We start from the raw sequence: 1,153,433 nt of genomic DNA on the forward strand, positions 1-1,153,433 counted from the left end.
TTAGTTTTTGCTGGCTTAGATAGATGCTTTGGGCACTTTGCCACTGCTGATCAGTGTCAAAGTGCAAGTGCTCCCGTACAAATTGTTGTTACAATTGGTGCTTCCTGATTGGCATATTTGATTTACTAGTAAGTTCCTAGTACAGTGCACTGAAGTGTGCCAGGGCCTGTAAATCAAATACTATTAGTGGGCCTGCAGCACTGATTGTGCCACCCACATGAGTAGCCCTGAAAAGGTATCTCAGACCTGCCACTGTAGTGTCTGTGCTCAGTTTTGAACTGCCATATCGACTTGGCAAGTGCACCCACTTGCCAGGCCCTAACCTTCCCTTTTCTTGCATATAAGGCACCCCTTACGTGGCCCAAGGCAGGGTGCAGTGTATGTAAAAAGTAGGACATGTACAGGTGTGTGTGACATGTCCTGATAGTGAAATACTGCCTATTTTGTTTTTCAATATTGAAAGGCTATTTTGCCCCATAGAATAGGATGGGAAATGCTTTGTAACATCTAACAAGTATAGCTTCCCATTGGGACAAGATAGAGAAATAAAGTTTAGGCTCTCTGAACTCTTTCTTTAACACACCTTTTAGGAAGGATGGTTTTAAATTGTGTATTTGAAAATGCCACTTTTAGAAAGTAGACACTTTCTTGCTTAACCATTATGTGTGCCACTGCCTGTTTGTGTGTATTGACCATCTTGTTTTGGAGTGACAGGGGCTGGGGGTGTGCATTCACTGTAGGCAGCCACTGGGAGGGTTGAGTTGTGCCTGGTCCTTCCTGGATGACTCAGAGCTCAGCTGAATGGGTCTTGGTTGTATTTAGAGTAGTGAGAGGAGATTTCCTTGCACCTGAATAGGGCCAGTCTCCCTTGCACAATGCTGTCTCGACCCCCTGTGGTCATACTGCACCAGTGATGGCAGAACTGGTTTCGACTGGGCTCAGAGGCCCTTGCACAAAGAGAACAAAGACAATTTGGGGTAGAAGTATTAGGCCTAAACCCCCAGAAATGTAGACTACTTCTGGAATCAAAAGGAACCTTTGCCAAGGAGAAGAGCAGGAGAAACTGGAGGAGGATTACTGCCCCTTTGCTGTGTGCTGTCTGGAGTTGGCCTGCAGTGGATGTTTCTGACAAGGAAAGGGCAATGACTTTGCTGAGTGCTGTGTCCCCCTGCTTGAGGAAGATGTCTAAGGGCTTGAGTAGAGTTTGCCTCCCATTCTGAAGTCTCAGGGACAAAAAGACTTAATCCCCAGCTCCCCTGAACTTCCTTGCTGGGAGTTCTGACGTGCCAAGAGGTGCCTGTGACTGTGTTGGGCCTCAGGAGGTTTTTCCTGCTTTTGGGAGCTGGAAGAGCAACGAAACTACAAGTAAATTGATGTATCGCTCTTCTTTTGGCTGTTTTTCCCGATGGAGCACCGCTGTGCAAGAAGGAACTCCACGCATCGCCTTGCTGCTACCGAAACCGGCGCAGCACCTGGACGCATTGAGGGATCATGGCTGAAGAAACCGATGCAGCGCGTCAGTGTGTCAGCATGGAATTCCTTTTCCTGTGTCATGTCGGATTTAGGATGACGGACGGAATGACCCTTATAAATAGTTATTATGCAGGAGGAGATGCTAGGCCTGCTGAGTTTCCAAGAATCCTCATGAATAATGGAGGAGGCTAGTTTTCAGGGAAAATCCCATGTCATTAAGGCATTACCGTCACTAGGTAAAAGGTCAATACTAAGAACCGTGATGCAGTGTAATGTCAAGGGAATATAGGTGAAAGGTCTTGTTGCTACCTAAGCCTATATCGGGTACCTGTATGAACCATAACACTATGTCTTGTGTTTCTGAGTAGAATGCACTGTAGACTCTCATGTGTTTCTAAACAATCTCATGTCATGTGTTGCACATGCACCTAAAAAGAGTGGCCTGACCTCTTTTATGTTTCACAGTGCAAAAAGGGTTTCCGGTCAGATTAGCTCAAACACCACATAGTTATTGTAAAAGCTAATGCAACAAATATTGGTAAAGCTAATAACTCAGCCTTCCAGTGCCAACACTTACTGGCTATACCAATGTCTGCCTTTACTTTTTGGTCTGCTGTCCAAGTTGTGCACTTTTCTCATGGGGAGCCGGCTGCACCTATCCTATTTCATTTATGAATCTGTTCAACTTATATGATGCCCTCAGGGTATAAACTTTTACAAAGCTTCCTTAAAGGCTAGTTTCACCATACCACACTTCAGTGTGTTATCTTTGTTGAGCTTTTCCAAATTGGCTCTGCTGCCCCAAGGCCAGAATGGATTCTTTTCTCCTCTGATTCTTCCAGTCACTTCTGGTCTTCATGCTTTTTTAATTTAGTTTTCATATGTCTTTGTGCTGATTCCACCATCCCTTTGTCCTCTACCATGACTTGTGACTCTTGGATGAAGACATTTAAAGGACTGTCTGCCACCCCTAACTCTCTCGGAAGAACTGCAGTGAATCTTTCCACTATCTCAATGTAATTAGGTAATTCGATTCTTTAAATAATTTTTTGTGTCCCTAAAAATTTTAAATATTTTTAGTTCTGTTACTTATTCTTTTGAAAATACTTAGGGCCTAATTACAACTTTGGCGTATGGCAGCGGTCTGCAACATCAGCACCCCACTTCCACAGCGCCAAACCCATCCGCTCACAAGTTGTAATCCTGGCAGGCGGTCCTGATTTGGCAGTCCCACTGCAGTGCCCTTCAAAGGCTCATATGTGAGCCTTAGAAAGGCACTCCTGTGGGACTGTGTGGTCCATGCCATGCAGGAACAATGGGTGCATGAAGACAGGAGGGCACACCTCATACACCCCTGTATGCACCCCCAGGCCCTGAGGCAGCTGGGGACACTGTAGGGCCCCCTTAGTTTCCTCACCGCCACACTTTCTTTTTATGGTGGGCTCACCGCCATGAAACCTGTGGCTGTGAGGAAACTCATAACATGCTTGCCGTTGCTGCAGCAGCACCTCCAGCATATTGGGGCCTTAGACTGCTATGCCAATGCCGGGGGATCTGGGATCTCTGGCGGGTGCAGCGGTCCTTTGGCAGTCCGACTGCCAGAATCATAATATGGCAGTCAGACGGCTAAACTCATATTTAGCCCCTTAGTCTTAATCAGACCTGTAATATTTATTTCACCTGTCTCAGAATCTATATTACTATGTTTCTCTGTTTTCAACTAAAAGACAGAACAATTATTCGCCACATTGCCTTTCACACTGACATTGAAAGCTCTAAAAGAGAACACAGCTTTCAAATGTTTTGCTGCTTTATTAGGTGGTCAATATGAAACAAACAGAATCATATGTACCATACTAGCAGTAGATATTATTAAGTACTGTAAGACTATTAAACTGAGTGAGTCAAAAGTATTTTATTATTATTTTTCAGCATTACAAAAATGTAAAAGATATGACTCATTGAAAAGCCATCAACCTTAGTCTACAACTATTAGCACATTATCCTTTTTCATTTCCTTTCTTCTTAGGTGGAGTTGTTTTGTGGCAAAAGATCTCTGTATATAACGAGGAAGAAAACCTTTTTCCAAATTGATTATTCACACACTTGCCTAAGTGTGCTTTCTGATAGTAGCAATAATTGGCAACTGTTAGAAATGGGGGTCTCTAGTAGCTTGGTATGAGCAGGCAGACTTATCCCAAAGGCAATGTGTAAAGTATTTGTACTCAAAACACACAGTAAAACAGTGATAACACCACAAATGGACACCACACCAGTTTAGAAAAATCAAGTATTTTTATCTAAATTCAAAAAGACTCAAATGACAAAAATCCAATATACACGTAATGTAAATCCAGTACTTGTACAGCACACGAATCACCCCCAAAGGGGTATCTCAGCGCTGGGGGCCATTGAGAAGATTAAGTGAGCTATTGCCCAGAGTAGCATGGTGCTGGGCAGACCCCTGCCGCCGGAGTGAGGTATCGAACCGTGATCCCCAGCATCCAGCGTCAGTCGCCCTGACCACGGCGCCACACCTCTCCCCTAACAAAAACGTAACAAGAATATGACTTAAAAAAGGTTTCAACTTGGCTCATAGAAAACAACCTGTATTTGTGACTTAATTCACATGGCCAAACAGCCGCAGAGACGGGAAGCGTCAAAAAACAAAGAGATGTGTCAGTTCCTGAGACCATGGGGAGGCAATGCAACAGTTCTGCTGCACACAGGAGAAGTGATGCGTTGAATCGGTCTGTAGGGGGAAGTGATGCATCGATTCGGAGACGGTTCTGGTCCGCGGGTAATGCATTGGGAAAACTTGTGGTGTCGGTTGACGATGCTGGAGTCAATGGTGCGGATGTCGGTGGACCAGGACTGTCGTGTGGGACAGGGCGATGCTTCATGTACCTCACATGTGGTTTCCACATGCCACGGTGCAGGCAGAGGCGTCAATGTCAGCATGGTGTGGCATTAACAGTGGTACCAGGGTGGCAATGTGAAGTGAGACGATGCTCTCTGCGATGACTTCAGGTCACGGAGCTGTCAGCGGTGTTGTTGACAGTATCATAGTGGCCCAATACTTTTACCCTTTTCTCTTTGAAGTCTTGGTTCAGAAAGTCTCTCTTGCTCAGTAAAACCAGTTCTGTTCTCCCTGGTCCAGCCACTTGACAGGGGGTGGAGGCAGTTTGTGCAGGGCAGCCACAGCCTATCCAGGTGTTAGTGACAACTTCTCCCACCACTCTAACCCAGGATGGCTCATTAGCATATGCAGGGCACACCTCAGCTCCCTTTGCGTGAGTGTCTGGAGTGAATGCACAACCCAGCCCCTGTCAATATAAAACCAGATGTTGATTCCACAGGCAGGTAGAGGCACAGTATGGTTAAACAAAAACATTCCTAATTTATAACAGTGACATTTTCAACACACAATTTAAAAATCACCTTAACTAAAAGAGGTGTTATTAAATTCAGAGCTCAGGAAACGCAAACTCAATTTCTCTATCTTTTCCCAATCAAAGTAACACTTGTAAAATGTTACAAGGCAGCTCCAAATATCACCTATGGGAAAGACAGCCTTTCAATAGTGAAAAACGAAACACATAGACTTTCTCTATCAGGACATATAAAACACACCAGCACATGTCATACCTTTCACATACACTGCACCCTGCCCATGGGGCTACCTTGGGGCTACCTTAGGAGTGACTTATATGTAATAAAAGAGAAGGGTTAGGCCTGGCAAGTGGGTGCAATTGCCAGGTTGGCATGGCAGTTTAAAACTGTGCCTGTATACACTGCAGTGGCAGTTCTGAGACACATTTGAAAAGATACTTGTGTGGGTGGCACAATCAGGTCTACTTGCCCACCACTAGCATTTGAAATTCAGGCCCTGGGCGCACTGGGGACTTACCAGTAAATCAAATATGCCAATCTAGGAATACCAATGATAACACAAATTACAGTAGGAGCACTTGCACTTTAGCACTGAACAGCAGTGAAAACATGTGCAGAGAAACTTAACCAGCATGCCATCAAAAACAGGAGGTCAGAAAGCGAAAAGACAGGGGTAACACGCCAAAAGATGCCAGGTCTAGCAGTCAATCATAAACATACTGGTATGCTGAAAGGTTTAAAAAGATAACTTAAATCTGAACTGTGCTGCTATGATCCCAAAACTCATTTGGTGTTTGAAAGTCGTCTATAGCAGTCCATAAACTCATGAAAGGAAAACATCCAACTACATGAGTGGAAAACCACTTTGACCACTTTAAAAAAACATTCACCCACACTACCGCCATCAGTGCTGCTGAAACGGTAGAAATCAAGAGTTACCCTGCTGTGTCGCGACTCTGTCTTCAAGCTGGAGGTCTGATTCTTGAACCAGTTGTTTTAGGACCTGTTAAAATATTTCCATGTGTTACAAAGTGGCACGGAAAATAACAGTGCTGCCAATCGGAGAATGGGGATCTTGAGTCTCAGCATGTGCACTTTCTGTATAGTTTGATTCTCAAAAGATCTTTGCGTGTTGCCACCACATGAACTAACCTCAGGGCCAGAGTTGATGGTGGGCACCTGTCAAGATTGATTGTGGAACATTACTGCTTTCACCTTGCTGGCATTCGGTTTAGTTCGTGTAAAATGAATTCCACCACATGTGTAGCATTTTTCATGTCCTTGGTTCAGTCGCGTCGCAGTGAGGAGATTGACCATGAAGTCGAAGTCTTGGTCTGTCATTACCACCCACGTGGCAACCGCATCCATAGAGGCATTTGTCACTTACTGACTGCACCTAGTAATTTTAATGCCACGGTCTCCATTTGAGTCAAATTTCAGGAAGGTCTATGGAGTGTAATGCTTCTTCTGTAAAGATTTTAGGTTCTCATGATTATTTTTTTACACTATACTGCAGCATGTTCTTATTTTCTCTAATTTAAATTGATTATTGGATTAGGTACTTTTTTCTTAACATTATTTCCACATAAAATGATGCATCTAATCTATTCAATAGTGTCAATTTCATAAATGTCCCAAGTGACTTGCTCACTCACGCACTTGTTCACTCAAGCACTCACTCATCTAGTACAACCAATGCTAATTGCATTTGCCTTTACGTCATATGCACCAAAATGTGTAGCTCCTAATGAAACAGGCAGAATGCGCAAAATGTGTTACAATGATGAATGTCGACCTTGATATGTCCATAGAATACACTAAGCGTCTGTAAGGGCGAGTCAGCTAATTATAATATATGTGACATTCGGAAAACACTGCTAAAAATAATTTATGAGTCGCTAAAATGTGATTTATATTTCACAGGAACGATAACCCTCAATAATTCTAGCAGTCATCGTCTGTTCTCTCCATCCTACTTATGGTTATTAATTAGTTGTTGTATTTTGCATATGGCATTATATTACAAACAGCTGCTTAGTTGATTCAGAACCGTCAACCGAGATCATTAAGTGTGTTAGGTTTCTGGGAAATATAGATAGATTTGTTACCAATCTGCAACTAATTAGGAAAAATGAACCTTATGGGAAAAAGCTATGGATGCTTTTTGTTCAAGAAACTCCTTCGCAGATCCGCCCAGGTGTTCATTTTCCAATGCGTGTGGATCTGCACAGAAACTGCGCTTGGGTAGAGCAGGGGGAGACATGTGTGTTGTCTCGTGCTCTGCCTTTATAGTAAAATGACACCGTGCGCCCTAAACTCTGAATTATTGTGGTAATTACACACATTCTGAGGCTTGAGAGACTTCCTGTGGGAGTGAGAATATTCTCATTTGTTTGGGAAGCAGGAATAGGGTTCGCACACCCAGCCAGGTAATTGCTGTTTCTATCAGCCACTGAGGATCTGTAAGGGGCAAAGGGTGCAGGGGAAAAATGTTAACTTCGATAACTTGGGGGCATATTATCAAGACAGGCGATACAATTATCGCCGCTTTAGCGGCAGTTTTCTACCGCTAAAGCGGCGGTAATGGGCTTGATAATATGCCCTTGAGAATTCCCATAGAAGCTCAGGTTAGTTGTCCTTCACATCTAACATGGGCTTCAATTGGATTTCGATAGAGCATATTATCAAGGCCATTATCGCTGCTTTAGCGGTAGAAAACTGCCGCTAAAGCGGCGATAATTCTATCACCTGTCTTGATAATATGCCCCTTGGATGGGGACTGAGGGATGGGCGGAAGGGGCGGGGTGAAGGGTTAACATGGATTTAGAAAAAGGTTTGGAAGTCGAAGACAGGACAGGAAAACGTATACAGTTTTCAGATCGGGAGCCTGGCAATGTAAAATCTTTAATTACATTATGAGTGAAAGTATTTACACACTTTAAAAGCGCATCGCTTTTCTAATGCCGTCAAGAAGCAAGATTTTAAGAGGTGGGACACGTGAAATATGTGCAGGTCTCCCAACATGGCAGGTGCTTGCTCTTTTTTTTCAGATTTATATAGCGCGAACTCGACCCGAAGGAATTGGAGCGCTTTACATGAGCACCGGTTACGTTACACAAGGACACATTCATTTTTTTTTTTTTTTGGTAGGCATGGGGAGTTTAAGTGATGCCCAGAATCACAGGATGTGGGAGTCGACCCCGAGTCACGACCCTTGATTTCCCAGCTCCAAAGTCTACAGTCTAGCCGTGAGACCACATCCTCGCCCCTAATCTTTCCCCACTAATCCTCCTGTGACGTTTGTCGTGTATCTGCACCTGGGTCCAGAGCCATGGAGGTGAGCCTCTTCTGTTAGCAAAGTGCTATCTAGCGCCCTCCCTCGGTCGCCATGAGGCATGCTCGCCATCTGTTCACTGCTGCTGAAAGGGGTCCAAGAGGAGTACTAGTGCCACGAGCCAGCTGGGGGAGGCAGGCCCGTCCTATCAGCAATGCAGTATTTAGGGTACCAATGGCAGGCCTGTCTGCGTGCGTCAGCAACAGGAAGAGGAGGGGAGGGCCACCCCCTCCTACTCCAGATGACAGATGGCTGGCTTGCTGCTCTCTTCATGGCCTGAAACTTCTAGTAGACTGCCCACTGAAAGCAAGTACTCATCGTATACTGTTATGTAACTGAGTTACCTTTTAAATAACGTGGCTATTGATTAATTGTATTCTAGTTATACGAGGTTATCTGATGATTGTCACTTAGGGTTGGTCTCAGGGTGTCTTCATACTCGAACAAGTTCTTTTTAACTTCTAAGTGAATTTGATTTGTTATCACGGTTTTATAAATAATATGTGGTTCGCTGTGAGGGTAATTTAAAAAGCATTTTTTTTACTGGGCACTTCAAAAGCGACTATTCTTTATTTGGTTTCTGGAGCTGGTTCTGTAATACACATCAATTAGTAGTGTGTGTGATTGCACAGCCCCTCTAGACAGTGGAGTAGGAAAGAATGTACTGAGGCCAGATTGGAATATAAATTAGTCCAAACTACAAGTAAGAATAGATGGGGAGAGGAGATTTGGCAGGATTTGCTTGAGGTCTCAAGAAATAATGATAGCAGGCTGGTATAGCATATGCTCACACATGGCAGTTCACAGGAAATTAGGAATGAAGAGTTTTATATACTGCCACAGGTTTGGTTGCAACATTATACCAACCTATATTGTGGCCATGGCAGAAACTGCTCATTTGGATAGTCGAACTGTAGTTACCAAAACCATCAAATTGTTAGATAATATAATAATATGCTAATGCTATTGAGATTTTGAACATAGTGAAAGCACATGGCGTGGCTAAGATTATAAGAGACATTTATCGATCGAAGCCTGTCATTTATGGTCCATATATACATTTGCTTTCAAGTGCAATTGTGGCTGGTGCTCAAAACCCTGGGTCCTGAAAAAAGCAGACATTTTTCTAATTTAGAAGAAGGGAACCAGGTATCACCAGGGGATATACATTCCCATCAGCTTGATTGACTACCTTCAAAATATTTCAGTCGACAAGTACTGGCTAGTATTCATGAATGGATGCTGGAGTCACAAAATGTATCTTACCTTCATGATCAGGTTTTTTGTTTTTCTTTATTGCACTGGAAAACAGCTGTTTCAAAGCATAAACATCTTTATGTGGTATTTGTGGGTCAAGTCCCTCGAGCCAGCTGATGGGATGTGTTTAACAATATGGAATTGTGTTCCCGTTTGCATACATTAATAATGTGTTTATACACCTATACCTACACTCATGTCGGATGGGGTCGATAAGGTGAATTGAAAGCAGAAAAAGGATTGAGAGAGGGGTTCGCTAGGGCAACTTGTTGGCTCCTACGTTGTTTATGCTTTACATTAATATGATGATTGGCACCATTCGTGACTGCTATAATGACTCCCCCTTAGTTGGCTGGTCGAAAAATTCCTGCACTACTTTCTGCATATGATTGATTCTTTGTTAATTTTAAAAAATACAGATGGTTCTGCAATCTTTGCTCGACAAGTTTTCTATTTTTTGCAAATACCAAGGCCTGGAAATTATTTCTACTAAAATACATTTATGGCAATTGTGGGATAAATTAAAAATGGGGAATAACTTTTTGAGTCCTGGTCAAGGGTTTTGACTACTTAAGAGTTAGGATGGCACATTTTTATGTTGAGTCCCGTGGATCATGAAGAGACAATTATCTCTGCCGCATAGTGCATTATAAATTTGAAAATGTTAAATTCCTCAACTTTTTAGCCTGTGTCACCTTTATTAGAAATACATCGAGCCAAAGGATTGTGTGCCATGTTGTATGGTGCTCAGGTGTAGAGTAACTAACATCACTAGCTCAGTTAGAGCTGAAATCAAACCTTCAATGATTACCAAATATGCTGTAAAATGCTGCAATGATTCTCTTTCACCTGCATCTTGCACATATAGCACATGTAGCCAACTTAAAACAGTTAGGGGCATATCTACAAGGCGGCGATCATTTTATCGCCTAATTAGCAAGGTCACGCTAACGCGTGAAACCTTGCTTTAGTGCACGAAATCTTAACGCCCAGCTTTGCATCTTCAATGAGATATAAAGTGGGTATTCCTGACCTAACATGACAGGAGAAATGTCGCTAAGAAATCCTATCATCAAGCCCCACGCTATGAAGCATAGCGGCAAGAAAAGTAGCGATAACCCCTGTTATCGCTACTTTCCTTACGCCTACTTCAGGACTGACTTAGCCATGATATCCTATGGAAGGTGGATATCATGGCTAAGTTTGTGAGGCCCTATCAACAAGCTAACGCCATATTTCGTGAGATTATCGCTGGGTTTCCAGCGATAATCTCACGTTAGGCAGTTAGCGCTAGGATTTTTATTGCTTTTGAGATAAGCGTTGCTAATAGCATGCTATCTCAGCGATAAAAATCCACGTTAGCCGGCGATAATTATCTTAGCGCTAAGTGCGCTTAGCGATAATTATCGCCGGTTGTTGCTGATATGCCCCTTACTTTTTTGGGTAAGACTCATGGTCGCATGATCAATTGGAATTTTATAGGACTTCATCTAGTGAGTTTAAAGAAATGGATAATGATTTTAGTTCATCATGGTTTAGCCATATAAAGTCTTGATTTTTTTTTCTTGGACTGCAGGATGTTTGGCATAATTGGTAAAATCATCATATTCGGCCAGTAGTAGTGGAAAGATGATACTGCGAGACAAGGTGAGGTGGCCTGGTTAGAAAGAATTTTGATTTAAAAAATGCTTTGAAGTTTGAGCTCTTTTTTTTAAATAATTGAGCCACCAAAAGGAAAAAGCTTATTTTTGAAATAGAAAATTGGGATTTTACCTACCAATAGCTTCTGCAGTAAGTGGCCTTAATTACACAATGATATGATACTTGCCCATCTTCTAAGGGCCCTCGAGAAATCGAGGTGCAACTGTTTTTTTGCACTGTTTATGGTCATTTTAGGAGAACATGATTTACCCCATTTGCTGGAATCTGGTCATCAAACAATATGCAATTGAACAGAGGATCTTTCAACTGGATACAGATGTAGCATTAGTGTATGACTTTCACAATCTTTTGTATAATATTCTGTCTAGTGCTTAACACACTGACTAAGTTGGTAAGCATTCAACTTATTACAGTTTTATGTATGTAATTATCATTTAATTGAATGTAGAATCATACATTTTATACATCTAATGTTGTATAAGATTGCATATTTGTTTAATTGTAGTGGTTTGTTTATTGTTTTTTTTTTTAAATTATGTATTCATTAAATTTGCGTGTTTTGTGGGGGACTCACCCAAAATAAGCATGAATTTAAGATTAAGATTCCCAAAAGATCTTCAAAAAGATGATCAACTCTTAGGATCGTGTTTGACATCTTGTAGAATTCTGTTTCTCAAGACCTTAACTTCAATGTCAACCTGGCACACAGGAAAATCTACAGTAATCTAATGTGTTAATTAATCTACAGTAATCTGATATTTTAATTAATGCCAAATCAACATATTTTTAAACTTTATTTACTATTGGGCATTTGCATAATTTACAGTTGGTTTGACAGCTGCTTTGACTTGATGTAATAGGAATTAGCCTTTAATTTATTCTGAAAAGATGGGGGCTTTCACCTGGTTGGTAGCACAGGAAGTTATGCCACATGAGATAGCAAAATGCAGTCATTAGTATAATAGATAGCAAACACTGTATGGTGGTGGCATAGGGTACAATGTTAACAATATGGAGAAATTCATGCAAGAACCACTGAATAGCTGCAGAACAGTAGTGGTGGTTGGTGCAGAGGGCATCCACTCCATCATGAAAAAAGTAAGCTTATTGGCGACTGGTTACATTTCGAAATGGTGAGGTGTAAATGTTTGGGAGGAGTGCCCTGTGACAAGCCAGAGGAACACGCCAGCCCTATCATCCTAAGAGGGTTTTGGGTGTTCTCCCCCAGAAAAATTGAAAAAGAAGTGGGCAGATGGAGCATTTTCAAGCAAATCTGAGAAAGCAAGAAGTGTCTGTGCCACTGAAGAAGACCTCAAATTCATATGCAATTCACATGTGTTTCCACCAGGCCATTTTCCTGAACTGGTCCCTCCCTTTTGTCTTCTAAAGTATGTTTACTGGGAATCCTGCCTACTACAGCTCGATGGCGCTTTCTGCCTCTTGGGCTAGCATTTGGATAGAAAACAAACTGCCATGAACTGGAAAGGTTCAAAAACTGTTGTGTTTGTCTCGACAAAGGGATCTGAGTAAGTGGACGTTATCTGACAGGTGTACTGAAATCGAAGGCTCTCCTATGCATGTCGCTATGTAGTTGTTTGGTTTTTCAAATGGGTACCTACAAATGAAGCGGGATGAATCTCAGGATCCTAGTAGAATTTCAAGGCTAGTAGAAAGGATCGGGCCAGAGACCTGGTGAGATGAGACCAAACAGCAATAATTGCCAACTTTGAATCTAAGAACCCAGTTTCAATTGCCGGTGTCAGCTCAACATTGTGTGATTCTGGGCGAGTCATTTAATCTTTTTGTGTCTAAAAAATTAAATATGTAATGTAACTGATTCTCATGTTCAGCACTCTAATGCCCTTGGACCAAGTTTGTGTAATAACAGTGTGAAGTCTAAAAACGTTTTCTTAATCCTATGCTTCGTGCTGCAGGGCTGTACACCAAGGAAAAACATCAGTGTACGCAGCTGCAGTTCTGTGTAGCTTTTCGGTGTACATATCTGTCACTTGCCCTCCATACAACTGGACCTGATGTCAGGACCACGCTTGATGGTAGAATGTTGCCCCATCCTACTCCCATTTAGGGCAGCTCAGTATTTTAGTATTATCTAACTTGTGTAGCATGGCAGATGTTATATACATCCCGTGCACAAAATAAAACTATATTAGTCAAAATTGGCTATTGCTGGATGCTTTACATATATTTGCAGGTGACTCCTGATACTGTATCTGAAATTACTCTTCGCAGTCAGTTTCCTATTTCTGTCTAGTGGCAAATTTAAGTTACCATTGTCATCCCTCACTGCGTGGTATATTCAAATAATTACCCTTGCACCTCTGTCTGTGTCCAGTACTAATGCTAGTTTGAGAATTTCAGGGCTTGTCTTCCTTCATCCCCATACTTTCTGTACAGTTTTACAGGTGTCAAGAGTCTCAGCCTTTCCAGATACTGCTGTTTTGCTGTTAAGTAGAATCGAGTGCGCATGACGGGCTGGCCGGAAAAAGGCAGATGTCCAAGACGACATGTGCACTTTATGGGCTTAGGTGCCGAGCGCTCGCTGCCTCTATTGGTGTCTATCAAATTAAAGCCCCACCCCTTTCAGAGCTGCCAACATAAAACCACCTGTGGCTGAAGGCTGACTGCCACAGGTTGATTAAATAAAGAACTTTGAAAGTTTTAATAATTAAAAAGCCTTAAGATGGGAACCGCCCCTGAGTAAGCTAATTGTATTGAGGTGGTTTTGGTTTGGTGGTTTTTGATATCCTAATTCTCTTCTTAATCACTCTTAAAGGCCAACGGGCAGTGGTAAACAGTCATTCTTAACAACTGTAAGAAAATGCCTCTTTTTGCATGACCAACCCTGATATTTATGGGCTGATTCATCTGTCTGCTGGATTTAGGTTGGTTAAACCATATTCAATTCTGCTAGGACTAGACAGTTCAGTTTTCCTGAATGTTGTCCATCAGGAATGTGATTCATTTTAATCAAGGGGTCAATTCATAATGTTCCCAAAATTAGGAGATCTAAAGCAAACAGTACTTGGATAACAGCTAGTTAATATGCAGGATAAAGGTAACAATGGCAAGCACTTCTGAATGCCAGCCAGCATCCACGATATCTAATTTTGTTGCATTTACACTGCAGCATTTTCATTAATATAATTTAATTATTGAAAAATAATATTCCAGAGGGGGTACAACATGTGTCCCCCTGCATGCACCCCCAGGCCTAGAAGCGGTAGGGGGCCTATCGGGCCCCCTTAAATGCATCTCAGCCGCCCTTTTCATGGCGGGCTCACCGCCAATAAATGGGCAGTGGAAATGGAACTCAGTATATGCTTGGCGGTCCCACATCAACATGACTGGCATATTCTTGCCCCTTTCAGTTGTGCCCAACCCCTTCAGAGCTGCCAACATAAAACCACCTGTGGCTGAAGGCTGACTGCCACAGGCTGAATAAATATAGAACTTTGAAAGTTTTAATAATTAAAACGCCTTAAGATAGGAACCACCCCTGAGTAAGCTAACTGTATTTAGGTGGTTTGGTGGTTTTTGATATCCTAATTCTCTTCTGATATCCTAATTCTCTTCTTAACCACACCAATAAATGGGCAGTGGAAATGGAACTCAGAATATGCTAGGAGGTGCCACATCAACATGACTGGCATTTTCCTGCACCTTTCAGCTGTGCAACCACCGCAGGATCTTGGGGGCATATGTATCAAACGATTTTTTAATCGCAAACGCTGCGATTCTCAAAATAACAGCGTTTGCGATTAAAAAATCGGTAATCGGGATGTATGAGCCAAATCCCATCGCAAAATTAAGGAATTGCTAATTTAGCGATTTCTTAATTTTGCGTAAGCATTTAAGAAATCGCAAATTGCGATTTCTTAAATGATATGTAAAAAGCACCCAAGTTGTGCGAATTATCCTTAAGAAATCGCAAATTACCACCAACTTCCAGTTGGTGGTAATTTGCGATTTCCTTTCAAAATGCACTTTTTTGAATTTTACAAAGTGCCACGTGGTGCTCATACATGCCCTTAGGGCATGTATGTGCGCCATATGCACACACATGCTCATTTCAGGGGTGCATCAGGGTGTCATCATGACACCCTTGCACCTTTGAAATTATTCTCAAATTGCGATTAGCAAATTGTGATTCGCTATTTGAGAATTACTTCCCATTCATTCCTATGGGTCTCCTGGCCCATAGAAATGAATGGGCAGGTATTCCTTAATTGCGATTTCGCAATTTGCTAATAGCAATCAAGGAATTTTAAGAAATCGCAAAAAGTTTGCAATTTTTTAAATACATCCCGTTTTGCAATTCTCAAATAGCGATTCTTTAAAAATCGCTATTTGAGAATCGCAAATGGTGATGTTGATACATATGCCCCTTGGATCCTGCAAACGCATTGGACCTGTGGCAGTGCAATCGCCACATTACAAATTTGGTGGGCAGTAAATACAAAAAAGAGGGCCCCCCTAGTGTGGAAATATGGATTTTTCTGGTCAGTTATGTCCCCTATCTTGGACCCCAACGGTTACATGAGCATGTCACAAGTACATGTATGTTCCCTCCAGTTCCAGTTATGAAGACGCAAATACATGTGCGTCCACCGTCAACATGTCCTTTGTCAGATCCGCCGTGAATAGGCCGGATATTCCATTCCTAAATATGAAAGGCCACCGGCTTTATATGATTCACTTATGCCACTTTACAGTCCAGGCAAGTAGGCCCTGATTCTGTCATCAAAACTCCTCTTGCCTCCTTCCTCTGAAAGCTCCAGTCCGAGCCTGCATCTGTGACCATGAACTTTGTCTCATTCTCTGCGCGGCTCACGAAGCCTGACATCAGCCTATTCTCTGCCAAGAACTGTATTTCACCTTCGAATTATCTGCCTCTCCCTCAGCCGATGCATTCCTGCCTAGTAGTTTAAGTAAACATTCTTCCAGTTACCAAGCAAAAAGGCCCATCTTCTCTGTCCTCATGCAAGTAATTCATAGCCCTGTTACTAGGGAATATTCCTACCCCCTCGCATTCAGTGTAGACACTTAGACGCTTGTACACGCACGCACAGTCAGTATAGAATAGATTCTGTCCGAGAGTCCTTCTTTTGTGGATAACATAGTTCTTTAAACATAGGATGTTAGATATGATTTGGGATTAGGTTGACTTGACCCCCCAGACTTCTCGTCTCCACATATAGAGCTAAATGTCAAGTTCCCGTCACCCCCTAGTTACACGTCAATTACACGTCATACTGCTGCGCGCGCATCTATGCCAAGTACTATCTTATAGATCCACCTATAGGTGACATCACAACCAATCATGTTCCTTTTTACTCATTATTACACCCATTTTCGGTTACGCAGCACAAACGTCAATGTCCTTATCAATTGTTACGCCTACTGTATTCACTTCATTATAATGTATGTACTATAAAAGTTACTTTTCTGTCAATAAAGTATGTACTTCACTTCCTGAACCCCCGTGGTGATGGAACTTGAAGCATCCGATTATAATCGATTATTGGAATAAAGCCCATTCCGAAACTCTAATATCACGGATTCTGCCTCTCATTTTTATTGAGCTATTTTATAATGTTCCTGTATTAAATTCAGTCCCGGTAAAGGAATTTTTATTTACCACATGATGGCGCCCGAACAGGGACACTTTCTCATCTCACGCGCCGGCGGTGAGTAGCAGGCCCGGTCTCCTGCCGCAGCTGGACGGACAATAACGCGTACCAGCAGGATTTCCTGTATCTCCCTCCGGTCAAGCGGGGGCGACTGAGACTGCGATCAACACCCAGACGAGGCGGTGAGAAGTGCGAAGTATCCCGACCAGAGCCTAGCTGAGAGAGCAAGATCCGAGGTATACAGAGACCCACCAGTTCGAAGTCAAGCCCAGTTTCCGACGAGGCGAGTCGAGTCCAGTCCGGTTCAAGTTCAAGTTACCGAGGCCTTCCGTTTCCGAAGCTACCCGGTGAGTACCATTACTGGGGAGGCATTTCTGACGTGCACATAGGTTGTGCCGGTCAAGACGGGTTTGGGTACACAAATCCGGTCTGCACTGTTTTAGCAGTGTATCTGTACTGTTTAGCAGTATATCAAGTATTCCGAAGTGTCTAGTATGTGTCAAGAATTAAGCATGGTGATTTAGTTATGCAGACGATCATCATTGTTGTTCCAGTTAAAGGTTTAATGTTTTAATGTTTAATGTGTTAAACGTCCTGCATATTGTGGTATGAATGGTTGTTCATTATTGTGCTTTTGTATTAAGCGTGTTCAAGATTAAGTATCAGATCAGTTGTCAATATGCCGCTCTTTTCGAAATTAAGACAGATCACTACTAGAAAAGGGGTACTTGAAGAAGCCGTCCCTATTCCTCCTAGGGATACTCCAGGGCACTTCATGTATCACAAACATGGCTTAGACGCTATATTGTTTCTTGATTTATGGGTAGATTACACCAAGGGATTACCAGAAAGTCAGAGATGGCCCGCAGCGGGAACCTGGGATGCAGAGTGCATCATGAAAGTCGAGGAAGAGTTATGGAAAAGGAAAGTCAGACAGTCACAGAAAAACGCCGTTGAGTTATGGCGTAAAGAATCTCATAGACGCACAGAAAAAGCACGTAGACAGGAAGAGAAGAGTAAAGAAAGTTCAAGCAAGGTTCAAGAAAATCTATTAATTGAGGAAGGTATCCGAGTGAAATCAGAACAAGTAGACAGACAAAGAAATGCCCTTATGAATGGTATGTATCCCCTTCTGGCCGAAGGATTACCTAAGGCTACTCCAGAGATACCGAAAGACTTGCCACCCCCATTATTTCCAATCAAGGTACATCCTAAGGGGCATCCTAGAACCGCAGAAGATGTTTTTCTTTCCTCATATTTAGATGACGCAGCTCCCGAGTATGCTAATTCCGCCCCACGTAGACCGCGTACCAGGGAGGTCCAACGCCAAGATCCAGCACCCGTATCCCTACAGCAACAAATCGAGTCACAAGTTCAGGCAAGCACATCTGTTTCTGCATCGGTTCCTACAGGTGCTTCCATAGCTGAGTCCACACCTATAGTTGCTGTGTCACGTTCGACGAATCCTTTCACACCCGACGCCCCAGATGGGGCCACGGGAGGTGCTACCAATATTTTTTCTACGCCACCTAGAATAAATAAACTTATTTTTCAAGAGTCAGCGCATTCACGTACACCCAAATTCGTAAGTGATCGTACGCTTAAGGAACTTCTTATAGATTGTAGATATGACCCGGTGCTCGGTAAAGAGGACGAAATGATCCTGGCATCATTACGTATCAGACGAGCCGCAGGGTATTTAGCAAAGCTACCAGGAATGACTGTGCATCTAGATAAAATATATCATTTTGTTCAAACAGGGCGAGATCCAGAATGTATTAACAGAGCTATGGAATACCAGAAGGTAGAGATACAGGGGGAACTGTTACGTTTCCTCATAAACTGTGTGATCAGAAATCAAGACCGACCGGGGGTAGATCCGGAAGCAATGAAAATTCTTACAAAATGGAGCCAGAATATATCAGAAGGGAGACACGATAAGCAAAATTGTATAATAGCCATGTGCCGAAAGATCCGTAAAGAAATAGAACGCCTACACGAGGAGAGATTAGAGACAGACGAGTTCGAACAAAGCGAGGAAGAAGGGTCAGGACTGCCCGCAGGACAGCCGGACACCATAGCCTATGTAGGTAGAGGAAGATCTTGTAATAGGAATCAGACTAGATGTCATACTGACTCAATACGTCCAATATGTCTAGATAATGACAGGAATTTCCAAATACCTATAATTAACATAAGGTCTAACGAGCATTCGTTCCAAACCGCCGACAAGCTACTCCGAGAACGAAGGGGTTATCATTTTCTCGATTCTATGGATGAACAAGATTTAGCAAGGGCAGCTGTCCATTGGGTGGACAGTCCCGGAAAATATAGTGATGAGACAGTAGTACGCACATTTTTGAATCTCACCCCAGATGAGCAGAGGTTAGCTGGGATTTATATGATTCAACAACTCATTATACTATATCAGAGTCAGCATTCGGACCCTGGTCCTTTACCTGACATATTAACTGAATTGCTTATGAATAAATGGAGAGGTCCAGGTACTAAGTTAATTAAAGAAATTCTAGTATCAAGAAAGCAGTATATTCTTTTTGTATGCTCAGAGCATGTCTCATTGCCTGTCAAGGAAAGAACAACGTATCACATGGATAGACAGAATCCCTTACGAGAAGTGCACCCAATAAAAGGCGAGGACGATCAATTTAAACGTGTATTTGTATATACGCCCATATCGAAAATAGAATTGTTAGAAATGAAGAAAGTGGTACCCAGTCATGACAAAGACCCAGCGGGTTTTCACCGAGAAATTAAAGACATGTTACTCATGGGAGAGTATACCTACCCCGACATTATGACAATATTAAAGGTGTTGATGCCTGCTGGCATTTATGAGAAACTCAAGGAAAAAGAGTGGGAGGTAGGAGATCAAAAGATAGAATGGTCAGCATTAGAAGCAGAAGAAAGGGCCCGAGGTCCAGGTTCGGGGCTTGGGGATAAAACTAAAGCACTACCAGGTTTACTAGTACAGGTACTGCCACGTTTATTAACTACGAAAAAGGAAGATTGGGGTACAATTTCAGCCTGTAAACAGAAGCAAGATGAAGACACTAGCGATTACTATGCCCGATTCGAGAAATGTTTTGGTATAAATAGTGGCATAAAAGCAAGTAGTGAATCATACCCGCATCTGTTTGTAACAAAATTAGTGGAAAATGCCCTGCCCCCAGTAAAGAATAGAGTATTAAAATTCGAGAGTACCTGGCAAGGTAACACTCCAACACAAATGTTACAAATGTTACAGTACCACCACAATAGAATTAAAGAGGAACAGGAACATGAACACAGACGCATGAAAGACACGAAAATGAAAATGCTAGTTTCCCAGACAGTTCCAGCTGAAGGACATAAAAAGGGTATGACACATTCCGATTCAACCGGACCTGTAAAAGGGACATGCAATTATTGTAAAAAGCCAGGTCATTACGTACACGATTGTCCAGTTTTAAAACATAATATCGCCATAGGTAAAACACAAGAAAGATCACGGCCACTAAGACAAGATCAGAATGAACAAGGAGCTATGCAGCATGCCCAGGCCATGCCAGCCGCACAACAGCCAATACAGTTTGTGCCAGCTGCACCACCGTTGCCCGCTGCTGCCACACAGACAACAACACGACAAATGTATCAGACTGCACAGTATGAATATCCTGAGTACCAACGTTACGCATGAACTAGCCTAGAGAGGGAAGTTGACTTACCCCTTATCGAGATTCCTGTAGATCAAGAAGGACCTTATGTACATAGTGAATTATTAGGTCAAGATAGAAAATTTTTACTCGATACAGGGGCAAGTCGAACAACTATAAAACGTAGTGAAGTTCCAGGGGCACCCCTCTCAGGCTCTCAGAATATTTCCCTTGGTTTTTCAGGAAAACCTATTGTTAATGAAGTATCACAGCCTCTTCCACTTACGTTAGGACCTCTGACCCGAACTACAGATTTATTGCTTACTAAATCATGCCCAGAAAACTTGTTAGGAATAAAAACGTTGAAAGCTCTAGGAGCCATAATATGTTGTTCTCCGGAAGGAGTAAGGTTGTTTTTACGTGATTTTAAAGGTCACTATGTATCTAGAGACATGGATCCCCGACTGCAGACTTTACCTACACATCTATGGGCACAAGGCCCTACTGATGTTGGTTGCATGAATATTACACCATATCGAGTCACACTAAAGGCAGGAGTGGTGCTACCACGAATGCGACAATACAAGTTACCACCAGATGCTGTAGTGGCTTTACTACAAATCATTGACGAGCTTATTGCCCAAGGAGTAGTTGTAGAAACAGACTCCAATGTATGTAATTCACCGATAATTCCGATTCTTAAACGAACAGATCCTACAGCCCCGCCGGTATATCGATTGGTTATTGATCTGCGCGAGTTAAACAAATGCATTGTGCCACAATTTCCTGTGGTCCCAGATATCTCGTCATTATTGACAGCTATTGATTCCGAAGCAACATTCTTTACTGTAATTGACCTCAAGAATGCCTTTTTCAGTGTCCCAATAGATCCGGAAAGCCAATATTTGTTCGGATTTAGTTTAAATGGGCGTAGCTTTAAATTCTCACGCGCACCTCAAGGATTTACAGAAAGCCCCAGCATCTATAGCCAAGCACTGAAACGAGAACTTGACAGTATCCACATGCCAGTTAACACTGCTCTGCTCCAATACGTCGATGATCTGCTGATCACCGCGAGAAGCGAACCGGAATGTGAAAAGGCATCACTGACAGTTTTACAATTTCTAGCCGAAAAGGGGCACAAGGTATCCCCTTCTAAGCTGCAATTCTGTGTCCAGCGAGTTATTTATCTTTGACACTCGCTGTCCAAGGAGGGAAGGCAGCTTACACCCGACCGCATTCAGTTAATAGCTAACATGCCAATACCCAAGACACAAAAGGAAGTACGAGCTTTCATAGGCCTCACTTCATATTGTAGGCAGTGGATCCCTCAATATGCATTTCTAGCAAAACCACTCATTCAGTTAACCACACAGGAGGCAGCCACATCGACTGTTCTCCCTTGGACTCAGGAACATACACAAGCTTTTGAAAGCCTAAAGAAAGCTTTATGTCAAGCACCTGTTTTAGCAACGCCATGTTACAGAAAACAGTTTACACTCTTTGTTACAGAACGCGAAGGTACTGCCTTGTCAGTACTCACACAGGAACAAGCAGGAGCACACAAACCATGTGCTTATTTTTCTAGTACATTAGATCCCGTAGCCCAGGCTTTGCCTGCGTGCCTGAAATCAGTAGCAGCGACAGCTTTAGCAATCAGACAAAGCGATGCCATAGTGTTAGGACATCCATTGACAGTTCAAGTACCACACGCAGTAGAGGTTCTTGTAAATAGAACGCAAACACAACACTTGACTATAGCGCGACTTACAGGATACGAGCTTACATTGTTTCAGCCGCATATAGAAATCAGACGCTGTAACACCTTGAATCCTGCCACACTTTTACCTGTAAACGGAACAGACCCACTAGCTCACGACTGTATTGAAGTTATTACAATAACAACAAAACCCAGACAAGACTTAACCGATGTCCCATTGTCGGATCCAGATCTGACCTTGTATGTAGATGGTTCATGCATGAGAACAAGTACAGGAGAGTTAGTAGCTGCTTACGCAGTTACAACAGATACTGAAGTCATTGAAACTAATCGTATAAATACTTTGTCAGCTCAAGCCGCAGAACTTATCGCTCTGACACAAGCCTGTATTCAAGCCATGAATAAAAAAGTCAACATATACACTGACTCACGTTATGCATTCGGAGTTGTACATGACTTCGGCGTGCTGTGGCGAGAGAGAGGTTATTTAACCTCCCACGGTGCCCACATTCAGCACGGACCCCTCATTCATGCATTATTAGATGCAATACATCTACCCACTGAAATATCAATTATGAAATGTAAGGCCCATACGAAGGTTACTGATATCATTTCCCAAGGCAATGACCTAGCCGACAGAACAGCTAAACTGACCGCTCAAACTCAAACCCCCGACATGACAAAGACAATAGTCCTGACACCGACACATTGTATGACAGTTAAAGATCCTACTCTTGACGTAATTGACATACAGACACATGCTACACCAGACGAAATAAAGAAATGGACTGAATTAGGAGGGATCCAAACGGACCAAGGATGGATGATGAAGGAAAAGTCTGTATGGTTCCTTCCTGATTCAATGGTCCAAGTTATAATTAACACTATACATAGTCCAGCACATCTAGGAGAAAAAGCTATGCTAGACAGCATTCAACACATTTGGTTCAATAAACATTTACGAGCAGCAGCAAAACAAAAGGTCCGTACCTGTATGATCTGTTGTCAGTTCAACCCAGGAAAAAGCGTCCCCGTAGAACAGGGTGGATTTCATACTCCTAATCATCCTTTTGAAGTACTCCAGATGGACTATATCCAGATGGAACGATGTCGAGGATTCAAATATGTTCTCGTAGTTGTTTGCGCTCTGTCCCGTTGGACGGAGGCATACCCGGTTTCAGATTACACTGCCCCGACTACTGCCAAACAGTTGGTTCGAGAATTTTTCCCACGATACGGTTTACCACGTGCTGTTTACTCAGATAACGGCCAGCCGTTCTCATCAGAATTAATGAAACATGTTTCACTTCTGTTAGGATATCAGTGGAAATTCCACTGTGTCCGACACCCCGAGGCAGCAGGTCTCGTAGAAAGACATAACCAGATACTGAAAATCAGAATGTCCAAAATATGCAGAGAGAAAGGTGTCGACTGGGTAGTAGCGTTACCAGTTGCACTATTTTACATGAGAATGGTAGCACACTCTCGAACAGGGCTATCCCCGTATGAGGTGATCTTCGGTAGACCACCAAATATGTGGGGGACGCCTATACCACGCAAAATAACTGATATTGACTGTAATATGCTGACAGATTACTTGGCTTCCTTGATGTCTGCACTACAATCTTCTCGTTCACAGGTAGCTGCAGCCTTTCCCGACAACACGGAGGTGAAACCCCATGACGTTGTTCCGGGTAATCTTGTCTTTGTGAGGAATTTCGACCGAAAGACTCAGCTGGAGCCCAGGTGGAAAGCACCCAAGTTGGTCCTGTTGACCACAAGAACAGCCGTGAAGATCGAGGGCCGCAAGGGCTGGATTCATTCAAGCCATATTAAGAAATTTCACGGACTATCCTCGGATATAGACACTGTGCCCTGCACTACCTCACAGACTGATACAAAGCTTCCTTTTGTTGAACCGAACAATTCTGAAAAGTACAAACTAAAGCTTAGGCCCAACCAGTCGAGCAATTTGATTGTTTAAGTCCTCTCCAAGGTGAAGCGGTTGAATTGTCTCTGACATGTATCCCTTGGACCTGAGTAGAGGAAATACCCGTAAAATGTTGAAACAACAGGCGTATTGTAAATCACTGCGTAGCCACTGTATAGTGACATTATTAATTTTGTTTTTACTGAGTCTTTTAATAATTATTACAAGTATGTTGTTGCACATATATTACCCTATTTCTAGACATGTTTATAATGTTGCTGCTGAACATTCTTTTAGTGACTTACCTCCGCATGAATTGTCTTGTAGACTTGCGCTGCGCAATAACACTTTCATTAGTATGTTACATCATTCCCATCAGACTAGTAATGCCACCAATTGTTGGGTGTGTGGCCGACTCCCTCCCTATCAGAATTATGAAGGAGTCCTGCCTTTCTTTCCGCATCCATTTACACATAATGGCTCCTGTGGAGCATGGTTTAGTTTAATTATCTCCATAGACTCAGACACAGCAGTTTACCAAGATCATTGGGTATGGGGAAACCTGAACCTAGCTTTACTCAAGGTCTGCTATCCTGACAAGGAGGGTCGCCCCAAAAGAACAGGAACTGATCTAGAAAATGAAGTATATGGATTAGGAAATTTTACACCTAATCTCATGATTCTAAATGTCGTATCCGAAGTTAAATTAGTCTTACCCACCATGTCAGTATTCCCAGCGAGGGGTGAATTGTGTGTAAGAAAGGTTGGTTCCATACATATGGGCCATAGTAAATGCACTACTATAGTAGAATTCAGTGATCAAGGAAAATCTTCATTTAGAGCTTCTCGCCACTCCTACTTCATATGTGGTCAGACTGCATATATGCGTCTACCCCTAGATTGGGATGGTACCTGCTACATTGCCTTCCTTTTGCCACCTGTTTTCCTAGCTCCTCCTGATTATTACAGAAATATTAATTTAGTACACAACAGAGAACGGAGAGATCTCCCCATTGTCGATTACACTGAGACGGCATGGGACAAGTATGTAGATTTTAATAAAGGCATCTTTCCCTATATAGGTACTGTTACTAATAGTAAGCTGATACGTAGATTAACTAGAACCCTTGAAGCAGTAGTGAATGAGACTATTTCCGCCTTAGGCAATTTAACGGAAGAGCAGTCTGCTATGCGGATTGTTGTGCTTCAAAATCGTCTTGTCCTTGACGTCATCCTGGCTGATAGGGGCGGAGCTTGTAGGGTCATCGGATCAAGCTGCTGCGTATTCATACCAGAAAATTCGCCATCTGTATATAAAGCCATCACTCGCCTTCATAAGATTGTAAGCCAGATACACCAGAACCCAGGCACTTGGACTTGGTCCAGTTGGTTTTGGAATGCGGTATCAGCCTGGGGATGGAGAGTTTTATCCTTCCTAGGTATTGGCCTTCTCATACTATTCAGTTGCTGTCTATGTCTACAATGTGGACCAGCGATTTGTGGTCTGTGTGCCACATCGTGCATTCCACATCAAGATTTACGTTCAAGATCCCGGAAGAAGAAAGAAGAACAAATGATGCTATATGAACAGATCAATGGATTGATGAAGATTGATATCTCTTGAAGGGCAAGTAGGGGACAAGGAGGGAATGTGGAAATATGGATTTTTCTGGTCAGTTATGTCCCCTATCTTGGACCCCAACGGTTACATGAGCATGTCACAAGTACATGTATGTTCCCTCCAGTTCCAGTTATGAAGACGCAAATACATGTGCGTCCACCGTCAACATGTCCTTTGTCAGATCCGCCGTGAATAGGCCGGATATTCCATTCCTAAATATGAAAGGCCACCGGCTTTATATGATTCACTTATGCCACTTTACAGTCCAGGCAAGTAGGCCCTGATTCTGTCATCAAAACTCCTCTTGCCTCCTTCCTCTGAAAGCTCCAGTCCGAGCCTGCATCTGTGACCATGAACTTTGTCTCATTCTCTGCGCGGCTCACGAAGCCTGACATCAGCCTATTCTCTGCCAAGAACTGTATTTCACCTTCGAATTATCTGCCTCTCCCTCAGCCGATGCATTCCTGCCTAGTAGTTTAAGTAAACATTCTTCCAGTTACCAAGCAAAAAGGCCCATCTTCTCTGTCCTCATGCAAGTAATTCATAGCCCTGTTACTAGGGAATATTCCTACCCCCTCGCATTCAGTGTAGACACTTAGACGCTTGTACACGCACGCACAGTCAGTATAGAATAGATTCTGTCCGAGAGTCCTTCTTTTGTGGATAACATAGTTCTTTAAACATAGGATGTTAGATATGATTTGGGATTAGGTTGACTTGACCCCCCAGACTTCTCGTCTCCACATATAGAGCTAAATGTCAAGTCCCCGTCACCCCCTAGTTACACGTCAATTACACGTCATACTGCTGCGCGCGCATCTATGCCAAGTACTATCTTATAGATCCACCTATAGGTGACATCACAACCAATCATGTTCCTTTTTACTCATTATTACACCCATTTTCGGTTACGCAGCACAAACGTCAATGTCCTTATCAATTGTTACGCCTACTGTATTCACTTCATTATAATGTATGTACTATAAAAGTTACTTTTCTGTCAATAAAGTATGTACTTCACTTCCTGAACCCCCGTGGTGATGGAACTTGAAGCATCCGATTATAATCGATTATTGGAATAAAGCCCATTCCGAAACTCTAATATCACGGATTCTGCCTCTCATTTTTATTGAGCTATTTTATAATGTTCCTGTATTAAATTCAGTCCCGGTAAAGGAATTTTTATTTACCACACTAGGAGAAAGCTACGCAGGCAGGATATCAGGGGAATACAGTACACTAAAAAAGTGTACTATATTCCCCTGATATCCCCAAATATGATGGGCAGACCTGCATGGGTGGCGTGAATAGAATGCCACCACAATTGTGGTGGTCCTGAGGACCGCAGTAGTAATAATTAGGCTGTAATTCAATTTAGACTCAATGTCTGTCAAGATATACTGCAATATTGTACCAATATTGGCATAAAATGAAAGCAGGTTACCATTGTTTGGACATTTCATGATGATAACACTCACGTCAAGTCAAAATGTATATGTATAGTGTTAACATTCATACATGAATCCTGTATTGAAGTAGCTTTGTAATGCATCACATACTATCTACATACCTGTACTGTTGAAGACAGTCTGAAAGTAAAGTTTGGGTGGATTGATGAATAACGACTACAACATTATGACATACAGGGACCTTGTAACATTTCTAATACACCTCAGTGCACAGCAAAAGCATCTTAACCCCTTCGCTGCGGCGCGAATTCCGCCGCAGCGCTGGGGGGGTTTGGGGGGGTGAGCTGTGCTCATGACGGCGTGGTTCCGTCATGACTCCACCCACTGCGCTAATCGCCCGCACAGGCGGGGAATTAGCGCTGCGTGGGAGGAGCGGCCACCAACGGCCGCAGCATGACGGAACCACTCCGTCATGAGCACAGCCTACCCGTGGCTCATGACGGAGTGGTTCCGTCATGAGCGGGGAACGGGTTAATGTTTGACTTGTAGATATCTAGAGTTCATTGATCCTTGTTGTATTATTGGGATAGGATTTCACTAAATATGCTGGTTTTCACTGTACTCAAAACATTGTCAAACATCACACTAATCCCCACTGTTGCACAGACTGGAGTGGGAATAGTACATTGTACCCTTCTGAAATATAATGTGTTCCATGCTGTTGCCTTGCTTGGAGTGAGAATAGTAAACTTAACCACTCAGAAGTTCAACATTTTCCCTGCTATTGTGTTGTTTGGAGTAGGAATAGTAATTTTCACCCCTCCGAAGTCCAACACTTACCCTACCATTGCATAAACCAGAGTGGGAATAGTAGATTTAATATTCTTAAACTCTAATAGTTTCCATAAAGCGGGTTAGATTAGAGTTTATAGCATTAATTGTTTATTTTTTATATTATACATTGTTTTTTATTTGTAAATGTATTTTATTGTCTTGAATATTTTTTGTAAAAGTTTTTTTTCAATTTGTAATAATCTATTTGTTACCTAAATAATTTTTAAAAAAAATATATTTATTTATGATTTTATTGTTTGTGTATGATATAAATATATCATACAACCCCACTGTACTCCAATATAACAACAGGCTCTGGCACATCTCGGATCAACTGCAAGTAAGTTTTATCTTACCACTTTAGCCTTGAATACAATCTTTCAATGCTCCGTTCTAAAACACCTGGCCAATGCGTTTTGGATGTTTGCCTTTCTCAGTGCCAGTTTCATGTAGAAAGGTCGTCATCAATGGGACTTTTCAAATCGTCATTTGTTGGCTACCATTTGAGGATACTGCGCAGTCATAGAGAGAGGACTGCAGGTTCGCGTGAATACTGAATCTCTGTCGGCTTCGCCAATTCTGTCCTCTTCATCCATCAAACTTGCTTGATTACAGTGTCCCTTAAACACAGCATAATGAAACTCGTATTCAGCTGCACGTCGATGTTGCACAGACCAAATCAGCGAGCCTTGGTTAAGTAAACCCATCTCGTGCACATATTAATACCCCGACTTCCATCAGCTGACAGACTGCAATCTCACAATTGCAGCAGGTTCTGTTGTGGTTATGCTTACAATAGCCGTGGCTGTTCAGCAGTAATGCTGACTTTCTCTTTCCCCACTGCAACCATGTAGACATCACTGCCGGGAAGGTCAGTGTGTAGCACAATACACTCCTACTTCTGCCAGCAACCGCGGTGCACCAGACCGAGAGGCGATTCAGTTTCCAGCACAGGCTGCTTGGACAGACTTAAAGTCCAACCAGCCTCCAATATAAGAGCAATACATATATATGTGTTTATATAACTATATATGTATAAAGTATTAATAAAGTTTAGTGGGATACATTTAAATTATATGATATCAAAATTGTATAATTAAATATTTAGCATTAGCTACTTTAAACTCCATTTATATATTTTTTAAAATAGATAGTTGTGTCTATTTTGGAACAATATTAATGCCAACAATTATTATTTTCCTATATTTTTGTACTTACCATAATAAGTATAGAAACGCATTGTGGTCCATGAGCTGCATCAACAAGTCAACAGAAAAAGTGAGAAGTCTGCCATATGTTTTATCACTTGTTTGCTGAACACCTCCCAGATGGCTAATCTCTGTTAAATGGCCAAATACAGGCAACACTGGCGCCTATTTGAGCTCGGAAGCTAACTCACTGTTCTGTGGTAGCAGGGGCAATAACTCTCAGCCAATAATGTGTATTGAGCCTCTGGCACTGGGCTGTGTTGGAAACTCACTGTGGACACTGTAGTGTTGTGTACTTTATGAATGACAGAAATATTTTGGTTCCTGATGGACTCCCGAGACGTTTGACGTAGGCGTCGGAGGGTAATGAAGTGAATGCAGGTTTAGAATGGTGGATCCTTGTTTACACGCTGAAGAATAAATATGTGTATCAATCAATCAATCAATCAAGCATTTGTATAGCGCGCTACTCACCCGGAGGGTCTCAAGGCGCTTGGGGGAGGGGGGTCCGCTACTGCTCGAACAGCCAGGTCTTGAGTTGCTTCCTGAAGGAGAGGTGGTCTTGAGTCAGGCGGAGGTGGATAGGGAGGGAGTTCCACGTCTTGGCAGCCAGGTAGGAGAAGGATCTTCCTCCTGTTGTGGCTCTTCGGATGCGGGGGACGGCGGCGAGGGTGTGGCTGGTTGATCGAAGCTGGAGGGTGGAAGTGTAGAAGGTCACGCGGTCGTTGAGGTATCTTGGGCCTTGGTTGTGGAGAGCTTTGTGTATAACTACTCTCTGTGTGTGGTGTAGTCATTAGCGAGTGCCCAGGGTGGGTGGGAGGCTACGGACGCAATGTACAGAGTGCACTTTTTCAAAGTTACTTTTCCACTGGATTTATAAAAAATATACCTTCACCATTGAATTTGAATTTTGACATAAAGTGAAAAATAATGTTGAATTATTTTCCTCACATTTTGGCCAGTGAAGGTAGAAAATAAAAATCTTATTTACATCTCAGCCTTTCCATGTAAGATCTAGCCTTCCTTATTAACCATATAAACCAAGCACAGCTCCTGTAGCACTTTCACTATGTTGTATTCTAAATATACGCTTATATGAGCACTGTAAGTAAACAGTGCAATCCACATATGACAAATAAATTTCATGACATTGATGCACATCTTGCACTGTCTTATTTTGCCTTAAAGGAAAGTTAAATAAGCTACTTAGGTAAATTCAATGCAATGCACATGTTTTGAGAGGAAAGCAAATACACTGTACTATTGTTCATGTGAGACTCTGATTCCATGTCCGTGATTGATGAGACATTTAGGGCCTAACTATGAGCCTGGTGGCGATGAAGGTACAGCCACTGACGCACTCGCAGTCCGACCGCCATATCACAACTTTGAAGGACGGACAACCATTGCACTGCTGCAGCTGCCAGGGAATCGCCATTCGGCACGGCAGTCAGGGCATCTGGTGGTGCCACTGCAGCATCACCATGCATATTGTCAGTTTCAGGACCACCTCCAGGTGTCATTGCTCATGTAGGAACTTTTTTTGGCTTTCCCTTTGTGGTGCCCATTTTCAGAGCCATCGCCATGGGACTGCCAAAAAAAGGAAACTTGTAATCTGGTGGGCGGTGGGCACACTACTTTTGCAATGCAGAAGTGGGCCGCAGGCGTGGCGGTCCGCTCCTGCACAGCCAAACTCGGAATCATGGCCTTAGTTCAGACAGCTCAATTTGTCAATGTTTTTATTGCATACCCAACCAAGAATCAACCAAACAAATGATACATATTCAGTCATTCATGGAAAACGGGTAAGATTCTTCTCCCAGTAATAGTTGTTGCTTGTATGCGGTGTTGAAAAGGGAAGTAGTACAATTCTGCATTTCTCTCGATTTCATCATAATGACAGTTGGGGCTAGCTATTTAAACACCGATGTATAAACGGCACCTACTCAGCATTTGCTAACCCTGTAACAGATGTTGCGATTGTTTTCTGTATAAAAAAATTAAAAAGTTAAATCAGGTTGTCTGAACTGCATCAAAAGCTGTCACTCGCTATTGATTCGGTCAGTGTCAGTAGCATGCGAGTGGTGCCACGTGCTATATCTGTTTATAATTCATCGCGTTATATTGTGTTTTAACTGACTGTGATTGCGCAGTGTTGTGTCCCCATTTTATTTTAAATCTGCTCACCTTAAGTCGCTCTCCGCCCTGGTCCACTGCAGCTTGTGCTGATTGTGTGGAGGGAGTTTGTTGCGAACCAGTCTCCCGTTCTCTTCACTTCCGGTGGCACGGTCAGTGGGGGCCATCTTGGGAGGGACAGACTAGTCTTTTGGCAGAGCTTACGAACAGTATAAAAATAGAGCTATGGCGCCGCCGCGCAGGAAAGCTGACACTCGCTATTTATTTGGTCGGTGTCTGTAGCATGCAAGTGGTGCTATGTGCAATATCTGTTTTTATTCATCGCATTATATTGTGTTTTAACTGACTGTGATTGCGCAGTGTTGTGTCCCCATTTTATTTTAAATCTGCTCACCTTAAGTCACTCTCCTCCCCGGTCCACCGCAGCCTGTGCTGATTGTGTGTAGGGAGTTCGTTGTGAAATAGTCTCCCGTTTTCTCACTTCCGGTGGCACGGTCAGTGGGGGCCGTCTTGGGAGGGACGGACTAGTCTTTTGGCAGAGCTTACGAACAGTATAAAAATAGAGCTATGGCGCCGCCGCGCAGGAAAGCTGACACTCGCTATTGATTCGGTCAGTGTCAGTAGCATGCGAATGGTGCTACGTGCTATATCTGTTTTTATTCATCGCGTTATATTGTGTTTTAACTGACTGTGATTGCGCAGTGTTGTGTCCCCATTTTATTTTAAATCTGCTCACCTTAAGTCGCTCTCCTCCCTGGTCCACTGCAGCCTGTGCTGATTGTGTGGAGGGAGTTCGTTGCGACCCAGTCTTCCGTTCTCCTCACTTTCGGTGGCACGGTCAGTGGGGGCCTTCTTGGGAGGGACAGACTAGTCTTTTGGCAGAGCTTACAAATAGTATAAAAATAGAGCTATCGCACCACCGTGAAGCGGACGCGCGCAGCGGGCATGCTGGCGGCGCACCAAAGGCAAGCCCGTTTGCACCCGTCCATGCCAGTTTGAGGCCACACGCCAGACATGCTGCCCTTTTTAGGAGGGATAATGTAACTTATACACGGGAGGACCGGTTGAAGTTTAGGAATCTGGGGAGTGGTTGCGGGCAGGTCTGTGGGTACGTCGTTGAGGGCCCTTTTTGCTGTCTACGATGTGGTTTTCAAGCTACACATACTCTACCCTCTCGCCACCACCTTTCCAGGTCTAGGGAGCATACTAGCATATTCAGCCTTAATTGTCGTTCTTTAGCTAAACATCATGCTGATGTATTTTGCCTGTTAGAGGTGGCCTCCCCAGACATCTTCTTTCTTACTGAGACATGGCTCTCTAATGCTATGACAGCTGAACCAGACCTCGTGCTTCCTGTGGGTTATAGCATCTTATCGCTTAATAGAGCATCCAGAGGTGGGGGTATAGCGATTATTTTTACATCCTGCTACCCATGCTCTTTTATTAAACAGGTGGTCACCGGTTGCAAGAGTGCACACTTTAAGGTCACCTTGAGCCCGAACTACACTATGTATGGGCTCTTAGTCTATCGGCCCCCGGGGCCTTCCCTAGGTTTTAGGAAAGTCCTTGTGGAAATGGTCAGTATATTGGCAGTTAATACCGCCAACTTTACAGCTCTGGGGGATCTGAACCTCCACTTGGATAACCTTGAGGATACTGATACGTTTTTTTTTGTAGCTGACCTTGCAGCCTGCCAGCTGATGTAGCTGGTCTCAGGCCCAACTCATATTGCGGGGCACTTATTAGACCCAGTTTTGATGGGATGGACGGACCACTTCTTGGTGTTAATGTCCTTAGATGGATTAACTCCTTCTCAGACTGAGGGTCAGTCGACCTCCCTGAAACGGCCCTGGCATAAATTGAATTGGGATCATTTTGATGCCTGCCTCTTGGCTACTCGTCTGAATTTGCCAGAGGACTCTAACGAGACACACAGGGTATTTTCTGAGTGGATAAGTAATCCATTAGACAGTTTAATCCCTATGAAATGGTCAGTCAATCGCAAAACAAAAACGCGACCATGGTTTAAGACTGAACTCGCCGACATGCGCAAGGGATGTAAGAGATTAGAGCGGATATGGAGTAGAGACTTTAGTCCGGCTACTAAGGCCATATATCAGGCACGAGCACCATTTCTTCCAACCAAATCCGTGAGAGTGCTAATCCTTCTAAGAACACGTTTTTAATACTTGCCAGTTTGCAATCCCAGCAAACCATCGCTAATCAAGTCTAATGAGCAGTGCGAGGACCTGGCCACCTTTTTTGTTAAAAAGGTGGATGACATTTACAGTTCCTTTTCGGCCGCACATTGTAACGTGCCGGTGGCACGCTGTTGTCAATGGGCTAATATTCTTCACACCTTTCCTCTGATCCCGGTCGATCAGCCATTAGGACTCTGCAGTAGGATCAAGTCGGGATCCCCCGTCGACCCGCTTAAACCAGACCAATTCAAGAAAGTATTGCCGACAATCTTATCTTCCTTGAACCAGGTGTTAAATGGGTCCCTTATTACAGCTACTGTGCCCAGGGCTTGGAAACAGGCCAAGGTAATTCCGTTATTTAAAAAACCTGCGCTCGACCCAGCCAAACCAGAAAACTACTGACCCATCTCTCTGCTTCCCTGGGTGGCAAAGATTACGGAGGCATATGTGAACTCCCTTCTGTCGGATTTTCTGGCCTTGAATAACATATTGGACCCCTCCCAGAACGGCTTTCGACCAGGTCACAGCAGGGAGTCTGTTCTCCTGGCCATGACAGAACATCTTTGGTCAGCAATGGATGAGGGGCAAACGTCGGCGCTGATCCTGTTGGAACTGAGCGCTGCGTTCGATACTGTGTCTCACGACATACTGTTGAGATGCCTCGTGGAGGTAGGAATTATGGGCTTGGCTCTGGAGTGGCTTGCCTCATTTCTCCATGAGAAGGCATTTTCGGTAACAGCTCCCCCGTTTGCTTCTGGTGAATATCTTTTTAAACAAGGGGTGCCACAGGCCTCCTCCCTTAGTCCCCTGCTATTTAATATCTATGTTCAACCTTTGGCCGCAGTAGCCATTAGCAGGGGCTTGACCATGGTCTCCTATGCTGACGATACACAGTTGTTGGTGGCACTCTCGAATAACACCGAGCGGGACGCCCTTAAGTTTCAAGGTGACCTTGTGGCAGTGGCGGGGTGGATGACCGGCAACTGCCTCCAACTGAATTCCAACAAATCAGAGGTACTGTTAGTGGGTAGGGACCATGGTCAGTGGAGTGATCTCTGGTGACCAGCCAGTCTGGGCAAGCCCCCCTTCCCCAAACAAGCAGTAAAACATTTAGGGGTTTGGTTGGACTCATCCTTAAACTATCGAGTCCAAACCAAAAAAACGTCAGCAACTTGTTTTGGATTTCTACGGGGGCTCAGAACATTGCTGGGCTTTTTTGACGCATCCACGCGTCAGGTCATCATTCAGGCGACGGTTTTGTCCAGACTTGATTATGCCTACTCCCTCAACCTAGGGTCCAATAAGGCAGAGGTTTTGAGGGTGCCACAACAAGAACCCTTTTAGGCCTGCGTAGGTCTTGCTCTGTGTCCAACGCCATCCGCCGTCTACATTGGTTACCTGTGGCCAGGTGTATTGAATTTAAAACCTTATGTATTTCCTTTAATGCTTTGAAACTGGCCACCCCTCTGCTATATGCCCCACCATGGCTTCTCCATTCACAGGGTCAGCACTTGGTTGTGGTTCCCCGGACACGAAGAGTTTGTGCCGGTGGACGCTCCTTTCATTATAGAGCTGCTGATAGAGATCAGGGTGTGTATAATATTCCCACTACCACGGATAGAGTAATCTCACAGTTACACGCACATGCATACATCATACGCTAGGGCCCATTTCACTACACTAACATACGTTCAAATACTCTACCAGCAATAAACCTGTGGAAGGAAAACTCCTAATCACCCTGCATCTATATCGAGGTCGATAAGACCTGGTTTTTGTGACTGTCCTTGAACATAATCTATACAACATATACAGCAATAATCAAAAATGTAAACCCAATAATTGACAAGAAAGAATATCCAACACCATGTTTAAATTATATTGCTTTATCTAAAATTAGTCAAAGGAAATCAATCAGAGTAAATCATTTTCTCATAGTTACCTATTCTAGCTAAATGTCAGAACGGGTCAGGACAAGTCTCTCGGTAAATGTCTCTCAAGACGAAGTCCCTTCAGCATCAATCCTCAGCAACGCAGATTCGGTACGCGGCAAAGGCAAAATGGCAAGTGGCAAAAAACCCTCTCTAGGCTAACATTTCTTATAGTTTCTAAAACAATGGAAAGATACATTGGAAACATAGAAAAAACTGTAATGTAGGACAGTCACAAAAACCAGGTCTTATCGACCTCGATATAGATGCAGGGTGATTAGGAGTTTTCCTTCCACAGGTTTATTGCTGGTAGAGTATTTGAACGTATGTTAGTGTAGTGAAATGGGCCCTAGCGTATGATGTATGCATGTGCGTGTAACTGTGAGATTACTCTATCCGTGGTAGTGGGAATCTTATACACACCTTGATCTCTATCAATTTCCTGGTAGCAGAGTTGGATGGTTTTTGATGATTGTCTTGATCTGATAAGATTGCTTGTACATTAGTTTATTGATTATTGATTATTGGTTCATGTTGGTATATGTACTAATACTATATGTTGGAGTCGTAATGTTGAGTTATATGTAGTGCTTCTGGAACTTGGAAGCTGTAGCAGTTCCGTAGTAGGGCAGAGGGAAGTATATGCTGCTCTCGGGAAAGACGGAATTGTGAGGAATAACGTGTGACAATTGAAGTTGCGCGTCACATTGTCTGGGTTCGGAATCAGTGACATTGTCGTATGTTACTATTAGAATATATTTCTGGTATATAAGGAGTGTGTATGATAGTGAAGGTTATCTGTGAAACTCTGGTCTTAAGTCCCAGGGATCCGTAAGGATTTCCGTTAAAGCTTATCGCGGGAGGAGTAATAGGTATTCTCTGAGCTTGTTTGAAGAACTGGGCAAAGAAAGCTTGCTTAGTTGGTGTATGTTATAATTCTGTAGTGGAGCAGATTGTCTGTTCTCGGGAAGCAGGATTCTGTGCGTATGTACTATATTTCCTTGTATGAATGTGTGTGAATGTTTGTACATTTAGTTGATTGTAAGACTCTTTGGACAAGTCCTAGAGGAAACAGTTAATGAATGTATGTTAGTAGGGCAGAGTAGAGGAAGTGCTACTGTGTCAATGAAAGGTCTCTTATGAAATAGACTCTTTTTTACTATTCTGTGGTTAGCGAAGCAGACAATGGAGATGTTTTTTATGTTGTAACTAATAGATTTTGTAGAAATTTTGACACAAAGTCTACTGAAAAGATTTTGTAAAGGAGGGGTAGACGAGTGACAGAAGACAGGAGACAAGCGACTGCAGCGACTGTTGACGTCAGAAAGACCGCGCTCTGATTGGATGGTAGATCAGAATAGTGCTCGCGCTAGGATTGGTGCGTTAGTGTGAGCCGCGCAAGGATTGGAAGGGCTATTTAGTGACGTAGACGTTCCAGGATTGGTGCGTTAGTGTGAATCGCGCTGCAATTGGTTGAAAAATTCGTATTGTATATTTATAATACGGAAAGAGTAGAGTTTTTTTTGGTAAACGCTAAAATGTATTACCAAGAAGAGAAAAAGAAGAAAACATTTTTTGGTAAAATTAAAAAGTGGTTTAGCAAGGATAAAGATGTTAAAACAAGAGAGGGCGAGTTGTTACCTCCACCGAAAACACCTGCATCCTTCATGGCTGCAAGACATGGGTTTCATACCTGTATATGGTTGGAGAATTGGGTTAGGTATACTAAAGAAGATGGTGTTCTAGCATTTCCAGAACATGGTTCATTTAATCTAGCCGTGTTGAGAAATTTACGGGAAAAGATGCTATGTCTAGATCCGAAACCGAGACCTACACAGTTCGAGGCTTTAGTGGAATTGGAAGAGGAAGTACATGAGAGGGAAAAACAGAGATCTGGAGGGTACTATAGGTATATGTTTGGGAGGAGACATGATCGTGAGACTCATCATGATCGAATGAAAAGGTGGCGAGATGTTAGTATGTCAGAGGGATTATATCCGATGAGAACAGTTGAAGGAGGAGCAGAAAGGGTTCCTGAGTCAGAAATAAGAAAATATGGAGTTAATGAGTATGAGGATGAGGTCTTGAATGACATGATTTACAAGAGACCACCTCCATATAGACCAGAACCGGATAAAAGTACACCAGTTGTTTCTCCGATAAGAGATACAGTGTGTGTTAGTGAGACGGAAAATGAGACACCTGAGGTAAGAAGTGATCATTACCTTGATGAGAATGCCAGACAATTAGCCAGAACTACAACAGAGTTGACAGAGAAGATTAGGGAGTTAACGAAGAATCTAGAAGCTGTTACGGTGCCTGTAACAATAGGTCCGGTTATGCCTGTGTTTGATAAACAGAGGACAGGTGAGAATGGACTGGTGATTCCATATGTTGGGAATAATCTGACAAATTCAGTTGGTCCTTCAGGAGATTCAGGCAAAAGAGCAGAAAGAAGTGACCTGAGAAAATCAAGACATGACACATGTAGTGAAATATTGGATGCTAGTGAAGCTAGTTGTTCAGGGATGCCAATTTTAGAACCGCAAAAGAGAGTGGTTCCAGTGAGAAAAACTGCTGAAATAACAGTTGATGATTTGAATGATTGGATGAAGGTTCTACAGAAAAAGGATAAAGATTCACAAGTAATTAGCTAGGTTACGTGTAGAACTAGAAGAGCTTGTTACAGGAACAGTTCCAACAGAGATTTTGAAGAGTCATCATGATGGTGAACTAATGTTCATGTGCAAGAATATTACCTGGAGAGCAAGAAATACACATGACAGGCTAAGAGCAATAGCAAATGAACAGGGAGTTGACATTGATAAAGTGAAAGCTTTACAAAGAACTTACAGGATGGATTTTACAGAGAAGGATATTGAGAATTTGAATGCTACTGGTAGAACAGGACAGATTAAAGAAATGGTAGCATTATTGCGAAGATGGGGTGATGTAGAAAAGTGGAAGGATAGGTGGTACAAGAAAAGAGATGAGGCTGAAGATAGAACAACTTATTCAGCATTTCCAGTGAGAGAAAAGGAGAAACCAGTGGATAATTATCCTATGAGAGAAATACCTGGAGGAGGATATGTACATGTTCCATGGACCAGACAGGATATTTTATCATTCACGAATGATTTCCCTCGATTGAGAGAAAAGCCCGTCGAGTGGTATAGGCAGGTAGATAGGTTTGTGAAATTGTCAAAAGTGCTGTGGGTTGACCTGAATAGTCTGTTTGATATAATTGTTCCAGCAGACTTGTAGACTGAGTGTAAAATAGTTGTGAGTTGGCCTACTGAGGAATATCCAAGAGACCCAAGAACAGGGGCACCAGATCCAGAGGTAATGAGAAAGTATGATCAGGTGATGGTATACCTGAAGAGTAAAGTTCCTGCAAAAGAGACAGACTGGGTAAAGATAGATCGAACACAACAGGAAGCGAAAGAATCAGTTCATGCTTTTTACGAGAGGCTGATACTGGCATTTAAACAATTCAGTGGAGATGAACACCTGGGTGACAAAGATTTGAGTCATTTTGTATACAGATTTGTATATGGCCTTAGACCTGAAATTGGTGAGAGAATTCGTGAGCACACAGTGGATTGGCAGAGTAAGAAAGTAGATGAGATCCTGAGGCATGCAAAATACTTTAGTGATGAAATTGAAGCAAAACAAAGAAAGCTGAAAGAGAAAGCAATGTGGGCACAAGTGAAAGTTGCGGAGAGACAGGAAGCACAGTTAGTGGAACAGGCAAATAATCCAGGAAATAATGCAGGGAATAGACCTAGATATGCAGGGAAAGGAAAGGGAAGTCTTGAGGAAGCGAAAAAAAAGTTTCCTTGTCACAACTGTGGCCAATTGGGGCATTGGAGATCGGAGTGTCCTAATCCACCATTAGTGAGTAATGAGAATAAATCCTTAAATCAACAGGTGCAGAACGAAGGAAATAATCAACAGCAGCAACAACAGAAAGTTGTGAGACAGCAGAGTCAAGAGCCAAAACCGCCCTTGCCGCAGAATAGAGGGTTACAAAAGTATAATCAGGATTCAGGATTCTACAATGATGAGCAGGTAAACAAACCAAGACGTTCTAACAAAGTACAACAGTACTTGTTAAAGAGTGAAGGGAGTGAATCTGAGGGTGATTATTGACGGTGCCGAGGAGAGGAAGAAGAGTGCATACTTGGGGCAACTCTAGAAATAGACCAGGCAGGACCATTTGTGGATGGGAAAATAAATGAGGAGAGTGTTACTTTTTTGGTAGACACAGGTGCGACAAGATCAACTGTCAGGTCAACAGATGTTAGAAATCTTCCTCTCTCGGATGAAGCAATCCAAGTAGTTGGTGTAGCCAATACGCAAATCAGAACACGTCTTACTGAACCTGTAAGAGTACAGATAGGGAAATTTTCAGACATGCACAGATTCATTGTCTGTGACACGAGTCCAGTGAACCTATTGGGTAGGGACTTGTTATGCAAAATGAACTGTACAATTTTTTGTACACCGGATGGAATAGCCTTTGAGACACCAGATGAAGATGTTTTGTACCGAGTGACTCTAGAGAATAGAGAAAGTGAGTTAATTGGTGCATTTGCTGTGTTTAATCCGGAGGATTTGCCTCGAGAGCTGAGAGACACAGTGAAAAGGACAGTTTGGGATTTTACTGGAGAGGATGTGGGATTGATGAATAATGTAGATCCAGTGAAAATTGCAGTGAAAGAGGGAATTACATATCCTAACATTCCTCAATACAAAATGACACCAGAAATAATTGAAGGGATAACTCCTATAATTGAGAAAATGATTCAGCAAGGAGTCCTGAGAGAACTACTGAGTAGTCCGTGTAATTCACCGATAATGGGACTAAAAAAGCCCAATGGGAAATTTAGGATTGTACAGGATTTGAGAAAAGTTAATCAAATTGTGGTGGCATGTTGTCCTATTGTGCCAAATCCATCAGTAATTCTGTATCAAATTCCACGTGATGCTGAGTGGTATACAGTGATTGATTTGTGTCATGCGTTCTTTTCAATTCCATTGCATCATGATAGCCAGCCGATTTTTGCATTTAGGTTTGGCCAGCGTATCTTAGCATGGTGTCGAATCCCACAGGGGTATACGGAGAGTCCTTCGATATTCAATCAGTTATTGAAGAAATCGTTGGAAAGTTTGATCATGCCCGAGAGTTCAGTGCTAGTGCAGTATATTGATGACCTACTGGTGGCATCAAAGACACGTGAAGCTTGTGAAGTAGATACCATAGCTTTACTGAATCATCTGGCAGATGGAGGGTTAAAGGTATCTCCAGCCAAATTACAATTTTGCAAGAAAGAGGTGCATTATCTTGGACACAATATTGAAAAGGGTCTGAGAAAAGTGACTAATGACAGGATCAGAATAATCAGAGAAATGAAAGCTCCAAAAACCCAGAGAGAAGTGAGAATGTTCCTGGGTATGGTGGGTTATTGTCGTCAGTGGATAATTAATTTTTCCTTGATAGCAAAGCCACTGATTAAACTGACAAAAAGTGAAATGACAGATCCATTGGATCTAGATGCAGAACAAATGGCAGCATTTGAAGAGCTCAAAAGTAAAATGTGTGAGGCTCCAGCTTTGGGTATGCCTGACTACGAAAAGGAGTTTGAGCTGTACTGCAGTGAAAGAAATGGATGTGCACTTTCAGTGTTAATTCAGAAACATGGATTACTGAGAAGGCCTATTGCGTACTTCTCATCGACACTTGACCCTGTAGCTGTGGGTTTACCAGGTTGTCTGAAATCTGTGGCAGCAACATGCAGAAGCCTGGAACAGAGTGAGGGAATCATAATGGGATATCCTGTAAGGGTATTCGTACCTCACAATGTGGCAATTCTTTTGACAAGAAGCAGAACTCAGTACATGTCACATAGTCGGTTGACTAAATATGAAAAAGTGATTCTGGGAGCATCAAATGTGACTCTCGAGAGATGTGTGAATGTGAATCCAGCGACACTTTTGCCAGATATTGAAAATGTGGGTGTGAAAATGGAAGATGATCATGATTGTTTGGATGTGCTTGATTACTGTACAAAACCGAGACCAGACATAAGGGATCTACCCTTGAATGAGAGTGATCATGTGTTGTTTGTGGATGGATCATGCCTGAGAAATGATGATGGTGTGCTATGTGCAGCATATGCGGTATGCAAAGTTTCAGAGGTCATGGAAGCATCACCATTGAAAGGAGTGAAATCTGCGCAAGTTGCTGAATTGGTGGCATTGACAAAAGCTTGCGAAATTGGGAAAGATTTGAGGACAACTGTAATGACTGATAGTCAGTATGGATTTGGAGTGGTGCATGATTTTGGCCAGCTTTGGCTACAAAGAGGTTTCTTGACATCGGGTGGAACTCCGATAAAGAATGCTGAAATGATTGGTAAATTGCTTGAGGCGATACAGCTGCCTAAGGAGTTAGCAGTTGTAAAATGTGCTGCCCATGGACAAGGGGAGGATTTTATAACGGTCGGAAACCGTTATGCCAACGATGTTGCGCAATACTGTGCCAAAACAAATCAGTCCATTAATAGGGACAGAGAGGGGGAAATGTCTTTACTCTCTGTGATGTTTACTAATGTCTTAGAAACCTGGGATGAAGTGAAACAGTTGCAAGATGAGGCAGGAGAGGAAGAGAAAAAAGATTGGATTAAGGCAGGATGTGCTCCAAGAGAAACAGACCATGTTTGGGTCTACAGAGATGGCAGACCAGTAATGCCCAACTCCATCTTGTCGTCAATGGCAAGGATGTATCATGGCCAGGGACATTTGGGGAGGGATGCGATGGTTAGGTCGTTCAAGCAGACCTGGTACAATGCAAAGTTCAGGACAATTGCAGAAAGCATCTGTCAAAGGTGTTTAGTTTGTCAGCAATTTAACACTGGGAAAAAGACAGTGGTGAGTCTGGGAACAATAGGCAGAGAAGGAGGTCCTTTTACAAGAATGCAGATTGATTTCATTGAAATGCCTCAAGTAAACAGACTGAGGTATGTTCTAGTGGTAGTCTGTTTGTTTTCAAGGTGGGTGGAAGCTTACCCGACTAGAAGAAATGATGGATTAACAGTGGCAAAGTTACTGTTAAGGGAGTTGATTCCTAGGTACGGGTTTCCAGTAACAGTTGAGTCTGATAGAGGTGGACACTTTCAAAATGAGCTTATGGGTTTGATTTGTGAAGCATTGAAAATACAGCAGAAGCTACATTGTGCATACCGACCAGAGGCTTCTGGTGTGGTTGAGCAGATTAATGGCACAATCAAGAATAGGATTGGAAAAATGTGCTTAGCCACTGGCATGAAATGGCCAGACGTTTTACCTCTAGTTCTGATGACTATGAGATCTACTCCAGATAGAACTACTGGTTTGAGTCCGCACGAAATAATCATGGGACGTGCAATGCGCCATGCATTCGTGCCTGTCAATAAGTTGGTGACAATAACTGATGACATGATTTTGGATTACTGTAAAGGCCTGGCTGACGCAGTTCATTCTGTGTTTCACCAGGTTGGAGAAGAAGCTACCACACTTGAGAAGAAGCAAGCCCATGATCTGAGTCCAGGAGACTGGGTGAGGATAAAGGTTCACAGAAGAAGAAATTGCTTGATTCCAAGGTGGGGAAGGCCGAGACAAGTTATTCTGACTACGACGACTGCAGTAAAGTGTGCTGGAGTGAGACACTGGGTACATGCAAGTCATACTCTGAGAGTTCCAAACCCAAAAGAAGGGACTGGTAAAGAGTATTTTGAAGAGTCAGATTCCAGTGATGATGAAGATACAGAATCAGTGGGGAAAGAAGTAGGAAAAGCTTTGAATGAACCACTGCGAGTATCAGAGAAGAGATCAGATTCTGTAAGAGAGCCTGAAGTTTCAAACAGCAGTGAAGGAAAAAGAAAAGAAAAAAGAAATCACACAGAGACTACTCCTGAATCAGAAGAGGAGGAGATTGAAGAACCACTTGAGATTATACTTGAAGAAGTAGGGTCAGAAGAAGATAGAGAGGGACAGATTGCGGAAGACCCCCGAGGAGGTGTAGGGAACATTCTTGATGAGCCAGGTGAAGGGACAAGTAGACAGCAAGAAGATTGCGTGTCGGAGACCCGAGGAGGGACAGAAGTAGGGAAATCTCAAACAGTGGTGAAAAAATCTGTGGAAAAGAAGAAAGCTGCTGGAAAACGGAAACAAGAGGCACTTGAGACAGATGATGAGAATGAACAAACAGAGGGTCGAGTTCTGAGAAAGAGAACTTGGATTGGAGAAAGAAGTAATAAAGAAATAAAGCCGAAAAAGGTGTTAAGAGGAGATCGTTGGCCTAACAACAGAGTTAAGAGGCTGAGATACCGAATAATAAGAGCAAGTACATCGAAAGCTGAACAAGTGAATGAAGTTTCGAGTCAAAGTTCAAAAGCTGAAGGAGAAGAATCAAAGGAGTCAAACGAACCAGTGGAAATAAAAAGAGTAAGAAGACCCAACCAAAAGTACAGATCACCGGAATGGTCTTATGTGGCACTGTCTGAAGGAGGAAAAGAAGAAACAGTGACTCGAGATAATCCGGAAGAGATCTTGAGAGAAGTGGTTGAGGAAGATACTGGTGAAATTCTGAAAGTACTCTTGACTGACATTGGAGAAGAGTCGAGTACTGAGGATTTTGATGTCGGAGATCTAATACAATTTGATGTTGAAGAAATTGAAGTGAAGAATGACAAGTATCCAAACTGAATAAAGGAAGGATTCACTTGGATTAAGTGAACGAAAAGATCATTTGGAAAAACTGAAAGCTGAAGAATTGCTGAAGAATTGAAGAAGTTCCAACAGTAGTGGAGTAGTAGAGGCTAAACTAAAGTAGTAAAATGGCTAACATAGAGGATAATAGAAATAGATGTGCCTTCTTTGAGAGGTGGTGTAGAATGTGCTGCTGCTGTACTGGATTATTAATGCTTCTATGGGGTGTTTTAGTTTTATTAGTTACTTTTAAAGTAGAGTTTGAGATGCATACAGAAAATGTGACAAATGTAGAGAAGAATTCGCAAAAAGTAGTTCCAATTAGAATTAGTAATACTTACATACACAAAGATAGGTCAATTAATAACTTTTCTAGTAATGTTTTTTCAAAATTGTTATATGAATATGTGAAAACAATGGAAGTAAGGGATTGCTACGTCTGTATGCAATTACCTGCATCCGTTTCAGAGGGTGTTACTTATCATCATTTACCAGCTACATATGGTATTTCCTGTAGTATTTTAAGTAGTGTTTTTTTATTTGTTAGGGAAAGTAGATTATAAGATGTCTAACAGAGATAGTATTTTTGGACATTTGCCAATGAACAAAGAGCTGAATCCAGCTAAAGAAGCTAACACTTTTGGTGAGATTTTTATTGAAGAAAAAGGATTAACATTAGATTACATTTTTAAGAATAATTTAACTTGCAGTTTGAAAGGAGAGGAGAAAGCTTTCCTGGATATGGTAGAAGAAAGGAGATTGAACATGCAGGAAAAAGCAGGAAAATATAAAGTGAGTGAGACAATTTGGGACATTGGGGGGGCGTGGCTTGGAAGCCAAAGAAGATGGCCGCCGGATCGCGGAGCTCCTTACTGACGTGAGGACCGGACCATCCACCAGGCTTCTTTTCTCTATCTTTGGGACGATGCTGACGCTGGCAAGAGGATATGAAACATAGCGCTTTCATTTGAGCCCATTTTCGACCTTCAGGGTGAGCTGTTTCACTCTCTTTCAGCGCATTTTCGTTCGCGCTCGTTTCTGTGGCCGCCATTTTGTTTTTTTTACCTCGGCGCAGAATGCTATCTCCTCAGTTTTGGCTTGAGGTCATGACTTTTTTGCTTTCTACCTATGCAAGGTCGCTCTTGTTGTTTTTCTGAAGACTTGTTGTTTATAAAGAACCTGTGCAGCATATTTTTCTAAATGCTTTTTGCCTCATCTCTTTCCTTTTTTCACTGACTTTCGTCATTTGTGGCTGGACTTCTGCGTTTAATCATTTGCGTATCCACGTTCCTCCACACGTTTTATATCTTATTGTGTGGTTTACTATGGCAAAAGCCTGTGCACTCCGTACTGGCTCTACTCTGGGTGACAGCACCACGATGAGTGATCCTAACCCTTTCAGTGTATTACAAGACAATACGGAAGACCCTGAAACTACGCACCTCAATGCCAATACTACTCAGTCTAATTTACCTCGTGGTAATCCTAAACAGTTACCTAAAAATTCATCTACCACTTCTACAAAACGCGTCAAAAAAGACCCGCCGTCTCCAACAGGCTCTACAACGACGTTATCCATGGAACTTCTTCTTCAAGAAATTCGCGCACTTAAACCTCATATGGAAGAGACCAACATTCGTCTCCAGAATCTTGAAGATAAATGGTTTCAAATGGAGCAACAGTCCTCACTGCTTTCTCAACGCGTTGATTCCATTCAGTCTGTCACGTCTCAAATACCTCCATTACAGTTAGAGGTCGCTCATCTCAAGTCTCAGATTGAGAATTTGGAAAATCGAACTAGGCGCAACAATCTGCGCATCTATGGCCTTGTGGAAGGAATTGAGGGCTCCGATGCGCCTTCTTTCTTTCAGTCATTTCTACCAACCCTGCTGGACATTCCTGAATCTCCAAAACTGAACATTCAAAGAGCTCATCGACTAGGCCAAAACTCTAAGTTTGCTTCCTCTACTTCCAAGCCTCGTGGTGTCATTCTTTAGTTTTTAGAATACACAGACTTACTTAAAGTTCTCCATGCAGCCAAAAGTAAAGGGAGAGTGTCTTGGCAAGGTAATAATTTATTTTTTGCTCAGGATTATGCGAAAGCAACTGCTGACCGACGGAAACAATTTTTGGATATGAGGCCTGCTCTAAAGAATCTCAATGCTCGTTATGGCTTGTTTCATCCTTGTCTTATGAAAGTCACCCTTAACAACAAAACTACGACTTATGAAGACCCAGCACGCCTACAAGCCTTTCTTGACTCTTGTATTGAAGACAGCATGGAAATTCCTCGTACTTCGAAGACCTGAGGATACTTAAGACTTATAACCTATATCTTATAGCTAAACGAATGATTTATCTATTCTAAATGTTGTTGGTTTATATTTAATTTTGTTCTTCTGTTTTTCGTCATGGTATGTGATCATAAGTTTCGTATATCCTTTGTAATTGGTCTTCCTTTCCCCTTTTCTTTATTTTAGAAACAGCAATATATCGTCGTCCTTCCGTGATCATATCTCCACTGCCTGGATGGTGTCTTCGTTTTCCGTTTTGTATCGGAGTACCCCGCGTTTGGTGTGCTGTTTTCCTCATGGGCTTCCATCATCCCCATTTGTCCATGTCTTTTTGTGGTATGTGCTTTATTTATTCTCTCATCTTGTTCTTCTCTATTTCTATCCTCCTTGTCTTTCCCCCTTTCTCTATTGTTTTTGCCCTCGCTTCCCTATCCTATTTCCTATGTTGGGCTTTCTGTTATTTCTCTCACATCTTGTACTTCTTACCTCAGTCCTGCCTCTTCTTCCTCTTTCTTTTTTCTACTTCAATTCTTGTAATAATTTATAACTTCTTTTCTTGTTCTTCCTTTCCTCATTATGCTCTATTTCCTAGCTTCTCAGTTTCTGTCTTATACCTTTACCTCTCTCTTTGGTGTTATATTTCCTCTTTAATTTGTTTAAGTATGTCTATCTTTTCTCAAAGATTTGTTATGATATTTCCTTCTGGTACTAATTTAATGTGCACTGTACAGTTAGTAAACATTACATATGACTGTTTCTACGATAGTTGAAGAGTTAGTATTTATATTTAGATGACTTTAAATATTGTATCGTGGAATGTCAAAGGCTTGGGTTCTCCCATTAAACGCCAAAGGGTTTTATCTCATATTGCTAATTTAAAAGGAGATATTGCGTTATTGCAGGAAACTCATGTAACTGAATGTGAATTAACTAAATTGCGTCGTCAATGGGTAGGCCATGTCTATGCTTCGCCTGGTTCAGGAAAACGAAATGGTGTGACAATACTATGTCACAAACGTTTAGACATTCAACTTGTGAAGCAAGAAAATGATTCTGAGGGTAGGTGGGTTGTTGTATCATTACTGATTAACAAAATCCCCTTAACCATTTTCAATATTTATGCTCCCACAACTTTAGACAAAACGTTTTGGCCTCATCTTCTTTCTTCTTTAATGCAATACACGGATGATTACTTAATATTGGGCGGAGATTGTAATATGATTTTAGACCCCTTTTTAGACAGGCGATCCAAAGCCCGATTTTCTCCTTCTTCCATGCACAATCAGTTCACTTCCACTATTCAACAAAGATCTCTGGTAGACTCCTGGAGACTTTGTCACCCTACAATTCAGGAATACACATACTTTTCCCCGGCACATTCCTCCCAATCCCGAATTGATTATATTTTTATTTCCAAACCTCTCACACAACATATCTCCCATTCAGACATAGGATCCATTCTAATTTCAGACCATGCTCCAGTTACTTTAAGTTTAGATTTACTTCCCCCCAACAAAGGCACTAAGCGTTGGAGATTTAATAACTCTCTATTATTAGATCCCAAATTTTCATCATCATTTCTGGAATTTGCAACCTTATTTTTTGCTGAAAATGACACTCCCCATATATCCCCCCAACTCATTTGGGATACTTTTAAAGCTGCCTCAAGAGACTTCATTATTTCATTCTAGGCCCGTAAACGTCGAACATCTATGCAGTCTATTCAAACACTTAATTCACAAATTAAGAAATTGGAACATTCTTATTATATAACAGAAAATCAATCTACGCTGAATGATCTTATTAAAGCCAAACTCTCTTTTAATAAACTCTCTACGGAATTTGCAAACCTAATTCTTTTAAAGTCCAGTGCTAAATACTATAACGCTCAGAATAAATCTGGCAATTTACTTGCCAAGTATCTTAAGGTTAAAAAAGAACGCACAAAGATCGATTCTATTGTAACGTCTAATAACACAACTGCTCATATAGATAAAGATATTCTCTCAGAATTTGTTAATTTCTATCAAACGCTCTATACTCCTGAGTTTTCGCCCTCTTTGGCTGACATTTCCCATTACTTATCCTATATTCCCTCCCCGTCTCCCCCGGATGTTGATTTCTCCTCTTTGGACTCAGATATACTCCCTAAGGACATTCTTAAAGCTATTCATTCACTCAAAAAGGGCAAAGCTCCTGGGCCAGATGGCTTTACCATGGAATTCTACGCACACTTTGCCTCTTTCCTGGTGTCTAAATTACACCAACTATTTTTATCTTTCATTTCTTCTGGAAAATCTGAAGGCTCGTTTCAAGAGGCTCTAATATGTCTTCTTCCTAAGGACAACAAAGACCCTACTCTGTGTAAAAACTATAGACCCATTTCTTTGATTAATTTGGATTATAAAATTTTTGCAAAGATCCTAGCTCTTCGCCTAGATAATATCTTACCACGGTTAATTGGCAGAGAACAATCTGGTTTTATTAAAGGTCGTTATTTATCAGACAATACTCGTCTCTTTTTTAATGTTCTTAGTAAGTCCCATTCTCACCCAGGTTCTTTAGCGGCCATTGCATTAGACGCTGAAAAAGCTTTTGACAGAGTCAACTGGCAGTTTATTTTTTCCACACTTCGCTGGTTTGGTTTTGGTCCCAAATTTATTGCATATATCTCATTATTATATTCTTTTCCTAGATCGTTTATTTTAGCCAATGGCCTTATATCCTCGTCTTTTCCTCTCCATAGAGGGGTTCGTCAGGGTTGTCCCCTTTCTCCACTTTTATTTATTTTAGCGTTAGAACCCTTTTTAACAAAAATTCGTTTGAATTCTAACATTACCGGCTTCCCTTATGCAGACAGCAGTTTAAAACTTTCAGCGTATGCTGATGACATTCTTTTATTCATTTCAAATCCTCAATCATCCATTCCAGCCTTTTTATCAGAAGTCTCTGCTTTTGCTCTAGTCTCGGGATACAAACTCAACATTGACAAATGCGAAATTCTCCCTCTAAACAAATATTGTTTTCACGCTGATTTTGTAGACTCTTCCTTTCACTGGAACACTTCTAAAATTAAGTATCTGGGTCTATGGTTCACTCCCTCCCTTAAAGATACTGTGGCTCTAAACTTAAAAAACTTACAGCTCACTTTGAGTAACTCTACATCAAGATGGCATCCTTTATTCTTATCTTGGTGGGGCAGATTAGATTCGATTAAAATGATGTTAGTTCCGATAATCTTATTTTACTTAGCCAATCTCCCTGTTAATATTCCTAAATCTTGCTTCAAAAAAATCTATGGTATCTTATCAAAATTTTTATGGCAAAATAAACATCCTCGGATGTCCCTCTCCAAACTTAAACAACCTAAACATATGGGTGGAGTCAATTTCCCTGACTTTTCTTCTTATCACACATCGTTTTTTCTCAAACACTCTTCGTTTCTACTATCTACAGATCTGGACACTTTTAATCCTCGTCCCTTGTGGGTAGAGTTAGAATCTTCATTTTTCCATCCATTCTCCTTTGAGGAATTTTTGTCCTTAACTCACATCCCATTGAAAATGTCACTTCCCATTCTTAAGAATGCCCGAAAAAATTTTCAGCCTCTTTTGTTTGGAGGTCTTGATGATCGTACCCGTTTTCTAAATTCCCCAATTTGGTATAATAAGCATATTAAAATCAAAAATAGGACCCTTTTTTGGAAGGATTGGCTAGCGCTTGATCTTAAGTGAACCCATCAACTATTTCAAGAAGACGCTTGTATTCCCTTCTCTGTACTTCGCACCCGCTTTTCTCTTCCCTCTTCCTGTCTATCGAAATACCGACTATTGACTTCTACTGCTTTAAATTCTTTCAATACCTTATCCTCAGTCCACATTCATACAACATCTTCTCCTCTCACACTTTCTTCTCTACGTACCCCAGCCTCGGCATCCACTATTTATAAAAAATTAAGATCTACATCTCTTTCCCGTACCAAGTCTACAACGGAATGTAGTTGGGAGGTGGATTTGGGCATATCTTTTTCCGTTTTAATATGGGAAAAGATCTGGAATAAAATAAGGAAGTCGTCAAGAGCAGCTAATATCACACAAACTTTATTTTTTCTTTACAATAGACTCCTAATTACTCCGGCCAAACTACACCGTATAGACCCTACTATTCCCTCTACTTGCTGGTCATGCCCTGCCCCTAATGCAGATCTTTACCACATGCTCTTTACCTGCCCTCCTGTTCACGCTTTTTGGATCAAAGTTTGGCAGCAAATTAACAAAATTTTTCACACACATATCCCTTTTTCTTATGCTCATATTTTCCTAGGTAGTATCTCAGAGGTATGGTCTTCTCTCAGATCTTCCTCCTCTATTGTGGACTTACTTTTAGCCGTTGCATTTCAACAAATTACAAAATCGTGGAAAAATGCCTCTAACATTTCATTCCAAGCCTGGTGGTATGGCGTCTGCTATAATCACAGATTAGACCGAGCTTATGTTTATCCAATTGCTTTGGCCATTAAACGAGATCTGGTGTGGTTACCAGTCACTAATTTCCTAAATGCCTCTGCTCGTGCTATACCTTTGCATACTCCTTGTAATGAAGAAGTATCCAAGCCTCCGTGAATTCAATAGGAAAATTTAATTTATCTATTGTTAATATTTTAAGTGTATAATGCACGTTTGTTATTCATACTATTTTTATCATTCGCCGAAATGTTTATATACTGTATTCTAGTTACGATACCGCTGTATATCTTCTGATTTTCTCTCTCTTTCCCACTTCTCCCTTTCTATCTTTCTTTTCTTTCTTTCCTTTTCTTTCTTTCATTTCTCTTGTTCTATAATCAATTTTGGATTTATATTACGTTATATGATGTATTTTGAATTGTTATATTTCTTTTTTATATCCAATAAACTTTTTCTTTAAAACTAAAAACAATTTGGGACATTGAGATGGGAAAAGAGTTGAAGAATGGGGCTAGTCCAACTTTAGCTTTAGATGCACCGCAGAAGGGTAAACTTTGTATTACGAGAAGGAAATCCCAATATGATACATATTTTGTTGGGACTAGTGAGTGCCATGATACATACTTCATTGCAACAGGTTGGGGTTTCAGAGGTGGAGAAGATACAATTTTTCCAGGAGTATATTATGTTTGTGGGAATAAGGCTTATTACAAGTTGCCTGACCATTGGTATGGCACGTGTTATGTGGGCCTGGTTTTTCCAAAGATTTTTCATATAGATAAAATAACAGATGTAGAACATATTAATTTACTAATGCGTTTTAAGAGAGAAACTTGGTCTGAAATAGTGGGTGACATTTTTGGGGTTTTGATTCCAGCAGTGGGAATTTCTTTGAATGCTTATGGAATTCGGAAACTGTCTACAGTGGTTGATCGCTTATCGACAAATACCGCTGGAGGGTTTCTTTTGGTGAATACGGAATTAAGTGCCGTACGTGCCATGTCTATGCAAAATCGACTTGCCCTTGATATTCTATTGGCCAAGGAGGGTGGAGTCTGTGGAATGCTGAAAGTTCAACATTGTTGCACTTACATTCCAGACGAAAGCAAAGACCTGAAGGTCTATATCAAAAATATTACTAATTTGCATAAAGAATTAGTACCACTTGAAGCTGAGAATTTATGGACTAAAATAGCTAATAAAATGATAGCTGTTAAGGATTTTATTGCAAAAATAGGTAGTACTATTATAGGTAGAGTATTGTTTCCTTTAACTTGTATAATTGTTGCTTTATTAATAATAAGATTGGTGTGTGTGTGTTGTAAAAATAGGGGAGGGAGGAAGAAATTGAATAAAGAAAAGAAAAACAAGAGGTTGAAAAGAGAACCGCAAGAAATTGAATTAGAAGAATTGAGGGAGAGTGTTTACTTAGAGACAAAAAGGGATGATGAAAGAGTGACTGGTGTGTAATGTTGTGTAAGGGGGAAAAGACATTTCCGATTTCTCCTAAAAATGGGACTAAATTTTCACTAATTTTTTTTGGGGTTTATTTGGTGATAAAATCACCAAAGGGGGGATTGCTGGAGCAGAGTTTTCAGTTTGAAAATTCAGTGGCTTTTGAAGCTCTGGCATGTCTATACGTTGTACTAATTTATTAATAATTAATAATTAATTATTTGTCTTGTGCGAGTGCGTTTATATTAATCAATCCGTTTGTCCTAACAAGAGGGAGTTACACGTGGGTGCGCATAAATGTGCTGTTTAAAAATAACGTGCGTGTTTTCATGTTTAAACGTTGCTATGTGCTGTTTATTTTTGAGCACAAAATGCTTTCCGAATTAATGCTTTTCTATGTTGCAAGTGCTAGATAGATGCATACACATAAGGGTATTAGTGGGGTTAACACTGTTTAATCACTATGCTGTGGTAACGTTGTTTTTGTTTCTTTTAATTAAGATGGTCTATTGAGGCCTATGATGGCCTAGAAAAGATGGCCGATATGTAAGCCTGGCTGTGATTTATAATATGAAAACTGTGACGAGGGAGACCCCTGCTGGAAATGGTCCTGAAGCTAACTGACCATGGTCCTTGCTTGCTTGTTTGAAAACTTTCCATGAGGACAGCAGCAGTTTTGGGAGATCTCCAAGTGAAATGAAAATGTCCTTGGCAGCCTTGGGAAACAAAGGAGCCTTAGAGAAAAAACTCTGAACGGTGGCTCGATTGCCGAGGAGAAGTAGAACTAATAAGATACATGTTTTATTTCTTGGTTCCTGTTCCGTAGTCTTTATTATGTGAACTTTTCCTGAGCGGAGATTTTCAAATGTAGTGATGTTACATCCTTTCCTTCTCGCTCTGCTCAGCAGGTCCGGCGGACATTACAGTTTTTTCTATGTTTCCAATGTATCTTTCCATTGTTTTAGAAACTATAAGAAATGTTAGCCTAGAGAGGGTTTTTTGCCACTTGCCATTTTGCCTTTGCCGCGTACCGAATCTGCGTTGCTGAGGATTGATGCTGAAGGGACTTCGTCTTGAGAGACATTTACCGAGAGACTTGTCCTGACCCGTTCTGACATTTAGCTAGAATAGGTAACTATGAGAAAATGATTTACTCTGATTGATTTCCTTTGACTAATTTTAGATAAAGCAATATAATTTAAACATGGTGTTGGATAGTCTTTCTTGTCAATTATTGGGTTTACATTTTTGATTATTGCTGTATATGTTGTATAGATTATGTTCAAGGACAGTCACAAAAACCAGGTCTTATCGACCTCGATATAGATGCAGGGTGATTAGGAGTTTTCCTTCCACAGGTTTATTGCTGGTAGAGTATTTGAACGTATGTTAGTGTAGTGAAATGGGCCCTAGCGTATGATGTATGCATGTGCGTGTAACTGTGAGATTACTCTATCCGTGGTAGTGGGAATATTATACACACCCTGATCTCTATCAATTTCCCACTCTTTGGAACACACTCCCTGTGCAGATTCGTGGCCTCAACAATTATTTAGAATTATTTAGAATTTAGGAAGGCCATTAAGACTTATCTTTTCCCTGCATCTTAGTCTGTGCCTGCTCTTTTTGCTATGTCAGTCTTTTCTTGGTACTAGCGCCGGGACGCCCGTTTGCTGGGACAGGTGTTGCACTCTATAAGTCACAATAACATAACAAAAAGTAAAAAAAAAAAGAAAAAGATGAAGGGAGTAGGTAAGTGTGAGAAACATAAGTTAATTTTCCCCAATTGGGTTGGTAACCATACAACACAGATTTGCTGGCAGAAGATAAGTCTTTTAAGCACTGGTTCAGTAATTGACAACCTTGACTATGTATGCAACTATTGTTGTCTTGTTTCCTCTTATTTCTCACACAAAACTAGGCTCAGAACTGTGTCTTTCCAAACAATTCATCCTACTCCACTGCATTTCAGAGAGAAGTTAAAGTTGCAAGAGCATTTCATGTCAGGGGAGCATCACGGCAACTTTGACAACTCGAGAGCTGTGGCAAATACTCCTTTTAGAAAGAAATCACTGCATGAAAAACCTCAAAGCCCGGCTGCCAAAGAACAGCTTCAAGCCACCGAGGAATGAGGGCATTTGAACCGTAAATCATCAAACTCTTTGACAGAAAGAGGAAGGGACTTAACAGAGACACGGGCTCTCTTGCAAATTACAACGATCGAACTGATTGAATCACAAACGGCTATTTTTTACTTTTACTTGTCACCTTTGTTCCTCCCAGCTCCCTTGCCTACTGCTCCTCGGTAAACAGATACATCTTAATGGTTTAATAGCTGTCAGGCAAACAACCTGTTTTTTCGTCTTCTTTTTCGTCTTTCTTTTCCTTACCTGTTACCTACATGCTGTCTTACAGATGACAAAGGAAATCATTAAGATCGCTGCAATTTTAGTTATGATCCCAGCTTCAATCAAAACCATAGGAAATGACCCGTGATCCTACCGGTATATCCTCAGGAATGTGTAAAGTAAAATGCATTTCCCTAAGCCGTTCATGAAATATTCCAAAACTTGGGAATCAGACGCCTCGTGTTAGGGCTGTGTTTTTCTACAAATTCTACAAGGCGTTCTGCTAGTAGTTTTTTGACTTGTGCTTCCGTTTTGCTAGATATTATATCGATCGGTTTAGTCCCAGACTTCATTCCAAGTTTAAAATGGTGACAGAGGGGAAAGGCATATGACATCACCCGTTGTTGGCAACCTTGCGCTGAAACTTTTTTCCTGACATTTCAAGGTCACAGTCACATAAATGCAGCATGCTCTGATGGATAAAGGCATCTAAGTCTCATACATATGCGACCGTATTATTCTGTATCCTTTGCAGTGCTTAATATGAGGCAGTGGTTTCCGGAGCTCGGAACCAGCACATACTTGTCAACACTTGTGACAGTGTGCCGCAAGGTGGTGCTGTCTTGATATGTTAGAGATGACCACAACAACAGGTAATTATTATTTCAATATACATAAAAAATGGCTATTACCTGCCGCCCGAGCCCTTCTTATTGTTTGGGGGCCTGAAATAGTCCGCAATATCACACGTGTAGAAGCGCCATGCTTAGTAGTTGTGTTGTCACTATCACTGGCAGCACTGGTATGGGCAATGTGTGGCGCAAGCTGCAGTGGCTTTCTGACGAGAACCCTGGCACTTATGTATTCTACAAGTTAAGCACTGATCTGGGGCCTAAAGAGTCTGGGCTGCATAGGTCCCCTTTCATGCTTTATGCAACAGTGAAGTGGGTGCTGCCCCAACTTGACAAGGTATTAGAATGTCCTGGTATTGTCAGTAGAATGTGCACTTTCTAAGAAGATGCATTCAGGAAGATGCTAACAACTTTATAGGACATGGGTACAAACACAAAAAAGGATATACAATACACATACAAAGCCACTTTAGCAACAACAGAAACAGTTCATATTATGCATACTGTCTGTCAGACCCAGGGCCATATTTATGACCCAGTTTGCATCGTGTATGCACTGCTCAACATGGTACTTGCGCGGAGCGAACAAGTGAGATTCATGAAGCCATGCAAGGCCACTTCATGTAGCCCTGAGAGGCTCTGTAAATCTGGAGAAAAGCAACGCAATGCATATCGCTGGGTTGCCTTCCTCTGCCCTGGGAAAGCGTTCCATGGATGCTGTGTGTGTTTGTTCCCACGCAGCTTCCATGGTTGTGACACATTCCAAGATTTACCAGAAACCTGGGAATGTGCCAAAAAGTTGTGCCTTCCCTGGGGAGGCATAACAAGGAGAAATATCTTTATTTCTCCTTTTTACTTCCTTTTTCTATGTGTGCTGCAGTTCAGGATTGTTTTTGTGCAGGATGGTGCGCGTTCCTTTACAAAAGCAATCCCACAAGCAACGGAGGCACCAGGTGCCTGCATTGGCGCTAGGCTGCCAAAAGGGTGCTAACACAGGGGAAAAGGCAGGAATGCACCTCATTGATTTACATACAGAACATTCCTATTCTTTCCCTGTCATGCAGTGCATTGCTGCAAGGGGACTTGCAGAGCTGCACTGTGTGACAAGTTCGTAATCTACGCCCCAGTTCGGATGGTCACAGGGCAGATAGGAGTTACAGGGCCACAACTGTGGTGGTTGGGGTTGGTTTGCCTCTGGTGTCCAGGAGTCGGTCCAACTGAGGCTCGGTAAGATGGGCCAAGTACACGCTTTACACACTTTATTCATATTGTACCAAAGGTGAGCAGACAAAAGCTTCTTGGCTATTTTGATTCAGAGCTGTCATTGCTCCATATTTACAATGTGACGTACCAAGACTTTTTCCTTTGTCAGAATGAGCAGTGTCACGTTTGTTTAAATATATGCAAGGTAGGCGTTCCCACCTAAAATTCCCCGTAAAATTGATGTAGTGGTGTTTATGACTTTTTTCCAAAAGTAACGCATCTTAAGGCGGCCGGCCTCTGAGCTTGAGATGCGTTAAAATTCCTATGCCTTTAAAACCCAGGCGTAGGGATGACGGATTGGCTGTTTCAGAGGAACTTGATCAGCTGAAGTGAATTAAAAAAGTGTAATCTGCAATTAAGTCACATCCCCTCAACAGGTAACTACACACATAAGGTAGGAAATACCGGAAATCACACATTACACACTATTAATGACTTACGTCACACATACGTAGTAATAGTGGTACACATAAGTATACTATGCCCACTTGTATGCGTGAAATCCAGGACCACCGTGATAAAGTGCAATGTGAGTTTTTCACCTTTTGACACTCTATTACATTGGTTCCCGATTCAGGAGGCTACTTGCGTCAATCAGAAACTGACGCTTCTCCTCCTTTTTTTTATGCAATGCTGTAGTTGAGATCGTTTTAAGACCAACTACAGCAAAGCGCCACTTTGGGTCCGTATGCCTTTTGGCATCCTTCCGACAGATATGACAGAATTTCCGACGCATCCTTGGGACTCTGCGCCATGGAGCCCTGTATTGTAAATATGGCGTATCCATGGCGCCGTAAGGATTTTTAACGCAGGTTCAAGAAATTTTGACGCATCGCTGCCTTGCCTTGCAAGATACCCCTTGAATTTAAGTTGGGAATGCTTACCTTTCATATATTAAAACTAATGTGATGCAGCCGATTCTGACAAATAAATAAACCGACACAGGCCGATGAAAAGCGTTGCATCAGCGTAAATATTGAGCAATTACACCACCGGCGCTGTGAAAAAAAAATATGCAGCGATGGCGCAAGCTCCTTGTAACTATGCCCCTTAGTTCTTCCAAAAAACCGCATTGCACAACCAGCACAAATATGATAAATATGTGACCATATCTCCTGCAGAAGCACCTTGTGCTGGTCAAAGCTTTGCCCCAGAGTCAAAAGCCTCTTTGTAAGGAGCTTCGCTCAGCTGTATCTCAGGCCCTGCTCAGGTCGACCCTTCCCACCTAATCCAATGGAAACGCTCTGTAAAAGCCACAGTCCGAGAATCAATGGAGATAAGCCGAAGCCCATAGAGGCACACTGTCCACAGCCTGGTGATTTTTTGTTTACTTTGGCTTTCGTCTTCACCATTCTGATTGGAATGATCATATGAGAAATCACGTGACATTTTAGCCCTGGAGAGCAAAGTTCAAATGTAATTGCATTCATAAGCCTAGCACACCTATCTGAAAGCATACACTTGTAAATAGAATACATCTTTCCAAGTCACAGCTATGACAACCAACGTTCACCTGAGGCCTGAATTTTGAGCCCCCTGCATTGGAAGCAGGGCTGTTTCCCCTAAGGTATTCCTGATTTATTAGCGAATGGTGCTTCAGGGGAGTAGTGTCCTTGAAAATTGCATCAACTTCACCATGACATAATGGCATAAGGTTCTGTACCAATAATGTGGACAGGAAATGCACTTCCAAATTGGGAGGACTTTTCCATTTCCATCTCCGCTTCTCCGGTATATTTGTACTTTTCCTGTGCACGATTATTTTACTTACCATAACCAGAGCTGCTGGCAACACCGTCTTTGTGTATATCACCTTCCAACAACCACTGAATGGGGCAATGGAATGATTGGGCGGTAGAAATACTGAGAACCTTAACGGGCATGCATAGGACCAGTATCTTCACAGATTGCTACCATTAATCACCAATGGATTACATAATAATTATTCTTTTGAGTCTTGAGAGGGTTATAAGAGGAGGGACTATTGCCACGGTAAAAAGACAAGTTCTCTGGACTACCAGACTTGGTCCGTGCAGCAGGCCACACGCTAGGCTCTTTAAGTCACTTGAGTATATGCACTTCACATGCTGCCGCTCTTAGACTGTTTTCAAACTCACCCTTCTCATCAGGGCGGGAGTTATGCACCTGCAGAGGAAGGCAATGTGTATCTACGTTTCTTCCTGCAGTAATAATCAGTGTCTCATTGGGCTAGAACACTTGTGCTTAAACTGTGGCCGGTGGACCTCTTGGGGTCCACGACACCTACCCATGGGATCCATGACTACACAGAAAATTCAATAACATTTACAGTTTAAAATAGTATATACACATAAAAAAAACTAAATGTAAACTTGAAAATTTTAAAACACTCTGAAACTGTGGAGGAATTTGAATTGAAGGCTAAACATTAATTTGGTATCCTTAGCTTGATTCGTGGGAGAAGCATAAGTACAGCAAACAATAGTAATGGTCGATTAGTAGCCTCAATTGACAAAAAGAGAGGATGTATAAGGAGCAAAAAAGATAAAGGTATGTGCAGGAATCTAGTATTTTATTTGATTTTGAGAAATAAAACTTTAAAAAACAATACAATCCTCCTATTAAAGTTAAAATTTTAACTGTTTTATATGTTTTGTTTGCAAATAAAAGAAAATGGTTAATAATGTATGTATGTATTTGATGTATACCTGTTTTTGTAGTTGTGTATATTTTTTCAGGTTCAATTTGTAGATGTTGCTTAGCAGGGTGTCTCCATTTTCAAGTAGTGATTTGGTCGAGGTCCACAGAAGTCAAAAGATTAAGAACCACTGTGGTAAAACATTGTGACATGCTAACATTTATTCTATATTGCACCATAACATTATTTGATCTGTGGCGCTTAGCAGTGTTATTGAACTGCACTTAATTTGCTATGACATTCCCCACAAGTTAGCATGTATAAAGCCTTCCATTTGCAAATTCTGTGGGCAGTGTCCTTACAATATTTGTTGTTTTCAAAGATGGTCTAGTGCTGGTTGTTTAATTACTCCTGGGCTGGTTGGATGTAAATCAAGCATACTCAGCTGATATTTGAGTGTAATTTAGCAATCACAGACAGATCTACCAAGTGCATCAAGTGTCATGAACTAATTAACAAAATCTGTGTCCATATAATTCCCTCAGCATAACATTTAAATCCTATGGAGCATATTTTCTAAACGTGCAGACAATGCTGGGCAGCAACCAAAGTTACTGTACTCCCTTTGTGTGAATGGGAGAGAATTGAACAACACCATTTCTACTGTGATATGAAAGTCTTCAGCTCACTACCTGTGCAGGCGCACTTGAGGCTAGCTACCACCAGCGCCGAAACCCTTGCACCATAGTGGATTGTTTATATGTAGGAAGGTACACCTTCCTGCACAAGCACATTCGTAAGAGGCAATTTCCTCTTTCTACGTGTGATGCAAAATGCATCACACATAGAAAGAGGAAGTAACAAGGATAAATAAACATATTTTCTGTTACACCATCATTGGGCTGGTGTACCATTTTGGCACAATTTCGGAATTGCTGATTTAAATCATGTGGACGTGCGTCAATTTGAATGGGTGGATGCACGGAAAGCCCATGCTCCCCATATGGATCACCTACCAATATGCAATGTAATGTGTTATGTTTCTTTACAGAGTCAAGAAAGTCACCCTTTGTGTGACTTTGTAAATCATAGTTAAGCCTTTGCGTTGCCTTGTGTCACCTTGCATGACACAGTACAATTCAAAGGCTTAGTAAACCTGGCCCATGGCCCCTCAAATAATGCTTACAGAAGTAAAATGCTGCAGTGAGTTTTCAGCTCTGTATCTGATACTGGGTATTATATTCATGGCATAACTAGATGGGTCAGGTATCTTTTGCCCTCATATCCCTTGCACTTCGTTCATACTCACATGTTTTCAGAAGACCTTTTAGTACATTCTGTGAAGATGTTTTATCTCCTAGAGTGTGGATGCGCTAGCCCTCCCTTCCACCCCAGTGGAGCTGCTATAATGATGCCTCTTCATTTTATTGCCCTCTTTACATGTACACAGTAGGCTGACTCCCAGTGTTTCTTGGAATCTACTTATAGCTTCTACATTGAGGCCAACAACCCACTCCTTAAAACAACCTTGTACAATCTTTTTCATACTTGCCCAGGACCACAAAAGAGAGTGTTAGTGGTTTCAATCCTGTTGCCTTTGAAATCATTTAAAGTCCTCTATGCAATAACAGTGACAGTTTATTTTGGTCAACTATAGATTCGTGGCTGGCATACCCCTTTGTTATTGACCATAACCTCAGTCTGATATGCCTTCTGAATCTGTTGCCACTTAGGCTTACTCTGCTGCTTTGGTCAAAGTCTGCTCTCATTCATGAAATTTAATTTGGAGATATGTTTTGTCTGAAATAAGCATGAGGGGGCAGGGACAGAATATCGATGCAAAATATTGACAGAAATATCAACAGACTAAATCTCGTGGTCAAGAATATCCATTTTAGGTAAGTAATATTGATGTTAAAAATATCGAAGTGTTTAATATTGTTTGCAAAAATTTAGTTGTTAAAAGTATCGATTTTTTATTAATGCTATGTCTTTTAGTTTATATTTTATATGTACATTATAAATGTTTTTTTGTATAAGAATTGTTTGTATTTTTATTATATGTGTTAAAATTTTAGTAGTTATTAATTTTTTTTATTTGAATTTTGCGATTTTACTTCCGTAGCAGGTTGTGGGTTTATAGGTGAATAGGGTGGGAAGTAATTTAATTATATTAAATGTATTGAATATTTTTTATTTATTAAAATTTGTTTGATTGAGGTGGTATAGTGCTAAATGTGTAAAGTAATTTATTATGAATTATTTAATAATTTGTTAATTAATTTTAATTAATTAATTGCTGATTAAATATGGAAATTGTGTAATTAATTTTAGGTGGGTGTTGTGGTGTTTATAGGTGTAAATCGTTGAAAGGGTGGGAAGTAATTTATTTTTAATTGATGAAATTATAAATATTGTTAATCAATTTTAAGTAAATAATTAGTAATTAATTATGGTCATTGTGTAATTAGTTTTAGGGGTGTTTTGTGGTGTTTATAGGTGTAAATTGTGGGAAGAGTGGGAAGCAATTTATTTTTAATTGATAAATAAATACTTAGTTGTTAATTAATTTAAATTAATTATTCCGAAATTAATTATGGTAATTGTGTAATAAATGTTAGGTGTGTGTTGTGGTTATTCTAGTGTTAAAGCATGTGTATTCCATGAATGTTTAATATATTTTATTAACAATATTTTTAATTGATTATTAATTATGTTAACTATGGGAATATATTTAAATACCACTTTTGAGGTGTTCTTTTATTGGTGTGGTATTATAGGGTAGGAAATAAAATAAATACACATATGTTTTAAATAATTGTTTTGTTTGTGAATATTTGCTCCATTTAAATATTTATTGTTTATAAATATGTTTATTTATTTTATATATTATTTGTAGCTTTTTGTTATATGTAATTTACATTATAATATGTGATTTTTTATATGTTTAATATATTTAATTTAATATTGTTTATTTATTTTTATGATTAAATGTTTTTTTATATTGTTTAAATGTTATTAGTGATTTTTGTTTCTCTGCTTTCATACACTTTCCCTATTGTTGCACTCACTGGAGTGGGAATAGTCATTTTTACCCCTCTGCTAGCCAACACTTTACCTACTGTTGCCTTCACTGGAGTGGGAATAGTAATTTTTACCCCTCTGCTATCCAGTACTTTCCCTACTGTTGCACTCACTGAAATGGGAATAGTCATTTTTACCCCCTGCTATCCAACATTTTCCCTACTGTTGCACTCACTGGAGTTTGAATAGTAAATGTAATTCCTCCACTATCCAACACGTACCCTCTTTTGCACTCAATGGGGTGGGAATAGTAACTTTTACCCCTCCGCTATCCAACACTTTCCCTACTGTTGCACTCTTTGGAGTGGGAATAGTAATTGTTGCGCCTTCGCTATCCAATACTTTCCCTACTGTTGCACTCTTTGGAGTGGGAATAGTAATTGTTATGATTTCGCTATCCAACACTTTCCCTACTGTTTCTCTTACTGGATTGGGAATATACATTTTTATCCCTCTGCTATCCACCACTTTCTCTACTGCTGCACTCACTGGAGTTGGAATAGTAAATGTAATTATTTTGCTTTCCAACATTTTTCCTACTTTTGCATTAATTTTATTTTGATTTAATGTTTTAATTCATCACAGATTTTTTTAAATTTTTTTATTGATACATATATATTTTATTTTTATATAATTTTAAAGCTTAAAAAATTAACAAGTAAACTTAATATAAAAAATATAAACACACAAACAGTGACGTCTTTTGAGATGTCATCAGAGATGTCACTGACCATGTCATGAGTGATGTTATACGTGACATCATCAGCAGTGTATTGCGGGGGCACGAGTTATAGTTAGCTCAGCTAACTATAATGGCTGAATTTCTCAAGTTTTGTATGAGTGAAATGTCAGTCTAAATATAATGGCCCTGGAAATCTGTGTTTTTTTCAGTGAACATCTAAGGTTTTTGAAAGCTAATTCCTAACTATAAAGTCCCTGAAACCTGTGTTTTTTTCAGTGCATTTCTAAGGTTTTCTAAATGCTAATTACAAACTATAACATCCCTGAAACCTGTGGTTTTTTTTTGGTGAATTTCTGAGTTTTTTTTAATGCTAATACTAACTATAACGTCCCTGAATCCTGTGTTTTTGTGTGTGAATTTTGAAGGTTTTTTAAATGCTAATTTCTAACTACGCCAACAATGGTAGGACATGTACAGAGAGAGGAAGAAAGGTGCAGAAAGAATCAATAGAATTGCAGAAAGAGGCAAGAGGGGTGCAGAAAGAAACAAGAGAAGTGCAGAAAGAGGCAAGTGAGGTGCAGAAACAGGCAAAGGGGATGCAGAAAGAAGCAACATAAATCAGAAAGAGGCAAGAAAAGTGCAGAAAGAGGCAAGAGAAGTACAGAAACATGCAACAGATGTACAGAAAGAGGTAAGAGGGTGCAGAACAAGAGAAGAGGGGCACAGAAAGAAGCAAGAGAGGTACAGAAAGAAGCAAGAGGAGTGCAGAAAGAAACAAATGAGGTTCAGAAAGAGGAAAGAGAGATGCAGAAATAGACAAGAGGTTCAGAAAGACGGAGGCAGGTACAGAAAGAGGCAAGAGAAGTGCACAAAGAATCAACAGAGCTGCAGAAATAGGCAAGAGAGGTTCAGAAGAAAGAAGCACATAATTTCAATGCACAACATACCACATAATTCGACTACACACAACATGCATTCACTCCACTCCAAAAAACATTAGTACAAAACTTTTATATTTACAAAACCAATAGCTCTAACTCTTTCAAATATGTGACTGGTTACATTGCAAATGCTTCTTTAACTAGTAGTCGTGTTTGCAGAGCAGTGGAGAAAGGGGGCTGGGCCCAGGACCAGCGCTCAGGAATTCTGCTGCTTGGGACCTAAAGTAGGTACCAGGAGGGCTGCTTGGCCCCCAAAGTCCCTCAGGAGTAAAGTGGACTTCATCCTTCAACCAGTAATTTGCCAGGAGGTACGTTTGCAGAGTGGTGGAGAAAGGGGGGCATGGCCACCAAAGACTTCTTAGCAATCCCACTGTGGGGCACTTCCTGGAGGCAACAGGAGGGGTAGTTGGCCCCAAAAACATCCTTGGGGGCCAACTACCCCTCCTATTACCTCCAGTAAGTCCCACACAGCAGGATTGATAAGTTCTCATAACAGGCCACGCCCCCTTTGCCCACCACTCTGCAATCGTGCTCCCTGGCACACACTTGGATGGGGATTAAAGTTCCCTTTGTAGTGGGGATCCTTGGGGGCCAACTACTACCTGTTATCTCCAGTAAGCCCCACACAGTGGGATTGCTGAGAGTTGGACCAGGCCATGCCCCCTTTCTCCACCACTCTGCAAACACACATCCTGGTGCACTCTTGGTTGGGGGATGAAGTCCCCTTGCCTCCAGAGGGTCCCTGGGGACTAACTGTCCCTCCTGTTACCTCCAGTAACCCCCACTCAGCTGAATTGCTGAGAGTGGTCAGAAGCCACGCCCCTTTTTACACCACTCTGCAAACACACCTCCTGGCACACTGCTGCTTTGGGGATGAAGTCCACTTTAGTCCTGAAGTCCTCAGGACACAGAGGGACCTCATTGCCCCACCAGCACTGCACCAAGAGGCACATTTGCAGAGTGGTGTAAAAAGGGGCATGGCCTGCACCACCTCTCAGCAATCCCACTTGGTTGGGCTTACTGGATGTACCTGGCTGACTAGTTGGCCCTTAATGACCCTCAGTAGCAACAGGGATTTCATCCCTGACCCCAGAGCACGCCAGGAGGCACTTTTGCAGAGTAGTTCAGGGAGATATGCCGGCTTCTCTTTTCTTCCTCCATTTAGGAAGGGGGGCTTTATTGTCCCCTTCTCTTAATACGTTTTGGGCGTAAACGGGAAGGGGGCCACGCGGCATCCCACCCGAGGTTGAGTTCTGCTAACATGCAGCTCCCTTTGCCCAAAAGCAATTCTGTTTCGCCTCATGAAACTGCGAGCAGATTTCCTGAAGCAGATGTTTGCTATGGCAGGGTGGGAGCAGTGCCATAGCAAAGTGCATTGTCCCGGGGGTGGGCACCCTGGGACATTAAAAGATTCGGCCCTGGGGGGTGGCAGTCCCCAGGGCGAAGGAGGGCTCCTGGAAACCCACCTCCCATCAGATTAAAAGCCCAGGGAGATGGTGGCCCCAGTGGCCGAGGGTCCGATACGGACCCCCGTATGTTCATTAATCAAAGCCCCAGGGAGGTGGTGGTCCCTAGGGCAGTGTGGGGGGGGCAGGACCCCCCCACAGTTCATTTTATTAATTGAAGCCCCAAGAAGGTGGTGGTCCCCTGGGCTGCCGGGGGAGGGCACAAGGCCCCCGCATTTAAATATTAAGGCCCCAGGGAGGTGGAGATCCCCAGGACTGTGTGGGGGGCAGGAGCCACCGCCACATTTCTTTAAAAAAAATCCCTGGGGAGGTGGCAATCCCCAGGGCTGCGGGGGGCCCATGGGGCACTGTGCAAATCATTAACGTAGCCCTGGGGAGTGGCGGTCCCTGGGGCTGCAGGGGCCTCCACGGGCCCATGCAATGTAATAAAGGATTGTTCCCGGGACCTGGCCCACCCAGGTGCTTATAAGAAACTTTGTTTAAAAAAAAATTATTGGCAGGATTCACACACCCTGTGTGAATCCAAGTGAAATTTTAACATTTCTTTTTTTCGCCCTTGGGATTCCTGTGGGACCCCCTAAGCAGGCCTGAGGGGTCAGGGTGTTTTTGTTTCTGCCCTGCCCACTTTCTTTTTTTAACTGTTTTTCTGGTGACTCGGTTTAACCGAGTCACAAGATGGCTGCCAACATTTCCTAGTTTAAAGTGTTGGCAGCCAATTCCAAGTCAGGCTTGTTATCGGGAGGGTTCATGGATCCACCGCGGTCACCAGATACTTATTTTTTATGTATGAATTTCTCAGGAACTATTCAATGGCTTTGCACCATTTAAAACAAAGGTCACTTTGTGAACCAGGAGCTAACATTTTGCCAAATTTGGTGCAATTCCGTTCAGCAGTTCGGGCTGTAGCCTTGTCTAAAGCTTCCTATGGAAATGAACAAGGAGAAAACACTTTTCTAGGCCCCCACTTGAAGAATTATCCCAAAACATTCAAGACAGGAGCTGACCTGATCAGGCCATTAGTTTTGAAAATTTCGTGAAGTTTCGTCAAAATGTGCCAAAGATATTGGCAAAGAAAAAAACACTTTTTGAATAGAAACAAGGTCCTAACTATAACCACCTACTGGCGACCGCTAGTAGGTAATGTATATATAATATATATATATATATATGTCAATCAAAGTGCCCCAAAGCAACGGAAGGTCACTCGACGGCATTCTCTTCAGTGACAAGCCTCGTTGCAACTCGTCTGTTTGCCCCAATAATTACACCATAAAGCCGACGCGTTTCGAGGCTTTGCACCTCTTCTTCTTGGGCTGACAATGACACACTGAGCACTCACCATTCAAATCCTTTATTAAGTATTCTCGACCTTAGTAGGCGTGGCTTCATTGGCCTGGTGGTATTCTGGGACTGGTAGTCCTTGATAGTGAGTAACAGCGCATCAAATGTCTAATTTAAAACCAATTCACTTCCTTTGAAGGATGGGGTTTTGGCAGACGAGCAATTAATCTGCATGAGAACGCCGTGCTTCGTGATTTGGAATCGTTCCACTTCACAGCCTTTTCATCTTTTTCGGAAAATGGTGCTCCTTCCCACGGCAGGGACCGCCGTGTAAAATATGTCAATCAAAGTGCCCCAAAGCAACGGAAGGTCACTCGACGGCATTCTCTTCAGTGACAAGCCTCGTTGCAACTCGTCTGTTTGCCCCAATAATTACACCATAAAGCCGACGCGTTTCGAGGCTTTGCGCCTCTTCTTCTTGGGCTGACAATGACACACTGAGCACTCACCATTCAAATCCTTTATAAAGTATTCTCGACCTTAGTAGGCGTGGCTTCATTGGCCTAGTGGTATTCTGGGACTGGTAGTCCTTGATAGTGAGTAACAGCGCATCAAATGTCTAATTTAAAACCAATTCACTTCCTTTGTAGGATGGGGTTGAGGCAGACGAGCAATTAATCTGCATGAGAACGCCGTGCTTCGTGATTTGGAATCGTTCCACTTCACAGCCTTTTCATCTTTTTCGGAAAATGGTGCTCCTTCCCACGGCAGGGACCGCCGTGTAAAATATGTCAATCAAAGTGCCCCAAAGCAACGGAAGGTCACTCGACGGCATTCTCTTCAGTGACAAGCCTCGTTGCAACTCGTCTGTTTGCCCCAATAATTACACCATAAAGCCGACGCGTTTCGAGGCTTTGCGCCTCTTCTTCTTGGGCTGACAATGACACACTGAGCACTCACCATTCAAATCCTTTATTAAGTATTCTCGACCTTAGTAGGCGTGGCTTCATTGGCCTGGTGGTATTCTGGGACTGGTAGTCCTTGATAGTGAGTAACAGCGCATCAAATGTCTAATTTAAAACCAATTCACTTCCTTTGTAGGATGGGGTTGAGGCAGACGAGCAATTAATCTGCATGAGAACGCCGTGCTTCGTGATTTGGAATCGTTCCACTTCACAGCCTTTTCATCTTTTTCGGAAAATGGTGCTCCTTCCCACGGCAGGGACCGCCGTGTAAAATATGTCAATCAAAGTGCCCCAAAGCAACGGAAGGTCACTCGACGGCATTCTCTTCAGTGACAAGCCTCGTTGCAACTCGTCTGTTTGCCCCAATAATTACACCATAAAGCCGACGCGTTTCGAGGCTTTGCGCCTCATCTTCTTGGGCTGACAATGACACACTGAGCACTCACCATTCAAATCCTTTATTGAGTATTCTCGACCTTAGTAGGCGTGGCTTCATTGGCCTGGTGGTATTCTGGGACTGGTAGTCCTTGATAGTGAGTAACAGCGCATCAAATGTCTAATTTAAAACCAATTCACTTCCTTTGTAGGATGGGGTTGAGGCAGACGAGCAATTAATCTGCATGAGAACGCCGTGCTTCGTGATTTGGAATCGTTCCACTTCACAGCCTTTTCATCTTTTTCGGAAAATGGTGCTCCTTCCCACGGCAGGGACCGCCATGTAAAATATGTCAATCAAAGTGCCCCAAAGCAACGGAAGGTCACTCGACGGCATTCTCTTCAGTGACAAGCCTCGTTGCAACTCGTCTGTTTGCCCCAATAATTACACCATAAAGTCGACGCGTTTCGAGGCTTTGCGCCTCTTCTTCTTGGGCTGACAATGACACACTGAGCACTCACCATTCAAATCCTTTATTAAGTATTCTCGACCTTAGTAGGCGTGGCTTCATTGGCCTGGTGGTATTCTGGGACTGGTAGTCCTTGATAGTGAGTAACAGCGCATCAAATGTCTAATTTAAAACCAATTCACTTCCTTTGTAGGATGGGGTTGAGGCAGACGAGCAATTAATCTGCATGAGAACGCCGTGCTTCGTGATTTGGAATCGTTCCACTTCACAGCCTTTTCATCTTTTTCGGAAAATGGTGCTCCTTCCCACGGCAGGGACCGCTGTGTAAAATATGTCAATCAAAGTGCCCCAAAGCAACGGAAGGTCACTCGACGGCATTCTCTTCAGTGACAAGCCTCGTTGCAACTCGTCTGTTTGCCCCAATAATTACACCATAAAGCCGACGCGTTTCGAGGCTTTGCGCCTCTTCTTCTTGGGCTGACAATGACACACTGAGCACTCACGATTCAAATCACATCAAACAGTGCAAGGTAGAACGTTCTGTCCCACCACAGTAAACAAACAGCAATTAAGAAAAACCCAACCTCCCACCCACCCTCCAAAAAGGAAGAAAAGAAGGGGAAAGAGAGGGGAACCGTACCAGGAACTCTAAAAGGTGTGTGGCGACTCCCAGACCGCATCAAACTCACCCCAAACTCTACTACTCACTCATTTGTGGGCCGCTGAGTCTGAAGAGGAAGGTATGAGTCACAGCACTTGCAAGAGTTTGGGGCAAGTGACCTCACGGAGGTCTTTCGATAGCAGTGTTATAAAGGTGGCAAGAGTTTGGCATATTTCTCGCTCTTGTGATCGTGACTCATTGATAGTCGTTCCATGGCTAGGGTCATCTAAAGCCTATGCAGCTAGGCTGTGTGGTCCGGCACCGTAGTAGTACCCCAGTGGATCAGGATCACCTGGCGAGCTGCAAGCAATGCTAGTGCCATCTGCCTGCCTCTAAGTGACCGCAGTGGGAAAGTGAGGGGATTTGATAGCCCTAGTAAAGTGTAGGCCGGGAATCGGGGGATCTCAGTGTCGAATGCAGCGTCGATGTCGTTAAGCACCTGGTCCCAAAATCTCTCTAGCCCTGGGCAATGCCAAAGAAGGTGCGAAAGGGAGCCTGTCATGCCACATCCCCACCAGCACTCCTCTGTGTGATTCTTGTTCCATTGGTGAATTCTCGCTGGCGTGAGACACCAGTAGGACACCACCTTAAATGCAGATTCATCTCCAACCGTGTTGCATGCCATGTGGTGAGCCCTATAGTGAATATTGTCCCACTCTGTAAGGACCCGTTCCAGTTCTACCTCCCATCTGGCCTGATCGTGGGATCGTTTCCCACTCGTGCGCGGGGCAAGGAAAGCATAGAGTTCTAAAATTAGGTGTTTTTCATCTGTCTTATTCGCTATCCATTTCTCGAAAGGGGTAAGCTTACGAGAGACATGTGGGAGGAGGGCCGTGGATATAGCCCAATGTCGGAGCTGCAGAGAGAAGAACTTATCCATCCGGGGAGGGTGAGGTCCTGACGCACCCGCTCAAATGGAATATTGCCCTCAAGATCACTCCAGTGCTGGGCAATAGCAGTCCTACATCCCGGGGGAAAATCCGGGTTGTCAACCAACAGTGTCATCAGGGAGGGAAAGGTTATCAGGCCCCTCGATAGTGCCACCGCATCCCAAACTTTCATCGTTGCTGCTGTTACTGGAGATGAATAAAGGCCCCAAGAATGGGAGTGGCGGGAGAGACAGATTTCATGCCAGACATTCGCCCCAGCTACTGCTTGGTCCATAAAGGTCCAGTGCTTCTCAGAAATTGGGCAATTCCATTCCAGCACGTAGCGAAGGTGCGCAGCCTGGAGATATCTGTGGACTATCGGCAGATTTACCCCTCCATCATTTTTGGGACGGGACAGTTTTTCTACAAAGAGGCGTGCCTTCTTATTACCCCAGATAAATTTGTTCATAGCAAGCTGTATGTCGCGCAGGCATTTAGGCGGCGGGGCCACCGGGAGGGTCTGGAAGAGGTAGAGTATCCGCGGCAGAATCGACATTTTGACCGCCGCAATGCGCCCAAACCAAGATAAATTATGTTTAGTCCACCCATCCAGTTCCCTCCTCGTCTGGGTCACCAAGGACGAGTAGTTTAGTTCTAGTGTGCGAGTGATCGAGGAGTCAGGAGGATGCCTAAATAGGGCACAGGGTCGTTGGACCAATGCAAAGGGAGGGACTGCCTGAGGACATCTGCTTGAGCATGTGGCAGAGATAGATTGAGGACCTGGGACTTGCCAAGGTTGACCTTGAAGCCCGAGAGTCCAAATGATTCAAGTTCGTCGACTAGTGAAGTGAGCGAGGCCATGGATGTTAGGGTGGTTGCAAATTTTCTGTGCAAGGGGTTCCATATAAACTTCAAATAAAAGCGGCGAGAGTGGGCACCCCTGCCTCATGCCCTGGGCGATCCCAAAAGAAGACGATGACACCCCATTAACTCTAACAAATTCCCGGGGGCGCGGTAGATACACTGCACCCATTGGATGAAACAGGGGCCCAGTCCAAAACCACACAAGACGTCGAAGAGATATGTCCAGCATACTCTGTCAAACGCCTTTTCGGCATCAACAGCGAAGCGTACCGCTGCCTTTTGGGAGTGGTGGACAGTATCTATTAGGTGGAGAAGGCGCTTGGTGTTGTCACTGCCTTGACGCGTGGGAATGAATCCCGCCAGGTCCGGGTCGATTAGGCCTGCCATTAGGGGGTTCAGTCAAGATGTGAGTTTTCCCGTGAAAAGCTTTGCGTGGACATTGAGCAGCAAAATCGGGCGGTAGGAACTACATTGCCCGTGTCTTTATTAAGCTTGTGAATTATGGAAATCGCCGCCTCCGACAAAGAATCTGTCACTGCCCCACTGTCTAAGAAGGAATTATAAAGGCGGGCTCGTAGGGGTGCTAATTCATGACAAAATGTTTTATAGACCAGGGCAGGAAAGCCATCGGGACCCGGCAATTTGTCAAGCTTCAGTCAGGAGATGGCTGAAATCACCTCCTCTAACCGGATGGGGTCCTCCAACTGTTCTGCCTGCGTGATAGGGAGGCGAGTGAAGTTGCTGGACTCCAGGTATCTATCGCCTCTAGTTCTGCTACTTCCTTTTCAAGACCTGAGCGGGCTTCCCTACGTCTCCGATTGTCAGCAGAAGAGATGGAAAGAAATTCTTCGTGGATCACTGCCTTGAGGGTTTCCCAAACTGTAGCCAGGGATGCCTCTCCAGTATCGTTATGTTGGAGATAGTCTAAAAGCTTGGTGCGCACACCTTCCACAATGTGAGGGGAATGTAAGAGGCCTACGCACAGCTGCCATCTAGCAGGTATACTCTCTACCCCTTCAGGACTCAGGGAAATGGAGATGTGTGTGTGATCTGATAGAGAGCGTGTAACTATTGTGATGTTGCTGACCCTGGGGAGGAGTGCACAAGAGACCAAAAACATATCCAAGCGTGCAAAAGATTTATGTGCTGCAGAATAGTCTGCATTCTGGAGGCGCCATATATCATGAAGGCCATTATCGGCCAACCATTGCTTGCCTTCTGGAGAGAGGGCTCCCACCTGAGAGTATGGCTGCCCAAGCGGTCCCAGTCATTATCCATGACCAAGTTCAAGTCTCCACCTACTACTAAAGCAGCATCCAGGGAGGACAAACCCTCTGATATATGGCAGCGGAGGAAAGCCTCCTGATGAGCATTGGGTGCATAAATGTTAATTACTGTGAAAATAGTAGACGCCCATTGAATCCGGAGCACCAGGACCCTACCTCTAAGCTCCTAAAAAGTAGACAGCACCTTACCCTCAAATTTAGCCCCAAGCAGGATGGCTACCCCATTCTTCTTCATTGAATCAGAAGACCAGTACTGACTGGGGAAGCGCTGCGCGCATACTGGGAGTATCTTTGTTAAGCAGATGAGTCTCTTGGAGGAGACAGATGTCTCCGTCCGACTGTTCCAATAGGGAGAGAATCACTGCACGTTTTGGAGGGTGGTTGAGGTCTCTCACATTGAGGCTCACAATCTTTAGGTGTCTAGTCATAGCGGGTGGGAGTTAGCCTGTAAAGGGCCATCGTGGACGAAGGGCGCGAGGTGCGGTCTGTGGGGCAGAGGGAGTGCGGGCCTGCGAGCGGAGGATGGAAGTGTAAAGTCTGGTACAGGAAACCCCTAAAAGAAGTCCAGGAAATAACTATAGCAAATGTCCGTCTGAAATGCAAAGCCTAAAGGGAACATGGCCTTGAAGAAAACCACAGAGCAGAGTATCTGGAAAACCAAGAGCCGCGGAGAGGCAGTCCATTAGATCAGGAAAGGTGATCGTCCCATGTGCCCCTCCAGCTGTGCTCCATGACATCCATCCCCTGTGATCTATTCTGGAATGCTCATGGGGAACACAAGTGATCTTGGGACTGGGAGCGATGGGAGAGCACGGCCTCGCGTTCCTTCGCCATCTCCTCCGGGTCCGGCTTCAAAGAGACTGACGCCTTCCCGGCAGTCCGCCATTGAGGTGGTCGTCATGGGGCCCGGACTTTGGGGTCAATTCCCTGCGTCGAGTCCTTAGCATTTTCTATCCCCAACAGATCCAGCACCTCCTGCTGTGAGCGAATTTGTCATAGCTTCCCCTGGTGTTTAAAGATTATGTGGAAGGGGTGGCCCCATGAATATGGGATTCCATTGTCGCGCAGATAGGAGGTGACCACACAAAATTCTCTCTGTTTGGCCAGAGTAGATGCGGCAAGGTCCTGGAAGAGGCCTGGAGAATGCCCTTGGAACTGTATCAGTTGGACTGCTCGGGCTTTGCGTAGGATTTGCTCTTTGAGCTGAAAGTCATGCACACACACGAGGATATTGGGCGGGGGTGCTTTCTCTCCTCTAGGCAAGCCCACACGATGAACTCGGTCCATCAGGAATTCTTGCTGACTGTCGTCTCCCAGCACGTGTCGAAAGAGGGCAAAGATGTAGGATCACAAGTTATCTCCTTCTGCTTTCTAGGGCACCGCACGGATGCGGATATTATTCCTCTGTGATCGATTTTCTAAATCTTCTGCATGTGCCTGTAGATCCACGTTTTGATCCTGTAGCCTCAGCACTTCCTGCTATAGTTGGTGAATATCTTCCTCCTGAGTCAGCTCATGTTCTTCAAGGGTGGCCACCCTCTCGCCCACTCGGGCCAAGAAGGTGAGTACATTTTACGTATGTATCCTGCTGTGCCACTAATTTTATCATGAACGTCTTTTTCGGTTGTGGGCCCCACAATGAACTCTCACGGTGGCAAAATCTCTGCGGCCGGGCTGCCGCACATAAATCCATCAAAACAGGTTGCCCTGATACGAGATAAACCCAACAGCAGGATGGTTTGAAAACCATGTATTTATTAAAACAACACTCGCCTAGTCCAGAGTGTATTGATTCAATCTCCTAACGCGTTTCAAGTCCCCACGGCCTCTTCATCAGAGGCGCAATGTCACAACCAACAGCCTCTACTGCTCTCAGCACTTTTTAAACACAAACTAATTGATTTCACAGGTGTGCTACTTTCACAGCATGCTGGTACTTAAAGTTCCTTTAAGCCGGCATATATATACATTTTTTTACTGAAAAAACTAAAGGTCACAGGGATGTTATAGTTAGGCTCAGATTTCACTCATACAAAACCACTCAAATTCAGAAGTTACAGTTACCCGAGCTAAGTATAAATCCCGACCCCGCAATCCACTGCTTATGACCTCACATATTAAATCACTTGTGACATGGTCAGTGACATTACTTATGACATCACTCATGATATCATCCAGTGGTTGTGTTTTCCAAAGGTTTCTGAGTGTTAAAGGTATATAGTAAAATACTACAAGTATTAACATTGTAAAATGAGTGTACTATGAATGAGTGATAACATTTGTTACACATATTATAGGAGTGACTATATGATTGTGTATATCCGTGTGTGAGTAGGTGTCTGTGTAGCTCTATGGGTGTATGAGAGGCTATATGAATGAATTTATGACTCTGTGTGGCTGTGTATGTAAGTGCATGTGTGTGTCAGTGGTGTATGGGTGAGTGGGTGTGTGAGAGGCAACATAGATGAGCGATGGGGTATGTGAGTGGCTGTATGAGTGAGTGTTGTTAGTGCATAAGTGTTGTGTCGGTGAGTTAGAGTGTGGGTGACTATATGTGAGTGTGTTCTGTAAGTGGCTGCATGAGTGAGTAGATGGGTGAGTAGCTCCATGCGTCATTGAGTGGGTTTGTGAGTGATTATATGGGTCTGTGATTGGGTATGTAAGTGGTTGTGTGAGTGAGTGTGTGGTTGCTTTCATAGGCAAGTGAGTAGCTGTGTTAAGAGGCTGCATGGGTGAGTGAGAGGCTGTGTTCAGAGGCCGTTAGGATGAGTGAGTGGATGTGTGAGTGACTGTGTATGCAAATAATTAGATGTGTGAGCAGCTGTATGGGTGACTGTGTGGCCATGAGACTGGCTGTATGGGTGAGTGATTGGTTTTGAGTGGTTGTATGGGTTGTGCCAGTGGCTGTATGAGTGAGTGAGTGCCTCTATGGACGAATGAGTGAGTATGTGAGTACTGGTTTAGGTTTCTGAATGGTTATGTGAGGGGCTCTGTGGGTGTGGAAGTGGATGTACAAGAAGTTGTATGGTAGTGTCTGTGGGAATGTGTGAGTGGTTTGGTGGATGATGTCATCAGTGATGTCATTTGAGATGTCATCAGTGATGCCACTGTGACCATGTCATGAGTGAAGTAATATGTGAAGTCATAAGCAGTGCATTGAGGCAGCATTTATAGTTAGCTCAGGTAACTATAACTGCTGAATTTCATTGGTTTTGTACGAGTGAAATCTGAGCCTAACTATAACTTCCCTGTAACGTTTGTTTTTTCAGTGAATTTCTAAGGATTTTTTCATTCTAATGCCTAAATATAACGCCCCCATAACCTTTGTTTTTTTCAGAGAGTTTTTAAGGTTTTTTAAAATGCTATTTCCTAACTATACCGTACCTGTAAACCTTGGGTTTTTCAAAGAATTTCAAAGGTTTTTTGAATTCTATTTCCATTCTATAACATCCCTGTCAATCTTTGTTTTTTTGAGTGAATTTCAACCATTAAGTTTTTTTTTTTTCTAAGTGTGATCTGTTGAGATTTAATTTTGTTAAATATGTGTTGTAATTGAATAAATTCTATCTGAGTAATTGCTGGCAATAGACAGCCTGGCAGACAGGGCTGGATTAAGAGGATACTTTTTCACTTCAAATACCGCTCGTTGAAGTCATCTCCACTTCAAAGGCACTTTGGTTAGAAGTACTGGGTCTCTGACCCCCTAAAATCAGACACTATTGGACTTGTAACTGAACCTCTGCAAGAAGAATTGCGGTGCTGCTTAAAGACTCAATTGGACTGTTGATCTGGAAAGCCTTCTTTTCTGTTTGTTGCCCTGCTGACTGCTGCTCTGTGACTTTGCTGAAGGAGAGTTGAAGTCTGCCTTTACTGGAAGTGTGTTCCAAGGGCTTGTTGGCTTGCCTCCTGTTGCTTGAGACTAACGCATATCAATGTTTCTACCCCTGCTCCTATGCCTACTTCACTGGAAGTGAAACCACATACTTACAACACAAACATCGACACATCTCCTGTCTGCGTGTAGCAGGATCGGCGCATCAACCCAGTTTCAGGAGTAAAATTAGCGCTTCGCTCTTGGAACCAACGCAGCGCCTTGAGAGCCCAATGCATCGGAATAGTGCATCACCTTTGCAGCAGCCCTGAGAGATTGACACATCACTCGATTGTATGGAGAAACCTGGTGCCTCACTCTATGGCTTCAACCCATCTTGGCCCGGCATCTCCCCTTCTGAACCAACGCGTCTTTATCCCTGCGTATAGAAGAATCAATGCATCCTTGAACTGCGGGGTGAACATTGATGCATCTGCCGATGTATCTGACAATTGAAAGATACTTTGATCACAAGGGCCTACAGGAGTCCTGTAACCAGCCAGTGCTCCATCACGGTCGGCCCAAACTTTGAATTTGCCTGATCCATCAGGACCTTAAGTAAACCCTAAAGTGCTATTTGCTTCTAAGTTCTATTTTCCACTTCTTTTGAAATTCAATATCTCAACTTCTATACATTGGATTTTTGTCATTTTGGTATTATTTTGTTCGGAATATAATAATCTATCTTTCCAAACCTGTGTGGAGTCTTTTTGTGGTGTATTCATTGTGTTACTGTGAGTGTGTTGCCCAAATACTTAACACATTGCCTCTTTAAATAAACCTGACTGCTCTGTGCCAATTTACCAGAGGGTGAGCGCAGACTATCTTTTAGAGCGTACTTAGGTTACTCTAACTATAGTGTTGGCTCTTGTCTGGCCTGGGTGCATACCTCAACCAACCAGGAATGCCAGTTCTAACAGTAGGGCAGCTTTGAAGGTGCAAGGGAAGGGACTTTAATAGCTTGGGGGCCAGGGATCAAAAAGAGCACCCACCTGCTCTGGTCTGGTTTTATGGCAACATAGATAAACCTACAAACAGACTGAGATTAAGTTGCGAAGCATCAGCACAATCTATGGGGCTTTCAAAAGTACCATCTTAAAGATTTCTGGGGTCCTGAGTAAGACATATTTTGGGGACCCCTGACAGGTACACCATAGGATTTATTACCCATCTCAATCTCATTTAAGCTCTCATAATGTCAAACAATGCTGAGTAATACATTAACTTTCAGAAGATTTAAAAAATGGGGAAAATAGACAAGCATGGGCTTTCATTATATGGTGCAAATATTAGGTTTATTTTATCCACAGCATGTAGCGATGGTAGGTCAGAAGGTGACTGCTGTAAATTTTCAAGTGACTATTATACTTATGGTAGGTTTTTTTATGTTCATTGAACTGATTTCTTAGCCTGCAGTCTTCTGCCAGAAATTAGGTTCTTGCTTGATTGAGGCATCAGTTGTTTTATTTTGGACATCGTCATTTGTTAATAGCATGGAATATCTTTCTGGTGCTACTGACTGAACCAATTCAGGCATCAGTATTTCTTTTAATTTTGGGCATCCTTATGTTTTTTTGCATGAGCAGCAGCTCTATGGTGCTCCCGACTAGCACAGATATCAGTTTTCTTTTAAATTTTGGACATCTAAAGATTTTGTTGTAGGTAGCATCTCTTTCATGCTCTTCATTGAAAAAGTCATCAGTTTTTATTTTGTTTTGGACATCCCCAGGGGCCTATTTATGAGGAAGTTTGCATCCTGTTTGCACCACATAGCATGGTATATGCATGACCCAAACCTTAAGTAAGATTTATGGAGCCATGCAAACCCACTTTGTGTGGCTCTGCGTGGCTCAATAAAACTGGAGTAACAAAATGCAGCGCAAATCACTGCATTGCATTGCTCTGCCATGGGAAGTTGTTCCATGGGCACTGTGTGGGTGTTCCAATGTAACTTTCATGGTTTTTGATACATTTCTAGATTTACCAAAACTGGCAAACCTGGAAATGCGCCAAAATGTTACGCTTCCCAGGGGAGACATAACAAGGAGAAATATCTTTATTTCTCCTCATATTGTCCTCTATCTATGAGTGCTGCATTCTGCAGCACACAAAGAAAGAGGAATATGCCTTCCAGGATTGTTTTAGAGCAGTAAGGTACCACTTTCTACACAAAAACAATCCTGCAGGCAGCACAGGCACCCTTTCACAAGGTGCAAGGATGCCTGCATTGGTACTAATATATTGCAAAAAAAACAAGGGAACCCGCAAGGTAGATAAGGACCTTGGGTATTAATTAGTTACAGAAACAAAGGTCCTTATAAAACACAATAAAGTTGTAATAAATATAGACTAGAATCAGCGCTATATTCAAGATGTTCAGCCAGACAATACATTTAATGAATTCAGGCAAAACAAAAGTAGCTTATGGCCAATGTGAATAATAGGGGCAAGCTTTCAAGATAACAGGTACTGCACTGGTTTTAACACATTGGATTAACGTGTAGAGTGTTTAACCAAGTCGACGACGTTTCGATCCATCGAGCACGCGATCGGATCAAATTCCAGAAATTCACCGGGCATCCTGTGATATCCTCACCCTGCCCAATTCCTAGCTATCCTAAGCTAGAGTTCTGTCAACTATCCTTGACCTCTTACATGATTGCCTTAATTGAACACCATGGACCGCTCATTAAAGCAGACCAGTAGCTCCTACCGAGCTCCCATGCATGGTTGAAATCATACCCCTCCGGCTCTCCTATTCCCGCTTTCATTATCAATGAGGCAGTGTATTGTTTCAGGCTTGTATAATACCCGTCCTTATGATGATCCTAGTGTGTTTTTTAAAAAGATCGAAACGTCGTCGACTTGGTTAAACAGTCTGCACGGTAATCGAATTTGTTAAAACCAGTGCAGTACCTGTTAAATGCATTGGTACTAAGGCAGCTACAGTGTGCTCCACTGCATGGTAAATGATAGGAATGCACTGTATTGCCTTAAATATGGCACATTTATGCCCTTTCCCTGTCATACAGTGCAGTGCAGCAAGGTGACTTGCTGATCTGCATGACTTTTTTGTAAATAGGCCCTCAAGTCTTTTGTAGTGACAGAAAATCTCAATTCTAAATTATTAAGAATGTGTCCTCAGGAACTAATTGTCAAATAATGATTTTTTAAAACATTTAGAAGTTAGAACAAAATAACTAAAACAAGATTTCCATAAAAACTTAAATTGCTACCCATTCTATGTGTATGTACATCATCTAAGTAAGGCTTCTTGTGCAATATTTGCATTCTTTCTGGTAAAATACTGACCACCTACTATTTAAAATAAACATCTCTTTCTGGATATGCTTACAGCAAACCCATTAATCAGATCTTAAAATTCTATTGGTTGATTTGTATCTGATTAATATTAAAAGAGCTAGAGAATTCAGTCTAGCTGGAAGCATACAATTACGTCTCACTTTTTAGCAGCTTCAGTTTTGAAAAAGGCCTTTCATCACCGAAGTTTTCGGCCATAATAGATAAGGATACTCAAAGTGCATTTCAATGTTCGTGAAAGTGATGCAAAGGCCATCAGAGACATTGGGGCATATTTACCAGAAAATTTCGGAGCGCAGAGCTCCGCCAAATTTGGCAGCGCAGAGCTCTGACCTTTTCATAACACAGGGATGCACCATATTCACAAGAATACGGCGCACCCTTGTGTTTTCCTTAGCTCTGGTGCTAAATTTAGCTGCCTAGCACCAATGCAGGCACCGTTGCACCATAGGGCAAGGATGCCTGTGTTACAGGGAGTGATGGTTTATGTGCAGGAAGGGACACCTTCCTGCACATAAAGAATCACTAATGGCAATTAGTTAGTTCCATGTGTGTTGTGGAATGGAGCACACATAGAAGTAGCAAATCGTCATTATTTAATGATTGTTTATGTGAAGGATGGGACAAGTTCATGCATATAAACAATCATTTATTTACAATTTGCACTTCTGGAGCACACATAGAAAAAGCAAAAACGAGGAGAAATAAAAGTATTTCACCTCCTTTTGCCATTCTAACGCCTGCTCCTGCATGGCGTTAGTTGTTAGCGCTTCCTCACCTTTACACCTCCTTGTAAATCTGAGGCAGCATAAAAAAAAAAAATGAGTGTTGTGGTGGAACATCCTCAGCAACACCCATTGTACCCCCCTTTCACGCGTGATGCATGTAGAAGGGCCTTATTTACAAGACCGTGTTAAGCTACAAAACATGGCTTAATGCCGCTTTGCAAATACGAATAAGGGCATATCACCATTAGAACATCGCTAAAAGTGATGTTCTTGTAGCGACATTCCCTTATAAATATGCCCCAATATATGTACAAGATTTCATCCTTTCAAAACAAATAGGGGCTTATCTGCAAGCCCCTCTTGCGCCTCAGGTGCTTCACTTTTAATATGGGAAAAAGTGACCTACCAGCGGCACCGGTCACCGTATAAATAAGCCCCATAATGTATGAATTTCTGACATGCAATGAGTGGTTCGATCTATCAAGGTCTTTATAGTACAGAGAAGCAAGATTTTTACACTACTCCTGGATTTCGTTGGTGTGCATGTTCCTCAGTTCCATCAAGAAACCAACCCGAATTTTTCAGATTCTAAAAGTAGTAGGAATTCTAAATCAAGCATTATTAATGTAAAATATAACACATTTAAATATTGTTAACTAGCCATCAAATTACTCGATTTTAAGCCTTGGCAATATATAATGCATAGCTGGTGTGCCTTTTAAATACGAAGCTCATCAATATTTCAGTGAAGTATTTAATAGGAATAAATGATGAGTCAACGGGAGTCAGTAAAGTGAGTTTCTTTTTAAAAAGCAATTTCAAAGACTTATCTCTCTTTTTGCAAACGAATTGCATACGTCATACAGAGGCTCACCCTTTCCACGAATCGCATCACCATCCCCCCACGCCCCCCCCCCCTTCTATCAATCTCTGCTTAAACCACAAAGCACTGAGCCGAACTTCATTTTCTTGGCAGCTATATCATTTATCTGGGTTGCAGCTGAGTGAGTGACACACACTAGTAGCGTGCACAGCCTCTGTGCGTTCCGTGCTGGTAAAAGCACTTCCTCAGACTCAGTTTGTGCATGATCCGCTAGTCACTTGTCAGTTGGAGAAAGAACGGAATATCAATTGGACTCGACGTAACATTCAAAGTGAACTATATTGTTGGAGCACAATGCCTGTATACGGTTCAAGGGCTTTAAATGAGGGCATAGCAGAGCAGTATCAAGACTGCAGACCGGGGCTTGGTATCCACTTGGGGACAGATTTACAAGCCCCTTGCGCCACTTTTGCGTCACTTTTCCCACGTTAAAAGTGACGCAAAAGTCGCGCAAGGGGCTTGTAAATCTGCCACTTGGTGTCTGCAATTTGGTGGGGTGGGGTGGGGGGCGGTACAAAGTACGCCAATATTCAAGTTTGGTCAGGGGTTTAAATTAACGTTTATAACCCAGGCAACGCCAAACTAATACAAATTTGAATACCATCACATTAAATTACATTATTGAATTTTAAGTAGGCAGGTCACTGTTGGTGAACCTTTTGATTGGCTGAATACAGGAACGGAGGCGTGCAAGGGACAGCAGACCTCCATCACTGGGTTTGTATTTCAAAACAGAAACATTATTTTGACACAGCCCATGTACATTAAAAAGGCTTAGTGCTTTGTTTAGCAAAAAAAATAAAGATGACCATTTGGGGAGACATCATGGAAAGCAGGCAGTGGGCCCACTGTCATGATCGCCAAACGGAATGATGACCCACAAGGACATCTTCCACTTTTGCAAATCAGGTGTCACCGCCTATAGGGTGTTGGTATGTGACCAATGATTTGCGACTACAATTGCGATTGTAAACCATTGATACATACTACACCAAATCGCAGTAAGGAGGGGGGGGGGACGCTTCTATCTCACCCCTTCCTAACTACGCTTCGGTATGGTTTGGTAAATTCATTTCGGAAGTCAGTTATGAAATTTATGGCAAAATGGGTTTACTATATACCCAAAAATACTTTATGGTCGCAAACTCTGCATATCTATGTATGTGGTATTTGTATAGCATAAATTGGGCTAAAAGGCAGCAAAGCGGTGTACGGTGGACGCAGCAGCAAAGGTGAGCATAGAGCCAGCCAGTAGTAGCAAGTATGTGGATGGTTCCTGCATTGTGAGTTATAGCTCTTTAAAGAGGGGCATCTTGAATTCTTTTCTAAATTTGGGAAGCTTTGAGTTGGCTGCGATGAATATGGGGTGTTGGTTTAGATCCTGGATGCAAAGATGGCCTGCTGACCTGGCCTTTTCTTTTTTTACATCTCTTAGTCGTAAAATGGCTTGGTACATCACACCATCAGTTTTGAAAAGACAGTGATGAATAATGCATTGTCTTTGCTTACAATACTAGAGACTACAGGTGGAAGCTCCTATTGCTGAATTGCAGGCTGTGTGTGTGTGACTGGAAATCCTGTGCTCAAAACACATTTGCCACACTGTGCCAAAAGAGCGAGCCTGGAGAATAACGTTTCAATCTTGTAATTTTGCAATATCTCTGAAAGGGGTAGAAAAGTGCTATACATGTGCAACATTACAATACAATACAGCACGTCTGAACCTGTGGTCTGTGTGTGGTCCCCCGGATGTCAGCAGCAGCTGGTGAGGGTGTCAGCAGACCCATAGGACGCCAACCATTATTTTGTGTTAATAAGAGTACGCATTTTTAGCTAAACTACTGTACAAAGGTGGGTCCTCCGAAGAGGATAATAGTTTTACCAAGTATCAGTACTTACTTGATGTCTACTGTGATGCTTCCCCAATTTATTACATATATGTAGACATACTAACACTAAAGAAATACTCATGAGCTATTAAAAAATATTTTAGTCAGAAGCTTGTTTCTAGTTCAATAAGGAGCATCTATGAATGTACACAGTCCCTGTCTGCATTCAAACATGCTCCATCATGATCTGTAAATTAGTTTCTTACTAAAAACACAATTGAATTGCTGATGGTTTTCTAGAAAATCATATGCATCTGCATACGTACAGAGCCAGTGTTCTAATCTCTCCATTATACATGAATGTAAATACAGGCAGATTGCCCAACATGCCCATCTAGGCTGCACATTCTCCCATCTGCTGCTTTAAATGGTCAGGCACTTAGATACCAGGCACCTACCCTGCTTGTATTAGAACGTGGGCATGTCTAAACTTCTCAGTGGAGCTGAAATGCTATTATAGTCAGAGTACCATTTCCCTGTAGGCAGCATGTAATCTGGCATGAACACTTGGTCTTCTACACAACAGCTGTGTGTGTCAACTTTTGACATAAGAACATGTATGCCCTTTAGCTTTGTCCATACCAAACCTAATTGCTGCTCTGAGTTTTGTCACAGGCCAATGTCAATCCAATTACTACTTCTACCCAACCATTTCTACTGAGAGCTCTGATTTTACATAATTATCATTTGATTTGTAAGTACCCCCTGATTCCCATACAGGTGTGTAGATTGCCTTCTATTTAAATATGCAGTTGCAAAGGGTATCTCTTAAATAAGGCACCCCCAGTTCCTCGTGGACCACCAAGTTCGACAGACCACTCGGGACACCCAACAGGCACTTCAAGAAGGTGTTCTCTACCACCTGAAGTGCATCTGTGGCGGTATGCAACCAGAGTTCACTACCATAGCAGGCTATAGCTACACTTTTAGCCTGGTAAACTTTCAGCATAGCTGTAATTGGTTGCTTGCCTAATTTAGACGCAAAATTAAAAATGGCCGAGTTCACTCGAACCAAATCCCCCTTTTTCCTCTGAATCAGAGGCCCCAATTTTAATTAATCATCCAGTAGAACCCCCAGGTATGAAAAAACATCCGTCTGGAGAACTTTGGCAGGGCCAACTCTAAATTGAAAACTTTTTGGGGGGCGAGTCCCCACCTGCATTATGTAGGATTTCGAGTCATTAATAGATAAATCTCGGTCTGACATAAAGTTTTAGAAGGCCTCTAGCAAAGATTGGAGACCCCTAGGAGTCCTGGATAAAAGCACTGCGTGGTCCGCGTATAGTAGGACGGGGAGCCCACATCGTCCTACATAAGGGTAATTTACTAAGCCTGGGCGTTGAACTACTCTCTGTTCGCGGAGCTTGCGAAGTTTAGGCAACTTCGCGATTCGCATAGAGCGCAAAGTTGCAGATTGCTACTCAATCTAGCGTGTAGCATAGTAGTTTTGCTTCCTCGCGCGCTCAATATTCATTCTTGCGCACGCAGTAACGTCTTACCGTGATTCTACGATCGCCAACTTGCTTTTCTGTCCGTTCGCGAGCGCTACGAGATTTGTACTATGGCTGCCCAATCCCGCGAGAGTGTGCGAATGCGAACACGTCATTCGGGAGCGCGAGCTGACTTCCGGCGGCTGTCTTGGTAAGATCGCGATCCCGAACATGCAAAAACTACAATCTGGCAAAGAATATCTCTCGATCTTCATAGAACCTTCTCTAAAATGATCATTTAGCTCATAAAACTCCTCAGATTGTGATTTTGCTGTACTCTTTTGTGTAAGGAGGAGTCCTTTAATTTTTTTAACTCTTTTTTTCAAGAGGAAGGAAGTGCCCCTGAGTCTACAACTTCCTGTTCCTGTCCGGCAGGCTCCTCCCAGTGCTTTGTGCATTGTGGTGTTCACTTTCATTTGGATTTGGAGCTGGAAGGATCACTTTTTGTGTCTGTCTGCTCATACCATTGGATTGGATTTATTTGAGGACTTTTTGATTTGAGATTTAATTTACTACAAGTAAGTTGGAGAATTGGTGTGTTTGTTTCATTGGGGCTTGTATTTGTATTGCCTACATTTTTCTGGGTTTTTCATTGTTTTTTAAAATTATTGTTGTGGCGGGTGGCCTGTGCTTTCAATAGGGGCCTAGTTGTTTTTCTCTGCAATTTCAGCCAGTAGGGTACCCATGGGTTCATGTTTCGTGGTGTCTGTAGAATTTTCAACATCATGTAGGGCATGGATGGCATAGGATTATTTGTAATGCTAAATGTTGCTGTGGTGTATTTCTCTGTTGGTGTGTGTGTGAAATACCTTTGTGGGATGTGTGTGCTTGATGTGTAACTTCTTTCCAATCCTTTCGTAGCCCTGTTCATTTTCATTTGTGGATTAAAGCTGTGTTGTTTAGCAGGCCTCCTTTGTCCGGTCATATATTATAGGCCTGCTTCAGTTCATTGTTTTCCATGGCCTGTTGTGACTGTGAGTGCCCATGTGGCTTGTGGCAATTTTGTGGTGGTAGTTTAGTAGTGTGTGCTTCTTTTTCCATAAAGGCCTGTATTTCTTTTCTTTATTCCCCTTGGATTATGCTTGTTGTTGTGTCCTCCTGGCCATGTGTGTGGCGGCCATTTTGTTAAGGAAGGCATTGTGCTTTTGCCATAGGCTTACATTGAGTGTTCCAAGCTTGTGGCCTAGTCCGCCAGTAGGCCCAGAGGTAGTCAGCCTCAAATCTTTGGTGCGTTATTTAAATTTACAGTTTGTGTTGTCTGTTGATTTTCTTTTACACCATGGATGGCTTTGGATTTTATTGCAAACGGTGTTTTTTGGGGTGGAATAGCATTTTTTGGGTGTGTGTTAAATAAATAGGGCTTTTTAGGCAGTATGTAAGCCTAGGGATTCAGCTCGCGTACTTTTGGTAACTGCACAGCGCGACAACGCGGACTTACAGTTTTCGTCATTTTCGCGCTCGCAATATGCGTGTTCACGCACACGATAAAGCCTTTTTGTACAGTTCGCGATCCCGAACACGCAGCTTTTGCAATCTGGCAAACAATATCTCGCGAGCAACATAGATCCTTCTCGCAAAGGCTTTTTAGTGCATTTCTGCTAAAAAAACTCCTCAGGTTGTCATTGAGCTTTAGGTTTGGAGAACGGAGAAGCTTTTATTTTTTTCAAAATATTTTTATGAGAGGAAGTAAGTTCCACAGACACTAAAACTTCCTGTTCCTGTTCTTTGTAATCACTTTTTGGTTATTTGTGGTGGGTGGCCTGTGCATGTGTGTGGCGGCCATTTTAGGAAGGCAGGCATTGTGCTTTTGCCATAGGCGTACATTGACTGTCTTCCATTTCTTGTTGTTGTGGGTGTGTGGCGGCCATTTTGTGGAGCCATCCAAGCAGTGTGCTTGCTTTTGCCATTCTCTTCCAAGCTTGTGGCCTAGTCCGCCAGTAGGCCCAGAGGTAGTCAGCCTCAAATCTTTGGTGCGTTATTTAAATTTACAGTTTGTGTTGTCTGTTGATTTTCTTTTACACAATGGATGGCTTTGGATTTTATTGCAAAAGGTGTTTTTTGGGGTGGAATAGCATTTTTTGGGTGTGTGTTAACCTCTTCAGTGCCCATGACGAGCTGGACTCGTCATGGGCCGCGGTTGCGCTGTGCCCATGACGAGTCCAGCTCGTCATAAACCCCGCCCGCTAATGTAACGGCCGGCACAGGGCGGGGAAAGGGCGTGGCACTGAAGGGGTTAAATAAATAGGGCTTTTTAGGCAGTATGTAAGCCTAGGGATTCAGCTCGCGTACTTTTGGTAACTCTGCACAGCACGACAACGCGGACTTACAGTTTTCGTAATTTTCGCGCTCGCAATATGCGTGTTCGCGCACGCGATAAAGCCTTTTTGTACAGTTCGCGATCCCGAACACGCAGCTTTTGCAATCTGGCAAACAATATCTCGCGAGCAACATAGATCCTTCTCGAAAACGCTTTTTTGTGCATTTCTGCTAAAAAAACTCCTCAGGTTGTCATTGAGCTGTAGGTTTGGAGCATGGAGAAGCTTTTATTTTTTTCAAAATATTTTTATGAGAGGAAGTAAGTTCCACAGACACTAAATCTTCCTGTTCCTGTCCTTTGTAATCACTTTTTGGTTATTTGTGGTGGGTGGCCTGTGCATGTGTGTGGCAGCCATTTTAGGAAGGCAGGCATTGTGCTTTTGCCATAGGCGTACATTGACTGTCTTCCATTTCTTGTTGTTGTGGGTGTGTGGCGGCCATTTTGTGGAGCCATCCAAGCAATGTGCTTGCTTTTGCCATTCTATTCCAAGCTTGTGGCCCAGTACGCCTGTAGGCCTAGAGGTAGTCAGCCTCAAATCTTTGGTGCGTTATTTAAATTTACAGTTTGTGTTGTCTGTTGATTTTCTTTTACACCATGGATGGCTTTGGATTTTATTGCAAAAGGTGTTTTTTGGGGTTGAATAGCATTTTTTGGGTGTGTGTTAAATAGATAGGGCTTTTTAGGCAGTATGTAAGCCTAGGGATTCAGCTCGCGTACTTTTGGTAACTCTGCACAGCACGACAACGCGGACTTACAGTTTTCGTCATTTTCGCGCTCGCAATATGCGTGTTCGCGCACGCGATAAAGCCTTTTTGTACAGTTCGCGATCGCGAACACGCAGCTTTTGCAATCTGGCAAACAATAGAGCAGCATAGATCCTTCTCGAAAACGCTTTTTTTGTGCATTTCTGCTAAAAAAACTCCTCAGGTTGTCATTGAGCTGTAGGTTTGGAGCACGGAGAAGCTTTTATTTTTTTCAAAATATTTTTATGAGAGGAAGTAAGTTCCACAGACACTAAATCTTCCTGTTCCTGTCCTTTGTAATCACTTTTTGGTTATTTGTGGTGGGTGGCCTGTGCATGTGTGTGGCAGCCATTTTAGGAAGGCAGGCATTGTGCTTTTTGCATAGGCCTCCAAGCTTGTGGCCTAGTTTAATAATTGTGATGACCACCCACCAGACACTAATAAGTTATATATTATATTATGGATCTTTTGACTGATGTTCTTCTGGCTTTTTTGCTTTTAGGTGCACAAAAGACAGAGGAGGTGTGTCATCATCATCCACTGTTGTGGTGCCAGACCGACGTCCTGCTGCTGTACACAACGTGACGTGTGAGTGACCTGACCAGGCATCTCTGCAACTTGTGCAACTGAGTGCTGTTTTGACATCTGTTGAAGATGCCCCCAAAGAAATCAGGTAGCAGGTCCTCCGGTACCAAGAAAGTTGCCATGGAGAAGAAGGAACAGAAGAAGACGGAAGTGTTACTTAAGTCTGGTGTGCCTCCCAAAACCTTTTTTTGGTACACCAAAAATGACGTCTGCATCAGCGGTGTTGGGGGGCCAAGCTGGGGGCAGCACCTCCACATCAGTGGGCCCAACCCACCAACCCAGGCCCAAGCAGATGAGTGTGGAAGAGGTAGCCAGCCTTATGGTGGAAAGCAGTGATGCTGAGCCTGAACTAAACTTATCGCTATCTCAAAGTAGTACACAATCAACGCAGGAGGGAACATCATCAACACAGCAGATAAGTGGTCAACATCCGCAGCCACCGCCAGCAATAGTAGCTGTTGTTCCTCCCGAAGTAGGGGCAGTTCAGGAAATTGAGCCTCATGCAGAGGAAGAAGAGGAAGCCACTCCTTTAGAAGTTCCATTGGCTTCCAAATCTACAGCAAGGAAAAGGAGGGTTAGTACATCAGGTTCTTCACCAAGCCCCCCTTCTGATGATCTAGATGCCACTTGGAAGCCACAAACTGAGTCTGAGAGGGAAACACATCACAAGAGCAGGCATGGGAAAAGGAAGGTTCCAGAAAGCCTTACCCTTATGGATGTTGATGTAGAAGAGCAGGATGATGATGATGATGATGAGCCAGTCATCACAAACATCACTCCCGGGCCTGAGGAGATGGAGACCAACATTTTTACACTATCCAAAATGGACACGAGGGATGTAGCACGCATACCTCCAACACAGGTAACATCAACACGACCTCCAGCTTCCATATTTACATTAGCAAAGGGCCGGCAGCGTCCTACATCCAGCACAACAAGCACCACCTCAGCAGAAGTAGGTAGTGGTCCTGCACAGAGTCAAATTCAACACACACCCTCCAGTTCATCCGGCATTGGAAGTGGGAGTGGCACCTCCAGCAGGAGACAAAAGTTAAGCTCCCCAGTATGGGACTTCTTTACGGTTAGCGGAAAGGAGGAGAACATTGCTATATGCTCCGTTTGTCATACCTCTGTTAGTCGTGGTAAGCTTGGTACAAACTATGGTACTGGAGGCCAAATGACCCATCTGAAAAAACACCACGCAATCCAGTGGGAGGAGCACCTTAGTCGCTTCAAAACTGGAACCATTGGCCATAAACGAGTAGAAAGTCCGCTCCCGGTGGAACAGGAAGCAGAGGGAGACATTCTCTGTGGTAGTGGTACACAAAGTAGCCCTGTCCCCAGCACTGCAGTGGTAACGCCCACATCCTCAGCCACATCTCATTGGCACAAGAGTAAGAGTCAGCCTGAGACACCAAGGAGTACTGCTGGCCCAAAAAGTGCGACGTTGACCACAGGAAGGAATACCATGCAGCCTACCATTCTTAGCATGTTTAGTAGGCCGGAGGGGCAGTACGAACGCAACCACCCAATAGCACGTTTGTACAATGCAAAGCTGGCAAAAATGTTAGCACTGGACCTTCTCCCTTTTTCTTTTGTTGAAGGGGTGGGTTTTCTTGAGTTTGTGACCACCATCTGCCCAAAATGGAAAGTTCCCAGCCGCTACTATTTCGCAAGAGTTGCTGTTCCAGCACTACATCACGACGTGCTGGAATTGCTTGGAAAAGCCTTAAAACAGAGTGCTGTTCAGAGTATACACCTGACAACAGACATGTGGACCAGTTGCCAAGCCACTGATTACATGTGCATCACTGCACACTGGGTCTCTTTTTCGGGTGTTAAAGATAAGATATCTGACGGTGTTGTTGACACCGCTGAGATTTTTAAAGACACTCGCAAACATGCAACTGCAGCCATGTTTGCTATGGAGAAATCTCACACTGCTGCTAACATTTTGGATGAGTTTAACAGCAAGGTGTTTGAGTGGCTGCGACCAAGAGGTCTTACCATTGGTTTTGTTGCCACGGACAATGGCAGTAATGTAGTTAGGGCCATGAAAGATGGTGGCTATTTCAGGGTGCCATGTTTAGCACACTGCATTAACATTGTTGTTCAAGACTTTCTGAAAAATGAAAGCAAAGTCAGCAGCTTACTGACCACCTGCAGAAGAATATGCACACATTTCAACCATTCTTTTAAAGCCCGGAAGGAGCTGAGGGTCATTCAACGTGACCATAAAATGCCAGTCAAAGCACTCATCCAAGAGGTGCCAACACGTTGGAACTCAACGTATTACATGCTTGAGCGTCTGTTTGAGCAGTACATACCACTTAATGCTTATGTCATGAAAAGGTCTGGGGATCCTACTCTGAAAGGCATGAGAGTTGAGGTGGCCCAATGGGACCTTGTCAAAAGCCTGACAGAGATGATACTTCCTTTTGAGGTCTTCACGCGTGAAGTGAGCAGGGAGGACTGTACTATGGGCCAAGCTATCCCATTGTTGTACATGCTAGAGCAAGAGCTGAAGGAGGTGTCAGAAATGTACGCAGGTGTGGATGACAAAGTAGACGCATATTATTTGGCAGACACCTTATCCGCTCGCTTATCTCACAATACAAGGATTCAAAATAATATTGTGTCACATCCACATTACATTACTGCCTCAATTTTGGATCCACGTTACAAATTATTGCTGCGCAGTAATGAAGTCATTCCTTTTTCAGAAGTGAATGTAGTCCAGTACAAAACTTTGATAGCTGAGGAAGCCACTGAGTTTGAAAACGAAAGGATCTTCATTAAAGGCCCGCCCCCCCCAGGGCAGAAAAAGCACTGCAGGGCACCCAGAGCCAAGTTCTACTTCAGAGGCCAAGAGCAGTGCGTTTGCCTCCCAGCAGTCAACAACACTGCCAGCAATAACATCAACAGCACCAACAGGATCATCAGGCACATATAAAAAAACGGCAGGTGATTGGTTTCTACGGAAAGGATATTGTACGTCCATGACGGATGCAAAGGCAAAAGAGGCCCAGGAAATCAGAGCACCCCTGAACATTGAGCAGATGGTTCAGGCCTATCTAGATGACACAACAGAGGTCTTCATGGAGCAAAGCCCATTGGTGTATTGGCATGGGAAAAGAAGCCAATGGCCAGTGCTCAGCAGGCTGGCGATAAAGTATGTGGCTTGCCCTGTTGCAAGTGTCTCTTCAGAGCGTGTTTTCAGTGCTGCTGGTGCCATTGTTACTGTCAAAAGGACCAGTCTCTCGCCCAAAAGCGTTGAGAGGTTAACCATGATCAAAATGAATCAACACCTTATAACACTGGAGTACAAAATATGTGAATCACAGCAGGAAGAGGAGAGCGACTTCGATGACATAAGTAGTGGGTTGTTAGACATACTTCTGTCTGAACCACCAGAGTTTGAGGACGAGCTCCTATTCCCTGACAACTAGGCTTACAAATTGTTCTCCCTTCCTTTATTTGTGTGTGACTGTGTATCTGTTTTTCTGGTTCAAAATCTTATCACAACAAATCCATTAACAGTCTCCTTTTTATTTCCCTATTGAGGTTGCACGTCTGTGCATAACTATCCACTCCACTCCTCAGGGTCCTGCTCCATCTTCCTTACTCTCCCTAAGTACATTTCAAGCAAGCCAGACATTGGATGGAGATGGAGAATAGTACAATACATGTTGCCTCTAACAGTACCACCATAAGAAGTGAAACGTGACTCCAGCTATATTCCATTTTGTTTCCAAGCCGAAAGAAACTCATCACTGACAGAAGGCTAGGCAGGCATCAGATCAGACAGCCAAAGAGAACACCAAGACAGGTAATGAGTGATTATTGTGAATGATGGTGGCATGCATTGCATTGGATGCTGGCTGACTACGAATAATTGTGCATGAAGTAGAACTAGACTAGTTTATCGACAAAGTAAAAGTGACTCAGGTGTGGTGACAGTTAATGTTTCCTTGTTGTTTAATAATAACCACATTGTTCTCCTACCATTGCAGGTGCCGGCCAATATCCATTGCAATTTAGTAATATGGAATATATTCTAAACTTAATCAGTCACTACAGACTGAGTTGGTGTTGGAGAAGACGTACCACACGGTCATCATCATGATGCTGCTGAGCATACTATCTTTACACACAGTCAGTTGGATCAGATAAAATTGATGGAATACCTGCATTTCATGGGCTGACTTAAAAGGTAAACAGTTTGAACAAGGACTACAGCACAGACCTAGGCTAGATGTCCGTGTAGTGGTGTGGACTGGAGTAGAGTGTAGTGGTATGAGGGACAGTGGCGCATTGATTTATTCACTTCATTTGGAAAATGCTCGGTTGCTGCAGTGCATATGACATTTCTCTGGCTCGCTCAAAATGTAATTAAGGGGTAGGGTGCCTGGCCTGTGCCGTGGTTCTCCTGTTCTGTGGCTGTGCTGGCTCCTGAGTCCTGTCCCGTTGTTGTTGTACCTTAATGCTGTAGAGTAGACACTTATGTATCCTATCCAATCTGCCTCAGTCTGAAAGTGTTCTCTCCAGAGTGTTGTCTTCTCATCTTGCACTCCACTGTAATTGAGTTTATTGTTTTAAATGCAGTAATTTTTCAATACCCCATTTGTTTTTCCATCTACACTTACAGGCCGGCCTTTAACCTGTGCTATAGTGGGAGAAACGACTCACACTTACCTTACCAATCCGCATCAGGCAGGCAGTGGTACCCAAGATTGATGTGCGGAGTGTCCATGGAAGGGAGGACCAAGAGGAATGACGATAATGATGCAACTCCACATTTGGACCGGGATAATACAGTAACTTTAGTATCATTCATCATTCGTCTTTAAATTTATTTGATTGCTTTTTTCTCTTCAATCATTACGACTGTGTCTTGTGGTTTGTTTGGTAATTGATCCCTACAACTATTTTTTAATTTCCTTTGCTTGCTTGAAAAATAAAAGTAAGCCCGGTACAGCATGTAATTGGGTTTGGTCTGAGCTCTGAGGGCGGCACACAGGCAAGGCAAATTTCAATTTCTTCCCTGACTGTACTGTCTCATTGGGTAATAGGTATAGTAAGTACAACTCATTATCATTACCATCAAGTTCTCTTCCTCAGCATGCATGCATTTGCTTTTTCTCACTTTATACTTTGATTTCTTTGATAATGGATCATGGTCGTCTTACAAGATGGTGTTTTACTTTTGTTGTGTCCATGCATACTGTCTGTTTTTCTTTCTCAAACCTTTCCCAAAACCCCACTTCCCATCCATTCATCAATCCCTAACCCTCTTCCCCCGGGCTGTGTGATTTATATTGAGGTGTGATGTGATGACTACATTATGTACACCAATTGATCACACGCTTGCTGGGGCAGATGTGGTGAAAGCAACACTAATTGAATTTCAACTGAGGCTGTGCAAGGATCTTCTTCTGCTAGCCCACCCATGCTGTAGTTTACTTTGTGTTCTGTTCTACTACTCCTCCCACAGTCTCTCAGTCAAGTGACTTTCTCTTTCTTTTTTCAAATGCTATTGCCAGTGTCTACTACTACCACCACAATAATGGCATCTTGTCCGTTAATTTGGGAAACCAACCATGCAGCCATCAGTGTGCCGAATTTCATCATCAATTGCAGGTAGGATAAGTTTTGTGGGAGGTATGGACTAGGAGGAGAGACTGACAGTACGATTATGACAATTAAAATAACTCAGTGAGGGGTACTGCATCTATCGGTTTGTGTGTTACAAAATCGGCAGATCTTTTCAATCAAACACTGGCTGTGGGCATGCAGCAGCACGGAAACAAAGTAAACAACCATGTAACTTAGATTGAATTCAGAAAACTGTAACCCACCACAAAACATTAACATCGTATAAGTAAATAATAGTATATATTTAATACCCCTAACAAAAATAAACTATCCCACTCTGACCTAACCCACCCCCCTCCCTAACCCCAACCAATGTCCAAAACGAAAGTTGCGAGTCCCAAATGTCCGGAAAAATCCCCAACGCCCACAAACCCACCCACCAACAAAAGGAATTAAAAAAGGGGCAAATGACGAGGTCCTCTATCGTCGGCGGGCCTTGAGGTGTTTATCCACCAGGATCTTTACCCGCTCCTCCAGGTTCTCCTCCAAGCGGGCCACCCGGCGGAGCTGCTGGCGGCGAAATGCCCTGCAGTTACATGCAGGGTGGGGGGCAGCAGTGCTTGAAATAGATGGGCGCCGGCGGCCGGCCGCCGGACCACAGTGCCGTGAAAGTGGAGGCAGGGCCTGACTGGGGCCCGGGGCATTGGAGGAGGCTGCAGCTGCAGCCGCCTCCTTCTCCTCCTCCGCCTGAGCCACCAGCCGGCGATAATGTTCACAGATGGCCTCCAGTTTCTGGCGCCGGGCCCTAGCGGCCAACTCCTTCCGAGATGGTTTTGTTGTTGTGGAAGGAGTATCTAGAATCAAGAAAGTAAAAGAACATGTTGTAGCCAATACTCTTAACACTGAAATCATTCAACACATAGTGTCACAGTATCACTAGCCAGCACAGTTCATAACATTTGTGATTTGGTGGTAAGTATCTCTACTCCCACTTCCTTGGACTCTAACATTTGTGGGAGTTTCCGACATTATAAATATAATCGTACTATGTACTCCGGTACATCAGTCGTGTTGTTGTTATCTGTAGTTTAGCCCAATTACATAACCTTGTTGTAGCCGGCATGCCAGCTCAGTCAGCTAAGCTTGCACCCAAGAGAAACAGATATGAGCCACATGATGCAGACTCACGTTAGTTTTATTTACTACTACTGTCTGCAGGTGGGGAAGCTCATATTTTTGGGTGACGCCTTACGGCCGTTGGCGCTGGCCATACTCTGTTACATGGGGGCAAATGGCATGCACAATTTTACTTACACCCTGCCATGGGTACTACAAAAAGGCTGATTATTTATCTGATCCAATTATCATTGCTTAAATTCATATTATAGATGCTAATACGATACGACATCAGGCCAGTAGCGGTCAGTGGTGGGAGTGCTGCCGGGCGGTGAGTCGGTGACGTGGGAAGGTGCAGGGTGGGGATAGTAAACTATGGATTAAGGACAATCACAGGTAATTAAACGATACATTAAAAAAAAAAATTGTTGCACGCACTGCATCGCATTCGGCGGTGCACCGCGCACATTGGAAACAATGTTATTTATGTTTATGTTGATTACCTGTATTTGGCCGTAATACACAGTTTACTCGCCAGTGCCACCCACCCGTCCCCTCCCCATGTCGCCGCCCGCAAACACTCCCACCACCAACCGCTACTGCAGAGGGTACTTTGCTTTCATTGATTGTGTAACCAATAACCATAAACAACAGATAGGCCACCCTTTGCAGGCTGGCTGCCACAATTCGAAAATACATTAATAATAATAGGTAGGGAGTGGTCCCCAGAGTGGGAGGAAGGGGCTTCCGCTTGATAATGTATATATGACGTGCTTGCAAACTACTGCAAGTGTACTGTATTCTGATAATACTACCTATTTTACCCTAGGCTTTGCTACTGTCGCGCAGTTTCTTTTACATTTTCTTCAAAGTAAGAATCTCCAGTGACACTTTCCAATCCTATACTGTCTATAGTACATCCAGGAATACATCCATTCAAGTAAACGTTTATCCTTCTTTTTTATATCTCTCATACTTAGTTGGTTTCACCAACAACCACCCATGCTTCCGCTCCTTCCTTGCTTGCCTTGGCTTTGAGTTTGAACTTGAACCAAACAACGCTGAATTTTGCTATCTAGCACTATCCACCCATACTTTGTCGCCCACCCAGGCAGGCATTCTTTCACCTTCCACCCATCCTTCAACAACCCTTGCATCTGATCTGATTACTATCAGCCACCTATGCATGCCTCCAACAACATATCCTTCTCTGCCAGTCAGTCATATTATTTATCTCGCCCGTCCTTCCACCCTTAGTTCTTTCCCTCTTTGTTCAACACATCCATCAAGGTCATCTGATCTGAGTTTGTCTTCTCCATAAAACCTTCACACAGCTGATTTTGGAGTCAAATCGCTGCTAATGCTAAGTAAAGGGTGTCTTCTTCAACCGTTGTATAATAATAAGTCGCACAGTACAGTGAAATAGTGAACACACTTCCATCTAGTAGTAATGTCAAGAATTAATGAATATAACTTACCGCCGCCGGCCACTGCTGCTGCATCCCCCCCTGTCTCGTCTGCAGGTGCCGCCAGTTCGCCTGCCTCCTCCGGAATGGCCGCATCGCTGGCCCCGACGGCACTGGTGGATGGTAGTGTGCCTATAAAAAAACATCACAAATCTTTAGATGCCTGGAAACCTCCCCCTATTTTAAGTGTTGTTCACTTGGAACATTGAAAAAAAAGTTAATACAACATACATCAGCACTAGACAGTATGTACAGTCAGTAGACAAACACTAGTGGTGATATGGTTCCACTTCCTAGGGTCATCTAGTCCTACTCTACTCTTTTGAAAGTTAGCCTGAGCCATGTGTAACCCTTTTAGATTTATCATGTCGACTACTGCTCTTTTGGCGCATATTTAATTATACCTGCAAGCTTAGTGAGATGTGCAGTAGAGTAGATGCCTTTGAGGCCACTTGACTGTTGCGTACAAGTGACGAGGTTGGAAAAAAACACACTTATTGAGTTTGTTTAGTTCATATTACTTAGCCATCACATACATGTTACAATTTTTGCCATGACTGCAAAATGCTTCCATTCACCAGTATCCTATCTAACGGCTAACTCGCAGCATTTTTCTCATATAATAGGCGGATGATTCCCTTCTACAAACCAGAGATTTACAGAACATATTATGATGCAAGATTATGTAACCAGTATTTCTACATTCTACGGTGAGGGGTCTTCCAGAATTCTAAAGATCTTGGCTCTTGTTCTTGTTGTCATGCACTTGTAAATGTTTACTGTTTTAATGTTAGGCTTTTTGCTGGCTTATTGACTATGGCTGTAGTAAAATAAATTTCGTATTAACGATGTACAGAGTTTGATACTTGTTTCAAATAAACCTTTTGAACTTACACATAGACTCTGTGGTGTTTGGTGTGGTGGGGTGGACTTACACAAATGAGTGTGCAAAATGGTATTATTATGTTCTGGGTTGTCTGTCTCAGTCATCATCAACATTTTGTATCTTCTTCGTGGGGGGAATCGGGTGTGGGACCCTAATGTGAGACACTATAGCTAGTCGGTCAGGGGATCCTGGGTTCTTCGGACTTGAGGTGTGATCAGTAAGGTCCAACCTCCCATCAGCAACATCCTATTTTGTTGTGCATAGTTCTGTATGTGGCTCTGCAGAATCACTAGACAATAGTAGTATCATGTACTATCCGATCAAAAATACTTGTCAAATATCTGGTTGGCCATTTTGTTTGTGGTAATTGTCAAAACCTCAACATTGAGAAGACTTGAAGAGGACAACCCAAATGACAGGAGGACACAGTGGCTAGAGCTATTGGTCAATCAGAGTTTTATTATTCCAAAGAAAACCTTCTATAAAGAGTGGGCAGCTGTGCAAGCTTCGCTACAGACAGAGTAATATAATAGTAATAGTAGTAGTAGTAGTACAGAGAGTCATAACAGAGGCAGTTAGAAGCAACTTAGTTAGAGGCAGGGATAAACAGAATTTGGAAACAGACAGTCAAGGTCAAAGAAGTAAGCTTTTGTAAAAATAGAATTAGAAAGTGGAACCATAATTTATAGTTCAGAAAAAAAAGATGCAGTAAAAGTTAGGGAAATATAAATGTCAATATAACCACTGGAGAACTTACTGGGGCCAGCAGCAGGAGCCTCGGTAGAGGAGCGGTCCTCCTGTGGGTCCCCCGCCGACTCCGACCCCGTCTTCTTGCCCCTGGGTGGTGCTGATGATCATGTAAAATATAATAAAGAAAGAGACAAACATTAAGGAGTGCTGTGAAAGAAATAATATTAAATCATTTGGAAAAATAAGTCAAACAAGATTTTAGGAAACAACTATTGCAATAAAATTAATCAGATGGATCAACTACTGGCTTCTTCCTGCATTCACGGATCGTCTACTTACTTATGAACACTCCAGTGTTCCATAATCATTCTGATTACAAATACTAACGAAGCCTAGTAAGTACCACCTGACCTACACCACCTATTCCAGACGGGCCAATTGTTCACTAAGTCTGCATTTCCATTTTTTTTCAGCCATCAAATGCATAGATGAGATGGAGGACACATGCATACATTAGTGCATACATAGAAGATACAACAAATTGTGGGTTGGTTGCATGATTCTGATCTAGTTCTGCTACTGACTGACCATGCTAAGCCTACCACTCACTAAACAAAGTACAAAAGGTTCGACGGAGGACTGGAGTAAGCAGCACTCAGTGACAATTATTAACTAATACTAACAAACTAAACCTAGTATCCAATATCCATCCACCACTATTTCACAGTAGGACAATGGAAGGACTAGAGTCTCTCTAACAAATCGCATTACCTAACTTCAGTTCTCTAAAATAAACTCTTATATGATCAGCATCAGCACAAGCTAGCGCACACTAAGTTGCAAACAAGTAAGAGTACCACCGAGCACCTGGGTCCTTAAATCAAAGAACATTTTGCTTTTTGGAACTTAATTTACCAGCAACGCTTGGCACGCAGCAGTAATCTTGTTGTTCATCAAATTTAATATACACAATAAGTTACTCACCAAGCCCGACGACCTCGACACCTAGCAGGTCCAACAGGTCCTGCTCCCGGTCCAGGATGTCGGACCACCGGTTGGCTAGTTGATTGTGGGTGCGCCGGACCCCAGAGCACCGAAACACGGCCCGGCGCACCTTCGCTCACCGACGGTGCCGCTCCTGGGTAGCATAGCCGGAGCTGGGCCTGCCGCCTGCTGCCAAGGTCAAGGGGAGGTGGCGCTGGATGAAAAAAACAAGGGCGGCCACCTCCTCCTCCCCAAATAGTTGCCAGGCCTGCACCCCTGCAGGACGCATTCTGCCGCAAGGCAGGCGGGCCTTCTGTGCTCCTGCAGGTCCCTTGCCCTTGCCACTGGGACTTGCTGTGCCCTTGGCCATGGCTCTGGGGTGGGTGGGAGGCGGAAAAGAAAAGTTAGAAGGGGAAAAAAAAGTTAAGGGGAAGAAGATAGAAATAACTTTATAAAAGTAACAAAAACACAGTAAAAGTAGAAATAAAATGGAAAATATAAACTTAGGCAAAGAGAGAGATAGATAATAATTAAAAAAAGTCAGAAAAAATGTTTTAAAGACAAAGGATGGCAAAGATAAAGGGAGGAAACAAAAGTAGGCCCAGAACCATAGCATAGAGTGAAAAACAAGATGCGCCCATTCGCGACCGCGTGGGTAAGTTCGCGCGATATGTCTCGCGAACATGCACTATTCATCGCGAACAAGTAAAATGCGCTCCCGAACACGTCAATGCACATCGCGAACACGCTATCCGCGACCCGGAACAGGAAATAAGGCCTCGCGAGCGGGCGGGACAATAGAAATACAAGATGGCCGCGCCCATTGGCGACCGCATGGGTAAGATCGCGAGATATATCCACCGAGCATGCAAACAGCTCCCCGAACATGCTTACCGCGCTCGCGAACAAGAAAAAGCCATTGCGAACAGGTTGCCACAAGCAACTACACAAGCTCGCGAAGCTACGCGAAGGTACCGTAGTGCAATAACATCTCCGCGAAGCTTCGCGAAGCTTCGCGAAGCGCGGCTACGCGAACTACGCCCAGGGTTATAATTTACCCCTGTAGCTAATAAAGCTCTATCTAGCTCATTTATATAGAGGTTGAATAAGAATGGGGCCAAAATACAGCCTTGACGTACACCTCTCTTTATATCAAAGTCCCTGGAGACACGAAGATCCAGAGAGAATCTTACATTGGCCTTTGTTGCCCTGTGAAGGTCCTCAAGGAAGTTAACAATATTGCTTTCTACACCCATGCCCCTCATGGACGGCCACACTTTGACCCTATTTATGCAGTCAGATGTGGATGATAAGTCCATGAAGGCTAGGTAGATAGTTCCGGAGCAAGCAACTGTATATTTACTAAGTGACATGGTTAGGTCAAGGCATTGGGCCATGGTTGACTGACCCAGACGGAATCCAGATTGGACATCCAAAATTATGTTGTGCTCCTCAGTCCAGGTAGACAGTCGATCTAGTAAAACGCAGCCCACAACCTTGACCACTGAATCAAGAAGTGAGATCGGCCTATAGCAGCAAGTGCTATTACAATCACCCTTCTTGAAAATGGGTATGATGGTTGAGGTGGCCCAGGACTCGGGGCAGCCATCCCTGGCCACTGCATTAAAAACAGCTGTGAGTACCGGGGCCCAGAAACGGGATGCCATCTGGACCTGGAGCTTTATTGCAGGCTAAACCGGCAATACCAACCTCAACCTCTCCCTGCTCAAAAACACCACTATGGGGGTGTCTCTATCATGACCTGCCTGACGAGTATGCTCCGTTGGACTTTCAAACATAGTTTTAAAATAGAGCACCCATTTGTCCTCAGTGATGTGCGATCATAATTCACCCCCTGCTTCCTGCTCAAAAAGCAGTTTGTTGAAAATGCTCCGGAACCTAGAGCTATTCCTAAGGGTGCTCAATTCTATCAGCTCCCTCCAAACCTCCTCCTTCAGGACACCCTTCCATTTAGCCAATGACTATTTGTACTCTTTACGACAGGCTCTGACCTGGAATTGGTTTCTTGGGTTACCATTCAGGGCTTCCCTCAGCTTCCTCGCCACCTGGGAACATGATGAGTCAAACCATCTGGGGGTTGAATTAACTACTTTACATGCTGGAGCACTTAAGAGTTCACCCACTTTAGTGGAGATCATATTGAAAGCGCTGATGATCTCCCCGGGGGGAATACCTGGAGAGGTACACAGTGCTAATTCTGTAGCACAGGATTCTCTTACTTCACAATGAAAGTCACCTGGAGAGATCTGGGACCATTTAAGCTTTCGTCTACCGTCTGTTGGTCTTAGCGTACCCTTGTTCACCACCCTTCCATTTCCAAGTAGTAAGGGACCACGTAATTGGACACAGAGCAGATTATGGTCACTGAAGACACTTTCCACGATGGTGAAACCATAGAATAAAGTCTGTAAAGAAGTTGAAATTAAAATATAATCAATAAAAGTACCACTAACTCTCCCTTTAAAAGGGATGCAGCTTTGAAGCCTAAGCAGCATCTGTCCCACCACATCTTTGTTCCTACCTCTAAACAAAAAAACTGGGCGAAACGCATGTCAGGCTAACCCAGACACACACACACAAAAAACAGCAAAGTGAGTACAAAATAATGAGTCAGACCCTTGTCCTTAAACCACTGAACTCCCATCCTCCTCACTTTTGTGGTTGAATGGTGGGGTCGGTGGAGGGTTGGCATTCATTACTTTGCCCCACTTTCATGCTGTATATGAAATCTGGAAAGCGGTTTCTGTTTAGAAACACCGGGGCATATTTATTAATCTTTCACGCAATGCAAGGCAGCTAGCAAAGTTGCTAAGGAGAGTTGCATGACAGGTAGAGAGCAGAAATGCTCCATGTTTATAAAGATATGGAGCATTTCTGATTTCTCCTTCTGCTGACATACTGTATGCTTTCTAGCACCAACACAGGCACCATAGTGCAAGAATGTCTATGTCATAGGCAGGATTGATTTTGTGCAAGAAGGGAGATCTTCCAGCACAAAAGCAATCTGTGGAGGCATTTTCCTCTTAATAAACATATTTCTCCTTGTTACGCTTCACTGGGGAAGGCATAGCATTCCCATTTTCATAGGGTGCCTGTGAGGATAGTAGGCAGCTACCAGTGCGCCAGCAAAAGATGAAAGCAGGATTATCATGTCATGGTAAATATGGTGCATTCCTGCCCTCTCCATTTGATGTATTGCAGTATGTTGTCTTGCTGCGGACTTGCGCAGCTTCAAAGTTTGATAAATCTGGTCCTGGAAGTTGATCAATACCTTTGATATGTAGACATCATTGTTTATTTTTTTTTTATAAATATTTTTATTGCAGAGTTCAACGATCATATTATTATCATGGATCATAATTATTTATTTATTTATAAAGTTTTATATAGGGCGAACTTGATCCCAAAGGATATCAGAGCGCTTTACAATTTGAGGGAAAGGAAGGTAACAGTTTAGTACATGAGTCAAGTGGGGAATCTACATTGACTCAAATGGTGCTCACATAACAGATCGTTTGCAAACCTGGGGTAAGCGAAGAATGGGCTAGTCGATGAAACATAATGACCTAAGGGGAGAAAATACAATAATAATATACAAGATTAACAACAAATTCTGGAGTATGTCCGATGCTGACAGTCGCACCTCTTATTAAGGTAAGAACTTATTCATGAGGAATCATTTTACTTCCAGTTTGAAAGCAACCTTGGAAGAGATTGTACGAATTTCCGGTGGAAGAGAGTTCCACATTTTTGGTGCAGAGCCAGAGAAGGCTCGTTGGCATGTTCTCTTTTTGCGGAAGATCTGAGGTTTCAAGAGGAGGGAATTAGCACTCCTAGACGGTCTACCCCATCCGGATAGTTCTAGCTTTTGCACTAGGTAGTTGGGGGTTTTGAAGTGGAAGGCTTTGTGCTATAGGCAGGCAATCTTTAGTTGAATTCTAGCTTCATAGTAATTATTGAATGCAAAGATTTAAATATGCATAATAAATAAAACATACATACACATATACATTCCATACATCATTTTACATACTGAAGGTGAATTAGAGATACATTCAAAAGGAGAATTGCAAAGCCGCCTTCTTGACATTTCGGGATAATATGTGACACTAATAAATATTGCACGTATCCTATTGCACCTTGCCAAGTTGCCCATCTTATTTCCAAGGTTAATACATTTATATTACATCCTAACTTCTTACCCTCCTTTAAAATAAAAACTCCCCAAAACAATTTATACTTAGAGTAAAAGCCTGATCCTAGAGCTTATATTTTTCCATTTGCTCAACTCTGCGCATTTTATTTAACCTCAGCTGGAAGGTTCAGGTAACTTCCATTCCCCAATTCTGCAATATCAAAGACAGGGCAAGTAATACAATAATAAAGAACCGTTTTTCCTGTACAGGGCTAATATGCATATATGGAGAGTATTCTAGAGCAGTGGTCTGGGCATCTATGACCATCATTGGTTCCAAGTGGTGAGAGCAAAATCTCTCAATATCATCCCAAATATATAATAGCCATTTGGCATAAAATTGCATTCTTCAAAAATGTAACATTATAATTATTAATCGTATTCCAGGCTTTTAACGAGAGCTGAATATTTTTCTTGGCCTGCATGTTATCCCGTGCCTTCTCATATATTTTCATAATAATGTTCTTTCTTTTGTTTTAGATATCCAATAACTGATAGATCTACATGTTCTTGTCTCCATCAAATCCTCTATAAGGTCCAATATTGACACAAGCCCAGTCAGAATTATAGCTTTTAGGAAATGCCTGATTTGAATATACCACCACTGCAGTGTATCCTTGAAACATAATACCGGGCTCAATTTCACTCCACCTCTACTAAACAGCCCTATTCGTAAAATCAAAAACCGTGGTGTAGTCATTGCTTTCCCATTTTTGTGTAATGTTTTTCTCTATCAAGAGCTGGTCCCTTATATAGATACATAAGCCAGGCACGTAGAACCATTAACAAATGGTATATTATAATACTTAAATAGTTGTGTTTTCTGTTTTAGCCGCCAATGCATGATCTTATATCTAACTTTCTTGGGGTGTCTTGTAAGTCTCAAGAAGTCCAACATTTTGTATTCTTGGAAAATTCTTTCTATAAAAACATTTTCTATGCAGTGCAGCTCAGACGATCTCATAAATCTATGGGTGTTGTGTGCAAAGTTTGCATTGTAATATTCCCCCAAATTTGGGAGAGACAGCCCCCTTCCATAGTTGGTCTATATAAGGTGTCTATTGCTAGTCTTGGTGTTTTATTTGCCCAAATAAATGCTGAAATGAAACCCTCTAACTATTTAAAAAATGGCATCTGTAAAGCACATGGTATGTCAGAGAACAAAAAATTACATGAAGGCAGAATAGACAAGCAAATTAAGGCAACAGGTCCCATTAATGAAATTGACAGATGTATCCATTTAGCTAGCAGTGCCTTAATCTTATGAATTAAAGGAACGTAGTTCAACACATGCAAATATTTGACATTCTCAGAGACATAAATCCCTAGATAACGTTTTGGTCGTGCATTACTTGGATGGGGAAATTCTGGCAGTAGAGTATCCTGTGCACCATTACATGATAAAATATCACTTTTTAGCTTATTTATGTTATATCAAACAAATTCTTGAAACTCTTGAAAGATTCCAAAAACATGCTCCTGAATATTTATCTTGGTTTTAAGGAATAGGGCAATGTAATGGGCATATAATTTAATATTTGACCTCCTATTTATGGGTGCCACTGCGTTTCCATTGGTTTGATGGCTTTTGCCAGTGGTTCTATAAACAAAGCAAAGAGCATTGGCGATAGGGGACAACCCTGCCGTGTGCGCCTGTTAACTTTGCAAGTGCCAATTTTCCTTGAGTAGATAATTACTTGCGCAGTGGCTCCTTTATATAGACACATTATTACGTGAATAATTTTTTTGGAACACTAAATTCCCAGAGAATCATAAAAATACTAGATCGACTGCCTTCTCAGCATTTAAAACATCACCTGGGCAGGCCCTTTATTTTGTGTCATGAAATCTAAAGCTTCAATTAAAATGGTTGTATTTGAAAATAGCTGCCTTCCTTCTACAAAGCTCCATTTATCGGGGTGAACAAAGGAACCTATGACTCTTCTTATTCGATTAGCTGAGAGTTTGGTAAAGGTTTTATAGTCTACATTAAGTAAACTGATCGGTTTAAAGAGTGTGGGGCATATTCTCAAGGAGCTATTGTTGAGTTATCAGCTCTTTATCGCAGCCAAATTGACGATAATTTTATCGCCCCATTCACAAGCTGGTGCAAACAGCCGATATCGGTTTTCTGGCAATAGCATCCTCAAAAAACATTGCCACAGATGATCCCGGCAACTATCGCTAATGAGATGCAGAGTAGGCGTTCCAGAGGAAAAATCAGCGACAACACCACACCTCAACATTCTCAAAGACCAGCCTGATCTGCGATAAGAACACAAAACAGGCGATGAGGCGCGTTGGCAGCAGGAAATTAACACCTGCTCTGACATGGTGCAAAGTCGGACGACAACCTGCATCAGAAAAGGGAGTCCAGACCACAGCCACACCTGAAGAACAACAGATGCCATGGAGCTACTCAACATGCAGCTCGGAGCCCCAACAGGGCCACAACACCCACCGCCACCACCCTAGGACCGCCAACCCCCTGGAACCCCACCGCACCCCCCCGGACCACCACAGAGGCAATGCAGACAAAGACAGCGGACCTTCAGGAAACTCACCAGCATCACAGACTTAACACCAGAACATGTCATTGCCCACTACAGACTCAAAAGGACAACCATCCTCCGCATCCTGAACATCATTGCCCACAGGCTGACGGTACCAACACAGCGGATAACCAACATCCTTCTGCAGACAAAACTGCTGGCTGTGTTGCACCTGTTGGCCTCTGGGACTTTCCAACCAACAACCGCCAGAGTCGGAGGAGTCTCACAGCCAGCCCTATCCAAGTTCCTCAAACCTGTCCTGGATGCCATCCTCAGTTTGGTACCTCAGTACCTATACTTCCCACACACTGCGCAGGAACAGCTGGAGACCAAGCTGCATTCCCGCATGTGTTGGGGAGCAATTGACTGCACACATGTCCTACTTGTGCCCCCTGCCGACACTGCACAAAATTACCACAACAGAAAGCACACGCATTCCATCAATGTGCGGGCAATAGTGGACCACCGGGGACTCTTCACTAATGTTGTCGCCAACTACCCAGGCAGCGTGCATGACTCTGACAGTCCATCATCAACCGGCACTTCCAGGATGGCATCTACGGAAACGAAGTGCTCGTTGGTAAGTATCAAATGAACACACCACACACCTCCAATCCACAATCATGCAACCCACAACTCTGGCAATACACATGTTACAAACCCACATACAACATGCCAAACAACATGCCCACCCACCAGACAAAACAGCACAACTTACCATGGCAACCGGGGATAGTCATGTACATGAGCCATCAACGGCATGGCACCCCAGCCACACAATAGCACAATGTGGGGAGAGGTGGGAACCAGGCATGTGGAAGGAGGCAACTGACCCATGAATGAGAATGTACACAATGTGGCATGGATGTGCTGGACAGACTGCAGCATGCAGACCACAGACATATCCATGTCAACATATAATGCTGGTGTTGGTAGTGTTGTGGACAGTGGACGCAACCATGTCACCCCAGCCAGTGGGGAACATCACGGAAATGTAGCTTGTTACGTCCCCCCTGTAAGCGTGTGTGGAGTGGACTGGTCTGGTGTACACCAGCCTAGCGTAGGGGTGTGAATAAAAAGCATGCATCTCTGGGCGTGGTTCTCTTCTGGAATGCCCAACATGTCTGCCAGGGCGGCGCCTTGAGGCTGATGCAGTGTGCAGCCGTGCCTGCGATCCTGGGCGCCTGCCGCAGCCCAGGCCGCTGCTCCTAGGACCAGTCTCGTCCGCCCCTGCACATTCCAGGCCTCACTGCTCACCTGCCGACACCAGCGTGTCTCCAAGAGTGCCCACCACATGCCGGTGCAAGCTACCAACCCGAGGCCCGCGACCTTGGCAGCCTCCTCAGACCATCACGGCCTCTGCGAGCAAGGCCCGCAGTACTCCTTTTTTTGTTGACGTACTCCACCGGCATAGACAGCGGACAAGTAGGTCACACATTTGGAACTGATTCTTGTTCACACAATGGCAGAGTACATATTTAAGGCATTGTTTAAATCCCTATACTTCCTTCGATGTGGTGCCAGTAACTCTGTGCATAGCATTCCGACAACACGTGTCAGTGGGCCCCTGAGGACTTCTGCCTTTGGCCTACACACCGGTCCAGCAGGCATTACACAAATCCATATCCAGTCTGTCCCAGGCAGGACAGGGCATCGTCGCAGGGTGCACACCCGCTCAGCTCTGGTGCCCCCACCTCCTTCAACCAGGAAACTTCTCCACATACCATTCCAACGCCGTGTGTTAGAGATCCAGGAGGAGCTGGCTACACAGAGGTTGCCCCACGCTGACAGCTGCGTCCAGCACACACTGCAGTCGAGTAGGACACACAATTGGAACTGAGTTTTGATTTGTTCATTGCAGAGTTAATATCATTGTACAGGCCTCATAGCATACTGCATCCCCTCACAGCTCTGGTGCCACTGACTCTGTGACACGGGAGTAATGGGCACTCTCCCATTGAACTTTGTAGGCATCTGAGTCTATGGCCTGGGTGTTGTCTTCATCATGTAGCTGATACTGACATGTTGGGAAAAAAGGAGACTGTAATATTCAACTCCTCCATATTGCCTGTTTCTGCTTGCATCTGCCCTTTGCATCATCCCCTGGATGGACACCTCCTACTGTCCTCCCGTAACACTCCTCAACATTCTCCTTGGACAACAACGAGGACCCGCTCAGCAATCGTGGCCCTATTTCAGTGCACCACAAGTCACCGTCCCTTACGGGTGTGCCTGTGCCGGCCACAGGGTATCCGGGACCACTAATTCAGTGCAGCTCACGTCATGGACCCTTGCTGTTTGTACTTTGAACTTCTGATTGTCTGATCACTGTTGTAGTTGTTGCCAGCACCAACCAACCCTTGAGGGGTTGCTTACACTACCCAACACCCATCCAGCACAGGCGTCACTGGACGTGTGACCCTGGCAATAAAAGGGGCCGGGGGCTCGTGCCCGTAGCCAGTTCCACAAATTCTCTCAGTGTGTCCGCGTGCTCAATATGTATGCATGAGGGGGCCGGGCCATACCACATCAAATGGTGTTGTGTACAGCATGTGCAACCTTGTCACCTCAGGCAGTGGTGTAGACCTGGGACATGTAGCTGTGCCGGACCCCCCTGTGAGTGTAAGTGAGTGGGCCGGCATACGGCAGTACGGCGTAAGGGTGTGGTCATTCGACACGTGGCTCTGGGCGTGGTTGAGTTTAGACCTTGACAAGGAGGTAACTGATGCATGTGTCTCTGGTGTGGTGTCTGCACCAGCCGTCACGCAATGTGCAATGTTGCCATATAGCATGCCCACGGGTTGTAGCCTCCGCCGAGAGGTACATGAGGGTGAGCAAGCCCGCCCTGGGTCCGGGATCATACATGCCAACTGTTGTGTGTGTCGCTATTTCCACAGCATTAGCCAAAAGGTCTACCCTCAAACGCAGGGCGAGTTCAGCCAGGCATGACCTCTACATCTGTGTCCGCCCTGTCCTTACCATGGGCCTACACACATGAGGCCGCCCACCATCAGCGCACGACATCACTGTGTCGTTGTGAGGCTTGTGGACATGAGCAGACAGGCATGGCAATGGTGTGCCGTAGGGGTGCACATGATGTAATCCCGCTGCGTACACTGGTGAATGGGCTCAGGGGAGGGAGGAGCAGCAGTGAGGCTACGTAATACGCATTGATGCCGCTCATTTGCAACAAGCAGAACATGTCATACAGGAATCACAAGGTCACACATATCACACACCAATGAACCAGTGAGCCTGCCAACACATCATACAGAACCAACTATTGACTCATGTCTCTCTGCAATGTCACAGGTGCCAAGGATATGCACTATGCTCTTGGATGATGACACCCCTCCGAGCCCCGAACACACAGGCCCAGGGGCAGTACAATTTGGCCCACAAACGCACCAGGGGCATCATGGAATGCACATTTGGTGTGTTAAAGTCACATTTCAGGTGCCTGGACATCACAGGTGGAAGGCTCCTCTACAGCCCTGACATTGTGTGCAAGATGATCATTGCATGTTGTGTGTTGCACAACATATGTGTATGCAGAAAGGCACCATGTCTACCAGTCCCAGAGGCACCGGATGGTGATGATGAAGATGAGGCAGATGGACCACACCCCACAGCAGGATTAGCCCGCATGGACACCATCACTGCAAATTTATTCTGCTGAACATTGTGATAGTCCTTGGCAATCATGGGACAGTACAGGATAACCACAGGCACAGCATGTGCAAATAAATGCATTCCAAAGTAACATTCCCTAAGTGCATGTCACTCATCTGTTCGGGCACATCACTCAGACAGGTGTGAGTGCGACATGTGTTGATGACGATTTTATGATGTGTTCATGTCTGGTGGGTGTGTCACCTGTGTGCAGAGGGGCTGTTTGGTGTGTCACGTATTCGAAATGCCAGTTCCGTGTGTCACAGTTAGTAGGGTATCCCACTCTTCGGCGTTTCACGTGTGTCCAAGCTCATTACAGGACAGCGGACTGCCCAAAGCTGTGTGAAGCACAACCTCGCTCTAGCTAGAAAAGCAGATGGCGGCATGCAGGGGTGAGCGGCGTCTGGTGGCTCCAGGCTTGTACGTGCTCCAAAATGTTCAGCGCTAAATAGCGTACTAGGATGTTAACGCCGCAGATCTTCTCTCAGCACCTTCACACAAGCCCTTAGCAACAGTCCGAGATGCACAAACCGCTCACAACAAACGTCTTGCGGCTCATTCCAACAGCGCACCATCTTAACGGTAATCCAGTAACACAATTTGGCATGGCTCCTCAAAGCTCAACTCACCAACAAGACCAGTCCCTCTGGTAACACAGTTAACTCGATTATAGCTGGTCTCGCAGCCGGGTTCCAAGCTTGGCAATAAAAGCTGTTGAAATTTAAAAAATAAATGCTTTTAAGGCATACTCGATTTCAAAAGAAGAAGATCAGAACTCAGCGACTCCTTGTGGCTTGTAGGAAACAGGTACACACAATCAAAAAAGCTTGTTGGTATCAGCACATTAACGTAATTGGTCTCAATAAGGTCAAACACCCCAGGCTGCAGGTTGTACTGGTGATGAGGGACACTGGTGGGTCTTACCAGGGCGTTGCTTCACTTTCAAGCTTGAAGTTCCTTAGTTCCAGTTTCTTCAGTACATTACTTAATTCCAGTTTCTTCAGTAGGTTACTTATATGACATAGTCCACAACACGTAGGTTCTGTGTACAAATTGTCGCCAAAATGTTGTAATACAAAGTCCATTAGCTGAGGTGTATAATCTATAGATGGTTTATTTAGGCTTAGTTAAAGGTACGTTCTAGGTAAGTAGGTAAGTAAGTAGATGATAACAGATAGCCCCACCAGCAGCAGCTTCCCTGCTGCTCAGCCTGCACGCTCCAACTGACACTCTGCACATCACTAGGCACCCCTGCATTCTATGACATCATTAAGCACTCATCACCAAGCACGCAATCACCCATTCTTGCTCAGCAATAGGGAAGATGTAGCTAAGAAAAAGGAATGGCAACAGTTAAGTCACAACAAGGGGCATTCAGTGAGAGGCCCACTCTTATGAAAGCTCTCTTCCTGGAGAAACCACCCATCTTGTATGCTTGTAAAGGAGATATCAGCAGCCTGCATTCAGCGGGATGCATACCACTCTCATGAAGCCCACATCCTGAGATGAGCGAATGTAAATGGTGGCAGGACGAAGGCCATTTAAGGGAGATGTGCAGTTGCTCATTCATGGATGAAGGTCAACGATGGGAATCAACTGGTTGCTGCTGCACTAATGCTACTCACAAGATGCTGGGTAAAGTTCCCTGTAGAGCGTACTCACCAGAGTAAATGTAAACTCTTACTTTTACAGTGTATACATTCATATCCATACCCATCAATATAGAGTTTATTAGTTAATTAAAACCATAGACAACGATCGCAAGAAATAAAAAAAAATGCAGCATGATTAATAACAAAATTTACATTGCCACCTGCATGCCTATTCCATTGATCCCTAACATCTTTCAAAATATAATTTTGTGATGTAAAAAATTGCACTCCCCAACTTAGATCCTCCCGATATTATAAAAACTGGAAAAAAAACATAGTAAAAACAAAGGGCCAGATGTATCAACATTACATTTTGCGAGTCTATATTAGTGAATTTTACCGATTCGCTATTATAGACTTGCAAAATGCAATGTATGTAGGAATCTGCTATTATTTTGCGATTCCTCTAAATTCCTTATTTGCGACTCGCAAATTGCGACTCGCAAATAAGGAATGGCTTCCCTTTAATTTCTATGAGCCATGAGGCCCATAGGAATGAATGGGAATTGCGTGCGCAATTTGCGAGTATCCACTGGGTACTCGCAAATTGCGCACGCAATTTCAAGGGTGCAAGGGTTCCTAAAGGACACCCTATTGCACCCCTGAAATGTGCATGTGTGTACATGTGGCGCACATACATGCCCTAAGGGCATGTATGTGTGCCACATGATACTTTGAAAAATGCTAAAAAGTGCATTTTTCAAGGTAATCGCAAATTACCACCAAGTTGAAGTTGGTGGGAATTTGCAATTCCTTACAGCAATATCGCAATTTGCGATGGCCACTTGAATAGCATTTAGGGAATCGCAAATTGCGATTACAAATGCTGAAATTCTGTGAATTTCAGCGTTTGCGATCTCAATTTAACTTGATAAATCTGGCCCAACAAAACGTCATACCAAAGGCACAAAGTACTAAAAATGTCAGGATAGAGGACAGCTGAAAGGCAATCCGTTAGGAACCTATCCTTTCAAAGTTGATAAACTGACATCGCACATTTTTTAAGCAGCATAACGTCGTACAAAAATAGATAAGTTCTACATGGATCAGGATAGAGGACAACAATAACCCAACTAATCTAGCAACCTGGTAAACAAGCATTACACATTTTAAGGAAATGGCCAATACCAAAGGTGCAGGTACAGGATCCATAAAAAATCTGTCAGGAGGGTTAACAAAAATAACATTTTTGCACAATTGAAGCACAACCGGAGTAATGACCATGTGGAAAAATACCTAGTTTAAGCCATTCAAGGAACAATGTATGGTGGCTGAAAGCAAAAAGCAATAAATATAAATACAATTTTTGCAGTTTCAGACCGGAACTCGTCCAAGTAATGTCCATGTAGGGCAATACCTAATTTAGGCATCAATAGAGAAGTACACGGGGGCTAAACTATTAGTCAGAATTAGGAAACAGCCATCCAGCACCAGTAAAAAAGGGTTGTCCGAAAAACTGAAGGCTGCCATTATATAAGAGAAAATAGATGAAAAAGAGTGATGGAACAGAAAGCATAGACGTTGACAAACAGCCATTCGGAACTATTAAAACGGACTGCCGGGAAAATAAAGGCTGTCATATAGGAGAAACCAAATTAAAAAGCAGTGATGAGACAAGGAGAATAAAAGCAGAACACAGATTAAAAAGGGTAGATGTGATAACCTAGTTAAGGAAGCTAGGGAAAAACGAAGCCAAAGCAACAAACCCATTTAAGTAAAGAGCAAAATGCCTCATACATGCCCTTAAAATTCTCCCCACAACCCCGCCCTGGGAACCTGTGCGACGCAGCTGCAATCTCCTTGTTAAAGATGTGGGTTCCGTGGGTTTAACAACTCAGTGAGGTTTCCCTGCAGCTTCGAACTCCCAGGCCCAATAGTTCTTTGCGCAGGAGGGCCCTCCGAAAAGCCAAAAAGCACTGATAGATGCAAAGTACGTGCATCAAAGATTCCTTGGCAGGCTGGCATAGCTGCCATGTTGCCAGCTTTCAACCACTTTGGACGATGATCCAGGGTTCAGAGTGACCCTCAACACAGAGACGTACATTTACTTTTGATTTCTATGGAATAACAGGCCCCCAAGTACAGTTGCTGCAGCATGTCCTGCAGCCAGGAGTTTTATCACGCTATGGGATGTGTAGAATCTCTAATGCCTTCGACCTTTACCAAGTCCTGTTATTGCAGAAAATAATTCCACACACATCAAGAAGCCAGACTGGCGGGAAACTACTGGTAGGCATAGAATATTACCTAAAAGAATGCTGTGGACGCCAATGACATCAAAGTTTCTTACTGTGTACCGTGAAGTACAATTAAACATGTACTTGTAGTAGCACGAATGAAGTGAGCAGAAAGAAAAAAACCTTATATATTAATTGCATTTCTCCCCACACATTGCATTCCTGCTTTTATAATTATATAAAAATTGCACTATATTTTGGAAAGGTGTGCAGTAAGCATGTGTCCATTCTAGCAATCCCCTCCTCTCCTTGGCTTCAGAGAACTTGAATTTCATGAAATTGTATAAGAAATGGCTGAATGTTTCTACTCCAGATGCATATATTAACCACAATTCTCAAGACAAAATGTTACCATATGTGAATATTCCTATAGCTTATTTCTTCTATCATTTACAATATTAATACTATCGCTTATCATATGGAGAAGCTGACATTGGCTCCCATGATGTTATTTTGAGGCTGGTCCTCTCTGTATCGCTTCTTGTCTCCCAGCTTGTCAGGCACTTGCTACCAGATGGCATCAATCTGTAGCTGAGAAAATGTGCTCTCGGCATATGATTTACTTATTGAAAAAGCTGATGGAATCCCTAATGGTTTGCACAATTTCATTTGAAACTTCAAAGTTAATGTGAGAGATGTTGACAATAGAGTACTTACAGCAAAACGGAATTGTTCTTTATATTTTTTGAGGCTGGCTGCATTTTTACCTGTGTTATTTCTGTAGGATTTTGAAAGGGTAATTTCTAAGGTGTTCTCTAGTATGAACACTAGGAACGATTTATTTGATGATTCTTAGCGAATGCTCATAGAGAAATTAAGTGACAATGATAGTTTGGATGCTATTACGATTCTGGTGTTAGTTTCTATTTAGCATGTTCTTTAAATACCGCTTCAGAGGGGTTTGATAAATAACATGTTCTAGACAAAGCTGAGCACGCGTTTCTCGTGTGACCGGGCAGAATCGGCATTTACAATATTAGATAACAAAAGAATAGTCAACATCATATGTTAAATAATGAATGTGCACTATTTACTAAGCTTTGTAACCCTATAAATACTGCATGTGCAAAACACAAGGAGGTGCCTGATTTCAGACACTGTTTATCCCTAAAGTGAAAGAATAATCCCAAAAAGAGCATAAACAGCATTCACAAGAACCTCAGGACAGCCCCAGAGCACACCCACACCCACCTCCTGTGTGGGAGTTATCTGGCAGTCTGGCGGTCCACGGAGCGCCAGATTCATGGGGGTGGAGCGGTGGCTGTCCCTCGACTGCCCTATTACGATAGGGAACCATCATTCCCTGGAGGTGTTGCGGCGGTGTGGAGGCCACAATATGCTTGGCGGGCATATTACACTTTTCCTCCCCGCTGGCAGTGTCATGGAGGTTCCCTTCCATGAACACCGTGGTGGAGAAGAAACAAAGGGAGCCCTGCAGGGCACCCTGTGCCTCTCCACATGGGTATACATGCCCCTTGTGTGTATGCACCCCAGTTCCTGCACAGCATGGACTATTGTGGATATGCCGTGCAGGAACTCTTCTTGGCATTCCCATTTGGGTATCCATTTTCTGAGGCACCACTGTGGGAACGCCAAAAACTAGCCCGCCAGACAGGAGGAAACTCCTAGTCAGGTGGGCGGTCAGACCATGGTTTTGGCAGTGCGGTCTCGGGGGAGACCCGGCACCGCTAAAGTCGTAATCAGGCATATAGTGTGTCCAAAGCACCAAGGCAAACAGAATCCATTGCAACATCATTGTTTCTTCAAAAGCATTAGCCTGCCATAATCTTGCATCATTGTCCCCAGCAGGGTTTGAAAGAGACAGGTGTACTGCTCCTAAGCTGGAATTCTGGCTGAGGAGGTGGTAAGACACTATGCAGAAGATTTAATTTTGCTGCAGAGTTGCTGTGTTGTTTCAAAGGATGAGAGAAAAACATCACAACAATTCTGTAATAGTGTGTACGTTTTGTCCAATATACGTTTTGTACTGGCATGGGAAGATTTCTGTATGAAAATTAGGTTTTGTTACTTTTTCCATTTTTCCCTATTTGTATATTCGCTTTAAAGTGCAGTACCTATGCGGAGCTGGAAAACATGTGTAGACTTTTATTATGAGCTTCAGTAATTCACCTCCCTCCATATGGCATACTTTTCTGGGGCACATTCCTGCCTAAAAATATTAGTAGATTGGGATTTCTGTCAAAACTCGTGGGAGGATGCATGGAATTCCCATATAGCACTCATTGTACACCACCAATGGCACGCCTTCTTGACAGAAAGTAGCATAAAGTTGTGCAAGTTTGCATTACTTTAGGCAACTTTCCAATGCAAACCGTGATTTGTGTTGTAAAGTAAATCCCATCACAACACTTTCTTCTGGTTTTTTTTCTCCACCTTTGTGACATAAACCCATACAAAGTGTTAGTAAACCTGAGCCCAGGCCTGTATTATGAGCCATTTCATGCTAAAAGCATGTGTCTGTGTGATGCATGTGTTCATTATCACAAAATGCAATGTTTTTAAAATATTTTTGTTGCACTATTTTCATGCATAATGCATTTGGGTGAATTATGTACTGGTTTGCCATACCGAGTGCTCCCTCCACATTTTCTGATTGGCTCCAGGTTCAGTGATCAAGCTGACTAACTCATTGTCATGCACCTGTTCTTTGGAAGTGGTATGTAAAGCAGAAAAGACCATGAGCAGTATTGCCACCACCCCAGTTTTTAAATGTTATTCTCTACTGAAGAAGGAGAAATATCCTGAAACACATGTCTAGAGATACATAGCAGAGACTGGCGACAATGAGAATACTGCAAAGACTTTCAACTAAAGAGTGTGTTATCATGCATTGCATTTACTCTAATGCTTCTTGTCCAATTGTGGGCTGCTCTGCCTGGCAGCATTCTCCTGTCCCCTTTTCTGATTTACAGATAGGTGTAAATTTACTACAAATGATATATTTCAATGGAGGTACATGTAATTGTTAAAAAGTTGACGCCTTAGAATCATCATCCATGTGATGAGAGATCTTAAAATTGTTGCTTATTTTTAAATTGATCACGTTGAAATATGTGCTGCCGAAACAACTAACAACTCTCTAGCAGTACATCTGATATGCATTGAGTTTGGAATACAACAACCATAATACATGTTAATCTTGATGATGAAAGGCTGATTTGTCTGTTACCTATGAAGCAATCAAGTATGCTGAGGGGGATGTGTCACCATATTATGACAAATGTTAATCCCTTGAAGGCTCAAGACATTGTAACTTGCCCCAGGACACCCAGAACAGCAGTTCAGTATTCATGGTCCTGCATCATGCACTGTTTACATACCGATATGCTGCATATTACAAATGTGGTATACTAGCTGCGTCTATGTGGGGCCACCATGGGGCCGACACTAAGGGTACATGGCTCCAGTCAAATGATCCCATTTCATTAGATGACCCTGCTTTTCCATCCAACAGATTGCATTAGCTATGTGGGTGTCCATTTTAAATTGTATATGTTGCCGTCTCAATCACTTTGTGAAGTGTCCGTCAGTTGGTTGAGTATTTTGTTTGCTGAAAGTTAACCGAGAAAAGCCATGTAGCATTGCTACTGTCTGCTATTTGGTGCTTGTGGCAAATATTTGCAGCACTGCTAGCATGCTTAGAGGGGAACATGGCAGTTGAGATCCCTATTTTGGACTCCAGTATAGAGAGTGAGGCTATGGAGGTCCAGTGTGCTGTAAGCTATTGATGCTTTTTCTCAGTTATCTAAATGGAGTTTTCAGGGTTTTACTGCTGTTGTGCTAGAGAACAATGTATACCTGATTGTAGATTTGGACTCCTTCACAAGCATGACGGCTACCCAGTCCACCTTATTACAAGTGCATTGTATCCCTTGACACTTGTAACAAGGCAGATGGGATATCTGCCACATTTATGATGGAGTATCCATTAGCCAGACTCTAGAATACTTCAGATCCTAAGGTTGGGGCGATTAGTGCTTAGAGGTTGGTATTTGGGGCATTTGTCAGTTTCTGTGTTGTTGTTCATTTTCATCTTAATTTCTTTTTTAATTTTTCACTGCTGTTTTATTGATTGTGGATGGGCTTGTGAATGGGCCATAGCAACTTTTAGATATGAATGTGTGCAATGCTTGCCATGCAATGATGTATGTGTTTCTTGATAGTGGGGGGAAGGAAGGAGCTCCAAAGCAGGCATCGATTTCCTCTTGTTCTATATGCTTTCTTCCTTGTCAAGTGATGCACCTGTTCACCATTGTGTTGAACTAGTGTGTGTGTCTGATGGTTGATTATTAAGCATTTTCTGCTACTTTTTATATGTGGCGGAATTATATTTCGCAGCCCTTTAGGTGCCAACACGTATGTTTGCCCATTTTCCTTTTTTATAAATGTCCTATTATTGTGTTAGCTGTGGTCTGTGTAGCCCATGGGTATTTTTAATTTATTTGATTTTTGTCCTGTATCCACCTACTCTTATAGAGGGTCCATGGCATTTAAGGGGTACCAGATAATATTTTTCCTTTTTCTAAATGTTGTTAACTTTTCTTGCATTGTAATTTGGCATGTGTGCCACTGTTATTTTTTTTTATATTAATGGAAATAGTTTGTATGCCTATCCTTGCTCTCATAGGGACCACTGGCCTCTGAAGGGATGCCATATATATTTACTATCTGTCTCTCTCTAACTGAGCCCTTTCTGAATGTTGTTGTAAGGGTGTTATGTGAAACTCATTGTATCAACGGTCAGCCTCCAGGCCCTTTCTGTTATTAAAAAAAAATCATTTGTAATGCTTCTGTAGTAACTTGTTTTTGTTTGTTTTCTAACTAGTACCTGATCTAACAATTAGTTACACCTATATGTTACAGAGACTTGTATAGCAGTTTCTACAATGGCCAGGTTCGATCGTCTTGCATCTTCATTTTTATTGTCTACAGATGGACGAAACTGATAAATAGTCATGGCTGTGAATTACCTGACACCATAGTGCATTGGCCTCTCTGCTAAGCTCTAGAGCTATCCAATGAAAAAGTGGAACGCAAGAAATAGGTTCCAGCTAAGAAAGCGTCCTGTTGAGTTAAAGATGTCTATTGCCACAGCTAGAAAGAGCACCAACATCAAACGTTCTTCCTTTTTCTGCCAGCATTCACAATGTGGGGAACCTGCTTCACCTCTTCTGGACAGGAAGACATTAATCACCCTTGTATCAACAACTTTACTAATACCGACAAAAAAAGCAGGTGTCTCTCAGTGCTCCAGTTTATGGAGTCATGGGAGAGACCTGTAAATCTGAAATGGAATTATCCCAGCAAACCAAGCATCTACAGCGCTCTACTCCACTCTACTCCACTCTACGTTATGCCACTCCGCGCTATGACACGCCATATTATACTCTATGACATATCACTCCACTCTATGTCACGCCATTCTATGATATGCCACTCCACTCTATGACTTTCTACAGCAGTCCACTCCACAAAACTCTACTTCACTCTATGATACTCTGATCCAATCTACAACATGCCACTACACCCCACTGCACTCTATGGATACACGACTCGAATCTATAACATGCCACTCCACTCTATGGTGATCTACTCCACTCAATGACACAGAACTGCTCTCTACAACGCTCCACTCTATAGCTGTACTCCACTATGCTCATCTACTCCACAGCACTCCACTCTACAGCACACCACTCAACTCAACTGTATGATACACCTCTCCACTGTATGACATGCCACTCCATTCTATGACGTACTACTCCACCCTACATCACTACAATCTACAACACTCTACTCCACTCTATGCCCCTCCACTCTATGGCACTCTCCTTCACTCTATGACAGGTTATGGCACGCCACTCAACTCCACTGGACGATACACCACTTCACTCTATGACACACCATTCTACACTACGACGGACAACTTTACTGTATGTCACTCTACTCTACAACACTGTACTCCACTCTATGCCCCTCCACCTTACGCCACTCTACTCCACTCTATAGCTGTGCTTTCTGAGACATGCCACTCCACTCTATGACACGCCACTTCACTCTACGATTAGACACTGTGGAAAACAATATTATTAACAAACATATTGTGTCAAAAATATAATTTGCAAGAATATCGTGCTCCTATACTTGGTATGTACAAAAATATCAGAAACAAATGAACAAAAATATAGATTTTTTTATTATAAATAGGGTGTAAAGTAGTAAATGTCAAATATTTTAATATGTAAATGCAATATCTTGTAAATTAATTAAATACCACCAATATGCTATACTATATGTAAATATATACTTATATAAAAATACATAAACATACATGTGTTTGAATTTTTATATATTATATATATTTTTTACATATATTCACTAAAAAAACAAAGGTTAGAGGGAAGTTACAGTTAGGTTCAGATTTTACAAGCACAAAACAATAGAAATTTAACAGTTATAGTTGTCTGAAGAAGCTAAGGGGGATACTCTCAAGAAAGTGTGATAACTATCGCAAAATTTGCTTAACGCAACTGTGCACATCGCAGTGTACCGCTGGAAAATAACGCCGTGTTAACGTTGTATTCTCACCACTGTGGCACCATGCAATAGTCTCACGATAACACGCCAAATGACCGCTTTAAAACTAACGCAATGCCGAAAAAACGCAAAACATGAACGCGAAAAAAGTTGCGATGTGGCCAATCGCGTATACAAAAATCAGCGACAACCTGCGACAGCCCTGCAATTCCCACGCGTCATGCGGGAAAATGCACTATAAAAACACTGAAAAACACAAACAAAATAATTCAAACTGCGTAGCATCATGGAGGAAGTCGGAGCAAGTACAGAGGATGACCAGAACCCCATAAGCCCCCAGGCGAACCTGCATGGGACCTGGGGATCACAGAAGGGCAAGGAGAAGAAGACGAGGAAGACAAGGTTCAGTCCGCAGGAAAACAGGATCATCATCACGGAGGTGATAGAACACCACCAACAACTATTTATCACCTCCAACGTGCCATTGACAAAAAAAATGCAATACGGCAGGCCATCCTGGACAAGGTGAATGCAGTCAGAGTGAGGAAGAGGACAATTAGAGAGGTCAAGAGGCGCTGGAATGATGCGAAGCGCAAAACTAGAAGAAACTCGCTGACAACATTAGGCAGCAATGCAGACTGGAGGCGGCAGTCCAGCAGAACACCATGAGCTGGATGAAATGGTATCCACAGTCATCAGTGGGGAGACAGTGTCAGGAGTTGGGGGTCTGGACACTGCTCGACATGACGTGACACAACAGCACCAGGGTGAGTACCGAACAGGGGCTGGGGGACGGGGGAGATGAGCACAATGGCACACATGCACAATTAAGTAGAGCACACTGCACACCCACAATGACTCTGGATCATGTCCCTGATCCCCTTGGCACAAGGCAGCACACATACAAACATCAAGTAGGCCCCCGTCCACTATGGGCATAAAGGTGTCTCCCCCACACAGCACCAATCTCACAACCAACCGATGCACACGTGTGAAAACCAGCAAAGCTGCGTGTCTAGTAGCCACACTGACAATGCAAGTAACACTGCATGACGAATAGCATGACTGCAGTTCAATTATCATGACATGCTGCACGCCACGACACTGAGGTGGCTGAGTGTGGAACACATCCGGAAAGAAGCAGGTCACACGCTGACACATCCACGTGCGCACACAACCCCTGACGGCAACAACGCATCTGCAGATAAACCATGCCCAAGAGCCCAAATCAGCCACGTCTGCAACATCTCAGCACTTTAGAAGTACAGAAGTCAAACGCACACTGCCTCAAAGGGATAAGGGGCAGCAAAATCACAACTGCAGGGGTGACTCACCCACAATGCAGCACACACACATAGCAACAACAGCACATTAATATTGACGACAATTTGGTACAAAGTGCAAAACTTTCACTGCAGAACAGAGGACACAACAGGTTCCGCTTATGCGTAGAAACTGGTCAATCACATCTGGCATAGCAGGAAACTGTGAGATGAGAGTGTACGTGTACAACCTCACATCCCTGATGTAGTTCAAATGTCCACTGTCCAGCATGAAATAGTCAGCTCCTCCTAAACAGTCACAATGTACACTGTCATGCAGTTTGTATGTAAACATGTACAATGCGTCAATATACATGTAACACACTGTCAACCAGAATCTCCCCTTTACATCGCAGAGGGACAATCAACACCTCCTGCAGAGCAGACTAGACATCTCTGCAGTGATGATGAAGAGGAACCCCTGGACATTTGCCCTGACACCATCCAACGGCTCGTGACAGCCTCTGCACCCCACCCCAGGAGCAGTGCAGGCCAGCTGCATCAGGGTGACCCCACCTCCTGTACAGACCACACAGCAGAAAGCACCCACCACCACTGGCTGGCTCCCAGCACCTCACCCAAGAACACATGTGCAGGTGGGGTTCGACAACATGGCAGCCAAACTGGATGACATACCTGGGTGTCTGAATGACATTAGGGACCACTTACATTCCATGCCCGACACAGCTGGAGTCATGCCTCTGAGCGGAAAACAACTGTCTACTCAGAGTGGCCTCAGCAATGTCAGCCGAGAGTTGGCACAGATGATGAGGATAATGGAGACGGTGGAGCATATGCATGCGGAAAGAATGGCTGCCAGGGATGCACACCAGTGAAAAGTTGTTGGTATCTTCCATACCCTGCGGATCCTCATCATGGCATTGCTGCCACTAAGGCAGTCGCAGATGAATGCTGCTGGTACTTCCACACACACATCTTCGGACCCTGATGTGTCAGTGGCACACAGTGCTGCAGACCAAACATCAGCACCCACAAGTCAGACAGATGACAGAGAGGACAAGGATGCAGGTGTTTCCACCTGTGTAGTAAGAAGGAGACAGTAGTAATCCTCCCTGCCATATGCCCGGTTTCATCTTGGTGCTGCCCTCTGCATCATGCCCTGTAACAACACCTCCCACTGTCCCCCGAAACACTCCACGACACTCACATTGGACTTCGACAAGGACTGCCATATTCTGTTTGCTCAACAATGACACAGCAATCACACTGCGGACTGTCCTCTACCTCTTCCGATGTACTTGTCAATCCCTAAATGACTCTGGCTGGCCCTACCCTGGTCTACAATGTAATGTGGTGTTTGAATGGCCAAGTACTGCTCCAGCCCCGACAACCCCAACGAATGTGAATTAAACATTCAAATTGACACAGATATGTCATGTCCATAATCGATCAAGTTTTCAGAGTATGGATGAATGTAACGACATTGATTGAACAAAAAGCTACACCCTCGGAAATAAAAGCAGTGCACATGTGTGACCGTGACATACATAGGCAGTGAGATGACTGGGAATGTGTGCACTAGCCACCGCTAGTGCACAGACACAACACTCGCGCACTTTCTCAACTTTGCCCCACGCAATATTAGGAATAGGGCTGTGCATGCAGTGTCTAAGTCATTGGCAGGCCTTAAGTAGTGTCCCCATCACATTTGGCAACAGAACATCTCTTCGCATACCTACTCACACTCCACTGGATGCACACAGCCTGTAGTGATGGATCACATTGATACACATGGCACAAAGTTGGACATCATACTCACATTGCTGAAGACACGTAGGAGCACAGGTCTATCAGCAACTATCCCAACCACAATGTCTGGCTCACAGAGGTGAAGCTGTTAATAGGGACTCACCCCTCAGTGAAATGCGTCAGTCAGTCCCTCACTGTGTACGGACAATGCTCCTTGAGGCACACGATTTGGTATTGTAATCAACACTCATTACAATTGAACACTAGTGAAGTTATGTATACTTAATTTGCATGTGCGTGTCAGTACAGGCATGACAAGGGCCACAACATGCAGACCAATGCATCAGACACTAACAGGCAGCATTCGGCCACTGTACAGTTCCACGTGACAGCCGTTGTGCATGTGCCCGGGATGTTTGGACAGTGCGTTGGTGGCTCTCGCAGAACCGGCGCTCTTCTGAACTGCGGCATTTGCGTGGATGATTTGCCACAGCTCAGAGCAATGAGTCGTATGTGTGCAACGTTTGGACATATGGGTTATTGTGTACGTACATGTCAAGGGCATTCCATGCAAGAGTACCTCGAGCCAGGACTTCTGTGTGTGGGGTTTGGATACGTTGCTCTTTCATTTGCGCTGTGCGTAGTGTGGGAGTAGTCTTCATCTGCTATGGTATCTCTCTCAGGGGGTGCCGGCAGCATGCAAGACAAAGGTCCGATTTGCAGATGTCCTTCCACATTATGTATTGGGACAAAGGTGCTTTCATCCGTAATGTTAGTCTGACACTGCTTGCATTTTGGAAATGTAATGTGGCTTTCGGGTGGCAAATGAGGCTTGGCCTTAGGCTTATGGTGCACCAATGGCGAAATACACACAACAGTTGGCATGTATGATCCAAGAGCCCGAGCGGTCTTGCGCTCCTTGTACAATCCCTTCGTGCGTGGCCGCCCTGCAGGTGCATGCAAAATTGCAACATTGTCGATTGTGGGCCGTGTGGCGCCGACCCTGCGACAGAGACACCTGTATCAGTTGGTTTCCTGTCCAGCCCAGAAATGAACCACACCCAGAGCCCAGGGATAATTATTCACACCCCTACACTGGCCTGGCGTACGCTGACCCAGCCTACTCGGCTAATGTATAAAGGGGGGGGGACTTTGCTATGTGTCCCAGTTCTTCCCCACTGGTGGAGGTGAGATGGCTGCGTCCACCTGGCATATCACGAGACTCAATCATAAAGGGTCAATGACTTGCATTGCACAGACATGGTGGCACCGGATACACAGTGGACAGCACAGGCCTACCGCCACGGGACGGTGACTTTTGGTGCACTGAGGTAGGGGCACCTTAAGTGCTGAGCGGGTGTGCAGCCTGCGATGATGCACCATCCAGGGGGTCTGGACTGGTAAGGATTTGTGTGAGCCCTGCTAGACCGCAGTGTAGGCCTGAGCCAGAGGGCAGTACGGGCCTACAACCACGTGGCATTGCCTCTCAGTTCACAGAGTTAGTGGCACCTAAGGAGCTGGGTGGGTGTGCAGCCTGCGATTATACCATGTGCACTGATCTGTTCTCTGCCATTGTGTAATCAAGACCCAGAATCAGGTGTTTGACCTTGTGGCCCGTGGTGCGGGGCTGAATGATGTGGAGACTGACAAGGTCACGGGACCTGGGCTTGGAGCTTGCACCGGCACATGGTGGGCCCTCTTAGAGACTCGCCGGTGGCGGAAGGTGAGCAGTGAGGCCTGGATGCTCAGAGGTGGCCAATCACCACTGGGTGGTGGGAGGGGCTGGTGTGCAGCAGACTGTGTGTGCAGGTGCGGGCAAGCGCTGATGGCGTGTGCAATGATGTAGACTCTGCCATTCATGATTCGGGAATCTGTTTCATCAAAGGGACCTGGGGGACTGCAGTGTGTACCGGCATGAGGTTGGAGACACACCGGTGGCAGCAGGTGAGTAGCGAGGCCTGGGTCCGCAGTGCTGTCACACTCTCTCCCTCTCCCCCTTTCGCTGTCTTGCTCTTTCTTGCTCTTTCTCTCTCTCTTTCTCTTTCTCTCTCTCTTTCTCTTTGTCTCTCTCTTTCTCTTTCTCCCTCTTTCTTTCTTTCTCTCTCTCTCTCTCTCTCTCTCCCTCTCTTCCTTTCACTCCCTCTCTCTCCCTTTCATGCTCTTTCTCTCTCTGTTCTTGGATGAGCGCATGACACACCTTCCTATCTTTAAATTTTATCTTGCAGTTTGTGACTTACAGGTTGTCCAGAGAAGACCCGTCATGACTCTTCCACATAGATGTGTTCAGTTAATTTTGAATAAATTGTTTTGTTTTGAAATTCAAAGATGATTGACTGATTCTCCTTTTTCTGACCATATATGATTGTTGATTGTTGTGAGTGTGCGACATCAGGCGAACTGTTTTGTTCAGGATTTCGTACAGTTGGTGTGATGTCTCTTTGTCCGGGAGGTGCCCGGGGGGATCCTGGGGGTGGTTGCGGTGGGCTCTGAGCTGCATGATCAGTGGCTCCATGATATCTGTCGTCTGCAGGTGTGGCTCTGGGCTGGGCTCCCTTTCATGATGCAGGTCGCCGTCCGACTAAACACCAGGTAAAAGCAGGTGTTAAATCCCTTCTGCTAATGTGCCTTATCGCATGTTTTGTGAACTTATCGCTGATCTGGCTGGTCGTTGAGAATGTTGCGAAGTGGTGTTGTCGCGGCTTTTTGCACGGGAACACTTACTCTGCATCTCATTAGCGTTAGTTGCCGGTGTCATCTGTGGCGATGTTTTTTGTGGCTGCTATTGCAGGAAAACTGGTAATATCGGCTGTTAGCACCAGCTTGTGAATGGTGCGATGAATTTATCGCCATTTGGCGGTGATAAAGTGCCGCTAACTCGCTGATAGGTCCTTGAGAATATGCCCCTAAAACTCTTGCCCTAGAGTAACTATAACACAGTTTTAGAATCACAAATTTTCTTGCAAATATTGCAGTTATATTATGAATGTTGTCATACAAAATGTCATTACTGATGTAATACGTGGGGTAAGTAGCAGCACATGGCAAGGGTGCGAGTTATATTTAACTTAGGGTCCAAGTTATAGTTTCTTGAGATAACTGTCACTGTTGAATTTCTATGGTTTTATCATTATAAAATGTGAACCTAAATATAAAATGCCTCTAACCTTTGACTTTTTAGTGAATTTCTAAGGTTTTTATAATGCTATTTCCTAACTATAATGTCCCTCCAAACTTTGTTTTTATCAAGAAATGTCTATGTTTTTTCTAATGTAAATTAATATTTATTGACCTTATGTTAATCCAACATTCGACGTGCACGGTCTTTTGCCATGCAAGGTGGAGGGAAGGCTGATGGACCTGGTCACAGGACCAGGTCCTGTGTCAAACCCCCCATATGCAGGCAAATTACTGCCCGGGAAATCCATTTCCCAGGGCTATCAATTACTAAAAGAGGGAGGCACGGCCCTTTTCCTCAAGCTAATTTTGGCCCCAGGGCCCAGCCCATTAGTAAAAGGGTAGAGGGCCACGCAGCCCCTCTTCCTGGGCTGATTTTGGCCCCGGTGACCCCATCCCCGAGGCTCTGCAAATTAGTGAAAAGGGAGGGGACTCTGTGCCCCCAAACCACCAGCCGATTTTGGCCACTGGAACCCCCATCCCTGGTGCCAAATAGGTGAAGGCGTGGGCCAATGAATAAAAGGAGGGGGCAAGCAGCCCCCCTCTTTGGTTGATTTTGGCACCGGGGACCCCATCCCCCAGACCCTGACCAATTAGTTAAAGGGGAGGGTGTCCTGGTGATCCCCACTGGCTGATTTTGGCCCCCCTGTGACCCCAGCACCCAGGGCCTGGCCATGTGTTCCTGGGTGCCCTGTCCTCACTCATGGAAACCAGTGTGCAGTGTAGGGGTATGCGGGGGGCGCCATAATGTTCTGCTGGCTTTCCCCCTCCAGCAGAGGCCAACATTGCTCCTGCATGCAGGGAGCAGCAAAAAAGTGAACAGTTGGAGGGTATTACACCAAAATGAGGCAGAAAGCTAGCTCTTGGACGAGAAAGAGCCCTTTTTGTAATTTGATGTAAATCTGTTCAATAGTTTTGGAGTTATTAAAGAAAAAAGATATGTAGATATCTAGGGACGCGAATCCCAGATATGACAGATCTCCTACAAAGATCTAATTAGCTTCTAACACTTCAACCAGGGAGTGTTGTAGACATCTTGGGACTCAGACTCAGCTGAGTTTCCCGAAACAAATTATAAAATAAATGGTAGGGGGCAGGTTAGAAATATCCCTGACACCTTAGACCTGCTGGTAGGGTCCCAAGAAAAACACTGCGGGCCATAAACCTTTTTTTTTTCCAATATTGCTGCAGATCCGTGAATCCACTACAAAACTGAAAGAATAAAAGCTTGGTCTCCAACACTTGGTCCCCCCCTGGTTGGACAAGGAATTTCGATGAAGTTGCTGTTTTGCAGAACACAGCATGGATGTTACTTTCGACATAATAAACTTGTGCATATATATATAGTTCTGAGTTTGCTCCTTCTGGAGCCCTGGGCCCATAGAAAAGGGGTACGCTGTGCCAGTGGAGCCTGCCGGTCGTGTAATACGCAGAATAATCCAAATAAGCGCACACGGGAGGATCACAATGCACTGCAAGGTTTATTCAAATCTCATAACGGGATTTGAATAAACCTTGCAGTGCATTGTGATTCTCCTGAGTGTGTGCTTCTTTGGATCATTCTGTGTATTACATGACCAGCAGCCTCCGCCGGCACAGCGCACCCCGTTTCTACAAGATTTGGCAGAAAACTAGATCTTGGTCCAGAAAGAACTCTTTTTGTAAAATGGTGTGTTCAGTAGTTTTGGAATTATTAAAAAAAAAGAAATATAGCTATCTAGGTGGAGCTTCCACACAGATCTCATGGCTATTGTTTTGCTAATAACGTTTTTGCTGTTTCACGAATCTTCATGACATTTTCCAAAATAGCCATGTGCAAAGGCAGTGCATGGAGTCGGTTGTAATATCTCACAGTAATTTCATATTACTTTAATTTTAAAAAAATAGTAATTCACTGAAAAAAACAAAGGTTACAGGGTCTTATGGTTAGGTTGACATTTTACACAAACAAATTCATAGAAATACTGCAGTTAAAGTTATACGTATTGTTTGGCTTCTCTGAAGAAACTCTAACTTGTACCTTTAAGTAACTTATAAGTATATGTCTATTGTGTTTAGTTGGTAAAAAGTCAACCTAACTATCCTAACTTTGATTTCCCTATGACCTCTGTTTTTTTCACTCTATTTAAATATATATATGACATCACTGATGATAAATCAACAAAATAGGGACAAAGGGGTAAGTTTAACGAGGTCCAATGTACATACCCCGTCAAGTAATAATGTAAAAAGCTACAGAGTTCCTCTAATAAAGACAAGAAGGGGGAGAGGGAGCAATGTATTGTCAAATGTCAGGGGAAAACCAAGAAAAAAGGGGTGGACCTGGCTGTAGGTGACGCAGGTCAGAACAAGTAAAAGAAAGGAAAATCTCGTTGGAACTAGGGCTCTCACATACCCAGCAAGCTAGGTGTCATGCTTCATCATTTGAGCCTGCCCCTCGTCAGATCGGCGCTGCAATATCTGACGGGCACCCAATAATGGGGCTCTTTGGCGGGGATCTTTTGTTCCTGCCGGTGGGTGCAGTGGGGGTATGGGGCCCTAGTGTGTGTAGATGTGAGTGATAAATGTGTGAATATAAAATAGGTACTGTTAGTTCACAAGCAAAGAGTTTTTATTAAGGTGGTAAACAGCCTAAGTAAAAATAAATTGAGGTGGGTGTTGAAACTAGTGATTTATGTAACTAGTTATGCAAGCCCTACTCTCAAAAAGATCAACATGTTTCATGCCATGGTAGCCATAGTGGTCAGGGCACTTCCTCAGGATCTGTATAAAGAACTATCTACAGTAGAGGGTACGTGAAGAATCTACATACCTAACAGGTTTCAGCAAGGTAACCTGTATTGCTAACAAGGGATTCTTGCAGCAGTGTCCGACGGCATATACAGACTCCGGTGTGGGTCCAGCGTGGAAAGCGCTGCGGCTAGTAAACCTACCCCTGCCGCCAGACCGTGTTTATGAGGGTTAAACATATACACTACTGTACTACAAAAGTTAGATTAGTATACTTTGTGTACTACTAAAGAGTGATACTTTTTCTAATATATATTATGTGAGTGGTTGTGTGACTATATGTATTCATGTGTGCATGTGTGTGTTAGTGGCTGTATGGGTGTGTGAGTGGGTGTGTGAATTGCTGTATGATTGAATAGTTGGGTGTGTGAGTGGCTGTATGGGTGAATAAGTGGGTATGTGAGTAGATGTATGTGTGAGTGGCAGCTGTGTGAGTAGCTGTATTGGTGAGTGAGTGGCTGTGTGAGTGGCAGCATGGGTCAATGAGTGGGTATGTGAATGGCTCTATTAGTGAGTGAGTTGCTGTATGGATGAGTAAATGTGTGTATGTCGGCTTACTTAGCTTGGAAGCTTAATTTTAATGTTCCTCTAACCTTAGATTTTTTAAGTGAATTTCTAAGGGTTTTTTCACTCTATTTCCTAATGATAATGTCTCCGTAAGCATTCGTTTTTGCACTGAATTCCAACTTTTTTCTAATTTTATTTCCTAGGTATTATATCACTGTAACCTTTTTGTGTGCGAATGTCTATGTTTAAAAAAATGTTATCTCCTACCTGCAACCTGTAACTTTTGAAAGTGGGTGTGTGAGTGCTGTATAGGTCATAGCGTGGGTGTGTGAGTGGCTGTATGGGTCTGTTAGTGGAAGTAAGTGTTTTAAGTATGTGAGTAGTTGTATGGGCCAGTGACCTTGTGTGTAAATATGATTCTTCCTCATGCTTTTTCTTCGAGAAATCTGTGATATAATAAATTCTCACTTAGAGAAGAGGACAAGACTGCAAAGAGGTTTCATTTTTTTGTTTGTTACTTTTGACCCTTCTTAGTCTCCTGTTGTGATGCTCAGCTAACTTTGCAACAGATTTATAAATCACAAGAGTCCACTAATTCATTTAACATTGTACAATTCTAACTGTGTGTAGGGGAGTAGGATCTGCTTCTTATGGTTAGCCCCACTTATTGCTGCTGTAACACTGTTTTTCGACTTTAATCTGGCTGGGGCCCTGCTATTCAGGACCCCAGCCTAGCTGCTTCCTCTCTAAATTGATTCCATGTACTATAGGTACACCACAGATTGGATTCTGGGGTGCCCTTATAAGTCCCTAGTATATGGTACACTTTGTACCCAGGGCATAGATACCCCAGAGGCCTACCAGGGGCTTAAGCATGTATTATGCCACCCCTGGAAAGCCCTCAAAAATGACACCACAGGTCTGCTACTGCAGCCTGGGTAAGGTGGTGCATGCACCCCTTACAGAGATATAGGTTCACTATATCTAACCTATCACTGCGCATAGAAACCTATCAGTCACCCCTACGGCAGGCCTTATCAATACTGAAGGCAGGGTGCCTGGTTTTGTGTGAGAGGGTGCCCATGCATGAGCAGAGCCCCTCTGCAGCCTTCAGAATCTCTTCTCCGGGGTTGTCTGTGATGCAGCCTGACCATATAGTCTTATGTGCATTATAACCCGATGGTAAATGCTAACTTTGGACTGGCTGCACGGAAACATGTTGTGTTCAAACACCTTGGAATCATACCCCCACATCAGTAACTGGTGTGGGAGTATGATCCCACCCTTCTAAAAGGAAGAGAGACAATACAGCACCGGTATACTCGGTACCAACTTAAAAGAGCCCTGGCATCACAAAATGGATGCTGCAGCCACAGAAACGAGTCTGACCTCCTGCTGCTGACTGAAACTCCGGCAGGGGAGGCCTGGACAATAGGTTTCCTGTCACAGGGAGGTTTCACCACCTCCCAGACAGGCTTTAGTTTATTGGGGCTGGGTGGGTGCACTCTGAGAGTGCTTTCAAGTCCTGCACTAGGGGGAACATTTGGTGTCCCTGTGCATAGTCCAGCTCAAACCGGTTCAGGGGCTACCAGCCCCCGCTCTGGTGTGAAACTGGACAAAGGAAATGGGTGTAGCCACCCCTCTTTCCAAATCCTCCCATAGGTGGGTCCCCAGAGTTAATCCAACCCCTTCTTTGTGTATAAAGTAGGAACCCCTGGCAACAGGTCTTTAGATATCCCAGCATGAAACTCTGCAACTGAATCCTGGAACTTCGACGCTCTACTCAAGACTAGAGGACTGAAGAAATCTCCCTTGGGGTCAAGGAGTAACTCCCCTGCTTGGCAGGCACCAAAGACGCATCTGTCTGGTCTGCATCTCCAAAGCTCCTGCTGGACACCGAAGACTTTGCAACACCAGAGGTAGATTTCCAGACTTCTCAGAGGCTGACCCAAGTCCCCAGCAAAACTCAGACCCACAGCCCACATGAGTGACGTGGAACCAGAACCCCTGGACACTAGGCACATTTGCAAGTGCATCAGCTGCTCGACATCCCCTGTTGCTGTGCATTGGGTTACTTGTAGCCCACACCCGAGCAGAGAATCCACTGAAGATTGTCAGCCTAGTCACCCCGAGTGACCCGTGGGCCACCATTTTGTGATTCCTCTCGAGGTCCCTTTGCGATCCCTGGTCTGTTGACCGGTGGGTCCCTGTGAAGTTAACTCTGACTTCCTTTGGGCTTTCCTGGTTGCTCCAAATGTTCTCTGACTCCCCACTGCGTGGTGAGTCCCTCAGACCTTGCTGGTCTGCACTGAAGCATCTTTCTCCTTTCTGCGTGGGTTGCAGTTGCCAAGGCTTGTTGTGTCCAATCCGGGCACCAACACTGCAGCACTCGACATCCTTTCTGGGACAGCTCGAATCCAACTCCTGGTTGACCTCGACACCTCCTGGTCCTCGTGACTGAAGAGTCAAGCTTCACCTTCTTCATCTGAAACACTCGACATCGGTGGGCATTCGTCTATTGTGCCCCTGGTCACAGGCAAGTGACCCAGACTCTGTCCCCTCCGCTTTCAGGTTCTTCACATGTTTGATCCAGGCCTGGATCTCTTTCAACACTTCGCATCTTCCCGGCAGCAGCACTTCTTCGCCAGCTTCCATTGAAAACGATGACGCGACCCGACACCATTCGACACCTATGCACCGGCTTCCCTGGGTGAGGTAACTCGAGTACTCCAGTGCTCCCATGGGTGTTGACCCTAGAACTGTCTAAGTCCAAAAGGGTTTGGTCCTAGTCCATCTCTAAGTGTCACTAATCTATAAAAATCTAACCGCGACGTTCCCCATAGAAGCTAATGGGAGGTCGCTGCTGTGTTCTCACACTGTACACGGCCCCGTGGGTCCCCTGTGTCACTACTTTGGGTGGTTCCTTGTGGTCCCAGTGATTCTACAGTTTCTAGGCCTTGTGTCTAGTTAAGTCATGGATCTTATACCACTATTTTAGTATATGGTTTGGCTCGCCCCTAGGACCTAACATGTATTTGTGCTACTTACCTGTAATATTTGAAGTGTAACATGTGTTTTGACCTCTAGCCTCATAAAGAGACTAGTAGGGTGTATTTAGTAATAAATACATATATTTTATATATATACCTGGTGTGGTTTCCTTTCATTTAGCCATTCAAGAGATTATAGACTGGTAAAACAAGCTGCTTTACATTCCTTCAAGACTTAGCCTGAAGGCTGCTCTCCACAGCTACCACTAGGATAGCTTTCAATGAAGGTTGTCTTTAACCCATCATCAATAAGGGGTTGTTTGGACTGGTGCAAGGTGCCCACTATAACTAGTGGACAGCATATACCAGGCCAACTTCTCACACTGTGCATTTACATTTTACTTTTTAAGGTAGTAGTAATTTAGAAAATAACTAGTTTATAATAAGAAAAGTGTGTATAACTTTCAACTTTGAATGTACAGTCTATTTCAAACCCTTCCCCCCTTCTGTTTTAGCTCAGTTTTCATAGCAACCACCTTTAGAACCCTCTCTTGTACCAGTAGGTGAAAAGTACAGAACACATTCTATAAGTAGCATACTAGCTTCAAATTCAACTGCAGCAGGTATGGTTAACTGTTGGGAAATGTAAGCATATCCAAAATAGCATAAAAGAAATTCCTGACCCAATCACAGATCTACTTACTTTTCTTTCCAAATCACCACCTGGTGAAATATAATCTTTTTATAAAACAGGTCTTGTCCTACATTTTATCTCCCTTTCATTTTGAAAACGGTCTAATTCACTTCCATCTTTCTCCTGTGTGCTACTCCTCCTTGCTTTCAGAAGGGTTAGAGTGTGGATTAGGGGTGGGAGAAGAATCCTGCTCTTGGCAGAGTTCGATGAGTTTTGCATTCCAAAAAACTCCACAAAGTGACGTGCAGCAGAGTTTATTTTCTCAAGCGGCTCGTCAACAGTAAGGTGGTGAGCGCTCGTGGGCAAAAATCATGCTCTCAGTGAGATTTCTCATCGCAGACAGTTGGGCAGGTTGCAACCAGTCACATTAAGAAATCTGCTATTCACATTGAGGAAGCTGCCAATCGTGTAGAATGTGTACTCTAGTGGTAGAAAGCAGCAGTGCCCTCTGGCATGACTCATAGTGCTGCTCCGCTGATTTTACAGCATGGGGCAAACTCCTGGCACTAAAACACAGTGTAAGCAGCGCAACTTAATAGACTCCACCCCTGGTGGAACTATGAGACTTCCTGGCACATCAGAGGGTTCAGAGAAGTAAAACTCCACAAACTCCGCCCAGGCTCAGTGTGGATTGTGGGTCATAGCTGGACCAGAAAGTGTGTCGGAAGGAGTGCAATGCAAGGGAATTAGGTTTGCCTAATGTGAACATTACTTGGGTTGGTCAGAGAGGGTTGAAGTGGCATCAATTGCTGCCTTTGGTTGAAAGCATTGTGGATTGCCAGCATTGCTGACAATGACATAGGCACACTTACTGCAGCAGGACTGGAGATCCTAATGAAGGATATTTTTGCTCAGTTAATGGCACTTTTCCCTCACAGTGCCTTGGTGTACTCTAACAAAGGCAGAAATGGAAGTGGTCAAACAAATTCTCTCCACAGATAGACAAAGCCAGGAAGCATGTCAATAAAACTTTCTGCATTCTTCATAAATCACAGCATGGGCTCCATCTACAACAATTTGTGCTTTGACATGGAGGGTATGTATAGAAGTGACAAAATTCATTTAGCAGAGATGAACCAACAGCATGTATCTTAACAAATTGAAAGACTGCATACCGTTTTATGTGTAGTTATCATCTACACACAATAAACACAGGGGCCTGCACCGCCAGAGTGCTCGAGTGGTGCAGACCTTGGATAATAACAACGAGGCCACGCAAAGCCATCGTGCATTGCTGTCGTTCTCCTAGATAAGGTGTAAGGCAACGCAGTGCAAGTCACTCCATTGCCTCACACTGGTCAGGGAGGCGTGCCATGGGCGTTACAGTGTGTTTTCCCACGCAACACACATGGGTGTTGATACATTCCCAGATTTATAACATGGTGTAAATCTGACAATACTTCAAAACCATGCACCTCCCCAGGGGTGGAGTAATGAGCAGAAATACCTTTATTTCTCCACGTTTTTCCTCTATGTGAGCTCCATTCTGCAGCACACATAGAAAGTGGAAAATGCCTCCATTGATTGTGTTTGTGCAGGAAGGTGTTCTTTCCTGCACAAGAACAATCATTTACACTAGGCGGACACCCTTGCACCATGGTGCCTGTTTTGGCAAAAGACAGCCATTTGTGCAGCAGTGCAGTGAAAGAGGACAGGGATGCACCTTATCTCATAGACACAGTGCAATCCTGCCCTTTTTTTTTAATGCAGGTCAGCAGAGCAAAGTGACTTACGGCTCTGCCCTGTGTCAAAATCTGGTAAATGAGGCCCCAAGGTGCCTATTTACAAGGAGTTTGCACTGCCAATGCGTTAACATTTTTGACGCATTGGCGGCACAGCCAGTACTCTACATTTACAATGTGAAGCATCTATGCTGATGCATCACTTTTAGGAGTCTTGCATCTAAATGTTCCTTCACCTAAAATAGCTGTGTCGCATAATTACTAATATATGCAACGTAAGCGTTCCATCATTATTTCTAACATAAAACTGACGTAATGATAGTCAGTGATGCAGGCATAGGAAAGGGTGCATGGGCCTTGTTACATAAAGGAAAGTCACGCATAACAGTTTGGCAAGCTCAAGTAGACCTTGGAGCTGCATATTTAGCAGCTTGGAGTTGCAAGACTATGACCACCCTCCCCAAACCCCCCCACTCCCTCACCCCCCAAGGCAGCGCAGAACAAGGCAGTGTGTTGAATGGCAACATTGTACGGTCCTAATTGGTGTCAGGGAGGATGAGGTAATCACCTATTACTGGCTCAGGAGTGAGTCCATTGTACAACTGCTACACCTGATTGTGCCACGGCTCCAGTCAAAAACTGCCAGGTCTATCTATTGAGGGAGGTGAAACTCAAGGCCGTACTACACATGTTGACCTAATGGTCCTTGCAGATAACAGCAGCCAGAGTGGTCGGATTCTCCCAGCCATCTTTCTTGTCCTACCTACTCTCTGTCCTGGATGCCATCATCCTCCTGACACCCCAGTACCTCCTCTTCTCCAAAACCCACGAACTGTGGCTGGAGATGAAGCACGGGTTTTATGCCAATGCTGGGTTCCCACATGTGGTGGGCACCATGGACTGCACGCATGTGCAACTGGTTCCCCCTGCTGCAATATCCCATCTCTACCAGAACCGGAAACACACCCACTCCATCAATGTCCAGGCCAATTTTGACTATTAGGGCTTGTTTACCAATGCGCTGGCTAAATATCCTGGCAGCGTGCATCATGCATAGATATTACAGCACTCCATCATAAATGATCGCTTCCAGAATGGTCGAAATGGGAAAGGCCTCCTTTTAGGTAAGCAGAACTCAAGTACCTACCAATCCTGCTATTAGTAAGAAATGGGTGACATAATACCCATCTCTGTGTCTGTCAAAGCAGATCAGGACATAAGCATGACTGGTGTGCCTCAGACATGCACCATGCATCATTGAACATGTGTAATGCAAACCCCCTAGTCATACATGTTATGACACTCAAAACTACTTTGCCTGCTGTTGAATGGGGTAAAGGTACAGAACAATGCATCGCTGGCTAAAATGTAATGTAGCATCACTGTGTGTAAGGGAGATGTTCTATTGGCAGTGTGGAGGTATCTCCATGCCACTCCCATGGTTCATCAGGCATGTCATGATTCTCACCCGAGGACAACTGTACAATATGATAAATCAAGTGGTCTCCCTAGGTGTAACAATAAAAAAGAACTTAAGTCATCCAAGTCACTCCCACATCCTACGAGTGCTGTGTTCTGTAGCACACATGCATAGACGATCAGGCTTCTGAGGCTGGATCCTATGCAGGAAGGTGCACCATCATACACAAACTCATTCCTTCAGGCAATGCAGGCACCCTACCACCCGTGGCACAAGTGTGAATGTGCATCCACTAGGCAATTTGTGTGCAAGTTTCGGCTAAATGACCTGGAATGTGCTGAATGGCCTCAATTTTGTACACTAGTGCCCTTTCTCAGTGACATAGCCCAGTGCAGAAAGGTGCCTTGCTGCACTGTAGAGTGCCATTCCAAAATTATCGGGGTACATGCGTCATGTGCACATAGTGGGAATAATGCCATTCAATGGGTAGGCAATGTTGTGCTGCGTTGACATTCACTTATCAATCTGGTAAAGGCAATAGCAACACTATGTCACTCAGTTGCAATGTGTCAGTTCCTCCTGTGAGGATGGCTAGAGCCACATCTACTGCACAGGCTAACAATTGACTTTCAAATGCCTCTGCGAATGTCATGTAGCCTACCACTGACATCTGTGGTTTACCAAGGACATATGCATGTCTCAGTGTAAGACTTGTATGCTATGCCACTACCTACCTAGGGAGAACCAACTAGCTAAATATCTGATTCCCAATCTGTCAATTCCCAAATGTAGTGTGAGCACATAATATAGAGTGGTCAGGAACTCCTCCAAATAGCCATAACAGACAGCTACAGGAGCAACATGGCAGTCAGGATATAGATGTGTACCATGTATCAGCCCATGCTCAGCATTTGCTATTACACAGAGTAATAGACGAGATATGTGTAAACCTATGACTACCTGTATGAGTAACACATAATGTGAAACATATACATCGAGTAATAGAAGAGAAATATGTAAACGTATGACCACCTGTACGAGTAACGCATAATGTGAAAATCTGCATGAAATGTGCATGACAATTCTGATAGACAAAAACACATGGACTGGAATATTTCTATAAGAGTGAGCAAAACCATTTACAATTGTTCTTGTTTTTCACTCTCAGCTGACAAAAGATATGGGGATCAGCCGCGGTAATGACCCAGCATGCACACCACCATACTGAGCCAGAGAAGGCCTACAACCAAGCACTCAGCATGGCACACAATATTGTTGAGTGAACCTTTGGCCTGCTCAAGGCCAAGCTCCACTGTCTTGACATCTCTCTGGGGAGATTACTATACTCACCCCCAATGGTGTGCAAAATAATCCTTGTTCATGCCATACTGCACAACATATGTGCATGGACTGATGTCCCCTGGGATTGGGACCAACAACAGCAGGAGCCGGTGGAGGAAAAGGAGAAGGAGGGAGGTGGAGACATCCACAATACAGTGGCTCAAAATCATGGACGCACACACATTGGGCAACATTCGATTGCCTGAACTCCATGTTCTTGGATGGACCATGATGCAACATGTAATGCAGGTTCAACATGACAATAAATGCGTTAAACTATTACTTGTCTTTGCGTTTATGTCGTAGTCTTTTTGCTGTGGTGCCTTAAGTCAAATTGAAAGGGCAGGAATGCACCATATTTACGAGATACAGTGCATTCTAGTCCTTTCAGCCTGCGATGATGGACACAATGTTGGCTAATTCCAACGCAGTCACCCTTGCACCATGGTGCAAGGGTGCCTGCGTTGTTGGCAGGATTGTGTTTGAGGGGAAAGGGACATCTTCCTGTGTTTAAACAATCCATGGAGATGTTGTCCTCTTACTCAACTCAACTTGAAGAATGCAGCACACATAAAAATAGGAAAAAAGGAGGAGATGTAAACATATCTTTCCTTGTTACAGCTGCCTTGGGGAGTCATACCGTTTTGATGCTTTCCCAGGTATACATATCCTTGTAAATCTGTGAATGTGGCAAAACACACTGGTGTTGTGTGGGAACACCCACCGCAACTCCCATGGGAATCCACCCTTCTTGCTCTGCGTTGCCTTACACCATATCAACGAGGCCATGTAACACCACACAAAGATGATCAGGGTGGTGTTTTCATTTCTTTCTTTGGGTTTTTCAGTTCTCCAAATGCTAGCCACCATGCCATACCCCTCCAAAATAGTGACAGGAGCACGCCGGCTAGCTAGAAGTCCCTATCCTCAAGCCAGGAAACGCAGATGGATCCAAATGCACTGAAAATACGTTTTCTGAGGGATAGCAGGGTGCCTGAGAGAGGGGAGGACGCAAAGTCCATCACAGCTCCAGGCTATGCTTACCAACATTTCAGGCCTGGAAATTAACCAATGCATCAGGCCTTACAATCCCCTTCAATACTAATCCGGAAAAAGCGGTAATCCCCAACCTTGGATACCACAATACAGCATGATCAAGGGTACATGGAACAGCTTTCCGACTCCCTCCACCTAATGATAAGTGAGATACCAAATCACGCAAGATCTAGAGAAGTGCCCAAAAACCAACAAAAGGAGGCCGCAGTTAGTTCAAAAATAAGTCTCAATAGAAAGGTTGGAGTCGAGATATCTGGTGCCACAGGTGAGGGGCATGTTGCATTCCATATGCAGAGAACAGAGAAAAATGCACACACTTGATCTCATGACACATTGCAACCTCCACAACACTTTACAGTGAAACACCCCTCCTCACATAGTCCCATTCACATGTAGGTTAGAAGCAACCTGCTCCGATTGTGTCCCCATGCACATATCAGGAGAGACAGTTGACAGTGTCTCGAAAGAATGTCAACGCACATAATACCCTAGATAAAAACTGATACCATCCATCCCTAGGATCACAAGACCACTCCATAAACATTTAGACTAATCCAAGCACCCAATCAGGTACGAAGAAGAAGGGGGGGATTAACAGCTCATAAAATGCATTAATTTGTCTGATTACTAATAAGCCACCTTCAAATTTTAGCTATCAAAAGATACACCGATCGGGCCTCCTTCCGGTGACTCACAAAACATTTGGTAAATGGAGTGTGGAGAACACACCCCTAAAGAAAAGTATATGAACCCTGATGTAAAATAATTGACAAAAGCACATGCAGTGTTTTTTGAATTAACAAAGTGAGCCAAGCCCTTATCCAACAGGTCTACAATTGAACCTCCAAGTGCACCACCTTTTAAGCTGCCACATCAACACATCGACACAGATCAAATGTGTGTGAATCATGTGCGAATCAAGATTACGAACTGCATCATGAACTAGAAAACCCATTCACCATAGAACCACATACACCTGCCCTGGATCCATATCCAAGACCTGCAATGTTCAATAACAAGCTATGTATTGATGCACTTCTATAATCCCTCTGTCTATTTTGTGTCCTGCCTCACCTATTCACTGCTAAAGAACTTCCTGGTCAAATGGAGTCTGTTAAAAAAGTATCACATAGCTGGTGCGGGAATCATTCCCATGTCACTTAAAATTACACCAACCCAAACTCTAGCATTCCACATGCACTAAACATCGCCTTTTTACACAAAATGTGGTATAAGCACATTACAGCTGTGAGATCAAAGAAATCAGCCAGATTGTGTTATGGCTGTTCACTAATACGGCATGCAGTAGGCACAGACATATTTTACTTGTCCTAAGAGGTGGCCCCCGAAAAATCAAAATGCCTTCTTCACTGATACCTATGCAGAATTAGGGCCAAAATCCAGTCCAATAAATTAGAACCCCACCGAACAGTAGTGAATCTGTCCTGATACTTGGCCAACCCAATTGCTCTATACATTTTGACTGAGCCTAGCTATATTTAAACTGAACTAGACAGGATGCATAGAAAGGGTACCATAGGAGAGGATACTGTCTGGCCCTAAGACTTAACAGGGAAGAGATTCTTGAAGGTAGCGAAACCCTCAAATCAATGCACAAACATACATGCTCCTGCCTCCATTTGTAGTCCCAGGGTGGCCCTTAGCGTATCTGGGGAAGTCCTCTTTCACAACAAGTGGACCCCCGACATGGAGTTTCTGTGCAGGGCTACCTAGCTTAACGATACAAACGGAAATGAATCACACCGGGGAGGATTGAGCAAAAACATGACCACCCCATGTCAGGAAATCTGGGAAACCTAGATGGGTAGATACACTTGGCTAGAAGGGAAGGGGCAACCCCTAATTGTATAGAAACTTACATATTATTTCTTGTGCTTCAAAGGTGAAGTAAAGCTTCCACTGCATTTGAATGCGAACTGCGGCACGATCGTGCACATTCGGGATATACAATGGGACACCTCCACGCTGATGGATATCAGCTGGCAGTCCGGTGAATTTGCCAGCACCCAGCTCGTCCCCCGATGTTGCGGAATCATATATACACCTACCCTAGTCATTCCCTGAGGGGAACTGTCAGACTTGTACCAGCACCTGCTAACCAATAAGAAGGCAACCTTGCTGCATCAGACTCATGAAAAAAGAACTGCAGATTATTTTGGCCAGGCTCCGTACAAGGATATTACAGAAGAATTGGGACAGTTCTCAGACACACAAGTATCTGCGGGAGGGTCCATACCCTTCTTCTCCTTGCAGAGGAAAGATAATACCTGCTGGCTCCAAATAACTCAGTGGAAAATGTTTAAAATGATGAACAGCACTGGGCTTGGCCTTAATTCAATCAAGGAAGAACTGAGAGGAATCCGCCTCATGGTGATGCAGCAACAGTATGTGCTAAACTTAATAACGACGAAGGAGGGAGGTTGGTGTACCAAGATTGGTGCATCCTGCTACAGGTCCATCGTAGGGAACAACATTGATAATAGGACATTGACTCTTGCCATCCAAGCACTGCATCATTTGCAAAGAGACATGTGTGAGGTGCCCTTGAGCAGGAGTCGTTCTTGAATTGATTCTCCTTGCTCCCCAGGTGGCTTTCAGGACTGTGCTCATCGCTGTTGCCATTTTTTATTGTGTTCTTGTTTTTGTGTGGTTACATACAATTCGGGATTTCCTGCTGTAAAAATGCAGGCCTCAACTTGGAAGAATGCAAGTAACTAGGAAATTAGTATTTGTCAAAACCAAAGAACCACAGGACCCCAATAACATAACTATCATGAAGTATGGGTTTGATAGTGGAGATGAAAATTCAACTTGACGGGGCATATGTTAATATTGAGAAAGTTGATGTCAATATGAATAATGATACATTCATGTATAAAATTGAAGTTTTACTATGTGACGTCATGTCAAACCTGGCTCAGAAATACGTAGTCAGGTAGGCTCTGGGATCCAAGCCCAAGTTCACTGATTGACAGGTAACAGGTGGTGGTGCATGTAGCCAGCAGACAAATGCATGAACAGGTAACCACGGATCAGTCCCACAGATAGGCGCAATGACACTGTGATGGTCCAGAGAGATTAGACCCAATAGAGCACAGATGTCTGTAGGGGTATGCGAGTTCCCAAAACATCATACATTCAGATGCCACATGACTTTAGGAACATATAGTCAATTAGGACACAGAAAACACAATACAAGCAGTGATCACATGCTCCCCATGCCAGATATCTTGACACTTTACCCACTGCCACATTGTGCCCACACAAGGTCGAGGCCCACCTGGATTCCTCATTGAGAATGATTGACATGCTACCCCCCATTATTGGACATTCGAAATGTGGTGTCTGTAATGTTTGTTTGTTCACTATCGAGGGCAAAAGTTTTACTTTCAACAACATAACAGTGCACTGTCAATCATTCTCAAATTGCAACACATCCAATGTGATTTATCTCATCCACTGTCCATGCCAGAAAGTTTACATTGGACAAACAACACAAAGAGTCAAGACAAGGATCTGTCAACACAGAAGTCGCATCCGATGTAGGACACCAAATGCGCCCCTTGTTGACCATTTCTCAGATGCCAACCACAACGAGGATGACATACGTTGGACCGTTCTCAAAGTCTTGAAATTGCCCCCAAGGGGCGGCAACATGGCCCAATTGCTCAACCAAGAGGAACTGAAATCAATCATCCTCTTTGATTCAATTCGCAATGGACTCAATAGAACAGAGGACTGGACAACTTTGCTTTGAGCACTAAACATTGTTGATATCAATTGTACATAATGCCAATCCGGGTCCTATTTACCATTAGCAGCGAATAATTAATGTTGATCGTTTCTATGATAAATATTGCTTGTGTATTGTAATTTTAGACAAGTTAAGACCATGAGAAGTGTTTCCTTTGGTATGCCCTTCATAAGCGCAATAATCCTTCCCTTAGGATGTCGGACCATAGGTTCTCCCAGTCTCCAATTGTTCTGTTACTGACCAACTTGTATGTAATGATAATGCATTTTATTGTCTGAAATTCATTTATATCATAGATGTTTATATACCACATATGTCCTTTTACACTTAAGAATTATTCAGATAACACACTTGTACTGGTGACGTCTTTCCTCTTAATTAGCACTCAGCGCCAACCACCCTCACTCTCCCCCCCACCCCTCCAAGTTATCGGCATAATCGGCAATCCCTTTCCAAAATGGCCCCCACCGGTGCCGTTTCAGATTCTCACCGCCCAGTCCCTCGTTCATTTCCACGTACGCTTGGCGTCTGCAGTTCGTACAAAAACGTCATGGCAAGTCCAACAACCCGTTCCAGCTATCACGCTTGCACGAACGGAAGACCGGACGACTATTCACCCCGGTCCCTAGAGACTCCTTTGAGGTAAGCACTACACATAGCACCCGAGATATCAGGCATAATTTCCTGACCTCGGTATTCCTATATTAACGCCCCATTCTGTTTTCACAGCTCTATATATTCCAACAGCCATCGTTTGCTGTTACACAATCCTTGCTACATCTGCAGACGCCCCCCCTTTAGTGGACATCAGGAACTGTTCCTTATCTCCTATACAACGGTCCAAATTCCGCATTCAAGGTACTCTACCTCCCGCTTCCCCACTCCCTGGTCACTTGACGTTACCAACTTAACGGCTCACAATTTCTCTCGCTCCGTTTTTTCCAGATATTTGAACGGCATTCTAATGGCCATCTACCCGGATTCTGGCACACTATGAGCCAAATCACAAGGTTAGCCTTCATTAGCTCCTTATCACTTTCACGACGATGCTTCGCAACATAGTTGTTCACAACCCTTAATTACCACAACTAGATTGTTTTATTTCACAATCGCATCGCCTCCGTCGTCAATATACGTGACCGTTTCCCTCACAGCTGTCGCAACTCTTACCGACTACGGTTCAATTAACACGCTACGACCACAAATTGACAACGTATAGTGATTATTGATTAGTCCACTTCCGAAAAACGCCTTGTCTTACTCCACCGCGTCATTTGTCACTGCTCTTTCTTCACCCAGGTACCTTGGCCCAGCCCGCTGCTAGAATTGTGATTTTCTGTTACTCACGCGCATAAGGCTCTTCACCTTGTTTGCTCACCGATGCATTATATGCACTTAATTGCCATTGCATGTGCTACTGTCCCTGGGTCCCTTTCCTTATTCTTACTCACAGACAATACATCTGTTCATTACAACTTTTAATGTTGCTGACAAACTACCGTGTAATTAATGGCGGACATTATTATGTTTTCTTTTCTCCTCTTTTCCTGTTTTAAATCCCACAGGCGTCATATATTCAGGCAATAGTTTATTATGTAGTCCTGAGGATGATCCCATTGCATTGGAGCTATGGATCGAAACGTTGACTTTCCAAACAGTACCGCAATTTATCCATTGTGAAAAGTTTATTGTGGCCACTCTTGGTTAGAGCTTACTTAAGTTTTCACTGTATTGTAAGTAGGCCTGGGCTAAAATTTCGTTCCGTTCGTGGAAATTGCGATAATTTGACATTTTCGCGTTCTGCGGAGAGCGCGAAAATGTCAACATTTCCGCTTTCCGCAGCTTGGCGATAATTTGTTTCTTGCTCGCGCTGTAAAATAATACATTCTCGCGCGCGCGCGATCGCCTTACCTGAATCCCTGCGTTCGCCGACAAGTTTTCTTGATCCGGTCGCGTTCTCCATGAGATGTTGTATTGTTTTTAGCCATATGCGCTGTCTCGCGACAGTTCGCGCCCGCAGTGACGTCATGCGTCGCGCGATCACGTCTTTCTTCTCCCGATCATGCACCGTGAGACAACTCAAAACAAGATGGCCGCGCCCGCGAGCAACCAGATGGGTAAATTGGCGACCCGCAACCATGCAGAAAATCTCGCGAACATGCGGTAAAAAAACTTCCGCATCTTCGCGATATTTCCGCTTGTTTGCGATAATTTTAAACATTTTCGCGATAATTTGCGAAAGTGGATTTCGCAAATTCCGCCCACCCCTAATTGTAAGCCGCTACTTGCTCCCCATGTTTTTGCCTGTCATTTCTGTTTTCTTTTTCATTTTTCTTCTGTTAAAGCTCGGTACAGGATTGTGCCCTTAATTTATTTTCTTCCTGGTCTTTCATTCCTTGTTATTCCTTTTGAATTGCAAGAAATAAATGTTCCTTTGTCCGGCTGGACATTGGAAGTCTTTCCATAGGTCTCATTGAAGTCTATGTCGAAATGTCTTTATTATCTATCATTAAGCCAAGGACCTTTGTTCTTTAAAAATACTTTTAGAAAGTGGCCATTTCTATGTTTAACCATCTTATGTCTCTACCTGCTTGTGGAATCCATGTCTAATTTAGACCGACAGGGGCAATTTGTGCATTTACTCTAGACAGTCAATCAAAGGGAGCTGAGGTGTGTTCTGCATATCCTGATGAGTGATCACCAGGCTGATGGGTCTTCCTGGGCTAGAGTGCTGGGAGGGGTTGTCACTGGCACCTGAATAGGGCTGTGCCTGTCCACCTCAAAGGCCAAAAGGGGTATAAGTATTGGACCTAAAACCCTAGACTTTTAGAACACCTCTGGATCAAGAGGACCCTGACAAGAAGAATAACTAAAAAGCTGTGAGGAGGAGTACTGCCCCTCTGCTGTGTGTTGCTTTGCTGGGTTGGCCTGCAGTTGCTGCACCTGTCTGTGGGCAGTAGAAAGTACTGGACTTTTAGTGAGCTATATCCTGCTTGAGAAGATTCTCCAAAGGCTTGAAGTAGAGCTTGGCTCCTGTTAAGAAGTATCAGGAACACAAAGACTACACCTGCAGCATCCTTGAACTCTACTGCTGGGAGTTCTGACCTGCCTTGTGGTGTCGATTTTAATTCTGGGCCCTTGGAGGTTGTTCCTACTGAAAAAGGCAACAAGAAACCTGAAAATTGATGCATCGCCCTTCCAGTGCCTGTTCTCCCAATGCAGCACTGCCGTGTGGGAAGAATTTCCACACACCACCACCATGCGGCTAAAGAAATCAATGCAGTGGCTGTCCGTGGCAGAAGAAAACCACCGCAGCCCCAGTTCAGCGCACCACTCTCCGAAGTCCAAGACTACCGCATTGACTCCGACACAGGCCCTGTTGTGCAACTGAATAAATCGACTCATCGTTGGACTATGGCTGACGAAATCCACACAGCACCTGTTTGCCTCCGCCTCATAGACCTCCAGGGTGTCTTGATTTCCACGCATCACAGCTATACAGCACATTTTTAAGATAAGGCACCCGCAAACCAAAACCACATTGGAATCAACACCTCACTTCTCTCTACAGTCTAGATTTGATGCAACACTTTTCCTGCATGCATCAGAACTGATGCATTGCCTTCCCGAGAAGAGGCAAGAAATGTGCAGAAAAATGTAAAAACAATTTGCAGAAAAATGTGCGACGAGAAAAGGCAAAAAAAGGGAGCAGAAAAATTAGCAGAAAAGGCAGAAGAGAGCAGAAGAGGGCAAAACAAAAGTAAGAAGGCAAAACGGAGACCAGTCAGTTTATGACTCTCAATTTGCGAATTGCAAAATGGAATTTACAACAGTGTTCAGACACTGTATCCGATTCCCAAAGGGGTCACAAATTGCCTGCCTCTTTATTATTCATGAGGCAGGTGCAATTTGCGACCCCATTGGGAATGGATAGCACTCCCGGGGATGGTGGCCTGCTGGGGTCAGCAGACCACCATGTCTGTGACTGCAGTCTTCTTTTTTATATGCAGCCCCTTTTCCTTACAGGCTGCATTTAAAAAAGAAAAATGAAATGTTTCTGTTTCATTTTTTAAGAATAGGCTGTGGTCCCTGAGAACACTGCCTGCTCTTAAAAAATATTTTCGCTGCCAGTCACAAAGGGTAAGGGTAATAGACAGTCTATTCTCTTTAGCAGGATGCCGTTAAAGGCCACAAGGTAGTCACCAGAGTCCGGTTGGTGCCCAGAAGATTTTGAGCAGCTTACTCCTTAAGAAATCAACTTTGTGAGTATCACCTATCAATCTTTATGAAAGTTGCTTGTCTACTAAATTGATTAATGCAAGCAGTGTTAGCAATACCATATCAAGATTGCGCTTGCATGATATAATATTGTGTGGATATCTACCTTAGCCTACTTAACAGACCTTTCCAGTGTCTATGACCTGGAATTGTTTTTAAGCTGTGATCCCCCGTTTGGTACATATTCAGTATCTGACCATACATAAGGGACTATTGTAACATCTTACTCTTCGTCCTGAAGATGGTCTGATGGACAGATTTGCCAAGAAAGATTGAAACGTTGACAAACTGATCTATTTCCTCAGTAATTTGTTTCACGTTTAGGATTTGTTTTCTGCTGTTTATCGATTTAAGTCCTACTGTTTATTATTCGGAATAGATGTTCACACTTATGATTTGAAGGTTTATTTTCTGTACAACATCAATATCCTCTGTCATAGTGTTTTGTTATGAACCTAATGTACCCCTTCATGATTTGTTCGTATTAAATTTGTTTATAGTTTGACAAATACATTCCAGTGTTGCAAAATTGGTTATTACAGATTAATTGTTTTTGAAGTAATGTATTCATGCTTGGATTGATCAATAGTCTGTCACCAGCAGGGACTTGACCAACAAATAATTATTTGCAATTATCAAACTGAGTTTGTTGAACAAAATCCCTTGAAGGCACAGTTACCAATTAATATTACAACTAGGGCAGTCAGACCTCCTTTGCACTGCTGCCACCACCAGGGATCAGGTATCCCTGTCAGTGGTGCGGTGGTCTTGAGGCCACAATATGCTTGGTGGAACCGCCAAAGTCATGCCAATCATATTACGAGTTTCCTCTCTGCCAAGGTTTTCATGGCGGTTCCTCCACCATGAAAACCGTGGCAAAGAGGAAAGAAATGGCACCCTAGACGGCCCCCTGTTGCCTCTGGGCAATGGGGTGCATGCAAAAGGCACATGTTGTGGCCCCCTATGTGCATGCACCCCAGTGCCTGCATGGCATGAACTGCACCAATCCATGCCATGCTGGTACTGCCTTTGACGTTCCCATTGCTGTGCCTATTTCATTGGCACCACCGCGGGAAAACCAAAGAACCACCTGCCATTGACTAAAATAGTCGGAATCTGGTGGGCGGTGCACAGGCAGGTTTGGTGGGTGGGCTTGGTCCTGCACATCCAAACTCGTAATCAGGCCCTAAGTCTAGGCTAACCATGGCTATGTGAGACAACACTCTCTGTTGTTCTATAGGATTAATAAATCCCTTTATTTTCCATGAAACTACCCTGAATGTAACATGCAAATAACAAATATGAACGACTTAGGAGGAATGTCCAAACTGTAAAATACTTACAAAATAGAGATAAAATTGCATTAGTAACAAGAAAAGTATCATGGAAAGAGAAATGTACATCGTTTGGAATAAGAGAAAAGAAAAAGAAGGAAAGGAGGACAAGAAAAATAAATGCTGATGTCAAAAACTGACCACTACCTTAATATATAACAAGAATACATTTGGGAAGGTGACAGCACAGTTGAAGATGGTCCATCTGAGAAGGGCCACACACCAACAATGGATCGAAACGAAAGAGGACTTGGGAAAATCCTAGAACTCTTGTATACCTATAAGGAGATATAAAAGTAAACAACTCCAGGAAGAACAATTTATTAAGATAAACAATGTTGAAAGCCAATATAAACACTATTAAAGCCATTTGCAGTAACAGTGGCCAGCTGTATCCAGAGTATCTGTCATGTGGGGGTTAATGAATAGTCTTAGTTGAGATGGATTCTCAAATGTAGAAGTTTTGTATTATTGATAGGTGACCTTGAAGAGACATGGATAAAAGAGGCCATATTGGGCTCGAAAAGTACATTATGCAGGGTGAAGGCTGAGAAAGTCTTTTTGTCTGTTACCTGTAGCATTTGAAACATTCTGCATGATAAAAATCTTTCTGCCATCCCACACAACCTGTTCCTTGGATTCAGCCACATTGACCACTTTCAAAAGGCCAGTAAATTCCAAAAATAGAATAATCACTTCTCGAGGTTTAGTGTGCAGAGTAGAAGAAGAGAGACTTTGACCCAGTCTGTGTGCTTGCTGAATGTTTACAATTGTGGAAGGAAGAACCACTAACTGCGGTAGAAAGAAATCAAAGCAAGAAACTCCATTACTTTTGGAAATATGAATGTAATTGCATCTATTTATGTTTCCTAAATCCTTTGAGTGCTTATTGAATTGAAGAATCTCCTTTTCCAAAGCTGCAATTGTATTGCTTTACACCAATTAACTCCTGGATCACAAGTTTGGGATTATGAGTTAGATGTATACATCTTGATGGGAAAATAAAGTTGCATTAATCTACCCATGCATCAGTACTTAGAAATGTCTAGAAGGATATATTGGAAAGCACCTGTGGAGAGCATCATGAAGATAATTGGACACATAGAGCATCAACTGGCCCAAGTGTCTCTCAATGGAAGTAGCAAAGTATAAAAAGAAAACAAAATTTGCAAGCTGGTACTCTTAAATTTGAAAAGAAGGCGGCCATCTCAGTGAGTGAGCAAAATCCAAAATGGCGGCTACAATGTGAAGCGCGGCATCACCAGCAGGAAAAAAACAATATTAGGCACCGCTAGCGTGCTTGCCTAGGGGTAGATCCTCTCCAGTCAGCATCAGGGGGATAGGGACATAGTTTTCCCAGCCACAGTTGAGGTAAAACCAAAACTAAAGTAATCACTGTTCCTTTTCAGTGCACAGCTCCTCCCTCAGGCGGCTATCTCAGGTGGCGCTCAAATCACGCCCCCGTACTGCATGTGTTTTTTAAAGCCAGGCAGCTGTCTGCCTACCTTGGGGGATCATTATGTTTGAAATTGTGCAATTCGGTGTCAGTACAGAAGGTACTACAACAGAAAATTGAAACGCGTTATTCTTTTTGCTGTTACTTACTGCTGTTCATGCAAATAATATACCTAATGCCTCTATAAATATCAAAAAGCACTTTAGATTGCCAAAGTCCAATGATTTACTTGGCCTTGTGATTCATGTTTATCTACATGCTGTGAATTTGAAGTTTGCAGTATTTTCCTAACAAAAGTTAAAAATGGAAGATTTAGCCCAAACTATTATGATTTGAGACACAGACATTTGCAGCCATTCACTTTTAGGCACATTGGTCCTTTTTAGTTGTAAATATAGGAACATCTAATTTAATCACATAATTACCATTGATTTAACAAGTATGAAGTATGCCAAAATAAGCACAGTGGGTTCAATTGCTGTGACACACAGACTTGCAGTGTGTGGCAACAAGTATGCTTTGGAACTCACACTAAACTTTTAGCTGTAAAAGCTACATTCATCCATTTACGAGTACGACATGATTCATTACTTCAGTTGTACAAAACCTATGCACATATTTTCAGCTCACTTACTGATGTGTTAAATTCACAATTTAAATACCGAAGTGGTTTTAATTTTTTAGAGCACAGGCCTCTGGGAGCAGCTTGGCAAGCGTCAGGTGCTCAGAAAATGTCAAATGTCTAGGGTCCAAAAATAAAAAGTTGAAGAACCTAGTCAAAAAGATACATTCCTAAGAATAGCTATGTAAAAGAAATTATGTTCACTTTGTTCCTCGATATGTTTTTTTAAAAAATTTTTTTTTTTTTTTTTGGAGTGTTATATAGCGCGAAGTAGACCCGAATCGGGTATCAAGGCGCTTTACATGATCACCGGTTTTGTTACAGAAGGACACATTCACAGAACTCCTATGTAACTTGTGATATCTCTTTAATGGACAGGAGAGATGGTGCATTATGTAATTTTTCTATCACAGCGCACTATGTATCAGTAAAGTAAACTGCATATTCTAAGCCACACCTGCACATAACTTCTACAGGTTCAGGGAACATTTTCATTTAACAGTTAATGGAATGAACAGAAAATATTTTCTCTGACATTTTAGAAGTCCCTATAGGTCCAAGTGTATCAGTATGTGCTTTATACATTTATCTACGTAAACGGTTTAGTGGATTACAGTTTGTACATCAATTTTTATCTGCAGGGGTATGATGATTAATGTGCTATTTTTATCATTTTGAAACAGTGATGTTCGTGCTGGGAATTAAAAGTACACTCGATTAAAAGTTAGCACAAGTTTAAAATAAGTTTTGTATGTTTTGTCAGATTTGCAGGATGTTACCATGTTTGTTGATCCACCACTTTGCTCTAAATATAATTTGAAAGTGAAAATCACAATTAATTTGATTCTTTCTTGCCTGAACACGCACAGCAGGAGGCCTATTAAAAACCCCGAAACATTACTGTTTCGGTTAAGTTGAAAATGTATTATCACATTATTATCTGCTCGTATGGATTCTCAAGGTGACAAGTCTGTGCGAAGTTGCTATCGTTTCACGTTAGTTGGTAATGAACGGGTGAGAATACAGTCTATGTGTGGCTGTGTCCTTTTGTTGCAGATTTTCATCTCCGAAGGGATTGCAAACTGACGAGAAGGGAGGTTGAAAAAGATTTGCGAAACAAATACTATGTCATTTCGGAACAGCTTAAAGTATTGAATGATACCTTCAGTAGTGTCCAACCAGTCCCAAATGTATTGTGAGAAATGCAGCCATCTCATTGTTCAGTCTGTTGTTGCTCCATGCACATCTGCTCAGCTATGTCATTTGTAATAGCGTTTGTGGCTGGAATAAATTAATATAATAAGGATCACAGCAAGCAAGGACATCAGGGCTTTCTTATGACTTATATATCAAAAATAGTACACCTTAATTTCATATTGAGCTAAAACGTACAGGATCTAATACACAAAAGTAAATCCGATCGTAAGCATGAGTTTACAGCAAGTTCAACTTGTGTACACTCCTAGAGGAAGGGTATGAGGAGAACCACAACCAGCAGATTTCTGAGGCACCAATCAATCAATGTATTCATCAAGATTTGCTGTTTCCAGCTATTGACATAACAATATATAACATTTTTTTAAATATACATAAAACAATCATAACTATTAAACACTTAGGGGCAGATCTATATTGGAGATGCGCCACTTTTACGCCGCCGTTGCGTCACTTTTGTGACGCAGCGGCGGTGTAAACCCTGCGCCACGTTGCGCCATATTTACATCGTGACGCATCTATGGAGATGCGTCACGATGTAAAGCCCTGCGCCACGTAAAACCTGCGTCAGGTTTCACGTGGGCGTGTCGACAGAGGGGGGGCGTTCCGTCGCAGGAACGCCCCTGAAAAGTGACTCAGTCAAATCTATATGATTTGACTGAGTCACTTTCCCAACGCCGATGCGCCAAAACCCTGCGCCTGCTTGAAGCAGGCGTAAGGCTTGACACACCATGTTAGGGATAGGGTAGGTTGGAACAGTGCTGGAGTTGCGTCGCACTTGCGACGCAACTGAAGCACTGCGCCAACCTTACGCCATCGGATGCGTCACGCATCTGTTTATTCCTGCGCCATGATGCGCCGCATTGTAAATGCGGCGCATCATGTGTGGCGCAAGGGTAAACTTGCGTGACGCATCATTCCTGGCGCATCCTTGCTGATTTGCAGGGATGCGCCAGGAAACATAAATCCCTTAGGGGCAGATTTACAAGCCCCTTGCGCCACTTTTGCGTCACTTTTCCCATGGTAAAAGTGACGCAAAAGTGATGCAAGGGGCTTGTAAATCTGCCACTTAGGGGCTGATTAACAAGCCCCTTAGGCCACCCGTACATCACTTTTCGCATGTTGAAAATTACGCAAAAGTGGCGCAAGGGGCTTGTAAATAAGTTCCTTAATTTACAACTCATAATCAAATAAATGAAGACTTCCTATTGGTCATTCACGGGTGGTAACATTATATTCTTCTTTCATTTCCATCATGCTTGACATAAATTCATAGCTACTGCATTACACATTTCTAAATCCGATGTTCTATTATCATAGGGTAACCGCATCAGTCCTTTTAGTTATCTGATATTTTTTAAAAAGAGGGAGGATCCTACGGATTTCCTATTCTGTGCAAAAAAGCAAGAAGTGAATAACAGCCTTGATCCAAAGTTACAATCAGTACTTATCATTGTATAAGTGGATGTAATCTTCAGTAGGGAAAGTGCCTAATCGAAATTTAGGGAAAATCGAATGTTGTTCTTTAGGGTAGATCCATTCTATATAATTGTTGCCCCCCTGGTATGTTTTATGTGTCAAATACCTTGAATATTTTACTGCTTTTTGCTGACTTCATACTATTGACCATTTTCACTGCCCAATGGGCCTGTTTGATCAATAACAGTTTATTGGTCCTAAGGAGGGTAGGGTTAGACCATAGGTCGCCCTACCCAAACTTACAAGTATGTCTCTAATATTACCAATTAAAATGTTTTGAGATGCACCGTTGAGTGCTACCACTTGACTCACTGATGTATTCTAAATACCGGCATGGTGATTCCTATAAACCCTTATCCAGCATAATACTATGGCCAATTGCTAGGCCTGTCAGGCTTTGAGTGGTCGCCCCCCAAACCTTTTGCCCACTTACCACCATTTTGAGTTGAAAACCTTAACACTCTCGCCGCTTTACCACTGCTGACTAGTGGTAAAGTGCTTGTGCTCTCCAACCTAAGCACGGTTTAATTAGGCTTACACCTGATTGGCACATTTAATGTATGTAAAGGTCCTTTTTAGTGTGGTATACCATATACCCAGAGCCTGTAAATTAAATGCTACTAGTGAGCCTACAGCACTCATAGTGCCTCCCACTTAAGTAGCACCTTAAAACATGTCCCAGGCCTGTCATTGCAGCCTCAATGCAGTTTTCAACTGCCAATTCAACTTGCCAATATAACCATCCTGCCAAGCCTTAAACTCCACTTTCATTGCATATATGTCAACCCTAAGGTAAGCCCTAGGAAGACTATAGGGCAAGGTGCATTGTAAATAAAAGGTGGGTCATGTAATTTTAAGTTTTACATGTCCTGGTAGTGAAACCCCCCTAAAAGTGTTTTTCACTATTGTGAGGCCCATCTGTCCCATAGGATAACATTGGGCTGCTTATTAGATGTAATAAGTGCTAACTTTTGATTGAAGACAGATAAACATTTCATATTTGGTATCTATGAATTTGTAATTGAAAATCATCTTGAATGGTAAAGTCGGATTTTACAATACAATTTTGAAAATGCCACTTTCAGAAAGTTGGCACTTTCCTGCCCTTAGATATTTGGTGCCTGCAGCGTCCCCTGTGTCACATGACTGGGAGTAACTGAAAAGTTAAACTTTGTGAATCCCCCCAGATAGTCACACAATAGAGGAATTGGGTGGTCCTAAATAGGCCATCTGCTTGCAGGATGGGAGGGGGGCAGAAAAGGGCCCAGCCCCACTTGCAACTGAATAAGCTGTGCTCCACCTTCACACAAAAGACTTTTCACCTCCACAATGTCCCTGCAGCTAGCTTGGAGCCAAGGCAGGAGAGTCAGTATATTCCAAGCACTTCAAAGAGAAACCTCTAGAAGCTTCACCCATGTTCAAGAAGGCATCAGGTCTAAAAATAGGACCCTGAAAGTCACTCTCCAGATCACTTTCTGGACCTGCTGAGGACTCTCAGAGGAGTGACTGCTGCTGTGACCTGTAGTGAACTCTGCAGGCCAGCCTCGCTGTATCTGGAAGCACTGCTTTGCTGCCTAAGGCCTGCCTTGACGCTCCATAGGCCAGCCCTGCTGTTTGAGCCCAGGATCTTCACCTGCATCCAGGACAACCAGAGTGACTTCAAGGGCTAGGTTACTGGCCTCTTTTTCAGAACCACAGGGACATAAAAGGCTTCCACCATCTTGAACCCGCACCTGGACCCAGCCTGAGTGAGTCCTGAACTCCCAAGTGGTGTCTCATCAGTCCAGGACCCTAGGTGGTGGTTGTGCTAAAGGTGCACAGATAGCCAAAATCAAAGACATCAGACTAAGGACATTATGCTCTGAGAACTGAGGGACCAAACAGCTTAGTGATCTGCCCACGGTGCATCTCCAGTTGACCTGACCTTCTACTGCTCGTGCTACATTCTTTTCTGCAGCAGCTAATCCTGTTCAGTGGTCATTTGGCATAGGGTATCAAGCATCCTAGAACTGCCTTCGGCTGCAGCCTCCTGCCTCGTCCCACTAGAGGATTTCAACTTCATAATACATGACTAAGTGTGAAAATAATTTACAGCGTCTCCATCCAGAGGCTCTCCGACAATGATGCTCCTTTCTCGGAGACTACCTACAGCCTTGCTCCACTGAACCGTACCTTCTTGGAACATTTTACTTGAAAGTTCTTCTAAGTCGGAAGGTAAAGGTCAAGCAGACCAAATCCACTTCGGGTATTTGAACCATGCTCCATTGTGGTCTGCTTTTTTTTTCGACTCTGACCCAGTCTCGCATGACTAGTTGTCCATGGTTGGGGCTTTGATCTTTTAGGTGCTACTTTTTAATAAAAACATAAAAAATTAATAACTCCAGACCTGCTGATTGGATTTCTGTTGTTTTGGCGTCAAATCATATGATAGATTTACTCTATTTTTCCAAATTTGTGTGGGGTTTTTCTTGTGCTGGGTTTTCACTTTATTACTGTTTGTGTGCTGCATAACTACTTCACACATTGCCTCTAAGTTCAGCCTGATGGCTTTTTGTGCCAAGCTACTCAGGGGTTAAGCACAGGTTAATTTAGTTACTTTGTGTGGTTCGCTCTGCCAGGGATTGTGGCTGTTGCTTGGCCAGGGTTCACACGCCAGTCAACCAACAACCCATTTTCTCTCACCAATGCTACAGGTTTGGAAATAGGGTTGATCTTAGATGCTTCAAAGTCAATCAAAGGTGTTCCTGGACTTAGCCATAGCAATGATCTTAAAAAGGTATTTTCGATTACCTAAATCTTTTTTGTTCTAGCACAGCCCCAAATTACTACTCCATAAATAGCAGCCATTACTACTTTTTTTGTCTGTAGACTTGCAGGACTCTTCCTGATTTACAACTTAGGACTGCATTAAAGGTCTAACTTCATACGGTAACTGTTTTATTAATAAGGGCAAACCAATCTTATTTGTAATTAAAAGTATACATAGGTAGTCAAAATGCTTAACACTTTCCAAAGTCTGGCTGTTACTTCAAAACCGCTTCCTGGGGTGGTCAGCCTTTTTCATACTCACTACTTTTGTAATGCAATATTGATTGACTGGGCTTTCACTCTACAATATTTTACAAAGCTGGCTTTTTTTAATTGTGAATGAAATTTAATAAAAAGACGTCATAATCTGCAAATAGCAATATTGATATCATTACATTACGCAACTTCAGCACATTGGACCTTCGACACCTAGTTCTTCCAAGTAAAACTATATAATTTAAGAATTAACTGAACAATAATGGAGATGAGACACAACCTTGTACTAGAGCAGTTTGGATGAAAGCTTTTAAAGCAAGTACCTATCTGATGATAGTGCTCTCTGGCACTTGTTCTTTCATCCATTTTTTGAATCACCTCCAACAATGGGCCATTTATGCTTCTTTGGACAAGTTTTTCTCATTATTTACTCTAATTAACATTATCAATGAGCATCATATACAGTGCTTCTAAATAACAACATATTTTGAACAGATCATATACAATCTCATGGCCTGCTCAACGGTACTGGAGCACGGAATTTAGGCTCTCCCATTAGAAGTCACATTTGTGCAAGTATAAACTTGTATTGGACAGTATATTCACTGTGTGCCTTAACTACATTAATGTGTGTAAACCATTTAAAAATATGAATGTGATGTAATCATTTATTTATTTATTAAGTTTTGTGTAGCACAAACTTGATCCAAGGGTCCCGAGCACTTTACAGAGAAATCGCAGCAACAGTTATGTGAGATACATGTGAAGTAAATTCAAATGCATAGTGACAGTATATAAAAGTAGAATACAACATATAGGAGGATATGTGATCGCAATAGTACAGAGGTAGTTAAGGTAGGGTGTAACATAGTTGGAGAGAATAGAAACACAGCTAGCACAGCAGCAATTACATAAGTTACATATGGAGTAAATACAAATACACAGTAATGATATATAAAAGAAGAATACAATATACAGTAGGATATGTGGATGAAATATTTCTAAGGTAGTTAAAATAGGGTGCTACTGAGTTGGGGAGAGTAGACATACAGTTTTTCCCCCTGAAGTTGTGATGCTCAGATTTATTTGGAGGGTGTGATGTGGGAGTATCAGGACGGTCAGTTGATTTATGGTGAGATTGTCACTCAAATCCTGTGGCAAAAAAGTTCCAGATTCTAGGAGCGCTCCCAGAGAAGGCGCAAGTATGAGATTTTTCTTCCTTGAATTTGGGAAGAATCAGGAGTAAAGTGTTAGACTTACAGAGAGGTCTCATTTGGCAGTTTGTTTGCAATGTAGATTGCTTTTTCAGTAGAGGAAACAGTGTGGGTTTGCAGGCAGGTTTGAGTATACATCTTGCCTTGATTGGTCACCAGTTGAGTTTCTTGAGAGTGGGAGTGACGTAATCAGAGCGACTCTACCACAACAGTAGTGTGGCAGCTGTGTGGAGTGTAGCTTTTAAAGGTGTGAGGTGTGTTTTTGGGCTGCCTGTGATCATAGCATTACCCTAGACCAACTTAGAGAGGACTAGGGAATGCACCACAGTCTTTAGGTCTTTAAGGGGAATGAAGCGTTTGACTTTTTAAAGGTGCTTCCACATGTTGAGGGCACTTTTGCTGAGACATTGATATGCTCTTTCATGTTCAGGTTTCTGTCAAGTGTAATCCCTAGAGATGTGACCGAGTAGGAGGAGGATAGTTTGTGGTTTAATGCAAAGAGGTTGTCAAGCCAGGTGTCTGTGGCAAAGTACTTTTCTTTCGGTTAGAGAAAGTGGAGTTCGTTTTTTTGGGGTCTGAGCTTAAGGTGATTATTGGTCAGTCAGGATTGTACTGTAGAGAGAGTGCTGTTTAGGTGTTGGATATCCTTGGCAATTAAATTATTATGTAGAGTTGGGTGTCATCTGCATTTAGGTAGTAGGCAATTCTTGCTTCTTTTAGAATTGATTCAAGGGGTTCCATATAGAGGTTGTAAAGGGCAGGAGACAGGATTGACCTTTGAGGAATTCCTTGCAAGACTGGTGTTTCTTTTGAGGGGGAGTTGTTTATTCTGATTAGCTGCGAGTATTGGTTCAGGAAAGAAACAAACTACTGTAGGACATTGTCATTGATTCCTGCACACTGTGAGAGGGTGTTTAGGAGGATGTTATGGTTTACAGTATTAAAGACAGCTGAGAGAACCAGGAGGACTAGGAGGCATTGTAGAGACTAATGATTTATACATGTATGCACTGGTGTTAGTCGAAACATGTAAGCATGTATTCTTTCTTTAAGCTTTACACTTGTAACCAAGTTATATTTGCCATTGTAATGAAATCATGCAATCCTTTTCTCATGTTTAAATCTATTCTTCAAGTTACACATGTGCATGTATGAGTATGTATTCAAAGTGCATATTAAATTCTGTATTAAAACATAGCCTGACTTCATGCCTCAATTCTTTCTTTCTCTTTGGAGGTGTGTTATCATGAGTCATGTTAGCTAGAGAAAGACTTAATGTTTCTACTAGACTGCTAATAGCGAGGCCTGGAGGGAAAATCTGACAGTGAACTAGCAGAATTAATGATTGAAAGAGGCCTTTTGTTCATCAAGTACCAGGACGGAATAATGTTGAAGTTTGAGAACTACAGGTTCAGTTTGATGTGATGGGAAACTGAAGGAATGTTGCAGATGCACTCAAGTAATAATTTGGTCGGGTCCTGGTGGGGTAAAAGGAGATAAGGTCGTTACTGAATCTCCTGTGACTTATAAATTGCTGTTCTCACAGTTGGAAGACATGAGATTCCTTTTAGATTTTGAGAGGTACAGACCTCCCTGCTTGCCTTATTCCTGCAAGTGTGAAGCTTTATGCTGCACACGTATAGACTCAATCTATGACATGTTTCACCTTATCTGCTGTATTGCTGTACCTATTAATCTTATTATTGGTTTGCATAAATACTGTATTGATTGTTAATCCAAAATTAAACCGTTTAACCATATTTGGTGATTCTTTATGCATATTGAGGAAATATGAATTTTGTGATCAGTTATGTCCCCTGTCGTAGACCCCAACGGCTCCATGTGCATGCTATAAGTACATGTATGTTCCCTCCTGCTCCAGTTCTGAAGACGCAAACATATGTGCGTCCACCGTCAACATGTCCTCTTTCAGATCCGCCATGAATGGGTCAGATATTCCATTCCTAAGTATGAAAGGCCACCGACTTTATATGGTTCACTTTCCACATTTTACAGACTCAGGCGAGTAGGCCCGAATTCTGTCATCAAGCCTTTTCCTGCCTTCTGCCTCTGAAAGCTCCAGTCTGAGCCTGCATCTGTGACCATGAACTTTGCCTTACTCCCTGCGCGGCTAACGGTGCCTGATCCAGCCAGTTGCCTGCCAAAAACTGTATTTCACCTTCAAGATTATCTGCTTCGTCCCTCATCCGATGCATTCCTGTCTAGTAGTTTAGGTAAACATTCCTCCAGCTACCGTGCAAAGGGGCCAGGCCACGCTGTCCTCATGCAAGTAATTCATAGCCCCGTTACCATGGAATATTCCTGCCCCCTCGCATCTAGTGTAGACACTTAGACGCTTGTACACGCACTAACAGTCAGTATAGTCAGTATAGAATAAGATTCTATCCTAAGAGACCTCTCTTTTTGGATAACACAGTTCTTTAAACATAGGATATTAGATATGATTTGGGATTAGGTTGACATAACCCCAGACTTCTGTCTCCACACGTAGAACTAAATGTCAAGTCCCCTTCACTCTCTAGTTGCACGTCAATCACACGTCATGCGGCTGCGTGCGCATCTCTGCCAAACATTTCTGCTGACATTGCAGGATTCTTTTATGGATCCACCCACTTGTGACATCATGTTTAGTGACGTTTCTTGAATTACGCCCTCTATTAGCTACGTATGCACCTTTTATCAGCTGTTACGCCTCTTGCATCTGTTTCACTGTAATGTATTTTCTATAAAACTGCCTACCTGTCAATAATATATGCGCCCTTCCTTCCTGAACTTTCGTGGTGATGGAACAGAAGGCCCACAATTCGAATTGTCTTCCTTTATATTGGAATAAAGCCCTTTTAAACCCTCTAATACCACGGATTCTGCCTCTTATATTTACTGAGTTATTCTTATAGACTTTACCGCATAAAAAATAGTACCGGTAACGAAATATTTACCACATAAATTGGCGCCCGAACAGGGACACTTTCTCATCTCACGCGCCGGCGGTGCGTTGCAGGCTCGGTCTCCTGCCACAGCTGAACGGACAAAAAAAAAACGCGTACCCGCAGGATTTCCTGTATCTCCCTCCGGCCAAGCGGGGACGACTGAGGCTGCGATCAACACCCAGACGAGGCGGTGAGAAGTGCGAAGTATCCCGACCAGAGCCTAGCTGAGAGAGCAAGATCCGAGGTATACAGAGTCCCGCCAGGTTCCGAAGTTCCGAGTCCAGTCGAGCCGAGTCCAGTCCGGTCCAGTTTCAGTTCCGTTCCGAGGCCTTCCGTTCCGAGCTACCCGGTGAGTACCATTACCGGGGAGGCACTTTACGTGCACATAGTCTGTGCCGGTCAAGACGGGTTTGGGTACACAAATCCGGTCTGCACTGTTTCAGCAGTGTATCTGTACTGTTTAGCAGTATATATAGTATGTTTTGCATATAAATAAGTATCATCTAGTGTCAGTATAATGTCAGTAACTAGTTTTCTATTAGTTATCATTGTTCGTAAAACTATTAAGCGTTAAATGTTTTAAATACGTTCTATATATTGTGGTGTGAATGACTGTTCATTATTGTGTTTTCTTGTATAAAGTGTGTTCTAGTAATAAGGTCTAAAAATGCCGCTCTTTTCGAAACTAAGACAGATCAAAACTAGAAAAGGGGTACTCGAAGAAGCTGTTCCCATTCCACCTAGGGACACTCCAGGATACTTTATGTATCATAAGCATGGTTTAGATGCCGTATTATTTCTTGATTTATGGGTGGACTACACCAAAGAATTACCAGAGAGTCAGAGATGGCCCGCAGCTGGGACCTGGGATGCAGATTGCATCATGAGAGTAGAAGAAGAATTATGGAAAAAGAAAGCCAGACAGTCACAGAAAGATGCCATTGAATTATGGCGTAAAGAATCATACAGACGTACAGAAAAAGCACACAGACAGGAAGAGAAAGGTAGAGAGAATTCAAATAAAACTCGAGAAAATCTATTACTTGAGGAAAGTACCCGAGTAAACTCAGAACAAGTAGATAGACAAAGAAACGCCCTTATGAATGGTATGTATCCACTTCTGGCCGAAGGGTTACCTAAGGCTACTCAGGAAATACCAAAAGACTTGCCACCTCCATTGTTTCCGATAAAAGCACATCCCAAATCACATCCCAAAACAGCAAAGGACGTTTTTCTTTCCTCCTATTTAGATGACGCAGCTCCCGAGTATGCTAATGCCGTACCACCCACATCGCTTGCCGATGGTGTTCAACACCAAGAGCATACGTCTGTACCCCCGCAACTACAAACTCCTACACAAGTTCCAACAGGCCCGTCCGTCTCTACAGTTTTTCCCACATCTACAATCTCTGTCTCACCTTCAACAAATCCTTTCACGTCCAGCACCCCAGACGGTGCTACAGGAGGTACAACAGACGTTTTTTCTACGCCACCCAGAGGAAATAAATTTTCCCTTAGAGAATTAGCACACCAACGTACGCCCAAACTAGCAAACCCCGACATGCTTAAGGAACTTCTAGTAGACAGTAGATATGATCCTGTGCCCGGTAAACGGGACGAAATGTTGCTGTCATCATTACGTATTCGACGAGCTGCAATATATTTAACGAAGATACCAGGAATGACTACTCATTTAGAAAATATATATCACTTTGTCCAGTCAGGGCGAGGTCCTGAAAGTATTAGCAGAGCCATGGAGTACCAGAAAGCGGAGGTACAGGGACAACTGTTACGTTTCCTCATAAACTGTGTAATCAGAAATCAAGACCGGCCTGGGATAAATCCGGAAGAAATGCAAAAACTTGTCACTTGGGGCCAGAATATATCAGAAGGGAGACATGATAAACAGTTATGTATAGTAGCTATGTACCGAAAGATCCGCAAAGAAGTAGAACGAATACACGAAGAAAGATTAGAGGTAGACGCCGCTGACCTAAACAGAGAGGAGGAGGAGCAAGAGTCAGAGCAAGTAGAAACGATAGCTTATGTAAGTAGAGGAAAACCCCATAATAATACCAGAGGTTTTAATGATCCGGTACGTCCAATACGTCCAGAATATAATAGACATTTTCCAAACCCTATGTTAAAAACAAAATCCCCCGAACACCTATTCCAAGCCGCTGATAAATTACTCCGAGATCGAAGAGGGTACCATATGCTCGATTCCATGGACGAACAAGAATTAGCCAGGTCAGCAGTACAATGGGCTGACAGTCCCGGCGAATACAATGATGATGTACTTACACACACGTTTCTGAATCTAGACCCATATGAACAGCGTTTAGCTAGTATATACATGATTCAACACCTCCTTATATTATATAAAAACCAACACTCCGATCCAGGACCTTTACCTGACATATTGACAGAACTACTCACGAATATATGGAGAGGGTCAGGTACTGATTTGATTAAGGAAATTCTAGAATCCCGAAACCAATATTTAAATTTCATCTGCCCAGAACACGTTCCAGTTCCCATCATGGGAAGAAAAATGTATCACATAGATAGACAGAACCCGTTACGCGAAGTGCACCCAATTAGAGGTGCCGGCGATAATTTTACACGCGTGTTTGTGTACACACCTATAACTAAATTAGAATTATTAGAAATGAAGAAAGTAGTACCCAGCCATGACAAGGACCCAGCAGGTTTCCACCGTGAGATAAAAGACATGTTACTCATGGGAGAGTATACCTACCCCGACATTATGAAAATATTAAAGGTCCTATTACCCGCCGGTGTTTATGAAAAACTCAAAGAAAAAGAATGGGAGGTGGGAGACCAAAAGATAGATTGGACCGCATTAGAAAACGAAGAAAAAGCCCGAGCTGCAGGAGCAGGGCTTGGGGAAAAGACTACAGCACTAGCAGGATTACTAATACAGGTACTGCCACGTTTATTAACTACGAAAAAGGAAGACTGGGGTGCAATCTCAGCCTGTAAACAAAAGCCAGACGAAGACACTAGTGATTTCTATTCCCGATTTGAAAAATGTTTTGGTATAAATAGTGGTATAAAAGCCAGTAGTGAGTCATATCCACATCTGTTTGTGACAAAATTAGTTGAAAATTCTCTGCTACAAGTTAAGAATAGAGTATTGAAATTCGAAAGTACCTGGCAAGGTAATACCCCATCACAGATGCTACAGATGTTACAATATCACCACAATAGAATTAGAGAAGAACAAGAACACGAACAAAGACGTATGAAAGATACAAAAATGAAAATGCTTGTTGCACAGTCAGTTCCAGCCGATGGTCATCAAAAGGGTGATTCCGCAGGTCCTACGAAAGGGACATGCAACTATTGTAAACAACCAGGTCATTATATACACGATTGTCCAGTCCTGAAACATAATATTGCTACAAGTAGAACACATGAGAGACCACGTCCACCTAGACAGGATCAGAACCAACAACAAATACCTCAGCATGCACAACCTAGGTTAGCTCCGCAACAATTAGCACCGCAACAGGGAGCTCCACAACAGACCGTAGCACCACCGCAAGCGCAGCCTATTGCTGCAACACAAGCAACAACACAACAGATGTATCAGTATGCACAAGCAGATTATCCCGATTATCAGCGATACTCATGAGATAGCCTAGAGAGGGAAGTTGGCTTACCCCTTATTGAGGTTCCTGTAGACCAAGAGGGACCTTATGTACATAGTGAACTATTAGGGGAAGACAGAAAGTTTTTACTTGATACAGGGGCAAGCAGAACAACTATAAGACGTAGTGAAGTTCCAGGGGCACCCCTCTCAGGCTCACAGAATATTTCCCTTGGATTCTCAGGAAAACCTATAATTAATGACGTAACACAACCTCTTCCACTTACAGTCGGTCCATTGACACGAACTACAGATTTATTGCTTACTAAATCATGTCCAGAAAACTTGTTAGGCATAAAAACATTGAAAGCTCTAGGAGCTATAATATGTTGTTCTCCGGAAGGAGTACGACTATTTTTACGTGACTTTAAAGGTCACTATGTATCCAGAGACATGGATCACCGACTACAGAATTTACCTACACATTTATGGGCACAAGGCCCCACTGATGTCGGTTGCATGAATATTACACCATATCGTGTCACACTAAAAACAGGAGTAATACTACCACGAATACGACAATACAAATTACCACCCGATGCTGTTGTGGCTTTACTGCAAATCATTGACGAGCTCATTGCACAAGGAGTGGTTGTCGAAACTGACTCCAATGTATGTAATTCTCCGATAATTCCGATTCTTAAAAGAACGGATCCAAAAGCTTCACCAGTATATCGATTAGTTATTGATCTGCGCGAATTAAATAAATGTATTGTGCCACAATACCCTGTGGTCCCAGATATCTCTTCATTACTCACAGCTATTGACTCAGAAGCAACGTTTTTCACTGTAATTGATCTCAAGAATGCTTTCTTTAGTGTCCCAATCGATCCGGAAAGTCAATATTTGTTCGGATTCAGTTTAAATGGACGAAGCTTTAAATTCACACGCGCACCCCAAGGATTTACAGAAAGCCCCAGCATCTATAGCCAAGCACTGAAACGAGAACTTGACAGTATCCACATGCCAGTTAACACTGCCTTGCTTCAATATGTCGATGATCTGCTGATCACCGCCCGAAGCGAACATGAATGTGAAAAAGCGTCACTGACGGTTTTAAAATTTTTGGCTGACAAGGGGCACAAGGTGTCCCCTTCTAAGCTGCAATTCTGTGTCCAGCGAGTTGTTTACCTTGGGCACTCGCTGTCCAAGGAGGGAAGGCAGCTTACACCCGACCGCATCCAGTTAATCGCCAACATGCCACCACCCAAGACACAAAAGGAGGTACGGGCTTTTATAGGCCTCACTTCATACTGTAGGCAGTGGATCCCTCAATATGCATTCCTAGCAAAACCACTCATCCAGTTGACAACACAGGAGGCAGCCACATCGACTGTCCTCCCTTGGACTCAAGAACATACACACGCCTTTGAAAGTTTAAAGAAAGCTTTATGTCAAGGACCTGTCCTAGCAACACCATGTTACAATAAACAGTTTACACTCTTCGTTACAGAACGCGAAGGTACTGCTTTGTCAGTACTCACTCAGGAACAAGCAGGATCACACAAACCATGTGCTTATTTCTCTAGTACATTAGATCCAGTAGCTCAGGCTCTTCCTGCGTGCCTGAAATCGGTGGCAGCAACAGCTTTAGCAATCAGACAAAGCGATGCCATAGTGTTAGGACATCAATTGACAGTACAAGTACCCCACGCAGTAGAGGTTCTTTTGAATCGCACACAAACACAACACTTGACTATAGCGAGACTCACCGGTTACGAACTGACATTGTTTCAGCCACACATAGAAATCAGACGTTGTAATACATTAAATCCTGCCACACTGTTACCAGTGGGCGGAACAGATCCATTGGCACATGATTGTGTCGAAGTCATTACTATCACGACGAAACCCAGACAAGACTTGACAGATACCCCTTTGTCAGATCCAGACTTGACATTGTATGTAGATGGGTCATGTATGAGAACAAGTACAGGAGAGTTAGTGGCCGCTTACGCAGTCACAACAGACACTAAAGTCATTGAAACAAATCGTATTAACACTTTGTCAGCTCAAGCAGCAGAGCTCATCGCTCTGACACAAGCCTGTATTCAAGCCAAAAATAAGAAAGTCAACATATACACAGATTCACGTTATGCATTCGGAGTCGTCCATGACTTCGGCGTACTATGGCGAGAGAGAGGTTATTTAACTTCTCACGGTGCCCACATCCAGCACGGACCCCTCATTCAAATCCTATTAGACGCGATTCATCTACCTATTGAAATATCGATTATGAAATGCAAAGCCCATACAAAAGTTACCGATATTATTTCTCAGGGTAATGACCTAGCTGACAGAACAGCTAAACAGACTGCTCAGAATCAGACTCTCACAACTGACATGACAAAGACAATAGTTCCGACACCAACACATTGCATGACAGTTAAGGATCCCGCCCTTGATGTAATTGACATACAGACACATGCTACACCAGAAGAAATAAAGAAATGGACTGAATTAGGAGGGATCCAAACGGATCAAGGATGGATGACGAAGGAAAAATCTATATGGTTTCTTCCCGACTCCATGGTCCAAGCTATCATTAATACAATACATAGTCCAGCGCACCTAGGAGAAAAAGCTATGCTAGACAGTATTCAACACATTTGGTTCAACAAGCACTTGCGAGTCGCAGCAAAACAAAAAGTTTGTACCTGTATGATATGTTGTCAGTTTAATCCAGGTAAAAGCATCCCCGTAGAACAGGGTGGATTTCAAACTCCCGATCATGCTTTTGAAGTCCTCCAGATGGATAATATCCAGATGGAACGATGTCGAGGATTCAAATATGTTCTCGTAGTTGTCTGTGCTCTTTCCCGTTGAACAGAAGCATACCCGGTTTCAGATTACACCGCCCCGACTACTGCCAAACAGTTAGTTCGAGAATTCTTCCCACGGTACGGTTTACCACGTGTTGTCTACTCAGATAACGGCCAGCCGTTCTCATCCGAACTAATGAAACACGTTTCCCTTCTATTAGGCTATCAATGGAAATTTCACTGAGTCCGACATCCCGAGGCAGCAGGTCTCGTAGAACGCTATAATCAAACTTTGAAAATTAGATTGTCCAAAATATGTAGAGAAAAAGGAGTCGATTGGATAGTAGCCTTACCAGTTGCGCTCTTTTACATGAGAATGGTAGCACATTCTCGAACAGGGCTATCTCCGTATGAGGTGATCTTCGGTAGACCACCAAATATGTGGGGGACGCCTATCCCTCGTAAAATCACTGACGTTGACTGTAATATGCTGACAGATTACCTGGCTTCCTTGATGTCTGCACTACAATCTTGTCGTTCACAGGTATCCGCAGCTTTTCCCGACAATACTGAGGTGAAGCCCCATGACGTGGTTCCTGGTGACCTGGTGCTGGTCAGGAACTTTGACCGGAAGACCCAACTGGATCCTAGGTGGAAGTCACCGAAGTTGGTTCTACTCACCACAAGGACAGCCGTGAAAATCGAGGGAAGAAAAGGGTGGTTGCACTCGAGTCATATCAAGAAATTTTATGGACTACCACCCAGTGTAGATACACAACCCTGTATTCCCTCAAAGACAGACTCAAAGCTCCCCTTGGTTGAGCAATCGAACTCAGAAATTTATAAACTAAAATTGAGGTCTAATAAGTCAGACAATTTGATTGTTTAAGTCCTCTCCAAGGTGAATCGGTTGAATTTGTCTCTGACATGTATCCTCTAGACCGGAATAGAGAAAGAAATAAGCAAATGCAGCTGAAAAAGCATGCGTATTGTAAATAACTTCGTAGTCACTGTACAGTAACATTATTAATTTTGTTTTTTCTAAGTCTTCTGATCATTATTTTTAGCATACTATTGCATATGTATTACCCTATTCTTAAACATGCTTACAATATAACTGCAGAACATTCTTTTAGTGAATTTCCTCCGCATGAGTTGTCCTATAGATTTGCGCTGCGCAACAACACATTCATTAGTATGTTACATCATTCCCATCAGACCAGCAATGCCACAAATTGTTGGATATGTGGCCGACTCCCTCCCTATCAAAACTATAAGGGAGTTCTGCCCCTCTTTCCATATCCGTTTACACACAATGGCTCCTGTGGAGCATGGTTTAGTTTGATTAATTCCCTAGATTCAAATTCCGCAGTTTATCAAGATAACTGGGTATGGGGAAACCTGAACCTAGTTTTACTTAAAGTCTGCTACCCTAACAAGGAGGGACTTCCCAAAAGAACAGGAACTGATCTAGAAAATGAAGTATATGGATTAGGTAATTTTACACTTAACCTCATGATCCTGAACGTTGAATCTGAAGCTACACCAATCTTGCCCGCCATGTCAGTATTCCCAGTGAAAGGGGAATTATGTATAAGAAAGAATGGTTCCATACACATGGGTCATAGTAAATGCACCACTGTAATAAAATTCAGTGATCAAGGCAAGTCTACATTTAGAGCTTCCCATCATTCCTACTTCATATGTGGCCAGACCGCATATATATGTTTACCTTTAGATTGGGATGGTACCTGTTACATAGCATTCCTTCTGCCACCTGTTTTCCTAGCTCCTCCTGATTATCATAGAAATACCCATTTAGTACACAATAGACAACAGAGAGATCTCCCAATTGTCGATTACACTGAAACAGCATGGGAAAAATACACAGATTTCAATAAAGGATTCTTTCCCTATATAGGTACAGTCACTAATAGTAAGCTGATACGTAGATTAACCAGAACCCTTGAAGCAGTAGTGAACGAAACTATTTCCGCCTTAGGCAATTTAACAGAAGAGCAGTCTGCTATGCGGATTCTTGTGCTTCAAAATCGTCTTGTTCTTGACGTCATCCTGGCCGACAGGGGCGGAGCTTGTAGGGTCATCGGATCAAGTTGTTGCATTTTCATACCAGAAAATTCGCCGTCAGTATATAAGGCCATAACTCACCTTCATAAGATTGTAAGCCAGATACACCAGAGTCCAGGCACCTGGACTTGGTCCGGTTGGTTCTGGGGCGTGTTGTCAGCCTGGGGATGGAGAATATTATCCTTCCTAGGTATTGGCTTTCTCGTACTATTCAGTTGCTGCTTATGTCTACAATGTGGGCCAGCGATTTGTGGTCTGTGTGCCACCTCGTGTATCCCACATCCAACTTTTCGTTCGAGATCCCGGAAGAAGAAAGAAGAACAAATGATGCTATACGAACAGATCGATGGATTGATGAAGATCGATATCTCCTAAGGGTCCGAAGGGGACAAGGAGGGAATGAGGAAATATGAATTTTGTGATCAGTTATGTCCCCTGTCGTAGACCCCAACGGCTCCATGTGCATGCTATAAGTACATGTATGTTCCCTCCTGCTCCAGTTCTGAAGACGCAAACATATGTGCGTCCACCGTCAACATGTCCTCTTTCAGATCCGCCATGAATGGGTCAGATATTCCATTCCTAAGTATGAAAGGCCACCGACTTTATATGGTTCACTTTCCACATTTTACAGACTCAGGCGAGTAGGCCCGAATTCTGTCATCAAGCCTTTTCCTGCCTTCTGCCTCTGAAAGCTCCAGTCTGAGCCTGCATCTGTGACCATGAACTTTGCCTTACTCCCTGCGCGGCTAACGGTGCCTGATCCAGCCAGTTGCCTGCCAAAAACTGTATTTCACCTTCAAGATTATCTGCTTCGCCCCTCATCCGATGCATTCCTGTCTAGTAGTTTAGGTAAACATTCCTCCAGCTACCGTGCAAAGGGGCCAGGCCTCGCTGTCCTCATGCAAGTAATTCATAGCCCCGTTACCATGGAATATTCCTGCCCCCTCGCATCTAGTGTAGACACTTAGACGCTTGTACACGCACTAACAGTCAGTATAGTCAGTATAGAATAAGATTCTATCCTAAGAGACCTCTCTTTTTGGATAACACAGTTCTTTAAACATAGGATATTAGATATGATTTGGGATTAGGTTGACATAACCCCAGACTCCACACGTAGAACTAAATGTCAAGTCCCCTTCACTCTCTAGTTGCACGTCAATCACACGTCATGCGGCTGCGTGCGCATCTCTGCCAAACATTTCTGCTGACATTGCAGGATTCTTTTATGGATCCACCCACTTGTGACATCATGTTTAGTGACGTTTCTTGAATTACGCCCTCTATTAGCTACGTATGCACCTTTTATCAGCTGTTACGCCTCTTGCATCTGTTTCACTGTAATGTATTTTCTATAAAACTGCCTACCTGTCAATAATATATGCGCCCTTCCTTCCTGAACTTTCGTGGTGATGGAACAGAAGGCCCACAATTCGAATTGTCTTCCTTTATATTGGAATAAAGCCCTTTTAAACCCTCTAATACCACGGATTCTGCCTCTTATATTTACTGAGTTATTCTTATAGACTTTACCGCATAAAAAATAGTACCGGTAACGAAATATTTACCACAATATTGTGAAGTCACAAGTTAGAAATGTATTGTATTGTTGATATCTTCTCCCTTTTAATGGATAACGTCAACCAACAAAGGACCTTAAGGCCAATGGGAAAAAATCTGTGACAATTTAAATATGGAATTACGTTGCATGGCCCAGGGTTTTCTCAGATGGCAGCATTGTCGGATAGTTCGGTACTGAAGCAAAGGGAATTAGAGTGCCCTCTGTAGAAATAGGGTTGTGTGTTGTAATTGTGTATGTGAAGCTTGTCGTATTTTGATGTGATTGTGGGGTATGATGCAGTGATGCTTTAGTTATAGTATGGACATGAATGCATTTAATGTTAAGCAATTAAATATGTTATCGGGCCAGATGTAGCCTAAGGTACTGGGATAGATATATAAGTGTGAATATACTGTATTGTAATTTGTCTGCTAAGCTTTGTGGTGTTAGGCATGAGATGCCAACGGCTGCACAATTGAGATAAGGACATATACCTTTGTGTGAGAGTAAGGTGTAATTGGTGTGGTCATGCATTGCCGGCTTTTCACCAGTCGGAACCAATGCATTTGCCTTTGATTTCAATCCAGTGCCAATGCGAGGGCATCCCTGCGTGGCTCGATGATGACGTGGGACCCGACTGAGAGGCTCAACAATGGCACATCGCCTACCTCAAAAGGGGTTCAATGACAATGACGAACCCTACTGTGAGGCATGATGACAATGCATCACCTCCATCACAAAAGAGTTTGACAAAGACGCGGGTCCTATATGCGAGACCCAACAATGACAGTTCTGCCTGACTGCGTGACTCAGAACTGAAGCATCTTGTTTTCATTATTGATGCATCCTCTGGAAAGGTACTGATTATAGCAGGGCCTGGATGGCTTCTGTATCGGACCCGTGATCCATCAGAGGCAGCTTGACCTTTAAGATTTGACTCAGCCCCGCGCGATCATGTAGCCCTGGTTGGCGCTTCATGATTCTAAGCACTATATTTCAATTTAATATTTAAAAGTTCATTACTCCAGTTTAAATTATTGAATTTTTGTTGTTGTGTTCATTAAATTAAGCTCTAATTTTCTAACTTGGTGTGGATTCTTTTTCTGTAGTGTTTCACTGTTTTAAGTGTTGCTTTACTTTACACTTTGCCTCTTATGTTAAGCTTTCCTGTTATGTGCCAAGATGCCCATGGGTGAGCACAGGTTAATTTAGGTTGTGCATCTAAATTACCCCGACTAGAGTGGTGGTCCCTACTTGGACAAAGTGCATACCTCTGCCAACTAGAGACCCCATTCCCAACAACAAGGGGGCATATTATCAAGCACAGCGTTAAAATTATCGCCGCTTTAGCGGCAGAAAACTGCAGCTAAAGCGGCAATAATGTGCTTGATAATATGCCGCAGAGAATTTCAATAGAAGCCCATGTTGACACCAGAACATGGGCATCTATGGGAATTGTCAAGGGCATATTATCAAGCCCATTATCGCCGCTTTAGCAGCAGTTTTCTGCTGCTAAAGCGGCGATAATTTTAACTCAGTTTCTTGATAATATGCCCCAAGATCTTGAGGTATGCAAAATAGTGCAGTGATGAATTGGAAATGAAGCAGAAGCTGTTAAAGGAGAAGCTGATGTTGGCACAAATGAAAGTAGCACAGAGATGAAGACATAATCAACTCTATTTAGGGTATGTTGCTGCTATGCAAGGTGTGTATCTGCTGGGAGTTCCTGTGTTGCAGGGTGGGAAAGGTTACCTGTAGTAGGGTAGAGGATGTGGTGTCCTGATTGGCCTGAATACTGGTTGTGATGTGGCAAAATTGAAAAATTCAAATACAATTGGCATTATTGTAATGCGTTAGGGCATTGGAAGCAGGAATGTCATCTTAATCCGAAAGGAGTATTGAATGAGAATCAGGTTAAAATGTCAGTGTATGTACAGACACAGGCTAACAACCCTGTACAGTTCCTAATATACAACAAGTCCCAGTGATACAAGTTCCTCAAGCCCTGATTCTTCAGCCAAATGTAAACGGTCCTAGATTTAACACTATCCAAGTCACACATTTGAATCAGAATTCCTTCCAGAACCGAAACCCATTCCAGAAATGTCCTGTGTTTGACACACTTGAGGGCTATGAATCAGATCTGTCACAGTGCCAGTGCCAGACTGGGAAGGAAGACTGTGTTCTTGGTGCAGTCTTAGAGTTATACTAGAGTGATCCACTCGTAGAAGGTGGGGTGAATGGCCACCCTGTGTTATTTTTGATCAACACTGTTGCTACCCATTCCACTGTTAAAACAGCGTAAGTTTCAAATCTACCCCTCATGGTAAAAAGAATCCAAGTTGTGGGAGTTGCAAATAAACTAATGACAAACCTTGTAACACAAGAAGTGCCTGTTAAAAAGAGGTCCTTCAAAGAGAGCCATCAGTTTGCGGTGTGTAATTCTAATCCTGTAAAATCTTTTGGGATGTTTTTTTGTTGTGTAAGCTAAATTGTATAATTTCTTGAAAGGTGTGATATTTCAGACTCATGATGAGGATGTTGATCTCAAATTGTACCCTTTGATGACAACTGATGATTTACTACCAGATCTCATGTTAGCCGAGATGTCTGGGACTTATCAGGAAAGGAAATAGGTCTCATAAACAGAGTTGTGCCTGCCATATAAATTTTAAACCCAATGCTGAGTATCCAAGAAATCCTCTGTAGAATTTGACTCCTGAAACAATTGCTGGGATTACCGTGGTGACTGAGCCAATGATGCAAAAAGGCATTTTGAAGGAGATAACGTATCATGGGCTTGTGGTAGCATAGCTGTAAGACCCACACTGTGCAGGACCTGAGAAAGATTAATAACACTGTTGTTCCGTGTTGTCCTGTGGTGCCAAATCCAGCTCTGATTCTATTTCAGATTCCATGTAAGGCTGAGTGGTTTACTTTGATCGATCTGTGTCAGGCCTTTTCTCTATACCCTTGTGTGAGAAGGTGGGATGATATCGGCTGTTTACTAATTAAAGTGGGCACCATGCCCTAGTCCAAACGACCCTTATAATGTATGAGTTAAAATATAACCTTTAGAAATCTATCCTTGTGGTAGCTGTGGAGAGCAGCCTTCAGGCTTAATCTTGAAGGAATGTAAAGCAGCTTGTTTTACCAGAATATCACCTTTAGCATTAACTAAATGAAAGGAGAAACCACACAGTAGTCATAAAAATGTGTATTTATTTATATAACACTCTCTAGTATCCTCTAAACGAGGATACAACACAAAGCACACAGTACTGTGGCAAATAAACAGTTGTAAGTAGCACAATGCACAGTGGGCTCACGGGGAAGACCAAACTATATACTAAAATAGTGGTATAAGAACCACAACTGGAGTCGAGACGATGTTTAGAACACGTAGAATCGCTGGGACCCTAAGGAATAACCCAAAGTGAGTAGAAAGGGACCCCACGGAGGACAGGTGCAGTGTGCTTACACGACCACGGGCTCCGTAAAATTCTATGGGGAAATCGGGGTAACATTTTTATAGTTTAAGGACCCTTCTCGGTGGACTTTGAGAAAACCCTTTGGAACTTAGGAGGTTAGAGAGCAACCCCACCTGTGGATACCAGAGTATCCAAGTTACCTATCCGGGTGCATAGGTCTGGAGTGGTGTTAGAAACCGCCGTTGTTTTCAATGGAGGCCTTTAAAGAAGAGCTGCTGCTGGGAAGGAAGAACGTGTCCGTAGGATTCCAAGGGCAGATTAATGCTAGAAGGGACCTGAAGGCAGAGAGGAAATAGTCTGGGTCACTTTAGGGTGACCAGGGGCTCGGTAGATGAATGCCCACTGATGGGTGATTCTGGTGCGAAGAAGGGATGCTTAACTCTGCAGCCACGAGGTCCAGGAAACGTCAAGGATTACCAGGAGCTGGATGCAAGCTGTCCCACAAACGATGTAGAGTGCTGAGGGGTCAGTGTCCTGCTGGAGCACCAACAAGCCTTGGCAACAGCAACCTATGCAGAAAGGTCAAGCAGGTAACGGTGGGGACCAGCAAGGTCCAGAGGAATCACCAAGCAATGGGGTGTCAGGGCACATCTGGAACAACCATAGAAGTCTAAAAGAAAACAAGATGACCCTCAAGAGGACCCACAGGTGAAACGACCAGGAGTCGTGAGGGGGAATCGAGCAAGATCAAAAAGTACCAGCCCACAGAGCACTCGGTGTGAGGAGGCTGGAGTTCTATGGTGAAAATACTGCTGAGGGTCAGGACTACACGGAGTCAAATACACAAGCTCGTGAATTGCCAACAAGTATATGCTCTTTTAAAAGTACGCAGTGCACAGTGGTTTGGGTTATGCGGTCCCCGCGAGGGATACTGGCCTCAGACTCAGAGAGAGGGCAGCTCGACCTCAAGGAACTTTGGAACCCACCTCCTGTGTTGCTGGAGCCTTTGGGTTCCACAGGAGCTCAGGATCAGCAGACCGGTCAGTTGCGTCACGGTGCCTGTGAATGCAGGGGAGTGACTCTTTCACCCCTACGGAGATTCTTCAGTTTTCCTTATCGCTCCACAGGTCCTGCATGGAACCTGTATAGGGCAATGGCACAGACGTTGCTTGGACAGAGAGAGAGATGAAGTCGGGCCCAGTCGAAGTCCATAGTATCCAGATGATCGAAGGTCAGTGGTTATTTGTTGCAGAATCTTGTCCACATAAAATCTGGGGTCTTACAGTCAGGTAAGCCCTTATGTACCTATGGGAGAGGGTTGGACAGATTCAGGGGACACTCCTAGGGGAGGGTCAGGACAGAAGGAAGGTTATTCCCATGTCCTTTGTCCAGTTTCATGCCAGAGCAGGAGCCAACAGCTCCCAGAACTGGTTTGAGCTAGACTATGCACAGGGACACCCAATGTGCCCTAGGTGCAGACTTTCAGGCACTTTGGAAGTACACCCACCCAGCCCCAATACACTAAATCCTGTCTGGAGGTGGTCACACCTCCCTGTGTTAGTATGCCTATTGTGCTGCCTTCTTCTGCTCAAGTTTGGCTCATCAGCAGGAGGGCAGAAATGTGTCTCTTGTTGGCAGCATCCATTTTTGTGCTAACTGGGTCAACACGGCTGGCACCGGAAAGACCAGTGACCCCAAGAAGCTTGCTTCAGAAGGGTGGAATCCTATCTCCCACACTGGTTACAGGTGTGGAGGTATGATTCGAAGGTATTTGATACCAAACACGACATGTTTTATTTCAGCTGTTTTTGAGATAGCATTTACTGCAAGGTTATAAAGCACCTCTACCTATATGTCTGGCTGAGTCACAGACAACCCGAGAGAAAGGTCTTTGGAGGCAGCAGAGGGGCTCTGGTCATGCAGGGTCACCCTCTCACGTAAAACCCAGCACCCTGCCTTCAGGATTGTTAAGGCCTGCTATAGGTGTGACTTACAAGTTTTAAGTGTAGTGACCTATAGATATAGTGAACTTGTATCTAAAGTAAGTTGTGCAAGCACCAGCTTACACAGGCTGCAATGGAAGACCTTTGGTTCCATTTTGCATGGCCTCTCATGGGTGGCATAATACATGCTTCAGCCCATGGGAGGCCTCTGGGGTAGCTATGCTCTGGGTACATGTTTACCATATACTAGGGACTTATAAGGGTACACCAGTATCCAATCTGGAGTATACCAAAGTACATGGCATAATATTTTAAGGAGAACTTAGATAGACTGTGGTCCTGATTAGCAGGATCCCAGTCAGACTAGTCAAAACAGTGTAACATCAAGCAAGAAGTGGGGTAACCATAGGAAGCAGATCCTACTTTCCTATACCTTGGATTGGGGACAGTCAGTACCTCTTCACTTTCTGGTTCCAGAACCGTTTTTGGCATGGTGCTGAGTTTCAAAGGGGTATATATAGCCCCTCGAGCGTTCATCAGATCATTAAAAAAAACTTGAGTCCCTAATAATGTCCAGTAACTGTGTCTTAGTGCAGAATATATATGATTTGTTAGTTGCAGTAGATACCCAAGAGGCATGTAAACAAGACACCATTGTATTGCTGAACTACTTGGCTGACAATGGAAAGAAAGTCAGAGAGAAGTTCTGGATTTCAGACATCACCTTGAGAAGGGAGCAAGGAAGGTGTCACAAGAGAGAATCTCGTTGATTCTGAAAATGAATCCGCCAACCACCCAAAATGAAGTAAGGATGTTTTGGGGAATGGTGGGCTACTGTCGACAGTGGATACCCAACTGCTCCCTTGTGGCCAGGCCTTTAGAGAGGTTGCCACACAAGGATGTGTTGGATCCAGTACCATGAAATAACGATCGATTGGTTGCCTTCCTAGAGCTGAGAGAAAGTCGTTGTGGTGCCCCAGCACTTGGAATGCCCATATAACAAATCTTTTACTCTATTTTGCAGTGAGAGAGAGGGCTGCACTCTCTAAGTGCTTGCACAATAAGATGAACCTTCACAAACACCTGTGGCTTATTTTTCTGCTACTCTTGATCCCGTAGCCGCAGGGCTACATGGGACCTTAAAGCTGTAGTGGCAGTAGATGTCAACATTGAACGATGTGAAAGTATTGTCATGTGACATCCTCTTACTGTATTAGTTTCCCACTCTCTGGAGATCTTGTTCACACATGCACACACTCAACATTTGACCAAATGTTGATTGACCAAATATGAAGAGATTATACTTGCCATCAAAAACATAACCCTCAGAAGGTGTGCTTCTCTGAATCCTTGTACACCATTACTTTTGCCTGAAATTGAAAGTTATGATGGGGAAGTAGAGCATAACTGACTTAATGTCACTCAATTATACAGCAAGCCACGAGCAGATATGCAAGATGAGCTACTGACAGAGTATGATATAATACACTTTGTTGATGAGTCCTGCCTGGGAGATGATGGGGAAACCCTAGAAGCTGCCTTCTTAGTTTGTACAGTCACAGTGGTAGTGGAAGTCTCCTGGCTTCGAGGGGTCTCTTCTGCACAAGTTTCCAAATTTATCACTTTTACTAGGGTTTGCTGTGTTTCTGAACAGTTGAAAGTGACGATTTTCACTGATAGTATGACTTTGGTGTCGTTTATGACTTCAGTCAGTTATGGTCACATAAGGGATTCATGATGTCATCAGGATCCCCTATTTGAAATGAAGAAATGTCATGAGATTGTTGAAGGCATTGCAGGTGCCTAACAACATTACTGTTGTGAAGTGTTTGGCCCATAGAAGTGGAGATGACTCTGTAACAGTTGGCAATGAATAATGCTGATCAAGTTGCACAATATTGTGCTCATGGGTTCCAAACATTTAATGGAGAATATGTAAATGAATCTGAAGACGAGACCAATTACAGACTTTTTTTAACCACATCTGATACTTGGGATGCAGTGAAAAGGTTGCAGGAGGAAGTTCCAAAGGCAGAAAATCAGGGTTGTGTCAGAGTAGGTTGTGTTAAAAGAGAGGACGGCATTTGAGTTTCAGCAGATGGAAGACCTGTATAGCCATATAGCATCTGTCCCAAAGGGCTATACATTTTCAAGATTCTGCACATGTTGGAAGGGATGCAATGGTCTGATTGCTTCAACAGAACTGGTTTAATCCCCGATTCAGATTGATGGCCGATGGGTTGTGTCACATATGCATTTTGTGCCAACAGATGAATGTAGGGAAGAGAACCATAGTTACACTGAGCCATATAGTAAGATCAGGAGGGCCATACAACAGGATGCAGTTGGAATTCATTGAGATGACTATGTGCAATATGCTGAATTATGTCCTGGTGATTGTATGTATCTTGTCGCATTGGGTTGAAGCATACCCAACCAGGAGAAATGATAGTCTCACAGTATCTAAGGTATTGTTGAGGGGAATGATCCCCACAGGAGTTTTCCTGCATTCGCTGGAGTCGGAACGAGAAATTCATTTAAATAATGAGATCCTGAAAATGCTGTGTGCAGAATTACAAGTGGAGCAAAGACTGCATTCAGGCATAGTCAAGCAGGTGAATGGAACATTAGAATCCAGATTGGCCAAAGTGCATTCGTCAACATCTGTGAAGTGAACTGCTGCCTTTCCCTTTGTGTTAATAAATCTTCGCAGCTTTCTTGATCAAATGACATGATGTCCCCACATGAAATCCTCATGGGTTGAACAATGAGACTGCCCACAGTGCCTCCAAATTAATTATCATTCATGCACTTCTGAACATTAGAAAAGAGATGATTCTTTATTACGGCAAAGAACTTGGCTGATGTCGGGCATTCTGTGCCACACTGCATCAGGAGCAGTGCCATGACCTCAGTCTGGTGACTGGCTCTTGGTAAAGAAACACATTCAGAAGACGTGTCTGGAACCTTGAAGGAGATCATCATTTCAGGTTACCCATGTAACACACACTGTTGTTAAGAGTGGCGGTCTCACCAATTAGATCTGCACATACTTGCAGACTGTAGTGTTCCCCCTGATGATGTGACAGTACCACTCCCAGAGGGCAGATCGCAACAGAAAGACAGCAGGAAGAGGTTAGACAAGTTACAGACAATCAGCAACAACTTCAAACAGCACATCCTCTGAGTCTTAATGAGTCGAAATCATGGGTTGAGACGGGAGAGTCTTGGCATGTGGCCCTGACTGAGCTAGATTCAGACCCTGACAAAGGGTCTAGTTCTGTGTCAAGATTAGTGGAAGCTGAAGACGGCTGCCGACAAGGCAAAAGGAAGAGAGTGTGCCTACAGAGCGTATACCATGCACTATCCAGAGGATACTGAGGATTCTGGCCTGAGTGACAGTGAGGACAAATGATCTGCACTCAGGAGATCAAAAAGAGCTAGAGTGCACTGTCAGAGGTACTCATACCCTGAATGGACATACTTTGCTGCAAATGACGGCGAGAGGACATCTTGGCATTTGGAAGATAACAGTTAGGTTCCAGTTGAATGTCCATGAATTTAAGCCTGTGGTTGAACTGTACTTAGAATTTATTTGCCATTGAATAGAATGATGCGATTTGTCACTGGCATGAGCTCTAAACTGAACTGTGAGGTGTGCTTTTGTTAGAGACAATTAAATAAACTTTGATTAAAAAGAATAAAGAAGATTCCCTAGGTCCGAGGCTACAGAAGGAGCACAAGGGTGTCCTTTAGAAGAAAACAGAAAAGAGCTAGGGAACACTCACAAAGACTTTTTAAATAATTCATTATATGATTTATGGACTTTGTTTTGACATTTGTATAAGTAGAAACATATGGAAGAAATCTGTTTGCTTCAATTTTCTACTCAACGGTTTGATTCTAGTGAGGTCCTGGAATCTAATAACAATAATAGACGTAGGCTTATATTAGCAGGTGTATTGATAGATGTAACTGTAGGACTAATTGTTTTGCTTCTAGCATTCTATTCACCTACATTTTCCAATTCAGTGAAACATGGATTTAAGACTACCCTTAGAACCCCGATTCCTATTTAAAGTAGTTTGCATACATTTGATATTAATTTGTTACATGTAGGTTCCTCTAGAGTAGATTTTTCCACAAACACTTATTTTAAGTTGATGTATGAATCTATTGATACTATGGACACTAAGAGCTGCTACGTCTGCATGCAGTTATCTGCATCAGCTGCGGAAGGGATTACCCATCATCACATTCCTCTTTCATATGGTGTTACTTGTAGCCATTTAATGAGCCTTTTGTATGGAAAGGGCCATTTTCAGTATTTACTCTTAAATTATGAATTGATTCTTTCTGAAGTTCATTTGTTGAAACATGTAAATCGCCACCCCAAGCCTAAACAGATGAAAACTGGTGGTAGCTTTTTAAAACCTATTATAACATTAGATATGTCTTATGCTCATAAGCATAATTTTACTTGTCCCTTAACTGATGTTGAAAATAAATTTCTAGATTCTGTAGAAAACAGGAGAAGGGTAACGGATGATCATTGAAAAACAGGGTGGGTTCGAAAATATGGGAGTATGTGGGCTAAAGGTGAAGTAAAACAGCAACAGTGAGAGGTTGTGTCTGCACTAACTTTAGATTGGAAAAACATGGGACAACAATGTGTATTCAGAATCACATCTGCAATTCACACTAACAATATGGGAAGAAGTGATTGTTATCACATTGTTAAATGTGAAGGGAACTGGCTTTTATTTATGAGAGGGCAGGATTCTGTTATTCCTGGAGTTTATTATGTTTGTGGGAAGCACATGTTGTTTGGCAATAGCCTTCAAGAAGATTTATCATGTATAACATTTAGATGATTCAGTGTGGGGATCACCATTTAGGAACAAACAAAGCAGTAATGGTGCTAAAAGAGTTGGAGGCATATTTGGTGCGTTGACTCCTGCTGTAGGAATAGTTTTGAATGATCTCCAACTTTGAAAATTGTCAACTATGGTTGATAAAGTATCTACTAGTACAGCTCGTTCATTGGTAGCCATGGACTCCAAAAAGATAGCTATAAGGTCGATGGTATTGCAGATTCGCCTTGTGTTAGACTTCCTTCTTGTGAAAGAGGGCGGAGTCTGTAACATGTTAAAGGTCGAGCAATGCCTTACCTATATGCCCGATAAGAGTGAAGAGGTGAAGAGTTACATTAAGAATATTGCAGATTTAAAGGGAAATTTAAATGAGTTGGAAGCTTCCGGTCCTTGGGAAGTAATTGGAAATGGATTTTCTACAATGCGCAAGTGGTTTTGAAAGCTCAGAAGGGAACTATTTGGTTTCATTTATCAGACTCCTTGTGATGACAATTGCCCTTTGTGCAATCTGTCTGTTTATAATCTTTAAGGGATACAAGTATATGAAAGTAAAAGAAAAGGAGTATGAAAGGAGGGTAATTAGAAGAAAGAGAAATGATGCAGAACTAGAAGTGAGTCAGTGTATATTTTATGATTAAATGAAAGATCTGGATAACTCCAGATGCAAAATGCTGAAAACTTCAGGGTTTGATCTGGTCTCATGTAATAAGATTCATATGTTGACTGTGATGGCTAACATTGCCATCAGAGAGGGGATTGGAGCAGCGTCCTCTCTTATACATCACACTTTGGAAGTATATACTTGTATTTGACATTATAATCACTGTGTACCTTAATTTCATTAACATGTGTCAAGCATTTCAACTTATTAATGAGATGTAATCATTGTAGAAAATGGAGATGTATACATGTTGTTAGATTTGGGGGTCTCTAGTTGGCAGAGGTAGGTACCTTTGTCCAAGTAGGGGCCCTTGCATCTAGTCAGGGTAAGGGGGTACACTCCTAAAATAACCCCTGCTCACCCTCTTGGTAGCTTGGCATGAGCAGACAGGCTTATCTCAGAGGCAGTGTGTAAAGCATTTGTGAACACATACAGTAATCAAGTGACAACCCTACAGATGGACACCACACATGTTTTATATCAACAATAAGTATTTTTTATATAGACTTATCACAAGACCACAAATGACAAAAATCCACAATACTGTATTTAAAATGGTAGAATTAGCTTAGTTTTCTTTAGATATTAAAATGCGACAGTTTGAGTTCAATGTACCATAAGATGCGTAACGCTATACAACGAAAGTGTTGCAGGGAAGGTGATGCGTGGGTTCTTTACACCGAAGAACGGTGATGCGTCGGGTTCCTACTGCTGCATAGGGGATGCATCGGTTCTTCTCTGCGAGGGGAGGTGATGCGTCGGTTTATTACTTCGCTTCCGTGGTGATGCGGCATGCACCGCCGTGATGGGATGAAGATCCGCGCTGACCTCCACCGACTAGATCCTCCTCGGAGACCTGAACTATCATAGGGAGAACAACAATGACAACAACTCTTTCACCCTGATCAACAACCTCGCCAACGTCGGACTAAAACAGCTCGTCACGACGCCGACCCACATCGCCGGTCACACACTTAATGCCATCTTCTCCTCAAACCCCCACGTCACCTTCAGCCACGCCTCCGAACTCACCTGGACAGACCACCACTGCATCCACTTCTCCTTCCGAAAACCCCTCACACACCACTGCACCCTACAGATCCCCCGCCGCTGCTGGGGCAAAGTCACTGAAGAACAACTACAGACAAGCCTCATATTCAACCCACCGACCAACCCCACCAACCCCGACGATGGTGCACTCACCCTCAGACGCTGGATAGACGACTGCACCAACACCTTAGCCCTGCTGGAAAAGCCCACCAACAGAGACACCAGCAAAAGAGCCAGCTGGTTCACCCCAGAACTCTTAGCTTCAAAGCACACCTGCCGGAATTTGTGGAACAAATGGCACAGTGACAAGACGCCGGACAGCTGCACTGCTCACAAAGATGCCATCCGCAACCCCCACCACCTCATCAGGACCGCCAAAAGGACCTCCTTCAAAGACCGATGTGACAACAACGCACACAACAGCACGGAGCTCTTCAAAATCATGAAGGAACTCTCCACCCCCAGCTCCAGCACCAACAACATCCCGCCATCGCAAGCGCTGTGCGATTCCCTCGCCACCTTCTTTCACCAAAAGATCACCAACATCCATGACAGTTTCAACCCCCGGACGACCCCTACAGGCCTCGACACACCGGACTCACCGCACCCCACTGACCACGACTCCCTGACAACCTGGGTCAACGTGAGCATTGAGGACACAATCAAGTCCATGGGCACAATCCACTCCGGATCCCCATCTGACCCTCTCGCACACCACATCTTCAACAAAGCCAGCAGTTCCATCGCACCCCACCTGCGCAACATCATCAACCTCTCCTTCGAGACCGCTACCTTCCCTGAGAGCTGGAAGCACGCAGAGATCAACGCCCTACTGAAGAAACCCAAGGCGGATCCGAGCGTCCTCAAGAACTTCCGGCCCATCTCCCGGCTTCCGTTCCCAGCAAAGTTCATCGAGAAGATAGTTAACACCCAGCTCACCCATCACCTCGAAGACAACAGCATCCTGGACCCCTCCCAATCAGGAGCAACCACAGCACCGAGACCGCCCTCATCGCCGCCACAGACGACATCAGGATCCTGCTAGACAACGGCGAGACAGCGGCCCTCATCCTCCTGGATCTCTCCGCCGCCTTCGTTACCGTCTGCCATAGCACACTACGCACGCACCTCCACGACGCAGGGATCCGAGACAAGGCCTTGGACTGGACCACCTCCTTCCTCACCGGCAGAACTCAGAAAGTCCCCCTCCCCCATTCCGGTCCGAAGCCTCCGAGATCATCTGCGGCGTCCCGCAGGGATCCTCCCTCAGCCCGACGCTGTTCAACGTCTACATGGCACCACTAGCACGCATCGCCCAACAGCATGACCTCAACATAATCTCCTACGCTGATGACACGCAGCTGATCCTCTCCCTCACCAAGGACCCCCTCACTGCCAAATCCAACCTCCACCAGGGAATGAAGGCCGTCGCCGACTGAATGAAGGAAAACCGACTTAAGCTCAACTCAGACAAGACGGAGATCCTCATCCTCGGGCCCAACCCCTCAGCATGGGATGGCTCCTGGTGGCCGGCATCACTGGGGACACCCCCAGCTCCTACCAACCACGCACACAACCTGGGAGTCATCCTCGACTCGAAACTCACCATGACCAAACAAGTCAACGCAGTCTCCTCCACCTGCTTCAACACCCTCCGTATGCTCTGCAAGATCTACAGATGGTTCCCGACAAACACGAGGAAAACAGTCACCTAGGCCCTAGTCAGCAAGAGACTCGACTACGGAAACACCCTCTACGCCGGAGCCTCATCCAAGCTCATCAACAGACTGCAAAGAATTCAGAACGCCTCAGCACGCCTAATCCTCGATGTCCCGCACCGTCACCACATTATCCCCCACGTGAGGAACCTGCACTGGCTCCCCGTCGACAGAAGAATCTCCTTCAAGCTCCTCGTCCACGCACACAAGGCACTCCACAAAACCAGCCCAGCCTATCTCAACAGTCGACTCTCCTTCTACGTACCCAACAGGAAACTCCGCTCCGCTAACCACGCCCTGGCCGTGGTCCTGTGCATCCGTAGAACCACATCTGGAGGCAGGTCCTTCTCCCACCAGGCTGCCAAGACCTGGGACACCCTCCCCCTCAACCTACGACAAACCGAAGACCTGCTGACCTTCAGGAGACGACTCAAGACCTGGCATTTCGACCAGTAGCTGCAACACCTCCCCCCCCAGCGCCTAGAAACTCTCATGGGTAAGTAGTGCGCTTTACAAATGAACTAATTGGTTGATTGAGATCATGGATCATTGTGGTACCCCTGGAGTGAATAAGGAGGGATTAGATAGGGACGGATTAACCTTGATTCTTTGAGTTCTATTGTGGCGTTAGGAGGCTAACCAATATAGGACGGGCCCTCAGAGACCCACCCTGTGTTCCAATAGGTCGAGTAAGCAGTCATGTTTAACTGTATCAAAAGCTGGTGATAGGTTGAGGAAGGTCAGAAAGCAGGAATCATTCTAATCTAGCATTTTGAGAGCATCATCCAGAATGTAAGTAAGCGGATTCAGTACTCACTGATGTAAGTATTTTTAGAATGGTATTTTCATCTAAGGTTTCGAATAAGCTCCAAGAGGCATTGTTCTGGAGTGAGTGGAGGCACCAAAGACTGAGGACGGTGAGGGCTAAAAGTAAGGGCGGGCAGAGAATTCTGCCAGAGGAGTGTGCAGAGTTTTGCCTACTCCACTCTCCACTAAGAACGCAGAGTTTTGGCAAAACTCTGACCCAGCAGCAAAGCAGAGTTAGCTAGCCCCTGACAAAAAAGGCTCCCTGCCTCCACTCCCCAATAAAAAAGTTTAAAACACAAATTTAAAAAAGGAAAAAAAGCACTTACCTGCACTGTGATGTCTCCGGGCTGCCCTCCTCCTCCTCCCCGGGGTCTCACTCCCACACACCCCAGTTCTCGAAAGACATATGTTATACGTAGGAGTTTGCAGGAGAGAGACCATGGCGAGGAGGAGAAGGGCTGCCCAGAGACACCACAGTACAGTTAAGTGCCTTCTGTCTTGTTCAAATTGTGTTTTAATATTTTCTGTTAGGGGGTGGAGGCAGGGAGCAGAGTGGAGTTCCACTGAGTTTTTTCCCAATTCCGTAGAACTCAGAGTAATGGCACTATGCCAACTCCGCCTGGGGTTAGCTAAAAAGTGGCAAGATTGGCAGGTGCTCCATGGCAGTCCGAAGATCAAGTTCCATCTTTGGTGTCTTTTCAAACAAGAAGGTGGCAAAAACTTCCCAATTTAGCTGTGGACAGGATCGCAAAGGAGAGAGATTCAGTTGGGTGTCTGATTGAAGCTTAACAATTTAAAAAGAAATTGGGTTGATGTTTTGCTTGCTCAATTTAGTTTCTGAAGTGGTTAGCTTTAGAGAATCTAACACGTTTGTTGTAGATGTTCCTTAATGATCTCAGATGTTTGAGATGTTCAAAGGATGGCAAGGATCTCCATAATCTTTCCACCAGTCTCATATTTCTTCTTTCTGCATATAGACTACAATTGTACCAGGGTTTGGAGAATTTGGAAACCATTATTTTTAACTGTAAATGAGCAATTGTGTTTAAAATGCTTGTCATAAATCTGTTGTAGTGTTCAGTGACTTCATGGACTTTGGGCATATCCCCAGGGAGGCGGCATTTTATTACTGAGAGTTGTCAGATCGTCCAGCTTGATGTTTCACAGGCTTCTTTGCCAGGGTTTGTTTTCTTTAGCTGCACTTTATTAGTTCTCACAGATTCTGTGATGAAGAACGTGATGCGGTGGTGGTCTGTCCAGTCTCAAAGGACAATAGATTGTAGTGGAATGGAGTTGGATTTCCCAATGATTTGGTCTAGGGTTGCTCCCTTGTTGTGAGTAGGGCTATTACATATTTGTGTTTGATTGAGGTCCATAATGAAGGTTTTTAGGCTGTTTACTGAAGGGTCATTGATGTAATTCCAGTAGAGGTTAAAATCTCTGAGGAAGATCTGAGAGCCATGAAGATCCTCGTTAATTGAGATGAGATAATTTCCATAATCTGGTCAATAAAGGAAAAGTTGTCTCGTGGAGGATGGTGGAGCATGTGGAATTTGCATACTCGCATGATGAGTGAGTAGCGGATTGTAGTTGTTTGACTACAAGATTGTTACAGTATATACAACCGTTACCTCCTCCTTGCACAAAATGTTGGTCTATTCTAATGATGTCATAGCTAGGAAGGACTGGTAAGTCGAGGATAGGTACAGAGGAGTCATTTAGCCAGGTTTTGGTCAGCATTAAAAGATCAGTATTATGTTCAAGGATAAGGCTGGTGAAATCTGCTGCATGTCTCACTGCAAATCTGCAGTTGAGAAGCATGCATTTAAGCTTAGGGTTGGTGTCGGCCAGAGTTGCTTGTGAGGTTGTGACTCATGTGGGATTGTGCATGTTTAAGGATCTGGAATTAAACTTGTGTTCTCTGTTTGGGCCAGCTTGGATTGTCTTGATTTGACAATTATTGTATGTGTTGATGGTGTATGGTGTGTCATAGGAGCGTAGCAGAGAGTGATTATCCTTCTCAGCCAGAGGTTCATTCAATCTAAATGGTCGAGAAGGGTCATTGGGGAGGGGGGAGGTTTTCCATCTAGAGTGAGGAGAGGCCAAGATTGGTGAGAGCATTGTGAATAGGTGACATGAAAGACGCAATTTGAGACTAGCAGAACGATTGTGGAGATCCTGGCCATCACTAGAACACAGCAAGCACCTTCGATCACTGAGGAACACCTACAATAATCACACCAGAAACTCAAAAGCACATTTCTTCAAAGTTCAACTAGACAAAGCCAGAAATTGTCCAAGTAAACTGTTAAAAATTATCAAACATCAATCTCCTCAAAAACCTAAGCCCTACACAATGGGATCTCTTCAACTGCCAAATTGGAACATGTTGCCTCCTTCTTTCTTGAAATGTCTCAAAAGATTGAAAGTGATTTCCAAACAGCAATTGAATGAATGAATGAATGAAATAGCACTTCTAAAGCGCGTAGCTACCCGAAGGCATCCCAGCGCTGAGACAGTTCATAGAAGCAGAAGGGAACACCTAGGGGAAAAGCCACTTCTTTAGCTGTTTGCGGAAGGCAGAATGGTTGTGTTCCGTCCGCAAGGGCAGAGGGAGCGAATTCCAGAGTCTGGCAGCATTATAAGAAAAAAGTCGCACGCCACTTTTGGCCTTTTTGATACTGTCAACAGCTGCTAGCGAAAGTGCGTCTGAACGCAATTGCCTATTGGCCCGATAGGGCTGGACCAAGGAGAGATTAATTGGAGGACCATTACCTCCAAGCGACCTGTGAGCAATGAACAGGGCCTTGACACGGATTCTCTCCTGAAAAGGAATCCAATAGAGGGACCACAAAGTGGGCCTCGCAGAGTGACGAGACGGGATCCCCATGAGTAATTTTGCTGCAGAGTTCTGCACTATCTGAAGTTTTGCAATAGCTGAACTAGGCGTGCCTAAATATAAAGCCTTTCCATAGTCACTCCGAGACAAAACGAGTGCCTGAATCATCAGCTTTCAAGCCCGAAAGGGAAGAAGAGGGAGCACTTTACAAAGCATCCTAGGGATGCCGTAACAAGAAGCTGCAACCTTTCTGGACTGAACTGTGAAACTGAGGTCCTGGTCCAGCCATACTCCCAGACTCTTTATCTCTGTCTTTGGAACGGGGGCTGGGCCCATACAAACTGGCCACATAGTGCCTGCTTTAAAATTGATATGATCTCCAAGAACCATAAGCTTAGTCTTGTTGCCATTCAATTTCAAATGCAACAGGTTCATCCAATTGGCATTTGAGCTCCTCCCGATGAAACCCCCGAATAGCTCAGGCCCGCATATGATCTTTCAGCACCCAGACATAGGAGAACTCACCCTCAAAAACAATGCATCGCGGGACATTTTCAAAACCTTTAATGAAAATGCCATTCTTAATATCTTAACAGCACTTAAACCATGAAACCACTTCTGTGACCCTCTACCAGCGAATGTCTTCAATGAGATTAAAACGTCTTTACTCCCTCTCTGGACTAAGAAAGTGACTGCTTCACTACTCCGAGGGGCTTTAGCAGAAGGCGTAAAATCAGCACAGGTAAGCCCCATTCTCAAAAATGACACAGCAGGTCATACGAACCCAGATAACTTTAATCCCATGTCCACCATTTCCTCTCTGGCAAAGCTCTTTGAGAAATGCATACATACCCAACTATGCAATCACACAGATCAGTTCCACCTTATTCTCCAATTCCAATATGGTTTCCATAAGGGTCACAGCACGGAAATAGTCCTAACACACGTATTTGATGATGCACTTAAAATGCTACATCATAACAAATCTTGCCTCCTAATCCTCCTAGACCTATCCTCAGCCTTTGACGTGGTCAAGCATGACAGCCTCCTTGAATTACTTGAACACAGAATGGGAATATCAAGGGTTGTCCTAAATTAGTTCCTCGCAATTCTGTACAACAGAACTCAAACAATTAGGGTTAACCAATCCTTGTCCACTACCACTCTAGTCAAATGTAGGGGTCCCTCAGGGGTCCACCTTATCACCTACTCTCTTTAACCTGTTCATGGAGCCTCTAACCAAACTTCTGAAATTATCCAATGTACAATACCACATGTATGCAGATGACACCCAACTATACCTTAATATCTCCTCCCCTGAGAATTTCTGTCTACTCGACACAGCTCTGCAATAAACCCAAAACGGGCTAACCAGAAACCACCTTAAATCCAACTCGCTCAAAACTGAAATCCTCTTAATTGCCCCCTCCAAAAAGATCCCTTGACATCGGAGATTAGATGAAACACTTAATAGCCTTCAAATGCCTTCCATACAATATAGATTCCACAAGATCACTAGGATTTACCCTTGAAAAGAATCTCGACATGCAGGAACACATCAGCTCAGCCACTAGAAGAAAAATAAAACCCTTCTTCCCCTTCGACAACCTTAAATCAGCTGTGCAAGCTCTAGTGATGCCCAGATTAAACCATGGGAGCACTACCTTATGTGGTCTGCCGAGATCAATGTTAGCTCCACTAAGGGCATCCCCTAACTCTGCTGCAAGGCTCATCAATGGATCAAAAAGGTATACCAACATCACTCCAGATTTGAAAGCAATAAACTGGATCCTTTATGAAGCCAGGATTCAGATGAAAATTGCCTGCATGACCCACAAAGCCCTACACTAGAACACACCAAAGTACCTAGCTGACAAACTGGAACTGTCTGGCGGTGGCAGGTAATCTAGAAGCACCACCACCTTATTGTTGAAGCCTCAAATATTTTGAAAAAAGAAAACCTACAACCGAGCCTTCTCCAGATCGGCCCCTAGAATCTGGAACTCTCTGCCCTCCCAAATCAGACTGATTCCTTCAATCATTTCATGAAAAAAATAAGTCAAACTGCTTCTAATGAACAAATCTCTACCCTGAACCAACTGACTCATTCTCTGGATACTGATATGTCACAGTGCTCCAACCAGGGATTGCACATGCTGTCTGAGTCCTAGTTTATAACTCACTGTCCCACTCCTGATTTGCAATGGATATTGTCAGCGTTTATATTTCTTGGTTATCTATTTTCTACTTCTTGAACTATTTGGAAAGCGCTCTGATACCCTTCTAGGGTCAGGTTTGCACTATATAAAACTTTATAAATAAATAAATGCTTGAGGCCTTGGTGCAGTAGTTAGCAGAATGGGTATGATTATAAATATTCGGTTTCAATTACCTATTCAGTCGCCCATTATTAGCCAGCTCAGATGTGAGGTATGAAAGGCTTAGAGCTGCCATAAGTTGTTGAATGACTTAGATGATGTCATCCAGTCTGGATCCAAGTGAGGTATAGGCACAGGGATCCAAGACTAGAATCCATGAGTTAGATGGGGGTGTCCTGGAAAATGAAGCTGGCAAAAATGCTGGCCTTGGAGGGTAATTTGTGTTGATGTAGGGATAACAGTAGAGTGATTATTGACTGGCAGCAGAGTAGGGTGCAGCAAATGGCTATGTGGGGGCTCTGGAGTCAAAGTGGTCAAATTAATAGCCAGATTTGAAAGTTTAGAGTCTGGCTGTAACAGCAATAGGTTTAAGCACCACCACCTTATTGTTGAAACCTCAAATATTTTGGAAAAAGAAAACCTACAACTGAGCCTTCTCCGGATTGGCCCCTAGAATCTGGAACTCCCTGCCCTCCCAAATCAGACTGATTCCTTCAATCATTTCATTAAAAAAAAAACAAGTTAAACTGCTTCTAATGAACAAATCTCTACCGTGAACCATCTGACTCATTCTCTGGATACTGATATGACGCAGTTCTCCAACCAGGGCCCTCACATGCTGTCAGCGTTTATGTTTCTTGGTTATCTATTTTCTACTTCTTGAACTATTTGGAAAGCACTCTGATACCCTTCTAGGGTCAAGTTTGTGCTGTATAAAACTTTATAAATAAATAAATGCTTGAGGCCTTGGTGCAGTAGTTAGCAGAATGAGCATGATTATAATTATTTGTTTTCACTTACCTATTCAGTCGCCCATTATTAGCCAGCTCATATGTGAGGTATTAAAGGCTTAGATCTGCCTTGAGTTGTTGAATGACTAGGATGATCTCATCCAGTCTGGATCCAAGTGAGGTATAGGTACAGGGATCCAAGACTAGAAGCCGTGAGTTAGAGGGGGGTGTCCTGGAAAACGTAGCTGGCAAAAATGCTGGCCTTGCAGGGTAATTTGAGGTGATGTAGGGATAACAGTCAATCAATCAATCAATCAGTGACATTTATAGAGCGCACTACTTACCCGTTGGGTCTCAAGGCGCTTAGGGGGGGGGGGTGCCGTTACTGCTCGAACAGCCAGGTCTTGAGCTTCTTCCTGAAGGAGAGGTGGTCTTGGGTCAGGCGCAGGTCGGCTGGGAGGGAGTTCCAGGTCTTGGCGGCCAGGTAGGAGAAGGACCTTCCTCCTGTTGTCGCTCTACGGATGCGTGGGACGGTGGCGAGAGCGCGGCTGGCTGAGCGGAGGTGACGTTTGGGAGCGTAGAAGTTGATTCGGGTGTTGAGGTAGCTCGGGCCTTGATCGTGTAGGGCTTTGTGTGCGTGGGTGAGGAGACGGAAGGTGATTCTTTTGTTGACGGGGAGCCAATGAAGGTCTCTTAGGTGTCCGGAGATGTGGCTGTTTCGTGGGATGTCGAGGATGAGTCTGGCTGAGGCGTTCTGGATCCGCTGGAGTCTCTTCTGGAGCTTGGCGGTGGTACCGGCGTAGAGGGCGTTGCCGTAGTCCAGTCGGCTGGTGACGAGGGCCTGGGTGACGGTCTTCCTGGTCTCGGTGGGGATCCACCAGAAGATCTTCCGTAGCATGCGTAAGATGTTGAAGCACGCCGAGGAGACGGCGTTGACTTGCCTGGTCATGGAGAGGGAGGAGTCCAGGATGAAGCCCAGGTTGCGTGCGTGGTCTGTCGGTTTGGGTGCGGTGCCCAGGGCGGGGGGCCACCAGGAGTCGTCCCAGGCGGAGGGCGAGGGGCCCAGGATGAGGACCTCCGTCTTGTCTGAGTTCAGTTTCAGGCGGCTGGTCGTCATCCACTCGGCTACATCTTTCATCCCTTCGTGCAGATTGGCTCTGGCGGCGGCGGGGTCGTTGGTCAGGGAGAGGATCAGCTGGGTGTCGTCGGCGTAGGAGATTATGTTGAGGTTGTGTTGGCGTGCGATGGCCGCGAGGGGGCTCATGTAGACATTGAAGAGGGTGGGGCTCAGCGAGGATCTTTGAGGGACGCCGCAGATGACTTTGGTGGCCTCTGACTTGTACGGTGGTAGGCGGATTCTCTGTGTCCTTCCGTCGAGGAAGGAGATGATCCATTCCAGTGCCTTCTCCTGGACTCCGACGTTGCTGAGGCGCTGCATAAGGGTGCGGTGGCAGACGGTGTCGAAGGCCGCGGAGAGGTCTAGGAGGATGAGGGCCGCTGTTTCTCCGTTGTCCATCAGGGTTCGGATGTCGTCGGTGGCGGCGATGAGGGCGGTCTCGGTGCTGTGGTTGGCTCGGAAGCCGGACTGCGAGGGGTCGAGGGATCCGTTCGTCTCGAGGAAGGCGGCCAGCTGTTTGTTGACGGTCTTCTTGATGACTTTGGCTGGAAACGGGAGGAGCGAGATGGGGCGGTAGTTCTTGAGTTCAGTGGGGTCTGCTGTAGGTTTCTTGAGTAGAGCGCTGAGTTCGGCGTGCTTCCAGCTCTCGGGGAAGGTGGCGGTGTCGAAGGAGGTGTTGACAATGTCCCGCAGGTGGGGTGCGATGACAGCGTCGGCCTTGTTGAAGACGTGGTGAGGGCAGGGGTCAGTCGGAGATCTGGAGTGGACGGAGTTCATCATGCGGACGGTGTCATCGGTGCTGATCGGAGTCCAGGCTCGGATGGTGGTGGTGGGCGGCGTTGCTGTGGTTGTGCCGTGCGTCGGATGGGTGCTGAAGCTGTTGTGTATGTCCGCGATCTTGTTGTGGAAGTAGGAGGCGAGGGAGTTGCAGAGGTCCTGCGAAGGGGTGATGTTGTTGTTTCCGGCGTTGGGGTTGGAGAGCTCTTTCACGATGTTGAAGAGTTCCTTGCAGTTGTGTGCGTTGTTGTCCAGCCGGTCCTTGAATGCAGTTTTCTTGGCGGTGCGGATCAATTGGTGGTGCTTCCGGGTGGCGAGTTTGAGGGCGGTCAAGTTGTCCGGTGTAGGTTCCTTTCTCCAGACTTTCTCGAGGGCTCGGCAGTTCTTCTTGGAGCTCTTGAGTTCGTCGGTGAACCATGGGGCTTTCTTGCTGCCGGGTCTGCTGGGCGGGGTCCTCAGAGGGGCGAGTTCGTCCGCGCAGTTGCTGATCCACTTCGTGAGGTTGTCGGCAGCCTGGCTGGGGTTCTCTGAGCTGGCAGGAGGGTGCTGGCTCAGGGAAGCGGCGAGCTGGTCGGCTGTGATCTTGTTCCAGTTTCTTCGGGCAACCTGTTGCTGGTGGTGGTGGATCGTCGTTCTTCTGAAGCTGAAGTGGACGCAGCTGTGGTCTGTCCAGTGGAGTTCCGTGGCGTGGCTGAAGGCGATGTCTTTGCTGGATGAGAAGACGGCGTCGAGTATGTGTCCGGCGAGGTGGGTGGGGGTGTTCACCAGTTGCTTGAGTCCAAGGTTGGCGAGGTTGTCGAGCAGGGTGCTGGTGTTGCGGTCGTTGTTGTTCTCCAGGTGAAAGTTGAGGTCCCCTAGGAGGATGTAGTCAGCGGAGGGGAGGGCATGCGGGCTGACGAAGTCGGCGATGTCCTCGCAGAATTGAGTGCGTGGTCCCGGGGGTCGGTAGATCAGGGTGCCTCTGAGGGTGGTCTTCGGGTCGGTGTGGATCTGGAAGTGCAGGTGTTCGGCGGTTGTGAGGGTGTTGTCGGTGCTCGTCGTGATTCGGATGGTGTTCCTGTGGATGATGGCGATGCCTCCTCCCATCTGGTTGGCGGTGCGGTCCCTCCGGGTGATCTTGTAGCCCTCTGGGATGGCGATGGCGATGTCGGGCGCTGAAGAGGCGTTCATCCAGGTCTCTGTGATGAAGGCAACGTCAGGGGCTGTGGCGTCTAGGAGGTTCCAGAGTTCGATGGCGTGTCTGTGGACGGAGCGGGTGTTGAGCAGGATGCACTTGAGGTGGTTGCTGCTGGTGTTCGGCTTGGTCGGTGCTGGTGCCGGGCAGGTCCGGATGCAGGTGAACTTGCAGGCGTGGCAGCTGAAGGGTCCGTGGGTGCATCTCGGGGTGGCTCGGTAGCATCCCGGGAATCGGCCGGTGTTGAGTGCGAAGAGTGTTGCGGCGTCGTAGGTCCGGCGGGTTGTCTTGCTTAGGCGGGGGCCAGGGGTCCTGGCACTGGGCGCGGTCCAGGCGCGGACGGGCGTAGACGGGCTTGCCTTTGGCGCGCCTTCGGCGCACAATCGGCGCGCCCGCTGCGCGTGACCGCTGCACGTTCGCACGGTCGCCATATATGGCGAAGTGCGCGGGGGGGCGGAGCAGCTGGGAGGCGGGAGCGGGGAGGGTACAGAAGGCAAAAGGGGTGGGGTTTCGCGGCGGTGGCGGGAAGCGGGGAGGGAGGGTGAACGGCGGCAAAAACAGCGGCAAACAGGAAGGAAATACACAATACAGAAAAAAACAGGCAATACAATTTAACAAAAGCAGATTGACAAGGCAAACCAGCAGGGGCAGGTTAGGAGAGCAGGGACCACGCCGCTCGGAGGCCGGGGGCGTGGTCACGCGCCGGTAGCGAGGCAGTCAGGCAGGGAGGGAGAGCACACGCAGCAGCTGGTGGCCGTGCGGCGCGGGGGTGTCCTAGAGCTAGGTCACAGTGGAGTGATTATTGACTGGCAGCTGAGTAGGGTGCAGCAAATGGCTATGTGGGGTCTCTGGAGTCAAAGGGGTCAACTTAATAGCCAGATTTTAAAGTTTAGAGTCTGGCCGTAACAGCAGGTTACAGGTTTAAGGGGAGAGTCTCAGGCACATTGTTCATATTGACAAATATATGGTTGGTGGTTCAGGGTATAGAAGGGGGGGGTGTGACTATCAAAGGTATGTACCTCTGTGCTTGCTACTCTGGAGAGCAGGTTACCGTCAGACTAGTTTGGCGAATGTTGGAGAGGGACTCAGACCCAACGGGTGGCAATGAAGAGTTGATGTTGTGTATACTAATATCACTGAAGGGGCAAGGAAGGAAGAGGGAAGGGTCGGTAGAGGTGTCATGGCTGAGAAAGTACACTACATGAGGGTCATTGGGGATGCCAGAAAAAATCAAATGACCTTGGGAGAGTGCGGGTTCCGTGTTAGTCAAGTTTTTGAAGATTGGGAAAAAATCTTTGAACCTTTCGAGGTTGCGTTTGGACGATTGAATAAGGATAATTCCATCATTGTAATTTTTAAATAGGTGAGGGGGCAACCGTGAATCTTAGGCCATGGGGAGTTTTTCCGGATGTGGAACAATAAATATAGAGCCATCCTCCATTGAGCACGTCTTTTTGTATAGAAGATAAGGTCACTTACAGTAGCTTCTCTTTTTCTGCAGAAGTAGGGATGTGATATAAATGTTTCTCTGTGAGATTTGAGAAGCCTGTGTTTAATATTTTTGGATGCGCTCTCTGATAAGTTGGGAGGATATATGATTTTATAAGCATTATGATCTGAAGGCTCCAAATTCTTAAGTATAGCTCTTGATGATTTAGGATCCATGATGGAACTAGATGCAGCTGATGCCATATAAATAGAAGGGAAAAAATATAGGGTCAGTGCAAAGTCAGTAATGAGTGAAATGTCCTCTAAATTCCGTGTCAACTGAAGGAGTGCCAGTTGCTGGTTCAAGGATGCACTAAATTGGAGTCAGGCCAGTATGCCAACTGGAGACAAGTAAGTCTGCTGAAAGGCATACAAACACATGGAATTGAGTCAGTAGAAAAGAATGACATGTCCTCAAAATTCCGTGTCAACCCCAGTAGGAGTGCCAGTTGCCAATTCAAGGTTGCACTAAATTGAAATCTGGCTGGTATGTCTACTGGAGAAAAGTAAGTCTACTGACCATGTGTGGAAAATGTAATACTGCACTGTAGAGTGAAAAAAAGATGTTTAGGACAGGTAGGTATCAGCAAATAATCCTTTGAAGGTGGCCACTGCTCTGAAACCAAGAGTTCCAGACTTGTATGCATACCAGCTTGTAGTCCTTTCTTACTTTCATTAGAAATCTCAGTATAGAGGGGGTCCTACTTTACTTTTGTTAGAACTGCCAGTAACCAGCCCTTTTAGCCAGTTTCGTTCAAGATAATCCACCAACTTAATGAAGAGGCTCTTCTACTTGGATGGGGACATAAAATGGCCTAGAAGCCATCACTGGAAATTCACAGCAATCATTACTAGAATGGCGTGGTCCAGCATTGTTGCAGCGCTATGGGACCTGCGAGGCCAGCAGGTGTCCCTCTATAGCCCTGTGTGAGAGCCTTTCATGCTGTACTTAGTCATACACACAATAAAACAGTCTTACCCCGGCTGGACTTAAACAGCCGCTATGGACCGGCACCCGGCAATGAGCCAGCCAGTCCCTAACTGACCGGACCCTGCAAGGCACTGCAGCGGTGCCTGAAGAAAGAAGGCAAAGGTGTCACTTCAATGGAGGTGGGCGGGGTCAGCAAAGCAGAAGCGGTGGAGCAAAGCGGCACTTACCAATGTCCAAAATGACTGCGGAATCTCCAATGTTAGCCACCCACAGCCCAGTGATCAGGCAGCTGAGGCTGTAATATTATCAGCCGCAGAAGTGTTCGGTAAGCGGACCTCCTGTATCTGTCAATGGAAAGCAGACCAGCAGCCCGAGAGAGCTTTACAAACTCCCTGATCAAATTACTCCTAACATACCCATTTCTGTCACACTCTAACCTATACTCAGCCTTACATATTTTCATCCATTAAAACCTTCCTCTTCTTTTTACCCAAAAATACATCTACACATCCCTAACACTCTGCTTTACCACACATTATACTTCTTTTAGCAATCAAACCTACCACTAACAATCTTAACACTTATTCATCCACTCTCACACATCACATGCACTCTTTTCCAAAATACAACACAACCCCCTTTATCTTGCAACTTCCACTCCCAACAATACTTTACATACAAATACTTCTCATAAAACAAACAAATCATCAGCTCCTCTCACTAATCCTCAAAAACAAAACATAACACACACACCAGCACATCAAAATCTAACACACACACTACCTCATAATACTTACATACTCACAAACTAGAAACATAACCCACTTCTACCCTCCTGACTACACAAATATTACACACCCTAAACCAACTCCGCTGCCACGCTTTCTCTCTTCCCCCACACAAAATACACATACAGCAACAATCTTTTAACCACCTCTCATCCATTGGACAATTTAAAACCTTGAAACATGACCTACATGATTAACCACCACCCATAACTCATAAACCTTCCCCCTAAATAAGTCAACAAAACACTGCTCACTCGTGTACAAAGAAAGTCACACAATAAAAAAAACATTCTGTAAACTGCCTACTAATAATTGCTCACTCACTATCGAAAAATAAGCAGCACATCTACGATCTTCTCACTGATGCACAACCTGACTTACTTTTCATAACTGAATCATGGTTGGAAGATGACATATCTCCAGTGTTGCATGAAGCCATTCCTCTAGGTCATAAACTATCACACACAATCATATGGGCAAAAGAGGGGGTGGCCTAATGTTGTATTCTCACAAATATTAAATATCACTAAGGTTGGCAATGTCTCCATTCAAGGTTGAGAGGCCCTCTTCACCAGATGCAAATCCTACACCATCTTCCTTCTATAACTTCCTACTCCTTTACAGACCTCTACCTAGCAATGCAACATTCCCAGACACACTTCTAGACACAGTTTAAAACCTTATAACACTATACTGAAACCTATGCATTCTTGGTGACCTAAGCATTTGGTTTGACAAACCCAATATGCCCCATTCAAAAATAATCATCACTGGCCTAGACGCACTGAAGCTGCATCAGATTATCCACAAACCCACACACATTGCTGACACAACCTAGATATAATTTTTTTCTAATCCAGGACTAGTTACTTTTCAAACAATTACACCATTCACATGGTCAAACCACAATTTGCTTGCTTACCAACATAAAACTACACAAAGCAACATACCTAAAACAACATTACATGTATCCACCTATCGGCCGTGGAACTAACTCAATTTTGAACACATGGGGGCAGATTTATGTTAACTGGCGCATCCCTGCATATCAGCAGGGATGCGCCAATTATTATGCGCCATGGATGCGCCGCATTTATAATGCGGCGCACCATGGGGCAAAAACGGCACAGATGCGTGACGCATCTGTGCCGTAAAAGTGGCGACGCAGCTCCAGCAATGTTCTGGGGGGCCCTATCTGTACAATGCTGCGCCAATCCTTACGCCTGCTTCAAGCAGGCGCAGGGTTTTGACGCAGCATGGGCCTAAAAGTGACTGAGTGAAATCTTGTAGATTTCACTCAGCCACTTTTAGGAGGCGTTCCTGCGCCGGAACGCCCCCACCTGCCCTGAAACGCCTACATGTGGAACAGGGCTTTACAACGTGACGCATCTCCCAGATGCGTCACGTTGTAAATACCCCGCACCATGGCGCAGGATTTGCGCCGCTGCTGCGTCACAAAAGTGACGCAACGGCGGTGCAAAAGTGGCGCAAGTGCAACATAAATCTGCCCCATGGAAACACAGCTAATATCCAGTTTAGATCAAGACACTATAAATTCCGTACAAATACTATGAGTGGCTACAGGAAGCTTTTGATATCATAATACCACTAAGAACAATACAACAGAACAAAAGAAAGCAGGCACCTTGTAGAAATAAAGACTTTAAAGATATAAAACAGCAAATTAGAAAGCTGTAATGCACCTGGCTGAAAACATACACCATTCAAACTTAACCTACAGAAGCTTAACAGATTATATAAATCAGCAATCGAAAAAGCTAAGAAAAAATACTTTTCAGACAGAATTCAAAATGCTAAATGTGCAAATAAAGAATTCTATGAAATTCTCATAAACCAAATTCCTTGAAGGAGGTCATCCCATTACTCAAGATTTCATAGACAAACTGGCAAATGATTACACAACCAAAGCAGATATGTTGGACCACCAGCACCAACGCTTCTCCAAAAAAAAAAGCCTCCAGGGGTAGGCTAACCCAGCCTCTGCATTCCTGTCAACAAATATCACACAATGAATTTATGGACCTGTTCAAAGCAAGCAGACCTCCTGACAGCCCTTCTGACCCATGTCCACAACAAACCTTCAAGAAAATTCTTCTAACTACCTTTGCTGCCACACTAAGTAAGAAGTGTCATAAACAATTCCTTAACTACAGAAATATCTCCAGAAAAGCGAAACAAAAGTCATACATATTCCCATTACTAAATAAAGACTTGGACCCACTTAACCCCAACAACTAGAGACCGATTACACATATTCCTTTCCATGGCAAACTGATCGAAAGAGCAGCATTCACCCAGATGTCACAATTCATTGACGATTATTCCATACTTTCGGGCGAAAAGAAGCACAGAATCTGCCCTCATTTACATTTGGGATGATTTTAAGAACACAGTTGACCAGAATGGGGTTACTGCACTACTTCTTTTGGACCTCTCAGCTGCCTTTGACATGGTTGACTATGACACTCTCATACAAAACTCTACAAAGCCAGCATAGAGGGAACTGCTCTTGACTGGATCACATTCTACCTTCAAAACAGAACGAATGTTATCCATACCCTCCTTTTTCATCCAAACTGTACTTCAAAAAAGCTACCATCTCACACATGCTTTTCAACATCTACATGAAGTCATCATTGGCACTTATCAGTCAATTTCACCTCACATGCTATAACTATGCAGATGACACACAAATACTCCTTAAACTGGAGAGCCCCAAAGCCATAGGAAACTACAAATGTTGAGTTGCCTCAGAGCCATTGATCAGTGGATGACATGGAGCCATCTCAAGTTGAATGCTCACAAAACAGAAACACTCACATGTGGTGATTGGAAAAATTATGACCCACTTGCCACCTGGCCTGACGATCTGGGAACACCACCTAAAGTATCTAAGGAAGTAAGAAACCTCAGAATTTCCATGGACTCCAAGCTATCAGTGAATGCACAAGTGGACAAATTAGCAAGATCAAGCTTCATTACTATTTTTTTTAATTTCAATAGATTTTTATTATTATTTTGTCACATACAAATGACATATAACATAAAACATAGCATGTACTTTGCATCACTTGTTGTTACAGGGCAGCCCACGTTGGCTGTGTTAGTTATGGTACAGATTGCCTATTTTGGCTGCCCCCCACCCACTGTCCTCGTATGGGTCACAGAAAGCACAGAGAGGGACAGGGAAAAGGAACCAGAGCAGAGAGAGAGAAGAGATATCTCATATAGGGAGAGTTAGCCTGCTTGCTCTGTCTAATGAGGGTTGCTATCTGGGTCGTTATACTAGGCCTTTTCAGGGCAGGTCATAGGGGTCTAGGTACTTGTCCAGGGATGCCCACATTTTTCTGCCGGGCTGTCTCCATGGTGAGTCTCGTAGGGCCACTGTATCCACTCCTCTGAGGTACGTCACCCAATTGAGCCATCCCTTGAACGTTGCCTTGGAGGTGTCTTTCCATTTATTGAGTACCATTTTTACACCTGCTGTTAGTAGGAGATCAAGTAAGTCTCTGTCTTGTTGTGAGTCTGCATCTGTCCTAACAAAGGCAGTTACCAGGGTGGCAAACTCTGTTTTAAGAGTACAACCTAACATGTTGTTTATAAAGGTGAAGATCTCCCAGTAAGATTTGACTTTGGGACAGTAATTTATGAGATGGGCCAGATCCCCCCTTTCCTTATTACAATTCCAGCACTGGTCATTGGTGTTCAGTCCCAGGGTCGCCAGGCGCGCTGGGGTCCAGTATATTTTGTGTAGTGTCCAGAACTTTGTCTGAGCTAGTACCGGGGATATCTTACTTTGCGTGGGGGGGACCATAGCATCTGGGTCTTGTTTTCGCTAAGTGTGTCTCCAAGCTGGGATTCCCAGTATTTGTGTGTCTTTTCCTTAAGTTTGGTTGAGCTGGGCCATAGAAGTCTATAGAGGTGTGATACCTGGTGGCCTAGTTTATTGAGGTGGGTAATATATTGGATGATTGATGGCTTGGTATCGGAAAGTTTCACTTTGGTCAGTGCTGTTTTGATTTTTAGAAAATTATATAGTTCTATGTCTGGTAAATTATGTTTGATTTTTAGCATACTGAAAATGGTGGGATTCCCTCCCTCTTCGAGTTGTATAGGGTGGGAAATCCCTGTTCTTCCCCACGAATCCATAGAGAGCGGTTTGCACCTGTATTTTATCTTAGTGTTTGCCCACAGAGATTCCCATCTTGCATTTTTTATGCTGTGTTCCATCTTCTGGTCTACCTTCAGTAGGGTGGTTCTGGTATTTTTGAGTATTGGGTTTGCTACTAGCATGTGTTTATTGGCTGTTAGTAGGGCTAAGGCTTCAAGGTTGTTTAGTATGGCTCTCTCTAGTTCCAGCCAAACTGGTGTGTACTCCTGGTCGGGCAGGATCCAATAACTCCCCTGTTTTGCCAAGAAGCCTGTTTGACAGGTTTTAAAATCCACCAGGTTTAACCCCCCCAGTTTTTTCCTCAATCTTAATTTGTTAAGCCTTATCCTTGCTTTTTTGTCTCGCCAGATGAAGTTATTCAGCATCTTATCTATTTTGCTATGGAAGTCGTCAGTGAGTATTAGAGGAAGCATATTTGCCAGGTAGTTGACCATTGGGGTGACCATCATCTTTACTGTCTCTATCCTCCCCCACCAAGTAGTGACCTGCCCTCCAACAGCGTCTTTATCTTGTCCAGCATTAGTTTTTCATTTTGTTCCAGTTTGTTTTTAAGGTCATTCCCAAAGTATATACCCATGTATTTTATGAAACTAGTTTGCCAGGCAAGGCCCGAATCCCCCAGTATGTCTTTTGTGGTGTGTATGTTGAGTGGTTTGCATTCTGACTTGCCTTTGTTGAGCTTATAGCCGGAGAGGGCTGAATTCTTATCTATGGATTCCATGAGGGCCGTGATAGAGGATTTATGTCATCCGTGTATGTGGCTAGTTTGATTGTGACCTCATTGATGGTGACCCCTTTCATCTCTTCATTGGCCTCGATGTCCTTAATCAGAGGCTCTAGAGCTAGTAGGAACAGCGAGGGGGACAGGGGGCAACCTTGCCTTGTCCCTCGCTGCAGGGTGAAGTGCTCTGAGACAGCCCAATTGACTACTATACGAGCCGTGGGCTTTTCGTATAGTGCCATTACTTTTCTCGTGAAAGAGTTTCCCAGGTTGAAGGTCCGCATGCACTGTTCTAGGAAATGCCACGATACCCTATCAAGCGCCTTCTCCGCGTCTAGTGTGATGGTCACCGCTGGTTTGTCGGACTTGGCAGCTCTTGCAATCAACGTTTATCAGCAAGATAGGCCTGTAATTGTGGTGCAACTGGGTGTTTTTGCCTTCCTTGGGGATAACTATAATATTAGCTTCGGACATGGTATGTGAGACCATCCCCGCCCCCTCGCAGTGGTTAAATACTTTTTTCATAGTGGGTTGTAAGTGAGTTAAGAAAGTCTTATAGAAGGTGGCTGTGTATCCATCTGGCCCGGGTGCCTTGTTAACTTTAAGGGACTTAACTGCCATCCCAATTTCAGCTGAGCGTATCTCCTTTCCTAGGGTGTGAGCTTCTTCTGGTGTTATCTTTGGGAGGTTTAGTCTGTTTAGGTACTCAGTGCAACCATTTTCGTCCAGTGTTTGGTCTTTTTTATAGAGTACTTGATAACATTCACTAAATGTTCATAGTATTTCTTTATGTCTTGTATGTGTGATATTTTGTGAGTCTGTGATTGATGAGATGATATGCTGTCTTTATTTATGTTTTAGGTAAGAGGCCAGGAGCTTCCCCGCTTTGTTAGCCTCGCATAGGTTTATTGCATTAAATTTGTTTATCCACATACCCGCTCTTTCGCTCAGAATTCTGTTGAATTCGTATTTCTTCTTTGTGAGTTCTGTAAGTGCCCACGCGTTCTTTGAGTCTGAGATATGGGTTGCCTCTAATCTTTGGATATCCATCTCTAGTTTCCCAACTGTGCCTTGGTGTTCCTGTTCATCTTGGCTTTAATGTCCATAATTATCCCCCTAATTGTTGCTTCTTAATGCGTCCAACATAGTTGTAGGATCTCTGTCTGCAGTGTCATTAAAGCTAATGTATTCCTTAATGGCCTCCTCTATTTTGATTCTATTGCTCTGGTCTGACAAGACATCACTGTTGAATCTCCATCTTCGTGGATGAGCCTCATTGTGACGCCCGCACAGCAGTAGGCTAATACAGGAGTGAGACAGTTCTCGTGGCTCTGTCTGTGTGTTCTATTAAGTGGGTGTGTGTTCCTGTGATCAGTATGTAATCTATTCTGCTGTATGAATTGTTTGGGTTTGAATAAGTAGCCGCCATGTGTCTTTAAGATTAAATCTATGGTGTAATCTAACGCCATATTGAAGTCACCTGCCACCACTGTTAGGTCATTTTGTGGGAGTGCCTCCAGCCTTTTAGAGATGCCCTCCCAGAAATCGGAATCGTCAGCGTTTGGCCCGTAGATGTTGAGTACATGGATGTTTTCTTCCCTCCTTTTCAAATGTGTCAACAGTGCTCTCCCTTCCTCATTGCTTTGCTGTTCTTCTATATTTATTTTGGAGTTCTTATTTATCAGACTGATCACACCCCATTTCTTTCCTACGGCCAGAGAGCAGGCCATCTGTCCAACCCATCTCGCCCTAATCCGTTCTGCATCTTCAAGGGATAGTCTGGTCTCCTGTAGGAGGAAGATATCTGCTTTAGATTTAGCTAGGTAATCAAGTATTTTTTTTCTTTTAACTGGGTGATTGAGACCTTTAACATTTAGGGAGACTATCTTTAAGTTGGACGTTATTGTTTTCATATTGTCTGTTGCCATTATGTTATGCTAGGTATTGGTTGTTTAACCAAAGCCATTTTTCCTTTCTGTTCAGTATTGCCCCTCCCCCCTTTGGGACTTCGGGTGTGTGCTAACTGTGCCGACCCCCATTGGCCCCTCATCGCTGCTCCCTCCCAAGACCTGATGTCGTTCTCTCCCATGATTGCAAAAGTGTAGATGAAAAGCTTTAAAAAGGATAGGATACAGTGGGTAGAAACAAAGCATGTGTGCCTGACAAACATTACTAACATGACGCAAAAAATACTAAAACCCCCCCAAACCCCCACCCCCTCACCCACCGCTTCCTATACTTAGAATTCTGGATGTGCAACAGCAAAGATCCAGCTCCGCTTCCCCCTGGAACATTCTGGTTCTGTACGCCTGAGCATCTATATAGTTACTCTCCCCAGCCTAACTGCTTCTGCATATCTTGTCTAGCTTGCTATATTCCCCTATTGAACAATACGGGTGTACACTCATGTTAATACATTCACACTTATACATTCCTGTAAAAATGTTCTTAAAAAGGATATTAGTGATTAAAGTGTTCTCGTATATATCTTTTTCGTCTCATCAACTGTTTTGTTTTGTTAGCGCGCTTTGTTAAATTCGCAAACCTGAAAACTTCGAAACCTCCAGATGGGACGGTTTTAAGGTCCAAGTTTCAGGTTCCTTTCTAGAGGTAGGTTCGGCTGTTTGGCCATCTGAGGTAGATAATGTGAGGATAGGGACCTGTCTGAGGTAGATCGTGTGCGTTAAAGTAGCGGTAGAACCAGGCTTCAGAGACTGTCCGCATAGCCAGTTTTGAGATTTCGTACAGTCATTCATTCCACTCTTAGATCTGGTGAGGCTCTCCTCTTGCTCGTGCTTGCTTGAGAGAATTCCATTTCTTGCTGTGTGGGACCTTGTAGGTATCTTGTCAGTTCATTGGGGTCTTCCAAAACGTGCGTTCTGCCTTTTTCGGTGATTCAGAACTTTGTAGGGCCTATGAATGAGAAGATGTTTCCCTTCCTTAAATTGTCTTGCTTTGCCAGAAAACCTTTCCTTACGTCCACTGTGGGTTTGGAGTTGTCTTGAGTAAGGATTCTTTTTTGGCCATTCCACTGTATATTCTGGTTTCTCCTGGCCACTGCGAAGATGGCTTCCGTGTGTTGTAAACGGAGAGGCTTGCATATAATGGGGCGTGGGATCGCCTTATTTGAGTTTTTGAAGGCTGGTACTCTGTAGGCCTTGTCTAGCTCGAAAGGAAGGCCAAACTTAATGTTAGTCATTTTAGGGATCATGTCTTGTATAAAGGCGATGCACGACCCGCTTTTCTCTTCCTCTCCTTCGGCGACCCCTAGTATTCTGATGTTCCCCCTCCTGTTGCGATCATCTAGTTCTGCTGTTTGTCTTCAGAGTATTGCAGTGGTTTTGGATAGTTCTAACAGAGTCTTGTTTGCCTTGTGTTCGCCATCCTCTATATCGCTCACCCTCTGCTCTACTTCCGTTAGTCTGTTGTTCGCCGCATGGATGCCAGCTCTGACTGTGGCTAGTTCCAGATGTATAGCATCAGTCGTTTGTTTAGTCGATTTTGTTAGGTCGTGGACATCCACCAGTTTTTTCAGGATCATTTCCAGCATGGTGTTGATATCATTCCATTGTTTGATAGGGGAGTCAAGAGGGTCGCTCTTGTTCTTTTTTGGCTGCTGCGTAATTCTCCCTTAGGTGCCAGCCATGTCTGATATCCCTCTTCTCTCCTGTTGTAGGCTGAGCCTTCCTCTCACTTTCTGTTCTATGGTTACTATCTTGTGTCCACACATTGACGAAAGATGTTGGCGTCCCTTGTTGATCTCCTCACTTAGTATGGGGTTGTTGTGCTGTTGGCGTTGAGCTGTTGAAGGTTTCTGCCCTTGTAGACTGTGTTTGCCCTTTTCAGACTCACAACCTCCTTTGTTACTGGATTAAAACCGCCTGAATAGCGTGTATTGACCGTCTCTCTTGTTGTTCAGTTATCGGTAGCTGGTTATTAATCTACATTACTCTGTGGTGGGCACAGTGGTGGCCGTGTCCGCTGCCAGCTTATATCTTATTCGGAAGGGCTGTATGGTTGTTAGTGGGGATGTTGTGGATTGATTTTACCCTCTTGTTTCCTTGTTAAACCTTGCTAACCTTCGTCTAGCTTAATCGCTTGTTTACTCCCCCGTTATGCACCCCACTGAGTTATGTGCATCCCCATCGGTAAATAGACATAATATCGAAAAAAAAATATCGAGTGGACAGAATATCGAGTTTTAAATATAGAATGGACAGAATATCGAATTGCCAAAATATAGTGGTGAAGAATATCGAAAAACAGGTAAGAAATATCGATTGCAATAATATAGAAGTAAGTAATATCGACAGTCATAATATAGTTGTTAAAATTATCGAATTTTTTATAGTGTTTTAAGTGTTAGTATATGTGTTAAAAGTATGTATTAATATTGTAATGTATGTTACAATATTTTTTAAAGTAATGAATTTTATGTTATTTTATTTTTGTGTAATTTAATTCCGTATCGGGTTGTGGGTTTATAGGGGAGTAGGGTGGGAAGTAATTTAATTATAGTACATTAAATAATAATTTATTGGAAATATTAATAATTTTTTATTTAATTTTGCGTTTTACTTCTGTAGCGGGATGTGGGTTTATAGGGGAATAGGGTGGGAAGTAATTTAATTGTTATTAGTTAATTATTAATTGGTATTGAAAATTAATTGGTTGTTGATTAATTATTAATTGGTAAATAATTAGTATTAATTGGTAATTAATTTGTATTAATTGTTTAATTGATAATTATGTTAATTGTATTTATTTAATATTTGTAGTGGGTAGTGTGTTTATAGGGGAATATGGTGGGAAGTAATATAATAGTAAATAATTAATTATTTAATTGATGTGTGTATATTGTTAATTAATATATCTTTAATTTAATTTAGCGTTTTACTTCTGTAGCGGGTTGTGGGTTTATAGGGGAATAGGGTGGGAAGTAATTTAATTGTTATTAGTTAATTATTAATTGGTATTGAAAATTAATTGGTTGTTGATTAATTATTAATTGGTAAATAATTTGTATTAATTGGTAATTAATTTGTATTAATTGTTTAATTGATAATTATGTTAATTGTATTCATTTAATATTTGTAGCGGGTAGTGTGTTTATAGGGGAATATGGTGGGAAGTAATATAATTGTAAAAAAATAATTATTTAAATAATTTGTGTATATCGTTAATCAATATATTATTAATTAATGATTAATTGGTATTATTAGCATTTATTAATGGTTGTTATTGAAAAACAATTGGTTGTTAATTAATTATTAATAGGTAATTAATTAAATAAAAATATATTGGTATTTATAAATAATCAATTATTAAATCTTGTGTGATTGGTAATTAATTGTAATACTTGTTTTGGTATTAATAATTAATTAATTGTTAACAAAATATCAATTTATTATTTTCCCTACTTTTGCACTTACTTGAGTGGGAATAGTAATTTTTACCCTACTGCTTTGCAACGCTTTCCCTACTGTTGCACTCTCTGGAGTGGGAATAGTAATTTGTATCCCTACGCTATCCAATGCTTTCCCTACTGTTGCACTCACTGAAGTGGGAATAGTAATTTTTACCCCTACGCTATCCAACGCTTTCCCTACTGTTGCACTCACTGGAGTGGGAATAGTAATTTTTTCCCTCCCGCTATCCAACGCTTTCCGTACTGTTGTATTCTCTGGAGTGGGAATAGTAAATTTTAGCCTCCCGCTATCCAACGCTTTCCCTACTGTTGCATTCTCTGGAGTGGGAATAGTAATTTTTACCCTACCGCTATCCAACACTTTCCCTACTGTTGCACTCACTGGAGTGGGAATAGTAAATTTGACACTCCCGCTATCCAACACTTTCCCTACTGTTGCACTCTCTGGAGTGGGAATAGTAATTTTTATCCCTATGCTATCCAATGCTTTCCCTACTGTTGCACTCTCTGGAGTGGGAATAGTAATTTTTACCCCTACGCTATCCAACGCTTTCCCTACTGTTGCACTCGCTGGAGTGGGAATAGTAAATTTTACCCTCCCGCTATCCAACGCTTTCCCTACTGTTGCACTCTCTGGAGTGGGAATAGTAATTTTTACCCCTACGCTATCCAACGCTTTCCCTACTGTTGCACTCACTGGACTGGGAATAGTAATTGTTTCCCTCCCGCTATCCAACGCTTTCCGTACTGTTGTATTCTCTGGAGTGGGAATAGTAATTTTTAGCCTCCCGCTATCCAACGCTTTCCCTACTGTAGCATTCGCTGGAGTGGGAATAGTAATTTTTACCCTACCGCTATCCAACGCTTTCCCTACTGTTGCACTCACTGGAGTGGGAATAGTAAATTTGACACTCCCGCTATCCAACGCTTTCCCTACTGTTGCACTCTCTGGAGTGGGAATAGTAATTTTTATCCCTACGCTATCCAATGCTTTCCCTACTGTTGCACTCTCTGGAGTGGGAATAGTAATTTTTATCTCTACGCTATCAAATGCTTTCCCTAATGTTACACTCTCTGGAGTGGGAATAGTAATTTTTACCCCTACGCTATCCGACGCTTTCCCTACTGTTGCACTCACTGGAGTGGGAATAGTAAATTTTATCCTCCCGCTATCCAATGCTTTCCCTACTGTTGCACTCTCTGGAGTGGGAATAGTAATTTTTACCTCTACGCTATCCAACGCTTTCCCTACTGTTGCACTCTTTGGAGTGGGAATAGTAATTTTTACTCTCCCGCTATCCAACGCTTTCCCTACTGTTGCATTCTCTGGAGTGGGAATAGTAATTTTTACCCTCCCGCTATCCAACGCTTTCCCTACTATTGCACTTACTGGAGTGGTAATAGTAAATTTTACCCACCCGCTATCATACGCAGAAAATATTGAATATTTTTAATAAATATTACGTTAATATATGTATTAAATTATTTTTTTTACTTACATTAATTATTTATTAATTTTAATGTTATTTAAGTATTTTTAAGTATGTGTCAGTTAATTATATGTATTATTTCATTAATTTTACATTACTTTTAAAACATTTAAAAAATTCGATATTTTGACTAACTATATTATTTACAACGATATTTTGGATTCTATATTTTTGTACTTTCCTGTTTGGAGATAGGGAGTCGATATTTTGGTATTCTATATTTTGGCATCGATATTTTTGTAAGTCTATATTTTTGTAGTCGATATTATGTCAGTGATCCCATCCCATCATGTTGTGCTCAATCGTCTCTTTCTGGTTTCTTTTATTTGTTAGAATTTTGAGACCACGTGAATTAGCCACCCTTGACTTGTTGGTTCCACTACTGTCCGATTCTTTTGTTGTAATTTGCGCCTCTATGCCATGTCCCCATGAGTGGGGTTTTGGGGTCTTTACTCCCTCTGTATTCTGCGCGACAAAAGCCGGTGTATTTCGCTTGCTGTAGCTCTATGCCAGGTCCGGCTGTGTCAGCGCTTTTTTCCAAAGACTCTCCCTCTCTATCAGCGAAAAAAAGAAGGTTATTCGTTTGGAGTTGCCTTCTTTTTTCGCAGTGTGGTGCTGGAGGTGCTTCTCTTTCACTATACTCGCTGGTTTGGATACCGCTGTGTTTCTTCCCTAGCTGTTATGGTGGCTCGCACTGAACGCTTACTTTCGTTTTTGTGGTTGAGGCTATTTTCGGAGCTTTCGTTGTCAGTTTTGTTCTGCAAATGAGCGATTGTCCTCCCCACCAGAGTCTGCTGCTATTGCTACCGATGCCGTGGTGTTCTCCAGGTAAGCTAGCTGCTGGTCCCCCGGTGTTTGTTTTGGGCACGATCAGCAACAGATCCGGCAGCGGTGGTGGGTCTCACTTGCGGGCACCATCTTGGTTTCTTCCTCTTCACTCCGGGCGATCCTCTTCTCCATATATTTCTCCCTTTGACTGTTTGGGTTAGGATCGCATGTCCGGGCCACTTTCTTCCTTGTTATCTCGGACACCTTTCGGTGTGCTTCCTTCCTTCAATGGTCGGCTCTTGCGTTGCTCACTCCCAGGTTTGGCGGAGCGCTGGATTCAGGCGTCTAGTCCCATTGCTGTCGAAGCCACGTCCCCCAAGCTTCATTACTATTAAAACTCTGTGATGAATCTTTCCCCTCCTGGGATTTCCACATTAGGCTCCTATCTCTCTTGTTCTGTCTGAAATCAATTACGCCAATAGCCTCTACCACAGATCATCCTTAACAACTATGAAAAGACTACAATGTATTCAGAACTCTACTGCCAGTCTACTCTTACATATAAAGCCACAAGCCCACGTCACCTGCCTTGAAGCCAATTTTTTTTTTTTGCAGAGTTTTATATAGCGTGAACTTGACCCGAATTGGGTATCAGAGACCTTTACATAACATCAGTTACGTTACATGAGGACACATATTCATTTTGGTTAGGCACAGGGAGATTAAGTGATTTGCCCAGAATCACAGGATGTTCAGCGTCATTGCCGAGACTCAAACCCAGTTCCCCAGATTCAAGGTCGACCGCCCTAGCTGTTAGGCCAACTTCTCTCCCAAGTTGCCAGAAGATTCACATTCAAGCTGTTTTGTATCACCCACAAAGCGATATATGGAACAGGGCCGCTCTTCATCAGGAATAAAATCACCAAATACATTCAATAAAGTAACCTCTGCGTTAGATGGCACCCCACCTCAAAATCCCACATTACTAGAAAAGACCCATAGGTGGCACATACATCCCTGTTCAAGCAGCCAAACTGTGAAACTCTTTACCCCCAAACATAAGATCCACTGATAGCTACCTCATCTTCAGAAGGCTACTCAAGGGTTTTCTCTTCCCCAAATTAACACCATTCTCAAACATAGATGTGCATTGTGTCCCTGTGTATGTGAGAATTTATTTGGACTATATTTGCATACCTACATATGTGTATCCCTTTTTCTACTCATGTATAAAAGTTGTGTTCGTAAATAATATATAGATATTCATTGGTTCTGCTTGACAAGTGTACATATCACATATGGATATATATTTTACGTCTAACGTGTATAAAGATACCTGCATAAATAAGTACATTTTTATCATAACTTTATCTACAATTGCTTCGCTATTGAATTACAGATTTATTTTTAATAAAAACAAATAAATTGGCTTGAAGTACAGCAACTTAAATCTATATATGCCATTCCTTATATATATATATTATCTACTGGCGGTCTCCAGTAGATAGTTATAGTTAGGACCTATTTTCCATAGGAAATCCGCCACATTCTATTGGGAATATCTTTGGCGCCGATGAACGAATCTTCGCGAAATTCTCCAAACGATAGTTATAGTTAGGACCTATTTTCTATAGGAAATCCGCCACATTCTATTGGGAATATCTTTGGCGCCGATGAACGAATCTTCGCGAAATTCTCCAAACTTTTGGCCAGCTCTGCTCCGCTCCTACCCTGAAAGTTTTGCGGTGATCTGTGAAGCGGGGGCCGAGAAAAAAGGGGGGTCCCCAATCGCATTTTCCCCATGCAATTTCCCATAGGATCTGTTGTCGCAGCTACAGCCCGAACCGCTGAACGTAATGACACCAAATTTGGCAAAGAGGTAGTCCTCAGTTCGGACTCGTGCCTTTTGCATATTTGGTGTGAATCTGTTCAGTAGTTCCTGAGAAAATTAGGGTAAAAAAGTTAGTGATATCTATGGCCGCGGAGGATCCGCGGACCGTACCTGCACCGTAAGCGCACCCTCCCCGAACGGAGCGCGCACCCTCCCGATCGCGCGCTGAATGCTAATTGGCTGTCGAGCGTCTCTCTACATTCGAAACCAGGAACTGTTGGCGGCCATTTTCTGCCTCGGTAGAAGCGAGGCTGAAGATGGAAGGGGAATAAATGTGTAAAAGATAAAAAGGGGGCAGAGTGGAAATACCCTGACCCTCTAGATCTGCTTAGGGGGTCCCAGAAGGACCCCCTGTGGCCCCCCTTTTTTAAAAAAAAAAGCGGCAAAATGCACGCACGGTGCGCGCATCCTATCACGTTGGATGCACGGATTCTCTCGCGGTGGGTGCGCGGATCAACAGCAACGTTTTTTGAAAAACAACAAGAAATCATTGGTTGTATAACAACTTTCTACACTGAAAGGCAGGGTGTATATTTTTGTTTTTTAAAGGTATGATTGTTATTGGTTAACAAAAACAGATTGTAAGGAACATTATATATGATAAGCTGATATGTTGAAAAGTCAAGCACACTTCCTATCTTGTGTAGGAACATTGTGTGCTGAACTTGTGACCTGTGAGCTCAGTGCAGTGTTCCATGACCTGTTTCTATGGTAACAGGCAGAAGGCAGATTGGGGGAAGGGTTGAAATGTATTTCAGTTAGAAAGGGTTGAAATGTTTAACCAATAGAAATGTGTGTTTGCTTTTGAGTTTATGTGTGAAGGATTGTGTTTTGATGTTTACATGTATATGTGTGGAAAATGAAAGGGAAACTTTTCCATTCTTTGCTTTTGCTGAGAGGTGCACAGTGCAGAGATTCTGTAAAAGAAAATATGGTGAGTGATTGATATACTCCTTAATCTACAAAAGAACTTGAAAGATGAGTTATTTAATTGTGAGGGGATGTATGTAGACTATTTTGATTTTAATCAGACTAATGTATTTTTCCTGCTAAAGTGTAGGGAGTACTTTTTTTCTCTACAATGTGTGTGCATGTAGAAACCATTCTGTGATAGGCATTTGTGTTTTTCATGTGTTTGTAGACAGATAACTGTGCAGTTTTTATATTTTGGTAGAATTAGAAACCAGTCATTGTTTATGAATTTGTGAAATGAGTTATGTTATGTTTCTATACTAAAATGTAGTACTACTTCTAGATGAAGAAATGTGTTTTGGTACAGTGCAAGGGATAGTGTTGTTTGTCTAGAATCACAATCAGAGTCTGTGTGCATTTGGGAACCACTGTGAGAGAAGCATTTGGTAATATTGTGTATTTGCTGACAGATAACTGTTTTAAAACCAGTCAGGTTGTCAAGTTTTAGTTGCATTAGAAGACAGTTATGGCTTATGCTTTCATTAAATGAGTGAGGCATTGACAGTAAATTGCAGTCGTGAAATATGTAGATTGTGTGCAGTTCCCTTACCACTTGCACTGTAGTGAATGAGTTTTGGTAAGCTCATAGGGATAGTGGTGCTTTTCTAGAATCACACTGTGAGTTAGTGTGTATTTGGGATCACTGTGAGAGAAGCATTTGGTAACATCATGTATTTTCTGACAGATACCTGGTTTAAAACCTGTCATGTTGTGAAGTTTTAGTAGGATTAGAATCCAGTCTTTGCTTATGCGTTGATTAAATGAGTCATGCTTTGACTCTGATGTGGTGTACTTAAATATGTAGATTGTGTGCAGTACCATTATCTCTTCCAGAGTAGTGAATGAGTTTTGGTAAACTCCTAGGATAGTGTTGCTTGTCTAAAATCACACTGTGAGTCTGTGTGCATTTGGGTAAGGATTGTGAGAGAAGCATTTGGTAACATCGTGTATTTGCTGACATATACCTGTTTTAAAACCGGTCATGTTGTGAAGTTTTAGTAGCATTAGAAGCCAGTCTTTGCTTATGCTTTGATTATATGAGTCAGGCTTTGACATAAAAGTGCAGTCCTGAAATATGAAGATTGTGTGCAGTTCGCTTACCACTTCCACAGTAGTGAATGATTTTTGGTAAACTCCTAGGTATAGTGGTTGTTGTCTAGAATCACACTGTGAGTCTGTGTGCATTTGAGAACCACTGTGAGAGAAGCATTTGGTAACATTGTGTATTTGCTGACAGATAACTAATTTAAAACCTCTCATGTTGTCAAGTTTTAGTAGCATTAGAAGCTAGTCTTTGCTTATGCATTGATAAAATGAGTCAGGGTTTGACACTAAGGTGCAGTACCATCTACTATTCTGTTCACTGTGGCAGAACTGAAAATTTAAAAGTTTTACCTAAGCACTGCCCTAGAAGTAGTCTGATTATTTAGTCAGTTTCTAAGTACCAAATAGATTGCTTCAAATAAAAGTGTTCTGACATACTATACACTTGTCTTTTACGCCTTCAATTCCCTAGTCAGTATCCATACACTTCCAGGAAACATCCTGTCACTTCCTTTGTAGTCCTCTAGAGACCCATTCAACAGCATGTACTAATCCATTGACTGTGCCAAAACTCAAACACTTATAAATTCACCTAGACACTCTCTTTCCAGTACTCTAATGATTCAGTCACTGCCTAAGTATTCATGCACTGAGCCAGGTCTTAGCATATGGACTACGTCAAACCCATATCCACTATGCATGCAGTCCTCTAACCACGAACACACTTGTCTTTCACACCTTCAATTCCAGAGTCAGTATCCGTTCACTTCCAGCAAACACCCTGTCACTGCCATTGCACCCCTCTAGTGACCCATTCAGCATCATGCACTAATCCATTCACAGCGCCAAACCCTAATGAATTCACCCAGGCACTCTCCTTGCAGTACTTCAATCATTCAGTGAGTACCCAAGTACTCATCCAGTGACCCGGGCCTTAGTATATGGACTGCTTCAAACCCTTATCCACTATGCATGCAGTCCTCTAACCACCTACACAATTATCTTTCTCACAATCAATTCCCTAATCAGTATCCATACACTTCCAGGAAATACCCTGTCACTCCCTTTGCAGTCCTCTAGTGATCCATTCAGCACCATGTACTAATCCATTCACTGTGCTAAAACCCAAACACTTATAAATTCACTGAGATGCTATCTTTGCAGTAATCATTCAGTCAGTGCCTAAGTATTCATACACTGAGCCAGGCCGTAGCACATGGACTGCTTCAAACCCCTATGCACTATGCATGCAGTCTTCTAACCACCTAGACACTTGTCTTTCACACTTTCAATTTCCTAGTCAGTATCCATACAGTCCAGCACTTGACACTGCCTTTGCACTCCTCTAGTGACCCATTTAGTACCAAGTACTAATCCATTCCCTGTGTGAAAAGCCTAGCAATTATAAATTCACCTAGGCACTCTCCTTGCTGTACTCTAATCATTCAGTCAGTACCCAAGTAGTCATGCAGTGAGCCAGGCCTTAGCACATGGACTGCTTTAAATGCCTATGCAGTATGGATGCAGTCCTCTAATCACCTACACAGTTGTGTTTCACACCTTCAATTCCCTAGTTAGTATTCATACTCTTCTAGCAAACACCCTGTCACTCACCCAGTGTGTCTCCTTATGGTACTGTAATCATTTAGTCAGTTTGCATGTAGTCTTTTAGTGAGGTAGGCTTTAGGGCATGAACTGCTTCAAAGTAGTATGCACTATGCATGTAGTGTTTTAACGATCGTCACACTTGTGGTTCAGGGCTATAGTTTCTTAGTCAGTTTTTATATAAAATGTGTTTGTGGAATAGTATACATTTGAAAGTTATTAATATACATTTATTTGTGATTCTTTTTTACAGATACAGAACAGGAGTGTTTCTCATCTGTTTGCACTCTTCTCGTGCAAGATTGTTTGGATGAATGGTCCTTAGGTGTTTCATCATACTTGCTGTGCCGCACGAGTATTTTTTGTTAGGATCCCCTTGTAACAGAACTCTTTGGCAAATCTTGCGAGTGAAGAAGGTGGCATTGGTCTTTGTTTGCTCCTTGGAAAAAGTAAAAAAATTTCCTCACCACTGAAGAAAAACGTTGTTGGTGTGGTGCCTTCTGCAAAACATTTTCTTCAGATTCGGTAAATATTTTAAAGTGGCAGCATTTACAGTTTTTGTAAGTTAAACTTATAAAATTTTGTTCGCTGTATGCATTTTATATATCTGCGATTTGTTTCTTGTGGTATTTTGTTGAGAATACCATGTTGTTTTTTTTTTAACAATCTTTCTTATTTTCCAGGTCTGTCGTCGACATCCATTGTCCCTACAGTAGTGTTCCGCCTTGTTGTTTTTTGTTATTGTTGTTACATTTTGTTTATTAGTTTATTGTTCATATATATGTTAATAAAAAAATAAAGTTTGAAAATAGTTTCTTGTTTATATATTTATTATTATAATAAATAAAGTTTGAAAAAAAAATTAATCACGTTTTTGGTTGTTCTCTTAACTGCTGTGTGACTCTTTCTTGTTCTTATTACTGTTATTTGATGGAGTCCACCATGGTGTTAAATTTTGGGGGCACTTATTGCTGGAATACTGGTTTTATCTGCAGTTTGCACCAACTTCTGAATAGTGTGTTAGATTTATCTCAACTTTACTTCTGTTAAAGTGCTGATAATGAAATGGAGAGTAGCCGTTCCCGTGCAAAAAGACACGAGGTGCACCTTTGCGATTTTTTCTAAATACTAAAATCCTGTATTGTATTGCACTGAGGTATTGGCTATAAAGAAATCTCATTGTATTTATATTGATTGGGAATAGTGCATCAGGTGTTGCATCTTGACGAGATACACTGCTCAGTTCGTATATTGTTGTGCACACGAAAAAAATCACATCACAACTTTCACACCAATTGCAATGCGAAACAAAATCCGGCGATAAGACACGTTAGCACCAGGGATTTTACACCTGCTTTCTGTTGGTGTTAAGCAGGACAACTACCTGCACCATGAAAGGGAACACAGCCAAGAGCCACACCAGAACACCCACAGGTGCCATAGAGTCAATGAGCATGATACAGGGATACCCATGAGGGCCAGAAGACTCATCTCAACAACTCCAGGACCGCCAATGCCCCCCAAACCCACATCTTAGTAAGTGTGTCCCTGTGGTCATTGTCTTAGCATGATAGGCACGAGCCCTGCAACATCACAGTGTGCTGTCACCTCAGCGTTGGCAGTGAGCCTGGTTGTGTAGCTATGTACGCATCCTCCTGCATGCACAACTGGCGTGTGCTGGTCTGTTGTTTACAGGTCAGTGCAGGGGTGTGCCTATCTGGCAAAGGGAACGGGGTGTCTCGGACATGTCCGTGTACAGGAAGTGCGGTAAGTGTGTCTCTGTGTTCTGGTGTGGACTGTTACAAGAGCCGCAGGAGTCGATGTTGTAAAGTGGCATGCACCACCTCCAAACGGCACTGTGATGTTGTAGTTGGAATGTAGCAGGACATGCGCAAATAGGCATTACAATGGCGTGCCGTACGAGTGCACGAGATACAACAGCTCACCGTACAAAAGTGTAGGGGCTCGTGGGAGGGAGGAGCAGCCGTTTGGCAACATAACACACCGTGAGCTCGACCATGTGCCACATGCTGGGCATCTCATCCATGATGACCACGGTCGCAGACATCCCACAACACCAACGACTGGCCTTGTACACATCCTGTATGAATGCAGCGTGGTTTTCACTTCTATGCTCGTTCAGTGGTGTGATGTTGGCAGGTTGTGTGACTTGTGCTCCTTGTTGGTGTGTTTCATTTTGGCCATTGTTAGTCTATATGTGTGTTGTGCCTAATTGTGCATGTGTGCCATTCTGCCCATCTCCCACCCTCCCCCCACTCCCTGCTTCTTCCTCTTCCTAGTGCTGTTGTGTCTATAATTTTGTTGCTGCACACATACATACATGTAAAGAATAAATTAGAATAGTTCCTTGATTCTTTTAGGTTTCAAAACTTCTCTATTGGTTTCTTTTTAATTTTCCATATGAACAGTTTTTTTTTATATTTAACAACACATAGAAGTCAGAAGTGCAACGTATTCTATCAACACACTTTCTAGAACATTCTACAATACGTGCAGGTTAAAAGTTCATCAATTTTTTAAAACTTTAGGATATTTTTTTGTAACATTTTCTTGATGATTTAACGACACGTGCAGGTTAAAAGTTGACGATTGTTTTAAGTTCGAACAGTGCCTTCCAAATGCAAGTAGCAGGTGTGGTTGAGCTGAGCAAATTTTATCCTATGATATATACTCCAGGTTGAAACAGCTTTTTCTTAACCAATCACAAAGATGCTTTTCCACAAAACTAATGTGGTTTTCATGATATCTTCAGAGATAAGTTATAGATAGGAATTAGCAAGTAAAAAACCTTTGAAATTCACTGAAAAATCCATAGGTTTCATGCACGTTATAGTTAGGAATTGGCATTTAAAAAACCTTTGAAATTCACTGAAAAAACCAAAGGTTTCAGGGGCGTTATAGTTAGGAATTGGCATTTAAAAAACCTTGGAAATTCAATGAAAAAACCATAGGTTTCAGGGGTGTTATAGTTAGCTGGACATTTCCCTCGTACAAAACCCGAGAAATTCCCCTGTTATAGTTAGTTCAGCTAACTATAACTCGTGCCCCCGCAATGCACTGCTGATGACGTCACATATTACATCACTCATGACATGGTCAGTGACATCACTGATGACATCACTGATGACATCTCAAATGACATCACTGATGACATCACTGATGACATCATCCATTGAGTATGTGTTTCTGAACAGTTTTATTATGTTTAATATATATAGGGAAAGGCCTGTTGAAGAATAAGTGGGTGTACAAGTGTGTGAATGGATGATTTTCTAGGTGCGTAACTGACTCTATAAGTGAGTCATTAAATGTATCTTACTGCAGACTAGTGACTAAACTGTGTGAATGTCTGTATGTGTCTGTGTGTTGGTGTATAAGTGGCTGCATGGTTTTGTAAATAGCTATATGAGTGTCTATATGGGTTATTGATTAGTTTTCTGAGTATCTGTATGGGTGCCTGAGTGTTTGTGTGGGTAGGGTGTGTGTGACTCTGTGACTAGATGTGTGAGTGGGTGATTCACTGGGTGCATGGTTTTAAGAGTGCATCTTTGATGGACTGTATGGTTGGGTGAGTTTAAGTATGGGTGTGTTAGTGATTGAATGTATATCTCAGTTGTACATGTGTCAGTAACTACATATGTGAAACGCAGTCTATATGTGTGTAAGAATATATAACTATCTATATCTGAGTGTGTGAGATTTTGGGAGTGGCTGTATACGCCATAGTGCAAGGATATCTGTGTCATGTGGTGTTTGTTTTTTCTGCAGGAAGACACAGAATTTGTAGTATTTTTATGAGTAAGTGAACTTGAGTGTGTTTAACTGTATAGGTGAGTAAATTGCACTGTGATTAATTATTTGCATGACTGACTAGATGTGTCAGTACCTCAATGGGTGATTGGCGGTGTGTGAGTGTCTATATAGGTGTATAAATGCACAGAGTGACTGTAAGTATGAGTGACTGTAGAGGTGAGTGAGTGGACATGTATGTAGATCTAAAAGTCAATGAGTGGGTGAGTAGTTATTGATATTGGAGTATCTATGGTTGTCAAAATGGCCGTCTGAAATTTTGAGTCGGTGTATCAAAGGTTATATTAGGGTGTGAGAAGATGAACTAATTTATCACACGGATGACGTCATCAGTGATGTCATTTGAGATGTTATCAGTGATGTCATCAGTGATGTCACTGACCATGTCATGAGTGATGTAATATGTGATGTCATCAGCAGTGCATTGCGGGGACGCGAGTTATAGTTAGCTGAACTAACTATAACAGGGGAATATCTAGGGTTTTGTACGAGGGAAATGTCCAGCTAACTATAACGCCCCTGAAACCTATGGTTTTTTCATTGAATTTCTAAGGTTTTTTAACCCCTTGAGTGCCCATGACGAGATGGTCTCGTCATGGGCCGCGGTTGCGCTGTGCCCATGACGAGACTATCTCGTCATGAACCCCGCCCGCTAATTCAACGCCCGGCACAGGGCGGGGCACACAAGGGGTTAAATGCCAATTCCTAACTATAACGCCCCTGAAACCTTTGGTTTTTCAGTGAATTTCAAAGGTTTTTTAAATGCCAATTCCTAACTATATCGTGCATGAAAACTATGTTTTTTTCAATGAATATATATATATATATATATACATATATATATATATATATATATATTCACAGAAAAAACCGTAGGTTTCAGGGGTGTTATAGTTAGCTGGACTTTTCACTTGTACAAAACCATTGAAATTCCCCCGTTATAGTTAGTGCAGCTAACTATAACTCGCGCGCCCGCAATGCAGTGCTGATGACGTCACATATTACATCACTCATGACATGGTCAGTGACATCACTCATGACATCACTGATGACATCTCAAATGACATCACTGATGACATCACTGATGACATCATCCAGTGAATGTCTGTTTTTCTGAAAATTAAATATGCTTTATATATGTATATCTAAACAATGATGGAAGAATAAATGGGTATTTAAGTGTCTAAATGGATGATTTGTTTTTGAAAAATTGATTGTGTAACTGACTGATTAAGTGTATCATAGTGAATACATGGCTTAGTGAGTAATGTTTAAATATGTACATTTCTGTATCAGTCTCTCACTTTGTGTATAAGTGGCTGCATGGGTTGGTGAGTAGCTACATGGGTGTCTATATAGGTTATTAGTTGGTTTTTTGAGTATCAGTCTGAGTGTCTGCATGGTTTGGTGGGGGGTATTACGTAGTGCATAGGTGCATGAATGAGTGACTCACTGTTTGTATGTGTTGAAGACAGCATGTGTGCAGGACTGTTTGGGTGGATGAGTGTGTGTATGGGTGTGTTAGTGAGTGAATGACTGTCTCAATAGTGTCTTTATGAGTAACTACATATGTTTTAAACTAGTTTATGTGACTATTGGTGTATATAAGTGAGTATATGTGAGAGTGAGAGATTGAAAGAGTTCCTGTATGAATAAGTATGTGTTTCTATAAGTGATTGTTTAAAAGACTAAGTATGTGTAAGTTTCCGTAGAAGTAAGTGTGGTGGTGTGTGTATAACTATATATGCAAGTAAATGTATGTTTGATTCTTTATTAGCATGAGTGACTATGTGTGTGAGTAACTCTATGGATGAGTGGCATTGTGTAACAGGATGTATAGGTGTATGAGTACATATGATGAGTGAGTACATGTATGAGTGACTGTATAGGATTGTTGGTGAATGAGTGGATGTGTATGTGGATCTTAGAATTACTGAAGAGGTTGTTGTAACTGGTATTGGTATGTCCATTGTTTTGAAAATTTTAGTCTCTATTTTTGAATGTGTGTATCAAAGGTTATATTAGGGTGAGAGGAGGTCTGCCACTCTATCACAAGGATGATGTCATCAGTGATGTCATCAGTGATGTCATTTGAGATGTCATCAGTGATGTCATCAGTGATGTCATTTGAGATGTCATCAGTGATGTCATGAGTGATGTCACTGACCATGTCATGAGTGATGTAATATGTGACATCATCAGCAGTGCATTGCGGGCGCGCGAGTTATAGTTAGCTGAACTAACTATAACGGGGGAATTTCAATGGTTTTGTACAAGTGAAAAGTCCAGCTAACTATAACACCCCTGAAACCTATGGTTTTTTCTGTGAATTTCAAAGGTTTTTTAAATGCTAATTTCTAACTATACCTACAGAGATAGGACATGTGAAGAAAGAAGAAAAAATGCACAGAAAGAAAAAAACCAGAAGTGCAGAAAGAAGCAACAGAAGTCCTCAAAGACGAAGAAAAGTGCAGGAAGAAGGATAACGTGCAGAAAGAACAAAAAGAAGAGCAGAAAGAATCCTTGTTGCAAAATCATCCTGTACCCTCAACTTTTTCAGACGGATACTGGTGGTAACTGAGTCTGACTAACCAGTCTTTGAGCCAGTGCTATGTTAAAAGACACTTAGAATACAGTGAAAACACCTACATACACTAGGGAACATTATGCGTTGGGGTCCCCCTGTGATTAGCATGACCTCCTCTGTAAGCCCCTAGTATATAATAGGGCAGGGGGATTTAAACTACCTCTTAAAACAGGCCACAGGGCGTTTTTGCACACGTTAACTCAGGCCCCGTCCCCTCCCTTCACCACTGTGTAAACACGCCCTGTGTCCGTTTTTAGTTGGGAGATTAAGTTCATTTGAATCCTGAGGGTCCCTAGGGTCTAACTAGCCCACTAGGTACCTCCAGTAAGTGCCACAGAGCTGCGTTGCAGAGAGGTGTAAAAAGTGGCACGGCCTGGACCACCTCTCTGCAATGCAGCTCAGTGGTGCTTACTGGAAGCACTTGGTGGGCTAGTTAGCCCCCAGGGGCCCTCTGTATTGAAGGGAAATTATATCCCCAATTTAAAACGTGCCATAGTGCGTGTTTGCAGATGTCACCTCAGGCCCCGTCCCCTCCCTTCACCACTGTGTAAACGCGCCCTGTGGCTGTTCTAAGTTGAGAGATTAAGTCCCCTTGAATCCTAAGGGTTCCTAGGGTCAAACTAGACCACTAGATACCTCCAGTAAGCGCCACAGAGCTGTGTTGCAGAGAGGTGTAAAAAGGGGCTTGGCCTCAGAACACCTGTCTGCAGCGCAGCTCCCTGGCGCATACTGGAGATGCCTGTTGGGCTAGTTGGCCCTCAGGGCCCCTCAGTATTGAAGAGGAATTAATTCCCCAACTTAAAACTCGCCAGGGGGCGCGTTTGCAGAGTGCTGCAAGGAGGGGGCGTGGCCTCCGGCACGATGCCAGTCTTTTATTTATTAAGAAGGGGGGCTGTGTGGTTCCCCTTCTTATTCTAATTTATTGGCCCTGATGACCCCATCCCCCAGGGCCTGTCTCCTAATTATATTTTTTTGACCCCAATCCCCAGGGCCGGCCACTGTTTTTTATTATTTTTAAAAAATATATATTTATAGACACACCTAGGACATGCTGGACAAACCGTAGTACCTATCACCATGACGATTTGCGTGATATTCATTAAAAGGCGACTATGCATACAATGAATCCACGTGGAATGTATTTACACCACTAGTGAAGCTCTGACATGTCTGATGCCCTACCGTGCCTAATCCCGGTAGATACCCTTGTCGTTTATTTATACAAACATGGGTAGCTATTGACGGGCACATTTAATACACATGCACACCAAGCCATTCAAAGGGGATTCGACAAAAATTCGACCAAAACTATGCAAGAAACCCCCCTCACGGTTAATAAAACACACATCCACTGCCGGATGTGTAATACTTTTTATTTTACTCTCTGAAAGGGGACGAACATCACTTGAGAGTCACAGCGCGCTCCTGGCAGAGCCCAATGCTGTGTTACACCCACCATTGCCTGCCGAGTGCCACACACCTCTGTGTTGTATTCCACCAGCTAGTGCATATGCTAGGACACTCTCTAGCCCATGTGCACTGTAACACCACCCCGTAAATATGTCATGCCACACTTGTTTTCGCACGGGTTATATTGCCCCATCTAACGTGCCTTCCTCGATGCCTATGTTATAACGCACAGTGCTATGCCATACATAATACAATCTGGGATCCATATCTTTGTCACAGTGCATATGCAACGTTACACTCCCCAGCACATATTTTATATTACAACTTTAGAGACTAGTTAGGTTACACAACACTGCCCTGTGCATATTACACTCCAAGGCGCATATCGCATAGCACGCGCTAGTGCCTGTGCTATCTCGCGCTCTCCAATGAATCTGTCATTGCGCACAATGTATTGCATATTATATTTCACGCCCGGTTCATCTTATATCACACCTTTTGGTGCATAGTTTATACCATACACTATATCTAGTTTTCATTTTCAATCGTGCTCTCAAGACTATGTTCTATATAACACTGTGTTCACCTACCCTTTTCACGGGCATTACATTTTGCAATAGGGGGTGGAGGGTCAGGGGGTGTTTCTGCCAAGTGAGCCCGGAGTCACAGTCACAAACGTCCTCTTCTTCCTAAATAAAAGTGAGATTATGCTGCATACTTGTTCATATTTTAAGTAGTTCGCACAGACACACGTTTTAAAAACAATAAAGTTCCTAATACCCGCCTTCTCTGAACAGTTAGCTTGCTGCCCCATCCCCCTCCTCCCTATCCTCTGTTGTGTGAATCCATTGACTAGCCTCCTCCCTCCTGCCATGCATGGTCTGATGTGCTGCCACTGCCCTCAATTTAGTATGATGTACCAGTCCACTCCTCCTGCCCTCCATTGCCCAATTCTATGCCCTCCTGCTTAAACTCTGTGCTTAGCTTGCTGCCCCTATTCTCCTTCCCCCTGCCCTCCGATGTCTTTGTGCATGCCCCTGCTCCATCCTGTTTGCCCACCATGTTCCATGGACCTGCCACTCCTATCTACTCTGAGTGTTCTGTTGAGCTGCCACTCCCCTCCCACATGCCTAGCATTGTCAGATGACTGTAACCTGTCCCTGCCACCTCCACCCTGCCTGTCCACATGCCATGCCCCTATCCTCTTCCTCCTGTCCTACATGGTCCATTGTACTGCCACACCCTTCTGCCCTCCCTGGTCTGTTGTGCTGCAACTGCTCCTCCTGCCTGCCCCGTGCAGTCTGTTGTGAGGCCCCTTCCCCTGAACTTTCTTGTCTGTGCACAGGTCCTGACCCTCCCTTCTATCCTCCATCGTCCTTTGTGCATGCCCCTGCACCCTCCTTCTTGCCCATCATAGCCATTGTGCTGCCACTAACCCTCCCACTTGCCATGCATGGTCTTCTGTGCTGCCATGGCCCCTCCCACCTTCCCTGGGTGGTCAGTTAGCTGCCCCTGACCCCCTCCCATCTTCCCTCCATGGTCTGTATGTATGCCATCACAGTCTCACTGTTGCTCCTCATGGTGTGTCTTGCTTCTAGTGCCCATCCTGCCTGACCTCCATGGCTATCTTGCTGCTCCTGCCCTGCCCCCTTGCCCCCAGTCCTCTGTTTACATGTGCAGATCCCTACTCCCTCCCTCCTGGCTTGTCTGTTCCATTGTAATGCCCCTGATCCGTCCCTCCTGCCCTTTATGGTCTGTTATGCTGCAGCTTTCTCTCCTGTCTGTCCATTATTGTCAGCTAGCTACCATTGCCTCTTGCCCCTCTGTTCTCTGTTGTCCATGTGCATGGTCCTGTCCCCTCCCTCTTGCTTTCTATGGATTGTTGTGCTGCACTCCCATCCCGCATGCCCTGTGCGGTGTATTGTGCTGCTGCAAACCCTGATGCCTGCCCTGCAGGGTCAGTTTGGTGCACCTCTCCATGTCCCTCCTGTCCTCTGTTATCCAAGTCCATGTCCCTACCCCATTTCCTTCCATGATCCAATGTACCATACTTGCGAACATTTTGAACTTGGTAAGAGGAAGATTTTTAAAAAAAACTGGGGTATTGATTTTCCCCTTTGAGTTACATTGAAAAAGAGGAGATTGTAGACAGGAGACAGATCAAATAAAGCCCATTTGAGCTTAAAAACATTGGACGTTTCCTGGCTGAATCGGGTCTGTTGGCATGTATGGTTGTACTACAATTCCCTCTTCCTTCTGCCCACAATGGTCTATTACATTGCCACAGCCTCTCTTGCAAGTCCTGTATTGTTGGTTTGTTGCCCCTGCCCCCCTTTCCACTGCCCTCCATAGTCTGTTGTGCTGCCACGGCCCTTCCTGCCTGCTCAGTGTGGTTAAATTGTTGCCTTTGCACCATCCTACCTGCCTTCAATTTTCAGAGTCCGTGCCCCTGGCCTCTGCCTCTCAACAGTATCCTAATGAACAACTAGATTGCTAACATTCTATATTTATTACAAAAGTGTGGAACGCCTGACGTCATCTTGATGTAATCAAAACTGTAATACCTAGAGCATTTCCTTTAGAAATTACATATATGAGAGGGTCTTATTGGCATCAAAATTATGGTTAGTGCGCTAAAAGACTAAAATAAGGACATATTTTCTGAGTTTTCAAATAGCGACAAACACTTTTAAATTATTTGTTATCTTTATGTTTTTTTATCCAGTTGACCACTTGATTAAATGTTGCGGATGGGAGAGGATGTGGTGTTACTTTGTCAGAACCACTGGTCCTTCGACACGAGTAGTTAATGCGATTAACACATATCCGAAAATAAGCGGGAACAGGAGAAGTGGAAAAAGCACAAAAGATCGCGCTTGGAGTGCCTTGCTGCAAAGAAGACATTCCAAGATGGCCGCCGCGGTACAATCGCGGTAGCGGTCTAGTCTTTGTCTTCACACCTGTGTGGAGCCTTGGTGGAGCGCGCTCTCCCTCACGAGAACGCCCTTCACTGAAGCGTCGCCCGAGGTCGGAGCTGAACTTACGCGTCTCAGGAAAATCTTAGAAATTCAAGAATAGTGTTAATTTCAGTTTACAGTAAGGGTTTGGAGAGCCAAGACCCTGTTATCTAGTTCTTTCCCGAGGTGTTCCCCAAGTCAGGAGATTCCAAGACTCGAGTGAGGAACTTTTCCTGACGTAACCACTTCGCCTCAGCAACTCTTGACAGGAGTTAACTCTAGCGGCTCGAAGGAAGAAGAACACGGAGCCGACTTTGAAAGCTAAGTTATATGTTGTTCATTGTGGAAGGAGTATTACGAAAAAGGCATTGCTTGTAAAAAGAAAAGAAAGAAATATAAAAGACATTGTAACTGTATAAGAAGAGTAAAATTTATCTAAATATAGAGAGAGATACCTGCTAAAGTATCAAGCTAAAAGCAAGGATGAATACAAGATAAAATAACAGAATAAATGCAATAACAAGAAAACTACTACGCAGAACATAAATCCTAGTGAAGGAAAAGACGACGAAATCTACCACAATAATACAGAGAAGAATAGTGAACGCTACATTAAAAAGATACTGGTAGGTGAGCAGATAAATAGAATAAATAATAATTAGAATTAGATTAAAGGACAGACATTAACCATTAAATGTTTATGTATCTTAGGTAGAACTGTACAGAACCAATGAGAGAAAAGACATTCCAGACAGTCAACTACCACCACACGAAGAGGGGCTAGTTCAGGAGGATTAAGGGGTACGTTCTTTCCAAAGGTACAACTAAAGATTAGTAGAGTTGGTAGACAAGAGCAGAGTAGACTAGGGTGCTAAGTATTGTGCTCTATTAGTTCCCTTAGGCATCGTTCAAGAGAAGGTCCACAGAACGAACTGACAAGAAGAAGGGTGCTGCGGAGGAGCTCCGAAGAATCCTGAACCAGTCTCTTTGTTCTTTTATTATTTTATCCACTCCCCCTTCCGCCTTTGGAGTTGTTTAGAGACGTGATCTAATTCGGTCTCTGGAGGATCCTGGAGGGGGCATTGGGAACTAGCATCTCTGTTCCTGTGCAAGTACATGGTAAGAATTCCTCTGTTGTAGATCTTGACAGAGTGAAGTGCCCACGTTTTAAAACTTGCACCCGGACAGAATGGCTGAAGAAATAAACTTGCAAACCTTGGGATCTGTTTTAGAAGCTATACAAAAGGAGTTAGTCGCAGTTAGAGAGGACAATCAGAGTTTACGACAAGAAGTCATAAATTCAAGGAAGGAGACAGCAGAACTGGCCCAGAGAGTTAAACAACCATTAGGCCCAGGGAGAGAGAGTATAAACCCATCCATTGGAGACCCTAATAAAGTAACCACACAAGTCATACACTCTTTATCCCCTGTCATTCCTTTGGCACCCCCAGAAAGATTTAGTGGAGACCCCCAGAAGACCCAGGTTTTCATTACTCAATGTTCTCTACACTTTATGTGTCGCCCTTCAATTTTCCCTGATGCGCAATCTAGAGTTGCTTTTGTTTTGTCATATTTAAGTGGTGATGCAGCGTCGTGGTCCATGCCCTTGGTTTCACGAGACGACCCACTTTTGCAAGATTATGACCAATTCAAACAAGAATTCCTTTGAATCTTTGATCAACGAAGAATTTCTCAGGCTGTAGATAATGAACTGCTAGAATTACGTCAAGGGAATAGAGACCTCGTGGCTTATTTGGCTCAGTTTAATAAATTAGTAATGGAAACAGACTGGCCAGAAAGCAAAAGAGCAGCAATATTTTATCGAGGCTTAAGAGATGAATTAAAGGACGTTCTGGCGCAAATTCCAAATAGACCCACAGAGATCTCAGCCCTAATAGACCTGGTTTTAGAACTGGACTTCCGTCATGGAGAAAGGAAAGGCGAAAAACGAAGAGATTTCAGACCGATAGCCCCACGATTCGACAGAGTAAAAATAGAAGCTGGAAAGGTTGCAGAAGGAGCATTGGGCTCTGAACCTATGCAAATTGGCACTATAAGGGGTCCACTTTCGAAAGAAGAAAAGGATAAAAGAAGAATCGGCAATTTATGCATGTACTGCGGCTCAAGTGGACATTTTGTGAGAAATTGTCCAAAGAAACCAAAAAATTACTTTAAACCGAAGGAAAACTTTCAGCACCACCTGTAGAAGGAGTTGGACAGGCGGATGCTAGTCAGGAATCAACTCCGAAAGGACACCAAGTGGCGAATACCTTGCAATCATCGTCACCACACTTAATCTTGTCCATGACGATAAAGTTTCGACAAGTTACATTGACGGGAGTGGCAGTAATGGTGGATTCGGGAGCTACCGGAAACTTTTGTGATCTAAAATTTGCAACTAAGATTGGGCTGAAGGCCATCCCAAAGACCAAGAGTGAGCCAGTCCGAGCGGTGGATGGAACGAATCTTTCCTCCAGACCCATTGTGAGTCACACGGAATCAATGCAAATGATTTCGGAAGATGGGCACCACGAAGATATCCAGTTTAATTTAATTGATGCCCCACAGTTTCAACTCATATTAGGGTTACCATGGCTCACTGAGCACAATCCAGCCATCGATTGGAGTACCAGAACTATTGAAATGAATTCGAAATTCTGTGAAAGAAACTGCTTCAAGATGAAAGATGGAACAACTGAAGAGAATCCGGCAATCTCCTTATGCATGGCAGAAGCTTCGGTCTGCGTCATAAATTCACAAGAAATACCACAAGAATACCAGGATTTTGAAGATGTGTTCAACGAGCAAGAAGCTGAGCAACTACTACCTCATCGTGTTTATGATTGTAAAATAGACTTCGAACCAGGTTCCAATATGCCTTGTAGTCGAGTCTATGCGCTGACGGAAAAAGAGCACCAGCACCTGAAAGAGTACATAGACAAATATCTGGCGAATGGTTTCATCCGACCTTCTCAATCGCCGGTATCTTCACCTTTGTTTTTCGTGCCAAAAAAGGAGGGAGATTTGAGAACGTGTATTGATTATCGAGCAATTAACAAAATTACCAAGAAAAACCGATATCCTCTTCCGCTCATCTCTGTCCTCTTAGATCAGGTCAAAGGGGCACAGATCTATACAAAGTTAGATTTGAGGGGAGCCTACCATCTAATCAGAGTGAGAGAAGGCGATGAATGGAAGACGGCATTCAGAACAACGTTTGGATTATTCGAATACCAAGTTATGCCGTACGGACTGTGCAACGCTCCAGCTGCCTTTCAGCACTTTATCAACGATGCTCTTAGCGAATTTATCGATCAATGTGTAATCGTGTACATTGACGACATTTTGATTTATTCAGTCGATCAGAGCCAGCATCGGGACCAAGTTAGAAAGGTGTTACAAAAACTCAGAGAGAATCGACTGTTTGTGAAATTGGAAAAGTGCGCCTTCAACGTGTCACAAGTGGAATTTTTGGGTTTTGTGATTTCACCATCTGGAATCAACATGGATAAGCGAAAAATCCAAGCAGTAATTGATTGGAAGTCTCCAACAAGTGTCAAGGAGGTTCAGGGATTTATTGGGTTCGCAAATTTTTATCGAAGATTCATCAGTGAATTCTCACGAAAAATACTCCCACTTACACGCCTGCTCAAGAAAGGAGTACATTTTGAGTGGTTGAATGAAGCTGAGGAAGCCTTTGAATCCTTGAAGAAAGACTTCACTTCGGCGCCCATCCTGTTGCACGCTGACCCAACTGAGCCATTTTATGTAGAGACTGACGCCTCCGATCTGGCAGTGGGAGGAGTTCTATCCCAAAGGCACAAGCAAACGGGTCAGCTGCATCCTGTTGCTTATAGATCTCGAAAATTGACACCTGCTGAAACTAATTACACCATAACCGAAAAAGAGCTGTTAGCTATTAAAGACGCCTTCAAGGAGTGGAGACATTATCTCATGGGAGCTAACCATGTGGTAACAGTCTTCACTGACCACTGTAATTTGAAGTTTTTGAAGTCAGCCAGAACCCTCATGCCTCGACAACTTCGATGGTCCTTGTATTTTGCTGACTACGACTTTGTGATTACCTACAGACCAGGAGCCCAAAATGGGAAAGCAGATGCCTTATCTCGAATTGGAACTGAAGAAGAAAAAGGGGTGCCCAAAAATCAAACAATAATTCCAGATTCCAAAATAATTTGTGCCACCACTCTAATTAATTTGAAGGAACTGATCGCTCAGGTCTTAAAACCAGAAGACATGCAGAAATGGGCCCAACAAGAGGAAGGAAGAGAAGTCCTAAACCATTTACCTTACCATAAGGGAGCCCTATACTTGCCTACGCGTGAATTGCAAACTCAAGCACTGTATGAATGCCACGATGATCTCTTGGCAGGCCACAAAGGAGAGCTCAAGACTGCAGACCTGGTGAAGAGAAAATACTGGTGGCCTCAAATGAATAAAGACATTGAACAATATGTCAAGACATGTGAGATTTGCGCTCAGGGAAAATCGGAACGGCAGGCTCCAAAGGGTTTATTGCAACCTATGCCAACCCCCCCTTTTCCATGGCACACAATCACCCTAGACTTAATAACTGACTTGCCTTCCTGCCAGGGGGTTAATACAGTTTTAGTGGTGGTAGATGCATTTTCAAAAATGACTCATTTCCTAGCATTAAAAGGGGTTCCTACAGCAAAACAGTTAGCTACTCATTTTAGCACGCAAATAGTGAAACTACATGGGATTCCGAGGGTCATCATTTCGGATCGGGGTTCACAATTCCTGTCTCATTTCTGGAGAGCTTTTGTAGAAGGTCTGGGAATTGAGACTAGGTTCTCAACCAGCTATCACCCAGAAACAGACGGTCAGACAGAGAGGGTGAACCAAGAGTTAGAGCAATACTTAAGACTTTTCCTGTTAAAACAAGACAAGGATTGGCCAGATTACCTATGGGCAGCAGAGTTTGCTCATAATAATGCAAAAAATGTATCCACTGGTTATTCTCCGTTTTACCTAAATTATGGGAGGCATCCTAATTCCACAGTCCAAGAAGTTGAAATCTCAGTCCCAGCAGTTAAAGACTTAGTCTCTTATCTTAGTCAAGTTCACCAAACAGCATCAAAGAATTTGGAACAAGCCAAAGAAAAATATAAAATCTATGCAGACAAGAAAAGAAGGGAGGGCCCTCCCTTAGTAGAAGGAGATGAAGTTTGGTTGAATACAATGAACCTCAGATTAAAAGGAAATCGAAAATTCCAACCTAGGTTTATTGGTCCCTATCCAATTGTGAAAAAGGTGAACCCCGTAACCTACAAGTTGAAATTGCCACCCAAGCTTAAAATTCATCCAGTCTTCCACGTCTCTTTATTAAAACTAGCTTCTCCAAACTTGAGGAAAGAACTGCCCCCGAAACCTATTCAACTGGAGCCGGGAATGGAGTTTGAAGTAAAAGAAATCCTGGACTCAAAAAAGGTTAAAGGAAGACTGTACTATCTAGTTGATTGGAGAGGTTATGGGCCAGAGGAGCGGTCCTGGGAACTTGCATCTGATGTTCACGCTCCTAGACTTGTGAGAACCTTTCATCTAAGATTTCCTACGAAACCAAGGGTGGAAGAACCTCCGTTGTTGGGGGGTACTGTCAGAACCACTGGTCCTTCGACACGAGTAGTTAATGCGATTAACACATATCCGAAAATAAGCGGGAACAGGAGAAGTGGAAAAAGCACAAAAGATCGCGCTTGGAGTGCCTTGCTGCAAAGAAGACATTCCAAGATGGCCGCCGCGGTACAATCGCGGTAGCGGTCTAGTCTTTGTCTTCACACCTGTGTGGAGCCTTGGTGGAACGCGCCGTCCCTCACGAGAGCGCACTTCACTGAAGCGTCGCCCGAGGTCGGAGCTGAACTTACGCGTCTCAGGAAAATCTTAGAATTTCAAGAATAGTGTTAATTTCAGTTTACAGTAAGGGTTTGGAGAGCCAAGATCCTGTTATCTAGTTATTTCCCGAGGTGTTCCCCAAGTCAGGAGATTCCAAGACTCGAGTGAGGAACTTTTCCTGACGTAACCACTTCGCCTCAGCAACTCTTGACAGGAGTTAACTCTAGCGGCTCGAAGGAAGAAGAACACGGAGCCGACTTTGAAAGCTAAGTTATATGTTGTTCATTGTGGAAGGAGTATTACGAAAAAGGCATTGCTTGTAAAAAGAAAAGAAAGAAATATAAAAGACATTGTAACTGTATGAGAAGAGTAAAACTTATCTAAATATAGAGAGAGATACCTGCTAAAGTATCAAGCTAAAAGCAAGGATGAATACAAGATAAAATAACAGAATAAATGCAATAACAAGAACATAAATCCTAGTGAAGGAAAAGACGACGAAATCTACCACAATAATACAGAGAAGAATAGTGAACGCTACATTAAAAAGATACTGGTAGGTGAGCAGATAAATAGAATAAATAATAATTAGAATTCGATTAAAGGACAGACATTAACCATTAAATGTTTATGTATCTTAGGTAGAACTGTACAGAACCAATGAGAGAAAAGACATTCCAGACAGTCAAATACCACCACACGAAGAGGGGCTAGTTCAGCAGGATTAAGGGGTACGTTCTTTCCAAAGGTACAACTAAAGATTAGTAGAGTTGGTAGACAAGAGCAGAGTAGACTAGGGTGCTAAGTATTGTGCTCTATTAGTTCCCTTAGGCATCGTTCAAGAGAAGGTCCACAGAACGAACTGACAAGAAGAAGGGTGCTGCAGAGGAGCTCCGAAGAATCCTGAACCAGTCTCTTTGTTCTTTTATTATTTTATCCACTCCCCCTTCCCCCTTTGGGGTTGTTTAGAGACGTGATCTAATTCGGTCTCTGGAGGATCCTGGAGGGGGCATTGGGAACTAGCATCTCTGTTCCTGTGCAAGTACATGGTAAGAATTCCTCTGTTGTAGATCTTGGCATACTTCCAGAACTGCAGACTTTGCAACTGGGGACCAGGTTGGAGTTTCAGCTTCAGCTCGACAGTCTGTGATTCTGGTCAAATCACTTAGTCTCCCCATGTCTACAACCAAAATGAATTTGTTCTTGTGTGATGTAACCAATGCTCATGTAAAGCACTCCAATACCTGACAAGTCTGCACTATATAACACTGCAAAAACACTTATTAATAAGTGTTTTGCACACTTCTGTCATTGGGCTATATTTGGGCTACATCTGGGTGATTTTGGGCTACATTTGGGCTCTTTTGTCTCCTGTGGCCATCTTGTGAGATTTATTTGTTATGAAGTTTCCTAATTTCCTCATGTACTGCAGTTTCCTCAGTAGGAAATGCTTTCAGTTTTTTACTTTGATTCCATCATGAAGGTATTCAGATATGTCACACATTTGCCATAAATTCTGAAAGTTAGCACTCTAGTTGCTCATTAGATCACTGTAGTAAAACAACTGTTCACCATGGAAGTCTGCTCCTGGTATTAAAAGTGCATGTTTCAGTCTGCATGTCAGAATTTTTTAATGAAATAGAAGAGGATTTGAGAAGTCACTCAAAATGTGCCCTCATTTTCTTTCTTCAGCATTAATCATAATTTCTATGGCAAAATGAACCCCCTCATTGTGTTCCTTTTTAAATTAAATGTTTTAAGTCTTACCAGTTTATTCCAATCAAGATGGCTTCAGGTGTGCCATACTTTTGTCATAATGAAGACAGTAAGCGCTCTAGTTGTTTTTAAGAACACTCTGGGACATTCTGTCATTGGGCTATACTTGGGCTACATCTGGGTGATATTTGGGCTACATTTGGGCTCTTTTGTCTCTGGTGGCCATCTTGGGAGACTTATTTGTTGTGAAGTTTCCTAATTTCCTAATTTACTGCAGTCTCCTCAGTAGGAAATACTTTCAGTTTTTTACTTTTATTCCATCAAGAAGGCATTCAGATGTGTCAAACATTTGCCATAAATTCAGAATGTTAGCACTCTTTTTGCTCATTAGATCACTGTAGTAAAGCTACTGCTCACCAGGGAAAACTGCTGCTGGTATTGAAAGTGCATGTTTCAATCTGCATGTCAGAATTTTTTAATGAAATAGAAGAGGATTTGAGAAGTCACTCAAAATGTGCCCTCATTTTTCTTTCTGCAGCACTAATCATACTTTTTATGGAAAAATCAACCCCCTCATTTTGTTCCTTTTTAAATTAAATGTTTAAGAGTTACCACTTTAATCCAAGCAAGATGGCTTCAGGTGTGCCATACGTTTATCATAAGTAGGACTGTTAGCGCTCTAGTTGTTCTTTGGAACACTCTGGGAAGCTGCAGTAGAACACAAAGGAATCAAATGACAGTCTCTGCCCTTGTTGGATGTACATGTTTTACTGAGAATGTCAGACTTCATTCTCACATGACTGAGAAAGATAATGTGAATTTACAGAAAATAAGCTCTCAGTTTAGCTTATAGATCACCTTCCAAACCTCTGTGGGAAACGCATGAGAAAATATTTTTCTCTCAATCATGATATCCCAGCAGAAGGCTTTTTCACATGGTGAAATCAACTTAGAACATACCACAATTCCTAAAATGAGTATGGCACCATCAACAAATGATTTATAATGTAACTTAAGTCTTAAAACCTTCTATTAACTGCAATGCTTTTTAATGAGGTGCTATCATGTATATTGGTCCCAAGATGGCTGCCAACACTTCTTGGATGAAGTGCTGACAGCCAATCAGATCTCAGGATGAGATGTGTGGTTAGGCTCTGCCCACATATATATATATGATTTTACTTTTGATTTTCTCAGGAACTACTGAACAGATTGACACCAGACCTGCAAAAGGCACTTCCCTGAGCTGAGGACTACCTCTCTGCCAAATTTCAAGAAATTCTGTTCAGCCGTTCGGGCTGTACCTTGGACTAAAGGTCCCTATGGAAAATTGCATGGGGAAAACGTGTTTTGGGACCCCTTTTTTCTCAGCCCCCGCTTGATGAATCCCCCCGAGACTTTCAGGGTAGGAGCGGAGCGGAGCGCCCCACCTATTTTGAAAATTTTGCGAGGATTCGTCAACCGGCGCCAAAGTTATTCCAAATAGAATGTTGCGGATTTCCTATGGAAACACAGTCCTAACTATAACTATCTACTGGCGACCACCAGTAGATAATATATATATATATATATATATATATATATATATATATATATATATATATATATTACCTACTGGCGGTCGCCAGTAGGTAGTTATAGTTAGGACCACGTTTCCATAGGAAAACCTCAACATTCTATTTTGAATAACTTTGGCGCCGGTCGATGAATCCTTGCGAATTTCTCAAAATAGGTGGGGCGCTACGCTCCGCTCCTACCCTGAAAGTCTCGGGGGGATCCGTCAAGCGGGGGCTGAGATAAAAGGGGGGTCCCAAAACGCGTTTTTCCCATGCATTTTTCCATAGGACCTTTAGAACGAGCTACAGCCCGAACGGCTGAACAGAATTACTCAAAATTTGGCAGAGAGGTAGTCCCTAGGTCAAGGAAGTGCCTTTTGTAGGTTTGGTGTAAATCTGTTCAGTAGATTCTGAGAAAATAGCCTTTAAATCAATATATATATCTGAGCCCGCTTACGGTACGCTTACCGTACGCTTACGGTAAGCGTACGGTGGCGTGCGCGAGCGCGATTCTGATTGGCTCTTAGATCTTAGTAAACATTCGAATCGGTCGAAACCAGGAAGCGGCGGCCGCCATTTTGTGTATTTCACTCTGAAAAAAAAGAGTGAAAACAAGGAAAGGGGGCAATGAGGAGAGTTACAGACCCCCTAACATTTGTAAGGGGGTCAAAGAAGGACAGAAAAGTACATTTATTGATTTTAAAAAAAATCACGGGGTACGCGTACGGTAAGCTTACGGTAAGCGTACGGTAAAAAAAATAAAAATAAATAAATGAAAAGCAGATTTAAGAGTTTAGATATTAGGGGGCTCTAAAAAGAGCCGTTGTGTTTATGAAGTGATTTTTAAGTGGTACCTACAAGTAAGTACCGATGCAGAGTCTAAGGTTCAAGAGGAAGACTCTGTTCCCTTCATCATTGAAGTGCACACCATCTCCTCTATAAATGTCTTGCATGTCATAACGCAAGTTGTTGTGGTAAATGGCACCCATACCATAGTCACGGAGGAAAGCAGAAACAGATTTGTTGACGTGCTTTCTTGCTTTGTCAATCTGTGGACAGAAATGATTGGACCAGTTCCATTTTTGCCTTTGGCATATGTTGGAAAACACAAAGGCAGTTTTAGGGAAAAGTGTAAACAGTTGTGCAAAGGTGTCCTTCATAAGCATTTCCAGACCTACCCCAGTCAAAGTGCCTAGGTCATTGCCACCACAGTGCACTATTATGAGGTCAGGGTATTGGATTTGAATGAAGGATTTCACCAATGGCATCAATTGGTGCCACTTTAACCCTCTCTGACCAATCCATTTAATGTCTACATTTGGCAAAGCAAGGTCTCTCACCATACCTGTTTTCTCTGCAAACTTTTCACTCCAGAAGACATAGCTGTGCCCTACAATCCACACTGTGAACATCTTCAAAGGAGAACTGGATGCACTCAGGAGGTGTCTTTCAGTAGAATGGCAATATGAAAAGAAAGACAGTTTGGAAATGGAGGCATACATATTTTTTTCAAAACAAAAATAACTGATTGGCTGTTTCATACCATTCTAGAATAAAAACTAGGCTGTATGTGTAAATTAATAGAAGCATGTTTTGTATTGGTAAAAAAAAATGTGTAACCAAAGAACAGTACTATGGATTTGCTGTTAGGTTTGAAAAGTCAAGCACTCTTGCTCTGTGGAATTGAAACATTGTTTGGCGAACTTCTGACCTAACTCAACACAGCAGTGTTCCATGAGCTGTTGCTATGGTAGCAGGCAGAAGTCAAGTTGGGGGAAGGGTACTAGGCAGAAGTCAAGTTGGGGGAAGGGTACTTTTGGAAAAGGGTTGGTTTTCAACCAATAGAAATGTGTGATTACATTTGAAAAAAAGGGGGAAGCACTGAGATTTGAAACTTACAAGTATATGTGTGGAAAAATAGAGGGAAAGTTTGCCATTATCTGGTTCTGCTGAGAGGAGAGAGGTGAACACAACAGAGATCCTGGCTCTGATAATCTGCTGTTTGAGTGTCACATTTCTTTCACAACTAACTAATTTTAAAGGTGAGTTTACAGTTTGAGAGGGGATGTATGTGGTAACTTAAGAAATGAATAATAGAAATGGAAATTGTTTTTGTTGTAGTTACACATGGAGGTTTCATAATGTGTCAGTCTGTAAAAGTGATTTTCACTTGCCCAAAAAAAAGAGCAGTAAGTGTGCTTTCAAATTGGCAAAGAAATTTAGTTTTGGGACTAATGTGAAAACATGACTCTGCAGAGAGGAATTATAGGCAGAGATTTATTGCGTATTGCTCTGGTGATTTCACAGTTGCATTAGATGGAAAGGGGGAGCGAATTTTTGGAGGAAGAAGCAGAGTCTTAGCACACACCCAGCTGCTTTTCATGTAGAATCATGCACAGTATTTACAAGCGAGTGGGGTTTTCAGGTTTCAGTCTGTAATGCAAATACATTCAGCATCACTAAGGCTGGTTGCCCTTGCTGTAGTGTAGCAGTCTGGACATGGGCTTTTTAAAAAATCTGAAAAGTGGTTTCATAATGTGACAGTTTGTAAAAGTGATTTTCACTTGCCCAAAAAAAAGAGCAGTTTTTGTGCATTCAAATTGGCAAAGAAATTTCGTTTTGTGACTAATGTGAATTTTGGGGGAAGAAGCAGACTCTTAGCACACACCCATGTGCTTGCCATGTATAATCATGCACAGTATTTACAAGCGAGTGGGGTTTTCAGGTTTCAGTCTGTAATGCAAATACATTCAGCATCACTAAGGCTGGTTGCCCTTGCTGTAGTGTAGCAGTCTGGACATGGGCTTTTTAAAAAATCTGAAAAGTGGTTTCATAATGTGACAGTTTGTAAAAGTGATTTTCACTTGCCCAAAAAAAAGAGCAGTTTGTGTGCATTCAAATTGGCAAAGAAATTTCGTTTTGTGACTAATGTGAAAACATGACTCTGTGTGCAGAGAGGAATTATAGGCAGAGATTTATTGCGTATTGCTCTGGTGATTTCACAGTTGCATTAGATGGAAAGGGGGAGCGTATTTTTGGGGGAAGAAGCAGAGTCTTAGCACACACCCATGTGCTTGCCATGTATAGTCATGCACAGTATTTACAAGCGAGTGGGGTTTTCAGGTTTCAGTCTGTAATGCAAATACATTCAGCATCACTAAGGCTGGTTGCCCTTGCTGGAGTGTAGGCAGTCACCGAGAATACACATGGTGGTGGTCTGAAAAAACAGTTTGGACATGTGCATTTAAATAAATCAAAAAAAGTGGTTTCATAATGTGTCAGTCTGTAAAAGTGATTTTCACTTGCCCCGAAAAAAAAAGAGCAGTAAGTGTGCTTTCAAATTGGCAAAGAAATTTCGTTTTGGGACTAATGTGAAAACATGACTCTGTGTGCAGAGAGGAATTATAGGCAGAGATTTATTGCGTATTGCTCTGGTGATTTCACAGTTGCATTAGATGGAAAGGGGGAGCGAATTTTTGGGGGAAGAAGCAGACTCTTAGCACACACCCATGTGCTTGCCATGTATAATCATGCACAGTATTTACAAGCGAGTGGGGTTTTCAGGTTTCAGTCTGTAATGCAAATACATTCAGCATCACTAAGGCTGGTTGCCCTTGCTGTAGTGTAGCAGTCTGGACATGGGCTTTTTAAAAAATCTGAAAAGTGGTTTCATAATGTGACAGTTTGTAAAAGTGATTTTCACTTGCCCAAAAAAAAGAGCAGTTTGTGTGCATTCAAATTGGCAAAGAAATTTCGTTTTGTGACTAATGTGAAAACATGACTCTGTGTGCAGAGAGGAATTATAGGCAGAGATTTATTGCGTATTGCTCTGGTGATTTTACAGTTGCATTAGATGGAAAGGGGGAGCGAATTTTTGGAGGAAGAAGCAGAGTCTTAGCACACACCCATGTGCTTGCCATGTATAGTCATGCACAGTATTTACCAGCGAGTGGGGTTTTCAGGTTTCAGTCTGTAATGCAAATATATTCAGCATCACTAAGGCTGGTTGCCCTTGCTGGAGTGTAGGCAGTCACCGAGAATACACATGGTGGTGGTCTGAAAAAACAGTTTGGACATGTGCATTTAAATAAATCAAAAAAAGTGGTTTCATAATGTGTCAGTCTGTAAAAGTGATTTTCACTTGTAAAAAGTGATTTTCACTTGCCCCGAAAAAAAAAAGAGCAGTAAGTGTGCTTTCAAATTGGCAAAGAAATTTCGTTTTGGGACTAATGTGAAAACATGACTCTGTGTGCAGAGAGGAATTATAGGCAGAGATTTATTGCGTATTGCTCTGGTGATTTCACAGTTACATTAGATGGAAAGGGGGAGCGTATTTTTGGGGGAAGAAGCAGAGTCTTAGCACACACCCATGTGCTTGCCATGTATAGTCATGCACAGTATTTACAAGCGAGTGGGGTTTTCAGGTTTCAGTCTGTAATGCAAATACATTCAGCATCACTAAGGCTGGTTGCCCTTGCTGGAGTGTAGGCAGTCACCGAGAATACACATGGTGGTGGTCTGAAAAAACAGTTTGGACATGTGCATTTAAATAAATCAAAAAAAGTGGTTTCATAATGTGTCAGTCTGTAAAAGTGATTTTCACTTGCCCCGAAAAAAAAAGAGCAGTAAGTGTGCTTTCAAATTGGCAAAGAAATTTCGTTTTGGGACTAATGTGAAAACATGACTCTGTGTGCAGAGAGGAATTATAGGCAGAGATTTATTGCGTATTGCTCTGGTGATTTCACAGTTGCATTAGATGGAAAGGGGGAGCGAATTTTTGGGGGAAGAAGCAGACTCTTAGCACACACCCATGTGCTTGCCATGTATAATCATGCACAGTATTTACAAGCGAGTGGGGTTTTCAGGTTTCAGTCTGTAATGCAAATACATTCAGCATCACTAAGGCTGGTTGCCCTTGCTGTAGTGTAGCAGTCTGGACATGGGCTTTTTAAAAAATCTGAAAAGTGGTTTCATAATGTGACAGTTTGTAAAAGTGATTTTCACTTGCCCAAAAAAAAGAGCAGTTAGTGTGCATTCAAATTGGCATAGAAATTTCGTTTTGTGACTATTGTGAAAAGAAATGTAGTAATATATTTAAATACAATAAAGGAATTTTTTTTTAGTTTTTTTCAGGTATTGCTGAAGAGCAGTGAACAAAATTTAAGATGCCTACAAAATCCAGAGTTCAAAAAACGCTAAAAAAAAAACTATATTTGAAGACAACTGGAGGACCAAAGTTAGTAGAAGATGCTCATGTTGGGAAAAAGAAAAAATCTTCTGGTAAGCAGAAAAAACAATTTCTTAAAAATATATTCAAAACAAGGAAAAATGTACAAAATGTCTGTACTGGAAAGAATGTTACGAAACGAACAGAACAGGAAAAAATTGAGAATTTAGTTAATGCAAATATACCTTCTGCAACTGAAAAGATTTACATAAACAGAAAAACAGCGTTTAAAGAGATACGTAGAAAAATGTTTCAGAGAAGAGTTATGTCCAATTTGATAAAGGATGTGAAGAAATATAAGCAAAAGGCAAAATATTACAAGAGAAAAAAAGAAATTGAAGCCATTGCAGCAAAGGCATTAGAATTAAAAAGGAAACTATTCATATTAATTTTGAATAGGATGCGTACATTAGACAAAATGGTTAATGTACTGAAATCACATAGCAAAAGGAAAAGAGTAGTGAACAGAACAAACTTTTGTAAAGTGTTTTTAGGAAAGTGGATGCATAGTTCAAGTAGTGAACCTTTTTTTAATGAAGAGAGCTATTTTCAAAGTAATAGTTTGCTGCATGCAGTTGACACCAGAGGTCGTTCATACGAAGTAACAAATGGTTGCATAATGGAGAAGGAGATAATGGTTCCAAGAGATGAGGTACAAGTGATGGCAGATGAGGCAATGGGGAGACGTCCTAAAGCCCCAGTGTACACTTGGAATTGTAGTAGTATTTGCACTGTGCGTCAGGAATCTATTGACAAATTTCGTGAGTTTCTAAGAGAATATAGTAAAAAAAGTGTAAAACAGAAGATTAAGGTGCTTCAAAGTCTGGATCCATGCAGAGTGAGAGAGAATACTGGTTTGCAGGGTCATTCTCTGGCTTGTCTATCTAGAAAAGTGTGCAATAGTGTTTTCCATCATTTTAGGATGCTGGCTGTTCATCATACTGAAATGAGAAAGTTTGTGAGACGGTTGTATTTTGCCAAAAGTCCAGCAATAAAGTTAAATGAATTGAATAGGGCTCTGTTCCGAGGAACAGTATCAGATGTAGAGAAGGTTGTTGATGAAATTCAGTTTTGTTACTTTGGTCCTGAACAAAACAGTGCAGAGAAGGACACAGTAAATGAGGAAGAAGTGGAAGAGAATGTAGAACCCTCTGTAAGTAACACATTTAATGATCACATAACAAAATTTGCAATAGTCTCTAATGAAAGACCAAATTTTACTTGTATTTGTTGCCGCAGAACTCATTATAGAAAACAAACTAGGAATGTTGATCTCTACAGAAAGAGTGAAAATGAAGATAATTATAAGTGGAAGGATTTTGCCACATATATATTTCTAGAAAATTGTTTTGAATTGGGTGAAGATCAGCGTATTTGTAAATACTGTTACAACAAGTTAGAGGAAAATAGAATGCCGACCAGAGCTGTACATAATAATTTAGAATTGGATGCTATTCCTGCTGAACTTTCTGAATTAAATACATATGAGTCTATACTCATTCAATGTGTTCATCCGTTCCAGACCATAGTACGTATGGAGCCCAAAACTGGTAAATTACCTCCTTCAGATTTACTGAGAGGTTTAAAAGGTAGAGTGGTGTATTTGCCCTTGGATTTGAAAAAAAATATGGAAACTATTGATGCGGATACTTTGGAAACTGAACCATTAATTATTCTGGTTAATGGTGTACCTACAAAGAATAAGAAGATTTGGCAGGAGCTGGTAGATGTGCGGAAAGTACAAAGAGCAAATTTGTATTTGAAAAAAAATAACAAATGGTATGAATCAATTTATATAGAAGAAGAAGAAGAAGAAGAAGATTTACAAGAAGACACAGAAATACCAACTGGACAAATTGAAAAAGTGGACAAGTCAAAGGAAGAAGAAATTTATGAACATTTTAGCATACATCCTCTTCATTCGAAAGAAGTTATGGGAGACAATATTGATCTCTTTCAGATGAAGAAAGCAAAAGGAAGTCCCGTGAGTGTATGGGAGGAGAGCTTGGAAGCTCGATGTTTTCCCCAGCTGTTTCCTAAAGTTAAAGGAGGACGATACGATGAACGTCCAGAACAGATTCCAGCTTCTGAGTATCGGACTACAAGACTATATGCTGAAGATCCCAGATTTCGACAAAGTATTCCTTATTTGTTCCATCTTTTATTTGAAAGCGACTTGTCTGCACTGTCTTATGCAGTAAATCACATTTTAAAAAGTGGAGTACATTTACAAAATGTGTCTGCTAAGGATTTTATGGAGAAAGTGCAGCACCGAGATGATCATTTGGAAACACAACTGATCAATCTGATGGCTTGTCAGCGTGGGACAAATGAATATTGGTACCGACGCCATGGTGAACTAAAATGCATGTTACGGAATTTAGGAACACCAACATGGTTCCTTACCCTAAGCTGTGCCGAGTACGCTTGGGATGATTTACTGGATTTTCTACGAGAGGCCAATTCAAACATTAAAAACATCGAATACAAGACAGCAGGAGAACTGTGCTCATTGGATCCGGTTAATGTTTGCAGATATTTCAATCATAGATTTGAGGCTATGATGTCCTTCATCTGCAATAAAACAAATCCACCCCTTGGAGAAGTAGTGGATTTCTTTTGGAGAAAAGAGTACCAGGCAAGAGGTGCTCCTCATATTCATATGCTGTTGTGGATCAAGGATGCCCCAAAGTTTGGAACAGATGCTGATGAAGCAGTGTTATCTTACATTGAAGAATATGCAACATGTGCTATACCAAAAAGCACAGAAGAGAACAAGTTAAAGGAGCAAGTTTTACGTTTCCAAAGTCATCGGTGTGGAAAATACTGTCGACGGAAATACAAGAGCAAAGAAAAATACTACACTAAATGTCGATTTGGATTTCCTAGACCTGTTCTTTCAAATGGAAGAGTCAACAGTTTTATGTCAGCTGTGAGACATACTGTCACAAGAAAATCACCTAAGAATACCTACAACCTAAAAAGAAAAGAAGAATCAAAAAATATAAATGACTACAACCCAGTCATTTTATCCATGTGGAACGCTAACATGGATATACAGTATGTAGCTGACAATTCCATTGCTGTTGCTCGATATGTAACGTCTTACATTACGAAATCAGAAAAAACAGAATTGAAGGAAATGTGGGAAGAGATTTCTCACGAGAAGACTGTCAGTAAGAAGCTGTACAGTTTCAGTTTGAAGATGTTATCGCATCGAGAAATTGGATCCTACGAATGTTCAGATAGGTTATCTTCTGCAAGTCTCTACTCGAAGTCAAGAAGAATAATTTGGGCAAGTTTAGGCCTTGCAGCAATGAGAAATCGGGTACTGAAATCTGTAGGAGAAATTGAATATTTGGCCGAGAATGACCCAGAAAGTACAGATATTTTGAAAACAAACATGTTGGACACATATTATCCCAAGAGAAGTCAACATCTGGAGAACATGTGTCTCTATGAAGTGCTGCAGAACTACATTTATTCACGGAAAGCCACAGAAGACATCAATAATGGAAAATATAAAGTCGTTGGTGAAGAAGGATGTTTGGTGAAGCAAACAAAAGGAAGTTTGATAAATCACCGGAAGCTGAGTTGCGACACTACTGACAAGAAGGAATTTTACTACTTGGCTCTTTTACAGTTGTTTAAACCATGGCGTACAGAGGATGAACTACTGGGAGAATTCCAGAGCTATGAAGATTCTTTTAATGCTTGCAAAGACAGCATACAATGCAGTACATTCTCAACTTATCTGCAAATGTTAAATGAAGAAATTGATCAGGAAACTACAATTGCAGCAGAAATCGCTAGAGATAGTTCTCAGGACAGCCAAAGTTCAGGAACACTCAGTCAAGATCCCCTAGGACAACCAATCATTGAAAATGAAGCATCAATAGCCATGAATGAAGTGGAAACGGCTATGAATCAAGCTCAAGAAGAATTTATAGACTTAGAAAATTTGGAAAGACAACTGAATCAAGAGCAGCAACAAATTTATGAAGAGATCAAAAACAAAATTGATCACGGATTTCTACATGAAAAAAAAGAGTGCTCATGCACATCATTTCATCCAATCAGGATGTATGTAAGCGGACAAGCTGGAACTGGAAAAAGTTTCCTAATAAAAGTCATCAGAAGCTACCTAAAGCAAAAAACGGATTCTACTTTGTCTTGTGTGGTTACTGCTCCAACTGGGTTAGCAGCATATAACATAAAAGGAATCACTTTACATCGTTTGCTAATGTTACCAGTGGAGCATGAGAACAAAATACAATTCAACAAGCTAACTGGAGAAGCATCCTTGGAAGTTTCAAGAGTATTGAAGAAGATGCAAGTTCTCATTATTGATGAGGTGAGCATGGTATCAAACTTAATGCTTGCCTTTGTGCATTTAAGAATGCAGCAAATTTTGAAGACAGACTATGACATGTTATTTGGTGGAAAACACGTCATAGTTTTTGGAGATCTTCTGCAGCTTACTCCAGTTAAAGGACAACCAGTGTTTAATACTGTCACACATGAAGACACGAAGAAGTCATTGGGAAGCATCGGAAATACAAATATTTGGTCCTTCTTTGAGTACAAGGAACTTACTACTAATATGAGGCAAGCAAGCGATGAAGAATATGGAAGTATTCTGAAAGATATCAGGATTGGACTACTCACAGAAGTTGGCAAAAAAACATTACAGAGTCGGCTGCTACATAATTTATTTCCAAAGGAAGAAATAGTTGCAGAGAAGATATACAAGAACATTGCAGAAAACAAAAGTGTCATCTGCTTAATGCCAACTCTACGTGAATGCTCAATATTCAATGAGGAGCTTTTGAAATTGGAAAAGGAAGAGATCAGGAAATTGGAAGCAGTGGACAAAATTGAGGATGGAAGAATTAGTGTCACAGTAACAGGCAAACTGAAAAATAAATTGGACTCACTAGAGAAGAACATCTCCAAAACAGCTGGATTAGAAAAAAATCTATATGTTTGCATGAACTGTAGAGTATTTTTAAGGAGAAATTTGGATGTTGAAAAAGGTTTAGTTAATGGAGCAATGGGAAGAGTTGTGGGTTTTATTAATTACCAGAAAAAAGAAGGAGTTGAATGTTTAAAAATAAAATTTGATCAGATAGAAGAAGTTAAAGATATTTGTCGTTGTACAGTACGTTTTATGCTTGTGAAAGACTTATATGTACGTAGGAAGCAGTTTCCGTTTTCTCTAGCATATGCTGTAACTATTCACAAGTCTCAAGGATTGACTGTAGATTGTGCATTTGTGAACATTGGTTCAACTGTGTTCAAAGAAGGTATGGCATATGTAGCTTTGTCACGAGTGAAAACATTATCAGGTTTATTCATGATAGACTTTGATGACTCAAAAGTTAGTGCTGATACAAACTGTGTAAAGGAGTATAATAGATTAAGAAGAAGCTATGCTCCTCATTTAGGTCAGTATCCTGTGTTGGAGAAACGTGTAGTTTCTCGTAAAAGAAAAAATGAGAATATCTGTAATGAAGATGTAGAGAAGAGGAAAAAAAAGAGGAGTGATGTAATTGCAAGCAAAAAGAAAAAGGAAAATGAAGAACAGGTTGTAGGATGTCATTTTGAAAATAGCTCTGGTGTCAACTGCTACGCAAATGTAGTGCTGAATGTTGCATTTTATCTGAAAAGTTTGCAAGAGCAGATAATAGTAAATCAGGGAAAAAGATTCTGTTCAGAGCTGAGTCTCCTTTTTCAAAAGCTGAGTAAAGATAAAACTCAAATAGAAAGTGCTACTGAAATTAGAAAACTTTTAGATGTATGTTCAGGACGAACACAGTTTTCTCAAAATGAACAGCAAGATGCACATGAATTTTTGATGTATTTTCTTCAGGTAGTGGAAGAAGAAGGAGTTCCCATTGACATTTTTTTTGGTCTCTCTTATAAATGGGAACATAGTTGTGATAATTGTTATAATATATGTGGCTCTATTGTTGATAATGAAAGATTTATTTATTTGACATTGCCAGAGAGTAAAACAGTCACTTTTGCAAAATTAGTTAAAGATGCTAATCATAGCATGAAATGTAGTGAGTGTAATTCTGACATGTTTTCAACATTAATTTTAAAGGAATACGGACAGTATGTAATTTTAATGATGCAACGATGTAGAGCTGATGGTTCAAAATTGGATACTTTAATAAAGAAGTTTACAGGACAGCAATTATCAATTTCTGGAAAAACTTTTGTAACTGTTGCAATAATTTTTCATGATGGACCTACTGTTACTTCTGGACATTACACAGTTTATCTTAAATGTGAAAAAGGCTGGACACTGTGTAATGATTCCCAATTGATTTTCAAACAACGTTTGCCTTTTGATTTAGCAAATTCCTATCTAATCTTCCTGAAACCTAAATTTTAGACAGATTTGGCAAGATCTCGACAAAATAATTTTACCATTTTACTGGATTACCATTGCAATTTTGTAGAAAAAAGATTTTTTAAATTATCATTTGGCCTAATGGAAAGATAACCAATTGTAATGTGGACTTTTTAAATTTTAAATGAAACTTTGAAAAACCAATAATTTAGAGATTATCGGTAACTTCTGCACATTTTAAATTTTGGAATGTTATTGGACTGCCATTGGAAATTTTTTCAAAAATGATTTAAAAAATTACTATTTGGCCATGCGGAAAAGTAACCAATTCTATTGTGGACTTAATAAATTATTCAAAAAATTTTCGTGAACCAAAATGTTACAGAGAATCGGTGAGATCTGGACAAATTAAACTTTAGAATTTTATTGGATTACCGTTGGAAATTTATTCCCAAAAAAAATTTAAAATTACTATTTGGTCTAAAGGAAATGAAATCAGATGTATTTTGGAGTTATTTGAGATATAATATTGTGATTATACTTCTGAAACAAACATATCAGACGGTATTTTAAAGAAATAAGTATTGGTATTAGATGATATTTTTTTAGAATATTATGCATTTCTATAATGTTAAGTTTAAGTAAAAAAAGAATCAGGGCTTTTTTAATACAATCTTTGTGATTGTTATTTTTTTTTGACCGCTGTAAAATGATGAATGCAATTGCTTTCACAATTTATAGTGAAATGCAATATATTCTGAAAACAGCAAAAATAAGGCAAAAATATTTTTGGGAAAAAAATGTAAATATGTGTACTGTATTATAAAATGTTTTAAAAATATTAATACTTTTTTCTTTTTTTCCAGATAGATATAGAAAATTTTCGAAAACTACAAACATTTTTAAAACTATTTTTTAAAAAAACAAATGAATAAATATTTTTTCAGTGAGTATGGTAAGTCAATAATAATAATTGTAGTCTCTCAAGGACCTTGTAATGTGTTTATTGATTTTTATTGTTTTAAAAAAAAAAAAAAAAAAAAGTACGCGCACCGTACGCGTACGGTAAAAAAAAAAAAAAAAAAGTTTTTAAAAACATATGTAAAAAAAAGATGAAAGATAAGGTTGGCTCTTAAAAGAACCGTTGTGTTCATGCAGGGACAGAGGAAAGGAAGCATGGGAAAATTATTCAAAGCGACAAATGTGCTGATCTATTTTGTTGTTCACTAGGGAAACACTGGTCTCCCTATGGCAAATTAGATCTTTACAAAATGTGCAATGAATATCAACCTTCCGAAATCGAGGGTTCATTTCCAGAGGGCCAGCAAAAGGAGATTCTCCCCCCACAGATGAAGGGCTCACCTGACCTGCAGAAGAAGGAGTCAGCCCTGCAGATGATGGTCCAGGCTGAGCTACTGTGGATGTACTGGCTCGTCTTTCTGAAGAGTTACCTCCAAAAAGATGACCATGTGTCCTTCTGTGTACATCCTGGAGGTGTCTCTTCATGGTGTGATTCCCAAAGGAATACTTCCTGTTAGGATTACCTCTAGAAAGTACACGCTTACACAGCTTACAAGTCACTAAGGGTGCATTTACCTTTTGCTGGCCTTCAGGAAAAGTAAAATAATCCCATACATAAGAGGGCTTTTGTTTCCTCGATCTCTGCCTCAAGACAGTGCTGCTAGTGCTAGCCTCACTCTCAGAAGAGCTCTGCTGTTCTGCCATCGTATCCCAAAGACAAACCAGCTCCTTCTCCCAAGGGATCACAAGCAGAAATGAGGGGAATGGGTGTGGTGTAGGAGAGTTCTAGAACTGAAAGTAGTTTCAACCAATCAAAAGTTGTGTTTCATGATCACATGACCTACCGTACGCTTACGGTACGCTTACGGTGCGCTTACGGCAAAAGTGCGCATGCGCGTAAAAAAGACACGCGCTTGTGCGCATGCGCATAACAGTCACTACCCGACACTTCCGCGTAACGTGCGCGTGTAGCGTAAGCGCGCACGCGTCCCACGCGCAGTACGCGCGGCTACGCAAAGTGCGTAACTATACGCAAGCAGCGTAGATAGATTACGGATGTTGCGTAAACCGTACGCTTACCGTGAGCTTACGGTACGCGTACTAAAAAAATATTTTTTTTAAAAAAAAAGTACTGCAAATAAATTTTACATGTTTATTTTAAAAAATATATTTAAAAAAACATATTAAAGAATTTTAAAAATTTAATCATAGTCTTTATAAAAGGTAAGATAATTAAATTAAAAATATGTTAGAAAAAAAAAAAAAAAAAAAAAAATTAGCATTTAAAAAACCTTGCAAATTCACTGAAAAAACCATGGGTTTCACACACGTTATAGTTAGGAATTAGCATTTAAAAAACCTTGGAAATTCACTGAAAAAACCATAGGTTTCACACACGTTATAGTTAGGAATTAGCATTTAAAAAACCTTAGAAATTCAGTGAAAAAACCATAGGTTTCACACATGTTATAGTTAGCTGGACATTTTACTCGTAAAAAACCAATGAAATTGCCCCGTTATAGTTAGTTCAGCTAACTATAACTCGCGCGCCCGCAATGCACTGCTGATGACGTCACATATTACATCACTCATGACATGGTCAGTGACATCACTGATGACATCACTGATGACATCTCAAATGACATCACTGATGATATCACTGATGACATCATCCTTGTGATAGAGTGGCAGACCTCCTCTCACCCTAATATAACCTTTGACACACACATTCAAAAATAGAGACTAAAATTTTCAAAACAATGGACATACCAATACCAGTTACAACAACCTCTTCAGTAATTCTAAGATCCACATACACATCCACTCATTCACCAACAGTCCTATACAGTCACTCATACATGTACTCACTCATCATATGTACTCATACACCTATACATCCTGTTACACAATGCCACTCATCCATAGAGTTACTCACACACATAGTCACTCGTACTAATAAAGAATCAAACATACATTTACTTGCATATACAGTTATACACACACCACCATACTTACTTCTACGGAAACTTACACATACTTAGTCTTTTAAACAATCACTTATAGAAACACATACTTATTCATACAGGAACTCTTCCAATCTCTCACCCTTGCATATACTCACATATATACACCAATAGTCACATATACTAGTTTTAAACATATGTAGTTACTCATAAAGACACTATTGAGACAGTCATTCACTCACTAACACACCCATACACACACTCATCCACCCATGCAGTCCTGCACACATGGTCTGTTCAACACATACAAACAGTGAGTCACTCATTCATGCACCTGTGCACTACGTAATACCCCCCACCGAACCATGCAGACACTCAGACTGATACTCAAAAAACCAACTAATAACCTATATAGACACCCATGTAGCTACTCACCAACCCATGCAGCCACTTATACACAAAGTGAGAGACTGATACAGATATATACATATTTAAACATTACTCACTAAAACATATATTCACTATGATACACTTAATCAGTCAGTTAAACAATCAATTTTTCAAAAACAAATCATCAATTTAGACACTTATATACTCATTTATTCTTCCATCGACCTTGAGATATACATATATAAAACATATTTAATTTTCAGAAAAACACACATTCACTGGATGATGTCATCAGTGATGTCATTTGAGATGTCATCAGTGATGTCATGAGTGATGTCACTGACCATGTCATGAGTGATGTAATATGTGACGTCATCAGCAGTGCATTGCGGGCGCGCGAGTTATAGTTAGCTGAACTAACTATAACGGGGCAATTTCATTGGTTTTTTACGAGTAAAATGTCCAGCTAACTATAACATGTGTGAAACCTATGGTTTTTTCACTGAATTTCTAAGGTTTTTTAAATGCTAATTCCTAACTATAACGTGTGTGAAACCTATGGTTTTTTCAGTGAATATATATATATATATATATGCCGAGGAGGAGATCGAGAAAAAGCTCTCAGACAATTGGAGTTGAAAATGATTTTAGATCTAAACACCAAATTTCCTTATGGTTTGAACAATACGGAAGACCTGCACAACTTTTTATAGAGGTCGGTTGGGATCAACCGACACCATGCTCTATGAGTATTAATCACATTGGCCCATCAGTTTGTAAATGAATAATATTCTGGGCAACAGCCATTTTAATTGTGTGCAAGCAGAATTGGATTTTATTCGGTTTTGGTTATACACAATTATTTTAGGCCCATACATTGAGAACGTTTTTAGATTATCAAGCATTTTTTGATTGAACACGTATTGCACTTGCACTTTAGGAGTGTATGAGACTTGCACATTGGTCAAGCACTTTATATACTTGTTGCACTTTAGGCCAAGAAGGTTGAGAGGTACTTTGTAGTTCCCATGTATAATTATAAGAGGTTGGAGTAGGTTCTGGTAGGGGTTCTGACATATCAGCATTGATGCAGGAATTGGAGGCAGTTCTAGGATTACAATATAAGTCGCTTTGAATTAAGCGGAGATTTTAAATAAATATTCACATCTAGGAGAACTCATATACATATATATCTCGGTGTATTTAATGCTATGTTTGTGATATTATACATTGAGTATGTTTTGATGGGTATTTATTTATTCATATATTTATATATTTATTTATTTATATTATATTTATATCCTCCTATATTATAGATGGAATTGGAAATATTTATTGAAATTAGTTATTGAAACTGCCACAGAACTTTCTTTGGACCTATCACCTCTATATGGATAATGAAAGAGAAGATTATACAGACAAATTGGGCAAAATGGAAAAGAGAAAGACAGAAAGACTATGTATCTTGGCTGATGTGTGTATTTTTACCATGTTTACTTTGGGTGTTCTATCACGTAGTTTAAGCATTTTAAAAAATGGCGTTTCCACTCCTCTCTTGTGTGATCAAGGGCAAGTGGTGCCCGAAACACGTAATCGAGAGGAAACAGCAATAAATATCTCAATTGCCATATATTCTGGTGGTTCATGGTTCCTCTTCGGCGGATGCGAATGCTGACTGCGCTGCGAGCTGGCAGAGGATCTTTTCTGATTTTGATATATGTATTGGGCTTTGTTGCAACTAGCTTTGCGGCAGGGAGTGTAACAGCATGACATTGTGTGTAAAACTTGAATTGGCAATTACAATGGAATACATATCAGGTTTTAAGATCCATCACATGAGAGGAGGCCTTTTTTAGCTTTGTACAATTCCAGTTGTTGGTATGTCTTAATAGATTTTAGATTCCACTGTCAACCTGGTTATTAAGAACATTGTTGTTATTAATTGTAATTTCCATTATTTTTTACTCATTATCTATCATTATATATTTTTTTATATATCCATTTATGTATTTATTATAATATTTATGAACTTATTTATATATGTATATGTTTCTTATCATATGTATTTTGAATGCGTAATCTTTGCACATGTAATGAACCTCTTGCTGCTTAAGTAACTTATCAGTTGCTATGCATTTGCACTATGTCATTTCCTGCATTTGTCACTTTAAATGTTGACCAGACCAAAAGCAACGCGTCATGTGATCAAGACCCGAGTTGGGGTCGAAACGCATAATGGCGGATTTGCTGGGCACTTAAATAATGCCACTTGATATTGCACAAAGAACCTTGGGTCCGCTTTTCGTCTTTTCCTGCATGGAGCAGCTGTTTGTGGCGAATCCTGTTCATATTGGTACAGAGTTGCTTTAGCGGTACAAGCAGAAACCCCTCCCCTGGTTGGGCACGGCAGCAGGAAGCAGTTGGTTCCGCTAACCCGGAACTGTTTTTCGTGACTCCGGCGAGGAGTAAGCTGCGGGAGCCCCTGAAAACTGCGAATTCTCCTGCCTATGTGTGGAAGTCGGCGTGACCTGTGTCGGACGACCGGATCAAGTGCCAGGCATTCTGCAAAGGTAGGACTCTGCAGACACGACAGTTGGGGAGTGTGCATGGCGCGTAGTTTGGACATTGTTCCTGTAAACTAGCGGCCGTCATCAACTGCATTTTTTATTTCAAGCCACAACTTTCAGCAACGATGTGCACTGACGCGTTGCGTAACCGCGAGGAGGCGGCTACTGTGATGTTTAATGACTCTCCGGCTGGGGGGTCAGCAACTGATGCTTACATGAGCAACACACCTTCGGGAAACTCAAATGCTAGAGACATGTTTAACCTCTTGAGTGCCGATGACGAGATGGTCTCGTCATGGGCCGCGGTTGCGCTGTGCCCATGACGAGACTATCTCGTCATGAGCCCCGCCCGCTAATGAAACGCCCGGCACAGGGCGTGGAAAGGGCGGGGCACTCAAGGGGTTAAAAAGCTGGAGAAACTAATGCGCTCTGAACAATCCAAGTGGTGGGAGCACAAATCCCTGTCCCGCTACTTGGAGCTCGGAAGAATACCTAGAGGCTTGCTGATCACCCTAGCACCTAGCTATGAGAATCTGGATCCTGCAATGCTTGCTGAATGGGCCAACTGCAACCTAGAGTCCTCGAGCAAGCTGGTCGGGATACTGGTGAAATACGCGGAAAGTGACTGCAAAATTGCAATCCCAGGTTGAAGTGTTTGAGGCGGAGATTGACAAATTGGAAAAGACAGAGCAAACCAAAAAGCTCAGGGAAGATATGAATGCACGTTTGCACAAAGATGAAGATATCATCAAAAAACGTAAGGATTTTAAGCTTGAAAGAGATAGCTTGAAAGAGATAAGGCTGAATATCAGAATGGGCAGATGTTCATGTTCGCCCAGAAATACGATGCAGTGAAGGCAAGGGGTAACCGAGCTTCTTATAAAAATGCCAGTGAGGTGACTGCAGCATCACCTCAGTTTCGGATTAAAGCTTGACGGCGGAAAGTGACCCGGAAGGTGAGACATCCAGGACACCTGGCTTGGGGTTTACCAAGTTGTCCCTTGCACAGGAAGTAGATTGCCTGTGTCAAGATCGAAGGGACACATTGAGATCACGGGGACAGCTTGGCCCAAAAATAAAAGAAACAACTTCAAACGCAGCCAAAGAAGACAGTGCTATAAAAGAAGGGAAACAAACTGGCACAAAAGCAAAGAGGGGAAGATGGAATCGCTACCAGAATCGGAATCAAGCCCAGGCGCAAACTCAGTAGTGAATTTGACTGACCTTCACTTAACAATGGCAGAGAAATGAATACTCAGCTTGGGGCTTTCCTACAGTCCAGTATGTAATTTCATTTATGCAGACACCCGGATGGACACGTTCAGATTCGTGAGTAAACTCAAACTTAGCAAATTCCACCTATTGCAAACAAAGAAGATAAAAGTTCTAGTTACAGAAAGATCAAACAGTAGCCCTTCACTCCTCACAGTAAGAGACGTGAGCCTTTTCCAAGATGTTTGGTCATTGCAAAATGAGCAATTGATGGAAACTTCAGCTGTGGACTTGGAGCCTTCAGAGTTTAGTGGCACAATCAAAACCCCATTCAAACCAAAATCTGTTTTCCAGACCATTATGCTGCATGATAATTTGGATCTGTACCATGATTTAGTGACAATGGACTTGAAGAAACTGTACACTGCAACTATTAAAGCTCGCCATGGAATGAATAAGCAAAATCTCTGTTACATGCAATTAATGAAGAGACTACAAAATGACAACAATATAATTGTGAGACAGGCGCATAAAGGTGGCAATGTTGTCCTATGGCCCTGCCGACTATACATGAAGGAAGCTGGACAACAATTGGCTGGTTTAGAATGTTACAGGAAAAGCAACATTCACATTGTCATGGCAACATGGAATGAACACTATCGGAAATTATTGGCCTGGAAGAGCGAGGGTTTGATTACTGATGATGAGTATCGATTTTTAAAAAAGGATTATCCAGTCTTCCCCACTTAAATCTCATTCCTGAAATCCACAAATGTGCTAGCAAACCCCCTGGGAGACCAATAATCTCCTCTATCAACAGCATAGTGGAAAACACGTCCAAATATGTGGATTATTTTTTTCAGGATTGGGTTAAAGGGTTGGTGTCCTACAACAGGACACATCGGACTTCTTGCGCAAAATTGATCGTATTGTATGGAGTTGAGACATGCTTTTAATTACCTTAGATGTAACATCGCTTTATACTTCTATTTGGCACTGTGATGGTCTTAACCCCTTCCCCGCTCATGACGGAACCGCTCCGTCATGAGCCACGGTTGCCGTGTGCTCATGACGGAGCGGTTCCGTCATGCCACGACCGTTGGCGGCCGCTCCGCCTACGCGGCGCTGTTTCCCCGCCTGTGCGGGGGGACAACGCAACTGGGCGGAGTCATGATGGAACCACTCCGTCATGAGCACAGCTCAACCGTGGCTCATGACGGAGCGGCTCCGTCATGAGCACAGCGCCACCACGCTGCCCCACCGCACCCCCAGCGCTGCGGCGGAATTCCCGCCGCAGCGAAGGGGTTAAAGCTGTTGAGCATTTCTTAAATCTAAGACCAATGAACCTCTCTCTGCATAACAAAATGTTAATCTCTATGATATCGGCATGCTTGGAGCAAAACTTTTTCTCATTTGATAATCAGATCTATCAGCCGATCAGGGGTGTTGCAATGGGGGCCTGCTTCTCCCCCAGCTATGCATGTTCGCATATGGGGCTGTGGGAGGAACAGGTCCTCATGGGAAAGCACAAATAAATAATGGATCAGCATGCAGTAACTTATCTACGATATATAGATGACCTGTTTCTAATTTGAAGAGGATCAGAAACCAGTGCAATGGAATTTGTGGATCTAATAAACAACAACTGCCTTAACCTCCACTTTACATCAACCATCAGTACAACCTTGGTTTACTTTTTGGATGTGGAGGTATATGTGGATCAGGGTACCCTTGCTACTAAACTTTTTAGAAAACCTACAGCAGGCAACACAGTTCTGCATGCGAGCAGGCACCATCCTCATCACCTGATACGCAGCATTCACTACGGGGAGATGCTGCGCATCAGACGTATCTGTAGCAAAGATATGAACTGTGAGGCTGCGCAGCAGTTGAGTAGGTGCGGATTTATAGCAAGAGGATATGCCCCCAACATCATAGACAGTGTACCCAAACCCAAGCAGATTTTAGACAGCACAGCCACGACAGAACTCCAACCAAGGATCATACTCACATAAAATAGTCAACACCAGGCACTCAGAAAGATCTTCTACCGTAATTGGAACCTGGTGCAAGGTGACCCTGTCCTTGGTAGGCTTTTACCATCTAAGCCGGCTTTGACTTTTAGGAAATCAAGGTCAATGAGTAACAGCTTAGTCAGGAATAGTCTGGAAATGCTATCACCAACAAACTAGATGGCACTATGTAAAGAATTTATAAAGTGCCCTTGTTGCAAAGCTTGCAAGTTTGGCTGTAATAAGACTCACTACAGCAGCCCCTTTAAATATGACCCCATAAACATCAACAAGAAACTGACCTGCAGAACTGAATTCGCGGTCTATGTGCTGGAGTGGGCTGAGGTACATCAGTAGTACCAAGCTGCCGGCCCACAAGCGGATACTCCAGCACATCAGGGCAATCAGTACTAAAGACCAATCATACCCTGTAGCTAGACATTTTGAGGAAAAGCATGAGAGCAACCCTGTGTATCTTCAGTATTTTGTAATAGATACAATCCTACCACTCAAAAGAGGAGGAAACTGGGAGGAGCAACTGCGCCTCCTGGAAACATGATATATATTGGAGCTGGACACCAAGTCTCCATCAGGGTTGAATGCCAGCGAAGATTTTTATACTTGTCTTTGACATCATTTTTGGATAATTTGTCAAGATGGGCGCTCTGTAGGAAGATCAGTTGTTATGTATATAAAAATTGGAATTTTTAATTTTTAATGTATGGTACATTTCCTCGTCTGAATATGAAAATTAGGAAATAATTTTTCTCTATATCATTTTATTTATCACTTTTTAGCACTAATTTTTGCACTGATTAATTGTTCGACAGTGTGGCTTTTTGCAGGATATTTATCGGGTGAAGCCTGCTTCACCATTGCCCACTTGGGCTTGATTGCAACTAGCTTTGCAGCAAAGAATGTAACGGCATGACATTGTGTGTAAAACTTGAATTGGCAATTACAATGGAATACATATCAGGTTTTCAGATCCATCACATGAGGGTAAGCATTTTTTAGCTTTGTACAATTCCAGTTGTTGGTATGTCTTAATAGATTTTAGATGCCACTGTCAACCTGGTTATTAAGAACATTGTTATTATTAATTGTGATCTCCATTGTTTTTACGCATTATGTATCATTATATACTTTTTATATATACATTCATGTATTTATTATAATATTTATGAACTTATTTATAGATTTATATATTTATTATAATATGTTTTTTGAATGCGTAATCTTTGCACATGTAATGAACCTCTTGCTGCTTAAGTAACGTTTCAGTTGCTATTCGTTTGCACTTTGATCACACTATGTCATTTCCTGCATTTGTCACTTTAAATGTCGACCAGACCAAAAGCAATGCATCGTGTGATCAAAACCCGAGTTGGGGTCGAAACGCATAATGGCGGATTTGCTGGGCACTTAAATAAAGCCACTTGATATTGCACAAAGAACCTTGGGTCTGCTTTTCGTCTTTTCCTGCATGGAGCAGCTGTTTGTGGCGAATCCTGTTCATATATATATATATATTCACTGAAAAAACCATAGGTTTCACACATGTTATAGTTAGCGGAAATTTTACTGATAAAAAACCAATGAAATTCCCCCGTTATAGTTAGTGCAGGAAACTATAACTCACGCGACCGCAATCCTCTGCTGATGCTAATACTGTATTTAGACACTTATTTGCCCATGTCTTCTTCCATAAATTTTTAGCTATACATATATTACAAATATTTTTTTTTCATAAAGACACATATGTCATCAGCAGAAGATTGCGGTCGCGTGAGTTATAGTTTCCTGCACTAACTATAACGGGGGAATTTCATTGGTTTTTTATCAGTAAAATTTCCGCTAACTATAACATGTGTGAAACCTATGGTTTTTTCAGTGAATTTGCAAGGTTTTTTAAATGCTAATTCCTAACTATAACGTGTGTGAAACCTATGGTTTTTTCAGTGAATTTGTATGGTTTTTTAAATGCTAAGTTACTTTACGCCATTCGTGGCGTGCGCGCCCACTTAACGCAGTTCGTTCCGTGCGCGCACGGTGCACTTCGCGCACCGCGCGCCCACTTTACGCAGTTAGTGCCGTGCACGCACGGTGGGCACGCGGTGCGCTACGCTAGATGGGCTACGCTAGATGGGCTACGCTAGATGGGCCATGTACGCACGATGCGCTTCGCGCACCGTGCGCACATGGAGGACATAAGATGCGCTTCGTTGTGAAAGGTTACATTTTATTTTTTTTCATTATCTATAAGCCATGCACAAATGGTGCCCTTCGGGCACCATTTCCACACGGGGTGGGGAGGGTGTGGATAATTTTTTTTTTTTATTAATTTTTTACCGTACGCGTACGGTAAGCGTAATTGACGAAATTAACAAAAAAATTAAAATTGCGTTTTTGGCCTTGGGGGATCTTTGGGGACTCCCTCTACATGGCTAGGTGCTTTGGAGCTGGCTAAACAGCTCCTTTACATGTTTTTGCCCTTTGTTTTGTAATCCACACTCTGAGTGCGAGAGAGAAAATGGCGGCCGCCGCTTCCTGGTTTCGACCGATTCAAATGTTTACTAAGATCTAACAGCCAATCAGAATCGCGCTCGCGCACGTCACCGTACGCGTACGGTAAGCGCACCGTAAGCGCACCGTAAGCTGGCTCAAATATATATATTGAAAGGCTATTTTCTCAGAATCTACTGAACAGATTTACACCAAACCTACAAAAGGCACTTCCTTGACCTGAGGACTACCTCTCTGCCAAATTTCTAGTAATTCTGTTCAGCCGTTCGGGCTGTAGCTGTGTCTAAAGGTCCTATGGAAAAATGAATGGGAAAAACGCGTTTTGGGACCCCCCTTTTATCTCAGCCCCCGCTTGACGAATCCCTCCGAGACTTTCAGGGTAGGAGCGGAGCGGAGCGCCCCACCTATTTTGAAAAATTCCAGAGGATTCGTCAACCGGCGCCAAAGTTATTCAAAATAGAATGTTGCGGATTTCCTATGGAAACGTGGTCCTAACTATAACTACCTACTGGCGACCGCCAGTAGGTAATATATATATATATATATATATATATATATATATATATATATATATTCACTGAAAAAAACCATAGGTTTCAGGGGTGTTATAGTTAGCTGGACTTTTCACTTGTACAAAACCATTGAAATTCCCCCGTTATAGTTAGTTCAGCTAACTATAACTCGCGCGCCCGCAATGCACTGCTGATGACGTCACATATTACATCACTCATGACATGGTCAGTGACATCACTCATGACATCACTGATGACATCTCAAATGACATCACTGATGACATCACTGATGACATCATCCAGTGAATGTGTGTTTTTCTGAAAATTAAATATGTTTTATATATGTATATCTCAAGGTCGATGGAAGAATAAATGGGTATATAAGTGTCTAAATGGATGATTTGTTTTTGAAAAATTGATTGTGTAACTGACTGATTAAGTGTATCATAGTGAATACATGGCTTAGTGAGTAATGGTTAAATATGCAAATATCTGTATCAGTCTCTCACTTTGTGTATAAGTGGCTGCATGGGTTGGTGAGTAGCTACATGGGTGTCTATATAGGTTATTAGTTGGTTTTTTGAGTATCAGTCTGAGTGTCTGCATGGTTTGGTGGGGGTATTATGTAGTGCATAGGTGCATGAATGAGTGACTCACTGTTGGTATGTGTTGAAGACAGCATGTGTGCAGGTCTGTATGGTTGGATGAGTGTGTGTATGGGTGTGTTAGTGAGTGAATGACTGTCTCAATAGTGTCTTTATGAGTAACTACATATGTTTTAAACTAGTATATGTGACTATTGTTGTTTGTAAGTGAGTATATGTGACAGTGAGAGATTGAAAGAGTTCCTGTATGAATAAGTATGTGTTTCTATAAGTGATTGTTTAAAAGACTAAGTATGTGTAAGTTTCCCTAGAAGTAAGTGTGGTGGTGTGTGTATAACTGTATATGCAAGTAAATGTATGTTTGATTCTTTATTAGCATGAGTGACTATGTGTGTGAGTAACTCTATGGATGAGTGGCATTGTGTAACAGGATGTATAGGTGTATGAGTACATATGATGAGTGAGTACATGTATGAGTGACTGTATAGGACTGTTGGTGAATGAGTTGATGTGTATGTGGATCTTAGAATTACTGAATAGGTTGTTGTAACTGGTATTGGTATGTCCATTGTTTTGAAAATGTTAGTCTGTATTTTTGAATGTGTGTATCAAAGGTTATATTAGGGTGAGAGGAGGTCTGCCACTCTATCACAAGGATGATGTCATCAGTGATGTCATTAGTGATGTCATTTGAGATGTCATGAGTGATGTCATGAGTGATGTCACTGACCATGTCATGAGTGATGTAATATGTGACGTCATCAGCAGTGCATTGCGGGCGCGCGAGTTATAGTTAGCTGAACTAACTATAACGGGGGAATTTCAATGGTTTTGTACAAGTGAAAAGTCCAGCTAACTATAACACCCCTGAAACCTATGATTTTTTCAGTGAATTTCTGAGGTTTTTTAAATGCTAATTCCTAACTATAACGTGCCTGAAACCTATGTTTTTTTCTGTGAATTTCAAAGGTTTTTTAAATGCTAATTTCTAACTATGCCTACAGAGATAGGACATGTGAAGAAAGAAGAAAAAATGCACAGAAAGAAAAAAACAGAAGTGCAGAAAGAAGCAACAGAAGTCCTCAAAGACGAAGAAAAGTGCAGGAAGAAGGATAAAGTGCAGAAAGAACAAAAAGAAGAGCAGAAAGAATCCTTGTTGCAAAATCATCCTGTACCCTCAACTTTTTCAGACGGATACTGGTGGTAACTGAGTCTGACTAACCAGTCCTAGAGCCAGTGATATGTTAAAAGACACTTAGAATACAGTGAAAACACCTACATACACTAGGGAACATTATGCGTTGGGGTCCCCCTGTGATTAGCATGACCTCCTCTGTAAGCCCCTGGTATATAATAGGGCAGGGGGATTAAAACTACCTCTTAAAACAGGCCACAGGGCGTTTTTGCACACGTTAACTCAGGCCCCGTCCCCTCCCTGCACCACTGTGTAAACACGCCCTGAGTCCGTTTTTAATTGGGAGATTAAGTTCATTTGAATCCCTAGGGTCCAACTAGCCCACTAGGTACCTCCAGTAAGTGCCACAGAGCTGCATTGCAGAGAGGTGTAAAAAGTGGCACGGCCTGGACCACCTCTCTGCAATGCAGCTCAGTGCGCTTACTGGAAGCACTTGGTGGGCTAGTTAGCCCCCAGGGGCCCTCAGTATTGAAGGGAAATTATATCACCAATTTAAAACGTGCCATAGTGCACACGTCACCTCAGGCCCCGTCCCCTCTCTACACCACTGTGTAAACACGCTGTTCTAAGTTGAGAGATTAAGTCCCCTTGAATCCTAAGGGTCCCTAGGGTCAAACTAGACCACTAGGTACCCCCAGTAAGCGCCACAGAGATGCGTTGCAGAGAGGTGTAAAAAGGGGCTTGGCCTCAGAACACCTGTCTGCAGCGCAGCTCCCTGGTGCATACTGGAGATGCCTGTTGGGCTAGTTGGCCCTCAGGGACCCTCAGTATTGAAGAGGAATTAATTCCCCAACTTACAACTCGCCAGGGGGCGCGTTTGCAGAGTGCTGCAAGGAGGGGGCGTGGCCTCCGGCACGATGCCAGTCTTTTATTTATTTTAATTTTTTAAGAAGGGGGGGTGTGTGGTTCCCCATCTTATTCTAATTTATTGGCCCTGATGACGCCATCCCCCAGGGCCTGTCTCCTAATTATATTTTTTTGACCCCAATCCCCAGGGCCAGCCACTGTTTTTTATTATTTTAAAAAAATATATATTTATAGACACACCTAGGACATGCTGGACAAACCGTACGTACCTATCACCATGACGATTTGCGTGATATTCATTAAAAGGCGACTATGCATACAATGAATCCACGTGTAATGTATTTACACCACTAGTGAAGCTCTGGCATGTCTGATGCCCTACCGTGCCTAATCCCGGTAGACACCCTTGTCGTTTATTTATACAAACATGGGTAGCTATTGACGGGCACATTTAATACACATGCACACCAAGCCATTCAAAGGGGATTCAACAAAAATTCGACCAAAACTATGCAAGAAACCCCCCTCACGGTTAATAAAACACACATCCACTGCCGGATGTGTAATACTTTTTATTTTACTCTCTGGAAAGGGGACGAACATCACTTGAGAGACACAGCGCGCTCCTGGCAGAGCCCAATGCTGTGTTACACCCACCATTGCCTGCCGAGTGCCACACACCTCTGTGTTGTATTCCACCAGCTAGTGCATATGCTATGACACTCTCTAGCCCATGTGCACTGTAACACCACCCCGTGAATATGTCATGCCACACTTGTCTTCGCACGGGTTATATTGCCCCATCTAACGTGCCTTCCTCGATGCCTATGTTATAACGCACAGTGCTATGCCATACATATTACAATCTGGGATCCATATCTTTGTCACAGTGCATATGCAACGTTACACTCCCCAGCACATATTTTATATTACAACTTTAGAGACTAGTTAGGTTACACAACACTGCCCTGTGCATATTACACTCCAAGGCACATATCGCATAGCAGGCGCTAGTGCCTGTGCTATCTCGCGCTCTCCAATGAATCTGTCATTGCGCACAATGTATTGCATATTATATTTCACGCCCAGTTCATCTTATATCACACTTTTTGGTGCATAGTTTATACCATACACTATATCTAGTTTTCATTTTCAATCGTGCTCTCAGGACTATGTTCTATATAACACTGTGTTCACCTACCCTTTTCACGGGTATTACATTTTGCAATAGGGGGTGGAGGGTCAGGGGGTGTTTCTGCCAAGTGAGCCCGGAGTCACAGTCACAAACGTCCTTTTCTTCCTAAATAAAAGTGAGATTATGCTGCATACTTGTTCATATTTTAAGTAGTTCGCACAGACACACGTTTTAAAAACAATAAAGTTCCTAATACCCGCCTTCTCTGAACAGTTAGCTTGCTGCCCCATCCCCCTCCTCCCTATCCTCTGTTGTGTGAATCCATGGACTAGCCTCCTCCCTCCTGCCATGCATGGTCTGATGTGCTGCCACTGCCCTCAATTTAGTATGATGTACCAGTCCACTCCTCCTGCCCTCCATTGCCCAATTCTATGCCCCATCATTGACCTCCTGCTTAAACTCTGTGCTTAGCTTGCTGCCCCTATTCTCCTTCCCCCTGCCCTCCGATGTCTTTGTGCATGCCCCTGCTCCATCCTTTTTGCCCACCATGTTCCATGGACCTGCCACTCCTATCTACTCTGAGTGTTCTGTTGAGCTGCCACTCCCCTCCCACCTGCCTAGCATTGTCAGATGACTGTAACCTGTCCCTGCCACCTTCACCCTGCCTGTCCACATGCCATGCCCCTATCCTCTTCCTCCTGTCCTACATGGTCCATTGTACTGCCACACCCTTCTGCCCTCCCTGGTCTGTTGTGCTGCAACTGCTCCTCCTGCCTGCCCCATGCGGTCTGTTGTGAGGCCCCTTCCCCTGTACTTTCTTGTCTGTGCACAGGTCCTGACCCTCCCTTCTATCCTCCATCGTCCTTTGTGCATGCCCCTGCACCCTCCTTCTTGCCCATCATAGCCATTGTGCTGCCACTAACCCTCCCACTTGCCATGCATGGTCTTCTGTGCTGCCATGGCCCCTCCCACCTTCCCTGTGTGGTCAGTTAGCTGCCCCTGACCCCCTCTCACCTTACCTCTATGGTCTGTGTGTATGCCATCACAGTCTCACTGTTGCTCTTCACGGTGTGTCTTGCTTCTAGTGCCCATCCTGCCTGACCTCCATGGCTATCTTGCTGCTCCTGCCCTGCCCCCTTGCCCCCAGCCCTCTGTTTACATGTGCAGACCCCTTCTCCCTCCCTCCTGGCTTGTCTGTTCCATTGTAATGCCCCTGATCCGTCCCTCCTGCCCTTTATGGTCTGTTATGCTGCAGCTTTCTCTCCTGTCTGTCCATTATGGTCAGCTAGCTACCATTGCCTCTTGCCCCTCTGTTCTCTGTTGTCCATGTGCATGGTCCTGTCCCCTCCCTCTTGCTTTCTATGGATTGTTGTGCTGCACTCCCATCCCGCATGCCCTGTGTGGTGTATTGTGCTGCTGCAAACCATGATGCCTGCCCTGCAGGGTCAGTTTGGTGCACCTCTCCATGTCCCTCCTGTCCTCTGTTATCCAAGTCCATGTCCCTACCCCATTTCCTTCCATGATCCAATGTACCATACTTGCAAACATTTTGAACTTGGTAAGAGGGAGATTTTGAAAAAAAACTGGGGTATTGATTTTCCCCTTTGAGTTACATTGAAAAAGAGGAGATTGTAGACAGGAGACAGATCAAAAAAAGCCCATTTGAGCTTAAAAACATTGGACGTTTCCTGGCTGAATCGGGTCTGTTGGCATGTATGGTTGTACTACCATTGCCTCTTCCTTCTGCCCACAATGGTCTATTACATTGCCACAGCCTCTCTTGCAAGTCCTGTATTGTTGGTTTGTTGACCCTGCCCCCCTTTCCACTGCCCTCCATAGTCTGTTGTGCTGCCACGGCCCTTCCTGCCTGCTCAGTGTGGTTAAATTGTTGCCTTTGCACCCTCCTACCTGCCTTCAATTTTCAGAGCCCGTGCCCCTGGCCTCTGCCTCTCAACAGTATCCTAATGAACAACTAGATTGCTAACATTCTATATTTATTACAAAAGTGTGGAACGCCTGACGTCATCTTGATGTAATCAAAACTGTAATACCTAGAGCATTTCCTTTAGAAATTACATATATGAGAGGGTCTTATTGGCATCAAAATTATGGTTAGTGCTCTAAAAGACTAAAATAAGGACATATTTTCTGAGTTTTCAAATAGCGACAAAGCACTTTTAAATTATTTGTTATCTTTATGTTTTTTTATCCAGTTGACCACATGATTAAATGTTGCACTTAGGGGAGAGGATGTGGTGTTACTTCCAGAACTGCAGACTTTGCAACTGGGGAACCAGGTTGGAGTTTCTGCTTCAGCTCGACATTCTGTGATTCTGGTCAAATCACTTAGTCTCCCCATGTCTACAACCAAAATGAATTTGTTCTTGTGTGATGTAACCAATGCTCATGTAAAGCACTCCAATACCTGACAAGTCTGCACTATATAACACTGCAAAAACACAAAATAATAAGTGTTTTGCACACTTCTGTCATTGGGCTATATTTGGGCTACATCTGGGTGATTTTGGGCTACATTTGGGCTCTTTTGTCTCCGGTGGCCATCTTGGGAGATTTATTTGTTATGAAGTTTCCTTATTTCCTCATGTACTGCAGTCTCCTCAGTAGGAAATGCTTTCAGTTTTTTACTTTGATTCCATCATGAAGGTATTCAGATATGTCACACATTTGCCATAAATTCTGAAAGTTAGCACTCTAGTTGCTCATTAGATCACTGTAGTAAAACTGCTGTTCACCATGGAAGTCTGCTCCTGGTATTAAAAGTGCATGTTTCAGTCTGCATGTCAGAATTGTTTAATGAAATAGAAGAGGATTTGAGAAGTCACTCAAAATGTGCCCTCATTTTCTTTCTTCAGCATTAATCATAATTTCTATGGCAAAATGAACCCCCTCATTGTGTTCCTTTTTACATTAAATGTTTTAAGTGTTACCAGTTTATTCCAATCAAGATGGCTTCAGGTGTGCCATACTTTTGTCATAATGAAGACAGTAAGCGCTCTAGTTGTTTTTAAGAACACTCTGGGAGATTCTGTCATTGGGCTATACTTGGGCTACATCTGGGTGATATTTGGGCTACATTTGGGCTCTTTTGTCTCTGGTGGCCATCTTGGGAGACTTATTTGTTATGAAGTTTCCTAATTTCCTCATTTTCTGCAGTCTCCTCAGTAGGAAATACTTTCAGTTTTTTACTTTGATTCCACCAAGAAGGCATTCAGATGTGTCACACATTTGCCATAAATTCAGAATGTTAGCACTCTTTTTGCTCATTAAATCACTGTAGTAAAGCTACTGCTCACCAGGGAAAACTGCTGCTGGTATTGAAAGTGCATGTTTCAGTCTGCATGTCAGAATTTTTTATTGAAATAGAAGAGGATTTGAGAAGTCACTCAAAATGTGCCCTAATTTTTCTTTCTGCAGCACTAATCATACTTTTTATGGAAAAATGAACCCCCTCATTTTGTACCTTTTTAAATTAAATGTTTTAAGAGTTACCACTTTAATCCAAGCAAGATGGCTTCAGGTGTGCCATACGTTTATTATAAGTAGGACTGTTAGCGCTCAAGTTGTTCTTTGGAACACTCTGGGAAGCTGCAGTAGAACACAAAGGAATCAACTGACAGTCTCTGCCCTTGTTGGATGTACATGTTTTACTGAGAATGTCAGACTTCATTCTCACATGACTGAGAAAGATAATGTGAATTTACAGAAAATAAGCTCTCAGTTTAGCTTATAGATCACCTTCCAAACCTCTGTGGGAAAAGCATGAGAAAATATTTTTCTCTCAATCATGATATCCCAGCAGAAGGTTTTTTCACATGGTGAAATCACCTTAGAACATACCACAATTCCTAAAATGAGTATGGTACCATCAACAAATGATTTATAATGTAACTAAAGTCTTAAAACCTTCTATTAACTGCAATGCTTTTTAATGAGGTGCTATCATGTATATTGGTCCCAAGATGGCTGCCAACACTTCTTGGATGAAGTGCTGACAGCCAATCAGATCTCAGGATGAGATGTGTGGTTAGGCTCCGCCCACATATATACATGATTTTACTTTTGATTTTCTCAGGAACTACTTCCCTGACCTGAGGACTACCTCTCTGCCAAATTTCAAGTAATTCTGTTCAGCCGTTCGGGCTGTAGCTTGGACTAAAGGTCCTATGGAAAAATGCATGGGGAAAACACGTTTTGGGACCCCCCTTTTTCTCAGCCCCTGCTTGACGAATCCCCCCGAGACTTTCAGGATAGGAGCGGAGCGCCCCACCTATTTTGAAAATTTCGCCAGGATTCGTCAATCGGCGCCAAAGTTATTCAAAATAGAATGTTGCGGATTTCCTATGGAAACACGGTCCTAACTATAACTATCTACTGGCGACCGCCAGTAGATAATATATATATATATATATATATATATATATATATATATATTACCTACTGGCGGTCGCCAGTAGGTAGTTATAGTTAGGACCCCTTTTCCATAGGAAATCCGCAACATTCTATTTTGAATAACTTTGGCGCCGGTCGACGAATCCTCGCGAATTTCTCAAAATAGGTGGGGCGCTCCGCTCCGCTCCTACCCTGAAAGTCTCGGGAGGATTCGTCAAGCGGGGGCTGAGATAAAAGGGGGGTCCCAAAACACGTTTTTCCCATGCATTTTTCCATAGGACCTTTAGACAGGGCTACAGCCCGAACGGCTGAACAGAATTACTTGAAATTTGGCAGAGAGGTAGTCCTCAGGTCAAGGAAGTGCCTTTTGTAGGTTTGGTGTAAATCTGTTCAGTAGATTCTAAGAAAATAGCCTTTAAATCAATATATATATCTGAGCCAGCTTACGGTACGCTTACCGTAAGCTTACCGTACGCGTACGGTGGCGTGCGCGAGCGCGATTCTGATTGGCTCTTAGATCTTAGTAAACATTCGAATCGGCCGAAACCAGGAAGCGGCGGCCGCCATTTTCTCTCTCGCACTGAGAGTTAGCTTGTTAAATTAAACCAATACACATGTAAAGGAGCTGTTTTGACAGCTCACACACACATAGCCATGATGAGGGAGTCCCCCTAGACCCCCCAAGGCCAAAAATGCCATTTTTATTTTTTCGCTAATTTCGCCGATTACGCTTACCGTACGCGTACGGTAAAAAATGTAAAAAAAAAACCACTATCCACACTCTCCCCACCCCCTGTGGTTTTGGTGGCCGCAGGCCACCAAATGTGCACGGATTATCAGTGCTGTGAAAAACCACAATATTTTTAACAAAAATCATAAAAGAAAAAATTATCCACACTCTCTCCACCCCGTGTGCAAATGGTGCCCAAAGGGCACCATTTGTGCATGGCTTATAAGCACCGTAAGCACAGTAAGCACCGCGTGCTTACTGTGCGCGCACGGTGCGCGAAGCGCACCGTGCGCGCACGGAACGAACTGCGTTAAGTGGGCGCGCACGCCTCGAATGGCGTAAAGTAACTTAGCATTTAAAAAACCGTACAAATTCACTGAAAAAACCATAGGTTTCACACACGTTATAGTTAGGAATTAGCATTTAAAAAACCTTGCAAATTCACTGAAACAACCATAGGTTTCACACATGTTATAGTTAGCGGAAATTTTACTGATAAAAAACCAGTGAAATTCCCCCGTTATAGTTAGTGCAGGCAACTATAACTCACGCGACCGCAATCTTCTGCTGATGACATATGTGTCTTTATGAAAAAAAAATATTTGTAATATATGTATAGCTAAAAATGTATGGAAGAAGACATGGGCAAATAAGTGTCTAAATACAGTATTAGCATCAGCAGAGGATTGCGGTCACGTGAGTTATAGTTGCCTGCACTAACTATAACGGGGGAATTTCACTGGTTTTTTATCAGTAAAATTTCCGCTAACTATAACATGTGAGAAACCTATGGTTTTTTCAGTGAATATATATATATATATATATATAAAAATAGCTTCTTTGTACTTATGTATCTTTATATTTATTACTTTACTTCTAATTCCGCATCTCCAATGCCGTGCTCTATTTCTCACCCTATACCTCTCTCAATATATGCTCTAGCTCAACTCTCTGACTTATCCCAAACCCCATTCTACTACTATGATCCCCAAAATAACCCTTTCTAGACTATTCCCTCCTCTACCCCTCCTTGCATTGCCTCAAACCTCCTTTACTAGTCAGATCTCCCAAACAAGTCTTACTCAACCCATCCCTCTGACTGTTTCTTCCTCCACCTCCCCTTTACTCATCCCATACCTCCTCCCACTGCCATGATCCCAAAAACTTTCTAGAACCTTCCCTCTTCTATCCCTCAACTATCCTTTTCAATCCAATTAACAGACTCACATGTCCACCGCTCAAAATAATTTAATATTTCCCTATACTAATTTCCTACTAATCCTGTTTGAGTTCCAGAGTAGTGTGCTAACTGCTGAAAAGTGATTCAATACCTCATCAGGGTTAGCAAATGCTATGTAAAGGCGAACCCTTCCCTCTTCTATCATCCACTATCATTTTTCAGTCCAAATAACAAACTCACATGTCCACTGCTCAAATTAATTGCATATCTCCCTATACTAATTCACCACTAATCCTTTTTGAATTACGGATTAGTGTGCTACTCAATACAATTCCCTTTGACGCCTCATAAGGGGTATTAAGCACTATATAAATACAATCACAATTACAATCAACCAACCTTCAACTGCAGCCTCTATTGAAAAAAAACCATAAATATATGTTACTATTTCCTCTCTAAACTACTGAAACATAACAATACAGATTGGTTATACTGTAACATGGTATTACAATGTAGTAAAAATATCATTTTCCCTTGTTTGCTGTTTTCAGCTTTCATACTTCTTCAACATAAAAGATGGTCTGTATGAAGCATCATCCTCAAAAAGTTGGGAAAAACAATCAAAGGATTGTAAAAAAAGAACAAATCTGCACCATAAATCACAACAAATAAGTTACACTATACATTGCACTCACTACAATTCAACGGTCAGTTGCTTTTTCTGAAGTTGCTACAGTAATCTAAACGGACCTATGTAAAATATATGTCTTATATTAATATATATTGCTTCATTACAAATAAATACAAAGCACTCTTCAGTTTTGGAGATCCTTTCGAAAACATCATCCCTCTTAGTTCAAAATGATGAAGATCCATGTAGACAAAATCCCATACTTTTTTTGCCCAAATAGCACACAGAAGTTTGGTTGATGAAACAAAAGGGGTTACTCTTTAGTTTCAAAGGCAGTTTTTGCTCACAATTTAAGATGCTGCAAACGGATTATGTCCATTCAGTTTCAGATTTTAATTTGACAGTGTAGTATCTGAATGTGGTATTAACTGCTCTGTGAAAGATAAATAGTCTGTTAAATTTTGAAGATCTTTTTAAAGACATTACACCAATAGGTTGAAGAATGTCTAAAAAACTGATGAATCACGTAGAAGAAACACCATATACCAATTTTTTATCCAGCATTCCTGCTTAGAACTTTGGTTGAAGAAAGAAAAGATAAGAGTTTGGTAGTTTGAAGGAAGTTTTGGTTTGAATTTTAGGTTGATGTCATTACATTCTGTCCATCCAGTTTCACTCTTTAAATAGACATGTAAGGGCCAATTCACAAAGGTAATCTGAGACAAAAGTCTAACTTTACAACTTTGGTATTCACAGAGATCATTTATGAGTCGCATCTTTATGTCCGCAGTCGGGTTGGAATCTCCGCACCCGGGCCATACAATCCGCACCTGGGCTGTACTCTACAGATCAGGCTGTACTCTCCGGCTCGAGCTGTACTCTCCATCACAGATCGGATGAAGTATAATCAATGGGCCAGAATGCAATTTTTACAAAAGCAAACATTAGGAACGTGTGACAAATGGTAGAGGAGTTCATGAAAATCAGTTTGGGCAGAGAAGAGGGTGTGGCCAGACACTACATCATATCCCAGAATAGTTTGCTCCTTTGCAGTATGGTACAATTTGCAATCTTCTCAGTGTTGACTGTAGTGTTAACACTACAGTCAACACTAAGAGAGCTCCCCTTAGTGTTGACACTACAGTCTACTCGGAGGGGAGCCCAAATTGTGCACTGTGTGTACTATGATGTAAAGGAGCAAACTTTTCTTGATATGATGTAGTGTCTGGCCACACACTTTTCCCTGCTCAAACTGATTTTCATGCCACCTCTACCATTTATCACTCATTTCTAATATTCCCTTTTGTAAAAATTGCATTCTGGCCCATTGATTATAGTTCATCCGGCTCGGCGTAAAGATACGAATCGTAAATCATCTCTGTTAATACCATAAGTCGTAAAGTTAGACTTTTGTCTCAAATTACCTTTGTGAATCGGCCCCGTAGTGTCGAGAGGTTGCATTAATTCCTTCATGAAAGATAATAGCCCTAAATAGTTATTTGCCCAGCTTTGAAGTTTGTAATTTGAGTTTCCAATTTAGAACCATCAGCTCTGCATCCTTGTAGCATTACAATAAGGTATTTTCCAGTTGCTTAGGATCAATGTAGACACAACATCTATTCTGCAGTTTTGGCAGGTCATATTTTGGTTAGCCGTCTTCAACATTTCTCAAAAGGCACAGTTTTTGGAATCTGGTAATATTAAATAAAGAAAACGCTCAGAATTTATTTCAGTTGTAGATGAATAGTCATAATCTTTGCAGTCATGGTTCCTTGTGTAACTCAGTCGGAATAAATCATCAATAATCCAAAAATATCTCGACTACATGATGCAGAATCTATCACAGTTCTGTCAGTCAGTAAATGTTAGAGCAACTGATACAGTGCAGAACACAATCTCTTATCCATTTTTTCTTAAACTTGGTTCACTAGATGTGGTAAATGGAACAGTACATTGCAGAACAACATTTATTTACATCATTTATAGGACATGACTGTCACCAAACCTGGTATCCTAGCGCTGTTAGCCCTGGCATCATTGGCCTTGTTTCCCCTGACTTTATGCCTCTACCGCCTGTATTTTTGACTGTGTGCTGGATTTCCTTTATGCTGGTTTAAAACTATGGGCAATTTTCCATTGCTGATCAGTAACAAAGTGCAAGTGCTCCCTGTGTAAATTATGAATATGATTGGTTATCCATCATTGGCATATTTGATTTAATGGTAAGTCCCAAGTAAAGAGCACTGTGTGTGCCCTAGGCCGGTAAATCAAATGCTACTGGGGGCATGTAGCACTGATTGTGCCACCCAAGCCAGTAGCCTTTCAAATGTGTCTCAGACCTGACACTGCAGTGTCTGCAAACACAGTTTCTAACTGCCATGTTGACTTGGCAAGTGCACTTGCCAGGCCTCAACCTTCCCATTTCTCACATGTAAGTTACCCCCATGGGCAGCGTGCAGTTTGTATGTTAAAGGTAGTATAAATCACTGAGGGTTACCAGTTTCGTTGTTTATGTTTAACACCAGTAAGAATTAAATATTGAGAAGCCTTCCTTTTTGAACATCGCATTTAGCAAGGCACTAGCATTTGATTGTGATAAGCGTGATTGCATGCATTTAAATGCTTCACAACAACATCTATATGAATATAGGTTTTTGTCCCTCATGACATTATATGTTTGTTATAGGATTGGTCCCTGATGAAGGGTGAGATACCCGAAATGCATTGGATATCCCAGTCCAGTCATTATGATTTAAGGTTCGCCATTCAAAACGGAATGAAGTGAAACAATAAGAATTGCCACAAGGATTAAAAATAAAAAACAAGGATTGAACTTTCTTCTTTGTTGATTATCCTTTATTTACAACCTGATAGTCCTACTTTATAGGACGAGAGTTGTGCCCAGGGGGACATACCCTACCCAGGAGGTGCAGTAATCATATGTTAAAGGTAGGGCATGAACTAGTGTGTTTTACATGTCCTAATAGTGAAATACTGGTTATTTAATTTTTTACTGCAAGAACTAGCTCTCCCATTGGCTATCATTGCAGCGACCTTTTAACATTCTACAAGTGTAACTTTCAATTGGGAACAGCTAGAGATCGGAAGTTTAGTCTCTCTGAACTCAGAATTTAATAACACACCTTATAGTAAATGTGGTTTTAAATTGTGTGTTTGATAATGACAATTTTAGAAAGTGGCCATTTTCTTGTTTAACCATCCTGTGTGCCTTTGCCTGCTTGTATATTCACCATCTGGGTTTAGACTGACAGGGGCTGTTTGTGCATTTACAACAGACATTCACACAAAAGGAGCTGAGATGTGCTCTGCATATGCTGATAGGCCATCCTGGCCTGAGTGGCGGGTGGTGTTGTCACTGACACCTATATAGGCTCTGCACAATGTTGTCTTCATCTTCTGTGGTGAGACTGGAACTGGGAAGTCAGAGCTGGTTTTACTGAGCAAGAGAGACTTTCTGAACAAAGACTACTTCAATGGGAAAAAGGGGTATACGTATAAGACCTAAAACCCCAGACTTTTAGACTACTTCTGAAACCAAGAGGAACCTCTGGCACAGAGCAAGGCTGAAGAGCTGTAAGGAGGAGTACAGTCCCTTTCCTGTGTGTTGCTTTGCTGGGTTGACTTACAGTTGCTGCTTCTGCCTAGGAGAGGAAAAGGACTGGACTTTGCTGTTTTCCTGCTTGTGAAGTTTCTCCAAGGGCTTGTGTGTGCTTGCCTCCAGTTCTGAAGTCTCAGGGACACAAAGACTTCACCTGTAGCATCCTGGAACTCCACTGCTGGGAGTTCAGCCCTGCCTTTGTGGTGCAAAATCTGGTCCAGGGTCCTTGGAGGCTGTTCCTGCTACACAGATCTACAAAAATCTGAAGAAACCTGCAAAATCAACTCTTTGCTCTTCTTGCGGCTGAATTATCTGACAAGGCACCACCGTGCGGGAGAAAATCCTAGCGCACCGCCCCGTGCGGTCGAAGAAATCAACTCTGCGCCTGCCAGCAGCACAAAGAATAGCCACATGGCAAATTCGATGCACCGGTCTTCAAAGTCTGGGACCCCCGTACTGAATCCGGTGCAGGCCCAGCTTGACTCATTTGAGGTACTTTGTGTAAGAATCACGCCTCCATAGATTTCGATAGACAGAATTACTTGAAACCTTTTAAAGTCATATTTTGAATTGTGCATGTTGGATTTTTATTTTGGTCTTGTTTGGTTTAGTTAAAGATACTTTATGGTTCTAAACTGGTGTGGTGTCCTTTTGTAGTGTTTTCACTGTGTTACTCTGTGCTATGTTCAAATGCTTTACACATTGCCTCTGAGATAAACCTTTTTGCTCATGCCAAGCTGCCAAGGGGGTGAGCAGGGTTATCTGGGGGTGTAACTACCTTATCCTGACTAAAAGGAAGGTTGCTTCTTGGACAGGGTATATACCACTGCCAAATAGAGACTTCCATTTCTAGCAAGCGCTAATCTGTGTAAATTTGCATAGCAGTTGACAGCGGAACTGCTTTCAAACTGGTAACCTATAATATCTCTGTCATTTTCTAGTTTTCTCTTCTGAACAATTTTTAAATTCTCCTTGTGTCCTTTCTTATCTTCAGCATCTGTACACTGCTTTATAATCGATGCTTTATAATCTTCTGTTTTGGACGAATGTGTGTTGTTATACCGCATTAATTTTCTCCGCAGGGAATCACAACGCGGTTGTTACAATGACCGCGTTGTGATTCTGCATACCATTACTCTGCAAGTCGGAACAACGACTTGCGGAGGGGGGGTGCTGGATGTTGGAATAGTATAATTTACTATTCCAACTCCAGTCTGTGTGGACATTAGAGAAGGTGTTGGATTTTAAATCCAACACCTCCCCCCTCTGCAAGTTGTTGTTCCGACTTGCGGGGTAATGGCATGCGGAATCACAATGCGGTTGTTGTAATGACCGCGTTGTGATTCCCTGTGGGGAAAAAGGTTCGTGGTAAACGTTGTTTACCGTTTTGGACAGAATATTTGTTTATCATAAACATGGTTTTGGCCTAAATAAGGAGTGTATACACTTCTTAACCAATTGTACTCTCTTACACAACTTGCATCGGCACTAACTTTTTTATCATCAAAATCAATTCAATACTAAGCCAGACAATGTTCTTACCAGTGAGAATGCTACACATGGCATTCCTTCTTTAAAGACAGCACTTTAATAAATCCTGTCCAAGCCCATTGTCTTTTTCCCTAATGTTATCCTGAGCCTGTTGCAGGCTGCACTTTGCGCACATTACTATACAAACGTTCATTTTTAGTGTTTTCACTGTGTTACTGTGTGTTATGTACAAATGTTTTACACATTGGCTCTGAAATAAGACGGTCTGCTTGTGTCAAGCTACCAAGAATGTGAGCAGAGGTTATCTAGGTGTTTAACTCCCTTATCCTGACAAGAAGGAAGGGTCCCTCCTTGGATACCGTGTATACCACTGTCATATAGAGACCCTCATTTCTAACAAGTGCTAGTCTGTGTCAATTTGCATAGCAGTTGACACCTGAACTGTTTTCCAACTGGTAACCTATAATATCTCATATGCAATTTTCTAGTTTTCTCTTAACAATTTCTAGATTGTCCTTGTGTCCTTTCTTTTCTTCAACATCAGTACACCCTTTTATAATCATCCATTTTGGACAAATTATTTGTTACTCATAACCAGGGTATTGACCTAAATAAGGAGGATATGCACTTCTTAACCAATTGTACTCTCTTAAACAGCTTGCATTGGCACTACCTTTTGTATCATCAAAATCAATCAAAAACAACCCGGACAATGTTGATAATTGCAACAATTCTACATATTAATTCCTTCTTTAAAGACAGTTCTACCCCTGTTAACAAAATCAGCTTCTACACTTAAACCTTGTGATTTTTAAACAATTACAGCATACGCTAGAGAGAGAGAGAACTGCTAGCACCTCACTAGCCAAATACGTGCAACATATAGACCAATCGGTTTCACAGCATCAACCTAATCAAATTTTATGGATAAGTGTTGAACCTCATCTCAATTTTGAAAACTAATGAAATCAATAACTTTATGCTTTGCACCATTTTCTAACCCTTCTTCAACATTTAAATTATGGTGCAGAATTACTTGACGATTTTTACTGACACGTAAACACTATTTTAGTTCTGATGTTTTGGATACAGATTTCTCCAAAGACTCCAAATTTGCTTGTAGTTTATCTGTGAGTGGTATTGTGACTCCCTGATATTCCATTGTATCAATAGCTGTAATTTCCAAAATATCCTTTTTCTCCAGTAATTTTTCATTAAAATTTGAGTACTTTTCAAGTGAGAGCATTAAACAAACTATAGATTTCTGCTCCTGAATAAAATTTTACATTACTTCTGGTGCTGTAATATTACATAGAAATAATTTCTTGATAAGGTGACTTTCCATAGCACATTTCCCCTCTTTTGTCAGAAATCCTATTCTAATATCCTTCAATATATCTTAAGATTTCACATCAGATGTATGGCACATATTTTTTTCTAGTTCCTTGGATTGAAAGTGTAACCAAATATTTACCTTGCCAATAATCTCCTATGAAATTTCTTTTTTCATTATTCACAAATGTTTTGAAAACAGGTCGTGCTTTTACAGGAGTAGGTTGCAGTAGGTCACCAAACACAATTAAATGCTTTCCGACAAAGAGTACATTGTAGTTTGTTCTTAACATCTGATGCATTATTAAGTGTATAAAGGCAAGCATTAAGTTTGATACCATGCTCACTTCATCAATGATTTGATGCTTCAGTTTCTTCAATACTCTTAATACCTCATAGCAAGCATCACCAGATAAGTCCTGATTTTCCAGTTTATTGTCATGTTTAACAGATAGCATTAGTAGTCAATTTAGGGTAATTCCTTCAATGTTATGTGCTACTAATCCTGTTGGTGCAGCTTTTATCAGAAAACGTTTACCAGTGCCAGTTTGATCACTGAAGTATGGTAATATTGGCTTATACGAAGACAATTCACATTGTTCTTCTAGTGGAACAATCCAAGGTATCTTTTATCTTTAAATTTGTTCTAGCAACTGTTCAAAATCCACAGTGTCCTCTCTCGCTGCATAGCATTCTCCAACTCTTGCACAGCTATAGCTGCTTCATTTTGAAATATTAGTTCTCCAAGAGGATCTTGACTGAGTGGTGCAGAACTTCAACTGCTTTGTGAACTCTCCTTTGCTATCTCCACAGCAATGGTTTCTTCCTGTTCAATTTCCTCTTTCAACATTTCAAAATAGGTTGGAAAGAATGAACACTCAATGCTGTCTTTTACAGCACCGAAAGAATCTTTGTAACAGTCATATTGTCTAAGTAAATCTGATTCAGCACGCCAATGCTTCAATAGCTGCAAAAGTGCTAAATAGAAAAACTCTCTTCTCTCTGGAGTTGGGCAACTAAGTTTATGGTGATTAATTAGATTTCCTCTGTTGTGTGTTATTAACGATCCATCACATCCAAGCACTACATATCTTCCTACTTCTGTGTTTTTAATTACATTAGTTGAAGTACTTCACAGAGATGTGTTTTCAAGATGTGGACTTATTCTTGGGTAGTATGTATCCAACATATTACATTTCAGAATAGCTCTACTTTCTGGATCAAATTCTGTGAGATACTGTATTTCTGGAAACAACTTTAGTACTCTATTTCATCTGCTTGAAAGGGCTAGCCTTACCCATACAGTTCCCCTTGACTTTGAAGACAAACTAACTGAGCTCAAGTGTTCTGAACACTCATGTTGTCTCAAGCCCTTGTCAGCAGTGTCTTTTGGGATGTCACATGGTGCATACTGTTTATGAAAGACAAGACAGACTCATCAGTGTCTATTCAAAATTTCAGGACATCTTTTACCCATAACAGTATGTGAATATGTGGAGCATCACTAGATTGATACTCTTTGCACCAGAAGAAATCAGTTACTTTCCCAAGAGGAGGATTCATTTTGTTGCAGAGGAAAGCCGTCATTGTTTGAAACCTGTGGTTAAAATATCTGCAAAAATTTCAACAAGCAAAGTTCTCCTGCTGTCTTCAAATTGATGTCATTTATGTTTGAGTTTGCTTCTTGCAATAATTCAAGCAGGTCATCCCATGCATACTCAGCACAACTAAGTGTTAGAAACCAAGTATTTGCTCCTAGGTTTCTCAATATGCATTTCAGCTCAGCATGACGATGCTACCAATAGTCGTTGGTACCACGTTGACACACCATCAAATTAATCAAGTTGTATTCCAGGTTTTCGTCTATTCCTTGAACTTTGCTTGAGAGATTTTGCAGATTCACTCCTGTCTTGAGAATGTGATTTATTGCATAAGATAGTTCTCACACGTAACTCTCAAAGAGTAGATGAAATATATAGGGAACACTGGTGAATTCTCCACCTTTTTCTCATCTAAAGCCAACACCCTGGAAATCGAACTACTGAAAGCTACTGATGCATTCTCCCACTCGCATATTCTTCATCCTGAACTTCTTCACCCTCCACTGCCAAACTCCAAAAATGAAGCACAATGGTCGGACTTCAAGCTATATGACCACGATGACATTACAACAACCATATTGTCCATTAATCCTAATAATCACTACAATAATCCCCTCCCATCCAAATGCCTTCCGTTACTCCACTAATGTATCGATGTATCGTCCCCAGTTGGGCCCACAAAATCAATGCTTCCTTATCTTACGGTTCCTTACCTAACTGCCTCAAGACTTGTCAAGTCCTTCCTATCCTAAAAAAAACATAGAGAGAATCCTGGTGACCCAAACAATTTTAGGTCTTTGACCAACACTCCTCTTTTAGACAAAGTACTAGAAAAATGTGTGCAACAACAGCTGAGCCAACACATCCAGAAAGTCAATTTGCTTGATGACTGTCAATTTGGGTTTAGACCTGGTCACAATATTAAATCTGCAATTCTTCATAGAGTTGACTACGCTCTTTTGGCTCTTGATCACAACGAAACCTGCCTACTCGTTTTTCTTGGCTTGTCTTCTGCATTTGACACTGTTAACCATGAAATACTGCTAGCCAGACTCGAAAACAGGATGGGGCTTTCAGGTACAGTGTTGGACTGGTTTAATTCCTTCTTGCAGAACAGAACCCAAAGATTGTTGGTCAACCACGATTTATCTTTACCATTCTCTATCTCGATTGGTGTTCCACAAGACTTTACTCTCTCCCCTTCACCTTTATGTCGAACCACTCACTGATACTCCCCAGCATACTAATACCTCCTACCCCATGTAAGTGGATGATACCCAAATTTCATATCTGGAGGAGATCAAGTCGATGGATGATGTCTTAAAGCTCAGCTTACATTGGCTAACCTGCAATCATCTTAAACTCGATACGTAAAAACAGAATTCCCTTGATTTCCCTGCCCAAAAGCTCCACAGATGTTGAGCAATGGACCAAGTTGATCACTGCTCTAAACTGTACTGCTGTCCTGGGTGACTCCTCCAAATCCCTGAGTATTACACTTGACAAGAACTTAAACATGCAATCTCACATCAACTCGATGGCCAAAAGTCCACGCTTTCACTTGAGCTAACTCAGGAAATTGAAACCATTCATTTCATCTACTGACCTTAAAATGGCAGTACAATCCTCAGTCATTTCTATGATTGAGGATGGTTGCACTACACTTCCAGGCTTACCCAAAATCTCCACCGTTCCCTTAAAATGTGCCTCAGGCTCAAATAAATTTGACCACATCTCTCCACATCTGAAGGCTTAGGACTGGCTTCCATTCAAAGCCAGAATTCAACTTAAACTAGCTTGTATTACCCACAAATCCATCCACCACAAATCTCTGATGTACCTTGCTAAAAAAATCAAGATCTAGGGGGGAGGGAGACCCTCACAGAGTGCCAGGGATCTATTACTGAAACCACCCTTATTCCAGAAGAAGAAAACCTATGACAGAGCCTTCTCTGGAGTGGCCTCAAGAATCTGGTACTCACTTCCTCCTCACATCAGAAGAATGAGCTCTACTTTCATCTTCAAGAAGGTAGCTAAGATCTTCCTTATGACCCAATTATTACCATAAGCTGTCAACTTAACTCAATCCTGATCACCCCACAACTGATGCTGCCATCCAGACCTTTCCTATCTTTTCCATTAGCTATGACTCTGCTCTCTCCAAATAGCTCTATCAGAACAACTATGTGCCTGAACTTTGCATTACAGCAAGTCCTTACTAGCTGAGATCTATCATTTATTGTACACGTGTTTTACCATTTTTCCTTTAACATCCTCAAAGTAACATCCTCTAACTCAAGTAATCTGCATTGACCCTGTTTACTCCTATTTTACTGTACCCCATGTTTCGTTTTATTGTTTATCGCCTTTTCTTTACTATTATGTACTTGTTAAGCGCTCTGATACCCTTGGGTCATGTTTGTGCTATATAAAACATTCAGTAAATAAAAATAAAAATTAATATAAATAAAGTGTTCCTCTACAAATAAATAAGTTGCAAATTCTCACCACTTATTTCTTTTGTCTTCTTCAATTTTTGAAAACACTGTAACATAACAAGTTCGAGTTTTGAAGAGAGTGTGTCAACAACATATGCAAACGTAGTCCGGTTTCTCTGAACACACTGAGTTAAACTTTCTAATCTCTTCTTGAAAGTTACCAATAGTAATATCTGTTTCCTGGCCTCATTTTCTCTACAATCCACTTCAGGTCCAAAGAAATGAAACTGAAATTCATCTCAAATTTTTTGTACCTCTGCAATGTACCATGCAACATATTAATTTCTCCTTAACATAGGGCAGGAGTTTTAAAATAGTAAAGGCTTCTAACTAGTATTTGCATTCCCGAGTGGTGGGCAGCTAACATTCCAAAGTGATGAATGGTGCTTCTGCACACTTTCTTCCATAGACATACTAGTAAATGGCCTTGTACATTAGTATATTTTCTTAATGTGCATGGATCTAATACTTGCAAAATCCCAATTTTCTGTTTCAGTCTGTTGCAGAAAAACTGATGTAGAAAAGCTCTCAGTATATTGATTGATTTCTGCAGAGCACTACAAACTCTGCTACAGTTTCATTTATATACGGGGGCCTGTATATCCCTTCCCTGTACCTCTTCAGCTATGACTTCCTCTACATTTGTAGGTACCATCACTTCTTTTGGAATAGGAGAACCATCTTTCAACTCATACCATCATCCAGGTTGCTCAACTGCATGTACTAATGTGTTCTCTTGGAAGTAGCTTTCTTCCTTAAAAAAGGCTCAGTACTAGAAGTATGTGTCAACTCACCGCTGAAAACTTTGCAAACGTTATTCCTATTGACAAGTCTTTCCTTTTGCCGTTTTCTCCTCATACACAACACTATTTTATGCAATTTCTTCATTCTGTTTAGAATCAAAAGAAATAGCTTGATTTTGAGAGTGAAGGTCTTACTGACTGCAACCACAACATGTTCAATTTGTCTGACTGCTTCTCTCTTTCTTTTATACTTCATATTTGTTACTAGATTCTGAATTACTCTACTAAGGACATTCTAACTCTAATTTCCTTAAACTGCTTCTGCCGTCTGCTTAAAATCTGTGTTTTGTGTATGTTTGTTTACTCTGGCTATTATGAACGTTTTCTCCTTTCTCAGCTGATCTCAAACTTTGTTTATTATTTGCTTGATTTTGCTGACTATCACTATTTTAAGAAATATCTTTGTTTCCTTACCAGCATCTCTTTTCTCTTTCACCACTATTTCCACCTTTTGTCCCTTTCTTTTCTCATTTTGAGTAGACAGTTTCCTTGCCCCTGTTTCTTTCTTCTCTCGCTTATAGATGGCATCGTAACTGTCTGTAGTTGACTAGGAATTGATGCCTGAATAGGAAAAAAATAAGTACATTTACCTTTTTAATATGTACTATCATATTACATATTTTAAGTAGTTAACTACCAATGTAAACAGTTTACACACAATAATATATGCAACATTACTTTATTAATTTTCATGTTTATGTATCTGTGTCTTTCTATGTGACACTGTAGGCATTACACTGTCACTGGGTATTCAACCATAACCATTACTCAGTTCCTGAGTATTTACCCATGTTTAAAGGATTACTTGTCTAGAAGGGTGACTAGGTTCTGTCAGTACTTGCCTACATATATAAGTGAGAGTAGCTGCATTTGTGTATGACTCTCTGTTTTAGTAACTGTATGGCTCTGTGTATGTATGTGGTTGAATGAATTTCTCAATCCATGTCTTAGAGAATAGAGAAGTATGTAGATGTGTCTTCAACTGCCTTTGATACTGTTGAGTATTTAAGACGTTTTTGTGTATATAAATTAATATGCAAGTCTCTCTGATGCTATCTGACCGAGTGAGAGTGAGTGCCGATGCCTTTGTGAACATGTATGTAAGTTGGATTCTGGGTGGTATACTCTTTGTAGTGTTTGCCATAGAGGACTGCAAGTAGATGAGTAACTTAATGAAACTCAAAAGAACATCTCTTATATTTTAAACACAAAGCACCATATGCTACAGCATACCTACTGTGTATCGCAGAGGGGAATTACGGTTACTAAAACATGGATTTAGATTTTAACCAAGGGATTTTAGATATCAAGTTGAGCAGTCAGTGAGAGTGCACAGACAGGGTCTGCACTAGTAGACCTGTCCCATGTTTAAAGGACTATTTGTCTGGATGGATGACAGGTCTGTGTCACCACTTGCCTATATATCTCAGTGACTGTAGGAGTCCACCTATAGCAGTGCCATGAGATGTTTAAATAAATGTGCTGGTATGTGACTGTCTATTTTAGTACCTCAATGGCTTCAACATTTGTATGTAAGTGGCCTGATGCATACCTCAGTGCCTTGTTAGGGAATAGAGGAATATGTAGGTGTCTGTGCAACTGCCTTTAGTATGGCTACATACATAAGCAGTTACTGAGTATGTGAGTGAATGCATAAGTCCCTCTGCGCTTTGTGACTGAGTGACAGAGAGGCTCTATGGTTTCAAAATATGTATGTCACTTGCTTTATGGGTGGTATTCTCAAGGTACAGCATGGCATAGGGGTCTGCAAGTGCACGAGTAACATGCTAAAAGTCAAAAAGACATCTCTAAATCTTTCAAGAACAAAGCACCATGATTTATGGTATACCTACAATGTATCTCAGAAATAATTTATGTGTACTAAAACGTGGCTTTAGCATTTTCCAAATGGCTTTTACATGCCAAGTGAAGCTGGCAGTGAGAGTGAACAGACAGGGTCTGCACTACTAGGCCTGAACCATGTTTTAAGAACTGTGTTTCTTGCTGGATAACAAGGTTGTATCACCACTTGCCTGCATATCTCAGTGAGTGTAGGAGTCCACCTATAGCAGTGCCATGAGATGTTTAATTAAATGTGACAGATTGACACTTCCTGTTTTAGTACCTCAATGGCTCTCAAAATAGGCATGTAAGTGGCCTGACAAATACCTCAGTGCTTTGTTAGGGAAAAGAGGGATATGTAGGTGTCTGTGCAACTGCCTGATACTGCTGCATACAGAAGCAACTACTGAGTATGTGAGTAAATGTACGAGTCACTGTTGCTCTGTGACTGGGTGAAAGACATGCTCTATGCTTTGGAAACATGTATGTCAGCTGTAGTATCGGTGGTATGCTCTATGTAGTGCATGGCATAGAGGTCACTAACTGCAAGAGTGGCATACTAAAAGTCAAAAGAACATCTCCAATCTTTTAAGCAGAAAGCACAATACTTTAGGGCATACCTACAGCATATCTCAGCAGTGAGTTATATGTACTAAAACGTGGATTTAAGATGTGACAAATGGCTTTTACATGCAAAGTGAAGCTGGCAGTGAGAGTGAACAGACAGGGTCTACACTACTAGGCCTGACCCATGGTTTAAGAACTGTTTGTCTGGATGGAGCACAATGTTGTATCACCACTTGCCTACATATCCCAATGTATGTAGGAGTCCACCTATAGAAGTGGCATGAGATGTTTAATTAAATGTGCCGGTATGTGACTGTCTGTTTTAGTACCTCAATGGCTCTCTAAATGTGTATGTAAGTGACCTGGTGCATACCTCACTGCCTCTGTTAGGGAATAGAGAGGTATGTAGCTATCTGTGAAACTGCTTTTGATACTGGTGCATACATAAGCAGTTTCTGAGTATGTGACTGAATGTTTTAGTCCTTTTGTCACTCTTTGAGTGGGTGGGAACGAGGCTCTATGCGTTGGAAATGTATATGCCGGTTGCTTCATGGTTGGCATACTCTATGTAGTACTTTGCATAGGGGCCTGCAAGTTGCATGAATAACTTATTGACCTCAAAAGGACATGTCTAATCTTTTAAGTGCAACGTTCCATGGTTTATGACATACCTACAGCCTATCTCAGAGGTGATTTATGTTTGCAAAAATGTGAGTGTGAGACTTGACAAACAGCGTTTACATACAAAGTGAAGGTGGCAGTGAGAGTGCACAGACAGGCCTCACCCATGTGTAAACACTGCATGTTTAACTATGCTTACACTCAAATACTGCACATGTGACTCTGTATTAGTTTGAAGAATATGCCTTATCATTCCTTTCAATTCTGCGTCTTGTAGTCCTCTTTTAAAATAGAATAAATAGGACTACAGGTCCCAGAATGAAAAGAACAACATTCTTTGTGAGCAGCACAACATGACTAGGCATGCACAACTTTCCATCTCTTCTAATAAATTGTTAAATATATGTTTATCCCTTAGCAAGCAGTTTTTTGTCCTAGCAATTATAGCATGCAGTAAAACAGTACATGTAAATTATACAGATCCAGGGCAATACATTGTGAACCAACTTCTCATACAGCTAGTCTGCATCTCAAAGAAAATGTTACATACTCACACACTCAGTAAGTGGCTTACTCACCTATTAATATATACATAAAACCAGTTACACATTACTCATTGATCATCTGATGTAGTTTCAATACTTTTCTATATATTAAATAGTCCATTTTAACAACCTCACATACACATATACCTTTTTTAATCAATCTTTTCTGAAAATTTTGTGTAATTCACATACCTGAAAATTTAGTTTGTTCATTTTTGCTCTTATTAGATAGATTCAATAGTCTAATGAAATATGAACACTAAGCATAAGAATGGCACTCCACTCTCATAAAGCAACCATAAATGGAAACCTTTTCAACTTTGCACTCTCTGATATTGCGGAAGGCAGAAAATAAAAACATATCTTTCATATTTTAATTTTGTAACTCCACTTCTGAATGGATACTATATGATAAACCTTTCATGCACTTTTATAAAGAAAACAAATATGGTAGGGTATTTGTGCATATTTGTGAATTATTTGCGATCAGCATGACAAATTGGTGAAAAAAAACAGGAGTCCACAAACATATTTACCTTGCTAGTTCTATAACTTTAACATAGAGTATGCTTTATTAGCAAACAAACCCTAATTAGGGAATTAAACCCTTATTGTGCAACGACCGGTCTAAACTACCCTAATTTCTACAAACAGACAACTCTCTCTTTAAAACCCTTCCCCCAATACACTCTTACCACAGCCTCTATAGCAACCCACTAGAATCTTAGGTCACAAGTTTGCAGCACATTCTAGCAGGACCACACTAGTTATAAAATGAGCTGCAGCAGGTGTGGTTTACAGTACAGAATTAAAAGCATAACCAATGCTGTATTACACTTTTTTATTTTGTAGCAGAGCCAATTATAGATCGAGTTACTTATCTTTTCAAGGTACTGCCTAATTTAATTCACCTGCATATTCTCAGCATCTAAACAACAATGTTTATTTTCAAACCAGGAGCACACCTCCACTTTAACTGCCTTTCATTTTGACAGCTCTCTCATTCAGCTCCAGCCTTCTGTAGTCTGCTACTGCTGATTCACTGTAAAATGGTTAGAGTGTGGATGTTGGGCCACAGCTATGTTTTGTGTGCTAGAGAGTCTGCTAGAATGAGTGGTATTGACAAGGACTTGGGTTTGGCTAATGTGGCTATTACTTGGATTGGTCAGAGAGAGTTGAAGAGGCATCAATTGCTGCCTTTGATTAAAAGCATTGTGTATTCTCCACCCCCCCATGTCATGATTGTGCACTGTGGTGGCAATGACCTAGGCACTGGGGTAGGAATGGAAATCCTAATGAAGGATACCTTTGCACAATTAATAACACTGTCCCCCTCATGCTGTCTTGGTGTACTCCAACATATGCCAAAGGCAGAAAGAGAAGTGGTCAAAATCAATTCTTTCCACAAATAGTCAAAGCCAGGAAACATGTTAATAAAAATGTTTCTGCATTCCTCAGAGACCACAACATGGGCTCTATCTACAACAACCACCTGCGTTTTAACATGCATGGAATCTATAGAAGTGATAGAGTTTACTTACCAGATGAAGGAAACAGGATGTTTCTTACCATCCTGAAACTCTGTATCTGATCTTATGTGTAGCTGTCATATTCAGGCATGCAATAGATACCAGCACATTCAAACTTTATAACTATATATAAGGAATTATGTGTGTTATACTAGGTACATCACTATCTAAATGACTATAAAAACATGGCTGAGTCTCTGAGTGTGCCTCTGAGTACATGTATGTCAGTTTAAGTGAGTCTGTCGGCGGGTGCATAACTGTCTCGGAATCTCTGCCACAGAGTTTGGCTGGGTCTATGAGAGCGTGTGTGAGTGCCTGCGTGGGTGTGTAAGTAGATGTATGAGTGTCTGAGTGAATTCCTTAGTGGGCACATGCGTCTCTGACTGGGTCTGTGAGTTGGTGCATGAGTCTCTGAGTAGGATTGTGAGTGGAAGCATCAGTGTATGAATGGGTCTGTGACTGGATGAATGATTCTATGAGTGGGTCTATGAGTGGGTGCATAACTGTCTGAGTGGGTCTCTGAGTGGATGTGTGAATGTCTGAGTAGATATGTGAGTGGGTCTATGAGTGGATGCATGAGTCTGTGAGTAAGTCTGTGAGTGGATTTGTGAGTTTCTGAGTGGAACTATGAGTGGGTGTGTGAGTGGGTCTATGAGTGGGTACATGAGTCTCTCAGTGGGTTTGTGAGTATGAGCATGAGTGTCTGAGTCTGTGAATGGGTTTGTGATTTTCTGAGTGGAACTATGAGTGGGTACATGAGTGTCTGAGTGGGTTTGTGAGTGGATGCATGAGGGTCTGAGTTGGTCTGTGAGTAGCTGCATACTCTGAGTGGCTCTGTGAGTGGGAGCATGAGTCTACAACTGGGACTGTGAGTACATGTGTGAGTGTCTGGGTGGGGTTTGAGTCTCTCAGTTGGTCTGTGAGTGACTGCATGAGTCTCTGAGTGCATCCATGAGTCAATGCATTAGTGTCAGAATGAGTATTTTTTAAAATAAATTCACCAATATTCCTGAATTCTCTGAATGGATTAATGAGTCTCAGAGCATTTGAAATAGCACATAAATGTCTGTATGGGTTTGTAAGTGGGTGGATGAGTCTCTGAGTGGGTCTGTGAATGGGTGCATGGGTGTCTGAGTGGGTGTGTGAGTGCATGAGTCTCTGAGTGGGTCTCAGAGTGAGTGTGTGAGTACCTTAGTGGGTCTCCGAATGGGTGCATGAGTCTCTCTATGGATCTGTGAGTGTATGAATGAGTGTCTGAGTGGGACTATGTCACAGTGGGATTATGAATGAGTGCAACAGTGTCTGAGTGGATCTATGAGTGAGTATGTGAGGGTCTCTGTAGGTCTCTAACTGAGTGTGTAAGTGTCTAAGTGGGAAAATGGGTCTATGAGTGAGTACGTGTTTCAGTGAGTCTGCAAGTGTATATGTGTATAAGTGAGACTGAGGGTAGGTGTCTGAATATATATTTATTTTCTTTATTTTTTCAGTGATTTTTGCGTATTCATCGCAAAATATATTCACAAATTCATTGCAACTTTACACTGGAGGGCCTTGCAAAAATCATGGGTAAAAAAGGTTTTTGGGGACATATTATACACATTTGGGGTTCCTCAAAAACCCCTATATTCTAGTTATGGGGTCAGGGTACATCCAACCTGACCACTTATGCAATTTCGTTTGAGCCACGGGGACTGTTTCAAAAAGGTAAAGTGGCTGTCGCAACTCTCTGCACAGGTTGTGGCCAGCCAATCGTGGCATTTCAGTTGGTGCATGAATTTGTGATTCATTGCAAATTTGTCATGAATTATCCACAATCGTAGATTCAAATTTGGATTTCCTTTAATTTAGTTTCTCAACAACTACTAAATAAATTGACACCAAACAACTGGGAGCATGAACTGCATAACCAAATCTACATATCTGCCGCATTCTGTGTAATTCTGTCCAGCTGTTCAGGCTGTAGTCGAATTCAAAACTCCTATGGAAATTAATATGGGAAATACACTTTTTTTGATCCGTCCTTTTTCTTGGCCCCCGCTTGATGAATCACCCCAAAACTTTCAATGCACAACAAGAATCTCTGCCACACTTTTCATGAAGATTCATCAAACAGCGATTTTTTTTATGGAAACATGATCCTACCTAAAACTACCTACAGGCAACCACCAGTAGGTAATACACACATATATATTCACTGAAAAAAACAAAGTTAACGGGGCATTATAATTAGGCTCAGATTTCACTTGAACAAAACCATAGAAAATCAGCATTTATAGTAGCCTGAGCTAATAGAATACGCCCCAGCAATGCACTGCTTAAGACCTCACATATTACATCACTCATGACCTGGTTAGTAACATCACTGATGGCTTCACTGATGACATCTCAAATAACATCACTGATGACATCATCCAGTGAGAGTAAGTTTTTTCTAAGAGTTTGAGTTTTAAACATATATACTAAGCTACTGCAAAACTGTAATTAGTATACAAAGCGTACTACTAAAAAGTGATACTACTTTGAAAATATATTATGTGAGTGGCTGTGTGTATCCATGTGTGAGTAGGTGTCTGAGTAGCTTTATGGGTGTGTGAGTGGTTGTATGGGTGTATAAGTGTGTGTATATCTGGGTGTGTGAGTAGCTATGTGGATGAGTGAGTGGCCGTGTGAGGGGCTGTGTGGATTGGTGAGTGGGTATGTGAGTCACTCTATGGGTGAGTGAGTGGGTGTCTGATTGGCTGTATGGGCGAGTGACTGGGTATATAACTGTCTGGGTGAGTGAGTGGCTCTTTGGGTGGGTGTTTAGTTAAGTGAGTTGGTGTGTAAGTAGTTGTCTTAGAGAGTAAGTGTCTGTGTGAATGGCTATATGGGTGAGTGAATGGCTGTGTGAGTGCTTGTATGGATGTGTGAATGAGTATGTAAATGGTTGTGCTGGTGTGTTAGTGAGTGTGTGAGTAGTTTTATGGATGAGTGAGTAGCTGTGTTGAGAGGATGTATGGCTGAGTGAGTGGGTATGTGAGAGGCTGTATAGATGAAGAAATGGGCATGTAGTAGATGATAGATGAGTGTATGGCTGTGTGATTGGCTGTATGGGTGAGTGATTAGTTGCAAGAGTAGCGGTGTGGGTCAGTGAGTGGTTGTGAATGGCTGTATAAGTGATTAAGTGGGTTTGTGAGTAGCTCTATGGAAGAGTGTATGGTTGTGTGAGTACTTGTATAGGTCTGTGAATGGGTATGTGAGTGGTTGTGTGGGTGAGTGAGTGGGTATTTGAGAGGTTGTATGGTAGAATGAGTGGTTCTGTCGATTATATCTTTAGTGATGTCATTTGGGATAACATCAGTGATGTCACTGACCATGTAATGAGTGATGTAATATGTGAGGTTATAAGCAGCGCATTGCTGGGGCGTACGTTATTGTCGGCTTAGGTCACTATAACTACTAAATTTCTATGGTTTGGTTTGAGTGAAATCTGAGCCTAACTATAACATCCCTGTAAGCTTTGGTGTTTCAGTGAATTTCTAAATTTTTTTAAAATTCTGTTTCCTAACTATAACATCCCTGTAATGTTTGGGTTTTTCAGTGAATTGCTAAGGTTTTTTACATTCTATTTCCTAACTATAACATCCATGTAACCTTAGTTTTCTTCATTGAATTTCTACTTTTTGTTATGTTATTTCGTATCTGTAAACTTTGAGAGTGAGTATATGAGTGAATGCATAGGAATCTCAGTTGGTGTGTGATTGGGTGTATGAGTGGGTGTGTCCGTCAGTCTGCGGGTGAGTGCATGAGTGTCTGAGTCAGTCTTTGAGGGGGTGTGTGAATCTTTGAGTGGATGTGTGTCTCTGAGTGGGTCTGTGAGCCAGTGCATGAGTTTTTGAGTAGGACTGTGAGTGGGAGAGGGAGGGTGTGAGTGATTCTGTAAATGGGTACATGAGGGTCTGAGTTGGTATGTGAATGGGTCTACATGTCTGAGTTTGTCTGTGAGTGTATACATGTGTGTCTAAATGATTCTGTGAGTGATTGTAAGAGTATCTGAGTTGTTCTGTGAGTAGGTGCATGAGTATGTAAGTGGGTCCTGCTCATTCCCTCCTCATTTTCTCTCTTTTTATGCTCTCTTCTGACCTTAATTTTGCCACTTTCTGGTCATTTCTGACTTTTATTTTGCCTCCTTCTGCTAATTTCTGACCTCTATTTGGCCATTTTCTGCTTGTTTCTGACCTTTATCGTGCCCCTTTCTGTTCGTTGCTGACCTTTATTATGGCTCTTTCTGTTAGTTTCTGCCCTATATTTTGTCTCTTTCTGACCTCTATTTTATCTTTCTGCTAGTTTCTAACCTTTATCTTGCCACTTTCTGCTCATAACTTAACTCTAGTTTGCCTCTTTCCCTCATTTCTGGCCTCTGTTGTGCCTCTCTCTGCTCGTTGCTGGTCTTTATTTTGCCTCTTTCCACTCATTTCTGGCCTCTAGTTGTACCTCTTTCTGCTAGTTTCTGACTTCTATTTTATTCCTTTCTGCTAATTTCCCATCTCTATTTTGCCTCATTCTGCTCATTACTGGATTTATTTAGCCTCTTTCTGATCATTTCTGCCCTTTATTTTGCCTGTTTCTGCACGTTGCTGTCTAGCGGTTCGGGCTGATGTTCTGTTCAAAGCTCAAATGGGAATTAACACAGACAACACTCTTTTTTTGACACCCCTGTTTCTCTGCCCCCGCTTGAAGTATCATCTCAACATTTTCCATGCACAACAAGACTCGCTATGACACTTTTTTTTCAACATTTCGTGACGATTTATCAAATGACAATAAAGATATAGTCAAAAAAAGCTTTTTCCATGGAAACATAGTCCTAACTATAACTACCTACTGGCGACCCATGTTCGCCAGTAGGCAGTTATAGTTAGCATGTTGTTTCTACTGTAAAATTGTTTGTTTTTTATTTGCCATTAACTTTGGCATCCTTTGAAGAATCTTTGTGAAATTTTGAAAACTAGTTTGCCAGTCAGTTCAGCTGCTGTGTTGAAAGTATCAGGGTGATCTGTCAAGCGGGGCCAAGAAAAAGGTGAGCCCCAAAACGCTTTTTCCCCATGTTAATTCCCGGAGGAAACTTTAGACACGGCTACAGCTCGAATTGCTGAATGAAATTGCACCAGATTTGGCAGAAAGGTAGCTGTTGGTTCCAGAAAACACCCTTTTTGTTAAATGGTGTGAATCCGATCACTAGTTTTGAAGATATTCAAAGAAATTTCCAGTTGTATATCTGGGGAAACCGAGGATCCACAACCCCTCCCCGATCTCGTGCTGAGATTTGATTGGCTGCCAACACTTCAAACCAGGAAGTGTTGACAGCCATCTTGTGACTTGGTTGAACTAAGTCACAGGAAAAAAAAATTAAGAGATGAAAAGGGGGCAGGGTATAAACACCCTGATCCTCTAGGCCTCTTGGGTGGCTCCCACAGCCAAAAAAGATATATTTTTTTCAAGTGTATGGTGGTAGCCGCACTGGATCTGCGAATCCTGCCAAAAATCAACAATCAATTTCCACTCCTATTGAAACGCTCAAGGGGTAAAATCAATTATCAACTCACTCAACCCTCCTGATGAGTCAAGAACCACAATGGGTACCACTTTTTTGCAGCTTGATGGTCTTCCTGTCAGTCGGTTGCCATGCGCCTACCTTCCTCCAGGCTACAGTGCTTGTGGTGACAAGAACTCTATGGTGGCAATACATTTCCAGAGTCAGGGATATATGCCCAAGTGTATCATATTTTGGTGCCTGCAGCAACTGTGCGCCAGCACTGAGCTCCACGCACCCTCACTCAAGGCCAAAATCAAGGGACATGGTCACCAGGGCTGACTTTAGAGCTTCTGGTGCCTGCTGCGACAATCATTTTTTTCAATCCCCCATGACCATCTCCTTTCATTCCTTCATTGTAGAAGTGGGCCTAAGCCAGGCCTACCAGTGCTAGGGGTTCGCCCTTCTCTGCACGCAAGTCCTCAGACAAGTAAATAGAAGTTGGCACGGAAGCTGAAAGGTTAAAGGAAAGATTTATTAAACCTCATGAGGTGGAACTACATTCACACAACACCCTTCGATAGTGTAGGAAGTAGCACAAGAAGTAGAAGAACCATGGGTCTTTTATACCCACACAGGGGCTCAAAAGAGGGCGGTACAAGCACACATAGGAGAATTACATACATAGATGGTCATACAGAAATGCACAGTCAACAGTAAAGGAGGAGCTAGCAGTTGCTGACTCCGGTAGAAACAACCTGACAGTTACAGACTAAAAACAGATATGTGGACAGTTACAGGTTCCTCTGCCCATGTGCAGAGTAGCAGAGTCTAAGTATAGCCAGTCCTTCAAACAGAGCACAAGGGTAAACAACAGTGAAGAAGAAACAGCACGTGGTGAGCACATGGCAGACAAAATGGCTGTCGGAAACAAGATGGCTTCAGCTAAATGCTAACACCGATCGCTGTCAATTTTCCACATTATGACCCCTCATCTCTCTAATGACCCTCTCTCACATACATTTCATTTGTTTTAAAGCACTGGTAAATGCTATCTTTACTAATAAGAATGTATATCTAGCCAAACAAACACTTTCCAGCAACATTAGTAATTGATAATGGAAGAGTGGGAGATAAAAACAGAACGTCCTAACCTATTTTCTGCAGTTTGCATGTAGCTCTTTCATGAAAGTTCGTAACAGTCACCGTTCTATATTAGGGTTATATCTTATGAACTGCTGTAACAAAAGGATCTCTGTGACAAAAGCAGTAATCCACTACATAGCTATTCACATAAAATACAGATCTGTGATCTGCGCAGTACGTGTTCTTTGCAGTAGGCATATAAATCCTCAGCGCTACTCTATGGAGAGAAAAAACTAACCCAGACAAAACTCTGATTTCACTCTCTAGCAGGAACATTAATCAATCTTGACATTTTTAATGCTGCCTGAAAACTGGCTCCGCAAGGAACTCTGCTGACGGTGTTTTTAAATTGGAAGTTTTTGCTAAACACAGCCCCTCCCAGAGGTCAGCGTCCCCTTCCCAGGACAGAATCCAGTACTGCCTCACCAATCGTGCTGCCCTAAATGATGATCACCATTAAGTAACGGGTCATGGGACTTTCAGGCAATATATGCAGTATTAAAGCAGTACAAAGATACTAGGTAGTAAGCAACAGGCTTACTGGGATGATGTCAAGCAGAACAAGGTTGCCTCAAATGGAAATACCTCACACGAAATAAGCAATCAGGAACAGCCTGTAGCAAGCAGAAGGTTTTGTGTACTCTCTGTGTATCACCAGGCTAATAGCCTAACCAGGAGGGGAGAAGCAGTACTACACAGAGTACTTTATCTGCTGCCTCCAGATTCTAAAGGCAAGACGGTGTCAAACCCGAAACACGTCAGTTCACCACCATCTAAAAGAGGTGGGTTAAAAGGGAGGGCATACCAATTTTCGATGGATGTCCCTTTTCCTTCCAGATCTCGTACATAGAGAAGGTTAGGAATTTCCACTACATTATTTCCTCACAGCTAAGACTAGGCCTTTGCTCTCCCATATGTAAAAACAAAAAAATTACATTCGAGATTTCAAGCAACTCAAATAGATTAAAAACAGTGACCGGCAACGTTGTGTTTTTCAAAAAGGGCGCTGGTTATACATAGAGTATATAAATAAAGGAATGTCATTTGAGAAGACATTGAAGTTTTTTTTCTCACTGTAACATTTTATTTAGCCACTGAGAAGAACGCTCAAGAAATCAGAGAATTCATCAACCAACTAATGGATCCATTTGAAATTAATGAAATGCTATAGTGATGTTGCCATCAACTATACCCTTCTAAAGACGCCTTACTTGGACACTATAGAGGAGATGTCATATATCTCCAAAAAGCACTAGAGAGAGAAATGCAATCATGTCATCCCACACTCAAGAGGCTATTTGATCAACCTGGAGAGCGGATGGGCTTGAGAGTGCTATCAGCAAGTACTAGAACTGTAATTCCCTTTTCCCACTTTTAGAGTTTTCAAGTTCACAGCCCACTGTAGGAGCTAAAAATACCATTTGTTCTGCAACCTTTTTTCCTTTCAAATGCGGAACAAAACTTTGTTTCCATTTATTTTGTGATTTGGCTCAACAGCATTTCACTCACATACATATAATATTGTTCCGCACACGCATTAAATGGTTTTCAAACACATACTTCTCCAGAATCCAAAACTGTAAAGGAAAAATGTAATTTTTCTAAAAAAGGATGACATTTCCCCTGAAATACAGTCAAAAGGTCCACAATTGTGTTGTTTTCTGTGCTGTTAGGAAAAGTATTGAGATGGCACTATAAGCACTTCTCAAGAAGAATTAATTTACGAAAGAGCATTTCACATGAAAAAGGTGTGCTTCTGCCAGCACTGTGCGAGTATTGTCTACAAACCACCAGGGCTAAACTGGCCGTAGCGGGCATTGGGCGTTTCCCCAGTGGGCCGCCAGGTTGGGTCCGGTTTGAAGACAGGGGGTTGTTTTTGTTACAGGGGCCAGCAATATCTGCCCCGTAACAAAATCGGTTGAAACTGGCGCTAGCAAACAGCTCGGCTCCCCCCCAGGGGGACTGGCTGAGCTGTTTGCCAGGGCTGTTTTCGGTTCCCAGTCTGGCCCTGTAAACTACTCTCTAAGCAGTGGGTTAAACTCGCTCAAGATAAATGTTCTCAATTATGCAGAATGTTTAGCTTGGCTTCAGTAAGCCAAGTCTAGACTTCTAAATAGTCAACTATGATGATTTACGTATTTACATCCACTGCTAACTGACTGACATATTTTAGAACAGTTTAGATAATTCTAATACAGGAAGATATATAAATTAGCAGTTGTTTTTTAGAAACATTTCTTAAACTATAATATGGCGTCTTTCGAAAACATTCATATGGTTATTCTTTGAATGACACAATATTACTGAATGACTGCAGGGCAATTATCACTTTATCACATAAAAGCCTAACTCCTTGAACATTATGATTCAAAGGACTGCTTCCCAGTGGTAACTTCACTTTTAACTCACAGATTTGTTAGTCAGCCGTTAGCAAGAGCCCACAATTTTGACAGGGAGGACATATTTGAGCGGGGCTAGCAACGCGGGGCTTAGCTCCTCAACATAGTACCAGGTATGCTGGTCAAATTCCATGCATAATTAAAACCACCAGAAGTAGTAATAATTCAACATTACTCTTCAAAGATAAAGCAAGACCAAATCAAAACATAGAATAGTTAGCACCACCAGGTTAATAAACTGTTACGAACCACCAGATGTCTGGTTGGCCTCTAGAATCAACATTTGTTAATTGGGCGTTCCCCCACTCTATCATGTACTGGGATAGGAACCCTCCTAGCCAATTGTAGTCCTCCTACCCAATACAAATGAAGCTGTCCCATGAGGCCCTTCCTCCATAGCCTAATGTCCGTTCTTACCAGGTTACTACTTCTGCTATGATTTTTGCCCACTACTTTTTCTCGCACCACACACCTGTCCCTAATATTGGGACTGACCATGTTGCATGATAAAAGGTAAAGTTAAAGTAAAAATGCTAAAGAAGACTTACTGCCTCTCAGGTTTGAAGATCTGAGAGTCCTGGGGCAGACATGTGGTTCTAGGCCCCAATTGTAATAAATAGTGTTAGAAATTGGGTTTCTAGTTGGCAGAGGTATGCACCCTGTCCAAGCAGGAACCACAATCCTAGTCAGGGTAATCTAGATATACACTAAAAAATGACCTGGGGCTCAACCCCTCTGGGATCTTGGCACAGAGCAGTCAGATTTATCTAAAGAGGCAATGTGTAAAATATTTATGTGACGCACACACACACACATAGTAACACAATAAAAACACCACAAAAAGACACCTCACAAGGTTAGAAAAAAAGACAATAATTTTATGACTAAATTAAGACCGAAACAACAAAATCCAATACGTAGAACCGGTGTTATGATTTTTTAAAGAATATTTGAAAATGTGGTGCTTAGAGTCTTAAAGCACCAACCGGGAATATGTGATCATGCTTGACCTGAGTAAATCCAAAACTTCAGGCCGACCGTGATGAAGCACAGGTCAGATACAGGCCCCGGCATTGGCCCACTGAAACAACACCTGTGGATAGGGGCTTGGTCAATGCTGAGGATGAGATGTAATGATCAGAGAGGCGATGCATTGTCATCGATCTGAGGGATTAGTAGGCGATGCATCAAGCTGCACACTCGGGGAAAGCTTTGTCATCGAGCTGCACTGAAGCGGGGTGGTGCGTCGTCGTCAAGCCACACACTAGGGGAAGCTTGGGTGGACAAGCAGTGCTGAAGGTGGTCAAAGTGTCATCATTGAGTAAAAGTTGCAGCACAGAAAACCTCACTTCCAAGGGACCAGGACTGGAGTGGAACCAACTGGCAGGCCAGGAATCACAGATGGCAGAGTCAAGGTGCTGTTGCAGGGTTGTAGGAAGTCTTTGATGTCCAAGAGACTTCAGAACAGGGGGTAAGTCAGCATGCTCTGCGGTCACTCTGGGTCAAAGTGAGATGAGTCCAGTCCTTTTCCTCAGTAGGGCAGAGGGTAGCAGACAGCATGGCTGCACAGCAGAGCAGAAAAGCAGTTCTTCCAGAGCAACAGTGCAGCATAATGGCAGTCCTTGTACCAGCACAGCAGTCCTTATTCCTTTAAGAGTTCTTCACAGGTCCAGTAGTGTCTTGTTTGGTGAGGTCAGAGACCCTGTACTTCTACCGAGTTGTGCCTTTGAAGTAGGGGGGTGACTTCAAAGAAGGATCTTTGTAGTGCACAGAGGTCCTTTCTTCCCAGCCCTGGCTCCTGACTATCAGTGGAGGGTAAACAACCCTTTGTGTGAGGACAAGGCACTGCCTTTTCAGGTGTGTCAGCCCCCTCCTTCCCTTGCTGCCCAGGAAGAGCCATAAGAATGCAAATGAGTACTCAGGCACACCAAACATTCCTGTGTTTGTGGCTGTATAGAGGGAATGCACAAAGTGTAGCTATCATCCAGATGTCTATTAGAGACAGCCTGTAGGCAAACAGAGCTGTAAGAGCAGAGAAATGTCCACTTTCTATAAGTGGCATTTCTAAACCAGTAATGTTAATTCCAACTTTACCAGTAAAGAGGCTTTATCATTACCATTCCAAAGATATAAAGCAAGACACAGCTACTCCTTTTGAATCAGGAATTACAGCTTAGAAGTTTTTTAAGGAATTCCCAATGATAGTCTATGAGAGGAGTAGGCCTCACAGTAGTGAAAAACGAATTTTGCTGTTTTTTTACTACCAAGACATGCAAATCGTAAAAGTACATGTCCTACCTTTTAGCTACAGATCCTATAGGCTACCTAGGGCTTACCTTGGCGGTGACTTATTTGTAATATAAAGTGAATTTAAGGTTTTGCAAAAGGTTTTAAATGTCAAGTCATAGTCGTAGTAAAACTGTGTACACAGGCTCTGCAGTGGCAGGTCTGAGGCATGTTTAAAGGTGATACAATCAGTGCTGCAGGCCTACTAATTTAATTCAATTTACAGGCCCTGGGTATATGGTATACCACTTTACAAGGGACTTACAAGTAAATTACATATGCCAGTTGTGTATAAACCAATATTACCATGTTTAGGGGAGAAGCACATGCACTTTAGAACTGGTCAGCAGTGTTGAACTGCTCGGAATCCTAAGGCTAACAAAAAGAATCAGCAAAAATAGGAGGAAAGCAAGCAAAACATTTGGGGGAGACTACCCTAAGGCTGATAGGTTTAACAAATGGGTTATTTTACCACTGATGCACTGTGCCACTGCAAGAGTGGCAGTATAAATAAAGCATGTCTTCAGGCCTGTCCCTGACAACCCATAGTGCAGTATTAAAACTAGGCGAGGCCAAAACTTTCCTTTTTAATAAATATAAGTCACCTGAAAGGTAGGCCATAAGGCCCATAGAGCAGGGTCAATTGTATTTAAAAAGTAGGATATGTTTTCTCACGTTTTACATGTTCTGGTAGTGAAAAACTCCTATGTTTCTTTTTCACTACTGTAAGGCCTATCTCTGTAATTGGATAACATTTTGTTACCTTATTACATTTATTATGTGCTCAGTTTTGATTAGGAGCAGACAAAAATGTCTTGTTTAGATTCAAGCGAATTGTAATTTAAAATCCTCTATAATGGTAAAGTCCAAATTCAAGTCACAGTTATGAAAGTGCCACATTTAGAAAGTTGGCAGTTCCTTGCCTTTACCAACTGGTGCCTTCTGCCAGTGTCCTGGGTCAGATGACAGTGAATCACTCTACTGTTGGGGTTGGTGTATTCCTAAGCAGTATAGTGACGCTGTGATATAGACTGGATATACAGACACTTGAGTTAGTGGGAGTAGTCCGCATCGCTGGGGAAGTTGTTAGGAAAAGAGTATAGACCCTCAGTGTGTCTGGATTTTAAAGTTAACTGTCCATTGAGTCAGGCCCTGTTTGTTGATAATGTGTTGAGTGGGGGCGGCTTGACCTCCTTTTTCCCCCTGTGCTCCTTTCTGTGCTGGTGTATTCCTGTCAGACAGTGTGACAAAGAGAACTGGGTATAGAGAGGATGGCCAAATCGCCTGGATGGTTGGGGCAGATCTGTTCCTGACCCCACTGCCCACATACACTTCAAAGGCCTTGCTTCTAACACACACAAAGGCACCTGACATTAGTCTTTTATCACCTCATACTTCTTGGAGCCTTGAGAGGGGATGGGAAGACTATTCCAGAACCAAATGTGGGGGGAGTATAAGAAATCCCCAAACTTCAAAGGCTGACACCAGATAAATATTAGACCTCCAGAGCCACTCTTCAGTACACTCCAGGACTTGAGGACATTAAAAGAGGATGAAATACCTTGTTCTTGAGAGGACTGCCTTGCTGCTTGAGACCTGTCTTGTTCCCCAGAGGACTGCCCGCTGCTTGAGATCTGTCTGACCTCAGAGAAGGAAGACTGCACCTCCTCCCTTCACCCAATACTTCCTGAGTGACTCCAAGGGTCAGTTGACAGAGTCCTCTTCTGGTCTAAAGGCTCACAACTAGCTCCAGATGATTCTCTGCAACTGCCCAGCTGACCAGGTGCTCTGGACTTGTCTGTACATGATTTTCAGGATTTAGAAATGTCAAAAACTGTAGTATTAGGCAGTATAAGATTTAAGCAAGTTTTCAAGACATGCAAAGCAGTTGCATGGATGCTTCAGAGAAGAACCTGTTTTCAACACCTCATGCACTACCACAAAAGCTGAAAGTGGAATAAAGTAATATACATCCATTGCATATGCAAAAAACAAATGGGTAAATATTGAAATATTTCGAATCTCTATTAGATGAAGCCACAGCTGAATGGATGCACTGTGTGTGATCTATAGACCTCTGTAATGCATATTTCCACGTCCCCATTGCCAAAAAGAACCAGAAACTAAAGTTGTTCTTTGGGAAACAATGCATCACAGTAACAGCAACCCATTTCAGGAAAGTTAAGACCTGTCTTCCCACACATAGCTAACTGACTAAACATGCCAAATTCTCATACAAAAGTAGTTTAAAACTACCAAATGTCTGACGGCCTCCAGCATCCAGGGCTCACAATAAATCACAGCACTACAGTTTCAGTCCAGGTCAAGAATCAAACACTTGAAAGATGTATTGATCCAAAGGATTGCAAAAATGTTTCAGTCCGAGTAATAACTGTTATATACAGCAGATATGCCTTATCATTAATCCAATGTTTGATGAATGTCAGAAGAGTTTCCTCTCTTCTGTGCTCAAGGGCATCCTTAATTTTTGTCTTGCCTCATGCATATAAGACCACTAGGAATGTCTCACACATCAGTTTTGCCAGAGGTCTATTGCTTGTGAGGACCAGCAGGATTAGCTGACAATATTTTCAATTCCCTTTGGATATCTTACTTCTTGTTCTCTGAGGAAGCACATTGACCTAAGAAAATACCTGGTAATGGTATTGTCTTACCTTCTTTATTTATTTAACTCAGCACTTTGATGACAGTTAGTAACAGTCACCGTTCTATATTAGGGTTATATCTTATGAACTGCTGTAACAAAAGGATCTCTGTGACAAAAGCAGTAATCCACTACATAGCTATTCACATAAAATACAGATCTGTGATCTGCGCAGTACGTGTTCTTTGCAGTAGGCATATAAATCCTCAGCGCTACTCTATGGAGAGAAAAAACGAACCCAGACAAAACTCTGATTTCACTCTCTAGCAGGAACATTAATCAATCTTGACATTTTTAATGCTGCCTGAAAACTGGCTCCGCAAGGAACTCTGCTGACGGTGTTTTTAAATTGGAAGTTTTTGCTAAACACAGCCCCTCCCAGAGGTCAGCGTCCCCTTCCCAGGACAGAATCCAGTACTGCCTCACCAATCGTGCTGCCCTAAATGATGATCACCATTAAGTAACGGGTCATGGGACTTTCAGGCAATATATGCAGTATTAAAGCAGTACAAAGATACTAGGTAGTAAGCAACAGGCTTACTGGGATGATGTCAAGCAGAACAAGGTTGCCTCAAATGGAAATACCTCACACGAAATAAGCAATCAGGAACAGCCTGTAGCAAGCAGAAGGTTTTGTGTACTCTCTGTGTATCACCAGGCTAATAGCCTAACCAGGAGGGGAGAAGCAGTACTACACAGAGTACTTTATCTGCTGCCTCCAGATTCTAAAGGCAAGACGGTGTCAAACCCGAAACACGTCAGTTCACCACCATCTAAAAGAGGTGGGTTAAAAGGGAGGGCATACCAATTTTCGATGGATGTCCCTTTTCCTTCCAGATCTCGTACATAGAGAAGGTTAGGAATTTCCACTACATTATTTCCTCACAGCTAAGACTAGGCCTTTGCTCTCCCATATGTAAAAACAAAAAAATTACATTCGAGATTTCAAGCAACTCAAATAGATTAAAAACAGTGACCGGCAACGTTGTGTTTTTCAAAAAGGGCGCTGGTTATACATAGAGTATATAAATAAAGGAATGTCATTTGAGAAGACATTGAAGTTTTTTTTCTCACTGTAACATTTTATTTAGCCACTGAGAAGAACGCTCAAGAAATCAGAGAATTCATCAACCAACTAATGGATCCATTTGAAATTAATGAAATGCTATAGTGATGTTGCCATCAACTATACCCTTCTAAAGACGCCTTACTTGGACACTATAGAGGAGATGTCATATATCTCCAAAAAGCACTAGAGAGAGAAATGCAATCATGTCATCCCACACTCAAGAGGCTATTTGATCAACCTGGAGAGCGGATGGGCTTGAGAGTGCTATCAGCAAGTACTAGAACTGTAATTCCCTTTTCCCACTTTTAGAGTTTTCAAGTTCACAGCCCACTGTAGGAGCTAAAAATACCATTTGTTCTGCAACCTTTTTTCCTTTCAAATGCGGAACAAAACTTTGTTTCCATTTATTTTGTGATTTGGCTCAACAGCATTTCACTCACATACATATAATATTGTTCCGCACACGCATTAAATGGTTTTCAAACACATACTTCTCCAGAATCCAAAACTGTAAAGGAAAAATGTAATTTTTCTAAAAAAGGATGACATTTCCCCTGAAATACAGTCAAAAGGTCCACAATTGTGTTGTTTTCTGTGCTGTTAGGAAAAGTATTGAGATGGCACTATAAGCACTTCTCAAGAAGAATTAATTTACGAAAGAGCATTTCACATGAAAAAGGTGTGCTTCTGCCAGCACTGTGCGAGTATTGTCTACAAACCACCAGGGCTAAACTGGCCGTAGCGGGCATTGGGCGTTTCCCCAGTGGGCCGCCAGGTTGGGTCCGGTTTGAAGACAGGGGGTTGTTTTTGTTACAGGGGCCAGCAATATCTGCCCCGTAACAAAATCGGTTGAAACTGGCGCTAGCAAACAGCTCGGCTCCCCCCCAGGGGGACTGGCTGAGCTGTTTGCCAGGGCTGTTTTCGGTTCCCAGTCTGGCCCTGTAAACTACTCTCTAAGCAGTGGGTTAAACTCGCTCAAGATAAATGTTCTCAATTATGCAGAATGTTTAGCTTGGCTTCAGTAAGCCAAGTCTAGACTTCTAAATAGTCAACTATGATGATTTACGTATTTACATCCACTGCTAACTGACTGACATATTTTAGAACAGTTTAGATAATTCTAATACAGGAAGATATATAAATTAGCAGTTGTTTTTTAGAAACATTTCTTAAACTATAATAACGCGTCTTTCGAAAACATTCATATGGTTATTCTTTGAATGACACAATATTACTGAATGACTGCAGGGCAATTATCACTTTATCACATAAAAGCCTAACTCCTTGAACATTATGATTCAAAGGACTGCTTCCCAGTGGTAACTTCACTTTTAACTCACAGATTTGTTAGTCAGCCGTTAGCAAGAGCCCACAATTTTGACAGGGAGGACATATTTGAGCGGGGCTAGCAACGCAGGGCTTAGCTCCTCAACATAGTACCAGGTATGCTGGTCAAATTCCATGCATAATTAAAACCACCAGAAGTAGTAATAATTCAACATTACTCTTCAAAGATAAAGCAAGACCAAATCAAAACATAGAATAGTTAGCACCACCAGGTTAATAAACTGTTACGAACCACCAGATGTCTGGTTGGCCTCTAGAATCAACATTTGTTAATTGGGCGTTCCCCCACTCTATCATGTACTGGGATAGGAACCCTCCTAGCCAATTGTAGTCCTCCTACCCAATACAAATGAAGCTGTCCCATGAGGCCCTTCCTCCATAGCCTAATGTCCGTTCTTACCAGGTTACTACTTCTGCTATGATTTTTGCCCACTACTTTTTCTCGCACCACACACCTGTCCCTAATATTGGGACTGACCATGTTGCATGATAAAAGGTAAAGTTAAAGTAAAAATGCTAAAGAAGACTTACTGCCTCTCAGGTTTGAAGATCTGAGAGTCCTGGGGCAGACATGTGGTTCTAGGCCCCAATTGTAATAAATAGTGTTAGAAATTGGGTTTCTGGTTGGCAGAGGTATGCACCCTGTCCAAGCAGGAACCACAATCCTAGTCAGGGTAAGCTAGATATACACTAAAAAATGACCTGGGGCTCAACCCCTCTGGGATCTTGGCACAGAGCAGTCAGATTTATCTAAAGAGGCAATGTGTAAAATATTTATGTGACGCACACACACACACATAGTAACACAATAAAAACACCACAAAAAGACACCTCACAAGGTTAGAAAAAAAGACAATAATTTTATGACTAAATTAAGACCGAAACAACAAAATCCAATACGTAGAACCGGTGTTATGATTTTTTAAAGAATATTTGAAAATGTGGTGCTTAGAGTCTTAAAGCACCAACCGGGAATATGTGATCATGCTTGACCTGAGTAAATCCAAAACTTCAGGCCGACCGTGATGAAGCACAGGTCAGATACAGGCCCCGGCATTGGCCCACTGAAACAACACCTGTGGATAGGGGCTTGGTCAATGCTGAGGATGAGATGTAATGATCAGAGAGGCGATGCATTGTCATCGATCTGAGGGATTAGTAGGCGATGCATCAAGCTGCACACTCGGGGAAAGCTTTGTCATCGAGCTGCACTGAAGCGGGGTGGTGCGTCGTCGTCAAGCCACACACTAGGGGAAGCTTGGGTGGACAAGCAGTGCTGAAGGTGGTCAAAGTGTCATCATTGAGTAAAAGTTGCAGCACAGAAAACCTCACTTCCAAGGGACCAGGACTGGAGTGGAACCAACTGGCAGGCCAGGAATCACAGATGGCAGAGTCAAGGTGCTGTTGCAGGGTTGTAGGAAGTCTTTGATGTCCAAGAGACTTCAGAACAGGGGGTAAGTCAGCATGCTCTGCGGTCACTCTGGGTCAAAGTGAGATGAGTCCAGTCCTTTTCCTCAGTAGGGCAGAGGGTAGCAGACAGCATGGCTGCACAGCAGAGCAGAAAAGCAGTTCTTCCAGAGCAACAGTGCAGCATAATGGCAGTCCTTGTACCAGCACAGCAGTCCTTATTCCTTTAAGAGTTCTTCACAGGTCCAGTAGTGTCTTGTTTGGTGAGGTCAGAGACCCTGTACTTCTACCGAGTTGTGCCTTTGAAGTAGGGGGGTGACTTCAAAGAAGGATCTTTGTAGTGCACAGAGGTCCTTTCTTCCCAGCCCTGGCTCCTGACTATCAGTGGAGGGTAAACAACCCTTTGTGTGAGGACAAGGCACTGCCTTTTCAGGTGTGTCAGCCCCCTCCTTCCCTTGCTGCCCAGGAAGAGCCATAAGAATGCAAATGAGTACTCAGGCACACCAAACATTCCTGTGTTTGTGGCTGTATAGAGGGAATGCACAAAGTGTAGCTATCATCCAGATGTCTATTAGAGACAGCCTGTAGGCAAACAGAGCTGTAAGAGCAGAGAAATGTCCACTTTCTATAAGTGGCATTTCTAAACCAGTAATGTTAATTCCAACTTTACCAGTAAAGAGGCTTTATCATTACCATTCCAAAGATATAAAGCAAGACACAGCTACTCCTTTTGAATCAGGAATTACAGCTTAGAAGTTTTTTAAGGAATTCCCAATGATAGTCTATGAGAGGAGTAGGCCTCACAGTAGTGAAAAACGAATTTTGCTGTTTTTTTACTACCAAGACATGCAAATCGTAAAAGTACATGTCCTACCTTTTAGCTACAGATCCTATAGGCTACCTAGGGCTTACCTTGGCGGTGACTTATTTGTAATATAAAGTGAATTTAAGGTTTTGCAAAAGGTTTTAAATGTCAAGTCATAGTCGTAGTAAAACTGTGTACACAGGCTCTGCAGTGGCAGGTCTGAGGCATGTTTAAAGGTGATACAATCAGTGCTGCAGGCCTACTAATTTAATTCAATTTACAGGCCCTGGGTATATGGTATACCACTTTACAAGGGACTTACAAGTAAATTACATATGCCAGTTGTGTATAAACCAATATTACCATGTTTAGGGGAGAAGCACATGCACTTTAGAACTGGTCAGCAGTGTTGAACTGCTCGGAATCCTAAGGCTAACAAAAAGAATCAGCAAAAATAGGAGGAAAGCAAGCAAAACATTTGGGGGAGACTACCCTAAGGCTGATAGGTTTAACAAATGGGTTATTTTACCACTGATGCACTGTGCCACTGCAAGAGTGGCAGTATAAATAAAGCATGTCTTCAGGCCTGTCCCTGACAACCCATAGTGCAGTATTAAAACTAGGCGAGGCCAAAACTTTCCTTTTTAATAAATATAAGTCACCTGAAAGGTAGGCCATAAGGCCCATAGAGCAGGGTCAATTGTATTTAAAAAGTAGGATATGTTTTCTCACGTTTTACATGTTCTGGTAGTGAAAAACTCCTATGTTTCTTTTTCACTACTGTAAGGCCTATCTCTGTAATTGGATAACATTTGGTTACCTTATTACATTTATTATGTGCTCAGTTTTGATTAGGAGCAGACAAAAATGTCTTGTTTAGATTCAAGCGAATTGTAATTTAAAATCCTCTATAATGGTAAAGTCCAAATTCAAGTCACAGTTATGAAAGTGCCACATTTAGAAAGTTGGCAGTTCCTTGCCTTTACCAACTGGTGCCTTCTGCCAGTGTCCTGGGTCAGATGACAGTGAATCACTCTACTGTTGGGGTTGGTGTATTCCTAAGCAGTATAGTGACGCTGTGATATAGACTGGATATACAGACACTTGAGTTAGTGGGAGTAGTCCGCATCGCTGGGGAAGTTGTTAGGAAAAGAGTATAGACCCTCAGTGTGTCTGGATTTTAAAGTTAACTGTCCATTGAGTCAGGCCCTGTTTGTTGATAATGTGTTGAGTGGGGGCGGCTTGACCTCCTTTTTCCCCCTGTGCTCCTTTCTGTGCTGGTGTATTCCTGTCAGACAGTGTGACAAAGAGAACTGGGTATAGAGAGGATGGCCAAATCGCCTGGATGGTTGGGGCAGATCTGTTCCTGACCCCACTGCCCACATACACTTCAAAGGCCTTGCTTCTAACACACACAAAGGCACCTGACATTAGTCTTTTATCACCTCATACTTCTTGGAGCCTTGAGAGGGGATGGGAAGACTATTCCAGAACCAAATGTGGGGGGAGTATAAGAAATCCCCAAACTTCAAAGGCTGACACCAGATAAATATTAGACCTCCAGAGCCACTCTTCAGTACACTCCAGGACTTGAGGACATTAAAAGAGGATGAAATACCTTGTTCTTGAGAGGACTGCCTTGCTGCTTGAGACCTGTCTTGTTCCCCAGAGGACTGCCCGCTGCTTGAGATCTGTCTGACCTCAGAGAAGGAAGACTGCACCTCCTCCCTTCACCCAATACTTCCTGAGTGACTCCAAGGGTCAGTTGACAGAGTCCTCTTCTGGTCTAAAGGCTCACAACTAGCTCCAGATGATTCTCTGCAACTGCCCAGCTGACCAGGTGCTCTGGACTTGTCTGTACATGATTTTCAGGATTTAGAAATGTCAAAAACTGTAGTATTAGGCAGTATAAGATTTAAGCAAGTTTTCAAGACATGCAAAGCAGTTGCATGGATGCTTCAGAGAAGAACCTGTTTTCAACACCTCATGCACTACCACAAAAGCTGAAAGTGGAATAAAGTAATATACATCTATTGCATATGCAAAAAACAAATGGGTAAATATTGAAATATTTTGAATCTCTATTAGATGAAGCCACAGCTGAATGGATGCACTGTGTGTGATCTATAGACCTCTGTAATGCATATTTCCACGTCCCCATTGCCAAAAAGAACCAGAAACTAAAGTTGTTCTTTGGGAAACAATGCATCACAGTAACAGCAACCCATTTCAGGAAAGTTAAGACCTGTCTTCCCACACATAGCTAACTGACTAAACATGCCAAATTCTCATACAAAAGTAGTTTAAAACTACCAAATGTCTGACGGCCTCCAGCATCCAGGGCTCACAATAAATCACAGCACTACAGTTTCAGTCCAGGTCAAGAATCAAACACTTGAAAGATGTATTGATCCAAAGGATTGCAAAAATGTTTCAGTCCGAGTAATAACTGTTATATACAGCAGATATGCCTTATCATTAATCCAATGTTTGATGAATGTCAGAAGAGTTTCCTCTCTTCTGTGCTCAAGGGCATCCTTAATTTTTGTCTTGCCTCATGCATATAAGACCACTAGGAATGTCTCACACATCAGTTTTGCCAGAGGTCTATTGCTTGTGAGGACCAGCAGGATTAGCTGACAATATTTTCAATTCCCTTTGGATATCTTACTTCTTGTTCTCTGAGGAAGCACATTGACCTAAGAAAATACCTGGTAATGGTATTGTCTTACCTTCTTTATTTATTTAACTCAGCACTTTGATGACAGTTAGTAACAGTCACTGTTCTTTATTAGGGTTGTATCTTATGAACTGCAGTAACAAAGGATCTCTGTGACAAGAGCTGTAACCCACTACTCAGCTATCCACATAAAATACAGATCTGTGAACCGCACGGTAAATGTTCTTTGCAGCCAGTATATCAACACTCTGTGCTTCTTGATCGTGAGACAAAACTGTCCCTAGACAAAATTCCAGCTCTCTCTCTCTAGCAGGAACATTAATCACAAGAGTTATTTTGACATTTTAATGCTGCCTGAAAACTGGACTCACCAGTAATTCAGCTGAAGGTGTTTTTAAATCGTAAGTTATTGCTAAACAATGTGCCCCCCCTGAGGTCAGCGCCACCTCCCCAGGTCACCACCGAATGTGGCCGCACCAGTCTCACTGCCCTGAAGCCAACCCTGATGATCACCACTAAGAAAGGGTCCATGGGACTTTCAGGCAATACACGCAGTATTAAGGCAGTATAAAGATACTAGGTAGTAGTTAGTAGGCTTACTAGAATGACTTCAAGCAGAGCAAGGCAGCCTCAAAAGACTCCATCAAGTGACAGTGAAGTGCAATGCAGACACAACAAACAACAGCTGCTTAAAAGCTAATCAATCAGTAGAAGGCTTGATGGCTCCCGATGCCCGATCCCTTTCATGTACTCTCAGTGTATCACCAGGCAAATAGCCTAACCAGGAGCAGTGCCAGCTCCTCTGATAAGAGAGAACAGCATCGCCCACTGCTTGTTGAGCAGTGCAAAAGAAAAAGAAAAAGATAATAACAAGAAGTTATCATTTTATTTTTCTTAGCGGGCTCCTACTCCAGCCAGGTCAGTCAGGCAGGGATAGGCTCCCCCACATCAGAGGGAGAAGTAGTGGTTTACACCCCCTCCCTAAGTGCCCATTATTATTATTATTAACTTTTATATATTGCGCGTAGCTACCCGAAGGCGTCCGAGCGCTTGTGTCTAGACAGGGGTTTCCAGCAAGCTAGCTATAATAATCCACATTTGTAAAGCGCGAACAATCACCCGTAAGGGTCTCTAGGTGCTGGGGCCCGTTGGGAAGATTAAGCAAGCTATTGCCCAGAGTCACATGGTGCTGGGCTAATCTGCCACCAGTGCCGGGGATCGTGATACCCAGATTCCGAAGTCAGTCACCCTGGCCACGTTGCCACACCTCTTCCACTAGGTTGCTGGAAGAGCCAGGTCTTAAGAAGTCTTCGGAAAGGAAGCAGATGGGATGCAGCTCGAAGGGAGGGGGGCATTGTATTCCATAGTCTGGCCACATTGTAGACAAATGACCTACCTCCACTTCTTGCCTTATTTATTTGTGCATGACGGCTTAGTCAGGTCTTTGGGGCCGTCCAAACAATCATGCGCACTTGGCATGTTCTGCAGTGCGATGTGTTGGTCAGCCCAGTGGAGAACATGCCCAGCTTCCCAGTTACTGCCTGAGCAGCTGTTTCAGCCGTTCAGACCAATCACAATGCTGCTCCTGCAGCATCGTGATTGGCTGGTAGAGTCCGGGAGATTGGGTGATTTTGGTGCTCTGCGAGGACTCCGGGAGAAACGTGCAGCAGTGGCGGTGGTGAAGAAGGTAAGTTAATTTTTTATTTGTATATCATGCCTCCCCCCTCCCATCCCCAACCCCGTACAGGGCAGCCTCCACTGACCAGGAGGGGAGAAACATGATTACACAAAGCACTTTGTCAGCTGCCACCAGATTCCAAAGGCAAAACAGTGCTGAACCCGAAACACTTCGGTTCACCACCGTCTAAACGAGGTGGGGGCATGCCAATTTCCGATGGATGTCCCATTGCCTTCCATATCTCGTGCATAGGCAAGGTTAAGAAGTTCAAGAGTGTCAAGGACAATATTTCCCCACATCTAAGACTAGGTCTTGGCTCTCCCACATGTAAAAACAAAAAATGGCAGTTGAGGTTTTAGGCAGATCAAATTCTATTAGAATAGAAACATTGACGCAAAATACCCAACGTTGTGTTTTTCATAAAAGACACTGATAATACTTTTCGTGTACAATTAAATGAATTTCATTTGAGAAGAAATTTACGTTTTATTACTCATGGTAACATTTTATTTTGCCACTGAGGAGGAAGCACAAGAAAACAGAAAATTCATCAACCGACTAATGGATCCTTTGGAAATTAATGTAATGCTACAGTGGTGTTGCCATCAAATATCCACTTTTAAACACGCCTTACTTGGACACTATAGAGGAGGTGTCATATATCTCCAAAAAGCACTTGAAAGAGAAATGCAATCATGTCATCTCACACTCAAGAGGCTATTTGATCAACCTGGAGAGCTGATGGGCTTGAGAGTGCTATCAGCGAGTACCTGAACTGTAATTCCCTTTTCCCACTTTTAGAGTTTTCAAGTTCACAGCTCACTGTGAGAGCTAAAATACCATTTGTTCTACAAGCTTTTTTTTTTCAAATGCGGAACAAAACCATGTTTCCATTTATTTTGTGATTTGTCTCAACAGCATTCCACTCACATACATATAATATTGTTCCGCACACACATTAAATGGTTTCAAACACATACTTCTCCAGAATCCACAACTGTAAAGGAAAAGGAAATACATATTTTTTCTAAAATAGGATGACATTTCCCCTGAAATACAGTCAAGAGGTGCGCAATGGTGTTTTTTTCTGTGCTGTTAGGAAAAGTATTGAGATGGCACTATAAGCACTTCCCAGAAGTAATTTACGAAAGAGCATCTCCCATGAAAAAGGTGTACTTCCGCCAGCACTGTGCGAGTATTGTGTACAACCCCTCTCTAAGCGGTGGGTTAAACTCGCTCAGGCTAAAGGTTCTCAATTATACAGAATGTTTAGCCTGGCTTCAATAAGCCAGTCTGGACTTCTAAATAGTCAACTATGATGATTTACGTATTTATATCCACTGCTAATTGACATATTTTAGAACAGTCTAGATAATTCTAATACAGAAAGATATATAAATTATCAGTCATTTAAAAAAAATATTTCTTAAACTATAATAACGAGTCTTTCGAAAACATTCATATGGTTATTCTTTAAATGAAACAATGTTACTGAATAACTGCAGGGCAATTATCACGTTATCACATAACTAAGGGGCATATCAACAACAACCGGCGATAATTATCGCTGAGCTCACTTAGCGCTCGGATAATTATCGCCGGCTAGCGCCGATTTTTATCGCTGAGTTAGCGTGCTATTAGCAACGCTTATCTCATCAGCGATAAAAATCCTAGCGCTAACTGGCTAACGTGAGATTATCGCTGGAAACCCAGCGATAATCTCACGTTAGCTAGTTGATAGGGACTCACAAACTTAGCCATGATATCCACCTTCCATAGGATATCATGGCTATGTCAGTCCTGACGCAGGTGTTAGGAAAGTAGCGATAACAGGTGTTATCGCTACTTTTCCTGACGCTATGCTTCTTAGCGTGGAGCTTGATGATAGGAGATATCATGTCAGGTCAGGAACGCCCCCTTTGCATCTCATTAGAGATGCAAAGCTGGGCGTTAGACATCCCCACGCTAAAGCAAGGTTACACGCGTTAGCATGGCCTTGCTAATATAGCGATAATTTTTTATCGCCTTGTTGTAAATATGCCCCAGAATTTTTAACTCACAGTTCAGTTTTGTTAGTCAGCCCTTAGCAAGAGCCCACAACGTCGACACGGAGGACATATTTGCGCGGGGCTAGCAACGCCGGTCTTAGCTCCTCAACATAGTACCAGGTATGCTGAGCAAATTCCATTCATATTCAAAACCACCAGAAGTAGTAATTATTCAACATTACTCTTCAAAGATAAAGTGAGGCCAAATCAAAACCTAGAATATTTAGCACTACCAGGAGCCCTATTATGTAATTGGTGCACTTTCCCACCTTTGTGCTCGGCGTACCTTAGGTGCACCAGGCGCAAACAGGGAAAGTGCACCCTATTACATGAAATGCGCTGCTTTGAAGCTGTTCTTTGTGTTCACAGTTCAGGCGGCAGCCCCCTGAACTTTTAAAGGGGATTAGAGATCCTCTTCGAGGCAGGTGCAGTCAATGAAGACACCCTTGCAGGCAGGAGCAGTCAGTGACAAGTGCAAGGGTATATCTGGGGTGTACATGGTACCCCATTTCCATCAGGGGGCAACTTGACATTGTGCCACCATTTTGATTGTGCACCATCAATGCACCTCCTGAGAGCTTCTTTGCCTCTGTGCCCGTGTCTGTAATACGGGTGGCTGCAGAGGCAAAGAGATTCCCTCATTTGTGTGGGGAACACCACCATGCAAATGAGGGAATGTCCCCTGAAGACAGCACTGGCACTTTATGTGCACTGGTGCTATCAGTATTACAGAAGGGGCCTCACACGCATCTGTGTCCCCTTCTGTAATACGAAAGTGCCCCAGGGGTGAGCAAAGCGGGCCCAAACACCTCTTGTGCCCTCGGGGCACTTATGTAATACAGCCCCAGGTTAATGAACTGGTACAAACCACAGGATGTCTGGCTGGCCACTAGAATCACCATCTATTGGGTATTCCCCCACCCCATCAAATACTGGAATAGGAACCCTCCTAGCCAATCGTAGACTTCCAGCCAAATAGATGTGAAGCAGTCCCAAACAGCCCTTCCTCTATTGCCTAATCTCCCTTCTCAACAGGTTACTACTTCTGCTATGATTGTTACCCACTACATTTCTCACCCCACACACCTGTCCCTAATATCGGGTCTGACCATGTTGCATGATAAAAGGTGAAGTTAAAGTAAAAGTGCTAAAGAAGACTTACTGCTTCTCAGGTATCTGGGTCAGATGGTCTCGGGCAGACATGTGGTGCTAGGCCTCAACTTTAAAGAATGGTGTAAGAAATTGGGTTTCTGGTAATCAGAGGTATGCACCCTGTCCAAGCAAGAACAACAATCCTAGTCAGGGTAAGGTAGATACACATTAAAAGTTAACCTGTGCTCACCCTCTGGTAGCATGACACTGAGCAGTTAGGCTTATCTAAAGAGGCACTGTGTAAAGTATTTGTACTAAACACAAACCCACTGCAACACAATGAAAAAACGACAAAAAGACACCACACACACTTAGAACACCAACAGGGGATATCTGATTGTGCTTGACCAGGGTAAATCCAAAAGTTCAGGCCGACCGTGATGGAGCACGAGTCGGATACAGGGACCAGCCTTGTTCCGCTGAAACAGTGACTTTGAATGGGGGCTGCATCGATGTTGATGAACAGATGCAAGTAGGCGTTGCGTCGTTGTTGATCCCAGGGATTTGTAGGTGATGTGCTGTCGTCAAGTCCCGCACTCTGAGAAAGCTTAATCGTCGAGCAGCACTGAAGATGGGCTATGCATCGTTGTCAAGTAATACACTAGGGGAAGCTTCGGTGTCAAGCAGCACTGAAGATGGGTGATGCATCATCACCGGGTTCAATGCGCCGGTTCGGATCTGCTCAATGGCGGCAAAGTATCTGTGTTAAGATTTGAAGCACAGAAAACCTCACTTACAGTATCCCAGGGCTGGAGTGGCTCTACTTGGCTGGCGAGGAGTCACAGATAGCAGATGGCAGATTTTTAGGAAGTCTTTGAAGTCCCAGAGACTTCAGAACAAGGGGCAAGCCAGCATGCTCTTTGAGTCATTCTGGATTCAAGTGAGATGGTTCCAGTCCTTTTCCTCAGCAGGGCAGAGGGTAGCAGGCAGCACAGCAGCATAGCAGCACAGCAGAGCAGAAAAGCAGTTCTTCCAGACAAGCAGTCCAGCAGATTGTCAGTACTTGTAGCAGCACAGCAGTTCTTCCTCCCGATGGAGTTCTTCACAGGTCCAGTAGTGTCTCGTTTGGCGGGGTCGGAGATCCAGTACTTATGCCTAGTTGTACTATTGAAGTGAGGGGGTGTCTTAAAAGAAGGGTTTTTGAAGTGCTCCGAGATCGTTTCTTCCCAGCCCTGGCTCCAGACTGTCAGTGGTGGGTAATCAGCCCTTTGTGTGGGGATAGGGCACTGCCTATTTATGTGTGTCAGCCCCCTTCCTCCCTTCCTGCCCAGGAAGAGTCATCGGATATAGATGAGTACTCAGATACGCCTAACCTTCCTGTATCTGTGGCTGTCTAGAGGGAATGCACAAAGTGTAGCTGTCACCCTCCCGGGACGTGTACTGGAGACAGGCTGTAAGCACACAGAGCTGTAAGAGCAGAGAAATGTCCACTTTCTAAAAGTGGCATTTCTAAAACAGTAATAATAAATGCAACTTTACCAGTAAAGAGGATTTCAATCAGTCAGTTAGTCAATATAACTTTATTCAGCACAGAGCCATAAAAGATAGATATAAAATAATGCCAAATAGATAAATATACATTAGCGCTGGAATGATAAAAGGTTACATGATATTACAAAGATAAAAACTCTGTGATGACAAACAAATATAAAAACATTTGAAGATAGGCTTTTGAAAAGCTCAAAACTTCTCAAAACAACTAAATATCCAGGTTTACAGGCAATAGTTAGAAAACATTAAGATAAATGCAATAGTCCATACATATACTAAAAATTACACCTTTTCACCTCATTTCCAATTTTGAGAGCTCGAGAAACTAAACTTATAGTAGCAGAGCAGCATAATTCAGACTCAAAGGGTAGAAGGCAGGACAAACAGGTAGTATGGGAGGATTTATCATTTCCATTCCAAAGATACAAAACATGACATAGCTACTCCTGTCGAATCAGTAAATACAGCTTACAACTGTATTAGAAATTCTCAATAATAACCTATGAGAGGAGAAGGCCTCACAGTAGTGGAAAACAAATGTGGGTATTTTTTCACCACCAGGGCATGCAAAACCTAAAAGTGCATGTCCTACTTTTTCGCTACAGAGAAGCCGGCCCTATGGGCTACAATGGGCCTACCTTAGGGGTCACATGTGTATAAAAGGTGAGCTTGAGACTTATCAAAAGGTTTTTAAATGCCACATCGAAATGGAAGTAAAACTGAAAACACACAGGTTATGCAGTGGCAGATCTGAGGCATGTGTAAATGACTACTTGTGTGGGTGTCACAATCAGTGCTGCAGGACCACTAGTAGTATTTAATTTACACACCTGGGTATATGGTATACCACTTTATAAGCAACTTACAATGAAATTAAATATGCTAATTGTATATAAACCAATGTTACCATGTTTAGGGGAGAAGCCATGCACATTATTATTGGTCAGCAGTGGTAAAGTGCTCAGAGTCCCAAGGCCAACAAAAAGAATCAGTAATAAGAGGAGGTAAGCAGGAAAAATGTTTTGGGGGGTCCACCCTAAGGCTGACAGGTTTAACATATTTTTTTTACCACTGATGTACTGTGCCACCACAGGAGTGGCAATATAAAGCATGTCTTAAAGCCTGCCCCTGACAAACCGTAATGCAGTTTTAGAACTGCTATTTCAAAAAAATTGCCAGACCTAAACATTTCTTTTTAATACATATAAGTCACTCGTGAGGTAGGCTATAAAGGCCCATAGGGCAGAGTGTATCGTATTTATAAAGTAAGACGTGTGTTCTTAGGTTTTACATGTTCTGGTGGTCAAAGACTACTCAATTCATTTTTCACAACTGTAAGGCCAATCTCTGTAATTTGATAACATTCAATTACCTTATTACATTTGCTAATTGATAACTTTTGATTGGGAGCAGATGGAGATGTCATGTTGAGATTCAAATGAATAGTAATTTAAAAATCTTTATAATAGTATAGTCCGATTTTAAGTCACTATTCTAAAAATGCCACTTATAGAAAATTAATTATACAAAAATTTTTCCTTGAGGGCTTATTTTCATACAAACTATTACACTACTTAACATCAGTGCACATTATGGATCCGAAAGATTAATCAAATGAAATAAAAATAAAACTCATGGGTATATAGAAGATAAAGTTATTCTTTTTACTTCATATTCTCTTTAAATGTAATGCACTTTTTTATACATTTTTATACAAACATAACAACACTGGCACCTCCAGAAAATCCCATCATCTGTCACAGTTTCTTTGAACAAGGGAGAGGTGGAAGTGTTGTCACACCTTTTAACACAAATAGCATAAGCATCTTCTGGAATCCCAGCATATCCAAGCTTTAACATTCATGGGATATAGTACAGAAAAAAACAAATCAACCATGTTTGAGGTTATAAAGAAAGTAAAGTTGACATTTCGGTTTTTGCTGGCCAATTAGGTCCGTAAGACCATCTTCAGGACTCAGTGTTGTTGAATAAATCACTCCTGTAAATACGGACATTAATAAACCAATCAATATAACCCATGATCATGTATATCGCAACCAGTGTCAAAACCGTGCCAAAATATCCAACTCCAAACCAATACATGCAACCAAAGGTGCTAAAAAAAACCAATCAATTACTTTCAAGTGACACAACATATAGGGTAAACAGATCTCATGCACAAAAAACTTAGACGTATTTACTCTCAATAAACTAAGTAAGCATACCTGGCGTCCTTTAAAGCAAATCCAGACCAACAACTCCAGTCTGAAAAACACTGTAGAAAGAAATCCCAGTGGAAGCCTTCTATTCACGATTATTTACATAATTAAAAGGAATACAAAACACACATAAGGGTACCACATCTTACTCTAAAGCTACAAAAATAGGGTCATCTACTCTCTGGCAACAACACAAAAAGAACAAGGAGAGAAAGAAAACATTATAATCTGTGTGAATAAAATAAACCGGAATCTAGGGCAACCAAATATAGCAAGGAAGAGTTCATAAGAATACTTATTCGTATACAGCACAGGTCGACAAAATGTCCAGTTCAGAATGAGGGATACCGCAAACACATAAGTCTAGGTAGTGTAACTAATGCAGAACCACACCAAATTAATTAGATGTTGGGCAAAGGAAGGTCATGTGGATAGATTGAAACTTTGGGCTGTGCTGAGGGGCATGGGGTTGATTATGCTCCTTTAGCTTGTATGCATGATTTGTACAGGGGGCTTGAAGCCTCAGTAAGATTTGGGCCTGTAAGGAGCCGGAGGACACGGCTCGGCGGAAGTGTGGCAGCCCGACAAACGATGGATTAAACAGACCGGAAAAAACCCGCGGTCTAGTGGTGCGTGGGAGGCGTGGCGACAGCAGTCAGGAACTTGAAATAGGTGAGAGCGGAACCAGGAAGACGGGCAGCAGCAGCGTGGAGGAGGAGCCCGGCGGAGGAGAGAAGACGGCGGAATTACAAGCGACCTGGAGTGAGGAGGACAGCGAGCGCGGAAGGAGAGACGGAGGCGTCGAGGACGAAACCAGGAGGAGAGCCAGATCCGAGACGGCAGGCGCCCCCGGAGAGAGAGCCACGGAGGACGCAGCCCCAGCGGAGAGAGAGTGCACTGCGTCCAAGCCCGGCGGCCTAGAAAGAGGAGAGGACGCCCCGGGTCCGACTGCCGCGGCCCGCTTCACGGGTCGTGGCCTCAGGCAAGTGCCATTGCGGGGGTCTTTTTGGTGGGGCTGCTGGGGAGCCAGAGCATAAAAACACGGAGACGGTAGCACAAAACCCCGATCCCTCACCATCACTCCCCTTCCTACCCTAGCCTTTTCCCCCCCTTGTCCCTCACGAACGACCGGTGAAGGTGGCACAAACCCTCTATAATAGACCTCAGAGCCTAACCCAGACGTACCTTTCTTTTTCTTTCTTTTGGCTTCCCCGGTTCTTGGACCTCCCTGGAGAGAGAGAGCATATCCAGCAGAAAGAGAGAGGAAGACCAAAAGCACTGTAAGGAAAGGAAGAAGTACTAGGGGCGCATATTCCCCTCCAAGTCCCAGGTGGTGAACTGTTGATTTACGTGGAGACTAAAATCCGTTTCTTCTTTAACTGCAACCCTTGTCAGATCATGCCTCCCTGCCTGTGTGACATGCAATAAAACGGTCTATAAGTAGCAACTTCCTGATACAGCCTGGTTTCTGTTCCGAGCCATAGGCCACTAAAAAGGTGTTCCCTACAGGGTCTAATGGAGAATTTACTACGCTCTTTCAGTTAGAGTGAGGGGTCCGTCAGGGCTCTATATTGGCTCCTATGTTTTTTAGTCTTAATAATAATCATTTACAGCAATTTGTAGAGGATTAATCTAAAGCTGTAACTAAGGTTGGAAACAGATTGGTCCCAGTGTTACTGTACGTGGTTGATATTGTCCTTATAGTGTGCACAGCATTTGGTCTACAGCTTTTATTGTCTTGAGTTTATGATTTTATGGAGAACCTAATACTCTAGCTGTTAAAGATTACATTAAGTCACAGTTTTTCTTTTTCACTATCGAATTTTCCTCAAGATGTAAGCTACACATGGCATCCCAGTAAGCCATCAAGGCAAACACTGGGCCCTGGTTTGAATGTATTTATTTATTTATAAAGATTGTATAAAGTGAACAAGACCCAAGAGGGTATCAGAGTGCTTCACATTAAGGGAAGTTAGGATACAGTAGTAGGAGAGAGAAAAAAAAAGACATTTGTAAGAAAAGTGTGCATAGCAAGCTTAAACTGGGATTCCCAGCTGTACAATTATGTAGTAATCAAACAGAGCCTCCTAATGGAGGTTAGGTTACTAAACAGTGGAGCTAAGTCCTTTTGTTATGCCAGAAACTTGTTCATTAGGATTTTCTTCACTTCCTTTTTGAAAAAATCGGTGGATGAAATTTGATGGACTTCTGGTAGAAGAGAGTTCCAGATCTTCAGGCAATGCCTGAGAAAGCTCTTTGACTCTTTCTCTTTTTGTGGAAGATGTGTGGTTTCAAAAGCAGTGAACTTGCACTTTGTGACTGCCTGCAACCCCCTGATAATTCTAACTTTTGAGCCAGATAAATGGGGGTCTTGAAATGTAGGGCTTTGTGAGTCAAGCAGGCAATCTTTAGCTGTATTCTTGCTTCATATGGCAGCCTGTTTAGGGTTTTTAGGGCTGGGAAATTTGATCATTTCGTTTTGTACCAGTTATCAATCTGGCTGCGGCATTGATGGAAGCTCTTAGTGGGGCCAAGCTATGTTTGGGAAGACCACACAACGTGGAGCTACCGTAGTCAAGCCTAGGCAGAACAAGAGCCTGTACCGCCAGCTTAAAGTCTTCAGGAGGAAGGAATGGTTTGTGATACCTTAGTGTTCTTGTCTGATGTTTAGCTCCCTTGGTTGAATTGCTGATATGCTTCTGCATGTTCAGGTGCATGTCTAAAGTGACTCCAAGAGATTTAGCTGAATCAATGATGAGGGGAGAGCAATTGAAGGCTTTAAGCTACAGAGGTTGATCTTGGAAGTTTGATTATGGGGAGCGATGAGGAGGAATTCCGCTTTGGAGGTGTGGAACATGAGATTGTTCTCAGTGAGCCAGTTTTGAGTGTTTGTCAGAGTAGAGTTGAGTGAGATAAAGTCTTCTGGGGATGTCATTTTCAGATGCAGTTTGGTGTTATCTGCATACATGTAGAAAAGAGTGTTCGTGGAGTTCAGAGCATTAGCTAGTGATTCATTTTGGCCTAACATTTTTAAAAATCATCCATAATGTGAATGAGTGCCAATTCTGTGCTGTGATCTCTCCAAAATCCTGATTTATGATGATCTCAAAGTTGAAATTTCTCAATGTGTAAGCAGAGTTGCGATTGCACATACTTTTCTGGAAGATTCACCATGGTGGGGATGTTGGAGATAGGGTGGAAGTTATTAAGATCAACCTTGTCTGCATTCATTTTATTTTTAATTTGGGCATTGCCTGCTCTTTTTTTAGGCAGTCTGGGATTTTGCCTTGAAATAGAGAAGCGTTGACAATCTTTGAATATAAGGGGAGGATGGCATCTTTACTTTCTTTGAAAATGGACGGTGCTAGAGGGTTGCTGAAGTGGTTAGATGCTTCGATCACAAGAAGAGTGTTGTAGATGTCACTTTTGCTGAGGGGAGTGAAGGTATGCCGTGAAGCATTATTCTTGGGGCTCACGCCAGGGTGATCAAGCCGATCCTGGGGAACAGGAGGAGCAGCGCAGCTAGAAATGGGAAAAAGGGCCCTCTTAGAATCTAGGACAATATTAATGCTATTGTAGAAGGAGGCCAATTTGTCGCATGATGCACCACCATCAGCTGGGTCAGGGCGGTTAGGAGTGTTGACCAATAGTTGTTTAACAATTTCGAAAAGATTCTTGGGGCAGTTTTTGGCTTGATTCAATTGAGTTCTGAAAAAGTCAGCTTTTGCAGTCATGATTTTTCTATTGTAAGAGTTCCTAACAGCTCTCAGGTGACTTAGATGTTTGGAGGAGAGAAATGATCTCCAGGATCTTTCCGCTGCTCTTAGGTTGGCGAAGTTCCGAATTTAGGTTTTTATTGAACCAGGGTTTGGAGATTTTGGAGGAACCATTTTTTTCTTGTAAACGGGTTATAGAGTCCAGGATGCCAGGGATAGTGGAATTATAGAAATCTGTGAGGGCATGAACATCTTTCATGTCTGCTTCGGAAGTCAAAGCCTTTATACATTGGGTAGTTAGATCTTTAGTGTTAAAGTTTCTGAGGTTCCTTTTCCACAGCTTTATTTTTTTGGGTTGGTCCCTCTTAGGTGAGACCTTCCTGTTAATTAAGATTATGCAGTAGTAGTCAGACCAGTCACAGGGAATAATGGAATCCAGTGAGATGATGTTTTCTTTGGAAATGATGAGGTCAAGAGTTTTTAGGTCTCGCATACGCACCGCGCATGCGCTGCGTAGGCAAACAAAAAAAGACCTTTTGCAATCGCTTCGGCTTTTCAGCCGAAAACGTGCACCCGTTCCATTGCCTTCAATGGCACCGCATGCACAGGTGACGATTGCCTTGCGGGAGCGAGCTTGACACCATATGTTTGTAATTAACTTACAAACACATGGTGCCCCTGGCTCGCTCCTGCAAGGGAAACGCTTTGTGTGCTGTCGCACTCCCCCACCCCTCCCACTTTTAGCGCGAGGCTCGCGCGCTTATTTAAATTAAATGCCTACCACACATGGAGTCTGCATAAAACACGAGGCCGGGCCATTGTGCCTTTAGACCGCATCCCTACACAGAATTTTGGCAGCTTCCAAATCTCATTAGGCCGTCTGGACACCCCCTCACCTGTCGGACATGAACCGCAGATGTGGCGGCCATAGGCAGAGCGAGTTTGTTCCAGGAGAAATAGCGGCCTCCCTTGGGCGAAACGCACCAGGAAAACAAAACTCCTGCTCAAGGGGGCTTGAATGTGTATTTGGCCTGAAGCTGAATTCATGGCCCAATCGGTTATTTCAATTGACAAAGGACTAGCCAAGAACAAAGTGGAATGACGCTGCAGGCTTCTAGTACACGACAGCATGTCCTTGTTAATGCAAATTAAAATGAATTTTGGATGCCTTTGTAACAAGTCCACTGTTTCTAACCTCGCTGGCACGTAACTACTGCAGAGAGGGAAGAAGATGTTGACTGCAGCTTAGGCCGCACCAAGTACCCCTCGGCCTGCCCCCTCTCTGCCCGTTGCCAGAAGGTCGACTCCCTCTTTGCTCTTTAGCTGTGCTCTGGTGACCACTGTCCACGCAAAGCAAAAAAAGTGTTCCTTCTGAAATAAAAATCGAAAGTTATTCTTAAGAAATTAATTGTAGCACCTGCGATCTTTTATTTCCATCACATCTTTATGTTCAAAGAAATAAGGAACGCATACAAGAGTGACATTATTATGATGTATTATTGGTATAAAAAAAAAGTGTACCATTACTAGAATTAACAAGCATTGGCACAGCCAATAGGTCTCGCCTTTGGGACCTTATAAGTATTTAGTTATGCAGCACAATATCATTGGTACAACAGCATCAACTGTTGCATGGCAAAACACTTATAAGGTCCCAAAGGCGAGACCTATTGGCTATGCCAATGCTTGTTTTCCTTGTTATGAGTTGGGCTGTCACAGAATTGTGTTAGCCAATGATCCAAAGGAATGATTATAGACAATTCACTGTTTGATCATTTGAATTTGACCAGTGGAGGTTGAAGTCTCCCCAAGATTTGGGGCACTAGAGGATCATCATTGGATGAGATGATAGCCATTAAATGCTCAATGAAGGACAGATTGTCTCCTGGAGGGTGGTAGAATGTGTGTAATTTGCATACAGGGGAGTTTTTGCTTGAAATGTTGATGCATAAATATTCACTGGAGAACAGAGAGGTGGTATCAGATAGTGAAATGGAAAGTGTATTTTAGTGGATACATGCTATTCCTCCTGTCTGTTTCATCAATCGGTCCATTTGGATTATGAAGTGGCTGGGTGGGACTAGGAGGTGAAGCATAGGGGTGGAAGAGCCATTTAGCCAGGTTTCTGTGAGTTTAATGATATCCAGCTGGTTAGCTAGTATGAGAATAAAGATGTAGGGCATGTTTACTAGCTGATCTGCAGTTGAATAGAATGTATTTCAGTTGGTTAGAAGAGTGGGAGGTAGGAGTCTGAAGGATATTACCTTGCTTGAGGTTGTCACTATTTATACCTCAGAGGTTGTGGGAGGGTTCTCTGTACGGGTTAGTGTGAATGGCTTGGATTTGACCTGGTAGGGTATTGTGAGTGTCTAGAGGGTGGGAGTAAGAGAGGAGTAGATTCCAAATATCGCTGGTCGAAAGATCAGTCTTAAGTCTATGGGGGCGGGAGGATGCATTGGGGAAGGGTAGAGATTTTGAGGTATGGACAGTGGTGTGCGGCTCAAGGGCAGGAACTGATTCTGTAAGGGCGATGGGTCGGGTCAATAGAGTACTAAAAGTTCTGAACAGGGGAGATGTTCGATAGTGATAGCTTTCAATTCTTGGAGTTCATCCATGAGAAGGCACAGGTGGGTAGGGATCTCGTCAAGGCAAGCGGCCCAGCCTTATTCTTGGTTGTTGGCTGAGGGTTTTGTTGAGCGTTGCAATGAGGGGGTGGGGCCTAGAGGGCTAGCTGGAAGGTCAGAGGCAGCATTGGTCTGGTCAGAGGGAGGGTGGGAGTAATTGAGGGCTTGTGGAGTCCCAAGTAGTGTGGAGAGAGAAGCCAGAGATGGGGGGGTGAGGGTGCATATGTGTGGTGGGTGGGGTGTAGGCGAGGATAAGTTGGATGTGTTTGGAGGGATGAGATCTGTGGAGGGTGGAGGCCATGAATCATTCTGGACAGATGACGAGTTAGGGTCGGTCATGCTTGGAAGTTCCCCAGGGGAGGGAAAAAGAGGAGGAGTGGTAGAGGTTGCCATGGAGGGTGTCCCTTAGTGTAACTGCGACAAGAACGTGGGTGTGGGTGTCACAGTAAAACCAATAGCCACTTGCTTCCATGGACATGTAGACAGTGAGGGGTCTGGCGATACTAAGTCAGGGGACTGGCTGGAATAGAGACCACTTGAGGAGTTAGGAGAGTTATTTGAGCTTAGAGTCACCCAGGATGTGAGGTGGGGTGAGAGGATGACATCTTGGGGAATAGGGTGGTTTAAGAAGGGGTGAGTGGACTTAGAAATCACCGCATTCTTGAGAGCAAGGAAGATATTATCCATCTTAGCTAAATTGTCATTCGAGGCTTGAATTAGCATAATAGTCCTAATTAAATAGCATCATCTCTTTGTGTTTGCTTTGTTCACCCTAAGTTGGCAGGGTATGCCCAGACGTGGGTCCCTTGCTCACTTTGCAACTGGAATCTAGCTAGCCTAGCTGATGAGGGGTGTTACCCCAAAACCATTCCCAGGATGCTTGTTCCTGGTCCAGGGAAGACCTGCCTTGGTAGTTCGAGCTGGACAGCTCCCATGAGGCGTAGGGTCAAGACTGATTTGCATATAGCTGTGTCTGAACTGGGGTGATGAAGAGAGCTAAAGAATGATGATGGATTCAACCCAGATCTGGGGGTGAGTGTCTGAGTTTCAGCGCTCTGTCCATCATCTCTTTGTGTTTGCTTTCTTCACCCTAAGTTGGCAGGGTATGCCCTGACATGGGTCCCTTTCTGACTTTGCCACTGGCATCTAGCTAGCCTGGCTGATGAGGGGTGTTACCCCAAAACTACTCCCAGGATGCTTGCTTCTGGTCCAGGGAAGACTTGGCTGGGCAGTTCAGGTTGGACTGTTCCCATGAGGCATAGGGTCAAGACTGATTTGCATATAGCTGTGTCTGAACTGGGGTGGTGAAGAGAGCTAAAGAAAGATGATGGATTGAACCCAGATCTGTGACTGGGGTGAGTGTCTGACAAATTTCAGCACTCTAGCCATCATCTCCTTGTGTTTTCTTTGTTCGCCCTAAGATGGCAGGGTATGCCCAGACGTGGGTCCCTTGCTCACTTTGCCACTGGATTCAAGCTAGCCTGGCTAATGAGGCGTGTCACCCCGAAATCAGTCCCAGGATGCTTGTTTCCAGTCCAGGGAAGACATGACTTGACAGTTCGAGCTGGACTGTTCCCATGAGGCACAGGGTCAAGACTGATTTGCATATAGCTGTGTCTGAACTGGGGTGGCGAAGTGATTTGAAGTACGATGATGGATTCAACCCAGATCTGTGACTGGGGGTGAGTGTCTGTAAAGTTTCATTGTTCCGGCCATCATCTCCTTGTGTTTGCCGTAAGTTGGCAGGGTTTGCACAGACGTGGGTCCATTGCTTACTTTACCACTGGATTCAAGCTAACCTGGCTGATGAGGGGTGTTACTCCAGAACCAGTCCCAGGATGCTTGTTTCTGGTTCAGGGAAGATATGGCTTGGCAGTTCGGGCTGGACTGTTCCCATGAGGCACAGGGCCAAGACTGAATAGCATAAAGCTATGTCTGAGCTGGGGTGGAGAAGTGAGCTAAAGAACGATGATGGATTCAACTTGGGGTGAGTGTCTGAAACGTTTCAGCACTCTGTCCATCATCTCCTTATGTTTGCTATATTCAAGTGCAATACCAGACACTTTCCTCTTTTTGTATTGAGGCTTTTGGTTGTGGAAGGTCTTCTTCCTTTTTGATGTTGATGTCAGAAAAGTGTTGTGAGTCCTTCTTCGGTTTCATGTACTCCTCCGACCTGCACTCCGATCATTCTCTTCTCTCTAAGAGTTTTTCGGATAATTCCTGAAAGGAACAAGGAGGACTATACTAATATCTATCAGGTTGTTTTATAGTCTCATGGTTACATAAGTTGTAGCACTTTTCAGAGGATTTCTGTGAAGGAGTTCCACCCTGTGATTTCATTTTTTCTTTATTTTTCTTATTACCTCAGTGTGTTTTAGAAGATCCTGATGTCTCCCTCTGGGAATCCTTTTCAGAATTACCCTTTAATCAAAGTTCATTAGGTCTGGCCTCCAAATTATCTTGACCTATGGATATGTCTGTTTTAGCAATATTTTTAGGTAGTTTGCGCTCTTGATCTGCCAAAGGGACCTGCACAAGGTGTTGTCGTACTGCCAATGCTGCTGCTACCCCTTTAATATTACTTAAAGTCATTGAGACTACTGTGACATAGCTGCCTTTCATTATCATCCCCAAATTTAGGGCAGAAGCTGTCCTGTATTCATTTTGAATCTGTATGAGCACATCAGGAAAAACAGCTATGGATGGTGTACCTTGTGGGCTGGTATAGATTGCAACAAATACGGTGCCCCATATGTCACATTCTTCTAACTAGGTGTTACGTTCCATATAGGTACTGTTGGACTTGGCCCTTCTGGCAAGTTCACCCCTAGAACTTTTTGCATTTATCCTAGCCTTTTTCCTATGTTGTACTAGTGGTTTTAGGCCTCTAGGCGCTTTTACACTGTGTCCCAGTGGAAAGTGCGTGCGCTCTGTGTATGGTTTAGTGAGACTGACCTGCCCTCCCATAGGAATGCATGGGGGATCTGAGTGACCGTGTTAAAGTCCTGATGTGAGAGGAGTGCAGGGTGGAGTTTGGTATGTGCGAACTCGTGGGTGTGAATGCTGCGCAATGATGTGTGCGGCGTTACGGTGTCTAGTGTAGAAATGCCACTTCTAGAAGCTGGAATGTCTGAGTAATAAATGTGCAGTGACTGTCTGGCTTGTGATTGGCTGGTGTGTCTGGCTCCAGGAGTCAGGATGGGTCTGCCCCGGTGGTGAATGGAGAGATCAGCATGTTGATGGCAGGGAGGAGTACACCTGGGACCTGAATAGGGCTGGGCTTTCCCTACACAATGCTGGCTCCACCTCCTGTGGTGCGTCTAATGTCCCTGGCCTGTCCTGTGAATAGGGAGAGGGGCTAAGCAAAACAAAGTGCTCAGGAACCAGTTGCATCTGGTTCGCCCCTTCCCTGCACCTTTGGAGACAAAGGATTCTGTGTATAAAAGAGGGGCTGTGACTCCATGAAAATGTTCTTGTTCTTGTTCTTGGACTAGAAACTACCAGGGGCGTGCTGCTGCTGGGGCTCAAGGGAAGGCTTGCCTCCCTGGGCCCTGCCCAGCTCCTGGAATGCCCTGGATGCCTGGAGGACTTCTTCTAGGGGACCCTTCTGCCATGCATTACCCTGCATTCCTAGGGAATCATCATTTTTGATTGCTAAGGACTTGTGCTTTTGGGGCTGGGGCTCCTTGCGCCCTGTGAGCGCTTTGCTCTTGATATTCCATGGCCTGGAGGACTGGGACTGCATATAGCACCTCGTGTGCGCTTTCTTTCAATTCCTCTAGGAGAGGGGAGCGCTACAGCCTCACAGCGTCAAGCTGCCCATCACTCCGGAGGGAATCCCAGTGTAGGGATTCCCCCCACATTGCCGTAGTCAAGCGGGTGCCACCCCGCATGGCCGCCTATTTTTGTTTTTTTGACTGGCGGGTGCCCACCCCACTTGTTGTCCGTCCTGGCGGGTGCCTGCCCCGCTTACAGGCCATCCCGGCGGGTGCCCACCCCGCCGGTATCTTGATTTTGACTCGCGGGTGCCTACCCCGCTTTTTGTTTAAACTTTGAGAGGGAGCCTACCCCTCTTTTCTGCCGAGATCGCCGCTGCCCTCCGCGGCCCGCCTGGTTATGGGTGGGGCCGCGGGACGGAAGCGGAAGACGAGAGGCAGTGCCGGGTTGTGAGGGGCTCCCGTGTGCGAAGGGAAGCCCTGCGCGCCGCACCGGAGAGAAGTCCTGTGGAGCCTCGCGTGCTCCGGGTGTCAGGTAAATGTCCCGGGTCCCAGGAGGGGGCCTGGATGAGGAGGAGATGCCGTCCGGAGCCCTGTGGCTCCAGAGCAAAGTCCCGGGTCCCAGGAGGGGGCCCAGGTGAAGGGAGGCCGGCGACCGAGGCTGATGATGGCAGCGTGGGGCTCCCACGAGTGCAGGGAAGCCCCGCCCCACGAGAAGAGTGCTGCTGCTCCCGCCTGCTGGTCCCGGAGAAGTCCCGGTCCCAAAAGAGGGACCGGGTGTGAAGAAGAGAGCCCGATAAGTGGGGGCTCCGTGTTGTTGGTGCCCCTCGAGGCACAGTGCCCTTTCCAGTCCCTGAGCGGCCCCGTCTTGCAGCGGGCCGCTCCAACGTGAGCCAGTGCGCTCCAACGAGGGGGCCAGTAGTTCCAGTGGCACCACTGTAGTGGGCCACTGCACCGCTTGGGGGCAATGTTATTTTAAAGAGCCCACAACAGGGCCCAGAGGGCACCGTTGTGCCAGGGTCCATTTCGCCCTTTCCCCCTACCGTTCATTAGGGGACATCATGATTGTTCTAGAGCCTAGAGGGCTCCAATGATTGGCGCATATTGATTTCAGGAGCCCGTGCGCTCCATGGGGACCTGATTCTATTGTGATAATGCTGAGGTCATTATTGCGCCAGTAGTTACTGGTTGTGCTCTACCGTTATAATTTGTGTTACAGTTGGTATATGTTCTACAGTTACCATTGGGGATTTGTGCTAATTCTGACAGTGGTCCATGTGGCCCTGTCTTGTGTAAATAGTCCCCTGTAAAATTCTGCCCAGTGCCAGTTGGCACAGTGTAAATTATCTGATTATCATCTAATGTGTTTACTATAATACAAAGGCTATTTTTGATATATAACCTTGTGTGGAGTTTCCTTTGTGGTGGGCCTAGGGTGTTGTTGCTGTGTGCGCGCGCAAACGCTTTACACATTGCCTCCGGGATAAGCCTGACTGCTCGTGCCAAGCTACCAAGGGGGTGAGCAGGGGTTATCTTTGGCGTGTAACTCCCCAGCCCTGACTTAGAGTGGTGGTCTCTGCCTGGCTTTGGCACAAGCCTTAGCCAACCAGAGATCCCATTTCTAACAGGTACCCTAATATAGGCCCGGGTAATATCATACACCTTCACCTGTCCTACATTACCTCCCCTACACTACAAAGTAACTAGCCTTTTAGGATTTAACCTTTACCTAGTGCTAGTCCTGGGCGCAGAAGGAGGGTTTTTCCCCGAACAATAGCGTCCTATAACTTCATCACTAGACTCACAGTATGAATGAATATTCATAAGGGTTTCTGGAAACCCTTATATAGTATATGTATATACATGGTTCATTCGATATGTCATCCTCAAAACCAACAATAGCTAATAGCTAATCACACCTACTCATATGCTAGGTACACTTAGGTACATCTAGATAGGCATTGTAGGAGGATGCTCACTTTTATCATGCATTTTATATACATGCATGTATTCATTATTATTGTAAGATGGTTTAACTATACTATCCTTTTATTTTCACTGTACTGCTAATCATATATATCTGCTACTGTCTAACGGTTGTTTCAGCACATCTATTTTACACTAGAAGAACAACTGTGCAATAAATTCTTATTGTAACACACCTGACTGTTTCTTCTGTGTAACTCTCTGAGTCCGAATAAGTGAGCACGAGTGACTGAGCGAAAAGTAGTACATTGTTTCCACGATCCTGGGGATCAGGGTTGTCATGTTCTGAGGTTGTCAGAAACTATTCTCTCCCCGATAAGAGGAGATTCTAGTGTCACTGTGAGCTAGCTAGAACAGAAAGGCTAACATTCCCGGTGGGGGTGCTCAGAGCCAGTATGCCACCAAACCCACAGTTTATGGTATCCAGAACGTGCAGATCCTGTATAGGTAATATAGGAACTACATGACATGGTGCCACCAATGTACTTATTTAACAGTAGAATCTGAGTTGTTAAGTTGTGCTATTCTCAGAGACCCCTACTCACAAAACACCAGAGATGTCTGGAGTGGGTGGGCACAAACTCTGTCACAGCTGAGTAGGCGAAAAAATCCAATTTATTAGCTGTTGGTTAATCAAGCTTTAAGGACACAGTGTTCCTAAAATTGTGCAACAAAACCTTATCTTGAGTCCCTTAAACAAACTTCTTCTTTACAAAAATAATTAAACAGGAAGGTAGTAGTGTTCCCAAGTTGGGAATGGACCGCACATCAAAGAAGTGTCACAGAAGTCAAGTAAAGGCGTATGTCATGAAAAATAGCTATAGGTCTAGAGGGGTGCTTAATAAGCCGAAAGCACTTACTACCTTAAAGTGCCATAAGCAAAATGAGACCGCAAAATGCCGGAAAGTTATCAAGAAAAGTTGGCTTGAACAGCACTCCCATAAGTAGAAAACTAGGTCATTCACACTAAATCCATGTCACAGACCAGTAACAGTATAATAGATATTGTCTCCAAAGTTCTTGTGCAATTTGCAGGATATCCGAAATGTTCAAAATGATGAAATGAGGATCCAACAAACTTCTGAGTGTATTGTTGATTTTAATGTTCTTCAGTACATGTTGAAAAAGGATAACAGCCAACACGTGTTTCGTCTGTACAAGGTGAGTACAACGACTTTTTCAAGGCAATGTGAAAATACGGGATGTATACATAATGATTTCCAATCTGTGTTGAAACTGAGTTCAAAATCCACGAAACCGTATCCAATAAATAAGTCCTCCGTTTGAGCAAATCTTGCTTGTAATGTGTCCGTTGAGTTTGAAGTGTAACCAAATTGTAACATATAAACGTTAAGGAACAAGACAAATCAGATTAGATGCACGTAGCTTGCTCTAAACCCCCTGGTGCAAAATCAGAACTCAATGGGAGGTCACGTAAAGAAGGACAGGCACAAAAAAAAAAAATGCAGCGCATGATAACGCTTGTCGGCGTTATCATGCGCGGCATTTTTTTTTTCTCGTGGTACTAGCTTGGAGACTTGACTATGTCACCTTTTGCTGTGCCTGTCCTTCTTTACGTGACCTCCCGTTGAGTTCTGATTTGCTCCAGGGGGTTTAGAGCAAGCTACGTGCATCTAATCTGATTTGTCTTGTTCTTTACAAAAATTACAGTAGAGGATCTGCACCTCTGAGCAGGAGAAGAAGATACGAACGCAATTCAAATTACCCCTAAATTCAGACATACAATCACCCCGAAACTCTTAGAAAATGGTTTACAAGCTAGGGGTGGAACAGTAGCTTTCATGATTGAGGCACACGGATCAAATAAAACAGAGGTATTTTATTTGTGGGTTACATTCCCAGCATCAGATGCAAGAACACTGACATTTCACTCTTACACAGAGGGAGATGCACCAGTGGAATATGGTCCGTTTGAAGATTCCACTCATGTACCAGGAACACTTATACTGGTTTAAAGGCACCCTACCCCACAGAAGAAGAAGAGTAAGATTATGCTTGCTCGGAGGAGAGGGGGCAACATGGCCACCATTAGTGGCCTACACACCACATCCTGACATTGAAACAATGCCACAAGAAGACTTACTCATACAACACAAAGATTTAATTAAAATTTACAGAAACCTGACCCACGTCCTGAGGACTTTAACAGTTCAACCAGCAACAGTTGCAACAAATGGAACTCAATCTTAGGGTACAGCAACTAAAATCACACCACAAATGTTACACTCGGTAATGGGCAAAATGCCCGTGAAAAGTGAACAAATGCCATTCCGGGTAGCTCATAAAATAACTCAGCTCGAGGCAGTATTTCCGAATACTACCCTGTATGAAAAATATAGAATGCTAACAATCTGCTTGCCCATTGGGATAACACCACAAGTAGGAGAGTGTACCACTTGGGATACAGTCTTTGCTGCCATATATACCAGGAATCATGGTATTCCTTCATTAGCAGTAGTACCTGATGTATTAAGACAAATACAAAACGAGTTCAGAGCAGAACCTGCTCTGAACTTAGGGATGAAGTTACTAGGTAACTATGACCAGTTATCACCCATAATACTAGCTAATATTAAAGGGGAAGCTGCTTCAGTTGCAATCCGCCAATGCCTAAGGGAGTTCAGTCTGTTAGATCAATAATATGAACTTCCCAAAATAATTGAAACTGCGTATGCAGAATTAGTCAGAGACAGTTTGGGTGGGAAAGCTTTAAAACCGCAACTGATGGGCAGTCCTGCAAAAGGACACTTCTAAGCAGACACCTGCTTCTTCTTAAAAAAAATGGGAGAATAAAAAACAACAAAACCTTAAAGGAAACAGCTCTCAATCCTGAGGTAGGTCTCCCCCATAGGAGCCCTCTAAAAAGAGGTACAACCTTAGGAATATGGATAGTATTAGGAAACCTGACAGATATCAGGATACTGATACACGTTCCTCTCGTTCCTTTCAGGGTTCATCGAAAAACACCAACAGGTAAGGATGGTCAGACAGACAAGAAGAGCGTACAAAGTTCAGAGACAAACAGCACGCTCAAGACTATGCTTCCAAAAAAGAAGAAAAGTCAAAATTAAAACCTAGGTTTAAGAAGAAGAAAGTTGCAGGCCTGAAGATCAGACACGCCCAGAATTCTGAGGACACAAATTCTGAACGGATAATGGTCTCAGACGATGCTAGACAGTGCTGCAGAAGTAATAGTAGCTCGCCAGAACCTGATGGAATTTCTGGTGACAGCGGTCTTGAATAATTACATCACGGCGTAAACACCAGATACGACGGTGAGCGTCCCACATAGGTTACATGAAATAACACTCCAGATGGAGGGGGACAAGCCCAGCAAAGTGAAAGGTCTCTTTTGGGAGAACCTGTCAGCTGGTTATGACATTCTATTAGCTGAACAAGATTGGCCGCCAGCATTCGTTATGGAGTGCCCTAGGGGAGAAACTTGTCCAGCCTTCTCCGGCCTCGTTCCCATTAATTTTAAACACACATATGCACGAGAGTGGGCAGTTGCCCTAGCTCTAGCATTGTACAACAATCATGCCGGATGGGATAAGAATTCAACCCACCAAGTGATCCTGTTAAATGTTTCACCAAATGCACAGAGACAATATGCAATAAAGCAAGAAGCTAAAAAACAGATCAGGGAGACCTTAGATCAACTTGAATACCAAGGGGTTATCGAAAATTGCACCTCATCAATGAACAATCCTTTGTTTTCCGTAATGAAACTCAGATCGTCTAGTTTTAGATTACAGACATTTAAACACATGAGCAAAGACATTCGCTGTCCAAAATGCACACAGTGCAGCATTCATGAATAACATTGTTCTGAAAAAATATAAAACTACACTTGTATCTTAAATGGATTTTTCTGCCAAAATATAGTGTCTGAAAGCAGATATTTGACCGCATTCTCAGTATTGGGGTCCCAGCAACAATTTTGTCATCTCCCCCAATGGTAAAAGAATAGCACGGGGTTATTTTCAGCAAGAGTAACCAAATTACTCCAGTATTTTGATGCTACGTGGATAATATTTATCTGACGGACTATGACTTAGAAAGGCACTTGACCAGGGTGAATGCCATAATTATGGGATTAGCCTCAGAGGGCTACTAATTTAATTTTACATTTAAAAACAGGACATTGAGAATATTTCCTGTTTTTAGGATATGAGCTCTCAAGTGAAGGGTAAAGTCTGGCAGCTAACTTTTTAGAAAAGTGTGCCCTGCTCCAACCTCCAAAATCATTAAAAAAATGTATAATAAATACTGGGATTCCTATATTTTAGCAGAACATACATTTTGGATTACGCAGATAGAGTAAAACCTTCCTACGACTTAATAAAACCTACCTTTTCAGTTAGACAATGGACACAGGAAAACACCCATATCCTACGTTCACTACAAGAAGACATGATAGCTTCAAAGCACTTACAGACGCGGGTAAACGTACGCAACTTAGTGATCTGTGTAATAGCCAGTCAATGCGTGTACACTTACCTAACTAACTAACTAACCTTCAATGAAGGCAAAACGGTATCAATCGCTTACAAATCACACCTGTACACAAACGCAGAAATGAGTTTCACTTCAACAGAAAAAATCCTGACTGCAGTTCAGTCCGCTGTAGCAAGAGAAAGAGCCCTGGCTCAGGGAAAACGCATAATTGTTGTAAGCTTTAGAAGCTGTTACAAAGGCTTGCATTCCAAATGCAAAAGCCTTACATCCGAGATGGATACAATGGGCTAATTCTCTTACTGCAAGTGATGTTGAATACAGATTTGGTCCAAGTCTAAAAACACAAGCATTTCTGCAATACGAACAAGAATACCCTCTACCAAATGAACTCCAGCCTCTAGATCAGTATGAATATATAATTTACACTGAAGGATCTGCTCAACCTGCCATAGGGAGTAAGCAACAATACAGCGCAGCATGTGCTATCGTTAAAGGTCGCATACAAGATGGGAAGTTCCATTCAAGCTGCACCAAAACGCAATCTCTAGGAGACTGCATGGCTCAGTTGGCAGAGTTAAAAGTGCTGATACTGGCACTGGTGAATACGGATCACGAATTCCCCACACTGATAGTGTGAGATTCTTTTTACTGTGTGCAATCATACAATGAATATTTACACCATTGGGAACAAAACAGCTTCAAAGATGCAAAAGGTGGCATTATTGAGCATAAAATGCTATGGGAACAGGTTGTTGAGTAAGAAACGAACTACCATGGGCACACCATGGGCACACGTGATTCATACACTGAGTCATCAACATGATGGCGTTCACGTTGAAGGGAATTTATTGGCTGGTGAAGCCACAAAGAGGGCTGTACGCGCAGCTTCCGTAACTGCAATCACTCATTCAAAAACTAGGATAGACGGTGAGATTATGTTTGCTGTCATTGCTTCACGCAAAGGCAGCTCACTCAAGTACTACTATAAGTTAGATGCAAACAACATTCCATATGCTCAGATTCCTGGAGTGGGGGACAGAGTAATACCAAATATGGATCGTAGGCAAGGTTTGATTATTGCAGCACACAAGAGTTTGGGCTCTGCGCATACAGGTGTTACAGCGACTATTTCATTGTTGAAACAGCGCTATTGGTGGCCAGGTCTAACAAAGTAAACTAAAGAATATGCCTTGAAATGTGACATCTGCCAGCAGATGAAAGGCTCCACCATAACACACCCGGCACAAACACCACTATTAAAATCAGACAAACCTTTCACCTGTGTATATCTGGACCACTGCGGCCACTTACAATCAGATGGGGCCTACAAGCATATCATGGTTGCAGTGGATTCATGCTCAAGATTTCTATGGGTTTGGCCTCAGCGATCAGCTGACACTCGAACTGTTATCAAAGATTTGCACGTTACATTCGGACCATGGCCCGGTGTTTAGCTCTCGGGCCTACAAAGAGGCCAAGGAAAGTATGGGCGTAGCACTGCGGTACTCCTCTCCGTACCATCCTGAGGGAAATTCGGTTGTGGAAAGAAAAAAACGGGACCTTAAGCAATCTTAAACAGCTAGGGTATAAGGCAAGGGTGGTGTTGGGTCAATTATAAAAGGGGTACAACAAGCTCTCAATAACCAGCCAAGAAGTTCTCTACGGGGTGTCACTCCATATGAAGTCCTATTTGGGATGAGAATGTGGGTACCTGATTTTGATTGTGAAGGCGCAGTGACGGATGAGAAACCATTTGATATCCATGATTGTATGGCTGTTTTACAGGATCTAAATGAATCCAAGACACAACACAGTAACGTGCACCTGAAACAGACCACCACTGGGGAAGTCAAGGCAGTCACCGCAAGACCTGACTGGATCCCAAAAGTCAGGGATCTTGTCAGAGAGAAAATAGCGGATAAAAAAGAATTTGGATCATCATACAGAAAGCCTGTACCTGTCCTAGCAATTCAAGGAACAAGAACTGTACTTCTACTGACTCTTGCCGGAAAAGAGGAGAAAAGATTTGTCTTAATAGACTTAATCCACCCACACCATGTAGCCGATACTAAGCAGTAGGCCTCGTGTACTCCACAGTAGCAGACGCCCTCTGCTAGCTACAATCCAAGAATCCCGATGCAATTCCTACAATTAATCGAACTACTTCTGGCTACTTTATGAACTGTGATACGTTTTCCTTGGATCCAAGTGAACCAGAAATGACACCAGCCCAACAAACACGCAAGCAGCAGATTATGGACTTCCTGAACTATCTCAAAAGGACTTACATGATATTGCCGTGGGTAGAAATCTGGGTAATTACTGGGATACTGTTCTTTCTTTCCTGGCTAGGCTTAGTTATAACTTTTATCATGCTTATTAATGGATGATACCTTCAACAAAGCTCTACAGCCCAAAAAGTTAATTTGAACTGAAGCCACATCAGTCCTCACATCGGGAACAAAGAGACTTGTCATCAGTGAACATTACAGCAGTTCCTATACCGGACGGTATAGTTTGGGACAAGATTGATTACGACAAATTCGGTCCTACTGAACTTTTAAAAATTTCTCATGTACTTAAAATTTCATTGAGTGATATCATTACCTCCAGTACACTTTCTTATGATTGGTTCTCTGAAACTGTTAATAACATGTTGTCTGATTTAGAGAAAACTGCTGCATTTCCGAACACTCCCAGGCAGGAGGCTTACACATATGTTCGAGTATATCAGGGTACAAGTGAAGCCTCACCTTTAATGAGTGCTATAAACTTTTAAATGAAGGCATTTGCATGTATAAGTTGAAAACGAGCAAATGGTTTTGAGAACAGGGCCCTTGGACTCTTTCAGGATCCACTCCCTTAAAAGACATCTTGAAAAGAAAATAGCACGCTTTTCATTTAAAAAATCAGTTGTGGCAATAAATCCTAGGAAGTTACCTAAAAGGATTAACTTCATAGTTTAATAAACATTTCGGAGAGGTAGTTTCATAAATAATATTTGATATTGAGGTGAAGCATTAAAATGCTGTTATATTCCAAACATCACTGCAACTTTCTTGTGTAATTCTATTGCTTGCCAGTGCTCAATTTGCAATATACTGTGTCAGGGCCCAAAGATTTACTTAGAAGCCTGCGGCCGGCACTACCAATGGCCAAATGCCAATACCAAGATGGCACAATTTTTATTATACTCCATACCTCTTTAATCCACCACCAGGCACTCATTTGCTCTTTATCGCACTCTCTCAGACTCCATTTCATTCCAGCTTTCTCCCCTTATCACTTTTTTCAGTCTTCCTCTTTCTTTTTCTCAAGTGTGTTTTTTTCTCCTGCTCTGGGTGAAATTCTGATGAGGAAAAGTAAGTATCGGTTCACAAAAATAAGTGCCAGTGTCCCCAACTTGCAACACAAGCTCAAATTAAGCACTGCTTGAGCCACAGAATGCTTCCTAAAATTTAAAGCAAAAATTATTAACTTGGATATTTATTTCAACTTTTAGGTACTTGTATATTTTTTTTACAACACTAGCAAATCATTTTCTAGATGAATGAGAGTGCTGCACAGGAAGTTAGTTAAAAGTTAGTTACAAGTAGAGTGAATCATGAACAAATTAGAGTACACGTAGAGTCTAAGCGGTTGTTTGAGATCTCTGGCCTGTAGTCTTCCAATGAACCCTTAGGTCTATTCTTAGTCAAAGGCCTGTCTCAACTGTAGGATTTTTCTGAAGTATAGGTGATAATATTCAGGACTCAAATTGTTATATATTTATAGGGCTTTGAACACTTATGCATGTTTTAACCACTTAAATCCTCTATCTTCGATCAGTTTGGCAGTGGCTGATTGAAGTAGTCAAGGGACAGGTTTTGAAGCTATCCTAGGCCTTTACTCCATTAGACTCAAAGAACTTTGCATAATACTTAAAATTCAATTAATTATCTCACTGAGAGCCACTAGTGTAATTTCAGTGCCATTACGACATTGTTTTGTTTCTATAGATTGAGATAATTTTGCACCTAGAATCAGCATTTTCTACAACTGACGGTAAATTTCATGTGAAGAGCTAGGACCTCGATCACAAAGGTAAACTTACACTTTTGTGTTAGTTTACTCTTTTGCAGTATTCACAACCTATGGTATAATAGTACCTTTACGACTACAGAGACTCTGCAGTCGGTGCGGAGGACTCCACACATAAAAAGATAGGACAGGCCTATTTTTATGTATGGAGTTCTCCACCCCAACTGCAGAGCATTGTAGTGGTAAATCTACTATTAAATTACAGTTTGTGAATACCGAAAAAAAATACGTTTACACAAAATTGTAAGTTTACCTTTGTGAATAAAACCCATCATTTGTACGCTATAGCAATAGTCATGGCACTCCTAATGATCATATTAGCACCACTCTTCATTGGGTTTGTAGAAGAGGGAGGATCTTCTGAAACAGCCTTGGAACTGACATCTTTAATTATCGCCTTTCACTGGGGCAAAGTTACGGTCAGGGTCAAATTTGAACTCCTGAGGTTTTTTCTGAGACCTGTTTGTATGTGATTGAAATCAGAAGGTTCTCTAGGGAAACTACTAAGAGTGGCCCAATCTACCATTTGAATTTGGTCCAATGGGTCAGAGGAAGTGTTCTTTCATCTATTAGTAAATCTGGTCAAGGTTTATATAAATGGTGGATTTCTTGTGTTTTTCTCCAGAATGATGAACATTTGGGTGTTTCCATATCACTTAATTCATTGATAGCACATACATATTGGACAGTGGTAATGAAAGAGATAATCCTTTTGGCATACCATATCACCTTTTGTATTATACCACATCACCTTTTTTATTGCTGTAACTATGGATAATATTTATATCTGTTGATTGCATTGTGAGACAATGAATTGAATCCATTTCACACCCACCATCTCTTTGAGACTTTTGAGAAGAATAGCAGGGTCTACTGCATGGCATGGTCACACTATTGTACACAGCTGGTCTAGAAGTATGAATGTGACTTGTCTGACAACATCCACAGATGTAAGGAGGTTTCCATTGCAATTTTGTGTCTGAACCCAGATTGTGGATAGGCTAGGACACTGTTTTGCTCCAGGTCTTCCTATAGCTGTTTCTAGAACTTTGCTAAGATAATGTAGATTTGAAGGTGCTTAATAATTTGGTAGTGCAGTTCAACTGATTATCCTTCTGCAACACTTTGCCTTTTCAAGATACCTCAATCAAAGCATTCTAAGGGCCTAGTAAGGAGTTTAGTTTGTTGGAATGAGTAAAGTATTTAACACAATTGGTAAATGACATTACCCCAAAGTGGGGTATTTACTAGGGGTGGGCGGAATTTGCGTAATCGCGTTACGCAAATCTCCGCGAAACGGTAAAAAATCTCCGCGAACACGCAGAAATTTCGCGAACACGCGGAATTGCTTGTTCGCGATACTTTTTTCCTGTTCGCGATCGCTGTTTGCGTGCTCGGGGTGAAATATCTCGCGAACACGCATATTGAGAACGCGAACAAGCAAAAAATTTTGCGAAGTCGCGGAACGCAGATTTTTGGGCAATTTCGCGTTCTCCGCGGAACGCGAAATTACCCAAATTCCGCAAATTCCGCGAACGGAACGGAATTTACCGCCCAGGCCTAGTATTTACACATGTGGTAAATACCTTCTTTTCTGATTTTTTAAAAGAAAAATGGGGTATAACCTTTGGAAAAATTTTTAATAACTGCATTCATTTGTTCAGGTCTTTTCCCAGAAACATTTTGCCAAGTAATACTGGCTGGAATTTACATGGGGAGAACTGTGAGGGCGTCATAATTATCACTCAACTCATAATTCCAATCCAAATCCCTGTGCAAACTTGTGTTTTTTCAATCTGAATAGTTCAGTTAAGAAAGATTGGCAGACATTGGGCCTGATTTAGTTCTTGGTGAACGATTTACTCCGTCAAACAGTGACGGATATTCCGTCAGCCTAAATAGAAATCCAAATATAACCTATGGGATTTACATTTCGGCGTATGAGATATCCGTCACCGTTGGTAAATAATAACCTGACTGCCAAGATCAAAATCATGCCCTTTGTGTTTTACTATTAATTTGCAAGGTTGATGACTTGTGCTGGTGTTTGTAATCATAGTTTGATTTGTGATTTCTATTGTGTTGTTTTGAAAGCTCTCCATTTTTTTCAACAATTAAGACATTTTGATTCTCATAATCAATTTACAGGAAAATCTGCAGAATAGTTTACACTGGGTATTTTCAGTTTACAAATGTGTTTTTCAGTGGTGGCTGGTTACCATTAAAAGTGGTGTGCTGTAATCCTTGGCTTGAATTCCAGTGAGTGAGACTGACTCATCATCATCATCATCACAGTAAACTTTATTTGATCTATAAAAATTGACCATAAAAGAACAATAAAAGGAAAACATCACAGTACAATAAATAAACAACAATATATTTTCCAGTGCATTATAAAAATGGTTAATAAAAAGGCAACTTCACGTTTTAACAGTATACTCCTGTCTATGACATACTAGTATTAGTATTAGTTTTACAAGTTGGGCTGAAATCAAAACGAAGGGTGGGAGGGCAAAAACCTTGCCTAGGGGTCAGCTATGCAATACCACCTGCCTGCGTTTCTCTTATAATTATCAAAATGCATTTTAAAACTCTGTACGGTATTTACAACAAAAAACCATAAGGGTCAAGACAGGAATAAGTTAAATTAAAACCACTTGGTGTTCATCACATGAGAAACTTATAACGGTACAGTTCATCAAACCCAGCCCCCTGAATTACAATAGTGATTAGACAGGCTATGACCATTAGAGTCAAGACGGGAATAACCACCATTAATCACAACTGGATCTGAGCCTGACCTCAGACCTTAAAAAAATGAGAACATGTAATACTGAATTGCTAGAAAGCATTTGTAAAATAATAAAAGCAGGTCTGACCTGCCTAATATTTGCCTTTTTTTAAATGGGGATAAGGGAGGACTTTCTTGGTACCTCATAAAATCTTCAAAACATTAAAAAGTGCATCATGTCCTGTGGAGACTTCCCATTGCAGCCACAAGGAGAAAGACTCTATCCGCTGTGCGCCATATGCGGGTGGGCCAGTAGATAATAAAAAAGGTCCAAGAAAATCCTGGCCAGTAAAAATCGTTTGTGGCTTCTTTTAAGACATAAAAGTTAAGGCTCGTCGATGGAACAGTTTGCAGTAAAGAATGCCTACGCACACTGGGCTTCCTCAACTCCACTCGTTCCTTGTCCAGCTGCCGCTTTTTAAAGAAGTTCACCCAACACTGGTCTCTTCAACATGTTTTCTCAGGGTTGATATATAGGTCAGCCCTTCCCCATAAGGCAATCCCTGAAATACTTGAGCCAGGGAATATGATGACAATGACACAGAGAGAGGCAGTTACTTAAATGTCCTTACTGAGGGCAATTCCCTTCTTGAGCCATAAATGTATCCACAGAGATAGGGTGGGCGATAAGACAACAAATCAGAAAGAAAAAACACCCCTAATTGCTTGTGGACTGCAAAGGAGGAAATGCTCTGCGGTAAACACAATAGTCGTTATAAAAAGATGTTTTCAACAAATGGAGTTCATTGTGCTATGTATAGCCCCAAATCTTGCTGCCATAGGCCACCTTGGTGATGCACTTGGCCTTATAAATCTGCAATAGGGCAATAGGGTCTATTGCCCAATCTAAATGCAAAGTTGAAGACAGCGGCATTAGTCCTAATGATATCCCCTTTCTTACTACTAATACTTGGACGCTAATTCATGGAAGCATCAAACACTACCCCCAGATATGAAAAGGCGTCAGTCTTATGGAACGGTGTGGACCCAACCACAAATGTATAAGATTTGCTAGGACAAGAACCTACTTGCATTACAAAGCATTTGTTGTTATTGACCAGCAAATCCAGGTCCTCCATAAAGTGGACAAATGAGTTCAACAAGGAATGTAATCCCCTGGCTGTCCTAGCCATGAGAATGGAGTTCTCTGCGCACAGTAGTACGGGCAGGCTATGCTGACCTACATGGGGACAATCAGTTTTTAACTTCAAAAGGGTCTGCTTTAAATTATTGATATGCAGTTTAAAAAGGAAAGGAACAGGTTCAAGACTAATTTGCATATGGCTTGGTCTGAACTGGGGCGGTGAAGTGAGCTTAAAGAACGATGATGGATTCAACCCATATCTGTGACTGGGGGTGAGTTTCTGAAATGTTTCAGAGCATTCAACATCTCCTTTTGTTTGTTTAGTGTGCCCTAGGTTGGCAGGAGTGTGCCAAGATGTGGGTCCCTTGCTCACTTTGCCACTGGATTCAAGCTAGCCTGGCTGATGAGGGGTGTTACCCCGAAACCAGTCCCAGGATGCGTGTTTCCAGTCCAAGGAAGACCTGGCTAAGCAGTTTGGGCTGGAATGTTCCCATAAGAAACAGGGTCAACACTGATTTGCATATGGCTGGCTATGAACTGGGGTGGCGCACTGAGCTAAAGAATGATGATGGATTCAACTCAGATCTGTGACTAGGGGTGAGTGCCTGAAAAGTTTCAGCACTCCTTCCATCATCTCCTTGTGTTAGCTTTGTTTGCCCTAAGTTGGCAGGGTATGCCCAGACGTGGGTCCCTTGCTCACTTTGCCACTGGATTACAGATAGCCTGGCAGATGAGGGATGTTAACCCAAAACCGGTCACAGGATGCTTGTTTCTGGTCCAGGGAAGATCTGACTTGGCAGTTTGGGCTGGACTGTTCCCATAAGAAACAGGGTCAAGACTGATTTGCATATGGCTGGGTATGAACTGGGGTGGCCCAGTGAGCTAAAGAATGATGATGGATTCAACCCAGATCTGTGACTGGGGGTGACTGACTGAAACGTTTCAGCTCTCCGTCCATCATCTCCTTGTGTTAGCTTTGTTTGCCCTAAGTTGGCAGGGTATGCCCAGACCTGGGTCCTTTGCTCACTTTGCCACTGGATTACAGATAGCCTGGCAGATGAGGGATGTTAACCCAAAACCGGTTCCAGGATGCTTGTTTCTGGTCCAGGGAAGACCTGACTTCACAGTTTGGGCTGACTGTTCCCATGAGGAACAGGATCAAGACTGATTTTCATATGGCTGGGTCTGAACTGCGGTGGCGGAGTTAGCTGAATAACGGTGATAGATTCAACCAAGATCTGTGACTGGGGGTGAGTGCCTAAAAAGTTTCAGCTATTTGTCCATCATCTCCTTTTATTTGCTTTGTTCGCCATAAGTTGGCAGGGTATGCCCAGACGTGGGTCCCTTGCTCACTGTGCCACTGGATTCAAGTTAGCTGATGAGGGATGTTACTCCGAAACCAGTCCCATGATGCTTGTTTCCGGTCCAGGAAAGACCTGGTTTCACAGTTCAGGCTGGACTGTTCCCGTGAGGAACAGGATCAAGACTGATTTGCATATGGCTGGGTCTGAACATGGGGGAGAGTGAGCTAAATAACTATGATGGGTTCAACCCAGATCTGTGACTGGGGGTGAGTTTCTGAAAGGTTTTAGCATCTCCTTCTGTTTGCTTCAAAAGAAAAGGGGCCAGAATACACCCCTGTCTGACCCCTCTCTGGATTGAGAACTGTTTAGTATCTCTAATATCTTTAGAATATTGAACCACCACCTTGGTGTCTCTGTGAAGGTCCTTCAAAAAGTGGATGAGGTATGGATTGACACCTAGGGACAACATGATCTGCCAAAGCTTTGATTTAATAACGAGATCGTACACTGAAGACAGGTCGATGAAGCTAGATAGACGGTACTGGGGCGCGCAACTGTGTACTTATTAAGTACCATATTGAGATTCAAAATCTGGTCCACCGTGGATAGTCCTGGAGAGCAGCCATATTGGGCATTTGGAAGAATGTTATTGTTGTCTGCCCATCTGAAGAGCCTACTGAATACAATGTACCCCACCACCTTTACCACTGAATCAAGTAGGGAGATGGGCCTATAACAGTGGGAACTGTCATGATCTCCCTTTTTGAAGACTGGTACAAATATAGATAATGCCCAAGAAGCCAGACAACCTAACACGGCTGTGGCATTAATAACCAAGGTAAGAGCCGGTATCCAGATGTTCATGTTTGAGATGTAAAGATCTGGGGGTATTCTGTCAGGGCTTGGAGCCTTGTTTTTTTGTCAACCCTGCTATACTCTCTCTTACTTCCTCTGTTGTAAAGACCACATTAGGTATACCCTCACCTAAGCACAGACCTTCCTTCGGAGTGGGAGAGGACAAAAATGTCCTTAAAATGCCTTGCCCATTGATATTCAGTTATATGGGAGTCTAGTAGGTTGACACTGTCACCTGGCAGTACAGGATTATTTGAAATTTTCCAAAACTTTAAGCTGTTTGTCAGGGTACTAGCTTCTATGAGATCTAGTCAAGCCTCATCCTGCAAGGCAATCTTACAGTTAGCCAGGGCAGCCTTGTATTAACTACAACAAGCCTTAACAGTAGAGGGATCTCTTGGTTTGGTTCCAAGGGCTACCTTCAGCTTCCAGGAGGCACATGAGCATTCGGGGTCAAACCATCATGGGGCCAAGGGGGGGTCGCTGCACCACCGGACCGTTAATAAACTTGCTGTAGTACCTGCTATGACACTAAAGGCCCCTAGGATGTCTAAGGCCTTGGCCAGCTGATCTATGCAAGTGCATACTCCTTATGACAACGAGAGAATAAGGACTTGTAGAACTGATCTGGGGAATTCTGTACCCACTTCAGTTTCCTCCCACCATCCACTGTTGTCAAGGAATCCCTGGTTCCCACCTTGTTATATTGTACAGCCCGTGGCCAGGAAGTTAACATCCACACTGGGTTGTGGCCGCTATGCACCCTCGCCTGGATGGAAAAGTCCATGATGTGTACAAAAAAGAGAATAGAGACAAAAATAAAATAAATGAATGACTCACACCCTCTCCTAGTAAAAGTGGGATGGATATCCTTCTTGTCAAGGGTCATCTTGTTCATAGCTAGAGTTAGATCAAATTCATTTGCAATGACATTGAGTATATTACCCTGCAATGTGTGTTTCATATGCAGGCCGGAAAGTCAACGCTCATATCTTTAATTCCTTTGCGTCTCGGATCCCCACACATATGAACATTAAAATCTCCTGCAATCACATGGTTAGTGTAACTTAGTTTGCTCGGGCACAAATTTCTCAGAAAAGAAGCCAACCAGTAGATGTTACAAACTTCTGCAAGAGGGGACACAGCATTATAAAAATTCAGGACAAGTAACTTATTTGTCCCACTGGAGAACATCAAGGCCTGTAGAGTGGAGAGCTCCGTGGGTACCAATGCAAGACTACAACAGACAACCAGAGAGACAAAACTAACCAGACTCCCCTTAGCTCTACCCACACTCAAAAGGGTGGCTGGTGCAAAGAAGGTTTTAAAGCCTTCCAGGAAAAGCAGCGGCCCACGTTTCCTGTAAGCCTATTGAGTCAAATCATCTTATGAAAAGCATTCAGCCTGGATCGTGACACTTACTCGCCAGCCCTGCAATATTCCAAGAAATACATTTGGAGTCAATAACACCTGAGAGGACCTGTCCCAAGAACCTGGTTGGATGCTGAGTTAAAAGGGTCCTAGTTTCTGGCGAAACTCTAGCGGACAGTCAATCACAGCATTCGAATGATCCCAGTGGCGCAAAACTGTTATGCGTGTTTATGCCTGAAGCAACCTCCTGCCATGCCTCCTGGCCCAAGTCATTGAATCTAAACAAGTTCCTGACTCAAAAGAAGAACGGGTGGATCGGGGCCTATAGAAGTATCCCAAGGTGAGGGCCTTAAGGGCTGAGGTGGTACCATTGCTGATGGGCTGTGAGGTCGATGCGAATATTCTGTCCACAACATGAGGATTATTGAAATTGATGACGACGCAATTGCCATTCCAATCCTTCCTGGCCCTTCCCACCCAGATTATTCTTAGCAACATGATGATGTGTCTTTCCGCCCTCAAGCCTGGGGCAGTGTTCGAGTTCAGCCAATGCACCACTGACTCACTTACTTGGAGGGTTTGGGGGTTCACTCACACTTGCTTGCAGTCAGTCTTAATCTCTCATTTAGTCTCCCTTGGTCTTTGTTTTACAGTTAGCCAGGGCAGCCTTGTATTAACTATGACAAGCCTTAACAGTAGAAGGATCTCTTGGTTTGGTACCAAGGGCTACCTTCAGCTTCCAGGAGGCACATGAGCATTCAGGGTCAAACCATTGCAGGGCCAAAGGGGGGGCGCTGCGCCACCGGACCTTTAATAAACTTGCTGTAGTACCTGCTATGACACTAAAGGCCCTTAGGATGTCTAATGCCTTGGCCAGCTGATCTATGCAAGTGCATACTCCTTATGACACCGAGAGAATAAGGACTTGTAGAACTGATCTGAGGAATTCTGTAACCCCTTCAGTTTCCTCCCACCATCCACTGTTGTCAAGGAATCCCTGGTTCCCACCATGTTATGTTGTACAGCCCGTGGCTAGGAAGTTAACATACACACTGGGTTGTGGCCGCTATGCACACTCTCCTGGATGGAGAAGTCCATGATGTGTGCACAAAATAGATTAGAGACAAAAATAAAATCAATGAATGACTCACACCCTCTCCTAGTAAAAGTGGGATGAATATCCTTCTTGTCAAGGGCCATCTTGTTCATAGCTAGAGTTAGATCAAACTCATTTGCAATGACATTGAGTATATAACCCTGTAATGTGTGTTTCATATGCAGGCCAGAAAGTCACAGCTCATATCTTTAATCCCTTCGCGTCTCGGATCCCCACACATATGAACATTAAAATCTCCTGCAATCACATGGTTAGTATAACTTAGTTTGCTCGGGCACAAATTTCTCAGAAAAGAAACCAACCGGTAGATGTTACAAACTTCGGCAAGAGGGGACACAGCATTATAAAAATTCAGGACAAGTAACTTATTTGTCCCACTGGAGAACATCAAGGCCTGCAGAGTGGAGAGCTCCGTGGGCACCACTGCAAGACTACAACAGACAACCAGAGAGACAAAACTAACCGGACTCCCCTTAGCTCTACCCACACTCGAAAGGGTGGCTGGTGCAAAGAAGGTTTTAAAGCCTTCCGGGAAAAGCAGCGGCCCACGTTTCCTGTAAGCCTATTGAGTCAAATCATCTTATGAAAAGCATCCAGCCTGGATCGTGACACTTACTCACCAGCCCTGAAATATTCCAATAAATACATTTGGAGTCAATAATAACTGAGAGGACCTGTCCCAAGAACCTGGTTGGATGCTGAGTTAAAAGAGTCCTAGGTTCTGGCGAAACTCTAGCGGACAATCAATCACAGCATTCTAATGATCCCAGTGGCGCAAAATTGTGATGCCTGTTTATGCCTGAAGCAATCTCCTGCCATGCCTCCTGGCCCAAGTCATTGGATCTACACAAGTTCCTGACTCAAAAGAAGAACGGGTGGATCGGCGCCTTAAGGGCCGAGGTGGTACCATTGCTGATGGGCCGTGAGGTCGATGCGAATATTCTGTCCACAACATGGGGATTATTGAAATTGATGACGACACAATTGCCATTCCAATCCTTCCTGGCCCTTCCCACCCAGATTATTCCTAGCAACATGATAATGTGTCTTTCCGCCCTCAAGCCTGGGGCAGTGTTCGAGTTCAGCCAATGCACCACTGACTCACTTACTTGGAGGGTTTGGGGGTTCACTCACACTTGCTTGCAGTCAGTCTTAATCTCTCATTTAGTCTCCGTTGGTCTTTGTCATTTACAGTAATTCGTACTTGAAGTCAGTTTTACTTACTCTGACTTAGTATCACTAACTCAGTCAGTCTCCCTCTTTCTCACTCTGATCCACTCAGTCTCACTCCTTCTCAGTTACTCTCACTCAATCCCACTCATTATAAGTAATTCTGATTGACTCAATCTCACTCCGACTCACTTAGTCTCACTTAATCTCACTAAATCTCAATCTGATTCCCTCATTCTTTCTCAGTCTCATTCATTCTCGCCTAGTTTCCCTGAGCATTCTTCCTATGGCTCACTCGTTCTCCCTGATTCACAGAGTCACACTCATTTCGATTCACTCAATTGCACTGTGACTCACTTATACTCAATCAGTCGCATTCATTCCCACTCAATCTCACTCATTCTGACTCACATAATGCAACTTTCACTCACTCTTTCTCACTCTAACTCACTCATTCCCACACAGTGTCACTCGTACTCACCTAGTTTCCCTGAATCTCTCCATAACTCACTTGTCCGCCCTGATTCACTTAGTCCTCCTCGTTCTGGTTCAATCTCACAGTCGAAATTTCAGGGCCCTCGCAAACTATCTCCTAATACTCAATGCACTGGATTTTTGTTACATACTGACAGCTGCCGGAAGATGAACCTTTAAGAGAAAAACAGTTATTATAATCTCATGTTCCTGGTTTTTGTACTTCAAGTTGTATTGTGAATTGTTGTCACGGGACCCCTAAAAGGAGTAGGGTCCATATGCCGGTGCCTACTTTGGCCTACTTTGTCTATCTGGTAATCAAAAACTGACTGTGACTCACTGATACAGTCTCATGCTTTTATTTTGATAAACTTTATTCGATTCACATAGTGTATCATAAAATCATACATAATAAAGTAGAATACAGTAAAATGAGTAAAAATAGTTTAAAAAACAAGGAGATAAAAATACAGATACAATTTAAGATAATGCAGCAATAATGTGCTCACCCGATAACGATTTCCTACAAAAAATAACAGGCTGTATAAATCGTGCTAAAACCACACATGTATACAGATTTGGAAGTAGTTGTAAGTGTAACAAGCATTGGCATAGCCAATAGGTCTCGCCTCTGGGACCTTATAAGTGTTTAGTCATCCAACAGTTGATGTTGTCGCATCAAGGATATTGTGCTGCATAACTAAATACTTATAAGGTCCCAAAAGCGAGACATATTGGCTATGCCAATGCTTGTTAAGCCGGTGGCTGGACGTCATTGGTTCAATGTGACTCAAGGTCGCCTGACTAACCAGTGTAATACTTTGGTGCCTATTAAGAGATGGGGTTCTCTGTGTAAGCCAGTAATAGTTAAATGTATTCTGTGAGGGAGTACAAGTGTTTTTCTCACATCAATGCCGCTATACTGTTGTAAAAAAAACCGGAACATTATCCTTTTAACTTTGTGAGGTGTTTCTTACAACAACTGTGCGTGCACACAAAAGTCTCCGCCGCCCTCCCCCTCCCTCCCCCCCCCCCCCCCGAGCTTCCATCAAAATTCCTCACCCGGAGCACTCCGTCTCTAATTAACAGAAATTGTAGTGCAAGGATTAGGTGGAGGCGTGGGTGTCCACTGAACAGCCTTCTTTATTGTGGAAACGGACACCAAGGGGGCACGAGGAAAGCGGGACCCCAGACTACACTTTCACTTTCTTGCTCCCTGAGATCTAGGTTTAAAGTTGCTAAAATTCCCAATGTGGCAATCTAGCAAACATTGACTGCAGCCCCTGGTGCGTCCTCATGTGTCATTCTTCCTTCTACAAGTGCTGGTAGGAGTCAAGTGTCAGTGAGAACACACTACAGCATCTCAGACATTTTAGTTTTTTCCAATTGGCTGGGTAGAGTGATGCCCGAAAACGGCCGCAAAAGTGGCGATAATTTTCAATCGCCTCGTTGTTGATATGCCCCTTAGTTCCCAATTTGGCCTGCACTTTCAACAAGTGAAAGTTGACACCAAGGGGCATATTTACAAGGCTGCGCTAAAAAATTATCGACGCTTTTGCGGCCGTTTTCGGTCGAAAAGCGGCGATAATTTTATCGCCTAATTAGCAAAGTCACGCGAACGCGTGAAACCTTGCTTTAGCGCACGAAATCTTAACGCCCAGCTTTGCATCTCTAATGAGATGCAAAGTGGGTGTTCCTAACCTAACATGACAGGAGAAATGTCGCTAAGCGACATTTCTCCTATCATCAAGCCCCACGCTATGAAGCATAGCGGCAGGAAAAGTAGCGATAACCCCTGTTATCGCTACTTTCCTTACGCCTGCTTTAGGACTGACTTAGCCATGATATCCTATGGAAGGAGGATATCATGGCTAAGTTTGTGAGTCCCTATCAACAAGCTAACGCCACATTTCGTGAGATTATCGCTGGGTTTCCAGCGATAATCTCACGTTAGGCAGTTAGCGCTAGGATTTCTATCGCTTTTGAGATAAGCGTTGCTAATAGCACGCTATCTCAGCGATAAAAATGCACGCTAGCCGGCGATAATTATCCTCACGCTAAGAGCGCTGAGCGGTAATTATCGCCGGTTGTTGCTGATATGCCCCCAAGATATTTCTTATTACGTACATGCAAACTTGAGCAAATTCAGTATGTTCCATGTTTTGCCCTGGTGCAAAAATGTGTGTAAGAAATGGAGCAAACTATTCCCTGATCAGAAAAAAAATATTAAAACAAGCAGTGCTTTACATTTCCACCAGTACAAAATGTGTGCAATCATGGCAGTCCATGTTGACTGTAATGTGGAAAGCTTAACTGAGGAACAGAAAAAAAGTTATTTGAGAAAGGAAGTGTTCACAACAGAAGAAAAACCTAACACAAAGACGCCTTTAACAAGCATTTACAATGCAATGGTCTCGGCATTGGTAAAGTTAGAGCTATTGGCATTGCTCATGACATTATTTTTGTTTATGTTTGTGTTTTTAAAACATTTAAAGAAACGGCATTGTCATGAGCAATGCCAATAGCTCTAACTTTAACAATGCCGAGACCGTTGCATTGTAAATGCTTGTTATTTCTGTCTTCCTCTTTTCCTCCTGACTCCCTCCCCTTCGCTTTCCTCTCTCATGTTATCCTGTCTCCGTCCTCCCTTCTCTTTTTCTTTCATCTTTGCTCCCTCCTTTTCCCACTCATTCCATTTGATCTTCTTTCTCACTTTCCTCCCTAAGAGTCTCCCTCCACTCTCTCTTTCTCTTCCTGCCTCCTCTCTCCAGTTCCTTCTTTCTCTTACACAAACAAACAAGGAGAGCGCTGCTGCACTTCAGTGAGGAAGGGTGATGCTGGAAACCATGCACGTCGTAAGGTTCACACTCACTGGCCATAAGATACACAGGAGCACTGTGACTGAAACAAAGGCAAGGATGAAACCGGCCGTCACTTGTTTTCGGTGAATAAGGGATGGGTGGCGAATAGCTGGGCTGGACAGGACCAGCAGCCCTCATCTGCCTCTTTGTTCCATGGCAGCACAATAACATGGCTCTCATCTAATTAATTTGGCCCACCACCCCATGACGATGTCATCTATTTGAAAGACCTTATGGCCTTCTCTTGTGTCATGTTATATCATTTCCTTCGATTTTAAGGTCAGGCTAAAGGCGATGTTACGTTATTTCCTGTTATGTCATCATTAAGCAGGGTTGAAACCTGAAAAATCATACTTCTCCGGTCACAGTTTTTCGAAAAGCATGGTCTGCATCCTTGTTCATCCTTGTTTTTAATGTAACTCATACTCAGAATGTATTGTAAAGATAATGTTGTTGACTATAAAGTGCAAACGTAGTTAGAACGAGACCATTGCATTGTAAATGCTTGTTGCTTGGACGACGGGGGGGGGGGGCACAGCTTGGAAGAAGGGGTGGGGACTGCCGGGTGGATGAGGGCGACGGTGACACTTGTTCGCGGGCGGGCTCGTGAACTTTTGAAGGGGGCTATGGGTGCACAGATGGGAGACACCACCTGGGTTTGAAGGGGGGAGGGTAGGAAGGGCTCTGATTGTATCTGAAACAGAGCTGCAGTGGTGGGAGGGCACAGAGCGGGTGGGGTGGTCGTGAGGACTTAAGGTCGTGTGTAGTAAAAGGGTGCTCAAGTGGGGGAGAAGGGGCAGCTGTGTCGAATGTACTGGCCTCCAAAGATGCGAGGTGCCAAGGGGGAGCCTTTTTATGATGGTGGACGGGAGGGCATTAGGTGGTCCCACAGCTACTCACAATGCACAAAAGAACGCAAAGTACGCAATAAGAAAAGCATATTCGACAGTTTCAAAACAAATAATTAATTTGTATGTATGCACGTGAATCTTCTTGAAATTGTAGGAAAACCAGTAAACATCTACTTTAAAAACATAGTAGCTACACAAACGGCACTAATAACAAAAACACTCCCCAAACCTAACATCGATCTTACCTTACAGTGGCTGCGCAGTCCGGTCCTACCGCTACCCATAGAACGTGACCCAATATAGTAACCTAGGCAGAGTCGATACAAAACAACATAAATAACGAGATAACAAAAGCATATTCGACAGTTACGGTCAAATAACTTATCCCTACATAAGCGTATCATACATCTTGAAACACACATCAAAGGTCCAAACTAATCGGAACTTACCGTATAAACTAATGCCCCGCCCTTTTGTACCGCTTACTACACAACATTCAGGAAGATACCGATCGCCGCAGATTCGACATAGGACGACGATTATCAGCAATGTAGATCAGATTTGGCTAAACATGAAACATGCATTTTCGGCCAAATCAGGAAACGTATTTGAAAAACATAGTAGGTACACAAACAGCATTAATGAAAACACACTCCCCAAACATAACAACGACCTTACCATTCACTGGCTGCGCAGTCCGGTCGTACCGCTACCTATGGAACGAACCCAGAATACCAACGAAGGCCGATTCGACACAAAAGAACGCAATAACGCAATGAGAAAAGCATATCCGACAGTTTCAAAACAAATGATTTTAATTTGTATATAAGCACACCAAGCATCTTGAAATTGTAGGAAAACTTATCCTTTTATAAAAACACAGTAGGTACCCAAACAACCTTAATAAAACAAGTAGTAATCCAGTTAGTCGCCTTTGTGCTGCTGGAATGACTCAAAGAACAGAAAAACAAGGCAGAGCAAAAGGCACACCACTGCCTTTCTCCAAGGCAGAGCAGAAATGCCTCGGAGAAAGGCAGCCTCCTTTTCGGATTCGGAGGCGTGTTTTGCTGTTGTCTCCTCCCTGAGACTTTTCGCAAAAAACACGCCCCCCGATCCGAAAAGGACGGGGCATGATTGGAGTGACGGGACCTCTTCTCCAATGGCTGGCCAGCATTTACGAGGCCAGCCAATGGAGAACAGGGCAGAAGAGGGGCGGGTTCAAGCCCCTCTTCTCCCAAGTCATTAAATCTCCGGACTTCCGGTCTGCCGACCGGATGGTCCCGAGACCTAAAAAGGGCACAGTGAGCCTCGAAATAGGGGCCAGAGGTCCAGGAGGACGCAGGACCAATGAGTACAGCCGAGGCAAGAACAACTTTAAATGCCCCTGTCCCGTGATCCATCTGAGCAGGGCGGGATGCCAAGTCCAAGTCCTAATAGCCTGAACTGGCTCAGCGGGCTCCGACAGTTAAAGGTTTGATAGGGCTTGGCTTTAAAGACCTTCAAACGATGAAATGCGGAAAGGTTCGATTCCAACCTGCGACCTGCAGGTCACCACAGGTGTTCAGCCCCAGGCTAAATAGGCTGCGTGCGCCACAAGTGCATTGGGTCGGGGGGAATTGTCGAATGAGAAACACAAGCAAGGCTCAGGGTAACCCTGTAACCCCTTCAGGCAGTCCCTGCCTCTTCACAACTTAATTAAAGAGCAGTAAATAGGTTCTCAGAAGCGCTTCCGTGGCAGTTATAGCTAATTAAGTTAAAGTGGAGAGTGTGTTGTAATTTAAAACGTGTTTCTATGTCCAGTATTGGAAAACACTGACCACTCACGGCTATCGGTACCACAAACCACTCTCGGCACATCACAAACCTCACTTTTGGCATAAACCAGCCATGCTCTCATTAGGGGTGCAGTGTGATAGAAGGAAGCCACGATTGTACTCTACAGCCACAGTGTCAAAAGTTCTTCCACCCACACCAGATTTGTCAAAACAATTCACAGTACAAGAATGTGCACATATTCAGACAAGTTGTGCACCAAGTGAAAGAAAATAGGCATCGGCAGTCACGTCGATACTAGCGCTGCACAGAAATAGAGGGTGCAATAAACCCTGAACTTGGACTCTAAGCCCCTATATTTAAAAGGGGTTAGAGTGCTTTCACACGAGATAACAATGTGGCAGTCAAGAGGTTTACGAGGAGAACTGCATAGCAACAGCAGGATTGTAGAAAAAAGTGAGTGAACCCCTCCCATTCAATCGAGTCGATTCAAGAGTCCAGGATGTATGGATTTTAGTGGGAGCAGCAGCGGAGAGCCATAGCGGTGTGTTAAAATGAGAAGCGGGTTGGGGTGGTAACTTAAGCCGCGTTGAGATAATCGCAGCATATCAATGAAATACAACAAGAGGGGGAGGGCACACATGATGGCGAGCACAGGAGGTGGTGGCGGCGTGAGAAGCAAGCCAGGATTAAGGCTGCTGAACACGTTACGGTCAGAGTGCGAAGAGGTCAATTAACTCACCTCTATATCCTACTTAATTGGACCGTGGAAGTGAGACAACCAGGGCTTTAAGTGGAATGAAAAAACTGTGGGGTATCTCAAATGGGCGTGCTCAATGTAATTAAGAGTGTGGCTTAAAAACACATAAGCTAAAAATCTGTGTTTAGCACAGTGTGCCCCCCGACTTGTATTTTGCTGTTCCTGTAATTGCGTCCAGATATATGATACAAGTCACATCATACCTACAAGTCAGGACTGTTGGTTTTGTCATTGGTTACTAGTTGCATAAGATAAATAAGCAGCAACTATGGCTTGGTTATAATATTGAAAAAACTTCCACATAAAGCCCTGGTGACACCACCACAATGTTGCTGCTCCTTTGTTTCAAAAAGAGAAGAGAAACCCAGAGAGAAAATGACTCTCTAAAGGATTTCTCTTCCTCTGCAATGCTCACCACACGCACATCGAGGTGCCTTCTGTCACTGTAGTCTGGAGAAAAAAAAAACGGACCGCCTGTGCCAGGGCAAAGAACAGAGCCCCATAGAGACCCGTTTCGAGGCCCCCTTAAAAACAAATAGAAAGCAAAAGCTTAACAAGAAGATCAGAGTGGGAATGCAAGTGCTAGCATGCCCCTTGCGGGAGCAAGCAGCAGCGCGCGGGCCATCATTTTCAATTAGCGCACGCGCCGCTGCTCGCTCCCGCAAGGTGGATGCCAGCACAAGCACTCGCTGAAAAGAGCTGACCAATTTCTAAAGGTCATCTCCTAGGGCAACGCATGCGCGCTGCCTAGACGAGACCTAAAAATCCTGGTGTAAATTGCTTAAAATTTTAAGAGTTCATTGATGGATTAATAAAAGAATTTTTCAAATCCGCATAATTTTTCCAAAAGAACAAAATATGCATGGTGATTGTTTTGGCATTTTGTCACAGGGGCAATAAATTAGTTCACGTGAACCATTATTGGTATTGGGAAAGCTCGTCAATCCGTGAAAAACATCAAGCCTAAAGTGTGTCAGAACAAATCTGTGCTGGTCATTAAGAAGGTTAACTAGGTAGGGTTGCATAGAAAAGGTAGTCAAGATCATTTGGTTATGAAAAACAGTGGGTTTAACCAACTCAACAGACAACAGCAGTTCCTCGTATATAGTTGAACATTCCAGATTTCCTCATGATATTTCTCAAGGTTTCTGGATGGTCATCGTATTCAGGGTGGACAATATCAGACATGAATTGCTTAATGAATATTAGCCATTTAGCATGCTCCGAACCACAACAATCCTTTGCAATGACACGGTTAATTTCCATATACTCTGATGATCATATTTTGTGCCAAAGCAAAAATGGTCGAACCTTTATCAAATCTGCTAAATGTAATGCACCCAACTCAAAGTGACATACAAAATTGGAACAGGTGTTAGGAAGCACAAGACATTTTTTTAAAGGACATTTTCTGACAGCTGTAGAGTCTCCACATTTACATATCTCCACAGCTCAGAACCATACATTGTGATAGATCGACATTTGACATTGTAAATGGTCAACATTCTTTTGGATGTTTAATACTCCGTTTCCTTGAAAATTTAGACAGGGCCATAATTGATTTAATGAATTGGAGTCTTCTAGAATGTATAGCACTTCTCCAATTCCCCTAACAATCAAATACGATCCCTAGGTACGAGAAGGAGGGTGTTTGCGGTGTGATAGCTTTTGTAATTTGAATGTTACTGCATTTTGTTGTTCTTTGGCCTGCTTTCATAACAATGGTGTTGGTAATATTAATTTGTAACCTCAGATTCTGCATGTAGTGTGCAAATTCATTAAGGATGCGCTGCAGGGCCAGCAGGGTGCGAGCCATGAGCACCGCGCCATCTGCGTAAAGAAAAATCAGTATAGGCCGGTGCCCAACTTGCGGCAGGTCAGATAATTTATTGGCAAGGGTGCTACCCAAGCTGTTAATATACAGATTAAACAGAAAAGGAGTGAGTAAGAACCCTTGTCGAACCCCTTTTTGGATACTGAATGATCGAGAGCATTCACCTGTCAAACCATAGCGGACCCTTGCAGTGCAAGTTGAATATAGACATCTAAGAAAGTTGAGTATAGTGGTATCTCCTCTCATTGAAAAAATGACAAACCAGAGTTTATCGTGAACTACGCGGTCGAAGGCAGAAGACAGATCGACGAATTCCAGAAACAAATTACCACGCTTAGGGGGTGATTAGTATAGCGGGTGGATCGCCACCGCCCATATGGCGGTGGCGATCCGCCTGCCAAAAGTCAGCGCCCGCATAACTTTTTTCCCCCGCCACATTAAGATGGCGGAGGGGACCCCGGCGGACGGGAAGACCGTCCGCCGGTTTTCCACCGGTAGGCAATCCCCCAGATTGCCTACTGGGAGGAAAAGCACAGCAATATGGTGGCGATGCAAGCACTGCCATCCATATTACTATGATGGCGGAGAAGTGCCTTTCCATGGCGGAGACTCTGCCATGAAAAGGCATGCGTTTTTTTCTTTGGGGGCCCGTTGCAGGCCCCCAGGGTGTTGGAGGGGGTGGGGGGTGCACATGGGGGGTACCTATGGTACCCCCCTGCATTTGCGTGCACAAGGTGGCAGACACCTCACGGTGCCTGCCCCATTGTGCATGCAAATGCGTGACATGCATATATTGCATCGTGGTGGGTGCTGCTTTCAGCACCGCCCACCACAATGCAATGTATGCAGGATGCCACCGCCACCGTGGTGGTGGCATCCTAATTACCAGTGCGGGACCGCTGCACCACTGGCGGCCGGTCCAAGCACCGCTAGGGTGGCGGGCGGACGTAAGTCCGCTGGCCATCCTAATTGGCCCCAAAGTGTGAACATATTTGCCTATTAGTAGGTTCAAATTAATAGCCTGCTCCATAGTCCCAATTCCCGACCGTAATCTGTACTGTAGTTTCGAAATGATGTTATTACAGTCAGCCCAGCCCACTCTACATTAAAGCATGCAACAACCACTTTGACTAGTGAGTCTAACAGGGACATCGGTCTGTAATGGGCTGGGCAATTTTGGTCACCTTTCTTAAATATAGGCACAATATGGGACTCGTACCAGGAGTTTGGGGAACCAACACTCTGACAGGAATTAAGGACGAGAGTCAGAAGGGGGCCCCAGAAATCAATATTAGCCCTAAAGAGATCAATTGTGATGCCTGGGCCCAGCGCTTTACCTCCTTTACTTGATTTCAGAGCTGAGTTGACCTCACCCAGAGTGAAGTTGAGGTCAAACTTGTAGTGAGGGAGTGTGGACAAAGAGGAGTCAGCCACAGGCGCTAATGTACGGTAGGTACTACTGCACTCAGTTGTACTGGCATGTAAGTTAGAATAATAGGTTAGCCAGTCTTCTTCAGTAACTATGATCTCAACTCTGGGTTTATTGTCATCACTAAAGAAAGGGGAATTTATAACATGCCAAAATGCTGTGTTGTCTGTGTTACAACAAGCCTCAATCTATCCCAGGCCTCATCCTTCAAACCTTTTTCTACAGTGTTTTAGGGCAAGCCTGTACGCCTGCCTACAGTTTTGCACTTCAGTGGTGTTCCTAGGTAAAGTATTTAGGGCCCGTTTGAGTCTGAGGGCAGGCCTAATGAAACCAGCCCTTATTTTTTACAGCTCCTCTCTTCTGGTGGGAGGGTAGCCCTGCTTTAATTTAATTGGTAATTAGAGTGAATGTTTCTATTACAGTAGTAGCCACTGCTGTCTCCTCCAGGCAGGTATCAAAAGCCCTTCTCTGGTGTTAGATTAATTGTTCCAAACATTTGGTCGGATCAAACATAGACCAACACAGAGTGAAGCCGTTTAAACGAGATAGTTCAATTCTTTCAACTGATGAAGTGTGATGGCAGTCCCCTTGATTTTTAACAAGAATAATATCCATCTCTAAACTCTGAGGAAAATTGTCTCTCATTGAAAAGTCATGTAGGATAAATTTGTTAACTAGAGCACAGTAGCGATTAGGGAACAGCAGGTAGTCAATAACGTTATTACCCACACTACCATCAAATGTATAAGTTACTTCAACTGGGCTACATCCAAATATATTACGAAAGCCCAGGTCGTACTTAAAAATATCTCTTTGAGTTTCTCTCCATATTCTGTGTGTGTAAAATGCATTATGCCATCATTTGTGGGGGTAACCATGCCACAGATTTTATTGGATGGCAACTGGCATAGTTGAATGTTGAAATCTTCCCCCCATGAAATGATTTTGTCTCTAGGCTACTCAGCAGTTAGTGATTCCAAATCAGGGTTCAGTTGACATAAAACATTCAATATTTCTAGGTCACGGCGCTATTGTAGAAATTTACTAGTACCAGCGAAAATGATCCTGACAGTTTTATGGAGACAATTTGGTAAAATGAATTACTAGAATTAGCTGCTATACTGAAGGAAACCAGTTTATTGGAAACATAAATGCAGAGAACACCTTTAGACCTACCAAATCTCAAGGGAATAGCTGGAGAATGAAATGTTTTAAAGCCATTGAGATGAATTGGCAAAACAGCCCAAGTCTCTTGTAAGCAAATAATGTTGAATCCAATCGTGTAGCCTAACCATTCTGACAAGTTATGCTTACTACAAAGCCCCTCTACATTCCAGCATAAAACAGTGAGGCACATGCACTTTGGGTTGTGAGGACTAAATTTACCTCACTATTCGGAGAAACCGGCTTGGCACTTATTGGAAGATTTAGTGAAAGATCATCTCTCAGTGGGATGATAACATAGGTGAGAATTATAAGGGGTGTTACACAAAGATTTTCTCTGTTCTGAGTAGATACACTCAGTCAGTCCACACCAGTAAGGGAGGAGAGACAATCAAATCTGTTGGAAATTGATACGGGGTATGTAGGAGGGCAGAGATAATTCAGATTAGGTGTTAACGGTTGGAATAAAGGTTGTGATTGGAGTAATGGTTCTGTCAACAAATGGAATTCTGTAGAGTGTTATGAAGAGGGTTGATAGAAAAACCCAAGGGGTAGAACAGTAATTTGTTCTGGGTTAAGGAACACTGTACTTGCTCAGCCTAGTATGATTTTCACTAATTCTGGAGTTTTGAAAAAGAGCACCACGCAATCTCACTGGAGAAGTTTGGGACCTCTGCCAACCCACTTAACCCGTCTAGCCATCTTAATGTCCGCAAAGAGGGCTTCCCCTATCCCCACTCTTGTATTTAGCCAGTTGAGGGATTTGTTTCTTAGGGAATCCTAGGGTTCCTTGGGTAGACAAGGTAAGAGTCTGCACATTGGACAGAATGACAACATAGGGGGTCGCAGCTGAGGGAAGGTCTAGTCGATCTGATGTGGACAAAAAATGGTTGGAGGCGTTTTCCCACTAATGTTTGTTAATAGGGGGGAGATGAAGCCCTCAATGTATGAGGATTACTTACTACTAAGACAAGTGCTTTTTGGGTCTGGGATGTTGGGTATGCCAAAAGACAATTAGATGGATCAGTATTCCCTAGGGCAGTCTGCTGTGGTGGGAGATTAACAGAGTTTCTAGAATTTAAACCGATATTATTAGTGTTATCGTACGGTGCTCCCATAACTTCCCCTTGTGAGGAATGACTGCCGGAGTGTGGCTTTATTGTCCCCAGCACGTCTACATAGGTTAATACAGTGCATTCAATAGCTTTAAGTCTATCAGTAAAAGCACTAAAAGAAGCCTTAACAAAGTCTGTCAGAACCTGAACTGATACCACCAATGAGGTATGGTCCAGGGGTGCAGTTGGCAGTGATTTATTACCGGCTATGGGTGGCTTGGTGATAGCTGCCTGTTTCTAGGTAAGTGCCTTCTTTTTAGCCCGTACAATTCCACCCCATGGGGCCTCAGTAGAATCATAAATGCGGCTACTGGGCATTTTGGGGCGTTGAGTTAGTGGGTGAAGGTTTGAGGAGCACGGTGAGGTGGAATTCATGAAACTCTTGTCTTTATCAGGTAAACCAGAACTCGCAGCATGATGGGGGCTGGGTTGGGCAACGGTTAAGGATGCTAAGCTTGGATTTATCAGATCAGGGCCCCCCTGTTGCAGGTAGTTAGTGTTTCTTCCACACTGAGGATCTGTTTTTCCATAGCCCCCATTGCCCCAGTGATGTAGTTCATAATAGACAAGCGAGATTTTGAAGGGGACTTAGCTAAGGTAGTACTAGGGTGTTGCCATTTCCCCATGGTCTAATGTGAGCAGTAGCTGGTTATCTAGATAACATAAACATCAATAGTCTCCTTAGGGAATGATAAAATCAGTAGACCCAGAACAGAAGGCAAAGGGAGACCAAGAAAAGCTAAAACAAAAGAATTCCAAGTTACTTAGCAGTCGGTGACATTCAGTAATAGTTGTCAGGAAGAGAAAATCACCACTTCCCTGGAAGTCAAGGGGGCTTTTGAAAAACAAAGACAGTTTACCGAGAAGGGTGCAGTCTGCAATCACCATGAACTTACAAGGCCTGCCACACCATAGGGAAACAAAAGAGAGTTTTTAGAATGTCCAGCCAAGAGGGGGGCCCAGCCCTGCCTCTTCCTGTCACTGACAGGCGCGGGCATGGCCCGCGCGCGTCCCGTGCAGTGGGACTCAACAGCCCTTAAATAATCCTGTTCAGGTGAAAGTCACGCAGTGGGCGTGTAGTGGCTCGGCATCTGCGTCACGCAGTGGCACACCCCCCCCCCCGCAGTAGCCGGAACCCAGGGAGCAAGTAGAGCGCAGAGAAAGCAGCACAGCAGTTCTTTAGTGACGTTGCAGATCCAGGTAAGAGTCGCCCTCCCAGCGGGACTGAACAGCCCTTAAATAACGCAAATCCGGTTCAGGTAAAAGTCACACAGGGGGTTGTGAGCGTTGTGGTGCCCTGGTGGCTAAGTCACGCAGCAGCACACCCCACCCCCCGCAGGAACTGGCACCCAGGAAGCAAGTATAGCATGGAGAAAGCACACCAGTAGCACAGCAGTTCCTTAGTGACGTTGCAGGTCCAGGTAAGAGTCCTTTCTCTTCTTTCAAACTGAGAATGGTGCCTTCACTGTGTGTCTGCTTCCGGACAGCCGCGGCTGCTGACGGGTCACCTGACCACCCCCGGCTACTCCTCATAAGCTTGGCTCGTCTGGTAGCTAAGTCAGAATTCCTTGAGTTGTAAGGCTAGGCATGTAAAATGGCATCACACTGAAACTTCTGTGTTAACTGCTCCAAGTACACAGGCTTTCTCCAGTCTCACTCTTTCACACTTAGTCCCACTCAGTCCCACTTAGTCTCACTCATTCTGACTCACACAGTCTCACTGTGACTCAGTCGTACACATTCACAGTCAGCCTCAGTCATTCTCACGCAGTCCCACTCAAACTCATTTGCTCAGTCACACTCCTTCTAATTCACTCTGACTCACTCATACTCACTCAGGCTCACTTATTCATATTCATTCTGACTCAAACTCCCTCCAACAAATTCATTCTCAGTCAGTCTGACTCAATCAGTCTAACTCACTCTCATACTGACTCACTCTGTCTCACTCATTCTCTGACTCACTGGGACTCACTCAGACTCGACCCACTCAGTCTCAAAGAAAGCAACATTCATTTACACTCCCTGTTATTCTCCATCACTCATTCAATCTCACTTGTACTCACTGTTCTTATCACTCATTGACCTCACTTTGACTCACTCCTTCACTGACACGCTTACTTTTACTCATATAGACACACATACGTGCTCACATAAACACACTCTCTCTCATGGACACACACTCTCACACTTACATAGACAGTATTTAAAAGCATTTTTTACTTACTTTGATGTCTGTGCTAGTCCCATTTGGACTCCTGCTGCTTCTTTCAGCTTCGGACACTTGAAATTGAAACCTCAAACCCGCACAGTTATGAGATTCGAGTTTTTAGTCAATACTCATTCACCCCACCTTTTGCCAACTCTGTGATAAGTTGGGAAAGGGTGGGGTGGCTGGCTGGCTGATTAACATGTAGCCATGGGCACAACAGGGCTTAAGCCTGCAGCGCCCATTTATCTGTGTCACTTTACAAACGTCACATATTGGGAGGCACTGAGGCGTGCGAGGGGGCCAGGGATTTCACCAGCCAGCCCTGGATAATCATTCATGGCTGGTGCAGGAACCTTTCTTGCACCTGCGCCAACCATCAGACATTCACTCTATCAGAGCCAACTTAGGCTGTGGCTAGACGGCATTTTGTTTTTATACCAACAGTGAATAAAAGATTATTACTCACTCGTGGTATAAAAAGTGGGGCATAGCCCTGCAGCCCTAATGGGAAAAATTCCACTGGTGACTTTGGGCCGTTTGGGTTCCGGTGTGTGATTAGCTCTCTTCAGTTCTGCCTAATACCTACTGAAAGATCCGTCTTTTCACAAGATATTGTACTAGCAGACTAGAGAGATAATATTGGGTGTTATATACAAAGACCAAAGGGGTTTCATAATGAGGAGGTAAGTTTCAAATAATTTTAATCCAGTTATTGATAATATTGACGACAAAAATGAATGTGCACTGTACTTCTTTACCAAACTAGCATTTTGGTAAATAATCCATGCTTACATATATAAATCATGTCAATAAAATTAGCATTACATTTATAATTTAAAATTATAATAAACCGCGCTACCTAAAGGCTAAGGAGAAGTTCTAAAATTACCAACATCATGTAACTACGAAGTGGGTACCTCCAAGCTTCGTGGCCATTAAATACCTCAATCCGATCTTTTGGTTATAGTTATACTTTTTCTGAATTGCGTTAATAACCTTAAAATTGCTATTGCAGAATCTAATCCTTTTATTTATAATAAAGTGCTCAGTGCTCCCATTCTTGACAAGATGCTGTTCCTTTAACAAATTGGACAATGGATATTTTTCCTAATTCTTTAAAATATAGACAATAAAAGATCAAGTGGGTTGTGCTGTGTTTCACACCAAGAGCACATAAGGCCTCGGTTTAGGTGAATTCTGTTATTATGGTGGGAGATTCTCCATTACGGGTATACCACAACGCGAATTTAGGGAATTTGGACTTTGATTCTCTTATTGGGGATATTGGATAAATAGGCAAAAAACCCTGAGTCTCCTAGATTCTCAATGGAGTGCAATACATATTGTATGGTCAGGAGGTAAGCCCTATCTGCTGATAAGCTAAGTTCTTTCACTTAAAATAGATTTTACCTTTTTCATTTTCATTGATTTATCCCAATTAAACAAATCACATTTGAACTGAGAATTGCTCCCAAATGTTACAATTTGACACGAAAAAGTTATAAGTGATATTCAAATCCTCCCACTATTTGAGCAGTGAATTTGGTCTTCTTTTCATCTTTTAGAAGAGAGAATAAAAACTTTAGGGCATGTGATTTTGCTAATAAATCCAATGAAATTGTACCTATTTTGAGGTGTGAGGCCTGAATCAGAGTTTTGAGGAACAGAGAATAGCTTCTGCAACCACCTCTTTCCATTCCATACTAACCCAACTTACTCTATTGTCAAGGCATAATAACTCTGCCCCATATAGAGCTTGTGGGATCAATCTACTGTGTATCACTTTTTCCAATGGGTCAGCTGATAGCCTTCCATATCAAACATTAATCTCATTAAGGCATTTACCGTTGTCATTAGAGAGAGTTTTAGCATGACAAAATGCTTGTCCCCTTGCAGATTACCATCGAAATAAAGGCCCAAATACCTATGCACCTTGATCTTTTCCAATCGGACATTATTAAGGAACCATGCAAAGTTCATAGGTTTTTTTTGAGAAAGCTAGTCCTGGTTTTATCTGTGTTGCTTGTCAGCTTGTTGCTTTCACACTATACACACTGTAACCCATACAGTTCCATTATCAAAGTTTAATCAGACATTTTTAGAAGGTTACTCTGTATGTCTTCCATTGGCAAGGTGTCATCTATAAATTTGAATTTAATTTGATCCAATTGTAACATTTGAGATCAGCCATTGTTTTCTCACTTATTTACACGCCATTTTGGAGTTATAATCAGCCTCTTCATACTAATACTGATTTCCTGTTAGCAACACTTTGGGGTCTGTAATCAACAGCTGCATGGATTTGCTTCTTTACTTTACGTAATTAAATAGTATATTCTGATTCCACAGTGGCCTCTTTGGGAGTGACCCATTTACCTAGGCATTTGAAGAGTTTCTGGCTCCATGGAGGCAACAGCACGCAATTATTGATCCACCATTGAATTGTATAATGAAATGCATTATTTATTTGCAGAAACTGCAGATGTGGTAGGGTTTTGAGCATACAAGTGCTTCACTACTGTCTGATAACCCAACAGCTTTTTCAAGACAATAATAAAGGGTTGCAAGGTATGTTATTAGTAAAAGGTCAAACGTTTATCACATAGTTATAAAAAAAACGGTCGCTGCATCTCAAGGGATGCAGCCTGTCCAGTCCTTAAGAGGTAATTCCTTTATAAATTAGCTTGATTTAATGGATGAGGTAAATTGCACCAGTCTTCCAATTTTATACAGTCAAGAAGAATGTGTACTAACCCAGCACTAGGACTCTGGCAATGGCAGTAGTTAACTTTTGAGACAAGCATAATAAGTGGCTTCCTGACGTTCAGAATATGTCGCCTGAAGTACACAGTTGATATCACAGAAACCTAATTCTAGCAGCTGGTGTCCAGATGGCGTGGCTTGTCATTTTAGTCAGCTGCTAATTGATGTCTAATGAAAGTGCTGCCGACTGGGTTAAGAGAAAGGCTAGGCTTTCAGAGGCCATGTGAGGATACCTCAGACTGCCTACTGGTGTATCAGCCCATAGGCAGTACTCTCAGCACCTGTCCTTGCACTGAGCCCAGATGTAGAATCTGATATCAGAATCAGGAGTTGTGTTGGTATCCGGAGGGGTAATATGCTAAAAAGGTAGTGGAAGTGAGGCATCACCGTAATTTCTACAGTTTGAAGTTTTCCCGAGAGAGAGAGATTGAGAAGTGACTAGTCGCAATGGGATTGTTAAATCAGGGGAAGGAGATTATCCTCCACCACGCAAGAGAGACTAATTCCCATATCCGGGGCCCTCTGATACCCACCTCATTTTATAGCCCTAGAAACAGGCAGGGGTAGTGGCTCTGGTCGTGGGCAGAGCCTGGTTCTTCTACCAGTTGACTTAGTAGCCCGAGAGGGCAGAGAAGTCATCTATGATGGGCATCACAGCAGCAATAGAAGACCCTGGATGGGATAGAAAATGAAGTGCATCATCCACATAGAGCAGAGGCTTAATCTCCACAGCTTCTGTCAAGACTCCTTACTCCCCCTTGTATCTTACAGATGACTATAGCTAGGATTTCTATGGCTGGAGCAACAGCAGCAAGGATCGTGGACATCCCTCTCTGGTCTCCTAGCTAATCAGGTGGGGGATTGAGAGAAAACCTTCACCGGATACATTGGCAGCTGGGCAATTCTACAAGAGTCGGACATTACTGATGAAGTCATCACCCACGCCTATTGGGACATAACCTGAAAGAGGTACAGCCATTCCAGAGTTTTAAACACCTTTTTGAATCCAATGAGAGCACCAGGATCTCTGACTGGTCATTCTTTACCTCCCATAATAGGTGGGCAAGAGTCCGAAGATGATTGTGGGAACTTAGTTCTGGGACAACCCTACCTGAGTCTTGTGGATGCGCTAGGGAGTCACTCTCTCCAACTGGGTCACTAGGAGCGTAGACATTATTTGGAGCTTCATGTTGAGTAGAGAGATCAGACAATAACTGGCACAGTCTAAAGGATCCTTGTTATCCTTAAGGAGAAGAGTAGTATTGGCTTTATTGGGCATGGCTCACAAGGAATGATTCTTCTGTGCCTCAGTAAATGCCTGGGTTAGATGAGGTGTGACAAGGTTCTTCCTGAATCTTGTAGAACTCTCCAAGGAATCCCGAAGATTTTCAAGTTGAGAGTGCTGAACTGGGTGCAGCCATCTGCTCTAGAGTAAAGCCTCCGCACAGTAAATCACAACTGCCCTCATAAAGAGAGGGGAGTGTCATGGGTTTCAGAAACCCCTCAATCTATGCAGTGGTTGTCTTGAGCTCTAAGATATACAGGGAAGAGTAGCATGCCGCATATTTGTTCACTATATCCCTGGGATACACCTGGATACGTCCTGCTGCATCACGGATCATAGGGATGGCTAGCTGTGATTTCCTCAGCTGCAGCTGTGTAGACCAATATCTACCTTCTTTCTCCCCATGGTCATAAAGGCAACAATCAAGGGCTTTTTATGTGACTTTTGAGAAAAGGGACTTTAGGTGAATATTCACGAGAACCAGCTGATGCCATATTACTTATGCAGGGGTCTCAGTGTACTGTGTCATGAGGGCACTAACCTCAGCCTCCAAGGCCTTGAAATCTGCCTGAGCCCCACGTTTTGCCAGGTCTGAGTCTTACATCATCCAACCTTTCAAGGTCGCCTTACCCACCACCTAAAATACTCTGTATGACCATATAGTTGCTTCTTGCAATCCAGGTATTGGTATGCATATGCCTTTATTTGCCACCTGATATGTTCACTCCCAAATCCAGATCTCGCCTGAGTGGGCTATGGTCAGTAACACCCCTGAGCAGAACGTCACAGTGAGCGGTGTGAGGAAGCAGCCCGCCTTAAACAAGGTTTTTTTCAATGCAGATTGAGTCCCGTGAGAGCAGGCGAGGAAGGTGCATTCCCTATAAGATAGGTGGAAGAAGCGTCAGACATTGACTAGGGCATGATCGACCCGGAGGTCTCCCAGTAGAGCCCTGGCCCGTCCTATCCAAAGTCGGGTCTGAGGCCAAGTTCCAATCACCCCCCATCAAGAATGGTATTTTCCCAAGTGAGGGTAGTAGTTTGGACAGTTGGGCAAGGATACAGGTTTTATCCGAGGTGGGGGCATAAATGGATCCTACTACAAGAGGTCTCTCCAGGACCCATATCTTCACAAATATTCACCAACCCTCCACGTCCACCCATGTTTTAAGGGCCTTACATGACATCTGCTTTCCAATGAGGATAGACACCCCACACTTCTTGGATCAGTTGCCTGCAGTGGAGGTTTCTCCTTTATTGTGCAATAATTACTGTGGCAGATGACTACACCCATCCACTCACCTTGAGGTTTGAAGTCTCTGCTGGAGATAGGTGGGTCTTTTGTATTACAGCGAGGTTTGTGTATTTTGTCTGCAAATTGTGCAGATTCTTCTTGCTCCTAATGTAGTGGCCCAATCCATTAACCTTCATGGACTTTATCATTGTAGTCTTGGACGTCGCAGTGGACTATGCAGAGAAGGTCTGCATCCTTGAGTGTGGCCTGGATCTGGTAGGCAGAGTGTCCCTCAAGAGAAAGTCTGCAATAAGCTGCTCATGCAGCGCAGGCAATAAAGGGGGGGGGGGGGGACAGTAGGTGCTCCGGAACAGGTAAGCTGAAGGAAACATCAATCATTGGGCCTTGAGTTTGAACTTGTGCCAACACCCAGATCAGTACTGAGAAACAGGATTGAATACCAAGATCTAGTTAGCTGTGTGTGCTCAAAAATTTGGGAGCCAGGCCGTGTAACATCAGGAACTGACCAGGTTGTCACTGGGGTGTCTCATGGGCACATAAGAGCTGGGGGATCAGGGACTCTCTCCCAAATGAAAGTACTCTCAACATCCCATCATTATAAAAAGGTGTGGGGAAACAGGAGCAACTGCTCAATTGGTTGTATGTGTGGGGAGAGAGTAAATACAAGGCCCACCTGACCCAGCAATGGGGTCACCACAGAGAAGAAACAACCCAAGATTCTACATTGCGCCTCAGAATTGAGAGATAAATGAATAAAATTGAAGCAATGCAGCGTATGCCACACATCATGGCACCTATGAAAGTCAAAGGATTTGGTCAGCCCTTTACTGCTTCTCCAACTTATTTTAGCTGGAAACTTTAGCAGGGATTGAGATTTGTCTTTGTTTTTTGGAAATGCCTCCACCACCTTATGCACCTTGGGCTGATCTGACTCTGTTGGTAGGGCACCCCCAACCCTCAGGTGGCAGAGCTGAGACTTGGGAGATTTCCAAGGGGGATTCCTCCTGATGGATGACACACCCTCCTCCCTGCCTGCCATGTCCATACTTAGGTAGTTTCTCCCGTGTATCAAGAAACTGCCCCCTCTCACCAGGGTCCAGGAATTCCTTAATTCAGCCATCCACTGTGACCATCATTGTTGCCAGACCTAGGAGCTCATTTCTGATGCCCTGCCGTTTTGTCAGGACATGGAGTATGAGGAACCTTTTCCATCTATCGTTAGTAGCCACTGAGTTATTTTCTGAGAAAGAGATCCTGTTGCCATCCAGGAGATGGAATTCCGTTGTTTTCTTAGCTGCTGACAATGTGGCCTTGGTGTTTTGATGTCACACTGCACAGGCTATTATTGGACATGGGGTGTTGGCCTCAGAGGTCTAATAGGATTGGACCCAGTGCAACCTCTAAAACTCAAGAGGCTGCATCAGTCTGAGATGCAATTGTTCCAGTATCATGGACATCAAAGTGTCAGTATCATGGACGTCAAAGTGTCATACTCTTCCAGGCTTTATTGTCTTTTATAAAGGGCTCTCTCCCTCTTAGAATTCTAAATGGACTATAAACCATTGATGTGGTTGTTATCCTTAATGCCCAAATTGTTTTTCCCAAATCCTTTCCTCAATCCTGACCAGCATTGATGGATGCACAAATACTTCCCATTATAGCCCTGTTGAAGTGTTCCACCCTAACATTCCCAGCAGGATGATAAACAGGAGTCTTCTTCCCAATTATTCCATTCCTAGTTAGGAATTTTCGATATTTTTCTGAAGTGATTCGTGGTCCATTGTCACTTAGGATGGACTTAGAAATGCCCTCCCTCAAACAAATCGTCTCCAGGAAGGAAATTATAGTATTGGTGTCAATTGCTTCTAGTACCTCGATTTCTTTATATTAAGAATAGTGGCTTATGACCACAATTACATGCCTGGATATTTCCATGAATTCTCTGGGCATTTTCGATCACCTAGGGTGGACTGAATAGCAACTGTGCCTTGTCAGAGCTGGTACAAATTTGGCAAGTCTTAACAAATATCTCCATATCCACATCAATACCCGGTCACCAATAGGATGAATGCACCCTTCTTTTAATTTTTACTATGGCAAGGTGTCCTTCATGGTTTATTTCCAGTATTCTTCTTCTTAGCTCTTTAGGAGATACCAACATATCGCCCCATAGGGTGTAGTCTGCATCACTAAGGGACAATTCATCTTTGATTGCCCAAACTTTTTTACATTATTCATGCAATTTACTCGTTAGTCCAACCATCAGTGATTAATTATTTAATCTTCACCAAAATATCATCCTCTTCATAATCAGCTTTCCATTCAGCCTTTAGTATTGCTGCTTTATCTTCTTCAACCACGGCCACACTGTAATCATCCCATTTGCTGTTGACATGCTCATACAGTGGCATGGGAGAAGACCTCAAATAATAAACCAACTTGTTCCTTTCCCCAGGTAAATAGTCAACATCATATATATATATATAATCTAACAATCTTGACATCATCTTTGCAATACGTGGTATGTCCCTCACTATGGGCCCGATTCACAGAACTAATTTAAGACAAAATCCTAAACTTACTACCATTTTCGTATTCACAGAAGGCACTTACTCATTTTGGTATTCACAGAAGACACTTACTCACTTCGGTATTCACAGAAGTTAGGAGTCCTAACTTTAGGACTCCGAAATGCCTTCTGTGAATACCGAAAGTCTTAAAATTAGGATTTTTCTCAGTTTAGGAGTCCTAAAGTTAGGACTCCTAACTTTACTACTACTAAACTGAGAAAAATCCTAATTTTAAGGCTTTCGGTATTCACAGAAGGCATTTAGGAGTCCTAAAGTTAGGAGTCCTAACTTTACTACTACTAAATTGAGAAACATCTTAATTTTGAGACTTTCGGTATTCACAGAAGGCATTTAGAGTCCTAAAGTTAGGAGTCCTAACTTCTGTGAATACCGAAATGAGTAAGTGCCTTCTGTGAATACCAAAATGGTAGTAAGTTTAGGATTTTGTGAATCGGGCCCTATACCATTAGACGTTAGTACTTTTATCAATGGTTTATAGTCAGTACGGAGTTTGAATCTGCATTCCAGTATATACTGCCTAAACTTCTCCACTGCCCAGACCACAGTCAATATTTCATTCTCAATTACTGAGAACTTTTCTTCTGCAGGAGACAAGCGAGACGCATGTGCAACAGTATTTTCTAACCCTGTATCTGAAATCTGGGTTAACACTGCCCCTAGGCCCTTTCCACTAGCATCCATTGTTACCACACTGCATGCACTAATTTCAAAACCTTGCAAAGATACTGCATTACTTATATTACTTTTTTATCCTCTCGAAATCTGCCTGCAATTTGTTACTCCAACCAAATTCTTGTCTCACTTTAGCAACTGTCTCGGGCCATGTGTCTTCATTGCAATGTTCTGCACAAGTTCTGTGAGGCCAAGAAAAAACCTGACCACTTTTTTGGAAGTCCAGGCCAGAGCCTTGCTGACAGCCTCTATGATGTCCCTCTTAGGCACAATACCACCTCTCCCTACCTAATGGCCAGGGTATGTCACAGACACTAATGCAAAGTTTGCATTTCTTTAATTTTATGCTATTTGCCTTGTCAGGAAACCTCTCTAACACCAGTTTCATACTTGCACCAAACGCCTTCCTGTCTCGTTCCATCACCAGTATAATGTCCTGGAAGTATGTCATTCCCTTAATACCTTTGAATAGCTTGTGCATCAAGTGCATAAATACTGCAGCCGCAGATGCGAGGCCAAATGGCATACATTTGAATCTGCAGCATCCAAAAGGAGTAACAAACAATGTAGGACTTCTGATGAATGGATGCAACTGAACCCGATGATAGGCCAAGGTTAGGTCTATTGTTGAAAACTACTTGACACCTTTAGAATGTGATGGGAGTTTGTCAGTCCCGGGGAGAAGAAACTTATCAGCCGCAATCTTATTCAGGTATCTGAGGTCAATGCATAACCTTAATTGGCTATTAGGTTTGTGAGCCACGACTAAAAGCACCAACCCTTCCACACTCTCTACAGGTTCAATGATTCCTTTGCTTTCAAGGGCATCCAATTCTTTCATAACACCATCCCGACATGCATCAGTATATTCCTGACTTTGTGACTCACTGGCAACGCTCCATCTTTTAATATAGTTTGATGAACGAATCCACTTAACCTCTCAACTTTGCTTGATTATGCACTCTGTAATTGTGGGTTTATCTCCTTCTCCATAGTAATCAATCATTCACCTACTAGCATGACTTGGTCTCCACTGTTAGGATCAAGGGTAATACGTAGAGCCCCTTGATGAATCCAATCAAGCACTGATATCCCTTTTTCAGCCACATGCACATTCCCCTGAGCTGTTGTCCCTTTAAATTCAAATTTGACTTCCCTATATTGTACCATAGGAATCTTTTCTCCTGTAAGTGTGACAGTGTGTGCATCTGTGGGTTTTAAATGATCATGCAGGACTGCCGCAAACTTGTCCCACCACACAGAATGCTGAGCATAGGTATATGGCAAACTATAATATGCCACAATCTGTATGTACACAAACCTAATAGTTATACTGCAACCAAGTTTCTTCCTGTACACTACATTCACATCCAGCACTGCATCTTCAATACTGAGGATGCCGTCATCAATCATGGACTCATTCTCTCCTTCTAACTCTTCTTCATTGCCCAATACACATTTTATTGAGTCCCTGTTCCCCTAATTGTTACTTTTCCTGCAAACTTTAGCAAAGTGACCCATTATTTCACAATAGGCACGTTTAGATTTTATAGCTCGACAATTCTTGTCCCTAGCCATATGGCCTTTGTTCGCACATCTAAAACACACAGGACACCTGTCATCCACGTCCAATTTACTGTTGACAGTCTTACGCCCTACAATATTTTTTGCCACTGCACCTTTCCGTCTTCTTGTCATCATCTTTGCTATTTGATACCTTTCATACAGACTCGCCCTCTGCACCATTTTTAAGTGCTGATTTAGTGCATCTTCTTGATGTTTCCCCTTTCTTTACAATAGCAACAATTTAATTTAGAAGGGCATCACCACACACCCATAACTTCTCTTGTATGCCTTTATTGTTAGAATGCATTACAATTTGATTCTTTTATAGGATCATCATACAAGGCCCCAAATTTACATGAAATTGCTCATTTCGTCAGTGAAGCCACATAGTCTTCGACAGATTCTGTTTTTGCTTGTTTCCTTTGATCAAAAATATCTATCAATAGCTGTACAAACAATGGGATGACAATGGATACCAATATCTTCAAGTGCTTCCTTAAATTCATCTGTACTAGCAGGCCTTGGTTTCTTTTCCATCTGGCTGTAAACTCATAAACCCTCTGGACCCAGGCTATAAAATAAGATTTTCTTCTTCCTTCCTCTTCTATGACCAAAATGTGTTGCAAAGTAATCTTGTGTACCTCCATTTTTTTTTGCTGACTGGTACTGTTGGTTACTGACTCTGGCAGTCCCAGAACTCTGTCTAACCCGGTCCAGGGCCAGTGCTATGGTGAAAACACTGTGATAACACAGTGAAAACACACACATACATGAGGGTACTCTATATATTAGGGTACATTTATAATTGGCATGACCTATTGTATAAGTTCCTAGTATGTAATAGGGCAGGGGGATTAAACTACCTTTAAGTCCCTTGTATATAATATGGTGTGGCAGTTTAGAGGCAAGTAGCCATTTTTGCACTTGCATGTGTGCACTGCTGAGAGCCTGAGGTCATTTTAAAAGCAGCCCTGTGTTGCAGAACTGCTTTTAAATGTGAATTGTGCCAAAACTCTACTCTGGTGGTAGGGGCACATAAAAAGTAGTAAACTATAATATTTTGGCATGTTAGGTACCCCCAAGGTCTCTTCTGGGAGTGCTTGGGGTGGGGGTCATGTACTTATAAGGAGGGCCCTTAAAAAATAGGTTTTTATACCCCAGGGATAGAGAAATTGCACCCTTCACTTCCCCCATTGTAGTAAAGTGCTTCCAAGAAAAACCTATTGTGCTAGGAGCTCAGTGAAGTGAGGATCTACACTACTTTTGCATATTCAGGACCCCTATAGTCTCCTCTATGTGCCCCAGGGGTGGGGGTATGTAGTTTTTAGCTGGTTCCTTATAAAAGATGTTTTATAGGCCCTAGTGTTGGAGAAAGTACCCATTTCATTTTCCCCATTGTAGATCCGCAACCACATAGGTTAACATGGCAATAGTTTATTAATGCGTAACTATCGCTAGGTATTCACAAAAATATCATTCAAGGAATTAGGAGAATGGTATTGATAAATCCACAATGTGCTGTTCTTGAATTTATCCTAAAATATCCAGAAAATAAGTTATAAGGCTTTCATGTTTGTAAGCCAAATTCACCCTTCCTGTGGTTTCCCCTGATTGGTAAGAGTTAAGAGGATTAGCCAAGCTGCTTTGCTGAAGTGATAAGTGGCTCGCCCAGGGAGAGGTTGTCTCTTATAAATAGCTTGCTACACAGGAATGCAGGGTCAGGGGAAGGGGTCATAAACCATGGTCCTTCAAAGGGGGATAGGACAGGTAAGGAATGCAAGGCCCATCTACCTACCAGCTCCCTTGGTCCAGATACATGACAGGCTTTTGGCAGAAATTTGCAGATGGTAGAGGGAAGAGAGCTATGGAAATGAATCATAATGGAGGCTGTTTTCAATAGTTCTTACTCCTCTGCTATAAATTCAGCCATACTGAATTTTGGAGAAATCGGGCTTTCTGGGAGAAGATTATGCCACACTTTTCTCTAGGAAGTGGTCATGCTCTGGGGTGTTGCCCTGCACCTCATTGGACAGGAGTGATCTCCAGCTTGACACCAAAGAACACAAAATAAATATGTGAGAGGTGCAGAACCTCTCAGATTGGCTGCTTGAAATGAAGAGAAGAAGACTTGACTTGCACCATCAGGCCCTGCATTCTGACTGACTGTGCAAGCTGCATTATCTTGAAATACAGCCCTTCAAGTGTTTTGTGGGAACTGAAGTCCCAACCTTTCAAGGACCATCTTGGAGATTCCAGACCCTTGGATTGTGTTGTTGACACTTTGGACTCTCAAGAGGAACTTCAGGAGGAAGTTCCAGAAGTTTGGAGAAACTTTGGAAAAAAGCTCCATGAGGGGACCAACTCAACCCGGAGAGCCAAGCCGGTGACCTTCAACCGCGAACTTGCCTGCCCTGCTGGTTCATCCCGCTGAAAAGCTCCAGAGGTCCGACTTCCAGAGTTTGACCTGTTGCTCCCTGGAAATCCCTCACCGAACCCAGACTGGTGAAGAGCATCGAGAAAAAACTCCAGATAAGTCAGAAGGTAAAATCTTGACCGAGGCTTACCACGAGGGGCATCCGAGTAGGGCTTGATTGTGGTTGGCTTCAAACTTTGAAATCGTTCCAGTCCAGCGCGACCAGATGTCCCAAGGTGGCGCTATAGGTTTGGAAGTGCTTGATAGCGCTAAATCTTTAACAATTAAAATCTCTGGTTCCCTATATTGGATTTTTGTCATATTGGTGTTTTTTTTTAAAGATAAAAATATTGCCTAATTTTACAAATTGGTGTGGTATTTTTATTGTATATTGTGTCTTAATTATTGACTGAACTTTTGTTTTTAAATGCTTCACATACCTGTCTCTTGAGTTAAGCCTGCCTGCTCGCTGCCAAGCTAACCAGGGTTGAGCATGAGAATAATTTTTTAGACCTATTATGAGCCTTGGACTGTGTTAGTGGCCTTATTACCAGTTTTAGGTGTATATTTACCACTACTAATAACCCACTTTCCAACAATATGTTATTGATAAAATACTCCATCCAGTCTGGCCATTTCATATGGGGTTCTCCAGCATGTGGAAGAAATGTTATATAGTTGGAGTGAGGCCTGAATTTTCTGAGCTCATGTCAGAGGGTTTTAAAATTTCTCAACAGTCTAACTTCCCTTGCTTTCTTAAGATAAAAACATATACTGTTTGTTACACAATCTAACTTCCCTTGCTTTCTTATAAATAAAACATATACTGCTTTGTTATTACCATGGTGTGCGAATCACCACTGAAGCGCACAGCAGTGCCTGAGAGCCATCAATTATAAGGGTATGCCTATCACATTGAGAACCACACAGTACCACTATGGTTTTAACCAGAGTTCTAGGGTGTGCCTGTCACCACGGTGGCTAGAAGTATGTAAGCACTGTTGTGTGAAAACCACAGGGTGGTTTGTCACCATTACAAATGCCCTGTTGTATGTCCCATGCAGGCCCATTGTCATTTTCCCTATGTTAACATGAGCATTTTGCAGACTGTCCTCTGCTTTGCCCACGTTACTATACAAACATATTTTACTTTGTGCCACACTTTACTTTCACACAGAACCTGATGTTATCTTCGCATTCTGTTCTCTCCTGGGATTTAGTCTGCACACCATAGACAAAGGTCAAATAACAATGCCCATTGTTATTTTGTTCTGGTCGGACCTTAGCACTTAGACAAAACACACAAATACAGCTGTTGTGTGGGAACATGTACTTTTGTCATATAGTTATGCACAGAATAGGTAACAACAAACTTGGAGAGGGATATTTCCTGGGAAGAAATCGTGACAGCATCTGAAATGTAAAATTTTCATCTGTGTATGCTAAGGTATATGGTCTGCTACCAACACCCTGAGATCTTCTGCTATATCAATCAATCAAAGTAAGCTTTATTCGATTGTAAAAAAGCAATCATAAAAGCACAATAAAAAAACATTACAAGAGCAAAATTATTTAAAATAAGTTCATAACAATTCCATTTCTCTGTATTTATAAAATTATCGTTAGCTAGAACATTACTAAAGCTAAAAGGACCCCCTTGTACCAAAACTAAGATACAGGCTGAGGGAAGATCAAATCAGGATCTAATCTCCTCTGCTCCATTACTATCCTATTACATTATTTTCCTAATTCGAAGCACTCTTTTAATATACGCAGCAATCCTCCTAGCAATGTGTACGTTTTCTAGGCATTGCAAACGAATAAGTGCTATACGACACTGTCTTAAACCAAATTCCCTTAATACAGGTACAAGTATTACTTTTCTTTGTGTCATATAAAATTTACAGAAAAACACCATATGTAATGTTGTCTGAGTTGATTGGGAATCATACAGGCGGGTTGGTAAATAATGCGACCAATCATTCATAGTGGGAAATGACAATAGTCTATGAATGGATCCTAACCTGAATCTAAAGAGCAGCATTCTATCGAACCCACTTGTAACAAAGGACAGGTATGGCTTCATCCCTCCAGTTGTAAGTGTTAACTGATGGTTCAACAAACAGGGTTTCGCAAGTTCACCTAATGCTCTCTCTTCTGCTAGATGCACAAGGCCCCTAGATTGTAACTCCTTTCAAGAGATACCTATCATTGAACTGGGATTTGAATAAAACTCTGCGCTTCCTAATGATAAAAAAAAGGACTCAACATACTTCAACCAGAGGATCATACGGGCCCCATCAAGTCTCATTACATCCGACATAATGGATCTATTCAATACCGTCTGTTTATTTGTCCATATCCTGTGCCAGAGAAGTATGGGTTCCAATTTAATGAGATCCGTTACATAAGCAAGACCCAATTCATCATGGCAGGCAAAGGTCGACGTGCTTTGAGAAGCCGACCGAATAAAGCGCAGGAAGGCATTTTCCACCAATTGTATTTGGGGTGTGTTCATAAACCCCCATACCCCTGCACCATACATGGCCACTGAAAGACATTTGGCCTTATACATTTTTATGATCTCATCTGGTGGCTTACGCCCCAGTTTCCTACAAAAAGTGGCAAGTGCGCTGGTGGTTCTCATAAATGCGAGTTTTTTCGCAGTTATGGATTTTGTCCAGGTATCATCATCATTAAATAAAATACCCAAATATGAAAAACTTGTTGTTTGTGATACCTTATTGCCTTCCAGAAAAATATCCTTTCCCTGCCCTCTGTACCTCTTATTTCCACTATTCATAATAAAGGTTTTAGAAACATTAATTAATAGATAGACCCAGACCCTTCATAAAAACATTAAAACTGTCTAAAACCCTTTGTAAACCATTTTGCGTGAGGGCCAGCAAAACTGAGTCATCCGCATACAATAGGGTAGGTATCGGACAACCACCTACTGGTGGGAAGTCTTGACCGCTCCTAAGCAGCTCATCTTCTAGCGCATTTATATACAGGTTAAAAAGGAAGGGGGCCAGGATACAACCCTGCCTGACCCCCCGCCTGACAGGGAAAATCTAGTGCACTCACCTCCCTTACCGTAAAGGACCCTAGCAGCCGCCTCGCTATATAGTTGTTGTAAAAAGGCTACTATATTGGGGTCTACACCCAGCGAGACCAAAATCTCCCATAATTTGCAATGTCTCACCGAGTCGAACGCCGCCGTTAAATCGATAAAGGCCATAAATAGGTGGCCTCTCTTTGCCCTTATATACTTTCCCATTAGCATAGACAAGTTTAAACTTTGTTCAACAGTGCCTAACCCCTCTCGGAAACCATATTGTAGATCCGAGAGGGTGCCGGCATCCTCAGCCCACACCTCCAACCGTTCTAAGAGAATCCGACCTATGACTTTCACCATTGAATAAAGAAGGGAGATTGGTCTATAACACCCAGGACTAGATCTCTCCCCCTTCTTAAAAATTTGAATTATTGTAGATTCTGCCCAAGACCCTGGGAATGTGGAACTTAAACTTGCATTGATTACCTGAGTAATGAGGGGACCCCATAATTGCATATTATGTTTAAACAAATCAACTGGGACCCCGTCGGGTCCTGGGGCCTTACCACCTTGACTTCGTCCCAGAGCCTTTTCCACTTCATCCAACGTTACCTGCATAAAAGTAACCGGGTTTATAGCTTGAGAAGTAGCGATTTGGCTCTTCTCAAGAGCCAGAAGCGAGTTATCATTGTAAACTTTGGAAAATAAGTTAACCCAATCCTCTTCCGAGATTGCAATCTCAATTGATGGGCCCTGATCCACACTCAAAAAAGGTGCTCCTACTGCTTTCCAGAAGGCCACATTATTTTCCTGCATAGCAGCAGTGTGAAGGGCTTCCCAGGCCTCATCCCTTAGACCATTTTTCCCAACCTTTAGTGCTCTCTGATATTCTGACCTTGCTTGTCTTATTAGCGGGATTGATCTCGGTTTCATACATAGTACCTGTTAGATCTGGGGGTCTCTAGTTGGCAGAGTAGGTACCACTGTCCAAGTAGGGACCCTTGCTTCTAGCCAGGGAAAGGGGATACACTGTTAAGATAACCCCTGCTCACCCTCTAGGTAGCTTGGCCTGAGCAGTCTAGGCTATCAAAGGCAATGTGTAAAGTATTTGTACCGACACTCACAGTAACTCAGTGAAAACACCACAGATTTACTCTACACCAGTTTTAGAAAAATAAGGTATCTTTACTAAAAACTTCACAAGACCAAATACTACAGAAAAAACAACATACAATTACAAAGGTTACTTTAAAGATAGTTCAAGAGTTTGTAGAAAGTACTCCAGGATGTAAAAATCAGTGTCCTGCACAATGCGACTCTCAATGCACAAAATGCGACACTCTCGTGCCCAACAGTACCCAAAAGCTATAACAATAAAGATGGCAAAGGCGATGCGATACTCCTGAGACCTTGGGGAGGCTTTGCAGCAGCTCTGCTTCACGCAGCAGAGGTGGATGCGTCGGCTCCGATCTGTAGGGGGAGGATGCGATGACTTTGGCTTTTGTTGCGTAGGTTTCTTGGGGGGAAGCTTCACGCACAGTTACGGTGCGACACTCTTCGATGGGGCACGATGCGCGGCGCTGACTTCTGACGCCGCAACCCTCGATGCGCCATGGGATGGGACCCGGCATCGATGCACGCAGCGACTGGATACTTTCATGCACCGGCAGTGGTGCGGCCGGCAAACTGGTTCTGCGACAACCTTCGCAGTGTTAGGCTACCCCGTCCTATAAAGTGACAGTTCCTTTTGTGATTTATGGACTACTTACAATGCTGACCGTATTTGTGGTGTGGCAATTTCTTACTTATTGTGGAATGTATACTGTGTACTAGAGCACAATAGTTAACAAGCATTGGCATAGCCAATAGGTCTCGCCTTTGGGTCCTTATAAGTGTTTAGCCATGCAACAGTTGCATAACTAAATACTTATAAGGTCCCAAAAGCGAGACCTATTGCCTTGCAAAGCGGCCGTGCGGCCGTACGGACGCGAAAGTGAAAGTGATCGCGATCACGATCAAACATAAAAGCGGCCGCAAAAGTGAAAACACTCGCGGTAAAGCGCGGCGCGCACGCCCGCGCACATGCACTGTAGCTCTAGGCTGGCCTGGTAGCACTTTTTGGAGCCCTCTCAATAAGTCTCGCCAGACCAGCGCATGCGCTGGGTCAGGCGAGACCTAAAATGAACATTGTAAACTTTTCTCAGGTCTCTGTCAGATCTTATTGTGGAGTTGTACGAGTGTGAGAGTGAAAAGGTGTGTCCTGTAGCTGCGAATCTTGAGAAGGTCTGGAGTGTTGTGTTCTGGGCTGTCTAATCACTTGTTCCTCTGTGAGTAAGTAGGGGGACAAGTGAGATACTATAGTTGATCGGTCCTGGGCTCATGGGTACTAAGGTGGTAGGATGACTCACTTCATGCCTACTAAGATTCTATGAACCCAAGCATAGTTCTGTGACTTCGCAAAATCTCTGCAACAGCCCCAGATGATCACCTGCTTGAGATCCTAACCAAAATACTTCCTACCAAGTCAGCATCTTTTTTCTTAATTTAAAAAGCTTTATTCAATTTTGAAAACAACCGTAAAAGCATACAAACATTTTAAAATAGTTGACATACATACAATCAGAAAGATGTGCATAAAAATGACATTTCCAGGTAATGGATATACTAATGATCAAGAAGCGGCACTTCAATCTAAACTGCTCAGTTTAAAAGATACTCCATGACACATTTTCTATTGTAGTTTGCACTTTATAAATATTCCTGGCCGGGAAATAAACCCATCATAAAAAACATTAAAAAGCTAATTATCTCAACTCATACTTACTAGTCCCCGTTCGTAATCATGCAATACAAATCATCAATTCATTACAAGTTTAGAATACAATGCTCGAGGAAAGTTTTAAAAACATTTGAAAAACAATAGATAATCCATTATTAACAGTAAAATAAAAAACCTTCAAAGAATATACTACTCTTATTTATCCACAATTCTCCTGCATTTAATAGCAGAGGAATTAAATCTGTATACTTTTATACACACCAGAGTCCAGCTGAAGCAATTGCAGATGAGTCAGAGCCTCCTCACACCTCCTACTATTTAGAGGCTCTGACCTTTCCGACCGCATTGTAATATGCCGGTTGGATACTTTCTGACCGCCCCATTATAATGGAGGTGGATGGAAAGGAATCTGAATGGTCAGTCCGGCTGGCTTCCGATGGGCTCAGAATGCGGCCTGTAATCCCCAAGGGCGTCTCTTTATGCCCTTGGGCTTACGATGTCAGGTTTCACCAACATTTCATTGCCGGCCATTCCAACACAGAAAGGCTGTCTGAACTCGACTTTGGAGGCCCCCAGCAGGGCACCCTTGCATGCACAGCCTCCGGCTGGAGGCCAAGGGAGCACCTATGGTGCCCCCCTGTTGATTCCTGCACCCCGTGGCAGGAACTTTGAGGTTTGCAGGGATGAACTGCACTTCCCATTTTACAATGGGAGCATGCATTCCGGCCGGTTAATGTAAAAGATGAGCCAAACTCAATCGCCAAGTATAAACTACCCATTCCAACATGGCGCCCGATGTATTGCACAATTTGCATTATCATTATGGATTTGATTTTTGGCACTATTGTTGTGGACAAGTTCCGCTGGTCATATAAAGCTCAATGTGTTCATTATTATTTCTTGATACTCGCATTTAGCGTACCGGACATCTAACAATAAGCCGATTCCTAGTATCAACAACCTATTCCAACATGGTGCCTGATGCATTGCACAATTTACACTTTCATTAGGGAGGTGATCCTTTTGGCGTGAATGTTGTGGACGAGTTCCGTGGGCCATATATAAATCAATTGGTTCACTATTACTTCTTGATACTCGCATCCAGCGTACATCGTCATCGGACATCAAGTGGTAAGCCAGTTAGTTAGGCAGCTTTAGGTTAGGGTAGTTTACTCATTAGAGCTGTAGACGGGTCAGTATCTTAATCATGTATTTTTACATCCTGTTCTTGGCTCTTTCGAATTTAGTAAGCTGTGGCTTTCATCCCTTATTTAAGGGATTTCCCTATTTAAAATAATAGAAATAGATCGTGGCAACACATTTATCAAAAGGATTTATTTTTTTACTTGTTATGTCCTTGTGGTAAAAAAAGTCAGATTTTAATTTTTATAATCCCGTTTTTAACCTCCCCTTTTTTCTTTTATCCTTCAAATAGTGAGATGTGACATGCCGTTTAAACGGACCAGTGCCAAATAAAATAAAAAAGAGTGAAAGAAACATTTCCTCCAGTATCTTGGAAAATATATACAGGAAAACATTAGAGGTCAGTATAAATCATGTCACAGATAAGGCATTTTCGTGGTCAACTGTATCTACTTCTCCATGGTTTAGCAATACTTTGTCTCTACATCTCCTATTATAGAATTCGACAAATGGATAGAAGTTCTAGTCCATATCCCTATTAAAGGGTGGCAAAACTTGATGGAGTGACACCATAAAAAACAGACATCAAATCGCATTGATAAGGAAAGCAAATCACTTCGGAAAGACCGATATTAGCACAGTGATACATCTGGAAAATCCTACTATCATTAGTCCTATTTGGCCGTTATACATCTCTTTTTGATATTATGATTTTGATTTATTAGATTGTGCAGGCTGCCATAATCCAATTTAGGACGTGCCAACTAGACCTACCCTTCAGCATCCCTTGATAGATTTTTTACATCGAGGTAAATATGGTGTTTTTCATAGTTCTATTTACTGCTAGAGTTTCGTTTCATGTCAATCAATCATGAAAATATACTACACAGAGTTTCATCAAAGACACAGTAGTTGTGCGTTAGTAACATACAACATACAACTATCCTTCTTTCTTTCTTCTCTTTTCTTCTTCTTTCTTGTTTTCCTCTTTTTCTTTTCTTTTTCCTTTTTCTTCTTCTTTGTAGTTCGTCATTCTCATCGATCCAAACAATAGCTTTCTTGCTCTCTTTTCTCTCTTTTCTCTCTCTCTTTCTATTTTTGTTCCTCCCTCCCTTTCCTTCTCTTTCCTTTTCTTCTATTCCCTTTAGCATGTTATCTCAGAATTAACCAATATTGACCCTGCTCATCTTAGGATTGGCTCACTGATGGTTCCCATGAGCATGAAATCTTGAATTCCCACACCCTGTAATTGTGTAGTTTATAGTATTATGTAAAGCTGTATTCAATTAGTGTATAATAGCATTAAGGAGCTAATGTATATTTTGGTGTTTACACATGTACATATTCACACAGTTTTTTCATTTATATTCTTTTGTTTTTATTAACCCCTTCAGCGCGGCGCGGATTTCCGCGCCACGCTGAAGGTTCTGAGCGCGGGCGGAGCCATGACGGAACGGTTCCGTCATAAGCACAGCCCAACCGACGTGCATGACGGAACCGTTCCGTCATCGGCGCCGAAGGGGTTAATCACAGTGATGGAATCCTGATGAAGGCATTGCCGAAACGCGTTGGTTTTTCCACCATGTGTTTTTCCATCACACGTTATTGATAATTTATTTCTCTCTGAACCTTATGTGTATATCATGAATGTTTTTGAAAGTACAAGAGAATAATTTAAGCACAGCATCACCACGCTGGCAATTGAATTGAGTATACTGTATTCCCCCATCTTGTATTATTGTTATATTGAGAAATTGTGTACATGTGGGTTTTTTTGAGTAATGACAGAAGTAGAAGTTTTTGTTTTTCTCACTGTTCTTGTAAATAGGCACAATTACAAGTCTTTTTAGTTTTTGATATAAGAAATAATTTCTGAAATTCAATCAGAAATAATAAATAACCAACAAAAAGAAATAAAATTGAAAAATATATAATTTTGTTATCTTTTTCATTCTTAAATAATTAAGTTTTTATAGTTTGGTCTATTTTTTGCTCCTTTCTGCATAAGGTATAAACCATACAGCTTATAAATTCTTTTCCCCTTTTCCAAACCAAACTCAATCTAAACCTTATCAGATAAAATCTTTGACGTTGTGGGACTGTCACCAAAAAGGGGTCATTGTAAGGGTTTACAAAAGGGGGGATAGGCCACCACCATGACCCTCTTTGAATCAACCTCCCAACTCATTCTATTTATTCAGCTTAGTAACTCTCCCTTTATCATGGGGTGATTTGTAGCTTCTATAAAATTCGGATTGTTGACCAAATCAGAACTACCGATGGCATCAAGCTCTTGTAGTATGAACTTGAGCCAACTAATCTTTTGTAACCTGGCTAGATTTAAGCAATCAGTGATGACCAGTTGCCTCAGTTCAGCTACTGGCCTAGACCAGACTAACAGCCACAAACGAATTGGAGCCACCCTCAATAGTCACTTATAAAGGTTAGGCCAAGCTCCTCATGCACTATTTTGCGAGGGATGATGGGAGGTGATGACATAAACTTGCGTAAAAACTTGTTTTTACTGCCCCGGAGGGCTGAAGGATCAGAGTGTCCTTCACACCCCAGCCCCACAGGTGGCAATAGAAATCAGTCTCGCTTTGTAGATGGTCATCAGGGCATGGATCCTAGTTTTGGAAGCAAATTTACATGAGGATGCTGTTCAGACTGCGTTACCTGAACTCCCTTATGGTGCAGCCAACTATTCTTGTTGTAAAATGGTACTACTAGATACGTGAACATGGAATCAAATTTAAGAGCTGTTCTATTAATAAAAAGGAGCATAGCCTAATTCACGGTTGCACACAAATCATTGGATATGATTTTGATTTATTTGTGGAGAGTCCCAAATCAGTCATAAAACTCACAAAACTATTAAGAAGTTTCTGTAGCACCCTCCCTGTATGCGCCATAAGGACCCAGTCATCTGCGTACATAAGTGCTGGCAATTGGCGTGTTGCCACCCTGGGTGGGTCAGCTGCAGCTCCAATCAGACAGGCCTCTAAGCTGTTGATATAAAAAGTGAAAAGAAAGGGTGCCAGCACACATCCTTGCCTTACACCCTTTCTAATCTTAAAATAGGGAATACACTCCCCACTTCCCCCAGACCTAGTATATCCTCCACCTTGATCTAGGCAACTCAGAAGGCCGGCTCTAAAACGGTATGACTGGGACAGCGTTCTCGTGGGGAAAGAAAATGTGCTCTTTGTTGTGGGTGCGGGGTACAGGGGGAGGGGTCATAAACCATGGATCTTCAAAGGGGGATAGGACAGGCAAGGAATGCAGTGCGAGGGCTGAAGTTGTGGGGAACATGGGAGGAGGGTAGGGGGATGATGGGTGCTAACAATTATGCTGATGTGCATTGAGGGCTGATTACAAAGTCTCTAGTGGGACCTGATTGGACCTGATTGAGACCAAGTGGGATGGATGAGCTGCTGTTTGCTTGACATGAAGTCCCTGCTGTGACCCTCTGAATATCTGGGCTCCTGGGCCCGGCTCTCCCATCCCCAAGGCCGGCCTTGCTCAGCTCATATTAACATTTTTAAAGTTACTTTGGCCATTAACACTGCGGTGTATTACATATTACACAATTTAAATCTGTAATTCAATAAAAGATGCCTCAGGCCCAATGTTTAATGTACAAACTTGCACGGATAACATAGGACGGCCCCGCGACTTTCAGTACATAATATAAAATAATACAAAATAGAGTAATTCTGACATACAGGTTGAAGCAGGGAGGTAACGCGATATCTCGATTGAGGCCGTTCTTTCTGTTTATACAGTGGACATATTAAATGGTCTCAAGGAGCGTGCACTTTCATTACCAACACAAAAGTTTGTACTCGGTACACCGATGTTACCTGCTTGGTCTGAGCCTAGGTTTAAGACTTCCCCGAGGAGGGCCGTCTTGTAGCACGAATCTGCACGATCTAGAGGTTTCGTGAATTAGGTCGTGCCTCAGTTACCACGGGAATCCCTTCCGAGGTTAGCCTCTTTGCAGCTGGCAGGAGCGTACCCTTGGCGCCTTCTCTTTACCTCTTCTTGGTATCTAAAGGTGAGCGCCTTGTGATCAGAGCTCCGGCGCAGCACCACGCCAGGGGACTTGCATGTGTGAAGGCTTCAAGTCCCCCTACTGCCACAACCCATTCATCATTATCACCCGTACAAGACTATCTTCCAAACCTGAACGTCGGTAATTCCCTGTCTCCCTCGACCTGCAGCGAAAACATGGCCCGTCCAGCCTCCATAACCTGTGAGCGCGCGATGCAAAATATCCCAGAGTTAATGCGAGTACATTTGCTTTCATAGGCAACTGTAGCCAAGCACCACCATTCAAAGAGTGCATGAGTTGGCGGAACTTTCAATTCCCATTCCATTTTTTTTCTGTTCTAAAAGGTTTTTTAGTTTTTGGCGCCTGATATATTTTGCTGCTAATTGCGGCTCATTTCCTTGTTAAACTGATATTATTCTGGTGATTGAAAGGCTGCCATTGTAAGATACGTGTGATGTAAATTGCAATTTTAAAACTGCTAAATATTGTCGATATATCCTTGTTTGATTGCAGGAAAGTAGAAGCTATCATTTTCAAGCAATCTGTGCCTGCAGATGGCGGTGCGTTTCTAGACTGCCGAAACTACAGTGTGTTCCGCAGAGGCGTATGGGAGCGATGGCAGTCGCACAGAATCGTGAGCAGTCACAACAACCACCCAGTCTTCGAGCGCACGAGGGGGCATATTATCAAGTCAGGCGATACAATTATCGACGCTTCAGCGGCAGAAAACTGCCGCTAAAACGGCGATAATGGGCTTGATAATATGCTCTATGGAATTCCAATTGAAGCCCAGGTTAGATGTGAAGGACATCTAACCTGAGCTTCAATTGGAATTCCATAGAGCATATTATCAAACCCATTATCGCCGTTTTAGCGGCAGTTTTCTGCCGCTAAAGCGGCGATAGTGTTATCGCCTGTCTTTATAAGATGCCCCTAACTTCTTGCCCTTAAATGTATCCCCGGTCTGTACCGACCAGTGCGATATTATACGTCAGAATTACAGTATACACAGAAAAAAGACGCGTTGTACTGCCCTGAGAATATGCACACCTTGGTAGCCCCCTTACACCTAGTGGAGGTGTGTGTATTTAATTTAAAGCACTGTTTGAGTTAAATATGCATTTTCCCAGTGAGTTAAATATGCATTTTCGCAGCAGGTGTCAATCAAGGAACAATCTCGATGCCGCGGCGCCTGCTGCTCCGTCTTAAGGGATCTCTGCAGCGCTTTCATTTAACCCGGCGCATTAGTTGTGAACATTTCTCCCGTTCAAAAGTCATGACTAAGAGCTCGCTACATAGATTATTATAACGCATGTTCAACTCCACCTGGGCTATTGTTATTTCATTCAGTCACATTTCTAATTGATATTTGTGCTGAAAAAAACAAAATGTAAGGGCTATGCGCAGTGCATTAGACTATTCACGCGCAGAGCTCTCTGGTGACGTGTTTCTAGTGCCATCTAGGGGATTTATTCCTAGGAATTTGATGCAAACGAGAGTGACTGTAGAGAGCAGCTGCAATCCGCAGAACGACGGCTGGTAATGTTTTTTTTTTTAGCTGTTGTGTTCTTTTTTAACTCGCTCAGCCAAGTTGGTTGCAAATTCCTCGTCGCGTGCTTCTGTTCCGCCGCCCTATTCTTTACTTGGAAAAACTTAAAGGGAAACTATATCTGTAGCTGAGCAGTTTTTGTGCAGAATAAAATTAAGGTGGCTTTTTTCCTTCCAAATTCCACTCCTTACCACTTCGCCCCTATTCCTTGTAAACATCCTTACATTTTGAGGTTTAGGCCTGTCCTAGAAACTGGAGACAGGACGGCCTGTAATACAAACGTTAACTGTCTCCTTGCGGATGAGACAAGCAAAGCGGATTTCTTACACGGTATTCCTGTTTGTCTCTTTCCTGCGAGGCAGACTCATCCTTTGATGATAGATGCATCTCCGTCATTAAAGTCTATTTGTTGTTTTCTTTGACTTATATATTTATTGGATTTGGATATGCTATAAGAGGTACAACGTCTGCAACCCGCTGCTGGTTTCAGCTGGACTCCCATACGCTTTATCTCTTCAGTGTTGATCAGGTTGGACCTGGCCATGCAGGCTGGTGTCCTGGGGCCCTGGTACTCGCCGTGTGTGCCTGTGCCACACAGATTTTGTGAATCCTCTAGCTGGGCTGTGCTGGCTGATTAATATATAATAATCCATGCGCCTATTTTAGCACTTGTGTTTTTTCAGTCTGTTTCTAGGGAAATAAAGAAACATATGGGGAGCAACAATTCAAACTCTTTCTACTGAGTCCAAGGCCACACTTTTTGCCCTGCTTGTTAAGTCCTCCTCTTCCTACCCCCCCTAATATTTTGGCGGTACTTCTTCCTTGGGGCTTGGGTGGATTTATCTTTTGAAACCTTCAAGGTCTGTTTATATTGCTTTATCATCTCCAGGACATTCTTTGCTCCATCAGGGGACCAGCCGCAGTCGGTGCCAGTAAGCACGTTGGGTGGGCGTGAGGGGAGGGGGGGGGGGAGTCGACAGATGACGGAATAGGGAAAATCAAATAAACCATTAAATCCTGTTCCATCATCATCCCCCCAACCCCGGCTCACCGCGCTTACCTGCACCGACCGCTGCTGCACCGACCGCTTCCTTACCCCTAGATATGGTTTGAGTTTACAAACTTCTTTGTTCATTGATTTGATGGTTCATCAATCAGTGGCTATCCTCCTGGGTGACGGATTTGAACCAGTAACCGTACAGGGACCAATTTTGTTCAGAAATTGTAGGTAACTGCCATCAGTCAGACGAAGACCTGACTGAGCATGCTTAATGCTTATGACATAAGGACTGTGAGAACAAAACCCGTTGGAGGAGTATTGTAGCAATATCACCTTTCTTTGTGGTCTTCTCAGTTGGATTTGTTTACCTTTTCGGACTGCATATTGCTGTAAATCTGATTCTGGTCTTTATAAGTCCACTGTTCAGTTGAAAAGTGCCCGTGGCTTTCCTTAAAATGTGAGGATAAATGACTTAAACTAAATTAACTTTTTTAATGTAAGGCCAGAGTAAGTAAACACAGAAGGTGCAACAGTGTTATAATAGTTCAATTTCAAAAATGGGCTGCAGTGTAGATTTATGCAACCCTCAAGTCGAACTGGACAGATATGGCTTCAGGTTTTACCATTACAGCCTTTCCGGTTGTGGCTTAAAGCCCCATATTAGACCTATTAGGCAATTGTCATAAACAGATGTAGTGCACTGAAGTAAATATTTGTAGGGTGCACACGTCATGAAAACATTATAAAAATAACACAGTATATCATCACTGTGTAGAACATATAGTCCGTACAAATGCTACTCTTTATTGTGTCACAAGGTATAAAGTGACATTTATTACAACTTCAGGCTATGAACTGCAGCAGCCCAGTGACCCATGAATCACCAGATATACTCATGTCCCTACCGGGCGCAGCTTCCCTGCTCTTCTACAAACTTGATAGGGTACTTCCCCATAAACACATCCTTCACCACATTCCCTGTAAAACCTAGGGCACAGCGCATCCTGGTTCCTGTCAAAAACCTCCAAGGTATATAATACAGCAGCTGCCCGTGATCGTGCGGAGCTGCTGCTGCGAGTACGGGCAGCGGCTCAATCCCCAATGCGAGTCACCACAGGGAACCCGCACTTTGCTGAGGGTGGTGGGGAGACCACGCTGGGTCTCCCACTCATCGTGTGGCTGGCTGTCCGTGCCTGTTGACATGTGGTGTAATTTCCTCTGTCCAACCCCCTTCAGAGAGCTCATCAGAGACCTTGTCCGGTCTCAAGTTGCCTTGCCCCGGCAGCACAACTCAGGGTGGGGACATGCCTTCCCAGATGTAGGTGTTGCCTGCCATCTTTGGGATTTGGCAGGTTCTTCCATTTGCGGGCTGGGGCATCTTTGGCTGGTGCCGGCTCTCCCTCGCTGGAGAGGCAGGCCGGCCTTGTTGCGGCTGATGCGAGCACACGCAGAGCATCAAGGAGCACCTCCCACTGGAGACCTGGTTGCCACAGCAATGAGAGGGCTAAAGAAGTCACACTGAAGGGAGATTTTGGGCAGCAGGATGGCCGCAGATAGAGTGGCACGCTTTGCTTGGTGCCAACCGGCAGTCCCAAGCCAGTTTCCTTCACACAGCGGCTGTCAGGGAGAGGGAGAGCACTTTCTCTAGAACAAGCTCTTCCCTCCCTTCTGCTTAACATGCCAGAGCCAAGTCAGCACTCACATGGGCAGTGAAAAAAAGATCCTTAAACATCTCTCTCCGTGCTAGTTGCCCAACAAAGTACTCCTCATGAGCTTTTACCTTTAGAACCAATGGGGAAGACCACAGCTCTGTGGTACACCAGAACCCACATTGCTCTTGCAACAATAAAGTACACAGAGAGCTCACAGAGAAAAGCACGAGGCTCTGTGAAAGTTAAGCTTGCAGAGCAAAGCACACAGAAACTTTGTTGTCCCTGAATTTTCCAGAACAGGAGGCCAGCACACACAGGCCCTTGGAGAGTCCTTCGCAAGCAGGATACCACAGCAGGGCAAAAAAAGTCAGACTTTCTCCTCCACCACAGACAGAAGCAGCACTTGCAGGCCAACCCACCCCTCACACAGAAATGGCAGCGCTCCTCACACAGTCCTTCCACTCTTCTTCTTGGCATGGTCCTCTTGTTTCTTGAAGTAATCTAAAGTCCTTAGGTTTTAGGTGCGGTACTTACACCCCATGTTGTCTTTGTTCTCTTTGCTGCAAGGGTCTCTGAACCCAGTCCAAACCCGCCCTGTCCTCCCTGGTGCAGCATGACCACAGAAGCGGAGACAGAATTGTGAAAAAGGAGTCACAGCCTATTTAGGTGCAAGCAAAACTCCTTCCACCTCTCTAAATGCAGACCAGGTCTATTGAGTCCTGCAATGAGTCACCCAGGCAAGGCAGGGCACAACTCAACCACCCTGAGACTTTCCGGAGTGAATTCATATCCCAGCTCCCGTAACTCAAACACTAGACTCTGAATACACAAACACCCAGAGGCAAAATGCCCACTTTCTTAAAGTTTGTTAACTTGGGGGGGGGGGAGGCTCTTAACTACAACCTCCTTGGACCACTCACAAAGTAGAAGAAACAAAATAGGAGATGGTTGAGTTGATTCAAGTCACTTTACTCAAGGACAAATTACTTAATAAAGTGGCCTTGTGTATTCATTTCACAATTTAATAAACCTGATTATTGTGTTTTTAATAAGTCATAAAAAGGGAAAATGCTCTTCTTTAACATAAAATGTACCACACAAAAAGGAAAAAACATGACATTACATTCTTACACTAAATGTTAACTTTGGTGCAAACAACATAATGCAAAATGTGCTTTGGGTTAAACAAAATAGGTGTTAACAAATAATGGTGTATTTGTAGACACACATTGGAAATCGATTGTTTTAACCAGTCCAATACTTTTTGACCAGAGGGTTATATCGTTACTACTCTAAGATATTTTGACCCTCTTAGTTTACTGTCCATATTGATTGAAAGAAGTACCAGAACCATTGGGGATTCCATTCACTTTGCATCAATATGAACAGTGAAAAGAGACAACAGAGGACAATCTAGATATATTTGTATAGGCAGAGATATCACAGTTTAAAATTTTGGCCCACCTAGCTAAGGGATAAACATACATGGTAAAAAGTTTGAGGTTTGTTGATCAGGTCTCAAACTCAACTCCATGGTGTTAGAAAAGGGGGTCTCTAATTGGCAGAGGTATGTACCTTTGTACAAGTAGGGACCCTTGCTTCTAGTCAGGATAAGGGAGTTACGCACTTTAGATAACCCCTGCTAAACCCCTTGGTAGCTTGGCAGGAGCAGACAGGTTTATACCAAAGGCAATGTGTTAAGTATTTGCACCCAGACACAGACTAACACAGTGAAAAGTACAAATGGACACCACACCAGTTTAGAAAAATAAAGTATCTTTATCTAAACCACACAAGACCAAAATGACGGCAATCCAACACACACAATTCAAAATATGACTTTTACAAGTATTACTGCAAAAATACAGCTCCTAGAAACTTATGTCTACATTTAGAGCTATTATGACATCATGACGAGCACAAATCTAAGGTACGACCGCGAGGTGCGCAGTCCGGCCATGGAGTCATACCAACCCCCAAGCCACAGTAAGTTGGAAAACAAAGTCAAAAGATGGTGCATATTGTAGTGGTAGTGAGGCGTCGATAACCAAGGCAATGCTGGCTCCTTACTGCCACATGGAAGGCAAGGTGTCGAGTCAGCGAGGCATCGTGCCTGGTCTAGTAGGGAAGCTGAGGTGGCATAGTCAGCGAGGTGGTGGTTCCATTCAGCAGTGCAGTGTCGAGGAGTTCGGGAAGTCACCCACGTCGGTTATCGGCTCCTTGATGTCAAGATGCATGGGCTAGCGGCGACTGGCATCAGTGCGAGTGTTGGTGTCAGAGAAATCGATAACTTGCAAGTGTCTGCAGGTGTCAAAGCTGTGTGTCGTGCACTTCACAAGCAGTTCCTAAGGCCTTGGAGCAGGTCACGGCGTCACTGGCGGTGTCGCTGATGGCATCAGTGTTGTTTTTCTTGTGTTGCAGCACGACCTACACTATTCCAAGGGCCCATGTACTAGAATTTGCACCCTTTGGCAATCAGGAGTTCAAGTGCTGTTTAGCAAGAAGCATGTGCAGTCTTTGTGTCCCCGAGATTTCAGAACAGGATACCACAGCAAGGCAAAATTCCAGTCCTTTCCACTGATTACAGATAGAAGCAGCAACTACAGGCTAACTCAACAAAGCAACACACAGCAAAGGGGGAGTACTCTTCCTGACAGCTCTTTAGCTCTTCTTCTTGGCAAGGTCCTCTTAGTCCAGAAGTAATCTAAAGTTCTGGGGTTTAAGGTCTAATATTTATACCCAATTTGTCTTTGAAGTCTTTGTTGCAAGAATCTCTGAGCTCAGTAAAATCCAGTTCTGTCCTCCCTCATGCAGCTTCACTATAGGAGGTGGAGACAGCATTGTGCAAAGGAGACACAGCCTATTCAAATGCTAGTAAAAAGTCCTCCCACCACTCTAAATGCAGACCAGGTCTATTAAGCCCAGCTCCGAGTCACCCAGGCAACGCAGGACACACCTCAACCCCCTTTGTGACTATCTAGAGTGAATACACATCCACAGCTCTTGTCACTCCAAAACCAGACAGTGAATACACAAGCAGGCAGAGGCACACAGGTTGGTTTAACAAGAAAATGCCAACTTTCTAAAGGTGGCATTTTAGAAAAACACACAGTTTAAAAACACCTTTACTAAAAGGTGTGTTGTTAATTTCTCAGTTCAGAGAGCCTAAACTCCAAATCGCTAGCTGCTCCCAATTGAAAGTTACGCATGTAAAATCTTTGGGTGGGGATCTAATGATAGCCTATGGGGCAACCAACCTTTCAATAGTTAAAAACTAAATACTCAGTATTTCACTATCAGGACTTGTCACACACACCAGTGCGTTCCCTACCTTTTACATAAACTGCGCACTGCCCATGGTGGTAACATGGGCCTACCTTAGGGGTGACTTACATGTAAGAAAAGGGAAGGTTAGGGCCTGGCAAGTGGGTCCACTTGCAAGTTCAACATGGCAGTTAACAACTGCTTGCACAGATACTACAGTGGTAGGTCTGAGACACATTTACGGGCTAATCATGTGGGTGGCATAATCAGTGCTGCAAGCCCAATACTAGTGTTTGATTTACAGGGCCTGGCACACGCTGTGCACTTTACTAGGGACTTACCATTACATTAAACATGCCAATCATGGGTAACCAATCATTGTACCAATTTACACAGGGAGCACTTGCTGCACTTTGACACTGATCAGCATTGACAAGGTGTCCAAAGCATCTAAGCCAGCAAAAACTAAATCCAGTATACAGTAAAAAATGCACGAGGTAGAGGAAAAAAGTCAGGGGAAACCACACTAAGGATTCCAAGTCAAACAGTATGTGATTAGCATCCTGCACCACTACTTGCTGCCTAGCTTGTCTGTTATGAAGAACATAGTCAAAGGCAGTCAAAGGCAGTGGCTCCCAACATTTTTAGAATAACAACACACTTTTTTAGAACAAACTTTCATGAACAACCTAGTTTTAATGGACATAAGGTGGTTGATTTTTTAATGTAACTAACGCATCGTGCGGTAGCGCATTGTTATTTACAGACAGCACATTTTCTACTTAAATGGCCACAACATTTGCACAGGCATATAGTCTTATTGATAAAGCTATATAGAACAAAAATGACAACGTGCCGAAATTGGGTTGCTGTGAATATTTATCATTTGTGCATCACCAAGTAAGTGTCTTCATTTGTTTTGATTCTATTAAAATCTCTCTTCCATCACACTTTACAGTTACAAAGCAGTGCTTCATTTATGCTCTCCTAACAGGTAGATGCATACAGTTCATTTACAGGTATTTACATTTTGATGTGTATTGTATTGCAAAAACAACATCCTACTTTGTCACACAATTCACTTTAAAAAATCCTCTCCCTTTGTAGTCAGAGAAAGAAAAGTATTCACCAATCCCCATGTTAAAATAATTAAGCAGACTGATATTTGACCGCTGTCTTTGAATCACCGGCAAATGTTGCAAGTTAAACACAGAATTTAAAGACATCTTTACTTATTGCTCTGGCATTCGTGACCCATCAGTAATCAGATTGTGACCCATTATTTGATCATGACCCAGAGTTTGGAAACACTGGTCTAAGTTTAGGTAAGGGCTATAATAAAATGTGGTTACACTATCTCCTATGCAGAGATGTTTCAAGTCATGGACAAAGTGGGCAGCTGCCCAACGATCCCACCTTTCAGCCTCTCTCTTTCTGACTACATTTAACTCTGATTGTCTCTCTATTGAGTGTCTTTTTAAGGATTTCTGGGACTTGGCCAAGGTATATTTCTATAAGGAACACTGTTAGACCTTGGCACCATTGACGTGGGTCTCCTTTCCATTTTTTCTGCTGTTGCCAACTGTGTTTTTGCTGTTCTAGATGCTTTGGGCACTTTGCATCTTATTTTCAGTGCCTACATGCCAGTGCTCCCTTTGTAAAGTGATGTGATGGATTAGTGATTCCATGATTGGCTGATTTGATTTACATGTCAGACCCTAGTACATTGCACCATGTGTGCCAAGGGCCTGTAAATCAAGTGCTGGTGTTGGGCTTGCAGCACTGATTGTGCCACCTACAGAATCAGCTTGTAAAATGTGGCTCAGGCCTGCCATTGCAAAGCCTGTGTGCAGTCTGGGACTGTCATGTTGACTTGGCAAGTGCACACACTTGCTGGTCCCTAAACCTTCCCTTTTCTAAATGTTAGTCACCCCTTAGGTAGGCCCAAGGTACCCCTGTGGGCAGGGTGCATTGTATGTGAAAGGTAGGACATGCCCTGATGTGTGTGGCATGTCATAATAGTGTAATACTGCCAATTTTGAGTTTTACTATTGCAAGGCTATCTGTTCCCATAGGCAAAAATGGGCAGTTTGTTGATAACATCTTATAAACATAACTGACCCTAGGAACAAAATCGCAAAATAAAGTTTAGTATGCCTGAGCTCAGATTGTTGAAAAATACCACTTTTTAGAAAGGGGGTTATTTTCTTGCCTAACCATCCAGTGTGCCTCTGCTAGGTTTGTGTATTGCATGTCTGGCTTTTGGATGACAGGGTGCTGGAGAGGGCTGCGGCTCCAGAAGTCTGATGATTCAGGGCTGGGCTGAATAGACCTGGGTTGCATTTGGAGTAGGGGGAGTAGATTTCCTTTTAACCTGAATGGGCCTGGTCTGCCTTCAACATTGTTATCTAAACCCCCTGCCAGGAAGCTGCACCAGTGAGGACAGAACTGGTTTTGGCTGGGTACAGACACTCTCTGGCTTCAGAGAACAAATGATTTGCTGCTGCTGCTCTGACCTGCAACGTAGGCCCACGCCAGCTGCCATGCCACATCAACGCCAGCGAGCGATGCCTTAACCTGCCCGAAGCCGTGAGCGCTGCTCCAACTTGTGATGTGGGAACGATGCCCGCTGCTGTGCCGCATCAACCCCGCAGCCGACTTCATCATCGCGGAGCCGATGCTCGACATGGGTGACCCTGAATCCATCGACATTGCGACATTGTAAGGAACAGTGGGTTCGGCACCATTGGGACGTCACATCCCCGCCCCAGTAAGGAACCGTCGTCTCATTTCCCCTGTGCTGCAGTAAGGCACAGAGTCTACACCTTCCCTGGGGTCGTAAGGTACCGACACCTCGCAGCGCCAACGAAGCCGCACCTCCCCGATGCTGTGAGCCGTCTTTGTTTTTTATCACTTTTCCAAGGTATTGTTCTTTGTGGGTCTGTGGGATTTCTATCTGTCACGACGTTCTATAACTCAAAGTGGATTTATTTGTTGCTGCAAGCTTGATTTAAGAGAATAACCTATTTTTAAGGATATTTCTGATACTGTATTGTGGAATTTTGTCGTTTTCTTCTTGTTTAAAAAATAGATAACGATTATTTATTTTTCTACACTGGTGTGGTGTCCATTTGTAGTGTTTTCACTGTATTCCCTGACTAGAAGCAAGGGCCCCTATTTGGGCAAAGTTTCCTACCTCTGCCAACTAGAGACCCCCATGTCTAACAAACACCTATTTCTACATGTCAGTTTCTGTATTGCTATGGCTGTAATTATTTTACTTTTTATCCTACTGAGGTTGAACCTATTGTGATATTTCAGCCTGCTAGCTGTAAGCCTGCATCTTTCTAATATTCTCATGACATGCATATATACTGAACTGATTATTCATTGGTAATAAAACTCTTAACTTCAACTTCCAAATCCTGGTCCTTATTATGTGGCCAAATGGGCTTCACAAAAGTTGAATTGTTTTATTAGTGCTATCACGATTAGCCTCTCTGTCAACTTAAAATGCTCCATCTGATGAGAGATTGTAAATCAAATACCTTCAGCCTTAAAATAGCACGAAATGGGTAATGACAGTTGTTTGCAACAGGGTGCACCCTCAAAGAGTCTTACCCCAAAAATCCATAAGATGACACTGCTGCTATGTTCTTTTCTCATTTTCAAATCATCACAAACGCAACCTCACTAATGCCCAGATTAATGAAGCCTTTCCATTGTCCTTGCTTCATCCAAGAGGCAACCGAAGCACAAAGCAAAGGCTTCAGTAAGATTTACAAAGCCTTGCAAGGGGTGATTTGCACCGGCTTTCCATGACTTTGTAAAGAAATTATAACACCATGCAGCTGCATACGCTGCAATCTGTTACATTTTGAGCTGGGAGGAATTTGGTGGGTGGAGAATGGTCATTCTTGTGCATTCACCAATGGATTTGATACAATTTCAGATTTACAAAAGTTTGTAAACCTGGGAGTTTTTGAAATCGGTACACCTCCGATAGAATGGGATAACAAGGAGTAAAATCTTTTTTAAAGCTTAATATTTCTTCTTTCTATGCATGATGCATCACGCATAGAAATAGAAAAATCTCTCTTTGGATTTCTTTCATGCAAGAAGGTATCCCTTCCTGCACAAAAACGATCCTGCCTGCAATGCAGGCACCCTTGCACTATGGCGCAATTGTACCTTCATTGGCATCAATACCAATATTAGTGATAGGTATGTAGAATTGTCACAAATGGATAGTGCTTGATTTGTTAAAAAAATAGAAGCGCCAGGGCCGTCGTCAGGAGGACACTTCCACTTGTACCTCCCATAGCCTCTGTCAGTGCTGCCTAATACAGTAACAGCACAACTATGAACCATCACAAACCTATAAGTGCTACAATTCTGACTATTCACGGACCCCAAAGCTATAAGAATGGCTTTGGTGGCAGATATTATGTGGCATGCTGTCAGAAAATACAAAATCATTCGGAAAGGCTCCGTTTCGGATTTGGGTCTGCCGAATCCGATTCGGAGCCCATCTTTCTGACCAAATCAGAAAGCTTTCCGAACGACTGATTATGATGTTCGGAAAATGTTCGGACTTTCCCAGTCGGTTCCATATGGCTTTCGGAGGAACTGAGTCGTTCGGAGCAACTCGTACAGGTCAATGGACTGCATTTCCAACCAAGCTATTACGATGTCAGATTCAGACAGCCTTACCAAATTGGTTGTTCCGACATGGATGGGCTGTTGGAATCTGACTTTTGGGGCCCATAGCAGGCCCCCCTTCATCTGGAGCCTTCCGAATGAGGCCAGTGGGGGTACCCAAGGGAGCCCTATTTGCAACCAGGCACAGTGTGGCAGGCATCATGAGGTGCCCGCCACAGGGCGCAAGGTTTTCCCAAACCACCCCGTATGTCAATGGGAGCCTGTGTTCTTGTTCGGAACACAGGGTCTCATTGAAGTCAATGCAAATCTGACCAAACAATGTTGGGAAGCATCTTAATCGGTCAGTTGGACTCACAGTACCAGATTCGGTCGGAAACTATTCTGAAACCGATTCGGTCGGAAAAGTTTCCGACCGAAATCGTAATCGGCCCCTGAGTGTTGGTGCTGAGCACCGGAAACCACTGGCTCAAATTAAGCACTGCAAATGGGATATAGAATTGTCATAAAGCCTTTGATACAGAAAATGGAAAGTTTAGCAACAGGTGCCAGTTTGAATTATTCTCTTAGTCTACATAATCAAGAAACACTCAATGTTCAGTTGTTACATGTAAAGAAAGGTTTGTTCATCAAACAGTTTAGTGTTATAGCTCCCCACGTTTCTTATCGCAGTAATCCAGGACGTAATCAACTTTATAGCAATAGCTATCATGCCAAGACAATTTAAAAATTAGTTTTTCTTATTCAATTTAAAATGTCGGTTTGTACAACCACATTATAATAATACATAAAACATCAGGAGAAATATTCAGCAAAATGTCCCTTTTTATTTTATACCTGCCATAGGCCCTCCCCCACTATGCATCGTGTTATTTTCATGAGCATATTCGTTGCCAGGCAGCTAGAATGAGTAGCAGGGGGGTGGGAGGTAATAACACCTAATCTTATGCTCCAAGAGACAATTGGCCATGTGGTCTGCTCCGTATAAATATTCGATTCCATTCTCCCAGCTCAGTCCCTTCTCCCAATAAATGCACGCGTCGTGCAGCAGCAGCCAGCACGGCTTATCTCAGCTCCTACAAGAGTACAAATTATTTTCCAAAGGTCGAGACTGCGAGTCTTTTTTTAGCGTGTTTAATATCACCCTTCCTATGTGCTCTGCATCATCGGCTCGGAAAGTCCAGGCTCTCGGCATCTTGTGGTGTATTTAATATGCACCTTCTTGTGTGCTCTGGCTGACGTGCTGCCACCAGCAAGCCTTTTAAAATGTCACCCACAGACTGGGCAGCCTAGTTGGTAGTCGTGATTCTCGGCTCTGCTACAGAATCGACCAAGGGTGTGTGTGGTCCCAGGCTTCGAAATGACCCCGAGGTGTGAAAAGCACCGACAGTGACAACATTTTGCTCCCACGGTAGACAAAAGGAGAAAGGTGTACTAGACCTTACCAAACCTGAATGTTACTTTCACTCAATGTGTAGCTATGGCTTTTTGTGTGAGGGGGCGGCCCGCCTGTACACGCACAATAGTAGTCCCTTAAGGTGACGACTTAAATGCAGTAGTAAATGTAAGCAAAATTAACACATTAAATCAAATTACAATTATAAAAATACGGGGGAGGTGGCGATGTCTTTGCTCGCCTAACAGCAGGTTGCTTATAGCTAGCCTAGGTGGCCCCAGGATGATGCAGTTTTTACTGAGCGAAATGACAAGGGATTTTCTGATGACGGGGATGTTCCAATCTCCTTGTTGGTGGTAAGTGATTCAACATTTGCGGATGTTTCCAATCTAAAAATAGGGGCCGCAGTTGGCGTAGGATAGAATGCAGTATAGCAGAACCAACGGGTCTTACTTTATTGTGCTAACACTGTCAGAGGAATTCAGAAATACCATTTGCGTGCGTTACCCAATCATTTCCCGACCTGTGTGCATTTCTAGGGCTAGGTGTCCTAAAGTGACCAGGGTTGTTAGTGTCCCAGGCTAAGTGATATGTTGTCACTTGGCTTAGCCCCTTTTCACTAGAACGTTTTATAACTTTTTGAAGCAGTTTAGCACTATCTTTGTGCCATTTGAAGTGGAAACAGTAGGCGCCTGCCTACAATCTTAGGAACATAGCACCACCCCTGGCTTGCTCTGTGCAGATGAAGGGCATTCCCTAGCAGCAGCCCATAAAGAAAGACTCCACATGCATCGGAATCGACGTGTGTTTGTGTGTGTGAGAGCGAATGTTCTCTCCTTTTACCTGTGTCTCTTGTGCAGTTTGTTTGTGTTTTTGTGTGTGTGTGAAGAATATTGCACTGCTGCTGCATGTAATGCCCTTGCTCTGTTTGATATATTATAAAAACAAAACACAAAATAATTGTTAGCTAAAAACATTTATCAGGTAAAGGATTTAGAGTAATATGTACTGAGAAGAAACTCACAAGCAGCAGTCACAAAATGCACACTGCGTTTTTGCTAATTGATTTACATTTTGAAAACTGACCTACGTATCAATGGATTGCTCACAAAATAAAGAAGCTTATTAAGTTGCAGACCACCCTGTCTTATGAATATTTATGAGGCAGGTCATTCCGATTTTTGGCAATTACTGGGATGATGACTGTTGGAAAACGAGGCAGCATCTGTGAGGCCTGCACAAATAACATGACTACATTTGTCCTTCACTGGGAACCAAACACCCAATTGTAGCGCCTGACTCTCAGAGGGTAGCGTTGCAGAGCAGTCTGAGGCTTACTCAAGGGAGGTGGTGTGGGCTAGTAATCGCCATTTGCAGGTGCACAAAAATAACACTCAATAATTGATTGTCCAGTCTGTACTTTGCTTTATAAAAGTAAGAGTACATTTATTAAACACACACACCACTCAATACTATGCACCAATTTACAAATATACATAAGCTGTTGGAATTACTTTGTGACATTGCGTAACATCTCTGTTGTAAATTAAGGCAGAATGTGATTAAGCATTTACTGAAAACATTAATGCTTTCCCTTGCGATCATGTTTTCCTCGTTATGTTGACCGAAGTCCGGACTCCATTTTGTATTGACATGCTGCCATGTGTTCGTCACGAGGAGAGTCCGACCTCTGTGTTAGTTGCTCTTGTAATCTGCCTAGTAACAGTTATAAATAGCTCTCTCCTGACCATCTGGCGCATGCCCAGACTTGACCACATCTGTTATAATTAGCCTTGCTTGACCATGTCCTTTCGCGGGCTCAAGGAGTGTGTTGGCTCCGCCCATGTATTGATTCAGTATCGAGAATGACCATAAATGGTAATGTTCTTCGGCCTCATGTTGTATCCACCCACTTATGAGCCCCTCTGTTGTGTATAAAAGGGGACTGTGTACGAATGTTCTGTGTGCTACTCCATGCAATACTGAAGAGTGTTGTGTGGATTGTAGGACCACCCTTAAGGGTTAATAAACGTTGTCTTTGTACTTTGCAGTTTCCGTGCCAACTTCCTTATAGATTCCGTTACAGGAGAGCGAACCCTTGTTCTTGCGGGCCTAGCTGGGGCCTGTATTCATCAATTGGCGCCCGTCACGTGGGGCTCATCGGCGACTCGGATGCTCGAAGGACTGGTCGCGACGAAGGTGAGGAGTTTGGCCGGGGACGTGATCACTGCCAGCGGCGTCTTAGCCCTGGCATCCCGAGGTTTTTCTTCCTTCCCTTCCGAGCTGACCGTCTGGGTGGCGCCGGTCATCAACTGAGACCTCTTCTGTCGGTCCTGCCGTGAGAGCCGTTTGGGCGATTGTGGAGCTTGGCAGTTGGAACCTGGACTCTTGATTGGTAAGAACCGTTGTACGGTACTTGCTCCGAGTTTTTGAAGCCTGGGTTGGCTATTTGAGTTTGATTGATGATGACTAGTCATATTTTGAATTTGTCTTTGTGAAAATATATGCGTTGCAACACATATAGGCAGGTAATGTGGAGAGATTTCTCCGGAGCTGTGTAAACCTTGAACGGCGCAACGATTAAGTGCCATTTTTCCTTATAATATTGCATATTTTGCATTATTCCTAGCATGCCTGCTTTTAGCGCACTCCGTAAGTGGTGCTGCTGTTTTGGAAATCGGTTGAACCTCGAGGAATCTGCTCCAGCTCCCCCAGAGGGGACTCCTAATAGGGATATGTACGTGAAGCATGGTCTTTCTTCCATAATGTACAGCACGCTATGGAGGAAATACACGAGGAAGGATCCTGAGTTGCGATGGCCTTTGTATGGATCGTTTGATATACGTAAGATTGAGTATGTGGAACAGTGTATGTGTAAGCGGCGTGCTCGTCAGGATATGTTTGAGTGTGTGCGATTATGGGTGAAGGAAGTGCGTGAGCGAGAGAAGCGTGAGAAAGCGCTGTTTGATAAAGAACAACGGAAGAATGATCATGTGCGAGCGCAGGAAGCGAAGCGTCGGGAGGACAAAGAGCAAACGGACAGACAAGAGAAAGAGCGTAGGCTACAGGTTTCGGGTCAATATGTTGTCCGTCAGCCACTTTATCCTGTCCTTAATAATCCTGATGATGATTTTTATTTACTAGATCGCTCTCCGCCCCCTTATGTTGGCGCATCTGCTCCGCGGCCGCAAGATTCTGGCCCGGCTCCGGGTAAGGTCGACACACGGTCCATGTTATCGGCCGAGCATATGGCTGAGCTTCGGAAACTTTCCCTCCGTGCACTTAAGGGCAAGATGTCTAAGGAGGAGTTGTTCCATACTTGGGGGTCATGGCAAGATAGAGAGAGGGTGTACTTTCTGTCTCATTTCGCAGATGAAGTAATTGCTGCTTTCCGAAAATATTCCAGTGTCCTTGAGCCTGACGAAGTGTCTTCGGATGCCGGAGCATTACGTAATGGTGTTTTTTCTCCCCCTAAGGCTCCTGAGGCGGCTCGGCGGCTGTTCGCTTTACGGGACGAGGTGCTGGCCCTTAGAGAGAAAGCACGCCAACAAACGGAGGAAGAGAAGCAGTCGGATTCGTCTGCAGCAGGGGGCCACCCATTCGCCTCCCAGTCAGATAAGGATGACATAGTGCATGCTAAACCAATGCGAGAGGCGGCGCCTTTGTATGTTCCTCCTAAGGGAGCAGGGACTAGCTCGGATATTAACTCCGCCGATGCAAGGGGATATTTTGTATATAATTGGGTTTACACTCCATGGCATAGGGCCGATGTTATGGCATTAAAGAATGCGCTGCCTGACCCCCGCAAGAATCCAGCGGCCTTCTATGAAGAAGTCGAGGGGGCCTTGAATTCTTGCATTATGACCTTAGCGGATATAGACCTGTTCTTTGGCCTTATCCTACCGCCGGATACGTGGCGCTCTGTCCGAAAGGTAGATGATGCGGTTGCCTTCAAGGCCCGGTGGTCCGACCTTGAGGATGAGGATAGGGAACGGAAGCCCGCACAGAAACCACCCCAGAATATTTTAGATCTCCCTGCGGCTATTGTGGCTAAGTTGAAGACGATTATCCCCCCTAAAAAGATTGACTGGAATATGTTAGCTGCATGTAAACAGAAAGTTGACGAGTCAGTTGCGGACTTCTTTACGCGCTTTGAGGAGACGTTTCATGATTTTAGTGGCCAGTCGCTTACTGACGACACGGGCCGCCACCTTTTCGCGGACAAATATGTGGCTAATCTGCTACCGGCAGTTGCGGCCCGGTTAAAAGCGAGTGAAAGTTCTTGGTCCTCCGCGACACCGACGGCCCTTCTGACTATCGCTCAGTATTATGAGCGTCAGGAGCACGAGGCGAAGGGCCAGGAGGAGAAGAAATCGAAAGATCTCAAAACCAAGGTGATGTTAGCACAAGTATATGGCCCGCCCCGACGGGGTAATAATAATAGAGGAAGGGGCGGATCTTATGGTCCCCCTTCGGGCCGATCTGATTTGAATAGGAACCAGTGTGCATACTGCAAGCAGTTGGGCCATTGGGCCAGGGATTGCCCAGTGTTGCGTGCTTCACGTCAGGGGCATACTCCGGGTGGCCCGAGAGGTAGAGGGGGTTCCTCGAACTTTAGAGGGAATTCTAATGACAATGCCCGTTTCGATACTGCCGGGCGGCACCGAGATGGCTCAAATGTTTTTGATCGCCAGCACCAGTATCATGTATCGGACATCGATCAATCGGGATATCATGATTCTCAGCATGCATAGGAATGCGTTGGATGGGGGTCCGAATCAGTTGAGGTGCCGGTCGATCAGACGGGTCCTTATGTATCGGCTGAGGTTTTAGGTTCTACCGATCAGTTCCTAGTGGATACAGGAGCGACACGTAGTGCATTGTCTAGGTACTTGGTTCCGGGGGCTCCCCCATCCGGCTCAGTGGTTACATCGGTAGGGTTTGACGGTACACTCTCCCGAAGCCCTCTTTCACAGCCCCTTACATTTAAGGTTGATTCTTTTTCTGCGCCCTGTCCGTTTCTGCTTGCTCCGTATACACCGGATAACATTATGGGCCTTGATATGTTAAAGTATTTTAGGGCTACAATCCGCTGCTCCCCTGAGGGTGTGAGGGTGATCTTAAATGACAACTACCCCCGGTCTGGGCGGATGTGTACGATATCAGAGGATGCATTGTTGGCTACCCTCCCCCGAGCTTTATGGGCGACTTCGGACACAGATGTGGGACAAATGGTGATTCCTCCGGTCCACATTAGCGTCCAGGAGGGGGCGGTGTTACCACGCCTCCCGCAGTATCGTATTTCCCAGGAGGGCGAGGAAGCTCTCATACAGATTGTGCAAGATTTGATCGCAGTAGGGGTAGTGGAAGAAGTTCCCTATAATATTTGTAACAGTCCGATTCTCCCAATTTTGAAAAAGGACACGGATGCAAAGGTCTATCGGTTCATAATTGATTTGAGGGAGGTAAACAAGATCGTGATACCTCAGTACCCGGTGGTTTCCGATATCACGACGTTGCTTACCTTGGTCCCGCCTACGGCGACCATGTTTTCAGTGATTGATTTGAAGAATGCCTTCTTTTCCATTCCCATTCACCCTGATAGCCGATTTCTTTTTGGGTTCACATTAAACAATAGATCTTATCGTTTTTGTAGAATTCCCCAAGGCTATACAGAAAGCCCTAGTATTTACAGTCAGGCTTTGAAACGACAGTTGGATTCCTTTGTTTTACTCGAGGGGGTCGCCCTCATTCAATATGTCGATGACATCTTGTTGGCGGCTGACACCCTGGAATTGTGTGAGAAAAGCACGCTCTCCTTACTTTCCTTTTTAGCCTCCCACAATCATAAAGTATCTAGGAAGAAATTGCAATTCTGTAGACCAAAGGTGACTTATTTAGGTCACCTTTTGTCTAAGGAGGGGCGTGCACTCACACCAGATCGTATCCAAGTAATTTTGGACACACCGAGACCATCCACGCAGAAGGATGTGCGTGCATTTTTGGGCCTTGTTTCTTTTTGTAGACAGTGGATATTGGGGTTTTCGCACATAGCTAAGCCATTACTAGCTCTTTTGACAAAAGACACGCCTATCCCAATCCCTTGGTCAGATGAGTGTGATGCTGCTTTTCAGCAACTGCGACAGGCCCTTTGTTCAGCACCTGTGTTAGGGACCCCTGATTATACAAAACCCTTTTCGTTGTATGTGCATGAGAAAGATGGATGTGCATTGTCAGTCTTAGTACAGATGCACGGCGACAAGCAGCGCCCTTGTGCATACTTTTCGGCTGTGCTTGATCCTGTCGCCCGAGCATTACCAGGGTGTTTTCGCTCGGTAGCGGCGACAGCTGTGTCAATACGCCAAAGTGAAGGAATTGTGTTGTCCCATAAATTGTTGGTGTTAGTTCCCCATGCTGTGGATGCCCTGCTTAATCAAACAAAGACGCAGCATTTGACCAGTGCCCGTTTAACGGGATATGAGCTGACGCTTTTGGCTCCTCATATTACGTTGAAAAGGTGCGTGACATTAAACCCGGCCACATTGTTGCCATACCCCGAGACCCAGCCTGAGGCGCAGAAAGCGCATGATTGTATTCTTGTGACTGAGGAACAAACAAAGGGTCGAATTGATCTCCAGGATACGCCCTTTTCAGATGTAGATGGAGAGTTGTGGGTAGACGGATCATGCCTGAAGCTACCAGATGGTACGACTTCAGCAGCGTATGCAATTACCACATTACACACGATAGTGGAGACAGCACGCATACCACAGAAATCAGCTCAAGCAGCGGAACTGATAGCATTAACACGAGCATGTGAGCTCAGTACAGGATTATGTGTGAATGTTTATACAGATAGCCGCTATGCCTTCGGAGTAGCGCATGACTTCGGCCTACTCTGGAAGGAGAGAGGGTTTTTAACGTCACATGGAGTACAGATAATGCATGGAGAGTTAGTTCATAATCTTTTAACTGCATTGACATACCCAAAGAAAATTGCTATCGTTAAGTGTAGCGCCCATAGGAAAGTGGTTGATAAAGTTGGAGAAGGGAATGCGTTAGCGGATCGAGTAGCACGGGAGACTGCGATGCAGCCCGGCGCTACTGCCATGTATGTAGTAAAGTCACAGGTGGAGAGATGGCGTGATGCGAAGGAGGAAGTGCGAGAAATGCAAAGGACCGCTTCTGACAAAGAGCGGGAACAATGGGCTAGCGAAGGAGAACTGGATGACGAGGGTTGTTGGAGAAATAAACAGATGGATAGATGGAAGTTACCCACGGCTTTCGTACAACCTATGGTTCAGATGGCACATGGGCTAGCACATGTTGGAGCTTCCGCAATTGTGAAATTGCTTACCCAAGTCTGGGAGCATCCAGAGATTGCTAGCACGGCAAAGAGGGTGGTGCAGACCTGTATGATCTGTCTGAAGTATAATCCAGGGAAAGGCACTCGAACTCCAGCAGGAGGATTTGCGACACCCACTGCACCCTTTGAGGTTCTGCAGATGGATTACATCCAGCTTGAGCGCTGTAACAATTTGAAGTATGTTCTAGTAGTGGTTTGCGCTTTCAGCAAATGGGTTGAGGCGTACCCTACGAAAGACAATACTGCAATGACCACGGCGAAGCTACTGCTAAAAGAGTTTTTCCCTCGATACGGTGTTTGTAGACTTCTGTGGAGTGATAATGGCCCTCACTTTGTAGCGGATGTTATAAAGTATGTCTTGAAGGGCCTAGGCATCACTCAGAAGTTCCATGCCGTGTTCCACCCTCAGTCTGCAGGACTAGTCGAGAAGTATAATGGTACACTGAAGCTTAAGATCGCCAAAATCCAAGCTTCAACATCTTTGACTTGGCCAGACGCCCTGCCACTGGCGTTATTGTCAATTAGGTCAGTGCCACACTCTCGAACCGGCCTTACGCCATACGAAATAGTATTCGGACGCCCAATGAACATTTGGGGTCCACCAAGGCCTAAGGCTGTGTATGATGTACCTTGTGTAATGATGAGCGATTATCTGGCACAGTTAACGGATAACTTGGTTTCTATTCATCAACAGGTCCGAGAGGCGCTCCCTGATCGGTCTACCGGCGAAGGACATGGTCTCCGACCCGGAGATCATGTTATGGTGAAGGTCTTCGACAGAACGAACAGTTTGGAGCCGAGATGGGTAGGACCTGAGCAAGTCCTCCTTGCAACGAGGACGGCAGTGCGAGTCTCGAACAGGAAGAATTGGATCCATTCCTTGCACTGTCGAAAGGTACCGCCCGGATTGGTGGAGTCTGCCGTGCTGACCGATCAACGAGAAATCCTAGCAGCAGAGACAGGCCGTGCCGCTGAGCCACGAGACACTGAGGAGCTCTTTCCGGACCACACGACTTCTGGAGGAAGGCGATATCATCTGCGACCAAGGAAGTGAGGTTTCCAGTACCGGGACATACTGTCAGAACGGCCCTTGGGTTAGTGAAACGGAGATCCGATGTGGCAAGGGGGGGGGATCAGCCCTGCATTAGTGTAGCGACACCCGTCTTGGCCCGCTGGTGAAGAAATCAACCGCTGCCCAAGGGGAAGAGTTCTGACAGACTTTTTAGTTTCAGGAAGATATCAGGGTATTGTTTCTTTTGACATGGAGAAGAAGAAAATCCTTTGTGCATTGGGGTTCATGCCAACAGTAGCTATTGTTGGGATAACCACATGGTTTGTGGAGGAGGTAACTCCTGCTCGAAAGACACTTGTGTTGACGACTCCAGTGCCTGCGGAGCACTACTTTTATACATTGCCATATCAAGAGTTGAAGCATCGACAATCCTATTTGAATAACACTTTCATTCAGATGCTGCATCACACCCACGTTGCTACGAACGCTACGAACTGTTGGATATGTGGGATGATGCCAGCCCATCAGAAGAAAGGAGGTACGCCATTCATACCACTTCCTTTCTCTCATAATGGCTCTTGTAGAGCATGGTACACTTTGCTGTTTGCCACTCGGAAACCGACAGTGGGACGATTGCTTTTTAGACTTAATAGAGAATGCCATCAAGACAAGAATGGATATCCACAAGCGAATGGGACAATTTGGGAATGGGAAGAGTACCGACCGGACAATGAATCCATTCCCTATATCTTCACGAACACAAGAGACACTGCGGGGAAGGACAAATTCGTAATCCAAGTAGCACAAGCTCAAGCGGACCTGTGTGTCCAGAGTGTGGGTTTTATCCCTGTTGGTGTCAGTGATTGTATAACCGTATTGAACATTGACGGGTTGAATAACAGTACCTTCCTGGCGTCCCATAATACCTACTTTGTGTGTGGAAATAAAGGTTATTACCGTTTGCCGGCTGGGTGGTCTGGGGTATGCTATGTATCATTCCTATTACCCCCTGTATTCCTAGCACCCGCGTCATATCATAAGGATTTGAAACTTTTGAATAATGTGACTGTAAATAGATATAAACGTACTCTGTCGATTGATGATGTGGATCAGACCGATACCAGCCTGCAACAGTATATTGATTTTAACTTAGGACTGTTTTTCTTTGTTGGAGCCGCTTTGAATAGTAGGAAGATCCGAAGATTAACAAGAGTGGTAGAAGCCGTGACCAATCAGACTGCCGCTGCTCTTGGGAATCTTACGGAAGAGTTACAAATAACCAGGATTGTTGCGTTGCAGAATCGTATGGTATTAGATGTAATGCTAGCTGATCGAGGAGGAGCCTGTAAAATTATAGGAAGTAGCTGCTGTGTGTTCATTCCTGATCATACGCCATCCGTTTATAACGCCATTAACAAGCTGCATAAAATAGCAGCTGAAATCCACACAGAAAACGGCACTTGGTCCTTTTCTGGATGGTTTTGGGCGTTGGTTACTGTCTGGGGATGGAAGGTCTTAACTGGTCTCTGCATTATTATAGCAGTTCTGTTCCTTTTCTGTATGTGTATTCAATGTGGACCATTGTGCTGTTCCGTATGCATTTCATTCTGCATTCCAGATAAGAAAGCTATTGCCGATGTTGCTCGCCAGAAGGGTCTAGCTAAAGAGGTTAAGGGAATGATGATAATTGATATATATGATGATTATTCTTGGAAACCGGATGTCTTCAGTAAATGCTGAAAGGGTCGTCTGTTGTAAATTAAGGCAGAATGTGATTAAGCATTTACTGAAAACATTAATGCTTTCCCTTGCGATCATGTTTTCCTCGTTATGTTGACCGAAGTCCGGACTCCATTTTGTATTGACATGCTGCCATGTGTTCGTCACGAGGAGAGTCCGACCTCTGTGTTAGTTGCTCTTGTAATCTGCCTAGTAACAGTTATAAATAGCTCTCTCCTGTCCATCTGGCGCATGCCCAGACTTGACCACATCTGTTATAATTAGCCTTGCTTGACCATGTCCTTTCGCGGGCTCAAGGAGTGTGTTGGCTCCGCCCATGTATTGATTCAGTATCGAGAATGACCATAAATGGTAATGTTCTTCGGCCTCATGTTGTATCCACCCACTTATGAGCCCCTCTGTTGTGTATAAAAGGGGACTGTGTACGAATGTTCTGTGTGCTACTCCATGCAATACTGAAGAGTGTTGTGTGGATTGTAGGACCACCCTTAAGGGTTAATAAACGTTGTCTTTGTACTTTGCAGTTTCCGTGCCAACTTCCTTATAGATTCCGTTACAGGAGAGCGAACCCTTGTTCTTGCGGGCCTAGCTGGGGCCTGTATTCATCATCTCCACCCCTCCCGCAGGGGGGGTGCGGTCTAGTACCACCACTCCCATGTATGCACATCAACTTGCCCCCAATGCAGTTAGTTGAACATAACCTGGAGCGAGGGCCCTGCGCACTGGCACCATCCCAGTGGCGACCCACCCCATTACCTCAACAAGCATTAAAAAGGGGTAAACCTGCCTTGGTGACACATGACCCTGACTGAGCATCTCCTACTGACCATAAAGTATGCACCTCTATATCTTAAGGGCTAGCAGTCTAGGGTCTTCACCTAAACGCAGCAGCAAGAATCCATGTTTACGCACACTTTAGAATGACAGTACTCATCACCTTGGTTGATCATTTGAATACATTGCAATTACAGCCCCTAAAGGCATCACAGATGAAATCACAGGATTGCGCATATACAGCCAGACACCCTAGCAGGACTGTCTGGCAACCTAGCCCCACTTGGCTTATGACATCTCCTTACACTTGTGACTTACAGTCCCTTCAAAAGAAGTACTCCTGGCAACTACACTTCTCCTGCAGTGTGTCTCTTCACTTTAAAAGGAATCACAGGTCAAAGCATGGGATTACATAAATACAGCCAGACCCCCCAGCAGGAAGGTCCAGCAACATAACTCTATTTAGCTTAACATCACAATACACAGGTACTGCACTTTACACATGTGACTTTCAGTCCACCTAAAAAGAAATAACCAATAGTAAATGCATTTCGGTGCAATTATACCACTTCACCTCCAGGGGATGCCCTTCTCCAGACATCCCCCAACTCAGCCCTTCACTCCGTGATGCACTTCATAGTACACCCTCAGCTGTAGAACATAAGTTCCAGCCTAGAAGGTGTTAAAGGCTGGCTGAGCCCTTGAGAGGTTATTCTTTCAGATGCCCGTGAAACCTAGGGGTGGACTGTTCTTCTTTATGCTGGGGGAGACTGCGGTGCTCCTGCAGCCCCCCTGCATCCCTTTTCACACGTGAGGGTGACCCCCTCCTCTGGGGGCCACCAGGCACCAAAATGGCAGAGTTCTTCGTGATGGGGGGGGGGGGGAAGACTGGGCCTCTCCAACAGCTCCCCCAGCACCTTTTCACAAGTGAGGGTGACCCCCCTCCTCTGGGGGCCACAAAGCACCAAAACGGCAGATTTCCAAATGCCTGGCGACGCATTATGGGGCGTTTCATGCTCTTCTTTACCAGCCCCTGCCACTGGGAACATTCTCCTCTGCCCTCTGGGACTCTGAGAGCGTAGATTCAGCAGTGTGCTGTCTTCACTGGTTCCCTGCGCCAGCCTTTCGCCAGGCTCTCTTTCTGGGCCCCTCTTGTCCCTGCGCAGAGGCCCCTGTTTCTGTGCACCAGTCCTGGGATCTTCTTCTGGTGCTGATAGGGTCCTGGGGGCAGTCAGGGGGTCTCTCCTTCCAACTGCCCATTGCGCCAGGCTCCAGCACCTTCAGCCTCAGCCGAGCACACACCCCAGAGAGCTTCTCTTCCTGTGCAGGCACTTTTTAAAAATTGAGTAGGGGGCTGGCAGGAAGTCTCTGTTGGTCCTATCAAACTGCGACACATCACGTCCCTGCCCCTTCTCCCTCCTTCTTGTCCAGCCTCTGGGTTTGTTAAAAATGGTGTCATCCAGTGTCTCTGAAGCCCCTTTCGCCCACGCTGCCTTCCCTCCTTGGTGCAGCCTGGTGCCTGGCACCCAGTGACAGCTGCTGATGGATGACCCTGTAGCCCCTCCCATCTTCTCTTCGTGGAGAGGAGGCCCTAGCTTGTGGAAGAAAGGTTATCAATCCATCCAGCTGAGGTCAGCCCTCAGCCTGGGTCTGGTCCTGGCTGGCTCACAGAAATATGACAGTTCTGGATGACCCAAAAGCAGTACAAATATGACTTTGGACTCTGCAGAATACTTCTTTTCACCTCCAATACAATGGACTTTAGTGCATGTCTGGAAACTGTAGGCCTTGTGGAAGTTAATTTAGCCATGGGCCCCACATTCCCTTAGGGAAATAATGAAGTGAAAACACAGTAAAACACACTGACTTTCCCTGGCATGTTTCTTTCCAGCGTATAAAGCCTATTCCATATCACCATCCAATACTGCAAAAGTCCTGCCACACCAACTACTTTGTAGCTGCTCCTGGACTGCGCACGCTAGGAATCTCCCCTGCGCAGCCCGTACACGTGTGCACACGGATGTACACATGTGTCTGCATGTAACCAGCCCGGTGTCCCTTACTCCAGCTGCTGCGCAGTGGCCTGGTCAAGCCAGGGGAACACCAGTAAAATCCCCATGCAGTCTCTTACATCCTGAGCTCACTGTGGGTGAGTCTCAACTTATGAGGCTCCCCCACAGTAAAAGCTCAACAATTAGGTGCTCAAAAATCAAAAAATCTGGGCGGCCCATAGTGTCAGAACCACCTTCTAACACACGCCGCGCCCAGCTGATTCCTACAGGGAAGAAGTAGCCACTCTACATGGGTACACTTCCCGAACTCAGCGATAATTAGTGATAAGGGGTTCTGACCAGACCCCCCTTACTGACCAGTTATCCGCTTAGACCACCTACTCCTCCCATCCATGAAATCTCCACCCATGACAGAGATCCCAGACTACCCTAAGAACCCTCCGGGCTCTAGATTAGATACCTCTAGGTCACTCATGGTCTACATGGACTCAGCCTAACTATGCTCACCTTTGCCCTTGGCAAGAACCCCACATGGTATTTATAAAATTATGTATTTATTATAGAATACTCTCTAACATATTGAGATATCTCCTACATGGAGATAAACACAATGCACACAAAACGTTGCATAGAAATACAGTAAATAGCCCAAAATACACAGTGGACACCGGGGGGGGTACCAAACCATATCCTAAGAAAGTATTATAAGAACCACGACTCGGGTCAAGACAGTTTTGACAGGATGTAGAAGTGCTGGGGATCCAAGAAACCACCCAAAGTGAGTAGATAGGGACCCCATGGAGAGCATGTGAAGTGTGGGAACATGACTGCGTGCTCCGTACAACTCTACGTGTAAGTCGCAGTTGGATTTTAAAAGATTAAGGACCCTTCCCAGTGGACCCTGAAGAAACCCTGTGGAAGACAGAAGGTTGGAGAGCCACTGTACTCTAGTATCCATGTCCCCTACACCAGGGAAGCCGGGTGCAAACTTGTGAAGTGATGTCAGAAACTGCCGTAGAACTAAATGGAGAACTTCTGGAAAGTGCGGCTGCTGAAGAAGGAGAAAGTGTTCGGTGGAATCCTAAGGTAGATTCTAGATGAGAGGTGCCTGCAAGCAGAGGGGACTGAGTCTATGTCACTAAGGAGTTATCAGGAGACTTGGAAGACGAATGCCCTCCAGTGTCGGGTGTTGCAGAATGAGTGACAATGACCTTGAGTCTGCAGCTGTGAGGACCAGGCAATGCTGAGGAAGACCAGGACCTGTGCACGAGCTATCCCACAAAGGACGTCAAGTGCTGAGGGGTCGGTGTCAGGCGGGAGCACCAACAAGCCTCGGCAAATGCAACCAACTCAGGATTTGAAGAAGGAGCAACATCAGGACCAGCAAGGTCCAGGGGACTCACCACAAGCAGGGGAGTCAGGGCAGGCCCTGAGGAATCAGGGGGGCCCAAAAGAAACAAAGATGACCCTCAAATGGACCCAAAGGCCAGAGACACTGGAGTCACAAGAGGACCTCAAGCAGCTCACCAAAAGCTGCAGTCCACAATGCACATAATGTGGTGTGGCTTAAGATTCTGGTCACTGGAGGTTCTCGAAGTTGGGGATACCTGGAGCCCGAAGATCTTCTTGGAAGGAAGCCAACAAGCATTTGCAACTGCAAATTGACACGGTGCACATGGGTTCAGTTATTGCAACCCCCACGAGGGATACTGACCTCAAACTTAGTGAGAGTGCAGGGCAGGCCTCGGGAGCCGTGGAAAACCACCACCTGTGTTACAGAACCTTACAGAGTCCAGAGGAGCTCAGGCTCAGCAGACTTGTTGACTTAGTTGTGGTGCCTGCGAATGCAGGGGAGTGACTCCTTCACTCCAAGGGAGATTCCTTCAGCTGTCTTTAATGCCCAGGCCTTGGAAGGTTCCTGTTTGGTGCACAGGCACAGACGATGAGGCAGACTGGAAGGGAGATGACGTCAAGCCCAAAAGAAGTCCAGCAAAGTCCAGAGTGCCCAGACGGTAGAAGAAGAAGTTGTGTCTGATCTGAATCTTGCAGCACAACGAATCTAGGGACCTACACTGAGGTAACCCTTAAGTACACTAGGGAAAGGGTTGGAACGATTCAGGGGACCCTCCCAGTGGAGTGTCTGGACAGGGGGGAGGTTACTCCCATGTCCTTTGTCCAGTTTCGCACAAGAGTGGGACCCAACGGCTCACAGAGCTGGTTTGAACTTTACTATGCATGGGGACACCAAATGTGCCCCACATGCAGACTGAGTGGTGCTGGCAAGTGCACCGACCCTGCCCCAATACACTAAATCATGTCTGGGAGGTGGTCAACCATTTTGTGCTGTCCGGGTCATGAAGACTGGTACCGGGAACACTGAGAACCTAATGGAGGGCTCTTCCAGTGTTTGGAATCATACCTCTCACACCGTTTGCGGTGTGGGGGTATGATTCCAACATGTTTGATACCCAACATGATAGGATTAGTTGCAGCCAGTTTCGAAATGGTTGTCGCGTAATTATGCGGTGCGCCCTCTATCCCTCTATATAGTATATGGCTGCTTCACTGACAAGCCGGGAGAATGGACTTCGTAGGCTGTAGGGGTGTCCTGCTGCTGCAGGGGCACCCTCTCACTTAGAACCAAGCACCCTGCCTTCAGGATTGTAAAGGCCTGCTATAGTGGTGACTTATAGGCTTTAAGTGTAGTCACCCTAGATATAGGAAACCTATAACTTTGGTAAGTGGTGCTTGCACCAGCTTACACAGGTTGCAATGGCAGGCCTGTAGTTCCATTTGAAATGGCCTCCCTTGGGTGGCATAATGCATGCTTCAGCCCATGAGGGATCTCTGGGGTACCTAGGCCCTGGGTACCTTAGTACCATATACTAGGGACTTATATGGGTTCCCCACTTTCCAATATGGGATGTATCTAAGTACTAACAACAACAATGTAAGGGAGAAAGCAGATATAATGGGGTCCTGATTAGCAGGATCCCAGTCAGACTAGTCAGTAACAGCTTAGCACCAAGAAAACAGTGGGGATAACCATAAAAGCAGATCCTACTTTGCTACACCATATCTCAAGTACCATTGACACTGTGTGCTGCTGCCATGTCTGATCTGTGGCGTCTCTGTTCATTTACTGTTACATACTAAGCAGTGCTTTAAGTGGACAGGCATATCTAATGACCTGTACTCTCTCCGTAGAAATATCTGAACACTCAGTGTAGTGATATTAGGTCTGGAGTGTCTAGAGGCGGGTTCGGTTGGTATTGGGCGCTATGTATCAGTTATACAAATATGAAATGAATGAAGCTGGTTTCTTCATTCTGTGCCTGTCTCAAACGCCTCATAGGCTGCTGGGGTCTCACTGCATTCTGTTTGGGAAGGGTACGTGATTGGAAAGATAATTAGATAGGCAGTCGTGAATATGCCAGCCAGCAACAGAAAAGGAAAAGTGGGTAATGCGGAGAGCAATGTGTCCCCTACAAATGGGGCCATTTAAGGTGAGGGCCTGGCAGCACGGTTCTTTTCAGACTCCCTTTGCTTGGTGCCGCAAAAGACATGCACATAAGGACTCGTAGGTGTTCTTATATCTTTGCTGCACCATCCTGTTTTTGTAAAATTGACACCGCATTCTTTTCAAGAAGTTATCGATGTAAATGTTATAGATTCATTGTTTTTCTGTGCCAGCTGAGCAGCCCAAACGAGACACATTCAGGGCCGGACAGGGACAGAAAGTACTGGGTGTGAAATGAAAATAAAGTGCCCCCCATTCGCGATCAGATAGCTAAAATAAGCCCACATTTGAACAAGAATTTGCAATGCAACAGGTCTTGCATTTTTGGAACTTTAACCTATTGGTATTGTAAATGACAATTCCCTTTATTATTGCATGTTTCGTAAACACATAAATAAAAGGAATTGTCACTTGCATTGCCTGTAGCTCAAAAACTCGCAATTGCGAGACCTATTGCATTGCAAATGTTTGTGTTAATAGGTTACCATCACAACTTGGGGATCAGTAACTTTCCACTGATTGCAACCGACACTGCATTTGCAAACCATTGATAAAAATTGTACCAGTTTGTAATATGGAAGAGACGCCACAACACGATTAGTAAACCCCTTTTAGGAGTTGGTAAAAGTTTACTGACTCCAGGGCCGGACTGGCCGTAGCGGGCACCGGGCAATCCCCCGGTGTGCCTCACGGGTGGGGGCTGGTTTTGGGCCCCTGGGGGCCGTTTTTGTTACAGGGCCGTTTTTGCAGCGTAGCTGCAAACTCGGCCCTGTAACAAAATCGGCTGAAAACCGGCCCTGGCAAAGAGGGGCGGCCGAGCACTTTGCCAGGGCCGGTTGTGGTTCCCAGTCCGGCCCTGACTGACTCCTAAAATGAGTTTAATATCGAAGAAATATCTATTTTGCAGTTGAAAATGCTTTAGTTTTGCGAATCAGAGCGTCTGCGCCTGTAAAGTACACCTGGCCCTTAATGCAGGACCCTGCAGCCTATGTGTTGCAGGGGGACCCTACCTTTCCTCGAGGCCCCCAATCCTTCAAGGGGGACGCCATTCAGCCCAAGGCCAATAAAAACCTGTGAGACATGAAAGACTCGGGCAGCTCTGCAGGGGGGTTCTATCATTTTGCATTACACTACTGGTGTAATGATTCAGTGTACTTTACAGATATAAAATGCTCCCTCAAGAATTGCCATGCAAGCCCTCCATATGAGTTTGAATGATACCCTAAACAGACACTAGCTATAGGCGACAGAGAAATAAACCCTTTGGCAGAGCCAAAACTCGTTTTGCCCTTTTACAAGAACTGGTCACACAATGTGCATTGGAGTCAGCTGTGCTGTCGAGCCAGACATAAAAACAATGCAGAGCCCTTCTGAGCTAACAAACTACGTTGATGTTTACTCTGGCCCCCACTTCGGAGGTATCGGAGGTAAGTACATGAAGTACTATTAAATTGAGCAATAGTGAAACCTGCAACGCCTGAAAACATCCGAATTATGCTACAATCAACAACTTAATAATAATGTATTATTGCTATACATCGCCAACACTGACACATATATACACATCTTAGGGGCATATTATCAAGACAGGCGATAAAATTCCAATTGAAGCTCAGGTTAGATGTCCTTCACTTCTAACATGGGCTTCAATTGGAATTCCATAGAGCATATTATCAAGCCCATTATCGCCGTTTTAGCGGCTGTTTTCGCCTGTCTTGATAATATGCCCCAAGTGAGTTCTGAAGTGGCTCTTGCGTTTGCAGTACAGTGGGTGGCAGTAGAAATGTATTATCACGCTCACATAATTCATTTCGAACATTGACAAATAGAAAACAAGTGAAAAATACAATTTGCAGCCTTTGTTTGATACATTGTTAGTAGTTGACATCCTGATTTGGGGACTGGGCGCTGCATTCTTAAAGTAGCCGTGTGTCTGCCTAATAAGCCCATAAGCCCAGCAACAAGTGAGTGATTAAAGTTGTGTATTCGTCTATCACAAAGGTGCCAGAGTAAGGAAAACGCACATTTTTATAGCAATAGTCTGCACGATTAATAATCTGTTTATGGCAGCTAAGCATACAAATCGGTAGCACAAACTACCCAATGTCCCTAGCAATCCACCTCCAGGGTGCCAGGGGTGAGGGGAACTATTGATTATGAATTTGTACACCGTATATATTTCTTTGTCTTAGATTTAGAAAGAATACAAATGAAAACCAAGCTAAGCAGAAACATTCGAAGTAATTTGGAATGTGATTTATCAGATGGAATTCCATTTCACAACTAGGCAGCATGGATCAGCGCGTGCTCCACTTTGCTTTCACGGTATTGGGCGCAAGCAATCAAGTGCAGGGTAATTTTAGCGCACCACACGTGCCACGCAAAGGTGTACATGGCCTTCTGTCAGTAGAGCTCAGGAAAGGCAGAATTTAAAACAGCAATGTTTGCTCCAGAAAAAGTGAGTAATAAATGATTTAATAATTCTCAAATATTATTAACGAGATCTATTGATAAAACAGTATATGTTGGACAATGTGGTGCCAGGGCTAAGATGCATTATTTGAACAGTGTTTCTAAAGGTATGCGTTGGCAGCCTTTGCGGATGTGAATGTTGATGTCAGCCCTCGAGTCACAGACTGTAAAATGAGGCTGCATGTTGGTCCCACGGGGGCTCCTTACAAGGGCCGCTGGCGTACCCCGGAGATGCTCTTCGTTGTGATCCGATGGAAGGTTCCGGCAATAAAACTGCTCTGCAAACAACCCACAGTGCTCTAAATGTTGCAGTTCGACATCCTTCCGTGTTGCCATTTAGTGTTCGAAATTAATGGTCCTATTATTTAAGCATTAAAATCAATAGGAGTAAACCTCCCTGGTTATTACAATGCTTACAATACCACAAAGAAAAAACAAAACAATGGCACTGGGAGTGCTTGATTGAATCTCAGACTCTCTTTACTACTCAGGGCTGCAGTCCAGCCCATGGTACTTTGTGCCCCTATGCCACTGTTGACAGAGGCCAGTCATGTCCATATTAGGCTTGGGCGTGCTTCAATCGCGAGCGTCTGCCCAGCTCCCAGGCCAGGCCACCTCTAGAGAGGCGCACAGGCAAACCCAGACCGGCTTTGGTCTATGTTTAGCTCATCAGTATGCTGTATCTTCAGTTCCATGGCACAAATAGCAGAGGAGCCATTCTGGGCATACCTCCCCCACATAAATCTTTAAAAGTGAACAGTACACCTATGACCTCTGTGGCTCTTCATGAGGCACCATGCATGGTGGCATCCCTTTGATTTCGCTCTCACTTGGTGGCAGAGGTTGAACTAATCCTGCCCCAAACCCATCACTTTAATTACACAGGTAAGTAGTAGTCCACACAATATCCACATCCCGTCCCTTTCATTGATCCTAAATAGGCAGCATTTGCTCACGGGCATACCTGCTGATACACTGAGAGGCAAGGTGGCACAAACTACTACGATTGTTTATGAAAGCGTAGGAAGTTGTGGGGCTCCTTAGAAACAGCAATGTGTCGTGCCAGCATTCTGTCACAGAGATTCTGACTTTCCGTACATTGCCCCTAGATCGACCCACAATCACTGTAATCAGCTGAGGACGGAAAAGATGTACCGTCAAGTGACCTAAATATTGGATTTCCTACACTATCAGTAACAATCATTGTAGGAGAATCGAGGAGAGGTAGGTGATATGGGCACGTGCCGTTAAGATGTGATGGCAAAAGACACACAATTGATAGTCGGAATGCAGAACAAATCAAAACATTCACCCCCAATGTATGACATTGTTCTGCATTCTGTCCGTCAATTGTTGTTTTTGCCTTTGTCACCCCAAGTGGGACGGGTATGCCCAGAGGTGGGTCCCGTGCTCTCCATGCCACTGGAGTCAAGCTGGAATAGAATAGGGAGCAAAAAAACGATGGATTTAGGCCCAGGTCTCTGTACTGGGGTGAATGCATGACATTGTTCTGCATTCTGTCCATCACGTTATAGGTTCCTAATTGAATTGGTCTTTAGGGAGAATCTGAGGGTACATCTCCACATTTTTGGCAAGCTTCAGAAAGCACATGCTTTGCATCTTCTTGACTAATTAGCCAGGGGCTTTCTTGTGGTGTAGTCATAGGTCACTTCAGAGTGAGCACTAATTATAATGAATTCGAAAGAAAATTATATTGATGGTGCGGTCTGCTGTACCGGATAGTTGCTTACATGGAAGCTTGATAGTTAAAAGTAAGCCTGACTTGGCATTCTACCACCGGTGCAATCTGCTGGGCACTGCAGGTGCATATCTGAAAGGCAGCTATGCAACTGTATCACACAGCGGAACACATTTATTATAATGCCTGCTGCCAATATATGAATTTAGAATTCTAATTTAAGCGGGCCTTTGTTTTAGATGATTGCTGTAGCCTTACAACCTGCTCTGCCATGCATATGATCAGAAAACTGCATTTCCGTGTTGAAAATATTAAAATCATAGTTTGCAGGCTATTTACAAACCCATATATTTAACGATATATTCGCGTCTCTACTTCTACAGTCACCTCACAATATGATTGGTATTAATAATTTCCACAGCTATTTTGTAATTTTTGCAAATTGTTGCTTTTACAATAGCCCCACACTCCTGCCCGATAGGAGGCGACTGATATACATTTCGTTTGGTAAAAGGTAATCATCTCCTTTATTGGCCTATGCCCCAAGTATGTTGCTAAACAAAAAAATTCCTTTGATTGCTACTAAAATTTGGAGTACTCTTAACAACAGCAAGGGGCCAAATTTAAACTTAAAGTCAAATGGGACATCTAAATAGTAAAAACTGTCAAGTTTTGACACTAATGATCTTTCTATCTGGTAAGTTTTTGTTTTGATGCTTTTAAGCTCACAAGTTAAAACAAAGAAAACAAAAGAGTTTGACAGATTAACCTTTAAGTCTAAGGAGGTCATAAACTCCGTAAAGTCAGCCAAAAGCTACTGCAAACCGTTCACAGTCTTAGCTATGAGGACTAAGTCATTGGCGTTAAGAAGTGGTGGGATAAAAGAAACTGCACCCTCAGTATTACTAGCCTCTTTTGAAGAAAGTGCCTGTATAAAAGTAGGATCTGCTTCTTATGGTTACCCCACTTTTTGCTGAATGTAATGCTGTTTTTGAACAGTCTGACTGGGACCCTGTTAATCAGGGCCCCAGTCTATATGCTTTCCTCCTAAACTGTTATGCTATGTACTTAGATACATCTCAGATTGGATACTGGGTTACCCTTGTCAGTCCCTAGAATATAGTACACATCTACCAAGGGCATAGGTATACCAGAGGTCTCCCATGGGCTGCAGCCTGTATTATGCCACCCAAGAGAGACCATTCAGAATGGACCTACAGGCCTGCAATTGCAGCCTGTGTAAGTCGGTGGATGCATCACTTATTTAAGATATAGGTTTCTTAATGTCTCACGCACCTGTCCTCCCCCAAGGTTAAGCTGACTTGTGGGGTGCCGCAGGGCTCTTCCCTCTCAACGCTTCTATTTAATCTGTACATACAGCCCCTCATTTGCTCCCTCAGTGAAAGGAAGGTCTGCACCTTCAACTATGTTGACGATGTTCAATTGATATTCGATATCGAAGAGTCGTCCTCTTCTGTCCCCAATTTCCAGTCCACCTTGTGATTCATAAGCGACTGGATGAACAGCAACCATTTAAAACTGAATCTGGATAAAACAGAGCTGATTCTAATCGGCGGGCCATCTAACCCTTGGAACTCTAACTTTTGGCCACCTGAACTGGGAAACGCCCACCCTTCCCTCGAGTTCAACCAAAGTCTGGGCATCACTATTGCCAGTGATCTCTCTATGAACGCCCAGATTGGGACAGTGGTCTCCTCATGCTTCTTTCGGTTTCGTAGGATTAGGAAGATCAGCAGATTTCTTACTACTGAAGCTCTGACCCAAGTGGTATTGGCCCCAGTCATCTCCCATATTGACTATGCCAACTCACTCTACGTGGGCATCCCGGCATATCAATTAAGACGATTGCAACAAGTGCAAAATCAGGCGGCAAGACTAATCTACTCTATAGGCCCCGAAGTCCTTGTTTTTGAACAAAAAATCATGCAGGACATTAGCATTTTAGAAGAACAGCAGCAGGGCCACAGCCGTAGTAATATGACTAAGGCTGATTGGGCAGCAGTACATTCCCTACAGCACAATCCAAGTATCACCATCAAACCCGCCAACAAGGGGGGCGCGGTGGTGGTGCTGGACACTACGGATTATGAACGAGAGGTGGCCAGATTGCTGGATGTGCGACATAATTACCAACCTCTCATGAGAGACCCTACCAAGAACCTACAGACGACCATTTTCACCATGGTTGCGGAAGCCAAAGAAAAAAAGTGGATCACGGTGAAAGAAGCGGATTTTTTGGTCAATGAAAAACCCAGGATCCCTGCGTTTTACATTGTCCCAAAAATCCACAAGGCACAGAGGCCACCTCCTGGACGTCCCATAGTATCGGGCATCCAATCGGTCCTTGAACCGCTATCCCAATATGCAGATTTCTTTTTGAGGGAATGTGTAATTACCCAACCCTCCTATGTTCAGGACACTACATCAATTTTAAAAATCCTGAATGACACTGTTTTTGACCCCCAACATCAACTGTTGGTTACAATTGACATCGAATCGTTATACACCAGCATCCCCCAGGAAGCAACGCTGGTGGCAGCAGCACATGCCCTGGGGGCATGCGAATGGTTTTACGATGTCCCCCAAAGCTTTGTCCTCCAATGCATTGAATTGGCCTTAACAAAAAATGTTTTTGCTTATAAGGACCAGCTTTATTTACAAGTGTCCGGTACATCGATGGGGGCTACATTTGCCCCCAGCTTGGCTTGTATCTACGTGGGCCAATTCGAGACCAACTACATTTCTCATTGCACTAATCCCTTCCAGAGGAACATTGCCCTCTGGAAGAGATACATCGATGATGTGCTTTGTATATGGACCGGCTCGGCTGCAGATCTGGACAGGTTTCTTCAGTGGCTTAATGGCCTCGATGAGTGCCTAAGATTTACCTGGACTATTAGCAATACCACAGCAACATATCTGGATCTCGACATCACTGCAGTGAACCGGAAGTTGGTCACCAATGTCCATCAGAAACCCACCGACAAGAATTCCCTCCTTCACTACAGATCTTTCCATCCTAGGGCTCTGAGGGACAACTTGCCGGTGGGTCAATTCCTGCGTTACCGCAGGAATTCTTCTAACATCGAGGACTATGTACAACAAGCAGAAACACTATCATGTAAACTGGAGGCCCGAGCTTATCCTACTAGGGTCATTAAGCAGGCTAAAAAACGAGCCCTTAATACCCCACGAGCGGCCCTCCTGGAGAGAACACCTAAAACCTCAGGAGAATGCATCCCTGTAGTCACCACATTTGGCCCTTTATCAACCCAAATTAGACAAGTGATCAGGAAACACTGGCCATTACTCCATACCCCGACCGTGACCATGCCCCAACCCCGATTTGCCTTTAAGCGCTCTACTAGCTTACGCGATCGCCTGGTGCACTCACGACCCAAGTGTGAGGTTAAGTCCACAGGAATTCCACCGGGACATCATCAATGCGGCGGTTGTAATGTTTGCGAACTAACCACCCCAACTAAGAGCGTCATTTTGGCAAATGGCAAGTGCTGGTATTTGAATGCGTTCAGTAACTGTAACACTAACAACATTATATACAGACTGACATGTCCATGCGGCCTTCACTATATTGGATTGACCACGCGAAAAGTGAAGGTCCGTGTACAAGAACACCTTAGCACTATCCGGATGGGTAAATTAACCACAAAGTTGGTCCAGCACTTTATGACGGCAAGACATGGTCCTCGCGAATTACGTTGGGTAGTACTGGAACGGGTCTGGGGTGACAGCTATAACATCAATGCCAGACTAACAACGAAGGAGGCACGATGAATCTACCAGGAGGGAGTAGACCGACAGGGCCTGAATGACTGTATAGAATGGAATCAGGTTACAAATTAATATTTGCATCACACTGTAACCGTATCCATGAATCTCAGGGTCTAGATAATTAAGTATACACACAGTGGTAGGTCGGAGAGGGTAACTCTTGGACCCCTGATGTAGCAATCCGAGTACATCTCATAGGACCATTTATGGGGTGTGATGGCATAGGTAACACAGTATGTGAACTAGCATAGTGTATACACTATTGTCACTATACCTTCTACTCACGAAGGCATTTGAGTAGAGTAATGTAAGTATCACTATGCCTCACTTGTATCCTGAAGTACGGGTATACTTGTCCCGGGATACATAAGATGGCCGCCACTGCCTTCATTGCGCGTCTGCGCATGCCCATGACATCACGTAGGCTACCTCCAATACGGGAGCTCAGTCAGGTTTACACAACATGGCCGCGACAGCTTTCCAACCAGGGCCGCGCAGGAGTATAATCAACGTGCGCGGAGTATTTAAACAGGCACGGGACACAGAGCCCGCGATGGAGGTTTGACAGAACTCGAAACGTGACACTGATGAGGTGAGATCCATAGTGGGCTACGGGCGGTGGACTGGTACACAAAGAAAGGTAAAGATAGATACTCGGAGTCCCTGATAGAGGTCATGTAACATATCTTATGTCCTCGACTTTCGACAATGGGGTGGGGTAATAGGAGAGCCCTCTCGGAGTGTATACCAAACATACCCAGATATAACACCTAAGAAGGTATAGAGGTAGAATTTAGAATACATTGGGGAGAGAAATGCAGTGTGTATGGGGTCAGCCACATATGAGATCAGGCACCTGGCAACAAATGACACAAGTAAGGCAGTTAGACGGGGTACAGAGAGGACCTTGAGTAGCCGGCCATTACAATACAGATGGTATTAAACATACGTGTATATCTTGCGCAATATTGATACGTAATGTGCTAATTCTCCGCCTTCTTGTGCATTTTAGATATATGAATCCGCAGGTTGCGGGCAAGCAACTCAGAAGCATCTGAGGTAGCACAGACCCTCGAGTGTCGTGGGGTTAGGTATGCTGTAAGTGAGCAACCCTTACGGTAAATATGTCTGGTTGAAGTGATGCAGGCATTATGTTCACTGCCTGATTGAATGTATGTTTTCCCTGCACGTGAGCAATTGGGGTGTTCAGCTGAATTTGTACGTGTCTATTTTATGTTTCCCCTAGGTCCTGACAGATATCATACTGGTCAGCACAAGCAAAGCAGAGAGGCTAGTCGACCCTAGCCCTGAAGAAGTTGCCGCCAATCCATACAGGCAACGAAACATGTCGGTTTTTAGGGGACAGCCACACAGCATTGAATAAAAAGTCTCATTTAGCTAGTGTGGGTCTGCCCGGTTTTAACTGGGAGCACTTTGGGTCCTGATCAGACTCATTCTCCCTAGTCTTAGGGTCGACACCCCTTTCTTTCCTTCTTTTCCTGTACACAGACACAGTTTAGATTATTAGTTCATTTCACAATAGGTATTAGAATAGATGCTAGACCTGTTGTGTCACTTTTCATTTTCCACTTTGGACGGTAGTTGCCGATGATGAGAAGGTGAGGTAACGGACGAGTACCTGTCCGCTTACACCTCGTGGGGGTTACGTCCGTGAGGCACTACCGTCCTCATTTTTTCTGCACTTCTTTTCTTTGAGGCGTTGGAACGGACATCAATCTTTGATGGTGCTGTTGATTGTGAGACTGTTGTTTTCTCCTCTCCCTGCCTTTCCTTTTTCTCCTCACACATAGTGGTGGGGGGATTCATAGGTTTCTAGGGGAACTTTTTGTCAAATTCACCTAGTTTTCAGGCATTTTTACAGCCCGAGACATCAGTACTCCGTAGCAACTGATCTTTAGCAATAACGGCTAATAGGCAACAAATTGTACAATAGCCAGCACGTTGAGTAGAAAGTATTGATTGCTCTCTGAGCTTAAAACTAAGATTGGTGTACGAGGCAGGTCTTTTTGTGTATATAATCTACTACCAGCCCAAATGGCACCACGTAACCCCGTTTATGAAAAAATTACACTGGCTACCGGTAGCCGAACGCAGCACTTTTAAGCTGTGCTGCATCATTTGTAAAGCTCTTCTTGGCAACAGTCCAGAGTTTGTTTCGTCTTGGGTGCAGCGTTACGTCCCCACCTGGGAGCTTAGATACTCCCACCAGAATCTTCATGTCAATCCTTCCTTCAAATGCAAGAAATTTGGGGGGCTAAGTTTTTCGGTCCTGGCCTCCCGATTCTGGAATTCTCTCCCTCTGGACATTAGATCATCTACCTCTTATGCCCAGTTCAGGAAACTCTTGAAGACCTAGCTGTTTTGTGAGGCATATGATTGAGCCACTCAAGCAGTAGTACCCTTCGGCGCCATGAAACCGTTTAGTGTACTTGCTCTTTACAAGATGCTTTAACATAACATAACATATATCTAAGGGTCACTGTACTTAAAACCTATAAGTTACCACTATAGCAGCCCTTTACAATCCTAAGGGCAGGGTGCTTAGGTCTATGTGAGAGGGTGCCCCTGCATGAGCAGGACACCCCTGCAGCCTACGGAGTCCATTCTGTCAGTGAAACAGCCATATACTATATATAGAGGGGCATTACGTGACCGCGTGATGACCATTTTGAAAACCGCTGCAACCAACCCTATCGTGTTTGGTGTCAAACATGTTGGAACCAAACCCAAACACCAGTAACCGGTGGGGCCCTCAGTGTTCCCGGTACCAACCTTCTAGCTACGAACAGCCCAAAATGGTTGCTGCCAACCAGAGACACATTTCTACCCTCCTGATGCTGTGCCAAGTTCGAGCAGGAGAAGGCAGAACAATAGGCATCCTGTCTCAGGGAGGTGTGACCACCTCCCAGACAGGATTTAGTGTATTAGGGCTGGGTGGGTATGCTTGCCAGTACCTGAAAACCTGCAGGAGGGGAACATGTGTAGTCCCTGTGCAAAGTCTAGTTCAAACCAGTCCTGGAAGCTGTTGGCTTCCGCTCTGGCACGAAAAAGGACAAAGGACATGGCAATAACCTCCCTCCTGTCCAAACCCTCCACTGGAAGGGTCCCCTGAATCTTTCCAACCCTCTCACGTGGGTATTTAAGGGCTTACCTGGCTGTCGGACCCTAGATTTGTCATGGACAAGATTCAGAACTGAATCCACTGCACTTTGACTGTCTGGGCCGTCTGGACTTCGCTGGACTTTGTTTGGGACTGACTTCATCTCCCTCTCAGTCTGCTGCATCGTCTGTGTCTGTGCACTGTACAGGATCAATGTAGGACCTGTGGAGCATCCAAGACACCTAAAGATGATCTCTCTTGGAGTGAAGGAGTCACTCCCCTGCATTCGTAGGCACTGCAACACTGCTGACCGGTCTGCTGATCCCAAGCTCCTATGCCTCTGAAAGGGTTAGCAACACAGGAGGTGGGTTTCCATGTCCCTCATGGTCCAAGGTGCCCTCTTACTGAGTTTAAGGTCAAAATCCCTAATGGGGGCTGCAATACTCGAACGCCTATGTACAGCATACTTTTGCAAGTGCATGTGCTTTTTGGCAATCCTGTGACAAGTGCAATGGGCTCCAAGTACCCCAAAATCTCTGGCAACTTCTCCTACAAAGATCTTTGATCACCTCACGCCGTGTGCCCCGTGGCCTGTTGTTTTGAGAAACTGCCCGAGGTCCTCTCGCGACTACTGTGTCCGATTGAGGGTCATATTTCTTTTCCTTGGGCTCCCCTGATTGCTCTGGGCTTGCCCTGACTCCCCTGCTTGTGGAGAGTCTCCTGGACCTTGCTGGTCCGAACCATTCACTTCCTTGAATTCCTTTGTTAGTTGCTTTTGCCAAGGCTTGTTTGTGCTCCGGCTGGACACCGATACCTCAGCACTCGACATCCTTCATGGGACAGCTCGCATCCAGCTTCTGGTTGTCCCCAACATTGCCTGGTCCCCGTGGCTGCAAAGTCAAGGTCAAAGTCAGCTATCCTGAAGCAGCTGACATCGGTGGGCAGTCGTCTACCGAGCCCCTTGTCACTCTCAAGTGACCCAGACTCTGTCCCCTCTGCTTTCAGGTACTCCTCAACAAGAATCCATGTGTGGATTCCAATGGACACTTTTTCCTCTTCCAGCAGCGGCACTTTCCTGAGGTCCTCCATTGGGTTCGACGGCGGTTTCCAACGCTACTTCAAACCTATGCACCCGGTTTCCCTGGGATAGGTAAGTTGGGTACCACGGTATTTACGGGTGGGGTGGCTAAACAACCTTCTATCTTCCAAGGGGTTTTTCAGGGTGCACTGGGAAGGGTCCTTAATCTTTAAAACTCCAACTGTGACTTGCACGTAGACTTGGGCGGAGCACTCGGTCGTGTTCACACATTGCACACGCCCTCCGTGGGGTTTCTATCTACTCAAGTGGGTGTTTCCTTGGGCTCCCAGCAATTCTACGTCCTCGTGACATCGTCCTGACTCGAGTTGTGCTTCTTATACCACTTTCTTAGTATAGGATTTGGTCCCCCCTGGGGCCCGCTGTGTATTAGTGCTATTTAATGTGGTTTCTTTGCTAAAGTATTGTGTGCTTTGTGTCTATCTCTGTGTAGGAGATACTGTAACATACTAGCTACTGTTATATAATGAATACATATTTTTATAACTACTGTGTGGTTCTCTTTTCATTTAATCTATACTATAAGATTGCATTCTAGTAAAACAAGCTGCTTTCCACTCCTTCAAGACTAAGCATGAAGGCTGATCTCCACAGCTACCACTTGGATAAAGATTGTCTGATACCTCTCAAATCATTCAGACATGTTGCATTATTTAGAGCGATTTACAGTTAAACACACTTAATAGGTTCATGAAGCGCAAATGCAAAATGCTTTTTTTTGCCTGAATCCATATGGTAAATCTGAAATAATATTGTTTATCTCCATTCAGACTTCCAATTTTGCCAAAGTACCCTGCTTAAAATATTCATAGTTGAGTCCAACAAAGATATTGGATGATAATTAACACGCTTTAAAAATGACTGCTTCTTTCCAAGTGGGTGTAAGAGGTCCTGTTATAGCAGCACAAAAACATTTGTGAGCAGGGAAGCTCACAGATCTACATTTTCGTAAGAAATATCCACCGGAACACAATCTTGGCCTGGAGCTTTTCCACGTTTGATTTTCCCAATGGCTAGAACTACATTCTCGACCCTGATAGTGATGCTAAACTCAAACGCCCTCTCCCTAACACTCTGTGTCTATTCCCAATGACCATGTTCTGTATAGGACTCGCTATTACAGTTGAATACTTCAAGGAATGGACCAACCTAGGATTGCACTGCAATTCCATTGCAATCAGACAGTCAAACTTAAGCAAAGGTCCCAGTAAACATGCGTCTATTAAGTACCTCCCAAAACAGTTTGGGGTCCTTTGAATCCCCTGCTTTGAGGAGGTCAGACCAAGCTGATTCTCTAAGTTCAAGCTTGCTATCGCGGAGCATGGCTCTATATAACAATCTTGCAGATTTAATATTCTCCTCTTTTTTAGGGTGAGAGTTGAGGACCATCTTCAATGATTTATGGGCTTCAGAAACAAGCTAAATTAAACCAGTGTTGAATAGGGGGCACAGGGCTTACATTTTGATAATAATGCTGAAGATACTGCAATGCATATCTTAGTAAAGCAACTATTATCGAGCAAGAGGATATACCAGTGGATAAACACTTATTCTTTTGTCTACATTTTGAGACACTATGAACATCATAAACTGGACCAGGTTAACAGCATCCAACTTGATGCGGAGACCTCTATTAACTGAAAAAGCAATAGGGACTGGCTCCATGTTTTTACCCACATTTGTCTTCTGAAAGTTAAAAGTAAGAATAATGGGGTTATGGTCACTGTTAGACTTGGCATCTTTTGGCGTGTTTCCCCTGTCTTTTTGCTTTCTGACCTCCCGGTTTTGACTCTGTTTTTGCTGGTTTAGAGTCTCGATGCACTTTTTCACTGCTGTTCAGTGTTAACGTGCAAATGCTCCTGTTGTAAATTATGGATTGGTGTTTCCATGATTGACATATTTGATTTACTGGTGAGGCCCTAGTAAAGTGCAGGGCTGATAAGTCAAATGCTACTAGTGGATTTGTAGCATTGGTTGTGCCACCCACAGAAGTAGCCCTGAAAAGGTAACCACAGGGTTTGTGCACAGTTTGAGCTGCCATGTCGACCTGGCAAGTGCACCCACTTGCCAGGCCCCAAGCTTTCCCTTTTCTACATGTCAGTCACCCCTAAGGTAGGCCCAAGGTACACCTGTGGGCAGGGTACTGTGTATGTTAGAGGTAGAACATGTACTGCTGTGTGTGACATGTCCTGGTGGTAAATTACAGTGGGTTTTGTTTTTCAACATTGCAAGGCTGCCTATTGCCATAGGACAGAATGGGAGTTTGTTCATAACATCTTATAAACATAACTGGCCCTGGGAACAAGGTAGGAAAATAAAGTTTAGTATGCCTGAACTCAGAATGTTAATATGCATCTTTTAGTTAGGGGGATTTTTACATTCTGTGTATGAAAATACGACTTTTAGAAAGTAGGTATTTTCTTGCTTAACCATCCAGTGTGCGTCTGCTAGGTTTGTGTATTGCATGTCTGGCTTTTGGATGACAGTGGTTGGAGAGGGGCAGTGGCTCCAGAAGTCTGATGGGTCAGGGCTGGGCTGAATAGACCTGGGTTGCATTTAGAGTAGTAGGAGGATATTTCCTTGCACCTGAATGGGCCTGGTCTGCCTTGCACAATGCCGTCTCTACCCCCTGGCAGGAAGCTGCACCAGTGAAGACAGAACTGGTTTTGGCTGGGTACAGACACTCTCTTCCTTCAGAGAACAAAGGATTTGGTGGTATAAATATTGGGGCCCAGACCCTAAAACTTTAGATCTCTTTTGGACCAAGAAGACTGCCAAGAAGAAGAGCTGGAGAAGCTGTGAGGAAGAATTGTCACTTTGCTGTGTGCTTTGCTGTGTTGGCCTGCAGTGGCTGCTTCTGTCTTGGACAGTGAAAGGACTAGGCCTGGGCAAAGCACTACGCTACGCTCGCGAAGTTTGCGAAGTTCGCGCTACTTCGCACTACGCGAATTGCACGTAGCACAGTGCGAACACGCGTAGCGTAGTCTTGCGTAGTGCTGCAGTCATTTTTTGCTTGCTCGCGGTCCTCAATGTCAAGTTGGCGACCGCAAGCAAGCAAAATGACATCCCGGCGAGACTTTTTCCTTGTTCGCGATCAGCAACATCAAGTTGGCGATCGCGAACAAGGAAAATAAACCTCCCGGCGAGATTCTCAACGCGAGGAGGTCAGGTTTCTCATTGCGAGGGGTCGCGTATGCTCGCGACCGCTCGCGATGAGAAACTACCAGTTAGTTTGCGTTGAGAAAGCTGCCGCTCGAGTAAAAATCTCCTCGAGCAGCAGAAAACTACAGCTCGCACTGTGCAGGATGCCATTTTCAATGATTGCACAGTGCCGGTTGCTTGTCCGCACTGTGCAATCATTGAAAACAACATCTTGCACAGTGCGAACATGTTACTACGCAGTTCGCGAAGTGCTACGGGAAGCTCGCGTAGTGCGAACTGCACTTTGCGTAGCTTCGTGAAGTGCTACATCGCGAACTACGCCCACCCTTAGAAAGGACTTGACTTAAACTTTCTGCAATCTCTTTTTGTGAGTTTCTTCAAGGGCTTGAGGTAGAGCTTGCCCCCTGTTCAAGAAGTCTCAGGAACAGCAAGGAATCCAAGTTCTTCTGCCCTCAGCACTGGGGACTGTGTGTTTTGTGCTGCAACAGAAGAAAAAGCAACCCGATGCCGTCTACAACGCCGCTGCTGACTAGTGCCACCGCCGCAACGCAACCCTGGTCTCACTGACGACACCTGCTAACGCCACCACCGAGCTGCTGCTTGCACCGTGACCTGTGGGCACCGCACCCCACACTGCCCCACTTCACATCATCGTCCTGGTATCCCCGATGACACCGCTTCATGCCGACATCGACGCCGCTGCTCGCACCATGGTTCGAGGGCACCACTCGTAAGTTACATGACACACAATCCTCATCCCGCACCGCAGCCTTGGCCTACCGACTCCGGCGCCATCGACTCCAGTTCATCAGCTGGCGACAGCGCTTCTGCAATGACGACGACGCTGCTTGCACTGTGACCTGCCAGCACCGTGACGAGACCCACATCACTTCGGACCAAAGCCCTGGTCTCACCGACGCCGCTGGATGACCGTCACGAGCCCCTGCCTGCACCGCAACCTGAAGGCACAGCACGCTGCACCGCTGCACTTCGCACCACAGCCCCAACACCTGCCGACGCTAGCACTCCTGACTTCAACTGTGACGAGTTCGATCTGTAAATGTAAATGTATAGGTATTTATATAGCGCCGATCACCACTACGGGTATCTCAGCACTGTACTCATACCGCTGAAGGAACCCTTCCTGGCTTTCCATGTGAGGTGTCCACTCCTGGGCACCCCCATGGTGAGGCCAGGCATCCCAGCGCTGTTGAGGCCGTTGTGGAGATTAAGCAAGCTATTGCCCAGAGTTGCAGTGTGGACCCATGATTAGAATAGGCACTGAGGCGAGAATATCCAGTCCGTGGAATTTATAGCCCGAGACCCTGCCGCGACGGGAATCGAACCCTGGTCCCGGACCAGTGCTCTGCATCGAGGTCTGCCGCTCTAACCATTGAGCCACACTTCTCCACAATCTGCACGATCTCCACGACAATTCTCCACGATCTGCAACACGTATGACTTCAAGGGTCAAATGACTCCTGCATCGACCTCCAAAACTGACGCCTGCGGACGCCGTGTTTTCGAAGCGCAACGAGAGGTCACGGATGCCCTGCATTTCTAAAGGTACTGTTTTGCGGGTCTTCCCGACACCGTAGCTGGCCCGTGACGCTGTGGTCAGCCAGAACTGTTTGGAATTTGTTGTTCACGACGCCGTGATAGCCCCAGACAGAGCTATCGACTTCAAGGAACTTTATTTCAAGTTTATTTTGATAACTGAAGATTTCTAAGTACTGTATTGTGTATTTTTATAGTTTTTGGTCTTGTCTTAAGTATATAAAAATATTGGATATTTATATTAACTGGTGTGGTGTCCTTTTGTAGTGCTTACACCGCATTACTGTTGGTTATATGCAAATGCTTTACACACTGCCTCTAAGATAAGCCTGACTGCTCATGCCAAGCTACCAAGGGGGTGAGCAGGGGCTATTTTAGGAGTGTAACTACCTTATCCTGACTAGAAGGAAGGGTCCCTACTTGGACAAGGTGCAAACCATTGCCAACTAGAGACACCCATTTCTAACAGTCACTCAAACATTTAGGTTTCCCTCTAAAATCTGAAATTTAAAAAATGTAATCTTTCAAAATTAACATAAAATCAATAGTACCGAGCACTCCACTCCCCTATAAAAGTTGCGTAGGAGTTCAGGGTGGCTGGACGATATTCACTGGGAAAAAAAAGTTAGCCCTACAAATCCAATTGTCTAAGGAATCCCCATAAACTGCATACGTGAAGTAGATTATTTCCTGTTTGGTCTGGTCCTCCAGGCCACAAACTGAAGACCACTAAAAGGGCAAAGCATACAATTAAAATCGCCCCACACATAGCATGTAACAATCACTCATAGCATATTACAGTTAAATTACCAACAAAGTCGGCCAGCATGTCTACCACATCTGCAGAGTGAGGACAAATTATAATAGAAGTTAATGATCAACAAATCAGTGGGTGCTAAACCAGACAATATCAATACTTGAAACCAGGAGGTCAAAAACAAAAACTTTACTTCAGGGCAAGAAAAATTACCTGAAATCTAGATGGCATACCCCCCTTTGCCCTCCCAGCTAGAGATGAACTTGCTGGGCTGCAAAAAGTTTGGAAGTCATACACATGAAAATACTTCATAGCCCAAGACACTTTAAGACAAAATATTTTGAAGCCCTTTATAAAGTCTTCATTGGGCAGTTTAGGATAAATCCCTGCAATATTCCATGATAACAGATTATGGGGCATAGAAAATGAAGTAATCTTAAATTTAGGTGCTGCATGTTGTGAAGCCCCCCCACAATAACAGGACTGCTGTATCCAGAGGTAGAGACATAGGGGCATATTATCAAGACAGGCGATAAAATTATCGCCGCTTTAGCGGCAGAAATCTGCCGCTAAAATGGCGATAATGAGCTTGATAATATGCTCTATGGAATTCCAATTGAAGCCCATGTTAGATGTGAAGGACATCTAACATGGGCTTCAATTGGAATTCCATAGAGCATATTATCAAGCCCATTATCACTGTTTTAGCGGCAGTTTTCTGCCGCTAAAGCGGCAATAATTTTATCGCCTGTCTTGATAATATGCCCCATAGTACTTTTAATACCTTGAGTTTCAGTTTTCTGAAGAGAGGGATTGAGGGTTGAGGACTCTGATGTCTTTAGATGTCAGTCAATATACTGGAGACTGCTAATTGGGAAAAAACAATTGCTTACATCAATAGTGGGGGTCACAATAGAAACCAAATTGGATGACTTCACAAAAGTGCTTACAATTCCTTTCTTGACCTTTAGCTAGACTTTGATGTGGCTTATGATAGAAGCCCAAAAGTAAAGCTCTACTTCTTCCTTGGGCACACATCAGATGTCTTTGTGCATCTAACAAATTTCCCACCAGAAGGGGTCTCTGAAGTTTAGAACAACACAGTTCCCTTGAGTGAGTTTTGGTTGGTTGCCAAACCCATGAAACTCTCCTCACCACCAGGACCTCCTAAGAGAGGTCAACAGGGCAACCTGAGTTTGTCTTAAGCCAGTGAATTACCTTGTGTTTCAAGTCTAACCTTTTATTTAGTGACAATAGTAGGACCTGATCTAAGAGACTAACATGTGGAGTGGACTCGGGGCAGGTGTAAGCTGAACTGGTAATCACCAGGAAGATGAGTACAATTCACTTCGGATTGGAGGGACCGATTGTGTCCATGGGGCTGGCTATCACTGTGCATAACAGGACCCAGTAAGCAATTGTGAGGTACTTTTGAGGATGGGCTATCAATTAAATAAATTGCTGGGCAACTGGCTTCTGCAACAAAATTATCTTCAAGATGGAAGGTGTCATACCTTGAAGATGTAGTAGCCAAAATAGTCCTAGAGGCCTCAGTCGAAAGCAACTGGGCACAAGGACATGGTGTCTAGGCCAATATTTTCTCCAATTCATTTTTAATGTTCATCAACATCTCAGAAAAAAAGGTGTCCAGCATGGTCTGCAGTTTAACGAACCGTCCTCCACACTGTTCCTTGAAAATAGAGTTTCAGGATCCCATCCTTCTGATCGTTAACAACTGGGGGACAATTTGGCTTCTGAGACAATTGTAGTTCGGTTGGGGGTTTAGGCGTGGTTTTCCGTTTTGTCACCTTTTAAGCTTTCTTCTGGATTTATTTAAGTGAAGGCAATCTGATTCGAAGGGAAGTTCAATCACAAATTCCAAAACCTCAGGTGAGATAGTAAAATGGGCACATGAATTGCTCGAATGACTGTTATCATGGTCAACATAAGCTGGAGACTGGATATTAGCATTGTGGCTATGATTTACAGTCCCCGACCATTAGGTGCCACCTTAGGGATAGTTGAGGGGACAGAACTCCCCGGATCAATAGTTGCAAAATGAACAGAATGAACAGCACCTATCCTTTCTTCCACCAGACCTATCTCAGAGTCACTAGTACCCATAACAGAGGATAAATTGTTTGAAATAGATCAATCAATCAATCAGGGAATTTTGAAGTATGCTACTTACCCATGAGGGTCTCAAGGGCCTGGGGGATAAATGGTGCAAAAAGCTCTATGCTGGGGAATGAAGTCCCAGCCCAGAAATGTTCAATAAACAGAGTCTTTCTCACCGGCAGCATTGGATTAGCAAAGCGCTTTAATAGTACTGGTGAGCCCCTCCTTCTGGGCTGACAAACTGTATTCTGCGGGCTAAGTTCCACCCCACCAATGGCAAACAAACAGAGTCCTAGCAAAGTGCTTTAATAGCAGTGCTGTGCAGGCTAGCCCCTCCTCCTGGACATAAAAGATGTATCCTGGGGGACGAATTCCCACCCAAGCAATGGCCAACAGAGTCCTTGTCACCCGCCATGGGGATTAGCAAAACGCTGAAATAGTGCTGGCGTGCTGGCATCCCCATCCTCCTAGGCTAAGAAGCTGTATGCTGCGGAATGAAGTCCCAGCCCAGAAATGTTCAATAAACAGAGTCCTTCTCACCGGCAGCATGGGATTAGCAAAGTGCTTTAACAGTACTGGTGAGCCCCTCCTCCTGAGCTGACAAACTGTATTCTGGGGGCGAAGTTCCACCCCACCAATGGCAAACAGAGTCCTAGCAAAGTATTTTAATAGCACTGCCGTGCTGGCTAGCCCCTCCTCCTGGACTGAAAAGATGTATGCTGGGGGACGAATCCCCACCCAAGCAATGGACAACAAACAGAGTTCTTCTCACCCGCACTGTAGGATTATCAAAGAGCTTTAATAGCACTGGCATGCTGGCAAACTCCTGTTCCTAGGCTGACAAGCTTTATGCTGGGGATCAAAGTCCCACCCCAGCAATGGCTAACAAACAGAGTCCTTGTCACCCGCCCCGGGGATTAGCAAAATGCTGAAATAGTGCTGGCGTGCTGGCATTCCAATCCTCCTAGGCTAAGAAGCTGTATGCTTGGGAATGAAGTCCCAGCCCAGAAATGTTCAATAAACAGAGTCCTTCTTACAGGCAGCGTGGGAGTAGCAAAGCGCTTTAATAGTGCTGGCGTGCTTGCAGGCCACTCCTCCTGGGCTGACAAGCTGTCTACTGGGGAAGTAGTCCCACCCAAGCCATGTGCAACAAACAGAGTTCTTCTAACCGGTAGTGTGGAATTAGCAAAGCGCTTTAACAGCCCTGGTGTGCTGGGGAGCCCCTCCTCCTGGACTGACAAGATGTATGCTGGGAGACACAGTCTACCCCAGCAATGGGCAGCAAAAGAGTCCTTCTCACCCAAGTGTCAATTTAATGTCCTATCTGGACAGCAGTAGGGTATGCACAGGAGGCAAAGGGAAATGCCACTTTATACAAAGCATACAGTGACAGAGGCTTGTTCCCTGGCCTCACAGTACAGCATGGATGGTAATCAAGTTGTCTATCTGCAATGATTTTTAAAATGGACAGATGAAATTTCCTACAGCTAAAGAATGGCAGACACATCCAGTTCAGTAAAAGATCACCCTCCCACCCTATGACAATCAAATATGTGAAAAAGTGATGAAGACTAAGCAGCCAGTTTTAATGTCAGTTACAACTGAGCTCACACAAGTTTTATAAAGATTCGAGGTCGACCGCCCTAGTTGGCCTAGCAGCTAGGGCGGTCAACCTTGAATCTGAGGAACTGGGTTCAAGTCTCGGCAATGACGCTGAACATCCTGTGATTGTGGGCAAATCACTTAATCTCCCCATGCGTAGAAAAAACAAATGTGTCATCATGTAATCCACAGGTGCAATGTAAAGCGCTCTGATCCCCAATTTAGGTCAAGTTTGGGCTATATAAAAATCTGTAAAAATAAAAAATAAATATAAACTCGATTCTGTGAGGTGTCTAGGTCATGCCCTCTATTTCTATTTCTTTTTCTATTGATTTACTTATAGAGCGCCCGAATCACCCCATTAGGGTATCTCTCTCTGATAGGTAGGCTCAGGCAGAAACCATGATCCCCCAACTTTCAATGGAAAAGTCCCTTTGTCTTGTCCATCTCCCGTACAGACCTTTATTCCCTCCAGATTCAAACTCATGCCCCAGCCCCTAATCTGGTTCAACTTCAATTTACTCTCTGGCATTCTCTGCTGCAGTGTGTCCCGACATACATAGTGGGTGTTAGAAATGAGGGTATCTAGTTGGCAATGGTTTGCACCTTTGTCCAAGTAGGGACCCTTCTTCCTGGTCAGGGTAAGGGGGATACATTTCTAAAATAACCACTGCTCACCCCTTAGTAGCTTGGCACGAGCAGACAGGCTTATCTCAGAGGCAGTGTGTAAAGCATTTGTGTACACATACAGTAATACAGTGAAAACACTACAAATGGACACCACACCCGTTTAGAAAAATAAGTAATCTTTATCTAAACCAAACAAGACCAAAACAACAAATATCCACAGTGCAGTAATTAAAATATGACTTTTAAAAGATAGTTATGTCCATAGCAAAGTATAGGTGCAACACTTTCAACACAAAGTACCTGGGATGCGTTACAGTCACAAACAAAACTAAAACAGCAGCAGGGAAGTGGTGTGTCGGTTCCTTACGCCCATGGAAGGTGATGCGTTGGTCAGGGCCGGACTGGAAACCAAACTAGCCATGTGAAACTGCTTGGCCATTCTCCAGGGGGGAAGAGGCCTAGCTGTTTGCTAGGGCTGGTTTCAGCTGATTTTGTTACAGGCGGCCAATATTGCCGACTCCGGGTAACAACAACGGCCCCCAGGGGCCCAAATTCGGCCTTCACCCTGGTGGCCCACCTGGGAAACGCTTGGTGCCTGCTACTGCCTGTCCAGCCCTGGCGTCTGTACCTTACTTCAGGGGAGGTGATGCGTTGGTTTCTTACTACCATGCAGGGAAGGTGATGTGTTGGTTCCTTCCTGAAGGGGAGGTGATGCGTTGGCTTCTTACTGTGCATGGAGGTGATGCGTCAGTTTCTTACTGCAGCCCCGGCGTTCTTATACAATTGGTGCCCCGGTGCGATGCATGAGGATTGGGGATGCATCATTTCTTGATGCGGTGGCAGCAATGGTGCAACGTTGGTTTCTTCAGCTGTGGTCCCACGATGCGTTGATTCGTGCACAGCAGGGCCTGAGTCAGAATCGGTGTGGTGATCTTGGACGGCATAGATTAGTGCACTCAATGCGGCAATTTCTTGAGCCATGGGCAGGTCCTGCATCGGTTTCTTCGGCGATACAATGGAAACGGTGCGGATGAGTCGCACCTCTTGAAGTTGCGTTTCTTTTCTAGCTCCTAACTGCAGGAACAACCTCTAGAGGCCCAATTCAGCAACAGGCACCTCCTGGCAGGTCACAAATCCCAGCGAGGAAGTTCAGGGGAGCTGGTGGTGAAGTCTTTGTATCCCTGAGACTTCAAAACCGGAGGCAAGCTCTACTTGGAGATCTTCCTCAAACAAGAGACAGAGCACACAGCAAAGTCATTATCCTCTCCTTGGTAGAAACAGCTACTGCTGGACAACCTCAAACAGCACACAACAAAGGGGTAGTACTTCTCCTTCAGTTTCTCCAGCTCTTCTCCAAGGCACAGGTTTATCTTGAATTCCAGAAGTAATATAAAAGTCTGGGGTCTGGGCTCCACTTTTTATAGCACAAATTCCTTTGTTCTCTGGTGGCAAAGAAGCTCTTTGGCAAGCCAAAACCAGTTCTGTCCTCTCTTGTGCAGCTTACTGGCAGGAGGTGGAGACAACATTGTCCAAGGCAGGCAAGTCCCATTCAGGTGTGAAATAAATCTCCTCCTCCTACTCTGAATGCAGCCCAGGTCTATTCGGCCCATCGCTGACCAGCCCTGGAAAGACAGGACACACCTCACCCCTGTGAGAAGTTGGCCTGGTTTATGCTGACCACTAATTTAAGTGGGCACCTTGTACCAGTCCAAACAACCCATTTTGATGATTAGGTTAAAGACAACCTTTATAGAAAGCTATCCTAGTGATAACTGTCGAGAGCAGCCTTCAGGCGATGTCTCGCAGGAATGTAAATTAGTTTGTTTTACCAGATCAGAACCTCCTGAATGACCAAATGAAAGGAGAACCACACAAGAGATATATACAATATATGTATTTATTACTAAACACTCTCTACTAAACTCTTTATGAGATTAGAGCACAAAGCACACAATATTAAATCACTAGAACGACAGTAAATAGCACAATACACAGCGGGCTCCAGGGGGAGACCGAACCTTATATTAAGAAAGTGGTATAACAACCACGACTTAGCTAGACACAGTGCCTAGAGCACGTAGAATCGCTGGGACCCCAAGGAACCCCCCAAAGTAGTTACACAGGGGACCCATGGAGGACGGGTGCAGTGTGAGAACACAGGCGCAAGCTCCGTACAACCCTATGGGAAAGTCGCGGTTGGAATTTTAGAGTTTAAGGACACTTCAGAGAGGACTTTAAGCAAGCCACTTGGAACATAGAAGGCTATAAGGCCAGTACCCTTGAGAGTACTGAGATACCTATGTTACCTATCCCAGAGGAGCCGGGTGCATAGAGGTTAAGTGGTGTCGGAAACCTTTGTTGTTTTCAATGGTGTGATGCGAGAAAGTGCTGCTGCCGGGAAGATGAAAAGTGTCTGGTGGAATCCAAGCCTGGAACTGAGGTGAGAAGAACCTGAAAGCAGAGGGCACAGAGTCTGGGTCACTTCAGAGTGACTTGGGGCACGATAGACGAATGTCCACCGATGTCGGGAGCTTCAGGTGAGAAGATAGGATGCTTGACTCTGCAGCCACGGGGACCAGGAGACATTGACGATGACCAAAGTCTGGAGGTGAGATGTCCCACAAAGGGTGTTGAGTGCTGGGGGGTCAGTGTCCGGATCAAACACCAACAAGCCTTGGCAACTGCAACCCCTGCGGGCAGAGGAAACAAGCTATGGTGAGGACCAGCAAGGTCCTGGGGACTCTCCAAGCAATGTAGAATCAGGGCACGTCTGGAGCAACCAGGAAAGCCCAAGGAAAGTCAAAGTTACCTTCACAGGGACCCACAGACCAACGGACCAGGGATCGCAGAGACCTCAAGCTGAATCACAAAATACTAGCCCACGGAGCACTCGTGCAGTGTAGGCAGTAAATATTCAGTGGAAATACTGCTTGGGTTAGTACTACACGCAGCCCAAAGTACAGCCTCAGGGATTGCCAAAAAGCATATGCTGCAGCAAAAGTACACTGTACACAGGGGTTCGGTTTGCACGGTCCCCACGAGGGATACTGGTCTCAGAACTGTTGAGAGAGCAGATCAACCTCAAAGACCTCGGGAACCTACCTCCTGTGTTGCAGAAATATTTGGAGTCCTCAAGAGCTCGGGAGATGCAAACCGGTCAGATGCGTTTAGGTGCCTGCTGCTGCAGCGGAGTAACTCCTTTACTCCAAGGGAGATTCTTCAGTCGTCCAGCGAAACGTAGATCGTCGAAGTACTTGGTTTCTGTAGCAGAGTGAGTTTAGTCCACGTAAAATCTAAAGTCCTGTAGTCAGGGTTCCTCCTGTATACCCAAGGAAGGGGTGTGACAAACTCTGGGGACCCGCCTATGGGAGGGTCAAGACAGAGTGGTGGCTACACCGATGTCCTTTGTCCAGTTTCACACCAGAGCAGGAGCAAATGGCTCCTGAATCTGGTTTGAACTGGATTATGCAAAGGGACACCAAATGTGCCCACAGTGCAGACTTTCAAACACTCTCAGAGTGCACCCACTCAGCTCCAATACACTAAATCCTGTGTGGGAGGTGGTCACACCTCCCTGTGACAGGAAACCTATTTTTAAGCCTTCCCCTGCTCGAGCTTGGCTCAGCAGCAGAAGGGCAGACTCGTGTCTGTGGCTGGCAGCATCAATTTTGTTATGCCCAGGTCGAGAAAGCTGGTACCGGTGTTTCACATAAGGCCCTCTAGAAGGGTGGAATCATACCTTCCACACCAGTTGGTGTGGGAAGTATGGTTCCAAGGTGTTTGACACCAAATACAACATGTTTCTAAGCAGCCGTTTTAAAGTTAGCAATTACCACGAGGTTATAATGCACTATATGGTTGGCTGATCACCAGTCTTGCACAGTAGGCTTTGCTAGTGGCTCATTAATCTGAGCATGCGCACTAATTTCCACGGAGGTACTTCCGTGCAATTGCTATCAGATGGTACTCGTTAACTACGAGGGATACATGGGATTTAAAGGCTGCCTGTACCGCAGTTCGGTCACCTCCGGCAGCAGGCTCACGCGGCCAAGAAGTACCGACGGATAGGTAAGACCGTTACGATGGTCACTGAGAGCGCTTTTTGCCTTCCTTTTTCACGGACATTTGGAGCTTAGAATTTTGCTCAGTGAGGGCATTGTAATGAGAACAACCGTTACACGGACCTTCCATTACCTCACTGGGGTTAGATTCTTCCCAATTTAATTACAGAGAGAGGGGCTAGATTCTTCCCTATTTAATTATTTAATTACAGAGAGAGGCGAAGTCCTGCGGGTTTCTGTAGCCTTCAGGGCCTGTCTCATTTCACCAATTTAGTTGCACTTCAGTGTTGTCGGAGCACAGATGTCTCCAGTTGTTTTCAATAGGTCATTCTCCTCTAAGCTTTTATATGTTGCCTGTTCACATGCAGACATCCTTGCTCACACAGGGATTCTTGCATTTAAGTAGTTGGCACACTGATGGACACTCAACCCAGTCTGCTCTCTTTTCTCTTCCATTATAGAGCGGTGCTCCCTTCCTGAGCGGTTGCCAGGCAAAGGTGAGGTCTCACACCCAGCTATTGCGGGTAAGAGTTTTTTGTTCCTTGTGGGTTCACCTTGACAGGTCCGCTGTCCTTAAGTATTCTGTATACCTAATAATTCAGACTTGGCTGACAATTATTATGTTTTTCTGTCATCCTCATAGGTCTGGTGAAATCTATTCACTGAAATACCAAAGACTGGTTTCTGTGTATAATATCCTTTTATTTCTACAATTAATTAGTTGTTTTTCACGTTTTCTAACAGCAGCAGCATATGTTTAGGTCCTGATGAAAGCCTGATCCAAGCATGGATCATTACGGGTGAAACATGTCGACCACTTGTCATCATACCACAGCGGTTTAAATCCATACCGTTGGTGCACTGCTATTTTAATCCTGACATTAGGCATATCTTGATTAAAATTGTTCTTTATAGCCTAATAGCCAGTTTTAAGATTTATTCACTTCCTTACACTCTGTAGATTTTCCTTTGTCGCTGCGTTCTCACTCACACATTAGACTCATCATTAGCGGGTTTACGACACCCACATACTCCATTAAAACATCCCTGAGCTCCTCCCTCACAGTGAGGGAGTTGCAGCCCTCAAAGGAACTAGGTGTTTCCTTTGGGAGGAGAGTCCCTATGATGAAGCATGTCACCTTTGGTGAGTGAGGGATTACGTCCTTAAAGGGATCTGCACTTAGGTGACCCCATGAGCACATCTCCATTGTTGTTTATTGATACATCCTTAATTAAGGAGTACGACTGTTTCACATATACTAGTGACATGTGACCAGACCCTAGGATTTTTTGGTATGGATCAAGTCTGTTAGGGGATACAATTCGTAGTGGTCTTTAAAATTTGTCCCTTGAACCCCCCTCCCTTGAACTGTTGTAGTTTTTGTGCATCACAAACAACCCCGGAAATAAGGTTCCGAAAGGCTGCAGAGGGGCTCTGCTCATGCAGGGGCACCCTCTCACATAAAACCCAGCACCCTGCCTTCAGGATTGATAAGGCCTGACATAGGTGTGACTGATAGCTTTATATGTGAAGTGTGAGGGGTGAATGCACCAACTTACACAGGCTGCAGTAGCAGACCTGTGGTGTCAGTTTGAATGGTCTCTCAGGGGTGGCATAATCTATGCTGCAGCCCCTGGGAGGCCTCTGGGGTACTTATGCCCTGGGTACATGGTGTACCATATACTAGGGACTAATAAGTGTACCCCAGTATCCAATCTGGAGTGTACCTAAGGTACATGCAATCAATTTAGAGGAGAAAGCAGCTGGACTGGGGTCCTGGATCTCAGGATCCCAGTCAGACTAAGTCGAGAACAGTGATACATCAGCAAAAAGTGGGGGTAACCATAAGAAGCAGATCCTACTCTCCTACAACCCCCCACCAAGTGGCTGTCTGAACAGAATGCACATCCCCAGCCCCTGTCATTCCAAAGCCAGACAGTTAATACACAAACCTAGCAGAGGCACAGAGGATGGCTAAGCAATAAAATACCTACTTTATAAAAGTGGTATTTTCAAACACAGAATGTAAAAATCATCCTTACTAAAATATGTATCTTTATATTCTGAGCTCAGGCATACTACACCTTACCTTCCTTTATTTTCCCAATGAGAAGTTATATGTATAAGATGTTATAAATGAACTCCCATTCCATCCTATGGGACAGGTAGTCTTTCAATAGTGAAAAATGAAATTGGCAGCATTTCACTATCAGGACATGCCACACACATCAGGACATGTCCTACCTTTCACATACACTGCATCCTGCCCACAGGGGTACCTTGGGCCTACCTGAAGGTTGACTCACATGAAAAAAAAGGGAAGGTTAGGGCCTGGCAAGTGGGTGCCTCTTTCAGCACCGCTTTTGCTTCTTTCTGCAGTCCTCTTCCTCTTTTGCACCCCTCCTGCCTCTTTATGTATACCTCTTGCCTCTTTGTGCCCCTCTCCTAACCCTTTCTGCACTCTTTGACCATCTCTTTTGCTTCTTTCTACATTGCTCTTGCATCTTTCTGCATACCTCTTGCCTCTTTGAGCACCTCTTTTGCTTTGTTCTGCACTTCTTTCTCCTCTTTCTGCACCTCTCTTGCTTCTTTCTGCAGCTGACTTTCCTCTTTCAGCACCTCTATTGTTTTTTTCTACACCCCTCTTTGCTCTTTCTGCACCTCTCTTGCCTCTTTCTGCACCCCTGTTCCCTCTTTCTGTACCTCTCTTGCTCTTTTTGCACCCTTTGTGCCTCTTTCAGCTCCCCTGTTACTTCTTTCTGCACTTTTCTTCCTTCTTTCTGCACCTCTCTTGCTTCTTTCTGCAACTCACTTGCCTCTTTCAGCACCTCTGTTGCTTTTTTTCTGCAGATCTCTTGCCTCTTTCTGCACCCCTCTTTTCTCTTTCTACACCTCTCTTGTCTCTTTCTGCACCCTTGTTACCTGTTTCTGCACCTTTCCTGCCTGTTTCTGTACCTCTCTTGACTCTTTCTGTACCTCTGTTGCCTCTTTCTGCACTTCTCTTGCTCTTTCCGCACCCACCGCGCCTCTTTCAGCACCTCTGGTGGTTCTTTCTGAACTGCTCTTGCTTCTTTCTGCACCTCACTTGCCTCTTTCTGCACTTCTCTTGCTTCTTTCTACTCCACTGTTGCTTCTTTTAGTAATTTTCTTGCCTCTTCTACACTTCACTTGCTTGTTTCTGCAACTCTTTTGTATCTTTCTTCACCTCTGTTGCCTCTTTCTGCACTTCACTTGCTTCTTTCTGCACTTCTCTTGCTTCTTTCTACTCCACTGTCGCTTCTTTTAGTAATTCTCTTGCCTCTTTCTGCACCTCACTTGCTTGTTTCTGCACCCCTTTTTCATCTTTCTTCACCTCTGTTGCTTCTTTCTGCACTTCACTTGCTTCTTTCTGTACCTCTCTTACCTCTTTCGGCACCTCTGTTGCTTCTTTTTACATCCCTCCTGCCTCTTTCTGCATCCCTCTTCCCTCTTTGGGCACCACTCTTTCAGCACCTCTGCTGCTTCTTTCTGTACTTCTCTTCCTTCTTTCTGTACCCCTCATGACTCCTTCTGCACCTCTGTTGCTTCTTTCTGTACTTCTCTTGGTTCTTTCTGCAATGTTCCTGTCTCTTTCTGCATCCCTCTTGCCTCTTCCAGCCACTCTTTTGCTTCTTTCTGGACTTCTCTCTCCTTTTTCTGCATTCCTCTTGCCTCTTTCTGCACCTCTGTTGCTTCCTTCTGCACTTCTATTGCCTCTTTCTGCACCTCTCTTGCTTCTTTCTGCACCTCACTTGCCTCTTTAAGCACCGCTGTTGTTTTTTTCTGCAAATCTCTTGCCTCTATCTGCATTCCTCTTTTCTCTTTCTGCACCTCTCTTGCCTCTTTCTGTACCCCTGTTCCCTGTTTCTATACCTATCCAGCCTGTTTCTGTACCTCTCTTGTCGCTTTCTGTACCTCTGTTGCCTCTTTCTGTACTTCTCTTGCTCTTTCTGCACCCACCGCACCTCTTACAGCACCTCTGATGGTTCTTTCTGCACTGCTCTTGCTTCTTTCTGCACCTCACTTGCCTCTTTCTGCACTTCTCCTGCTTCTTTCTACATCTCTGTTGCGTCTTTCAGCAATTCTCATGCCTCTTTCTGCAGTTCTCTTCCTTCTTTCTACACCCCTCCTGCTTCTTTCTGCACTTCACTTGTTTTTTTCTACACCTCTCTTGCCTGTTTTGACACCTCTCGCTTCTTTATGCACTTCTCTTGCCTCTTTCTGCACCTCTGAGTTATAGGTTGTTTTAATCCACCTGCCATATTATGAACTAGTGCCTTACAGGGGAGGTCATGCTGATCACAGGGGTACCCCTCCCCATAGCGTACCCTAGTGTATGTAGGTGTTTTCACGGTATTCTAAGTGTCTTTCAGCATAGCACTCACTCCGGGCCTGGTTAGTCAGAGTCAGTTACCACCACTACCAGTCAGCAAAAAGTTGAGGGCACAGGATGACTTTACATCAAGGCCTCTGTCTGCATCTCAGTTGGTCCTTTCTGCATATCTCTTGCTTCTGTCTGCATCTTTCTTCCTCCTTCTGCACATGTCCTACTTCGGTAGGCATAGTTAAAATTATCATTTAAAAAACCTTTGAAATTCACTGAAAAAACAATAGGTTCCAGGGACGTTATAGTTAGAAATTGTCATTTAAAAAACCTTTGAAATTCACTGAAAAAACCATAGCTTTCACGGACATTATAGTTAGAAATAAGCATTTATAAAACCATAGAAATTCACGCAAAAACCTCAGGTTTCAGGGACGTTATAGTTAGTTGGACATTTCAGTCGCACAAAGTCAGAGAAAATTGGATGTTGTAGTTAGTTGAGCTAAGTATAACCTGCCCCCCTGCAATGCACTGCTGATGACATCATATATTACATAACTCATGACATGGTCAGTGACATCACTGATAACATCACTGATGCCATCATCCAGTGACTGTGTGTTTCTGTAAACTTTACATATGTTACATCTATATATATATATTCCAAATGAAAAGCTGCTCGCTAGTTGAAGACACCACTCACATCATTTAGTTTCACCCTTCTTTATTTCATCAGGCAGCAGTTTCGGATAACCTCCTTTGTCATGGCTTGGCAGTTGTGGGGAGCGACAGCGGCTTGAGTTGCACTGATGTTTTAAAGTTCTTTGGTCCCGCCTCAATGGGGTGTCCTCACTTGGCATGCTGGATCCCGTAGTCCAGCTAGTGTTAATTTCTATAGTAGAAGCCACTGTAGTTTCTCCTCCATAATAGGTTTATATGGTTGCTGAAAGAGCGAGGTCAGCTTGCTGCTTGTTTTGTGCTTAACAAAACGGGTAAGTTGTTCCGCACTGTGCCTCGCAATTAAAGCACACGGACCTGCTGCATCAGCAGTGGGGTTATCTTCGTGGTCAGAGCGGACCATAACATGTTCCAAATGAAAAGCTGCTCGCTAGTTGAAGGCACCACTCACATCGTTTATTTTCACCCTTCTTTATTTCGTCAGGCAGCAGCAAACTTGAACAAGCCCCTCAATCAAAGTCTTGCGCCAATACTGCTACGCGTTTCGGATAACTTCCTTCGTCATGGCTTGGCGGTTGTGGGGAGCGACAGCAGCTTGAGTTGCACTGATGTTTTAAAATTCTTTGGTCCCGCCTCAATGGGCGTGTCCTCACTTGGCATGCTGAATCCCGTAGTCCAGCTAGTGTTAATTTCTATAGTAGAAGCCGCTGTAGTTTCTCCTCCATAATAAGTTTATATGGTTGCTGAAAGAGCGAGGTCAGCTTGCTGCTTGTTTTGTGCCTAAAAAACAGGTACGTTGTTCCGCACTGTGCCTCGCGATTAAAGCACACGGACCTGCTGCATCAGCAGTGGGGTTATCTTCGTGGTCAGAGCGGACCACAACATGTTCCAAATGAAACGCTGCTCGCTAGATGAAGGCACCACTCACATCGTTTATTTTCACCCTTCTTTATTTCGTCAGGCAGCAGCAAACTTGAACAAGCCCCTCAATCAAAGTCTTGCGCCAATACTGCTACGCGTTTCGGATAACTTCCTTTGTCATGGCTTGGCTTGGCGTATTTGGATAAAGACACTCAGTCCTATATTACACTCCATATACGATCAACTGTTTCAATATGCAGTGATGGTTGTTGAATTCGTGGCGTAGCCATGAATCAAATGCGCTATTGTTTCTACTATAGGACAAGCGTGGCAAGGATGTCAAAATTGTGACATCCTTTGCGTTATGACATCCCAGCCACTGGACATGCTAGAATAAATTCAGCTAACTGTTAAATAAAGTTTGTTGAATATGGTGAAAGACAAACTACCAAGCCCAAAATGCACCATGAAAGCAAGCAATGTGCACAAGTATATGAAGTAAAAATTGTAAAAGGACTAATGTAACACGCGATTTGAAATAAATTAATAACATCTAATCACCAAGAGGAGTGCTGCGCTAATATTTTTGTGGAAAAAAAATTATATATACATATATATATATTTATATTCACTGAAAAAAACAGAGGTTTCACATATGTTATAGTTAGCTGGACATTTCACTCGTACAAAACCATTGAAATTTCCCCGTTATAGTTAGTTCAGCTAACTATAACTCGCGTGCCCGCAATCCACTGCTGATGACGTCACATATTACATCACTCTTGACATGGTCAGTGACATCACTCATGACATCACTGCTGACATCTCAAATGACATCACTGATGACATCACTGATGACGTCATCCATTCAGTATGTATTTCTGAACAGTTTTAATATGTTTAATATATATAAGGAAAGGCCTGTTGAAGAATAAGTGGGTGTACAAGTGTGTAAATGGATGATGTTCTGTGGTGCGTAACTGACTCTATAAGTGAGTCATTAAATGTATGTTACTGCAGACTAGTGACTAAACTGTGTGAATGTCTGTATGTGTCTGTATGTTGCTGTATAAGTGGCTGCATGGTTTTGTGAATAGCTATATGAATGTCTATATGAGTTATTGATTGCTTGTCTGAGTATCTGTATGGGTTCCTGAGTGTTTGTGTGGGTAGGGTGTGTGTTACTCGGTGACTAGATGTGTGAGTGGGTGATTCAGTGGGTGCATGGTTTTAAGTGTGCACCTGTGATGGACTGTATGGTTGAGTGAGTGTATGTATGGGTGTGTTAGGGATTGAATGCATATCTCAGTGGTGCATTTGTGACTAACTACATATGTGAAAGGCAGAATATATGCATGTAAGACTATATAAGTGGGTAAATGTGATAGTTTGTGATTGTGAGAGTGACTGTATGGATGAGTGTGTGCTTGTATCAATGATTCTATAAGAGTGTAAGAATGTGATACTATTTTTATGAGTAAGTGAACTTGAGTGTGTATAACAGCATAGGTGAGTAAATGGGAGTGGGATTATTTGCATGACTGAGTAGGTGTAAGAGTAGCTCTATGGATACTTGTTAGTGTGTGAGTGTCTATATAAGTGTATAAATGCATATGATAGTCTTGTATGGAGTGACTGTAAGTATGAGTGACTGTACAGGTGAGTGAGTAGAGGTGTATGTAGACCTAAGAGTTAATAAGTGGGTATTTAGTTATTGGTATTGCAGTATATATGGTTTTGAGAATGGAACTCTGAAATTTTGAGTTGGTGTATCAAAGGTTATATTAGAGTGTGAGAAGATGTGGTAATTTATCACATGGATGACGTCATCAGTGATGTCATCAGTGATGTCATTTGAGATGTCATCAGTGATGTCATGAGTGATGTCACTGACCATGTCATGAGTGATGTAATATGTGAAGTCATCAGCAGTGGATTGCGGGAGCGCGAGTTATAGTTAGCTGAACTAACTATAACGGGGAAATTTCAATGGTTTTGTACGAGTGAAATGTCCAGCTAACTATAACATGTGTGAAACCTATGGTTTTTCAGTGAATTTTCAAGGTTTTTTAAATGCTAATTCCTAACTATAATGTGTGTGAAACCTACGTTTTTTTCAGTGAATTTGCAAGGTTTTTTAAATCCTTTATGTATTTATTTTTTTTGAGATTTTTTTTTTAAAGAATATGCTACCTATGTATATAATCAATGATTTACTGTATCCTGCAATATAGAATGGTTCACCTTTTTTAAATAAATGTTTAGATATAGTTGAATAACATAGTTAATATCCTCTACAAACCTTTCATTTTTTTTTTTTTTAGGATTTTTTACCGTGCGCGTACGGTAAGTTTAATGTACGCGCACGGTACGCTTTAAGTACGGTGCGCGTATGTAATATCTATGCTCCGTGTGCGCATGCGTACGCGATTTACGTACGCATCCGTACTTCGTCCGCGACGCGTATGCGCTTGCTTCCTACGCGCATGCGTGCGCGCACGTTACGCGGAACCGCCGTACGTGCGTGCGTGCCTCTAATGCGCATGCACGCGTGTACGTCTAATGCGCATGCACGCGTCTTACGTACGCGCATGCATACTTTTACCGTGCGCGTACGGTAAGCGTACGAAGCGCGCACGGTAGGTCATGTGATCCAGAAACAACACTTTTCATTGGTTTAAACTTGTTTCATTTCCAGAAACTCCCAACACCACACCCATTCCCCTCATTACTGCTTGTGATTCCCTAGGAGAAGCAGCTGAACTGTCTTTGGGATACAATGGCAGAGCAGCAGTCCTCTTCTGGGAGTGAGCAGGACAGCATTATTAGACAGAGAAAGAGGAAACAGAAGAATTCTTTTGTCTGGGAATATTTCGCATTTCCAGAGGGGCAGAAAAAAGTCAATGCTCCATTAGTCACCTGCAGACTTTGTGGGCGTGTCTTATCTAGAGGAAATCCAAAGAAGAAGTATTCTTTTGGAATTTTCTCTATGTTTAGACACATTAGGGATGTACATCCCAAGACTTTTGCTCGACATACTGAAGCAACCCCTCCAGTAAGTCAGCCGAGCACATCCGCAGAAGCTCAGCCGAGTACATCTTCGGCAGCTCAGCCGAGCACTTCCTCTGCGGTGGGAGCGTCACCCTCTTCTGCTCCTTTGGACATCTACCCTCGGTTTCAGAGAGTACATATAAGGTGCAACACTTGTTACTCTCTTATTGCTATGGGGGAGACTAGTATTCCTCTAATAGACAATAAGATTGAGAAGCACAAGTGCGGTACCTTTTAATATTCCCATTCTTTCTTTCCTCTGTTCCTGTATTAACACAAGGGCTCTTTTAAGAGCCACCCTACCTCACAATTTTTTAAAATTTATTTTATCACTTTTTTTAAAAACATTTTTTTACCGTGCGCGCGCACCTTTAAAAAAAAAAATAAAAAAAAATATTTATTTCACCCTTCAATGTACTTGAGGGACCACAAGGGAAATGAGATAAGCAGAGTGAGGAGAAGTGAAAAAAGGGAGTACGAAAGTAAATGTGTGATAAATACAGATATTTCAAACTTACCTGACCAACAAAATAACTTAATTATCAATAACTTGTTTTTTTTTAATTGCTAGAAAAAAGTATAAATTTTCCTAAATTTTCTTTCTCAATCTGTAAAAAAAGAAAAAAAGTATTAATATTTAACAATACATTTTACAATACAGTACACATATTTTCCTATTTAAAAAAACTATATTTTGCCCTTTTTTTGCTGTTTTCAGAATATATTGAATTTCACTGTAAATCGTGAAACCAATTGCATTCATCACTTAACAGCGGGCAAAAAAATTAACAATCTGAAAGATTGTTTAAAAAAAGCCCTGAATCTCTTCTCAGTAAAACATACCTTTATAGAAATGTAACATATTTAATAAAAACATCATCTAAAAACAATAACTATTTTCAATAAATATCGTCTGTAAATCTTGTTGCTTAAGCACATACACCAAAATAATATCTGTCAAAGAAGTCCACAAGAGAAATTTTTACCTTTCCATGAGGCCAAATGGTAATTTTTAAATTCTTTTTTGATGAAATTTCCAATGGTAATCCAATAAAATCGCAAAAATGATTTGTTCAGATATTGCAATTTGTATCTAAAATTTTGGTTTTAGAAAAATTAAATAGGAGTTTGGTAATTCTGCAGGCAAATGTTGCTTGAAAATCAATTGAGAATCATTACACAGTGTCCAGCCTTTTTCACATTTAAGATAAACTGTGTAATGACCAGAAGTTATCGAAGGTCCATCATGGAAAATTATTGCAACTCCAGATATTGATAGTTGATGTCCTGTAAACTTCTTTATTAAAGTGTCCAATTTTGAACTATCAGCTCCACAACGTTGCATCATTAAAATTACATACTGTCCATATTTCTTTAAAAATAACGTTGAAAACATGTCTGATTTACATTTAGAACATTCCATGCTGTGATTGCCATCTTTAACTAATTTACTAAAAGTGACTGATTGACTCTCTGGTAATGTTAAATATATGAACCTTTCTGAATCAACATTAGAGCTGCATGTGTTGAAACAGTTTTCACAACTATGTTCCCATTTATAAGAGAGACCAAACATATTTTCTATTTCTACCCCTTCTTCTTCCAGTACCATAAGGATATACATCAAGAATTCCTGTGCATCTTGCTGGACATTTTGAGTAAACTGTGTACTACCTGAACATACATCTAAACGTTTTCTAACATCAGAAGCACTTTCTATTTTAGTTTTATCATTACTCAGCTTCTCAAAATGAAAACTCAGAAGAGAACAGAATCTTTTTTCATGATTTAGTATTATCTGCTCTTGCAAACTTTCAAGATAAAATACAACATTCAGCACTACATTAGCGTAGCAGTTGACACCAGAGCTATTTTCAAAATGACAACCAACAACCTCTTGAACACTGTCCTTTTTCTTTTTGCTAGCAATCACATCACTCTCCTTTTGTTTTCTCTTCTGTACATCCTCATTACAGATATTCTCAATTCTCCTTTTCCGAGAAACAACACGTTTTTCAAACACAGGATACTGACCTAAATGAGGAGCATAGGTTCTTCTTAATCTATTATACTCCTTTACACAATTTGCATCAGCACTAACTTTTGAGTCATCAAAGTCTATCATGAATAGACCAGATAATGTTTTCACTCGTGACAAAGCAACATATGCCATACCTTCTTTGAACACAGTAGAACCTATGTTACAAAAGCACTATCTACAGTTAATCCTTGAAATTTGTGAATAGTTACAGCATATGCTAGAGAAAACGGAAACTGCTTCCTACGTACATATAAGTCTTTCACAAGCAAGTAACGAACTGAACAACGACAAATGTCTTTAACCTCTTCAATCTGATCAAATTTTATTTTTAAAAATTTAATCCCATCTTTTTTCTGGTATTTCACAAAACCCACAACTTTACCCATAGCTCCATTCACTAAACCTTTTTCTACATCCAAATTTCTTCTTAAAAATACTCGACAGTTCATACAAACATAAAGATTTTTTTCTAATCCAGCTGTTTTCAAAATGTTCTTCTCTAGAGAATCCAATTTATTTTTCAATTTGCCTGTTAATGTAATAGTAATTCCTTCATGCTGAATTTTGTCCACTGCTTCCATTTTCTTAATCTCTACCTTTTCCAATTTCAAAAGTTCCTCATTGAATATCGAGCATTCACGTAGTGTTGGCATTAAGCAGATTACAGTATTTTTTTCTGCAATGTTCTGGTATATTTTCACTGCAACTATTTCTTCATTTGGAAATAAATTATGTAGCAACCGACTCTGTAATGCTTCTCTGCCAACTTCTGTGAGTAGTCCAATTCTGATATCTTTCAGAATACTAGCATAATCTTCATCGTTTGCTTGTCTCATATTGGTAGTGAGTTCTTTGTACTCAAAGAATGACCAAATATTCACATTACCAATACTTCCTAATGACTTCTTTGTGTCTTCATGTGTCACAGTATTAAACACTGGTTGTCCTTTAACTGGAGTGAGCTGCAGAAGATCCCCAAAAACTATAACATGTTTTCCTCCAAATAACACGTCATAGTCTCTCTTTAGAATGTGCTGCATTCTTAAATGCACAAAGGCAAGCATTAAGTGTGATACCATGCTTACCTCATCAATAATGAGAACTTGCATCTTCTTCAACACTCTTGAAACTTCGAAGCATGCTTCTCCTGTTAGCTTGTGATATACTATTTTGTTCTCATGCTCCACTGGTAACATTAGCAAGCGATGTAAGGTCATTCCTTTTATGTTATATGCTGCTAACCCAGTTGGAGCAGTAACAACACAAGACAAAGTTGAATCTGTTTTTTGCTGTAGGTATCTTCAGATGACTTTAATTAAGAAACTTTTTCCAGTTCCAGCTTGTCCACTCACATTCATCCTGATTGGTTCAAATGATGCACATGAGCACTCTTTCTTTTCATGTAGTAATCCATGATCAATTTTTTTTGTGACTTCTTCATAAATTTGTTTTTGTTCTTCATTCAGTTGCTGTTCCAAATTTGATAAGTCTATTAAATCTTCCTGAGCTTGATTCATAGCTGTTTCCACTTCAGTCATTGCTATTGCAGCTTCATTTTCTACGATTGGTTGTCCTAGGGGATCTTGACTGAGTGTTCCAGAACTTTGGCTGTCTTGAGAACTGTCTCTAGCTACTTCAGCTGCAATTGTAGCTTCCTGTTCAATTTCTTCATTTAACCATTGCACATAATTTATGAAAGTACTGCATTCAATCGTATCTTTACATGCATTAAAGGAATCTTCATAGCTGTGAAAATCTCCAAGTAATTCATCCTCTGAACGCCATGGTTTAAACAGCTGTAAAAGTGCTAAGTAGTAAAATTCTTTTTTGTCAGGAGTGTCGCAACTCAGCTTCCTGTGATTAATCAAACTTCCTTTTGTTTGCTTCACCAAACATCCTTCCTCACCAATGACTTTATATTTTCCATTGTTGATGTCTTCTGTGGCTTTCTGTGTAAAAATGTAGTTCTGCAGCACTTCATAGAGACACATGTTCTCAAGATGACGACTTCTTTTTGGGTAATATGTGTCCAACATGTTTGATTTCAAAATATCTGTACTTTCCGGGTCATTCTCTCCAACAGATTTTAATACCCGATTTCGCATTCCTGCAAGGCCAAAACTTACCCAAATTATTCTTCTGGATTTGGAGTACAGACTTGCAGATGATAACCTATCTGAGCATTCGTAGGATCCAATTTCTCGATGCGATAACATCTTTAAACTGAAACTGTATAGCTTTTTACTGACAGACTTCTCATGAGAAATCTCTTCCCACATTTCCTTCAATTCTGTTTTCTCAGATTTAGTGATGTAAGATGTGACATACCGAGCAACAGCAATAGAATTGTCAGCTACATACTGAATATCCATGTTAGCATTCCACATGGATAAAATGACTGGGTTGTAGTCATTTATATATTTTGACTCTTCTTTTCTTCTTAGGTTGTAGGTATTTTTAGGCGATTTTCTTGTAATAGTATGTCGCACAGCTGACATAAAACTGTTGGCTCTTCCTTTTGAAAGAACAGGTCGTGGAAATCCAAATCGACATTTTGTGTAAAATTTTTCTTTACTCTTGTACTTTTGTCGACAGTATTTTCCACACCGATGACTTTGGAAACGTAAAACTTGCTCTTTTAAGTTTTTCTCTTCTGTGCTTTTAGGTATAGCACATGTTGCATATGCTTCGATGAAATTTAAAACTGCATCATCAGAATCTGTTCCAAATTTTGGGGCATCCTTGATCCACAACAGCATATGAATATGAGGAGCACCTCTTGCTTGGTACTCTTTTCTCCAAAAGAAATCCACAACTTCTCCAAGAGGTGGATTTTTTTTATTGCAGATGAAGGATATCATAGCCTCAAATCTATGATTGAAATATCTGCAAACATTAACCGGATCCAATGAGCACAATTCTCCTGCTGTCTTGTATTGGATGTTTTCAATATTTGAATTTGCCTCTCGAAGAAAATCCAGGAGATCATCCCAAGCGTACTCAGCACAGCTTACGGTAAGAAACCATGTAGGAGTTCCTAAATTCCGTAACATACACTTCAATTCTCCATGGCGTCGGTACCAATATTCATTTGTCCCATGCTGACAAGCCATTAGATTAATCAATTGAGATTCCAAATGATCATCTCGCTGTTGCACTTTGTTCATAAAATCCTTTGCAGACACATTACGTAGATGTACTCCAGTTTTCAAAATGTGATTTACTGCATAAGATAGTGCTGACAAGTCACTTTCAAATAAAAGATGGAACAAATAAGGAATACTTTGATGAAATCTGGGATCTTCTGCATATAATCTTGTAGTCCGATACTCAGAAGCAGGAATCTGTACTGGACGTTCATCATATCGTCACCTTTTCCTGTAGGAAACAGCTGGGGAAAACAACGAGCTTCCAAGCTCTCCTCCCATACACTCACAGGAGTTCCTTGTGCTTTTTTCATCTGAAACAGATCAATAGTGTTTGCCATAACTTCTTTTGAATGAAGAGGATGTATGCTGAAATGTTCATAAATTTCTTCTTCTTTTGACTTATCCACTTTTTCAATTTGCCCAGCTGGTATCCCTGAGTCTGGTAGTAAAACTTCTTCATCTTCATCCATATAAATTGTTTCATACCATTTATTATTTCTTTTCAAATATAAATTGCTCTTTGTACTTTTCGTACATCTACCAGCTCCTGCCAAATTTTCTTATTCTTTGTTGGTACTCCATTAACCAAAAAACCTAATGGTTCAGTTTCCAATCTATCTGCATCAATAGTTTCCATATTTATTTTCAAATCCAATGGCAAATAGACAACTCTTCCTTTTAAACCTCTTTGTAAATCCGAAGGAGGTAATTTGCCTGTTTTGGGCTCCATACGAACTATAGTCTGAAAAGGATGGACACATTGAATGAGTAGAGACTCATACGTATTTAAATCACTAAGTTCTTCAGGAATTTCAACGAATTCTAAATTATTATGTACAGCTCTTGCTGGCATTTTATTTTCTTCTAACTTGTTATAACAGTATTTACAAATACGGTGATATTCACCCAAATTAAAACAATTTTCCAGAAATAAATATGTAGCAAAATCCATCCACTTAGTATTATTTTCTTTTTCACTTTTTTTATAGAGATCAACATACCTTGTTTGATTTTTATAATGGCTTCTCCGGCAACAAATACAAGTAATATTTGGTTTTTCATTAGAGATGATAGTAAATTTTGTCATTTGATCTTCAGAATTTTTACTAACAGTGGGTTCTACATCCTCTTCCACATTTTCTTCAATAACTGTGTCATTACCTGCACTTTCTTGTTCCGGACCAAAGTAACAAAACTGAATTTCATCAGTAACCTTCTCTACATCTGATACAAATCCACGGAACAGAGCCCTATTCAACTCATTTAACTTTAGTGCTGGACTTTTAGCAAAATACAATCTTCTCACAAACTTTCTCATTTCAGTATGATGAACTGCCAGCATCCTAAAATGGTGAAAAACACTTTGGCAAACTTTCCTAGAAAGACAAGCCAGAGAATGTCCTTGCAAACCAGTATTCTCTCTCACTCTACATGGATCTAGTCTTTGAAGAACCTTAATCTTCTGTTTAACACTTTTTTTACTATATTCTCTTAGAAACTCACGTAATTTATCAATAGATTCCTGTTGTATAGTACAAATACTACTACAATTCCAAGTGTACACTGGGGCTTTAGGACGTCTCCCCATAACCTCATCAGCTATCACTTCTTCCTCATTTCTTGGAACCATTTTCTCCTTTTCCATTATACAACCATCTTTCACTTCATAAGCACGGCCTCTGGTGTCAACTGCATGCAGCAAACTATTACTTTGAAGATAACTCTCTTCATTAAAAAATGGTTCAATACTTGAACTATGCATCCATTCTCCTAAAAACACTTTACAAAAGTTATTTCTTTTCACTACTCTTTTCGTTTTGCTTTGTGACTTCATTACATTGACCATTTTATCTAATGTACGGATCCTGTTCAAAATTAAAATGAATAGTTTTCTTTTCAAATCTAAAGCCTTAGCTACAATTGATTTAATATCTTTGTTTCGCTTATAAAATTTTGCTTTCATCTTATATATTTCAAATCCTTTAGCAAATTGGACATCACTCTTCTCTGAAACATTTTTCTACGAATGTCTTTAAATGCTGTTTTTCTTTTTAAGTCAATCTTTATTGCTTCTAATTTGACATTAGCATTTTGTAATTTCTCACTTTTGTCCTGTTGTTTTCTACTTGAAACTCTATTTGCAGTGGGGACATTTTTCAAATTTGTTCTTTTTTTGAAGATATTTTTTAAAAAATCCTTAGTTTGCTTACCAGAAGACTTTTTCTTTTTTCCAACATGATCTTCAACTAATTTGGGTCCTCCAGTTGTCTTCAAATATAAATGTTTTTTCTGTTCTTTTCTCTTCCTTGATTTTATAGGCATCTTTAATTTATTTCACTGTTGGTCAGCAATATCTGAAAGAAACTAAAAAAAAAAGACCTTTATGTAATTTAAATGTATTACTATATTTTTTTTGTGTTTTTCAAATCTTATAATACCATCTACCCCTTTCCTACAAGTGAAAAACACAATAAAACCAACACGAATTAAAGCCTCCCCTTTCCTACGAATGTAATTCTAAAAGAACCAGAGTACCACAAATTAAATCTCTGACAACAATTCCTGTGTGCACACAGACTCATGGTGTGATTCTAGGCAGAAAACAAAATTTAATTTGCAATTTGAAAGCACACTTACTACTGTGGTAGAGCAAGTGATAATTACTGTAACAGTCTGACACATTTTCATTATTTTTTTCAGAAATAGAAAAGAGCACATGCCCAAACTGCTTTTTGAGACCATGAACATGTGCAACCTGAATGACGTACTACACTCTAGCAAAGGAAATTAGCCTTAGTGATGTTCAATGTTTTAGCGTTACTCACTGCTATCTAAAACACCACACAGCGCTGAATAGTAAGCATGACTGTACATGAGAAACAGCTTGCTCTCTGCTAAGATTGTCCTTCTGGAGACTGTCTACTGTCAGGTGCAAAAGAGATCTGCATGGACGCTTGCGCAACTGCATAATCATTGGAGACATGTATGTAACACTACATGTGTGGTAAGGGTTAATTGGACTTTTGAACATGTACAAACTACATGACCCATTGCAGGAGTAGAAGGAAAATCTACCATGTTGATGTCAAATGTGTTTGCATTGCCCTCTCATTTGTGACATATTAATTTGGGCTCAATGGTAGCCATCACAGTTCAAGAAAACAAGCTTCCTCTTTCCTACGAATGCAATTCTGAAAGAACCAGAGTAACACGAATTGAATCTCTGAGAACAATTCCTGTGTGCGCACAGACTCATGGTGTGATTCTAGGCAAAAAACGAAATTTGATTTGCAATTTGAAAGCACACTTACTACTGTGGTAGAGCAAGTGATAATTACTCTAACAGTCTGACACATTTTCATTATATTTTTCAGAAACAGAAAACAGCACATGCCCAAACTGCTTTTTGAGACCATGAACATGTGCAACCTGAATGACGTACTACACTCTAGCAAAGGAAATGAGCCTTGGTGATGTTCAATGTATTAGCGTTACTCACTGCTATCTGAAACACGACACAGCGCTGAATAGTAAGCATGACTGTACATGGGAAACAGCTTGCTCTCTGCTAAGACTGTGCTTCTGGAGACTGTCTACTGTCAGGTGCAAAAGAGATCTGCATGGACGCTTGCGCAACTGCATAAACATTGGAGACATATATGTAACACTACATGTGTGGTAGGGGTTAATTGGACTTTAGAACGTGTACAAACTACATGACCCATTGCAGGAGTAGAAGGAAAATCTACCATGTTGATGTCAAATGTGTTTGCATTGCCCTCTCATTTGTGACATATTAATTTGGGCTCCATGGTAGCCATCACAGTTCAATAAAACAAGCTGCCCCTTTCCTACGAATGCAATTCTGAAAGAACCAGAGTAACACAAATTGAATCTCTGAGAACAATTCCTGTGTGCGCACAGGCTCATGGTGTGATTCTGGGCATAAAACAAAATTTGATTTGCAATTTGAAAGCACACTTACTACTGTGGTAGAGCAAGTGATAATTACTCTAACAGTCTGACACATTTTCATTATATTTTTCAGAAACAGAAAACAGCACATGCCCAAACTGCTTTTTGAGACCATGAACATGTGCAACCTGAATGGCGTACTACACTCTAGCAAAGGAAATGAGCCTTGGTGATGTTCAATGTATTAGCGTTACTCACTGCTATCTGAAACACCACACAGCGCTGAATAGTAAGCATGACTGTACATGAGAAACAGCTTGCTCTCTGCTAAGATTGTCCTTCTGGAGACTGTCTACTGTCAGGTGCAAAAGAGATCTGCATGGACGCTTGCGCAACTGCATAATCATTGGAGACATGTATGTAACACTACATGTGTGGTAAGGGTTAATTGGACTTTTGAACATGTACAAACTACATGACCCATTGCAGGAGTAGAAGGAAAATCTACCATGTTGATGTCAAATGTGTTTGCATTGCCCTCTCATTTGTGACATATTAATTTGGGCTCAATGGTAGCCATCACAGTTCAAGAAAACAAGCTTCCTCTTTCCTACGAATGCAATTCTGAAAGAACCAGAGTAACACAAATTGAATCTCTGAGAACAATTCCTGTGTGCGCACAGGCTCATGGTGTGATTCTGGGCATAAAACGAAATTTGATTTGCAATTTGAAAGCACACTTAATATTGTGGTAGAGCAAGTGATAATTACTCTAACAGTCTGACACATTTTCATTATATTTTTCAGAAACAGAAAACAGCACATGCCCAAACTGCTTTTTGAGACCATGAACATGTGCAACCTGAATGACGTACTACACTCTAGCAAAGGAAATGAGCCTTGGTGATGTTCAATGTATTAGCATTACTCACTGCTATCTGAAACACGACACAGCGCTGAATAGTAAGCATGACTGTACATGAGAAACAGCTTGCTCTCTGCTAAGACTGTGCTTCTGGAGGCTGTCTACTGTCAGGTGCAAAAGAGATCTGCATGGACGCTTGCGCAACTGCATAAACATTGGAGACATGTATGTAACACTACATGGTGGTAAGGGTTAATTGGACTTTTGAACATGTACAAACTACATGACCCATTGCAGGAGTGGAAGGAAAATCTACCATGTTGATGCCAAATGTGTTTGCATTGCCCTCTCATTTGTGACATATTAATTTGGGCTCAATGCTAGCCATCACAGTTCATTAAAACAAGCTGCCCCTTTCCTACGAATGCAATTCTGAAAGAACCAGAGTAACACGAATTGAATCTCTGAGAACAATTCCTGTGTGCGCAAAGACTCATGGTGTGATTCTAGGCACAAAAACAAAATTTGATTTGCAACTTCTAAGCACACTTACTACTGTGGTAGAGCAAGTGATAATTACTCTAACAGTCTGACACATTTTCATTTTATTTTTCAGAAACAGAAAATAGCACATGCCCAAACAGCTTTTTTATACTGAATACAAACCATCACAGTTCTAAAAAAAAAGCTGCACCTTTCCTACGAATGCCATTCTTACAGAACCAGACCAACACAAATAATTCTCTGACAACAATTCCTTTGTGCACACAGACTCATAGTGTGATTCTAGGTAGAAAACAGTATTCCTGGGTGATACCAGTACACCATAACTTCTAGAGAAGACATACTCCATAATATCTTACAAGTTCAAGGCACTTAAATATCTTCCTTACCTTAAAATAAAAAACACAACTTTAAAAGTGGAAGGAAAATGTTCCATGTTAATTTCAAATGTGTTAGCATTTGCCTCTCATTTGTGACAAAGTGATTTCTGCTGAATGCTAACCATCACAGTTCAAGAAAACAAACTGCCCCTTTCCTGCGAGTGCAAGGCTAACAGAGCAAGAGCAACACAAATTAAATCTCTGATAACAATTCCTGTGTGCACACAGACTCATGGTGTGAGTCTAGGCAGAAAACATTATTCCTGGGTGATACCAGTACACCTTAACTTATGGTGAAGACATACTCAAAAATATCTTACAAGTTCAAGACAGTTAAATATCTCCCAAAACACAAAATGTGAAACACAACTTTAAAAGAAGAATCACATTTCTATTATTTATATCAAAATGCACCACATACATTCCCTCTCAAATTCATAACTCACCTTTAAAAGTAGTTAGTTTAGAAAGAAATGTGGCACTCAAACAGCAGATTATCACAGCAACAATCTCTGAGCTGTACACCTCTCTCCTCTCACCAGAACCAGTTAATGGCAATGTTTCCCTCTCTTTTTACACACATATACATGTTAACTCCAAATCACAGTGCTTCCCACATTTTTTTCAAATGGAAACACACATTTCTATTGGTTGCAAATTTCAACCCTTTCCAAATGATCCCTTCCCCCAACATGACTTCTGCCTGCTACCATAGCAACAGGTCATGGAACACTGCTGTGAGCAGAGAGGTCATAAGTTCAGCACACAATGTTTCTAATCCTTAGAGCAAGAGTGCTTGACTTTTCAAACCTAACAGCAAATCCAAAGTAATGTTCTGTGGGTACACATTTTTCTGAGCCAATACAAAACATGCTTGTAAAAATCTAAACATACAGCCTAGTTTTAACTGTAAAATGGTTTGAATCAGCCAATCAGTTCTCTAAAAAAAATTATGTTAGCCTCCATTTTACAACTATCTTTCTTTTCATATTGCCATTCTACTGAAAGACACCTTCTGAGTGCATCCAGATCTCCTTGAAAGATGTTCACAGTGTGGATGGTAGGTCACAGCTATGTCTTCTGGAGTGAAAAGTTTGCAGAAAAAAGAGGTATTGTGAAAGACCTTGCTTTGCCAAATGAAGACATTAAATGGATTGGTCAGAGAGGGTTAAAGTGGCACCAATTAATGCCTTTGGTGAAAACCTTTCTACATCTCCCACAGCCTAACCTTATTATTGTACACTGTGGTGGAAATGACCTAGGCACTTTAACTGGGGTAGGTCTGGAAATGCTTGTTAAGGACACCTTTGTGCAATTGATGTCACTTTTTGCACAAACTGCCTTTGTATATTCTAATATATGCCAAAGGCAAAAGTGGAACTGGTCCAACCAATTTTGTCCACAGATTGACAAAGCAAGAAAGCACTTCAATACGTCTGTTTCTGCTATCTTCAGAGACTATGGTATGGGTTCTATATACCACAACAACTTGCGTTACAACATGCAAGACATTTATAGAGGAGACGTTGTACATTTCAATGATGAAGGGAACAGAGTCTTCCTCTTGAACTTTAGACTCTGCATCGGTACTTACTTATAGGTACCAAAAAAACACTCAACGGGCCTTTTTAGAGCCAACCAACATCTAAACATTTAATTTTGATTTTTAATTCTATTTTTTTTTTTTTACCGCCGTACGCGTACCGTACGCGCACGGTACGCGTATGCCGCGATTTAAAAAAAAAATAATAATAATAATTATTTTTCACACGTCTGGGTCCTTTTTGGACCCCCTGACAAAGGCTAGGGGGTCTGCAACTCTCTACCTTGCCCCTTTTTCACGTTCTTTACCTTTGTTTTTCAGTGTGAGACACACAAAATGGTGGCCGACACTTCCTGATTTCGACCGACTGGAATGTTTACTGTCATGTAACCACCAATCAGAATTACGTTACGCGTACGGTACGCGTACGGTGCGCGCCTATAGATATGTATGTACTTTTAACTGCAATTTTCTCAGGAACTACTGAACAGATTGACTCCAGATATTCACAAGGCACATCCCTGACCTGAGGACTTTCGCTTTCCCAAATTTCAAATAATTCTGTTCAGCCGTTCGGGCTGTACCTTGGACTAAAGGTCGCTATGGAAAAATGCATGGGGAAAACGCATTTTGGGACCCCCCTTTTTTCTCAGCCTCCGCTTGACGAATCACCCCGAGACTTTCAGGGTAGGAGCTGAGCGGAGCGCCCCACCTATTTTGAAAATTTCCAGAGGATTCGTCAACCGGCGCCAAAGTTATTCAAAATAGAATTTTCAGATTTCCTATGGAAACACGGTCCTAACTATCTCTATCTACTGGCGACCGCCAGTAGATAAAACATATATTATCTACTGGCAGTCGCCAGTAGATAGTTATAGTTAGGACCGTGTTTCCATAGGAAATCTGAAAATTCTATTTTGAATAACTTTGGCGCCGGTTGACGAATCCTCGCGTAATTTTCAAAACTAATGGGGCGCTCCGCTCAGCTCCTACCCTGAAAGTCTCGGGTTGATTCGTCAAGTGGGGGCCGAGAAAAAAGGGGGTCCCAAAACGCATTTTCCCCATGCATTTTCCCATAGGACCTTTAGTCGAAGGTACAGCCCGAACGGCTGAACAGAATTACTTGAAATTTAGCAGAGAGGTAGTCCTCAGGACAGGCATGTGCCTTTTGCATGTATGGAGTCAATCTGTTCAGTATTTCATGAGAAAATTGCAGTTAAAAGTACATCAATATCTATAGGCGCGCACCAAGTGCGCAACGTGCGCGCACGGTGCGCGCACCCTAACGTGCACGAGCGTAATTTTGATTGGTGGTTACATGTCAGTCAACGTTCGAATCGGTCGAAATCAGGAAGTGTCAGCTGCCATATTGTTTGTTGTGGGTGCGAGAGTGAAAAAGAGAGGTGGCGAACGTGGAAAGGGGGCAGGGTAGAGAGTGTTCCTGACCCCCTAGCCTTTGTCAGGGGGTGCCTAAAGGACCCCGAAGGGTGAAAAAACATTTTATTTTTTTTACAAAAAATCGCGGGGTGCGCGCACGGTGCGCGCACGGTGGAAAACCTTACAAAAAAAGAAAACATACATAACTTAGCATTTAAAAAACCGTACAAATTCACATAAAAAACCATAGGTTTCACACACGTTATAGTTAGGAATTAGCATTTAAAAAACCTTGCAAATTCACTTAAAAAACCAAAGGTTTCACACATGTTATAGTTAGGTGGAAATTTCACTCGTAAAAAACCAATGAAATTCCCCTGTTATAGTTAGTTCAGATAACTATAACTTGCGTGACCGCCACTCTATCACAAGGATGATGTCATCAGTGATGTCATGAGTGATGCCACTGACCATGTCATGAGTGATGTAATATGTGACGTCATGAGCAGTGGATTGTGGGCGCGCGAGTTATAGTTATCTGAACTAACTATAACGGGGGAATTTCATTGGTTTTTTACGAATGAAATTTCCACCTAACTATAACATGTGTGAAACCTATGGTTTTTTAAGTGAATTTGCAAGGTTTTTTAAATGCTAATTCCTAACTATAACGTGTGTGAAACCTATGGTTTTTTAAGTGAATATATATATATTCACTTAAAAAACCATTGGTTTCACACATGTTATAGTTAGGTGGACATTTCACTCGTAAAAAAACAATGTTTTCTTAACTGCTGTGTGACTCTTTCTTGTTCTTATTTCTGTTATTTGATGGTGTCCACCATGGTGTTAAATTTTGGGGCACTTATCGCTGGAATACTAGTGATATCTGCAGTTTGCACCAACTTCTGAATAGTGTGTTAGATTTATCTCAACTTTACTTCCATTAAAGTGCTGATAAAGAAATGGAGATTAGCCGTTCCCGTGCAAAAAGACACGAGGTGCATCTTTGCGATTTATTCTAAATACTAAAATCCTGTATTGTATTGCACTGAGGTATTGACTGCACTTCCAGTATACACACAAAATCTATTAAGAAATCTCATTGTATTTATATTGATTGGGAATAGTGCGTCAGGTGCTGGATCTTGACGAGATACACTGCTCAGTTCGTATATTGTTGTGCACACGAAAAAAATCACATCACAACTTTCACACCAATTGCAATGCGAAACAAATTCCGGTGATAAGACACGTTAGCACCAGGGATTTTACACCTGCTTTCTGCTGGTGTTAAGAAGGACAACTACCTGCACCATGAAAGGGATCACAGCCAAGAGCCACACCAGAACACCCACAGGTGCCATAGAGTCAATGAGCATGATACAGGGATACACATGAGGGCCAGAAGACTCACCTTAACAACTCCAGGACCGCCAATGCCCCCCAAACCCACATCTTAGTAAGTGTGTCCCTTTGGTCATTGTCTTAGCATGATAGGCACGAGCCCTGCAACATCACAGTGTGCTGTCAACTCAGCGTTGGCAGTGAGCCTGGATGTGTAGCTACGTACGCATCCTCCTGCATGCACAACTGGCGTGTGCTGGTCTGTTGTTCACAGGTCAGTGCAGGGGTGTGCCTATCCGGCAAGGGGAACGGGGTGTCTCGGACATGTCCGTGTACAGGAAGTGCGGTAAGTGTGTCTCTGTGTTCTGGTGTGGCTGCTGTAAAGTGGCATGCACCACCTCCAAACAGCACTGTGATGTTGTTGTTGGATTGTAGCAGGACATGCGCAAATAGGCATTACAATGGCGTGCCGTACGAGTGCATGAGATACAACAGCTCACCGTACAAAAGTATGCGGGTTCGTGGGAGGGAGGAGCAGCCGTTTGGCAACATAACACACAGTGAACTCGACCATGTGCCACATGCTGGGCATCTCATCCATGATGACCACGGTCGCAGACATCCCACAACACCAACAACTGGCCTTTGTACACATCCTGTATGAATGCAGCGTGGTTTTCACTTCTATGCTCGTTCAGTGGTGAGATGTTGGCAAGTTGTGTGACTTGTGCTCCTTGTTGGTGTGTTTCATTTTGGGCATTGTTAGTCTATATGTGTGTTGTACTTAATTGTGCATGTGTGCCATTCTGCCCATCTCCCCCCCTCCCCCCACTCCCTGCTTCTTCCTCTTCCTAGTGCTGTTGTGTCTATAATTTTGTTGCTGCACACATAAATACATGTAAAGAATAAATTAGAATAGTTCCTTGATTCTTTTAGGTTTCAAAACTTCTCTATTGGTTTCTTTTTAATTTTCCATATGAACCATTTTTTTAAATATTCAACAACACATAGAAGTCAGAAGTGCAACGTATTCTCTCAACACACTTTCTAGAACATTCTACAATACGTGCAGGTTAAAAGTTCATCAATATTTTTAACATTTTCTTGAACATTTAACGACACATGCAGGTTAAAAGTTGACGATTGTTTTAAGTTCGAACAGTGCCTTCCAAATGTAAGTAGCAGGTGTGTTTCAGCTGAGCAAATTTTATCCTATGATATGTACTCCACGTTGACACTGCTTTTTCTTAACCAATCACAAAGATGCTTTTCCATGAAACTAATGTGCACCCTACTTTTAAAAAAGAATGCTTTTCATGATATCTTCAGAGATAAGTTATAGATAGGAATTAGCATTTAAAAAACCTTTGAAATTAAATGAAAAAACCATAGGTTTCATGCACCTTATAGTTAGGAATTGGCATTTAAAAAACCTTTGAAATTCACTGAAAAACCCAAAGGTTTCAGGGGCATTATAGTTAAGAATTGGCATTTAAAAAACCTTAGAAATTCACTGAAAAAACCATTGGTTTCAGGGGTGTTATAGTTAGCCGGACATTTCCCTCGTGCAAAACCCTAGAAATTCCCCTGTTATAGTTAGTTCAGCTAACTATAACTCGCGCCCCCGCAATGCACTCCTGATGACGTCACATATTACATCACTCATGACATGGTCAGTGACATCACTGATGACATCTCAAATGACATCACTGATGACATCACTGATGACATCATCCATTGAGTATGTGTTTCTGAACAGTTTTATTATGTTTAATATATATGGGGAAAGGCCTGTTGAAAAAAAAGTGGGTGTACAAGTGTGTGAATGGATGATTTTCTAGGTGCGTAACTGAGTCTATAAGTGAGTCATTAAATGTATCTTACTGCAGACTAGTGACTAAACTGTGTGAATGTCTGTATGTGTCTGTGTGTTGGTGTATAAGTGGCTGCATGGTTTTGTGAATAGCTATATGAGTGTCTATATGGGTTATTGATTGGTTGTTTGAGTATCTGTATGGGTGCCTGAGTGTTTGTGTCGGTAGGGTGTGTGTGACTCTGTGACTAGATGTGTCAGTGGGTGATTCAGTGGGTGCATGTTTTTAAGAGTGCATCTGTGATGGACTGTATGGTTGGGTGAGTGTATGTATGGGTGTGTTCGTGATTGAATGTATATCTCAGTTGTACATGTGTCAGTAACTACATATGTGAAACGCAGTGTATATGTGTGTAAGAGTATATAACTATCTATATATGAGAGTGTGCGATTTTGGGAGTGGCTGTATGCGCCATAGTGCAAGGATATCTGTGTCATGTGCAGTTTGTTTTTCTGCAGGAAGACACAGAGTAAGTGAACTTGAGTGTTTTTAACTGTATAGGTGAGTACATTTTACTGTGATTAATGATTTGCATGACTGACTAGATGTATCAGTACCTCAATGGATGATTGGTGGTGTGTGAGTGTTTATATAGGTGTATAAATGCACAGAGTGACTGTAAGTATGAGTGACTGTACAGGTGAGTGAGTAGAGATGTATGTAGACCTAAAAGTCAATGAGTGGGTGAGTAGTTATTGGTATTGGAGTATCTATGGTTGTCAAAATGGCTGTCTGAAATTTTGAGTCGGTGTATCAAAGGTTATATTAGGGTGTGAGAAGATGCACTAATTTATCACATGGATGATGTCATCAGTGATGTCATTTGAGATGTCATCAGTGATGTCATCAGTGATGTCACTGACCATGTCATGAGTGATGTAATATGTGATGTCATCAGCAGTGCATTGCGGGGGCGCGAGTTATAGTTAGCTGAACTAACTATAACAGGGGAATTTCTAGGGTTTTGTACGAGGGAAATGTCCAGCTAACTATAACACCCCTGAAACCAATGGTTTTTTCAGTGAATTTCTAAGTTTTTTTAAATGCCAATTCCTAACAATAACGCCCCTGAAACCTTTGGTTTTTTCAGTGAATATATATATATATATATATATATATATATATATATATATATATATATATATATATATATATATATATATATATATATATATATATATATATATATATATATATATATATACCATGTTGTCTTGAAGAATGATTGGGTGCATGACTGTCAGAATGAACCTGTGGTTTTTTCAGTGAATTTCGATGGTTTTTTAAATGCTAATTTCTAACTGTAATGTCCATGAAACTAATGGTTTTTTCAGTGAATTTCGATGGTTTTTTAAATGATAATTTCTAACTATAACGTCCCTGAAACCTATGTTTTTTTCAGTGAATTTCTAGGGTTTTTGAAATGCTAATTTCTAACTATAACATCCCTGAAACCTATAGTTTTTTCAGTGAATTTCGAAGGATTTTAAATGCTAATTTCTAACTATAACGGCCCTAAAACATATGTTTTTTTCAGTGAATATATATATGTATATGTATGTATGTATATATATATATGCAAAAAAGAACCTGAGTTGCTGGATATTGATCCAGAGATTAACAGGTACGGTCCACCTTAGTCTTTAAAGATTTAATTAATTAGCATCCACGGAAACAGGTTGCAGCTTCTTTTATAAGTTTATTCGCATCTCACCAAAATAAGCAGACAAGTGTCCGCCCCGGAAGCGTTTCGATCGTAAAAACGATCTTGTTCACCTGACGCGCCGGTGACCGGACTCCATTTCTAAATAAATTGTAACCAATGGGATTCATTCAATCAATTGCTTTCACGTGATAGCCCTAAACAGAGTTGAAAGACTATCGTACATTTACAAAAAACAAATTGCTCATGCAACTAATTTACATTGAAAAGTCTGTTCAAAGAGGAAAAACCTATTCACAATTAGTCTGATTGCTTAATGTTGTGAGATTCTTACATCACTACTTTTACAAATTAATCACTGACAATTCTAGTAAAATCTTGGTTGCTGTAAATAATTTACCGATAACAACGATGTTTAAACTGTCACATATTTTAGTGAAGAGAAGTTTCTAACATAATTCAGGTATTTGGCTAGTGCCACTTGATTCATATCTCATGTCTCTAAAACAAAGTCGACTAATAATATGAGTAGGATAGACATATCCCCTGTTTACATATGGTATGTAATCTTTATAAACAAGTTGATCACCTATTATAACCTCTTTGACTAAGTAGGCAAACAAAAAAATTAAATTTGTATATGCTAAAAGTGAAAGCGAAAAAAATCAATAATGAATGAAAAATCCCTCACAAATAAGTTTTTTTTTAAAAAAGGGATTGGAAGTGCAGCAGACAGCTTACATGAATGCAGAGAAATTGATATGTTTACGTCAAATAAAGGTGCATATAGCCCCAAATTCGGCTGATTGCAGATTTCCAAAGAGATTAGATGTCCAAAGTGAAAGATGTCAGCATTGAGGGGGTTCAAACCATGATAGACATAGCAAAAACTGTATCGCTCTCTTAAATAATGAGAAACACACACATTGAATTACATTGTGAGATACTAGAGAGATAAGACCACCTCAAAGATGAATGTCCCAATAGAACTTATCATCTAAATAAGTTGCATCAGTTTATTGATATCATAGGAAGTGATGTAAGTCCTCACTAGTGTTCAACCCATGTGGTGTGCGTGTATCTAACATGAGGATAAAAGAAGATTCCAATTGCCTAAGTTTTTTCTCTCTGTTACCCCCCCCGATGATTTGGGGGAACCAAACCAATCACTGAATAAGTTAGCTCCTTCAGATTGTTGTTATGGACAGCCTTGAAATGACGCGCCACTGGATGATTTTCATCAGAATTGACTATGGCGCGCAAGTGCTGAAGAATTCGATTGAAAACTGGTAACTTGGTGCTGCCTATGTATTTTAACTGGCAAGTACATTGTAGTTGGTAGACCGCATATTCCGTCCTGCACGTATAGTGCTCTTTTAATTGAATCGGAATGTCGCTGAAAGCTGTGTGGTATTCTAACAGATTCAGACCAAACTTACAAGCTCGACACAACGAGCATTTGAAAAAGCCAGTTTTGGAAAGCCAAGTTATTTTCTTTACAACTTCAGGACTGGTTTTAATCAGGGCATCCTTCATTGAAGGTGCTCGCCTGTACATTATGTTGGGCAATGTAGGCAGTAGGAATCTTAATGTCAGATCTGTTAAGACTATGGGCCAATGTTTATACACAATGTGTCTGATGTTTTTATGTTGTTTACTGTAGGTGGTAATTAAGCGAATAGTTTGCCTGTCCTCTGATGTGGGTTGATTGCATGCTGTGGTGGCAAGGCTTTTCTTTGTTTGGAGACAAAGTTCACGTGGACGGTAATTGGCCTTGTCCAAAGCTTTTTGCAGATTTGAACGTTCATAACCACGGTCTAAAAAACGATTTAATCAATTCTGACTCTAAACTGCAAATACGCCGTATTCGGAGAAATTCTCCCTACGGAATGCTGTGAATCAGATGACGTGGATGAGCACTGCTGGCAGGTAGAGTGGAAATACCAGCAGTACTCTTCCTGTGAAGTCTAGTTTGTAAACAGCTATCCACAATATAAACCTCAACATCAAGAACGTCTACCCTCTCTTTGCTGACTGTGGCTGTGAATTGAAGATTCATAGAATTGTGATTGATGGCTGAAACAAATTGTTTAGCTTCGCATTCTGTACCATCCCAAATGACAAATATATCGTCGATATATCTGCCATAGTATATAATATGGTCATTCCAAGTTTGTTCATGTGTTACTTTGAGTACATGTTCCTCCCACCATCCAACCAAATGGCAGGCGTATGTTGGAGAGAAACATGCACCCATCGCAACTCCTCTAAGTTGTTTGTAGGGGATTTTATTGAAAAGGAAAAAGTTGGTATTTAGACAGAGCTCTATCATCTGAAGTAGCATATTGTTGTGATCTTGTAGGCCTATGGCACGACTCCTGAGAAAATATTTGACTGCGGCTATACCTTGAGAATGATGAATACAAGTGTATAATGATGTTATGTCAAGGGTTATAAGCCACCAATTGGGTTGCCAGTCAATTGAATTGATTTTCATTAAAAAGTCCCCAGTGTCTCTGATAAACGAAGGCAAACTGAACATATGGGGCTGAAGAAAGTAATATACATACATGGATATTGCCTCCAAGACGTTATTCCTAGCTGAAATTATAGGCCTGCCTGGGATAGGGGATAGGGGATACTCCCTTGTGTACTTTAGGAATGAAGTACATGATGGGGATGGTGGGATACTCATTTTTCAAGAAAATAAATTCTTGTTTGGTCAAAAGCCCCTGTCTCTTCCATGAAAGTAGTTTCTTAGTTACAACTTCCTTAGCTATATTCATGTCTGCTTTACTCGCTTTAGCATAGCAATTGGTGTCAGATAGATGTCGTTCTGCTTCTTTCATATAGTCAGCCCTAGGCCACATGACTATATTGCCTCCCTTATCAGCATTCATTACAACAATATCATGCTTATTACGTAATTTATTGATTAGAGCCCAATAATTTCTGACTTTATGGTTATATTTCTTATGACTGGTTTGTACAGAGGTTTGTAATTTCTTTAGATCTTCCACAACCATATCACTAAAAACATCCACACAATCCTTGGGCATCAATGGATAAAATGTTGATTGAGGGCTGAAAGGACTAGTAGCCGCCATTCCTACATTTCCCCCCAATCCAACAATCTGATCCGAATTTACAGTCATATCAATTTCATGATCATTGGCTAATGAGTGTAAATCACCAAGAATGGAGAGGTCAGCAACTGTGAGATTAGATGTGCTGACAGAATTCGCCCTGTTAGTGGGTTCAGTCTTGTTAAGTTGAAAATATTTTCCTAATTTTATCTTGCGGATAAATTTGTAAATGTCCACCCGAGATTGTTTGTACGAAAAATTTGACTCCAGGCAATAAGATAAGCCCAGTTGGATTACCGCTGTCGTCAAGGTGGTGTCCGTAAGATTAATGATTGTATTGTCTTGTTCTACTGGCGATTGCGCCTCTACCATCCTTTGCCCCTTTTGGGAGCTATTGAGCCGCCGTTTGCGTCTCTCCCTCCTGGATTTACTGGAGTTGCAGGTGTGGTGTTTTGTCTGTTCCTTGGGCGTAAGGTCGCTCGCCTGTCCATTGTTAAAAAACTTAACTGCTCCCCCAAGGTATGTTTGACGATTTCTTCTGTGTTAGCCTGTAGAGGTGTGGTATTTGCACTATCCTCAGAATCATAGCTGGTTAGGGAGTCAGAGTCTCCTTGTGCAGGAATATTGCTCAGTGCTGGTTGTACGATGGAGCTAGAGGCCATGGTGGTGTTTTTTACATTATTGAATTTCCGTGTGAAAGTGAAGACTCTGCCAGACAAATAATCATCCTGATCACGGGCAAACTTGATTTTTTTCGAGTTTTGATTGTGGCTTCACAGTTTGTTAGTCTTGATAAGATGTCTGCTCGGCCTTTAGCAACTAACTCCTTTTGTTCACTGGCTTCTAATGTAGCATTTAGTTCATCGATTTCCTTAATGATATTGTCCCTGTCAATCTCCGCATATTTTATTAGAATGTTGACCATATTCATTGATGCTTGGAGATTGTTGGATGCCCATTCCGCCAACATTTCAGGATGTGGATTTTCAAAAGTTGGGGTTATCATTACTCGCAACCCCCGTGGTACTCTATCTACTTCCCGGTATTTCTCAAGGGATTTTTTCTCCCACCATTTACTGATTTCATTGCGTTGCAGTTTTTCAAGTTTTTTTAATAATCCTCTCACATCATTGGTATTAACACCATCCGATTTCTTGTTGGTTGTTCGATTGACATTCGGTAAATTAACAAAAAGTTCGTCTGCTGCAGCTTCCCGATCACGCAACGTGTCATGGGCTGACATAATGTTGGATGCTGAATTCTATCGTGTTGCAACCGCCCCTAAGTGTCCGTGGGCTAACTGGTTTAGATAAATATCAAATGACTAATTCTCCCAACCCGTCAATGTCTGTAACTCGTGGCTCCTTTAGGGTAGGAAGAGATTTCCCGTGGCGAGAAAATAGTTTTAAAGTAGATTGGGTTGTTTTCAACAGAAGTACAAAACATAAGCCCATGTGTTAGGATATATCTAAAAAACATACCACTATGTGATTTAAAAAGACATCATATTTTATTAAAACCAGTTAAAAACACATAATAAAAAACAAAATTTGATCCAGTGAAGGTTTTCCTATTGCCAGTAAACATATAAGTTCTGCTAGATCAAAGGCACAATAAATATATCTTATTAGAATATATTTATACAAACACAACAGTGCACAATAGTTGTGCTAAACAATTAACAAACTCATATACCAGAAGTGGAGAGACATAAAAAAGACAGTACAATTTGTCATTAATTAACACATCTGTTCGTAAATCTCAACAGAGCTTTTCCTATACACAATATGTAGATATAGTGTCTTATCAAAAAAGCTGCTCCCACAGATTGTGTTGTTGTATTGCGTCGACGCGTTTCGATGGGTTAATTTAATTGTCCATCTTTTTCAAGACAAGAATTGTCTCATCCTCTCAAATTTATTGTAGGCACTGAATGGTTGCCGTTGCGATAAAACTCCTGTTAACAAATGTATCAATAGTGCAAAATTACGTTTGTGGCAAAGAATAATCACTTAAAATTATCTACATTGTAAAATGTTAGAAAAAGTCTTATTAACAGCATATAGCATACTATTTACGCATTTTTTTAATTTCTTTCCACGTTTGAATTGATTTTTCAAAATAAACTATATCGTATAAATTGTCATATGGAAAACATATGCTAAACAATTCAAATTATTTATGTACTATCCTATCAAATGGGCCATTAGAATATATGGGGCTAGAAGTTCGTGAGTCATACGTTTGATTGGATTTAGGGATTACCTTATAGCATGTCTTGGATTCTTCAGATTCGGGATTATCTATTTATTCTTGTAATTGTATGAACAACATCTGAAAAGACAATATGTTACTAAGCCTTCAAGTTGGCCAGATTTTAATAGACCTATCTTACATGCACCAGACATCCCTGGTTTCTTAATCTACTTAGCATAACACCATATATTATATGTATGGTAACCCCTAAACTGTTTGTCACATGTTTCTTATTTTTAACGGTTTTTGTGATGTATTAACAACATACTAAATCTCATCACCTTATCAAGCGGTATTGCCATCAAAATACGTGCAGGATGATTTTTGACACTTCTCCTTATTCTTTCTCTTCAAAGGTTCTTGCCTGAAACATTAACCATTTGATTATGTCTAAACATAACATTTTCATTTTTGGATTTTTCTAGAGCTTTAGAGTTTAAATGCCTACCGTGTTTTACGAGGAAGCCCCTTTCTTTGTTGTTGTTTCTTTAATTCCGAATAAGGTGAGCATATATCGCTTCCTGGTTATATTATTTTCCTCTCTGTTAAGCTCAAATTGACCTAAAAACGAAAGTTTTGCATTACGCTATAGTACCATTATCGAGTAGAACTGCTATTAAGTAGAACATAGTTTTTAACATTGCGTTCTAATATTCCCTCGGTAGAGAGAAAATGCTATAATCTATTTAGTCGTGCATACAATTTAGCCCGATAGTGCACTTGTCTCTAACTCCATAGCCTCACCGTCTCGAAGATCTTAGATGACTGCAAATTGGGGTCCTCTCGTCTTCCCGACTGCCAGCGTCTGACAAACCTATGTCTTTCCGATTTAAAAACCCTGGAGGGCCAGCTCTGATTGGTCCATTGTGGGGAATCAGTATCAGGTGTGTTTCCCAATTTTCCCGCGATAGACTGCGGGAATGGCTGCGGCATCTATTCTAATAGAATCGTATAATCTGCCTTACACGCTCCGGAAGTACTAATTCCGGAAGCGCGGTACATCTCGACCGATTGCTTTGAGCTGCCACGTTAGTATCTCGTATTCGTGATGTCTACGGCGACCCGGATATACTTACACTCTTATCCCTTTTCTATTTTTTCTTTTTTGAAAATCCTAAAAACTTTATTAAACAAACTGTCTGCAACTAGCTTTTAAGTCAAAATTACCGAGACTCGTGAAAACTTATAACCTCTATCCACCATGTTCACGTGGACTGAATTTAATAAAAAGTATATTTTTGCGACCTTTCTTTCTTTTTATTCTTGTTATTAAAATCAAGAATGCATGAATTGCAGTTAGCCCTCACCATAGAGCGATTTTTTCAGATGTTGTTATTATAAGCTAATTGTTACATATATATCAACACATGAAATCTGAAATCAGGATATACATGTGCATGTGCAAATATATACACAACTATTGATTCAGTCATCTGCATTATCCAATTATTATCGGTTGCGCTTAAACCAGACATTGCCCCTTTCAGCATTATTAGGTTATCATATACTATTTGCAATTATTTTTCATTGATTTGCTATCAATTTCATCCAGTCCTCCCTGGTATTCATTTTCTCTCTACCGAGGGAATATTAGAACGCAATGTTAAAAACTATGTTCTACTTAATAGCAGTTCTACTCGATAATGGTACTATAGCGTAATGCAAAACTTTCGTTTTTAGGTCAATTTGAGCTTAACAGAGAGGAAAATAATATAACCAGGAAGCGATATATGCTCACCTTATTCGGAATTAAAGAAACAACAACAAAGAAAGGGGCTTCCTCGTAAAACACGGTAGGCATTTAAACTCTAAAGCTCTAGAAAAATCCAAAAATGAAAATGTTATGTTTAGACATAATCAAATGGTTAATGTTTCAGGCAAGAACCTTTGAAGAGAAAGAATAAGGAGAAGTGTCAAAAATCATCCTGCACGTATTTTGATGGCAATACCGCTTGATAAGGTGATGAGATTTAGTATGTTGTTAATACATCACAAAAACCGTTAAAAATAAGAAACATGTGACAAACAGTTTAGGGGTTACCATACATATAATATATGGTGTTATGCTAAGTAGATTAAGAAACCAGGGATGTCTGGTGCATGTAAGATAGGTCTATTAAAATCTGGCCAACTTGAAGGCTTAGTAACATATTGTCTTTTCAGATGTTGTTCATACAATTACAAGAATAAATAGATAATCCCGAATCTGAAGAATCCAAGACATGCTATAAGGTAATCCCTAAATCCAATCAAACGTATGACTCACGAACTTCTAGCCCCATATATTCTAATGGCCCATTTGATAGGATAGTACATAAATAATTTGAATTGTTTAGCATATGTTTTCCATATGACAATTTATACGATATAGTTTATTTTGAAAAATCAATTCAAACGTGGAAAGAAATTAAAAAAATGCGTAAATAGTATGCTATATGCTGTTAATAAGACTTTTTCTAACATTTTACAATGTAGATAATTTTAAGTGATTATTCTTTGCCACAAACGTAATTTTGCACTATTGATACATTTGTTAACAGGAGTTTTATCGCAACGGCAACCATTCAGTGCCTACAATAAATTTGAGAGGATGAGACAATTCTTGTCTTGAAAAAGATGGACAATTAAATTAACCCATCGAAACGCGTCGACGCAATACAACAACACAATCTGTGGGAGCAGCTTTTTTGATAAGACACTATATCTACATATTGTGTATAGGAAAAGCTCTGTTGAGATTTACGAACAGATGTGTTAATTAATGACAAATTGTACTGTCTTTTTTATGTCTCTCCACTTCTGGTATATGAGTTTGTTAATTGTTTAGCACAACTATTGTGCACTGTTGTGTTTGTATAAATATATTCTAATAAGATATATTTATTGTGCCTTTGATCTAGCAGAACTTATATGTTTACTGGCAATAGGAAAACCTTCACTGGATCAAATTTTGTTTTTTATTATGTGTTTTTAACTGGTTTTAATAAAATATGATGTCTTTTTAAATCACATAGTGGTATGTTTTTTAGATATATCCTAACACATGGGCTTATGTTTTGTACCTCTGTTGAAAACAACCCAATCTACTTTAAAACTATTTTCTCGCCACGGGAAATCTCTTCCTACCCTAAAGTAGTACTCTATTCCCCTGGTTGGTCAAAGGGGTCACTCTCATTCTTTTTTTAAAACATTTACAGCACAGCCCAGTGGGCTGGAGAGTAGAATTTAGACTTGGTCTAAATCAATTATTCCAATAGCTAGCCCGGTGAACAATATGGATAAGTTGAAAACATTCGGTTTCACCGAGGACCAATTTAACAGGTTGATCAACCAAAACCCTCGAGGCGGCACAAAGACTACTATTAATAACAGCAGCCATGACCAAATGATAAAAATTCTTAATTTAAGGAAGAAACTAATTAGAACTGAACTCCACGCTGATTTTTTAATTGAATATCTAAAAGCTGGAGTAATTCCCATAGGATTACGAATTAGGAATGAACCTGGACTTTTTATTGAAAACCAGAAATTCCTCGAGGTATGGACACATATAGCCAATCGCTGTAGCAGAGACTGGCTTATTCTTATAATAGAGACCGCACAAGAAGTAATGATCATAGAGCGAAAACAAATAGAAGATCTAGAAATAGCATTTAAACAAAACACAGCTTTGGAGGATGCTAAAAAGAAATTAGAGGAGTTAGAATTGGAAACTAATGGCTATCGGGAATATCTTATAAACAAAAAAACCACTAAACTTAGAAAGGATATAGACAAATTTAGTGCTGAATTGGTATATCCTTTTCTGAATAAAGAGTACTACAACACAAAGAGAGAACAAAGGTGGGACAAACCACAGTACCAGAGACCGGTGTACTCAAGAGGAGGAAATAAGAGAATCACCTTCTCTGAATCCTCCGGCTCAAGTGGTGAGGAAGAACAAACTAATGAACAGCAAGATATAACAGGTGTTAATTATGAACGGGAGTCTTTTTTAGGAGGACGCCCGAACCGAGGGCAAAGGAATTATCGGAACTATGGAAGAGAAGACCAGGCGAGGAACCATCCACCTCCAAATTATCAGGCACAGGATTACCTAAAAACCAGGAATCAAAGATATTGGAGGTAACAGATATTCCTATTGTAAACCTTTCAAATAGGATATTAACTAAAGAAGAAGAAGATGTTCTAAAAAAAGGGTTTAGTTTTGCCCCCTCGGCCCCTCCTAATAAATTTGAGTTGGAAAAGGATTTGAGAAGTTTTTTCAGAAAAATCAGATTAAATAACTTTTTCAAAGATAAAAACTATGAACCAGGCCACAATGTCACAGGTTTCAAAATGAAATCCACTTTCACTCCCAATCTCAGTCAACTTGATAAAAACATTGAGCTTTTTGAAAAAATAACAGAAATAGAGATAAGGAATAGTTTAGGCATGACATGCAATCAAACAAATAACCTTCTACCCAAACAGAGGAAAGCGCTTAAAACACTACAAGACTGCAACCAAATTACCATCAAACCCGCAGACAAGGGCGGAGGAGTTGTAGTCATGGACACCCTCGACTACGAGAATAGAATGAGATCATTGTTAAACGTAGCGGATCACTATGTACGTGCTTCCTTTTCTATGATTGAGGCTCTGAAAAAAGAAGTCTTAGAACATCTTAATAAAGGCAGAGAAGATCAAGTTATTTGTGAGGATGAATATAAGTTCCTATCCAACAACAACCCAATTATTCCCGCAATTTATGGTCTACCAAAAATACATAAAGACATTGAGAATCCACCTATGAGACCAATTGTGAGTAGCTTGGGTTCACTACTGGAACCACTAAGCAAATATGCAGATTTCTTTTTAAGACCAGTTGTTCAAAAACAAGAATCATATTTGAAAGATACAGCCCACACAATTTCGATCTTTGAAGGGATTAGCTTCAATAGGGTGACTCAATTTTTAGTCACCCTTGATATTGAAGCACTTTACACAAATATCCCTCAGGATGATACAATACAAGTGATGGCGTATATTCTAGAGGAGGAAAATTTAAATGACAGGCAATGCCAATTTATCTTAAACTGCATCAAGCTAGTTTTGAAGAATAACATTTTCTTATTCAAAGAAGAGTTGTATAAACAAATCAAAGGGACAAGCATGGGGGCCACATGTGCCCCCAGCTTAGCTTGCCTTTATGTAAGTTACTTCGAACGGAAACACATCTACAACAACATGGCACCTTTTTTTGAAAATATTTCCCACTGGTATCGTTTTATAGACGACATAATTTTCATCTGGAATGGTGAGGAAACTGAGCTGATGCAATTTTTAGAATGGCTTAACATGGGAGATGAGAATTTGAAGTTCACAGCCAATTTCAGCAATAAAAGCGTTGACTTTTTAGATATTAAAATAAAAGACACACAAGGATACCTCGAGGTGGAATTATTTACTAAGCCAACGGACAAAAACACCCTGTTAAAATATGATAGCAACCACCCCAAGTCACAACGAGACAACATCCCTTTTGGGGAATTTTTAAGATTACGCCGTAATTGCACAAATCTTACTGATTTCTATCACCATGCGGAAATTATGACCAATAAATTAAAAGAAAGAGGATACCCCAAAAAACTAATCAAGCATTCCCTTAAACGTGCAAGATTCTACGATAGGGACAGCCTTTTAAATAAGGATAAAGAGAAGAAAAACAGTAATTTAGACAAAATTGTCTTTGTAAGCCAATATTCTGGACTAAGCAATAAAATAAAGAATATAGTAAATAGAAATTGGAAGATCCTTAATGATGGCGTACAGACACCAATACCTAAACCCCTATTCTCTTTCAGAAGAAACAAAACTATAAGAAATGCATTGGTAAAAACGTACAAAACAACTGAAAACAACAGCCAAAACAACCTGCACAACCAGAAAGCTATAGGGAACTATGCCTGTGGCACATGTTCCATTTGCCCGAATTGTCTTAAAGAAAAGGTTTTGAATTTCAATGGTAAAACTATAACTTCAAAAACATTGAACAACTGCCGGAGCAAGAACCTAGTATACCTCATTGTCTGTCCATGTGGCTTAGGCTACGTGGGCGAGACCAGTAGGGAGCTACGCATCAGGTTACTCGAACACAGATCGGCGTTAAAAAACAAAAAGGAAAATGCACCCCTCACAGAGCACTATGCTAGAGCTAACCACCAATATAACCAGTTTCAATGGTTTGTATTGGAAAAAATAACTGTTAGTCGGAGAGGAGGTAATCTTGATGCAATTAGAAAAATGCGTGAACAATGGTACATGTGTTATTTAGATACGATCAACACAGGCATGAATACCAGGGAGGACTGGATGAAATTGATAGCAAATCAATGAAAAATAATTGCAAATAGTATATGATAACCTAATAATGCTGAAAGGGGCAATGTCTGGTTTAAGCGCAACCGATAATAATTGGATAATGCAGATGACTGAATCAATAGTTGTGTATATATTTGCACATGCACATGTATATCCTGATTTCAGATTTCATGTGTTGATATATATGTAACAATTAGCTTATAATAACAACATCTGAAAAAATCGCTCTATGGTGAGGGCTAACTGCAATTCATGCATTCTTGATTTTAATAACAAGAATAAAAAGAAAGAAAGGTCGCAAAAATATACTTTTTATTAAATTCAGTCCACGTGAACATGGTGGATAGAGGTTATAAGTTTTCACGAGTCTCGGTAATTTTGACTTAAAAGCTAGTTGCAGACAGTTTGTTTAATAAAGTTTTTAGGATTTTCAAAAAAGAAAAAATAGAAAAGGGATAAGAGTGTAAGTATATCCGGGTCGCCGTAGACATCACGAATACGAGATACTAACGTGGCAGCTCAAAGCAATCGGTCGAGATGTACCGCGCTTCCGGAATTAGTACTTCCGGAGCGTGTAAGGCAGATTATACGATTCTATTAGAATAGATGCCGCAGCCATTCCCGCAGTCTATCGCGGGAAAATTGGGAAACACACCTGATACTGATTCCCCACAATGGACCAATCAGAGCTGGCCCTCCAGGGTTTTTAAATCGGAAAGACATAGGTTTGTCAGACGCTGGCAGTCGGGAAGACGAGAGGACCCCAATTTGCAGTCATCTAAGATCTTCGAGACGGTGAGGCTATGGAGTTAGAGACAAGTGCACTATCGGGCTAAATTGTATGCACGACTAAATAGATTATAGCATTTTCTCTCTACCGAGGGAATATTAGAACGCAATGTTAAAAACTATGTTCTACTTAATAGCAGTTCTACTCGATAATGGTACTATAGCGTAATGCAAAACTTTCGTTTTTAGGTCAATTTGAGCTTAACAGAGAGGAAAATAATATAACCAGGAAGCGATATATGCTCACCTTATTCGGAATTAAAGAAACAACAACAAAGAAAGGGGCTTCCTCGTAAAACACGGTAGGCATTTAAACTCTAAAGCTCTAGAAAAATCCAAAAATGAAAATGTTATGTTTAGACATAATCAAATGGTTAATGTTTCAGGCAAGAACCTTTGAAGAGAAAGAATAAGGAGAAGTGTCAAAAATCATCCTGCACGTATTTTGATGGCAATACCGCTTGATAAGGTGATGAGATTTAGTATGTTGTTAATACATCACAAAAACCGTTAAAAATAAGAAACATGTGACAAACAGTTTAGGGGTTACCATACATATAATATATGGTGTTATGCTAAGTAGATTAAGAAACCAGGGATGTCTGGTGCATGTAAGATAGGTCTATTAAAATCTGGCCAACTTGAAGGCTTAGTAACATATTGTCTTTTCAGATGTTGTTCATACAATTACAAGAATAAATAGATAATCCCGAATCTGAAGAATCCAAGACATGCTATAAGGTAATCCCTAAATCCAATCAAACGTATGACTCACGAACTTCTAGCCCCATATATTCTAATGGCCCATTTGATAGGATAGTACATAAATAATTTGAATTGTTTAGCATATGTTTTCCATATGACAATTTATACGATATAGTTTATTTTGAAAAATCAATTCAAACGTGGAAAGAAATTAAAAAAATGCGTAAATAGTATGCTATATGCTGTTAATAAGACTTTTTCTAACATTTTACAATGTAGATAATTTTAAGTGATTATTCTTTGCCACAAACGTAATTTTGCACTATTGATACATTTGTTAACAGGAGTTTTATCGCAACGGCAACCATTCAGTGCCTACAATAAATTTGAGAGGATGAGACAATTCTTGTCTTGAAAAAGATGGACAATTAAATTAACCCATCGAAACGCGTCGACGCAATACAACAACACAATCTGTGGGAGCAGCTTTTTTGATAAGACACTATATCTACATATTGTGTATAGGAAAAGCTCTGTTGAGATTTACGAACAGATGTGTTAATTAATGACAAATTGTACTGTCTTTTTTATGTCTCTCCACTTCTGGTATATGAGTTTGTTAATTGTTTAGCACAACTATTGTGCACTGTTGTGTTTGTATAAATATATTCTAATAAGATATATTTATTGTGCCTTTGATCTAGCAGAACTTATATGTTTACTGGCAATAGGAAAACCTTCACTGGATCAAATTTTGTTTTTTATTATGTGTTTTTAACTGGTTTTAATAAAATATGATGTCTTTTTAAATCACATAGTGGTATGTTTTTTAGATATATCCTAACACATGGGCTTATGTTTTGTACTTCTGTTGAAAACAACCCAATCTACTTTAAAACTATTTTCTCGCCACGGGAAATCTCTTCCTACCCTAAAGTAGTACTCTATTCCCCTGGTTGGTCAAAGGGGTCACTCTCATTCTTTTTTTAAAACACTCGTGGCTCCTTACCGCAGAGTGTTTTCGAAATGCGAGGTCCTCCGACTCCACAGCTATCGTCGACAGTCTGCTGGTAATCTGGAAACTCCACTAGCGTTTTGGACGACGGGGGGCGTGACTCTCCTACTCCTTCCGAGTCGTTTGGCAACCGCTGAAAGCGATGTCCGGCTGATCGACATCACGCCATATATATATATATATGTATATATATATATATATTCATAGATGTCATCACTGATGTCATCAGTGATGTCACTGAACATGTCTTGAATGATGTAATATGTGACGTCATCAGCAGTGCATTGCGGAGGCTCGAGTTATAACTAACTAACTAACTATAACGGTGGAACTTCTCTGGTTTTTTACGAGTGAAATGTCCAGCTAACTATAACGTCACTGAAACTTATGGTTTTTTCAGTGAATTTCTAAGGTTTTTTTAAATTCTAATTTCTAACTATAACGTGCCTGAAACCATATCTGTTTTTTCAGGGAATTGCAATGGATTTTTAAATGCTAATTTCTAACTATAACGTCCCTTGAACCTATAGATTTTTCAATGAATTTCAAGGGTTTTTTAAATGCTAATTTCTAACTATAACATACCAGTCGCGTTTACAGAGTCGTGGAGAAAGGTGAGCGTGGCCTTCAAACACCTCTTAGCAATCCCATTGTGTGGGATTTACTGGAGGTAACAGGAGGAGTAGTTAGCCCCCAACGTCAACCTTGGGGGCCAACAACCCCTTTTATTACCGCTAGTAAGTCCCACACAGCAGGATTGCTAACTTCTTATATCAGGCCCAACCCCTCCCTGCACTACTGCGCCAACGCGCTCGCTAGCATGTTGGGAGATTAAGTCCCCTTGATTCCTGAGGGTCCCTGGGGGCCACCTAGCCCACCAGTTACCTCCAGTAAGCACCACAGAGCTGCGTTGCAGAGAGCTGTAAAAAGGGGCATGGCCTCTGACCACCTCTCTGCAACGCAGCTCTGTGGCACTTACTGGATATACCTGGTGTGCTAGTTGGACCCCAGGGACTCTCAGGATTCAAGGGGACTTAATCCTCAACTTACAGCGTGCCAGGGGGTGCGTTTTCTGAATGCTGAAGGGAGGGGGTGGGGCCTCCACCCCAATGCTGGCTTTTAAAAAAATATATATATTTTACATGGGGGGCTGCGAGGCCCCCCTTACTTTACATTAATTGGGGCTCTTTTTTTTACATTTAAAAAAAACAGGAAGGGGCCTTCCTCCCGAGGCCAATTTCAGCCCCGGGACCCCACCCCCTGGGGCCTGGCCACATTTTTTTTATTTTTATTTTTAAAGTAGGGGGGCTGTGTGGGCCCCATTCTTATGCCTCTATTGGGACCCCATCCCCGGGGGCTGGCCCTTTCCATTGGGGACCATGGAGGGAGCCCCAATGCCCCCATGATCCCGCCGGCTCCTCGCCTCCTGCGGGAGCCGGCATTGCTTTTCCTTACAGGGTGCTAATGACATGCAGCTCCCCTTGTGGAAAAACAATCTGTATTGGATCTTGGAAGCGAGAGCAGACTTCCTGCTCTCGCATCCAAAATCCAAACCAGTGTTTGCTCCCGCCCTGTCATTGTAAACAGCAGTGTCCCAGGGGTGGTCACCATTGGACACTGCAGGAGCTGGCCCTGGGGTGTGGCAGACCCCAGGGCCATCGAGGGCTCCTGGAGGGGGCCACGCAGCCCCCCTCCCTTTGGGTTCAAAGCCCCAGGGATGGTGGTGGTCCCCAGGGCTTGGGGGGGTCGTGAGGTCCCCCCATGTTTTTTAAAGAAGCCCCGGGAGGTGGTGATCCCCGGGGCTTGGGGAGCCCGCTAGTCCCCCAGCATCATTTATAAGAAGCCCTGGGGAGGTGGTGGTCACCAGGGCTGCGGGGGGCCATGAGCCCCCCACATCCAATTAACAATACCCCGGGGCAGCATGGGGAGGTGGGACCCCCAAACTCATTCTTTAATAAATAAGCCAAGGGGAGGTGGCGGTACCAGGGGCTGCGGGGGGGACGCGTGCCTCCCGCACATAATGACCATAGCCCCGGTAAGGTGGCAGTCTGCAAGGACTGCCATCTCCCCGGGGCCCATTATTTTTTGGGCAAACCCATGGCCCACCAGGGGGCCTCATAAAAATGAAGAGCAGAAGCCCGCTCTTCATTTTTGTTATAATTTTGGCGGGATTTGTGACCCCAGTGTGAATTCCACCAAAATTATTTTTTTGTTTGGGCCCTGGGGATCCTTGTGGGACCCCCTGAGCAGGCCTAGGGGTTCAGGGTGTTGCTACCCTGCCCCCTTTTCTTGTTTTTAAATTTTGTTTCACTGTTTTCTTGTGACTCGGTTCTACCGAGTCATAAGTTGGCTGCCAACACTTCCTGGTTTGGAGTGTTGGCAGCTAATCAGAGTTAAGCTAGTGCCCGGGAGGGTTCGCGAACCCACCGCTGCCCCAGATATCGAAACGTTTTCTTCCTAATTTCTCAGGAACTACTGAACGGATTTACACCATTTAACAAAAAGGGCTCTTTCTGAACCAAGACATACCTTTTTGCCAAATTTGGTGTAATTCTGTTCAGCAGTTAGGGCTGTAGCTGTGTCTAAAGTTTCCTATGGAAAATAACATGGGGAAAATGCGTTTTGGGACCCCCCTTTTTTCTCAGCCCCTGCTTGACGAATCACCCCGAAACTTTCAAGACACGAGCTGACCAGAGCTGATCACTAGATTTGAAAATTTCACGAAAAAACAAATTTCCTATGGAAACTAGGTACTAATATATATATATACACAAGCCTCATTCCAAATCACTTTTCAAAGCTGTAGAAAAAGGAGCGCAGGCCCAAAGTTTGTGCAGATTGTTTATTTCCACCAATTCAGTCCGCCATGACATGTTTCGGCCGGTAAGACGGCCTTGATCACATATATATATCCAACTCAAAGTCCCGTCCCTCTTATTCCAGCGAGAGGGAAACACCACAGGTACAGACCATCAACGTGTTTTAATGAATGACACAGGTTCAAAGTTCCATTGTTTATTTAGTATTCACCAAAGTGAAACAGACAAGTGTCCGCCCCAGACCACAGCGATCTTGATCACCTGACGCACTGGTGACGAATCACTACACTTATACTCAGTCCAGCCAATCACGACAAGGGATTGGTAAAGATTCATGCAAACAGAAATAAAAAACATACTGTTAAACCGAGCTTATAGATGAAAACAGCTTTTCTCATAATTTAGCATGGCTTGTGATTTGAATACTTCAATGTAAATAAAAACAGTGCATAATTCACATCAGCTCTAGGTAATCATTCAATACAAATGGATATTGCTCAGAGGTTGAGAGACAGCCAATACTACATGGGCAAATTGGCATAAACAATAAAATGCACTAAAGTAAAAATGTAGTTTAAGCACACAATAGCCTGTCATCATGGCTAGTGCCCGTAATCGATATATTGCCAACATTGGACGTCTCTCAACATATTCAGATTTCAAATAGTATGAACTCTCCAATATTTAAAAAAATCACACAAAGTACACCAGAGTTGCTGGATGGAATAAAACTAGACAGTCTCAAATTATTATAAATATGAAGTAAAATTAGGATCAACTAATTGCTAAACGCTCCATATTCTGAACATGTCCAAAAAAGTGCTAAACGTGATAAAATAAATAAAAAATCCCCTTGTAAACACTGGTAAAAATTAAGTAGTCGGGCTGTGCAAAAGACGCGAACAGTACTATAAAGACAAAACCCGCAGGTTTGTAGTTAAAGTGCTAATGCTTGGTCAATAAAGTGTCGGTGCCTAGATTTAACAGTACAAATGATATCAGTCATGTGTGTAAAGAGAACGCAAAGTGTATTCATAATTACAGTATTCAGGAAACAGGAAACATGTAAATAAATATTGGTCTATAAAGATAAGAACATCATATACATAAGCGGAAGAGACAGTGAGTTCATACCCCAAATGCAAATCACATAGCCCAACAAGTCCTTATGGGGTACCCTGCAACTGATTTTACTATAAATAGTTGTGCAGGTCCTCACTGGTGTTTAACCAGTTGGGCATCCTTGTATCGAGGGTCAAAATGAAAGAGGACTCTAACTGTCACAGCTTCCTTTCTCTGTTACCCCCACATCTTGATGAAGGAACTGCCCCAATCACAGAGTATTTCAGATCACTGACTTTGTTGTGATGAATAGCTTTAAAATGTCAGGCAACTGGATAGTTGGGGTCTGTGTTGATGATGGCTAGCAAGTGCTGCAGTATCCGATTGAACACAGGCAGCTTAGTGCTGCCGATGTATTTAAGGTGGCATGTGCATTCAAGTAAGTACACAGCATATTCAGTATGGCATGTTTAGTGTTCTTTTATTTGAACCGGAATGTCACTGAAAGCTGTTCGGTACTTGAACATATTGGCACCAAACCTGCATGCCCGGCAAGAAGAACATTAAAAAAGCCAGACTTAGAAAGCCAAGTGGTTTTAGGTATTAATTCAGGGCTAGATGTAACCAAACATCCCTCATGGAGGGTGCCCTCCTGAAGGTGATAGCAGGGAGGGTTGGTAACAGAAATTTCAATGTTAAATCCATAAGAACAATAGGCCAATGTTTGTAAACAGTTTTTTGTTTTATTTTTTCCTGTTTACTCTATGTGGTGATTAGTCTAATAGGTTGTGTGTCAACTGGTACAGACTGAACCATTGATTCTGCATTGCGTTCTTCTTTGTTTTAAGATAGAGCTCACGTAGTAGGGAATTGGCCTTGTCCAAGGCCAATTGTAACTCGAGAAACTTGTACCCACGGGCCAAGAAACGGTCAAGAGCCTCAGTTTTGACATTGTCTTAAATCGGACTCAAGACTGCATATACGACGCAAGCGAATAAATTCGCCATACGGTATACTGCAAATAAGATGTGGAGGATGGGAGCTGGGAGCGTGTAGCATAGAGTTACCCGCAGTGTTTTTTTCTGTGCAATTTTGTTTGGATGTGGTTGTCACAGATATATACCTCCACATTGAGTAACTCTTACCTTCTGTATACTCATAGTGGCAGTAAAATGAAGATTCATTAGGTTGTCATGAATAGATGTTGCAAATTGAGCAGTTGCCTTTTCAGTGTGCTCAATGAATACATCATCGATGTATCTACAATAGTATTTTATGTGAGTATCCCAGATATATTTTGTTAAACAGGAATAGATCATTGTTGAGGCACAGATCTATCATTTTGACCAGCATACAATTGTGATCATGCAGACAGATGGCGCGATTATTGAGAAAATACTTCACTGCTTCCAGACCATGAGTGTGATGAATACTAGTATTGGGAGTGCGACCCTTGACCCTGGTTGAGGCCAGTCGCTCCTCACACCGCACAGCTCGACCCGATTGCGCCCGTCCCCGCTGCTGCTGTGAGCCCCGTGTTCGAGGCCCCCCCTGGGCAGCTGCCTGTCATCACTGGTACTGCTCGAGTGTACCGTTCTGCCGAGTGTGCAGATTGCATTTTGTATTTTCTGTTTTCTCTGCTTGTATTTTCTCTTCACTGTAGTGCTCTTCTCCTCTATTTTACCCCATGCCGCCACCTTCGCCGTCCCTCTCCCACCGCTGCCCCCTGCGGCCCCGCCCCCTCTATCGTTTCCTTCCTGGTTTCCCACCGCTGCGTCCCCTGCGGCCCCGCCCCCTGACCCCATTGGCTGCCTCCCACCCTCCTCCCAGCTGCTCCTCCCTCCCTCTTCCCTACTTATGGTGGCTGCTGCATGGCCGCATGCAGCGGGGCAAGCCCGTCTGCGCCCGACCGTACCTGGACCGTGCCCAGCGCCAGAACCCCTGGACCCCGCACACGCCACGACGCCAGACTCCGATACGACGATACGACGCCAACACACTCCACACTCTCAACACCAGTGGAGACCACCGCTGCTACCAGGCCGCCCCGAAATGCACCCACGGACCCTTCTCCTGCCACACCTGCAACTTCGCATGCGAGGTAACCACCAAAACCCCAAGGACCGGATCCAACCACCTTCGCTGCATACTCCTCAACACCCACTCCGCACGCAAACACGCCGTCGAGCTCTGGGACCTGCTCGACACCTCCACCCCAGACATTGCCTTCCTGACAGAGACCTGGTGGAACGACTCCTCGGCACCTGACATCGCCATAGTCATCCTGGACGGCTACAAGATATCCCGTAGAGACCGCCCCAACGGAACGGGTGGAGGAATAGCCATCGTCCACAAGGCCTCCCTGCAGGTCCACACCCTCGCCGATGACCCCCTCAACTCCGCCGAACACCTGCACTTCCGGGTCCAGACCGACCCCAACACCACCCTCAGAGGAACACTCATCTACAGACCTCCTGGACCCCGGGCCCTCTTCTGCAACGCCATCGCAGACCTCGCCAGCATCCTCCTCGGGGATCTGAACTTCCACCTCGAGAACAACAACGACGCTAACCCACCGCCCTGATCGACAAGCTCGCTAACCTCGGCCTTCGTCAACTCGTCACCGAACCCACCCATGCCGCCGGCCACACACTCAACCCCGTCTTCTCCACAAGCACTCATGTCGCATTCAACCACACCACCGAACTCCACTGGACCGACCACCGATGCATCCACTTCACCTTCAAGAAACCAACCATACACCACCGCACCCTACAACTGCCCCGCCGCTGCTGGAGCAAAGTCACAGAAGACCAGCTGACCTCCATCCTCTCCCAGAACCCACCCACCGGCACCTCAGACACAGACATCGCTACCCGAAACTTCAGACAGTGGATCAACGACTACCCCAACACCCTCGCCCCACTCAAGAAACCCTCCACCAACCACCCCAGCAAGAAACCCGCCTGGCTCACCGAAGAATTCCAGACCTCCAAACGCACATGCTGAAAACTGGAGAAGAAATGGCTCCACAACCGCACACCAGACAGCCACGCAGCCCACAAGGAAGCCATCCGCAGACACCACCACCTCATCAGAACAGCCAAGAGATTGTCCTTCAAAGCCCGACTAGATAACAACGCACACAACAGCAAAGAGCTTTTCAACATAGTGAAGAAACTCTCCAACCCCAGCGCCAACACCAACGACATCCTGCCCTCGCAAGAGCTGTGCGACTCACTGGCCACCTTCTTCCATCGCAAAGTCACCGACATCCATGACAGCCTCAACTCCTCACCCGTCCCGGCCGCAACAAACCACACCCCGAACGCCACCTGCACCAATCAACTGACCTCCTGGGCCAACGTCGACGATGAAGAGACACGCAAGGCCATGAACTCCATCCACTCAGGATCTCCATCCGACCCCTGCCCACATCACGTCTTCAACACAGTGGATGCAACCATCGCCCCCCAACTGCGAAAGACCATCAACATCTCCTTCGATTCCGCAACTTTCCCGGAAAGCTGGAAGCATGCCGAAATCAACGCCCTCCTCAAGAAGCCCAAGGCAGACCCCAAAGACCTCAACAACTTCCGGCCCATCTCCCTGCTCCCATTCCCGGTGAAGGTCATCGAGAAAATCGCCAACATACAGCTGACCCGCCACCTCGAGGACAACAACATCCTAGACCCATCCCAGTCCGGATTCAGACGCAACCACTGCACCGAGACTGCCCTTATAGCCGCCACAGATGACATCAGGCGCCAGCTGGACAACGGCGAAACCTCGGCCCTCATCCTCCTGGACCTGTCAGCCGCTTTATACACGGTCTGCCACCACACACTAAGAACACGCCTCCAAGAAGCCGGAATCCAGAAGAAGACCCTGGACTGGACCACGTCCTTCCTCTCTGGCAGAACCCAGAGAGTCCGCCTCCCACCTTTCCGATCCGAACCCACCAACATCATCTGCAGCATACCCCAGGGCTCATCCCTCAGCCCAACCTTGTTCAATATCTACTAGGCCCCTCTCGCACAAGTGGCCCGCCAGCACGACCTGAACATCATCTCCTACGCCGACGACACCCAGCTCATCCTCTCCCTCACCAAGGACCCGCACACTGCCAAAACCAAATTCCACAAAGGAATGAAGGCAGTCACCGAGTGGATGAGGAGCAGCAGTCTGAAACTGAACTCGGATAAGACGGAGGTCCTCATCCTCGGTCCCACCCCCACTGCGCGGGACATCTCCTGGTGGCCGACCACACTGGGAGCAGTCCCAGCACCCACGGACTATGCACGCAACCTGGGATTCATCCTTGACTCCTCCCTCTCCATGTCAAAGCATGTCAACGCCGTCTCCTCCTCCTTCTACAACACCCTCCGCATGCTCCGCAGGATCTACAAGTGGATCCGGACCGAGACAAGAAGAACTGTGACCCAAGCCCTCGTCAGCAGCAGGCTGGACTACGGCAACGCACTCTACGCAAGAATCCCGGCCAAACACCTGCAACGACTTCAACGCATCCAGAACGCCTCAGCCCGACTGATCCTTAACATCCCCCGCCGCAGCCACATCACCCCCACCTAAGAGACCTGCATTGGCTCCCCTTCAACAAGAGGATCACCTTCAAACTCCTCACCCACGCACACAAAGCACTCCACAACACTGGACCAGCATACCTGAATGAGAGACTCAACTTCTACACCCCCACCCATCAGCTCCGTTCTGCCAGCCTCGCCCTTGCCGCCGTACCCCGGGTTCAACAAACGACCTCCGGTGGCAGATCCTTCTCCTTCCTCGCTACCAAGACCTGGAACACCCTCCCACCCATCTACGGCAGACCCAAGACATGCTCACCTTCAGAAGGCTCCTCAAAACCTGGCTCTTCGAGCAGTAGCAGCACCCCCCCAGCACCTTGAGACCCTCACGGGTAAGTAGCACGCTTTACAAATTTTCTCATTGATTGATTGATTGATTGAGTATATAGCGAAGGTATATCCATGGCTATTAACACATAATCGGGCTGCCACTCAACTTCAATGATTTTTTTCAAGAAATCTCCTGTGTCTTTGATGAAGGAGGGCAAACTGGTCATGTGTGGTTGTAAAAAATAGTCAACATACTTAGACACTGCTTCTAACACATTATTTCAGGCTGATATAATTGGTCTGCCAGGGAGAGTGGATATACCCTTGTGCACTTTAGGAATAAAGCACATGATAGGTGTTGTAGGAAAGTCATTCTTTAAGAAGAAAAAATCATTCTTGGATAATAAGCCCCTTCTCTTCCATTGCTGGAGATGTTTTGTGACAGTGTCTTTCACCTGATTCTAGTGTTCATGGTTGACTATGGAATAACAACTGGAGTAAGAGAGATGGCGCTGGGCTTCTAATAGATAATCAGACTTCGGCCATAACACAATGTTGCCACCCTTGTCCGCACTGCTGACAACAACCTCATGTTTTTCACGTAGTTTTTTCATCAGAGCCCAATAGCTTTTCAAGTGGTAACTACACTGCCGACGCTGAGAGTTGACAGAGAATTTAAGTTGTTTTAGATCTTTGATTACCATCTCACTAAAAACATTGACAGAGTCTTTAGGCAGCCGCCACTCCTGTATTGATCCCCTCAATGGCCATACTATAAGAACATGACATCTCATTCTGTGAATCCTCATTTGCTAATGATTGTAACAGTTGTATGGTAGAAAGATCACCAGCTTGTAGGTTGCCTGTAATAATACTTTGATTGCTGGGCAACGTAGAAGGTTTGTTAAGTTGAAAAAAGTTTTAAAGTTTTATCTTTCATACGAATTTATAGATATCAATGCGTGATTGTTTGTAAAAGAAATTTGATTCCAGGCAAAATGACAAGCCTAGAGTTAATAACTGGGGTTCTGCTTTTGGGAGTGTAGTGTCAGTTAGAATAATGATTGCATTGTTCTCCTGCAAGTTTATCGGTTCCACCTCCTTGCTCCTCTTCCCCTGTCTGATGTGTTTGAGCCGCGCTCCTCTCCCTCTGGCATTGTAATATATAGATATATTAACTACTGGCGGTCACCAGTTGGTAGTTATAGTTAGGACCTAATTTCTATTCAAAAAGCATTTTTTCTTTTGCCAATCTCTTTGGCGCCGTTTAATGAATCTTTGCAAAAGTTTCAAAACTAATGACCCACTCCGGTCAGCTCCTGTCCTGAAAGTTTCTGAGTGACTCGTCAAGCGTGGGCTGAGAAAAAAGGGGGTGCCCAAAACGCATTTTCCCCATGTAAATTTCCATTGGAAACTTTAGACACGGCTACAGCCCGAACTGCTGAACGGAATTACACCAAATTTGGCAAAAAGGTAGCCCTTGGTACAGAAAGTGACTTTTTTTTAAATTATGTAAATCCGTTCAGTAGTTGCTAAGAAATTAAAAAAATTAAAATATCGATATCTGAGCACTGAGGAGGAGTCGTGACTCCTCTTGAGCACTAGCTGTCTTCTGATTGGCTGCCAATACTCCAAACCAGTAAGTGATAGCAGCCATCTTGTGACTCGGTAACCAAGTCACTTGAAAAGAGTAAAAAAAAAGGAAGAACAAGAAAAGGGAGCAGGGACAAACACCCTGACCCCCTAGGCCTGCCCAGGGGGTCCCAGAAGGACCCACAGGGCCAAAGAAAGCATTTTATTTTCTTAAATCGACCAGTTTCTCGCCGGGTGCGCGAATCCGGGCAACAAAATATAAAACAAGCATTTGCAATTCATCGGTCTCGCCTTTGGGACCTTATAAGTATTTAGGAATGCAGCATATTAGCCTGGGTGCTGAAACATCTACTGTTCTATAATTTGGAGGGCAAGTGAGCACCAAACTGCATAACACGCCAGGTATGGGAACACATGGAGTGAAATATTGCCTTTAACGAGAAATGGTATAGTCCAAAGCTGATATATGTAGCATATATATTAAAAGTATCTGCAACATATATTGTGGAATGAAATGATGTGATATTCTGCATCTAAGCGCTTATCCACAGCTGTGCTCAAATCAGCAAAGCAAAATAAGAGTTCTGAAACTGTAAACACTGCTAAAGGTTTCTTTAGCACAGGATACAACACATGTTGGAGGAGGGCGTAGAAGTACATGACCTATACATCTGCGCATCTGGGCAGCAATAGTCGCTTTAGAATAATAAAAAAACGAAGCGTGCCAACGGTGAATGGAGACTGCTGGCTATTGCTTTAGACCTCCCACTGGTTCACTTTTTAGCGCAAATACACCAAGACGTAACTGGCAGGGTTAGATATGGAGTAGATGGGGAACTTTCCCATCCCATAAAAATGAAATGTGGGGTACCTCAAGGGTGTGTGCTAGCCCTGTTTTTATTCTGCCTATAAATTAATGATCTAGAGAATCGTCAAGGTCAGGTTGATGTCCTGGGGGTGGACTCTTGAAATGTGCCATGGTTACTTTATGCTCATGATTGCGTTTTGATGTCCAGGACTGGGGTAGGTCTGCAATCACTTTTAAGCAGTTTTAACAATTTGATGTGTATCCCAGTCCTATGTTGTGGTTGCTGGGCTGACTCCTCACCCATTATTCAGGTTTGCAAGGAAGTTGGGCCCTAAGCAGATAGACTCCCTCATTACCATCAATAAGGCCCGCTGATTTGCTGTTATCCGGTATGGGGCGGGTGTATGGGGCTTTTGCTATTCAATGTCCCTACAGAAAGCAGAAAATCACTTTCTTAGATGTCTCCTGGCGGTTCCTAGCAGCCTGCCAAGTATTTTATGCCACATGGAGTTAGGTTTAATTCCATTAACGCAGAGTGTAAAATTTGCCCTGATAATGTTGTGGCACTCGGTGTGGGTTAAACAAGAGCCTGCGCTGAACTGCACAATAATATCAGATTGTCTCAGCCTTGAACGTATGCAGGAGATTCCTTGGCTTTGTCATTTTAAGAAACTATCAGATCAAGTAGCAAAAGGGGAATGGGAATGTGTTAGTACTCTAGAAAAAAAGGCAAATATTTCAAAATACCAGCTGAAAAAGGATTTGTTATCTATGTTAAAATTAGAAAATGAGCGTATAGAACTGGGCAAGAATAAAATCCAGGAGTACTTGCCACTGGTTTGCACTGAAAATATAGAACCGTATTTACTGTTCCCCCTAGGCCACTCAGCAAGATTTTATTTGGTCAGACTCAGGTTCAGCATAGCTAACTTCCTGGTCTCTTATCCTCGTAAAGCATACTGTGACTCTAAGCTTAACCTTGTCCGTGTGATTCATGATCTAAAAAAAATATGGTGCATTTAATATTCTTCTGTCAACTATATTACGGCCACAGAGAAATTTAATTATCCTACTTTTAAAGACTGTGAACATAAGGAAATTTATATCGGCTCTGTATTAGTTACAGCTTTTGGAAACAGAGAAATATGTCAGATGGTCCATAACTTCATTTCTTCTGCGGTTCACTTGCGTAATTCAGTGGGAAAATGATTAATATGCTGCTTTGTTTTAACAATTAATGACATTTTAAGTATAACACATTTTTCTATTTGGGGCTGTTATTGTGTGGTAATGAGCTTAAATGATGTTTAATAATTTATGGTGACTTTAGATGTTGAATGGGATTGATATATGTTGTAAGCTGCTCACCCAACATGGATTTTAATAAGCTTTTACCATCTTGATCAGTATGCACTTTAGCACATTAACACTTTGCCCACTGATTTTTCTTTGTTTTAATTATATACAGTGATGAGTTATGTTTTTAAATCATATTTTAAGTGTTTGTTTGATGTACTCTTTTATGGTTATGGAAATAGCCGAATAAAGAATGACTCAATGTCAGTGACATTGCTCTCCCACCCTCGCAGCTCCACCATTAAGTGAGGGCTTCCCCCAAGCCCCAGCACTCTCGAGTGTTGGTGTTTGAGGCTCTCCTCCATCTGCAGGTTTCACCTGCGCCTCATCCATGGTGGTCCAGTGGACCTCTTTCTCCATTCTCTTTCTCGGCTTTTTCTCTCCTTTTTCACTCGTTTTTTTCCTCACTTCTATCTCCCCCCTTCACTCTCCTTCTGGGTCTTTCCGCCATTTTCTGTCGTTTTCCCCTCATTTCAAGCCCCCCTTCACTCGCCTGTGTCTTTCCTCCGTTTTTCACTCGTTTTTTACCCTTATCTCAATCTCCACCTTTCACTCTCCTGTGTCCTCTGTGTCTTTCCTCCACTCTTTCTTACACTTTTGCTGCCTTAGTTGCACTTGTCTCTCTCTTTTTGCCTTCTTCCTTTTGCCTTTTTCAGCCCGTTTTTCCCCGCCGCCGCTGCCCCCGCGGCCCCTCCCCCCAGCACATCCAGTGCGACTGGCCCAATCCAGCCCTTCCTGCTCCCGCCTCCCAGCTGTCCAGCCCTCCCCGACCCCTAGCTGCCACGCCGTCGGGGCGCCAAATGCAAGCTCGTCTGCGCCCATCCGCGAACCGACTGCGACCAGTGCCAGAAACCCTGGATCTCTGCACTGCCAACGCTATGAACTAGTGGCACTCCACGCTCTCAACCCAGGCCGCAACAACTACTGCAAGCAAGCATCACTAGCCAAAACCCACGGAACCTTCAGCTGTCACCGCTGCCGGCTTATCTGCAACACCGCCAAGACCACTGACGCAATTCGCCTGCAACAACACAACCAAAACGAAGACCCTGCAATGCATCTTCCTCAATGTCCGATCCCTCCACAAACACGCCACTGAAATCTGGGACCTCCTCAACAGCACTACCCCGGATGTAGCATTCTTTACCGAAACCTGGACCAGCACCGCCTCAGGACCGGACATCGCCATTGCCATTCCCTAAGGATACAAGATCACCAGGCAGGACCACCCCACCCACCCAGGAGGAGGAATCGCCATCATCCACAAATCCACCCTCCACCTGAGCACACTCCCCGACGAGCCCACAGACCTGATGGAACACCTTCACTTCAAGATACTGGCCAGCTCTACCTCCACCCTCCGAGGAACCCTCATCTACCGACCCCCTGGACCCCGTGGACTTTTTCCAACTCCATCATGGACATCATTTCCCCGCATGCCACCGTGTCCACTAACCTCACCCTACTGCACCTCGACAACCAACTGGACCCCAGCACGACATCCTTCCCGGACAACCTCCTCAACATTGGACTCTGCCAGATCGTGACCGAACCCACGCACTCAGCAGGACACACCCTTAACCCCCTCTTCACAACAGGATACTTCATCACCTTCAGCCACACCACCAAACTTCTATGGACTGACCATCGATGCGTCCACTTCACCTTCAGAACACCCACCATCCATAGACACCAGCACCTGCTCCCTTGAAGAAACTGGATCAGAATCATCGATGACCAGCTAACCTCATCACTCAGCAACTCCACCCCAACCATCGCAGAAAACGACGACGCCAACACCACAGCCCGAACCATGCACAGATGGATATCTGACAGCACCAACACCATAGACCTCAAGAAAAACAACAAACCCACGCCAAGAACGCAAGATGGTTCACCACCGAACTTTGAGAGTCCAGACACACTTGCTGCCGCCTCGAAAAGGCCTGGAGGAACACCAAATCCACAGAAGCCCACAACAACTTCAGAGTCGCCACCAACGCCCACCACCAACTCATCAGAAAAACGAGGAAAAAAGCGATTGAAGACAGAATCTCCACTCATGCACACAACACAAAGAAATCTTCAACATCATCAAGGAGTTCGCCCAACACACCAGCGAGTCCACCAATATCCCTCCCTCATAAGACCTCTGCGACAAACTCAGCACATTTTTCTACCACAAAATCAAGAGCATCTACGACAACTTTAACGAAGACAACCAACACACTGAACCCTCACCAACCACCCCGACACCCTGAAGACAGCAATCGACAACTGGACAGCCCTAACCACCGAAGACACACTGAAGACATTGAAGTCAATCCACTCCGGGGCCCCCACGGACCCCTTTGCACCCATGCTCTGCCACACCATCAACCGCTCCCTGGCAACCACCTCGTTCCCTGACGACTGGAAACACGCTGAGATCAACCCCTCCTGAAGAAACCCTCGGCGGACCCCACCGACCTCAAAAACTACAGACCCATCTCCCTGCTCCCATTCCCAGCGTACATCATCGAGAAAGCTATCAACAGCCAACTTGCCACATTCATCGAAGAGCACAACATCCTCGACTCCTCGAAATCTGGCTTCAGAAAAAACCACAGTACAGAAACCGCCCTCCTCGCTGCAACAGACGACATCCATACCCTACTGGACAAAGGAGAAACAGCAGCCCTCATCCTCCTTGACCTCTCAGCGGCAATCGACACAGTCTCCCACCGCACCCTAATACACAGACTCCATGACGCAGGGATCCAAGACAAGGCCCTGGTGTGGCTCCAATACTCATGTGGTGAATACAGCACTGGTGCTAAATTGTCATTCCTGGTATCTTGGATTCTCCTATCAATTGTTCCTACTTCTCCTGTAAAGTAGAAAGCTCGGCATTATGAAAGTGAACGACACATTTAGACCATTTAACTGCTGCTGTGCTAATATCCAGGGCTTTAAGTGGTCCGGGTCTCATCAGTGCTGAGCACCATCAGTTTTTTAAAGGACGCCTTGAAACGGGTCTCTATCGGGCTCTGTTTTGTGCCCTGACACATCGGTCCATTCTTTTTCCAGACTGCAGTGACAGCAGGTACATTATGTGCCCTTCTCACACTGCTCACTTCTCACTAGTGAAGTTACGGCATGATGCCATGCCAGGCGAGCGTTGTAGGGGGAAGTGAAATTCTTTCAAGAGATTCATTTTCTCTCTGGATTTCCCTTCGCTTTTTGAAACACAGGTGTAGCAACATTGTTGTGGTGTCACCAGGGCTAAGTGGAAGCTTTTTCAACATTATATACAAGCCATAGTTGCTGCTTATTTATCTTATGCAACTAAAAACCATTGACAAAGCCAATAGTCCTGACTTTTAGGTATGATGTTGCTTGTTGTATCATATCTAGACGCAATGACAGAAACAGCAAAATACAAGTACGGTGGCACACTATGCTGAGTACAGATTTTTAGCTTATGTTGTATTAAGCCACACCCTTAATTACATTGGCCATGCCCCTTTGAGAGACTCCCCAGTTTTTTCATCCCACTTAAAGCCCCGCTAATACCTAACAGATATACTGAACAGTAGCAAAAACAAGGTGGCAAAGCAAGACGGTCTCTCAGAATATGATTCCTGGTTGGAAAGCGGAAGCATATGTCATGTCAGCTGTCAGAATAAGAACCAGGAAGAGTGGGCCCGGTCTGTCTTGCTGGGCCATCCGTACCCTACAGAGGTCACTGCGTGCTCCATGTAACTGGTGAGTACTATGCACATTCAGTCCTGGTTCTAAAATCACCTGTACAACTTTAGTGCAGACGTGTCCTTTAAGGGACTGTAAAGTCCCAATTCTTTCAAACAGCGTTTATGTATGCTAGTGTTTGCATGCATTAGCGCAATAAAGCATTTTTGTTGGTTTTAACAATGCTTATTTCTGCATGGATTGATGTGGGACATCACGGACCCAACATATTCAACGGTTCTGCAATGGGTGATGCCGTTGTGAACGCCACTGTAGTGTTTGTTTGTGCGTTTCTCCTTCCACAGCAGAAGCAGTTTCACTTTTATGTTTAATTCTTTAACCGACACCTTTTCCAGGAGCGGTTTATGGAACCCCACTGAAAAAGCAAATGATCCGCCAACATTGCAAGTCTGTGATGGTTAAGGTGCTTTTAGTTTATAAGCCAAACGTGTCTATTAAAACGGATTTAACCCAGACACCCTCGCACAATAACACCCCACACCCTTCACTGTGCCACGCCTCTTTCTACCAAGACCTCAAGAATACAAAGGGCACATTCCAGGGCTGCCTCCTGCCTTCATCCTCAATCCGGAGGTCCCTCTGACCGCTTTGAAAAGAACACTGCTCTCACTGTGTTCTTTGTAAGCACATAATTCAGGCACAGGGCAGGTCCCAGCAGTAAGAACACATGACCAAAGTAAGGGAGCATTTTCTTAGTTGGACCCCGAGTTATCCATCTATATGATTAATGTGATTCATGTGATTCATGTTCCTATCTTTGTCCTAAATTCTGTCCCTTCTGTAGTCTTCGCGCCCGGAACAAGTGTGTGTTGTAGATGTTGTATAGCGCCGATTGTCAAAACTGTTGGTCCTGAAACAGGCGCTTTAAAGAAAAATCACATTGGTGCGACTTACTGATGTTGTCAATGGCAAAATTCTTGTTAAAAAGGGAAACAAGTAATAAACAGTGTTGCACCCATGATGATTTCCCTTAAGTGACAATGGGGCTAAAAAAGTCCCAATAATGGGAATATGTACGCTTCTACTCGTGGAGACGGGGTAGGCTCCCGCCCTCCCACAGGCTGACTCAGGCATCCTCAGTAAGACTTCCTGGGGCTAGCTCCACCCTTGGTCAGGCAGTCCGCCTGACTTCCGGTTTTCGTGGCTCTTGGTGGCAGTTTCACTGGGGCATTGGCAATGCGGGGTAGGCTCCTGCTGTACCAAGCAGGCACCAACATTCAAGGTGGGCTCCCACTACACCTTCAGGCAATGCGGCGGAATCCAGGCATTACACGCATGTTAATGCGCACTACTTTAAAACAAGCATTTGCAATGCAATATAACTCACATTTAAGCGAGTCCTGTTGCATTTTAAAAGAGAGTACAGGTGTGGAAAAAAGGCACAAACGGGAGTGGGGGAGGGGGTTGGTGGTGTCCGAAAAAGTAATGGACTGCGAAAGGGGATGGGCTGATCCACGGAACAAAATTGTGTTTACAGTAAAGGGACCAATAGCAATGGAAGGACACAATTGACAACATGGCCATCAGTAGTAGGGACTATCAAGCCTAAAACAAATGGGAAGGCTGCATTTAGGCAATACAAAAGATAGACGGAGAGTGAGCGAGAGCTTAAACAAAGCTTTCACACTAAGGTACATACTGCATGTCTCAATGAGACAGCGCAAGCACTGCCTAGGCGAGACCTAAAATCAAAGCGCTTCGTTGTACTTAGGCTCCCTGATGGGCCAGGTTCCGGGGGCAATGGTAAATTATGTTGCAGGGGCACGCAGGGAACCCACAGCCCTGGGGATCACCACCTCCCTGGGGCTTTATTTATGATTTGTGGGGGAGGCACTTAGCCCCCAGGCAGCCTCGGGGACCGCCACCTCACCAGGGCTCTGATTTAAATGAGTGTGGGGGGCTGGAGCCCCCCACATGCCCCGAGGACAATTTTATGCGGGGGCACGTGGCCCCCGCTGCCCCGGGGACCGCCACCTCCCTGGGGCTCTGTTTTAAAAAAAAGAAAAATGTATGGGGCTCAAGCCCCCCCACAATCCCCGGGGACCAACGCCTCCCCGGGGCATGCATTGATTAATATACGGGGGTCCATTAGGGACTCCCGAGTCCCGGGGACCACCACCTCCCCGGGGTTTGACAATTTTATGCGGGGGCACGTGGCTCCCCAGAGACCGCCACCTCCCTGGGGCTCTGTTTAAAAAAAAAAGAAAAATGTAAGGGGAGCTCGAGCCCCCCACCCTCCCTGGGGACCACCACCTCCCCAGGGAATGCATTGATTAGTATGCAGGAGTCCATTGGGGACCCCTGGGCCCCGGGGACCACTACCTCCCGGGGCTTTGAAATGATCATAGGAGGGCTGCGCGGGCCCCCTCCTGGAGCCCTCCTTGGCCCTGGGGACCTCCATCCCCCCATGGCCTGCTCCTGCAATGTCCTAGGGTGCCCGTCCGCGGGACATTGCCATTTGGTCATAGCAAATCCTGCTTTGCTTTATTGAAGCGAGAGCAGGAAAACCTGCTCTTGATCAATGAAGCAAAGCAGGATTGCTTTTGAGCAAGGAGAGCTGCATGTCAGCAGCTTCCCTTGCCCAAAAGCAATGCCGGCTCCCGCAGGAGGTGGACAGCCAACAGGACCGTGGGGGCATTGGGGCTCCCCCCACGGTCCACAACATGAGGCCAGGCCATGGGGGATGGGGTCCCCGGGGCAAGAATTGTCCTGGGAGTGGGGCCACGTGGCCCCTCTTCTCTAATTCAGTTTTCTTTACGAAGAGGCTTGGCTCCAGGGGATGCGGTCCCGGGGCCACTATTGGCCTGAGAAAGGGGGCCACACTGTCCCACTTATTTTTTTTTTTTTTAAATGGTGGCAGGCCCTGGGGATGGGGTCCTAGGGGTGAATACAAAATAATTGAATTGGATCATTTATTCTTTTCTTTCAAGATTGGAGACGCGACTCCAGCATGGCTCTCAGCACGCCCCCCCCATGTAACATCGCGCTGGATTCGCGAACTCAACTTAAATAAATAATGAAGTAGTATCTAATGTAGAAGATAGTGATGTATTTGTGAAGTTGTTTTAAAGAGGTAGTGTGATTGAAGTTAATGACAAGATTACAATTGATAGAGTTGTTAATAATATATAAAATTAAAAATGAATAGTTAAACTTGAAAAGTGTGTTGTGTTGTAGTACATTGAATTTATGCTTTTATTTTGGGGATTCACGTTGGGTGTGCGTATCCATAAAAAAAAGTATGTGTAAATAAAAAATTATAATTAGTATTGTTCTATAGGGTGGCTCTACAAAGAACCCTTGTTTTCATTGTGAGTTTGTTGTAGCTACATGTATGTGCCGATGCAGAGCGTTAGGTTGTTGAGAAAGACTCTGTTTCCTTGATCTGTGAAGTGTACTCCATCACTTCTGCAGATGTGATCCATATCAAAATGTAGATTGTTGCTATATATTGAGCCTATCCTATGGTCTCTGAGGTAAGCAGAAATAGCTTTATTGACTTTCTTTCTAGCTTTCTCAATCTGTGGACAGAATTGATTTGGCCACTTCCATTTCTGTTTTTGGCATATGTTAGAGAATACAAAGACAGTTTGAGGTAAACGCAACATCAATTGTGCAAAGATGTCCTTCATTAACATTTCCAGACCTACCCCAGTCAATGTGCCTAGGTCATAGCCACCACAGTGCACAATCATGAGGTCAGGGGATTGGAGATGCAAAAAGGTTTTAACCAAAGGCATCAATTCACTTTATTCCTCTCTGTGAAATCCCTTTAGTATCCACATTTTGCAAAGGTAGGTCTTTGTCAAAACCTCTGCATTCAGGATACCGTTTGCACCAGAAAACATAGCTGTGTCCAACAATCCACACTATAAGCATCTTGCAAGGATGTCTGGAAGTAATGATAAGATGTCTGTAGCTGAGGTAGTTAGTTGGTAGATTGAGAAGTATGTAAAATGGTGGAGAAGATGCTGTTTTAAAAAAACTTGAGAATTGATTGGCTGTTTAAGAAGATTGTACATCCAAAATAGGGTGAACGTTACTTTGTTTAAAAAGCATGTTTCTTATTGGTTAGTAAAAATTCTTTGAAAGGTACAGTAGCAAGGATACAGTCATATTTTGCAAAGTCAACCACACCTGCAGTGTGCATTTTCAACATTGTGTGGTGAACTTGAAAATATGGTGAACTTGTGACCTGTCAGTTAGGTTGAATGTTCCATGAACTGTTACTATGGAAAGTGGCATACAGGAGAATGGGGGAAGGGTTGAAACTTAAGTGTGGATTTAAAATGTGAAATTCTAATTTATATATAAGTGAAATCTTATTAAAGTAAGATTTCCCAAGTCAGTAGTATCTTTAGATGTGGTGTCTTCTTAAAAAAGAGTGATTTTTTTGGGTAATATAGTTTAAAACTCCCGTATGGATTCGAGACTCCACCGTGTTGGTGCACGGTGGAGTCACAACTCCAAAAAATTCCAGAGCCAGTTTGGGCACTTTTAGAAGTCAGTTGGTAAGGGTTAATATGTCTAACCAATAAAAAATGTGTTTTGCAATTGAAAATAATATAGGAAGCAATGTGATTTGTTACTTACATGTATTTGTGTGGAGAAAGAGAGAGAAACTTTGTCATTACTGGTTTTGCCTTGCTGAGAGCACTGCATTACATTTATTGTGTGCATAAGAAAATCTTTTCTGGATTTCTGGTGTTTCATATTCTACAAATCAATGTGGTAGGTGAGTTACAAATTTGTGAGATGTATTATGTGTTAGCTTCATTTTCCAAGTTGAATAAGAACTTTGATGTTTGAAAGATTTTATTAAATTTCGAGATGTTAATTGTAGTCTGTTTTGGTAAGTGGATATGTCCATTTGTAGTATCCCGCATAATTTTAGTTGTTGCTTTAAATTTGGAGGTAGAGTCTGTCAAGTTTTAAGGTGTGCATGGACTTGTGTCTCAAGTATATTTCTACTTCTATATGTATTTCCATATGTCTTATACATTTGGAGGTGCATGATGTATAACAAAAAGGTGTTGCTTTTTATGTGGTAAGCTCAAAACTGTGAGTACTAGTAGAATGGCGAAGATGCAGCACAAAAGTGTGGTGTAAAAGATGGTGTCATAAAGTGTTATTAATTAGGCTTCTTTTTTAAAGTTTCTAGAGAGGTACAGTTGAAGTATGCCGCATACGTTTTGATGTTTGCCTGATTTTGCCAGTTTGTTCTGTGAATTTTTAAGGTTTGGATAGTGTTATGGTACAGACATATTCATGAATGGTTTTAGTAATATGGTGAGACTTTTACTAAAGATATGAGAAGAGTTCCTACTTTCTATTTGTGTAGATGTAATATTATAAGTAGTTGGAAAACGGTTAAGCAGTAGCCTGAAAGTGTGGTTTGAGATGTTTGTAGAGATGTTATTTATTAGAGTAATGTGTATGATGTGAGGAAAGTTATGTTTCATATATACTGCATAATATTCAGTGTCTGATTGAAAATGTAAGTGTACTGAAGTTTTGAGCTCTGCATGGTATTGTGACTGAGATATGTGTCTACTTGCTCATACACTCATAGAATCACCCAGGCACTATCTTTGCACTCTTATAATCACTCTGGCAGTACCTTTGTACTTCTGTAATAACCCAGGCAGTGCTCATGCACTTTTAAAATCACCCACTCACTTTGTATGTATTCTAGTAATCCTCCAGATATTACCCCTGTAGGCATGCAATCACCCAGGCACTAGTTGTGTACTACCCCTACAGTTATGCAATCATGCAGGCTGTACCTATGAAGTCATATGATAACCCACACACTGTCCTTGCAGTCATAGAATCACCCAGGCCCTTCTGCTGCATTCATCTATTCACCTAGGTATTACTCAAAAACTCATCTATGCCTTCAGGTGATATTTATACACTTATCTATGCACTCAACGTGTATGTTTGCACTCATGCAATTAGCCAGTCACTATCCATCTTTTCCTGCAATTATCCAGTGACTACCCTTGCACCCATACAATCACCCAAGCACTACCCATAAAGTTTTGGAATCACTCTGGCAGATCTATTACATGTCTCTATTTCTAGGTTTTACTATTTTCTAGAAATATTGTATACCTATTTGTTTTAGATTTGAAAAGGTAGAGACATATGTATGCATGCTTTTAACAATATGGAGAGATTTATGGTTGAATCTTGTAATAGTGTGCTGCTTTATATTTGGCTAGGCCCAACACTCATGCAGTTATAAAAACACCCGAGTACTACCCATGCAGTCTTCAAATGATCCAGACACTACATATGCACTTCCGTAATCACTCAGGCATTACTGCTGCACTCATTCAATCATCTAGGTACTACCTATCACTCACGCAATCACCAAGGTATTACTCATGCACTCTTTCAATCACCCAGCCACTACTCATGTACTTATATAATCACCCAGGCGCTACCTATGCACTCATGCAATCACCCAGGCATTACTCATGCATTCTTTCAATCACCCAGCCACTACTCATGCACTTATATAATCACCCAGGCTCTACCGTTGCACTCTTTCAATCACGCACACACTACTCTTGTACCTATGTAATCACTCAGCCAGTAGTCATGCTGTTATGAAATCACCCAGGCACTACTTTCGCACACTTTTTTCATTCAGGGTCTACCTCAGTAGTCCTGTAATCACCCAGTCATTTCCTATGTTGTCATGTAAATTTCCAGATATTAGCCCTGTAGTCATGCAATCACCCAGGTGTTACCTATGTACTCCTTTAATCCCCCAGGCGTTACTGCTGTAATCATGCAATCACCAATGCATTAGCTATACAGTGCTTCAATCACCCAGGCACTATCCTTGCACTCTTTCAATCACGCACACACTACTCTTGTACTTATGTAATCAAATAGCTAGTACTCATGAACTTATTAAATTGTATTGTAGTATTGTATTGCAGGGGTTATTTATAGAGCGCAGTGTAACCAAAAATGGTATCCTGGCGATGAACTATTGTGTAAGATATAGCAGAGGGAAAGCTAAACAGTGGCCACTAGTGGGGAAATAACAAGGTCTTCAGTGCCTTCCTGACTTTTTGTAAATCAGTTTGAGAACATAGGGAGGCTGGAAGTCTATTCCATAGCCGGGCTGCGTAAACCGTGAAGGTGTGTCCTCCTTGTCTAACTTTCTTATACCTAATCTCCCGGGCATAGTTACCATTAGTAGAGCGGAGGTCCCTACCGGGGGTGTACTTTTTTTATTTTATTTTGAAGACCTATTGGCCCTTTGTTATGTAATGCCCAATGAGCAATACATAGAGATTTGAAAAATATTCTCTGCTTGACAGGTAGCCAATGAAGCTCCTTCAAGGCTTCTGTGGCTGATGAATATCGGGGTTTGTTCAGTGTCAATTCGGCAGTAATGGACTGAAGAAGTTCTACCTTTTTTAGAAGGTAACTAGGGGCTCCTAGCAACAGGGCGTTGCAGTAGTCCAGACTACTTAGTATTACCCCTCTAGAGATCAATGACCTGGCAGGTATATTGAGCAGAGGGCATAGCTTCCTAAGAGCACGTATCAGAGCAAGACAGGTTCTGGTGATTTTATTCACTTGGTTTTCTAAAGATAGTCCTTGGTCGATGGTCACACTCAGGTTTCATACTGCCACAGGATTGCTCGAAGGCTTTTCCATGGATAGCGGCCAGAAATTCGATGGTGGGGACACCGGAATTTTGTTGGAGGGCAGCAGAGAAATTATGTTTTATTTCCATTCATCTTCAGTGAATTGGAATGCATCCAATCAAGGATGCCAAGAATGCATGCTTGAAAGTTTCTGATGGTATCCTCCTAGTGAACTTATGTGCCTTTCCAAGATTTTTATAGGGAAGGGTAGAAGGGAGATAGGTCTAAAATTAGTAATGTTGGCGCGGTCAGAGAGAGCTGTTTTCAACAATGGTTTTACTATTCTTTCTTCCAGCAGTCAGGTAACTTCTGGGTTTCCAGAGAATGATTGCAGAGTTGTCGAAGAGGGCCTGCCAACTCTTCTTCGCATACTAGCCACTGCTTTGGAGGCATGGGGTCCAGCGGGGATCCTGATTTAATAGCTCTATACGAGGTTTTAAAGGCTTCACTGGAGATAGGGTCTAATCTAGTGAGTGTCACCAGTGGTAACTCGGCTGGGAGAAGATCTAAGGAGGGAGGGGCAAGAGATAGTTTTGGTTGAACAGGGCTGTGGGAATGTGCATTCGAGAATTTAACTATTGGTAAGTTATTGATCCCTTCCAAAATGATTGTGATTTTACTGTCGAAGTATTCCGAAAGTTTGTCACACGGTGTCTGTGACGGTGTGATCACTTGCTTGAGGCGGGATGGATCGGTGAATTCTTTGAGAATTTCAAAGGTTTTCCTCGCTTTGTTAGGGGCCACAATGATCAGCCCATTGATGTAATTTGCTCTAACCTTCCTTTGTTTTTATATTTGTTTAATGCATTTCTTAAAATTAGCTTATCCCCCTCAAGGTAATGGTGTCTCCATTTCCTTTCCAATTGCCTATATTTAAGTTTGGTATTTTTCAACTTGAGGTCGTACCAAGGGGTTGAGAGCTTTTTTGATTTCTTCTGGGTAGTCAGGGGTTTAGTCTTGTCTAGACTTTTTATAATTTCCCTTTTGAATCTATTATAATTCACCTCTGCCGAGTCTGTTGACGAAAAGTATGAGGTTTTAATAAAGGGTTTGTTTTTGATTTCGGGGAGCTTATTCCTAGCTCTACCTTCTACTGAGTTTACTGCTGGCTTGGCGAGGGAACAACTTTTGGCCAAGTGCAGATAAAGAGTAATCAGTGAGTGGTCAGTCCAACAGAGAGGGGTGATTTCCTCTACCGAGGTAAGATTTTCAGGGGAAAATATAAGGTCCAGGGTATGGCCTGCAAAGTCAAGGGCCAACAACATGCTGTGTAAGGCCGATGGTTTCACAGGTACTGCACAATTCCTTGTATGTTACAGACAGACTATCTTCTGCCCAGAAGTTAAAGTCTCCCAACAGAAAGAGATTACTCTGCGTGATCCACAGGTTGGAGTTATTATCAAGGAAAGATAGAAGGGCAGAGGCTGCAGTCGTAGGTGGTCTGTAACAGAGGACACCTGTGGCCATGTTTTGTGTCCTGGCCTTTAACTGAAACCCAAGCAGTTCTTTTCCCTCTACTTCGTCTATGGGGAAGATGTTAAAGTCCAAGTTGTCCCTGTGGAGGATACCTAAGCCCCCGCCCTTTTTACCAACTTGAGGTTTATGGAACCCTTTAAACCCGTCTAGGCAGGCTTCATCTAGGTCAGAGAGTGAGTCTTCTGTGGGCCACGTTTCAGTGATGAACAGTGCATCAAACTTCCCAGTGTCAAGCAGTGGCTTGGCACTATCTTTGCAGTCATGTAATCACTCAGGCAGTACCTTAGTACTTCTGTAATCACCCAGGCAGTACTCATGGACTTATAAACTCACCCTCTCACTTTTTATGTATTTCAGTAATCTCCCAGATATTACCCCTGCAGTCATGCAATCACAGAGGAACTAGTTATGTACTAACCATACAGTAAGGCAGTCATGCAGGCTGTACCTATGCAGTCATGTAATAACCCACACACTACCTTTAAAGTCATAGAATCACCCACGCCCTACTGTTGCAGTCATGTATTTACTTAGGCACTACTCCATGACTCATCTATGTCTTCAGGTGCTATTTATACACTTATCAATGCACTCAAACTCTATGTGTGCACTCATGCAATTAGCCAGTCACGATCCATCTTCTCCTGCAATTACCCAGTGACTACCCTTGCACTCATACAATCACCCAAGCACTACCCATCGAGTTATGCAATCACTCAAGAAGATCTATTACACGTCTCAGTTTCTAGGTTTCACTATCTTCCAGAAATATTGTATACATATTTCTTTTTGCTATGATGATGATTTGAAAACGTAGAGACATATGTATGTGTGTTTGTAACAATATGAAGAGACTTATAGTTGAGTCATGTAATAGTCTGCCGCTTTATATTTGGCTAGGCCCAACAGTCATGCAGTTATAAAAACACCCAAGAACTTGACATGCAGTCTTCCAATGTTGCAGACACTACATATGCAGTGCTGTAATCACTCAGACATTACAGCTGCACTGATGCAATCATCTAGCCACTATCTATGCACTCATGACATCACCAAGGTTTTACCCATGCACTCTTTTAATCATGTAGCCACTACTGATACACGTATATAATGACCCAGGCACTACAGTTACAGTCCTTCAATCATGGAAGTACTACCCTTGTACTCATGTAATCACTCAGCTAGTAGTTTTGGTGTTATAAAATCAGCCAGGCACTACCTTTGCACTGCTTTATTCACTGAGGCAGTACCTGAGTAGTCCTGCAATCAGTGAAGAAGTACCCATGCACTTATAAAATCACCCACTCACTTCCTATGTAGTCATGTAATTTCCCAGATATTACCTCTGTAGTCATATAATCACCGAGGCGTTACCTATGTACTCCTTTGATCCCCCAGACGTTACCCTTTTACTCATGCAATCACCAATCCATTACCTATGCAGTGCTTCAATCATGCAGACACTATGCTTGCACTCATTCAATCGTGCATGCACTTTTATTTTACTTAAGTAATTACTTAGCCAGTACTCGTGTACTTTTAAAATCACCCAGTCACTACCTTTGCACTCCTGTAATCAATCAGGCAGTATCTTAGTAGTTCAGTAATCACCCAGGCGGTGCTTATGAAGTTATAGAATCACCCACTCACTTGCTATGTACTCCAATAATCTACCAGATATTACCCCATGCAATCACTCGGGCACTCATGTAATAACTCACACACTACTCTTGCACTCATAGAATCACCTAAGCACTACTTAATAACTCATCTATGCCTTCAGGTGGTATTTATACACTTATTCATGCACTCAACATCAATGTCTGCACTCATGCAATTAGCCAGTCACTTTTCATCTTCTACTGCAATTACCCAGTGACTACCCTTCCACTTATACAATCACTCAAGCACTACCCATGGACATATGCAATCACTCAGGCAGATACTATTAAATGTCTCAATTTTTAGGTTTCACTAAATTCCAGAAATATTGTATGCATATTTGTTTTAGATATGATGATGATTTGTAAACGTACAGACATATATGTATGCAAGCTTCTAACATTGAGTCATGCTATATTTTATTTTGCTAGGCCCAACACTCATGCAGTTATAAAAACACCCACGTACTACCCATACAGTATTCCAATGATTCAGGTAGTATATATGCACTGCTGTAATTACTCAGGCATTATTGCTGCACTAATGCAATCGCCCATGCACTACCTATGCACTCATGCAATCACCAAGGTATTACCCATACACTCTTTCAATCATGTAGCCACTATTCATGCACTTATATACTCACTCAGGCACTACCGTTGCACTACTTCAATCACGGAGGCACTACCCTTGTACTTATGTAAACACTCAGCCAGTAGTTGCCTCAATCTACCCACCTGTTCCTTCTTTGTGTACCTCTGTTGGTTCTTTCTGCACTGCTTTGGCTTCTTTCTGCTCCTATGTTCCAAATTTCTGCACCCCTATTGCCACTTTCTGCACATCTGTTCCTTTTTTGTGTACTTCTTTTTTTTCTTTGTGTACCTCTTTTCCTTCTTTGTGCACTCCTCTTCTCTCTTTCTGCACCCCTTTTCCCTTATTTTGCTGCTGTGTTCCTTCTTTTTGCATTTCTTTTGTTTCTTTCTGCACTCTTCTTTCCTGTTTTGCATCCCTTTTGACTCTTTGTCCAGTTCTCTTGTCACTTTTTGCACCTCTCTTGCCTTTTTCTACATCTCACTTACCTTTTTCTACACTTGTTTTGCTTCTTTGTACAGTTCTGTTGCTTCTTTCAGCAATTCTGTTGGCTCTTTGTGCACTTTTTTGGTTGTTTGTGTACTTCTCTTGCGTCTTTCTGCACCCCTATTCCGTCTTTCTGTACCTCTCTTGCCTCTTTCTGTAGCTCTGTTTCCTCTTTCTGCAACTCTCCTGCCTGTTTCTGCACCTCTCTTGTTGAAAGTGTTGGGCCTAGGCAAATATAAATAAAAGCCTATAACATGTCTCAGGTGTAAGTCTCCCCATATTCCAAAAACCATATATGTATGTGTTTGTAGGTTTTAAATAGGTGGGTTTTTTTTTAGTAATAGATAAGAATATTTGTATATACTTATTTAATAATATTAAATTATTTTTAAAATTTGATTTCTTTTTTAGATATTCTCCATTACTATTAAAAAGGATTCAGTATGACAAGAAAAGCTCAAAAGAAAAGAGAACAAAAAAACAGTACTATTTAAAGGAGAGCGAAAAGCAGAAATTAGATGAAGTACAACATGTGACATTGAAGAAAAAGTATTCTGGTAAGAGAACTTAAGAATTTGTTAAAAGACTTTTAAGGCCTGGAAAGAATTATGAAAATGCATAAAATAGAAAGAAAAGTTGTAGAACCAAGAAGAAAGAAATCAAAAAGGGCCAAATTAATGGAAAATCAGGCTATGAGGAAACAGTCTATATTGAAAGGATGAAACAATATAGGGATATTATGAAACAAATGTATAAAAGTAGAGTACTACAAAATGTATTGAAAGATTGCAAGAAATATGAAAGAAGAACTGCATTTTACACGAAGAATCAACAGATTGAAAGTATAGTCGAAAAGGATTTTGAATTGAAAAGAAGATTGTTTATATTACTATGAAAAAGAATGAAGACGTTGAAAAAAACAATGGAGTTTATGAAGAAGAAAAGTAAAAGAAAAGGACTGGTTAATAGAACTAACTTTTGCAAAAAAACATAATTTGGGTCAATGGAAGCACACTTCTAGTTCAGAACCGTTTTTAATGAAGAAAGCTATTTTCAACAAAATTAATTAGTTCACGCAGTTGATACCAGTGGTCTCTCTTTTGAGGTTAAGAATGGTTGTCCAATTGAAAAAGTAAAAATGATGGTTGCTAGAAATGTGGAAGAAGTAATAGCTGAAGAAGTTCAAAGGAGACGTTCACAAGCTCTAGTGTATATGTGGGATTGTGGTAGTATTTGTAGTATACAAACGGAATCTATTGATATTTTATTAAATGTCTTACGGCAGTATACCAAACAAAGTGTTAAACAAAAGATTATGATGTTGCAAGGACTAGATCCTTGTAAAGTGATAAAAATACTGGCTTGCAGGGTCATTCTCTGGCTTGTCTTTCTAGAAAAGTGTGAAAGTACTTTTCATCATTTGAGAATGTTAGCAGTACATCTCTCAGCAATGAGGAAGTGAGTAAGAAGATTGTACTATGTGAAAAGTCCTGCATTATTTTTAAGTGAAATAAACACTGCTCTTTTGCATGGTTCAGTATTGGATGTGAAAAAGTATGTGATGATATAGCATTTCGTTTCTTTGGTCCTCAAGAGGAGTGTAGAGATAGTGAGAGTTTGGTAAGTGTAGGTGTTGAAGAAGAGGTCAAAGATAGTAGTACTGAGAAGTTTGTGAAAGAAATTACAAAGTGTAAGGTAATTTGTTGTGAAAAAACAAACTATGTTTGTGTTTGTTGTTGACATACTCACTATAGAAGTCAAACTAGGAATGTTGATGTGTATTTAAAAAGTAGAAAGGAAAACAATGATAAGTGGGAGCAATTTGGTGCTTATTTGTTGGCGGAAGGTTATTTTGAGTTGGGTGGTGATCAACGTATTTGTAAATATTGTTACAGCAAATTAGAAGAGAACAAAATGCTAGCTAGAGCTGTACATAATAACCTAGAGTTGGTAGCTATTCCTCTGGAACTGGTGGATTTTAAATACATATGAATTTATTCTTATTCAATCTGTGCACCCATTTCAGGCTATAGTTTGTATGGAGTCTAAAACAGGTAAGCTGCCTCCCTCAGATTTGCAAAGAGGATTAAAAGGAAGAGTTGTATATTTACATTTAGATTTAAAGAAAAATATTGAAACTATTGGTGTACAGAGAGAGGAAACTGAACCTGTAGGTATTCTAGTTAATGGTGTTCCAACAAAGAGTCAGAAAATATGGCTACTTTATATCTATAGAGAACAATATTTATTAGAAAAATGTATATCTGGAAGAACAAGATATATTTTTAGGAGATGATAGAGAAATTTCAACTGGTCAAATTGAAACAGTTGCCATCTACAGGAGTGATTTTTTGTTTACATTATAGTATACATCCTTTACATTCACAACAAGTGATTGGAAATACTATTGAATTATTCCAAATGAAGAAAGCAAAGGGAACTCCTATGAGTGTTTTAGAAAGAAGTTTAGAAGCACGTTGTTTTCCACAGCTCTTCCCCACTGGAAAAGGTGGACGATATGATGAACGACCCATGCGGATTCTAGCTTCAGAATATCATACAACAAGATTGTACTCAGAAGGATTTCAACCATGTATTCCATATATATTTCATCTTCTGTTTGAAAGTGACTTGTCTGGACTTTCATATGCAGTGAACCACATATTTAAACCAGGACTTCATCTTACACATGTTTCTGCAAAGGAATTCATTGACAAAGTACAACAAAGAGACGATCATTTAGAATCTCAGTTGATTAATTTGATGGCGTGTCAACGTGGTACTAATGAGTATTGGTATCATTGTCACGGAGGACTTAAATATATGTTAAGGAACTTAGGAACCGCTACGCGGTTTGTTAAGCTAAGCTGTGCTGAATACGCATGGGACGATTTACTTGAATTTCTACGAAAAGCAAATTCAAATATTAAAAACATTGAATTGAAGACAGCTGGAGAACTGTGATCCTTGGATCTTGTAAATTTGTGCAAATATTTTAATTATAGGTTTCAAGCTATGATGTCTTTTATCTGCAATAAAATAACCCACCACTTGGAGAAGTAATTGATTTATTTTGGAGAAAGGAGTACCAAGCCAGAGGTGCCCCTCATATACACATGCTAATATGGATCAAGGCTGCACCTACATTTGGAACTGATTCTGATGAGATTGCTTTATATTTCATTGAAGACTATGTTACCTGTGTTATTCCAAAAACAGGAGGAGAAAATACCTTAAGACAACAAGTTTTACAGTTTCAAAGTCATCAATGTGGGAAATATTGTCAACAGAAATACAAGTCAAAGGAAAAATGTTATACAAAATGTCATTTTGGATTTCCATGTCCAATAATTTCCAAAGGAAGAGTCAACAGTTTCATGTCAGCAGTGAGGCATACTGTAACTCGAAAATCTCCATAGAATACATAAAATATAAAAAGAAGTATATTAATGATTACAATCCAGTGATTTTGATGATGTGGAATGCAAATATGGATATCCAGTATCTTGCAGATAATTCAATTGCTGTTGCTCTCTATGTTACATCATATATAACAAAATCTGAAAAGACAGAGTTGAAAGAAATGTGGGGAGATATTTAACAAGAGAAGAATCTTAGTAACAAATTGTACAGCTTTAGTTTGAAGATGCTTTCCCATTGAGAGATTGGATCATAGAATGCTCAGATCGGTTGACATCTTCAAGTTTATATTCAAAGTCAAGAGGAATCATTTGGGTAAGTCTAGGTCTTGCTACAACACGAAATCGAGTATTGAAATCTGTACAAGAAATTGAATACTTAGCATTAAATGAACTGGAAAGTACAGATATTGTTAAAACAAAATTGTTGGATACGCACTATTCTAAAAGAAGTCCACATCTGGAACATGTATGTCTCTATGAAGTACTGCAATATTTCAGCTTTAAGAGAAATGTTAAAGAAAATATAAATGCAGATAAATAAGCAGTAATTGGATGTGATGGATGTTTGGTAAAACATGCCAAAGGAAATCTTATTAATCACAGGAAACTCAAATGATACTGCGGATAAAAGGGAATTTTCTATTTAGCAATTCTGCAACTCTTCAAGTCTTGGTGTACTGAAATGGAATTACTTGGAGATTTTGAGTGCTATGAAGATTCTTTTAATGCATGTAAAGATATCATTGAATGCACAGTTTTTCCAAATCATCTACAAATGTTGAATGAAGAGATTGAAGAAGAAACTAGTATTGCAGCTGAAATTGCTAGAGACGGTTCTCAAGATGTCAAGGTTCTGCTCCACTAAGTCAAGATCCACTAGGACAACCAATTATTGAAAATGAAGTAGCAATAGCCATGAGTGAACTAGAAATGGCAATGTAATAAGCACAACAGGATATTATGGAGTTGGAAAACTTGGAAGAACAACTAAATATTGAACAGAAAGAAATACATCAGCAAGTTACATAACAGATGGAGCATGGTCTACTTCATAAAAAAAAGAATGCAACTGCACATCATTTAAACCTATTCGAATGTATATCAGTGGTCAAGCTCGTACAGGAAAAAGTTTCTTAATTAAAGTTTTGACCAGTTATTTACAGAAAACCACTGAATCATATTTATCTTGTGTTGTAACCGCTCCAACTGGGTTAGCAGCACCCAATATTAAAGGGATTACATTACACCGTTTACTGATGCTACCAGTTGAACATGAAAATAAGTTGGAATATCACAAGCAATATGGAGAAGCTTGTTATGAAGTGTTAAGAGTACTAAAGAAATTGAAACTGTTGATAATTGATTAGGTGAGCATGGTCTCAAACGTAATGCTTACCTTTGTCCATTTAAGAATGCAACAGATTATAAAAACAGATTATGATGTTTTATGTGGAGGAAAACATGTAATTGTATTCAGCGATCTATTACAACTTACTCCTGTGAAAGGGCCCCCCCCGTTTTTAAAACACTTGTCCATGAAGACACTGGGAAATCTTTAGGAAGTATTGGAAATGTAAACATTTGGTCTCTTTTTGAATATGTAGAACCTATTAAGAATATGCGACAAGCAAGTGATGAACATTATGGAAACATTCTTCAAGATATTAGAATTGGCGTCTTGACAAAAGATGGTAAAAAAGCTTTACAAAGTCGACTACTAACAAACTTGCTTCCAAATAAAAATATTGCACCTGAAATAATGTACAAACAAATTGGAGAAAAGAAGTCTATAGTTTGTTTAATGCCAACACTGCAAGAGTGCTCTACATTCTGGTTAAACAGCCAATAGTGAAAATAGAAGCCATTGATAAAATGGAACACAAAGGAGTTACTATTCTTCTGTCAGAGAAATTACAGTCAAAAATAGATTGTTTGGAAAAGTCTGTATCTAAGACTGCTGGTTTGGAGAAGACTTTATATGTATGTCTAGACTGTTGGGTAATATTACGGCATAATTTAGATGATTAAAAAGGTTTAGTGAATGGAGTAATGGGAAAAGTTGTTGATTATGTAAATTTTCAGAACAGAGTTGGAATTGAATTTTTGAACATTACATTCGATCAGATTGAATAGGTAAAACAGATTATCTCTTTCTTCAGCATATGCAGTGACCATTCATAAATGTCGAGGTTTAAGTGTAGACAGTGCTTTAGTAAATATTGAAAGTACAGTTTTCAAAAAGAGTATGGCATATGTTGCATTATCTTGAGTAAGAACATTATCTGGATTGTATTTGATTGATTTTGATGAGAAAAAGTTTAGTGCAGATGCAAATTGTGTAAGAGAGTATAATCGGTTAAGAAGACTGTATGCTCCTAACTTAGGTGAATATCCCATATATGAAAAAGATGTAGTATGCCCAAAGTGAGAATATGAGAAACACTTTAGTGAGGTTGAAAAGAAGAAAACAATTCAAGAGAATGTTGAGGCTGCAAAGAAAATAAAAATGGACACTGTTGAGGATATTGTAGGATACCAGTTAGAAAATAGTTTAGTTATCAACTGCTATGCTAATGTAATTGTGAACGTCGTGTTTTTTCTAGAAATTCTTCATCATCAAATTATGGAAAATCAGGAAAAAAGATTCTGTTCTTTGTTACATTATATTTTGAAAAGTTGAAAACTAATAAAACTAAAATCCATACTGCTTCTATTATATGGTATCTTTTGGATATATGTACTGGTTCTTCACAATTTACACTCAATGTACAACAAGATGCTCAAGAATTTCTTATGTTTATGCTTGCAGTATTGGAAGATGAAGGAATACAAAATTTAAAATCTGTTTGGAATATGTTACAGATGGGATCATAAATGCGAAGACTGTTCATTTTCTTCTACCACTGAAATAGAAACTGAACGATTCATATATCTGACAATACCAGAATGCAAAACAGTGTCTTTTAACAAATTAGTAAAATCAGCTAATCAAGATATGAAATGTACTCAATGCAAATCAGAAATGTTGTCAACCTTATTTATAGAAAGATTTGGACAATATGTCATTTTAATGCTACAACGTACAGCAGATGGAGGAACATTGGAAACCAAATTTAAACATTTTGTGGCAAGTCAAGCGTCAATTTCAGGAAGAACTTTTAAAGCAGTGGCTATTATTTTCCATGATGGACCTAGTACAATATCTGTACACTATACTGTGTATTTAAGATGCAATTAAGGATGGACACATTGTAATGATGCCCATTTGGAATTCAAATGTCGGTTGCCTTACGAATTACCAAATTCATATGTGATATTTTTGATGCCAAAGTTTTGAAAACATAATTCGGCCTATTGGGAAGATGTCAACGTGAACTAATAAGTTTATTTTGGATATTTTCAATGCAAATCATTTCGGAAACATCATTCGGCCTATTGGGAAGATGTCAACAATTAGTGTTTGAATTCTCGTTTCTGTTCTTTGATATTGCATTTAGAAAATTGTGTTTGAAAGAAGTAGTTCATATATTTGATCTTTGTATTATATGCAATTTAAATGAGAGTGTTTATTTTTGAAAATATAAACAGATAGTTGAACTTGTTGTAAATATTTCAAACACAGATTTGTTTGCTTTTTACAATCTTATTGATCGTAATTTTTTGCCCTCTGTTATATGATGATCAATATTGAAATCACTGTGTATGGTGAAATTCAATAGAATCTGAAAACAGCAAAAAAGAGAACGTGAATATGTTATGTAATATTAAAATTATGTTGTGTTCATAAACCTATAATATTATTTGCAAAAATAGTATTTTTCTTCTCTTTTACAGAAAGTAAAACAAAAGTTTGAAAATATTTTAAATTTACTTTACAATGAAACAACTGTAAAATAGTTTCAATGAGTTTGATATCTACTTCAATACAGAAGGTAAGATGAAATAATGTAATACGCATAATAATATGAATTAATGTTTACTTTTATTGCAGTCATTAATTTTTTCAAACTCAATCATCTCACTCCTCAAATCACCTTAGCAAAACCCATGCACTCTTTCAATCACTGAAGCATAACCTAAGTATTTACAAAATCACCCAGGCATTACTAATCCACACCTTTAATCAGTCTGGCAGTACCCATACACTCCTGCAATCACCCAGACATTACTTCTACAGTCTTGCAATCACCCAAGTATTACCTATGCACTCCTTCAATCATCTAGACATTATTCTACCTCTGATGAAATCACCTAAGCAGTAACCATGCACTAATGCAATCACCCAGGTATTTCCTCTCAATCTGGTTTCAGGCCCAAATACAGCATGGAGTATGCCCTGTTGGAGGTCACGGATAATATCAGGATGACCTTAGACAGTGGCCACTCTACGATTCTTGTGCGTTTGACACGGTCTCCCACCAGATCTTGCTCAGGAGATTGGAGGAGATTGGATTTAGATGGCCTGCTCTTCAGTGGATGACAAGCTTACTGTCCTCCCAGTCTCAGGCCATCAATTTAGGCCCTTTTCAATCAAAGGGGTTGGAACTGACCAAGGGAGTTCCCCCGGGCTCATGTGTGAGCCCTACCTTATTTAACATCTATGTTGCTCCCTTGGCCAACCTCCTCAGGCCCTGTGGCTTTACGCCTATTTCATATGCTGACGACAGTCAGATCCTCTTCTCATTTAATAAATTCACCCCCTTCAGTCTACCTTCTCTGCGGGAATGTTAGCCACACCAAATTGGATGAAAAGCAATTTTCTCCAACATATCACAGGGAAGACGGACATAATGCTCTTCAGAGAGGCTCCTATGCTGTGGACTCGTTTGGTGGCTGGTAGCCCTCTGTACCCCCCTGCCCCTAAGACCCTTGTTAAAAACCTGGGCATTCGCCTAGACCGGGCATTGACCTTGAAGGAACATGCCGCTCATACTGCTGGCTCCTGCTTTTACGTGCTAGGTTTGTTACGGTGAGTTTTTCCTTTCTTACCAGATTCTACTTGCAAAACCCTTATTCAGACAATGGTAGTAAGCCGCTTAGACTACTACAACGCCCTCCTGGTCTCAGCAAATGAGTCCTCGTTTAGCAGATTGCAGGTGGTTCAGAACACCACAGCGTGCCTTGTCTTGAATGCCCCCCGAAAACTGCCTCCCTTACTTTCCTTCATCAGCTTCATTGGCTTCCAATACTCAAGCGGGTTAAATTCAAAATATGCTGCACCGTCCACATGGCCTTGTATAACAATGGCCCCCTCTACATTGCCGAGAAACTTATTCATTATGTCCCTTCTTGGACCTTCCGGTCAGGAACCAAATCACTTCTCTTGGTCCCACGGATCAGGAAATCAAGGTTAGGTGGGAAATCCTTCTCCTACATTGCTCCCCTTTATTGGAACAAGTTCCCCATTTACCTGAGACAATGTCCTGACTATCTCCGATTCAGAAAGCTTCTTAAGACTGCTTTGTTCTGATAATTCTCATCAGCCTGTCCAGCAGCACAGTCTGAAGCACAGAGATACCCCTTCGGGGGTGATTCAGGTGCTATATAAACCCATATATAAATAAATATGCACTTGCAAAATCATCCAAAGAATACCTATTCACTGACAAAATCACCCAGGCAGTACCGATGCACTTCTGCAATCACCCAGGCACTACTCATCCTCTCATACAATAACCCAGGCACTACCCATGCACTCCTCTAATCACCTAGACACTACTAATTTACTCCTTCAATTACCCAGAAACTACCTATGTACTACAGCCATCACCCAGTCACTACCCATGCACTTACAAAATCACCATACACTATCCTTGCACTCCTCCATTCACCCAGACAGCACCAATGCACTCATGCAGTCATCCAGGCATTACTTATAAATTCGTGCAATTTCCCAGGCATTACCCACACACTTACAAAATCACCCAAGCAATACCTATGCACGTACAAAATCATCGAAGCACTACACATGTATTCCTGCAATCACCCACTCACTACTCATGCACTCATGCAATAACCCAGGCACTACCCATGCACTGCTCCAATCACCTGTTCACTATGCATACACTCCTCTAATTACCTACACACTACTCATTCACTCCTTCAATTACCCAGGCACTACCCATGCACTCCAGCAATCACCCAGTCACTACCCATGCACTTATACAATCCCCATACACTATCCTTGCACTCCTCCAATCACCCAGGCAGTACCCATTCACTCATGCAATCACCCAGACACTAACCATGCACTCATGCAATCATCCAGGCATTACATATAAACTCATGTAATTACCCAGGTATTACCCATTCACTTACAAAATCACCCAAGCAATACCCATGCACTTACAAAATCATCCAGGCACTACTCATGTACACCTGCAATCACCCAGGCACTACTCATGCGCTTATGCAATAACCCAGGCACTACCCATGCACTGCTCCAATCACCTGTGCACTACCCATGTACTCCTCTAGTCACCAAGAGAGTACTCATTCACTCCTTTGATTACCCAGCCAGTAGCAATGCACTCATCCAATCACCCAGGCACTACCCATGCACTTATAAAATCAACAAACACTACCCTTGAACTTCTTCAATCACCCAGGCAGTATCCATGCACTCATGCAACCACCCAGGCATTAACCATGCACTCATGCAATCATCAAGACATTACCTATAAACTCATGTAATTACCCATGCAATTACAAAATCACCCAAGCAATACCCACGCACTTACAAAATCATTCACACACTACCCATGCACTCCTGCAATCACCCAGTCACTACTCATCACCTCATGTATGAGCCCAGGCACAACCTATGCACTGCTCCAATCACCTGTGCACTATCCATGTACTCTTCTAATCACCTAGACACTACTCATTCATTCCTTCAATTACCCAGGCACTACCCAAGCACTCCTGCAATCACCCAGGCAGTATCTATGCAGTTATAAAATCACCATACACTATCCTTGCACTCTTACAATCACCCAGGCTTTACTGATGCATTCATGCAATCATCTAGGTATTATCCATAAGCTAATGTAATCAGTCAAGCATTACCCATGCACTCCTCCAATCACCCATATGTTACCTGTGCGCTCAAGCAATTACCCAGGCAGTAATGAACCACTTACAAAATCAGCCATGCACTCCTCCAATCACCCAGGCACTACTCATCCACTCATGTAATAACCGAGGCACTACCCATGCACTGCTCCAATCACACAAACACTACCAATGCACTCCTCTAATCACCCTGGCACTACTCATTCACTTCTTCGATTACTTAGTCAGTAGCCATGCATCCGTCCAATCACCCAGTCACTACTCATGCAGTCATGCAATCACCCAGACACTACTCATGCACTCTTACAATCACCAAGGCATTACCCATAAACTCATGCAATCACCCAGGCATTACCCAAACATACACTTACAAAATCACTTAAGCAATATCCATGCACTTACAAAATCACACAGGCATTACAAATGGACTCCTGCAGTCATCCAGGTACTATTCATCCACTAATGCAATAACCTAGGTACTATCCATGCACTGCTCCAATCACCCAGGCACTACCCATGGACTCCTCTAATCACCTAGACAATACTCATTTACTCCTTCAATTATCAATCTAGTAGCCATGCACTCCTCCAATCACCCAGGCACTACTCCACTCATGCAATAACACAGGTACTATCCATGTATTGTTCCAATCACCCGTGCACTACTCATACACTCCTTCAATCACCCAGCCAGTACCATGCACTTAACCAATCACTCCGCCAAGACCCAAGCACTTATAAAATCACCACACACTACCCTTGCACTCTTACTATCACCCAGACACTACCGATGCACTCACGCAATCATCCCGGCATTACCTATAAACTAATATAATCAGTCAAGCATTAGCCATGCACTCTTGCAATCACCCATACATTACCTGTGCAGTCATGCAATCACCCAAGCAGTAACCAAGCACTTTTAAAATCAACCATGCACTCCGCCAATTCCCCAGGCACTACTCATCCACTCATGCAATAACCCAGGCACTACCCATGCACTGCTGCAGTCACCCATGCACTACCCACCCACTCCTCCAATCACCCAGACACTACTCATTCACTCCTTCAATTACCCAGCCAGTAGTCATGCACTCCTCCAATCACCCAAGCACTACCCATGCAGTTATAACATCACCATGCAGTATCCTTGCATTCCTCCAATCACCCAGGCAATACTGATGCACTGATGCAATCACCCAGGCACTACCCATGCCCTCATGCAATAATCCAGGCATTACCCACACACTCATGCAATCACCCAGGCATTATACACACTCTTACAAAACCACTCAAGCAATACCCATGCACTTACAAAATCACACAGGCATTACAAATGGACTCCTGCAATCACCCAGGCACTATTTATCCACTGATGCAATAACCTAGGCACTACCCATGCACTGCTCCAATCACCCAGGCACTACTCATGGACTCCTCTAATCCCCTGGACACTACTCATTCACTCCTTCGATTATCCAGCTAGTAGCCATGCACTCTCCATTCACCCAGTCACTACCCATGCACTTATAAAATCACAATGCAGTATCCCTGCACACGTCCAATTACCCAGACACTACCCATGCACTCATGCAATCACCCAGGCACTACCCATGCACTCATGCAATCACCCAGGCATTACCCATGCACTTACAAAATCACCCCAGCAATACCCATGCACTTACAAAATCACACAGGTATTACAAATGCACTCCTCCAATCACCCAGGCACTACTCATCCACTCATGCAATAACACACGTACTATCCATGTACTGTTCCAATCATGTGTGCACTACTCATACACTCCTCCAATCACCCAGCCAGTACGATGCACTTATCCAATCACTCCGCCAATGCCCAAGCACTTATAAAATCTCCACACACTACCCAAGCACTCTCACTATCACCCAGACACTACTGATGCACTCATGCAATAATCCAGGCATTACCCATAAACAAATGTAATCAGTCAAGCACTAGCCATGCACTGATGCAATCACTGAGCCAGTAGCCATGCACACTTCCAATCACTTAGGCACTATCCTTGCAGTCCTCCAATAATCCAGGCACTACTCATGCACCCATGTAATCATCCAGATATCATCCATGCACTTCTTCATGCAACAAGGAGTAATTTCTCTTTCTTTTAACCAGATAGGCGGCTCTAAAAAGAACCATTTTTTTCTTCTTTTTTTGTTTCATATTTTTTGTGTTTTACTAACTCTTTTTTTTTTTTAAATAGTGTTTTTTTAAATAAAAAAACAAATAACAAATTAAATGAACAAAACTGTTGTCAAAACGTTTGCAATTTAAAAAACACTGCAAAAAAAAACATTTACAGTGGTGGCTTCGTGGAGCAAAAAATATGGCATCAATGGATTGCTCCCCATAACACAGAACATTCTTGAAATTGATGCACCTTTCTTCTAGACCATCAAATTCTGCTCTAATGTCAGGCCCTCTTCTTGATGTTCCAGAAGCAGTAGAAGTGGTTGGTCCTGCTTGCTGGTCATCCTGTTGGGCTTGTTCTTCCAGCTCTCGTCTGCGTTGCTCCTGAGCTAGCTGACGAGGATGTATGGTCTGCAAATGTTTTAACATAGACGAAGTGCCACATGAATATTTCTTCTCGGAGCACGAGATAAAACATGTTTACAGATGCTGCAAGTGACCTTCCTAGCATTTACCTTTATTTCACCTTCAGGAAAGGTAAAAAAGGCCCACACGATGCTTTCCTTCCATTTCCGGGTTGGTTCCTCCATATCATCTTCTGCACCATGGATGTTCTCTGGTACACTGGAAGATGCAATTTTTTGTTGTTTTCTCTAAAAAAACACCCAAAAATTGAAGAAGAGAAGAAAACACAATAGGTGTGTCTCCTGACAATCTTTTTGAAGGAATGATAAATCTGGGTGGGGTGCTGTAACTTCTAGAATGAAAAGGTTCTTAACCAAAGAAATTCTTTTTTTTAAAAGTCACATGGATTCCTGCACCGAGCGCGCAAGCAGTGTGCACCAATTGCGAATTCGTAAAAATATATTTAACAATAATTTATCTTTATTTTAGTCGCAAATATATGATTTTTATAAATAAAATAAATAATCTCTTGCTTCAATATACATATTAAACTTATATACATATAGTTTTAAAACGTATCAATTTGCGGTGGATTCGCACACCCAGTGCGACCTCCTGAAGTACGTACATAATGTTACACAGGGTCAAAATCTACACACCCGTGGCTTAGCGAGCGTGCATACTACACAACTTTACCAATATGGCAGCATGGATTTCCGCACCCATCGAGACAGGTACACGATCTGTACGCAAATCAACTTTTATATAAAAAAAATATATATATTAATATTTTAGAAAATATAAATTATTATTTTTTTATAACAAATAAAAAACTCCCAAAAATATTTTCTTGGGACATTATAATTATAAATATAGTACTCTATTGATGAGTGACTGCATGTTTGGGTGAATGTATGGGTGAATGAGTGGATCTGTGTATTGACCTAGGAATAAATGAGTGGGTATGTAGTAACTTGTATTTGTGTGTCTATGGTTTTGAAAATGGTAGTCTCTATTTTAGAGTGAGTGTATCAAAGGTTATATTAGGGTATGAGGAGGTGTATCAAATTATCATGTGGATGATGTCATCAGCAGTGCTTTAAATGGGCCGGTACTCACCAGTACGGAGTACCGGCACTTTATATTTTCTCCCCTTGAGTACCGGGACCTTTCTTCGGGAAAGGAGAGTACCGGTACTCATAACGGCCCGGTTTTGATGCGGTTGGTGATGCGCTCCATCCTTGGCAGGTCTTTCCTGCACGGCCTACAATGGGTTAAAACACCTTTCAAACCAAGCTGAAGCCTGGGCTGCGCTGGTTCAAAAGCTGTCCTAGGAAGCTTGTTTCCGGTCCAGGGAAGGCATGGCTTGGCAGTTCGGGCTGGACTGTTCCCATGAGGCACAGGGTCAGACTGATTTGCATATGGCCTTGTCTGAACTGGGGTGGCAGAGTGGGCTAAAGAACGGTGATGGATCAAACCCAGATCTGTTGACTGGGTGTGAGTGTTTGATTGGTTCTGATGCTCTGTCCATCACCACCCCCTTTTGTACCGCTTTGTTTGCCACAAGTTGGCAGGGTATGCTCAGACGTGAGTCCCTTGCTCACTTTGCCACTGGATTCAAGCAAGCCTGGCTGAAGACGGCTGAAATGCCAGAAACTGGTCCTAGGAAGCTTGTTTCCGGTCCAGGGAAGGCATGGCTTGGCAGTTCGGGCTGGTCTGTTCCCATGAGGCACAGGGTCAGACTGATTTGCATATGGCCATGTCTGAACTGGGGTGGCAGAGTGGGCTAAAGAACGGTGATGGATCAAACCCAGATCTGTTGACTGGGTGTGAGTATTTGATTGGTTCTGATGCTCCGTCCATCACCACCCTCTTTTGTACTGCTTGGTTCAAAAGTGCCAACAGAGCAGCTCGCCTTCAGTAGAACACAGAGCTGCGTGTGCATCTCTGGAGTGAAAGATCGACTACCGCTGCAGGGTCCCTTTCAGAGGGGGTCTGAAGGTGACAAAAAAACCTGATTGGCGCAAGCGTGGGCCATATTGTTCAGGGACACAGCTTGTTAGTGTGCCCATTGTTTTAATCGCGTGCAAATCGTCGTCTATCAACAATTTAAATCAGAGGGATTTGCAGGAAACAACATCCCGGCCCTTTAGATTACATCAATGCATTCATGCTTTAAAAAAAACTGCAGCACAAGTACTGATTTGTCAGTGTGCTATTTATTGGAAAACGTAGCCCCGCCCCCTTGCCCCGCACCAAACTCCGCCCCAATCCACTACTTTTTTTTTTGGGAGCACCTGCACTTATTTTTTTCCATTTAAATCACTGGTCATCAGTGATGTCATTTGAGATGTCATCAGTGATGTCATCAGTGATGTCACAGACCATGTCATGAATGATGTAATATGTGACATCATCAGCAGTGCATTGCGGGGGCGTGAGTTATAGTTAACTCAACTAACTATAATGGACAAATTTCTCTGGGTTTGTATGAATGAAATGTCCAGCTAACTGTAACGTCCCTGAAACCTGTGTTTTATTCAGAGAGTTTCTAAGGTTTTTTAAATGCTGATTTCTAACTGTAACGTCCCTGAAACTTATGGTTTTTCCAGTGAATTTTAAAGGTTCTCTAAATGCTAATTTCTAGCTATAACGTCCCTGAAAATTATGTTTTTTTCAGTGAATATATGTCAGTTACCCGTTTAGGGTCAAACGGGTCACACATGACCACCTCTCTGCTTTCCATACAAAATTAAGAGTCAGTCAGACAGTAGAGAATACAAACAATAACTGTTTATTCAAAGTACACTCAGAGCGTAGCCCAGCCTTCCCAGTCTCTTGGAGTGCTGCAGAGGGACTGACATCAGCCATCATACAGATACATTATGGTCATTTCAGAACCAATGAAGGCATGCCTACAATGGAATTTTCCTAGCAAATGCAGCAAAACAGTGTAGTACAAAGAGTAAGTTTCGATCTGAGACTGGGCAAACATTATCTACTATTCAAGGTCGTTCCGCCCGTCTCTACCACTAGACAAGTGGGAGAAGGCCTCTATCTAGTGGGAAAGGTATGCGCTAATAAGAACAGTCTATTCATTAGTGAAGCAAGACTCAACCTTGGAGAAATGCAAATCAGCAGAGGCCTTTCTCTTTCTCATAAACAGCAAAGGATTAGTTTTGATCATGATACAAAAGGGCGTCCAAATAGAAAATGGTGCGAAGAATGCTAACTTACATATGATAATACATATATAATTTCTATTCTCCTGTTAACATGAGATAAAACATTTTTTCTAACAAGAAGAAACATAAGAACAGGACTTTATTGAACATTCCGTATTCTCAGTATCAGGAAGGGAGACTATAAGGAGGGAAGAAGTCTTGAAAATGCCTTCATCTATCTGCATTATGGCATCTATCTCTTTCTGTAACATGATTGCATCATCGGTATCATGAATCAATATTTTCCTCTTAGGAGTGAGACGAGTGGTGCAATAAGAACAACAGAAGGGAAGGCATTGAATAAGAGCATAATAAGACACCAATATCACTATTAAGTAAATCACCTTTTCAAGAATCCAGCCCCAGCCGCCAAAAAGATACCAACTCCAGTTCCCACTTTCCATTCCCTTGACATTGTCAAGAATGTCTAAAATCTGCTGGGTAATATTCTTTTCCATATTTGTTATACCAATAATACACTTATCTCCTACTACTGCGCATACACCACTACTTTTGGCTAAAATGAAATCAACTGCATATCTGGTTTGTTCCTAATCTATTCCCATACTCTCCTACTGAATAGTAATGTCGTGTAAAGCAGCCGCAGTAGCATTAGATAAAATTTGGAGCTTGTACCCAAAATATTCTCTGGCTTTCTCACCTCGGGCCATAGAAGTACAGCCCAAAGTAAAAATAAAGGAAAGGATATATCCAAAGGTGATGGCATTACTGAAATTTTTGACCTCTATATCAGTCACTCCCTCACAGAATTCTTTGATCAAAACTCCTTTAAACCATCTTACTTTAGGCCTCACATGTTTACACGATACACCCAAAGGCAGTACCATCCCAAGTGCCATATCGTCCCTACCGTTATGGACATTAGAATAAGTCCCATTAGATAAAACGAAAAACCCTTAGTGTACATAAATCGGTCTATCTTAAGCCACTGCAGAATATCAGGAATTCCACCCAAAAGTACTGGGGTCTTCTGAATTCACCAAAGGGAACATGGTCTTATGCAACACAATTCCTGAACAATTTATTTACAATGAAGTATCAGTACTGTTGATAATTAGACTACAAGCAGGATAATAACTACCTTCTCGGGGAACTGCCAATTCCTTGTAATGCCAACCCACCAAAGTTATATTCTCTTTCTCCATATAAACATTATCACAGTACATGCTATCCTTGCAACCGGGATAACCCTCCCCCAATGGATTTATATACTAAAGTCATGGCCCTGAGTAACCAAACCCAAACACTCCTTTCACTTTTACAAAATCAGGTGGCCGAGTATACGTATAATTCCCAAGTGATAAAGGGTATGCAGTCCGTAGGCTAGTGACAGATTGAGTGAGGTAACAAGCTGTTCCTTCTCGAAAGAACCTCTTATGTGTCTCTAAGAATACATTGCTCAGGGCTGCTCTTCTGTTTCTTGTTGGGGAAATTCCCTTACCCTTACTACGTAAAGGTACACTTTGATCATTTTCCATAACCCATGATAAATCACGTAATATGATTAACAGCAAAATCACAAGGGCAACAAATGTTAACTTTTGCTTACGGGTCCATACCATATTGTGCTAGGCAACAAGAAACACTGGCTGCTCTTCCTCAGCAACCATTCTACCAAAGGGATGCATAATGAATTATGAAATGGGGGGCAAAATGCAAGAGAAATATACAAGTTCCCAGTGTACGTCAGAGCCTCACTGGGACAGGCTGCTATTTTCCATCAATATGTTGACACTCTTGAACACCAGCAGTGGAGCTTGCTCTGTCCTAAGCTCGTATCCCATGACAATCACGATGGTATACCTTCACAATATACTTTGGCCTTCCCTATCTAATGTCTAAACAACTAAACTAAGGTAAACAAACGTGCTATGCCAGTTTCAGCTAATTTCTGTTGGTACCACAACTCAGTACAACCTATCTTATATAGTCCATCCCTAATCTCTTTTCTCCTTGGATGCAATTTTCCTGAGCTCAGGATGCAAACAGTGCCTTGTAGCCCCAGGCACTGTAGGATCGACAAATAAGGGCTCCTGGATAGCTCGTATTACCGAGTAACAGCCACATTCAGCACATCTTCATTCTCCTTATCCGTTTGAGTCCAATTTAGTTGGACATCACTGAGTGGGACAAACCGAGGCACTTTCTCACATTCGGAGTCACCGATGCTGTCTCATACCCACTGGTCATAGGGTAAGGGCAAAGGAACCCTACGACAGTGGGTCGCATGAACCCAATTCTTGCGGCCAGCAACTTTCACAGTGGTACGCATCACCAACAGGACTTGTTCCGGCCCCTTCCAAAACGGCTCCAAACTTTTATTTTGCTGGAAAGAGAGAAGAACAAAATCTCCAGACTAAATGTCGTGGCCACGTCCTTCTGGTGTGTAAGGCAGGGACTCCCGGACCTGTTGGTGAATAGAACGTAAACTTTACGCTAACTGGTCAAGAAAATCAATAAATATAGGGTACTCAATTTCAGAGAACTGTCGAGGACACGGGATGCCCCAGACATTTGCCAGGTGTCCGAACACAACCTCATACGGCAACAATCCTATTCTAGAATGAGCTGTCGTTCTTGTTCACAAAAGTGCTAATGGTAAAGTAGCTGGCCACTATAACCCTGTCGTCTGCTGAATTTTTGCCAATTTCAGTTTGAGAGTACCATTGTACTTCTAAACCAAACCCGCTGACAGAGCATGATTGGCAACATGGAATGTTTGCTTAATAAGAAGTCCCTCCTTAATCAATTGGATCACATTTGCATTAAAATTACTTCCGTTGTCACCCCAGATCACTCAGGGCTGCCAAAACAAGGAAAGAACTCTTTAGGAGTACCTGTGCAGTTGTAATGGCCGTATTGTCTTTAGTGGGGTAGGCCTCAACCCATTTACTGAATGCATATACAACCACCAAAACATACTTCAAATTATTGCATCTCTCCAACTCTAATTTGAAGAACCTCAAAAGGAAAAGTGGGTGGTGCAAAGTTACCAGGGGTGTAGGGTTACCTTTCCCAGGATTATACATAACGCATACCATACAGTATTTCACTAAGTGGGTAGCTGTCATAGAGATGTTATCATTCTGCCATACGGGATCTAACAATTTACAAATGCCTTTAGCACTAATATGAGCTGGACCATTGGCTATAGTAACCACAGGAAGAACATATGCATTTGGCAACATCCATCTCTGTTGTCCTGATTTATCAGTCCAACATCCTTCGTCATTCAATTGTGCTGTACTTTCCTGCCACACCACTAATTCTTTTATCGTGGCTTCACTTTGTATAACCTTTACACTTTCAAGGATATCTTCAAACATGACAACTTCAGGAGCCTACCTAGCTGGACCTGCTACAAAAAACATTTTTATTTTTTGTCCGGGTCATTTCCTCAGCTGTCTGATCAGCAAAAGCATTTCCCCAACCTGCATAATCAGTGACCTTCCTGTGAGCACTACACTTTACTATTGCCAACTTTTTAGGGAGTGTCAAAGCAGACAAAAGCCTCAATATAAGGTGTCCATGTTGGATTTTTGTGCCATGGGAAGTAAGGAACCTTCTCTCAGCCCAGAATTGCCTAAAATTATGGGCGACCCCAAAGGCATACTGGCTGTCAGTACAAATATTGACAACCAGTCCATCACTCAATTCACAAGCTCGAATAAAGGCAGCAAGCTCAGCAGCTTGAGTTGACTGATAAGGGACCTGTGATGTCTCTACTACTGTAAGCAGTGTGGTAATAGCATAAGCTGTAGTTGTAGTGCCATCTGGTAATTTGAAACAAGAGCCATAAACATATTGTTCCCCTTGTGGGTAAGATAAGGAACGTCAGTCAAGTCTACCTACCATTTTATCTCTTCTTCCATCTTGAAGATGCAATCAAGTTTATCAACTTCATCATTATCAGAAGGGAGGGGTAGTAACATGCCTGGATTCAGAGTAGTACATCTTTTAATGGCAATGTGTTTAGTGAACAATGTCAATTCATAGCCATTAAGACGTGCACTGGTGAGGTGCTGTGTCTTTATCTTATTCAGGAGTGTGTCCAAAGCATGAGTACCATAAGTGTGAGGTCAGTATCAAGCACGAGTCCAGCCAATTGTTTGATTGAAGTGGTGTTAGATCTGGGGGTCTCTAGTTGGCAGGGTAGGTACCACTGTCCAAGTAGGGACCCTTGCTTCTAGTCAGGGAAAGGGGGATACACTGTTAAGATAACCCCTGCTCACCCTCTAGGTAGCTTGGCCTGAGCAGTCTAGGCTATCAAAGGCAATGTGTAAAGTATTTGTACCAACACTCACAGTAACACAGTGAAAACACCACAGATTTACTCCACACCAGTTTTAGAAAAATAAGGGATCTTTACTAAAAACTTCACAAGACCAAATACTACAGAAAAACCAACATACAATTAAAAAGATTACTTTAAAGATAGTTCAAGAGTTTGCAGAAAGTACTCCAGGATGTAAAAGTCAGTGTCCTGCACAATGCGACTCTCAATGCACAAAATGCGACACTCTCGTGCCCAACAGTACCTGTAGTTGCAATAAGGTTCCCAAAAGCTATACCAAGGAAGATGGCAAAGGCGATGCGATACTCCTGAGATCTTGGGGAGGCTTTGCAGCAGCCCTGCTTCACGCATCAGAGGTGGATTCGCCGCCTCCGATCTGTAGGGGGAGGATGCAATGACTTTGGCTTTCGTTGCGTGGGTTTCTTAGGGGGAAGCTTCACGCACAGGTACGATGCGACGTTCTTCGATGCGGCGTGATGCGCGGCGCAGCACTGACTTCTGGCGCTGCAACCTTAGATGCGTCGTGGTGCGCGGCTTTGACTTCTGACGCCGCAACCCTCGATGTGTCACGGGACGGGACTCTGCGTCGACACACGCAGCGACTGGATACTTTCACGCACCGGCAGTGGTGCGGCCCGCAAACTGGTTCTGCGACGACCCTCGCAGCATCGGGAATCTTCACGCACCGGGACGATGCTCGACGCACTCGGCGATGCGGGGACTCCGGGTGCTGCGATGACGCTGCGTTGAAATTCTCCTCGCACTCTCGTTCTTGCGACTCGCAATCGGATGATGCGTTGGGTACCAGTTCCTCTTTTTCATGCTTCTGCTTCCCAGCTCCCAAACACAGCAAAACGACCTCCTGAGGCCCCAAGACTGGGCAAGCACTCCAAGGCAGGTCAGAACTCCTTCAGCAGAGTTCCAGGGGAGCTGGTGGTGAAGTCCTTTTGTTCCTGGGACTTCTTAACAAGGAGCCAGCTCTTCTCAGGCCCTTGGAGATCAGAATCAAAAGAAGGGGACACAGCAAAAGTCCTTCCCCTCTCCTTGGCAGCAAAGCAAAACAGCAAGCAGGCAGTCTTCTCCTTTTCAGCTTTCTCCTTGGCAGAGGTTCCTTCCTAGTTCCAAAGTGATCTAAAGTTTAGGTGTCTGGGGTCCTCCTCTTATACCCCTCCAAGTCTTTGTCTCTCTTTGTTCCAGTGGGGGGATTCCCCTGCTCAAACCGGTTCCTGGGTGTGCTCTGCCCTGGAGCACCTGGTTCCTTTCAGAGTGAGGGGCAGGGTCGTTAGACGCTCAGCAGGAGGTGGAGCCTTCTTTTTGCTGGCAGAGGCAGAGTCCTCAGCCTGACCAGCAGGGGGTGGAGCCAGCATTGTGCTGGCAGAGGCAGCCCTACTCAAACCCAGGGGCTACTCCTCCCACCCATCTAAAGCAGATCTCCCTAATCACCCTGCTGCTGACTCATCCAGACTCCTGGAGCCACCTAGCCCATCACATGACACCAGTCAGCCAACCAGCACACAGGCACACAGGAAGGTTAAACAGGAGAATAGCTACTTTCTAAAAAGTGCTATTCTCACACAGTGAATTTAAAAACCATCTTGCTAAAAAGATGTATAATTAAATTCTGAACACAAAGATACCAAACTTGGATTTTCCATCTTGCCCTTATGGGAAGATAGGCATGTAAACAGCCTCCCCCATTCTGTCCTATGGGCAAGATATCCTCTCAGCAGTGAAAAACGAAAATGGCCGTAATTCACTACCAGGGCATGTTACACACCTCAGTACATGCCCTACCTTTCAGATACACTGCACCCAGCCCAGGGGGGTACCTAGGGCCACCATAGGGATGCCTGACATGTACAGAAAGGGAAGGATAAAGCCTGGTCAGTGGTTGCACTGGCCAGGTCGACATGGCAGTCCTGGACTGCACATGGGCACTGCAAGCAGGCCTAAGACATCATTTTAGGGCTACTCCTGTGGGTGGCACAATCTGTGCTGCAGCCCACTAGTAGTATTTGAATCACCAGCCCTGGCACACCCAGTGCACTTTACTAGGGGCTAACAGGTGAAACAAATATGGCAATCATGGATAACCAATCAATATAACAATTTATACAGAGAGCATATGCACTTTAGCACTGATCAGCAGTGGTAAAGTGCCCAGAGTCCTATTGCCAACAACCACGGGTCAGAAAAAATAAAGGAGGAAGAAGCAAAAAATTTGAGGATAACCCTTCAAAAAGGGCCGTTTCCAACAAGTGGCCACAGACGCGACCGCTCTTAGACAACTGGGGAGGGCTCTTGCAACAGGATCGAGCACTGCAGAGAAATAAGCACTCTGCCGTTGCTTATCCCCAAATGTTTTTGAGTTTGTGGAATTGGCATTTTAACAATGGTACTGATGCGCTCCGAGGTCAACCTCCTACTCTCCTGCGATAGTAAGTGACCTAAATAGGTGACCTCCTTTCAACAATACTGAAATTTAGAAAGAGAATCTTTATGTTCATGCTGAGCTAAATGTAACAGCAGTTGAACTGTACTGTCTCTACAGCCTTGTTCTGTGTCAGAAGAGATAATTAAGTCATCAACATACTGCACCAATACATTACCTGAGGGAAGCGGCAATGAATCCAACTGACCTTTCAATGCCTGGCTATAAATACTCTGACTCTCTGTATAGCCCTGAGGAGCTCGACAGAATCTAAAGCTTCTAACAGCTAGGGTGAACCCAAACAGATATCTACTATCTGGATGGATAGGAATACTAAAGAATGCATTTTTCAGATCAATAACAGAAAATAATTTATCAGTAGGAGGAATCATTGTCAGAAGCATGGTAATGTTAGGAACCACTGGAAACTGGGGAACCACTATTTTGTTACATTTGCACAAATCAATCACAAAATGGTAAACGCCCCCATGATCATCACAGGCACCTAAAGGTGTCCGTTTAAGAATCGGGAGAATGGGACTATTAAAAATATTGGCAGACGTCTCTTCAACTACTCCTTTGCATTTCAAATCCTGAATAATTTGTAGAAGGGCCCATTCTCCCACCTGGGGCATTTTATAATGAGGAATACGAGGCAAAATAGCATTAATTTAACCTGAATCGAAACCGGTGGTATATACAGCAGCCCCACATCACCTGTCGCCCATGGAGTAGATGGTATGTCAGCAAATTCAGCGGAAAGAGGTAGTACCTACACTTGTACCCATCGTCATGTAAACACCGGCCGGGGAACAATAAATAGTAGCATGCAATTTTTTCTACAAATCCAAACCCAACAAATTTTCACTACAATTCGACGTCAACAAAAATGGGGAATCCACAGTGAAAAGACCAACAGTCAATGCAAGGGGACGTGAAAAACCTACCAAAATATTATTATGATCAAACAGAGCCACCCCAGGGACCAAAGACTGAGAATCAGAGCTCATTGTTGCACCTGTATCCACCAAAAATTCCTTAGTCGAGCCATAGAAATCTGCGGTGACATAGGACCAAGCTGATATACAGGTATTGGAACTGGTCCCTCACTCTGTCCCTGGCTATCCGAGCTGTAAGACATCCTTGTGACCTCATCTGTATCATAATCATGATAATATTACTGTCCATCACGAGAGTCATCAAAGTGATTGTTATCAGAACTACCCTGTGAGACTGCAGCAGCCTGAGCCCTATCAGTCCCTCGACCTCGTCCCTGAGGACCTGACCCTCTAGGAACAGCCACCTTCTGCAGAAACGGAGGACACTCACTATACTTACAATACGCACACTGATTCAGCCCCAAAGGTGTCGTGGTGGGCTGCCTACTAGTGCAAGGAAGCTGTTTGGCAAGACCACCGCGTCTTCTACCATTTCCTCCAAATGCACTCTGCATCACCACCTACCTCTTTCAATCCTTTTGCTTTTTATCTGTCTTTTCTTTCTCTTCCTGATCACGGTGCTCATAATATTGGGCCATATTCAAAATAACAGAGGGAGAAGAGGTAGACCAAGTACTCTCAGATGCCTGCAAATGAGTCGCAATTTCGGGAAGTAAGTTAGAAACAAATCTATCAACAAACAACCAAACTCCTCCCTCAAAGGATATATCCTGTCAACTATAACCCAAAACGTATCTTCAAATTGAGTAAAGAAATCAGATACGCTTTCATCTTTCTTCTGTCACCAAGCCATCAACTTATCCCAGCTTAACTTCTTTGGCGGTATAAGGGAGTGCATAAAGGTAATAATGCGACCTGGTAAAACAAGTATCTCAGCTCGGGGCTTATCGCCTGGCTTTCTTACCTGATCCCATCCTTTAATCACTCCCATGTACCACCCAGCTCCGCAACATGGTCTTGAGTATGAACCTGTCTCCAAATATCAACCGGAACAAGAAGACCAAAGAACAGTTCAATATCAGCAAGAGTCTTTAAAGTAGAAGAGACAGCTTCAGTCAAATCTTTATAATAAGCAGTAGGATTTTTCGTAGGATCAAGCAAATGAGTCTTAATGGATAGAACCTCACTCCTCTTCCACGGAGTATACACACATCGTTCCTGAAAACAGGCCGCTACACCCAGTCTGGTAACATTACTAAGCCGATCCGTTACCTGTGGTATTTCTGGGTGATATATAGGAAGAACCTCCCGCATGGGAAACTGAGATACCGACTTGGGACTATTCTCATACAACTTTCCCCTGCAAGCAATTAAAGTCGTAAGATTGCCAAAAACCTGGCCTGGCTCCAAATCACTAACATACACACAATCTCTAATATCTATAAAATGTGAGGCGCATCAGTCCCAAAGACCAATCAATGTCGCAGATATATGCGGACATATGCTTAAGGGCATGCTGCTGAATAAAAGGCTTAAAATCACGCATAGTTACCCAAACATCCTCCACACTATAATAACATTACAAGCCCATTGCACCGCCTGATTAGCTATTTCTTATTTTTCTTCATCTCCCACCTCAGATCACACTAATGAGCCCAAGCGCTTCCTAAATTTATTCCAGTCTCTATCCTCAAATCCACAAACTGGCTTTTCACTAATTAAAGATGTCGGAGGATGAAAAACCATGGAAGGAGAAGTGACAGAAGTAACAGGTACAATTGTCACTTGTAACAGAGGGGAGAGAGCAAAGGAGGATACAGTAGTCGAAACAGCAGGTGTAAAAACAGTTGCCAAAGATGGTGAAAACAAAGAAAAAGCAGGGGGTGCTGTGGCCAAAGCCATCGAAGCAACAACTCTAGATACAGAAACAGTTGAAACAGATGAAACAGGCTGTGGTGACTGTGAGGGAACAGCAGGATATATCCTCTGTGGGGCACAAGGAGGTGGGGGTCGGGTATCTAGGAATTCTTCCACAAAAGTATCAGTTTCTTCTTGGGTCAATTAAGACCTGTCAATTTGCAACCTAAACCTCCTATCTGTATATTCAACTTTTGTCTCCTGTTTTTCTTTATCATATGCTACATCTTTCAATGTCAATGTCTGCATTCTCCCCTTTTGTGTATCTTTTTCCATCGTCAATCGTCTCTGTTTAGCTGCTTTCTTCCATGTTCTGAGTGACTAAATCATTGACTGCCTACTTCGTCTTTTAAACAACTGTTCCTGTAAATACCCAATCTTTTGCTCATCAAAAGTGCCCGTCAACGGCCACTGTAACTTGGCATTGTCCCGTATATTAGTGCCATAATGTGCTAAACATAATAGGGCCAAGACCATGCTTCATATACATATCAAAATTAGGTTTGCCTTCTGGAGGCGCCGGCTGTGCTTCTTCCAAATGAGCATCTGCAGAACAACAATGATAACAGGAAAGCAAACACTTACTAATCCCAGGCATTTTCAAAAGGAATCAAATTCATTATTTTTGCCTGGCAAAGCAATTGCAAGTGCTTTTATCCAAAACAGTCCTTAAACTGCACCAAACTCAAACCACAATGGTACCATATCTACAAAGAACCAAAAAAAACTCACCTGATATGAGTAGCACAAACAAACCAATTCTCCACTCTCGACTCTTCAGACGAAATGGTCAGATCTAAGGGTTTTGTCATTCAGGACTCCAGTCGGGATGACCACTGGGCAAGGCACCATCCGGCAGGACAGAAGAAACAGCTGTGAGTACCAGGAACTCTTCGTGCAGGGATCTCTGATCCATCAGTCCAACCCGATGATAGCCTCAACCCCCCGTCCTAGGAAGGGAATGGATCAATCACCCAAAGGAGTCCCTGTTCGGGCGCCAACTGAAGGAAATTACCGTTTAGGGTTACCCGGGTCACTAATGACCACCTCTCAGCCTTCCATACAAAATGAAGAGTTGGTCAGATAGTAGAGAATACAAAACAATAACTGGTTATTCAAAGTACAATCAGAGCGAGCCCGATTTGCCCATTCTCTAGGAGTGCTGCAGAGGGACTGACATCAGCAAGCATAAAGATACATTCTGTACATTTCAGAACCAATGAAGGCACACCCACAATGGAATTTGCCTAGCAGATGCAGCAAAACAGTGAAGTACAAAGAGTAAGTTTCGATTATCTACTATTCAAGGTTGTTCCGCCCGTCTCCACCACTAGACATGTGGGCGAAGGCCTCTATCTAGTGGGAAAGGTATGCGCTAATAAGAATAGTCTATTCATTAGTGAAACAAGACTCAACCTTGGCAAAATGCAACTCAGCAGAGGCCTTTTCACAGAAATAGCAAAGGATTAGTTTCGATCATGATTCAAAATGGCGTCCAACTAGAAAATGGTGCAGCGAAAGCTAACTTACATATGATAATATATAAACAAAATAATTTCTATTCTAGCATAGGAATGGGCAATCTCTGCCTGGTACCAGAGACATGGAGGACTCTAACGCTCACTGGAGTAAGATATATGCGATGTACAAAATAAAATTGTATGAGCTGATATCTTGCATTACTCGAAACTGCTAGCACCTGTTCACACACCCCTTGTCCTACACAGTGTCTATGAACTGGACCCCTATATCAGACATCCAAGCTGGCCTCTCCCATGACTTTCTGCAGGAATCATCACTCTTTAAAGTTCTGTACTTATGTGTTATGGAATGTAATGAGGTGCCTGGATGTAGGATAGCCTCAAAGGTCTGCGAGGGGGAAGGGGCCTGCAGAACGCTGGTTCAAATATCCCTAGCTATCCTCACCAGCTTTTCATATCGGAGGAACAGACCAGCTCCCAACCCAAACATGTCTTGGGATTTGTGAAATGAGAGAAAGGTGTCGACTAGCTACACAACCCCCCTCACACAATCTAGCCATTGTCATTATCTCCAGTATCCATGCAAATGGCTAGACGACCCACAAACTCAGAGCTCTGGCAAAGGGTGGCCTACGGAGCACTTGTTTTATAATCTATACTTCTATTCTCAAACAATCCCAGTCTGCCTAATAATGTATGGGTATTCAGTAGGGATGCCATAGCCACATATGGGGGCAGCAAGATGCATAGGAAGGATAGCCTCTATATCACTCATGAACTTGCTGAATTCCATGAGCCACTGAACTCAGGTAACGAGAAACCCTACTAATCTAGAAACCCGCTACAAAAACTTAACTAAAATAAATCGGTGTTACATAATGTGCATGATTAATTATCAATTAAATAATTAAAAAATATTAATTGTTAATTAATTATTTCTTAATTAACTTCCCCCTCTATATACCTCTACAAACCCAGCAGTCCGATTCTAGCATATAAGTAAAAAATATAATGATTGCACAATTTACATAATTAGTAATCAAATAAATAATTAATAATCAATTAGTAACTAATTGCGAACTCATTATTACTTAATTGACTTAAATATAACTAAAATATAAAGTGCTAACACATTTTTCATAATTAATAATCAATTGAATAGTAGATATTAAATTATTAAGTATATATTATTTATTACTTAATGAACTTCCCACTGTTCACTCCTACATACCCAGCAGCCCACACCCTATATACTACAAAAGTAATAATTTAAATTATTACTAATAAATTAATTAATTCAATTTATTGCATTAAAACTAATTGTTTAACAATTATTACTTAATTAAATTCCTGCTATATACTCTTACAAACCTAGCAGCCCACTACAACACTATAAGTTACTATTAGCAGTTAGCATTTTAATGAAAAGTTATATATTGCTTACATTTACAAACTATATTTAAAAGGATTAGTAACAATTATACAAACAATAATAACACATAAAATTAATTTATGAACTAAAACACATAAAGATATATATATATTTTTTTCAGCTGTATTTTTTAAAACGATGTGAACAACAACGATATTCATAGCAACTACATAACTTACCTGAAAAAAACAATATTCTTGACAGTGATATTTCTGCTCCACAATATTTTTGTATCACGATATTTCCCTCTGATATTTGTGTCGCCCGATATTTACGGCTCATATTTCGTCCAAATACCCGTCTTTCATCCTTGAAATACACGAGGCATGATTTATTGGAGATTAATGGCCATTTTGAGATTTTGCACCCATACATGCGCTAATTCTTGTATTATATTGTTAGTTCCCCAGGTCATGCCCAGACCTGATAAGACCCTTTTAACTTCCACAGGGCAAAAAAAACCATTGAGAATTGTACAAACAGACCATTGTTTATCAGAACAATATGTGAATACAACTTAGTGCCTCTTTATTTCTAGGGATAAATATTGTACATGGCTATTTCGTAAAAACAATATACCTGTACCACATGCACTGTTTTTATAAACCTTTTTTGGTTATGTTATATCGCTTGGGGTAATGCTCACTTTTCAATGATTTTTTTATTTGGCCCATACTGTTGCTTTCCATTAAATGTGACATAAATACAACATGCTGGTTCTCTTTCAATTCAGGGGCGTAACACAGGCCTCACAGCCACCATGTTGCGGGAGTCCCCCAAACTCCAGGGGGCCCCCTCAGCACAGTACTTCAGCCGGAGAGCTCCTGATTAAGCTCGGAGGAGGCCCCTCCACATACCTTGAAGGGGGGCCCCCTCAATTTTTGTTACGCCACTGTTTCAATTCATTTGTGATCATTATTCCAGTGTCTTCTTGTTACTTACTTAGTGTTTATGAGCTCCATGTGAACTTTAACAAATAAAAACCTTCTTTTAAATATTAAGTCAACCCTATGAAAGCCTTTTTGCCCATAAGGTAGGATCCATGATATTTAAAAGTGGGATATACAGAAACTTAATTATAACATGTACCTACAGTGACAAGACCCTAAAAGTTATTTTTAATTTAGCAGGCTATTAGAAATATAAGGCCTGGTTGACTGACGTATGCCCCCAGGCCAATCAGTAACCACCACTCTAGCCAGGGAAAGCTAGATACACACTAAAAGATAACTTGTGCTCACCCTCTGGTAGCTTTGCACAGAACCTGCAGGCTTATCTAAAGAGACAATGTGTAAAATCTGATTGCAACACACACTGCAACACAATGAATACACCAAACAAAGACAGGTTTAGAATAATACACAATATTTATTTGAGCAAAATAAGACCAAACCTACAAAAATCCAATCTGTATAAGTTGAGATATGAATTTCTAAAGATTAAATGTGAAAACAATGCTTAGAAGTCACTAGAGGTCAAAAGGTTAATTGAGGTCACGAGAGACTGCTGCAAATCCAAGGTTGAGGCTGATCGTGATGGAAGGCGAGCTAGCTACAGGACCCACGCAGGGCCTGCTGAGAAAGTACCATGGATGGAGCAAAGGGTCGATCATGAGGGCAAGATGTGTCGATCTTTTCCTTTATGTTGGGTCGCTGTGTTGTCCTCAGGCTTTGCTGAGGTGAAGGCAATGATTTGTCATCGAGCCACACAGAGCATCATCATCGGACTGCGCAGACTGTAGAACCACTGTCATAGTTCAGCCTCTGCGTAGCCGTCAAAGGACAATGCATCAGTTCCGATTGGTGCACAGGTGACCACACATCAGTTTTGTTGCAAAACAGCTGCAGAATCCACTTCTGGGACCCAGAACGTGGAGAGGGCACCCCAGGCAAGGGTAGGACTCACAGAAGGCAGATTCCAGCAGCATAAGCAGGATTGTAGGAAGTATTTTGTGTCCCTGAGACTTCGGAAAACTGTTGGCAAGCCAACAAGCCCTTAGAGATTACTTGGAGGGGAGACAGAGTCCAGCTCTCCTTCAAAAGAGCCAGAGAACAGCAAGTGGCAGCGTGACAAGCAGAAAAAATGCCGTCATTTTAGAAAAGCAGTCCAATTAAGTCCTTTAAGCAGCAGAGCAGTCCGTCTGACAGAAGTTCAGTTCAAGATCCAAACGTGTCTGATTTTAGGGGTCAGAGACCCAGTACTTATACCCTTAGTGCCTTTGATGTAGAGGGTTACTTCAAATCAGCTCTCTGAAGTGCACAAGGATCCTTTTTAACCAACTCCTGTCTACCAGGTTATCTGTATGCGGTAAATCAGTGCTTTGTGAGCGGACACGACACTACCTATTCAAGTGTAAGTGTTAGCCCCTCCCATTCGTCCCTGCCCATGAAGACCCATCAAAATGCAGATTAATGCAGATGAGCCTCACCTTCCTCCGTTTGTGGCTGTTTAGGGGGAATGGAACGAAGTGTAGCTGTCACCAATCCCTGAGGTGCATTGGAGACAGGCTGTCAGGCACATTGAGCAGTGCACACTTTCCAAAAGTGACATTTCTAAAATAGTAATGTTAAATCCAACTTTACCAGTGAGGAACATTTATCATCGCCATTCTAAAGATATGAAGCATGAAAATGCTACTCCTCTCTGATCAGGAAAGTGTATTAAGGAATTCCCAATGCTGGCCTATGAGAGGGATTGGCCTCACAGTAATGAAACATGAAATAGTCTGTTTATCACTACCAGGACATGCCAAACATAGAAGTATGTGTATTACCTTTTACATACATGGCACCCTGCCTTTTGAATTACTTAGGTCCTACCTTAGGGGTGACATATATGTAATAAAAGGGGAGTTTAAGGCTTGGCAAGTAGTTTTAAATGCCAAGTGGAAGTGGCTGTAAACTGCATACACAGGCACTGCATTGGCAGGCCTGTGAAAGGTTTGAAAGTCTCCATATATGGGTGGCATATTAAGTGCTGCAGGTCCACTAGTAGAATTTGACTTACAGGCCCTGGGTTTATGTTACACATCTTTAAAAGGGATGTACTAGTAAATCAAATATGCAATCAGGTACATACCAATGTCACCATGTTTAGGGGAGAAGCACATACACTTTATCACTGGTGAGCAGAGTCCTAAGTCCAACAAAAAACCCAGTAAAAACAGGAGGTAAAATGCAAAATGTTTGGGGAAAGATCACCCTAAGGATGACAGTTCTAACACAGGCCTAGCTGATTTATGAAGAAAACCAGAAAATAGATTAAAATACTGATACCTTATCTCAGGAAAGGAACCAATTACAATAATAATTACCTGCTATTTTTAATTGGTGTTACATATCCAATTCAATGGTAAATTCTGGTTGTTTATAATTATTAAGAAACTGTACATTTTAGAAATGTACCCTTGATCTGTTTGAGCTGTCAAAAGACTGTGTTAACTCTGGCAATTTCCAGCCCATGCTCAGCCTTTTAAAAGGTGTGAAAACGTTGTGAAATTCCTCCCAGGAGTACACAATAGGCTGACTTGAATAGGCAGAGATGACCTCTGAACTGGATTGAATATGCAGGGTGGGAGCTATGGGCATTTTGTTAACACCACAATATAAAATCCAGCCTGAATGACCTGCTGGACCTCATGTAACACTTTTGTGCATTTGAAAGGAGAGAACAGAATTGCAGAACAATTCTTGTGCATCCCCTGTTTGGCAGATTAAGGACCCTGCTTTTGTCCTTCCAGACTTCTGTCTCTGGATTCGTTGCAGGTACAGTGGCTGCTTCAAACTGAATTTTAGTGTTAGATTTGGGAGGACACTAGAATTACCATGGCACCATCTCCAGACAAACCCCCCAGCCTCAAAGCCCAAGCTTAGTATGACCAAAGATCTTAACTCTCTTTAATTTCAAAGAATAAGAGGAAAAGACAAAAGAAAGAGAAAGAAATAGGCAACAAAGAGGGAATTAGAGAACGAGGCGAAGGGTAAAAAAGACAATATAGAGAAAGGAAGCCAACCAGGGGTGAAGTAGAGACAGCAGAAAAAGGGAGAAAAACACTGAGAATGTGAGAATGAAATAAGAGGAAAGAGATAGATCATGCAGGAGTCAAAAGAGAGGAGAAAAAGAAAGAAAGGCTGGCTATGTTTGGCAGCTGTATATTTTAAAAACCAGCCTACAGGCAATTATGTTAGACCAACTCAAAGGCAGCCTACAAGCTAATGGTTGTTCCCAATTCTTTTGGAGAACTTACATGTTCCTCACACTGAAGAGAAGACCCACATGTAAACTTTGCCACTATAAGATGAAAGCTGATGATTCAAGGGCAGAAAGCTTAATATTAAAAAAAATAGTGCAAGGAAGTCGTACCCGACTGCAATTTCCATGAAAATGTAATCGAACTCTAGGCATAGATCTATCCAAAATTAACATTTGAAAAGGCTGATTACGTCTCATGGGGTCAGTTAATAATTATTAACATGGTAAATTACCACATATTGATATAAGTACTTTCTTGAAGAGCTATGGTTTTATTAAATTACTGAAAGGCTACTGTAGAGGTAACATATTCACGAGACTCCAGGGCCGAATCATAAAGTATTTTTGACCAGCTCTAATAAATGTTGTGGGTGGTAGACAAGAAAGTGCTTGGAGAAAACACCTTTTACCACCACATTATTAAAGCAGATTTCTGAATGTAGTAATATGTGACAAGAATGTTTGTGTCTATTTGTGGTAATGCATACTGATTACATTGTTTTATTGGGTTGCCTTCTGTTTTAGTTGTGTTGTTATGTTGCTTTGTGTTGCACAGGTTTAGGCTGACTGAGGTCTTAAACAGTTAGGGAGCTGTAACAGTGCTATTTTACCATCACAGACAGTGGAAATGGTCCCTTTGTCAAATGCTGACTAACCAGGTTCAGTTGGGCAAGTGAAGCAGCATTTGCTGGCATATCCATAGTAACACCATAACATGCTCAAAGCAGCCAGTGGCTGCTCCCCCAATGGGGTGTGGGCGCATCACCCCACTGCTTTCTCGCAGTGCGAGGAGGCAGACACATAAATGGTAATAACTAGCCTTTTATGTTTCTGCTTCTCGCACTGTGAGAAAGCTAAAGTGCCTGGTTGGGGGTGGGCGGGTGGGCAGTCCTGCTCGAGGGGAGGGGAGGAGTGGCTTGGGGCCGACCAAACAGTCAGTACCCACAACAGTGGGCAAGCCACTCCCCCTGTCCTCGAGCAGGACCGCCCACTCTCCCTATTTCTCTATGTAGGCTGCTGCATGCAGCAGCCTACATAGAGAAAAAATCCGGCTGGGGCGCTCACCAATCACATCACTGCCATTGCACCCTTGTGATTAGCGGAGGAGATGGAGGGAAACTGCCTTTCGTGAATGACAATGAGAGCTGCAGGAATTGGAAAACGCCAGACGGTGGGAGTCGGGACCCATCCAGAAGCTGAGGTGGCGCAGGACGGTAAGTTTTAGTTTATATATATTTTTAATTAACCCCTTTTGCCTTCCACCCATCCCCCCCCTCGACGACCCCATTTCCACAACCCCCACCCGCCGGTCATGCTGGCTGCAAAATTCTTTTATATGCTTCCAAGGTATCCATCTTAAGTTTCAAGTGTTGGCATATGTAAAGGTTTGGCTCATGGTTCTCAATACTCTGTGCACAGCAGACGCATCTGGCGTGGGCATGGAGAGTCTTTATGAAGCTGAGAGACATTTTGGCTGAGTTTTAATTTCCAGTGCTGCCTCAGTATTTGGCTCCTGGTGTCCAGGAGTCATGCGTGTGTTCCAGATTTTCGAGGAACAGCTGCGGTGCAGTCATCAGAGACAGCGACCCAATATTCATTAGTTAACTTGAGGGTTCATTCTTTTCAAGCAGTTTGGAAATGGAAAGCAAGCAAATTATTTGAAATAAAAATCAATTTTTTAACAGAGTTGAAAAAAGTCGATCGTCCAGTTTGTGCACCGGTAAAAATAATAACCCAATGCAAACGTGCATTAATGCCTGACTGCCAGCAGCTGCCATTTTGGTTGATTTCTTCTCATTATTGAGGTCATTAACAGCCTTTCTAAGGAGTTCCAAGATGAAAATAAATAACATTTTTGATAGGAAGTTGTGTTAAGACTAACATTTATTTTTGTTATTAACAATTCATATGGTATCTGGACACACTAGATATTTAAGTACTTTTAGATATACAACTAATTGTAATGACATAGTGCATGGCAGCAGGAATATTCCAACACAATATCAGATAGAACACCAGTATGACGCTTTCTGCCACACTGGAGCGTTGGATGATCAAGAAGTGCAGGGGTGTGTGCAGTGTGTGCAATGTGGGTGAATCTGCTGTTTGAATATCTTCAATCCTGCAGTGTGGCTTTGAGCCGCACATTGTGCTGGGATCCGCGCAGTGTGGCACTATATAAATACAACTCCAATACAATCTGTGCAGCGTGATTTGGATCAGCGCTGTATACTTTGACTCTATGCAGTGTGGTTTGAACCTGTGTGCCTGTGTCGTAGGGAAATGAGCTGGTATATTTAGTTTGAGGCATTACATTTTATGTGTGTGCGTTTTCTTGTGTCTCCTCGTCCCTATAAAAAAACAAGGCAATGTGCGATTGTAAAATAGTACCTTTTTAACAGGATTCTGAATGTGCACCTCTTCATCCCAAGGAAGCGCATATTTTAAACCCATACTCAGGAATATCTCAGTCAGTCCCTGCCAGTGGCTTCATATGTAGGCCTAGAAGACACTCTCCGCCAGCTCTTAAAATCCTGCGTGGGTAGGTCCTCAGCTCGGATTACAAGAAACTGTGTAAACTGTAGAAGACAGCAGCATCGCCCTCTTACATGATTTTGTTTTTGTGAGAATGTCAGAATTTAGCTCTCTCAAGATGCCGCAAAGCGACTTTTCAGAGATATACAAAAGGCCTTGAATAAAAAATTCAGCAATTTAAGAACAAATGTTTTAGGTCGGAGACACCACTGCATGTGTGTGCCACAACTGGAATCACTTCACACTGCCTCTCAGCATGGCACAAGTCTAGAGGCCAAGTACACAACCAGGAATCTTGGCTCTTCATACTAAACTTTGTGATCTTGGACTTATTCCTCCACATGCCGCATTCTATGTTATCCGACAAAAGTAGAAAGTCCCAGAGGCGAGTTAGTTTGACTTATACATTAAAAACAATTAACAAGCGATAGACAGTTTTGCCAGTCACTGTCTTTGTTAGAACAGATTCACAATTGTTTTATTAACCTTCCTGCTTTTTCCAATTTGCTTGAAAATGCACCATTTGCCCACTCTTTTTTCAAAATTTTCTTGGGGGGGAAAACCCCCATCAAGCCCCATGTAGGTGGTTCAGGCTCGCTCACTACGCTCGCTCGCTACAGTTCTGTACAGCACTTGTTTTACGCTCACCACTCTCAAATGTCACCAGCCGCCACTGATAACAGCACAATCAAAATGTAACAGGGCAAAATACTTTAAAACAGGAAGCAACACACCAACATTATATGGTCATAGTACACCACAAAAATAAAACGCAAAAAAACCTAAATAACTCATCAGTCTCACCACAACCAATATCCACAAAAGATCTTGTCACGCATTCTCACCTTCAGAAACCTGCTTTCTTAAAACCGTGATAAATGTTTATGCACTATGCACTGCATTACTTATCTCCAACTCAGCGATGCGGAGAGACCAAGGTAAGTGGTTTATTTCTTTGCTCTCCACTTTCCCGTCGTAAGTCAAACTCCACTACCCCCCAACCTGGCCCCGGCCTGCCTCACCGCTCCCCCAGTGTTACCTCTGCCAGCCGCCACTGCCCATTACTCTGGTGGCTATGCACAATCTCCTAAAAAACATGTTTCCGAACTATTAGTGTATTGATCATAGATTAGTAAAGTCAAAGATAATATTCTATATTTATCGAATAACAGCAATAATGACATGATTAGATGCGTCTTCAACTTACTTAGTGTTTATGTGTCGATATAAAATGTGAGGGCTGTAGGATTGTGTTCAGTAGCAGTCCGTGTTACACAAAACACTCAAGCAAAATGCACACATTCTAAATTACCACTGTTCAAACACAAAGTGTGAAAGTATATATTTGTTTGCTGAAGCCACTGTGCTATTACAAGCTATAAATTGTCATATGAATCACATTCCTACCCACCCTGATTTCTGGGTATTTTTCCAACTGCGTTAATGAGCATGTTCGTTGTAGATCTATTTTTTGTTTTCATTGCTTAGACTCATTTGAGTCTGACAGTCATTAATTACCGTGTTGCAAGTACATTTGAAGCAGTAAAATATAACAATTGTTTTAGGAAAATACAAGTGGCACTTTTATTAGATTTCTCAACAGCTGGCAGTCACCTATATTGCAGCAAACACTGCTTGGAAACAGACTTCAAACCTCATATAAAGAACTCATATGACGCGATGCACTAATAAAACGATATAGTTTTATATCTAGGACCTTAAATGTAGTGTTGAACCAACTTCGATACCCACATACATGAATGCCTCGAAGAGACCGAGGCAATCATTACAATTGGACCAGTAATCTCAGATCTTGTGGCAACGGGCAATCCCATATTCCAGATATGGGATTGCATATTGTGAGACAATTTCAGACAAACAATGGGGCATATTATCAAGCCAGGCGATAAAATTATCGCCGCTTTAGCGGCAGAAAACTGCCACAAAAACGGCGATAATGGGCTTGATAATATGCTCTATGGAATTCCAATTGAAGTCCATGTTAGACGTCCTTCACATTTATATGCCCCAATGTCTGTATCCCACAAAATATGACCTTGGCTATGTTTGTGTGGTGAAAAACTGCAGCCCTGAATAGATCATGATGTACAGTATTACTGCGTTATCCCTCATTCTGACTTGCTGTGCTGGTATTGTCCAGTTATCGGTACTGCAGCAGGTTAAAAAAAAGAAAAAAAAACTCCAGATGGTATTAAACAAACTATGGGGCTTATTTTCAAGCCTCTTTCGCCACTGGTGCGTCACTTTTTCCCATATGGCGCAAGAGGGGCTTGTAAATAAGCCCCCATGTTTACTACACATTGCAATGAGGGCTAGTGATAGTTATGAATGCACCACTGGCTTTAGGTTGCTTATTTCTGTTGCCCCTAAATTGTGCGAGGCTTCTGTGGCTGTTTTGAATAGAGATGAGCCCTGAAAGTTTATTTGCTTTGTTCTCTTTCTAGAACTGTATAATTCTGCACAGCTGGCCAAACGGGAAAGGCTGTTATTGACATTTACTGAATAAGGTTACTTAATTATAACATACTATAGGCCGCTTTGATTCGGCCATGTTAATACGTTTTTAAATGCCAAATGAATGCAAATCTACCTTTTGAAAAGATAAGATTGATTCAATAAACAGCATCATATTTGCACTATATGCAGCAATATCTTTCGCATTTTGCACTTACTGATTAACATATCGGGGAACTCACTGAGATGACATATTGTAACTTCAAACTGTGACGGCTTAACAGGAAATGCCATTGTAATAAACCAAACTTAGTTAACATGAAAGGAGAAGGCATAGCAAGACCTCTAATTTTCAGGTCACAAATAGAAAATACTCTTTTTTCAGTAAGCAGCATTCGTGTGCTATCAGCCTTTATCCCAAACTCATTGAGTAGTGTCCACATCACCACAACTTATCCAACAGAATTTATCACTCGCTCCGAATGTTTTCAAGCAGAAACGATCAATAGGAAGAAAAAAGAAGAAACATACATCATGCATCATCATTCTAGCTTTCAGAACCTCAGCTGTGTATCCTCCAGAAAAATGTTTGGAGAATTATGGCCAACCTAGATCTTAAACAATCATATATTTCAGCAGCTTGGTATGTATCTCACTCCTTAGATTACAGTCCATTCCTAGTCCAGGTAAATAGCCTCAGACTTTGCCTGGCAATAATCAGAGAGATTCATTTACAAGAAGTGATGCACCATTGCGTTGCATCAGCGATGCGACAAAATGACTTACAAATTGCTGCGTCCTTTCTAAATACCACTGATGAGCCATATTTACAGTAAGGCGCACTATGGCATAAGCTTTGGTCTACGTGAAAAAAAATGATGGTGGTGTTATGGTAAAGCAAAAACTGAAGTACCGTCCTGAAAAGTGTCGCAAGGCAGATTTGCAATATATAATGTGGCCCAAACCACCTTAGCGTCACTTTTCATGCGTGTAACTTGAAAAAAAGTATAAAAAATGATGTCAAATAAAAATAAAAAATGGCACACTTTACAGAAGACAGTGATGGATTGGGGAGAAGAGGGCAGCACCCAGGACAACATCCCAAACAACTCCAGCACCAGCCAGGATGTCCAGACAGACTCCCAGGAGGAAGAGGAAGTGCAACTTCAGTGAGGAGGTGAATGAGATCCTGATCACTGAGGTGACAGACCACCAACATCAGCTATTTGTCTCCTCAAAATTCCCATTGGGAAAGAAAGAGGCCATTTGGCAGTCCATAGTGGACAAGGTCAACAGTGTGGGAGAAGCAAAGAGGACAGTCACCAACTTGAAAAAATGCTGGTATGACATAAAGTGCAGGACAGAGGAGAAACTTGCCAACAACTCAAAGGCAGCAATGTACACCGGAGGAGGAAGTCTGGGTAACAGGAGGAGCTGTATGCCTTTGAGGATCTGGTGTCAGCTGTCTTTCCAGAGGAGTTGGTGGCAGGGATTCCGGGACAAGAAAGTGCAGCCCCAGAGGAAAAACAAGACCCACAGAGCAAGTCGCAACCAGGTGCAATAAGGCCATAATGTTTGTGTCATGCAGTGCAGCTAGCTAAGTCCCAGTGCTCCACTGCCCCATGTGCGGAGCAAAGAACAGGAATGTGGGTCATGTACCATTAAGCATCACATAAATGTAAGTCACACTGCCCAGTTACATGTTGCATAGCTCACTCCAGCTTTGTCATGTTTCTCTCTTCCATATGTGAAGTGCAGCACCAGTCCATGGTCACCTCTGTAAACTGGCACTTGTAGTTGAATGTAGAGCATGAGTCACCAGAACTACAAGTCCCACAATACCAATCAAAAACATGGGGCCTTAGTTACAAGAGTCCTGTGCTGCCGTACACTCACTGTTAGTGACAATCTGCTGTCATATTCATGAGGCGATGCAAAGCCTCCCTGTATGGCTTTGAATGGCCTCATGATTATGGATTAAGGCAAAGCAGTGTAAAGCACTGTCTTGCCTTACTCTACATCCATGTGGCTTTACTTGGCCTCCCAGAGATGGGTCTGTCCTGTGAGCCTCTGGAACATCAAGAAAAGTGATGTTCTGGGGCACACTAGGAGTGTAAATTAGCACTTGGTTGTGGGGGTTGCATGCAAGTGATGCACACAAGAGGACCATGTGTGTTGAAACTAAAGAAGGTGTGTGGTCCTGGTGGGCCTCTGGAAGTGCACTGCATTGTAGTTGCTGGCTGAGCACGTACAATTACCACTGTGTGTGGATGGGGATACATTGCATAGGAAGGAGGTAGGAAGGCATATGTGTACCACAACATAGCATGACAAATTCACATGCACTGGTGTGTCTGACAGTATCACACTTGTGTCGTAGCAGGGAAGGGATGACAGAGAGGAGCCCATTGGGACACTACACCTTACATGTGATGTGGCCCTGTGTGAAGAAGTAGCATGCGGGAGGAGGGAGTCTATAGGCAAAGTGTCTCACCATGGCACATATGTCAAAGTCGGGAATGTGAAACAGGTATCAGTCAAGGTATAGGAAGCACTAGTTTGCCACCACAAAGCCCTTGAGTCAGGGATGGCAAGAGTGTTAGAAGGCGACCTCAGAGGAGACAAGGAGGGTACCTGAGCACCCTGAGACCTACCCTCGGGGTATCATAGCTGGGCACTGGCGGGAGACTCCTCAGGGGAAGAGTCTCGTATCTAGGATCGTACTCACCATGCCACACGACAAAGAGACACCACACTGTATGTTCTTGAGAACAGATCTTTATCTAATCAGCTTTGTAGGATCTTTATGATCAACAAGGTGGATATGTACAAATAGAGCACGGGCTCAAAGAGTCTCGGTAGGGATAGGGGGTAGCGGGACAGTCTTTGGGGATCTGGATCAATGCAGGGACGTACCCGGCGCACAGCTCACAATCCTCGAGCTGGGGGATACGCTGTGGTCATTGAGGTCCAGCCGGACCGAGGGAGTCTCTAGGAGCCGCGAGTCACTCAGCAGGGCTCAAGGACAAGGTCGGAGGTCTTACGATCTTCAGGGGAGCCGCGAGTCACTCAGCAGGGCTCAGGCACAAGGTCGGCGGTCTTACGATCTTCAGGGGAGCCGCGAGTCACTCAGCAGGGCTCAAGCACAAGGTCGGAAGTCTTACGATCTTCAGGGGAGCCGCGAGTCACTCAGCAGGGCTCAGGTGTTCCAAGGTTACAAGGGAGCCGCGACCACGTCAGCAGGGCTCTCGTCGTTCCAGAGTCGAATCTGCCAGATAGTCCCGGAGCACCCCTTGTTATAGGTCAACTCCTCTTTGATGTCCGGAGTCTGTGTAGGTAGGGGTCTTAGCACCTGGGGGTCACTTGTTGGAGTTTCCTGCCATGTCGTCCTTTGATCCTTTCAGGGCCGGGTCGGGTGAGTCCCAGACATACAGCAGGCGTGGAGCCAGCCCTCAGGGAGGCCGGAGGGCCGATCGAAACCCATCTCCCAAGGGGAGGTCAGCGGTGCGATGGAAACTGCTCCTCCCTCTCTCACTCCATGGGAGCGCGATGTCCTCCAGCCGGGGCGGCGCCTCTAGGCCTGGGTTGCACTGGAGCCGGGCGGCTATCGTAGGTGCATGAAGTGGGCACGCGGGCCCTGTGGTGCTGGGAAGATGGAGGGCACGGACGGGGAAGTCTGGGTCGGGTGTGTGTGGGTTCTGGCGGGAAGGACCGGCTAGGCCGTGTGCTCGGGGGCTGAATGAGGTGCACGGGTCAGGGTGTGTGGCTAGGGGTCAGGGATGGCCATGCCACAAGGCCGGTTCAAACAAAAAGGCTAACGTGGGTGGGCCCAGTTGTGTGGCAAACCTGGGTAGGTACATGTCAAAAATTCCACTATTACTTCTATGTGGGGTTTAGGATGACCAGGAGCCCTCAAAAACAGGCTGACATGTCAGTCTGTTGGATATTTTCACTCATATTGTTGATGTTGTTGGCACATGAGAGTCAATGTAGGATCTCGGTTCCATCAGTGTGTGGCAGTGAGTTGTGATTCTGGTCAAGAATAAGAATTGCCAGAGGAGACATGAACATGTACAAGTGAAGGGTCCTGAGTCAAACACTATGTGATACGCTGAAGAAAAACTACTATTGCAATGATGAAATGGGGTGAGCGTCTGTGTTACCAATCTACATAGTTTGACAGGGCCCATCACCTCAGAGTTGCTACACTGTGCCCACTGCCCACACATATGGAGTTAACTGTGTGTGTAATGAACTAACATGAGTATACACCACTCAGAAAATCATAATAAGAACATGCACTTAAACATCCCTGCAGTGTATCAAGGTTGGAAGCTGTACAGAGGTGTGCAGGATATGTGTGAAATACAGCCTCCTTGGCTTCATGAATGCAAACTGTGCTTGCAAGACAGCACAACAAGGCAGAGTGCAAAGTCAGACTGCAGGCATAACTAATTAATGTCCCATGCCACACCACTTTCACTGGAGCAAATGGCTGAGTACTGGTCACAGGGAATGCAAGCTCTCTGGAGATTAGGTGAAATGTGCATAGTAGTGGTGTCAATACGTCCAAATACATCTGGGCATATTTACAAGCACAGTGCACCACCACCAGAACTTCCCTTTTGATGACGTTGAGGCCAAACACTAGGCTTACCAGTATCTAGAAGGCCACATAAAGCCACCCTGCAAAGTTATTCTGGCATTTTAGATATGGAATGAGGCATTGCGGCGTAAATTGATGTATTGCCTCACGCTATGATGGGGAGCCATGCCCTTGGCGGTAAGGTGGGTGTTCCCACATAACACCCATGGCATTTGACACATTCCCAGATTTTCAACATGCTAGAAACCTGGGACTATGTCAACATCTAATGCCACCCCTGGAGAGGTTTAGAGGAGGCACAAAAGGAGAAATAACATTACCCCTCCTTGTTTTTTCCTCTTCTTATTTGTGCTGCATTCAGTAGCATACACAGAAAGAGGAAATCCCCTCTATTGATTGTTTTTGTGCACGAAGGTGTCCCTTCCTGCACAAAAACGTCTATCCCTACATTGCAGACACCCTTGCACCATGGTGTAAGGGTGCCTGCATTGATGCATGGCAGAAAATTGTGCCCCAGCCCTGTGGAAGAGAACAGGAATGTGTTGTATCTCAAAGGTACAGGGCTTTCATGCTCTTTACTGTTGCGGTAGGGCAGTGCAGCAGGAAGGCTTGTGGCACTGCTCTACGCCAAAAACGTGTAAATGTGAATGTCAACCTTTTACTCATGTGAGTAACTGGCAAAGATCACCCTCATCATAAACCTTTTCCATTCCAGAGGATGTACCACCAACTCATGATCAACTGTATTTCCTGGAAGGGGATCCTGCTGGAGATGAAAGACTGCCAACCCTCAGTCAAGGCACTCGTCCGCAAATCCTGAACTCCATTCAAACACCATCACCGGTTGAAGGAAGGGCTGCCTGCATTGTGGAATATCCAGATGATCTGCCTCTCACTGACCAAACCCCACCTGCCATCCCATCCCCAGCCAGAGACTCCAAGGGCCCTCAAGTAGTCTTCCAACATTATGTGGTAGGAGTCCAGCAGTAGTGGGTAGATGAGATGCATGTCGGATGGAGACCATGGAAGGCGCCATAGAGGGAGTCCGTAGGTGCCTTAGTCCCAAAAAGGACACCTCAGAGCCTGCAAAAGGCACCTACCCTCCTCACTGGAACACTAGGCTCTATGGCCTGGAACAGTCCCTGGCAGGCATCGCTGGTGTCATGAGGCAGAGGCATGAGCAAATGCTCTTCCAACGTGACACCAGCAAGGTTGCTAACCAGCTGGAGGGCATATGCAACATACTGGAAACCATGGAGCAGAAGCAGGACTCCTACATATCAACAATTGGTGCATGCCACTGCAATGTTGCTGCTATGCTGTCAAACCAGCAGGTCTTTCTGAGTGCTTTGCAGCCTTACTTGTTGGCCAGGAAAATACTGCTGGGACCAGGGAATCCACAGCTTCAGCCCCTGCTGTATGTGTGTCTCCATCGGCTCTGGGACCTTCAACACTGTCGTCACAGGAGACTCCACACACAACAGAGAAAGAACATGTGGACTGCAAATCTTTGCAAAGAAAATCTGCCTGGTAGCATATCTCTGTGCCGCATGGCCAGTTATTCCAATGACCTGTGCATATGGTCATGCAAGTGTTCCTCTCAACTGGTACTGTTCTCCATTTGCTTACCCACCTGTTACTCTAATCCATGTTGCGGACTGTCTATGTGGACTTTTTTTCCTAATGGCAATTTGATCCTCCTCCTCACTGGAACACTCGGCCTGTGTAGAGTTCACGGAGTTCTGCGGAACTCGGTGGGGTGACCAAAAAACTCAGTTGTGCTATGTGGAGTTCCACAAGCTGTGAAGTGTGTTTGAGATTTTTAGCACTAGGTGTTTGTCGTGTGAACGGCACAAGAAGGTGCTGCTTCTTTCTGCCACTTGAATAGATGTTCTACCTAAAGGCAGTTTCCTCAACGCAAATGAATGGTTTCTCAACGCGAGCGCTTACAAGCATTCCTGACCACTCGCATTGAGAAATCCCACAGGGAAGTGGTCTAGCATTGAATTTTCTACCCTCACCAACTTCATGTTGGTGAGTGAGGAAAAAACAACAGTTAGTGGAGCAGAGTTTTCTGGAACTCTGTGTGCTCCACGGAGTGCAAACTACTCTACAAGCTCAGCAAATAGAGAGGAGATTACCATCCAGGCCTATGGAACACTCCTCTCCTCAACATGTTCCATGACATGTATCCCCCATGGACTCTGTCTGGACATCCAATGGTTCACAAACCATGTTGGATTTGGTGTCCCAAGGACTGCCTCTTGCCCCTTGTTTCAGAATCAGCATTTTGTATTTCTGGTCATGACTGGTGGATGTGCGGACTCTTAAGAGACTACCTAACATCTATAGTATAATGTGTTTCTGCACGACAGGGGTAAATATGCAGAGCGCATGTTAAATCATTTATGTGATCCTATCTGCTACTAAACTAACAAGTCGTTACCCAAGATCACAAGCATGAAGTGCAACAAATTATCTGAATGTTGTTTCTGTTCAGGTGGGTGATACTACCATGCATACTAGCCAGCAGACCACAGTGATGCTACTACAAAATGGTGGTAGGGAGAGTATGTAAGTGGCCATCAATGTGGTACTTAACACATTCTAGATTAGCCACCATGCTTTAAATATGTCTTCCATGCGAAACATGTAGAATCAAATACACACACTACTACGTTAGGTTAATACCTGTGTTGGGCTGTGTGTCCATACACAGCAAGAGTGCCACTTAGAGCGACCAATCACATTTGAAGATCTCTTAAGTGACTCCATTGCTGACTTGAAATGATTGACTCCTTTGGTGCTCCACCTAGTAACACATGTATACAACACTGGCAGGTACTCCGGCAGTATGTGCTTAACCCAACCTAAGCAGATGTCCCAACTAGCAAGCAGGAAATAAGTAAGCAGTTGTGAAAGTGAAAAACAGGATTTATTTAACACACTAATAATCTTACCATCTAAAACTACAACCTACACTATTTTTACCTATCTAAACTATGCCTCAACCAACGCAACATGACTTACCTACACTATCCCAACTTAAAGCAAACCTAACCTACCTAACCTTAACTTATCCTACTTTACACATATACCAAAACAGGCATGGTAAACATTAAACCCCCACCCCCTTATAACAAATGTGTACATGTGACTTACATAAACTACAGCTATACACAAACTACCTAAACATTAAAAACATTAAGACCTAAATAAATATACATATATATTTGTATTATTCTTAAACACATACTAAACATCACACCCCCACCCATTTAATAACCTACCCAGCTGTATAATCCACCTAAAATTACATAAATACTAAAATCTATAAAAAACACTAAAACTACCCTAACCTACCACTACGCCAACAACAATATTAACCTAAGACAAAAGTCTAAAAAAACAATTAAGAAGAAGGCAGGACATGAAAGTTTGAGGGAGGGACTACATTTTATATTCAATGATGTCCACAGTCTACTGCAAAGTCTTGATAATTTGCATGAGGGATGCAACCTGCAATTGAAGTCCTGCCAGCTTCAAATTATTCTCTTGTCGGCTCTTCAGCAATTGGCTCTCTGTTTCTGTTGGCTGCTGTGAGGTAGTGGCGACCGGCTATGGTGCCAATGCTGGAAGGGCTGTGCAGGGTCCTGGAGCTGGTCTTGGAACCACACCATGGGGATCCTCCACTTGATGCCTACTGCTTGCCCTGTTGGCAGCTTCCTGTCTGTGAGGTGGAGACTTCCAGGTTCCCGTTGCCCACGCTCGACCAAAATTGTGCCCCATGCACCTGAAGGCCTTGACAACGTGGCGTATGTTTCTGTATCTCCCCAGGCGTATCCAATAAGCCTTTCCCTTTTTTGGGGTCATATTTGCTGTTGGAGAGGAAGGACACATGAATCTGACCAAGATCATTTGTCAGAATTGTCAACAATTACATGCATTGCTTACTATTAGCAGCACAAGTGGCATGGTCTGCCAACAACAAATACGTCTATGTAAAGTATCATGACCAACAATCATGAGAAACATGTACTTTCCTTAAAGTAACAATGGTAAATAATCAAGGTTTTAGCCTCAATGGTACAGTAAATGGCAGTGTCTGGCATTATTACCATGTACTCAGGTGCATATAAAGACACATTTGCATCTAAGATGTATACACATAGAATGTTACACATGGTCCATCTAGGTACGTCCTTGGGAAAGTCATGCAACATGCAAGAGGATTAAATATATGGCCAATTTTCTATGTGAAATGAGTGATGTGTCTTAAGTACACGTATTGTTCCTCAGCAATGCTTCACTGTTATGACATATACACAAGTCCGCATGCATAGCAGCATAGATTGACTCAGTGCCAGGTAGTTCAAACATAGACAGAGTGTGGCTAGCTACCTCCCATTCAACAGACCGGTTGGATACTTTTCCAAGAATGACACATGGACATACCTGCGACCCTATAACAGAGCACCTATTGAAAATCAGACAAGAGCATGTGCTCCTTGACATACCCAATAGTCGGTCCCAACCTTCCTGTACAGATTGTTACCTAGAAGTGCATCAACTCTTACTTACTCCATGTGATGAGTGTGTACATGCATGCTGTAGAGCACAGATTTTTGAGTGTTGTGAGCTGTATCTTTCAGGTAGTTGGCCAGAAATTATTCAATGGAGAGAAATCCTGGGGATAAAGAATGTGTAACTACAGCATTTGGTGAAATATTGTATGCTGCTGACAACACAGTGCAAACGTGCCTGTGGTACTTTACACATTGGCCTTATGTCTCACAAAACACTGCAAAGCTATGGAAATGTGTCTATTATAGGCCATTGGATATATGGGGCAGGAATCAGGCATGTAACAGCATTGCCATGTATGGACTGATGACATGTCCCACATCCACTCATACCTATTCAGTGTGCACTGTTGTAAAATTCCTCACAGTCTGTGTAAACCTGCCAAACAAAATAGTTATAAAAAAAGTCATAAATTGCCATGTGTACGCATACAGTAGCAATGTTCAACAAACAGGCAGATAGAATTTCATCCCTCCAATTCCATGTTCACAATGAGTTTAATCCCAACTTCCTTTGCACCACCATTGCCATTTTTACCTATCTCTTCTGTGGCACCCCATCTCACATGTCACCGATATGCAGTACTCTGAGGGATGCGCTGGTACTCATGATGCGGGATGACAGTTGCCACAAATCATGATCAATGTATGCTAAGGGGGGGAATCCAAGTAAGTCATTGGCATGGGCAATGGACGTATGCACTTACTGCAACAAATGGGGATATGTGACTTGACCATTGGTTATTGTATCTTGAATAATATATGTTAACTATGACACCTAACAAATGCATATGCAGCATCTATACTAGGATGGAATCATGTTTTGGTATGGGTAGCCTCCTCACATGGTCCCTCAAGTCCATTTGAGTCCAAACGTTGGCTAGACGCTGTACTAAAGGTACATATATGGAACACTGAACAATATGCTGTTTGAGTGGCATGAATGTCTGACATGCCTTCAATCATTTAGACAGTACCAATGCTGGTAGTGTAGAGGATAGTAATCTGCAGGCATGTGCTTAGTACGATGTGAATACACATTATGAGGACATATATATTGGTAAAATGTTCATTGTACCTATGCCAATATTCAATGTGCAGTTGACTATTGGACGTTTGGTCTGGCATATGTGCTACACACCAACCATGTCTGTGTCCTGCTCAAATTTCAACTTGGGCAAACATACTGTGTCAGGGAATTCACTGTCTATACCATGCATCTTCTGTAGTAAATCCACATGTAAGGTACAGCTTGTTTCCGCAGAGTGAACATACCCTTTGCACATCTCACTGCAACCCATTTCAGCAAACACACACAATCCTTACAGATCACAGAAACAATGAGGTGACACTCACCTTTAGCATTGGGATCTCGGAATGTCACCACCTCACCAATGGTATATAGGTTTTGTCCCCCTGCAAGACAAGACACATGGTACATAGCTCTGTGAATGCTGAATATGTACACAGTCTACATACAAAGCACAGAACATGACTTCACAAATGCCTGGTATTGTCTGCACGTTGGACTTGTAGCATAAGGCACAAAGGCACAGTTGGAATGCCTTCATGATGGACATATGTATGCCACGTTGCTGTGTATTCAGTTGATAGCAGGAACATCACATATGAGGTACACAGAGTGCAGACAAGGTTCAAGATCAGTCTAGCTTGCTACATGGTGCAACAGTGCAAGGCTTTGATGCCTATGTGAACAGTCCAATTCAGGGACATCTTACATATTTTGGGGGCCCTGGGCCAAAAGTATTTTGGGGGCTCCTGTTCAGAAAAGTTTTGAATTTATGACCCAATTTGAGCTCTTTCGTGCCCTCTTTGACTATGTCACTGAGAGTGCACAGGCACACATGTTCAAAGTGTGATTACATCTATTATTCAAGACAGTGGTAAGTGTTTAAATATACAGTAGTTCAATAACACTACTGCAAATAATCTCTGTGACACCCTCCCATTTCTCATATGTGAAGTCCTGTTTTAATCTAATAGAAACTTTTTTATGGATGTTGCATGAAACATAAACAGAAACTTTTTCTGCAAAATGTCTGTAACAGACTCTCACACATCACTCACATTAAAAATAAATTAAAGGAAAAAGGAATTTAAAGCAATCTGTTTAAGAATTATTCACGTTCATCAGAGCAAGCAGGACAGAGCTCGTTTTATCAGGGGGAACCCTGAATGGATTGGGCCGTGGGCCAGAGCCCGCTTTGCCCATGCCTTAAAACTTCTCTGGACTAATTTGGATGACCACACTCTGCATAGTATGACAATGCTGGGGCTTTCATACTTGCACTTTACCATGCTAGACACATCAGACAGCACCCATGCATGTTTTTCTCCTTCCCTTAGCTCCTTACATGTGACGAATGCACTGTAAATGAACAACGACCAATAAAGGTCCATACAAGCTCACAAAGGTATGGTGATGTTTTTATGTAACAGTGACATGTGTGACCATTTATGGGGGAAACAAATACAATGTCCAACCTGTAGCCTGATGAAATGTGAGTGTGCTCCCCTGCAACATACATAGCTGGTGGCCCACACAGTTCTGAGTCAGTAATGACCTAGCATGATAGGTGACAGTACTCTCTGCACAGTGTGGGATGGATCCCCCATCACCTATGGGCCTCCTCTGCACTACAATGTTCTGCTTTGGCTATTTTAATGCCCCTATGATCAGGCCCCTGTGGCATGTTTTGTGTATGTAAGGGAGTTAGCCCATATCATGCCACAGTGACCTATATGCATATTTGGCCCTTTCAGAAACAAAACCATTAAGAGTATTTTGCTACAGCGGCATGCTCATGGTACATAGTAACTTACAAATAGCCCTACCAAATTCTTTCCCCAGGTGATCAAGCAGATCCTGCTTCCGGCTGTAGATATCTGCCTACTGGTATTTGTATTGGTAGACAGTCCACTCAACACCAAAACTCAGCTCATTTGATACCGTACCTTCTCCCACCAATGCTGCCTCTCATGGTTTGGGTAGCCCCGAATAACCCTACCTCCACTTCCGATAATGTTGGGAAAGTACCTGACCAACAGCCACAGCAGGCCCCAAAACTCCTCCTCCCTCAGGTTCTTGGCCTTGCCATTGCCAAACATCTCCTTACCCCCACTTGCCTCCCAACAACCCCTATTATGACAAACACCCCACAATACCATACACAAAACAACACAAAATACAATTACAGGACCAATGTGACAGTTTTGGGAAACAACAGGGACAGCAGAGATACCAACAAGACCACGAAACAGCACCAAACTCTCCAGTAAACTACACACCTCCACCAGCCAGCACAGACAAAAATACAGTAAGTAAAAGTGAAAGGAACTTCCCACTTCCTGATTTGCAACTTGGCTGAATCATTGCATCAGTTCCCATGTGGATGCATCACCGTTCCTACATATGCATACCATTTCCTTCTGAAGCATACATTTTTTCGGATGCTACGCTAAAGAAATAGCCAAGTCGCAAGTTACATGTAGGAGAGTAGGATCTGCTTCTTATGGTTGCCCCCACTTTTTGCTGCTGTAACACTGACTTTAGTCTGGCTGGGGCCCTGCTATTCAGGACCCCAGCCTAGCTGCTTCCTCTCTAAATTGATTCCATGTACTTTAGGTACACCACAGATTGGATTCTGGGGTTCCCTTATAAGTCCCTAGTATATGGTATACTATGTACTCAGAGCATAGGTACCCCAGAGGCCTACCAGGGGCTGAAGCATGTATTATGCCACCCTTGGGAAGCCCTCCAAAATGACACCACAGGTCTGCTACTGCAGCCTGGGTAAGGTGGTGCATGCACCACTTACAGAGATATAGGTTCACTATATCTCATCTATAACTGCACATAGAAACCATAGAAAGGCAGGGTGCTTGCTTTTGTGTGAGAGGGTGCCCATGCATGAGCAAAGCCCCTCTGCAGCCTTCGGAATCTAATGCCAACTTTGGACTGGCTGCACGGAAACATGATGTATTTGGTGTCAAACACCTTGCAATCATACCCCTACACCAGTAACTGGTGTGGGAGTATGATCCCACCCTTCTAGAGGGAGAGACATGACAGCACCGGTATACTCGGTACCAACTTAAAAGAGCCCTGGCATCACAAAATGGATGCTGCAGCCACTGACACGAGTCTGGCCTCCTGCTGCTGACCGAAACTCCGGCAGGGGAGGCCTGGACAATAGGTTTCTTGTCACAGGGAGGTGTCACCACCTCCCAGACAGGCTTTAGTGTATTGGGGCTGGGTGGGTGCACTCTGAGAGTGCTTTGAAGTCCTGCACTGGGGGCACATTTGGTGTCCCTGTGCATAGTCCAGCTCAAACCGGTTCAGGGGCTACCAGCCCCTGCTCTGGCTTGAAACTGGACAAAGGAAATGGGTGTAGCCACCCCTCTTTACAAACCCTCCCATAGGTGGGTCCCCTGAGTTAGTCCAACCCCTTCCTTGGGTATAAGATAGGAACCCCTGGCAACAGGACTTTAGATATCCCTGGACGAAACTCTGAAACTGAATCCTGGAACTTCGACGATCTGTTCAATGCCAGATGACTGAAGAATCTCCATTGGAGTAAAGGAGTTACTCCCCTGCTTGGCAAGCACCAAAGACGCATCTGTATGGTCTGCATCTCCGAAGCTCCCGTCGGACACCGAAGACTTTACACCACCAAAGGTGGATTTCCAGACTACACATAGGGCGACCCGAGTCCCCAGCAAAGCTGAGACCCGTAGCCCTCGTGCATACTGTGGAACCGGAACCCCTGGACACCGTGCACATTTGCAAGTGCATCAGCTTCTCGACATCTCCTGAGGCTGTGCATTGGGTTACTTGTAGCCCAGACTCCGAGCAGAGAATCCACCAAAGATTGTCGGCCTAGTAACCCCGAGTGACCCGTGGGTCACCATTTTGTGATTCCTGTTGTGGTCCCTTCGCGATCCCTGGTCCGTCGACTGGTGGGTCCCTGTGAAGGTAACTCTGACTTTCTTTGGGCTTCCTTGGTTGCTCCAGGGGTGCCCTCACTCCTCCTTGCTTGGGGAGTCCCTCGGACCTTGCTGGTCCGCACCGAAGCATCTTTCTCCTTTCTGCATGGGTTGCTGTTGTCAAGGCTTGTTGTGTCCAATCCAAGCACCAATGCTGCAGCACTCGACATCCTTTATGGGACACATTGAATCCAGCTCCTGGTTGTCCTCACCACCTCCTGGTCCTCGTAGCTGAAGAGTCAAGCTTCGCCTTCTTCACCTGAAACCAACATCGGTGGGCATTTGTCTATCGTGCCCCTGGTCACTGACAAGTGACCCAGACTCTGTCCCCTCTGCTTTCAGGTTCTTCACATCTGCGATCCAGGCTTGGATGTCTTCGGACACTTCGCATCTTCCCGGCAGCAGCACTTCTTCGCCAGCTTCCATTGAAAACAACGACGCAACCCGACACCATTTGACACCTATGCACCCGGCTTCCCTGGGTGAGGAAACTTGAGTACTCCGGTGCTCCCGTGGTTGTTGACCCAAGAACTGTCTAAGTCCAAAAGGGTTTGGTCCTAGTCCATCTCTAAGTGTCCCTTATCTTTAAAAATCTAACCGCGACTTTCCCCATAGTTAAGTTGTGGTTCTAATACCACTATTTTAGTATATGGTTTGGCTTGCCCCTAGGGCCTAATGTGTATTTGTGCTACTTTACTGTAATATTTGAAGTGTAACTTATGTGTTTTGACCTCTAGCCTCATAAAGAGGGTGTGTTTAGTAATACATACATTTTATATATATACCTGGTGTGGTTCCCTTTCATTTAGCCATTCAAGAGATTATAGACTGGTAAAACAAGCTGCTTTACATTCCTTCAAGACTTAGCCTGAAGGCTGCTCTCCATAGCTACCACTAGGATAGTTTTCAATAAAGCTTGTCTTTAACCTATCATCAATAGGGGTTGTTTGGACTGGTGCAAGGTGCCCACTATAACTAGTGGACAGCATATACAAGGCCAACTTTTCACATTGGTGTGCAGCGTGTGGGATTCCAGCTTGCAATTGTTTTACCAGATAAACTCAATTGAGTGACTAACTGAAAACCACTAAAGGTACCTAAGGTACATATAATACAAGCTTAGAATACAGTAAGTTCTACTGAACTTAGAGTTGTGTGTCAAGAGCTTAGCACACTCTTTCTACAACTGAAGAGATGTTAGTAGGCCACACTAGAGTAGGTAATGCATTAACCACACCTCACTAGTGATGTCTTCAAGGCAAGGAACCAGTGGGTCTCTGCCAGAAGCCACTGGGCTTCTTCCAACCAAGTATGATAATCTCCCATTCTTGGAACTGAGAGCATTATGCAGTACTAGGAGACTGAAGACAGGCAAAAGTGCAAACACCCAACGCCTCATAGAGGTACTTCTGTTGGATGATCTCAGAAGACCTATAGGGTCTGAAAGGGTAGGCAGGGTGGGTGGGGCAGCAGAGGAGGAAGGTCCTAGGGGTGAAATACCCCATGACCAGACCTCTGATGCTGACCAGGAAGATGACAATGATCTTAACCTGGAAAACCCAGCTCCCCTAGAAGATGAGGAAGAGGGCCACAATGGTCCTCTCTATGTCCCTCCTGGGAAAGTTGGTGGTGGGCCTAGAAGGTCCAGATCTCCCTCAGTGGAGTCTAACCATTCATTCTGGTTCATCCATAGGGACCTCTATCTCTGCTCATAGGAGGGAAACCTCAAAGGAGAGGAGAGAGAGACTGCTGAAGTATGAGGAAGCTCAGCTTAAAATTAGAAAGCAGCAGCTGGCTTTAGACAGGGAAACCCTAGAGCTCCCGAGAGCTAGAAAAAAGATGGGACTAGAGTCCCATGGTGGCAGCAACTTCCCTATTGTTAGGGAGTGGTCTCATGACCATAGAAAGCTAAACAAGATTGTCCCTCCCTACCAGAGTGGGGACGACATCCACAAATGGATTACTGCACTGGAAAGGGCCTGTAAAGTTCGAAAGTTCCCCCAGGAGCAGTGGGCAGCAATCTTGTGGCTCTCCTTTGCAGACAAAGGTAGAGATAAGCTCCTTACTGTTAGGGAGGAGGATACTAATGATTACAACAGTCTGAAAAGTGCACTGATTGAAGGGTTTGGCCTAACCACTAGACAATATAGTTTAAAGTTCAGAGATACCCAAAAGGCACAAAATCAAGACTGGGTGGACTTTGTAGATTGTGCTACTAAAGCTCTTGAGGGTTGGTTACTTGGCAGCAAGGTGCATGACTTTCAAGGATTGTACAATTTAATTATGAGCGAGCAGATCCTTAATAATTGTCAAAATCAGCTGTTGCATCAGTACCTGGTGGACTCTGATCTAACCTTTCCCCAAGAATTGGGAAAGAAGGCAGACAAATGGGTTAGAACCAGGGTGAGGCAGAAGGTTCAGAACCAAGGTAGTGACCAGAAGAAGCAAGATTCAAAGAACTCTGACAAGGGTGGGGAGAAGGGTAAAGACCAGAAGTCTTCACAAGGTCCCCAAAAACCTTCTTCATGGGGGGAATCCCAATCTAATAAAGGAAAAGGCCAAAAGAAACCATGGCGCAAGATCTGTAAGCAGAACACTCACAGGACTAGTGATTCCACCAAGTCCAAAGACTCAACTCCAGCCGCCATTGCCCCTAAGGCAACTGTTCCCCCTAGTGCAGCTACATTTGGTGGTGGTAATACTCAGAATAAGGATGCAGTAGGGTTAACCCTGGGTTCTGAGATGGACTCTGGCCTAGTCAGCGTTTCAACCCTAGGCTGTCCTGATCTGTGATGGAGGCATGGACATGTCCTCCTTTGTGAGTCCCAGTTACTTGGGCAAATACAGACAGCAGCCTTTGACTCAGAATACAGATCAGCCTCCTGAGGGAGATGATCTTGGGCCTGAAGAAGGAACTTTCCCAGAGGAGCTTGAACCTGACCAGATTGAGTTCTTGGGGACAGGGGGCCCTTCCAGGGAAGATCTGAGCCAGAAGCAGCAAACCTGCCCCTCTCCTGAACCCCTCAGAAAGCAATCTGTTGATGAGGCTGCTGGGAATGCTAGTGGCACCTATAAAGTCTATTGGGATGATGGGCTCCTTTATTCAGAGTGTAGAGACCGCAAGCCTGGTGCTTTCAGGAGGTTGGTAATACCTTTGACGTTTCGGGGCTTCCTACTGACACTTGCCCATCATATTCCCCTAGCAGGAAACTTGGGCCAAAACAAGACTCGGGACAGAATTGTTCCTCGCTTTGATTGGCCCCACATGTCTGAGGACACTAAGGAGTTTTGTCGCTCCTGTGTAACCTGTCAAGCCAGTGGGAAGACAGGTGGAACCACAAAGCCCCCCCTGATACCACTACCTGTGGTGGAGGTTCCCTTTGAGAGGGTGGGGATTGATATTGTTGGTCCCATGAATCCTCAAACAGTATCTGGGCACAGAGTTATCCTGGTGGTGGTGGACCATGCCACTAGGTACCCAGAAGCCATTCCACTTAGGACCACTACAGCACCTGTGGTGGCAAGGGCCCTCTTGGGTGTATTCTCAGGAGTGGGTTTTCCTAAGGAGGTAGTATTTGACAGGGATGCAAACTTCATGTCCAGTTACTTGACTGCAATGTGGAAGGAGTGTGGAGTGAATTATAAATTCACCACACCCTATCACACACAATGCAATGGTTTAGTTGAAAGATTCAACAAAACCTTAAAGGGCATGATCAAAGGTCTCCCAGAAAAGCTTAGGCGCAGATGGGACATCCTTTTGCCCTGCCTTTTGTTTGCCTACAGGGAGGTGCCACAAAAGGGGGTTGGTTACAACCCTTTTGAACTTTTGTTTGGCCATCCCGTTAGGGGTCCTTTGTGTCTGGTAAAGGAGTGATGGGAGTTACCTTTCAAACCCCCTAAACAGGACATAGTGGACTATGTAATATTAATAATAATAATAATAATGGGGCTTGTAGAGCGCGACAGCTACCCCAAACAGGGGTGTCCCGGCGCTAACAGTAGAGGGAGCTAGGAGGCATGTAAAGGTGAAAAAGAAAAGGCCGGATTCCAGGAGACCAGATTAAGCTGAGTCAAAGAGCCACGTTTTCAGACCTTTCCGAAAGCAGGATTCTGAAGTTGCCTTACGTAGATAGTTGGGCAGGTGGTTCCAGAGGGAGGTTGTATTGACCGTGAAGGATCTACCCCCTCGTTGTGATTTTCTAAACCGATATGGGTGAAGTAGGTTGAGTAAGCTAGAACGTAGCGACCGCTCCTGCTTGTAGGGACATAATCTGTCCTTCAGATAGCGTGGGCAATTTCCATGCAAGGCCCTGTAAGCCAGAGTCAGGGCCTTAAAGATAATTCTTTTACCCACCGGTAGCCAGTGTAGCCTACGGAGGTGCGGAGAGACATGGTGCCAGAAAGGAATGCGCCGAACCAGTCTCGCAGCCGCATTCTGAACCAGCTGCAGGCGCTGGATGGCATATTTGGGGAGGCCCAAGTAAAGGCCATTAGCATAATCCAGTCTGGATGTGACTGTAGCATGGACAACAGTTTTCCTACAATCTTCTGGGAGCAGGTGCAAAATTTTCCGTGAGTTTTTTCAATATCTAAAACAGGTAGCAGAAACCTGCTGAATTTGAGCCAGAAGAGAGAGATCCGGATCCCATCTTACGCCCAAGTTACGAATATAGTTGGCAGGGGAGGGAGGCGGGCCCATCTCCTCCGGCCACCATAAGTCTGCCTCAGGGATAAGGTTTGTACCGAAAAACATAACTTCGGTCTTTCCTGCGTTAAGCTTTAATTTGTTGGAGTTCATCCAGATAGCTATATCACGCAGGCAGCTTTTAAAATTTTTGAAGGCCTCAGCGGACTGCTCTTTAAAGGAAAAAAACAGCTGGGTGTCATCTGCGTAAGAAATTGCCTTCACACCCCAGTTGTTGATTAAAGAAAAGAGCGGGGCCAGATAGAGATTAAAAAGTAGTGGGCTCAAGGCCGAGCCCTGGGGGACTCCGCACCACAGCGGGAGAGGTGCCGACTCAAAAGGCCTGAGGGAGACCTTCTGTGTGCGACCATACAGGAAAGAAAAAACCCAGGCCAGCGCCTCTCCATCAAAACCTGCACCCTGTAATCTCTTGACCATAATGGAGTGGTCCACCGTATCAAAGGCCGCTGACAGATCCAGGAGCACCAATACGGAGGAGGCTCCTGAATCCAATGACCATCTTATTGATTCGGCTACTTCAAGGAGGGCCGTCTCCGTGCTGAAACCTGCCCTGAAGCCTGATTGTGTATCGTGTAGAGCTCCGCTTTGCTCAATAAAAGTGGTCATTTGCCGCTGAACTAATTTTTCAAGCATTTTGCCCGGAGCAGGGAGAAGGGAGATGGGTCTTAAGTTGCCAAGATCATCCGGGTCCCCGTTGGGTTTCTTTTTTAAGGGAAGAAGTGTGGCATGTTTCCAAAGATCAGGGAAAGTGCCTGAGGACAGCGAGGAATTCCATAGCTGGAGAAATATTTCAGCAAGAGGGGCCGAGATGCTTTTCCATAATGTGGGCGGGCATGGGTCATCAGGAGCACCGGAATGGCAGTTCTGAATCGTTACTAGAGCTTGGTCTCCGCTCCAGGATGGCTGAGTATATATATAAAAGGCAACTAAAAACATTGAGGCTAGCCAGGAATTGAATGAAAGGTCTGGCATGACCTAAAGGCTGTGCTGACTGTTTACCAGCCAGGGCAGAAAGTGTGGGTGTTGGAACCTGTGGCCCCAGCAGCCCTCCAGGACAAATGGAGTGGCCCCCATACAATTGTTGAACAGAAATGGGAGGTCACCTACTTGGTAGACCTTGGAACCCCTAGGAGTCCCCATAGGGTACTTCATGTCAACAGACTACAACCATATTTTGACAGGGCAGACATAGGCTTGCTCATGGCTACTGATGAGGGACAGGAGGACAAGAGTGACCCACTCCCTGACCTGCTCTCTCAGAACCCTGATGATGGATCAGTAGATGGTGTAGCCTTGGCAGGCAGCCTCACTGTTCAGCAGCAAACTGACTGCAGAAAACTTCTCAGCCAGTTTAGACATATGTTTTCTCTGACTCCAAGTCAGACCACCTGGTGCACTCATGAAGTGGACACTGGGGACAGTCTGCCTGTGAAGAATAAGATCTACAGGCAACCTGATCATGTTAGGGACTGTATAAGGACAGAAGTCCAAACGATGTTGGATTTGGGAGTCATTGAACCCTCAGATAGCCCTTGGGATAGTCCAGTAGTCCTGGTGCCTAAACCTCACACCAAAGATGGAAAGAGAGAGATGAGTTTTTGTGTGGACTACAGGGGTCTCAATGCAGTCACTAGGACTGATGCCAATCCCATCCCAAGGGCAGATGAGCTTAAAGATATTTTGGCCTCAGCCAAGTTTCTAAGCACATTTGACTTGGCAGCTGGCTACTGGCAGATCGGACTAGCTGATGATGCAAAGCCAAAGGCAGCATTTTCTACCGTTAGTGCGTATTACCAATTTGTGGTGATGCCCTCTCGTTTAAAGAATGCACCTGCCACTTTCCAAAGGTTGCTGACTCAAGTCCTTACAGGCCTGGAAGACTATAGTGCAGCATATCTAGATGACATTGCTGTCTTTAGCTCCACCTGGGAGGATCACCTGGTCCACCTGAGGAATGTTTTAGAGGCCCTGCAAAAAGCAGGCCTAACTATCAAGGCTACTAAGTGCCAGATAGGGCAGAGTCAGGTTGTGTACCTGGGCCACCTTGTAGGTGGAGGCCAGGTTCAACCATTGCAGAGCAAAATCCAGATCAGGTGATAGCCTTATTAGGCCTGACTGGGTATTCCAGAAGATTTGTAAAAGGTTATTGACCCATTGTGACTTCATTGAATGACCTTACTTTCAAGAAAATGCCCAAAAAGGTTCAGTGGACAGTTAGCTGTCAAAAGGCATTTGATGCACTGTTCCCATTCTGCAAAACCTGATTACTCCAAAAATTTAATTGTGCAAACAGATGCATCTGAGTTGTGGGTAAGGGCTGTACTGTCACAGTTGAATGATGAAGGTCAGGATCAGCCAGTAGCTTTCATAAGCAGAAGGCTGACCCCAGAGAGAAACGTTGGTCAGCCATTGAGAGGGAGGCCTTTGCTGTGGTTTGGGCTCTGAAGAAGTTGAGGCCATACTTGTTTGGTACTCACTTCATTGTTCAGATAGACCATAAGCCCCTCTTATGGCTAAAACAGATGAAGGGTGAAACCCCCAACCTTTTAAGGTGGTCCATTTCCCTACAGGGGATGGACTATACAGTGGAACATAGACCTGGGAGTAACCATGCCAATGCAGATGGACTCTCCAGATATTTCCACTTAGAACATGAAGACTCAACTGGTCAAGGTTAGTTTAATTTCCCTGCATTTGGGGGGAAGGGTGTAGGAGGGCAGGATCTGCTTCTTATGGTTACCCCCACTTTTTGCTGCTGTAACACTGTTTTTCGAATTTAGTCTGGCTGGGGCCCTGCTATTCAGGACCCCAGCCTAGCTGTTTCCTCTCTAAATTGATTCCATGTACTTTAGTTACACCACAGATTGGATTCTGGGGTGCCCTTATAAGTCCCTAGTATATGGTATACTATGTACCCAGGGCATAGGTACCCCAGAGATCTACCAGGGGCTGAAGCATGTATTATGCCACCCCTGGGAAGCTCTCCGAAATGACACCACAGGTCTGCTACTGCAGCCTGGGTAAGGTGCTGCATGCACCCCTTACAGAGATATAGGTTCACTATATCTCACCTATCACTGCACTTAGAAACCTATCAAAATAAAAAAAATAAGCTTTATTCGATTGTAGGAAAAACAATCATAAAAGCACAATAAAAAATAAATACAGAAGCAATTATTAAAACATAGCAATTCAATTTCCCTGTATTTATAAAATGACCATTTAATAAAACTTTACTAAAACTAACAGGACCACCTTATGCCAAATATAAAATACGACCTAATACAGGATCAGATCAGTTGCAAAGATCATTCAAAAAAATAATTGTGAATATGAAGAATAATACCCATATCACATATCACCGGTCACCATCCAACCTCCTCTGCTCCTTACTATCTCGTCACAATATTTTCCTAATTCAGAGCACTCTTTTAGTGTACACAGCAATCATCCAGGCAATATGTGCCTTTTCTAGGCATTGCAAACGAGTTAGCGCTATACAACACTGTCTTAAACCATACGCCCTTAATAAGGGTACAAGTAATGCTTTTCTTTGTGTCGCATACAATTTACAGAAAAACATCATATGTAATGTTGTCTGAGTTGATTGGGAATCACACGGGCAGGCTGGTAAATTGTGCGACCAGTCATTCATTGTAGGAAATGACAAAAGTCTATGAATGGTTCCTAACCTGAATCTAAAAAGCAGCATTCTATCAAACCCACCGATACAAAAGACAGGTATGGCTCCATCCCTCCAGTTGTAAGTGTTAACTGATGTTTCAACACACTGGGTTTCGCAAGCTCACCTGATGCTCTCTCTTCAGCTAGGTACACAAGGCCCCTAGATTTTAACTCCTTTATAGAGATACCAATCATTGAACTGGGGTTTGAATAAAACTCTGAGTTACCTAATAGTGAAAAAAAGGACTCAACAAACTTCAGCCAGGGGATCATACGAACCCCATCAAGTCTCATTACATCCAACATAATAGTTTTGTTCAATGCCGTCTGTTCCTTTGTCCATATCCTGTGCCAGAGGAGTTATTAAGATCCGTTACATAAGCAAGACCCAATTCTTCATGGCAGGCAAAGATAGACGTGCTTTGAGGAACCAACAAGATAAAGAGCAGGAAGGCATTTTCCACCAATTGTATCTGAGGTGTATTCATGAACCCCCATACCCCTGCTCCAAACATGGACACTGAGAGACATTTGGCCTTATAAATTTGTATGTTCTCACCAGGTGGCTTCCGCCCCAGTTTCCTACAAAAAGTGGCAAGTGCGCTAGTGGTTCTCATAAATGCAAGTTTTTTCACAGTTATGGATTTTGTCCAGGTATCATCATCATTAAATAGGATACCCAGATATGAAAAACTTGTCGTTTGGGATACCTTATTGCCTTCCAGAAAAGTATCCCTTCCCCGGCCTCTATACTTCTTATTTCAACAATTCATAATAAAGGTTTTAAATAGAAACATTAATAGATAAACTCAGATTCTTCATAAAAACATTAGAACTATCTAAAACCCTTTGTAAACCATTTTGCGTGAGTGCCATCAGAACTGCGTCGTCCGTATACAGTAAGGTAGGTATCGGGCGACCACCTACTCGTGGGAAATCTTGACCGCTCTTAAGCAGCTCATCTCCTAGTGCATTTATTTATAGGTTAAAAAGGAGGGGGGACAAGACACAGCCTTGCCTGACCCCCCCGCCTAACAGGAAATGCTCTAGAGCACTCACTTCCCTTGCCATATCGGACCCTAGCAGCCGCCTCACTATATAGTTGTTGTAAAAAGGCTACTATATTAGCGTCCACACCCAGCGCGGCCAAAATCTCCCATAATGTACAATTTCTCACCGAGTTGAACGCCGCCGTTAAATCAATAAAGGCCATAAACAGGCGGCCCCTCTTTGCCCTTATACACTTCCCCATTAACATAGACAAATTTAAACTTTGCTCGACGGTGCCCAACCCCTCTCTAAAGCCATATTGTAGATCCGACAGGGTGCCGGCATCTTCTGCCCACGGTTCGAGCGGTTCTAAAAGAATCCGGCCTATGACTTTCACCATTGAATCAAGAAGGGAGATGGGTCTATAACACCCAGGATTAGATCTTTCCCCCTTCTTAAAGATTGGAATTATTGTAGATTCTGCCCAGGACCCTGGAAATGTGGAACTTAAACTTGCATTGATTACCTGAGTAATGAGGGGACCCCATAATTGCACATTATGTTTGAACAAGTCAACTGGGGCCCCATCGGGTCCTGGGGCCTTACTACTTTGACTTCGTACCAGAGCCTTTTCCACTTCATCCAGCGTTACCTGCATAGGAATAACCGGGTTTACAACTTGAGAAGTAGCGATTTGGCTCCTCTCAAGAGCCCAAAGCGAGTTATCGTTATAAACTTTGGAGAAGAATTTAACCCAGTCATCTTCTGAAATCGCAATCTCAATTGACGGGCCCTGATCCACACTCAAAAAAGGTGCTCTAACTGCTTTCCAGAAGGCCACATTATTTTTCTGCATAACAGCAGTGTGAAGGGCTTCCCAGGCCTCATCCCTTAGGCTGTTTTTCCTTACCTTCAATTGCTCTCTGATATTCTAACCTTGCTTTTCTTATCACAGGGATGGATCTCGGTTTTATACATAACACCCTCTTTAAAGTCTTGTGGGCTAATGTACAATTTTTAACGAACCAGTCTTGCTTTTTCTGTTTTTTTTGGAATTGAACCCTTAAAAGATTCTTCACCTCTTTTGTAATCTTTATGAAGGATTGAACTATCACTTCACAAGGTGAATGCTCATCTAGACCGATGTCCATGTTATATTTACTATTGGTAATCAGTTGTTTTGTCAACCCCACTGGGTCCACCTTTGACCACCGCAACGAATACCCGTTTGTCTGATTTAGGACTAGTTCTCCTGGTAAAATATCCCCTCTTTTAGGTTTACATTTGAGGGGAATAATCAGCGGCGGGATAATCACTAAACTAAGCGGGTAGTGGTCACTCAGCGCTCTATCCTCTACCTTGAAGGTGTGGACCCTTGATACATGGATCTGAGAGCCTAACATATAATCAATTATTGATGCAAACCCTCGGCCGTTAAAAGTGTAGGACAGAGGTACAAAAGTGACTAAAAGATCATTTACAATACTCATATCAAACATATGCAATAGTTAATTGAAACACTCCCCAGTCCTTGAATGGCAAAAGTGCGTACAGTGTTGTTCTTCCTTCTCGGCCAAGCCACACGACCTAGAATCAGTGTTACTACATGGGGCACAGTTTAAATCTCCCTGAACAATTAACATACAATCTTTTCTACCCTCTTCATAGATGGCATTCAAAGCCCCACACAATGCTCTGACCACCGTGCCAAGTTCTCCCTCTGGGATGTTGTTATAAAAATTAACCACAATCACAGATTGAGTTGCACTACATACCATTTCCATTATGTGATACTAACAATCACCTTGATGAAATACTAACTTATCCACAGTCAAGGAGTTAGAGATATAAGTGCAAAGTCCTTTTTGTGGTCTACCCCCCCCACTCTTTACAGCCTGCATGTTAAATGTTTTATACCCGTTAATGTATATCGAGTCTATACACCATGTTTCTTGTAGGGTTAAAATATCCTTACCTTGGATAAACTCAATCCACGCCATATTGTCAATCTTCGAGCGCAACCCAGCTACATTCCATGAACAGATGTTCCAGATTGTAGCGGGAGGGGGAGATAAGATATTTCTCTTACAGGGGTGAGATGAAAAATTACATTTTTTATCACCTAAACCCCTAATTTTGGTGCTGGAATCAAAGGTCTCCACCTGCGCAATTGTTGGACTTTCAGAAGCTACGTTTCTCCTTGAGACCTCTAATAAACCTGGGGTAATAGGGTTGTGGGGGCCGTCTCTAAATGACGGGCTCCTTATAGTCACCTGCCCCCTAGATTGACAAACACCCAAGACTACGTCTCCTATCAGTCATCCCTATTACAGGCCTTATCAATCCTGAAGGCTGGGTGCTTGGTTTTGTGTGTGAGGGTGCCCATGCATGAGCAGAGCCCCTCTGCAGCCTTCGGAATCTCTTCTCCGGGGTCGTCTGTGATGCAGACTGACCATATACTCTTGAGTGCATTATAACACAACGGTAAATGCTAACTTTGGACTGGCCGCACGGAAACATGTTGTGTTTGGTGTCAAACACCTTGGAATCATACCCCCACACCAGTGTCTGGTGTGGGAGTATGATCCCACCCTTCTAGAGGGAGAGACATGACAGCACAGGTATACCCGGTACCAACTTAAAAGAGCCCTGGCATTACAAAATGGATGCTGCAGCCATAGACACGAGTCTGGCCTCCTGCTGCTGACCGAAACTCCGTCAGGAGAGGCCTGGAAAATAGGTTTCCTGTGACAGGGAGGTGTCACCACCTCCCAGACAGGCTTTAGTGTATTGGGGCTGGGTGGGTGCCCTCTGAGAGGGCTTTGAAGTCCTGCACTGGGGGCACATTTGGTGTCCCTGTGCATAGTCCAGCTCAAACCGGTTCAGGGGCTACCAGCTGGACAAAGGAAATGGGTGTATCCACCCCCCTTTCCAAACCCTCCCATAGGTGGGTCCCGTGGCAATAGGACGTTAGATATCCCTGGATGAATCTCTGAAACTGAATCCTGGAACTTCGACGATCCGTTCAACGCGAGATGACTGAAGAATCTCCCTTGAAGTAAAGGAGTTACTCCCCTGCTTGGCAGGCACCAAAGATGCATCTGTATGGTCTGCATCTCTGAAGCTCCTGCCGGACGCCGAAGACTATGCAACATCAGAGGTGGATTTCCAGACTTACTAGAGGCCGAACCGAGTCCCCAGCAAAGCTGAGACCCGTAGCCCTCGGGGGTACCGTGGAGCCGTAACCCCTGGACACCGTGCACATTTGCAAGTGCATCAAATTCTCGACATCCCCTGAGGCTGTGCATTGGGTGACTTGTAGCCCAGACCCCGAGTAGAGAATCCACTGGAGGTTGTCAGCCTAGTCACCCTGAGTGACCCGTGGGCCGCCAGTTTGTGATTCCTCTTGAGGCCCCTTTGTGATCCCTGGGTCCCTGTGAAGGTAACTCCGACTTTCTTTGGGGTTCCCTGATTGCTCCCGATGTGCCCTCACTCCTCCTTGCTGGGGGAGTCCCTCGGACTTTACTGGGTCACACCGAAGCATCTTTCCCCTTTCTGCGTGGGCTGCTGTTGCCAAGGCTTGTTGTGTCCAATCCGGGCACCAACACTGCAGCACTTGACATCCTTTGTGGGACAGCTTGAATTCAGCTCCTGGTTGTCCTCGACACCTCCTGGTCCTCATGGCTGAAGAGTCAAGCTTCACCTGAAACCCCCGACATTGGTGGGCATTCGTCTATCGTGCCCCTGGTCACTGGCAAGTCCCCTCTGCTTTCAGGTTCTTCACATCTTTGATCCAGGCTTGGATCTCTTCGGACACTTCGCATCTTCCCAGCAGCAGCACTTCTTCGCCAGCTTCAATTGAAAATGACGACGCGACCCGACACCATTTGATACCTTTGCACCCGGCTTCCCTGGGTGAGGTAACTCGAGTACTCTGGTGCTCCCATGGGTTTTGACCCTAGAACTGTCTAAGTCCAAAAGGGTTTGGTCCTAGTCCATCTTTAAGTGTCCCTTATCTTTTAAAATCTACCGCGACTTTCCCAATAGAAGCTAACGGGAGCTCGCGGCTGTATTCTCACACTGCACACGGCCCCCGTGGGTCCCTTGTGTCACTACCTTGGGTGGTTCCTTGTGGGCCCAGCGATTCTACAGGCTCTAGGCCTTGTGTCTAGTTAAGTTGTGGTTCTTATACCACTATTTTAGCATATGGTTTGGCTTGCCCCTAGGGCCTAATGTGTATTTGTGCTACTTTACTGTAATATTTGAAGTGTAACTTATGTGTTTTGACCTCTAGCCTCATAAAGAGACTAGTAGGGTGTGTTTAGTAATACATACATATATTTTATATATATACCTGGTGTGGTTTCCTTTCATTTAGCCATTAAAGAGATTATAGGACTGGTAAAACAAGCTGCTTTACATTCCTTCAAGACTTAGCCTGAAGGCTGCTCTCCATAGCTACCACTAGGATAGCTTTCAATAAAGGTTGTCTTTAACCTATCATCAATAAGGGGTTGTTTGGACTGGTACAAGGTGCCCACTATAACTAGTGGACAGCATATACCAGACCAACTTCTCACATTACACTATGCCCAATGCATTGTTTTTGACGCGCTGGCATTGAGGCTTGGCTTCTGCCCAACGCTCTTTCCACTCAAATGTCATTTTTAGTGGTAAAGCATCACTCTTCCTACAAAACCATCACATTTACTACTAAAAAGTTACATTTCCTAGAAAAGCTTTGGCATTCCAACTGGAGTCTCACCTTTCCTACTCAAGCTTCACATTTGATGGTAAAGCGTCACTTTTCCAACAAAGTGTCACATTTACTACTAAAAGGTACCTTTCCAAGAATAGTGTCAACTTCCCTACTGGAGTCTCACCTTCCTACTCAAGCATCACATTTCATGGTAAAGTGTCACTTTTCCAGAGAGTCACATTTACAACAAAAAAGTCACCTTTCCTAGAAAAGTTTCAGCTTTCCTACTGGAGTCTCACCTTTCCTACTCAAGCATCGCGTTTAGTGGTAAAGCGTCACTTTTTCTGCAAAAGCATCATGTTTGCTACTAAAAGTCCCCTTCCAAGAAAACATAGTTTTTTTACTGACACATTCCTATGGAAATGGACATGGTTTATAACGCGTTGATGTTGATGGCTGACTTATGACATGATTGTAAACTTCTTAGAGCTACTTCTAGTTGATGAGATGGGTGTTGCAGATTTTTCCTAGGACTGTGACATAAACACAAAGACAAGTAATGGTTTCAAACATTTATTGTCATGTTGAACCTTTATGATATGGTGGTTAATTTTTCAATTTAAAAATGTGGATTAAGTAAAGTCCGCACATATATTGTGCAGTATGGCACACACCAGTATCATTTTACACACAATTAGGGGAGAAGTAGAGTAATCCAGCCCCTGAAATATCCACACAGTGGAACCTGTCCTGGAGTAGGCTGAAGGTTCGCTCAATAATATTCCGTGTCTTGTTGAGTGCCTGGTTGTAGGCCTTCTTCTGCTGTGAATGGGGCTGCGCATTTGGGGTCATAACCCATGGTTGAGTCCCATATCACTAGTCAGCTGAAAGTGAAAAGAAAGGACAACTGTTATTGATACATGCAGGCCATGTGTGAAATGTGTATTTAGACTGTCAAACTGCTTTCTAAAATAGTTTTCACAATATGTGTTAGTCATACAGTTGTTCATATGTTGACACATTTCTCTTCCATTACTCTGCGTTAAAGCATACGCTGACCATGGACTGATACATTTTACACTTCTACATCCTGACTGTCTTGTTGATCCTGTAGTTTTATGTGATGCCTATTAGGAGATGCTCCTGACCAGTCTATGTTATGTACTCCCACTACATGTGTGAAGTGGCTGATTGTGGATCAAATATTTGGGTACTTGATCCTCCCTAGGTAAGAAATAACATAGAAGACATGCCTTACACTGACAATGTGCACATGTCCATGGTATAACACAGAAGTCTGTTGTGGAATACATCATATGCCTGAGGAATCATGGGAGAGGCATGCAGGCATCCTCAGAACTCTCACAGAACCCCTCCCTTGCACATAGTGATGCTACACAGCATTTGGCCCAGCAATGCATTGCTCTGTACAATTCCACCATTAATTGGCAACCATAGTGGCTTGGGGTGTGTTACCATTGGTAACTTGTGGGTTTGTATGCCACATGCACTATGATGTATGGTGCATGTATGAGTTGCACCTCTATTACTTAAGTTCCGATCTGCATCAACCGACACAGTGAAGGGGTATTATGTCATCCATTACTAACTGTATGTGGGTGTGTTAGGTATGTGAGCTTTGCTTACCTACAAGTAGGCCACTCCCATAGTGTCCATTCTAGAAGTGTTCATTTACTATGGAGTGCCTGAATATGTATGCGTCATGCACACTTCCAGGGTATTTGGCCAGCATGTTAGTGAAAAGGCTCAGTTGGTCCACGATAGCCTGCACATTGATGGAGTGGGCATGTTTACTGTTCTCATAGAGATGGGATGTTACAGAAGGGCAAACTAGTTGCACATGTGTGCAGCTCATGGCGCTCCACACATGTGGGAACCCAGCGATGACATATTACCCAGCATTGCTTTTGTGGTGGTGAGGAGGGGTGAGGTGGGTAGGATGGTGGTGGTCATCTTCTTGCAACTCCCAACTACAAAATAAGCACCTTCATGGTGTAGTTGTGGTTGCAACACTACCTTGTCCAGCTTTTCTTTATGTGGCAATGTCAATGCGTCATTTCCTACACATAGGTTTCACAGGCACACTAATATTGACATTACTGAACCTCTGCACCACTCAAGCCGCCACTGTGTCTCTTTGGTATACCTGATGCAGGTATAATTTTCGCAGGGCTTTACACCGTGACGCATCTCCCTAGATGCATCACATTGTAAATTGCCCACATTTGTTACGCAGCCGCTGCTTCACAAAAGTGATACAACAGCGGCGCAAAAGTGTTGCGAGGGGCTTGTAAATCTGTCCCATTATACATTGTACAAGACTTTGACAAAGGTGTTGGCACTCAACACTAATTTCAAATCAACTACCACAAGGACTTTCAAATTGTCACAAGACCTGACCTGTCATGCCAGCCACATGACTTTGAAAAGTATTGGGGGCGTGGTCCATCCCATACACTTCTACTGAAGCTACGCCCCTGACTATACCCTGCAGCAGCCAACAGAAGCCCCTAAAAGCATAGAGTAAAACCTGTAGGCATTCTGGGAGAGCCAGTCTGTCCTGCACACACCTGACAGACACCTGTACAACTAGCTATTGTCCTGTGTTAAACACCTGCACTTTCTGATACACTCCTCTACAGGCATGATGCACACCACTGACCCCCCCCCCACATTGCATGAGAGCCAGCCTGCCGTGAAGGCACCTAACAGGCAAATGGAGATTGTGCAGGTCTTTAATAAACCCCTGCACCCACCAAAAGACTCTCTTAAATATAGGGTGCCAACGTCGAAGGATGCTGTGAGAATGCTATAGAAAAAAGTAGGAACTGCATGGAGAAGGCAGACCCACAAAACCCACGCAGACAATGTAATGATTTACTTATTTATTTGAACACAATTAAGTAATTTTGTCAAGACATGTTGTGCAGTAATTAATGGAAGCAAAACAACTCTACACCACTAAGAATTCATTAGGTTACTAGATTAGAGTCCAGCATTGGAACCGGGTCTGTATTGACCGGGAGGAAGTTGGGAACCCTTGCTGAGAAGGCTTATGATTTGGTTGGGATATTGTATAAATGTGTTATAAGTATTGTTAGAAATGGGGGTCTCTAATTGGCAATGGATGGCCACTGTCCAAGTAGGGACCCTTCTTCCTAAGTCAGAGTAATCGTGCTACACCATTTGATAACCCCTGCTCAACCCTGTGGTAACGTAGCACGAGCAGCTAGGCTTATCTCAGAGGCAGTGTGTGAAGCATTATGACCATACACAGTAACACAGTGAAGAACACTACAAAGGGACACCACACAAGTAGTTATAAAAAATAAGTATCCTTATATATAGACTTAACACAAGACCAATAACAGTAAAAAGCCACAGTACTAGAAAATAGGGTTACTCTTAAAATGCTGCAAAAATAGTTCAACGTGTGCAAAGAGAAGTTTAGTTTAAGGCAGTGGTCTCTGTGACCCTTTTACTCACAAACTACCTGGATTCTGTAGCAAAGCAACCAAAATGTCGCTAAGGAGTTGTAGCGATGATTTTCCTCACACGTGACCAGCGATGCGTTGAATCCTTGCCGCAAGGGAGGATGATGCCTGATCTGTGTGCGGGACAAAGCAACAAACTTCTCCACGCTAAGCCGGTGATGCATTGAAATCCTTGCCGCAAAGGGAGGATGATGCGCCGAGCCTGTTGCTTGTGCGATCTTGTTGCAATGAAAAGAAATGGCACTCCACGAGGGAGCGGCGATCCTGATGCGATGCGATGAAAATGGCGAACGCTCGGTGTCCGCGCTGTGATGTCGTGAAGCGATAAACTCGATGCGATGATATTTGGTTAGCGAGCACTTGGAGGCCCACAAACATGCGATGCAATAATCTTTGGATTAGCGAGCATTTGGCAGCCTGCAAACGTGTGATGCGATGATCTCCGGTAGCGACCACTCAGCGGCAGCAGCGCGATGATTTTCCTTACGCTCTTCAGCTTCGGCGGCTCGCTAACGGGCGTTAGCGACGATTTTCAGCACTCTCTTCTCCACAGTGTAACTAGAGGCCCTGGAACTCACAGGAGCTTCACCTGCAGATTGAAATCCTCGCTGGGAGGAAACAGGAGGCTGGTGGTGCAGTCTGATGTGCCTGAGTCTCCAGCAGGAGGCTAGCTCTCTTGTAGCCCTTGGGTGATTGCTGTAGCAAAAATAAAAGTTCCTTCAAAGTCCTTTTCCTCTTCTTCCAAGTCCAGTAGTAACCACTGCAGGCCAGTCCAAGAAACCGCACACCAGCACAAGGACAGTCCTCTCCTGCAGATTCCTTCAGTTACACGGACAGAGGTTCTTCTTGTTGTCCAGGAGCAATACAAATTGTAGGGGTTTCAGCACAGATATTTATACCCGAAAAGTCTTTGTTCTAAAGAGTCACAAGTCAATGAACCCAGCCAGAACCAGTCCTGCCCAGCCCTGGAGCACTTTGTTTACCAGGCTGCACATCCTTCCTTTCAGAAAGAGGGGGTCTGCCATCAGACGCACAGTGGGAGGTGGAGCCAGCATTCACCTTGCCAGGCACAGCCTTATTCAGGTCAAGGAGCTGCCCCTCCCCATACTCCAATGCAGATCTCTCTATTCAACCCAGGTCTGACTCAGCCTGCCCTGTCCCTCCAAAACCAGACAACCAATACACATAACAGCAGAGCACACTGGAAGGCTTAGGCAAGAAAATACCTACTTTCTAAAAGTGGTATTTTCAATCACAGAATATAAAAATAAACTTCACTAAAAGATGTATTTTAATATTCTGAGTCCAGGCATACTAAATTAGTTTTTCTACCATGTTCTTTGGGTCAGTTAGGACTATAGAATATAATAGCCAAACCTCCCATTCTGGCCTAACAGTAGTGAAAAACGAAATTGGGTGTAATTCACTACCAGGACATGCTACACACACCAGGGTATGTCCTACCTTACACTTACAATGCACCCTACCAGAGGGGTGGCTTACATGATGCCAAGGGAATGTTCAGGGGCTGGAAAGTGGGTGCACTTCACAGTCAAGATGGCAGTTCTGGACTGCACGCAGACTCTGCAGTGGCAGGTCTGAGACACATTTTACAAGCTGCTTCTATGGGTGGCGCAAACCAGTGTTGCAGGCCCACCAGCAGCATTTGGTTTACCAGCCCTGGGCACACACATGTCACGCTACTAGGGACTAACAGGTAAACCAAATAAGCCAATCATGGATATACCAATTCACATGTCATAGTTACACAGGGAGCATTCGCGCTGTGGCCCTGAATGGCAGTGGCACAGCACCCAGAGCATCTTTTACCAGCAAAAACAGAGGAGACAACAGCGAAAAATGGAAGGGAGACCCACGCCAATAGTGGCAGGTCTAACACGCGTCCCCTCCAGCTGAAATGTGGGGAGAATTACCCATCCCCTTGGAAGTTCTCATCACTAAGGCTGAAAAATCTGTACAGACCATCAGCATTGGCGTGTTCTGTACCAGGGCGGTGTTCCACCATGAAGTCCATACCCTGTAGGGAAATGGACCACCTTAACAACTTGGGATTTTCACCCCTCATTTGCATCAACCATCTGAGGGGCCTGTGGTCTGTCTGAACCCGGAAGTGAGTCCCAAACAGGTATGGTCTCAGCTTCTTCAGTGCCCAGACCACAGCAAATGCCTCACGCTCAATTGCACTCCACCTCTGTTCCTGTGGAAGTAACCTCCTACTGATGAAGGCTACAGGTTGGTCTAGTCCCTCCTCATTAATCTGTGACAGAACAGCCCCCACCCCATGCTCTGAAGCGTCTGTTTGGACAATAAATTCCTTAGCAAAATTGGGCGCCTGGAGTACGGGTGCTGTACACATGGCAGTCTTGAGGGCATCAAAAGCTTTCTGACAGGTGTCAGTCCAGTTCACAATCATTGGCCGCTTCTTGGAAGTCAGCTCAGTCAAGGGTGCAACAATGTTGCCATATCCCTTGACAAACCTCCTGTAGTAACCCGTGAGTCCTAAGAAGGCCCTCACCTGGGTCTGGGTCCTTGGGGGCTCCCAAGCCAGGATGGTTTCAATCTTGGGCTGCAGGGGTGCCACCTGGCCACTCCCCACCTGGTGTCCCAAGTACACCACAGAACCCTGCCCAATCTGGCACTTATTGGCCTTGTTTGTGAGGCCTGCTCTGCGCAGCACCATCAACACTTCCCAGAAGTGGTGCAAGTGGTCCTCCCAGGAGGAACTAAACACTGCAATGTCATCCAGGTAAGCGGCACTGAAATCCTCCAGCCCAGCCAACACCTGGTTCATCCCAAAGAGCATCACACGGAACTGGTAGTGCCCATCTGGTGTGGAGAATGTTGACCTCTCCTTTGCCAGAAAATTAACAAAGAGAGGGAGTAAAGAGGATATCGGTAGAACCTTCCTCCTGTCAAGCTTTTCGTAAACAATGTGGTTCTACCCTATAGTGATATAGAAATTTATTTTTATATATTTTATTGCTTTTTAAATTGTGAATAATAAAGCAGTGCCTCATGAGTTGTCATGAAAGGCACTAAGTGTTTTTAAAATACCCCTCACACTCTATGAATTCCATGGTGTCATGCTTCATCATAGGGGTCTTCCCATCCCTCTACGGGGCGGGGCGTGCAACGACCAATAAATATATGGGAGCACTGTTGTTAGGTGAAGGAATTAACTATGTGTTAAGTAATAGTGAGTGTGGTAGGGTTAGTGAGTGAATACAAAAATTAAAAATCCTCTAGCTAGTGGAAAAAACAAATTTTATTCAATTCCCCAGCTGAGAATGTTAAAAAAAAGGGGGTTACGTAGGGGGTGTATATCAATGAAATACTCCCTACTGGGTCAACATGTTTCGTAAGCAGTCCCCACTGCATTACTGCTTTACTCATCAGGACCTAAATATGTCCCTACTGCACTCGAAAATTAATTGAATTGAATGCCTATTCGCTTGAATTCAAGACCTTCAAAAATTGTGGAAGGCGATTAAAGGTACATTGACCTTTATTAGTTAGAAATAGCGCTTCTTTGGTATCTGAAAAGATAAAAGCATAAATGAAAATAAAACAACTCGAGGGTCGTTCATGTAAACACATCTCCATACTGTGGAATTATATTGGCTGGAAAAAAAGGTGATATATTTTTCTGTTGCTATAACCAAATAGTTCGCATTTCACGGAATTTACTGGCTTGTTGATTGAAAAACCAGCACATGCGCTCACACATTTGCATTCCTACTGATTCCTTTGGAAAAGAGCGTGATATACTTTTCTGTAGCTGAATGCTGGGTTTTATTAGGCCAACAAATTTATGAGAGACCAGTTCGCGTTGTGCGAAATATACTTGCTTTTCAATTTAAAAATTGCCAACACACATGTTCATACACATACTTTCATGGGAGCTCATCGTTATTGTACGCACATGATAATCGCCATCTGAATCGACCGCTTTGTAAAAGTTCGGTCATTTTGCAATGTGGTAGCATGTACGAGTGGGTATATGGACATGCCAACACCTTTGCTATACTACAAAAGCCTGTGGTAATGTGATGTTAATAATCATATATTTAAGAAAAACAACTTGTTACGTGTGATATATTTACGTAACAGGAATTGGATACATACTTCGTTTGGAATGATTATCCGACTTCTTAAGCTCGCATCGGGGAAGGGGGGGGCGCCTTATACCAATCACTCTGGGTGAGGTGGAAAACATTTAGAAATAAGTAATTGCCGATAATGTCATGTTATTGTTACGTTCGTTGAAAAAGAAGGGGGCGTCTCATCCGGTGCCTTCTTTAAAGATTTAGGCTGGTCGTACTTACATTTTGGAAGGTTTCTCCTCACCTCAGCCTACCGCCGTGCTGCTCTGTTTAGCACCCGCTTGGTACTGAGGTTTTCACAAGCGTGTTGCCGGAAGCGGCGTGTCAAAAACAAGAAAGAGCTGGTGCGCGTTCTTTTTCAAGATGGCTACTTGTATTATCCATCTCAGGAGTGTTTTTCTAAAATATACTCACTTCCTGGAATATCTCTGTAATTCATACTCATGTAAAAAAAACGGTGAAACGGGACTAAATGTATCAAATAAAGCTAAGAAATCTCTACCGAATATTTAGGATGTCGCTTTTCTCACGCTTAGGGGAAAGAGGCTAAAAAAATGTTTAAATATTTGAAATGATAAAGTTTTATTCAAATTGTCTATTGGCAAAAAAAGTACGTGTTCTTTTTCAATAGTACGTGTTCTTTTTCAAAAAGGCCACATGTTTAAACCACCTTGGGAGTGTTCATCAATTAACATTTCTTGGATTGTCTCTGTTGGTTGGTTGGATAAGCAGAAGGGTAGAGGGAAAAATGGGAGAGGGAAGAGGGAAGAGGGAAGAGGGAAGAGGGAAGAGGGAAGGGGGAAGGGGTTCAGTTATGAGAAAATGTATCTCTATATCAAAGAGGATTACAAAACAAATCAACAGGATACAACCGATGAAGATTCTTCTGACACTGGTTCCAACAGTTCGGGATTAAGTAGAGGTAAAAACCCAAGATTCCAAGGACCAAGAAATAATTACAGATATCCCAACCAACAAGGAGCTAGAGGATGGGGACATTTCCAAGGGCCACAAATGTATCCACCACAGTTTTTTGGACAACCTCCTTTTCCACTACCACAGGGAGCATATCCCCCATGGAGCTATCCACCTCAAGATTTTCCTTATTTCAATCTTCCTCATTTTTTAGGATCACGTCAAGGAAGAAACAGAGGAAGGAATCGGAGGGGAAACAACGTCCACTGGATGCCGAGAGAAGAAGATCAAGCGAGGGTCTCAACCAGGAGCATGACAAGAGCAACAACAAGCAAGAAATGAACCTTGTCATGAATCTAACTGATAACCTCAGAACAAATTTCTGTTTTGGAAAAAGGTTTAGGATTTGTGCCAACATCAAATATGGACAAATTCTTATTATGCAAAGAAATACAAGAGTTCATGAGGAGATTGAAATTACAAATCTTCTTCAAAGATAAAGAGACTTCCTCCATACAAGAAGGGGATACAGGCCTAAAGCCGAAATCAAGCTTCACACCATCAAATTGTACCCTTCCGATTGAATTACTTGCGTTTGAAAAGACAGTCATGAAAGATTTGGAAAATCTTGACAATACCACGAATAAAACCTTTCAAAACATAACAAGAGAAGAAAGACAAGCAATACGAGAATTGAGTAACAATCACAATTTGGTGATAAAACCTGCTGATAAAGGAGGAGCTATTGTCATACAAACAACGGAACAATATGACAAGGAATGCAGACGACTCCTTCAAGATAGGAGAAACTATGAGGTTTTAAACCAAGATCCTACAGAAAAGATCAAGACCAAAATAATGAATATGGTAGAAGAAGCTCTTGCCCATGGATGGACAACAAAAAAAGAGGGAGATTTTTTGGTCCAACAATCCCCCATAACACCGTACCGGTATACCATCCCAAAGATACACAAAAAATTGGAAAATCGCCCAGGTCGTCCTATTGTATCAGGAATCGGATCAATTTTAGAACCTGTCTCGAAATTTGCTGATGCATACCTAAGACCAATGGTGCAAAAAACATCCACCTACTTGAGAGACAGCAAGGATGTGCTTGTACTATTAGAAAACCTTAGTTTTGATCCACAACAACAACTATTAATTAGTTGTGATGTTGAAAGTTTGTACACCAGTCTTCCCCACACCGAGACGCTGAACATCATTGAAGAAGTCCTTTTTGATGTAGCTTGGGAATATCAAACTCCTAGAAATGTCGTCATGGAGTGCTGCAATTTAGCACTTAGAGAAAATTTCTTTGAATATAACCAAACCCTCTATCTCCAGAAGCACGGGACTAGCATGGGGAGCACATTTGCTCCTAGGATAGCTGGTCTCTATGTACACCATCTCGAGACCACCAAGATCTTACATCAAAGTAATCCATTTTACAAACAAATCAATACTTGGAAACGATATATCGACGACATTCTGATCATTTGGGATGGTGACGAAAGTACCGCCAACAGCTTCATCACGTGGTTAAATTTCCAAGATGATTTCTTGAAGTTCACCAGCACCATTTCTAACAAAGAACTAGTATTTCTTGACCTCAACATATCACCAAAGGATGGCAGACTTATGACCACAACACATTTCAAAACTACATCAAAGAATTGTCTTCTTCTGTACCAAAGTTTTCACCCCAGACATTTGCGTGACAACCTTCCTTACGGACAATTCCTACGACTCCGACGGAACTGTACAGAAGTCAATGACTTCAAAACACAATCAAAAGATCTTACTGAAAAACTCGAGAAAAGAGAGTATCCAAAAAGAGTCATAGAAAAAGCCTACAAAAGAGCACGAAACAACTGCAGGGAAAGCCTTCTAGAACCCACCAATCCAAAACCTGATGAAAAAAGACCATTCTGTATCACAACATATAATACCAATTCCAACCATGTCACCAAGATCATCAATAAACATTGGCGCATCTTGAATAGTGCAGATCTGAATCTACCAAAACCAGTTTTCTCACATAGAAGAGGAAAGAGCATTCGGGATATGATCATACACACAAGACCCCGTAAAATCGAGTATATACACCAATCAACAGCAATGGCAAACATACATGGACATCATCCGTGTGGGAAGTGCAAGGTGTGCCCACTCACCAAAAAAAGTAAAGAAATCATTTTCCAAAATGGAATGAAATGGGAACAGAGAAAATTCACTTCATGCAATAGCAACTACGTAGTGTACCTCATTTCCTGTCCATGTCTGCTTGAATACATAGGCATGACGACCAGACAAGTAAAAATAAGGATTGGTGAACACAAGATCAACATCAAGTGCAAGAAAGGAACCACGAAAATGGCATCACATTTTCTTGAACTAGGCCACAAACCAGATGACATAACCTGGACAGTGATTGAACAAATACCAAATGAAAAATATCTTCTTGAAAAGGAACAAAGAAGGGTGTTCCGACTTAAAACAAACATCAAAGGATTGAATGACGACATTCCTTGGGGCCAATTGTAAAAGGAACTCAATGTCATAGCGACTTCCAAGGCACAGAAATGACCCTTCAAATATGAAAATAATTCATTCTACACCATGAACAACCAACATTTTCATACAATTGTGCTGGAAATAAAATCTCTGATAAAAACGATGTAGGCTTGAGGAAGATCACTTTTCCTATTTTTTCATAAACTAACTCGTGAAAAATGATTGGTCTCTTTCACATTACGAGTTTTTTGGCCTCATGAAAACCATGCGGTTTTCCCTGTCCCCTCTCCCTCTCCCCTTTTGCTTATCCAGCCAACCAACAGAGACAATCCAAGAAGTGTTAATCTATGAACACTCCCAAGGTGGATTAAACATGTGGCCTGTTTGAAAAAGAACACGTACTATTGAAAAAGAACACGTACATTTTTCCCTCTCCCCTTCTGCTTATCCAGCCAACCAACAGAGACAATCCAAGAAGTGATAATTTATGAACACTCCCAAGGTGGATTAAACATGTGGCCTTTTTGAAAAAGAACACGTACTTTTTTTGCCAATAGACAATTTGAATAAAACTTTATCATTTCAAATCTTTAAACATTTTTTTAGCCTCTTTCCCCTAAGCGTGAGAAAAGCGACATCCTAAATATTCGGTAGAGATTTCTTAGCTTTATTTGATAAATTTAGTCCCGTATCACCGTTTTTTTTACATGAGTATGAATTACAGAGATATTCCAGGAAGTGAGTATATTTTAGAAAAACACTCCTGAGACGGACAATACAAGTAGCCATCTAGAAAAAGAACGCGCACCAGCTCTTTCTTGTTTTTGACACGCCGCTTCCGGCAACACGCTTGTGAAAACCTCAGTACCAAGCGGGTGCTAAACAGAGCAGCACGGCGGTAGGCTGAGGTGAGGAGAAACCTTCCAAAATGTAAGTACGACCAGCCTAAGTCTTTAAAGAAGGCACCGAATGAGACGCCCCCTTCTTTTTCAACGAACGTAACAATAACATGACATTATCGGCAATTACTTATTTCTAAATGTTTTCCACCTCACCCACAGTGATTGGTATAAGGCGCCCCCCCTTCCCCGATGCGAGCTTAAGAAGTCGGATAATCATTCCAAACGAAGTATGTATCCAATTCCTGTTACGTAAATATATCATACGTAACAAGTTGTTTTTCTTAAATATATGATTATTAACATCACATTACCACAGGCTTTTGTAGTATAGCAAAGGTGTTGGCATGTCCATATACCCACTCGTACATGCTACCACATTGCAAAATGACCGAACTTTTACAAAGCGGTCGATTCAGATGGCGATTATCATGCACGTACAATAACGATGAGCTTCCATGAAAGTATGTGCATGAACGTGTGTGTTGGCAATTTTTAAATTGTAAAGCGAGTATATTTCGCACAACGCAAACTGGTCTCTCATAAATTTGTTGGCCTAATAAAAGCCAGCATTCAGCTACAGAAAAATATATCACGCTCTTTTCCAAAGGAATCAGTAGGAATGCAAATGTGTGAGCGCATGTGCTGGTTTTTCAATCAACAAGCCAGTAAATTCCGTGAAATGCGAACTATTTGGTTATAGCAACAGAAAAATATATCACCTTTTTTTCCAGCCAATATAATTCCACAGTATGGAGATGTGTTTACATGAACGACCCTCGATTTGTTTTATTTTCATTTATGCTTTTATCTTTTCAGATACCAAAGAAGCGCTATTTCTAACTAATAAAGGTCAATGTACCTTTAATCGCCTTCCACAATTTTTGAAGGTCTTGAATTCAAGCAAATAGGCATACAATTCAATTAATTTTCGAGTGCAGTAGGGACATATTTAGGTCCTGATGAGTAAAGCAGTGGGGACTGCTTACGAAACATGTTGACCCAGTAGGGAGTATTTCATTGATATACACCCCCTACGTAACCCCCTTTTTTAACATTCTCAGCTAGGGAATTGAATAAAATTGTTTTTTTCCACTAGCTAGAGGATTTTTAATTTTTGTATTCACTCACTAACCCTACCACACTCACTATTACTTAACACATAGTCTACACATAGTTAATTCCTTCACCTAACAACAGTGCTCCCATATATTTATTGGTCGTAGCACGGCCCGCTCCGTAGAGGGACGGGAAGACCCCTATGATGAAGCATGACACCATGGAATTCATAGTGTGTGCGGGGTATTTTAAAAACACTTAGTGCCTTTCATGACATCTCATGAGGCACTGCTTTATAATTCACAATTTAAAAAGCAATAAAATATATAAAAATACATTTCTAGACCTCTCCATTGCCCCATCAGTTAAGGCGGTCTGCCAGTACCCAGACGTTAGATCAAACGTGCTGAGGTACCAGGCAGCCTCTAACTGATCTATGAGCTCATCAGCTCTGGGGATGGGGTGCACGTCGGTCCTCGTGACCGAATTGAGACCTCGGTAGTCCACACAGAACCTAAGTTCCGGAGTGTCACCAGGTGCTGCAGCTTTTGGTACCAAGACCACGGGGCTGGACCAAGGGCCGCTAGAGGACTCAATCACCCCTAGGGAAAACATTTTGGAGACCTCCTCCTTAATGTAGGCCCTGACCCTGTCAGTCACTCTGTAAGGCTTGTGCTTGACAGGAGGACTGTCCCCGGTGTCTACCTCATGGACGCGCCAATCAGTGACATCAGGCACCAGGGAAAACAAATCAGGAAATTGCCCCAACAGCTGGTGGCAATCTTTCTGCTGCTCAGGGGTCAGTGTGGTGGAGAGGACCACACCCTCCACTGACCCATCCTTCTCCCCTGCACACAGGAGGTCAGGAAGAGGCTCACTCTCCTCCTCCATCCCAGCATCTGTGGCAAGAAGCATGCCCACTTCAAACCTCTCAAAGTGGGGCTTCAGGCGGTTCACATGCAGGACCCGCTGGGGGTTCCTGGGAGGCTTAAAGTCCACCAAGTAGGTACCTGGACTTTTGCGCTCCACCACCTCAAATGGACCGGTCCACTTATCTTGGAGCGCACAAGGCTCCACTGGGGCCAGTACCCAAACCTTCTGACCAGGTTGAAACTCCACCAGAGTGGCATTCAGGCCAATGTTTCATCTCCTCCTGGCTGGCTTCCAGATTTGCCTCAGCAATTTTTCTGAAACGCCGAGTCTGGTTCCTGGAGGCCAAAATGTAGCTAAATACATCTTGGGGAGGTTTCCTGGGAGATTGCTCCCAGCCTTCCTTGACCAGACTCAGAGGCCCTCTCACTGGATGGCCATAGAGCAGTTCAAAGGGACTGAACCCTGAGGACTTCTGTGGCACCTCACGGTATGCAAACAACAGGCATGGCAAGAGGACGTCCCACTTATGCCTCAGGGGCTCTTCTAGGCCCATGATCATGCCCTTCAAGGTCCGGTTGAACCTTTCAACCAGACCACTACCTTGGGGGTGGTAAGGAATGGTGAACTTATAAGTTACCCCACACTCCTTCCACAGAGACTTCATAAACTGGAAGATGAAGTTGGTCCCCCTGTCAGACACCACCTCTCTGGGGAACCCCAGGTGGGAGAAGATCCCCATCAGTGCACATCCCACCACGGGGGCCATCACTGTCCTGCGCAAGATGGTTTCAGGGTACCAGGTGGCATGGTCCACCAAGACCAGGATGTACCTGTTGCCCATGGCTGTCTTGGGGTCCAGAGGCCCCACAATGTCAATGCCCACTCGCTCAAATGGGGTACTAACAACTGGAAAGGGCTGGAGTGGGACCTTGATCTTCCTCCGACTCTTCCCACTTGCCTGGCAAGTCTCACAGATTCTGCAATAAGTATCTGAGCTCTTGCACATCTGGGGCCAATAAAAGTGGGTTGCCAGCCTCTCAAAGGTCTTGGTCTAACCCAGATGTCCTGCCAATGTAATGTCATGAGCCAACCCCAGTAGGAAGGCTCTGAAGCACTCGGGTACCACCAGCACACGGGCTGACCCTGGGTCAGCAGCCTTAGGCTCGCTATACAGGAGACTGTTCTCCCAATAAATCAGATGTGAACCAGACATGTCACCTGCTGCCTGGGCTGCAGCCTGTCACCGCATACCCTCAAGAGAAGGGCAAACTCTTTGCTGCTCACAAAAATCCTCCCTGGTGAGCCCTCCTTCCTGCTGCCAATGGGTCAGCTCAGGCAGGTCCCCTAGGTTGTCACTTTGCTCCCTGGTAGGCTCCAGGGCATGCCCCTCAGGGTCTGCTCCCTCCTGGGCCATGGGAACCAAAGGGGCCGGCTTCCCACGCCCCCTGCCCCTTCTCTCTAAGGCAGGGAACTGGGCCATACTCTCAGGCTCCAGGTCTTTCTCAACACCCTCTTTGGCTGCCATGGACCAAGTGGTAGCACACGACCACTCAGGCAGACCCAACATTTCCAAGTGAGATTTCCTCTCCGCCGTAGCCCACGTAGCCTAAATCATTGCCCAACAGACAGTCTACAGGCATGGTGGGCCTCACAGCCACCTGAAGGGCTCCTGAAACCCCCCCACTCAAAGGGAACCTGAGCCACCTCACATTGGCTCTCTGAGTTGTCTGCGGACACTACTGGGTAGAATGCATGGGGAACAACCTGCTCTTTGAACACTAACCGGGAGCTGACAGAAGTTACACTGGCTCCTGTGTCCCTTAGAGCCTCCACTCTATGGCCATTGATGGTCACCCACTGCCTGTACTTTTTAGTGTTATCAGGCAGTGCAGGCTTAGGGACCATCTCAAAGTCTCCTAGTGAGACAAGGGACAATTCTACGGGATCCCACCCACCTTGGGCACCCATCTCCTCCCCTCCCAGGGCTACACTAGCAAGCTGGCGGGGTGGTGCACGGGGTGGTGCAGGAGCATCCCTTTGGGGACACTGTGGATCAAAGTATCTGTGGCCCACTTGACCACACTTAAAACAAGTAAGTGTCCCCCACTGGCTTCTTATCTTGGGGAGGCTGGGACACCATTGCTTGGTTCCCTTGGGAACTACTTTGCGGCCCTCTGTGGAACTCCTTTGGTTTACCCCTGTCCCCCCAACCTCTCTGCTGGGGACCCTGCCCACCTTTGGCGAAGTCTCCCACTGGACCCTGCGAACCCGCGTGTTCACCCAGCGGACTGCCTCCTCAGCAAGCTTCCTATGGTTAGTTAGCTTGCAATCAATCAGGTGCTGGCGTAGCTCAGGAAAACAATTACTAGATAAATGCTCCCATGCATTCAAATCATAAAGTTGCTCAAAAGTTTCTACTTTGCTACCTTTTACCCAGCGCTCCATTGCTCTGCCAAAAAAAAAAGACTCATATTCAACCCACGTGGTACCCTCTACCTTCTTGCAAGTCCTAAATCTCTGCCTATACATCTCAGGGGTCAAACCATAGCGGGTAATCAAAGCTTCTTTCATGTGGGCATAAACTAGGCCTGGGCCAAAATTCCGTTCCGTTCGCGGAAATTGCGATATTTTGGCATTTTCGCGTTCCGCGGAAAGCGCGAAAATGTCAAAATTTCCGCATTCCGCAGCTTAGCAATAATTTGTTTCTTGCTCGCGCTGTAAAAAAATACATTCTCGCGTTCGCGCGATCGCCTTACCTTAATCCCCGCGTTCGCCAACAAGTTTTCCCGACCCGGTCGCGTTCTCCACGAGATGTTGGATTGTTGGTAGCCATTTTGCGCTGTCTCGCGACAGTTCGCGGCCGCATTAACGTCATTTGTCGCGCGATCACGTCATTTGTCGCTCGATCACGTCTTTCTTCTCGCGATCATGCACCGCGTGAGTATGAGAAGATTGAGATCTCGAACACGTCATTCTACAACGCAAGCCAGAGGATGAGGACGCGGGCATGTCTAATCGAACGCGAACAGGAGAAAGAGACCCCGAACACGTCATATCCAACGCGACAGGGACAAAGAAGAGAACGCGATCATGTCGTTTTCGACACGCCGGCGGAAGTAATGTGAAGCTCGAGAACTCAACAACGTAAAATTTTCAATTTGGAGAGGAATATCAGCTCTAGCAGCATGAAACCTTCTGCAAATGCTGATTTTGGATGAAAACAACTACTTACATTGACATTTGGCTTTCCTTTTTTGTGCAAGGAGTCATTTTTTTAAAAGGTGGAGAGAGGGAGGAAGTGACACAGAATCTCCAACTTCCTGTTCCTGTACAGCAGGCTCCTCCCAGTGCTTTGTCCATCTCCTGCTCATTCTGCCTTTGGATTTGGAGCTGGAAAGATCACTCTTTTTGTCTGCTGCATCATTGCAATTGGATTTGAGGATTTTTGGAATAGGATATTTTACAAGTAAGTGGTTGTTGTGTTTGTTTGATTGTGGGCATTGCAGTTGTTGTAACTACAATTTATTTTTGATAATTAATTATCATCATTCCTTTTTTTTTTTTTTAAGTTTGTGGGTAGTATTAGTCGTAGGCCCGAGCTTGCCATGGGCATGGCCTCATGGGTGTGTGTGTGCATGATGAAGCAACTGTTCCTTTTGTTGTTTTTTGAATGTATTTCATTTTCAAGCACATTTAGGGCATGGATGGCATTGGATTGAGTTGGGGAAGTGTGCTTTTTGGGGGTGGCCTTTGTGATGTTGTTGGGCCTGGCCATGTGGCTGGTGGCCATTTTGAAGCCTAGGCCTGCAAGCTTGCCTGGCCTTGTCTGCCAACAGGCCTGCTTTTTCATCCACTAGGATCAGAGCAGGTAGCCACAGCTTTATTAATCAAGTGTTTTCTGTGTGATCTGTTGAATTTAGACATCATTTAGGGCATGGATGGCATTGGATTGAGTTGGGGAAGTGTGTTTTTTGGGGTGGCCTTTGTGATGTTGTTGGGCCTGGCCATGTGGCTGGTGGCCATTTTGAAGCCTAGGCCTGCAAGCTTGCCTGGCCTTGTCTGCCAACAGGCCTGCTTTTTCATCCACTAGGATCAGAGCAGGTAGCCACAGATTTATTAATCAAGTGTTTTCTGTGTGATCTGTTGAATTTAGACATCATTTAGGGCATGGATGGCATTGGATTGAGTTGGGGAAGTGTGTTTTTTGGGGTGGCCTTTGTGATGTTGTTGGGCATGGCCATGTGGCTGGTGGCCATTTTGAAGCCTAGGCCTGCAAGCTTGCCTGGCCTTGTCTGCCAACAGGCCTGCTTTTTCATCCACTAGGATCAGAGCAGGTAGCCACAGCTTTATTAATCAAGTGTTTTCTGTGTGGTCTGTTGAATTTAGACATCATTTAGGGCATGGATGGCATTGGATTGAGTTGGGGAAGTGTGTTTTTTGGGGTGGCCTTTGTGATGTTGTTGGGCCTGGCCATGTGGCTGATGGCCATTTTGAAGCCTAGGCCTGCAAGCTTGCCTGGCCTTGTCTGCCAACAGGCCTGCTTTTTCATCCACTAGGATCAGAGCAGGTAGCCACAGCTTTATTAATCAAGTGTTTTCTCTGTGGTCTGTTGAATTTAGACATCATTTAGGGCATGGATGGCATTGGATTGAGTTGGGGAAGTGTGTTTTTTGGGGTGGCCTTTGTGATGTTGTTGGGCCTGGCCATGTGGCTGGTGGCCATTTTGAAGCCTAGGCCTGCAAGCTTGCCTGGCCTTGTCTGCCAACAGGCCTGCTTTTTCATCCACTAGGATCAGAGCAGGTAGCCACAGCTTTATTAAGCAAGTGTTTTCTGTGTGGTCTGTTGAATTTAGACATCATTTAGGGCATGGATGGCATTGGATTGAGTTGGGGAAGTGTGTTTTGTGGGGTGGCCTTTGTGATGTTGTTGGGCCTGGCCATGTGGCTGGTGGCCATTTTGAAGCCTAGGCCTGCAAGCTTGCCTGGCCTTGTCTGCCAACAGGCCTGCTTTTTCATCCACTAGGATCAGAGCAGGTAGCCACAGCTTTATTAATCGAGTGTTTTCTGTGTGGTCTGTTGAATTTAGACATCATTTAGGGCATGGGTGGCATTGGATTGAGTTGGGGAAGTGTGTTTTTTGGGGTGGCCTTTGTGATGTTGTTGGGCCTGGCCATGTGGCTAGTGGCCATTTTCAAGCCTAGGCCTGCAAGCTTGCCTGGCCTTGTCTGCCAACAGGCCTGCTTTTTCATCCACTAGGATCAGAGCAGGTAGCCACAGCTTTATTAATCAAGTGTTTTCTGTGTGATCTGTTGAATTTAGACATCATTTAGGGCATGGATGGCATTGGATTGAGTTGGGGAAGTGTGTTTTTTGGGGTGGCCTTTCTGATGTTGGTTGTCTTAAAGACATGCTTTTGTTGTATGTGTCAGGTGTGTTGGTGTGCAATGCATGTACCCTGCAGACCTTTTTGGGGCCTGTGAATGTTCGTATTTCCATTTTGTTGCATTAAAAAGGCAGAGCAGTGTGCTTTAGCATGCATTCTTTACCTGGCTTTTATAGGCCTTTTGTCAGCTCCTGGTGTTTCCCAGGCCCCCGGCTGGTTTGTGATTTGTGAGTGTCCATGTGGGTGGTGGCCTTTTTGGGTGTTTTTTTGACTGTGAGTTATTAGTGTCCTGCTTTTGCCATAGGCCTGCATGGTTTTCCTATTGGCTATTTGGATTACTGCTTCCATCCATCCACCCCCTTTGCCAGCAGCTGCTCCATGGATGCTGAGATGCTCAAATAATTTAATGGTCCACCCCACTTTCATTACATTTTTATTTTGGTGGTTATTATTAACTTTCCTATCCTTGTAGTGTAGTGTGTGGCTGTACACAGTAGTATAACATAGCTCTAGTGAAAAAAAAGTCATAAATGGCTAGACTATCTTTTGTTTGCACTAGTACAGTACTAAGTAACTGAACCACAACAACAAATGCAACATTTCACTGATGTTTTTCTCCTGTCTTATTTGCTTTTAGGTGCACAAAAGACAGAGTAGGAGGTGTCATCAGCATCACCCGGCTACCCGTTGTACTGCCAGCCAGACAGAAGTCCTGCTGCGCATCACGTCCACGTGTGACCAGAACTTGTTGTGCATCTGCATCCTGCCTGACATCTGAAGAAGATGGCCCCAAAGAAAGGTACCAGGTCTAGTACCAAGAAAGTTGCCGGTGAGAAGAAGGAAAAGAAAAAGGAAGTGCCATTAACCACGACTGGTGGTGTGCCGGCCAATGTTTTTTTTGGCACCAAAGCGTTGTCCGGGAACCAAGCTGGGAGCAGCACAGCGGTCCAACCCCACAAGCCTAGGCCCAAGGGCTTTAGTGTCGCAGAGGTAGCCAGTCTACTAACGAGCAGCGATGTTGAAGAAATGTCATTACCGCAAAGTAGTACACAATCAAGTTCAACGCAGGCGCAAACTCAGCAGATCAGTGTGCAGCCGCCGCAACAAGAACAGCAGCAGCCGCCGCAACAAGAACAGCAGCAGCCGCCGCAACAAGAACAGCAGCAGCCGCCGCAACAAGAACAGCAGCACCAGTCGCAACAAAAACAGCAGCACCCACCGCAACAAGAACAGCAGCACCCGCCGCAACAAGAACAGCAGCACCCGCCGCAACAAGAACAGCAGCAGCTGCCGCAACAGCCCACCATAGTAGTTGTTGCTCCTGACGTAGGGGCATTTCAGGAAATCGAGCTTCCTGCAGACAAAGTGGAGCAAAGTCAAACCACTGTTTCAGAAGATCTATTGTCTTCCAGACCACCAGTAAGGAAAAGGAGGCTTAGTCCATCATCTTCTTCTTCAAGCCCCGCTTCTGATGATCGTGATGACACTTGGGTCCCACCAGCTCGGTCTGAGAGTGATATACGCCACAAGACAATGCTTCTGAAAAGCAAGGTCCCAGAAAAACTTGGAGTTATGGAGGTAGATGTAGAAGAGGAGGGTGATGATGTTGATGAAGACGAGCCAGTCATCAAGCACAGTACTCCCGCCCCAAAGGGATTGGAGACCAACATTCTCACCCTATCCAGAAAGGCTGCTACTGAGTGGGATGTTGCACGGATCTCACCAACACAGGTTACACCACCACTACCTCCAGCTGCCATATTTTCCAAGGCCCGGCAGGGACCTACATCCAGCTCAACCATCTCAGTAGGTAGTGGTAGTAAAAGTCACAGTGTAGGTGCACGGGGGCACACATTTTCAAACACCCCCTCTAGTTCATCTGGTGTTGAAAGTGGCACATCCAGCAGTGCCAGAAAGTTCTCCTCCCCAGTTTGGGACTTCTTTTCTGTTAGCGCCAAGGAGGAGAACGTTGCTATATGCTCAATTTGTCGGCAAGGTGTTTGGCGTGGTAAGCTTGGTACAAACTATGGTACCGGAGGACAAGCAAGTCATCTAAAAATACACCACACTATCGTGTGGGAGGATCACCTACTTAAGTTAAAAGAAAGTAGAAAAACTCAACCCATTGAAGTTGGTCGGGATGAATCAGAGAGCGATATTATTGTGGTGGCAGGTGAAGAAGAGGGAGGCATTTCTAGCCCTGTCCCCAGTAGTGCAGTAACGCCCACATCCTCCTCAGTAACATCAGAGTGGCACCGCAGTAAGAGCCATACTCAGAGTCTGGGTGAGACACCAAGGCGACCGGCGAGTACCTCAATGAGACAATCTGTGTGGTTGAGCCGTAGTGGGTTAATGAAAACAGCACCACTAAGGAAAGTAAGCCAGCCTACCATTGAGAGCATGTTTAGGTTGGAGGGGCAGTTCCAACAACACCACCCAACGGCACGATTGTACAATGCGAAGCTGGCTAAAATGTTAGCGCTGGACTTTCTTCCTTATTCATTTGTGGAAGGGGTGGGTTTCCTTGAATTTGTGTCTGCCATCTACCCGAAATGGAAAGTTCCCAGCCGGTCCTATTTCGCAAGAATTGCTGTTCCGGCACTACATCATGATGTGCTGGAATTGGTTGGACACGCTTTGCAGAAGAGTGCTGTGCACAATATCCACCTGACAACAGACATGTGGAGCAGTTGCCAAGCCATAGATTACATGTGCATCACTGCACACTGGATCTCTTTTGTGGGGGTTAAAGATAAACTATCTGCACGAGGTGTTGTTGACACAGCTGCGATTTTTGAAGGTACTCGGAAACATGCAACTGTAGCCATGTTCGCCATGGAGAAATCTCATACGGCGCAAAACATTTTACACGAGTTTTGCACCAAGGTTTTGGAATGGCTGCGGCCCAGAGGGCTTCGTATTGGTTTTGTTGCCACAGACAATAGCAGTAATGTACTTAAGGCCATGGAACTTGGTTCCTATTTCAGGGTTCCGTGTTTGGTGCACTGCATAAACATTATAGTTCAAGACTTTCTGAAAAAAGAACCCATAGTCAGCACTTTACTGGCCATCTGCCGAAGAATATGCACTCATTTCAGCCATTCTTTTAAAGCTCGGAAGCAGCTGAGGATCATCCAACGTGAACTTAGGATGCCAGTCAAGGCACTCATCCAGGAGGTGGCAACACGTTGGAATTCAACGTATTACATGCTTGATCGTCTGTCCGAACAGCACATGTCACTCCATGAATATGTCTGGAAAAGAAGAGGGGATGCTGCTAGTGCTACTGTTAAAGGCATGATCCTTGACATGGAGCAATGAAGCCTAATTAAATGCCTGACTGAGATGCTTTCTCCTTTTGAGGTCTTCACACGTGAAGTCAGCAAGGAGGACTGTACAATGGGCCAAGCTATCCCGTTATTGCAAATGCTAGAGTATGAGCTGAATAATGTGTCTGAATCATACAAAGGTGTAGAGGACAGAAGGCAAGACAATGACTTGGCGGAGAGCTTATCCCGGCGCTTAACTGAAAATGTAAGGTTACAAAAAAAAAATTTGTCACAAGAACATTACACTTGTGCCACAATTCTGGATCCACGTGCAAAAAAATTGGTAGGCCTGGGCTAAATTTCCGTTCCGCTCGCGGAAATTGCGATAATTTGACATTTTCGCGTTCCGCGGAGAGCGCGAAAATGTTAAAATTTCCGCATTCCGCAGTTTAGCGATAATTTGGTTCTTGCTCAGGCTGTAAAATAATACATTCTCGCGCGTGCGCGATCGCCTTACCTGAATCCCCGCGTTCGCCGACAAGTTTTCCCGATCCGATTGCGTTCTCCACAAGATGTTGGATTGTTGGTAGCCATTTGCGCTGTCTCGCGACAGTTCGCGCCCGCAGTAACGTCATGCGTCGCACGATCACGTCTTTCTTCTCGCGATCATGCACCGCGAGAAGAGTGAAAACAAGATGGCCGCGCCCGCAAGCAACCGCATGGGTAAGTTGGCGAGCCGCGAACACACAGAAAATACCGCGAACGGGCGGGAAAAAAACTTCCGCATCTTCGCGATATTTCCGCGTAAAAGCAGAGATTTTAAACATTTTCGCGATAATTTGCAAAAGTCGCTTTCGCAAATTCCGCCCACCCCTAAAAATTGGGACTACTGAAGACATTCCTTGCTTTTTCCGACAATGATGTTGCCCGCTACAAAAGTTGTATAGCTGAAGCAGCCAGTAAGTTGGAAAACGAATGGCTGCTAATTAAAAGCCCGCAAGATCAACCCACAAGAAGTACTGATACTGAAGCAGGCCATGCAGAATCAAGTGCAACTTCGTCGGCTGAGGGCAGTGCGGTTGGCTCACAATCACAACACTCACCATCACTATCGACTACAGAAACAATAACTGGATCATTAGGCTGAGTACAATCATTATCATTACAGGATTGGTATGTAAAGATGGGCTATTGTAAGCACAGTGCTAATGCACAGAAAAAACAGCACAAAAGCTTACCAGCAGCAACCCTGAACATTGAGCGGATGGTCCAGGCCTATCTGGACGACCCAACAGAGGTGTACGTTGATCAAAACCCATTGCAGTATTGGTATAGGAAAAGGTCTGAATGGCCACAGCTCAGCAGGCTGGCGATAAGCTATCTGGCTTGCCCTGTCGCAAGTGTCTCTTCCGAACGTGTTTTCAGTGCTGCTGGTTCCATTGTAACATTGAGAAGGACCAGTCTATCTCCAAAAAACGTGGAGAGGTTAACAATGATCAGAATGAATCAGCACTTCATACCACCGAATTACACAATACATGAATCAACGGAGGAAGATGAGGACAGCGGCTCAGGTGACGGAAGTATTGTGTCAGATGATTACCTACTACTGGCTGAACCCCCAGAGTTTGAGGACGAGCTATACTTCCCTGACAATTAGGCTCGCACTTACTGTCTTCCTCCCTTTTTTCCCCCTTTGTTTGTGTCTGTTGTTCCGGTTATAAACTTGTGAATCACAACCAATCCATTACCACCGTCTTCTACTCTTCTAATTTAATATACAAGTTTCAGGTGTCTGCTATTTGACAGTACAGTCCTCCGAATCCAGCTCCTCCGCTCCATCATACTGAATCTCCTGCGCAATTCTATTTCCCTCATGAATGATGATTGGATGATGGTAACAACAAATTCAAACTTTCCTAGTCCTTCCAAAAGAAGTGGACCATGAATCAGACGACTACTATAGCTATCCTCCTTTCAGAGCCGAGAGAGACTGGCCATTAACTGAAAATAAGATGGAACAGGTAATGATTGATGCCATGCATTGGACGCAGAGTCGCAGACTGAATGATTTAGATTTAGTTGTGTTTGTTGTGCATGAATTTAAGTAATTGTGCACTGCCACTAATCAACTTTCTACAGAACACACACATTTTTCCTCCTTCTTGCAAATAAGAAATTGGTACTTCTCCTGCAGCTTGGTGACCCATTGCTTTTAATTCAATACAGGAAGGAGACTCACTCAATCTGCGCAATGAGTATGATTGACACAACAGCACCGTCCATCATGATGATGGCGAAATAGACGTCCCGTGAACTTAAGATGAGAAGGAACAGGTAATGATTGATGCCATGCATTGGACGCAGAGTCGCAGACTGAATGATTTAGATTTAGTTGTGTTTGTTGTGCATGAATTTATGTAATTGTGCACTGCCACTAATCAACTTTCTACAGAACACACTCATTTTTCCCCCTTCTTGCAAATAAGAAATTGGTACTTCTCCTGCAGCTTGGTGACCCATTGCTTTTAATTCAATACAGGAAGGGGACTCACTCAATCTGCGCAATGAGTATGATTGACACGAAGGGGACTCACTCAATCTGCGCAATGAGTATGATTGACACAACAGCACCGTCCATCATGATGATGGCGAAATAGACGGCCCGTTAACTTAAGATGAGAAGGAACAGGCAATGTTTGATGCCATGCATTGGACGCAGAGTCGCAGACTGAATGATTTAGATTTTGTTGTGTTTGTTGTGCATGAATTTATGTAATTGTGCACTGCCACTAATCAACTTTCTACAGAACACACTAATTTTTCCCCCTTCTTGCAAATAAGAAATTGGTACTTCTCCTGCAGCTTGGTGACCCATTGCTTTTAATTCAATACAGGAAGGGGACTCACTCAATCTGCGCAATGAGTATGATTGACACAACAGCACCGTCCATCATGATGATGGCGAAATAGACGGCCCGTTAACTTAAGATGAGAAGGAACAGGTAATGATGACAATTAATGGCATGCATTGGACACCTGACTCTAAGCTATTGGTCTGTGTTTGCGTTGTTTGTTTGTTGTGCACAAAGTGATGTCAAAGTGTACTAGTAATCTATCTTTCTGTACACAATAAAGAATGACTCAAGTCAATAATATTTATATTTCTACTCTTGTTGTGTCATAAAAATTTTACTTATACTGCAGGCCGATCTTCACAGTCAGTCAGTAAAAGTATCAGAGATGATGATGATTAAGTCAGGACTCAGGAGGACGTTTCATGAGTGGCATAAACGGAAAAGCCAAACAACAACCACAGCAGACCCAAATGTCTGTGTAGAAGTTGAATAGAGTGTAGCGGTGGGATGACTGCAGTGCATTGATTTTACTAACTTAAACTGTAAAATGCTATGTTTGGAATGGATAATGTGCTTTGCGTTTGTCCAACTCTTTGAGAGAAAAAAAAATAATTTTAAGTGTTAACGTAGGATGTGCTAAATGCTAAGCACTGTGGGCCTGCTCTCTCCTGTTACTGTTGAAGGTCAATGCTGGAAACAGACTAGAGTAGAGATGATGCATAGATGCCACCTCGGAAAGTGTTCTTGTTGCACTACACCATCACTTGTGCATTTGTTTTAACTTTCTTTCTCAATATCCCCTTTGGTTTTCAATCTACAATTACAGGCCAGGCCTTGCCCGAAACTTTGTAAAACATTACAATGCATATTAATTACCTTACCAATCAATCACCTTTTTTTTTCCAGCCGGGCAGTGGCGAGTGGAGAGGCGACACACCCAAGATTGATGGACGAGAGGAGCAAGAGGAATGCCGAGATGCAAAAATCCAGTCCACATTTTTGACCAGGATTAGACAGTAACAGTATCCACTTTTATCTTCTTTTAAATAATTTGATTAATATCTTGTATACAATCTTTACAGCAGTGTGTTCTTGGAGTTGTTATTATCAATCATCATAGGTTTGCTCTGTGTAATTACGATTCTTCCCTACCAATATTTAAAATTTCTATTTGCTATCTGTTAAAGTATTAAGGCCGGCACAACAGAACAAGAACTAGAAGTGTATGCAATACGGGTCTCTCATCATCATGCATGCATTGCCTTTTTCTCCCTTAACATTTGGATATGGTAGTCTTCAATGATTGTCGTTTGTTTGTCTGTGTATGCATACTGTTTTTCTATGTCAAACCTTTCCCAAAAAACCCCTTCCCATCCATTCAACAAACCCTAACCCTCTTCCCCCGGGCTGTGTGACTTATTGTCGAGGTGTAACTAAATTAAATGTAGACCAATACTTAATCACACACTTGCTGGGGCGGATGTGGTGAAAGCAACACTACTTCAATTTCAAGGCAGAGCGATGATCTTCTTCTGCTTGGCCACCCATGAGTAGGATATTTCAGAGGTTATTTTTTTTAATAAAGGAACATATACCTCAGCATGAATTGCCGCCATTGATTGGATTTGTTTCTTGTCATTCCTCATATACAGCACTAACTGTTAGGCTGTAGGCCTAGTCAAGTGACTCGACACAACTATAGTTTGTAACTCTGTCTAGTAGGCTATCCTCCTAACCACCATTCTGTTTTATTGTCAAATATTTGAGCATATTATTGTTGCTCGGTAAGTTCTGTACTGTACTTCATTCAACTACTCCTAACAGTCTCTCAAAGGCGATTGACTGTCTCCTTCTCTTTTTTTGCTAATGCTGCCGCCCTGCCAGTGTCTACTACTACTACTATGCTGCTATCACCACCACCACCACCACCACCCCAATCATGGCATGTATGAAAAAGGAAACCATCTTCACCATGCAGCCAGTGCTGTGCCACAGTTGGACATAAACATCAAGCACCGGTAAGAGAGAAGTTTGGGGGAGGCAGAATTAATAATGGGCATGTTGTCATTGATTTCATTTTCACACACCACTCCAAAGAATGCATAGACTACAGGACAGACTGAAAGTACTAGAAGGACCAGTCAATGAGTGAGGTGTGTCGCATCTATCAGTTTGTGTCTTATACAGTCAGCCAATCATTGAAATCAAACACAGGCTATGGGCGGCCATGCACCAGCAAGGAAACAGTGTGATGTAAAACAGTTACCCCACCTACAAAACATTAACAACATTGCATGTAACATAGAAAAATATATTTAATTTACCCTAACAAAAATAAACTAAACCCACAAAAGCTGAAGTCCGTAACACCCTAACAAGTTCCCACCCACCCACCCAAACAAGAATTAAAAAAGGGGCAGAACAGGATGACAGGGACTAAGTGGTGGGGCGGGACTGAAGGAGGACACGCATTTGGCGCAACTCGTCCTCTAAATGGGCGACGCCGCGTCTAAGGCCGCGGCAGTTGCAGCCACAGTGGGGGGGGCACCGGAGATGGCACGGTGGCGGCAGGCAGCCGCCAGACGGTGGCGCCGTACCGCTGGAGGGCAGTGGCTGGGGCCCGGGGCACTGGAGGAGGCTTGAACAATTGCTGCCGCAGTCTCCTCCTCCTCCTCAGCTAGGACCACCAGCCGCCGGTATTCCCGCTGGATTGCCTCCAGCTTCCGGCGCCGTGCCTTGGCGGCCAACTCCTTCCGGTCGAGTTTCGGAGTAGCTGTGTATCAAAAAGAAAAAAAAAGACAATTGTAAAATATACTCTTAGAAAAACAGTAGGACAAGGTAAATATTTATACACATAGTGGCATAGTAGAGTAGCACTATAAAATAAAGCACAGTGGTACATAACATTTTTAATGTCACCCGTCCTTCTTCCTTCCACCCGTCTTTCACTTTTTAGTTGAACAGTGCACCAGGTGCTCTTCTCCATAAAACCTTCAAAGCGGAGTTGAAATCAGATAGATGATGCCATTGGTTACTCAATACTCCGGCTCCTAGTCCTATGCCAATTAAAGGGAATTCTAGTCTTCTAGTTCACTCTTCAAACGTCCCCAACAACTCAACTTACTTACGACATCGGATAGCGGGCGGACTTTGTCCGCCCGCCATCCTCATGCTAAAAAGGGTGGGGGCCCGTGGGGACAATTAATTAAGATGATGTGCCCGACACAGTGGCGGGCGCATCCTGGTTTTTTTTTTTACATTCTGGGTGGTTTTGCTGAAAGCAATGCTAAAATGTTGTGCTGCTTTTCCAAGCACAACATGACGGGCCCCGCACGGAGCCTGTCACGTTTTGCTTTGAAAGGCAGGGGGGTACCATAGCATAGGTAGGTACCCTCCATTGGGGCCCCCAAGCATACTCTGCAATGTCTGCATGCCTTTATAAGAAATCAGTGTACAGACCTTCTCAAATTGAAATAAACATTTTGAACTTACATAGACTTGGTGGTATTTGGTGTGGACTAACTTACACGAGTGAGCAAATTAAAGTAAGGGTGTGCATGTGAATTGCTTCCACTACTGAGAGGTTGGGTGTGTTATGTTCTGGGTTGTCTACTTGTTGGGTATCTTGGGGGGAGGGTTCTGAGACCTAATAGTTATGACAAGACAGTACTATAGTCAAGCAGTGGAATTGTGGTGGGTGCGGAATTTCTGATTGAGGTGTGCAAGGAAGGTCCAACCTACCATCACCAACATCCTATTTTCTGGTGCAAATGTCTGTGTATGTGCAAGATCCCTACAACAGTAGTATGTCCTATAGGGTATCATATCAAAATAGGAATAAATCTGGTAGGGCTGTTGCTGTGAATTTTCAAAGCCTCAAGATCTATAAGAGTGAAAGTAGTACAAGACAACGACCCAACGGATTGGACTCAATGGCTCGAGCTACTGGTGAATATGAGTTTTATATTACAACCTTTCACAATGAGTGGCACTGGCCAACTGGGCAAGACTAGCTACTACAGTACAGACAGACTGATAGTATGTAGTAGTACTCAGTCATCATAGCGGAGGCAGGGATAAGATTTTTGAAACCGTACAGATCGAAGGATAATTGGTGGTAAAAAAATAGCATTTGGAAACAAACAAAAGTTCGGGAAAATATGGGGCAGTACAAGTTATGGAATAAGAAATATTATTAAAAACAAGAAGACTTACTGGGGCCAGCAGAGGAGCCCTCAGCGGTGTCCTCCTGGTGGTGTTCTTCTGTGTGTCCCGCCGACTGCCCAGTCCCTGTCGGTCTGCCCCTGGGTGCTGATGAACAGGAAAGATATAAGAAAGAGACAAACATTGATGGATGGTGTCAAACAAATACAATATTTTTCAACAAAGCTCAAAAAACACTTACGTAAACAACAATTGCAATAACTAAATTGACCGATCTCATCTGGTCAACAAGTAATATCGGGGGATTCGCAGTTCGACTACTTAAGTTACTATTTATCAACAGTAATCCAGTCTTCCATTCTGATTCCAGAATACCAAGTTACAACTAAGCCTAAGTACAACGTACCACCCAACCTAGCCCACCTATTCCAGGCATGCCAATTGTACATTAAGTATGCATTTCCACTGTATTCCTCAACAATGCATATGGTCAAATCATGGAGGACACATGAACATGACTACATGTTTTGTACACACCAAATTTGGGTTTGATTGATTGATGCTGATCTGCTAGTGCTAAGTGACTGCTAAGCCTACCACCACTCATTGAACAAACTAGAAAAGGTTCCAATAAAGACAGCCGTACTACCAGCACGTCACGTAACTGAGTGAGGGGGCATCACGCATACCACTAACAAATTAGAAGCTCATACAAAGTACCTAAACCGAAGTATCAATCCGCCCCTATCTATTAGTGACAGGACAAAGTGAGGAGTGGACTAGAGTCACTGTAGCATTACGTAACTTAATTTCTCTAAAATAAACTCGTAAAGAATCACGCTAAGCAAGCGCAAACGCAAAGCTGCAAACAAGTAAGATTAGCGCAGAAGAGCACCTGTGTAAAAAAAATCACAGACTTTTAAACGTAATTCACCTGGAATGTAAGCAGCAACATTCTAGCTGGTTGGAAGAAAAAAAAGATATTCACAATATATAACACAGAGCAGAAGAACAGACACAAAGTAGTAATAATTAAATAGGTACTCACCAAGCCCCGGGACCTCCACTCCCAGCAGGTCCAGCAGGTCCTGCTCACGGTCCAAGATGTCGGACCACCGGTGCGTCAGCTGCGCCTGGGTGCGCCGAACACCAGAGAAGCGTGACACTGCCCGGCGCACCTTCCCCCACCGCTGCCGACGCTCCCGGAGGCTGTACCCGGACCCAGGCCTGCCACCTGCTGCCAGGGTTGAGGGGAGGTGGCGCTGCACAAAGAAAATTAGTGCAGCCAACTCCACCTCCCCAAATAAGGCCCGTGCCTGCACCCCTTGTGGGCGCCGCCTTCCGCAAGGAAGGCGGTCGCGGATCTGGCTGCCCCGGCGAACAGCCCTACCCTTGGACATGGTTCTGGGGACGGGGCGGGAAAGAAAAGGTAAAATAAATGAAAGAGTAAAGGAAATAAATAGCAGGCAATAGAAAGAGAAAAAGTAGCTAAAAAACAAAAAAAAAAGTAGACAAAAACAAAAAATATAGAGGCAGGAAAATAGTTAAAGAAATAATAAGTAATAAAGATCAAAAAAAAGTGGCTATAAACAAAGGATTGAAAAGATTTTGGGAGGATTCAAAATCAGGCCCCAGAACCATGCAATAGAGTGAAAAACAAGATGGCTGCGCCCATTGCGACCATGTGCGCAAGTTTGCGCGATATTTTCTCCCGAGCAAGCAAAAAGCAACGCGATCAAGTAAAAGCGGTCGCGAACAGGAAATATCGACCGCGAACGGGCGCGAACATGCATTGCGCGACCCGGAACAGGAAGTAAGCATCGCGAGAGGGCGGGACAAGTGAAAACAAGATGGCCGCGCCCGTGAGCAACCGCATGGGTAAGTTGGCGACCCACGATCACGCAAAAATTACCGCGAACAAGCGGGAAAAAAACTTCCGCGTCTTCGCGATATTTTTGGCGTGTTTGCGGAGATTTTCAGCATTTTCGCAATAGTTTGTGACAGTTAATTTTGCAAATTCCGCCCACCCCTAGCATAAACCTTCCTACCTTCTGGGGACAGGTCCAACAAGGTATCCCTCCCCTCACTCACAAAGCGTCCCCACAACCCCGCTCCCCAATCCTTCTGAGGGACCCGGTGGGACACCATAGCTAATTCATAAGCGGCAAACCATTGCCCAATATCTTCACTTTTATGGAAATCCTTAATAACCTCCTTAGGTATATACACTCTACTCTCAGTATGTACTACTGGTATGCTGCCACCAGAGGGGGAGATCTCTATACTCTTTGCTTTAATCTCCAACTCCACAAAATTCTCTCATGCTCAAGTTTCACTTTCATCATTTCAAATTATAACTTCTAATTCTCTAGGTCCCTCTGACCATCCATGTTAAGCTTAGCCATCTCCATATTATGCCACATATCTCTCTCTCTGTCCTCCATCTCTTCTGGAGTCTGACCCCTTGAGGACACAGTAGTGCCGGAAACTGCTTTATTCCCTACCAAATCTACCACTTCATCCTGCTGCTCTCCTGCATTCTCTCCCCCCTCCACAGGCTCTTCCATATTCCTAGGGGCATCTCTGGCTTCTAACCAGGCCTCCAGCGCATTGTAATACTCTTCCCTTCTAGTGAGACCTGTGATAGGGACTGTGAAGCATTTGCAAAAATATTTGAGCTGCTTGGCATTGTACGTTTCTAATTTCTCTTCTTCCCAGGAGAGATGATCAGAGGCATTGGATCTGGGCTTGCCCATTGTAGCAATAACTGGCAATAATAATCAAAAATCGAATCAAAACCTCAAAAACAGATGTGGTTATGTTATGGTCTGCACTCACTAGTAGTGTACACTACAATTACTGTATGCGATCACAAATGCAAGTCCAGATCCTCACCGCTGACCACCAATGTTAGAAATGGGGGTCTCTTGTTGGCAATGGCTGGCCACTGTCCAAGTAGGGACCCTTCTTCCTAAGTCAGAGTAAGCGGGCTACATCCTTTGATAACCCCTGCTCAACCCTGTGGTAACGTAGCACGAGCAGCTAGGCTTATCTCAGAGGCAGTGTGTGAAGCATTTATGACCATACACAGTAACACAGTGAAGAACACTACAAAGGGACACCACACAAGTAGTTATGAAAAATAAGTTTCTTTATACACAAGACCAATAACAGTAAAAAGCCACAGTACTAGAAAATAGGGTTACTCTAAAAATGCTGCAAAAATAGTTCAAAGTGTGCAAAGAGGAGTTCAGTTCAAGGCAGTGGTCTCTGAGTACCTTTTACTCACAAACTACCTGGATTCTGTGGCAAAGCAACAAAAATGTCGCTATGGAATTGTAGCGATGATTTTCCTCACGCGTGACCAGCGATGCGTTGAATCCTTGCCGCAAGGGAGGATGATGCGCTGATCTGTGTGCAGGACAAAGTGACAAACTTCTCCACGCTAAGCCGGCGATGAATTGAAATCCTTGCCGCGAAGGGAGTATGATGCGCCGAGCCTGTTGCGTGTGCGATCTTGTTGCGATGAAAAGAAATGGCGCTCCGCGAGGGAGCGACGATCCTGATGCGATGACAATGGCGAACGCTCGGCGTCTGCACTGCGATGTCGTGAAGCGATGAACTCAATGCGATGATCTTTGGTTAGCGAGCACTTGGCAGCCCGCAAATGTGTGATGCGATGATCTCCGGTAGCGAGCACTCAGCGGCAGCAGCGTGATGATTTTCCTTACGCTCTTCAGCTGCGGCGGCTCGCTAACGGGCGTTAGCGACGATTTTCAGAACTCTCTTCTCCACAGTAGAACTAGAGGCCCTGGAACTCACAGGAGCCTCACCTGCAGATAGAAATCCTCGCTGGGAGGAAACAGGAGGCTGGTGGTGGAGTCTGATGTGCCTGAGACTCCAGCAGGAGGCTAGCTCTCTTCTAGCCCTTGGGTGATTGCTGTAGCAAAAATAAAAGTTCCTTCAAAGTCCTTTTCCTCTTCTTCCAAGTCCAGTAGTGACCACTGCACCAGCACAAGGACAGTCCTCTCCTGCAGATTCCTTCAGTTACACGGACAGAGGTTCTTCTTGTTGTCCAGGAGCAATGCAAATTGTAGAGGTTTCAGCACAGATATTTATACCTGAAAAGTCATTGTTCTAAAGAGTCACAAGTCAATGAACCCAGCCAGAACCAGTCCTACCTAGCCCTGAAGCACTTTGTTTACCAGGCTGCATCCTTCCTTTCAGAAAGAGGGGGCCTGCCATCAGGCGCACAGTGGGAGGTGGAGCCAGCATTCACCTTGCCAGGCACAGCCCTGTTCAGGTCAAGGAGCTGCCCCTCCCCATACTCCAATGCAGATCTCTCTATTCAACCCAGGTCTGACTCAGCCTGCCCTGTCCCTCCAAAACCAGACAGCCAATACACATAACAACAGAGCACACTGGAAGGCTTAGGCAAGAAAATACCTACTTTCTAAAAGTGGTATTTTCAAACACAGAATATAAAAATAAACTTCACTAAAAGATGTATTTAATATTCTGAGTCCAGGCATACTAAATTCGTTTTTCTTCCATGTTCTTTGGGTCAGTTAGGACTATAGAATGTAATAGCCAAACCTCCCATGCTTGCCTATGGAGAACAGGTAGCCTTACAGTAGTGAAAAACGAAATTGGGTGTAATTCACTACCAGGACATGCTACATACACCAGGGCATGTCCTACCTTACACATACAATGCACCCTACCAGAGGGGTGGCTTACATGATGTCAAGGGAAGGTTCAGGGGCTGGGAAGTGGGTGCACTTCACAACCAAGATGGCAGTTCTGGACTGCACGCAGACTCTGCAGTGGTAGGTCTGAGACACACTTTACAAGCTGCTTCTGTAGGTGGTACAAACCAGCGCTGCAGGCCCACCAGCAGCATTTGGTATACCAGCCCTGGGCACACACAGGCCACGCTACTAGGGACTAACAGGTAAACTAAATAAGCCAATCATGGATATACCAATTCACATGTCATATTTACACAGGGAACATTCGCGCTGTGGCATTGAATGGCAGTGGCACAGCACCCAGAGCATCTATTACCAGCAGAAACAGAGGAGACAACAGCGAAAAATGGAAGGGAGACCTAAGCCAATGGTGCCAGGTCTAACACGAATGAAGAAAGACTGAGAGCACATTTAAAGGGAAAGAAAGGAATTTAAATTGAATTTAATTTTTGTGATTTAAAAGAGCACCTTCCAACTTTGGAGAGTTCTTCTCTTATAAATAGTTCTCCTCTACTGAGAGTTTCAGGGAATTACACCTCAGCTCCACAAGAAAAGTACATTCAGCAATTCAGTAACAACCTGAAATTTACAGTTTTCGCTGTTGCAAAATCCACTTCACCAATATTATCTCCAACAACAGCGGATGTAGATTTAGGAAAATCCTTCTGAATTACCCAGAGCTTCTCCTTCTGATTTTAGATAATTTCTTTCATTCCAGGATAGTGAAAAAGTAAACTGACCTATCTTTTCCCATTCTAATTATTTGAACACAAACTCGGATCGCCTCAACATTTGAAGCAGACTGACAATTCCAAGAGAAATGAGGTTCAGTAGTCAAACTGTGGGCACAGTGATTAGCTATGCTGGACATACTTATCAGCCTCTTTCTGAAATGCAATTTCACCACATCTGCTGTCACAAAGTAAAACTAATGGTGGTATGACCTAATTCAGCTCAAACCAAGGTTCATTACCTTAGTTCTTCACAAAAGATTCTCATGTATGTATGTATGTATGTAGGTATGTAATGTATGTATTTATGTATTCAAACATGTGGCACTTATAAGGTGTAAGTTTAGCCAAAAGACAGCAGAACAATGCACATCATCAAAGGCAAAGTCAAAGTCTATCAGTGATTGGAGGACAAGAGGGGTTCTGAGAGAGGAGATGGGTCATTATTTTACTGTGATACGGTATTGTTTAGGAAGATGTGTCTTCAATTCTTTGCTAAATATCGGCACAGGTGATGGACACAGGGATGTTGTTTCAGATCATAAGAACCAAAAAAGGAGAATTACTTTTGTCTTTTTTACTGTTTGAATTTGTTTGTGTTGACTCAGATTATGTTCTGGCTGTGAGTATTTTTCGACAGGGCTACACACTGTGATGACTTTGTATGCAGTTGGGTTTGAACATGGGGGCTGGCAAGGGGAGCCAGCGGACTTTAATTAAGAGCTAGGTGATAGAGTCCCATTTATTCAGGCCCTTGATTTTGTCTTCTGTGGCTTGTCGGATGCCCTAAGATGGTCAGTGTAGGGGTTGTAAGGTCTTGTAGCATGGTGGTAATACCATTCAAATGCAACAGTGAGATGGATTGAGTAGCATTTCTGAAGTTGCCCCCTGGGAGCAATGACTCCACTTAATACAATAAAGAATGCAGATTTAAGGACATATTAGTTTTCCTAGATGGTGAGCTTGGAGTCCTGGGTGAATGCAAGTGACATAACATTAGGTGGAAGTTGAGGTTCACTTTCAATTCAGGTACGTCATTGATCCAGGTTTGGATTAGATACTGCTTGTTGTTCTTGACTAGCAATAGGAATTCTGTCTTGGTGATGTTAAGTTTCAGCATTAGGGTGGATGCGACTTTCAAGTAAAGTTGTATGTAATTAGCACATTGGTTATTTTTTGAAGAATCCTGATGTGCTCCAGGAAGAGGTTGAAGATGGTCAGGCCAAGGTTGAACTATTGGGAGCTCTGCAGGTTACATGGATTTTTCTTTTGGGATGAATATAAATCATATTCAAGTTGGGGAGGGGGCAGGACTAGTCAGAATACACTTTCAACATCAACAGTGGCTTTTCAATCTATCACTCTCAAATAGGTGTACATTCATTGCAATTGTCTCGTCTGATAAGCATTGTGTGTGAATTTTCTAACTCAAAACAAAAGGATGGAAGTCTACAGATCCCTCTAATTAGAAGCATCGTATGAAGTACAGGAGGCATAGAGAGACCACTACTTACAATAAGGACTCTGGGGATCTTGCAATCACATTGTTAGACACATTTATTCTTCATTTCTTGATGAGTTTAGCAAAGCATTCAACATTTCAATGTGGAGTGGACTCGGGCATCGTTGATATTTGATCTGGTCTCCTTTAAATGAGGTGGAGTAAAGAGAATCACAGAAGTATTTGAGCAGATTATGCAGCACAACGTAATTTGCCAATAGAATTTTACCCTAGCACATCCTTCCACAAAGACCTTTAATGAGAGGGTTAAGGAGCAGGATAAAAATAACATTTACTATTAAAGCCGCTCACACACATACAAACTTCTGGAGGCTGACCCCAAAGTGAGGTGATAGGGTGGCAAGTGGGGGACATAAGTACATTAGAAAATATATAATTCATGTAAAAAATTCATACATAATATGTGACTTTCCTGATGCTGTGTCTTCCTCCTCTCCCGATCCCTGACAGGCTCCCAGATGCCAATCCCAGTGCTACTCTCATGCTGGGATTGGTCTGAGTGGCCTGTTTCGCCACTCAGACATTGCCTGGGAGCCTGTGGCTTTTCTCCACCAGGCTGTACAACACAGCTGAGTGGAGAAATGCTAAGCGTGCATGATGGTTTGGCCGGCCTAAAATGGCCAGCCAAAGCATCATACGCACTTAGTAGTGCCCACAACTCCTCCTCATGCAGCTCAGAAGGATGGCCCCACCCCACAACATGGCTACCCAGTAGAGGAAATGATAAAAAAATAATTTTATAATCATTTTCTTTATCACTGTTCCCTCTGCTGGGTAGCAGCAGTGGGGCGATGCTCCACCGCCGTAGCGGAGGAACTGCCCCTGATACAAACACAGAGACACACATACATACTGGCACATTCACCAAAATGACAAACTTCACAGCTGTGAGCATAAAGCACATGTAAGTAAAGCTATGCACAGTGCTAGTGTTTTGTAGTTCCTACAAATCTATTTGGATCTGTGTGAGAAGTTGGCCTGATATATGCTGTCCACTAATTCTAGAGGGCCCCTTGTATCAGTCCAAACGACCCCTTATTGGTTATAGGTTAAAGACAACCTTTATTGAAAGCTATCCTAGTGGTAGCTATGGAGAGCAGCCTTCAGGCTAAGTCTTGAAGGAATGTAAGCAGTTTGTTTTACCAGTGTATGATCTCTTGAGTCACTAAATGAAAGATATCCACACCAGGTATATATATAAAATATATGTATTTATTACTAAACACACCCTTCTAGTCTCTTTATGAGACTAGAGGTCAAAACACATAAGTTACACTTCAATAATCACAGTAAAATAGCACAAATACACGTCAGGCTCTAGGGGCCAGCCAAACCATATACTAAAATAGTGGTATAAGAACCACGACTTAACTAGACACAAGGCCTAGAGCCTGTAGAAACGCTGGGACCCCAAGGAACCATCCACGGTAGTGACACAGGGGACCCACGGGGGCCGTGTGCAGGGTGTGAACACAGCCGCGAGCTCCCGTTAGCTTCTATGGGGAAAGTCGCGGATAGATTTTTAAAGATTAGGGACACTTAGAAATAAGTCAGGACCAAACCCTTTTGGACTTAGGAAGTACTAGGGCTAGCACCCATGAGAGCACCAGATTACCCGTGTTACCTCACCCAGGGAAGCCGGGTGCATAGGTGTCTTTTGGTGTCGGCTCGCGTCGTCGATTTCATTGGGAGCTGGCGAAGAAGTGCTGCTCCCGTGAAGATGCAAAGTGTCCGAAGAGATCCAAGCCTGGATCGAAGATGGGAAGAACCTGAAAGCAGACGTGACAGAGTCTGGATCACTTGGCAGTGACCAGGAAGGCGATGAGCAGATGCCCACGGATGTCGGCTGATTTCAGGTGAAGGAGGTGAAGCTTGACTCTTCAGCCACAAGGACCAGGAGGTGTCGAGGATGACCAGGAGCTGGATTCAAGCTGTCGCATGAAGGATGTCAAGTGCTGCAGCATTGTTGCCTGGATTGGACACAACAAGCCTTGGCAACAGCAACCCACGCAGAAACAAGAAATATGCTTTGGTGCAGACCAGCAACGTCTGTGGGACTCACCACTTGGTAGGGAGCAACTAGGAAAGCCCAAGGAAATACAAAGTTACCCCCTCAGGGACCTACCAGTCAATGGAACGGGGATCGCAAAGGGACCTCATGATGAAACACAAAATGGCAGCCCACGGGTCACTTGGAATGAGCAGGCCAACAATCTTCAGTGGATTCAGTGGCCGAGGTTGGGGCTACAAGTCAAGCCAAGCATGACTTCAAGAGACGTCTAGAAGTTGATGCACTTGCAGAAATGCACAGTGACCAGGAGCTCTGGTTCCACACTACTCACGAGGGCTGCGGGTCTCAGCTTTGCTAGGGACTCGGGTCGGCCTCTGAGATGTCTGGAAATCCTCTTCCTGGGCTGAAAATACTTTGGAGTCTGGCGGAAGCTTCGATAATGCAGACCGGCAAATTGCTTCGTTGATGCCTGCCAAGCAGGGGAGTCACTCATTGACCCCAAGGGAGATTTCTTCAGTCCTCTGGTCTTGAGCAGAACGTCGAAGATCCAGGATTCAGCTTCAGAGTTTCGTCCAGGGTAATCTAAAGTCCTAAGGACAGGGGTCCCATACTTATACTAAGGTAGGGGGTTGGACATACTCTGGGGACCCACCTATGGGAGGGTTTGGAAAGAGGGGTGGCTACACCCATTTCCTTTGTCCAGTATCGAGCCAGAGCAGGGGCTGGGAGCCCCTGAACCGGTTTGAGCTGCACTATGCACAGGGACACCAAACGTGCCCCCAGTGCAGGACTTCAAAGCACTCAGAGAGTACTCCCACCCAGCCCCAATACACATAAGCCAGTCTGGAAGGTGGTTACACCTTCCTGTGACAGGAAACCTATTGTCCAGGCCTCCCCTGCCGGAGTTTCGGTCAGCAGCAGGAGGCCAGACTCATGTCTGTGGCTGCAGCATCCATTTTGTGATGCCAGGGCTCTATTAAGTTTCTACCGGGTATACCGGTGCTATCATGTCTCTCCATCTAGAAGGGTGGGATCATACTCCCACACCAGTTACTGGTGTGGGGCTATGATTCCAAGGTGTTTAACACCAAACACGACATGTTTCCGTGCAGCCAGTCCAAAGTTAGCATTTACTGTTTGGTTATAATGCACTTAGGAGTATATGGTCAAGCTGCACTACCAACAGCATCAGAGAAGGGTCTTTGAATGCTACAGAGGGGCTCTGGTCATGCAGGGGTACCCTCTTACATAGGAACCAAGCACTCTGCCTTCAGGATTGATGAGGCCTGCCATAGGAGTGACTTATAAGTTTATACGTGGGTATATGGTGAGATGTAGTGAACCTATATCTCAGTAAAGGGGTGCATGCACCACCTTACCCAGGCTGCAGTAGCAGACCTGTGGTGCCATTTTGGGGGGCTTTCCAGGGGTGGCATAATACATGCTTCAGCCCCTGGTAGGCCTCTGGGGTACCTATGCCCTGGGTACATAGTATACCATATACAAGGGGCTTACAAGGGCACCTCAGTTCCAATCTGAACTGTACCTAAGGTATATGGAATCATTTTAGAGAGGAAGCAGCTAGGCTGGGGCACTGATTAGCAGGCAGACTAAAGTCGAAAAACAGTGAAACACCAGCAAAAAGTGGGGGTAAACATGTTAAGCAGATCCTACTCTCCTACAATCTGCACATTTTAGACAACATAAACTAAGGGATTGGTGTCCAGACTGATTCCAAACACCGCAAACCCAAGGAGATGATGGACGGAGTGCTGAAACTTTTCAGACACTCACCCCCAGTCACAGAGTTGGGTTGAATCCATCATCGTTCTTTAGCTCACTTCGCCACCCCAGTTCAGACCCAGCCATATAGAAATCAGTCTTGACGCTGTGCCTCATGGGAACAGTCCAGACTGAACTGCCAAACCAAATTTTCCCTGGACCAAAAATAAGCATAGTGGGACCGGTTTCAGGGTATCATCCCTCATGAGCCAGGCTAGATTGAATCCAGTCAGCAAGGGAACCACATCTGGGTATACCCCCAAAAGTTATGTTAGTCTGTAGGCCAGCTAGCTCACAGTGCTACTACAAACTGCCAGCCTCACCAAGGAGTGAATAGTTTCTGACAACTATCGAACATGACAACTCTGACCCTTCAGGGATGGTGAGGAGAATATAGTACTTTTTGCTCAGTCATCCTTGCTCACTTTGTCTCAGAGATACACACAGAACGGTGGGGACATTTTCAATAAGCATTTCTTGAACCAGTGTCATTCTAATACAAAATACGTGTGCTGCAACAACCATGAGACAGAAACAGATATATACGGTTATAAGCACCAGCAGGGTAAAGAAAAGGTAGAATTCTACCATAGTACTAAAGCAATGAACATATGCAGGCATATAGATACATTACAGCAATAATGCGTACTGCTATGATCCAAACCCTAACTAGATGTACCTAAATGTACCTAGAATGTATGTAGGTTGTATAGTCAAGAATCCCCTTAAGATAGAGCCAACCCCATTACCTGATATGGGAGAGCTAAGGACCCCGTCTTGGTATTGAGATGGACACCGCGAGGGATGTCAGACCACCGCATGCTGAAGTGTCTATGTGCAGGAACCTCAGCGTCTCTTGTCAGTGTGTCAGCATGGAAGTAGTTTTCTCCTCTGGTTTGCCCAGCGAAGATTTGGGGCTTATATACCCGAAAGTTACCCTCAGGTGGAGGTGTACTATGGGCATGTTGGGCAAAGATGATGATAGTGGTGACCCTTATACTGAGTTACTATGCAGAAGTTAGTAATCCTGCTGTGATACTGAAAATCCTCATGCATAATAAATGAGGTTAATTTTCGGAGAAAACCTCACAACATTTATGTAGCACCTAACTAGGTAAATGGTCAATGCCAGACCCGTTATATAGAACAATAGTAGGACTGATGTAGGGAAAGGGTTGTGCAACTACTTAGGCCTATATTGGGGTACATTGGGTTCATAACACTAGGGAGAGGACAGGATCAAGGCACGCACAGACCAACAGGCCGAAAGACCTAACACCTATGCACAGTGTCCCAGCAAGCACTCAAGGGCAGTTTACATGCCTCGAAAAACGTGAATTTACCTCTGCTTAGCCGAGCTACCAGCAGCAAGTGTAGAATTAGGCATACCGTAGAGGACTCTTGCTGCTTCTTTGCCGAATGAAAGTTCCTCACACAGCTGTATGGCCAAAGCAGCTGCCAAGCTTTTAGTTGGCTGCCATACTACCCAAAGAGTCCCTGTAGGACAGAGCCTGCTGAACTCCCAAACTGCTAGCTGCATTCTAATGGGCTGGAATGGGAGAGTTTGACATTTTCCATATATTTCAGGGCCTTCCTCCAGCCCAAACCCTCCCAAAACTCTTATAGTTGCATATAGAGAAGTGACGGACACTGACTGCTTTCACCTCATTTTACTGCTGAAGTTTCCATTATTCAATGAAGACATATTTGCACCGACGTCACTCTTTCGCTCTAATCACTCATACACAGATTCTAGGTGTCACAGACTCCCTTGTCATCACTTAATTATAATTACAATCAACATTCTTTAAAAAATGTCATGAATACTCTTTGCAATTCTAAATAAATGAAGAGATTTGTGACACAAATAGATCCTCTGTGACACTCCACCCTGGACATCCCTTCAGATGCCATAAATGCTGCTACCTTTATCCGTCCACTTGAGGGCGCTGCACACCAATCTCCATGCTGCCTGCACTGTATACAGCAGTTCCCTAGAGGGTTGGTATGCTCTTTGAAACAGTTTAGCACTTCTTGAGGGGGGGCTATATGTGAAGAGTTGAAAGGCTGTCACTCATGATGATTGACCCTCCAAATATCAAATAGCCGTCCTTTGGGCTCATACTAAATGCGATTGACACCACCAATAGAACATTGGCTCGATGACCAGTTGCTCCATTCCCCTTATGCCAGCTACCCTATAGGCTGATCCAAAATGTGAATAACGCCAATCAAGAACTAAAGGGAATTAACCGAATCGCCTTTCTATGTATTATGTTTAGTATGTATTCATAATCCGTTGTAAAAGATTTGGCCGATGGCTTACTTAAAATCACAGTACCAGTCCAATGATAGCTACAATTGCATACGTCTATATTAACATGAAGTTAGCTATTTGGTGATGGACTACTGCAGAACTGCTTCAATTGTTGCACAGCTCAGCCTTTGAATACCGTTGCTGGGTTACCACACGATTTGCACGGTCCTCGAGGAAGTGGTTGCTAAGTTATTGCCAGCAGAACGTTCTTGGACATCACAATTTTCTATACAGGTAAAAAAAAATCGTAAAAATAAAAATGGGTACACATCATTTTCAGGGTGGAACCACGGAAAGTGTATTAATTTAAAATAGCATTTTACTACAGATAGACCAATGCCAAATAACCCGAATAAAGCCAGCACCATGAACCATTCATGTAAAACAGTGTATGTTAAGTGTAATCGACTCACCATACAAACAGCTTGGTTGAACATATATTTATAGCCAAGTAAACATTCGATATATTGTTTTGTTCTGAAACTCTATGCCCACACTTTGAATATTCATGGCCAGATTAAGTAGGACGCATGTGTGGAGCTTATTGGTGCCATTTAGTATCATATTGCACATTATAAGGGTGTACTATTTTACTCTATTTTTATTGGTGGTGGTGGTGAATGCAGGTTTGTGACAGCTAAAATAAAGTCCATATTTATCAGAGTGTTGTGCCACGCAAGGGGGCACAAGGGCGACACAAAACCTAAGTGAGATTTATCAGGCTATGCCAGGCCACCTTGACTGGCCCTGCAGGGCTTGATGAATATAGAGTAATGCAACGCAGCACAAATCGCTGCTGTACGTCCCGTTGCTGCGGGGAGGCGTCCAATGGGTGGAGCATGGGTGTTCCCACGCACCCACCATGGATTTGTGGCGCATTGCAAGATTTACCATTAGTGGTAGACCTAGGATGGCTTTAAAATGCCATGTTCCACAGGTGAGGTGCAATGAGTCGAGATATCAGTAGTACTCTTCGTTTTTTCCTCTTTCTATGTGTGCACCCTTGCAACTTGACGTAAGGGCGCCTGCATTGAACACTAGCAGCGCTAGAAAAGGACAGGAATGTGCCATTGATTGGTAAATATGGTGCATTTCTGCCCTTTCCCTTTCATGCAGAGCAGCACAGGACAGCGCAGCAAGGGGGTTTGCTGCGTTGCGCTGCATGAATAAATGATAAATCTGCCCCGTAGTGTTTGTATGCCATTTAAATAGGAGAAATATATTTTGCCTCTTTGTGCCAAGGATGTAGAGGCTTTCTTGTGGGTAGTACTTTATAACCTCCGTGCATCTCGATGTTAGTTGCTGGAGTAAAATTTAGGAACTTCACGAGAGCGACTTTATAGAATGCTCTATGTTGCTTCCTTCATTGTTTTTTTTCTGATGCTATCTTGTTTAGAAGTCGTTCTTCCGTTGTTTTCAAGCCTGGCTCAAAAGAAGCACCTATTTCTATTACATATTACATTTATTTGTAGAGTGCTAAAAACAATTGTTATCCAAAAGCTAAGACGGCCAGATAAAAGCCATAAAAAGTAACATAAATCAGATGGACTCTACGATTTAGAGATAAAGTAAGTTTTTGATCTTTTTTTAAGTGTAAACATATCTTCCACCTGTCTGTTCCTGCGGAGTTGCAAATAGGTTCTCCTCTGCCTCACAAACTTGTGTTTTAAGGGTGTTTTGTCATCCAACCGCGAATTCTTTATGCTGTTTTTGCTGCTTGATGTTTCTCGCATGATGTTTAACTGGAGAAATTCGATTTCATTGACAGGTTTGAGCAGTGAATATTTGACAGTGCTCTTCTGTTTCCAGGTACTTTGTCATTTCTATCTTTATGGAGGTAGAGCCATCCATGTTGCTCTATTTTGATCTTGCGTTGAGTTGGGTGGTTACATCGTTCTCTATCGCTTTAGCCTCTCTCCTTCTTTGGAATGCTACTCTTGGTTATCTTATTGTAAAGTGTTGTTCACATAAACCCAGATGGCTCACCTTAAAACGGAAACTGGGATTACGGTAGAATTAATAGAAATTATATTCAGTTGAATTGCAATGCAGAATCACATCACAGTGGTAACAGAGCTAGTTACGAAAATAATTGTTTGCCAATTTGCTCATGTTGCAAATCCTCTTTTATCAGATGCCTCTGAAATAACTGGGAACATGCCAATCTGATGACATGGAAGGATATGGCAACCCTAATTTCTTTTTGTCATTCAGTAATACACCGTATCTCCATTCTGTGTAGGAAACCTGCTCTTTCTGCATGGTCACTTCAATTTATTTTACTTTTGCTGGACCCTATTTTATTGCTGGTGTTGAGGCAATCCACATAGGAGCACTGCTGTGCTAAAGGTGCAGGGTGAAACGAACAGACCCCACGCCCTGAAGAAGTTACCGTGAGTGTTGTCCAATGGTAACGAAACATGTCGGCATTTTAACATATGAGCTATCACGCAGCTTAGAATAAAGTATGCAAGCCAGTGTGATTTAGCTCATTTTTTGATATTAGTATATATCACTTAGGGGGTCGAGACGGTGCACACATTATAGCACAGCTCTCTGTTTCTTCTTTCTTTCCTTAACTATACACTCTAGCACCTGTACAGTTAATCACTGGCATCACACACAATTTTCTTGCCTTTGGAGTGTTGATAGCTGATGATGAGAATTTGAGGTAGCAGGCGAGTACCATCCTGCTTTACCCTCCTTGGTGGCGCTACCGTGAGGCACCAACACTCCTTTTCACTCCTTTTCTCACAACATTTGGGTGGCGGAGACACAAGGTTATTACACATTGATAGTCAGTTTGACTTACCTCGTACGCAAAATTTCTTTTCTTTCTCTCTTTTTAGTGAACTACACCGTTGAGTAGCTTAGACGATAAAATCGCAAGCTGTAAAGAGTGTCCAATGTCTATGACAACCGCAACGGATGTATGAAATAATCGTTCACAGTGTGAACAGGTCTTTGTTGTATACAGTGTATTGAGTGGGGGATGACCTGTTCTCTGCCCCTTCAGCTCCTTATTGTAGACTGGTCCTGTAGATATAAGACAAGTACTTATAAAATATGTTTTTGTGAGTCCTGGTGCTGGAAAAATGGCCCAGGCCATTTTTCCCATTGCAAATCCCCTGTTACATAAGTTAACATGGTAGGAAGTTATTGATTAATAACTCTTGATAGGAGAGGGCTAGAAATGCCATTCAAAGAGTTCCAACAATGGTATTTATAAATCCAACAATATCATATTGTTGAATTTCTCCTAAAGTGTACATACAAGAAGTTATAAGACTTTTTTGTTTGTAAGTCCAAACTCAGCCTTCCAGTGGGCTACCATGATTGCTCAGAGTTAAGTGGATTAGCCAGGCTGCCTTGAAGAGGTGATAAAGACCCCCTGGGATTAGCCAGCTCTGCTGGCAGGGCAGTGTGCTGTTCCCCAGGAATGCCAGGCCAGGAGGAGGAGTCGTAAACTATGTTCTTCAAAGAGGGGAGTAGAGACCAGTGCCATTTACAGCTCTGAACTTCCCACCGTAGTCAGATGGTAGGGTTAAGGAAGGTAAGAGCAGATGCAGGAGGGAGAGTCTAAGTAAATTAGCCATCCTAGGGGTGTGTTTAGCCAGCTCTTACCTCCTTGCTGGAATATCAGCCATTATGGATTTGGAAGATTTGATGCACTCTGGGACAAAATAATGGCACACTCTACAGGATGTGGTCATATATTGGGGGAGTTACCATGCTCCCATTGGTCAGAATTGACATCCTGCTTGACCCAGAGAACTAGGAATAAATATCTGAGAGGGGCAGAGCACTGCAGATTTGCTGCTTAAAACTTACTGAAGCAAGAAGTGCCCTGTTGAGAAGTTTTGCTGTGAAAAGATTCCTAAGAACTGACCTCTGAAGACTTCACCATCTGCAACTACAGCCAATAACTCATCTGGAACATCACCAACTAAATCTACACCTTGGAGAACCATCAGTGGATTTGTAACAGTTTTGTACCAGTGGATTGTGGGAACTGACGTCCTCAACTTTCAAGGACCATCTTGGAGCTTCATGACCCTTGGAGTAAGTTTGAGACACTTTGGAACCCCTTGAGGAACTTCAGGAAGAAGTTCAAGAAGTTTGGAGAACTTTGGAGCAACTTTGAGAAAAAAGCTCCATAGAGGGATGGACTCAACCTGGCCAGCCAGGCCACCTGCCTTCAACCGCGAGCCGGCCAAGCCATTCAGGTTCGCCCGCTAAAAGCTCTATAGGTCCACCTTCCAGAGTTTGACCGGGACTAGAAGAAAACTTCAGCCGGCGAGCCCTCACTGGCTCCGGCTAAATGAGGAGCATCGAGAGACCCCGAGAGAAAAAGCTCCAGAAATGTTTCTAAGTCCGGTCATAGAAAAGGTGACCGAGATCATCCACTAGAGCAAATCCGCCAGCTTTCCATTGTGTGCCGGCGTGGATTCCTGGGTTGCCCCGGTGAAACAATCTTTAGAAATGTTTTAAGTCCGCTCCAGGGAAGTTGACCGGGACCTCGTCACAATTCAAGTCGGTGAACACTCACCAGATCCTGATAGGCTGGGAGCTTTGAGGGCCCTCGGGAAGAAAAGCTCCAGAAAAGTTTCTAAGTGTGAAGGTAGAATCTGAGACCGGGACCTAGCTCCATCGCGTACGGCTGGAAACTTTGACTTCGCCCGGACTATCGCGAGCAGGTATCACAATATTGTGCTATGATCTTCTTAGTGCTATATTTTATTAAATCTTTGAAAATTCATATCTCCGGTTCCCTACACTGGATTTTTGTCGTTTTGGGGTCATTTTAAAGTTAGAATTTTTTCCTATGTTTATAAATTGGTGTTGGATTTTTATTATGTGTCTTCATTATTCACTGAATTGGTGTTTTTAAATGCTTTACATACCTGTCTTTGAAGTTAAGCCTGTCTGCTCGCAGCCACGTTACCAAGGGTTGAGCATAGGAATAATTTTCTAAGACCTATGCTGAGTCCTGACATGTGTTTGTGGCCTTGTTTCCTGTGGCAGACCTACATTTGCACCTACCAATAACCCACTTTCCAACAACCACACCCTGCATCATTAAAGCTAACAGGAACTATTGAAAAAGTGGGCACTGTTTGCCTTAGGAACTTTTACCCCATTGGTTAAGAAATGCTCTGGAGTCACTCCCACCCACTAGCTGGTGGCAAGTATAAATATCGCACCTCCAGGCACACAGTTCAGAACATTTTCTGAACCTGTCAAAGATCAGAACAGGAGTGTGTCTGTGTTCTCAGAGAAGCCCTGAAGGGCTCCACTTGCTACGCCATGTTCCAAGACTAAGAAGTGGACTCAAGTGGTCAGTTATCTGGCCTCCATTTTGCGGTGGAAGTAGACAACAAGCTGCAAGAGGACTTTTCCTGGAAGTACCCAGGTGACTAGTGGCAAAGGGTCCTGGACTGGGCCCTGCTATTTTACTGTGCCTGACACTCTGTGAGTAAGTGCCTCTCCTAGCTCCTGAGGGGGATTTAGAAATTTCTATTTCTGTGGTTGTTTTCGCACAGAAGAAAGTTTGGAAACGTTTGAAACCGTTTCCTCAGACTAGTGGCATTTAGAAATGTTTTTGAACTTTCTTATTTCCAGAATTTCACCAGGATTAATCCACTTGGTATATCTGACACAGGTTTCACTGCAGTCATCCTGAAATTGCACGTTGGTCCATGTCTGCCTCGACCATCGACCATTGCAGCTTTACCTTTCCTTGGTGCTATTCCTATCTAAAACTTTGAAAACTCATATCTCTTGGTTCCCTTATTGGAGTTTTGGATTTTTGGCATCATTTTGTTTATTGAATGTTACCAAATGTTTCCTGATTTGGTTTGAGATTTTTATAGCTTGGCATTTTGACTTTATTATTGTTTTGGTACTTCATAAATATTTCGCACAATTCTCTATATAAAGACTTTATTCTCTGTACCTTAGCTATCAGAGGGTTAAATTCAGGTTGAGTTAGTGACTTAGAGGGTTCACTTTAACAAAGCTTGTAAATATTCCTAGATGGAGCAGACACCCAACCCAAATAAGAGTTACATTTCTTACACACAGTCATCAGTTGCCAGAACATTTGGAATTATAGAAAGTGCAGAATTTGCTACTGGTGAAACTATAAAGTGGTAGAAACAGACGATAGCAGACTCTTTGCACTTGGAATGAAAGGCATGTTAACCGGCACTTATAAACTTTCAGCCATGCATACCTACCTTATGGTGAGTACTTATTATTTGTATACATTAATATTGTGTCCGTGGCTGGCTTTAATACAAAACATTCTAGTCCTAATTGTAAATACACAGAACAAGCATTGGTTAAGTGAACTGGTCTGACATTAAGCGGAGACTGCCTACAAACACAGGCATATCAAAATTAGCACTTTTTCATCCATGTCTGTATGAATTAGTACATTAAATTGAGACCTGTTGAATTTGCCAGTGGTTATTACGTGCCGTTCAATGGTTTAGGATTAGAACAGTTGGTTCTAAGTGAAAGTCTGAGTACTGGCATACAACAGCTGACAGCACCAGGTGAGACAGGGCCTGGCAGGCCTAGTCAGTTAATAAAGCTGTGCAGCAGCCTAATGCAGTGCAGTGCACTGCAGCAGTCAGTGTGTGTCCCGGGCCTGCAGTTGTGAGCATGTTGAGTGTAAGGAAGTTTCGCTGTTGTAGGGCAGTGGTGTGCTGGGTGAAGAGCACTCCAAAGTTGTGATAATATTGGATGCCCGAAAATGCTTTTGCTGTAAAAGCTCTTCTGGTGAGAGAGTATTGGGTGTGAGAACGAAGCAACATGTACTGCTCTACCACCCAGATTGTCTTCACCACCACTGCAAGAGCATGCTGGCTGTGCAAGGGCAGGTTTGATTGAATACTAGTGAGTGTGCTGGGAGTTTCGATAGCTTGCCCTGTCCCCTAAACACTCATTCACACAATTACAACCAGCCTGCTTAGGCAGGGGGATGAAATTCAGTATTCACTGCGAAGAGCGCCTAATTTTTCCATCCAAAATTTGGGTATGTCCAAAAATTGATGTGCGCAGAGGACACTAGGGTCCGAGGGGAACTTTAGCATCGCCAGCGGCTGTGCCTGCTACTACAACCACCTGGGAGCAGGGGTTGGAAAGCATTCTAGGTCAGGCAGAAAACAAACAAAAGTCCTGAAAGGTTGCAGAAAGAGGATGTATGAAACAGGAGAGAGAGAGAGGGGATGAGAAGATGGGGAGGAGCAAGAGAGTGCGCAACGGAGAAAGAAATGATTGTGACAAAAGAAGAGAGAATTACATAATATATATATAAATATATCGTCCTCCTAGTTCGGCGTGCTGCCTCTGAGCAGGGGACCCTGAATAAGTCATACATCCTTTCGAAATATTTGTCCCAAGTTGGGGATCTATATCGAGACAGACTCCTCTACAAGCCTCTGTGCACTGAATGTGTCTAGTTTTCAGAAATGTGCAATAAAATCAAAAAGCTCCGGTTTCTTGTTGCCAGTTCTTTAGAAACCACGCCACTCCAGCCCTGTTTAATTTAATCGTGGCCGCTTAAGCACGATGACTCGGTGGTGGGGTGCGGGTGTATGCTAGGGCGTGGCAAACATCATGCAGCAAATGCGCGTGCAATCTAAAAAAATATGCCCACGCTGCTGCGCACAGCCCCATCGCCCCACAGATACATAGAACCAAATCCGGCCCGGGCCGGCAACAACACCGAAGGGCCGCGGCCGTCACACCTTTAACATTAATGCATCCATGACTTCCGATGACCAGACCACTCAGACCGTCGGCCGCGCCACCACGCCACTCCCAAAACAAAGCGTTGGTTTAGCCAGACATGCCAACCCTCCCGATTCAGGTGGGAGACTACCAATTTCAAGGCTAGTCTCCCGCCTCCCGATTCCTGCAAGCAATAACCCGATTCCTCGAGGTTTCAGCAGACAGAGCTTGGTATAGTGTAACGTGCTAATTCTTCCAGCAATAGTCAGAGTGGCGACGCAGGGGCTCTAGAAGGGGTGAAAAACCAACAAAGCCTCATTCACATGCAAATGGTCTTTTAAACACCTGTGAAGTACTGTGGTGTGGCTGTGTGTGTGCCCGGGAAGCTATTTCAGCCCGGGCTGCCACACACGGGGGGTGTATGCACTGCCAGCAACCTGCCAGGCCAGTGTACAACACTTGCATCACCCTCTCTCTGCCTGCCATTGCGCTCCATGCTTCTGAAATGTAAGAAAAAAACGAATGTGCATTTGCGTTTCAAATTTCCGATCCTGCAGCAGCACACTTCCAAAGCCCATACGTGACAGTAACCCGATTCAAGACCCCATTCTCCCGATTTTTTTGATAAAATCTCCCTCTTTGTGCTTCTGAAATGTTGGCATGTATGGTTTAGCATGGTGATGATGTCATGGCATATTATTGGCATCGTCGATCATGACTACTACTTAGTTATACTGTAAGTGTCTTTATTTATTTTTCCTGTACTCTTGAACTGCACTGCCACTGACTGGTTCAGTTAGGCGGGCCCCTGGAGGTGCTGTTGCCTGTTAGTAACTAACGGATAACTAACGGATGACTCACGGTGGAGTGGGGTGCGTGCATGCGGGTATGCTGGGGCCTGACAATCTGAAAAAAATCTGCGCACGCTGCCTGCTGCCCCTGTGGCCTCCCCCTGCAGAACCAAAATCCTGATTCAGAATCCAGCACAAATAAATTAATTAGTGTGTGTCCCATGGCGCCGGCCCGCCCTCGCCTACAACACATAACTAAGGGCCGCAGCCGCGATCAATACACTTAATCCTGTGATTTCATTCATGAATCATTTATTGGCATCGTCGAACATGACCGCTGGCTACTACTTAAAGTTATACTGTCCGTGCTTAATTAATTTACCCGTACTTGATGGCTTAGCCGCCGGACACAAACTGAAACTCCACTGTGACTGGTTCGTGGTTCCGTTAGGCGGGCCCCTGGAGGTGCTCCTGCCTGCTAGTAACTGTCTGTTGAACGGATGACTGACTCGCCGTGGAGTGGTGTGCGCCCATGCGGGTATGCTGGGGCGTGGCAATAAGAAAAAAATCTGCCCAACAACCAAAATCCAGATTCCAGCACCCAATGATGAATTAGACTGTCCCACGGCGCCGGCCCGCCCACCACCTGTAACACCGGACTAAAGGCCCGAGCCGCGGAGCCATCAATGAACATTTAAGTGTGATTTGGCTCAGCCTCACAGCCGCAAGGCCCGGCTGCAAGACCACTACTAGTCCGGGACACAGACACTCACTCAGGACTGGAGAAATGGAGTGTGACCACCACGTGCAGCAAATGGGTGTCTAGAATGTAGACCCGGCCCTGATCAGAAAGTGCCGGTGCTAAGTACCGGCAAGCACCGGCACAAGTTAAGCCCTGCCTTGGCAATATCAGCCTCATCCGGCACTCCTACAGTTCAGAAATGGGCAGAAATGGGCAGAATATTACACCCAGGAATAGAGAGCACACTCCCCCAGAGTTGCAAGTTGATGTGCCCGATTAATAGACGGCCCGGTACATGCGCAAAACCCAATTTGATGATCAGAATCATTGCCCGTAGGTCCCCACGCATTATGCCAACACTAGATCAGCTACCACCGGCATGCCTAGCAGATCACGGGATCCCCCATACCTCACCCCCATCCTTCCTCCCCCCCCCCCATATGTACCAATGTATACTTTCCTCAGCCCCTAAGAAGCACACGTCGCACAAAATTCTCGTTATAATGTTCACCCGGTCATTGTAAGATTGAGGCCGATGCTATTGTTTTCAAGATGTAATCTTTAGTAAAATGTTAATAAACACAAAAAGAATATACATTTTTCTGAGTACCAGTGATCAGTCATCAATATGGTTCCTCCAAATGTCAGGGGTTTCCAGCTCCCACCTCCCAACTTACTGTACACCATCATGGCTGGAACCTGCCCCTCCTAAAAATAGTGTTTCAGTTAAAAAAAACAAATATTTACTAAGAAGTCAAACTATTTTTCTTAAACTACAACTCCCAGATTTTAAGTGTCACAAATATTCTTAAAGTGTCAGGCCACTAATATCTTCCTCTTCAATGTCCCCCTGAGCCCTCATGCCGCCCCTCTCGCCCAGAACTGGACTCCTACAAGCGTCACTGACTCCTCAGGCTTACGGCAGGAGGTCTCCCCTGACGTTCCACCTAACTATTGGATTCCATTTTTTTTAAATCCTGGAAACTATTTATTCCCAGCGCTTTATGCCTGCAGGTGTTTAGACTTTCGAAACAGTGGAATGACATCCAAAGTCTGAGACACAGAGTTATATTGCTTCGTCTCCAAGAGTCAGGTTCCAGGCACTTTGCTTCCCCTTCCGATATGACCAGTGCTAGGTGGCTCTAATTGGTATGTAGGTGCTCACTGCTTTTGAGGGGGGGCACCACAATCATCATCATAGCCCAGGGCACACTGTTTGTAGTCTTAGTCTCAAGTGCATTCTGGGAGTTGTAGTCTTAGTTTGCTTCCATTAAAACAATTAGCCTTACACACTTGACAGCAAGAATGGTGGGTTTAAAAGCAAGAACTTGAACGAGTGTGTGTGAGAACCTGGCCCCCTATTATGACATTGACGTAAAGTCCAAACCCAGGCGCAAACAAGGGCACGCTATGGACCGGAATCCTGGACAATGCGGAAGTGACTGCACCCCAGACATCTGCACAGGCAAACTCAGGCAGGTCTATCCTGCTGAAATATACTGAAGGGAAATGTGCAATAAATTATGTTAAATGCGGAATTCAGCACAGAAAACAAAGCTTCCGCTTGCAATTTCTCACTTTCCAGCTGAAAACTCAGAATATGAGCCATTTATGTACCCTGTAATTATCGCGCCCTGAGGGATTGGTATATACGGAGAGCAGTAAAATACCTCACCGTCAACTTCGTCATCAGGGCTACTTTGACTCGCAAAAGCAGTGACATTCCAATCGTCACACGGGCGACACCAGCCCTATTGCAGGCAGGCCTAGCTGTGTAAACAGGACACTGAAGACGCCGGGCTCGACAGAGGCCCCACGCATTATGCCAACACTAGATCAGCTACCACCGGCATGCCTAGCAGATCACGGGATCCCCCATACCTCACCCCCAACCTTCCTCCCCCCCCCCATATGTACCAATGTATACTTTCCTCAGCCCCTAAGCAGCACACGTCGCACAAAATTCTCGTTATAATGTTCACCCGGTCATTGTAAGATTGAGGCCGATGCTATTGTTTTCAAGATGCAATCTTTAGTAAAATGTTAATAAACACAAAAAGAATATACATTTTTCTGAGTACCAGTGATCAGTCATCAATATGGTTCCTCCAAATGTCAGGGGTTTCCAGCTCCCACCTCCCAACTTACTGTACACCATCATGGCTGGAACCTGTCCCTCCTAAAAATAGTGTTTCAGTTAAAAAAAACAAATATGTACTAAGAAGTCAAACTATTTTTCTTAAACTACAACTCCCAGATTTTAAGTGTCACAAATATTCTTAAAGTGTCAGGCCACTAATATCTTCCTCTTCAATGTCCCCCTGAGCCCTCATGCCGCCCCTCTCGCCCAGAACTGGACTCCTACAAGCGTCACTGACTCCTCAGGCTTACGGCAGGAGGTCTCCCCTGACGTTCCACCTAACTATTGGATTCCATTTTTTTTTAATCCTGGAAACTATTTATTCCCAGTGCTTTATGCCTGCAGGTGTTTAGACTTTCGAAACAGTGGAATGACATCCAAAGTCTGAGACACAGAGTTATATTGCTTCGTCTCCAAGAGTCAGGTTCCAGGCACTTTGCTTCCCCTTCCGAAATGAACAGTGCTAGGTGGCTCTAATTGGTATGTAGGTGCTCACTGCTTTTGAGGGGGGGCACCACAATCATCATCATAGCCCAGGGCACACTGTTTGTAGTCTTAGTCTCAAGTGCATTCTGGGAGTTGTAGTCTTAGTTTGCTTCCATTAAAACAATTAGCCTTACACACTTGACAGCAAGAATGGTGGGTTTAAAAGCAAGAACTTGAACGAGTGTGTGTGAGAACCTGCCCCCCTATTATGACATTGACGTAAAGTCCAAACCCAGGCGCAAACAAGGGCACGCTATGGACCGGAATCCTGGACAATGCGGAAGTAACTGCACCCCAGACATCTGCACAGGCAAACTCAGGCAGGTCTATCCTGCTGAAATATACTGAAGGGAAATGTGCAATAAATTATGTTAAATGCGGAATTCAGCACAGAAAACGAAGCTTCCGCTTGCAATTTCTCACTTTCCAGCTGAAAACTCAGAATATGAGCCATTTATGTACCCTGTAATTATCGCGCCCTGAGGGATCTGTATATACGGAGAGCAGTAAAATACCTCACCGTCAACTTCGTCATCAGGGCCATTTTTACTCGCAAAAGCAGTGACATTCCAATCGTCACACGGGCGACACCAGCCCTATTGCAGGCAGGCCTCGCTGTGTAAACAGGACACTGAAGACGCCGGGCTCGACAGAGGCCACCTCCGCCCAGTGGCATAGCTAGGGGCGGGCAGTAGGGGCGGTCCGCCCCAGGCGGCACTATTTTGGGGCGGACAAAGCATTCAGGTAAGGCTCGGCTTGCTTTCGTGGACGTATGGGACGGGCAGAGAAGGAATAGGACTCGGGCAATGTCCCTGGCAGCTGTCCCCCCTCTCTTCCTATTGTAGTATTTCACGGTCTAGTTGTTCGAGGACCGCCCCACTGCATCCGCGGGCCAGGCGTGGCCTGCGGGGTTGTAATTAAAGGAGCCGCCCGCTCGGGGGCGAGGTCTCCAAGCGCAGCACATGTGTGGGCTAATTCTGTGCACCGGCTCCGCGGTCCGGAGCCCGCTGAATACCCGCGGGCCCAGGTGTAGGCCCCATCACATTGGCGACGAGCAGGACATCAAAGACCCGCGCACCAGCTGCCGCGCACCCGCCGCGCACCGGAGAAGAGAATTGGAGCGTCGGAAATCGGCGCGCGCGAGCACGTGCACCAGGCCCAACAGAGTGCATCCGGCCAAGCAGTGTCACCGATAGCAGCAAAAGGGAATACGGTGAGTGCAACCTCACGCGCTCACCCCACGAGGATAGCCAGCATAATAAAGAGGAGAGCTGCAAACAAGCACAGGGCCAAAACCAACCCCTGTGCAAGAATACTAATAGTGATTCAAGACCCAGGGGAGGCTGCTGACAACAACACATGCCCACAGCACACCCCCCCTTGGAGAGCCACTGCCACCGTACTGCAACAGGCCCACAGTAACACAGAGTCACACAGCAAGAGGCCTAGTCACTCACTCTGGGTTACCACAACTGATACCATAAGCAAGCAAGGGAGGAGTAAACCACCTGCCCCACGAGGACAAGGTAGCACCTGACAATAAGCGCAATAGGGGCAGCACCAGGCCAAGGGGCAGCACCAGTCCAAGCAGTAGCACCGGCCCACGTGCCATTCCAACACGCGGCATCAGGAGTCCTACCCCCATTCAGTGAGCTAGAGGACCCTGCGACAGCCTCTGCCCGATGGAAAATTTGGATAGAACGGCTCAATAACTACTTTATCGCAACCCGGGAGACAGACGACGCAGTGAAAAGATTTTGCAGGAGACTAAATCTTCAAGCTATTCAAGCACTCGACGCCCATTTTGCTCCACAGTTGAACCCAGATTTCGAACGGTTCAAATTGCGCCAAGCCCGGCAGAGAGAGGGGGAGTCAATGGACGTATTCTATGCCCGGCTTCGTGAACTCACCAGCACATGCACAGAAGATGACCAGCCAAAAGAGATCCGCGCACAACTAATCCAGGGGTGCCGAGATAAGACATTGAGAGGGCTCATCCTGCGCCAACCGAAGATCGCGCTCGAAGATATGCTAGTACTAGCAAGGTCACACGACCTGTCGGCAGCCAGAGCAAACGAGATGGACCAAGCACTTATCAAACCCCAGGGACGGTCCGAAAACATCAAAACAGAACGTGCAGACGCTCTCCGAGTCAAGCCAAGAGGAGACTCATTCAGAAGTCCAAAGCCAGAAGGGGCCAAGCCAAGGTGTGGATACTGTGGACATGAACCACATGCCGCAAAAGACTGCCCCGCACAAGGGAAAACGTGCACCAACTGCGGAATACCCAACCACTTTGCTTCCGTATGCCGAAGACACACCAGAGGTCATGAGTTCTGAAACCGAAGGCCCCCGACAAAGGCAGTACGACAACTATCAGTAACAGAGGTGATACCACCAGAAGATTCAAAAAGGAAAGGCAGGAGATACCAAGAATCGAGTGAAGACTCGTCAGACGATGATGACGGAGAAGCGTACATGATCTCGTTTGCGCGGGAACTCAAGCTACGCCGCAGGCCTCAACCAACATGCGTGATCCACGTGGCGGGAACGGAAGTAAAAGCAGTCATCGACACTGGTGCTACAGTTAACGTCATGGGCCTTCAGCAATATCGACGCCTACGGCCCTGCCCTCCAGTGAAGCCATCCAAAATCAAAATCTACGCCTATGGAGCGGACACCCCTCTTCCATTAAAAGGAAAAATCACAGTTCCCATCAAGGCAGACGACCTTGAAGTAACAACGACAATCCACGTCATCGATAGGGAGGCGGACACCTTACTGAGCAGCCACACCGCAGAGGACCTTGGACTGATTTCTTTCGCAAGGAGAATCCAGACCAACCAAGTAGAGGAGCTGGTCAGCCAGTTCCCTGAGCTATTCCAAGGACTCAGACGCATTAGATGCGATCCTGTCAAACTACACATTGACAAAACAGTCGTCCCAGTCACCTTGCGACACAGGAGAGTCCCGTTCCACCTGCGGCCGCTGGTAGAAAAAGAGCTAGAGACCCTGGAAAAGCAAGGTGTCATTGAAAAAGTATCGGGACCAACGCCCTGGGTGTCCCCAATGGTCATCGCGGAAAAGCCTAAGCAGCCGGGAGCTATAAGACTTTGTATCGATATGAGGCTGCCAAATAAAGCCATACGGAGGGAACACCACATCACGCCAACAATGGATGATATTATCGCGGATGTAAACGGGTCAAAGTGGTTCTCAAAGATCGACTTAAACGCAGGGTACCACCAGCTCCTGTTATCAATGGAAAGCCGGTACATCACCACATTCAGCACCCGCCTGGGGCTACGAAGATATAAAAGACTCAACTTCGGGATATCTTCAGCGGCAGAAGTATTCGAAAATACAATACGAGAAATGTTGTCAGGCTTACCCGGGGTGTTAAACGTCAGCGACGATATTCTAATCCACTCAGCGACAGCCGTGGATCACTACAAACATCTTCGCAACATGCTAACACGCCTCAAGGAACACGGGGCGACCGTACACAAGGACAAGTGCCAGTTTTTCCAGCCTTCTCTGGATTTCTTTGGGTACGTGTTCAACCAAGAAGGCATCCAATTAGACCCAAGGAAATCACAATCCATCAAGGACGCGCCTGCACCGACAACATCGACAGAGGTGCGCAGTTTTCTAGGCATGGCAACGTACTGCGGGAGATTCATCCCAGGATTAGCCACTCGAGCGGAACCCCTACAAGCCCTCACAAGATCAGACACAAAGTGGCAAAGGGGGCAGAAAGAGGAGGAGGCGTTCCAAGGAATAAAGGATGCCATGCTAGGAGAAGCCACGCTGGCATACTTCGACCCAACAAAGCGAACGGAAGTACTCGTGGAGGAAAGCCAAGTAGGGCTCGGCGCCGTGCTGGCCCAGGAACACGAAACGGGCCACTGGGCAGCACTATCCTTCGCCAGTAAGTCCCTAACACCTACAGAAACCAGATATGCTCAAATCGAGGGAGAAGCATTGGCCATCAAATGGGCCTGCAACCACTTCCATCTATACCTAAAAGGACAACCGTTCACGATGGTCACAGACCACCAACCACTCGTTCCACTCTTCAAAGGGACGGCGCCTCACCCACCTCTGCGTATCGAGAGATGGGCAGTTCAGCTGCAACCGTATGAAATGGAGGTGGTATACCGGCTAGGAGCCAAAAACCCCGCAGACTTCTTATCCAGACACCCCGTTCCGATCGAAACACAGGAGGACACGGAAGACGTCGAACATTACGTTCACCTAGTATCCACAGCGGCCTGTCCACTGAACATGACCCTAGAGGATATCAAAGAAGCGGCCACCACAGACGCGGTATACAACAAGACTCTGAAAGCAGTCCAGGAAGGGTCATGGACAAACTGTCTGCGGCAAGCGAACTCCTGGAGTCCGGAAGAGTGAGAACACATCGCGAAGATGTGGCACATACGAAACAAACTCAGCGCTACAAGCGATAGGATCCTGCTCCGAGGACCCAGGCTGGTGATACCCTGAGCCCTGAGACACAGAGCGACACAGCTAGCCCACGGTGGTCATCAAGGAATGACAAAAATGAAAGCAAGAATGAGAGAGAAAGTCTGGTTCCCGGAGCTGGAGAATATGGTAGAAGAATATGTCCAGCGATGCCCGTTGTGCCAGATGACCAGCAGTTTAGAAAGACCCGCTCCGGTGATCACCGAAGACGCCTGTACCGTCCCATGGTCAAGAGTAAGCATAGACTTCGGAAGTTTCCTCGGAGGGAAACACACGCTGGTGCTCGTAGATGCATTCTCGAAGTACCCCATAGTAGAACCAGTGACATTCACGGCGTTCGCCCACATAGAACCCATCCTAGAGAAAGTGTTTGCCATGTTCGGGTTCCCACACGAAATCCGCAGCGACAATGGACCACCATTTCAGTTAGCCGAGTTTGCCACCTTTATAAGACAAAGAGGAATACATCACCGGCGGATAACCCCTCAGTGGCCGCAAGCCAATGGCGATGTGGAACGTTTTATGCGCACGCTAAACAAGATGCTTCGCATTGCGGGCGTAGAACAAGCGGACCCGGAAAAGCGACTCCATGAATTCTTGCGTGAATACCGGAGCTCGCCTTACTGCACCACCCAGAGGAGCCCGTGGGCACTGATGCTTCATGGCCCACGGAGAGATCTGCTTCCCACCTGCCCGGGGTGGTCACCACCCCCACTGGAGGCCGAGGACGTGCAAGACCGAAGAGTCCGCCGAAACCAATGAGCAAGCCTCTGTCGCCGAGCCACACAGAGGACACTCCACACGGGGGCCACCGTCCTCCTGAGGGACCGCCGCCCCGGAGGAAAATTCTAAACGAACTACGTACCAGGGCCCTGGACAGTCACCACGAATTGCGGGACCATAGTAACCGCCCAAAAAGGAGGAGAGGAGATGTCCCGAAATGTGTCCTGGTTCAAGGAAGTGCCCCCAGGACACCCCGGGAGGCACACCGAGGGACCACCAGGTGGTGCACCAATCCAAACACCAGAGACCACGGAGACCATCACCGTGCCAACGTCCAGCCCAGCCCCAGAGGGCGGACCTCCCACCAGTCCGCGGCTGCGAGGCTCTCTGCAATGGTATAGTCTGAGGCCGAATCCTCGCCCAAGCCAGCGTCTGAAGGACTTCGCCTGCTGAGAACACCCAGATGCTGCAGGCGGAAGGCACGCAAGTACCACTACCTTTGTGGTTGAACTGTCTGAACTATTTGAGTTGTGGTTTTGTTTTCATTGATCAAGTTGGATATCCCTCTCTTTCTGTCTTGCTCCTCACTTACTGAAAACCGTAACTTGAAGAAACGGTTCATAACCTCTCTTTCCTTCTTTCATTTTGTTGCTTCCCTGTGAAATGGATCCAAAAAAGAAAAACACTCTAGCGGGAAATGCCCTTTTTCTGACATGTTTCTATTCCAAAGTGCAGCGGGATGGAGAGAAATAGAAGGTTTTAAATGTGAAAAATAAATACATACCTAAATAAAGCAAGACAGTTGCAAAGTGGCCAGATTGGTTTTATTCACATCCAAATACATCAGCCTCACTTTACAGAGTTTGCCAGTGAAGCGCTACTTTCGTTTTCTAGTCTTTCTTTGAACAGCATTGTTGTCCCCAGGTGGGAAAGTGTACCATTCCTGGAGGGACTGCAATACCTGGTTGATGGGTGGATTGGAAAAAAAAATGTGTACCATGGCTCTGTGTTTATGGATGTGGTCTTTTTAAACCATACTGCTTACGTTATGTAAGGATATTAGCAATGGACTTTGAAACGGTTCCCTTCAGGGCCCTGTAGTCATGTCCTTAACTTTTCAGGTAAAACCACTCGCTGATTTATGAATAGTGAGTGAGAGATCGTTAAGGTAACCATGTTGTTTCTGCTTACATTTCACATTATTTACTTAATCTTGCATTCCCTATGAGTGTTTGCTTTTATTTTTTTTTTTAGGCAGCATATTACTCTTATCAAGTGCATAATTTGAATTGAGCCACATCCAAGTGTTTATAGCGGGCCCAATTAGGTTGTAGCTGAAGGCAGTGCGAGTTTCTCTCAGTGGGGCAGTATGGTGTTCAGTGGGGGAGATTATGTGGCACTATGGCCAGAGCTGTCGAATTTGGAACTGGGGAACTGGGTTCAGCCTTCATGACCAGTCCACCAGACCACTCTACTGAGGGAGCATATTCCCATGCTAGACCTTACAAGGCCCCACTAGACCTTAGTAGGCTTGATGTCTTAGCACAAGCAGGTGTAGCCTAGTTGTGTCAATTGTGAGTTAACCTTGAAGGCCTGTCAACCACAATCCATACTGAAGTTCATCTCCAGTCTTGCAGGCAGGCCTACGAAGCAGCACACCCTAGAGCAACAGTGATCCAGTCACTGTGACTCTGTCACTGAGGTCACATGAACCTTGAGCAGGTTAGGGCGGTGTGAATGGTGTGACCGCACTGGGTACCTATTTCGGGTGGGTGCGTAGTGTTTGCAAATATATTATGGTTTAAAAAAAACTTGCTGCCTCCTTCCTGGCCTCCAGCAATTTTCAGAAACAATAAAAATCTCATGATAACTTTGGTGATTAATGTTCTTCCTAGAGAGAGATCCCAGTTTTGTCTAGTGGAAGGGTTGACTCCTGGAAAGGTAGCACAGAGGGTTAATGTGCCTGCTGCAAAGAACATGTACCATGCAGATCACAAAGTGCACTGCTTTAATGGGTGGACCATGATGAATGGTCATTTAAAGTCAGCTGTAGATGATGGATCCCTGAACAGTGTCATGTATGTGCATGTTTGCATTGTGCTGAGAGGATTACCAGGTAATTATTCACGCAGCTCTCTGATGGATGTCACATGCGGAGTCCCCAGATAGATCATGCAGTCTATGTGTTCTCTTTTGTACTGCCAGTCACCGGTGTATTCAACTGTGTGGCCTTGGACCGTGTCATGTATGTGCATGTAACTTGCATGATCGAGGTAACTATTAGCAGCGATACTACGTGTCTCTCGGTCCTCTTTCAAGTGCTTGCCGTCCTTTTTCCCCTGCAACCCCCCCTCCCAGGGGCGGCAATCTGACGGATAGCCCCGGGCGCCACAAGCTCTAGCTACGCCTCTGCCTCCGGCCGCAGGCCCCGGGGAGACCGGAGCGGCGCTGAGTCAATGCGGAGGGTTACTCTCACGTTGCATGGTTCGGACACAGCAGGGCTCGAATGGAGCCGTTTTTTTGAGGGCGAGGGATGTTCTGAATGAATGCACATTAGAAATGCAGCATAGAAAATACCTGGTCCACCAATGAGCACTGCAATTGCACTTGGTTGCTAAATAGCGTTAACGAGCGTAGGGCAGGCAGGAACAAACTTCAGTGTCATGTCGCTTGTTCGTGATGAGTGTGGTGTGGTGTTACACTAGCCTCTGGTGCACAGATATTCAAGCCACCTGTTACAAAGTGCACGGTGCCGTCACAGTATTGTTAGTTACACTTAACAAGCATTGCCCGCGCGCGCGCCTCGTGCTCAGTATAGGAAGGCGGGGGGGGGGGAGTGGAGGCCAGCAGAGTGAAGCAATCTGTGGTGGGGGAGGGGGAGGGAATTGAAGCGCGGAGAGTGGCACGTAAGGCTTAATGAGCCTTGACAGAAACCCATATGGCAGCTGATCGCGTGCACGCGCACGTGCACGCAAGCTTGAGGGGGGGAAAGCCTCTGGTAGCACTTTTAAGAGCCCGTTTACTAAATTTCTCACAGAGCAGTGCATGCGCTGGCTCAGCGAGACCTAAAAAACGACTCAAATTGTGTCAAATGTTTCAAAAAGAGTTTATAATAGGTATGCATGATAATAAGGGGCATATGTACATGCCCCTGTTGCCACTTTTACGGACGTTGTGGTTGCGATAGGGGCTGCACCTTATTTACACTTAACGCTGCCTTGTACACAAGGCCTCCTTTCATGCTATGGTTAGCGTGAAAGGGGCATGCAGTGGGTGTTGTGGTGGGCGTTCCACCGCAACACCCATTGTATTTGACACTGCCCCCTTTGTACAAGGGTGGCGTACATAGAAGGCAGCGCCAAAATTAAGACCAGGGAAACACTGGTCTTAAGTTGGCGAAACGAGGAGAAATGCATTATTTCTCATCGTTTTTTCTTTTTTCATGTGTGCTGCCTTGTGCAACACACATGGAAAAAGCAACATGCAATGGTTTGTTTATGTACATGAAGGTGTCCCTTCCTGTACATAAAAAAAACTTTTTTTTTTTAAATGCAGTTTTGTAACTTTCATGTGTGATGCATGAAGCAGCACACACGAAAGTGACAGAATGGCATTTTAGGATTGTTTATGTGCAGGAAGGGACACCTTCCTACACATAAACAATCCTCTCCTGCATGCAGACACCGTTGCACTCTGGTGCAAGGGTGCCTGGGTTGGCGCAAAATTGGCAAACTTAGCTCCATCGCAGGGGGAAACGCAAGGCTGCACCACATTCTTGTAAATATGGTGCAGCCCTGCATTTCAGAAGTGGCGGAGCCTGTCTTTAAGCCAAGGAGGCTAACGACACGCTCCACCACTTCCTTGTAAATATCCCCCAAAGTGTTGTAGCAAAGCACGAAATGCAAACGGATTTGTCTCTAGATGTTAATGAATGGCTCATCGATGCCAACACTCTCAGGCGGGAACATCCTTAACGCTGAGGATCTTTAAAATCCTACTGCTCTATTCCACTTTTAACTCTAAACAAGTTAATGCAAGACTGCAATGGACTTCAATGAAGAAAGGGTGGGACATTCAATGGGAAAACTACTTTATTCTGATTGACGTACCAAGGAAACATAGTCCTGCTGCTGTATTGTTCCATAAATCATAACATTGTTTAAAAAAAATGACCTATGTTGAAAATTATGACCCACACTCTGGGGAAGACATTGTCCATCTGCTCACCCAGATGGGACTGGCCTGCCACAAGCAGGCCACTTTGATAGGCTGTGTTTGGTAATAATCTGCACATCACTGTCTGCTACTAAACCTTCAAATAAAGGGGGTGTAAATGCTTACCCTAAATTGCACTGTGCAAATGAGACAGCCAGGAGAATTGCAGCATTCAACCTGCAGATGATTTCGAAACGATGTGCCAAACAGTGGGGCAGGTTTACAAGCCCCTTGCGCCAATTTTGTGTCACTTTTCCCACGTTAAAAGTGACACAAAAGAGGCACAAGGGGCTTGTAAATCTGCCCCAGTGAATTTTAGGGGAAATGTTCTTAAAATGTAGCTAGTAAAGAGGTCATTCTGAACCCAGTGACACATTCTAATACTTCACAGTATGCTACATTTAAGACCATACATGTGATTAACTTTACCTATCAAAAAAATAATTCTAAACAAAGGTATAGAAAATCCAATGAAAGAGTTGCAACATTGCTGCTATTAACTCAAATCTGAGAACATGCACGTCTGTGTTGTGTCATGAGTGAGTGACCGCTCATTACAAACAATTAAAAAATGTCTGCATACTGGCTGAAGGGATATAGCACTACATCAAAGAAGGAGCTGAGAGGCAAAACAGGAGAGAGGCTTACCTTCTACTCATGTAGCCAAACAAATAATAGAAAAAACCCTTCTCCAGCACCCAATCAATCAGCATTTGTAGAGCGTGCTAATCAACTGAGTGGTATTCAGGCACTGCCTGAGGTGGGGCTACTGGAACAGTCATATCTTGAGGCCACTCCTGAATTCGGCGAGTGAGTTATTCAACACTGTCGCTTCCCCCTACTGCGCACTGCTAATGCTCCAAGGGTTTCTGAGACCAGCTTAAATCGGGTTCATTGTGGGGCTGACAGTCTAGACTCAAAAATAGCTGTGATTACTATAAAACAAATGTAGGTGAGACCTCCCTTAAGCAAGTGAGACTGAGCTGCTGGATGGTGATTCCAGCACACAGGCTTCTCAGCAGAGAAGGGACGAAGGGCCATGAACCTCACCTCCCCACAGTCCAATGTAATTGCTCTTTCCAGAATGTGTTCCTGATTGTTTGAGGTTGCAGTGTGGGAACGTATTTTAACTAGTCCCCAGGACAGTGTGACAATCTACACCCCGTCAGTCGTGTGACCGTCAATCTTAAAAATGTGTCCAATGGCCATGAGCCCTTTATTTATAGGTTGCCTAGCTGCATGGTTTAAACATGGTTCAAGCATACTGATACATGCTATGACCTGTGGGCTACGGCTGGCAGCATGTGTCATTGCTGGATATCTTTGTCGTAAATGCATCGTTGCAAGAGAACCACAATATCACCCATAGTGCACCAAAAGCCTACTAAAGGAAACAGAGCGAAAGGTGGAGGTGGAGTCAGAAACATAGGAGAATTAGACAGTTCACCGGTGCCTGGTGCAGTCACACACCTCAAAGCTTGCATATGCATATCCATGTAATGTCTGTCTCCATGGGAAGCGCCTACCAGAGGACAGGATGCCCAGTTTTCTATGATGAGATTACCTGTACTATAAAACACAATCCCCTTGTAAAAGGCAGTCATTAGCAATAGGGCCGCAGCAGAAGAGCTCAGCTGCGGCCCTATTGCTAATTCAGCATTTCAGCGCCCTCAGATAAGGGCGCTGAAATGACCATGTTCTACCAAAAAACGTAAAGAGAGTACACCACAGTCATATGCATTTCAAAAAGCAGCATCCTCCTTAGGTCAAGCCGTGAGCTGCCCCTACCACTGTACATGCAGTTATGGCATGATGCCAGATTGCATTGCAGACCATTGATAGGATTAATTGAGGTTTACAAAACTGTAAAAAAGTTGTCAAATAGAGGAAATTGCTACATGCATCTGTCTTCTCTCTTGGCTTCCTGTGCAGAGTCTTCAAAAGACAAAGATAGAAATGATCCTCTGGAGTTGGCCATTACCCTTGGCCATTTGAATAGAGTTCTCCGTAACAGGAGGGTTCAAAACGAGATTGCAAAACCTCTTTATATACAGACTCGTACCAGTAAAGCCACAATCAAAGGTGCAGAACTATTAGATAAATTAATAGGTCTGAAATGCTATATTTCTTAATGGCATCCTGTGTGTTACCAAGGGCAGGAAGACTCTTTTATTTTCCATATATATTCGTATCTCTGGTGTGTTATTAGAAGATATCCTTAGAGACCAGAACATGTCCAATAAGTATTACTTTTCCTCTAAGATGTTCCATATTACTGCAGGCCAGTTGCATACATGAGAATCACTTAAAATATTGCCTTGCCTTCAACAAGCTGCAGCTCAAATATGGGTGCATAGAAAAGCCACTCAGGACCATGATGGCCAAATACTTCACTCAAGTATAAAAGAGCAAATACCTCCTGACTTCCTTCCACAAGATTCGGAAAATGGCATAATCGAATTCAGAGAATAAGTGCTAGAGTCCCTGGCTTAGCACATTGCCCTCACCCCCATGTGAAATCTCTTCAGGAGGTCACGGTCTAAGCACTGACAATAAACATAAAAAATATGCACATCTTAAAGGTAATTGAGAAACACATGATGTGACTCAGATATATGATTCAGAGAATTGTGTGGATGAATTGTGATAGCATGCCTGGAGTGATTCCTTGCATGAAATCTTAATAAAAAGAGGGCTATTTTCATTTTTGAAGACAATGAAGCCTTTTAAAGAATGCATAATGTGTTTTATATTGATGTTAAAACCTTTTAATGTAAACTATTCAAATGTGTTTATTTGCATATGATGAATGTTTTAGCTGCTTTTGCAATGCTTGCACTACTTTGCTTTTTTTTCTGCTGAGCATTGAAACATTGTTTGGCGAATAGAAGAATGTATGCCACATGTAGGAAATGGGGTTACTGAAAGTTTTTGAGGCGAATTTTTGGAATTTGTTTATTCGCATGAACTAAATAAAATCATTGCATAACAGTAATCAAAACAGAAAAACCATGATAATAAATCACAAAAATGAGTATGCTAGCTAATAGCATCTGATGGAGCGGGTAGTACAAAATTTTGTATAACCCCCCTATTTTGCATGAATTTACTAACTAAATAATCTATTAATTGTAATATTATTAAATGAGTTTGCATGTCTCTAATCAACATTATTAATATACGAAATATACGCGGGATTTGCAGTTTGCATGGCTAAATAATCGTTATTACTAAAATCTGCACGCATACTAACCGTAGTATATGTACTGAATAGAATATTGCATGATATATGTGGCTTTTGTGACGTTTTTGTAATGTCGCCCAAGATGACATCAAATGGGTAAATATGAACGCTTTAAATGTCGCTATACGCTAGATAAATACATACCCATAAAGGGATTAGTAAGGGGTTAACATTTAATTCATTATTTCTAAGTATTAATTACTCCTTTGTGTTTGTTTCACTTAAGTTGTCCTTTGGGCCTAAAATCAAAATGGCTGCGGACATGACACGACGTGATGGCCACCATTCCACAAGGTTTCGGGTGAAGTGCGCCTGTGCAACGGGTTGTTCCTGTGGCCTCGTCATGACCCTTGCCTTAGTGTTCCCGAACAAGGCCACGGTGGGAAAACAGCCAAGTGACAGTACAATGAACGTTTACAAAGAAACCGGAATAAACTGAACGATGACATAACCCCTCAAACTGTGCTAAACCTCACCGGACGATCTCAACCAAATTTTGTAAATTGTTGCATTTTAACCTTACTTTTATTATAAAAATTGTGGTAGAATTGAGAGAAGCGCGCATACTTTCCTTTGCTGACGAAGACGACGGTGACGCTATGCGACGCTACTATCTAGGGTGACTGCTGCATTCCTGAATCTTTGACAGTCCGAATGCTGCCCATTTTCCTAATGAACTACGAACTTTATAAATTCTATGGGCACTGATAGATGCTCGCACGTCTCTGGTCCTTGCCCATTCTTTGGGACTGTAGCGTGCTGCATGAAGAACTTCTAAATTCTGACCGATTGATGGCTAATTAGATGACTTAGAGGACGCCCGATAGCCAGATTAGGTAAATATGGTGTTCTGTGAATTACATAAAAATTAATAAAACTTTCTAGATGTAAACTTAACCTTTTGCGATAAAATAGATGAACAAATATTGATTAACAAGCAAATGCGTTTGTGATTTATTGAGGGAGGGAAGATCAAAATCTTAAAATGTGTTTTAGCTGGTTCTAAATCACCATCAATCAATCCAACTAAATGATCCATTGATCACATGGGAGGAGTGCCTTGATGTTTAGGATTAAGATCTGTAGGTGTAAGGATATTAATGTATAGATATGTAATATAACTTTTCTTCCTAAAAGGTTATAAGGTATTCCTTTCATGTCAGCGCTTGAACCACTCATCTCTCCTGTAAGTGCAGACCAGTGTGAAGTAATGTGTGAATGTTGGTGATATGGGCCCCACCAATGACTGCATGTGTGAAAGTTTTAGTGTGATATCTGGTCTGTGACAAAGAGAGGATATCGGTACGGGTCTCGTCCATTTTCCCGTTACCCAGGTTTCAGCGCTGCAACACATCAATTGCTTTCATGTCTAGTTGAAGGCTTTTACATAAGGTGGTGCGACACGTCCTTGCATCAAAGTTTGAGAAAGGCAAGGTAACTTCAGGTAATGTACAAGAAGGCACACGCTTCACGGGGGCTGAACCATGAAGGCAGTATCCCCAGACTTCTATCCCATTAGTTCTTCGACTCTGTGGCCCTCACCCTTTAGCAGCACGTGTGTAGCCTATGGGTAGGCTTTCCTGTTTTCAGTTTCTATTTTTGGTAAATTCTGGTGGGGTTTTTTCAGTGTTTTCAAGTGATTTCAATACCTTAAAAAACAGTGGTAATCAGTGGTTACACATTTTCGCGCCATTGAAAACAACAGAAACAGTGTTTTTCCGGTGTTAATGGAAAGTTTTGCTTTGATTATTGCTTGCTTACCGCACTGATTGTACATGGTATATAAACAGTGTATGTACAGTGTATATGAGGTCCAAATACATTTCTGCAAATCAAACTTATTGCAGTACCCCATACAATACTTCTCCAGTGAGTCTTGGGTCATGTGCACTCGCTCTTCCCTTCCCATGTAAACCTTTATCTGTGAAAAGGCCCTCTCAACATTGGCACTTGAGACGAGCAATGCCAAAACAGCCAGTACACAATTTGCTATCTCTGGCCACCGACATAGCTTTCCATGCCAATACTGGTGCACTTGAAGATTGCAATTCTCTGGGCAGGTTCTGCAACATTTGCGTTGAACTGGGTGCTTACGCCCTCAGAGTTATTGAAGCGGTCAAAAATGAAGCAGCACTTTTGAAACTGCAGAGAAAATTCCTCTTTATGGAAGGGATCTAGAACATGTAAGAGTACCACAGTGTGGTTTCATTGACTTCAAATGCCATGGTTGGTGAAGGGACATTTCAATGCACCATTGCAAGCAATTTCTCATACATTGTAGAATAAAAGTTTCTGAATTGCTCTTCAACATTGCTTTGCTTGCCAAGTGGCAAGCACTCTAACATGGATCCTGTTGCAGTTCCAAAGTCACTAAGTGTGTCGCCTAGCTTACTCTCAAGGAGATGTTACACATATACACCAATTATGCAGAACACTTGACAGACAAGGGTGTTTTCAGACTCTAGTTTTCGTGTAAAAATCTAAGAATGCAGTACAGTGCACTCCTTTTCACATCACTATCAATATGAGACCAAAGATCCTCACATTTCTTGCCTTTGGCATCATCACAACAAAAATACTTTAAACGGTCTCCACATGGATAATATAGCATTGACAGCCCCTTGGACTGAGGACCATCAGCTAAGTGACAAAGTTGGGATGACTTTCTTTGATGCCACACAAAGCACAAAATGAGAAATATTTGCGATCCAGTTCCCGCGCATAACAAAACAGTACACCAGAAAGGACTAAAAAGTTAATAGAATTCTTCATTAACTCATTAAGATTGTAAAGATGCTTTCAGCATACCATCTAACAAGTGGCAAGGATCTCTGACGGGGAAGCACTTCAGCTCAGGTATCGATTTTGTCAGGTCATTACACAACTTTTTCATATACGTAGCTGAATCACTGCAAATACAAACAATATCACTCCAACCTTTGTTGAACGTGGAAAGAACCTTATAGCAGCAGCAAAGTGACACTGCGTTCCATGTTTTCCAAAAGTCTGGTATCATGTTTTCCCCACTATCCCATAAGCTTGGTGATAGCACATTTTTCACATATTCTTGTCACTAAACCTTGCATTGAATGTTTAAAGTCTCGGGTGTTAGCAATTCACCTACTATCAATACTGACTCACTAGAAACTGGGGGCTGATGTATCAAGGGTTTTTACCCATTTTCTGTGGGTATAAGTGATGACTCAAAATCAGCCAAAAAAGCAAATGTGATTTTGATATGTCCAGATTCGCTAAAGTTTATAAAATAATTGAACAAGACCTAAAACCTGCTTCTTAACCCTGCATCTTTAGACCAAAGACCACAAAACCGAAAAAAGCAAAAGCACGAAGAAGCAATATTTTAGTGACATCCCTAAACAACAAAACTCAAGCAGAATAATGTTGCCCAGTCTTTCTTGCTGCTAGCTTGTATAACAAAGTTATATTGTATTGGCCCCTTCAGGAAGAACAAAAATGACTCTTTCACTCTTCTTTTCCTTACTTTAAATGTGGTTGTGCAGGTGTTTTTTCAGTGTTTATATATTTACACTGGTGAGGGCAATTTCCCTTTCGGTGGGATCTTATCAGTTATTATAGGTTTAAACCTAAAACCGGACAGCCTACCTATGGGCCAGTTCTCTAGTAAACTGCGTGTGCTCTGTGAGATTAAGAGGCCTAAAAGATTAGAACCCATGTTATTAGCATCTCCTTACTCAATAAGTCGGCCCCCAAAGACAATCCACTTTCGGGTTCTTCCTCCATTTGCCTTTGGCAGTGCCTAGTTTGCCCTTGATCCGTATTCGTTGTCGAAAGCGCTTGTGATTGTACTGTCATGGAGCCTAAAGCCGACTTTTATAGAGTGAGGTCATTGGTGATCCCTAATCACTGATGTTCCTAATCCGAAGGTAAGTAGATCTTGTCGGAGCGCTATGGGATCCGTCCACGGTGTGGTTTTGCTGATGTAAAGACGTAACCTCATGATTTCATTTTGATTCGTCACAGGGACCAGCCCCAGGTTTCCCTTTAAAGTAGTCCAGTATCAGTTTTTGAACTTTCTGTGGGAGTTGAAGAGTGCCAGGATGTGGCTGGAGAGCGTCTCTGATGATTTATTTGAATGTCCCACTGCGAGCCAAGTTGGAGGGGTCATTTTGTGTAAAACATATGGCCAAGGCCTCTAGGCAGGTGCTTGTTTCACCCATCCCTCAGATATAGTTCACTAAGAAGGAAACTCCTTGCGCGGGCTATGGCTCGGCAACAACAAAAGAGATGTAGCCATGATTCGTGTTTATAGATACAAAGCCTAGAGGCTCCCCCGGATGTTTGGTTGGCCCAGGCCCAGTTGAAATCCGCAATCTGTAGGGCCAGCAGTCGCATGTACAATATCTCTCTTCTGGTTTTAGGATTGAGAGAAGCTGAGAGGTAAGGTTGCAGTTTGGTTACCAGATATGAGGCATTTAATGGTGCCAGCAAAGAAGAACATTTTAATGAGGCCTGGTCTTGCTGGAAGGTGGTTAATTGCACTTGTCTGTTAATGGTCTTTTTACAGGTTGCATAGGGAATACAAAGCAGGACAAGTGCAGGTTGATTTATCTCCAAGGTGACAAGTGTTTTCTTAAGCTGGGTGTTCCACGGGAAGCTGTCTTTTTCAAATATGACTCTGAGGTGGCTCTTTAGAGATTTTTCAGGTGATTTCAGAATATGAATGTAGTATTTAATAAAGTCGGCCTCTGTGGTTAGTGCTTGTTTGTCAAGTCCAATTTCCAGCCGGAGTCACGCCCTAAACAGATGTTTTGGTAATTGGAGAAGCTTTTTGTATTCCACACACTGAGCTCGCTTAGCGATTTCAGAGCAGGCTCCCGGGAACGCTTGATGGCCATAGGAAAGTTCCGGGAGACGGGATGCTTGAATGGCTTTCCTCATTCCCTGAGGACTTTGTAGGGAAGAGAGGGAAGAAACCCTTCTTCAACCACACACTTTATTCCTGTCAGGGTGAAGTTACAACTAAACCACAAATTTACCTGGGCTTAACACTCTGGTAGCTTGGCACTAAACAGTCTGGCCTAACTTAGAGGCATTGTGCATAGTATTTATGCAGCACTTCAAAAAGTAATAAAGTGAAAACACAACTCAGGAAAAATCCCACAACACTTTAGAAAAACAGAGCAACAATGACAAAATTTTTTGAGACCAAAATAACAAACATCCACTCAGTAGAACCCTATATATGCATTTCTTTAAGTGAAATTAGCACCTAAAAGTGGAAAGTGCCAATTGTGATTATCTAATGATGTAGGCTTGAAAAAAAGTCTCAAGTACAAGTCAATGGATGCCAGACGGATACAGGGACCAAGTTAGACCTGCTGAAGATTCTGCATGGAGGATGCGTTGCGCAGTAACGATTCCATTCAGCTGCGGGCAGTGATGTAAGGACTTGCATCAACAATGGGTCTAATAGTGGTGATTTCGTGGAGCTGCAGGGCTGTAAGGCGAGGTTCTGGGTTGAGGATGCATTGCGCAGCAGCTCTTCTGAGGAGCTCTGATGTGAGGTCCTTTGTAGAGGAGATGCCACCAGTGGGAGTTTCAAAGAGCTGCAGGGTCCTGTATTGTGGATGCATTCCAGAATGATTGTTCTGATGCGAAAGTGTGAGGTGATGCATCTGCATTGATTCTGCTTCAGCCAAAGCCGAGCTGGCAGAGCACCTTCACACCCACTTCCAAGGACCTAGCACTAGAGTGACACCACTTAGATGGTAAGATTCACAGCAGACAGAGTCCAGGTGCTGGGTTCAAGGTGGTTGGGGCCTTTTCTGTCCCTGAGGCTCTTATCAAAAAGCAAGCCAACTAGCCCTTGAAGTCACTCTGTTTATGCTGGGTTCGAGGTTCAGGTTCAGTCCTTCTCACTCAGGCAGCAGTGCAACAGTGTAGCAGTTCTTTTTACAGTGCAGCACATCAATTCTTCGGAGTCTTCCAAAGGTCCAGAGGCGTACTAAAGTGTTAGGTCTGATGGTCCATTATATAAATCTGGTGCCCACTTTGAAGGAGAAGTTTCTAGAGACATTCAGTCCTAGAGGTGCTTGGAATTTGCTGCCTCCCTGCCCTAGTACCCCGGCTTGTATGGGGTTACAAAAGGCTATTTTCAAAACATTTGTGAATGTGCTGGACAGTCTTTGTGATGTGCAAGTGTGGTAGGTGACGGCTCCTCCCGCTCATCAAGTCAGAGATAGCCCATCCTGCCAACACTTATTCTTCCTTTGTCTGATTGTCTGGTAGCAATACATGAAGACCAACTGCCAGCTGCGCATAATCATGTGACCCAGGATACAGGCTTTAAGCACCAATTGGCGGGACAAGAAAATGGCATCTATCCAAAAGTGGCATTTTCAGAACTGTAACTTAAAATCTGACTTTACCAGTAAAGAGGGTTTTAAATTATAGTTCTTTAAACACCAAATTCGATATGCCCATCTGCTTCCGGTTAAAAGTTATCACTTATTAAGTGTAATAAGGTAGCCCAATGTTACCCTAAGGGAGAGGTAGACCTCACAAGAATAATTTACGATTCTTTCACTACTGAGACATGTAAAACTTAAAAGTACATGTTCAATATTTTAAATATACTGCATCCTGCCCTCTGGGCAGTGTTAGGCCTACCCTAGGGGTGACAGACATGCATTAAAAAGGGAGGTTTGGGCCTAGCAAGAGGTTTATCTTGCCAGATTGAAATGGCAGTTAAAACTGCACACACAGCCTGCAATGACAGGCCTAAGACATATTTAAAGGGCTTCCTAAGCAGGTGGTACAATAAGTGCTACAGGCCCACTAGTAGCATTTAATTTACAGGCCCAGGTATAGGTGTTCGCACTTTACCAAAGACTTTATAGGTAGTTTCAATCTCCCTGCCATATTATCTACTAGGGACTTATAAAGTAGATCATGCCAATTGTAAGAATTTACATTAAAGGACAGTCTGCAAGGCATGGTTGGATTTAAAATGACAGCCAGCAATTCACTCAGCAGTACAAACTTGCAAAGTGCAGAAAATTTGGTCCGCTTCTAAACCTCCATGCCCTATTATGTAGTAGGGACTTATAGGGTCTGTTAGGCCAATTGTAAGTGTGCTCTAATACGCAGTATACCCTGTTACGTGTGTGGGTTTTTAAGCATAACCCTGGGCCTACCTAGCAGACCCTAGGGTACTCATTGAGTCAGACAACTAGCATCCAGAGTTCTCAAATGGGACAAAATTTGTGGGGACACTGCAAACAAATCCTGATTCTTCACAAGGAATGAATAAAAACATGTGTCTAGAGTTACAAAGCACAGGCTGCACCAACAAGGGTGAAAAACTAAAGGCTACTATTGAAGTGTTATCATGCATTGCATTTACCATGATGCATTGGGGCGAATTGAGTGCTGGGATGTGAGGCAGTGTGCTCCCACCCTCCTTCTGTTTGAAAAGGATCCCTTAGCTACTGTGTTGATGAGCTTGTGTTGATGCACCGGTGCCCAGTGAGTGATACTGAGACCTGAGAAGAGTTTTGGTAGCCTTTCCTGTAACCCCAAAATGACTTGTTGCTCTCATTGATGAAGGAATGAACCCAGAAACATGTGCCAAGAGTTACACAGCACAGTCTGCACCAACAAGAGTGAAAAAGTAAAGGTTCTCACTGAAGTGAGTGTTTTCATGACTCTAGTTACCATGAATCATTGGGGCAAATTTACTGCTGTGATGTGAAGCAATGTGCTCCCCCCATCCTTCTGTTTGAAGCGTTCAAAGTCCATGCCATTGAATCATGTTTATATTGTTTTTGCTTAGTTTTCTTGAGGAATAACAGGAATTCTGTCTTAGATGGGCTGAGCTTCCTGGAGGAGATGAACATTCGGATCTGGATACCATGCACATCGTGTTTGAGTCATTGAATGTCTGAAACAGAAGTGACTTTCAATTAAAGAGTTGCATGTCATCAGCATTTTGTTGAATCCTAAAGCTATTGTCTGTGAAAAAAGTGCTATAGTGGCTCCATGTAGAAGTTGAAGATAACAGGAGACAGCATGGAACCCAACAATGAGACAATATTCTTCTCTGTTGTGATGTTACTGCCCATAAATTTGAACTATATATCAACTGTTGCTATGATGCACCCCTTCACATGTAAACAAATGTGTGATTGTTTAATATAACTAAATGCACCTTTGCTTGTTTGCTTGGCAAAACGATAATGTATGGCACCAATCCGTTCTTTGGCTCCTAATATTCAAATTGTTTCTAATGATGCTGCAACCATCCAACCTCTGCAAAGATGTAGCTTCAAGAACACGATTTTTAAGTTACACAATTAGTTGTACTGGCCTCCAGGTAGCTCTTACAAATCCATTAAAACACCTTGAAGGAAGGACTTGAGCATATCTCAATGCTACCATATTTAACGTTCTCCTTATTCAAAATAAAATATTCTTTAATATAACGTAGAGGTACGCTCTTGGGCACAGACAGAAAGCCCCTGGCCATAGCAACATAGATGTCTTTAAAAAAAACATTTAGCCCACCTGCATAAACATAACAGCTAAATCATCTGAGCAGAGCAGAGGGGACCATGCATCTTGTTTTATTATTGACTGCATTCCTAGAGGCTAGAAAAGGATCAATATGAGAAGAGGAACTGCAGGCAACAGCGTGAAAGTGCACTTGCCCCCTCCGGATGACGATACTGGAGCACCTGACTCATATGTAAGCTATTCATTAGGACTTTAAGAGCAATCTTGACCCCAGGCAAGTCCATTAAATGCGCCCCCGGAGATTGTTTAAAGAGGGTTGTCAGGGAACGGATATATCGTCGTGTGCCCTATTAAAGAGAGCGCCTTTAAGAGCTGTTTATTTATTAATACATTCCATGCTGCTTGCGCAAGTCCATGCTAAGGCCCGCCCCACTCGAAATCTAAGTAATGTTTCATTAGTTAATTAATCCGACATAAGCCTTCATGTAAAATGCTGAAAAGGAGTGATCAGACCCATTGCTTTTCCATAATCCCGGATCCATGCAGCAATGTCCGTTTGCTTGTAATATGAGTGGATGAAATATGTTATCTGCTTTACCTAATATTAGCAAGTAGTTGTTTTTCCAAGTGAAATAAAACATTTAAAAAAAAGAATTGATAGAATGGAAATCTTCCTATTATTTTATACTGGGTTTTCAAACTGGGAATCGGCCTGTGTTTTAAGAAAATGCACCCAATCTGAGCACAAGAAAAAAGATTTTCAAGCACAGAGCTTAATTTGCAAAAGTGAGGGGCCGATAGACTTTCTCCAAAGCCGTCACTGGCGCGGCTGAACGTCGGGGTTGCAGAATATCAAGTCTGATTTTGATTCAATCTTATAACTTTTTCATCCAGCATCATTTATATCATTCTGGTGCAGTGCTTAATTTGTAAAATATTATGTGCAGGTGCTGATTTTTTTTTTAGGAGGCCACACCCACTTCCCTGGCTCCACCCACTTCTTCCACTGGCCCCACCCACTTGCTCTATTGGCTCTACCCACACACTCAACCGGCAGTTGTGAAAGCTAGATGTAATACCCGTGATTCCATGATATATAGTAGATCATGTCTTTAAGAAATAAACGTACTGGGTAATGTACGTCAAATATCCAGGTGCATTAGGCTTACACAGTCATCATATGCACTCTAACATCTCCAAATTCACCGCCCATGCACTGCCACTAGTGCCCAAGCATAGCACAAATGTCTACTAACAACCACCATGTATAATCCAAGTGCAGCCACAAGAGCTCTGATACCCCCTTAAATATCCAACACAGCTCCATAATGCACATGGCTGCGAAATAATCTATCCTGTAAATGTAGGTAGTGTACGGTGGTAGGTGGCGTTACCCACAGAGCTGAAGGAGGGATAATTGTTGGAGTGTGCGCCACGGCTTTTAATAATATGGTTCCTCTTAAGTGCTTGTGATAGGCACCCTCGATCAAAGGGGTGAGCGGGACTCCTGCTGGCAAAGGGGATAGTGGGACTCCTGCTAGCAAAGGGGATGGAGGGACTTCGGCTAGCAAAAGGGATGGAGGGACTCCTGCTTTTACTGAGGCGCAGTGTGCTATGAGTGAGGGGGGGGCTGAGTGAGTTGCTTTCAGGGCTGGAAAAGCAACCCTTTCCACAAAGCAGCATCCCAGCCACCATTGGATAGGGGTAACTAACCCCTTCCAATCTAGATGTTCAGCTCCTCCTAGATTCCTATTATACACTGAGCTTATGGTTAGTCTATTCAATCAAACTAAATTGAATTTTATTGTCCAGCAGGAACGCTGAACTCACAAATTGGAACGAGCTCTCGTATATGATAAAAAAGAAAAAAGTGGCTCTGCAAAAAACAATATTGGCATAGGATGACATAATGAGACCAGTTTATGGGTCATGTACATGTCAGTTAGGTCAGATGGATTCTTCAAGTTACCCTACCTGGAGGTTATGATTTTTCGAGGGTTGCAGAGGTATCAATATGTGGATGGAGCCTAAGCCCCTGTCTCAGTATGACTCTGAAGGCTCTTTTTTGTGGATCACATGAGGTCAAGCACCCTTTGAACTGTGAAGGCAGACAAATAAATCCTTTTACACTGGTGTCTCCCTGAGCTCCTAAACACACAACTGCACTCTGAAGTCTCAAGCTAATGATTGCCTACCTCCCATCTGTGCTGCTGCCAGAGTAAAAAATAGCACCCTGTAAATTATCGCTTATCTAAGAACAGCTGGATACAAAAACACAATGATCACAGCTGCTTGGAGGGCAAGCATTTTTGTAGATGAACACAAATTCCACATAATCAAAACATGTATGTCAGCTACCAACATATGGGGCTGAGCCAAAGCCCCTCACCTGGTAGTAACACTTAAAGCCCTTTTCTTAACTGATTACCGGCCTGGTATCAGCTCTGCCAAGCCAGGCCTAAAAACGGTTTAAGTTGTCTGAGACTACAGCAGGACAAGAACAATCTTAAAAATTGCTCCGGTTCGAATAACCTGATGCTACTTCCGATGTATGGGCAAAATGTGTGAGTGAGCGCTACTTCAAAGAGAATGTAGTGTCATTGTCTTCACCACAATCATAAATAACACGTTTTTAATATGACCTCCCACCACCGATAGAAATTGCTCATTAACATATGGAGACATTTAGTCAATTTTCTCAACATCTAACCTCAAACACAGCACGTGTGCTACATGTGCCAAGATGCACTTTCAGCAGCTGGTTGCTCTTACCTCCTGCTCTGCTATCAGTGCCAGACTCTGCAGGGCGATGCTGGCGGGCTCTCTCTGGCAGGTGGCTCTCATTTACCCAGGAGCTGGTAAAACTGTTGTAGCCACTGTGTAATGAGACGGTGCATTCACTGTGGCCCTGGTACATGCAATCAAAGAGGTGGCAGCTCAGGGCGTGGGCATGCTCATGTCTTGAAGAGGTAGACAGCTCCATCACAGCCAGAGAGCAATGTGGCTCTTCACAGCATGCTGCCATTAATTGATACCAGGTAAACACACCCCCTGGGGCATCCAGAAACATGGCTCCAGCAGCTAGCGAGTCTGATGTGGATGATATTATCCTGTAGGGTGGTAAAGAGGCCCTCAGAGCCATCGCCACGCAGCTGCTGTCACCCCACTTCCTGGATGTGTTAAAGATGGTGCAAGCCATGCTTGCCCCCTGGCATCTGACGTTTTTTTTTGGTACCCACAGTGGACCCACCCCTCTGCTGTACATCAACTGGAGTATGTGCCACAACTTGCACACAATAGACTGCACTTGTGTCATTTGGGGTCTGTGGCTCTTCCTGCAAGTGGTGCACGTGCACCCCTTGAGCCTCAAATATCCCTAGAGATTCCGGTCCTCCTCCAGGTGGTGCAAATCCGGAGCCCCCAGTCCTCCGGGCTCAGCAGCTCCCCTCCAATAGCTCCTTGACGACTGACACCTGGGCCTGGAGCTCGGAGAGCAGGCCGCTTCGTCCTGAGAGGCCCTGCCCTGCACTCCACTCGCAGGGTCCCCAGTACCAGCAGATCAGAAACATAAGCTGCGCAGGCCAGTGACTGGCCCCTGCATGCTGCATTCTTTGCTGTCAGATGCGCCTGCTAATATGATCCCCTACCCGAAAAATGGAACACTCACTAGTTGTGCAACACCCGGTGCTGCTAGTATTATTCCTGACCCGTGTATTTCTGTCCCCCGTTCATTTGCATCCCAAGGCAGAGAAACCCTTCACTGCATTGTTTGCATTGCTCTCTCTTTCCTGTGAGTGGTTCTGTCTTCCATGACCCGCAAACAGAATCAAGCTAGAAGTAAAATTAAGCTGAGTGTGATCTAATCAAATGGAAAAAGAACGACATGACGCAAGGCATTGCTGGAACATTAAATTAAAATTTGGTAAAAAAAAAAAGAATGTGGCAGCCTGTCAAATTAAGCACTGTTCTGGTGGCTTCCTATTTATGCCTGCGGTATCCCTTTGCCACTGTTTTCCTTTCCAAACTGCATTGAAGACTAAAGGAAAAATAGGCAAAATGGCCCATGTGCACTTCAGAAGTCCCACCGGACGCCACTGCACACAAACCACAAAGCTGCATCCGCCTCAACTAAAGCACCCTGCACAGACATGCTGTAGAAACCTAGGACCTCCTCAACACTCACACACCCGACTTTGCCTTCCTCATTGAGACCTCGACCAACGCCAGGTCCTTACCCGACATCGCAACCACCATCCCCAACGGATACAAGATCCTGAGAAAAGGCAGCCCCAACCACCCAGGAGGAGGCCTCACCCTCACCATCATCAACATAAGCTCCCTCCGATTGACAACTGCCAACTCGGACCATGCCCTGCCCCCCCATGGAACATATCCACTTCCAGAACCAGCCCAAGCCCAGAACGATTCTCCACGGAACACTCGCCTACAGACCTGCGGGACCGCCTCCCCCTTCACCAATGGCATCTCCGACCTCATTACACCACACGCCATTGCCTCTACAGACTACATACTACTCAGAGTCCTGAACTTCCACCTAAACAACCATAGAAATTCCAACACCACCGCCCTCCTAGAGAACCTCACCAACATAGGACTGAAGCAACTTCTCTCCACTCACAAAGCCGGACACACAATCGACCCCATCTTAGCCAGAGGAAACAACATTTGCTTCAGCCATACCACGAAACGGCTCAGGACCGACCACCATTGCATCCATTTCTCCTTCATGAAGCCCACCGCACACAAGCATGCACATTGCCCCAACGCTGAAGCTGGAACAAAGTCTCTGAAGAACACCTCACCTCCACCCACACCTGCACTTCACCACCAATTACAGTAGACACCAACACAGTGGCAAGCAACCTCTACCGATGGATCACCAACAGCACCAACACTCTCACCCCCTCCAGAACACCACAAGGGCACGCAACAAGAAAGTCAACTGGTTCACCACAGATCTCCGAGAATCCAAGCGCTCTTGCCTTTGACTGGAAAAGACATGGAGAAACAGCAAAACCCTTGAAGCACGGTCTGCCTACAAAACAGCCATCACAGCATACCACCAACTCATCAAATCAACAAAGAAAAATTTCATCCAAGACAGAATCCTCTTCAATGCCAACAACTCCAAGGAACTCTTCGCCATCCAACAGGACTTTGCCAAACCCAACAGAAACAACTGACACCCCTCCCTCCCAAGATCTCTGCAACAAATTCAGCTCCTTCTTTCACCTCAAGTTCAAGATGCTCTGCTGCAACTTCGACAACCAACACCACTGCATGGCCCCTACCCCCAACCCCAAAGATGCCACAGAGCAGACCCTTCTCACCTGTACCCCTCTCACCACAGAAGACACCATAAAGACAATGAGGATCATCCACACCAGAGCACCTTCTGAGCCCTGTCCACTGCACATCTTCCACAGAGCCACCACTGTCATTGCATCCGAGCTACTCCATACTATCAACTGCTCCCTCGAGACAGTCACATTCCAGACAACTGGAAGTGCGCCAAAGTCAAACCCCTCCCAAAGAGGCCCTCTGCAAACTCGAAGGACCTCAAGAACTTCAGGCCCATATCACTGCTTCCCTTTGGAGCCAAAGTCATCAAAAAGGCTGTCAACACCCAGCTAGCACACTTCATAGAAACCCACAACATCCTAAACACCTCTCAATCCCGCTTCCACAGAAACCACAGCACCAAGACCGTTCTTCTCGCCACCACCGATGACATCCGTGCCCTAATGGTCCACTCAGAAGCCTTCAACACCGTCTTCTTCTGCACACTAGCCACCAGGCTCCACAACGCCGGCATCCAAGGAAAGGCCTTGGACTGGATACGATCATTCCTCTCAGGCAGAACTCAGAGAAAAAGACTCCTGCCCTTCCTCTCAGAACAGGCAGCCCCAACCACCCAGGAGGAGGCCTCACCCTCACCATCATCAACATAAGCTCCCTCCGATTGACAACTGCCAACTCGGACCATGCCCTGCCCCCCCATGGAACATATCCACTTCCAGAACCAGCCCAAGCCCAGAACGATTCTCCACAGAACACTCGCCTACAGACCTGCGGGACCGCCTCCCCCTTCACCAATGGCATCTCCGACCTCATTACACCACACGCCATTGCCTCTACAGACTACATACTACTCAGAGTCCTGAACTTCCACCTAAACAACCATAGAAATTCCAACACCACCGCCCTCCTAGAGAACCTCACCAACATAGGACTGAAGCAACTTCTCTCCACTCACAAAGCCGGACACACAATCGACCCCATCTTAGCCAGAGGAAACAACATTTGCTTCAGCCATACCACGAAACGGCTCAGGACCGACCACCATTGCATCCATTTCTCCTTCATGAAGCCCACCGCACACAAGCATGCACATTGCCCCAACGCTGAAGCTGGAACAAAGTCTCTGAAGAACACCTCACCTCCACCCACACCTGCACTTCACCACCAATTACAGTAGACACCAACACAGTGGCAAGCAACCTCTACCGATGGATCACCAACAGCACCAACACTCTCACCCCCTCCAGAACACCACAAGGGCACGCAACAAGAAAGTCAACTGGTTCACCACAGATCTCTGAGAATCCAAGCGCTCTTGCCTTTGACTGGAAAAGACATGGAGAAACAGCAAAACCCTTGAAGCACGGTCTGCCTACAAAACAGCCATCACAGCATACCACCAACTCATCAAATCAACAAAGAAAAATTTCATCCAAGACAGAATCCTCTTCAATGCCAACAACTCCAAGGAACTCTTCGCCATCCAACAGGACTTTGCCAAACCCAACAGAAACAACTGACACCCCTCCCTCCCAAGATCTCTGCAACAAATTCAGCTCCTTCTTTCACCTCAAGTTCAAGATGCTCTGCTGCAACTTCGACAACCAACACCACTGCATGGCCCCTACCCCCAACCCCAAAGATGCCACAGAGCAGACCCTTCTCACCTGTACCCCTCTCACCACAGAAGACACCATAAAGACAATGAGGATCATCCACACCAGAGCACCTTCTGAGCCCTGTCCACTGCACATCTTCCACAGAGCCACCACTGTCATTGCATCCGAGCTACTCCATACTATCAACTGCTCCCTCGAGACAGTCACATTCCAGACAACTGGAAGTGCGCCAAAGTCAAACCCCTCCCAAAGAGGCCCTCTGCAAACTCGAAGGACCTCAAGAACTTCAGGCCCATATCACTGCTTCCCTTTGGAGCCAAAGTCATCAAAAAGGCCGTCAACACCCAGCTAGCACACTTCATAGAAACCCACAACATCCTAAACACCTCTCAATCCCGCTTCCACAGAAACCACAGCACCAAGACCGTTCTTCTCGCCACCACCGATGACATCCGTGCCCTAATGGTCCACTCAGAAGCCTTCAACACCGTCTTCTTCTGCACACTAGCCACCAGGCTCCACAACGCCGGCATCCAAGGAAAGGCCTTGGACTGGATACGATCATTCCTCTCAGGCCGAACTCAGAGAAAAAGACTCCTGCCCTTCCTCTCAGAACCGACAGAGATCAGATGTGGAGTACCCCAAGGATCCTCCCTCAGCCCCCACTCTTCATCGTCTACATGGGCCCCCTCGCTACCATCGTCAGAAACCACAGGCTCAACATCATCTCCTACGCCGATGACACCCAGCTCATCCTCTCCCTCACCAAGGAACCCAACGTCACCAGGCACGACTCAAAAGAAGGGATGTAAGCCGTTGTTTCCTGGATTAGGAACTGCTGCCTGAAGCTCAACTCAGAGAAAACAGAAGTCCTCATCCTTCGCTCCAAACCTCAGCATGGGATGACACCTGGTGGCTCCCTGTCCTCGAAAACCCACCCACCCCTATGGACCATGCATACAACCTTGTCATCATACTTGACTCATTACTCACCACGAACCACCAGGTCAATGACGTATCCTCTGCATGCTTCAACATCCTCCGCATAATTTGAAAGATGTTCAAGTGGATACCCCTGACTCCAGGAAAACCATCAGTCATGCACTTATCACCAGCAGATTGGACTACGGCAATGCGTTCTATGCCAGAATCAACAAAAAACTCCTCTGCAAACTCCAGACCATCCAGAACGCCGCAGCCAGACTTATCCTTGATATCCCATGGCACAACCTCATCAACCAACACCTCCGTGACCTCCACTGGCTCCCTGTCGGAAGAATAACTTTCAAGCTGCTAACGCACGCCTACCAGGCCCACCACAACACAGGACCCCAATACCTTAATGACCAAATCTCCTTCCAGCCCCCCCAAATAAACCTCCGCTCAGCCGACCTCTCCCTAGCCACCATCTCACGTTTTTACAGGACCAGAGCAGGTGGAAGATCCTTCTCCTACCTTGCAGCCAAGACCTGGAACAAACTCCACCTTCACCTTTGATGGAGCCTGACACTGCACCAATTCAGGAGGGACCTCAAGACCTGGCTCTTCGAATTATCCCAATGGAGCTGCTCACATTAACCTCCAGCGCCTTGAGACCCTCACATGTGAGTAGTACACTCTACAAAATCATGATTGATTGATTGAGTTTGATAACATTTCTGTTGTACTGAGCTTATGAGCAGTACAAAAACCTTCACAGCATTCTTTGTTTGTAAGAATCGAACAGGCCTGAGGACAGCCGGGTACCTAGCAAGTTTCATTCAACCATTCACTTCCACCCTCTTCTTACCAGTATCACTCAGTCCTAGATTGAAACACTGACAGTTGAGGCAGAGAGTCTGAATTAAAAGATTTCCTTAAAGAAGCTAGGAGACAGCAGGGCTAACCATAAACAAAAGCCTAGGCCACAAGCCGAAGTCACTCACATGTTTTTACTTTTTGTGTGTGCTTGCTTTGATGCTTTTTGCTGGATGTTGTGGCTTAGACAGGAGGGTATCCTCTGAATAAAGGTGTGGTATCTTCTGAACACAGAATGTCATCACTTGCTGGGTTTTAGAGCATCCAAATGGAATGTGGAGAGTAGGACCTGGGAGGATTGAAAAAGAAACAGGAGAAGCAGTTGTTGTTTTTGGCTGAGCTTTATTTCCTGTTACCTAATAAAGAAGTATTCCATCTACATCCATGGACTTGTTACTTTTCTACAACAGGGTTGATTACAAGTGTGTACATTTCTGAATCTTCAAGTGACAAGTTTGAATACCACCTAAATTTGAAAAAGCTGGCTTTGCCCAGCAGTATTCAAGATGTACATTTATTTAACAGTTGGCTACTTATTAATAGTATGGTATTCTACATTCTAAGCCTGGGATCCTGCATGTACCCAGGTCAGTCCCACAGCAGTGTTCTGCACTGGAATAATAAAGGCATGCCATTTTAGCAGAAGACATACAGATTCTCTTAATCAGACACATCTCAAGCAACAGTAGAATTATAATACCCACTGCTCCAAATGATAAAAGGGTAAACCGGACCATGTAAAGGTGGTGCTCAACAACATTCGTCTGTAAGTTGAATACACTGCTACAAGTCCTTGTTTGAAGTTGAAACAAGTTTCCCATTTTCAATCTCCTGCCTTCTCTGCAATGCTACCCTTTGTAAGACTGCAGATTTGGCAGAGGCCATGCTAGCCATCACCATGATGAATTTAGCATCTGGTTGATCAAAATTAGGCATGTGTAATATGTACAATAGGAGACCTACTTGAGATCTATCCAGCCAGTCAAAATACTTTATTTCGATTACACAGATCAAAGAAGTAAAAATTATATAAAACTATGTACATAATACAAAAACAGATAAAAACAGTCCAACTGTTAACAATATTCAGTATTAAAACAGAACAGATCATTGTATGGGAAGGGTCACATTTACAATTTAAAAAGGAAAAAAAAGAGACACAAAGAATGATAGGGATCTAACATTAATTCCACTCTTCCCTATGTTATCTACTCAGGGGATGAGGGTGAAGGCCACCCCTGAGCTTTCACATGTTATTGACAGTTGGAGCTAACTATCCAGATTGCCATAAGAAATGTTGCCACGCCGACGACTGTGTGTACTAGTGATCAGAATTCTAAAAGTGACCTGGTGACTCCTGGTACCTAGATTCTTGAAAGGGGCAACAATCTATTTTGCCCAAAATCTACTGTACTGGCAAGCAAATGAGCAAAATGTGTTACATTGATTCTTTTCCCCACCTCATGCAGGGCATTGATTATCACCCTCTCCCTCTTCATACCAATTAGAGATAAAAAAAAATTGACTGGGAACTATCTGAACAACCCCATTGACATTAAACCTTCTCTGCACACATGATGGCATGTGTGCACAGCAGGTTTAATGCCGACGGGGTTATACTAGTCTAGCTAATGTGAATAATTATGAAGTCAGCTGAGGCAGTTACCTATAATAGTAATGTCAACTGGTTTGTGACTCTAGCCTCACATTCTGATAGGGATTGTCAAAGTTGAAGGCTCAACAGCTGGAGAAGGCAAAAAAGAAACTTGAGAGGGGGTAAGCCTACAGATACAAAGACAAACCTAGGTAAGACTCTGTGGCAGGTCAAAGAGACATGTCTGTATTCCAGAGGTTTGCATAATGATCATTTTGTAAAAAGGGTTTGGAAATATATCACTCTATAAGGCCAGATGAGGGTGGAATATCAGCCAAACCACTATGTTGGCATTTAAATCTCATTTAAAAAAATCCCTTGCCTCAGGGAGATGGGATATTTGTAATATATGAGTTGCGACAAATTAAAGATATTTGAAATAAACTGAGGTAAAATCAATAGATCTTCTCATAGAACAAAGTCACACTATTTTCACAGTAAGAAACACACATTTCAGGAGTACTTTTTAGGCCTCTCAGCTTTAAAAATGAAGGATCTATTTGTTTCTAGCAGTTTAGACTCAAATAAGCTTTTTTTCAAACTCCATGCTTTGCATACCCTATTGGATAAATGCCATCTGTGCTAACTTGAACATGGAGTTGGGCAAACAACGGTTAGTGCATTGAAATTTAAGATAGGCCAGTACACATTTTTGGTATTCACGGTGAAAGATAGTGTTTCTAAGGGACCAAGTTGATATAGACCTAGATAGGTCACCTCCACTCACCAAAGAAAAATTAGCAAATCCAAGACTATTTTGAACTTACTTCCAAGAGAAGGTGCAAGAGAATATGTCCACTATTTCTAAATAAACTGGCAAGCATTAGTGGAAATTAGTGGAACATGTCTCAAATGGCTCACAGCTATCCAAATCAAGTCTCCTTTCCAACTGAAATTGATGCCTTATAATAAACTGATAGTTAACATCAACAGGGGCAGCCCTATTACCTGACACAGGCAGGGAAAAGACTAGAATCCTAACAAAGGCTCAAGTAATACCTTACATACAAAATAAACCCAAATAATAACAGAGAGGGAAGAGGTGGTGGTCTCGCTATAATCCACAAAAAAACGCTCTCCTGTTCTTTTGTCAAGGGAGATCTGTCAGACTCCGAATGCGCCCATTTCAAAATCTTCATAAATCCTAACTTCACCGTGTCGGGTCTCTACATCTACCGCCCACCTGGCCCCTCTTCAAAATTCATTGAGGCCCTCCTTGAGTCAACAACCTTCCTAATAACCAAAAGCCCCAATTTTACCATTCTGGGAGACCTTAATCTTCATTTTGATCTACTTAATGACCCTACGATCAAAACACTCCTTGCAGACCTCTCCGCACTGCAACTCAACCCCCTCATCTTCACTCCAACTCACCTAGCTGCGCACATCCTAGACCCAGTTTTTTCAAACTTAGAAGAACTCACCTCAGAGCCACCCCTTCCTATGGGATGGACAGATCACTCCCTTATTAAACTGGCCATACCGGTCAACAAAAGCAGGCTCAATACGGCATCGACCAGCCGACTAAAAAGACCATGGCATAAACTGTCTCAAGAGGACTTTCACAAGACCCTAGGGGACTTCTACCTTGACAACAACTCTGACATCAACGCTAACTACAGCATGTTTCATGAGTGGATTTTAGGCGGACTAGACAGCCTCATCCCAGCAAAATGGACAAAGGGTCGTAACTCTCCATCTAACCCCTGGTACAACGACACACTCAAAAATCTACGGAAAGAGTGCAAAAAGGCAGAACGCCTCTGGCGTAGGGAATATAACAAAGAAGACAAAGCTAAATACCTTCTGTTACAGAAAACCTATCACAAAGCCATCCGTGCTGCACGGACCGCTTTCTACGCCGACAAAATCGAATCTAGTCCCACCCCCGCTAAAGAAATCTTTAAACATGTACAAGAACTGCAGAGCAACAAAACACCCCTCCCTACTATTTCCTCTGAGCAACAATGCGAAGAACTTGCCAAGTTCTTCGTTGACAAGGTACGGAATATCTACACCTCCTTCCCCCAGCATGTCCCTAGTACTATCAGCAATCCTTCTGTCTCTCCTAGCTACTCGACCTTGACCTACATCCCAGAAATCTCCAAAGACACCTTCATCAGACTATGCAATAAAGTCAAATCTGGCTCCCCCGCAGACCCCATGCGCCCGGCTCAATTCCTAGAGTCACTCAACTTCCTCCTACCAGCATTAACCGCCATCCTGAACCTCTCATTCACTTCAGCGTGTGTACCTTCTGCCTGGAAGCAAGCGTGGGTCTCGCCTATCATCAAGAAACCCACCCTAGATCCATCCAAACCGGAGAATTTTCGTCCAATCTCCCTGCTCCCATGGCTATCCAAACTCGCTGAAGCGCATGTCAACAGCACTCTATCCCAGCATATGGTCAAAAACAACATTCTGGACCCATCACAAAATGGGTTCAGACCAGGCCATAGCACTGAGTCTGCTCTCTTAGCCACCACAGAGCACCTCCGCACGATTTTAGATACCGGTCAAAGTGCTGCACTGATCCTTCTGGATCTCAGCGCGGCATTTGACACGGTATCCCATGTCATCCTTCTTAATCGTCTGGAGACTTTTGGAGTAACTGGACATGCCTTGGAGTGGTTCAGATCCTTTCTCGAGAACAGGTCTTTTCGAGTCTCTGCCCCCCCCTTTCTATCCAAACCCCACCCTATTGAACAGGGCGTCCCGCAGGGCTCTGCGTTAAACCCTCTCTTTTTAATCTTTATGTTCAGCCTCTGGCGGCAGTGGCCAAAGAATGGGGCTTGACATTAGTATCGTATGCTGACGATACACAACTGGCCATCGCTCTCTCAGATGGTCCTTCCAACTTTTCCTCTAATTTTAAAAACGGACTCTCTGCGGTCGCCCAATGGATGACAACGAACTGTTTACAACTTAATGGCGGGAAAACAGAGGTGCTTCTCCTTGGCAAAAACACCAGCCTTTGGAATGAGCACTGGTGGCCGTCCTCCCTTGGTACCATCCCTCCTCCCAAAACCCTAGTGAAAAACTTGGGTGTCTGGATGGACGACTCACTCAACTTCCGAACCCACACCAAAAAAGTTGCCGGCACCTGCATTGGCCTACTGAGAAGCCTCAGCCACATACTAGGCTTCTTCGACGCAAAGACCCGCCAACTCATCATACAAGCCACCATCCTCTCGCGCCTAGACTATGCCAATGTGCTCCTTCTTGGTGCCAACAAATGTGAGTTAGCACGACTCCAGCGCGTGCAGAACTCTGCGGCTAGAACTTTGGTCGGCCTTCCCCGCAGATGCTCAGCCAGAGCGACCATCAGAAAACTGCACTGGCTCCCTGTTGACTCCAGAATCAAGTTCAAGACCCTCATTATGACCTTCAAAATCCTCAAACTCAATACCCCCCCTCTGCTTCAACCCCTTCTCACTCCCTACGCGCCGTCACGGAACCTAAGATCTTCCAACCAAAACCTTCTATGCGTCCCACGCATAAAACTCTGCCGCATGGGCGGCCGCTCCTTTAGGTTCCTGGGAGCCAAGATGTGGAATGAACTACCACATCATATTCGCTCGATAGACAACTTATCAGCTTTCCGGAAAGCAGTGAAAACTTTTCTATTCCCTTGCCTGTAACCCCTTCTCTGTCCTTGGACTTTCCACGCTTAGGATCTGATCTGGGTTCCAGCGCCGGGACGCCTCATTGCTGGGGCAGCTGTAGCGCTTTACCAAAACAATAAGATAAGATAAGATAATGTTAAAAATACATCACATCAAACAGAACAAACTATGCAACAATGTATAATATTAACAAATGATACCCCTACACAAGCTCAAATCTGTACAAAAGTTTAATAAGACAATAATATAAAATCAGATGAAATGGTGCTCTCTAAGTTACACAACAATCAATATAAAGACAATTGACAGTGTAAACAAAAACAGTAGCTGGGGAAAAATTATTATACACTGTTGTGTGTAGATTTAGATTCCGTATATAGGTTTCCCGATTTATGCCCTTATATAGGTGCAATTCATATTGCCATTATTTAGGCATAGAAAATCCAGCCCTTATTTAGACATTGTCCATGCTAACCAAATACAGGCATGGTCTCCTACATCCATCAATCCACGTCACAACGAGTTCTTGGAAAATCAGACTCTTAAGATGAGTATTCACATTTTAGCCTGTTTATCTATGAATGTATTTTATGAATATATGTCATAGCTACAAACCCTGCTATTGCAGTATTATTTTGTCTTACTGCTAACCCTGTGCGTATTGTACTTCGCATCTTGTCTTACGATTGTAGCAGTTCATATCTCTTGCATGAGAAATAAGACTGTTCAATAAACCCCTTTTTATTGAAACGCCCGTCTCTCTATTTTTGTGCAACTCTGTAGAAAAGAAGCATGCACGATTGACTGAGTGAAACTGTTATCTATTGTTTCCACGGTTCTGAAATTGTTCCGACTCTAAGGGAAACAAAGTTGTCATGTTTATGCGGTTGTCAGAAACTAATCCCTTCTTGTATATTCAAGAAGTTTCTAGTGACCTCTGAGTTAGCTGGTACACAGAAGTAATTAAGTTTAATGTACTCGATAGAGATATACTGACCTTAGTCCTATGTCAAAACTATAGTGTATATTATTCCAATGCGCAGAGCCTATCAGGGATATAGGAACTACACTACATGGTGCCCAACAGTTTGGTAAGGCACTAATTTAACGCTAGTTACTGAAGTAACTCAGTCGTGCTTTTCTCAGAGACCCCTACTTATAATACTCCATAAGACGTCTGGAGTGGGTAGGGATAATATCTGCTATAGCTGATAAGGACCAAAATCCTATGCATTAGCTGTTTGGATTGTTCAACGTTGAAGGATCCAGTGTTCCAAAATATTGTGCACCTTATCTTTGTTCCCTTGAAACTTGCTCTGAAACCTTCATTAAACAATGACCGAAAACGGTACAAACACCGATACTGGTGGAGCTGTACCAGACGAAGTCGCAGCAGCTTTTGATTATACAGGTTTTGATGAAACCAATTAAAATGCGAAAATCATCGCTCCAAATTTAAGGAGAGCCATCACTCTAAAACTCATAAAACATGACCTAACACCAAGAGGTGGTAGAGCAGTTTTTGTGATAGAGGCACATGAATCTCACCAGACAGAGGTATTCTATTCATGGATAGTATTCCCAGAATCAAATCCAGTAACACACTTGTTTCACTTCTACAAAGAAGATGAACCACCTGAGAAATATATTCCTTTCGAGGATATTGAAATTCCACTCACATACCAGGAGCATGATCTCGGGTTTAAAGGCGTCCCTAAAACATTACAATCACATTACCAGGCTCGGTCCACTAGGGAGACCAGGAGCAACATGGCCGTTTTAGCCGGCTACACACCTCATCCTGACATTGAAGAAATGACAGATGTAGAATTACTTGCTCAACTCAAAGAGTTGATCAAAATTTATAGACAATTGGTTCAATATGTCATGAGGACTTTCACAGTCCAATCAACAATAGCAATTCCAAAACAAACCTCTCACCAGGGGAATGCGCTAAAAATCACTTCACAGACTTTACACGCAGTCATGGGTAAAATGCCCAGAAAACGTGAACAAATTCCATTCTGGATAGCTCAAAAAATTACTCAAATCGAAGCAGTAGTTCCTAATACTAGCCCTTATGAGAAACACAGAATTCTAACAATCTGTTTACCAATGGGGATCACACCACACCTGGAAGACTGCACCACTTGGGCCACAGTCTTTGCTGCAATCTACACAAAAACACATGGTGTTCCATCCATGGAGGTAATACCTAATGTCCTGAAACAAATTCAAAACGAATACGGGGCAGAGCCTGCTCTGAAATTAGGTGTGAAGTTACTGAAAAATTTCGACCAGGTCTCAACAATAATATTATCTAATATTAAAGGAAAAGCAGCATCAGTGGCAATCCGACAGAAATTAAGGGAATTTGATGTAACAGAACACCCTCAAGAACTAGCCAGAATAATTGAAAAATCATATGAAGAATTAGGCCGAGACAGTTTGGGAGGGAAATCAGTTAAACCACAACTGTCTGAAAGTCCTGAAAAGGCCTTTACTAAAAACAATCCTACCTCTTTTAAAAAGACGTGGGAAAATAGCAAACAACATTCAAAAGAAAAAGATTCTCAATCCAGAGGTAGGTCTCCTCAAAAGGAGCTCTCTGAAAGGAGGTATAACCTCAGGAATTGGAATAATTTGTGAAAACCGGACAAGTATCAAGATATTTATACACGTTCCTCTCGTACCGTTCAGATATCATCACAGACATCCGGAAGAAGAGGACGGTCAGAAAACAAAGAAGAACACGTGAAGTCCAAAGACGATCAACACATTCAGAAAAACAAACCAAAACCTCAGTTCTCCAAAAAGAAAGTAGCAGGTCTGAAGATCAGACGTGCCGAGGATTCTGAAAACACAACTAAAGAATGGAGAATGGGCTCAGACAATGTTGGACAGCGCAGTAGAAGTTACAGTAGCACGCCAGAACCTGAAGGGGCTTCTGGAGACAGTGAACTTGAATGAGGACATTCAAGTTGAAACTGCAGATACCAGGGTTAGTTCTCTGCATAGGTTATAGGAAATAGCACTCCAGATGGAGGGAGAAATACCAAGAAAAGTGAAAGCACTCTTATGGGAGTGACTTTCAAAGGGTTATGATATACTTCTAGCAGAACAAGACTGGCCACCAGAATTTGTCAGGGAGTGCCCACATGGCGAAGACATCATTATGCCAGCCTTCTCTAACCATGTTCCAGTACATTTAAAATATACTTATGCCAGGAAATTGGCAGTGGCCCAAGCCCCAGCATTATACAAAAATCAAGTAGGATGGGATGAGGACTCACCTCACCACAAAATCCAGTTAAAAAATCAACCAACTGCACAAAGGCAGTATCCAATTAAGCAAGAAGCTAAAAAAGGGGTGATTGAAACACGCACCTCATCAATGAACAATCCTTTGTTTCCTGTTTCCAAACCAGACAATACATATCGTCTAGTTTTGGATTACAGACACATAAACTCATGTTGTAAAACATTTGTAGTGCAAAATGCACACTGTACAGCATTAATGAATAACATTGTGTGTAAAAAGTACAAAACCACATTTGACATTTCAAATGGATTCTTTTGTCAAAATATTGCACCTGAAAGTAGATATTTGACCGCTTTCTCAATAATGGGGACACAGCGTCAATTTTGTTGACTCCCACAGGGGTTCAAGAACAACCCGGGGTTATTCTCAGCAAGAGTAACAGAGTTACTACAAATTTATGATGACGAGGCATTGTCAAATGTCGATGATATATATCTGACAGACGATGACCTGGACAGACACTTGAGCAGGGTGAACACCATTATATTGGGTCATTTCAAACAAAAGCACAGGTGCACCATACTATATCAATCAGGTCAATTGAAACAACTATATAGTCCAAGTCCGGTCAATAAAAGGGTGAGAGTTCCTAGATATCATCTCTTTATTCCATTTTCTTGTTAGAAACACAACACAGCCAATGTATTTCGTCCTGATACAGGACTTCTTCAGGGCTGTTAAAAACACATATATCTACATATATAAAAACACTTACAACAAAAAGACACATCAGACATAGAATGATGAGAATAGTAATCGCTAAACAACTATTGTCTTCTAAAGGCAATATGTTATCATGATGATCAAAAACCTTAATAATTTATAATGTACATCACATATATAGCAACCTACAGACAGATGAACAATTTCATTTTCAATATCAATACATCATATGTTCCAGTAGAATCTCTAAATACTATGTTTTAAATAACAATTTTTTTGAGAGAATTTCTTATATATTTCATATATGTTTAATGGGGGCCAACAGTCCCACTCGGGGCTAAGAGAAGAAAGCATAATGTTTAATTTTATCATTTCTATAATGTTTATTCCACTAACAACTACCTACTACTAGCTCTAAGGCACTTGTAGAGGCAGAGATTGGGAAGGATTAGTGTTTAATTACATCATAATTCTTTCAATGATAAGAACAAATAATTACTGCAACAAGAAGTAATGGGGAGAAAAAGCTAAGAGAAAGAAACCAAAGAAGATGACAGAAATGCAGAAATAGAAAATAATAAATCAAAATCAAAAATAAACATCAAAGTTAAAGATAAACATCCCTTATGAGGAGCTCCCTTCAAATATGAGAGTGCTTAAGGTATAAAGAAACCCTATTTTACGTTCTGAGGGATCTAATGCATTCTAGGTGGCCAGCCCAGCATATAGGGCGTATCCTAATTATATCTGGCCACAGCATGCTCACGCCGTATCAAACAAAGAGTACAGTTCGATCGAAAAACAGCTTGGTAGAATATATACCTACCCTTTTTTTAGATCGTGGTTGTTTTGCCCTACTTTGAATGATATAATTACCATTGATTCTGACTTTCTGGACTTGGATTATAGGTAAGAGGTTACTTTGGATATGGACTATCAAGGGTCTTTATGAGTTGTGTTTATGGTATAATCTTGTAAGACAGTGGGACATAGTACTTAGACTTTATGAATTTTATAGGTCCCTATACCATTAGCTATGTCGCACTGGGGATTTTAGGGCAACTGAAAATATATATCTTGTTGGCAGTTACTAAACCTAGCATTCCGAATGCAAAAGCTTTATATCCAGGATGGTATACAATGGGTTAATTCTCTTATTGCAACTGATGTTGAATATGTTTTTGATCCTTATTTGAAAACACAAGCATTCCTGCAATACAAACACAAATGTCCTCTGCCTACTAAAATTCTCCCGCTTGATCAGTACGAATTTATAATTTATACCGACGGATCTGCACAACCAGCTACGGGGAGTAAACAAGCTTACAGTGCAGCATGCGCGATCGTTAAAGGTTGTATGCGCGATGGCAAATTCAGACCAATGGTCACAAAAACGCAATATCTAGGAGATTATCCAGCTCAGTGAGCTGAACTACAAGCATTCAAGATGGCACTTGAAAACACGGATCGCGAATTTCCCGCATTCATAGTGTGCGATTCTTTTTACTGTGTTCAATCCTACAATGAATATTTACAGAATTGGCTTCAAAATGGTTTCAAAGATGCAAAAGGTGATACAATCAAGCATAAAAAGCTTTGGAAGCAAGTAGTTCAGTTGTGAAATGGACTACAAAACACTCATGTGATACAAACGCTGAATCATCAACGTGATGGCGTTCACGTTGAAGGGAATTCATTGCCTGATGAAGCCGCGAAAGGGGCTGTGCAAACGGCTTCCGTAGCTGCAATCACTTGTTCAAAAACGAAAATAGACAGTGAAATAATGCTGGCTGTCAATGCTTCAAGCAAAGGCAGCGGTGCAGCGTTACCTAAAATGTTTCCACTCAAATACTCATATATAATTGATGCGAACAATGTTCCATTTGCTTGAATCCATCGAGTGGGGGATAGGGTAATACCAAACATGGAACATAGATTAGGACTAATCCTAGCAGCACATGAAGGAATTGCCTCTGCCCATGCAGGTGTTTCTGCCACAGTATCGTTATTAAAACAGAGATATTGGTGGCCAGGCATTAGAAACAGACCAGGAATTATGTTTTTGGACTGCAAAATATGCCAGAAGATGAAAGTCTCAACTGTGAAACGTCCTGCACAGATGCCCCTGTTAATTTCAGATAAACCATTAGCATGTGTTTACCTCGATCACTGCGGTCCCTTACAAAGGGATGGTAACTATAAATATATCATGATCGCAGTGGATTCGTATTCTAGGTTCCTATGTATGTGGCCTCAGCGCTCGGGTGATGCTGGAACTGTTATAAAAGATTTGCGAGTCTTTATCGGCACATACGCAATAGGCACACTACATTCTGACCAGGGTCCTGTGTTTAGCTCTCGAGCTTATAAAGATGCCACGGCCAATTTGGTCGTAGCATTGCGGTATTCTTCTCCATTCCATCCTCAGGGAAATTCTGTTGTGGAAAGAAAAAACTGGGACATAAAGCAGTCTATAACAGCTAGGGTATTAGGTTTGGGTGATGGGTGGGTCAAACATCTGTATGGGGTCCAGCGCACACTTAACAACTTGCCAAGAAGTTCTGTAGGGGGTGTCACTCCATATGAAGTTCTATTTGGAACTCGAATGTTGATTTTGGACCTTGATATGCAAGGCACAGTGAAGAAAAATAAAAAGTTTGATATCAAAGACCGTTTGGCTGTTTTACAGGACTTAAATGAACTAAAAACGAAACAAAGCAATGTGCTCCTGAAGCCAACCATCACTGGGGAAAAACCGGCCGTCCCAGCAAGGCCTGTCTGGATCCCAAAGCTTGGTGATCTAGTCAGAGAAAAGATCACGGACAAGAAGGAATTTGGGCCTTCTTATAGACAACCAGTACCTGTCCTAGCAATCCATGGATCAAGAACAGTACTTTTGCCGCCCCTTGATGGTAAAAAGGAGAAAATATTTGTGTCCATTGACCTGATCAAACCACACTATGTGGCCGATACTAAGCAGTAAGCCAAGTGGACTCCGCCAATGTAACAGACGCACTCCTCTAGCTACAATCCAAGAGGTTCAAACTGAAAGACTCATCACCTTTGAAGATTCTGCAGTGAGAAATAAAGGACTAAGCAACAAAGCTATGGATCTCATCCCTCTTGAACCCCAAATAACAGTTCGCCCTGATACACATGTCTACAACGAAGTAACAAGGGATCAACTGGTTCCAGCGAATTCAACTAATCCTGATGCAATTCAAACCATTGACAGAACTGCCTCTGGCTATTTCATCAACTTTGATACGTTTTCTGAGGATCCCAGCTAACCTGAAACAATGCCAGCACAAAGAACTTTCAAAGAACAAGCAGCAGACTTTTTTCATCTCCTAAAAAAACTTATCTGGTTTCACCATGGATTGAACTATGGATTGTTTTGGGAATATTCTTTCTACTTTGGTTAGCTCTGGTAATAACTCTGGGTGTTATGATAAATGGAAGATATATTTAAAAGGACACAGCGAGTAAAAGAGTGAACTTACTTCTCCAGACACACAAATCATCCTGTCGTGAAGCAAGAGACTTGTCAGCAGTGAACATCACAGCCGTTCCTATACATGATGGTATAGTTAGGGACAGAACTGAATATGACATTTTTGGCCCGTCTGAACATTTGAAGATTCCACACTTATTTAAAATTTCATTAAGTGACTTTATTACCTCTAGTACCTTTTCTGATGATTGGGACTTCGAGACTGTTAATAACATGATGTCTGATCTAGAGATGTCTGCAGTATTCACAAATCATAAATATTTAAAGGGTTTATCAGACAATGAACAAATGTATTGTTATAACCACAATGGTCATCATGTCTTGCATAAATCTGCAACACCTAGAAATGTATTTATGTATAACCAATGGGAACATTGTCCTACACCTCCAAAGGGTAGTTCGAAAACTTTTGCAATTAAATTTCCATATTTTTCAGGCTACAATTTGTCTAATCCAGAAACGTTTTACTTTAAAAATGTGAACATGACAGGAACGAAAAATATGTTAATCAATACGGAACAGATTTATTCTGCAGCCTTTATTGCCCAAACTGTCTAGACAGGGTTTCGACTTTTGGAAAGACAACATTGAGACAAAATCTGTCTGGGGTACAAAAGATTGGCAAGTACAGGGGGTAGAAGCTTTGTTTACAGCCTGTATCATCCCTGAACAAATTATGTTTTTGAAGGACACTGTCCAACAAACGTCTTGCCTTGGGTTAGCCATGATCAAAGACATGAACACACCGACCATATCTATACCTGCAAGTAATAGCACTACACGGGGGGAGGTCGCCGTACATAATATTTTGCATCATAACAGATCAGATCCAGAATGGAAAAAATGGTTGCTCTGGCCCACAGACACAAACAACTGTCAAGATCGATTTCTGAACAAAACACAGGGTTTCGCTATCAATAGGCCAGACCCACGCTATGTTCAAAGACAGCATCCAGGGGTAGTAACAACATACAGTGTACGGAAACTCTGCTTTGATTGGCTACAGAAAGCTACACTGAAGGATGTATAACAAGACTTAACTTTATTTCAAGAAGGCACAGACCTTAGGGAATTCTTGCTAGGACCAAGAAAAACGTGTCAAAACCGTTTCATATATGCCGGTATCTACGCTGCTTATAATGAAGCATGGAAGGTTACCCAAGCAGAGACTGCAGAACGAATACGAGAAATTGATCGTATTAATTTAAGAGAAAACTCTCTCTGTAGTAGACAATGGGTTAACGACTCTGTCGTCCAGAATATATTCATTGGACAGCATTGTGTCTTCTGTCATAGACATCATGGAACAAGACTTGGTCATGTTGCAACATGGTCAGTCTCAGCTAAGTTCTATCATGCTATTGGACTGGACGCTACAAAACTTGCGTGCAGGCTATGTGCCTTGGCATTTAATCAATACTACGTCACTGTTTTAAGAATTCAATCTCACTGATAAACAGATCAGACTGGTACAAAGGGGAGCAGACTACACTGTGCTGAGAATTGAAAAACTGGAAAAATTACCATTCACGGTGGAAGAAAAACCAGCTACTGAGTGGATCAGACATGGTAAAATTACTCTGCCTGTTCTAACTTTCCATTTTCAGTATTGCCTAAAATATATACCAGTAGGCAAATATGAAAGGTTGGGTAAAGGATACATAAAGACATCCTGGGATTTACCTTACACACATAGATGTTGGAGTGGGGAATGTGAAGTGTTTCTTAGCGGTGAAAACTGTGAACACGCACCAAGCGGTTCTCTCCTATGTCAGGGTATTAACTTATACGAGGCCTGTGATGGTTCCACTACAAACCTATCCTGTCACCTGCAAGGTTCACCGGCTGCCATGAATAATCCTATTTTTGGCCAACTTTCTAATGGGTGTTACATTATGTTGAATGATCACAGCTGCTGTGGCATGTTGCCAGGTATTCCATATCTAGTTATGGTTACATCCAGGGTCACTTGCTGTATGCAAGTCTTGTTACCACAAATAGACACAGTCAGGGAGTCGCCTTTATGGCCTTCACTGAACATCTCTTCTATACGAGTTGATACTCTAAGCAGAATGAAAGCCATTCTTTTACAGAAAACAGTGCCACTGACCTCGGCCAAAGAAACCTATGATCTCCAAGTCGCAAGGACTTCTGCCGAGATACATAACCTTTTGTATACAAACTGCCCAGTACATTTCTCAGAAATGTTAGATTGTATCTTAAACATGTCTGAAATGAGCAGTATTATACATTTATTTAAGAACGTATGTGAAGGACTGTTAGCACCTTTTCAAGCAGTCCTCGGCATATTTCCAAACTTCGTACACTCTGTGTTTGGTGGACTGCCGCACCTTTTAGCACTCGTTGCAGGGATCCTATTTTTCCTCCTACTGCTACAATATGGCAAGCCAAATCACCAGCGACACCCAATTCACCATGGAGAGAGCTCTATTGGAGAGGAAGTGTCGTGAGCGCATCGTCCAATTTTTGGGTTTACCTCGTCTACGAGAATTAAACACCACATGGTTTCTGTCATCAAGACCAATCTGGCAAGATTGCATCTTACCTGTTCTACGCTGCCTGCTCTGTGGTGAAGAATGCATGCTAGACATCTGTCTAACACTCCCATCAGTCATGCCTACAGATATCGATACTCTGCTGGACCCGGTAACAGCCCATGCTCTGTGTTGTCCCCAGCGGCTACCAATCCTGATGACGGCATTCATTGAGATCTCACAGATGCAAATTGCTACTGCTGAGGACCAAGAAGAAACATCAGGCATGCAGGTAACATCCGATTTGAACATTGCTGATGCAACCAATGTTGAAGGCGATAGTTCACATCTATGTGCAGTTAATCTTTTAAACGAGGTATTCCAACTTTCATCTACAATGGTAGACAACTTTTTGTCTACAGGATTAGAAGATGTCATGTTTTCTCCAGGCTCACACACTGACTTTTGATTCAGGCACACAGTGTTCCGATGAGACTCTGAATTTGGCCTTCATTCTTTTCAGACAAGGAACATTTTTCCTATGATTAATTTCTTTTTCCAAATTTGTATTTGTTTTTCATTTTTTGGCACAGTAATCTGCTTGTAGTAGAATTATTTATAGAGAACAGAATTCTTTGAAAATCTTCCAGGGACATCATGCCACCTTGTCACATCAACAATTGATTTGTGTTAACCTGATATGAAATGGTTTCGGACCCTTTTTCTTCTGTATTAACGAGCCATTTCATCATGTGTATATATTTCTGGTTAATTCTTTTTAGCATTTCCAATGCAAACATATGCTTAGAATGAAATATTGCTTTTAATATGTACAGCACCTTATGCATAGCAATGGTTTTGTAATGCATGTTTAGGGCATAGGTTTTTACATATGTTTTAGCGATGCAATACTCTCTTTTAGATATGTTTAGTATGCTTGGGATTTAGTAATGTCGTTCATACGAAACTGGAGTGGGTGTTGTGTGTAGATTTAGATTCCGTATATACGTTTCCCGATTTATGCCCTTATATAGGTACAATTCATTTTGTTCTTATTTAAGCATAGAAAATCCAGCCCTTATTTAGGCTTTGTCCATGCTAACCAAATACAGGCATGGTCTCCTATATCCATCAATCCACGTCACAACGAGTTCTTGGAAAACCAGACTCTTAAGCCTTTAGGACTTTCCCTTGCTTGGATATTGATTTCTCCAAGAACTCATTATGCATGTACATCTATTCCTTAGAGTTTCATTCATGACGTTCCGATGCCCGACTTTTACGTCAATACAGGCATTCCTTAACACCTTCAAAGTATAAATATACCTGCACTTGCCCTGGCAAACCACGGTTCCGGTACGGTCCAGTTCGACTGCCTACTTGTGGTTCGCCACGGCGAGTTCGGAAGGAGATCGAGTTCCCGCCTGATGCACTGACCAGACGCTGTCAACCTCCTCGCAGAGAATCCAGCTCCAGTGTTTCTGACTCCCCCTGCGGGGTGTTAGATATCGAGTCCCAGAAAGAGATTCCAACCTCACACATTCTAAGGTATGGAGCAGACTAGAACTTAGAGAAACTTTTGATAACTCTTGGCAAAACTGAAACTATAGCTAGCTATAGTTTAGAAAACAGCACCTACTTCTTACCTCGTACTACACTTAAGTTAGGTACACTTGGGGAAGAACTATTTAGAAGCATCAGATGAGTATTCACATTTTAGCCTGTTTATTTATGAATGTATTTTATGAATATATGTCATGGCTACAAACCATGCTATTGCAGTATTATTTTATCTTACTGCTAACCCTGTACATATTGTACTTCGCATCCTATCTTATGATTGTAGCAGTTCATATCTCTTGCATGAGAAATAAGACGGTTCAATAACCCCCTTTTTAATGAAACGTCCATCTCTCTATTTCTGTGCAACTCTGTAGAAACAAAGCATGCAGGATTGACTGAGTGAAACTGTTATCTATTGTTTCCACAGTTCTGGGATTGTTCTGACTCTAAGGGAAACAAAGTTGTCATGTTTATGCGGTTGTAAGAAACTAATCCCTTCTTGCATATTCGAGAAGTTCCTAGTGACCTCTGAGTTAGCTGGCACACACAAGTAATTAAGTTTAATGTACTCGATACTGACCTCAGTCCTATGTCAAAACTATAGTGTATATTATTCCAATGCGCAGAGCCTTTAAGGGATATAGGAACTAGACTACAACACAAAAACTGTTCAGGCAAAACAAAAAACAGAGATAGCAAAAATTGCGTCCTCTTCAATCAAGGCCACATATAGGCATTGACTGCGTTTCGTACAAACTCAACTTGAATGGTCATCATCAGGACAAATAATATTGAATTGAGGGGGCTCCAATAAATAAATCTTGAATGAATATGTACAAAGGTAGGGGTATCACAATTAATATAAATATTGATATAAGGGGTCACTAATTACAGCATAGCTCAATATCAAAAAGTCAAAAGTCAGTATGGCGAATGTGAACCTTAATGATAAATGGAAAAAATGGAAAGAATGAAAAAAAATGAAATAGTAAGGTGCAGAAAAACCAGGAAAAAGTCAAGAAAAAAGTGGTCATAAAGAACCAAGAGCCATTGAAACCGAATTAAGTGCTAGAAAAAAATATGATAAGAGCCCAAAATTAGGAATATTCCCAAGATGTGAAGAAGGGAACTTAGTAAACCTAATGATAAATCAAGACAAAACCTACTGTTTCCTTTGTCAATGGGTGTCAACGTTTGAAAATGTAGTTCACTCTAGAGATTTTCGATCCACAGGGAGGGAATCAATGCAAATAAAGAGCTTATATATCAATATAGACTCAGGAAAAATGTGTTCAGAAGAGTCCAATCACTCCCTTATAGGCCAACAAAGTGCACAATCAAAATGCAAATAAAGAGCTTATATATCAATATAGACTCAGGAAAAATGTGTTCAGAAGAGTCCAATCACTCCCAGTGCACAATCTGTTACTCAACAAAAACCATAACTGAAACAAAGAGGAGAAGGGGGAACTGTAAATCCCACAAACGCTAATTGGGTTCATAAACTTCCACAAGTAAATGAAGGACCCAGAAAGGATTGGGAGGGCAACACACTTACCTGCTCGTCTCTACAAGCAAGTTATCCAATTGAGCGCCATGCAGCCCCTAACAGCATCTCGTAGATATTACAGAAATGGTCGGCATGGTGAAAATAGCGTATATTTAAATGCCGTTCCCACAATAGTAAAAACGGAGAGTGGACTATCAATTCAACATTCAAGCCAAAGAGACTGTGAGTAGCGTATATTTTAAACACTCTTCACACAGAAAGCCATACAGACCACAGCAGTGTATTTGGGAACAGTGCAGAAACAACAAGCATTTGTAATGCAATAGGTCTCGCATTTACAAGAGTTTGATCTATTGGCATTCTAAATGACAATGCCTTTTATTTATGTGTTGTTTTTAAAACAGATAAAAGGCATTGTCATTTACAATGCCAATAGCTTAAAGTCTTTCAAATGCAAGACCTATAGCATTGCAAATAAATAATTAAAAAGCTCTAGGAGAGAGCGTGCCCTGCCTGAAACACGAGGCAGGACAAAGTTATTTGAGAAAATAGTGGCTGACTCAATCCAAAAAGAATTACCAAAATGTAACATAAGAAGGAAATTGGAATATTATACTGTACTGGAACCCCTAAAGCCAATTATTAGGGCCAATGCAGTCTCGTGTGTTAAATTACAGCAAGCAACGCGAAAATATGTGCAACAGAACTCAATAGAAAACAATGTATGCAAAATAAATAATATGGTATCTACAGCAAAATTAGTGCCCAACCATATGCCAATTATGTTTGGCGTTAGTAAACTGATATTTCCACTATTTATAAAGAAACTGACAAGCATTAACAGAAATTAGTGGACACTGTCTCAAATGGCTCACAGCTATCCAAACCAAGTCTCCTTTCCACCTGAAATTAATGCCTCATAATAAACTGATGACATTCTTCATGGTGAAAGAAGTGTCGCAACAAAAACAAGGGGAAAGCTGTTATGATTTACGGAAGGGTCCTAGGTTAGTCCTAATTATTGTTTTTTTGCAAGAGTGCTTTTCAAAGCTATCTCTTTTCTCCCCTTTTTGCCACTTCACCATCTCTGTTACATCTTTTCCAATTGTAGCTCTTTCAGTAGATATTGTTGAAACTCAAACTATATAGACGTCTAGCAAAGCATTGCATCTGTTAGGAGAGAAAGGCATAGCATGGCTGGCCAGCATGAAGTCTGTTCCCAGCAGGTAGGACATCACGTTGTGGAGCAGGTCTAGTTGATGCCAGGCAGACTTTTCCCTGGAGGCAACCAGAGCCTATTGTCAAAAGAGAAATATTGTTTTTACACTACCCTTTTTTTATTGAGGCGTCATTCTCAGCATTTTCATTCAGATCCATACACTATTTTTAATTATAAATAGTTTCATGCTCTAGAGGAGGCAAAAATATGCACCAGCATTTCCGGCTATAAAAACAAGCATTGGCATAGCCAATAGGTCTCGCCTTTGGGACCTTATAAGTGTTTAGCCATGCAACAGTTGATGTTGTTGCACCAAGGATATTGTGCTGCATAACTAAATACTTAAAAGGTCCCAAAAGCGAGACCTACTGGCTATGCCAATGCTTGTTTTGTATTGAAGTTGTGCGCAAGAGATAAAACTAGGGTAGGTGGAGATCTCCGTCCATACCTTAGTGAATTGCACTTGTGTGAATGTGAGCTAGTAGTTCAGGACTACTTCACATATCCAGCAATTACTTGATACATATGCCTCAACCTCTAGGGCCTCAATTCTTAAATATTTACCTATATTGTGATATTAATATTTCATGATAAATATTTATTTAGTGTTAGTGCAAACATCCCATAATAGAGCTGTAAGATATTTGGTCGAAAGACTGAATTAATTAATCAGAAACATTGAAGATTTGAATTGGAAAGTTAGAAAGGAAACAAGATATTGCAAACAAAATGTATGAAAAAGGTAGGAAACCTGCAAATAGTTCAGAAATGATTAAAAGTATTTTAATAGGGATAGTGTTAAGGGAAGAGTTAGGGTTTGGTATGTATTGGGTAGGGTTAAAGGTTAGGGATAGCTTAAGAGGTAGGGTTATGATTGTGGATAGTATTAAGGGTCGGGTGAGGATGAAGGAGTGGGTTAGGGCTATGCTTAGTGTTCGAGATAGAAACGGGGAAGGTGACAGGGTTAATGTGAAGTGAGGGTTACAGGTTAGGATGAAGGAACATAACAGTATATGGTAAATGACAGGCTTAGTATTAGTGCTAGGGGTGCTGTTTAGGGTTAAGGTAATGTGCAGAAATATTGTTAGAAAAAAGTTAAACAAAATAAACTTTTGCCTTGCAAATTGATAGCCAATCTAATAAACAACATTAAATATTACATTTCAAACTTTCAATTTCTATTACGTTTTAGCTTTAGCGCTTTAGAAAAGCCTCAAATAAAACAGATACAACACATTTATACCCATTCACACACACGTTTGTATCTTGTTGTGGGCCTCAGCGAATACTTAAAAGAGTGATAGAAGAGTAGTGAGAAATAGCGCGTTGCGTTCGCAAATTACATTAGCTGGTGGTATCTATATACACTACATTTATCACACACACACTATTGCTGTCATGACACTTGTGCCGCGATAAAACAAAACATATTTTAGTAAGCACCAATATCTGTATGCAAGTTTATTACGCTCACACAGCGCTTGCCCCAAACTGACTTACTTTTGTTACTGTGTACAGTCCTATGTTTAAGTGCAAGCACATTGTTTATTGTTTTCCCACATTCTCAGATGCAGAGAATTATCGATCGGTTGTCGGTGCGGCCTGCCACGAGAGCGCTCGAAGCGTAGCGCGTGCGGTGTGAACGCAGGACGCGGCACCGTGCCAGGCCACGTCAGAGGTCAGGCATGAGAGAGGTCAGTAAGCGGGAAGCCAGAGCGCTCTAGTATTGCGCACAAGCATCCCAAACTAAAACTGCATGACGGGGAAGAGTGCTCCAAATGCAAGAGAGATACAAACAAGAAAAAAATCATTAAAGAAGGAACGATAGAGAGAGGCAACGAAAGACGAAAAGAGCGTGGGAGACAAAAAGTTGGTAAGGAGAGAGTGAGATGGGGAACGAGAGATGGTGAGATAAGAAAAGAAGCACTAGTGGAAGGAAAACATGGAGGAAGGAAGGAAAGGAAATGGGATGAATGAAGAACAGAAGAAAGAAGAGAAGAAAGAAAGGATGTTTGGAAAGAAGAAATAGATAATGCAAGAAAGGATGGGAGAAACAAGGCAGGAAGAAAGGATATAATGAACAAAGGAAGGAGGAAACGAAGGAATGAGGGAATGGAGCATGGGGGAAGCTAAAAGTAAAGACGTGAGTTAGTGTGGAAAGGGTATAAAGTAAGACCAGAAACACGAGGGGTGGAAAATGAAAGTAGGCTGCGAGCGCGAAAGTGAAAGGGATCAGGGCTGTACACATTGCAAAGCTGCCGGCTGCGCGTGTGCACGCTCGCGTGAATGCAAGCGCTAGGCCAGCCAGCAGCACTTTGAAAACTCATCTACAAAAGCTTTTTCGAGCAGCGCATGCGCGCTGGCTCAGCGAGACCTAAAAAGGGTTCAACAGTCACTCTAGTAATCACCGTCAACCACCACTAGCTATTCCATCTCTAAGCAGCATTTCAGTGCCTTTTGGAATGTGTGTTTCCTTTAGACCAAAAAATAAGTTTGTTTTTAAATACTTTTGTTTGCTTAGATTGGCGAGGGCCTGGCAGCGTTACCGGAAATAACGTTTTTAAAAAATCATGACAAAGCCAGTGCCAGATCTCTTGATTTTGCCAATGCTTGTTGGGTATTGCAGATATGGGCAAAGTAGGTGTGTATAGCATTGTTTGCTGCAGCACCATGCACCATTTCATGCGTATTCGTTTGTACAGCAGGAAGCTGACCGCACACACTGTTAATGACAATTGTTCTATATTTAGGATCCAAATGCTCCACACAGTTCTCTTCGAAGTGATTCCAGGGGCAGATAATGTGCAAAAACTATTCTTTCCAGGTAGGCGAGGATTTGAGGAAGTGTAGGGCTTGAAAGTATGAAATAGAAAAATAATGATTTCCAGGAATGATGGAGAATTTCCATTTCCCTGTGCTGTATTCTCATCTCCACATTTACATTTACATTTAGTGAATTCTATTCATTACCATGGGGTTAAAAGGTTGTGGGTGCGATCGGATATCTCGTCACAGTGGTGCTGCAATGTCTGAGTTCTAGTCAATTAAAAAGACAATTTCGCATGTGTTTTAGGGAAGCAAAGGCCCGCTGGCTATAATTACAGACTTCTTCAAGCTTTCATGAAATACACCCATCCGAATACAGACACTGTCTGTCATGGATTATATCAGCCTGGCGCTAGATTCTGTGTGGATATCTACTATATTAATAGTTCACTCTGGAGTGGAGAAAAGAGAAACTAGACAGGACTCATCATCACATCCTGGGAGCTGCAAAGCACTGTATTTGTTTTCACGATTAGAGACAGGTACATTAACTCCCCACGCCACACAATCAATTCCAGAGCAGTATGTGATTAAGCTAGTGCCACTTTTAGTGAAATCTTAAATGTAATGCAAATGTGAAATCAATTTGAAGAACATGAGATTAAATCAACAAATTAGTAGGCTGTCTTTCACAGAGTCTACTGTAAAAAGGAGTTTGTAAACAACACATTTCTGATCACGATCCTCTCAACAAAATAAACCCGTTTGACTGCAGATATGCCTCTAGAATTTACTGATCATCTTCTTTACTCCAAGTCTGCGTCTGAAGGTTTAGGTGAAGCTTCGATTTTAAAAGGTGTGACTCTCCATTGCCTCATCCTGAGTCACGCAAAGATGACCTCAGATTTCGACCAGCTTTGGCATCATGGGTGGGATGGGAATACTAAGGCCAAGTGTAATTAATTTACTGGTATGTAGTGAATTTTGTACATCCCCATCCCTTTATCTAATCAAAGCCTTTATAGATTAAGGATTAACCAAGTAGAACCTCATCACTGCAAAGGGGTTGCTAAAAGAAGGAGCAGAATCTTAGTAGCGCAATTTTGAGAGCTCTTTATTGTCTGGATTACTTACCTGTAACCTTCATTACACTGATCCTTCTTGCCTTGTTCCAGTTTTTACTTGATTGGGCATTTAACCTCAACCCATCCCTCCCAAAATAGTCACAAGTTTCCCAAGCTGTTTTCTGTTTCTATAGCTAATGTGAGTTGTGGCTGTATAAAGCTTACTGCCTACAATTGTACATAGCCCATAATCAGACTGCTGATGGAGGCTTTCAGTAGGAGACGGAGGGTCGTAAAGTATAGAAATGAGGAAGGGGAATCAGAGCAATGAAGATTACCTTTAAATAATCTAGACATTACCTTCTCCTGCCTTATCCATGCTTTACTTGACTGAGGATATACTCAAGCAGTCTGTCTCCATCACGCACTAATAAAAACAACCCATAAACTTTGCTACAAAGATAAAGAGAGCTAGGGTGCAGGAAAATATAATCCCTCACCCACTCTGAAAGACCACGCCTGCAACTTTGGCATCGTCTTGGACAGCAAGCTCATCATGAAAAACCAGATCAACTCAGTCTCCTCTGCCTGCTTCCTCACTCCTCGCATGCTCCGTGAGATCTTCATAGAGCTCATCGTCAACACCAGACGAACTGCCACTCAAGCCACAGCCACTAGCTGACTGGACTACAGCAACACACTCCATGTAGAGATTACCCTACACCTCCTGAAGAGACAGAATTCAGTGACCAGACTCATCCTCAACCTCCCAAAATGAGCCCACACCCCTCCACCTCAAGTAGCTGCACTGGCTCCCTATTCAGAAGAGATGTCAATTCAAGATGCTTATCCATGCCTACAAAGCCCTACACAACCAAGGACCAGCATACATGAACAATCGCCTGAACTTCCAACAAGCCTCCACACATCTGCAGTCCACCACCTTCTCCCTAGCTCACACTCCACACATCCACCAAAGAAACAGTGGAAGATGCTACCTCTCCTACCTCACTGCAAAGTCATAGAATGACCTCCTTCTTATCTCATCCTCTCTGTTGGAATGCAGGAAGGGACTAAAGACCTGGTTGTTCAACTAATCCTCACAAAGCAGCAGGATTGCAGCGTCTGGATACCCTAACAGGTGATTAGATGTGCTTTATAAGTCCTGGTTGATTGATTATGAGACCTGGTCAAAAAAAGCCCAGACATTTTGCAATATGCTCACATTTGATTCATGCAGAGGCTGCACTCTAAAAAACGTTGGTCCAAAACCTAACTCACACCCATGAGCCACATTCAACTTGTAATGTGAAACAAAAGTCGTAGTAGTAGATTAGGTAGCAGTTACAGATGTCTACAATAAAAACACCTACCACAGTGCTCCTGGAGGATCCTTGCCAGAATCTTAATATGTTAAAGAGGAGATCTTTTTAATCCATGTCCTCAGAGTAGCTTTAAAAGACATACAGTCTCTCTTACCTGTTCTAAAATTGATAAATAACTATTTATCTTAAACCGGCAGTCCTTTGCAGATAAATCTTCAAGGTTCTTACTACACCTAAAACATAACTCATTGACTTTGATTCTAAAGAGAAACTGGCATTCAGGATACAAAGGATACATTTCTGATCCCAATGAAAACTGAATTAATCTTTGGAAACAATTGGGACCCCAAGTCAAGATAATTCTGCCATCCAAAATACAGATGACAACTGAGTAAGGAACACATTTCTCCATCCAACTAAGAAGAAAACCTTCAAATGGTTCAAATGGAAATTCTGGAAAAAGATAAGCCCAGTAGCAGATCCAAGGGTGGGTATACAACCTAAGCCTTTGTCTTCAATGACTCAAATCGTTTACTAGTATTAACACCAAGATCTACAGAGGAGAAATTCAAGGAGGACCTAAGAACTCTATTCAGAGGCTACTGAAGCCTTACGTTGCTACAGACAAATTCTTGTAAAAAAACTGGCAGAAATTGAAGAATGCATTCTAAAGAACAATTAATTGAAGAAAGATTCTTTTCTCCATGCCACTTGTGGAAATACAATCAATGAGAGTTATAGGCCATATTTGTAGAAGCCCTCCTAGACACTCAGATTCAGAGAAAACTCTTGCTGCAGTGTATTAACCAGTCAACCTCCAGACTGACCGTCTGAGGTGCCAATAGGTCAGTAGAGGAAAGGAAGATTAGTTTTACCGGAGGTGGGGAAAGAGGAAGAATCCATTCCTCCCCCACCTAGAAGTATCAAAGCAGAGGAAACCACATTCTTCCCAGTCAGTGAGGAAGAACCATGTTTACTTCTGTCTGTTCCTTTTGAATCCTTCTCAACTTCCTGGAAATTAGAGGAATTGACGGAAATGAATACAGAAGGATCTTTTTGCCACTGCTTCATAAGAACATTCACTCCCATTGTTTGAGGATCCTGTATCCTCAAAAAAAAAGATGAAGTTGCGTGTTGGATTTGGCTGGAAACATGTTTATATTTGGAAGACCCATCCCAAGATACATTTCCTGAAAGACAAGTGGGCTGGGGCTGAATTCCTGTGAGCAAGGAAAGATTTGACTCTGGTAGTCCACCAAAACATCCTGTACCTTCTGAACATAAATTGTTCTCAGAGAGAGTAGATTGTTCTCTGCTCAAGAGCAAATTTGGTGGGATACATGATTCAGAGACTGAGATCCTGTCCCAAGTTATTTATCCAAATAGGTTTTTGGCACAGTGTTGTCTGTGTACACAACCAGTGCCTGTCCCTTGGCCTAAGCTGACAAAACCTTGAAAGCCTTCAACACAGTATCAGTTCAGAAAGCACCTTTCCCAAAGAAGAATGAACATCATGGCTGTCTGAAAAAAAATAAAAGAAGAGAAAGAGAAAGAGGCAAATGAGCCTAAATAGAAAGACCAGTTTCTAATTTATTTAACGATAGGATAATTATAGAAATAGGGTGCTTCTCTGTAAGATACCAAGCTGACAGCTTGTGTTCTTTTTGTGAAGCAGATCCAGCAGAGACAGGTCCTTGGATGCCAATCTCATGCAGACGCCAGATGAGGATGGGGTATGAGACAATGTGAGATACTGCAAAAAGGTCTATGAGAATTAGGGCTACTGTGTCTACTCTGTTAAGGATCATTCAGATGTTGTCTGCAGTGACAATGAGTGCTGTTTCTGTACTGTGGTTTGGTCTGAATCTGGACTACCTGGTGTCGAGGAGCTGGTAGATGCTTAGATGGTTGGTGAGGTAGGTGGGTGATGGGACTGTAGTTGGACAGCACTGCTGGGTCAGTGGATGATTTCTTGAGCAGGGCTGTGACTGTGGTGTGTTTCCACGTGTAATCGTTGAGGATGGGTGTTTGTGCTTTGCTGATCAGTAGGTGTCCTTTGCTGATGGTGCGGTGAGGGCAAGGGTGTGTAGTTGGAGAGCATTTCTGGGTCAGCATGTTTCAAGGTGTAGTCATTGAGTATGGGTATTAGTTTTATGATGACCAGTAGGAGTTCTTTGGTGAAGGTGTAGTGGGGGTGAGGGTCAGATTGGGTCCACGAGGCATGGTCTTCATGGTAGCAGCAGTTCTGATGGTAGTGATGGTGTACCATGAAGTCAGGGTTCATTTTTCAGCTGTGATGGAAAGTTGTATCACAACAGGGACCGGGTCCAATTGAGAGTCAAAGTTGCCAAATATGTAGGTGGTTTTGTTACAAAGTGATTCTGAGCGCTTGTTGCAAAGGTCTAGCAATGGGAGATGTTGCTGGTGATGGAAGGAAGTGCAAAGATGTCTTTGCAGCTGTTTGTGCCAGTGTCCATGTTACCCGCAAGAGCTATGTGTTTGCTCTTCCTAGGACAGATTTGAAGATGCCTTTAAATTTGGTATCAGGTCATAGTTGCTGGCTTGTCAGCTGTGATGTTGCTGATTTTAGTTGTGGTGGGTTCAGCAACATGCTGGGGTTTCCAAGGATTTATAGAAGGGCTGTAGAGATTGGGTCTGTGTTGTCTTCGCGGTTAAAGTAAAAGTCTCCAAGGAGGACAAAGGTGTTGTCGCTACTGATGAGGGGTGCGATGAAGTCCATATGCTACTGGTGAAATTGGTACTGGGTCCTGCAGGTCTGTTCACAAGAGTTACACCCATGGAGAAGTTTCCTGCGATGCATATCTTGAACAGGAGATGTTCCATGTAGCTGGAGGGGTGGTTGTGTAGGTGGTGCAGCTGATGGTATCTTTTAATATGATGGTGACTCTGGGCTTGTGCTGATTGTCCTGTCTGGCAATCTTGTAGTTGATGGGATTGCTATTGCGATTCCCGTAGTGCAAAGATTGGTTTCAGCCATGTTTCCTTGAGAAAGAGCAGGCCTGAAGTGTGGTCATGCAGAAGGTCTCATGTCTTTGTGGTATGTTTGGTGAGCAAACAGGTGATGGGAAGGATGCATGCAAATGTGGCATGTTGCATGGGTGGTGATTGGCCAGTTTGAGCATGATGGTTTTGAAGGTGAGATTGGGGTGCGGAGGAGTGCTGTTGGTGCAGGAGTGGTGGTTGTAGGGTGTGGGAGAGTCCATGAGAACTTGCAGGATTGCACCCTCCGTGTCGTGTAGTGCTGTGTGGCAGCATTGTGGTGAGTGGTGGCTGAGATTGAGAGCAGAGAGGAGTGTGTACGGGTAGTAGTGGGTGGGGGGATCAAAGTTCCTGGTGCTGGGCTAGGGTCATGCGCAGATGAAAGCCTATGGGTTTGCACGTCTGGGCTGCAGCAGTCATTAAGTAGGTCATGGGAGTGGAGAAGTGTGCAGGGGACAGTGGGCGGTGTGCACATGGATGATGGGAAAAGAAGTCCTTTTTCTTGACTTCTTCTTTTAAAGAGCTTTGGTGGAAAACCAGAAATGTAGCTTCCTGTGCAGGTGGATATTTGGAAATCCTGTCATATTGCCTTCTGTGAAGAAAAACATTAGAAAAGTAGCCAATCTTTTGCTGCTTGCAGCGGACTTGTAAAAGCTAAATTTCATGAAAGGATTGTAGACCTATGCACCTCCAGGAAGGAAAACAAATTAAAAATGCAGTCTTCCCTGACCTTGCAGGAGAGCACAGGATGTATGAGATATAGGTGCATGTACAGCCATCTGGAATGTAAAAACAAACCACTGGTCCTAACCCTTGCGGTCTAATGTAACATTAATAGAAAGGCCCACTGCACTCTCTAGAATCAGTAAATTCCAGAGCAAATCTCGAAGCAACATGGGACAGTAGGAGCTCATAATAGGCACAAGTTAAAAAACAAAGCAGGCAATAGATTTAAAAGGGAATGAATGTTGTTATCCAAGGAAAGGAAAACAGCTTGGGAACGTAGTGAGCATTCAGGGTGGGGATTGATTTGCCTGAAGAAAAAACTGCTAAGGCTGTACAAACTAACCAGTAATGCAGTAATGGATAGGCTTTTCATAGGATAAGCACAGTTCCATCTATGCTGAGCTAGGAAAATGACAAAACCTTTTAACATTTTTCCAGCAAAGTTTTTAAGAATAGGTAAAGCAATTGCTATTTGGCAAAAGCAGCAAAAGGCTTTGTCACTTTCTAGCTCAGTGTGGATGACATTGTGCTAATCGTATGCTAAATCCACTAGAAAAAAAGACATTTCAGGTGAGTAGATTTGGAGCGTCAGTGGTGTTGTGGAGGGTTCCTGTAGGAAATTGTGTTACTGGTTGAAAAGATGAAACCATACTCAAGCAGGAAACACAATCCTTGTCAGGGTGAAGCCACGTGCAAACCTCAAATGCACCTGTGCTTAACCCTTGGCCCAGAAACAGTCAGGCGTAACTTAGAGGCAATATGTAAAGCATTTATGCAGCACCTCAAACAGTATTAAAGTAAAAACACAACAGAAGAAAAATCTCACACCAATCTAGAAAAAAGGGTAAAATGTAACCAATATTTAAGACTAAAATGACAAAACACCACCAGTAGTACAGGTGATATGTGAATTGAAAGTTTTAAGGAAAAATAACATTAAGAAAGCACAAAGCATCAACTGTGGTTATCTGGTCACATAGGATCAGGACAAAGTCAAACGTTCAGGCCAACCATGATGTAGTGCAGGCCAGATGTAGGGACCAAGTTAGGTCAGCTGAACAAAGTACCGTAAATACTGGTTGCAAAGCATTGTGAGATCCCTCGTCATCGATGCGTCATGCAGCACAGGTTCCAAGGGGGCTGGGAGTGGCGATGTGAAGTCCTGGAATGGAGATGCATTGTGCAGTAGCGATTCCTGTAAGGATGTTGATGGGGCGTACGATGTGAGGTCCTGAGTCATCATCGAGGATTCCATTGAAGAAAGATTTGCGATGCAAAGTCCTGTGTCAAAGCTGCAGCTGGGAGCAGACTTACTTGACCTCCCTGGCCTCCTGCAGTCAGGGAAGGCATCTCACCTGGCAGGTGATTGAAAAATTCTCACGCCAGGTCGGAGCAAACATATGCTTCCCTCCCCAAAGAAACCACTGTGTTTCAAGGGTGGGCTCCCGGGACACAGTAACTGAGCCCACCCCAAGAGATGGGATTCCCAGGGCCATTTAAGACTCTGGAAAGGGTGTTGTGTGGCACCTATCCCTTTTTTTTTAAAGTTTGGCCGTGGCATATGGGATTCCAATTACCTTTAGGGCTCAGGGAGGATGACTGCATGGCGCCTCCCCTTTTTTATGAATTCACCTCTGGGAGATGGGGTTCCTGGTGCCTAATAAGGCTCAGGGAGTGGAGCTGTGTAGTCCCTCTCCCCTTTATTATGTTTTATCAGCCCCAGAGACTAAGGTCCCTTGGGCCCAATAAGGCTCTTGGAGGGGGACAGCCTGCCAATCCTTTCCCTTCATTTTATATCTCGGCCTCTGGCGAATGGGATCTCCGGGGCCTCACAGAGGCTTGGGAGGAAGGCACATGCCCCCTCTTCAAAATAAATAGGTTGCATCGGCTCCCGGGCCCTGGCCTACCCCAGGTTTTTTTAAATAGAAGTGGGCCTTGTTTGTAATTTTGCTTCACATTTGTGGATCCTCCATTTTTGGTTGTCCCCAGTCCCTCTGGGGCTCCACCACGAGACCTATGGGTCAGTATATTCCTATACTGCCCCCTTTTCTCTTTTTTTTACCATTTTTCTTAGGACTCTGGACTGAGTCCTGAGTCTTAAGATGGATGCCGTCACATCATTGTTGTTGTGGTGGCAGCCAATCAGATCTCTTTAAGAGATCTGGCAGCCCCGTGGATCGTATAGTGCAAAAAATATGCAAAGTTTTTGAGCACTCATTTTTGTTAAAAACTACTGAACAGATTTACACCACATCACCAAAAGCACTCTTTCTGGACCAAGATCTAGCTTTCTGCCAAATTTGGTTTAAATCCGTTTAGCTGTTTCAACCGTATTTGTGTCTAAATTTCCTATGGAAAAATGAATGGGGAAAAAAAACATTTTTGCGAGCCCCTCATTTTTCTCGGCCCCCGCTTGACAGATCCCCCAAAACTTTCCATGTGCATTCTAGGCAACAAATAGCACTTTTTTTAGAAATGTTTGTGGAGAGTCATTAATCGGTGCCAAAGTTATTAGCAACACAAAAAAGGCATTTCCTCTGAAAACATGATTCTAAACATTTCTACCTCTGGTAGCTTGGTAGAGACCAGTCGGGCTTAACCTAGAAGCAATGTGTAAAGTATTTGTACAAAACCTCAATAAGTCATAAAGTAAGAACACCACAGAGAAAGGATACCACACCAGATTTGGAAAATAGAGCAAAATTTTATACATAAATCTTGACCAAAAGAACAATATCCAACCAGCAGAATCAGAGATATGCAATTTTAAAGATTTAAGTGAAAATAGCGCTATAAAGCCCAAAAACGCCACTCGCAGCTATCTGGCTATGAGTGACCTGGACCAAGTCACAAGTTAAGGTCAACCAAGGTGGAGCACAGGTCGGTTACAGGGGCCAGGTTAGTCCTGCTGAAAATGTACCTACTCAGTCGAGCACAAAGAGTCCATTTAAGGTATTGGGGCCCTTGAAGAGCAGGGAAGCATCATAGATGGTTGTCGATGTAGCTTGAAGAGCAGGCCTGGCCTCACGGCCGGTTGTCAATGTAGGGTAAAAATCCTGCTATTATCATAAACCATCCGGCAAGTGCTTCACGGTGGCACTCCTTGCAAGCAGTTGATCCTGTATCACGAAGGTTCAGGGTAAAGATCTTTGCATTGGTGGGCAGTGCAAGCAAGAAGGTTTCAGGTTCCAATGGACCCATTTGTGGTCACAAAGAGCCCAAAAACGTCAAATCATCTGCACTTAGTCCAAACCAAAGGTCCCAGACCAGAGGGACACTACTTGGGGGTTAGGGGCTTGTCCAGATGGATCTGGGTGTGGGTTTGGGTGGTTGTGAGCCTCTTATGCCCCTTTGGCTTTGAAGAGAAGGTCACCAGACTAGCGATTGGAGTCGCTGTGGGAGTCCTGGTTTCAGATGCAGGTAAATCTCCCTTGTCTCAGGCAGGTGGGCAGATGAGCAGAAATCCAGCAAGGCAGTTTTCGAAAAAGGCCGCAGTCCAGCAAACCAGCAAAGCAGCAGTCCAGCAGATTGAAAATCCTTTCTGCAGCACAGCAATCCTTCTTCCTTGAAGTGGCTCCACAGGTCCAGAAGTGTACCCAAGAGTTTATGTATGCGGTCCAATATTTCTACCCGTTGCCTCCTTTGAAGTGGAAGAAGCTCTAAGAGGTTTCCTTTTGAAGTGCACCAGTTTCCCGCCTCCCCTGCCCTGGATCCAGACCAACTACAGGAGTTATGCAGCCATTTTTGTGGAGACAAGTCATAGCCTATTCAAATGTAAGTATGGCTGTGCCTGGTTCTGCCCACCTATCCTGCCAGTGTTGGCCCATACAGGCACATCTAAGCTAATCTCTTGTATAATTGGCTGTCTATGAGTAATAAACAAAGCCCAAATCACAACTACACCCAGTAATGTGACCCAGTGACAGGCAGCAGGCACTAAATGGCTAAGGCAGGAAAATGGCAAGTTAAAGAAAGGAGGGGGTTGGCCCAATTGATACGTGGCTAAATAGGGCCTAGGTACTTAACCATTGAGGATTCTTTATATTATGAATATAAGCCACTTTGAGGGATCACTCTGTTCATTCTTCCCCAGTTGGCTCTGCTTTTAAAAATTCTTTTTCCAATGGGCAGCATCCTAACAAACAGAACCTTATAAACTATATGGTTTAGGTTTGCTTCATGCAGGAAAAAAGTTCTTTACAAAAAATCTGACTGGTGTACAATTCAGATTGTTACAATTGTTTTGATGTGTTTAATGTATTGTCGTTTACTTTATGTTCAACCAATGTAAAGTATTGTGTGGAAATAGAAGGTGTTTTCTCAATTTCAGACATCTATGACATTGAAAAAATAGAATCAAATGAAACAAATTGGCTAAATAAATAACCAGGACCAAAGAATCAAGATTGGGTCCTTTTGGCTGTTTAAATAGTTAACTGCATTTAATGTGGTGGCTGAGTCTCTCGTTGTGTAACTTTCTAAAAGTGGCATTTTCAAAATTGTAATTGGAACTCCGTCTTTGCCATAAGGGAAGATTTTTCATTACAAATGCAGAGACACCAAACATGAACTGGGTACCTGTTCTCATTTGGACGTTATAGCTTATTAAATGTTATAAGATAATTCCAATGTTATCCTTTAGGAGAGGTAGACCTTGCAGTAGTGAAAAATGAATGTAAGAGATTTTCCCTACCAGGACATATCCAACTTTTAAAATAATCTGCACCCTTCCCTCTAGGGCCTCACCTGGGGGTGACATATGTATTTAAAAAGTCGGTCTGGGCCTGACAGAAGGTGTATTTTGCAAGGTTGAAATGGCAGTTGAAACCTGCACACATCGGCTGAAATGGCAGGCCTGAGACAAGTTTAAAAGGATACTTAAGGGGATGGCACAATCCCTGCTGCTGGACCACTAGTAGCATTTTGTTTGCAGATCCTCAGTACACAACGTCCTACTTTATTAGGGACTTACATGTAAACAAAATATGACAATTGGTTATAATCCAAGCACTTTAGCACTGGTTAGTAGTGGTAAAGAGTGCAGAGCCCTAAGGCCAACCAATTGTCATTTCCTCAATGATGTTAATTGAGATGTCATCAGTGATGTCATAAATGATGTTATAGAACATCTCATGAGTGATGTCATATGTAAGGTCATAAGCAGGTCCTAAGCAGTGCATGGCTAGTGCACAAGTTGTAGTTAGTGCTGCTAACTATAACTGCTGAATTTCTTTTTTTTTTTTTTTCAAAATATTAATGTTGTCTGAGAAAATCACCGATCTATAATGTTACTCTAAGGATTTTTTTTTTTTTAAACAAAAACATTAAAGTAGTGAACGAACTTTCCACTGAAATACTAGAATAACTTACCCTTCACAGTGAAAATAAAACAAAGACTATCCAGTTTACAAGATATCACTCAAAGAGAAGATACTTACATTGATATTTTCAAGAAATTCTCAACAATAGTTATTTTGCCTACACATTTTATTTGCATTTTTAAATCCATTTTATTCACAGGGTTTTTGGATTCCAAAATTTGTGTACCGTGCTGTATTGCTATATTTTCTTTTCTTCTCTTGTCTTCTCTTCTGTCCTTTTTCTTTCACTTTTGTGTTCCTTTCCTCTTATTTCTCTTACTTGCTCTTTTCTTTCTCGTTGGTGCTTGTAACTTCTATTTTGATTGCTTTATATCAGTAATTTGTTTTGGGGTTTTTTATCTGCAAAAAGTGTCGCACATTTCTCTGCTTCCATTTTTTCTATCTTCATCCAGAGACCCCATATTTTGTCACTCTAGTTGAAATGGGAAAAGGTCTTTGCGAACTATCTAAAGGTTTTTGGAACAAAGTTGTACCCAGAGAAGAAAACATCCATGTTAGTACATTGGCTAGTTGCTGAGAATCAGAAAATCTTTGAAAATTTACCTGAACTAGAATCTGTTGAGGGTTGAAGATAATTTAAATGAGGATGAAACAGTAATTAAGAAACTGGATGTGCATTTCGTGCCCAATGTTTTAATAAACTTACCATTATTTTGTTCCGGGAAGAGGAAACAAAATGAAAATGGATCAGTTGAGGATTTTGTCATGGCTCTCAGGAAGCAAGCTTCCTCATGCAACTTTGGGGCGAACACTGCAGAACGAATTTGGGATCAATTCATGCTTGAATGTTACAATGATAAAGTGCATGAGGAATTATGGTGTAAGAATCATCCAAAGTCTTTCTGAAGTCTTGACGTTTGCCAAACAGATTGAATATTCTATGCAATTTCTACGTAATTTACAGAAAAAATAAATATCATACAACACCTGTTCAAACTGTATCATTTTTTCACAACAGAATACTTCTAAGGTCAAAAGTGTATATTTTCGTTGTGGAAGTCCTAATCACATGGTGAATTATAGAGATTGTCCTGTAGTCAGAGTAACATGTATAGCATGTGGCACGAAAGGGCATTTTGCTAAATGCTGCAGATCTGGAATGGCCAAAGATAAGGTAAATGAAGTAGTTGAAGATAAATCTAATCTCATCTTACAAATAGTTATTGATGTAAAATGTGTGTCCAGAAAACAGTGTAAGCATCCCTCAGATATAGATAAGATCAATGGTATTGACGTATCCATGATTATAGATTCAGGGGTGCATCTTTCCTTAGTTTTTGATGAAGAGGATGCCATGTATTTTGAGGGAAATGTTTGGCTGAAAGGTTCTGATGTAACACCATAGAGTTGTGAAGGGAAACCTATTGATTAATAGGTTATTTTGAAGCTGATTTGGAATTCCAAGGAAATAAGGCATGTGGGAAGAGATATGTTCCTGTCGAGGGAGATACCATTTTAAGTTGGCCCCACCAAAAGCTTCTAGATATCTTTCTAGATCATAACTCTAATCCCCAAGTACAAGTAGGCAAAGTTCAAGAACAATTCCTTCATGAATTTCCCCAAGTGTTTGGTAATAAAGTGGGTTTTGTCAGGAGGTATGCGTACTGCATCGTATTGAAGGATGGAGCTAAACCAATAGTTTGCAAATTGAGGAGTATTCCTTTGAGTCTGCGTGAGACAATGGAAGTTGAGCATAACAGGCTCAAAAAAGAGAGAATTATAGAACATTTTGAAGCTAGCGTCTATCGTTGTTGCCACCAAAGTTTCTAGAGATATACATTTGTGCAAAAACCTTAGACATCTGAAGAGAGAGGTGGTGGAAGATATGTTTCCCTTGCAAAATATATTAGCAATGATGAAACATGAATAAAGCTAAGTTTTTTACACTCTAGATTTAATATCTGTGTATCACCAGTTTCGACTGAGTGAGGATTCAAAAGGTTTGACCACATTCATTACTGCAAATTTGCAAGCTCATGTTGGAAAGATCAGAGATGGCATGAAAACTTTTGAGAAAAAAGGTCTGATGCTAAAAATTACCAAATGCATGTTTTTTCCCAGCCAGAGATTATGTATTTGGGGTATGTTGCTACCAGGGAAGGCGTGAAACCAAAGGAAGATTTAGTTAGGGCTATAGTGAACGTCTCACCGCCATCCAAAAAAGAGGAGCTGCAGTCCATCCTAGGCATGTGTGAATACTTTTTGAGGTTTGTCCCTAATTCTGTCAGTCACACACTTGCCATACGCAATCTTCTAAAGAAAGTGAATGGCTTGTATGGTCTGAGGGTTGTGAGACTGAGCTTGAAACGATCAAATCAGAGTTGTCCTCAGGACAAACTTTAAAAGGTTTCATTACTGGACAGCCTTGAATGATAGTGACAGATGCCAGTGAAAAGAGGGCTAGGTGTGGTACATACTCAAGCAGAGATAGAAAGGTGGTGTACGTACAATTGCATTTGCTTCTCGATCATTGAGAGGTGTGGAACAATGATATTCTATTATCGACTTGGAGGTGTAAGTCGTGTATTGGGCTATTCAGAAGTTTAACAGATTGCATGGGATAACATTCAATGTGCACACAGACCTTAAGCCATTACAGGGAGTATTTGGCAGGAAAGGCTTAGATTGCATTTCATTCAGGATTTGTAAGTTGAGCTACAAGATTTTGGATTTGAATATTTATTTTTACCTGGATCAAACGATAAAGTGGCTGATTGCTTGTCTAGGTTGTGGTTGGTTTAAAGGATGGTGAGGACGATGGTGCGGGAACATGGTGGAAGGAACATGAAGTTAAGGTAAGTGGTGTGACACTAGCATGTTTCATAGAAAGGAATTGGCTGGGTGAATTAGAAAAGCTTTCTATGACAATTTATAATGACATAAGGAAGTGACTGGAAAAAGGATCATAGGTTTGTTAGTTTTGCTAAAGTGTTTGATGAGTTATCAGTACACAATAACATAGTATTAAGAGGGAGCAGGTGGATTCCTCCTTCAGTAGTCAGAAACCATCTCATACATTTGGCCCATAAAGAAAGATTTAAGTGAGAATATTGGTGGCTAGGAATGGACATCGTGATTGAACGATTGGTGAGAGAGTGTAATGAGTGCAGTGTCAGATAAAACCATGAAGGCAAGGACTTTGCCCATGGTCTATAGGGAGATGCCTAGTGAGGTATGGGAGGAGGTAGAATTGGACATTGTTGGACCCATCACTGGTGGCACATCCAGCAAGTACTTTATAGTGCCCATAGACATGTTGTCCAGGTGGCCTGAGGTTAGTGTCACAGAATGGAAAAACACTCCAGCTGTCTTAAATTCTTCAATGGAGTTTTTTAATGTTATTATTATTTTCTTTATTCAAACTGTTTTTCCATTACAAGCACATCGAAATGAGAAGAAGCAAAAGAAAAAAGGGGGGTGAGATGTAAATATGCAGGTGAAGACATATTCAAATAATACCAAATCAGCATTGACAAGTTATATCATAAATAACCAATCAGGGAATCACATAGAAAAGCAATCCTACAGAATAGGTCACCGCAGTCATAAACATACATTACATGGTGGAATAATTACGGTGTTACAGAAACATTTGCTTATAGGAACCAGTGAGATTTTCGTTCTTCCCAAAGTTGGGTGTACTCATACATAACGTTATCAAACTCTATTATGCCTGACTTGCTAGGTAGGTGTTGTATAAACTCCCCAAAAATGTTGGTCAGCTTCTGGGGGGCAGTAATTCGCTGTATAGTTCAGTTTGTGTGTTGCAGCAGTAATTCGCTGTATAGTTCAGTTTGTGTGTTGCAAAGCAGCATATCTCTAGTTCATTGAGTCAAGTAGGGGGGTTCCCGAGCCCGAGCCCAGTGCATTGGCACCACACATTTAGCAATCAGTAGGCCCATGTCAACTAGATGCCTAATACCCTTTTTAAGACATTTCGAGTAACCCAGTATGGCAAATAATGGGTCCGGGCCAATCTGTTTGTCTGTGATGTCACTTAGTTTGGCAAAAATTTGCATCCAGAATGATGCGATAGGGGGGCAGGTCCATGCCAAGTGCAGGAAATCTGCCTCTCTCTCCCCACACCTCTCACAGCTGTCAGAATCTCGCAACCCAAATTTATGAAGTCGGACGGGTGTGTGATATACTCGGTTGAGGAATTTGAATAGAATAAGGCGATATCTGCTGTTGAGGGAAATACGTTTAGTGGCTCCAATATGTCTACATGCTAGCATCTATTGTAAGTTCCAGGCTGCGCTGCCATTCCAATCTTGCGTAGGTCTTGTGTCTTTTTATAAATGTGTGAGACTAATCAGCACGGTGACTCGATGCGAAGCATAGCGGAAAAGGCCAGTACCTCTGGCAGCTCCACCAAGTCATCTCCTAGCAGCTCGCGCAGCGCACTTTGGACCCTAAAATAATGGAACAGCGTTAGAGTGGACATATTTGTGTCATTGTCCACCAATTCATCCCATTCCCATCCGCTCCCTTCGAGAAAAAGGTCTCCGATTGTATCTATACCCAAGGTATGGAGAGCCCCAGCGACCTCAGGCGTAGTGAGCTCCAGGAGGTTGTGAGGGGCGGAGTAGTGTGTGAATCCGCCAGCTTCAGGTGAGCCGAGCGCCAGACATCAGTCAATTCAAGCTCAGTCAGGATACCTGCAATTGTGCTAGCTGCCATAGACTGGCGTCGTATATCGGGCCTCCCGAGCACTCAATGTCAGGGTTCAGTACGCAATTGAAATCGTCTCCCCAAATAAGCGGAAGCGTGGATAATTGGCGCACTAAAGTTAACAAGTCGTGGAAGAATTGGGGGCAGTCATAATTTGGGCCATACACATTAATTAGGATGCACACCAGACCCTTTCCCTTACATGTGGATATTGTAAATCTACCATCAGTGTCCGTGTTTATTTCTTCTAGGGCAAGTTGAGATCCGGGGTTAATCCAAGTAAGCACTCCTCTGGCATGCGAGGTGAAGCCTGCTGCGTGAAAGGTCCCACGGATTCGTTTTCGAGCCAGTGGGACACTAGTCATGGGGAGATGTGTTTCCTGCAACAGAGTTATATCAATATTGTGTCTGGCGAGGTATGCCATAACTTTCCTGGTTTTGCATTGGTCACTGAGGCCCCTAATATTACAAGTCAGCAACCATAGTCTATCCTCCATTAGGGCTATGACGGTGGTGGTGGGGACTCAGCTGCAATGTGTCGGTGCTCCCTAGTGAAGAGTAGGTGGGAATTGATAAGCCTCCCAGGTTTGTTAGTGTGTGTTCTCGGTGCATTTTTTCCATTGTGACCAACATTAGAAGGACAATAAAAAGCTAAAAGAAGGAAACCCCAAGAAACTACCTCCCCCCTCCCATGCCATGCAATTCCCAACTTAGCACAGTCAGCGACCCCCCACCCTGTCCCCTCCCTTTAGCAAAATTAGAACAAATTGGGTTTGAATAAGTGCGGACATTCGGACTAAACTAGGCCTCTATCGGCCTTAGCATGCAATTAAGCGGAGATCACAGGCAAACGTTTATAACCTTCAAAAAACCTCTTCCTAAAGGCGTGTGAGACTAGAATGACTAGGAGCTAGTTCTTTATATTAGGATAAACAGTCACTTATGCATCCAAATAGGTAAATAACAATGATACTTGCAAGAGTTCTGGTCTACATGTTTCTTGGCTAACGGCTTCCTTGTGGCAGAAATGTCGGGAGCGCCACAGACCGATAGCACCAAGTTCGGTTATTCAACGAGTGTTTATATACTCTTTCAGCATCTCCAGTGGGGCATACTTTGGAGGGGGAAGTCTCCATGTCCCGGATTGTCAATCTGTGTCGTCTTGACCTCACTATGCATCTCCAGCTGTTGCCTCTGCCGGGTTAGCCGTCGCTGCGTTCTTCTTTGCTTTCTATTAAAGATCTTTTAGTGTATTTTGCAATACTTTAGGATCCAAGAAAATACAAGATGACCCATTGAGGGTGACTCTCAGCCTGGACGGGTAGAGCATGGCATAGGCAATATTCTGGTCTTAGATTTGTGTTTTAATAGTGGTGAACTGGTGTCTCGCCTCTTGGACTTTCATCGTAAAGTCTGGGTAGAGGGAGATTGCCAGGCCCTTGTATCGTAGCTCCCCTTGTTCCCTAGCCCGCCGCAGGGCAGAATCTCTGTCTCGATAATTCAGCAGTTTTGCTATCATCGGGCATGGGGGGTCCCTGGTGGTGGGCGTGGTCCCAGAGAGCGGTGGGCTCTTTCCACTACAAAGATATCCGCGAAAGTGTTGCGTCCCAGCAAAGTAATTAGGAGTTTTTCTATTAAATGTTCGGCATTGGTCATCTGAGTGGACTCCGGAAGTCCAGTTATGCGGATGTTGCTTCTACTGAAGCGGGCTTCCAGGTCCTCCACTTTGTCCTGCAGGGTCGTGAGCGCTGTGGCCATTTGTTTTTGAATCGAGTCCGTTTTGGTTTGCGCCTCTTCTACTTCGGTGATTTTGCGTTCTGTCATGTCTATACGATCCACATGTTTGCCGCAGTTTCGTCTGTGTCTTGTCAACCTTTCCCAAGGCTTATGTTCTTGGGGCTCAAGGGCTGTCCCCTAGGCAGCAATGACAGGGTGAGCCGGACCAGTGGCATCTCAGGCATTGTTCCTCAACTTCGTTCTCCGCTGGACAACCGACCCACGTCTCTCAAGGGAGCAACCTGCCCCATGGTAGCTTGCTTTGGTAAGGTTCTTATGTGTCCGACTGACCTGAGGCCGTGAGCACGAAGCGTTCCTTTCCGCAAAACAGTGCGGCAGCGATGGGCCTGAACTGCAAAGGTGTGCCACTCACAGGGGGTGTGGGGAACATGGGTGCACTAAGTGCACCTCGTTATATCCTCTCGTTTTTTGCAGTTGCTGTGTGAGGTGTCTGAACCACCCCGCGAGTCCCTGTATGCAAATGCGGCTGGACTACCTGCTAGTCGTGATCAGGGTCTGCTCTAGCCTGGCCCTGTAGGTGAAGTATGCTTTAGAGTGTTTGGACCACCCTCCTCCGCCCCGGGCCACGTTGTGACCGCTGTGCCTCCTCCGTCTCCCGGACACCAGGCAGTCGCTCCGTCTGAGGTCCACAGCTCACCTTCAGACCCAGGAGGGCAGGGACGCCGCAGATCAAGGGTATGCTTTGTATGGGTTCTGCAGGCCCACTTTGCTTTTCACAGGTCCAGCCGGACCCCCGATGCAGGCAGGGCAACTATGTTCCACTGTCCCCCAAGGTGCAGTCTTCCGGTGGTGGCGCTATGAGTGGCAAAGGCTCTCTCCCGGAGTCAGAGAGATCCGACACCCCCAGGCAGTCCAGCAAATGCTCTGGGCACAATCCCCAAACGGAAGGCCACAGGTCACGCATGCACAGGGCGCTAGGTTGGGTAGGCTCAAAGAAGGCCATGCAGCAGCGCACTATTTGGGGAGGCCCAGGATCTCACCTCTGGGACGCCGCTGCAGGGAAGAACGCCGAGTGGGGCGTGAAGTACATGAACCCAGGGGCTCTTCAGGTGTGCAGCCTCCATTAATTAGTGTTGGTAGGGGAGCGATCCTTAAGTGGTCCCACAACCTCATCCCCCCAGGACGTGATTATAATTAAAAGGGAGAGAGCGAGGGAGGGAGGTAGGGAGTCCACCCACCACTGAGGCACAGTAGTTTCCTCACTAGCTTGGGCAGGTAAACCTGTGTTTGCTCCTGTCGGGAGGGAGCATTTTTAAATCTTGCAACAAACTGTAGCAAACATACACGCACTGAAGCAGGCAGATAAATAGAACATATATTGCTCCCGCTCAGAGGGAGCAGCATAAATGCAGCTGCTTCATCCCTCTAGGTGGGAGTAATGCCGGCTCCCACACCAGACAGAGAGCCAGCTGGGGCTGCAGGGGCCCTGCGGCTGCCCCCATGCCCCCAATGTGTTGGTCGGTCGGTGACCGGGTAGGTACCAGAGAACCCACCTCTATGAGAATATTAGAATTTACAACTGTACTGCGGGGTAAAAGCATGCATTGTAAAGTTCTGAAAGGTATTACAATGCATTGTAAAGATCAATGTGTTATAAGGACTGTGTGGTAATAAAGATCGATGTTGTAAAGTCTGATATTCTATCCCACCCACAACCATAAAATACTCCCATTTCATCCCAAAGTTTAAAGGCAATATGACATTCTGACTTACTCTACCTACACCCTTGTTAACTACCCCTTAGACACTTAGGTCCCGATAATGATGCAGGCTGAAATGGCTCCGACCGTCGGTCGGAGCCCTTCAGTCTGCATCGTAATTGGCTGGTCGGATTCCTTTCCAACTGATTCATTTTGTGGGGTCGGTTGGAAGGGACTCCTAATAATATTTCCGAATGGCTTCCGACGGGCACGGAAAGTCCGTCTGCCATTCAGAAAGCCTTCAGTAATCCCTCAGCTGGGTTTTTCCAGCTTTGGATTACAATGGCAGATTCCCAAAGCCTTTCTGTGCTGGCCTTTCAGACACACAAAGGCTTTTGGAATCTGTCTTTGGAGGCCCCCAGCAAAGCCCGATGAGTGCATGGTCGCCGAATGGCATAGGTGCCCTCTGTTAATTCCTGCACCCGGTCGCAGGCACCTTGCAATGCCTGCCACGGGGTGCAGGGATGAACTGCACCCCTGCTCTTTACAATGAGAGCATGCATTCCGTTCGGAATGCATGCTCCCATTGTAAAGTATAGGATTGCGATCGAACAGGGTTTGGTCGCATCCTACTTGTTGGACTGGAACCGACAACAGGAGGTCGCTCTTTTGAAGTTCCGAATTGATGTCGCACGGACTCCAGTCTGTCCAACATCGGAATTGGCCCCAAAGTTGTACTCTCTGGTCTCAATGGTAGAGAGCTATCACTGTGCTGACTGCAGGTTTTTGAGACCCCTGCCAGAGCAGATTATACATCTCTGTCAGCCACGGGGGTGCACAGATACCCAAGGATAATGGGCCAGACAGCAGATTGAGTGCAAAAGTACCACCTGTAGTAACCCGCTGGCTACGTTCTAGTCATTGTAAAATATGTGTTTCAACCAGCCCCTCAATGAGGGCTGGCATCAACACTCACCCCACACCCATCGATCGCAGTTGTCACTAGTCAGGTGACCCTGCTAATAAAAGGGGCCGGGCGCATGTTTCCTGGGCCAGTTCCAGACCATATGCCACTGTGTTTGCGTCATTACTTTATGTGCATGGGGGCCTAGGGCCCCGACTCTTACACCACCCACATTCCCTCTGATGGCACAAGTTTGTGGACCATCCTCATACATTTCAAGGCTTCTTCATGTTTCTGGAGAACCTTGGACGGTCGCAAATCAGCATTCATCAGAGGTTTGATCCCAGTTTTTCATCGTTCACATGCCAGGTGAGTGAAAAACAAAACTCATTGTTCACCGTTCCCACATCAGAGCAGTACAAATCTCTTTGATTCTGATCCTGTGTTAGCGGTAAAGGCTTCGGGCGGGAGCCATAAACAACAACATTTCACTCTGCTTGCACAGTTTAAGATGCGTGTTCCTATATATGAAATCTGAGCTTTCAGCATATTTTCGTTTACAGTTCTGTGTGTTCTCTCCTGAGAAAAGAACAACAATTAGGATGGTCTTGGCTTATTTTTAAAAATATAAAAAGCAGCATTAGTAAACAATAAGACCTTGATATAGCTTACACAAATCATCACCTCTAGCTGATAATGGCATTACATACAATTTGTGCCTTGTCGCGCAAATGAAGCAGAAACTTTAAGGACAGAAAATGTGCCAGCATGTAAATGCTAACTTAAATTTCTGCCAGCGTTTTGTTTAAACTGTGATTTCTGTTTTAATTTTTAAGACGTTTTATAGGGAAGATTAAAGTACATTTTTTCAGCGATTCGTTTAAATCAGTCTTGAACAGGATGTTGCCACCAGGCAAAGTGTTTGAATATTTCATCAAAATGTAATGGAACTCCTAATTTCCGCTTGTTAGGGCATTTTTTTGTTCATATGCTTATTCTACGTTTTTATTCAAAATGCGCTGTGCATACAGATCCAGCAGCTGGGTCAAATGGATTGACAGCACTAATCATAAGTGCTGATTAAGAGCAAAAGTTTTCTTACTGATGTCACGTGAAAACAAGAACAGGCAGGTATCATCAATGGCAGAAGACCAGGATTTCACAATAAACTATAATTTATCTCATCTACTCCCATCTACATGTGCTCATGCAGTGCTTCATTAAATGGCCTTTGCTCCAAAATGGCTGCATCTCAAGACGAAAATTGCCTTTCATTTTAAATGAACGTGAACATTATCATTAGAATGATGTACTGTAGTACCAGAGTGTTATATTCGCCTGACAGGTTCAACAATGAGTTTCTGATTAGATATTACTACTGATCTGCAATCAGTCACTATTCCACTCAGAGACATGTTCACCGCCTATAAAACACCGTACAATGTACATCATGTCACCAGAGGATGCTATGTGTGGGTTTCCACAAGACTCAGGCCCAGACAAAGGACTTTTAGTTTCCTTGTGTGACGCAAGTCGTCGCAAGGCAATTTAAGTCCTTAAATAGAATTCACAAAGCCACGCAAATGGCTATTTGTGCGGCTTTAAACAACTATGTAAAGAAATGCAACACAACACTGAATTGTGCTATGTTGAGTTACATATGTAGTGGAAGGTGTTCTATGGGTGGGAATTAAGGTGTAGGATCGCCGTGAACAGAGGAGACACGGACACGGGGTTATCTTTACTCAGCTTCTTTATTTACCTCCTTTCTCGTCCAGGGCTAATGGCTAACTGCCGTCCCTAGCCCTCTGCTCCTCCCTTTTCGCCCGCCCTGGTCCCCACTCAGGCCGGTCCTAATGCCTGACCAGTTTGGGCAGTGTGCATCATTACATCTTGTGCATCATTACATCTCCCCCCTCTGTAAATAAAACCAAATATGAACAACACCGCAACTGTCTCTTTTTTAAAGTTCCTCAATAAGGCGATACGGTTTTGTGATGACCCGTCTGGGGCGTGACTGTAGTTCAGGATTGTCACACTCGTTCTCGTCGGCCATTTCCATCAACGCCTGACTGTGGTGGGGCAGTGTCTCTGATTCTCTCTTCTCCATTTTCAGTTCAGTCAGTAGTTCCTTAATGTTGGGTCTGCACTTTTTAAAGTACGTCACATTCCTGGTGATTCTTCTTCCGTCAGTCTCTGCAGTGATCATAGTTCCTTTTTGTTGTATCACCTTCAGCGGAACCTCATGGTACTTGCTATCAGTCTTCCGGGGCTGCTCTTGTCGAGCAAGCACCCAGTCTCCTTCTTGTATTTGAGGGGGCGTAGCAAGTCGCCGTTCTCAGCATAGTCCTTCATCTTTTCTTTCTTTATCTTGTCTCTGGCTGCCTGCTCCTCATGGTCAGAGTCGGGATATTGTTTGTTCGCTGCCACAGTCATCATTGGTAGTCTGGTGAGCACTGGGCGTCCCAGCATGAGAGTGGCAGGACATTTGCCTGTGGTGGAATGAGGCGTGTTTCGGTACGCTCATAATACATCGTTGAGTGCCATTGGAATGCTCTTTCCGGTGAGTTCTGCTTGCTGAATGGCTTTCTTGATCGTGGACATGAAGCGTTTCACCATTCCGTTGGCCTGAGGCCATAATGGTGTGATCTTGCGGTGCTTGAAATTAAGGTGTTGAGCAAAATCAGCAAAGTCATGACTGTTGAATGGAGGCCCGTTATCTGACTTCACCACTAGGGGAATGCCCCATGCGGCAAAGACCTCCTCTAATATCGGTATGGTACTCGATGCTTTCGTTGATGAACACAGGTGTGCTATGGGGAATCTGGAGTACTCGTCCATGATGACCAGGACATATTGGCTCGATTTTATTGGCCCACAGAAGTCAATGGCAATGTGTTGCCAAACACCCTCCAGTAGTGGAGACATTTGTAGTGGTGCGGGAGGATCCGGGCGGCTCACCAGTTGGCATTGCGGGCAGTCTTTCAGGGTTGTCTCTACCATCATGTCTAGTGTCGGAAACCAGACTCTTTCACAGAGTGCTCTTTTTGTGGCTACTATGCCCCGGTGTCCTTCATGAGCTAAATTAATGACCCCTTGTCTGAGTTGTCGTGGGATCACTATTCTGGTGTCTCGTAGGACAAGACCATTTGCCGCTATTGACAGTTCGTCGTGGACATGTTTGAATGCCGCCATTTCTTGGTCGTTTTGTTCACTGCTTTGCGTGTGTCTCCAGCTGTTTGTTTGAATCCGACGTTTCACCTCTTGCAGGGTGGCATCTGTTTGCGTCGCTTCACAAATGGCTTCCAGTGGAACAGCCGGAGGTCTCGCTTGGTCTACTACGAAGTGAATGTATTCATCTAACGGCTAACTGCCGTCCCTAGCCCTCTGCTCCTCCCTTTCCGCCCGCCCTGGTCCCCACTCAGGCCGGTCCTAATGCCTGACCAGTTTGGTCAGTGTGCATCATTACATCCTGTGCATCATTACATAAGGGTGGTAAACCTAGATTGCTCCAAAATTATGTGCCTACCATTGAGTGGCATAATGAGGAGAAATATGTTTATTTCTCTTCGTTGCTTCCTTTTTAGGTCTCGCTAGAGCCAGAGCATGCGCTGGTCTGCCGAGACATTTAGTAAGCGGGTTTTTAAAGTGCTGCCAAAAGCAGCCACCAGCTTGCTGTTACGCGCACAAGCGCGCGCGCCTCGCTCCGCCTCTCCAACGTTCTGTTGCTTGTTTAACTTGCAGCGCGAGGCGTGCGCGCTTGTCTTTTCTTGTTTTTTAACTTGCAGCGCGAGCGCGCGCTTGTTTTCTGTTGAAGCACTGCCGTCCTATTTATGGCTTCAAATGCATCCCATGCGTGACCACCCAGAGGTCACGCATGGGATGCATTTGAAAAAGGACCGCCTCTTTACAGCTTTAGAGAACGTCTACAGAAAACAAGTTTTCATTGCTGTCCAACTTAATAGCATTTGCATTGTTTGCATTGTCAGCAAACCGTTGTTCATATTGAAGTGAAAACAATATTTCGCTGTGTTTTGAGTCACCGTTAAATTGTTCTTTAAAAATCATGTGAAGTATAGCGGTGCGTTTTTGCAAGGTGTCTTTCCAGGCGCATTGTCTCTGCTGGTGGAGCGCATGCACTGTTCAGTTTTGACTGACATTCCTTTTTAGAAACTCGATGACCCGGCTGAGAGGGGTGAGCTATTTGCGTGGATTACAGAAACTTCTTCACTGGTTACAAAGTATAGCCTGAGGCCACCTAAGATATCATGAGACTTTTTTTTATCTGAAAACACATCTGCTAGACCATGAGGCCACCAGCCTACGATGCCTACACATTTCAAGTGCTCGCCGAGTGATGTACTGCTGTGTTTACAACGCAGAGTGCAGCTATCAGGAAGATGTGTTAGTCATTGAACATGTCTCCACCTGCTCACAATCACACGCAGTAAATGAACGAGGAGCAGGATGTCACTGTTTACAGTGGAGAGAGGGTTTACCTTCAAAGTGGAGTCCTAGAGTTTATTCCTAAACTGATCAGTTCCTTGTGTGAGTGGATCTTGGGACCTTGTGGGTCTTGAACTGTTCTCACTGCAGCATTAACCAGACAAGCATTGGCATAGCCAATAGGTCTTACCTTTGGGACCTTATAAGTATTTAATTATGCAGCACAATATCCTTGGTGCAACATCAACTGTTGCATGGCTAAACACTTATAATATCCCAAAGGCGAGACCTATTGGCTATGCCAATGCTTGTTCTATAGGTGATGCATTCTGCATCACACACAGAAAGAGGAAAATGACTCTTAGGGTTGTGTTTGTGTAGGAAGGTGTCCCTTCCTGCATATAAACAATTCTGCCTGTAACATAGGCACTCTTGCTGCATTACGCAAGGGTGCCTCTGTTGGCACTGGGAAACCTCAAGTGCGTCAGCGCAGGTTGTGAGCCATATATTAGTAGATTTGGTTCTATTCAGCTCTCTCCCACTTATGCAATACAGTGCAGCAACTTTGCTTGGTGCCTTGTGTTGCTTGAACTTTTAATAAATTTGCCTCTTAATGTTTAATTTAGTAAAATTGGGGTCAAAGTTTTGTGTAGAAGCCCATTGCCTGCTCTATCGATGATAGGCGTGGTGAATACCAAGGCTTCATAGTCTTGATTCCACCCATTGTCTATTTAATCCACCAACAGACACTGTATATTTAAATCATACTTGCATGTTCTTTCACATTCTTGCTTCCTCCCTTTGTCACAGTTTTTTTGTCTCTGCCCTCCTCCTTCTTTCCCCCTTTTTTGTTTTTCTTTCTCTTGCTCTAGGCCAACATTTGTTGAGCAAAAATAAGTGCTATTTCCCTAAAATGAGTGTCAGTGGACACCACCTGCAACGGCTAGGTCAAATGAAACACTGACAGGACTGCACTATCATGAGAACCTAAAGTTTGAGCAAAAAGTATTTTGCAGCTAAAACAAATGTATTTTATAAAAGAATGTAGCTCTTTTCAGAATTGCTTTAGAACAAGCTTAACACCGGGGGATACATTCCGGGAGATCTGGCAGCCGTTCGTTACACTCCTCTCCCAGGAATTCACGGAACTGACCTGCCCTAGGTATCTAAAATTGCTACGCCTGACCCAGCCAACAGAGTAGCCTCTTTCGGGCTTCACCTCGGGGGAGCTAGGTATGTCACGTCCTATGTTGAGATAGTAGTTTGGAAGGGCACCCGGGGGGGGGAGGGTTTATGGAGGTGGGGGTTGTGGGAGTTTATTCAAAGGTTGCCAAGAAGCTGGTTATGGCTGAATGTTGACGCCCCACTATTGGAATGTATAATATACTTCATACGCTCATTGGTGCAACTATAAAAACACATTTACACAGAGCAAGCTTAACTGCAGCTCATGGTAATATGGCACCTAAAAAACTGGAAGCTCTTTGGGTTTCTAGATGATTTATAACACTGGACGGCATTAAAGGCTTACCTGTGGCAGTAACATGAAGAGCTGAGGGTAACATGCATTGTCTAAAGTACTAAGGACTAAGGGCCAGATGTAGATAATCCATAAATACCGAATTCTTAATACCGAATTATACTGATTCGGTATTAAGAAATCGGTATTTCTTATGTAGCTAATGAATTGGTAAAAAATACAGATTCCTTAATATTCCTTAATACCGAATCGGTAATACCGATTCGGTACCTACCCATTCATTCCTATGGGCTTGGAGGCCCATAGGAATGAATGTAAAGCCATTCTGTATCAGCGATTCGGTATTACCGAATCGGTAATACCGGAAGGTATTTCAAGGGTGCCAGGATGTCCGGAGGACACCCTGTTGCACCCCTGAAATGTGCCTGTGTGCACATGTGGCGCACATACATGCCCCAAGGGCATGGATGTGTGCCACATGGCACTTCAAAAAAAAATCAAAAGTGCATTTTTAAAGGAATTCCTTAATTACCACCAACTTGAAGTTGGTGGTAATTAACGAATTATTAAAGCACATAAGCACTCTTTTATGTGCTTTCTACATTGCATTTACTGATTCAGTAAATACCGATTCGGTAAATATAGATTCAGTAAATACCGAATCGGTAAATACCAACATCACCTACATTAGGAATGGCTAAATACCGGTCGGTAACCCTGAAATTTACCGAATTTCGGGGTTACCGACCGGTATTTAGCCCCCTACACCGGCCCCTTAATTTACTAATAAAGTGCAGTGGGTTTGCATCACAAAAGGGACACAAACCTGCACAAGTGTAGTGGTTGCATTTACTCTCCAATGAAAATCATGATTCATGTTGAGAAGTGGAACTAAAGTAACAGAAAGTAGCACTATGTGCTACATTCAGCTACTTTGCATCACAGGGGTGCACCATGGGTGGTACATGGACATTCTTATGCAACCACACTTGGGCTTTGACTCAAATCCATATGTACTTTAATTGTAGACAAGGATTTGCAACAAACATGTATTCCTCCTTGAGGCAGGCAAACAGTGGTGCAAAATGTTAATGTCTCCACATTTTTCCAACTTTGCATGTGTACTGCACTGTACAAGTCGGCAAAAAGTATTAAAGTATGGCTTTTGTACTGTAAGCATGCCCTCCTAGTACCAAACCAATACTTGACAAAACATGCACAGGAAACAGCCTTTACAACATAATACCATACTACGTAGCTTTTCTCAGACATACCTTTACCATGGTTGGTAAGTATTGGATAGGTAAATATATATATTTGTGAGAAATTGGGTTGTTGGTTGACTGAGGGGTTAGCCCTGGTCAAGCAACAGTCACAATCCCTGGTAGTGGAAACACAAAAAAGGCCACTAAATTAACCTGTGGTTAATCCTGAGTAAAGCAGTCAGGCTTAACTTAAAGGCAATGTGTAAAGTATTTATGCAGCACATGAACAGTAATAAAGAGAAATCACAACGCAAGAAAAAACCCATACCAATTTAGAAAAATAAAGTAGATTTTAATGAATAATTTGACACTAATCCAATCCATAAAACTGGAGTAATGAAATTTTTAGTAAGAGCCTAAAAGAATAAACTGCCAACTGTGGACATCAAGTTGTGGATGACCGGTCAAAGCCGAAAAATATGGCCTATCACGATAAGTGTGGGTCAGATACAAAAGGTGAATTGGGCCAGATTGGCATTAATCCTTCGGATTTAGAAGAATTTTCAAGAAAACGTTTCTGAGAAGGTAAAGTGCAGAGGGGCAAGGCTGCAGGTGGTGTCTGAGGGAGGAGTGTCATTGAAGACACAGTGATGTTTCTACAGTCAGATTTAGTCACTTTTATGGAACTCAAAAGTGGGACGAGGCAGGAGTTTGAAACCAACAAGAGTTCTAGATGGCCAGACACACCTTTGATGGACACCCAAACAAAATTTGTTGCTGTGGAGAAGAACATACCAGGAGCTATAGAAAAGTCAGGTAGATCAGTGATGCACCTCTGGCAGATTGAAAAGCTGGTTGGTCCCTGTCTTCCCTTGCTTCTCAGAGCAGTTTTTAGCCCAAAAATGTCCGAATTTTGGGATTTTGGCTCTCAGGGTATGTTTGGCACCACCACCACCAAATGTTGAGGACTTGAGAGGCACAACTTTGGGAGGTTAGAACTCACTCAGACTAGGTCCTAGGTAGATGGAGGGAGGCTGTTATGTCCCTGTGGCTCTGAACATGAGACCAGTAAACTACCCTTTGAAGTCACTGGTAGTCATGGGTTTAGGTGAAGAAGCAAGGCTCAAGCAGCAGGGCAGGCTTCTGAGGGTTTAAGGCAGGCTCCAGACAGCAAAACTGACCTTCCTGGTGCAGAAAAGCAGTTTTGTAGCATACACAGCAGGCCACAGTAGCAAGACGTCCTCTGAGAGTTCTTCAGCAGGTCCAGAAAGTGAACTGAAGAGTCGGTCTAAGGGCCTTATTTTTATACCTGGTTCCTTCTTTGATATGCAAAAAGTTTCTAGAGGTGTTTCTTTGAAGTGAATGGAATTTCATGACTCGACTGTCCTGGATCCAAGCTGGCTGTAGGGACAATGCAGTGGTGATGAGCCCTTTGTGTGAAGGCGGAGCACAGCCTATTCAGTTGCAAGTTGGATGTGCCCCCCTCTCCCCCCCCCCTCATTCAGGCACACCTTAGCCCTCTATTGTGTGACTGTCTGGGAGGAATTAGCAAGGTCCTAACTGCCAACTACACCCAGTCAAGAGAGGAATTTGGAAAATTGTATTTTAAAATCTGACTCTATCATTAAAGAGGATTTTTAATTTCAATGTTATACATACCAAACGTGAAACGCTCATCAGTCAAAAATGCAAGGTTGGCACTTATTGAATATAATAAGGCAACTAATGTTATCCTATGGGACAGGTAGTCCTCACTGTAGTGAAACCTTTTTTTTAGGAGTTCTTCACTACAAAACTTAAAAGTACATTTGCAACCTTTTAATTATGATGCAACCTGCCATTGGGGCTACTTAGGGCCCACCTTAGGAGTGAATTATATGTAATAAAAGGGGGATTTAAGGCTTCCCAAAGGGGTATATTGCCAAATCGAATTGGTAGTTTAAATCTACACTTAAGCTGCAATGTCAGGCCTGGGACATGTTTTAAGGGGCTACTTAAGAGGGTGGCACAGTAGGTACTGCCGGTCCACTAGCATAATTTAATTTACAGGTCCTGGGTATATGGTATACCATTTTTCAAGGGACCTATAAGTAAATTAAACATGCCAATTAGGTGTAAGCCACCTTTGTCATGCTTAAGGGAGTAAGCACAAGTACCTTAGCACTGGTTAGGAATCCTAGGACCAGCAAAAACAGTTCAGCAAAAATGGAGGAAAATAGGAAAAAGGTTTGGGGAAGGCCATCCTGAGGCTGACTGGTCTAACATGTGTCTCCCACCTAAACGTGAGGGAAATACCCAAGCTCCCTGGAGTTCTTATCACTAAGGCAGAAGAACCTGGATAGACCATCAGCATTAGAGTGGTCTGACCCAGGACGGTGTTCCACCGTGAAGTCCATTCGCTGTAGGAGAATGGACTACCTCAACAATTTTTGATTCTCACTCCTCATCTGCATGAGGCATCTGAGGGGCCTGTGGTCTTTCTGAACCCAGAAGTAAGTCTCAATCAAGTATAGTCTCATCTTTTTCATGGCCCAGGCCACAGGAAATGTTTCCCTCACAATAGCATTCCACCTCTTTTCCCTGGGAAATAGCCTCCTAGGGATGAAAGCTATAGATTTGTCTCTAGACCCTCCTCATTTAACTGTATTAGGATTGTCCCTATGCCATGCTCTAAGGCATCTATTTGGACAATTAATTTTTGGAAAAGTCGAGGTCCTTGAGCACATGTCCTGTTTGAAGGTTTCAAAGGCTTTCTAACAGACCTCTGTCCAAATCACCTTTTTGGGCTGCTCCTGGAAGTCAGCTCAGTAAAGGAGGCAACAACAATGCTATTGCTCTTGACAAATCTCCTGTAGTAACCAGTGAGTCCCATGAAGGCCTTTACTACAGTCTGAGCTTTGGGGGTTCCAGGCCAGACTAGTCTCTACCGTGGCCTGGTGATGCTGCACACTACCCCCACCCACAAGGTGTCCTGTACACCACAGACACCTGCCCTATCTAGCACTTATTGGAATTGATAGTCAGACCTGCCCGTTGTAGGGCCTGAAGCACCTCCTGCAGATGAAAAAGGAAATCCTTACAACTGCAGCTAAATCCAGCTATGTCATCTAGGTAAGCAGCACTTAAAGCCTCAACTACTCTGGGGCAAAGGCTTTGCAATCTTGAAACTCCTGGCCAAAATCTTCTCTTGGATCCCATTGGACTGCCGGCGCACAATCACCCAGGCCCTTCTGGTCAGTCGCCTGGATTATGGCAATGCCTTATTCGAAGGGATGAATGAGCAACTGTTCTCCCGCCTACAGGTCTTACAAAACCAGGCAGCCAAATTGGTATGCAACAAAGGCAAACGAGACTCGGCAACCGCATGCCTGAGAAAACTCCACTGGCTACCAATGCGTCAACGAGCCACCTTCAAAATACTTTGTCACGCGCATAAAGCCCTCCACAAAACAGGCCCCACAATCCTGCAAGGTAAAATCGAATTCTATATTCCAAACAGAAACCTAAGGTCCAATAACTCAGCCCTGGCAAAACCTAAGCGCATTTTCAGGGCAAGGACAGGTGGACGAGCCTTTTCATATCTGGCGGCCAAAAGATGGAACGAGCTACCCATGGATCTTAGACATACTACAAACCTTCTACAGTTCCGGCAAAAACTAAAAACCCACCTTTTTCCACAAAACTAACTCCCTCTGCATAAATCTCAATAGTCCCCCTTTTTTCTTATAGCGCCTTGATATCCTATGGGAAGAGTGTCGCGCTTTATAAATACCAGAAATAAATAAATAAATAAACTACAGCCAAAACCTTGTTCACCAGCCTCTGGAAGTTGTCAGGGGCATTTGTCGACCCAAAGGGCATCACTTTTAATTGAAAGTGTCTGTCTGGTGTAGAAAATGCTGAACTCTCCTTAGCCCCCTCAGTTAAGACAATCCGCCAGTAACCTTAAGTCAAGTCTGGCGGGGCAGCTTTTTGCACCAGCATCACTGGGCTGGACCAGGGACTACAATCACTCCCAATTCCAACATCTTAGAGACCTCCTCTTCGATTATAGCCCTCAATTTGTCAGACAGCCCGTATATTTTACTTTTGACAAGCATCAATATTGTAGGTACACAGATGTATAGGCAGTGGCTACTGGCAGGGAACAGTGGTGGGAGAAGGTGGGGAAAAGGGGGGTTAGCAAAGAAAAACAATAAAAAAATAAAACGTACCTGGGGTCACCGCCGCCAGCCGGCCTCTCTCCTTCAATACAGGAACCAGGAAGAACACAGCCTCCCAGAATCACCTGACCCATCACAATGCCTTACAGAAGTGTTGTGATTGGTTTGAGTGCCGTGTTTCAGCACTCAGACAGGGGCTTGTAGGCTGTGCATGTTCTTCACTCAGGCTGTATAATACAGACTGTGGAGAACATACACAATGTGCATGACGGTTTGGCCGGCCAAGACGGCCAGCCAAACCTTCATGCACACTTAAGGTACAGCCACCACTGCTCCTCTGGGCTCGACATCAGGGAAGGGCAGCCCTGCCCTGCCTTAACAACCTGGCTGGCTGCAACTGCAACACTAAAAGTAACATGTTAATAATGTTTTGTTATTATAATTTTATTTCTCATTTGCACTGCCTAGTGGATGACACTCCTCCGTCTTTGTGGGGGAGCCTCCACTGTGTGTAGGCCCAGGAGTGAGGAAAACAGAGGCAAACTGACCCAGCAGCTGGTGCCATGTCCATCTGCAGTTCTGCGGTCAGATTATGGGGGAGGTTGACACACTCAATTGACCCATATTTTTCTCTAGATGACAGGAGATCAAGGAGAAGTTAAAACTCATCTTCCTTTTATGATCTGCTACTAGAAACATGGCAACCTGAGATCTCTCATAGTGGAGTTTGATGTGGCTAAGATGAAGTTCCCTTAATGGGGTTTCAGTGGGTCTTGAGGTGATGAGGTGACCAGGTAGGTGGCCTCCTCCTTCCTCTCAACTACCTCATAGGGCCTAGGCCAGCAGTCTTAGAGGGCCCTTGGCTTCACTGGCTCCATTACCCACACTTTCTGTCCAGGTTAAAACTCCAACATAGTAGCTGCCTGGTCATACCATTGCTTAATGACTTCTTGGATGGCCTCCAAATTCCAAGAAGCTTTCCTCTAGAACATGGCAATTTGGTTCCTGAGGGCCACTCTATAGCTATAGCTAGACATATATCAGGGAGGGGGGAGGCTGTTGAGAGCTAGCTCCCACCCCCTTCTTGACCAGACTAGAGGTCCCCAACAATGTGAATACAAAGCAAAAACGAATGCGGCACTTCCCTGCAGGCAAAAAATGAGACATGGTGTTAATATGGAAATTGATTCGTTCATAGATAAAAATTAAATCTCATCCTTAATAGTAGAATCATTTGTTGTGAACTCCACATCAACATAGACTCACAAATACATAGTCAAATAGGCCTTGAGACCAAGCCCATGATTTCTGATTGATAGGGCACAGGTGGAAAGGTGCGTAGCTGGAATGCAAACACTTGGGCAGGAAACTCTTGATCAATCCCACAGATAGACACAGCGACATACAAATGGTCAAGAAAGACTGCCTCAATAAAGCACATATCGCCAGAGGGGGACTCTAGCTCCTAAAAACACAATGAAAAGTCAGATGCTGCATGAGTTAGAAACACATAGCCAATCAGGACCTAGCTCAATCAGCGGTCACACGCTCCCCATGCCATTCATCTGGACATGTTCTCCACTGGCCACATTGTGTCCACGCAAAGTCGAATCCCACTGGCGGAAACCATTTGACATTTAATTTTATGACTCCAAAGGCAGCAACAAACATTCCTCACCATATATGGTAAGCCAGAAACTTTTATAATGCATCTTGTTTTGTATAAAAGAAGGACACAAACCAATTGTAAATCGAGACTGTCCTCAGACCTCGTTCCTGTAAATGTCCTCTCGGCTGTAATGTTTAATTAAACAAACTGTTCCTGTTTTGCCATAGGACTCATGACTTCTGTTATCTTTTTTTTTTTTTTTTTTTTTATAATTTTTTATTTGTAAACAGGCTGACAGAAGACAAAAGAGACAATATACATTGATGCATACATTTGTGAATATAACAAAAAAGAAATATGAAAGAATGTTTCGTAGTACTAAACAAATCACAATAGCCGGATCATTCCATAAAAGTTCCCCAATTCTTTTCATATTTACTCAAGGAGCGTATCCCTCTTAAATTTGCTAATGCTAACTCCATCGAGTGAATCTCAGTTACCAATGTCCACCAGTCCCATACCGTAGGTGGATCAGGGCGGGTCCAAGCTCTGGCCAATGTTAGCTTAGCGCAAGACATAAGGATTGAGGCCAGGCCTGCCTGTGGAAAAGAGATGGGATATATATCCAACAAGACCGAGGCAGCGTTACATGAGAGTAGTTGAACCGTCTTAATTTTTAAAACTCTTTGAATGTCCCCCCAAAAGGTCCCAAAAGTAGGGCATGAGAACAACATATGTATCAGATCAACGGCCTCAGCCGAGCATTTAGGGCATTTTGTTCGATCGCTATATAAATTGTTGTGAGACCACTTAGCTATTATTTTGGGCGTGTAATATAACATACAGCTCGTTCTGAACTGTTGAAGTCTTAAACTAGATGAACGGACACTTTTATTAATATTTGACAAAGAACACTCTATCTCCCTCGGTGTAATATTTATGCCTATTAGCTTTCCCCATTTATCAGCTAATTTAGAGCAATCATTTGCTTTCAAGCTGGTTAGAAGACGATAAGTGTCACTTATTACTGATTTATTTTTAGCTGAATATAGGTAGTTCAATATATCGCTATCTAAGACCGTCGTAAGTTGTTTTTTATTAATCAAGTAGTCATGTATCTGTAAATGTTTATATCTCATAGTTTCAGGAATATCATATAGCAACTTAAGGGTATTAAAATCTAAAAACCCATGTGTACCGTAAAGGTCTCCTAAGACACTGATACCCGTCCTAGCCCAGCTATAAGCACTGTTATCGTTGAATATTCCCGGCAGACCCGGGTTGCCCCACAGTGGTAACTTTGAATGAAAATAGGTGATTTTACAATGTTTTGATATATTGCCCCAAATCTTTATTAAAGCTTTAGCAGTCTTAAATTTCACTCTTTTGTAGTAATTAGGGTCGTTAGCTCGTAGCCATGTGATGCCCTTACCCCACCCACTGAGAGATATACACCTTGGACTGGGAGGGAGAACTTATTGTTATGGGGGATTTTAATTGCATAATGGATTATAAAATAGACACAACCAGGCCCGGCTCCTTTCAAAGGATGCGTAAAACTAGGTCATCTATTCTTGACCTATGTCGTATCCATAATATCAAAGATGCTTGGCGACACTTATATCCAAAATTACCAGGTTACACATATTACTCAGCACCCCATAAAATGTGCTCAAGATTGGACATGGCACTAATAAGTGATAATTTGTTAAAGATTAGCACTATGATTTTATGCCCCCGCATCTCCTCTGATCACAATGCGATAATTCTTATAATTACCAAACCACACAATAAGACTCTACCTAGACCGTTCTCTTTTCCCAGATATTTGATCTCAGACTCGCAATATCTGACACAGCTTAAACTACACCTCATAGAATTCATAGACATTAATATAGACTCAGCCTCGTGCAGTACGGTATGGGATGCTTGTAAAGCAAGCATTAGGGACTTCACTCAAGCATATACATTTAGACAAAATTTGGAACGTAAAAAACGCAACGCCCAACTCATATTAAAAATAACTACCCAAGAAGAATTATTGGCTTCAGCGCTTCAATTAAACTCACCACTGACTACAGAAGTAGGACTTAAACTTGGAATTTTAAAAAACGAAGTTAAAACTAAGCTCACTCAAAAGAGCAGCATTAATATAAATAAATTTAAAATAGCACAATATGAGGGAGGGGACAAAATCGGGAAAATTTTGGCTTATAAAGCTGCTGAGGACAGAGCCCGCACTCTGATTACAGGAATTCGAGGGGATGATAATAAAATTTATAATCAACCAACAGATATAATAAAACAATTTGCTGACTATTATAGAAAGTTATATACTCCAGAAAACACCCCCAACCCAGATGCAATTAGGGATTATTTGGACAAACATATAATTAACTTACAACCCATACCGGGGATTGACTCTCTGTCGGACAGCATCACAATGGCAGAACTACATCAGGCTATATCTTTGCTACCTGCAGGGAAGGCGACGGGGGAGGATTTAATACCTCTGGAAATATACAAGGTATGTTTAGCTGAACTGGAGTCTCTTTTTTTGAAGGTATTGCAATCAGTTGGGCTCAATGGGAAAACACCTAAGTCATGGAATAGGGCGAAAATATTTTTTTTTTTAAAGAAAGATAAACCAAAGGAGGAGAGGGGGTCATACCGACCCATATCCTTGATAAATTCTGATGCAAAAATATATGCTAAAATTCTGGCACTGAGACTGGCTCCTATTCTGCCCAAAATCATTAATCCACAACAACACAGATTTATAACTGGGAGAGACACTACCATACATGTTAATATGGCTATCACGGCATTTGATGTAGCAGAGCAGGAGTCCACCCCACTCGGCATGATCTTGCTAGACGCGTTGAAAGCTTTTGACCGAGTGGGGTGGGACTACTTATGGTCCGTCTTGTCTAAGATGGGGTTTAGGGGTCAATTTCTAAGGGGTGTACAGGCTCTTTATGACAACCCATCGGCCTGTATTGGTTACGGGGGCTTGACCTCCTCAGATTTTTTAATACTTCGTGGCACACATCAGGGATGCCCTCTATCACCCCTGCTATTCGCCCTTTCATTAGAACCGTTTTTGTCTGCTCTTCAGTCCCAAACCCAAATTGTACCTTTTAATTCCGGCTTACAAACGCTTAAAATAACTGCATACGCTGATGATATCGCAGTTTACTCACAAGATATTGAGGAGGCATTAAAAGGTATTGTTTTCGAGGCTAATACATTTGGGGATATATCTGGGTATAAACTTAACTATCAAAAGACTCAGGTTATCGCTAATTATACCCCAGTCTCTTCGGTCCCCGAGATTTGCAAAAATGCTACACACCTAGGTGTTAAACTCACAGCTAAAATTCAAGAAATCAACAACTTGAATTATAATACACTAACAAAATCGACTATCTTATTACTAAAAAAATGGCACATATTACCCTTGAATCTAATTGGGAGAATCAATTTGATAAAGATGAAAATATTACCTAAATATTTGTATTTATTTCGCTCTATTCCACTGACTTTAAATAATATGTTCTTTAAACAATTAGATGCTGCATTTAGTAGATTTATTTGGGGCTTTAAAAAAGCAAGAAGATCGCTGAATCTTCTGAAAAACAACATAAACATGGGAGGTCTTAACTTTCCTGATTTCAAGATGTCTTTTTGGTCCGCTTTTGTGCTGCGTATTCGCTCTCTACTTAAAAAAGAAGGAACACTTGTTTTTTCACACTTTTATGCTAAAACAGGATTCAAATATGTTTTTGCTACGAGCTAACGACCCTAATCATGACTTCTGTTATCAAAGGGATTTCAAACGCAAGTAACATTTTCTCGAGCCACCCTAGAAGGGACCTCGTATACAACTGCAGCAGAAGGAAGGAGACCCTGCCCTAACAGATTCACAGTTGCACAACAAGAAAGGTGGACAGACACTGCAATTGAATGGAAGTTCTGCTGAATCTCCAGTGCGGCGGTCCATCCTGAAGCAGCTGTCACAGAGGATACGAGACTACATCCAAACCTAAAACATAGTCTAAAGCATTTGGCGTAAGGCAAACTAAGGAGGAGCATAAAAAGATAACCTAAGTACCCTGCCCCTGCTAAGAGGTTTCTTAACACCCTCAGTGTCTGGAAGGAGTATGGGAGGTGCATCTGGCATGAACCTGGGCATTACAGGGTGGAATTCTGATATTGGGAAGAATTGGACCCAGGAAACTCAGCGTAATTTGTGTGTTGCTAAGATGGGTCTGTGATTCCCGAGTTATTACAATATGGTTTCTATGATTATCACCTTTGTTTAGGAGTGGATATTTGCAGACTATCCAGCTCACTTAGGAGCATGTTCCATGATAGTCATCCCTTGCTAGAGGACAAAATTTGATGAATGCGTACTCGTTTTTTGACAAAGTAATTTTTCCATCAGCCATTAATAAACTGAATTATGTATGTGATGATGTTGCATTGATTGCTTTATTGAAAGCTGTATTGTGTGGAAAAATGGAAGATTGTGTAGATGCTATTTAACATTTTGCATATTCTCCCCATGTTGTAATAATAGAGAGAGAGGTGTGGCGCAGAGGCCAGGTTGGCTGACTCTGGAGCATGGTGCTCACCGTTCGATTCCCGGTGCCTGTGGCAGCTCAGCCCAGCACCCTGTGACTCTGGGCAATAGCTCACTTAATCTTTCTGATGGCCACCAGCGCCTTGAGACCTTTAGGGATGATTAGTTTGTGCTTTATACATATACCAGGTTATTATTATATATGCATTTTCTAACTTGTTTTTATTGAAATTTTCAGTCAAACTGTTTGATGCAAATATTGTAAGTGCTGAGTTCCTAGTACGTAATTTGTAAGAGTGCACCACGTACGATTGCCCTTATAATTAGACAAACCAAACTGCAAAATGTTATTTGAGTTGTTTTGTCCAAATTACTAAAATTGCCATGGAGCCCTCATTGAAGCATGTGGATACTAGATTCCCCAAACAGAGAAAGAGAATTAACAAGTTTTGCCAAGAGTGGCATTTACACACAAATGCACACACATTTCCCTGGCTTAAGGTGGAAACATTTGACACAAATATAATTGATCATCCTAAAACACATATAAAGACTAAATAAGGAGGAAAAAAGAAGGACAAAAGAGAGTCAGTGTTAGAATTATGGGTCATCTTTGAAGAAGTTAAACAGATAACCCCACAATGCTGATGGCGAGAAAAGGAAGGCACCTCCCCTATCATATGCATCGATGGATGTGCTCACACCAGCTTCCCATGCATTAAGATATTCAAACCCAATAATAGTAGAAGCCAACTAACCCCCCACTGGGAAAAGGACAGTTAGGTCCAAGCCCAAGAAAACCAAAAGCAAGTCAGCCCAGATGCCTCCAGCACAGCCCAAGTCCCTATGGAAGGCCCCCAAAAGCTTGACTTCCCGTCCACCATGTTAAAAAAATGGCACTTCAAAGGCAGGTAAAAGACACACTCCCACTAGTACAGGTATCCAGTTGGAGTCACTCTTCAGGGGTGCCAATTTTCATGCATTAGAGGTTTGCATAGTCTCAACTGTGGGCACACCATTGGACAAATGTTTATATCACAGATTAAAAATGAAAATGAACTCCACATTACATGATTTCCCACACAGACCTTCAAAACTGCCTCAAATGACATATGCCCCTTTTCCCCAGTGGTGAAACAGTTTACATTCCAAGTTATACCATATGGCAATAGCAGCTTGCCCCAAAATCCCACTTAAAACTAAAGAATTATAGAAGGTCATCCTGGGCAAGAAGATTTTCGAAACACAATGGAAATGTTGCTCTCAACAAACTCAGAAAGTCTGAATGAATGACCGGCATTGGGCCATACGGTATGCAGACATAATATCGAGGTCTAAATATCGATATACCATTATATCGATATTTAAATATCGATATGACAGAATATCGACCATCAAGAATATCGTTGACCAGAATATGGACACGCAGGTAAGAAATATCGTTTTAATTAATATCGATGTTAGTAATATCGTTAGTCAAAATATTTTTGTTGATAATATCGATTTTGTTTTGTGTTTTGGATGTTAGTATATGTTAAAAGTATAGCTTATTTTTGTAATGTATGTTTGAATTTTTTACAAGTAATTAATTTTATGTTAATTAATTTTTGCATATTTTAGTTCCGTAGCAGGTTGTGGGTTTATAGGGGAATAGGGTGGGAAGTAGCTTAATTAAAATGTATTTAATAATAATTTTTTAGAAGGTATTAAGTTAAAAATATATATAAATATTGCGTTTTAGTTCCGTAGCAGGTTGTGGGTGTATAGGGGAATAGGGTGTGAATTAATTGAATTTAAAATAATTAATTAATAATTTTATGAATTAATACTTGTGTATTTAATCATTTATATTGTTAATTGTGTTAATAAATTTGTTGTTAATTAATTATTCATTGGCAATTAAAAATGAATTCTGAATTGGTAAATACGTTAATTGTGTAATTTTTTGGAGGAGCGGGTTGTGGTTTTATAGGGGAGTAGGGTGGGAAGTAATTTAGCTATAATAATTAATTAATAATTGTTTTATTAATATGTATGTAATTGATATTTTATATTGTTAGTTGCATTAACAATGTTTAATAATTAGTTATTAATTGGATATTAATTATTAATAAATAATTAGTAAATATGTTAAGTGTGTCATTTTTTTATGCGTTGGTTGTGGGTTGATAGGAGAGTAGGTGCATGTTATAGTGTTAATTGTGTGAACTTATTTATTTTTGATTGTTTTAATGTGTTTTTAATTGTTATTAGTTAATTAATTGATTGTTAAATAATTATGTTAATTTTGAAATATTTTACAATATTGGTGGTAGAAGGTCAATTATTATTCAAACAATTATTTAGGTGTTTAATTAATATTAATTATTTAGCAGGAGTGGGAATACTAAATTATTCCCCTCCGCTATTCACCCGCTATTCAACATTTTCCCTACTGTTGCACTCGTTGGAGTGGGAAAAGTAATTTTTACATACCCGCTATCCAACACTTTCCCTACAGGTGCACTCACTGGAGTGGGAATAGTAATTTTTCACATTCCCGCTGTTCAACACTTTCCCTACTGTTGCACTCGCTGGAGTGGGAATAGTAATTTGTATCTACCTGCTATCCAACACTTTCCCTACTGTTGCACTTGCTGGAGAGGAAATAGTAATTTTTAACCACCTGCTATCTAAAACTTTCTCTACTGTTACACTCGTTGGAGTGAAAATAGTAATTTTTACTCACCCGCTATCCAATACTGTCCCCATTGTTGCACTCACTGGAGTGGGAATAGTAAATATTCCCCTCCGCTATCCAACACTTTCCCTACTGTTACATTTGCTGCAGTGGGAATAGTAAACGATTCCCCTCTGCTATCCAACACTTTCCCTACTGTTGCATTTTCTGTAGTGTGAATAATAATGTTATCCCCTACGTTATGAAATGAAATGAAATGAAATGACATTTATAAAGCGCAATGGCTACCCAGAGGCCTCCCAGCGCTACGGACGAAACCACAGAGCACCGAGCAGGTAAGAATTAGATACAGTCCGTAAAGAGCCATGTTTTTAGAAGCTTTCGGAAGGCCATCAGGTTGGGCTCATTTCGAAAGTGAAGTGGAAGAGCGTTCCAGAGAATTGCAGCGTTATAAGAAAAGGACCGTCCGCCACATCTGGCTCTCCTTATTCTGGGAGGTAAATGCGGCCATTGAATGGAGGTCTCTCCTAGCTTGGTAAGGAGTGATCAAGGATTGGATAACAGCTGGGCTGTTCTTCCAGAAGGCTTTGTGGGCCAAACACTTGGCTTTAAACTGAATCCTTTCCCTTTTCCCTGGTCGGCAGCCAATGAAGGGTCCCTAGGGCTGGTTTTGCAGACTGCCGGCGAGGGATCTGGAGAAGCAGGTGGGCGGCGCAGTTTTTGAAAATCTGAAGCTTATTTATGGTGTATTGTGGAGCTTCCAGATAGAGGACGTTCCCATAGTCTGGGAGGAGAGGATAAGGGCCTGGACCATGATCCTTCTAGCTTGGAAAGGGAAGAGGGGAAGGATCTTATGAAGCATCTTAAGCAAGGCATAGTAAGTGGCTGAGAGCTATCCAACATTCCCCTACTTTTATAGATAGTGTAGTGTAAAATATATTTTTTAATTAAATACTAATTTTAATATTTTAATTTATTTTATATATATATATATTATTTTTATATTAGTACGCTCCGTACCTATGGGGGTGGGGGTATGCTCCGTACCTACGCTCTGGGGGTCCGCACCGTACCTACGGGGGTGGGGGTACGCTCCGTACCTACGGGGGTGGGGGTACGCTCCATACCTACGCGCTGGGGGTCCGCACCGTACCTACGGGGGTGGGGTTCCGCACCGTACCTACGGGGGTGGGGGTCCGCACCGTACCTACGGGGGTGCTGGGGGTACGCTCTGTACGTACGGGGGCTGGGGGTATGGTGCGGACGTGTAGGGATGGGGGTACGGTGTGTACCGGGCCCCCTTTTCGTAGTGCATCGCGGCGTACTTAGCTTTTCCGGCACTTTTTGGGTCCCGTAAAAATGTTGCCGTGCGAAGTGCTGTGGGTACGAATCGTACTTGCTGATCCGTAAAACGCTGCCTGACACCGTGCGAATGTCGCGTATGCGGTCTCCTAGATCCGATTTGTGGTTATCTTTTAGCCGGTCGGTGTTTTTTACGATTCGTACGGAAATGGTGTTTCCGTACGAATCATACTTGCGGGTTTGTAAGGTGTTTTTCCCGGGTACGAGTCGGACAGAGAAAACGCTCCGTCCGACGGTTTGAACCCGGGTTTTACAGGATCGGAATCGGCACCATTATGTTGCAGGTTATGTTCAATGACAGATAAAATGCAGAACTAAACTTAAAAAATATCCTGTGATGTCCCACAGCATCTACTGTCTTTGGCCTACCATAGCTGCTCCATCCTGCCCTGTTAAATGTGTGCTCTCTCACTGAGACTTTCACAAACCTCAATTGTTGTAGGGTGCGAGTCAAAGGAAGACTCGTCTGTAGTCATTTACTGTAACTCTGGTTCTAAATGTACTGCAATGCGAATATCACCAATTACAATACTAAAGTAATATGAACATATACATTATAATGCAGGATGATGAAGGAACAGAAAAAGTAGTGTAATGAGGTGCGGAAATCACTACCGCTTCCATATAAATCTACAAAGATGAAGTAAACCTAGTATTTCTGCTTGCTGTTTTTAAAACGTTAATGATGATGTTATTTAATCCCTTTTACTTAACTAAAAAAATAACATGCAGCGTGTTTTACATTGTTACTTCATTTTGTAGTGTAGCAGAAAATAGCCCCGTTTACGCTTCTATACATTCATTGAATTCTCTTCTCACTATAAAACCTAAATATTAATGTGCCTAATGCAATCATGTTCAAAACCTCAACCTTGCTTAGCCTGGTGAAAAAAAGGATTAGCTCTGTGGTCCTCAGGGTTACATCCTCTTGATTATATCTCAGTGCTGTTCAGCATGCCTCATGAAGAATTAAAGCGTTCATGTTTAATTGGAGAAGATAATTGTGGAGTTACCATTCTGTAAATTAACTGCCGTACTTTCTACAGCTTAGTCCAGCTTTGGAAACCTGTCTTCAGACCGATAATTATTCATATCCAAGTATTATATTGTATTATTCAGGACATTAAGTGTATCCTCTGGCATAAGGGCATTAATGAGGACAGATATGGAGGCCTGATGTGGGGGAATGATTGTAGCTGTGATTATGCAGAGCTGCAATGGGTCATCAAGCTGCCTCTGTGCCCTGGAGTTCTGCAAATTAATGCAGCTGCACCTCTCCCACTGCCAGGGTTGGGCCTGACCAGCATGGTATCTTTTCAGAAGTTTCAGGCCAATAGAAGACTAAAGCGGCGTTGTACTTACTATTCTCTAATTTAAATTGAATATTGTTAATTTGCCACTGACCTTAGTGGGGAAAGGGTCATACGTCCCTTAAACGGGGCACATGCATATTTCTGCTCCCCTTTATTCGACAATATGATGCTCCTTGATTGCACACAAATAAGCTTTCACTGAGCTGTAGGCCTGATATTTATAGCAGCATTGTGTACTCACAAATAATTTTGTTAAGTCGAAGGTCTTTGCCAAAAGGAAAACTGGCACGGCACGGTGTGTTGGAAAAAAATAAAATAAATGTCCCGGACAATTAAAGTTATCTTGAGATAATGATTATAGGCAAATCGTCGAGGACCGATTTGTTTTCTTTTAAAGCTAACTGGATAAGGCCACAGCGAATAGGCAGCACACTTTCAATAAATATTTTGAGAGCTGGAGAATGAATCTTTTAAAATGGCCTATAACGCAAAGGTCGCTTTATCTTATTTTATTCCATTCCATTTCTATAGTACGAATGTATGACTTTACAACGCATACATTTACAACGAATGCCTTTACAAGTCAGTTTTTACATCGCAACATCTTTTACAATGCATTCTTTTACACCGCATGCCACTACATCGCATTTTTCGAAACTACCTTTACAACGCATTCCATTACATCACATCATACCATTACAACACATACCATTACAACGCACACCCTTACATCGCATTTAAGGTAAGTGTTGGATAGTGTAGGGGTAAAAATTACTATTCTAACTCCAGTGAGTGCAACAGCAGGGTAAGTGTTGGATAGTGTAGGGGTACTATGCGTTGTAATGGTATGCGTTGTAATGACTTACGATGTAATGCCTGCGTTGTAGTAACATGCATTGTAATGACATGCTTTGTAGTGACATGCAATGTAATGGTTGCGTTGTAATGACATGCGAAGTAAAGGATGTTGCGATGTAATGACTGCGTTGTAAAGGTAGTGCGATATAATGACTGCGTTGTAAAGGTAGTGCGATCTAATGACTGCTTTGTAAAGGTTGTTTCCCGTATAGTACTGGTGCATCCCAGTGGTTGCCTTAAGGAACATAAAGGAATGGTGAAACAGGTCAGAAAAAGGGAAATCGGATCTTAGTCAGTGTTCGGGGGTAGTTTGCCACCCCATCTTAGGTCTTTCTCCCGTTTAGCCAAAAGCAGCGTCAGCGCAATAAATTTACGTAGTGTCTTGGGCATGTTATAAACATAGCCCAGGAGAGCGACCTCAGGAGAGGAGTGAATCACCAACGATGTCATTCGGGATATAAGTTCAAAAATGGCTGTCCAGAACTCTGCTATTTTAGGGCAAGTCCATGTCAAGTGAGGAAAGTCGGCGTAGGGACTGCCACATTTACGGCAGTTGTGAGGCCAGGATGAGTCAATCGCATGTAATTTAGCTGGCGTCATATACGCTCTCCATAAATATTTGAAATGAGCTAGTTTATGCCTACTATTAAGGGAGACCTCTCTAATCTGCGAACAACAGTACCCCCACTGGTAAACCAGAATAGGATGCCCAAGATCACGTTCCCATGCCGCACGAGTCTTAGTGTCCTGACTCAGAACCAAAGTCATGCTGACCTTGTATAGCCTAGAGATCAGTTGAGTCCCGTCAGAACTAGAGATTAAGAGAGATAATGGTGCAAAGGATTGAGGTTCCAGAGGATATTCCGCTATAGTAGCACGCAGAGCCCTACGCACCCTACTGAAAATAAACTGATCCATAAAAGTCAGTCCAGCGCCATGATTCTCCCCCACACCGTCTAATACGTGTCCATTCGGGAACAAGTCACCAAACTTTATCATGGAATGGGATGTGAGCACCCGCAAAACTAATTTCTCTCCAGTGATAGGGAGCCATAGGTTGTATGCTATGGGAATTTCGGAGGAATATATGGAGTTGCCTCCAGTCACTCCCGTTAGTTTGCGCCACGCCCAGCTCAAGGTGGACAAAGTCTGTATGTCTCTAGGGTCCCAAGAGACACCCTGGGGAAGAATGGGGTGAAGTGGAGTCGGGTGTGTCAGGTCCAATTCAGATTTACTGTAGGGAGCATCTGGATGGTACCACAAATGAGAGAAGCTGCATTGTGCTACCAGGTAATACATTCTGAAGTCTGGGGCTCCCAGTCCTCCCCATTCATATGGCAAGGTCATCGTTTCCCATCGCACCTGAGGACTTTTGCCACCCCAAGCGAGTCTGATAAGATGAGATCTTAGGATCCTAAAGAAACTATCTGGGAGCGGAATAGGATTATTATGAAACATGTACAGAAATTTCGGAATAACTATCATCTTCATGACTGAAATTCTGCCAGACTTGGAAAGCGGGAGTCTAATCTAACGTTCTACCTGCGCCTCAAGGTTGTGTATTGCAGTACCATAGTTTAGTCTCATCATCTGGTCTGCCTCTCTGTGGATCTGAATACCCAAATATCTGATTGATTTGTGACACCACTTCAGTGGGAACTCACATTCCCATTCAGTGGTGCCCTTCATTAGAGGGAGAAGCACGGACTTACTCCAGTTAATACCCAGTCCCGAATATCCACTGAATCACAGAATTTCTCTAATTAGAGGATCCACATTTTTCTGCAGCTGGAGGACATATAACACTATGGTGCCGATCACGATCCGGTAAAAAAATTCCCCGTACGACTCGTATCCGGTCTTTTTACCGTACAAATCGTACAAGTGCCGTACAAACTGCCAATTACGATTTGCATGGGAAAAAGACCATACGAATCGCATTGGGAATAATTCCCCACACGTCCTCGGGTCGGGAAATGTGTCCGACACGTCCCCGGACGATTTACCGTACAAATGTGAAAAGTGAAGTCCGACCGCGGAATCACGATCCATCCTGTGCGTCCGATGTTACAACCGTATGGAAAAAACACCGTCCGCACCGAACTCCCATAGCAACCATGGAGACATGTGCCCGCATACGTGCCGACCCCCCCCCAGCCCCCGTACGTTCGAGTCGTACCCCCCGTGTATGTACACCCCCACCCGTGTATGTACACCCGTGTACGTTAGAGACGTACCCCCACCCGTGTATGTACACCCGTGTCATACCCCCCGTGTATGTACACCCTTGTACGTTAGAGTCGTACCCCCCGTGTATGTACACCCGTGTATGTTCGAGTCGTACCCCCACCCGTGTACGTGTCGTACCCCCCTGTGTATGTACACCCGTGTACGTTCGAGTCGTACCCCCCGTGTATGTACACCCGTGTACGTTTGAGTCGTACCCCCTGTGTATGTACACCCGTGTACGTTCGAGTCATACCCCCACCCGTGTATGTACACCCGTGTACGTGTCGTACCCCCACCCATGTATGTACACCCGTGTATGTGTCGTACCCCCCGTGTATGTACACCCGTGTACGTTCGAGTCGTACCCCCCCTGTATGTACACCCGTGTCATACCCCCCGTGTATGTACACCCTTGTACGTTAGAGTCGTACCCCCCGTGTATGTACACCCGTGTATGTTCGAGTCGTACCCCCACCCGTGTACGTGTCGTACCCCCCTGTGTATGTACACCCGTGTACGTTCGAGTCGTACCCCCCGTGTATGTACACCCGTGTACGTTTGAGTCGTACCCCCTGTGTATGTACACCCGTGTACGTTCGAGTCATACCCCCACCCGTGTATGTACACCCGTGTACGTGTCGTACCCCCACCCATGTATGTACACCCGTGTATGTGTCGTACCCCCCGTGTATGTACACCCGTGTACGTTCGAGTCGTACCCCCCGTGTATGTACACCCGTGTACGTTCGAGTCGTACCCCCCCTGTATGTACACCCGTGTACGTTCGAGTCGTACCCCCCCGTGTATGTACACCCATGTACGTTCGAGTCATACCCCCGTGTATGTACACCCATGTACGTTCGTGTCGTACCCCGTGTATGTACACCCGTGTACGTTCGAGTCGTACCCCCCGTGTATGTACACCCGTGTACGTGTCGTACCCCCCGTGTATGTACACCCGTGTACGTTCGAGTCGTACCCCCATGTATGTACACCCGTGTACGTTCGAGTCGTACCCCCGTGTATGTACACCCGTGTACGTGTCGTACCCCCCGTGTATGTACACCCGTGTACGTTAGAGTCGTACCCCCCCTGTATGTACACCCGTGTACGTTCGAGTCGTATCCCCCCGTGTTTGTCACCCGTGTACGTCAGAGTCGTACCCCCACCCGTGTATGTACGACCCGTACCCTCACCCGCGTACGTATGTAGCGTACCCCCCACCCCAACCGTGTATGTATGACCCGTACCCTCACACGCGTATATATGGAGCGTACCCCCACCCCAACCGTGTATGTATGACCCATACCCTCACACGCGTACGTACGGACCGTACCCCCACCCCAACCGTGTATGTACGACGCGTACCCCCACCCGCGTTTGCATGGAGCATACCCCCACATTCTAAGTACGGAGCGCACCCCAGGCCCCAACATCACCACCTTCACACAACATCGCGCATGTACGAGTCGTACCAAGCCAGACACAAGGACAGCACTGTACAACAAAATGGCCCATGTACACACCGTACACATGCTAAAAACGCACGTACACAACCAGGACAAAGCAAAACAACACAAGAATACACCATTCGAATGGCACAAAGCCACAAAACATGTCCAACAACCACAAAAACAACACATTCACTGACCTGCAACTGCCAAAATCCAAAACAGAGGCCCAAAACACAACCACTCCTTATAACACACCCACCCAAACTTCAAACACAGCCACACCCACCAATGGACCAATAAAAAGGGCCCACACACACAAACCATGAGCCTTTGCAACAGACTCACTGCTGCCAGACCCCACAGACAACCTACAGCACCAAACTAGAACCTTTACTACACCTTACACTTGCACACCTTCACACACCCACCTTCACAAACACCCCCTCATCACATTCAAACACACACCTGCACAACCACACCCACACACCCACATCCATCCACACCCCCCACCATCCACACCCACACCCCTCACCATGCCCACTAACAAGAATCCAAAGTTCACTAGCCGAGAGTTGGAGGTCCTTGTAGATGAAATCCTCAGAGTTGAGCCACACCTCTTTGGAACATTGGTCAGACAGACCAGCATTTCAGAAAAAACAGCCATGTGGCAGACGATCGTCGATGCTGTGAATGCTGTTGCGGACACCAGAATGACCAGGCATGAATGCCAAGCCAGGTGGTACGATCTGCGGAGGAGGGTCCGAGCCAAAATGACCGACGAACACAACCAGGCCAACGTCACTGGAGGAGGGCCGCCCCGCAGAACCTTACAATACCATCCCTGGGAGGAGAGGGTGATGGCCATACTGCCGGTGGTGGCAGTCGAAGGATTAGAAGGACTCCGAGACCCGGGTGAGTGCACAAACAACTCACCTCACATGGGGGAACGTCATCCACAACCATACTCACAATCAGGCACGCAACCACCCCAAGCTATCGCATGACTCAACCACACTCCATGAACACGCACATGCCACTGGCGCCACCATGCCCCATGCACCCAGCTGGACAATGTCAAGTCACAGGCCACAGAAAACACCAACACATGACACGGTAAGCCGGATGGCGGGAGGGTGGGCCACAAAAATCACATAATGCAAATCAGAAGCAGACAACAATGCCCCCTGCCCATATGGCCTAGGTCACAGCCAGACAAACAGTGTGTCCCCACACAGGAAGGACTTGCCAGCAAATGGCGGACGCCTTGCATCAACACATGGGGGTGACGGCACGTTCGTGCACATGACAGCAGCTAATGAACAGCCAACACTGTGAAAGAGTGGCAGCACACACCACCACAGCAGCAGCGCAGACACAGACACTACACCCAATGGGTGCCTGGAGATCAGAAACAAACTCACATCAACAATCCATGGGCCATTCAAAGATCTGCCAACAGTGTGTGCCCAGGAAGCTGGGCTGAGGTGACAGAGGGTGACACACAGAGGGAGGGAGAGGGGGACAGAGAGGGAGGGAGACACAGGGAGACGGACAGAGGGAGGAGGCTGACACACAGAGGGAGGGAGAGGGGGACAGAGAGGGAGAGAGACACAGGGAGACGGACAGAGGTAGGAGGCTGACACACAGAGGGAGGGAGAGGGGGACAGAGAGGGAGGGAGACACAGGGAGACGGACAGAGGGAGGAGGCTGACACACAGAGGGAGGGAGAGGGGGACAGAGAGGGAGGGAGACACAGGGAGACGGACAGAGGGAGGAGGCTGACACACAGAGGGAGGGAGAGGGGGACAGAGAGGGAGCGAGAAAGGGACACACAGGGAGAGAAAATGAGCCTTGTGGTGTGTGGGAATGTCTGCTCGTCAGCAGGTGGACTGCGTGCATGTAGACAAGGGTGGCCAGTGCCAGAACCCCCCCCCCTCTTCTCCATGGCAAAACACAGGGCCATGTCACAACCTGTGCACGAGCACAACGACAGCTACCTGCATTATCTAAGTGTGTGGAACCACTCCATGTGCCCACGTACAGTGCTACACGGAAGGCGCCAATGCATGGCTCGCCACACCTGCCCACTCCACTGCTGACTGCAGTCACAATTGACGCAGCTAGTAAGACTGTGCCACACATAGGTAAAGTCGCAAAAGCTGTGCCCAAGGGACATACCCATGCACAAGTGCACTGTGAGTGGAATGCAAGACATATCCAAATTCCCAGAGGAAATGTGCCAACTTAGAAACCAATGAAACATGCATGTTGCATGGAACAAAATTAACATTGTCTCTCTCACACACAGGTCAACGTCGTGGATCACCCCCCAGGGGGAAGACTCACAGGACCCGGCTCGGCGGGATGACGGAGCCACCGGCAGCGATGACTCTCACCACTCTGTGGACGAACCCGACCCCGACCGACCTGGCCCCTCTGGTGTCCAACGACCTGCAGCACCTGCGTCAGGTAGAACTGTGCCAACCACCACCCCCACTCCTGCCACATCCCAGGAGACACCCAGGATCCCTGCCCCACCACCACAATGCAGCCAGGCTGGCCAGGAGGGACACGGTGTCCCGGGCACCCAGGAGGAGGCAGGCGACAACGCCAATGCCACCCCTCAGGGGTCCCGGACACCCGATGTGCCCACAAGGGCAGGCCAGGTGCAAGTGGGCAGGGGTGGTGGGAGTGGAGGACGGCGGAGGCGCGAGCCTGACCGGTTGGCTGGGGAACCGGTATATTCCCATGTCCGAAACATCCTGGACACATACCGGCAGGACACCACGGGCATGGCCCAGGTTGTGTCCATCCTCGAGGAGATCAAGACCCAGCAGGCCCAGCAACATGCCTGTCTACTGCAACACCAATGGCGGATGGAGGACAGACAGGCTGAGCTCGTGACGGTGTTCACGGGAATTCACAGTACACTGCGTCGGATGGCCGACAACATGGGCAAACCTCCCTGTGCCATCAGGCGTAGAACATCACCACCCACAGGGAGGGATCAGGAGGAGGAGGAGGAGACATCCGATGGAGCATCCCAAACATCGTCACAGCCTGCTTCTGAGGGTCCCCGCAGGAGGGCGGGTCATCCACGGAAAAGACCGTGAGGGTTGGCGCAACAGCACCATCTCCCAGGACACCTGGCCTGGCACCTTGACCACTGGAGCAACAGCAGCACAGCAGCAAAAGACATTCTCTTCCACATGGACTTGCTGGTCACTGTCTGACCAATGTTGACAAAGACTGTGGCATGGACTCTGAGGATTTCAAATGGCAAGGACACCAACTCCCCTAGTGAACTTTGGATTCCACACACCCGGAAAGCCCCTCATGTCAAACCCCCCCCCCACCTCAACCAAAATAAAAAGTCACACCATAAAGAAAAGATGCCTACTGATTGCATTATTACCTTACATGTGTCTTGTAAAGTCTAACCATGCCTGAGTTCTCATTTGACTTCAACCATCCACACCCTGGGGCCTGAGTCTGGCACCGGACACACATGGGTCACATTGTATTAGGCAAGACAGACATGGAGCACCATACACACCCGTGATGGGCCCAACCAGCTGAGGGGGTGGCCGCACAACCATGCCGACAGACATATTGAGTACAGCGACAGCCATGCGCAGAGGTCAGGGATCATGTGGAGTGTCCTGGGGGGCACCCAGGTATGTGTGGACAGGTGGCAGAACCATGTCCTGCAAGCTTGAGTCAGGTGGATGCAGAGAATGGTGGCCTGGCCAACGTTGGATGCATGGGGATGGCACATGTCACAATACCCACACAGTCATGGACATCATGTACAATACACAGTCTAATCCCACACAAACAGCTTGCATCTTGCTACTCTACACATAGACACATAGCCACTATCACGGAAAACCATGCCAGACATGCCGGATGCACCGTGGCAACACACCAGCACTGACTGAGAAGAGGCACCTTGGAGGCATAGGGACACTTTTATTAATCATGTATTCGGGATTGCAGAGGCAACTCGGAGTACACATGAACGGGTCATGTGGAGTAACATGTGGGTCCAACACTGGCACCCCCCTTCTGCAGCACAAATGCGTGATAGCCATGGAACTGGCACACAAGTGTCGGTTAACAGCTAAACACCCCCTGCTGCTCACGGAGAGACTGCCATACACCATTGATCCGCTGATGTGGAAGTCCCACACCATGTCAAGCCAATGCAAACCGTATGTGTCCGAGGGCAGTGTAACACACATTGATGCCATCATCACATTCCACAATCCCATCACTGATGCCTGTCAACAAGTCTGACCATCTATTCAGGTGTACCCAGCTGCATGTCATGTGTACCATGGTGATGCGACATGTCTGCAGAGGAACCAAACATCGACAGGGACAGTGTGCATATATCGTAAACAACTGCCACACCCAATACACCCCTGATGCATCCCTTACCCTAAGGAGACTTCCAAACTTGTCCGTGCGGGTAACGCTGAGTCAGCACACGATGACGTGTCCATGAGGAATAGCAGTGCCACAACAATGCAACCAGCAGATGGCATGCGCAAGTACCTGGGGATGAGAGACACACAAGAAGTCAGCCACAAAAAGCACAGCCACTTGCATGTGCATGTACTCGACACATGTAAGGATGACAACATGCCAGGTCACAATTATGACTGGGGAAATACACATCAGTGGCACCATCACTCCAGTGACACATCCACACACACCTCTGACTCACGTGGCATACATGCAGATGGACACACACATCGCAACACATGCCACACGGGGACCAATGCGTGCACACACAGACACTGGTACTCACCACTAAGCAAAGAAGTCGCGTATGAGCTGATTCCAGAGGTCCTCTTGCAGAACCACATCCTCCACATCACTAGCCCCATTGCCAAGACCTTCGTCCTCCACGGGTGGATGGTCCTGATTATCTTGATCCAGGATGAGTGGCACAGCTTTCTCAACTGCCATGTTGTGCAGCATGCAGCAGACCATGAAAATTTTGCAGACCTTCGCCGGGGCATATGGGAGGGCGCCGCCGGTCTTGTGGAGGCATCGGAATCGGCTCTTCGGGAGGCCAAATGTCCTCTCTATCACTCGCCTTGTCCGGCCATGGGCGGTGTGGTAGCGGAGCTGGGCCGGCGTGATGGGGTTGCGGAGAGGTGTGATCAGCCATGGCATGTTGGGATAGCCAGCGTCCCCTACATGGAAAGCACATGGACATAAGTAGGACAGGAGAAGCAGTCGTGCTGGAAGTCTACGCAAAATACAGGACAGACAGAGTGTACCCACCAACAACACATGCTCGTTCGTTGCGCAGCTGTATCATCATTTCAGGCACCCTGCTACGCCTCATGATGTAGGCATCGTGTGCTGATCCTGGAAAACGAGCACAGACATGTGAAATCACCATGTTGGACAGACACACCACAAGGGCATTGATGGAGTGGTAGTGCTTGCGATTCCTGTACGCTACCTCCTGTGCCTGTGGTGGTACCAAAGCCACATGTGTCCCATCTATGGACCCAATGACATGGGGCATCCCTCCCAGGGCATAGAATCCACGCTTGACCCCAGTCAACATTTCAGGGGTTGGGAAATGGATGAACTCATCCAGGTGAAGCAACATGGCCTCTAAGAAATCATGCAGCACACGGCAGAACATGCTCTGGGACATGCCACCCACATGAGCTATGGTATTTTGAAAGATACCCGTGGCAAGAAAATGTAGGGCTGCCATTACCTTCAGCTTGGGTGTCAGTGCCGTAGGATACCTGTGCAGCGGTTGCAGGTGTGGTGCCAGCCTCGCCGTCAACTCCAGAATCAACGGTTGGGGGAAGCGGTAGCACCGGATACAGTCATTCTCCCGCATGTCAGCCAAGTCCGGAATTGCTCAGGGAAAAGGCGGCGCTCTGCAGTAATTTGGAAGTGACAAGGAAGAGTGAGTGCACTACAACAACTGTTTTTTGGTGCTGAGCACATGTTAATCTGTCAATACACATATGCGACATACGGAGTCAGGTATGTGCTACATGCCCTGGACACGTATGGCTGCCAGGTGACACTCCTACCAAGACTCAGCTACACACGGAGATTGTGATCCTCCACATGCCATGGCATGGGATTAGCTGTGTCCCAGTGTAAGTGAACAGCCAGATGCAACACAGGAGTGACATACATCCACACATCAGCAGAAGTAGGATGTCGATTGCAGAGACTGGTAGCGGAACACTAGAGCGACAGATCACATGACATTACACTAGGACAGCCCACACACCTTGCCATGAAGGTGTACATGTGATGACTCACCACACATTCATAGAGAGGATGCAGACATGTCCTTGTTACGCTACTCCGTGTCCCATGCATACATACACACCTCACATCCGATACCACATGTGGCCTGGTGTGCGTAACTGTGTGCCATGTCCATCTACACACAGACACATGTTGGTTGCTGCAACAGCTGATGCTTTTGAGGGAGCTCCAATATCAACCTAATGGGAACACACCACACATACATGACATAGACACATCGTGCACCGTGGGTAGTGACATGTCTGGTGTGGTAACCCCTGTACCGGGCATCAGGGGACACTTGCGTGTGTTGTGGACCGTGCCATGCCAGTGACGCTCATCCCAAGTGTGCAGTACGACATGCACACATGTCAAAGGAGTTAAGGGCATGCCTGGCACACATTGCACCGTCACACATAACATCTGTACACATCTCATTATACATCTGGTGCCTTCTCCACTCAGGAGTAATGTGCCACATCACAGCCTTTCACACCTGTGCCCCACACATGTAGTACTGGCCAGACAATGCCTTGATGTCCATCCATGGACAAGTATGTCAGCCCTATTCCTTCCTGTGTGCTGCCTGTCACCACTGTGATGTGTGAAAGGCACCGTACTTTTGCTAAGAGGGCCTGTGTCTGTTCCCTATCACTATGGGAGTGCTGCCGTATGTGTACCCATAGTGATAGTGAGCGTACGCACGCGTGTACGGTCCGTACCACTATGGGTACGCATACGCGAGCACACCCATAGTGGTACGGACCGTACACGCGTGCGTACGCTCACTATCACTATGGGTGTTCTCGCGTATGCGTACTCATAGTGGTACGGACCGTACACGCGCCTGTACGCTCACTTTCACTATGGGTGTTCTTGCGTATGCGTACCCATAGTGAAAGTGAGCGTACGCACGCGTGTACGGTCCGTACCACTATGAGTACGCATACGCGAGAACACCCATAGTGATACGGACCGTACACGTGTGCGTACGCTCACTTTCACTATGGGTGTCCTCGCGTATGCGTACTCATAGTGGTACGGACCGTACACGCGTGCGTACGCTCACTTTCACTATGGGTACGCATACGCAAGAACACCCATAGTGAAAGTGAGCATACAGGCGTGTGTACGGTCCGTACCACTATGGGTGTTCTCGCGTATGCGTACCCATTGTGATACGGACTGTACACGCGTGCGTACGCTCACTATCACTATGAGTACGCATACACGAGCACACCCATAGTGAGACGGACCGTACACACGCCTGTACGGGCCGTTGATATGCATTTGGGGTGCCCTAGGGCCCCGGGACCCACCGTACCTGTGTGTGGAGCTCCAAATTACATAGGGGACACATGAGGGACAAGTATTAAGGCCTACATGCATGCTGGTTGTCATGGAGACCCAGTTTAAAGTTTGAATTTTTTTAAACAGGTGCACAGCAGTAGTCCGTTTGAATGAATCTACTTTGTTGCAATGTGGTTCTGGAGGTGACATCATGCTGAAGAAAACAACACAATAAGAACCCACTGACTGTGCTAGGTTTGAAGGGATTGGAGGAAACATAGGATGCAAATGTGAGTGACCAATCACTCTGTACTCCTGTGCATGAAACAGGACAGCAAGGCAGATATAAGGCAGACAGGTCCCATGAGGGAGCACTTGCCTGCACATCTTTGTATTCGACGACCCAGCTGCTGCTACTGATTCCCTGGAACCATGTCAAGGTCTGTGGAGAGGTCACAGCCTTTCACCCTGGAGGAGAACCTGGCTTTGCTGGATGTGATCCTCACACAGTACCCCCTGCTGTATGGCAGACCAGGGTATCAGGTGAGTGCAGAGTCTACTAGCACAGACTGTGTCCCTTTTTTGTGACTGTGACTTCTGCCATTGTGTCCAGGTGTGACACACATGCTATGTACTGTAGGGGGGGTCCCAGGGGGGGGAATGCCTGATGTCTCCCAGCCAGAGCATGCAGTGGTGCATGTCTGCCGTCCTCACTTGCATTGTGTTTACTGTGACAATCACTGCATGGTGCATGCTACAATCTGCCTGTCTTGTCCTCCTGGGAATGTAGCCTCTACAGTCCTCATGTGATTATGTGGTCAGCCCAGTGTGACAGGTGACTGTACCCACAGATGTGTGTTAGTTCTGTGTACCTGTGCTGAGAGTGTCCACATGATGTGTTTGTACCCAGGACATGTGTGTGTGTGTAAGTCCCCTGTCATGTGGGTGGGTGCATATGTGGAGTGTAGCACCCGGGCTGCATGAGGGATGGAGATACCCTGCTCATGTGATGTGAGCAGGGAGCAGTGCTGTGTGTCTGACATGCAGAGCCAGCCCCACACCTGTGAGCCCCCCCGTCTAGTGGCACATGTGCAGAGTGAGGTTTGTCGCTGCATTTGGCAATGGCAGGTGAATGTCCTGTGCCTGTGTGTGTCTGTGTACTCTGCTGCGGTAGCGTCAGTGGCCTGTGGCATGTGACTGCTTTGAGGTGCTGCACATTATCCTGGTGTAGCTTGTGATGCACAGTGTGAGCCTGGATCATTGATTGTGTGGTTGCCCTCATTCCACCTGTGTACTTTCAATGGCACGTACTGCTTTAGCCCTTCCCCAGAGGATCATGTCCCTATGACACAGGTGCAATGCATTGGATGCATACTATGCCTTGTTGTAAACAGCAATTTTGTTCAAATATGTCTCTCTGTGACATGTGCCTGGTGTATTGATGTAGTGTCACTTGTTCATCCTCACAGGTAGGCGCCTCTGCCAAGAAGCAGATATGGCTGACCGCCGTCAGTGCCGTGAGGAGTGCGGATGGTCGCAAGCGGCGCCTGGCCCAGGTGAGGAAACGCTGGCAGGATATCCGGTGCTGGACGTGGAGGATCGCACGGGTCCTGCTGGGGGACTCACCTGAGACCCATAAGAACCGCGGGCGCCGCCGTCTGACCCACATCCACAAGCGTGTGCTGGCGGTGGTATTTCCAGACTTGGACAGGCGCTTACAGGAGAAGCAGCAGCAGGAAGGGGGTAGGTACATGTGTGTTTGTTGTGTGTCACCAGCATTTGTAAGTGCACAGTTGCATGGATACACTGCCAGGGTTTAAAGGTGCTGTGCAGATCCAGTTACCCACAGTATAGCGGTGCTCTCCTGCCTCCCTTCCCCTCCTTGCAATGTGTTCCCTGGTCTGTGTGTAGTCACTCCTTCGCAAGGTAATGTCGGCTGGCGCTTTCTCCACGTGAACTATGCCTGTAGCATCATGTGTGGGGGTGGTGTGTAACAGGTTTTGGGACCTTGCCTATGCCCTGTCCAGTTCAGTACATGTGGGTTCCATGTCAGTTGGCACTGATGCTGAGTCCAGACATGGGAGTTAGTCTCTCAAGTGTAATGCCTTACAGCGTGCATGTCCTATGTTGTGGCCTGTGACATGATGTGCATGAGTGTGCGATACGCATGGTGCAGGGATGGTGGCGTGTGTTGCAGTCATTCCCATTCAGGACCATGGAGTTGTGTGGCCACTACTGTCCCCTGGGGCATATTTTCCTAGGTGTCATGTGTGTCATCACAAAATGTGGACAATCTCAGTGTCTACAGCATAGGTTGTGCTCTGTGCCATTGTCCCCTGGCGCCATGTATAATGACGTAAAATGTAGTACAAGTGTCCACTGTACAGCCTGACCTGATTTTCCTTGTTCATACTCACGGTGGCCAGTGCCTTTGTGTCTTGTTACAATCATCTGATGGTGGCCATTTGTACATGATTATTTGGACAGGCGCACCTTGGGCATTTGGCGTCCAATCTTGCATTTATGCAGCCCCTGTGTATTTCACCCAGACTGAGAGATGTAAGTGCCACCTGTGTCTCAACAAATTGTCTCATGTAGGGGGTGGTTGGTGCGGGCCAAGCCTACATGTCAAAACCAGAATTCTCCTTGCTAGGTCTGGCCAGTGTAAGATGTTTGTCTGGACATACACTCAAGGTGCAGTGAGCCAGTCATGGTGGGCATGTTTTCAGTATCACCTATGCAGCATGTGCCTCAAGTTCATGGATATGGTCCCTCCTCATCCCTATTTTCGGCAACGCTGTGTGGTGCAGATGCAGTGCTGGATTGTCTCCAGGGCCTGGCTCCTTTGTCAAACTCCATTTCATGTCATTTGCTATTGTGTCATGCTCTCCATGGATTTTCATTGGCATGGTGGGTCAACCAACTGTGTGTTGCATGCCCTACATCTGTACCTTGTTTTGTAGGTGTTACTGATCTTTCTTTGCAGGCTATGCACTGTAACCTATGTAGATTGGACTCATGTGACATATGTATACAGGTGTGTGTTTAATTGCTGTCTCTTCACCTTGCCCACAGTATCGTCGGGGGACACGGAGGGAGACATGAGCACAGACGGAGCGGAGGGACCGAGCACCAGTGCCAGCGTTGACATCGTGCCTGGCACATTGAGTGGTACTGAGGTGGAGGAGAGTGAGGCCGAGGACCTGTCCACTGGCACGACTGAATATGAAGCTGACGGGTCCGAGGATGATCTCTCCGAGTGGGCGGAGGCTGCACCAGCAGCTGACAGTGGCACAACATCGCACCCCGCCCCCTCCATTACCATCAGCCGCCTCCCACTTGCTCGTGTCCCTTCCCAGCGTGCCCGGTCACCACATGTCTCCTTCCTGCCAGGCACCGCACCCCCTGCCCCTGTCTCCACTGCTGCCACCAATGCTGAGTCTGTGGACATCCAGCGGCAGTTGCAGGTTGGTCAGGCTGCGATCCTTAATGTCCTCCATGGCCACAGCCAAGTGCTGCACAACATGGAGGCATACTTGGAGGGCATTTTTTCATCGCAGGCTGACCAACGCCAGTTGCTGAGGTCCATAGACTCAACACTGACTGCAGCAGTGGGTCTCCTGCAGCGCTACGTCCCACCCCCTACCCCTGCCCCATCCACACTTCCCACTTCCATGCCTGTCTCACGTACACCCAGACGTCAGCATGCACCCACCACAACAGACACAGGCACCGCACCAGCAGGGAAGGTCATACGCACACCTCCTGGCACGCACACACAGGGTGAAGTAGGCACACCCACTGGGTCGGGGGGCAAACGCAAGTCATGCAGCCAGAGTGGGAGTCCGCATTCCACCCAATCCACTCCCTCCAAATCCCCTCCCCTCAGCTCTCCTGGCCACATATCTGGCAAGGACTCCTTCATGGCCGCTCTGTCCCTGAGCCCCACTGTGACACCACCCCGCAAGCGGTCAAGGGAGTCCCCGGTCAGGGTGGTTGAGTCCCCCCCTGTCCACACCCTCCCCCAGTGTCGCTGTGACCCATCCCTCCGCCCCCCCCTCCTTGGGGCCTGTGGTTCCTTTGGGTGCAGGGGAGACGCTGGAGGACCTTGCTAAGGTGTGCAGCGACATCCTGGCCTCTGCTTTTGGCCCTGCCCCACCCCCTGTGGTGGAGTCCTCCATCCCTGCACCCACGACGCCTACCCTTCGCCCTCATGTCCCTGCGGTGCCTGGTCCTTCCCCCCACATGATGCCCTCCCCGCTGTGGAAGACGAAGGAGTCTGACTGTGCAGGCAAGCTAGGGGACACACGTCCTACTGTGTCCCCCATCCAGCTGTGACTCATGGACTGCCCTATGGGCTTTGTAAATATTAAACTTTATCCACACAAACATTTTTTGGTAATGCTGAATAAAGCCAATTTTTTTTCCCTGAGATCACTACTGCTTTTCTGGTATTGCTGTTGGTGGGGCTGCTACATGATTTTGGGTGGTGAACATGTGTTGGGTGTGTGGGAAATGTAGTAGTGTGCTGGTCATAGGGGGGACCCTGGTGTCTGTGTGCCATCACAAGGTGTTAGCTAAGTGTCTTTGTTCATGTAAGCAGTTACTGCATGGTGAAATTGTCCCAAGGTGTGTTCCTTCCTCTGTGTACCCTGACATCTTCCCTGCAGGGTGTTTCCACTATGTGGTGCTGAGCTGTGTCTACATCAGCTGGGGGTGTGACGGACTCCTTCAACTTTGCACATGCATGCTGAGCGATGTCTCCACCTGCATCATTCGTGGCATCCTTGGTGGTCACTGTACTTGTGTATGTAGACTGTTGACATGACTTCATGTGGAATGTTTTCTTTTTGGCGCTATGCATGTGTATACTCCCAGCCTCGCACACATGTGGTACATGTACTGCAGGATCTTTGTGCACCTGACTGACATTTGTGGGCTTTGGATCTGTGGGTACTCCACCCTTTTCTTTGCAGGGGCATTGCTGTGAGTGTTAGGCACCCACCCCTCCTGTGTCTGGGCACTGCTGGGAGGAATCTGCGCCCACCCCTCCTATGTGTGGGCACTGCTGGGAGGAATCTGCACCCACCCCTCCTGTGTCTGGGCACTGCTGGGAGGACTCTGCACCCACCCCTCCTATGTCTGGGCACTGCTGGGAGGAATCTGCACCCACCCCTCCTGTGTCTGGGCACTGCTGGGAGGACTCTGCACACACCCCTCCTGTGTCTGGGCACTGCTGGGAGGACTCTGCACCCACCCCTCCTGTGTCTGGGCACTGCTGGGAGGACTCTGCACCCACCCCTCCTATTTCACGATATGTACGCTTAGAACATACACGGGTGTGGGTTAGCTCCATGCATACGAGGTGGGGGTACGTGTCGTACATACACGGTTGGGGTGGGGGTACGCTCCATGCATACGCGGGTGAGGGTACGGGTCGTACTTACACTGTTGGGGTGGGACGTATACGTACGCGTGTGAGGGTACGGATTGTACTTACACTGTTGGGGTGGGGGGTACGCTCCATACGTACGCGTCTGAGGGTACGGGTCGTACTTACACTGTTGGGGTGGGGGGTACGCTCCATACGTATGCGTGTGAGGGTACGGGTCGTACTTACACTGTTGCGGTTGGGGGTACGCTCCATACGTACGCGTGTGAGGGTACGGGTCGTACTTACACTGTTGGGGTGGGGGGTACGCTCCATACGTACTCGTGTGAGGGTACGGGTCATACTTACACTGTTGGGGTGGGGGGTACGCTCCATACGTACGCGTGTGAGGGTACGGGTCGTACTTACACTGTTGCGGTTGGGGGTATGCTCCATACGTACGCGTGTGAGGGTACGGGTCGTACTTACACTGTTGGGGTGGGGGGTACGCTCCATACGTACGCGTGTGAGGGTACGGGTCGTACTTACACTGTTGCGGTTGATGGTACGCTCCATATGTACGCGTGTGAGGGTACGGGTCGTACTTACACTGTTGGGGTGGGGGGTACGCTCCATACGTACGCGGGTGAAGGTACGGGTCGTACTTACACTGTTGGGGTGGGGGGTACGCTCCATACGTACGCGGGTGAGGGTACGGGTCGTACTTACACTGTTGGGGTCGGGGGTACGCTCCATACGTACGCAGGTGAGGGTACGGGTCGTATTTACACTGTTGGGGTGGGGGGTACGCTCCATACGTACGCGGGTGAGGGTACGGGTCGTACTTACACTATTGGGGTGGGGGTACGCTCCATACATACGCATGTGAGGGTACGGGTCGTACTTACACTGTTGGGGTGGGGGGTACGCTCCATACGTACGCGGGTGAGGGTACGGGTCGTACTTACACTGTTGGGGTGGGGGGTACGCTCCATACATTCACGTGTGAGGGTACGGGGCGTACTTACACTGTTGGGGTGGGGGGTACGCTCCATACGTATGCGGGTGAGGGTACGGGTCATACTTACACTGTTGGGGTGGGGGGTACGCTCCATACGTACGCGTGTGAGGGTACGGGTCGTACTTACACTGTTGGGGTGGGGGGTACGCTCCATACGTACGCGGGTGGGTGTACGGTCCGTACATATGCGCCCCCACGCTATGTGATGCTTGTGCGGGCCGTACCCAGGCCTTTGCCACGTGGGTACAGCCGTCCCGCCATTGTTGGGATGACGTAGGTGTGGGCGGGGTACGACTCGTACCCACGCTCTTAAGGGTGAGGGTACGGGTCGTACCTGTATTGTTGTGTTGCCGGTTCGCGTCGTCAGGCACTTCCGTTGTGGCGGACGCTGGCTTTGCTGGACACGGCCCCACCCCCTCGTAGTGACCAGGGCCTGGGGGTCAGGTATGTCCAGGGCATGTGTGCTGTGTGACTTTGGTGGGTGTTTTGTGGCCTGCGCCTGGTCCTGCCCCCCCCGTTCCCCCCTCCCTTTGTTGTTCTGACCTTCTGCGGCATCTGCGTCCGAACCTGTAGAGGTCGACTGCTATGAGGGCCGGTATGACACGTAGGTTCGGGTCCATGTCTGTCCGTCGCGTACAGGTACTCCTTGTTCGCGTCGTCCTGATTTCCCAGCAGTTTTTGGCAGCCGGAAAATATTCACCGTGCGGGATGACGTCGGTGCGAATCGTGATTCCTGGTTCGTGAATGGCAGGCTGCGTGCGTCCCGACGTCACGTCGGCGCTTTCCCGGATCACATTTGTATGTTTATTTTCGTCGGTCGGGGTTTTGTACGATTCATACGGAAATGGAGTTTCCGTGCGAATCGTAATTCCATGTTTGTATATTTTGACGACCGGGTACGCGTCGGACGGAGAATATGCTCCGTCCGACGGTTCGTACCCGGTTTTTACCGGATCGTGATCGGCACCTATGTCATCCGCATAAAGTGAGATAAGCAGCGAGCCTGTATTGAATTGTATACCTCTGTGGAGATGTTTCTCCTGAAAGTGGCATACCAGAGGGTCAAGCGCCAATATGAAAAGCAACGGCTATAGGGGGCAGCCTTGCCTAGTGCCACGTGTGAGAGTGAACGGGGTAGACAAAGTACCATTCAGACAAGAGTTGTGCTGTAGGGAAGGCGTAAAGCAATGTCGTGAGCTCTATAAATCCCTTAGATATGCCTAATTGCCTCATTATGGCCCTTATAAAAGGCCACTCCAAAGAGTCAAATGCTTTTTCTGAATCAAGGAGGACCGCCGCAGCTGGTACCTCTGGCACGATTCTATGGAGTACTGCAAATAATGTATGCAAATTTACTGCAGTGGACCTATGTGGAATCGAAGCCAGACTGCACTGGGGATATGATGCGATCTAAAAGCAATGCCAGTCTCAAAGCAATCATTTTGGCGGGGATTTTATAATCCAAGTTCAAAAGAGATAGCAGTCTATAAGACCCGCAGCTAGATGGGTCCTTTCCAAGTTTGTGAAGCAAGATAATTACCGCCTCGCAGAGTTTAGGAGGCATTATTTTATTTTCTAGGGCTTCATTATAAACCTCAAGAAGATAGGGAGCGAGTATATCTTTATAGTGTTTGTAAAATGCGACAGTAAAGCCGTCAAGCCCTGGAGCTGTATTAGCATTTAAATCATCTATGGCGCTGATAATTTCTTCCTTGGAGAATGGCTCGGCTAAAAACTTTTGCATAAAATCCTCTAACCAAACCATGGCAATCTCATTTAAATATGACTTACAGTCCTCGTCATTGTGTAATGAGCGTGTGGTATACAGATTTGTGGAGTAACGATTGAACTCATCTCTAATCGCAGCCATGTCAGTGTGTATCTGCCCGTCATCGGTACGGATGGATGTAATGTATGATTTCCACATGCAGGGTCGTAATAGCTGTGCCAGTGTACGTCCAGCCCTATCCCCTTCAGCATATTGCCTGGCGGTGGCATATTTGCCCAGAATGTTCATTTCACTTTCAGCAGCTTCCCTGAACCGCCAGCATTAACAGGCGTCTGGCCTGTGTAGCCGGGTCTGGGTGCTTGAGTTGGTCGTTGTCTGGGGCTTTCAAACTGTCCTCAATGCGAGCAAGCGTGCTTCTCAATGATTTAAGGACTCCAGAGTGTTTTGCTATACATTCCCCCCTTATGTATGCTTTGAACGCCTCCCATATTGTCGCCCTTGTACTGACGGAGCCTACATTTAAGTCAAAGTAAGTCGTAATGGACTCCCAAATCTCAGTAGAAAAAACTATGTCCTGTAAAGCTTGTCCAGGAAACCTCCACTGTCTTTCACAACCTTCTGGTCGAGGAAGACAAATACACATAATGACTGGAGAGTGGTTGGAATAGATCCAAGGTAAATGGGTCATTGACCGAAACCAGGTCGCCATTGCATTGGAGATCAGCAAAAAATCCAGTTGTGTCCAAGTGTCATAAGAAGCCGCATAGTGTGTATAGGTAGAGTCCTCAGGAAAGCGTATGTGCCATATATCCATCAGGCCAATGGATTTGCATATATCAGCGAGCACCCTACATGCGCGGGGCTTCATGGCGGGTGAGTCAGATGCACTGTCAATTTCAGGCTGCAGAAAATTCCCCCTAAGCATATGTAGTCCTCGCCTAAGGGAAGCAGCAAAGCAAGCAGCGAGTGGAAAAAGTCAGGGTCGTCAATATTCAGTGTATAAATGCACATGAAAGCGATGCAGTAACCCATAAGCCGCCTCGTCACTAAATTGTAACAATCTGCTCTGTCGGTATGGACATGCATCAGTCGGAAAAGCTGCCGCTTATGTATAAGTATGGCGGTTCCCCTAGAATATTTACTATAATTCAAGAAGTATCGATGTACCCCCCAGTTGGTGGCAAATGTCAAGGGTGTGGTTGGAGACAAGTGTGTTATGACGTTGCAAATAATTCAACACGTTTCCCCTTCCTGGCATTGTTCAACCACCGCAAATTCCATGTAATGCAGTTGATTTCAGACACAGTAGACAGCCTACCCGCCATCATCCCAAGTGGTCAGGACTACAAAGTGCATGTCAATGTTAACTCTAGCACGTGGATCGCGATAGTAAATAAGTCGAGTCAGGAACAAATAATACCCTAGAACAAAAAAAAAAAAACTCCGGTACCCAGCCACCCATCCCCTATCCCTAAGTCCAGAGGAAATCCCAACACACCATGGCAAGTATCACAATTACCAAATAAAAACATTGCAAAAAGTGCGAACGCTCGGGGGAGAGGCAATGCCTCGCCTTGAGCCAGGACAACCTAGAATATACTGTAAGTGAGCTACATATTGCCATAGTCTGGAGTCTAACATACAAACGACTTTGGAATCTGAGAATAAGGGAAAACATGCTATTAACACTCTATACTTATAAACTATCTCAATGCTAACACCTTCAACTCGCTGAAAACAGTTCCATGCTGGAGCCAGTGTTCGGTAATGATGGCGAACGTACAGGAGTGGGTGATTTCCTAGGCAGTCCAGTGTTAGACCGATTTTTGAGGAAGTCCTGGGCCTCTGCTGGGGTTTTGAAAAATTCTCGACCGGCCATCGACGTCCACTTTCAGTCTCGCAGGGTACAACATTCCGTACCTGAGTTCGGCCTTACGCAGCGTTGCTTTGACCGTCCCAAACTTTCAGCGAGCCTCCTGAACCATCGCGGTGAAGTCCGGATATAGGGAGATGGAGGAGCCCTGCCAGTCCAACGATCCATCCGCAATGCAGTGTCTCTGTCCTTGAAGTTCAGAAGCCATGTCATAATGGGGCGGGGCAGATAGCCAGGGTTAGGCCGAGGGTTCTGTGAGCCTGCTCCACAATAAAGGTAGCTGTGAAAGACTCCCGACCAAACATGTCTACCAAAAGGCCTTCAACGAACCCATCCAGTCGACCCGTATTCGTGGACTCAGGCACTCCAATAATGCAAATGTTATTGTGTCCCCCCCTAGCTTCGAGGTCTTCGTTCTTTATGGCGATGTTCTTCAATAGGCCTTCTATCCTCTCCAACCGTTTCGTAGTCACGGCCGAGCCATCCTCTAAGTATGTGATTCTGCCCTCCACTGAGTTGAGTCGCTTGTCGTGATTATCGAAACGGGCCCCCATCTTGTCGAGCCGTTTATCGAGGGCATCAAAGCGAGTGTCTAGGGCTCGAAAGCCCGCCTTAAGTTCCGCTATGAGTGCATTGCTGCCCTGCACATGGGTCTGCGTTGGAGCAGTAGCCTGATCAACCCCCTCTGCCATCGTGGTAGTGGTTGTGTCTGTAACGCCGCCGACCTTCTCAAAAGGTAATTTTCGTTGCTTCGAATCTCCCTTACCCATGGCCTCAGGAAGGGGCTGCTGGGAAGGGTGTCGCAGCAAGGCCGGTGGCGCAGTGGTCTTGGCCTGTACAGTTCGGACGACCAGTGGCCACTCGAAAGTCCGTGTGTTGGTCAATGTTGCACACCACCAGTTGGACCTCACATCTCTCTTTTGCGTGGCCTCTTTCAATGTGGCTATCCAGCCATTATCAACAGTGTGCACCCAGCTATCTCTTCCCCCACAGTAGGGCCCAACTCAATCTGAGCCTCACGGATCGAAGGATCATCCCCAATACTGGCCTGAAACGTACTTACAGCAGCTCGCCGCACATCTAGGCGCAATAGACGTCTCTGTGCCCTCAGCGGTCCGACTGATGAGGGCAAGCTGGGCACCGCAGTGAAGGGGGCACGGGGGGAGCAGAAACAGCAAATCAATGGGCACTGTACAAGTTGGGCTGTGATGTAAGGCAGCACTGGAGTCTGTGTGCCAGAATGCAGAAACAGGCCGATCTCCTGGTGAATTGAGGGCATTACAGTGAAACTGGGGCCCCCCGCATTGTCCGCCAACAGCAGAGCACACCATGTCAGTATGCGCCTTCCGTTACCTCACCTCTCCGACCAGTCATGGCCGTGTCGATGTTCCGGAGGCCACGCCTACCGCTCGCGCTGGCGTAAGAGCCGGAATTGAGGCCCTGGCTTGATGATGTCAGCAGGCCCCAGTGCGCTCCTTCCCATGGCGGCCGTGTCCATTCTTCTATGGACCACCGCAAAGCGCTGTTACAGGTCCAGAAGCCATGCGGATCGCAGCCGCACCATCGCTGTGTTGCTTGGCAGTTTGTGGACTCAGGAGTAGCCGTTGGTTTCCCGGGACTCTGCAGAGCTTCGAACTACACGGCCATCTTGGTCTGCAGTTCTGCCATGCCCCAGGGCTCTCTTCCTTGGTTATTGCACTTGTTGGCTGCTGACCTTAGGTATATGTTCAGCAGATGAGGCAGCGCATGTTTGGGGCAGTCGGAAGTGGTTCACCAAACAGAGCATTGTGCGCCAAGCCAAGAGTTTGCATTTGATCCTGTGTTTACAAAGAGATTGGTGAAGTGCAGCAATGCAATTCAGTCTGGCATCTTTAAGGCTTGGCTGTGGTATTTGGAGGGAGTACTGTTAAACCCCTATTGCAGTAGTGTATACTTTAAGGCACTAGCACCAAAGGAGGGTTTTGTGAATGAATCATAGTTAACAGAGGAAGTTATTCTGGATGTTATGCATGGCTCTCCGAGAGAGTCAGTTGCATCAATGACTGGATTTATAATCCAGTAATTCACTGATATAACCTAACAACAGTGGGTAAGAGAATTTGGTAACCACTATTGCTCTGTCATAAACAAAAAAATTGGCTGCTCTGGTTAGACACTTTGAGAGCCTGTTAGAGCAGTAAGGGAATTCAAGGGGAAAAGCTTCAGTAGAAGAGGGAACAGAAAGCACAGAGAGTGTTGAAGGTAGGGGAGGGTGATGGGGCATGTATTTTATTCTTTATTTAGGGCTGGGAGGAGAGACCATTTAATATATAGATCCCACATCACTCCTTTACCCTTGCTAGCAGTTCAGTGCAGATGTAGATGATTTTGGGGGTCATACATAATATAAAATTATAGATGGGTAAAATTGAACATTAGATGTTTTTCACCTCAGAGTTCAGAGTGACATCATAGAGAATATGAACCCTCATTCTCATTCAGAACCCCGTGATGGAAAATATTCCCACTATTCAATGTTACCAATCTATAATTCTAAATGTTGTATATGGCCTTTACGAAGAACAACGAGATCAGAATCTGGTTATCTACTGGAATAATGTTAACCACTATAGTGGCATCAACCTTTGAAGCTCCCTGTGGCAGTAGAAAGGCGGTTGGCAGTCTCACCCGCATTATTCCAACTTTCTCAAGTGTACATAGATCTAAGGAAGACAGAAGAAGATGGGTGGCCCTGTGCATCTGCCATCCACTTCTCCCCTTTCAACTCAGTACTCTGCTGACCCATGCTGAGAGGAGATATGCAGCCACACTGCCAAGCGGCTCTCACAGAGCTGCTGTAATATGTGGCACTGACTCTCTACTCTCAATATGAGAGTGGGTTTTTTGGCTTGGAAGTGCGTGGAGTGTGCAACTATTTGTGGAGGTGGATAGCAGGAGACCATATTTTTTCAGTTTAGGTGGGGGGGATGATTGTGCATAGGTTGCTGGGGGAGGATGGGAGGGTTTATTCGGGTTGGTAACAGGGGTGAGGATTTTCTTTACTTTTTTAAAAATATATCTTGTATATGGCACCCCATTACTATTCTTGCTTGTGTTGAGGTTCAGGGAGGACCTGTCCTGGATGTTTGAGATGGACTGTTCCTATCAGAGCTGTTAGAAATGGGATCTCTGGTTGGCTAAGGCTTGCACCAAAGCCATACGTAAATATCAAAGGGGAGGGAATGAGAAGCAGTGATCCATCCAGCTTCCAATGGTAATACAAAAAATCAGGTTCTCGGAGAATCGATCACTTGTCCTGTGGTATCAGAGTCTTAGATTCTGGGATACTATATAAGAAAACCCTCATATGAGTACACAGGTCGGGGGCGGTGTATCTTGATTCTCCGCCTTCGTGTACTGTCACAGCATCTTCATTGGGCTTCTTTTGTTAGTATGCTGTCCTCCACCTGGAGGTAGACCAACTGATATTACAGTAGCGTCCAGATATCAAAAAAGAGAGGGATGTGAAAAGTGCTCATTAGTGGTGAAGTTAAAATTCCCTACTAAACTCAAAAAGCTACAAAAAAAATTTTATTGAGAATACGAGTGAAGTGGGAAATTAAAACAAAGATGATGTCATGATAGACAGGGTTACTAGTCTATTGCATCAGTGAAAAAGGTCTGTGAATGAGGTCAACATGTTTCAGCCTTCTCGTTCATTCCTAAGGCTTTCGTCAGGACCGAAACGTGAAAAGGGGCCCGTTCTGCCACCTTTGTCGACTGATCAGTTGATCATATCTTCGAAGAGTTATTGTCTCTGTAATACAGATGAAATTATTTGCATTTCTTATAATCATTCTACCCTCTTTTCAGCATGTGTGATATAGTGACTATTTGTCCTATATAGCCAATGGGGCTGTGACAATGATAACGTGATTGAATAATCATCGTGCTTGCAATTGAGCAATTCAAAAGGGGAAGTTGGCACGTTAAAAACAATTGAGCAATCATGGAGAGACTGGCTTGTGGGCTATTCGGGAGGGAAGTTGTAAACGTGATTGAAAGGCTTAATAGCGGTTAAAAGGCTTAATTGGAATAGCACTTGTGTGGGCATGTTGGATATCTAATCTCAAACAGCACATATATATCATTAGTTCGCTTTATTAAAGATGTGCGTGTCAGTAATCCTATGTTAATTATCTTTGGAAGTAAATACGCATTTGTTAGAGAAGCGTAATTGAACTGGGCCGTTCGGGGTAATACTATTGGTTAGGATGTAGTCTTAAGAGTGATAGTACTCGTAGGAGCATATCTGATTAAGTTACTAGCACGGCATTCTCCCACTCATTCTAATAATATGCGCGTTGTGAACTCGCGTTTAGCTAGTTCATGTTATTCAAGACAGAATAGACAGTATATGTTTTACTGTGATTGAAGGAAACGTGCATGTTTGGCCAGAAAAACAGACAGACAAATACGCAGAATGTTCACTTTGTCGTATAGGGCCATCATTATCAGTTCGTTATGAATAACATAGTCTCCATTACCTTTTTCAATGTCTCGTTATTGCTTCCTCAGGACATCAGAGATCAAGGAACCTGTTGCTGTGAGATTAAAAGGTTATTTAGTCAGGTGCTCTTACCGCATTAGTCTTCTGCCTCGTGGTTGTGAGGGACAAGGGCTTACCGGTTCGTTCAAGACACGTAACTTGTGCTGACTCTGATCGCGGTGTCCCGGTGAGCGCGGGGCCGCGTTCTCATCGTATTTACATACTCGTTTAGGTTTAGAAACTGAGAAGAGACTCTCGTTCCATCATTATGGTTGGCATAATGGTTGGCAAGGATACTCATTTTTAAGAGGAAAGACTCTGATGTTGATTTTAGTTGACTAATAGTAATAGTAATAGTTTTAGTTGACTAATAGTAAGTCACCTAATTGTATAGAGCAGAACAGTTGAAGAGAGCAAAGTTGAAGAGAGCAAAGCAATTGTTTTTGCGATGCGTCCTGGAAAATTATGTCAGTGTGGTCGCTGTCAATATGAAAACCGGGGTAATATTTACAAATGGTAAATTCTCAGTGGTTATGTTTTAGAAGGCTGTGCCTTTTACAGATAATATCGAGATATTGAATGTATTCCGCTAGAGCTTGGCAGGTACAACTAGGGAAGACTGGTTGCTATTGTCTTCTTTGGGAATGGCGTATTCAATCAGGATAAAAATGTCTTATCAAATTTCACGCCAGTGTATGCCACGGAATAAAATCGTTCAACCCTTCTGTATCTGTTTTAAGACGATGTATCCAACGTTGTTCTTTCTCGAACAGTACGCGTTCAGCATTATTTGTTGTTACTTGCAAGGTTTCCAAAACCACCCACTTGAGATCTTCTGAGCTGTGGTTTTGCTCTATGTAATGTTTGCTCATTTTTGTCGTTGCTTTTTTGCAATTCACATTGCTCTTGTGTTCTCCTATGCGGAGTTTGACTTTGCGGCATGTCATGCCTATGTACCTCCTTTTACATGGGCAGGTGATCATATATATCACGTGGCTGGTGTTACAGTTCGTGTGATGTCAGAGGGTCCACGTGAAGTTGGGTAACAATTCAAGTTTTTTTGTGGCTGTTGTAAGCTTGCATACGACACATGAACCACATGGGTAATGGCCTGTGATGGGACTCATGTTCCAAATTGCTGTTAGACTCTCTTTATTTTTAGTAACAGTTGGTCTGGTGTGTACCAGTTGATCTTTCAGGTTACGTGTCCTTTTGTTTGCGAACCTGGGTTTCGGCCATTGTAGGGTGTTCGAGGTTAAGATTCTCCAGTTGCGATTTATTATTTTCTTCACAGTATTGGTGGAGGTGTTATAAGTGGTGACACATGTTAGTAGATCTACAGGCGGTGTCTTTGGTGTTATTTCAAGAAGACTCTCCCTTGCTTGATTGCGTGCTCTCTTTTGGCACTTCTTAATGATTTTGCTAGGATAATCTCGTAGGTGTAATTTCATTTCCAGGTTTTTAGCTTGATCCTTATAGTCTTCAATAGTACTGCAGTTACGCCTCAGGCGTAAAAATTGGCTGTAAGGTAAATTCTCCCTCAGAGGCCGGGGATGGAAGCTATTGTACGAGAGTATGCTGTTCCGTGACGTTGGTTTGTAATATGTTCTCGTCTGTAGAGTATTGTTCTCTGTGTATATGGTTATGTCAAGGAAATCCAGTTTGTTCCGGTTTGACGTGCAGGTGAATTTCAAGCAATCATCCCTACTGTTCATCCATGTTAGGAAAGTATTTAGGGTCTCCTGTGAGTCTTCCCATATCATGATTATGTCGTCGATGTAACGACGCCAGAATCGTATGTGTGAGCGAAAAGGGTTGCTCCCATTCTGAATGAACTGTTGCTCGAAGGTGCTTACGTACAGCCCGGCCACACTAGGGGCAAAGGTACTACCCATAGATGTACCGTGGCACTGGCCGAACAGCGTCCCTTCGTATGCAAAATAGTTCTCGGTGAGTGCCATCCGGCAGCATTCCAGTACGAAATGCCTGGGTGTATGGTGATCCCATGCGCCTGAGAACAGGATGTTTTCAAGAGTGTCTAAGGTTTTTTTCTGCGGTAGGCTGGTATAAAGACTCTCTACGTCGAGTCCCACTAGGTACATAGTTGTTTCATCATATACCTGGCCTTCAAGTTGGTTAAGAAGGTCTCGTGTATCCTTGAGGTATGTAGCAGTGTGTTGTACCAGTGGTTTAAGGAAGTGGTCGGCGAATTGTGATAATGGTTCCTACACTGACCCAATTCCTGAAACGATGAGTCGTCCCGGTGGAGGTACTCTCTCTTTGTGCGTTTTTGGTAAGGAGTAAAAGTAGGGTACTATTGGACAGTCAGTTCTTAAAAAATCAGCTTCATTTTTGGAGATCCAATTGTTTATCTCTGCCTCTTCTACCATTAGGTCTATGGTTCTCTTCAATCTTGCAGTTGGATCAATAGTGAGTTTCTTATAGAATCTCTGATCAGCAAGTAGTTCTAGGCATTGTTGTTGTACCCTTCTTTACTCAGTAGCACTATTGCTCCTCCTTTGTCTGCTGGTTTTAATACCAAGTCAGTATTTTTCCGTAGATCTTCGAGGGCTCTTTGTTCTTTCTTAGTCATACTCACAAAGGATTTTTTGTCTTTAGTTTTGATATTTTCTACCTCCTTCATTACTGCCTGTTCAAATGCTTGTATTTCGACTGGAACCATGTGTGTTGGAGGACAGAATGTGGATTTAGGTCTCAGGTTGGTATCATACTCAGAAGTTTGTGCTTCTTTATTCATAAAGAATGCTTTCAATTTTATCTTTCTACAGAATTCTGCTATTTCGCAGCGTGTCTTGAAAATGTCCAGAGGTGGTGTAGGAACAAAACCTAAGCCTTTGTTGAGAACTTTTAGTTCTTCGGTCGTCAGTGTAAGATCTGTAAGATTTATTACCAGTGACTCGCTGAGCTCGGCCCGGGTTGTTCCTTCGACATGCTGCGGGTATGCACCTGTCTTTCTTGGTCGTCCCATGTAACTCTCCTTCTTCTTCCCCTTCTTGAATTCGGGCGCCTCCCTAAAAAAGGAGGCGGGGGAGTTGGTATATTCATCATGGGTCCCATTGTTGGGGGACCTGCATAGTATGGGTTTATCCAACCATTGAAATTAGACATGTAGTCTTGGAAGTTAGGTTGTGGTGGTTCATAGTATCTGGGGGTCTGCCATCTGCTTCCACGTTGACGTTGGTTCCGTTTGTAATTGGATCTACCTCGTCTTTGGTAGTTGCCGTCATCGCTACTCCAATCTAAGTTGTTGCTTGATGAGTCCCCCATATAGTCTTCTTCATTTTGTTCAGGCGCGGTGTAATCTTCCTTCGTATAGGGGTGCATTCTTTCTAATGAGAAACGTTTGAGATCTTTACCTAATTTCTGGATCTTATTTTGTGTTATGTAATCTTTTGTCTCGTTCATCTCTCTGTTTATTTCTTCTAGTCGTTTCTTGTAGACTGAGATCTGGACTGTTGTCTTTAGTTTTGCTTCAATTGTTTGTATTTTTATTGTCAAGGCTTCAACTAGTCTTGTCGCAGTCTTGATAATCAGTACTAAGTAATCTCTGGTACATTTCCAGGAGATTAGAGACCAGTCTTTCCGAAAGGCGATGTCTTTGAGAAATATGCGAGGTGCATTCTGTACCCAGAGTCCTCTTGGGGCTGCATTGCCTCTTAGATATTCCTTCATGATGATGCCATGAATAGCAGTTCTAACTTGGTCTTTCTTTAATTCAGTGAGTTCATCCCATTCATTAGTTTGAGTCAAGGTTTGTGCCAGGTCTTTGTCTTGTAGTAACGATGATTCCGCTAGTATTGCGTTTACTTCCTCTTCAGTATAGCTTTATCCAGGGTTCTCCGCCATTGTTGCACAAAATGTAAGAAGTACTCTTCTTCCCGTATGAATTCGTGTTGGCCACAATTCGTTGTTTGTCTTACTATAGTGAGTGGACAGATTTCTCCAATTATCACTAATGGAAAGACATTTGGAAAGAAAAATTCCCACAGCTGTGCGCTGCTTAATACGTAAATATCAAAGGGGAGGGAATGAGAAGCAGTGATCCATCCAGCTTCCAATGGTAATACAAAAAATCAGGTTCTCGGAGAATCGATCACTTGTCCTGTGGTATCAGGGTCTTAGATTCTGGGATACTATATAAGAAAACCCTCATATGAGTACACAGGTCGGGGGCGGTGTATCTTGATTCTCCGCCTTCGTGTACTGTCACAGCATCTTCATTGGGCTTCTTTTGTTAGTATGCTGTCATCCACCTGGAGGTAGACCAACTGATATTACAGTAGCGTCCAGATATCAAAAAAGAGAGGGATGTGAAAAGTGCTCATTAGTGGTGAAGTTAAAATTCCCTACTAAACTCAAAAAGCTACAAAAAATTTTTTATTGAGAATACGAGTGAAGTGGGAAATTAAAACAAAGATGATGGCATGATAGACAGGGTTACTAGTCTATTGCATCAGTGAAAAAGGTCTGTGAATGAGGTCAACATGTTTCAGCCTTCTCGTTCATTCCTAATGCTTTCGTCAGGACCGAAATGTGAAAAGGGGCCCGTTCTGCCACCTTTGTCGACTGATCAGTTGATCATATCTTCGAAGAGTTATTGTCTCTGTAATACAGATGAAATTATTTGCATTTCTTATAATCATTCTACCCTCTTTTCAGCATGTGTGATATAGTGACTATTTGTCCTATATAGCCAATGGGGCTGTGACAATGATAACGTGATTGAATAATCATCGTGCTTGCAATTGAGCAATTCAAAAGGGGAAGTTGGCACGTTAAAAACAATTGAGCAATCATGGAGAGACTGGCTTGTGGGCTATTCGGGAGGGAAGTTGTAAACGTGATTGAAAGGCTTAATAGCGGTTAAAAGGCTTAATTGGAATAGCACTTGTGTGGGCATGTTGGATATCTAATCTCAAACAGCACATATATATCATTAGTTCGCTTTATTAAAGATGTGCGTGTCAGTAATCCTATGTTAATTATCTTTGGAAGTAAATATGCATTTGTTAGAGAAGCGTAATTGAACTGGGCCGTTCGGGGTAATACTATTGGTTAGGATGTAGTCTTAAGAGTGATAGTACTCGTTGGAGCATATCTGATTAAGTTAGTAGCACGGCATTCTCCCACTCATTCTAATATTATGCGCATTGTGAAGTCGCGTTTAGCTAGTTCATGTTATTCAAGACAGAATAGACAGTATATGTTTTACTGTGATTGAAGGAAACGTGCATGTTTGGCCAGAAAAACAGACAGACAAATACGCAGAATGTTCACTTTGTCGTATAGGGCCATCATTATCAGTTCGTTATGAATAACATAGTCTCCATTACCTTTTTCAATGTCTCGTTATTGCTTCCTCAGGACATCAGAGATCAAGGAACCTGTTGCTGTCATATTAAAAGGTTGTTTAGTCAGGTGCTCTTACCGCATTAGTCTTCTGCCTCGTGGTTGTGAGGGACAAGGGCTTACCGGTTCGTTCAAGACACGTAACTTGTGCTGACTCTGATCGCGGTGTCCCGGTGAGCGCGGGGCCGCGTTCTCATCGTATTTACATACTGGTTTAGGTTTAGAAACTGAGAAGAGACTCTCGTTCCATCATTATGGTTGGCATAATGGTTGGCAAGGATACTCATTTTTAAGAGGAAAGACTCTGATGTCGATTTTAGTTGACTAATAGTAATAGTAATAGTTTTAGTTGACTAATAGTAAGTCACCTAATTGTATAGAGCACCTAATTGTATAGAGCAGAACAGTTGAAGAGAGCAAAGTTGAAGAGAGCAAAGCAATTGTTTTTGCGATGCGTCCTGGAAAAGTTTTGTTCCTACACCACCTCTGGACATTTTCAAGACACGCTGCGAAATAGCAGAATTCTGTAGAAAGATAAAATTGAAAGCATTCTTTATGAATAAAGAAGAACAAACTTCTGAGTATGATACCAACCTGAGACCTAAATCCACATTCTGTCCTCCAACACACATGGTTCCAGTCGAAATACAAGCATTTGAACAGGCAGTAATGAAGGAGGTAGAAAATATCAAAACTAAAGACAAAAAATCCTTTGTGAATATGACTAAGAAAGAACAAAGAGCCCTCGAAGATCTACGGAAAAATACTGACTTGGTAATAAAACCAGCAGACAAAGGAGGAGCAATAGTGCTACTGAGTAAAGAAGGGTACAACAAACAATGCCTAGAACTACTTGCTGATCAGAGATTCTATAAGAAACTCACTATTGATCCAACTGCAAGATTGAAGAGAACCATAGACCTAATGGTAGAAGAGGCAGAGATAAACAATTGGATCTCCAAAAATGAAGCTGATTTTTTAAGAACTGACTGTCCAATAGTACCCTACTTTTACTCCTTACCAAAAATGCACAAAGAGAGAGTACCTCCACCGGGACGACCCATCGTTTCAGGAATTGGGTCAGTGTTGGAACCATTATCACAATTCGCCGACCACTTCCTTAAACTACTGGTACAAAGCACTGCTACATACCTCAAGGATACACGAGACCTTCTTAACCAACTTGAAGGCCATGTATATGATGAAACAACTATGTACCTAGTGGGACTCGACGTAGAGAGTCTTTATACCAGCCTACCGCAGAAAAAAACCTTAGACACTCTTGAAAACATCCTGTTCTCAGGCGCATGGGATCACCATACACCCAGGCATTTCGTACTGGAATGCTGCCGGATGGCACTCACCGAGAACTATTTTGCATACGAAGGGACGCTGTTCGGCCAGTGCCACGGTACATCTATGGGTAGTACCTTTGCCCCTAGTGTGGCCGGGCTGTACGTAAGCACCTTCGAGCAACAGTTCATTCAGAATGAGAGCAACCCTTTTCGCTCACACATACGATTCTGGCGTTGTTACATCGACGACATAATCATGATATGGGAAGACTCACAGGAGACCCTAAATACTTTCCTAACATGGATGAACAGTAGGGATGATTGCTTGAAATTCACCTGCACGTCAAACCAGAACAAACTGGATTTCCTTGACATAACCATATACACAGAGAACAATACTCTACAGACGAGAACATATTACAAACCAACGTCACGGAACAGCATACTCTCGTACAATAGCTTCCATCCCCGGCCTCTGAGGGAGAATTTACCTTACAGCCAATTTTTACGCCTGGGGCGTAACTGCAGTACTATTGAAGACTATAAGGATCAAGCTAAAAACCTGGAAATGAAATTACACCTACGAGATTATCCTAGCAAAATCATTAAGAAGTGCCAAAAGAGAGCACGCAATCAAGCAAGGGAGAGTCTTCTTGAAATAACACCAAAGACACCGCCTGTAGATCTACTAACATGTGTCACCACTCATAACACCTCCACCAATACTGTGAAGAAAATAATAAATCGCAACTGGAGAATCTTAACCTCGAACACCCTACAATGGCCGAAACCCAGGTTCGCAAACAAAAGGACACGTAACCTGAAAGATCAACTGGTACACACCAGACCAACTGTTACTAAAAATAAAGAGAGTCTAACAGCAATTTGGAACATGAGTCCCATCACAGGCCATTACCCATGTGGTTCATGTGTCGTATGGAAGCTTACAACAGCCACAAAAAAACTTGAATTGTTACCCAACTTCACGTGGACCCTCCGACATCACACGAACTGTAACACCAGCCACGTGACATATATGATCACCTGCCCATGTAAAAGGAGGTACATAGGCATGACATGCCGCAAAGTCAAACTCCGCATAGGAGAACACAAGAGCAATGTGAATTGCAAAAAAGCAACGACAAAAATGAGCAAACATTACATAGAGCAAAACCACAGCTCAGAAGATCTCAAGTGGGTGGTTTTAGAAACCTTGCAAGTAACAACAAATAATGCTGAACGCGTACTGTTCGAGAAAGAACAACGTTGGATACATCGTCTTAAAACAGATACAGAAGGGTTGAACGATTTTATTCCGTGGCATACACTGGCGTGAAATTTGATAAGACATTTTTATCCTGATTGAATACGCCATTCCCAAAGAAGACAATAGCAACCAGTCTTCCCTAGTTGTACCTGCCAAGCTCTAGCGGAATACATTCAATATCTCGATATTATCTGTAAAAGGCACAGCCTTCTAAAACATAACCACTGAGAATTTACCATTTGTAAATATTACCCCGGTTTTCATATTGACAGCGACCACACTGTCATAATTTTCCAGGACACATCGCAAAAACAATTGCTTTGCTCTCTTCAACTTTGCTCTCTTCAACTGTTCTGCTCTATACAATTAGGTGACTTACTATTAGTCAACTAAAACTATTACTATTACTATTAGTCAACTAAAATCGACATCAGAGTTTTTCCTCTTAAAAATGAGTATCCTTGCCAACCATTATGCCAACCATAATGATGGAACGAGAGTCTCTTCTCAGTTTCTAAACCTAAACGAGTATGTTAATACGATGAGAACGCGGCCCCGCGCTCACCGGGACACCGCGATCAGAGTCAGCACAAGTTACGTGTCTTGAACGAACCGGTAAGCCCTTGTCCCTCACAACCACGAGGCAGAAGACTAATGCGGTAAGAGCACCTGACTAAATAACCTTTTAATCTCACAGCAACAGGTTCCTTGATCTCTGATGTCCTGAGGAAGCAATAACGAGACATTGAAAACGGTAATGGAGACTATGTTATTCATAACGAACTGATAATGATGGCCCTATACGACAAAGTGAACATTCTGCGTATTTGTCTGTTTTTCTGGCCAAACATGCACGTTTCCTTCAATCACAGTAAAACATATACTGTCTATTCTGTCTTGAATAACATGAACTAGCTAAACGCGAGTTCACAACGCGCATAATATTAGAATGAGTGGGAGAATGCCGTGCTACTAACTTAATCAGATATGCTCCAACGAGTACTATCACTCTTAAGACTACATCCTAACCAATAGTATTACCCCGAACGGCCCAGTTCAATTACGCTTCTCTAACAAATGCGTATTTACTTCCAAAGATAATTAACATAGGATTACTGACACGCACATCTTTAATAAAGCGAACTAATGATATATATGTGCTGTTTGAGATTAGATATCCAACATGCCCACACAAGTGCTATTCCAATTAAGCCTTTTAACCGCTATTAAGCCTTTCAATCACGTTTACAACTTCCCTCCCGAATAGCCCACAAGCCAGTCTCTCCATGATTGCTCAATTGTTTTTAACGTGCCAACTTCCCCTTTTGAATTTCTCAATTGCAAGCACGATGATTATTCAATCACGTTATCATTGTCACAGCCCCATTGGCTATATAGGACAAATAGTCACTATATCACACATGCTGAAAAGAGGGTAGAATGATTATAAGAAATGCAAATAATTTCATCTGTATTACAGAGACAATAACTCTTCGAAGATATGATCAACTGATCAGTCGACAAAGGTGGCAGAACGGGCCCCTTTTCACATTTCGGTCCTGACGAAAGCCTTAGGAATGAACGAGAAGGCTGAAACATGTTGACCTCATTCACAGACCTTTTTCACTGATGCAATAGACTAGTAACCCTGTCTATCATGACATCATCTTTGTTTTAATTTCCCACTTCACTCGAATTCTCAATAAAAATTTTTTTGCAGCTTTTTGAGTTTAGGAGGGAATTTTAACTTCACCACTAATGAGCACTTTTCACATCCCTCTCTTTTTTGATATCTGGACGCTACTGTAATATCAGTTGGTCTACCTCCAGGTGGAGGACAGCATACTAACAAAAGAAGCCCAATGAAGATGCTGTGACAGTACACGAAGGCGGAGAATCAAGATACACCGCCCCCGACCTGTGTACTCATATGAGGGTTTTCTTATATAGTATCCCAGAATCTAAGACCCTGATACCACAGGACAAGTGATCCATTCTCCGAGAACCTGATTTTTTGTATTACCATTGGAAGCTGGATGGATCACTGCTTCTCATTCCCTCCCCTTTGATATTTACGTATTAAGCAGCGCACAGCTGTGGGAATTTTTCTTTCCAAATGTCTTTCCATTAGTGATAATTGGAGAAATCTGTCCACTCACTATAGTAAGACAAACCACGAATTGTGGCCAACACGAATTCATACGGGAAGAAGAGTACTTCTTACATTTTGTGCAACAATGGCGGAGAACCCTGGATTAAGCTATACTGAAGAGGAAGTAAACGCAATACTAGCGGAATCATCGTTACTACAAGACAAAGACCTGGCACAAACCTTGACTCAAACTAATGAATGGGATGAACTCACTGAATTAAACAAAGACCAAGTTAGAACTGCTATTCATGGAATCATCATGAAGGAATATCTAAGAGGCAATGCAGCCCCAAGAGGACTCTGGGTACAGAATGCACCTCGCATATTTCTCAAAGACATCACCTTTCGGAAAGACTGGTCTCTAATCTCCTGGAAATGTACCAGAGATTACTTAGTACTGATTATCAAGACAGCGACAAGACTAGTTGAAGCCTTGACAATAAAAATACAAACAATTGAAGCAAAACTAAAGACAACAGTCCAGATCTCAGTCTACAAGAAAAGACTAGAAGAAATAAACAGAGAGAAGAACGAGACAAAAGATTACATAACACAAAATAAGATCCAGAAATTAGGTAAAGATCTCAAACGTTTCTCATTAGAAAGAATGCACCCCTATACGAAGGAAGATTACACCGCGCCTGAACAAAATGAAGAAGACTATATGGGGGACTCATCAAGCAACAACTCAGATTGGAGTAGCGATGACGGCAACTACCAAAGACGAGGTAGATCCAATTACAAACGGAACCAACGTCAACGTGGAAGCAGATGGCAGACCCCCAGATACTATGAACCACCACAACCTAACTTCCAACCCTACATGTCTAATTTCAATGGTTGGATGAACCCATACTATGCAGGTCCCCCAACAAAGGGACCCATGATGACTATACCAACTCCCCCGCCTCCTTTTTTAGGGAGGCGCCCGAATTCAAGAAGGGGAAGAAGAAGGGGAGTTACATGGGACGACCAAGAAAGACAGGTGCATACCCACAGCATGTCGAAGGAACAACCCGGGCCGAGCTCAGCGAGTCACTGGTAATAAATCTTACAGATCTTACACTGACGACCGAAGAACTAAAAGTTCTCAACAAAGGCTTAGGTTTTGTTCCTACACCACCTCTGGACATTTTCAAGACACGCTGCGAAATAGCAGAATTCTGTAGAAAGATAAAATTGAAAGCATTCTTTATGAATAAAGAAGAACAAACTTCTGAGTATGATACCAACCTGAGACCTAAATCCACATTCTGTCCTCCAACACACATGGTTCCAGTCGAAATACAAGCATTTGAACAGGCATTAATGAAGGAGGTAGAAAATATCAAAACTAAAGACAAAAAATCCTTTGTGAATATGACTAAGAAAGAACAAAGAGCCCTCGAAGATCTACGGAAAAATACTGACTTGGTAATAAAACCAGCAGACAAAGGAGGAGCAATAGTGCTACTGAGTAAAGAAGGGTACAACAAACAATGCCTAGAACTACTTGCTGATCAGAGATTCTATAAGAAACTCACTATTGATCCAACTGCAAGATTGAAGAGAACCATAGACCTAATGGTAGAAGAGGCAGAGATAAACAATTGGATCTCCAAAAATGAAGCTGATTTTTTAAGAACTGACTGTCCAATAGTACCCTACTTTTACTCCTTACCAAAAACGCACAAAGAGAGAGTACCTCCACCGGGACGACCCATCGTTTCAGGAATTGGGTCAGTGTTGGAACCATTATCACAATTCGCCGACCACTTCCTTAAACCACTGGTACAAAGCACTGCTACATACCTCAAGGATACACGAGACCTTCTTAACCAACTTGAAGGCCAGGTATATGATGAAACAACTATGTACCTAGTGGGACTCGACGTAGAGAGTCTTTATACCAGCCTACCGCAGAAAAAAACCTTAGACACTCTTGAAAACATCCTGTTCTCAGGCGCATGGGATCACCATACACCCAGGCATTTCATACTGGAATGCTGCCGGATGGCACTCACCGATAACTATTTTGCATACAAAGGGACGCTGTTCGGCCAGTGCCACGGTACATCTATGGGTAGTACCTTTGCCCCTAGTGTGGCCGGGCTGTACGTAAGCACCTTCGAGCAACAGTTCATTCAGAATGAGAGCAACCCTTTTCGCTCACACATACGATTCTGGCGTCGTTACATCGACGACATAATCATGATATGGGAAGACTCACAGGAGACCCTAAATACTTTCCTAACATGGATGAACAGTAGGGATGATTGCTTGAAATTCACCTGCACGTCAAACCGGAACAAACTGGATTTCCTTGACATAACCATATACACAGAGAACAATACTCTACAGACGAGAACATATTACAAACCAACGTCACGGAACAGCATACTCTCGTACAATACCTTCCATCCCCAGCCTCTGAGGGAGAATTTACCTTACAGCCAATTTTTATGCCTGAGGCGTAACTGCAGTACTATTGAAGACTATAAGGATCAAGCTAAAAACCTGGAAATGAAATTACACCTACGAGATTATCCTAGCAAAATCATTAAGAAGTGCCAAAAGAGAGCACGCAATCAAGCAAGGGAGAGTCTTCTTGAAATAACACCAAAGACACTGCCTGTAGATCTACTAACATGTGTCACCACTTATAACACCTCCACCAACACTGTGAAGAAAATAATAAATCGCAACTGGAGAATCTTAACCTCGAACACCCTACAATGGCCGAAACCCAGGTTCACAAACAAAAGGACACGTAACCTGAAAGATCAACTGGTACACACCAGACCAACTGTTACTAAAAATAAAGAGAGTCTAACAGCAATTTGGAACATGAGTCCCATCACAGGCCATTACCCATGTGGTTCATGTGTCGTATGCAAGCTTACAACAGCCACAAAAAAACTTGAATTGTTACCCAACTTCACGTGGACCCTCCGACATCACACGAACTGTAACACCAGCCACGTGATATATATGATCACCTGCCCATGTAAAAGGAGGTACATAGGCATGACATGCCGCAAAGTCAAACTCCGCATAGGAGAACACAAGAGCAATGTGAATTGCAAAAAAGCAACGACAAAAATGAGCAAACATTACATAGAGCAAAACCACAGCTCAGAAGATCTCAAGTGGGTGGTTTTGGAAACCTTGCAAGTAACAACAAATAATGCTGAACGCGTACTGTTCGAGAAAGAACAACGTTGGATACATCGTCTTAAAACAGATACAGAAGGGTTGAACGATTTTATTCCGTGGCATACACTGGCGGGAAATTTGATAAGACATTTTTATCCTGATTGAATACGCCATTCCCAAAGAAGACAATAGCAACCAGTCTTCCCTAGTTGTACCTGCCAAGCTCTAGCGGAATACATTCAATATCTCGATATTATCTGTAAAAGGCACAGCCTTCTAAAACATAACCACTGAGAATTTACCATTTGTAAATATTACCCCGGTTTTCATATTGACAGCGACCACACTGTCATAATTTTCCAGGACGCATCGCAAAAACAATTGCTTTGCTCTCTTCAACTTTGCTCTCTTCAACTGTTCTGCTCTATACAATTAGGTGACTTACTATTAGTCAACTAAAACTATTACTATTACTATTAGTCAACTAAAATCGACATCAGAGTCTTTCCTCTTAAAAATGAGTATCCTTGCCAACCATTATGCCAACCATAATGATGGAACGAGAGTCTCTTCTCAGTTTCTAAACCTAAACCAGTATGTAAATACGATGAGAACGCGGCCCCGCGCTCACCGGGACACCGCGATCAGAGTCAGCACAAGTTACGTGTCTTGAACGAACCGGTAAGCCCTTGTCCCTCACAACCACGAGGCAGAAGACTAATGCGGTAAGAGCACCTGACTAAACAACCTTTTAATATGACAGCAACAGGTTCCTTGATCTCTGATGTCCTGAGGAAGCAATAACGAGACATTGAAAAAGGTAATGGAGACTATGTTATTCATAACGAACTGATAATGATGGCCCTATACGACAAAGTGAACATTCTGCGTATTTGTCTGTCTGTTTTTCTGGCCAAACATGCACGTTTCCTTCAATCACAGTAAAACATATACTGTCTATTCTGTCTTGAATAACATGAACTAGCTAAACGCGACTTCACAACGCGCATAATATTAGAATGAGTGGGAGAATGCCGTGCTACTAACTTAATCAGATATGCTCCAACGAGTACTATCACTCTTAAGACTACATCCTAACCAATAGTATTACCCCGAACGGCCCAGTTCAATTACGCTTCTCTAACAAATGCGTATTTACTTCCAAAGATAATTAACATAGGATTACTGACACGCACATCTTTAATAAAGCGAACTAATGATATATATGTGCTGTTTGAGATTAGATATCCAACATGCCCACACAAGTGCTATTCCAATTAAGCCTTTTAACCGCTATTAAGCCTTTCAATCACGTTTACAACTTCCCTCCCGAATAGCCCACAAGCCAGTCTCTCCATGATTGCTCAATTGTTTTTAACGTGCCAACTTCCCCTTTTGAATTGCTCAATTGCAAGCACGATGATTATTCAATCACGTTATCATTGTCACAGCCCCATTGGCAATATAGGACAAATAGTCACTATATCACACATGCTGAAAAGAGGGTAGAATGATTATAAGAAATGCAAATAATTTCATCTGTATTACAGAGACAATAACTCTTCGAAGATATGATCAACTGATCAGTCGACAAAGGTGGCAGAACGGGCCCCTTTTCACATTTCGGTCCTGACGAAAGCCTTAGGAATGAACGAGAAGGCTGAAACATGTTGACCTCATTCACAGACCTTTTTCACTGATGCAATAGACTAGTAACCCTGTCTATCATGACATCATCTTTGTTTTAATTTCCCACTTCACTCGTATTCTCAATAAAAAAAAATTTGTAGCTTTTTGAGTTTAGTAGGGAATTTTAACTTCACCGCTAATGAGCACTTTTCACATCCCTCTCTTTTTTGATATCTGGACGCTACTGTAATATCAGTTGGTCTACCTCCAGGTGGAGGACAGCATACTAACAAAAGAAGCCCAATGAAGATGCTGTGACAGTACACGAAGGCGGAGAATCAAGATACACCGCCCCCGACCTGTGTACTCATATGAGGGTTTTCTTATATAGTATCCCAGAATCTAAGACCCTGATACCACAGGACAAGTGATCCATTCTCCAAGAACCTGATTTTTTGTTGCACCAAAGCCAGGCAGAGATCACCACTCTAATCAGGGCAAGGGAGTTACACACCAAAGATAACCCCTGCTCACCCCCATGGTAGCTTGGCACGAGCAGTCAGGCTTATCCCGGAGGCCATGTGTAAAGCATTTGCGCACACACACAGCAACAACATCCCAGGCACACTACAAAAGGAAGTCCACACAAGATTATATAAAAAATAGCCTTTGTATTCTCATAACACATTAGAATAGTAAACACATAATATACATCGTGCCACCTTGCACTAGGTCATATTTACAAGGGATTATTTATACCTGACAGGGCCCACTGGACCACTGTCAGAACCATGACACAGTGAGCTTAGTAAAAGCAAAACATATCATAAATGTACAACCAGTAACCACTGGTAATCACTGTACTCAGCATAAGCCTGTAACATAAACTACATTATGCACAGTATTACATTAGGCACAAATTACATTCTGCGCTAACCTTACCAGCATAAACACATTATGCAATCATCTCATAAGTCTAAACGCATTAGACCCTAACCTCCTAATCATAACTCACATTAGGAACATAATCTCACTAGCATAAACCATAATATGTCAACCAACCTCATAATCATAAAAAACACATTTAGAGGTATAAAACAGGGTGCGTAAATCATACTACATGAATCACATTTCCTAGCACCACATACATCACCTTTAGCACATAGTCTCCTAATAAAGACCATAGTAGAGGCATTAATCACATTAGGGCCTGGCGCCCTATTTACCTCACCGTCCCCCTTGCCAACTGGCCATCTCAAAGGGACCCAAACGCCCTGTGTCAAGAATGTCAGGGCTGCTGCCTAGCAGCTGAATCCAATTGCGCCATTGCGCAAACCTAAACGGAGCAGCTGGCACTAAGTGCTGCGCAGCTGTGGAAGTATGGGGCCAAGGAGTGCATCTCACTCCTAACTCAAAACATGCATCCAAAGAATAAAATGGCATAAGCGTAGCAGCTGCCCACTACTTGCTGGGCAGCTGTGAAGAATTGTGAAGGCCTGGCACCTCTATGCCTCCTCTGTCCCCCTCAGGGACTTCCAAATCCTTTATGCTAAACGGTGCAGCTGCCCTCTGCAAGCAGGGCAGCGGGGATACAAAAACTGGAAGTGCCCGACTGGGCTTTTAAATAAAATTGGCCCCCACGTTGGAGCACACAGGCTCTCCTCAACAAAAATGCACCAAAAAGAACTTGACCCCGATGTTGGAGCCCCACAGGCTCTTAGAACAATACACACCCCCTCGTAGGAGTGGCCCGCCACGGCGGGCCCGCTCAGCGAATGATGCGGCCACTCACTGGGCCCTCGGGAATCCCCTCTGGGGCTGTAACAAAATGCGGCCATGTCCCCCGCCCAGCTCTCACTCACCGGGCTTCATGGGGGAGGCTCGCCTCGGCGCCGATCCTCCTGGCTCTTCTCTGGTACCACTGGGAAGGGCACTGGCAGTGTGCTGCTTCTGGTGGCCTCTCCTCTATCTCCTCATTTACTCAGTGGGACGGCGCTCACCTCTTCTCGACAGATGCGGGGTTCCCACCGCTCACGGGAGCTCAGCTCGGCGGCAACTTCCTCCTACCGGCCCCGCCCATAACCAGGCAACGGTGCCTGCCTTCTGGGTCCTTTGTCAATTCCTGGTGTTCTTGGTGGCGGCCATCATGCAGGGGCCACAAACCGGCGGGGTGGGCTCCTGCTTCGGTTCTCACGACGTGTAAATATGCGGGGTGGACTCCCGCCAGCAAAACATGCAGGAATGCGGGGTGGGCACCTGCTCTCCTCTTCAAACTGCAGACAACGCGGGGTGAGCACCCGCAACAGAAGCACCAAAGCGGGTTGGTCTCAGTGGGACGGTGCTCACCTCTTCTCGGTAGTTGCGGGGCTCCCACCGCTCTCGGGAAGTCCGCTCGGCGGAAACTTCCTCCTGCCAGCCTCGCCCACAACCAGGAAATGGTACCTGCCTTCCGGGTTGCCGCGAGCAGCGCGGCGGCCCCTTTGTCAATCCCTGGTGTTCTCGGTGTCGGCCTTCACGCAGGGGCGGCGGGGTGAGCTCCCGCTTCGGTTCTCAAAACGTATAAATACGCGGGGTGGGCTCCCGCCAGCAAAACAAGCAGGAATGCGGGGTGGGCACCCGCTCTCCTCTTCAAACCGCAGAGAACGAGGGGTGAGCACCCGCAACAGAAGCATAGAAGCGGGGTGGGCTCCCGCAAGTAACAACTCACGGAAGCGGGGTGGGCACCCGCTCGGTCACCGCATCACGGGGGAATCCCTACACTGGGGATTCCTCGATCTCCACATGCAGCACAGTGCTGCAACAGCCCACGCACTCCTCTCAGAATAAGAATAAAGCCCTCTTCCAAATAAGCCAAGTGCTCCTCAAACTGAAAGCAATGCACTAGAGTTCAAAGTCAAGGGATGAAGGGGCAAAGCTGGGCCCAGGGAGGCCAGCACACAGGGCCCTCCACCATGGCAGTTCCTCCTGGGCCCCAGCAGCAGCACGCCCCCCCAGTCAAGGAACAGCACATCAAGACTGAACAGGAACATTTTCATGGGGCCGCAGCCCCTATATTTATACTAACATTTTCTTTTTGTCACAGCACAGGGCTTGGGTTTACCAGTCAGGACTGGTTCAGGGGGGGTTTGGAGCACTTTGTTTTGCCCAGCTCCTCTCCCCTTTGTCAGGTGGGGGCTCAGTGATCAGACACACCACAGGGGCAGAGCAAGCATTGTGGAGGGAAGGCACAGCCCTATTCAGGTCCCAGGTGTAACTCCTCCCTCCCATCTAGATGCAGCTCTCTCTATTCAGCACTGGGCTGACTCACCCTGTCTCCTGGAGCCACCCATGCCCTTCAGCTCCTGTCAATCACAAGCCAGACATGCAATTCAAATTAGGCAGGCAGTCACACAGCACACAGAAATGCTAACTTCTAAAAGTGGCATTTCTCCACCAGTCACCATAAATCTGTGCACACCATTGCAAAACATTTATTCTCGCGAGTTCATACATACTAAAATCGCCCCTGCACTCCACTCATACCAGGAATTACCATGGACACACATATCACCCATGCATTCCTATGGGAGGGCAGGCCAATCTCACCACACGCATTCAGAGCGCGCACACACTTTACACTGGGCCACAGTGCTAAAGTGCCCAGAGGCCTAAATCACTACCACCATGTCAGAGCTTAAGGCAAAAAGTTCAGGGGTGAACCTGCCAAAAATGGCCAAGTCCAACAAGAGCAGGGTAAAGACTGACTTGCATATGGCTGGGTCTAAACTGAGGTGGGTATGGTGTGCATGATAGCAATGGACTGGGGTGTGGCCCTGAGTCCTTCCCATTGACTAAGATTAATTTAAGCATTCCACCCATCACTGTGTTTGCATACTTTTTTATTTTGGATATAAGACACTCTAGTCTATGTAAGTTGCTAGACTCGCATCACTATTATGTAACACTGTAAAGTGCTCCTATACCTCTTGGTGTTTAGCACTTTATATAATTGTTATAAAACAAATAAATATCAATTAGGTGTGATGCCTAATGGCACTCATCACCAGAGAGGATAGGTGTTAGAAATTGGGTTTCTGTTTGGCAGGTATGCACCCTGTCCAAGCTGGAACCACAGTCCTAGTCAGGGTAAGTCAGGTACCCAATATAAAGTAACCTGTGCTTACCCTCTAATAGCTTGGCACATAGCAGTCAGGCTTAACTTAAGAGGTAATGTTTGAAGTATTTATACACTTCAAACAGTAAAGCAGTGAAAACACAACACTCAAAAAGATACCACACCTGGTTATAAATATAAAGCCTAGTTTTTTTAACAAAACAAGACCAAAACAGCAAAATCTGATTAAAAAAATAAAAAATAAACTGAAATGTAGTGCTTAAAAGCATAAAGCACAAACAGGGACCATCTGGTCGCACTAGACCAGGTCAAACCGGAAACCAGGAAACAGCCTTAGCCTGCTGAAATAGTACCTTAGTTCATGGTTGCATTGACATTGAGGACGAGATGCGAGGAGCAAAGGAGGTGATGCGTCTGCGTAGATCCTTAGGATGTAAGCAAAGGGTCGCTCTGAGCCGCGCAAGTCCTAGATGAGCTGGTGATACAATGTCTTTGATTCTTGCAGCAGCAGTAATGCGTCAATGGGGATGTGATGTCTTTGATACTCACACCATCTGTGATGCATCGGTGTTGATGGAGTTGCACCAGTTGCAAGCAACACAACTGAGTTGATGCATGGATTTTTCCTAGAGCAGCACTTTATACTCACTCCCAAGGGCCTAGGACAGGTTTGGCACCAATTGGCAGTGCAAGTGTCACAGATGGCAGAGTCCAGGTGCTGTAGTAGGGTGGTGTTAGAAATGGGGGTCTCTAGATGGCAGATGTAGGTACTTTTGTCCAAATAGGGACTCTAGCGTCTAGTCAGGGTAATGGAGGATACACTCCTAAAATAACCCCTGCTCACCCACTTGGTAGCTTGGCACGAGCAGACAGGCTTATCTCAGAGGCAGTGTGTAAAGCATTTGTGAATACATACAGTAATACAGTGAAAACACTACAAATGGACACCACACCAGTTTAGAAAAATAAGTAATCTTTATCTAAACCAAAACAAGACCAAACGACAAAAATCCACAATACATTATCAAAAATACCCTTAAAAATAGGTTATTCACTCAAAAAAGGTTCAAGCAACAAATAGCTCCACCTGGAGTTATTACGACGTCATGACAGATCAAAATCCCAAAGAACGGCACCCACCGCGATGTGCGCAGCATCGGGCCCGGAGTCAAGCAGACCCACAAAGAACAGTACCTTGGAATTGATGAAAGCAAATATGGTGCACGGCGTTGGGGAGGTGATGCTTCGTTGGCGCCTGCAGCATCAGTTCCTTATGAACCCAAGGGAGGTGATGCCTCTGTTCCTTACTGCAGCGCAGGGGATGTGAGACGTCGGTTCCTTACTGTGTTGGGGAGGTGACGTCACGGATGGCGGCGAGGCGGCGGTTCCTTGCGACGGTGCGATGTTGATGAATTCAGGAGTCACCCACGTTGAGGATCGGCTCCACGTTGATGAAGCACCGGTGTTGGTGAAGTCGGGCTGCGGTGCGAGTCGGGATGTTGCTTCATGGACGTCACGAGCGGTGTCCTCCACTCCGGTGCAGGCAGCGGCCTCGATGTCGGCTTCGAAGTCGATGCAACACGGCTTCAGCAGGCATCGGGACTTCGGTGCCAGTCAGGGTAGTGCGTCATGCTCTTCACAAGTGATGCTAACTGCTTCGGTGCAGGTTACGGCATCGCTCACCGGAGTTGGTGTTGCAATTTCCTTCTGTAGCAGCTGAAACAGCAGTTCCAGATACAGTGAGAGAGAAGGGATGAAGTCTTTGTGTGCCTGAGACTTCAGAACAGGAGGCAAGATCAGTTTCAAGCCCTTGAAGATCCTCTTCTTCAAGCAGGTGGCAAATCAAACAGCAAAATTCACTTTCTCTTTTCCTTGGCAGCAAGCAGCCACTGCAGGCCAACCCCAGGCAGCAAACAGCACAGGGGTAGTAATCCTCCTCAGCTGATCTGGCTCTTCTCCTTGGCAAAGGTTCCTCTTGATTTCCCAGAAGTGATCTAAAGATCTGGGGTCTGGGCCCCAATATGTATACCACAAAATCCTGTTTTCTCCGAAGGCAGAGAGTGTCTGTACCCAGCCAAAACCAGTTCTGTCTTTACTGGTGCAGCTTCCTGGCACGAGGTGGAGACAGCATTGTTGTAGGCAGACCAGGCCCATTCAGGTGAATAGGAAATCTCCCCTCCCCACTCTAAATGCAGCCCAGGTCTATTCATCCCAGCCCTGATTCATCAGACTTCTGGAGCCACTGCCCCTCTCCAGCCCCTGTCATCCAAAAGCCAGACATGAAAAACACAAACCTAGCAGAGGCACACTGGATGGTTAGGCAAGAAAATACCTACTTTCTAAAAGTGGTATTTTCAAACACAGAATGTAAAAATCACCCTCACTAAAAGATGTATTTTAACATTCTGAGTTCAGGCATACTAAACTTTACTTTTCTATCTTGTTCCTAGGGTCAGTTATGTTTACAAAATGTTTATAAAATGTTATAAGCAAACTCCCCATTCTATCGTATGGGAATAGGTAGCATTGCAATAGTTAATAAGCTGTTATAAATTAGCTCCCCATGCCTTCTTATGGGAACTGATAGCCTTGCAAAAACGAAATTGGCAGTATTTCACTATCAGGACATGCCACTCACAATAGTGAAAAACGAAATTGGCAGTATTTCACTATCAGTACATGCCACTCACATCAGGGCATGTCCTACCTTTCACATACAATGCACCCTGCCCAAAGGGGTACCTTGGGCCTACCTTAGTGGTGACTAATATGTAGAAAAGGGAAGGTTTAGGGACGGTCAAGTGTATGCACTTGCCAAGTTGACATGGCAGTCCTAGACACGCACACAGGTTCTGCAATGGCAGTCTTGAGTCACATTTTACAAGCTGCTCCTGTGGGTGGCACAATCAGTGCTGCAAGCCCACCAGCAGCATTTGATTTACAGGTCCTGGGCACACATAGTGCACTGTACTAGGGTCTGACAAGTACATCAAATAAGCCAATCATGCAATCACTTAATCTATAACAATAATTTACAAAGGGAGCATTTGCACTTTGGCACTGAACACCAGTGGCAAAGTGCCCAAAGCATCTAGACCAGCAAAAATGAAGTCAAACACAGGGGGTAAAGGCAAAAAAGTGGAAGGGAGACCCACGGCAATGGTGCCAGGTCTATCAGGTGGTTTGAAGTATTTGATATTCCTGAGACTTCGGAACCGGATGCAAGCAGACAGGCTCTTTGAGTCACTTTGATTCTGGGTTGGAGAGATGCAGATCCAATCCTTCTCACTCCCAGGTAAGAGGGCAGCAGGTCCACAGAGCAGGTGTCCAGCAAAGTAGCAGTCCAGCAGAGTGGCAGTCATTTCAGCAGCACAGCAGTCCTTCTTAAGGGCAGAGTATCCACAGGTCCAGAAGTGCACTGAAGTGGTGGTGTCTGAGGTCCAGTACACATTGCCAGTTGTGCCTTTGAAGTGAGGGAGACAAAAAAGAGAGGTCTTTGAAGTGCACAGCATCACTGCCCTTCCAGCCCTGGCTCCGGATTCACTACTTGGTCATATTCAGCCCTTTGTGTGGTTACAGGACACAGCCTATTCAGGTATAAGTGTTAGCTGCTCCCTCCCATCCCACCCAGGATGACGCATCAGGACGTGGATGACTTTTATGTATCAAAAAGGGATGTTTGGACTGGCAAGAGGGTTAACCTGCCAAGTTGACATCGCAGTTTAAAACTGCACACAAAGGCTCTGCATTGGCAGGGCTGAGACATGTTTAAAGGGCTACTTAAGTGGGTGGCACAATTAGTGCTGCAGGCCCATTAGTAGCATTTAATTTACAGGCCCTGGTTAGCAGTGGAAAGGTGCCCAGAGTCCTAAGGCCAGCAAACACAATGTCAGCAAAAACAAGGGGCCTGAAGGCAAGAAGTCAGGGGAGACCACACCCAGGACGCCAGGTCTACCAATGTGTCACATAACCAGCTCAGCAAAACCAATATTGTCGATGTCATCATTCACTCCATGAGTGTAGGAATGGTTATATCATCACAGATTTTTATGCTCCATAGAATGAAGGCACGTGCACCACTGGACCGCCTGTTTTGTGCTTGCTCTGTGAGATCATTTCTAAATAAGACAGTAGCTTTTGGGGCGCTATAGACTACGGCACAGGAAAGGTAGGAAAAAACCCTAGTGATGCTGTTAGTTAGACATGTGTTAGAATGAATCGTGACATTGATTGTCATCAGTGTAAACCCCTGCTACACTCTCAACTTGTTCCATAAGAAGATGCTGAATTCTCTCAAGAGACAATCTCAGAGCAGAGATCATGAACAGTCATCCAGTTTTCTGGTATGGTGAGTAGGTGAGGTGCTGGGTCCTTAATAGGGTACTTGATATTAGAGGAATACTTGTTTGGATATTACTGAGAAGCTCGTTTTTGTATGATAAATGCATCAGGGAATGTGGAGGGTGTGGAGGGGAATAGCTGCCAGCCACGTGGAATAGCGATTGTCAGAATTTCCCAAGCCTGCAAAAAGTAACCAAAAGTGGTGTTTGGAGTTTGCCAGGTATATGGAGAATAACTAAATGAAAAGCTTGTGCTAGTTGTCAGTGGTGTCAATCATCATGAGTGTAGAGGAGCATCTTGAGAAGAAGAGAAGAGCTTATTCTTGGTGGTTGGTGACATATTCATATGCGAAGAGAGGGGAGAGTCTGCTAAACTCCAGCAATTTATCACCTGGACAAAGGGATTTCAGGTGGTTAAAGAGTCCGCAGCAGTGGCCTGTTCTGCGTAAGAGTGGTAGGGCGGTGGGGCCTGGGTGGGGGGGGGATTTCGACAGACGATGATAAAGGAAAATGTATTATTTATTTGATTTTCCCTTGTGGTCATCTGTCGAATCCCTCCCCAACCTGGCCCACCACTCTTACCTGCACAGGCCGCAGCTGAGAGTCAGTAAAGTGTGCATGAAAGAGGTTTGGCTTTGGGTGGTGCTCAGTTTTACAGGTATACTTAGGCTATATCCCTTGGGGATATAGCCAACCCAGCTGTTTCCCGCATGCCATAACATTGCAAGCGTTACAACGCATGTGATGTAACAATGCGTAGCCATTACTATGCATTTTTTACATCACATGCGCTTTTACATTGCATGTGATGTAATGGTGATCCACCTCGTTGTGAGGAAACAGAGGGTCTTCTGTTTCCTCACAACAAAGTGCATAGTGCATCGCCCCTCAGCTGTTGTGAAGCAGGAACCAGGAGGAGGGAAAGGTAAGGGGGATTAGGCCTGGGGTGGGGGTTACTTTTTTAGGGTTTAGAGCAGTGTCGGAGGGTCATGCAGGGTAGTGTTTGAGTGTAGGGACCAGACTGGGGCTCAGGGTGGTCGTGCTGGGGGTAGTGTTTTAGGGTTTAGGGAAGTGTTGTGGTGTTGTTTGTAGTGCAGGGTAGTGTTTTAGGGTTTTGGATAGTGTTGGGGGGTCGTGCAGGGTAGTGTTTGAGTGTAGGGACTGAACTGGGGTCGGGGCAGGTCATGCTGGGGGTAGTGTTTTAGGTTTTGGGGTAGTGTTGTGGTGTGTGTGTAGTGCAGGGTAGTGTTGTAGGGTTTAGGGTAGTGTTGGGGGTCGTGCAGGGTAGTGTTTGTGTGTAGGGAGAGGACTGGGGGTCGGGGGAGGGTCGTGCAGGGGTACTAAATTAGGGTTTAGAGTAGGGCAGGGTAGAGTCCCTTACCTTTCATACTTTTACCATGAGTATACCTTTACCACGCATGCCTTTGCGTTGTAATGGCATGGGTGTTAAAGGGATATTCGTGGTAAAAGTATGTGATGTAATGGTAGGTCGTTGTAATTGACAACGCATAGTAATACCCTCGTTGTAATGGCACTCGTGGTATTAGTACGCGTTGTAATGAGTCATATTCTATCCCTTGGAATAGTAATTGGATTGTAAGCAACATAAAGAGTTTTAGAGTTTTGCCCAAGTTGGAGGATATGGAAAGACGAGGTTTAGGTCATTTATGAAAACACCCTTAAGCGAGAAGGTGTTAGTGGGTGAAATTAAAATTTTTCGTGTGTTAGATGACATTCCTTTTAAACATTCTTACATTTTCTGGAGTGCTTCAAAAGAGAGTAGGGTATGGCAAAGGAGAGCATTTCTGACTTTAGAAAGCAAGGCAGAAGGGTAAATGGAGGTGGAATCTTTTACGTAGGATTTTAGGAACAGTAAGAGCATGACAAGGTAGCTTCTCTTCTACATGTTGCTTTCCACTTCAAATCAAGCTATATGTCTTTTCCTCGTAATAATGCATACTGTCATTTGGAATTTCTGGCGCATTTAATCAAAATGCATAATGCACGACGATGCTTTTAAAATATTTATGATACCATGGTCTAAAGTATTCTATTTAATGTGATTGATGATATTTTACGATTTGGAAATAGAGTTAGTCAGTATGAATAAACTGATATGTAGAAACAGTGATGTGTGAAAGTGGTTGGATGAACATTAGTAGTTTGTATTGCTAAAGTAGTTTGTATTGCTAGATATAAAGTATATTAAAGCTTAATATTTTTTCTAACATAGTGATGATTGTATATGATGCTTCGTGTCTTGATGTAGTTTATATCACTCTCAATAGCCTAAGCTACTCTGAGCCTCAGATTCCTCACCGCATATTCCTGGCAGCTTCTGGGAGGGGCATTTAAAGGTACATTCACCTACATACTCTAATTGTGTAGGATGTTTAAAGCAGTCAGTTAAAAAAAGACAGAAGCGTTGGCACCTTTGAGGCAAGGTTGTAGAATGTGTAAAGAAGTTCACAGAAGTTGGCGAAATGTAGGATATATTTGAATAGAAGTTACTTGCTCTGACACAGTTCACTTTATTCAAAGAAAAATGTTTTGTCAACAGAAATCTGTGTTGTGGCACTTAAGTGAACCAATGTCAACATTTCACAGAAGCTTCTCTCGGCATTCGTAGCCCTTCCTCAGTCTCTGGTCACCAATTGAACTATTGACATTGCTGTTGTGTATTCCGTAATAAATATGCTACAGCTTAATTCCACTTATCAAAAGCAGCCAGTCTCACAGCTCAATGCATTATGGCCATGGTGACAAAGTCCAAGAATCAATCCGCTGCACTAAAAACAGAAACCAGACGATAGGAATGTCAGCAGCAGCTGCAACCCATGATGGTTACAGTTGAAATCTGTATTATTCTTTGTGGGCTAGGATGCAGTGGAAAATGCAAGAGCGACTGAAGCATCAAAGTCTGATCATTTTCCAGACTATGAGGACGTTGGCAGAGCACTGTCCTAAGGAACATCAGATGAACCTGCAGGTATTTGAATACATATGCTTGCATAGCCATCCAAAGTTGATGTAGAGAAAGACTGATACCCTTCTCTTGAGACTTCAGGTCATTTGCATATTTCACACTAAGGACAGTGGAAGGGCAGGTGGACCTTCACTGTCACTCAAATGAATGGCAAGCAGATGTCGCACCAAACTATGGTGACAGCTAAAGATGGGCTGGGTACATGGGGGAGACTGATTGTATTATTTGAGAATGTGTTTTTATAAACTGTCGTGTTCTCGAACCCAAGGAACCACGCAGGAATCAGGAATGGTTATTTTATTCTTTATGTATTGATTTGCTTCTCTGCCCACATGCACGTCTATCCTTGTGCCCTCCTCATCAGTGTCTGCTCCTTCCCACTCCCTGACCGAAAGTGGTGTCCAGTTCCTTCCTGCCTTGTGGTCCGGTGCAGGGTCCTAGTGCCGTTCACCCCAGGCCACTACATATCCCCCCTTTGTCACAAAGAAATGACGAGAGAGGAGAGAGAGAAAGAAGATGTAGAGATAGGGGAGAAATAAAAGAAAAGATTGCTCAGAGCAAAGAACATGATAGGTGTGTATCCCTCTCACTGCATTTCTTCAATAAGTCTATTCAGCCTTCTGCTCGCTCTTCGTGGACAAGTCTCTTCCTTAAGGTCGTCTGCTGGCCCTTCAACCTTGTCCATTCCCTTTCTGTTGTGATCCATCGCTTCGCTTCCTTCTGCTGCAGTATCTTGGCTGTCTTTATTCACCATCTTCAGTCCTTTGAAATGAGAACTGTTCCGTGTTATTCGGTGGCGTTCTGACTCAGCCGTAATCATTGGCCCCTTTACATTTGTGATCGTTAGCGGGTCCATTGAGAACAGGCTGTCGGACTTTCTTTGCCGTTGCTGACGCACTACCACTGTGTCCCCTTCTTTGAGGTGCGCCGGGGTGGCTTGTCGCCTTGCATCTGCATATGCTTTCATCTTTTCTTTAGCCTCTTTGTCTTTAGCTACAATGCTGCTGTGCTCTGGTGACACCATTGTTTCTATCTGTGGCAGCCTCGTCCTGCTTGTCCTCCCAAGCACCAACTCAGCGGGACATCTTCCTGTGGAGCTGTTGGGGGGATTTCTATAGCCTCGTAGTACCTGACAGGGGCATTGTCCGATGGAGATTTAGGTCAGTTTCACTCGTTGGACAGCTTTCTTTATGTTCCCGATGAACCGTTCTACCATGCCATTCGCTTGTGGCCACAACGGTGTTATCGTCTTGTGATGAATGCCCAGGTAGGTCATGAATTTTCTGAACTCTTCTCCTGAGAATGGCGGACCATTGTCTGTCTTGAGTGTTTCTGGGGAGCCCCAGGCTGCAAATATGTCATCCAGGATTGGTAGCGTCGCTGTTGCCTACGTTGATGCTACGTGACGCACTATGGGGAATCATGAGTACTCGTCAATGATCATGAACAGGTAGTTGCCTGTGTCCAGTGGCCCAAAGAAATCAGCTGCCAATGTTGTCCACACCGCCCTTGGGAGTTCCGACATTTGTAGCGGTTTGGGTTTTGCTGGCTGTCCTGTTGTTTGACAGATGTGACACATCAAGATCGCGTCTTCCACCATTCTATCCATGGCCAGGGAACCAGACTTTCTTCCTTAGTAGTTTTTTTGTTGCAACCATGCCGCAGTGTGACTCATGTGCCACATTGACAGTCTGTTGCCTTAGTGAACTTGGTATCACTATCCTTGTTCCTCGCATCATTATTCCTGTTTCTGTCTCCAACAGTTCTTCATGTATCTTCTTTAGTGCTAGCATTTCCTCCTTTTTTACTCCCTCTCCCCAGGTGCAGTTGTTGTTAATGTGTCTCCATCTCTGCATCCTTGTCGTTTCTTTGGCCGGTTGCATGGTGGCATCTTTCGCTGTCTCCTGCTCTAGCTCCGCTAATGTTATTGGCACCGGAGTGTTTTGCTTTAGTACAAAATTGAGATATTCCTCAGCCATTGATGCGGTCTCTGGTGCCTGTGGTAGAGGGTGTCTCGACATGTAGTCAGTCGGGTTGTGTTCTTTTCCTGGCTTGTGCACAGTTTTGGAGTCATAATACATCAACCGTATGCCCCAGCGCTCAATGTGAGGTGGCATTTTTGCAGACGGATTTCCATATATTGTCACCAGAACCTGAGGATTTGTTATGATGGTGAACAACTTCCCGTATATGAACATGTGATAGTGTTCACACGCCCACACCACTGCTAGGTTTTCTTTTTCTGGTTGGGAGTACGCCCTCTCAATGTCAGACAAACTTTTGCTTGCATACGCTACAATCTTTCTTGGTGAATCTCTCCCTGGCAGGTACTGCGCTAGTATGACTCCCAGTCCGACTGGGCTGGCGTCTACCATCAGCTCAGTGCATAGCGAAGGGTCAAAATAGGCAAGATGATCTACAGTCATGACAGCCTTTCTGATGGCTTCAAACGCCCAACTGCATTCCTGTGACCAGAGGAACTTCTAACCTTGCTTTGTTAGCTCTCGGAGCGGTGTGCTCACCGTGGCAAAGTCCTTGATGTAGCGAGCACAGTAGCTGGCAAGCCCCAGAAATGACCTTCCTTCTGCGACATCTGTAGGAGGATTCGCGTTTCTCAGTGTCTGTACTTTGCTGGGATCTAGCCTCATTCCTTTCTTGGAGAAGATGTGTCCGAAGAATACCAATTCACTTCTCCCCAGCTCGCACTTACCTGGGTTTAATTTTAGTCCCACTTGTTCCAGCTGTAGGCATACTTGATGCAGGGCCTTGTCATGTTCCTTATCTGATCGCCCAAATACTAGAATGTCATCACTATAATTTCGTCTGTTCTTCACCGGCCTTATCACCTGCCTTATTATCTCTTGAAATATCTCTGTAGCCAATGAAATGCCAAAGCTCAGTCGCTTGTATCGAAACAGGCCCATGTGCGTTGAGAACGTGGTGATGTATCTTGACTGTTGGTCCAGCTCTAGTTGGTGGTACCCTTTGCACAAGTCTATCTTCGAGAATGGGTAGGCCCCAGTGAGACAGCTGATCATCTTGTTTAGATGTGGCCCCGGGTGGCGTTCTCGCTCAATTGCTGTGTTTGGTACCCTCATGTCCACACGTATGCAGATTTTGGAGGTGTTCTTTTTTGGAACCGCCACTATTGGAGACACCCATGGCATCAGCCCTTCTGTGGGCTCAATGATGTCCTGGGCCAGTAAACTTTTAATTTCCTCTTCAACTTGTGGTTGTAGATGTATTGGCACTCGTCGACAATGTTGTGCTACCGGCCTGATCGCCTCATTGATGTTCAACGTTATTTGTTTCCCTTTAAGTTTTCCTAGGCCTTGTAGTAGGGCCGGATGTTTCTGTAGGATGTTCTGTTTCTCCAACATGTGATATGTCATTGCTAGTAGGCCCATCACCTGCGCCATGACATTGCTTAGCAGGCATGGTGCTGGGATGTCGCCTCTCAGCACGTGCATCTCTTCTTGGCAGAACCTGTCTTTGTACGTTAAGGTCTCTGTAAACTTCCCCATGTTCTCTACCGGCTTTTTGGAGCCTCAAGTGAACACATCAACAGTGGATGGTGATAACGGCGGTCTCACTTTCATCTTCTCATACTCCGACATGCACATGATTTTTCATGTGGCCCCGCTGTCAAGCACGAACCGTGTATTATGTCACCCTATTTCAATGTCCACGGTTGCGGTTTTCTTTATTCGATGCTTCTTCACGAGATGAATGTGCTCTGGTCTCCTGTCTTCCTTGGGGGCATCTGACATTAGATACAGTTATGCCACACTCACAGGTGCTGCCGTTTCTTCCGACTCATCGGAGGAACTGCAATTCGCTGTTGCCATGTGTCTGGCATACCGGCTGGTGGTGCTGGTGGTCATTCTTGGTCTTGCCGCTCTGCCTTGCTCGCTTTTGAACTGCCTGCTCATACAGGCGCTTGCAAAGTGATTGTCTCTGTTGCATTTCCTGCATCTCTGGCCCATCACCAGGCATGCACCGACGTGAGGAAAGTCGAGCCCGCATCTATAGCACGTTTGTTCGTTCTTCTTTGTTGGTGAGGGCTCCAGGTATTCTTTCTTCTTGCCGTTTCCCGTAATGCGATTCGCTCGTTCCACTCTTTTTTCTTTCCCCAGCTCCATTTCTTTGGCATGCGCCGTTGCTCTCGTTTCCGTGCGGGCCATGGTCAATATCTTCTCCAGCGTTGTTGGTTCTTTCAGGACACGTGCACGGACCTCTACAGACTGACAGCCTTCAATGATGCACAGTCGTATTGCTTGCTCGTTGTCAAACTCACAGTATGTGGCCAATTTTTTCAGTCGTGTTGCAAAGTCGTCAAGGGACTCCTCTTTTCTCTGACACGCCATGTTGAAGGTATATCTCTCAAAGTCAATGTTTCATTGCGGGTCAAATTTCGCTGTGAGGCACTGTATCACCCCTTTGTATGTCGCTGTGTGATCGCTGGGAAATGTTATGAGCAGGTCCTCCACTTCATCCCCTGTGAGATTCAGAAAGAGGTCCAGCTGTTTGCTGTCTACGATGTCCGTGGTGCGCATGTAACGCTCGAATTGCCAAATCCACCTTTCCCACCTGATGCCAGCTTGTGGCTGAATGGCAGTGGTCTGCGAAATATTGCCTGTGGACCCTTTGTGTCACTTTCTGTGTCAACCATGTCACTGACGTGCAGCTTCTGTGCAGGCCTTATTTCTCTGTAATTACTTTCTTTCTGCATCGTCAGTGACACTTCTGTGTCTATTTACTGTCTTTATTCCCATGTTCACTTTTGCCTTTAATTTGTTGTTTTTTCCCTTTACACCTTTGTGTTTATTTATCTGTCTGTAATTTCTGTAATTTATCTGTTCGCCTGTCTGTTTATTTATCTGTCTGTCTGCTGTAATCCATCCTCCTGGCCTTGAATTCCACTTTCCATGCTATTTTGTTTTCTGCCTGGCTTCAAACTTGCCTCCCGGCCTTCCTCTTCCTCTATTGGCTTGATCCGCCTGTTTTTAAAATGGGCGCCGGATCTCGTGAGACCAAGACTCGCGGTGCCTGACCCTTTAAAATGGCTGCCGGGTCTTCCTGGGCGCTGATCGGCCGCTCCCCCCTGACCCCAAAATGGCCGCCTTGTTCACGCGAGATTTGCCTTTAAATCTACACGCGAATTGGGCTCTTCAGGACGCGGCGGGCAGCTGGGACACAGTCGGGTGCACTGCCGACAGGCGCGATGCTCCCACGCTCAGACAGGTGTACTGCTTGCTGTCAGGCAGGTGAGGGGGCCTCTTACCGCGTCTTCGCTACGGCCGGGTGGGCTCCCGCGCTGATGCTCCTATCCTCAGCACTCGGAGCAGGGTGGTCTCCTGGCTCCGTTTCTTTCTGCAGCAGGTGGGCTCCGGACGCCGCAGCTATTCCTCTCCTGTTCTTTTCAGGTGGCAGGCGGACCAGGGTGGGCTCCTAGCTCCGTTTCTGAGTCACGAGGGACTTCAGTGCACGCGTCTGGTGTCGCCTTAATATCCCACCTTGCTCGTCGACAGTTGTCGTGTTTTTGGACCCAAGGAACCACGCAGGAATCAGGTATGGTTATTTTATTCTTTATTTATTGTATTTGCTTCTCTGCCCACATGCACATCTATCCTCGTGCCCTCCTCATCAGTGTCTGCCCTTGCCCACTCCCTGACCGGAAGTGGTGTCCAGTTCCTTCCTGCCTTGTGGTCCGGTGCAGGGTCCTAGTGCCCTTCACCACAGGCCACTACATAAACTACACAAGGTAGCAGCCAAACATCATCTGGCAGTGTCTCGGTTTTAGATATGATGAAGTATTTGTCCAAACAAGGGCACAAGAAGCACAATATCCGCAAGACGTGTGACCAGCAGGCAACGAAGATCAGGACAATCACCATCCTTTTTCCTCTTCTACTTCCCAACATACAAATCACTTCAACTAAGTCAACTGCAGATCCCTCAAGCAAACTGAAAACATGGCAATATTACTCAACTGCTTTTCTCATTAGCCTTGAAAATGACCCAGTCCTGTGTGCCGCTCAAGGGGTGAAACACATGCTGGTGGGCACGAAAAACCAAATATTGACAATAAACTATTGTTGATCTCACCTTGATCATATTGAATAATGCAGATGTATCTAACTGAAAAACCTATAGCATTGTCACAATGTGTGTCCTATACATATTTGGAAATCTTTGAGCAGCAACTAAGCAGTGGAACAACTTGTTAACTAACATATGCCTTTTTTTAAGGCTGATTCAACTATCATATCTGTTATGTGTTCCAGTACAGCTTTCTGCATCACACATCTTCCCATTTTAGGTGACTTTAATTTTTATTTAGGTGATTTTGCTAATAAAGAAACAGAACACCTTATCGATAATTTGAGCTGTTTCAACCTCATTCAACTGGTGAATACCGCAACACATATGACGGGACATATCCTCGATGGCATCTGCTCGAATAACCCTGACCTGCAGTTGGAAGCGGTACAGCTGGTACCATGCTGTGATCATAAAGCCATTAGCTTCACTCTAAAATTTCCAGCCACATGTTCTTATGTTGACAAATGTTCTCAGGTTATAAAATCTTGGTCCTGGAATTGAATTAACACAACTAAACTCATAGAATGTTTAGCAGCATCACAGTCCCATACTAGTGGTCCTAATACAGCCACTGTTAACTATTCTGAAATATATCAACTCAGCAGTCATGAAGCTTGCCCCTCTTGAGGCTTTCAAAAATCACAGAAAGAAGCCTACTGTCCCTTGGTTATTCCCTAATGTAAAAGAACTTAAACAAAAACCCACTGGACTGGTGAAAAATGGAGAGAAAACTATAGATGAAAGAAATAAGTACAAACAATACCCCCATGAATACAAGAACTTGATTAGTTCAGAAAAGACAAGCTTGACAAAGGATCTTTCCAAAGCAGTTTAAACTCTTTCTAGCCCTAACACCATTAATTCCTTGACACCCAATAAATCTACGGTGAACTCCGTGAGTTTCCCCTTCTCACAGAAGAAGGAGTGATTAAACTAATTGAAACCACCAAGTCAGGGGCCCCCTCTGATCCTTGTCCCCCTAAAAACCTTAATGAAATAACAGGTACGATAGCAGCCCTCTTTAACACGTTACTGAATGGCACCATTCTTTCCGGACAGTTCCCTAATGATTGAAAAGAATTGAATTTGAATTTATTTGCATAAGTTAATTAAAACCATTGCGGTACAATAAAAACATTAAAGGAAAAAGACAAAACAATTCATAGAAGGCAAAAACTCTCGTAAAGTCCGATGGTTGAGTCCTAACGTTTGACTCGGTGCTTTTTCACATGTTTGCTGTTGGCCATTGTTCTTTGTCCGGTCCCCTGTGAATGTAACAGCCGTCTGGCTCCTCAAGTCTCCAGGACTTATTTTGTTACCATTCCGCACGCTGATACTCTTTCTCTTATAGTGTGCTTGTGCTTATTCGACTGTGTTGGAGAGTGCTCTTGCACGGTCCTGTGTTCTTTAAAATAGTCCAGTGTCAGCGTTTGGACCTTACGAGGGCTGAGGTGGGCGGCAGTTCCAGGGTACATAGCATCCCTGATAGATTGTACAAATCTTGCGCAGCGGGCCGGGATGTGAGGTTCTTTTTGTGCGAAACATACTGCAGAGGCCTCATGGCAGGTGGTTACTTTTTCTCTCAGGCATAGTTCTCTGAGAAAGATTCTCCTTTCTGTGGCTAAGGTCAGGCAACAGTGCAGGAGGTGTAACCATGATTCACATTTGTAGTCACACAGTCGACATGGTCCTTCAGTGTTTTGGTTTGCACATTCACTGCCAAAATCCGTATAATTGGAAGTGCCAGCAATCGCATGGACATAATCTCTCTCCTGGTTTTAGGGTAAAGCAGGGTGGTAAGGTAGGGCTGAGGTTTGTTTACTAAATATGAGTCATTCAGCGGGGTCAGGAAAGTTAAGGTTTTTAATTTGGCCTGGTCATGCTGGAACGAGACTAGCTGGACTTGTTTATTGATACACGATTTCCAGGTGGCGTATGAAATGCCGGGGAGAGCGAGTACTGGTTTGTTTATTTCAATGGAGGCCATGGCTCTTGTAAGCTGCTTATTCCATGGCGAGCCAGTTTTTTCGAATGTGTCTCTGAGGCAGCTCTCTAAGGATTCCCTCTGAGATTTTAGAATTCGAATATAATATTTTAGAAAGTCGGCCTCAAGGGTTAATGATTGTTTAACCAGCCTGAGCTCCAGCCTAAGTCTCACCCTGGAAAGGTGTTTTGGGAGTAGAAAGATTTTTTTATAGGCCACACATTGAGCCCACTCTAGGATTACCGAACATGCGCCAAGAACCGCTTGATGCCCATATGAGAGTGCTGGGAGAAGAGAAGCTTGAGTGACCTTTCTGATGCCCACTGCTGAGGGACTTTTGAACTTGTTGTTCAGTTTTATCAGACCGTATGTTATGGCAGTCGATTTGTTAGTCAGTTCCTTTTTATGGGCAGTGTGTCTTGCTGTTTCTGTGAACCAGACCCCCAAGTACTTTTATTTCTGCACTGGATTAGTTATCCTGGAGCCTATGGAACATGTCAAATGTTTTTTGTGCTTTTGCCTGCCTATTATTATAATCTTGGTCTTTTCTGAGTTGATGGTAAGGTAATTCGATGTGCTGTATTCATGTAAGCTGGTCAGGGCTCGTTGGAGGCCCACTTTGGTGTGATCCATGATGAGTATGTCATTTGCGTACTGAAGAATGTGTAGAGATCGATTGCCTAGTCGGAAGGGGGCAATGCTGCTGTTGACGAGAGTTTTTCCCAGGTCTGCCGTGTACAGATTGAAAAGGAGGGGAGCCAGCATGCAACCTTGTTTCAGACCTCCGGTCGTACAGATTTTAGCTGAGAGAAATGTGGGGCTTGTTTTCACCTGTACCCAGGTTTCCGAGTATAGGGACATTATGGCTGTTAGAAGTGAAGATGGAATGCCCCAATTTGCTTGTTTCTTCCACAGCAGTTATCTGTCGACCTTGTCAAAGGCTGCTGTTAGGTCGACGAAGCAGCAAAAGAGTGGAGGTTGGTCTGGCTGGGTGGCTTGGTGACAGAGGGCAGATAGAGCGATTATGTTGTCGGTTGTAGCGACTGTGCCTTTGAAGCCTGTTTGAAAGAAAGGGAGCAACTAATTTTCTCCTGCCCAATTTTCCAGTTTTCCAAAAGGATACGTGCATATGCTTTAGCTTCCAGATCTAACAGGGCTATTAAACAATAGTTGCTTGGATTTAAACGGTCTCCTTTTTTGTAAATCGGCAATGTATTGAGCCCCTCCAATCTTCAGGTGTTTTACCAAGGGTGTATGCACTGTTAAATAATGGTGTAAGTAGCACTGCCCATCCCTCTGAGGCAGATTGGAAAATCCCTACAGGGAGCCCATTTGGTCCCAGTGCCCCGCTGGACTGCAAAGATTTTATTAGTTTCACAATTTACTTCCACTGAATCAGGATTTGGTGTTCTTCTCCGTTCAATGAGACTGTGATCGTGGTAGCTGAGTGATTCTGCGCCAGAAACTGGGTTCTCACTTGATTCTCCCACATAGGTCCCAGGACAGCATTTGATCTTGGAGGTCCGAGAGATTTTAAGGTGTTCACATACTGCCAGAATCTAGCTAAGGATCCTTCTTTGAGCATTAGGAAGATCCTTTTCCATTCATCCTCTTGCTGAGCACGTTTCAGGGCCCAGATGGTTTTTTTGTGGGCATTCCGTGCTTCCTTGACTGCCGGTAGATTTCTCTATGTTGGATTAGGGTTGGGTTTTCTTCCTCAAGTTCTTCCGCGTAAGGTTAATGCTCCGTTCTGGCAAAAGTTTGTTTGTGTATCTTGGGAGTTATTGGAATCACTTTGGGAGACCCCTATGGCCCTGAAGAAATGGTCCCAACTCTCTGGCCATCAGATCCCAGTTTAATAGGAGAGAATTCCCTGGATGATCCTGTAGTCGAGAATTTATGTCGTGAAGCCATTTAGCCACTAGGGGCGAGTGGCAAGTTTGCCACTTGATTCGCTTTACCACGTTCACTGGTTCATCTTCTATGGGATAGCCTAGCTCCTGGCCTGTGTCAGCTATCTGGTTTATTGCCAGCGGGTTGTGATCGCTTTCTGTGCTGTTCATGATGTCAAAACTCTGAAGATGATTAGTTAAGCCACTGGACATGAAGATGTAATCGATTGTGGAGATTTTCTTAAAAGTGGTGACGGGCGTTCGTCGGGGACCGACCTGCTGATTTTAGACCAAATATGGTAAATAGATTATTAATTCGCGTTCACCATTCTTCCGTCCGACATTGTGACGGTGTCCCAGGAATTTGGTGTTGAAGTCACCTCCTAATACAATTTCATGTGTGGGATGAGATTCGATAATTGTCTTAATGGTCGAACACAGGGTCCCCATGGCGCGTGCTTTTGATATTTTGCAGGGGTTCAGATAGCAATTTATGACGATCAGAGAAAAAGTCTTCTTGCTGCTTTTTAGGCCATCCATGGCTAAAATTTGGACGTTCTTCTGGGCCTGCCTGGGTAAGGAGATCAAAACTATGAGATATTGTTATAAGATGATCGAAAAGCCCCCTGATGGCCCCCCGAATAGACTTGTTTGTTTTGCCGAAATTTTCATAAAACCCGTTGATTGTCGTCGGGATCAGTGATCAGGTTTCCTGGAGGCTTATGATTTCTGGTCTGTTTAAAAAGTCGCGCCCCTGTTTGGAGCGGAGTGTTGAAGCCAGCACGCTACATTCTAGGAGATAATGGTGAGTTGATCTTTTGATGCCAATTTCCCAGCCTGAATGAGCACTGTGATTGGCCTGGGAAAGGGTTCCCTTGTGCTAGGTAGCGTGAAAGGAGTTACTGCCCCTGGTTGCTAAGTACGTGGTTTTCCCCTCATAGTTCAGGGCTGCAGATTGCCAGCTAATGATCCGATTATTTTCGCCACGGAGGATCGTTAATGGGTTGGTTGCCAGTGATGTACTAACTAGCCAATAATGGGTAGCACCCCAAGCTCCCTTCTGTATACATCCTCTGGGAGGAGAGCTGTGGTCCTCAATTAGGACATGAGGATATTTCCTTGGCCGAGTGGGCTCGAGTTCTATGCCCCGTCCGTCGAAAGTGGAGGCCTATTTGAGAATAGAGTCTCTAGTGGCTATTGAATCCCAGTTTGTAATTGTGGATTCGGTAGACCTTGTCCCAGGTATGTGGGCAAATTCTACTGAATGCAGTTCCGCTGAGGTTAAATGCTTGAGGGATGATATGTGTTGAAATAGTTTTAAGAAGGTCCCTCTGTTCAAAATGTCCGCAGGCCCACTAGAGACATAGTGAGGGATGAATATTAGGCCGACTGAGGGGTTTTCTGTCTTTGTTTGCCCGTCCCCTTTAATGCAGGGATTTGGAGGTTCTCCTGGTGGCTGAATTTGGAATGCTAAACTTTCCCTTCCTGGATGGCCTGCTTCCTTATGGTCCCATAACGCAGGGGGTCCTGGGCACATGATTATGCCCGGTCCTCCCGTGTGTGTAAAGTGGGGTGCTGCGGCTGTGCCTCCAGAGGTCGATCTGGAGCTCCGTTTTCAGTGACTGCCAGAGCAGAGCTTTGACTATTGTGTCCTGTTTCTAAAAGGAGACATTTTCCCGGTTGTAACCTGCTGGGCTTCCCAAGCTGACTTGGTTGTTGGTCTCTTCATACAGATGGAGCGGCGAGTGATAATTAGTAGTTGTAACTCACGTGGTGACTGGCCTTGGTGTTTGGGATAAAGATGCTTCCATTTGTGCATCTATTTGAGCTTCTAAAGTTGTTAAAATTCCTGTGATATGGCCTCCTGGACAAATTCTGGCGTATTCCGCCGATTCTGCTCCCCTTGTAGGACTTGTTTCACTGAAAAGGCTGGTGAGACTGATGGACTTAAGTGAGTAACCGGTCCCTGTGCTGAAGTTCCTGCATGGACTTGCGCCATAATGGTGTGTGTATTTCCCTCGGCCAGTCTATTTGGCTCACAGACTTGATGGAGTGTAAGGTGGGAATTTGATCTCCTCAGGTCGCCCTCTTTAGGCTGGGCTGGCTCTGGGCTCAATGAGACTGCCCTAATTGAAGGTTGAGAGCACCTGGTAAATTCCTTTGTGCCCTTTTCAAGGGTGTGGTTGCATTTGAGATTAATGGTGGGGTGTGAAGTGTGAATGATTCTTTAAAAATATCTTTGGATTTCCCCCCGTGGAGGAGGGCTTGGAGACGTAACTGGTGGACCTATCTTGGGTGGGTTCTTCTTCAGATGATTGTCAGTTTACATTTTGGGCTCCGTTGTAATTTTCGTTGCTGGTTGAATCTGTAGGTGTACGTAACTAGTACCCGGAGGGTCAGGTGAGGGTCTATCTTGTCCCCCTTTGACTGTGCCTGAGCACTCACTCGCGTGATCTGTTTGCCCCTTTCTGGCCGTGCTTCTGCCCAGACACTTTTTTTGACCATCCTTGTTTGGTCTTTGGTCTTAGTCTTGGCTGCTAATACCTAATACCTGAAGCCAAAAAGGGGGCACCTTTTTTTTCCCAGGTGTCTTCCCAGGGTATCTGTATTACAGGTGCAGGCGCGGTTACTTTCGAACTGCCGGTGGGAGATGCAGACTAAATTCTTCAGCCACGTCCAACCCCTATCAGAGGACTCCCCCTCTGGGTACCATCTGCTGGCCAGACAGGGCTTGACCCCCCCCTGACCTCCCTGAAAGTTCCCCCCCTATGGGAAAGGTGAAGGCTGTTGGAACGTTGGACCAGGTGGAGGACCAGGGGACATGGGCTAGAGGGCAGGTGTCCACTCTACCCCTCCTTCCTAGGGGCAAGTTTGGCTGCTGAGACTCCTCTAAGTCTGCTACTGAGTGCCGGGAACTGCTAGCAAGGCAGCAAGACAGCATGGCAGGAGGAGGTGGCAGACACAAAGCAATGGCTTGTTTTCCTAGCAGGTGGGACGATTGTGACACTACAGGGTAGGCAAAGGCTGAACCTGGGACTAACCGGGCTGCCTCCGCCTCCCCCCCCCCGAAGCTCGTTGGGGGGTAAACTCGATTGGGAGGAACCGGGAGGAACTCAGAGCGGCCGTGACCTGCTGCACCAGCCCCTCCTCCTTGTGTCAGCATCAGCATTTGCTCATGAGAGATTCTCTGTTCAGCGTTTCCGATCTCTGCAGTCTCTACTTTAGACTCTAGCTGGGTTACAATTAATGCGGTGACCAAATAGCGTCACTTGATCAAGTGGTGCCGCATGCAGGCCGCTGTGCAGAACAACCACTGATCGGATAATAATAGACGAGCCTTGGAAAGAGGCATCCATACTTCCCCTGTTAAGGAATTCCACACCTAACCCCAATGAGAAAAAAAAAATCGCCCTATTTTAGGCTTGCCAATGCCAGTGAAGATCCTCGAAAATCTTTGCAATACTGAAATTTCAGTCTTTTTAGATACAAATGAGTTGTGGATGGTGCTCAATATTGTTTTATAAACAAAAAACAGCATGGAATCAGCCTTGATAGTTGCTACTGAGGAGATCAGATTAATCATGGACAAAGGTGGGAAGGCTTTGGTGATCCCTCTGGATCTAACTACAGCCTTCGACATGGTGAGCTACTCTGTTCTTTTGGAAAATCTAGAAAAGGTTAGGATCGGTGGACCAGAATAGAGCTTCTTTTCCCGGTTCTCACAACTATAGAGCAGTCGGCCTCCCTTGGAAAATTTACATCAAAATCTTTCTCATTGCCCTGTGGTGTCCCACAATGGTCATCACTGAGCCCCACACTCTTAAATGTGAATGTAGTTCCCCAAGCTAGGCTGATTCGTTCACGCGGTTTCTCAACAATCTCCCATGCAGATGACACCCAAATCGTGGTGTTGATCTCAAGCAATGCTAATGCAGTCTCTAAACTAATCAACAGCTGCATTAGTGAAGTATTAAGATGGATGAGAGATAACTGCCTCAAATTAAGTTTGGAGAAACCATGGTCATCCTCTATGGAAAATCTATTTCTTTCTGGAATTCTTCTTAGTGGCACCAACATCTGGGTCCCCTTCCTTCCCCGGTCCCAAAAGTTAGGAATTTTTGAGTAATTTTCCATGCAAGTCTTACATTTGCACACCAGAGCAAGAAGCTTAATTCCTCTGACTTAATCCTCTTAAACACTCTGAGAAAAATACTCCCATTCATCTCTTTTGATCTACAGACAACAGTAATCACTGCACTGCTACTTTTCAGGTTAGATTACTGTAATACCCTTTATATAGGCATTCAACAGTGATTCCATGAACAAATTTCAAATACTACAGAACGTATCAGCTCATCTCCTTAAGAGAATACCCAAATTCAAATCAGCCTCTCAAACATTAGTGGATCTTCATTGGTTTCCTGGTAAGAATGGAATAGCCTTTAAGGTACTCTGCATGGCTTGAAACTCCTTTCATGGCACAGGCCCAGAGTACCATAGGAAGAAATTCAGTTGGTATATACCAAGTAGAGCTCTTCGATCAGCTGCATTCAAAACTGTGACAGCCCCCAAAATCAACAAAGCATCCTGGGATGGTAGAAGCTTTGTTTTGTCTACTTGTAACCTCCGGAACAAAAAAACGCCCAGTCTTACCTGTTTCAAGAAACAACTTAAATATTGTCTTTTGTGTTGCCTTATTAGCCTTTAGCAGACACTAGCACCAAGACACCCTTGAGCATTCACACACTCTGCAAACAATGGGCCTGATTCACAAAAGTAATCTGAGACTAAATCCTAACTTTACGACTTTCGTTATTCACAAAAGGCACTTAGGAGTAGTAGAGTTAGGATTCTAACTTTACTACACCTAAACTGAGACAAAATCCTAACTTTATGACTTTCGGTATTCATAAAAGGCATTTAGGAGTAGTAAAGGTAGGATTCCTCACCCATCGGTCATCCTGACTGGAGTCCTAAACGGCGAAACCCTTGGATCTCACCATTTGGTCTGAAGAGTCGTCAGTGAAGAATTAATTTGTTTTGCCCTGCATATATCAGGTGAGTTTGTTTTGGTTCATGGTTGATATGGTACCATTTTGGTTTAAATTTGGTACGGTCTGAAGACCAACTTTGGGACAAAAGTATTAGCAATTGTTTTGCCAGGCATAAACAGTGGACTTGTTTTCTTTTGAAAATGCCTGGAGTAGGCAAACTGATTTCTTAGTGCTGTTGTTGTTGTTTTGCAGATGGTCAATTGGAAGAAGCTCAGCCGGCGCCTCCAGACGGCACTCCAAATTTTGATATGTATGTGAAGCTTGGTCTTGGCCCTATTATGTTTAGTACATTATGGCACAAATATAGGCTGGACAATGCCAAGTTGCATTGGCCCTGAATGGACACTTTTGCTGAACAAAAGATTGGGTATTTACAGGAACAGTTATTTAAGAGGCAAAGTAGACAGTCTATGTTTGATTCTCGTAGGACGTGGCAGAAGGCAGCTAGGCAGAGATGATTGAAGTCCGAGAAAGAGTCCCGGAAAGGAAAAATGCAGACACTAACTCAGAAAGTTGTAGCATATGATGGAGAGAAACAGGAGAAGGGAGTTGAATGTGAAGATAGGAGGTTTCGATTGCTTATTGATAAATCATATTTGGCACAGGAGGAAAATGATACTTTTGTGGAAGAATTGTTAGATACTCGACCACTGTCTCCATATGCTTCGCAAAGGATATATCCTACTGTCCCTGTGCCATCACAGCCACCTGTTACAGCTGTCCTTTCTGCCCCTGTGTCTACTGCTGTTGTTTCAATGGCTGTGGCTTCGGCTCCTCCTCCTCCTCCTCCTTCTTCTGTTTCTTTCCCATCTGTCGCAACAGCGACTGTTAGTACTCCTGCCATACCTATTGTCTCAGCATCCTTGTCTCCAGCTCTTACTCCTACGACGTAACTGCCAGCGACAATTGTGCCTGTTTCTTCTGTTGCTTCTCCCTCTAAGGTTCTTCATCCTCCGATTTTTGTAAGCAATGAGACTCCAGTTCGTGGGCTCGAGGATAGAGATTTACCAAACTTTTATGAGCGTATGGGCCCTTTTGTACAGTCTGCGGTGGGAGATGAGGAGAAGAAGGTTGTGGCTAATCAGGCCGCGCAGTGGGGTCGTAATCCCATTTACAGTGTGGAGGATGTTTGAAGTGTGATGAAAGATAATGAGCCTTTTATACAGCAGCATGCCTTAAACATATGCCCTCAATGTTGATTGTCCTTTTTGCAGCAACATTTTGGGGATGATGCACCACAAATTTTTTGATATTTTTTTTATATTTTCGCTAGCATTGTTTTCTAACTTGTTAGGGTGGGGGTGCGATATTCTATCCACTGATTTATCCGGTAATGTACATTTTTCTTCTGTGACCTTTTATTTCTGAAAGAGATTTCATTTTTTGTGTGGTGTTGAACAGAGAATAGAATTTTTTAGCCTCTGCATCCTTGTGTGTGGATCCATTCATGTTCACTCTTCCCTTTCTAGCATGTTTTTTTGCCTTTTTGTTAATACTTGGGTGAATGTATCTTTTGCGTTTGTAGTAACAGGTTGTAGGCCGCTAGATGTTAAATGAATCAGCGATAGATTGTTTTGAGTTTCATTTGTGCTTACACAATCCAACAGATTTGGTTGTCTTCCCCGTTGTTCATAGGTTTCCTTTTTAGGTGAGTTGTCTATTAACTGCAATTGCTCTTGTATGTGTTCTGTTGGGATTTGTAATAAGAATGGTATATGGTCGTCCTTATGCCTTATTTCTTTCAGTATGTCTGTTAATATAGACGGCAGAGTACTTAATGTATCTACTATTTGGTCGCATTCGCAGATACATTGTAAATCTGTACTCTTTAATGTTGGGACCTTCATCAACTGTTTGGTAAGAATATCTATTTTGGTGTTAATGCTGGAGACATGAGTTGCCATAATATTCATAAGGTCGATCTGAAGGGCTAACTTATCCGATTGCATATTTAGTACTGAAATCGATGTTTGGAGAATGCTTAATAATGAGGATTGTAGAGAGGATAGGTTGTCTTTATCCGTTTGGTTGATATATTTTTTAGGATTAGAGGTTTCATATCCTCCTATTTTGGAATTATCCAGCTGCAATGGCGAGATACTTAAACGTTTTCCTGTTTGCATATCAAATTGATCCTTCCTTGGGTTGGGTATTGGACCATATATTGAATTATTCTTTAAATCCTTTAGGATTTGTGATGAAGAGTGGCTTGATATTTCTATGATTGAGAAAAGGTCCTGATTTGTTTCAGTGCCAATTGATCTTGTTGCAAGAACTTGTTTCGTTTTTTATAATTGGTTTGTAGTTTCTATTTGTGGTGTTACAGGAGTAATTGCCAAGTATGTCTGATTTGTTGTTTTAGTCTCCAAGGCTTTTACGAGTTCAGCGTTATCCATTATTAATGTGAAGTGCAACCATGAAGTTTGCAGACAATCCTCCTTTGAAGCCTTTGTAACATAGAGTGTTGAAGGGAGATCATAGCTTTGATTATGCTCAACCAGTTTATCCCTGTTAGGAGCTGAGTGTAAGTGATCCAGTGTTTTGAACTTTGGTACAATTACTAATTCACCATGTTGTTGTTTTTTTCATTAGGTTCAGTAGTTAAATCTATAACTGTTTGCTTGATGTCTTCCGAATTGTTCTTGTGATTATTCACTGAGTGTATAATTGACTGTACAATGGTTTATTTTGTACTTTTTGTTGGGTGGATTTTTACCTGATTTTCCCCATCTATTGAGTCTGTTATTATTTGTTCCATTTTTTCTACACTTTCCCTGTATCTGGGCTCTGAAAATGGTGCCATTGCATAAGGTGCAAGTTGTTGGGCCTCTCGCGTTTCTGAAGCCATTGTTTTTTGTGGGGCAAGAGGTGTGAGCAGACCCTTTATATTTCCTGTTTCCGAAAAAATTGCTGCCGCAGGGTCTTTCAGAAAGAAAAATGTATCTATTTTTTGTTCTGACTTTTTCGCTTTTCCAAAATGGGTTTCCAGTGGGGCGATTATTGGGCTGGAATAATTTTCTATCCCTGGAGATTTTGTTGGAGATGTCCCTCCTGTTGTGGTTGATTTCTTTTGCGACTTTTTTTGTTTATATGATATTTGTAATGGAGGTACCTGCCTAATTCGTCCTGATCTAATTTTGCTTATACCACTTTTCAAGTGTAACACCAGTAGGCGGTTGCCATCCAAGCTTCCTTTTGTTTGCCTACCGGTTTGTTGCAGCAACTGTGAACAGGTTGGCAATATTTCCCACTGACAGCGAAAAAAAAAAAAAAGGCTGATGTCACAATAGCCGGATGGCCAGACCGCCCCTCGACCCCTTTCTCTTGTTCTTTTTCAAGAGTGATCTTTCCAAAGTATCCACGTTACATTGTATTTTCAGATTTTATGGTTTGGACTTCTGAATTGGCATTTTTAGTTCCCCGTTTTTTTTTGTCCTTTTGTTAGAAATCCCCTGCTCCTTGCAGGGAAGCAAGAGGATAGAAAAGCGTCAGCAGCGGGGAGAGGGTTGGGGCGCCGGTGTTTGAGACAAGGTCAGAGCAGGCAGAGCAGGAAGGAGAAACGTCAGCAGTAGCGGGGTACATGCAGGTGATGAACAGTAAGACCTGCCGGGGCTCTCTCCCTTAAACACCCTCTCACCTCTTCTTTTACCACTCAGAAAACAACCACCGCCGCCACCACAGGTTCAGCCAAACAGCGCGACCGCTGTTTGTATGCCGCTGTTCCCGTTCCGCTCACCGCCTTCACTGCAGCCGCCACTCGTCACGGGCACTTTCACCCGGTCGTGGTTGTCACTGGGGCCACGAAGGCCGCGCGGCAGGCAGAAAACGGAAGGCAGAGATGCGGGAGCTGACCTCCACAGCCACAGCCACGTATCGCCATGAATCGCCGAGTCTCTGGCAAGAACCAGCGAGAACCAAAAACCGGAACCGGAACCAGAAGGGAAATTAAAAGAGCCAAGGAATAAGGTACCTTCCTGTACAGGTATTTGGGGGCCTGAAGAAGACTAATTGTAGTTTTTCTCTTTTTGGTCACCATCTTTCAATTTGGGGGTCTTTCTTTGCCTCATTGTTTTTGTCTTCCCATGGTAGTTTTAGTCACCCATGTTTTGACCCAGTGGTCTACCTTCTTCCTCAATTCTAGAGGAGGAAATGGACCTAGGTCTACCAGATGCTAATGCAACTTCTCATTGTAACAATTAATTAAACAATGCCCCTTCATAATTAAATTGTAAAGCCCTTCAAAGTCATTCACATTTTTACCTGTTAACCAACCACCTCGTGGTTTCACTGAAAAGTCAACAAATTCCACCTAGGACTGACTCTGGGTTTTTCAATCTCCCTGAATCTTATTCTATACTCTTCAGTGGAGAGTCCAAAGCCTTCAATCAGGGTACCCTTCATGAGATCATTAGACTCAGCATCTGTCTCATTCAATGTCAGGAGTCTATCCAAGCATTTTCCTGAGAATAGTTCCCACTAGAGAGACGCCCAGTTTTTTCTAATTATGTTTCTGGCTACACTGGCTTTCTCAAATGCAGTGAACCATTTGGTGATGTCATCACCTTCTGATTATTTAGGAACAATACTTTGGAGAGTTTTGAGTCATACAAACTTTAACTCTCCCTATTTATTTTCATGCTGCCACCAGAGATTTTCTTTGCCTTTCTATTTCTAGGAGCTGAGCTTCTAAGTTCAGACTTCTGGTCAATCTTTCTAGAATGAGGTACTGATCTCAGGGGTCTTAGCTGTTTCTGAGTGGAGTGACTAATGTCCATTCTCAGCATCACCTTCGTTAGGAGGGTCATCATTCTCAGACTGAGCTCCTAGTTCTTGATTATTTCTTTGCAATTGAGCTATCTGTTGACTGAGACATTCCTTCTTGGGTTGTTTGCCTGGTTTGAAAACTATAACCCTGACAAAGGACCCTGCACTGAGCATGGCTCAGATACATGTAGGGGGTCAGGTCAAGCTCCTGAGCTTGGCTATTGGTATCAGGCACTATTTTACTGAAGTTGGGACCTTTTTATGAAGTATAAAAATAACTACACACTAAGGGCCTCATGTAGGTAGCCAAATACCGGTCGGTAACGGCCGATTTTCGGTAAATATGCCATTACCGACCGGTAGTCAGACAAGTGAGATGAAGGAGTCCAAAAACCACTTTTCGGTAAATATGAGGCGGTAAATACCGAATCATATTTACCGAATCCTAAAATACCGATTCATATTTACCGAATACATATTTAACGAATCGGTAAACATGAAGTGGTAAATATGAAGTGGTAAAACTGAAAATGACATGTAGGAACACTCGGTAATTAAGAAATCCATGAAAATCGGTAAATAAGAGTCGGTAATTAACACGGATTGAAAGCAGGTGGTAACCATCAACAGTGCATATAAGCAATCCCAAAATGCAACAGCGTGGACAACATGGCCGCTCTGTATGTCATTGCAAGGCGCCTACGTCTACAGGCAGCAGGTCTGAGGATTTGGAGACGGGAGGAACGCATCTACAGACAGCGCATCACACTCTTCCAGCTGACTGATGCAGAGATACATGAGAGGTACAGGCTACACCCCGAAACCATCATGGACCTGATAAGGGACCTGCACCCACTCCTGGACCAGCCAATAAGAAGGGCGCACGCCATACCACCACATGTGCAGGTGCTCTGCAGCCTACATCCACTGGCATCCGGCAGTTATCAGGTGGTGATAGCTGCGGTGGGTGGTGTATCCCAGAGTTGCCTGTCCCGTTTCTTCAGGAAGTTCCTGGATGCCATGATGCAGAGAATGCACCACTACATCAGCTTCCCAAACACACAGGCTGCACTGCAGAAAACCAAAACAGACTTTTATCACATGGCACAGTTCCCCCATGTCATTGGCTGTATTGATGGCACACACATCCCAATCTGCCCACCAGCTGACACTGAGCACATCTACAGGAACAGAAAGTCCACCCACTCCATCAATGTGCAGGTGATCTGTGATGCAGGGAACATCATCACTGATATTGTTGCGAAGTTTCCTGGGAGCACCCACGACTCTTACATCTTCCAGAACAGTGGGATCTACACACGACTGAGTGCCGGAGAATTTGGAGAGGGATACCTGCTAGGTAAGTAACAGTGACGCCCCTTGAAACCTGCAAATCATAGTGTATAGAGGCATGTGACTGATGTTTCCCTTGCTCTCACCTAGGCGACAGTGCATATGCCTGCCGGTCATTCATCCTCACTCCCTTCCCACACCCATCAACCCAGAGTGAGAGACGATACAACGTGGCACATAAAACAACACGCAATGTGGTGGAGCGCACGTTTGGACTACTGAAGAGCAGGTTCCGCTGCCTCCACAAGAGCAGAGGCGCACGCCAGTACACACCCATCCACTGCTGCAAGATCATTGCCACTTGTGCAATGCTGCACAACCTTGCCACGAAAAAAGGTACAGATGTGGAACTAACATATTTTGAGGACAACGAGGATGAGTCAGGCCAGCCAGAGTGCAACGCAGCTAGAGTGGCAACTGCAATCGATGGGAGAGAGAGACGGGCAGAGACTACATGCAACTATTTCTGAGTAAGTAAGGGGACACAGCCAGTTGTGATAAGTCATGACGTAGTTTTAATGCGGCACCACGCCATGAACACAAGAACAAGCCAATCTGGCAATATACCATATATACAAGGAGTAAGTCCAGGGTTACGTCACCCATTGGGAAGTGGCTAAGCAGGGCTGCATCAATGTTTGCGCATACGCGCTGCAGTGGTGGATGGCACGGCTTGTGCATCCTCACTAGAGCCAACCCCAAGCCGCCTGCTGCTCCTGCGTCCTTCTGGAACAGGGGGTGTGATGCTGCTCCTGCTGCTGGTGTCGATGCTCTCCGCAGCATCCCCTGCAGCAGTTGTCGACGGCTGACTAGTTAATAGCACCCCTAGTGCACTTGTCACCTGCACCATCCCCCGAGACAGGTCGCTGCAGCAGTGTGTCAGGCCCTCCTGCATCGACACAGAGCGCCGGCAGAGTAGAGAAGTGGCAGTTGCCAGACGGTTGAGTGCCCTGGTGGTAGTGTCCCTCCTCTGCCGTTCCCGGTGCCGTGCTTCTATGTCAGCATCTAATTTGCTGCACAATTGCTGGATTGACTGGGACATGTCCCGAATGCCCGCTGCCATAGCGCTGATGTTATTGTCCATGTTGACTAATGTAGTTTTCATGACCCGCATGTGCCTCTGGACTGACATGACTGCCTTTGTTTGCAGGCGCTGTTGTTTCAACATTTGGCCCTCGAGCCCCGAGAAGACACCATGGCTGTCAATGGGTGCTGGTGGACTCTGGACACGCGACCTGCGGCACCCTCTTGCTCCCGTCTGTGCTGCCTGTGAGGTGTAGGGCACAGTGGCATGGCTCCCTTCCTGGGGCCTGGTGAGTTCTTCAGGGCCCATGCTGTCGTCAGACGAGGTGTCTAAGGCTCGTAGCCTGGCTGCTGGACGCCTCCTCATTCTCACACCTGCAAGCGGAGATGTGGCCGGTGACTCAAACATGAGTGGCGATGCTGGCTCTGGGTGAGGTGATGCTGGCTCTGGGTGAGGTGATGCTGGCTCTGGGTGAGGCGAGGCTGCCTGTGTTGGTGGTGCGGCTGCCAGTGGCCCTGCTCCCTGGGCTGAACTTGTGCTGGCCAGAGTTGATATTTGTGGCCGGTGTGCCCTCTCTCCTGCAGCATGCCCTGTCCTGCATGATGTCACATCTGTGGACAGAAATACAACATTGGCTCAGTGTCCCCGAAGGGCTGCATTGCAAGCGTCACAATAAATCATTTCACATTCCAATTTGTCCTCTGCCTCCTTGTGCCTCATGTGTGTGACATGCCTTGTTGCCCTGTGCCATTCACTTCATGGTTGGTGTTTCCCTGACTACATCTCCCAGAATGCATTGCCTGTCTGCACTGACACATGTGGACTGGAGTGGGATTCTCGTTTCACAATGGGGGATGTGGGATAGGGGTAGGGGGGGCTACATTGCTGTGCTTTCGTCTTACCTTGTTGTGTGGCGGCTCTGGCAGAGCTGTCAGCATCCCCAAGACCCACGACGCTCTCATGCTTGATTGTGGCCCCCACCAGCTCCTCAAGTTCGGTGAGGGCAGGTGCCCTGTTGGTTCCACCTCCAGTCTGGCTGGCCTCCTTCTGGATGTCGCCCATCTTCCTCTTGGTTACAATCCTCAGGTCATACCAGCGCTTTCTAAGGACCTCTATGTCCCTGTGGGTCACTCCCACAGCATTCACCTGCGCCTGGATGGCCAGCCAAATGTTGCGCTTTTCAGCCTCAGGCACTTGCAGGGATTGCCTTCCAAACAGCTTCTGGTGCTGCTTCACCACCTCCTCCACCAGCACCTGGAGTTCCTTGGGGCTGAATTTCAGCTTCCTCCTCCTTTCCCCTCCATCTCTCTGTGTCCTCTGGCTGGACATGATGTTCTTTTTCCGCTCGCACAGGCACTGGCTCCCTGCCTCTCCTCTGCACTCCAAGCCTCTCCAGGGTCGGCTGATTATGTACACCTGCCTGGGTGTGGCCACTTCCTGGTTGGGTGGGGTGTGGTTGCACAGGATTAGCTATTTCATCAAGTCATGTGATTTTATTTACCGATTCCGTATACACCGAATCGGTATTTACCGATTCGGTAAATACCACCTCGGTATTTACCGATTCGGTGATTTCCGATTCATGATTACCGAATGTTACCGATTCGGTAACTGTTACCGAATTTTTACCTACATGTAACTTACCGATTCTTAAATACCGATTCGGTTCGGCTCGGTATTTAAGAAACGGTAATATTTATTTACCTACATGAGGCCCTAAATACTTTATCCTAACTAAAGTACAGATTTAAAAAATTTCCAATCAGTGAGTTTTAGGACCCTAACCAAGGTCCTAGCAGTTAATTTTAGAAATTGAGAAAAAATAGACTAATCAAAAAATGAACTATATTGACAATTTTTAGATTTACTCATGTGGTCACTTATTGACAAAGTGGCTCCAGCAAACACAAAGCTTTCTATCCCACATCTGGGTCACCAAATGTTGGAAGCTGGCTCTCTATATAGTGTAATAAAATGAAGTACACTGTGCAGAGGGTCCGGTGGATCCCTGAAAGGTACACAGAGGTAAAATCAGATCATTTGAATGTTCCTTTTGTGGTAGTGTGGGTGAGCAGATAGTCTTTTAAGAGGTTAGTGCTAAGCATTTATGGTACTCACAGAGGCAATGAATGACACACACACTCAAGAATAAATCCAAGACCAATTAATCTAATTAATATTAATGTTATGTAATTTTTAAGACCAAGATTACAGTTATAAGGTAAGTACTTTTGGAGTTACAATTTTTCAAAGTTCGGAAACTATATCAACTTCGCATCATTGGAAACAAAGGGGGAAAAGCAGAAAAATGCATATGAAATAAGGTAATGCTTTTACGAAGTTCACCTTCTTCTTTAGGTCAATGTTAGGACCAGGTCCAAAGTTCCAGCAGAAGACGTTCAGAAGTGAACTGGCTTTTCAGAGTGCTAAGGGTCTTGGAAGCTGGTGTGAAAAGACTAAGTGGGCAACCTGAAAGTACACTGCACAGGGGGACTTACAGGTAAGTCCGATGGGGGTCCTTTGAGGTATGAAGTCAAAAGGGCTTGGGGACCACAGCAGTAGAGCTGGTTGGTCAGTGCTGAGGCCGGTGGTACCTGCTGTAACCAGCATTCCACCAGTTCTGGTGTCTGGCAGCACCTCTCCAGTTGGGAGAGGACATGAGTCCAGAGAGAGGGGTGAGGGGGGATGCAGTCCCCAGTGGAAGGACCAGTGGGTCAGGGGATTCCAGCTCTAAGGTCAGAGCACCCCAGGACTGACCCTGGTGAGGCCACTTGTGGCCTGGGGGTCTTCATACTCTGTCAGGTGGACGGGAGGCTGGAGACCTGCGCCAAGCAGACTCTTGTAAAACTCCAGGGGAGTGTGTTTCCCTTGGGGGGGTTATTGTACTTCCCCAGATGTCCTGGGTTGCCAGGCACAGGTCCAGCCTAAGGGTACAAACCCAGGTTGGAGGGCCAGGTTCAGGGTATCCCCCCTGACCTGAAGGAAGAGGCGACCGCTAACAGTGCCCCTACCGGTTTATCTTTTGGGGGTACCGCTCCAAGTGGGAGGGTGCAGGTCTCCAGTAGGGGGCAGGTAGAGGGCAGTCTCACCCCTGACTCCTGCCCAGTCTAAGTGTACAGACCCTAGGCAGGGATCCCAGTTGCAGGGTAGAACCCCTGAACTGGTGGGTGAATTGCGCAGGACACCTACCACAGGTGCCCTGACAATTCTAGAAGGTGGTACCACTCCAGGTCGGAGGGTGCAGAGCCCCAAGGAGGAGGACCGGGTGTGGGAGAGCCCATCCCCAGCCCCTGGCCAGTCTCAGGGTACAGACCCTGTGCTTGTGGGTGAGTGTCAGTATGTCATCCCTGACCTGACAGGAGGGAGAGTGGACAAAGGGTGCCAGGCACCTGGGGCTACAGCCCCAACTCTCTGACACCACAGAGATTCGAGGGCTCTGAGGGGCATAAGGCCTAGGTCTCATCACTGACAACTGTCAGTGGCCACCGTGGCTTGCTGCCCTGGTGGACAAAGTGGCCCCTGGGGGGGCAGGAGTCACACCCTGGGGGTATACTGGGCCACACCACTGTATTAGCCATATGGGTACTGTCTACAGACCTGTGAGCAAGCTAATGTTAGGTGCTGCACAGATGGGGTGTGCAGCTGAGGACAGTTCCCCCTGATTGATGTGGAACTTTTATAGCGCAGCTATCGCCCTACGGGCATCTTGGCGCTTTGACTGAAAGACAACATCAAATGGTGACAGAGGGAGAGTCAAGAAAAGAATCTGCAACAATTAGGCTGTACAATATAGCCAGGTCTTAAGTCCCTTGCGAAATTCAAGAAGGGAGTTACACTGTCGCAAGTTCACAGGGAGCTTGTTCCACAAGCCTGATGCTACTATGCTTAAAGATCTTCCGCCTACCCTAGTACGCTTGAATCTCGGAATCACCAAGAGACCGGCTGAGGAGGAACGAAGTTGCCTGTTTGGTAGATAGCGAGCAAACTTGTCCTGAAGAGGGGCTGGGCCAAGTCCATGTATTGCTTTGAAAGTTATGCATAAGGACTTAAAAACGACCCTTTCCCTCACGGGAAGCCAGTGTAAGTCCTTTGGTGCTCTGGCCGACGAAGATAGACGCCGCCGATCAAGCACTAGCTTGGCTGCGGCTGACTGAATCCTCAGCAAACCTTGAAAGATATACTGCGGAGCCCCCAGATAGAGGGAGTTGCAGTAATCGAGTCTGCTTAATACCGTGCTGCGTACCACCGTAGCACGCGACTCCCTGGGGAGCAGAGGAAGAATGCTCCGAAGTACCCGCAACAAGGCAAAGCAGACATTAGCAGTCTTACTAGCCTGGGACACCATCTGAAGGTCGTCATCGATGATCACCCCAAAGGTTGCGAACCTTCCTAACTAGTGTGAGGGGTCCTTCCTCCGGTGTGAGACAGAAATCGGGAGGGAGATATTTGGGAATCCTAAATGGCGAACAGAAGACCACCTCAGTTTTACCGCTATTAAACTGAAGAGAGTTCCTTCTGAGCCAGTTCGTAGTCTGGTTCATGCACTGATGGAAGCGGTCCATGGATAGTGCATCATCCCCCTCTAAAGAGAAGGCCAGTTGCGTATCGTCAGCGTAGTTCACCACGCTGACTCCAAAAGATTTAATTAACGGGAACAGGGGCCGCAGGTAGATGTTAAAAAGGATGGGACTAATAGCGGACCCCTGCGGCACCCCGTACGCAACTGGAGACCTGCTGGAGGAAAACGGTGGCAGAGTAACAACCTGCTGTCTGTCTTCTAGATAGGAGTGAAACCATTGCAGTGCTCTACCCTTTACGCCTAGCTGTCTCAGCCTCTCTAGCAGGACTGGATGGCTCACCGTATCGAATGCTGCCGACATATCAAGAAGCACCAAGATCATGGCATTCCCGCTGTCGGCACGCATTCGAAGGTGGTCCAGCATGGTAGTTAGTGCTGTTTCGGTTCCGTGGCCAGGACGGCAACCGAACTGGTCTCTATCTAGCAAAGAATTCTCCTCCAGAAATTGAGACAGAGTCTTACTCACAGACTTTTCCAGTATTTTCACTGGATAAGGCAGGAGAGAAATGGGCCTGAAGTTAGCTGGCACCAGAGGGTCCAGGTTCGGCTTTTTTATCAATGGGGTCACTACTGCAAGTTTCCAGCAGACGGGAACAGATCCGGCCAGCAGGGATTGGTTGCAGATCATCCTTAACCAGGGGAAGGTGTTACGTCCATACAGCTTCCACATTTTATGAGGAAGAGGATCTAAGGGAGAACCAGACAACACACTTTCAGTCAGGATGTCAAAGACTTCCTGAGAAAGAGATTGAAAACTGTCTAGGACAGCAGTTGGTTCTTGATCTCCGTCAACCAGGCTGGTTATTTCCTCCGGACTGTTCTGGGTATTGTTCTGCAGATTGTTCACAATGTTAGAAATCTTCTCCTGAAAAAAGGAGGCGATTTCGCTACACAGAGTTTGCGAAGGGGCGACTCTATTATTCATGCAGTCTGGGTTGGAGAGGTCCCTAACGATCTTAAAGAGGGCCTTGGACCCGTTAGAAGCCTGTGTAATAGAGTTGGCATAAAAGTCTGCCTTAGATCTCAGAATGAGAGTTTTATATTGCAATTGTACTAATCTCAGATCTTTTTTATCTTCTTCAGAGTAATTTCTTCTCCATTTCCTCTCTGCTTGTCTGCGAGAGAGTCTAAGATGATGTAATTTCTCATTGTACCAGGGCGCTGATCTTTTCTTGCCCTCTTTAAAGATTTTATAGGGACACAATGGTCTAGGAGCTTAGTGATGTGTTCCGTGAAGGACCTATAGTTATCCTCCACGGACTTATCGGAGGAGAAGAGATTAACACCAAAGGATGAAGTTATAGAATCAACCCTAGCCAATTTGGCCCAATCTCTGTCCATCCTGTGGAGGTACCAATGGCTAGACAGATTCCTATGACAGGGCAGCATCATACTTAGGAGGACAAAAAAGTGATCAGTCCAGTTCAAGGGCAATATGTTAGAGACTTTTGTTGTGGCTGGATTGGCAAAGACCAAATCCAGCGTACGTCCCTTCTGATGGGTAGGGCTGGACACCAATTGACAGAGGTTCAAGGTGGAGCACGTATACAGGAGGTCTCTCAGCTGACTACGATGGCCTCCGTCTTCACTAAGATTAAAATCCCCAAGAATGACCATGTTGGTATGGGTAAGTTTTAAATTAGTGATGATTTCAGCGAGAAGATGAAATTGTGTGGTCGCGCCCGGTGGTCTGTAGCAGAGCATTCCCGTGAGTAGGTTTCCGCTAGGGGCCTGAAGTGAAAAGCCCAGGATTTCAATGCCCCCAACCTCGTCAATCTGACATGGTCTAAAGTCCAAAGTATCCTTAAAGATCCGACCCACTCCTCCCCCTCTGCCCGAGCTGCGAAGCTTGTGAAGGATTTTATATCCGCTGGGACATGCCTCACTCAGGCCAATGACAGACTCCGTGGTAGCCCAGGTTTCTGTTACGAATAGAGCATCCAGTTCCATGTCTTCCAATAAACTGAACACTTCAGTAGAGTGCTTGACAAGCGAGCGGCTATTAATTAGACCACAGGAGAGGCCATCACTAGCTGACTTATGACCCTTTGATGGATTCAGATATAAAAGTTGTGCTCTGCTGTATGTCACTCTTTCTGACTGGCAGGTAGCATTGCTGGTGCTGGGTTAGCTTAGTGGGCCCTGAGAGTATGGGCAGAGGAATCAAACTGGGTTCAGCTCAGCATAGAACCAGAACGTGTCCCCGCTGTTGTGGGTCACGTATAGGTTCTATCGCCCCCAAGGAGGAAAGTCCATCAAGGGATTGATTAATCTATACTGGCTTTAGGCTTCAAGGGGGTTGTGTTAGTCCTGGGTTTTCCAAAGGGTTTATCCCTAGACTTTTTGCTGACAGCCACTTGGGGTGTTGAGGTGTGTCCTGCCTTTCCAGGGTGAGTCAGGGCTGGCCTGAATAGACCTGGGCTAAATTCAGAGTAGGGTGAGGATATTTCTTTCGCACCTGAATGGGCCTGGTCTGCCTTGGACAATATTGTCTCCACCTTCTGTCAGGAAGCTGCACCAGAGAGGACAGAAATGGTTTTGGCTGGGCAAAGGGCTTCTCCGCCACCAGAGAACAAAGGATTGTGTGCTATAAAAATTGGGGCCCAGACCCCTGACTTTTAGATCATTCCTGGAATTCAAGAGATACCTTTGCCAAGGAGTAGAGCTGGAGAAACTGAAGGAGAAGTACTGCCCCTTTGCTGTGTGCTGTCTGGGGTTGGCCTGCAGTGGCGGTTCTGCCAAAGAAAGGACAAGGACATTGCTCTGTACTGTGTCCACTGCTTGAGGAAGATCTCCAAGAAGTAGAGCTTGCCTCCTGTTCTGAAGTCTCAGGGACACAAAGACTTCACCACCAGATCCCCTGAACTCCCTTGCTAAGAGTTCTGACCTGCAAAGAGGTGCCTGTTGCTGTTCTGGTCCTATGTAGGTTGTTCCTGTTATTGGGAGCTAGAAAAGCGACACACTTACCAGAAGCGCGACACATCGGCACCTGTTTCCGATGCATCGCTGAAGAAACTGAAGCAGCACCTGTCCTTGGTTGGAAAAATTGCCGCACGCCACATTGAGTGCACCGAACTATGAAGGCCGAGATCACCGCACCGATTCCCAGGCAGGCCCTGCTGTGCAACTGCGAAAACCACCGCATTGTGGGACTGCGGCTTGAGAAACCAACGGAGTGCTGTTGCCGCCGCTGCATCAAGAACCAACGCATTCCTGATCCTCATTCATCACACCGGGGCGACAAGTCTACTGGAACACCGGTGCTGCAGTAAGAAACCAACGCATCACCTCCCCACACAGTAACAAACCAATGCATCACCCTCCTTTCACTAAGGAACCCACTCATCACCTCCCCTGCATGGCAGTAAGGAACCGACGCATCACCTCACCTGAAGTAAGGAACAGATTCATCACCTTTCCTTGGCATAAGGAACCCACGCATCACCTTCCCTGCAGCTGTTTTTGTTTATGATTTTGACGCGTCCATGGTACTTTGTGTTGATAGTGTCACATCTATAGTTTGCTATGGACAGAACTGTTTCTACCTTTTAAAAGTCATATTTTTATTACTGTATTGTAGATTTTTGTCGTTTTTGTCTTGTTTGGTTTAGATAAAGATGACTTATTTTTCTAAACTGGTGAGGTGTCCATTAGTAGGGTTTTAACTGTATTACTGTATGCGTGCAAAAATGCTTTACACACTGCCTCTGAGATAAGCCTGTCTGCTTGTGCCAAGCTACCAAAGGGATGAGCACGGGTTATTTTAGAAGTGTATCCCCCTTACCCTGACTAGTAAGAAGGGTCTCTACTTGGACAACAGTGCAAACCATTGCCAACTAGAGACCCCCATTTCTAACAAAAAACATATTCACTAATCTGGGTGATTTGTGCTCACACACTGATGCCAGCCTCATACACACTCACACTTGCATAATTTGCTTCGCACAGCAGTGTTTGCTGGCTATTATCCATGGGTAAACTACCCACCACTGTTGTGAGTTTATTCACCACTTATATTGACTGCATGATACTTGTTGCACTTCATGCTTGTTAAAATGAGTCAATACTTGTTAGTCTACATACACATTTTGTTCCCAAATATATCACTTTGTCCCTGGCTCCATTACATACAATTCCCTTTGGAAAGTAGTTACATAATGAACCATGTTATACTTAGTCCACACTCCAATAGACACACAGCACACAGGTTGAAATGAGTGCAAAAGTTCTTCAGGGGACAGACACATGTCATATAGCTATAGCCCCAAATGTATTTTGGAGCCATTAGATGTCCAGACAGAGTCCATGGGGTATACAATGCATGAGACATGTGGAGGAGAGGAGTGTCTCAGTGAGGGAGAGAATGGACAAATTGCCAAGAGGGATGAATGGCCACATTGACAGCACACACTGGTGAGATCAACAGGCGGCATATCACATTTAGGACAGTTCCAGAAGTGAAGTTCACTGGCAGGTCATCAGCATTGGGCAAATGATAAATTGCCCATTTGGCACAGAGAAATGCTACTGGGCACATATTTGCTGGAAAGAGGTGAAGTCCGTATCTTCCTCCTCTGATGTGTGTGATGCCTCCAGTGAAGGTGGTCTTTGTCAGACCCGACGTTGGCACATGCACATTAGGGGCTGAAGATGTGGATCCTCAGTCCGCAGCAGTATTTCCCTGTGTCAGCAAGTGAAGCAGCACTGCACTGAGAAGGGCCTGCTGGTTGGCCAGCACAGCACCAGCATCATGCTGGTAGGCACTCTTTGTGGCAATGTATGTGTCCTGCTCCCTTTCCATGGACTCCAAGATGTTGCAGATTGCCCCCAGCTGGCAAACAACGTCACTGATGTCACTTTGGTTGGGGAGTTACACACACTTCTGCCTCATGACATCAGCCTGGGACTGTTCGAGTCGAATGGAGGGTAGGTGCTTCGTATACCCTACGAGGTGTCCTTACTGGAACTAAGACACCTGCGGGCTCTAGGATGCCCCACACACACCACATCTACCATCTCCCACTGGGCTCCTACCATACTACATTGGAATTGTACTTCGGGTCCTCTGTATCCAGATGGCTGGCAGGTGGCGTGTTAAAAACGGGGGTCTCTGGTTGGCAGACATAGGTACCTTTGTCCAAATAGGGACCCTTGCTTCTAGTCAGGGTAAAGGGGATACACACTTTAGATAACACCTGCTCACCCAGTAGGTAGCTTGGCACGAGAAGAAAGGCTTATCCCAAAGGCAATGTGTGAAGCATTTGTACTAAAAGCACACCGTAATACGGTGAAAACCCCACAAATGGACACCTCATCAGTTTAGAAAAATAAAGTATCATTATCTAAACTCAACAAGACCAAAATGACAAAAATCCAACATACAGGTAATAAGATATGACTTTAGAACAGTTATTGCAAAAATAAAGGTTGTAAAAAACAAATAGCTCCACCTGGGGCTATTGTGATATCGTGACAGCAATAAATCTACCTCAATGAGCGCAGCATCGGGCATGGAGTCCCATGGACCCCCAAAAAAACAGTACTTTGGAAAGATGTTTATGACGATGCACAGCATCGTGGAGGTGAGGCGTTGGTGCCGAGGTCAAGGCTCGCTCCTTGGCTGCCAAGGGAGAGGTGAGGTGTCGTGTTTGCGAGGAGGCAACGTGTCGTGTCTTGGACAGGGGATGTCAGTTGCATTGGCGGTGAGGTGTCAGTTCCTGTGACGATGAAAAGTAGGCGAGTTTGTGGAGTCACCCTCAGCGGTTATTGGCACCGGGATAACTAGATGACTGAGTGGGTGCGAGCGAAAAGCCAATAACTGCAGGTGTCGGCAGGCTTTAAAGGGTGTCAGAGTTGCGGTGCAGGCCGGGTGGTGCATCGTGCGATTCACAAGCGGGGCCCCGGGCCTCGGTATAGGTCGCGGCATCACAGCTGCTTCGCTGATGGTGTCGGAGATGGATTTTCTTGCTTCTCTTCCAGCTCCCAACAGTAGGAGCAACCTCCAGTGGCCCAAAACTGGAATAGACACCTCCTGGCATGTCAGACCTCTCAGCAATAGATTCCAGGGGAGCTGGAGGTGAAGTCTTTGTGTCCCTGAGACTTCAGAACAGGAAGCCAGCACACTCAGGCCCTTCTTCAAGCAGGCTCAGAGCAAAGTTCCAGTCTTTGTCCTTTCTTTTGCAGAAACAGCAACTGCAGGCTCATCCCACACAGCACACAGCAAAGGGGCAGTACGCCTCACAGCTCTTCAGCTCTTCTCCTTGGCAAAGGTTACTCTTGAGTCAAGAAGTGATCTAAAGTTCTGGGGTTTAAAGTCTACTACTTATACCCCATTTTGTCTTTGTTCCCTATGTGCTAGGGTCTCTGAGCCCAGTCCAAATCATTTCTGTCCTCACTGGTGCAGTATGACCACAGATGGTGGAGACAGCATTGTGCAAGGGAGACAGGCCTTATTCAGGTACAAGGAAATCTCCATGGCATTTTCAAATACACAATTTAAAAACCATCTTTACTAAAAGATGTTAATAAATTCTGAGTTCAGAGAGCGTAAACTTTATTTTTATATCTTGTCCCAATGGAAAGTTATACTTGTAATATGTTGCAGAGTATTTCCTATTCTATCCTGTGGGACAGATAGCCTTTAAATAGTGAAAAACCAAATTCATAGTATTTCACTATCAGTACATGTCACACACACCAGTACATGTTCTACCTTTCACATACACTACACCCTGCCTATGGGGTAACTTGGGCCTCTAATGGGGGTGTCTTACATGTAAGAAAACGGAAGGGTAGTGTCTGGCAAGTGGGTGCACTTGCCAGGTAGACATGGCAGTTAACAAACTGCATACAGACACTGCAGTGGTTACCTTTCAACCTGCACTTTTTTACTGACCAGCAGTGCAAAGTGACCAAAGCAACTAAGCCAGCAGCAAAAACGAAATCCAGTGCAGCATAAAAAAGTACAGGAGGTAGAGGTAAAATGTTAGGGGAAACCACACCAAAGATGCCAAGTGTAACACATGTCCCCTCCAGCTGAAAGTTGGGTGGAACTACCCACCCTCTTGGGAGTTCTCATCACTAAGGCGGAAGATTCTGGACAGACCATCAGCATTGGTGTATTCTGTACCAGGGAAGTGTTCCACCGTAAAGTCCATTCCCTGTAGGAAGATGGACCACCTTAATAATTGTGGATTCTCACCCCTCATCTTCATCAACAATCTGAGTGGCCCATGGTCTGTCTGAACCCAGATGTGAATCCCAAACAAGTAGGGTCTTAGGGTCACTTGCATCAAGCTAGGCAATTGCGATTCCTTAATAGCGATTATTAAGGAAACGCTATTAAGGATTCACAATTGCCTATGCATGTAGGTTTTGCAAACAAATGTGCGATTCCTACACATTCATTAATTGTGAATCACAAATTGCGATTCGCAAATAAGGAATGCCTTCTCATTCATTCCTATGGGCCTAGAGGCCCATGGGAATGAAAGGGACGCCATTCGCAATTTGGGTGCTAGGGGGCCTTAAACGCCACCCTGCTGCACCCCCAAATTTGGCATGTGTGCTCATGTGGCGCACACATATGCCCTAAACACCCCAAGGGCATATGTTTGCGCCACATGGCACTTTGAAAAATGCACTTTTGTGTATTTTTTTTAAGTTTTTGCAAATTACCATCAACTTGCTCTAGATGGTAATTAGCGTTCCCTAAATGCGTAGTCGCATTTAGGTAAGGCTTTGATGCATCCTAAATAGGGAATCGCAATTTTTTATTCCCTAAAAGCATTCGCAATTCAGGTTATCACAACATTTGCGATTACCTATATTGCGAATGGGTTTTCGATTTGATGCATCGGAAATAGTATTTTACCTGTCGCAAACGGATTCTGCGAATTGGACCATTTGCAACCAGTAAAATGCTTGATGCATGTGCCACTTAATTTCTTCCGTGAACAGACCACAACAAAAGCATCTCTATCAATTGCACTCTGCCTCTTGTCCCTGGGAAGTAGCCTCCTACTAATGAAAGCTACGGGTTGGTCCAAGTCATTGTCGTTCAATTGTGAGAATACTACTCCCACACCATGCTTTGAAGCATCTGTCTGCACAACAAATTCTTGGGAGAAGTTAGGTGCCTTGAGCGCAGGCACCATGCACATGGCAGATTTCAGGGCATCACAAGCGGTCTGACAGGCATCATTCCAGATTGCTTTTCTTGGCTTCTTCCTTGAAGTCAACTCCATCAGCGTGGCAACACTGGTGCCATACCCCTTCACAAACCGTTGGTAGTTCCCGGTGAGTCCTAAAAAGGCTCTCATATCTGTCTTGGTCCTGGGGGACTCCCGAGCCAGAATAGTTTTGATCTTAGGCTGTAGTGGTCGCATCCTACATAGTCCCCTAACTACACCACAGATCCCTGCCCTATCTGACACTTACTGCCCTTGATCGTGAGGCCTGCTTTCTGCAGAGCCTTCAACAATTCACAGAGGTGTTGCAAGTGTTCCTCCCAGCTGGAGCTGAACACAGCAATGTCATCCAGGTAGGCAGCGCTAAATTCCTCCAGCCTGGAACTGGTTGACCAGTCTTTGGAATGTGGTGGGCATTCTTCAACCCAAAGGGCATGACACAGACCTGGTAGTGCCTCTCTGGTGTTGAAAACGCAGACCTCTCTCTTGCCCCATCAGTCAAGGCAATCTTCCAGTACCCAGACGTTCGATCAAACGTACTAAGGTACCAGACAGCTCCCAGATGATCAATGAGCTCATCAGCTCTGGGGATGGGGTACAAGTCAGTCCTGGTGATGGCATTGAGCCCACGGTAGTCCACGCAGAACCGGAGTTCAGGAGTGGCACTGGGTGCAACAGCGTTCAGAACCAAGACCACTGGGCTAGCCCAGGGGCTGCTGGAGGGCTCTTTCGCCCCTAACGCCAACATTTTGGAAACTCTTCCTTAATGCTGGTCCTGACTTTGTCAGTTACTCTGTAAATCTTATGTTTTACAGGTAAACTGTCCCCAGTGTTCTCATCATGGACATACCAATTTGTGATTCCTGGAGTCAAGGAGAATGGGGAGGGGAACTATCCCAGCACCCAGTGACAGTCCCTCTGGTGCTCTGGGGTCTGGGTGTGAGAGAGGTTCACTCCATTCATTGACCCATCATGTTCCTTGGCTGACAGAAGGTCAGGAAGATGCTCACTCTCCTCTTCCATTCCATCAACTGTTGCCAGGAGCATTGTTACTTCAGATCTCTCAAAGTGAGGTTTGAGGCGGTTCACGTTCAGGACCCTCAAAGAGTTTCTGGGAGTCTGCAAGTTGACCAAGCAGGTCACGTCACTCTTGAGCTCCACCACCTCAAATGCACCAGTCCACTTTCTTGGAGTGCACAAGGCTCCACTGGTGCCATCACCCACACTTTTTGGCCAAGCTGAAACTCAACCAGAATGGTATTCTGGTTGTAACAATGTTTCATCTCCTCCTGGCCGGTTTCTAGGTTCGCCTGAGCGATTTTCCTCAAGTGCAGAGTCTGATTCCTGAAGACCAGCATGTAGCAGAACACATCTCGGGGGGTCTTATCAGGAGCTTTCTCCCAGCCCTCCTTCACCAGACTTAGAGGTCCACTAACAGGGTGCCCAAACAGCAATTCAAAGGGACTGAACCCTAATGATTTCTGTGATACCTCCCTGTAGGCAAATAACAGGCATGGTAGGAAGACGTCCCACTTGCGTCTCATGGGTTCTGCAAGACATTTGTCATGCCTTTCAGGGTGCGGTTGAATCTTTTAACCAACCCTTTTCCTTCGGGATGGTATAGCGTGGTGAATTTGTACATTACACCGCACTCCTCCCACAATAACTTCATATTCCTAGATATGAAGTTGGTATCATGGTTAGAGACCACCTCTCTGGGGAACCCCCAACTGGAAAAGATCCCCATTAATGCACGGCTCACCACAGAGGCAGCGATTGTCCTGGGAGGGACAGCTTCCACGTAGCGGGTGGCATGGTCCACCAAGACTAAGAAAAACATGTTGCCTAAGGCTTTCTTGGGTTCCAGTGGCCCCACAATGTCGATGACCACCCTCTCCAAAGGAGTGCTCACCATAGGAAAGGGTTGGAGGGGAGCCTTGAACTTCGATCCACTCTTGCCACTTGCCTGTCAAGTCTGACAAGACCTACAATGTGTGCCAACATGCCTCTGCATTTGGGGCCAGTAAAAGTGGGCGACAAGCCTTTGATGGGTCTTGTCATGCCCCAAATGTCCTACCAAAGGCACATCATCAGCCAGACCCAGTAGGAAGGTCCTGTAGCACGCAGGTACCACCAGCGCACGGCTGCCCCGGGCTCAACAACCCTAGACTCACTATAAAGGAGGCCATTCTTCCAATAAATCATATGAGATCTAGACTGACCACTTTCTGCCTCATCTGCAGCCTAAAACTGCAAACTAATACGGGTAGGGTATTCCATCTGCACCTTGCAGAACTCCTCTTTGGATGGACCTCCTTCCTACTGCCAATGGGTCAACTCACGCAGGTCTACCAGTTTGGCCACTTGCTCCCCTGTTGGTTCCAGGGCATCACCCTCAGGGTCTGCTCATCCTGGACAGTAAGAGCTTCTAGGGCAGGTTTCCCATGCCCCTGCCCCTTTTCTTCTTAGCAGGCACCTGGGCCACTGTTTCAGACTCTAGGTCCTCTTGAGTACCCCTACTGGCTGCCATTGACCGAGTGGTTACACAGGCCCACTCAGGCAGCCTCAACAACTTTAAATGAGCCTGGCACTCCACCTCCTTCCAAGGGGAATTCTCCAGGTCATTACCAAGCAGGCAGTCAACAGGCATGGACAGACTCACAATGACCTTCAAGGAACGTGAGACCCCCTCTCAAAGGGAGCCTGCGCCACATTACACCGGTGCTGAGAGTTGTCTGCAGCAACTACAGAGTGAAGCACAATAGGGATGACCTGCTCTTTAGACACACATGGACACCTAACAGATGTCATTCTGTCTGCTGTATCCCTCAGAGCCTCCACCCTCTGCCATTGATGGTAACCCACTGCAGGTACTTATTAGTGTTAGCCGGCAGGCAGGTTTCCTGGACCATCTCTCCTTCTCCTAAAGAGATAAGGGTCATCATAGCTGGCTCCCCACCCTCACTAGGAGCCAACTCCTCCCCCAGCTCTACAGTAACTAATCCCGTGACGGTGCACCAGCGGGTGCTGGTGGTGCTCTGGGGCACTTGAGATCATTTTGCATGTGACCCTCCTGACCACACGCATAACACTTGTGGGGACCCTTGTTGTCTGGGCTACCCTTAGGGGGGCATGGCTTCTTAGAACTGCGGGGCTGGGAATCTTTACTCTAGGAACTTTTTTGGGGCCCTTTAGAGAACACCTTTTGGTTACCCTTGCCCCCCTACTCTTCTGCTGGGGGCCCTGTCTACCTTTGGCTTTGTTTCCCACATACCCCTTGTGGAACCTGGTACTTGTCCAACGGTTAGCCCCCTGAGCAAGATTCCTGGGGTCAGTCAGCTTACTATCCATCAGATGCTGGTGCAGCTCTAGAACACAAAGACTACGCAAGTGCTCTGAACCAATCAAGTTGTACAAACACTGGTAATCAGTTACCTTGCTTTCCTTTATCCAACCATCAAGTGCTCTGCATTAAAGATTCACACACTCAACCCACCTATTGGATTGGATTCAAGCTTCTTGAAAGACCTAAACTTTTCCCGGTACTGCTCCGGTGTGAGCCCATACCTGAGGCATAAAACCTCCTTCATCTTGAGATAGGTCAGAGCACCTGCCTCCTCCAAAGGTGTCAGGTGTTCCTCCCATTGGTCTCAAAGTGTCTCCACAGGCCCGTCTCCCAGTTCTTCTCAGGGACCTCATTCATACGCAGTGCTGCCTTATAAGATGCAAACCATGCATAAATATCCACCCATTTCTGGAAATTCTGTACTAGGTCCTTGGGAATGTAAACCTTACCCCCTTTCAATGGCAGTAAGCTGCCACTATTTGTACCAGACTCCGCCTGTTTGGCCTTGAGGTCCAGCTCTTTCATGCTCAATTCATGTGCCAAAAGCGACTTCTTTTCTTCCAAGGCATGAGCACTCTGACTCTCCTTTGCCTTTTTCTTGATTTCCATTTCCAATTTCCTTGTTTGGAGCTTCAGCAGCTCAAATTCATCACATCTGACCCTTTGGTTCTCCTCCATTTCCTCTGGAGACAAATTCCAGGAAGAATGATTGCATCCCACCAGGCACTCAAGGCCATCTGTTGCTCCTCCTTCCTAGAGATGCTCTTAATGGGGCATCCAAAGCTTTTGCAAAATGGCTTGAGCTGCTCTACTTTGTAGGTATGCAACATTTCATTGCTTAAGTCCAATTCTGCTATCTCCGCTGGTTTACCATTTAGAGACATGGTGCGGGGATACTTCAAGGGTCAGATAAAAAAAATAGAATCAAAAATAAACCCAGTATCCGGTGCATATTGATCTGCTCAAAACTGGTGATGGACACCAATCAATGTGGGTCAAGTACAATGCAAGTTCAAGTCCTCACCGCTGACCACCAATGTTAGAAATGGGGGTCTCTAGTTAGCAGAGGTAGACACCTTTGTCCAAATAGGGGCCCTTGCTTCTAGTCTGAGTAAGGGGGATACACACTTTAGATAACCCCTGCTCACCCCCTGGGTAGCTTGGCATGATCAGAAAGGTTTATCCCAAACGCAATATGTAAAGTATTTGTACTCAAAACACCTAGTACATACAGTGATAACACCATTAACGGACACCACACCAGTTTAGAAAAAGAATCTTCATCTAAACTCAACAAGATCATGACGACAAAAATCAAACATATAGGTAACTAGAAGTGACTTTAGAACAGTTATTGAAAAAATAAAGGATGTAGAAAACAAATAGCTCCACCTTGGGATACTTCAACGTGGTGACAGCAACAAATCCAAAGTACAGCGCTGACTGTGAGGAGTGCGTCATCGGGCACGGAGTCACACGGACCCCCAAACAAACAGTACATTTGAAATGAAGTCTATAATGATGCATGGGGTCGAGGAGGGGAGGTGTCGGTGCTGAGGTGGAGGCCAGCTCCCTGGCTGCCACGTGGGAGGTGAGGCTTCGTGTTTGCAAGGAGGCAACAAGTCGTGTCCAGGACAGGGGAAGACAGTTGTGTCAGCGGTAAGGCATCGGTTGCAGTGAAGGTGCAAAGTCAGCAAATACGTGGAGTCACCCACAGCAGTTATCGGTGCGGCAATAACAGGATGCAGGCGCTGCCAATCATGGAGTCAGTGTGAGCACTGGCTTCGGGAAATGCCAATGACTGCAGGTGTTGACAGGCGTCAAAGGGCATCTGAGCTGCGGTGCAGGCCAGGTGGTGTGTCATGCACTTCTCAAGCGGTGCCCCAGGCCTTGTTAGAGGTCACAGCATCACAGCGGCATCGCTGACGGCATCGGAGACAGTTTTTCTCACTTCTCTTAGGTCTCTTCCAGCTCCCAACAGCAGGAACAACCTCCAGAGGCCCAAAACTGAAATAGGCACCTCCTGGCAGGCCAGAACTCTCAGCAATAGAGTTCAGGGGATCTGGGGGTGAAGTCTTTGTGTCCCTGAGACTTCAGAACAGGAGGACAGCACACTCAGATCCTTGGAGAGTCTTCTTCAAGTAGTTTCACAGCAAAGTTCCAGTCTTTGTCCTTTCCTTGGCAGAAACAGAAACTGCAGGCCAACCCCACACAGCACAGCAACGAGGCAGTACACCTCCTCACAGCTCTTCAGCTCTTCTCCTTGGCAAAGGTTCCTCTTGAATCCAGAAGGGATCTAAAGTTCTGGGGTTTAAAATCTACTACTTATATCTCATTTTGTCTTTGTTTTCTTTGTGCCAGAGTCTCTGAGCCAAGTCCAAACCAGGTCTGTCCTCACTGGTGCAGTATGACCACAGGGGGTGGAGGCAGCATTGTGCAAGGGAGACAGACCCTGTTCAGGCACAAGAAAATCTCCTTCCACTCTAAATGCAGCCAAGCCCCATTCATCTTAGCTCTGAATCATCCAGGAAGGGCCAGGCACACGTCAACCCCACCAGTGGCTGTCTACAGGGAATGCACAGCCGCAGTCCCTGTCACTCCAAAAACATACAGTCAATCCACAAACAGGCAGAGGCACACAGAGTGGTTAAACAACAACTTGCCTTCTTTCTAAAAGTGGCATCTTCAAACACACAACGTAAAAACCATCTATACTAAAAGATGTATTATTAAATTCTAAGTTCTGAGAGCCTAAACTTTATTTTTCTACCCTGTTCCAATTGGAAGATACACTTGTAAGATGTTACAAATTATTTCCTATTCTATCCTATGGGACAGATAGCCTTTCAATAGTGAAAAAATAAATTTGCAGTATTTCACTATGAGGACAGGTCACACCACCAGTACATGTACTACCTTTCACATACACTGCACCCTGCCCATGAGGGTACCTTGTGCCTAGCATAGGGGTGTCTTAAATGTAAGAAAAGGGAAGGTTAGGGCTTGGAAAGTGGGTACACTTGTGAGGTCGACATGGCAGTTAACAAACTGCACACATCCACTGCAGTGGCAGGTCTCAGATGCCTTTTCAGGGCACAATCAGTGCTGCAGACCCACTAGTGGCATTTGATTTACAGTCCCTGTCACATTCAGTGCACTTTAATAGGGTTTTACCAGTAAATCAAATATGCCAATCATGATAACAAATTGTAAATACAATTTACACAGGGAGCACTTACACTTTGACACTGATCAGCAGTGGCAAAGTGCCCAAAGCATCTAAGCCAGTAAAAATGAAATTCAGTGCAGCATAAGATAATACTGGAGATAGAGTCAAAAAGTCTGGGGAAACCACACCAAAGATGCCAAGTCTAACATGTTGTCTGCTGGGTTGATCTTCTGGAGACCCCACAACACTGTTGGCGCTTCCTCGGTGACCGGAAATGGTATGTCAAAGAAGTCCAGGATTTGGTGGAGGGTCTCTTGGGAAAGGGTGGTCAATCTGTTATCCTCAGGCAGATCATCAACACTGACAGGCAGTTGCTCAGGAGATGTAGGTACATCCTCTGCAAGGATATAGAGAAATGTTGTTGTTGTCCTATGTTACATGTTGATATGAGTGATATGAGTGATAATCTGACTTGTAAATATTAGATTTTTTTTTCAACATTGATGCGTAGGATGTCTGTTACACATAGGTAGACAGTCCAAGTTGAACTGGAGTTGCATTTCATATGGCAGTATCTATGAATTCTTCATGCAACTGTGTGATAAAGCTAACATTTTGTCTAATGACACATATTGCTAGACAGTTACACAGGTCAGTGGGTCTATCATTTCTGGATATATAAGAAGGTGTTAGGTTCACATCTACCAAGGCGATTTGCACTTTTTTTCAGGATGCCTATGCTGATTGTGTTGTAACATATTGACCCCACTACTGTTCAGATAGCACCTAATCACAAGGGTGGCTGCATTCCCTGTGACCAGTATTCAGCCCACTGCTCCTGTGCAGGTGAGGTGGGTATGGTAATGAGTGAGGGCAGATACTGCCTATGTATTTCCTCGTTCTGTCTAGCCCTTTCATTTGATTGGATATACTTTCGGTTTCATCACTGGGGACAGTGAGCACCATGTATCAGATCAGGGGGTATAGGCCCTGTCACACTAGGTAGGCTGCTAGTGCTGACACTCACCACAGCTGACAGTTGGCAGAGTTGGATATCTGCATAATATGACACATCCTTTAACAGAGGCCCACTCACTTGTACTCATCTGCCACTCCTTATTTTGTGCCATTGACTGTATGTAATGCCACACAGTGATGTATCCCAGATCATACATTATATATCTGGCAGTTTTTGAGGGCTACGGGTCAGTCGCTACCCCACATGGTAGTCGAGGTGGGATTGGTGGCATGCATCTACACCGGTTTGCAACATTATTGGGCACATTAATATAAGTCTCCAACCATCACTGACTACAGCCCTTTGTGGGGGCAGACTAGTTTATCACGTCCCTTAACATATCCCTATTTAAAGTCCTCCTACTGAGACATATGGGGCAAGGTGAGACAATTTCCCTTCAGACCCCCCCCCCCCAGCCACATTTTACATCTTCACCCAGGACTACATCACAGGTGAGATGCTGTAACCCAATGGCCTCTTCTCTGCTATCCCTTCCAAGCTGCAACACAAGTGTGATACTGTCAGACACAGCGTTACATTTGGCCTGCCTTCCAAGACACATTTGGACATCTTTACTATGCAATGTCTCACCCAGCACTTGCGTGCATTGCACAACCTTAAGACCACCAGGGCCATACATCGTCTTTTTTTCCAACGCTCATGGTCCTCTGATGTGCATCACTTGCATTAACTCTGACCTAGGGCATTTTTGTACACAGCGTGTATTCAGGTGGTTCATGCCATGGCAAAGGAAACCTGTGTGGTCCCACAATGCACATCAGGACAGCTGTGTGCTATTTCTTGTAATGCCAGTTGATATACACATCGATCTTGGCATGTTCATATGTGTTGATACTTAGCATACCCCACAGTTACCCCCCTCTGAGGTGGCTGTTTCTCATCTGTCAAGCACATACTATTTGTTTCCTTTCCTGTGAAGATTTGTGTGCATGGGCCCATGTATGATACAGTGGCCTCAAGGTGCACAGTAACCTGCATTGTCACCCTCAAGTTGTATAGGGTTCAGGTGTCCATGCATGATGTGTTTTTCCCGTACATGGGGCATAGTTTACTAGTTGTAATAAGCAGAAAATGTACAACATGTCACAGTAATACACCCATGTGCCTATGAGTTAAATAATATTGATAATACTCATTTAAAAATGAATAACATTTTTCCATGCACAGGTAGCCAAAAATAACAATTGAGAAGGGCACTAGCACTAAGCAACTCCTCTGATTCAATTTCATAGTTATTGGCCACATTTAATATGTACGCTGACCCTTAAGCAATAAACTCAGTAAAGAGCCTTGTACAGTAGGGTTCCTAAAGCATACATTTTACATATTAATTTCCTGCGGGTCTTATAAATTCCAATTAAATTACCCATTATATAAAAATTCCTTATACCACCTAAAATCTGTTAAAAATTGCTACTCTATAAATAGAATAAAATATAAGGATTCAAATGCAGTTCATTACTAATAATATCCATTTCACTGCTTTACAGGGGATTTCATTGTCCTCCTTTTAAATCTCCTGGTGTATAACAAGTATCTAGACAAGGAAAACATTAACCACTCTGAGCTGTCACTTCTGAATATTCAAATGATATATTTTAAATGATTTTTGGATAGAATACAGCATATTGGGATTAGCCAAGTTCTTCTGATATCAATGTACGTAAAACAGAAGAACAAGGAATACTCTTCTGTTTCGGGACTGCCCGTGCATAAGGGGCAATTAGGCAGAATGTTACAGCCCTTCCATTTGCTACAAAATTCATGTATTGGCAAAATGTCATATCTGAATTTTAGGAATAAAGATCCTGCTAATGAAGGTTCAATGAGAATCAAAAATTCCTTTTGATACATGCTTTCTCTGAAGTCCAGAGACTTCCTTGTTGGCTCCCCAGCAATTCCCCAATTTAGCCATGATTCATTAGTTTAATGGCAATATCTCTTTTTTTACAATTCTATTTATTAAAAACCATAAACATAGGCTTCACATACCATGTTACAATGACATAATGAAGTTACGGCAGTGGGACAGAATGCCTTAGTGTCTTTCAAACTGTCTCTCTCTACTTTCCAGATACTCAGACTCAGCGCTTTTACAGCCAACTAAAATCAGCACATTTCACCCTCTCCCAATTCTCCACCCAAAATCTCTTCCACAGATTCAAGACAGCCCTATCCCCTGTATGCCTTCCATGCCTCCCACACCTTTTCCCATTTCCTGGGGCAGCCTCTCGCTGCATACACCGTCTGCTCTGCCCTCTGTCACCAATCCAAGTCTGCTTCCAAATCAGTGTCTGTCAGCATGGCCTTGGCCCCCCATGCTCTCACTAAGTTTTGCTTTGCCACTACGGCCGCCAGTCTGAGCCAGATTTCCTTATACCTGGGCCAATCCTGCTCCCTTTTTATTCCCAGAAGTAACCATTTGGGTGTAAGGGGGACCTCCACCAAGCTCACCATTATTGCTGGACCTGAGTCCAGTGGGCTTGCACCAGCCGGCAGTCCCAGAGGGAAAGAAAAAAGGACCCCTCACTCCCACAGTCCCTGCTGCACAGTGGGGACTCCACCCTACCTATTTTGTATAGGTGTGTCTGTGCATAATAGGACCTGTGGAGTACCTTGAACTGGACCAGTCTGAACCGCACCCTAAAAGCTATTTACCGGGGGGGCACAATATCTCCTCTTAAGGCATAGCAAAGATTTCTTCTGGAAACAAGCAGGGGTAGTCCATAGCTCATTCATGCCCAGTCTATACAACCAACGCTTTACATACTTGAACCATGATATACTCTCTTTGGTGTCTAATGAGATCACATCAAGTAAAGACTGCCTCAAAGTTGTGAGTTATTGGACCGAACTCAGATCCAGTAGGCAAGAGGTCTAGATGCAGCTACATGTGCTATATTTTTAAGCCCTAGATCCAGGCACAAGGGAGTCAGGGGTTCATTCCTGGGAAGTTCCAGAACTGTTCTCATAAAAACATTCTCAGTTTTTTTTTTCGATATCCCCCATCTTATTCTGACCCCATAACTTTGTGTCATACAGTGTTTCTCCAAGACCCTTGGCTCAGTAAATTTTGGTTTCCGGGGCAACTGGCTTGTAGATTGATATTTACATTTTTTTTAATAGAGCAGAGATTACACATTGGAGAGATAGCTGGCTCTTTTCAATTGGCAGGTCCCATGATAATAAATTTGTCAGCCTAACCCTCAGATAGTCAAATTGCTTCACTTGCGCCAGTGTGGTATCTCCCAGTTTGACCATAGTTTACTAACTTTTCCCAGACCCATAACTATAAGAGCCTCAACGCCAGCTTGCATGGCTTTTCATGGCCTTGAAGATATGGAGTAAGGCAAGGCAGTACAAGTTGCAGCATTGCCTTACTCAGCATCAGGGAGCCACACCATGGGCTTTGGGATGGGTTTTCAAATGCAACAGCCATGTGTTTTCTCACACACCCTTATTTACAAGTGTCTGTTGCCCGGGGCAAGGCAACCAATTCTTACACCTCCCCAAGGAAGGCATAATGGGGGTGATTTAGCTTATTTCCTGCTTTTATAATTGGCAATATGACAGTTTCATTTACAAACATCTTGTATCGGGCAGCGCCGTAAGCCTTCTTGCTGCACTGCCCTATGTCCAAAAAAAAAGGGCAGAAATACGCCATGTCTATGAGATATGGTGCATTCCTGTCCTCTTCCCCAGTGCTGGTGCCTAATTGGCTGCCATGTAGTAATGCAAGCACCCTTGCACCATGGTGAAAGGGTGTCTGAGTTGTGGGAATTTATTTTGTTTGCAGGAAAGGACACCTTCAATAAACGAAGGCGATTTCCTCCTTCTGTGTGTGCCACTGAATGCAAGACACATAGAAGGGAAGAAATGAAGAGAAATGAAGTTATTTCTCCTTGTTGCACCTCCCCTACGCCTAGTCCGGGGAGGCAAAGGGTTTTGATGCATTCTCAGGTTTAGAGAACGTTGTAAATCTGGGAATGTGCCAAATGCCATGGGTGTTCCATGGGAACACCCACCGTAATGCCCATGTCATGCCTCTCCATAACAGTGTGAAGCAATTCAGTGACTGGCACTGTGATGCCTCACACCATATCTATAAGGCCATGAAAAAACATGCAAGGTGGCTTTACGTGGCCTTGTAGATATGGCACTGCACTGTGCACTGCCAGAACGTCAAAAAAAAGTGGTGTTCCAGCAGCACATCAAGGGCTTGTAAATAAGCCACTATGTGTGCTGCATCATGCTGCACAAATGGGAGGAGGACAAAGCCTGACATGATTGTTTTTGTGCATGGAGTTGTCCCTGCCTGCACAGGGACAATACAATCTGCAACACAGGCATCCTTGCAGCATGGAGCATGGGTGCTTGCATCAGCACTGGGCAGCCCAGTGTGCCCCTGCACAAGGAGAGTACACATGAATGGACATTATGTTGTAGGTACAAGCCATTACTTCACTTTCCATGTTGCACAGGGCAGCACAGTAAGGTGACTGGCAGCACTAGCCTGCGCCACCTAAGTCTTGTTTGGACCCACATGTGTTTTAACTTTGTATTGTGGGACTTATAGTTCTGGTGACTCTTGTTGGGTATTCCACTACACCTGCCAGTATACAAAGGTGGACTTGGACTGGTGCTACACTTCACACATGTAATGGTGTAATGTGACGGAGCATCACTGAGCTGCGCAAAATATAAATGGGCAGTTTGACAGACATTTCAGAGCTACTTAGTAGGGCATGATACAGTTCCCTGGCATTTCCTGTACATACAGCACAGTGGAGTGCGGGGACAGTGGTAGAAGTCCTGATGTACATTACCTTTTTGCCCACATTGTCCTTTGTTAATATTTACCAAGGGTCTGTGGTTTTTCCTCATGTGCTGCACTGTCGTGTCGAGCCACCAACTCGTCTTGGATAACAGCTGCCACAAACTACTCCAAGGCTTCCAGCTCTTCCTGGGGTACAGGGTCCCCTCCTCCGGTCTACATTACTCTCTTCAGGTTGTCTGCCACTTTCTCCTTTCTTTGGCGCTTAATCTCATGCCGGCACTTCTTTATGTCTGTGAGACCATTCTCCTCCTCACTGAAATTGGACTTTCTCTCCCTCTTCTTCCCCTAGGAGTCTGTCTGGACATCCTTGCTGGTGCTGGGGTTGTTGTCTGTTATTCTGCTGCCTGCTCCCTGGTCCATGTCTGCCTTCTGTGAAGTGTGCCTTTTTTATTGATGAATAGTCATTTTCCTAATCATTTTTGGATGCTTTCTGCACTCAAAAGTGACACAGGTACAATTAGCTTCACTTTACGTGCCGCAATTCATCCCTGCATCCCTTTTGCAGCAGGAGCGTCAGATTTCCTTATGACATGGTGCACACAGAAGCATATTTTTTTAACGCAACCTGGATCCTTACACCCAGGAGTGGCCCGTGCAGGTAAGAGAGGTGGGGCCGGGTTGAGGAGGGGGAATTTGACAGACGAACGCGGGAAAAATAAATAAATAATTAATTTCCCCTTGTCGTCATCTGTCAAAATCCTCCCACCCGGCCCCACCGCTCTTACCTGCACAGGCCGCAGCTGCTTAAGCCATGGTGCACCATTTTGTAAATACAACGCTTCTATAGAGTAGGATTCTGACATAACAACGTGCAACTTTTTTGATGCAGCGATGTGTCACTTCTTTGAAATATACCTTAACGTTTATAATGCTATGCTCCTGGCAGAAAGGCCTCAAGACAATGCATGAAAGTCCCAAGACCAGCAATGATCTACCACTAGAACTCATCTCAGAAAAGAGGCATTTCAGTATGCACCCTATTGACATCAGAATATCGATGGCACACAGTATCTTGGACAAAACCTCAAAAGTAAAAAGTAAAAAATGGTTAGGTATGTAATTCTGAATAATGCATACCGAACTCCACAAATATATATCTAATTTAATTCTAATTTCTAATTTAAAACATTTATAAAGCGCAGCGTGCACCGAACGGTTTCTTGGCGCTAGTGGAGGGTATTGGCAACAGAGGCAAAGTAGGAGCCTATGGGAGAGCAAGGGGGGGAGGTTAAACAGGGAAGGCCTGTTTAAACAGAAACGTTTTTAGTTCCTTGCGGAAGGGCACATAATGGGTAGCCGCCCGGAGATGGTCAGGGAGGGAGTTCCAGAGAGTGGGGGCCAAGGTAGAGAAGTTGGTCCCTCCCCACTTTTTACGTCTGAAGCGTGGGATTTGAAGGAGGGACTTGGAAGAAGAGCGAAGCTCTCTGGTGGGAACGTATTCTTTTATTAATGAAGAAATAAAGGCGGGGCAGTGCCTTGGCGGGCCTGGAAAACCGTACATGCGGTTTTAAAAAGGGAGCGTTCCTTGACAGGGAGCCAATGGAGCTCCCTGAGAAGGGGTGTGGAGTGGTGGTAACGTGGGAGACCAAAGACCAACCGAGCAGCCTGGTTTTGGACCATCTGGAGCCTCCTCAGGCTGTATGCTGGTATGCCGTTGTAAAGGGCATTGGCGTAATCCAGCCGGGATATTACCAATGCGGCCATGATCATTTTGAGTGCCGGGGGGAAAAGAAGCAAGAGACAGTGCGGATAGTTCGGAGGGTGAGGAAGCAGGAAGAGACTACAGAGCTGATTTGAGAGTGGAGGGTGAGCTGATTGTTCATTTTGACCCCCAATGTTTTGACCGTGGTGGAAGGAATGGGGGCGTGACCAAGAGAGGAGGGCCAGAAGAGAGAATTCCAGGGACTGGAAGAACCCCCGGTGAGAACCAACTCGGTTTTATCCGGGTTCAACTTGAGATGGTTGTGGTTCATCCAGTCCCTGATGAATGTCATGGTAGACTGGAAGCTAGAGACAGAGAAGGGAGAAGAGGATAAGTCAAAGATGAGCTGGAGGTCATCCGCGTAATTGTACACGGTAACCTCCAGCTGCTGGAGAGCGAAGATGAGGGAAGAGATATAGAGATTGAATAGTAAGGGAGACAGAGAGGAACCCTGGGGAACACCACAAGTGACGGGAAGTGGGGTGGTAGTGAAGTCTCCCAGCCGGACCGCCTGGGTACGGTCCCTCAGGAAGGAGGAAAGCCACACCAGGGCTGATCCCTCAATTCCAGCCGCCTTGACACGGGACAGTAAGATGGTGTGGTCCACCGTGTCAAATGCGGCGGAGAGATCGAGGAGTACCAGCGCCTGGTGTTTGTTATGATCCATACCCTTCCTGAGGTTGTCAAGGACTGATACCACGACTGATTCAGTCGAGTGCCTGGGTCGGAAGCCAGCCTGGCAGGAGGCCAGTCCCCCATTGGCCTCTACGTGGGCGCTGAATACCGCGGTGACATGGCGCTCCAGCACCTTGCCCAGATAGGGCAGCAGGGAAATGGGGCGATAATTGGCTGAGATGGACGGGTCAGCGCCAGGCTTCTTTAAGATGGACACTATGGTAGCTGATTTGAGCGCGGGGGTCACTACTCCCTGCGCTAGAGAACTATTGAGGAAAGTGATGGGGGGTTCAGGGCAGGAGGAGTACATTTGTTGCAGGATTCGCGCCGGACAGATGTCTGCCGGGGAACCAGACTTGACTTTGGGGAGTATCTCCAGAAATACCTCCTCAGTGAGGGGAGGGATGGAGGTAAGATGATTTTGGACAGTAGGGGGGAAGGGATCAACAAAGGTAGACGAGGGGGGGGGAATGTTGGCCTTGATGGTAGCGATCTTGTCAAGAAAATAAGTGTTAATTTGGTTGCATAGAGGCTGGGATGGGGGGATTTGGGGTGAAACTCTGTCGGAATAGGCCAGGTCATTCACTATACCGAAGATTTCCCTGGGTTTATTCTCAGCTGACATTATTTTTAATGAAAAATAGGAGGTTTTGGCGGCGAGGATTGCAGTCTTGTATTCGGCAAGTGATGTAAGGTAGAGGGTTTTGAATAAGGGGCAGTAATATTTTCTCCAGTGCCTCTCTGCCTGTCGAACAGACAGTTTTAGCTCTTTTAGATGGTCATTGAACCACCTGTTCGACTCCTTGGGTCGCCGGACGGAAATGCGACGCAGGGTAGCCACTGAGTCACAACCTCTAGCCAACCAAGTATTAATAGTGTTGGCTTGAGAGTCGGACGGAAGACCAGAAAGGGTCGGAATAGAGTTCCGAAGGTGAGAGGTCAATGTGGGAAAATCAACTCTGTTCCAATTCCGCGCCCAGGTGTTTTTGGCGTGTAGGACTTTGGATACCGGGTTGAGAGAGATGGAGAAAGAAATAAGGGCATGATCGGACCAGAGACAAGGGGAGACCGTCACCGGGGAAACAGGCAGGTTGAGGGACCAAACCTGGTCAAGTATGTGACCGTGAGAGTGAGTGGGGACAGAGATGTGTGACACAAAATTCAGAGATAGAAGAGACTCCGTGAATTCTTTCGAGGCAGTGCACTCAGAAGGGTCCAAGGGCCAGTAGTTGAAATCCCCTAACACCAAGACCGAGGCGTAGTTAATCACCATATTGGCCAGCATGTCTTGAAATGCCGGCAGAAACAGAGGGGAAAACTGGGGAGGGCGATACATTAGAAGACAAGTAATAGGGGGGAGAAGACGAGGGAACGAACTGTAAGGAATTCAGTGGAGGGAATGGGGGGAAAGGGAAGGGTTTGAAAATTCAATTCCGACCGGGCGATTAACGCCACACCACCGCCTACCCTACCCGCCGGGCGGTCGGCGCGTAAGGCGACGTAGGGAGGGGGAAGGGTAGCCAAGAGAATGGGGAGGGAGGAATCACAGACCCAGGTTTCGGTCAAGAGCAGTAAGTGAGGCTTCTCAGAATCGAGCAGGACAAAGAGCTCATGATGGTGCTTGACCGCTGACCTGGTGTTGAGTAAGAGAACAGATAATGATGGAGTAGAAGGAAGGGGGTCCGTCGGGGAAGGGCATTGTGGCGGAGAGGCGGGCAGGGAGGACGGCGATGTAGGAATGGGAGAAGGGACAAGCCCTAGTGAGACAATGTGCCTGCGGACGGATTCTGAGAGTGGCCAGTGACCTTGGAGGGTGGTAAGCTCATCAGAAGAGTATGAAATAATATTGGCATGGAGTCGTGCCCCTAGCCCCGTCCGGCCGCGGACGGGCGCAGACGGGCTTGCCTTAGGCGCGCCTTCGGCGCACAAACGGCGCGCCCGCTGCGCACGTCCGCTGCGCGTTCTGTAGATGCACATTTGAAATAGAAGGCCTCAGGGGCGGGAAGAGGGCGTGGCCAGGAGGTGGGCGTGGCCAACGGCGAGGGACGCCGGTGCAAGGGGTCACGTGAGCGCTAGATCCGCTCCGTGATACCCAAAGTGCTGAATAAGGTGTCTAAGCACAGATTAAAAACACATAAGATCACAATAAGCTCCCAAACAGCATCTACTCCCGGCTTTTCGCCTCAGGAGACAAACCCCGCCGAGCGCGAGGAGATCGGCGCTTATAAGGGGCGGGAAGAGGGCGTGGCCAGGAGGTGGGCGTGGCCAACGGCGAGGGACGCCGGTGCAAGGGGTCACGTGAGCGCTAGATCCGCTCCGTGATACCCAAAGTGCAAAGTGCTGAATAAGGTGTCTAAGCACAGATTAAAAACACATAAGATCACAATAAGCTCCCAAACAGCATCTACTCCCGGCTTTTCGCCTCAGGAGACAAACCCAGCCGAGCGCGAGGAGATCGGCGCTTATAAGGGGCGGGAAGAGGGCGTGGCCAGGAGGTGGGCGTGGCCAACGGCGAGGGACGCCGGTGCAAGGGGTCACGTGAGCGCTAGATCCGCTCCGTGATACCCAAAGTGCAAAGTGCATCTACTCCCGGCTTTGTGTAGAGGTGGACTTAGGAATAGTAAATCTACACTTCCCTATATGCACTTACCTTTAAATATTTTGTCCTTCGAAAATGCTTGCAACGCAAAATTCATTTTCTGGGGATCGATATTCAGTAGTCAAGTCAAGTCAAAGAAACTTTATTAAGCCACTAAAAGCCATGAAAGCAAAAACATAGAAAAACACTTAAAAATACAATTACTTAAAAAAGTTCCACTTGTACATTGAAATAAAAAAAGCTAAAATCATCCAAATGAATTTGACTGAGGCTAGATCCACATACAGATAAAAACTCATCATTAAAAACTATCACCAGATCCCGCCCTAAGAATAAAGTGCAAAAAATAAAGTGCAAAAGTGATGAGACATTAGCTTGTTAAACAGTCTGCCTAGTCACAGCATATCTGGGACAAATATAACACATGTATCTTCCAGAAACCATTAGACGACTACAGCCTAGCTTCTGCATAAACAACATCTTCCTAAGTCTTAATGCCACTGTAAAAAAACTTGCAACCCCAAAGCAGACTATAATGATAGAGGCCTAATTTGGACAGATTAGCCAGGTCTGAACAAAAGGAGGATGACATTTTTACGCAGGGGGTCATAAAATTCACACAAAAAGGTGATACGTAAGGTGTCCTGTTCAGAGAAATTATCCTAAGGACAAGGCTTTAAGGCGCCTGGCTTCGTGTAGCCTTTAGGAAAGGCTAATAGCCAGTGAACAGGATTCAATCTGAATTTGGTTAGCAGAAAGCGATGGTACACATTAGTGACCAATGATAGATAAGGCTGCAACTGAAGGCTCAGGCTCGGTAGGACATTCTTTCTCACTGTGGGGTTGGCCAATTCCTTGTCATCCCTTATCCCCTGCTGATTATCATGGCCCATACCAGAGGGTCAGCCCTATACAGGTCCGAAGGAACCCCATCTGGACCTTGTGCTTCCCCCCGGCTGTTGTGGAAAAAGATGGCTGTTGACCACAGCCCCGAACTTCGTACTGTCTGATAAAACACTAGACTGTCCAAGTGCCTTCCAAGCCTGTTCCCTAATGGACTTCTTCCTCTGTTGAGTTACAATGTATAGGCCCTCCTACAGGTCCTAACCCCCACCTCATCCCTCTGAACTTATTTTAAGTCTGACATTACATTTCCATGGGCCTTAGAGCAGTTGCCATCAAACCACCTCTTTTCCATAACAGCTTATGATACTTAAATTGTTGTATACCTGCTTGGTTAGCTTGTCAAAGGCATCTAAGACAGCTCTTTCATGCACGCTGGTATCTATACATAATGTAATTTCTGGTGCACACTCGGTATACAAATTATTGAGAAAGGTCTCCGGTATCACCTTCTCCGACTTCAGCCAACATGTTTCGTACTAATAGCAGAATTTGGAATACTCCTGCCCTCCATGCAGAGCAAAGGAGTCAACCAGTTCAAGCACAAGGGGGTTGTGATCACTATAGCTGCTCCAAGAGACGCTCAGCTTAAGAGCTGCAGGAACTATCAATGCAGAAAGCATTATGAAATCGATTATATTCACACACATGTGCTCTAGACAGCACAAATTATTAGCAGAAAGAAACTCTTCTATATGGGTGCCTAATCCTGAGTGCCGAAATAGAGTCACCATTGGTGGAGAATCCGCGTGGCCTTTTGCGATAATACAATTGAGGTGACATAAATGTGTATTAAAATATGTGTTTCCTCTCTTCATAATATTCAAGAAACCCCTCTAGCACTACTAAGTGTTCGGTCTCAGAACTTCTGTTGAAAGAGTTTTAAAATTGAACTACCAAGAGGGGAGGATGATTCTTAAACAGCAGTTCCACTGCTAAAAGATGGGACGAATGACAATCTGGAATTTTAGTTTTACATGCTAGTTCGAGTCAAACCAGTAGGAGAAGACCCCCCTTGGTTCTACCCACTGTTGAAGCAGAAATGAGATAAAACCATCCAGGAAGAAGCTCTTAGTAGTGTGCCAAGTTTCCTGTAAAGCAATTATATGGCAACATTCAAGAGACCTCAGCCATGGTATGTTGTCTATTTTAGACCTTAGGCCTGCAATGTTCCAAGACAGAATCTTCATACAGGAGGCCAGGAGTGATAGATACTGTTTTGGGAGTTGAAGCTGACATAGTAGGTAGAATGGATATTGTACCAGCCAGGCCCAAGGGCCTTATGCCCTGCATCACGGCATGTGCTGAATGTCGTCAGTCATTACTAGAGGTTTAACAGAGGTTCAAATCTGTAAGCTAGGGGGAGTTCAAATCTGCCTTTACTTCCCTGAGTAGGTCTGGCTAATCTAGGAGCAAACTGACCAGGGTAGCTTAAGGAGAAGTGGCTCAAAGGATAAACATACTGCTGAGGGACAACCCTAATCGATGTTTTGGAACTTCTCCTAAACTGACACTCAATGAGCGCTTTCACTTGAGCAGGGTGTCTCACATTGACTATGACACAGTCCCCCTCAACGTTTTTCCCTACTCTATGTCCCACCCATTCTGCTCTTCTGGCCATAATAATATAAGAAAACAGGTATTGACCATTAACAACATTGGTATGACACCAGTGAGTGACCTTATGCATAAGATCCAGTGTGGATTCTTCGAGCCTTGTGAGATAGGTGTGACTCCCAGTCAAATTACAGCTAAAGGTGCTGATTCTGAAGGCAACTCTAAGGAGTCCTGGTATCTATATTTTGCCTCGTCAGGTCTCTTTAAGGTGGGTGTATAATTATAACTCCCCTGCGGCAATCAAACCCTTTGTGTGTGTGCTACCTACGTTGGAGAGATCAAGTTATTAGTAGCACGGGAGGCCCCAGTACCTTGGGTAACCACCTCACCCAATAGCATAGCGCTTTGTGTCTCCTGTATCACCTGTGTTGGGCAACTAGTCACAACAGGTAATGCCCTAGTGCTAGACAGTCCCCTTGTGATAGGCCTGGAGATGCAGTCCTCCGTCACGGGCACTTTGGCAATACATTTACAGGGTCCTGGCAGAGGAGATGAGTTAAGCTTCACCTCTATACCATCCAACTGTTGCCGTATGGGTGCTATTAAACTACTGAACAGCGATTCAAACCTAGGTAAACAAGTTTCAAGAAATTGTTCATAGTCAATGTTCACTGCTGGTAACATCCTTTTTGTTGGGGTGTTTTGAGGGACTCTTTTACAACCAGACCTCTTCCTTTTAATTAGGGGACGATCCGGGACTGAGTCATCACCCACCATTGTTGGAGCAGCCTTAGTATTACAAACCACAATAGATGGAATGGCAGCAGGTGATGAAACTAGGTCAGGGGTCGCCCCGTTAGCTTCAACCTCGGCATTAACATTTTCCTTTGGTGCTACATTATGTGCGACTTTCCCAATATCCAGGGAAAGTTACTTTTCAGTCCGGGCTATCTCTTTTGAGATACCGCTAGCTGCCCTATTTAGGAAGGAATCTAGAGTAGAGGCAGTATTACCTCCTGAGCCCCCAGCAGTCATCTTCCTTTTGACCATAGTTATGGGATTTTAAAAAACGTATCCCGGCAACAGATGAGGTAAGCTCCTTAAACAGACCAGGGAGGGCAGGACAGAGACTACCAGCCAGGTATGTCAAACAGAATACAGGGCAGGTCAAAAGTAAGAGTAAAGTAAGAGAAAAGCAGTACCTTAATACTTGTTCCAAGCCAAAAAACCAGGGGTACTGGTCCAGTCCAGCCTCTGCCGATCGCTGACGGGTGCAGACGGGCCTGCTCTTGGCCCGGTCTTAGCCTGGGCACGTCCCATGTGGCAGGAGCCCGAATCAATTATTCAAAGCTCCTCCAGGCCCAAAGTGGCTGGTGCAGCACAGGTGCTGCTGGGGTGAAGTCCTGCCCCCTCCTCCTCACAATACAGGCTTCCACACGGCGGGAGCCCAAATCAGCCCAAATCAAATTTTCTGCGCGCCTCTGCGCAGAGTGGCTGTTGCGGCACAGGTGCTGCAGGTGGGGGGTAGTCCTGCCCCCTCCTCCTCACAATACGTGCTTTAAATATTTATTAATTATTTATTTTTAAATATTTTGTCCTCCGAAATGCTTGCATCGCAATATTCATTTTCTGGGGATCGATATTCAGTAGTACTACCCAGTATTACACTTTCGTATTTTTTAAATAACCCTATGCATCTTTATACTACGTCCTACTTTTTTTTAAATTCCTTTATAGCAGGTGCATAACTGTCCGCATCTTGTATACCTTGACACTTTATTAGCTGACCTTCACTCTTTCTCTACAAGCTGAATCCGGGTAGGTTCTGGCACAATGGAAAAATATAAAACCAAGAAAATAGGATTGCAAACTATGCCGTTTCCACTCACATTCCTGGTAGAAATAGGTTTTACTGTTACTTTTCTTTTTTTTGCGGGTGAGTGCGTAAGTGCCTGGAGTTCTGAAAGATGTTGCAAGTACAGCATAATGACTAAACCTTCAGCTGTGATCCCAGTATGTATGCATTAATTACTGACAATTATCTTCGAAGACCTAATGCTTAAGGCTGCGCGGGCTTAGTTAATTGCAAGTATTTCTCTGGAGGGAGTGATCCTAGTGTGGGCTTAAAACTTCGAAATATGTGCATTGACATGGCACTGCGATATCAGTAACCTTTGGTATTCATTTACAGCAGAGCGCGCTTTCTTTTTTCATAGCCCATCCACCACACTCTGTCTCCTCGTCTCATCCTTAATGCCATCCTAAAAAGGTCGCTGAAAAATGAATGTTGTTTCTTAACTATTTCTGGGTTTTGCTGTTGCTTGTCGTACCCTTAAGTTCCTTTAATCATCGTCCAGTGCTGCAGAAGGCACCCCAACATTTAGTAACATAGGGTCAAGCAGTGAATACATGTAAAACACTCCACTGAAATACAAATTACTTCTTTGTTATTATCACTGGTAGAAATAATTTTTCTTTTGTAAGTCTAGATCTCAAGCAAGTGCCTGGAGTTGTAAAACAAGCAACAAGTGTTGCAAGTACAACTTAATGACTAAATCTCAGCTGTGAACTTACTATGTCTGCCTTAATTATTAACAATTATCTTCTAAGACCTTATGTTTAGGGCTGCATGGGCTTAGCTAATTGCAAGTGTGTCTCTGGAGGCACCGTTGCCAATGTGGACTGGCACTATTTGTCAGTTGCAAGTAGGTTGACATTCGTGCCCTAATACTTTGCATTTCATATTCGGTTTTATCAGTGGACTAAATTCGCCGCCCTCTTCCAGGGTGTGCAGATTATTCTCAGATCCCTCAAACGAGGCTCATTACATGTTCTAACTTGTAATCACAATAACTGCAGTAGTTGTGGCGCTCACACATCTGTGCTTCTGACATGTGGTCTAATCGTAGCCTTTGCAGGAAATTTCAATTTGCATTCAAAGCCTCAACACAATAGGCTTATTTCACGCCTGTCAAAACATATTTATTTTTAAAAAAATAACCAGGAAATGTTACGAAAAATAGGACGCCTGCCCCTGAACTAAAGTGATTCCCTGCCGCATATGGAAATGTTGACATATCGCTTACGGTAGCAGGACACCATGTTGTAAATTAAGGCAGAATGTGATTAAGCATTTACTGAAAACATTAGTGTTTCCCTTTTATCGTGTCTTCCTCATTATGTTGGCCGAAGTCCGGACTCCATTTTGTATTGACATGCTGCCACGTGCTCACCACGAGGAGAGTCCGACCTCTGTGTTAGTTGCTCTTGTAATCTGCCTAGCAACAGTTATAAATAGCTCTCTCTTGTCCGTCTGGCGCATGCCCGGACTTGACCACATCTGTTATAATTAGCTTTGCTTGACCATGTGTTTTCGCGGGCCCAAGGAGTGTGTTAGCTCCGCCCATGTATTGATTTGGTATCGAGAATGACCCTAAATGGTAATGTTCTTCAACTCTGTGGTATCCACCCACTCATGAGCCCCTCTGTTGTGTATAAAAGGGGACAATATACGCAAGTTCTTTGTGCTACTCCTTGCAATACTGAAGAGTGTTGTGTGGATTGTAGGACCACCCTTAAGGGTTAATAAACGTTGTCTTTGTACTTTGCAGTTTCCGTGCCAACTTCCTTATAGATTTCGTTTACAGAAGAGCGAACCCTTGTCTCTTGCGGGCCTAGCTGGGGCTTGTATTCATCAATTGGCGCCCAACGTGGGGCTCATCGGCGACTCGGATGCCCGAAGGACTGGTCGCGACGAAGGTGAGGAGTTTGGCCGGGGACGTGATCACTGCCAGCGGCGTCTTAGCCTTGGCATCCCGAGGTTTTTCTTCCTTCCCTTCCGAGCTGACCATCTGGGTGGCGCCGGTCATCGACTGAGACCTCTTCTGTCGGTCCTGCCGTGAGAGCCGTTTGGGCGATTGTGGAGCTTGGCAGTTGGAACCTGGACTCTTGATTGGTAAGAACCGTTGTACGGTACTTGCTCCGAGTTTTGAAGCCTGGTCTGGCTATTTGAGTTTGATTGATGGTGACTAGTCATATCTTGAATTTGTCTTTGTGAAAATATATGCGTTGCAACACATATAGGCAGGTAATGTGGAGAAATTTCTCCGGAGCTGTGTAAACTTTGAACGGCGCAACGATTAAGTGCCATTTTTCTTGATAATACTGCATATTTTGCATTATTCCTAGCATGCCTGCTTTTAGCGCACTTCGTAAGTGGTGCTGCTGTCTTGGGAACCGGTTGAACCTCGAGGAATCTGCTCCAGCTCCCCCAGAGGGGACTCCTAATAGGGATATGTACGTGAAGCATGGTCTTTCTTCCATAATGTACAGCACGTTATGGAGGAAATATACTAGGAAGGATCCTGAGTTGCGATGGCCTTTGTATGGATCGTTTGATATACGTAAGATTGAGTATGTGGAACAGTGTATGTGTAAGCGACGTGCTCGTCAGGATATGTTTGAGTGTGTGCGATTATGGGTGAAGGAAGTGCGTGAGCGAGAGAAACGTGAGAAAGCGCTGTTTGATAAGGAGCAACGAAAGAATGATCATATGCGAGCGCAGGAAGCGAAGCATCGGGAGGACAAAGAGCAAACGGACAGAGAAGAGAAAGAGCGTAGGCTACAAGTTTCGGGTCAATATGTTGTCCGTCAGCCGCTTTATCCTGTCCTTAATAATCCTGATGACGATTTTTATTTACTAGATCGCTCTCCGCCCCCTTATGTTGGCGCATCTGCTCCACGGCCGCAAGATTCTGGCCCGGCTCCGGGTAAGGTCGACACACGGTCCATGTTATCGGCCGAGTATATGGCTGAGCTTCGGAAACTTTCCCTTCGTGCACTTAAGGGCAAGATGTCTATGGATGAGTTGTTCCATGCTTGGGGGTCGTGGCAAGATAGAGAGAGGGTGTATTTTCTGTCTCATTTTTCAGAAGAAGTAATTGCTGCTTTCCGAAAATATTCTAGTGTCCTTGAGCCTGCCGACGTGTCTTCGGATGCCGGAGCATTACGTAATGGTGTTTTTTCTCCCCCTAAGGCTTCTGAGGCGGCTCGGCGGCTGTTCGCTTTGCGGGACGAAGTGCTGGCCCTTAGAGAGAAAGCACGTCAACAAACGGAGGAGGAGAAGCAGTCGGATTCGTCTGCAGCAGGGGGCCACCCATCCGCCTCCCAGTCAGATAAGGATGACATAGTGCATGCTAAACCAATGCGAGAGGCGGCGCCTTTGTATGTTCCTCCTAAGGGAGCAGGGACTAGCTCGGATGTTAACTCCGCCGATGCAAGGGGATATTTTGTATATAATTGGGTTTATACTCCATGGCATAGGGCCGATGTTATGGCATTAAAGAATGCGCTGCCCGACCCCCGCAAGAATCCAGCGGCCTTCTATGAAGAAGTCGAGGGGGCCTTGAATTCTTGCATTATGACCTTAGCGGATATAGACCTATTCTTTGGCCTTATCCTACCGCCGGATACGTGGCGCTCTGTCCGGAAGGTAGATGATGCGGTTGCCTTTAAGGCCCGGTGGTCTGACCTTGAGGATGAGGATAGGGAACGGAAGCCCGCACAGAAACCACCCCCGAATATTTTAGATCTCCCTGCGGCTATTGTGGCTAAGTTGAAGACGATTATTCCCCCTAAAAAGATTGACTGGAACATGTTAGCTGCATGTAAACAGAAAGTTGACGAGTCAGTCGCGGACTTCTTTACGCGCTTTGAGGAGACGTTTCATGATTTTAGTGGCCAGTCGCTTACTGACGACACGGGCCGCCACCTTTTCGCGGACAAATATGTGGCTAATCTGCTGCCGGCAGTTGCGGCCCGGTTAAAAGCGAGTGAGAGTTCTTGGTCCTCCGCGACACCGACGGCCCTTCTGACCATTGCCCAGTATTATGAGCGTCAGGAGCACGAGGCGAAGGGCCAGGAGGAGAAGAAATCGAAAGATCTTAAAACCAAAGTGATGTTAGCACAAGTATATGGCCCGCCCCGCCGGGGTAATAATAGTAGGGGAAGGGGCGGATCTTATGGTCCCCCTTCGGGCCGATCGGATTTGAATAGGAACCAGTGTGCGTATTGCAAGCAGTTGGGCCATTGGGCCAGGGATTGCCCAGCGTTGCGTGCTTCGCGTCAGGGGCACACTCCGGGTGGCCCGAGAGGTAGAGGGGGCTTCTCGAACTTTAGAGGGAATTCCAACGATAATGCCCGTTTCGATACCGCTGGACAGCACCGAGATAGCTCAAATGTTTTTGATCGCCAGCACCAGTATCATGTATCGGACATCGATCGCTCAGGATATCATGATTCTCAGCATGCATAGGAATGCGTAGGATGGGGGTCCGAATCAGTTGAGGTGCCGGTCGATCAGACGGGTCCTTATGTATCGGCTGAGGTTTTAGGTTCTACTGATCAGTTCCTAGTGGATACAGGAGCGACACGTAGTGCATTGTCTAGGTACTTGGTTCCGGGGGCTCCCCCATCCGGCTCAATAGTTACATCGGTAGGGTTTGACGGTACACTCTCCCGAAGCCCTCTTTCACAGCCCCTTGCGTTTAAAGTTGATTGTTTTTCTGCGCCTTGTCCGTTTCTGCTTGCTCCGTACACACCGGATAACATTATGGGCCTTGATATGTTAAAGTACTTTAGGGCTACAATTCGTTGTTCCCCTGAGGGTGTGAGGGTGATTTTAAATGACAACTACCCCCGATCTGGGCGGATGTGTACAATCTCAGAGGATGCATTGTTGGCTACCCTCCCCCAAGCTTTATGGGCGACTTCGGACACCGATGTCGGACACATGGTGATTCCTCCGGTCCACATTAGTGTCCAGGAGGGGGCGGTACTACCACGCCTCCCGCAGTATCGTATTTCCCAGGAGGGCGAGGAGGCTCTCATACAGATTGTGCAAGACCTGATCGCAGTGGGAGTAGTGGAAGAAGTTCCCTATAATATCTGTAACAGTCCGATTCTCCCAATTTTGAAAAAGGACACGGATGCAAAGGTCTATCGGTTTATAATTGATTTGAGGGAGGTAAACAAGATCGTGATACCTCAGTACCCGGTGGTTTCCGATATCACGACGTTGCTTACCTTGGTCCCGCCTACGGCGACCATGTTCTCAGTGATTGATTTGAAAAATGCCTTCTTTTCTATCCCCATTCACCCTGATAGCCGATTTCTTTTTGGGTTTACATTAAACAATAGATCTTATCGTTTTTGTAGAATTCCCCAAGGCTATACAGAAAGCCCTAGTATCTATAGTCAGGCTTTGAAGCGACAGTTGGATTCCTTTGTTTTACTCGAGGGGGTCGCCCTCATTCAATATGTCGATGACATCCTGTTGGCGGCTGACACCCTGGAGTTGTGCGAGAAAAGTACGATAGCCTTACTTTCCTTTTTAGCATCCCACAATCACAAGGTCTCTAGGAAGAAATTGCAATTCTGTAGACCAAAGGTGACTTATTTGGGTCACCTTTTGTCTAAGGAGGGACGTGCACTCACACCAGATCGTATCCAAGTAATTTTGGACACACCAAGGCCATCCACGCAGAAGGATGTGCGTGCATTTTTGGGTCTTGTTTCTTTTTGTAGACAGTGGATATTGGGGTTTTCACACATAGCTAAGCCATTACTAGCGCTCTTGACAAAAGACACGCCCATCCCGATCCCCTGGTCAGATGAGTGTGACGCTGCTTTTCAGCAATTGAGACAGGCCCTTTGTTCAGCACCAGTGTTAGGGACCCCTGATTATGCAAAACCCTTTTCGTTGTATGTGCATGAGAAAGATGGATGTGCATTATCAGTCTTAGTGCAGATGCACGGCGATAAGCAGCGCCCTTGTGCATACTTTTCGGCTGTACTTGATCCTGTCGCCCGAGCATTGCCGGGGTGTTTTCGCTCGGTTGCGGCGACAGCTGTGTCAATACGGCAGAGTGAAGGAATTGTATTGTCCCATAAACTGTTGGTGTTAGTTCCCCACGCTGTTGATGCCCTGCTTAATCAAACAAAGACGCAGCATTTGACCAGTGCCCGTTTAACGGGATATGAGTTGACGCTTTTAGCTCCTCACATTACGTTAAAAAGGTGCGTGACATTAAACCCGGCCACATTGTTGCCATACCCCGAGACACAGCCTGAGGCACAGAAAGCGCATGATTGTATTCTTGTGACTGAGGAACAAACAAAGGGTCGTATTGATCTCCAGGATACGCCCTTTTCAGATGTAGATGGAGAGTTGTGGGTGGATGGATCATGCCTGAAGCTACCAGATGGTACGACTTCAGCAGCATATGCAATTACCACGTTACAGACGATAGTGGAGACAGCACGCATACCACAGAAATCAGCCCAAGCAGCGGAACTGATAGCGTTAACACGAGCGTGTGAGCTTAGTACAGGATTGTGTGTGAATGTTTACACAGACAGCCGCTATGCCTTCGGAGTAGCGCACGATTTCGGCCTACTCTGGAAGGAGAGAGGGTTTCTAACGTCACATGGGGTGCAGATAATGCATGGGGAGTTAGTCCACAATCTTTTAACTGCATTGACATACCCAAAGAAAATTGCCATTGTTAAGTGTAGTGCCCATAGGAAAGTAGTTGATAAGGTTGGAGAAGGGAATGCGTTAGCGGATCGAGTAGCACGGGAGACTGCGATGCAGCCCGGTACTACTGCCATGTATGTAGTGAAGTCACAGGTGGAGAGATGGCATGATGCGAAGGAGGAAGTGCGAGAAATACAAAAGACCGCTTCTGACAAAGAGCGGGAACAATGGGCTAGCGAAGGAGAACTGGATGACAAGGGTTGCTGGAGAAATAAGCAGATGGATAGATGGAAATTACCCACGGCTTTTGTACAACCTATGGTCCAGATGGCACATGGGCTAGCACATGTTGGAGCTTCCGCAATTGTGAAATTGCTTACCCAAGTCTGGGAGCATCCAGAGATTGCTAGCACGGCAAAGAGGGTGGTGCAGACCTGTATGATCTGTCTGAAGTATAACCCAGGGAAAGGCACGCGAACTCCAGCAGGAGGATTTGCGACACCCACTGCACCCTTTGAGGTTCTGCAGATGGATTACATCCAGCTTGAGCGCTGTAACAATTTGAAGTATGTTCTAGTAGTGGTTTGCGCCTTTAGTAAATGGGTCGAGGCGTACCCTGCGAAAGACAATACTGCAATGACTACAGCGAAGCTATTGCTGAAAGAGTTTTTCCCCCGATACGGCGTCTGTAGACTTCTGTGGAGTGATAATGGCCCTCACTTTGTAGCAGATGTTATAAAGTATGTCTTGAAGGGCCTAGGCATCACCCAGAAGTTCCACGCCGTGTTCCACCCTCAGTCTGCAGGACTAGTCGAGAAGTATAATGGTACACTGAAGCTTAAGATCGCCAAAATTCAAGCTTCCACGTCTTTGACTTGGCCAGACGCTTTGCCACTGGCGTTATTGTCAATTAGGTCGGTGCCACACTCTCGAACCGGCCTTACACCCTATGAGATTGTATTTGGACGCCCAATGAACATTTGGGGTTTCACCAAGGCCTAAGGCTGTGTATGATGTACCTTGTGTGATGATGAGTGATTATCTGGCACAGTTAACGGATAACTTGGTTTCTATTCATCAACAGGTCCGAGAGGCGCTCCCTGATCGGTCTACTGGCGAAGGACATGGTCTCCGGCCTGGAGATCATGTAATGATAAAGGTTTTCGACAGATCGAACAGTTTGGAGCCGAGATGGGTCGGACCTGAGCAAGTCCTTCTTGCAACGAGGACGGCAGTGCGAGTCTCGAACAGGAAGAATTGGATCCATTCCTTGCACTGTCGAAAGGTACCGCCCGGATTGGTGGAGTCTGCCGTGCTGACCGATCAACGAGACATCCTAGCAGCAGAGACAGGCCGTGCTGCAGAGCCAAACGACACTGAGGAGCTCTTTCCGGACCATACGACTTCTGGAGGAAGGCGATATCATCTGCGACCAAGGAAGTGAGGTTTCCAGTACCGGGACATACTGTCAGAACGGCCCTTGGGTTAGTGAAACGGAGAGCCAATGAGGCAAGGGGGGGGGATCAGCCCTGCATTAGTGTAGCGACACCCGTCTTGGCCCGCTGGTGAAGAAATCAACCGCTGCCCAAGGGGAAGAGTTCTGACAGACTTTTTAGTTTCAGGAAGATACCAGGGTATTGTTTCCTTTGACATGGAGAAGAAGAAAATTCTTTTTGCGTTGGGGTTCATGCTAACGGTAGCTATCATTGGTATAACCACATGGTTTGTGGAGGAGGCAACTCCTGCCCGAGAGACACTTGTGTTGACGACTCCAGTGCCTGCGGAGCACTACTTTTACACATTGCCATACCAAGAGTTGAAGCATCGACAATCCTATTTGAATAACACTTTCATTCAGATGCTGCATCACACCCACGTTGCTACAAATGCTACGAACTGTTGGATATGTGGGATGATGCCAGCCCATCAGAAGAAAGGAGGTACGCCATTCATACCCCTTCCTTTCTCTCACAATGGCTCTTGTAGAGCATGGTACACTCTGTTGTTTGCCACTCGAAAACCGACAGTGGGACGATTGCTTTTCAGACTTAATAAAGAATGCCATCAGGACAAGAATGGATATCCACAAGCGAATGGGACAATTTGGGAATGGGAAGAGTACCGACCGGACAATGAATCCATCCCCTATATCTTCACGAACACCAGAGACACTGTGGGGAAGGATAAATTTGTAATCCAAGTAGCACAAGCCCAAGCGGACCTGTGCGTCCAGAGTGTGGGTTTTATCCCTGTCGGTGTCAGTGATTGTATAACTGTGTTAAACATTGATGGGTTAAATAACAGCACCTTCCTAGCATCCCATAATACCTATTTTGTATGTGGAAATAAAGGTTATTACCGTTTGCCGGCTGGGTGGTCTGGGGTATGCTATGTATCATTCCTATTACCTCCTGTATTCTTAGCACCTGCGTCATATCATAAGGATTTGAAATTGCTGAATAATGTGACTGTAAATAGATATAAACGTACTCTATCTATTGATGAGGTGGATCAAACAGATACCAGCTTGCAACAGTATATTGATTTTAATTTAGGACTGTTTTTCTTTGTTGGAGCCGCTCTGAATAGTAGGAAGATCCGAAGATTAACAAGAGTGGTAGAAGCTGTGACTAATCAGACTGCTGCTGCTCTTGGGAATCTTACGGAAGAATTACAGATTACCAGGATTGTTGCATTACAGAATCGTATGGTATTGGATGTGATGCTAGCTGATCGAGGAGGAGCCTGTAAAATTATTGGAAGTAGCTGCTGTGTGTTCATCCCTGATCATACGCCATCCGTTTATAACGCCATTAATAAGCTGCATAAAATAGCAGCTGAAATCCACACGGAAAACGGCACTTGGTCCTTTTCTGGATGGTTTTGGGCGTTGGTTACTGCCTGGGGTTGGAAGGTTCTAACTGGTCTCTGTATTATTGTAGCAATTCTGTTCCTTTTCTGTATGTGTATTCAATGTGGACCATTGTGCTGTTCCGTATGCATTTCATTCTGCATTCCAGACAAGAAAGCTATTGCCGATGTTGCCCGCCAGAAGGGTCTAGCTAAAGAGGTTAAAGGAATGATGATAATTGACATATACGATGATTATTCTTGGAAGCCAGATGTCTTCAGTAAATGCTGAAAGGGTCGTCTGTTGTAAATTAAGGCAGAATGTGATTAAGCATTTACTGAAAACATTAGTGTTTCCCTTTTATCGTGTCTTCCTCATTATGTTGGCCGAAGTCCGGACTCCATTTTGTATTGACATGCTGCCACGTGCTCACCACGAGGAGAGTCCGACCTCTGTGTTAGTTGCTCTTGTAATCTGCCTAGCAACAGTTATAAATAGCTCTCTCTTGTCCGTCTGGCGCATGCCCGGACTTGACCACATCTGTTATAATTAGCTTTGCTTGACCATGTGTTTTCGCGGGCCCAAGGAGTGTGTTAGCTCCGCCCATGTATTGATTTGGTATCGAGAATGACCCTAAATGGTAATGTTCTTCAACTCTGTGGTATCCACCCACTCATGAGCCCCTCTGTTGTGTATAAAAGGGGACAATATACGCAAGTTCTTTGTGCTACTCCTTGCAATACTGAAGAGTGTTGTGTGGATTGTAGGACCACCCTTAAGGGTTAATAAACGTTGTCTTTGTACTTTGCAGTTTCCGTGCCAACTTCCTTATAGATTTCGTTTACAGAAGAGCGAACCCTTGTCTCTTGCGGGCCTAGCTGGGGCTTGTATTCATCAACCATGTACTCAGATCTGGAATTTCACAAATCGATACTTTATGTGGTCTATTTTGTTTACTTATAACTTGCAAAATCACCAGAAGGTATCATGGGCTAAGGATACAGGGGGACAACTCGCACACATAGCCAAACACAAATAACAAAGCAAAAGGGAGCCGAAGAGGGCCAGAGAAGACATTAGCAGATGTGCATGTCTTGTTGGGCTGTCTCAATGCTATCAGGCATGTTTGTCCAGTTAAAGCATTCCGATGTGACCTCACTGATACTCAGCACTTACTAAATCTCCTAAATAAATAACTCAAGAAACAAATAGTCACCTAATGCAAGCAAACACCAGAATTTCCTGAATGAAGCAGTGAAGACTTTTGAATGAGTAAGTTTAGGTGCACCTGACATGATTTATGAGTGCAAATTCTCGTTTTGTGTTTATAGAAAATGAATTCAGTCTTGAAATCTATTTACCACAATGTTATATTAACAGAGAAAGGTGTCAAATGTGGTGGTAAATGTGCTTGAATGAGCAGGGAATGGGTGTTCCAGGCTGGGGATGCCTGGGGACATTTGTACCCATTGCCATCCGGAAAATTATCAAAATGATTTGCATGCATTTTACACCACTGATGGCTACAATTAGCAGCTTGCTAGGATGAAAAAAGAAGCTTGACATTCCAGGTCATGTCTGCCTCTTCCTTTCTCTTCAAGCTTCATAACAGAACCAGAACACTTGATCCAGACCCATCAGGAGGAAAGGAGCAGAAGAGGAGGTGAGGGTATGCCATAGATTTCTCCTTTGAAACTTGAGCAAAGCAAGGGCAGGCCAGAATTAAAGCGAGGAGAGTAAGAGAAGCTCAGTACAACTGAAGAAAAGATCCAACATGATGTTTTTGTGGGGCTAGGGACTGTGGAATACCTCTTTGACTGAAAATGTACCTACCACGAGGTCCCACAACAGAAATTGGATTGTGCTGATGGAAAATCGGGGTGGTGAAGTCCAGGGATTTTATTTATATTTGCAGAGAGGTCATTCATAATATCTCACTGGTTACACTCTTAAAAATGCCATGTTTGATCCACTCTCCGGAGCCATCTCCGTGGAAGGCATGAAGAACATAAGACGTTCCTTCTTGCAGCATAAACACAGCTTTGACTTTGGAGAGATGACTTTGGAGAGATATTTCTGAACATCTGACTTGTAATTCCAGGTCCAGAAGATTCCTTCAGTTCTCAGTGGCAGTACAAGGGGGTGGTGTGGCCAACATAATGGCCAACTAGTCGTACTCTGTGGAGGTGTGCCGAAAATAATCCAGCATAATCCCATTTATTTATGTGTGCTATAAAACATAATTATGAGACCGAGATATGGGGAAACCATTTCCACACATGCCAGTGGGGCTCCTATCTGCGGCAGTGCCTCTGGGAGGAAGTGGGAGCAGATTCATGGCTGACACTGCCCACCACTGGCATCCTCTGAAGGTGTTCCATGACCCCGAGCACAAGAAAGGAAGAACAGGGAGCGGTGGTTTTAGAGGTGATAATGGTCAACACGGATTAGGTGGCGCCAGAGAGGAGTGGATCCTGGCACAAGAAAAGCTGTTAGAAAGTATTTATGCTCCGCCCATGGTTTCCCTGCAAGAAGGAGCTTTGCTGTGGAGGTCAATAGCTGTGATACTGCCTATGTAGGGTCGGTTTACTCTGCGCATGAAAATGCTGAGCGGAAGAAGGAAGAAGAGGTGTGTGAAGTTTGCATAATTTGCTTTTGCTTAAGTATGCAAAACCCAGGAAAACGCATGTGATTAAAAAATGTGAATCCATTACTTAGAATTCACTTATAGCGCAATATGGTTCAGTGTGTCAATTTTTCACACCACAGACATGCAACACAATTGCTGTGAACAACAGCCACCCACATTCTGGCTGTTCTCTTTGTCTCTCAAACTATGGCAGTTGGGCATTAATCAAATCCTCCCAGGCTACCAACCGCTCAAGCGCGGGAAAGAAAGCAATTCCTTTTTGTTAAATAACCTTCAGACACTCTAGCAGTGTTATGCTTCATCATCGGGTTCACCTTGACTCCTAAAGGTCAGGGTGAGCTCCACCATATTTCAGGGAGCACATTAGAGAAAACGTCCAGATGGATGTGAAACATTACGAAACATGATGAGAGATAAGTGATTTACTTACCATTTCATATGAATGCAGCTTTATGCCCTCTACTAAAATATAAAAAATTCCTAGATAAATAACACCAGGGAGGGAAACACTGTTGCCCTGAAGAAAGTCCGGGACCCGCACTAGGCCATTTTTTGAGCACTGAAACATGTCGACACTAGTATCAAAGGACCATAACTTCCTTGCGACCCCCCCTTCTTTCATTTTTAATTTCCCCTACGATTCCGCGAATAAAGGGATACCTGGAGCCGTAGGAGGATTTTTATTCTTCAAGCCCCCTGGCCATTTTCTCTAAAGTGTTCCCTGAAATATGGTTGAGCCCATCCTGACCTTTAGGAGTCAAGGTGAACCTGATGATGAAGCAGGACACTACTAGAGTGTGTGAGGGTTATTTAACAAAAAGGAATTGCTTCCTTTCCCACCCCTGAGCAGTTGGTACCCCGGGAGGTTTTGATTAATGTCCAATTGACTCTAATCTAGGTGGGATACTTATATTGGATATGTTCTCTTTGTCTTCATGCTATAATTTTGCCTAGAGCGGTGGAGTAATTCTATGACGTGGGATAGTGCCATATCTGGGGCATTACACTAAACATTTTAGTGTAAAATTCCACATAATAACATTTTTGCCTGGGCCTTGAAGGAAGATTGTTCTGGTGATTCTCGTAGGGTCACGCCCACTGAGTGCAATTAAAGAGCGCAGAATGACAATAGACCAGAATATAGACACCTGAGACAGAACTATGGTGACGGAGGAGCCAGTGGCAAATGTGACGTCTAGCATTTTGGAAATACGGACCACTATTATTAAATTACATTTGCATGGCCATACACTTGAAGCAAGGGTGGAAGCTGCCAATAGGTGCATGTAGCTAAATAATGTAAAATTCATGGGATTTCCAGTGTTTGGCAATTAAACTGTTCTGGAGGTCTTGGATACTGGACACTCTGAAAACAAATGAGTTGTCAAAGTTGTTATCTACCAAAAGAGCACCTAGGGCTTTCACCATGACGCCTGGACCTGGGGTACCTCCCAGAGCAGTGATGTATAGTTTTTTTTTTAACTAATAGGAGTGCAATGTCATATTGCATAAGGAGAGACAAAGAACTGCCTGATAGCCTGAGGGGCTGTAGTTAATTATCTTCCTAGACAATGCTTAATTAATACAGAACCAGAAAAAGTCCTTTGAGGTGGTATAGCAGAGACTCAGTAATGAGAACTTCAATATGTACTGTTGTTTCCTGACAATTTGAAAATTCTAAATGATGCAAAACATATGTGTTCATTTTCTTGAAACAGCATGCGATTGGATGGATGGCTGGGAGAATCCACATAATCCTAAAAGCTGAAAAACATCTCAGGTTGAAAGCAAAGTGACTGAGCAAAATGATTCACAGCTGAAGATGACCTTAGTTGAGGATGAAGATGAAAATAAACATACCCTTGCCTCCTGATGTTGCTGGGCCCCATAGCTGTTTACGACACGGTTGGCCATCCAACCCTCATCTACAACCTGTAGTCTTGATTGGTATGCGCAGGCAATGTATTTCACTGATTCTACGCCTATTTTTCCAGTTAACAACAGTTTGCTCTCCTCAGCACCTCAGGATCCTAAAAGATCCCTGTCCCCTTAGGAGTCTGCCAGGATTGCATACGGTCTCCTGTCACCTACAGCCTCTACATTGAAGCCCACTAGGGCTCTACTCACAGACTACATCATCAAGATTCAACAATATGCCTATGATATTCAACTCTACTTGAACATATCCTATGCTCCAGACATTTAACACCTTAGACACTTGCTGACTTCATCCAATGCTTACATGACGCTCAACCCAACCAAGATGGAATTCATTCTATGTGCCAACAACACAAGCAAGAAATAGCTCAAACCTAGCCCAATGACATGAACCTTGATGGCTTCGACTCCCAACTTTCACTGAACGCCAACTTACTTGGAGTCTTCTTGTACACAAACTCCTGGAGAGTGTGATGTTTAGTATTTATGTTGGTGCTGTCATTGGCAGGATTGGCAGGGGCAATGGGTGATGCAAGCTGCAGTAGCCTCCTGAGAAGGGCCATGCACTTAATTTTTCTTTGATTGAGTACTTTGTTCAAGCCTTCATACTCTTGCATTTGGATGACAGTAACAAACTGCAACATGACCTCTGAGACTCCACACTGGCATTTGTTAAGGGTGTCTTGCATTCTGCCGCATGTCTCATACAGTGCTGTAAGAAATATGATAAAATCACCCCCATCCTGATGGAACTTCAATGGTTCCTCTTGCTGGGGCACACCATCTTCAAAACCAGGTTTATCATTTACAAAGCCCTCATGACCTGCAGTCTTTCTTGTCTTGTAGACAAGTTCATCATCTATGATGGCTCCTGGCACACCCAAACCCAGGCCACCATTAGGCTATAGACTTAGAAGAGTAAAATAAAAAAAAACAAGCTAGCAGGCTGTTGCAAATCCATTCTTTGTGCCCTGTGCACCCCACATTCTTTGCTGACTGGTATTGGTGATAACTGACTCTGATTGTCCCTGGGCTCTGTCTCACCAGGCCCAGTGCCAGTGATATGTTGAAAATGCAGTGAAAACACACACATACATAAGGGTACACTATCTGTTTGGGTACACCTATGCTTGGCATGGCCTACCCTCTAACTCCTTAGTTCATAATAGGACAGGGGGATTAAAACTACCTATAACTCTCTAGTATACAATAGGGCATGACAGTTTAGAGGGCAGCAGCCCTTTTTGCATGTGTACACTGCTGAGAGCCTGAGGTCATTTTAAAACCAGCCCTGTGTTGCAGCACTGCTTTTAAATTTAAATTGGGTGCAAATTCGACTTTGGTGGTAGGGGCACTTAAACAGTGATAATTTATAATAATTTGGCACATTAGGTATCCCCAGGGTCTCCCCTAGGTGTCCCAGGGGTGGGAAATCATGTAATTATGAGGAAGGTTCTTATAAAAGATGTTTTATATGCCCCGGGGATGCAGAAATTGCACATTTCACTTTCCCCATTATAGTGAAGTGCCTCCCAAAATCGACTGTGGTGCTAGGAATACTGGCGAGTGAGTATGTACCCTATTTGGCATATTCAAGACCCCTAAAGTTGCCCATAAGTGTCCCAGGGGTGGGAGAACTTATAAAATATGTTTTATAAGCCCTGATGATGGAGAAAGTGCACATTGCAGTTTCTCCATTGTAGATGCCTAGCCCCATAGGATAACATTGCAATAGTTTATGAACTCATAACTATCGCTAAGAATTAAATAACAAAATACCATTCAAGGACATGGGAGAATGGTATTAATAAACCCAAAAATCTACAATTATTGAATGTATCCTAAAATATATAGAGCAGACGCTATAAGGCTTTCTTGCCTGTAAGCTCAAATTCAACCTTCCTGTGGTATTCCCTGATTGATCAGTGTAAGCAGGATTAGCCTGGCTGCTTTGATGAAGTGATAAGTGTCTTACCCGAAGAGAGGCTATCTGTTGGCGAGGGCACTGCTACACAGGGATGCCAGGCCAGGGGGTAGGGGTCTTAAAGCATGAGCTTCAAATGAGGAATAGGGCCGGCAGTGAATCCCAGGTGCATCTACCTCCAGCTCCTCTGACCCAGCCAGATGGCAGGCTTGAGGCAGGAATTTGCAGATGGTAGGGGAAGGGGAGCTATGGAAATGAGCCATACTAGACAGTGGTTTAACTAGTTCTTCCTCCTCTGTTGGGATTTCAGTCATACTCACTTTTGGAGGAGTAGTGCTTTCTGGGAAAAGATTATGCCACACTTTGGAGGAAAAGGTCAGGCTCTGAGGGGGGCTACCTTGCACCTCATTGGACAGGAGTGCTTTCATGCTTGACCCAAGAGAACACTGAATAAATATGTGAGAGGTAAATAGCCTCTCAGACCTGCTGCATGAAACCAAGAGAAGAAGAAGGCTTGCAAAGCTGGAAGATTGATTTCCACTATCAGACCCTGAATTCTGACTGACTGTGCCTGTTGAATTATCTGGGACTACAGCCCTTTGGATGTACCTTGTTTCCAGAGGAATAAAGAGTGGACTCCCTGCAAGCTACAGGTTAACTGAGCTCACCTAGACCATCACCACCAAGAATCCCCTGCCTGAAGTGCGTCCAGTGGATTTTTAATGGTTTTGTCCAGGTTCATTGTGGGAATTGGGGTTCTAACCTTTAAAGGACCATCTTGGAGATTCTAGACCCTTGAATTATGTTTTGGAAACTTTGGACCCTCAAGAGGAACTTCAGGAAGAAGTTCCTGAAGTTTGGAAAAGTTAGGAGCAACTTTGGAAAAAAGCTCCATTAGGCGTCCAACCACAAGAGCCAAGCTGGACACTTTCAACTGTGAGTTAGCCTGCCCCGCTGGTTCGTCCTGCTGAAAATCTCCAGAGGTCTGACTTCCAGTGTTTGACTGGGAGCTCCCTGCAAAGCAAGCTGACAAAACCTTGCAAAACGCTGCCTGGCAAAGAGCATCAAGATAACCCAGCAGAAAAAGATCCAGAAACATTTCTAAGTACGAAGGTAAAATCTTGACTGAGGCCTACCGCGAGGTGGAGCCGAGCAGGGCTCCATTGTGGTTGGCATGAAACTTTGACTTTGTCCTAGTCAAGCATGACCAGATATCCCAAGGTGGCGCTATTTCTAAGTGCTATATAGTGCTAAATATTTAAAAATTCATAACTTCAGTTTCCTACATTGGATTACTGTCGTTTTGGTGTCATTCTAAAGATAAAAATGTTTCCTATTTTATTGTTTACATTAGTGTGGGATTTTTATTGTGTGTTGTGTCTTAATTATTTACTGAATTGGTGTTTTTGAATGTTTTACATACCTGTCTCTTACTTTAAGTCTACCTGCTCGCAGACAAGCTATCAAGGGTTGAGCAAGGAAATAATTTACTGAGACCTATTTTGAGCCCAAGACTGTGTTAGTGACCTCATTGCCAGTGGTAGATTCATATTTACTGCCACTAATAACCCCCTTTCCAACACAGGCCTTTTCCATCTACGTACCTTAGATCTGAAACAACATTCTATTGTCTCCACTTGCTTATCAACCCCATTTGTAAAGAACATTCTCATAGTAGATTTTTTTTTAAATTATGAGTGCTCCCCAGACATAAATGGTAGGCTGTAATGAACAGCAATCAGTCTACACTGTTATTTTTTTTTCCCAACGGTGTCGTGAAACCTGAGCATGGTGAGAGTGTTCAATCGAAATCCCTTACAAATCGATGTTGAAGATGTTAATATGTCTCAGGCATGGAAACCCCATATTGTTTTATTACCTCCCAGTAATCTGTAAAAACAATCACTAATAATTATTTGATTTACTTGATATATTTGATTTGTGATAATTAATGTTAATTTCATTTAAATTTTACATAATAACACTGAAAAGAAGCATGTTGACACTTTATTTTCCATTAAATATGACTCTCGTAAAAATAGCATAGTTTAAATGAAAAGCAAGATGGCACTTTAATATAGGAAATGACAAAGTAACGTGGTAATTACAGTTTTTCCAGAAGACAGCGTTGTCTTAATAATGAAAGAAATGTGAAATATAACATTAAATGTAAATAGTAGAATGGAATGCCACTTTGTGATATCAATGATCCGGTACGACACGTTTTCCCTAAAGCACTCCAACACTAATATATTGTTCTGAGTTTGATGATTGAAGAAATTACCACTGCTCCTCTATGTATTCTTAATTGTATTCTCTTAACTAAGTTAATGTATTTTATATATTCATTGATTGTAATGATTTTTAATTGACAATAATGATTTACTTCTATTGTCAATAATGACAGTCCTAACACTCCCCAGTTTAGGAAATTAAAGGTACACCTTTTTAAAAAATACTTCACCATAAAACTGAAACAGTCGAATAACCAGATACCTCTCCTATTAGTCTGCTGTTTCCCTAAGCTTCTGTCAACTCTCCTCTCTGTGTGGAAGTATTGATGAGTAACATACCTTAATAGTGATTCCAAAACATCTGAAGGATTAGAACATAATGTTTCAAGATATACATTATGCTATCAATTGCGGTGACTGAAAATTCAAATTGATATTATGTGATGTGTGTGTGTGTGTCATCATAGGAAACATCCACATCGAAACCTTTACTAAGAGGTACTTCTAAACATGTAGCCAATGTATGAACTCCCCTCTCTGCGGCTACATTTGCTCATGAAAAGTCAGTACTTAATATCTCTTAGCACGATTGAACAGTCTCACTGCAAATTAAGTACCTGTTTGACAAAAAGAGCGGTGCATGTTTCTGGACTAAATAAAGTGCTGAAAACTTGCATTAGTGCATAGGTACTACTCACAAAGATTATATATGTTAGAGTGAAGTATTGGTTTACATCCTAAAATTCCACACTCCACAAAACAAGACAAATTGAGCGCCATCTCAAGTATATATTCTGTGGTGTCTACTTCAAGCCCCCATCTACTAAAGAAAAGCTGCTTCAAATCATTCCAAATGCATTCAAGTGCTCCATAGCCTTGAGGCCTTCATGGGTGATTTGCCGCACTTTATAAATCCTCTATTGTTTGATATGTAGCCTTCATCCTGAGCACTGCAGTGATGCATTGGGTATCAAGGCCAGCAGTGTGTGGAGATGCTGAGTAAAATATTAAAAGAAGAGTCAAATACTATTCAGTACAGAACTAATATTAAAAATACCTGGTGCATGTCTATGTGATATTGAAATGTCCACCCAAAAATAATGGGAAATGCATCCCATCTGACTAGGGAAATAATAAAATTGTCTGTAAACAATCGACCAGCATATTCCTGTTTTATGGTTGACAAAGGAACATCAACAGAATTTTGGTAAAACTTGTCCGTCTCATGCTGTCAATTACAATGTATTTGCTGCAGGTTACAATAGAATTATTTAAACTGTAGTAACGAGATCCCCTGAGATGCTCTGAGAAAGGTTGTCATTCGCGGCAGCTGTACTAGAATGCTCATCACACTCTGGGGCAGCCAATCTGATGCTAGAAGATGTCTCATACCATTTAGTGTCAGGGGGCCCATCTTTTTGAAAATGGGTTATTGGTAGGGTTAAGTATGCACCTACCTCCTGGTAATAAGGCCACTGACACTGTATAGGGTCCAGTAAAGGTTTCAGCAAATAACCCCCTTGCTCAACCCATGGAAACTGACAATGAGAAGTCAGGCCCAACTTAGGAGACAGAAGTCTATAGCCATTAAAAACACCAATACATCAAATAAGTAAGATACAACACACAATAAAAATCCCCCAAACATTAAAACAATAGAAAATATTTATTTAAACAAATAGACACCAAAACAACAAAAATCCAATGTAGGGAACTGGAGATATGAATTTTTAAGAATTAACAACTTTTTAGTTCTTAAAAGCCTATTGTGCCACTCTAGGACATCTGGTCGCGCTTGAATGGGACAAAGTCAAAGTTTGAGGCTGACCGTGATGGAGCCCTCGTTGGATAGACTAAGTGAAAGGTCAAAATGTTACCTCCACACTTAGAAACCTGTCTGAAGCTTTTTCTTCTGGCGTCACTCGACCCTCAACAGCAAGCCGGATTCATAGAGGTTTCGCTGGGTTGACTTTCCGCAAGGCCCCATTAAAATCCTGGAAGTTTGGAGTTCCTGAGCTTTCAGCTGAATTAATCTGAAATTCTGGCCAGGTCTCAAATTTTTATGATATGCTTCCTGAAGGTCTCCTTGTAGGTTCATAGGTCCAAATCACCAATCCAAAGGATTGGAATCCAGGGGCGGATCCTCCGTAATGGCGGAGGAGCATCGCCCCACCCATCAGAGTCAGTGACAGAAAAATAAAATGATAATAAAACAAAATCATTTTATTTTTCCATGACTGATTTAGGCATGTGGTAGGGCGGGGCGATCCGGAAGGAGTGGTGGGCACTTAGAAGTGTACATGTAAAAGACACAGGCTCACAAGGACTGTCTGAGTACCAGCCCAAGCTACTCAGACCAATCCTGGTGCTGCTCTCATAGCATGAGGGCAGTGTCTGGAATGGATAGGAAACCTGCTTTCCCAGAGACTGCTGGGAGAGCACCAAGAAGGGCGATGGAGGCATCGGCATTGAAAGAAAAGGTAAGTTTTGTTTAAAATTTCCCCCTTCCCTCGCCTCCCCATCCATTCGTCCCCTGCCCCTCTCACTTTCGTTTTATGGCAGCCACCAGTTCTGAAATATCGTAGATGGTCTCTGGGATGTCTGGCCGACAATTCCCACAATGCACCTGCCAAATCCTTAAAAGTCCACACGATGCACTGACCATGGAGACTTGTTATCATTGGCGTAGGTCTCCCTTCTATTTTTTTGGCACTTTTTGTCTCCTTCGCGGTTGCTGGCATTAGACACTCTGGGCGCTGTGCCACTGCCATTCAGTGACACAGCGCGAATGCTCCTTATTATAAATTAACTTATGAACTAGTATAGTCTTAGTAGTGCCGAGGAACATGTTAGGAGATTCGAACTTGGTATGCTTGAGCTTCAAATATTAACGTGCATCTGGTAGTGGTGATTGTCTTTATATTCTAAGTGTGCAACTACCGCTTTTGGAAAGCAGGTATCTTTTTGTCTAAACCTTCCCACGTGTTATCTTGGTATGTGTATTGGCCGTCTGGTTTAGAGGGCCAGGGCAGGCTGAGACCGACCTGGGTCGAATGGAGGAATCTGCCGTTGAAGTGTGGGGAGGAGTGACCCCTTTGATGTAAACAGGGCTGTGCCTGGCAAGGTGAATGATGGCTCCACCTCCCACTGGGCGTCTGATGGTGGGCCCCCTCTCCCTGAAAGGGAGGATGCCGTCTTGTAAATAAAGTGACCCAAGTTGACACCAAACTGGTTCTGGCCGGGTCGAGTGATTTGTGACTTTCTCAAGAACAAAGACTTTTGAGGTATAAAGATCTGCACTGAAACCCCTTTGTGGTGTGTAACTTCAGGATGCCAAGACAAACCTCTGTCCACGTAACAAGAGGAAAAGGACTTTGAACATTTCATCCATCTACTGAAGCAACTACCCAAGGGCCTGATTTGAGCTTGCCTACTGCCGAAGTCTCAGGGACATTAGACTTCATTCGTCAGCAGTCCGGATTCAACTTGAGGGGAATCCTACTTGCAGGTGAGGCCTCTGTTGAGAAATCCAGGGTCTCTAGTTCTACTGTGGGGAACGCCGCATCTGACTTGCTATGGAAACTATTGCTATCGCCATTGTGGGCCACTGCAGCTGAGGAGCTGTGCCGCTGAGTGCCCGCATCTGACTTGCTGCTGAAACTATTGATATTGCCATTGCAGGCCGCTGCAGCTGAGGAGCTGTGCCGCTGAGTGCCCGCATCTGACTTGCTACAGAAACTATTGCTATCGCCATTGTGGGCCGCTGCAACTGAGGAGCTGTGCCGCTGAGTACCCGCATCTGACTTGCTACGGAAATTATTGCTTTCGCCATTGTGGGCCGCTGCAGCTCAGGAGCTGTGCCGCTGAGTGCCCGCATTTGACTTGCTACGGAAACCTTTGCTATCGCCATTGTGGGCCACTGCAGCTGAAGAGCTGTGCCGCTGAGTGCCCGCCTTAGCCTTGCTACGAAAACCATTGCTATCGCTAGTGTGGGCCGCTGCCGCTGAAGAGCTGTGCCACCGAGTGCCCGCATTAGTCCGACCATGAGGAGATACTACGAGAATCATCGCTATTGTGGACTGCTGCAGCTGAGGAGCAGTGCCTCTGAGTGCCCACCCTTGTTTTACTACAGATCGCTATCGCTATCGTGGGCCGCTGCAGCTGAAGAGCTGTGCCGCTGAGTGCCCACGCTAGCCCCTATGTCACAAACCTTGCCATCTTCTGCATGTGCCGCTGGGCGTCGCCTTCCAACTCCGTCCTAAGATTAGTGTGAGTGCAAGCTGCGGACTGCTGCAGCCGAGGAGCTGTGGCCGCTGTGGGCCCGCCTGTCATCCCGCACCTTCCCCGCGGAGCTGTGCGCTGTGCCCCCTTTATGTCCCCCGGTACATTGTGCATCATCGGGCCGCCCAGGCCCTGATCTCGAACCAAGCTCGTTCCACCCGCACGCACGAGTGCTTCCATCACCCTGAATGAATCTGTAATTATGTACATTGTGGTTCTTTGAGCATTTCTCCGTTTCATGCCTAACCTATATAAAGATAACTATTTTTCTATACTTGGTTGTGGTGTCCGTTTTGTAGCGTTTGTCCAGTGTTATTCTGTATGATCATAAACGCTTCACTCACTGTCTCTGAGATAGGCTTGTCTGCTCGTGCTACATTACCACGGGGTTGAGCAGGGGTTATCAACGTGTGTAGCCCCCTTTCTCTGACTTAGGAAGAAGGGTCTCTATTTGACACGGCGCCAGCTGCTGCCAACTGGAGATCCACATTTCTAACAGGACTCTTGGTGGAGATGATGCAGGTGGCCTCTGTGAACCTGTAGCTTGCAGGGAGTCCACTCCTTAATTGTTCTTGAAGCAAGGCACAGTCCCCAGGACAGTAGTATCAGATTGTGCGAGAGTGCAGTCATTCAGAGTGCAAATCCAGATTCCAGCAGGGCAGTCCTACTTTTCCCTTTAGTTTCAGGGAGCAGACCTGAGAGACTATGCAGCTTCCACATATTTATTCAGTGTTCTGTGGCGACAAGCGGGAGCACCTCTATCCAATGATATGCAGGGTTCCATCCAAATACATAAGAACATCCTCCATAGTGTGGCATCTTCTTGTCCCCCAAAGCACGGCACTCCCAAAATGCAACACTGATGATTTCTCTCAGCTAGCTAGCTAGCTAAATCAATCCACAGTGTGGGTCATTGCTATTAGATCTTCTTCCCCTGACCTCTGCAAATTCCTGTCCTTAGCCTGCCATCTGGCTGAGGCACAGGATGTGGGGATAGGTACGGCTGGAATTCCATACTGATCTACTCTCTCTTTGAGCTCATTTTGATTTACCCAGCACCCTCTGCAGGACCCATCCTCCCTAGCTGCAGAGCTCTCTCCATCAGACAACCTCTGCTCTGGCCAGGCTACATATCACTTATCAAAGCACACTGGCTAAGAGAAAGTTCCATAGCTTCTCTTCTGTAATAGTTATGATAAATGTAACAGTGGCAAGTTGTTGCATTTATCAACACCAGTCTTTTAATTACTTGAATGACATTTTTTTCACTCCTTTCCTGGCAATAGTTATGGCTACATAACATATTGCAATGTTAGCCTATGGAGCTCTGTTAAACTTGGCACATTGGCGTGGGTCTCCCTTCCATTTTTCGCTGTTTGCCTCATATGTTTTTGCTGGTGTTAGTTGCTTGGGGCACTGTGCCACTGCGGTCCAGTGCCACAGTGCAAGTGCTCCCTATTGTAAATTAATGTATATATAATTTGTGATTCCATGATTGGTTGGTTTGGTTTACTTGTCAGACCCTAGTACAGTGCACCAGGAGTGCCCAGGGCTTGTAAACCCAAATACTGCTGGTGTGCCATCCACAGAAGCAGCCTGTAAACATGTGTCTAAGGTCTGCCATTGCAGAGCCTGCGTGCAGTCTGGTACTGTCATGCTGACTGGGCAAGTGCACCCACTTGCCAGTCCCTAAACCTTCCCTTTTCTTCATATCAGACACCCCTATGGTAGGCCCAAGGGCAGGGTGCATTGTAAGGAAAAGGTAGGACATGCCCTGTTGTGTGTGGCATGTTCTAATAGTGAATTACAGCCATTTTCATTTTTCACTATTGCAAGGCTACCTGTTCTCTATAGGCCAGAATGGGCAGTTTGGTTATTACATCGTATAATCTTAACTGACTCAGAGAACATGGTAGAAATTCGAATTTAGTATGCCTGAACTCAGGATGATAAAATACATCTTTTAGTGAAGTTGGTTTTAACATTCTGTGTTTGAAAATGCCACTTTTAGAAAGTAGGCATTTTTTTGTCTAACCACTCAAACCTGCCTCTGCTAGGCTGTGTATTCCTTTGTCTGGAGTTTGAGTGACAGGGCTTGGGAATTCCAGGAGACAGGGTGAGGTGCCCCAGTGGTGACTAGAGAGATCTGCATCTAGATGAGTGGGAGGAGTTGCACCTGGGACCTGAATAGGGCTGTGCCTGCCTTCCACAATGCTGGCTCTACCTCCTGGGGAGCGGCTGATGTCTCTGCCCTGCACAGTGAATGAAGAGAAGGAATCCTGTCAACAAAGTGCTCCAGGGCTTTACTTGCCTTCCACAATGCTGGCTCCACCTCCTGTGGGGCGTCTAATGTTTCTGTCCTACACTGTGAAAGGAAAGGAGAAGTCTGGTAAACAGAGTGCTCAGGGACTGGTTTGGACTGGGCAAAGGCCCCCCTGCCCTCAGAGGTCAAAGGATTTTGGGGTATAAGTATTGGGACCCTGATCCCAAGAATTTAGACCACTTTGGGAAAACAAGAAGAACCTCTGCTGAGGGAGGAACCAGAAGAAGCTGAGGAGGAAACTATCCCTGAACCTGGGGGATTGGCCTGCAGTGGTTGCCTTACTGCCAAAGAGAGGAGAAAGGAACTTTGTGAGTACTTTTGCTCAACTTGTGAAGGATCTCCAAGGGCTTGGAATAGAGCTTGCCTCCTGCTGAAGTCTCAGGAACAACAGACTTCACCCCCCAGCTCCCCAGAGTTCTTTGGAAGTGCCTGCTGTTGCTGTTGGGCCTTCTGAGGGACTGCGTGTCGCAAGGAGCTGGAAGCGTGACTCAAGAAGGAGAAGTGTGCCGCCGCCGGAGCTGTTGTTGTCACATCTCGCAAAGTGTGTTGCCGCTGCAGCATCGCATCGAGCAGAATCGTCTCACATCATCTAGGAAGCGTCTCGCAACGCCGAAGAAGCGTGTCGCCATCGCAGCCATCGTAGCTGACACATTGCACCGCATCAAGTGAAGAGTCTCGCATTGAGGAAGAAGCGTGTCGCCATCGCAGCCATCGTAGTTGTCGCATTGCACCGCATCAAGAAAAGTGCCTCGCATCCATGGAGAAGCGTGCCGCTGCCGGAGCTGCTGCAGTCGCATCACATAAAGGGGTGTCGCTGCTGCAACATCGCATCGAGCGGAAGCGTCTCGCAAACGTCGGAGAAGAGTGCCGCTGCCAAGGCCGCTGTCACCGCATCGCGTAAAGGGTGTCGCCGCTGCAGCTGAAGCATCGAGTCAAGTCCTCTCGCAACATCGGAGAAGCGTACCGCATCTGGAAGATCTTCACGTCTTTATTTCTTTGCACCAAAATCTTCATGCATCAACATCGTTGCAACACCTTTGTTGCTCTGCGTGTCGCATCTAAAAGGTACATTGACTTACAGTGTCGCATCAAAGAACTTAAGAGAACTAAGCAAAATTCTACCATCTAAAGTAACAATGTTGTTTAATGGTCTTGTGGTAAATCTATATAAAGAATACTTATTTTTGATATAAAACCTGTTTGGTGTCCATATATAGTGTTGTCACTTGATTACTGTATGTGTTCACAAATGCTTTACACACTGTCTCTGAGATAAGCCTGTCTGCTCGTGCCGAGCTACCAAGGGGGTGAGCAGGGGTTATTTTAGGAGTGTACCCCCTTACCCTGACTAGTGGCAAGGGTTCCTATTTGTCACAAGTGCATACCTGTGCCAACTAGAGACCCCCAAGTCTAACAAGCTCAATATCTACAATGGGGAAAAATGAAATGGGCAGTTTGTCCTCAGCACAGACAATAACACTTTTTTTTTTAAAGTCGCATCTTATAGTTACATGCCCTCCCCCCAGCCCATGGGATACATAGGAGAGACCTGCAAACCCAGGTTGCCTTTAAAATTAAAGCAGGCACCTAGCAGTGAACACGTGCATCCCCTGACCCTATTATCTATTGGGTACCTATCGGGTCTGTCATTGAAACTTGTAGGTTTACCCCATTATATGTACTTTTTTACACATAGTACTGGCCCTTGGCCTGGTTAGCAGAGCCCAGAGTGCAGAAAGATTCAGTTAACACCAGTATCCATTCAGCAAAAAATTGGGGTGAACAAGGAAAAAGGATTACTTTCTACACAATATCAGGTAAGGAGAGGAAGGCTGGGAGGGAGGTAATTGGGGGGGGGGGCACATATTGATAGACCCAGCCAGGTCAGTTGGAATACTATAAAGCCTTCCGACTTCATGTAGGATAGTTAATTTATGTTGGTGATCCTTTTGTGTAGTGTCGGTCCACATATTCATTGATACACACAGACTAATTGCTATATAGAGATAGTGCCTAACAGGAGCGAGAGTGGAGTCCCTATATCAATGAACCATCACCCCCTTCCAAGTACTGCTTCTCGTCAGGCATGCAACATCCATTGGGCTGAGAGGGCATTAGCCCCCCACTTTAGCCTCCGTGGACTTGGCTGAGCCTGGCAGTGAAGACCCCAAATGCAATCATACATAGGGATCTAATATGACCTATCCTAGAGGCCGTTTGCAGCTCATCCACCCTTCATTGCCTCATTGAATGCCCCCACCCGTTCCCGTTCCCCTTCGGCTTCTGATCTTTCTCGCTAATCGAGATATCTGTATTTAAAATGAAAAACACCAAAGCAAGCTAAATGATGTGAGTGAAATCAGCAGGTCGCACCACAACAAAGAGTGCAGGCAGCAGTACACAGGAGTTTTACCATATCAATGAAATGTAACAAAACGTGTATGATATTATAATGCAATTCTATCACTATTAGCCATTTGTTTTTTTTTTTCAGTACTGAGAGACCATCCGTATCATGCAACACTTTTTAAATGAAAATAGAACAATAAAATGTTGCATTCTGACCTGGTGTTGTCAAAGACTGTTCTATCGGACTATCGTTTAATACACATGTGTTTGTGTGCATGCATACTAGAGATGGGTGAGCCATCCGATTAACAAGGAGAGCCGAGCCAGAACCGATCCAAGGGCCTGGCACGGATCATGCAGCCTGTACACGAGCCAAGGCCTGAAACTATACATTTTGTAAATCATACAACACACCACAAGAAATATTATAAAGTGTCTTCAAAGTTTAAAAAAGTTCATTTCTTTAACATGTGGAAGCACATTATAGCACTGCACCGAGAAGCATTTATTAAAAGTGACAGCTTAGTGCAACTGGTAGTCTGAACTCACATATTCAAAACTGCTTTCATACACGATAATGAAAACAAATGAGTTTTGGTGAAATCAAATATCTGCTTAAGATCACACAATTTATGCCGGGAAGTCATGATTTATCTAGGATTTCTGATTTTACTCTGTAAAAATCTTTCCCGATTTTAAGGCTTTGTTGTGACCTCTTAGTTCATTCTTCTGCAGTTTGTAAAGTATAGCACAAACTCGGCCAAAGGGTGTTGGAAAGCTTTACATGACTGCCAGTTACATTACACGAGTAACAATCATTGTTTAGAGGCATGGGGAGATTGAGTGAATTGCCCAGAATCACATGATGTTGAGCTGACACCGGGACTGGCACCCGATCGCAACACCATATCCCGGGTGCAGAGAGTGAGGCAGAAGCCATATTCAGGCTCCAACATGATCTCGAGCTGAGTCAAAGTCAGGTATCCAGTTAGAGCCTGGCTCAAGCTTTCAGTGGCTCGCCCACCTATAATACATAAGTTAATGTTTGTGTATATGGTAGGGGTATAATGACCAGGATTGCGCCTTTCGAATCCCTTCAAAGACATTGCAGTCTTTCATTCTTCTAAGATTAATTAAATGAATTTCACTGATTTGACGGCACTCGATTTGAAAATTATAATGCTGTAAAATAACAAAACCTAATGTTGCAAGCACCAGTATCTCTGCTAACGTGTTATACCGCATTCCATAGATCACAACACCACCTCTCTCTTAAACCCAATGATACCTAGCCCCTTCTAGCAAGTCTATTCATCTTTTCGATCCCTTTCATAGTGCCAAAAAGCCCATATGATCGGTATCATCTTATTTTGTTTTATTTAGTGCAAAGAAACACTATTAAATGCATGGAACAGTTTCTCTAAATGCAGAAGCCTAAACCTAAAATAGATATTCCACTGGATTAATCGTTAACTTTGGTTTACAGGAGTAGTGATCTATTCATCCTAAAGTGATTTAACTCCTTATCAGGGATGGTAAGTACTACTAAATGTACATGAACATTTTGAGACCACTAAAAAGCTATTTGTAATGTACAAATTCCAAACTGCAATTCAGTAACTTATTACCGAATTGCAATTTGGTTATGTGTTTCTGTATTTGGAAGGGGCGTGTTTAGGGTGCCCCTTCCAAATACTGAAACACGTTGATATGTATTAATGTTTTATGACAACATTCCAGTAGCAAACATTAATATTGTACCACCTCTTCAAAAGAGATGGTAACCAACTTGCAATTGGCAAGGGGTCCCCAAGACTACCCTTTGAGAATGTAAATACAATTAGTCTTTAAGAGCAGGCAATGGAGTGGATCACTGCCTGCTCGTAAAAAATTAAACTTACAAGTGTAATTTTCTTTCTCTTAAATGCATCTTGTTTTCCTTAAAGAAAAACAGGCTTCAATAATTAAAAAAAATAAAGATTGCTTTATTTAAAAGCAATCACAGACATTGTGGTCTGCTGACCCCAGCAGGTTACTATCCCTCTGATGGCAATCATTCCTAATTGGAAATAAACGGCGTCCTCCGTCATTCATATTCATGAAGTAGGTTGATTTGCGACCGACTCGGAAATGCTTTTTAATAGTACAAAGTCTTCATACATTAGGAAATTGTCATTTCCTAATTGTGAGTAAGTAAGAATCTAAATTTGGAAATCACAATTCCTAAGTTTTCTACACTGGCCATGAATACTTCTTTCATCAAAGACAATGTGTCAATGAAAGTTTCTGTTACAGTGGGTACAAGCTGCACTATGAAAAGAAAAAAAAGTTTAAAAACACTAAAATAAATCAGCTGAAATTCTTTCTAATACTAAAAACAGCACTATGAACACCATACCTCTTTCTAAATGATGCATGAAATCATGTCATGAGTTGTGAGTATTGGTAAATTACTTATGAATTTTCTATGGACCTATATTGTGTTCATTCAAAAGCATCTTAAGTGATGTATTACTGCTTTATTGCACCACCAGGAGCAGGTATCAAAGAGTGCCATATCACTGTAGTAAGTTGTAATAAGGTCATATTGTGAAGTGCACAGCCCAAAAAAAGGTTGTTGGTGGAACAAATTATCCTTTCACCATTACTGTCTCTTGTCAGAAACATTTATTGAATCTGAGAGATAAAGGAGTTCAATAGTTATCTTCATTTAAAACATAATTGAGCATGCGATGTTGGTATGTGGCATGGCCAAAAGAATCAACCAGCAATGTAAGAACTACAGAGAATTATCTTTAGTCTAGGATGCACTACCACACAAGTGGCAACCTAAGATTTGAAGAATATATATTTTTTAAAACAGTTATGTTGGAAATGCGCACTAGTTGTGAAGGATTTACTGCTCATGCACTTAAGGCTAGGCCTGTATCCAGAGACCCTTCCTGTGGTAATTACTGGCCCTGGCATTGCTGGGTTTGACAATCCAGGCTTGGGCAATAACCTTGAGTGGCAAGACCAGGTGTCTTGGATTTGCAGCTTTCTGCACTTGATACCAGTTAGTGACTTTCACTCTGCACCCCAATGGACCATGCATGAAATCTCAGCATCATACTAGACTCACAGCTCACAATGAACTGCCAGGTCAACGCCGTATCCTCGGCCGGCTTCAACACCTATGCATAATAGGAAAAACATTCAGAGGGAACCCATCCGAATCTAGAAAAACATTCTCATCAGTAGAAGACTGGACTACGGCAACACTCTATATCAACAAGAAACTACTTTGCAAACTACAGACCGTCCAAAATGCCGGAGCCAGACTGATCCTAGACATCCCCCATCGCAACCACATCACCCAACACCTCTGCGATCTCCACTGGTTCCCTATCGAAAGAAGAATAACCTTCAAACTCCTCACACACGCATACAATGCCCTCCACAACACCGGACCAACATACCTGAAAAACTATCTCTCCTTCCACGCACCCAAAAGACACCTCTGTTCAGCTGACCTCTCTCTGACCACCGTTTCTCACATCTATAAGTCCAGATTGGGAGGAAAGTCCTTCTCCTACCTCACAGCCAAGGCCTGGAATTACCTCCACCTCCACCTCTGGAAAGCCCATACACTGCTCCAGTTCAGAAAGAACCTCAAGAGTAAGACCTGGCTCTTCAAATGAGCCCAACACTCAACGAAGACACCCCTTCCCTCCCCTCCAGTGCCTTGAGGCATTCACGGGTGACTAGTTGTACTTTACCAACAACCGATTGATTTATTTGATTGTAAAACTCTGTGCTTTGGGTATCTTGCAATGTTAGCTTTGGGCCTCTGTGATTTCACACATAAAGCTGCCTATGAGATTTGACTGTGTCTGTGACTTCTTTATTTAGATTCCACACTGAAAGGTTGGAACAGGTGTCTGTTGCATTGCAATATGTTAGTGAAATGTGGGTTGTTTCTGAAATTACATCTTGTTTGATATACCTATGTGAATTATAATTAACAACGTAGACTGATAACCAGGTCTGGATGATGACTGTAGTTTGGGTTACTGGGTGCTGCGTCTTATAGCACAGTTCAACCAGGTAAATGGAGACACAAAGGGCAGATATACAGGATGTCCTTTGATGGTCAACATGTCATTTAAACTAGACATACGGGAGGCCACATAGTAATTCACATGCATATTTGGGTTATGTTAACCGGCTAAGATGTCGACTACGTTTTGTGTTATATGTTCCGTTTACGATAACCCAGCAATGATAGCAGCCGCATTTTGGGTTATTTGGTGCTCCCTCTTCCCTCCTTTCCTTTTTCCTGATATTTTTTAACCCGTTGTACAAAGGGATAATTTACTGGATTTAATGTGTGTCCATAGATGGGCATTATGCTAGGAAGATTATGGTTATTGCAAGATTCGATTTTGATCAATATGACAACCTGATCTTCGGTCACTTTGTACATAAAAGAGGGGGAAATTCAGGCCAAGATGGCAGCCTTAGTTTTCTTATACTGGCCGTCATCTATTATTTTTTTACTTTGTAACAATTCTTAATGATGTTGGCTATATTTTGAATGTTGAAATGAGTGACTTTTGGTTGCCTATTTATGGATAGGATGGGTATTGAACACTCACATTATTGTTGACACAAACTTATTTTGAGTAGACAACTGGAACTAAACCATAATTTGAAGCCAATCTGCAGGTTGTTGGAGGCCTTTAAATTCCATTTTTTGTGTGGCATTTAGGTTTTGTATGTTGAGTTTCCTACTTGACAGTTATGTGTGGGAGAGACAAGTACAACAATCATGTATAAGATGCTAATATTGACATGTGGCATGTTGACACAGACCAGGTAAGCTACTATGCAATGTGTATTTTATGGTAATTTTATTTTTCCTGTTTTAGGCTTACATTACATTAAATAGAACTCAATTTGGTACCATACACTAAGGTTTTTACTTTATAAAAGATAGAAGCATATACTGTCCTCTGCCAAGTGCTGTATGTGGCTTGCTAATTAGATGGATGGAGTTCAGTGGGTTTTATGATTCATTTCTAAAGGTCGAATGTGTATAATCATCTTCAACTTTCATTATAGGTCAGTCCTTTGAATAAGTTTAAGATGGTGTGTGGAGACATATGTGTGACTCCTGTTATTTGCATAGAGACGAATGCAGGATCAATCTTTTTCTGGTTGTGGCCTAACTTGGTCAAAATGTGATTAAAATAGTGGTCTTCCACTAGGGATATTATCTATTTGTGACTTGCTTTTGATTTGAGTAAGTTACCAATATTGATTGGTCGAAATTTGGTTAATAATAGTGTGACCTTTGTGGTCCTTGATCTCTGTCTAGGTGTTGGCATCTGCTTATATCACTGTGATTTGAATATCATGGATGAAATTGGAGGATTGCGAATTCTTCATAAATTAATGTTTGAAAGGACCTAATGCTTTTTATTCCTCCTTATTACTCCTTCATTCCACCTTTCCCCTTACCATTCATTTTCCCCACCGCTGCTACCCCCGCGGCTCCTCCCCCCCAGCACGACCAACGTGACCGGCCCAATCCAGCTGCCCTCCCTGCTCCCGCCTCCCAGCTGTCCAGCCCTCCCCGAGCCCTACTTAATGGCGGCGGCTGCAGGGACAGGTGAGCAAGACCACTTACTCATTGTCAGTGAAATTGCTCTTCCACCCTCGCAGCTCCACCATTAAGTGAGGCCACCCCCGAACACCTGCACTCTCGAGTGTTGGTGTTCAAGGCCCTCTTCCACCCGCAGGTTTACCTGCGCCTCATCCCTGGTGGCCCAGTGGACCTCTGTCTCCTTTCTCTCGCTCCGCTTTCCTCTCCGTTTTCACTCATTTTTACCATCACTTTTTATCTCTTTTCTGCACCCCTCTGCTTTTCTGCGCTTTTCTTCTTTTCTGCTTTATTCCACTTCTATTTCCTTTTATTCCTTCTTATTCCTCCTTTATTCCTCCTTTCCCTTTCCCACCCGTTTCTCTGCCTCTGCTGCCCCCGCGGTCCCTCCCCCCCAGCATGACCAGCGCGACCAGCCCAATCCAGCTCCCCTTCCAGCTCCCACCTCCAATCTGCACTTCAAGATACAGGCCAGCCCAACCAACTCCCTCCCGGGAACCCTCATCTACTGACCCCCTGGACCCTGCGGACCTTTCACCGATTCCATCACGGACATCATCTCCCCACATGCCATCACATCCACCAACAACACTCTGCTGGGAGACCTCAACTTTCACCTCAACAACCAACTAGACCCCAAGACCGCATCCCTCCTAGACAACCTCCACAACATTGGACTTCGCCAGATCATGACCGAACCCATGCACTCAGCAGGACACACCCTCGACCCTCTCTTCAAAACAGGAACCTCCATCGCTTTCAGCCACTCCACCAAACTCCCGTGGACAGACCATCAATGCATCCACTTCACCTTCAGAACACCCACCCTCCACATACACCAGCACCGGCTCCCCATGAAGAAACTGGACTAAAATCACTGACGACCAGCTCACCTCCTCACTCACCAACTCCACCCCGACCACTGCAGAAGATGATGCCCCCAATACCGCCGCCCGAACTCTACACAGATGGATCACCGACAGCATCAACACCATAGCCCCATCAAGAAAAACAACGATGCACACGCCAAGAAGACCAGATGGTTCACCCCTGAACTCCGAGAGTCCAGGCACACCTGCTGCTGCCTCGAGAAGACCTGACGGAACTCCAAATCAAAAGAAGCCCACAACAACTTCAAAGCCACCACCACCACCCACCACCAGCTCATCAGAAACACGAGGAAAGCTGCAACTGAAGACATAATCTCCACACACGCACAAAACAGCAGAGACCTCTTCAACATCATCAAGGAGTTCACCCAACCCGCCAGTGAGTCGACTGACATCCCCCCTCACAAGACCTCTGCAACAATCTCAGCACCTTCTTCCACCGCAAAAACAAGAACATCTACGACAACTTTGATGAAGACAACCAGCACAACCAAGACAACCAGCCCCCAGCAACCACCCGACGCCTTGAAGCCAATGATTGACAGCTGGACAACCCTCACCACCGAAGACACACTGAAGATGATAAAGTCAATCCACTCCAGGGCTCCCATGGACCCCTGCCCCCACCACATCTTCAACAGAGCCGCCAACACCATCGCACCCATGCTTTGCCACACCATCAACTGCTCCCTGTGAACGCCTCCTTCCCCGATGACTGGAAACACGCCGAGATCAACCCCCTCCTAAAGAAGCCCTCGGCGGACCCCACCGACCTCAAAAACTACAGACCCATCTCCCTGCTCCCGTTCCCAGCGAATGTCATCGAGAAAGCCATCAACAGCTAACTCGCCACCTTCATTGAAGAACACAACATCTTCGACCCGTCACAATCCGGCTTCAGCAAAAACCAGAGCACAGAAACCGCCCTCCTCGGCGCAACAGATGACATCTGCACCCTACTGGGCAAAGGAGAAACAGTAGCCCTCATCCTCCTTGACCTCTCTGCGGCCTTCAATGCGGTATCACACTGCACCCGAACATGCAGACTCCATGACACAGGTATCCGGGACAAGGCCTTTGACTGGATCTACTCCTTCCTCTCCGGCAGAACGCAGCGGGTCAGACTCCCCCCTTTCCTCTCTGACCCTACACCAACCACCTGCGGAGTCCCCAGGGGTCCTCCCTCAGCCCAATGCTCTTCATCGTCTACATCTCTCCCCTCACCCCCTCGCCCCATTGTCAGAACCTAAGGACTCAACATTGTTTCATTCGCAGACGACACCCAACTCACCCTCTCCCTGTCCAACATAGCCAACGCAGCCAAACACAACTTCCAAGAAGGCATGGAAGCTGTCGCCAAATGGTTAAAAAGCAGCTGCTTACAACTCAACACCGACAAATCAGAAGTACTCATCATGAACACACCCCAATGCCTGAAACAACACCTGGTCGCCTACCGCCCTCAGCAGTCTACCTGCCCCCCCATACCAGGCACGCAACCTTGGAATCATCCTAGACTCCAAGCTCAAAATGGACTGCCAGATCAACTCCGTCACATCCTCCTGCTTCCACATCCTCCCCCACCTACGTAAGACTTTCAAATGGATTCCCCTCGAGCACAGAAAAACTGTCACCAATGCCCTCGTCACCAGCAGACTCGACTACTGCATTGCACTCTACGCCGTAATAAACAAAAGCCTCACCCGCAAGCTACAAATATCCAGAATGCTGCCACAAGACTGGCCCTCAGCTTATCACGACACTGCCACATCTCCAAACACCGGTGCACACTCCACTGGCTCCCCATTGAGGCAAGAAACAACTTCAAGAGTCAGACCCACACACACAAAGCGCTCCACAGCACCGGGCCAACATACCTCAACAGCTGAATCAACTTCCATGCTCCCCATAGAACCCTACGATCAGCACAGCTCTCCTACTCCATGGTTCCCCACACCAGAAAGACCAGATCAGGAGGCCGCTCCTTCTCCTTCCTCTCGGCCAGTGCATGGAACGCCCTACCGCTCCACCTCAGGCAGACAACATCACTCCTCATCTTCATGAGAAACCTAAAAAACCTGGCTCTTCGACAGACCCCCTCCTTGATGGACAGGAACCTGCACCATCTCCCCTCCCCCCAGCGCCTTGCGACCCTTACGGGTGAGTAGTCGCACTGAACAAACCCATGATTGAATGATTGAATACAAAAAAATTAGGTTACAGGATTTATGGCATGTGTTCTTGTTTTAAATTTTTATCAATTTATAGGACAAATGTATGTAATTTAATTTGATATGCAAATGTTTGGCTTGAACTGAGGTTGTTGCATATACTAGATGTTATGTTTTCTCTTTTCTCGCTGTTCACTGTCCATCATTTTTCTTTATGTAAACAGGTAACGATTAGTTTTAGAATGTTAATAAATCAAGTGTTTTAACAGCTTGTTATATTAATAATATAATTAGTGTCTTCTATAACAATACAAGATGATGATGTAACAGAATTTGTTGGCTTGTTGTTTGATGAATTTAGTATGGTCAGTAATTTGCTTTTAGGCTTATGACCCCAAACTTGATTACAGTGTTTTTATTTGTTTGTATATGCATTTGTTTATATGTGTTGTTAGTTACAGGCCTGAAGAAGTTCATCTGAACAAATCATGTTGGCTGTATTGCTTTTTTTAATTTGGAACTTAATAAAGCAGATTTTTTGTACAATAATCAGGCAACTTTCCTTTCATATAATGGACCTAATTGATTTAATATATGCTAGACTTTTGAATTGTGTACTTTCTGTTTGATAATTTTAAAGTAAGAAAGTGTGCTAAAAACAAAAAAACAGAAAAGGTCTCCAGACTTGAAAGTGAATTGTTGTGCTATATGATGCCAAACAGGTAGGTGCTGAGTGACATGCTTCCTAGGACCACGTCAGGGGCATCAACACAATTAATAAAGAAAGACTGAATGTAAGTAAGGCTCTGCTAGACAGGTGGAGGGAGATAAATGCACATCTGATTCCAGCATTAATCTGTATAATACCTGCATTACATCATAGGAGCTCCTACAGCTTCAGTCAAGGAGATTGTTCAGTATGTTTATGGACATATTTACAAGCTTTATTTCTCCTTGTTACTATCTCTTTCATTCTGCAGCACACATAGAAAGAGGAAAATGCCTCTCAGGATTGTTTTTGTGCTGGAAGGTGTTCCTTCCTGCACAACAATCCTGTATGCAACACAGGCACTCTTGCACCGTAAGGCATACGGCTGAACGGAGGTAAGTAAATAAATAAATAAATAAAACGAATTACATTGCTCGCGCTGCAACGCCAAATCGGCGATGTAGCGCGCAATGTAATTTGTTTTATTTATTTATTTCTTTGCTCAACTCCGTTCGTACCAATTCCGGAGTTTACTACGCCCCACCCTGCCCCTCCTCCGCTTCGCCCCACCGCCCCGCAGCACTCCCTCGAGGAGCCGTTACAGAGTGCAGCACAACAAGGTGAGTTGCTGTGCAGCACTGCATGATTTTTTCTTAAATAGCCCCATAGTGCCTCCTTGCTGCCCTGATAGGCAGATCACCCAAAGCATCGCCCAATGCGCCCCTGCGTTGTCTCACCTAGTGCTATCCACACTGCATCGCCCAGTGCACTCCCCAAATGCATCAACTGCACCTCTGGTGAACATCTTCATGGACTGCAGTATGAATCACCTGTGCCCGCTTATACCCACTGCCTAATGTACCCCGTTGCATATAATCCTGTGCTCAGCTTTTACACAATCGGGACAAGTCCTCTAGTGCTGCACTATGTAACCGTTGGTCAGTGTGCAATGATGCCTGTATGTTTGTGGTTCTGTATGTATGTGTGTTGGACGAGGTGAAAACGTGTGCCTGCAGGTGTATCTTCATGTGTACTCACATATGGTGCAATCTGCGTGCAGACACGCTGTGAAAACCAAACGCCTTGAAATTGTGCTTAAGATTTTTCCTCTGTTTCACTGTACAACGTCCCTAAATGAAATGTTTCTTTTACTTGGGCTCTTATTTCTTGTTTCTGTGTGCTTATGAGTATTGGTTTTAAGTTTATTTCACTAAATAATGTATACTTTAATTGCATATGCCTTTTATGATTGCCAAGTCTACCAGGCTAAAACAGCATACATTATTAAATAGGTCCTGCATGCACATAATTAATAAGGCATCTAACATATAGCCTCCCCCTGGGAAAACATTAATATAGTGTTAATTTATATTTGTGCAGGAAATCAAATTATGTGTTTCATCTTTATTAAAAAACATGTTCTCGTATTTTTAAATGCAGACCTTTTGATCGCATTTCCCCATGCCCAGGGTTTCTACTTTTTGCACTTCACATTAGGAGGTGGTGATCTGTGAAAATACAAGCTGCCAGAATTCTAATAATTGATAATCTATTAGCAGAGATCAGTGAGGTTTTGTGATGTCTTCTAACAAGTGGCGATAATAGCAAGCCAAGCTCTTAGAGGAATGCTAAGCACTGATCTGAAGAATGTGAAACTCTGAACATAAGCCAACTAATCGATTACAAGACGGAGTCTTTTAATGAGGTCCCGGGCTACAAAAATCTATAACCAAATAGCACCCTGTGCTTTGAATAGCACGTATGCGTGTGTGCTTAGCACTCTAATTAGAAGATGAATTTTCTACGCGGTAATGCAAAGTAATCCCATATGGAGGGATTACTGCAGAAGCTAAACCCTTTGCTAACACTTTAGCTCAATGTAGAGGATATTTGCATTGTGAAGGTCGAAGCCTAATTAGTGAAGCGGTTTCCAGTCCAGTAGTACAGTGATTCCCACCATGCACTCTATGCATTAAAGTTAGTACTTCCTCTTTCAAAGAAATTGGAGTGTTTCTGTAGTTTCTATTCACCAAACAATGCACACAGAGCCAGCATTTGTTACACAGCATCTATGCGTAAAGGCACGAGGCACACCTCCAGGTAAGAGCTTAGACTGTCCCGTCGAGAGGAGATGTATATTTTGTACAATCTCCTTTCAAAGCAAATGCAGGTGGTCTTCATAGAGCATACGACTGGTCGGTGATTGAAATAGGAGCAGCCGCTTAATACAAGAAAGAAGTCCATAGAAACAATTCAGGCGTTTGGTTTGACAAATGTAAAAGATGCAAACAAAACAGGTTGAAGTATGTAATTAATGTCAAGCGCAACTCATACACTTAATAAAAATGATAACTTTCCAAACACACATTTAAAAGTTTTCTTACTGCAGGTTTAGTTTTCTAGTACTTGATTATGCAAGGTGTGCAATGCCATATTGTTCTCCAGGTGGGGCCAGCCAATTTGTTTTTTTCTCTTAGCTATAATTAGGCAGATGTTAGCCCAAATTTGCTGTGAAGCAAAATGAAAATATACTAAATGTTAAGAAATGTATTTCCTTGCAATTAATTACTACTACGTTTTCTTTTCTTTGCATGTGTAGAAGTGTCAGTTTTCCATAGAATGACTTAGGGGGGATATTCTCAAGGACTTATCGCCAAGTTAGCGGCACGTTATGCCAGCCAAAGTGTTGATAAACTTATCGCACCATTCACAAGCTGGTGCTAACAGCCGATAACACCAGTTTTCCTGTGATAGCCGCCGCAAAAATTATCGCCACGGATGATACGGGCAGCTAACGCTAATGATATGTAGAGTAGGCAATCCCGTGCAAAAAGCCGCGATAACACCACTTCGCAATATTCACAACGACCAACAAGATCGGCGATAACATGCCTAAATATGTGATAAGGTGCATTAGCAGCAGGGATTTAACACCTGCTCCAACCTGGTGTTAAGTCGGAAGAAAACCTGCACCAGAAACGGTAGATCAGCCCACAGCCACACCAGAAGAACAACAGATGCCATGGAGCCACTGATCATGCAGCTCGCACACCCAAGGGGGCCACAACACCCACCGCCACCACCACCCGGCCCACCACCCCTCCCTGGGCCCTACCCAGGCCCCCCCCCCAGCCAAAGATATTGTACATCAACTTTACAAATTCATGAAAAAAACAATTCGCCTGATGTTGCATTATTCAACAATCAACTATCATGTGTGGCCAGAGAAAGAAGAATCAATCATTCATCATTCACTTCCAAAAACCAATAAACTCTATACAACATTTCTGAAGAGTCATGGTGGGTCATGTCTGGACAATCTGTAAGTCACAGCCTGCAAGACAAAAATCAAGATAAGAAGGTGCGTCATGTGCTCATCAAAGGACAGAGAGAGAGAGAGAAACAATGGTGAGAGAGAGAGAGAGAGAGAGAGAGTGAAAGAGAGAGAGAGAGAAAGGGGGAGAGAGGGAGAAGGAGAGAGAGAAACAGAGGAAGAGAAAGACAGTGAAAGAAAGAGAGGGAGAGAGAGAGTAACAGAGGGAGAGAGAGACAGTGAAAGAAAGAGAGGGAGAGAGAGAGAGAGTAACAGATGGAGAGAGAGACTGAAAGAAAGAGAGGGAGAGAGAGAGACAGTGCCGCCCCTGCGTACCCAGGCCTTACTGCTCACCTGCTGCCACCAGTGTGTCCCCAAGCACGTGCCGGCATACACTGCAGTCCACCCGGTCCCTTATCTGAAACAGAGTCCAGAGTTAATGATGGCAGAGTACATATCATTGCAATTGGCACCATCGCTTGCCCGCCCCTGCGCACACAGGCTGCTACACACCAGCCCCTTCCGCTGCCCAGCGGGGATTGCCTGGGCCTGCGTACCCAGGCCCCACTGCTCACCTTCCACTCCCGGCGTGTATCCAAGAGGGCCCACCACATGCCGGTGCAAGCTCCAAGCCCGGGGCCCGCGACCTTGGCAGCCTCCACATCATGTAGCCCTGCTCTGCGGTCCACCAGGTCGCACACTTGATTCTGGATCTTGATTTTGCAATGGCATAGATCACATCAGTGCACATGTCATCATCGCAGGCTGCACACCCGCTCAGCCCTACAGGTGCCACTAACTCTGTGGACCGCGAGGCAATGCCACGTGGCGGTAGGCCTAGGCTGACCGCTGACCTACACTGCGGTCCAGCAGGGCTCACACTAACACTTTCCAGTCCGGACCGCCAGGACGGGGCATCATCGCAGGCTGCACACCCACTCAGTACTTTAGGTGCCCCAACCTCAGTGCACGGAAAGTCACTGTCCCGTGGTGTTAGGCCCATGCCGGACGCAGTGTATCCAGTGCCACCAATTCTGTGCAATGCAAGTCATGGGCCCTCTATGATTGAGTCCCGTGATATGCCAGGCAGATGCAGCCATGTCACCTCAGGCAGTGGAGAAGAACTGGGACACATTGCGTCGTCCCCCCCCATTTATGTGTACGCCGAGTGGGCTGGCTTGGTGTAGGCCAGGCCAGAGTAGGGAGTGTGAATAATTGTCCCTGGCCTCTGGGAGTGGTCCATATCAGGGCTGCAGAAGAAACAAACTGATGCGTGTGTCTCCGTTGCAGTGACGGCGCCACATGGCCCGCCCTCGACAATGTTGCAATGTTGCATGCACACGGAGGGCAGACTCGCACAAAGGGATTGTACAAGGAGCGCAAGGCCGCTCGGGGTCTTGGATCATACATGCCAACTGGTGTGTGTGTATCGCTATTGGTACACCATAAGCCTAAGGCATCGCATCAATTGCAGCGCGAAAGACACATCACATTTCCAGAATGCAAGCAGTAGTCAGACTAACATTAGGGATGAAAGCTCCTTTGTCCCAATACAGAAGGCGGAAGGACATCTGCACCTCCGAGCTGAGTTTTGCATGCGGCAGGCACCCCCTGAAAGATACACCATAGCAGATGATGACGACTCCCACATTACGCACCACGCTAATGATAGACCAACGTATCCACACCCCACACACACATGTCCTTCCTCGAGGTACTCTTGCATGGAATGCCCGTGACACTTACGTACTCAACAACACATACGTCCAAACTCATACGACCCATTGCTCAGAGCAGTGGCATATCGTCCACATAACTGATGCATGTCAGAAGAGTGCCGTTTCTTCGAGAGCCACCCACGCAATGGCAGAACATCCTGGGCACATGCACAACCCCCGTCAAGTAGGACTGTACCTTGACTGAATGCTGCATTTGTGGGGGGCACTGCCACTGGCTGTGTTGCGCATCAGTCACCGGCTAAGCTTCCGCCTTGCCAACGTCACCTGCATTCAGCCTGTGTTGCATTGTCGATCGAGCATATCCGAGTGGCCCATGGATGTCTGTCTATCCAACAGGACGGTAGCTGAACAGGATTCAGACATGTGTATGCGCCCCCTGTTGGCCCACGACCAGGAGTGTCACTGTGATACCCGTTCATGTGGATGCGTTGATACTTGCCATACATGCTTGCTGGCAGACATGGGCGACTGCACAACTCCTCGTGTGCAGTGACCACATTGAGACGCTCCCCTTTTGGGCTGTGATGCATATTGGTGTAAGGGGGTGGACGCAGCACTCCTATCCCGGCCATTGCACAAGTCCCAACACCTTGTTGCAACCTGGAGAACTGGTCACATATCCCATGACAGTACAAAAGGGGGTGGTGATGGACGGAGCATCAGAACCAATCAAACACTCACACTCAGTCAACAGATTTGGGTTTGATCCATCACCGTTCTTTAGCCCACTCTGCCACCCCAGTTCAGACATGGCCATATGCAAATCAGTCTGACCCTGTGCCTCATGGGAACAGTCCAGCCCGAACTGCCAAACCATGCCTTCCCTGGACCGGAAACAAGCTTCCTAGGACCGGTTTCTGGCATTTCAGCCGTCTTCAGCCAGGCTTGCTTGAATCCGGTGGCAAAGTGAGCAAGGGACTCACGTCTGAGCATACCCTGCCAACTTATGGCGAATAAAGCAGTACAAAAGGGGGTGGTGATGGACGGAGCATCAGAACCAATCAAACACCCACAACCAGTCAACAGATCTGGGTTTGATCCATCACCGTTCTTTAGCCCACTCTGCCACCCCAGTTCAGACATGTCCATATGCAAATCAGTTTGACCCTGTGCCTCATGGGAACAGTCCAGCCCGAACTGCCAAACCATGCCTTCCCTGGACCGAAAACAAGCTTCCTAGGACCGGTTTCTGGCATTTCAGCCGTCTTCGGCCAGGCTTGCTTGAATCCAGTGGCAAAGTGAGCAAGCGACTCACGTCTGAGCATACCCTGCCAACTTATGGCAAACAAAGCAGTACATAAGGGGGTGGTGATGGACGGAGCATCAGAACCAATCAAACACTCACACCCAGTCAACAGATCTGGGTTTGATCCATCACCGTTCTTTAGCCCACTCTGCCACCCCAGTTCAGACATGGCCATATGCAAATCAGTCTGACCCTGTGCCTCATGGGAACAGTCCAGCCCGAACTGCCAAACCATGCCTTCCCTGGACCGGAAACAAGCTTCCTAGGACCGGTTTCTGGCATTTCAGCCGTCTTCAGCCAGGCTTGCTTGAATCCAGTGGCAAAGTGAGCAAGGGACTCACGTCTGAGCATACCCTGCCAACTTATGGGGAACAAGGCAGTACAAAAGGGGGTGGTGATGGACGGAGCATCAGAAACAATCAAACACTCACACCCAGTCAACAGATCTGGGTTTGATCCATCATTGTTCTTTAGCCAACTCTGCCACCCCAGTTCAGACATGGCCATATGCAAACCAGTCTGACCCTGTGCCTCATGGGAACAGTCCAGCCCGAACTGCCAAACCATGCCTTCCCTGGACCGGAAACAAGCTTCCTAGGACCGGTTTCTGGCATTTCAGCCGTCTTCAGCCAGGCTTGCTTGAATCCAGTGGCAAAGTGAGCAAGGGACTCACGTCTGAGCATACCCTGCCAACTTATGGCGAACAAAGCAGTACAAAAGGGGGTGGTGATGGACGGAGCATCAGAACCAATCAAACACTCACACCCAGTCAACAGATCTGGGTTTGATCCATCACCGTTCTTTAGCGCACTCTGCCACCCCAGTTCAGACATGGCCATATGCAAATCAGTCTGACCCTGTGCCTCATGGGAACAGTCCAGCCCGAACTGCCAAACCATGTCTTCCCTGGACCGGAAACAAGCTTCCTAGGACCGGTTTCTGGCATTTCAGTCGTCTTCAGCCAGGCTTGCTTGAATCCATTGGCAAAGTGAGCAAGGGACTCACGTCTGAGCATATGTTCGCCATAAGTTGGCAGGGTATGCTCAGACGTGAGTCCCATGCTCACTTTGCCACTGGATTCAAGCAAGCCTGGCTGAAGATGGCTGAAATGCCAGAAACCGGTCCTAGGAAGCTTGGTTCCGGTCCAGGGAAGGCATGGCTTGTCAGTTCGGGCTGGACTGTTCCCATGAGGCACAGGGTCAGACTGATTTGCATATGGCCATGTCTGAACTGGGGTGGCAGAGTGGGCTAAAGAACGGTGATGGATCAAACCCAGATCTGTTGACTGGGTGTGAGTGTTTGATTGGTTCTGATGCTCGGTCCATCACCACCCCCTTTTGTACCGCTTTGTTCGCCATAAGTTGGCAGGGTATGCTCAGACGTGAGTCCCATGCTCACTTTGCCACTGGATTCAAGCAAGCCTGGCTGAAGATGGCTGAAATGCCAGAAACCGGTCCTAGGAAGCTTGGTTCCGGTGCAGGGAAGGCATGGCTTGGCAGTTCGGGCTGGACTGTTCCCATGAGGCACAGGGTCAGACTGATTTGCATATGGCCATGTCTGAACTGGGGTGGCAGAGTGGGCTAAAGAACTGTGATGGATCAAACCCAGATCTGTTGACTGGGTGTGAGTGTTTGATTGGTTCTGATGCTCGGTCCATCACCACCCCCTTTTGTACCGCTTTGTTTGCCATAAGTTGGCAGGGTATGCTCAGACGTGAGTCCCATGCTCACTTTGCCACTGGATTCAAGCAAGCCTGGCTGAAGACGGCTGAAATGCCAGAAACCGGTCCTAGGAAGCTTGGTTCCGGTACCAGGGAAGGCATGGCTTGGCAGTTCGGACTGGACTGTTCCCATGAGGCACAGGGTCAGACTGATTTGCATATGGCCATGTCTGAACTTGGGTGGCAGAGTGGGCTAAAGAACGGTGATGGATTAAACCCAGATCAATTGACTGGGGGTGAGTGCTTGCAATGTTCAACACTCCGTCCATCATTTCCTTTGGTTTTTGCTTCGTTCGCCATAAGTTGGCAGGGTATGCTCAGACGAGAGTCCCTTGCTCACTTTGCCACTGGATTCAAGCAAACCTGGCTGTAAACGGCTGAAATGCCAGAAACCGGTCCTAGGAAGCTTGGTTCCGGTCCAGGGATGGCATGGCTTGGCAGTTCGGGCTGGACTGTTCCCATGAGGCACAGGGTCAGACTGATTTGCATATGGCCATGTCTGAACTGAGGTGGCAGAATGGGCTAAAGAACGGTGATGGATCAAACCCAGATCTGTTGACTGGGTCTGAGTGTTTGATTGGTTCTGATGCATGGTCCATCACCACCCCCTTTTGTACCACATATCCCATTACAACAGTGGACATGGCTGCATTCACCTGGACTCCGAATACATAAGCGGACAACAACACAGGTTGACACACACCAGTGCAAGGTGAGTGGACAGCGGCGCTTGGCAACGTACCTCAATCTGACATACTGCTGGAGGGAGAGTACACATGTAGGCATGTGGAGAGATGTACTGTTGACGAATGTGATGGGGACACTACTTCAGGCCTGCCAATGACTTTGACATTTCATACACAGCACTATTTCAAACATTGCATGGGTCAAAGGTGTGAAATTAAGCAGTTGCTGTTTCATGGCAATGGGGCCATGGCTAGTGCACACCTTCCCAGCCATCCCATTGGCCCTGTGGGTCACGGTCAGACATGCGCATCATTGTCATTTCTCAGGGTGTGCCTTTTTGTGCAATCAATGTCACTACATTCATCCATACTTACATACTTGGTTGATCATGGACATGACACATTTGTGTGCATTTGGAATGTTTAGTTCATAATAGGTGGAGTGTGGGAGCTGGAACAGTACATGGCCATGCAAACCCCACATCACTTTGTGGCCCAGTGGAGGGCCATCCAGATTCCTTTAGGGCTTGATGGGTACATAGGAAGATGAAGAGTACAGTCCGCAGTCTGATTGCTGTGTCATTGGTAAACAAACAAAATATGGATGTCCATGTCGAGGTCCAAGGTGAGTCTAGCAGAGTGTTTCGTGGGACAGTGGGAGGTGTTGTTACAAGCATGATGCAGAGGGCAGAACCAAGCTGAAACAGGGCATATAGCGCAGATGGATGCTAATGACTCCTTCTTAATACAAAGGTTGATTTACCCGCATCATTGTCATCTATGTCATCTGACTGACATGTGGGTGCTGGTGTTTGGTCTACACTGTGTGCCACTGACACATCAGAGGCCACAGGTGGTGTGGCCGCAGCACTGTGTGCCACTGACACATCCAAGGCCGCAGGTGGTGTGGCCGCAGCACTGTGTGCCACTGACACATCAGGGGCTGGAGATGTGTGTGTAGCAGTACCAGCAGCATTCATTTGCAATTGCCTTAGTGGCAGCAATGCGATGATGAGGATCTGCAGTGCATGGAAGATCCCAAGAAGCCTTTCTGGTGTGCATCCGTGGCAGCCATCCTTTCCGCATGCCTCCGCTCCATGTTCTCCATTGTCCTCACAATCTGTGCCAACTCTTGGCTAACATCGCTGAGGCCTCCTCTCTGTCCAGACAGTTGTTTTTATCTTCTAGTCATGACTCCAGCGATGTTGGGCATGGATTGTTGAACATCATGGAGTGAACTGTGGGTGTCCGCTCGGGAGTGTAAGTGGTCCCTGATGCGACGTAGACACGCATGTATGTCACCTGCACCTGTTCAGCCACCTCCTCCTTGCAGTGTAACACCTGGCCTTCGAATGCCATGTGTTCTTCTGTGAGGTTCTGGGAGCCATCCATGGTGGTGGATGCTTCCTGCTGTGTGGTCTGTGCAGGGGTGGGGTCTTCTGGATGCAGCTGGGCTGCTCTGCTCTTGGAGGTGATTTGCCGTAGATGTCCATGAGCTGTTGTAGGGCATCAGCGTTGAAGGTGTGGAGGTCCTCTTCATCATCACTGATGAGTTGTCTGGTCTGCTCTGCATGAGGTGTTGATTGACACTCTGCAATATGAAGTAGAGATGCATTTCAACATTGTATTGATGTGTATGTTGACGCATTGTTCAAGTTTACATACAGACTACATGACAACGTACATTGTGACTGTTTGGGAGGAGCTGACTATTTGATGTGGGACTATGGACATTTGAACTACATGACGGATGTGAGGTTGTACACTTACATTTTCATTTCACACTTTCCTGCTGCGCCAGATGTGATTGGCCAGTTTCTACGCACAAGCAGAACCAGTTGAGTCCTCAGTTCTGGGGTGAATGTGTTGCACTTTGTACCACATTGTCGTCAATGTTGATGTGCTGTGTTTGCTATGTGTGTGTTCTGCAGTGTGCCTAGGGGATCAGGGACATGGTCCAGAGTCATTGTGGTTGTGCTGTACTTAATTGTGTATGTGTGCCATTGTGCCCATCTCCCCCCGTCCCACCAGTCCCTGTTCCGTACTCACCCTGGTGCTGTTGTGTCTGGTCACGTCGAGCAGTTTCCAGACCCCCGACTCCTGCCACCGTCAATCAATCAATCAATCAATCAATCAATCATAGCATTTGTAAAGTGCACTAATAACCCGTGAGGGTATCAAGGCACGGGTGGTAGGAGGTGCTGCTACTGCTCAAAAAGCTAGGTCTTGAGGAGTCTTCTGAAGGTCAGCAGGTCTTGGGTCTGCCGTAAGTGGATGGGTAGGGTGTTCCAGGTCTTGGCGGTGAGGTGGGAGAACGATCTACCACCGGAGGTTGCTCTTCAGATGCGGGGGACTGTGACGAGGGCGAGGTTGGCGGAATGGAGTTGGCGGGTGGGGGTGTAGAAGCTGAGTCGTCTGTTGAGGTACACTGGTCCGGTGTTGTGGAGTTCCTTGTGAGCGTGGGTAAGGAGCCTGAAGGTGATCCTCTTGTTGACGGGGAGCCAGTGCAGGTCTCTCAGGTGGTATGTGATGTGGCTGTGGTGAGGGATGTCGAGGATCAGGTGTGCAGAGGCGTTCTGGATGTGTTGAAGCCGTTTCAGGAGTTTGGCCGAGGCTCCTGCGTAGAGGGCATTTCCGTAGTCCAACCTGCTGCTGACGAGGGCCTGGGTGACCGTTCATCTTGTTCCGGTGGGGATCCACTTGTAGATCTTGCGGACCATGCGGAGGGTGTTGAACCAGGAGGAAGAGACGGTGTTGACCTGCTTAGTCATTGAGAGGGTGGAGTTGAGGATGATCCCTAGGTTGCGTGCATGGTCAGTGGGTGTTGGAGCTGTTCCCAGTGCGGTCGGCCACCAGGAGTCATCTCAGGCTGAAGGGGTGGGTCCGAGGATGAGGACCTCTGTCATGTCCAAGTTCAGCTTCAGTCGGCTGTTCCTCATCCATTCGGCGACAGCCTTCATTCCTTCGTGGAGGTTGGTTTTGGCAGTGTGGGGGTCCTCGTTGAGGGAGAGGATCAGCTGGGTGTCATCGGCATAAGAGATGATGTTGAGGTCGTGCAGTCAGGCGACGGGTCCAGGATGCTGTTCTCCTCAAGGTAGCGGGTCAGTTGTTTGTTGACGGTCTTCTGGATGACCTTCGCAGGGAACGGGAGCAGGGAGATGGGCCGGAATTTCTTGAGGTCCTTGGGGTCCGCCTTGGGTTTCTTGCGTAAGGCGTTGATCTCAGCGTGCTTTCAGCTCTCCGGGAAGGTAGCTGTCTCAAAGGAAATGTTGATGTCTTTCCGGAGATGGGGTGCGATTGTTGTGCTGGCTTTGTTGAAGATTTGGTGAGGGCATGGGTCTGACAGAGATCCGGAGTGGATGGTGTTCATGATCTTGATGGCGTCGTCGTCGTTGATGTTGGTCCAGGAGAGCAGGCTGTTGGTGTAGAGGGTGATTGTGGGGGTGGAGGTCTCAGTGGTAGTCTGAGCGGTCGTGGCGTTGAAGCTGTCATGGATGTCTGTGATCTTGCGATGGAAGAAGGTGGCCAGCGAGTTGCACAGGTCCTGCGAGGGTGGGATGTCGTTGGTGTTGGAGCTGGGGTTGGAGAGTTCCTTCATGATGTTGAAGAGCTCTTTGTTGTTGTGTGCGTTGTTGTTTAGGTGGTCTTTGAAGGAGGCTCTTTTGGCGGCTCTGATGAGGTGATGGTGTCTGCGGGTGGCGTTCTTGTGGGCTGCGTAGCTATCCAGTGTTCGTTCACCGGAGCCAGTTCTTCTCTAGCTTCCGGCAGGTTTGCTTAGAGGCCTGGAGGTCTTCAGTGAACCAGCTGGCTTTCTTGCTGGTGTGGCTGTTGGAGGGTTCCTTGAATGGGTCGAGGGTGTTAGTGCAGTCGTTGATCCACTGTCTGAGGTTGCGGGCGGCGGTGTTGGGGTCGGTGAGGTCGGTGGGTGGGCTCTGGGCGAGGGTGGTGGTTAGCTGGTCTTTGCTGACTTTGCTCCAGCAGTGGCGAGGCATCTTGAAGAACCAGAACCTTTTGGGCCTGGCAAGGCAGGGTACGCCTTAATCTCCGGGATTCACCTGCTCAGCTACACAGAGACACGGGACACTCTGTCGGCGTTAGAAGATCAGATTTATTAGCTGCAGCTAGTACAGTTATCCCAGAAGTACACAAGGTAGGTTCTCAGGAGACTGCCACTTCACTCTGTGGCGCACAATCTTTTATACTATATAGATAACCTATAAATTAACCAAATGTACACCCAGAGCATACAAGAAAGAGCCAATAAGGAAAGTTGGAAAACATGACATAACCAATAGGATAGATTGAAAAACAAAAGTGTCAGATGACTCGAAGACACCTCTCCTCCAACTATGTTTGTCACCCCTCCCTCAAACTAATTCATTAATGGATTCGTAACTAACTTGCAGGTGGCGAGATACGTTTGTGTGTGTTGGAGGACAGTTGTGAAACGAGAGAATGCTAGCAGAAGACAGTGAAGGCCAGACGATAAGATAAAGTCAGAAAAGAATAGTGTGAACCAACAGATAGTTGAGACTGGGATTTGAAAAGCCAGACAGGGATTAGTGTACTCGGCCAGTCCTAACATCAGCTTTGCAAACAGAAGCAGAAAGCGTATTTCGACACCAGGCTGCAGAAAAAGCAGAATAGACTTTGTTCGCCTTGCTGCCTGAGTGATGGCAACACAAAATGGCGGCGGAGCACAAAATGGGGGGTCGATTCGATCGTGATCAGAAATCAAAGTTCCTCAGACCCTCCTTTTGCCAGTACTCAAGCAAGATAGACTCATGCTAATCTGAGTCAATGTCGATAGTCATGAGGTCATCGAGCTGTTGCTGTAACATCATTCTTATGTTTTCTGTTACTTGTGGTTTGGGTTTTGGGATGCACATAGTAGCACAAAGGTCACAGATGGCGGGACCACAGTGCATACAAAGGCAACAGGAGAAAATAATGGTCAACACTATTCCAAGGAATGTCAATGCTTTCCAACCCCATTTGGACAGTAGTCCCCAAAACCACTCCGTAAAAGACCAATCTCCTTCGTCCTGGTGAATCGCCTCAGAGATTATGTGCAACTTGGAGATAGCTTGGTATACTGTCGGAGCGTCATTAGGTATGAAAATACAGCAACTTGACCCGATCAATTTGCACACTCCACCACGGTCTGCAAGAACAAAATCTAAGGCAACTCGATTTTGTAATGTCATAAGACGGTCCGCCTGTAGTTCTGCCGTGATGTTACTTAAGGCTCCTACAGTGATGTCTATTGTGGTCTCTACGACACGGACCAGTTGCCTTATATTTCTGCTGTTGGCCATTGGACCCCAAAAAGGAAGAAATCCTTTAAGGAAATCTCCTCCCTCTTGTCCTGCTGTATCTTTCGAATCAATAATCCCCCTGCCGTATCTGTTTCGATGATGATTTGCAGAAGCGGTGTATGTAGGGGGAAGAAGGAAAGCTATATAATAAGTACCGGAGAAACCCATTGGTAACCATGTGTAAGCTCTATTAAAACAGATGAAATATGTGCCTTGAGATGGCACTAGAGGAGGCGAGTTTTGAGAGGAAGAACTGTACGTATGGGAGCAGTTATTTCTTTGTATGGTGTCAGAAGAGCGATCGTTTCTCTGTAAGCAGAAATTGCCCTGATGTGGTATAGTCCAAATCGGTGAAGACTTTCCTTTCTTAACTTTATCACTAAGTCTAGACATATATTGGGTGACGTTCCAGTTAGTGTACGCTTTTCTTTCTTCAATGGAGATCTTACTATTTTCCATGATTTTAGCCATAGCTACCATTCCCTTAATCAAAGAACTAAAAAATCCGGATCACTAACATGTGAACTAACGGATCGTCTGAATTTGCTTTGATAAGCATTGGAGAAGATGACAAAATAAGCCCAAGCAGAACCCTCATAAGAAAACGGGAGAACTAAATATGGCATTCCTTTCTCTGTGGTATGTGGCATAAGTCCACACACCCAACAGTCAGTTGTATTGACCACTAACTGATGTTGATGTAATAACTGAACAAAGAAATTGTTATAATATTCAGTTCTTCTCATGAGTTCATGTTGAGGAAGAGTATGAAAGAGATGTGGAGAGACAGTTGAAGAAGACAGAGAGGAAGAAGGAGAGACAACTTTTTGCTGCAGAGCATAAATAATCCAACCTATAAACGCCAAAGCAATACACAATGATATAATAATACATAAGGTTATATTGAAACGACTGTACATTATTTTACAGGATTCTTTCTTCATTTCATCGTTTCTCTCTCTTTTTCCAAGTGTAGTTTCCATCTTTCTAATGGATGCTCACGGCAATCTTCCTCGATCACTCAATCACGATTGTTTGCCGTCCTATGACACTGCAAGTCCTGCAGGCCTATTGCCACTACTCAGGTCGCAATTTAGACTCCTACCATGACCTTGCAACCGGGACAGAATACTACACAAGAGAGAAATCTTAAGTGTTCTTTGTTCTAGGTCTTAGATTGTAGTGTTCTTTTCCAGACGTGGTTTGATCTTGGAACAATGTTCGTGAATTAGTCGTATTCAAGCGACGATGTGATGGTATTGCTTCTTGAAGAATGTCGTCGTCCTCTTTCTCAGGCAGTGTCCCATTTAGCTGTGCATCACTAAAGGGCACGAATCGTGGAACCTTCTCACTTTCTGAGTCACTAATACCCCTGCGCACCCATTGATCGTGTGGTAAAGGCAAAGGCACTTTCTTACAATGCACACCGTGAATCCAATTTTTCTTTCCTTCGACTTTAACTGCTGTTCTTGTGGTTAGCAAAACCATTCGGGGCTCTCTCCACCTGGGTTCCAAATTTCTCGTCCTTTGGAAATTCTTGGTGCAGACCCAGTCACCTGGTCGGATGGAATGACCTGGGTCTGTGGAGGCCTCCGGCAGAGCACTCTGAACCTGTTGATGGAGAACACGCAATTTAGTCGTAAGATCATGCAGGTAGTCAATCAACATTGGATATGGCAAGTCTGAGTATTTCTTAGGGCGAGGGACTCCCCATACATTAGCCGGGCGTCCAAAAACCACTTCGTAAGGGCTAAGTCCCAAACGAGAGTGTACTGCAGTTCTGGTGGATAGCAGGGCTAATGGCAAAGCATCGGGCCAATTGAGTCCTGTACTCGCTTGAACCTTTGCTAGTTTTAACTTTAAGGTTCCGTTGTAGCATTCTACTAAACCCGCTGACTGTGGATGATTTGCCGCATGGAACTTTTGCTTGATACCAAGACCCGCACAAACTTTTTGCATGACTTGGCCAACAAATTCGCTCCCATTGTCACTCCAGACAATGCGCGGCAAACCAAACCTGGGGAAAAATTATTTTAGTAGAACTTTAGCTGTGGATAAGGCTGTGTTGTTTTTTAAAGGATATGCTTCTATCCATCTTGAAAAAGCGCATACTACCACCAGAACGTATTTAAGGTTGTTGCATCGCTCCATATGAATATAGTCGATCTGCAACACCTCAAATGGATATGTTGGAGGAGCAAAGTGACCTGCTGGAGTTGGGGTTTCTTTTCCCAGGTTGTACATTAAACAAATAATACAATGTTTCACTACATTGTCTGCGCATTTTGGGATTTGTTCATTCTGCCATACTGGAGCCAGAAGTTTGCATATACCTTTTGCACTTAAGTGGTCTGGACCATGTGCCATAGTAACCACTGGCAGTACATAGGCATCCGGTAACAGCCAACGTTGGTGTTCAGATAATTGCACCCAACAACCCATCTCATCCAACATTCCTGTACTTTCTTTCCACTTGCTCAACTCCTTCTCTGAAGCCTCTTTCTGAATCGCTCTTACACTTTCCACTGTATCCTCATACGTTCCTCTCTCTCTGACCCAATTCGCAGGACCCGCCACATACATTCGACTTGTAACATCTCTCGCTGTCTTTTTCGCTATTCCATCTGCAAATGCATTTCCTCGACCAACATCATTTGTAATCTTTTTGTGTGCACTACACTTCACGATTGCTATTTGGGTGGGTAAGGCAAGTGATTCAAGAAGATCAGTCACTAACTGACCATGTTGTATTTTGGTGCCATGTGAAGTGAGAAATCCCCTTTCCTTCCAGAGACGCCCAAAGTTGAACGTTACACCAAAGGCATAATGGCTGTCAGTGTACACGTTCACTCTCTTCCCCTTTGAGAATACACAAGCTCTTGTTAATGCTATCAATTCTGCTGCTTGCACTGAATTGTGTCTAATGCGTGCTGTTTCCACAACTGTATGTAAAGTAGTTACAGCATAGGCTGAAACTGTATCTCCATTTGGCATTTTAAAGCAAGAACCGTCTACCCATAGAGTTCCATCCGGATTCTCTAGTGGTGTGTCTTTCAAGTCAATTCTTCCTTTTGTCTCTTCCTCAGTACGGAAGAAACAATCATGGTGCTCCTCAACACTTTTCTCATCTGGAAGGGGCAACAGAGTAGCTGGATTTAGGGTATTACATCGTTTAATGTGTACGTGACTAGACAAAAGCGTCAGCTCGTATCCAGTTAGACGAGCACTCGTGAGATGCTGCGTTTTCGTTCTGTTTAGTAAGGTATCCACTGCATGTGGTACCATGACAATGAGAGTGTTATCTAACACCACTCCAGCAGACTGTTGAATAGAAATTGCTGCTGCTGCTGTCGCTTTGAGACAACTGGGTAATGCTTTAGCTACAGGATCTAACGTAGCCGAAAAATAGGCAAATGGCCGCTGTTTGTCTCCAAATTGCTGTGTTAAAACTGACAACGCACAACCTTCTCTCTCGTGAATATAGAGCGTAAAAGGCTTACTGTAATCAGGGGTGCCTAGTACAGGAGCAGAACACAGACCGGTACGTAAGTCACTGAAACTCTTTTGCCACTCATCAGTCCAAGGAAGGGGCTGAGGCGTATCTTTTAAAGTGAGTGCCAACAAAGGTTTGGCTATTAGAGAGAACTTAGGGATCCACTGTCTACAATAAGAGGTGATACCCAGAAAGGCACGTACCTCCCTTTGTGTGGATGGCACAGACATTTGCGTAATTGCCTGAATTCGTTCTGGTGTCAATCGTCGTCCCTCCTTTGATAGGAGATGACCCAAGTAGGTAACCTCTCGACAAACGTATTGTAGTTTGGAAGGTGAAACCTTATGATTCAGATTAAACAAATGGCGTAATAATGCAACAGTGACATTTTTGCAAATATCTTCTGAATCTGCAGCGACTAACAAGTCGTCCATGTACTGTATAGGAGCAGCACCAGACGGCAAATGAAAAGTATCAAGATGACATTTTAAAGCTTGGCTGTAAATGGAGGGACTTTCACAATAGCCCTGAGGTGCACGCTTAAACCGGAAGCTTCGGCCTCCAAGAGAGAAGTCAAAAATGTCCCTACTCTCTTCTGCAATAGGAATACTAAAGAAGGCATTCTTTAGATCGATAACAGAGAACCAAGTCGCTGTGGAAGGCATCATTGTCAACAGAGCAGTGATATCTGGAACAACAGGGAATTGTGGTACAACAATTTTGTTTACCTCTCGCAGATCAATTACGAAACGATATACAGGTGGCTGAGAAGGATCAGTGCGTTTAAGAACAGGAAGAATAGGACTATTGCATATGTTTCCTCTTGTTTCTTCAACCACACCCTTCTGAATTAAATCATGAATGATTTCCAAAAGCGCTTTTTCACCTTCAGTAGAAATTCTATACTGCGGGATGCGCGGTAATTCAACATTGAGCTTAAGAGTGACAACATAAGGTGGAATCTCAAGACAACCCACATCATTCGGACCCGTGGCCCAAAGCGTTGCTGGAAGAGATAGCAATTCAGGTGGAAACTGATCTTTGGACAAATACATTGGAGAGATCAGTTTCTGTCCTAAAGTAAGATGTACACCAGAAGGAGAACAATATATCGTAGCATGCATTCTTTTCAATAGGTCTAGACCCAACAGATTGTCAACACAACCATTCGTCAACAGAAGTGGAGCTTCCAAAGCATAAGGACCGATTGAAATAGGCAAAGGGCAAGAAACAGGGGCGCCAGAAAGTCCTACAGAAACAGTCGTTAAGCCAGACAAAGGTGCCCCAGGGAGTTTAGAGTGAATGATAGAACTTCTCATCGCCCCAGTATCTAGAAGAAATGGCTCTGAAACACTCATTGTAGTGACGTTAACATAAGGTCCATTCTGATCTACTGGAATCGACACAACTCCCTTACTTTGTCCATGGCTGTCCTAGTTAGCACGAAGACTTTCATTCTCGCCCTCTATATATTGGTCTTCATTGTAATACTGTGTAGACCTAACATTTTGCTGATCAAAGTAGTTCACGGAATTGGGAGAATGAAGGGCACGCTGTTCTTGAGTCAACACACCCCGACCTCTACCTCTGTTTGCTGACTGGAGGCCAGCACGACCTCGTGGAGCAGACAATGCAATAAAACCGGACAACTATTCTTAAAATGACCTTCCTCTCTACAATAGGCACATTGATTAGGTCCTAACAAAGGTCGCGGAATGTATGGCTCAGGTTTTTGATACAACCTCTGAAACTGCGGAGGCTGTTGAAATTGAGGCTGAGCATAACGTGGAGGATAGGCTTGTTGCAAGAGAACCTTCATTTTTAATTCTTTCGTCTTTTTCTCTTGCTTTTCTTTATCCTCCTTATCTCTGTTTTCATAATATTGCGCAGTAGCCAATATCTGGGCAGAAGAAGAAACAGCCCATGAACTTTCTGAATCTTTCAATTTGTGTGACAGCTCGGGAAGCAAATTAAAAACAAATTTGTCCACAAATAATCGCTGTCCACCCTCTGTAGCCATATCTTGACCACTGTGGTCGATAAATGTCTCCTCGAAACGAGTGAAGAAATCAGAGACACTTTCATCTTTCTTTTGTTTGCATGCTGCTAGTTTATCCCAATTTACTCTCAATGCAGGCATCATAGTTTTCATTAATGTAATATTTCTACCAGGGAGTTCCAAAATCAAAGCGTCAGGCTTTGCACCACCCACTTGATCTCTATCTGTGGTAGTTATAACACCCCAAGTAGCACCTAATTCCTGCGCGTGATCCTCTCTACGAATCTTAGCCCATATTGTCTGTGGGACTACATTTCCCATCAACATGTCGATATCTGCTAGGTTCATGATGCAAGCATCAACTGTCTGTGATAATTCTTTATAATAACCCGCAGGGTTTTTGCGAGGATCCGGTAGAGTCTGTTTAAGGGCCAAGACTTCAGATCTCTTCCAAGGGACATGTATCCATATACGTTGAAAATGAGCAGGAATAAGTGGATTAGCACCTGCTGCTGGAACCTCTTCCTTCCATACTGGAGGAACCTCTCTCATGGGATATATGTTCAGTGTCAATTTAACCGACGGATCAGAATCAAGGAAAGCCTGAGAGGACAATAAGGATCTATAAGAAATAAGTGTCCTTACAGCTTTCTCAACCTTAGAACCCACAATAAGTCCTTTATCAAAATCAGTCTGAACATCAAATAGATCTTATGGGATCGGACTTGAACTAACATCTTCCCATTCTTTAATGAGAGTATCGCACATTGCATTAAAAACATATCTTTGCGTAGGCGCATTCCATTGCGAAAAAGTAGGCATAATATCAAGCACATTGTATTGGGGACCCTTCTTGATCCATTTACGTACAAGAGAGTCTAACCTTTCTCGTTCTTCAAAATCTGGGAACTGACTACGAGACTGTCTTCGAGCAAAAGCCGGAGACACATTTAAAGCTCCAAAGAAAGGAGATAAAATACCAGTGACAGTGTCTGTGAGACGCTTACGCACAGACGGAAAATTAGACATAAGAATTGGAGACAAAGTATTAGGAGAACTGACAGGAGGAGAACCGATAATTGCCGGAGCAGCAGAAGGCAAAGGAGATCTAAGATCAGGAGATGAGGGCAAAGAAATTGAAGTTAACGGTAAAACCGGCAAAGGCGGTAATACTGGAGGAGGCAAATGCGGAAGAGCCGGAACAGGCGGAAGTACCGCTGGTGGCTGAAAAGGTTGTAACGGCTGAGGTGCATTGGCACCTTGTGCATAGGGCGGAGGCAACCTTAATAAATGGGACATTAGAGGATCTTCTTCTACATCTTTCTTATTATCGGAAGGGGAAACAGGGAACACCGGATAGCATTTATCTATCGCCATACGATGCTGCCTTTCTGAGATTTCAGTCTCATTATCAATTTCATCGTCTTTAATCTGTTGGGCAGCCTGTATAATTGTCATACGCTGTGTTTTCTATCTCATTTTGCTTGCTTAATTTCTTTCTGTTTGGCTTCCTTACGCCAAAGGCGGAAAGAGTCAAACATTGCCGGCCGGGCTTTTCTTTTGAATAAAACTGCTTCTAAATTGTCTAGCACATCAGGATCAAAACTACCATTTTCTGGCCATCTTAGAACACCATCTTTCTTCGTGTATCGGGTCCATGCCTCGCTAAAGGCAATGGGGCCAATACCATGTTTCGAATAGAGCTCATATGTGGGAGTTCCAACCGAAGGAATCGGACAAGAGTCCTCAAGCCGGGAATCCCTATTACAACCAAAGCAACAAATTCTTCCAAACTTAGTCAGACCAGGCATCTCGTGATATCACCGGACTGTTCACAAACGTCAAGGGGGTAAAACTCAGTTTACGCAGCACAAATGCACATACCCTCGGCTTCGGCTATTGCAATAGTCGAATCTAAGGACCACAAATACTAAGAAAACAAAGGACAAAAATTGTGGGCGCTACCCACGAAAATACTTAACTAAGGACGTCTTCTCCCGCCAACAGAGGCCCGTCTATCGTCTCGCCTAACCATACATCACCAAAGGAAGGGCCAAGGCAGGGCGGCAGTCAGGGCAGCGGTCGTCAGTAGCCGTCAGGAAGGAGTAACCACGCTGCAAAAGACCTTCGGACCACTTTCGACATACAGGGGTCGCTTAATGTGGCTCGCGAACCCTCCGGAATTTTCTTGCGGGGTTCCTCACGACCTTCAGGCAGAACTGGTACCACTGAAGCTGCCCCACGTTGGGCACCAGTTGAAAAACCAGAACCTTTTGGGCCTGGCGGCGCAGGGTACGCCTTAATCTCCGGGATTCACCTGCTCAGCTATACAGAGACACGGGACACTCTGTCGGCGTTAGAAGATCAGATTTATTAGCTGCAGCTAGTACAGTTATCCCAGAAGTACACAAGGTAGGTTCTCAGGAGACTGTCACTTCACTCTGTGGCGCACAATCTTTTATACTATATAGATAACCTATACATTAACCAAATGTACACCCAGAGCATACAAGAAAGAGCCAATAAGGAAAGTTGGAAAACATGACAGAACCAATAGGAGAGATTGGAAAACAAAAGTGTCAGATGACTCGAAGAAACCTCTCCTCCAACTATGTTTGTCACCCCTCCCTCAAACTAATTCATTAACGGATTCGTAACTAACTTGCAGGTGGCGAGATACGTTTGTGTGTGTTGGAGGACAGTTGTGAAACGAGAGAATGCTAGCAGAAGACAGTGAAGGCCAGATGATCAGATAAAGTCAGAAAAGAATAGTGTGAACCAACAGATAGTTGAGACGGGGATTAGAAAAGCCAGACAGGGATTAGTGTACTCGGCCAGTCCTAACATCAGCTTTGCAAACAGAAGCAGAAAGCGTATTTCGACACCAGGCTGCAGAAAAAGAAGAATAGACTTTGTTCGCTGTGCTGCCTGAGTGATGGCAACACAAAATGGCGGCGGAGCACAAAATGGCGGGTCGATTCGATCAGAAATCGAAGTTCCTCAATCTGTTGGGTGTGGTGGTGTGTGGTGGGTTTCTGGAAGGTGAAGTGGATGCAGCAATGGTCGGTCCAGTGGAGTTCGGTGGTGTGGTTGAAGGAGACGTGGGGGCTTGCGGAGAAGATGGGGTCGAGCATGTGGCCGGAGGAGTGGGTGGGTATTGTGACGAGTTGTCTGAGTCCGAGGTTGGCTAGGTTGTTCATCAGGATGGTGGAGTGGGTGTCCTTGTTGTTCTCGAGGTGGAAGTTCAGGTCCCCGAGTAGGATGTAGTCTGTGGAAGCGAGGGCGTGTGTGCTGACAAAGTCGGCGATGGAGTCGCTGAACTGTGGTCGGGATCCAGGGGGGTCTGTAGATGAGGGTTCCTCTGGGGGTTGTGTTGGGGTCGGTGTGGATCTGGAAGTGCAGGTATTCAGCTGTGCTGAGGGTGTCGTCAGTGTTGGTCGAGACTCTGAGAGTGTTCCTGTGGATGATGGCGATTCCTCCTCCTACTCCATTTGTGCGGTCCTTGCAGGTGATCTTGTAGTCTTCCAGGATGGCTATGGCGATGTCAGGTGCAGAGGAGGGGTTCAGCCAGATCTCCGTCAGGAAGGCGACGTCTGGGGTGGTTGAGTCGAGTAGGTCCCAAAGTTCAATGGCGTGTTTGCGTGCGGAGCGGGTGTTGAGAAGAACGCATCTGAGGTAGTTGGGTTCTTTCCTGGTCGGTGGGTTGGCGGGCCTGATGCTGGTGAAGCTGCAGTTCCGGCAGGAGACGGATCATTGGGTGCACTTCAGGGCGGCCAGGTAGCAGGTGTGTGATCGTCCGGCGTTGAGTGCGAGGAGGGTGCTGGAGTCGTAGCGGTGCCGGGTATTGTGGCGGTCATGGGGCCAGGGGTACTGGCGCTGGGCACGGTCCAGGTGCGGACGGGCACAGACGGGCTTGCCTTAGGCGTGCCTTCGGTGCGTCAGCGGCGTGCCCACTGCACGCCCGCTGCGCGGCTTCCATATAAGGGGAGGTGGGAGGGAGGAGCAGCTAGGAGGCGGGAGCGGGGCAGCGAATGGGCGAGCAGGGGGGCGGGGCCACAAGGACGCAGCGGCAGGAAAAATGGGTGGAGTACGGCAGGGGGAACAGAAGGCAAACAGGGCACAGCAAATGGCGGGAGGGAGAAAAAGTAAATCAGGCAATGCAAAACAGGCAAGTAAAATCAAAGCAAAAGACAACAGAAGGCAAACAGGGTGCTGAAAATGGCGGGAGGGAGAAAAAGTAAATCAGGCAATGCAAAACAGGCGAGTACAACCAAGCAAAAGACAAGTACCACCAAACCAGTACAGCAGCGTGGGGAGCGACCTGCCTGAGAGCAGGGTCAAAGGTCGCCCCCACTGATGACTGTGGAGACCAGTTCCTCCATCTCATCCAGCTCCTGGTGTTCCGCTGGACTGCCACCTCCAGTCTGCATTGCTGGCTGATGGTTGTCAGCAAGTTTCTTCTTGGTTTTGCGCTTCACATCATTCCAGCGCCTCTTGAGCTCACCAATTGTCCTCCTCCTTCCTCCGACTGCCATATTACATTTTTGTGTGCCAATGACACGTTGGGGGTGACGAACAGTTGTTGGTGGTGTTCTATCAACTCCTTGATGATGATCCTTTTTTTCTGCGGACTGAACCTTGTCTTCCTCGTCTTTTTCTCCTTGGTCTTCCGTGACCCCGAGGTCCAGGCTGGTCCTCCTGGGGGCTGGTGGGGGTCTGGTCATCCTCTATGCTTGCTCCGGGTTCCTCCATTGTGCTACGCAGTTGAATTTATTTTGTTTGTGTTTTTCGGTGCTTTTATGGTGCTTTTTCTCGCATGACACATGGGAATTGCAGGCCTGTCTCTGGTTATCACTGATTTTTTGTATCGCGTTTACCACATCGCCACTTTTTTCACGTTGGGGTTTTGCATTTTTCCGGCGTGTCGTTGTTTTTAAAGCGGTCATTTGGTGCGTTATCTTGAGTCTATCGCAAGGTCCTGCCGTGTTGAGAATACAATGGTAAACAGGCTAATATATGTTTAATCTGGCTCCATCCAAACAAGTGGTGAATAAATGAAAACAATGTCAAATCAACATGTCCATGATTGTAGCAATTTATTCATTGCCAAAATGTTACTTGAATCTCCATCCTTTTCTTTATACAATCCAAACTTTTCAAAAGATAACTTTTCTAAATGCCCAATGCATTTCGAGCCTACTGGCTCTTCGTCGGGGGCTGAGTATCTAGTAAAAAAATAAATCAACAATGTATATATTCTGAATGAACATGACAATGATGTCTGAACGTCAGTTAGCAAATACACGATCAAATTCCTGGTATAATAGCAACATAACATGCTGAAACTCAATTGGGTAAGTAAGCTGAGAGAACGGATAATAACCATGAGTGACCAGCACCATAAAGTGTTTAAATAAAGTTGTGTGAAAAGAGAAAGAAACGTGAAAGATGAAAAGCTTGCTGGGGCTGTTACCTTAACGTTTAGCGGAAAAAAAACGCTCTTCAAAGCGTGAAGTCCGATCTGAAAAGAAAACCATGGTGATGTCATCTCTAAAGCAATGTAAACGCGAAGCTTACGAGAACGATCTAGTAAAGAGTCTTACCAACAAGATTCAATGTCGTCGGTCCAATTTGGAAGCCAAAAGGTAGAGAAAACCTGACGAGCTGCTGGTTCAAAGACCAACAGAAGAGACTGTTGACGGCGGAAAGGAAGTTCGCGCGTATATGAAGACATACTGAAAATAGACAAGGTGACTAAAAAACGAGACCCTGATCAAACTGGGAGGAACTCTCGTATATATCGAAACTATACTGAAAATAGACGGGGTCACATATACGGGACTGATGATGGTGAGATAGAAAATGCGCGAAAGTGGAAACTGAACTGGAAAAATAAACGGGGTACCAGGAGGCATGAACCTTGGTCCTGATAAGAGGAACTCTCGCGAGTACAGATACAGTGCTGAAAATAGACAAGGTGACTAAAAACGATGTAGAAGGTGCCGCCATCTTGGAAGAGGGCGGAATAAACCTTGAGATGGAAATTATAATATGATGTACTAAGAAGGTGTGTAGCAAAATGCAATGTATACCTAAAGAAATCAAAAGGTGCTTAGGTGAGGTCACTGGTCATGGTAATGAAACCCAAGGGAAGTGGGTGATCACATTAATATGAATATGCAGTGCTATCCTGATACAAAAAGCTGTAACATGAATACATTAGAGGTAACAAGCATAGTCTATTTTGTCATTGATGCCTTTATCAATTAAGGTGTCCAATCGCTTAATCCAATAGGTCTCCCTCTGTAGGAGACTCCTAGTCAGATCTGTATCTTGACGTTGCTCAACTCTTTCTAGCAAAGAGAATTTGAGTTGGGCAATACTGTGCTTTTCTTCATTCCAGTGCATGGCCAAACTGCTGTGTTTATTCAATGTTCTGATTGTGCTCTTGTGCTCGGATATCCGCACCTTGATTTTTCGTTCGGTTTTTCCCACATATAGCTTGCCACATGGGCATTTGATATAGTAAATGAGTTTGTTAGAATTACAATCAGACGTATGGTGAAGTTGAATTGTTTCTCCAGTCTGTGGATGGTTTAGTGTGTTGCCGATGATGCCATTATTACAATGGACACAATTATGGCATTTGCTCATTCCTTTATAAGCGATGTGTCCTTGCCTCTTCGGGGTGTTGATGATTTCTTTGATGTTTTTTGCGCGTTTGTATGCGAACATGGGAGGATCTTTGAAAATATTATTAAAATCCGGCTCGTTTTGTAACATTTCCCATCTCTTTATGATGATATTTTTCACTTTCAGAAACTCTGTCCATCACCACCCCCTTTTTCCGAAATCGAATTTATCCACACTCAGTGTGGGAGGGTATGCTCAGATGTGAGTCCCTTGCTCATTGCACCATCAGGATTCAGGCAAGCCGGGCTGACGAAGGCTGTGATGCCAGAAACCGGTCCCCGGAAGCTTGTTTCCTTCCCAGTATAGGAATTGGCTTGGTAGTTTGGTTTGCCCTGTTCCCATCATGCACTGGGACAGGTACAGACTAATTTGCATGTAGCCAGGTTCTGAGCTGGGATGGTGCAGTGAGCTAAAAAACGGTGATGGATTAAAACCATGATCTCTTGACTTGGTAAGAGTATTCTGCATCATTCAGAAACTCTGTCCATCACCACCCCCTTTTTCCCAAATCGAATTTATCCACACTCAGTGTGGGAGGGTATGCTCAGATGTGAGTCCCTTGCTCATTGCACCATCAGGATTCAGGCAAGCCGGGCTGACGAAGGCTGTGATGCCAGAAACCGGTCCCCGGAAGCTTGTTTCCTTCCCAGTATAGGAATTGGCTTGGTAGTTTGGTTTGCCCTGTTCCCATCATGCACTGGGACAGGTACAGACTAATTTGCATGTAGCCAGGTTCTGAGCTGGGATGGTGCAGTGAGCTAAAAAACGGTGATGGATTAAAACCATGATCTCTTGACTTGGTAAGAGTATTCTGCATCATTCAGAAACTCTGTCCATCACCACCCCCTTTTTCCCAAATCGAATTTATCCACACTCAGTGTGGGAGGGTATGCTCAGATGTGAGTCCCTTGCTCATTGCACCATCAGGATTCAGGCAAGCCGGGCTGACGAAGGCTGTGATGCCAGAAACCGGTCCCCGGAAGCTTGTTTCCATCCCAGTATAGGAATTGGCTTGGTAGTTTGGTTTGCCCTGTTCCCATCATGCACTGGGACAGGTACAGACTAATTTGCATGTAGCCAGGTTCGGAGCTGGGATGGTGCAGTGAGCTAAAAAACGGTGATGGATTAAAACCATGATCTCTTGACTTGGTAAGAGTATTCTGCATCATTCAGAAACTCTGTCCATCACCACCCCCTTTTTCCCAAATCGAATTTATCCACACTCAGTGTGGGAGGGTATGCTCAGATGTGAGTCCCTTGCTCATTGCACCATCAGGATTCAGGCAAGCCGGGCTGACGAAGGCTGTGATGCCAGAAACCGGTCCCCGGAAGCTTGTTTCCTTCCCAGTATAGGAATTGGCTTGGTAGTTTGGTTTGCCCTGTTCCCATCATGCACTGGGACAGGTACAGACTAATTTGCCTGTAGCCAGGTTCTGAGCTGGGATGGTGCAGTGAGCTAAAAAACGGTGATGGATTAAAACCATGATCTCTTGACTTGGTAAGAGTATTCTGCATCATTCAGAAACTCTGTCCATCACCACCCCCTTTTTCCCAAATCGAATTTATCCACACTCAGTGTGGGAGGGTATGCTCAGATGTGAGTCCCTTGCTCATTGCACCATCAGGATTCAGGCAAGCCGGGCTGACGAAGGCTGTGATGCCAGAAACCGGTCCCCGGAAGCTTGTTTCCTTCCCAGTATAGGAATTGGCTTGGTAGTTTGGTTTGCCCTGTTCCCATCATGCACTGGGACAGGTACAGACTAATTTGCATGTAGCCAGGTTCTGAGCTGGGATGGTGCAGTGAGCTAAAAAATAGTGATGGATTAAAACCATGATCTCTTGACTTGGTAAGAGTATTCTGCATCATTCAGAAACTCTGTCCATCACCACCCCCTTTTTCCCAAATCGAATTTATCCACACTCAGTGTGGGAGGGTATGCTCAGATGTGAGTCCCTTGCTCATTGCACCATCAGGATTCAGGCAAGCCGGGCTGACGAAGGCTGTGATGCCAGAAACCGGTCCCCGGAAGCTTGTTTCCTTCCCAGTATAGGAATTGGCTTGGTAGTTTGGTTTGCCCTGTTCCCATCATGCACTGGGACAGGTACAGACTAATTTGCATGTAGCCAGGTTCTGAGCTGGGATGGTGCAGTGAGCTAAAAAACGGTGATGGATTATAACCATGATCTCTTGACTTGGTAAGAGTATTCTGCATCATTCAGAAACTCTGTCCATCACCACCCCCTTTTTCCCAAATCGAATTTATCCACACTCAGTGTGGGAGGGTATGCTCAGATGTGAGTCCCTTGCTCATTGCACCATCAGGATTTAGGCAAGCCGGGCTGACGAAGGCTGTGATGCCAGAAACCGGTCCCCGGAAGCTTGTTTCCTTCCCAGTATAGGAATTGGCTTGGTAGTTTGGTTTGCCCTGTTCCCATCATGCACTGGGACAGGTACAGACTAATTTGCATGTAGCCAGGTTCTGAGCTGGGATGGTGCAGTGAGCTAAAAAACGGTGATGGATTAAAACCATGATCTCTTGACTTGGTAAGAGTATTCTGCATCATTCAGAAACTCTGTCCATCACCACCCCCTTTTTCCCAAATCGAATTTATCCACACTCAGTTGTAGGAGGGTATGCTCAGATGTGAGTCCCTTGCTCATTGCACCATCAGGATTCAGGCAAGCCGGGCTGACGAAGGCTGTGATGCCAGAAACCGGTCCCCGGAAGCTTGTTTCCTTCCCAGTATAGGAATTGGCTTGGTAGTTTGGTTTGCCCTGTTCCCATCATGCACTGGGACAGGTACAGACTAATTTGCATGTAGCCAGGTTCTGAGCTGGGATGGTGCAGTGAGCTAAAAAACGGTGATGGATTAAAACCATGATCTCTTGACTTGGTAAGAGTATTCTGCATCATTCAGAAACTCTGTCCATCACCACCCCCTTTTTCCCAAATCGAATTTATCCACACTCAGTGTGGGAGGGTATGCTCAGATGTGAGTCCCTTGCTCATTGCACCATCAGGATTCAGGCAAGCCGGGCTGACTAAGGCTGTGATGCCAGAAACCGGTCCCCGGAAGCTTGTTTCCTTCCCAGTATAGGAATTGGCTTGGTAGTTTGGTTTGCCCTGTTCCCATCATGCACTGGGACAGGTACAGACTAATTTGCATGTAGCCAGGTTCTGAGCTGGGATGGTGCAGTGAGCTAAAAAACGGTGATGGATTAAAACCATGATCTCTTGACTTGGTAAGAGTATTCTGCATCATTCAGAAACTCTGTCCATCACCACCCCCTTTTTCCCAAATCGAATTTATCCACACTCAGTTGTAGGAGGGTATGCTCAGATGTGAGTCCCTTGCTCATTGCACCATCAGGATTCAGGCAAGCCGGGCTGACGAAGGCTGTGATGCCAGAAACCGGTCCCCGGAAGCTTGTTTCCTTCCCAGTATAGGAATTGGCTTGGTAGTTTGGTTTGCCCTGTTCCCATCATGCACTGGGACAGGTACAGACTAATTTGCATGTAGCCAGGTTCTGAGCTGGGATGGTGCAGTTAGCTAAAAAACGGTGATGGATTAAAACCATGATCTCTTGACTTGGTAAGAGTATTCTGCATCATTCAGAAACTCTGTCCATCACCACCCCCTTTTTCCCAAATCGAATTTATCCACACTCAGTGTGGGAGGGTATGCTCAGATGTGAGTCCCTTGCTCATTGCACCATCAGGATTCAGGCAAGCCGGGCTGACTAAGGCTGTGATGCCAGAAACCGGTCCCCGGAAGCTTGTTTCCTTCCCAGTATAGGAATTGGCTTGGTAGTTTGGTTTGCCCTGTTCCCATCATGCACTGGGACAGGTACAGACTATGTTGCATGTAGCCAGGTTCTGAGCTGGGATGGTGCAGTGAGCTAAAAAACGGTGATGGATTAAAACCATGATCTCTTGACTTGGTAAGAGTATTCAGCATCATTCAGAAACTCTGTCCGTCACCACCCCCTTTTTCCCAAATCGAATTTATCCACACTCAGTGTGGGAGGGTATGCTCAGATGTGAGTCCCTTGCTCATTGCACCATCAGGATTCAGGCAAGCCGGGCTGACGAAGGCTGTGATGCCAGAAACCGGTCCCCGGAAGCTTGTTTCCTTCCCAGTATAGGAATTGGCTTGGTAGTTTGGTTTGCCCTGTTCCCATCATGCACTGGGACAGGTACAGACTAATTTGCATGTAGCCAGGTTCTGAGCTGGGATGGTGCAGTGAGCTAAAAAACGGTGATGGATTAAAACCATGATCTCTTGACTTGGTAAGAGTATTCTGCATCATTCAGAAACTCTGTCCATCACCACCCCCTTTTTCCCAAATCGAATTTATCCACACTCAGTGTGGGAGGGTATGCTCAGATGTGAGTCCCTTGCTCATTGCACCATCAGGATTCAGGCAAGCCGGGCTGACGAAGGCTGTGATGCCAGAAACCGGTCCCCGGAAGCTTGTTTCCTTCCCAGTATAGGAATTGGCTTGGTAGTTTGGTTTGCCCTGTTCCCATCATGCACTGGGACAGGTACAGACTAATTTGCATGTAGCCAGGTTCTGAGCTGGGATGGTGCAGTGAGCTAAAAAACGGTGATGGATTAAAACCATGATCTCTTGACTTGGTAAGAGTATTCTGCATCATTCAGAAACTCTGTCCATCACCACCCCCTTTTTCCCAAATCGAATTTATCCACACTCAGTGTGGGAGGGTATGCTCAGATGTGAGTCCCTTGCTCATTGCACCATCAGGATTCAGGCAAGCCGGGCTGACGAAGGCTGTGATGCCAGAAACCGGTCCCCGGAAGCTTGTTTCTTTCCCAGTATAGGAATTGGCTTGGTAGTTTGGTTTGCCCTGTTCCCATCATGCACTGGGACAGGTACAGACTAATTTGCATGTAGCCAGGTTCTGAGCTGGGATGGTGCAGTGAGCTAAATAACGGTGATGGATTAAAACCATGATCTCTTGACTTGGTAAGAGTATTCTGCATCATTCAGAAACTCTGTCCATCACCACCCCCTTTTTCCCAAATCGAATTTATCCACACTCAGTGTGGGAGGGTATGCTCAGATGTGAGTCCCTTGCTCATTGCACCATCAGGATTCAGGCAAGCCGGGATGACGAAGGCTGTGATGCCAGAAACCGGTCCCCGGAAGCTTGTTTCCTTCCCAGTATAGGAATTGGCTTGGTAGTTTGGTTTGCCCTGTTCCCATCATGCACTGGGACAGGTACAGACTAATTTGCATGTAGCCAGGTTCTGAGCTGGGATGGTGCAGTGAGCTAAAAAACGGTGATGGATTAAAACCATGATCTCTTGACTTGGTAAGAGTATTCTGCATCATTCAGAAACTCTGTCCATCACCACCCCCTTTTTCCCAAATCGAATTTATCCACACTCAGTGTGGGAGGGTATGCTCAGATGTGAGTCCCTTGCTCATTGCACCATCAGGATTCAGGCAAGCCGGGCTGACGAAGGCTGTGATGCCAGAAACCGGTCCCCGGAAGCTTGTTTCCTTCCCAGTATAGGAATTGGCTTGGTAGTTTGGTTTGCCCTGTTCCCATCATGCACTGGGACAGGTACAGACTAATTTGCATGTAGCCAGGTTCTGAGCTGGGATGGTGCAGTGAGCTAAAAAACGGTGATGGATTAAAACCATGATCTCTTGACTTGGTAAGAGTATTCTGCATCATTCAGAAACTCTGTCCATCACCACCCCCTTTTTCCCAAATCGAATTTATCCACACTCAGTGTGGGAGGGTATGCTCAGATGTGAGTCCCTTGCTCATTGCACCATCAGGATTCAGGCAAGCCGGGCTGACGAAGGCTGTGATGCCAGAAACCGGTCCCCGGAAGCTTGTTTCCTTCCCAGTATAGGAATTGGCTTGGTAGTTTGGTTTGCCCTGTTCCCATCATGCACTGGGACAGGTACAGACTAATTTGCATGTAGCCAGGTTCTGAGCTGGGATGGTGCAGTGAGCTAAAAAATAGTGATGGATTAAAACCATGATCTCTTGACTTGGTAAGAGTATTCTGCATCATTCAGAAACTCTGTCCATCACCACCCCCTTTTTCCCAAATCGAATTTATCCACACTCAGTGTGGGAGGGTATGCTCAGATGTGAGTCCCTTGCTCATTGCACCATCAGGATTCAGGCAAGCCGGGCTGACGAAGGCTGTGATGCCAGAAACCGGTCCCCGGAAGCTAGTTTCCTTCCCAGTATAGGAATTGGCTTGGTAGTTTGGTTTGCCCTGTTCCCATCATGCACTGGGACAGGTACAGACTAATTTGCATGTAGCCAGGTTCTGAGCTGGGATGGTGCAGTGAGCTAAAAAACGGTGATGGATTAAAACCATGATCTCTTGACTTGGTAAGAGTATTCTGCATCATTCAGAAACTCTGTCCATCACCACCCCCTTTTTCCCAAATCGAATTTATCCACACTCAGTGTGGTAGGGTATGCTCAGATGTGAGTTCCTTGCTCATTGCACCATCAGGATTCAGGCAAGCCGGGCTGACGAAGGCTGTGATGCCAGAAACCGGTCCCCGGAAGCTTGTTTCCTTCCCAGTATAGGAATTGGCTTGGTAGTTTGGTTTGCCCTGTTCCCATCATGCACTGGGACAGGTACAGACTAATTTGCATGTAGCCAGGTTCTGAGCTGGGATGGTGCAGTGAGCTAAAAAACGGTGATGGATTAAAACCATGATCTCTTGACTTGGTAAGAGTATTCTGCATCATTCAGAAACTCTGTCCATCACCACCCCCTTTTTCCCAAATCGAATTTATCCACACTCAGTGTGGGAGGGTATGCTCAGATGTGAGTCCCTTGCTCATTGCACCATCAGGATTCAGGCAAGCCGGGCTGACGAAGGCTGTGATGCCAGAAACCGGTCCCCGGAAGCTTGTTTCCTTCCCAGTATAGGAATTGGCTTGGTAGTTTGGTTTGCCCTGTTCCCATCATGCACTGGGACAGGTACAGACTAATTTGCATGTAGCCAGGTTCTGAGCTGGGATGGTGCAGTGAGCAAAAAAACGGTGATGGATTAAAAACATGATCTCTTGACTTGGTAAGAGTATTCTGCATCATTCAGAAACTCTGTCCATCACCACCCCCTTTTTCCCAAATCGAATTTATCCACACTCAGTGTGGGAGGGTATGCTCAGATGTGAGTCCCTTGCTCATTGCACCATCAGGATTCAGGCAAGCCGGGCTGACTAAGGCTGTGATGCCAGAAACCGGTCCCCGGAAGCTTGTTTCCTTCCCAGTATAGGAATTGGCTTGGTAGTTTGGTTTGCCCTGTTCCCATCATGCACTGGGACAGGTACAGACTAATTTGCATGTAGCCAGGTTCTGAGCTGGGATGGTGCAGTGAGCTAAAAAACGGTGATGGATTAAAACCATGATCTCTTGACTTGGTAAGAGTATTCTGCATCATTCAGAAACTCTGTCCATCACCACCCCCTTTTTCCCAAATCGATATTTTTCACTTTACCAGATACTGTGGAAAATTTTGATACAGACACTTGTCTCGTTGTCTGTTTCCGTGGTCGACTAAGTAAAAGACTGTCTCTGTTGATTTTGGATGCACGTTGTTTGGCTGTTTCAATCACTTCTGCCGGGTATCCCCTTGCAAGATACATCTGCTGTTGGAGTAATAGATTTTTCTCAGTATCTTCTGTGGTGGAACAGATCCGTTTTATCCGCAGGAATTGAGACAATGGTAAATTTTGTTTTAAACTATTTGGATGAAAACTTTGAAAATGGAGCGCACTGTTCACATCTGTTTGTTTTTTGAAGACCTCCGTTTTTATGTGATCCGCTTCTTTGGTAAGGATAACATCAAGGTAAGAAATTTTTTTAGGGTCGATTACATGGGTGAACTGAATATGTTCATCAATTTGATTTAGCTGTTCAATTTTGTTTTCCAACATTTCCTGAGTATTGATCCAAAGTACAAATATGTCATCAATAAATCTGCAATATAGCAATAAATTTCCAGTCCATCCGATGTCGTTATAGATGTAGTCTGATTCATATTTAGCCATGAAGGTGTTGGCATATGCCGGCGCCCCGGCAAAGCCCATAGATGTGCCTTGTTGCTGTAAATAAAAATCATTATTCCAGTAGAAATAACTGTGGTGTAAACAAAAATGTAAAAGTTCCAGAATGAAGACTTTGTCTGCTCTGAGTAAAGATTGGCGCAGTAGAGCCCATTCTTCCGCCTCCATGCCAGCTGAGTGAGGGATCGATGTGTACAAAGATTTAACATCTATAGTACAAAAGATAATGTCTTTCATGAAAGTTATTTTCTGTAGTTTTAATAGAAAATCAGTCGTGTCTTTGACATACGAGTGCCATTCTTGAACCAGAGGTTGTAAGAAGTAATCAATGTAATGCCCCAGAGGCTCAAAGATGGTTCCACAACCCGTTACTATTGGTCGCATTGGTGGATTGAATAGATTCTTATGGATCTTTGGCAGCATGTACAAGGTGGGTTTCCTTGGATACTCCACTGTCAAAAATTTCTTGGTGGTTTCACTTATCCATCCCATTTCCAAAGCACAATCTAAAATGCTTTCTAGCGTTTCTTTGAGCTCTATTACCGGATCTTGCTCCAGTTTAAAGTATGTTTGAGTGTCTGATACATGTTCTTGTACCGCATTGATGTAAAAGGAGCGATCCATAAGAACAATGGCGCCTCCTTTATCCGCTTTTTGGATCTGTATTTCTACGTTGTTCTGAAGAGATTTTAATGTGTTTTTTTTTTGAGTCAGATTCGATTTCTTTGGTTTTCTGAAATGCAATTTTTGTAAATCTTTCCTCACTAAGTTGTCAAATGAATCTATAATTTTATGCGAAACTGGTGCCTGATTTGGGTTTGAATTCAAGAAACTCTTTGATTTGGGTATTTTCTTTGGCTGGTACTACATTTGTAAAAAAAATGTCGTAGTCGTAATATTCTTGTAAATCTGTAAAGAGCTAATTCACATTCCAGTAAATTGGTGTCGTAAGTTGGAACATATCCAAGACCTTTGCTTAATGTTTGAATTTCGGAGGTGGTAATCTCCTTGGAAGAAATGTTAACTACTAAATTTACTTCTGGCTCCTTGAGCGTCCTGGTTTTGTGGTTGCTTCTCCTGGTTTTACGCTTTTTGATGGTCCCGGTGGTTGACTTGAATCTAGGTCCCTGGACAAAAAATGTGTAGAGCCAGATGCTGCCGATTCCTCAGTGTTGTCTTTGGTGGTGTCTTTAGTTAGATCTAAACTGGATAATTGACTTTTTGCTGTTGGTCTGATGGTTGTAGTGTCAGTATCTGAGACTATACTTTCTTCTGACGAGGTATTCGTGGTTGGTTTTCTAATCTGTGGTCTTCTTTGTGCATAGACCTCTGCCCATGTATAAACTTCGTTGAGTTTATAATCCAACGTGTCACGTTTATATTTTCGTAATTTTCCTTCCTGTATTTCTTTTGTATATTTGTCCAGTCTCATGTTGATGTCATCTAAAGCATTTTTGAAATCGTCTTCTTTCATTCTTGTGGATAAATTGTGTTTGATTTCTGAAATTTCCTTCGCAAGTTCATTGATGACTTTAGAGAGTTCTTCAACTAACAGTAAAATTAAGTCGAGTGAACATTTGTTCAATATTGAATACCACCGTTCCATGAAATCTTTATTTAAATGAAACCTATATAGCATGGGTTTAATGGACATCCTCAGTCCTCTTGGAATTCTTTTTGCTCTGTGATATTGTATCAGGGTAGATGCATGAAGTCGTTGATTCATTTCTCTTTTCACAGAATACTCGAGTTGTTTTAGTTGTTGAATGACAGTGTTTCCTTGCAAATCTGACGTTTTGACATCCTGTATCAATGCATATATTTCTGATGCTTGTTCTGTTGTGTAAGCTAGAGTGCTAGCTCTGTTGTCTGTCAAACTTGAAATGGTGTCAAATGACATGATTGTGTGCTCTCGTACCGGATGACTGTAAAGGCTAGAACAACAAAGTAGGTGGTAGAGGCACTCCTTAAAATATAATTCTTGTAGAAAAACAAAGTTTTACTTTTTTTCTTATCTTTTTCTGATAGCGTGCTGTGGAGTAGCATCCAACAGTCATGGATTCCAAAACATGCAACACTCCAATTGTAGGACCAGTGGGGCCCTAATCTCCACGCACATTTGAGTTCAGGTAAAAACCTTGAAGAATCTTTTTTTCAAAATAGTAAACAGGCTAATATATGTTTAAGCTGGCTCCATCCAAACAAGTGGTGAATAAATGAAAACAATGTCAAATCAACATGTCCATGATTGTAGCAATTTATTCATTGCCAAAATGTTACTTGAATCTCCATCCTTTTCTTTATACAATCCAAACTTTTCAAAAGATAACTTTTCTAAATGCCCAATGCATTTCGAGCCTACTGGCTCTTCGTCGGGGACTGAGTATCTAGTAAAAAAAATAAATCAACAATGTATATATTCTGAATGAACATGACAATGATGTCTGAACGTCAGTTAGCAAATACACGATCAAATTCCTGGTATAATAGCAACATAACATGCTGAAACTCAATTGGGTAAGTAAGCTGAGAGAACGGATAATAACCATGAGTGACCAGCACCATAAAGTGTTTAAATAAAGTTGTGTGAAAAGAGAAAGAAACGTGAAAGATGAAAAGCTTGCTGGGGCTGTTACCTTAACGTTCAGCGGAAAAAAAACGCTCTTCAAAGCGTGAAGTCCGATCTGAAAAGAAAACCATGGTGATGTCATCTCTAAAGCAATGTAAACGCGAAGCTTACGAGAACGATCTAGTAAAGAGTCTTACCAACAAGATTCAATGTCGTCGGACCAATTTGGAAGCCAAAAGGTAGAGAAAACCTGACGAGCTGCTGGTTCAAAGACCAACAGAAGAGACTGTTGACGGCGGAAAGGAAGTTCGCGCGTATATGAAGACATACTGAAAATAGACAAGGTGACTAAAAAACGAGACCCTGATCAAACTGGGAGGAACTCTCGTATATATCGAAACTATACTGAAAATAGACGGGGTCACATATACGGGACTGATGACGGTGAGATAGAAAATGTGCAAAAGTGGAAACTGAACTGGAAAAATAAACGGGGTACCAGGAGGCATGAACCTTGGTCCTGATAAGAGGAACTCTCGCGAGTACAGATACAGTGCTGAAAATAGACAAGGTGACTAAAAACGATGTAGAAGGTGCCGCCATCTTGGAAGAGGGCGGAATAAACCTTGAGATGGAAATTATAATATGATGTACTAAGAAGGTGTGTAGCAAAATGCAATGTATACCTAAAGAAATCAAAAGGTGCTTAGGTGAGGTCACTGGTCATGGTAATGAAACCCAAGGGAAGTGGGTGATCACATTAATATGAATATGCAGTGCTATCCTGATACAAAAAGCTGTAACATGAATACATTAGAGGTAACAAGCATAGTCTATTTTGTCATTGATGCCTTTATCAATTAAGGTGTCCAATCGCTTAATCCAATAGGTCTCCCTCTGTAGGAGACTCCTAGTCAGATCTGTATCTTGACGTTGCTCAACTCTTTCTAGCACAGAGAATTTGAGTTGGGCAATACTGTGCTTTTCTTCATTCCAGTTCATGGCCAAACTGCTGTGTTTATTCAATGTTCTGATTGTGCTCTTGTGCTCGGATATCCGCACCTTGATTTTTCGTTCGGTTTTTCCCACATATAGCTTGCCACATGGGCATTTGATATAGTAAATGAGTTTGTTAGAATTACAATCAGACGTATGGTGAAGTTGAATTGTTTCTCCAGTCTGTGGATGGTTTAGTGTGTTGCCGATGATGCCATTATTACAATGGACACAATGATGGCATTTGCTCATTCCTTTATAAGCGATGTGTCCTTGCCTCTTCGGGGTGTTGATGATTTCTTTGATGTTTTTTGCGCGTTTGTATGCGAACATGGGAGGATCTATGGGCTTTGCCGGGGCGCCGGCATATGCCAACACCTTCATGGCTAAATATGAATCAGACTACATCTATAACGACATCGGATGGACTGGAAATTTATTGCTATATTGCAGATTTATTGATGACATATTTGTACTTTGGATCAATACTCAGGAAATGTTGGAAAACAAAATTGAACAGCTAAATCAAATTGATGAACATATTCAGTTCACCCATGTAATCGACCCTAAAAAAATTTCTTACCTTGATGTTATCCTTACCAAAGAAGCGGATCACATAAAAACGGAGGTCTTCAAAAAACAAACAGATGTGAACAGTGCGCTCCATTTTCAAAGTTTTCATCCAAATAGTTTAAAACAAAATTTACCATTGTCTCAATTCCTGCGGATAAAACGGATCTGTTCCACCACAGAAGATACTGAGAAAAATCTATTACTCCAACAGCAGATGTATCTTGCAAGGGGATACCCGGCAGAAGTGATTGAAACAGCCAAACAACGTGCATCCAAATTCAACAGAGACAGTCTTTTACTTAGTCGACCACGGAAACAGACAACGAGACAAGTGTTTGTATCAAAATTTTCCACAGTATCTGGTAAAGTGAAAAATATCATCATAAAGAGATGGGAAATGTTACAAAACGAGCCGGATTTTAATAATATTTTCAAAGATCCTCCCATGTTCGCATACAAACGCGCAAAAAACATCAAAGAAATCATCAACACCCCGAAGAGGCAAGGACACATCGCTTATAAAGGAATGAGCAAATGCCATAATTGTGTCCATTGTAATAATGTCATCATCGGCAACACACTAAACCATCCACAGACTGGAGAAACAATTCAACTTCACCATACGTCTGATTGTAATTCTAACAAACTCATTTACTATATCAAATGCCCATGTGGCAAGCTATATGTGGGAAAAACTGAACGAAAAATCAAGGTGCGGATATCCGAGCACAAGAGCACAATCAGAACATTGAATAAACACAGCAGTTTGGCCATGCACTGGAATGAAGAAAAGCACAGTATTGCCCAACTCAAATTCTCTGTGCTAGAAAGAGTTGAGCAACGTCAAGATACAGATCTGACTAGGAGTCTCCTACAGAGGGAGACCTATTGGATTAAGCGATTGGACACCTTAATTGATAAAGGCATCAATGACAAAATAGACTATGCTTGTTACCTCTAATGTATTCATGTTACAGCTTTTTGTATCAGGATAGCACTGCATATTCATATTAATGTGATCACCCACTTCCCTTGGGTTTCATTACCATGACCAGTGACCTCACCTAAGCACCTTTTGATTTCTTTAGGTATAAATTGCATTTTGCTACACACCTTCTTAGTACATCATATTATAATTTCCATCTCAAGGTTTATTCCGCCCTCTTCCAAGATGGCGGCACCTTCTACATCGTTTTTAGTCACCTTGTCTATTTTCAGCACTGTATCTGTACTCGCGAGAGTTCCTCTTATCAGGACCAAGGTTCATGCCTCCTGGTACCCCGTTTATTTTTCCAGTTCAGTTTCCACTTTCGCGCATTTTCTATCTCACCGTCATCAGTCCCGTATATGTGACCCCGTCTATTTTCAGTATAGTTTCGATATATACGAGAGTTCCTCCCAGTTTGATCAGGGTCTCGTTTTTTAGTCACCTTGTCTATTTTCAGTATGTCTTCATATACGCGCGAACTTCCTTTCCGCCGTCAACAGTCTCTTCTGTTGGTCTTTGAACCAGCAGCTCGTCAGTGTTTCTCTACCTTTTGGCTTCCAAATTGGTCCAACGACATTGAATCTTGTTGGTAAGACTCTTTACTAGATCGTTCTCGTAAGCTTCGCGTTTACATTGCTTTAGAGATGACATCACCATGGTTTTCTTTTCAGATCGGACTTCACGCTTTGAAGAGCGTTTTTTTTTCCGCTGAACGTTAAGGTAACAGCCCCAGCAAGCTTTTCATCTTTCACGTTTCTTTCTCTTTTCACACAACTTTATTTAAACACTTTATGGTGCTGGTCACTCATGGTTATTATCCGTTCTCTCAGCTTACTTACCCAATTGAGTTTCAGCATGTTATGTTGCTATTATACCAGGAATTTGATCGTGTATTTGCTAACTGACGTTCAGACATCATTGTCATGTTCATTCAGAATATATACATTGTTGATTTATTTTTTTACTAGATACTCAGCCCCCGACGAAGAGCCAGTAGGCTCGAAATGCATTGGGCATTTAGAAAAGTTATCGTTTGAAAAGTTTGGATTGTATAAAGAAAAGGATGGAGATTCAAGTAACATTTTGGCAATGAATAAATTGCTACAATCATGGACATGTTGATTTGACATTGTTTTCATTTATTCACCACTTGTTTGGATGGAGCCAGCTTAAACATATATTAGCCTGTTTACTATTTTGAAAAAAAGATTCTTCAAGGTTTTTACCTGAACGCAAATGTGCGTGGAGATTAGGGCCCCACTGGTCCTACAATTGGAGTGTTGCATGTTTTGGAATCCATGACTGTTGGATGCTACTCCACAGCACGCTATCAGAAAAAGATAAGAAAAAAAGTAAAACTTTGTTTTTCTACAAGAATTATATTTTAAGGAGTGCCTCTACCACCTACTTTGTTGAGAATACAATGGTAACACAGTGTTGTTTTCCCACGATAGACTGCGATGTGCAAAGTTGTGTTAAGCTACGTTTGCGATAGTTATCACATGTTCTTGAGAATATCCCCCTTAGTTGTTATTAGAAGTTACATTTCACATTTGTGGTTAGGAAAGACATAAAAGTTGATTCCAAATGCCTGTTCCACATTCACAAAAAATCTAGTTTAATATTGAACGTGGCATTTGAAAACAATAGTGGAAAGATAACTTTATAAAATCATACTTTATGGTTCCTCTAAGCTTCAGTGGCTAAGAAATCATTTCATCTGGGCTTCCCGCAGGAAAGTGATTAAAGTCTTAGTCGGAGGGTATACCTTTCCTCCCAGTAGAGCAATAAAATTGCTTCTGGGAGCAGGAAAGGTAGGAGGGCCAATCACAGACTACTTAACTGAGAGTGTGGCATTTTGGAGAGTCAGTGAGCAGATGTTCAAACAAAGGACCCAGACAAAGGTCTGTTTTTTGAGATGTTTAAGTCAAGGAGGGGGTTATCATGGAAGAAACCCTTGAAACAGGAATCCCTTTCAACTAGTCTGACCCACTCTCAATTGGTGGGAGAACATCTTGGGAGAAGACTCAAATCACTTTTTCCACTGGCAGACTGCAACACGGCTCCAAGGCTCTTGGAGAAATGTGTGACCCAATCTATTACAAATATCTGGTTAGTCTCACTCAGAAGTCTTTCCAGTGAGGGTCAAGGCTACCTTGGGAGCGCCATTTATCTGATGCTGAAAGTCATGGACACATTTTTACCTTAGTCTGATGCCTATTTGCCCCATGGGAGATTTCTGAGAATGAAACATGTGACCAAGGCAAATCAGCAAAGACATCCCAGTATCAAAGCATTCTCGGCGGATACAGAAACAAAATTGGCCCTACATGGAACATTTTATGCCATAATCAAAGGCTTCAGTGGGAGGCTGGACAGGATAAAACCCCCTACAAAGTACCCTTTCCAGCATCAGCATCCTAGTTACCCATTGTGACTAAAGGAAAAAAGGCAATGTGCCTCATTTAAAGTTTGACGGACAAAATATTACAAGTTCATTATAACTAATGTTGTGCAGTGGCAGCTGGTGACTTATGAAAGTGGTAGGGCGTAAAAGTTAGAGGTAAGCGAGCGAGCGAGCCTGACCGTCATCAAGAGAGCTCAAAGGGATTCTCACCACAGGAAGATTTTTAAAAAGAGGGGGCATATGGTGTAACTTAATGCTTATTTGAGAATATAAGAAGATTTATAAAGCAATTGTGAAGGTGCAGACTGGAAATATTTAAACACAAAAAATGTATACATATGTTAGAATTAAAATTGTTCAATAGTTATTATAGTGCGTAAATTGTACAGTGCAACAAGCAAGGTTTTCAATCATCTTACCTGCACATAGGGGTGAAAAACCACTGTGAGCTTAGTGTACCTCGTTATTTTATTAACCTCTGATTTTGACTTATGAGAGGGAAGTATGCAGGGCCAGCTGCAATCAAAGTAAGTGGGGGGCCCACAGCCAGGCTCTGGAGCTTTTTGTTGGCTGCTAATGTAGCCCACCGAATAAGCCATCTCCCATTGGAGTAAGTAAGACTCATCGGGGCAGATTTATGAGCCCCTTGCGCCACTTTTGCGTCACTTTTAACATGGGAAAAGTGACGCAAAAGTGGCGCAAGGGGCTCATAAATCTGCCCCATCGTCTGCTAAGGGGGCGCAAAACCTGCGCAGCGCCAAGAGGCCCTTGACACCTTAGAGCGCACTGCCTGCGCAGCCTCTTTCAAAGCATTACTGTAAGCAGTGAAGCTGCATGGAGAGGAGTGTAACGCAGACCCTTGCAGGCCTTGTGGTGCCTGCCCCTTTCGGCCCCAACACTTCAAGGGACCCCCCCCCCCCCACCTCTGCGTCTCGTGACATACTGTCTCAGGAAGGATCCTGCCGTTGTCAAACGGTTCGCTTCCTGCCACTGCTATCAACCTCTTGTCTTCAGGCAGGGACGGTGTGCTTCTCTTGATTGGATTTAGAGGCAGAATTCCGCCAAAATCAGGAAATAGATGCAATAATACATGCAGCAACAACAATACATTTTGTTTTTAGCGTGCACATTCCGGTGTTCAAACCGGTGTTCAAATCGAGTGAAGTACTAGCGATGTACGCTGCGGCCTGAGCTAGAGACACAGACACAAGACTGTTCCCTCTGATTCCCCATCTCCTAGTCTCTCTGCTTTGATCCTCTCCCTCGCTTTCACCCTGTTGGTACCCATAAGACCACATCATCGGGTCGCCTGTTTTCTGTCATCTATCCTGCCTGCTTCCTTGCAGTTATACAGAAATGTATAGCTGGCTTTTTGAGATGCAAATTTGAACAAAAAAACAATAAGACACAAGACCACTATACACATAAATGCAGTATTACAACCATGAAGTGCAGGGTTTTACTGCACAGCAACTGTAGCATGCGTCCTAACAGCGGCAAGTGCAGTGCACGCTCTACTTCAAGGCACTAGTATTTTTTCCAGAACTTAGTTCAACCACCGCTAATAACACAGGCATGGCAACAGCCGCACACCCCATAGTAGAAGTAGCGAGCAGGTTCAATGTACACCAGCGCTGCCCACACACCTGAAAACTACTTGAGGGACACCTCTCTAGCGCCTCGAGGATTGCATTATTCATTGGTGCTGCGCATTGCCACCAGCATGCCTCCTGTTAAGCGCTACATCTACCTCTCCCAGGAGGATAGTGGATACCCAGCGCGAACAGCGGGATAGCACCAACAATACGAGGCAGTGACCACGTGCAGATTTAATGCCCACAATCGGCTCCTGTGTTGAAAATAGGTTGGCGGGACATACTCCACCGGCCGGATCGGAGTGTGCCATTTCAAGCCAGAATTCTATAACTTGAAAAAACACTGATCGGACATTGTCGAGAGAAAACAAGAGTTATGATTTAACCCACCTGTTGTCCCTCCTTACCAACCAGGAGCAGATGCCTGAGAAGGACAAGCATGCAGAGTACCTTATACTGGCTACAGGGGTGAGTGTGACACAGCTCCGTTGGACAGAATAATGCAATTAGGCCAGCGGCTTTGATCGATGACGGTGGCAGGAAACAGGGCTTTTGGAAAGTTCCAGATTTTGGAATAGCTGCCTGGGCTGGCTGTAACAACTTGTGGAGGTTGAGAGGGCAAGTTAACCAAAACCGTTTCCCACAGCGTCATGGGTGGAGTCCATGATGCGCACGCAGCCCACACCTCCTCTATGACGACTTTGGGATGGATGAGGTGGGGAGGCAATTATGATTGACATGCAGCCACGCCCTGAGCTGATGCTCATGCCGCCCGGGGCTGCTGCAAAAAGTGACGCTACTGCGTGTCATCTAGAGGAGGAACATTAAGGTCCTAGATAATGGCAGGCCCGGGCGGTACTGGCTTAAGCCCTTGGACCGTCACAATGGCACATGCGCACTAGCATGTCAGTGAAAGTGCCTGCCTGTCTGATCCTAACGTTATGATGGCAGCCAGCATTGTGAGAACTTTGCAGTCACTGGCAATATGACATCGGCGCGTCGGGCGTCTGCAAGGTAAGTTTTCCTGTTTTATATGACATCCACACTAATATTTAAATAATCACAATACATAGTGTGATTATTATTTTAGCAATGTGGATGGCACATAAAGCAGTGAAAATTAGTGGGGCGCAGCCCCTCAGCCCAAAATGGAGCAGCTGCCCCTGATGTTGTGGTAATAGAGGGGACCTGATATGCAGAACATATCCAGTTGTCAAAACTCTAAATACGACCCAAAGCCCCAAGGCAAAACCTTTGACCAGTGTGCCTCACAAGACTTACTCAACCCATATACCATTGTGGGCAACTTGAAATGATGCCTAAGGCCTGGTCATCTGCTAACATTGACTATAAGCAGCATTCTGTGGTTGCTCATGTACTTTTTGCCTTGAAACTTCAAAAATTCGTATTTTTCCTTCGTCATCAAAGCCACTGTGGTGCTCTTAAAATTGATCAGCAATATATGTTTTAAACCATGACGCTGTACCTTATTCCTTGACAAAGATATCAAGGGGCCTATTGAGGTGACCACCTCTGTCTCAGACATAAGCACAATTTGAGAAAGTGAAATATGGGGTGGATGTTAGTCCACAATAAGTAGTAGTGTCGCTATCTTATGAGGTTCAGTTAAAGATGTCTGTCATTTAAGCCTGAGCCCAGCCGCTGGTAGGTATGGCAGAGTTCAGATAGGCTTACCTTAAGAAAATAAGTGAAGCATCAAACAACTAACAAAGCAGCTAGGTTTAAAAGGTACAACATCCAAAACCGTACATTACTATCAATAACGTTTTTTGAATGCTTTGTGCCATTGATGATGTAAAACACGGACCCTGGTGTCAATATTGCCGTACTTACTCTCTAACATATGGGGCTGTGAGGTGGATAATATCTGCTCATTGCCGTTCTATATAAGATATTGAATAATGGAAATTATTTGTCCCACACAGTTTCACTATATTTTATATGCCTTTCAATGAAGTGCATTGGCTGTGGCTGTAATTACCTTGATGTATTAAGAAGCAAAACTTTAGGAATCCAATAAAGAAGAAAAAAGATATATTCCTGACTGGATTGGACTCTTAATCCATTTGGGTGCACCCGGGTATTTCTCAAACTGTGTAGAAGTACCAAAGCAAATTAAAAGTAAAAAACACAACAGAATTAAAATCCCACTCCAATTTATAAAAGGGTAATATTTGATTGTGAGAAATTAGGTCATTAGTTAAGAGGGTTGGAAGCCCCAATCAAATAATAAACACATTTCTTGTCAGTGTGAACCACAAAAGTCACTAAATAAACCTGTGCTTATCCCTCTAATACCTTGGCACAAAAGCGGTCAGGCTTAAATTTGAGACAATGTGTTAGAAATAGGGGTCTATAGTTGGCAGGTTGTTGTTACCCTGTCCAAGTAGAGACCATAATTCTTCCTAGTCAGGGATAGGGGGATACACTAATGAAATAACTCCTGCTCACCCCCTTGGTAGCTTGACACGAGCACTGTGTGTGAAGCATTTGCACATAACCAACAGTAATACAGTAAAAACACCTCAAAAGGATAGCACACCAGTTTAGACAAATATCCAATATATATTTGAGCAAAGAAGACCAAAACATCCAACATACAATAGTCAAAATCTGTACTCTGCAAGATTAACCATCAAAATGCAGTTCCTTGAAGTTGGTAGCTCCGTTTGGTGCTACCGTGGTGCTGAAAACAACCAAATCCAACCAAGTCGGTCAACCGTTTCGGTGCAGACTGGCATCAGTGTCAGAGAAAGTGTAAACAGTACTTTTTTGTTGTTTTGGCTGATCACAGCGGTGTGTTCTATCAGCGGCGGTCATCAAGGCTGCGGTGTGGGCGGAGAGGTGTGTGGTGCCTTCATATCCCCGTGCAGGTAGCAGCTCAGTGGCAGTCATCCCGCGGCATCGGTGAGACCAGGGCCGCGATGCAAAGCAGGGCGGTGGTCATTGCAGTTACAAGGATAAATTAGGTAGTAGTGTCCCTCAAAATATTAAAAAACGGCACACCAAACTGAATACAAGTGATAAATAGATGCATAAAGTCAAGGCGTCAAACTGTAAGAGGATCAACAATTGCAAAAGGGTGCTCAAAGCTAATATTGATGTCTACTACCTGGAGGCATCATCAGTATGTGCAAGACATACATACATTGATAATTACAAAAGAAAAGACTTAAATAGCACTCCCACACGGTATACAGGTTAAATTCCCCACTAATGTAGATTGCCAGCTATATTCAAGTCACATATGCTTGTCAACAAAGAAGATGAGAGGATCAGTTCCATTAGTTGGTCGTTTGTCTGATAACAAATCCAAGACCCCTTAGATATTAGTTGCTTGTCATCTTTATTTTTTTAGGATTGCAAGTTCCAATACATTTGTTAACGTCCTTCATTGGGCATTGAAAATATAAGAATGTTATTGTCAATAGACGACAGTATTGAGTGTGTACCTAGCATGAATGAAGTATTGCAGGATTTGAACATAGAAACAAACACAGCTATTGATAGTGGATTGAGGTTGAAATCCACTTTTACTCCGGTATTGACACCCAGTAATATGATTGATTGCTTTTACAAAGCTGTTACCAGAGATTTATACAAACTGGAAGATAGGGTATCCAGTGTGCCTAACAAGTTCAAGAATAATTTAAGTAGGGATGAAAGGAAAGCACTACGGGATCTGTCTGATTGCCCCAATCTTGTCATAAAAGAAGCTGACAAGGAGGGTAACATTGTCCTAATGACACAGGAATACTACATTGGGAAAATTGGCAAACAACTTGCTGATACTAATTCCTATACACAAATTTCCACATGCCCAATGAAGGACGTTAACAAATTTATTGAGAAAACGCTTGGGTATTGGCAGAGTGTGGGCATCCTATCGGATATTGAGGTCAAATATTTGTTCAACCCAACACCTAAGGCAGCATACATTTATACGCTGCCTAAAATTCATAAGAATTCCAGAACTCCTTCTGGTAGACCCATCATATCAGGGATAGGGGGGCCCACTGAACGCATTTCTGAGTTCATTGACATTTACCTGCAGCCAATAGTAAGGAATCTCCCCGCCTTCATTGAAGATACCAAGGATCTTCTCAACAAACTGGAGGATGTAGTATGGTCAAGTGATTTGACTTTTGTTACGCTAGATGTCAGCGCTTTGTCCAAACGCGATGCTACTCTGTATGAGCACACTGTTATGCTCCTTGAACTCACACGTCTCACACTAAATAATAATTTTTTCATGCATAACAACCAGTGGTACAAACAACACTCTGGGGTGGCAATGGGCGCAAAATTTTCGCCATCATTTTCCAATATTTACATGGGCTTCTATGAGGAATATCACATTTGGAAACTGTGTCCCCCGAAACTTACCAATTCTATTGTCTATTGGGGCAGATTCATCGATGATGTCATGATGATATGGGGTGGAGAAAGAGAGACATTGGAACACTTCATTCATTACCTTAACAACAATGACTACAACCTTAGCTTCACACATGAAATTGACACTAAGCAGATAAACTTTTTGGATGTTACGCTCTATATCGAGGATGGTAAACTAGAGAGCAAACTGTTTTGCAAAAGCACTGCATGTAATTCCGTGCTCCATGCTAGTAGTGCTCACCCCAAATCCCAAATCTGTGCCATACCATTTGGTGAGATGACTCGGCTCAAACGCAATTGTAGCAGAGAAGATATACTCCAGAGAGAGGTCAAGAATTTAAAACATCGGTTCTTGAATAGGGGATATGATCTTAACATACTGGATAAAGCACACACCAGAATTAATCATACTGAACGGAACAAACTTTTGAAGTCTCAGTCCAAAGTTAAGAGCAAGAAGATTGAGACACGATCCCAACAAATGGCACTCATAACAAAATATAACTCACACAGCAATTTGATTTTTAAGTTGATTTTCAAGCATTGGCATATACTTCAGTTGGACTCCGACTTAGTGCCCTACATTTCTGCCAAACCACAAATCACTTACAACAGGGGCAGAACCCTACGCAATTGGATTAGTCCTTCTATTGTAAAGAACAGTAATGTAGAATCCAAACACACTTGGCTACCGGAGAAACCGAAGGGTTTCTATAAATGTACCATGTGTAGCGTTTGCCAATTTGCAGAGAACAAATTAAAAAGTTTCAGCTATAATACTGGGCAGACGCACACATTACATCATTTTATGAATTGCAATACTAAATATATAGTGTATTGCACTCTCTGCCAATGTAATTTGATCTACGTGGGAAGCACCATTAGGCCGCTCAAGGAGCGGATACAGGAACACATCAGGGCTATCCACAACAACAACAGGGATTATCCGCTAGCAGCACATTATAACACCATACATAAGGATTCAGAAGTTCTAGGAATTAGATTCCATGGGATTGCGGCATTGAATGAGGATCCCAGAGGAGGTGATAAAACATTGGCCTTGAGGAAACTGGAGGCTAAATGGTTGATAAAACTGCGAACTGTCAATTTGGGTCTTAACGTAGATAGGGAGCTTCATGTATTTTTGAAAGACTAATTTTTTCAAAAAAAGTGATTTCATCTATAATGAATCTTGTAATGGTTGCTTTATATTCCCATGCATGAGTCGTGCTAACTTCTTCTAATTGCTAATGATGCCTACCCTGTTGGTTCACTGATGTTAATCATGTTTCTATTTACAATTACTGCATTTGAATTTATTCTGTGACAGGCCGACTCATGATTGTTTATATGGATGAATTGATTTGGAGCATAATAAATAGGAGGCCTTTGACAGTACACAACATTTACAAATTGATGTACAAGTGTATTGTTCATTATACATGTGAGGAGCACTGACTTCACCTGGCATGACAACTAACTGCGATATTAACACCCTAGCGACTAAGGTCGCTTATGTTTTTTCTTGATACCTGTATGTCTGTTGTTAATCTCTCTCTCTTCTTTTGCCATTTGTGATATTTTTAACTAATGACTAATTGAGCTACACAGGCAACATATCTTTTACTTTTCATGCAATTGTTGTGGAATGACTATTCTCTTTTGGTGTTTGGCTTCTTGAATTAATTGACAATAGGTAATGTAATAACACGTTTTCCGTATGGGGAGATACTAAACCCCTTATAATAATTCCGACATTGGCTCATTTGCATGTTGAGGATGGACACTCGGTTCACGTTTTAGCCGACTTGTTCACATCTTTAGTATTATTTCTTGACACTAGGCAGTGGACTATTGCGAATACATAATGAGTATGGATTATTGGGCAGATTTAATTTAACTGAAATAGTGGTATGCGGATAGGGGGGGATGGATTACCTTACATGTATTATATTATCGACCCTCAAGCCAACAGGATTTCCTTCGAGATAAATTTTGTGTGCACTTTGTTTTAATACTTTGGAGGTTTTTCTACCATTTTATCTATTTGTAATGCCACACACGCAATATTTTATGGTGTTATATATATACTATTTGTAGGGGACTTTACCATTCTAACATGGCGGCCAAATTTCCATGCCTTTTACACTTTCTACACATCGTTTTAAGATCAGGTGATTCCGCCCGATATCACGTGATACATGCGTTTGGAATGATATCCCGAACACGGGATTTTCGCGCCTTTCACTTGTCAGCGAGTCGGTGCGGATTGCGGTCGTATCCTCTTCTTTGTGGAGACAGGTGAGAACCACAGGGTTCTAGTTATATGGACTGGTGATATTTCACCGTTACGCATACTGATTGTTTTTGTCTCTTTTCTTTTTTGCGTGATTTTAGGCAGTGGGTGCACTCGTATCAAGGAGTCAGCACGCCACTAACTCCAAGAAATTTACTGAAAAGCTTCTACTTATCCAATTGGAATGGACAACACTTTACTTTTATTGGTACGTTTTTTCATGGGAGGGGGGTCACTTTCCCCTGGTTGTCAAATAATCTCTGGATTATTTCTGTCTAATTGTATTTAAATAACCAGTTAATTACTAGCTTGACTTCACATATTTGGAGGAGAGATCGCGGAATTCACTTATGGTTACACGTTCATGATATATTAGGTTTTTAAGTAGTTTGATGCACTTTTGGCTTATTCTGTGGCACTTTTGTTGCCACATGGGTGGAACCTTGTGATGTTATGATGTTTTGGTTTATATATCTAGTATTGAGGGTCTCAGTTTCTGGCATTAGGTGAGAAGGACTCAGCCTGCGTTATGTCCGCCTTAGAGAGCCTTCATGATTTGATTTTGTTGTGGAATACCCCATTGCTATAATTAGAGCATTAGGAGATTCATTGATCAGATAGTGATTTGTCCTCCCTATAGATGGTATGATTAACCACACGCTATAGTGACTTTGGACTTCGTGTCTTTGAACCTCTACAGAGTACTACGAACACCATCAATACAACCTTCGTACATTTTGTGGTGGGTTGTCATTATTTTGCTTTAGATCTGATATACAGTTTATTACAGTCGTATAATGCATGAGCGGTGTTTCTAACTTTTCTTTTAGTCCGAACTAATATTCTTTCTTGTGTTGAAAAATTCACAAGTTATAGTGGTGTGACACATCTATTCCATTATATGATTTTCATCTTCCTTTTGGTTCTAATATATCACGCAGACCTTGGGAACTTTGGGCACCTATTGGCACATTGATTTTGGATCATCACCAATCTGGGTGAGCACTCAATTGTCAGTATCTCAACACTGATTTTTTACACTGTTTTTTAAACTTATATTATAGGTGGATGTATTTAGTGAATATGTTTATCTTTCCAGACTTGAAAAAGTCTTTGTAAGACGAAACACGTGTCGGCTGGTCCGTGTATTGGAACTTGCAATCCTAAAAAAATAAAGATGACAAGCAACTAATATCTAAGGGGTCTTGGATTTGTTATCAGACAAGACGACCAACTAATGGAGCTGATCCTCTCATCTTCTTTGTTGACAAGCATAAGTGACTTGAATATAGCTGGCAATCTACATTAGTGGGGAATTTAACCTGTATACCGTTTGGGAGTGATATTTAAGTCTTTTCTTTTGTAATTATCGGTGTTTATTGCAGTGCCGATGTTCACAGTGCAAGCTTTGTCGGCTGTTGGGGATCGGCTCTTGATGGGACTGACGTCAGTGGGTTGCGGCAGTGGTGTGGGATGAGGCAGTGCTGCATGAAGATTACGATATGCCCCCAGACCATGGTGCAGACCATGGCAGTGATGTCAGCTGGCAACGGTGTCGTTGGTGAGACGAAGGAGGTGGCGTGAAGCAAGGCGGTGTGGTGTGCCATGCACACAGGTCTTGGTGCAAGCTGCAGCTCGGTGGTGGCGGCAGTCGTCATCAACGGTGAGACTAGGGTTGTGGTGCAAAGTGTGGCGTACCTTCTGTGGTGCCTTCAGGTCACAGAATCACCGCCGGTCTTGGTGATGGCGTCAGGTTGCGGGTTCCCTCTGTGGCAACTGAGACACAGCTGTCCCAGAGGTGGTACACAGAGGAAGGTGAAGTCTTAGATGAGCCTGAGACTTCTTGAACAGGAGGCAAGCTCTATCTCAAGCCCTTGGAAATACTCAGGAACAAGTGAAGAAAAGTTCAGTTTAGTCCTTTCACTGCCCAACTCAAAAGCAGCAACTGAAGACCACTCCAGCAAAACAACAAAAAAGCAAAGGGGCAGTACTCCTCCTGGCAGCTCTTCCAGCTCTTCTCCTTGGCAGGTTGCTCAATCCCAGCAAAGTCTCTGAAGTCTTTTATCTCCCTGAGACTTCCAACAGGAGGCAAACTTTAATTAAAGCCCATGGAAACAACTCTAACAGCAGGATGATGAAAGTAAAATCCAGTCCTTTCCCTGCCCAAAACAGAAGCTGCAAGCAGGAGGCCATCACAGCAGAGCACGCAGCAAAGTGGCAGTTCCTCCTGACAGCTTTTCTAGCTCTTCTTCCTGGCAGGACCCTTAATCCAGCAGTTATCTAAAGTTCTGGGGTCAGGGCCCCAATATTTATACTCAGTTTCTCTTTGTTCTTTTGGGCAGAGAGTGTCTGTGCTCAGCCCAAACCAGTTCTGTCCTCTCTGGTGCAGCTTCCCAGCATGAGGTGGAGGCAGTATTGTCCATGGCAGACCAGGCCCATTCAGGTACAAGGGAAATCTCCTCCCAACACTCTAAATGCAGACTTTATTTAAAATATTTTTGCATTCTGAGTTCAGGCATACTAAACTCCATTTCTCCATCCTGTCGCAATGGGGAGTTATGCTTGTAAGATGTTACAAAATATCTACCTTAGGTGTGACTCACAGGTATTCAAAGGAAAGGTTATGGCCTGGCAAGTGGGTGTACTTGTCAAGTCGACATGGCAGTCCCAACTGCATGCAGACACTGCAGTGGCAGGCCTGAGAACCCTGTAAAAGGTTGCTTGTGTGGGTAGCACAATCGGTGTTGCAGGCCCACTAGCAGCATTTGATTTACAGGCCCTGGGCACATAGTGCACTATACTAGGGACTTAGTAGTAAATCAAATAAGCCAAACATGGAAACACTAAAAAAGTGACATAATTTACATGAAGAGCATATGCACTTTAGCATTGAATAGCAGTGGTAAAGTGCCCAGTGTTCTAAACCCAACAAAAACAGGGTCAAAAACAGGAGGCCAAAAAGCAAAAAGTCTGGGGGTAAACCCACTGAAAAAAACCAAGACTAGCACAATGTTTATTACTCAAACAGTTATAAAATAAACACACAGTGCAAGAAAAATCCCAAACCAACTTAGAATAATAGAGCCAATTGTATTAGTTAAAATGACATAAAACAGCAAAAATCTAATCAGTAGAACCAAAGTTTCTGGTAAACGAAAAAAAATGCCAAAAAGTACAATGTGCCAATTGTGGCTTTCTGGTCATGCTGGACAGGGTCAAAGTCACAAGTTCAGGTCGACCACAATTGTGTACAGGTCAGATAGAGGGATCAAATCTGTCCTGCTGAAGTTTGTACCTTCTCTGAGTCCAAGTGGGGAGTTTCAGCAGAGCTTTGCATTAATGGCCAGCATGAGGACACCGTTGTTGGTGCAAGGATCAGGTCGGTCATCGTGGGAGTTCACTGTTTGGTGCAGAGAGTTGGTTGTTGCTGGAGTTTCACATTAGCGGTTGATGTCGATGGTTGCCATTGGTGCTGAATTTTGGAGCTGATGTGAGGAGTTGTCGTGTCAGCAGGTGTTGTAGATGGTTGCCGAGCAATAAAAGGAATTTGTCCAGTCGCGAAGAGTCTAAAACTTCTAGATCATCACCTGAAATCAGGACTTGTGTTTTTGATGAAGGAGGAGTACAGTCACTTGATCACTGTGCAATTGGAACCAATCAATACCCAACTGAAGAGCACTAATCAGGGCGAAACCGGTATTGGGTTGCTTGTGTTCTGGCTCAGAGAGGACATGTACTGGACCTGGACCTGGCCCTCTCTGCAGAGTCACCACCAGAGTTTTTACCTTTCTCCCTCCTTGCAGAAATATGTTTTTGTTGTCCTTAGGACTCTGTGTACTTTATTGATGCTAACCACTGCTAATGTGCTTGCTCTCTCTTCTTTAAACATGGTGAGATTGACTTGCACCTGTTTGGCATTTTTAATTTTCTTGTAAGTTTCTTTAAGAGAGGTATTGTATACCATACGCCTAGGGCCTGTAAATCAAATGCTACTAGTAGGCCTGTAGCACTTATTCTGCCATGCAGTTCAGTAGCCCCTTAAAACATCTACCACATCTGCCATTGAAACCTTTTGACTTGCCACTATAACTCTCTTGCTAAGCCTTAAATTCTGCTTTTATTTTATATGTCACCCCTAAGGTAGGTAGTCCATAGGACAGGATGCATTTCAATTAAAAGGTTGGACAAAAACATGGTAGTGAAAAACTCCAATATTTGGGTTGCATTATTATATTTAATAAGTGCTAACCTTTAATTGGAATAAGTAGGCATTTCAAGTTTGGTGTCTGAGAAATTGCAATTAAAAATCCTATTTAATGGTAAAGTCAGATTTCAAGTTACAATTTTTAAAATGCCACTTTTAGAAATTTGCCAATTTCCCTGTCCATTGCTATGTGTGCCTGCACACTGTCCTAGGTCACAAGACTTGGTGTAGCTGGCAGTTGGACTTTGCAAATTCCTCTCAGACAGTTACACAATAGATGGATTAGGTGTGACTGATTGTGCCATCTACTGAAAGGAAGTGAGTGGAGCAGGGCACAGCCCTACTTACAACAGAATAGACTGTGCTGTGCCTTTACACAAAGGACTTGTCACCACCATATTGGTATTGTAGCCAGCTTGGGGCCAGGGCAGGGGGTCAGCCACTTAAAGGACTTCAATGTGAATCCTCTAGAAACTTCAACTACTTCAAAAAAGACACCAGGTATAAAAATAGGGCCCTCATACCCACTTTTCAATTTCACTTTCTGGACCTGTGGAATGACTCTCAGAGGACTGCTTGCTACTGCAGCCTGCTGTGTACTCCAGAGGTCTGCTTTGCTATGCCTGGGAGAACTGCTTTGCTGCCTGGAGGCTGCCTTGTACCCTCAGAACCTTGCCCTGCTGCTTGACCCCTGCATCATTACTTGAACCTAGGACTACCAGAGAGATTCCAAGAGCCACTTTGCTGGCCTTCTGTAAAGAGTCCCAGGGACATAGTGCTTCCACAATCTGGAACACGCACCTGGGACAAGTCTAAGCGAGTCCTGGACACTCAAGTGGTGCCCCTTCACTCCTCGAGCCATGGTTGTGCTCTTAAAGGTGCCCAGATAGCCAAACTCCAATACTTGGGACCTAGAAATGGTAAACTAAAAACTGCTCTGAGAAACATAGGGAAGACCGAGACCAACCTGCCAAAAGTGCATCACCGGTCAGCCTGACTTCCTGGTAGCTCCCGCTATGTTTTATCTTCACAGCAACAAATCCTGATCAGCGCTCCTTTGCCAAAATGGTACCTGGTCTCCTGGAACTGTTACTGACTACTGACTTCTGCCTCGTCAATCTGGAGATTTTAAGCTTTAAAAAAAAAAAAAAAAAGACCTTAGAAATCTTCACCTGAGCTTCATCCAGCAGCTCCCCAACAATGGTGTTCCCTTCTCAGACACTGCCTGCAGCCGTAAGTGCACCAAGTATGCCCAGACGTGAGTCCTGGGCTCACTGTGCCACTGGATTCAAGCTATCCTGGCTGATGAGTGGTGACACCCCAAAACAGGTCCTAGGAAACTTGTTTCCAGTCCAGGAAGGACCTGGCTTGGCAGTTCAGGCTAGACGGTTCCCATGAGGCACAGGGTCAAGACTGATTCGCATCTGGCCAGGTCTAAATTGGGGAGGCATAGTGAGCAAAACAAAGATGGATTTATCTCAGATCTCTTGACTGGGGGTGAATGTTTTGATTTGTTCTGCATTCCGTCCATTAATTGGGTTTCTTTTGCAGTCTCGCCTTAAGTGCACCGGGTATGCCCAGACTTGGGTCCCGGACTCACTGTGCAACTGGATTCAAGCTATCCTGGCTGATGCGTGGTGAAACCCTGAAACTGGTCCTAGGATGCTTGCTTAAAATCCAGGGAGGACCTGCCTTGGCAGTTCCGGCTGGACTGTTCCCATGATGCAGAGGGTCAAGACTGATTTGCATATGGCCAGGTCTATACTGGGGTGACATGGTGAGCAAAAGAAAGATGATTTTAACCCAGATCTCTTGACTGGGGATGAATGTTTTGATTTGTTCTGCATTCCGTCCATCAATTGTGTGCCTTTTGCTTTCTCACCCTAAGTGCACTGGGTATGCCCAGACGTGGGTTCCGAGCTCACTGTGCCACTGGATTCAGGTTATCCTGGTTGAAGGGGGGTGAAACTGCTAAACCAATCCTAGGATGCTTGTTTCCCGTCCAGGGAGGACTTGGCTTGGCAGTTTGGGCTGGACTGTTCCATGAGGCACAGGAAAAAAACTGATTTGCATATGGCCAGGTCTAAACTGGGGTGGCATTGTGAGCAAAAAAATGATGGATTTAACCCAGATCTCTTGACTGGGGGTGAATATTTTCATTTGTTCTGCATTCCGTTCATCAATTGTGTTTCTTTTGCTTTCCTGCCCTAAGTGTGCAGGGTCTGCCCAGAAACCCCGAAACCGGTCTTGGATGTTTGTTTCCGGTCCAGGGTGGACCTGGCTTAGCAGTTTGGGCTGGACTGTACCCATGAGGCACAGGGTCAAGAATGATTTGCATTTGGACAGGTTTTGAGTTGCTCAGTAAAGCCTCATACCTTCAAAGAGTGGATGGCAGGTGTAGCTGCTCCATTCACTTTGCAATGTGCCTGTTCACGCAGCCTCTCAAACACAAATAGCAACAGCCATATTATTTGAAAGTCGTATTAACATCCGGCTTGAGTTTTTGCCATTGCCATTATGGATGTCAGAAACATGTCATATAATAGAGGTGTGTGAAATTTGCATACTTTGCGTGACTATACAAGAAAATGCATTGCATGCTGAAAAAATACCGAAAGCATAGGCGCAGAAAACAAGGAGCTGCTCTCTGTGGTCGTTTATGTTGTTCCCATGCGCCGGAGCTAAATGTTTGCATAGAACGGATTGTAATTATGCGACATGGCATAACTGCATCATTTCAGAAAATACCCGTAATAATTGCAATGCAAAATCACCAAAATGATGCAAGATTATGCCAGTGTAATAGAAATGTCGCCCTGGCACAGTATGCATTTATACAGAAAGCTTTACAGAATACATCAATATAAAAATACCAATAGGTGTGGTAAGCATACGACCACTGGATTTTGGCATATGCCTGCCTCAGGCTTAGTATGCGGGTATGATGCTGCAGGGTAGAATACTGCCAGCAGCAAAGGATGGCCCAGCCATCTTATAAAGGCTTTCCTGACAGTCCGATCGCCTGCAGTGCCCGAGTGAGAGGGTGGTCTCTTCATGCAACGCTCCCCCCTGAATTGTGATGCCGGAAACAGACTTCTCGGCAAATCGTACTCACAAAAGGTGAGCCTGCAAAGTTCGCTTGTGGGTTGATCCCAAACGGTATTTACACTACAAACAAGCAATGCCCCTCGTTTTGTCTTTGGAGTATTTATGAGATAGACCACGGTACACAGTGAAAGCGCGCTGTAGCCAGACCTGGACATAACCTCTGAGAGAAGAGTAGGTACATTATGGTAAATTATGTTTGAATAATGAATGAGTAAGTGTAGCATATGTATTCAGTGGACACGTGTGTTCAGTCCGTGAGTTGAACACCGGTGGAATCGAAGAAGCTCGCGTTAGTCATTGCTGCACACGCGAGTCTCGGGTCCACGGTTGTCCGCCGCTGTCCATCTGTTGTGCTTGGCTTGTCCCCTACCTCCCAGTATGTCACCCCACAGCCCATTCACTATCGTCCTGGCCCCACCTCGGAGAGGCAAGGCCCTCTCAGAGCTCAGGGGGCTGATAGCTGATACCTGCTTCTCCTGAGCCCCCTCAGGGGGAGGGGGGTGCAGCTGGCACTGTGTGTGTTTGTGGGACACCACGGCCCACAGCTCTCTCTTAATTTGTCTGTAGTGCCAAGTTGCTAGCCCAGGCTTCCCATGATGCAAGGTTCTTTTGCAGAGAGCTCACATTCAAATGCGCACGTTATTCTTGTCCATTACAAAGCGATTCCCATTCAAGCGCTGTGCGCTCTCCAGTGCTGGAATTGGAAAAAAATTACTCCGGGAACCTCTTGTGGCAGTAGAAAGAGGGTGGAGTCACGAGGGGCATATCTGACAGTTAACTCCTACATCTATTTTTTTTAAACTTCTGCACACAAATTGACAACAAGGAGCTATTTGACAGTAAATCTGTTCCAGAGTATGTAAGTGATCACAAAGAGGCTGCATTTTAAAATACTTGACAGGGTTAGAGGACTGATGGAGAGATCTTTTTGCGCCCAGCAATTCTGAGGGGATTATAATGGCAGCTAGACAACTCTAGTGGTCATCACAGTTCTGTGAGAGGTCTGTGTTTTGTATAGTGACAGTTTTGAGTCATAAAGTAGCATAGAGGGTGATGTGCCTGCTGCAAAGGACAGTGTTTAACATTCAGCCCACAGATTTGTATTTTATTTAGATACATCCGTCGGCTGCTGTTTTTGACACGGAGATAATTTTGTTGCTTCCATTTGCCATTTCATAAATTGCCTTTTAAGCTAGCACAGTGGTCTATTTACCGGGATCCAGAAGCTGCAGGCAAACTGCCAGACGTGGGTTTATATCCTTATTGTTTTCTTATCATTCTGTTGTTATTCTGAGATTGCAACAGGTTTCTCTGCGAAGTAACAAAGTCTTGCTAGTATAGACGAACACAATTACAGCATCACGTCTTCCGATCATTCACTCTTAACATATCATGTTTAAAGTATTGATGATTTGTTATTCATGCACCTTATAACTTTCATTGTCTTAAGTAACATTTCAAGTATATTGATTTATACCCTTGTATGATTTATTGTACCGCTGTGTCTGATATAAACAGCTCTGGCACCCTACACTGGGAGGAGTTGCGCTACAAAAGAATACAAAAGTAGTAGGTGACATATAGTGCAAGCCCAACTCTAACTTAGGGAGATGAATAAAGTAAAATATCTGCCTCCGCTACCTTATAACGAAATGAAAAGTTCCGCCAAGAACCGAAATTCAGGCATGGTTCAACAATGGGTAGAGAGGTAAAAAACTGGAGCAGGCCCTAGGACCCACGGCCAATCAACAGACAGCAGCCACACAAAGACAATCAGCAAACACCAGTCTAACAACCACAGGGCCCTTTTAGTCCTTTGACACTGAATGTTGCATCATATCAATTGACTATGCGATGGTTCGAGAGCACCAGTGCTGGAAAGTAGGTGGGTCTCGGTTCCTGCAGCTATTTCGGGGCCCTGCGGAACATGCTGAATTTATCCTGGTGCCATTTTCCGACACCAGGATGTAATAATTCAGCAATGCTGCATGTTTTCTGCATTCGGCTCGGAGCAGCAACCTGCCAACAGTTAGGGGGCTTTCTTATTTTGAAATCTACCAAGGCCCAAAAAACAAGGGCCTGATTTAAAGAGCCATCAGTCCTCCTTCTGTTCAAGTATCATCCTGGCTGGGATCCATCTAAAGCCTCAGACCTAGATGCAATGGCAATGGAAAGAGACAAAGGTTATCACTTCACACATACTTGAGAGAAGCAGCAAATCAGTGTGAGTCCTGGAAACTTGTGTAGGTCAGAGTTAGTCATAAAAAGTGATATCTTCAAGGTTTTTTGTAAAAGTCACAAAAGTCGTTGGAACCCTAAGGTGAGTGATTTGAAAAGAGAACCTCTGCTGCACTGGAGATGTGGAGCTCGCGATTCTGATCTCTGGCACAGGATCGGTGTTTGATCTCTTTACTCGTGTAGAGTTTACACACATATCTTACCCCGATCAAAGATGCAACTAATCCAGGAGGCTCCCAATGGAATGAGTAATAAGACTATGTAGAAACAACTTGGAGGAATCGTTTACAGCTTAGGGCCATGTCTGTGCAGTAAAAAAAGGTAAAACAACAGTTTTATTCTGCAAAATAATCGAAAGATTAAAAAATAAAGGAGCCTGCAAGGTGCGATTGAACGGTAGCTACCAAGATAAGCAGTCTTCTACGTGATATTTCTGTGTATTATTTTGTTCTGGGATATGAGTTGAGGTAAGATTTAAAGGACTTTTGGGAAGTGACGTAAATTATAGGTATCACATAAAAATATAACAGATTTTAATACCAGTATCACACAAATTCACGAACCAATTTACATAGCTTTGCCATAAACATTCATACGATTAAGGAAGTAAACAATAAAGAGGAGTTGTAAAAATAAAGGGCCCCTGAGTTTGCACATTACATTTAATTAAGATTATTTCTTTTTGCAGGAAAATTATAACTGTAGGGCTGAAAAATGCATTACACTGTAAGGAGATATTGACAAAGATTACGGTAAGAGATGTGTAAGTGAGACAAAGCCTTAGCAATTGAAATTTCGCTACTCATATTTCAGAAATATGTTTTAGTGGAAAAAAGAGACTCTCATTTTTCCCTTCTATGAAACACTCAATGCACTATGGTTGTTACTTTTGGTTAAACAGCTTATTGTAGAATTTAACAAGCCAGCAATAAAATTATTTACATATTCTCATGAATACCTAATGTTTTCACAGATGTAATAAATACATGCTTGAGAGCAGCACAATAGCACGTACTTGGTCTTAAAACGTCTGTTGGAAATGGTCCTTTCTGCAGGGTCATCCTCAAACGTTTTGCTTTCCTCCTCCCCTTTGTGCTGAATTTGTTTTTGTTGGCTTTAGGACTCTGCCCACTTTCCACCGCTAATCAGTGACAGAGTGATTTTGCCCTCTCCTTAAAACATGGTGGAATTGGCTTATACCCAATTGACATGTTTAATGTACTTATAAATCCCTAGTAAATTGGCACTACATGTGCCGAGGGCCTATAAATTGAATGCTACTAGTGGGCCTGCAGACTTGTTGTGCCACCCACTTAAGTAACCCTTTAAACATGTCTCAGGTCTGCCTTTGCATAGCCTGTATGTGCAGTTTCACCTGCCTTTTCCATCTGGCAAAATAAACCTTTTGAAGAAAAATGTGTTGATGGTGCACACCGTTTAAGTAAGATTATGCTAGGTTATGATGAATTCTTCAAGCTCATGTGATATAGTGTGCTACACAGTATTTGAGGGCTGCCCGACCCACATAGATAAATGATATGTAAGTGAATCAAGCGAGGAAATTGCTTGAAAAACTGTGTGCACTACAATTAAGAATTTTTGACTGGTTGAACAATTTAACCAAATGTTCACAATTTAAATAATGTACACTCAAAGGAACCATCTAGATAAAAACTGTTTGACACAATATTTTCATTGCTTTGTGGTACACATAAATTAAATAAAAAAAACAACACTTTCAGTTGTATTACATAGTACATTTAACATGGTTCTGTACATAATCCATATTCATTAGCTGAAGTACAATAATCTTGAATCACAGATCAAATGTGTGCTGCCCTAAGCATTTCAGGACACATTGTCCCTTCTTCTTGGGCCGCTGCGAAGTAAACAAAAAATAACCTCAGGTTACAACAACAAAATAAGACACAATCAGTTCATTGCTACCATGTGATGAGACACCCCCAGCCGGGAGAATAAAGCAACATGAAAATAAAGATGAAGTGCAAGCAACTACTACCAAGCTGTGTTCTTGGAATTAACCAGTAGTTCTCAGCAGAAAACGAAGTTTAAAAAATTTGAACCGCCAGTAATGGTAAAACAGAAGAATAAGTGCCCCCTAAAAGAAGAATGAAACATCATTGAAGTGAGTGAACCACAACATTCCAAGAAAGTGAAAAAGTGCACGTGTCCAGGGAAATAATCATGGATATAGAGTTCTCGAGGAACAAAATTTGAGGGCATATCAGCAAGGCGAGGCGATAGAATTATCGCCGCTTTTGTGGCCGTTTTCATCCGAAAAGCGGCGATAATTTTATCGCCTAATTAGCAAGCTCACGCTAACGCGTGAAAACTTGCGTTAGCGTAGGAATTCCTAACGCCCAGCTTTGCATCTCTAATGAGATGCAAAGTGAGCGTTCCTGACCTGACATGACAGGAGAAATGTCGCTAAGCGACATTTCTCCTATCATCAAGCCCCACGCTATGAAGCATAGCGGTAAGAAAAGTAGCGATAACCCCTGTTATCGCTACTTTCCTTACGCCTGCTTCAGGACTGACTTAGCCATGATATCCTATGGAAGGTGGATATCAGGGCTAAGTTTGTGAGTCCCTATCATCAAGCTAACGCCACATTCCGTGAGATTATCACTGGGTTTCCAGCGATAATCTCACGTTAGGCAGTTAGTGTGAGGATTTTTATCGCTTTTGAGATAAGCGTTGCTAATAGCACGCTATCTCCGCAATAAAAATCCACGCTAGCCGGCGATTATTATCCTAGCGCTAAGTGCGCTTAGCAATAATTATCGCCGGTTGTTGTTGATATGCCCCATGGTGCGGTGTAAACGCTGTAGCTGCAACACACTGCCATACATAGACAAGATCCTGCCTGAAAAAACGATACAGGAACGTGAATCGACCTAGAGATAACCACGAACATGTCGGTTATGAACATTTTTAAAAGTGCGTCACATCAAAGGTGTGGTACTGCAAGTGCTACAATTGCCCAGGAATATTAAGACGATGGTTACCTGGCCCGAGTCTGGAAAGGTGGACGGAGCCTAGGGGCTAATAAACACATAAACCGCAGACGTAAGTCAGAGAATGGGAAAAACACAATTACAATAAACAGGCAAAATGCCTGAATAGCGGACAAACGATCTGAGCAACATGCTTAATGGAGAAAGACTATGCTGAAATCACTTAACGGCCGATCAGTACACCGAAGTTGTGAAGAACGCTGAGAGCCGTCTCCTGTTTTTAAGTGTGCAAAAGTACCCGTGAATTCCCAGGTCCGATTACCTGGTCTTAAATTCGCCCACATGGAGGATGCCTCAGTTGATACATATGAACGTGGTGGCCATCTTAACGTGGTAAATGAATATACGCGGGGCAAACTGTGGCTAATACTACTAAATAAACACAAGACTTATCCCACGTAATATCGTTTAGAAACAGTGAAAAATTAACGGAATAATAGAATGTCACCCAAAACAGTGAACAGGGAAATCTGTCTACATAACTGTACTGACAACATTCTGTATCGAGAATCTGGCTCTATAATGATGATACTGCCATAAGACCAACTCAAGAGTCTGCCTAAAAAGGGATTGCGTCTTACATAGAAATTCTAGAAACATGTGACTACTGGTTAATATACGTTATTAATGGCAAAATATGCGGATGATGTAATCAATAAAGCATCATCACTATGTTCAGTATAATAAAACATGGAAGGCTAAACAGAATGCAATATACAAAAAACATGGTGACATTGATACTGCTACCGAACATTTGAACAGCTTAGATAACCCACAAGGAAGCTATTAGAGAGACAGTGTGTGTGTAAAAGTATAAGAAAAATGTGAAAAATTACTGCAATCAAACAATGTGTGCTGTGCTGATGTGGAGAGGTGGAAGAAACTGGATTCTGCTGACTGTCCTTATAAGAAACAACGTATGTCCAATTTATCAATGAGACCCAAAGGCATCATGGTATTACATTTTTTTATCCAAAAGACTTCCTTTTGGGAAACCATTTTACTGGGGCCAGTGCCCTCTTTGGGTTGCAGTTTCTCCAAAATTAAGAATCGGACTTGAGTGATATTATGGCTGTGTTCAATCCAATGAACTACGAGATTGGAGTTTGCGTTTTTCGTCCTGATCATACTCTTATGCTCTCCAATGCGAATTTTGATTTTCCTTTCAGTTTTCCCTATTTAGAGAAGTCCACAAGGACATTTAATACAATAAATGACGTTTGAAGTATTTCAGTCCAATGAATATTTTATATTAATTTTTTCTCCTGTTCTTGGGTGTGTAATGAATTTCTACTGCATTACATTATTGCTGTGAATACAGTTACTACATTTTTCCATCCCTGTATGTTTGGTATCGCGTCGATTGTTCTTCTTGGCTAGTAGCTCTTTAATATTTTGGCTTCTGGTATATGCGAACAAAGGAGGTTCGATAAAGGATTTGCCAAAGTCTGATTCCTAATGATTACCTTTTTTATACTTTTTGCTCTTGTTGAAAATTTCGATACAAAGACCATCAATTAATATTTTGAACATGATTCTCTGCTTGTTGTACAATCTCTAGAGGGTACCCTTATTTTGCAAATCGGTGTTTAATGCAAGCAATATCCTGTTCATATTTTACTGTGGTAGATGCTATTCTTTTAGAGTGTAGCATTTGAGAATATGGTAAATTCTGCACAATGGGCCAGATGTAGGTAAATTCAAGTTTGCGAGTCCTTAATAGCGATTTTTACCGAATCGCTATTAAGGACTCGCAAAATTGAATTTAGTTAGGAATCACAAAAATATTTGCGATTCCTTATTATTCCTTAATTGCGAATCGCAAATTGAGATTCGCAATCAAGAAATCCCATCCCATTCATTCCTATGGGCTAAGAGCCCTGTAGGAATGAATAGGATTTGCGCCCGCAATTTGCGAGTCCCCAAGAGGCACTTCCAAATTGCGGGCGCCATTTCAAGGGTGCAAGGGTTCCAAAAGGACACCCTGTTGCACCCCTGAAATGTGCATGTGTGCACATGTGGCGTGCATACATGCCATAAGGGCATGTATGTGTGCCACATGGCACTTTGTAAAAAGCCAAAAAGTTCTTTTTTAAATGAAATCGCAAAATACTAACCAACTTCAAATTGGTGGTATTTTGCGATTCCTTAAGGCAAAATCGCAATTTGCAATGCCTACCAGCATAGCATTTAGGGAATCGCGATTCTCTAAATGCTTGTGCAAAATAAGGAATCGCAATTTTGCGATTCCTTATTTTGCGACTAGGTTTAACTTACCTACATTGCTCGCAGCCAAATAGCGATCGCAAATGATCAGCGAATTTCTGCGTTTACGCTCGCTATTTGGCTTCCTACATCTGGCCCTAAATGCGGTGAATGAAAACTTTGAAATAGCAAGGTGTTATTGCGGTCAGTGGGTTTGACAAATACACTGGTGGTAATGGCTTCCTTGTCTTTCTCCACCAGAATGTCCAAGAAAGGTAACTGCTTATTGCTGATGATATGCGTGAATTGAATCCTGTTGTTTTGGTGTTCAACAATTCCATTTGATGCTTCAAGGATGGTTCGGTGTGTGACCAAATTAAAAATATGTCGTTGATGTACCAACAGTACATAATGAGATGTTCACACCATCTGGGATTTTCAAAAATGTGCTCCTGCTCAAATGCAGCCATGAAGATGTTAGCGTATGTGGGGGCTCACAACAAAAACCCATGGAGGTCCCACTTATTTGTAGAAACAATTCTTCCTGCCAGCGGAAGTAGCTGTGTTGCAAACAAAATTGCAATAATTCCATCAAAAAAACCTTGTGGCCACGAACTTGAGGCTGATTTAAAAGAGTCCATTCAATGGCATTTAATTACCCAATTATGAATGTCAAATAGCTTGCTGGATCTAAATCTTACACAGACTGAATTGATCCTAATTCTCAACAGCATCAAACAACTCCAGATTCAAGCTTGACTTTCCAAACTAAACTTACCAGACTTTGCTCCCTCAGTCCACAGACCATGCAAAATCTCAACACATACCTTTCCTTCAAGTAACACGTTGCAAAGAAGACCAAGAGAATTGGGTTCCAACTCTCCTTCTTGAAGAAAGTGAAGCTTTTTCTGTAGGAAGATGACTTCAGAACAACCATACAAAAGCTATCCTCTGCTATCTGGAAAGAGGCAAAGTTTGCTCTGTGGTCTCCCAAAACCACTCTAGCACACTCCAGAACGTATTCTACATGCAGCCACATAGCTCATGATGTAGCACAAATTGATTTTTTCATTTGTAGTGGTGCATCATAATCACGAGTAGTCTGCACCTGCATATACTCCTTTATCGTATTAACGTGTGACAGTAGAAAGTGAACTGTAATGACGTGAATTGTGGTGCATTAGGGACAATTCAATGTGAATGTGAAGAGATTAACATTTAAACTAGATGAAATTAGCTGAAAAAACTGCTGTGCAGAATTCGTACATGCTGCTGACAATTACTCACGTATTTGATGTGCTTATGTAACGTGTTAATATAGAAGGGCTCAGAGAAGAGTGTTGATATTATATGTAATTTCATAATGTCTGTGTGCGATTTTCTTATGTTGGCTGATTTCTGTAGGCCTGAAATTCATTTTCCCTGGAAGCTCTCGCACTAGATTTAATAGTTGAATTTCATGTGCATGTTGAATTTGTTCTCTCTCATGTTTCTGTTGCAGGTGGCAGAATCGTCCTTGTTAGTTAGAATAATGTCTTTGTTTTAGGAGTTAAGCATAGAGAGAATGGGATACATTGAGTGTTGATACTGATAGTGGAGAACTGTTGTAATTTCTCATGGGAGAAAGCTTACGATTCAAGGTCATATCGCCAAAGCTTGGGAGCAGTGCTGGCTAATGGAAAGCTACCTATGAGGAGGTGGCCTGACTGGATGGCGTGATTCGCAAGGCACCCTGGGATACTATCTGTGGTATTGATGTATCATAACTAGGGAAAGTGTTCGGGGACTTCTGCCTTGCCTTGACAGCGAGAGCATCTTAGAACAAGCTCTGTAGCTTTATACTACTTGAGCCAACTGGTGTGAAGAGCCGTCTTAGGAAGACTTCACACGCTGACACCTTAATTGACCTTGTCTTCGGAAATGCTATGTAGGGATGCCACACTAGCGGTAGTGTAGGGACAGACTAATGCTTTATACCCACAAACTTCCGATGAAGGGGAATCTTGATGTCAGCTCCATAAGCTTTTTGTACCCTGCTTCACGTACTAATCATTTTGCACATGCTGCACCGCCTGAACTTCATCCGTAGGTTTGGCTTTGTAAGTAGTTCTACACCCTCATTTTGAGGTGCCTGTATGTCAAGTTATTCTTGAGTTTGTAATAAATCAATTAAATTTAATTTGGAGTTTGTGATACTTAACAGTCATAATATTTTGGAATTTAAATGATTGATTTGCTACCGGTTTCACTCCCCCCGCTTTCATGCTAATAAAAAGAACCATTGACCCGAGCTTCCAGAGTGGATTTAGAACATGCAACCCGGCTCCTTCACTCATCAAGGGCTCAAAGAAATTCAACCACATTGAAAGACTTACACTGGCTCCCTACAGACTAAATCATCTTCACGACGAGCTGCATCACTTATAAAGGTCTCAACAACAAGTACCCAGCTTGACTGGGAGCAATCTAGCCATGTTTGGTGGATTTCACCACCAGACTAAGAGCCTGGATATCTCCAGACAGGACAGAAAACATTACAAGAAGGAAAAAATGGAAGACAAGTCTTTGTTCATTCTCTCAGGATCTGGAACAGCATCCCTTCTGACATCAAATTCATCAGCCCAGTTTGCTTTCAATTCGGAAAAAAGATTGGGACACACCTCTTCAAAGAGCACTTCCAGTTACATAACAATATACCATTAACCTACTGCTAATGATTATATATGAGTGGTGGCCATTCCGCCTGCTCAGAATGATGCACTTCTCAAGCTTTTACTTTAATATGTCTTGCTCAATTGTTACCAAACAGACTCAGTACGCACTATACAAAGGATAACACATTTATTTGTACAAAGTGACCTGCAACAAATGTAGCTGAAGTCACAGTAATGTTAAAACTAAAAAGCGAACAAATGACTGTGAAAGTTCTGACCTGTGTTACCAGCTAGACTATCGTTTACATGTGTGGCACGTGCATGCAAAATGTAGTTTCTGTTGGCACATTACGGCGTTGGCAGGGATTGCTCAGGGGACAATTATGCATATTTTGATTTAATATGAATTGCGTTCTTGCTCTGAGAAAGCTGTCCTAAGGTCCCAGTCACTCACAAAATGTGATGTAGTAAACTAAATGAAAAAGATGACAGTTAGTGTGCTAAAAAAATCAGTTGAGCTACTGCACTATCTGGTGTTTGCACTCCTCGGCAATCTGCTTAGATTAGCAGTAGCAATTTTTATACGGAGCTCAGACAAGACCTGGCTTCCCTTGCATTATGGGAAATGCATTGCTAAAGATACTATAGTTGAGCCATAATTGCAAAAGTTTTGCAAAGCAGCAATATGCAATCCAAACATATGTTAACATAGATTAATGGGCATCAATTTCGAATAAATATAAAAAGTGATTTCCTTCACGTTATGTGTTATACATAAAAATGTTAGAAGAAGGATTTAATTTTCATATTTTGTTTGGTAGGCATAATTTCATATACACATAAATACATTTAAAATATAAACAGTTGTATTTCTTTTTTGTTATTGGCCAAAAATGCAATATGCATCATATACACAGTACTGGTATGAATGTAGTCACAGGATTGTCATAAATTCACTACCTTTCTGGGATAACTCACTTTAGCTCAACATATTTACCATGCAAACATTGTTTCCATGAAAAGTTAGTTATGAACTTCCTTCAAAATGAACATGAAAGTTCAGAACTTGGTATGAAAGTGGCGGCTTGGAGACACTGCAGGGAGAGAGAGGAAGCTAAGAAGTGTGTGGATGTAAATAGGTGACAGATAGAGTAACTAAGTCCACACGAGAGAGTGGATATAGAGACCATAATTAAAATGGAAGAATTTGTTACTTATAGAGTTTAGAATGCTGGTAAGTTTTGGAGGGAGCGGTGCGGACGGAACACACACACACACGCACACACATGCCACTCACAACCAGGCACTCACATGCGTACACACACACACAAACACATTCATTCACAACACTCTTTCCCAAACATTCATACATGCACGCACGAACGCACGCACCAAACAATTTAAAAAGAAAATAAATCACACTTACTTTCAGCCTGCTCTGCGCTGCCTCGGCAGTTCAGAAGGCTTGGGACTGCTGCCTTCCCAATGTCATCACAGATTGGGATGGGGTCAGTGAGACTGCTGAACCCACCCAACTCTGTAATGAAGTGTCACTGATTGACACTCGACCCTGGGCACTTCAGGGCTTAAAACTGAAGCGCCCAGGTGCGAGGCAATCAGTGACGCCACCCCTCGTCACAGAGGGGAGGGCCTCTGCAATCTTTGCTGAGCTGAGAACGTCATTCCCACTGGAGCTCTGACTTTCTCAGCCCAGCAAAGTTAAGTTCAGGCAGCCAGGAGCCAGCGCTAAATGCGCATGCCTGGCTCCTGGCTGTTTAAACTGAAAGTGAACAGTGTCTGTCAGGCTGACTTTTGTTCAGCCTGACAGACACTGTTCCTACAGGGAGAAAAAGGTGGAGGGGCTTGGCCCTTCCACCCAAATGGACCAGCTGTGCCTGTCAGAATGTCACATCTTAGGGTTTACTGGCAATGATTAGCATAAAGTCAAGGGGGAAGAAGGAAAATCCTCTGTCAATGGTCTCCGCGAAAATAACATTTATGTGGAGATAATATTTCTGAAAACATGTGGGCAAAATAGACAAAGGTCTCTTTATAAGTTGACTGTAACGGTATCCTGGTGAAGTCACCACTTCGGAGAAATACAGGTTCGCATTTTAACATGCCAACATGCTCTGCAAATTTGTGCTTTGTAACTTTGTGTTTGCTCCTACACTAAAAAATAGTGTAGTCTTTTGACCAATTCCTAGGTTTAAGTCTGGGAATATGTAAAATGCCATGGGTGGTATGTGGGAACACCCACCATACCGTCAATGACATGCCTTCCCATCACAGTGTAAGGCAACAAAGGGACATGAGCTGCATTTTCTCACACCATATCTACGCAGGGTGGCTTTATGTGACATCATAGATATGGGTAAACCCAGTGCACTGCCGGAACTTCATTAAAAGTGACGTTCAGACAGTGCCCTGGGCTTGTAAATAAGCCCCCAGTCTTACTGCAGAAATGTATGTGTGCAATCACCATTTCTGATTAAACAAAATCCTGTGATTCATGATTCTATGGATTGGATTTTGCCTTTTTAAGTTCTTGTATTTGCACACCTAAATGTCATTAAGATCTGTAAATATCTTTGTGTATCAGGCCCAAAGAGATGCCGAAAGCGGTAAATACAAATATGGCATGCAGAAAACGCAGGGTTTTTAACCTTAAATTGATATTTTCCCAAATAGGAAACATAAATTCCATGTGGACGAAGAACAATTAAAAATGTAAAACTGCTTATAAACTGAAATTTAACATAATAGGGCAACACACATCAACAAACCTTGTCTTAATTCCCACAAGGCTGTACATGTACATTTTGTTACCACTTTCTATAGATGTAGAGGATGGAACATAAGTAAGGTGAGCACACAAAAAAAGGAGAAGATAGACCAAAAAGAGAGGAGAAAGGGTTTGACATAAGTAATAATTTCCATTGAAGATGAGCACTATGTACAGTGTAATTACCCTACAAAACATCATGAAATGCTCCCCATGTACTGTCAACCATATACATTCCTCTTTCTTATGTAGATGTTACTCAAACATTGATAATAATTCATTCATCCTCATTGGAAGTGTTAATTTTGGTCCTTCTATAAATCATCAATTTTTTCATTAGAAATGATCTCCTAGGATCCTAGACTGTGTATTTGTTGGAAAATTGTCCTTTGGGTTCCAAAACGAAAGTGTTTCAATTGAATAACTCAATGCAGAAATAAACTACCCTTTAAGGCTTGCAACCATATATCTCAAATCACTGCAGGATGTTTACCAATCCAATTCCCATCAATGTAAAACAAATCCAGTTTGAAAAGTTACATTAGGGTTAATTATATTCTTACAAAAAATGTCTATGTTACATGGAAGGTAACCTAAAATCAACTAGAATGTTCAAATGTATAATCACCATTTTCGACCAAAAAGAATTCTCTTTTATTTCTGAAGATTCAATACCCAGACAATCTTTACAGCTTCTAATGACTTGTTATGATTAGAGTCTTTCAGTTACTTTTTAATGAAAGAAGCACAAGAAGCATCTAATATTTCAGTTGCTAACAGGGGGATGGTGAATGGTTAATTAACATGTTATTAAAGTTTACTTATTTTTCTTTTTACAAAAAATGATATCAAATTTCAAAAATAAATATGTGTTTTCACAGCAATAAAGTGCTTTTGTGTGTAAGTGAAAATACACAACTTTTTATAGTAGAAAATATTAGTCATATCATGTGCACATATTCTAACTTCATCCCATGTTAATACCCATACTTAACATTCTTAGATGTGTGATTAAGTGAAAATGCATATTGCATTGAAGTAACTAGAAGATATTGGGCCATTAGATCAAGCTAATTGTGATACTGCACCCACATTATCACCTAGAGAACAACATCTCCAGTGTGATTTAAAATTCAGTTTGTTAGAACTGAAAGGACCTGATACGTTCATTGTAGATCCTTCCTCACAAGAAATTACACCTTTAATGGGCCACTCTGTCCAATAGAATTATATTATAGAGGTGCATCCCAGGCTAAATACCTGCAAATGTTCAAGAGCTTGTCCACATGTACAAAACTGAATATTAGGTTTGCTGATTCCTTTTATTTAGTCCTCCCATTCCCTTACAGTTCTCTAAGATCCCTTGTTTTATAACTAACTGTAGGAAATCTGGCTTTTCTGGGAGGTCACTGCTTTTTGCCTTTTTCATGACCCTATTGTTGCTGGACTTAGAATTCTGAGCACTGTTACGCCTGCTAAATTGTAGTAAAGTGCCTCTGCTCCCCATTATACGTATACCAAATATATCCAGGACCTGAAAGTTAAATGCCACTAATGGACTGCAGCACCTATACCATATGTATCCTGACTGCAGCAGCTTGAACCCTGCTGAACAGACCAGTCAAAATCACTCTTTTAACAGGTAGGAAAACCTGATTATATATATTAAATGTCACCCCTAAGCACACTTTGCTGACCACAAGCCAGGGTGCATAATATTTAATATCTGTGACACGAAATTCCATGTTCCTCTAGTGACATGGCCCAAAATATAACTAGCACATTGCTAAAGTCAAACTATAGATTATGCACTTTAATCAATAAGTGTTGACTTGTATCAGCTACGTATTCCAATCAAAGACATTTTTATATTTAATAATAGTCCAATCTAATGAAGCAATCCAAATGTTATTAAATATATCATAAATGGAACTTTCAGAAAGTTAAATTTACCCAGCCTGAAACTGCTGGAGCCTCAATTGCATTAGTTCTCCAGTCACTGCCTAGCCTCTACTTCACTAGCATGATGTGTGACATAGGCGTGAAAACTGCTCCCGGAGCAGGGGCAAGGGCCTGGGAATGGGGAGATGTTTCTTTTCCCTGGCAGGAAGACAAGTTGCAGTGTGTCCAGGAACTCAATTAACTTCAAAGGGGGCTGCCCTGTCACAAGTTAATGTCAGGTGATACCTGGAAAGGCCCCAGCCTTTGTCCAAATAGGATGTCAACCAACCCAGTGGGAAGAAAGCTATCCCCAGAACCAGTTTGGACTGACCACAGAACAAGGGATTGCTCATTACCCAGGATACACCTATGTGTGGGCACAAAGGCTCTGAACAATCCATCTTGGATTTTGACAGTGAGGGGCAGTGTAGCACCATGTGGTTGTTTGCAGTTGGGCAAGAGGAGAACTGCTGAACATGTAGATAGGGTTGCCACAGGCAACTTCTATCCCATTGGTTAGTGGGTGCCAGGGAGTCACCTGCCACCCACTAGCTGATGCCAGGGCATAAAGGTGGTAGCCCACGGCACCACCCCAGAGCACTTACAGAACTGTGCATGAACAGAATATGACTGCACCTGCTTGATGTGACTTGAGGGGAACCCTGAAAGAAAGGATCTGCACCCTTTTATACCAAGGAGAAAGAAGTAGACTCCTAGGTGCGTTGACTGACCATCTGTGTGGCTACAAAGGCACAACAAACTGCAAGACTTCTTTTCCTTAAAGTGCACAGCTGACCAGTGGCTGGATTGTACTTTGCTTTTGCCTCTTCCTGATACCCTGAGTGTCTCTGAATGCATTCTCCTGAGGTCCTGGGGGCCTTTGAAATATACTCCTTGATTGTTTGGAAACTTTTGAAAACTTTTCCTCCAGCAATTTTGAGTTTCATCAGGGCCACCCTAAAAAGTATCTGACTGGCAGTAGCACAGCAACAGATAAAACTTTGGCTCCCTGCACTTTTGAAAAACGACTAGGTTCCATTCTGTGTTGGGACTTTGAAAATGTTCAGCAAAAAATCTCTAAAGCTCCAGAGATCCAGCATGACCAACCTGATGCAGGTATCTGGCTTTCGGTACCACAACAGAGGCTCCAATTTCTGCAGTGGCCAGTGAGAGGAGAAGTTATCGTATTAAAAAGTAGCAAAATCCCCTTCTGCATTGAGACTTCAAAGAAAATGTAAAGTTTTTGTAAAAAAAAAAGAAAAAAAGTGGTAAAGTCCCGTTCTGAAACGGGAAATTTCCTTTCTGAAGTGGGAACCTTTTTTAAACTTTTTGACTTTTGGGCTTTCACTAGAACTAATCCACTTGTATCCAACCTGGGCTTCATTGTGGTTGGCCTCAAATTGAGCCTAGGTCCCTGTTTACCGCTACCATAGGCTATTTTATTAGCACCTGTTGTTATTTTTGGCACTATTTCTTCTTAACATTTTAAAGATTAATATCTCTGATTCCTCTTGTTGGATTTTTGTCATTTTGGTGTCATTTTGTTTATTACTTTTTACTCTTTTTCCTAATTTGGTTTGGGATTTTTATCGCTTGATGTTTTAACTTTCTTACTGATTTAGTGCTGCATAAATACTTTACACATTGCTCTCAATTAAGCACGTCTGCTCTGTGCCATAGCTACCAGGCATTGACTCAGACAAGAAGTGGTATTATTCCTTAAGTTGGAAAGTCAGTCTCACTCCAGATATTAGTCCACTTTCTTACATCAACCAAACAGTTTTGTCTTTTGATTTTGGGCGAAACATAGGAAAATTTCAAAAGTTAATCTTCCTTTTAGTAGCCGACGCCACCTAATAATATGCTGCATGCAGTTCTGATGGTTTCAGACTTATTTGCTAGATACTAGATTAATATTTTGATTTAAATAATAGATTAACTTTGAATAGTTGCATTCAAATAAACATTCCTGACTTAAATTTTTATACATCTGAAAAAAGGCAATGGCATTCAACTGTTCATTGCTTTAAAATATTTATTTCTAATATGAGGAATTCACATAAATAAGCATGAACATTCTAAGACTTTGGTATTTAAGCTACAGTAAGAGAGCCCACATGACATTATCATGATCTCTCTGCCTCGTCCTTTCAAACTAATCTAAGCGTTGTATGCGGATTCTTCATTGGCAGCCATAACCCTCTATGTTAACTGATGTGAACTGTGCAACAACCATACAAAGATTTTTGTTTTTCTGCAGAAACAGATCTTGTTAAATAATTGGGTCAAACTATGTACTAGTAAAAATGAAAGGTTAATTCGTATGGTACCGACTTTAGGTCAGGAGTTATGATGTTTTGGTGAAAATGGTGAAAATAGTGTTCAATCTGCAATTACAAAATTCTGCTATGTGTTTGTATGGAGAACAGTCAGTTACAGAAGAATGAAACCATATTAAAAATGTCCAATTCCATCAGCCTCAAATTCAATACAAACACAATAAACACATTGAACATTTGATAATTTCTTTACACTATGTTGACATGAACTGCGAATATGATGAACTTCTGAAGTGGTGTGCAAGGTGCCTCTATCATACATCAAGGTAAGTCCTTGTGACTTAACATTAAAATACATCAAACACAGATATGCCTCCATATATGTTTACAAACAAAATTGTTCAATCATCAGGCCTGAGTTTAGAGAATGTGGAATGAATCACTTTATGACTAGAGAATGGGTCTAGTCTCTTTCCTAACTTATTGTGCCAGCCATAAGCTTCAAGAAACATCAACAACACCAATGATGGGAAGGCTACTCCAATTACATTTCTGCAATTAGGCCTTTAAATAAATGTTAAAATCAATACTCTAACCAAACTGTATGCCAGAGCAAAACATAGGCTTGTACGATTGATTATTATTTCATATAGTTGAGGGAAAACAAATCTAATTACAAAAAAAACCTACAATGCTGGCTACAAGTGCACACCCAGGGATTGAAGTATGCCTCACTTGCAGCCACGGATCTAGCAAGAAGTCATAAACTATGGGGCTGATCCAAATGCCCTGTAGTTGGTGAACCTTTAGTTCATTTTGCTCTAAGGAAACCTTTTCACATTTTTCACAGCGTGATCCTGTCAGAAAGTACCTGGTATGGAATTCCACAGGTGCAGAAGATAAGACCACAATCCACACTACTACTGCTCTCTGCCGACAAGGTATGTCTGCAGCCCACACCAGCAGACGCGGAAGGGGAAGTGGATAAAGAGAGACTATCTCAGTCGTCTGTTGCTTCTACTCCTCAGCATTCTAACTTAACATGGCTTTTCTTACTGGCACCTATAATGAAACATAAGAAACGCATTACTATGGGCTACACAGAACTGAAAAATCTAATCATACGTTCTACACTTCTACATTTATATTACTATCTCTTATATTAATTCTTCTGTTACGTGCAGTGATCTGAGTTGTGCCTGCTCTCTATTTAATATATTTTTGGTGACAAATTATTTTTGTTCGCCAATAGAAATTCCCTTATCACATGTCTTGGTGCTGAAATTGAAGTTACCTTGGATATATAGCCACAGTTTATGTTTTTTTAATCGTTGTTTTAATAGACAGTCTATACTTTTCTTCACCATAGTCTATTTTATAATTAAGACTTCTTTACTTGTTCTCATCCATCCATCCATCAGTTGTCTTGTAAAGTGTGACTACTCACCCATAAGGGTTTCAAGGTGCTCTCAAATTAATTAAATGTTGCTATATCTATCTATATATAAATATCTCTATATTTATACCTGTATATAGATACATATCTATATTCACAAAAATAACAAAGGTTACAGGGATGCTATAGTTAGGCTCACATTTCACTCGTACAATACCAGAGAAATTCAGCAGTTATAGTTAGATGAGCTAACTATAACTCATTCCCCCACAATACCCTGCTTATGAGCTCGCATAATATATCACACATGACATGGTCAGTGACATCATTGATGGCATCTTTGATGACATCTCAAATTACATCACTGATGACTTCACTCATGACATCTGAAATTCTCTGGTTTAGTGTGAGTAAAACGTCAGCATAACTATAATGTTCCTGTAACCTTTATTTTTTGTGTCAATTTCTATGGGTTTTCAAAATCTATTTTGCATTTCAGTAAATTTCAACATTTAAAAAAAATCTATTCCATTTCTATAACGTCCTTTTTTTTCCCTATAATTAAAATTTGACCATTGCATCTGCATGGTGCAGCACTTATTGTTGTATTTGTCATCTATTTAAAAAAAAATACATTATTGATCTTATTTCAAGATATTTGTGGTGTTTGTGACTACGTCACAATTGTCTCGGACACAGTGCGAATGTTGTGTGTTTTTGACAAAGTGTAGAGTGTTTAGTGAGATATTGATTTAACTTCCCGTTGGGTAGTGTCTGGGTTATTAGAAGACTGTATGGGTAGTGCCATTATGATTGGATGAGTGCATGAGTAGTCCCTGGGTGATTGGAGAGTGCATGAGTAGTGCCTGGGTGATCTGACAAGTGTATTAGTAGTGCCTGGGTGATTGCATGAGTGTATGTGTAGTGGGTTGATCGGATGAGTGTATGGGTAGTGCCAGGGTGATTTAATGAGTTCATGTGTAGTGCCTGGTTGATTGGATGAGTGCATGGGTACTGCCTGGGTGATTGGATGACTGCATGGGTAGTGCAAGGGTGAGTAGATGAGTGTATGGTTAGTGCCTGGATGATTGGATGAGTGTATGTGTAGTGCTGTGATGACTGAATAAATGCAAGGGTAGTGCCTGGGTCATTGGATGAGTTTATGGGTAGTGCCTGGATGATTGGACTGGCGCAGGCTGTGGAGCAGCAATGATCTTGCAGAATATCGGGCGGAATTGGTCGAACTCTTGAACCACCCAAAAGTCCTTAATATCCCTTGGGTCAAAAACATCCAAGCCACTTGTATGGAAATAGGGCTCCCCGATTTATGGATTGATCCAGCGAAAGCCGCACCAAAAATTTCCAAAAAATCCCTGGCTAATGTATATTATGAACACAAAATAGCCAGGACCCAAGCCACTCAGGCACAGGGGTCCTTATCCCTCGTGTTTCTGCAAAGTAAGGACTCCTACAGGTTCGAGAAAGTATTAGATCCCATTTCCCCTGTACTGGCGCAGAAGCTGTTTCTCCAATGGAGATACAGCACACTGCCTTTCCGTTCCTTCACATGCACATGGTCAACGGCTCCTACTACAAAGCAGTGCCCGGCTTGCGATGCTAAGGAGGAAACTGATTTGCATGTGGCTTTCTTCTGCCCAGCCTACAAGGCAGCACGAAAATACTGGCTTCTTCCGCTGATAAGGAATATGGGCTGCAGGGAATACGCACCAATGTATAGGATTTTGAAATGTGATGTCTCTGGTCCAACTGTCTTTGCGTTAGCAACATTTCTTACCAATGTCTGGCATACACGCAACCGCATTCTAAAGGCGTTGGGTCCCTCTTAGTGATTGATATGTTTACTGTTCATTGTTGTTACTTTGATAACTGTTGTTTAATAACTTTTTATCTAAATGATGATTATTTATGTATTTTATGTTTATGTAAATATTTTATCTGTGCTTTTATGGTCATCGACCGAAATAAAGCTATCAAAGAAAAGAGATTGGATGAGTGTATAAGTAGTCCCTGGATGTTTGGATGAGAGCATAGGTAGTACTTAGCTGATTATATGAGTGCGTGAGTAGTGCCTGGATGATTGCATGAGTGCATGGCTAGTGCTTTGGTGATTGGATGAGTGTGTGTGTAGTGCCTGAGTGATTAGATGAGTGCATGGGTAGTGCCTGGGTGATTGAATGAGAGTAAGGACAGTGTCAGGATGATTGGATGAGTGTATAGGTAGTGGCTATATGATTGGATGAGTGTATGGGTACTGCCAAGGTGATTGGATGAGTGCATGGGTAGTGTCTGTGTAATTAGATGAGTGTATTGGTAGTGCCTGGGTGATTACACTGGGTAGGGGATGCCCTGTGTGTAATTGGCTCCCCACATTATCATCTACCCATAGTCCATCTACCCCTCCGCAATACTGTCATTGCGCGCTGCTCAACACTAGGTCCCTGCCTCGCCACACTTCGGATATATGGGATCTTCTCGCGCACTCCAAGATCTCTTGTTTATTTTTACCTGAGACTTGGCTGGGAGTGGGTTCTGAACCCGACATCGCCTGTGCTGTCCCTCCTAACTATTCCATCTTACGGAGGGATAGAACTGAGGGAAGAGGCGGCGGGGTGGCTCTGGTAGTGGACAAGGTCTTTGACTGTTCCTCCTTTGTGGTGGACAATATTGCCGGATGTGAAGCATTAGGCTTTACACTCCATCTATCGGCGTCCCAGACCTGTACTGGTATTCTCCTTTATAGACCCCCTGGACCCATTGGATCCTTTTTTGAGGACCTACAGTCGGCCTTGTCTGTCCCTTGTATGCGTTCGGCGCACTGCTTGTTACTAGGCGACTTAAACTTGCATATGGACTGCCTTACGGATCCGGAGGCTATTAAACTCCGCGAGATTACAGAGATGTTAGGGCTAGTCCCTTTTATCCACAGCCCCACTCATGAGAAAGGCCACACATTAGATGTGATCTTCGCCTCCAAACCTATTGAGGTGTCCCCTCCACTCCCGGTCCTTTGGTCAGATCATTATCTGATAAACTTTGGCTTGGTGCTTGAATCTAGGCTTAGTCAAAGGGCTCGAGAGGAAGGTCCCCGGCATTTCGAAGACTACCATCTTGTGACAGCAGATATGCTATCCGAGGCTCTCTGCCAATATCCATGTCCAGTGACAGGGGTTCTGGAAACTGATTTTATCCTGGTCCAGAACTGGATGCAGGCAAGATTCGAGGAGTTGGCCCCTTTGAGGCTTACTAGAACAGCACCTCATCTCAATTCTGCTCCTTGGTTCTCGCCCACTTTACGTACAATGCGACAAGACTGCAAAAAGTTGGAAAGGCAGTGGTGGCGCAAGTACGATCCTGTGGAGCGAATGAATTACCGAGGTGCGATAAAATCCTATTATAAACAGATTGCCGCAGCCAAAAAGAACTATCTGGAGCAGAGAATTGATAAAGCGGATAATACGAGCCGGGAACTCTTTAGGATTGTGAAGGAGTTTGTCAACCCGGTAGTAGGGACCCCGGTCCATTCTCATTCGGAAGAATGGATCAAACAGCTCGCCGACTTTTTTGTGACTAAAATCACAAAGATTCAGGCCACTTTTCCAACGGTGGATTTCCAATCGGTTGACGTTGTGTTAGGGGACAAGTTGACCTATTTAGCACCCTTGCAGGCTGAAACTGGGCCCTTATTATATGCTTTTCCCCAGTTGTCCTATGAGACATCGCTTGAGCTGCTATCCAGGCTGCAATCTGGTTCGCCTTTGGATGTTTGTCCGGCGAAATGCTTGGGCAAGGTGGCTTCGGCGGTGAATAGTCTGCTGAACCCCCTGCTTAATCTCTCATTGAGCTCAGGGGTGGTTCCATGCCAATGGAAACACGCACTCATTCTGCCGCTGATTAAGAAGCCTCTGCTCGACCCCCTGCAATGTGCTAACTATAGACCAATCTCCCTCCTCCCTGCTCTGGCGAAGGTGTTGGAGAAACATGTTCAGCATACTCTGACCACCTTTATTGAGAACAACAAACTGCTGCATGACTCCCAGTCCGGCTTTCGTGCGAATTACAGCACGGAGACGGCTCTGGTTGAGGTCACCGACGCCATCAGGGAGACGCTAGATCATGGGGGAAAGGCTATGTTAGTTATGTTGGACCTATCGGCGGCATTCGACACCGTCCCACACGCAGGCCTTCTCTCAAGACTTAGGGAGATTGGTCTGCGAGGGACGGTGTTGGATTGGTTTCAATCCTTTCTTGCCGACCGCCGACAGGTGATCTGGGCCCCGCCGTTCTCGGCTGAAATGCTTCCGCTGGAGGTGGGGGTGCCTCAGGGTTCTATCCTGAGCCCCACCATCTTTAACATATACATGGCCCCTCTTGCGGAGGTAGCGGAGGCGTTCGGGGCCCGGGTCATCTCATACGCTGATGACACCCAGCTCTTGTTCACTTGCAGGAAGGGAGAGGCCTTTAGCGGCGGCAGAATCAAGGACTGCCTGAGTGCAGTCTTTGCGTGGTTTCAGCGGCACAGCCTGAAATGCAACTCAGACAAATCTGAGCTGCTTTTTTTCGGCTGTGCCCCTGATCCGGGCTGGAAGACATGGTGGCCCCAGGACATGTCCCCCCCAGAGAAGCCATCATCCCAGGTGAAAAATCTCGGAGTGGTGTTTGACGATGATCTATCCTTTCGTCCACACATCCTGGGATTAGCAGGGAAATGTTTCAGCATCCTTAAGATGCTTAGGAAATTTCTTCCCCTACTTTCACTGCAGTATCGTAGGAAGGTAGTCCAGGCGCTTGTGGGCTCCCGCCTGGACTATGCAAATGCTCTTTTTGCAGGCCTACCTAAGTATCTGCTATCCAGACTGCAGATTGTCCAGAATTCGGCGGCCAGAGCTATCTATGGGTTGCCCAGGAGAGCTAGTGCCTCTGCGCTTTTGGCTAGGCTGCACTGGCTCCCAATTTCGGGGAGAATTAGATTTAAGCTCCTCACTTTGGCATTTAAAGCCCTTCATGCGATTGGCCCTTACTATCTGAGGAAGCGTATTGTCTTCTATGTGCCGCGGAGGCTGCTGAGGTCGGCGGACCGGGCTAAAACGGTGGTGCCTGTGGTCAAACGTGTTCGGATGGGAGGTCGCTCCTTCCAGTACGTGACAGCCTGCTTGTGGAACGAGCTCCCACTCTCCCTTCGGAAAGCGAATAATCTCCTGGCTTTCAGGAAGGAGTTGAAAACTCTGCTTTTTACTAAGTAACCTAGTGTGACGGTAGTAGGTTTTTGTGCCTTTGGTTTCGTGTTTCTTTGGGTCACTTTGCCAAAGCGCCGGGACACCCTTCTGGGGTAGCCGTGCGCTCAAAAAGTGCGGATTAACATTAACATTAACATTAACATTAACATTAACATTAACATAGGTAGTGGCTCGGTGAATGGATGAGTGTATTTGTGGTGCAAGGATGATTGCATGAGTGTATAGGTAGTGCCTGAGTGATTGCATGAATGTATAGGTAGTAGCTGGGTGATTGAATAAGTGTAGGCCTGGGGCCAGGATGATTGGATGAGTGTATCAGTAGTGTCTGGGAGATTATATGAGTGTATGGGTAGTGCCAGGGTGGTTGGATAAGAGCATGGGTAGTTCATTGGTGATTGGATGAGTGCAAGAATATTGCCTGGGTGTCTGAATGAGTGTATGGTTACTGCCCGGGTGAGTGGATCCATGCATAGTAACTGTGTGGATGATTGGTCTAGTGTATGGGTACTACCAGAGTCATTCAATGAGCGCAAGTGTAGTTTCTGGATGATGGTGAGTAGTGACGATGAATCCATCAGTAGATAAGTGATTTGACACATGGAATATAGCTCGATCTGGAATCACTGTGAAAAATATAAACAAAGAACAATATATTAGGATTTCATTTTAACATTAAGCAACCAAAATAAGATACAATATTTTTTCTTCAAAATTTTTGTACAACATAGAAAAATATTGTAATATTTTTTACTGTTTTCAGCTTTCATACTTTACTTTTTTACAGTGGTCTGTTTGAAGTATCAACATCAAACAGTGGGAAAAAACAATCAATGGATTGTACCAAAAAAACAAATGTGCACAGTACATCATTACAAATATATGATACTGTGGGTTTGACTCACTACAAGTTTCTTAATAGTGGCATTGTGATTGGTTACTACCTTAATGAAGCGACTATATGTTAAAATGGTTTCTAATATTTTTATATCTGGTACAAAATATCCAACAATCATGAAGCAGTCTTCATTTTTGGATAACCTGTTTTTAAACATCATCCCTTTTATGCAAAATGATGTATTAAGATGTTTTGGTCCAAGTACGAAAAACCTAACACACTGTAGTACATAGAAGTTGTTGTTGCTGAAACAAAAGGGACATTTTTTCTTATGGTGAAGAGACTTTTTATATACAACTTAAGACTGCTGCTATCACAGTACCTCCTTTTAGTTTTTATCTGTATTAAAAGAATGTAGTCCTCTAATGTTTTATACATTATTTCCAACAGTTAAAAAGAGTCTTTCATTTCCAACAGGTTACTGTTGATAATACCCCATTATTACAGAATAATGTCTCAGAAACACAAAATCCATAGACATGTCAACACAGCACTAGATTTTATAATCTTAAATAGACCTTTGAACTGTGGTTCTACAAATAGCAGATATAAGTTTAGTAATTTTTTAGGTAGCCTTGCTTTGAGTGTCATTTGTTTGTAATTGTACTCTGTCCATACTTTCAATCAATCAATCAGTCAGGGTACTTGTAAAGTGCGTTGCTTACCCGTGAGGGTCTCAAGGTGCTGAGGGGTGGGGGGGGGTGCCGCTACTGCTCGAAGAGCCAGGTTTTGAGGAGTCTTCTGAAGGCGAGTAGGTCTTGGGTCTGTCGTAGGTGGGTTGGGAGGGTGTTCCAGGTTTTGGCGGCGATGTAAGAGAAGGATCTGCCGCCGGCGGTCGTACGTTGGATGCGGGGGACATCTGCGAGGGCGAGGTTGGCGGAGCGGAGCTGGTGGGTGGGGGTGTGGAAGCCGAGTCTGCTGTTCAGGTAGGCTGGTCCGGCGTTGTGGAGTGCTTTGTGTGCGTGGGTGAGGAGCTTGAAGGTGATCCTCTTGTCGATGGGAGCCAGTGCAGGTCTCTCAAGACGGGGGTGATGTGGCTGCGGTGGGGGGCATTGACTATCAGTCGGGCGGAGGTGTTTTGGATGCGTTGTAGCCGCCGTTGGTGTTTGGCTAGGATTCCTGCGTAGAGTGCGTTGCCGTAGTCCAGTCTGCTGCTGACGAAGGCCTGTGTCACTGTTCTTGTTTCGGTCGGGATCCATTTGTATATCCGGCGGAGCATGCGTAGGGTGTTGTAGCAGGAGGAGGAGATGGCGTTGACTTGCTTGGACATGGAGAGGGAGGAGTCGAGGATGAATCCTAGGTTGCGTGCGTGGTCAGCTGGTGTCGGTGCTGTCCCCAGAGCGGTCGGCCACCAGGAGTCGTCCCAGGCTGAGGGGGTGGGTCCGAGGATGAGGACCTCCGTCTTGTCCGAGTTCAGTTTCAGACGGCTGATCCTCATCCAGTCGGCGATGGCCTTCATGCCCTCGTGAATGTTGGTTTTGGCGGTGTGAGGGTCCTTGGTGAGGGAGAGGATGAGCTGGGTGTCGTTGGCGTAGGAGATGATGTTGTGGTTGTGGTGGTGGGCCACTTGTGCGAGGGGGGCCATGTAGATGTTGAACAGCGTCGGGCTGAGGGATTAGCCCTGGGGGATGCCGCAGATGATGTCGGTGGCTTCTGAGGTGGGAGACGGACGCTCTGGGTTCTGCCGGAGAGGAAGGACGTGGTCCAGTCAAGGGCCTTCTCTTGGATTCTGGCTTCTTTAGGGTGTGGTGGCAGACCGTGTTGAATGCGGCTGACAGGTCCAGGAGGATGAGGCTGATGTTTCGCCGTTGTCCAGTTGGCATCTGATGTCGTCTGTGGCGGCAATGAGGGCTGTCTCGGTGCTGTGGATACGTCTGAATCCGGATTGGGACGGGTCCAGGATGTTGTTGTCTTCGAGGTGGCGGGTCAGTTGGATGTTGACGATTTTCTCGATGACCTTTGCCGGGAACGGGAGCAGGGAGATGGGTCGGAAGTTCTTGAGGTCCGTGGGATCCGCCTTGGGCTTTTTGAGGAGGGCATTGATTTCAGTGTGCTTCCAACTTTCCAGAAATGTCGTTTTTTTCGAAGGAGATGTTGATGACCTTCCGTAGTTGGGGTGCGATGGCCGCGTCTGCTTTGTTGAATACGTGATGTGGGCATGGGTCTGATGGAGATCCTGAGTGGATGGAGTTCATGATCTTGCGTGTCTCGTCGTCGTTGGTGTTGGCCCAGGAGGTCAGGCGGTTGGCGTTGTTGGTGATCGCGGGGCGGGAGGAGTCGTGCATCGTTGGTGCGGTCGTGGAGTTGAAGCTGTCGTGGATGTCAGCGATCTTGCGGTGGAAGAAGATGGCCAGTGAGTCGCACAGTTCTTGTGAGGGCGGGATGTCGTTGGCGCTGGCGTCGGGATTGGAAAGTTCTTTCATGATGCGGAAGAGCTCTTTCCTGTTGTGTGCATTGTTATCCAGGCGTTCTTTGAAGGAGTATCTCTTGGCAAGTCTGATGAGGTGGTGATGTCTGCGGGTGGCGTCCTTGTGGGCTGCGTGGTTTTCTGGCGTTCGTTTGTGGAGCCATTTCTTCTTCAGCTTACGGCAGGCGCGTTTGGAGGTCAGGAGCTCGCCGGTGAACCAGGTGGCTCTCCTGCTGGCATGGCTGTAGGATGGTCTCTTGAGTGGGGCGAGGGTGTTGGCGCAGTCATCGATCCACTGTCTGAGGTTGCGGGCTGCGGCGTCAGGGCAGGTGGGGTTGATAGGTGGGTTCTGGGAGAGGGTGGTGGTCAGCTGGTCTTCGGTGACTTTGTTCCAGTAGCGGCGCGGCAGCTGTTGGGTGCGATGGTGCGTGGTTGGTTTTTTTAAGGTGAAGTGGATGCAGCGGTGGTCGGTCCAGTGGGGTTCGGAGGTGTGGTCGAAGGTGACATGGGTGCTTGTGGAGAAGACGGCATCCAGCGTGTGGCCTGCGGCGTGGGTGGGTGCGGTGACGAGTTGTCTGAGGCCGAGGTTGGCGAGGTTTTCGTTCAGAGTGGCGGAGTTGGCGTCGTTGTTGTTCTCGAGGTTGAAATTCAGGTCCCCCAGGAGGATGTAGTCCGTGGAGGCGAGTGCGTGGGTGCTGGCGAGGTCGGCGATGGAGTCGCTGAACTGTGCTCATGGTCCGGGGGGTCTGTAGATGAGGGTTCCTCTGAGGGTGGTGTTGGGGTCGGTGTGGATCCGGAAGTGCAGGTGTTCGGCGGTGTTGAGGGTGTCGTCTGCGTGGGTGGTGACCTTGAGGGTGGACTTGTAGACGATGGCTATTCCTCCTCCGATGCCATTGGCGCGGTCCCTGCGGCTGATCTTGTAGCCGTCCGGGATGGCTATGGCGATGTCGGGTGCCGAGGAGTCGTTCCACAAGGTCTCGGTGAGGAAGGCCACGTCTGGGGCGAAGGTGTCGAGCAGGCCCCAGAGCTCGACGGCGTGTTTGCGTGCGGAGCGGGGGTTGAGTAGAATGCAGCGGAGGTGGTTGGGTCCAGTTCTAGGAGGTTTGGTGGGTCTGTCGCAGGTGAAGCTGCAGGTGCGGCAGGAGAAGGGTCCGTGGGTCCGTTTTGGGGCGGCCTGGAAGCAGGTGTTTTGTCGGCCGGCGTTGAGTGCGTGGAGGGAGTCGGCGTCGTATCTGAGTCTGGCATTGTGGCGAGCGTGGGGTCCAGGGATTCTGGCGTTGGGCATGGTCCAGGCACGGACGGGCGCAGACGGGCTTGCCTTTGGCACACCTTCGGCGCGCTGGCGGCGCGTCCGCTGCACGTGTCCGCTGCATGGCCTCCATAAGAGGGGCTGAGGGAGGGAAGGCCAGCTGGGAGGCGGGAGCGGGGTGGCGAATGGGATGCTCGGGGGGCAGGGGCCGCAGGGGAGCAGCGGTGGGAAACCAGGCAATGAGTGGAGAGCGCGGGAACCAAGGCAGTGAGGGGAAGGGGAGCGGGGAAAAAACGGCAGGAATCGGCGATCTGGCGATCAGGGAGTGGGAATCAGAATCAGGCAGCGGGCGAACCAAAGCGGCACTCAGGGGGGCAGCGCAGTGGCTGGGGAGCGACCTAGCATGGCAAGGTATGCTATCCTCACCGCTGCGCGGCCTCCATAAGAGGGGCTGAGGGAGGGAGGGGCAGCTGGGAGGCGGGAGCGGTGTGGCGAATGGGATGCTCGGGGGGTGGGGCCGCAGGGGAGCAGCGGCGGGAAACCAGGCAACGAATGGAGGGGGCCAGGAACCAAGGCAGTGAGGGGAAGGGGAGTGGGGAAAAAACGGCGGGAATCGGCGATCCGGCGATCAGGGAGTGGGAATCAGAATCAGGCAGCGGGCGAACCAGAGCGGCACTCAGGGGGGCAGCGCAGTGGCTGGAGAGCAACCTAGCAGGGCATATGTACATCATAAATATATTGTGTAGTTTAAAAAAAGAAAATGCTGAGAGACACATGCTCACCTTAGCATGCGTCCTTCTTTAAAGTTCCCGGCTTCCTGACTCATCACAGCAAGTGCGAGATGCAGCCATGCACATAAGCAGCACTCTGCATGTGCTCAAAGCCCTTTTTTAATTACAAAAAAACGTATTTGGATGGTATCTATTCTTTGCCATTACCATCCATATAACGTGAAAAATGATGTGGGTGATGCCCTGGCACCCTCACTGGCAGTTGCTGCTGCTTACTTGAAAGATTTGATATATTTATTTGAAATATCTCTCTTATTTTGGTGGTTAGGACTGTCATGCTTATGTTCAAAGTGGTACAATTGAATACTGCTTTCCCATTGTCAAAAAGAGGAAAAAGTCTCTCACACAAGAAATGCCTTTTCTGGATTTAACAAGTTTTTTTACTTCAGATGCGATTCACTCACGATACCAGGAACACTTTCTCAATGTCTACTTCTCATGCACTGAAGTCACTGCTTCGAACACAGAATTTTCTCTTTGCAGAAAATTTGCGGCCAAAAACAATACCTTTTGCCTCAAGAACTACAGTTGAAGTGTGCAGCTTGATGGTCTCGCATGCGCATTAACAGCAAATGGGGCTGTCCATGCTCTACAACAAGACTGCATTTTGGGCTTCAATTGAGTGGCTGCGATCTTAGGATTCTCGCTACTCACTCCCTGCGAGTAGCGCATCAAAACTTTCAGCATTAGTCTCCAACCCACACAGTTCCTTCTCCAATAGGGATATTTCCTGCTTTTGGACATTTTATGGTTGGTCATACCATTACAGTGTAGTGCCCTCTTGACAGAACCTTTGGTTGATTTATGGGAGTGGACGTAGTGCACAGCGCAGTGTCTCAAGAGGTAAAACATAAAAAATGCACATGGTTATTCTGAGAAATGCCAGGTAGTTTATTAACTGCTTCTGCATGTGTATTAACTGTGCATTATTGTAAACATTTAAGTATTTTATATATATTAGCGGCTTTGCAATGTTTCCTTTGCTAGCAAATACTGGTCTGGTAAATAAGCTGACAGTTCTGTTCTCCGCCCAAACCCAGCCTAGGCTTTCAGATCTCAGTTGTTGCTCTTCTATATTGGGAAAGAGCAACACAAGGCCTTAAGGTTCAAAGACTCATTGTCTGGCCTTAATACATTTTTGTCATGAGAACTACCTAACAAAAAAAATGATATCATCATCAATTAATTGTACAAAATGAACATGCACAGATACAACTTTGAGGAATGTTCCCTATTATATGACTTAAAGGCTGACTTGATTTCATGAAGTAAATTATTGGATGGTTCCCAACTATAAAATGGAACACTCCTTTCTGGGTAGGCATATTTAACAGATAAAATATTGGACAGTGCCCCATCAAGTTTTTAACGATTCACTTGCATCACTTTCATTTTTCCTGATATTGCTAAACACTCTTTCTGCATTTCAAAGAGGCCTTAAAATACCAACTTTGCAGCTTAAAAGCAGTTGGAATAGTTGTTCATTTCTTGTGCTAGTTACAACCATACGTTGCAGGTGGTACCATACAATATTCATCATTCATAAGGGCCACTGTGAATGCAAATTGTCCTATTTCCTCATCATAAATACTTTTTAAGACCTCTTTGTCTGAAAATCTGGGAAGGCTGGAAATCTTATTACAAAGTACTCAAAATGTGACCAAGTAGCATTAAAATGGTTTGTAATCTGTTCCCATTTTGCATTGATTATTAAAGAATTTGTACGTGGAAATGTATTTTCAAATATTGGAGACTTCACCTAGAGTAATGGTGTGCTGACATGAAAACTGGCTTATACTTTGCTTCTGAGTTGTCTTTATCATTGAGAAGTTGAAGGAGAATAGATTTTGAAGACTTCCCTAGTAAAACATCTTCTGGTGATTTGGAAATGTTTTCATCATTTAAATCAATGTCCCACAAAAGAGTTGTCTTGACTATCTCTGGCAATATGATACACTGTGCCAGCTGCTTGCCAACATCCAGCAAGGTTTTGTGTAAAATATTGATGCATGGTTCTTGGCACTGCAAAAGAGTGCTGAACCACATAAAAATTGAGAGTGCTGAAGAATGAAACAGTTGGTAGACATGTGTGAATGGATCTTCACACAGTTTTTAAAGATGCTAAAATCTTACCTCATGGAAATTCTGACTTAGAAAGTAAGACTTTAAACTCTTATGTTTTGTAAGTGCCCTTTAAACACAGGGCCCGATTCACAGAACTAACTTACAACAAAATCCTAAACTTACTACCATTTTGGTATTCACAGAAGGCACTTACTCATTTTTGTATTCACAGAATGAACTTACTCATGCTGGTATTCACAGAATGAACTTACTCATTTTGGTATTCACAGAATGAATTTAATCATCCTAACTTTATGACCGCACTCAGGCCTCAATTTCCGGTCCGGTGGCGGAATCTCTGCCTCTGGCCCAGAAACTCCGCTTCCGGGCCGGAAACTCTGCTTCCGGGCCGGAATATCCTCATTTTGGCCGTTTGAGCATTACCTCAATGCTAAACACCTGTCCAAATGCCTACCACCCCCATGATGCATCAGCTGACACACTGCAGCCAATCCCAGCCCTGCAGCTCATATGAAAGCAGAGGAGACACACAGAAACACTTTCAAAATGTTGCTAAATATATTTGTTGCTCTGCCCCTTGCCATGCGGTATGAAGACTTGAGGAGGAGGAGGAGGAGGAGAACAGAGAGGATCTTTATTTGGGATGTCCATCCAATATGTAAAGGCCAGATACCAATTCCCTCCAGAAGTCATCTTGGAGATGGTATGTGATTGGGAGTAGGAACTTGACTCTGCTACCTGCTGCTCCCATGCCATTCCAGCCTATCTGAAGGTCTTTTCTGCTCTCCATTTGTTTGCAGCGGGTCATTCCAAAGGGTCACTAGTGATGTTGTGGGCATCTCCCAGGCTAGCCAGTCGCGGTGCTTGCATCAGGTACTGAGCTGAATCAATTCTAGAACCCACCTTCACATAGGAATGCCCCATACACTGGCCAGCAGACAAAGGGCAGCTAGGGATTTTTTCTCATCTCTCGCTTCCCACGTGTGCTGGGTGCAATTGACTCTACCCATGTGGCCCTTCAGTCACCCCGCCGCATTGCACACATATACTGCAACAGACACCAATGGTATTCCATCAATGTGCAGGCTGTCTGTGATGCCAGTGGGAGATTCATAGATGTGCATGCAGAGTTTCCAGGCAGTACCCATGACAGCTTCGTATTCCGCATGTCACCTCTTGCCTGGCGAATGGCTGTGGGAGAATTTGCCAACATGTGGTTACTGGGTAAGTACCAAGCACTTAAAAAGAGTGATGTGTCCTTATGAAAGGGGCAAAAACAACAGTTGATGCACAGAATGCAGAACAATGTCATACATTCACCCCAGTACAGAGATCTGGGACTAAATCCATCGTTTTTTTGCTCACCATGCCGTTCCAGTTTGAACCCAGCCACATGCAAATCAGTCTTGACCCTGTGCCCCATGGGAACAGTCCAGCCCGAACTGCGAAGCCAGGTCCACCCTGAACTGGAAACAAGTATCCTTATGAAAGGGCTCATTTACAAGCCCCTTGCGCTGCCGGTGCTTCACTTTCTCACATATGAAAAGTGACGCACTGGTGGTGCAAGGGGCCTGTCAAGAACCCCAGTAATAAATGAATGTCACCTTATATGAACAACCATTCTACAATAAGAATCACCCAGCCACATACACGGTCACAACAGACACTGCATGTACTAAGTTAAGATCAAGTTCTGTTCAAATTTCAGATGGAAATGTAACCTATTGCCCTATCTTCCCTCCTCAGGCGATGCTGGGTATGCACTCTCCCCTCAACTCCTTAGACCTTACAGACATCCAACCACTGTACCTCAGCGTAGGTACAATCGGGCACACATACAAACTCGAGCAATCATTGGTCTGTTGAAGTCACGTTTTAGATGTCTCAGCCGTACAGGGGGTGTGCTGAAATAATCCCTGGAAGTTGTGTGCAAGATCATTATGGCCTGTTGTTTCTTGCATAATATCGGTTTAACGCATGGCTTACACAAACCTCTTGAACCTCGGCTAGCTCTGAATCCGGACGACCGGGCCATTGCACATAATCGAGGTCAGGGTATGCAAGTCCGTGATCAGCTGGTTGCCACATTTTTCAAGTGAGCAACCTGTTGTGTCATGGACAAAATGTTGTTTGCTGTCTTTTGTCAATGATGAAAAATTGATATTTATGACTCTGTCCAAAAACTCCATCCTGAGACTACTTTGCAAACTACACTAACTGTATGTCAAGCACAACTGTTGACATGATTCAAAAGATTGACCGTGCATCAGGTCATGTGCCATGGTTAGCAATCAGTGTAGTGGATTTACCAAGGATTCTATTGACTCTGAGGATGAGATATACATGTTCTGAGGGACCCTCCCGTACCTTTTGACAACGGGTGTCTGTATCTAAAAGTGCATAACTATAGCATTTTTGAGTTTTGGCCCCCAAATTATTTTCATACACTAATAATGTTGGGCCCACAATGTGAGTGATGATGTTGTGGCTGAATCTGCCACTATGTGTCTGGGACGCACAGCACTGCTAGCCCCTAATACACTGTAATACAACAGACAAATCTTGTGTTGATCACTAAATTTGGACTACATGTACCATAATGCAATGCAGTTGAAAAGTAAACTGGGGTTTGATGTTTTGCCAGTTCACCTTCCCCCCTTGTCCCAGCCCAACTATCATAACATGGTCTGTTCTCCCTTTTGTTTCATGTCTATGAATTAATCTTACACTGTATTTTCAGTTTTCTCTGCTACAGAATAACAGGATGGCAGTGGATTTGTTCTGTGTTTGTGGATGAATCAGAATGAACACAAAATGGCTGACAACTACTTCCTGTGATGTATTTTCGGTCTCCCACTACCTGTCTGTCACTTCTTGTATGAAATAATGGATTCCTGGTCAATTTCGCACATCCTGGCAGAGTAGCGTACTCTGCGCATGCGTAGCATACTCTGTGCATGCGCAGAGTACTCTACGTAGGCGTAAAGTACGTTTTTGGGCCGTAAACTCCGAAAAACGACCAGAACCCATAACTTCATACAGGAAATACATCACAGGAAGTTGTTGACAGACATTTTGTGTTCATTCTGAGTCATCTTCTCTCACAGATCAGATTTTCTGACATCCTGCTGCTCTCATCAACCTTATTTCCCCCAAAATGGCTGAGGGTTATGAAGAGAAAACACCCCTTTTCAGTGAAAGGGAATTAGACATCCTAGCTGAGGGGGTGATACTGAAATATCCTCAGCTATATGGGGGAAAAGAGGAACAGCTGAGCAATGCAGCGCGGGCCAGATTATGGGCCAGAATTGCTGAGTGCTGTAATACAGTGGGCGTTTACACCAGGAACGCGAGGGCATGCTGCAAGCGCTGGAAGGACCTGAAACGCTGGACTCGGATCAAAGCTGAAGAGCTACTGGGCCAGTCTTCCCAGCACCATGTGCATCATCCTCGCCTCTTGCCACTGTACAGGAGGGTTGTGCGTACAGCTCTTCCGACCCGCCATGCTCGGCTGGAGGAGCAAGACCAGCAGAGACCAGGTAACTGCATTAAATGCAAAATGTGTCTGGAAGTATGATGCGAGTGCAGACAGACCTGTAACATTCTGTGTCCCATGTCTCCAGTCACCTATTCTGTGTCTATGCAGCAGTCATCATGAAGCAAAAAGCTCACTGTAGCGCATTATCTGTACAGGGCAGAGTGCATTCTGGGAGTTGTAGTATCATCATAAAAAACGGGGAATTTGAGACACACAGCTGCATTACTAATTAAATTGCACTGCCAGCACCACTAACAGTGAACCATGGGAATTCTAACTGGTGAGTGCATTGGATGAGGAATGGCACAGGCACTGTCCAGTGTGTGTATGTGAGGCCAATGGGAATTGGATGCTGTGACTTACATTGCTTTCAGTGACTTTGGATTCTGATTGAGACAGATCATCATGTGCCTTGGAGTCAAGACAGACTTTGAGACCCTTGCCACACTCAAAAGTGTTCCAGATTTTGCCAAGTTTGTCCACAGACACACGTCTTACCCTCAGTAGCTTGTATGCCATTTTCCATGTACAGGTAGCTGTGGCAACGAGCCACTACTGTTCACCACTGCACAGCACTACCTGATCAGCCACCAAAGCCAATAAGTGGCACTGGATTGTCAGTTTTTGTGAGAGTATATCAACAGCTTAGACTCACAACTTAGCAAACCTAATTGGCCAGACCCTATATGGATGTGGTACCCCCAATCGGCCTTTGTGTTGTCCCATCCAATGCTACACAGCAGATAACATTTGTCCAGACGTGCAATTGCAGACACTCCATATCACAGACCCTTTCCAATTTCATCTGGACTCTCTCTCTGATCTCCTTTTGTGGACTGGGTCTTGGAACCTGCCCATGTAGCAGTGACAGGATACACAGGTCACAAGAATGCCATAGCTGAGGGTTGGCAGTACAGACGTGCAAACCACCAATAATCTTGTGAGATGTCCATGTCAGACTCAAATCAAGAGATGACGGTGAACATGCATGTAATTTAAGCTCTAAAACACTGACAACTCTATAGTGTGATCAGAGGAGAACAAAGTCTGACCTTGGCTCATCTTGATATGTGTCTTGTCCTGACGTGTCCACCAACTACATAATGATTTGGCTCACATTTCAGTGGACTCATCTGGCCAAGAGGACCGGATTAGGAGCAGGACATCTGTGGTGCACTGGCGGCTGCAACCTCTTTCCAGTACTGAGGAAGAGGACAATGAGGCAGAACCCTCAACATCAGGAGGCATGGGGATTGCACCCACCCGGACTGACCAGGAAGACAACTCTGGTGCTACGGACCGGGTGGAGGCTGAGGACATTGAAGGGGGGTGATGAACTGGACACCTCTGGCTGGGGGGGTGGAGAGCCACTTTCCCACAGACCATTATCCTGTGAGTTTTGCCGAGGTGTCCCCAGGGCAGGCCATTACGCAACCTGGGCTTGCCATCAGCAACTCCCATTCCATGGGGGCCTCCAGCTGCATCCCCTGCAATCTGTCCCCCTCATCATAGCTGCCAGGTCGACACTGGCATTGGCTCTGAACCTGAAGCACCACACACCCCACGTGCGACCCAAAACCCTCCCTGTGTTGTTCCATCTGTGGCTGTACCAGATGACTTGATGTGGGCATGTGAGGGTCAGCCAGAAATGTTCTCTCGCATCTTGCTGCAATTGTGTCTAGAGGTGCGCATGATGCGAGAGGAAATTGCACGAGCTCTAGCCACCCTCACTGCTAGTTTCAATTCCCTGAGTGCAGCCATGTCGTCTGCTGGGTCCCAACATCCCTACCACACCACTGTCAATGTCTCCCCCTGTCTTTTGCCCCACACTCTTTCCCCCCTACTCCTCATGTGTCCCGACCCCGTGTGGTGCCTGTCCATGCACCGGCCAGCCAGGAGCAGGCATCAGATGTAGAGGATATAGACATTGTGGTACTGGAGTATGACCAGGAGGACACGTGAACTGTTGGACAGATTTTTCTTTGTGAACAATGATTTACTTTTCCCATTGTAAATAGATTGGTTTCCCTGACACTCCCTGACGTGTTATATTTATGTTGCCCCACCCCAATCCAAGTTCCCTTCTCCTTCTGCAGTAAGGACACCATTTGTTTTCCTTTTTCCCTTCTAGACGGACTGTTGTTGTTTTTCTAACCCCCCATATTTTTTACATAAAAACATATTATGATTCATAATTTCTCTATCTTGTTTGGCTTCATTGTGAATGTCTTGTACAAAATATGCCCAGGTATTTTTTGAGTAGTCATCTGCTCTGCACATGAGGGCTTGCTGCAATGACGGGGTTACACTTGTACATGTGTCACACACACACATACATCCTCTCATCTCTATGCCAACTAACTTGGTGAACATTAGCCTATCAAGACATGATACGTAACAGAGTTTTGACTTGGGAACAGATTTCTTTTTTTATTTACACATATTCACACTGGTCAAAAAGTTCCTGGGATGTGATCAATGGGGATCGTGCTTGTGACTTCGCAATTTTGGGGGTGATGATCACTATGAGGGATTAAGTCCCGGTTGATGCAGAGGTGCAGATTGGTCTCGTGCATGTGCCTGTACAAGTTCATGTGCAGGGGCGGATTGTGTCTATACACTTGGTGTATGTGCATGGACAGGGGGTTGTTGTGCATGTGGCGGTAGTACCTGTTCAGGGGTAGTGGTGGATGTGTAGGTGGGGGGAGTGCCTGGATGGGGCAGTGGTGGGTGTGTACCCTTGCTGTGGTCCTGTGCAATTTGTGGTACAGCTGTGTGGGTGTGATGTGCTGCAGGCAGATGTGATGGCTCCCCTCCCTGCGTAGACCATGAAGGGAGACTTTGGATCACTTTCATCATGCTGTCCATCATCTTCATAGCCAAGGTATGGTGTCTTAAACTCTCTTCCCTTTGGAAAGATATCATATCTCTGATATTTTTGGACATGTCATGCCAAGTTCTATCCAACCTATCCAAAACATGGGTCTGTCTGTCCACCACCTGAGGGAATTGACGGAGGGCCTCAGACATGTCTGACAGGGTGGCCCCTATGGCACGAATGTCCTGCCTAACATCTGACTGCTGTTTGAATACATCCTGCTCCCACTTACCACCATGGCCATGTACAGGCCCTCTCTGCAGGGGTCGGCCATGGATGAGACCCCCAGGTCCAACAGCAGGGGGTGTTGGCATGTGGAAGCCTGTGGACAGGAGAATGGTGCCCAGGGGATACCTGAAACACAACAGGGTTGGTACTTCCCTCAGATGGTGAAGAGATTGCCTGGGATACACTGTATGGGGAGGAGTGTGTAGATGAACCACCATATCTGTCGCGGATGTGAGGGCTGTGAGGAAGTGAGGTCTGTGTTGGGGTATGGGTGAGCTGTGGCTGGTTATCTCTATGCTGTGGACAGGCAATCTTTTTCATTGAAGGAGGCTGACGCACTTTGCTGGGCGGAGGGTGTGAGGCCTTGCTAAATGTGGGCGATGTGGGAAAATTACTGTCCATGTCATCAGATTGTTCATCCTCTGAGGGGATGAACAGACAGTCACTATTGGCCGATACTTCACCCTCCTCAGGTACGTCCTCCTCCTCCTCCTCCTCTTGCGAAGTACTTGCAGCTGACATCACTGCCTGGAGGAGCAGTGGATTTTCACCTCTGATTGCCCATCGCCAAACACTGGTGGAAGGTCCATCCTCCTCATCGTCATCATCACCTGAAACACAGAGGTTGCAACAGGATAAGTAATTGACCTAGTAGGAGATGTCATGCAACACAAGGGTTGGTTCTACTGTACTTTGCATCAACAGATGATGCACATATGACCTGGTTTGGGTACCCCTACAAGTGACAGCTCACACAATAGCACTGAGGGGTGAAACGGAGATGTATACTGAAAAAGCAAACTTACCAGCTCCATCCACAGCTTTGTGTCCTTTTGCAATCCCCCCTGATGTCAATTGCTGAACCATGCTTCTCATAGATTTTGTTAACGAAGGCGTCCCCGATCCAGCAGCTGTAAAGGGAAGTGACACCAATGTTAATCATTTGCATTACCAATTTACAAACAGGCATGTGTGGCACTTCTGATTTGGATGAAACTTTGTCAACAACAACTGCAGGTTCTATGCAGAAGGGGATTTTGATGTTTGTCATGGTTTTGATAGGGAAACACTTCACACCACATTTACCTGATGTACATGTGCAAGAGGGTTTCACTGCTGCAGCCAGGATGTCATGCATTCCCCGGGATGGTGTTCTACGCTGCACTGGCGTCATCCTGCCAGCAGCTGTGATGAGACATACATATCCATATTTCAGTACACCAGATGGTAGCTATGAGCTAACGTATACGTCATTCTCAATGACCATTGATAGTTTATTCCTGGATAATGTGCAGCATGTTTACCTCATGGACTTTACATGTGGGACACTGCTCACATGCAGCAGTTGGCAGCTGCTACCTCCATACCGCACTGACATCAATGAAATGACACATCAACAGACAAACGTATATGAGAAGGTTACTGATATTGAAAGGAAGGGGAGAAATGATCAGGACGCCACCGCATTACATTGCTTATACCTTCACCGTTAAGACTAATATGTCTCATGAGTATGATGTTGTCTGTTGACAAGTTGAAAGGAGTGTACATCTACAGGCTGACCAGTTTCGCATTTGCACATCAGTTCAAACATTGCATTGCAGAGTTATTATGTGAGATGTGCAATAGTCCGGTAACTTTTGTGTGTCATTTATGCTTCCCTACCAATTGAGTCACAAAGCTCAATTTTGAATTGAGAGATCACACATGTGTTATGTTCATCTTTGGAGTGTCCTTTGTTCCCATTATCCATTTCCTACATCATGGTAGAACTAAGCTGACAACAGATGATGTCTTGTACAGCAGACATCCTTACCTCATATATCATACACTCACTTATCTAGGATCTAGGTGGATACAGTAGAAGAGGAGGCAAGCAGAGTGCAACATTTAACTAGGATGCCACATTGTGGGTAAGTTGTGAATCTTTAATGGTTGACGCCTACACTGGATTTGGTTTGGGCCTTTCAGCCAAGTGATTTAGAAATGTGAGTTCCTGAAGATTCACCTTGGCAGCCCATACATCCATCACAAACATACAGAACTGGCATCATTGCGAGCATCATCCACACCAATTTCAAATTGTTTTGTCCTTTGGAATTCTGCTAGGGAGTTTTCATATCATTGAATTATGATCATGTGACACTATATAGTATTTTTATGTCTAATCTACACTCACTTGTCATATGTTTTGTGACATCCTTTCACTAGCCACCATGGTGTGATCTGGTATATGGTTCAATGCCACATGTAGGCATATTGTGATGCAGGACAACAGTTATGTGAAACACATACAACATACAGCGTAGATTATAGGCACATTCATGGGCATGGTCATTCAGGTTCATTGTCCCTGGGTTTACTTACCATGGCCCGCACCTGCCCAGTGTGTGGTCCCCGACCAGATGTCACAGCCAACCTTGTAGCAGAAGTCAATGTGTGTCTTGGACTCTGGGAGGACATCATTGGACCTACAATGATAAGTGTGTTTGCAACTTTACATTTCGGCTGCCACATGTGATGCACTCAATTTGAGGCACAAAGGATGAGCACAAGCAGTGTGGGCCCCACCATTGCAGGAGTGTCTACCACAAATTATCATGAGTGATCCCACATTCAACTCATTATGGCCCCACTGCCTAGTAGCAACGTCTATCAAATTGACACAACAACTCTTCCTGAAGTAAGGTCCACTATCATGTTTTGTTAATGGACCAAAAGACATACCATACAAGTATGACATCTATGACCAGCTGGTTGGAATGGACATATCCGAAACCAGTGAGTCTGCAGTGAGACAGAGGAGCTGGTGAGGAGCTGGCGAGAGAGCCGCGAGCTGCGAGAGCAATTTGGAGTGCGGCGGCTTGAGGAATCCGCCAAATCTGCCTAAAATCTTCCGAGGTACCGGCCAGGAGAGTCACGGATCTGCACAAGTGAGATAGAGGAACGGACGAGAGAATGCGAGCTCCGAGAGCGCCAGTGAGTAGCAGTGAGCAGCACTGTAAGCAGCAGTGTGAGCAGTGGCGGCAAGAGGTGAGCCTGAGCTAGAGCCTGAGCCCGCAGCCTCGTTAGTGCAGCGGCGGCGGCGGCACTCAGAGGTGGCAGCTTCGATCAGTTTTTCACCTGCTTTTTATTCATCGTCTGCCGGCCCGACCGCCGCTCCATGGTCAAGATTAAGGGAGATTAAGGGAGATCAGTGCTGTGAGCACGGCTGCCCTTTAGCCGGCGGCCACAGCGAAAGAGGCCACGCTTGCCCCTTCCCCTGTATCGGACCCTGGTGTCTCCCGGTGAGCGACTGAGCCTTCCGCAGTTTTTTATAGCACGTCAGGTTGCGGAGGACGCCTCCATCGCCGGAAATATTTCCCCAGGACTAGGAACAAGAGGCAGATGTCGGGCTCGTCCTACAGCCCCGCCCCTCCCCAGACGCGGCAGCAGCCAGACTGCAGAACTGCAGGACCAGAGTCGCAAGCCTGAGGCACGGCGCAGGAGCTTGGATCATCAATGCCACCTGTACACAGAGGTGAGGCGGGGAGAGAGGGAGTGTGGGGAGCCGTAATTGCCCTACGGTCTGAACTGCTGAGTGGTATCTCGGGTCAAGAGCGGGCCGTACTGGTGAAACAGCTATGTAGCAAGGGAAAAGGCTGGTGGGTGGTAAGTTTAGAACATTGATATACTGAAGACAAGCGATCTACAAGCACTGTTGCCAAAAATGTGTACTTTTCCTTCTCGATTAAGTGATCAAGTGTTCAACCATTTAACTGTGTGGTGGCAGTAATCAACTAGGCAAACTTGAAACCCAGAGCGTGACGATTTCTAGGAAATTGCGCTCAGGGCGCGTGCTCTCCTCCTCACCAAGTCACAAACTTAAAAGAACGTTTAGCGGCACTAGACAACTACAGCATCTCTGCTATAAATCCCACCTTGTTATAACTAGTTTCTTCCGTAAATTGCACCGGATTCACCCTGAGGTGGCAGCTGTAGTCCAAGAAGGCCAGTCTTTTAATTTTAATTCTGTTAAGCCTTCAACTTATTCAACCTCTCCTTCATTGCCTCTCGCGGACTCGTTGGAACTCCAAGGGAGCAACACGGGGCGTCAGGTGCAGTCAAGCGGAGGGCCCTGGCCTCTGGATCACATTATCGAAAGAGTGGAGGACGGCTCCAGAGAGCAACCGTTTGACGTATCCCTCAGTGCTCCTCTGGACTCTGAACTTCTTGCCAGTGAGCAGAATCAGCCAATTACTGGCCAGCAGAGTCATTCAGTCATTTTATCAAATAGGACAAAGCAGTCAAGGAATGACAGCATGATCAAGATCATATCGGCTGTTTCTCTAGCCCAAGCGGGCCTCCATGAGGGATTAGGCGGGGACGGCGAATCGGATGCTCGCCTTGGCACTCTTATAGTGGAGAAGGCAAATCTATGTGAAGAGTCACTGCAAGGGGAAGATTTTACACTCCGGGACATTGACATTGAAGCTCAAAAAAGGGGCTGGGTTGACCATTTTGACTGTAGCCATAAGGACAATCAGCTAATGAACGGTTACAGGGGAGGAAATACTCCCATTGTGAGCTCCTCTCCTAGGCGTCTCTCTTTGCCTCTCTTATACTGTAGTACAAGTCACCTGATTGGTACCTCTATGGAGTCTGCACATAATGTATTCTTGTCTGATTTTCAACAGAAATGGGGAAATGAGAGAGGGTGCGCCCTTAGAATACCTTGTTTGTATCAAAAAATGTTAACCTCCATATTGTCCTTATTAGAAAAGTCTGTACTGAGTTCTGACCACAAACTGGAAATGATTTCCGTAATGTTATTTGAAATGCATAAGATAAATAAGTCGGTCACAACTAAACCTATCCCCACAATTCCCCCCCCAGGTGGGAGAATGTCCGAGTGATAGGCCTGCCCGACACCCCCCATCGGTTGAGGCGAGAGACGTCTCTGTACAGACAGGAACCACCCTTTTCCTGGTGCCCCCCATGGCTCCAGTATGTCATCTCAAAAAGGAAGAGTTATGTTTAAATATATTTTTTGAGGAGGTCGAACTGAGTCCCCCTTTGGAGCAGTCCAATTTGAAAATCTTCCCTCTGTTTATGAACGGTAGAAGGGGGGGCGCTGGAGAAATTGGGAAAATCAGGGGCCTTGCCATGCAAACTAAGCAGGTGGAGAGGGTGGAGGGGGAGGTGCAAATCTCTCCAACCACCTCCCGGTTGTACTCCCCTACTCCGCTAGGGAAGAGGGGACAGAAAGTAGGTAAGAGGGATGGCCTGGTAATAATACATAAGGGTCAAAATATGAAAAAGAAATGGAAAGTGTCAAAATTGCACTTTTCTCGAATTTTGGAAAACCAGAGCGATATCCATTTAATAACGGAGAAGGGAGGTCCTGAAACATCACTAGCGAATGGCAACTCGAGAGAACTCATTAGAGCACCCAAGACATTATTAACTGGGATTATGGGGGACTCTGGATCGGGAGTTCCTCCTCTAATTTAGTTGCCGCAGTCCCTCCATTTAATCCATCCTCCCTCTAATGAGTTTGCGGATCCACTGGGAGGGGAAATACAAATGGGTTATGAAGTCCCCTCACTGCAGATAGGGTCTGGGGCCATAGACTCCGCTGATCCCAGGGTGGGAGGAAACACAGAGGGAGGGCCCCAAGCTCTAATTAGCATGCACTTTGGGCTTAATAGAACCCATATAGGGACATCACTTCCATCTGATAGAAACATTGAGGCCCCAACTCTTAATATGGCATCATATTTGAAAGCCCAACACCATGGTGGGACACAAGTTGGCAGATTCACGGATAGGGTTCCTTTATGGATCCCCTGGAGAGATGCCCCAAAGAAAACCAGTGGAGTACAGACCGGCTTATCTCCCATGTTGATTTTTACCTGGCTATTTGACAACGAATATACTCCGGTAAACAGAGGGTATATTCTCAGTTTATTCTCAGAACTAGATGCATTAAAGTTGATAGCAAGCAAGGATATTTTAAATGTGATGATTAATGTACATAACACTGTTCCATATTCTCGGGTCACCTTCTGCTCCCTGAGAGTGGCCAATCTGGTCTTGAAAAATTGTAAACTTTTTTTAAAACGAGGGCTTGATATAACATCTGTTAATGAATATGAGGAATACCCCAAAAAAATATTTGAAAGTTTCCAGGGCTACCAATTCAGTGGTGCTGGATGCATTGGGTCCCGATACCAAGTATCCTGTGGGCAATTCCAAAGATATAGTGGTTTCTTTGGACTGGAGGGGGTGCTCAATAAGTGTTGTGCCCAATGAGGCAGTTGCCCCTCAGGCCTTAGACATAGAAGATGAATCTGCCCAATGGAGTTGGGTTGCAAGAGCCCTGAATAACACTCATCCGGAAGCAGTAAGGACGGATTCGTCGAGGTAGCCTGAGTGGTCTATTTTTGTCCTGGAATATAGCTGAATGAAATGAAACAAAATTGAATTCTTTGAAAATTATGAACCCTTTAATTATATGCTTACAAGAAATGTGGTCTTGTAAAGAATTTGAATGTGATGGATATTTTGTTTATTCTTGCTATGCTAGGCGATCGGATAGGGGTCATGCCAGTGGGGGGTTTTCAATTTTACTTAAAAATTCCATTAACTGGAATCAGAAGGTTTTTTATCACCCCTCAAATCTATGTGTATGTGCAAAGTTAGCGTGTCTGGGCGAATCTGGCAGGTCCACTTTTTTCCTCGTGGCGAATATGTATATCCCCCTTGGAAAAATTCCGATCACTTTTTGAGTGCATTTTTCTGACATAGTTATAAGGGAAAAATGACCCCTAGTGACATTTGTGGGGGATTTAAATGTCAAAATTTCTATCTCTGACTTTTATGCAAATACGGACAAAGAGGAAATCTGGCACATTCCCGAGATTTCATTACCAAACAAAGTAAAAACAGATAAGCGGGGGTTTGTTTTGCTTGATTGCATCAGAAGCTTAGATCTTGTTATTTTAAATGGGAGAGTGCCCGCTGACAAAACAGCACATTTTACCTTACACTAACAACACACTCAGAGCTTTTTAGATTACGTGATTGTGTCCTACCAAATGTTTGGGGCTTGTGATAACTTCTTTGTCTGCCCGTCAATATGGAGCGACCAGAGCATAGTGGGCATGACAGTGGCTTTTGATCTACCCACATTAGATTTGGGGAATGCTGGTCAGGGCAGGGCTACTTTTAACAAAGCAAATGGTCGGTCCTTTTGGATGCAAAAAAACATCTTTGAAGTAGGCTTAATTGTGAAGATGGCCCAAGAAGAACAGCATCACTCTAACTCACTCTAATATTATACCTTTCTTTGAGGCTCAAATGGAGAAGATTTGTAATTTAAGTTCTACATCTTCTGTACCTTGCCTGTACAAACAGGAAATGTCTCATATGATTTCCTTAACACAAGCAATTAACCATCTTGTCCGAAAAAAGAATATACATTTCCTCACTGGCCGGCAGCAGGAATTCGATCGCTTTAAGCCAGTGAAAAGACGTATTATGCTCTGCGAAAAAAAAGGGAGCTGGATGACAAGTGGATTGGGCTGAGGGAAGCCGCAAGGGCCAAAGACTCAAGAAAGTATTGGCGCTTGATCCCGGAATACTGCAATTCAAGGTAGAGGGCATTACCCATACCAATTCCAGAAAAGGACTGGGTGGATTACATCTCCCTATTATATGGAAACAAAAGCCCAGTTTCTTTTGGGATGACAGATGGGGTTAAACCTGCATCTAATGAATTGACTGAATTTGGCCCCCCGTCAGCAAAGGAAGTGGTAAGTTATATAAGGAATGCAAGAACCACTGGCGCACAAGGGCCGGATGGAATCCCGATTGCACAAATTAAAAAGGAACCAGAAGCGTGGGGTGATTTTTTAGAGCCTCTTTTTAAATATTGCTTTCTTATGAATAAAATCCCCCCCTCTTGGAAGGGAATTATTATAGTCCCCCTGTACAAAAAAGGTCCGAAAACGGTGCAGACTAGTTTTAGACAGATTGCCCTTCTGGATGCCGCAGGCAAATTATTTTCAAAAAGCATATTAAGGCATCTTCAACAATGGGTTTATTTCACAAATAATGGCACTGTTGCATTTTCAGCATAATTAATATACAATGTTTAGATTTAGAAGACCTTAAACAAGAATTTGATTTTCCGGTTGCCAACCAGACGCATATTATTTTCCCAGGTTCACGTACAATTAGTAATTCCAGTCCTTGTTTTGAGTAAAGTATTAGTCAACATATTCTCTAAGCATGTACTTTACATCGTATGTAGGTGTGGCTTCTGCTCTCCTTTAAATGAATTTGTTTTATATAATTTGCAGCACTCTTCAATTGTTTCCACAATTTACCTGGTCCTTCTTAACCTTGGGACTCTGTTGTTTCGGTTCGCTTGTTTTAAATGGCCAAATGTGCTGGAATTCCACTTTGACCTTCCGCTGCACATTGGATGTGTGTCTTAACTTTTCACTAGTACATCTATTCACCAAGGTGAAGGTTTAATTTTCTCTGCAGGTGTTTTGTATTGTATTGTTTTTTCATCACTTATTTTTCATCACTGCTTTGACATGTTTTTTTTATGATACCAAGTAAGATTATTAATTCTGCATATTTTTTAGTCCTATTTCTCTTGTTTTGTATAGGCAAAAAAATGGTATGGTTCTTCTGTGTTTTGCGACAAACTGTCCTGATGAGGGCCCTGGTAAATTCCACCTATGAACTAAAACGTCGACTTCTATGTATGATACATTTTCTTCTTGATGTTTTGTTTGATTTCGGTATTTAAAAAAATATTTCATTTTTTTTGTTAAAACTCAATAAATGACACATAAAATTATTTAGTGACCTGGTCTTGGAATTTGGGTAATTTAATTATATTTTAACAAGTTATTGACATCATGCCCAGGGAGCCCGTCAGGCATTGCAGCGCTGGCCAGACGAAAGGCAGCCCGATGATGAAGCATGACACCCAACTGGGTGTGTGAGGGCATTACATTCCTAAGAAATGGATTCCCATCTCTTTGACTCTGTAGCCTACTGTCCTTTGTATATTGCTGAATTTTAGATCATTCAGAAACAGCACAACTTTAATTTTCATATTTCATTTGGGCAACTGTGCTGGACCTCATGTATAAAAGCCTGTAGTCCCTCTATTTGTGAACATAATAGAATAATAACAGTGCCTTCAACAAACTACTGGAATTGTTCCAGCGGTTTTTAAGTGGAGGAACTGCATCTCGGGAATTGTAGTGCACAGGAGTTGCTTTATCTCCATCCTGCAAGGAGATAGCATGTTAGTACCTACTTTAGAGTCCAGTCGTTTTTAACCATTTTTCAAAGATGCATACCAGGTCCTGTGGACCTTGTAGTAGTTCATCCTTCCTCACAACATCACAAGGGTCTCTCCTCCTCTGCTACAATGAGAACAAATTAAGGTCTTCCCAGATGATAAATTTAGAAGAAGCCTGGTACGCTAAGAATATTCTGTAAGCCATTAATACTAAAACTACAGGGTGAATTAAAGTATTACATTAAAAAGCACAACATTTCTATTTTCAAATGGTGTTATAGAATATTCCAACGAGAGATACAGTTGGTTTGACTAAAAGTGGCATGTATTTGCCCCAAAACAAGTAATTGCAGTTTCATACTACTGAGCTTACTGAGCCATCTCTAGTTTAGGAGTCTCTAGCGTTGACTCATAGAGGCTTAAACCATACCTAATATTTAGCACAGACACATAGTACATACATTTACATACAATTAATCTAGATTGAATTAATTTATATGGGTAGTGAATTGCCTGAGAACATGTTTCCCTGATCAGGGCCGGACTGGCCATATCGGGCACCGGGCGTTTCCCCGGTATGCTGCTAGGGTGGGGGCTGGTTTTGGGCCCCTGGGGGCCATTTTTGTTACAGGGGGTCTGCAATATCGGCCCCCCTGTAACAAAATCGGCCGAAAACGGCCCTCGCAAACTGCTCGGCTGCACTCCCTCTCACCCCAAGGGGGGGTCAGCTGAGCAGTTTGCCAGGGCCGGTTTTTGTTCCCAGTCCGCCCCTGTCCCTGATGCTAAAAGGATTTTCTTCAGAGGAACAGCACACTTTTCTGTACATGTATTCCACTCCATTGATGTATGTCATGACTGCACATTAAACACGTAAAAATCACACAGACTGATCGTTTGGAGCTGACATTAATTTTTCCGAAAGGCTCACCTGTTTCAGATGTAGCTTTGGCTGTCTGGAGCCTTTTCCTAACTAGGAAGTGTTTAATTGATTTAGAGTCTGAACACTGGCATGACCGGCTCAATGCAACTACCCAGGGAATTTAGAAATACAGGAGGGTGCAAAGGCCTCATAGATGAGAGTGAGGACAGCAGACCAAATAAATCAATACAGCAATCCCATGAGTAGCCTCAAGAGTGCATAAGGAGCTACAAAAACAGAAAAGGAACAGCCCCTAACCGTTGATTAAGTCATACATGACTTTTTGTGCAGCAACCCTTAGTAACACAGTACAGTTCAGGGAGTGGAAGTTGAAATAAAGTCAAGTCTAGCCTCACAAAGCTCTAGAGCTTTGTAAATCAGAGGCAGTAAATGCAGCAGGAAATAGGCCTCATAACAGCAGAGACTAAGTAGGAGCAGCACCCAGCAGGGACAGCACACAGAAGCCTTTGGAGCGTGGATGTGATGGGATTGTACATCAGAATTAAAGCAAGTGCTCTTTTAAAGTACAATATGATTCTCACCTTCACCCTCAGGCTGACAAACAAACCATAGCAAAAAGAACAATTGATGGTCAGAATGCTGAACAATGACATACATTCACCCCAGTATAGAGATCTGGGCCTAAATCCATTGTTTTTGCCCGTCATGCCATTCCAGTTTATATGCAAATCAATCTTGACCCTGTTCCCCATGGGAACTGTCCAGGCCGAACTGCCATGCCAGATGCTCCCTGGACGGGAAACAATCACCCTAGGACCGGTTTTGGGGTTTCACCCCTCATCAGCCAGGCTAACTTGACTCCAGTGGCATGGCGAGCACGGGACCCATGTCTGGGTATACCTATCCCACTCGTGGTGACAAATGCAAAAAGAAGAATTGATAGTCAGAATGCTGAACAATGTCATACATTCTCTCCAGTACAGAGATCTGGGTCTAAATCCATAGTTTTTTTGCTCCCCATGCCATTCCAGTTTAAACCCAGCCACATGCAAATGAGTTTTGACCCTGTTCCAGCCCGAACTGCGAGGCCAGGTCCTCCCTGCACAAACCATAGGCTTTTTCCAACATCTGAGAGGGGCCGGGACGCAGTGTTTGTCAAGCTTGGTGGGCAAAAACTGGTCCCAACTAGCATTGTGCTAGCCGCTTCCACCACTCTTAGCTACAGTTTGCAGTAAGCACTGGTTTCCATGCCTTAGCTGGGTGATTTGAAAACCCAGTCATGGATTTCACATTTTCAGCAATTTTATAACTGACTGAAACCCTACTGCATTCAGGGTTTTCCAGCTTGCCTTAAAGTTGCAGTTTTACCATGTGATATTGACTCTTCACTGAGAGATTGTATGAAGTGAGCTGATATTGTGTGAGTTGGCAGGTATGGGAACCATATTTTCCTGTGCTGAACCTTTCAGGCCAGAGTCAAGCACAGAAGTTAAGAGTCCTTCCACTTCTGTCACTATTGGGATCCTCAGTTGGCCTGTGTTGAGAGGGTTACACAACTTTCCCACTTACCTTGGGAGTGCTACATACTTTACACACACATTCTCAAACCAAATATTGAGATCCAGAACAAAAGTCCCAAGCTACGGTCCATCACTTTACCAGCAATGAGTGGAGGACAGCATCTACCAATGGAGTATGATGGATAGCAACTCCTGCGGCAATCACTCCAGGTACTTAACTTTACTTTACCAGAGTCTTGTGTGTATACCCCCTGGCAATTTAATCCATCAGGTCCCCCTGTATGTCCTCTTAGTGCCATGTGTGCACCAATGACACCCCTCACTCTTGTAAAACATATGGCGCTAGCTACCAGATGCTCCAGAGGTTTCTAAGGACTTGTCGCTTTTCTTTTTTTGCGGGAGTGATACATACTCTAGCTTCAAGCACCCTTCTTCCAACAATACCTATGACACTTCAGAGGTAACACTCTAAGACTGCTACTTTGGCTCAGGGGCTGTACTCTGAGAATTAAAATGTGATTGGAACCTCAGGTCAGATCTCCAACATTAGCAGGTCAGAAAATGGTTATGAAAAACCACAGGTGAAGGAGATTGAAGACTGGGCAATGGAAATGACAATCTTGCAAGACAGACCCTCCTGGGGTTGTCTCATCACATTGCTACATCAGCCATTATAGGACTGACAATTGACAGGGGAATGTCCAGTTCAAATTCAGTAGAGTTCTATATATACTCTCTGACCTCAAATCTGGAGTCTGATGTGATGGTTGTTGTCACCCTCGCTTTCATACTAGTGTGCATCAGTTTTCTCCTTTCTGTTTTCTAGGTCTTGGCATTCATTCTAACTTTCTGCCTTTTCTCCAGTGTTTCTCCTTGTATGCAAATAAAACTCGGTTTCACTGTTGCTTTTGAGTTTCTCCTTTGGTTCTCAGACAAGTTTCCAGGTTTGCCTAAGGGCTAGTTTTAGTGTGTCTCCTCACTGTACTGGGTAAGGTCTTATGTGCTAGCTACAGTTTCCACAATTGTGACCCTGTTTGTGGCTGCATACTTATGCTCTTATCTCTCTATATCTTGACAGATAAGTTGTGATGTTGTGCCTCCCAAGGCACAACATCCCAAGCCAAGTATTTCAGTACAGGTCTTCTACCATGCAACCTGTTTGAGTGAATATTCTGTCTCTCTCTCAACCATACCTTCTTTTCCCCCAGAAATAAAGTTTGCTTCACTTACCTGAAGTCTTAATATAGGCCTTGCAGTTCCTTTCCCTTTGTGAATAAAGAACTACCCCAATATAGGCGTTGGTAAGTGATCAATGTTTTGTGATCGGAATTATAGTTATAAACCATAGATATAATTTCTACATATGTCCCTAATTCACAATTTGGAAAGAGGAACCAAAACAAGCCCCTTCCAAATTGTGAATTAATAATCCTTTGCAAGATTTGGTGATTCGTAAAAATGCTTCTCAATCAAGGGTTTGGAACATAAGCAAATGAGATTTAGCTGTCGTAAATGATGTAGCTTAGTGATTCACTAGGTTTGGGGCACTAAATCGCTTAGTACATCTAGGACTTTATTTAATTGTTCCATTGCCAGTCCATTTATTAATGGGAAATGTTCATTCTATTCATCATGTCTCAACTCTTGGCTTGCTCTTCATCCCCAGTGTTTCTGACTACAACAATGGAAGAATTTTTAGGTATGCTTGCATGTTTTATAATATTAAAATCCCCTTGCCTGCACAGAACCAGAGAGGTATGGAAAAAGCCATTGAGAGCTCAACTACTGAATTGGATGTGTCCAACATCTCCAGTGAGATGATAGATGACCCCATAGCCAGATCTAGCACTTCTATTTTGACCACAAACACAGCTTCCTCTTCTTTTTCTGAGGAGGCTCAAAGAGTTTGAATTGACAACAAGCCTAATTTCAGGAAACCGGGCAGCATAGACACAGAAGAAAGGGGAAAAGGAGAACAGTAAGTAGGGGGGATACCATGGGCAGCCTCCAAAATGCAGAGAAACTGATCTTCACACAAAATGTTTAAGTTACAGTCCCACAAATGTGGGCAATTTTGTGCAGATACATATTGAACTCTATCAGCACATTTTTAAACTACAACTAATAAAGTTTTCCATGGGAAAACATCAATTAGACCCCCTATAAATTACTTCCAGTACCTAGCTTTGCAACTTTTAATGTCCCTAAATGACGAGCAATTAGGTACTATTAGCATGACACAGCTATGTTTAGAACTATATATACATCCACAACTCAACACAGTGGGTTAAAACCTACATCACAATTTGTTATATCACTTCCTCTGGAAAACAGTATAGAGGTTTTCTACAAATTAGTAACTAGTCTAGAGGATAAGCAGAAAATGATTCAAAACAACATAAGCTACAATTGCTCTATGGAGTACAACAAGGGTTTAAAAAGCCTTGGCTCTAACTCTAATATCATAATAAAAGAAGAAGATTCACGCGGTAACATCGTGGTGATGGATAATAAGACTACATAGCAGAAATAGACCACCAACTATCTGATACGAGGGCGAAATAAAGTTTCATAAAATACAAAAATAATATAGCTAAAGTCACATGTGAGATGCTAACGTGCAATATATGTTGAACTGACACAACATTTAAAATGTACAAAATGCAGTATGTAGCTATTCCTATTAGTATTAGACCTCAAAATTCCTCAAGCGGCTTTACAGTACTAGTGGCCTAAACAAAAGTGCTAAGACTTGCATGAAATGTTTAACAATTGACTTTACCCTGACATGCCTTTAAAGAAAGCATTACATAACCCTGCAGAATATTTCTGGTTAATAACATTTTGAAAATGTTTTCTAGAAACACTTTACTGTTGAATAAAATAGTTCACACAAAAATGCAATGCATGAATAAGAAATGCTGACCCTTTTAACGTAATTTCCTAATATTATAATGAGCAGCTGTGGAGCTGAATAATATTCCGTTGCAGATGATGTTTTAATTTCACAAAGTCCATTGTTAGCTAACATACCATTTTTTTAATTAGAAGGTTCGAAAGGCAGTCATGTTCATGGTAAAAGAGGTTTAGGATTAAAAAGACTCATATGTAGACACCATTTATTATTGTTCCACACTTCATGATAATTTTCAATAGACTGTTGTGTGAAATCATGGGAAGAGAAGAGTCTGTTTTGAAAAGAATCCCAAAAGCTGATAGGACAAGAGGAGAAGAAGATACAACTTGGACTCGAACATTTATTCTGACTGTTTATATTAGTGCGTGTTCCTTGAGTAGGCTACTGCCTTTTTTCCAGACCCTTACTCCATATGCTTACCAATTTTTTTATCCTTATGCTAATAACCATTCCACTCTGAAACTGAATGCTAAATGTCTTAAGGCTAAATGCTGGTTTGCCATCCTTTCCTGAACCTGTTGCTGATTGCAGTTTACTACTGCTTCTAAATTATTATTTAGCCTTATTGTTTGTGACTTTACGGAGTTTCATGAACCTCTCTTTATGGGAAGCTCTATTGAAATCTATTGTATTGGAGCTTCATGCTCTATCTCACTCCTTCCTCTTTAATTTTGTCTCTTTATGTGTTTTCTGCTAACATCATTTTCACCCCATTCTTAGAAAACATGCTTGATTACAATTTATTCTAATCATATTTTTCATTATGTATTCCGTTAATTGGTTGATGAAATTGAATTAACTAAATAAAGATAATTTACTTAACTCTTAATGAAAATAAAACCCTTGAAACTTATACCTAACATCTCAGTATTGAATGAAATTAGAATAGCTCTTATAATTCTAATTTATGTGATGCATAGCTCCTTATCATCACACAGAGAAGGATGTATGCACCCCACTGAGTGGGGATCAACCTCGTTTGAGTCAGACAGTGATGATAAATCATTTTCTTTAAATTGATTCCTGCTCCAGCAAGGGCATATAAAAACTGGAGTCTAATCCACTTAAGAGTATAACACACTTTAGTACAGGACAAACTGACTTCATGGTTGGACAGCTGTCTGATTAATGATCTTGATTACATATATATTTTCAATGCTACTCCTTTTGCTCCATGCTTATGTGTTCTTCCGAATATTCACAGACTCTACACATTTCTGCCCGACCAATTATTGAAGGAAATGGCTTGCCAACAGAAATATTGTCTGAATATATCAACATATTTCTCCAACCATTTGTACAAAATGTACCTGCATATATACAAAACACAAAGGACCTATTGAACAAATTGATGGACATTGTGTGGTCAGATGAATTACCATTGGCCACTTTAAGTGTCACAGCCCTATGTACCAACATACAGAAAGAGAGAGGTATGCAAACTATCATTATAATGAGCAGCTGTGGAGCTGAATAATATTCCGTTGCAGATGATGTTTTAATTTCACAAAGTCCATTGTTAGCTAACATACCATTTTTTTAATTAGAAGGTTCGAAAGGCAGTCATGTTCATGGTAAAAGAGGCTTAGGATTAAAAAGACTCATATGTAGACACCATTTATTATTGTTCCACACTTCATGATAATTTTCAATAGACTGTTGTGTGAAATCATGGGAAGAGAAGAGTCTGTTTTGAAAAGAATCCCAAAAGCTGATGTTTGCAAACCGTTACATGGACAGTTTTGAAGAATTACACATCAGAGCTCATGGACCAGCAGACTTAACAGGACATATAATATATTGGGGCAGGTACATAGATGACATCATCCTTATATGACCAACACATAAAATGAGGCCCGAGGAGGTCTAAAGACCAGCAGGAGTTGACTCCACAATACTGATAGCAAAGCACAAACACCTGGGTCTAAATAGAAGAAATGGAAAAAAGAGGAGTTGGTCAGTGGACCTAACTGATGTGGGATATCCCTTTTAAATGACAAATTCGCGTACCCACCAAAGGTGGCATGCTTCATCATAGGGAACCTCCTCGTACCATGATGCCTAATCACGGTGCGGGTTACAACCCCCTCACTAGAGCAGCTCAGGGATGTTTTCAGAGGTATTTATTTATTTATTTATTTATTTGGAGTTTTATATAGCGCTTACAAGACCCGGGGGTATCAGAGTGCTTTACAGCATACATGAATAGAAACATAAATATTAGAATACAGTGAGTAGCATCTAGAGTACTGGAGGTCAAAAAGATCGAGGTCATTGGCCAGATGCACAGAAATGATGGTTGAGAAGAAATTCTTTTAGTTGTCTCTTGAAGACTGTGAAGGAGGGATTAGTCCTGATGTGGGTAGGGAGAGAGTTCCAGATTTTTGGGGCATTCCCAGAGAAAGAGCGGGAGAGGGCTTTTTGATTATGTCTTTTTGGGGGGATTAAGAGGAGCGAGTTGGAGCTTCTTAGGTTTCTTGAATGTCCAGCTTTTGTGAGTTTGGCAGCGAGGTTGTTCGGTTTGCCTGTGTGTAAGGCTTTATGGGTGAGACAGGCAGTTTTGAGGCGCCGCGTGCTTCGATGGGTAGCCGTTTTAGGGCCTGTAATGCAGGGGTGATGTGGTCGTATTTCTTGGTACCTGTGACCATTCTTGCTGCTGCGTTTAGGGTGGCCCTCATGGGGGCTGTGTGTGTTTTAGCTGTCACAGTTAGTGTGGCATTACCATAGTCAAGTCTTGACAGAACTAGAGATTGGGTTGTGATTTTTAGGTCATTGGGGTGTATGAAAGGTTTGATTTTGTTGAGGAGTTTTAGGTTGTAGAGGGCGCCTTTTGCTGAGGATTTAATGTGGGAGCTCATGTTGAGACTTGGTTCTAGAGAGATCCCTAGTGATTTAGCTGAGTATACTGGAGTGAGTTTGCAGTTTAGGGAATCAAGGTTGTTTATCCATTCTTGGATCTGAGGAGGTTGTTCGTGATTGGAGAAGACAAGGATTTCGTTTTTTTCTTTGTTGAGTTTGAGGTGGTTGAGTGTTAGCCACTTTTGAAAGAGTGGAGTTGAGACGGAGGATGTCATTGAGGGAGGAGATCTCGAGGTACAGCTGGGTGTCATCAGCATAGAGGTTGTAGGCGATGCTTGCTTGTTTTAGAATGGTAGTGAGCGGATCCATGTATATGTTGAAGAGTGTGGGGGAGAGGACTGAGCCTTGAGGGACACCTCGAGTTGAGGGGGAGGTGTCAGACATTGAGGGGCCGATTCTGATCCTGGATTTTTATTTTCCATACAAATCGGATCCGTATTTTTTTCCATACAAATCGTACAAGTCCCTTACAACCCGTGTAGTACGATTCGTACGGGAAAAATACGTACAAATCGGCCCGATCCTTACAAATCGGATCGGGAAAAGCTGTACGACACGGACTTGTAAAAAAGACCATACAAATTGTAAAAAGGCTGTCCAAACCGTCAAGTACGATTCGTACCGGGTTGTCAGCATACGATTTGTATGGAAAATGGCCTGTATACGGGGAACGACTCGTACTGTTTTCGGGGCATACAGGGGCCGATTCCGATCCTGGAAAAACGCTTTACAAATCGTGGTATGGAGTGTTTTCCCCATACAACTCGTACTGTAAGGATTCCCCTACAACCTAGGAAGTACGATCCGTACAAATAGATGCTCTCCATACAAATTGTAAAAAAGACCATCCAACTCGTTTTTACAAGCGATTCCGATTCGGATTGCCCTGTATGCGACGTTCACATGAATTTCCGGCAGCAGTTTACAACCCGTCAAGTACGATTCGTACAAACAGCACTCCGTACGGCTCTTTTTTTACAGGAGCCAAAAAGTGCCGGAAAAACATTGTATGCCCCGAAAACAGTACGAGACGGACCCTACATGTACGCACCGTACAAGCACCGTACCCCACAATCGCTTGTGTACACACCGTACCCCAAACTTGCATATGTACGGTGCATACATGCGCGATGTTGGGGTACACACCATACACACGCCTCGCATGTGGGGGGACCCCTGTATGCCTCATACCCCTATACGACCTGTACCCCGGTACGAGTCGTACCCCCAGAACGACTCATACCAGGGTACGAGGCGTAAAGGAGTTCGCTTCGTTGCCCGGTACGAGTCGTTCCCCGTATACAGGCCATTTTCCATACAAATCGTATGCTGACAACCCGGTACGAATCGTACTTGACGGTTTGGACAGTCTCTTTACAATTTGTATGGTCTTTTTTACAAGTCTGTGTCGTACAGCTTTTCCCGATCCGATTTGTAAGGATTGGGCCGATTTGTATGTATTTTTCACATACGAATCGAACTACACGGGTTGTAAGGGACTTGTACGATTTGTATGGAAAAAATACGGATCCGATTTGTATGGAAAATAAAAATCCAGGATCAGAATCGGCCCCACAATGTATTACCGGCGCTTTTTGGCTCCTGTAACAAAAGAGCCGTACGGAGTGCCGTTTGTACGAATCGTACTTGACGGGTTGTAAACTGCTGCCGGGAATACATGTGAACGTCGCATACAGGGCAATCCGAATCGGAATCGCTTGTAAAAACGAGTTGTATGGTCTTTTTTACAATTTGTATGGAGAGCGTCTATTTGTACGGATCGTACTTCCTAGGTTGTAGGGGAATCCTTACAAGTACGAGTTGTATGGGGAAAACGCTCCATACCACGATTTGTAAAGCGTTTTTCCAGGATCAGAATCGGCCCCTGAGTTTTTAGGTCTCGTCTGAGCCAGAGCATACGCTACTCTGCGAGACATTTAGTAAGTGGGTTTTCAAAGTGCTACCACATGGTGGCCTCAAGCTTGCAGTTACGCGTGCGTGAACGTGCACAGCCGCCATCTGGCTTTCTGTAATGGCTCATTAAGCCTTACAGCACATGAATTATGCTCCTCCACCCCCTTGCTCTCTGCTCTCACTACCCCCTCCCTTCTCCCCCTCCCTCCTCGTCAGCTTCATGGCAGCACGTGAATCATGCTGTTCCACCCCCTTGCTCTCTGCTCTCACTACCCCCTCCCTTCTCCCCCTCCCTCCTCGTCAGCTTCATGGCAGAGTGTGAATCATGCTCCTCCACCCCTTTGCTGTCTGCTCTCACTACCCCTTCCCTTCTCCCCCTCCCTCCTCGTCAGCTTCATGGCAGACTCTACAAGGCTTATTTTAAATTGGACATTGATCACACGCACAAAGTACACATTTCTGAAAACCTTACGAAATATTGATGAGCCCTGTAGAAATGTTATTTCATTGTCAGCCGAGATCAGACTCTCACAGTACACACAGCTTTCACAACAAAACAACACATGGTACATATTTAGGCAATAATACTAAACATCCTGCCATTTACTTTTATGGTAAACAACGTGCTCTGTCAGCAAAGGCAGCCTGGTCTGATAATTAAAAAATTATTTTGTACTTAAACATACATTTCCGTCTTGTTATTCTGAAATTAATTGAGTGCGTGCATTTAAAAAAATGAAACCATGTGCTATATGTGCTATGTACCCAAAGACAGCCTCGGCCATAAGTTTTAAAATTTATTAAATTTCCCTATTTTGCTTTAAGTACTATAAGAGTTGTCTTCTCTGTGTGCAGGCTGTCATCCCAAAACCGACATCATTTGTTGAATGAACGATTTCGGAGCCCGGGCTCAACTCACAACGCAAGCGTTCACAAAAACATCACAAAAAAGGCGCGCTAGTGTACACGATATTCAGTGCAAAACTCCACTCTTTGGAACTCTTTTTCGAAATTGCTAAAAATAGAAGGTGAATATTTTTAGTTAAAGAAACTTGAAAACCCAACCCTTTCCAGCAAAAACGTATGCGTACCTGAAAACCCAGCTCTCTTTCCTCCCTAATGCGAGCATTTATTGGAATTCTACATCCTTTCCCCAATGCTCTGAAGCAACAGAAGACAGCGTGTGACGCGCTAAACATCAACCCGGTTTTATACCCAATACCATCGCATGCGCTGTATCCAGTACCCTATTCTTTGCTACAGTAGATGTATAATGAACACATAAAAATAAATATACGAGAAGTTGGTTTGCTCGTCATATTAGTAGAGTTTAATTTAGTTCTTTCCATAGGGGCACTCCATTCGCTGTGTAGTAATTGGTAAACCTTCATTTGTGAAACTGAAGAATCAAACATAGAATTACTGCCTGATCAGCAGCCGCCAGGGCCATTTCTTTGATCGATTTTAATCTTTCTGTGCCAGCTTGCTTAGGCCTTGTGGCGCACTTCCAAATCACTCAGGGTTTCTTCAGTGAGTCCGAAAACAACAATGGGCATAAGGCTGAAAATACACCAACTTGCATTTGTAAAGAGAGACGGTCCAGTTTCGAGGCAACATGGTGTCCCTGGAAAAAAGCTGAAAGATTCACACTTCCCTCTTCCTGACCTCTCACCCGATTTTTAGGTCTCGCCTACGCAGCGCTCTCCCTCTCTCTCTTTCTCTCTCTCTCTCCCTCTACTTCTCTGCCTCTCTCCCTCTACCTCTCTACCTCTCTCTCTCTTCCTCTCTACCTCTACCTCTCTCTCTCTCCCTCTCTCTCTACCTCTCTACCTCTACCTCTCTCTCTACCTCTCTACCTCTCTCTCTCTCTACATCTCTACCTCTCTTCCTCAACCTCTCTACCTCTCCCTCTCCTCTGCTCTAGCTTTACCTCTCTCTCTACCTCTCTCTATACCTCTCTCTCTACCTCTCTCTCTCTACCTCTCTCTCTACCTCTCTCTACCTCTCAACCTCTCTTCCTCAACCTCTCTACCTCTCCTTCTCTACCGCTCTACCTCTCTCTACCTCTCTATCTACCTCTCTCTCTACCTCTCTCTATACCCCTCCATCTACCTCTCTCTCTACATCTCTACCTCTTTCTACCTCTCTTTCTCTCTACCTCTCTGCCTCTCTCTCTACCTCTCTCTGCGTCTCTCTACCTCTACCTCTCTACCTCTCTCTACCGCTCTCTCTCTACCTCTCTCACTCTACCTCTCTCTACCTCTCTATCTCTCTCTACCTCTCTACAGCTCTCTCTCTACACCCCTCTCTCTACACCCGTCTCTATACCGCTCTCTCTCTACCCCTCTCTCTCTACCCCTCTCTCTCTACCCCTCTCTACCCACCTTTCTCACATACCTCTCTCTATTCACCTCTCTCTACACACCTCTCTCTCTCTACCTCTAAGTGGCAGCCGGAGCCTGATAGCACTGTTTGTCCTTTAAAAAAAAAAAAAGCATTGGCATAGCCAATTGGTCTCGCCTTTGGGGCCTTATAAGTGTTTAACCATGCAACAGTTAATGCTGTTGAACCAAGGATATTGTGCTGCATAACTAAATACTTATAAGGTCCCAAAAGTGAGACATATTGGCTATGCCAATGTTTGTTGATTTTTATGAGTTGGGAGCGGTTATGTAGAAATAAGGAGAGCCATTTTAGGACATTGCCATCTGCTCCGACACGCTTTTGTAGGGCATCTAAGAGTAGGTTGTGATCAACCGTGTCAAAAGCAGCTGATAGGTCGAGGAGGACAAGTAGGCAGCATCTGTTGGAGTCAAGGGAGTTGTGAATGTCATCAGTAATGCTCAGTACAGCTCTTTCTGTGCTGCATCCCTTCCTGAACCCGGATTGGTGTGAGTCAAGTAGGTTGTTAGATTCCAGGTGTTGGTTCAGTTGGGAGAGAACACATTTCTCCAGGATTTGGGCTAGGAAAGGAAGGTTGGTGTTGGGTCTAAAGTTTTTGAGGTCATTTGGGTCAGCATCAGTTTTTTTTAGAAGTGGGGTGACTTGGCCTTGTTTTAGGCAGTCAGGCATCAGTCCGTTGATTAGGGAGCTGTTGATAATCTTTGTCCACAGTGGGGTTAGGGTAAGGTTGAGGTTCTTAGCTAAGAAGGCGGGTAGAGGGTCTGCATAGTGGTTGGAGGGTTTCGAGTTGGCAATCACATTGGAAATGTCCTCTTCGGTGAGAGGTTTGTAGTCCTTCCACCACTTGGGGGAAATGGGGGACTAGGGTAAGGGCTGATTTTAGGGGTAGACAGAGGAGTGGTCTTGGCTTCCGGGAGCATGTTGTGAGCTGGGTTTGTGTTAGGTTTCATTAAGGATGAGTATTTGCCGTGTTGGGGTTGAGGGTGGGGCCTAGGGAGAGCTCGATATTGGAGATTTTGTCATTGAAGAATTTGGCCAGGTGTTACACTGAAGTTTGGAGGCCGGTGGGTTAGCTTTGGTTGGCTTGGAGGTCGGTTTCAGGATGATGTTGAAAAGTTCTTTGGGGCGGTTTTTGGCTTTGTCTAGTGTGCTCCAGAAGAAGGAGGCTTTCTCCTTGATTATGTGTTTTTTGTAGTTACTGCGTTCTTTCCTGAGTTGGGAGAGGTTGGTTGTGGATGGGTTCCCTCTCCAGAGTCTCTCAGCGGCCCAGTTTTTTATTGTTTCGGAGTTGAGGTTATTATTGAACCAGGCTCGGGAGGGGATGTCTCTGACTCTTTTGAGTTTCAGGGGGGCTAGTTGGTCAAGAGCAGTTGTCATTGTCCTGTTGTACAGTGTAGTGAGCTCAACCGTGTTGAGGTTGTCTGTACAGGTTGGGAGCAGTGATGTTATGGTTTCTTCAAGGGCAGGGAGGGGTATGTCCTTGAGGTTTCTGCTCCTTTGATGGGTAATTCGTGTTTTAATTGGTGGAGCTACTGTTTGATTGATGTCGAAAATAATTATGTGGTCGTCTGACCAGTCGGTTGGGAGAATGTTATTGATGGTTATAGTTTCGCTTTTGGCTATGATGGCATCTAGGGTAGAGCCCTTGTTGTGGGTTTGACCCTTGCAGTGTTGGGTGAACTCATTTGTGAGAAGGAGTTCATTTCAGTGACTTTATAACAGTGTCCTTTTCGTTATTTCAGGGAAGGTTGAAGTCACCCAGGATGATGTTGTCGGAGTTGACTAGGGAGCACTGTGTTAGCAGGTCCGATATTTGATCACTGAAAGCAGGAGAATTTCCTGGGGGGTGGTAGATGAGATGGCATTTAGTTACTTTGTTGTTTTGACGTGTTATGTTGGGGTTTAGGTATTCGAAGGTTGAGAAGGAGTGGGTTTTGATTTCAACTATATTGATGTTGTTCTTATGGATGATGGCAATGCCTCCACCGCGTTGGTCCATTCTGTCTTTTTTAATGATGGAGAAGCTAGGGGGGACTAGGAGGTCAAGGAGCGGGTATGATGTTTCATTGAGCTAGGTTTCAGTGAGGAACGCGATGTCAATGTGGTGACTCAGTATGGCATCAGCCAGCTCTATTGCGTGCTTGGCTGTGGATCTGCAGTTTATAAGCATGCAGTTTACCTTGCCGCTGTTGGAATGGATTTAGGAGGAGGGGGGAACTTGGGGAATGGTTGTGCGTTGGGAGGGAAGTCTTGTGGACCTAGGATGGTTGTTGTCTCAACCTATTCCGGTGATTACCTGGATGTTGGAAGGTAGGTTTTGGGTTTTTCTGGGGTTGTAGGTTTTAGCTAGTGTCATTGCCTCTCTCAGAGACATCTCAGGGTTCGTTCTTCTTGGTCTGAGAGATTGGGTGTTGCGAGGGGAGGAGCGCCAGTTGGTCATCTGGTGATTAGGCTGTTGAGTTGGCTCACTGCTGTTTATGAGGGAGGGGAGTATTGAGTGTTGGGCGGGGGAGGAGGGTGCGGTGGTGTTGAGAAGGATTTTGTTTATGGCCTGCATGATAGTGTTGAATTGGCTGTGGAGCAGGGACAGGCTTTCAGTTATGGTTATGAGGTGAGTCGGGGTCATAGGTAAGAGGGAATTGAGTTATTTTTCTATGTGTGTGAGGCGTTCAGTTATTTCCTCCATTGTCTCAGGGTTAGGGGTAGTGGGAGGGATGGGTTTGGGGGCATATTCGACTGAGACTGTCGGTCAGGACAGGAGGTTTGAGGGTTGTTAAGGTAAGGGGGAGGGGAGGAGTTGGGGGGTGAATTAGGTTGAGGGTGTAGGTTGGGACAGGAGGGTGCAGGGTTGGGAGGGTTAGGGGAAGTGGAGATGCATGCGTCCTCCGATAGGCTGTGGTGGGGGGGATTGTGGAGGGTGTTTCTCTAGAGTATTGGTGTAGTTTTGTCTGAGGGTTGGGCGTTGGTTAGGCGAGTGTTCGAGTTAATGTAAGTAGGGGATTGGGGTGGATGTTTTGGGAGGGGTGAGGGGATGTGGCAGGGAGCAGAGTCTCGGGGTGGGAGGTGTGTTTGGGGGGATGGGAGCGGGGGGTAGAGGGGAATCTAGCCTGGGGGTGGGGGGCAGGTCTGCGGATGGATTTAGGTAGTTGAGGGCTTGGGGAAGGATTGGCAGCCGGTCTTTCTTGGGTTGGGGTCTGGGGGTGAGGTGGGAAGGGGTGGTGCAGTTGGGAGGGATCAGGATGAGTTTCGCAGCTTGGGGAAGACGAGTTCAAATTGGTGCAGGTTGAAGTCGTTGGCTTGGACCATGACTTTGCCATTTCTGTATAATGTTATGGTGACGTTGATTCTGAAGGGAGAAGACTTGGAGATAATTAGTCTTTGTCCGTGGGGGATTTTAGTGGTTTTGGTAACTCTCAGGTGGTTAGCTAGGTTATTTCTCCATTTGGCCTGGTGGAAGGTGTAGAAGATGAGGTCTCTTTAAGTCTTGCCTTTGAAGGAGTTATGGTAGAGGTCAGCTATGAGTATTTCAGGGTGTTGCTTGAGTAGACTATGTTTGAAGATTTTGGTGGCGTTAGCTGAGAGGTAGGGTGTGTAGGTAATGGAGAAGGAGTGGGGGCAGTGGGGTTTAAGGATGGAGAGAGGTGGGGGGTTGATGGGGTGGTTTGGTGGGAACTTCGGTTGGTTGCCATCTTTCTGATTAAGGGGTGGGGGAAGGGGGATATACAGGGGGGTTTCGGGATGGGTTAGTGGGATGGGTATTGTGGGAGAAACGTCGGGGGTAAACTGTGCCTTGTTGAGCACTGCTTTGTCAATTTTGAAGAGGTTTGTGCTGGTGGGGGGGAGGTGCTGTGTGGAGATCGAGTAGAGAGGAAGTAGGCTCGGTGATTCTGACATGATTTTCTGGTGATGTGCCAGATGATTGGGGAAAGGGAGTTCCCGGATGCAGCCTGCGGTGCCTCAAATGCAGGGGAAAGTCAGGATTACTCACGGAGTGGTACAATTACCGCTGCTGTGGGTGGGGTGAGGGCACACTGTAGCGCTATTGTCATTGGACCAAGGGATGTGGAAGATTTAAGTGGCGTCATTGCAATAGATGATGACTTGCCACCTCTTAAATGATCAACAGTATAACCATAGAAAATTAAAATAATTTCAAATAAAAATTACGCCATCCAATTGTACAGTGGGGATTATCGGGTCTCCTTCAGCTGAATAGATTGAGAGGGTTGTTGGTCAATTGCCCATGCCAAGATGGCCACTGCTGAGGTTCGATCAGTTCTCTTTTTATTACTATGAGGCTCTTTGATCAGTCCTCTTTCAGTTTCTGTGTGGAGGGGCTTGTGAGGACATCTTCTGTCTCTCAAGATTTTTTCCATACCAGTAGCTATAAAAATGGTTGAGCAGGGACAGACAAAGGAAAATGGCCCCCTATTCCGACAGTTCTATCTTACATCCATTTATCTGCCTCAAAGAAAGTTCAGCAACAGAAAATGCACAGTGTTCAACGAGGTGTTCAACGCCCTCGGACCAGGCTGCCAGCAGATAAGACGTCTGATGGGGCTGGACTGCAGGGGATACACAACCAAACCTCGGTCGCTAACAAGCTGTGTGGGCATAAAAATTAGGCATGTTGCACCAATTGTCATTCGGCTCAAGATATATGCCCTGTGGTGCGCCCTTGCGAGGCGCTCTCTATCCGATCGTAACAACAATACAAAATAAATAGAGCAGTGAGACTGGGGTGATTGGCAAGTCACTTACCCATCTCTCTGTGTCTCATAGCGCCATCGACGGGAGCCGTTTCTGCCGTGAGGGACAGATGTGTCCATTGGAAGTGAGCAAATTATTGCCAGTGTGAGTCTCGTTGGGAAAGGCCTTCGCATCCGGAACAAACGATAGGACCTGTGTAACGAGGCCTCCGAGGCTCCCCACTGGTCCCAGCATGTCTCGCTTCCTACCAGGAGGGAAGGACTCATTGCCTGTCAGCAGGGGGCCCTCGAATGCAGACCCCAGGCTCTCCTCTTTCTCGGCAACCACTGCTCTCTGACTCGTCTCCTCGAGGGAGCGACGGCTCCAGCCCCAGCTAGCAGGGGGGCCTTGCCAGCAGTCGGATTGCATCGGACCAGTCAAAACAAATCAAACTCCTCCGGGGAGGCGATGGCAGGCAGAGGCTCTCGTCTGCCCAACTGCTTCAGGGGCACGAGAATCTGGTATCGGCATACCGCTTATCCTCGCCTCACAGAGCTCTCCAGAGCTCAGCCCGGGCCATCAATTCTCTTACTATGAGACCACTACTCAGCCCACCCAGGTTGAGCCTCCGTGTTTCCTCCGTCCGGGCTGCAGCAGCGGGCTCGTCAACGATGTCAGACCTCAAGCAATGTCGTCCGGTCCCACGGCTTCAGGGGCAAGATAATCTGGCATCGGCAAACCGCTGATCCTCGCCTCACAGAGCTCTCCAGAACTCAGCCCGGGCCATCAATCCACTTACTATGAGAACCCTACTCAGCCCACCCAGGTCGAGCCGCCGTGTTTCCTCCATCCTGGCTGCAGTAGCGGGCTCGTCTGCAATGTCGGACCTCAAGCAATGTCGCCTGGTCCTCGAGAGAAATGTATTTCAGGTTTGTTGAAGTTGCGGCAAAGTTGAGTGATGGATGGCAGGGTATTGCGGGGATTTAAACTCAATAGTTATCCTGACCCTCAGGAGCTCATAGAGAGCACTCCTGCTCCGACGCCATCTTGCCTTGGATGGTATGATAAATATCTTTCTAATAAGCATGAAGTGCTGAGGAAAAGCAGAGCGTGAGTGAGAGGGTGAAAGTTAAAACTTGCTTCAAGGACCACAGCACATTTTTATTCATGTCTACATTTTTAGAGATATCCAGTGGGTATATGCACCTGTTTGGTATGGTTATTTAATTCTGATGCAGGGATGAATGAATAAAATGTGTTGAATACCTTGGAACCAATTTGAAATTCAAATCTCTCTTTCACACTCTGCTTCCCCTCACCACTACGTGCTCATTAGATTTATCATGCCTCTGAAAGCATACTTGAGTTCCTCCCTTTAGTGAAGGGTGTCATAGCTTGCACATTGGCTAGACCTCACGGTGCAGGTAGGTTCCCTATTATGAAGCATGCCACCTTTGGTGGGTTAGGGAATGTGTCCTTTAAATGGGATATCCAACATCAATTAGGCATGTTGACCAACTCCTCTTTTCTTTCCATTTCTTCTATCTAGACGCAGGTGTTTATTTGTGCTTTGTCATACTTACATGGACAGGGAAGGAATTGTAATTTGAATTTTTTTTTCTCATATTTGAAAAATGACTACAACATTCACTTCTCTACCAACTACAGCAATACAAATATTGAATTTTTAGATGTGACATTGTACAGTCAGAATGACCGCCTTGATTCTATACTTTAATGTAAACTAACATCATGCAATTTAGTCCTTCATGCTGACAGTGCACATACAAAGTCACAAGTTCAGGCTACCCCACTGGGTGAGATGACCAGACTCAGGCAAAACTGTAGTCTGGGTGACTTCTTAGAAGAATTCCAAAATATAGAGAACATATTTAAGGCAAGGGGCTACACAAGACAGAACTTGTTAAAAATTACATTTGGCAAAAAGCATGACAGTAATAAAATCTCTTTTATTACTCCTTACAGTAGCTAAAGTCATACTCTGTACAGAATTCTTAGAAAACACTGCCATATCCTAACTGTATATGCTGCATTCATGAAAGTCCTTACAAAAAATCCCAACATGACACATTGTAGGGCACAAACCATCAGAGATACAAGGTCTGTCAAAGCTTCTTTCAACCTTCCAACCTAACATTGAGCACAATTTGATTGCCCTATCAGTTACACGGTTTTTGAAAGTGTGGTAATTGTAGTGTGTGCGAGTATGCAGTTGACAAATTGAAAATGTTCCATTACAACACCTATGTGGAATGAAGCATTATGTAATTTAATAATTGTAATACCAAATATATGGTTTATTATATCTCATTGTAACTTAATATACATAGACAGTGCTATCAGAACTCTCAAAGAACATATACGTGCTATCAGAATTGGGGATACGAGTTATGCGAAACACTATATGACAGCACACAATCTTTATGGAATTATGGATCTGAGATTCCATGCAATAGCACATATAAAACCACACCCCCAAGGCAGGAACAGAGAGGGTGGCTCTCAGGAAATTAAAAGCAAACTGGATGATCAAACTTAGGGCAGTGGAACCCTGTCTAATCCAGGACAGTGAACTTCATGCATTCCTTTAATGTTGCCTTAGGAAATGTCTACATACAACATAATGACCTCATTGTATATATATATCCTATTGTGTATTTATATGGAGATTTCTTTCACTCTACTATGCGATTTGCCTTAAATCCCATCACATTTTATGTTAAATACCTACATATGGGATATTTACTTAATGACCATCATGCTATATGTGTGAACTGCTCTCTTGCCTATATGGTGAGAGCTGTACTGGAGTGGTGAACAGACAGGAATGGTATAATAAGTAAGCCTGGGCAAAGCACTACGCTACGCTCGCGAAGTTTGCGAAGTTTGCGCTACTTCGCACTACGCGAACTGCACGTAGCACCGTGCGAACACGCGTAGCGTAGTGTTGCGTAGTGCTGCGGTCATTTTTTGCTTGCTCGCGGCCCTCAACGTCAAGTTGGCGACCGCGAGCAAGCAAAATGACATCCTGGCGAGACTTTTTCCTTGTTCGCGATCAGCAACTTCAAGTTGGCGATCACGAGCATGGAAAATAAACCTCCCGGCGAGATTCCCAACGCGAGGAGGTCAGGTTTCTCATTGCGAGTGGTCGCGTATGCTCGCGACCGCTCGCGATGAGAAACTACCAGTTCGCGTTGAGAAAGCTGAAGCTCGAGTAAAAATCTACTCGAGCAGCAGAAAACTATAGCTCGCACTGTGCAAGATGCCATTTTCAATGATTGCACAGTGCCGGTTGCTTGTCCGCACTGTGCAATCATTGAAAACGACATCTGGCACAGTGCGAACAAGGTACTACGCAGTTCGCGAAGTGCTACGCGTAGCTCGCGTAGTGCGAACTTCACTTTGTGTAGCTTCGCGAAGTGCTACTTCGCGAACTACGCCCAGGCCTAATAATAAGTATTATTCTTGCATCTGTCATGAATTCTGTACCCTTATATGATGCAATTATATGGCTAATAGAATTATTGTATGAATGACCACTCACACATTATGGCATTAATACCTATAATTACAAAAAAAATCAAGGTTACATGTTACTGGTGACTAATTTAATAATGTCAAATATCTCATTAGCACATATGCATTCCATTGCTTTTTTCACTACTCCCAAACCCTTCTCACACCAAAATGGCCAACACTCTTAAACTCAGAGACTTAACAGTTTAGAGATTAGCACAGTCCTCTCTCAAGCTCTACAAAGCACATGGTTCTTGAGCATCCAAGACGCTCAGGTGCTTTTTGCCCACATTTCATTTAGCTAAGGGCAGGACAGGGGTAAGATATGAGAATCATTTCTCTTATTCAAACTACTAGAACTGGGGCCTCTAATTGCCAGCAGTATGCATCTTTCTCCAAGTAAGGATCCTTGCTTCAAGTCAGGGTGAGGGGGATACACACTCTAGATAACCCCTGCTCACTCCTTTGGTAGCTTGGAACGAGCAGACATGCTTATCCCAAAGGCAATGTGTAAAGTATTTGTACTCAAAACACACAGTAACACAGTGATAACACCACAAATGGACACCACACCAGTTTAGAAATAATTAACAAGACCAAAACCACAAAAATCCAACATGCAGCTAGTAAAATAGCACTCAAAACAGTTATTTCCAAAGTAAAGCATGTAGAAAACAAATAGCATCACAAATAAAGATTTTCCTTTTGTATTGATCAAAAACTCCTGCAATGAGGTTATGTAAATTACACTATGAACCAAAGAAAAATAATAAACCAAGGAAAAATACTATCTCTATTCCTATTCAAGCCTCACAAAGTCAAAATATATTTGTTAATTAGATGTATTATGTCTATATCAAGATTTTGACAATATTGTATTAAAAAAACACTAAACATCCTCATTTCCAATTCTTTACAAGACAGACTTTTATTAGTACTATCAGTTATATCTTATGCAGTAATTCAGTTAAAAAATGTCATGAACAATAAAAAAAATTCAACAATTCAAAACATACCAATAATAAAACATAATAGGTTAAAAAACAGTTTGACTGTGTCCTCTTGTCGACGCGTTTCTGTGTACTTTGTAGTTAATAACACCTTCTTCAGTACCCACACTATAAAAACATAAACTGCTGACTATATCAAATTAAAAATATATATTATATACGGCTCCTTTTTTTTCCTTTTTTAAACTTTTTTCAACCAAAGGGTATCACTTTCCTTCGTCTTATTCCGTAATAGAGCGTATTGTATCACTAAAGTCTCTTAACTGTTGCAGGATTCGATATTTAAATTGACGAGGGATGTTGACTTCATTTACCCCAAAGGGCTCAAATTTATTTCAATTATTATTTCTTTACGGTATTGATAACCTTTTCTTAATTAATTAAAAAGGTGACTTCCGGCATTTTGTATCATTCGTTGGAAACTTCTGATTTCAAATTGTTTGTTCTGAAGTTAACTCCGTGTAAAGCGTGTAGCGTCTCAACTGCCGGGAATCGGTGCATCAAACAAATAGCTCCACCTGGGGCTATTACAATGTCGTGACAGCAATAAATCCAAATTACAGCGCCTACTGCGAGGTGCGTGGTGTTGGCCATGGAGTCACACGGACCCCCAAACAAACACTACCTTTGGATAACAAAGTCTATGACAATGCACAACGTCGTGGAGGTGAGGTGTCAGTGCCGAGGTCGAAGCCGGCTCCCTGGTTGGCATGGGGGAGGTGGGGAGTTGTGTCAGTAAGGAGGTGACATGTCGAATTCAGGACAGGGCAAATTGGTTGCATTGCGGTAAGGCGTTGGTTCCGGTGACAATGCGAAGTTGGCGAGTCTGTGGAGCCTTCCTCGATGGTTATTGGCGCCATGATAACTGGATGCAGGCGCTGGCGGTGATGGAGTCGGTGCGAGTGCAGGCGTCGGGCATGGCCCATAACTGCAGGCATCAGCAGGCGTTAGAAGGGCATCATGGATGTGGTGCAGGCAAGGCAGTGCATCGTGCACTTCAAGAGCGGTGCCCCTGAGCTCTGTGCAGATAACGGCATTGCAGCGGCATCACTGATGGCATCAGAGGCAGTTTTTCTTGCTTCTTTCAAGTTGCTGCCAGCTCCCAACAGGAGGAACAACCTCCAGAGCCCCAAAACTGGAATAATCACCTTCTGGCATGTCAGAGCTCTCAGCAATAGAGTTCAGGGGAGCTGAGGGTGAAGTCTTTATGTCCCTGAGACTTCAGAACAGAAGGCCAGCTCACACAGGCCCATGGAGATTCTTCTTCAAGCAGGTTTCTCAGCAAAGTTCCAGCCTTTGTCCTTTCCTTGGCAGAAGCAGCAACGGCAGGCCACCCCACACAGCACACAACAAATGGACAGTACTCCTCCTCTCAGCTCTTCAGCTTTTCTCCTGGGCAAAGGTTCCTCTTGATTCCAGAAGTGATCTAAAGTTCTGGGGTTTAAGGTCCACTACTTTTACACCATCTTGTCTTTGTTCTGACAGCATTGTGCAAGGAAGACAGGTCCTATTAACTTACAGTGAAAACAACTCCCACGTTTCTAAATGCAGCAAGGTCTATGCAGCTTATCTCTGAGTCATCCAGAATTGTCCAGGCACACCTAAACCACCCAGTGACTGTTTATAGTGACTGTACTTCCCCAACCCCTGTCACTGCAAAACCAGACAGTCAATCCACAAACAGGCAGAGGCACGCAGAATGGTTAAACAAGAAAATGCATAAGTGGCATTTTCCAGCACACAATTTAAAAATCATCTTTACTAAAAGATGTGTTATTAAATTCTGAGTTCAGAGAGCCTGAACTTCATTTTTCTATCTTGTCCCAATTGGAAATTATACTTGTGATGTTTCAAATTAGCCTTTCAATATTGAGAAATGAAATTGGCAGCATTTCACTATTAGGATATGTCACACACATCAGTACATGTCCTACCTCTCTCATACACTGCACTCTGCCCATGGTGGTACCTTGGGCCTACATGAGGGGGATTTTACATGTAAGAAAAGGAAAGGTTAGGGCCTAATCAGTGGGTGCACTTGCCACATCAACATGGCAGTTTAAAACTGCGCACAGACACTGCAGTGGCAGGTCTGAGATACCTTTTCAGGGCTACTCATGTGGGTGGCACAATTAGTGCTGTATGCCGACTAGTAGCATTTGATTTACAGGCCCTGGCACATTCAGTGGACTTTACTAGGGACTTACCAGTAAATCAAATATACCAATGTGGAAGAATCAATTGCAATGACAATTTACACAGGGAGCATTTGCACTTTGACACTGATCAGCAGTAGCAAAGTTCCCAAAGCATCCAAGCCAGCAAAAACCGAAATCCAGCACAGCATCAAAAATACAGGAGTTAGAGGTAAAAAGTCAAGGGAAACCATGCCAAAGATGCAAAGTCTAACACAAACTATGTAGATGGCAGGAACATTAACAAACAACGTCTTGTAACTTTCAATAACCTCAACTTAGGGCCAGATGTAGGTAAAACCGAAATACCGAGTCCTTAATAGCGAATTTTACCAATTCGTAATTAAGAACTCGGTATTTCAGATTTAGATAAAAAAAATCGGTAAAATTTAGCGATTCGGTAAAACTCGCAAAAAAAATTACAGAATCCCCATTACCGAATCGGTACCACCGATTCCTTAATACCGATTCGGTAATTAGCGAATCCGGTATTTTGAAAATTTCGCAAATTGTTGAATCAGCCAATCCTGTGCTCAGCTGCACTGATCCTGAAGCTGTTGGAGAGGCAGGGAGCACAGCAAACTACACAGCAGCAGCTTTTCTAAGTTCTTGCTGACACCCCAGACCAGAAATGGACAACCATGAGAAGGAAAAGGATCGCAAAAGGAAACACAAATTCAGTGAGAGGGAGCTGGAGATCCTGATTGAGGAGGTGACAAAGGACCATGATAAGCTGTTTGGCAAAAATTCCCTGTACATCCCTGAATCACAGAAGAGGCAGATATGGCTGGTTATCCAGGAGAGGATTAAAGCAGGTATCCTTCTCCAAATTCGCCCCCAGCCAGACGTGTGTAGATCCCACTGTTCCTGAATATGTAGGAGTCATGGGTGCTCCCTGGAAGTTTGGCTACAATGTCGGTAATGATGTGGTCCGCATCCCAAATTACCTGCACGTTGATAGAATGTATAGATGTGCGGTTCCGATATATGTACTCTGTAGCTGCAGGTGGGCAGATTGGCATGTGTGTCCCATCAATGCACCCTATTACATGTGGGAACTGTGCCTTTTGATAAAAATCCATCTTGGTTTTCTGCAGTTCCGCCTGTGTGCTGGGGAAGCATATGTAGTGATGCATTCTTTGCATCATGGCATCCAGGAAAGTATTGAAAAAAACGGGACACCACCTGCCACAGCTATCAACCCCTGTTAACTACCTGATGCAAGTAGGTGCAGGCTACAGAACACCTGAACATGTGTTGGTAAAGCATGCGCCCTTGGTGTCTGATGCTCCAGGAGTGGGTGCAGGTCCTGTATCAGGTCTAGGATGGTTTGGGGGTGTAGCCTGTACCTGTCATGGATTTCAGCTTCAGTCAGTTGGAACAATGTAACGCGCAGTCTGTACACACGTTCCTCCCGTCTCCAGATCCTCAGTCCTGCTGCTTGCATACGAAGCCGCCTTGCAATAACATAGAGGGCCGCCATTGTGTTCACACTGTTGCATTTTGGGGCTGTTTAAATGCAGTGCACCTGATTACCACCTGCTTTGAGTTAGTGGTAATTAGCGACGCCTAAATACCGAAAAATAGAAAAATCGGTATTAGCGAATTTTGGTACATCGATTTGTGAGTTTTTAAGGATTTGTTATTTTGCGATTCGGTATTTGGGGTTTCGGTGTTTGCTAATCGCTAATTAAGGAATCGCTAACCGGTTTCCCTTATTTTTAGCGATTCCTTATTTGCAATGGCGTTCGGTGTTACCTACATTGTACATGGCTAAATACCGGTCGGTAACGCAGAAATTATGTGAATTTCTTCGTTACCGCTCGGTATTTAGCCACCTACATCTGGCCCTTAGTCTTATTAGTTTAGGTTTTATTTAAAGTATTTTAACAGTGGAAGCATAAACACACACAACTCTGTGACTTTTAATAACCTTCTCTCGCTGCTGTTGGGAAGGACTTAAATAAAGGGGTTGGTGTGAATCGTAAATACATTTAAAAAAAAAAAAAATGTATACTGCTCATGGCTGCCCCAGCACAGGGTGTCCCAGTGCTACCCAGGTACACTTTGCAGAATAAAAAAGCAGAGGGAGTAAAGTTAAGTCGGGATAACCAGGATTTTAGGGCCTTTCTAAAAGCTAGATGGTTCTGAATACCTCTGATGGACACAGGAAGAGAATTCCAGAGTCTGTACTCCAATGCCTTAAACGAGCTTGTAGGACTGGGGGGGTAGAGGGTGCAAGCTAAATACTGATCGGCTGAGGGCAATGAAGGTTGCGGTAAATACGCAGCTTGTGGATCCACTAAGACAGGAGTTGCTTGTTGGGTCCGAATTTTGTTAGCAAAGCACAATGTCTTAAACTGGCAGCCAGTGTAGCTTAGGTAAAAGCTTTGACACTGAGCAAGATTTTGGGAGAGCAAAAGGAGTGCATGCTGCCGCATTTTTTACCCTTTGTTGGCGCTGGATCCCAGATTTATTAACGCCGAAGGGCATACTGGTAATCGACCCTAGATAAAATCATAGCTTGGATAATGGTCTGGTGTGTTTGTGAGTCAAAAAACCCTAAAGGGGCTTGAGTCCTCATAGAAGCCCAGAACAAACCCCATGACGACCACTTTTGTTTGGGTTTCGAAGGACAGCCCACTGTCAACTCAAATTTTTCACTGCCTCCTTAGGCACGGGTGCAGGTCTCAATTCATCTAGCCACCATTGCTTTGATCACAAATTACTGACTCTCCCAAGCAGTAGAATTTCTGATTTACTGGCATTTAACTGTAGGCAGTTTGCTGTCATCCAGTCTGCAATAGACAACATGTCCTCCTTAAATTTAAAGAGGATATTTTTGCATTTTTTAGAAAAGGAAATAACCAGTTGGGTGTCATCATCGTACGACACTAATGACAGTCTTTTGCTTTTTGCTACAACTGTGAGGGGTTGCATGTAGATATTGAAGAGCGTAGGGCTCAATATTGATCCCTGTGGAACTTTGTTATGGATGGTGTACTCCTATGAACAGTGGGGTGGTACAGAGACCTGGAATGTTCTAAAATCCAGAAAAGATCTGAACCAGGCCAAAGCTACACCCCCAATACCTATCCCCCGCAGGCGGCGCAATAGGATCTCATGGGATACCATATCAAAAGCAGCGCTGAGGTCAAGGACAATTAGAGCCGCGGAGTTTCCTTCATCCAAACTGCTTTGAAGTTGCTCAGTTACTGCCAACAGGGCGGATTTGGTACTGTGGCGTGATCTGAAACCTTTTGTGAGGAGTCCAATATCTCATTGAGCTCTACAAACTCTGGGGCAGATTTACAAGCCCCTTGCGCCACCGGTGCGTCACTTTTTTGTGTCATACCGGTGGCGCATTTTACTGCTCCATATTTACAAGGACAGGAAAACTCACCCTGCGTGACTTTTCCTGTCCTTGTAAATATGGCCCCTTTACACGAAGCACTTTGTGTGAAAGGGGTGTTCCATGGGTGTTGCTGTGGGTGTGCCCACGCAACACCCATTGAACCAGACACATTTCCAAGAATTGTAAATCTGGAAATGCGTGTGAATGCTACGCCTCCCCAGGTGAGGCGTAGGGAGGCCCAACGAGGAGAAATGTATTAATTTCTTCTCGTTTTCCTTTCCTCTCTCTATGCATGATGCATTCTGCAGCACATATAGGAAGAGGAAATCAACTTTAATGATGGTTTCTGTTCAGGAAGAGTTCCCTTCCTGCACATTAACAATCCTTGAAACAATGAAGTTTTTCAACTTCTATGCGTGCTAATGCAGCACACATAGAAGTTGAAGAACGGCATTTCAGTTTTGGTGCAGGATGGGAACACTTCCTGAACAAAAACAATCTCCCCACAACTCAGGCATCCTTGCACCATGTTCACTTTCTTGTAAATCTGCCCCTCTGTGAGGACGGCATTCACATGAGATTCAGTAGCTTTGGCCAGGAAAGGGAGCCAAGATATAGGGCGATAGTTTTCTGGCTGGTATGGCTCCAAAGAAGTTTTTTTTAATAGCGTTGTTACTTTAGCATGCTTTCATGTGAGTGGTACAGATGCCGAGGTCAGGCATAAATTAGTCAGCTCCCTACAACCTGGTAGAAAATGTTTTTGAAATTTTCGGAGTTGATCCGGTTTCATAGGGTCGGCTGAGGAGCCTGATTTAATTTGAATGCAGAGAGACTCAACCTCAGACAGGGATAGTAGAGGGAAGGAGAACAATGTTCTTCCATCCTTGTCCCTGTTGTCTCTTAGCCCTTCCATACAATTTATGTTGGCATTTAACATTGGAAAATTATTGTAGATCTTCTTCACCTTGTTCATAAAGTATCTGGCTAACTCATCACACTGATTAGTTGAGGAGACGGGCGACCCGGTTGCCAAATTTGAACTCTTCATAAACTTGAGAAGGGAGAAGATCGTTTTTGAGGGATTATTACTCTCTTTAATTTTGGAGGCAATATACTCGGTCCTGGCTTTCCGAATCAACTTGTGGTAGATCTTGGTGGATGTGCGATACCTGGTTTTTGGCCTTTAGGTCATATGAGTGTCTCCAAGCACGCTCAAGTTGCTTGCAATTTTTTTTTTTGCATGGGTCAAAGACTCATTGAACGAAGGGTTAGACTGTGCTCATTTTTTAAAGCTCAGTTTAGCAGGAATACAGCTGTCAGGGGCATGTATAAGCCAGTCCTGCAAAAACGAGATTTGTTGCATCCATGTTGGATGGTACCTGTGGTTTATGACTTTGCAATACATCAGAGAAGTGGTTAACGTCTAATTTGTGCCAGGGTCTCTTTAAAGCAGGCTGTGGACAAATATGTAGTGGATTTCCTTGCCATCGCAGGGAAATAGAGACAAGAAAAGGATCCGACCAAGCCATGGGAAGAGGAGGGAGAACCTTTATGGAGGCCAAATTGGAGAATACAGGGTCAAGCAGGGTCAAGCAGGTGCCCTGCTAAATGTGTGACGCTGGGAATGCACATACATCGTATAAAAAAATGCAAGCCTTGAGCTTGATAGGCTTACAAACCCCGTCGCTTGAATTTAAAAAATATTTCTGAAAGAAATGTAAGCCCAATGTTGCTTTGTTGTAACCAGATAAGAAATAAGACAGGAGGGATACACATTTACCCAAATCATCTGCCTAACTTATTTGTGTCCCAGGTGAATGATTATAGGTATATAAGGTAACTGCCTTACCGTCTTTACCCCTCAGTAATTGTGTGGAGTGGGTTCTACCAGAACAATTGGTGGCATATTACTCATTTCAACAATGCCTTATACCAGCCATTTCATTGATGACTAATTTATTTTACAGCTTATCAAGGCTCTCTATGCCTGTGTTGACCATGACTTAATAGCTACACTACTTGATTGTGAGGTTGGTTTTGATATAGCATTTTACATGAAATGTTGGTAGTATTTTATTGACAATGCATTTTAACACTCCTCAATTTGCTTTAAAGCTTGAAAATATTGATGATAAACAGATGAGGATGACCACTTTTATCTTTAGGAACAATCTAACAGTCAAATAGGCACAGGACAGGTGGGTTTCCTATTACCCTTTTTCTTCATCAACAAACTAATAGTTGGGAATGAATTATTAAGGAACTCCCCCTTTTCATTACACGCCACCTAGAGGAAACTCCTACTCTGGGAACTAATATTGTCTTACTTGTATGTATTATTGTTAGAGGAGTAAGAATTAATTGCATTTTGTAGTCACATGGTGAGTCGTTTAGCTAAGATTACCTACATAAGAAACTCTTATTAATTTTGCTTTTTAGTATCAACATACAACTCAGCTAAATTCTTTTGGACCGAATCATGTTCTAAAATTTAGTGAACCACTTACCATTTACATCCATAATAATCTTAGGTCACAATTCCCTTTTCTCTACTATTCACTAGATTTTTTTTACTGCAATTGAGGATTTTCTATTCTGTATGGGTCACACTTCCTTTTCTCTCTGGTGCATGCATTGTGGTATCAGTTCACATTTTTTCCCAGATCATGTGTGCTCTATGACTGATATTACCTATACACACAGCATGGTATTTCCTTTTTACATTTTGAATGGCATGTGTAAGGAGCATTATTACTCTGCAATGGCAGTCTCTCTCTGATTCACATTAAAGTTCTGCTTGAACCATCGATAGCATGCACTGCATGTAACTCATGTATGAAATGAACAGATTTCATATGTTAGGTTGGTCTCACTTATGATGTTTTCACATTTATTTACGACACACAGCCTTGAAAACTTTCAATTGGATGTGAAACACGTGTTGTGTGATGATCATGTTCTTGGTTGGGAGCGTGCAAACACAATAAAGATGATGAAAATAAATCACATGACCTTGGATTTATGGACTCACTTTTTTGGTTATTTGTCTTCAAACAGTGTCATTTAAACAAATTGTTGGAGTGCTCCAAGATATTGCTATATATGATATTTTTTTCATGTTTTTCTATACATTTATAATATTATTATTTCAATTTGAATATCCTTTTTTCTTCTTTAAGCTAAAGTGAAAATCTTTGAGGTTTGAATTATAATACTTGAAATTTAAATCATACTACTCTGAGAATTAGCAACTTCTTTTTTCAGGTTGTCTGAAAATCACATGTTTAGCAACATACTGACGGGAGTAATACCTGCACTCCTTGTCTTCAGGATGTGGATTCACACTCTGAATTTTCCGCAATTTAAGAATCTGTGCTTGTTCTGGGTTATTCTATCATGATACTTACCAAAAGGATGCTAATTCTTGTCTTTGCGAGCTATGACACTGTGCACTCTGCGCAGATTAAGTGCCGTGTTATGGTTTGGCATAAAGCCGGACTGATCCGGGAGGATTAGTGTTGTAAGGTGTGGCTGGAGCCGCAGGGCCAGTACTTTGGCGAATACTTTCGCCTTGGCGTTAATTAGCGAGATTGGTCTATACGACCCGCACTCTTCTGGTGGTTTGCCTGGTTTAGATATCGTCACTATTGTTGCGAGACTTTGGTCTCTGGGTAGTTCTTTTCTGTCCAGACTCTCCATAAATATATCAAGCATATGCGGCGCCAGGTGAGTCGCTGCTCTTTTGTAGAGTTCTACTGGGAGCCCGTTTGGCCCCAGTGCCTTCCCCGTGTGTAAGGCCCCTAATGCTTTCAGCAACTCATCGCTCGTTAGCTCCTTCTCCAGGTCTTGAGCCACGGATGGCCGCAGTGCTGGCATTTATATGTCTCTGAGAAGGACTAGGTTATCCGCGATCATAGTCATGGCCTGGGCCGTGTATATCCGCTGAAAGTGCATCGCAAAGGCCTCAAAAATTTGCTCCGGGTCATGTGTGAGCTCTCCCGTTGCCAAGCGGAGCTTCTCCACCTACCTACTAGCCTTTTCCTTTTTTGCCAGCCGGCCTAAGAGTTTACCGGCCTTATCCCCCATTTCATAGATGACATTTTGGGTGCTGGACAGCTTAGATTTCGCCTCTTCCCACGAGTATGCCCTATTTTCTTGTTGAGCTAAGTGTAACCGTTGCTTCTCTGACACTCTAGGGTCCATTGAGCATTCAGTTTCTGCCTTAGCTACGTCCTGTTCCAGGGTCTCGATCTGGTGCATTTTGTCCCATTTGTGTTCTGTCACTAGGGAAATAGCCTGCCCCCGGATCACTGTCTTGTAAGCTTCCCACAACGTTGTCGGGGATGAAACTGTATGCACATTTTCATTGAAATATTGTCTCGTAGTCTTGACCAGTCTCTTCCCAATTTTTGGGTTCTTAAGGAAACCAGCATATAGAGGGAATACACAAGGTTGACCCGTGGTATGTGAACTGTAGGTGAGCAACACTGGTGAATGGTCTGAGACACCCCGGGATAAGTGTGTGATCTCCTGCATGTTGTTGAGCTCCGCTGCCAGCATAAATATATAGTCAATCCTGAATAGGCTGCCATGTACCCCAGAAAGGAACGTGTACCCCTTCTCCCCTTGGTGACTAAGACGCCAGACGTCCACTAGACCGATCGCTTCTGTGAATTTGTGTAGTTGTCGATTCAGTCCAGTAGAGTCTCTAGGGGGTTGTCTATCTAGTGACGCATCCATTGTGGTGTTGAAGTCGCCCCCTATTATGAGTTCTCCTGTTGGGAGTGATAAGAGAAATTTAGCCAGGGCCGGAAATGCAGTCAGGTGCAAGGCCGGGGGGATATACACTGAAACCAAATTATATGGTCGCCCCTCCCATTGGCAGGCAACGGCTGGGAAGCGTCCCTGGTCATCTGTCCATGAGTCCTGTACCATGAGAGGGATATGTTTATGTATTAAGATACCAACTCCCCGGGATCCTGAGGTGAAGTCGGAATGTGCTGCCATTTTGTAGCCCCACCTGTCCATGGCTTTGCATGTCGAGCTCATCAAGTGTGTTTCCTGTATTAAAGTGACCGCGGGGCCTTTACGTTTGAGGAATTGCAGGACCAGTCCCCTTTTTATTTCATCTCCCAGACCGTTTACATTCCATGAGAGTATGGTAAGGGGAGGGCATGTCGTGTGGTGCGTCACATCCCGTGTTTTAGGGTCAGGTGTCGACAACTCTGAAAGTTCCCTACGTGCAATCTTGCAAAGAGGTGTGTGTCTTGTCACTTGTGCCATATCCCACCAAGCCTGTCTGCGCATTATGCCTGACCTAAACATTTGTGTGCACCAGTGTAAATAATAACCCCCTCAACTTTCCCCAATTCCCCCTCCCCCACCCTGCACCCCTGCCTAGCGGATTTAAAACTACCCACCACCCCAACATAGCAGTGTGCTTCCGTCCCATAACTTTGAACTTGCTGTGGGGTTAGAGCTGTATAGCGATCGTCCTACTTCCTCCCGTCGTAGGATATTCAGTCTTTGGCAGCCGATTGTGCCGTGGAATGCAAGTATGTCCTCCGAGCGGCCGCCATCATAGGTGAACAGCCAAGTCCCGGATCAATGAGTTATGCTGCGTTCTCGTTAGGTTACTGAGTCCCGAGATCATTGTCATTAGCCCAGTGTGTTGGCTGTGTTTGCCCAGCAGGCAGGTGGTGTGTTAGTCGGAGTGGGCTTCTGTGGATCGCTGCATGCCGGCCGATGGGACCTGTTCTCGAACCGGCGAGGACATTCAAGGTTTTGTGGTGTGCTGCTGTCGGCGCCGGTCCTGTCTATGAGGGCCCTTGGCTGGTCGCCATCCCTCCAGCCACTCCTGCGCCTCTTCCGGAGTTGAGAAGAACCAGCTTTTCCCCTCTGCTTCCACCCGAAGCTTTGCTGGGAACAGCATCGCGTACTTCAGATCTCGGCTCCGCAGTTCTTTTTTGATGTCCAGGAAATTTCTACGCTGGTTGGTGACTGCCGCCGTGTAGTCTGGATACAAGGAGATCGTGCTATTATCTACCTTTAGTGGGGGTGCCACTCGTGCCACCTGAAGAATCGCATCTCGGTCATGGAAATTGAATAGTTGTGCCAGGATTGATCGGGGTGGGCTCCCGGTGTGGGTCGTCCCCCCGGTACACGGTGGGCCCTTTCCACCGAAAAGAAGCTGGAGAGACCCCGCGGTTTCAATTGCATTTTGACTAGGTCTTCACCAAACAGGTCCAGGGCGGGTCCCCTAACGCTTTCAGGTACTCCAACTAGGAGGACATTATTGCGCCGTGATCGGCCTTCCTGGTCATCGAGTTTGGCAGCCAGTTGCTTTGTGACTTGTTCCAGCTGTCGCACTTGCTGTTGCAGTGTGGCTGTGTCCATTGAGAGACCTGCCGTCATGGTCTCCACTTCCGTTATTCTAGAGTTTATCTTTGAAACATCGGCCCAGAGGAATGTGATGTCCGTAGATATAGTACCAATCGATGTTTGCACTGGTGGAGGGTGGCCATAATGTCCTGCAAAGTAACCTCCTTCTTCCCTCCGGTCTGTGGGCCATCTGCAACTCCAGAGGGGCCAGCTGGCGGGGCGGAGTGGTCTTTACTGAATGCATATTTATCCAGCTTATTGGTCTGGCCTGTCCTTGGACCGCGACCTCCCATATTGCCGTCGTCACTGGGGTCTCAAAAAAGGGGGAGGGTTTCCCTGCAGTAGTCGCCGTTGCCTGACCACAGGAGTTGCGTCCACGTGCGGCCTTCAGTTTTTTCTGCGTGTCGCCTCCTCCGCCTGAGGTGTTGACTCTGCGACTTTACCCCATCTCTGAGTGCTTCCACGGTGTGCCGGCTCTCGTAGTGTGAGGCGCCGAATGCAGTTTGGCAGAGCGGGGTAGTGGGGTCCAAGCACTCAGCCCCCAGAGACTACCCCACTGCAGTAGTTGGACCCATGCAGCGCTGGGATCAGTGGCTCCCGCAGTGTGGGCACGAGAGCACTTTTGTCCACACTTTAGGTATGTGGCGCCGCCATGAGCACCAGGGCCTGAGGGGGCATGTGACACCTGGTGCCAATCGTGCGCTGTAGGAAGGCAGGCAGCGCTATGCTGGGGGAGTCTGCCTGGGGGAGAGATGTGGCGCCGTATACCTTAGTGGGCCGGCCCTGCTGCAGAGGCGGCGCGATGATTGTCAGCCCTTAGCTTCTGTATATGCTCCGGTGCCAAACGTGCCCTGCAGGAGGACAGGCAGCATGACGCTGGGGGAGTCCGCTTGGGAGAGGGATGAGACGCCATGCACCCCGGTGCGTCAGCCCGGCTGCGGAGGTGGCGCGGTGAGCGGCAGCCCGTGGCCTCTGTGTGCGCTCCGATCACAATGTTGGGATTGCGGGCGCCCGCCGCCGATACTTTCCTTCGTAGGCCCCGAGGATGCAGACTCTGCTTTTCGCCCCAGGCACTGGAATCAGCAGCTGATGCAGTGCCCCGGGAGGGGACGCAGCCAGTGTAGTCACGGGCGGCTCACTCCCGCCGGTGGTAGCGCTCACCTCAGTCCCCGGCTTTTGCAGTGCATCTAGGCCGCCGTCCCTTCACTCGGCGCCGCACCACAACGGCCACTCCAATCAGTCCGCAATTCAGGACCGACGTGCAGCAGGCATAGGTGTAGAACTTTGGCTGCCAGATTCAGTGCAGGATTTATTGAGAGAAGGATCGCCAACCGCAGAGCTCTTTCAGGCTGCAGTCATCTTTATTGAGTGGTTCAGTTTTGGTGTTGATCCAACTATGATTTTGTACAATTCTGGATTAGCTGTGCATAAATACAGAAGTGTATGTTTGTGGAAATAAAGGTTTGGTTCCAGAAGGCCTTCATTCAGATCACCTCAGCCACAGCCTGCAGAGCATCTCTGGGTCCGTACAACTGACTTTCTGTGGAACCTACAGTTAGATGCACACAGACATGGTACTCCATGCAGACACCAATATTGCATAACGAAGAAAGACTTACCACACATATTTGTCAATATGTTGTACAATGATAGTTAAAACAGAAAAAACAAATCAACAATAAACAATTGGAATGAATTAGAACAAAATAATAACTAGATAACTAGACACAAAAGGTACAACCTCAAACCAGATTCCCATTGAGTGGCATCACTCAATTGAAATTCAATAGTCTCCCATCCTTATTCTTCACTGCATACTGAAACATCTTTTGGACTTTGTGTGATCCTGAGAACTTGGAAAATCCTTTTAATCTTATAGGAGCCTTTATTACAACTGCATCACTAAATTATATCATAACATGCAACAGCCAAACATTATTAGAGCTATGTTAAATTACAGTATTTTTACTAATTTAATATTTTTAATACATTAGCTATGTCTCTATTTATAAAAAACATGTGTTCTTATCTTTTTTGGTGATATTCTGTTTCACAATATTTTTTAAACAATATTTTGTAGTTTACATAAAAAAGCTGTAAAGAAAATATTTTGGTAGACAATATTTTTGACGCAATATTCATGTCAGTCAATATTTTGGTGCTCAACCTGAAACAAGAAGAAATTTCTCTCAGCCAACAATTAAACATCTTTTGAAAATGTGGGTTATTTTTGGGAGCATCGTTTTGGGGGCTGCTACACTCCAAACACTTTCACAACATGTTGGTGGTATCCCTGCCCTTCCTAGGGCACCACACAGAACAATATGCACATTTTAGGGCAGTTCAAGGGGTTTATGGTACTCCTAAGGCCTTGCTGCTGGGGCCCATAAATATTTAGTGTTCTTCTTTGTAGCTTTTAAGAACAATGTTTTTCCTTTATTCCTTGTTCCAGTGTGCCCTTGCACTGCTCTTTCCATTCCCCTCTGCCACATCTCTTTTGGGGCTGCGGGGAAGCCCCAAGGACCTGCAGCCTGTGCTGGCTCCCGCACGCCTCTTGTGTGCCTCACAGGAGCTGCCTTCATCTGTCCTCCTCTTCCATTGATGTGTACATGTGTGGGAGCAGGATCCAGTGTGCTTCCCATTATGCTGGCTGTGGGTGGGAGGCTTGGTGTTGGGTGCACCTACCCCCCCAGACATTCCACATGCTGTAGCTCTTTCTGTCTCAGGGTTTGGGGCCCCAGAGGGCACACATTACTGTATCAGACCACAGGGGATGGACCCGGGGTTCCCAGAACTTCTTAAAAAGGGGCACCAGACATGCCCCCGTCCCATTAGAAATAAGTGAAAATGAGGATGTTCCAACCCCTGGGGGCATAGCTCTCCCCATTGGAATTTTCTTTCTTAGTAGCAGAGCGCTTCTCAATGGGTCCAATTCACAAAGTTAAAGTTAGGCAGAAGTCTAACTTTACGACTTTTGGTATTCATAAAGGTTATGGGAGGCAGGGCATTTGGCACAGCGGCCTTACGCCTCTGGAATGAGCTACCCCAGTGTATTAGACAAGCTAACTCCTTGTTATGCTTTAGAAAGAGTTTGAAAACTTGGCTATTCCTAGGATTGAGAGCAGTGCTTTCCACTGATAATCAGGCCCGTTGTTGATATCATCTGTCTAAGTTACAGCGCCAGGATACCCGTGGGGTGACAGTTCGCGCTATATAGGCACGCAATACAATACAATACAATACTATTTCCTACTCGTAAATGCCCTTTGTGAATACCGAAAGTCATATAGCTAGACTTTCGTCCAACTTTACCTTTGGGAATCGGGCCCAATGTGTTTTCTACATGGTCTCTAAGGGGACTAACCTTTGAGGGCTGCTATCTCGTGCCCCATATGGGCTTTTTGTTGGGGATCTTGATTTTTAAGGCTGCTTTCACCAAACCTGTCCTCTGCCTGTGCTCCTAATGATCTATCTTGCTTGGGGGAAACTTCCACAGCACCTCCGCAGGTAACAAATAGAGTGCTCTACTGACCACACTCCTTAGGTCCATGGCCCTGGCTATCTTACAGGGCACCTATATGTCAGCAGCAGGGTCATGGGCCAGTCCACAGAAGTCTCAAGGGAACCCTTCTGGGTTCCACAACTGGTCCATTTCCTCTACTGTTCCATTATTATTTTGGTGTTGCAGCCCCTCATCCAGTGTATTCTCAAATGTCACTCCCTTGTGCAGGGGGAATTTCAGATTGAGTGAAAAGTTCTGGAAAGTAGGAACCTCTGCCACATCATCATTCCACCCCTACCCAAATTCTCACACGTGTTTGTTTCTAACCACCCCAGAACCACTTACCCTAGCTGTACAGCAGTGGCCTTATCTTAAAAGGCAGACACTAGCAATTAGCGCTCTTACTCCATTTCAACAGAATTTACCATGAGTGAGTCGTCTCAGTTAGTGAAACTCTGTCACAGCAAAAGTCCAAAACTGGGAAGCCAGAAAGCAAAAAATCCAGGGGGATTAAATGGGTGAAATCAAGTTCCTACAGGCTTTTTTTCCATAGGAGTTCTTTTGCAAAAAGCTAGGTGTTCGCGAAGAGTTCATTTATGGTCTTGATTAGGATGCTGAGTATTCATCTTGGGATTTCTTGTAGGTTGTTACCTCTTGTCTGTTACATTTTTCGAAGTGGACATTCAGAAGGTCCTTTAGTGTACCTGGCCCTCCAAACATGCCGTTTCCTTGCCTCATTTAGATTCATTGAAGCCATTGGGGTTTTCATAAAATTACATCAGTTAGTTGACTCTGCTGTTGGAAACCCTTAAACCAGTTGCCATTCCAGTGATCATTTGGCCCTTATTGTGGACAGTGCTATTGTCACTTTATCTTGCCTTGGTCTGCTGTGTAAGACATAGATGTGTCAGACAGGAAAACAAAAAATGACTGTGCTACACACTGATTACTTTTCTTTGGATGAGAGGCAATTTTATTTTCTTTTGAAAGAAACTCCAACCTTAGAAGTTTTCACTCTGCAACACAGAAATTAATGTTGGGTCGATTGCATCCACTGGTGGCCGGCAAGGCATTCAGTTGTATCTAAAAGGCATTCTCTATGCTAACAGATGCACTTTATGCACAGAGATTCCACACAGTTAGATGCAGATCTTTAAATATAGCATGTGGTTAATTGTCTGGGACCAGATGACAGGGTTCCACGCCACCCTGTTGAGCTGGTGGGTTTCCTGCCAAACTATATGTGAGCCACTTCAGGAGGGAATGAACCCCTTTTTATCTGAATTACAGTGTATCCATTTTCAAGTGTTGCAGGGTAGGCAGTGCTGAAAGCCGTGGATGGTGCCTGTGGTCAGTCTGACATGAGTTTGTGATGTAGTGGGAATTATTTATGATCATGTTAGTATATGGCTTAATATCAATTTTCAAGGTAACTCCAAAATGTTTTACTGTGGTTTCGAGAGAGGGCGGTTTACCTGATTCTGAATTCCATTAAGCTGCCAGTCTTAGAGGTCCTCAGTTAAAAACTAATTCTGGTTCTCTAATCAAAAGTAAGGCTTTGAAGACTTTGTTTCAGAGGAATTCATGCTTCTTCTAAATCTGGAATATGTGTATTGATAGTTTATCTAAGGCTAAGTACTTGATGAGGAATGGCAGTGGCCTGAAGTTGATGTTGAAAAAGATTAGAGTAATTAACGACCTCTGTTGTATGAAGAACAGTAGGGGATGGGTTCAGGCTGAATTGCATACAGTTGGAGTAGAGGGACATAGGTATCCGCTTATAGGCCATGAATGTATGGGTTTTGTCTGGTGAAAATTGCTCTAGCAATTAATTAAGGCAGAAGCAGTTGGGGGCATATCAGCAAGGCGGCGCTATGAAATTATCGCCGCTTTTGCGTCCATTTTCGGGCGAAAAGCGGCAATAATTTCATCGCCTTATCAGCAAAGAAATGCGTGTTTTGCTGATTTAGCGCCCCTTACAACAATGCCCAGCTTTAGATGCAAAGTGGGCGTTCCGTACCAAAATAACTGGAGAAATGTCACTAACCGACATTTCTCCAATTATCAAGCTCCACGCAAACAAGCAGAGCGATAGGAAAAGTAGCGCTACTTTCCTTACGCCTGCTTGTAATCTGATTAAGCCATGTAATCCAATGGGAGGTGGCTTACATGGCTAAAACCACCCTGCCCTATCAGCAAGGTATCGCTGGTAGCAGTGCGATTATCGCTGGATTTCCAGCGATAATCACACTGTTTTCCAGCTAACGCATGCATTCCTATCGCTTGGGAGATAAGCGTTGCTGATAGCACACTATCTCCGCAATAGAATCCAGCGTTAGCCTGCGATAATTATCCTCGCGCTAAAAAGCGCTGAGCCATAATTATCGCAGGCCCTTGCTGATATGCCCCTTAGTTTATGTTAGGTTTAGAGTAATCTGTGTTATTTGCTTCAAGTATGCTTTTTCAAGAGTTTGTTATTGTAGTTCTGTCGATCATCTGGATAAATTCACTCAAAGAAGGTAGTGTACTAAATAGTATGTCACCCTAATGAGAAAATGGAAAAGGAAAGAAACCTTTTGAAGACTGTCAAATGGACATTGGTTAGTCATGGGCCATGATTTTTTTCTGGTAGTAAACATTTCTAGGAACTCAGTATTAGTTACCTAGAATTAAATGAGGGTGTTGAAAGCATTGTTAGGAGAGACTCAGCAGTCAATAGAGGGATTTTTCCGAAATGGTCAAAGATCCAGTGATGTTACATTCAAGATATCAATTTTTTTTAAAGTTGTCTCCTACTTCTGCTGAGATGGGTTTTTCCAGCGGCACTTCATCTGGGTTGCAGATTTTTTCAGGAATCCAAAGAGCTCTTTACTCTGCTAATTTAAGTTAACATAACAAGAGACAGCACATTTTGTTTGCATTTCTAATAGGGTTTAACATATTGTAATTTCTCTTTTACGTTGACATTTGTCCATCTTTTTATTGTTTTTCTCCCATTTTTATTTCAGATGTAGATAGGTCCTTAGTTAACCATTTAACACCTTGGTGCTGGGTACAGCTCTAACAAGGTTTGAATTGTATCAAAGAGGTCTTCTCTGATTCTGCAGTTTAAGGGAGTGTTAGAAATTGGGTTTCTGGCTGGCATAGGTATGCCCCCTGTTCAAGCAGGAACTACAATCCTAGTCAGTGTCGGACACAACACAGCCTAAAATATTCTATGCTCCCCCTCTGGTAGCTTGGCACAGAGCAGTCAGGCTTAACTTAGAAGGCAATGTGTAAAGTATTTATGCAACACTTGAAACAATAACTCAGTGAAAACATCACAAAAAGACTCCATATTAGGTTAGAAAAATAAAGGATATTTTTATAAATAAAACAAGACTAAAGCAACAATAATCCAACAAGAAGAAGTCAAGATATGATTTTTAAAGAATAAATGTAAAAATAATGCTTAAATGGGTTATCTGGTCGCACTAGAACAAGGCAAAGTCAAACGTTCAGGATGACTGTGAGCGAATGAATGAATGAATGAGTACTTGTAAAGCGCATGGCTACCAGAGGCCTCCCTACGCTAATGACAAAGCCAATTACTGACAAAAAGGACTATCAAAGGAACGCAGGGTCTTCAGAGATTTACGGAAAGAGAAGTGATTAGTCTCGAGCTGAATATGATCTGGAAGTTGATTCCAATTTTTCGTCAATATGGTGGAGAACATCCTTCCACCACTTTGTGCTCGATTAACTCTCGGGACTGCTGCAGACATTTCTTTTCCGAGCTTAAAGTTCTTTTTTGGAGGTAGGGGGTGATGATAGTTCTTAAAATCGGAGGTGCCCTAGAGGACAGTACCTTGTGGGCAATGCTCAGGGCCTTAAACTAAATTCTCTCTGCCACTGGCAACCGGTGCAGATAGATAAGCAAGGGCTTGGCCGATGCCCAAAATGGAGCATGCATAAGAGAGCGTGCAGCGCAGTTTTGCACCATTTGAAGCTTTTTAATGATGGCACACAAGGATCCAAGATAGAGCACATTAGCGTAGTCGAGCCGTGACAAAATCAGGGCCTGCACCAGCAGTTTCCCAGCACCAAAAGGTAGCAAGGGTAGGATTTTCCTAATCATTTTGAGGATTCCAAAGCATGCTTACTCCTTGAACTCCAATTTGTGATCAAACCATACCCCAAGACTAAAATGAACTTATCTTTCGCAAATTTTTGCAAACCCTGGAAGCAGCGAGATTGGCCGACAGTTAGCAAAAATATCCGGGTCTAGGGTAGGTTTCTTCAGGAGGGCTCTGACGATGGCCCATTTCCATGGGGACTATCCAGTGAAAGGTTAATGAGGTCCAGAATAACTGAACTGATGGAGTCAAAAACCTGATTAATGAAAACAGGGAGCCAGATTTCAACTGGTGAGAATAAGCTTTTAAAGATTCCAGGTCCATGGGAGGAATGATCACAATGCCTGGGACTGAAGGTTTGACTGGGCTCTCTGGGAGGGGGATACCTACCAGTCCTGATGGAGGAGGGAAGGTAGAGTAGATGTCATCAATTTTTTTGAAAAAGAAATGCACCAACGTATTACACCACCCTAAGGGTTCAACCGAAGGAAGAGGAGGCTCAGGTGGCTTGAGAAGTGATTTAGCAATTTTAAAAATTTCCCAGGGGGAGTTGGAGGCAGAGAAAATCTTGTTTCCATAGTATTCTGCTTGTGCTAACCTAATTTCAGCCTTATAGATTTTGATGGCTTCTCTATACTTCGATTTCTCGATTACCGAGAAATCCTTTCTCCAGCTTCTTTCCAAGCGCTTACAAATTTGTTTCTGCTCCCTAAGTTTGGGATTGAACCATTCTGAACAGTGACTATCTTTTTTGTTGTTACAACAAACAATTGATGGACGGAATGCTGACAATGCAGACATTCTCCCCCAGTCAAGAGATCTGGGTTAAATCCATCGTTCTTTTGCCCACTACGCCACCCCAGTTTAGACATGGCCATATGCAAATCAGTCTTGACCCTGTGCCTCATGGGAACAGTCCAGCCCGAACTGCCAAGCCATGTCTTCCCTGGACCGGAATCAAGCATCCTAGGACCGGTTTCTGGCTATCAGCCGTCATCAGCCAGGATAGCTTGACTCCAGTGGCGTAGTGAGCACGGGTCCCACGTCTGGGAATACCCATCCCACTTAGGGCGAAAAGCGTTACAACAAACAATTGATGGACGGAATGCTGACAATGCAGACATTCTCTCCCAGTCAAGAGATCTGGGTTAAATCCATTGTTCTTTTGCCCACTACGCCACCCCAGTTTAGACATGGCCATATGCAAATCAGTCTTGACCCTGTGCCTCATGGGAACAGTCCAGCCCGAACTGCCAAGCCATGTCTTCCCTGGACCGGAATCAAGCATCCTAGGACCGGTTTCTGGCTATCAGCCGTCATCAGCCAGGATAGCTTGACTCCAGTGGTGTAGTGAGCACGGGTCCCACGTCTGGGAATACCCATCCCACTTAGGGCGAAAAGCGTTACAACAAACAATTGATGGACGGAATGCTGACAATGCAGACATTCTGCCCCAGTCAAGAGATCTGGTTTAAATCCATCGATCTTTTGCCCACTACGCCACCCCAGTTTAGACATGGCCATATGCAAATCAGTCTTGACCCTGTGCCTCATGGGAACAGTCCAGCCCGAACTGCCAAGCCATGTCTTCCCTGGACCGGAATCAAGCATCGTAGGACCGGTTTCTGGCTATCAGCCGTCATCAGCCAGGATAGCTTGACTTCAGTGGCGTAGTGAGCATGGGTCCCACGTCTGGGAATACCCATCCCACTTAGGGCGAAAAGCGTTACAACAAACAATTGATGGACGGAATGCTGACAATGCAGACATTCTCCCCCAGTCAAGAGATCTGGGTTAAATCCATCGTTCTTTTGCCCACTACGCCACCACAGTTTAGACATGGCCATATGCAAATCAGTCTTGACCCTGTGCCTCATGGGAACAGTCCAGCCCGAACTGCCAAGCCATGTCTTCCCTGGACCGGAATCAAGCATCCTAGGACCGGTTTCTGGCTATCAGTCGTCATCAGCCAGGATAGCTTGACTCCAGTGGCATAGTGAGCACGGGTCCCACGTCTGGGAATACCCATCCCACTTAGGGCGAAAAGCGTTACAACAAACAATTGATGGACGGAATGCTGACAATGCAGACATTCTCTCCCAGTCAAGAGATCTGGGTTAAATCCTTCCTTCTTTTGCCCACTACGCCACCCCAGTTTAGACATGGCCATATGCAAATCAGTCTTGACCCTGTGACTCATGGGAACAGTCCAGCCCGAACTGCCAAGCCATGTCTTCCCTCGACCGGAATCAAGCATCCTAGGACCGGTTTCTGGCTATCAGCCGTCATCAGCCAGGATAGCTTGACTCCAGTGGTGTAGTGAGCACGGGTCCCACGTCTGGGAATACCCATCCCACTTAGGGCGAAAAGCGTTACAACAAACAATTGATGGACGGAATGCTGACAATGCAGACATTCTCCCCCAGTCAAGAGATCTGGGTTAAATCCATCGTTCTTTTGCCCACTACGCCACCCCAGTTTAGACATGGCCATATGCAAATCAGTCTTGACCCTGTGCCTCATGGGAACAGTCCAGCCCGAACTGCCAAGCCATGTCTTCCCTGGACGGGAATCAAGCATCCTAGGACCGGTTTCTGGCTATCAGCCGTCATCAGCCAGGATAGCTTGACTCCAGTGGCGTAGTGAGCACGGGTCCCACGTCTGGGAATACCCATCCCACTTAGGGCGAAAAGCGTTACAACAAACAATTGATGGACGGAATGCTGACAATGCAGACATTCTCTCCCAGTCAAGAGATCTGGGTTAAATCCATCGTTCTTTTGCCCACTACGCCACCCCAGTTTAGACATGGCCATATGCAAATCAGTCTTGACCCTGTGCCTCATGGGAACAGTCCAGCCCGAACTGCCAAGCCATGTCTTCCCTGGACCGGAATCAAGCATCCTAGGACCGGTTTCTGGCTATCAGCCGTCATCAGCCAGGATAGCTTGACTCCAGTGGTGTAGTGAGCACGGGTCCCACGTCTGGGAATACCCATCCCACTTAGGGCGAAAAGCGTTACAACAAACAATTGATGGACGGAATGCTGACAATGCAGACATTCTGCCCCAGTCAAGAGATCTGGGTTAAATCCATCGTTCTTTTGCCCACTACGCCACCCCAGTTTAGACATGGCCATATGCAAATCAGTCTTGACCCTGTGCCTCATGGGAACAGTCCAGCCCGAACTGCCAAGCCGTGTCTTCCCTGGACCGGAATCAAGCATCGTAGGACCGGTTTCTGGCTATCAGCCGTCATCAGCCAGGATAGCTTGACTTCAGTGGCGTAGTGAGCATGGGTCCCACGTCTGGGAATACCCATCCCACTTAGGGCGAAAAGCGTTACAACAAACAATTGATGGACGGAATGCTGACAATGCAGACATTCTCCCCCAGTCAAGAGATCTGGGTTAAATCCATCGTTCTTTTGCCCAATACGCCACCCCAGTTTAGACATGGCCATATGCAAATCAGTCTTGACCCTGTGCCTCATGGGAACAGTCCAGCCCGAACTGCCAAGCCATGTCTTCCCTGGACCGGAATCAAGCATCCTAGGACCGGTTTCTGGCTATCAGTCGTCATCAGCCAGGATAGCTTGACTCCAGTGGCATAGTGAGCACGGGTCCCACGTCTGGGAATACCCATCCCACTTAGGGCGAAAAGCGTTACAACAAACAATTGATGGACGGAATGCTGACAATGCAGACATTCTCTCCCAGTCAAGAGATCTGGGTTAAATCCATCGTTCTTTTGCCCACTACGCCACCCCAGTTTAGACATGGCCATATGCAAATCAGTCTTGACCCTGTGCCTCATGGGAACAGTCCAGCCCGAACTGCCAAGCCATGTCTTCCCTGGACCGGAATCAAGCATCCTAGGACCGGTTTCTGGCTATCAGCTGTCATCAGCCAGGATAGCTTGACTCCAGTGGCGTAGTGAGCACGGATCCCACGTCTGGAAATACCCATCCCACTTAGGGCGAAAAGCGTTACAACAAACAATTGATGGACGGAATGCTGACAATGCAGACATTCTACCCCAGTCAAGAGATCTGGGTTAAATCCATCGTTCTTTTGCCCACTACGCCACCCCAGTTTAGACATGGCCATATGCAAATCAGTCTTGACCCTGTGCCTCATGGGAACAGTCCAGCCGGAACTGCCAAGCCATGTCTTCCCTGGACCGGAATCAAGCATCCTACGACCGGTTTCTGGCTATCAGCCGTCATCAGCCAGGATAGCTTGACTCCAGTGGCGTAGTGAGCACGGGTCCCACGTCTGGGAATACCCATCCCACTTAGGGCGAAAAGCGTTATAACAAACAATTGATGGACGGAATGAGGACAATGCAGACATTCTCCCCCAGTCAAGAGATCTGGGTTAAATCCATCGTTCTTTTGCCCACTACGCCACCCCAGTTTAGACATGGCCATATGCAAATCAGTCTTGACCCTGTGCCTCATGGGAACAGTCCAGCCCGAACTGCCAAGCTATGTCTTCGCTGGACCGGAATCAAGCATCCTAGGACCGGTTTCTGGCTATCAGTCGTCATCAGCCAGGATAGCTTGACTCCAGTGGCGTAGTGAGCTCGGGTCCCACGTCTGGGAATACCCATCCCACTTAGGGCGAAAAGCGTTACAACAAACAATTGATGGACGGAATGCTGACAATGCAGACATTCTGCCCCAGTCAAGAGATCTGGGTTAAATCCATCGTTCTTTTGCCCACTACACCACTCCAGTTTAGACATGGCCATATGCAAATCAGTCTTGACCCTGTGCCTCATGGGAACAGTCCAGCCCGAACTGCCAAGCCATGTCTTCCCTGGACCGGAATCAAGCATCCTAGGACCGGTTTCTGGCTATCAGCCGTCATCAGCCAGGATAGCTTGACTCCAGTGGCGTAGTGAGCACGGGTCCCACGTCTGGGAATACCCATCCCACTTAGGGCGAAAAGCGTTACAACAAACAATTGATGGACGGAATGCTGACAATGCAGACATTCTCCCCCAGTCAAGAGATCTGGGTTAAATCCATCGTTCTTTTGCCCACTACGCCACCCCAGTTTAGACATGGCCATATGCAAATCAGTCTTGACCCTGTGCCTCATGGGAACAGTCCAGCCCGAACTGCCAAGCCATGTCTTCCCTGGACCGGAATCAAGCATCGTAGGACCGGTTTCTGGCTATCAGCCGTCATCAGCCAGGATAGCTTGACTCCAGTGGCGTAGTGAGCACGGGTCCCACGTCTGGGAATACCCATCCCACTTAGGGCGAAAAGCGTTACAACAAACAATTGATGGACGGAATGCTGACAATGCAGACATTCTCCCCCAGTCAAGAGATCTGGGTTAAATCCATCGTTCTTTTGCCCACTACGCCACCCCAGTTTAGACATGGCCATATGCAAATCAGTCTTGACCCTGTGCCTCATGGGAACAGTCCAGCCCGAACTGCCAAGCCATGTCTTCCCTGGACCGGAATCAAGCATCCTTGGACCGCTTTCTGGCTATCAGCCGTCATCAGCCAGGATAGCTTGACTCCAGTGGCGTAGTGTGCACGGGTTCCACGTCTGGGAATACCCATCCCACTTAGGGCGAAAAGCGTTACAACAAACAATTGATGGACGGAATGCTGACAATGCAGACATTCTCCCCCAGTCAAGAGATCTGGGTTAAATCCATCGTTCTTTTGCCCACTACGCTACCCCAGTTTAGACATGGCCATATGCAAATCAATCTTGACCCTGTGCCTCATGGGAACAGTCCAGCCCGAACTGCCAAGCCATGTCTTCCCTGGACCGGAATCAAGCATCCTAGGACCGGTTTCTGGCTATCAGCCGTCATCAGCCAGGATAGCTTGACTCAAGTGGCGTAGTGAGCACGGGTCCCACGTCTGGGAATACCCATCCCACTTAGGGCAAAAAGCGTTACAACAAACAATTGATGGACGGAATGCTGACAATGCAGACATTCTCCCCCAGTCAAGAGATCTTGGTTAAATCCATCGTTCTTTTGCCCACTACGCCACTCCAGTTTAGACATGGCCATATGCAAATCAGTCTTGACCCTGTGCCTCATGGGAACAGTCCAGCCCGAACTGCCAAGCCATGTCTTCCCTGGACCGGAATCAAGCATCCTAGGACCGGTTTCTGGCTATCAGCCGTCATCAGCCAGGATAGCTTGACTCCAGTGGCGTAGTGAGCACGGGTCCCACGTCTGGGAATACCCATCCCACTTAGGGCGAAAAGCGTTACAACAAACAATTGATGGACGGAATGCTGCCAATGCAGACATTCTCCCCCAGTCAAGAGATCTGGGTTAAATCCATCGTTCTTTTGCCCACTACGCCACCCCAGTTTAGACATGGCCATATGCAAATCAGTCTTGACCCTGTGCCTCATGGGAACAGTCCAGCCCGAACTGCCAAGCCATGTCTTCCCTGGACCGGAATCAAGCATCCTAGGACCGGTTTCTGGCTATCAGCCGTCATCAGCCAGGATAGCTTGACTTCAGTGGCGTAGTGAGCATGGGTCCCACGTCTGGGAATACCCATCCCACTTAGGGTGAAAAGCGTTACAACAAACAATTGATGGACGGAATGCTGACAATGCAGACATTCTCCCCCAGTCAAGAGATCTGGGTTAAATCCATCGTTCTTTTGCCCACTACGCCACCCCAGTTTAGACATGGCCATATGCAAATCAGTCTTGACCCTGTGCCTCATGGGAACAGTCCAGCCCGAACTGCCAAGCCATGTCTTCCCTGGACCGGAATCAAGCATCCTTGGACCGCTTTCTGGCTATCAGCCGTCATCAGCCAGGATAGCTTGACTCCAGTGGCGTAGTGAGCACGGGTTCCACGTCTGGGAATACCCATCCCACTTAGGGCGAAAAGCGTTACAACAAACAATTGATGGACGGAATGCTGACAATGCAGACATTCTCCCCCAGTCAAGAGATCTGGGTTAAATCCATCGTTCTTTTGCCCACTACGCCACCCCAGTTTCGACATGGCCATATGCAAATCAGTCTTGACCCTGTGCCTCATGGGAACAGTCCAGCCCGAACTGCCAAGCCATGTCTTCCCTGGACCGGAATCAAGCATCGTAGGACCGGTTTCTGGCTATCAGCCGTCATCAGCCAGGATAGCTTGACTTCAGTGGCGTAGTGAGCATGGGTCCCACGTCTGGGAATACCCATCCCACTTAGGGCGAAAAGCGTTACAACAAACAATTGATGGACGGAATGCTGACAATGCAGACATTCTCCCCCAGTCAAGAGATCTGGGTTAAATCCATCGTTCTTTTGCCCACTACGCTACCCCAGTTTAGACATGGCCATATGCAAATCAATCTTGACCCTGTGCCTCATGGGAACAGTCCAGCCCGAACTGCCAAGCCATGTCTTCCCTGGACCGGAATCAAGCATCCTAGGACCGGTTTCTGGCTATCAGCCGTCATCAGCCAGGATAGCTTGACTCCAGTGGCGTAGTGAGCACGGGTCCCACGTCTGGGAATACCCATCCCACTTAGGGCGAAAAGCGTTACAACAAACAATTGATGGACGGAATGCTGACAATGCAGACATTCTCCCCCAGTCAAGAGATCTGGGTTAAATCCATCGTTCTTTTGCCCACTACGCCACTCCAGTTTAGACATGGCCATATGCAAATCAGTCTTGACCCTGTGCCTCATGGGAACAGTCCAGCCCGAACTGCCAAGCCATGTCTTCCCTGGACCGGAATCAAGCATCCTAGGACCGGTTTCTGGCTATCAGCCGTCATCAGCCAGGATAGCTTGACTCCAGTGGCGTAGTGAGCACGGGTCCCACGTCTGGGAATACCCATCCCACTTAGGGCGAAAAGCGTTACAACAAACAATTGATGGACGGAATGCTGACAATGCAGACATTCTCCCCCAGTCAAGAGATCTGGGTTAAATCCATCGTTCTTTTGCCCACTACGCCACCCCAGTTTAGACATGGCCATATGCAAATCAGTCTTGACCCTGTGCCTCATGGGAACAGTCCAGCCCGAACTGCCAAGCCATGTCTTCCCTGGACCGGAATCAAGCATCCTAGGACCGGTTTCTGGCTATCAGCCGTCATCAGCCAGGATAGCTTGACTTCAGTGGCGTAGTGAGCATGGGTCCCACGTCTGGGAATACCCATCCCACTTAGGGTGAAAAGCGTTACAACAAACAATTGATGGACGGAATGCTGACAATGCAGACATTCTCCCCCAGTCAAGAGATCTGGGTTAAATCCATCGTTCTTTTGCCCACTACGCCACCCCAGTTTAGACATGGCCATATGCAAATCAGTCTTGACCCTGTGCCTCATGGGAACAGTCCAGCCCGAACTGCCAAGCCATGTCTTCCCTGGACCGGAATCAAGCATCCTAGGACCGGTTTCTGGCTATCAGCCGTCATCAGCCAGGATAGCTTGACTCCAGTGGCGTAGTAAGCACGGGTCCCACGTCTGGGAATACCCATCCCACTTAGGGCGAAAAGCGTTACAACAAACAATTGATGGACGGAATACTGACAATGCAGACATTCTCCCCCAGTCAAGAGATCTGGGTTAAATCCATCGTTCTTTTGCCCACTACGCCACCCCAGTTTAGACATGGCCATATGCAAATCAGTCTTGACCCTGTGCCTCATGGGAACAGTCCAGCCCGAACTGCCAAGCCATGTCTTCCCTGGACCGGAATCAAGCATCCTAGGACCGCTTTCTGGCTATCAGCCGTCATCAGCCAGGATAGCTTGACTCCAGTGGCATAGTGAGCACGGGTCCCACGTCTGGGAATACCCATCCCACTTAGGGCGAACAGCGTTACAACAAACAATTGATGGACGGAATGCTGACAATGCAGACATTCTCCCCCAGTCAAGAGATCTGGGTTAAATCCATCGTTCTTTTGCCCACTACGCCACTCCAGTTTAGACATGGCCATATGCAAATCAGTCTTGACCCTGTGCTTCATGGGAACAGTTCAGCCCGAACTGCCAAGCCATGTCTTCCCTGGACCGGAATCAAGCATCCTAGGACCGCTTTCTGGCTATCAGCTGTCATCAGCCAGGATAGCTTGACTCCAGTGGCGTAGTGAGCACGGGTTCCACGTCTGGGAATACCCATCCCACTTAGGGCGAAAAGCGTTACAACAAACAATTGATGGACGGAATGCTGACAATGCAGACATTCTCCCCCAGTCAAGAGATCTGGGTTAAATCCATCGTTCTTTTGCCCACTACGCCACCCCAGTTTCGACATGGCCATATGCAAATCAGTCTTGACCCTGTGCCTCATGGGAACAGTCCAGCCCGAACTGCCAAGCCATGTCTTCCCTGGACCGGAATCAAGCATCGTAGGACCGGTTTCTGGCTATCAGCCGTCATCAGCCAGGATAGCTTGACTTCAGTGGCGTAGTGAGCATGGGTCCCACGTCTGGGAATACCCATCCCACTTAGGGCGAAAAGCGTTACAACAAACAATTGATAGACGGAATGCTGACAATGCAGACATTCTCCCCCAGTCAAGAGATCTGGGTTAAATCCATCGTTCTTTTGCCCACTACGCCACCCCAGTTTAGACATGGCCATATGCAAATCAGTCTTGACCCTGTGCCTCATGGCAACAGTCCAGCCCGAACTGCCAAGCCATGTCTTCCCTGGACCGGAATCAAGCATCCTAGGACCGGTTTCTGGCTATCAGTCGTCATCAGCCAGGATAGCTTGACTCCAGTGGCATAGTGAGCACGGGTCCCACGTCTGGGAATACCCATCCCACTTAGGGCAAAAAGCGTTACAACAAACAATTGATGGACAGAATGCTGACAATGCAGACATTCTCCCCCAGTCAAGAGATCTGGGTTAAATCCATCGTTCTTTTGCCCACTACGCCACCCCAGTTTAGACATGGCCATATGCAAATCAGTCTTGACCCTGTGCCTCATGGGAACAGTCCAGCCCGAACTGCCAAGCCATGTCTTCCCTGGACCGGAATCAAGCATCCTAGGACCGGGTTCTGGCTATCAGCCGTCATCAGCCAGGATAGCTTGACTCCAGTGGCGTAGTGAGCACGGGTCCCACGTCTGGGAATACCCATCCCACTTAGGGCGAAAAGCGTTACAACAAACAATCAATGGACGGAATGCTGACAATGCAGACATTCTCCCCCAGTCAAGAGATCTGGGTTAAATCCATCGTTCTTTTGCCCACTACGCCACCCCAGTTTAGACATGGCCATATGCAAATCAGTCTTGACCCTGTGCCTCATGGGAACAGTCCAGCCCGAACTGCTAAGCCATGTCTTCCCTGGACTGGAATCAAGCATCCTAGGACCGGTTTCTGGCTATCAGCCGTCATCAGCCAGGATAGCTTGACTCCAGTGGCGTAGTGAGCACCTTTTTTGTTGGTCATCAGTGTAACATTTCATAAAATAAAAGATGGGTCTTTGGGTTGCTGCATCCAGATGTAAGTTTATTTTCATTAATCAGGAATCAATGTACAGGATACAGGCCCCAGTTAAGATCCAGTTAAAGCTCAGTTAAGGCCCAGTTTAAAACCCAGTTAAGCCCCACCGGGAGCAGCTGCCCTGCTGCTCAGCCTCAGATCTAACTGGCAGTAGAATCAAACATACACAAAAGGAACTCTTGGGTGACATCACAGATACAGGCTGAGGGGCTTAGAACAAACACAGAAGAAGGACAGAGAAGAAGGAAAAGCAGGATGTAACACATCTCCCTCCTTGACAGAAATAAGAGACAGATGTGAAATAGAACATACAGCAGAGATGAAAGTAACACAACTTCACCTTTAAAAGAAATTAGAGACATACGGAAATGACAGAAAGAAGAAAAGTAAATCTTAGAACAAACAGCACATAAAAGAAAACCCTCTTCCCCAAGTAAGTGAAAGAGGATAGAGATCAAATGGAAACATTTACAAAATATTCATAAATATAACGACATTTTCAAATATAATGCCATTTAGATGAAATAATCACCATGGCACAATTGGTTAGCATTTTCAAATATAACACCATTTAGATGAAATGATCACCATTCCCCTCCCTTGGGAAAAATCCACTAAAACATTTCTGACTCAAGTTCCAAAACTTCTTAAAATATTGGAGAACGCTGCTCCCAAAACCTCGTCATCAATTGAAAATGAACACCTCTAAAACATTAGAGCACATACGTGGTTCATATATAAACAAAGAAGCACTAAGACTCCTCACATGAAAGCGAGCACGAATATAACTGAGCACACTATGGCTCTTTACCTTTAAACTTGAAAAAATGAAGCCATAAGACTTCTCACCTGAAAGCGAGCATGAATATAACTGAGCACACTATGGCTCTTTACCTTTAAACTTGAAAAAATGAAGCCCTAAGACTTCTCACATGAAAGCGAGCAAGAATTTAACTGAGCACACTATGGCTCTTTACCTTTAAACTTGAAAGCTTGGAGCGCCTCAAAAAAAATGAGCACCGAATATGGCTCCGACAATACATATCCAAACACTGGAGCAAACAATCTCCAGCTTTACCTTTTTAAAATGGAGCACCTCAAAAATGAGCACCGATGTGGCTCCGCACGCAATTACATTAAATTAAATAAAATATCTCAAAACGCATCACCAATACATATCCAAACACTGAAGCAACCAATCTCCATAACCATGAAAACAAATGAGCACCTCAACAAAGGTTGAGCACCATTGTGGCTCCAAAAGTACGCAATAATAAAATTCTTCAAACCCATCACACAAAAGAATAAGTCACAGCGCAAACATCACACTGCATAACTTAACAATATGCATAATGAAATACACAACTTTTAAAAACATAACAAACTAAAATAATAAAAGTAGTCACCGTAGTCTGAATTTTGGAGAAAGCTACTCCTCTTATGTGTGGCACCAGGAAGACAAAAAGTAAAGTCAAACTTGAAGAAGTCATAATGGCTTGCACAGCTCTGTCCGCTTTGGGAAAATGAATACCTCCATTGTCGGGAGAAAGACACACACACAGGCTGAGCAGCACATCATTCCAGTTCAAGACGTAAAACTAATTCTTCCAACGCAGCGTATCTGTGAGACGTTAATTTCATTTGAAATGCCACACTTTCTGCATTCCTGTAAGGCACAAGCTCAAATTTTGACATGCCGTACTTCTGGCACTCAAAACAGTGACGTAGGTATGAGTGACGAACACACAATCGAGATATTTTAAAGTCAAGGAAGCCCAAGATGGTGGCACGCTGCCTCACGCTGCACCTGGTGGCTCTCGGCATCTACGTGCACCAAACGTCAGGAAGGATCACCGGAGCAGTAGAAGACACATTCGTAACAGTGGCTGAAATGGAGCTCAGCACAGCATGAAGAGCACAAGACGAGGAACCTTTTTACAAAGGTATGCGCGTGCAAAACTAGTCACGAGCTCCATTTGTTTTCAACCATGTAAATGTCGGTTGAGTAACAATGCAAACAGTGAGGACTCAGAGTTGCTCAACTAATAATAATGTCTCACCTGTTTTAGCTTACCGGTGCTAGAAAAATACCTCCGCTGTGTGAATCAAGCACTGTTCACTTTCTATCAGCTATTCATAGTGAAAACACTGCACAAACATGTCCAAACAAATATCGCACGTCCTGTGTAAAATCGGCAGTTTGTCTTCTCCTTTTCTTTTAATTTAAAGTTGAGATAGGACTGAATTTCCAGCTGCAGGCACAGTTTTCTTTTTCCAGATATGTAAAAGTCTCCAGAAAGTCGATTAAAGTACAAACACTTAAAGTAGAGTGCACAGACTTCAGGTAACCACACCCTTTTAAACACGTGGCAGTAAGATCCAAGGTTAAACAAATCAAATCTCCTCCTTTTTTAAGATGTGTGAGTCTCAAAATCAAGGTGCAAATTTCAGGCGTACTTTAACATGTCCCCAACCCAACTTACTTCAGGCTGTCAGTTGTTGTAGACACCGGTGGGGCAATCAAAGGGTTGGCCATGAGGTTAATTCAATTTCTTCTAGTTTCTCTTCTGAACTTCTTTGATCACGCGTGGTTTCTTCCGTCAAATCGTCACCAGTGTAACATTTCATAAAATAAAAGATAGGTCCTTGGGTTGCTGCATCCAGATGTAAGTTTATTTTCATTAATCAGGAATCAATGTACAGGATACAGGCCCCAGTTAAGATCCAGTTAAAGCTCAGTTAAGGCCCAGTTTAAAAACCAGTTAAGCCCCACCGGGAGCAGCTGCCCTGCTGTTCAGCCTCAGATCTAACTGGCAGTAGAATCAAACATACACAAAAGGAACTCTTGGGTGACATCACAGATACAGGCTGAGGGGCTTAGAACAAACACAGAAGAAGGACAGAGAAGAAGGAAAAGCAGGATGTAACAATCAGTTTTTTCGAGATTAGTGAATCTAGCGACGTTTCCAGCCATCGAATCACTTTATTATTGGCTAGTTAAGGATCATTACCTAAGATGGATCTAGATTTTTCCAGAGTCGATGCCCAAGAGTTAATGTCCAGTTTGGACCAATTTCCACTCCAACTTTTTATCTTTTCCCGTGGCAGAGCACCATCCCGATGTGTCCAGGCAAAGGAAATCATAAAATGGTCAGACCATTGTAGGGGAATATGCTTTCCTACTGTCAGGGTATTAATATTAGAGAAGAGTGGGTCGAGAAGGTGACCTTTGTGGTGGGTGGGGTTGGAGACTTTGAGTTTTAGTGCTAAGGCACCTAGTCTGTCAATAACGGCTTCAGCATCCATAGCGGATTCCTTATCAAAATGGAGATTAAGATCTCCTAATATGGAAAAATTAAAAAAAGCGAACCAGTCTAGCAATATTTTCCGGGAGGTCCCTAGTAAAAAGGCCGCTGTGTCCTGGGGGTCGGTATATAAGGACACCAGTAAAAGTACACGTGGGGGAAAAGCCAAGGGAGAATAGACAGGCCTGCTAAGGAACCCAGTTGGGCCCGCTGAACCAAAGTACCCAGATCTGGGATGCATCGTCAGCTACGGCGATACCCAAGGCGATGCATCGTTGTCGAGTCATGCAGTGGACCAGATGCATCAATTTCTCCATGCAACTGTGGTGATGAGTCGGTTCTGAGTGCTAGGCACTGGTTTCAGATGCGAAGCTTAGCTGCTAGCTGCTGCTCCCCATAAGCGATGCATCGATTCTGAAGGTGATGCTCTGGTTCTAAGGGCAATGTGCTGGGTCCGCTCCATGCAACAACTAGGATGTACTAGTTCTGACTAACGCAAAGGCAACAATGCACCAGTTCTGATGAGGATGTGTGGGTTCTGGATGAAGAAGCACATTAGGCCTCACTTCCAAGAGTCCAGGACTGGGGTGGCAGCGCAGACTCACAGCTTGCAGACCCCAGGTGCAGATGCAAGTAGTTGAAGTCTTTGATATCCCTGAGACTTGGAAAAGAAGGCAAGCCCTTGGAGTCACTCTGGGTTCGAGTGATGCAGGTCAATTCCTTCTCAGCCAGACAGGAGATCAGCAAGCAGCAGAACAAATCAGGATAGCAAGAGCGTAGCAAGGCAGAGTCCAGCAAAAGTAGCAGTCCAGCAGAGTGGCAGTCTTTTCCCCAGCACAGCAGTTTTTCTTCCTGGCAGAGTAGTCACAGGTCCGAAGTGTACTGAAGTCATGATGTCAGAGGTACATTACTAATACCCTGTGATGCCTTTGAAGTGGGGGAGGCTTCAAAGAGAAGCTTTGAAGTGCATAGAGTCTCTGCCATTCGTTCCCTGGCTCCAGAATAACAACAGTATGCTATGCAACCCTTTGAGTGAAATTGTATAATGGTCAGCTCCTCCGTCCCAACCTGCTCAGGATGACCCATAAGAATGAAGATGGCCAGTCAGTCACACCTACCCTTCCTTTGTGTGTGGCTATCTAAAGGGAATGCAGAAAGCCAGCTGTCACCTACCCCAGACGTGTATTCCAAGACAGGCAGAAAGCACCAAATGGCTAAAGTAAGTAAATACCAATTTCCTAAAAGTGGAATTTGCTAAATTGGAACTTAAAATCAAACTTCATCATACGATGTGATTTACAATTGTGAGTTCAGTGACACCAAACTTGAAAAGTCTTTCTCTCTACAATTGGTAATTACACTTAAATGATGTAATAAGGTAATCCCAATGTTATCCTATAGGAGAGATGGGCAGTAGTGAAAAACAGAATTGATAGTTTTTCACGATCAGAACATGTAAAACTTATTAGTACATGTCCTGTCTTTTAAATACATGGCAACCTCCCCTCTGGGTTTGACAGGGTCTACTTTAGGGGTGATGTTTACGTATAAAAAGGGAAGGTTTATGCCTGACAGGGGAGGTACTCTTCCAGGTTGAAATGGCAGTTTGAAACTGCACATACAGGCTCTGCAATAGTAGGCTTGAGCCTAGTTTAGAGGGATACTTAAGTGATTGGCATGAGTGCTTCAGGTCCACTAGTGGCATTTAATTTACAGGCCCTGGGCACATGTAGTGCACTTTACTAGGGACTTATAAGTAAATGAAATATGCCAATTGGGCTTTAGCCAATGTTGCCAAATATAAGGAAGAGAGCACAAGCACTTTAGCACTAGTCAGAAATTTGGAAAGTGCACAGAGTCCTAAAACCAGCGAAAAGGAGTTTAGAAGAATGGAGGGACTAACATCTAGGTGAATTCCTCCTTGATGCTGGCTCTCACCCTGTTTGACAATCTGTAGATGTTGTTCTTTACAGGGGGGACTGTCTCCCATGTCAACATCATTAACACACAGATATGTTAATCCAGGGGTGTGGGAAAACAGTGAGGCAAACTGTCCTAGCAACTGGTAAGGGTCACCTTGCTATTCTGGGGTCAGTGTGGTAGAGAGATTGGCACTCTCCACTGACCCATCGTATTCTTGTGCAGAGAGGTCAGGAAGAAGTTCACTCTCTTATTCTACTCTATCTTCTGTCACTAAGAGCATTTTTAATTTTGCATTGATCTCGAGGCCCCTTTAATTACTCAGCATCATCGAGAAAGCCATCAACATCCAACTCTTCAAGTTCATTGAAATGAACTACATCCTGGACCACACTCAATCAGGCTTTAGAAGCAACCAAAGCACCAATACCACTCTCCTTGCAGCTAAAGACGACATATCACCCTTCTCAACTGAGGCGAAACTGCTGTCCTCATCCTCCTGGACCTATCAGCCACCTTCAACACCGTCTCTCAACACACCCTTTGTGCAAGACTCCATGATGCTGCCATCCATGACAAAGCCCTGGAATAGATGCTCTCCTTCCTCACGGGCCAAACACAGAGAGTCAGACATCCACCATGCAACTCATAACCCACAGAGATGAGCTATGGAGTACCTCAGGGCTCCTCCCTGAGCCCTACCCTCTTCAAAATCTATATGGACCTACTTGCAGCCATTGTCAGAAGCCACAGACTCAATATTGTCTCCTTTGCCAATGACACCTAGCTGATTCTCTCCTTCAGAGATGAACCCACAGCCACCAAGAGCAACTTCCACAATGAAATGAAGGCAGACACCGCCTGGATGAAGGACAGCTGCCTCAAGCTTAACTCAGAGAAGACTGAAGTTCTCATCCTGGGCTCCAACCCCTCCACCTGGGACATCTCCTGGTGGCCCTCAGCACTTGAAACCCCCCACGCCCAGGGACCACCCACAAAACATTCACATTTTGCTGGACTCCTCGCTCTCAATCAACTGCCAAATCAATGCTATTTCATTCTGCTTCCACACGCTCCATCTACTTCATAAGATCTTCAAGTGGATCCCAACCGAGCCCAGGAAAACTGTCACCAATGTGCTCATCAACAACACACTCCGGCACCACCCAAAAACTCCTAAAGAGGCTGCAGTACATCCAGAATGCCTCCGCCAGACTCATCCTGAATATCCAACACCACAGCCACATCACCTGCCACCTGAGAGACCTTCACTTGCAACCTATCAACAAAACAATTTCCTTCAAGCTCCTCACGCACGCCTACATAGCTTTCCACACTGCCTGACCTGCATACCTTAACCACCGCTTTTCCATCTACACTCCCACTAGACATCTCTGCTCCACCCAACTGGCCCTGCCCACCATCCCACAGATCTGCCAGACTACTGCTGGAGAAAGATCCTTCTCCTACCTTGCTGTGAAGACCTGGAGCTACTTGTCTCTGCACCTCAGGCAATTCCCTTCACTTCCGCAAATCAAGAAGGACCCCTAGACCTGGCTCTTCTAATGAACCGCAGATCCACTCCCCCGCCCCCCACTCAGCACCTTGAGATCCTAACGGGTGAGTAGTCGCGCTTTATAAAAAACTGATTGATTGATAGATTGAGCATCTGAATGTAGCAGCAAGAGGTCAAATCCTCCCTCCTGGCAAAAGTTGGCAATTGTCCCGATCGAAAAAGGGAATCGAGCAGAAGTGAAGATTATTGGTTGGGTAGTGCTGAATCAGCTAACAGAATGAGCAGAGAATGGGAGGATCTTCAATATGGTTTTAGAGCACGTCAAGCAATGATCAAACATCATTTTAATCATTAGTTACTGATCACCAAGTATACTATAGCCAGAAAACAGTCCATCCATTTGGCAATTGGACCTCAGTTCAGCCTTTGATACAGCAATTTTACTTGGGGCGAGGAGTATGTCAGGGCTGCATTTTAGCCCCTCTTTTTTGCATTTTATATATTAACCTGCTAGAAAGATTGTTGGTGGCCAAGTGCAAGGACCTCCCATTGGTTGGTAATAGCCCGGTCCCTGGATTAGTATATGCAGACAATACGGTACTTGCTCACACAGTTAAGGCCCTGCAGCCCTTGTTAGATTGATTTTATGACTTTGTGAACAATTTGGGCCTAAAAACACATTTTTGAAAGTCATATGGTATGGTGCTAGACCCAATTTTATTTTAAACTAAGCCTTTTATGATTGATGGACATTGTATTGGTTACACCAACATGTTTTGCTATCTTGGCATTTGGCTGGACAATAAACTGAATTGGGATCCTCTGATGAGCACCCCTGCCCAGTCCTCTAAGAGGGTTACCAATAGCATATATGCTTTCTCCAGGCGTCTAGACCATACCCATATCAAATCCTAATTGAAAGAGTATAAAGCAAAGTGTGTCATAATAGTGTAATTTGGTTCAGAAATTTGGGGGTACAAACCTTGTTACCCTATTCAAGTTGCAGAAAATGAATTTTTCAGGACGATTCTGAGGATAACTTCGATTGTACCTTCTGAGATTGTGCATGAAGAACAGGGTACAGGATTTATTTTTGATTATATACAAATTTGACCCATACAAATATGGTTTTCCATTTGGCTGAAAAATGACGTAGAATTTAATAGAAAGGTCTTGAAAGATTGTCTGGGCCTGGATTTTAGTTACCTTATTCCATGGTAGCATTATCTCACAAGTATTTGTGTGATCTTGGTAGACCGAGACGTTTTTCTGAGCCAGAGCAAATTACCAAATCAGATATTCTGTGGGCCAAGGAAGCATTTTGCACTAATATTTATTTATTTATTATGAACTTTTATATAGCGCTGGCTAGACCCGAGGGTATCGGAGTGCTTTACAACAGTTGTACTGCAAAAAATCATATTATACAGTAATAGTATAGATCATGGACGGGGAGTTCAAGCTCGTTGTGCAACATTGGGGCACTGAAGTCTTTGAATGCCTTAGAAGAGTGCAATTGTCTGGGGCAGAGCTCCTCTTCCAGGGAGTAGTGTCATCAGCGCTTCGGCGGCTCCTGTTGATTCACTGGGGAACGATCTAGGAAAAGGTCTTTGAGCTGTCTTTTGAACTTTGCAAAGGAGGGGATAGTTCTGATGTTGGGGGGAAAAGAGTTCCTGATTTTGGGCACGTTACCCGCAAAGGACCGGGCCGCGGTTTTTTGTTCGTGTGTTTTCAGCGGGATGAGTAGTAGGGTGTTTGAGCTTCTGAGGGACTTGGTCTGACCGGCTTTTTTGAGTTTGGAAGCCAGGTATTCCGGTTTGCCTGTGTGAAGGGCTTTGTGCATGAGGCAGGCTGTTCTGAAACTAGCACGCATTTCCACTGGGAGCCATTTTAGGTCTCTGAGTGCGGGTGAGATGTGGTCGGATTTCTTAACTCTGGTGACCATTCTGGCTGCTACGTTGAGAGTTGTTTTGAGGGGCGCAAGGTGTGATTTTGCTGTACCTGAGAGGACTGCGATCCCATAGTCTAGTCTAGACCGCACCAAAGCTTGGGTGGCTTGTTTGAGATCCTTGGGCGGGATGAAAGGTATTATTTTGTTCAGTAGCTTCAGGTTAAGGAAGGCACTCTTGGCAGAGTTCTTGATGTGTTTGGTCATGTCCAATATCGGGTCTAGAGTGATACCTAGTGATTTAACAGAGTCCGCCAGGGTGAGGTTACTGTTGAGCGCATCAATAGCTTTTAGCCATTCAGCAAATTGGGGGCTCTCTTCTTTGTTAGAAAGGAGGAGTATTTCTGTTTTGTCTTGATTGAGTTTTAGGTGGTTACTTGAAAGCCAGTGTTGGACTTCTCTTAGTGTGTCGTTGAGTCTCTGAATGTCATCGATGGAGGAGGTTTCCAGATAGATCTGTGTGTCTTCTGTATACAGATGGAAGAGGATGTTGACTTTTTTGATTAAGGTGGTGAGGGATTCCATGTAGATGTTGAAAAGTTGCAGGGAGAGCACTGAACCTTAGAGGACTCCCCTGCTGACGGAGTGTAGGTCAGACGCCAAGTTTTTGATTTTTATTCTTTAGGTGCGATTGTGAAGGAAGGAGGAGAACCAGTGTAGGACCACCTCATCTAGACTTGCCCTTGCTTGAAAAACCTTAATGAGAAGTTTGTGGTCAACCGTTTTGAAAGCTGCCGATAGGTCTGGAAGAATGAGTAGGCAGCATTGGTCCGAATCAAGTGATTTGTGGATGTCATCAATGACGTTGAGGATCACGGTTTCAGTGCTGCAGCCTTTTCTGAAACCTGATTGGTGGGAATCAAGAAGGTTGATGCTATCCGTGTGGTGAGTTAGTTAAAGGAGCATGCATCTTTCCAGGATTTTGGATAGAAGAGGTAAGTTAAAGACAGGTCTGAAGTTATTCAGATCTTTTGTGTCAAGGCCTGGTTTTTTCAGCAGTGGTGTGACTTGTCTGATTTTGAGACAGTCTGGAATGACTCCGGTTCTCAGGGCGCTGTTTATGATCTTGCACCAGAGCAGGGCTAGGGAGAGTTTCAGCTTTTTGGTCATTTGTGGAGGTAGAGGATCTAGGACGCGGGATGAGGGATTGGAGGTGGAGATCAGTTTGAGTATTTCCGCTTCCTGAATGGGGTTGAAAGATTTCCAGGATTTTGTAGGGGGCTTGGCTGCGCTGACTTTAGACCCTGGCTTGATGCTCTTAATGGGGGGGTGATATTGATGTCCAGTGAGAGCTGAATCTTGTTGGTCTTGTCATTAAAGAAGATGGCAAAGTTGTCGCAGAGTTCTTTGGAAGCCTGCACTGAGGAAGTAGCGGGCTTGGAAGTTTGTTGCTTAGTGATGTGAAAGAGATCCTTGGGCCTGTTTTTTGCATTGTCCAGCGCGGTGCAGAAAAACGAGTTTTTTTTCATTCTGGATGTGTTCTTTATACTTCCTGCGAGCTGCTTTGAGTTGCTTGCGGAGGATAGCAGAAGGGTTGTTCCTCCAGAGTCTTTCTGTGGCTCTTAGTTGTCTCCTTTCGCAGTTGATGTCAGTATTAAACCATGATCTCGATGGAATGCTCCTGTTTTATTTTTTATTTTAGGGGGACTAGTTGATCAAGAATAGATGCCATATTTGAGTTGTAGTGCGCGGTGAGTTCAATTGTGGTGAGGTGATCAGTGGCGCTGGGGAGGAGCGAGCTTATCCTTTCTTCTAGGTCGGCTAGGGGAATCTGAGTTAGATTACTAGACCATATGGGGGGTCTTGCGATGGGGGCTGGAATATAACCTTTTGGTTTGAATAGGATGTTGTGGTGGTCAGCCCAGTCCACGGGGAGGATGTAGTCAATCGTAACTGTGTCACGTTGAGCGATAATGGCATCCAAGGTTGCTCCTTTATTGTGCATTTCCTCTGAGCAGCGTTGGGTAAGATTGTTGTCATGAAGAAGATTGTTTAGGGTTTGAATTAGCGAGCTGTTTACATCATTCCACCATAAGTTGAGGTCTCCAAGAATTAGGTTGTTTGAGTCTCCGAGTGAGCAGTTAGCAATCAGGTCAGCAAAGTGTTCCCCGAATGTGGCGGTGTTGCCTGGTGCATGATATAGAAGATGGTAGAGTATTGCTCTATTGTCGTTTGTCTTGATGTTGACGGTAAGACAGTCAATGGTGCTGTACTTGAAGATGTCCATTTCCACAATGGCGATGTTGTTCTTGTGTATGATTGCTATACCCCACCCTCTTTGATCCTTTCTGTTTTTGTTGATAATAGTGAAGCCTGGAGGGACCAGTGTTAGATCTGGGGGTCTCTAGTTGGCAGAGGTATGTACCTTAGACCAAATAGGGACCCTTGCTTCTAGTCAGGGTACAAGGACACACACGGTAGATAACCCCTGCTCACCCTCTAGGTAGCTTGGCTCGAGCAGACAGGCTTATCCCCAAGGCAATGTGTAAGGTATTTGCACATAGACACCACAATGATCCCCCCTCCGTACACCACAAACTTAGACCACACAGGTGAGTTATATCAAAAATAATATATCTTTATCTGGTTTCCGCAGTTAAAATCAAGCATCACAGATTTACACACTATTCGCTTACTTGGTTGGTCGGGATCGTAAGACGATAGTCTCTAGTCTCTTGCGTGATTCGATACTCACTGAGAATGAATCAGTTTGTATGCTCTTGATGTTTAGGCAGCTACGTTGCTCCGGCGGTGTCGCTGCGCTCGTTGTACAAAGCGCTCCTCTGGCTGTTCGGTGCAAGGATTCCACAACTCCCTCGACGAGCCCCCCAGTGACGATGTCGACGTCACCGGAGTCAGCCACTCACAGCGCGGCTTCGTAGAGCAGGGAAATACGACTCTCGATCTGTGTCAGGCCTCCGGGTCGCGGCAAGGCACGTGCCGATGAGCACGTCGATCTTCTTGATGCGGCAACCGGTGTCAGGCCCGGTTCGGTGCGGTACTCTCCAGCAAGACAGAGAGCAGCCAGCCCACCTCACAGGCAGATGTTGAGAAGCTTGGTAGAACAGTCCACGGTCCCTGCGGCACACAGCAGCGCAGGTGGGACACAGCAGAGTCTTGAGTTCTTGGCAACATTTCTATCCCTGGGTTGCGAAACAGGAGGCCAGCTCTTCTCAGGCCCTTGGAGATTCAGTTGAAGACACAGCACACAGCAAAGTCTTGTTTGGTCAAGTGGATAGGGTCAGCACACAGCAAGACCCCTTCTCCTTCTCAGCTTCAGTTGTACAGCAGAACAGGTCAGCCTTTAGAGCACACAGCACGGCAATCTTCCTTTAGTTCTTCAGCGGTCCGTCTTTCAGCAGAGGTTCCTCTCGATGGTCGAATCTAAAAATCTGTTGTCAGGGGTCCTGTACTTATACCCCTAAAAGTCTTTGAAGTCTTTGTGCAAGTGGGTCCTGAGCCCGGTCTGATCCAGTTCTGGGTGTTGCTGGAGCACTTTGTTTTCCTGGCCTCTACATTCTTTTCAGAGCGAGGGGCAGAGTCGTCAGCCGCCCAGCAGGGGGTGGAGCCAGCAGAGTGGCAGGCAGGCACAGCCCTATTCAATCCCAGGTGCTATCTCCTCCCTCCACTCTCCTTGCAAATGTCGCCATTCAGCAGAGGGCTGACTCAGCCAACTTCCCGGGGGATCCCCAGCCCCTGTCACTCTCAAACCAGACAGTCAATCCACAAGCGCGCCCAGGCACACAGAAGGGTCAGACAAGAGAACAGCTACTCTCTAAAAAGTACTATTCTCCAACTCAGGATTTAAAAACAACCTCTCCTAAAAGATGTGTTATTAAATGCTGAGCTCAGGGATATCAAACACTCATGTCTTATCTTGTTCCTATGAGAAGATAGGCAGATAGCCATTGGCACCCGCCTCCCCCATGTTAGCCTATGGAACAAGATAACCTTGCAGTAGTGAACACACAAAATGGCCGGTGTTCACTACCAGAACATGTTACCTGCACTAGTACATGCTCTACCTTCTACATACACTGCACCCTGCCCAGGGGGGTACCTTGGGCCTTCCATAGGGATGACTGACGTGTATAAAAAGGGAAGGGTTAGGCCCGGTCAGTGTGGACACTGGCCAGGAGGACATGGCAGTCCGGGGACTGCAGGCAGGCCTGCGGCGGCAGGCCTGAGACACTGTATTAGGGCTACACAGGTGGGTGGCGCAATCAGCGCTGCAGACCCACTAGTAGCATCTGTCATCACCAGCCCTGGCACACACAGTGCACTTTACTAGGGACTTCATGGTGATACAGATATGCCAATCAGGTATATCCAATTAATACGATATTTTACACAGGGAGCACTTACACTCTGGCACTGATTAGCAGTGGCAGAGTGTCCAAAGCATCTAAACCAGCAAAACGAAATCCAGCACAGCATCAAAAATCCATGTAGCATAGGCAAAAGATAGGGGAAAAACCCACGCCAAGGATGTCAGGTCTAACACGTGTCCCCTCCAGCTGAAAGCGGGGAGAACTACCCACCCTCTTGGGAGTTCTCATCGCTAAGGCGGAAAAACCTGGACAGACCATCAGCATTGGCGTGCTCTGTACCGGGACGGTGTTCCACCGTAAAGTCCATTCCCTGTAGGGAGATGGACCACCTCAACAGTTTTGGATTTTCACCCCTCATCTGCATTAACCATCTGAGGGGCCTGTGGTCGGTCTGAACACGGAAGTGAGTCCCAAACAGGTAGGGCCTCAGCTTCTTCAGGGCCCAGACCACAGCAAATGCTTCCCTTTCAATAGCGCTCCACCTCTGTTCCCTGGGAAGTAGCCTTCTACTAAGGAAAGCTACGGGTTGGTCCCCGCCCTCGTCGTCCATCTGTGAGAGTACTGCTCCCACGCCTTGCTCTGAAGCGTCTGTCTGCACTACGAACTCACTCGAAAAGTCAGGCGCCTTAAGCACCGGTGCTGTGCACATTGCAGTTTTCAGGGCATCAAAAGCAGTTTGACAGGCCTCGGTCCAATTCACTTTCCTGGGCTGATTTCTAGAGGTTAGTTCCGTCAAGGGGGCAACAATGGTGCTGTATCCCTTGATGAACCGTCTGTAATACCCGGTGAGTCCTAGAAAGGCTCTCACCTCTGTCTGCGTCTTGGGGGGTTCCCAAGCCAGAATGGTATCGATCTTCGCCTGTAGGGGCGCCACCTGGCCGCTCCCCACCTGGTGTCCCAAATACACCACCGATCCCTGCCCTATCTGGCACTTACTGGCCTTGATAGTGAGGCCTGCCTTCTGCAGCGCCCTCAATACTTCACAGAGGTGTTGCAAGTGTTCCTCCCAAGTGGAGCTGAACACAGCAATGTCATCCAGGTACGCGGCGCTGAATTGCTCCAGTCCGGTCAGTACCCGGTTGACCAGTCTCTGGAAGGTGGCAGGGGCATTTTTCAGTCCAAAGGGCATGACGCGAAACTGGAAGTGCCCCTCTGGCGTTGAAAATGCCGACCTCTCCTTTGCCCCTTCGGTTAAGGCGATCTGCCAGTACCCCGAAGTCAAATCGAAGGTGCTGAGGTACCTGGCAGCTTCCAACCGATCCACGAGCTCATCAGCTCTGGGGATGGGGTGCGCGTCAGTCTTGGTGACCGCATTGAGCCCGCGGTAGTCCACGCAAAACCGAAGTTCTGACGGGCCACCGGGTGTAGCAGATTTCTTGGGAACGAGGACCACTGGGCTAGCCCAGGGACTGCTAGAGGGCTCAATTACCCCTAACGCCAACATCTTGGAAACTTCTTCCTTGATGCTGGCCCTGACCTTGTCAGCTACTCTGTAAAACTTCTGTTTCACAGGCAGGCTATCTCCAGTGTCCACATCATGGACGCACCAATTGGTGACACCTGTGGTCAGGGAGAACAGGGAGGCAAACTGACCCAACACCTGGCGACAGTCTCTCTGCTGCTCTGGGGTCAGGGTGGGTGAGAGGACCACACCATCCACTGACCCGTCTTGCTCCTTGGTTGCCAGGAGGTCAGGGAGAGGATCACTATCCTCTTCCCCACCGTCGTCTGTAGCCATGAGCATCGTCACTTCAGACCTCTCGAAGTGGGGTTTGAGGCGGTTCACATGCAAGACTCTAAGGGGCTGCCTAGGAGTCTTCATGTTGATCAGGTAGGTTACCTCACTCTTGCGCTCTACCACCTCATATGGCCCGGTCCACTTGTCACGGAGCGCACAAGGCTCCACCGGCGCCATTGCCCACACTTTCTGCCCAGGATGAAATTCTACCAGAGTGGTATTCTGGTCGTACCATCTTTTCATCTCCTCCTGGCTGGCTTCTAGGTTCTCCTGAGCGAGCTTCCTGAAGCGCTGTGTTTGGTTGCGGATGGCCAGCACATAGCTGAACACATCCTGGGGGGTTTTCCCACGGGATTTCTCCCACCCCTCCTTCACCAGTGTGAGAGGTCCTCTAACAGGGTGGCCATACAGCAGTTCAAAGGGGCTGAACCCTAAGGACTTCTGAGGCACCTCCCTGTAGGCAAACAACATGCATGGTAATAAGACGTCCCACTTCCGTCTCATGGGCTCCGCTAGGCCCATAATCATACCTTTCAGGGTGCGGTTGAACCTTTCAACCAACCCATTTCCTTGAGGGTGGTAAGGAGTGGTGAACTTATAAGTTACCCCACACTCCTCCCACAGAGACTTCATATACCTAGAGATGAAGTTGGTACCCCGGTCGGAGACCACCTCTCGGGGGAACCCCACACGGGAAAAGATCCCCATCAATGCACGGCCCACCACGGGTGCTGTGATTGTCCTGAGAGGGACTGCCTCCGGGTACCGAGTGGTGTGATCCACCAAGACCAGGATAAACCTGTTGCCTAAGGCGGTCTTGGGATCCAGGGGCCCTACTATATCGATGCCCACCCGCTCGAAAGGGCTGCTCACTACAGGAAATGGCTGGAGGGGCGCCACGCACTTCCCTCCGCTCTTACCACTGGCTTGACAGGTTTGGCAAGACTTACAAAAGGTACCGACGTGCTTCTTCATCTGGGGCCAGTAGAAGTGGGTGACAAGCCTGTGATAGGTCTTGTCTTGCCCCAGATGTCCTGCGAGAGGCACGTCGTGAGCCAGACCCAGTAAGAAGTTCCTGAAGCGCTCGGGTACCACCAGCACACGGGCTGCACCGGGCTCAGCGAACTTAGGCTCACTATAAAGTAAGTCATCCTCCCAGTAAATCAAATGTTCCTTGGACCCTAGGCCCGCTGCCTGGTCTGCAGCCTGCTGCCGCACACCGACGAGGGAAGGGCACTCCTTCTGAGCCTGGCAGAATTCCTCCCTGGAGGGACCACCCTCTTGCTGCCAATGGGTCAGCTCAGGCAATTCCCCCAGTTCGGCCACCTGTTCCCCTGTAGGTTCCAGGGCATCCCCCTCAGGTTCTGCTTCCTCCTGGACCGTGGGAACAGTGGGGGCCGGTTTCCCGCGCCCTCTGCCCCTTCCTCTCCTGGCAGGTTCCTGGGCCATTGTTCCAGGCTCCAGTTCTACTAATCCGCCCTTACTGGCTGTCATGGCACGTGTGGATACACAGATCCACGCTGGCAGTCCTAACATCTCCAAGTGAGTTCTGTGCTCTACGTCCTTCCATGGAGAACTCTCCAGGTCGTTACCCAACAGACAATCTACCGGCAAGGCATCACTGACACAGACTTCCAAGGTACCAGAGACTCCCCCCCATGTAAAGGGAACACGCGCCATCTTGCAGAGGCGCACTGAAGTGTCAGCTGCCACTACTGGGCGGAGCACATTGGGAATGACTTGCTCTTCAGACACCCACTGACACCTGACAGATGTCACACTAGCCCCGGTGTCTCTCAGAGCCTCTAACTCCCTCCCATTGATGGTCACCCTTTGCCCGTATTTCTTAGTGATAGCGGGTATCAAGGTATCCTGGACCATCTCTTGGTCTCCTAACGAGACAAGGGTCATCATAGCTAATCCCTCTTCCCCACTGGAAATCAAATCCCCTCCCAAAGCTACACTAGCTAACCCTGGGACTGGAGCAGCAGCTGGTGCTGGGGGTTTCTGGGGACATTTAGGGGCGATGTGCCCCACTTCCCTACAAGCATAGCAAGTAGGCGGTGGTCTGTTGCCCTTAGGGGGCAAAGACCTCTTAGGCTTGGGGGCTTGGGACTCCTTCTCCTGGGAACTGTTTTGGGGCCCTTTAGAGAACTCCTTACTGTTACCCTTGTCCTCCCCACCTTTCTGCTGGGGACCCTGTCCACCCTTGGCTGGCATACTTACCACCCCTTTGTTGACCCTGGTGCTAGTCCAGCGGTCTGCCTCTTTAGCAAGCTCACTGGGATCAGTTAACTTGCTGTCTAAAAGATGCTGGCGCAGCTCTGGAACACATAGACTACTCAAGTGCTCCCAACTAATCAAGTGACACAACCCCACATAATCAGTAACTTTGCTGCCCTTTATCCAACCTTCCAGTGCACGCGTGTACATACTCAAACACTCCACCCACGTACTCGAATCAAGTTTCTTGAAGTTCCTAAACTTCTGGCGGTACTGTTCTGGTGTAAGCCCATACCTGAGGCATAAGGCCTCCTTCATAGTGGGGTAGGTTAAGGTCCCTGCTGCTTCTAAGGGTGCTAAAACATCCTTCCCAGAGGCCTCAAAATGCTTCCACAAACCTGCTCCCCAACTCTTCTCAGGCACTTCATTCATCTTCAAGGCAAGCTCATAGGATCTAAACCACGCATAGATATCCTCACCCCTCTGATAATTCTGCACCAAATCTTTCGGTATGTATACTTTACCCACCTGTACTGGTTGTGCGCTGCCACCATTCGGACTGGACGCCACTTGTTTGGCTTTAATGTCCAGCTCCCTCATGCTCAACTCATGAGCCAACTGGCGTTTCTTCTCTTCCAAAGCGAGAGCATTCCTCCTCTCCTCCGCCTCTTTCTCACTGTCAAGGCGCAGTTTCCTTTCTTCTGCTTGAGCTTTGAGTTTAAAAAGTTCAATCTCATGGGCTCTAACCCTCTGGTTTTCCTCCAGCTCCTCTGGAGAGAGGCTCCTACTGGAATGGGCGCTGCCAGCCCTAGATGCTGGCCTATTCACTGGCAGATCATCGGATCCAAATCCGTGCTCCGGTGTGCCATCCCCTTCAGTAGTTTCCTCGGTTGCGCCATTCTTGGCCTCCCACCAGGCCCTTAGAGCTTTCTGTAGCTCCGTCCTGTTGGCGCTGCCCTTCGCTGGGCATCCAAGCTGCTTGCAGAATTGCTTTAGTTGCTCCTTCTTATACGTGAGCAACTTTTCCACTTCGAATTGCAATTCCGACTCCTCACCTACTCCATTCAGAGACATGATGCTCCAAGAATAGTCTTCGCAAAAACTTTGTGCAATGCAACTGCTTACTAGATCAGTGATGTACGAAGAATCACTGCAGGTCAAGTGCAAATACTGGTTCTAATCCGCACCGCTGACCACCAATGTTAGATCTGGGGGTCTCTAGTTGGCAGAGGTATGTACCTTAGACCAAATAGGGACCCTTGCTTCTAGTCAGGGTACAAGGACACACACGGTAGATAACCCCTGCTCACCCTCTAGGTAGCTTGGCTCGAGCAGACAGGCTTATCCCCAAGGCAATGTGTAAGGTATTTGCACATAGACACCACAATGATCCCCCCTCCGTACACCACAAACTTAGACCACACAGGTGAGTTATATCAAAAATAATATATCTTTATCTGGTTTCCGCAGTTAAAATCAAGCATCACAGATTTACACACTATTCGCTTTCTTGGTTGGTCGGGATCGTAAGACGATAGTCTCTAGTCTCTTGCGTGATTCGATACTCACTGAGAATGAATCAGTTTGTAGGCTCTTGATGTTTAGGCAGCTACGTTGCTCCGGCAGTGTCGCTGCGCTCGTTGTACAAAGCGCTGCTCTGGCTGTTCGGTGCAAGGATTCCACAACTCCCTCGACGAGCCCCCCAGTGACGATGTCGACGTCACCGGAGTCAGCCACTCACAGCGCGGCTTCGTAGAGCAGGGAAATACGACTCTCGATCTGCGTCAGGCCTCCGGGTCGCGGCAAGGCACGTGCCGATGAGCACGTCGATCTTCTTGATGCGGCAACCGGTGTCAGGCCCGGTTCGGTGCGGTACTCTCCAGCAAGACAGAGAGCAGCCAGCCCACCTCACAGGCAAATGTTGAGAAGCTTGGTAGAACAGTCCACGGTCCCTGCGGCACACAGCAGCGCAGGTGGGACACAGCAGAGTCTTGAGTTCTTGGCAACCTTTCTATCCCTGGGTTGCGAAACAGGAGGCCAGCTCTTCTCAGGCCCTTGGAGATTCAGTTGAAGACACAGCACACAGCAAAGTCTTGTTTGGTCAAGTGGATAGGGTCAGCACACAGCAAGACCCCTTCTCCTCCTCAGCTTCAGTTGTAGAGCAGAACAGGTCAGCCTTTAGAGCACACAGCACGGCAATCTTCCTTTAGTTCTTCAGCGGTCCGTCTTTCAGCAGAGGTTCCTCTCGATGGTCGAATCTAAAAATCTGTTGTCAGGGGTCCTGTACTTATACCCCTAAAAGTCTTTGAAGTCTTTGTGCAAGTGGGTCCTGAGCCCAGTCTGATCCAGTTCTGGGTGTTGCTGGAGCACTTTGTTTTCCTGGCCTCTACATTCTTTTCAGAGCGAGGGGCAGAGTCGTCAGCCGCCCAGCAGGGGGTGGAGCCAGCAGAGTGGCAGGCAGGCACAGCCCTATTCAATCCCAGGTGCTATCTCCTTCCTCCACTCTCCTTGCAAATGTCGCCATTCAGCAGAGGGCTGACTCAGCCAACTTCCCGGGGGATCCACAGCCCCTGTCACTCTCAAACCAGACAGTCAATCCACAAGCGGGCACAGGCACACAGAAGGGTCAGACTAGAGAACAGCTACTCTCTAAAAAGTACTATTCTCCAACTCGGGATTTAAAAACAACCTCTCCTAAAAGATGTGTTATTAAATGCTGAGCTCAGGGATATCAAACACTCATGTCTTATCTTGTTCCTATGAGAAGATAGGCGGATAGCCATTGGCACCCGCCTCCCCCATGTTAGCCTATGGAACAAGATAACCTTGCAGTAGTGAACACACAAAATGGCCTGTGTTCACTACCAGAACACGTTACCTGCACTAGTACATGCTCTACCTTCTACATACACTGCACCCTGCCCAAGGGGGTACCTTGGGCCTTCCATAGGGATGACTGACGTGTATAAAAAGGGAAGGGTTAGGCCCGGTCAGTGTGGACACTGGCCAGGAGGACATGGCAGTCCGGGGACTGCAGGCAGGCCTGTGGCGGCAGGCCTGAGACACTGTATTAGGGCTACACAGGTGGGTGGCGCAATCAGCGCTGCAGACCCACTAGTAGCATCTGTCATCACCAGCCCTGGCACACACAGTGCACTTTACTAGGGACTTCATGGTGATACAGATATGCCAATCAGGTATATCCAATCAATACGATATTTTACACAGGGAGCATTTACACTCTGGCACTGATTAGCAGTGGCAGAGTGTCCAAAGCATCTAAACCAGCAAAACGAAATCCAGCACAGCATCAAAAATCCATGTAGCAGAGGCAAAAGATAGGGGAAAAACCCACGCCAAGGATGTCAGGTCTAACAACCAGCATATCCAAGCTTGGCGCGGAGAACTCATTTACCCAAGTCTCAGTGATGAAAGCAATGTCTATGTCATGAGAGAGGATGGTTTCTGCTAGTTTTGTTGCATGTTTGGAAAATTGATCTACAATTTATGAGCAAGCAGTTGGTAGAGAACCCCTCTTTGTTGTGTTTTTTTACAGGGGGTCCATAGGTATGGCAGTGAGAAGGGCTGGGGGTCTTGGGGATTTCGGGGGGGTGATCTCTTCCGAATCTGGTGATCACTTGGATCTTGGATATTAAGGGGGCTTGTGGGGGAAGAATCATACATTCAAACTAGCTCCGCCGCTAACTTTGAGGACATTGCGACTTTAGTTCTTCTAGGTCTCTGCATTAGGTTCTCTGTAACGGTTCCTATGGGTCTCTGTGTCAGGGTCACGGGGGAGGTTGGGAACCTCCTAGGGCGCGGAACATTGGAAGGTCTTGGTTGGGTGGAGCTGGTCAGATTAGGAGTCTGGGGAGGGGTTTGACTAGGCTTTCGGACCATGTCGAGGTTGGTTAAGATTTAGCTCAGGCCCAGGGTTATTGTTTCTAGCTGGCTTTCTAGTAGGGCGAAACGATGCGCCATGTTTACCGAGGTGGGGGTGAGGGTGTCTTGGGCAGAGACGTCCCGGGAGGTGAAAGGCGTGTCAGTGTTGTGATGCCTATAGGTGATTGTGCTGTCCTTGTTGCCTCTGGTTGGGACCGTAGGCAAAGGGTGTAGTGGGTTGAGTTGCGGATTCTCCATCCTGTTGCCTACGGATGGAGTGATGTAGTTAGCGGTCAGTAAATGCAGGAATGGGTCAATCCTGGTTTGAAGGTTGTGGTGATCAGGGGGAGGAGGGTGTCGGTGGTGCTTGGCAGGGGGTTGGATGGATGGAAAGAGGGCCGAATGTATGTTCTCTAAAAGCTCTTGTACCCCGTATGCCATGGTAAAACAATGTGCAAAATAGAGCTGTATTTTACACTAAATATGCCAGTTTTGCACAGATGACTTCGATCGTTTGAACTTGTTCCCCTACCTTTCAGTAGGGCGGCATAGACCATCCGAGTCACCAATCTACACTAGTGAAATGGCAGCAGCACTGGACACTTTACATATAATTTTTACTTGCCCTAAATTTGCTTATTTATGCCATAAGTACATACGCCCTGTTCTCTTGCATATGAATTTACACAAGTACGACCTGCTTTAATATATCTTACATTTTTATTCAGTTTTAAAGTTTTCTTGTATGTTTCATGGGTTTTAGCAGAGGTGCTTGACTCCACTTTGTGAAACTTAATGTATTGTTTTAAGATGATTTTATTGATTTGAGGATTTTATGACTTTTATTAACTTTTATTATTTACTGTGTTAAATCGAATACATTAATTTTGACTTATTTGACACTAAGATCATGCCTACGTGGGACCTCTCAAAGTGAGGCTTAAGTCTGTTCACATGGAGCACATTTAAGGGTTTACTAGGGGCCTGGATGCCCACCAGGTATGTTAGGACATCTCCTAACACTGTGTCCATAGAGGAGTTCAAAGGGGCTGAACCCTACTTCTTTCTTTGGCACCTCTCTCTAGGCAAAGAAAAGGTATGGCAAGAGGACATCCCACTCCACCTCTTGGGCTCAGGCAAAGCCCATAATCACACCCTTCAAGATCTTGTTGAACCTTTCAACTAAACTATTGATTCTGAGGTGATAGGTTGTAGTGAAATTGTAAGTCACATCACACTCATCCCACATGGACTTCGTGTATGTTGACATGAAGTTGTTGCTTCTGTCTGACAGTACCTCTTTGGGGAACCCAATATGGGTAAAGACCTCCATTTGAGCTCTCGCCACCTTGGGTACGGTTATTAACCTCAGAGGGATTGCCTCTGGGTAGCAGATGACAAACGCAAAAAAAAAAATTGATGGACAGAATGCAGAACAATGCCAGACATTCACCCCAGTACAGAGATCCAGGCCTAAATCCATTGTCGTGTTGCTCCCCATGCCATTCCAGATCAAACCTAGCCATATGCAAATCAGTCTGGACCCTGTTCCCCATGGAAACAGTACAGTCCGAACTGCCAGGCAAGGTCTTCCCTGCACCAAAAACGGCATCCTGGGACCGGTTTTGGGAAAACGCAACTAATCAGCAAGACTGCAGTGGCTGGACGAGCACAGAATCCACATATGGTCATACCCGTCCTACTCGTGATCACTTGGATCTTGAATATTAAGGGTGGTTGTGGGGGAAGAATCATACATTCAAACTAGCTCCGCCGCTAACTTTGAGGACATTGCGACTTTAGTTCTTCTCGGTCTCTGCATTAGGTTCTCTTGGGCTCAGGCAAAGCCCATAATCACACCCTTCAAGATCTTGTTGAACCTTTCAACTAAACTATTGATTCTGAGGTAATAGGTTGTAGTGAAATTGTAAGTCACATCACACTCATCCCACATGGACTTCGTGTATGTTGACATGAAGTTGTTGCCTCTGTCTGACAGTACCTCTTTGGGGAACCCAATATGGGTAAAGACCTCCATTTGAGCTCTCGCCACCTTGGGTACGGTTATTAACCTCAGAGGGATTGCCTCTGGGTAGCAGATGACAAACGCAAAAAAAATAATTGATGGACAGAATGCAGAACAATGCCAGACATTCACCCCAGTACAGAGATCCAGGCCTCAATCCATTGTTGTGTTGCTCCCCATGCCATTCCAGATCAAACCTAGCCATATGCAAATCAGTCTGGACCCTGTTCCCCATGGAAACAGTCCAGTCCGAACTGCCAGGCAAGGTCTTCCCTGCACCAAAAACGGCATCCTGGGACCGGTTTTGGGAAAACGCACCTAATCAGCAAGACTCCAGTGGCAGGACGAGCACAGAATCCACATATGGTCATACCCGTCCTACTCGTGATCACTTGGATCTTGAATATTAAGGGGGGTTGTGGGGGAAGAATCATACATTCAAACTAGCTCCGCCGCTAACTTTGAGGACATTGCGACTTTAGTTCTTCTCGGTCTCTGCATTAGGTTCTCTTGGGCTCAGGCAAAGCCCATAATCACACCCTTCAAGATCTTGTTGAACCTTTCAACTAAACTATTGATTCTGAGGTAATAGGTTGTAGTGAAATTGTAAGTCACATCACACTCATCCCACATGGACTTCGTGTATGTTGACATGAAGTTGTTGCCTCTGTCTGACAGTACCTCTTTGGGGACCCAATATGGGTAAAGACCCCCATTTGAGCTCTCGCCACAACGGGTACGGTCATTAACCTCAGAGGGATTGCCTCTGGGTAGCAGATGACAAATGCAAAAAGAAAAATTGATGGACAGAATGCAGAACAATGCCAGACATTCACCCCAGTACAGAGATCCAGGCCTAAATCCATTGTCGTGTTGCTCCCCATGCCATTCCAGATCAAACCTAGCCATATGCAAATCAGTCTGGACCCTGTTCCCCATGGAAACAGTCCAGTCCGAACTGCCTGGCAAGGTCTTCCCTGGACCAAAAAAGGCATCCTGGGACCGGTTTTGGGAAAACGCACCTAATCAGCAAGACTCCAGTGGCAGGACGAGCACAGAACCCACATATGGTCATACCCGTCCTACTCGGGGTGACAGATGTAAAAAGAACAATTGAACCCCAGTACAGAGATCTGGACCTAAATCAACCTTTTTTTGCCCCCCAATCCAGTTCAAATTTAGCCATATGCAAATCAGCCTTGACCCTGTCCTCCATGGGAACCACCAACCAGAACTGCCAAGCCAGTTCTTCTTTGGGCTGGAAAAAAGCATCCTGGGATAGGTTTCAGGGTAACACCACTCATCCATTGTGGAAAATTCAGGTACCAGTTTCCCACGCCTCTCTCCTTGTCAGCTGGCTATTGTTCCAGACATCCTTGACACCCTTTCTGATCAGCCATGACTCGTGTGGTCATACAGACCAACTCAGGCAATCCCATCATCTCCAAGTGAGACCTGAGCTCAATCTTCCTCCAGGAAGTGTGCTCCAGGTCATTGCCTAACAGACAATCTTCAGGCATGGTAGAACTCACAGCACCTTTCAGAGAACATGAGACCGCCTACTCAAAGGGAACTAGAGGTACTGGTAGATGGCTCTCGGGATTGACGGTGACCACGAATTGGTGGAATTAGGACTCTGCAACTGAGACTTGACATGCTTGTCCCGTTATCTCGCAGAGCTTCCACCAGTTGTATATTAATGTGATACACTACCTATAATAGGAAGTATTAGAAGACATGTGGGCTTTTGGCACCATTTCACTATATCCCAGGTAAACTAGATTCACCTCTGTCTGTCCCCAAAATGAACTAGGGCTACCTCTTGCTGCTCCGCATCCAACCATTTAGTGCTTAGTTGGAGTTGTCCACAAAATCAGCCCAGGATTTGATTGTGAGCTTCTGGCTGTCCCTGAAACTTTGACAATACTTTTCGGGAGTCAGCCCAAATTTGCATGTCAAAATGGCCTTCATAGGAGCATAATTGGTTCAGCCCCAATTGTTGGCCTGTGTTTCCAAAGACCTCCCCCCCATTGCTCCTCTGGAACCCTGCGTATTTTGAGTGCAACTTCATAAGCTGAAAACCGCTTATCAATGTCATCTCCCACCACATTATCATGAGCTTACATAGGATCTGGGCACAAACATTTCCATTTTACATATTCACATTTAAAGTTGACATCTTTTTAATTTATGACTTTTAATACGTTTGCTTGCACGCCCATATGGGATAATTTTCTCAGAAAACAGGTTTGCAGAGTCCAAATGGCATCACCTGGTACTCAAAAAGCCCGAACTTGGTGCGAAAGGCCATCTTCCACTCGTCACCTTTACTCATCCATACCAGATGATATGCACCACGTAAATCCAGTTTGGTGAAGATGGTGGCGGTGTTGTATTCCTCTTTAGGTGTCCTTATATAGGTTTTCCTGATACATGTCCTTATATAGGCACCATTTGCATTGCCCTTATATAGGCATAAGATCCCAGTCCTTATTTAGGCATTAGCCATGCTATCCAAATACAGGCATGGTCACCTACATCCTTCCACCCCAACGTCACAACGAGTTCTTAGAAACCAGACCCTTAAGCTCTTGAGAGTTCCCCTAGCACAGGATGATTTATTTCTCTAAGAACTCATTTATTATGCATGAACCGCTATTCCTTAAGGGTTCATTCCTGACCTCTTCCTCTGCCCGACTTTACATCAATGCTAACATTCCAAGGCACCTACCAGGTATAAATATACCTTTCCTTGCCCAAGCAAGTAGGAGGAGACCTCGACTTTAGAGGAGCCCGTGTCCCGGCCTGACGCACTGACAAGAGACGCTGTCATCCCTGCTTGCAGAGAATCCAGCTTCCAGTGTTCTGACTCCCTTCGAGGGGTGTTAGAGTTCGAGACCCGAAAAGAGATTCCCACCTCTCTCATTCTCAAGGCATGGAGCTGACTAGAACTAGAGAGACTCTTGGCATACCGGACTTAGCATACCAGACTATAGCATACAGCACCTACTTCTTACCTTGTACTACACTTAGGTTAGGTGCACTGGGGTAGAACTAGTTAGAGAAGCATCTCATGAGTGCTCGCATTTTTAGCTTATGTTATTTATGTATATGAATATATGTGTCATAACCAAAAGATAATGCTAGTGCAGTATTATTTCTTTGTACTGCTTACACTGTACATAATATATCTTGTATACTGTCTTGTGATTATAACAGCTCATATCTCTTACACGAAAAACAAGACTGTTCAATAAATCCTTTTATTGAAATGCCCGTCTATTCTTTCTGTGTAAACTAAGCATGCACGATTAGCTGAGTGAAACTGTTATCTGTTGTTTCCATGATTCTGAGAGTGTTGCGCTTCTAAACGGAAACAAAGTTGTCATGTTTATGCAGTTGCCAGAAACTAATCCCTTCTTGTTTACAAGGAGTTTCTAGTGGCCTCTGAGTTAGCTGGTACGAATTAATTACGTTTATTATACTCGTTAGGGGCATACTGACCTCAGTCCTATGCCAAATCATAGGGTATATTATTCCAATGCGCAGATCCTATTAGGGAAATAGGAACTACACCACAGCGGATTGTACTTGATCCATCATGGAGGCGATGTGTGGTAAGGGGTACCGGTTGTTAATGGTCAGCTGGCTTAAGGCTCGATAGTCGATGCAAGTAAGGAGGTCCCCTTCCTTCTTAGGGACGAAGAAAAGGGGAGAGGAGGCCGGTGATTTAGAATGGCGGATAAATCCATTAGCCAGATATTTGTCTAGGTACATTTTTAAGAAGTCGTTCTCCTTTTCTGTTAAGGCGTAAATACAGCTGCAAAGAACCCGCACCCCTGGTTCTAAATCGACTTGACAGTCAAATTCCCGATCAGGGGGGAAGAGTTTATGCTTTTTGTTCATCGGAAACATTGGCAAGGTCTTGAAATTCATTTGTCAGACCAGTAAGGGTTGTGGCGATTACTTGCTTTTGAGCTGATAAAGAGGTGGTGGTACGGGGTGCAAAAACATGACCGATACAAAACTTAGAGCAGTACTCGGACAGAAAGGTGACGGTCACTTTCATCAGTCTATGGTGGGGTTATGTTTTACCAGCCAGGGGATGCATAATATGATACTGTCCTGATTGGCATCTATAAAATCCAGTTGGCACTGTTCTTTATGCCCTTTGAGTGTTTCCATGACCAAGGAGATAGTGCAATGAGAAAGGGGCCTAGAGGGTAACGGGGAACCGTCATCAGCACAGACTTGTTCGATGATGGTTTTTCTTGTCACAGGAATTCAGTGAGTGCGAGCAAATCCCCAATCACAGAACTTTCCTGTGGCCCCTGAATTGATTGTGTCCAGCACACTCTGGAGGTGAAAATTGGAACCAGATAAAGATACATTCAAAGTGACATGGGTGGTGGCAATCTGGTTGGTGTTGGCCACAGTACCCTTTCGTAAGTTTGCTGTTCTCCAATCTTACTTAGGTTTCTTGATGCAGTCTTTCACAAAGTGACCACTTAGACCACAATACAGACAAAGGTTGTCATGACGTCTTGTCTCCTTTTCGGTCTTGGAAAGGGGAGGTCGACTGACTCAATCGCATTGTGGAATAGTCGGGAGTCAGTACGGGGCAAAGATGGGGGTACTCAGTTCTCGGCACATTTCTTCCCCCCTCATCGTTCCCCCAAATGATGGTCTAATTGAAGAACTAGGTTTATGAGCGCATCGCAGTCTCGAGGGCAGTCAACCACCTGAGCCAGCATATCTTTGAGTTCATCACCCAATCCTCTGTAGAATAATGATGCTCTTTTGCGTTCCGGACAGTGGGCCTCTACCACCAGTTTGTTAAATTGTACTAGGTAAGCAAGGAGATCTCTATTCCCTTGGCTTAGATCCAGTAGTTTGTTGTCTGCTGTCTATATGGAGGTTCGTCGGTCAGAAATGCACCTGAGATCCTGCTGAAAGCGCTCAAAGGTATATAACACAGGATTATCATTGGCCACAAGGGTTGTGGACCAGGCTGCCGCATCCCCAGATAGATAGGAAAGAATGAAGGCTACTCTAGACTCGGGTGCTGGAAATGCAGCTGGTCTACATAAAAAACGTAATTTGCGTACGAAAAACATGTAATTTCTGAGGATCCCCTTGATACCGCTAAGGGGGTGCCAAAGGATCAGATATTTGTTGACATGACTGTAAGTGAGAGGTATAAGTTCCACCTGTAGAAAGGCGAGATCCAGAGTCAGCTCCCCCATTCTGTACTCAATCTAACCTTTGGGACATCCCTATTACATGTGACCGCAAGGTTTGGTTCTCCACTCGCGCCAACTCCATCTGTCGTTGGAGATCCCTCAAGGTGTCATTAAGAGCAGGAACGTCAAAAGAACAGGACGCCATGCTGCCTGGGTGGGACGAGAATTTTTTTATTTTTTATTTTTATTTAGGGGCTTCGCATTCTATCAGGAACCAGTCTGGGATGATGAACGTTGGAATGCATTCTTCTCTCGGCTGGACACGCAGAGGCAGCTGAACCCCAACAATCCCCAGAATTCATCCGACGAACACTGAACCAGAAACACGAGTGCTCATCCGATAATGTCATGGGAAGGGGGTGTTGGAACAAACAATAAACTAAAAATAAATAGTTAAAATAAAAAGATAAAATAAAGAAAGAAACAACTGGTGCACGTTTGTGGCAGTGGAGAAGCAAACTCCGGGTCACAGACCAATCTTGGACATCTGTCCTAAAGCTAGGAATGAGTATGGAGACCAGCTCCTGCAGCAGTAGTAAAAGACATCAATAAGAACACAAATAATCAATGACATAAATCATGCATAAACTTATGCATTGGGTCATGATAAAAGAGGTCTTTTAGAATGATTAGAATAAATCAGAACTGCACTCACACCATAAGGCGCCAAGGATAAATACACACTCACACAATATTGTGCAAACAAAGATTACACATAAGCACACCATACATTCTTATTTCAATGAGATAAGGCATAATCTGTATCCTTCAGCTGAAGTATGTCCAAGGCTTGACAGCGTTACTAAGACCTTCTTTCAGTGAGAAAAAACAGAGACGTAACAGGATAACAATAAACACTGCAATAATAATTTACACTGCTATCAGCAAGAACTATGCACAAATTACATAAATGACATGAGGAGGAAATGACCAAAATCCAGGCAAGTAGCGTAAAGTATGCTGAGCGGGAACAAGAAGGAACTGTAAAATAGGAAACAAAGTCAGGAAGTCTCGCAGTTACCCAAGATCTCCTCAAAAACCAGAAATGAGCTGGGAGTCAAAACAATGGAATTCCACTGAGCACAAGAGTTAAATGTAGCCCAAAAAGGATTTTAGACTTATCTGCGAGTAGCAGCAGCAAGGATGGAACATGACTCGTTCGACCAGCACCTGCAGAGAAGAGCCGTCACGCTGCAGGATCTTCAACAGGAAACTCAATGTGAAGCACTAAAGACGAGCCTGGGTGAGAGTTAAATACCTTTTGCCAGGCTGATGAGTCATGTAGGCTGTTGATTAATGGAGGTTGCTGAGTCATGAAGGCTTGTTGAGTCACGGAGGCTGCTGAGTCATGGAGATTGTTGAGTCACGGAGGCTGCTGAGTCATAGAGGTTACTGAGTCATGGTGGCTGCTGAGTCATGGGGGTTGCTGAGTCACAGAGGCTTGTTGAGTCACGGAGGCTGCTGAGTCATGCTCTGCCGTGGCCTGGAAAACAAAGATAAGGAAAACACCACCACCTACCGGAGCAGAAATTTAAAGAAATATGTTAGTTTTTCTTCCTCAGGGAACACAGGGCGTAAAAGAGGGGATGAGCGAGGGCAAGAGGCATGTGTTGAGAACCTGCTAGGAACCTCCACCCAGCAGGCAGTCTTTCTAGGTAGGATGTAAGTGAGCGAAATGCACCTAGCGCCCTGGGGTTCACCCTGAATAGTTCCCCCAATACTGCAGGAGTGTGGAAGTCGATCGGTAGTCCGATAGATCCTGACATATGTATGTATTACAGGACAGGCCCAGGCTAGATGCACAAAGTCAGTGCCGGGGGCATGGCATTCGACACATAGATCAGATCTGATGGGGTCGAATTTGTCAATGTATGAGAAATAAAGATAAACGCGGTGAATACATTTAAAATGTAATAATTTGTTTATGCAATTACACAAAATGCTCTTGATTTGTGAGCAGAAGTATGTCCATATTTTATGCGTGAGGGGGACACCCAGCTCCTCCGCCCATGACCCCCGAACCCTAGTGGTGGTATTAGGTTTGAATGAGATATAGTCATGAGACTAGGCGATCACCATCTCCATTGGTTGCAACAAGCATCAAGGGAGGAAAATACTCAGGAGGCCCTTCAATGGTAGGGAACAGAGAATAAAATGTATTATGGAGTGTCTGGATAATAAAACTGTCCAGGAAAGGTAAGTCATGTAGGGGAGGTTCTGCAATTGGATGTACAACATGGCCACCCAGGAAGAGATCCCCCAGGGTGGAGAGATGATGATGGGGAATACTCATTGTACAAGATTTTCTCCGGCCAGTAGAAGCCAGGGATTATCAGAAATAATAGGCGAATAAATAGGGGCCCTACCTAGTAACTACCGCTATCTACACCACGCCCAACAAGTCATTGACATCATCTGGATAAACTTGGCATCCAGTGAGATGCCCTTTGGCAAAAATTAAAGAGTGTGGGAGGGGGATGTGAGAATCCGGATGGTACCAGTGATAGAAGTACTGGCATTGAGCAACCACATAGTACAAGTAGAGGTCAGGGACCCTGAGACCACCTCGCTCATAAGGGAGAGGGAGGTGGTCCAGCGGATGCATGGGCGACCACCAGCCCTTATGAGATACAGGAGGAGACCACACACAGAGCTGAAAAAAGTCTGTGGTAGTGGGATAGGAATATTCAAAAATAAGTATAAAAAGCGAAGGGTATGACAATTTTTATGATGGAAACACAACCAGCAATGGATTGAGTCCATCAAAAAGGGCATTCCCCTTTGCTCAGCTCACAATAATATCTCTCTCTGTGATACAAATACTTGCACGCTCACCTCCTTTCCTGAGATAAGTTAAGAGGACCTATCTAATTTAGTGACAAAGTCAAGTTAGGGTCCCCTAATGACACCTGCCCCCCCATAGATACTAAAAGTAGTATTCACCCTCTTCTCAGATCTGGTATTATCATTTCTCAATCATTCCATCACTACAGGTTCAGTCCCCACGTTCTTCAAAAAGGCAATCATAGGGCCACTACAAATGAAAGCACGGGTAGATCCTCTCAGTATGAAAAGCTATTGACCAGTTTCCCTCCTTCCCTATTTAGAAAAATTACTTGAGGCACATGTAGCCCGTCATCTCTGTTCATTCATCAAGACCTCAGAGTTTCTTGACCCCTGCAAAGCGGGATTTTGGCATGCACACTCCACGGAGGCAGTAATCATCTTGGTAGTAAATGAAATGCAAAAGGAAGTGTATAGTGGCAATACTCAAGCCCTAGTACTCTTTGACCTGTCGGCGGCCTTTGACACGTTCAACCCCACCCACCTGGCCGACAGTGTCAGGTCCGCAGGCTTTCAACTGGATTGTCTCATTCCTTAGATTCCAATTGGTTGGACTTCCTCCATTTAATTCCTCAGAAGTCCAATTGAATTGTGGGGTGCCACAGGGCTCATCTCACTCCCCTCATCTTTATCATCTCTATATACATCCCCTGATTAACTCTCTCAAAAACAGGCAATCAATGATAGCCCCACATCTAGATTGCAGTTTCAAGAAACTATGCTGTTCATCCAGGACTAAATGAACAGCAATCATCTGATGCTATACTCTGATAAAACAGAGATAGTGATCACCAAAAACAAACTCGATCTCTGGAACCCTTCCTTCTGGCTCAGTGAGATGGGCTCCCCTCCCCCATAAAAAGTCAGTAAAAAGCCTCTGCTTTATCATTGATGAGGAGTTATCACTTAAGCTGCAAGTTGGCACAGTGACATTCTCCAGCTTCATTGAACTTCGCTGCATTAAGAAGATAAAGAAATTTCTCACCACAGATGCTTAGTTCATGTCATAATCTTGTCAAGATTTGACTGCATCAACTGCCTCTATCTGTGCCTCCCTAAATAGCTCATCTGCAGGCTCCAGCAGATTCAAAAACAGGCTGCCCGGCTGATATATCACATGATCAATTATTGCCATATCTCTCAGGTAACCAAAGATGTCCACTAGCTCCCAGTTGCAGAGATCCATGTTCAAAGTATGTTGCATTGGTTCCCCCATCAGAGAACTGAGATCCAGTCATCTACACCATCTAGCTATCCCTCAATTCAAGAGGGAGAGGACAGGTGGCACTAGGTTCTCAGTCACTGCCACCCGAGCTTGGAACTTGCTGCCTTTAGAACTTAAGACCCACACTAACTATGCTAAATTCCGACAGCTGCTGAAGACCTGTCTCTTTAAGCAAGCCTAACAATAAAATTCCTAGTGCCAGAGACTTTTTGGTGATAGTGTGCTTTATAAATTTCAGTAGCATAACATAGAGACAGCTTGATCCAGCAGTCAACGTGGGAGGCAAGTTGGCCATCCATTGCCAATCCATAGTTTAGTGGCCAAGCTTGGTCCCTGTCTCTCAGGAGCAATGTACCCAAGTTGTTAGTGCCGTACGCTGCCCAGGTAAATGAGTAGTCAGCCAGCGTCATCTGCGCCACGTCAGTCAATGGGAATAGTTCTGATCTGGCTCAGTTAATTCAGAGCCCAGACAAGTCACCAAATCGGACCACCTCCTGACCAAGGGAGATAAGCTTTCAGACGGATGTCGAATTAAAGCAAGATGTCATCCGTGTATAGGGAAAGTAAGAGCAGACCATGGGTAAGTTGAAGGTCGCAATTCAAATGGCGGTCCTACCTGTAGCGGACCAGTGGCTCCATGGTGATGATGAAAAGGAGGGGGAGAGGAGGCAACCCTGCCTGGTCCCCCTCATGATAGGGAGCATGTCAGAGAGTGAACCATTAAAATGGAGGCGGGCACAGGGTTGGTATACAAAAGCTTAATCAGGGAGATGAAAATTGGAGGAATACCCAGTTTACCAAGGACCACTCTTAGGAAGGACCACTCGGGGGAGTCAAATGATTTCTCTGCATCCAACAGGGCCGCAACCACAGGGGTAGATGGTGAGATCTTGTTAAGGATGACAAAGATGGTGCAGAGATTGAGTGAGGCGGAACAATGTGTGACAATGTCAGATTGAACAGCTGAAGTCATGTGTTCCACTAAAAGAGACTACCTAGTAATGAGGATTTCATTGTCAAGGTTCAAGAGAGATAGGGGCAGTAAGAGGGGTAAGGAAGGGAGTCCTTTCCTGGTTTCAGCAGGAGAACAAGAATTTCCTCACTTAAGGATGGGGGCAGGGCACCAATGACCAAGGATTCATTATACAATGACAAAAGGTGGGGAGCCGGCATATGCTTAAAGGACTTGGAGTAGTCCCTAATCAAGCCATCCGACTCAGCAGCCTTTGAGCTGTAAAAAGTGTCAAAATGCTTGTACAATTTTTTCGATGGTCATAGGCTCAGCAAGGAATTGTGGTTGGCCATCTGGCAGCCAGATCATTGTCACCTCCTCAAGATAGGAGAATATTTTAGAAGGAAGAGTAGAAACACATGATGAGTATAGACTCCGGAGTACTGATGGAGCTCTGCCACCACAGCCTCGCAATCACCCATTGTCCAGATTCCAAGAGCAGCTCCGTGATGTAATTGTGTAAGTGGTTGGGTCTCAGAAGTAGGCCTGGGCTAAAATTCCGTTCCACTCGTGGAAATTGCAATAATTTGACATTTTCGCGTTCCGCGGAGAGCGCGAAAATGTCAAAATTTCCGCAATCCGCATTTTACTGGAATTTTTTTGCTTGTTCGTGCTGTAAAATAATACATTCTCGCGTGCATGCACGCGATCGCCTTACCTGAATCCCCGCGTTCGCCGACAAGTTTTCCCGATCCGGTCGCGTTCTCCACGAGATGTTGGATTGTTGGTAGCCATTTGCGCTGTCTCGCGACAGTTCGCGCTCGCAGTAACGTCATTCGTAGCGCGATGACGTCTTTCTTCTCGCAATCATGCACCGCGAGACAAGTGAAAACAAGATTGCCGCGCCCGTGAGCAATCGCATGGGTAAGTTGGTGAGCCGCGACCACGCAGAAAATACCGCGAACCGGGGGGATAAAAACTTCCGCATCTTCGCGATATTTCTGTGTGTTTGCGGAGATTTTCAACATTTTCGCAATAATTTGCGAAAGTGAATTTCGCAAATTCCGCCCACCCCTACTCAGAAGGGTGTGGCCCGGGCGATCTCTCTGCCCATACCAGTGAGCCCTGATATTCCTCCCCATATGGGTGACCTTTTTGTTAGCAAGGTCGTTGAACTATGTTAACAAGACTGAACTTCAATGTAAGCAGAGATATCCACCCGCTGGGGCCATCTTGTCAATATTATGCAAAGCTGACTTGATACGTTGCAGCTGTGAGGAATTGTCATGTAAAATTCCAGTGTGTTTGGAGATACACACTCCATGGATAAAAGCCTTAAAGGCTTCCCAAAGTGTGGCCTGCATCCCAACCTATCCCACATTTAGCTTAAAGTATTCAGATATCCCAGTAAGCACCTACTAGCGGAACGCTGGGTCCCAAAGGACCTCGCTAAACAGTCTCCAAGTATGTTCAGCTATATGGGATCTGCAGGCAGAGAAGAGCCAGAATATGATGTGCATGGTAAGACAGTAACTTCCCGAAACCAGGGGTGCAAACTAGCCGAGAATAGGCAATAGTCCAGTCTGGTCCAAACAGAGTGGGGAGCAGAATAAAAAGTAAATACTGAGGCAGATGGGTAGCGAGAGTGTCAGGCGTCACAAAGCACCTAGGCATCCATGATGTGCTGCTGCGCATCTCGCACACAGACCTTACAACTAGGGTGTGTACTGGTGGAGTCAGTTTGGGCACACAACAGCATATTTATGTCCCCACCCAATATCACATAGTCCGCATCTAAATGGTCCATATGTGACAAGAGATCGGGAAAGGAGTCAGAATCATCCACATTCAGCAGCAACGCTTGTTTATCGGCAAGGATGCCCTGAAGAAGTAAGTACCGTCCATTGGGATCTAAGCGGCTGGATTGAAGGGTGAAAGGAACACTTTTATGTATGAGAATGCAAGTGCCCCATGGAATATGAGCTGTAGCAGGAGAAGTATCGATGTGCACCTCATGGCCTAGAGTATAAGCAGTCGGCAGTGGGATGCAAATGCGTCTCCTGCAAAAGGGCAATTTTATCGCCATGCCTATTTAAATACAACAGTACCTGTTTCCCCTACCTAGGGGTTTTGATGACAAATGAGAGTAAGGTCCACTGTTATGTTACCTTGGCTAGGTGGAGTGGCAATAGCAAGTGCATGAGGGACCATAGGAAATGAAGGTGGTGGCATCACAGGTGGTGCTGCAGCAGTGAAACATAAATGAGCAAGAGAGACAAATGCTTACGTCAAAGGCTAATTCCCTTCCCCCACCCACACTGGAACATAAGGTATCCAGTGAGACCCAACCAAGTAATACAAAAAAAGAAAACAATCCCAACAACAAGAATGTGGTGTACACCATGGGGACATCATGACTACACAAAGGACAATGGCACATTATGAAATATCATCATGCAACAATAGGGATTAATCAACCGCAATTATGCTAGACAATAATAGGTAAATGTGCTACAAGGGAATGTGTTTCTCTCTAGATTGTCATACTATTCTCATATATTTATGGAGACCTAAATAGTGACTTATAAAAATAGATTTTTGGAGTTAAAAATATTATTTCAACATGAATGGATCTCAAAACAAAAACAAGACGGGTGTATACTTTTTCAGAAAAATACAAATGTATATAGAAAAATTCATCAAGGGTACATAAAATGTAAATCACAAGTATACAAAAGTGAAATGAGTTCAATTCCTTAAACACTAATCAGTTTCTCATTGACAATTTTGTCAACACCTATTCCAGATTTTTAACAACATGGACAGCATTATAAAAGAAACCATGAGTGTTGTTTACACAATTCATCTGTATATGGGATTAGGTGGGCTTGTCGATGTTTCGGTCTATCTACTCTCATCTTTTAGACCATCTTCAGGTTTAGACTTCTATATAGTGAACCGAGGACCCTTCATTTTTTTTCCGAATCTAATCTGATGATTTAAATGCAGCAGGCTGAATGTTTGTGTAGAATCAATTCCTTATCTGTTGGACTCGTAATAATTTCCTTTTAGTTAGTGTAACGAGTCTTTGAACAACCACATTGGAGATTTCACACGTTTGCAGTCAGTGTCGATTAGTTAACTACTTTGCTGATATTGTATACTTATACCAAAAGAAGAAGACGTCACGGTTCGGGTCTCAATCTATTTTGGGTCACTTTTTAGAGTGATTTCTGCAAGTGTCTTTGCTTACCGTAGTAAATGATGCTAGACAAGACACAGAGCATGAAGAAATGGGGCAGTCACATCGGAGCAGAGTGGTCTGGAGTCGCGGACCATGAGTGGGCAGGGTATCCAGTAATGTCTGGGGAAGATCATCCTGGAGAATGGGACTTGACCTGCAGGAACTTGCAGAATGCAGAGACATTTGAAAGGGCATAAAAACTGTGGGCTTTTCGATCTTGCAGATGCGCAGGGTAGAGCAACACCTATTGGATACCCAGCTTCCGAAATTAGTTCTTGGCATCACTGAATTTGTGGTGGGCCTACTGGACCATAGGAGTGAAGTCAGAGTAAAGGGAGATGTCACCACCTCGATAGCAGAGGGAACCCTTGTCATGGGCCAGACGGAGAGCAGTGTCTCTGTCCCTATAGTTGCAGAAGTGTGCCATGGGAAAACAAGGTAGGGTGCCCTCAGGAGGGCAGGGGCCAAGGGATCGATGTGCACACTCTACCATGAAAGTGTGAGAAAAACTGGAGCAGTCAAATAGTTCTGTGAGGAGTTGCTCCACAAAGGAGTCCGGCCTCCCCATGTTGGTGGGCTTAACAATGCCAGATATGCTTATCTTATTTCTCCTGGTCCTTGCCTCTAAGGGTGGGCGGAGTTTGTGGAGTTGCACTACGCGGAATTCTGTGGAGTTGCATTAAAACTGTGTGGAATTCCATGGAGTACCGCTCTGCCCTACAAGTTCTGAAGCCACTCAGACATCAAGGCTGGTCATACAACTGAAGCAGGTTTGTGACATCTCTTAATACCTCAAAAGGTGAAACATTTGTAACCAAATGAGAAAAGGTGCGATAGAAGCACAGCGTTAAACAGACAGCTTACAGGCCCCTGTGAACTCTCCAGACCTACACACACAGCCCTCTCCGCACTCACACACCCCGCTGTCCTCTTCACACTTACAAACTCTTCCCTCTCTGCACTCACACTCCCTTCTGCCATCTTCACAAGTACAAACACAACCCTCTTCGGTGTCAAAAACCTTGCTGCCATCTTCACACTTACAAACTCTGCCCTGTACCCGTATAGCATGACCTATCTGTGCACGGCCAACAGCAGCCCTTTGAGCCGCATTCACAGGTCAAAGGGGAAGCTAGGCGCTCAAGTACACCCACCAATAGGAGATGTAATACATTATTTAAAGGTCCTGCCCCTCATGTTAAGAAGAGCTCAAATAGTACCTGCATTTCAGTGCCAGACAAGCCTCACTGCAACTCTGCCAGGCTGGGGTCAGTTGTCACCAGATTACTGTCCAACCACTCTCAGCCAGTACCCAGCTGAGTCTGGAGTGGTTGCATTGGTGCAGTGTGATTACAGCAGCAGTCTTCCATGGTGGATATTACGTCAGTGTGCGTAGCTGCGTGATAACCTCATGGTATGTCCACAAAAGGTACATGGTTATTTTGTCTGGAAGTGAGATGATGGAAATAAGCCTCACTTCTAAGTCTTCTGTTCTGGGCGGTACAGAGTCATAATATCGATGTTTAAATATCGATATGTCATAATATCGAGGTTTAAATATCAATGTGACACTATATTGACCTGCAAGAATATCGTCGACCAGAATATCGACATGCAGGTAAGAAATATTGGGTTTTTTTCAATCGAAGTTAGTAATATTGTTAGTCAAAATATCGTTGTTAATAATATCGAAATTTATTTTAGTGTTCTGTATTTTAGTATATGTGTTAAAAGTATGGTTTATTTTTGTAATGTATGTTTGACATTTTTAAAAGTAATACATTTTTTGTTAAGTTATTTTTGGGTATTTTACTTCCTTAGCGGGTTGTGGGTTTATAGGGGAACAGGATGGGAAGTAATTTAATGAAAATTTATTAAATAATAATATTAATTAATTAATATTTTTGTATTGAATAATTTATATTGTTAATTGTGTTAAATGATGTGTTATTTATTAGTTAATAATTGGTTATCAATTATTAATAATTAATTGGTAAATATTTTAATTGTGTTATTTTTTTAAGAGTGGGTTGTGGGTTTATAGGGGAGTAGGGTGGGAAGTAATTTAATTATAATTCATTAATTATTACATTTTATTAATTAATATGTGTGTATTTCATATTGTTAATTTTGTTAAATAATTTGTAATTTATTAATTCTTAATTGGTTATTAATTATTAATAATTACTTGGTACATATGTAAATTGTGTCATTTTTTTATGAGTGAGTTGTGTATTTAGAGGGGAGTAGTGTGGCAAGTAATTAAAAATTAATATCATTTTTAATTTTTACAGATTATATTTATTTGTTGTCATTTTATAGTCTTATTAGTAGGAATTAATTTATTACTCATTGTTTTTAATTTAATTGTTTATTGTTAATAGTTAATTCATTTTATGTTTATTGTGTCATGTTTTACAATAGTGGTGGTGTTATTTATAGGTGTATTTGGTGAGAGGTAAATTATTTTTTATTATTTAAGTATTTGTTAATTAATGTTTATTATTTTTCTGGAGTAGAAATAGTAAATTATTCCCCCCGCTATCCAACACTTTCTCTACTGTTGCACTCGCTGGAGTGGGAATAGTTATTTTATCTTCTCCACTAGCCAACACTTTTCCTACAGTTGCGCTCCTTTGAGTGGGAATAGTAAATGATTCCCCCCTGCTATCCAACACATTCCCTACAGTTGCACTTGCTGGAGTGGGAATAGTAAATTATTCCCCTTCGCTATCCAACACTTTCCCTACTGTTGCACTCACTGGAGTAGGAATAGTAAATGTTACCCCTCCACTATCCAACACTTTCCCTGCTGTTGCACTTGCTGGAGTGGGAGTAGTAAATTATTCCCCTCCGCTATCCAACACTTTCCCTACTATTGCACTCGCTGGAGTGGGAATATTCATTTTAGCTCCTCTTCTATCCAACACTTTCCCTACTTTTGCGCTCTGTGGAGGTGGACAAGTAAATTATTCCCCTCCGCTTTCCAACACTTTCCCTACTGTTGCACTCACTGGAGTAGGAATAGTACATTTTACCCCTCCAATATACAACACTTTCCCTACTGTTACACTTGTTGGAGTGGGATTATTAATTTATACCCACCCGCTATTCAACACTTTCCCTACTGGTGCATTTTGTGGAGTGGGAATAGTAAATTTTACCCACCCTCTATCCACCACTTTCCCTACTGTTGCACTCACTGGAGTAGGAACAGAAAATTCTACCCCTCCACTATCCAACACTGTCCCTACTGTTACACTTGTTGGAGTGGGAATATTAATTTATACCTCTCCCCTATCCAAGACGTTCCCTACTGTTGCTCTCACTGGAGTGGGAATAGTAATTTTTACCCACCCACTATCCAACACTTTACCTGCTGTTGCATTTGCTGGAGTGGGAAAAGTAATTTTTACCCACGGGCTATCAAACACTTTCCCTACTGGTGCACTCACTGGAGTGGGAATAGTAAATTTTGCCCTCCCACTATCCAACACTTTCCCTACTGTTACACTTGTTGGAGTGGGAATAGTACTTTTTACCCACCCACTAGTAAACACTTTCCCTACTGTTGCATTTGCTGGAGCGGGAATAGTAATTTTTACCCACCCGCTATCCAACATTTTCCCTACTGTTGAACTTGCTGGAGTTGGAATAGTAGATTATTCCCCTCCGCTATCCAACATTTTCCCTACTGTTGCACTCACTGTAGTGGGAATATTTATTTTATCTCCTCCGCTATCCAACACTTTCCCTACTGTTGCACTCACTGGTGTAGGAATAGTAATTTTTACCCCTCCAATATCCAACACTTTCCCTACTGTTACACTTGTTGGAGTGGGATTATTAATTTATACCTTTCCGCTATCCAACACTTTCCCTACTGTTGCACTCACTGGAGTGGGAATAGTAATTTTTACCCACCCGCTAGTAAACACTTTCCCTACAATTGCATTTGCTGCAGTGGGAATAGTAATTTTTACCCAACCGCATCCAACACTTTCCCTACAGCTGCAATTACTGGAGTGGGAATAGTAATTTTAACCCCTCCGCTATCCAACACATTCCCTACTGTTACACTCCATGGAATACACAACTGCATGTAAAATGCCCCGTACGGAGCGAACGCTGTAGCCTACATGTACACGGGTAAACTTGTGCCCGGATACGAGTCGTACAGCCCCCCTCTCCCTGCACATGTCAGCACCGTACCCCCATATGTCAGCACCGTACCCCCCCTCCACACCGTACCCCAACACCGTAGCACAGCCCCGCACCTGTACGCGCCGCACCCCAGGCCCGTCTCCCAGCCCCGCACCTGTACGCCCCGTACCCCAGGACCGTACCCCAGCCCCCCACCTGTATGCGCCGCACCCCAGGCCGTCTCCCAGCCCCGTACACCGTAGCCCAGCCCCGTACCTGTACGCACCGTACCCCAACACCGTAGCCCAGCCCCGCACCTGTACGCACCGTACCCCAACACCCTAGCACATCCCCGCACCTGTACGCACCGTACCCCAACACCGTAGCACAGCCCCGCACCTGTACGCACTGTACCCCAACACCATAGCACATCCCCGCACCTGTATGCACCATACCCCAACATCATAGCACATCCCCGCACCAGTACGCACCGTACCCCAACACCCTAGCACATCCCCGCACCTGTACGCACCATACCCCAACACCGTAGCACAGCCCCACACCTGTACGCACCGTACCCCAACACCGTAGCCCAGCCCCGTACCTGTACGCACCGTACCCCAACACCGTAGCCCAGCCCCGTACCTGTACGCACGGTACCCCAACACCGTACCCCAGCACCCTCACCCAGCATCGCGTATGTACGGACCTTACCTATGCGAAAAAGACTCGTACAGAACCAGGACACTGTAAAACAGCACAAGGAGGGTCAATTCGATTCACACAACACCACAAAACACGTCAACATGACAAAATACATCTCTATGACTGACCTGGTACATCCAAACAGGCAAACAGAGGCCCTAAATCACAACCACCTCTTATAACACCACCACCACAAATTCAAACCCAAGCACACCCACAAATGGACCAATAAAAAGGGCCCACACACACAACCCATGAGCCTTTGCAACAGACTCACTGCTGCCAGACCCCACAGACAAACAACTGCACCTTACTTACACCTTAACTACACCTTCACTTACACACCTTCACACAACCCCATTCACAAACACCCCCTCTTCACATTCACACACACACCTACACCTTCACACCCACACACCCACAACCATCCACACCCACACCCCACACCATGACCACAGACAAGAATCCAAAGTTCACAAGGGCGGAGCTGGAACTCCTCGTCAACGAAGTCATCAGAGTCGAGCCACAGCTGTTTGGAACATTGGTCAGACAGATCAGCATAGCCCAAAAAACAAACCTGTAGCAGAGGATCGTCGATAAGGTGAATGCTGTTGCGCCAATCCGAAGGACCAGGCATGAATGCCAAGCCAGGTGGTACGATCTGCACAGGGCAGTCAAGAGGAAGATGAACGAGGAATACGCCCAGAGTAACATCACTGGAGGCGGGCTGTCCCGCAGACCCGTACATTACCATCCCTAGGAGGAGAAGGTGATGGCCATGCTTCCGCCGGTGGGAGTTCGCAGAGTCGAAGGAGTCGCAGAGCCTGGTGAGTACACAAACAACTCACGTAACTTGGGGGGAATGCCATCCACACCACAAATACACCAAATGCACGCAACTTACCCCAAGCCCTCACCGCACACAACCACACTCTAAAACCACGCTCATGCCACTAACGTCTCCATGCCCCATTCACAAATAAAGGCAATGCCATGTCCCAGGCCACACCAACCACAAACCCAAGACTGGATGTCTGAGATGCTGGGAGGGTGGGGCTCACACAACACATTGTGCAACTCCAAAGCAGACACCAATGCCCTCAGCCCATATGGCCTAGGTACATACCCATGCACCATGCCTAATGCACAGGGACTGGCAAAGTACTGACAAGGTAGCTGACACTTGGCCCTGCTGTATGCATCACAAGGCCCTTTTGTGACCACTGTACACTCAAACCCCAACTACACAAGCTCAGATATCTAGCACAGGCACTCAGACTCACTGTCATGCCAGCATGCACCATGATGGAACAGACACATCACCTGGGAGACCCAATGACAAATCACACTACACCCAACAGCAGGCCCGGTCACACCCCCCCCCACACAAGCATACACCCCCGGGGCAGGCAACGGATTTACCCACTCTCACAATGGACATGTGACACAACAAGACCAATCCATCGCCAAATAAGCATCCAAGCCAAAATTCTACTGGTCAAACACTCAGGAGAACATTCCAAACTGTCCCCCGCAACATTCCCATCCCCAAGTGGACATTGAGAGTAATGCTAGGCACATCCAACTACCTGGAGGATCTGTGACAACTTGAATATGCATGAAACATGGATGTGGCATGAAACAGCATTAACATTGTCTCTCTCTCTCACACACAAGGCAACGTCATCGACCTCCCCCAAACAATGGGGGGGAACAATCACAGTCCCAGGCTCAGCGTGAAGATGATCCCACCGGCAGCGATGACTCTCACCACTCCGTGGATGACCCCGACCAACCTGGCCCCTCTGGTGCCCAAGCCCCTGCAGCACCTGCGTCAGGTACATCTGTGCAAACCACCACCCCCATTACTGCCACATCCAAGGAGACACCCAGGAGCCCTGCTCGCACTGAACTACACAGCCAGTCTGACCAGGAGGGACAAGGTTCTCTGGGCACCCAGGAGGAGGCAGACAACCCTGATAATGCCATCCCTCAGGGGTCCCGTAGACCCGATGTGCCCACAACGGCAGGCCAGGCTCGTGTGGGCAGGGGTGGTGGGAGTGGTGGCAGGCGGAGGCGCAAACCTAACCCGCCAGCTGAGGGAACCGATATGTCACACATACGCCACATCCTGGACACATACCGGCATGACACCAGGGTCATCAGCCAGGTAGTGTCGAGCCTCACAGAGATGAAGGGGACCCTCGACAAGATGAAGAACCTGCAGGCTGAGCAACATGCCAGTCAACAACAACACCAAGGACGGATGGAGGCAAGACTGGCTGAGCTCCTGGCGGTGCAAACGGACATGAGCAGTTCACTCCGTCGAATTGCCGACAACATGGGCAACCCTCCCTGTGACACCAGGCGAAGACCAGCACCAGCCACAGGGAGGGAGGAGGAGGAGGAGGATTCGTCCGACGGAGCATCATAGACATTGTCAAGGTCTGCATCCGAGGGTCCCCGGAGGAAGGTGGGTCGTCCACGGAAAAGACCGTGAGAGTCAGCGGACCATCCACATCTCCCAGGTCACCTGGCCTGGCACCTGGCCCTCTGGCGCAACAGCACCACCTCACCCAATGACATTCTCTGCCACATGGACTTGCTGGTCAGAGTCTGACCAATGATGACCAACACTGTGGTCTGGACTCTGATGACTCCAACTGACAAGGATGGCATCTCCCCCTGTGAACTTTGGATTCTATGCACCCGGTAGAGCACCTTACTTCATCCACCAAAAGACTTACCCCACCAAAAATAAATACTTTATTTTGTCATGAGATGTTGCTGTCATTTGGCATTATTCCCCAACATATGTGTGTGTAAATGTCAAACTATGCCTGAGTGTTGAACTAACTCCACACATCCAAACTCTGGGATCGGAGTCTGGTACAGGACACACATGGGTCACAATGTATCATTCAATGCAGACATGGAGCACAATACTCACCTGTGATGGCCTCAAGCTGCTGAGGGGGTGCATGCAATACTGTGCCGACAGACCTATTTGGAAGAGTACCATTAAGGCGTAGAGGTCATGCCTCATTCGGAGGTTCCCGGGGAGGGAGTCCAAGGTATGTGTTCCCAGGTGGGAGAACTATGTCCTGCATGCTGGAGTACGGTGGATCTGAAGAATGGTGGCCAGGTCAAGGTTGGATACACGGAGATGGCACTACGGGGTCTCGGATGACAGTGGTACAAGGTTGGTGTTGGGTCGGGGTTGTGGTCTGGCTCCTGAGTGTGGGTGGGGAGTCTGAAGGTCATCCTGCAGCACACAGTGATCCATTGCAGCTATCTCTGCTGGACGGTGATGTGGCTGGGGCGCGGGATGTTGCAGCTGAGGTGTGCAGATGCAGCCTGGATGTGGACAAGTGTCCTGGGAGTTTGGATGTGGCTGACCCGTAGAGGGCAGGGCAGTATTTGACACGGATGTTGTCGTGGACCTGGGGGATGGTCTGTCTTTCCTTGGAGTGGATCTATCTGGAGATCATGTGCATAATGCAGAGGGTGTTGCAGTCTGAGGCACAGATGCTGGTGATTACCATGGCAAATGTTAGCAAGCAATCCATGATGCACACCATCTTGTGTGCATGGACACTGGGTGCTTGTGCAGGGCTTCTGCGGGTGGGACACAAGCAGTTGACCCAGCTGTAAGGGGACAATCCTCAGATGTTGACCTGAGTCCTGTACAAGTCCAGCCTCAGGTGGCTGCTGTTCTGCCATTCATCACTGGATCTCATTCAATCTAGAATATTGGAACTGGCAATGTCTGCACCCTTGGTGAGGGTGAGGAGCACCTGGCTGTCAATGGCATACGACTTGATGATGAGGTTGTGTGCACATGTGATGGTGGAGAGGGGGGTCCTGGACACATTGTAGTTTGACACGCTGACAGATGATACCTGTGCCATGTGCCTCACAACGACAGCATACTACATGCAGAAGCCTTGAGTCCCACTCCCATGTCCTTGCCGGGGTACAGAGCCTGTGGGGAGTAGGAGGGACATGACCTGGTGGGAGTGACAGGGCCTGGAACACGTGGCAGCACTGTGTAGGCAGTCGGAGTTGCACACTCATCATGCAAAGGTGTTGTGTGTGCGCTTAGTGTATGCCTGAGAGCTGGCGGCAGATGTGTGGATGGACATTGCTTGGAGGGTGGCTGCAACATCAGACTGTATGTCAGGAATCGGCCAATCAGTGCAGCAACCATCTCCCAGAGTAGTTATAGAGAAACAAAATACCGTAGAGTCAGTTGCTATCCTCGGTGGAGAAGGCTATATCCACTGCGGAGGTTGCTGGACCGAGTGGTTCTCAAGATGCTCCAGACTCACCATCGCGGGATTTTCAAAATGGCTGCCGCCGCTGGGAATCCGAAAGGTGAGCAGTCTAGTGTTCAAAGGAAGAAGGAAGACAGGTGCGAGCGATTAGCGCTCCTCGCACTTCAACTGAATCTCCTGAGGTAGAAGCAGCGTCTTCCCGCCGCGCCTGTCAGTTTTTAGGTATTTCGATTCGAGACACTTTCGGAAGCAGAAGTAAGTGTCTCAGAGAAGATTTAAGGAATTCCGTGAGTAGCATTTTGAGTATTCTGAAAGAGAAACCCCAGAATTTTGTGTGAGAAAATCTTTGCTGACCAAGTCCAGGTTTTGGAAGCTGACTTCAAGAGTATACCAGCGTTCAGTTATTTATTTCCTATACAAATAAGATTAACTGAAGGAGTCAACAGCTATTAAAAGTTGAGAGACTGATTTCAATAAATAAGAGAAAAGTGCAGAACTTAAATAGCACTAATCTTCAAAAGGAGAAATCAAAATCTAAATATATATATATATATGTATCTAGCAACAAACAATGCAAGGAGTTTATACCAGCGTCTTAACTAAGAACTAGTAGCGAGCTACAGATGCAAGCACAGCAGAGTTACCGCAACCTCAGTAAAATACATTAATATAGAGAGCAGTTATCCTCCAAATAATAACAGGTAAAGAAGATTAAGAAGTAGTGAGAGAGTAGGAAAAAATTCAAAAGAGATTGTATGTCTTACATGATTGTTATGTTAATCTGTTGCAGGTGTTCTCTCAAACACGACTGAGAGCAGTGCAGAGAGGTGAATCTAAGAAGCGCCTATCTGGAGGAGTCTTTCTTGTCCCAATTCCCCTTTCCCCCGATTAGTGCTTTGGGTGAGAATATGTAATTTGGAATACATAGACCAAGAGCACTGATAGAGGGAATTTTGGAAATAATCTTCTGCTCCTGAGGAAGTTGACTAGAAGAACCAGACACTGTAGTGTGATGTGGGTCATGCAAGGACATGAGGCTCGTGCAATGTGCACGTTGCATGTGCAGGCGGTCCAACCTTTGGGACGGCTTGGCCGCAACTATGGCACAGACAAGCTGATGACAGCCAAATGAATGGGTTAATGGAGGAAGGAAGGAGCATCTTTGATGTGTGTGTGTTGCCAAATCAGGAAACTTCGTGTGCCCTCGCTGCAGTGGCTGCAACAGCAGGCTGCTTGTCCTGGGAACTATGCAACAATTTCCACACAAAGACTAGGATGTCAGAAAGGACTACTGCAACAGGTGTATGTCAAGGAAGGAGTGACCGGTTTTCAATGGCACACCCAGAGACAAAGGATGCACAATCCCCAAAGATGACTGACACCGGATCATGAAACTGAAGGCCAAGCTGCGCACAGGAAACACACCCCAGAAGGTGTTGATGGCCCGTTGTGGGGACCAACATACCAAAACACATACACAGCCATGGACGTCATGCCCAATAGAGAATCAAATACATGTAGAACAGCATGCAGGTTGCTAATCTACACATAGACTCATATGCACAATCCTTGACAACCATGCCAGAGATGGCGCATGCAGAGTGGCAAGAGACCTGCATTGACAGAGATGAGGCACCTTGGAGGCTGAGGAACACCTTTATTACTCAGGCTCACACCTATGGAAATGCATCAATATCAACAGACTCACATGGTCTTTTGGATTAACATGTGGGACCTACACTGGACACCCCCTTCGCACCAAAGATGCTTTCAATCCATGGGAGTGGCACACAAGTGAAGGGGGTGAGCCAAACATACCCTGCTGCACACGGAGAGGCTGCAATTCCCCATTGAGCCTCTCATGGGGATGTGCCGCAATATGTCCACCCGTAGCCTCCCGTATGTTTCAGAGGGAAGTTTTACACACATAGATGCCTTCATCAAAATCCACAATCCCATAACAGATGACTGTCACGAAGTGTGACTATCAATTCATGTGAGTCAAGCTACATGTTATGTGCCCCATGGTGAGTCGACATGTATGCATAGTAACAATACCTGCACAGGAGCAGTGCCCACACATTACAAACAACTACCACACCCAAAAAGCCTTGCTGCAATCCTTACCCAAAGGAGACTTCTCACCATGTCCGTGCATGTAACGCTGATTCAGCACACGTTGCATTACTCATGAGGAATAGCAGGAGTACAACGATGCCACAAGCAGACAGCATGCGCAAATACCTGGGGATGAGAGACACACAAGAAGTCAGGAAACACATAGTCATCCGCATGCATGGTCATGCATTCTACATGAATAAGGTTGACACCATGGTAGTTGTCAATTGAGAGTGTCAGCTAAAATGTGTGGAATGACATCAGCACTCGAGTGACACATCAGCACACACCTCAAAGTCACTTTGCATACAGTCAGCTGGACACACACATTGCAACACATGCCACACAAGGCTCCAAGCGTGCACACTCAGACCCAGGGACTCACCATCATGAGAAGAAGTTGCGTATGAGCTGAGTCCGGATGTCCTCCTCCACCTCATCCTCCTCCTCCTCACATGCCTCGTGACCAAGGCCGTCATCCTCCACGGGTGGATGTTCCTGTTCATCGGGATCCAGGATGAGTGGCACAGCTTTCTCCACTGCCATGTTGTGCAGCATGCAGCACACGAGAAAGATTTTGCAGACCTTCACCGGTGCATATGGGAGGGACCCGCCGGTCTTGTGGAGGCAACGGAATCGGCTCTTCAGGAGGCCAAACGTCCTCTCAATCACTTGCCTGGTCTGCCCATGGGCGTTGTTGTAACGGTGATCTGCAGCTGTTCTCGGGTTGCGGAGAGGTGTCACCAGCCATGGCATGTTGGGATAGCCAGAGTCCCCTACATGGAAATATCATGTAAAGAAGTGGGTCAGGAGATGCTGTCACATACTAAGATACCACTGAATACTGGACAAACAGAGTCTACCCACCAACAAGACATGCTCGTTCGTTGTGCAGCTGCAGCCGCATTTCTGGCACCCTGCTATGCCTCATGATGTAGGCATTGTGTGCTGACCCTGGAAAACGTGCACAGACATGGGAAATCACCATGTTAGCAAGACACACCACAAGGGCATTAATGGAGTGGTAATGTTTACGGTTACGAAAGGCTACCTCCTGTGCCTGTGGTGGTACCAAAGCCACATGTGTCCCATCAATGGACCCAATTACATGGGGCATCCCTCCCAGGGCATAGAACTCACCCTTGATACCTGTCAACTGCTCAGGAGTTGGAAAATGGATGAATTCATCCAGGTGCTCCAACATGGCTTCTAAAACATCATGCAGGACACGGCTGAACATGGTCTGGGACATGCCACCCACATCAGCTATGGTCAATTGAAACGTACCGGTGGCAAAGAAATGTAGGGCTGACATCAACTTCATCTTGGGGGTCAGCACAGTCGGATAACTGTGTCGCGGTTGGAGGTGTGGGGCCAGCCTGTTTGTCAGGTCCAAAATTAACTGTTGGGGGAATCTGTAGCGGCGTATGCAGTCACGTTCCCTCATGGCAGCCAAGTCTGGCATTGGTCGGGGGAGAGGCGGTGCCGTGCAGAAATTTGGAAGGAATAACGATGATTGAGTACATTACTACACCAGTGTCAAAGAACTGAGCACATGTTCAACAGCTAATACACATATGCTACATACAGAGTCTGGTCTGTGCAGTACATCAAGAACACGTATGCCAGCCAGGTGATACTCCTACCAAGAGCCAGCAACAAACGTGGATTGTCAAGGTCTACATGACATGCCATGAAAGTAGCTGTGGGCGAGTGTGAGTGAACAGCCAGACACATTACAGGAGTGACATACATCAACATATGTGCATTTGAAGGATGTTATCTCATACAGACAGCTGCCGGCAAGCTAGACGCACAGGTCACATGTAATGGAAAAAGGACAGACCACACACCTTGCCATGAATGGGTACATGTCAAAAATGATCACACAGACATTGAGACTACGCTGATATGTCCTAAGCTCGCAAGTCCCTGTTCGATGCATACAGACACACGTTACGTGTTATTCCACATGTGTCCTGGTGTGCGTAATAGTGTGATATGGGCATCTACACACAGACACATGTTGGATGCAGCTACAGCAGATGCCGTTGACGGAACACCAACAGTAAGATCATGGAAACACATGACACACACATGACATAGTCACATCGGGGCACGCTGGTAGTGAGATGTCAGGTGTCATCATCCGTGTACCTGGCATCAGGGGACAGTTGCAGGTGTTGGTGACAGTGCCAAGCCAGTGATGCAGTGCTTGACAAGTTTGAACTACATGCACACATGTAAAAGGTGTGAAGGGGAAGTGCGCCACATAGTGCCCCATCACACATGACATGTGTGCACAGGTCATCACACAACTATTGGGTTAAAACATGAGGAAACATGTGCCAGCTCACTGCCTGACACATCTAGGCCCCACACATGAGGCACTGCACTGACAATGACTTGATGTCCATCCTTGTGCGAGTCTGACACCTCCATTCCTTTCCTGTGCGCCTCCTATCACCAGTGTGAGCTGTGAAACGCACCGTACACACGCTCTGAGGGCATGTGTACGGTCGTATCACTATATGGGGTTTGGGTAGGAGTACGTGTTTGTGTACGGACCGTACACACGTACATGTACACACTGGTCCTATCCCTATGGGAGTGTCGCCGTAGGCGTACGCCATAGAAATACGGCTCGTACACGCGTGTGTAGGGCCCGTAGCACTGTGGTAGTGTTGCTGTAGGCGTACGCCATAGTGCTATGGGCCCTACACACGCGGGTACGGCCCGTAACACTATGGCGTATGCGTACGGCAACACCACCATAGTGCTATGGGCCCTACACACGCGTGTGTAGGGCCCGTAGCACTATGGCAGTGTTGCCGTAGGCGTACGCCATAGTACTACGGGCCGTACCCGCGTGTGTAGGGCCTGTAGCACTATGGCGTATGCCTACAGCAACACTACCATAGTGCTACAGGCCCTACACACGTGGGTACGGCCCGTAGCACTATGGCGTACGCCTACGGCAATACTACCATAGTGCTACGGGCCGTACACACGCGGGTACGGCCCGTAGCACTATGGTAGTGTTGGCGTAGGCGTACGCCATAGTGCTACGGGCCGTACACACGCGGGTACGGCCCGTAACACTATGGCGTATGCCTACGGCAACACTACCATAGTGCTACGGGCCCTACACACGCGGGTACGGCCCGTAGCACTATGGTAGTGTTGGCATAGGTGTACGCCATAGTGCTACGGGCCGTACACACGCGGGTACGGCCCGTAGCACTATGGCGTACGCCTACGGCAACACTACCATAGTGCTACGGGCCCTACACACGCGGGTACGGCCCATAGCACTATGGCGTACGCATACGGCAACACCACCATAGTGCTACAGGCCCTACACACGCGTGTATGGCCCGTAGCACTAGAGTAGTGGTGCCCTAGGGGTACGTGTGAAACGCACCGTACCTGTGTGGGGATTTGAAATTTACAATGGGGACACATAAGGGACAAGTATTAGGGCCTACATGCATGCTGGTTGTCATGGATACCCAGTTTGAAGTTCAAATTTTTCCATCATGTGGCCTGGAAAAAGCAGTTGTCCACAATATTCATTGTTGCAAAGTGGTTGTTGACTTGACATGATGCTGCAAATTCGAAAAAATGCTAATGCTGTCACTGGTGCATGTTTAAAGGTATTGGAGGAAACGTAGGATGCAAAGGAGTCTGACCAATCACTCTGCACTCCTGTTACTGAAATAGGCCAGCAAGGCAGATATAAGTCAGGCAGAACCCTTGAGAGGGCACTTGCCTGCACAACCTTTGATTCAACACCACTGCTGCTGCTTGTGATTCCTCTGGCACCATGTCGCGGTCTGTGGAGAGGGCCCAGCCATTCACCCAGGAGGAGAATGAGACGTTGCTGGACGTCATCCTCCCACAGTTCTCCAGCCTGTATGGTAGACCAGGGGTGCAGGTGAGTGCTGACTCCGCTACCTTTGACTGTGCCCCTTCTTTTTGTGACTGGCACTTCTGGCATTGTGTCCAGGTGTGACAGACATGAAATGTTGTTTAGAGTGGGTCCCAGGGGGGGGGAATGGCTCATGTCTGTCATGCAGAGCATGATGTGGTTCATGTGTGCACTCCTCACTTGCATTGTGCTTACTGTGACATTCACTGCATGCTGCATGGCACATTCAGCATAGCTAATCCTCTTGGCCCTTCTTGTTCTATAGTCCTGAGGTGTTCCCCCTGTGTGACAGGTGACTGTACCCACAGATGTGTGTGAGTTGAGTGGAGCTGTGGTGAGAGTGTCCAAATGATCTGGACATTGATGTGTGTGAATGTTCCTTGTCATGTGGGTGAGTGTCTATGTGGAGTGTTGCACCACAGCTGCATGAAGGAGGCAACAGCTCGACCCATCTGATGTGAGAAGTAAGCCGTGCTGTGTGTCTGACTTGCTTGGCTAGCCCCACGCCTGTGACACCCCCCAGGCAAGTGGCACATGTGCAGAGTGAGGTTTGTATCGGCTGTTGCCACTGGCAGGTGAATGATCTGTGCCTGTGTGTGTCTGTGTAATCTGCTGTTGTTGGGTCAGTGGCCTGGTGCATGTGACTGCTTGGAGGTGCTGGCCATCAGCTTTGTGTTGCTTGTGATGTCCAGTGTGTGCCATGATCAGGGAGTGTGTTGCACCCCTCATGCCACCTGTGTACTTTCAATGCCATGTAGTGCATTGGGGCTTCCACTGAGCCTAATATCCCTATGACAAAGGTGCTATTCGTTGGCAGCATACTATGCCCTGTTCAACATATCAAAGATGTTCAAATGTGTGTCTCTGTGAAATGGAGCAGGTGTAGTGATGTTGTCTCACTTTGTCATCCTCACAGGTAACCGCCTACGAGAAGGGGGAGATATGGAAGCGGGCCGTCAGGGCCGTGAGATCTGTGGAGGGCTGCAGCCGGCGCCTGGCACAGGTGAGGAAATGCTGGCAGGACATCCAGTGCTGGACCAGGAGGATCACCCGGTTCCTGCTGGGGGACTCACCAGAAGGCAAGAACCGCGGGCACCGGCGCCTGACCCACCAAATGAAGCGTGTCCTGGCGGTGGTCCTTCCCTGACATGGATAGGCGGTTACAGGCGATGCACCAGCAGCAAAGGGGTAGGTACATGTGTGTTTGTTGTGTGTCACCAGCTTTGGGAAGTGCCCAGTCGCATCGATACACTGGCAGGGTTAATATGTGCATTGCATTTCCTGTTCCCCAAAGTCATCCGCTGCTGTTCTTCCTCCTTTCCCCTCCTTGACATGTGTTCCATGGTCTGTGTGTAATCACTATTGCACATGCTCATCTAGGCTGGCGGTTGATCCAAGTGCACATTGCTGTCTGCATCATGTGGGGGTGGGGTCGGAGACATGTATTGTTACCTTGCCTGTGCCCTGTCCTGTTCAGTCACTTGGGGGTCCACATCAGTTGGCACTGATGCTGAGTCTCAACATAGGAGTGTGAGTGTTCAAATGAACCGACTTGCAGCATGCATGCCTGATGTTGTTGCCTCAGACATGATGTGCATGAGTGGGAGATATGCATAGTGCCGGGACGGTAGTTCATGTTACAGTCAGATAATTCCAGGCCCATGGAGCAGTGTGCCCACTTCAGTACCCTAAGACACCCTTGCCTCGGTATCATGTGTGTCATCCAACACTGTGCCCATTCTCAATGTGTTCAGCATAGTTTTGCCTCTGTGGCATTGTTCCCTGGCCTCATTTGTATTTATCTAAAGTGTGCTACATGTGCCCATTGTACAGGCTGACCCCATTTTGCTTCTGCATCCTCACACTGGCCAGTGCCTGTGTGTCTATGTCCAACAATCTGTTGAGGTTTTGTGTCACAAATATGTGTTGGCAGCCTCACGAGGTGATGTGGAGTACATTTAGGATTTCCTGATGCACTTTTAGTAAACCCAGATTGAGAGGTGTCACTTTTTGAGCTGTCTCAATCACATTGTCTCAGGTATGGGTTGTTTTTGCGGGCAAGGACTACATGTCCATACCTTATGTCTCCTTGCCAGGTCTGACCAGTGTGTGATGATTGTCTGGACAGGCACTCAACGTGCAGTGACCCAGGCATGTTGTGCAGGGTGTCATGTTTGTGCTTTGCAGCATGTGTCACAAGTTAAAAAACAAGTTTCCTGCTCATCCATTATTGGCACGGGTGTGTGCTCCAGATGCTATGTGGTTTGGTCTGTGTGTGCTGACATCTGTGTGGACATTCTTCGTTCACATCAGGGTGTCTCCTTAGTGCAGGTGCTCCTTATTCCAACACAATTTCAGGGCCATTTGCTAATGCATTGTCCTGTGTCTGGACATGTGTGCCACTCCACATGACAGGTAGTGTGTCAGATGTGTTGCCAACTGTGTCATCATGGTACGGATGGCCATGTGACAGGTGGCATGTTTTAGGTTGTTATTCAAGACAGCATGTGCCCTGGCACTCACTACACTTGTCAACATGTCCCAATAGTGTATATGCTTCACTTTGATTTTTGTGAAGGACAATGATGTGCCTGCATGACAGAGGTCTCCCAAGGGAGTGAACAAGTACCACTTTCACACTTTTGTGGTACACGCTGGCACAATTTGAACATGGGCACATTTCAGGCCAACAGTTGTTTAGGATTTATACATATCCATGTTCCCACAGTGTGTTAGCATTTAGGTTAGTCCTTGGTTGTTGCTGAAGGCAACTTACCGGTGTCAAGTCATCCCGACCACCGTGGTGCCATGTATGTGTACTTCCTGATACCACATTTCTTCTTAACATTGGCTTCTTGCCATTATGTGGGCAGCTCATACTATGACTGTGTAAATGTAGTTTTGTGTGCACCTCCTTGTGTGACTTCTGATATTCATGCACATGTGTGTTCTGTTCCACAGGTGGGACATTCAAACATTCCAAATATGTCAATTGTGTAAAGTTTTGTGCTTCCCAATGGATCAGATAGTATTACATTTGCTTTTCTACAGTACTCACAGGTCTATGAGTGTGGGGACCCCTTCAGCATTGTCGTCTGTTATTTGGCATTGGGTGCACCAATACCATTTCGTTCACAGTGACCAGGAGGTGGCATGCCGTCATGGTCTGCCTGTGCTCCACTGTTCACAGACACTAGCTTCTCTGTATAATTGGATTTCCAGTTATTTACTGTGGTGTCCTGATTTTCATTATTTCAGGGGGCATGTTGGGTGAACCAACTGGGGAGTGCAGGGTTTACATATGTGCTGGGTATTCTAGATGTTCCTCATGATGCTTTTCATGATATGCACTGTGACCTATTTAGTTTGGACTCATGTGTCAGATGTACACAGGTGACTGTTTATTTCCTGTCTCTTCACCTTGCCCACAGCATCATCGGGGGACACCGAGGGAGACACCTGCACGGATGTGGAGGAGGGATCCAGCACCAGTGCCACCACACGTGGCGAGTCGGCAGCATCAAGTGGCACGGAGGGCAAGGGGAGTGCGGCGGAGGACCTGGGTAGTACCACCACCGACTACGATGCAGACGGGTCCGAGGCTGAACTCCCTGAGGGGGCGGAGGCTGCTCCAACAGCTGGCAGCAGCACTGCAACTGTCACCGCCCCTCCATTCCCATCACCGCCCTCCCACTTGCTCGGGTCCCTTCTGTCCGTGTAGGGCAACAACGTGTCTCCTTCGTGCCAGGCACCGCACCCCCTGCCCCTGTCTCCCCTGCTGCCCTCACTGCCGAATCTGTGGACATTCAGCGGCAGTTGCAGGTTGGGCAGACATCGATCCTGACTGTCCTCCATGGCCACACCAGACTCCTGACACAGATGGTGTCGTACATGGAGGGCATATCATCAGCGATGTCTGACCAACGGATGTTGCTGAGGTCCATGGACTCGTCACTGACGGCAGCAGTGAGTCTCCTGCAGCGCTCCGTCCCCCCACCTTCCCCTGGGCCATCCACACTTCCCACTCCCATTTCTGTCCCAAGCACACACACACCTTCCCAGGCAGGCACCACACCAGACACAGGCAGCACACCGACAGGGAAGGGCAAGCGCACACCTCCTGTCACGCACACTCAGGGGGAAGAAGGCCCACCCACTGGGTCTAGGGCACACAGGCGGACACGCAGCCACAGTAGGAGTCCGCATGCCTCACTCCCCAGTCCCTCCGATGTCACTCCCCTCGGCTCCCCTGCCCCACAGTCTGAGAAGGAGACCTACTTGGCTGTGCTGATCCTCAGCCCCACTGTTTCACCTGCGCGCAAACGGGCAAGGCACTCCACGGGTAGGGGAGTAGAGTCCCCCCCTGTCCACCACCTCCCCCAGTAGTGCTGCAACCCATCCCTCTGACCCCCCCCCCCTCCTTGGGGCCTGTGGTTCCTTCGGGTGCAGGGGAGACGCTGCAAGATCTTGCGAACGTGTGCAGCGCAGTACTGACCTCCACCTTTGGCGCTGCCCCACCCCCTGTGGTGGAGTCGTCCATCCCTGCACCCCCAACACCTGCCCTACCCCCTCCTGTCCCTGCGGTGCCTGGTCCTTCCCCACATGATGCCCCCACCCCAGTCGATCAACCAGAGGTATCTGATGTGCAGGCAAGCTAGGTGAGACGCATGGCCATGTGTCCCCCCCCATGACTTCGTGTCTGGACTGGCCTATGGTCTTTGTAAATAGTGTCCTTTTCTACTTTTTGTTTTCATGCTGAATAAAGCATTTTGTTTTACTTTGCACACAATTGCTTTTCAGGTATTGATGTTGGTGCTGATGCTCCATGAGTTGGGGTGGTGATCATGTGTTGGGTATCTGGGAAATGTAGTAGTCTGCTGCTCATGGGGTGGACCCTGGTATCTGCGTGGCATCACAAGGTCTCTGCAATGATTCTTTGGTCGTGTATGCTCTTTGTGTTTTGAGACATTGTCCCACGGAGTGTTCCTTCCTCTGTGGCACCTGACATCTTCCCTGCAGGGAGTTGCACCATTGTTGTGCTGACCTGTGTCTACATTCCCTTGGTGGCTGATGGATCCCTTCAACTATGTCCATGCCTGCTCAGCAATGTGTCCGGCTGCATCGTCTGTGCCATCCTTGATAGTCACTGTACTTGTGTATGGAGTATGTTGCCATGCCTCCATGGGGAAATGGTCCCTTTCCCGCACTATGCATGTGTGTACTCCCAGCCTAGCACACATATGGTACTTGTTCTGCAGGGTATTTGGTCACCTGACTGATAATTGTGGGCATTGTATCTGTGGGTGGTCCACCCTATTCCTTCCATGGGTGAGAACAACTTAGTGGCTGTGCCAGCACCTGTAAATTCCTATCAGTCCTGGAATGTGCGTGACAGTGTGTGTTCCCTTTGGCTCTCTTAGTTTAGTGGGTTTCACATGACTATACAGTCTTGTGACGTGATCTCAGTGTGTGTATTGTGCAGCCTCCGCAAGGGGTGGGTATGCATGTGTCATTTGTCATCGCACCCACATGTGGTGTGTCATGCAGTGGGGGAATGACATCCATCCTCATGGGAGTGGGACACTGCTGTCAGTGATGTGTTGATATGGCACTCTCAACATAGTCGCACATTAGGGATGTGTTCATAGACCCATGGAGTTGTGGTCATCTGAGGATGATGCACCCACCCCTCATATGTCTGGGCACTGCTGGGAGTGATATGCACCCACCCCTCATATGTCTGGGCACTGCTGGTAGTCCTCTGCACCCACCCCTCATATGTCTGGGCAATGCTGAGATGCCTCTGCACCCACCCCTCATATGTCTGGGCACTGCTGGGAGTGATATGCACCCACCCCTCATATGTCTGGGCACTGCTGGGTGTCCTCTGCACCCACCCCTCATATGTCTGGGCACTGCTGGGAGTGATATGCACCCACCCCTCATATGTCTGGGCACTGCTGGGAGTGATATGCACCCACCCCTCATATGTCTGGGCACTGCTGGGATGCCTCTGCACCCACCCCTCATATGTCTGGGCACTGCTGGGAGTGATATGCACCCACCCCTCATATGTCTGGGCACTGCTGGGATGCCTCTGCACCCACTCCTCATATGTCTGGGCACTGCTGGGAGCCCTCTGCACCCACCCCTCATATGTCTGGGCACTGCTGGGAGTGATATGCACCCACCCCTCATATGTCTGGGCACTGCTGGGAGTCCTCTGCACCCACCCCTCATATGTCTGGGCACCGCTCGGAGTGATATGCACCCACCCCTCATATGTCTGGGCACTGCTGGGATGCCTCTGCACCCACCCCTCATATGTCTGGGCACTGCTTGGAGTGATATGCACCCACCCCCCATATGTCTGGGCACTGCTGGGATGCCTCTGCCCCACCCCTCATATGTCTGGGCACTGCTGGGAGGCCTCTGCACCCACCCCTCATATGTCTGGGCACTGCTGGGAGTCCTCTGCACCCACCCCTCATATGTCTGGGCACTGCTGTGAGTGATATGCACCCACCCCTCATATGTCTGGGTACTGCTGGGAGTCCTCTGCACCCACCCCTCATATGGCTGGGCACTGCTGGGAGTGACATGCACCCACCCCTCATATGTCTGGGCACTGCTGGGAGTGATATGCACCCACCCCTCATATGGCTGGGCACTGCTGGGATGCCTCTGCACCCACCCCTCATATGTCTGGGCACTGCTGGGAGTGATATGCACCCTCCCCCATGTCTCTATCCACTGCTGGGAGTCCTCTGCAGCCACCCACCCACCCACCAACCCACCCGCCCCCTTGGTGCAGTACACTGCTGTCCTGTGCATACACAGACACCAATATACTGCTTATATGCTACAACAGGCCCTATGCTAACATTCGTGGCGTGTGTACGCCTTGTATCCATTCTGTACTGGTGCCGTAGGGGTACAGGTGGGACGGACCCTAACCCCGCATTCATAGGGTGGGGGGGGTTATGTTTTCTGCCCCTCGCCCCCCCCTCCCCACCCCTTTGCCCCTGGGTGTTGTTCTGAACTTCTGCGGCGTCTGCGTCGGTGCACCAGGTCATAGGCTAGGAGGGCCGGGATGACACGTAGGATGGGGTCCATGGCTGTCCGTCGCGTACCGGTGCTCCTTGTTCGCGTCATCCTCAATTTCCTGGCAGTTTTTGGCTACTGTGAAAAATGCTACGTGCGGAGTGACGTAGGCACAAATCGTACTTGCTGGTCCGTAAAACGCTGCCTGACTCCGTCCGGACGTCACGTACGCAATGTCCCGGATCGGAATTGTGGGTATTTTTTAGCCGGTCAGTGTTTTGTACGACTCGTACGGAAATGGCATTTCTGTACGAATCGTACTTGTGGGTTTGTAAGGTAGTTTTCCGGGGTACGAGTCGGATGGAGAATACACTCCGTACGACCATTCATACCCGGGTTTTACAGGATCGGAATCGGCACCCAAGTGTGGATTAAGGAACTTGGAGATATATATATATATATTCACTGAAAAAACCATGGGTTTCAGGCACGGTATGGTTAGGAATTAGCATTTAAAACACCTTAGAAATTCACTGAAAAAACCATAGGTTTCAGGGGCGTTATTGTTAGCTGGACTTTTCACTCGTACAAAACCATTGAAATTCCCCCGTTATAGTTAGTTCAGCTAACTATAACTCGCGGGCACGCAATGCACTGCTGATGACGTCACATATTACATCACTCATGACATGGTCAGTGACATCACTCATGACATCACTGATGACATCTCAAATGACATCACTGATGACATCATCCTTGTGATCGAGTGGCAGACCTCCTCTCCCCCTAATATAACCTTTGATACACACATTCAAAAATAGAAACTAAAATTTTCAAAACAATGGACATACTAATATCAGTTACAACAACCTATTCAGTAATTCTAAGATCCACATACACATCCACTCATTCACCAACAGTCCTATACAGTCACTCATACATGTACTCACTCATCATATGTACTCATACACCTGTACATCCTGTTACACAACGCCACTCATCCATAGAGTTACTCACACACATAGTCACTCATGTTAATAAAGAATCAAACATCCATTTACTTGCATATACAGTTATACACACACCACCACACTTACTTCTACAGAAACTTACACATACTTAGTCTTCTTAAACAATCACTTATAGAAACACATACTTATTCATACAGGAACTCTTCCAATCTCTCACTCTCACATATACTCACTTATATACACCAATAGTCACATATACTATAAAAATTGACTCGCACTTTTTAAAATATACCTGCTACTGTTTTTTGCTCTTTTGCACAAAGTTATTCCTGGTAATCTAATTACTTGCGTGACCGGAACTAGCGCGTTTTTTAGATAGGCGGTCAGCGCTCCAGTCTTTTGTGCCTGACGCCTATTTAAACGTCATCATTAAGCGACCGCGCCCTAATTGACTTGAAGGGAGTGACGCTCTGGGGGTGTGGAGTTATCGCATTGGGAATTGTGTGTTTTATCGCTGCCTGTTTTTAAAAATTGACTCGCACTTTTTAAAATATACCTGCTACTGTTTTTTGCTCTTTTGCACAAAGTTATTCCTGGTAATCTAATTACTTGCGTGACCGGAACTAGCGCGTTTTTTAGATAGGCGGTCAGCGCTCCAGTCTTTTGTGCCTGACGCCTATTTAAACGTCATCATTAAGCGACCGCGCAGCGGACGCGCGCAGCGGGCGCGCCGGCGGCGCGCCGAAGGCGCGCCAAAGGCAAGCCCGTCTGCGCCCGTCCGCGCCTCGGACGTGCCGGATGTGCCATACCATGCTGCCAGCAAGTCCCCACCTTGTGTGAGGCCTCTTGATGGGCGACTTTGCTACACCCGGTCACAGTTACTCCAATTGAATAATTGTGCCCTGATTCCGGAAGCGTTATCAATGGGACAAGAACCAGGGAGTCCTAGATGCCCCGACAAAGAAGAGGGACTGAAATGTGGACTCTTAAACGTTAGGTCTCTCCCCAAGCACTCAACAGAAATCCAGATGCTTATCGATGAGCATAGCTGTGATGTTCTGTTTATGACGGAAACTTGGCTGTCGCCTGGTCTTGATGGGGAACTTGGGGCTGCCTGCCCCACTGGGTTTAAAGCCTTCCATAAACCCAGATCTAATGGCAGGGGTGGTGGTACCGGCATTATCTTTAAAGAAATCTGGGATTTTGTTCCTTTGGACATTGACGAGGTCTCGCAGTGTGAAACCTTGGGCTTCTCGCTGAAGGACAAGTCTGGCAATGTCCTGACCGGAATACTTTGTTATAGACCCCCGGGAACGGTGAGCGAACAGACACAGCAGCAATTTCTGGAGATGATTGGCAATTTGGCTCTCACTCATCATAGTCTGCTGATCTTGGGAGATTTCAATCTCTGGCCTAACGCTACGATGAAAACGGCATATAACAATATTGTCCAATCCTGCGCCAATCTCAATCTAGTACAACATGTGTTGGAGGCAACACACTCGGCAGGGCATGCCCTTGATCTTATATTTGCGGGCGAGAATGTAGTGATTCTCGACAATATCCTCCCTATGGACTGGTCTGATCATTATTTGATCAGTTTTAGTATCCCGACAATTTCCAAAGGTAAACCCCCTCTGTTCAAAGGTGCTGATAGTGTGCTGAGCAGGGATTGGAAAGCCCTACGAAGGAGAGCGTACGGTACCTCTCTGTTTAAGGCGGCTCCTCTCCCTGTTCCAGGGCAGTCGGTTGACACTAACTTCAAGGAGCTCTGCAGTTACATTAAGAATACGGTTAATCAGATCGCCCCAATGAAACAACTTAGGAAAAGAGCTACTCCCTCGGCCCCTTGGTTTTCAGAGGAACTCAGGGCTTTTAAAATTCAGTGTAAACATGCAGAGAGGCAATGGCGCTGTCACTACCTAACCAGTGATAGGATCATTTGGCGGAATCTGCTGGGCAGATATAAGTGCGCTATCGTATCTGCTAAAGCGCTATATTTTGCTGACCTCATTCAAAACTCCCCGAATAGTGCTAAGTGTGTCTTCAACATTCTGAGAGGTTTTAATAATCCTGAATGTCTGGCCAATAAGATTTCTCCCTCGCAGGATTTGTGTGACGGGCTGGCGGCCTTTTTTCACAATAAAATCAGGGGGATTCTTGAGGGCCTGCAGTATGATCCTATTTCTAGCTGTAAAGCTGATGTAGTCTTATCAACAGTGGGGCCATTGAATCACTCAATTCCTAGTCTAAATGTGGACGTAGCAGCAGGGCCTCGGTTGGATCATTGGACGTGCCCTTCTTGGGAGGAATTTTCCAATGTGGCCAAGAAAGTCTGCTCAGGGTCTCCTCTTGACCCTATTCCGCATAAATTATGGAAGGAATTGGGATCAGAAACTTTTCCGCACCTCCACCTGATTACCAATCAGTCACTAACTAGTGGTGAGGTCCCGGCCGGCTGGAAGGATGCGCTGGTTTCCCCCCTTTTGAAAAAACCATCCCTGGATCCCACTTGCTATGGGAACTATCGCCCTATCTCTTTGCTGCCTTTCCCAGCCAAGATAGTGGAACGCCTTGTTAGCCAGGAGCTATCTGGGTTTTTAGAGAGTAAAGGTATTTTGGAGGAGAATCAATTTGGTTTCCGTCCAGGGCATGGCACTGAGACTGCCTTGATCACTGCCCTGGATGACCTGCGAATGCGAGCGGATAAGGGACAGTCTGCAACGTTGATTTTACTTGACTTATCCGCTGCATTTGATACTGTTAGCCATAAGATTCTCTTACATCGGCTCGAAGAGATGGGGATCACTGGCTTGGCCCTAAAATGGCTATGGTCCTATCTGACGGACAGACGGCAGGCGGTCTTTCTGCCTCCATATCAGTCAGAATTTTTGCCCAACAAACAGGGTGTCCCACAGGGCTCTTCTATCAGCCCGATACTGTTTAATGTTTACATGCGACCTCTGGTACAAATCATTAAATCTTGCAACATTACGGCTGTTAATTATGCCGACGACACACAATTAATCATTTCCCTGGAAGGTGATCAGGCGGATTCTCTACCCACCTTCCATAACTGCATGCTGGAAATGACGACTTGGCTGAAAAACAATGATCTGCAATTTAACGGTTCTAAAACTGAGATCTTACATTGTTCAGTGGGCAGGGTATCGTCACCCCTGCCTCTCAATTTTTGGCCTCTTCCTTTGGACACCCCCCTGGTTCCTGTAAAGACTGTACGTAATCTGGGGGTCTGTTTCAATGAGAAGCTAAGTCTCGAGTCACATGTTAACAAGGTGGTCTCAAACTGTTACATGATCATGAGAGGTCTCCGCAGGATTTTACCTCTTCTGCCCCCTCATGTGCGAGGCACAGTAGTTCGCTGCACCATTCTCAGTCGTCTGGACTACTGTAACGCCTTGTTGCTTGCGTCCCCGGCTTATCTGATCCGGAGGCTTCAACGCATTCAGGCAGCTGCCGCAAAACTAGCCCTTCAAAGACCGCGCTATTTTTCCAGCACCAAGGCTCTGGCTGAGCTTCACTGGCTGCCTGTGCAACAGAGGATTATATTTAAATCCCTGTGTGTAGCCTTCAAAGCTCTTCATGGCCTTGGCCCTGTACCATTGCAAAGTCGTTTTAGATGGTATGTCCCCTCGCGCACTTTGCGCTCTTCCTCAGCTAGGCAGGCCTTGATTCCCAAGACAAAGAGAGCCACTTTGGGAGGCAGAGCTTTTAGCTCCGCGGCTGCTCGACTCTGGAATGGTCTTCCTTCGGAGCTACGACAGGTTCAGGATCTGACTCTTTTCCGTGGACGGCTCAAGACCTGGCTTTTTCCCAGAGTCTAATTTCCTCCTTGCTCCCCCTACTCTGTTTCTGCCCTGCATCATGTCTATAGCGCCAGGATGCCCGTAGGGTTACAGTGCGCTCTACAAATAATTATACATACATACACTAGTTTAAAACATATGTAGTTACTCATAAAGACACTCTTGAGACAGTCATTCACTCACTAACACACCCATGCACACACTCATCCACCCATACAGTCCTGCACACATGCTGTATTCAACACATACAAACAGTGAGTCACTCATTCATGCACCTATTCACTACGTAATATTCCCCACCGAACCATACAGACACTCAGACACTCATACTGATACTCAAAAAACCAACTAATAACCTATATAGACACTCATGTAGCTACTCACCAACCCATGCAGCCACTTATACACAAAGTGAGAGACTGATACAGATATTTACATATTTAAACATTACTCACTAAGCCATGTATTCACTAAGATACACGTAATCAGTCAGTTATACAATCAATTTTTCAAAAAAAAAATCATCCATTTAGACACTTATATACCCATTTATTCTTCCATCGACCTTGACTTGAGATATACATATATAAAACATATGTAATTTTCAGAAAAACACACATTCACTTGATGATGTCATCAGTGATGTCATGAGTGATGTCATTTGAGATGTCATCAGTGATGTCATGAGTGATGTCACTGACCATGTCATGAGTGATGTAATATGTGACGTCATCAGCAGTGCATTGCGTGCGCGCGAGTTATAGTTAGCTGAACTAACTATAACGGGGGAATTTCAATGGTTTTGTACGAGTGAAAAGTCCAGCTAACTATAACGCCCCTGAAACCTATGTTTTTTTCAGTGAATTTCTAAGGTTTTTTTAAATGCTAATTCCTAACTATAACGTGCCTGAAACCTATGGTTGTTTCAGTGAATTTCAAAGGTTTTTTAAATGCTAATTTCTAACTATGCCTACAGAGATAGGCCATCTGAAGAAAGAAGAAAAAACGCACAGAAATAAAAAAAAGAAATGCAGAAAGAAGCAACAGAAGTCCTCAAAGACGAAGAAAAGTTCAGGAAGAAGGATAACGTGCAGAAACAACAAACAGAAGAGCAGAAAGAAGCCTTGTTGCAAAATCATCCTGTATCCTCAACTTTTTCAGACGGATACTGGTGGTAACTGAGTCTGACTAACCAGTCCTAGAGCCAGTGCTATGTTAAAAGACACTCAGAATACAGTGAAAACACCTACATACACTAGGGAACACTATGCGTTGGGGTCCCCCTGTGATCAGCATAACCTCCTCTGTAAGCCCCTCGTATATAATAGGGCAGGGGATTAAAACTACCTCTTAAAACGCGCCACAGGGCGTGTTTGCACATGTCACCTCAGGCCCTGTCCTCTCACTTCCCCAATGTGTAAACACGCCATGTGGCCGTTTTAAGTTGGGAGATTACGTCTCCTTGAATCCTGAGGGTCCCTAGAATCCAACTAGACCACTAGGTACCTCCAGTAAGCGCCACAGAGCTGCGTTGCAGAGAGGTGTAAAAAGTGGCATGGCCTGGACCACCTCTCTGCAACGCAGCTCAGTGGCGTTTACTGGAAGCACCTGGTTGGCTAGTTAGCCCCCAGGGGCCCTCAGGATTGAAGGGGAATTATTTCCCCAACTTAAAACGCGCCATAGGGCGTGTTTTCACACGTCACCACAGGTCCCGTCCCCTACCTTCCCCACTGTGTAAACACGCCCTGTGGCCGTTTTTTAAGTTGGGAGATTAAGTCCCCTTGAATCCTGAGGATCCCTAGGGGCAAAATAGCCCGCGAGGTACATCCAGTAAGCGCCATTGCAGAGAGGTGTAAAAAGGGGCACGGCCTGCACCACCTCTCTGCAACGCAGAGCAGTGGCGCTTACTGGAAGCAAGTGGTGGGCTAGTTGGCCCCCAGGGTCCCTCAGGATTGAAAGGGAATTATTTCCCCAACTTAAAACGCGCCACAGGGCGTGTTTGCACACGTCACCTCAGGCCCTGTCCTCTCACTTCCCCACTGTGTAAACACGCCCTGTGGCCGTTTTAAATTGGGAGATTAAGTCTCCTTGAATCCTGAGGGTCCCTAGGATCCAACTAGACCACTAGGTACCTCCAGTAAGCGCCAAAGAGCTGCGTTGCAGAGAGGTGTAAAAAGTGGCATGGCCTGGACCACCTCTCTGCAACGCAGCTCAGTGGCGCTTACTGGAAGCACCTGGTTGGCTAGTTAGCCCCCAGGGGCCCTCAGGATTGAAGGGGAATTATTTCCCCAACTTAAAACGCGCCATAGGGCGTGTTTGCACACGTCACCTCAGGTCCCGTCCCCTCCCTTCCCCACTGTGTAAACACGCCCTGTGGCCGTTTCTTAAGTTGGGAGATTAAGTCCCCTTGAATCCTGAGGATCCCTAGGGGCAAAATAGCCCACTAGGTACGTCCATTAAGCGCCATTGCAGAGAGGTGTAAAAAGGGGCACGGCCTGCACCACCTCTCTGCAACGCAGAGCAGTGGCGCTTAATAGAAGCACCTGGTGCGCTACTTGGCCCCCAGGGTCCCTCAGGATTGAAAGGGAATTATTTCCCCAACTTAAAACGCGCCACAGGGCGTGTTTGCGCACGTCACCTCAGGCCCCGTCCCCTCCCTTCACCACTGTGTAAACGCACACTGTGGCCGTTCTAAGTTGAGAGATTACGTCCCCTTGAATCCTAAGGGTCCCTAGGGTCAAACTAGCCCACTAGGTACCTCCAGTAAGCGCCACAGAGCTGCGTTGCATAGAGGTGTAAAAAGGGGCATGGCCTCAGAACACCTGTCTGCAACGCAGCTCCCTGGCGCATAGTCGAGATACCTGTTGGGCTAGTTGGCCCTCAAGGACCCTCAGTATTGAAGGGGAATTAATTCCCCAACTTACAACTGGCCAGGGGGCGCGTTTGCAGAGTGCTGCACGGAGGGGGCGTGGCCTCCGGCATGATGCCGGTCTTTTATTTATTTTATTTTTTTAAGAAGGAGGGCTGTGTGGCCCCCCTTCTTTTTCTAATTTACTGGCCCTGGGGACACCATCCCCAGGGTGCACCCTAATTTCTTTTGTTGAATTTTTTTTATTTGGCCCTCCCAAGACCTTAATCAGCCCCGGGGACCCCAAACCCCGGGTCATGGCCTTTTTTTATTTTTATTCTTTAGGAGGGGGCTGCGTTGCCCCCCTCCTCAGGCCACTTATGGCCCCGGGGATCCCATCCCCCGGGGCCGGCCTTTGTTTTTTAATTTTTTTTTTATAAATATATTTATAGAAAAACCTACGACATGCTGGACAAACCGTATGTACCTATCACCATGACGATTTGTGTGATATTCATTAAAAGGCGACTATGCATAGAATGAATCCACATGGAATGTATTTACACCGCTAGTTAAGCTCTGACGTGTCTGACGCCCTACCGTGCCTAATCCCGGCGCCCCCGCCAATGGGTACTCTCCAAGTAGACACCCTTGTCGTTTATTTATACAAACATGGGTAGCTATTGACGGGCACATTTAATATACACGCACACCAAGCCATTCAAAGCGGATTCGACAAAAATTCGACCAAACTATGCAAGACACCCCCCTCACGGTTAATAAAACACACATCCACCGCTGGATGTGTAATACTTTTTATTTTACTCTCTGGAAAGGAGACGAACCTCACTTGAGAGTCACAGCGTGCTCCTGGCTGAGCCCAATGCTGTGTTACACCCACCAGTGCCCGCCGAGTGCCTCACACCTCTGTGTTGTATTCCACCAGCTAGTGCGTATGCTATGACACTCTCTACCCCATGTGCACTGTAACACCACCCCGTGAATATGTCATGCCACACTTGCCTTCGCACGAGTTATATTGCCCCATCTAACGTGCCTTCCTCGATGCCTATGTTATAACGCACAGCGCTATGCCATACATATTACAATCTGGGATCCATATCTTTGTCACAGTGCATATGCAACGTTACACTCCCCAGCACATATTTTATATTACAACTTTAGAGACTAGTTAGGTTACACAACACTACCCTGTGCATATTACACTCCAAGGCGCATATCGCATAGAACGCGCTAGTGCCTGTGCTATCTCGCGCTCTCCAATGAATCTGTCATTGCGCACAATGTATTGCATATTATATTTCACGCCCCGGTTCATCTTATATAACACTTTTTGGTGCATAATTTATACCATATACTATATCTAGTGTTCATTTTCAATCATGCTCTCAGGACTATGTTCTATATAACACTGCGTCCACCTACCCTTTTCACGGGCATTACATTTTGCGATGGGGGTGGAGGGTCAGGGGGTGTTTCTGCCAAGTGAATCCGGAGTCACAGTCACAAACATCCTCTTCTTCCTGAATAAAAGTGAGATTATGCTGCATACTTGTTTATATTTTAAGTAGTTCGCATAGACACACATTTTAAAAACAATAAAGTTCCTAATACCCACCTTCTCTGAATAGTTAGCCTGCTGCCCCATCCACCTCCTCCCTATCCTCTGTTGTCTGAATCCATGGACTAGCCTCCTCCCTCCTGCCATGCATGGTCTGATGTGCTGCCACTGCCCTCCATTTAGCATGATGTACCAGTCCACTCCTCTTGCCCTCCATTGCCCAATTCTATGGCCCATCATTGACCTCCTGCTTAGCCTCTGTGCTTAGCTTGCTGCCCGTATTCTCCTTCCCCCTGCCCTCCGATGTCTTTGTGCATGCCCCTGCTCCATCCTTTTTGCCCACCATGTTCCATGAACGTGCCACTACTATCTACTCTGAGTGTTCTGTTGAGCTGCCACTCCCCTCCCACCTGCCTAGCAGTGTCAGATGACTGTAACCTGTCCCTGCCACCTCCACACTGCCTGTCCACATGCCATGCCCCTATCCCCTTCCTCCTGTCCTCCATGGTCCATTTTACTGCCACACCCTTCTGCCCTCCCTGGTCTATGTGCTGCAACTGCTCCTCCTGCCTGCCCCGTGCAGTCTGTTGTGAGGACCCTTCCCCTGAACTCTCTTGTCTGTGCCCAGGTCCTGACCCTCCCTTCTATCCTCCATGGTCCTTTGTGCATGCCCCTGCACCCTCCTTCTTGCCCATCATAGCCATTGTGCTGCCACTAACTCTCCGCTTGCCATGCATGGTCTTCTGTGCTGCCATGGCCCCTCCCACCTTCCCTGTGTGGTCAGCTAGCTGCCCCTGACCCCCTCCCACCTTCCCTCCATGGTCTGTGTGTATGTCATCATAGTCTCATTGTTGCTCTCCATGGTGTGTCTTGTTTCTAGTGCCCATCCTGCCTGACCTCCATGGTCATCTTGCTGCTCCTGCCCTGCCACCTTGCCCCCAGCCCTCTTTTTCCATGTGCAGACCCCTATTCCCTCCCTCCTGGCTTGTCTGTTCCATTGTAATGCCCCTGATACGTCCCTCCTGCCCTTTATGGTCTGTTATGCTGCAGCTTTCACTCCTGTCTGTCCATTATGGTCAGCTAGCTACCATTGCCTCTTTCTCCTCTGTTCTCTGTTGTCCATGTGCATGGTCCTGTCCCCTCCCTATTGCTTTCTATGGATTGTTGTGCTGCACTCCCATCCTGCATGCGCTGTGTGGTGTATTGTGCTGCTGCAAACCCTGATGCCTGCCCTGTAGGGTCAGTTTGGTGCACCTCTCCATGTCCCTCCTGTCCTCTTTTATCCAAGTCCATGTCCCTACCCCAATTCCTCCTGCCTATCATGATCCAATGTACCATGCTTGCGAACATTTTGAACTTGGTAAGAGGGAGATTTTGAAAAAAAACTGGGGTATTGATTTTCCCCTTTGAGTTACATTGAAAAAGAGGAGATTGTAGATAGGAGACAGATCAAATAAAGCCCATTTGAGCTTGAAAACATTGGACGTTTCCTGTCTGAAATGGGTCTGTTGGCATGTATGGTTGTACTACCACTGCCTCTTCCTTCTGCCCACAATGGTCTATTATATTGCCACAGTCTCTCTTGCCAGTCCTGTATTGTTGGTTTTTTGCCCCTGCCCCCCTTTCCACTGCCCTCCAGAGTCTGTTTTGCTGCCACTGCCCTTCCTGCCTGCCCAGTGTGGTCAAATTGTTGCATCTGCATTCTCCTACCTGCCTTCAATTTTCAGAGTCCGTGCCCCTGGCCTCTGCCTCTCAACAGTATCCCAATGAACAACTAGATTGCTAACATTCTATATTTATTACAAAAGTGTGGAACGCCTGACGTCATCTTGATGTAATCAAAACTGTAATACCTAGAGTATTTCCTTAAGAAATTACATATATGAGAGGGTCTTATTTGCATCAAAATTATGGTTAGTGCTCTAAAAAACTAAAATGAGGACATATTTTCTGAGTTTTCAAATAGCAACAAAGAACTTTTAAATTATTTGTAATCTTTATGTTTTTTTATCCAGTTGACCACTTGATTAAATTTTGCACCTAGGGGAGAGGATGTGGTGTTACTTCCAGAGCTGCAGACTTTGCAACTGGGGAACCAGGTTGGAGTTTCTGCTTCAGATCAACATTCTGTGATTCTGGTCAAATCACTTAATCTCCCCATGTCTACAACCAAAATGAATATGATCTTGTGTGATGTAACCAATGCTCATGTAAAGCACTCCAATACCTGACAAGTCTGCACTATATAAAACTGCAAATACACAACAAATAAGTGTTTTGCACACTTCTGTCATTGGGCTATACTTGGGCTACATCTGGGTGATATTTGGGCTACATTTGGGCTCTTTTGTCTCTGGTGGCCATCTTGGGAGATTTATTGTTATAAAGTTTCCTAATTTCCTCATTTACTGCAGTCTCCTCAGTGGGAATACTTTCAGTTTTTTATTTTGGTTCCATCAAGAAGGCATTCAGATGTGTCACACATTCGCCATAAATTATGAATGTTAGCACTCTAGTTGCTCATTAGATCACTGTAGTAAAACTACTGCTCACCAGGGAAGTCTGCTGCTGGTATTCAAAGTGCATGTTTCAGTCTGCATGTCAGAATGTTTTTATGAAATAGAAGAAGATTTGAGAAGTCAAAATGTGCCCTAATTTTTCTTTCTGCAGAACTAATCATAATTTCTATGGCAAAATGAACCCCCTCATTTTGTTCCTTTGTAAATTAAATGTTTTAAGTGTTACCACTTTATTCCAATCAAGATGGCTTCAGGTGTGCCATACTTTTGTCATAAGTAAGACTGTTAGCGCTCTAGTTGTTTGTTAGAACACTCTAGGACATTCTGTCATTGGGCTATACTTGGGCTACATCTGGGTGATATTTGGGCTACATTTGGGCTCTTTTGTCTCTGGTGGCCATCTTGGGAGATTTATTTGTTATGAAGTTTCCTAATTTCCTCATTTACTGCAGTTTCCTCAGTAGGAAATACTTTCAGTTTTTTACTTTGGTTCCATCAAGAAGGCATTCAGATGTGTCACACATTTGCCATAAATTCTGAATGTTAGCACTCTAGTTGCTCATTAGATCACTGTAGTAAAGCTACTGCTCACCAGGGAAGTCTGCTGCTGGTATTCAAAATGCATGTTTCAGTCTGCATGTCAGAATTTTTTTATGAAATAGAAGAGGATTTGAGAAGTCAAAATGTGCCCTAATCTTTCTTTCTGCAGCACTAATCATAATTTCTATGGCAAAATGAACCCCCTCATTTTGTTCCTTTGTGAATTAAATGTTTTAAGTGTTACCACTTTATTCCAATCAAGATGGCTTCAGGTGTGCCATACTTTTGTCATAAGTAAGACTGTTAGCGCTCTAGTTGTTCGTTAGAACACTCTGGGACATTCTGTCATTGGGCCATACTTGGGCTACATCTGGGTGACATTTGGGCTACATTTGGGCTCTTTTGTCTCAGGTGGCCATTTTGGGAGACTTATTTGTTATGATGTTTCCTAATTTCCTCATTTACTACAGTCTCCTCAGTAGGAAATACTTTCAGTATTTTACTTTGATTCCATCAAGAAGGCATTCAGATGTGTCACACATTTGCCATAAATTCAGAATGTTAGCACTCTAGTTGCTTATTAGATCACTGTAGTAAAGCTACTGCTCACCAGGGAAGTCTGCTGCTGGTATTGAAAGTGCATGTTTCAGTCTGCATGTCAGAATTTTTTAATGAAATAGAAGAGGATTTGAGAAGTCACTCAAAATGTGCCCTAAATTTTCTTTCTGCAGCACTAATCCTACTTTCTATGGCAAAATGAACCCCCTCATTTCGTTCCTTTTTAAATTAAATGTTTTAAGAGTTACCACTTTATTCCAACCAAGATGGCTTCAGGTGTGCCATACGTTTGTCATAAGTAGGACTGTTAGCGCTCTAGTTGTTCTTTAGAACACTCTGGGAAGCTGCAGTAGAACGCAAAGGAATCAACTGACAGTCTCTGCCCTTGTTGGATGTACATGTTTTACTGAGAATGTCATACTTCATTCTCACATGACTGAGAAAGATAATGTGAATTTACAGAAAATATGCTCTCAGTTTAGCTTATAGATCACCTTCCAAACCTCTGTGGGAAAAGCATGAGAAAAGAGTTTTCTCGCAAACATGATTCATGATATCACAGCAGAAGGCTTTTTCACATGGTAAAATCACTTAGAACACACCACAATTCCTAAAATGGGTATGGTACCATCAGCAAATGATTTATAATGTAACTAAAGTCTTAAAACCTTCTATTAACCGCAATGCTTTTTAATGAGGTGCTATCATGTATATTGGTCCCAAGATGGCTGCCAACACTTCTTGGATGAAGTGCTGACAGCCAATCAGATCTCACGATGAGATGTGTGGTTAGGCTCCGCCCAGATATATATGTGATTTTACTTTTGATTTTCTCAGGAACTACTGAACGGATTTACACCATTTAAGCAAAAGGCACAAGTGTGAACCAAGGGCTACCTTTTTGCCAAATTTGGTGTAATTCCGTTCAGCCGTTCGGGCTGTACCTTTGACTAAAGGTTCTATGGGAAAATGCATGGGGAAAACGCGTTTTGAGACCCCCCTTTTTTCTCAGCCCCCGCTTGACGAATCACCCCGAGACTTGCATGGTAGGAGCTGAGCGGAGCGCCCCATTAGTTTTGAACATTTCACGAAGATAAGTCAACCGGCGCCAAAGTTATTCAAAATAGAATTTTCAGATTTCCTATGGGAACTCGGTCCTAACTATAACTATCTACTGGCGACCGCCAGTAGATAAGTCTCGGGGTGATTCGTCAAGCGGGGGCTGAGAAAAAAGGGGGGTCCCAAAATGCGTTTTCCCCATGCATTTTCCCATAGGACCTTTAGTCGAAGGTACAGCCCGAACGGTTGAACAGAATTACTTGAAATTTGTCAAAGAGGTAGTCCTCAGGGCAGGCATGTGCCTTTTGCATATATGGTGTCAATCTGTTCAGTAGTTCCTGAGAAAGCTGCAGTTAAAAGTACATAAATATCTATATGCGCGCACGGTGCTTGCACGGGGCGCGCACCAAATGTCCACGAGCGTAATTCTGATTGGTGGTTAGATGTCAGTCAACATTCCAATCGGTCAAAATCAGGAAGTGTCGGACGCCATTTTGTGTGTGACAGTGAAAAAGAAAGGTGGAGAACGTGAAAAGGGGGCAGGGTAGAGAGTTCCTGACCCCCTAGCCTTTGTCAGGGGGTCCCTGAAGGACCCCGAAGAGTGAATTTTTTTTTTTATTTTTTATCAAAAAATCGCTGGGTGCGCACACCCCCCAGCCGCGATTTTGAGTTTTAGAGGCAGAAGAGAGCTAAAAAGACAAGTGGAAAACGTGAAAAGGGGGCAGGGTAGAGAGTCCCTGACCCCCTAGGCCTTCTCAGGGGGACCATGAAAGACCCCTAAGGTCCCAAAAAAAAGCAAAAAATTATAAATATTGCGCAGTGCACACACGGTGCGTGTACGGTGGCAAAAAATCTATTAAAAAAATAGAATTAAAAATCAAGTTTAAGTGTTTAGGTGTTGGTTGGCTCTAAAAAGAGCCGTTGAGTTCATTGAGTGTTTTTTTGTACCTACAAGTAAGTACCGATGCAGAGTCTAAAGTTCAAGAGGAAGACTCTGTTCCCTTCATCTGTGAAATGTACACCGTCTCCTCTATAAATCCCTTGCATGTTGTAACGCAAGTTGTTGTGGTATATAGAACCCATTCCATAGTCTCTGAAGAAAGCAGAAACAGACTTATTGACGTGCTTTTTTGCTTTCTCAATCTGCGGACAATATTGGTTGGACCAGTTCCACTTTTGCCTTTGGCAAATATTAGAATATACAAAGTTAGTTTGTGGAAAAAGTGACATCAATTGCACAAAGGTGTCCTTAACAAGCATTTCCAGACCTACCCCAGTTAAAGTGCCTAGGTCATTTCCACCACAGTGCACAATTATAAGGTCAGGCTGTGGGAGATGTAGAAAGGATTTCACCAAAGGCATTAATTGGTGCCACTTTAACCCTCTCTGACCAATCCATTTAATGTCTACATTTGGCAAAGCAAGGTCTTTCACAATACCTCTTTTTTCCGCATACTTTTCACTCCAGTAGACGTAGCTATGACCTACAATCCACACTGTGAACATCTTTCAAGGAGATCTGGATGCACTCAGACGGTGTCTTTCAGTAGAATGGCAATATGAAAAGAAAGATAGTTGTAAAATGGAGGCTTATATACTTTTTTTTTAATAAAAAGAACTCATTGGCTGTTTCAGACCATTCAACACTAAAAACTAGGCTGTATGTTTAAATTTTTAAAAGCATGTTTTGTATTGGTTCAGAAAAATGTGTTCCCACAGAAGATTACTTTGGATATGCTGTTAGGTTTGAAAAGACAAGCACTCTTGCTCTTTGGATTAGAAACATTGTGTGCTGAACTTCTGACCTCTCTGCTCACTCCAGTGTTCCATGATATGTTGCTATGGTAGCAGGCAGAAGTCATGTTGGGGGTAGGAATCATTTGGAAAGGGTTGCAATTTGCAACCAATAGAAATGTGTGTTTCCATTTAAAAAAGTGTGGGAAGCAATGTGATTTGAAGTTAACATGTATATGTGTGAAAAAAGAGAGGGACATGTTGCCATATAGTGGTTCTGGTGAGAGGAGTACAGCTAAGAGATTCTAGCTCTGATAGTTTGCTGTGTGAGTGGCACATTTCTTTCTCAACTAACTACTTTTAAAGGTGAGTTATGAATTTGAGAGGGGATGTATGTGGTGTATTTTGATATTAATAATAGAAATTTGTTTCTTCTTTTAAAGTCGTGTTTTACATTTTATGTTTTGGAAGATATTTAACTGTCTTGAACTTGTAAGATATTATGGAGTATGTCTTCACCATAAATTAAGGTGTACTGGTATCACCCAGGATTACTGTTTTGTGCCTAGAATCACATCATGAGTCTGTGTGCACACAGGAATTGTTGTCAGAGATTTAATTTGTGTTGCTCTTGTTCTGTAAGACTTGCACTCGTAGGAAAGGGGCAGCTTGTTTTCTTGAACTGTGATGGCTAGCATTCAGCAGAAATCACTATCTCACAGATGGGAGGCAAATGCTAACACATTTGAAAACAACAGGGTAGATTTTCCTTCCACTCCTGCAATGGGTGGGGTAGTTCCTACATGTTCATAAACCCAAATTAACCCTTACCACATGTGCTCTTATATACATCTCTGCAGTCTTCATGCAGTTGTGCAAGCGTCCATGCAGATCTCTCTTGCACCTGCCAATTCATAGTCTCCAGAAACACACTCTTAACACACAGGCAGCTGTTTCTCCTGCACTCCCATGCTTACTATTCAGCACTGTGTGGTATTTCAGATAGCAGTGTGTAACGCTAACACATTCAACATCACCAAGGCTTATTTCCTTTGCTCTAGTCTAATCACTCACCCAGGTTCCACATGCTCATGGTCTCAAGTAGCTGTTAGGAAATGTGCTCTTTTCTGCCTCTCTAAACTATAAGGAAAATGTGTCAGGCTGTTACAGTAATTATCACTTGCTCTTCCACAGTAGTAAATGGGCTTTGAAATTGCAAATCAAATATCATTTTCTGCCTAGAATCACACCATGAGTCTGTGTGCAAACAGGAATTGTTGTCAGAGATTTCATTCGCGTTGCTCTTGTTCTGTAAGACTTGCACTCGTAGGAAAGTGGCAGCTTGTTTTCTTGAACTATGATGGTTAGCATTCAGCAGAAATCACTATCTCACAGATGAGAGGCAAATGCTAACACATTTGAAAACAACAGGGTAGATTTTCCTTCCACTCCTGCAATGGGTGAGGTAGTTCCTACATGTTCAAAACTCCAATTAACCCTTACCACAGGTGATCTTACATACATCTCTGCAGTCTTCATGCAGTTGTGCAAGCGTCCATGCAGATTTCTCTTGCACCTGACAATACACAGTCTCCAGAAACACACTCTTAGCACACAGCCAGCTGCTTCTCCTGCACTCCCATGCTTACTATTCAGCACTGTGTGGTATTTCAGATAGCAGTGTGTAACGCTAACACATTCAACATCACCAAGGCTCATTTCCTTTGCTCTAGACTAATCACTCACCCAGGTTCAACATGCTCATGGTCTCAAGTAGCTGTTAGGACATGTGCTCTTTTCTGACTCTCTAAACTATAAGGAAAATGTGTCAGGCTGTTACAATAATTATCACTTGCTCTTCCACAGTAGTAAATGTGCTTTGAAATTGCAAATCAAATATCGTTTTCTGCCTAGAATCACACCATGAGTCTGTGTGCACACAGGAATTGTTGTCAGAGATTTAATTTGTGTTGCTCTTGTTCTGTAAGACTTGCACTCGTAGGAAAGGGGCAGCTTGTTTTCTTGAACTGTGATGGTTAGCATACAGCACACATCACCATCTCACAGATGAGAGGCAAATGCTAACACATTTGAAAACAACAGGGTAGATTTTCCTTGCAGTTCTGTAATGAGTGAAGTAGTTCCTACATGTTCATAAGCTCAATTAACCCTTACTACATGTGCGCTTACATACATCTCTGCAGTCTTCATGCAGTTGTGCAAGCGTCCATGCAGATCTCTCTTGCACCTGACAATACACAGTCTCCAGAAACACACTCTTAACACACAGGCAGCTGTTTCTCCTGCACTCCCATGCTTACTATTCAGCACTGTGTGGTATTTCAGATAGCAGTGTGTAACGCTAACACATTCAACATCACCAAGGCTCATTTCCTTTGCTCTAGTCTAATCACTCACCCAGGTTCCACATGCTCATGGTCTCAAGTAGCTGTTAGGACATGCGCTCTTTTCTGCCTCTCTAAACTATAAGGAAAATGTGTCAGGCTGTTACAGTAATTATCACTTGCTCTTCCACAGTAGTCAATGTGCTTTGAAATTGCCAATCAAATATCGTTTTCTGCCTAGAATCACACCATGAGTCTGTGTGCACACAGGAATTGTTGTCAGAGATTTAATTTGTGTTGCTCTTGTTCTGTAAGACTTGCACTCGTAGGAAAGGGGCAGCTTGTTTTCTTGAACTGTGATGGTTAGCATACAGCACACATCACCATCTCACAGATGAGAGGCAAATGCTAACACATTTGAAAACAACAGGGTAGATTTTCCTTGCAGTACTGTAATGAGTGAGGTAGTTCCTACATGTTCATAAGCCCAATTAACCCTTACCACATGTGCTCTTACATACATCTCTGCAGTCTTCATGCAGATGTGCAAGCGTCCATGCAGATCTCTCTTGCACCTGACAATACACCGTCTCCAGAAACACACTCTTAACACACAGGCAGCTGTTTCTCCTGCACTCCCATGCTTACTATTTAGCACTGTGTGGTATTTCAGATAGCAGTGTGTAACGCTAACACATTCAACATCACCAAGGCTCATTTCCTTTGCTCTAGTCTAATCACTCACCCAGGTTCCACATGCTCATGGTCTCAAGTAGCTGTTAGGACATGTGCTCATTTCTGCCTCTCTCAACTATAAGGAAAATGTGTCAGGCTGTTACAGTAATTATCACTTGCTCTACCACAGTAGTAAATGTGCTTTGAAATTGCCAATCAAATATCTTTTCTGCCTAGAATCACACCATGAGTCTGTGTGCACACAGGAATTGTTGTCAGAGATTTAATTCGTGTTGCTTTTGTTCTGTAAGACTTGCACTCGTAGGAAAGGGGCAGCTTGTTTTCTTGAACTGTGATGGTTAGCATTCAGCAGAAATCACTATCTCACAGATGAGAGGCAAATGCTAACACATTTGAAAACAACAGGGTAGATTTTCCTTCCACTCCTGAAATGGGTGAGGTAGTTCCTACATGTTCAAAACTCCAATTAACATTTACCACAGGTGATCTTACATACATCTCTGCAGTCTTCATGCAGTTGTGCAAGCGTCCATGCAGATCTCTCTTGCACCTGATAATACACAGTCTCCAGAAACACACTCTTAGCACACAGGCAGCTGCTTCTCCTGCACTCCCATGCTTACTATTCAGCACTGTGTGGTATTTCAGATAGCAGTGTGTAAGGCTAACACATTCAACATCACCAAGGCTCATTTCCTTTGCTCTAGTCTAATCACTCACCCAGGTTCCACATGCTCATGGTCTCAAGTAGCTGTTAGGACATGTGCTCATTTCTGCCTCTCTAAACTATAAGGAAAATGTGTCAGGCTGTTACAGTAATTATCACTTGCTCTACCACAGTAGTAAATGTGCTTTGAAATTGCCAATCAAATATCTTTTCTGCCTAGAATCACACCATGAGTCTGTGTGCACACAGGAATTGTTGTCAGAGATTTAATTCGTGTTGCTCTTGTTCTGTAAGACTTGCACTCGTAGGAAAGGGGCAGCTTGTTTTCTTGAACTGTGATGGTTAGCATTCAGCAGAAATCACTATCTCACAGATGAGAGGCAAATGCTAACACATTTGAAAACAACAGGGTAGATTTTCCTTCCACTCCTGCAATGGGTGAGGTAGTTCCTACATGTTCAAAACTCCAATTAACATTTACCACAGGTGATCTTACATACATCTCTGCAGTCTTCATGCAGTTGTGCAAGCGTCCATGCAGATCTCTCTTGCACCTGATAATACACAGTCTCCAGAAACACACTCTTAGCACACAGGCAGCTGCTTCTCCTGCATTCCCATGCTTACTATTCAGCACTGTGTGGTATTTCAGATAGCAGTGTGTAACGCTAACACATTCAACATCACCAAGGCTCATTTCCTTTGCTCTAGTCTAATCACTCACCCAGGTTCCACATGCTCATGGTCTCAAATAGCTGTTAGGACATGTGCTCTTTTCTGCCTCTCTAAACTATAAGGAAAATGTGTCAGGCTGTTACAGTAATTATCACTTGCTCTACCACAGTAGTAAATGTGCTTTGAAATTGCCAATCAAATATCGTTTTCTGCCTAGAATCACACCATGAGTCTGTCTGCACACAGGAATTGTTGTCAGAGATGTAATTTGTGTTGCTCTTGTTCTGTAAGACTTGCACTCGTAGGAAAGGGGCAGCTCATATGATAGGATTTGAAAAGTTAAAAAAAAATAGTAATATATTTAAATTACATAAAGGTATTTTTTTTTTAGTTTCCTTTAGGTATTGCTGAACAACACTGAAATAAATTAAACATGCCTATAAAATCAAGAAAGAGAAAAGAACAGCAAAAAACCTATATTTGAAGACAACTGGACAACAAAAATTAGTTGAAGAACCTCATGTTTGAAAAAAGAAAAAGGCTTCTGGTAAGCAGACTAAGGATTTTTTTTAAAATATCCTCAAACATAGAAAAAATGTACAAAGTATATCCACTGCAAATAGTGTTTCAAGAAGAAAACAACAAGACAATAGAAAGAAAATACTAAATGCTAATGTACAATCAGAAGCAAGAAAGAATGACTTAAAAAGAAAAACAGAATTTCAAAACATTCGTAAAAAAATGTTTCAGAGAAGAGTGGTGTTCAATTTGCTAAAGGATGTGAAAAAATATAGGAAGAAAGCAATATTTTATAAGAAAAAGAAACATATGGAATCAATTGTTGCAAAGGCTTTGGAATTAAAAAGAAAACTATTAATTTTAATTTTTGAACAGGATCCGTACATTAGATAAAATAGTCAATGTAATGAAGTCAAAAAGCAAAAGGAAAAGAGTAGTGAAAAAAATAACTTTTGTAATGTGTTCTTAGGAGAATGGAAGCATAGTTCAAGTACTGAACCATTTTTTAATGAAGAGAGTTATCTTCAAAGTAATAGTTTGCTGCATGCAGTTGACACCAGTGGTCGAACTTATGAAGTTAAAGATGGTTGTGTAATGGAAAAGGAGAAAATGGTTCCAAGAAATGAGGAAGAAGTGTTAGCTGATGAGGTTATGGGGAAACGTCCTAAAGCCCCAGTGTACACTTGGAATTGTAGTAGTATTTGTACTGTACGACAAGAATCTATTGATAAATTACGTGACTTTCTAAGAGAATATAGTAAAAAAAAAAGTGTTAAACAGAAGATTAAGGTGCTTCAAAGACTAGATCCATGCAGATTGAGAAAGAATACTGGTTTGCAAGGACATTCTCTGGCTTGTCTTTCTAGGAAAGTTTATCAAAGTGTTTTTCACCATTTTAGGATGCTGGCAGTACATCATACTGAAATGAGAAAGTTTGTGAGAAGATTGTATTTTGCTAAAAGTCCAGCACTAAAGTTAAATGAGTTGAATAGTGCTCTGTTGCGTGGATCTGTATCAGATGTAGAGAAGGTTACTGATGATATTCAGTTTTGTTACTTTGGTCCAGAACAAGAAAGTGCAGGAAATGACACAGTTATTGAAGAAAATGTGGAAGAGAATGTAGAACCCACTGTAAGTAAGAATTTTGAAGATCAAATGACAAAATTTACTATCATCTCTAATGAAAGACCAAATATTACTTGTATTTGTTGCTGGAAAAGCCATTATAAAACTCAAACAAGGAATGTTGATCTCTATAAAAAAAGTGAAAAATAAAATAATTATGAGTGGGAGGATTTTGCTACATATTTGTTTCTGGAAAATTGTTTTGATTTGCGTGAAGATTAGCGTATTTGTAAATACTGTTATAACAAGTTAGAAGAAAATAAAATGTCAGCTAGAGCTGTACATAATAATTTAGAATTGGTTGATATTCCTGCAGAACTTAGTGATTTAAATACGTATGAGTCTATACTCATTCAATGTGTCCATCCGTTTCAGACTATAGTTTGTATGGAGCCCAAAGCAGGTAAATTACCTCCTTCAGATTTACAATGAGGTTTAAAAGGAAGAGTTGTCTATTTGCCATTAGATTTGAAAAAAAATATTGAAACAATTGATGCAGATAGTTTGGAAACTGAACCATTAGTTATTCCGGTTAATGGTGTACCTACAAAGAATAAGAAAATTTGGCAGGAGCTAGTAGATGTACGAAAAGTACAAAGAGCAAATTTATATTTGAAAAGAAATAACAAGTACTATGAATCAATTTATATGGATGAAGATGAAGAAGTTTTACTAGCAGACACAGGAATACCAACTGGGCAAATTGAAAAAGTGGATAAGTCAAAAGAAGAAGAAATTAATGAACATTTCAGCATACATCCTCTTCATTCTAAAGAAGTTATGAGAAACACTATTGATCTGTTTCAGATGAAAAAAGCAAAAGGAACTCCCGTGAGTGTATGGGAGGAGAGCTTGGAAGCTCGTTGTTTTCCCCAGCTGTTTCCTACAGGAAAAGGTGGACGATATGATGAACGTCCAGTACAGATTCCTGCTTCTGAGTATGGGACTACAAGATTATTTGCAGAAGATCCAAGATTTCGTCAAAGTATTCCTTATTTGTTCCATCTTTTATTTGAAAGTGATTTGTCTGCACTATCTTATGCAGTAAATCACATTTTAAAAACTGGAGTACATCTACATAATGTGTCTGCTAAGGATTTTATGAACAAAGTGCAACAGCGAGATGATCATTTGGAATCTCAATTGATTAATCTGATGGCTTGTCAGCGTGGAACTAATGAATATTGGTACCGACGCCATGGAGAATTGAAATGTATGTTACGGAATTTAGGAACTCCTACATGGTTCCTTACCCTAAGCTGTGCTGAGTACGCTTGGGATGATTTACTGGATTTTCTTCGAGAGGCAAATTCAAATATTGAAAACATCCAATACAAGACAGCAGGAAAATTGTGCTCATTGGATCCGGTTAATGTTTGCAGATATTTCAATCATAGATTTGAGGCTATGATGTCCTTCTTCGGCAATAAAAAAAATCCACCTCTTGGAGAAGTTGTGGATTTCTTTTGGAGAAAAGAGTACCAAGCAAGAGGTGCTCCTCATATTCATATGCTGTTGTGGATCAAGGATGCCCCAAAATTTGGAACAGATTCTGATGATGCAGTTTTATCTTTCATTGAAGAATATGCAACATGTGCTATACCTAAAAGCACAGAAGAAAAAAACTTAAAAGAGCAAGTTTTACATTTCCAAAGTCATCGGTGTGGAAAATACTGTCGACGAAAGTACAAGAGTAAAGATAAATTCTACACCAAATGTCGATTTGGATTTCCACGACCTGTTCTTTCAAAAGGAAGAGTAAACAGTTTTATGTCAGCTTTGCGACATACCATTACAAGAAAATCACCAAAAAATACCTACAACCTAAGAAGAAAAGAAGAGTCAAAATATATAAATGACTACAACCCCGTCATTTTATCCATGTGGAATGCTAACATGGATATTCAGTATGTAGCTGACAATTCTATTGCTGTTGCTCGGTATGTCACATCTTACATCACTAAATCTGAGAAAACGGAATTGAAAGAAATGTGGGAAGAGATTTCTCACGAGAAGACTGTCAGTAAAAAGCTATACAGTTTCAGTTTAAAGATGTTATCGCATCGAGAAATTGGGTCATACGAATGCTCAGATAGGTTATCATCTGCAAGTCTGTACTCCAAATTCAGAAGAATAATTTGGGTAAGTTTAGGCCTTGCAGGAATGCGAAATCGGGTACTGAAATCTATTCGGGAAATTGAATATTTAGCAGAGAACGAACCAGAAAGTACAGACATTTTGAAAACAAATATGTTGGACACATATTACCCAAACAGAAGTCATCATCTTGAGAACATGTGTTTCTATGAAGTGCTGCAGAACTACATTTTTAAACGGAATGCCACAGAAGACATCAACAATGGAAAATAGAAAGTCATTGGTGAGGAAGGATGTTTGGTGAAACAAACAAAAGGAAGTTTGATTAATCACAGGAAGCTGAGTTGCGACACTACTGACAAAAAGGAATTTTACTACTTAGCACTTTTACAGCTGTTTAAACCATGGCGTTCAGAGGATGAATTACTTGGAGATTTTCAGAGCTATGAAGATTCCTTTAATGCATGTAAAGATAGCATAGAATGCAGTGCTTTCACAAATTATGTACAAATGTTAAATGAAGAAATTGAACAAGAAGCTACAATTGCAGCTGAAGTAGCTAGAGACAGTTCTCAAGACAGTCAAGGTTCTGGTACGCTCAGTCAAGATCCCCTAGGACAACCAATCGTAGAAAATGAAGCTGCAATAGCCATGACTGAAGTGGAAACAGCTATGAATCAAGCTCAGGAAGATTTAATAGACTTACCAAATTTGGAACAACAACTGAATGATGAACAACAACAAATTTATGAAGAAGTCACAAAACAAATTGATCATGGATTACTACATGAAAATAAAGAGTACTCATGCACATCATTTGAACCAATCAGAATGTATGTGAGTGGACAAGCTGGAACTGGAAAAAGTTTCTTAATTAAAGTAATTAGAAGCTACCTACAGAAAAAAACTGATTCAACTTTGTCTTGTGTTGTTACTGCTCCAACTGGGTTAGCAGCATATAACATAAAAGGAATTACCTTACATCGTTTGCTAATGTTACCAGTAGAGCATGAGAACAAAATAGAATACCACAAGCTAACAGGAGAAGCATGTTTTGAAGTTTCAAGAGTGTTGAAGAAAATGAAAGTTCTCATTATTGATGAGGTAAGCATAGTATCAAACTTAATGCTTGCCTTTGTGCATTTAAGAATGCAGCAAATTCTAAAGACAGACTATGACGTGTTATTTGGAGGAAAACATGTTATAGTTTTGGGGGATCTATTGCAGCTCACTCCAGTTAAAGGACAACCAGTACTTAATACTCTTGCACATGTAGACACGAAAAAGTCATTAGGAAGTATAGGTAATGTGAATATTTGGTCATAATTTGAGTACAAAGAACTCATTGCCAATATGCGGCAAGCAAATGATGATGATTATGCAAGTATTCTCAAAGATATCAGAATTGGACTACTCACAGAACATGGCAGAAAAGCTTTACAGAGTCGATTGCTATGTAATTTGTTTCCAACAGAACAAATAGTTCCAGAGAAAATATACAAGAAAATTGCAGAAAAAAATACTGTAATCTGCTTAATGCCAAGACTACATGAATGCTCTATATTCAATGAAGAACTTTTGAAATTGGAAAATGAAGAGATTATGAAAATGGAAGCCGTGGATAAAATACAGCATGAAGGAATAACTATTATATTGACAGGCAAATTGAAAACTAAATTGGATTCTCTAGAGAAAAACATATCGAAAACAGCTGGTTTAGAAAAGAATCTTTATGTATGTATGAACTGTCGAGTAATTTTAAGACGTAATTTGAATGTAGAAAAAGGTTTAGTGAATGGAGCTATGGGTAAAGTTGTGGGTTTTGTTAATTACCAGAAAAAAGATGGAATTGAATTTTTAAAAATAAAATTCGATCAGATTGAAGAGGTTAAAGACATTAGTCGTTGTTCAGTTTGTTTGCTTGTGAAAGACTTATATGTACATAGGAAGCAGTTTCCGTTTTCTCTAGCATATGCTGTAACTATTCACAAATCTCAAGGATTAACTGTAGATAGTGCTTTTGTAAACATTGGATCTAGTGTGTTTAAAGAAGGTATGGCATATGTTGCTTTGTCACGAGTGAAAAAATTATCTGGTTTATCCATGATAGACTTTGATGACTCAAAAGTTAGTGCTGAAGCAAATTGTGTAAAGGAGTATAATAGATTAAGAAGAAGCTATACTCCTCATTTAGGTCAGTATCCTGTGTTTGAAAAACGTGTTGTTTGTCGGAAAAGGAGAATTGAGAATATCTGTAATGAGGATGTACAGAAGAGAAACCAAAAAGAGAGTGATGTAATTGCAAGCAAAAAGAAAAAGGACAATGTTGAAGAGGTTGTTGGTTGTCACTTTCAAAATAGCTCTGGTGTCAACTGCTACGCTAATGTAGTGCTGAATGTTGTATTTTATCTTGAAAGTTTGCAAGAGCAGATAATACTAAATCATGAAAAAAGATTTTGTTCTCTGCTGAGTTTCCTTTATGAGAAATTGAGTAATGATAAAACTAAAATAGAAAGTGCTTCTGATGTTAGAAATCTTTTAGATGTATGTTCTGGATGTATACAGTTTACACAAATGTCCAGCAAGATGCACAGGAATTCTTAATGTATATGCTTATGGTACTGGAAGATGAAGGGGTAGAAATAGAAAATATGTTTGGTCTCTCTTATAAATGGGAACATTGTTGTGAAAACTGTATGAACACATGCAGCACTAATGTTGATTCTGAAAGGTTCATACATTTAACATAACCAGAGTGTAAATCAGTGACTTTTAGTAAATTAGTTAAAGATGCAAATCACAACATGGAATGTTCTCAATGTAAATCAGAAATGTTATCAACGTTATTTTTAAAGAAATATGGACAGTATATAATTTTAATGATGCAACGTTGTAGAGCTGATGGAACAAAATTGGACACTTTAATAAAGAAGTTTGTAGGAAATCAATTATCAATATCAGGAAAGACTTTTGTTGCCGTTGCAATAATTTTCCATGATGGACCTTCTATAACTTCTGGTCATTACACAGTTTATCTAAAATGTGAAAAAGGCTGGACACTGTGTAAGGATTCTCAATTGATTTTCAAGCAACGTTAGCCTGCAGAACTACCAAATTCCTACTTAATTTTTCTAAAACCAAAATTTTAGATACAAATTGCAGCATCTGAAGAAACCATTATTTCGATTTTATAGGATTACCATTGGATATTTCACCTAAAAAGGATTTAAAAATTACCATTTGGCCTCATGGAAAGGTAAATGTTTCTATTGTGGACTTCTTTGACAGATATTATTTTGGTGTATGTGCTTAAGCAACAAGATTTACAGACGTTATTTATTGCAAATAGTTATTGTTCTTAGAAGATATTTTTAATATATATGTTACATTTCTATCAAGGTATGTTTTACTGAGGATAGATTCAGGGCTTTTTTAAACAATCTTTCAGATTGTTTATTTTTTTGCCCGCTGTTAAGTGATGAATACAATTGATATCACTATTTTCAGTGAAATTAAATATATTCTGAAAACAGCAAAAAAGGGCAAAAAATTACTTTGTTAAGCAAATTGAATCCATTTTTCTTGTAATTAAAAAAACCCATTTATTTCTAATTAAGTTATTTTGTTGGTCAGGTAAGTTTAAAATATCTGTATTTCTCACCCCTTCACTTTCATGCTCCCTTTTCTTCACTTCTCCTCACTCTGCTTTTCTCATTCCCCTTCCCTCTCTCTTCTTCCTTTACTGCTCTTTCGTAACTCCCTCACTGCTTATCTACTACTCCCCTAGGTTTACTGCCTCCATCACTATTTTTTCAACCATGTTTCTCTCCCTGTCTCCATATGTCTCAGTCATTCTAACTGCCTTACTCCTTCTCAGTTTCTTGCTCTCTGTCCCTGTTTCTGTCTCTCTCCCTTTGTCTGTCTTACCCTTAATTTCCTTAACGTCTCTGTTTCTACCACTCCTCCTCTCTCCATCACCATTTTCCATCTATGTTAATTTTTTAACCTTCTCCGTCATTCTCCTTCCCTCACCTTCCCTAACTGTGACTATCCTTTACTCATAGTCACTCCTATTCTCCTACTTCACTTCCTCCTGTCTGTATCTCACACCCCTTCATCTTTTCGCATTCTTTCCTTCACTCTCCCTGACTCTCCTTTGCTCATTGAAATCCTGACTCCCTTTCTCTCACTCCAGTTTCCTAAATCCCTCCATCCCCTCACTCCCCATCTTTCACTTTCCCTTACCCCCTTACCCCCTTTTCTAATCCTCATACCCCTTATCTCACCATCACTCCACTTCTCTTACTTTCAATCCCTTTACCCTGCTGTACTTCATCCGCTTCATCTGTTACTCCCTTTGCCTATCTCCGTCCCTTACTCCCCTTTTCTCACTCCCCCTCCATCACTCCCCACATTACTCACTGCCATTCTCTTACTCATTCACTCTTCTTACCTGTATCCTCTACCCTTAGTCCTTTTGCTGCAGTCAGTCTTTCACTTCCCTTTCATGACTGATCATACTTTCCTTTTCTCACTCATTCTGTCTGTCCTTTCCTCCTCTTCACGTCATTTCAATCATTTCAATCATTCATGTATACACTACACATTCATTCAATAAAATTACAAAACAGTATATTAGGAATATAGCTCTTCTTGGTGAAGTGAAGTGAGTTCTAACAAGAACTGTTTTTTTTATCTTTTTTGTTTTGTATTTTTTTTTTTTTTTTTTTACAATTTTGTATTTTTGTGATTTTTTCAGAGCACCAAAAGAAAACTGGTAATGAAAAACTGTTCAACAGGAACAAAAACAATAAATGAAAAAAATTATGGGCTGGAGCATGTGTGCTGCTGTATTTTGTTTTCGATCAAGTTAATACTGCTCTCACCGTAGCAAAGAACAGCATTGCACACATTACAATGTATGTGCACCTTCTGGAAAAGTGGGCGGATGTCCAGTGACCTGGTGCACGGAGAATCTGCGGCCGCAGATGATGTGCTCGGCTGAGCAGGTGGAGGGTTGTCTCTTAGGGCTCTAGTTAGAGGGGGGGTTCTGGGACTGGCCACCCTTGTCTACATGCACGCAGTCTACCTGCTGACGAGCAGACATTCGCACACGCACACGGCTGATTTGCTCTCCCTGTGTCTCGCTCCCTCTCTGTCCCCCTCTCCCTCCCTCTCTGTCCCCCTCTCCCTCCCTCTGTGTCCCCCTCTCCCTCCCTCTGTGTGTCAGCCTCCTCCCTCTGTCCGTCTCCCTGTGTCTCCCTCCCTCTCTGTCCCCCTCTCCCTCCCTCTCTGTCCCCCTCTCCCTCCCTCTGTGTGTCAGCCTCCTCCCTCTTTCCGTCTCCCTGTGTCTCCCTCCCTCTCTTTCCCCCTCTCCCTCCCTCTCTGTCCCCCTCTCCCTCCCTCTGTGTGTCAGCCTCCTCCCTCTGTCCGTCTCCCTGTGTCTCCCTCCCTCTCTGTCCCCCTCTCCCTCCCTCTCTGTCCCCCTCTCCCTCCCTCTGTGTGTCACCCTCTGTCACCTCAGCCCAGCTTCCTGGGCACACACTGTTAGCAGATCTTTGAGTGGCCCTTGGCTTGTTGATGTGAGTTTGTTTCTGATCTCCAGGCACCCATTGGGTGTGATGTGTGTCTGTGCGCTGCTGCTGTGGTGGTGTTTGCTGCCACTCTTTCACAATGTTGGCTGTTCATTAGCTGCTGTCATGTGCAAAACAGTGCCTTCACCCCCATGTGTTGATGCAAGGCGTCCGCCATTTGCTGGCAAGTCATTCCTGTGTTGGGACACACTGTTTGTCTGGCTGTGACCTAGGCCATATGGGCAGAGTGCATTGTTGTCTGCTTCGGAGTCGCACTATGTGAATTTTGGTGCCCAGCCTCCCGCCATCCGGGTTACCGTGTCATGTGTTGTTGTCTTCTGTGGCCTGTGACTTGACATTGTCCAGCTGGGTGCATGGGGCATGGTGGCAGCAGTGGCATGTGCGTGCTCATGGAGTGTGGTTGAATCATGCGATGGCTTGTGGTGGTTGCGTGCCTGTTAGTGATTTTGGTTGTGGATGCCGTTCCCCCCATGTGAGGTGCGTTGTTTGTGTACTCACCCGGGTCTCGGAGTCCTTCTAATCCTTCGACTGCCTCCACCGGCAGTATGGCCATCACCCTCTCCTCCCAGGGATGGTAGTGTACGGGTCTGCGGGAGGGCCCTCCTCCGGTGGCGTTGGCCTGGTCGTGTTCCTCCTGCCTCTTGGCTCGGACCCTCCTCCGCAGATCGTACCACCTGTTCTGGCATTCCTGCCTGGTCCTTCTGGTGTCCGCAACAGCATTCACAGCATCGACGATGGTCTGCCACATGGCTGTTTTTGCTGCCAGGCTGGTGTTTCTGACCAATGTTCCAAAGATCTGTGGCTCGACTCTGAGGATTTGATCAACAAGGACCTCCAACTCTCGGTTACTGAACTTTGGATTCTTGGTAGTGGGCATGGTGAGGGGTGTGGGTGGGGATGGTGGGGGAGTGTGGGTGGGGATGGTGGGGGGGGGTGTGTGGATGTTGGGGGGGTGTGGATGGTTGTGGGTGTGTGTGTGTGAATGTGATGAGGGGGTGTTTGTGAAGGTGGTTGTGTGAAGGTGTGCAAGTGTAAGGTGTGGTGTAGCTTGTAGTATGGTTCTGTGGTGTCTGGCAGCAGTGAGTCTGGTGCAAAGGCTCATGGTTTGTGTGTGTGGGCCCTTTTTATTGGTCCATGGGTGGGTGTGGCAGTGTTTGAAGTTTGGGTGGGTGTGTTATAAGTAGTGGTGGTGTTTTGGGCCTCTGTTTGTCTTTGGCAGTTGCAGGTCAGTGAAGGTGTTTTTGTAGTGTTTGTTGGCCATGTTTAGTGGCTTTGTGCCATTCGTATGGTGTATTCTTGTGTTGTTTAGTTTTGGCCTGGTTGCGTACGTGCTTTTTGAGCGTGTGTACGGTGTGTACATGGGCCATTTGGTTGTACGGTGCTGTCCTTGTGTGTGGGTTGGTATGACTCGTACATGCGGTTGTGATGTTGGGGCCTGGGGTGCGCTCCGTACTTAGGAGGTTGTGTTGGGGGTAGGACCCGAACGTCCTGGGGTGTAGGTACACGATGGTACGACACGTACAGGGGTGGGGGTAGGACTCGAACGTACTGGGGTGTGGGTACACGGTGGTACGACACGTACAGGGGTGGGGGTAGGACTCGAACGTCCTGGGGTGTAGGTACACGATGGTACGACACATACAGGGGTGGGGGTAGGACTCGAACATACTGGGGTGTGGGTACACGATGGTACGACACGTACAGGGGTGGGGGTAGGACTCGAACGTACTGGGGTGTGGGTACACGATGGTACGACACGTACAGGGGTGGGGGTAGGACTCGAACGTACTGGGGTGTGGGTACACGGTGGTACGACACGTACAGGGGTGGGGGTAGGACTCGAACGTACTGGGGTGTACATAGACGGTGGTACGACACGTACAGGGGTGGGGGTAGGACTCGAACGTACTGGGGTGTACATAGACGGTGGTAAGACACGTACAGGGGTGGGGGTAGGACTCGAACGTACTGGGGTGTACTTAAACGGGGGTATGACACGTACAGGGGTGGGGGTACGACTCGAACGTACTGGGGTGTACATGGACGGTGGTACGACACGTACAGGGGTGGGGGTAGGACTCGAACGTACTGGGGTGTGGGTACACGGTGGTACGACACGTACAGGGGTGGGGGTACGACTCGAACGTCCTGGGGTGTAGGTACACGATGGTACGACACGTACAGGGGTGGGGGTAGGACTCGAACGTACTGGGGTGTGGGTACACGGTGGTACGACACGTACAGGGGTGGGGGTACGACTCGAACGTCCTGGGGTGTAGGTACACGATGGTACGACACGTACAGGGGTGGGGGTAGGACTCGAACGTACTGGGGTGTACTTAAACGGGGGTATGACACGTACAGGGGTGGGGGTACGACTCGAACGTACTGGGGTGTACATGGACGGTGGTACGACACGTACAGGGGTGGGGGTAGGACTCGAACGTACTGGGGTGTAGGTACACGATGGTACGACACGTACAGGGGTGGGGGTAGGACTCGAACGTACTGGGGTGTGGGTACACGATGGTACGACACGTACAGGGGTGGGGGTAGGACTCGAACGTACTGGGGTGTGGGTACACGGTGGTACGACACGTACAGGGGTGGGGGTAGGACTCGAACGTACTGGGGTGTACATAGACGGTGGTACGACACGTACAGGGGTGGGGGTAGGACTCGAACATACTGGGGTGTACATAGACGGTGGTAAGACACGTACAGGGGTGGGGGTAGGACTCGAACGTACTGGGGTGTACTTAAACGGGGGTATGACACGTACAGGGGTGGGGGTACGACTCGAACGTACTGGGGTGTACATGGACGGTGGTACGACACGTACAGGGGTGGGGGTAGGACTCGAACGTACTGGGGTGTGGGTACACGGTGGTACGACACGTACAGGGGTGGGGGTACGACTCGAACGTCCTGGGGTGTAGGTACACAATGGTACGACACGTACAGGGGTGGGGGTAGGACTCGAACGTACTGGGGTGTGGGTACACGGTGGTACGACACGTACAGGGGTGGGGGTACGACTCGAACGTCCTGGGGTGTAGGTACACGATGGTACGACACGTACAGGGGTGGGGGTAGGACTCGAACGTACTGGGGTGTACTTAAACGGGGGTATGACACGTACAGGGGTGGGGGTACGACTCGAACGTACTGGGGTGTACATGGACGGTGGTACGACACATACAGGGGTGGGGGTAGGACTCGAACGTACTGGGGTGTAGGTACACGATGGTACGACACGTACAGGGGTGGGGGTAGGACTCGAACGTACTGGGGTGTGGGTACACGGTGGTACGACACGTACAGGGGTGGGGGTAGGACTCGAACGTACTGGGGTGTACATAGACGGTGGTACGACACATACAGGGGTGGGGGTAGGACTCGAACGTACTGGGGTGTACATAGACGGTGGTACGACACGTACAGGGGTGGGGGTAGGACTCGAACGTACTGGGGTGTACTTAAACGGGGGTATGACACGTACAGGGGTGGGGGTACGACTCGAACGTACTGGGGTGTACATGGACGGTGGTACGACACGTACAGGGGTGGGGGTAGGACTCGAACGTACTGGGGTGTGGGTACATGGTGGTACGACACGTACAGGGGTGGGGGTACGACTCGAACGTCCTGGGGTGTAGGTACACGATGGTACGACACGTACAGGGGTGGGGGTAGGACTTGAACGTACTGGGGTGTACTTAAACGGGGGTATGACACGTACAGGGGTGGGGGTACGACTCGAACGTACTGGGGTGTACATGGACGGTGGTACGACACGTACAGGGGTGGGGGTAGGACTCGAACGTACTGGGGTGTAGGTACACGATGGTACGACACGTACAGGGGTGGGTGTAGGACTCGAACGTACTGGGGTGTGGGTACACGGTGGTACGACACGTACAGGGGTGGGGGTAGGACTCGAACGTACTGGGGTGTACATAGACGGTGGTACGACACGTACAGGGGTGGGGGTAGGACTCGAACGTACTGGGGTGTACATAGACGGTGGTACAACACGTACAGGGGTGGGGGTAGGACTCGAACGTACTGGGGTGTACTTAAACGGGGGTATGACACGTACAGGGGTGGGGGTACGACTCGAACGTACTGGGGTGTACATGGACGGTGGTACGACACGTACAGGGGTGGGGGTAGGACTCGAACGTACTGGGGTGTGGGTACACGGTGGTACGACACGTACAGGGGTGGGGGTACGACTCGAACGTCCTGGGGTGTAGGTACACGATGGTACGACACGTACAGGGGTGGGGGTAGGACTCGAACGTACTGGGGTGTACTTAAACGGGGTTATGACACGTACAGGGGTGGGGGTACGACTCGAACGTACTGGGGTGTACATAGACGGTGGTACGACATGTACAGGGGTGGGGGTAGGACTCGAACGTACTGGGGTGTGGGTACACGGTGGTACGACATGTACAGGGGTGGGGGTAGGACTCGAACGTACTGGGGTGTAGGTACACGGGGGTATGACACGTACAGGGGTGGGGGTACGACTCGAACGTACTGGGGTGTACATAGACGGTGGTACGGCTCGTACAGGGGTGGGGGTACGACTCGAACGTACTGGGGTGTACCTAGACGGGTGGGGGTGTACATACACGGGGGGTACGTGTCGGACGTATGGGGGCTGGGGGGAGTGTTGGGCGCGTATGCGGGCACATGTCTCCATGGTTGCTATAGGAGTTCGGTGCGGACGGTGTTTTTTCCATACGGTTGTACCCTCGGACGCACGGGATGGATCGTGATTCCTCGGTCGGACTTGACTTTTCACGTTTGTACGGTAAATCGTCCGAGGACGTGTCGGACACATTTTCCGACCCGAGGACGTGTGGGGAATGATTCCCAATGCGGTTCGTATGGACTTTTTACCATGCGAATCGTGATTGCCAGTTCGTACGGCACTTGTACGATTCGTACGGTAAAAAGACCGGATACGAGTCGCACGGGGAAATTTTTTACCGGATCGTGATCGGCACCAGTATGTGAGCAGGACAGTATGGGTGGATGAGTGTGTGTATGGGTGAGTAAGAGAGTGAATGACTGTCTCAAAAGTGTCTTTATGAGTAAGTCCATATGTTTTAAACTAGTATATGTGAGTATTGAGGTATATAAGTGAGGCTATATGAGAGTGAGAGATTGGAAGAGTTCCTGTATAAATAAGTATGTGTTTCTATAAGTGATTGTTTAAGAGAGTAAGTATGTGTACGTTTCTGTAGAAGTAAGTGTAGTGGTGTGTGTATAACTGTATATGCAAGTAAATGGATGTTTATTTGCATGTGTGAGTATGTGTGTGAGTAACTCTATGTATGAGTGTAGGTGTGTAACAGGATGTATAGGTGTATGAGTACATATGATGACTGAATACATGTATGAGTGACTATATAGAAGTGTTGATGAATGAGTGGATGCGTATGTAGATTTTGGAATTACTGAATAGGTTGTTCTAACTGGTATTGGTATCTCTATAGTCTTCAAAACTTTAGTTTGTATTTTTCAATGTGTGTATCAAAGTTTATATTAGGATAAGAGGAGGTCTGCCACTCTTACACAAGGATGATGTCATCAGTGATGTCATCAGTGATGTCATTTGAGATGTCATCAGTGATGTCATGAGTGATGTCACTGACCATGTCATGAGTGATGTAATATGTGACGTCATCAGCAGTGGATAGCTGAACTAACTATAATGGGGGAATTTCAATGGTTTTGTACCAGTGAAATGTCCAGCTAACTATAACATGTGTGAAACCTATGTTTTTTTCAGTGAATTTGCAAGGTTTTTTAAATGCTAATTCCTAACTATAACGTGTGTGAAACCTATGTTTTTTTCAGTGAATATATATATATATATATATATATATTACCTACTGGCGGTCGCCAGTAGGTAGTTATAGTTAGGACCCCTTTTCCATAGGAAATCCGCAACATTCTATTTTGAATAACTTTGGCGCCGGTCGATGAATCCTCGCGAATTTCTCAAAATAGGTGGGGCGCTACGCTCCGCTCCTACCCTGAAAGTCTCGGGGGGATACGTCAAGCGGGGGCTGAGATAAAAGGGGGGTCCCAAAACGCGTTTTTCCCATGCATTTTTCCATAGGACCTTTAGAACGAGCTACAGCCCGAACGGCTGAACAGAATTACTAGAAATTTGGCAGAGAGGTAGTCCCTATGTCAAGGAAGTGCCTTTTGTAGGTTTGGTGTAAATCTGTTCAGTACATTCTGAGAAAATAGCCTTTAAATCAATATATATATCTGAGCCCGCTTACGGTACGCTTACCGTACGCTTACCGTAAGCGTACGGTGGCGTGCGCGAGCGCGATTCTGATTGGCTGTTAGATCTTAGTAAACATTCGAATCGGCCGAAACCAGGAAGCGGCGGCCGCCATTTTGTGTGTTTCACTCAGAAAAAAAAGAGTGAAAACAAGAAAAGGGGGCAATGAGGAGAGTTACAGACCCCCTTACATTTGTGAGGGGGTCAAAGAAGGACTGTAAAGTACAAAGAAAACATTTATTGATTTTTTTAAAAAATCACGGGGTACGCGTACGGTAAGCTTACGGTAAGCGTACGGTAGAAAAAAAAATAAAAAAATAAATGAAATTCAGATTTAAGTGTTTAGATATTAGGGGGCTCTAAAAAGAGCCGTTGTGTTTATGAAATGATGTTTTAGTGGTACCTACAAGTAAGTACCGATGCAGAGCCTAAGGTTCAAGAGGAAGACTCTGTTCCCTTTATCATTGAAGTGCACACCATCTCCTCTATAAATGTCTTGCATGTCAAAACGCAAGTTGTTGTGGTAAATGGCACCCATACCATAGTCACGGAGGAAAGCAGAAACAGATTTGTTGACGTGCTTTCTTGCTTTGTCAATCTGCGGACAGAAATGATCGGACCAGTTCCATTTTTGCCTTTGGCATATGTTGGAAAACACAAAGGCAGTTTTAGGGAAAAGAGAAAACAGTTGTGCAAAGGTGTCCTTCATAAGCATTTCCAGACCTACCCCAGTCAAAGTGCCTAGGTCATTGCCACCACAGTGCACTATTATTAGGCCTGGGCGGTAAATTCCGTTCCGTTCACGGAATTTGCGTAATTTGGGTAATTTCGCGTTACGCGGAGAACGCGAAATTGCCCAAAAATCTGCGTTCCGCGACTTCGCGAAATTTTTTGCTTGTTCGCGTTCTCAATATGCGTGTTCGCGAGATATTTCACCCCGAGCACGCAAACAGCGATCGCGAACAGGAAAAAAGTATCGCGAACAAGCAATTCCGCGTGTTCGCGGAATTTCTGCGTGTTCGCGGAGATTTTTTACCGTTTCGCGGAGATTTGCGTAACGCGATTACGCAAATTCCGCCCACCCCTAACTATTATGAGGTCAGGGTGTTATATTTGCATGAAGGATTTCACCAATGGCATCAATTGGTGCCACTTTAACCCTCTCTGACCAATCCATTTAATGTCTACATTTGGCAAAGCAAGGTCTCTCACCATATCTGTTTTCTCTGCAAACTTTTCACTCCAGAAGACATAGCTGTGCCCTACAATCCACACTGTGAACATCTTCAAAGGAGAACTGGATGCACTCAGGAGGTGTCTTTCAGTAGAATGGCAATATGAAAAGAAAGACAGTTTGGAAATGGAGGCATACATATTTTTTTCAAAACAAAAAGAACTGATTGGCTGTTTCATACCATTCTAGAATAAAAACTAGGCTGTATGTGTAAACTAATAGAAGCATGTTTTGTATTGGTACAAAAAAATGTGTTACCAAAGAACAGTACTATGGATTTGCTGTTAGGTTTGAAAAGTCAAGCACTCTTGCTCTGTGGAATTGAAACATTGTGTGGCGAACTTCTGACCTAACTCCACACAGCAGTGTTCCATGAGCTGTTGCTATGGTAGCAGGCAGAAGTCAAGTTGGGGGAAGGGTACTAGGCAGAAGTCAAGTTGGGGGCAGGGTACTTTTGGAAAAGGGTTGGTTTTCAACCAATAGAAATGTGTGATTACATTTGAAAAAAAGGGGGAAGCACTGAGATTTGAAACTTACATGTATATGTGTGGAAAAATAGAGGGAAAGTTTGCCATTATCTGGTTCTGCTGAGAGGAGAGAGGTGAACACAACAGAGATCCTGGCTCTGATAATCTGCTGTTTGAGTGTCACATTTCTTTCACAACTAACTAATTTTAAAGGTGAGTTTAGAGTTTGAGAGGGGATGTATGTGGTAACTTAAGAAATGAATAATAGAAATGGAAATTCTTTTTGTTGTAGTTGCGTTTATCATTTTCTGTTTTGGGAGAAATTTAAATGTGAGGAACATGTAAAATAATATGGAGTATGTTTTCACAATAAATTAAGGTGTACTGGAAAAAAAAAGAATAGTTTAAGGGTTTGAGGTTGGACTCAGTAATGCAAATACATTCAGCATCACTAAGGCTGGTTGCCCTTGCTGGAGTGTAGGCAGCCACCCAGGTTACACATGGAGGTGGTCTGAAAAAGAAGTTTGGACATGTGCATTTAAGAAAATCGAAAAAAGTGGTTTCATAATGTGTCAGTCTGTAAAAGTGATTTTCACTTGCCCAAAAAAAAAAGAGCAGTAAGTGTGCTTTCAAATTGGCAAAGAAATTTCGTTTTGGGACTAATGTGAAAACATGACTCTGTGTGCAGAGAGGAATTATAGGCAGAGATTTATTGCGTATTGCTCTGGTGATTTCACAGTTGCATTAGATGGAAAGGGGGAGCGATTTTTTGGGGGAAGAAGCAGACTCTTAGCACACACCCATGTGCTTGCCATGTATAATCATGCACAGTATTTACAAGCGAGTGGGGTTTTCAGGTTTCAGTCTGTAATGCAAATACATTCAGCATCACTAAGGCTGGTTGCCCTTGCTGGAGTGTAGGCAGCCACCCAGGTTACACATGGAGGTGGTCTGAAAAAGAAGTTTGGACATGTGCATTTAAGAAAATCGAAAAAAGTGGTTTCATAATGTGACAGTCTGTAAAAGTGATTTTCACTTGCCCCCAAAAAAAAGAGCAGTAAGTGTGCTTTCAAATTGGCAAAGAAATTTTGTTTTGGGACTAACGTGAAAACATGACTCTGTGTGCAGAGAGGAATTATAGGCAGAGATTTATTGCGTATTGCTCTGGTGATTTCACAGTTGCATTAGATGGAAAGGGGGAGCGATTTTTTGGGGGAAGAAGCAGACTCTTAGCACACACCCATGTGCTTGCCATGTATAATCATGCACAGTATTTACAAGCGAGTGGGGTTTTCAGGTTTCAGTCTGTAATGCAAATACATTCAGCATCACTAAGGCTGGTTGCCCTTGCTGGAGTGTAGGCAGCCACCCAGGTTACACATGGAGGTGGTCTGAAAAAGAAGTTTGGACATGTGCATTTAAGAAAATCGAAAAAAGTGGTTTCATAATGTGTCAGTCTGTAAAAGTGATGTTCACTTGCCCAAAAAAAAAAGAGCAGTAAGTGTGCTTTCAAATTGGCAAAGAAATTTCGTTTTGGGACTAATGTGAAAACATGACTCTGTGTGCAGAGAGGAATTATAGGCAGAGATTTATTGCGTATTGCTCTGGTGATTTCACAGTTGCATTAGATGGAAAGGGGGAGCGATTTTTTGGGGGAAGAAGCAGACTCTTAGCACACACCCATGTGCTTGCCATGTATAATCATGCACAGTATTTACAAGCGAGTGGGGTTTTCAGGTTTCAGTCTGTAATGCAAATACATTCAGCATCACTAAGGCTGGTTGCCCTTGCTGGAGTGTAGGCAGCCACCCAGGTTACACATGGAGGTGGTCTGAAAAAGAAGTTTGGACATGTGCATTTAAGAAAATCGAAAAAAGTGGTTTCATAATGTGTCAGTCTGTAAAAGTGATTTTCACTTGCCCAAAAAAAAAAGAGCAGTAAGTGTGCTTTCAAATTGGCAAAGAAATTTCGTTTTGGGACTAATGTGAAAACATGACTCTGTGTGCAGAGAGGAATTATAGGCAGAGATTTATTGCATTTTGCTCTGGTGATTTCACAGTTGCATTAGATGGAAAGGGGGAGCGATTTTTTGGGGGAAGAAGCAGACTCTTAGCACACACCCATGTGCTTGCCATGTATAATCATGCACAGTATTTACAAGCGAGTGGGGTTTTCAGGTTTCAGTCTGTAATGCAAATACATTCAGCATCACTAAGGCTGGTTGCCCTTGCTGGAGTGTAGGCAGCCACCCAGGTTACACATGGAGGTGGTCTGAAAAAGAAGTTTGGACATGTGCATTTAAGAAAATCGAAAAAAGTGGTTTCATAATGTGTCAGTCTGTAAAAGTGATTTTCACTTGCCCAAAAAAAAAAGAGCAGTAAGTGTGCTTTCAAATTGGCAAAGAAATTTCGTTTTGGGACTAATGTGAAAACATGACTCTGTGTGCAGAGAGGAATTATAGGCAGAGATTTATTGCGTATTGCTCTGGTGATTTCACAGTTGCATTAGATGGAAAGGGGGAGCGATTTTTTGGGGGAAGAAGCAGACTCTTAGCACACACCCATGTGCTTGCCATGTATAATCATGCACAGTATTTACAAGCGAGTGGGGTTTTCAGGTTTCAGTCTGTAATGCAAATACATTCAGCATCACTAAGGCTGGTTGCCCTTGCTGGAGTGTAGGCAGCCACCCAGGTTACACATGGAGGTGGTCTGAAAAAGAAGTTTGGACATGTGCATTTAAGAAAATCGAAAAAAGTGGTTTCATAATGTGTCAGTCTGTAAAAGTGATTTTCACTTGCCCCAAAAAAAAAAGAGCAGTAAGTGTGCTTTCAAATTGGCAAAGAAATTTCGTTTTGGGACTAATGTGAAAACATGACTCTGTGTGCAGAGAGGAATTATAGGCAGAGATTTATTGCGTATTGCTCTGGTGATTTCACAGTTGCATTAGATGGAAAATTTCTTTTTAAAAATATTAATACTTTTTTCTTTTTTTTCAGATTGATATAGAAAAATTTCGAAAACTAGAACCATTTTTAAAGCAATTTTTTTTAAAAACAAATGAATAAATATTTTTTTGAGTGGGTATGGTAAGTCAATAATAATAATTGTAGTCTCTCAAGGACCTTGTAATGTGATAATTGATTTTTAGTGGTTTTTAAAAAAAATAAAAAAAAAAATACGCGCACCGTACGCGTACGGTAAAAAAAAAAAAAAAAAAAGTTTTTAAAAACATATATAAAAAAAAGATGAAAGATAAGGTTGGCTCTTAAAAGAGCCGTTGTGTTCATGCAGGGACAGAGGAAAGAAAGATTGGGAAAATTAGTCTCTGCGACAAGTGTGCTGATCTATTTTGAGGTTCACTAGGGAAACACTGGTCTCCCTATGACAAATTAGATCATGACAAGAGGCGCATCGAATATCAACCCTCAGAAAACGAGGGTTAATTTCCAGAGGGCCAGCAGAAGGAGATGCTCCCCCCACAGATGAAGGGCTCACCTGACCTGCAGAAGAAGGAGTCAGCCCTGCAGATGATGGTCCAGGCTGAGCTGCTGTGGATGTACTTGCTTGTCTTTCTGAAGAGTTACCTCCAAAAAGATGACCATGTCTCCTTCTGTGTACATCCTGGAGGTGTCTCTTCATGGTGTGATTCCCAAAGGAATACTTCCTGTCAGGATTACCTCTAGAAAGTACACGCTGACACAGCCTGCAAGTTACTAAGGGTGCATTCACCTTTTGCTGGCCTTCAGGAAAAGTAAAATAATGCCATACATAAGAGGGCTTTTGTTTCCTCGATCTCTGCCTCAAGACAGTGCTGCTAGTGCTAGCCTCACTCTCAGAAGAGCTCTGCTGTTCTGCCATCGTATCCCAAAGACAAACCAGCTCCTTCTCCCAAGGGATCACAAGCAGAAATGAGGGGAATGGGTATGGTGTAGGAGAGTTCTAGAACTGAAAGTAGTTTCAACCAATCAAAAGTTGTGTTTCATGATCACATGACCTACCGTACGCTTACGGTACGCTTACGGTACGCTTACGGCAAAAGTGCGCATGGGCGTAAAAAAGACACGCGCTTGCGCGCATGCGCATAACAGTCACTACCCGACACTTCCGCGTAACGTGCGCGTGTAGCGTACACGCGTACGCGTCCCATGCGGAGGACGCACGGCTACGCAAATTGCGTAACTATACGCAAACAGCGTAGATAAATTACGGACGTTGCGTAAACCGTACGCTTACCGTAAGCTTACGGTACGCGTACTAAAAAAAAATTTAAAAAAAGGAAAAAATGTATTGCTAATAAATTTTACATGTTTATTTTATAAAATATATTAAAAAAAACATATTATAGAATTTTAAAAATTTAACCATAGTCTTTAAAAAAGGATAGAAAATTAAAATAAAAATATGTTTAAAAAAATAGAAGAAAAAAACCAAAATTAGCATTTAAAAAACCTTGCAAATTCACTGAAAAAACCATGGGTTTCACACACGTTATAGTTAGGACTTAGCATTTAAAAAACCTTAGAAATTCAGTGAAAAAACCATAGGTTTCACACACGTTATAGTTAGGAATTAGCATTTAAAAAACCTTAGAAATTCAGTGAAAAAAACCATAGGTTTCACACATGTTATAGTTAACTGGACATTTTACTCGTAAAAAACCATTGAAATTGCCCCGTTATAGTTAGTTCAGCTAACTATAACTCGCGCGCCCGCAATGCACTGCTGATGACGTCACATATTACATCACTCATGACATGGTCAGTGACATCACTCATGACATCACTGATGACATCTCAAATGACATCACTGATGACATCACTGATGACATCATCCAGTGAATGTGTGTTTTTCTGAAAATTAAATATGTTTTATATATGTATATCTCAAGGTCGATGGAAGAATAAATGGGTATATAAGTGTCTAAATGGATGAATTGTTTTTGAAAAATTGATTGTATTACTGACTGATTAAGTGTATCTTAGTGAATACATGGCTTAGTGAGTAATGTTTAAATATGTAAATATATGTATCAGTCTCTCACTTTGTGTATAAGTGGCTGCATGGGTTGGTGTGTAGCTACATGAGTGTCTAAATAGGTTATTAGTTGGTTTTTTGAGTATCAGTATGAGTGTGAGTGTCTGGTTCGGTGAGGGGTATTACGTAGTGCATGGGTGCATGAATGAGTGACTCATTGTTTGTATGTGTTGAAGACAGCATGTGTGCAGGACTGTATGGGTGGATGAGTGTATGTATGGGTGTGTTAGTGAGTGAATGACTGTCTCAATAGTGTCTTTATGTGTAACTACATATGTTTTAAACTAGTATATGTGACTATTGGTGTATATATGTGAGTATATGTGAGAGTGAAAGATTGAAAGAGTTCCTGTATGAATAAGTATGTGTTTCTATAAGTGATTGTTTAAAAGACTAAGTATGTGTAAGTTTCCGTAGAAGTAAGTGTGGTGGTGTGTGTATAACTGTATATGCAAGTAAATGTATGTTTGATTCTTTATTAGCATGACTAACTATGTGTGTGAGTACCTCTATGGATGAGTGGCATTGTGTAACAGGATGTATACGTGTATGAGTACATATGATGAGTGAGTACATGTATGAGTGACTGTATAGGACTGTTGGTGAATGAGTGGATGTGTATTTGGATCTTAGAATTACTGTATAGGTTGTTGTAACTGGTATTGGTATGTCCATTGTTTTTAAAATTTTAATTTCTATTTTTGATTGTGTGTATCAAAGGTTATATTAGGGGAAGAGGAGGTCTGCCACTCTATCACAAGGATGATGTCATCAGTGATGTCATCAGTGATGTCATTTGAGATGTCATCAGTGATGTCATGAGTGATGTCACTGACCATGTCATGAGTGATGTAATATGTGACGTCATCAGCAGTGCATTGCGGGCGCGCGAGTTATAGTTAGCTGAACTAACTATAACGGGGCAATTTCAATGGTTTTTTACGAGTAAAATGTCCAGTTAACTATAACATGTGTGAAACCTATGGTTTTTTTCACTGAATTTCTAAGGTTTTTTAAATGCTAATTCCTAACTATAACGTGTGTGAAACCTATGGTTTTTTCACTGAATTTCTAAGGTTTTTTAAATGCTAAGTCCTAACTATAACGTGTGTGAAACCCATGGTTTTTTCAGTGAATTTGCAAGGTTTTTTAAATGCTAATTTTGTTTTTTTTCTTCTATTTTTTTAAACATATTTTTATTTTAATTTTCTATCCTTTTTTAAAGACTATGGTTAAATTTTTAAAATTCTATAATATGTTTTTTTTAATATATTTTATAAAATAAACATGTAAAATTTATTAGCAATACATTTTTTCCTTTTTTTTTAATTTTTTTTTAGTACGCGTACCGTAAGCTTACGGTAAGCGTACGGTTTACGCAACGTCCGTAATTTATCTACGCTGTTTGCGTATAGTTACGCAATTAGCGTAGCCGTGCGTCCTCCGCGTGGGACGCGTACGCGTGTACGCTACACGCGCACGTTACGCGGAAGTGTCGGGTAGTGACTGTTATGCGCATGCGCGCAAGCGCGTGTCTTTTTTACGCGCATGCGCACTTTTGCCGTAAGCGTACCGTAAGCGTACCGTAAGCGTACGGTAGGTCATGTGATCATGAAACACAACTTTTGATTGGTTGAAACTACTTTCAGTTCTAGAACTCTCCTACACCACACCCATTCCCCTCATTTCTGCTTGTGATCCCTTGGGAGAAGGAGCTGGTTTGTCTTTGGGATACGATGGCAGAACAGCAGAGCTCTTCTGAGAGTGAGGCTACCACTAGCAGCACTGTCTTGAGGCCGAGATCGAGGAAACAAAAGCCCTCTTATGTATGGCATTATTTTACTTTTCCTGAAGGCCAGCAAAAGGTGAATGCACCCTTAGTAACTTGCAGGCTGTGTCAGCGTGTACTTTCTAGAGGTAATCCTGACAGGAAGTATTCCTTTGGGAATCACACCATGAAGAGACACCTCCAGGATGTACACAGAAGGACACATGGTCATCTTTTTGGAGGTAACTCTTCAGAAAGACAAGCAAGTACATCCACAGCAGCTCAGCCTGGACCATCATCTGCAGGGCTGACTCCTTCTTCTGCAGGTCAGGTGAGCCCTTCATCTGTGGGGGGAGCATCTCCTTCTGCTGGCCCTCTGGAAATTAACCCTCGTTTTCTGAGGGTTGATATTCGATGCGCCTCTTGTCATGATCTAATTTGTCATAGGGAGACCAGTGTTTCCCTAGTGAACCTCAAAATAGATCAGCACACTTGTCGCAGAGACTAATTTTCCCAATTTTTCTTTCCTCTGTCCCTGCATGAACACAATGGCTCTTTTAAGAGCCAACCTTATCTTTCATCTTTTTTTTATATATGTTTTTAAAAACGTTTGTTTTTTTTTTTTTTTACCGTACGCGTACGGTGCGCGTATTTTTTTTTTTTTTTTTTTTAAAAACCACTAAAAATCAATTATCACATTACAAGGTCCTTGAGAGACTACAATTATTATTATTGACTTACCATACCCACTCAAAAAAATATGTATTCATTTGTTTTTAAAAAAAATTGCTTTAAAAATGGTTCTAGTTTTCGAAATTTTTCTATATCAATCTGAAAAAAAAGAAAAAAGTATTAATATTTTTAAAACGAAATTTTCCATCTAATGCAACTGTGAAATCACCAGAGCAATACGCAATAAATCTCTGCCTATAATTCCTCTCTGCACACAGAGTCATGTTTTCACATTAGTCCCAAAACGAAATTTCTTTGCCAATTTGAAAGCACACTTACTGCTCTTTTTTTTTGGGGGCAAGTGAAAATCACTTTTACAGACTGACACATTATGAAACCACTTTTTTCGATTTTCTTAAATGCACATGTCCAAACTTCTTTTTCAGACCACCTCCATGTGTAACCTGGGTGGCTGCCTACACTCCAGCAAGAGCAACCAGCCTTAGTGATGCTGAATGTATTTGCATTACAGACTGAAACCTGAAAACCCCACTCGCTTGTAAATACTGTGCATGATTATACATGGCAAGCACATGGGTGTGTGCTAAGAGTCTGCTTCTTCCCCCAAAAAATCGCTCCCCCTTTCCATCTAATGCAACTGTGAAATCACCAGAGCAATACGCAATAAATCTCTGCCTATAATTCCTCTCTGCACACAGAGTCATGTTTTCACATTAGTCCCAAAACGAAATTTCTTTGCCAATTTGAAAGCACACTTACTGCTCTTTTTTTTTTGGGGAAGTGAAAATCACTTTTACAGACTGACACATTATGAAACCACTTTTTTCGATTTTCTTAAATGCACATGTCCAAACTTCTTTTTCAGACCACCTCCATGTGTAACCTGGGTGGCTGCCTACACTCCAGCAAGGGCAACCAGCCTTAGTGATGCTGAATGTATTTGCATTACAGACTGAAACCTGAAAACCCCACTCGCTTGTAAATACTGTGCATGATTATACATGGCAAGCACATGGGTGTGTGCTAAGAGTCTGCTTCTTCCCCCCAAAAATCACTCCCCCTTTCCATCTAATGCAACTGTGAAATCACCAGAGCAAAACACAATAAATCTCTGCCTATAATTCCTCTCTGCACACAGAGTCATGTTTTCACATTAGTCCCAAAACGAAATTTCTTTGCCAATTTGAAAGCACACTTACTGCTCTTTTTTTTTTGGGCAAGTGAAAATCACTTTTACAGACTGACACATTATGAAACCACTTTTTTCGATTTTCTTAAATGCACATGTCCAAACTTCTTTTTCAGACCACCTCCATGTGTAACCTGGGTGGCTGCCTACACTCCAGCAAGGGCAACCAGCCTTAGTGATGCTGAATGTATTTGCATTACAGACTGAAACCTGAAAACCCCACTCGCTTGTAAATACTGTGCATGATTATACATGGCAAGCACATGGGTGTGTGCTAAGAGTCTGCTTCTTCCCCCAAAAAATCGCTCCCCCTTTCCATCTAATGCAACTGTGAAATCACCAGAGCAATACGCAATAAATCTCTGCCTATAATTCCTCTCTGCACACAGAGTCATGTTTTCACATTAGTCCCAAAACGAAATTTCTTTGCCAATTTGAAAGCACACTTACTGCTCTTTTTTTTTTGGGCAAGTGAAAATCACTTTTACAGACTGACACATTATGAAACCACTTTTTTCGATTTTCTTAAATGCACATGTCCAAACTTCTTTTTCAGACCACCTCCATGTGTAACCTGGGTGGCTGCCTACACTCCAGCAAGGGCAACCAGCCTTAGTGATGCTGAATGTATTTGCATTACAGACTGAAACCTGAAAACCCCACTCGCTTGTAAATACTGTGCATGATTATACATGGCAAGCACATGGGTGTGTGCTAAGAGTCTGCTTCTTCCCCCAAAAAATCGCTCCCCCTTTCCATCTAATGCAACTGTGAAATCACCAGAGCAAAACGCAATAAATCTCTGCCTATAATTCCTCTCTGCACACAGAGTCATGTTTTCACATTAGTCCCAAAACGAAATTTCTTTGCCAATTTGAAAGCACACTTACTGCTCTTTTTTTTTTGGGCAAGTGAAAATCACTTTTACAGACTGACACATTATGAAACCACTTTTTTCGATTTTCTTAAATGCACATGTCCAAACTTCTTTTTCAGACCACCTCCATGTGTAACCTGGGTGGCTGCCTACACTCCAGCAAGGGCAACCAGCCTTAGTGATGCTGAATGTATTTGCATTACAGACTGAAACCTGAAAACCCCACTCGCTTGTAAATACTGTGCATGATTATACATGGCAAGCACATGGGTGTGTGCTAAGAGTCTGCTTCTTCCCCCAAAAAATCGCTCCCCCTTTCCATCTAATGCAACTGTGAAATCACCAGTGCAATACGCAATAAATCTCTGCCTATAATTCCTCTCTGCACACAGAGTCATGTTTTCACATTAGTCCCAAAACGAAATTTCTTTGCCAATTTGAAAGCACACTTACTGCTCTTTTTTTGGGGGGCAAGTGAAAATCACTTTTACAGACTGTCACATTATGAAACCACTTTTTTCGATTTTCTTAAATGCACATGTCCAAACTTCTTTTTCAGACCACCTCCATGTGTAACCTGGGTGGCTGCCTACACTCCAGCAAGGGCAACCAGCCTTAGTGATGCTGAATGTATTTGCATTACAGACTGAAACCTGAAAACCCCACTCGCTTGTAAATACTGTGCATGATTATACATGGCAAGCACATGGGTGTGTGCTAAGAGTCTGCTTCTTCCCCCAAAAAATCGCTCCCCCTTTCCATCTAATGCAACTGTGAAATCACCAGAGCAAAACGCAATAAATCTCTGCCTATAATTCCTCTCTGCACACAGAGTCATGTTTTCACATTAGTCCCAAAACGAAATTTCTTTGCCAATTTGAAAGCACACTTACTGCTCTTTTTTTTTTGGGCAAGTGACAAAATCACTTTTACAGACTGACACATTATGAAACCACTTTTTTCGATTTTCTTAAATGCACATGTCCAAACTTCTTTTTCAGACCACCTCCATGTGTAACCTGGGTGGCTGCCTACACTCCAGCAAGGGCAACCAGCCTTAGTGATGCTGAATGTATTTGCATTACAGACTGAAACCTGAAAACCCCACTCGCTTGTAAATACTGTGCATGATTATACATGGCAAGCACATGGGTGTGTGCTAAGAGTCTGCTTCTTCCCCAAAAAATCGCTCCCCCTTTCCATCTAATGCAACTGTGAAATCACCAGAGCAATACGCAATAAATCTCTGCCTATAATTCCTCTCTGCACACAGAGTCATGTTTTCACATTAGTCCCAAAACGAAATTTCTTTGCCAATTTGAAAGCACACTTACTGCTCTTTTTTTTTGGGGCAAGTGAAAATCACTTTTACAGACTGTCACATTATGAAACCACTTTTTTCGATTTTCTTAAATGCACATGTCCAAACTTCTTTTTCAGACCACCTCCATGTGTAACCTGGGTGGCTGCCTACACTCCAGCAAGGGCAACCAGCCTTAGTGATGCTGAATGTATTTGCATTACAGACTGAAACCTGAAAACCCCACTCGCTTGTAAATACTGTGCATGATTATACATGGCAAGCACATGGGTGTGTGCTAAGAGTCTGCTTCTTCCCCCAAAAAATCGCTCCCCCTTTCCATCTAATGCAACTGTGAAATCACCAGAGCAATACGCAATAAATCTCTGCCTATAATTCCTCTCTGCACACAGAGTCATGTTTTCACATTAGTCCCAAAACGAAATTTCTTTGCCAATTTGAAAGCACACTTACTGCTCTTTTTTTTTTGGGCAAGTGAAAATCACTTTTACAGACTGACACATTATGAAACCACTTTTTTCGATTTTCTTAAATGCACATGTCCAAACTTCTTTTTCAGACCACCTCCATGTGTAACCTGGGTGGCTGCCTACACTCCAGCAAGGGCAACCAGCCTTAGTGATGCTGAATGTATTTGCATTACTGAGTCCAACCTCAAACCCTTAAACTATTCTTTTTTTTTCCAGTACACCTTAATTTATTGTGAAAACATACTCCATATTATTTTACATGTTCCTCACATTTAAATTTCTCCCAAAACAGATAATGATAAACGCAACTACAACAAAAAGAATTTCCATTTCTATTATTCATTTCTTAAGTTACCACATACATCCCCTCTCAAACTCTAAACTCACCTTTAAAATTAGTTAGTTGTGAAAGAAATGTGACACTCAAACAGCAGATTATCAGAGCCAGGATCTCTGTTGTGTTCACCTCTCTCCTCTCAGCAGAACCAGATAATGGCAAACTTTCCCTCTATTTTTCCACACATATACATGTAAGTTTCAAATCTCAGTGCTTCCCCCTTTTTTTCAAATGTAATCACACATTTCTATTGGTTGAAAACCAACCCTTTTCCAAAAGTACCCTGCCCCCAACTTGACTTCTGCCTAGTACCCTTCCCCCAACTTGACTTCTGCCTGCTACCATAGCAACAGCTCATGGAACACTGCTGTGTGGAGTTAGGTCAGAAGTTCGCCACACAATGTTTCAATTCCACAGAGCAAGAGTGCTTGACTTTTCAAACCTAACAGCAAATCCATAGTACTGTTCTTTGGTAACACATTTTTTTGTACCAATACAAAACATGCTTCTATTAGTTTACACATACAGCCTAGTTTTTATTCTAGAATGGTATGAAACAGCCAATCAGTTCTTTTTGTTTTGAAAAAAATATGTATGCCTCCATTTCCAAACTGTCTTTCTTTTCATATTGCCATTCTACTGAAAGACACCTCCTGAGTGCATCCAGTTCTCCTTTGAAGATGTTCACAGTGTGGATTGTAGGGCACAGCTATGTCTTCTGGAGTGAAAAGTTTGCAGAGAAAACAGATATGGTGAGAGACCTTGCTTTGCCAAATGTAGACATTAAATGGATTGGTCAGAGAGGGTTAAAGTGGCACCAATTGATGCCATTGGTGAAATCCTTCATGCAAATCCAACACCCTGACCTCATAATAGTGCACTGTGGTGGCAATGACCTAGGCACTTTGACTGGGGTAGGTCTGGAAATGCTTATGAAGGACACCTTTGCACAACTGTTTTCACTTTTCCCTAAAACTGCCTTTGTGTTTTCCAACATATGCCAAAGGCAAAAATGGAACTGGTCCGATCATTTCTGTCCGCAGATTGACAAAGCAAGAAAGCACGTCAACAAATCTGTTTCTGCTTTCCTCCGTGACTATGGTATGGGTGCCATTTACCACAACAACTTGCGTTTTGACATGCAAGACATTTATAGAGGAGATGGTGTGCACTTCAATGATAAAGGGAACAGAGTCTTCCTCTTGAACCTTAGACTCTGCATCGGTACTTACTTGTAGGTACCACTAAAAAATCATTTCATAAACACAACGGCTCTTTTTAGAGCCCCCTAATATCTAAACACTTAAATCTGAATTTCATTTATTTTTTTATTTTTTTTTCTACCGTACGCTTACCGTAAGCTTACCGTACGCGTACCCCGTGATTTTTTAAAAAAATCAATAAATGTTTTCTTTGTACTTTACAGTCCTTCTTTGACCCCCTCACAAATGTAAGGGGGTCTGTAACTCTCCTCATTGCCCCCTTTTCTTGTTTTCACTCTTTTTTTTCTGAGTGAAACACACAAAATGGCGGCCGCCGCTTCCTGGTTTCGGCCGATTCGAATGTTTACTAAGATCTAACAGCCAATCAGAATCGTGCTCGCGCACGCCACCGTACGCTTACGGTAAGCGTACGGTAAGCGTACCGTAAGCGGGCTCAGATATATATATTGATTTAAAGGCTATTTTCTCAGAATCTACTGAACAGATTTACACCAAACCTACAAAAGGCACTTCCTTGACATAGGGACTACCTCTCTGCCAAATTTCTAGTAATTCTGTTCAGCCGTTCGGGCTGTAGCTCGTTCTAAAGGTCCTATGGAAAAATGCATGGGAAAAACGCGTTTTGGGACCCCCCTTTTATCTCAGCCCCCGCTTGACGTATCCCCCCGAGACTTTCAGGGTAGGAGCGGAGCGTAGCGCCCCACCTATTTTGAGAAATTCGCGAGGATTCATCGACCGGCGCCAAAGTTATTCAAAATAGAATGTTGCGGATTTCCTATGGAAAAGGGGTCCTAACTATAACTACCTACTGGCGACCGCCAGTAGGTAATATATATATATATATATATATATATATATATATATATATATATATATATATATATATTATCTACTGGCGGTCGCCAGTAGATAGTTATAGTTAGGACCGTGTTTCCATAGGAAATCCGCAACATTCTATTTGGAATAACTTTTGCGTCGATTGACGAATCCTCGCAAAATTTTCAAAATAGGTGGGGCGCTCCGCTCCGCTCCTTCCCTGAAAGTCTCAGGTGAATTCGTCAAGCGGGGGCTGAGAAAAAGGGGGGGTCCCAAACCGCGTTTTCCCCATGCATTTTCCCATAGGACCTTTAGTCCGCGCTACAGCCCGAACGGCTGAACAGAAAACCTTGAAATTTGGCAGAGAGGTAGTCCTCAGGTCAGGGATGTGCCTTTTGCAGGTCTGGTGTAAATCTGTTCAGTATTTTATGAGAAAATAGCATTTAAAAGCATATATATATCTATAGGCGCGCACCGTGCGCGTACGGTAAGCGCACCCTGCCGTGCGCGAGCGCAATTCTGATTGGTTGTTAGATCTTAGTAAACATTCGAATCGGTCGAAACCAGGAAGTGTCGGCCACCATTTTGTCTCTCGCAGTCCGAGGGAGGTGAAAAATAAAGGTGGAGAACATGAAAAGGGGGCAGGGTGGACAGTTCCTGACCCCCTAGCCATTGTCAGGGGGTCCCCAAAGGACCCCCAATGGCCATAAATGTTTTTAATATTTTTACGAAAAATCGCGGAGTGCGCTTACCGTGCTCGCACGGTAGAAACGGGAAAATTACGCGAACGGCGTAACGTGGGCGCACGCGAAGCGCACCGTGCGACCACAGAGCGGGCACTGTCCGGGAAGCGCACCGTGCGCGCACGGTACGCGCACGGTGAAAAACCTTAAAAAAAAAAAAAAAATACATAACTTAGCATTTAAAAAACCGTACAAATTCACTGAAAAAACCATAGGTTTCACACATGTTATAGTTAGGAATTAGCATTTAAAAAACCTTGCAAATTCACTTAAAAAACCATAGGTTTCACACATGTTATAGTTAGCTGCACATTTTCCTCGTAAAAAACCAATGAAATTCCCCCGTTATAGTTAGTAAAGGGAACTATAACTCACGCGACCGCAATCCACTGCTGATGACGTCAAATATTACATCACTGATGACATATGTGTCTTTCTGTAAAATAAATATTTATTAAATATGTATAGCTAAAGGTTAAAGGAAATAAAAATGGGTAAATAAGTGAATAAATACAGTGATGTAATATCTGACGTCAACAGCAGTGGATTGCGGTCGCGTGAGTTATAGTTCCCTTTACTAACTATAACGGGGGAATTTCATTGTTTTTTTACGAGGGAAATGTGCAGCTAACTATAACATGTGTGAAACCTATGGTTTTTTAAGTGAATATATATATATACATATACATATATATATATATATATATATATGTATTTATAATTTTTTATTATGTTTCTAACATTTTATAATTAAATTAAATAATTATTTATTAATATGTTAAGTTATATATATAATTATTTTTTACATATATATGTATAATTCTGTTACATTTATTATTTATCATTTTAAACTTTTTAAAATATTTCTAACTATGTTTTTATTAATTATATTTATTATTTAATTTATTTTATATCATTTTTAAGACATTTAAAAAAACAAATATTTTAAACAACGATATTTTGGTTTCGATATTTTTGTACTTACCTTTGTAGAGATAGGATGTCGATATTCTGTCCTTCGATATTCTGTCAGTTATCCGTTCTGGGCTTTGGTGCGCTTTTAGAGGTGCACAATTGAAATATCACTGCTGCTCGATCCTGGTGCACCACAGAAGTTGGTGCCTGTTCGTGAGATTAAAATGAGAGACATCAAGACAACGGCTGCCCCCTGCCCCACTTATTTTCATAGCACAGGCTATACAACAGACTGGCTATTGTGCCCAGGCTCAGGGATCTCATACAACAGTGGAATTCATGCTGACTGCCTGGACTCAGGGGTGGACAGTGGGGGCAAACTCCACCACTCAGTGTAAACAGAGTTTTTTTGATGAACTCAGCTCTCCCAGCGTAGGGTGGAGTTGACAAAACTGCCCACTGCTACTTGCCTCCAGATCTTGAATCTTGACCGCCACCTGCTTCAGGATGAGTTCCATTTTGTCAAGCCTCTTCTGCACCGTAGTAGTATGGTCCTCTAGCCCTGATATTAACTCCTCAGTACCATCTATCCTCGCCCCCTGTTAATCCAGCTGCTTCCTTAGTCTGTCTATATGACCAGCAAAGGTGTGGAATTATAAATCCATTGCACAGAACCTTGACCTCCGACATAATGGCAGTCATATCATTGGTCCCTATATTATCTGCTTTGCGCTCTGCGGCCTACTCCATGTCAAAGTGAGAGGTGGTGTCTCCAGCAGGTTTCACGTGTCCAAAGGTCAGACTGCATTGCTCGGGGTCCAAGCAGCCCATTCCTAGATAAATATGGGCCCCAACTGGCAGCTGCAGTCATGCAGCAATGAAGCCTAGAGTGCAGCATAAATGTGGGGCCCTCAAGCAAGATCCGGGCTAGGTGCTAACAGCTGTACAGGACTCCAACCACAGCACTGGTGAACAAATGGAGAGGGCGCAGATTCCCCACAGGGCCAGCCTTGTAGTCAAGGCACCTCCAGATTAGGTTAAGAGGGGTCCCAACTGTCTGCACATAAACGGGGGTGGCACCCGCAGCAAACTATCCCCAGTCCTCCGCAGCGAACCAGAGCAGGGACTGCAATGAGTAAGAGTGCAAAGGTCCAGGAGTCTGATGTGTCGCAGAAGAATGTAAACGTGCCAGGCGACAAGCCTATGCTTGAAGGGCACAGCAAAGATGGAATAGCTAGCAGGCGGGTGGAAGCTCCAGCCATGAACGGGAGAGTCGGACCCAGCGGGGAGGACATTTTACAGTGTAATGGCTCCCCAAGGGCCACTGGGGCATTCACTGCATCAAGTCTCTTCCTCAGGTGTGGCAGGCGCCTGGCATCAAGGGCCCATCTGAGACAGGGCTTCCACCGCAGCCGTCAGGCACCATGCCAGCAAGGCTGGGGGGCCACAGACATTATCCCTGCAGCCTCTGCAATCCAGGCAGCCCACAACGCGGCACGTCTTGTTTCAAAGGGGGCTGCAGGGGTGCGGCCACAGTCCCTCCAGGCTTGGGGGGCAGAGAGACTGCCCAACACAGAGGCAGACCACCGCAGGCAGATCCAAAGCCTGAGGCCAGCAGGAATGCAGGGGCCAGCACTTAGACCATTCCCCATTAATAATGTAATTCCAATGTTATCTGTGGGAGGGATAGGCCTTGCAGTATCGGAAAAACAAAACTGGCAGTTTTTCACTACCAGAACATGTAAAACGTAATAGCACATGTTCTGTCTTTTAAATAAATGGCACCCCGCCCTGTGGGTTAGATAGCGCATAATTTAGGGGTAACCTATATGTATAAAAATGGGAAGGTTCATTCCTAGTAAGAATGCTACCATGCCAGGTCGAAAGGGCAGTTTACAACTGAACGTACAGGCTCTGCAATGGCAGGCCTGAGCCATGGTAAGAGGGCTACTTAAGTCTGTGGCACAATGAGTGCTCCATGCCCACTAGTAGCAGTTAATGTACAGGCACATATAATGCACTTTACTAGGGACTTATAAGTAAATGACATATATATATATCACTTTAGCACTGGTCAGCAGCTATAAAGAGTCCTAAAACCAGGAACAAATTAGTTTAAAAAAAATGGAGGGAGACAGGCACAAAGTTGTGTTAGAATTGAAATGTATTATTGCTATATTACTCGTATTTTACCTGATATTATGTTAGCATTTATATAGCTGATTCGTTATATATTCTTGCTGTATGCATATGCAACTAGTAAATGCAGATGGTACATTAGTTAGGTTGACATCTGTGCCGCCATTTCCTATTATAAGCAAAACTGTTACTTGATCATTTAAGAGAAATGGTACTTGGTAAGTTTTGTTTCTTCAATGCTGAATCTTGTTCATTAACGCATGCCTTTTCTGTTACATAGAGGCCTTCTCCCACCTGTCTAGTGGGGAGGATAGGCCAGACGACCTAAGGTAGTAGATAGCTTGTGCCAGGCCGTGAAATTGAAACTTATGTTCTGTACCCCCATTGTATTTCGACAGCTACCAGTGTTTCTCCATAGTAGGTGGGTCTTTGTGGGCTCCGCAACATACATAATGTAACTTTATGCTTGTTAGAGTGAGTCCCTCGTCAGCCATCATAGGAAGCTGGTCAGATTAGACTCCACTGCAGTGTACTTTGCGGATAAACTTGCTTGTATTCTCTACTGCGTCATCGCCTCATCATTTCTTGGAAGGGTAAAGGAGGTCGAGAGTGACCCTGGTGGCCCTAATTGGGTCACTTCCTTCAGATGGGGAACCACAATCTAAGGCTGTCAAGTCTAGCAGGGAGGTACTGAATGATTCATTGGGCTAGGGTTTTCAGTTATAATACTGACAATGTCAGCACATTTTCACTCCTGGAGCACTCCAATGTACTCAGGCTTCATGTTAGGTTGCTGATGGTGATGTTGGTTCAAGTAGTTTTGATAGGGAGTGTTTCAGCATAGTCATGAGTCCTGGTGGATGGGTAAGGCTGATGGGATTCTAAGTCATCTAACTTGGAGACAATAGCATCCAGTGTATGCCCTATGCTACAATTCTGTCACAAAATAATTTAGAATACTCTTCCATAGCCCCGGTTGGTTCCCATTGTGAAAGGAGTGAGGTTTATGAGATGCTGGACCGGAAACAAACATCCTAGGACCGGTTTTGGGCTTTCAGCCCTCACCAGCCAGGATAGCTTGATTCCAGTGACACAGTGAGCCTGGGACACACGTCTGTGCATACCCGGCCCACTTTGGGCGAGAAAGCAAAGGACACAGAATTGAGATACGGAATGCTGAACAAATCAAAACATTCACCCCCAGTCAAGAGATCTGGGTTAAGTCCATCATTCTTTTCCTCACCATGCCACCCCAGTTTAGACCTGGCCATATGCAAATCAGCCTTGACCCTGTGCCTCATGGTCCAGCCCGAAATGCCAAGCCAGTTTGTTCTGCATTATGTCCATCAACTGTTGTTTTTGAATTTGTCACCCTGAGTGGGACGGGTATGCCCAGATGTGGGTCCCATGCTCTCCATGCCACTGGAATCAAGCTATCCTGGCTGAAGAGGGGTGAAACCCCAAAACCAGTCCTGGGATGCTTGTTTCCTGTCCAGGGAGGACCTGGCTTGGCAGTTCGGGTTGGACTGTTCCCATGAGGCACAGGGTCAAGACTAATTTGCATATGGCTGGGTTCAAACTGGAATAGCATGGTGACATTGGTGAGCCAAAAAACGATGGATTTAGGCCCAGATCTCTGTACTGGGGTGAATGTATGACATTGTTCTGCATTCTGTCCATCAACTGTTGTTTTTGTAATTACGATTTCAGTCGTACTTATGGCCGACTGGCACCGTGGCGAAAGCAGGACCACTGGAATAGTAGTCGGCGGTCCCGCTGCCCGCATTACAATGCAAACGTTTTCATGGCAATTGCAATCTGTATACTTTGTATTGCGGTGTGTGCTGTGGGCTGCAGCACACGCTGCAGTACAAAATATACACATCTTAGATATCCCTGCACCATGTGGCAGGCACCATGCACCACATGGTCTCGGCCACATGGTGCAGGAATATGTAGGGGGGCACCATAGGTGCCCCATAGGGGCCTAGCTAGGCGCCCCTAAGTCACTTTCTGTCTGCCTTTTCATGGAGGGTTAACCAACAAGAAAGGGCCGATGGAAAATGACATCCTAATCCCTATGGCGGTTCCTGAGCAGGCACTGCTCCGTTGTAGGGAATAGGAGTCCGACCTCCGCACTGACGGGATCCTTGATCCTGTCGGACGCAATGGTCTTTCCCTCTTCCAGTCATGATCGGACCTCCTGCATCATAATGCGGCGGTCAGATGAGATGGGCTGGATGCCGGTGGGACCACCACCGATGGCCTGTCGGTGGTGGTCCGACCGCCATCGTAATCAGGCCTTTGATTTCAAAAGATACCAGGACTCCAGGATCACATTTCCACTTGTCTGTCCTTTCTTCTTCTTTGCCCGCATCAGAAAAGATGGCCGGCACTGGATAAAGGACTGTGATGAGACGGACGCAAGGATGCAGCACTGGTAAATAGGGGGGACAACAGGAAATCAGGAACACAGAAAAGTCACAAATATTTCAGGACAGGTAAATTAGCAAGCAGTATTGCTGCAGTCCCCTTATCCCCTTAACAAAATAGGGAGACAAATAATAACACAGACTCATTGAATTCCTGAGGTAGAAGGACCATAATTAAGCAGCTGTAGGTACCTCTCAATTATGTACTCCTAAAAGACAAATGCATTGGTTACAGTCATAATCAAATTTGTTTTATATTCAAACCAGTAGGGTTACGCATCACATTTTTTTTTAACTGTGACATTTGGATTCTAGTATACCAGAATCAATATGAGCTTGAGTTGTTTTAGATTGCAGAATGTTGAATGTGAACAAATACATAACAAAGAAAATTACTACGGCTTGATGTTGTCATCCAATACATACTATATGTCACTTGTAATAGAAACTAAAAAAGGAAAATGTATTCTGGAACAAATACAACGTCGCCAATTCTGCTCTGCAGTGGAAAATTCCTATTGTCCTTTCCTTGAAATTTTCATAAATCACTGTGCAAACGAGGTTGGTGAGATAGAGTTATAACCTGCAAATCTCGTTCTGTCAGTGCCATGCTTGAGTTACTATTAACGAAGGCAATTCAAGGTATCCATGCAGCAAGTTTCTCATTTACAGCAAGGCAGAAACATCTAGCATGTACAGATGACTTAGCATGGAATGGCGGGATAGGAGGGGCAGGGATACTCATTGTTTACTATATGCCGCTCAATGAGATTCAATTTGAATTTGTGTTCTACATTGTGCCCTAAGATAGGCAAAAAAAGCAAAGTTATGAATTTCTTTTCTGAACTCAGCAATCCTTTCCCTGAAATGGTAATGCGAAAAAATCAAATAATTCAAAAGGTTATTTCAAATGTCACTCTACTTTCAGGACTGGCTTTTCTATCCACATTGTTTCTGTCTCTCTTAACTTAAATTACTTTTTTTCAGATGGAATTATGTTCCGGCTGTTTTTCCTTTTTGGTTCATTTTTCATGGACTTTGAACTTTACTTGCCCCACATATCAATATCACAGGAAGGAGTCCTGAAAATGATATGCTCAGAGCAAAATGCTACACACTAAAGTAAAAACAGACCCTGTGGGGTGTGGCATAAAACAGTATCACATATCCTTATAAATATACAGGCATATCTGCATAGATAGCTTTCCAATTACAGTCAGCCAACGACTGTATACTTAATTTAGTGAATATATGGGGCTTCATTACTTACTGTATTCTGTTTATTCCACAGGTAAGATACAGTTATCCCATACGACACATACACTCAAGAAAAGATGGATCATTTTCTGTTTGGTGCTCAACATTAGCACAAGGAAGGAATGTGTTCACTGACAGAGAACAGGCGCTTGGTAGCTGCTCCTGGAAATGAGGCTTGTGTGGTTCTTTATTCTGATCAATATGACCCTCTGTAACACCTTTGCATGTCAGCAGGTCTCCAGGGGAGCTAGTGTCTCTACCTAAGGTGACCTAAAAGAGGCTAGCAAAAGGCTAACCTAATCTTTTGCAGTGTATGAATTGACATTAAGCTTACTAATGGTTATGTAGCATTAGGTACTGGTGGTGTCAAAGGGATTATTATGGTTTGCGTAGAGACCCTCTATGCAAATGAGGTGAAACCACAGACCCCAGCTGAAGGCTGCACCCAGCCGGGTTTGCCACAACTAGGACCCTTCATCATTAGCATCCGCAGCATCTGAACCACAAGCGTAGGTCTTGTCCACTGGATAGCGCACCTTCTATAGGCATACTACTCCCTCTTTCATGCTATAGGCCGGATCCATATACGAACATAAGCAGTCACATTTCTTAGAGTTTACATTAGAGTATATTATGGTATACATAGAACCCAAACTCCTAACACTAACTAGCTCAACACACTACAGAAGTGGTTGCCACGTATAGCAATCCAACAACTATATTGTCACAGCGCAAGAAAAATCACAAAACGTAAATTGCTGATAAAGACTAGGCAGTAAAATACTCAAGAATATGTTAAAATGGCATTCAAACCCCACCATACATCAGCATCAGCACATACAATTAACCACATACAGTATGAAATAGCTACAAAAATACAATGACAATGCAATGACAATGATTCTTTATTTGTGTGATTAATAAAAACCAATACAAAAGAACGATCAATATAGAAGGGATAGTTAAAATTGAATAACATAATGATATATATACACGTCTTATTCCTAAAACCACCATTTGATGTTTTGTTTTATAAAATGCAATAAATATTAGTCCTTTAGAAATGCCGGGCAAACTTTCAGTGGGAGCCAGACTCCATAGGACCTTCATCCGGATGGTTTCCATGCGATGCAAAGGTTGACCTGTCCATTAGGGCTTGACGGGCGTGATAGATGTACTTAGCAAAATTGGCCATATGCTTCACTGTGTCCAGCAAGTATAACTGAAGGATGGCCTTCTTTGCCATCCGCGTGCCCAGTTGGAGGAGAATAGGCCTTAGGTGGATTCGGCGGACTGGCAACAGGGCAGGGCAGCATAGTAAAATGTGAGCCACTGATTCACGCTTGTAATAGCAGAGACGACACTCCGTAATCGCTGGTCTTACTTTCACTGAAGGATACAGATATTTTAGCGGGAGCGCGTGTAGTCTGGCTGCAGGAGTCCTTTGTAGGGCTTGCCTCCCCACCGGCTGTGTGAGATGTGGTTTGAGGCCATACGTTGTATGAAGGGCAACTTTGGGTCTCTAGCTGTCAGAGCTTCGATCTCCAATATACGAGAGCATGATCTTACTTGCTTTTTTATTGATGTTTTAAGAGTGGTATACTTAATTATATTAGGATCCCAGTTCCCTATAGCTAGATTCAAAAGATTTTTGGCTGAGGCAAGACCAGTTGACCACGGGTTGCCCGGATTTTGGAATATATACTTCTTTGAGTTCTCTGGAGCCACAGTGGTAAAATAAAAGTATTTTGCCAGACTTGCCAGTTCTTCCAAAGATTGTCGATTAAGGTTGAATTCCAGGCGAATTAAAGTATTCATTGTGCATGCTGGAAGACAGAATAACTTTTTGTAAGGTGCACAATGGATCTTTTAAAGTCTTGCACAAATTTGCCTGGGAACACCTGTATCGCATCATTGAGGGAAGGTAATAATTTCACCCTTAGGACTCGTTGGATGGCCATAGTTGTAGTTTCAAAATTACAAGGGAAAACAATTGTCAAATTTCAGTGCACACGTGCAATACCAGGAAGAGATTACAAAGGCACATTAAAATATGATGCCCCCACATTCAAGGTACAGTGTCTCTATGATATAAAAATGTATAACGGCTACACAAACACATAAACAAACTACCCACACACCCATTACACAAACACACACACACTTCTCAGATGCACATACATGCACATGTGCAAAACACACACACTAACGAGCAGCAGTCAAAGAGAAAAGAGAAAACTACCATAATGGAACCAGACCAAGCATTCGGGGGGCACTTCACAAATTCAACGCCTGCCTCTCCCACAGGATAACATTGGAGTTACTGTATTACATTTTATAAGTGTAATTTCCAAATAGGAATAGGTGACCAGTTCATGTTTGGTGTCTTTAGAATTGTAATGAAAAATCCTCCTAACTTATTGTGCAGCTGGAATTTAAATTACAATTTTGAAAATGGCACTTTTAGAAAGTTGGCATTTTCCTGCCTTAGCCATTTAGTGCCAGCAGTCTGTCTCTGAGTCACATGACTGTGTGTAGCTGACAGCTAGGCTTTGTGTATTCCTGGTAGGCAGCCAGTCTCAGAGTTGAAACTGCGCAGACACACTAACATGGGATCCAGGCCCAGCAGGAGCAATGTGTGACACTAGTCTGACCACACCCCCTAAAACTCCACAGGCCACATTGCTGCTGACCTGTGTTGCAATAGGGGAATGGGGAAGGCACAAAGTAACACAAATTCTGGTCTGATATCTCACAATAGTCACCCTCATTACTCATGTACAAGTCATCAGTTAATTGGATGGGCAGTGTTTCTGAGGATGTGGTGAGTGCTGTGAGGAAACAAGAGTGTTATTACTGATCTGTTTCAATATTCAGTAAACTCTTACACTCTTTCAAGCTTTCATCTCATACATTCATATAGATTCATACCTAATGTATGACCATTGCTGTGTTGAACCTCAATGTTTTTAGAATGAATGTCTAGGCATGTTCTGCTCTCTTGGGTGAGCACCACTTAACATTCTTGTTGGGTTTCACTGTCCATATGCTGGTCAACCAGGTACTGCACTGGGAAACTAGTTTGTGCTTGATTGAACCTGGTTTTGATAGCATTCTTGTTCACTTAACAAGGTCAATACTCAGCACTCAAAGAGTGTTGGGCAACAGTGATTCACGATTTAGTCTGCAGTACTGTTCTGGGCATGGGTTGCAACAATGTTTTGAGGTTTAGTCTCTTGTGCCACTTCTAGCGCAGTTTTGATTATAATATTTCAAGATTTAGGGGATTATTTACAAGTCTAGTATGCCACCGGAACCTCACTTTTTATGATGTTCAGGCAGCGCGCATTTCTATGAGTCCACATAAAGCCACCCTGTGTGGCTTTTAATGGCCTTGTAGATACTGTGTGAGGCGACGCAGCGCAAGTTGCTGAGTTGCCCCACTCTGCGATTGGGAGACATGCCATGGGCATTACCGTGGGTGTTCCCACATAATACTAATCAATCACAAGGAGATGATGGATGGAGCACTGAAACTTTTCAGACACTCAACCCCAGTCACAGATCTGGGTTGAATCCATCATTGTTATTTAGCTCACTTTGCCACCCCAGTTCAGACACAGCTATATACAAATCAGTCTTGACCCTGTGCCTCATGGGAAGAGTCCAGCCCGAACTTCCAAGCCAAGTCATCCCTGGACCGGAAACAAGCATCCTGGTTTCTGGCTAACAGCCCTCATCAGCCAGGCTAGGTTGAATCCAGTGGCAAAGTGAGCAAGGGACCCACGTCTGGGCATACCCTGCCAACTTAGGGCAAACAAAGCAAACACAAAGAGATGATGGACGGAGCGCTGAATCGTTTCAGACACTCACCCCCAGTCACAGATCTGGGTTGAATTCATCAGCGTTCTTTAGCTCACTTTGCCACCCCAGTTCAGACACAGCTATATGCAAATCGGTCTTGACCCTGTGCCTCATGGGAACAGTCCAGCCCGACTGGGGGTGAGTGTCTGATAAGTATCAGCACTCCGTCCATCATCTCCTTGTGTTCACATAATACTAATGTCATTTGGCAAATTCCCATATTTACAACAGGTTGTAAACTTGGTAATGTGTCAAAAGCGTACACCTCCCCAGGGGTGTCGAAAGAGTTATTTTAATGAAGAAAAGTGTCCCTTCCCCACAAAAACAACCTACTTTCAGTGCAGAAACCCTTGTACCCTGGTGCAGAGTGCCTGCATTGGTGCATGGCATCTATTTGTGCACTAGCGCTGTGAAAGAGGACAGGAATGTGTTGTATCTCATAGATATGCAAAAACAACATTTCATGGACAGAATGCAGAACAATGTCATCGATCCCCCCTTATAGAGATCCGGGCCTAAATCCATATATTTTTTGCTCACCATGCCATTCCAGTTTTAACCCAGCCATATGCAAATTAGTCTTGACCCTGTGCCAATGGAAACAGTCCAGCCCGAACTGCCAAGCCAGGTCCTTCCTGGACTGGAAACAGGCATCCTAGGACCGGTTTCGGAGTCTCACCCCTCATCAGCCAGGATAGCTTGTGGCATGGCGAGCAGGGGACCTTAGTCTGGGCATACCCATCTCACTCGGGTGACAAATGCAAAAACAGGAGGACCTGGCTTGGCAGTTCAGGCTGGACTGTTCCCACAAGGAACAGGGTCAAGACTAATTTGCATATGGCTGGGTCCACACTGGGGTGGTGTGGTGAGCAAGAGGATGATGGATTAAACCCATATCCTTGTGACTGGAGGTGAAGGTTTGCATTGCCCAGCATTCCGTCCATCAATTGTTTCTTTTGCATATGTCACCCTAAGTGGGAAGGGTATGCCCAGACTTGGGCCTCGTGCTCACTACACCATTGGATTCAAGCTAGCCTGGCTGTTGAAGAGTGATGCCGTGAAACCAGTCCCAGGATGCTTCTTTCCGGTCCAGGGAGGACGTGGCTTCGCAGTTCAGGCAAGACTGTTTCCACAAGGAACAACGTCAAGACTGATTTGCATATGGCTGGGTCCAAACTGGGGTGGCGTGGTGAGAAAAAGAATGATGGATTACACCCAGATAATAGTGACTGGGGGTGAATGTTTGCATTGTCCAGCATTACGTCCATCATTTGTTTCTTTTGTGTATATCATAGATATGGCACATTACTGCCCTTTTCTTGTGACATAAGGCAGTGCAGTAGGAAGGCTTGTGGCACTGCACTACGTCAAAAATTTGTAAATAAGGCCCATTGTCTCTCATTTGACCTTCTATTCTTATTAATACAATGTTGTAGATTTAGGGCATCATTTACAAAGAATGACGTAGGGAATTTCAGCAAGTCATGTTGCTCCACTGCCCTAAGCCAATTCCAAAGGGAAGGAATGCACAATATTAACAATAGCTGTGCATTCATGTCCTTTTAGCCAGTGCCAGCACACAGTTTGCAGCCAAGCCCCAATGCAGGCACCCTTGCAAGGGTGTCTGTGTTGTTGGCATGATCATGTTTGTGCAGCAAGGGGCACCTTCCTGCACAAAAACAAACATAAGAGGCATTTTCCACATTCTATGCATTCTGCCTAATGCAGCACTTGTGGAAAGAGGAAAAATCGAGGAGAAATGCAGACATGTCTCCTCGTTATGCCTATTCTAGGGAGGTATCCGTTTTTGTCGCAGCTCCAGGTTTACGTGATGTTGTAAATCTGGGGCAGTGTCAAACTGCATGGTTGTTGAATGCAAATGCCCACAGCAGCACCCACGGAATGCCTCCTTGACATAGTGTATGGCAAGGCAGTGCTTTGTGCTGCCTTGCCTTACTCCATATTGAGGAGGCCATGCAAAGCCACGTAGGATGGCTTTGCATCATCTCATGCCTGTGCCACCGGATCGTCATAAAATGTCATAGTACGGCAGCGCAGAACCCAGGGCCGGACTGGCCGTAGCGGGCACCGGGCAATCCCCCGGTGCGCCGCAAGGGTGGGGGCCGGTTTTGGGCTCCTGGGGGCCGCTTTTGTTACAGGGCCGTTTTATCGGCCCTGTAACAAAATCGGACGAAAACCGGGCCTGGCAAAGAGCTGGACCGCACCCCCAACGGGAGGGTGGAGGGCGGCCGAGCACTTTGCCAGGGCCGGTGTTGGTTCCCAGTCCGGCCCTGGCAGAACCCTTGTAAATGAGGGCTTTAGTCTCTAACTGAGCTTGGAAACACTTGTTTGAGCTGAGCACATACACATGTGGACTTTATTTTGTTCCCATGTGAAGCTTATCCATGTCTGCTGGACTGTCACACTTAAAGCCCCAGTACTCTTTGAACAAGAGATCACAGCTGATATACTTGTTATTGTCTTTGCGACATTTTGTTTATGGAAGTCTAGGGCATCCTAGGTTCCTTCAGCGTCTGCGTTGGTGCGCAAGATGTAAAAAGGGAAACATTTGTTTGACTTCCTATGCGCCATATCTTTCACCTGTAGCCAGAACTACCCAAGTTCAGCTGCTCTACGTCGCAGCTACTTTAGTTGCACAACCTATGTTAACTCTTTGGAATTTGGCCCCATAAGTTATTATGCTTTCCCCCTTTAATCAGAGAGAGGGTCTCATTCCGAGCACCCAGATAATCCACAGAGCAATGCCAACCCGCTTGACGCAACGATACCGGTAAGCAATGACTCTGGGTGGCGAACCTCCTGACAGTGCAGGTAGAACCCTGTGGTTTAATTACGAAGTTAGGAATTACTGGTGGAAATGAAACTACCACACCAGATTTCTCTGTAAATACCTCACTATTTCTTGGAATTTCACTTTGAGCTTTCAGCTGCTTAATACTGAACTCCCTGGCTGAGAGCTAATAACTTAGATTTCCAATGAAGCTCGAAACACCTTTTACTGACCTCTTACGAAACTCTTAATGTGGGCAATAGTGTGTCATTTGCAATGTACTTCAAAGCATTCAACTTGTTGGTCGAATTCAATAATATAGAAAGAGAGCAATTGTTTACTTCATTCTTTGACTTTGGTTAGATACATTCTTTACTGGCTCAATAAGCATGTCAACATTTCCACTGACTAAATAGGTTTAAATGATGGTTAGGATATAAGGTGCAGCTTAATACCAAGTAGACCAGTATTTGTAATACTGTTGATACTTGTTGTATTACAACATTTAAAACAGAAAGTTTAGCCTTAAAGTTAAGTTGAAGCGGTTTGTAAGATTCAACCAGCCCAGCTACCTAAACATATTCTACACATTTTTATTTAAAGAAAACCATGATATGGTCAGCAACAGGCTCAACGTTTAGTGCAAGAGGACAATGTGTCATTTGAGCCTAGATTTGCAGCTGAGACAATTTCTTGGAACCACGTGTCATATTGCAATTCATATTTGTTATAAATTGTGATACTGGTTGACTCGGCCGTGGCGCTTGTCAAGCAGCCACTACAATCCTAGTTAGGGTAAGGCACAAGCAAACCCCAAATTAACTCGTGCTAAATCTCCTGGTAGTT

At 44.2% G+C, this 1,153,433-nt stretch overlaps 1 protein-coding gene across 1 annotated transcript; it reads left to right on the forward strand.

Annotated features, from left to right (window-relative positions):
- The first annotated feature begins 548,829 nt into the window (after positions 1-548,829).
- On the forward strand, positions 548,830-553,299 carry LOC146862928 (myb-related transcription factor, partner of profilin-like). The gene is made up of 2 exons (XM_085643129.1): positions 548,830-549,124; positions 553,025-553,299. Exons 1-2 carry the CDS (start codon positions 548,830-548,832, stop codon positions 553,297-553,299), a joined length of 570 nt encoding a protein of 189 aa, XP_085499255.1.
- Positions 553,300-1,153,433: the final 600,134 nt, after the last annotated feature.

This window comes from Triturus cristatus, chromosome 2_2 (assembly GCF_964204655.1).
Source record: "Triturus cristatus chromosome 2_2, aTriCri1.1, whole genome shotgun sequence".
Lineage (NCBI taxonomy): Eukaryota > Metazoa > Chordata > Amphibia > Caudata > Salamandridae > Triturus > Triturus cristatus.

Bases quoted from the DNA above. Each gene is read 5' to 3' on its own strand.
- LOC146862928 (XM_085643129.1), top strand. From the start codon at position 548,830: ATGTCCAGACAGACTCCCAGGAGGAAGAGGAAGTGCAACTTCAGTGAG. The intron at 549,125-553,024 runs GTAACAGGAGGA...TTTCCATTCCAG, and splicing joins CACCGGAGGAGGAAGTCTGG to AGGATGTACCACCAACTCAT.